This window comes from Apis cerana, linkage group LG11, assembly GCF_029169275.1.
Source record: "Apis cerana isolate GH-2021 linkage group LG11, AcerK_1.0, whole genome shotgun sequence".
NCBI lineage: Eukaryota > Metazoa > Arthropoda > Insecta > Hymenoptera > Apidae > Apis > Apis cerana.
The window spans coordinates 8,730,028-9,861,271 of record NC_083862.1 but is presented as its reverse complement, the minus strand read 5'-3'; the positions used below and the strand labels follow the sequence as shown (position 1 = coordinate 9,861,271).

The 1,131,244-nt window shown below is 32.4% G+C and overlaps 37 protein-coding genes, 11 long non-coding RNA genes and 1 other non-coding gene across 141 annotated transcripts; 23 read left to right on the top strand and 26 right to left on the bottom strand.

Moving 5' to 3' along the window:
- The first annotated feature begins 4,665 nt into the window (after window positions 1-4,665).
- LOC107993672 (uncharacterized) lies at window positions 4,666-23,526 on the top strand. 3 transcript variants are annotated; one of them, XR_009831887.1, is made up of 6 exons: window positions 4,666-5,316; window positions 5,389-5,538; window positions 14,545-14,639; window positions 14,836-16,254; window positions 16,385-16,447; window positions 16,653-23,526. It is a non-coding gene; the product is annotated as an uncharacterized LOC107993672 (long non-coding RNA). The 3 variants fall into 3 exon arrangements; XR_009831886.1 differs by having other exon boundaries at window positions 4,666-5,538; window positions 14,836-14,935; window positions 15,033-16,254; XR_009831885.1 differs by having other exon boundaries at window positions 4,666-5,538.
- A 14,204-nt stretch (window positions 23,527-37,730) lies between these two features.
- Window positions 37,731-66,589, bottom strand: LOC133666957 (uncharacterized). Of its 4 annotated transcripts, none has more exons than XR_009831878.1 (3): window positions 65,697-66,081; window positions 64,782-65,416; window positions 37,731-38,285 (listed from the first exon to the last, which is right to left on the bottom strand). It is a non-coding gene; the product is annotated as an uncharacterized LOC133666957 (long non-coding RNA). The 4 variants fall into 4 exon arrangements; XR_009831880.1 differs by having other exon boundaries at window positions 37,731-38,057; XR_009831877.1 differs by lacking the exon at window positions 37,731-38,285 and adding an exon at window positions 52,038-53,010 and having other exon boundaries at window positions 60,194-65,416; window positions 65,697-66,589.
- Window positions 65,365-66,900, top strand: LOC133666958 (uncharacterized). Its single transcript, XR_009831881.1, has 2 exons — window positions 65,365-65,502; window positions 66,622-66,900. It is a non-coding gene; the product is annotated as an uncharacterized LOC133666958 (long non-coding RNA).
- A 28,913-nt stretch (window positions 66,901-95,813) lies between these two features.
- On the top strand, window positions 95,814-95,886 carry Trnav-cac (transfer RNA valine (anticodon CAC)). The gene has a single exon. It is a non-coding gene; the product is annotated as a tRNA-Val (tRNA).
- Window positions 95,887-105,347: 9,461 nt separating this feature from the next.
- Window positions 105,348-144,423, bottom strand: LOC107997742 (uncharacterized). Of its 4 annotated transcripts, XR_009831884.1 has the most exons (7): window positions 144,133-144,423; window positions 142,811-143,074; window positions 136,342-136,842; window positions 134,246-134,322; window positions 123,811-124,049; window positions 114,447-115,325; window positions 105,348-114,310 (listed from the first exon to the last, which is right to left on the bottom strand). It is a non-coding gene; the product is annotated as an uncharacterized LOC107997742 (long non-coding RNA). The 4 variants fall into 4 exon arrangements; XR_001766076.3 differs by having other exon boundaries at window positions 105,348-115,325; window positions 144,133-144,422; XR_009831883.1 differs by lacking the exons at window positions 105,348-114,310; window positions 114,447-115,325 and adding an exon at window positions 117,055-123,629 and having other exon boundaries at window positions 144,133-144,421.
- A 3,731-nt stretch (window positions 144,424-148,154) lies between these two features.
- Window positions 148,155-155,637, bottom strand: LOC107997772 (pre-rRNA 2'-O-ribose RNA methyltransferase FTSJ3). Of its 3 annotated transcripts, none has more exons than XR_009831876.1 (7): window positions 155,441-155,637; window positions 154,814-155,277; window positions 153,792-154,731; window positions 153,246-153,689; window positions 152,782-153,166; window positions 148,643-152,660; window positions 148,155-148,395 (listed from the first exon to the last, which is right to left on the bottom strand). XR_009831876.1 is itself a non-coding variant. In XM_062081711.1 (6 exons), the coding sequence occupies exons 1-6, from the start codon at window positions 155,505-155,507 to the stop codon at window positions 152,417-152,419; spliced, it is 2,544 nt and encodes an 847-aa protein (XP_061937695.1). In that variant the 5' UTR covers window positions 155,508-155,637; the 3' UTR covers window positions 148,155-152,416. The 3 variants fall into 3 exon arrangements, 1 of the variants encoding a protein (XP_061937695.1); XR_009831875.1 differs by having other exon boundaries at window positions 148,317-148,543; XM_062081711.1 differs by having other exon boundaries at window positions 148,155-152,660.
- Window positions 155,638-155,845: 208 nt separating this feature from the next.
- Window positions 155,846-162,759, bottom strand: LOC107997746 (26S proteasome regulatory subunit 8). Of its 4 annotated transcripts, none has more exons than XM_062081713.1 (7): window positions 162,656-162,759; window positions 157,593-157,629; window positions 157,373-157,517; window positions 156,884-157,294; window positions 156,576-156,802; window positions 156,203-156,478; window positions 155,846-156,127 (listed from the first exon to the last, which is right to left on the bottom strand). In XM_062081713.1, the coding sequence occupies exons 2-7, from the start codon at window positions 157,608-157,610 to the stop codon at window positions 155,987-155,989; spliced, it is 1,218 nt and encodes a 405-aa protein (XP_061937697.1). In that variant the 5' UTR covers window positions 157,611-157,629; window positions 162,656-162,759; the 3' UTR covers window positions 155,846-155,986. The 4 variants fall into 4 exon arrangements, with proteins under 4 accessions (XP_061937697.1, XP_016912044.1, XP_016912041.1 ...); XM_017056555.3 differs by lacking the exon at window positions 162,656-162,759 and adding an exon at window positions 157,758-157,938; XM_017056552.3 differs by lacking the exon at window positions 162,656-162,759 and adding an exon at window positions 157,758-157,812 and having other exon boundaries at window positions 157,593-157,674.
- LOC107997745 (uncharacterized) lies at window positions 158,455-162,847 on the top strand. 2 transcript variants are annotated; one of them, XM_017056550.3, is made up of 6 exons: window positions 158,455-158,596; window positions 158,672-158,789; window positions 159,095-159,448; window positions 159,530-159,802; window positions 159,894-160,171; window positions 160,258-162,847. In XM_017056550.3, the coding sequence occupies exons 1-6, from the start codon at window positions 158,505-158,507 to the stop codon at window positions 161,072-161,074; spliced, it is 1,932 nt and encodes a 643-aa protein (XP_016912039.1). In that variant the 5' UTR covers window positions 158,455-158,504; the 3' UTR covers window positions 161,075-162,847. The 2 variants fall into 2 exon arrangements, with proteins under 2 accessions (XP_016912039.1, XP_061937696.1); XM_062081712.1 differs by lacking the exon at window positions 158,455-158,596 and having other exon boundaries at window positions 158,668-158,789; window positions 158,947-159,448.
- On the bottom strand, window positions 162,087-163,497 carry LOC107997747 (cilia- and flagella-associated protein 107-like). The gene is made up of 3 exons (XM_062081714.1): window positions 163,204-163,497; window positions 162,962-163,092; window positions 162,087-162,847 (listed from the first exon to the last, which is right to left on the bottom strand). The coding sequence occupies exons 1-3, from the start codon at window positions 163,495-163,497 to the stop codon at window positions 162,652-162,654; spliced, it is 621 nt and encodes a 206-aa protein (XP_061937698.1). The 3' UTR covers window positions 162,087-162,651.
- An 834-nt stretch (window positions 163,498-164,331) lies between these two features.
- LOC107997741 (kinesin heavy chain) lies at window positions 164,332-174,370 on the bottom strand. 4 transcript variants are annotated; one of them, XR_001766075.3, is made up of 15 exons: window positions 173,498-174,370; window positions 170,826-170,967; window positions 170,514-170,687; window positions 170,143-170,411; window positions 169,805-170,051; window positions 169,496-169,732; window positions 169,080-169,426; window positions 168,796-168,999; window positions 168,567-168,710; window positions 168,202-168,486; window positions 167,942-168,127; window positions 167,667-167,870; window positions 167,298-167,589; window positions 167,019-167,201; window positions 166,722-166,925 (listed from the first exon to the last, which is right to left on the bottom strand). XR_001766075.3 is itself a non-coding variant. In XM_062081710.1 (14 exons), the coding sequence occupies exons 1-14, from the start codon at window positions 173,654-173,656 to the stop codon at window positions 167,182-167,184; spliced, it is 2,910 nt and encodes a 969-aa protein (XP_061937694.1). In that variant the 5' UTR covers window positions 173,657-174,370; the 3' UTR covers window positions 164,332-167,181. The 4 variants fall into 4 exon arrangements, 3 of the variants coding, with proteins under 3 accessions (XP_061937694.1, XP_016912023.1, XP_016912022.1); XM_062081710.1 differs by having other exon boundaries at window positions 164,332-167,201; XM_017056534.3 differs by lacking the exon at window positions 167,019-167,201 and having other exon boundaries at window positions 164,332-166,925.
- Window positions 174,371-177,477: 3,107 nt separating this feature from the next.
- LOC107997759 (E3 ubiquitin-protein ligase HECW2) lies at window positions 177,478-183,375 on the bottom strand. Of its 2 annotated transcripts, none has more exons than XM_017056582.3 (9): window positions 183,201-183,375; window positions 181,405-182,697; window positions 180,781-181,071; window positions 180,348-180,546; window positions 179,740-180,275; window positions 179,299-179,636; window positions 179,028-179,228; window positions 177,980-178,939; window positions 177,478-177,840 (listed from the first exon to the last, which is right to left on the bottom strand). In XM_017056582.3, the coding sequence occupies exons 2-9, from the start codon at window positions 182,653-182,655 to the stop codon at window positions 177,729-177,731; spliced, it is 3,888 nt and encodes a 1,295-aa protein (XP_016912071.1). In that variant the 5' UTR covers window positions 182,656-182,697; window positions 183,201-183,375; the 3' UTR covers window positions 177,478-177,728. The 2 variants fall into 2 exon arrangements, with proteins under 2 accessions (XP_016912071.1, XP_028522474.1); XM_028666673.2 differs by having other exon boundaries at window positions 177,478-177,851; window positions 183,201-183,369.
- Window positions 183,376-184,176: 801 nt separating this feature from the next.
- Window positions 184,177-185,374, top strand: LOC107997702 (large ribosomal subunit protein eL32). 3 transcript variants are annotated; one of them, XM_017056469.3, is made up of 4 exons: window positions 184,177-184,322; window positions 184,519-184,631; window positions 184,758-184,910; window positions 185,174-185,374. In XM_017056469.3, the coding sequence occupies exons 2-4, from the start codon at window positions 184,539-184,541 to the stop codon at window positions 185,330-185,332; spliced, it is 405 nt and encodes a 134-aa protein (XP_016911958.1). In that variant the 5' UTR covers window positions 184,177-184,322; window positions 184,519-184,538; the 3' UTR covers window positions 185,333-185,374. The 3 variants fall into 3 exon arrangements, with proteins under 3 accessions (XP_016911958.1, XP_016911959.1, XP_061937693.1); XM_017056470.3 differs by having other exon boundaries at window positions 184,253-184,414; XM_062081709.1 differs by having other exon boundaries at window positions 184,280-184,414; window positions 184,494-184,631.
- Window positions 185,375-186,098: 724 nt separating this feature from the next.
- On the bottom strand, window positions 186,099-190,165 carry LOC107997701 (cytochrome P450 6k1). The gene is made up of 6 exons (XM_017056468.3): window positions 189,649-190,165; window positions 189,337-189,575; window positions 188,975-189,205; window positions 188,620-188,897; window positions 187,707-187,896; window positions 186,099-187,580 (listed from the first exon to the last, which is right to left on the bottom strand). Exons 1-6 carry the CDS (start codon window positions 190,059-190,061, stop codon window positions 187,423-187,425), a joined length of 1,509 nt encoding a protein of 502 aa, XP_016911957.1. The 5' UTR covers window positions 190,062-190,165; the 3' UTR covers window positions 186,099-187,422.
- Window positions 190,166-191,993: 1,828 nt separating this feature from the next.
- LOC107997771 (sodium-independent sulfate anion transporter) lies at window positions 191,994-203,913 on the bottom strand. Of its 4 annotated transcripts, none has more exons than XM_062081105.1 (11): window positions 203,173-203,913; window positions 195,803-195,963; window positions 195,120-195,373; window positions 194,711-194,912; window positions 194,413-194,633; window positions 194,172-194,343; window positions 193,793-193,960; window positions 193,530-193,691; window positions 193,264-193,404; window positions 193,024-193,169; window positions 191,994-192,795 (listed from the first exon to the last, which is right to left on the bottom strand). In XM_062081105.1, the coding sequence occupies exons 2-11, from the start codon at window positions 195,960-195,962 to the stop codon at window positions 192,439-192,441; spliced, it is 1,983 nt and encodes a 660-aa protein (XP_061937089.1). In that variant the 5' UTR covers window position 195,963; window positions 203,173-203,913; the 3' UTR covers window positions 191,994-192,438. The 4 variants fall into 4 exon arrangements, with proteins under 4 accessions (XP_061937089.1, XP_016912093.1, XP_028522473.1 ...); XM_017056604.3 differs by having other exon boundaries at window positions 195,785-195,963; window positions 203,173-203,911; XM_028666672.2 differs by lacking the exon at window positions 203,173-203,913 and adding an exon at window positions 196,821-196,837 and having other exon boundaries at window positions 195,785-195,963.
- Window positions 203,914-206,275: 2,362 nt separating this feature from the next.
- Window positions 206,276-233,741, bottom strand: LOC107997756 (axin). 10 transcript variants are annotated; one of them, XM_062081701.1, is made up of 10 exons: window positions 214,439-214,729; window positions 213,576-214,071; window positions 212,872-213,231; window positions 212,387-212,542; window positions 211,316-212,120; window positions 210,817-210,981; window positions 209,381-210,066; window positions 208,970-209,280; window positions 208,529-208,824; window positions 206,276-208,432 (listed from the first exon to the last, which is right to left on the bottom strand). In XM_062081701.1, exons 4-10 carry the CDS (start codon window positions 212,451-212,453, stop codon window positions 208,306-208,308), a joined length of 2,457 nt encoding a protein of 818 aa, XP_061937685.1. In that variant the 5' UTR covers window positions 212,454-212,542; window positions 212,872-213,231; window positions 213,576-214,071; window positions 214,439-214,729; the 3' UTR covers window positions 206,276-208,305. The 10 variants fall into 10 exon arrangements, with proteins under 10 accessions (XP_061937685.1, XP_061937687.1, XP_061937689.1 ...); XM_062081703.1 differs by having other exon boundaries at window positions 212,946-213,231; XM_062081705.1 differs by having other exon boundaries at window positions 213,792-214,071.
- LOC114577529 (uncharacterized) lies at window positions 221,928-227,242 on the top strand. Its single transcript, XR_003697687.2, has 3 exons — window positions 221,928-222,189; window positions 226,291-226,383; window positions 226,463-227,242. It is a non-coding gene; the product is annotated as an uncharacterized LOC114577529 (long non-coding RNA).
- Window positions 233,742-235,218: 1,477 nt separating the features above from the next.
- LOC107997773 (heparan sulfate glucosamine 3-O-sulfotransferase 6) lies at window positions 235,219-241,143 on the top strand. Its single transcript, XM_017056608.3, has 4 exons — window positions 235,219-235,626; window positions 236,411-237,034; window positions 237,239-237,729; window positions 237,916-241,143. Exons 2-4 carry the CDS (start codon window positions 236,538-236,540, stop codon window positions 238,038-238,040), a joined length of 1,113 nt encoding a protein of 370 aa, XP_016912097.1. The 5' UTR covers window positions 235,219-235,626; window positions 236,411-236,537; the 3' UTR covers window positions 238,041-241,143.
- On the bottom strand, window positions 239,747-283,078 carry LOC107997729 (UNC93-like protein). Its single transcript, XM_017056513.3, has 6 exons — window positions 282,389-283,078; window positions 270,771-271,501; window positions 266,348-266,567; window positions 247,665-247,827; window positions 244,468-244,735; window positions 239,747-243,094 (listed from the first exon to the last, which is right to left on the bottom strand). Exons 2-6 carry the CDS (start codon window positions 271,483-271,485, stop codon window positions 242,775-242,777), a joined length of 1,686 nt encoding a protein of 561 aa, XP_016912002.1. The 5' UTR covers window positions 271,486-271,501; window positions 282,389-283,078; the 3' UTR covers window positions 239,747-242,774.
- LOC133666956 (uncharacterized) lies at window positions 267,382-272,794 on the top strand. The gene is made up of 2 exons (XR_009831874.1): window positions 267,382-267,762; window positions 267,994-272,794. It is a non-coding gene; the product is annotated as an uncharacterized LOC133666956 (long non-coding RNA).
- A 255-nt stretch (window positions 283,079-283,333) lies between the features above and the next one.
- Window positions 283,334-294,643, top strand: LOC107997727 (gem-associated protein 5). Its single transcript, XM_017056508.3, has 16 exons — window positions 283,334-283,563; window positions 289,479-289,790; window positions 289,856-290,220; window positions 290,290-290,613; window positions 290,698-290,953; window positions 291,083-291,311; window positions 291,394-291,478; window positions 291,549-291,921; window positions 292,037-292,340; window positions 292,420-292,659; window positions 292,741-292,888; window positions 292,967-293,224; window positions 293,306-293,516; window positions 293,589-293,795; window positions 293,875-294,310; window positions 294,388-294,643. Exons 2-16 carry the CDS (start codon window positions 289,488-289,490, stop codon window positions 294,615-294,617), a joined length of 3,969 nt encoding a protein of 1,322 aa, XP_016911997.1. The 5' UTR covers window positions 283,334-283,563; window positions 289,479-289,487; the 3' UTR covers window positions 294,618-294,643.
- Window positions 284,885-288,474, bottom strand: LOC107997730 (lipase 1). Of its 2 annotated transcripts, none has more exons than XM_062081699.1 (8): window positions 288,362-288,474; window positions 287,802-287,934; window positions 286,726-286,906; window positions 286,450-286,564; window positions 285,976-286,219; window positions 285,712-285,870; window positions 285,384-285,611; window positions 284,885-285,293 (listed from the first exon to the last, which is right to left on the bottom strand). In XM_062081699.1, exons 2-8 carry the CDS (start codon window positions 287,931-287,933, stop codon window positions 285,132-285,134), a joined length of 1,221 nt encoding a protein of 406 aa, XP_061937683.1. In that variant the 5' UTR covers window position 287,934; window positions 288,362-288,474; the 3' UTR covers window positions 284,885-285,131. The 2 variants fall into 2 exon arrangements, with proteins under 2 accessions (XP_061937683.1, XP_061937682.1); XM_062081698.1 differs by lacking the exon at window positions 288,362-288,474 and adding an exon at window positions 288,071-288,334.
- A 40-nt stretch (window positions 294,644-294,683) lies between the features above and the next one.
- LOC107997732 (nucleoporin Nup37) lies at window positions 294,684-296,321 on the bottom strand. Its single transcript, XM_017056517.3, has 4 exons — window positions 296,169-296,321; window positions 295,627-295,824; window positions 295,192-295,556; window positions 294,684-295,111 (listed from the first exon to the last, which is right to left on the bottom strand). Exons 1-4 carry the CDS (start codon window positions 296,319-296,321, stop codon window positions 294,859-294,861), a joined length of 969 nt encoding a protein of 322 aa, XP_016912006.1. The 3' UTR covers window positions 294,684-294,858.
- On the top strand, window positions 296,321-303,919 carry LOC107997728 (exportin-5). 2 transcript variants are annotated; one of them, XM_062081697.1, is made up of 9 exons: window positions 296,321-296,463; window positions 297,628-298,328; window positions 298,413-298,721; window positions 298,800-300,203; window positions 300,289-300,549; window positions 300,672-300,795; window positions 300,882-301,218; window positions 301,302-301,671; window positions 301,766-303,919. In XM_062081697.1, the coding sequence occupies exons 2-9, from the start codon at window positions 297,642-297,644 to the stop codon at window positions 301,925-301,927; spliced, it is 3,654 nt and encodes a 1,217-aa protein (XP_061937681.1). In that variant the 5' UTR covers window positions 296,321-296,463; window positions 297,628-297,641; the 3' UTR covers window positions 301,928-303,919. The 2 variants fall into 2 exon arrangements, with proteins under 2 accessions (XP_061937681.1, XP_016912001.1); XM_017056512.3 differs by lacking the exon at window positions 296,321-296,463 and adding an exon at window positions 296,620-296,823.
- Window positions 302,525-311,175, bottom strand: LOC107997752 (adenylate cyclase type 9). 11 transcript variants are annotated; one of them, XM_062081693.1, is made up of 9 exons: window positions 311,065-311,175; window positions 310,461-310,543; window positions 309,653-309,952; window positions 308,109-309,562; window positions 307,778-308,032; window positions 307,219-307,670; window positions 306,981-307,136; window positions 306,670-306,866; window positions 302,525-306,601 (listed from the first exon to the last, which is right to left on the bottom strand). In XM_062081693.1, the coding sequence occupies exons 3-9, from the start codon at window positions 309,931-309,933 to the stop codon at window positions 304,921-304,923; spliced, it is 4,476 nt and encodes a 1,491-aa protein (XP_061937677.1). In that variant the 5' UTR covers window positions 309,934-309,952; window positions 310,461-310,543; window positions 311,065-311,175; the 3' UTR covers window positions 302,525-304,920. The 11 variants fall into 11 exon arrangements, with proteins under 11 accessions (XP_061937677.1, XP_061937672.1, XP_061937673.1 ...); XM_062081688.1 differs by having other exon boundaries at window positions 307,219-307,685; window positions 311,065-311,171; XM_062081689.1 differs by having other exon boundaries at window positions 307,219-307,685; window positions 310,476-310,543; window positions 311,065-311,167.
- An 849-nt stretch (window positions 311,176-312,024) lies between these two features.
- Window positions 312,025-316,648, bottom strand: LOC107997769 (cytochrome P450 4C1). Of its 2 annotated transcripts, none has more exons than XM_017056598.3 (13): window positions 316,400-316,648; window positions 315,329-315,547; window positions 315,093-315,202; window positions 314,729-314,819; window positions 314,370-314,555; window positions 314,052-314,145; window positions 313,859-313,961; window positions 313,601-313,712; window positions 313,394-313,500; window positions 313,247-313,315; window positions 312,826-312,994; window positions 312,574-312,753; window positions 312,025-312,235 (listed from the first exon to the last, which is right to left on the bottom strand). In XM_017056598.3, exons 2-13 carry the CDS (start codon window positions 315,483-315,485, stop codon window positions 312,066-312,068), a joined length of 1,548 nt encoding a protein of 515 aa, XP_016912087.1. In that variant the 5' UTR covers window positions 315,486-315,547; window positions 316,400-316,648; the 3' UTR covers window positions 312,025-312,065. The 2 variants fall into 2 exon arrangements, with proteins under 2 accessions (XP_016912087.1, XP_016912088.1); XM_017056599.3 differs by having other exon boundaries at window positions 315,329-315,417; window positions 316,400-316,557.
- Window positions 316,649-318,691: 2,043 nt separating this feature from the next.
- Window positions 318,692-328,781, top strand: LOC107997761 (ribosomal protein S6 kinase delta-1). Of its 2 annotated transcripts, none has more exons than XM_017056586.3 (7): window positions 318,692-319,248; window positions 319,430-320,554; window positions 320,632-320,765; window positions 320,861-322,004; window positions 322,083-322,178; window positions 322,269-322,355; window positions 322,958-323,060. In XM_017056586.3, exons 1-7 carry the CDS (start codon window positions 319,153-319,155, stop codon window positions 322,985-322,987), a joined length of 2,712 nt encoding a protein of 903 aa, XP_016912075.1. In that variant the 5' UTR covers window positions 318,692-319,152; the 3' UTR covers window positions 322,988-323,060. The 2 variants fall into 2 exon arrangements, with proteins under 2 accessions (XP_016912075.1, XP_061937669.1); XM_062081685.1 differs by lacking the exon at window positions 322,958-323,060 and adding an exon at window positions 328,028-328,781 and having other exon boundaries at window positions 318,693-319,248.
- LOC107997760 (structural maintenance of chromosomes protein 2) lies at window positions 322,581-327,386 on the bottom strand. Its single transcript, XM_017056585.3, has 8 exons — window positions 327,095-327,386; window positions 326,448-326,870; window positions 326,073-326,351; window positions 325,206-325,979; window positions 324,529-325,116; window positions 323,790-324,411; window positions 323,426-323,679; window positions 322,581-323,354 (listed from the first exon to the last, which is right to left on the bottom strand). Exons 1-8 carry the CDS (start codon window positions 327,260-327,262, stop codon window positions 322,929-322,931), a joined length of 3,534 nt encoding a protein of 1,177 aa, XP_016912074.1. The 5' UTR covers window positions 327,263-327,386; the 3' UTR covers window positions 322,581-322,928.
- A 780-nt stretch (window positions 328,782-329,561) lies between the features above and the next one.
- Window positions 329,562-349,720, top strand: LOC107997699 (serum response factor homolog). 2 transcript variants are annotated; one of them, XM_028666679.2, is made up of 5 exons: window positions 329,562-330,664; window positions 333,244-333,495; window positions 343,283-343,388; window positions 345,139-345,243; window positions 345,502-349,720. In XM_028666679.2, exons 1-5 carry the CDS (start codon window positions 330,188-330,190, stop codon window positions 345,708-345,710), a joined length of 1,149 nt encoding a protein of 382 aa, XP_028522480.1. In that variant the 5' UTR covers window positions 329,562-330,187; the 3' UTR covers window positions 345,711-349,720. The 2 variants fall into 2 exon arrangements, with proteins under 2 accessions (XP_028522480.1, XP_061937670.1); XM_062081686.1 differs by lacking the exon at window positions 345,139-345,243.
- A 2,033-nt stretch (window positions 349,721-351,753) lies between these two features.
- Window positions 351,754-355,204, top strand: LOC107997704 (ecdysteroid-phosphate phosphatase). Its single transcript, XM_017056472.3, has 4 exons — window positions 351,754-351,903; window positions 352,234-352,471; window positions 352,540-353,241; window positions 353,316-355,204. Exons 1-4 carry the CDS (start codon window positions 351,797-351,799, stop codon window positions 354,105-354,107), a joined length of 1,839 nt encoding a protein of 612 aa, XP_016911961.1. The 5' UTR covers window positions 351,754-351,796; the 3' UTR covers window positions 354,108-355,204.
- On the bottom strand, window positions 355,039-357,653 carry LOC107997705 (electron transfer flavoprotein subunit beta). The gene is made up of 3 exons (XM_017056473.2): window positions 356,217-357,653; window positions 355,613-356,011; window positions 355,039-355,513 (listed from the first exon to the last, which is right to left on the bottom strand). Exons 1-3 carry the CDS (start codon window positions 356,265-356,267, stop codon window positions 355,202-355,204), a joined length of 762 nt encoding a protein of 253 aa, XP_016911962.1. The 5' UTR covers window positions 356,268-357,653; the 3' UTR covers window positions 355,039-355,201.
- Window positions 357,654-357,844: 191 nt separating this feature from the next.
- On the top strand, window positions 357,845-365,564 carry LOC107997739 (putative uncharacterized protein DDB_G0277255). Of its 3 annotated transcripts, none has more exons than XM_017056532.3 (7): window positions 357,845-357,985; window positions 358,553-359,021; window positions 359,279-359,741; window positions 359,927-360,084; window positions 360,210-360,377; window positions 360,606-361,043; window positions 361,224-365,564. In XM_017056532.3, the coding sequence occupies exons 2-7, from the start codon at window positions 358,559-358,561 to the stop codon at window positions 361,340-361,342; spliced, it is 1,809 nt and encodes a 602-aa protein (XP_016912021.2). In that variant the 5' UTR covers window positions 357,845-357,985; window positions 358,553-358,558; the 3' UTR covers window positions 361,343-365,564. The 3 variants fall into 3 exon arrangements, with proteins under 3 accessions (XP_016912021.2, XP_016912019.2, XP_016912020.2); XM_017056530.3 differs by having other exon boundaries at window positions 358,528-359,021; XM_017056531.3 differs by having other exon boundaries at window positions 357,847-357,985; window positions 358,535-359,021.
- Window positions 365,565-366,040: 476 nt separating this feature from the next.
- Window positions 366,041-370,030, bottom strand: LOC107997706 (uncharacterized). Of its 3 annotated transcripts, none has more exons than XR_001766070.3 (5): window positions 369,889-370,030; window positions 369,448-369,791; window positions 368,053-368,445; window positions 367,606-367,687; window positions 366,041-367,538 (listed from the first exon to the last, which is right to left on the bottom strand). It is a non-coding gene; the product is annotated as an uncharacterized LOC107997706 (long non-coding RNA). The 3 variants fall into 3 exon arrangements; XR_009831872.1 differs by having other exon boundaries at window positions 368,196-368,445; XR_009831871.1 differs by having other exon boundaries at window positions 368,196-369,791.
- Window positions 370,031-370,161: 131 nt separating this feature from the next.
- Window positions 370,162-383,692, top strand: LOC107997707 (protein naked cuticle homolog 2-like). Its single transcript, XM_017056475.3, has 5 exons — window positions 370,162-372,712; window positions 377,901-378,106; window positions 378,454-378,861; window positions 379,373-379,674; window positions 379,868-383,692. Exons 1-5 carry the CDS (start codon window positions 372,634-372,636, stop codon window positions 380,505-380,507), a joined length of 1,635 nt encoding a protein of 544 aa, XP_016911964.1. The 5' UTR covers window positions 370,162-372,633; the 3' UTR covers window positions 380,508-383,692.
- LOC133666955 (uncharacterized) lies at window positions 376,213-380,040 on the bottom strand. The gene is made up of 3 exons (XR_009831873.1): window positions 379,854-380,040; window positions 377,774-379,787; window positions 376,213-377,371 (listed from the first exon to the last, which is right to left on the bottom strand). It is a non-coding gene; the product is annotated as an uncharacterized LOC133666955 (long non-coding RNA).
- Window positions 383,693-384,540: 848 nt separating the features above from the next.
- On the top strand, window positions 384,541-386,197 carry LOC107997708 (NKAP family protein CG6066). 2 transcript variants are annotated; one of them, XM_017056476.3, is made up of 5 exons: window positions 384,541-384,714; window positions 384,795-384,903; window positions 385,055-385,139; window positions 385,341-385,729; window positions 385,805-386,197. In XM_017056476.3, the coding sequence occupies exons 2-5, from the start codon at window positions 384,812-384,814 to the stop codon at window positions 385,986-385,988; spliced, it is 750 nt and encodes a 249-aa protein (XP_016911965.1). In that variant the 5' UTR covers window positions 384,541-384,714; window positions 384,795-384,811; the 3' UTR covers window positions 385,989-386,197. The 2 variants fall into 2 exon arrangements, with proteins under 2 accessions (XP_016911965.1, XP_028522476.1); XM_028666675.2 differs by having other exon boundaries at window positions 384,582-384,714; window positions 384,801-384,903.
- LOC107997709 (rhodanese domain-containing protein CG4456-like) lies at window positions 386,193-387,305 on the bottom strand. Of its 5 annotated transcripts, none has more exons than XM_017056479.3 (4): window positions 387,030-387,305; window positions 386,628-386,813; window positions 386,378-386,557; window positions 386,193-386,316 (listed from the first exon to the last, which is right to left on the bottom strand). In XM_017056479.3, exons 1-4 carry the CDS (start codon window positions 387,187-387,189, stop codon window positions 386,249-386,251), a joined length of 594 nt encoding a protein of 197 aa, XP_016911968.2. In that variant the 5' UTR covers window positions 387,190-387,305; the 3' UTR covers window positions 386,193-386,248. The 5 variants fall into 5 exon arrangements, with proteins under 5 accessions (XP_016911968.2, XP_061937665.1, XP_016911966.1 ...); XM_062081681.1 differs by having other exon boundaries at window positions 386,395-386,557; XM_017056477.3 differs by having other exon boundaries at window positions 386,963-387,278.
- A 549-nt stretch (window positions 387,306-387,854) lies between these two features.
- LOC107997757 (angiomotin-like protein 1) lies at window positions 387,855-397,296 on the top strand. 4 transcript variants are annotated; one of them, XM_017056580.3, is made up of 13 exons: window positions 387,855-388,021; window positions 388,854-388,968; window positions 389,140-389,321; window positions 389,605-389,867; window positions 389,996-390,191; window positions 390,338-390,627; window positions 390,709-391,109; window positions 391,187-391,332; window positions 391,424-391,758; window positions 391,831-391,965; window positions 392,051-392,241; window positions 392,322-392,476; window positions 393,503-397,296. In XM_017056580.3, exons 2-13 carry the CDS (start codon window positions 388,890-388,892, stop codon window positions 394,403-394,405), a joined length of 3,276 nt encoding a protein of 1,091 aa, XP_016912069.2. In that variant the 5' UTR covers window positions 387,855-388,021; window positions 388,854-388,889; the 3' UTR covers window positions 394,406-397,296. The 4 variants fall into 4 exon arrangements, with proteins under 4 accessions (XP_016912069.2, XP_016912070.2, XP_016912067.2 ...); XM_017056581.3 differs by having other exon boundaries at window positions 387,857-388,021; window positions 392,051-392,232; XM_017056578.3 differs by lacking the exon at window positions 387,855-388,021 and adding an exon at window positions 388,068-388,478.
- Window positions 397,284-398,900, bottom strand: LOC107997751 (uncharacterized). 3 transcript variants are annotated; one of them, XR_003697694.2, is made up of 5 exons: window positions 398,762-398,900; window positions 398,576-398,684; window positions 398,435-398,505; window positions 398,195-398,345; window positions 397,284-397,842 (listed from the first exon to the last, which is right to left on the bottom strand). It is a non-coding gene; the product is annotated as an uncharacterized LOC107997751 (long non-coding RNA). The 3 variants fall into 3 exon arrangements; XR_003697693.2 differs by having other exon boundaries at window positions 397,284-397,815; XR_001766080.3 differs by having other exon boundaries at window positions 397,284-398,345.
- A 1,453-nt stretch (window positions 398,901-400,353) lies between these two features.
- LOC107997749 (nephrin) lies at window positions 400,354-741,683 on the top strand. Of its 6 annotated transcripts, XR_009831869.1 has the most exons (19): window positions 400,354-400,494; window positions 664,492-664,635; window positions 667,689-667,862; window positions 717,775-717,963; window positions 725,428-725,607; window positions 726,236-726,526; window positions 726,748-727,047; window positions 727,494-727,630; window positions 728,048-728,201; window positions 728,606-728,908; window positions 729,258-729,533; window positions 729,847-730,137; window positions 730,207-730,385; window positions 730,633-731,053; window positions 732,370-732,528; window positions 732,950-733,077; window positions 733,775-733,961; window positions 734,119-739,332; window positions 739,401-741,683. XR_009831869.1 is itself a non-coding variant. In XM_017056557.3 (18 exons), exons 1-18 carry the CDS (start codon window positions 400,413-400,415, stop codon window positions 734,538-734,540), a joined length of 4,017 nt encoding a protein of 1,338 aa, XP_016912046.2. In that variant the 5' UTR covers window positions 400,354-400,412; the 3' UTR covers window positions 734,541-741,683. The 6 variants fall into 6 exon arrangements, 4 of the variants coding, with proteins under 4 accessions (XP_016912046.2, XP_016912048.2, XP_061937661.1 ...); XM_017056557.3 differs by having other exon boundaries at window positions 734,119-741,683; XM_017056559.3 differs by lacking the exon at window positions 732,370-732,528 and adding an exon at window positions 732,164-732,316 and having other exon boundaries at window positions 734,119-741,683.
- LOC107997750 (uncharacterized) lies at window positions 407,248-586,520 on the bottom strand. 2 transcript variants are annotated; one of them, XR_003697692.2, is made up of 4 exons: window positions 586,010-586,485; window positions 478,686-478,795; window positions 408,539-408,713; window positions 407,248-408,459 (listed from the first exon to the last, which is right to left on the bottom strand). It is a non-coding gene; the product is annotated as an uncharacterized LOC107997750 (long non-coding RNA). The 2 variants fall into 2 exon arrangements; XR_003697691.2 differs by having other exon boundaries at window positions 407,248-408,713; window positions 586,010-586,520.
- On the top strand, window positions 554,758-560,195 carry LOC133666954 (uncharacterized). Its single transcript, XR_009831870.1, has 2 exons — window positions 554,758-559,257; window positions 559,348-560,195. It is a non-coding gene; the product is annotated as an uncharacterized LOC133666954 (long non-coding RNA).
- Window positions 741,684-743,568: 1,885 nt separating the features above from the next.
- LOC107997710 (cytochrome P450 4C1-like) lies at window positions 743,569-747,295 on the bottom strand. Its single transcript, XM_062082644.1, has 12 exons — window positions 746,974-747,295; window positions 746,733-746,842; window positions 746,516-746,606; window positions 746,164-746,349; window positions 745,807-745,900; window positions 745,631-745,733; window positions 745,334-745,436; window positions 745,146-745,252; window positions 744,995-745,063; window positions 744,537-744,705; window positions 744,222-744,401; window positions 743,569-743,960 (listed from the first exon to the last, which is right to left on the bottom strand). Exons 1-12 carry the CDS (start codon window positions 747,125-747,127, stop codon window positions 743,791-743,793), a joined length of 1,536 nt encoding a protein of 511 aa, XP_061938628.1. The 5' UTR covers window positions 747,128-747,295; the 3' UTR covers window positions 743,569-743,790.
- A 1,883-nt stretch (window positions 747,296-749,178) lies between these two features.
- On the top strand, window positions 749,179-751,288 carry LOC107997703 (ADP-ribosylation factor 2). Its single transcript, XM_017056471.3, has one exon. It carries the CDS (start codon window positions 750,359-750,361, stop codon window positions 750,899-750,901), a length of 543 nt encoding a protein of 180 aa, XP_016911960.1. The 5' UTR covers window positions 749,179-750,358; the 3' UTR covers window positions 750,902-751,288.
- A 479-nt stretch (window positions 751,289-751,767) lies between these two features.
- Window positions 751,768-756,047, bottom strand: LOC107997762 (E3 ubiquitin-protein ligase ZNF598). Its single transcript, XM_017056587.3, has 3 exons — window positions 755,891-756,047; window positions 754,864-755,436; window positions 751,768-754,736 (listed from the first exon to the last, which is right to left on the bottom strand). The coding sequence occupies exons 2-3, from the start codon at window positions 755,275-755,277 to the stop codon at window positions 752,460-752,462; spliced, it is 2,691 nt and encodes an 896-aa protein (XP_016912076.1). The 5' UTR covers window positions 755,278-755,436; window positions 755,891-756,047; the 3' UTR covers window positions 751,768-752,459.
- Window positions 756,048-757,097: 1,050 nt separating this feature from the next.
- On the bottom strand, window positions 757,098-758,847 carry LOC107997700 (transcription initiation factor TFIID subunit 12). Of its 2 annotated transcripts, none has more exons than XM_062082643.1 (4): window positions 758,707-758,847; window positions 758,000-758,203; window positions 757,710-757,902; window positions 757,098-757,628 (listed from the first exon to the last, which is right to left on the bottom strand). In XM_062082643.1, the coding sequence occupies exons 2-4, from the start codon at window positions 758,171-758,173 to the stop codon at window positions 757,501-757,503; spliced, it is 495 nt and encodes a 164-aa protein (XP_061938627.1). In that variant the 5' UTR covers window positions 758,174-758,203; window positions 758,707-758,847; the 3' UTR covers window positions 757,098-757,500. The 2 variants fall into 2 exon arrangements, with proteins under 2 accessions (XP_061938627.1, XP_028522457.2); XM_028666656.2 differs by having other exon boundaries at window positions 758,346-758,804.
- A 3,826-nt stretch (window positions 758,848-762,673) lies between these two features.
- LOC107997713 (uncharacterized) lies at window positions 762,674-768,818 on the top strand. The gene is made up of 4 exons (XM_017056487.3): window positions 762,674-762,847; window positions 765,581-765,628; window positions 767,443-767,601; window positions 768,551-768,818. The coding sequence occupies exons 2-4, from the start codon at window positions 765,587-765,589 to the stop codon at window positions 768,734-768,736; spliced, it is 387 nt and encodes a 128-aa protein (XP_016911976.1). The 5' UTR covers window positions 762,674-762,847; window positions 765,581-765,586; the 3' UTR covers window positions 768,737-768,818.
- Window positions 768,819-770,198: 1,380 nt separating this feature from the next.
- Window positions 770,199-778,944, top strand: LOC107997770 (E3 ubiquitin-protein ligase SMURF1). Of its 5 annotated transcripts, none has more exons than XM_017056601.3 (13): window positions 770,199-770,390; window positions 771,337-771,375; window positions 771,448-771,556; window positions 771,631-771,764; window positions 771,909-772,173; window positions 772,247-772,713; window positions 772,801-773,050; window positions 773,123-773,283; window positions 773,733-773,923; window positions 774,003-774,400; window positions 774,479-774,939; window positions 775,000-775,190; window positions 775,265-778,944. In XM_017056601.3, the coding sequence occupies exons 1-12, from the start codon at window positions 770,336-770,338 to the stop codon at window positions 775,185-775,187; spliced, it is 2,718 nt and encodes a 905-aa protein (XP_016912090.1). In that variant the 5' UTR covers window positions 770,199-770,335; the 3' UTR covers window positions 775,188-775,190; window positions 775,265-778,944. The 5 variants fall into 5 exon arrangements, with proteins under 5 accessions (XP_016912090.1, XP_061938623.1, XP_016912089.1 ...); XM_017056600.3 differs by having other exon boundaries at window positions 770,203-770,390; window positions 773,120-773,283; XM_062082640.1 differs by lacking the exon at window positions 770,199-770,390 and adding an exon at window positions 770,397-770,710 and having other exon boundaries at window positions 773,120-773,283.
- Window positions 778,945-779,399: 455 nt separating this feature from the next.
- LOC107997774 (THO complex subunit 1) lies at window positions 779,400-782,331 on the top strand. Of its 4 annotated transcripts, none has more exons than XM_017056610.3 (9): window positions 779,416-779,577; window positions 779,670-780,362; window positions 780,442-780,689; window positions 780,837-780,863; window positions 780,935-781,234; window positions 781,310-781,459; window positions 781,538-781,685; window positions 781,781-782,014; window positions 782,091-782,331. In XM_017056610.3, the coding sequence occupies exons 1-9, from the start codon at window positions 779,542-779,544 to the stop codon at window positions 782,244-782,246; spliced, it is 1,992 nt and encodes a 663-aa protein (XP_016912099.1). In that variant the 5' UTR covers window positions 779,416-779,541; the 3' UTR covers window positions 782,247-782,331. The 4 variants fall into 4 exon arrangements, with proteins under 4 accessions (XP_016912100.1, XP_016912099.1, XP_016912098.1 ...); XM_017056609.3 differs by having other exon boundaries at window positions 781,778-782,014; XM_017056611.3 differs by lacking the exon at window positions 780,837-780,863 and having other exon boundaries at window positions 779,400-779,577; window positions 781,778-782,014.
- A 739-nt stretch (window positions 782,332-783,070) lies between these two features.
- LOC107997743 (collagen alpha-1(XVIII) chain) lies at window positions 783,071-1,108,059 on the bottom strand. 18 transcript variants are annotated; one of them, XM_017056538.3, is made up of 23 exons: window positions 1,107,110-1,108,059; window positions 1,086,379-1,086,449; window positions 1,027,188-1,027,459; window positions 1,025,820-1,026,095; window positions 842,604-842,675; window positions 812,808-812,894; window positions 804,522-804,603; window positions 804,027-804,121; window positions 801,358-801,510; window positions 800,833-801,030; window positions 791,736-791,765; window positions 790,925-791,294; window positions 790,133-790,524; window positions 788,760-788,864; window positions 787,107-787,362; window positions 786,735-786,854; window positions 786,488-786,582; window positions 786,300-786,392; window positions 785,824-785,946; window positions 785,706-785,720; window positions 785,344-785,538; window positions 785,111-785,226; window positions 783,071-784,771 (listed from the first exon to the last, which is right to left on the bottom strand). In XM_017056538.3, the coding sequence occupies exons 1-23, from the start codon at window positions 1,107,118-1,107,120 to the stop codon at window positions 784,477-784,479; spliced, it is 3,522 nt and encodes a 1,173-aa protein (XP_016912027.1). In that variant the 5' UTR covers window positions 1,107,121-1,108,059; the 3' UTR covers window positions 783,071-784,476. The 18 variants fall into 18 exon arrangements, with proteins under 18 accessions (XP_016912027.1, XP_016912031.1, XP_061938602.1 ...); XM_017056542.3 differs by having other exon boundaries at window positions 786,735-786,809; XM_062082618.1 differs by lacking the exon at window positions 785,706-785,720.
- Between the last annotated feature and the right edge of the window lie 23,185 nt (window positions 1,108,060-1,131,244).

Sequence of the window (1,131,244 nt, the reverse complement as noted above, 5' to 3'; positions counted from 1 at the left end):
ATTTTCTGATTTATAAAATTTTTTTGTAAATTAAAAAATCAAAGCTCTTTTAAAAATTTAAAACACATTTTTGAGTGTTAAATTAGGAAAAGGTTTACTAAATGCACATTTTCTTGGTTTTTTTTTTAGATTTTTAACGCTATACAATATTTCTTCTAAATATTTTAATAAGCTCAGAAACACGCGTACAACGAGAAATCTATAAAAATTTCACCCTCCGAAATATTCTGACATCGTTTTTCAAACGATCTTTATATTCGAACTACAAAATATTTAATATTTGAGAAACGTATTACCCTCTGTATAAAAGTGTATTTAATTCTTTTTTCCAAATTATTTTCAAATAGGTCAGGTGTCACTGCAGCTACGTAATATTGAATCAGAATAGCTTATAAAAGACATATCCATTTTCAAAATTCTCCTTTCATTATAAGAAGATTCAATTAGTTTCATTAAATCACTTTGACGTTAATTCAAACAGTGATTAAATCGATTGTATGTTTAATATACATCCAGTAAAAATTTTAACAGATAATACATACTTTCCAAAAATTTCTAATAAAATTCCGATGGTATATTTCCAATAATAATATCAATTAATAAAAATCTAATCTAACAAATAAATTTCAAATTCTAGCATCTTACTGCTCTCCACTTAAAAAGAAGAAAAAAAAAGAAGTATCAAATCCCTTTTCTACCGATTTTAAACAAAATTTACTTAAAATCAAAACCGCAAAATCCAATCAAAAGTACCGGAAAATAAACCGGACAGAAGGTACGTACAATATAATAAATCCCTGGTAAAAAACATTGACAGTGCCAAAGATGTTCCAACTCTTTTTTCCACTGTCATCCTCCCACGCGCACCCACGTAAAATAACTCATCCCTCTCTCTAGCCAATAAAACTACAAAGAAACGTTAAAAAATAAAAAAGGATGAAAAAACGCAGAGACAGAGGGATGAAAAACAGGTGAATCGCGAGAATTAACCGGCAATTATGCTCGTATTATATATAATTGCCTCGAATTTCAAAATTCGAAAGAAGAGCGTTCTCGCGTTCCCATTTTCTTCGTTTTAGAGAAGCAATCGAGAGCAATGGTATCAAATCCACTATGAATCCCCGTACAAGGAACGTGGCGCGTGCCACCATGTAGGCGTACGGTTGCCACGCAACCTGTCTCACCTCTCCGTGTCCTATCAGCGAACTTTCCCCCTTGTTTCCCCTCTTCCCACCTCCTACTTGACTCGTACAACCCTATCGACGTTGCATTACACGAGAGGGATGCATCCACGCGTATCTCCCCGCTCCCTGATTGCCATTGTGTGTATTTACTAGCTTGCGTCGTGGGCGGGACGAACGTCACAACTCGTTACGACAGAATTATCCTACGTACGTTCGTCTGTCCTCCTCCCTCTCGTTTGATCTTGCATCCAGTTTTTCCTTCTCCCTCTCCTTTTTTTTTTTTTAGGTGATTTTTATAGATCAATTTTATTAGAGGTTAAAGGTGGTCTTGGCTTTTTTTTCTTTATAACGCAAAGAGCGTTGATACATTTTTACTCTCTTTATTCATTTCGTCTTCATCTAACTTCTTCATTAAATTATATATATATATATAGCTTGGTAAATTTTATGCTCGATTTTTAAATACCGATCTCTGTACTCGCGTGGAAAAATTCGCACCAATGTATCCATAATCGATAATAATAACAACCATTCGAGATTGTTTAATTAGAGAACATATATACACAAGTGCACGCATATATATATAAAGGAACAAACAGCTTATCGATATTGTTCACAAAAATCGAAACGAATTTGTCTCCCAATTAGCTCGACGCATCGCAATCAACGTTCAACCGTATTTCGCCCCCTCCCCCAAGTGTAATCGCAATTGAAACCGATACGAACAAAAGCAATCCGATTCGATCGGATCACTCCCGCCCTCTCCTCCCTGGCGGATCGAGGAGAGGAGCGGCACAAAGCGGCACGCGAAGCTCGTTCATACTCGGAATTCAATTATCGGACGGGGCGATGTCGGGCATTGTCTTCTCAAAGGAGTCGTCCCGAGTCGAGGCCACCCTTGACTGCCGGCTCTTCGCTGTCCCTGGGCGAGCGCACTACATTCCCAGACTGGGATTTAGCCTCCAGGACGCCCTCATGGACGGGCGCACACCACACGTTCGTCCGGTATCCACGCAGCACCCCTCCCCCTCCATTTGAACGCCGCGGGGCGGGCAGGGGGAGGGGGGAAGCGTTAAGCGTGTTTCACACTTGGAGGAATCTCTGGACAAAGCACTTTGTCGGGCTCCCCGTCGTCGTGGCCGTGAAACCGGTCAAGTTGGAGGTTATGTATCTTTATTTTTAGAAGGTAGGAATTTTTTTTTCTTTTCCTTTTTTCTTTTTTTTTTTTTTTCTTCGGATCGTTCCTTTTGGCGTGTATTTTGGCGTGTTTGTTTTGGGACGGAGGGTGGATATTCGTGGAAAGGGTGGGGTGAGCTCGAGGGGAGATCTTGTTGCACCTGTTGAATGTTTTAGTTCGTGCTTTTATCTCATTGCTTTTTTCGTGCTTTGTTGTCGCTCAGTTTTGCAGAATTATCATTTTCGTAATATCGTTTCTTTTTTTTTTTCCTGTTTTTCGAACGAGGAGAAAGAAATAAAAGGGGAAGGGGTTATCTTGAAATTTAAAAAACAAAAATTGTTTGTTCATATTTTGTTTATTTTCTTTGACACGGTATATTTTTTTACAATCCTTTTATAATCCTTCGCAGCAAATGTACTTCAAGTAAAGCTTCGTCAAATATTCGTGTGAAAAAATATAATACGTAAAATTCTCATCGTTACGATTTCTCGAAAAAATTTATCAAACACGAATGAAGAAAAATTTCTTGGGTTGGATTAATCAAATTCGAAACCGAAAGAATTCTTCGAATTTACAATTTCGTGTAAGGGAACGAAAAGAAAAAAAAAAAGAGAGAGAAATTAAAATTCCCCCGTACTGAGAACGCAACGCGCGTGAATCAGGCTTAAATGCGGCTACGCTCGGCTAAGGAGCGCGTTCAAGGTCCGAGCGAGGTCGCAGACACATTCGAGAACGGGCAGAGCATCCCCCCTTGAGCGAGAGAAACCCTCCCCCCTTATCAATGCGCGAGACAACGAGGCGGCGGATGTGGAGCTCAATGAGACTTTGCATCGCTCGTCCGCTTGCTCTCTTTCCGCTTCGAGCGGGTTGCGTTCTCCTCCTACGGGAGGGCAGCCGTCTCGCACTTTGTCCTCTCCGTGCTTTTTTTTCCCCCTCCCTCTCTTTCCCCTTCCTCCCTAGTCGTCTCGCTATCTTCCTCCTTTCCCCTTCTCCTTTTTCTCTCTTCTCCTCGATCGTTGGATCGTGATGGAACGAAAAAGCAGAGCAGGAGATATTTGTCGACGAAGACTTTATTTAAAAAAAAAAAGAAAAAAAATCTCCTATTTTCTTTTGGGTTTTGTCCTTTCTTTCTCACTTTTTCCTTCATTCTATTTCGGGATGTTAATGCGTATCCGTGGCCATTCTTTGGAAAGTCGATCGTAAAAGAGATTAAAAGATAAGTTTAAAGTTTGTATAGTTGAAAACTTATTCGTCGAGTTGCGAGCAGAGTTCATCAAGTTGGATAAAGTTTTGTATTTCTTTGGCTTGCAGAATAGAACTTTTCAAAAATGGTTTCTAAATGCAAAAACGTCCTGTGCGTGAAGATGTAATGAATCGCCTTTTGAATCGTTAGGGGTGAAAGATTACGCGATAAAAAAGAGATTAAGAATTTCGATAGTTTATTCTCCGTGTAATTTGCTAAAGAATTAGAAACAAAATTCGGATTGATAGGCTCATTAATGGCCCGATGATTTTGTATGCAATTATGAACAGTTTCTTAAATTATTATTAACAATTTATATTTTATCATAAATATTTTTCCATTATTCGTACGGCATATAAAAATGATGTATTTAAATAAATATAAATTTAGAATTATCATAGCGGTCAAGTAATAAAGACAACATCATTAATATTAAAAACCGCATGAAAATGTCATCCATAAAATATATGACAAAATAGATTTCGTTTTTTCTTTTTTTTTTTTTTTTTTTTTTACGAGACTTCGTGAATTTATCATGTATCTTAAAAAGGATTGTATTTTTAAACTCGACATTGAAGTATCTATTTTTTTTTTTTTTAGCTACCGGGTAACAGTAAAAATCAGAGAAATCAATAAAAAATGGAGTTATCGTGTTTTTTTTTATCTTCAGATATAGACGTCTATGTCTGATAAATTGCTCGATGTTACATTCAACATAACTGAATTTTTAACGTGTTTATATATACAATTTTCGATAATATTGAGAATATAAAAAAAATTAATAGAAATAGATTTTTCTCAAATGTTTTGGTGAAGTATTGTTTGAAAATCCAATAATCCTTTTAGACGAACAGGCATCAATCGATGACAACGCGAGTTCCGTTATTAATCCTTGCTAATTTTTGGATTACCAAGAATTATTCTTGTTTTTCAATGGATTTAAAATAATAATCGTTTCACAAGGAACAATTTTTCTCTTAAACGGACTACTCCCTAATTTTGATTATTATATTTCATTGAAATATAACATTATCATTTCAATTACTTCGTTTTTTAGTTTATCAGTTGCATTAATAATAATACAAAAATATATTTCTAGGCTCTTGACAATGATTTTGAAACGAAAATAAACGAAAATAAACGATCTTAAAGTATTAAAAAAAAAAAAGAAAAAAGAAAAGAAAAAGAAGGAGAAAAGAAAAGGGCGACGAAAAAGAATTGAGAACAGACATCAAAGCAGACATTTATCGGATGCAAAAGTCGCTATCAAGGTCGAACATTTACATGTCTATACCTGAGAACACCGAATTATGTATCAGATGCAGTAGAATGTCTCAACGTTTCAATTTTTCCCTCGACATCACATAGGAAAATTAAATTTTTGAAAAATTATATTTTTTCCTTAATAAGTGGATAATTGAAAAAAAAAAAAAAGAAGAAGAAGAAGAAATTGTATCTTGCATTAATACTTCTTTTCTTCGATCTTATTTTTTAACCTAGTTTTTACATCTAGCCGAGCGTATCACATCGATAGCAGTACTTGTGCACCCATTCCAGTGTGAATTGAACAGTGTCGCTGTTACCATCGGCAAGTCGAACAATAAAGTTTAGTGCTCGGTGCGCTATTTGAACTTTACGCAAAATTACTTACGATTGTTAACAGTTGTAATTAGTGGAATTACGTGTTACATTCGTTGGAGGAAGATTTATCGGTAATACGAGCGATAATTTCGCTTAACATCCGCTGCGATGAATCGAATTAAAGTGGGATTTTCTTATCTTAGTTCATTCTAAACTTGTGTGCGCGATATTACGAGAAGGCTGATAGAAAATCGAGATTATGCGTGGCATTGATATTATTTCTGAGAGTTGTATAAATGTATAAATATACGTGTTTGTACGTATATATATAATTCATATGGTTCGTACGAGAGGTTTGTACGAAGAAGATGAAAAGTTTTATATTTTTTATCATTTTATTTTTGCGAATTTTTTAAAAAATGTTATTACATTATGTTTTAATCGAAAAGATTTATTATTGTTCGAAAAATTTTTAATTTCAAAAAGAAATTTTATTTTCCATTTCTTTATGCAAAATTGTGGAAAATTTTTACAAAAATATTATAATATTTAATATATGATATATAAAACTTTTTTCTTTGTTTTTTAAAATTTCCTTATTGATAAGAAGAATACTTATTGTTTTTCTTTCTTTTTTTATAAAGATAATAGATTTTTATAATCTTTGAGATGAAATATCACGGGATAAATTTCCACAAGAGATACCATCTAAAATTTATGAGCATAATTTATCCGAAGTTTTCATATCTTGGAACGCTTGAACGATTCTTTTTTCTCGACTGGAAACGATTTTCTTGCTTGCTGATTTAATGTGATTCGACAAACAGAATTCGGAACAATTTTATTGAAGTGTTAACATCGATTCCCCATTCTTAATATGGAATATAATATAAATTATCTATTGATTTTAAATCTATATATGATATTCTGAAAAATGATATTGTTTAATTTATTTCTTTTTTTTTTTTTACGAGTAATTTTCACGCAACTACAAATAATACAGGGAACAGAAAAAGAAAGGCGATTGCGTCTAAACTTAGAACACTGAATACGAAAAGTGGCCGTGATAAAATCTCTACAAATAACGGGGTATCGATTTAACCATGAAAAATTACATTTATTATTGAATAACAAAGAATATCTTACTTTCTTACCTTGTATAACTTGTAATATCAATCATTTTTATACGCCATTAAAGTCATTCCTCGACTCCTTCCGAATCCAAACTCTTTCGAACAGAAGGAAAAAATTACCAATCATTATCAATTATTTATTATTTTGTAATGAAGATAACGAATACATTAAACTTTGAAACCTGTCTCGAATCATTCACTTATCGAATAACTACAGCTACTGTTAATATATTCATGGAACATTCGAAGAATCTAGAGGAGGTTAAAACGAAACGGAAAGAAATATTATACGAAATCGTCTATTTTAATCTTATTTATCTTAGCGACAAATTTTTCCTCCATCAAAATTTTCACGCGCCAACCTTCTTCGTCCTCTCCGATCTTTAAAAGTCCAAACACTTTCCAAATACGTTTTTTCCAAATACGAAACATAAACCGTGGAAAAGTTAATTCCCAAAATATCTCCAAAGATAATCGACCAATCGAAACTTCCTCCCAACCGATCACCAACGTCAAACTTACTCAGAATCTCTCTCTTTCTGCCTCTCGATTCCCATACGACGACTCACTCTCCTCCCACGCACTCGAACAACTTTTCCCCAGGAACGACGTCCCCATTCGATGAGATTACCTCAAGGTTTCATCTCTTTCTCTCCCTCTCTCCCCATTTTTCTTCAACTCACGAGCCCTGCCGAGGGGTATCGTTAGGGTGATCGAAGGGTGTCGGAGAGATCGACCCTCCCCTTTATTAGCCCCTCGCCTGTTTCTTCCGGGTTAACATCCCTCCTCTCTCTCTCTCTCTATACCCACCTCGTGCTTATGGTGGCCACACGTGGCAAGGTCACGAGAGAAAGGCCAACCTTGCCCGGATCTCCTCTTCACCCTCGTCGATTTACGAGCCTACTACACGCCTACGTGGCCCAGCTACGCTGGCACGCGCCCAACCCCCGAAACGGTCGTTCACGCGTTGTTGCTCTTCTGCCTACCTTCTGCTCGTCCCTGAATAAAAGGGCGATTGAGTTGCTTATCGAGCTGGGTCACCTACTTTTTTATTTTCTAATTTCCCTTTTTTCGTTTGGCGGGGTTAATTGAGGGGTTAAAGATTTTGCGGATTGTTTATTCTTTTCTTTTTCTTTTGGAGGAGGAATTAAGTTAATTTTTAGATCGATTTTTAGATCGTATTTATAATTGATTTGATTTGAGGGGTTCGTGTTTTCGGTTAGGGAGAAGTATTACGTAGGAGTCTGTTTCGTTTGTTTTAATTATTGTTGATATATTTGGATACAATTGGGGGATTGGAAGAAGTTTTTTAAGTTGAGAAAATCGAGATACTTTATTTAGTTTTTTGTACTTTTTTTAATTTCGAACAGCTTTTCGAATTTATTCGCACATTAACGTGAATAAATAAGATCGTTGTCATGACATCTTCTTTTAGGTTTATTCGAGGTTGATAACAGCCAGGAAATTCTTCTATCCAACTCCACACAACGTTTTCCTTCCGTCCATTCCACCCTCCTTATTCGGTTTCAATAGTATCGTTCTCAGCTTCCTATATTTTTTCATCATATCCATTTCCCAGAAGGGGATGAAATCTCAAAGAAGGAGATTTCCACTCGTTCTATTTTCACTTGTTCGCGCCGTATCCATCGATACGTTAAGAAGAAATTTTTCTCTTGACGATGGCTATACTTTTATCCAATATGGCGTGCAAAATTGAGATAAAAATCCAAATTTCCGACGAAAGGGAAAATTTAATATAAGAATCAAGAAAGAAAAATAATTTTACCGAAAGGAAGGGGAAACGAAATAGAATTTAAAGTTTTCCCGATTTATAACAAATATCCAAACAGAACAGAAGACAGAAAGCAGAAGCAGTAATCGTTAATTTCCACGGAGATATCCGAACGTGAGGGTGAAATCGAATCTAGCGAAAGATGAAATATCTCGACCATTCTTTATCCCCTCACCCTCGTTTATTTCCTCCGCCAATTCGATAAGACTGTCCCACTTCCGTGTTCTATCGTCGATTAATGACACCTGCCTCCCGTCATTTTCCCGGGAAAACCACGCGAAACACTTTCTCCCCCTCATCCTTTCCCGCCCTCTCACGTAATAAATTCTGCCTGTCCGAGTCGCCGTTGACACACGATCGTTTATCATCCGCGCGGGGGAAATAAATCTCTTTTCCGGATTTCTTTCTCTCCTTATGCTCGATGCAATTGCCGAAAAATGGATCCCTCCAAGTCGATGGGATCAATGTTGCCTGGAGACAAACCTTTTCATACCTCTTGATACCTTCTGATTTCCTGGCGAATATTTTCCCTCATACGATCGAGATTCTTTGAAGGGGAGAGGTGAGATTTTGAATAATAACGAATAATTTGGTTGGAAGTTGAAAACATTCTTGAAGAAATTGGAGAACAGGTGGTTTCGCGTTGATTAAGTGCGATTTGTGAGAATCAATTATCAAGAGAATAAGAAGGAAGTTGAGGGAGGAGTTATCGAAAGGAGTTATCGAGTGATTAAAAAAGGGAAATATTATAATCGGAGATAATCGTTCGAAGAATGCAAGGAAGATTAATTATACGTGTATGTATATTATAAGGTATTCAATGTGAGAAGAATACAAGAAGCTTGCTCTCTTTGCCTCACCATAAATTTTTCCTGTTTTAATCATTGCATTTACATATTCATATATATATTTTTTTTTCTCAATGGTAAACAATGTTTTTTTTACGAGGCGGTAAAAATATTTTATGCAACATTGGCATTTATATATCCAAGGACGCTCATTTATATACGATTTCGAGACACGTGTCGTCGATAACTACGGATTATGTCAAAAGGTGATTTAAAAATCAGCGGAAATAAAATTGAAACGGAAGGAAGGGCAAAAGTAACCTTGGTTCTTCATTTTTTTTCTTTTTACTTCTTCTTCTTTTTTTTTTTTTCTTCTTTCAAATAAAACATTTATATATCGCCGTGATTACGCAAATCGATTTGGAAACTCTAACGCTCGAGCATTTCGTATTTTAACGTCGGATCGATAAAAAACGGGAACAAATAAAACAACGAGATTATTCACATGGAAAGAGAATTGCGAAAATTGCAATTTTTTTTTTTCGAGATCACGAGGGAATTTGTATCGATTGATAAATATTGGTATTGATAATGATATATTTTAACTGATGAAGATGGCAGACGTCTGTCCGTCAATAACAATCTTATTTCATCGATCGAGAAATCCTTTCTTTGCTTTATCAATTGTCGATCGCAATGTTGTACAGAAGAGAGAGAAAGAGAAGAAAAATTAAAAATGAAAGAGAAGATAATACGAGATAAAAAATAAAAATTATATAAAATAAATAAAAGACATTAAATAAAGAAAATAAAGAAATGCTATTAATAGGATCAGAGACGCTTTGTTACGTTGATCAATACATGTTCAAATAAGCTTGTACTTTTTATCAATTTAATCAATTATTCATACATTATACAACTATGAAAAAGAAGTATCATAGTATCAAATTACAATGAAAATACAGGTGGTTAAGTAGAAGCGGACCGTCTTTGGTCAGACACTATCAAACGCTATCACTACTGATTCGACAAAATGAAAAAAGTATATCATACAATGTTCAAAAATTCAAAAATTGAATTAGAAACTTTTACAATTGAATGCGATTCTACGTTCTCCTCTTAAACGTAAAAACAATGTACGAAACAAAGATTTCTTCTTCGACTCATTCGAACAGAATCAACAGAATAAACAGAAAGTTTTTCGTCGATGGCTCATCCTCGATCGTAAACGAGAGAATCGATTATGCGTTTTCGGTAATTGATTTGTTGGCATTGATTTAAAGTTATCATACAAAGGAGCTATATCGATAAGAAATATTTTTGCATCAATCGTTCATCGTCAATTTTTATTTCCCAATCAAGATTTTCGATTTTCAAATTTCAAAAGATTTATGTAACAACTCGTCTCAGAGAAGAGTTAATCGTCGCATTTTCTGTTTTAAGATTTTAAAAAACTGTCTCGCCCAAAATTTGTTTACAGCAATAAATTTATGGTTAACTAATACTATTCTATAAGCGTTCTAAAATCTTGCGATACATTTCCACTCGATGATCAGATTCGAAATTCCCGTATTCTTCTGGATGTAAAAATATAACAACGTAACCTTGACACTCGATTGAACCTGGTTCCAGAACGTCGTCTACGCAGAAGACGTGATGTCTCGACGTAATGTATTATACACCACGATTCAAAAGACGTATAATATATAAATATATAAGCGGCGATGATCGTTTAATCGAACATCGTGTCGTTCTCTTTCCCTCTCTTTTCTCCACTTTTTTTTATAGAATAGAAAACCAAGAAAAAAATGGCGAACGGGATCAAAGAAGTTAAAATTATCCTTGAATTTGAATCGACAAATTGTTACCAATATTTCAAAAATAAAAACTCCTAAATAATATTCTAACGAAACTCGATCCCATAATCCATCCAATTCCATCCTCTCCAAACCCATCCCTCTCGATCCTCACGCGCGAACCATCCATCACGCGCCCGTCCCTTATCGTCCATCCCTCGCGAGATAAGAAATTCTCTCGAAAAGGATAAATAAAAAAAGGGAAAAAAAAGAAGAGGAAGAAAAGGAATTGGAGCGCGAAGTAAACGGAGCATCGGATTACGCCGTTAAGGATGCGGGATATCGTTGATTCGATTTAATCGGGGACACGATCCCGCGATCTGCAAGGACAATAAAGGGAGGGCGCTCTAATCGTTCTCGATCCGACTGACCGATCTAGACCGAGCAGATAGAATGTTGAGGTAACGTGGAATGGAATATCGCGATCAGGGTTACGCGGGTAAAAGTGTGCCGGCCGAGTGGTTGGTGGTGTTGGGTGCGAGGGGACGAAAAGGGTGCGAAAAATCTCGGCCTTCGAGGATCGCGGGAAGAAACGATGCGGGATGGAACGGCGCGATACCCTTGCGATATTTTGCGTAAATGCTTCGTGGTGGCGGCCTCGTTAGAAATGTTAATCTGATGGAAAACGGATCACGTCATATTATCGTAAAGAAATCACTCTCTTAGAGTTAGAATTTATCAGAGTGTCTTCACTTGGAATTATTCAAACGGTGTCACAGGAGATGTTATGGGATATATTCGTGATATATGCTTCCTTTCAATGACGAGAAATGGAATAATTAATTCGAATCTTGTTGGATATTTATTTAACGAACGAACGGATATTAATAGATCGGTTCTAACGATTCGAAGAATATCTTGTGTACATGGAGGAGAAATACACCGCGATTACACGGTGTAACGTGAAACGCGGATATCCGTTACGTACGAATTGAACTGGTGGAAACGTGGCGGTCGAATATTCGTTGATTTCCAGCAAGGCGTAAAAAAAGCGACGTTTCCGCCACCTTTCGATTCGCCCTCGTTTCCCACGTGCCGGCCGTGGCAATAAAAGAGAAAAATAAGCGCCATATGCTCGCGATATCGCGGCATATACGAGGCACGTGTACAACGAAGAGGACAAATTTTCACTGCTTGTTCGTGAGATTGCTCCACGGGAAAAAGTTTCGAACAGTTTTTTCCATATCCAATGGGAACGAATTCGATTCGATTTTATCCTTGATTCCGAGTGAGGAGATTCCTCGTTCCGTGACGAATGTTTGATGAAACGTTTTCGAAAAAGAAAATTGCACGAATAATAGCAATTGGATAGATACATGGATGATTTTTAACGATACAACAAGAACGGTGTAAAATTAGATTAAAAACAAGCGAAGCGATCGAATTTAATCATGGGGATACTCTTCATTGTTGTTTCATCGTTGTTTCACCTCTTTCGAATTTTTCCACCAAGAGTAATTCGTTTTTATCCTCGCTTGATTAACTTTCAACTTTCCTGAAAGAAAGGAAGTTTAACCTGTTTGGATTCGTTCCAAACTCCATTAAAAAAAAAAAAGTTCAATCCCACTAAATCGTTGAATTTATTCCCAACTTCTCTTTCGTATTCAATTCCTTCACATTTGTGAAACTTCCTATCCTGAACTTTTTAAATTTACAAAAATCTCAACTTCCCCTTCACATTTAACCTTTCCTTTCTTCTCAATGTGTTATAAAATAAAATCTTTCATTTTTCTTCGTCACCATTCAATACAAATTGTTCCACCATTATCCATGAAAGGAATCAATCATCGAGTCTACTTTGAACATCTCTCTCTCTCTCTCTCTCTCATCTTTAACTTTTCCATTTCTTTCGCAAATCGACTTCCACTTTTCTTTATCCCTCTGGTGCAATCGTTCGATCATTATCCATTATCCAAGAAAGAAAAAAAAAAGAAAAAAAAAAAAGAATTGGAAAGCCGACGATGATCAAGGACAGAGTGGCGATAAGGCAATCGGAATTATCGCAAAACATTATCGACTCTCGTTCGATCGATTTCATGGTTGGCGCGATTTGAAACGAACACACTATCGTTCTCTGTTTCGCACACGTGCAAATCGAATTTCCATCGAACTCAACTTATACCGTTTCTAAAAAGAAAGTAATCGGTGATTCGTTAATTTCTCGTTATTACTCTATATTTATACGAAATAAAGATTTATCATTACGTGGAAGTAGACGATTAGGTTAGATTAAATATTTAAAAGTAAAGTAAAATTGTTTGATTCATCATTTTGTTTCTTTCTTTTTTTTTTTTTTTTGGATCCGTTTTAGCGATTATTCAGGGTGTTTATTTTAAAAAAATTATTAATTTTCGATATTATTGGGTAATTTAGTTAAGGTCTGTAAAAAAATCAATTTGTTGTCGCCTTCTAGTTCCTTGTATCTTCATACGTGTTGTAATACAATTTCAAATCAACTCTTATTCTTTTCAATTATTCAAAAATAATTAAGATTATTCGATCCTGATGTACAAATTGTACAAAATTATGATTTAAACCGAATCGAACCGATTCGTAATTATCTATCCAATATTAATTATCCAAAAATTTATTTAAACCTGTTTCAAGTTATCTAAAATTATTCCAAGGTTATCGAAAATATTCTAAATATTTTCGAAGATGCTCAAGGTTATCCAGAATGACCTATGCCGATCTATAATTAACCAAAGTTATCTTAAATTACATAAATTCAATTCAAACTTTATTCCAAATTATAAGCAATAATCACTCAAGATTCCCAAACTCATCACTTTTTCTCAAACTCATCCAAACTTTGTTCCAAATTACGAGCAACATTTAAAAGTTATTAAAACGTTGCAAAAAACTATTCAAACCGATCCAAACTCGTTCAAACTTATCGCAAGTTATTCAAAGCTATTCAAAATCGTATAAAGTATTGCCCAAACTCTTTTACAAACATAACGATCAAAACGTTGCATAAAAATGTTCAAACCTATTCAAACTAATTCAAACACACGTTCGAGTTATTCAAAGCTGTTCAAAGTCGTTCGAAAATGAACCGATATCTCATATTTATCACCTGAGATCATTTATAGCAAAAAAATTACTCATAATATCATCAATGTATCTTTACTCATCATTCAAGGCCCGACCATCATTTCCAATCACGCAACTGCGGAAAAATTCGCGGAAAAAAGTGCAACTCTCGGAGGTCTGTCGGGAACGTGAGGCGAAAGACGACCTCTTTTCTTACTCTCTTCTCCTCTCTCCTCTCTCCCTCTTCATATAAACACAAGAGAACTCGTGTAGCCGCACAGAGGAGCAGCCTAGACTCCATCGAACGGAAAGTGAGAGGAGAGAAAATTGCTTGACATTGCTCGCCGCTGATAATGAGTGTTTGCTCTTTGTCGGCTCAAGGCCGGCCCTCTTCTCTCCTCTTAACTCTCTTTACTTTATGAAGCAGCCAGTCAACGCGGAATCGGTCATCCTTTCAAGTAGCAATCGTATTAGCATACCTGTTACGTTCGATCGACAGTCAAAGATCATGGTTCTACGATAGATTTTTCTTTTTAAATAAAAAATGAATTATGTTGTGATAGTTTGATAACGTTCATATCGATTGAAAAATATAATTCTCACAAACACTCTTTCTCTCTGATTATTCTATAAACACTCTTTTCAATTTAAGTTTGAATATCTTGTACAAAATTTAAAAATTAATTTTTTTTTTTACAAATTTTTCTTTATGTTTCACATTAATCAGATTTTAATTCGTATTACTTATTTTCAGGTGACATTAATCTTAGCAAGTTTTAATAAGAAATAGAATCTGAATAAAAGAGAGAAAGAAACTTTCCAATATATCTACTGATACTGCTAGATGGCGTAAGTGAGTTAATGGTACTCCTTTTATTTTCTTCTCCTCTTTTCATCTGACTAAAGTGCTCATTAAAAAAACTTAACTGTACTTGGTCGAATCGAATTTTATAAAATGAAACTTTTTGCTAGAAATGATTTAGTGTATATTAAATAGATTTCATCCTTATTATTGAAAGATTGATCGATCAAGCGTTAATTTCAGAACGAAAAGGGTTGCTTAAGAGGGTGCAATCGTAGGGAAACCGAGGACAAGACAAATATTTACAAAGAGTTTCCGTTCTTTCTTTCTTCTCTTTTCAAAGGTATAAAGGATAGTTTCAAAATTATTATTATTACTTTTATTCAATTTTTTACAAACATTTCCATTATTAAATCAATTATCCAAATATTAAATTTCAGGAGCGAATTAAAAATTTAGAAAAATTATTGCTAACAAAAGGAAATCCTAAATTCGTCGTTCATCAATAATAAATAATGAAATTGAATTTTTATAGAAGAGCAGAAATTGCGAGATAAATTAGAAATATTTATTTTAGGATTAAAACAAATTTTACACAATTTAATAATATAAATATATTTAAAATCGAATCAATATTGAACTCATAGTTAAACTTTTAAACAAGAAATAAACGGATTGATGAATAATACTTGAAAATAATATGAATGATATATTTGCATTATCAACAAGCTTAATGATTCATATTGAAAGTGATCACCGATCATTCAACAATTTCAATTTATTTTATCGTGCATATATTCCCTTCATTATTCTTCTTTTGTGACAAGAAACCATTCCTTTCAACCTTCCTTATCGAGAAACTTATTTCACAAACTCTCCATTCCTCATTAAGTATTCAATTAAAAACATCTTATATCCTATCATTCCTAAATCCATTAACAATTACAATTACAGTTAATGATAATGATTCTATTTTAAACTGTTGAACTGCTTAACTTCTTACTCCTCAGAGCAAGCACAGTTTTTACATTTTTATTAGACAATTTTATTTATATTCTCAAAATTTCGTTCTCAAGAAACTTGAGAATATTTACATTGAAACCTTCCCATCAAAGTTATACAAACTTTTCAATCAAACATCCGTTTAAGGAATTTTATTAAGCGATAATTAAAAAAAAATGATTCAGAAGAATTTTCTAAGAGGAAAACAATTTCAATTCTCATTACTTACGTTATTATTCAATACGAAATTAGAAAATTAGAATTGAAGAAAGAAAACGTAATGATTAGAAGCGAAACGAAAGTTTCCAGGGGCACTCGGTTCTATTCCGTGTTTATCCTAGCGGGAAGCCAGCCACTAGCTTGGCTATCGTGTGAATCGCGATAAGGGTTATCGTCGGCCTGGCAGATCAAATATTTAGCCGCAGAGAACGCGTAGGGTGGTCTCGCGTTATTAACTGGAGGATCGGTTAGGAACGAGGCCATTCTATCGGTGGATTATCGGTCGATCGATTCTCAACGCACCTCCGTTCCTATCGTTCCTGTTTTTTCCCCCCTCACGTTTCAATTTCGTGTCAGTATGTCATCACGCGTATGCATGTGTGCAATCCTTCTTTTTTTCTCCTCGTTTCATCAATTTTCAAGGTTTCTCCCTGCACTTGTGTAAGTACGAGAACGTTATAATATTTTACGATAATTTTATATACCCGCTAAATAAAAATAAGAAATTATATTACATACCGGTATTTTATACATTTTGAAATTTCAAAAATTTATTCTTTTCTCTCTGCAGGTTTGAAATTATCACGGATTAATTTGTACCGCAAGGAATTGGACTGATTACATTTACGATGTTGTACGTAGTGAATAAATTATACTTCATAGATAATCGATTATTTTACAATAATTATTTTGACATTTATATATTGGAATTAAAATTTGTTTGTAAATACCAAACGTATTGACGCAATAGAATAATAAGAAATCGTAGGAAATGATAGAATTAATTAAAATTATCCCCAACAAGTGTAAATCAACGGCAAACATTCTCTTCCACGCAGGAGAAATGTAAAAAACGAAGGAGAATCAAAAAGTTAAAAGGAAAAGAAATGGAAAAGCAACGAAGCTTTAAGAGAACCGAGAGGAATCCGGAAAAAGGTCTCTCTGAAAAAGCTGTTATTTCCCATTCATTTTACACTCGCACGCGCGCACACGTCTCTGGTACAAGAGGAAAGCGAGAAAAAAGGGGGGAAAAGGAAAAAAAAAAAAAGAAAGAAATAAATGGAAAAGCGTGAGAGTGAAATGGGAGCGTGGCACGAAAGAAAGCGCCATTAAAGCGCGTGGAACCGGGTTAAAAAGGTCGTCGACCGCAGCGCCGCCGCGAGGAAAAGAGAGATAGAAAGGAAAATCGCTACTTTCCACAATTAACGATCTCTTCTCTCAACAGCTCCTTTTTCTCTTTAATTATGTACCTTTGTGTTGTACGCCGTTCCTTTGAAAGCTGTCGTTTTTCAATTTCAACAAGATAAGTAAATTAAAATTGATATTTTCTTATATTAGAATTAATATTAATTTTTCTTTTTTTCTTTTTTACAGGTGAAAAGGATCGTCGATGATGAAATTAATTTTATTTTCGCGTTGAACGAGGTTTTCGATTATTTGATTCTAACGAACGATTGTATAATATGGAAGTAGAGATCTTTGATAAGTATAAATATTCTTTTTATAGATTCCTTTATAGATAAAATGACCCACATCGATGATGTGAGTTAAATTATGTTTATTATTATTATGTAAAGGAAAAGACTCGTAACAAAAGTTTAAGCTTTGCTTTTGGAATGTTAATTTTATTAGGCTAACAATGCGAAAGAAATGTACTTCAATGAGAATAGTAATTTTTTGATCCTACTTGTTCGATTTAATACAAATACAGTGAAAATTCTTTATAAACCATAATTAAAAAATATGATAATACAAAATCGTATAATAAACGATTAAACGAACAGGATGAATTATACGTAAAATAACTCATTGATAACTAATTGAATCAGAAGCAGATGTACCAATCCTCGAAAGCAATTAAGATCTTTCGATAAAAATCCAGGATTTTGTCGAAACCACGTCTTTTCTCGATCAGAATGTCAACGATCGCGGTTATCGTCGAGCAACGACACGTCCACGAGAGTGAAAGCAAAAAAAAAAAAAAAAAGGAAAAAGGAAAAAAGAGTGAAAACGCTTGGCTACATTCTATTCAACGCGTGCTTTCGATCACGCGAATGGCACGTTGTCGAAAGTTTTTTGGCACGATGGTCGCAAAAGCCACGATTACGATAGCAAAAAAGAAAAAAATGAAAAAGAAAAATTCAAATACAACGCATGCAACGACAAAGTAGAAGTATAAAAAAATAAATCAAATAAAAGAAGAAGAGATAAAGCGTTTCGATCCCTTCAACGACGAGTTAAGAATTAACGAATTATTTTTCGAATGTTCCTTCAACTCGATCGATAAGCAAGATTCCATCGTACCACAAGATATGCCCTCACTTGCAATAACCAAAAAACGGTTAACGATTTCTATACATCAAACTATTACACGAAGCGAATCGCACGCACGCACACGCATACACACACGGATCGGAAGGGTCTTCCTCGATTCGAATTGGCGGGCTGCACCTTGACGGCCAAGAGTCGATTACTCACGATCCCGTTAAAACCCGTTGATATCAGCCACGGAGTGGCCCCGACTAGTCTGAATCAGCGACCCACTTACCTCGAACCACCTCTTTACGTAAGAATTTCTCACGTTTCCCGCGCGTACTCCCGTGCCGCTCGCAAGTTTCGCGTGTCATTACGGGTAAACGCCTTCTTCCTCTCGCCTTTCCGCCATCCACCTCGATCTCCACGCCCGTCCCCGCTGACCACAGACCGGTCGTCGACCTTTCGTGCTCTTCCCGTTCGTTTACCGCACCGAGGAATTCTCGTTGCTTCTCCTTCCCCTTCCCCTTTCTTTCCCCCCCTCTTTTTCCTATCTTTATCTCGCTTTTGGTACGTGTCATCGGCTCCGCCGCGGCTTTTCTCAAGATAGTTTGTGTAAAGGGTGTAATTAGCGAGGGTCGTATCATTCGGTGTTTTAGGATGTGTTTTTCTCCCCTTTCTTTTTCTCCTCCGTTTCTTATCTTTCCTTCGAAAAGTTTTGTATACTTTTAAAACAGCTTGGACGTAAATTAGAGTAATTAGAGCGAGAGTTTGGATGTTATATTCCCTTTTCCGACACTTTTCATCCTTCCTCTTCCTCGAATTTGGCAGAGATTAACAATTTCCCTCTTTCGATTCCCCATTCAATGGAATCGTTACTTAGCTGATTAATTAAACTTTTCAAAACTGATTTTCTAAATATTCAAGTTTCGAGTGACCGGAAATAAAATCGATTAACAGAAAATAACGCGACAAAAGGGGGGAAGGGAGGGAGTCCAATGTCAAAATCGGGAAAGAAGAATTAAAAATAGAATGGAATGGAATAGAGAGAATAGGAAGGGGGAGAGGGAAAGAAAGGCAAAGGGGAGTGGAACGAGGCGATCGATGGAACGAGTTCCCCGGCGGCGAGGCCGCCGCTTTCCAGACAATCGGAGTCACCTTTGCCAGGTCGTCGAACCGGAGGGATTTCCTTCGCGCCACGGTGACGAGGTGACCATACGGTATTTCCTTCTGCTCGGCCAGCAGCAGCAGCGCGGGAGTGCGGTCGTGGCCATTGTCGGGGAGAGGAGAGGGATGACGAGGAAGAAACGCGGAGAGAAAAGAGTGAACGAAGCGATAGCGGAGCGGGAGGAGGAGGGGGGAAGAGGATCGAAGCCTCGCGGTGGAGAGAGAGAGAGGAGGGCGGCGAAGGAGAGGGAGATGGAGGGAGGAGAGGGCAGGAGGAAAGAGGAAGAAGGCAGGTGGAGGAAGAGAAGAGCGTAACTGTACTCTATCTATCCCTGGGGCCTGCCAGCTCTTTTCAGGGTTCACGAACCCCGGTTGACCGGGCCGAATTCGAAGGTCGTTGCTCCAGTTTCTCCGGATACGAGCCGGGAATTCCAGAAATGACATAATTATCGAGCACAGCCGATCGTCGAGGTTGCACCAAGTGCTATTTATTCGCTGTACTCGGGAAACACTTTTAGTCGTTGGATCGATGGGATTTTATTCTCTCTTTATTTCGATTCGCTTTGGACACAGCGACGTGTCTGATAGGACGAGGAGACGGTTCGTTGAACCTTGCTTGTTTGCTTGCTTGCTTGCTCCCGAAGCTTACGGATTTTTATTCTTTTATTTCCGAGAGGAATTTCGATGGCGAGAGGAATATGAGTTTTTGAATTGGGAATTTTTTGATGGCTCGTTTTGAAGTTTTCAGATTTTTTTTTTTATTTTTCTCTTTATAATTCTGATGGTGAGATTTACCGTTGATTTTGATATTTTTGGTATCTTATAAAGTAACTTTTTTCGGAAAAAAAAGAAAAGGATAATTGAGTGGATAAAAATAGAATCGTAAGAAAGTAAAGACCCCGTTAGTAGAGAGAACTCTTGCCTTCGTTCTTGCGTGGAAAGGAATAATTTCGTGCCTGGTGGTATTCATATTCGTAACATCAATATCGCGGAATCGATACTAAATCGTTTTTTAAGTCGCATATACCGGTTTTCGCGAGAATCTGCATTGTCATAGATTCCCTTCCAAGAAGCCGACTGAACACCGACGCATTTTCTGAAAATAAACGCAATCAAACTCGTTTCTCGCTCGTTCTTATCACGCCTATATAATCAGTTGGCAATTATTGACGTTGAATAACTTTAATTCGTATTCCACACCTTACGCAACGTATATATTTCCAATATGTAAAATGTAAGAACATAAATTAAAATCTATTTAATCCTTCCATTTATCCACATCTATCCAATCCATATTTTCAAATTAATGTAACTGTGTAATCAAGCTGATGTGCACGATTAAATTTAAGAACAGGATCAAATTTTCTAAAAATTCCTTCGTTCTTTACTTTATTACAGCAATAATTTTACAGAGATAGATCTTTCGTTAGAATTGAAAGAATACTCAACGCTCGCAAGTGACACGTAAGTTTCCTGAATATAATACAAAAGAAACATATATTAATTTTTATTTGGAAAATATAAAGAATATCAATCTCTGATCGTACAATCTCGATACAGTGAACTTTAATCAAGAAAAAACATTCTAAAAAAAAAAAAAAACTCTTACAACGTTACAAACTTAACTTCATTATTGTCGAGATTACGAGGGCACAAAAAAAGAAAAAAGAAATAAAAAAATAGAAACGAAATATCGGAAGCGTTGTTGGATAATATCGGGCCACGTTATCAACGATACGCGACAATGGAGATTATGGGTTCGCGTGGGGTTCAGTGAACGGCATCTGGGTCAGATTTTATCTGGGAGTGGAACGAGATCGAGGGGGGAAGAAAAACGATACGAATTTTCGAGGCATCGTGGAAGCGCTCGTGAGCGATTACTGTTAGATCAAGGACGATGGTCGGCCATCGAGGGAGAAAAATGTGTCTTCGAGAGGGACCTCGTGCGCGCCTCGTGTCCACCTCGCTTTGTTCGCGAATCGTTCGTGACCGGCATCGTGATGGCCCGGTAATTGTCGAAAAGATCGTGCTACGCTTGGCTAATTGATATAATTGTACAATTGAATAATGATATATTTTTATCTTTCATTTTCGATTGCATTCGTGCGTTTCGTATCTACGTTGTTATTATCATAACGATGTTGGATATCATCTTAAACGATATCAATGATAATTGAATCGAGGCAGACACAATTATACAGTAAAAATAACGATAATTCGATGATTCATTTTCACACCTTCCCTCTATGAACCTATAACCATTCTTTCTTTTAATAAAACTCCATAAAAATCAACCCTTAAACGTTATCTGTACAAACTTACTCGCACCACTCTATACCCAAACTTTTCTTGCAAAAATAATAGATAATTTTCCCTTTGGGCAAAGAGTTGTATTACTTTTCACCGATTTTGCATTATGGAAAACGATAAAATCTCGTTGAAAAAAGTTTTGGTTATTGTCTTCGATCGGACAGCTGACTCGGGGTTTCTTCCATTCGGAAGGAGCGGCCAAGTGAACCGCGAAGGGTTCGAAATCACCGTCGCGCGGACGTTCACCCGGCGTTCTTGAACTTTCAGGGTCGCTTGACTCGCCTCCTCAGCGCCCTCCGCCCGATCCCATGGCCCCTCTTATCGTTTTAGCGAAACGCCCGATAGAATTACGCCCCCGGCGCACTATCTCCGCGCCGCCGCTTTAATTATCGCCGCACGGCTCGTACAATTATGTGGCCAGGCGAAGATAAAAGTCTGCTCCCTGCTCGGGCGGGGAACGTTTCAACGATCGACCGATATTGATTTTTTCAATTTTTAGGTGTTGTTGTTGCGCTTAACTACGCGAAGAGGGCAAAGTGAAGAGAGATTTATGTTTTCTTGGTTTATTAGCTCTTCGTTTGGGGGGGAGCGGAGATGTAATAAATGGGTCACGTGGTGGTTAAGATTATGGAATAGTACGAAGAAAATGGGATTCGAGTTTTTAAGAGATTAGCAAGATATTCGATTCGAGATTGTGCGAGACATTTTTAATCGGATCGATTATAAATGTTTCATCAAAAATTCACGGCCCTTCTATTCTTGCTCAACTATTTCGATAAGAAGTTAGACAGACTAGATATCTATTAATTATTCCTATCCTTGTGTCATGAAACTTTACTATTCTTAAGCTTGGTACGAAATTATAAATCATTGGATGCAATAGATTGAAAATAATTATTTTATAACTTTCAAGATATTATTTTTAATGATATTATCGTATTCTGTTCTTTCTGTTGGATCCATTTTGATTCGATTCAGTTTTTCGATAATTTAAATTTTTTAAAGAAATTTACTATGTCGCTATTCTTTGGAGTTTTTAGAATATTTTCAGTTGGAGAAAAATCGAAGAAGAAAAGAAACCTGAAGAGTGATACGTCTCACCTTCGACACTCGCATTTACCCACTCGCTCTTCATTCACGAGCATAAATAAAGGAGAGCGTTGAACCCAGCTCACAAAGTGTCAGAAAAGTGGCCAAGCCTCAGCCCATTTGCATTTCACGTTCAAATGTGTCAGAGTCCGTTGAAGAACTCGAATTCGAATAAAATCTTTTGAAGTAAAAAAAAAAAGGAAATGTAATATTACATGGATAATTGGATGGAAATAAATTATATCGATTGTCCCATTTGAAAAATTTATTTTATTATCATATTTTTCAATGTTAATTATTTCCAGATTAAGAGAATAATATTTATTAAAAATTTTCAGCAAATTAATTTCAGCCTGAGTGAAATTTTTTTAGAAAATATATACACTCCTTGTGAATTATTTGATTTATAAATTATATAATATTAATCGTCAAAAATATTTATTCGAAATTTTTCTAATCTAATCTTTGAAATGTTTAAGCCTCGATGCCTGACCGACTTCATGACCATATCAAGGACACTGTAACTTGATGTATTATGGGATGATTGTCTGAAGCGTAATTAGCACGGTTGAACATCGTTTCCTGAAGAGAGGGTCCTATATTCGTTTCATTTGGAAAGGTTACGTCGGTTAAGGATGACGTAATGATGATGAATTGGAATGATACCAGGAAGATGTGATCAAGGCAGAGAATTGGGAGCATCGAGGAAGGAAGCGAAATGTTATGGAAATATTAATGAGAATATTGAATCATTCTTCTTTTGAAGAAGATTGTTCAAAATGTATTGATTCAAATGAAGAATGGAAAATTGAAAAAAAATTATAACTTCCATGTAATTTTTATTTGTAATTCTTTTCCTGTTAAAAGTAAAATTAATTAATTTATTATACTTAATTATTGCTTATTACTTTATTATATTTTACTAATATTTTAAAAAAATTTTACTTTTAACAGGAAAAGAAATTATATAAAATTAAATAAGTGTAAGTTAGTAATAGTAATACTATGTAAATAGAATGTAAGTAGTATGTAAGTAGTAATAATAAGTAGTACTTGTATATTACAAATAAATAGTAATCATAAGTAGAAATAAGTATGTAAGTTAACTTTGTAACTTTTTAATTATTTTAATGTAAATATTTTCTTTAATAAAAATAAAAGTTATTTTCTATAATTTTTGTACTTTATTTTTCCCACCTCTTTTGATTAACTAACAAATTAAATTAAATAAAATAATAAAATACTAAACAAATAAAATATTCAACATGATCGACATTTCTTGGTACTAAAAAAGGAATGGAATGCACAGAATAATACGTCCGTTTTATTCCAATGGAATTTCGTGGAAATTGAACAATGGTGGCCAACAATGGCGATCGTTTCATCGTGGAATATTCAAGGTCAAACGGAACCCATGACCTCGAACTGGAAAAAGGTATAAAAAGGGTTAACCGAAAAAAGCGTAATTCGATAACAATTTGGTTATAATATTTAATTTTCGAGGGTCATGTGCATTCAAATTATGTTCGAGAACCGTCTGTAGAATGTAACCGACTTATCGATGCAATCGTAGCTGTTCATTAAAATCATGTAAACGAAAGTAATGATCATGAAACGATCGCGTGGATACAAGTTAATTAAAGTAAAATTTAATGATCGCATTAATGAATTTTAATGCAGGTGTGAATGATCATGGTCAAAAGAATATTCAAATTACAAATGTTCGATTTCACGTTTAATTAATATTGAATATATGCAATTCATTTGCATGATATATGCACATTGTACAATTTTACATACATGCAAATTTTCCTTAAATGCATATAAATCCACAAAGCGAAAATTACAAATATTTCACAAAACAATAAAGAGATTAAAATAATTATTCCAGAAAATTAATTTCTCAAATTGCAGGATTTATAAAACTCTTTAATATAAGTTTAATCTTTTCCAAAAATTTCGACTTTCTCTTAGGAGAATATAAACGACAAGGAGGTGGCACGTGAAAAATTTTAAAAATACGTTCCCTTACAATTTTTGCCCAAAATTTCGACTTTTCATTAGGAGAATATAAACTACAAGGAGGTGGCACGTGAAAAATTTTAAAAATACGTTCCCTTACAATTTTTGCCCAAAATTTCGACTTTTCATTAGGAGAATATAAACTACAAGGAGGTGGCACGTGAAAAATTTTAAAAATACGTTCCCTTACAATTTTTGCCCAAAATTTCGACTTTTCATTAGGAGAATATAAACTACAAGGAGGTGGCACGTGAAAAATTTTAAAAATACGTTCCCTTACAATTTTTGGCCAAAATTTCGACTTTTCATTAGGAGAATATAAACTACAAGGAGGTGGCACGTGAAAAATTTTAAAAATACGTTCCCTTACAATTTTTGCCCAAAATTTCGACTTTTCATTAGGAGAATATAAACTACAAGGAGGTGGCACGTGAAAAATTTTAAAAATACGTTCCCTTACAATTTTTGGCCAAAATTTCGACTTTTCATTAGGAGAATATAAACCAAAAGGAGGTGGCACGTGAAAAATTTTAAAAATTCGTTCCCGTACAATTTTTGCACAAAATTTCGACTTTTCATTAGGAGAATATAAACTACAAGGAGGTGGCACGTGAAAAATTTTAAAAATACGTTCCCTTACAATTTTTGCCCAAAATTTCGATTTTTCATTAGGAGAATATAAACTACAAGGAGGTGGCACGTGAAAAATTTTAAAAATACGTTCCCTTACAATTTTTGCCCAAAATTTCGACTTTTCATTAGGAGAATATAAACTACAAGGAGGTGGCACGAGAAAAATTTTAAAAATACGTTCCCTTACAATTTTTGCCCAAAATTTCGACTTTTCATTAGGAGAATATAAACTACAAGGAGGTGGCACGTGAAAAATTTTAAAAATACGTTCCCTTACAATTTTTGCCCAAAATTTCGACTTTTCATTAGGAGAATATAAACTACAAGGAGGTGGCACGTGAAAAATTTTAAAAATACGTTCCCTTACAATTTTTGGCCAAAATTTCGACTTTTTATTAGGAGAATATAAACTACAAGGAGGTGGCACGAGAAAAATTTTAAAAATACGTTCCCTTACAATTTTTGCCCAAAATTTCGACTTTTCATTAGGAGAATATAAACTACAAGGAGGTGGCACGTGAAAATTTTAAAAATACGTTCCCTTACAAATTTTGCCCAAAATTTCGACTTTTCATTAGGAGAATATAAACTACAAAGAGGTGGTACGTGAAAAATTTTAAAATATGTTCCCTTACAATTTTTGGCCAAAATTTCGACTTTTTATTAGGAGAATATAAACTACAAAGAGGTGGCACGTGAAAAATTTTAAAAATTCCTTCCCTTACAATTTTTGCCCAAAATTTCGACTTTTCATTAGGAGAATATAAACGACAAGGAGGTGGCACGTGAAAAATTTTAAAAATACGTTCCCTTACAATTTTTGCCCAAAATTTCGACTTTTCATTAGGAGAATATAAACTACAAGGAGGTGGCACGTGAAAAATTTTAAAAATACGTTCCCTTACAATTTTTGCCCAAAATTTCGACTTTTCATTAGGAGAATATAAACTACCAGGAGGTGGCACGTGAAAAATTTTAAAAATACGTTCCCTTACAATTTTGGCCAAAATTTCGACTTTTTATTAGGAGAATATAAACTACAAGGAGGTGGCACGTGAAAAATTTTAAAAATACGTTCCCTTACAATTTTTGCCCAAAATTTCGACTTTTCATTAGGAGAATATAAACTACAAGGAGGTGGCACGTGAAAAATTTTAAAAATACGTTCCCTTACAATTTTTGGCCAAAATTTCGACTTTTTATTAGGAGAATATAAACTACAAGGAGGTGGCACGTGAAAAATTTTAAAAATACGTTCCCTTACAATTTTTGCCCAAAATTTCGACTTTTCATTAGGAGAATATAAACTACAAGGAGGTGGCACGTGAAAAATTTTAAAAATACGTTCCCTTACAATTTTTGCACAAAATTTCGACTTTTTATTAGGAGAATATAAACTAGCAGGAGGTGGCACGTGAAAAATTTTAAAAATACGTTCCCTTACAATTTTTGGCCAAAATTTCGACTTTTCATTAGGAGAATATAAACTACAAAGAGGTGGCACGTCAAAAATTTTAAAATACGTTCTCTTACACTTTTTGGCCAAAATTTGGACTTTTTATTAGGAGAATATAAACTACCAGGAGGTGGCACGTGAAAAATTTTAAAAATGCGTTCCCTTACAATTTTTGCCCAAAATTTCGACTTTTCATTAGGAGAATATAAACTACAAGGAGGTGGCACGTGAAAAATTTTAAAAATACGTTCCCTTACAATTTTTGGCCAAAATTTCGACTTTTCATTAGGAGAATATAAACTACAAGGAGGTGGCACGTGAAAAATTTTAAAAATACGTTCCCTTACAATTTTTGCCCAAAATTTCGACTTTTCATTAGGAGAATATAAACTACAAGGAGGTGGCACGTGAAAAATTTTAAAAATACGTTCCCTTACAATTTTTGGCCAAATTTTCGACTTTTTATTAGGAGAATATAAACTACAAGGAGGTGGCACGTGAAAAATTTTAAAAATACGTTCCCTTACAATTTTTGCCCAAAATTTCGACTTTTCATTAGGAGAATATAAACTACAAGGAGGTGGCACGTCAAAAATTTTAAAATTCGTTCCCTTACAATTTTTGCACAAAATTTCGACTTTTCATTAGGAGAATATAAACTACAAGGAGGTGGCACGTGAAAAATTTTAAAAATACGTTCCCTTACAATTTTTGGCCAAAATTTCGACTTTTTATTAGGAGAATATAAACTACAAGGAGGTGGCACGTGAAAAATTTTAAAAATACGTTCCCTTACAATTTTTGGCCAAAATTTCGACTTTTCATTAGGAGAATATAAACTACAACGAGGTGGCACGTCAAAAATTTTTAAAATACGTTCTCTTACACTTTTTGGCCAAAATTTGGACTTTTTATTAGGAGAGTATAAACTACAAAGAGGTGGCACGTGAAAAATTTTAAAAATTCGTTCCCTTACAATTTTTGCCCAAAATTTCGACTTTTCATTAGGAGAATATAAACTACAAGGAGGTGGCACGTGAAAAATTTTAAAAATACGTTCCCTTACAAATTTTGCCCAAACTTTCGACTTTTCATTAGGAGAATATAAACTACAAGGAGGTGGCACGTCAAAAATTTTAAAAATTCGTTCCCTTACAAATTTTGCCCAAAATTTCGACTTTTCATTAGGAGAATATAAAATACAAGGAGGTGGCACGTGAAAAATTTTAAAAATACGTTCCCTTACAATTTTTGGCCAAAATTTCGACTTTTCATTAGGAGAATATAAACTACAAGGAGGTGGCACGTGAAAAATTTTAAAAATACGTTCCCTTACAATTTTTGCCCAAAATTTCGACTTTTCATTAGGAGAATATAAACTACAAGGAGGTGGCACGTGAAAAATTTTAAAAATACGTTCCCTTACAATTTTTGCCCAAAATTTCGACTTTTCATTAGGAGAATATAAACCAAAAGGAGGTGGCACGTGAAAAATTTTAAAAATACGTTCCCTTACAATTTTTGGCCAAAATTTCGACTTTTTATTAGGAGAATATAAACCAAAAGGAGGTGGCACGTGAAAAATTATAAAAATTCGTTCCTTACAATTTTTGCACAAAATTTCGATTTTTCATTAGGAGAATATAAACTACAAGGAGGTGGCACGTGAAAAATTTTAAAAATACGTTCCCTTACAATTTTTGCCCAAAATTTCGACTTTTCATTAGGAGAATATAAACCAAAAGGAGGTGGCACGTGAAAAATTTTAAAAATTCGTTCCCGTACAATTTTTAGCCAAAATTTCGACTTTTCATTAGGAGAACATAAACCAAAAGGAGGTGGCACGTGAAAAATTTTAAAATTCGTTCCCTTACAATTTTTGCACAAAATTTCGACTTTTCATTAGGAGAATATAAACTACAAGGAGGTGGCACGTGAAAAATTTTAAAAATACGTTCCCTTACAATTTTTGCCCAAAATTTCGACTTTTCATTAGGAGAATATAAACTACAAGGAGGTGGCACGTGAAAAATTTTAAAAATACGTTCCCTTACAATTTTTGCCCAAAATTTCGACTTTTCATTAGGAGAATATAAACTACAAGGAGGTGACACGACAAAAATTTTAAAAATACGTTCCCTTACAATTTTTGCCCAAAATTTCGACTTTTCATTAGGAGAATATAAACTACAAGGAGGTGGCACGTGAAAAATTTTAAAAATACGTTCCCTTACAAATTTTGCCCCAAATTTCGACTTTTCATTAGGAGAATATAAACTACAAGGAGGTGGCACGTGAAAAATTTTAAAAATACGTTCCCTTACAATTTTTGGCCAAAATTTCGACTTTTTATTAGGAGAATATAAACTACAAGGAGGTGGCACGAGAAAAATTTCAAAAAAACGTTCCCTTACAATTTTTGCCCAAAATTTCGACTTTTCATTAGGAGAATATAAACTACAAGGAGGTGGCACGTGAAAAATTTTAAAAATACGTTCTCTTACAAGTTTTGCCTAAAATTTCGACTTTTCATTAGGAGAATAGAAACTACAAAGAGGTGGTACGTGAAAAATTTTAAAATATGTTCCCTTACAATTTTTGGCCAAAATTTCGACTTTTTATTAGGAGAATATAAACTACAAAGAGGTGGCACGTGAAAAATTTTAAAATTCCTTCCCTTACAATTTTTGCCCAAAATTTCGACTTTTCATTAGGAGAATATAAACGACAAGGAGGTGGCACGTCAAAAATTTTAAAATACGTTCCCTTACAATTTTTGCCCAAAATTTCGACTTTTCATTAGGAGAATATAAACTACAAGGAGGTGGCACGTGAAAAATTTTAAAAATACGTTCCCTTACAATTTTTGCCCAAAATTTCGACTTTTCATTAGGAGAATATAAACTACAAGGAGGTGGCACGTGAAAAATTTTAAAAATACGTTCCCTTACAATTTTTGGCCAAAATTTCGACTTTTCATTAGGAGAATATAAACTACAAGGAGGTGGCACGTGAAAAATTTTAAAAATACGTTCCCTTACAATTTTTGCCCAAAATTTCGACTTTTCATTAGGAGAATATAAACTACAAGGAGGTGGCACGTGAAAAATTTTAAAAATACGTTCCCTTACAATTTTTGGCCAAATTTTCGACTTTTTATTAGGAGAATATAAACTACAAGGAGGTGGCACGTGAAAAATTTTAAAAATACGTTCCCTTACAATTTTTGCCCAAAATTTCGACTTTTCATTAGGAGAATATAAACTACAAGGAGGTGGCACGTGAAAAATTTTAAAAATACGTTCCCTTACAATTTTTGCACAAAATTTCGACTTTTTATTAGGAGAATATAAACTAGCAGGAGGTGGCACGTGAAAAATTTTAAAAATACGTTCCCTTACAATTTTTGGCCAAAATTTCGACTTTTTATTAGGAGAATATAAACTACAAAGAGGTGGCACGTCAAAAATTTTAAAAATACGTTCTCTTACACTTTTTGGCCAAAATTTGGACTTTTTATTAGGAGAATATAAACTACAAAGAGGTGGCACGTGAAAAATTTTAAAAATTCATTCCCTTACAATTTTTGCCCAAAATTTCGACTTTTCATTAGGAGAATATAAACTACAAGGAGGTGGCACGTGAAAAATTTTAAAAATACGTTCCCTTACAATTTTTGGCCAAAATTTCGACTTTTCATTAGGAGAATATAAACTACAAAGAGGTGGCACGTGAAAAATTTTAAAAATTCATTCCCTTACAATTTTTGCCCAAAATTTCGACTTTTCATTAGGAGAATATAAACTACAAGGAGGTGGCACGTGAAAAATTTTAAAAATACGTTCCCTTACAATTTTTGGCCAAAATTTCGACTTTTTATTAGGAGAATATAAACTACAAGGAGGTGGCACGTGAAAAATTTTAAAAATACGTTCCCTTACAATTTTTGGCCAAAATTTCGACTTTTATTAGGAGAATATAAACTACAAAGAGGTGGTACGTCAAAAATTTTAAAAATACGTTCTCTTACACTTTTGGCCAAAATTTGGACTTTTTATTAGGAGAATATAAACTACAAAGAGGTGGCACGTGAAAAATTTTAAAAATTCATTCCCTTACAATTTTTGCCCAAAATTTCGACTTTTCATGAGGAGAATATAAACTACAAGGAGGTGGCACGTCAAAAATTTTAAAAATACGTTCCCTTACAATTTTTGCCCAAAATTTCGACTTTTCATTAGGAGAATATAAACTACAAGGAGGTGGCACGTGAAAAATTTTAAAAATTCGTTCCCTTACAATTTTTGCCCAAAATTTCGACTTTTCATTAGGAGAATATAAAATACAAGGAGGTGGCACGTGAAAAATTTTAAAAATACGTTCCCTTACAATTTTTGGCCAAAATTTCGACTTTTTATTAGGAGAATATAAACTACAAAGAGGTGGCACGTGAAAAATTTTAAAAATTCGTTTCCTTACAATTTTTGGCCAAAATTTCGACTTTTCATTAGGAGAATATAAACCAAAAGGAGGTGGCACGTGAAAAATTTTAAAAATTCGTTCCCGTACAATTTTGCACAAAATTTCGATTTTTCATTAGGAGAATATAAAGTATCAGGAGGTGGCACGACAAAAATTTTAGAAATACGTTCCCTTACAATTTTTGCCCAAAATTTCGATTTTTCATTAGAAGAATATAAACTACAAGGAGGTGGCACGTGAAAAATTTTAAAAATTCGTTCCCGTACAATTTTTAGCCAAAATTTCGACTTTTCATTAGGAGAATATAAACTACAAGGAGGTGGCACGTGAAAAATTTTAAAAATACGTTCCCTTACAATTTTTGGCCAAAATTTCGACTTTTCATTAGGAGAATATAAACTACAAAGAGGTGGCACGTGAAAAATTTTAAAAATACGTTCTCTTACAATTTTTGCCCAAAATTTCGACTTTTGATTAGGAGAATATAAACTACAAGGAGGTGGCACGTGAAAAATTTTAAAAATACGTTCCCTTACAATTTTTGCCCAAAATTTCGACTTTTCATTAGGAGAATATAAACTACAAGGAGGTGGCACGTGAAAAATTTTAAAAATACGTTCCCTTACAATTTTTGCCCAAATTTCGACTTTTATTAGGAGAATATAAGCTACAAAGAGGTGGCACGTGAAAAATTTTAAAAATTCGTTCCCTTACAATTTTTGGCCAAAATTTCGATTTTTCATTAGGAGAATATAAACTACAAAGAGGTGGCACGTGAAAAATTTTAAAAATTCGTTCCCTTACAATTTTTGCCCAAAATTTCGACTTTTCATTAGGAGAATATAAACTACAAGGAGGTGGCACGTGAAAAATTTTAAAAATACGTTCCCTTACAATTTTTGCCCAAAATTTCGACTTTTTATTAGGAGAATATAAACTACAAAGAGGTGGCACGTCAAAAATTTTAAAAATACGTTCCCTTACAATTTTTGGCCAAAATTTCGACTTTTTATTAGGAGAATATAAACTACAAGGAGGTGGCACGTGAAAATCTTAAAAATACGTTCTCTTACAATTTTTGCCCAAAATTTCGACTTTTTATTAGGAGAATATAAACTACAAGGAGGTGGCACGTGAAAAATTTTAAAAATACGTTCCCTTACAATTTTTGGCCAAAATTTCGACTTTTCATTAGGAGAATATAAACTACAAGGAGGTGGCACGTCGAAAATTTTAAAAATACGTTCCCTTACAATTTTTGCCCAAAATTTCGACTTTTCATTAGGAGAATATAAACTACAAGGAGGTGGCACGTGAAAAATTTTAAAAATACGTTCCCTTACAATTTTTGCACAAAATTTCGACTTTTTATTAGGAGAATATAAGCTACAAAGAGGTGGCACGTGAAAAATTTTAAAAATTCGTTCCCTTACAATTTTTGGCCAAAATTTCGATTTTTCATTAGGAGAATATAAACTACAAAGAGGTGGCACGTGAAAAATTTTAAAAATTCGTTCCCTTACAATTTTTGCCCAAAATTTCGACTTTTCATTAGGAGAATATAAACTACAAGGAGGTGGCACGTGAAAAATTTTAAAAATACGTTCCCTTACAATTTTTGCCCAAAATTTCGACTTTTCATTAGGAGAATATAAACTACAAAGAGGTGGCACATGAGAAATTTCAAAAATACGTTCCCTTACAATTTTTGCCCAAAATTTCGACTTTTCATTAGGAGAATATAAACTACCAGGAGGTGGCACGTGAAAAATTTTAAAAATACGTTCCCTTACAATTTTTGCACAAAATTTCGACTTTTTATTAGGAGAATATAAACCAAAAGGAGGTGGCACGTGAAAAATTTTAAAAATTCGTTCCCGTACAATTTTTAGCCAAAATTTCTACTTTTTATTAGGAGAATATGAACCACAAGGAGGTGGCACGTGAAAAATTTTAAAATACGTTCTCTTACACTTTTTGGCCAAAATTTGGACTTTTTATTAGGAGAATATAAACTACAAGGAGGTGGCACGTGAAAAATTTTAAAAATACGTTCCCTTACAATTTTTGCCCAAAATTTCGACTTTTTATTAGGAGAATATAAACTACAAGGAGGTGGCACGTCGAAAATTTTAAAAATACGTTCCCTTACAATTTTTGCCCAAAATTTCGACTTTTCATTAGGAGAATATAAACTACAAGGAGGTGGCACGTGAAAAATTTTAAAAATACGTTCCCTTACAATTTTTGCCCCAAATTTCCGACTTTTTAACAGGAGAATATAAGCTACAAAGAGGTGGCACGTGAAAATTTTAAAAAATTCGTTCCCTTACAATTTTTGGCCAAAATTTCGATTTTTCATTAGGAGAATATAAACTACAAAGAGGTGGCACGTGAAAAATTTTAAAAATACGTTCTCTTACAATTTTTGCCCAAAATTTCGACTTTTCATTAGGAGAATATAAACTACAAGGAGGTGGCACGTGAAAAATTTTAAAAATACGTTCCCTTACAATTTTTGCCCAAAATTTCGACTTTTCATTAGGAGAATATAAACTACAAAGAGGTGGCACGTAAAAAATTTTAAAAATACGTTCCCTTACAATTTTTGGCCAAAATTTCGACTTTTTATTAGGAGAATATAAACTACAAGGAGGTGGCACGTGAAAAATTTTAAAAATACGTTCTCTTACAATTTTTGCCCAAAATTTCGACTTTTGATTAGGAGAATATAAACTAGCAGGAGGTGGCACGTCAAAAATTTTAAAAATACGTTCCCTTACAATTTTTGCACAAAATTTCGACTTTTTATTAGGAGAATATAAACTACAAGGAGGTGGCACGTGAAAAATTTTAAAAATACGTTCCCTTACAATTTTTGGCCAAAATTTCGACTTTTCATTAGGAGAATATAAACTACAAGGAGGTGGCACGTGAAAAATTTTAAAAATACGTTCCCTTACAATTTTAGCCCAAAATTTCGACTTTTCATTAGGAGAATATAAACTACAAAGAGGTGGCACGTGAAAAATTTTAAAAATACGTTCCCTTACAATTTTTGGCCAAAATTTCGACTTTTCATTAGGAGAATATAAACTACAAGGAGGTGGCACGTGAAAAATTTTAAAAATACGTTCCCTTACAATTTTTGGCCAAAATTTCGACTTTTCATTAGGAGAATATAAACTACAAGGAGGTGGCACGTGAAAAATTTTAAAAATACGTTCTCTTACAATTTTTGCACAAAATTTCGACTTTTTATTAGGAGAATATAAACTACCAGGAGGTGGTACGTGAAAAATTTTAAAAATACGTTCCCTTACAATTTTTGCCCAAAATTTCGACTTTTCATTAGGAGAATATAAACTACAAGGAGGTGGCACGTGAAAAATTTTAAAAATACGTTCCCTTACAATTTTTGCACAAAATTTCGACTTTTTATTAGGAGAATATAAGCTACAAAGAGGTGGCACGTGATAAATTTTAAAAATTCGTTCCCTTACAATTTTTGGCCAAAATTTCGATTTTTCATTAGGAGAATATAAACTACCAGGAGGTGGTACGTGAAAAATTTTAAAAATACGTTCTCTTACAAGTTTTGCCTAAAATTTCGACTTTTCATTAGGAGAATATAAACTACAAGGAGGTGGCACGTGAAAAATTTTAAAAATACGTTCCCTTACAATTTTTGCCCAAAATTTCGACTTTTTATTAGGAGAATATAAACTACAAGGAGGTGGCACGTGAAAAATTTTAAAAATTCGTTCCCGTACAATTTTTAGCCAAAATTTCTACTTTTTATTAGGAGAATATGAACCACAAGGAGGTGGCACGTGAAATTTTTCCTTATTTTGCAATGTTGAAAGGATTATACATTCTTATCTGTTACGTACTTACCTATCTCATACTTACCTTATACTTACCTTTTACAGCCTATACTTACCTATTCCTTTTATTGTGCTTTTTAATTTGTTTTTTCAACAGTTTTCTTAATTCTAATAATACTTACCTTTTTTATACTTACCTTTTAAAATGAATGCATCTATCTTTTTTATTACCCTGTTGTTTCTCGTTACTCATTATAGTTCTGCAACTAACAGAAGAGTTTAAAATATATCAAGTATCTAATTAAAAATTATCGAACTAATTATATTTATTAAATTAATTTAATATTAAGGATAGAAATTATCGCAAAATTGATGTAATTATTTGATTTCAAAATACTTCGTATTATACAGGAACGAGTTGAACAGGATAAGAGATAATCGTGGACATTAATCTTTCTCTTTTGTAGCACGATTTACGATCGACTGGGAAAATTATCGAGAGTAAGGTGGTCTAATTTACGGAATATTTTATCGTCTATCGTTTTATTAATCGTCCTCGGTTCCCGGAAACAGATCGCGGAGAGCGCTATGGAGGAAGCCTCGTAGGGTCGTTGACCGTGCTCCTTAACTGGTATATTTTCGTCACCCCGAAATGTAGCCACGATGGAGCTTTGCTTCGCTTTCGCGTTTCGAATTGCGATTCTGATCCTGGAGTCTTCATTACTGCTGCTTATGTATTGGAATCTTTGAATCGAAATTTCTACTTTTTACAATATATCGCTATCGAATGTTTCGAAGAGACAGATGCTCAGGTAACAGACGAATGAACCAAAAAGAAAAAAAAGAGAACGAAGCAAGAAGAAGCGGAGCATGAACTAGATTTATTATGATTTTTTCCTCTGCAAACATTACGAGATACGGGTTATACACGTGGGATGTGTCGACTCTGTTCGAATGAAATTCACGAAGAAAAATGAAGCTAGAGATAAAATAAAAAAACGGAAAGCGAGGAAAAAAGGGAAGAAAGAAAAAAGATAAAAGGCTGAGAAGGAGTGAAAAGACGTGAGAGAAAAAGAAAAAATGAAAGAGGGAAGCAAGGCAAAAGAAACAGGGAAAAGGATAAGAAGGAAAAAGATTTTAAAAAAAGCAAAGAAAGGAACAAATAAAAGACAGAGAAATACAGAAAGAAAAGATTCTCGTCGCGAAGCACGCATGTCCGAAGACAAAAAAAGAAAGGAGAATAAAAACGAGAGAGAAAGGGAAAAAGGCAAAAAAATTGTAGAAGAAAGAGAGGAGGGAAAGAAAAAATGAGAAAAGAGCAAGAGATATATCGAAAAAGATTCTCATTCGCGAAGCAAGAGATGTACGAAACAAAGAAAGAGGGACGAAGAAACGAGAGAGAGAGGAAGACAGAAAGAAAAGGGAAGGACGAGAAACTAAGGAAAAGAGGAAAGAAAATAAAGACGCGAGAAAGAAAAGAAAATGGAAAGAAAGAGAGAAGTCGAGTAAGAGATAGAGCGATACGGGAAGAGAGGACTCTCACCGTGGAAGCATAGTGGATGGAAGCGTAGTTTACATCGCGTTGGAGCCGTCAGGTTCAACGACCGACACGGTTTCGCTCGCGTTCGAATCCAAGCTACCAAGCGTCACGCGCCTCCTCGCGATTACGCTCGCGATACTACGCGAGAAATTCCGTGTCGTTACCGTGGTCCAATTTCCGGACGACTGGCGACCAGTGAAAAGAGACGTCTCCTTTCGGGTCACGCAGATAAATCAAATCGAAAATATAGATGGACGAAGAATATACGAAGTTCGTGTAAACAGTTTACGCGCAAGTTAAGTGTCGCGAGATAAGATAAATACCACGAATTTTTATTTTATTAGACTTCTCTCTTTCTCTCTCTCTCTCTCCTATATATTTCAATATCGCAAGAAGAAGTAAAAAAAAGGAATGGAAATGGAAATTTCAAATTAAATTAAATTAAAATGTAACACCTTAAATAAAGTGACCAATCTATGTATACCTTTCCCTTTTCTATTCGTAAATATGTATATGGAGAATGGAAAATGTTGATCACTCTTTACTTCTTTTCAAAACGAAACAAAAGTGATAAATAAGTTTTTAATTCGAGTCGAATCGAAAACGAGAAAGAAAGAGTTACACGATTTCGATTCGAATTCCAATAATCGATGCTGCTCGATTCTATTTATTAAAAAAACATTCTATTCAGAGAGACAAGAGACGTCTATTCGCACGTGGATCAGCACGAAAACTCCTCGTGGCAAAGAGTTGCTCGCTCGGAATCCGCGGACTGGCGCGGTCGTTGCACCCTGGAACGCTTCTACGCTCTTGTACACGTTGCACCACGCACTCCTCCCCTCCCTTCGTCGCGACATCGACCCTCCTCCACCCATTTTATTTATCCCTCGCGTTTTTAATCCGTCTAATTACGCCACTCCGTAAATCCTTGGGAGGAACGCGATCGAATCTTTTTTTTTTTTTTTTCGTTCAACCTCTCCCTCGCTGCTTGCAGCCACGCCCTGCTGGCAAATAATCTTTCCTTCTGTCAGTTTCGAATTCAAAACGCCTCGAATTCGAAACGATCGGAAACGTGGTAGAATGAGGAGGGAAAAAGGAATTTGGGAAATGAGGATTTAAAAAAAAAGAGAAACAATCGTTTTATTTCTTTAATCGAATTTATTCGTGTAATTAAATACATACATTATTTAATAAATACAAAAATATACATGTATATATACATATACTTCTCGATGGTCGCTCCACGTTTAAAATCTCTTCTCATTATTAATTGGCGAAAGCACCGTCCGTTCACTTTCGATCATTCGATCTTTTCCAGGCAAAATTGCTGCTTGCAAACAAAAAAAATTCCATCGATTCCCGATCCATCCGTGGAACAAGGGTCGAGAAATCCTGGCGCATGCTGCTCGCACGCCCCCTTTACGACGATCATCTCGTCGTAAAATAACGTTCGAGAGCAGCACGCCTAAAAATGTATCGAGAGCAGTATGTTAAGTACTCGTCGGCTTGGCAGTCGGGTGGGACGGAGGCGGGACAGAGACGTCCAAGGAGAGGAAATAGAGGGCCATAGAGTGCCGGTGCGCGGTGAACGAACTGGCAACTCGTTTTCGAACGGCAGACCGTATAATTGCGAGTGCTCGTCGCGGTTCAATCGACAAATGGGTCCTCCCTCTCTCTCTCTCTCTCTCTCTCTCTGTAAAAAAAGGAAAAAAGTAAGAAAAGAAAGGAAGAAGAAAAATCACGTGATATCTCCCTCGAATCGTGTCACACGTACGTACGTGCGATCGCCTATCCTAATTGAAACCACAAGTGTATCGAATGGCCGATCGCCTGAAAATCGTGTATCCTTAAGAATGCACATACACACACGCACATACATACACGCACACGTTCTACTTACCAACGATCCTACTATTCCTCTCTTAGGGTGATGATGGTCCATTTTTAGGTTAGGATGCGAGGATTCGATGGCCGGTTGTTCGAGGAATCGAAGGAGGATTTACGTAATGGACGCAAAGGACGCGCGAGAGGGAAAGTGAGATTAAGAGAATTCATTTTCAAAGGAAGAGGGATTATTAGCAGAATTGTTTATACTTAATCACGTTTTCTTTTTGAGAAATTTATTAATGAAAAAAGTAATAATGCGAAATTAAATATTTTTATAAATGTACGTATATAATGCGTATTTGCTCCATTTGATCGCGTTGTTTAAATTTCATCTTTTATCTTGCTTAAGTAAACATTTTTTAAATTTACTACGATAAGTCACTACGATAGGTCGAGCGAAGTTTGACCAATTTTTAAAATAGGATAGGATTAACGAAAGTCGAAAACTAGCAAAAGTATTTCGTGACGACGAAACAAGCGCGAATTACATCGATACGATGGATAGATAGATAGAAACATATGCGTCTTATTCGCATGAGTGCCGATTCGCGACTGACGGAATTCCCTGGTCCCCCCTCCTATGATAATTCCCTCACCCCAAACAAACAAACGTTCCTCCAACTCCTCTTCCAAAAATTCCAAAAATCCAACGACTCGAATCCTCGAAGAGATCTTCGAAAAATAATCCGAAACGATTGCTCTCTCTCCCCAAAAAAGAGATTCTTACAATTCAACGAGATCCCTCGATTTAATTCAAAAATCCCTTCGATTCGCTTCGCCCGTGCGCGAAATTCTTCGAACGAATTCCGCGAATTTTCCAAGGGGGGCCGATTGGAAGAAGGAGATTCTCTCGTGAGATGTCGTGAAAATGGATGTTCGAAATCGTAACGAGATACAAATAGAACCCCGTTCGTTCGCGATCAAGCCGGTACGGAACGAGGCGGAGAGGTGACTGCCCCCGTATTAGGTCACATTTGCGCCTGCCCGAGCCCGCTCGTGGCGGGACGACGATTATGCCGCGTTCACAGGACCGTCCAACCTTTGACCCGTGGCCAACCCGATCTGTGATCCGTGTTAACCGGCCCGCCCTCGATGATGCATCGATCGGGATACGTTGGATCGCTTTTTTTCGTGTGCGAGTTAAAAAACGTTCCGCTGTAAATATTGTAAATTTCCTTTTAATCCGAGCGCGTGGTTACGTTCCGACGGGAATCTATAAAATAAAAGAATTATTTTACATTTTATGAAATATTAAAACGATATTTATTTATATTATTTGTGTGACGTGGTCCTGGACGTGGTATTGATAAATTAAACGAAATATTAATAAAATATTTGGTGGTAATAAATTTCGAGAAAAGAATGGATTTGATGATTATATAATTAAATTGAAAAGGAAGTGTGAATACTAATTTTTGGTTACAATGTAACATATATACGTTTAATTTCCACGATTTTATTATCCACGCTTTCCAACCCCCGAGGAACACAAAATCGCGAGGGAAATCACGAGGAGCAACAACCTTACAATTACATACCTGCAATTTTGCATCGCGTTATATCCCAAAGTGACCTTTCAATCCGGAACAATTGGAGAAAAACTCGCCCGCGGAGTGGGCAATGCATCACGCCACCCGTGATGAAAGACCAAAGGTTCCATTCCCTGCGTCCAACATGTTTGCTTTCTCCTATCCGGATTTCTAATATTCCGTATATTCTTTCCCCCTTCGCGAGTTTCTGTTTAGAAAGTGGCGAAATTGAAATGCGCCAGGCGCGGGGATAAGGGAAACGTTTAATTAATTCAACGTGAAAAAAGAAAAAAAAAGGCAAGCGAGAAAGGGGCGAGGAAAGAGAGTTGAATTACTCGAGTTTGATTCGAGTTCGTGGCAACGACCTCGGCCAACTCTCGCGCTTTTTTTCTTTTTTCCTTTTTTTTTTTCCATCTCACGGCCTTCTGCTCACCGTTAATAACACGAACGTGAGAATTGCGTCACCGAGAAACTCGTGGAATTTATAATAAGGTGGAAATGATGCAGCGAAACATCGCGAAGAAGAAGTTGAAATTGAAATTCTGATATCTGATTGTTATCTTGGTATAAATAATAAATGTTGCGCGAGTTAATAAAATTACTGCGACGTATCTTTTATCTAGGTGAAACGAAGAACGAGAACGAGAATCTAACAAAATCGTACGGATGCACTAATTGATTTATTCGTGATGACTTGTTATTAAAATTTGTGATTCATAGTAAAATTCTTTTCTACCCAACATCGTGAAGAAGTTGAAATTGAAATTCTGATATCTGATTGATATCTTGGTATAAATAATAAATGTTGCGCGAGTTAGTAAAACTGACTATCTTTTATCTAGGTAAAATGGAGGACGAACCTAACCTCAAAATCGTACTCGTTTATTTATCAACGATTCGTTATTAAAATTTACAATAAAATTGAGTATTTTTCTATGCAATAATAAGTTAATTTTTAAAATGAAGGAATAAAGTCTCGTTAAAAGTATATCGTCATCCTATCATTCTCTTAGCATAATTTTAATTAAATCAAAAACCTAAATCTACTTTATTACCAAATTCATATAACACGCTACTCATTCATGCTATACAATAATCAAAAAATGTATCCAAGGATTTGATCATAAATTCGTAATCCAAAAATGATATATCGAAACTTCAATAAGTTCATAACTATAAAATTAAAAAAATCCATCCTCCACAATCCTATCCATTCATATTGACCAATAATCGATTAATCATATAAAAAAACCAACATCAAATCCAAAGACTCGATTCCACATTCTTATCAACTTTAACGAGCATGCAAGAAACCCAAATACAAAAATCGAGAGACCCTTAATTTAACCCCATCCATCCGCATTGATCGAAGAAGCAATGTCAAAAGTCGAATCGAAGGACTCGGTCGCGCCTGTCAAGTTCAACTCTCGCATTCATGGACAAGGGGGTAAAAGGAGCGCGAAACAATACGATCATCGAGCACGAGGAGGGATCCACGTACGAAGAAGAAGAAGAAGAAGAAGAAGAAGAGGCTCGGGCGCCGTGGCAACGACCTCTGCCACCCTCTCGTCGCGACGCCCGCGCCCATCGGCTGACCAAGCGAGCCGCACTTGCGCTGAATAGTGGCCAGGCCGTTGACACAGCCCGTCCTCTCTTCCCAGCTTCTACATACTACTCTCTCGGCCTGGAACTGTGATCGAGAGAGAGAGAAAGAGAGAACGAGAGAAGGAGAAAGAGAGAAGGGGAATGTTGGAGGAGGAGAAGGAGAAGGAGGAGGAGGAAGCGTGCATCTGTGAAAAAAGTTCGTTCCTCGGTTCGCCAAAGGAGACGACCGTGATTACTCAGGGGCCGGGCATCGAGGTCAATCCTTTCTTACGAAGCTTCTGGACGATACCAGGCACGTGCTCGCCGATACTCGCCTCGCGAGCGATTCGTTCGGGTCTCGTGGTCGTGAGAATTGGCAGGAGTCGAGGGTTGCTCGTTAAAAGCACAAAATTTATATCGCAATCTGTAGTGTAAATAATTGTATTGTAAATAATAATTGGAAGGGGAGGTTGTTGTTGAAGAATTTTGATAAAATTTAATCGAATTTTTACCGTTACCTCCCTGTCCCTGTTTTTTAGTTGTAAAATGTGTTAAATAGAGGCGGGATATTGGATTTAGATTGTTCGGGACTGTTTCGACCGGTCGAAGAATGCAGACAGGTCGGATTGAGTCATGGAAGGCACGACCAGTTTAAAATGTACCCTTTCAATTATCACGTTCGCCCACTATCGAAATCTTGCTCAAGAATAGCCCTCGGGCCCCTCGGTTCATGTGAACCACTTGAGCAAGTTGCACAAAGCCACATGCCACTCCCGACTCATCAAGAGTACTTGGAAACCCTATCGAAAATTTATCCTCCTCCTTTTCCAATTTTAACCATTAACTTAACTCCCTTTGACAGTTTTAAACATCTGTATCACACGATCGATAAAAATTATTCTGAAGAAATTTTATTCTTCCTTAAAACTGAAATGTACACAATCTTCCTCAAATTTTTTTAGAGATCTTTCCTTCAAAATAATATATATGTATATTTTTCAGAAATATCTTTCCTCGACAAATATCGATCCTCAACCCGTGGAAATCTTTCATTCGAAGGAAAGAAGCGTAAGATTTCCATTCCGGAAATCTGTTTCGCACTGTTGTTCACAAGAGGGGGAAGAAAGAACGAGCGGTGTCATACCGCAAACAACGGATGTGTAAAGACACCTGATACTCGTAATCACCTGTCGTCCACGTTATCGTGTCGGACGGTGTCGCAATTACCAAACTGAAGTCTCTGTAACGTCGATAGTCAGTGTCCGATTTCCTGTTATTTCCACGGCCGCCAACACTGACACTGCGTGACACCGGCCACGGATATTCGAAACGGTCGTGGGCCTCTTTGCACATGATTCCATCCGATGTTATTTAGCTTTATCGATCGGATGGATCGATCGGTGCGTGGTTGCCACGCAAAGCGATTCGCAAAGTTTTCACGATGAAGAGGAGGCGTCATTTCTCTCTCTCTCTTTCTCTTTTGCCAAAATTCTCGCGTGTGAGTTTGCGATATAATTAAATTTTTGACGAGTGAGTGGATAATTTATTACGTGGACGAACAAACTTTGAATAAATATAGATCGAAGATTGTAAATGGAGAACTTTGTAGTTTTCTAATTTTAGATATATTTATTAATGAAAAGTAAAGGTAAATAATTTTTTTTGTACTTGATGGAAAATTGAGAAAAGCTATTGCGTGAAAGTATAAATCAGTAAAGTCGTCGTTGGATAAATTATTCGAATAGCTTGATTAATTGAATAGTTAAACGAATATATGGAATTGAATAATTAATTAAATTACGATTGTTGTAACATTTTGAACTTTTTTTGATTATTGCACGATTATTATAACCAGTCTTGACGATAAATTATTATAACCAGCGATGACCATTATATGCTGTTAACAAATGAGTATTAACAATTGTGAATCACATTTAATGATCAGCTGTAACTTATTATTTATCGCTTTGGATAATGACTGTAATGCCAAGTGACTGTAAAAATGGACATAAATACTACCGATAATTACTAACTCAGTTTCAATTATACCAAACTGAATTTCGAAAATATCATTATCATATTTCCATTACCTTACTTGAACCCAAACACTGTATCTATAATTGAGTTAAATCATATTGCAAATCATATCGAAGCATTATCGAAAGCCTCGAAAACTTTATATTAATTTCACGATATCAAATATATATATTCCTTATCATTATTCCTTGCTCTAATTCTAAATCATACGCTTTCGACATTCGCGAAGAATATTTAGAATTATTTCGTAATCAGAAATATTTGAAATAATTTCTAATCTCGGTACGATGTTACTATTTCCACGTTGCCTCATTACTTTTTACTTTCAAAATCGAATTAATTAGAACGAATAATTCAACGATATGAAATTCGATAAATTAAAATTACTCCTTGGCTAAACTATTTTGGAGATATCTTAGATAATTTTTACTCGAAAATTAGGTTAAGAGGAATGAATTTTTGAAAGAATTTTTTTTCATCTCCATAGTCCATTAACCGCTCGAGCCCGAAAATAACCAGAGGCCGAGGAACTTCCCGTAATAATATCGGCCTGCGTTTAAACGAGATTTCTAATCAAATGGAAAAAAACTGTCAGACTGTGGCTCTATTTCGTAATGGGATCATGATTCAAGGTCTAGACTGCGGACCATATCGAATTTTTCTTTCTGATTCATTCAACGATTGTACATACAACTGTAATATAGATTTAGAATTATCCGAAATAAAATTCCAATTAAATTTATAGCCAGAGGATAAATGGTTTATTAATAAAATCGTTTGTGTGATACATTATAATAGTTATATTTAATTTCCAAAATTAATAATCTCACTTGTAACGGGATGTTATATTTCAACAAGTTTATCAAAATAATTCTAACAATTTCTGAGATCTGTCTGAAAATTATTTTAAAATCAATGCCCTATTGATCTTTGATTTTTCCATTAAACCATCTGTTTATCCGACTCTGTTTAAAAAGAATGATCAGCAATTTCTATTTCCCGCATCAAAGTAAAATTTAATATATAAACTTATTGATTAACATTTATCTTTTTAATTTTTCCCTCCGGAGATAAAGATAAAATTGGATTACAGAGGATCATTCGTATCAAAAAAATAATTTAAAGAATATACATATATATATATAACAAAAACGCGAGATCGTGGATTTTGAATGAAAAAAAAAAGAAAAAAGGAAACAAGAGCAAAGTAAAATAAATTCGAAGAATCTCAAAAGGAAGCCAGTTTGACTCGGTTCAAGGCCAATCCGATCATAATTTCACGTGAGAGCCATACGTGATTCGATTAATTATTTTTCAGACCCGTCTCGTTCGAACTGTATCTCTTTCCGTCTTTTCCATTATTTTTCTCTTCTTATCATTATCTCTCTCTTTCTCTCTCTTTCTCTCTATCTTTCTCTCTGTCCAGTTAATCGTCTTACGAACGAGCTCGAACGCGGAACGCGGCAAAAATAACGTAATTTATATGCCGAGCGGATAAGACCGGCTTCGCAATGTCCAGAGTGACCGAGTCGTCCATTCGAAGTTCAAGGTCGTTTGGATATCGAACTATGCAAAGGGATTTTTTTTTTCTTTTATCCAGCGATGGACGGAATATTAGAGATTATGATGCAAGATACGAAGCGCAATAAAATAGAGCTGGATTGAAGTTGGATTGAAATCGTTTTATTACGTCGAAGAATATATGTACGTACTGTCTCTCTTTATTTTCGATTTCAGAAAGAATTGTGACTCCAATAAATACAAGTTAATTATCCGATTCTTATATATCGATTTGATCGAGTCGAAAATTTATTTTATCCAATTTTGGGAGAGTAAAAAAATAAATTTTGAATGGTAAAAAAGTATTAAGGTTCAAAAATAAGAAGGTTCGAAGAAGATATCGAGGAAATAAAATATATAATTTTCTATTTAAAGAATTCAAAGCGAGATATTCAAATTCTTTGATAATTTTTTTTCTTCTCTCTTTTTTTTTTTTTTTTAAATAATTTGTACGATATTCTGTCATTTACGACGTTCGTATTTTATCATTCAACTATTTTTTTTTTTTTTTTTATAATAAATAATATTTCACATTACCAGAAAGAAACAATATCGCTGACAGTAATAAGATACAATAGTATATAATGTTCTTCCTTTCTTCTCTATCAGTCAGGGACAAACATAACGTGTCGCGAGCTGTAATTAACTTCTGATAAGGCATTACGTTGCGAAAGAATATGTGATTATCTATGCCGTTACGATCATTGATATGCGTAGTAGCGAACGTATTTTGATATCTGATGTTTTGAAAACAAAACTTGGTTCTTTCCACTGTCTCAACACTGCAATCGATCCCTCGCCTCCTTCGTTTGAAAAATTTTCTCCTACATTTCCTTCCTCATTCCCCCTGAAAATTTATCTTTCGATTCAATGAATAATAATACAAATCGATCCACACCGAAATTATTCGAATTCGTCGAGACAAGTATATTTGTTTCGACAAAGAGAGTCGAGCATCGATCCGGTGCATTTTGGCGCCAAAATTAAAAATTCTTCCCGACTCAAGAACAATCAATAAATCAATAATAAATTATTTTAATCGAAACAATTTCTCATCTTTTTCTCATCTATCTCCATTGAGAAATACCGTCGATTTGTTTAGAAACATTTTTCACGATTGAACGACAAACATAACCTCTGCACAAATCTAAAAAAAAAAAAAATATTATTAACAAAAAGAAAGATAATTCGGATTAAAACGAGGCGGTGAGAATCGCGTGTCCAGGAAATACCATTTTATTGGACCCCGCGAATAAATGTTTGGATTAGATAGGAAGTTGAAACGTAAATGTTGCCCGTTTCTTTATCCTTCAAACTCGGATAGATAACCCGCGAGCACACGCGTGTATGCGTGTTTTTACACGTTTTACACTGGACGAAATCGTGATTACGATTAATTAAGGAATAAGATTTACGTGGGAAACACTTAGCCGCTCGATCTCGCTCTCATGAATATGCAGACGACCCGAGAGGAATTAATCGCTCGAATACACACGTCTGTATATTTAAAAATGGCGACAGTACGAAAAGCGCGAAATTTTTATATCATTCAAACGTGATACCGTTACCTTGTCCCTGCTTAATCGCGCGAAACACGTGTGTTTACCGATTATTGATTTAATAATCGCGATATTATAGCAGGTATTATTTTATCGGCTATTTTTTTTGTTTTTTTTTTTTTAGAATATCGAATTTCAAAATAGATATTTTATTTTCGTTTTCACTCTGGTAATTAGTTGAATATGTTGGAAATACCAACGACGTTTTAGAATTTAGTTAGGATTAATAGTTGAACGTCAATTGAGTTAAAGAAAATAAAAAATTCAATTTAAAAATAATTAAATATTAAAATTCGTTCGAGGCGATGAATGGTAAAAATATAATGATGTTAAAATGTGTACCTTTTTTATTTTCGTTATTACCAATTTTATTTCAATTTCGCGAATAAATATTTCCTGGCACGGATCATTATTTCATCGCGCGATAAAAATTTTAACAAATTTTTCATCTACCATTGATGCTACTATTATACAGTCATTTGAAATCTTAAGTAGGAAATTTATTTCAACTGTGATGAAAGCGCGTGTAAACCAAAGTGTATAAACACAGGCCAGCATGGACTCTTTAGAGGGAGTCGTTATTAATAAACGTTATTACGCCCATGACGTAACGTGCTGGCTTCTGCAACAGGTTAGTATGGCCGAGTCCTTTACAGTTACCCGTGTGCAGTTCGTTGCATTCTAACGGAACCATCACTCTTCCGGAAACGTCGCCAAAGATCTATATCCGATCCCCTTAATCGCTGCGACCGCCGCGAAATTCGATAATAAACGTTGGATAAACGTTCGAAACTATCATATAAACAAATTCGATTCTCTTTATTTTCAATGACAAATAAAAAGTTCGAATAAAGTTGAAGATTAAAAATGGGAAACTTTTGCATATTCAAAGATTTTTACAATTGTTTTTAAAATTTATATATGAAGAATGTTCTTAAAGTCGATATATATATATATAAAAGAGAAAGAGTACGAAAATTCACTGATTCAAAGGATACGAAGATTTTGGTTTTATAAATTATTATCCTCTTACGTCGATATTGAAATCATCATATAAGCTAAACTTTTTCTCGTTACTGTACCTAAAATTCTCTAACGACCTAACAAAATAAACGATTAGAAGAAGAAATATCGGAGATGCTGATCAGACCAAGATGCAAACGTAACACGAGTGTGCTGAATCGTCGTCTTTTTTAAACAAAGTTTACGATTACCAGAGTAAAAATAGATAGCTAGTTGATAGCTGCCATCCGCCAAAGCATCCTTTTTCAATGGCGGACAGGAGAGTTGATTCTGCGAAGAAAACCGATAAAACCGGTCACCTCGTGTCAGCTCGTTATCAGCGATACCCCTCGCGTTCTAGGAAACAAAATCGCTATCACCGTCCTTGAATGACAAAATGATCGACACAACTAGCACGTGTCACATCGCAAAAGCAACAAAGAAGAAATGTTTTAAGTGTGATAAAATCTTTCTTGTCGAATATTTAGCAATAAATTGTTACGAACAAATGTTTCGTTTAATCAAACGGAGCAGAAAAGTGATTGAATTTTATTTTATATTTTGACTTTTTTCTTCTCTTTTTACACGGTTATTTGAAAGATACTTGAGTGTTAGATCGAGTTTTCGAGGAGATAAAAGTTATGATAAATTATGAATAAATTTTATTATTTTATAAGTATTCTAGAATATAATAGATTAAAATTTATCCAAACGATATATTTGACGAAGATCGTAAAAGATTATCGATTACTGTGTATCAAAAATAATTTAGAACGAGATGTATCGGTGAAAATTATCGATTATTAAACAAATATAGATTAAAAATATTAATGTAAAGTGTCATCTAACTTGCTTATTATTCGGTAATCAATTTTATTTATTCGATAGCCAAAGAAATTTTGATCGAATTGAGATAACAATTATATAATGAAACGAGAAATTGTAAAAGAAAAACGTTTGACGATCCACAGGTTGGATCTCATTTAAGATCCAAAAAAAAAAAAGAGATATCATATCTCTGTGAACAAACATTTCAGAGTAAAAAATTGCTTTAATAACTTTTATTTAAAAAAAACACTTTCAAGATCTCATCCGACGATGAGATACAAAGATTCGAATTAATTCGAAATAATTTTTACTCCATTATTACGTCTCGCAAAGCAAATATATCAAGTGCAAAAAGATATAAAAATAAAAAGAAAAAGGAAAATGGGAAGAGACAGTGCTCCAAGTGAAAAGGGAAGGAAGCGTGCAGACGGTGAACGAACCGAACGGCCGAGTGAAATAAGCGAGCGGACGGGGAAAATGGATTCTAGCGAGTGTTAAGTGGAAACGGGCGGGAATGCACAGACCGGGAAAGAGAATGCTAGTGCAAAGTGCGCATACACACGGAACAGTGGCTGCCGTGCGAACGACACCTTCGACCTCGCGATTGCTTCCTACTACAAAATCTTGGCTTCGAATCAAACGTTTCAGAAATGGAACGATAGAAAAGGAATAAATCGAACAACTTTGTGACGAGAGAAATGTTTTTCTTGCTTCAAGAAATTGTGAAATATCGATTAAAACGACCGATATTTATAAATGCTATTAAAAATATTAATTCATAACCAGCTTTTCTCTCTCTATATATAGATACAATCCTTACGTAATTAATAATTTTAGAAATAATTTAAAAATTATTAAAGCTACGAATTTTTAAATTTTATCTAAATTCGATCTCTATATATAATACAATTAAATAAAAGAAAAAAAAACCAGTCATTGCCCCGTGCGATTAAACGATCTTTAAAAATCATAGCAGTATAAAACGAAAAAGAAAATTAAAGAAAAAGCGTACGTACATTTGACGCGTAACGAGACGGACACGAGTGTAAGAGGAAACAGAGAAGCGGAAGGAGGAACGAAAGAACGATGGAAGTTCGTGTTGCGGTATTTGCGAAACGATTTAGTATTATTATTAGTCGGATCGTTGGAATCGCGCAAGGTCGCATCCTCCACTCCATCCTCTTCCTCTTCCCCCTCCCCCTTCCCCTTGTATCTATACACGACGGATCGTAAAGGCGCGGAACCGGCGCTAAAAAGCGCGACGAATCGTATATTCGCCTCCTTTCGTCGAGAGATTAGATCGATCCTCTTGATTCGCGTGATTACACGATAAGAAATAATCCATGATCGGATCATCAGAGGATCGGCCAAGGCCACCGTTCGAAATTATCGCGATAGATTACGTGGAAATGGATGATGTGGATGATGATTGTAAAGATGGTTTTCGACCGTTATTGATTCATTACAGACTTTTTGGATTTATCTATATTTTGCATCTCGAAAGCACGAGGTTATTTTTCCATGATAATTAATTTTGAGAATTTACAAAGTATGGTATGCTGATTAAGTTAAAGTTCCATGTAATTCTCATCGTTACTAATAAGATTTAAAATTCATTGTCGATAAATGACGAATTCTATTTTGTCGATTTCATAGAATTTCAAAGCTCGTTGATAAATAGAATTTGGCTTTTCTTTTTGGAATTTGAAAATTCTATTCTTCGGATAACTTCTCGAGCAAATTTCGAAGCAACGTGATGTTCGCAAACAAGAAGATACGAGAGAAACGCGTAGTCATCCGTTTAGCGTAAATAAAAATCGGCCATGGATTCGATAAAAATCGCCAGAAGCCGCACGATAACGCACGATCTTATTACGCAGCGCCAAAAGTTTGTGACTAAGGCGATAAGCTACGTAGTATTTTTAGGAAGAGACAAATAGATGGGACGATACACGCACATACGCAGATACACGCGCAAACACACTTTTGACTCACCGGTGATCAAAAAGAGAGGGCAAACGTGGCTAAACAAATGCTTTTCCGAAAGCATCGAGAGCTTGATCATCTTAAATATTCTCGAATCAAAAAATAAAATATAGATGATACACATGACAGATGATAATGAAGAAGCAAAATATTTGTTAAGTGTCGAACGAATTCATTCATGTCACAATATTTCAAAAAAAAAAAAAATATTCCAAGAAATCTACATTTTGTAAGAGCAATAGAAAAGAATTTAAAAAATTTGGCCCTGAAAAGATTAAAATTACAAGCGTTAATTATCGATCCAAGAAATTAAATTCTCCAAGACTGGGATCACGATCCAAGGTCCAAGGACGATTTCTTCGAGAACTGACGTAGGGTTCGCCTTTGGAGAGCTGGAATGGATTACGTGGAGGAGTTCCGGTGTTTTTTTCGTGGGTCAACCGAGCAGAGATCTCTCCACGGGGTCACCTCCAGGCTTGACCGATGGAACGAATGCAGAACGATGACTAATCTGGCGAATGACGATTAGTAGACGATTAAAAAGACTTCGAGGATATCCAGTCCACGGAATTCATTTGTTTTGAATTCGCCATAAATTCTTTTTCCCACTTTTTTCCACCTCGGTTTCTCTCAAAGTAAAGAAAAAAAAAAAAATAGTTGTCCCGATGATATTTACTTTTTTCTATTTTTTGCTGATTTTTTTTTTATCTTGAGTTGGCATATTTTAACAATTTTTTCTCTCTTTTTTTTTCCTTTTACTGCCATGATTATTAATTCTTTGTTTTATTCGGATAAAATAGATTCGAAACTTGTCAAGGAAACTTCCATTTTTCCCCACCAAGAAAAACTTTAATTAATTTTCCACGTCAGTTGGGTGGAATCAAGAGAGCGACGCATGCTCTAAATTCCTAAAATTTTTCACCCGTCGAATTTTCATCGCGAAGACAACGATCTTGGAATTAATATTCAACATCTTCGTCATAGCTGTGCACACGTATACAAGTTATGCAGCTTTTATGTAATTTTGCATATATATTTATGATTCTCAAGCTCGTTCGATATTTCTTCAAATATAATCGTGAATCGATAACGAAGATTCTTTCAATTGCATAATCCACGTGGCATTTTTCTTTCTTTCCTTTTTTTTTTTTTTTTCCTTCACGCGCAATATATTCCGCAAAATAAGCAGCTGGTAAACACATTGACGTCACGAAAGAGTTTCACGTTTTACGCGGCGATCGAAATCGACGTATTGTTCCGTGTCGATCTTCGTGTCGCAACTTCGTTTTTCGACGAAGGGTCGAAGTTCAAGTTTCGAAGAAGCGCCATTCTAATTCCGTGATCGAAATGGCGCAATGGCGTGCAATTCGGTGTTATTCTTTGCTTTTGAACGATTCGGCAGGCTATATTTCACGTATCGCGGTTGCCAAGAAGAACTTTGTTTAGTTTTGCAATGAAAGTAAGAGAAAATGATTCGGTATATTTAGGATTGTTTATTTGTAGAAATGCGGAGATATGTTTATTCACGCGTATACACACACGGAGAATTATTATATTTGAAGAAAGGAAATATTAGAAATTTGAAATCTTTGCAGCGCTCCTCGTAAGTAGAATGAACTCTTTCAAACTGGAAATTTGAAAGATAATGTAATTACGAATTGGATACACAGTGTGCAATCTTTTAAATAAATTTCCTCGATATTCATATTTATATTTTATACACATTACTTGTTTCTCCTTTACTTTGTAAAAATAAAACCGTACGTTCTATAATAGTTTCTTTCCTTCGGTTTTGTAAAATATTTTTCTTACGGCGAGATATACACGTTGATTAAACAATAAATAACTTTTATTCCTTTCCTTAGTTCGATAGTTTAAATTTCACTGCGCACAAAGAAATAAAGACGACTCGTTCGTGATATATTCATCGAGGCGGTACGATTTGGTCGATAGTTTGTTAAAAAAGAGAAATAACGTTAAGCATACGCAATGTTATTCGGGAAACAATCGAGCATTACCGATTCCGTTCCATCCAATTTTCATTTTTTCCTTCTTTTCTTTTCTTTTTCTTTTTTTTTTTTTCAACGATGGAAAAAACGATTGTTAAAAATATATTAAAACATTCGTGGCGTTGTTTACAAAGTGGATGAAAGAGCAACGTCAACCTCGATACGTCGATTTCGTAGAATTAGACCTTGATTCGGTAAAGCTCTCTTCTTCCTTCTCCTCTCTTCCCTCGCGCTCGAAGGAAACGAAATTCGATTAAATCCATAACGAAACACCACAGCTGGTGTGTGATTATATATAAGCGAAACCAGACGAAAACAATGCCAGCTTGGAAATTATTCACGATCCGGAATAATGTAATTCTTCTTTTTTTTCTCTCTCTCTCTTTCTTCTTCTTCTTCTTCTTCTTCTTCTTTATTTTTTGTTAGCTTTTGCGTAGCTTAAAAAAAAAAAAAAGATATCGGTATATTGCAAGTATAAATTTAAAAGGGGTCAAAAAGAACGATTTTTACTTTGAAATTATACACAAGGTGAACAATGACGTAACAATTTTAACGATATACAAATATCGCGTGTATTTTTAATGAGAAAATAATAGTCTACGAGATTAGTTTTTTATTTGAGAATGAATATGTATTCGTGTGTTTCTTTTTATTCTTTTTATTCTAAGTTATTTCTTCTTCTTCTTCTTCTTCTTCTTCTTTTTTTCTTTTGATAGTGGAGCTGTAAATAAATATCCAAGGAACAACATTTTTGAGAAATAGCTTATCGAGTTTTGCTATGTAAAAGTGAAGTAAAAAAAAAAAAAAAAAAAGATTGTATTTCGTCGCTTATTAAATTTTTTTCTTAAAAAAATTCTTTTCTTTGTAGAGGAAATTGGAATATTTGACAAGGTTCATCTGTCCGTCGTTTAACAGAATTTGTTTTTTTACTAGTCTGTTAATTTTTCTTCATAATCGAATCATAATTAGCAATCGTACGATTTGTCTTACATAATCGATTATTTATATATATATATAATTCGCGCAAAAAGTATAAAATAACTGAAAATTTAACATTTTTTTAAAATTTATTCCGAAATTTTAAAGAGAGAATCAAAGTTTGAAGTTTCGAAAATTTTCAATCATACAGAATTATTACGATAAATCAAAAAAAATTTTAACCCTTCTAATAATAGCTTCAAAAAAAAACTCTAACATCACAATTCTCTCTCTCTGCCATTTCCTTTAATCCAAACCTTCAAATTCCAAAATAATAATAATAATAATAATAATTACCTAGATACTTAAATTAAATTAAAATCCACTTCATTCGCCAAAATTCATACCGCTCCTCCTTTCTATTCTTACATTTGATCTTTTTCTCGAAATTCCAAAAAAAAAAAAGAAAAAAAGAAACTGAAACTAAAAAGTCCAAATCCATTGGAATCACGACCGCAAAGGTCACGATTTCCGATCGATGGGACGACCTTCGTTGCGCAAAAGTGGCGATTTACGGAACCGGAGGGATCGAGGAGACACGCCGCCGCGACGAAAGAAGGAAAGAAACGTGGATATTATTATTCACGAATATAAAAGGAAGGCTGACGCACGCGGTGTCGCGCTAATCGCTGGTAGCCCGACGCGACCTCGTCGTCGTCCGATAACGAGGAAAGATTATGCCCAAGGACAAGGCCGCCGCGATTGTTCGAGAGACATTGCGACGAATCCGACGAGGAAGGTAAACGCGGCAATCAGCCGCCGTTTAACCTGTTAACGTGAAATTCGATCGTTGTGACAATTTTACGTAAGAGAAAGATGATGCGAAAGAAGTAAGAGGGAAAAAAGAAAAAGAAAATGTAACGAGTTTTCGTGGATTAGTTCGGTCGTGTTTGTCGAGGAAAAAAATTTATCTCGTTTATTTTTTTGATTATTGAATATCGTTAAGAATCGTGAGATAAGTTTCGTGGTTCGATTTGATTTCGTGAAATTCGCTGTAATGATTTTATAACGTAATTGAGAGACGTCAATAGAATGAGAGAGAGAGAGAGAGAAATGTAATGAGCAAGCGTGATTTACGTATTTTTGTTGAAAAAGTTTATACGTTTATGACGATGATGTATAAATGATATTGAATATTCGATTTGTTTTTAATGAATATTTGAAAATTGTGGAAGAAATTGATAAGTTTGATCGTAATAATTTTCGTTTAATAGGGAGAAACGTAAGAGAAAGGATATTGTAATAAGCAAGTGCAATTTAGAAATCCACAATTCGATCATCTGGAGTATATAATTAAAATACAGTAAATAATTACTCCTTATAATATTATACGCAGAAACAATCTTTGAATGTAAAAAAAAAATCTCGTTTAATTTTTCATGAATTGAAATTTTTCATGAATTCGACGAATTCAATATCGTTTCAAATAAAATATTCAGATAACTTTGTGTTAATAATTTTTTTGCATATAGAAATCGATCGAAATTAACTTCGTTTTTCTTCATACGCACGCAATTTCTAATCAATGCAAGTTCCCTGAAAAAAGAAAAGGAAAAGCGTCAGCCCATTACAAAACCATTTTCGAAATTGCTTATATCTGTCAAGATTCCTTCTTCCTTTCCTGTCCAAAAATTGCAATTGGTTACAAAAGAGGGCATTCCATTTGTTTTCGAATTCTTTACATTTTGTACGGAAATACGGAAACGTAACAGACATCCGTTTCCTTCTGCTTCCACGTCCCGTTACGTCACAACACGACTTCCGCCACAGATTTGCGTCACGTTTTACAGTTCGTTCTCATGCGAACAGGTTTCTCACATCCCTTCGTGCCCCTTGAATTAATTTGAATCGATCGTTCACGTGTTCGGATTCGACTCCAATGTTTTTCGAATTTCACAATTGTGCCACGAAGATGGACAAATATACGTTTGTTGTTGAGAAAAACAAAGGAAGAGGAAGAGATGCATATATACGATTTGTATGAAATTTTAGAAGCTTGTCTTTCGAAGAAGATTATCGTATTTCAGAAATTCTAATTCAGGATAAATAGGATAATTTTTTTTTGTGAAAAATTAAATATGGTAGTACTTTAAGTGATACGATTTTCGATAAAATTCTTTTCCAAAAAGAAAAAAATCCAAGAATGTATATTTCTATCGTTGATAATTGAAAAAAATATCACTGTTTTAGATTTTAAGGAAACGCTTTGTCTAGAATAAATCTAATAACGAATATGAAAGAAATGCAGGTGGATAAAATTGGATTGTTTGTTATTAAAATTATTCGCCACTAATACGTTTATGTTAATATACACCTAACTTAGAAGTTTCCGTTTGACGTATTTTAGCTAAGCGTATCAGCAACTTAAATTTGTTATATCGGATACATGATCTTAAAAATGATTCAAAAGAAGGGAGAATTTATATCGCCGGTGACGGCAGAGCAGGCTTATTCCGTACGTGTAAGCAAATCGTCAACAGAATACGATACGTGAGAATGATTTACAACGGCAAACAAGACACATCGAGCTTTGCGAGCTTTTGAAACGTTTCCAATCCTGTATACTAGTATTTAGTTTGCATTAAAAATTACAAAATTGTTTTCTACATGGACAAAGAAGGAACTTCGCTTTTAAATGAATTCTATTTTTCTTTCTTTCTTTTCTTTTCTTTGTATAACAGTCACGAGAGAAACGTTCAATGACGCAATAAGTCGAACGTGACGTCCTTTCTGCATAGTCATTCGCTTTTTCACAATCAAAGATCGATCTGATCGTGATGTAAGGTCAAGCGGAAGTTCTTTGCCTGACACGATCGCAACGCTTCCGTTGAGTATGATCATCTACGCAAGAGATCTTAAAGATTCTCTGATCAAAGAACATTTCTTTCATTGTATACACACACACGTATATTTATATGATGAGTTCTATGATTTTAAGAAAAGCGAAGAATTAAAAGTATCGATTTTTATATTGATTCAATCGAATATAAAACGAAATGTTATGATAAAAATCTGAAGATTAAAGAGAAAAAAAGTGATACGAACGTCTTGAGGATCTCGGCACAAGGGCGAAACGAAAAGAAAGAAAAAAAAAAGATGAACCCAACACGGAAACGGGGAAAGAAAAATTTCGATGGCATTCCAATTTATTTTTCGTTTTTAAACACGAATGGAAGAGCACGTAGTGCTCCTCTGGTTTCTCTGTGGTTCGAGGAAACATGAGTCAAAAAGACGAACGTAGCGTGGCGCCTTCTCAAAGTCCATCGTTTCGGTTTTTCCTGGAACGACATTAGATCTATTTTATCAACGTTAACCTTGATGTAACAGAACCCCCTTCCACGAACGAAAAATATATCAGTTTATCGTAGAATTCGAAGGATAAGTATGCGCGACCTTGTCGTTGATTTATCGCGGCTTCGAGCCGTTATCACAAAATTCTCAATGAATTTTACAGATGACTTTAAGAGTTTCGAACGAATAATTTTTCACGAGGCGCAAGATATTTTATGTTACCATTCTTCTCACTTTTCTTGCGAATAATTTTTCGAATCGAGAATTCGTATTCGTTCTTCGCGAAGATTGTGCTAAAATATTGCTTATTCTAATTTATTTATTTCTTTTTTTTTTCTTTTTCACTCATTAGCGAGATAAATTAAGCAAAATATGTATACATTAATGAAACATGTATACGTAAAGGTGACATAATAACATAATGTATTTATAATAATGGAAAAATTTATGAGGTTATTTTTTAAAGATAAAATTCATAATAGACGTTATGTTCCATTATATTTTGTTCCCGGTATCCATGTATATATATTGTATATATTAAACAATATTTCTTGTGATTACTATATTTTTAATTAATATTCATAAAATAGATGCAAAATAACGCTTTGAACATATATATTATCACAACAACTTCTCTTGTATACGTATTATTTATCAGTAGATTGCGAATCTTTATGCAAATATTTTCCATGTGCGTTTGCATATTAAATATAAACGACATAAATGAATATGTTACATATTTTTCTTTTTCCATCAATTCCTCTCACGTGATAATTCATCGATTAGAATTAGCAATTAAATAAAAATTCTTGGAATCTTCCAAAAATCCTTTTTCGATTCCTCTGCGATATAATAACGAATACTAAACGAATTACCACAAATTCACAAGATATAAAAATCAAAAATAAATAAATAAACAAATTTACTTTCCATCATTGGAAATTCTACACTCGCTTCGATAACAAATTATTACGCAGTTCGCAACATCGATCCCATTCAACAGAGACAATTTTACTCGAATAGAGTAGAGTTACACACACACATGCGCGCATACATAAGTTCAAGAAACCTTCGCCGTTAATAAGCCGCGATAATTTCCAACACCGATACGTTTTCTCCAAACGATTCTCTATTTGACCGCGTCATTTAAACACATCGCAACTTGTATCCAGATCTCTGATAACGGCTCGTGTTATCGCGGTATAAGGAGTTCAAGTACGAGATCTGGTCGCCTCGTTCGATCATAACCTCGAACAACGCCATTCGAATGGTTACCTAGCGAGGTTGCGTTCGAAAAAAAAGAAACTCGGGCGGAAACGTAACGAAAGAGAGGAAAAGGAAAGAAAATTGGGAGGGTTAGCTGGAATTACAGATAATATAAGCTCTATCAACTGAAATGTCTCACTCTTATTTCTCGTGTAACAAGATGGTTACCAAGGTGGTTGCTCGTAAGAGAAACAATATGGCGGTAATAGGTTGTTTGGATGTAGGGCAGATTTTTAAGGTTAACTTAATCCTCTACCATTATTCGTGACGATATTAGGAATTTATCGAGAATGGAGTGTGAAATTTATAATTAGAATTTATCCAAAGATTGGTAATTATTTCTAGAAAGATTTTAAATGAGATGAAATTAATTTAAAATTAATTAAGATGAATAATATATATATTAAAAATAATAATCAAAAACGAAGAATCAAAGATCTCGATCGTTCCATCAATTCGCCAATCAAATTCACCCATCCAAAATATTATCTCCTCTCAGATATCTGCCTCCGTTTATCTGACCCATCGATACTACCTAATATCCGCAACACCGTTCCAACAGGATTCTTTGTGGCCCGTCGAGGCCACCGAGAGGCCATGGAATTTTATTTTTCGGCCGCATATTATGTCAGCATTATGTATAGACTCTTGTTCCGATGTGCTTCGATCTTTTCGGCCAGAAGTTTCGAGACGAAGGCCGGCCACGCACGAGGAACGGCCGAGCGTACTGTTCGACGTCCTTGCGACAGTTTTAGTATTTCAACTTCGGGTTCGTGAGGGAATCTCACCTCAGGAAAACGTGTAAAGGCCCGTTTATATTACGCGTTCAGACATAGAACGGTGGTAATAAAACGGTTCCGTTGGAATGGAGAACGCTAGCTGTTTATATTATTGGTTCACGTGTGGGGCACAACGTGTGATGATGTAAGATGATGTAAGAAGATGTTTAATTTTCCACCCTTTTGAAATTTATTTTGGAAGAATATTAGTTATCTGCAATTCAGCTTTCTTTTTCTTTTTCTTTCATTTTTCTTCTTTTCTAGATTCTTCTGTAGATAGATAACCGAGAAATTTTTGTCATTCGTTTCCGATATTTTTAATTTGATATCAAATATGGATGACTTTTATTGAAGTTTATATCGAAGATAATATTTTATTGATAGTGTATCAATTATATCCTATTGAAGTTTTCTTAAAAATATAAATCCTGGGCTCAGATGAGACTTAAGGTTTTCATTATTAGTTAATAATTAAACGTTTTTGTTGTTTTTTGCAATATGAGATTGTTACAACGTAATTATTTTTTAAGGCAAAATGGATAAGTACAATAGTTGCGCAAAAGTTTTCGCAACTCTTCTTTGATGAATATCTCGAGAACAAGAATTCAAGGCGCTAGTATCTTTCTAATTAGGTCAAGTGGCATTTTAGGATGTTTTGTCTATATATATATATATTATTGCTAAGTTATTTGGCGCATTGTGTAATTTCGGAGAACGAATCATTATGAGAATGAAGCTTGTTGATCGAAAAATATCAAGCAATATTGGATGGAATTGGGTTGATAAGTTTTATATTTGTCACATTCAGGAGGATGATCCTCCTGAAATTTTTTTCTGATCAACGATGAATTAACGAAAATCCATCGATAGAGTTTAATAGAATCTTTTGTTACGAAAAGGATTTAAATTAGGACATTCAATTCAAGATTCTTGTATACTTCCTTATACATCTTACTTCTAAAATCTTGTATATAACTTTCAACGTTAGGATTTTCCATGAAATTATTAAATCCTTGGAGAACAGATCTGACACTTTATATCTAACAACTGTGATACAATTGAACTGAAATAAATGATAAATGATAAAAAAGAAAAAGAATTTCATAATATATCTAAATCAATTTTTTAATAATAAATCAATTTATCGGAGAAGAGAAGAGAAGAGAAGAAAAAAAGTACGAAATATCCATAATATTCTCCCCCTTCCCCCAAAAAAAGAAAAAAACGTAAACTCAATAACGTTTAAACGAATCAAATTACATGAAACGAGTACAAGTGTCCATCGACTTGCAAACGTATGACTTACGTGTCACGCGCTCGCGTATACGAGTATCTCGTTATCTTGGCTCGTATACGCCTCGATATCGGCGTGATTCAGCGGACGACGAGTTCAAGTACGGGATCCAGAGCGTGGACAGATCTTAACCTCGAGCAACGTCACGATCGTTTTGATCGTACAGTGCCGCTTCGAGGAAACTTTATCTGTCGGCCATCCCGACCTTGAGCCTCGAGCGCCTCCACGAGCGGACGCTTCGAAAATTCCCGATTTTCGAGCCTCGGGGAAATGTATAATCGCTGCTGACGCCGCGTTTATTATTGCCGGTGATCCGCGCGTAACTCTTCCCCTCCCCCGCCATCGTCCTTTTCGCTCCATCTCTTTCAGCTTCCGCTTTCTTCGATTCCTCACCTTCTTTGATTCCTCGACAGATTAATGATATATATATATTCAAAGGCTGTTTCGTGCCGGTTTGCTTTACTTCGTTTTTTTCTTCTTCTTCCTCTTCTTCATTCTCTTCTCTGCGAATTATTTATTTCCGCGATAAATCCATGATGTTACACGATCGTGATTCATTCGTAAAGTAAGAGTTCTGAGTTGAATTTTAAGGAAATAAAATTGGCAGAAAAATTTTAAAACATCCGGATATTTTCTCTTCTTTTTTTTTTAATTGATAGAATAATAGTATGTCTATTAATTACCAATTGAAAATACCGTTTGATTTCTCAATTTTGAGAACACGGTCGCTTTTTATAGCGAGTACAGTCGAGTAGTAGCCTTCGAATAACCTCTCCCCTCTTCTCTCATATTTTATATAATTACACGAAAATATATTTCTATGTAAGACAGATTCAAAGAGATGTTGAAAAAGATAAATTATCCATCGTAAAAGTGAAGCGATTTGTAATTTTCTCCTCCTAAATAATAATAATAATAATAGTAATTGCATCGATCATCCGATCCATCCTGCGATCTTTCCTTCTTTCTTTTTTTATTTCTTAAAAGTAAGTCAAGTGTCCAATGACTTGAGGATGGCATCGCGTCGAAGGAAGATGACCTTCTTCGCGACCGAGGAATCCGTTCAGAGGCGGTCGCGGTAATCCGCGGCCAGAAAACGCGAGACCAATCGATCATTCCGAGAGGGGACAAGGGCAGACCCGTTTTATATAATCGGCGGACACGTCAGTGATCGCACGTTGAAAAGGTTAAAGCGAGCGTGGCGGAGCCTCGATCAACGATGGAAACCAGCCGTCCCGAACCGATCTCTCGCCATATTCTCCCAGACATTTACGTTTTCGTGATTTGCTTTCTTTCCTTTCTTTTCGGAATTTCTCTTCTTTTCTCTCTTCTTTTTTTAATTGGATTTTCGAGAAATTGGATCTCGCAGAGACGGGATGCAGAGTTGTTTAATTTTTGCGCTCTTTTTCTTTCTCTTTTCTTTTTTTTTTAAAGAAGGTGGATCACGAAGAATTTTATATTTTTAGATCGAGGAATTGAGAATTTGTACATACGATTTGTATACGAGAATATCATTTTTTTACGTATTTTCTATACTGTTGTGTATATTTTTAAGTATAATAAATGCATGAATGTCTGCAGTTTATCGACGAGGTAATTATTGGGATACAGAGGTTGGGAGTCCTTGGGATTATTGGAGTGTAATAACGGTAAAGGTTGGGTTTATATTTGGATTTAATAGGAATAGTTGAATTTCTGCGTTTATTCTCTGAAAATATTTAAAAACTCGATTTCTTTATTATTTACAAAATGGTGATATAACGATGAAATATTCGATAATTGTAGAAAATTGAAATTGGGATTAAAAAGATTTAGAAAATTAGAAAGTAGGGATCGAGAGAAATGGGATCGTTTGATTTCTTGTTTCGAATTTTTTTAAAAGTCTATTATTTTCGAACTAAATTTTTTTTTTCTTTTTTTTGGAAATATTCGGAGAAACGATGATGAGGAAATTATATTGGTTCGAAGAATTTGGAATCCTTGGAATTATCGGGGTGTAATAATGGTAAAGGTAAATTTATATTTGGAATCTCGATAGGAATCCTTGAATTTACGTTTCGTTTTTCTAGAATGACACACATATGAAATTAAATTTTTAGTACGATATTATTAACACGTTCCATTAAAAATTATTAACGCTAGCTATTCTAACTTATAATAGAAATACAAAGAAGATTATATATATATAAAAATAACAGAAATATACGAAGAAATATTATTTCAACCGTTAATATCCTGATAATTTACTGAATAATATTTATTTTTCTTATGTTATATGTTACTTTAGACTCATAAAGAGTTTCAATGTAACTCGTGTTATTGCTGCGTATTTAACGAGATACATTTTCTACTATTCAAATATTCAATGAATAATATTCCTTCCATGTTTTTTCAGTATAAAATTAATATCGTACGTCTTGACACCTTGTGCAACGAAGAAAGATCTTACGACTAATTAGTCAAATCAAGAGATGAAGAGAAGTATAATATCGATATGTTAATATTTGAACGTTTAAAAAAAGAACAGAATGCAACAACGATAATGATTCGAAAATCTTTTTTCTTTTTTTTTTTTTTAATATGTAATTAAACACAATTAATATAAAATATGAACAAAAACACGTTTCCTCGCACGTTTATCTAAAATTTCATCGTATCTTGTACAATTAATACAATCTTGCTCAAACAAAGCGAAACGTACGATCGAACAGCTTTTCCAAAATTCTTCAAAAATATAAAATTCAACAATACAATCAATAATAATCATCGTTGCACGATGTTACGATGTCATAAAATCCAAAAGAAAGATAATCATTATCTTTCCATGACACGCGATCTCCACGATCTCGCCAATAAATCATCGAAATTGATAAAAAGCCTCAACACGTTTTTATTTCTGGACCGCAATCTTTCCCGAAATACAACACGCTTCTTTATTTTCCTTTCTTAAATTCACGTTGTAAACGATAATACCTCAAAAAGTTCTGCCTACCAAGATCCCTATCTAGTTTCTAATTCAAAAGTTTTCAGACTACTTACAAAAATACTTCTTCTCTCCGAGGAATCGAAAAAGTAAAGAAAATTTCACGAGATATAATTATAACCTAAAAAATTTAGTCGCAAGATTTCTCAAAGGAAAAGAAAAAAAAAATTAATGTGTCTAAGCAAAAATCCACTAATGCACGAGGATATGCACGTATACAGTGATGCAATTGTCATTGTTGGTCGCTCCCCTAAGAGATTATCAGATTATCCTCTCTACGTGCATATCTGAGATGACCGTGGGGCACGCCGAAACTTGTCGATCCGTACAAATTTCAAGGCCTGCATGAGGCGTCGTACGAGAGAACACGTGCGTCGTCCCTCCAAGGTCGCGATGGTATGATCTCTCCGCTCCGTGTCCTTGAGCGGAATAGGTGCGAGAGACGAGACACTTTAACACGCGGTGATACGGTTCGTCGATACTTCGTGATTGTTGGTTGGAAAGTCGAGTTGAATTTGATTCGATAGAGGGAGTGAGATCTGCGAGGATTTGATGGTTAGATGAATGAACGACGTCGATCGAAGAATTGGAATTGAATAAATTATAGAGGAAACGAAGAATAATTGTTTGTCATCAGAGCGAAGAAAATGCAGGGAGAAGTTTCGAAAGAAATTCTGGAAAAAGTAACGAGAGATAAAGTGATTAAAGGGGAGCGTGGAAAAGACGAATTCCTACTTAAAAGGTTAGCTCTGAAGCTATTAAAGAATCGGAATGACAAGATCGAGAATGATGAAACGTTTTAAAGCGCGAAATGGAACGGGGATGGATGAGTTGGTGCTTCCTATTGTTTGGCATATAATTAAATGGTATACGTACAAGATCGTGGCACAATATGTTGCAGTGGGATAGTATCGATTACTTGGTCGCGGTTATATATTTATGGATGTTTTATTATAGCTCGGTACGTTGGAATTACGTATGGAACGTTCATATATATACACTATATACACTATTATTCTACGTTGTTGAAAATCTTGTTCCATCGGTGGTTCGCATTTATTTTTACCGCCCTTTTCTTTTCTCTCTCTTTTTTTTTTTTTTTCTACGACACCACGTGACACATATTTCGAAGCGCGACGCGATGGCCGCGCAATTCAACCGTAAGTGAAATAGGTCGATAAAGATCAGACAAGGTGAGACGATAATTCGGTAACAAAGTCGAAAGTATTTTTATTACGACCGGCCACCTTGCTCGAACTATTTCTGTGAAAATCATAGATCGTTTCGATGTATTATAACGCGTTAATAATAAAAGCAAAGTTCAAAAGTAATTGCAATTAGCTAAGAGACGAGTCTTTTCTTTTTTTTTTTTCATTCCAATTCCGTCTTCTAATAAACGCACAATATTTACGATCCGTGTAATGAAATCTCGATTCACGTTTCACTAGACGGATCAAATTACACGAGTTAATAATAATAATAATAATAACACCAGTTGAAAATGATTGGAACGAGTGATTTTTTTTAACATTCATACGTTCGCATTGTAAAATTTGATTTTAGCAGAGTCTAATTTCCCCTAGAATAAAAAGACACTAGCTCGTTATATCATCTTACCTAAATGCACGTCGCTGTATTTACAAAAAGAACGATTGGCCACGAATCGTTCAAATCCAATTTCTCGCCAAAACTGAGATTAATTTCCCCTAAAAAAAAAAAAAAAAAGAAAGAAATCACAATTATATAATCACGAAATTCCCAATTCTCGCAATGATCGGCAACATTGCTCCATCCAAATTCCGAAGAAGGGGGGGGCGCATCGCATATCTGGGACCCACCGCGACAAAACGCCACCAATTCCCCAGAATTGAGGTTAATTTCCCCCTCCCTCCCCAGAAAGGACAAGCCCGGCTCACCGCACGTATCCCAAGAGGACAGGATTTCGATTGGTTTCAGAATCGACGCACGGATGGTAGCGGGTCAGCGATGGTAAACGATGCCGATTATAGTCGCGTTGGTGGTGGTGGTGGTGGTGGCGGTGCATGACTGGTTGCCGATATGTCTGTATACGTGTCCGTCCCAGCCGCCCGTGACCACGTGGCCTTGTCCTTGTACGACGTCGACGTCGAGCGCTCCGTGCCACCGACACCCGCCGTCGGTCGCCGTGGAACCTTCCTACGACGTGCCGTGGCGGAGAGAAGAGAGATGCCCCGCTGTGCCCCCGATGAAACGCAGCTAAAGCCCGATTTACGCTACAATTGTAATTGAGGATAAAGGAGAGGCGAGGGATCGTGGTTGTTTGACACGGTTGCAGCTTCGAAAGAGAAGAAACATATACGTATGTGTATTGTTGGTGTATGTAGAAAAATGTGAAGACGCTCGCGATTGGACGAGATGCGAGACAGAGATGTCTCGCTATAATTGCTGATATCTAATTTTTTTCGAGGAAAGGAAGTTCGAAGGAGATAAAATGTACATCGAAACGGTTCTGCACATATTCAAGATGATGTATCTTATATAGTTTAGACTTACAGTGTTCTTCCTCTCGTTCGATTATTTTTTGCACTCATTTCCAACGGAGTTGGAGTCGATCTTGGAAGAATTTTTTTTTAATTCTTTTTTACGACGTCGGTGTGGACGAGCCTTCGGTCGGCGATGATCACGCGGACGACGATCCAAATAAAGAGCGCGGTGGAAACGTTTTACGCGGAAACGAAGACGCCGTTTAACGCGGAATTACGAGTTAATCCGTCTCTTGCCAACGGAGAACTGCGTCATCCGTAACTGTAAATCTTCTGCCCATCGATTCGGCACGACCTTCGAGAGGCCCGCTAATTGTTCTCGAATGAAATCGTTCTCGAGAACATTTACACGTGTATGTTGTATCAACGTTTTTATTCCATCGTTACAAACGAATCATTGTAATTATCGTAATATCGTACTATTTTTCATTTTCACATTTTTCATTCGGTTATAATTGGGACCCGTATTTTTGAATGAAAAGAAATTAAGATTATATATTTTCAATATATATCCGATCGCCTTGTTTGTATCCTTTTATTTCGTTATCAAGGAATAAAAAATTGAATATATCATCAGCACATCTCCATAAGGATTAAAATTAATCGTTTTCCATTTTGTACGTATTAATAAATTCGCTTATGTCGAAAATATTTATTACACATCGTCGGCTTTAAAGAATAATCGAGAGAAAGATTGGAAATCTTCATCGATCGTTAATATATATATATATATAAAGCCATCATTTACTTTCGTAAAATTAATTTCGCAAGATTATTCGGAAATGAATAGCAGAAGGGAACAAGAGAAGATTGCTTCTCGCGTAACGTTATGCAATTTGATTAAAGACTTCTCGAAGTCAGGGGACAGAGTAGGTTTGCTGAGAGGAGGGTCGCGAAGATGTTTAGCTGATTCGTATTTTCGTTCGCGGTTTCAGATGATCCATCGGTCTTGTGTCGAGAATGTCGAGCTTTGAGACGCTGATCGGGCAAAGTTTGAAGAGGATACGTTTCACGAGGCTACGATTTCTGAGCCGCCAACCACGTCACACGTCGTTTATATTATAATTATTCTTTATCCATATTATCAACGATAGACTTCCGTTCGAAAAAGAAAAAAAAAAGGAAAAAAACAGTTTTGTAAATTTATTATATAAATTATAAATTGTAGTTGTTTGCGTCATTGTGACGATATATTAAATTAGTTACTCTTATGATTTCTTACGCTTAATATTTCTTTCCATCTTTCCTAGAAAAAAATTCGATCGATAAATATGACATTCGTTATGTAAGTAGACTATGCACTCCCGATGTACCAAGTGTCCAAGCAGATTTATGTACGCTGGCCGCGTGGGTTACAAAATTAGAACATTTTGATTAACACGGTATATGAAAACCTTTCAATAAAAATACCTTTCGACAAAGGACAGAGATAAAATGTAGCGGGATAACTCGTTGATAATTCGTTGCCAGAAGATGATAACTTTCCCCGATCATTATTTAATTGCGAACGAATACGAGAATGAATAAAATAATTTAGCTGTTTCATCATTTGAAAAAAAAGAAAAAAAGAAAAAAATTACATTATGTGCGGTATTTAAGTATCATTTTCCATCCGGTAGAATGTGACGTAAATAACATTATCGCGTTACATAAAAGTAAGCTAAAACGAGAGTAGAATATTTTCGATTCCCTGATTCCGTTTCTTTATACAGTGAACAGGGTCACCGAAGAAGATATTACGCCACTCGAAATTTCAAGAAATCAACGCCAAATCCACGCCTGACCCATACACGACGATACGAATTAATAATTCAAACAATCGAACAACAACTCGAGTTTCGTACCAAACCAATTACATTCCCCAAATTTCATTCTAAAAAAAAGAAACAAGTGAAAAACATTTTTCACGATCACCCTACCAGGATATCACCCCTCCCATAACATTCGAGAGAAATCGATCCAACCAAAAATCGATCGCGATCAAAAATAACGCGATCCTCTTTGGCATCGAAAATCACGGCGCTGACTCACGACACTTGCACAAATCGTCGAAACATCCTCCCACCAACACCTCTCTCTCTCTCTCTCTCTAAAGAACTCAATCTCGCGAAACGAGGAATAAAAGAAGAAGAAGAAGAAGAAGAAGCAACGAGAAGATCGAGATCCACGTGATCCACGTATTTCGAGGGAAAGAGAGAGAGTACGTGTGTATAGGCACGCGATGCATCTAAACCGGGAGAACACGTGAGAACCAGTCCGGATCCAGTTCTCCCTATCGGGAGTTGCACAGTTGCATCGATCGGCAGCCAAGGCTGCGTCTCATTCGGGCAAGGCCAAGGTCGTTGGCTGGCATTGCCGGCGAGCGAAGGTGAGATCGCAATTTCCCGCACCGGGCGAGGGTTGCGCGGAAAGTGCAGCCGGGGTCATGGGCGACCCGCGGGATCGAACCATCGCCCGTTCTTGGCATTCACCGGGATCGATGCGCGGGCAGAGAGGCCGAGGGGGAGGCGAGGGAGGATACGAGGTGCGCGGTTTATCGGTGAATACGTGCCAATTCGGTTTCGTTTCAGGTGCGTTTTTTTAGCTGATGGAACGAAGCGTGTGTGTATACAGGGTGTACGAGAAGTACGAATGGAAAAGATAAAAGCGAGCCTGTATATAATTCCTGTATTTTTGGAATTTGAAGGAGTTGAAATATTATATAATATGTAATATCCCAATACAAATTTTTGCAACTTTATATTAATTGTTATTAAGGAAAGATGAGAATGAATTAAGGGTAAGTTTTAAAAAAGATTCGAATGTGAACGCGACGAGTAAAGTGGACGACGAGTAAAGTTTTTCCACTTTTTGCAAAGTGGAAAAACTAATTCTAAGCATAAGTCGATCGTTTGAGATTTTTTCCACGTTTTGTATTGTTTGAACAAGAAATGGAATTTCCTGGTATCTTGTCGCTATCTCTGTATCCAGCGATATAAATAATTTGTGTCGCGGAAAATGGCTGGCAAGAAGATGTGGAAGTAAATTCTTTTCATTCCTATTCTAGGAGGAAGCTTACGTGTTTAACGCCGACGATCCGTTGTTCCATTCTCGAAAATGGATCGTAACTTATTCTAATTCCATGAAATTATTCATCTTGTTTCTTATCGTCGCATAAACCAATTTAAACCTCAACAATTCGTACAACAACTAGTTTCTAAGAAATTAAATGGATCTTGGAACGATGAAATCATAGTTTAAAAAAAAAAACTTGGTACAACTAAACCATCAATTTCTTAGTTCAAGACAAAATATTTTTTTAAATACGAGAAAAATTAATTAAACGCAGCTGGACCAAAGCAAAAATTGAAATTAATGCAAGAGATCAGTACTCGTTTACAAGATTTTTTTATTCAATAATCTCTGTATTAAACAACAGCCAAAGAACCAAAGAAGAGACAAAAACACGAATTTTAAATAATATTCCAAAAGTTGGATCGATCATTAAAAATAACTTCGAATCGAACTTATATCTCAAAGTGTTTATTTTAAAAGCTAAAATAATAAAATTTTTCCTATATGTCGAATAGGGCCAAACGAGACTAAAGGAACGAAACCTAGGAAGGAACGTAATATCTCTATCGTTCGGATATCAGGAACAATGTTGCGGTGTTGCGCAATAATGACCATCTAGGCGATGATATAATAATATTGCAAACAATATTAGTCAATAGGACGTTTCCTGGTTAGATAATGGCGGCAAGGTTACGCGAAAAGAAGCAACTCGCGCGAAGGTGTTGTTAAAGCCGTTCGAAGTTGACTTCAATCTAATCGGCTTATAATACGAGACTGGTTGCGGTCGGTTCATCTCGCACACCTACACGTTATTTAATTGACTCGCGTATAGATGTACGTGCACGCCTCCTCCCTCGATTTTCCGTGTATATTTTTATCCGCGATATCATTTTCAATATGATAAACACCACGTAAATTGTATGGGTCGAAGCGAAAGTTGCGAAAAAAATCGCTCGTAACGCGATTAAATATGTTTGCAAACGTATCTTGTATCTTGTGTCGCGTTGTTACGTGATCTCGTGAAATTTTTTTCCATGATAAAAGCGCGATCGTAAGACCTGTATAAATATTTGTTAAAAAAAAAAAAAGAAAAATACGAACACCTAATATGCATATTACATAAAAATTCAGTTAGACAGAGAAATTGAAAAATGTTGCAATCGGGCGCAATCTTTTATCTTAATTGTTATTTTTAGTGTTATTATTAGTATCGGTGGTATTATTACATTAGTATTTTCGTCAAACGTATTTTAAAACTTACAAGAGGAAACATATCGACCGATTTTACAAATAGAAAATTATATTTAACTCCTCGTCTTATATCCTCTACGATCGTTCTATTGTCATAGGTTATGGTCGAACTGTTGCGAACAAGAAGTACGTTATATACGTTTTCCTAATTCCTATCGAGTCAACATTTCTGAATTTACTCGTTAAATCTTCCTGTTATATATCGAAAATTATTTAATCTCGATATCAATCAAAAATCACAAAATAACTACAAAATAACCTATATATTCAAATCTCTACGAACCTTCCATAACCTATATCCTCGATCAACATGGAATATTTTTCCCAAATATATAATTTTTCCAAAAGTAAATAAATAAATAAACAATTACGATTACCCGAAATCGTCCTCTTTCCACCACCACTTCACGTCCCCACGACTCTCCAAATCAATCGCGAAAACTATTTCTCCTTTGACGTTCTATAAATCCTCAACCGTGCATGCATCAACGTGTATCAATAAAAAAATCCAAGGTCTCGGCATTCCTACATCGAAACATCGATACAGCGACTTTAAATACTCTCGTGCCCGCTTAAGCGGTACATCACCTTTTAAAGGAGATGGAATCGACTCGAGAGGACCTGTGGCGAGTTTTCACTCTCCGCTGTATATCACAACATAACACTGTCTGGCACACGGTCAATAATGCACCGTGTAGGTCGGAGGAGGGAGAAGGGGCCGGCATGTAAGCAGCCGTCGCATACTGAAATATTTTAGTCTTATGTTTCGTAGTTTCTGTTGGCACTCTGGTATCAAGGACGAGCGCCTTCATTCTTGACTCGGGCCGGAAACGTGCAATCTTTCGCCGTTTCGATCATTCCAACGGTCGTAACCGTTCGAAAGAAGCGGGTTTGGGAGGAGAAGGGCGAGGAGGGGAGGGATAGAGGAATCCGTGTTAATTGTTCTCCTCTACGATTGTTGGAAGGGGTTGTTGTTGTTGTTGTTGTTGTTATCGTCGGATTGCAATTGTTAATTGGCATGTTCCGTAACGATCGATCTCATCTCGCGTTGTTGAAATGTTAACACCGCGTCGGACATCCAATCGCGTCACCAATTTATTTTACAAATCCATTAAGCGTATTTATTTTTTGTAATAAATTATATTAATAATGGAAAATATTATTTCGGGTTGTAATTTTAAATTTATTTTTGGAAATTGAGTTTCTTGCACGAATTTTTTAGAATTTGAATTCTGCAGACGAGCGAAATCATCGACAATTATTTTTTCCTTTTTTAAGTTTTGATGAAACTTTTTTTCCTCCGATGAAATCATAATATTACCTCTTATTATTCTTCCATATCGATCAAGATTTGGAACGATAATTTTATACGTAGTATAAAATCCAACAGAGGAAAATTGTTCTTTACAATTTTACAAGTTAATGTAAAAAAAAGGAAAAAAATCGAAACGGCATGAAAAGTTTATCAACTCTATAAAAATGTTTCCTGCTATTTACCTTGATCAATATCGTTATGCGTGGAGGTGCGTGCATCATTAAAAAAACGAAGTTAATTACTTCCGGCTTGAAAATCGTTCAATCACGAGTGACATTTAAGAGAACAACCTTCGAACGTGTTTTTGCATTTCAAGGCCTTGGAAGTTGGTTTCAAAAAACGAAATTTCGCGATCGAAAATATTACGAGAACCTGAACGTATCCCATTATGGATCGAAATCATTAAATTATAACTACATAAAAATTGATTGGAATGTTAAATAAAAATTAATACGATTTACAATTTTATATTACAAATATTATTTTGAATTTAATCAATAATAAAATTTTGTAACCAATCTTGCAACGACCTTACCGACAACCCACGTGAAATTAAAAATAAATGAACAAATAACGACGAATAATAAAAAATAATAAATAGAGTATATATCTATCAAAGTAAAATAACAAAAGCGAATTACTAATTTTACAACAATCTTGTGAATGATAAAAAAATAACAATAAATACATACAATAAAACAAAATATTATATCCCAAATTACCATTCAATACAAAACTTCCTCTAATTTTATAATTTTTAAACCTGCAATCTACATTTACATTACATAATATCGATCTCGATTAGAGTCGTTTCCCTGTCCTTGGAATTTCTTTCTACATGTGGATGAATCTCGCAAGAAAAGCGAATTCTTTTTCTTTTCTTTCCTTCTTTTCTCCCTCTTCTTTTTTTCAATCAACAGATGCCATCGAATGTTCGCGGTTAATTGACGTCACGTAATTCGAGCAAACTGCGATCGATGGTTTGTCGCGAGGCATAAAAACGATTTATCGATCGCTTCTCGCGTCATCGCACCACGTGTCACTGGATAATGCAATTTGCCGCAAATAGAAGCCACCGCGATAGTTCTATTATGCTGTCGTGAATCACTTTGGTACGGGTGCATTAATTCGATAGACTTTGAGAATTTCCATGGGGGATCTTGGAATTGTACCGAGGGCTCTTGGAATATTGTTGCTGGATGTCATCGAATCGTGCAGTTGTAAATATCTTTTTCTTTTTTTGGAGAGAGATTGAAAGGTGATGATAGAAGTTTAACGTTTCAGGATCATGTTAAGTAACAAATCGATCTCTTTATGTGAATATGTTAATCGCTTTTTAGGAAATTTTTACAAATTCGTCTGCTATCGAAGTAAAAGAGAAATACATTACAATTTTACGATCATCATTTTAGGATGAATCAAGAAGTGGACGAAAATTCGATTCAACGGTCGAGTCTCGATCTTTGATCTCCATTAAGATACCCGCTAAGATTAATGGTAAACGTTTTTGTCAGCAAAGAAGCCATTCAGACGATTTGTCAGCGATTCAATGATAGATTAATTTCGCGGTCGCCTATTTAGATAGAAGGTAACGCTCGTGAAGTTTGCAAGGTTTCCACTCCTTGACTCGTAACTGTTAATTCACTTCTCAAATACGAATTTATCTCTCGAACGGAGAGGAGAGGAAGCCCGTGGAACAATCTTCGGACGAATTAATCGAGTTGCATCCGAACAAACAAACGGATTCAGCTGCAAAAATAATTATCAATATAATTTCTTCTTCGAATCATCAAAAGAAAAATATCGTATTTCCAAGAAACGGGAACGAGAAACGGATTAATAAAAAATCGGAATAATTCGATTCAACCAGACTTAAAGAAATGTCAGAAGTAGTAGTTGAATCGAAATCGAATAATAATTTCTAAAGATCGAACCGTCGACGGATGACAAACGAGGATATTCGTCGAAGAAGAGCCATCATGCTCTACGTTCCATGACCGAAACTTCGTATCCTTGACACAGAAAACACGATGTGGTCTGACCCGAGCAAAGCGGTCGTTCCATTTGCGATTCAAATATCGGAGAGAGGGAGGAGGAGGAGGAGGAGGAGGACAAGAATGCCACCGCAACGAGGCGAACCGTCATCGTTGGTTCGAGGGATCACGACGAGACGTTTCCTCTTCTTCGACAATCGGCCATCCTTCGAGCCGAGTTTCGTTCTTTTCTTCGTTTGCTTCTCATTCCCCCTTCGACGTCCACTCGTCATTGACCTAATTTCCTCGTTCTGTCTCGGCTGATACGCGAGATTTTTCATCTCGTGGCAATATATATGTAATATAATTGCGCGATCGATTCTCCGTTGGAAGGACTTCCGGTTGTGCGGGAACGAAGGATTCGATCTAGTTTTCTTTTCTTTTTTTTTTTTAACGAGTAATCTTTATAATTTTTTAAGTGTCACGAACGACAACTTGGCTTTGATCGCTTTTTTAATAAATCGATAATTTCTCCTCGCTCATTCGTTATAATGAATATCTCTCTTTCCAAAGAGCAATTATGCATGTCTGACCTTACCTCACCCGTGTAAGTGGTAACGCATTAACAATAATCGATGCGTTAAACGTGTATTTCCTGTAAATTGTAAGGAATTATTGGCTGTTGTTTTAATCCTTCACGATTCGAATCATCATCGAATTAAATTAGTCTTCGAGTCGAAAAGAGGAACGATCGTATCGGTAAAGATATATTAATATTTTTGAATTATTATCTCTCCGCGTTAGCAAGAGATAAGACGATTACCGCGATCGATCGAATAATACGAATACAGTAATAACAGAATAGAAATAATTGTTTCAATGAAAATTCAGCGTATATTCCATGAATGGAAAATTTTTTGGAGAAATATAAATTCATTCCGGTTTATTTCGGAATAAATAAAATTAAATCTTCAATTAAATCTCACCTTTCCATTCCGTTCATTAACATTCTATCAAACATCGATAAAAATTAAAATACGCATTAATTCAACACCGCAAGAACCAACACAAATACACCGTTTTTTCTCTCTTTTTTCTTTCGTTAATTCTCTCAAAATTTCCACACGCCTTCCTTTCTCGTCAGAAACTTTTTTCCTCTTTTTTTTTTAAATTGCAACCTCTCTCTCTCTCTCCCCCTCTCTTTCTCCCTCTTTCGAGCCCTGAAACGGGTCGATTCCACGCGAGAAATTCCCGCGTCAACGTTCAACAACAACTTTCTCTTCTCCCCCCTTGTGCAGTCCTCGTGAACTCGAGGAGGAATGATTTAAAAGGAGGGTTCGCACAAGCGGTTGCGCAAGTGGCACGGATCGAAATGTTAATTCATCGCGTGTATATATGTGTATATATACACGATAAACCGTGATTTCTACCGTGCGTGTAACCGATAACTGTAAACACACGGTTGAATGTCGAACGAGCGAACGAGCGAGCGCGTGTACGCGGATTAACCTTGATCCTTGCCGGATTTATAAAATTGCACGCGTTCCGCGCATCGTGTAAAAAAGCGCGGAAGGTCGAAAGGAAAAGAAGAAGAAGAAGAAGGGAGAAACGAGGAAGGAAATCGTTCGTACTCTCTCGATCAATGGCTATCATCTTTTCAATAATGTAAACTCGGCTTTTTTCGCGAAACGTGATGTTAACCGAGCTTTCGAAATGAATCTTTTTTTTTCTTTCTTTTCTTTAAGAGAGACGGAGGATGATGATTTTCTTTTCTTAAAAACATGTAGATATTTTGAAAGAAGTTATTAAGGGATTTGGAGAGGATTTGATTGCAAGCGATTTGATCTGAGAGTGTAATTTAAGGCCGTGTTTCTTTTCTTTTTTTCTTCTTTTTGAATGTAAAAGAATTGTGATGGATTGTGGAAATATGTAACTCGTTTAATTTCTTTTTTTTTTTAAGAATTTCTCTTGAGAAATAACGGATGGCTAGATTTCAATCGATGCTTGCTCGGATAAATAAATTGTAAAATTTATCATTATCGTTGTCGTAGAATATGTTGTTTTCCCAGAAATTCTTTACCTTCTTTAATATAAAAATAAAAAATCGAATCGAATGCAAGTTTTCTTATGGGGGTTGAAACATCTCCAAACTTTTTATAACTTTTTCAACATTTTTTCAAGCATTTCCATCCCCCTGTGCAATGCTATGCTCACATTCGCCCTAATTAAATCCTCTTGCACGCGAAGAAAAAGTATATTCTACACATCAAACATCCTCAAAAAATAACGAAATTTTCAATGAGAATAAATAAAAGAAATAACAAGAATTGAAATTAAGAAAACTTGTGACAATTCTTGATAGAATCCAAAGATTATATATCCCTGTAAAGTGGCGAATAAATAAATGGACGTATTTTCGGTCAAGTCTACCCGCCACGGCCCAATGTTCCCAACGTGTGGTCTATTGTTAAAAACAATTATACAAATTAGCTCGAAGGAGTTGGGACGCGATCCGGGGCAAGGCTGGCTATAACGGGAATTAGGCGAATCAACGAATTACTCTTGTCAGAATGTCGTTAAATTCTCATTGTAAATTTTTGTTTAAACTTTACGAGCTTTTCGACTGGAACAACTAGTACACGTGTTAACGTGTTACGACGTACTTAATTTTATTCTCCTTTGAAGTTCACATTCTCAATTGCCCATTATATGGATGTTCAACTGTATAAACAATACGTAAATCAATTACATAATATAATATAATATTGTTATATCATGTAATAATGATAATATCGATCATCCTTGCCCCTCATCCAGATTCAAAAACTTCATTCATCTTTCTGAAAATCGTTCAACCACTTGATTCTAAACTTTGGAATAGGATTTGGAATTTTGATTTGAAAAATTTAAGAAGGAAAGATGGGGGGAGGGGTCGTTTTAAAAAGATCTTAAAGATCAAGGAGACGGAAAAAGGGAAGTTTAAAAATACACGAAGTATAAGAAAGAATTGGAAAAAAAAGGGAACCAGTTTTATCTTCTTAACTTAATAATTCAAATTACATCCGAAGCAGTAGTCAGACAAAAAGTGATGATCAAGATAGACGAGGAACGAGTGGGAACAACGATCGAGAAGAGTGAAGGGGAAAGAGACAAGACGACCCTGAGAATGATGAATTCCAGAATATTTTAAACTGCCCCCCTTCTATATTTCGCCTCGATATTCCGAAATTCGACATTTCTCGATATCGCTCGAACCACTCGATTCTATTTTTTTTTTTTTTTTTTTTTACGTTTGTGTCCTTCGAACGCAGACATCTGACCTCTCATAGTACCTTTTAAAAATTCTATCTTCGGCCACGATGGAAAAAGAAACGGTTCAAACAAAGAGGAACTCGTTAATTTCTTTCGTTGTTAATTTAATTAAGTTCTAAATTAATTTAACCTTTTTCGACGATTTCCATTGTAGTCGAGAACACCTCGAAGGGATGGAGATCAAAAAATACGGGATATCTCGTATTTTTGAGAAAAATTATTCTCCAAATTGATTGCATTTATCGAACACTATACGTGCAACTTGTATATTCGACTTGTTACAGACACTCAACCTGCAATGTAACTATTGCTTGAAATATGATTTAATATCGATAAGATTCGAATACTTGGATTACTATCCACTCGTTATTTACCAATTCAAACTTTACACACTGCAATCAGAAGTTGAACGACTTCTTACCTTTTTCTTTTTTGATAATAATAACGATATTACAATAATGTTAATATTTCCTATCTAATAAAAAGGAAAAGGAAAATTCTCAAAATCTTTCTTCCAACTATAAAATATTTCCTTCGATTTTAAAATTTATCTCTCTCTCTCTCTCTTTTCCTCTTTGGAATTTAAACGAGGCGAAAGACAATGGATAAACGTGAATCGAAGGAGAGATTAGAATCGCGCGCAAACGGTGTTAAATGATCGTCGACCTCGTTGCAGGAAACTGAACGAAGTTCTGGCGTTGGGCGCACGTTCAATCGCGTTATCTGGCCAATTAAAATCAACCCGTTTGACGTTTGTTGCCCTAATAATTCAGAGAACCGAAGGCGGATCCAAGGTCTTGCCGGCTGCTTACTCGCGAAGAACAATGCGACTCACATTGATTTCAAGCCCCCCCCAAGGTTGCCATGAGTGAATACATCGCACCTTCTGCCAGAACTTTTACGAGCCTCTGCAATGATAGAATACTGGTGGATAATCATTGAATTCTGTCCAATTCCATCCCGTTTCGAATAATTCGTATTTTTCGAAGCAGAAAGGGAACAAGCGAAACTCAATTTTTTTGCAATTAAAAAAAAAAATAGAGCACTCCGTGAGTAAGTTGAGTTGATCGTTGAATGGTAGATTCAAATTTTATTCGGCGAAGCGAGGAAAAGGAAGTGGAAAAGGAATACGTATACGTAGAATCTTTTGGAAAGAAAGTAATGTCAAAGTGTCCTAAATTGATAATCCATTTAGAAGTGAGCAAGTATCGAAGAAAGAGTAAGGAAAATAAGCATTTACAAGTTTCTTTAAGGTCACTATGTGCTCATTCCGGGAGAACAGCAGATGGAATTTGCACAAGCTTTGAACAAGTGAGCGTTTAAAAAAAAACTCCGCAATAATAAAATTATATAAAACCACTATAAGCCGTTATATTGTCGAGAAAGTAGGAAAACAAAAAGGAAAAACACAAACGTGAGTTGAAATATAAATTTACATTATCAAGCGCGATTGTTACGTTTTATGATGATCAAAAATTGTTGGAAGATGAAAAAAAGGGGGAGGAAATTTCGAGAGAAAAGGGAAAAAGCGGAAGAGGAAACGTGAAAGTGAGTTGACAAGGATGAAGCCTCGAGGCAGAAGGAACGATCGATTGGTATGAATCTCGCTTCGATCGATTCGTGTGGAATTCCTGCGGGCAAGATAGACAACTGCAAACGCTGACTCACCCGATTATCCAAGAGCAAGAGTTGAATCTCAATTAAAGAGTCTTGTCGCCGGTCAAAAGCCCGGCCACAGAGAGCTTCTTCGTTTTCTTATTGAAACGAATGATCCGTTGCCTTTTCATCGTTATTTTTAATTATTTTCGAGAAATACAGTTCGGAATCTTGAGAATCTTGATCGAGTCTTTTTATATATACATATTTTGGATAACGTGGAAACAGATATGCGGCGATAATTTTATATTTTTTAAGGATCTTTGAGAGGAGGTGACAGAAGTGATAGGAATGGCCACGTTCGGAGGACACGTGGGACACGGGTGACTCAGGGATCGTAGGATGAGTAATGTGACTCATATTCGGTCGCTGTCGCGGGTAAGAAGCAAAAATATTTTAAGATTATCGTTTGTGTTTTGTTCAGATTATACAATATAATAATATTATCATACGAATAATAAACTTTCAAATATTTATAATATACTTCCAACAACCCGCAACATCGTTAATACGGATTAAAAACGATAAGAAACGTACACGGCTAATTTTCTGATGTCATAAAATCTACTCCTCTGATATACAACAGGATTGCACGCCAATGTGTACTTCTTGATAATGAAAAAAAACGCGAAATAATAACGGCAACGTTGCACGAAATATATATTATACATTTCGTATATATAAATACTTCTAATATCGAAGATGCACGCGATACAATTAGGGCAATATTAAAAGAAAAAAAAATAATAAAAACACGTTGTATTACTTTATCCTACGAAATAGTGCGCAAGTTGCGATGAATTCCAAGAATTCTTTTCCAATCTCGATATTTCGAATTTTAATAAACTTCAAGAAAAGACAACAATAGTCTATTCCACCCAACCTCTTGCATAAGAAGGAAAACACGTATTGCTCGGAACGCGATACGACATAACTCAAATTGTCATGGCCACGCTTATGACTCACCAAAATCCAACCAAAGTCCGGAACATAAAATACAGAAAGAAACGATCGTCATCTCTTGTCCGAGAAATTGACAAACAATCATTTTCCCTCGATAAACCTCGAGAGAGAGAGAGAGAGAGATTCCTCGATTTACGCGATCCATCGATCGACGAGGCAATTAAACGACGAACGGTTCGAGATAAATTCGGATAAAGGCGGCTGAAAGGTGGGAGGAAGAGGGAGAGGGGCAGAAATAGCGAGGTTACGATCAGAGACACGTGCGCTAAACCACTATGTGTAACGAATGAACGAACGGGTTCAACGAACCGCGAATAACTTTAACACGTGGTTATATTAGGAGTTTTGTTTACAATCGATGGATGCACTTTCCAACGGGTGTGAATCAACAAAGTGATTCAGTTTCACCTCGACGACGAACGCGATGGAAACGAAATCTCGTCTTCTTTTGTCGAAGAGAGAGAAAGAGAGAGAAAGAGAGAAGAAAAAAATGGTGGCGATTTTATCCCCTTGCACGATGGATATTGTATGTATGTTAATAATAATAATAAAGCGAGTACGATGGAACGCTTTAATATAAGAAAAAGGATAAATAAGAATGGAATGGATTCGTTCATTTATAGAAAATTTAAACGTAAACAAGAAATACGCAAAAAATGCAAATTGCACGATATGCAAAAGACGATTTAAAAGCTTATCTATTAGTCTATTTAGTTAAATCTACTTATTATTTATAATTAAATTCCTAATTATTTATCTTTATCTTTATAATAATATTTATCTTTATAATTATTTCTTTTATGCTCGTAATCTGGACATCTTATATAAGTATCATATCAAGATACAAAAATGTTTCTCCCCCTCCTCCCCCTACTATCTTTAGTTACGTTGAGACATCGATTTTCATAACAGCACTATCATCATTTATAATGTATATACGCGTACGAACTTAAACTTAAACTAAAAAAAAAAAAAAAAAAAGAAAAAAACTTACTTAACAAGTTACCCAAGATTTCACGCTGTGGAAAAAAATAATAATAATAATAATATGCTAACAACAACAATAATAATAACAAAAATCAACAGCAGTTACCATTTTCCATTCCATCTTTTCGAACGTGTCATCCATTTTTCCTCCACCACATCGACGCAATCGTCGTCCTCGCAGCCGTCGTTTCACGATCCATCCGTGTTCATCGTGATCCGAAGAGACAGGTCAAGGTCCGTTCCTGATCCGTCATTGGTGTCTTGCCACCCTTCCAGATAGGTCAAGGCTCGATCCTTCGTTTTTTTTTTCCAAGAGGCACGGCATCACCTTTGCATCGTAATCGAGGAAACGTATTGTTTTGCCATCTCGCCGCCATTTTCGAATCTCGAAATCGCGTGAGCCTCGTTGGGAATAGGTACCTTAGATCCCAATAATTCTTCGAATTCTTCGTCAAGGTCTTTTTCCATCCGGGCAAAACTTAGTTGCAGGCCAATGGTATAGGGCGGCAAGGTCATCGACACAATTTCAAAAATTACGTAAAATTATCGTGGATGTGAATGTGGCCCGCTTGCTTGAGTTTACATTGGGCAATTCGGCGATGGACGATGCGAGACGGGTTTACTTTGACGATTTTGTGATAATTTTTTCGCTTGTTCGAGTCGAGGAGTCAAAATGGTATGTAGGTGATTGAAAATTTGCTTTCCAATTTAGCGGTTTAATATCGTACCATTGGATCGAATCTCTTTCAGAATATATATATCAACCTCTCCCGTTTCGAGACTTCTTCCTATTCTTCTTTCACACGTGTCGATGTCTTCAAGCGTGATTCTTCTTTTACGAATCGCTTATAATAATTTATTCAATTATTCGACCACACGAGCGTGGCTTAAACTAAACGAACTCCTTCAATAATGTCAAAGTACACGCCATTCAGTTTCCAACGAGCGAAGAATAATCGTTTAATTTAAGAGAAACAGATCTTCCTCTCACAAATTCCCTTTTAACGAGAACAAAATCTCTTCCCGAGTTATGTAAACTGGAGGGTGGCTCGAGGGGAAGCATATTCTACCAGAGAAGATCTCTATCGTGGGCGTGGTGCGTGCCGCGACACGTTACGCAATGTTCCAGCCTTCCAGATCTCCTATTCGACTTTTTATACATCCGTCACACGGTACATCGTTCGAGCGAGACGATTCAATGACACGGGTTCTGGAAGACTCGAGAGGAGGATCGTATAATTTAACAGTTTAACAGCCGGTGTACCCTTGTGAGCCAGTTATTTTTACGACTCGCGCCGCTATTCGCGTCAATTTCAACTATTAGAAGGTGGCTGCGACGAGCTTCTAAAAACTACTCCTCCAATCTTGCACGAAAAGAAAAGAAATCGACTCCAATTTTAATAATTCGCATCATTGACACAGCTGGGATTGTATATCCTCAACTTTCGATTGAACGTTTCAATTTCCAAAATCTCGTAGATCGAATGGAAATTCGGATTTTTACTATTCTTAATAAAATTCTTAATGTATTCCTCAAACTATCCTGAGACTCCTAAGAGTCTCTAACCCTTCGACGAGAAAGTTTCCTCGAGAAAGATCGTATCCTCGATCGTGTCAACGAGGTGTCGAGATTCGATTTCGACAAGATCCTCGTCCGATTCCACATGTTCCACGGGGAAGCTACTACGCTACTCTACGACGTCGTCCTATTTTTAGACGTCATTGACATTTGCGCGTAGACGACAGCTCCTCGCGAGTCGCGTGTGCACTCCACGCACTGCACGCCCACGCGTGCCCTTCAGCGGTCCTCCACCTACGAGGCCGATAACGACAAGGCGAAGAAGGTAATGGAACGCGATTTTCATTGTTCCCCTCCCTCCTCGATCGGCCAATTTTTCGCGCAGTATTTTTAGCGCGGAGGAAGAATCGAGCGAGTCCTGGAGGAGGATCGAGAACTGCAGCAAACAATAAGTGGTGTTTAAGCATTTTAATAAGTTTCCATTCGTTGTTACAGAAATTAAATGAACCCAATCAATAATGATAAACAGTAAGGAAACAGAATAACTGTGTGATTCTTTCTTAACCTGAAAAAATAAACGAATAGAAAACTGCCCAAAACTCCAAACAACCAAAGAAACCATCCATTCCTCGAACAATGGAAAATTCACTCACGATGCGCAGAAATCCTTAAAAAAGAAAAAAAGGAAAGGAAGAAAGAACAAAAGATCTCCAAGAAGAGGAGTCACCAGCAAAATCGTCATCGATGGTCGTCCGTGGATCGTTAAACGCCACCCTCTCTCCCGCTCTAGACGTCGCGCTGTAAACCCGCGAACTTGATTGTCCTGTTTGCCCGCGTAATTCCCCCGAAAGTATGCCTCTCCCTCCCCCTCTTTCTCTCTCTCGTGGGTGGTTTACGAGCAGGCCGATAGGAACAATACCAGCCGCGTCACTCGCGGCGAGAAGAAGAATAAAAAGGTCGGTCGTCGAAAAAGGGGGCGGTGAAAGTTCAGAAAATATCGAGACCAGCCTAATTTCGGCCTCCCCGCCCCCGCCTGCCACGATTCGGATCCGGTTTTATCGTCATCGGGATTTTCGGCCAACTGTAAACACAGTGGAGAGCCTCGTTGACGTCTCTGACAGCTTTATCGAACAGTTTAAGAAGGGATGAGGGGGGGAGGGAGACAATGGTCGATCTGAAAAAGCTGACTCGTATTCTTTCTCGAGTTCTACGTTTCGTTTTTTGCGAGGAATTGATGACGAGTCTTTGGGCGGGGGAGGGAAACAAAGAAAGTTGGCTACTGTTGGGGGAGATGGCGAGTCGCGTGATCTCGGGGCAGCGAGAGATTAATGATCCTTGCGTGGATTATTTGTCGATATTCGTCGATGCAATGATTATTGTTCAATTGTCGCAAAATTTGTCGGAGTTACACGTGTGATTGTTAGATTTGAAACGAAAGATCCCAGGTATTCTTATTCTCTTGGACCATGCCACCACGCAAAAACAAACAAATTTTCTTAGTTATAAGTTAGTTATATACGTCGTGCTACGGAGTTTATATTAGACGCAGACTAACATCGCGAGGTTTAATATACAATGTACGCAATTTAAGCTGGTGCTAACGTGCAATATAGCTTTCTTGGCTCGAGAAACATGGTTGCTCTTGATCCATTTATTAGTTGGCCGTGAGAGACATCTTGATCCGAGATGAATACCTCGGATATTTAGAAAATCCCCCATCTTCCCTGGTGACCTGATTTCCCTAAAAATTCCTCGCTTTTCGTAGAATTATTAATTTTATTAGCGTCAATCTCTCTAAGAAAAAAAAGAAAAATTGTGTGCAATCCTTGAAGAAATAGAAAGAACGATTCCAAGGCAATGAACGCTCGTCTCGTTGTCACAAAGATGAAGAGGGCACGAACGAGCCGATTTCTCGCTTATTCGCGCGTGAAATCCTTTACTGTCGCCGATGAAATTGAAAGGCTTGGGAGAATCAAGTGGAAGAATATCGAGCCAATGCTTAAACGCTACTATCGATCCTCCACGCAACTTTCTAATCGTGTGAAAAATTAACGACAATTACGTTGCACCGCGGAAATCACAATTTCCTCCGACCTTTGGACGCCATGGAACGTGAACGAACTTGGAAATATTATTTCCGTCGTTGCGAATCGTAAATATAATTTTTATCCTTCGTTTCAGGAATGATACGGATTATTACAGTCATAGAAACGGCTGTTCGCCGAATCGTCTCCTTTCCTTTCATCCGTCCCGATGTCGTTCGCTCTTCGTTTCAAAATTTTATTACTATTCTTGAGAAGATCTATTATAAAATTTAAAAAAGAATTCGTCAGATTCTTCCTCAAATGTATTTAAATATCAAGCTTCAATTTTGAGCTTCGACTCAAAACGTGCAATATCCCTCCGTAATTGAACAATATACTCATCCAACTGAAAAGAAGATCCAAATTCACCCTCCTTCCAAACTTTTTCCCAACAGTTCGCCAATAAAATCGCCGATAACGAGGATCAACAAGGCGAGATAAAATCCGTTTTCCTATCTTTTCCTCCTTGTACACCGGTGGAACAGGTCAGCCTTCCCTCCGAACATTCTCAGATTCGTGGTTCATCGTGGTTGAGAAACGTTGAAAGAAAGAAAGTTCGTCCCGTCGCATTGTCCTACCACCGACGTCACGTCACGTGGCGCGGTTGGGCCAGCAAGAGGCTGGCACATCGCGGAGGCGGCTTATAAGCGGCAAAAGTAATCTCTTTACTTTCACCGTGAGAGTCATCTCGTGCAGCGAGTGAGAGTGGAGCGGAGAAGAGAAAAGATCCCCGCGAGAAGATGGATAATCACACCGAAATCTCTCTGTACACTGCTGTTCATAAATATGGCGCGTAATTCGATTATATCGATAAAAGAGAATTAAACGAGAATTATATATATATATATATATATTGATTATTCGAGGAAGAATGTTCGTGTATCAAATAATTGTTTAAAGATAAGTTTTTATAAAAAATTTAAGAAATTAAGAAAATCCTTTTCCGACATTACTCGGAATTTCTCGCGCGAAATAAAATTTTCGAAATATCGCGATTTCGAGGCTTCGATACTTTTGACCGACAGTGTATCGGTTTAAGCCGGCCTCGTTCGTATATTCAAACGAGAAAAATAAGATTAGGATCGTTAAGAAATCGTGATCGATAAGAAGATGCCATGTTGGATGTATAATGGCGACTCTCGATTTTTCCTACGTTCGAAAGTTGAACCGGAGGCTGTTGCTCTATTTCGCGATACTCGGATGAAAGATTGTGAAAACGAAACGAGAAAGTTTTCGATTTCTCGTCTCTGTATAGCGCGTTACAATACATGTTTGCATCTACATCTTCGAAGAGACAGAGAGAGAGAAAGAAAGAAATAAATTCGATTTTTGAAAATAAATTTGGCCGAAGAAGCGAGGGAAAGAAGATCTTAAAAAATATTGGTTCCTAAATATTGGAATATTATAAAAGTTTAAAAAAATTCGAAATACAATTTGAAAATTTCCATTGCATTAATTCCTCGATAAATCAATCATTTCAATTAAAAATTTGTTCACCGATCAAAACTCAACCACGATTCGAATAATTAACATCATAAATCTCACCCACCCCCCTCCCCTCCGTAACTCGAAAACTCCATAAATCTTCCTCTTCCGCGCACCTTCTTCTTCCGTGCAAATATATAACATAACGTAATAACGTAAATAAAGGAAGACGTCTTGTTAACGTCGACAAAGGGAATGTTGCCGGGAAATATTGGTCGGTTCGAGGCGAAGGGTCAAGTGGTTCACCCTCATTAATTGGAGCAAGGCCCACGAAGTTAATTAAAGTCAATTTCCACGTATTCTCTCGCTTCTGTTTCTCATCTCGATACCCCTGTGAGCGGGTTTCACTTTCGACTCGATCAAAAAGTGGAAAAAAGAAAAAAAAAAAAGGGAACCGACGAAGAAGGCGTTGAAAACGGCGCGTGATAATTAATACGTGGCCTCGACACGTGTATGTCCGATTATTCGTGGCCGGCCACAATGCCAGAATAATTAGAGATGGGAACGAAACGTGTAACCATTCCATCGTCGCTCGTCCATCCTTCGTAAGAGACGATGATTGATTTGAATATTCGAAAGAATTTTTCTCGGGGGGGAGCTAAAATTGGAACAACGAAATTAGAAGAAAGGAAGAAAGAAAGAAGGGAAGAAAGATTTTTGGCAAGGGAGAGAAAAGAGAATCAAGGTTAGTAGAAGATTATAAGCGTAAGTTGTAACATTCGTTGCACGGAATTTCATTTCAAGAGGAGAAAGGGGGGAAACTTTCGATTTCGTTTCGACGATCATTTGCCATGATCGTTCGTGTTTCGTCGTTAGAAATCAAACGTTATTTTCTATTTATCTTGAAAAGTATCTCGAGCATCGATACGTAATTTATATTTTATTATTCCCCGAAATTCCTCGATTTAAGTTATTTTCTTAAAATAGTTAAAAATCGTTTCTTAATTTGTCAAAATTTCTTTCCCTGTTACGACAGTCCGTTAATCATTTGCTCGTACAGGAACGCGCTATGAATCACATCTAATCTGTTCCTCCACTTCTGTCTGCGTTCCAATGGAAAAAAAAGAGGAACGTAAAAAGCTCTTGTGATGAAATATGAAATATGAAGTCCTTGAATACTCGAGAAAAGGCCTCTCAAGCGAGGCGATAAATCGTCGTCGTTAATTTTTATCAAGGATCCAATGTTGGATTAAACGTTCGAAATAAATAATATTCTTTAATTTTATTCCCCTTCCGTAAAACATATTTGACCATCATCATCTATATAATCCCGTTGCAACAGAGGAGAGGAGGCCACTTAAATATTTAACACGATCGTTGGCATTTTACCGATTTCCTCGTGCCAACTTACTGTCCGAATAATTAGGTAAAACTTTGTGAATGTGAATGTTCGCAAGCGATGCGTGGAAAAATAGTCGGAGGAAAGTGTCAACAAAATTGTTTGAAATTTATCACGTACGAACCATTGGTGAAAATTTACGTCTCAATCGTGTAATTGAATATTTTTGAGAGAAGAAACGATACGAATTTTAAATTAGAGAAAAAATAAACGAATAAATATATTCGTTGCGCGCAATTATGCAATCGATTTTTAATCGATAAATGTAAAAACGAACGATTAAAAAATTATATTTCGTCTTGAATTGTAGGGGATAGAATATAAATGAATCGTACGAAAAAAAAATTGATTAAAAATTAGTTAGATAACGATTCTGCCCATTCACATTTTTGAAATATTATCTTATTCGAATGAGCCTTCGAACCGTTCGACGCGAAACCACGGTGACAAATGAGCGCGTGTCGCGTATTCGCAATGTTTATATATTCGATCGGTGCGCGCAGAGGTCGCACGGAAACGTACGAACGCGCCGCTACGATATTATTAAAAAATTATTACATTATTATCGATTTAATTTACAACACATATATATTTCGTTAATATAAAATTGTATATTTAAAAAAGTTCTCAAAAAAAGAGATCGTGTAAATTATTTCCACGCAATTACGATAATAAAATGTAATGATTCGTAATTTTTTTATAAATATTTACGTGTTTGTGATAAATATCGCTTTGTAACAAAACGGATTACAAAGTGATTGTTGTAAAAAAAATAAATAATATTCTAGCGCAAGATTAAAGAATAATTAAGAGAAAACTTTTCCGATACGTATTATTCCGAATAAATTTACTTATATGATTTTGCTTATTAATATTTTTACACCCGACGAAGACTTCTTAGAAAAATAAATTATCGATTTTTTTCTTGACTCGTTTTCGTGAATTTGTAAAAAAATTAATTTTCATACAAAGATACTACATATCGTAATCTACAACACCAATTACAAGACCAGTAAACCTTTTTTAAAAGAAAAAAAAAAGAAAATTTCTAAACAAACACACCTACCTACATACATACCGACCTACATCGATAAAGCTAAACTTCGAGAAGAAGTTTTAAGTTTTTCAAAAAACATCGTGCTACGTATTATACGCGCCAAAAATAACAAAACGTGTGGAAGAATGTTGAAAAATCCGGTAAACCACCCGGTAAACGAACGAACGAAATCCGATTACGTAACGAGACGAAGACGAACTCTCCGGAGTAGGATGATGGTACTAAATAAATCGGTTTATCGGGCGTCGTCCGGCAATTGGACGACCTCGAAACAGTGACAGTGGACGTACACGTACTCTGTCAGGGTTGTCAGACAATTTGAGAGACGCTGCCTCTCACGTGGTCCACGTGGTGTCGGCACACGCTTTCACAACATGGCGACGAAAGCGGTCGTTCACCCGGACGAGACTCGTTCGCAGGTTGTGTAACATGGTCGAAACAATATGTAGGTCGCGTCTAGTTTGTCCCGGTTTGTCGACGCGAGACTGATTACGTCAACGTGGTTGACGCCGGCTAATGCTCGAAAAAAAAAAAGAAAAAAGAAAAAAGAAGAATAAAAGGAAGAAAAAAAAAAGTACCGTTAACGGTACATTCGGTTGGAGGCTGTTGGTTACGCCATCGTAACCAACCCTTCGAGCCCTTTAAACTTTCACCTTTTCTCTTTTACTCGATGTTGTTACGTAATTTAAAATTTTTCGATTATTATTTATTTGTTGGCGATTTTTTTTTTCTTTTTTTTTTTAGGGGAACCCGTGGTAATCGAAACGTGAATTACTTTGAACTTTCACTTTTTTACTTATTTATTATTAATTGTTGTTGCGTATTTCTAAATTTTCGGAAATTTTTGCGCGATAATTGAAATACGCAAATTAATTTGATTAATTTTTTAAAACTCTTTCAATTTTTATTATTAGCGCATTTCGTGTGGAAATTTGGAATTTGAAATAGTTGAAGCGGAAATATATAGTTCGAGAATTGAGAGATTTATCGATTTTAAAATGGAAAATGAAAGTTTTAGATTTTTAAATACGGGATAATTTTTTTTTTTTCTAAAACTCTACGCAAATTTTCGCTTACGATTTCATTAATATTTTATGTTTATGTCGCTATCGATTTATTTTGCTTTTCGATCCATCAAAAACTACTAATTTAGTTTTCAAATTTTTACAATTTGTTATTGTAATATTATTTCTAATTAACTCTAATCGCTAATCTATTTGCATTACTTTGGATCGTCGAAGGTTTTCTTAATCTCCTTTAAAATTTTCTACATTTTTTTTCCAAAAGCATTTATCATTTTTTCCATCAACGGAAAAATATTACTTGAAAATAAATTTCTGAAAATAAATAATTATCCTCTCTCGATAATTACATTTCGCGAAACGTTACACAAATTCATAAATTCAAAAATAATACAACCAATCCAAATATTAATAAATTTAACCGTATATTAATATCATTATACAGATACACAATCTTAAAATAATTCCAAACAAATTCCAGAAATTAAGATTAAAGTTCGTTCACGTTCGAAATTAAATTGCAAGAAAGAATTAAATGTTTTGGCTAATCGAGCAAAAAGAAAGACAACAATTTTAACTATAAATAAAACAATTTCATTCAAAAGCATTAGTATAATATTAAGACACACGCGTAAATCGAGCGTATTTCTGGATATAAAAACGTGTTTCCAGGTGAGGAATGAGAGGAAAAGCACTTAATAAATTGATAATAAACGGATGACCTTGTCATGCGTAGAATTGATAAGAATTGTAACTCACGTATCACGGCCTTGCGCATATTTACGACTCGTGCAGACCTTGCCACGATTAATCGTTCGCCAATTATTTTCTCGAAATTGCCCCTCGTGATTCATTTCGAATCGATTATTATTCGCAGCGGCTTACGAATCCCTCATAACATCTGTTTTCACGATTGTTTCGATAAACATCTCGATCGATGATTATGCGAACGGAAATAATATCCGTCCTCTTCGTTTTATTAAACGAAAATTTCCAAATTTCGTTTTATAGAAAAGAAATCCTATCGCTTCTAAGGTTTAAGAAACCTTCCCTGACGAGTTATCCTTAGAGAAAATAAAGATAAACGCGGCATCCGAAAACAAAGGGGGAGGAAATTTCAGTTTTTCAGGTCGGATCGAGGAAGACGAGCGAGATGGTCGGGAGAGCTTAGGCAGTTTCGCAAGCGGCTCTCTCGGTTGTGGGGTCAAGGGGGTCATCCACGCCTCGATTACCCGAGTTGGAGGCAAACCGAGCCACGCTTGATTGCGACACCTTTCTTGCAAATGCACACGGCGGGGATGCCACTGGCGTGGAAACGTGGCTCGTGTCCCTCGTGCACTTTCTTCGATTCGATACGATACTCTTACTTTTCTCCGGTGTCGAACGAGGAAAACGATGGCGGCCGCCTCGTGGATCAACGACACCACGGCTCGATCCAGGAAGATGAGGCCGGCCATCGGTTAACTTTCTCCGCTCGAGCGAGCCTCGTAACGAGGCTCCGCTTTATTGTAACCATACTTTTGTTCGGGGTGAAATCAAACCGTTGTTTATGGCCGCCCCCCCTTCCTCCCTCTCGACAAATAATAGGCGTGATTCGTATCGAGACGTTTCCAGAGAATTTATTCACCCGTTTAACGCTCGTCGTTTTCTTCTTCTTCTTTCCTTTTTTTCACTTCACCCGTAATCGTTATATAATAATTCTTGCAGCTTCGATAAAGTCTCTCTTGTAATTTTTAATAACGATATCCTCTCAAAAATAGTATTGAAAATTCTCGAAATCGAAAATTCTGGAGGAAATTTTGTTCCAAGTTTCTTGCAATAATTAAAAGCGTCTCATAAAGGGATCCTTGGATTGGATGAATCATGTTCGGTGATGAAAAATTTCTCAAGGGAAATTCCAACGAGAGAAACTCGGGTATCTTTCCCATAGTTACGTTAAAATAATTATTCGCATTGTTTCGAACGAGATATCGAGATGTTTGAATAAAATTTAAGTCCGTGGAAGGTATTCCGATTGATTCTCGAGGGAAGAAAAATGGAAGGAGCACGGAATCGCGACAAGTTGGTGCTAATCGCGCGGAACGATAGAAATCGGTATTGAACGCGCGCGGAACGATAAGCAGCAGGCTCGATTCGACGGCGGGAAGTAAACACGTGACGAGGCTTGCAGTCGTCTCACCTTGGGCACGAATTCCGTGTGCAAATGCGATCATAAAATTCCGCGTTGAATTACACAGGTTACTGCACACATCGAACGTAACACCGTGTCACACGAGTAGCGAGGAATCGATTCGCGTGTGATATCGTTTGCGTGATTTCTTTGCCGATCGTAAAAGAACCGCACGTAGTCCGGTGACCGTTCCAATAATTTTTTCCCGCCCGTCGAATTGTTCCCCGTGCGAAAATTTTTATCGAAATTATTTCTCTCTCTCTCTTTTCTCTTAATTGAAAAAGACGGTTCAAATTGTTCGAACGGATGACATTTAACGCGACGTAATCATCGTGTTCCAATTGATTCGCATCGATTTATTTGCCAAATAGAATAATTTATTCTCCAATCCAACTGAGAGGACCGACCGAGACTTCGTATCTCGAGGTGAAAATCGTAACAATACCAACGAAAGTTTCGATGCCCGCGTTAGATCTGTCTGGAGACGAGTATACGAAACCGGCAATGCTCGAATGGAGGTTACCGAGTGAAAGACTCGGCGAAACCGAAAGTTTCCGCCGCTTCGTTCTACTTTCCATCGTGGATAATTGGGTCGTCTCTTTTATAGAACCCCCATAACGATCTCCTTCCTTTCCTTTCTGAAACGTACCAATATTGAACAAAATTTCTGCTACATCCCAGCAACATTAAAATAAGATTGCAAGCTATCTTTGAACAATTTAATTAATTTCTCGAGACGCTAAGATTTACAATTATTTCCCAACTCACGAACGATGAGCTCCTACAATCGGATCTCGAGAAAAAGAGAGAGAAAAGGAAAAGTTTGTATTCGACCGCGTCCGTTCCCCATTAGAATTTCCGCGTTTTTGTTCGAATCCCTTCTATCTTATCGTGTATCGGGAAAATAGCGTGCGCGAAATGACCAGAGCCGCGAATAATTCCACAACGTAACGCCCATTCCCGCTTTCGATCCCACGGATCGGCCCAGACACCACCAGAGTGAAAGTTTTTCCTGTTTCTTTTGAGAAACGAATTTTTAATGGAAATTCTTCCCAGTTTTCTATATATATATATATATTGCACACGACCTACGATTGCAACGGGTGGATACGTACAACGTCTGGTAACGTTTATTAATATTTAAACGCCGTTCGTTAACCGACGTTACGATGTTACTTTTTATAGTAAGAAATAAATAACGTTGAGTAACAGGAAGATTCTTTAACGACTCGTGTAAAACTTCGCGATTACTTCGAATATGAAGTTACGTTATAATATATCGTTTATTACTTCCTAGATTCGTCCTCGTTAATCATTTCCCTTTACGGTTATTGTTGGATAATTTCATGGGAGAGATTCGACGATGCGATATATATATATATATACACTTTTTGTTCTTCATTTATGTAACACCGCTTTCCAAAACGATCATTTTATTATTCTTTACGATATAATCCCTTTCTCCCAATAATCGAAGTGAATCGATGAACCTCTTTTAAACGATTCAAATGATCGTTTCACAAACGCGAGGAATTGGCACGCTCTGCGTGCCGTGACCTGTTAACCCGTGTAACGAGCCCCCCTTTAAAAACAGAGGGTTGACAATCGTTCCTTTCCCTGTCCCCGTATTCGAAGCGTGATCGAACGATGCAACGATGCAGTTGAACGGCACGTTGAAACGTGCAGCCGCGGTGCTAACGACCGGCAGATCGTTGCTCCAACCAGGAAATGAAATGAACCGTCGTGGAATTGCACGGTTTCTCGTGGTCGTGGCTGCGGAAAGTGTGTCGCCCCTTAAATGGGAAAGGCCGCAATACCGTGAAACGAATATACGCTCATTAACGTCCACGCTGGCTCGTTGAAAGATCGATTAATGGGAAGGAACCAGTAGGTATCCGGAACCTTTCAACTTTTCGCGTACACCCTCGGAGTGATTTATGAACAGGCAGGTTGATTTTCATTCGATCTTGCTTCTCTTTTCCCCCTTTGTTCTGAAGGTGAGAGAAGGTGTATTCGCTGGAATTGATGGGAAAATATAGGAAAAGAGAAAGGATTTGGAAGTTGCTCGTAGAATTTTAAGAGATATTCAATTTTAAAATTGATTATTTCGTGAGATTTGGTATTTTAAAATACTTTCTTCTTTCAAAATTAACGAATAATAACTTTAAGAAAGGGAGATATATAGTAAATAAGGAAATGTTTTTTATAAAACAATGATTTTCCAATTTTCTCAATCCTGTAAGAAAAGGGGTTTGTTCGAAAAAGATGAAAAAACAATTTTACTAAGAGAAACGATCTCTCGTCCATCGATCTCCAGTCGTGATCCTCTCTTCTAAAAAAGAAAGAAAGAAAGAAAGAGAGAAAATCGTGACAGAGAGAATTCAAACTGAGATGATGGTGAATTACGCGTTCTAAATCGCGAGAGTTGCAGCACCGGTGCACTTTCTCCGTAAGTAAAAGTAAAAGTTTCGCCAAGAGAGAGACACGGTGCACAAGCACCAGGTTTAACCGGAGGAACGAGGGGAATCGTGGCTTTCTATTATTGCAAGATCGTCAACCTCGCTCAGCTTTTTATTACGAGATCTCTCCCTGTTATGTTAAAATCGACATCTTTTTTTTTACATTTATCATTTATTACTAGATCACCAGATTTTGGGCTCATCATTTTAATTTTTATTTTCACGTTAATTGAGATATAAATTTTTCTTCTCGTTCCACGCGTCCAGATATTTGATATATTACTTTATTGAAATAACGCGTTGTATATTTTTGTTTCGTAAATATTTATGATTTGGAGATATGTATGTTTTCACGATGCTTGATAAGGTTTTTAAATTGGGTAGAAGGAATAATATTTTTTGACTCGTTGAAATTTCAAATTCACAAAAAGAAAAGGGGGGCTGTTTAATAAATAGATAGATTCGGTGAAAGCTGGAAGTCATATTGACATAATTATACACGTTTAGTTTATTTAAATGTCGAGAAAAGAGAAAATATACAAATTTAATATTTCGCATGGTTATTACTGTTGATCGACTATAAACTTTTCGAGTTTGGAATTTAAAAATTTATTGACATTTTTAATTCTCGAATTGTGTTTTCTTTTTTAAAAATAAAAGAGAGAGAGAGAGAGAAAGAGAAATAAGCTGGAAGAGGATTTCAAGAATTGTCGAAAACTTCGAGACATCACAAATCTAAAATCTCATCGAATTCAAAAGAAAAAAAAAAAAAAGTCAACCCTCGACCGATCTCTTGAAACTGAATCCGCATCATTGCTTTTCACCTATTTTCCAAATAAAATCCATCCAAATCCAAGTATCAACGATCCAATTTGCATGGAATTCCAACAAACATCATTGTCTCTAAAGTCCAAACTCAATATCTCACTCGAGGGACGAGTTAGGTTTTATTCAATCGGGGAGAAATTCCGCTCGAAAATGGCTTTCTTCTTCGTCGTGTTTCTCCTTCTTCGATCGATCGAATGGTTCAAGAACCGAGGGATAAAGGGGAAGAAGGTCGATCCATTACCATGAATCGTTTGGAAAATGCAAAATCTCCCATTCAAGGGAGAATTGGTTGGGAGGAAAGGATTCTCTGTGTAACCGCGAAAATGCGATTTTCAACGATTACACCACAGCGATTCTAAAGGACGATCGATCGATAATTCCAAAGTGGAGTTCCTGGAATGCAAGGGACAAAGGAGCGCGACTGGACTCGGTAGCGCAGGTCAGTTTTATTTCTGTATGCGTTTTCAATGAAATCGGATATCCATAAGACACGTGAAATCTTTCGGTGAATGGTGTGGAATGATTTACGAATTTAAATAATCTTTTGATGCTGAATTCTTAGATAATTAAGTGTACTATTTTTTAATAATGATAGTTTTTTTTTGCTTGTATTTTTTTAATACTGATGCAATGTAAATGTTCTACAATTTCTAATACTTCTTTTGATAACGATTTTATTTATAATGAAAAAAAGATGATTATGAAAGTAATCGAGATTTTTAAAGCCTTGTCGAAAAATCAAAATGTATCTAATTATTAACGATAATACTTATTCTTAAAATGTTCAAAAATACGTACGTTTAATTTTATTTTCTTCAATTCTTCCTAAAAAAATTACTCGTCGTTTCCAGTAAAAATGTCGAAAAATCCCATTCCAAAATATTCTAAATCTAAAATAGCTGTGAACTTGACAGAATGTTAATATGTTTTTAATGATGCTCGATCGTTCTCGTAAGTTGGCGATTAATTATCGAGTATTAAAATGAAAAATTTATCGAGGTCGTTATATTATTCGGAATAATCGAAGGACGGGCGAGGATGGACGTGTTGGAATATCGTAAAAAAAAATTCCGTTCGTTATACGGTATGCATGATAAAATAGAAATTTTTGGAGGTCAGTACGCAGAAACAATAAAAAATAAATGTTTATATACACTTTTGTCCTAGCTGACCTTGTTTACGCGTTACAGCTGATTTTGTGTTTTACCAGTTGTTCTTTCAGTCTGCCTTCGCTGAAAGTGTTACCAAAAAATTTCCGATACGCACGTGTCTCGTAAAGAAGATATATCGAAACGATAGAACATGAATTTTAAAATTATTTGCCGTTTTAAAAATGTTTAAAATTTATATATATATATATATATATATATATATATATATATACTTTAAATCAAGAATCTTGAAAAATGTATATATTATATTAATACAAATAATTGATGCTATTTTGAATTACAAAATTCTCTTCTAGTTCTTCCTTGCTTAAAATTTCAAATTAAAATATTATTTTGCAATAAAGAAATATTATTCTGTACGTTAAGCAAACAGTATTGATTTCATTTCCTATTTCCTTCCTTTTCTCTTCATTCATAATTATTCCTATCATTGAGATTAAATTTGGGGATTTTAATCGAAAGGAAAAGGATTGATATCAACGTTTCCGTAGTGTAGTGGTTATCACGTGTGCTTCACACGCACAAGGTCCCCGGTTCGATCCCGGGCGGAAACAGCAGTTTCTTTTTTTGTTTTTCCTCTTGATTAAGTGGAACTGGTAAATGATTATACACGCCCTATAAAGATAGTCAAGATTTTTTTTCAATCCAATGACATTTGCTGTCTACTCGATGAGTCGCATCGTTCAACACAGAATCACAACGACAAATCTACAAAATGTAAAAATACCGAAAGAAAATATGTAAATAAAATATATTCTTGAAAAGCTCACGAGGATGGAATAAATACACGTTTAATCTCGAATCCAAACAAACGAACAATCTTAATTAAAACGGTATTTATAAATTATCATATTATATTGAACTTTAACATTGTTAACTGTCTTCTAGAATATAAAAAAAAAAATATAATAAAAGAACAAATATAAAGTACGTACCAAAAATAAACCTATGTTTCTTAAAAACAGAAGACGATTACAACGCGAACGAAAGATACAAAACTATCTGCAATTTTTCCAAACGAAATCTTCCCAACGGTAAAATCTCGAAATAAATTAAAAGAAAGAAAGAAGAAGAAAATAAATTCGTTCATTTGAATATCAAAATGACTGTTACTTTAAACAAATTCGACTTCTCCCTCAAATCTTTTCAACAAAGCCTCGAAACCTTGCATCGGCGTCCCGAGTGGCGAGGCGATTCATCGCCGGCAACGAATCGAGGAACGAAAAAAAGAAACTCGAGGGATCGAATCCGTTGGACACCTGTTCGAAGGATTCCTGGTGCGTCCCCTGTAAACGGGGAAATTCCATTTGCAAAATTCCACGTAGGGCGGCTATGATTCCCGGCGAGGAGGACAGTTCTTTGTGCCGCGGACGGAGGATGAGCCGGGTGGTGGGTGGGGGCCGATGGAGTCGGGCTATGGCAAAACGGGCTGTCTCAAGGTCGGTCAGGCACAAGGGCAGCTTCAGTCTAGCCTGAACTCGACCGCGCCCTTCGAGGTCGTGCCATCTCGTTCCCACACGCTCTACTTTTTTTTCCCCCTCTCTTTCTTCTCTTTTAATTTCGCCTTCCTCTCCACCTTCGTTCCTGCCTTTATTAATTGCCCGTTAACCGTCGCTTTCTCGCGCATTGTACTCGCCCTCGAATCGAAATTGCATCTGATTGCACGTAATTTCTTTTGCCTTTGAACGTGATTAAAGTTTTTCACTGGAGAATAGGATAAGGGTTTGAAAAGTTGGAAAAAAGTTGTGTATTCGACGCGATGTGGAAGATGAAAGAACAATTTTCAATTATTGCTCCTCTTCGAAAGAGGTAATCTTTCGAAAAGTATTCGCGAATATTTACGAAATTTCAAATCGAATAGAAAATCTCAAAGAAATTGCTATTCGTAGGGAAACTGGAAATAGGCAATCTCGTTCCTTTAATCGACGGGAACCTTGATCCATCCGTTCGTCGTTCCCAATCGCGTGTCGGACGATTATGAAGCGATTCAAAGCTCTTGGGAGGTACATACACCCGTGGGCTTATCTGGCCCGACGGACGGCCAATTAATCGAACGACAATAGTCGCCGAGCTTCTCGCACTAATTAAGTTTAACCTCTGTGAGCGCACACGATCTTTTAGCCAAGGTCACCTCTTTCACCGGCATTAATCTTCTTTGTCTTTGTACAAGTGGAATAAAGTTGATAACTCTCGAACGAAATTATGCCGAGATTGGGCCGTGCAACTTGGAACTTTGAAAATTGGAAAAAAAGAACTATTGAACGTGAAGCAGGCGAAAGAAAGAGCAAATTTTTCTCGAATCGTTGTGATTGAAGGAAAAATTTACTTCTACAGACTGTAGAACATAATAATAAATAGGCTATGGAAGATTAAAATGTGTTGGTGAAGAGAAACAAAGTTTCGTTTTTTGAGAGTTGAAGAGGAAGTATATACGTGGAAAGCATTTTTAATTGAAAGCAACGTCGGGTTTATCGACTTTCCCGATCTCTTGACCGCGTAAATCTGGCTGGTCTGCCGACCCTTCCATGGCTACTCCATCAAGGTCACGACCTCCACTTCGCCCAGGGAGCGATGCACGCGCTATTAGGCACACGCCATGCGCGTGCATGTTGCGTACGTGCAGCCTAATCTGTGGGATGCATCGCCTCGCCAGGGCTGGCTCGTGGCAACCACGTGCCACCAACGTGATGAATCTAGGAAGAACTAGGGAGGCACGTTGTCGGGAATTTCCATCGATCGTGACCAATTTAATAACAGCGTGTCTATTATTCTAAGTGAAATCAATAATTAAAAGTAGAGTTAAATCATGATAAACGATATAATATCGTAATCCATCCAAGTTGATCGTCCAAGATGATTTTAAACTCGAAGATCACTCGATCACCTATATAAGAATTATTTTCTTTTGAGAGTTCATTTTCACAAAAAAATAATTTTCAACCATCGAGCAATACCATTCACCACTCGTTTCCATTCACGACAACCTCCAATTCGTATTAAAGAAAATTTCGAAAATCGAAACGAACCGAATCATAAGATTCCTTCGAGCCGTTCACCCATCCATTATTGTCTGTCGCGAACTTTTGCCAGCGCAAAAATTCCGCCCCTGGAGCGTCTCTCGAAGAGAGAGAAAAAGAGAGAGCTCGAAGGGTGAGGCGGCCGATTCCCGGCGAGTTTGAGGCTGGAACGGAGACGGCTGGAAAAAAAGGGCCTGGCACAGAAGTACGGCGGAGGGAGGGCGAAGGGCCAGAGGGAGGGGGACAAAGAGGCCGGGAAAGAAGGGAGTCGCGTTTCTGAACCCCGGCCACGGCACGCTCGCCGCTTGACTCGGGGTGAACGTACTACGGTAGACGCAAAAATCCCTCCAAGGTCGGTGCATCCCTATCGGTACACTGCGCGTCCGTCTGTCCGTGTTCCACGGTTGACCGTCGCTGGCCCCGCCCACTTTGCCCCCACCACCGCGCGCCAACCGACGTTTATCCCCACCACCGGGCCCAAATCACCCACGCGACCGGGTTGACTCGATTCAGGGACAGGCGAGCTGTACCTGCTCCTCCTGAGGAACGATGAGCCGAGTCGAAAAACAATTGGATCGGAAAGTGGAGAGTTGCCGGTTACTCTTTGTCGATTGTGGCCACGGTTTTCTGGGTCTCGGAGGGCACTTCCAAGATTCTATGGATTTTGGTTTCACTGATTTCTTTTTTTAAGTATTAGTGTAGTCGAATGTTGAGAACAGTTTAAGGGGGGTTTGTATCTTCTTTGCTTCCTGTAAGGAAAATAAAAGGAGTTAGTATGATTTTCTTTGAGTTCAAGTAGCAATTTTCGTAGATCTATAGGTGATCTACAGGTTGAGAATCAGTTGGTTGACCCGCAGTTTATTTTTTATTACAGGATATTATAGAAAGTAGGAGGAGAGATTTTACGATTGTCCTATATTTGAATTCGATTATTGTTATTACAGCTGTCGCGTAATAAAATTCAATTGGGTGGAGGAATTAACATGGACGAAGATGTAACATGAATCTCAGCCACCAGGAAATCCATCTATCTCTTCTTTTGCATACATTTGCATACATTTTCTTCTCCATCCTGTTAAAATTTCTCTCTCTCTCTCTCTCTCCATCTCGTCACCAACTTTTCCAAAAAAGAAAAAAGGAACGAAATAAAGAACGAGAAGGGAGAAGTGACAAAGAAACAGAAAGTATCAATCTGTTATGCATAGAAAATTACGGTGAATTTTTGTAAAGACACCGTGTATATCGACCAACCACTTAAGAACGCTACCAATATCCAGCGATACATATTTACATTCTATCTTCGTACGAGTGGTTCTTTTTTTGCGCCCGATGGTTTTTTCTTCCTTTCTCGCATCCTTTTCAAGTATCCAATCCAAATGTTCGTTGTTTAAAACGTTATTAGCATAATATCGAAATAAACGGTCGATGCATCCGAATAAAGGAGCATGCATCCCCCTCCAGATCGGGTAAAATCACCCACGCGACCCTGGTCAACGAAGGCAGGGACCGACTTCGTGCGAGTCATCTGAGCGGAAACAGGGCTAACAAATACGTATATGGGACGACGTCGAAAAAAAAGAGGGAAAAAAAAGAAAAAGAAGAGGAAAGGTTTCTCGTTTTTCGAGGTCACTCGAGATAGGCCTTCGAGTATTAGGTTTTTCACAAAAAACCTGTGCATCCTTTTTCCTTCTGTCTTAAAATATCCAATACAACGATACAAAAAATATATTCGAACGCTTTCGACGAAAATATATGAAACACGACGTTAAAAAATTATTACACGAGGAGAGAAATTTGACGTGAAAGTGAAATTTTCTTAAGAAGCGATTGAACTCGTATATATATATACATATATATACCGAAGATGCAAGGAAAGAGAAAGTTGTTATTTGAGTTACGTCACTCGTAAACCGCACAATTCGGTACGGTTATTTTTCAAACGGATCCTTTCGATTCTTCCCTTATACGTGCACATTAATCGAGTTGAGAAAATTAATTTTCGAAGAAAGAAAAAATCTCTCCCCGATTTCAATCCAAATTATTTAAAATTTCATCCCCTTTCCAACGAACCGACCAACCAAACTCCTCTCCATATTCGCTCCCCAACGATCGAACCTACGTTGCAACGGAAAGAGGGGGCCGTTCTGTCTCGGTTAGTTATTTGCCACCGACCTTTGTACCATTGCCAATTTCTCCGGCTGGTTCCTCCTCCACGGCCTTCCCTCCACGAGATGTTACAACTAAATCACGCGAGCCGCCAGCCAGGAAAGGGTGGACGACGAGGCTCGAGCGAGGCGTTCGTAAATCGTGCGCGAAGGCGTGCAAGAGGTGACACAGCGGGACACGGGATTACTTGGCAGAGAGAATTCGAGGAGGAAATTCAGAGTGGGGTGGGGAAGGAGAGGGGAACGGATGGCCGAAGAAGAAAGGGCCGCGCGCAATTTGTTTGGTGGTTTACAACAGGCTGTAAATTAAAATTAAAATTTTAATCGCCGGTAAATTAAAATTTCACGAATTTTCTTTTTCGAGGAGAGAGAAGAGAAAGGGAGGGGGAGGAGAGGAACGGGTTTATAATTCTTCGCGCGACGGTTCCAAGTTTGTATCAAGTGTAATTCGTTCTCAAGAAAACGTTCGTTGCGCTTGGATGTTGCGTAAGGGATGCGCGATTTTAAACGGATTTTAATGGATTTGGCCAGAGCTCGAAATTTTAATTATTTAGGGATAATTATTCGTGCCTGATTGCTATTATGTAAAGTATGGGTTATATATACGAGCACGTTCGGAATTATAATTTTATTAGAATTATAATTATTTGTGATAACAACTTTATTTCACGTATCGAAAAATCTTAAGATTTCTCTTGGCAAGAGCGCCAAGATAATTTCCATCGTTTTATATCTCTTAACGAATATATTCCAAAAATACTCGTTCCTTGTTTGATTAAAAATTTGACTACGTGGATCGATCATCTTTAACGTATTTTCCTTCGTTTGGATTACATCAGAATATATATAACTATAGCTTGGACAGTAATCATTCCAAATCCGATCATCTATAATTTCCTCTCTAAATTACATATCCCGCCCGACACGAGCAAATAACTGAACAGTTTCGAACGAATATATATATATATATATTCATCTCGTAATCCTCGAAAGAGAGAGAAAGAGAATTTTAATCGAGAGGGTCGAAAGGGTTAATAAGAGCTCGGTAGAATGTGCTTTTCGGTAGGTGACCGTCAATTCGAGAAGAATGCTGCGGCTGGCTAACGAGCAACGCTCTCTCAACGACGGTTATCCAACAATAAAAATAATTTGGCGATGAATGAGGGTAGAGGGACGGTGTTCAGGAGAGTGAGACACCGACGTAAGATATTTTTATTGGACGTCTGCAGTCTGGATGCACGGCAGGCCGTTCAACCCGATCCACTCATTGCTCTGCCAATCCATATGGGATCCTTGCACCAGATTCCTCCTCGGCCAATCCTCCTCCATCCTCTTTGCCACCCTCTCGCCTTCAATCTATTCGATTTCGACGAAACCATTTCGCACTCGACTCGAACGTGTATGTTTGCGCGTGTATACGTTGAAAGCAGACGGTCTTCGATTTAGAGGAATTTAGAACTTCTTTTTGTTTTCGTGCCTTCGAGAAGTAATTCTTAGCGATCCTCATTAACTTTCCACCAAATCTTCGTTTCGCGTCTATCCATCCTCGATTGTCAATTTCGAAGCACAATTTTATAAATTTGTCGGTGGAGGACTCGGTGACGTTAATTTCCCGATCTCATCGTCGAAGAACCCGCTTTCGGTTTCCGTTACGACGAAGATGGAGGCGCGCCAGCTGCCGAGTAAAGTTCCTTGCACTCTTGCCGGCTTTCAATGTCGAAAGAGGGTGGAAGAAGAGGAAGAAGAGGCGCGAGCATTGAATGGCACTTCGGTATATGGCCGCATACCAACGTTTACGGTACTCGGCCCCCTCGCTATTTCTGGAGTGTCAACATCCACAGAGAGAACTCCATCTTGGATCGCGTGTTAGAATCGTTTATAACGTCCCTAGGATCGTCGACGAGTGTTCTTTTAACCGTCTTAGTCAGTTTGATTAAACGGAGAATAAAGAAAATATCGCAAACACGGAAAACAATTCTTGTACGTTCTCTTCTAAAGTTTTCTCGTAATAATTAAAGAAGTTGGTGGATGAGAAAATAATTCGTTCAGTTTTCTTCGAGCCCCAGGATGATCTCATAGAGAGATTGCACTGGAATTATTCCAATCCGTGGAATCGTAAAATTCTTGTTTCACGATTGAAACACGCTTCTTCGAATAGCATTCGGATTGAGATTATTCTCTTACTTGTAATTATCTTAGCTTATCGTTAAGATTAATTTTATATTTTATCGATCGACTTTTTATTTCGTTAAGAGGATCGATCCTCGATCGAAAGAAAATCAGAATGGCGGTCTCTAAAAATATCAGAGGGCTCGGCGAGCACGTGTGAATCATCTCGATCGAATGCGAGCAGTTTGTTGCAAGGCCAAGGCCGCGAGAAGTTATCAATAACTAAATTAATATTCCCCTGTTCCAGAACACCTACGTGGATCGTTATAAAAAAGAGATATCCAAAAATAATCGCTCTCCTTTTTTTTCTTCGTACATCAATTTTACATATTCGTTATAAGAAATCAATTATCAACTTTTAAATTATCAACTTATTCTTGTCATGAAAACAATAAAATAATAATTGTGATCTTCTTGAGGGAGTATTAAACAAGATTGATATTTTCTTCTTCTAATAAGTGTTAAAGAAATCGTTTATTGAATTTTATTCGAACAGATTCGTTCCTTTTTTTTTTTTTCACAAATTCGTACATCGAACGTGGCCACGAAGAAATATGGTCGGAGCAAAAATGGTTCGAACTTTTTTATCCGTCCACGGGGATGTTCTATTATCCGAACAAGGCTCGTTTCGTTTCTTTATGGATGTCACGAGTTTCCTTTTTAACATCCTTGGAAAGGAGACTCTCCCCTGACCTTAAACTCAACTTAGGGGAGGTTAACCTTGGCACGTGGCGATTGCCATGCAGCACGTTGCATCCCCTTCGAAACGACTTCTGCGTCCCCGTAACGCAGTCCACGTTAAAGTGATAAATACATAGGAAAGCGTGAGTGAATCTTTAATAAAAGCATCATCATCGACGACGACGACGACGACGAAGTAAGGTCGATCGAATATTAAAGACGATCCTCCCTTCTATTCACTCGCTTCTTCTTTAAATCGAGCGAGAAATTCCTCCCATAAAGTAATATCGGCTTTAAGTAACCAACGATCGTATTAATAATCTCATTTCGATCTTTCTGATGATTCCTCCCCTTTTTCGACGGTTCGACTTCTCCAATCAAACGCTCTGAATTAATGTATATAGTCCAAATAGACGAAAAATAATATAATTTTAATTGTATTGTTGATTTGAACGAATCCTCTTCGTGATATATGCATCGTTCCTTCCACGATTCTTTGAATAATTGAACCGTTTGTAGCCATTCAAGCTCGAAGGATCCTAAATTCAGCGATGGTTATATGTGTGTTACCGGAAACGATATTCCGTGAACGTGACGTTTCCGCGTTTTATTTATAAGGATTGGTAAAACATTACCGATATTAACCTCGCGTTACGGAAATACCACTGCTATTATTAAACTGAATCTTCGAAAAAAGATTTATAATTGTAACTGGCCTTCGTTAGATCGAATGAATTAGGTTTGAAAATGAGAGGAAGATTAAACGAATTATTAGATATCGAGGGAAAATTCTGAAAAAAATTTATCCATACATTTTCAATTATATACGCCTCTAGATTAGAAAATGGTCAAAATAAAATTAGTCTTAACTTTTATTTACAATGATCTTGAAATACGAATTAACGAAGATTTCTGTTACGAATTAATGAAATATTAAGGTTTCTGAAATATTAAAACCTGTTTGCCTTTCGTTTCATTCCACCTATTTACCTGCAGCATTAACGGCGTGGACCTTCTAAATACAATCGGCTGTTTTATATTCTCGTTACTGGCGTCAACGAATCGATCGGTATTCCAGTAATAGAACGGAGAAGGTAAATCATTCTAAGAGTTACTAACTATGGAATTTTACACTTCCTCGCCCTCGAGGAAGAGAAAATAACATTATCGGGAAGATCTGTTCCGTTTAAACGTTTAATCTTAGATTTTAATAATAACAATAATAATAATAAGTTTGTACGTTTAAATACATTACCAATCTAAATCAAATTGCTGATGTCTCCTTCTTTATTAAAAATATTTAACAATCAATATATTCCATCTTTACATAAATTATCACACTCTCCAAATACAGAGTTTCATTCACTGAAATGAAAGATCTTCTTTCTCAAAACTTTCCAAATTTAAAGTTTCGTCCTGACTCACGTCCACATACGTGTTTATCGAGACTTATCAATCGGTCGTTTCGACGCCTCTGTCGCGGTTCAACCGGCGTAGGATCGATCCCGTCCCCGTTTTAACAGGACGGAGAGGAGGTAAATCACTCCGATGACCTCCGATCAATCTCCAACCCGGCTTGAAACGGCAAGCAAACGGGTGACCCTCGAGCTCGCCTCTCGCCACTCACCTCGTTCGAGGACACGGATCGATGCTCGGCCAGTGTCAATGTCAGTCGTAGGGCGAGGAGGATGCGCGACGAGGAGGTGGGGAGGTTGCAGCATTGCGTCATCCTGACGTCAGAGCAACCCCTTTCGCTTCCCCCCAGCCCCCGCACTTGTGTGTTTGCCCTTGTGCCGGGCCGGCTTACAACCCCTCTCCTTTCAACCCTCTCCTTTCCATCCCCTGCTCCGGGAGGAATAGGCCACGTTGCCCTTTTACGCCGCGCCTCGACCATCCCTCTCTCTCCCTCTCTCCCTCTCGGTTCAACCTGTTGATCGACCACCGAGAATAAACTTGAACCCTCATTATGGAAAATAACACGGCAAGGATAGTGCATCGATGAATAGTGATGGAAAAGATGGAGGGAAAAAGGAAAGGATTGTTGGGTACGTTGGTGGAAAGATAGGATTTTCTTGGGGGAATTTCGAGAGGTTTTATTTGTAACAAAGCAACGAATGAATTTCCTTTTTTCGAAGAGCGGGATGAGAAGAAAGTTTTTTAAGTTTGTTTAAATAAGAGACAATTGCCTATGTCTATTCCTTATTAAGTAATAAGATCTCAGCTTGGAATACGAAGCAAAGAGAAATGAAGAAAGGGAATTATTCGAAGGGACGAGATCGATAAACGGGGATTGTCTTGCACGGAAGCTGCGCCATTGAAAACGTTTCTAATCGTATCTATCCAAGGGAAGCTACGATCGAGCTATTCATCCAGCCAAGGTCGAAGCCAGGCTTCGAACACCGTGGAAACTCTTCCGATAATTGGCTTCGTGCATCGAATACAAAACAGAGACGCCTTTTCGGCGACGCCTTCGAGCCGACCTCGAGACGAGGGCCGAGTTCGTGGAAATTCAGCGTGAAGATCGAAAGAAAGCGGAAACGGTCGAGTAATTGGAGCTCCTCGACAATTTCCTCTCGCGATTGCCCTTACGAGCGGATTTCACTTTAAGGAGTGAATCTCCCGCAGAGGTCGAAGAGTCGAGAGGAAACACAAGTGGTGGAACTTTTGTCGGGGAGAAAGAGATGAGGTGGAGAAATGAGATAAGGGTGGTTCTACGTTATCCAGAGTATTTCTTTCAAGATATCGATTTTAATTATCGTAATTTTAACGTTCCAATTACCTCGTCAACTTTGTTCCATCTCGATATGAGGAATAACTTGGGAGGAGAGATTAAATTTGAGGTCAAAATGTCGATGCAAATGTAAATTTAATTATTCATCGAGATATTTAATATCATTATTTCCCTTCGAATTTTTATCATCCGCTTTGACAAGTTGATGGATAAATATTTGACATTTTGGAAACGTAACATTTGCAAAAGTGCAAACAAATCTCGAAAAGTTAAAATTAAAGGATAAATGTTTCGAAAATTTTTCCTCTTCAAGAATAATATAACCTACAATTGATAAACAATTGAATCCTCAACTTCAACTTTTAAACTTTTGCAATCTAAATCAAAAAAAGTGAAAATAATTCTTCAAAAATCCTTTCTTAAATCTACACACGTTTAACAACAATCTATATGAATATATATATGTATATAAAGATCAAAAATTGATTCTATTAATTAAATAAAAATAGTAATAATGAATGATAATTGAAAACAAAGGGTCAAAGGTTGAATTGACGAAGAAACAAAGAGGAAGAGAAGGGTACCTGCATGAACGTCTCGGGATCTCGAGTTACCCTCGTCTTACCCGGATGGATGCACCGCTTTCGGGTGGTCCAACTGGGAAAAACGAGCAAGAATTCGAAAAGGTGGGGAGATATAGAGTCTGGAACGAGCGGGATAATCGAACAAGCACGCGATAATCGGTGTATTCTTATTGCATAGATCCCCCGAGTCTCGAGATTAAATAATCGTATCGTTGGTTAATAACACGTTACCGGAGAAAATATTAATTATCGTCCATCAGCCATCTTTATCGAGGCATCAGGCGCCGTAATTTTGTTTCTTACTTTCTTCCATTCTTCGATACTCGAAATTAATTTCAACCGACCCCTCTGATTCTGATTTTGGACAGATGCGAGATCTCTCTTTCTTCCAGATCAATTTATTTCCATTATTATTATTATTATTTCAACAGCAAACAAGTGTGTTTGAACAAATTTGGAGAATTACTCGTAATACTACTTTTACTCCACTTCAAGAAATTTAAAAAAAAATCCAAACTAATGATAATGATGGTACAACGAGACAGAGGCGCGAGAGAGGATTATTGAAGTTCAATCTTGGTCAAATTTAAACTTTTTTAGGAAGGAAAGTTGAAAATTCATCGAGAAATCGTGCATCTCGACCCAGAATCCTGTTTTCGCAACTGTTGGAGAGTCGAAAGCGAGAGTCTCGGCCGGGTCGAACCCAACACCACCGGCCAAGGTAGTGATTGGACATCTTCGTTTTTCGGGGCACCACGAGTCGGCCATCTGCCCGACCGATCCTCCTCCTTCGAGGTCGTTGCTCGATATTTCCAAGATACCCGTGGACGAAACATTGGAGGTATTTTCGTTGCATGGTACAAGATGGACAAGAAATCTCGTGAAAATCTTTTCTTCTGAAACAACGATTCCCCTTGGATTATCTCATCGTGGAACAAATCGGATCCTTCTTGATCAAGATTAAGATTAAGGTTCGTTTGAAGAGGATTCCAATTTAATTTTCGGTACTTTAAATAATAATAAAAGCCTGCCCTTCGTACAGGACAATTATGGGATAATTGGGTTAGATTATAGAATAACTTTTGATCTTTTCCATGGCTCTCTTTTTAGACCGTTCACGGTTAACTATCTTATAATTTATCGTAATTTATGCCTCTTCCGTATAATTAAACATTTAATTGACCATTGCCCATAAATAAGTAATTTTAAAAACGTGCACTGGGCATCATTATACCCAATTGGCCGGATTAAGAGTGTTCATGCCTGTACACTCGTCAACACGAAGAAATAAAGTGACTCATAACACAGGCAGATATATGCCACGATATAATTCTTTTCATTTCCAATCTTCAAACGTCAAAATTCAATTCGATTTAATTCCATTTCTTACTTGTCCGGATGGCAAAGATGTCTATTAATATCTATTAATGTTAAAAAAAGGGAAAAGAACCTCGATGCAATAACATTCGACCAAATATAAATCCCTCCCCGAGGGGAGGGCGAAGGTTGAACGGAAGAAAATAGTGGCGTTCCACGTCGGAAACGAGTAATTGGGCCTGAGTGCAGAGGAAAGGCGACGTTTGAAACGGATGTGCGTAACGGATGACCGTTATCGAGGGGTCAGATTAATCGTTCCATTCCTTTTTTTCTTTCTTCCCTTTTTTTTAATACACAAATTATGTATTCGGTCTATCAAGGACTGGGCCCGGGTCACGTGGTAGAGCCGCGAGGAAGGTGGCCGGCCAGGTGTTTCAACAACGTCGATTTTCTGGGTCGTCACGCCAGACGGACACCCTGGATCCCGTGTGTTTGGCACATGACTGTCGGGAACACAATTTTTATGCCGCCTCCTATGTAGGTCACACGCGCCACGCGTGATGAGCCTATGTAAAGTTCGATTGATAAACCTCTCCTCGATGAAGACTATATAGAATAATTCCATGGAATCGTATTTTCCATTATCGAGTAGTGAGATCTTCGAATGTTTAAATACTTAATTAATCGATCTATAACCATTCGAAGAGACAATTGATTCCGTTTTATGTACTCGGAAGAATAGAAACATCCCTCTCTTTGAGGAATCGAAATTAATTTAACGAGGATTAATATTTAGTATTCATTTGACTCAATTTTACGCGTCCTCTGTTGTATTTATGGGGATAAAGTGGATCCTTGGAAAGGCAAGATGTGCGGTACGGAGTTTGATATCACCGTAAAAAAGCATTTCGTTGGCTGGCAGGTGTTGGCTGGAGGAGACCGCTGCTCGTCCCAACCACCTGCTCGTTTTTTATTCAATGTATTCCACACATTGTGTTCACACTGTTCGACCCTGTTCGCGGCGAAGGAGGCGGCCTGCCCTCCACGTGCCCGAAAACCGGGCACGAGCTTCTTTCACCGACTCGTCTGTCGTCTTGAAAACACGCGCAATCCTCCAGGCAAGGAGGATCGAAACGAAAATAACCTCGGACGGGCGGGGAGAAATCTGACATAATATTGATGAAATTGCGAGGTAACGATCCAATTTTTCTCCTTCGTTTAGAACATCGTTTAGAACACTCCATCTTTTCCTCGTTTCTTTTTTCGTTTCGTTTTCCTGGAAGGATAAATCGCTTAGTGAAAAAGAAAATAATCGGCCGAACTTGTTAATATCTCGAGCAATGAAATCTATCGAAAGATTCAACCTGAATGAAATCTCGCGTTTCGTTCCAAAACGCCGATTCTACTCGATCAACCATGAAATCGAATCAAACTTTGAAGGAGGTTTATTATCGAGCGATTGAGCAAGATATATGCGTATTAAAAACCGTGCAATTCGCACGTGTCCAAACAATTTCGACGAGCAAGATCTTTCTCTCTTGTTAAAGGCCAACAATTTCTCGAAGCAGGTGAAAGAAGATCCTTAATATTAATAAATCTTTACGAGCTCTCTCTCTCCAACTCGACAAAGGAAATATTCTTCGAATAAGAATCGCCTCTTTATGCTTATCGCCCATACTTTCCAGTTGGTCTATCTCCTCAGGTGGAAAGCGAGCGGGGACTCGTGAGGTGGGATGCAGGTGCGACCCCCTTTTCAAGGTCCTGATACTACGCGCTCGCAGGCTCTGCTCAACTAATATGACGAAAGGAAGAGAAATCGTCCTTCGTCGCTGGAAACGGATCGGATCTCTGGCATACCAGATGATCGTCATCCGACGACAAACAGGTGATCCCTGGCGCACGATGGAACACTGATCGGTTATCTTGCAGCTTTCCATCTTCTCGTTAACATTCCTCCGCGGGGTAATTGAAAAATAATATAGACACTTTTATATGGATTTAAGTATATTTTTAAAAATAATACAACTCCGTTTTGTTGATCTTCCTGAGTTTTCCCTAGTCTTTTGAAAAGTGGAAATAAAACGTTCAACCGATTTTCGAAAAAAGAAAGAAGCAAAGAGCGTGAAACGTAAATAAATAGAATTATTGGGAAAAGTTTGTAAGACGAAATGGATCTAAATTCTTCCTTCGTTTGGCCAAGAAGTGCAACGATTAATCGAATTATTATTCCTCAATTTCCTTTGCCAAGGATGCACTCTGTGGGGGATAAAATACCCCTCTAAAACCAATGAATTACGAAACGGCTGCCAATCCGTAATCCTTCCCCCGTTACATCCCAATAATTGAAATATCATCAGCGTGAATTATTTTCCGTTGCGTAATATCGTTACAACATATTGTAATAACTCCATATTATAACACGTCAAATTAAATAATAAAGTCTTATATAATTCCTGCCGAATAAAACGTAATGTAAACACCTCTTGTTACACTTATTACTCCTATTATGCAATAATTTAATAACGCCCTCCCCTTGCGTAATAACATAATATTACTGCATCCGAGTTCTATAAAAATTAGTAGAGATTTAACGAGAAATTTCGGGAAAGAAATTAAATAAAATTCTCATGCTGATAATTAATATCCGTGGAGAAGAAGAAAGCATGAATCGGTATACGAACCGAGTCCGTCCATCCTCGGCCCTCGAAAGAGGGGTTAAGTTAGTGTCAACAAAATCGTAATGAAAAATTTATCTTTCCACGTCGATGGCCACCCCACGCCATCTAGATTGCCTTGGCGCTAGGCCTTCCACTCCTTGTGCGCCTCCAACACTTGTAACGGCCGAAGTTCAGTCTATCGAGGACCTTGACACGATTCCAGCCGGCCGGCCGGTCAGGGCGGCTAGGTGAACCTAAAACGCGGCCAAGAATGTCGCGTAAGGCCTCCACAATTAGTTAATAATTCCCGGCCGTCCTTAATTTCGCGTCAACACGACGAGGTGGATTAATTAAACCCCGGGGTCGATCGAAACAAAAGGCGGTAACTTCTTCTGTTCCGTAACCCCGTCCCCTTTTCTCGACCAATTGCCATCCTCCGAAATCGTATGAAATATGTACTCGGCCGTCTCATTGGCCGATCTCCTTTGTTCCGATTCTCCTCTCTATGTATGTTGTCTCCATCGGGCTTGATATTCCATGTACAATGTGTTTCAAGGACATCGTTAACCCTCATCATCGATTGGATCGGGGTTTTTTTTCGTAATATTCGAATATAAGGTGAAAATAGAAAGATTGTAATATAATCCCCTTTGGTTGAAAAGTGTTCGAATAATTCTAATATCGAAAAAATGTTTCCACGAGTTTTTCGAGTTTCTGTGAATGAAATTATTGAATAGTTAAGCCGGTAGAATAAGATTAAAGATTATCCGCAAGTGATTTGTTTGGTCAAACGTGGAGCAGAGTTATTTATAAGCTTTATCCTAGAATATATTCTAACGAGCGATCTTGCTTACAATTAGATACGGCGAAGTTTGGTCGCCTTTAGCTAGTTCATATTCTCAATTGTGAGAAGTAGAAGAATCGTGTCAAGGTTCGGCCGTGCTTGTGTATTAAACCGAGCGTTTAAGTTCGCGTAGGATGCAGTCTGGTAAAGACACAGGTGTCGCACAGACGCAATTCAATGGTAAGTAAGAGGGATTAAAAAAAAATTAATTGAATCAATTTATCGAAAGTTGATGGTAGTCGATTAAATTAATTAAGAATTTAACTTCGGTGAAGTAATAATAACGAAAAGAATGTTGAAAAATTGCATGTTCCAAAAATTAAAATTCGCAAGATTAATCATCACTTAAACAACAAAATTTCATTTTTCTTATATGCTATATATTGCTATATATTGCTATATATTGCGTCTTATCACTTGGTGCTTGGATAAGATTGCTTTTTTTTTTTTTTCTGTTTTTACAACGACGTACATTGTGTGTAAATCTAATAAACTTTATTTTGCATCTGCTTCCTTATTCTGCATAATTTGAAGAGAACGATATTCCGATATTCGACTCGATGTATTCATCTCACCGGAAGTTAAATATTAACCTCGATTAACACCGATACTTGTATAACGCTTCGGTATGAATAATGTGCGGGTGACTAAGATTTCTTCTTCCTCTTTTTTTTTTTCCTTTTTTTTTTTTTAATACCAATTCCCGGGTGATTTCATCGCGACGACCTCGCAAGACCCCGAACCCATTCCCCCACGTCGCACTGTCCCGTTGTTATTCGTTCCAGTCCGACGAACGTTAATTCTCGGATCGAAATTTTTCTAATCGCCTGCAAATTGAAGTTTCGAAAGCGAAATTGAGGACCATCGAAAAGAATTTTGAACAATATCGATCCTCCGAGGTCTTTGCTATAGGATTCTTTCATTCCGTTGTGCAAACGTTATTAAACCCCGGGTCAAGAACACGAGTTATAGTAGTTTCATAATTGAAAAAACAGCAATAACGTGTTCCGAATTTCTAATTTGTCCGCTCGTGTTTGCATTGTTGCGCGCAAAAGGTACTTACCTTGTCCTTCGTTCCCAATTAAAAATTTTTAACACTCGTTTTCATTTCTTCTTTTCTTTCTTTCGACAATTTTAATGGAGAAAGTATTTTTTGCGTACACAAATGAGCATTATATTAGGAGTAATTATATTTTATACCCGTAAATTTGGAAGATAAAATATTTTGGCTCGATCGAAACAAATAAAAATCCAAACAAGTGAAGTTCCACACGCATTTACCCAACATTGTTCGCATTCTCACGCGGCATATAATAACCTCTGACATATCCAAGTCTTCGCGACACATGCTCGATAACGGAAGGTCAAATTTCAACGATCAAAGCAAATTCTAACTGTAAGAACGGCGAAAGCAAAGTCGATTTCCCATTCGATTCAAACGAATCCGTAAACATTTGTATAATAGTCACAAAAGAAAGAGAATAATCAAAGCTCTCTTCGTTCGTAAAACAAAAGTAATCCAGTAAGCCTGATCGAAGTGGGGGGATTTTAATTAATCAACACGTGGAATAAATTACGAGGAGGAATTTAATTCTTGAAACCGTTCGACGAGCGTTTTCACGGCTCGCATAATTCCAAGAATTTTTGTATTTATGTCCATTAACGTTATTTAACCAAGTTCTCGATACTCGAGTGGAGATCGTTTTGCGATTCAATGATCCGCTACCGAGAACGCGTATGCAAATCGATAGATGTGTACCAAACAAGTTTCGAAACAATTAGTTCCACGCGCGTGTTCCGGGAACGCTTCCAAGTTAATCGAATCCGTTAAATGATATCGTAATTAAGGTGAAAAATTTCGTTACAGTTTTATCATTCGCAAAACAAACCCTCTCGAGCTCGTCACTTTTTCAATCCTCTCCTTCTCTTTGTTCTTGGAAGAAAAAATACCTTGCGATCGAATCTTATGATCGAAGGAGGAGGTAAAATAAAAATTAAAATATTTTTGTCGGTGTTTGTCAACGCAAAATGTCGAGGTTCAAAAACACCGTATCCTGGTTATCCTTCCGCGAGCTACAAGGACGTATGGGGTCAGTATGCGTGGGTTGTTGCACCGGCTAGAGCCGATCGATGCAGCTTGCAGAGTGGGGTGCACAACCCGGCTAGCAACGACCTACCACATTTCCACCCCCTTGAGAACAGCAACAGGCAGCTATTTACCGTGGCTTATCTGCTCGTGTTTTTCTTCTTTTTATTTCTATTCTTTCCAAATTGAATTGCGCTTCGATTTTTTTTAAATTTATCTGAAATTGCAGGAAGAAGAAGAAGAAAGCAAAGAATTGTTGAAAATATTTTTGTTCAAGTCGAGGAGGAAAAGTGACGGGTGTAGATTTTTTTAAATTAAATTCAAATCTATGAAATTCAAAAAGAGAAGGGAAATTTAATCGATCGATCGAGTAATCCAATATGCTTCGTCGATTCTTGAAAAACTTGTCAATAAATGAAATTTCATTCGTATCTAAAAGGAGATACTATTTCAAGAAGTTTTCATTTTATCACAACAATTATCATGAAAATTAATTCTTCTAATAGAGCTTTCAATAATTTCCTAATTTCTTTTTTATTTGTTCTATTTTTCCATAATTGTCCCAATCCCTGTGGACGGTAGATATTCTATATCGTTAATTATAACGCATTATCTGATTATCTAAATTTACAATTCAAAGCACGATATCAGTTTCAAGGATACGTCTAAAGTAATTAAACCGTTGCACAAACTATCGTTGCTAATGGAATAACAGCGAATTGCATTCCTGCAAAACGAGGACAGTGTATTATATATGCCTCGCATTGTATCGGAACACGCTATTATTTATTCGTTAGAAAATTGATAATTAACGATCGGTTCTTAAATAGCCGATAGTTACAGAATGGATCTAATTTACCAACCTTCAACTTCTTTCGCACTTTCATCCTTAGCAGGAATTAATACGTCTCTGCTTTAATTTTAAATTCAATCTCCCCGCTGTATAAAATATTTTTCGCTCGTTTCCGGGAACAATCGAGGGAAATGAAACATGCTTAATTTAATCTTCAGATCGACGAGTGGCTCGATGAGCGTGTAACGAAACGAAAAAAGGGAATTTCATTATTGGTTACGGAAATGTTGAAAGGGGGATGGTCGAAGCCTTTCCCCTTTAACACGCTTTTCCTTTTAATTCCTCGTTTCTTCGCCGACAAGTGGCGTCAGTCTCGAGCGAGAAGCCACTCGACTTTTCGTTTTGCTAAATGAATCGCACTTGAAATCGCAAAGCGACTTCGCCTTCTCGACGCAACATTTCTTTCTTTTTTTCTAGATTGAAGCACGCGAGACTCGCAGTCGAGAGTTTTGCACTTTGAAATTCATCTCCACCGTCTTTGTTTCGCGACAAGGTCCGTTTTTCAATCGTTGAGTCTTTTTAATTTTTGAATATTCGAGTTCTTTTCCCATCTTCGTACTCCCCAAATTTTCCATCTTTCAATTTTCGAAGTATTTTCAAATTGTTTGCATACAAATCTTCCGATTTTCCATTACATAAAATTTGACATAAATCAATTATCGCTTAAAAGGCCATTAAGATCGTCTTGAGATTGACATCTAAAACAATCAGGGGTGGTTCCACTGACGCAAAAAGACTCTTAAAAATTTTCAAGATCGACGGATGAACGGAAATACTTCAACAGATATTCGCACGTCATTTCTTTTTGAATTACATGTTAATAGTTATTTTTAAACGGGGCTACGAAATCCTCCATTGCGATTTTGACGTGCAAAGATTGAATTAACTTCTGAAAAATAAAAATGAAAATAATTGTTATTCAAAGCTGGCAAAATACGAATCAACTCGCAAGAAACTCAACGAATGCTCGAAATTCATGGAAATAAAATAATGGCAATCATCACTGCGAGAAATTTAAAGATAACGCGAAAATCAAAAATTACGAAACAAGCTTGATAATTTGATGAATTACCAAGTATCATGAAAATAAAGATATATTTAAACAAAAAAAAGAAAAGAAAGAACTGCGCAAGGCACCGTAATTCGATTGAAAAATCACGCGAGCAAAGCAAACGGAGAAAGCGAGGAAGCCAAGGACGTCCCTTCGATTTTAAGAAGAGACTTTCCTTTTTTACAGAGAGGGGGAGGAGAAGGGGACGAGAAATTTCTAAAAATACGTCGCGATGTATCTTCATCAGCCTCGTCCCGAAACGTTGAACCACCCTCGCAATACATTATTAAACGTTCTCCCCCCTCTTTCTTATGCCACCCCGCACAAGAACGTAACGTGACAAGAAAATCAACCGTGGCGGCAATTTGCCCCGCGATAAAAATTAAACGGCTTCGAGTTAACTTCTTCTACGTGGACGGAATCATCCTCGACGATCGGAATGAATAAAAGAAACGAGGGGGAGGGAAACCGACTTCTAACGAAACTTTGCCATCGAAGGATTCGTAAGAGGACTTCGAACTTGTTTTATTTCTAATCCTGAAATTTTCTAAATCGTAAATCAATTTACGTTAACCAGTAAAAATTAAAAAAAATAAATGCCACGACAAAACTTGATGTGAAAAGAAAATAAGGAGAATCGTTAATTCACCCCAACCCCTGTCGACCCAATAAATTCGAAAGCGAAGGTTAATCAGGCTCGAGCCCGATTTAAATCCAAGGGGTTGATTTGCATGCGGAGGAATGGTCGGGGCAGGGAGAGTGGAAAGGGAGTCAAGGTCCCGAAAATTCGAGGGACCAAAGTTTTCCAAAGGGATGCGTGAGAAAGAGAGATAGAGAGGGTGGAGGGTAAACAGGAAAGGGATGAAGATGAAGAGGGAAAGGGAGGTTTGAGTGGTGGATATCATTTTGGTGGTAGGCCGACCTCCAAATTCCCCAAGAACACGCACGTGCCACTGCTTCTTCTTTCTTTCCAAGGACGAAATATTTTTCACCAGGGGGGAGAGTTTCGAGCAGATAGAAATCTAAAATCCGTTTGGGGAGGGAAGCGGGTTCATTAATCAGAGCTGGCTTTGAAAACAAACCGCTCGATCGGTCGATGGCTCCTCCACGAACAAGATTTTTTTATCATCGTCGTAAATTTTAATTCGAACGTTTAATCGTTGATTAGAGTAAATAATGCGATATTAGAGACGATTTAACGTGAGACAAAGAATATATAAATATAGAGTTTAATAATTCGTATTTTCATATCTTTTTTATTGGGATTGAAGGGATAATTTTGAAAAATCTATGCGTTTGGATTGAATAAAATTCGAAATTTAGCATTTAAATTATACTTGCTATCTGATCGGAGGGAAAAGAAAATGTGATAATCTAAATAAAGGCCAAGGGTGAACCAATTTGTCCGAGGGAGGAGCGGTTCATTCAAAATCCTTCGTCGCTGCTTTTTAATGTGATGCTACTTGGAAATCCGTTTTAATTCTGAAATTCTGTCCAAGAAGGAAGATTGTACAATTTGATGTTTTGAATTCTTTTTGAATCGAAAGAAAGAAAAACACGATAAAACTACGAGGAGAGATGTCGATTACTTTTTTTAATAATGTATAATATCTTGGACAATTATATTTATATTTCACATTGCATCTTGTGGTAGAATATAAAAAGACGTCATGAAAAATTTCCAATAATTTATCTCTGGAAAAAATATTTATCCAGATTTGAAATTTAATTTCGAAATTTGGTAAAAAATATTCTCGCTGGATAATACGATTTAAGAGCGAAAAACTTAGCCGCTCTGCTTATTTTTCCCACAGGATGACCGCTTTTTTCTCTCTCTTTTTGTTTCAAACCCCATCAAGGGGCTGGAAATTGCTTCGAGACCCACCGAGGGAATTTTTGAAGAAATTGGATAAAATCTCGCGACGTCTTTCTCGGACTTTCGTTTCCATTGCAATCCCGCTTGATCTTTACCGAGTTCCTTTATTCTCTTTACACTAAAAAGTACAATCTTTCACGCGATTCTCTTCCCTCTGTTCGTTCCTTTTCACAATTTATCAGTTTCGCGAAATATAAAGTAGTGTCATATAAAAAAATATAAACATTTTAATTATAATCCAACTCTAAAATTGCGCTCCTATAAAAAAATTAAAGAACGTGACTTATCGAGCTCTCGCCGTGTGTGGTCTTCAAACAATCGCGAATTACATCATAAAAAGAGTAAGAAAATTTTCTTACCTAAAAAAAAAACCTCGTCATAAACATATTTTATAAATTAAGCGACTGCAAAAATAATAGTGCTGTAACAGTAAATTTTAAGAGAATCAGGAATCGATGATATTTTCAATTTCTGTTTAACAAAATATTGATAAAGATTCGCAAATTTTCTCTACTTTTCCTGACGTTTCTCTCCACGTGACTCGATGAAGCTCGCCCCGTTCACGTGTGCGTATTGTTTCCAATTCGACGACAATGCGGCGATCCTCTTTTATTGATTTCCATCCCTCCTCTCCCCGCGAAACAATCGGTCCGTTTTCCACGCGAACGCGTAACGTGTTTCGTTATCACGGATGACGAATGTCCTTGCCAGAAAACATATCTCTCCTCCGCGCACAATTTTAATCCGCGAGAATTTTGATAATTGTCGCCAATATCGTGGAAAAAAAAAAAGAGAAAAAGACCATCCTCCCACACACGATCTAATTAATTTCCATTTCGTGTCGTTTGTATTTTACACGGAGCGCCAATATTTGCTTTGGGGAATCGATTCTCCAAAGGTCGAAACGAAGATAAATATTGGTATGTAAAATATTGGTAGAAAAATATAATGATCGAGACACGTTTATCGAGTCGTGAAGCGAGATACGTTCTGTCTCATTCACGGCTCCAAAGAGCGAAACGTTACGAGGGGACGCGTGAAAAGAAACGATGTTTCTTAATCGATATCACGCGTTGATCTCCTCTTTTTCCTTTCACTTTTGTTTCCACTTTACTTCTTATTCCGTTTCTATAATTTTCCACATTCGTTCAATCCATATGGGTTACGATATTCGTAGGAATATTTCACATACACAATATAGCAATACTCTTTAACATTACTGCTATAATAAAAATTCCCCGTTTAACAGATGCAAAACAAATCAAATTAAAATTCCAATTGCTTCGTGCATTCCAACGAATATATCTCGAGGCGCCTTCCACGTGTAACATTAACGTTGTGTATAAGCGTGTAGCACAAAATAGAAAAAAGTAATGATATAGATTCGCGGGTGAAGGCCAGAGGAAAACGACACGTGAATAACAATCGTGCGTTATCAGTCGCATGGCGCAAATAGTCGCGTTAGGAAACGGTGCGTCAGCACCAAGTTCAAGGCCACCCAGCCACGTGATACTGTATCTCAATGTTCGAATTGCACATCGAGTAAACTTGAAAAATTTCGCGGAAAAACAATTATTCCATACGTTTGATCGGTAATCTTAAATATGGGGAAACGATTTTTCTCTTTTTCTTTTTCTTTTTTTTTTTTACAAGTTTTTAACCTATACGGACGGGAAATAAAACAAAAACAATTTCTCGAGCTTATTTAAACGTGAAACTATAATCTTTGATGATTCGTCAGTCGTTCGGTTATGACCATATTAAAATTAACAACGATATGTTGAGTTAAAAATACGATATATCCAATGAAACGTAATTCGTTGATTGTGCGTTAACGAGACCCGTATAACATTTTCCGTTCGAAATTATTTGTTTCTTAATGTTAATTAGCGATCGAAAAATCGGTACATGTCTTGTTTTTTAACGGAGACAACTTTTCTATCCTCTCTATGTTCTCGACACTTTGTTGCTCGTTTGGTATTTTCAAAAGCGTAGATTTTCTTTTTCTTTGCAAGTTTTTTAACAACAGTAAAAACTTTTGTTCCACGTGTAGCTTACAAGATCTCTTCTAGAAATTTTTTCCTTTCCTTTTTTCAATAGAAATATGCATGGATTAATTCATTTTCAAACTTATCAATATTCGATGCATTATTTATATTTTTAATAAATATATTCATACGTTATGGATACATTGAAATTTTTAATCTATCGCAAATGGAAAAATTAAAAATTTCAAGAGAGATGAAAGACGATTGCAGAGAAAATCGAACGCAATTAAATCATGTTTTTTAACCATTTTAATTTTTCAAATATTATTATTTTTTCTGCCTCATATTTTTATTTATATATTAATTTTTAATCAATATCGAAAAAAGAAAAGGAAAAATAACCAATGAAATGAAAAATCGCAAGAATCAAAGAAATAAATATATATATATATATTGACTCATCTTATTCGATGATTAACAACATTCTTATTGTAAAAATTGTAAACGTGCCCGATTATCTACGAAAGGAAATCAAAATGAAAAACTGGCGCTTAGATGTCGCTGTTAATCTGTCAAAAATGTCAACGATAACGATAAGAAAATTGTCAACACCTTGCATTCTAATCGATCACAAAGTGATTAGGTGAAAAAATAAAAATGCAATGCGAAAGAAAATGGGAAACGATAAGATATCGATACGAAAAATACTTACGATATTTATCTTTTTAAATCCGTAAATTGCATCGTTTCATTATCAAATGGAATTACTCGATCGATAGACAAAGTTAACGAAGATCAAAAAAAAAAAAAAGGGAGAAACTTTCAAGAATATGACAATTCACCATATCTGATAAGCATCACTTTTCAAAATATTCATTTTTAACAAATACCAATTACATCACGAATAAACTATCGATTCTTACAAAATCAATCGTTTATTACCAAGCCTCCCAATCGAAATGAAATGAAATGAAAAGAAATATTTAACACTAGAACTACCAAGAACCAAAATGAAAATGCTTTTATTATCCTTTTGAAAATTTCCTTTTAAATATTTCTCTGTTTGAGAAGTAAGATGCCTTTTACAAGTACATCAAACTATTAAATATTATTTCATTTTTTTCTTTAACATAAATCGCGGTCATTTTGACCGGTAGAAATAAGTCCATCTCTGGTAGTTCCAGCGTTGAGATTGAATCGCGCGCGGAAGGATAATGGTGGCGTCCCGTGTCGTCTCCTATCGCGGCACGGATCGAAATTTTTCGAGTTCTGTTCGACAAGGCCGCGGATATTTCCCGGCCAATAGGGAACCCCGGCTTATTTCCACGCGGCTCACGACACGTATCCCCCGTGGTCACATGTTGGACGGTGCACGTGAATCTTATTGAAACATTCCGACTCGCTGCTTACGTGTACACACGTAAGATGTGTTATTCACGTAACGCGAGTACCAAAGTTCCCGGTAATCGTAAGGTCAATCGTTTCTTGTCGAGGAGGCGCGTGTGTGTGTGTGTGTGCAACTCGCGGCGAAACGAGCAACTACCTTGACAGTGAGCGAGAAAATGCATTATGCAAGATGGCGCGTAGGAAAGAAGCGTCGCTCGATTGGCCTATAATGATGTGCAATTAAAACACGTTGAGAGGTATGGTTTTGCATGACAAAAGTCGGGTCTCTCTCTGGTTCAATCGCGCCTCCATTCTCGGTGGAAATAAATAAAAATGGTATTTTAAGATGCGAGAGAGAGAGAATGAGAATGGGGGGCAGAGTAGAGGATTAAGACGATATATTGAAATAATTGAAATTTTGTTTTATTCCTTTGAAACACGAGTTTTCCGATAAAGTCTACGTGCTTTTTTGAGATAGAGATTCCAAGAGGGAAAGAATTATAATCCAGTATAAACTACGTTTTATATATATATATGTATATGTATATATCAATTAACTTGGAAGATTAAAACGTTGCAACAACCCAAGCAAAAAGTCACCGAGGAAAAAAAGGAATAACAAAATGCAATCCAACAGCAAATAATAACACGTAATAACAAATAAATAAAACACTACACGACGATGTGAAAAATAAAGAGATAATATTTTTTCATCAGGGGGGATATAGAATTGTATTTCAAGGAATTCGAAGAGATATCGTCGAAGAGATATCTGCATGGTGGCATCGACCGTGCATCGGCGATAAGAAAACGACCATTGTCCTCCTCCCCCTCATTCGTGAACTTGAATAAGTTCAATAAAGGAAACGCTTGCTTACGAAATGCGTTCGCAAATTGGGTGGCGACAAATTCTCACGGGGGTTCCCAGGATATCCTGTCATCGAGCCTGACCCCTCTTCGATTTCCAGTAGACGGGGGAAAGTAGGTCGAGGGGACATGCCATGGGCACACCCTATAGTATGAACTCGTGAATGGTGTACTGTCGCTTTTCAACGGATAAACCAGAGGAAAGTTTCAGAAAGAAACCATCCCCCTTTTTTTTTATTGACTCACGATTTTCAGATACGTAATTGGATTAGATCGTGACAGGAAAGCGAATCGTGGTTTCGAAGCAAAAACTTGGGTGTAAATGATAACAATTGCGATGTGATCGTTAATAATACAAACGATGATGGAAATCCTTGTGTGGGATTTTCTTTAAAAGTAATTTCGATTAAAAAGATCCAGCTGAAAATTATTCTCCTTCTATTCTTGTGAAAATAGAAGGAAAGAGGGAACGAAGGTTATATGATATATGATAAATCGGAACTGTTCGATTAGCCCTATCAGTGATCGTACTACATTGTGACGGATTAATTAATTGAATGAAACGATATAGAATTTAATATCCAGCATTTCTCATCGATATCTTGACGCCACTGACGTCCAAGATTCTCGGATTAAAAGGATCGAATAATTCACGCCCCCCTAGAAAATATCCATTTTCGATTAGTCAGACACTCCTACACCGTCACTCCTCCCTAACTAATTTTCTCGCAAATTAAGCAAACTCACTCAATAATCCCTTGTCCTCGCAAAAAATCAGGCTATTTTTATCCTCATTAAAACTGTTGGAAATACGTAAATAAATCTTCAATTTCATCTACGCTACAAGATCGAGTCGAAAGGAGAAAGGAATATATTTATTCCCGATAAAGTGCAACCCAACACTGATCCGGCTAATCGAATACTCGTCGAAACATTCGAATATGCAATCTCTGTCACGTGTCGGTACGAAGAATGCGAACATCTCGTTCAAAGCACGAACGCCGTACGTTTGATTGAACGAGAGAACGCACGTGTGTACGCGTAGAATGCTGAAAGAAACGCGGTCGAAGGACGTCTTTCTGTGTCTACTATTATAATCTGCGGGAGACCATCTTTCGAATAATCGTTTTTCGACCTTCGAACGCCATCTAGTTCATCTCCAAGTCGTCTTCTTTTAAAAATTCTCCTATTCCGAGTCGTTGTAACTTTTAAATCCACGCGTTAAATTTTTTCTTTTCTTTTTTTCTTTTTTTTTAGTATTATTATTATTATTTGTACGTATCCATAAACTTTTTTTTTTGTAAAATGGAAAAATATTCGCAATCTGTCTACGACTGTACGGTTCGACTCGTGCACGGAGCAAAACAATTGGAAACCTTGACAGTTTTTATATAGATAAGTATAAAAATCGTTACGACGGTTCACGACCATCAACAATGTTGACCACCTTGCAAAGCAAACGATCAAAGTCCATCCATGATTGAACTTCCTCGAGGAGGGGGAGGGGGAGCGATATCCTCCAGATAGGTGCAAAATAAAAGCTAATGGCCCGACGGGGTGACCCCCTTATCGGAATAAAGACAATAATAACACGATAATTGCGAATTGTCTCTGTTGAACGCCGGCAAGATTAATTAAACATCGCGAGGCCGAATTTCGATATTCCCAACTCGTACACGTCTCCCATGTTTGTACACCGCGAGTTTATTTCGTCCATTTCCTGCATGCAACGAAAGATAGGAGGGATCACGCGTGATTTTAACTCTGGAAATCGAAGAAATCGCTTTCTCGACCCCATCTTCCATATCAAGCGCGACTTAACCTCAAACTTCCTCCTGAAATTGACTGAATTATACTTGCGGAAAATTCTACAACGTGTCTTCTCCCTAACCTCTTCGAGACACGAAGACTCGAAGCGTCCACTCGGAATTTCCGATAAATTTCTTCGTTGTTTTCCACGAGCGAGAAAGAAGGGGCGAGAGGAGGAGGAGGAGGCCTGCCTGACCTTCCTCGCGGGGCAACGTCCTGCCGATCAGAAAGAGAAAATTAAAAAGAAGAAGAGAAAAAGGAAGAGAAAAGAAAGGCGAATACTGTTCGAACAACAAAATTCGCCGCCGCGAACGGTTATCAATTTCGCTGGACGCGCGAGATGAACAGTCAAGGACGTGGACCTCGTTTGAATATGAATTGCGCCAATTAGCCTCACCTTTATTCCCGGCGCGTCTGTTTGTCCGCTGATTGGCCAGGATTGCCGGCCACTGTACGCTTTAAGTCCCCGACGCTTCAATTCCGATCCGAGGTCAGGTCAGATCTTGAAGGGTGACCGAGATCGCTCTTCCCCGCTTGATAATTGGCAACCGCGGATAAAAGCTTGCTCGCTTCTCGCTCCTTTATCTTCCTGCCGCGATTCCTCCTCCTCCGGCTCGGACTCGGGTTTGTTGAACCCTCGACAATCAATAAAGAACGGATTCAATTGGGGCCGAAGATCTTAGGAGAGAAAAGAAATACGGATCGCCGCACGATCTCCATTCGAAATTCGTTCCAAGGAAATCGGGGAATCGAAGGAATTGGAGTGAGAATTATTATTGGCGTGTGTAATTATTAATTTCTTTCGAATTGGATTATTTTAATTATTATTATTTTTCGATAATCGGAAAATGTCTGTGGAAATCGTCTACCTCTTAGGATCGTGTCTTTCTTTCTTCCTTTCTGCTCGGAAATATCGTATTAGAAGCTAGTGGTGCTTGGCACTTGTATGACTCGATGACGTGTTATTATTGCGTGTTTTCTCAGGTTAAACCTGGTATTAGCCTGTTAAGCAATTAAGATCTAAGGAGCGAAGCAAGGCGTTAAAATTACATAAACGTTACCTTGTCCAATAACGTGATAAATAAAGTGATATGGAAGGGAAAAAAGAAGAAAAAAAAAAGGAATATCACGTAATTACGCGAGACACGATTTAATGTATTCAACAATATTCTTAATAAAATTTGTCGAAGAGAAAAATTCGCAAAATTGATCGAATTAATCAATTTCATTTCGTTTAAAAATATATCCTTGTATACGTATACTTGTCTCGATTATGAGTTACAATTTGCATAGACTCGTCAAAATATCAAGGTCTTTTCTCCGCGTGTAATTCCAGAACAAATGGATTCCACGAGTCGCAACGAGGAAAAGTATCGTATCCTTGATTCTACTCTCGAAGGAAATTGCGGTTTTTTTTTTTCTAGAAAACACGATCGCGATCGTTCCCATCGTGGACACCATTTTAACGCTCGTTGTTGAAACGTGACACAGGACATTGCGTTCACCCCTTTGCAGACCAAAGCAACTCGCTCCGGAAGTCACGTGATTATCTTCCTGTCTTTGTTTTGTCGGGCGACATCGCGGAAAACGAAAACAGCGTAGAATAAACACGTGAAAAAATTCGAAGCAATATCGGGATCCTTGACTACGATATTAATTTTATACGAGTGTGACGCTTAAAATGTCACGCGATTTTCCTCTCAATGTAATTACCCGGATCGAATCGAAGGTGAAGTTTTCGAGGCATCTTAGAAAGCTATTATAGTTTCAAGGCTTTTAAAGCTGAAGGAAAGGAAATACCGAGATTGATAACACTTGGCTCGATAACTCAAGTTCAATTTTTTAATTAACAAACAATTATTGAAACGTGTCCCGGTATTTGGAAAAGCGTTCGATTTTGATTCGAGACAATTTAATTTTCACTCGATAAATTTAAAGAGAAAAGGAAAAGAAGAAACGAAACGTTATAGAATAAATTTGATTTCTCCGCGAAGAGCGATAATTAATAAATCATTTCGATGTAATGCCACGAGCGGCCCTGATCGCTGGCCCCCAGGCATAATGGCTTTCTTTCACGTTCACGTCGACCCTGAAAGTTTGTAACGCGACACAGGACGCTGCGGTTGATAGATACCTTCCTTTTACCAGCATTTCCGTCTAGACGAGTCGTTAACACTTCCTTAAAGCCTACTGGTCTTAACATCGCAGCCGATTAATCATTATAACATCCTCGACACTCTGGCCGCGTCAGGGAGGATAAGTATATCGATTAATCCTTATTTTCGTCGAGTCGTTGCATTATTATTATTATTTTTATTTTTATTTTTCTTTATCACCACTTCGTTTCATTCTCCACGCTCACGAATCCGTTCGAGGAGGAGTACCGTGGAATATAAATAATTGGAAGAAGGACGATTTTATTTTTCCAATTTCATCTGAATGGCAAATGCCGCGCGGGAAATCCGTCGTGAGACGAACTATCGAGCAAATATTTTTCGATTATAAGATAAAAGGAGTGTGACGTGACAAAGGTCAATCTGATTGTCAACCGCTGGAGATCCGTTATAGGCAACTGCGATACAAAACATAATTCCAAGATATCGATCTCTTTTCATTCTCTAAGCTGTGTCCTTCGAGACGTATAAGATAAACATTTGCTAAAATATTTGCGATTCGTATATTCGTACGCCGGTATCAAACGTAGACGCGTCTTATCTTGGTTGTTTTTGTAAAAAAAAGAAAAAAAGAAAATCGATTTATCAAATTTCCCGTACCGTAGATTAAAATAAACTCTCGTTTATTTAATCTTCTTTAAAAATATATATACATATATTACCGTTTAAGATTAGATTATGCACGGCTATGAAACAAATTACGAAACGATTGAGATTGAAATGACAATGGATCGAGGCTGTGACAATGAAACGATGAGACGATGGAAAAGGAAGCGAAAGCAATGTGGAACGATCACGGGTAAATAATTAGCTGTCATTGAGGGAAACGGAGAGAACTCCAAGGCCGATGAAGGACACCTCTCACACAGGTGAGAGGATAGCGGTACCCGTGACACGTCACACCGACCTCCTGATTTCTCGATCGATTTTTTATTGTTCTTGTTCACGAGAAACTGCAACTAACGTCACACTTTTCCACGCCACTTTTATTCCCGATCGTGACAAAATGTTTTCTAGACAAAAGGCCTTACAGCGATAGGCCGTATGGTATTTATGATAATCATTGCGATCTTGAACGATGCATTCTATAAGTGATATTGTTGCAACGTGTTATTTTTGAACTGAGTCATGCAATTGCGTTCAATGTCGAATTTAAATTCGATATTAGAATATATAGAGAATTTTGTAATAATTTTGTTCTTCCTCTCTCAATGAAATTATCTCGATTGTGTTTAATTATTTACGTTCCGTTTAATTTTTAATCGATGATTAATTAAAACGTTAATAAACGATCCCTCTTCTATATTCTTGGAATAATCATTAACCTCGTTCGAACGATCGCATCTTGACTCATTCCATGCATTTCTCGTCGATCTATGTAATTTCTTATCGAATTAATCACGCTTCGGCTGTATTTTATCGGGCGAAGAAACGTTTTTTCCGCGAAATTCGAATCTTCCAACTCGAAACAAAATAAACTATTTCAGGGAAAACATACGCGACGTAACATCCTCCAATTTTCTTCGCTCCAATAATTAATCACTTCGGATGAAACTTGTAAGAAATAATCACTTCCTCGTTCAAACGATAATCATAATAATAATGCAACATCCATCATCCTCCCCGTTTATATCCGAATAATTAATCATTCGATGAAAATCTCGCGATGATAAATAATCATTCACCCGCCCTCGAATAAAGTCTAAATATAACCCTCTCGCTCAATTTATTTGTACAAATAACATATAATCTCGCGCTCAAATTTCCAAGCCAACGCTCTTTCGAAACGGGGAAAGGGAAATCTCTCGAGCGAAGGGAAAATTCCGAGAAATCTTCTAAAACGGGCGGGACGTTATTTGAATAGAATCCGTTCCTGTGTGATCGTCCATAAAATAAAACTGGATAATCTGGAAAGGATCGAGCAGAATCGGCCCGATCCGCAGAAGGAATGCAGAAAACGTGAACGCATCGGCTTCGAATCGGTGGAAGGTCGTTGCATAAAGGCCTGCGTTGGCTCATTCACGCGTGCAACGGTATAACGGATCCCGCGAGAATATTTATGCGATCCGACAATCGGGATCTTACGTAACCGAAAGAGCAGAGAGAGAGAGAGAGAGAGAGAGAACTGGAATAGCGGGAACTGGTCCCAGTGCGATAATTGCCGAGGCTTTAATCGGTCGACGCACGCGTCCTTCGGGCAAAACCTGGCCTCAAAGAGAAACGGATCCTCGGCCTATCGTTATATCTTTATCTTTACACACGTCGAAGGTAACGAAACTATAAAGATCGCAAGAAACGATTCAGAGATAGCATATCGCCCTCTTCGGTTATTGGATTATTAACACGATGTTAATTTCGTTTTGCTAATTGCGAGCAAATGATTTTGCATTTTTCTTTCTTTCTTTCTTTTTTTTTCCTAATCAACGTGTAATTGTACGTTGCATTAAGGTTCGTTGCAATTAAGGAATTTGGAAAGTTTTTTTTTCTTTTACTTCTTAATGGGGGCAATTTATGGGGATTCTAATTTGCAAGTGTCGTTAAGGGGCTTAGTCATTCCTCCTATTTTGAAATCTTTCTATTATTGTTGACTGGAATAATAGAATATTTTACGATCGATCGATATTATATACTTGCGGGGCCCATTGTAAATGGGGCACGTACCATGATAAATGGAAGGACGTAGTAGTAAGAAGAACCATAGAACAATAGAACAATGGAAGAGCCATAAATAGTAATAGAAGGAAATTTTACGAGAAATAATTTTATTATAAAATTCAATGCAAACTTCGTTTCTAAACGGGAACTCTAATATCGTGTAATTAAATTTAAACCTCGTGAAACATTCAATAATAATCTGAACAAATATCTAATGCGAATCATTCTCCTCCTCCCTTGCCCCGTTTAAGATAATCAAAATCTAATTTTCTCTCAATTTTTCTCCATTGATACACCTGTAAAGTACAGCAATAATACATTCCATCACCGATATTATCTCGTTATAGATCAAATTGATAGCCGAACACCTGGCGAAAGACACTTTTGCAACAAGATTATACAAATAATCCTTCGAGCTAAGATAATCTCTGAATGAATATTTATCACGAAGCAAATGAAACGAATCGAAATCGGTCTCCATGTTAAGATTCGATCGGTCACCTGTTCATCTACCTGTAACAATTCTATCGCCGAATTCATTGCGAATAAATGTCGACTCGAATATTCGCGCTCATCCATCCCCATGGAAACACGGGACAAAAGGCAAACGACTTCAAAATTGTCTCCGTTCGACCCAGTTCGACACGCTGTCAACTTTGCTAACTCGTTCATTACGTATTCGAATTGTCGTCATACATTTAATTAATAGGATTAGGATTGCTCGTACGAATTACCGATCAAAAGCTTGGAGTCATTATTGTATATGCCGTAGAATTCGATCGGTTAAGGAAAAGAAATTAGAATTAATGATAAAGGTGAATGATGGAATATTTTCTTAATCAAGAAAATATTCTCCTTTTGTCGCGTCGTTATTTTAAAACTTAAGCAGAAACTTTTTTTCTTTGAGCAAGAAAATGCGAAAATTAACGAGCCCAATCGATATAAATCAATTGGGGAAAAAAGAAATATCGAAGATCTCGAGGCTGAAATTTTTCAAGAGGTTAATCTTTCCTCGAGCCCGATGCCCGGCGAAACAACCATCATTTACTCGGTAAAACGGGGCGGGAGTAAAACCATGGAGGGACGATGACGTGTGGTCACTCGACCCTGACTTTATTTATGTTTCCCCATAGCGTTAAAGGCAGTTACACACGTGCTACGAAGGCCTCGATCGCGACTCCTTTGTCTACGCGTTTCGTTCAACGGCTCGAGCCATAGCCTTGTCGCCATTACACATCCGTATGGAATTGCTACTCCAATAATACGATCGATTCGCCAGCTTTGTTCGACTCGATTTCTCGAACGTTAGCTGGTTCTCTCTGTCAAACGATCCCTACTCTTTTTTACGATCAAAAGATCCTATACGAGGATTTCTTTTTTTTTTTTTTTTAAGATCTCTTAAGAGAAATTAGCACACGTTAATGTATGGACGAGATAATCGTTTGAGAATGGTATTATGATGAATTTTAGTTTAGTTTGAAGTTTAGGAATTAATTGTTCGGGAGAATGATATATTAATACCGTGTTCTTTCCTGTGACAATGCGAACACAATACAATGATGATAATATTATCTTTGTTATACGTTGGTAAAATGGAATGTATAACGCGATAGGAAATAGAAATAGTAAACAACAGGCGCAAGATAATAAGATCTGTTTGTAACTGTATGAAATTTGTATCCTATTCCCAGTTTAAACCCTTTCGTTGATGTACACAAAATATCAAATGGAACGTATCGGAGTTATATACGTGTTTTGTATTATTAAAATGAATGATAAATCAATAAAATTGGAAGGAAAATCGAGTCCAACTCTCTCCCATATAACTCGTAAATGATCCCTTCAAAATTCCAAATTGGAAAAAAATTTTACCACGACACGAGAAAATATGATTCTCACCAAACAAACTTTGAATTCGATTAATAATAATTGGGGATATCCCAGGTAGCTCGTGTCTGTTTGTCATTGAATTGAGGACGGCAAGCTATCGGTTGACATCCAGTCGAACGCACATGCATAATGCGTTCCATTGAACGTAATCAACTAGGAAACGCTTGGGCAAAGCCTTGGAAACCGACCTTGACTCGCCGTAGGAAAGACGGAACGCTTAATGTATGGATGATCTCACACGTGTAAGCGTGACACGAGCGTTTCCAGAAGCCCGTGTCGCTGTGGGAACCGTATGAATATGGATATATCATACACCGAACGAAAGTGCATTCGTCGTCGAAACGAGAAGGACGAGTAAATTTTAAATTATCATCGATAAATAATTTATTACATCCGTTCTCGTGGCGTCATTTCGTTAACGCAATCTGAATAATGCAAGAAAACTTGGAAAAAACAAGGTATGCAGATATATCCCACGAGTTCCTTTTATTTATTTATTTATTTACTTATTTATCGAAATTAGATAATGATATGTGTTATTGGACGCCCGTTAAAATGAGGATCGATATAACCTCTCGTTATATGGTATATCACCAAGAAAAGTTTTCTAACCTAAAAGTAGTAACGCTGTTGAAAATGAAATAGTTGCTGTTTCGCCCGTTTTAATATTTATTGCTATCCTCGTAAATCTTTTGTCCCAATCGTTTTCCTCTCTCCTCCTCGAGTTAAATTCAGAAGACACGTGTCCAGATACGAAGCGCGAATATTGAAGATACATATTTGAGGAAAAAATTATGTGTTAATTTCTTGTGGAAGTGTAAATGTAATTTCGTAAATGATACGTACGAGATGATGATAAATTTCTAATTTCAAAATTATTCGGAATTGTAATGCTCTGGTCGTTTAAAATTAGAATTTTTCGAGGATGAGGTAAATCTTCCTTATATAAAATATTCGTTTAAAATATTCATTTTTGCGGCTGCGAGCATGAGATTTGATTATATATTTGAATATCTCTTATAAATACATAAACATCCGCAATCTAAATATAACCGATGGAGGTCCAAGATGGCCACAACGTTCAATAATAGCCGTGACTCGATGTATCGGACGCGTATTGTTTAAACGAGTTCCCTAATAAACTATTTCCTCTATGACTTTCGTGCTTTCCTCTTACGATACAAGAGGCGACCTCTGTGACAATGGAATGTCTTTTATGATCACCTGACGTCACGGTGTCTTTTGCATTTGTCATCCTGCTGAAAATACCAGCTTACGACCAGCAGCTCCTTTTCCTCCCTGATGGAATTGGTATATTTTTCTCTCACTCTTTTTTTTTTTTTGCGCGCGCGCGTCTCTCCTCTGCTCGTCTCTCGAATTCGAGATAAAGATCATCGCGAAATAATAAACACGTTGTTGCAATTATGAATATAATACGCAACAAATAAATATATATCGGAAAAAAATACCATAGATATAATTCTGATGCAATAGAAACGTGTTGCAGCAGAATGGAAATGATGTAATCATAAATAACGTGGAAAAAACGCGATTAGCCTATTCTATTGATTTTCTGATTATTTCACCTATATTACACCAATATAAAGGTAATAATAATTTGTATCGTGTTTTTCTATCTTAGCCAAGAAAATCTTGGAGTAATTTGTAAACGATAATTATTTTAATTTTGTCGTGCAATTTTCTGTCGAGTCGAAATAGAATCGAGTAGAAATAGAAAAAAAAAAAAAAGAAATAAAAATAAAAACACGAATCATGGAATTTTGCAACAAATATCGAAAAAAAATATGCGCGTTTAAATACGCTAGACTTTAAAAAAAGAAAAAAAAAAACAAGAAAATTAAAACGATTTATACTATATTTACACTATGTAATCTTCAATTAGCAAATTTTTTATCGAAACAGCCTTATCTTCTAACTAATTGAGATATATTCGTTTCTACGTTTAACAAACGTTCCTTTTGATTCCACGGTTAAAAACCATCGACTGCGTCTCCTTGACCGAGACGAGAATAATATTCTCAACGTCATATTAAAAACAAGAAAACGACGCGACAAAAGCTGATTTCGAATAACGAGGACAAAGCTTTCTCTGTTCTCCATCGTTCTACTAGGAAGTCGGTGGAGAGCAAATTTATCTCTGTCGTTTCTCGAAAGTAATAATAAGTCCTCTGAGACGGTGATCACCGCGTTACACACTGCATGGACAAAAGCTTTCGTCTCACCCACGCAAAGAAGGATTTCACCGGTTTTAAAGAGATTAAGAAGGTGAAGGAAGAAAGGGGAGGAGAGGGAGAAGAAGGTGGCGATCTACACGTTCACTTTCTCGTTTGATGAAGCGAACTGTGTCGCCTGAAAACCGGGTCGTCGGAAAGATCGCAGAGAAAGTGAGAGTACACACATCGACGAACCATCCGCCGTGGTGATCGTGATGCAGCTGTTATTTAAATGATACCGCGATCTACCGCGACTCTTGACTCGGGGAGGGCCGGCCAGAGGGCAGCACCTGTTGAACGAATTTTATTAGAAATAGATCGAGCTACTATCTCGATCTCAGTATCGCCGAGAATGGAATGGAAATTCATTTTTCGAGATGTTTGCGGTGAATTAAAAATTTAAGGAACGATGCAAACGGGATAAATTAAATCCTGTTGTTAGAATAAATTTCTGAAATTCGCTCGAATTGATCGTTATTCGGAATAATTGGAATTAATTCGTTCCTATTATTACTGATTAACTAAAGAAGAATGTTATTTAATATCGCGAAACTCGTTTTAATAACAACTTTGCAATTAGGAGAATTTAAAGTTAAACTGTTTTTCTTGGAGAACAACAAATTTATGACAATATATATACTTGAATAATCGAACAGCACGTTTGAAAATAAAGTAAAAGCCGTGTATCGAGAATATTAAGAGAAATCTAAAGCCAAAAAGAGACGGAAAGGTGAATCAAATTAATTTCTCCTTATGGAAAAATTAGAGGATCTTGATACGAATCTTTATAACCGATACTATTTCACGCACAATTTTCTAAGATTAAAAATTCCTCGCTCCATTTCTTCTTCCCGCAAATCCCATAATATCATAAACAAACAGCAATTTCGAAATGTTCCGAATGAATTACGAAAGTTTTACATGCGGCTGGAGTATATGTACATATATCACTGGCGAAAGCGAGCAAGCTGGCAATCAGCAACGAATTTCAATATCATTCCATAAGCTTTCACACATACGAACAGAAAAATATATTACATATATATGTATATACGTATAAAACTTTCGATTTAACCAGTCGTGGTCCTTTCTGCAAGGAGAAAGAGACTGCTCCGTTTCTATCGCGTAACTCGTGACCTATTCACCCACTTCGAGTTTAGCTTATTCCCCATTGTTCGCGGGCAGACAATGAGCCCAAAGGAATTCTTCTTCGAAACATCTCCCTCGACGTATTACTTTCGACGGGGAGAAACAAGGTCGAGACGACCGTTTTTCCCCGGGTTACAGCCGCGTGTGCATCAAATCTCATTCCTGTACGCGAATTATGGAGGTGTAGGCGTGGGCTTACGAAGCTGTAGAAAGTGAATTGAACTTGTTCTGGCAAAGTGACAACTGTGTCTCACCCACTTTTTTACCGTGGCTCCCGTGAGTCTTGGGGATTTAAGTACGTAATTAAATTGTGAAAAGAATTAGATCTCTCGTGATTTTTTTTTTTTCTTTAATTGGAGTTTTGCCATTTTTGTATGTACGAAAGTAGGGATGAGTGAATGAAAATTTAATAAAAGGCTCGCTCGTGATTTCCTTTGAAATTTCTTTCTAATAATTATTAGAAAGATAACGATCCTTATTTAAGTTAGGTTAAGCAGATACTCATGGTATTTTTTTTTAATTCAATCCATTTGCGTTTAAGAGGGGAAAGAAATTAATAATCAAAAAATTAAATTTTAACTTTAAGTGTCTTAATTAAAATGTTGTTCTTGATGTGATGGTTTAAAAAAATAATATTTCCTTGATCATTTATGTAATTCTTTCTTACGTAATGAACAAACTTTATTTATTGGAATAACATTTTAATTAGTACAAAATTGAACTCACTTACCTGAACTCCTATTGTTTCCAACTGAAAATCATAGTGCAACTTGAGTTGTACGAACTTTTGATCCCGATGAAATTTCACTGTAACATAAAAAAAAATTGTACGAACGTTAAACATTTATACAGATCCTTGTTTAAAAATTTCGTATCATCAATTTACTTTTAAAGTAAAATTTAAAAAAAAGGAAAAACTTGATCTTAAATCTATTTGTGAGAAAATCGCAAGAAAGAGCAAAATTTTTGTAATAAATATCAATCAAAAATTGCAATTTATGTATAAGATGATATATAGATGAAGTTTGTTCGATAAATGCTAGATAGAATCACATAGGAGAAGTAACAAGTCCCTTGCTATAAATACATTTCGCGTGAGACGTAGAAGCCAGGTGACCTTTAACCTCGAAAGGCAGACGGCCTGAAAGCAGAGTTCTATAGAATCCGAGAGACAGTTCGGTGGCATATATTTCGGGGTCGTGACCCACTTAATCTAGCAAAGTGTGCTACCTGTGTCCCTATTCGATCCCTTTCGAAGGTCACAAATCATCGGAATAATATACAGAAGAGCAATTCGAACAACGTCTAAATAAAATATAAATCCAGTATTTCACGAAAATACTTAAACTTTCTAAAATAATGTTAATAATTTTAAGAAGATGAAACGAATCCTCAAAGTTTCAGTGTGCTCGGCAGAGGAAAATTTTAAATTAGAAAGATTGCAGGATTTAAGGAAAATTATAAGAAAAATTTCTAGGAATTCTCAAGAAACTTTTCATGGATGAAAGTATTATCTCTCTACATTTATAATTTATTGTGCCCCATTTAACGTAAATCAGATTGGATGAATTTCCCTCTGAGATTTGTTCAAATAGTTTCGTGGGCATAGATCCGTCGCAATCTGTGTACCACAAACCCACGTCGACCTACTCGATCGACTGACCCGATTATATTTTCTGCTATTGGAGCACACTACCAATTTGGTAAGTAAGCTATTCATCGTTTTCACTCTTTCCATTTGGAATTTGATCAAGGTACAATCGTGATTTGGTGAATAGCCGACGGTGAAGATGTAAAAGGTGAACCTACTTTGATAGATTTGGATGTTAGAAAGTTTGAGAGGAAAGAATTGTTTAAGGTTCCGCCTGGAATACAGATTTTTCTATTCTCCTTTTTCTTTTTTCAACGAAACGGATTTAACTTTATACGCAATTCACATTAACACGAATATTCAAGAAATTCTAAATCTTTAAAATTATGAGCGAATTATATTTCGTATAAAATCATCGATTATTTTATCTAGTAAAAAAGAAAAAAAATAGAAGGATATGGATAAAATAAAAAAAGACAAATAAATTGGATCATTCTCGATATTATATGTGGAATCGTATAATAATAGAAGAACGTTATTAAATACGATAATTAAGAACATCTGTCGCGATGGCGGGTCGAAATTTTACGTTGTTCACGGTTGTAAAAATGTCAGTTTCTGAGAAAGGAAGGAAGTGAGGCCGTATCGATCGACCGGTCTTTATGAACGTCTTACGAACACGGCCAAGAGACACGAGGGCGTCGTCTTCCGGTTTTGCGAGGCCATTTTCCGAGCGTGGCCCTCGCGTGCTTCCTCGTGCCTCGTGCCTTTATGCGTTTACGATTATTGACACGGTACCTAAATTGCCCGTCATAATTGTGTCTAGCTGAAAGTATATTTATCTTTATGACCGTTCCCTCGAGTTATTCATTTCTGAAATTAGATTTATGTAGTTTAAACTTGCTTAATCTTTGTGAAACTGAAGAATGAATTGTGAACTCCATATTTTACGTTTCAACAATAAATAACCAGTTTAAATGTCTATCAAAAAACTGAATCACAAGCCAAGAACTCAAACTATATGCTTCCGTGAAATTAAATAAACTTAATCACGAATAACACGGGTCGCAGGCCCCTGCCCCCCCCATCATTTCCATCTACACGTGAGAACAAAGTGAGAAAAACAAAAGGTAAAACTGCCCTTCAAAAGAATCGAATAACGACGTCGAAAGCTCGAACGAAAAACGAAGGGACAAAGGAAACTTCTTCATTCACTGCCTCTTCGTTTTCCTTACCATTTAGCGATTGCTTCAAACGTTTATATCTTCAAACATTCCAGGTATAATACAACGGGCATTCTTCACGACATTGTACACTAATCGTTCTCAATGTCATCCATCCCATCCGAGTGGAAGGGAAATTTCGATCGTCGAATATCCCATCCATCCATTGACCGACAAAAATTCACGAAGCCGTGCGAGCGAGGACGAAGGGACAACAAGGAGGATCGCCTTTGTTCGCCTTTACCGACCCAGAAACCCGATTCTTTCTTCTTTTTCCTTTTCTCTCTCTTTCTCCCTTTTCTCTCCTCTCCTCTCCGCCGATCGTGTATACATACGCGCACGAGCCAGTTTTCGCAGAGGCCTCGTTAGTGAAAGTTACCACCTCCAGTGGGGGAGAAAGTGAAAGCCATTTCCGGGATAAACGCCGACCGATGAAATTATATCAACGAGGCGGACTGATATTAATGGCCATCCGATTACACGCGATACTTGTCCATCCGTGTCTGATATTCACTAGAAACACAGATGATAAGGATATTAGAATAGTGTGTATTATCGTCTCCTTAAATGATGTTACGTAAGGTAGCGTACGACGATCAAGATTAGGGAAAATGGATTATTTTAAATAGGGAAGGAATTGTGCAAATTCTATTTTAATTGAAGAAAAATCTTTTCTACTCGTATCTATTCTTTTTTTGAATTAATAGGTTATGTCTATCTGCGAATAATTTTTACGAAACATTCTTGTATCGAGATTTCGTAGGCGATTGTACACACCATATCATAAAGAATTATTCCCAGAGGGCGGATTAATATTAATAGCTATTTGATTGCGCGAATATCAACGCTTGTCCACCTTCGTTGTCCACGTATACCACGATTAGCATTTTTCCAAACAATCTCCTTCCTTTCTTTTTTTTCAATCGAATGAAGCATGTAGATGCCCACATAAATGTTCTATTTCAAAAAAACGCACCGCGAGAAAATAAATCTTCCTGGTTGCCGATGAAGCAATTACGATAGAAAGTGTGACAATGCATGCTGCACACCGCGAGCCTGTTCAACGACTGTTGTTGCATCATTGAAACGAATTTACGTAACGGCGGGAGAAGAAAGGATTAGACGTCGAAAGGGCAGACGGATATTTCAATTATATCTTTTTATCTACGCAAAAATAAACGTTAAACGTATTTTTGAAATCGAATTCGATATATTCAATGACTCGAATTTCGATACTTCTATCATCGAGCACACTTTCGGTTCGAAATTTAGGTTAAAAGCCGAAATTTAAAATTCTCTCATAGAGATGTGAAGATACGAAGGGAAGAATTGCGATCGATTGCGAAATCGAGGGAACGAGTAAAAAAAGTGAGAAGGAAAAGGCGTTCCATTTCTTTCTTTCTTTCCCCTTTTCCGTACATATATCGCCATATTTATCGAAAAGCGAACACACGAAGAGAAGCACGGCGCGTGGTACTCGAAAAAGGGAAAGGGGACTCGGAAAGTGGAACACGGCCAATGGCCCGATGACCCCCTGACACACATTTCACGGCTCGTCTCAACGAAAGTGAAAAGGATCGACCGATTTACGATCGTCAGATTTACGGCACACATATTTGAAGAATTGTATTTCAACCAAATACGTGTCGTCTTCTTTAAACGAGGATCGTAAAAATATAGATATATATACGTATCGAAATATACGATTATTGCGCGACGAAAATTATATTCGTTCCTGATCGATATACTTACTCGATGGCGTTTACGAGCCGACTGTACAAATCGTCTCTATAAATTAGTTGTTCGCCACGCGTGTTATGTTTATATACACGTAATTCCGTGTGACACTGGGAAGTGTCTTATACGTTCGTACGTAAGTAAAAATAAATAAATACGTATAATCGATTCGCTTCGATATAATACTACCGTAAATTCTGAACGAAAGTATTTTTATATTATTTACAATGTATATTATTTTAAAAATAATTTTATTGTTGTAATTTTATTGTTGTAAAAATAAAAAAAATAAAGATGATTGTTTAGATAAATTTGACATTGTTAATGTTAACCTAAGCTAACACACCAATCTCTGATCAGATACGTACAATAAAATACTTTTCACAAGGATACAAGCGGTATTTAAATTCTGTAATATCGATCGAGAAGCGTCCCTTGAATACGAAAGAATTGTAATAATCGTAAATATATGCGTTGATGCATGTTATCGATGGAGCAAGAGATTTTCATGAGGGAAAGGATGAGAGAAAGGAAAAAATTTTGGACAAATTTTACGGAAGAAACGAACAAAACTTCTCTCTAACGGAGTAAAATTGAAATGCAAATCGTTCACAGCGTGAATCGATTCGAGATTTGGGTAAAATCTAAAACCGCAAAAGGGTCTGTGTTCCATGCGGTGAAAACTCGGTTTCGAGATGTTGCCCTTGATGCCTTATGACTTTCGTAAACATCTCTAGAAAGTGTCGCTTTCTCTAGAATAAAGATGATCCTTGACGAATCATCGGAACTACTTTGGTCGACCCTCGCCTTGACCAAGGATGTTCAAATAACAAGGCGATCGTTATAAAACTGGTTAAAGGTGAAGCGAAAAAGGAAAATCTCGTTCATCTTTAAAAGCAATCGATTTATACTTTTTTTTTTTTTTGCAAAAATAACGATTTTGATTATTTCTCCGAACAAAGACTCGAAAGTTTTCGAATATAATTTGAATACTTTTTTATTTTATCCTTCAAACGTGTAGAACGTTCGTTATTTTATCAGTTTATAATTGTTCCCTAGCATTTTTTATAACGAAACAATGAATAAATTATACAATAAATTAAACATTTTCCACGAAAAAAAGCAATGATTCGTGTTAAACGAATAAATAAAAGCTCAAGTTTGTATTTGTAATTTTTTAAAAAAATTAATCGATCATCCAGTGACTGGATCTATTTCACGTCGTATCAGCCAGTTTATCAAAAAATATTTATCATAGCGAAATCGTAAAGCGAAACCTAAAAGAACAATCTCAGTATTGATGACAGTCCTTGGTCAACAAAAGAACGGTCACGTTATTGAGCTTGGATTAGCCCTATCCCTGCTTATCGTCTCGATATCCTTGGCTCTGTTTTTAGCCTCAAATCGCGGGCATAGGTGCACTTTGGCCTCTGTTTTACACACACACACACATGCTCACATATTAAATCCGGTATATATTAACCACTTGAGTAAACGAGCACGTAACTTCGTTGTTCTAACAATAACCGCAGCGAGGCGCACACGGAAATCGAATCCGGCTTTGGTAACTGGAATGGCACACAACGCACAATTTTTCGCCCACCATCTCGATATTATTTCGAAAGATTGCGAGAACGATTGATTCCTGTTGCAAGAGAAACATGTGAAAAAACGATATTCCTATTTCCTATTTCATTTTAATTATCGAGATGTAGCGTAGTTTCGAAAAAGTCGATCGAATTAGCAAATTAGATTCACGTGACGGTTTATGAATATGTAAAGAGCGATGAATCATGTGATATTTTTAGTACGGTACAATGTCACTTGGAAAGAAAATGAAACCAATTGTTAAAACTTTTCTTAAGTTATCTTTAATCTCAAGGAAAGGTTAAACTCGCCGCTAACTAAATGTTCAATTTCAAAAGAGGAACCCAGCTCGCTTCTCAAAGCGTTTTAAAAAAAAACAAAAGATCGTCCAATCTGTAATTTTTCAATTTCTCGTCCATCGTCGCGTAACGAAAGAATATGTGGAATAAGTATAAAACGGCGAATGGTATAACAAGTGGCTAGATTTTCAGGGAACGATCAAGTTTCCTTGAAGTCACGCTTAATAATAGACATTTTCGATAGTCGTATATGCCATTGGTGTGTATACCAGCCGAATGACGACTGTTCGTTCATTCAGGAAGCCAACTATTTCCGATGCCCAAACGTGTTTCCCCGATACGACACAGATACGAAATTCTGGCTGTGGCGTGGTAACCACCGGTTATTAATACCGACTAAATAACAGGTTGACCTTCGACGGATACGTCTCGATGTATTTTAGCGCCAGGACGGGAAACGGCGCGCGTCGGGAGACACGGCGAGACGCAAACACCATGAAGAACAGGCAGGATTCACGTACCATTGAACGTGGTCCAAAAATCCTTCGTTAAACGATCGAGTAACGCGTCTGCATTCGCTTTGTCATTGTCGTCGTTGCAAAGTGACGGCAGTTAAAACCGACAATGTGACACGAGAAAGAGAGAAAGAGAGAGAGAGCATCGAACATTTTACGAGGCATTGTTGGAAAGATCGCGCCGCAAAGGCGCGTTAAGAACGTTTTAGGGCCACGATTTTTATTCACGGATCAGGTAAATTACTTTTTCTTTACGATGAGTCCGTATAAATCTTCTAATTTCGATTTCGAAACGAAATGATACCGATCGGATACATCTCGAATGATGTTCGAATGTTAAAAGAAACGTGATACGATTTCACGAGGTATCGGTATATTTTTACAACGTTTTCGAAATTTCATAACGCGCCATCGCCTTTTCGAAATGATTCAGAGCGTCTAAAGAAAGAGTCGAACGATTCTGAAAACTTTGGAATAAATTCGACGTAACAAAGAGGAGACGGTTCAAGGTTTCCCTTTGGCGTGTCTAAAGAAAAAAAAAAAAGAAAAAAAAAATGTATATTTTTGCCACGGCGTGTTTCTTTTAGAGAAGAATACAGGCAAAGAAATAATACGGAGCAACGGAGGTCGCAAATCATACCGGGTTACCCTTCGACCCCTGAAATCCATTACGAGATTTCAGGGACGAATGTTTGAGAGTGTTCAACACCATAACGGTTCAGGAGGGAGCAATAAATTACCGACAGTCAAAAGGACCCGATGTTTTCCCAATTTCAGGTGTAGTCGATTATGAGAGGAAAGTCAGGATTGTAAACGTTCCTCAAAGCTTTACAATTCTTTGAAAAATTATACCCCGTAACAATGGGCACTAACAACCGTACATTACGAATCGTCTAATCTAGCTGGTAATTTCAATTAAATCTTAATTAGCCTAACTAAACTATTATTCATTAAATTTTCATACTTTGCGCTCAAGTTGAAACGACAATTAATTACATTAAAAATACTCTAGCGATGGTCCCGTGATATTACAAATGCAAATCAAGAAATACAATTCTATTTTTATACGAGACACAGTCTCTTCTTTGTACCCTACTTCGCAGTTCGCCACTTTAGAATCATCACATGATCAACGAAGTATACCCTGAACAACTTTAAAACGATCCTAAAATCGATCGACACGTATACGCTTTGAAATTCAAAAACAAACTATGTGTTTCCCTGCCACCACGAGCCAATAAAATCGATGATATACCTTTTCTACGTTCTATCTGCTTTATTTTCTACCGTGTAGCTCTCGACGAAGGTCGAAGTCGCGTCCGCCATTCAACAACCGATCTCCTCATCCTCTTCCAGTCTTCCGGCTTCCATCTCTCTATCTCGTTCCGCGTATAACTCCCCCTCTTCCCGCGATTCGCAGTTCGTGGAGCGTGCTTGGAACAACAATCGAATGCGGAAAAATTCTTGACAAGGCCGCGGGTGTCAAGGACATCTAGCGCACACATAGCCGTCCCACCTGACTTACAACACGTTACAATGGACCACAATGCTGCAGATCGTTCTTCTTCTTTTTTTTTCCTCGGTCAAAACCAAGAGTCTCTCGTCGTTAATGAACGATTGAACGTTCTTACAATCCTCGTCTACAGTGTGTTACCGCTATTATTCCTTATCTTTCCTTTGTTACTTGACGAAGGTTGTCCATGCGCTGTTCGTAATGATCGAAAACGGAATTTCCTGCGATAATCGGAATAAAACTCGCGAAAAGAGGAGTAAACACGATATTCGATACTTATCGATGTAATGATACACCGGCTGGAAAATTACCTGATTATCCTTGATATTCTGATTTTAACACATGCTATATTATTTACGATGTCGAAATTATTCTACTTCTTAATTAACTGTATTTAACTGTAATTAAAATGATAAATAGAAATTGTTGGATTCCTTCCCGTGCTTTGTTCGAAATATAGAAATTGATTTCCAAACGAATTTAACAATGTAATAACATCTGTGATCTGGCTGTGATCATCAAAAAAAAAATATCGATTACTCAGTGTTAATTTTTTTAAAAATAAATTCGAATAAATGTAATATTTGTTCTCATTCATTGGATTTAAATTCCAAATCATAGATGGTAAGATTAAACAGTCACGTAACTATTATTTCGCTCTACAAATTGAAGATTAATTCGGTAATACCATTTAAATCGAGGATCAAGTCGAGCTGAAGAGCGAAGAAGCTAAGGTTGTACGAAATTTAGAAGCAAAGCGGAGATCGAAATAATTACTCTGAATTTCAATGATAAGCCACGAGAAACGTATACGCTGATTATTTACTTACTTGATTTTCGCGAAGCTTTTTTTTTTTTCCATTACGTGATTTTCCATCGTGAATCTTCAGTTCTGCGGTCGTGCCCTTGACGTATTTCTCGATACAGCGTATACATAAACATATATTGACGTGCACACAACTAAGCACAGGTCACGAGGACGTGACGTCTTGATGGAGCATAAATGCATGGCCGGTTATGCACGTACGTCAACAAAAGTCGCTCATAACGCGACGTAGAAGGTGCTCCAAAATCCAGCTGCCTCGATGAATCACCTACAAGCATACAATGGTTAGTCTATATCTTGGACACAAAGGTCATAAATGAATTGCTTTGGCAACTATAGAATAGTCACGGTAAGATATAAATAGACGGGATAGACGGAGGAGTTGTGTTGAAGGACGTAGGGATACAATTTTGTCATTTACGTGAATAAGTATGAATAAAAGAATGGAAAAACAGATGATATAATCATGATGTAATCTGATTTCCACGTTCAATTATTCAAATTAGAAAAAAGATATTTCTTATTAGTAAATTATAAATTATAAAACAAAATCGAAAATTTTGTAATTGATCAATATAATTCAAGTTTTTTATTAACAGCGCGAAAGATAAAGTTTTATCATAAAATTTGATCGTGCAAATTATTTCATCAGATGTTCTAAAGGAAAAATTATATTTATAAAAAACGATTATGTTAAATTCGAAAATTTAAAATTGTTATCAACACGATAACAAGTTCGCTAACAAATTCCATTTTAGAATTTATTATAACTAGAACTAATATTTATTTCATGTGTTGATCATTAAAATCATAATAATCGTGAAACAAAATTTTAAAGTCTAAAAAAAACTACTAATCGTGTTAATGACTTGTTCATTAATTCATTAATTCATTCCACGATATATAATAACAAAAACTTGCGTGTAATTCATTAAATGAAAGAACGTATCTGAGGAAACGTACACGTGCAAATGTTTCACGTGTATAGAAATACAGAGGCACAGACCAAGCCTCGGGATTTCGGGTCGATAACCGTGACGTCAGTGAATTATAAGAGAGAGGGTAAGGGAGAGGAAACGGAGCACGTTGATAGAGAGATAAGAGAGAGGAGAAAAATAGAAAAGTTGTTTATAGAAAACAAGAAAGAGAGAGGGAGGGGAGAGAGAGAGAGAGAGAGAGAAGAAGAGATAGAAGAGAGGAAAAGAAAAAAAAGACGGAACATTGTCAGTGAAAAAGGAAAAGAGAAGAAAGATCGCACTTAAAAGGAGAGAAAAAATAGAAAGAAAGAAAGAGAGAGATGAAAAGGCGGATGAAGTTCAAGGTTACCGCGCTTGAATGCACGTCCCACGCAGAAAATAGGAAAAGAGGGCGAATATATTTTCCAGCTTCGAGGTGAAACATGAAACGCTGGCCGGATGGTGGGCGAATCAAATGATTTCCGGAAAGGAAATTTGCGGACAAACTTTATGTTCTATGAGACGATTTCCTGATCAATCACTAGCTATTTTAATCGAAACCCATTTCCAAAGTCCATATTTTCCAGTCGATGAACCATATTTTGATTAAGAACAAAATGATTTGAAGTTTTTTAGCAAATCTAATTATCAAATCTACGATATAATTAAATCATGAATGAATCGATATATATATATATATATTTCGTTTATCTTATTAAGATTTATTAATGATTATTAATACATTATTATTATTAATATATCATATTATCTATTTCCTTTCGTCTCCTACGTATGGGAAACGAAAACCATATAATGAAAAATTTTGCAATTTTTATTTGTCATCCAAATGATTAGCACTAATTATTATTACGTGTGGATAATGATATAATGCATATACTTGCAATGAGACATGAGCTGCCCGGTAAAATTTTCAAAGTGATAAACAAGGATATTTTCTCGCTTTTTTCCAAGAATCGTGTATTCGATGGGCGTTTCGTAATGAGACATCCAGGTGATTACATTATTACGAGGCGATAATCCTTGTGACTAAGTACAATGATGATGCGAGTAAAATTCGTAGAGTATTGTATCTTCTTATATATAATAATGTATCAACATTGTGCAAAATTACGATTGCAAAAATCGTAATTATGAAATACACTCGCCAAGAAATCTGCAAAAAAATAAAAATTATTAATTGCAAATTTTAAATTCACGAAGAAACACAATTATAAATAATATAGGTTTTTATTTATTTAAAAATTAAATCTAATTGAAATCGACTAATGAGTTCATGTCTAATGTTTCTTATCGATCCTTTTATCAGTCATAACGACGTATCGCGTTAGATGATTTTACCAGTTAACGAAACTGAAATTGTATATATAATGCATAGGAATACGTTGTTCAAGGTAATCAGCATGAAACGGTCTCCAGCTACTACGTATTATTGTTCTTTCATAGATATGATACAATTGCATGAATTGCAATCAATAGCGGGACCATATTTAAAAGTTTCTATCTTAGAATTTAAATCGGTTAATAATTTCATTCTCATTAGTTTCATAATTACGAAACGAAGATAATTGAAATACAGAGGATAAATAGATTAAAACACTTATTCAAAAACGTTGAATTATATATGAAGGAAAAATGTTAAGGAAAAAATGAATAAATAAATCTCTAGAACAAAAAGGAAAGAATAAAAAGAGAGGACATATGAAATTTTTATATTTGAATATTTCATGGAATTGTTGTGAACGAAAAAATATTTCAGTTTACTCTACATAATTAAAAATTAATATATTAATAGCATTAATCATGGAACGATATGCAAAATCTTTTAAACATTGCGGGAAATGAAGGAAACCGCATGTCCACTTAGAAAAGTAATTCTGAGAAGAGGAATTAGGCTAGATTCTTGTCCCATTGGCCTAGCAAACTCCAACTAGATCTCGAGTTTGTTGTCTCGGCTCTCCACTGTACTCAGACCGTAATCGTATTTGGGTTAGCATGTCCGGACGTGGCCCGGACGTGGCAACCTTGAACTTGCCGCCCCGAATGGCCCAATATCAACTCCCAAACCCCTTTTCCATCGTGAGAAAAGGATGGATACCGGTAATACGTTCCAGGAAGGGAAGAAAATAATCGGAAATCTAAGGACGTAACGAAGAATTTACTACTTTTAGGCCGTGCTACACGGTTTTCCCGATCTTGCATCTTGTAACTCGTTCAAAAATTGAATTTCGAGAAAAGTTCTATATTCTAAAACGATTGAAGGAATATAGATTTAAATATTTTGTGAGCATAAATATACATGATATAATAGGAAATGATTTATGATAAAACGTTATAGTAATTGATATATATATAGAATACAATTTTCATTTTTAATTCTATGCATAAAGAAAATATTGATAGATTTTTTAATTCACTAATGAAAAATATTATAATTTAATGAAAATAAGTAAATTTGTAACAATTGTTAAATTGAAAATTGGTCACAATCTAATGAGAAAGAATAGATGTATCACCTGTTGAAATTAGATAAAAATTTATACATTTTTTTTTTTAGTATTGAAAAAGTTTATGTAGCATTCATAAAATTTTCAAGTTAATAATTCAAATTAATAATTAATAAAATTTAATTTTCACACAAAAATTTGCAACAATGTAAAATAATAAGATATAAAAATTATATAGAATGATAATATTATATTAAAATAAATACAATTTATCAGATATGATTAATAATATTAATAATCAATTAGAATGTAAAAATTTGATATAAACTAAATATTTTAATAACTAAAGTAAATAAGAATAATATAAGTAATAAGCAATTATAAGTTATTCAGTCATTTCAAATAAATATTTGCAAAATTATTTTTCGTATTCAACAATAAATTTAAAAGATTTTCATAATTTATACGCAAATTAAATATTCTATTCTAATTGATTTTTTTTTTATCTTTAAAATATAAAGTTTTTCTCTTAAATATTTCAAACTAAATTCATTTATATAAAAATAATGTTTACTAACATCTTTACTAACATTGTATGTTTTCATAGCATATTAGGTGGATCTACCTATAGAGATCAACTTTTTCTGAACCTTGAGGCGAACAAGATAGTCATGGACGACCTCGAGCAAGTGTTGGCTCCCGGCTACGTATAACGGATTGCCCGTGACCGGGGAGGACCTTGGCCATGGATATACGTCGGATGTCGTGATTCGAATTCGTCCAGCCAGAAAAAAACGATCGTGTAACGAAATTTGGAGAAGAAGAGGAATTGATAAAAATAAGAAGGAATTGATAAATTTGGAGAGGAAGAGGAATTGATAAAAATAAGGAAGAAGAGGAGGAATTGATAAATTTGATAAATACGAGTTACAATTACACTATATCGAACGAACGAATTCTTGTATTGAACTTGTACCACAACTCGAATAGTGTTTGCGCCCCATCTATTCCTCGAAGAGAGAGATTAAAGGAGAAACGTATACGTTTGTTCGCATACAGGAAAGGATCGGATATTTACGCGCGTTCATCAGAGGAATTGATAAATTTGGGGAGAAAGAGGAATTGATAAAAATAAAGAAGAGGAGGAACTGATAAATTTGGGGAGGAAGAGGAATTGATAAAAATAAGGAGAAGGAGGAATTGATAAATCGTGACGTGCGCATTTAATCCTTTCATGATTTCCTTTCGCTACAAATTAAAAAAAAAGCAAAAATCGAAAATATTTAAATTTATTCAATAAAATTATATTTAATAATAATTTAAATTAATAATTCAAATTATTGAATTTATTTTCTTTTTGCAACATATTTTAATTTAAAAAAGTAATAAAATGTAAATAAATAAAATTAAAATTTTATAATTAAAATCAGATTTTATCTCAAATAAATTTCAATGAAACTTCTATGAAAAAAAAAAATAAAAAATAATATTTCATTTCTTATGGACAAGAAATTTACACAAGTTCATTAAAGGAATATGTTGCAAAATATAAATATCCATTTAAATTTTAACAAAAAAGAGATCATAGTATCTTTAAAACTAAAACCTAATATCTTTAATTTTTACCTAGAATTAGAAGTAGATTTCTTCGCGAAAAAACTTATAAAAATTTAATACTTCGTTGTTTTATATTATAGATTAAAGAAAATCTTTCTATAGATATTTCTATTAGAAATCTTAAATAAAAATATTTAGATCTTTTCCTGATTGTTTCTTTCAATATAATATTCTTTTTTTTAATACAAAATGACATTTAGTTTTTCTTTTTCTGAAACCAAAAAAACAGTAAATCAATTATAAATAATTATTATTCAAATTAAATATATAATAGAAAAAAAATAATAAGAAATTAGAAAATACATTTGTATATATTTGTTTACATTTATATTCATTTATTTTTATGTCTTATAATTACAATTCTTTTGTATTAATCAATAATCAATAACTCAATCCTATCTATTACTTTAAATTCATGTTATAATACATACAAAAAAGTTTTAATGGGGTAGGCGTTAATAGTTCAGCTTACCCTGAAACAATCGTCGACGACCTTGCATCAGTCTCAACCGGCAACTTACGACTAGCGATGGAACCGAAATTCTCATAATCTAATATCAAATCGAAACAAATTGAATATATAATGTGTTAAAAAAATACAAACAAATGCAATACAATTCAAATTTCAAGATGGCCACTCTCAACGTTTAACGTTAATTTTCCACATATTTTTCCTATTATTACGTATTCCATTTCTTTCTGCATATTATAGTATATAGATATATCATTGTATAAAAAATGTATCACTATCTAATATGTTAATTAAAAATAATATGAAAATAAATATCCGGTACTTACTATGTTCTTTTAATAATTTCATTCATAGAAGATTTCAATATCATGTAGGATGTAAATTATTCAATGCAGATGCATGATTTTTTTAAATCGTCAAAATTTAAATTAGTAACATCCTAAAAGCATCTAATGATGTACATAGATCTTTAATAATACAGTCTAAAAATTACATTTCAGTTCGTGCCCATCGCTACTTATAACGGTTTGCCCGTGACCAGAGAAGACCTTGGCAATGACTTGCGCGACACGCTGCGACGCACGACAAGCCGGCTCATGGTGCGCATGCGTCAATTGCGCACGCATCTCGCTCGATGCATTTGGAGGTCGCATATCCCGTGCACACCGACTACAGCAACCTTGACCTTATACCTCGGCCCGCTAGCCAACGAGGTCCATCCCCTCTTGTACGGTTGAAGGTCATCAGCATAGTGGCTAGGAAACCGAGACGAAAAGAGGGAGACAAGCTGATGGTAACGGCTGCGGAGAGTAAAAGAGGACCTAGCAAAATCCAGTCGCTCAATCTCTCTCGAGGACGCGTTAACGATTCTCAATTACCGCGCGTCAGCCCTTGTCTCGTTGCATCTACCCCCACTACTTCCATAACTTGATTATCTTTTTTTATATTTCGATCTAATTTTTCGCATTTACTTATTTCACTTTGATTCATATATTCAATATTTTTATTATTAACACTATATTTTGTTTTCATTCAATATTATTTATTTCATTTTTATTTTTTAGTTTTGTGATTTAAGGTTATATTCGAAAATAACGAAAATAAAATAAAGATTACAAGAAAATTTTAATATACTTTTCAAAAAAATGAATATGTAAATGTTACGGCATATATAATGGAAAGTTTAAGATTTTTTATCCATTGGACACAATTAAATTTTAACTATTTTGTTTATATTATATACTTATATATAAATGATATAAATAATTATTCAAGATTTGATATGTATGATAAGTAACTAAAATATTCATTAGTTAATTTTGAATGTTTATTTATATTTAATTAATAAAATAATTTTTTCAAAAAAATTCTTTTTTTAATAAATTCTTTGTTTTAAAGGTTAAGATAACACATATTTTAATAATAAGATAAAAATAAAATAAAATTTTTTAAGATAACTATGATAATTTATCAATTTTAATATAAATAAAATCAGAGAAACATTTTTTTAATTTAAAATAAAAAATAGAAATTATATATCTATCTTATTTTATAAATTATTCAAGTAACAATAAATAATCAATTGAAAAGATTAAAAAGAAAAGAATAATTTAATAAATAAATTAATAATTGTGCAATTTATAAAAAAAAAATTCAATGTGCTCGTAAAGAGATTACAAAATCTTAATACTTATATCTAATGTTACACACTGTGGAAATGAAATGCTTGTCTCGCAAATGATTCTCGTACAGATTAGAGACGGTGGAAAGTCGAGGTCGCCCTTGACGTAAGCGCCAACCGCGTAAAGAACACAGATACCGATGGCCTTTCATAAAATAAAAGAGTCTAAGTCAGGAAACTTGACCGAGTAACATACATCAATTATTTATTGTTTATATTTTTGAAACAAAAAACATTATAAAACAAAATTTATAAAAAAACAAAATTATTTTATCAATATTTAAAATTGTTGAAATCATATATTGTTATTGATTATTATAACATATTAAACTTCTATATTATTAAAAAAATGTTTTAACAAGCATGTTTTTCATTTGTTATGTAGTCTATTTCTCAATTGTATTTCTGGTGCAATTTCTCATAATTTTAACTCAAGTTAAAAGCCATCAGATCAGTTCAAGGCTTCGGAATTTACCAAATTCAACCTTCATATCTCATAAATAATTTTCAAAAAACTCAATAAAAAAAATCGATAATATACATATTTAAATATATATAATTAAATTATTTTTTTATAATATAAATTAATAATTTTACTAGATTTGTACATGATATTTTACATCTTTAATAAATTAGAATAAAAATATTATTTGCATAACATTAATCAAAGCGAAATATATACATAAAAATATACTTATTTGTTATGTATAAAAATATTAAAAATATGAAAATCAGCAGCATTGGCGTCAATATATTGAAAAGATTTTGAATATCATTACAGCATCTACAAATGTTTGACGCCAAATACAAACTTGATTTGCGGCTAAATTGAAATGAGTGAATATTATCATATCTCGAGATCATCCTTTAAAATAAAATTAATAATTTTTTCTTCGGAATAACAACAAAAATAAGCAAAAATTAATAAACATAATATAACATTGTGAATTTTAAATATCTTTTTTAATGAAAATAATAAAATCATTAACTGTAGAAGAAACGTTAAAAAGCTTTTACATAAATTCAAAAAAAAATATATAATCGAAACTAATTAACTTTCAATATATTTATTTTTTTGTACCAAAGATATTGTATTTCATCGTATTACGAAATTTACATATCAGTAAACTTGGTCTTGACATCAACCATTGCAATAGATTATCTTTATATTAATTATATCATAATTGGTATTTTCTGCCAATTAAAACAAATGCTTAGATAATAAAAAATTTTTGAATAACGAGTTACAAAAAATAAAAAAAAAATAAGAACATGATAGAAAATTCGTAATTGTAAATCATATCATATAAATGTAGAAATATATTTGTAAAAATATACCAATGATGAAGCCGATGAGAACGATGATGAGATTTTTGGCAGCGAACCAAAAAAAGTTTTATCGACTACTTTCATTGCAACGACGATGTAAAACGATCTTTCTAAATGCCATCGGCCTTGTCCTTGACATCGACCACAGCGTCCCAACACTACGCAGCTATGATTGCATCAGATGTTCGATGCATGGAATACACCAGGAAGGAAGTTAGTAACAAAAAGCAAAAAAGATGAAAGGGGAGTAATATCAAGTCGATCATAGTAGGAGGTTTCATATAGTTGAACAAGTGGATATAAAATTTATTTATATCATTTATTTTTCGCATATTATATCATTTATTTTACTATATGATTTTATAAATTACGTTAAACTCATTTTAAAACAAATATTTTTATTTGTACTTTTTTACTTTTTATTATTTTAATAGATTTTTTTTATAATAATTAAAAAATTCGGATATATAAATTTATATATAAAATTTTTTGGAAGTATTTTATGAAATATAAAATATATAGTAACATAAATGTATAAAATATCTAATTATATAAATTATATAAATTGAATATTTAAAAACTCGATTATTCGAAAATTGCAATTTGTGATAAAAAATTGTAATACATTTTGATATATCAAAACTGAATAAAAATGTATAAACTTATAAAACAAATAATTATTTATTTAATATTATAAAAATATAAATAAATTTCAATATATATATTTTTTTATTCAATTTTGTATATTTTGTATCAAAATATATTTCAATTTTTGATCACGAAGTGCAATTTTCAAATAATTGAGTTTTTAAATATTCAATTTATTATTTATTTATAATAATAATAATAATAATTATGAAAGTTATATACACAATGCATATTTATGTACAAAATACAATATTAAAATTTCAAGGAAAATAATATCTATCATGTATTCAAGTAGATATTACTTAGATTTATTACTTAGTTTTCTATTTTTAATTATATATTGAATATTGAAGTTTCAGGATAAATGAAAATTACTAATATATGATCATTTTATATGAGAATAAAACAAAAGAATTAAATTAAATTAAATTATTAAATTACTTTAATTTTTTCCTTTATGATTTTTAGATTTTCCTTGAGATGGTTTACCATGATTTTTTTTTCCACGTTTTTTAGTTTTTTCTTTTGCTTTTGTTGCACGTAAATCTTTTTTCATTCTCGGATCAACTAATTTATAACGTCCTTTAACACCAGGTGGTCTTTTCGTTTTCTTTTGTGTCATATGTTTTTTCATGACTACATAAGTAACATCTTTTTTTGGTTCTTTATGAGCTTTCTTATATAAACTAGAAAAATAAAAGATAACAAATGATTAATTTCATATGCATGCATAAATATGTAATTTCATATGCATATATAAATAGATAAAAAATATATAAAAATTTTTAAATAAAAATTCATGCTTACTTTTGTATTTGTTTTGCTTTTTCTTTATTACTAATATCAGTATTATCCATTATTGATTCCACTTTTTTTTTTGCTTTTTCTAATTTACGTAACGCTCTACGCTTTTTTCTTGCCTTTGCTTCTATTACTTTTTTGATTGGTCTAATATTTAAATCTTCAACACGTTTTTTATATTCGTTAACAAGTTCATTTGGTACTGGTATTACATTTTTCATGTGTTTTTCTTCATCTTGCACAAACCAATCTGGTAATTTTTCATCATTAAATGCATATCTATTCCAAGCTGAATCTATTAAGTTCCTTCGAGTTTTTTTATTCTGGATTAACAATGACCCCAATGCTAAATCTTCTTCTGATAAATGTTTTCTTTTCTTTAATTTATTATCTATACATTACAAAAATTATATTAAATCTTTTATTTACTAAATAAATTTTATTACATAATATCCATACAATATACTCACTTGTTGTTTGAGAATTATCTTTGTTACTAATTTCATTTCTTTTAGACTTTTTCATCATTTTATTCACATCATAATCAGAATCTGAATCATCATTATTAAAATCATTATTATTTTCATCATCATCTTGTCTTTTTTCTTTTATATTTTTATAATTTTTTATTTTATTTTCTTTATCACTATCTGCAGAAATGTCTTCTCCTATAATATGACCACCTTTCTTTCTATATTCCTCAACCATTTTATCCAATTCAAAATCTTCATCTTTTTCATCTTCTAAATTTTTAAATATATCCTTTTCAAACCATAATTCTGCTTTGTGAATTCTTTTAGTTTTTTTGTCTCTATGATCTAAATCAGTTAATAAAGGATTCTCTAAATCTTCTTCAATATTATTATTTTTTTTTTTAATGTTTTTAATATTTTCATCATCAGATTCATTTAAACCTAAAATTTAATTGTATAATTGTATAAAAGTATTAATAATTTTATAAATATATAAATAAATAAAATAAAAAAAATTATACATTTAAATAATGTATAAAATACCTAAATTTGATTGATTACTATCTGAACCATTATCTGAAACATTATCTGAATCATCTGGTTCACTATCTTCTGATTTATAATATAAGCCTGAACTATCTAAATGTTCTTTATCTTTTTTATATATCATTTTTTTTGTTTTTTTTTGTTCTATATCTGAATCTACATCACTTTCTGCTAATATATTAGGATCTTGATCCATTATATTTTCTAATTGTTGATGTGTTTTAATTTCTTTCAAACTAAACATATCATCTCCTTCCAATATAGGTCCTTCATTTCCTTTATGTATCATTTTTAAATTAAGTCGTTCATTTAATTTTTGTCTCTGTTTATTGGCCTTTTTTTTCTTTCGTTTAAGATCTCTAGCTTCATTTTCTTTAAGTTCTTCAATTTGTTTTCTAATTTGTTCATCTTCTATATCTTCCAGTTCTTCTTGACTCATAGGTGCTGTTTCTATTGTTTCATCAAGCAAATTTTGTGTATTTTCATCTATTGGTTCCTTTTCTTTCAAAGATTCCTTTATTATCTTCCACCAATTAATTAAATTTCGTAAATCCTTTTTACCTAAAACTTTAATATCTTTACAACATTCCTTAATTTCCTTAGTTGTTTTTTCATGATTAGTTATTATCTCATCATCAAAAACGATTTCAGAAGTATTCTGCAATGCTTCCACAATATTTTCATGTGCTATAAAATCTTTAACAGATAATTTATGATACAAAGTATAATCATTTTCTGGATAACCTTCTACTTTATCTTTTTTTTTTGTAGGATTAAATATATTCAATTTATTTGTAGGTTCTATCTCTAATTCAGAAAAAACATATTTTGGATCTAAAAATTTAGGATCTAATTTATCTGGTGCAATATAATATTGACAAACAACAAAAATTTCAGCAGATTCTGTACGTGATGCTTGTGGTTTAGTTGCATGCACCTTAAACAAAATACTTAATAAAATACACAATCAAAATATTAATATAATAAAAATTATTTTTATAATAAAAAAAATTATATACCTTTTTAAATAATTGTTTTAATACCCAAATCAATGGATTATAATCTTTAGAACGAAAAACTTTTGTAATAAACCAACCACCAGACCGCAAAAAATACGTTGCCATTTTAAGAGCACTTAAAGTTAAAACAATTTGTTGATATGCATCATGGAGCCAATTTTTACCTACATTTGGTGCTCCATCATGTAATACAACATCAGCTTTCCAAGTTTTTAATTCACGTGCTATTGATACACGGCATTTATCCATTGTAATATCTTCTATTAAACTGATACATCCTGGAATGGGTTTTATAGGAAACAAATCTACACCTATTACTATGGAAGATACTGGCATATTTTGCCGAGCAACTTGCATCCATCCTCCAGGAGCTGCACATAAATCTATACATATTCGAGATTTTTGTAAAAATTCAAATTTCCGATTCAGTTGAATCAATTTGAAAGCAGCACGTGATCTATAACCTATAAAATATAATTTATTAAAAAAATAGTTTTACATCATATATTATCAATAATTTTGAAAATATATCATAATTTAAAATTTAATGTTAAAATATTCATTATTCAAACAAATAAGGTTATTTTTATTTTTTTTTATAAAATAATATTATTTCAGAATATTTACCCGTTTCCTTTGCTAATTGATAAAATTTATCTTTTCTTTGTTTTCCAATTTTTCCTTTTTTACCCATTTTAATTTATAAACAATTTTATTTTTATAGAAAACTTATTTCAATGGAAAATATTTCTCTACACAAATAATAGTAGTATACTATAGTAATGCTATATTATAGATAGTAGTCCGTATAGATATTTTAGATATGGAGATAACATATTTTAGAAGTGGGGATAAACAAAAATAATGGATATTTAGAAAATACATTTATTTTTAGGAAAAAATGTCAACCTATTTCCAAATGCAAAAAAAAATCTTCTATGTATAAACATATAATATTAATTAATATGATATTAATATAATATATAATTATTTAATAATTACATTTAATAAAAAAATGAACCACAAAAAGTATCAATTTTTCTATTTAATATATTTTTCTTGTAACTGTAACTTTTATTTTGTATACATTTAAATCGAAATTGTATGAAATTTACAAATGATTTTGCAAAAGATGCAAAAGAGTATAGAATGAGAACTGCAGGATGAAATCAATTACTTCCATAATTTCTTGATTGACATATTTTTTTCTGAATCTTTTTGCATGACTTTTGCTACAGCCATTTCAAAATCTTCTTGAGTAACATGTACACGACGTTCTCTAAGAGCATACATACCAGCTTCTGTACATACACCCTAAAAAGAAAAGAAATAAATAAATAATTCTGGGAATAAAAAATGTTGTATAATTTCAAACTATATATTAAACACCTTCACTTCTGCACCCGATGCACCAGGCATGAGTTCAGCAATTTTTCTTAAATTTATACCACGTGTTAAGTTCATTTTTCTCGAATGAATTTTTAAAATATCGAGTCGTGCTTCTTCGTTTGGAGGAGGAAATTCGATTTTACGATCTATACGTCCCGGTCTTAATAACGCTGGATCTAATATATCAATTCTGTTTGTAGCCATAATGACTTTTATATTTTTTGTTGCTTCAAAACCATCTAATTGATTAAGTAACTCGAGCATTGTTCGTTGAACCTATAATATAACATAAAATATAAAATAATTATAATAATATAAAATAGTAATAAACATTTATTTAAAATAAAATTTTATTCTAAAATATAAAATTTACTTCACTATCCCCTCCCGAACCAGATTCAATGCGAGAACTTCCAATTGAATCTATTTCATCCATGAATATTATAGATGGTGCATGTTCTCTTGCCATTACAAATAATTCACGAACCATTCGTGAACCTTCTCCAATAAATTTTTGAACCAATTCAGAACCCGATACACGAATAAATGTACATTCAGTATGATGAGCAACTGCTCTTGCTAATAATGTTTTACCTGTACCTGAAAATAAATGAATTTATCAATATTATTGAATTTTTTAATTAAAAAAAGAAAAAATTTGTTTATTAATTTATTTTTTACCTGGTGGTCCATATAAAAGTACACCTTTAGGTTGGGCAATTCCAAGAGCATCGAATAATTCAGGATGTTTAACAGGTAATTCAATAACTTCTTTGATTTCTTTGATTTGTTTATCTAAACCACCAACCATTTCATATGTAGAATCTGGTACTTTTTCAACCATCATAAGAGAAACAAGTGGATCAACTTTATTTGGTAAAATTTTATGCAAAGTATAACTTTCATTACGTAATGCAACTCGTGAATTTGGTGTCACATCATTAATATCAATATTTTTATCTATATCTACTACAAATTTTCCTTCAGGATGTACTTTGACTAAAACTTTTTTTTTATCCATTGGTTTAACAACTTCTCCAACATATGATCCTTGTTCTTGAAGAAGTTGCAATTCTTCACGCAACATACGTACTATAAAGAGATATTTTTATTGTAATACATCAAATAATTAACTAAAAAAAGCAAAGATATAATTATAAAATAACATACCTTTTGCATTAAGCTCATTACGTTGTGCTTGTAACCTCCTCAAATTTTGACTTTTTTCTGCTACAATTAATTGAAGTTCTTCGATTTTAGTAATGTAATATGGTTTAAAACCTTCTCCTTTCATAGTTTTTTCATCTATTTCCATCTAAAATATTAAAATAAATAAATATTACCGTTAAATAATAAATGTATATCACGTTATTTAGCTTCGAGTACTTACTTTGTTTGTGAGCGTCATTGTTGCACTCACTATTTATCTATAATTAAGTACAAATTATAATTATTTTTATACTATCATTTACCTATAAAAATAAGTGTGAAAAAAAATTTAAAACTTGACTTATATATGATGTTACTAGAAGAATTGCTTGTCATTGATACCTACTGTACTGTAATATAATCCTCGATCTCAAGTTGAGAGTCGATTACTTGCTATAAGGTTATCGACAATCAATTTTATATCGATTAATACATTTACTGTATATTGATTATAAAACATTAAATGAAAATTAATAAAATTTAATAAAATTTTTTAAATTAAATTAATAATTTATATTTATTTCTTTATTTATTAGTAAAAACTATTAAACATTTAATAAAATTTATTTATTATCGCTTGATGTAAATCATCCTTTAAGATTTATGGTTTCATAAAAGAATAATATATTATTTTTCAAATTATATTATTTTAATTACAAAATAATTAAAAATTATTGAATTTATTTTTTAGTATTTCTTAATTTATGTATTTTCTAAAAGTTATTATTGCATAATTTATATTTTTGTAAAATTGGTAAGACTGAACGATAACGGTACTTGATACACGCTTAAAAATTTATAGAATAAAATAAGGCGGCGACGCGGAAAATTATATATATTATGTTAGAATTCTTTCACCTAATTTTTAATTTTATAAAAAATTTAACACGCGCGTGAATAATGGAAAATGTTCTGTTATAATAATAACAAAATACATAATACATAAAGTATAACGTGAAAGTATTCAATACCACGCCACGTGACTGCATGATTTCTATACAGTTTAGATCATATAGGTTAAGGTGAAAACACTCTAACCGGTCGGCGGGAGATGAACTTTGCTCTTAATTTTTATATATTTTTTATGTAAAAAATGGAATTTGACTTATCGTTCAATTATATGCCAATATTTTCCATTATTTTATTACTATTTGTCACGTTCATTACAGTCTTCCAAAAACTTAAGTAAGTACATATTTTTTTTGTTTTCTCTCTGGAATATTACAATCATAATTATATCATGTTTTGTTTATATATTAGATTAAGATGGCCTGTAAAAGTGAACTGCTGGTTTTGTAACAAAAATATAAAAATCTGGCGACAACAGCTTAATTGGTGGATGTGTCCATATTGTGAACAATATAATGGTTTTTCTAAGGTAAATTAGTTTTTTCAACTAAAATTTTAAAGGATATATTATTCATAATATTATATATTTATAATATGTATTGAAGATTATATTCATGTGACACATCCAAAAATTTTAATTCAATTATTAAGATTTTATGCATAATGTATCTTGATTATTTCGCCAGGTTGAATTAATTGATTCATTAAATATTTTTAAAGTTATTGGAATATCTTGATACAGAATTGAAACAATCTATCTATGCAATATTGTTTTTAAAATTCAATATTTATTTTGGATACTGTTCCTATATTTTCTTCCATGTCAAATTTTAGAATGGTGATTACTCATATAATATACCAGAACAATATAAGAAACCTTCACATGAAATCAAAAGATATTGCACAATCAACCAAAATATGACTAATAAAAATATAACTAATGGGCTCTGCAAACAATGTAACATGAATGAAAACCTAAAAATATCAAAAATATCTGGTTATATACCTGAAAATGAAAAAAATTATGAATATGAAATTAAAAAGTTGAAAGATAATTTAGAACAACAATATCCATTATGTGCAAAATGTAAAATTACAGTAAATAATGTATTATATAAGCAAGCATTATGGCTTGCACAATATAAAATGTTATTATTTAAACAAAAACCATTCTGTATAATTGCTAATGTAAGTATTGTAATAAAAGATAAATGAAATTTTATAATATATTTTATTGATTTCTTTCAAAATATAAAATTGAATTTTCAGGACAAAAAATGCTTTGAATTTATATGCAGAATAATAGCAACAATATTAGGTTCTATGGTAGCATACAATATGGAATTCATATTTTTGCCAGTTGGAGGATTATTTTTTCAATTTTGTGCTTGCTGGATAACAAAAAAACAAAATTCTGATACATTACTTATGTTTTTATGGATTTGTATGATTACACTCTTACCTTTTAAAGATACAAAATTAATTAAAGCAGATTTGCAGAATTCATGGTTTTCTCTAGAATATATAACTCAGTATCATATGGTAAGTTAATAAATTAAAAATAAATTATATTGCATTTTATTAATATAATGTAATTTTAATATATAATGTTTTTCAATAATTTTTGTTTTAGATAATATTATTTATCTCAATTATAGGCTTTATAAATATTATACCTAAATCTCATAAAATTACATTAAATAAAAATATATCATTTAAAAAAATTGAATCTTCTACAAAAAATACAGAATTATTTGACTCATTTATAACAACTTCAAATAATAAGCACAATTTTAAAATTAAAACTATTGGTAATTTAAATGAAAATGTTGTTAATCAATCAGTAGAAAACAAGTCTCAATGTGTAGGAAATTCAATTAATTCAAAATCTATAATTTTTCAAAATTTATTGTAAGTAATTTATTAAATTATTAAATTTTTTAATTTTTCATTAATTTTTTATAAAGTACAAAAAATAATAATTATTTATATTACAGTACAAATTCGGAATTACAGTCATCACCAATGTCTGTGGTCAGTAATGATGCAATATTTAATTCTACACCTATATGTAAAAAGAATATGATAGATAATAGTTATTCATTGAATGATAGTTTGAGTACATTAAGCATATTATCATTAGATGAAAATAAACCAAAACATTCAACTAAAATACCTAAGATTTTTCAAACTAAAGTATATAGTACAAAAAGTTCTGAGCTCTTTAAGAAATCTGGTAAAAGACATATTTTATCACCACCGAAACTAAAATCAGTTACACAAACATCCTGGGTAGCCGGTGGTTATTGGCAAGAAGGTATAGATGCACCATCATTATCCAGATCATCCAGTCAAAGTTCTGGTTTTGGTTCTGTGAGTTCTAATTTTGGTCCATCTAGAGAACCATCTATACATGAATTTGACCAGTGTTCAGTTATTTCTGATACAACACAATCTTGTTATACATTACGACAAAATAACAGTCCCATGGGATCTTTTTGTCAACAAGGTCTTCAATTTCCATCAGAACCAAAAAATCAATCATTTAATAATCAAACAGTGAAATTTACATCAACTAATCTTTGTACTTCACAAATGTTATTGTCTCAAAATAACAAAAGAAATAATTCAATTTTTATGGATCAATGTTCACAAGGACAAAACATGAATATAAATGATGTTAAAAGTCCCTCTGAAATGCAAATATTTCCTAGTCATACCACTATTGTAACAAGTCCCATTTGGTTACCAATCCTTTTATGTGGTTCACTTGTATTAAATATAATAGTGTTATGTACTATTTTATTACATTGAACAGGGTATACATTTTTGCTATTCTATCTGAATTTATATTTGCCATTTATACGTATTTTAGTTTTTAATTATAAAGCAAGTTGATTACTATTTTATAAAATAATTACTTATAAAAAATAGTAATTAATAATATAAAAATTTCAACTTGTTGATAAATAGCGATACACTGCCAGTATAAAGTTTTCTATTATTATCATAAAATCTTGTTATTATCACTCGCTTCTTTATCTCATATAAATCATTGTAAATAAATATTATTTTTTTATATGCATTTTACAAAGCATCAAATTTGAACAATAATGTTAAGTTAAACGCATAATAGTGGAAAATGGGATACTGGTTCGACGGAAAAATTATCTGACGTAAACTGTGAATCTTGTGATAAAAAAAACGTTCTCCATGTGTGTTCATTAGTAAGATATATATGTAATCCAAAAAATAAGAATTAAGAAGAACTGAAATAATGTGAAATTAAATTCACTTTATAATAATGTTTAATTTTTTTTTTTAATTCTATTATTATATTTGTGAATACAAAAAAAATTGTTTTCATTACCGTGACTCATAATTAACAAACAACATTATAAATCCTATTAAAATAATTCTATTATTATTATTATTATAATACATGTTAATTTTTTATGTAAATTTTGGTACTTGCAATCTTGTACTATTATCTTGAATATGTTTTGAATGTTAATGTTTAATGTTTTGAATATGGTTTGAAAATAAAAAGATAAATTTTTTAAATGAGAATTATAATTTTTTTTAGTATATTCAGAATTTTTTAGATATTATAATTTTTAAGATATTTCTTATTTTTTTCAATTTTACTAAAATGATATATAATATATATTAAACAAAATTTTATCCAATTTATAAATATAAGTATTCTTTTAATGATAATTACATATTGAAAAGTATCTATGAAATAATATTGTAAATAAAAAACTACAGATGATAAAAGTACAAGCTAGCAATACCATTAAGTGAAATAAAATATCAATAAAAGTTTCTATGATGGTGTTATTATATTTCTTTAAAAAATCAATATTTTTATTATATAATTATTTTAAAATTAAAATAAAAATAATTTTCAAATTACATTGCTAATTACATAATTAATATCTTAATATTTATACATATGTACATTTATGAAACTATCTTTTTTTATTTTTTTTAATATAAATAAAAAATTTTACATTACAAATTTTGTATATATATAGTGGTAAAATCCAAAATATTCTTTATATTTGTAAGAATATTATTGTGTTATGATGTGATGTTAAAATAACTAAATAAAATAAATATTATATCTTTATTTAAGATATGTTTGTGTAAAAAAATTTATATAAGTTTTTTAATGAATAATATATTTTATATTATTATTTTTTTGCACTTTGCACATTTGATATTGAATTTTTAATTTTAAATGGTAATAAACAATATTCATTATCTGATTTATATTTAAAATGTCTAAGATCTGGTACATTAAAATTCACTTTTCGTCTGCGAAATCTTCAATAAAATTAAATATAAGTTAAATTATATAATAAAAATTGTAATTTAACAATAACTTACTTAGTATCCTGTTCAATATCTAATGGTTTTATTTCTCCTATCTCTTCTTTGTAAGTACTCCACCATTGACATTTGGCTATTCCTTCCTTTGAATCCCTATATATTTCTTCTTTTAATGCATCTTTTAATCCGAATTGAGTTAACGTACCAAAACTTTTCATTAAATCTTGTTCTGGAATCCATTTTCTTTGTCTTTAAATATAAAATATAAACTTCATAAATATATTATAATAAATATATATTAATAAGAATTAAAACGCTTATATAATTTATTTATAATTAATACACACATAAAATCATATATACCTTGCATTATAAGATCTAATTTTAGGTCCTTCGAGACTTTTTGGCAAAATATTATAACATAAATCATAAGTAGTTGTCATATTACTATAATATTCCTTTTCGTGATGAAAAAATTTTTCTTGGGGTAAACCCTTATGAGGAAATTGTATTCAAAGACAATATTGTAATAATTAAACATCATTTGAAAATTATTTTATATATCATTTATTTTTTATAACATACTTTAAATGGTAATTTTATACCTCTTGTATAAGTTTGTTTTCCCATTTTACAATTTGATTTATTTTCCAAGTTTCATTAATATGAGGTTTAAAATCTATTTCATATGTAGTTCTCCAATCATCAGGTTGGATTATGTAATCTGCTCTACGTTCAAACCAATCACCTACTAATGTCTTTGGTGAGTACTTGTTTTCGTCTAGTAGTGGTCCACGATCAAGTGTAATTTTTGTAGGAAATAATTTTTTTCGTACATCTGTTAATGATAATGTACCATCTAAACATTGTTGATCCACATTCCAGTTCATAACATTCATGGTATTTATCTTTGAATAATATCATAAGAAAATAAATTAAACAATAAAGTAAAAATTAAATGAATATTTATTATTGATTGAATTAAAATATAAAATATAAGTTACTAATCATATGAATTTTTTTATCAAGAAAAAAAATCGGATATTTATAATTTTGATATTAAATAAATACATATATATATATAAAATATAAATTATTTTATTATTAAATAAATGTGCTATCCGAGAATTATTACTTAAAAAATATTATTAAAAAATATTAATGCTTTTTTTATTTTTATATTTTTAATGCAATTTTCATTAATTATTAAGTAATAGTAATAAATTTCTTAAAAATACTTTTTCAAATAAGGAAGTGAATTGCGTAATAATCCAAGGTACCTTGAAGCTACAATTTCTCTAAACTCTGCATATCATTTAATTCTAGAAAAATTTTAGGAATCTCTACTTCATTTTATTTTCTGCTTATGTTTTCTGCTTTTCTCCGATGAGGTAGATTTGAATTTGATCGAGGGCTTTTGAAATATGTTATGACATATACACAAAACATGCAATGAAAAAAGAATTTATTATTTGCATTGCATTTTTATAGTAAACCTACTTCGATACTTATAGGTTTCGCTATGCACCATCGAGCATCAGTATAGATTTTTTTTTTAAAACGCCTGTAATTTTTTTATGTTGTGGAATTTAATTAAATAAACGCACGTATATAACATATAATTTTTCGAATAAAGCATAATGTAGCAAAGCACGTGATACAACTATATGAGTTTGTCGCACTTTTTCTGTACATTTTTCGGTATGTTTCTAAACCACAATGAAACGAATATCTACATCTGTCAACTTATTTATTTCCTTCACATTCGCATATTTCGTACAGTTTACAAAAGAACGGCAGCGGTTATAGATCAACCTCCTCATTAACAGTGATTTTTGTTTTTCTATGTGTATACCATTAAATATTAACTACTCTTTTTTAATTATAATTTTAAATATGTTTGATGTATTATGAAAATAATAATAACTCTGATTTTTATTTTATTTCTTTTCGTGTATATATATCGAAGATTTTTAAAAAGGACTTTTCGACAAGGATCTGATTTTCGAGGAGTTATACAATAAAATTCATCAAATTTTTCTTAAGCTTCATTGCCTGTTTATGCGCATAAATTATATAAATTATATAAAAAAATAATAATAATAAACATATATGTCAATTAGAAAAAAATGCTGATAATTTAAATTATATTATAATATATATAACAGGCTGATTTATGAATTCGATCATTTTTTTAATTATATTTTGATCGTAACAAAAATTTGTTCAATAAGTACTTTCGAATTTTTTTCTCCGTGTTGAAAAATCAATAATGCCTTTACAATAGTCTATAAAAATAAATGTTATTTAGTAAGAAAAAGTGGTCGATACTCGAAATTCACAATTAAAGAGTTCCCTAGGCTGAAATTTTATTTCATGATTCAATAGCTTAAGAAGAGAATTGAATCATGATCCAAAATTCAGCAAATACATTAATATCTTAGTTGAATAGTAGAATGAAAAATACATTATTGTATGACAATATTTCGACAATTGTTAAGGCTTTGAAACAGTAATATTAAGTGTATTTTTCAATAAATACATATATTTGTAGCCTTTTACGAGTAGGGCAACTTGCAAAGATCGTTTTAATTTGCCAAATAAATGTAATGGAATACGATTATATTTACATACATTTGACAATAATAATTGCACTCATTATGCACCACGCACTTGTCTTTGCATAATATGCAAACACAATTTCACTCTCGATATCACAAAAGTTAAAAAACGGAAGATGACAAAAAATGATTTCACATGGAAACATGATTTCTTTCGTTGTTGTCAACAACAACGAGAGACAATGATTCATAGATAAAGAAAATGTTAATTTTTTTTGTCTACACATCATAAAGAATCTGCGCGTAACAAAATTTCGACGTATCACAAACAAATATTTTGTTGCGCACAGTTTATAGAAACCTATCTTAAATTAATATTGTTTAGAATTCTCCTGCTCTGGACAATACATCAAGTACGTGTGGCTCGTACATTTTTAAGAAAATCATAAATAAAACAATTACAAAAAAGTACATAAAAAGTACACAAAAATTGAAAAGCATTAATTACTGACAAATATGGTTAAAGAATAGTTTTCTAAAAAATGCATGTGTACGTTACATTCAATGATTACACTGAAAGAAAAAAAAAAGAAAAAGAATGTGTGAGCGAATTTTCGGCGGCCTGCAACAGGTTTTAGGAACTTAAGCAGACCTGTGCAATAGCTCACAATTAGACGTACAATACATCTAGGTAACTTCCGAGCATAAGCTCAACATGAAGAAACATAAACTAATACGTTTATCTAAGACAAAAGACTTCTTTATAGACCAAATTTTATTGGTCTATAAAAATTTAAATGTAATATAAAAGCCTCTGATATAAACAAGAATAAGCAATAATAAATTAATTTAAATTAGATGAATATATAAAGATCGATGTAGTGAGAATTGTATTATAATTAATAAAATAAACATGAACAAAGATAAGGATGAAATTTTTCTGTCGAAAATGTTCATAAAGCCATTGGTTCTTGGACCATAATAATATTTAGAGTAGCCAACAAACTTAACACTTTCGTTAAGTGAGCTCTCTAGAAGGTCCGAAAAAATTTTTTGTCGCGTATATGTTAATAGCAATGGAGAGAATTCTTACAATTATAAATACTTATAAGCCACGATCATTCCTACAATTTTTTCAAAGCCGCATGTCCAATCGCATTTCATGTCAGCGATACCTACCAAATGTTAGATAGTATTGCCTCATTTGATGGGAAATATTAATGTTGATAGCAGATCAATTAAAACTATTATAGACAAATTGATTAAATTATATTAATCATTTTTAGAAATTTATTTTCTATTCCATTATAATAGAATTCATTTATCTTTTTAAAGATACAGTATACAAAATTTTATTAGAAATAAATATTAAAACATTTTTCATAAGAGGCCTTTGCATGATTATTTGATAGACATTCACTTTTATTCATCGTGCATGATATTAAGTTAAATAATTTATAAAAATTAACTATTTACAAATCGATAGGACATGCAGCACTAATTTTATAACTTAATGCACTTATTTGAATATACCTAAGCACATGCTTGTTTTGAGACAAATAAAAAGAACTGGCGGTGCTCCTTGCGGATATATTACGTCTATTACCCTTACTATATAGTTGTAACATTTATGGGTATCCACTACAAATTAGAGTCTCTGGAACTCTATTGCTTTCATTGATGAAAGCATTCTTGCATTCATTTTCTGTAAAAGTGAAGGGTTTGGCATTATGCTCACGATCACTGTACGTTGTTACTACCCATATCTGAATAAAAACATGAAAAAAATAAACAAATATGAAAACTACATCAACAAAATCATTAACTAAAAATTAATTTTTTAACAAATAAAAAATTACCCATAACCATTTATTTAAAAAAATTGAAAATTAAAATTTTCGCAAGGTTTGTTCGTCTTTTAAATATTTTTATATGAAAATATCATTTGTTAAACTAAGTAGTTTAACATTAAATATATTGAATATATTTATTCCAAACTGTATAACATTTTTATCGATTCCTTTATATAAAATCGGACAAACCTACGATTTTACAATAAAAATATAGATATTCTTAATTATATACATTGAAAAAAATTATATGCATTAAAAATAACAAATATTCAAATTGTTACTTACCACGATTTCCCGTTCTAATAGCAACATTAGTTAAATGATGTTGACCAGCTCTAATTGGTTTAGCAATTTGCGCACTCGGTCCACGACGGGCTAAATTCTTTTGTCTAACCGCTTCCTTGATTCTATCTACCTCATACTGATAACGTTTACGATCTCGCATTGCACCTTCTTTGGCATCTCGCAATGCTGTTTCTAGAGCTTTGACACGTTCCATAGTAGCTCGTAATCTTTTTTCAAGTTTAGGTAATTCACATCGAAGATCAGCATTATCTCTTACAAGTTGCTTATGAACCTATTAAATAAAAAATACATGGATATAATTCAATAAAATAAATAAATAAATATATATATATGTTTGCAATCACCTACCTTTGTAAGCTGATCTAAATTATTCTCGAGGAAGGAAATCTTTTGTTTCTGTGTTAATGATCCGCCATCATCTTCGTTATCTTCTGCAATCATAGTTTTCTTTATTCTAGTTTGAAGATCTTGAACAAATAACTTGCGAAGATTATGCAATGTTTGAAGTTCTTTGGCTACTGTTTCCTCTAGACCTTTAAGATCTTTTCGAGCCTAAAAAAAAAAAAAACATTAATAATCGTAAATTTTTTTAATTGCTTTTATATTTTGTAAAATTTACATACTTGTTCACGACGTTCATTAAGCAAAATTAATTCTTGTAATTTAACAGATTTATTTGCTTCTTCTTGTTTTAATCGTTCATAATCTGCTTGCATTTGTTGATGAGCCAATGTGAATTTTTGATTCAAATCTTTAAGTTCACTAATCAATTCTTGTTTTTCAGATAATTCATCTCGAAGTGCTGCGACCTATATAATTAATAATAATAACAATAAAAATAACATATAATAATATAATGAATAATGTATTTAACATATATTACTTGTTTCTGATGAGCATCTCGCAATTGATCCATTTGTTCTTCTAGTGCTACTCTCATCTTTGTCGCTGCTTCTTTTTCTTCTGCTTTTTCTTTATTTGTAACTGCTTGTACCTGTTCTGCAGCCTTTAACTTGGCACATTCTTCGCGTAAAGCATCAACATCTTCTTCTAAAGCACGTTTACGTGCTTCTGCTACTTTCATTGATTCCGTTAATGTTTGCATGCGAGCTTCGTGTTGAGAAATTAATAAACGACATTCAGCCAAATCTTTTTCATATTCAGCAACCTAAAATAAAATTTATGAATGAGTATCATAATTAAAAGTTAAATATAATAAATTCAAAAAGTATGAAATCGAATGCTTACTTTCTTGTTACAGTCTACTTGGAAACTTTCTAATCCTTGACATCGTTGTACTAAATTCTTCACCTCTGATTTCATTTTACTAATAAACAGTCTTGCCACAGTAAATTCTTCTTCAAGTTTACCATTACTTTCTGTAGGTGCAACCTAAAAAATATAAAATTTTTAATATTTTATTTAATATAAAAAATTAAAAAAAATTCTTTAAATGATTTAATAAATAAGATTTTACTTTTAAATTTTCATCACCACCAATTGCAACTCCAATTTCACCTAAATCTTTTAAGAAGTTTGCTAGCATTTCTGCAATACGTTTTCTTTGATGAGCCGACATATCGCGTAATTGTTGTAATTCTGAAGCCGTACTATTTAATGTCGTTTGTTTTGCTAATAATTCTTCTGTTAAAGTTTCAGTTTCTTTCTTTTTAATATCACACTATGAAAATAAATATAATTTAATATATATTTTTATATTTCATAATAAAAATAACATAAAAAAATTAAAATAAAAGATACCTCTTGGCATTTCTGATCATAATTAACTGCTAATTCTTCCAATGCTTGTAAAACTTCTTTAACTTCTTCCTTAGCTCGTTCGTGTTCTTGCTGTGTTCGATTTACTTCCTGTTGAAGTTTTTCATATTCACGTCTTGCAGTAGCAATTAATTCTGCTTGTTCATGAATTTGTTCTTTTAAGTTCTCAACATATTGCGATTGTTGATTGATTTCTTCATCTTTATCATCTAATTGTTGATAAAGTCTTTCACGTTCTTCTTCTAATTTTTGTCTTTCTTCATTAGATAAAGATCCAGCCATTAAGTTACCACCAGGAGTGGCTGGCATTGGACCATCATCCAGTTTGCCTGCAAATAATTATAATTTATAATAACATTGTAATTTTATTTTCAAAAAATAAGATAATTAGATACTACCTTCAATAGACATATTAATTGGTGTTGTAACATCTGGTCCTTCAACCAAATTAACTTGTTCTTCAGGTTTAACAGTTTCACCCTGTCGCCAACGTGATAATTCAGCTTCTAATTTTTCAACTTTTCCTTTCAATCTAGCTGCTTTTTCTTTTTCTCTTTCGTAGCGACGTTTCCATTCTTCAGCTGTCAATTCCTCATTAACACATACAACATTCTTAATAGTTTTAGCACGTTTACCTAAAGAAATAAATAATGTAATAATTGAAAAACTTCATTTATCAGAAAGAAATCAAGAAATTTTTCTATTACCAAAATCTAATGTCGATTTTGTTTCTGATTCATTGAAACTAGCTGGTGAACAACAAATAATAATTGTAGTTCTGGCATTGCCACCAAGAGATTCTTGTAAAATTCTAGTTAATTTTGAATCACGATAAGGAATGTGAGTTTTATTTCCATCAGCTAAAGCTGATATTACATTGCCAAGTGCTGATAAAGATTTATTGATATTTTTTGCTTCATCTAATACAGTTCCTTCTGCTCCAGTTTTAGAAACCTAAAATATAAAAACAAAAGTAATATATTCTTTTAATTGAAAAAATAAAGTATAGATATTATAATGAAATAGATATATTTGTATAATGAACCTTCTCTGAACCAGCCAAATCAACAAGATATAATTTTCCAGAAAGCTTCTTTTGGTTTTCTAAATTTTCCTGTTTCACATTTATTAAAAATACAGAATGAGAACGTGAACTGTGTTCGTTCATATTAGTTACTGCAATGTGCCTATTTGATTTTCCTTCTTCTATAACTTCAAATACTTCTTCAGGACTAGATACAAAGCGTTCTGTTGCACCTTTTACAAATGGAACTCGATTCTTGTCTTCATGCACACTTAAATTCACTTTGGAAACTAAAAATAAAAGAAATTAAATTAGAAACCAATTAATTTTAATTAATAAACTATGTTACATTAAATATAAAAAAAATTAAATATAGATAATAATATTCTTACCATCAAGAAGATCTCTAATTTTGTCCATATAGATTTCAAAATATGATACCTTGATGTGAAATTCCAAATTTTCTTCCATACCATAAATATGATTGAAAATATCATTAACAATTCTGGGAATAATACCTTGTTTATTTGGATCTCCAATAACACCTTCCATGGTATGTGTTTTTCCTAATTTATACATAAATATTTTATTAAAAAAAATTATAGTATTTTTTAAAAATTCATTCTACAAAATTTTATAATTAAGAACTAATTTTTAATAACTAATAAGAAATCAAGTTCTATATAATATGTATTTTAACTTACCTGAAGATGTTTGACCATATGCAAAAATAGTGCCGTTATACCCTGCCAATACATCTGTGACAATTGATCTAGCCGCTTCATTATAAACTTTGTCTTGAGTAGCATTTGGTTTAAAAACTTTGTCAAAAAGATATACTTTTCCCTAAAAAAATAATATAATATTAAGAATATATATTATCATATATTGAAAAATCTGGAAACAATCGTAAATTTCGGAAAATTTTAATTATACAATGTAAAATCATTTAAATTATACATTAATATATTATTTTACTTTATTAATTTGTATTAATGAACATATCCATTTTAACTATAGAATATAAAAATTAATATAATTAATATATAGAATATATAGAATGGAATGTTTAATAATTAAGTAAACATATTAAACATTAAACATAATAAAAAATATAATATACTAAAACATATTCCGTTATAATAGCCGCGAGCAAAATATTCTTTGTTTTCTTGATCAATGTCAGCTATGTATACATTATCTTTGATTTATATAAACATATAAATATGATCTAGCATTATAAATATTTATATCAAAGTGATTTAAATTTTTAATTAAAGTTATTTAATTTTTCAATTAAATAAGTTTTTTAAATACTTTTGAATATCTGATTGATACAAAGAAAAAAGAAGTAAAAGTATTTAAAAATTTCAAAAAAAAAATGAATTAAAATTTTGCAATTATAAATATTATATATTATAATATTAAATAATAATAATCATAATCAACAAAAATTGATAATAGATAATTTTAGATAAAATAATAGTTAAATATAATTAGTTAGATAATTAAATAATTAGTTTCTAGTTTTATAAATATTAAAAAAAAAGACATAATAAAAGAAAAAGTGTTATAACAATTGTAATTAATAAACTCATGCAATAAACTTTGGTAGCAATAATGAAAAGATTTATGAAGAAGAAAAAATTTCGAAGATATAAAAAATTTTTTATTGAAATCATAAAATAATGTCAAAAAACTTCAACAAACTGGAAACTATGAATATTGATGATTAGAAGACATTATGAATGAATGAGTCCGAGCGATAGATTTTTTTTCATTCATCGTAAGATAGATGAAAAATTAAATAACTATACTATTAGAAAAATAGAAAAATATAAATTGAAAAATTATAAAACAAATTAATTGCTGTAATTGTAATATTAAAATTAATAATAGTAATAAACATAATAGTTAAAAAATTTTATTATTTAATAAGAATCAATCATTATCAAAAAAAAAAATTTTATTACTTTTGATAAAATATTAAGTTATTTAATTACATAAAATAATGATTTATGAGAAAAGCTTTTAGAAAAGTATTTTTTAAAATATTTTATTAATTTCAATTATTGTTTATTATTACTTTCATTTTATTATTATGAAAGTTTTAAAATCTTTGAATAAGAATGATAATTTATATAGTTGATTTTAAAAAATAACAATATAATATATACAAATACAAATACTTATCAACTTTGAATGAGTAATGATTTAATTTCATTTTGATCAAATTTTATTTTTATATTATACATTTCATAATAAATTATGAATAAAATAAAATATAAAATACAACATGGAAATCATAAATAAGAAAAGACATTTCTGAATCTTTATAGAAGAATATAAGAAAAAAGGGGGACAATTGCACTCAATAAAGCTTTGTTTCAGAAACCTCTTGAAACAATAGCAATATCTTTACTAAGCACCAGATCAAAAGGCTTTTATATGAGAAAGAAATGGTACATTTATAAACATAATATTTATTTAAAAGTAATATATATATATTTCAATATATTTCAAATCATAACATACATTTAAAAATAATAGAAATAATATTAGAAATAATTTCAAATTTTAATTTAATAAACATAAATAATATAGAATTGCAATTCTGTTTAATGATTTTTTACACATTAATATATATTTTAATATGAATCATAGATAATTATAAAAATACATTTTTATTTTATATTATTAAATTTATATATTTGTATCTATTAGAAAAACTAATCTTTGAAATGATTTGATAATCTCTATATTTTATCTACCTTTTAAAATATGAATTTATTTCTCAATGCTGATGAAATCATTCATATAACATATTAAAAAACATTAAGTATACATATATTTTATGAAAAGATTTAGCAATTATAAAAAAATAAGATCGTTTATTAAATTAAAATAGTGAATATGAATTCAATTAAATATTTTGTAAAATCGAATTTACATTTATTGACAAATCTAAAGTTAAATCGTTGTTAAGATAAAAATTGATTTTTATGAGAATGAATTAAAACAATGAAATAAAACAAAAAAATCTGATAATAATTTAATATTATATATTTATTATATTTATTTCGAATTAAGATTTAATCGCTTAGATATGTCAACGTAAGAAAATCATTCAACAAAATAAGTACTGATGAAGATGAAATTAAATTTATTTTACTGAAAATAACAAAAGTGAATCATTATACAATGTTCGAAAAAATTTTGTAATACGTGTAAAATTCACTGCATGCGGTTTACAGATAAGATATTAAGCAAAGAGAAGGACCGAGAGCAGCTGTCAGCTGTGCACGATGACATCACACAAGCTGAACACGGTTAACGAACATAATAATTAAAAAAGATAATGACGTAAAATACATACCCCGATAGAGATGCAATTATCCTCACCGCCAGAGGGGAATTTTACAATAAATTTCGAACCAGCTTTTTCCTCGGAGTCGTTCAAAGGTCGAAATCTACAGACTACCTTAATACTGTCCTCCGCGGCAATCTCACGCTCCCTTGGCGTCTCCATTGCCATATTTTGGTAGCTCGGATTCGTGAGACGAGTTCCTTAGTTCTTCTAATTAGCCACACTTAAAAATGATTTCCAATCTCTCGTAGGGTGCATAGGCGATGAGATGGTCGCGTGAACCACATGAAGAAGCACTACCGTCTCTCTGTCACAAACCACAGCCCGTTTCGGAGCCAGTAAAGATGGCTGCCGTTGTTCGATGATTTTGCGGGTGGATTGATTTGCGTGTACAAAGGTGAGAATCAACGATTTTACTTATATTAGATTGAAAAAAGAACATGGACAATAAATAATACGCGACGGTCTTGTTTCCTAATACATTACTACTCTATGCTAAATCTGAAAATGATTTTTTTGAATATACTTGGTTCCCTAAAAACCAATCGATGAGAAGTCTAGACAAAGTTTAACGCAAACGCGTCGAACTAAATGTGCGCGCGCGCTGTACGACTTGCCTCTTTGCGCATATGAAGCAGCATTGTAGCGGATATCATGCGTTCTCAGGGCTGTAACCTGCGTGGGTGTTGCTTCTTATATTTTTTTAAATTATTTTTCTAAATATTTTATTAAATATTTAGAACATCAAAATTTTACTTTAATAATCATTCTTGATTTATTGATAACATTTGTAAATCATTCATATTTTGAATAGTGATTATAACATTTAGACTATTTTATGTATAATTTTTTTTTATATAATAAATTTAACAAAAGTTAATTTAAATTTATTTAAAATTTTTATTAACCAATTTTAAATCATTGAATTTAAAATTTTTAACTATTTTTAAATAATAATATTTTATTTCTCTCAAAAAGAAATAATAAGAATTATTAAATAACGTTATATATTGCCTATTTGCATATATGCAAATTATTTTTAATAAAAACACTATATTTATATAATGTTTTTGATATTGTTAAAAAATTAATTTCTAATCTTTCTATCAGATGGCTATTCGTGTTTTAGAAGGTAAATATATTTTTAATTACTATTTCATTCAATTATATATTAATAGAATATAAAATTAATAAAATTAAATTTTAATATTATAATATATAAACACAAATATTGATTTTAAATTTTATTAATTCCTTAATATTAAGATTTATATTTACATTTTGAAAAAAATTAAAATATTTTTATAATAATGACATAATATTTTTTTCAAACATCAATATTCATTAAGACATATAAAATTGTATTTATTTTATATTGTAAAATATTATGTTGTTTGATAGAAAAATATTTTTTTAATAATTGAATATATTATTTATATATATTTACATTATCATTCAATTTTATCATAACGAAAAATATAAAAAAATAATTTTAGTATTATATAAAAAAAAATTGAAAAATAAATAATTTTTGAAAATATCTAATATATTATCAATATAATTATTATAAAACTATAAATACATATTTTTTATTTAAAAAAAAAAGAAATAACTTATTATAAAATATTATTTTTGTATAAATGATATATGAAAATCAAAATAAAAAAATTAATTTATTATAAATATATGAAAAATATATTTTAAAAACTTGATTTTAATTCTTAATTGATTTTTTTTATATTACGATACTGTCTCCTTTACCCTCATTATTTTTGTTCTTATATCCTGTCATGACCTTCATAACCTGACGTTTATTGATTTAAACAGATTTTGCACTATGCGTATGCATAGACTGCAGTATCAGTCATTTGTCATATTTTTATTAAATAAATATTTATTGAGAATCTTATATTAAAATAATAAATTGTATTTTTTAAAATAAATCCAATATAATACAATATAATATCAAATTTATGATATAAATATAATTTCTATCGTATATTGCATTTCTATTGTATATTATTGTAATAATGAATACATATGCAAAATTAATAAAAACTTTATTGATCAATTTTTCTTATTAAAAATAATCCATCAATTCGATTTTATATAAAACTTTAAATATAATAGTTATTAACCATTGCATATTTTTAAATTATTTTTTAAAATATTTTTAAAAAATAAATAAAAGATACTTAAAGTTTTTTTTATTTAATGTGGTAAATAATATATGAATTTACATCTTAAAAAATAAATACATAATCTTTTTAAAATTTTTTCATAAAACTAATCATTAAGTTTGAAATCTTTCAGAACATTTTATTTTTTATAAAATTCTAATTATTATTAATTAAGAAACATAATTATTGTAATTTTTACATGAAAAAAATTTAGAAACTATGTATAAGGAAAGAATAACAATATTTAATGTAACATAACAAAAGAGGCACATTTTATTTTCTTTAACAATAAAGTAAAGAATCTCACACACTCATGGTTCATTGTAAATATTGTGTTTTCTATGATTATAATGTCCAAAACTTATACAATACATACTAAATACTATAATTTGCCATGCTATATGACTAGTTTACAGACATTATAAAGTGCAACTTATTTTCAACAATCACATATTAGTTATTTCCATTTAATAAATATTGTTTTTATTATTATTATATTAATGTTATTATTACTTATCGACTTTGTTATCATTATCATCACACAAAATCAGACAATCATTTAAATAAAATTTTTAAAATAAATAATATACAAAAATGATTTTATATTTTATATTTAATAATGTAAGTTATTTATTTTATTCATGTTTATAAATATTTAATATTTTATTTTGAATTCTACAAGTAATTTTATTAAATTGTTCTTTAATGCAATTTTGTGTCAAAAAAACTATAAATAAAGTTTTTGCAAATTACAAAAATCCATATATTTTATTTCATATATGTTCTTCTTTTTTATTTTAAGATAAGAAACGACTAAATGATTTATAGACGAAAATTTTTTATGCTAAAATCACAAAAGCGAGATTAAAGTTCAAGAGTAAATTTTAAAGCATAAGAGTATTTAAATATTCACAATTTTTTAAGTAATATAATATTATAATATTTTTGTAGCATAAGTTTCTTTAAAATTAGTTTTAAAATATTAAATAAATGAAATTAATATTTTATGTATATCAAATAAAATCCTGTAAAATGTATATATTAATATTAAATATGAAATAAGAGACTGAACAATAATTTATTATTCATGTTACTTTCATTAATTTTATATTTTTTATATATTTATATTTTTGTTACCTATTCATTAATTTCAAATAATTTTACAAATAATTAATAATTAAAATTGAAATTTTTACCTTAAGTTGAAGATAAATAATATAAAACATATTGAAAGAATGTTTATAAAAACTATATAATATCTTATAAAAAGATACAAGATTACAATTTTTAAATATATAATAAAAATTTTTTACTTTATAAACATTCTTCTTATTTCTTTACATAACATTCAAAATTAATTACGAAAATATTAAATAAATCGATATGGAATGTCCAAAAATATTGATGAAATAGCTGCATAACTTAATATTTAAAAATATAGACTAGAAATCAGTACATCTATAAATTAAAAAAACAATAGAATAGCTGCATTATACATTTTTGTAAAATGCGATATTAATTTTTCAAGTTTTATAAAAAATTCAAAAGAATATTTTTATAAAATATAAAAAAAAGAAATTATTTGTTTTTATAAAAATTACATTAAATAAATCAACTATTCTTGCATCAATTTCAAATTTAATTTTTGTTCTATATACCTACAATATGTGTGTGTGTATTCTTCCAACATTTTCTATAACCATCAATATTTGAATAAAAGTAATTGCATATATCTATATCTAAGTATTTTTTTTTTTTGTAATGTATTAAATCTATAATTTTTATATAAGAAATGTACTGCGCGAATTATTATTTAATTTTAATATAAATAGATTACAGCAACATGTATACAATATTTAAAATTTTCAAAATATGCGCAACACTGTTTCTATTAAATATATACATTTTGATACAGTTTTGATTGTAGTGATTTTAAAAATCCAATCACAAGTTTTTAAATATCAGAATAATCAATGTACCTTTAAATCCAATAACACTTCATTTATAATATGGTATTTTTCTTATATCTTATGCACTTGCTGTAATCGTAACAAATTGTTTTATTCTATTCCAAAAGTATTTGTTTCTTCTACAGCCAATAAAAGCTTTTCATATAAAATTTCAGGTGTAGGATATGGTGGAAGATCCAAACGATTGAAGCATGTGTGAGCTCTGAAAAATATCTAGTTTAAAAAATAATATTACCAAATAAACAATATTATCAATAAATTTAAAAATTATCAACATCATAGTAATTACAGTTTACTAAAATAATTTTATTAAATTATTTTCAAAATAAAAATATTTATACCTGGGTAAACTATTTGGTCTTCCCCATTTTTCAATGCAAAATTTCCGTGGTCCTGTAGATCCACGTAAAGCTGCAAATCCTTCATATGGAATGCTTGATGTACCAGTAACAAATTGTAGTAATCTTAATCGTTGTTCATTAGTAAATCGACTTATACTGCTCCAAAACCATTCTACTACTGGATGAGCATCGTGATAACCACTTCTGTATTCTGTATGTGTCCTCCAATCATTAAGGTCAATTTCTGCTGCTCCAGCTATTACTAATTCCAATTCTCGTGCATCAAAGACTGATACTAATCGTGGATCTACAACTTCGTAAAATCCACGAACTAAAGATTCCGTTTGTTCAGCAATACCACGCTCGAGTCTCCAACGTACAACTCTTTCAAGATATTCTTTCTTATTTTTCTCTGTAACAGCAATATTTCTACCTCCTGGTTTTAATTCACGTTCAGCTACTCGTCCGAGAAGTTCCTCCGTGACCGAAAAAGTTAATTCCAATGGTTCGATACTTATATCTCTTTCTTTAATCCACATTAAACTTTGATGGAATTCTTGATCTAAACTTTCTAAATCACTTAAACTTGCTGGTATTCTCAAAAGAGCTTTATAAAATGGTCTCGTAAAAAAGGCATCTAGCAAATATTGATGAACCAAAGCTAAACCTAAGACTCTGCCTGAAAATCTGAACCAATCATGATAATTATCTACAAAAGCTGACATTGGCGATACTTGTACAGTATAAGTATCATTAGCAGAATATTCGAATAATCCATAATAAGGATTAAAAAGTTCTCGCGATAAATGAAAGAAAAATTCACGGGATGGACCACCATAATCTACACCTTCTTCCTCATCAAACATAATTACTAATTTACTTTTTTGTAAATCCTTTTTTGAAGCAGCCATAATGCGAGTAAAAGCGTCTTCTAAAAAATGTTCTCTTCTAATATGCAATCTAAATAAAATATAAAAAAAATATATAATATATTTATTTAAATAAATATATTTTTATACTTTTCATAGTTTTTATTATAAATTCTCACTTTAATTTTCCTGGACCTTGCCCATATCCTTTACTTTCTAATTTCCTATAAAATGTTCTAAGTTTAGCTTCAAAATCTCTTCTGTAGGGAGCCGGAGCTCTAGCAGAAGCTCTTGTTAAGCCAGGCGAAGCATGCGGACTACCTAATGGAGATCTGCCAACGTTTCCAGGTACATATGACATAATTTCTTGTTCAAATAAGCTATAATAATAAATTCAATATTTATATCATTTCATTCTTTATTTCATTCAAAAATAAGATTATATGATACCTTAATAATAATGCTAGAGGTACATCATGTCCTAATCGTTGCAAAGCAGATGTACCTTCAATTCGTATTGTATTTACTTTTTCTCGAAGTGCAATATTTTGTCCCAATGCTGAATGTCTTTCTTTTAAAATATCCATTATATTAGGTTGACGCAAAAAAGCAACAACTTTATCATTATAAGCTACAGGTATATCTGGTATAGTTGTGATAGCTGATTGTTGAGGTCTAGGTGGTGGTACTGGTGCTTCATCTATTAATGTTCGTATATGAATTGATTCAGTAGGCAATCTTGGATCAATAAAAGATGTTGCTTTTCTAGCATGACAAATGAAAAATCTCTGAAAATATGATTATTAAAATAATATTTTACTTTCACAAAGAAAATTTCTGACGAATAAAATTTTTAATCATAATATAAATTTAATCATAATAAATATTTACTTTGCCTGTTCTATCAAGTTTTGATTCATAACCTCTTGGAAGTTCCTTAGCTGAATCAGCAAAAAAATTTATTAATGCTACCAAATCTCTGTTATGTTCATATCTTGGAAATACTGCAGTATCTCTTCTAATTTTGCTAATCATATGTTTTAAACTAGGATTACGATTATATAATTCCACTGCTTCTGCATGGCTATGTAATACTGTGAAAAAATCGGGCCTTGTTAAAAATAATACTGGAGGACTCATACTAATATCAAATGGTTCAGTTTCATTTCTTTCAATTCGTTCATTCGCCCGTTCAATATTCTCGAAATTATTTCCATTTGTATGTTGTGAACTAGATGGTTCACGATCAATATTGTCGGGTCGAGAAATGGTTCGACGAACACTTTGATAACGCCTATCTAATTGCTGTCTTCGAAGATCGCAACCAGTGTTTCGTGTTGTTAAATTAGGTCTTTGCCAAGTTGTCGTTCGATTAATATGATCTATATAGAATACTCGACCATGACTATCAATTCTTGCTTCCCATGCTGCAATAACAATGTAAAATTTATTTTCTAATTAGATTATAATGTTATAGAAAGTTATGATAGATTTCTTACATGGAGGCAAAGGTTCTTCAGATGATAATGGTACATTAGATGTTTGGCACATCGGTAAGGGACGTAATGGTTTCGGACGATGTGTAGGTGTTGGTGGACATTCTAATTGATTTGTTAAACTGGATATTGGTCTTTCTAATGGTCTAGGTGGTCTTGGTGAACTCAACAGCGCTATACTTTTTGTAACAGCTCTTCGCGACTAAAATATTAAATATTTAAATATTTAATAGTTCAATATAAATTAAAAAGAATTAATAATAATAATATATAGAATTATACAAATATAAAAAATATATAAGAGATATATAAGAGATATTTATATAAGATAATATCTATTTATATAAGACAATATCTATTTTATATATAAATTGTAAAATTATATTTATTGTAATTTATTGTAATTAATTGTAATGCATACATTTCATTAAATTACCTTTGAATTAGAAGCTTCATCAACATCTACGATTTCAAATCCAAAACAATCTTCAGGATGCAAAGGTGCAGAATATTTTTGAGGATGTCTTTTAGGTAATTCTGGTGGACCAGTTGGCAAAGCATTACTTCTATGCAAAAGTTTGTGAGTTACCCGTGGTGGTAATGGTGGAGGATTTGGATATAATGTTTCATATAAACCTTCAGGAAATGAAAAGCCTTCTGTACTTCGCCATAACTGATAATATTCCACACCTTCTTTTGTTACAATACCATTTGTATCACATGGTCTCTGAAATAAAATATATATTTCATAAACTTTAATTTTAAAACAATTTTAATTTCAATATATTTGATACTAAAATTTAATTTATAAATTTGAAGGAGTGTAATATTAATCTATTTACAATTGTGAAATGAAAATTACATATATTGTACATGTATATATAAAAGTGCAAAGGAATATAAATTTGCATATGTTAAATATTTAATCATTTGATTCAATACAAAAAAAAACATTATATAGATAAATAATATTAAACATTAAAAATAATAATAAAAAGTTAAGTTATTTATTGTGTTATGAATTCATATAATAATAAATTTTTGAATAAAATAATTGCACCTTTTTGGTCCCATTATGACCTAAGATTGCTTGCTGTGATTCTGTATCAGAATTACTTGCATCACTACTATTTGAAGAACGGGGTTCTATTTCAATGCCTTGTGCTTCCTCTAAATGATTTTTTCTAATCGATGGTTCTAATAATGCTACAGCATTTTCTTCCAGCTCAGTTTGTTGAGCACTGGCAGTTTCAGATAAATTTTCTAAAATTGGCAGTTTAAATGGTTTCTTTGCAATATCATTACAATGTACTAAGTCTGTCAAAGTGTTCTGTGATTTTGGCACACTTTTAGACATATGTGAACTACCAGCTTCACTTAATATGCTTAAATTTTCATTTGTATTTTTATTATTATTTTCTGTGAAATTTAATGATTTATGTGCATTAGCAATATCATTACTATGTGTTTCATTTATCGAAGTGCTTAGAAATTGTGATTGTTCATCAGAACTGCATGAAGCTACATCTTGTAGAGGTAAACTGCAAGCACCTTTTATATCTCTATTCTGAAATTGAGAACTAAATTGTTGTGAGACATTATCATCATTATTGTTATGTCTGTCTCCTACAGTTTGTTCATATTGCGATTCTGTACTATTAGATTGTAAATCTTTATTAAAAAATTGTTTTTTTCTAATCATGTTTTTGGAAGATAAAGGCAGTTGTTCTACAAAACTGTTTATCTTTCCAGAACTACTATCTACACTTGCCAGAAAACACTTTTTCCTTGTTAAATTTTTATGAGACAATAATATGTGTTTCTGATTTGAATTATGTATAATTTCATCATTTAATATATTTGGAGTAACAATAGCATTATCAGTTTCACATTCTGGTGGTAATACTGCTATACTAGTAGGTTTGGAAATTATATTTTCTTTATCACATGTTGATTCACAACATGCACTTGATTCTTCAAGTAAGTTCAATTCTTGAATATTATTTATTTTATTAATTACTTCTTTAGAAGATGTTTCTTGTTGCTGCAAACCATTTTCATTTGATGCACAGATTACATCTGATGACAATGAAGCATTTTCATTTTGTTCTATAAAATCATTTTTAACATTAGACATAAATATTTTTTTATTATTACTTCTTATAGTAGTAGTTTCCACATGATTTATTGTAGTTGAAGATCCTTCATTTATTGTGCCAACTGTTAATAATGTGACAGATTGTTCTTCAGATTCATTTTCTTTATTATCTTTTTCACAAGCTATATTTTTAACGTTAATCTCAGATGGCATGTTTTAAAACATAGTACCAATCAATTATATTTTTCTATATTGCTGTAAATAGGAATACATCAAAATTTCAATAGAATAAAATTATAAATAATTATATATAATAAATTGATACAACAATACAAACAATAAAAATAAAAAAAGTATGTCAAGTGAAATTAAAACTATATTTAATACAATTGCTTATGTAAAGTATATTAATTTTTTTTTCAAGAATCCATGATAATAAACAACATTAAAAAATTGTTTAAACTAATGTATATATAATAAATATTCGAATGTATATCAGTTTACGGTACAACTATCGCAAGTCATGTAATATTCTGTACTTGAAATAATGTAATATTTGGTACTTGAAGTTAATGTCATTTAAAATTATTATTATTAAATATAAAAAAAAATTACTATATTCAATTATAATAATAAACAAATAAATAATTTATGATACAATTTCAAAGGAAATAATTTATTAATATTTTAAATTTTTATATAAACTAGAAACTACAAACATCATATCATTGAGATCTTAATATATTGATACTTTTTACCTGCATATGTTACATTATTTTAAGTATTTTAAATGAAAAATCCCGATAAAGCCATTTTACGCCACATTTATCTGTTCACTTTTCTTGCTCATTACACAAATTCATTACAGAACGCGTTGCCTTACTTTGACAGAAAGATATAGCAGACTGTATCTGGTAACTTTTCGTAATGTCATATATTGGATTTTTATATATAGTAGATTGACTATTTACTTTGACATATGATTAAAAAACTATTATTTATTATTATTATTCTATTATTTATCTTTTACTTATTTTATTATTTACTAAATTAAAAATGTTTTTAATTTCTTATTTTATTTTCTAATAAATATTAATATTTAATTTTTTATTATTATGAAGAATAAATAATAAAGAATAAATAAACTTATATATATAAATTTATTTATATTATAAAATTATATATATATTTTTTTTATTTTTATAAAACAAAGTTTTGATTTTATTATGTAAGAAATACAAATTAGCATTTGAGAATAAAATTGTTTCACATAGTAATAATTAAAAACAATTTAAAAAATTTGTAATTATTTATTACATTATATTTTTAAATAATATAAATATAAAAAATAGACTAATCTTAATAAATATTATATAGTGTGTTTAATGAGATATTATTGTACATAAATAAAATTATAAAATCTAATAATGAATTTCCAATCTTCAAAATATCAAAATATTTTCTATTTAAAAATGTATTATTAAAATAATCAAACTTTTTAAATTAAAATAAAAAAAAATATGAATTCAATTTGACAAAAAATTTCTTAAAAATTAAAAATACAATTCATTTATATAAAAATAAATCAATTTAGCGTTCAATCAATATAAAAATATGCAAAAGAATATAGCAAAATCAATAATACTAATTCTGAACAATTCAATAACCAATAGCAAAAATGGCATTTATTAAATGATATGGTTTATTTTCATTTAGTAACTCGTTTTATAAAACAGATCTTAGTTTCTTCTTATATGTTACTAGATTTCCTTTGCGTCTTTATTTTTAACTATCCATAATGTTCTATCTGCGGTATTACTATATATATTATTAGTTCATGTTGAACATAACCTTTTTCATTCGGTGTGTAATAAAAGACGGTATGTGAATTATAGAAAATCCAAAAACTGAATGAAAATCATCTATGTAATATAAAACATATATGTTTTAGTTTAATATAGATAAATAAAGAGTAATTAAATATATTATATTTTTCTTTTAAAATAATTTACTATTATTGTTTTATGATTAATAAATATGTGATAATCTAGGTTATCTTTGTATTTTTAATTTCAGTCTTGTAATTTCTTATAAAAATGGCTATTCGTCCAGTATACAGGCCTACAATTGTAAAAAAAAGAACAAAAAAGTTTATTCGTCATCAGAGTGATCGTTACAGTAAATTAAAGGTATATTATATTGTTCATTATTTATTATATTATTCATTATTATTAAACTTTTAACATTTAAAAAATTTTTTAATTTCGAAGATATTAATTTGATGTACATATAAATATAATAAAATAAATTTTCAGAGAAACTGGCGTAAACCTAAAGGTATTGATAATAGAGTTCGTAGGCGTTTTAAGGGACAATATTTGATGCCCAATATTGGTTATGGAAGTAACAAAAAAACTCGTCACATGTTGCCAACTGGTTTTAGAAAAGTTTTGGTACATAATGTTAAGGTAAATAAAGTTAAATAATTTTAATAGTTAATAAAAAATTATAATATTATTCATAAATTAATATTAATAAAATTGGTAAAATATTATGCATTCTTATTTTTTAAAATAATATATTTTTATGTAATATAGATTTTTTCTTTTTTTTTCATTATTACAAAAGATATCTATTTTATTTATTTCTTTGTAAAGAATATTTTTTTTATAATAAATTAATTTATTTTTAGTAATTATAACAAATGAAATTTATTTTCTTTGATTTGCAGGAATTGGAAGTTTTAATGATGCAAAACAGAAAATTTTGTGCTGAAATTGCTCATGGTGTGAGCAGTAAAAAACGTAAATCCATTGTTGAACGTGCTCAACAACTTTCAATAAGAGTAACTAATGCCAGTGCAAGGTTACGTTCTCAAGAAAATGAATAAAAATATTCTTATTTGATTTAATAATAAAATATTTAAAACAAATATTTGTTACTTTCAAATTTTTCTTTTAATATTTATCCCTTTATAATATAGCAAAAATACGATTTTAATACAGCATTTTATAATATTTTCCAATATTGAAATCATAATCGATTTTTTCCGTACTTTAAAAATACGATTAACATTTAACTAGCGTTATTGTAAAAATAAAATGATCGCATATTGTTACCGATAGCAAAATAAATTTGTAAATAGTTTTCAATTAGTCATATTAATCATACCATTTCTTTTAAAAATACTGAAATTTATTATATATCGACAATAAAAAAATTAATTTATTTTTCAAAGATTAATTAAAAAAACTAATCAAAATTATTTTATAAGATCTTATCTAATCCATGATTATTCATAGTCATAGAATGGTTATTAAAATTACTTTATCTATAATGAATAAGAATTATATATTTCGAAAAGAAACCGTACGTAAAATTTTTTTGGAAATTCTAAGATAAAAATTTTTGACAGACCAAATTTCGATTTTGTATTAGAAAAATATAATCGAACAAGAATTGGTATGTAAAATTTTTCTAGGAACTTAGAAATTTTTATGATATTATGTTATATATATTATTTATTTACATATATATTTAATTATGAATTAATTTTTACTTATCTATTATAACTATCTTTTTTTTTAATGTTTTATATATTATTACTTATTTATCTCTTTAAAAAACAATTTTTGATCATTTAAATTAAAGATACATTTTTTGATTTTATTTAATTTTAATTATGATATTTAATACATTAACTTTTTACATATTGATTTCTTTACACTGATATTTTCTAATTACAAAACTGAATATTTTACATTTATTTTTTTAAATTTTATATATTAAGTGTTAATCCATCCAAATATTTCAGGAACTATTATATGAAATTTTTAGTATCAATATAATAATAATACAAGTAATATAGATTAACAATTTGTCTGTAAAGTAGTATAAATTAATCATTAGATTAAGAATTAGCCGTAATGTTGTGTACATGCCACTGATTAAACGAATAAATTCAAACATGTAGGAAATCTGTTGAATATAATAAATATTTTTTTATTGAAAAGAAATTATCGATTTATTTTTTTATTAAACAATGAATAAATTAATTAATTGCTACTATCCTTCTATATTTCTTTGTTATTCTTTTTTTTTCATTTTTATTCTCTCCTTTCTATTGTCAATCTATTTTCGTCAGTCTTCCATATCTTTTTCTTCCTTTATCATTCTCTTTCTCTCTTTTTTATTATCATCTGTTATTCATTTCCTTTGTCATCTTTCTTTTGCTTCCTTTATCATTTCCTTCTATTCTTCTTTGCCACTTATACTTTTATGATTTTCTTCTTTCCCTCTTCTTTATCTTCTTTTTTTTCTTTTTTCTTTTTTATCATTCCTGTATTTTATCATCTTTCCTATCCGTTCTTTATCATTGCACTCTTGTTATCTTCTTCTGAGCCTCCTTTGTCATTCTTCTCTTTTCTTTTTTATCTTCTTTCTTTTCTTTATCAATTTCTCTTTCTTTCTTTCTTGATTAATTCCTCTTTCTTTTTCTTTTATCAATTCTTTTGCGTTGCTTTGTCATTCTCTTCTGTTTATCGTTATTTTTACATACACTCTCTTTTTTTCCTTTTCTCTTCCAAATATATATTATTTATCATTTATTTGTTAGAAATATTCTATATATATCTTTTTATACCATAATTTGATATTATTTGTTTTAAATTATGAATAAATTTGATTATAATATACACAATATATAAAAAAAATATTTATAAAACATATGTATTATATATGTTGGTGTTTGATTTCAGTTTTTCTTTGATTTCAGTTCAAAGAAATGTCAATACAACATGCAGGAAATATATTTTTTTAGAACTGGATTAAATATTCTATATTTATTAAATATTGTACTATCATTGTAAAATTTTATTCATTTTTACTATAAAATGTAACAATGCAATATTTTTATTATAAAATGTAAATTAAACGTTTTATTTGTAAACAAATAATTAAAATATAAAATATAAAGATTATTTATATTTTTGTTAAATTTAAACTAAAATCGTTTACTGGTGATAAAAAAATATTACGAATATCAAGATCACCTTTGCATTTAGAATTTAATGAAATTTCATAACTTTTAATTATAGTAATCAAACCAATAATAGATTGCAATTGACCAATTCGAGCTCCTATAATAAATATTTCATTATATTAAATTCGATTAATAAATATTAGTAAATATTAGTATTATAATAAATATAATAATAATAATAAATATTAATAACATTGTAATAATTTTATAAGTATCAATTTACCAATGCAAATTCTTGGTCCTTCTCCAAATGGCATATATGTACATTGCTTGATATTTTCTTTATTTTCATCACTGAATCTATCAGGATTAAAACGGAGAGGATCTGGATGATATTTTGGATCACAATGAAGTGCAGTTAGAACTATGAAAACTGATGTTCCTTTTTCTATGACTATATCAGTTCCTGGTATCTAAGAAATATAAAATAATTGTTATTCTAAGAAAAATAATTGTTTTATTGCTATTTTAAATCAAATAATGAAAACAAAATATTAATTTTTTGTATGTTAGTCAAAAGTATTATTTGATATAAAATTTTATTAATTTTATTAATTCGATAAAAAAAAATAAAAAAAATTGCTAATTTGTTAAATGAATGTTATATAACGAATAAAAATTGCAGATATATATTTTGTAATTGCAAATTCTATATGTTAAAAGATATTCAAATAGTATGTAAATAGACTTTTAATAGCCTTTTAATAGTGAAAAAAATATTTGTTTTTTTTATGAATCTTTTATTATTCAAATTCATGCATTTATTATATTATGCAAGAAAAATAATAATTATAAAATCAAACGAATTAAAAATAAAAATAAATTTAAAGTAGAAAAAACATATGAGAAAAAAATGTATTAAAGCGATGAATTTTCATTCTGAAACGTATCTATAAATATCAAATAAAGATCAATTTATCTATTATATTTGTTTGATTATATAATGCTTCGAGTATTTATTTCGTTTTATTAAAAAAATAATATATAAAAAAAATTTTAAAAAATTACTAATGAAAGTTACAAAAATGTAAATATTTCATATAAATTTAACGAATAAATTTTTAAGAATTAATTTCTTAAAATATATATGTATAAATAGTTAATATCAATTCTTGATATTTTAATTCTTGGCTCACCTTATAATCCGCCACGGCAACTCGATCGATAATTGGAGCCGGAGGATAAAGTCGTAGAATTTCTGATACAACTTGATGAAGATATTTCATGCTTTGAACACCTTCATAAGTCATTCCATGTTCCTTTAATTTCTCATTAATTTCTTCTCGTGTTCGTCTTTGAATTTCTGGATGTTTAGCCAGTTCATAAAGCGTGAAGCATATAGTTGATACAGTTGACTCGCGTCCAGCAATAAAGAAAATTGCTGATTGACTTAACAATGCATCACCCTCAAATTCTATATATAATTATAATTTTTTAAATAAATAACATCAAATATTTGAATAATTAATATCGAATATTTATCGTACTGACTGAAATCTTTATCTTGTTTGTCATTTTTCAATTCTATTAAAGAATCAATTAAATCTTCTCGTTTATTTTTAGTTATTTCTCTGTTATCCATGGAATTCCAGAATACTTTACGAAAGAAATTTGTCGAAGTTCCTAACATTCTAGCATTCAAATATGGCGAAAGTTTTGGAAAGAAAAACGAAATAATTAATTGAATGCCACGAAAAAATGTCATTTTGAGTCCTTTTTGAGCTTTTAAGAGAACAAAGAAATATAATGAGATAAAATTATCATATATTATATTAAATTATCATATATATATATATATATATATATATATATATGAAAATAATATAATCTTTCGAACATTTTTTAACAAATACCTTCTTCATAAAATTGTAATGTTTTAGGATTAAATGAATTTACTTGAATTCCAAAAGCAACAGAAGATATGACATCAGTGGTATATTTTAGAGTAACATCTTTTATCATAATAGTTTTCGTTTTCGTACTGTTTGAAAATTCATCATCTAAATATTTATTCATCGAATTGGCAACTTCAACCATTAAATGGAATAATTTTTTCACTTTTGCACTACTGAATATCGGTGATAATTTAGTTCTATAATAATAATAAAAATATTAATTAAATCAATTTTCGATATATTTTAATAAATACTTATAAATGTAATTACCTTAAATATTTCCATTGGGGATTCTTCAATGAAAAAAGATTTGTATTTCCAATTTCATCTTGAAATGATCGAATCGTAAAACTGCGATTCGAAAAATAATTGAAATCTTTAATTAAGATTTGTTTCATTATTGCTGGATCTTTTATTAATAAGAATGGTTTGAAAAATATGTAAATTCCAAGAATGCCATCGTTTTCAGAACTTTTTTGGCATATATCACCTATTACGTAAGCAGGAGGTTTTTCTAGATCTAATATCTTTTTTATGTTACCGAATAACCAGTGACCAGGTACAGTAGGAACACCTCTTCTTTCCCAGTAAGTGCGATTGTATTTTATATATAAAATCAAGATTATCACAAAAAAGCCAATCGAAATAACGATTGGCATAAATAATGAATTTTGCATTACCATAATTTAATAAGTTATGCTTCTAATATTCTCGAAGAACTGAAGAAAAATAGAAATATCATTTACTTATATAAGTCTCATTTTAACATTCAACAGATAATAGATGTAACTGATCGATAATAGATCCGTTTCATAGCGTAGTGCATACATATACATATATATATATATTTCTCTTTGATTCTTACGTGATTTTCTATCTATTTATTATCTCTTATCTTTACTATCTCTATTTATACTTTTTATTCTAATATTATTTCGTAATAAATGTATTGGAATAATTAAAAATTATCTATTAAATCTATTATTTAACTCATTTTTTTATTTACTATTTGTTTTTCGACTTATCTTTATCGTAAAAATATTATCCTTATCTTTATGCATAATTATTGTAAATGAAAAAAAATATTTGCATAATCATTGTGAATGAAAAAAATTATTTGCATAATCATTGTGAATGAAAAATAAATAATATAATAAAAACAATATATTATATATTTCTTTTTTAAATATTTAGTTTTTTTATGATAATATAAAATAAATAATAAATTTTTATATATATTAAATAATTTCTCTTATGTATGTATTTTTCTTATTATATTATAAAATAATCAATATGCAGACATACATCACATTGCAATTACAACATTGTTATAAATTTGAAAAATAGTATAAGATTTCTTTTTAAAATAGATAAAAATATTGCAATATAAAATTATCTTGAATTTGAAAAAAAAAATAAAATTTCCTTATCAATTTAATATTATTTTTAAAGTTAGAATAAGATTGCAATTAATAATAATTAAATTTCAATAAAAAATTACAATTAAAAAATAGAACAAATATTTTTCAGATTTTTATAATTTATTTTGGAATTGATATTTATTTCAAATCGATTATAACAATATTAATTCAATATTGATTAATATATTAATTTATAAATTAATCCTAATAAACATAAAAAATAAAATATAAATTAGTGATTAAAATTAATATACTATATTTTCTACTGTAATAGACTATATTTTCATTAGATTACTATATATTTAAAATAAAATTATTAGAATTTAAAAATAATATATTTGTAATATTTATACATTTTAATTTTGAAAATGAAATAATGAAAGTTTGATATTTTATTTATGATTACAAAATTAAGATCAATATAAACAAAGAAAACAAACAATAAGACAAGGACAGAGAAGGATAAAAATATTGAAATCAGCGCCATCTTCAGAGTGCCGCAAATGAAACTCAGATAGAAAGAATAAAAAATAATAAGAGAAAGATAGAAATAGATTAAGAATTAACTTTCAATGCCATCTCTTGACTTTCAAAGAGATTTCTTTAAAAATAAGGTAAAGTAGAGTAAGAATTGAATATCAACGCCATCTCTTGAATGTTCTTGAAAAATATATTATTGAAAGATGGCGCTGATATTCAATTCTTACTCTACTTTACCTTATTTTTAAAGAAATCTCTTTGAAAGTCAAGAGATGGCATTGAAAGTTAATTCTTAATCTATTTCTATCTTTCTCTTATTATTTTTTATTCTTTCTATCTGAGTTTCATTTGCGGCACTCTGGAGATGGCGCTGATTTCAATATTTTTATTCTTCTCTATCCTTGTCTTATTCTATTTGTTCTCTTTGTTTATTGCTCCTAACACGTGGTCACAAACAAAATATAAATATATTCAAAATTATTTGACGATATGTATAATCTAATTACCGCTTTTTATTGTATGTACATATGTATGAAGTAAAAATTTGAATGTATGATAAATAACATTATTTTTCGATAATAATAAGAGAATTATCCTGTATTTTATATAATTATCCTGTGTTTTATATATATATATATATATATATATATATGTATATATATATATATGTATATATTTAGAATATAGATAAATAATCATATAAAAATACTACAATTACATCTGTTCACAATTTTTATTCAGTAACATTAATGCGTTTACATTAATACTGCACTTTTGTTGTAATAACAACAATAATAACAAATAATTAAAATATTATAATTTATTTTCAACGCATCATAAAAATGATTGATTAAAAATATATCTATATTATAATACATTTAATATAAATATTACATTAATCATATAATGCATTTTTAAATATAAAATGCAATGATACTTGATGTGTTTTTGTTGAACATGAATGATAAATTGGAAAAGTATTTGTCTTATACTTCATACTTTCGTAAAATCTATAAACAAATTAAAAAATAATAATATAATTAAGAAAACCGTTGTTTAACAACTTTGCATATAACAAAAAGGACTACCATTATATCATCAATAAAAAATAATGGTAATCCAAGTTGTATTAATTCATTTGAAATATAAATAATGTATATTATTTAATTTGCTTTATATATCCTCTTTCTTTTAGGAGATCGTCTAACGCTTCTTGAGTATAATAAACGACAAAATCAGTTGATGCAACACCTTCAAATACAGCATAAACCGAAGGTTTTAAATTATAGAAAAATAGTGGTTGACCCCTTGATGCAAAATCTTTTGTTAAAGTTTCAATTACTGTAGCTGCAGTAAAATCTGCTCCATAAATATGAGAACAATCGATTACAACTGGTGTCGCTACATTCCCTGTTCTTTGACTATATTTTGTTACTAAATTTCGCACATAATCAACAGATGGAAAAATTAAACATCGATCTGGAGTTAACATAAGATATCGAATACCATGTCGAGACTGAAACAATTGATATATTAATATTATAAATATACTAATAAATACTATATACTAATAAATAGTAATAGTAATAAATAGTAATATATACTAATAAATAATTAAAAGACTATAAATAATATAGAAATATAATTGAAACAAATATTTATATAAAATTAGTTTTTAAAATAAAAAAGTTTTTAAAATAAATATTGTATAATGTAAAATACAGAAAAAATTAAAAATACATACTATAAGTTTTTCCACAGATATTTTTGGTCTTGCAGCATGATATAAAATGAACAAAATATTTATTCCAATACCACATAAAATTCCAATTTCTAATTGTAACAATAAACATGCAATGAATGTTCCTAAACCAGGAATTAAATCTGATTCTATAAAAATATAATATTATATATATTAAAACACGTATTAATGTTTCAAAAAAATTGAAAAATATATTTTTTAAATTTTAAATTCTAAATTTACTTTTAGTTCTCCACATTGGTTTTACGACTTTTACTTCGACCATAAATATTACTGCAGCTATAATGATTGCTGCTAATGTACACCTTGGAATATAACTGAAGTATGGAGTAAGAAAGAGAAGGGCTAATATTACTAAAGTACCTAAAATAAAAATTATAATTATATCAAATTTACATAAAATATAATCGTATAAAAAATAATATATGGGTTATTAATTGAAAATTATAAAATATTTTAATTAGATAATTAATTAAAATAATTATTACCAGTATAAATGCCTCCCATTGGTGTTCTTACTCCAGAAGCATTGTTTACCGCGCTTCTACTAAGAGATCCTGTACCAGGAAACGCCTGAACAAAAGAATTACCAATATTTGATATTCCAATTGCTATTAATTCTTGTGTTGCATCAACTGATTTTCCAGTTGCTGAAATAAATATAAAAACCTTTCCTTTTTTTTCATATAACAAATAATATTAATATTTTATGAAAAACGTTTGTAATAAATAGAAAAAAATATTAGCTTACAGAATGCTTTGCAAATAGCAATATCTTCCATTAAAGAGATAAGCGGTAAAACAAGAATACCGCTACCTAAATTTGAAATCATATCGACAAATGTGACTGTTGTATTATCGTATTTGATATAACTAAATGGTGGTGGTTGTATATTTGGCATACCTTCTGGTATGTATCCTAGAAGAAGATATTAATAAATTCAATATAATTAATAATTATTAATTAATAATATTAATTAATAATATTAATTATTAATTATATTTATATTATATAATTTAATTATATTATTATATATTATATAATTATATCATACAATATATTTATATTTATATATATTAATAAAATTTAAAATTTTGAAAATGTTTATCTTAATATTTATTGTTCTTACCAACCAATTTGAAGGGTGATTTTTTTCTAAAACTATATCCCAAAAGACCAGATAATATTACTAGAAGTGCATTTCGCGAAGTACCAAATAACCATATGAATTTATTTAATATTCGATATTTTGTACTTTGTAATTCTTCATCTTTAGGACCAATTGTATACGATGCTAAAAGCTATAAAAAAAACATGTAAAACTTCTGTTAAAATTCTATTATATAGATAATAATTTTTATTGTATATACCCTGAGAAATAAAAGAAGCGCTATACAAGTTACACCAAGTGCGGCATCCCAAGCTGAAGTTTCATGTAAATGTCCAACGAGACTTTTCCACATTTCAAGAAATTGCGAACCTTTCGCAGGAATACCGAGTATATCTTTTATTTGTGATGTTATAATTATTAAAGCTACTGCTGATGTAAATCCAGAACTTACAGGTCCTGACACAAAATCGATTAAAAATCCTAAAAAATATATCATTAATAAATTATATCTAAAAATTAATTCTTTTTTGTGATCATGAAATATTATTGATATTTACCGAGACCAAATATACCCATTATAAGTTCTATTATTCCAGACAAGAAACAGAGAAGTATCGCATGTTTCAATGGTTCATCAAGGCGTGCAACTGTTTGGTACGTGAGCAGAGAGATGATGGCACTTGGTCCCATCGGTGTGTCTTTACAAGATCCGAATATAACATAAATAAAACATCCTAGAAAGCTACCATACAATCCATACTGTGAAATATAATAATAGTATAATTGTTAGAACGATTTTCATAATCATTCACTATAAAATATTACATTGTTTATAAAATATTAATTTGTTTATTAATAATCTTGTTTAATTATTCTGCATTGGTGGACAAGAAATCTCGTTAATAGATATTGTAAAATTGTTTTGAAATTGCTTCTTTATGAATCATTGTTCAATATTATACTAACTTGAGGTGGTAAACCTGCTACATTAGCGTATGCTAACGATTGTGGGATTACAGTGAGACCAACGGTGACACCAGCAACGAGATCACCGAGTGCATCATGTCCATTATATCTGGGTAGCCAATTTAAAATTGGTACTCTCTTATAAACAGTTTTCTTCGTACAGATTGATCTACAACGTCGCCTCAACTGATACATCGTGGAATTAAGAAAACTATCTTTTTGTTCCATTCCATAATCTCCAGATTCTTCCACCACTGCAAGAAAGGAAAAAGAAGAAAATAAAAATAAAATTAATAATATCTTTTGTTTATCCAAGTAAACAATCTATATTAAAACAGTTATAAGCAAATTAATCAATTATAATTATCCAAATAGAATGAAATCTTTTATTTTTTAATCAGAATTCAAGTTTCATTATTTGTGTTAGAGAAATTATTAAAACATATTATATATGTATAATGTTATACATATGTAAATACAATTAGTTATTATACATTGAATATATTATACAGAAAATTTATTCATTTTTTTATTTCTTGGTTTAGAATTTATTATCATATATTTAATTGCGGATAAAAAAGAATTAAGAATTTAAGTAATTTATGTTTATGTAATTTTATGTAAATAAACATTTGAATTAGTCATTTTAGCACTGATCTGCTTACGGATAAAATCTGAAGAACCTTGTATTTCTCGATGACTTTCATAAGAATCATGCAGAATTTGAGAACTATTCGAACGATCAATATCCAAGCTATCCCTAGATCCAGTCAAACCATGATTTATGTATACTTCATTACCATTCTTTTGATTTATATCTCCTGCACCATTCGGTTTGTTCATTCTGAAAATTCAATGTTTCGCGTAAATTTAATTACATTAAACAATTGAATAAATTTTTATAAATTAATAAAATTTTAACAATTTGAATTTTAACTTTTATATATATATGTATATAATATTATGATAATATAGATAATAAAATGAATATGGAATTTATATAAGTATATAATTTGATTATCCCATATTTAAAAACGCAAATAAGCTCTTTGAAGAGCTCGATAACAAAAAAATTAAATATTATCTTATCTATAATAAATTTTAATACTATTTGAATATTTTAATCTCTTTGATCTATTTAATATAATTTTAATAATCTTTCTTACCAGCAAATATTAAAAATAAAAAAAAAGAAAAAATAAGAATTTGAAATATAAATAAAAGCAATTATTAAATATTTTATGAGATTTAAATGAGATTTTCTAAAAAAGCTTTTATTAAATTTCATATCTCTGAAAATATTATAAATATAAAAAAATGTTTAGGATTAACTTGATATAATTTAAATTTCATTAAACACAATAATAAATTGGAATAGACGCCTATATATATATATATGTATATATTATTTAATTATCATTGGCGATATATACATACATAATTAGATCATGAAACAAATTATTAATAAATTAATAAATTCGTTAAAATTCTTGCATACGTGATTTCTTACACGATTCTCACTTGTGCTTCATGGGTTTTTATTGGACTTTATTTAGTCCAATGTATGTTATATCAAGTTATATCGATCAACATAACTTGTAAGAACGTAAACAATAAAACTGTGCAACCGTGAACATTATTAATAGCGAAACAGATTACATTCTATTACATATTGAATATGAGAATAGTAGATCAACTTACGATTTCAGATAAGTCACAATCTGACGACTTACGTCTGCAAGAATTCTTCGATGTGTTTTTTTTTAATTAGTTATATTACGAAACTCAAGTCACATGAATACGCTGCTTAGTTAACGATAAATTATGTTTGTCACATGGATTATGATTTATGATATTATGAAAGATAATTCGTTTGCTCAGGTTCTTGATTATGGAGAATATTTGGCAGATAGAAATGTTTCATTGATAATTACATAATATATTTACTTTGCCATTTAATAAATCATTAATGATAAAAATTTTATCTATTTAAATAAATAGAATTATATATAGAACTAAAAATTTAAAAAAAAATAATTAACATAGAATTTTATTTTCTTAGAAAATTCTTTGATTAAATATTTAAATGTCAAAATAAAAAAGTTATCAATAGCAAATGTATTATACCATTAATATAAAATTTAGTACAAAATATAATTTTCTAGAAATAAGAAATAAAAAAGTAATTGCAAATATTTGAACGATTATATATAACTAATTTGTTAACAAGTATATTTACAATCTATAAATACTTGTTCTATTTTTCTCCTATTAACTGATTTAAAAATGTAAATTAGAATTTCGCACGATTAATTGGCGTAAATTATAAGCAAATATTGAATATTGAATTTAAGACAATTTAAAAAATTATTTTCAATTCACAATTTTTTTTTGCAAAATATATTTAAATATTTGTTTCAATACAAGTGATAATTATATAAAAGTGAATTCAATGAATCAAAAATTTTTTAATTATTTAATTTTTTGCAGTTTTTATTTTTAGATCTGATAATTGATAAAGTATTTTTTAATTCATTGCTTTATATTTAATTGCTTTATATCAAATATATTAAATCGATATAATATATATCTCTTCAATATATCAAATATCAATGACAATTATAGAACATACTAGAAACCTTTCGTTTGCAAAACTTGTTATGCGCTTTCGTCATATCCGTTATATCTTAAAACTTCAAACAAATCAATCAATCAATTATCTCTTATTTATTCTCAAGGTTTTTTCAAATAAGAATATTTTATCCTTATTAAATTTTTATACATTATACATTATACATTATACATTACACATTATACATTATATATATATATATATAAAATATTATTATATTTATTTTTTTGTACAAAATTGAAATTAGAAATTATGTTAATCAAAATTCTTTTCCTCTAACTTAAAATAAAAATGAAAAATTACAATTGAATTAAAAAATAGTCCAAAAATATAATTGATTAGATTTAATAAATTGATAGTGTTTAATATTAAATTTATGTCAAAATTGATTTTCAATGTTTATATGTTTTATTTTTATCATTGTGAAATTTTGATTCATTTGGTATTAATTTATGGAATGACAAATAATTTAAAAGTATGTAAGTAGTTCGAGGTTCAAGATTGCTTTAACATCAAATAAATTTCTTGGCAATCACATGACGTTCAATATATTAAGATTCAGTATACATATATTATATACAGTTGATTATAAAAGTATCCAATTGTTCAAATATTTCACATTTAATTTCTTATGTTTAATTTACCATTTTCAAATAATTAAAATATCCTTTTTCAAATATCCAACACTATAGAATTAAATAATAAATAATAAATAATAAAAAATATTTTTAAAAATAAGTCATAAGATTTCTTTTTCAACAATATATAAATATATTTCATAAAATATATCAATTATCATGATATTGACTATCATACTTATATAAGATATTGCAAATACAAGAAAAATATCCAATTATATATAAATATTCAATTTTGAAATTAAATAAAAGTGAAAATATTTATTAAAATTTAAAAATTATATCGAAAAACCTATCTAGTATTCAAACTAAAGTCACATTTTTATCAATTATTCCATTTTTTTTGAGAAGAGAAAGAGAAGATATCTCGATTAGAAAAACTGAAAGTTATCAAGTTTCATATTTTAGAAAAGTCGAAGAAAATATCGAATGAATTTTGCAATCCGTAAATCCATTAATCCACCTTCGCATCTTGGAATGCCTGATTGGCTCGATATCGCGTTTTTATTCCAATCAGTTAGGTAAACACCATAGAGACGTGGTCGGGAGGGGAGTGAAACGAAAGGAAAAAAAGAAGAAAAAAAAGCATTATTACACGAGAACGCGTGTCACATGATTCGCTCATGCAACCGGTCATTCCGTGCAATCACGTGCTTCTGAATCAACTCTGTCACGCGGTTCTCCCGATCACCGGCTCCCAACGTATGTATATGGTTAGATATGTAGTTCAAACCGCGCGCTCGCAAATTAATTCATCCCAACATTGTTTTTCATGCAAATCACGAATGACCGTGCCTGCTGCCTCACCATCTCGTTTCAATCTTTGCCCACAAAATTATACGATATATGTTAATCGGCCTGTCCCAACTGGAAATTGTTACCATTGCCTTGAAAATGTAAAAAATCTGTATGCGCTCGAAGGCGGTTGTGGATAACTATGTGATACAACCTATCAAACTGGTTCCAATCTCGAGGATTCTTCTGCGCAGATGCAGATATTCTCATTGAAGGGAGTAAATAAAGAGACGCCTCCATTTTGTATACACATTTTTAGTTATATCATTATATCTTCTTAAAGAAAATATTGCCTTTCACTTGATGTAACAACCGAAAGAAATTACAAAATATTATTACGAAATTATAAATTATAAAATGATATAACTTGTATGTTTTGTAATGGATTAAAACTTGATAATAAAGTGTTTAAACAATGTAAAATGAATTTGAGGATTTTACAATTTATACTATTTTTTATAATTATAGAATTGTTTTCATATCAATATATTAAAAATTTATTTAATTAATTATTGAATTATAATAATTTATAGAATATTTATTTGCTGTTTAAAAAAATTCGTTGTAAAATAAAATTGTCTCATAAATATTGATAAAAAGAGGATGATAATGAAAAAACGAGTTAATGATAAATTTTTTTGCACTTTATAATTAGTTGGTTGTACATTGAAATATAAGTAGAAAAAACATAATAAATATGTATTCTTTCATTGAAATGAATCGAATTAATTATTTCCTTGCATAATAATATCTGAGGCATATTTTATTTTTAGAAATTAGAAGCATATTTTCAATCATAAAATCTAAATATATATATATATATATATATATATATTTAATGGAATAAAATAATGAATCAAACATAATTAGAAATAAATTATATGATTTAACAAATTATATGCTATTTATGCTCAAATGATTTCGTTATATTAATTTTTATTCACTTTTAATTATTGATTTTCTATTTGTAATAATCGATATTAAATATTATCTATTATTAATATAAAAATAGTATAAATAAAATGAGATATACAAAAAAATTTTATTTTGTTCCTAAACTTTCAAGAATATATATTGTATAATATGTAAAATTTATGATGAAATAAATTAAAAAAAAATAAAAATAAAAAAGAAATAATATATTTATTCTTAATGATTTACTTAATTAATAATGATTTACTAATTTTTTTCCATTTTTGTTTTTACAAGCAATATCATTGTATTTTTATTTATATTTTTTTATATTTATATTTACTTTATTTATTCAACTCGAGAGTGATATGTAATATAATTACTGTAAATGAAAATATAAATTTCTTTTATGTAAACCCATGATCATCATCCTATACATTGTATATATCATTATTCTCTATTTTTTTGTGTTCTTTTTCACTCAATTACGATTTAACTCAACTTAGCATATATCCATAAATCTTGTACACAGCAAATGATCTACACTATTTCAAATCTCTAAGATTTCATTATAAGTTTGTTTCAAAGTTGATTGTTTCAGATCTAGTTATAAAGTTGAACAAACTGCTCGAATTTTCTTATGTCTAAATGTTGTTAGATCTACATTAAATAGATATAATAATATTCTCATTATACTAAGATACAATAATTTTCGCATAGTGAATTTTTTCTCAGATAAGTAACAAATTATCATCAGGAGACACCATTTGCCATTGTGAAAAGAAAACCGAACGTCTTAATTGCAAACGATTCTCGTCAAGGAAAATATTGATGATTGATGCGCATACAACAATAATAATAAATGAACAACCGACGGTTTTTCTTTCTTTTGCAAATAAGCTGCAATTTCAATGTGTCGTCGTCGTTTCGTTTTTTAACTATAGAGATCCAACAACGCGTACAATAGAAGTTAATATTCCATGGCACGTGCGTCTCGACATCTTATTTAAATACTTAACTATAGCCAAATAACGAGCTCTAAATACTGCAATAAAGATAAATATTATATATATATATATAGATATGCAAAAAATTAGACAAAATGTTTGTACTTTCTATATGGAATTCTATTTTTAAACTATTTCTTAAAACAATTATCTTCAAATTATTGTAATATTTCATTAAATTTCATTTATAAATTTGATAATAATTTAAAAAAAAAATAATAATTAAAAAAAATTTTTTAAATTTACTGGTATTTAGTAATTTTATAAGAAATATGTACTGTTGTTTATTATAAACAATTATTTTTAAAATTATTTCTTATTTTAAAAAATATTTCAAGTTGAATTTACAAAAATTGTAAATTTATTTGTTTAATTATTAATTAATTAAATAATATGATATTTTATCAAAAAAAAAAAAAAATAAAGAAAAGATAAATAAAAGAAAAGTACTATATTCTAGTTATGCGATATATTAAAATTAATGGTTCAAACAATTGATTTAACATTAAATGATATTAATTGCTTTCATGTGATATTTATTATTGATATAAGCTAATAATTTAGGATTTATATAAAGAACAATAAGAGCTGCATCATGATAGCAAGACTATTATAGAGGAACGATAGATCATAAGGTTAGATAATACTCAGAATAAACTTCAATCTGTGATGCCGTTAAATTTTGAACTTGATTTGTGTACAATCTTCGATTTATGATTAAATTCATAACAAAAAACTTCAAATGTTAAAAAATTAAAAGATTTCAATATCTAAATGCATAATTTAAAGTTTTCTTTCGAAAAATAATATTAGGAAAATAATAAATTGATAATATTAGGATTGATAATATTAATAAATCAAAATTAATTTAAATATTCTAATTAATATAATTTTGTATTTAAATTTCATTTACTTGATTGTTTATAAATATATGATAAAACAAAATTTTAAAGTAATTATTTTTGATCTTTAGATTTAATAATTAAATCTTTAATTTTTTTTTTTGATTGTGGGAAAAATAAGAAATAATGTATTTTTAAATGATAATGCTTTACATATTTAACAATTTTAATTTTATAATTTTTATACAATGTGAAATAATTTATTTTATTAATTATATTTTATTTTATTAACTTATTGATAAATTTTTCATGAAACAATTTGGGCCAAATTTTTGAGCAATTCCTGATGCTTACCAGATAAACATATGTTGGTGATTTCGACATTATTTACATGCTTCGAAGAAGAACGACACAAATTAAACTTGTCGAGTATAAGAGCAAGATCTCATAAAGATAATTAATTGAATCGATCGCGATACAGTAACATTCAATATTTACCTTTTTTCATGTAATCAACATACTTCGTTGATGATTACAAAATACTAAAATTGAAGAATACTTTTTCTATCTTATCTAACTGTGCCTAATCTTTTTCGTTTACGTTTATTTTATTACTATATTTTTACTTGTATTTTGTTTAATATTAATGTATCCTTCTTTATTTTTTTAATTCATTACTATGAAAATTACATAGTTATGGAAATTATTTGTCAGCAAAAATAAAAACAATATAATTCTAACAATATAATTCATTATTAAAATTCAATATTAATTTTAATTTCAAAAAATTTTAAATTTAAATTTTCATTTCATTAATTTTCAATAAAAAAATCATCACAAGTATAAACATTAATACATAAAAAATTCAAAACATTATATTTTAGTATTATTTAATATCCAAACTGCATATAAGATAATTGAAATTCTCCGTCATCTGAACACGTGTCTACTACATAGTAATAAATATAACCAATGAGAACCGGTTTTTTTTATTCTAAGTAAATTTATGCATGTATATATCTAAAAAAGTGTCTCAAGAAGACCAAATAAATCAACACAATTTATTCACATTTTATTTAAAGAAGTAACATCATTTAAAAAAATTTATCATTACCAAATATTTTTCGATTGTGTTAAATATAAAAGCATTCATCATTTTCAATAATATTCACTAAAAAAAGAAGTAAAAAAAAAAGGAAGATTAATTGAAAAAAATCCAAAACTTACTTAAGAAGTGAATGATGAGAACGATTGCTTTGTTTGTCACTGTCTCCTCGAACTTTTGTGTTTCAAGAAATCGAAAGTGAATTTCTTGACTTCGTAACTAAAATCGATCTAGGATCGAGACTTATTTATTCTTCTTGTATTCGTAATACATCTCATTTCGCAATTAAGCGAAAACCGATAAAATATGAAAAAAAAATTGTCATGCAAACGAATAATCATACATATAAACGCGATCGTTCGTGGATCGCGCGCGTTCACTTCTAACCTCGTATTCGCGGTTTTCTTGATGAAAATCTTCCGAGTAGAATACAGATGACACTTGATAAAAAAAATCGAAGGATGGCTATTTATCGTGGATGTAATGCACGAATGGAAAAATGTGAAATAGTATCCGATTTCGAGAGGACGATAATACTGAATCCGCGGCAACACGCGACCGGCCATTTAAATGCGCTGTGCTTCTTCGACAGTTTGTGCCGTAACTTCTTCTCCCCTTCTCCTTTGGCCGTCTTTAAAGCAATAACGTCACTGGAGAACAATCCAATCGGAGACAAACATTTTAAAGTATTCAGGGTCTAATTATATCACTTTTTTTCTTGCAACAATTCGAGAAGAAAAAGAAATATCTATCGTCATCCCTTGTTTGGTATTCCTACTTATGAATCGAGATTTATCGAAGTTTCGATATTCATTATTGAAAAAATATAAGAGAACGATTCGATATGCGATTGATCGATTAATAGTAAGAAATTTTGCTTTGGAAAAAGAAAACAGAAAAACAGAAAATAAAGATACGTGAGATCAAGTTTAAATACAGAATTTTTAAATACAGAATTTAATTCATAAAAAATTTGTGAGATAAAGGATAATGTGAATAAGCTTCTAATTTTATTTGCACATAAACCTTTTTTTCTTCTTTTTATCTAAAGTACGAGAATTTTTAATCTTAAAACTTATTATCGAAACTTAATATATTTTGTTTTATCTCTCTTAAAAGAACAATAATCTCCTGCAATAAATAATTTATACTTTATTAATCTATTATTACAATCTATCATCTTTATAAATTCGATGGTAAATTGGATTGAGATCATATATGAAAAAAATAATCTTTGTGTAGAGACGATTATTTATTGTACTATTATTTATAATAGTATTATCAATTTCTAAGTTTCTCAACGAAGAACGTTGACTTTGGATACGTTTGAGCATTATCTTGAAAAAATATTTTGAAAATTCTAAATTGATAACGTATTTTATATATATATAATATATAAAATATCTTTTATTTTACGAACATGCTTAATGATGTTAAATTACATATATTTGGACATATAAAAATATATGGATAATATAGACTTTTAATTATGATTTACATCAAAAATATGCTCAGTGTTGATTCAAGGATTATACGATTTTTAATTATGTCATGTAACGCGCTTCATGGTTTTTGCCATTCCATAAATTACGATATACTTACTCATCGATAATTTCGTTTTATTTGAAATATTATGAAAATATCATGTACAATTTTCTAGAGGAAAGAGGAATAAAAAAAAATTATAAATTATAATAATTATATAAACTAAATTCTAGGATTAAATATTTATAATAAAGAAAATATCTAATTTATTAATATATCTAGTTTATTAAATAATTTATGAAATATTTTAAAAAAATAAATAATTCTAATATTTGTTAAAAATGTTTAAAATAGTTTATTCGAAATATAATATGAAAATGCGGTAAAAGTATTATGTAATAGGTATTACTTTCTTAATTATTACTTAATTATACATCATTATCATTATTTTATAATATTGATAAGTTTATCCAAAGTTAAATCTTAAAGGTTATCATAAAGGTTTGAAAAGAGTAAGATTTTATATTTTACAAATCCACAATTCTATTTACAAAATAAAAAAAATACAAATTCTAACAACTACTATAACTTAATGTATCATTATTATAAAATACATAAGAAGGATAAGAGAAAAATTAATGTTTGCAAAGATCTTAAAAAGATAAATAAAAAAAATTTGCAATAGAATGGATTTATAAATAAGTAAAATAGAAATTAAACAATTTTTTATATATTAAAAAAAAATTGTGTTCTTTACTAAAAATATTTATATATAAAAAAATTGCAAATAATAAATTTTAATTATTATATATAAAATTTTTTAAATGTGAGAATATATATAAAAAATGATAACAAAATTTAAGATAAATATTTACATAAAATAAATAGAAAATATGGAAAAAGATATATTATAATCATATAAGTATTTCCGTAGAACGCTGTTTGTATTCATAATATAATTTCCGCCAGGATACAACCTGTGTGTAATAGGTTGTAATAGTTCACGAGGAATACTAAATTCAGAAGACTGTTGCTCAATATATTACGATTTATGCGTCAGTAGTCAAAAAATAATTTCATTGAATTTAAAAATAGACATACTACAATTTAAATTTAAAACAAAAGATTTAATTCTGTTGTATCAAAAACACTTTCTATTTTTTTATGCTAAGTATTCTCAGTTAGTACTATAGCTAAATACTATTATCAAAATTAAAAAATAAATGATCCTATATTAAACAAGTGGATTTATATTAGCTTTTAACAATATATACTATCTTATCTTAAAAATAATATTTTGATACTTTTTGATTGGAATATTGAAAATTAGATGTTTTTTCTTAATAAATGCATAAAATTTTATAAATATTATAATATATTTTATAAATTTTATAGATAATAAATCTATTAAATAAAAATTTTTTTTAAATTCATTTTTCTTATTTTTTTAAAATAATAAAAAATAATATAGAGAAATAGATTAAAATATAAGTCAACAAGATCAAATATATATTGTTACAATTGATATATGTAGAGAAAAAAAAGATAATAAAGGATTAGGAATTGGTCAATTGTTACTTCTTATATTATAATTTATGGTTTTTTTTTTAATAGATACATGAAAACCCTGTTAATAACTTATTTGCTATCTTCAATTAAATTTTACAACTTCATACAAAAATCCCTGAATGATACAGATAAAGGAAATCTCTAAAATAATAGAATACAATAGATCTCATATAATCCAGTGAAAATGGCATTATTATTCTCAATACTTTTGATATACAATAATAATCATTATTAATTAATTAGGTACAGGAACACTTTATCATTCGTGGTATTAATTAAAGATAATCAATTACATACAATAAATTGTTATCAGCCATGGTGCATCGCCTCCTTCGGTATCAATTTCCAATGTAGATACTACATTTTTTTAATTTCATTCCATCAAAAGTTTAAAAATCTGTTGTTTAGGAAGCGAGCGCCTACGACTATTAAGAATCGAACCAGTATGCGAAGGCCATTCGAGAAGATTCAATCACACGTTCGATTTTTAATTTTTCTTTTCTCTTCTTTTTATGTTCTAATTGGTTTTCTAACAAAATTGTTAAAGACAGAGAAAAAGAAAAGTAAGAGTGATCGTATTATTATTGACGAAAACTCGATGTTGAAACATAAACGTTTAGAAAGTAACGATGCTGATAGTATTCTTTAGCGTTATAACGATTACTAATGATTAAGCTTGCAAAGACTACGATGAAGTTTGGAAAAAAATATATACAAAACGCTCAATGTATCAAATTTATCCTCTCGATATTAGACCCGCTGGTCTCCAATTTAATAAGTATCTCTTAACCTTTTTTTTCCTTAGGCTTACTTCGACCTTACTGCACTAAAAAGGCACAATTTTTCGCACCTGATAAAACATCGTTACGGTCTAGATACTAATTAATCTTTTTTTTTTCCACCAAAGTACTTGTTTCCCCGATGCCAAATGCATATTGCGCGTCTATTTTTCCAGTATGTGTTACGTTTATGCAGGAGCTTATTTTACAATGTCAAATGGATGATAATGGTGGTATGACAAAACATGATTCTTAAGAAGATACACTATTTTGAAGCGTTTAAAAAATAAATAAAATGTGGACATTTTTTTCACATATAATTACTAAATGAAAATTTTTATAATGTAATATAATATTATAATATAATATAATTTTTAATAATAATATAATTTTAGTTTTCCATTTAATAATTATCAATAAAAAAAATCCTATGTTTTATTGATACCTTAGACATTTCAATGTGGTGTACCTTCTTAATATTTTTTTTCGCAATATCTTCGAATGCGCGATATATTACGTATATTAAACAGAGCGTGTATTTATAATGCACGTAATATATCTTCTTAAAAACTAATTTGTAATAATGTTCTTTCCTATGTAAATCTAGGGTCTATACAGACCTTACTAAGGCGAATCTACGCGGGCCTTTGTACAGTCGTTTGGAAAACTATGGGAAGTCTTTAAAGGTAGTACATAATCCTAACGAACTAAAAAAAAGAGGAAGAATTTTAAGTTTTTTTAGACAAATATTTAATAAAATATTGATAAATAAATTTTGATAAATTAATTTTTATTATCGTGTTCAGCAATATTTTAACTTTATTATTGTTTAATATTTATTACTTAAAGTTACAAAAAATATTTTTTACTGTTTTATTTGATCTTATTAGCCTGCATTTAACACATTGATTTTCTAAGATTATTTTTCTAATTAATTTCAAATTTGAACATTATAAAAAAATAAAATTTATAAAAAATGTCTAAAATATAACGTACAATTTTTTAATATTTTAATTTATTAATTCAGTTATTATAATTTAAAATTGATTTTTTCTACTGAAAAAAGAAAATATTTTTTTTAAAAGGCCGCTATTTCTTCATTTTTCAAAATTATAAAAAAATTGTACATTATATTTTAGATATCTTCTAATAATGTCCTACTAAACATGATAATAAATAATGTTGTATTTACTATTTTGTAACTTTAAATGATAAAAACTATACAAGAATAAAAGATATTGCTTAACATGATATTAAAAGTATCAATATTTTATTAAATAATAATTTAAAGAAAAAAATTTTAAATTTATCCATTTTTCTTTTAGGTCGTCAAGAGAATGTACATCCTTAAATAAAATTAGTTGCGGCACTTGTTCGAAGATAGCACGTTCTTTTTTTCAGAATAATCCTTGTTTCAGTCTATCACTCGAGCGTCTTAACTTGCGCCATAACTTTACCCTCCCATAACGGTAGGACTTCAGAATCGTCGGTTATTTCTTCTTGAATAACCTTTGTATCCAAGTCTTCGCACTCGGTTTTAAAGAAATATCTAAAAAAAAGAAAAAAAAAGAATAGATATAATGAATATATAAATAATATTCAAAAATAAAAAATATTATACAAATAAAACTATTTATGCATTTACCGATAGCTGCCTTTTTTAGGAAGGTATTCTTTAAATTGTTTTAAAGTGATATTGTGACCAGGAATTTTAGTCCTATAAGGAAATTGTTCGTCACAGAAACTGAACACAACGGTGGTAAAATCTCCAATATCTTGCTTCGTCTTCTTTAACGTTGATTGATTAGATTGGACATAAGATTGACTTTGCGTTGTAGGCTCATACGATGATTGTTTAGAAATATTAGAATGACGCTGTTTATTCGAACGTGCTCTATCTTCTTCTATTAATCTTCTTCTTGCTTCTTCTAATTGGGTTGCCTATATAAAAAAAAAATATATAAATTTAGATTTCTGATAAATATAATTAAAATTATTGTTATATTCAATTTGATATATTATTAATATATCATATTATTATATATTATTAAGAATAAATAATATAAAATAATATAAAAATGTTTACTGTATGAGGTTGTGGTAAAGGTGGCATTCCTGGATCTGCAACAAAAGGTTGAGCAGGAACACCCCATGTTTCCCTGTTTGTCCTTTCCAAAGAGCCACTACGAGAACCATACTTCTTCCCATGACGGCTATGTTTGATATCCGCTTTTTTATCAGTTTCTTTAAGCCACGATAAAAGACGAATATCTTTGCTAATTGTCGATGGTGGTGCATCACTTACAACGCTAACACCACTATCAGTTAATTCCGTCATAGATTTCTTTGTGGCTGATCTTCTAGTCATGTCTGACCTTCGGAATCTTTGATCATGACCTATAAAAAATATAATATAATAAATGTAGAATATATATTTGATAAAAATTTAAAATTCATTAAAATGCATTATTGATTTTATATTTGTTCTAAATTATACCTTGAAGATATAAGTCTTGTTTATGGAGGGAATCGGCATAATCAGATGGCACGGATTTAGATTTAGGCAAGTGAGATCCTAATGAACTCATGGAGCCAGCTCCGACAAGATCGCTGCCTTCTTGAAAATCGTGAATATTACCGCTATCTGCTGAAAATGTAGAGAACACGTCCTTTTCTTTTCTTTGTTTATACGGTCGTGGATAATTGTGCGTAGAACGTCTTCTTTCAGGCGAATGCAGTCTTGGAGATGAAAGTCCTGGAGATCGAGAAGGCGTTAGATCCGACCAAACTCGTGATACATGTTGGTCCAAAATTGCTTGATCGTTATCTTCTTCTATCATTAACTTTTCTCGTAATGCATCAGCTAGCGCTTTGGCGCTAAGTGCTCCACTTGACATTTCCAATGATGGATCTTTATTAATCGCATCACTCTCTTGCAAATGCCTATCGAGTTTTTCCTGAGATTCTCGTTCACGTTTAACGTTCTCCAACTTCTCAATAAGCACTTGAGCAAATTCTTCCGGTTTCAGAGGATGCATTAAGTCACGCGGTACTCGCTGTGTACGAGGGATGATAGTATGATGCGCCAGCGGATCACGATTTAAACTAGCTGAATCTTTAATAGCTCTACTTTGTCTTATATATTGTTTTTTACTTCGTTGTTTACTTATTGATGCTCCATCACTGTAAATGAGAAATATTTAAGATTTTATATGTTATTAATATAATAAAATATGAACATAATTTTTCTATTTTATCCTAAAAAGCTAATTGGTTATATTTATATCAAGCAATGTTATTTTTATTAACTGCATAAAAAAATATCGAAAAACTTAGTATAAAGATATTCTTAATATTTTAATATCGCAATATTAAATTATTTTAATTTTAAATCTTTGAATAAAAATACAAATAATAGAAAACAAGCAACAAAGCAAATAATTATGTTTTTTTTATTAAACTTTTGATATTATAATATTATAAATAAATTTTAATATTATAGATACAGAAAATATATTTTTTCAGCTTTTCATAGATATAAATTTTAATAATTATGATATATATATATATATATATATAGTCACTTAAGATATGAAATAACTTAACATTTTGACTAAGTTATCTCTAAAAATTCAGTACAAAAAATTAAAATGAAAATTGTGAAATTTTATGTACTGTATCTGTAGATTTATATATATAAACTTAGATGTATGATGTAATATGAAATGTATAAAATAGTAAAAAAAGAAATGAACATAAAGGAAACATTAAATAAGACATTTATTGAAATATTTTTATTGTAAATTCTATTTAGAGAATTTATTTAAAAAGGATAAGAATTAGAATGGAAATTACTTTTAAATAGTAATAATCCTATTATAATATATATAATATACATATAAATTATTTATATATAAAATAAGAAAAACGTACACTGATGAATCGGTGAGAGACATATTGTCTGACTCAGTTCGTGCATCACTGCTTAAGCTTTGAAGTTCTGAATCCTGTCTGGATACTGGGTTATATGAGGAATATTGTGCGTGCAGTCTGGGTGCGAGCATATGATATGGACTAGTTCCATGTTGCAAGTAAATGCTATAGCGCCACGCAATATGTCAAATCAAAATAAAGAAAACAAACAAAAAATTAGAAAAAGTTTTGACGAAAAATATATTATAACAAACCTCAATACATTTAATAAAACAAAAAAATATTCATATTATATCTTGTTCTTTAATATTTAATTTCATGAATTTTGGAAATACTATGTATTTATATAAAATATTATACACTACAAAACATTGCAAAAAATCCACACAACAAGCTTAAGGGAAAAAAACAAAGTTGTTTATTTAATGCAAATCTAACTCTAAAAGCATACTAATTAATAAATATTTTAAGTAAAAGTTATATAAAAAATATATATTACCCAGCATACGCTTCTGGCTTTGGTCGAAGATCCAACGCCCTAGTTTGTTGAGTAGCCATAAGCATATCTTTGGTCAATCTCAGTTCACCTCTCAATTCCCCAGGCGTTTCACTAGCTGAATGTGAGCTATGTATGGAACTAACAAATTCACTGTCTTCGTGGACAGTGGGCAATAAACTTGGCCCACAAGAAACAGACATTTCTCGACTGGATCCCGAACTAGGACATCCACCAGAATCCGGGTTTTGGCAGGACTGAACGTATTGAAGATACATATCAGATCGAAGAAAGTTTGGATATGTAGTCTCATTAATAAGACGTTCAACTTCCAACTGTACAGCGTCAAATACTTTTTCATCCGCTCTTCCTTCTTTAACCCGACGAATAGCCTCCTTTCGAACATCTTCTGGTATAGCTAACTGTGATTTGAGAAAGAACTTTCTGTAGATAAGTTTAACCAATTGATTTATCCTTTCAGGATCATCTTGTTCCTTAAGGCCCTCACAGGCAAACCAGAAGTTAAGAGGATTGGCATGAGGTCTGCCTTCTTGATCCAGATATTTTCTGAACAATTCCAAGCCCACTGGATCCTGCAGCAAGGAATGCAGGTTCCTGGCCCACCGCAAGCAAGCAGGTGGTGAATCACTTTCCATAGTTGTCGTACTACAGCAACCTTCCGGTTCAAATCCCAAAGGTGCCGAAGCATCGCAACCTGAAGCTGTTGGTGTTGCAAGAGAAGAACGCCTAGGGGTCAGAGTTGGACTCTGTGGACGGAACCTGCTGACGTAGTTTCCTGTTTCCTCTCCTATAAAATTTTTACATTTTATGCTTATAGTATTAATAACATAAAAAATCAACAACCTATAAAATATTATATATATTTATGTCACATAATATTTTAATTTATTATAATTAATAAAATTGTAAATAATTTCATTAGATTTTGATAACTTTTATTAATTTTACTAATATAATAGTGAAATATAAATTTAATAATTTATAAATATTTTCTCAATAATGCGTATAATATACTTATATATATAGCTTAACATATATATTTATATAACTTACCAGGCACTGGTGGCCGTGGAGAGTTTTCATTGAAGCAATGTGCTTCGTTCTGTCGAGATCCACTCATCCTATCTATTATGGCCTTCACGTATTATTTTGCGCTTTATATTTAATTTAGGCCCACAATGCCTCTTAGTAGACATGGTTAATCCAAACCTAAGACAAATATAATAATTTTTCATATATATTATATATTTTATATATTTATTATATATTTTCATATATATTATACATTTCATATATATTATTATAAATTTAAATATATATATATGTATTTATTTTTAAATATTCAATGATAATAAAACTTTCAAATATATTTATATTATTATTTTTTTATAAAATAATAAAAAAGCTATTAAAAAAAGCTGTTAAAATCTAATTTATGTATAATTTTTATATAGTTTGATATAATTTAAATATCAAACTATTAAATATGGGATATATAATGATATAATATGGAAAAACATATTCTTAATTCAGAATACTCGAATACAAAAGCCCCAAGCTAGGGATGCTGGATCGATCGAGCCCTGTGGTGAGTCATGTACCAATTAAGCACCTAAGGATGGTTTTCCTATCCCGAAGAACTCTAAGGGCGGAGCCTGACAGAAAAACTGTAGGGTAGCTCCTGGCAGTCTGCGCATTGAAAGATGCTTCTCTATATATCCCTATTGGTCCGCGCAGAACATTTGTGTGGTATTGATCGACAAAAATTATAACGCAATCCATTGAACACTACAGTCAACCCCAAATCCAGCTCAGTTTCCAAAATAAAATTCACAGGAGAATAGAATTTTATTTTGACAGGATGGATAGATATTAATAGTTCCATAGAGTAGGGTATCCTATACAAAGAAAAGACTATTATATCCCTAAGGTTTAGTCTTTTGTTATGATGAGCTATAGAAATATGATTTCATAAGCCTCCTATTATAAGTACATGTATTATATTCATATTTGCATGGATAGCAAAATATAATATTATTAATTAATGATTTATGTTTAATAATAATGATTATTATCCATTTAATGTCTAATACCAAAACAGTATCATTATAAATATTAAGTACATTGAATTTATTACAAATAATTTATTTTAAAAATATTAATCTAAATTTAACTCCAGATCTAATTAATCTAAATTTGAATTATTCAAAATAAAAATAAAAATTAAATAATATTTACTTACTATATTTAAGATGAAAATTGAAATATATCATGTAAAAATATATGTAATAGATATTAGTAAATTTTTGATATATATAAAAATTCTATATATACAACTATAGAAACTTGATCTCTACCTGGATAAGAGGGAAAATATGAAATGAAAAGCTGTCATAATGAATCATCTCACTTCAGTGCACATTTACCTGTATTAAAGGATGAAAAGAAGTGTACATACCATTTTGCTGGTGCTTTTTAGGAATGACCTTGGAAACTCTATAGCTTTACAAAATCTATTATAATTTGTACAATTATATTGACCTCTAACACAAGTACCTTCTAACTTCTTTTGTTATAGAACAGAATGAACATACGATACCACTGTTGACGCGTCTCTAGGCAAACTGAGCTAAGGCTGCGTCCTGACCAGGACTGACGCTACAGTCAGGACGGGTGGAGTAGGGATACAATGTCTGATCTTGTCAGAATGAGAACCGTACAATTCTGATATTTCTATTCTAAACAAAAATATAAAAAATTCTAATCAAAAAGTCATATTAATACTAAAAATCTCTTATTTTTGAATAATTTTTAAAAGATTTATTTTAAAAGGAATATAAATTGATCAATTAATAATAATTCATTTTCATAAATTATTAAATATAGCAAAACATCAATCTGATAATTTGTATTTCTTAAAATAATATATTACATTATTAAACCATATAAAATTTTCAAAAATTTTTTCTTAAATTTCATAAATTTAAATTTTATGTGTTTAAAAATAAAAATTAAAAATAAAAATTACTAACAATAGTTAGTAATATATATAAAAATAGTAAAATATAATATACTAAACTTATTATTTTAAAGAATATCATTTACCTGACAATTTTGAATTATATAAAAATTAAATAATTCATTTTTTAAATATAAATGAATTAAAAAATTATAATGTAAAATATAGACGTTATCTTTTTTATATAATAATTATATGAAAATAATTTAATCTTAAAAAAAAATTTTTTAATTTTTCACTTATATATTTTAAAATCAAATAAATAAAATCACTATTTAAAAAATATAATAAATTAATATAACATTTCATAAAAAAGAAAAATATAGTGCTTCAACCACCTGTAAGCACAGATACTGCTTCAGTAAAAAAACCGTTATGATTTTATTTACAACTTTGTTCTTTTCATGCTAACAGATGGCACTAAATTCAGTTTATCATAATTCCTACGTTATAAATAATTATAATAATATTTTTAACAAAATTTCTTTATATATTTAATATATAATATTAAATGTTTAAATATTTATATTATACATTTTAAAAATATTATATATTTTAAAAATATAAGTTTATTTAAATAAGAAAAAAAATTAATTTTTAAAATTCTAAAATATTTTTTTTAATTTTAAAATTTTATTAATAACAAAACAATAATTATTGAACCATAATCGAAAATAAAAATTTATCAACTGATTCTTATTTTAAAATATTCTTTTTAATATTAATATTTTGAATTAATCTTTAAAAATTATCTCTTTATCTCTAATTTTTTTATAAGGATATTTATAAGAATATATATATAATTATTAATATTTATAAGTATCGACAAACCATAGATTTGTATGAAATCTAAATATTTTCAGATTGTCTTTGGAATTATTACTAATATTTAATGACGTTTATTATATATAAATATATTTTATATAATTATAAAAAATTTATAATAAAATAATTTAATAAAATATTATTAAAAAAATAAATAAATGTAAAATATTAAGAAAATCTTTGAGAACTTAATATTTTTATTAATGTTATAATTTTAAAAATATTAAATTTAAAATGAGACTTCATTGTCAATGTAACGAATACAAGATAAACTTCAAAGTATTCAATCTTTTAAAAAGAAGTACTTCTTCGTTAATCACTACGAATATTTGAAATATAAATTCAAGGATGATTCATCATTCAATGTAGATACTTCATTAAAAATCTTCAATTTAAATAATGACCAAAGTGTGAGAATAATCATTTCAACCTTATACACATTTCCCTAATATCTTCTTCATTTTCTACTTGCTTAATGATGTCCGTCGTTATAATTATTCGAAGTACAGTACTGTGAGATATAATTATATGTCGAAAGAAATGCATCGCGTGAATGAAAAATTATTAGGATTGTTGCCTATAATGTTAGAAATTTTTAAGTGCAGAAAAGGTTCACTGAATTTTAATTTTGAATAAATCACCCTTCGACTTTTCAGTACGTTTCAAATATTAAGACTATTGTTTCAATATTTGAATAAATATAAAGATTTTATCTTTTGAAATATATAAAGTATTTATTTCATTTCTCTTCTCATTTTCAAAATTATATTAATATTAATTATATATTATTTTTTAATTACATGACATAATTTTAAAATAAATAAATTATATAATAATGATAATTATAAAATACTTTTAACATTATATAATTACATAAATAAAATTGATTAAAATTTGCAATATTATTATATATGTATAATTGAATTAAATTTTTTAGGTGAAAATCATTAATTTAGAGAATATAAAAAAGCCATCTGGACACGATAGGAACAAGATTCATCTCCAAGTGACACGGTATGTGCTCTTTTCGCTTGGTCGGTAAATACTAGGATCGGTGTTACCCTGCATACCGAACGGCTTGATATCGACGAATAAAAATGCCGTGGATCTATAGAAAGGTATTCGTAGATATTGAAATTTTCTCGAGCGTACAAAAATGTATCAACCATATGGAATTTAAATCCTGTTTCCCACTCGCATTGCATTTTATTCGTCCGAAAATATTTCTCGGTTTTCTCGAGAATGTTGAAATATTAAAACTTACAATACTGTTATTTTTTGCAACGCTATTTCAATGATCTTATTCTATTTTTGTACTTTTCTTTCTGAAATATTTATTATTCTTTTATTCTGAAATATTATAATAATAAGTTATAAATATTATTATTCTAAACAAATGATTTATTTATTGTTATTGCTGTAAAGTAACATATTACTTTTAATAGAAAATATGAAATTCTATTACTAATATTATTATTATTATTATCAAATGTAAATGTAATTGCTATGTAAATTTTAATTGCAAAATAATTAATTTTATTTACAAATATTACTATTTTTATTTATACGATTTTATTTAAAAATATCAGAATATTAATTTTCTAAGCCATATCATTAAATATTTTTATTATTGATTAAAACACGCATATCGAATCCAAATACATTGTATTCCATGTTTCTTATGCAATTATTACTTTGTATATATATTTTAAATTTTCATCCAATTCTATATATCAGGTGTTCCAAATTATTTTATCTTTATTAAAATTAATTTATATTTTGTATTAAATTTTTTTTACTGCTTTATATATTAAAAAAGTATTATAAAAAAAGTAATTAAAATTCTAATTAAATAATTATATTAAATATCAATTGCAATGACGAATAGAAGGAAAGATAAAGGAAAATAATTTTCAAGAAGTTTTCTCTTGAACGTAATTAGCATTTCTCAAAGATGCTAATATTTATCTTTTACAATGAAAAAAGATTGAAGAAATGACAAGTATTTCGAAGTCACCGGTTAGATGACGAGGCGAGGGAAGGGCCCTAGCTCTCAAAGAGCGTGGTTCGCCGAGCGAGGCGTTCCGAAAACCTGTAATTACGGACCCGACGTACATCAAGCGGTGCCGCCAGCCGCCAGCCACCAGCCACCAGCCGGCGAGGTCTGTGTCTTCCGTCTCCCTTTTTGCCTTTTTCTCTCCTTCATCGCTTTCCTCGTCTTCCCTCTACCTGTACCGTCCTGTTCGTACTTCTTTCTTTCTTTCTAACCTCTTCATCCTTCTCTGGTGTACGTTTACTCGTTCGTTCTTCCGTTTTCTTTTCTCTTTTGTCTTCTCTTTCGTTCTTTCTGTCCACTTTGAGCGGCCTCCCGCTTCGACTCCGACAGCGGTCCACCTTATTTGACCCTTTCCCCCTATACGCATCCAAAGGACTCTCCGATTCCTCTTTTATTTTATCCTCTTACTTTACTTACTCTCAGTTTCTTTCTTTCCTCTCCAGCATTTCTTCTTCGTCTCTTTCTTTTTATCCGCTTCTCCTGGCCCTTTCTCTTCTTTTTCACATCTTAGATTGCTCTGTCGGCAATCGCGGCTTGCTACTTGGAATTGTCCGAAAAACAGATTACAACAGGAAGAAAGAACGAGTGGAAAGGGAGAAGAAACGATGAGCAACATTTTTCATTCTTCTTCGTTTCTTTCTTTTTGAATTTTTTTTTTTTTTGCTTTTGTTATCTTTGATTTCATTACGATATAACGTTTGTATATCGAAATTTATCGGGTTTTTTATATATCCTTTTACAGATCCTTTGAACTAACTCTTTTACAAAATTCGTACTCCGTTGATAACATTCTTAACATCGACGAAAATAGATATATATATATATATATATTTAATATTTTACTTCGATCATTTTTTATGCAAATCTGACATGTCTGTATATTTTAGAGATATATTTTTTGAAAGATATTAGCATAGTTTAATAAGATACTGACAAATTGAAATGATTTGCCGGAAACCAGAAATGTAAAGAAATCTCAGTACGGCACTGGGCAATCCGAAGCTTCTCAAACGAGAAAAGCACACACGACGCCCATTCAGCTAACCCTTTCAGGCTCTCTCTCACTCTTCCGGTACCTGTAAGTTTTCTACCAACCCACCCATCACGTCATCCTCCTCATGCGTCACCTTCTTCCTCCTTTCTTGCACCTTCAGGTCTCTAGCTGTGCTTCCACCTCCGGTAAAAATCTCTTTTACGCGCCCAACCGAGGAACTCTGTCTCAGACGATTCTATGCTTTTCTTACGACCACCATTTAAATTTCCACATGGCTTTACAGAGTATAATTCGAATTTTTTATCTTTCTCGACATTTTCGTTCGCCCTTCTTTTCGTCGACCTTCGTTTTTTCCACGCAGTAGTTACGAAACTTTCGTTAACACGACCGCGAAAAAATTTCTGATTCTTTCTCTCTTTCTCTTTCTCCTTTTTTTAAAGAAATTTTAAATTCTCGGAAAAGCTGAGTTTGAAGAAATAGAGTGGATCGAAAACATATCGGCTTTATTTTCCACAACTATGAGACTATAAATTTAAATATTATACAAATTGCACAGAATTATATTTTACTTTTCTTTTCTTTTATTAAACTATTTTTAAATAAAATCAAACACAAAAAAGAAGCAAATATATATTTAGGAATCAAATACTTATAATTAAAAATGATATATACTAGAAATCATTTTTGTTTCATTAACTTTTTTATCTCTTATTTAACAAATATAAAAATTTATTCTATAATTAATATAATAATTATTATTATATTATATATTTATTAATATAATTATTATATATTAATTATTAATATGATAATTGTAAATATTAATAAATATGAATATTTTTTTAATTATAAATTAGTAGTAAAAATCTAAGAAAAAACAAATATCTTATTATATTTATTTTTTAAAATCATTAGTAGAATTTTTGTCATAAATAACAAGTAGAATAAAATATATCGAACAGAGAATCTATTACTTTAGTCTCGTATTGATTCATAAATTTACTTTCGTAAATTAAAAGAAACCAGAAATCAATTTGGAAAATTGATATCATTACAACTAAATAAAACTTTCATTAAAAATATCAAAATATTTTGAAATCCATGCATCTATTTCGAACAAAATAAAAATCAATTATATTCAAAGAGAAAAACGATATACTTATTTGTAATTTTTGGCGGGAAATATTTTACTTTTCTAAATTTTTATTTTTTAAATAATTTTTATTTTTTAAATAATAATGAAATGATTAAATGGAAATAAAAAAAAATATTTTTATTTAAAGTGCATATATATATATATAAAAAAAAAAAAAAGAAAAAAAAATTCATTAAAAATAATATTTTTAAAGAAATTTACCTATTAATCTATTATATTTATTATTATATTATATTTTATTATATTTATGACCGACATTGATATGCAAGAATCAAACGTCAATAAGATCGGTATATTAGAGTTGCTCAATAATCAACATTCAATAAAGAAGTGAAATTTCTTTATCAACAGTATTTCAAATAAATCTTTACAATAACACGAAAAGAAACATTGATTAGTTTTTGTCTCGTTCATTTTTTAAAGCTAAAAAAAAAAACATACTATATATATTATACTATATTATACTATTTGTATAATTCAAGCTTAAATTACATAGCGTTCCAAAAGCAAATGGCAAAATATGTTATGATAACTATATACTCTTTTAGAGGTGTTAGAAATTATGTATCTAAGTATTGAGTGTCCATCATCACGATTATGGATTATCAATTAAATAATAAAAGCAATGTTATCAATGTCGAAACGGAAATGATCCCGATCAGGCCATAAACATGGCTTCTAAAGTCTTTTGAAGTACCGACAAGGATTTGTTAGTGAAAGACCGAGCGGAAACGGTCAAAGGCGTGTCACCGTTATCGCCAGATGACTTTATGTAGTGGTATTATGCCTCGCGAGCTGCGAATCTTTCAAAGAAACTTCTAAGGGACCGCTCGGCCGGCAGCTACATCGACCGTCGGTCGTCGACCGTCACGATCGCTGCGACTGTCGACCGCCGACCCTCGACCATCGACTTAGGAGAATGTTCACTGACGTGTCAAGATTCCTCGTCGCCCCGCCTTTCTCTTCTCAATTCCGATTGACCTTCATTCGTTGTTCCCTCTCCTCCCGCTCTTCACAATTAAGTATATGCTTTAGATTATTCCGACCAGACAGATTATTTCAAGATCAAAGATAAAAGAAAACATTTTCATTAGCATTAATTAAAATATTCTATTGCGAATGTCATATTTTTAATATTTAAAAAAAATATATATTTAAAATTCTATATTATTTGAAATGTAGGATGTTTTTGATTTGTATGAGAAAAATTGATGACGTTTTGTTAATAATTTTAAAATTATAGAGACAAATTTCATTTTTTTGAAATAAGAGTAGTTATGTATTAAAAAAAAAAAAGATTAATCGATTTTAATTTAATTATTTTAATTTATTTTAATTTGCTAATTTAAAAAATAAATTATTAAATTTTAAAATAAATTTAATAAAAAATATAGATTTTTTGTATAGTAATTAATTCTTTTGTTTTTATATAATATAATAATATTAAAAAAAATAAAGTTTAATGAAACGCGCATCTTTCTTAGCGCCTTTTATTGCCAACTTTACAAGATTATTCTAAAATACCTCATTTTCGTAGTGATACATTGATATATTTTCTTCATCAGATCTTCTTTATATTCACTTATTATCTTGTACATTTTATATGCTTTTGAGGCAATCACTTGTTTGTGTCATTTTTTCAAAAGTTCACATGTTACATGTAAATATTTCTTGTGCAAAATGTCCATAATTATAGGTAAACTTAATACCTTAATAAATTGTTCATGCAGAAATCATACTGAAACTTGTCACGCACAATTTCAGATTCAAAAGTTCCCTCTTTATGTAAAGTATATGTGATAGAATAACAAAGAAAAATCACAATTGTAGTTCATGTACAAAATGATTGATGTAATTGAACAGGAACTATAATTTTCAAATAATTACACTGTATATAGGAAATTTTGAGGATGTAATTATTCAGATGAAAATATTTGATTCTTTTAATCATATTTTTGATAATTCGTGTTAATGTATTTATGCACTCTTCTTGTTGTTTATTTTTGCACGTTTCATCGATTAAATAAAATAGCACATAGAAATAATTTGCCATTGTTATTTAAAACAAGAATATATTTTATCTTCATGAAAATTGTTTAAGCTCTGGTTCACAATGCAATCACCAAATCACTATTCACAAATAAGGAATTAAATTTTGATTATAACTATAGTTAGGTTAGTGAAGAATCACAAAGCTTTTGTTGGATAAAACATTCATAAGAATCAGGCTTGTGTTTCCAAAACATTTTCATCTGTACAAAACCCATAAAACGTTCCACGCATGGCTCTCGCGAAATATCGAGTTTATGTTTTGAAACAGGTTCATAAACCATGTCTGTGTTGACATCATTAAAATTACTAACTGCTTCACATTTTGTTCTATGTATACAAATCACTAAATAAATATATCATCACTTAAAGAAAATAATATAGTTTTCACAGCATAGATATTATTTTCATAAACGATAAAAATAATTCGATACAATTAAAATTATAATATTTTTTATTGTAGAATTATACACAGTGAGACAAATTCTATGAAAATTATAGGGAATTTCACTGACTGAAAAGTGTTAGCGAAACAAATATTTAAACGCAGTTAGATTATATATCGATAAAAAATGCCACTGATCAAACAAACGTATACTCTCTGATTGCCGGCTTGAAACTTTATTTTTATGAAATCTTTTCGTTTATACCGAATCAACGAAACGAGCATAAAAACAGGGGCTGAAGGAACAGTTCGGTTGAATGTGAATACGACAAAGGATGCCGAGGAAGACCTATGCCCCATACAACGTACACGGTAAGACTGAAACTACACAGTGACCGTAGAGCCAAGGGAGAGCGAGCATTATCTCTCTCCCTTGGCCTTCCTTCTCACTCTTACACCATCTTTCTTCGTCTTCTTTTCTTCTTGCTCTGCCACACCTCCCTTATGGCTACAACTGCTTCCTTCTTTCTTTCTCTTTCTCTTACAAAGTTTCCCTTCCCCGTGTTCCCCTGCCGGTTCGACCATGGTGGACGTAGGACAAAAAAGTGGTAGGGTCCAGGTATAAGGGCAAATTCTGAGTTATATATACGTACCTATCCATACTTTAAAACTTGCATGAAAATGCGAAGGTTTTCATAAATTTGAACAAGTAGTTAGCTTTAATGATGAGATCAAAGTATTTTTAAATTATTAAATTTGTATGATGAAAAAAAACGAGCGAAATAAAATTATATTTTTAAAGATTAAAGAAGTTTATATTATTATTATATAAAATATCGGTATTAATATATCAATGGTAAGATATATTAATATTTTTACTAACTGAATTATTTATATTTTTAAGGAAATATTTCTATAGAATATAAGAAATATTATACTATTGTAAATTTAAAACTAAATAAAATTATTAATTTTTAATATTATAAATATATTATTAAAATCGCTAAATAATCATTATTATAAATATCGTTTGATTAAAAAAAGTTAATATTATTATATTAAAAATACATATCAGCAATTTAAGTAACGCCACCTATCGTTATTGAGTTTTATTATCATTGGCGCCATAATATTTCTCTTTCTGTCTCTTACACATATTTACATTTTGATTACAAATATAATTAAAGATAAAAAAATAATTAATAATTAATAAAAATTAATTGCTTACATAAAAGCAATTAAATGAATAATATTAGTGAAATATATTAATAAAAATAAATGAAATATATTCGTTGTTTAAGAATTAAAAAAAGAAAGAATAAATAAAGTGGTTACTTAAATGTGTAAAGAATGGAAAAGCATAAGTAAAATCGTTTATCGTCAACTGTTGTCTAACACAGACGATCTCTTTAACTTCGTGTTCAATGAAATTCGATTGAAGTCGTTGCCAAACAACTACTTCCCTCCAGGTAAATTACAAGCCGACGCACTGATTTATCTTATCCAACTGCTTTAACCACAAATTTGTCGTGACGTTCTACGTAATTCTATCCAATATGCAATATCAACTTTTTTCCATTTTTTTTCTAATAGAATGTTTTCCAACATTCATTGTTAATAAATATTTAATTTCCTTTACTTTTATTTTTTATTTTATTTCATAATTTTAATAAAATGATAAAGTTAAAGTATTCATAATAAAAAATAAAAAAAATATATTTTATAAAATATTTTTCAAAATTTTCTTATGTTCCAAAATTCAATTTTGTATACGCACCTCTCTGATGTATTTAAGTTAGAAATAATTGTAAATTTTAGTTTGTCGTAGTTAATGGAAATAAAATTATTGAATATAATGGAAATCGACGATAACCGAAAAAAGAACGAAGAATTAGCGAAAGAAGAAGAAGAAAAAAAATAGAAACAGAAGGAAAGCGACGAGAAACGGTCTACCGAGCCGCCGAAGAGAGAAAGAAAGAGACGGATTACGAAAAGACCATTTGCGAGCAAAAGTGAGGAACTATATAGTAACGCATTGGTACTACTTGCACAAGGCAGAGCGAGCAAGATGCAGCAACGACGTGGCGGAACAAGTGAGAAAGAAGAAGAGAATGAGTGTGTAAAAGAGAGAGACAGAAAGATAGAACGAATGGCGCGCAGCAGTGGGGGAAGAAGAGGGAGAATTACGATGAGAGGGTATAAGAGAAGGAGAATCTCCGTTTGATCTTGCCGCCGCACGCGATCCCACACACATATATGCGCATGTTCTGGCCTCTCAATATGGATTCGCATGAATGCACCAACACATCGCGCCAGTTAAAATCTCTCTTCTCTCTCACCTTGCCACACAGTCCTGGGTGCTTCGATCGACAGTGCACAGCCAAGGTACTCTGTTGCTCTTGGATGTGTATAATAAACACCGTGCGAGCCAACTCAGCCGAGTCGCCTATAATTTCTCGCGGAAAATTATATGTTAATGCGCCCTTAATGGCGTCGTTCGTTAACGGGATCGTTGTACAGGCCCAAGGGATAGAACCGTGCCGAGAGCGCAATTCGATTCGCTCGAGCATGCCGCGAGCAGCGCGCGAGTCGTCATTCAACAACCTCGCGGTCATAGTTTCTTGTATTGCCTTTTCTTCTTGAATATATATATATATAAATATATATATACACATATATGTATACACTTATATAGAACATGTTGTGTACACGCTTCTTAGAAAAATCTCGGCGAATATCTTTAAAGCTGATATTATAATTTAGCGCGTGTATGCGCGCGCACCGATTCATAAATGCTCTTTATATATAGTAATCATTATTCAATGATTATATTTTTGACTTTAGATGGAAAAACAATTTTTTTCTTTATATTATAACATATTTTATATTGCCGTTGCGGCTTTTACAGATAAGCTAAACTCTTTGAACAAGAATCATCATTGCTTTAGAAATAATTTCTTTTAGCAATTTTGCTACACTTTTACATATATATTATATTTTGAATTTTAAATACTTTCTAATCGAATTAATCTTAAAAGTCAATGACGAGTTATATTACATGAAATTGTCACATAGCATATTGATTGTCAACTCCTATTTGATGAATCTTTGAAAATCATAGGAGATGTTTTGATTACTTTATATGGCGTAAATAAATTAATTTACATAATTTTTTCAAAATGCAAAAAATATATAATATATTAAACTTTACAGAATTGAATATTTTAAATTGAAAAAAAATTACAAAGAAAATATAGATGCAGCATTGATTCTTGATAGATTAAATTCCACATCTCTTATCATAAATTTAATGAATAAACTTATAGAACATAAGTTCTGATAATATATTTCAAACACAAAATACATTGCTCTATCGTTTCACGCATTATGTCCCTTTGACCATCTTCATGTGGCAGTATATATCAGTAGTTAATTATGGATGACATGGAAGCCAAAAGGTTAATCGAATTCATATACGCAAAAAATTATTTTGCATGAATCAGGAAACGATCGAAATATTCACATGATCGAAACGAACAATTATACGAAGCATCAGTACATATCGCGATAAGAGGATAAAAAGATGATAGAACAGTCTTTCTTCCCGAAGGTAGTAATACTCATGACTGTTTGATCGACCTCTTCGGACGGGGAAAAGAATTTCCCGTGGGTCCATGGTAGTGGAACAAAGTCCTCAAAGAATAAAGATCGCCCAGCTAAAAACGTGGCAAGAGAAGTGGCGCCTTTGACCCTCATTGTCTGCGCTCTTTGCCCGTCGCATGCACGGCCTAAAGGACTCTGTTTATCTTTTTCGCTTTCTTCTCTTCCCCTTCGTCTCATTCGCGACAATACATACATACTCTCTTCCCCTCTTCGCGCCCTCAGTAAGCCCCTATATGCGTAACTACACACCATGGAACCCTGTCTCTTTTCGAACGGTTTTTCCTATCAATCTTATACATGTAGTTCAATTTTCTCAAATCGATATTGGATGATTAAATCTTTTGAACACATCAAAAGGAAACTGTATTACGAATATCAAATGTTTATCTTTGATAGTATAATAAAATTATAAATATCAGATATAGAAATATAAAGAAATACTATTAAATTTAACTAATTTTTAATTTTATTCTGAAGAAATTAAATTCAATCAATTGTAATATACGAGGTTTATTCTATTTGTAATATTTATTTTTTAAAAATAAAATAGTAATGTAATTTAAATTTTATATTTCATATTTAAATTTTACTATATTTCTATAATTCAATTATTGATCAATCGTAAACTAACAATAGAGCCACTTGAAACTTTTAAATTTAAAAACATTCGCAAATAGTCACGAACAACCGTATAATAAGAAACCAAGTTTGAAAACTCGGCTTCCATGAAAGAAACGCCCTAATTATATCTCGTGGAAAAATAGGTACCGAGCAATTACGTGTTTTCATTGTTTCTTTTTTTTTTTTCAGGCCCAGTCTGCTCGTTAGTCGATACTCGTGGTTACCGATAGACTAACGAAACCTCGAATAACTGAATCAGACGATTCGCTTCTTATATAAAAGGTTTGTCTCATTCACCGGCTTATATCTCGCGTCGTCGTTACATGATATACAATTGCATGTAGATATATTCTTGTTTTAGTGTACTTGAGTCGTGATAGCACCGTATGCGACCGATGTATCACTGATGATACACTGAAAACCAGGTATAGTACTCACTTGGTCGCACGAGAAAGAGGATTGACACACAAATTGAAATAAACGAACTGACGACACCGAGAAACTGAATGATAAAATGGTGATGGGTGAAAGAATGAGAACACAAGAACGAGAGAGAGTGTGGAAGGGGGCACAAACAGTGAGAACAGTGCTACAGACAATAGAGACAATTATTGCACACAGACGGAGGAGATGATGGATCAAACGCGGTACCATTTCGGCGCCCCTTTATCTTCTTTCACTTATCTTTTCTTCTCTTCTCTTTTTTTTATCATCCCTCTACCACTGTCTACCTATAACCACCTCTAGTGAGCACTTTCCTCTCCCTTCCCCCTCTTATCGTAACACGTTTCGTGTTTATTTCGCCTTTTAACCTGTTTAACTTTGATACAGGCACACGAAATGCGATTCAACATTGCGCATTCAATCGTTCGTTTTACTATTAACGTACGCAAAATAAGATAATTTTATGTTACGAACCTTTCATTTAATGAAATGACGCAGATGTCTATAAGATACTTATAGAAATGTTTTAATAAAATGTATAAAGTAAACAGCGAATGTTAAACTCATCGTATATCTTTCAAAGTGATTCGAAGTGTAAATGTTGATAATGTAAATCTCTGTTCTCTGCTTTGTAAAATTAAACAAGAATAAATTTTCTTTTAAAAAATAAAAAAAGATCGAAATCCAAATATCCAAATATTTGTACAATTTTTTTCAATCTTTAATAGCAAATTTTCCAAATCATTTAGAAATACTCCACAGAGACTACAAAATTATCACATCACGAAAAAATTTGCAAAAGAATAAAATTACTTCACAAACAAATTACTTCAACACGAATTCTCTTGCCCAATTACACAGCTATACACCCTATGTATAAAGGCAATATCATGAAATGGGATTACACGCACGAATGGTGCCTCGAGATCAAGCAGGAGACACTTCTCCAAGGATTACGATTCGCAAGATTGAAAGAGTTATTTCAGGTCATAGGGTTAAGTGAACTACCCTGTATAAAAGGGAGCAACGCATGAGCCCACCCTCTGTTGTCGTGGCGCGTACACACAGTTATGGGAATCCCCTAGCGTGAACCGAAGATCGGAAGAGTGGGCGGTACCCGGTTCGTGATCGTGCCGTTTGATACCACGTGCTCAGTGTGGTTAAAGCACAAGGGAACTTTACGTCCTCTCATTTTGATATCAAAGAGTTTCTTCCCCATTCCGAGGATCTTTAAATCGATGTGCTTTGACTTTACGAAGCTTTTGCCGGTAACATCCTCCTCGTCGCCCTGACTCCTTCATCTTCCTGTTATTCTTAACTCTTATTTTTGTATACTACTTTCCTTTGCGTGCGCTGAAAGTGACTGGTAAAAGCTTTCACTTTATTGCCGATAATTGCAGAAGAGGAAGAGGTCGTTGTTCAAAGAAGCTTGTTAGATGCAATAAACGAAAGGTCAGGAAGACACGATCCCTTTTTTCTTTCTTTTTTATTTTCGTAGCCCACCCGATATTGGTTGTAGCGCACGATTATTAACATTTATACTCCTTTTCGATTCAATGAAATATTGTAATCGTATTAATAACGCCGGTACGATTGTTCTTCATGTTCCAGCCAATACCTTCGTGATACGAAAGTGAATCGCGTTATTAATATATCTGTACCTATCTGTATATAAAATGAGTCATGAATATGATAGAAGAGTTATAAAAATTTTTAACCCACTTTTTATCATAAATTCTACTTAGAAATTTAAGTATGCATTTAATAAAATAACGGGCATTATAAAACTCATACGAGGATTTTTTTTAATAAACTTCTTTAATGCTAGATTGCTGCTCTGGTAAATCTGTGAAAATTACATATTAGACTAGTTTTAGTGTTAAAAAATAATATTTTGTTTATTCTTATATTAATTTTGATTGTAACTCAATAAAGCAATTATGCGTTATCGATTTCTTAAAGAATAGAATTGAATAAAAGTTTTAATCGAGTTCCTTAAAATAGATTAACCTCTTGCCTTATAATATCGAGTCACACTCATGGGGCGAACTATTCTATACAATGAAAGCAAATTGTATTTATAACATAATTGGTTTGTGAACCTTGACTTTTAATTTTTAAATTTCAAATCTAGGCCTAATATGTGTTATAAATATTCATTATGATATTTCAGATTTATGATATTTTGAATAAAGATTCTAAATAATCGAAATAAATATTCTGTAAATATTCTAATATCTCTAGATTTAAATATAAAATATTAAATATAAATTAAAACATATTTTAGTAATTTATATTTAATATGGTTAATATAGTTTATATAGTTTTATATTAAAATGAAGAACAATTAATGTTCATTTAAAATAAGATAGATAGAAGAATTTGACGTAATTATCATATAATTATTTTCAAAATAATAACGAAACATTTTATTACTAAATATAAAGAAAGGATTGTAGTACAAATATAGCATAACGACTATATACCTGATATGATTATAAACGCCTCCAAAGGTGTTGAAACCATTAGAATTTAAAGATTCATATGTATCATAAATTACAAGTAGTTGGATGCAATTCTCTATTCTAATAGAAAAATACCGTTGGAAATAAAATAATACGAAGTAACAATGAAATGTTGTTTTCGTAATACTGATATACAGAGTGAATGCAAAATTTCAAGTAGTTTATAACATAAAAATTAACTAAATGCTCATTTAAATTACATTTTTTCAATTCTTGTTATTTCGAAAACATAAATGAAAGCGAGAAAATAACTGGTATATACAACAATTCTATTCATGAAAATTGAAAGAATAAATTGCTTAATGTCTAAGTCTGACAATCTTTCAAAAAATCAAAGTTAAATGTAATTCGTCTATTCAAAGTAAAATGTTGTTTTTATATATACTATACCCATTTTACTAAACACAAAATTGCTAAAAAAAAAAAAAATTAACTAAATCTAGAAACGTTAAGAAATCAACTAAAATAAAAGTGTTTTCATTATTTTTAAATGAAAATGAAAATAAAGAATGGTTTTGTTGTTACAAAATAAAAAACTAAATCATTTTTCTTTAATGAAATCAAAATTATTGATATAAATGTAGTTTCTTTTGATAAAAAATTTTTTGAAACTTTATTCTTCGATTATTATCACTTTGGTACATATAAGCAAAAAACGATAAATTAAAAAAGAAGAGTTACTAAATCTATTATCACATCAAACAACAAATGATAAAGGAAAAAACCTAGCACCGTTAAAAAATCAAATATTAAATCAAAGCATTCCATTTAATTTCCACGAGATTAATGAAAAACGTAGAACAAACGTCCCAAACGACAATTCCATTTTTGAATGGCAAAAGAGTAAATTACCAGGTGCCTACCGTCTCTCCAACGGAGCTTCAAAAATATCCGAGAATCGTAGAAGCAAACCGTGGTTCCCTTGCGAGTAACAATGGGAACACAGGAGAACGGCCGAGTGAAAGAGGCCGAGGGAAAGATGACAATATTAAGAAAGCTTACAGAAACGTTCGCCGTAAAGGTTTATTGGCGTGAAGGAGTTGTGGAGCGTGTCTACATCAAAGGCGACCGCTTCTGAACTCTCTATTCCCTTTCTACTTGAACCCTCGCCGACATCTCGTCACCACCTCCACTTCTATCAACTACCACTGGCGTCCATTCGCTCTGCCAAGGTTGTGCACGCAACCAGACACTCACCCCCGAATGTGTACCCTAGGCACATTCACCACGTGCGAGTTCCTGCACCGTTGGTTATTAACATCCATTACCATCTCAAACGGGACGCATTGCGACGCACGATCGAATCTCCACATCGATTAGGAATCGGTTAACTGAACGTAAGAAATGAATATATTATTTTTCCATTTCCTCGTCCAACGTTTGATCGTTCGAATTCCTTTATGTACATTCATCTACGCGTGTTCTTAATCTTTGAAAAGTTTAAAAGATGTTTTGAAACGATTGGTGGATATGAAAATAAATGATAAAAACGAAAGATTAAAGGATAGTTATGATGAAACGTTAGAAGATTAACCCTTGACCGATTCACCTTTAGTTACAAGGTACATCAATAAAAAATTTAACTATATAGTAATATAATAAGATACTGCGTGTATTCTTCACTTGTTTTTTTTCTAGATAGCTATTTTTCTATGCAGGAGATAAAATTTCATAATAATTTTCTAAAATGAAGAAGATTATCCGATAGCATATTTAAATTTGTTTGAAATGGTTGTTTATAAAATTTATAAAATTATAGTATTCAAGCATCTAAATTCTATTCATGGAATATTTACTTTTTTAAAATTTTTTATAATTTCAATGGAATTCTGTATTATTAAAAAAATTAAATTTATGTTTGAATTTATGAATTTATCAATTGTTATTAGAAAACTCAATCTAATTGAAGATTACCAAGACACTTAGCATGATATGATACTTGAGAGTGAAATTATCATAATATTTATAATCTTTAAGATATTCTAGAATTCTATAATAGCAGTTAAGGGTTAATCATTTTCATGGAATATGAAGAAAATAAGGATTTATGGAAAAACCGAATTTATTTTCTAATATTCTATCTTGGAAATTGACAATTTTGAGATTTGAATATTATTTCTACTATCAAATGTATCTTGTTGAGATTCATAAACGTATCTCACGATTGGAGCAATTGAGGTATTATCGGATAACGTTACACGTTACAATATGTTATAATTGAATTATTAGTATTTGGTTGTCAAGTCTAGCATGTAATTACCTGTAATTCATGCAATCTGTTAGTCTTTAATTATCAGTGTTACCTATCTAATTAATCAAAAGTCATCTTTTACGCTCAAATATTACTTAATTATAAAAAAAATTAAACTGAATTTTATGAGAAATAAGAGATTTTAATCTTCATTGTATTTTCATATAACAAATAGACTTGATTAAGATAATTACTTTCAATTAAAAAATATACAACAATTAAATGCACAAGTAATATGATGGAAAACATTTTTGTTTAACAGAACTATATGTTCTTATTCGAGTACGATATCGGTACGATGCATTAATTTAATGAGCTAAATCACGTATCATGATTTACCTTTACTAACATTCCATGAACATCAGCCGATGAAATTTCCCACCGTTTCAATCATTCAACAGTGATTCTCGACTGTTATACTATAAATAAAACCTTCATCTCATAATATATGTTATGATTCGTTTAATTGATCTTAAAATTTTTCATAATAAAAGCTAAATTATCTTAGAATCAATTGCAACCAATAATCTAAAAGGGAGAGAAAAAAAATTAAATTTGACCTTATTGTCAATACCCCCTCCTCCCACCTAATCAGATCAAGCATCTTTCCAAACAATTTCTCAATGGGATTGTAACTGAACCAGGAAGTAAGTAGTGTCTTAATTATTCACTGCATTTATTGTGAACTGTCGTCAATTACGGAAAGAAGCCCAGAATAATGGACGAGGAGCTCGCGGAAGAGAGGATAGTAGGGAAGAGTGAGGGTGAGGGAAAGAAGAAGGACTCACGTCGACTACGATTCTATCGGTTTTTACTGAATTATTTATAAAATCACTGATTGATATTCACGATTATCAGAAGAGGAGCGCGCTCGCACAACGTAAGCATATGTATTGTTTTGATAAAGAGAGCAGAGGAAGAAGTATGAGGAGAGAGCGCGTGTAGCGAAATCGTGTATATTGCGAGAGAATCCGCGGAGATGAGAGGACTCGCGCGCGGTGAGGTTTCAGGATGAAAAAGGAGCAAAGAAAAGAGGAAAAGAGAAAAAGGAAGAGAGAAAGAGAGACAGAGAGAGAACGAAACGGACGTGGAACCGGAACGATCGCGGAGGCTCGAGGGAAAAAAGGTAGGGCACGAAGCGAGGAACGAAACTGCGACTGGCAGAAAAGCTGGTGGAACGACTCGAGAAGAAAACGCACGGTTGCGTTCGGTGGTAGGTACGTCAAGAAAGAGAGCTCGATTCGTGAATACACGCGCCCCGAGACGCGCAAAGCTCTCGTGGCTAGAGTGTAAGCAGAGTGAAAGAGAGCGGGAAAGAGAGGGAACAGGAGAGAGATGGATAGAGAAAGAGGGAGGGAGATAGTCGATTCCCGTGAAAGAAAAAGGTGTAGGAGGGAAAAAGAGATGGAACAGGGGGCACAGAGATGAGGACGAGAAGAAGAGGTAAACGAAAGGAACAAAATGGAAAAAAATAAAAATCCAAGCAGAAAAGGGAGAAAGTGATCGGAGCGAATAAAACAGGATCCGGGGACGTAAACATTGCGGTGTATTTTGGAGCGGGTGATGCTCCGTGTTACGCACGAGGAAATCGTTTGTGTTATTTTTTCGGTTTTCTTTTTTTTTTCATGAGATTCTGCCTGTCGACGACAGTTAAACATCGCGAGTTTTAATCTTCTAGTATACAAAACACGACTGAATTGATACGCGCGATCCTGCGACAGGAAGAGACGATAGATAGAGAAAAAGAATGGTACAGGCGAAAGAGAAGTTAGCGGTAGATGAAAAAGAAAAGAAGCAGGAAAGAAGGCAAAGGAATAGAGAGAGAGAGAATGAAAGGCTGGAAAAAGAAGAGGAGAGAAAGCGAGCGAACCAGTGAGCGAGCGAGTGTGCAAACAAGAAAGACAAAGATAGGGAGAGGGATTTTAAGAAAGGAATCGGTGCTCTCGAAAAAGAAAAGACGGTAGTGGACTTACTCGGTATATCCGACGGTGCTTGTATTTGCTAATGCCGTGATGACGATGCGTCTCTTCGGCGAGACCGATGTTCCATGCTCGAAAATGTCAACTATTGACGAAAAAATGGTACGGACTGAAACGCAGACACATCGTAGCTCTCTTTCTCGTCCTTACTTTCTCGCTCTTTCTTAGCGACGACGATGATTCGGCGTGAACTCTCGACACTTCGACACGACGCACACACGCACCACACTCACGACGAAATATACACACTGCGTCGATCCACCGTAATAATAAAAGCGACTTGACACGCAGAAGGCATGCAAAGTGTTTCCCGCTCGCATCGAATAAACAGAGATCACGGTGAATTCACGGGAAATCAGACACTATACAGCTAGGCATTTCGCGGCTCGTCTCTCAGGCACATCTTGGTCGCCATCGAGATCTAACACGAGTGCGCGGGACGCGCACTCTCGCGGTCCCTGCCTAAAGTTGCCCCTTCAAAGACCGGCCAATCAACGGGCCGCATGGCCTATGCCCTTGCCGCGAGCAGTCCTGTATCTAGTTGACGCGCCGTCATTCATTCAACTCTTAGAATTTTGTTTTTATGAAACTTTGGAAAAATAGACAATTCTTTTTTGTTTTTATATTAAGATAAGTAATATTTTTATCGTGAATATATTTTAGTGTTTAAAAATATTGATCATCAATTTGTTTTAATGTTTTATGGCATTACTAATTAATGTTCTACCAAGAAACACATACACAGATGCGTACTTGCATATACTCAATGTATCATCGACAGTCGCGTATCTAATTAATTTATTGCCTTGCTCCAAAAATTTGTGAAAATATATGAAATAGATTTTTTTTTCAGAAAATTATAACTCTAAATAAATCTTTCAATAATTTTTATGTATATTATTTTATATATATTGTAAAATTTATTATTATATATTTATACATTCTTAAAATTATTTATTTATAATTTAATATATTAATGTTATTTCAAAAATATTTTTTTATTATAAAAATTGTATTCAATTAATAATTAATTTTATTATAAAAATTGTATTCAATTAATAATTATAAATAATTTTTTTATGATCATTTAAAGATTTTATATGATCATAACTGATATTATTACCTAATTATATAAATAATAAATTAGGTAATAATAAATTAAGTAAAAAATATATATTTAACTAAATTATATATTAATTTATAAGTGTATTATACTATTTTGTATTATATGAATTTATTTTTTTAAATAAAATTTTAAATATAAAAATTCAAAAATAAATTTTTTAATACCAATATTAGATATTACATAGAAGCATTTACTTAATGATACTGCAAATATAATACAAATGATTATTTAACACAAATACTGAATATTTCATTTTTGTTTATATATAAAATTTGATTTTTTTTTTTATATTTTTATTAATATATTCGACAATTAAAATTATAAATTTATAGAAATATTTATATTTATAAATATTTATATATAAAATATATTAAATGTATTAAATATAAAATTTCATTAAATTTCAGTAATAAATATTGCTAATTAATATTTATATTATAAGATTAATACTAAATTTTCATTATTATGTAATAATATTTCATTTCTATTTTTTTAATTTCTAATATATTTTCACTATTTTATTTTATTTTATATTTGATTTTAATCTTGATTTATATCTTAACACACAATATTCAAATTTTTTCCTAATTTCCTTCTTTTAAAATGATGTTTTTTTCTATACGATATATCATGAATTGTTTATGAAAGTTATTAATCTGTCACTTAATCTTATATTGATAAAATTATATATTTCGATTTTTAAGCTTGATTCGGTTATTCGATATCATAAGATCTATATTGCTTTCCAGCTAGTTTTCAAGCTGTTCCACATTAAGAAATGTGGCGCCAGTATCGCATATTTCAGTATACTCGAACACAACAATGTGGACGAGCAGCATGAAGAGAAAAAGTTTCTAGCGCGCAATGCAATCAACAAACGCTGTATCACACTCGAATCTAAATAAAACACGAAAAATTCAACAAGAATGAAGTTTAATTTAACTTTTTATTATCTAATTCGGTAGCTATGAAATCTCATCGATACGTCTTGTGTTGTACTATCTTTTCTCCCTTCTACTCGTTCCGTGTTATCGATTGTTACGAATGCGCCGACTGATAATGCGTTAAATGTGCACTTCCTTTAATCTAAAATCATATATCCTTACATCTATTTCCTAGAAAGAAGCGAATATCACGATCAATCAGCATTATGTATAGTCTGCAAAATTAATGGACAGTCGGACATTTTACAACATGAAGGTGAGATATTGTATTAAATATGTAAACATTTTCTACTAATTTATATTGAATATACATTTTGTTTCGTTAATATAATAGGATATATTGTTTTGCATGCATTTTATAAAATATATTTATGAGAATAAAAAAATTTATTAAAAATCTATTAAATTTAGTAAAAAATTAGACGTAATTTATTATCACAATATCTATATAATTACGATACTTACTATTATTTGAATATGAATGTGAATTACAATGAAATATTTTTATAATATATTTTATTGTAAAATAATTTATAAGTTTTTTTAAAAAGCTTTTATTTTTTTTTATTTTTTAAATCAAAAACGATATATTTGAATACTTATAATTGTGAAGTATTATTTGCAAAATTAAATATTATTTTATATATTTTTTTTTACATATATTTTTTATTAATTTTCATAGTACAAGTAAATATATAGTATATATATTCATATATTTATCCTTCTTTAACAAAATATTCCAAATATAATGGACAACTATTCTGTATGTATGCAATTTACCGCCTAATAAGATGCAACCAGTTCATCAAGCATGATCAAATGGATAATCAAACATGTTATTTTGCAGTATTAATGTTGCAGTATATTCGATTTTTAAATATTTAAATTTTTATATTATAATTTTTATATTATAATATCTTATAATATCTTTTTTAATACTTTATATAAATTTTTATTATAATAATACAAAATAATAATTATAATTATGTATTAAAAAATCAATATACATCTGACAAATTTTATAGTAAAATTTTTTATAGATTTGATAGATGCAAAAATATGTATTCTAACATATGGAAATTTCTATCATGGAAATAGAAGACTGAAAGTTTGATGATATAATGGAATCCAGGATGCCAGTAAAATACGACGATTCTTAAGTTCAGGATGGAAATTAGAAAAGGGCCTTGGTCGAAAAAAATCCTGGTTCCAGCCTGTTTTTTGGTAATTCTCATCTGGATTTTTCTAATCGACAATTCATTACTGCTTGCCGGTTTGTCTGGCAAAGTAGCATTACAAAAACCCAGAAATTTCGTTTCTTTCGCTCGCGATCCGAATTTGGACCGTTTAACAATCAAGGAATCCTCTCTGATAAATGATGTCGAATCGAAACACTCAAAACTATCGAAACTTCATCTGGTGTCGCTTTGGGCAGGCAACAACACTGTTAAAGGAAACACAGGATTCATGCGAAAATATCAGATTTTGAAACAGCAAGGTTTAATGCCAAGTAAACAATTACCAACTGCTTTGATAATCGGTGTTAAAAAAGGCGGGACAAGAGCGTTGTTAGAATTTTTAAGATTGCATCCTGCTATTCGTGCTGCTGGATCTGAAGTACATTTTTTTGATCATCATTATATCAAAGGATTTCATTGGTATAGGTAATTTTTTTTATCATACATCTTTATGCTCTCAATTTTATGGATTGATTTCATTTTATTAGCAATAAATTTCATTAATATTTGAATTAATAATTTAATTAATTCAATACACTGAACCAATTATTTTATCTTTATTATTTTGCTAGAATTAAAAATTACAAATAATATAATTAAACAAAAAAATTATCTTTTGGTATATTATAGACATAGGATGCCTCCAACTTTAGCCACTCAAATCACAATGGAGAAAACCCCATCGTACTTTGTAACAAGTGAAGTACCGAGGAGAGTACAACGCATGAATTCAGGGATGAAATTGATTCTTGTGGTAAGGGATCCAGTTACTCGAGCGATATCCGATTATACTCAAGTGAAGAGCAAACGTGCTAATATGCCGAGATTCGAGGATTTAGCGTTTTTGAATGGATCGAAGATCGTGGACACATCATGGGTACCATTGAAAATCGGAGTATACGCACGACATTTGGAGAGATGGCTTCAATATTTTCCATTATCACAATTTCTTTTTGTATCCGGAGAAAGATTAATCATGGATCCTGTCGCCGAGATTACGAGGGTTCAGGATTTTTTAGGCCTAAAAAGAGTTATTTGTGAGAAACATTTTTATTTCAATGCCACAAAAGGATTCCCTTGTCTGCTCAAATCTGAGGAACGTCCTACACCCCATTGCCTTGGTAAGTCAACTAAAAATTGTAACAATATGAAAAATAAATATATATACAATATATAAATAAATGTACTATATTTCATTACATTTTATTTATTTATTTATTTATTTTTTGATCAATGCTAAATCATAAAAAAATAAAAATTTTTAAGAATTTATAGCTTTATGTAATAATTTATATATTATTTTTAAGGTAAAAACAAAGGTCGTAGTCATCCTTATATAGATCCTGTAGCTATACAACGATTGAGAGATTTTTATCGTCCATTCAATCAACGTTTCTACCAATTAACCGGAATGGATTTCGGCTGGTTGTGAGAATAAATGCGATAAGCGAATACATATCGAAGCTAGTCAAGTAAAAAAACATAGTCAATTTTTACTGAGATACGACACGCGCGCATGTGGTGTGCACCATTAGTTTGCACTAAGGTAATAAAATTAGACAGTAAAGAACGAGATATACTCTTCTCTCGATTAATTTTCATCCGTTTTTACTCTGACTCAGAATATTTTTTTATATAAGTATGTAAATGTGAAATGAAAAAAAAAAAAAAAATACGCATCATTTCAATATGTTGACAATACACAGAAGAGAATATTCCTGTTCTTGTTCGTGATATTAACTTTTAGACACGCATATTAGATTTATAGTTGCCGCAAAATGTTATCAATTACATATATAATTTTTCGCATACTACATAAACATATATACTCTACTATATTTTATACACAATATTACAAGAAAAGATATATTCGAATTTTTAACGATAAATAATCATACAAATTGTTTTTTATTTAATAGAGAATTTTTTATAGATATTTATTGTAGTTAGGTTGTTAATTCTATCTTCCAATGAAACTTTGAAAAATAGAAAATATTATTATTGAAATAGTATGAGTATTTTTATTGTTATTAGTTGTTTAGAATTAAGAATTGTTTACTATATATATTTTGTTGAATTTTTTATTTTTAACATTAATATTATGTGATATAAATTAAAAAATATATATGTATATATTTAGTTTTAATATCAAGCAAATAAAAATGAGTATTTTTTTAATAATTTATTTAAATTACATCAAAACGTTTTGAAATGATAAAAAAAATTATCATATTATAGAGGTCCTCATAGTTCAGAAACAAACTGAGTACAATTTAAAGTAATAAAAAGTGATGTCTCGCATTTAATAGTTTTAACAAACATATTTCGGTTAAAAAAGTATACTATAGAAATACATTAATAATAACGTCAATTAGACATTTATAATAGAAAAGGTTATTGAAAAAATTTGTATAACCATATCAAAATAAATAATTAATTTCGATACGTGCAAGTAGATAAAAACTTGCACAAATTGCAATAAAAATAATGTACTTATATTTTGCAAACGTGCACGCACACATACACATATAGATACATATAGTATATTGCAAAGCAGAAGTTTTTACAAATTGAATTAAAAAAATTAATTGTATTTTAATTAAATAGTAGATAAAAAAAAAATAGATATAAATTATCAAAGTTTGTTCCAAATAAATATACTTTTAGAAATTGTCTTCTATTAGGATGTTTTAAGAATGTTTATGAATTATCATTGCATTAATTATAAAAAGAATTTTACTATAAATTTATATTATATTATTAAATAAAAATTTTAACTTGCAGCTCAGAATAAATAATTTGTAACAAATTTATTGTTAAGTAGTTTATTGTTAAGTAATTCTATATTTAGTTTACTTGCTCAAGTGGCCTAATTAATCTAAACTTAAGGAATAAAGCTGTAAATAAACAATGATTTATCAAATAAACAATACTGTGTAACATGTATACTTACTTACATCAAATATTTTTTCCTCCAAACTTCAAATCATCCAGGAAGACATTATTTCTAAAACTCTTTTTATAAATAAGAGTTTCATTATTTATAATGTAATGGATTCGTTTATAATTCGTCTGATTTCTTGTATAACATCACAGGAAAAGATATTGTAGGTAACTAAATGACAACAAATATAAAAGTCTGTTACAAACTTTGTAATGAAATATTGCTTTCGATTTATCGAAAGAGGAAAACAACACGATGCACGTGAAAGTTTTCTTTATACAATTGTATAGAGTATTGTCTTAATACTTTCCGCAAAAGATTCATCCTCCTTTTGTACAAAGAGAAATATGTATGTTTCTGATCCGTTTCTTTATAATCTATTATATTATTAAAGAAAAAGAAAAGAGAAAGTTAACAATATATAAATTTCAGCCATTCGATGAAAGATAGATGATTCGTGAAGCTTTCTTTGAGCGACGCTCATCTTTTTTCTTTCGTTAATAAGAATGCTAATTAAAGTCATTAATTTCTTTGGAAATTATACATTTTTAAACCATCGGAATGGCTTTGCGTATATATATATATATATATATATATATATATATATATATATATATATATATAAAGATATAAGTACGACATACGTTTTATTGATACTCTAATCTTATGTTAAAGATTCTTGAGCAATCTTATCGATTGATGGACGGAATAAGTACTACATACTGTCGAGAGGGACGATATTACAATAGGTCAGTATGTTCATCATACGTGATCATCGAACGATCATTAATAATTACCGCATAATAATACAATTGAATTCGGGCAACAAAATACTGATTCAATATTATATATTTATGATAGAATCTCTTTTTTTTTTCCTTTTAGAATTATTTTATATGAATAAAACAACATTATTTTTTTCCCCTTCATACTTATAACCGATTATGAATTTTCGCGAAAAGATAAACATATATATATATGTGTATAATAACCATTTTGCTTTCAGTTCTTTTTTTTTTTTTTTTGATCTAAAAAAAAAAAAAGAAAAAAAAAAGAAAGAAAGAAAGAAAAGAAACAAGGGATCTATCTATGAAAAATAAATTTTGTGGAATACTTAACGTTAAATTATCGACTACAATGATCCTTAAATCTATAAACTAATACGTCATTAATATTTCGTTATTGTTTCTAACGTATGTAATTAAGATCATGCTTAATTATGATTTCGTTCCTACGTTTCTTAATGATGATTTCGATCATACTGATAATTGGGAGCATTTCGTGATGCAACATGAGGAACGCATCGGACAATTTAACGATCTACGTTCTTTCTCGTGGATGGTACTCTCTGGCGATGGTAAAAACATGAAATGTTTCTTTTGAGACTATTTCTTCGTGAGCTAGTTTTTTCTTCGACATTTTGTTTCATCGATCGAATGCAGATGCACAATCCCGGCCTATTTTCCACGACAAACCTAGCCTGATTTAATCGAATCAAAAGAAAAGATTGCATTGTTTCGAATTTCTTTTCTTCGTTATTAAATTTTTCATAAAAAAAAAAAAAAAAAAAAAGAAAAAAGAAAAAAGAAAATCTGACAGGCTCGATCCAAGTGGCTTTTTTGATCCAAGTGCATCTGTAATCATAACACAAAAAAAGAAAACAATGAAGACACGAAATCGGCCCGTTTTTATAGTTTTAAAAATCATGGCTTCGCTCAGCCAAAAAACAACGCATTCAAATGGAATATCCATTTCACCGCATAATACAATTGCTATCCATAATATATATACAAGATAAGCGGATTCACGATCGAATCGTTCGTTATGGGAACGCATCCGATTTTTTATCACAAAACTGGGACACAATTCCGATAAAACTTAATGGCAAGTTGCTACGAAGCGCTTCCACATAGTAGCAATGGGTAGATCTAACATCTTATAGATATATATAATAATACAGGATTGTTTCAAATTCGTTTAACGAATTATTAACCTTTTTTTTTACGTGTTCATCTATTATTATAATATGTAACGTTTATTAAACATAGATTGTTATTTTTCTTAATCATTTTCCCTTTTGTACTATTTGAAAAAGATCAAACTTATCTAATAATCTATTATCAAATATTTGAAGCCGTTCTCAATGATCATTTTACATCAATATCTATTATTTTCATATTTCTCTTTTTTTTTTTTTTTTTCTTTTTAATCAATAAACTTACACTTAAGTGAAGATCAAAGATATAAACGCTAGATATAAAACGCATAAAAACGATTATGGCATCGGAACGCGCTTCTAGCACCGTGAAGGCAAGCAATTCGTTTTATTGTTGACAATGGAATCGTCGTATAGAATCTCTACAAAATGATACATATTGTAATAACAACACATCCACGAAGTAATACACATTTCGCGCATTTCCTTATCCCTCATCAATTTTGTATGAGTCGATTTCTTGCTTTTTTATTCTTTCACACTTTTTCGGTTTCCAAAACCGGTGGAACCGAAGGAACGTGTTTCTTCGTACAATTGGTCCGCGAGCTTTGTCGCGTTACATGTGTTTGTCTTTTTCGTTTTTCGATGCAAGAAAAAAGAAAAAACACGGGGGGGAGGGGGGGAATAAGCCCAACGATAACGTGACGATAATGAACGAGGCGTGTTTAACATGAAATTTATAGAGTTATAGAATTAATAATAATAATAATAATAAAAAAAAAACAATCTACTAGAAGGAGAGGAAAGAAAATTCGAAAAAGAATATTAAAAAGCGCTCTAATAAGAGCATCTTAGGCATCTTATCATATCCTGCGATACTTTTTTTTTTTTTCCTTTTTTTTACCCACGATTCATCTTAAGACGAATGTACAACAATTTAATCACGTGTATCAGCAATACGAATAATAAAGACAATAATTCGATTCACGGCCCTACTCGTATCACCGATCTTATCTTAATTTCTGTTCTACATTCTTCGAAAGAGAAATATTTATCCTTACGCTTCCTATAAACGGGTAACAATCATGGTATACTTCTCCATGACGGGTTTCTGATCACTCGTTCAGAGATGATCGAGGATCGATGATGTATCCCTGCGTCTACGTATATATTTGCCCCCTGGTGTAATCATGTTCGTTACTATAGGAAAAAAGCAATAAGGAAGAATAAAAGAGAAGAGTCGATCAAGTCACTGATGAGATTCCTCGTCGGTGCATGATGTCGTTTCAGAGATGAGTTATAATGATATCGTCGTCGATATCGTCCTTTTCATCGTCGGTCTCCTCCACTTGATTCGCCTCCGCTTGAGCAGCCTTTGGATCATCCGCGATGGCCTTCAGCCTTTTCTGCTTACGCCTGTGCAACAGCTCGACTACAATGTATCCGCAGGTTCCGACGAGTAACACTGTTAGCATCACGTACAGCTTCATACGGGCGCATAGATGGGTGCTGTACGCGTATGCTATCACAAAACCGGCACTCTCCCACAGTCTGTAATTTGAGAATGCTGCTTCTTTGTTACGCCTGAACAGGGTGCCATACAGACCTGGAAAAGAAAGAAGATATTTCATTTTGAATATGTTTCATACCAAGTGTCGATTTATTTCGTAAAATATATTCTATTATGCACAGAGCGGGTATAAGTTGAAAGAAAATTGACATTTTATAAATGGGAATAAGGTACGACGATTGATTAGGAATGGAACGAACGATTGGCTGGGCTATTGTTTCACGAATGAAACGTGATTCGCAGAACGATACGTGTGCGTATGTAGATGAATGTCATATGAACATGTCTAGGATGCATCGTGATCGCGTGTCGAAGAGAATTGGTAACAAAACGACGAAAATGGCACCATAAGGTTTGATATTAACTTTGATGAAACGATAAATACATGAATTATATATTTGGTTATATAGTTAGAGTATTTATAAGAATAAGACAACATCAAATCTTCCGAAAGAACAAAGAAATCTGTAAACAGCTGATGATATCATTACAGGATAAGGATGTATCGGATAGAAGCGATGAATCAGGAAAATTTCGTTGTTGCGTGGAATTCAATTGAGCGAGACGAATGATACATAACAGTTGTTGAATATAAATTTGAATAGCTGATATCTATTAATTTATTGCATTTGAACTGAATACGTAGAAATGAGTAAGAATTAAGATTCATTGGATATTAATTTTTTCCTCTATTGCTTGAACAATTCCAAGTCTTTTTTGTCAAAAATCTTTTATCTCCTCAGATAATCATAATCTAATTTGTTTCCATTATCTGATTGATAAAAAGAGATTTTTTCCTATTAAAGAATAGATTCGTTGTGATCACATTCGATTGAAAATAGGAAAATCTAGTAAATATCGATAAAGTCTGTATCACAAGTTACATATAACGTCTGAATGCCGTAATGCAATAATCGAATAATTCTTTCTTTTTTTTTTTCGAAACAAGGCTAAATATCTCTTCGAAAAATTTTTTCAAACAATTTTATTTCTACAATTCTGTGTAATCGCTATGTAATCACACTTAATCATATCGATTGAAAATATTTTTAGATATATTTTTACAACTTATGTACAAGATAAATAACATAAAAAAAAAATATCCTCTTTAATAATTCTTTACAAATTCATGTCAAGGTATCTTTTATCTAAGACATAAAGTTACACTACACGTGATATTTTACACTAATTACAAGTACATATAGTTGCACTATTATTCCGATTAGAAATAAATAACCGTAATTTTTGTCGATACGAAGAACCAATGTTATTTCAAAGATATCAAGAATCTGATAAAAGGTATTAAAATAAATTTTAACTTGAAATTATTTCTAAAATTAAAAACTCTAAATAGAATGAAAATTTATATTCACATTAAAATATATAATATACTAATTCGCAATACGTACCGTTCACCTGCGTTTGCCATACAGCATCACCGACACCCCAAAGTCCAGAAACAGAGTAAAAAACATAAGGATTATCGGGGTTCGGTTTCCAGTGGAGTAGCACGACGATAAGACTAACATGGACGATGGCGCCCAGCACCATAAGTGGCTGCCTGCCGACGAATTTCATTAAAGATCCAAAGACCAAGGAGCAAATAGCGTTCACAACTCCAAAGCAGATCATTACGTAGCCAACTCGATGCACGCCCAACGCGCAGGAAATATAAGCCTGAAAAAGGAAAGTGTCACGATTATAAAATGTCGCAACAATTTGCGAGGACGAGAATAAATGTTCGTTTATGGAACATCTATCGTGAATGGAAATTCTCTACAACAAATTTTCAATACATATTCCGACAATAAATCTCGTAAATTAATGTAATAGATAAATATTTTTCGTCCCTTTTAAAATTGGAAGGAAAATTCATACGACGCGATAGAGCGAGGACGCGTTCTACGCGCTTTCATTTAGCCACATCGTGCTGATAGCTGCACAGGCCAGGCCGTCGATGCACCCGTAGAGAGAGAGAGAGAGAGAAAAAAAGAAGAAATACTGGTTCACGAGATTCCCGGTATGGAAGTGGTATCGGGGAATTGCCGCAAGAATAAAATTCTGGGCTATTTATAACACGTCGAACCAGCTGATCCAATGAAAGGTAGCGCGCGTCCCATCAGGTATCCTGATATTTTCCAGTAGCGTTTTATTCGCCGAATCACTTTATTCCTTGCCCAATTTGCCCGCATATTTCATCACCGAACTGGTTTCGGACAAGTTTGCCTTCTCCAAACTGTATCATCTATATTTTTTTTCTTCTCCTTCTTCTTCTTCCTCTTCATTCCCTCCTCTTTGCGTGCGCGCAAAGATATAACAACGATCAAAGAAGGGGGCAGCAAGAGGGGGCCGTCAGTTGGTCATCTTCGATGGGGTGTAATTTGATTGAAAAATTATGGGCAAAGAGATATTCGCGGTTTCGAGAAGTTTTATTATTGTGTGTAATTATTATAGCTGATGGTATTATTATTAGGTATGGTTAGTCTATCGATTTTTTCGGATTTATGGATGATTAACCGTATTTTACATATGGTATTGTGCGTAGCCCATACTTTGGACTGATTTTTTTTGGTTCAATTTCGTTTCTTTACCGAAAAATTACGGATTCGCTTTTTATACCGTTTCTATTTTAATTCATAATTCATATTATTTCGTAAAATTGAAATGTGTTGTTAATCGATCAACGTCGATACACCTCACGTATCTTTTTAAACAGTAGCGTTCCCCGATCGGTAGAGCGTAATCGTATATATTATACAACTTATAATTTGAAGTCATTCAGCGCTTTAAAGCCAAAGGATGCGTGCTTCAGCCGATATTTCAGCATATCTGTGATCAGTAGTATGTATTTCCGGAGAACAATTGCTCGACCTCGTATGGCCGTTACGCATCATGAACCTGCCGTTCTGTATCCGGTTTGTATCCGGGTGATCCTAGCCAAGTTTTTGTTGTTGAATCTGATGAGAATAATCATTAATGGTTTTAGCGTCTATTTTTGTTGACTGCGTCTTTTTCTCTTTTTTTTTTTGTTCCAATGTACCGCGGGAATTTTCATGATTAAACACGACACGATTTAATTCATCGATTTAATGAGGAAAATTATATAATTGTAAATATAATAATCAATAAATGTTTTTTGTGAAAGAATAGATATATTTTTATTACGAGGGAGAGGAGATTTGAGATAGTGCAAAAATTATATTGCGTAAAATATTGTATCATAGAATCTAGAGAAATTTTATGAATGTTCATATTATTATAGATTAGATTACTGTTATTCTTGAATCGTTTGTTTTTCTTTTAAACGTAATTTTGTTGTCCTTTATTAAAAAGTGTTCAATAATCCAATAATCTAATAATGTACTTTCAATAATTATTCCAAGTGTCTATTGGATAACAAAGTAAAGATTCAGCAAGTAAATTTGAACTTTTTCAAAATTTTTTTAAAACATTGAAAAAATTAGAAAATAGATCAGAGTTGTTAGTGAGAAAAAAAATAATAGGATCATTAGCCATGCCATGAACTTATTTTTGATGTGTTGGCTAATCTAAAAAGATCGAATCTGTGTTGTAACTATTCTGAAACAAGCAACGCGAGAATTCTTGGATAATCGATGGATAATATTGCATCGCCATTATTGTAACCAATATTATTATACTTTTAAATCGTCGATCATGAGACCGTCGTCGTCCATTCTTAGCCTGTTCCTTCGAAGAGATTCATCCTCGAATGCATAATCGGCTATTCGTAATCGATGGCCTTATCGAAATGAAGTTTCCACTGACAACAGGCTCGTTCATTTTCTACCGAGCGTGGGCGAGTTGTTGCTCGATTGTTCTGCCTCGTGACTCGTAAATAATTGCCTCCAGTTGTTTAAGAAAAGAAATCGGCAAACAATATATCGTCCAACTCTTGGAAACTTGATTAATGAATTTCTGATTAAAAAATAGTTTACTTTTTGGGTTATTAACCCCTTTATTATTAAACTCTCTTGCTAATCCTCTGTAATCCTGTGTAATTTGAAAATAATAATATATTCGTATAATATATTCGTGTCTTCTTAAATCTTATTTTAATTCTTATCCATTGTTAATAAAAGCATTATTGCATTGATGGTAAGATAAAAGAATCTTAAAGAATTATCCTTTTGGGATAGATTATACAGAAATCTATTCTATTGCGGTTAATTCTTATATAGGCCTTTACGTTTCCGACATTATTCAATTTCTAATTTCAGTGATTATGGTAATAAAATTATAAACTTGAAACTTAATTCGATGGCAAATATGAGGATGATCGAATAACGATGATACGAATGGATTTGAGAATCTTTTGAATGAAAAGTTTCTAATTTCATAATAATTCTAAGTACAAGTGCACTTTAAGTACTTATTTACGTACTTACTGCTTGTTACTTGGACCTGAATTATTCATGCAAAGATTAATCGATGCATGTACATTAATTGTTATTCAATTTTCAGTATCAACGTGAGGATTGATCGAAGAAGAAAAAAAAATGAAATTCTCTAAATATACTATTCGATTTTTATATATACGCGATAAATTAGCATTTCATAGGATTTCTCAAGCCCCTTAATTACTCACTTGTGTAAAGTCTGCTCCGATGAACGCTTGCTCCATACCGATCCATATTGTGATCGGTATTAGGAGTTGCTGATAGGGTTTCTTCAGTTGATAAGCAGTTGCAGAAAGCAATTGTATACCACTGAGCTCTTGACTGTCGACTTTTCGTTGCTTTTCACCGTACCTGAAAAAAAAGGAAAAGAGAAAATTAGAATAAAATTTATCAAAATCGAAAAACTTATTCCATATCATTATATTTCTACTTTCTAAATATAATTTAGTTCTAAATTTAATTTACTTTCTATTAAATTAGAATATCATTTTTCTTTATAATCGTTTGCCAATTTGATTCAATTAATCAAGATTTTTCTCGTCGAGAAGGATTATTAAATAACATTATGCTGATAAAAATGGAATATATTTTAAATATTTGTTCGTGTATATCGCTTTAATTTCGATCTATTTAATAATTATTTATAACAGAAAATAAACAGCGGAACGAAAAAAAAGGTGTATACAAAGTTGATGTGCGAATTATTTCGTGGAAAACGATCGGTTGTAAATTGTGTAGTTTTATCATAATTGTAGCCTTAAATGCTGGAGATAATTACTGAAATGTTTCTGCAATATCACGTCACGAATCTGTACCGTAACGTCGTTTCGTAGTTTAATTTTTGAGCGGTTTTAATCCAGGAAATTGATGCAGCTAAATGGTATCTCTAAATTATATTTAAGCTAGCCGACTATTATATGGCAAACATGCCACTTGTCTAGTCACTTCATCTTCGCCATCCCGTGGCGCCTTTGATTATTTATTTCATATCTTGCATCAAATATAATTAAATAAAAATTGGGTAAAATTATAAAAATAATTGCAGAGTGTTTTTTTCATATTTTTCACTACGATCGTTTACTATCACTGTATTAAATATCAAACGAGTATAATCCATCGATATTTTAATATCGATATTTGATCCTGATATATTTCATCGATATTGATCGTAAATCATAATCGATACGTACAGATTTTTGAACCCAAGATCATCTAAACGAAGGAGTCAGATTATAATTTTATAGAATATTGTTATTGTGGTATTAAAAAAAAAATTATGGCGGTCGTAACTTTTCTTCTTTTTAAATATACCTCGAACAATGGGATACAATCATTATCGTCATATCAAGTGTATCGAATAAAACTTTCGACAAATTTATCGTTGCAAATAGATTTAACACTTAGTTCGATATATTTATTTTACAATATACACCCAAGATACGCCTTTCTTATGTTAAATAAGTAATCTCGAAAGCATGTGACAGTAAAACCTGTGACACGAGAGCCTTGATACTTCAGCGCAGCGGTTCAAAATATGTCTATTGCGAAATGTTGACGGGAATCAGTGAGGTAGAACGATCATAGATTGATTAACAACTAGTTGGAAAGATAGATAAGATGCAAAAAGAATTCATCGAAGATAAAGGCATTTCCTGTTTTGAAACTGTATTTTAAATTATAAGATTTTTGTATTTCTTTTTGTACAAATAATACGTGTATTTTTTTTTTTTTTTTAGGATTTGCAACAAATTTATAAATATGCGAACGAAGACTGGTCTTATTCCCGATGAAATTGGCTCGAATTTCTATATTTCAAAGTTGCAAAAATAATAGAAATAGAGAAAGAGTTTATTTCTTAATAATTTATTTCTAATCGTTGGATATTCCGATCGTTTAGTCTCATCCCGAACAAAAGCTTCAATCTTCTTGGCAATAAACTAAACTAGCATTTAATGAGTAATAAACTTAACGTTCATAGTACATGAAATCTTTAAAACGCACATTTGTCTTTCAAAAGCGAACCGGTTGACAGAAGAGTAATTTTACGAGTGGTACAAAATAAGATTCACGTTTCTAATATTATTTAAGAGTCGCCACATTTAAACCAGACATGGAACATCTGTATGTATACTATGAGAATATCATAACACGTGAGATAAATATAAGTAAAATTTTTAGATAAGAATTATATCATAAATTCGAAAGAAACTCGAGAAAAAAAAAACGATATAAATATATTTTAATATTATAAAAAAAGTAGATTCTTTTTTTTTTTTTCCCCATAATTTAACTTCATCTACAATTTCTTTTTTCTTTTCCTCGAATCGAAGATTTTCTCTTATCATCCCCTTTCAATTCCACAAATATTATAAGATGCAAATTTTTATAATTAAAACGCGATGCTCGGTCGACGCCGTTTATTTCCAAATAGTAAACCACGAAATAATTATTTCTCCTTCAAAAATTCCTCGGATGTATTTTATCCTACACCGTCGTGTAAAGCGTATAATATATCCGCACACCTGTAAAATGGTACTTCGTTTCGCGATGAAGGCTGGTTGCGTTATATCCAGGCGAAAAACCGGTTCAAGTTTTTTTTCTTTTTTTCTTTTTTCACAAATTTTTTTTTCACGGAGAAGAAAATTTCGAATCCAAGCTCGAGAAACCCGAACGGATACCTGCAATATAATACATACATACCGATGGTGGGTGGATGGGGAGGAGGAGGGGGTGGATTTTTGCCGGATACGATCCACGGTTAACGAAGGTCGGATGATTTCGAGAGAGGGATCGCGGAAGTCCCCATAACGAGCATGTCCGACCAAGAAGAAGGCGAACACTCGTAAAAGAGCCGTTCACCAGAATCCGGTAAATTATCCTTCCGCTAAATTTAGCCACGGAGCAGTTGAATACGATCTACCTCGAGGGATTCTGCACTCGAGGGAACGAGCACCTCTCTCTCTTTCGGGGAGAATGAACGAACGGAAGAGAGGAGGTTTTTAGTTTCTTTTGCCTCCAGGCCACGTTGGACAATTCGCAAAGTGAGTAAATTTTAAATTTTCGCGCTTCTTCTAATCACCATCCGAGATTGAAAACACGTGACCAAGGAGACGATCTTCTTTTGAAAGGGGAGGGATGGATTGTTGTAATTCTTTTTGTTGCCATTTAAATGTTTTGACGGTGGCGTCAATCTTTTCAAGATTGAAGAAATATTCCAAGATAAGAAAATTAAAATACGAAATTATCATAATTTTATTTTGATTGGAAATTAAATTTTAAATTTTAAAAGTGAATCTTTCTCTCTCTCTCTTTTTTTTTTTTAAGAGGAAAGAGACGTTTTAAAAGCACTTTTAAACAGGCTGCATGATTATTATTATTATTATTATTATTATTATTGTAATTTCTTTTGTCATTTACTTCTGGAAATTTATAACGTATATTTGAATACGTTTTTGATTACTTCTCCCTAAGATTTGATCATCCGGTAGGCCTCGATCTATCTTGTTTGCCGATCTCTTCATCAACTCGGTTAATCGAAATCCCACTGTTTTATAACTCGTGTTATTATTGTGATCGAATTGGTAAAAGAAAGAAAGAAAGAAAAAAAAAATTACATGCCATATTCTTGACGTCAGAGTGTATACAATACACCAAAAGAAATTCAAGAGTTGTTTGAACTTCTGATCGTGAAAAAATGTTTTTAAGCATTTGCACATTTAATTAGTGTCATTATGAAATATCTTATCTGAATAAATTCCGAAGGAAAACCGAACGTTGCTAAAAATGAGTCATCGAATATCATTATTATTAATATTATACTACTAATAGAAAATGTAGAAAAAAATGTAATAATTGTTTTTAATTGTCATTACAGATTTGAATTCCAATTTGAATGGAAACAAGTTGGAATCATCGAATTGTGAATTTCGAAAAGTGGAAAAGTTCGATTTAATAAAGGAATAACGGCAAAGAATCTCTCTAAATAATAGAATTGATGAATAAACATTGTAGATAAAGTTTTGAAATTACATTGAAAGAACGAAAATCCTGAGCGAACGATATTTTACAGATAAACTCGTGGTTTTCTGAACTCGTGAACGGGAGTAAATTAATTACACACGATATATAGATGTCTGTATGAGTAATCGAAAATTCGTTTGCTCGAGGGATTTACGTAAACCCAGTTACGCGAAAATTATTCTGTTATTATTTCTTTCCTCGAATAATTTTTCATTTAGAAACAAGTCTATTTATTCAAACTTATTGCCGCTAAAATATGTATCGTTTTATTATAGGACGATTGTGTTACAATGTTTATCTTAATTTAGTCGCTTCAACTTATTTAAAAAAAACACGAACAACAATTTGTGCATAATTGCACGACACGAAGGTGTCGTTGTCCTCAACATCGATGCACTATTCGATTGTTTTCGCTTTATATGCGAATTCATTAAAAAATGTTAGATTGAAAAAATCAACGGAAACATTAATACAATTTAAGTGGATTTTTCAAAGAAAAATTAAAAAAAGTTCAACAAATCATTGAAATCGCTGACATCGCGTTGAAATTTTTGTAGAGATTTTCGTATCTCTAAAAGGAGGAATTTTAATATATTCAAATTATTCACAAATTCTTATTCTTATCTTTCAAATAATCTAATCTTCTTTTCTTTCATTTGTACATTAGTATATAGTATAATATTCAAACAAGTAAATACAATTTTCCATAAAATTAATTTCAAGTAAAATTTGAAATTTACGAAATTTATGATGAAAGCGAAATTCTTCTTAACTTTGTTTAAATTTCCAGAAAAGCGGAAAGTTACTGCAGAGTTTTCAATTCTTCTTCAGGCAGACTTAGTTTTTTTTTTCTTTTTTTTTTTTTGCATTGTTCACTTCCGCATAATTGCTGTATACAGATGCAGCAATTTAGTAGGAAAACTTAAACTGACTACAAAAAATATTTCCATTGTATTCGTTACATCATTTGCTATCTAAAATAATTAAATCCAAGAATATCGTACACCGAGTTTTTATCTTGTACGAAAATTTGAAATACTTTTTGAACTTTGTGGAGAATTGTGGAACACGACGAAAAAAAAAAAAAAAAGAATTTTTCGATAACAGAGATAAACGTTGTCTTGCCAATCGGACAGAAAAGTGTGAGCGATTGTAAAAGTTTGATATAATAAAAATTAAAATATTAACATCAAATCAAATCGTGAAATCGCGTTTATGCATAAACCTCAGAACGAGAATTGAACAAGAGTTCTATTTTTATTACAAACACTCAATTGATATCAAACCGTATCTAACCGTACTTTATTTCACAAACCCATGCGCTACAGCAACAATCAACAGATACACCACAAAGTAATCTTAGAGCACGGTTATTGACAAAAGATTACCGAACGTCAAATATTATTCGATCCGGACCGTGATCGTGCCACGGTACAAATGTCAATGTACTTACGCGGCAAGCAATGCACGTGAACATTCTAACTAGAATGTGTCAGCTTGTAAACATTAAACAAGTCATCAGCTAATCCAAATACATAATTCAAGAATGCCTGACTCATAGTCCGGTACTGGTTGCACTTGCGGCACCCAACCACTATACCTACAAACGAGTATATAATATATATCTGTATACCACGTATTGTACGAACGAATGGAAAAAAAGGAGGAGGAGGAGGAGGAGGAGGAGAGAAAAGGAGGAAAGAAAAAAAAAATAAAAAAGGAACAAATCTCTGACTGGGATCGTAAATATGTCGGTGGCTGGAATAAACTATTAGCCGCGGACCGTTAATCGATCGTAAATGTATGCATGGCGAACGGGAGGAAAACATTGCTCGCGCGAAACCGTTCGCGACGATAAAATAAGTAATAAGTAATACTTACCTAGTATAGAAGCACTTTAGAGATTCTGACGAGGACGCAAGGTCGATCGGGTTTCCGGCTACCTTGCGAAGTGCATCGGGTTATTATGGATTTAATATCGATTCGATACACGTTTGAATTTTATGGAACGTCACGTGCAACAGGCATGAATCATGTTCTCAGGGAAAACCGAATCTTTATTGCACCGATGCAGAGGAGATACGTTTTCATTCGATGGGAAATAAACAAACGGATTGGAACAAAGATTTTTTTTTCTTTTTCCTTCTTTGGAAAATTTATCAGAGGCGTGCGAATTATGCTTGGTTAATTAATTTTTAGATCGATAGAGATCGAAGGACGCCGTCGACGAAGCATTTTTTAAACATTGATTAAAAAAGGGGGGATAAATTTAAAATTTATTATATAACAAATGTGATAATTGTTTCTTGAAAATGATCTCACGGTTCTTTTTTTGAATATTTTTTTTTTTTTTCAGAATCCGAGAAAAGAAAAATTATTATTATTATTATTATTTTTTATTTTGTTTCGCGTGAGAATCGAAATGTAAAATTATTAAGTTATTAACGGAAAAGGTAGGTATTTTTATTTATCTATTTTCCGTCGCTATGATTTATATCGTTGTTTCACAATGCTCCATTGAATTAATGAAAGAGGCGATATCATAATTACACATTGGAAGCGTGCATAAAATGCGGCACAAATATTACCTGATGTATTCATCAGGATAGTTTAATAGCAAGTATTTCATTGTTCGAAACGGTTTAATGATACAGAAAGAGTGAAATTAGAGAAATGCATAGGGGAACGAGCTAAGAATAGGTGGTAACGAAATCGATGGTGTATGGCAATAACGATTTTTAAGACGCGTATTTGAACCAGTACGACAATTAAAATTTTATTAAGAGACGATAATGGACATTAACTGAAGCAAATTTTTAATTTCATGGATGAATTAAAGAAAATAAAAATCGTGATTGACTTAAAGGATGATTGAAATAATTATTATATATAAGCATACAATTAATAATTATCATTAATCAATCTTCGATAATGAATTAATGAAGCGATTGAATCGCAACTCCTTAATTTTTAATTTCCAATTTGCATTGAACATTATCCGATACCGTTTAAAAGATGTTGTGATATACGGGGATAAATTTCTTTTAAAAATTTTTCTTTTTCTCCTTTTTAATTGCAACAAGCTGTGAAAAACAACAAGCATGGGATCCAGTTATAAAAAGATGTTCGAAAAATCTTCAAGAATGTATTCGAGTAAGAGAATTTATCACTCTCTCGAGCAATTTCTCTCGACATTTCCTTCATATTTTTTCCTCGAACAAAGACAATTAACACCTAATGTTTCAACATTATTTCCAATTTTTTTCTCTTTTTTTCAATCAATTTGTATCATTCAATTTTCTTTTTTTAATATTCCGATTACGAAAAGGAATATCAAACATGTTTCTTGACATCACTTTTTTTTTATTTGCATTCCATAATTTTTTTAAAATTTAAAGATGTAAAAATGACAAGGGAAAGTATTTACTATTCTGATATATTTTTTTTTATAGAAAAAGAATCGAACCAAGTGCATACTTTTATTTTATTTGCATTTGTAATTAACTCCTATTAATTGTAGATTTTATTAAAAAAAAAGAAGAAGAATTGTATCGTAAAAAAGAAAAAACATTCGTATCATTTTGTATCATCATAAGAAGACGGAAAACGAAACTTTCTATCTATAAATTTCGAAAGTTCAAAGAAAAAAAAAAAAAAAAGATTTTATAATTTTCTTTTCTACGTCCTGATTTTCCTTTATTAAATATGTATCATCAAAATGCGTGTCGTCACGATTTTGTAAGAATCTACATGCGGGCAACAAATGCATTATTAATCCTTGAATTCATTTGAAGAGAAGGGAAATTTCATTATGGATTATCCTCGTTATTCTTCTCTTTTTGAAAAAAATAAACTTGATAATTAACTTAACAACTGATCTAACAAAAATCTAAACGTTAAATTCTAGATGTCAATATGTACGTTTGAATTTTTTCTTTGGATGAAAAATAAAAAATAAAAAAAATTTAAATTTAACAAATAAAGTGAATTAATTATTTTTCAGACTATTATAACTATATATAATTCAAAAATTACAAAATCTTTCACATTCTTGCAAAAGAGAAACACAGAAAAAGAAAAAGAAAAAGAAACACACACACACACATCCCACAAGCCACAATGTTGTAGCAGATAGTTTTATTTTAAAACTACACAACCGCAATTAAACTCAAACAGGGAAAAAAAGAACATTGTAGCTTAGTTTATCGTATCTATATTGCACAAGAGAATTGAAGAGGATAAGAAAATAAATATATAACCGAACGAGTAATCGAAGGCGAACACGTTAAAATATTCTCATCTTTTACTTTACTTTCGCGAAAGATCGTTTAAACGTGTATAAATATGAGGATTGGCTGGTTTGACGCATTTCAAAATAAAAAGAAGAGAAAATCCAGCGTCATTAAGCGCCATTACAACGTCATTCGTAGTACCAGCGGTCGTAACAATGCGGCAAGGTCAGCAAGAATCGCTTTAATCTCGCGAAGAAAGAATAAGGAGGCGATTAACAATATGTAAACGGGCCTGGAATGAATCTGATACGCTTAGATCTCGAGACGAGAGAGCTCTCTCTCTCTCTCTTTCTCTCTCGATATCCACCATGGATACGCAGTTTCCCACTTGGCGATTCTCGGCAACGTGGAATGGCTTCTGAACCGTTATGACACACTATGGTTACCTGTTCGAACCTCGTCGCGCCGATTTGGAATGGAAACGAGAACCGAACGATAAGTCGAGAAACCAAAGCATACGATACGACGCCTTCGAGCCGATCTAGCTACACGAGTATATTTTCCTGTTATGTAATAAAATCGGTCATTCTCGCGGCGTACAGGTATCGATGACCATCGATATTCCTGAAATCGATAGCAGCATATTAGAACGAACGTCACGAACGAAACGAATTTCACGGGGAATAACAATTTAATTTGTCAATCGTAATTTTTCGCACATCGAAAGATACAGAAGATTGCTTGCTTGTTTCTTCCTTTGATGTAATCTCTTTCGAGAAGTTTCGTTAATATCCAGTTTTAAATCTGTATAAGGAAACATTTGAGTTTGAACGTTGAAGTATAATCCATTACGATTTGCTTCTTTGCAATAAGATTGAATAGATGAAATAATTCATCCGGCTTCAAAGCTTCGTTTAAACTTCGTTTTTATGTCTCCTGGTCATTTATCTTCGAATTTGTGAAATTCATTTCGTGCGCAACAACGTAATAGAATGAATGATTTGTACAATGATTCTGCAATTGACTCCTATCGTTTATTATCTAAATGGCATAGCGATTCTTATTGCAATCGTGACACTAGAATGCATGCACGCGTAAAGGAAAAATTGTGCGTTTTATTTTTATGAAAAGTTTTGATTGATTACGATGTAAATGTCACACGGAATGTTCTAATCCATAATGTAATCATAACATGGATGAAAAGAGAATAAATTTGTGCGAAGAAAGTAATTAATTTTGAATTGGATTATCGTATAAATTATCGATGGAAATTTGTCCCGATTGCATCTGATTGTATCGTTGATCGATGGAAATGAAAACTAGTCCCTGCACTTTGTTGAGCTGCACAGTGGAAAATTATAAGTTTTATATACGTGCTTTAATTGTTATGACTTTATGTCTCTCAAATGAACCGATATCACATAAATGGCTCGTGAGAGTACGTGCTGATTCGGTTTTCAGATATACGCGATGAACGTGTTAATTACGTGTTTTTGAGACGTTCATTATATGTAAAATGGAGGATATAATAAAAAGTTGCATCATTAAATATTAAGAATAAAAAGTGATATAAAAAGCTTGAAAAATGAAGGATGAAAAAAAGTATTGTTATTATTAGGATTAAAGGATATTATATAAAAGGATAAATGAATTAAAGTCATTAAGATCATTAGACATTGTTATAAGAATAAAAATGGCCGTCATTAAAAATCATGTTTTTAAAAATAAAAATTGGAACGAAGAAAATAAAGAAGGTGTATATTTTTTTTTTCTTTAAATAATTTTTCTTCTCTAATCTAAGCTAAACTAGGACTCGTAATTACATTGATAATAAATGTCCATACGTGAGTCGAGTAAAGATGTTCATTGTGCGATCGCCATAACGACATAATTAGCGAAAAGAAAAAAAAAAAATCTTGGTAAACATTTTCGCGCATTATATTGTCAATGGAAAAATGCCAGTTGAAAGATATACAGTTATTTCTCGCTAATTGCGAGGCCGATCGCTCGGAATCGTTTACCTCGACTTGAAATTACGAAGGATTGTGCGTGTGTGTGTGTGTGTGTGTGTGTGTGGTGATCGATTGCAAATTAATCGTTCCAAGAATTCCAATAGAATCGTGGAATCATTGGAACAAGTAATATGTTTCGAGCGAGGCACGTGGAATACGAATTGAACGTAAATATTGTGCAGGTGAATCGGCCGAGGATGAATTGGATGTTCATCGAAGTGCGGAATATCGGAAATCGAAAGTACGTCGAGTCTTTCTGACGCACGAGACGCACGCCTTTCTCTTGACGAGCATGTCTCGAGGAGAGACAAAGGAGTTACAAGTATCCACTACGTTGAAAAACATGTTACACGAACACGTCTTGCTCATCAACTCATCAAATCTTTAGTTTATTAATGTAGATTTCTTTTTCCTTTTTTCCCCCCCTTTTCCTTTTCTTCCTTTTTTCTTTTTTTTTTTTTTATAACAAGATCTTTCAAGAAAATGCAATATAATACAATTCCTTGAAATATAATTTTTTGAGATAAGTTTGTAATTGCAACATGATATTTGTAACTGCTTGAAACAGATAAGATATTTAAAATAAATAATATGTAAGAATTAAATGCAAAAATTTAAAAACAAGTTTTCTATATATCTATTATTAGTAATAATTTGAATGAACAATTTACGACGTAATATTGTAACGTGTAAAAATATTTCCGTGCTTTTAACTCGTATATCTGGCCAGAAATTGTATGTATTTTAATTAAACGTTTTCAAATTTTAAGAAAATTTCTATACTATTCTTAAAATTTGTTCTTAAAAACATCCTATCAAATATTTCGACGAACGTTTGGTTTCCAATATTTGGTTTAGAAATATTCATGATGATAAATAGGAAGAAATAATGCATATTGGACGCGAATATTACGATAGAGGAAAAAGATAATTTTTCTAACCATTTCGATATTATGCTTCATGATCGTAAATCCGACTATAATCATCAACACGAGGCTCGTGTATCTGGATGATCCTATGAATGAAGCACGGATAATACGGTGTATAACAGACCATCTTTTTTACGTAATTTATAAAGACTCATAAAATTTGCATTTTAATGATCCTTTTTATTCGTATTTCTAAGTGAAATAGAATCATAAATACCTGTGCCATTGAAGCATTGAAAACATAATTCGTACAATCATTTTCAAATTCATATCACTTTATCCTTTTCTAATTGTTAAATAATTATCGTGCATTTGAATTTCTAGAATTTCTAAATTATTTCCTATTGCATCATCTTACATTTAAACTACTTTTAAACACCTTTTGCACGCTTAATAGTACTCGTAACGCTATTACATGGGAGTGAATGGTACTTGCACAATGTTATTCGTTGGTAAAAATTTTCATTCATATCGATCAATTATGTAAGAAACTATTTTGAAATTTCCCAATAGGGTGTATAGGTTGCTATATATTTGATCGTTGTAATAAAAATACTATTATCTAAATTATACTTAACACTTACGGTATAAGTACTTTCTATCTTTTCTAATCCATTTAAGATTGATAATCAGGCATGTTACGTAATTTTTATCTAAAACATCAGGTATATGTGTATTATAATATGAAAATAAAATATTATCAGATAAAACTTACAACTTTATATTATCAATTAATATCGTAAAAGTGTTTATCGATGATCCAAATTATCTAAAATTTCCATTTCTCATCTTTCAAATCTTTCCATTTCTCGACATATTTCTCAATATAAACGAGTAAGAAAAAATTAAACGATAATAGAATCCTCGCCTCAAATAGGTTAACGAGTCTTCCTTTTCTTTTTTTTCGCTAACTAAAATTGTGAGAAACAAACGAGCTAATTTATTTTTTTCGTTGACAAGATATCGAATTCATACAGATTTTTCCAGCCGGTTTATATTCATGGATATAAAGGTGTCGTCACCGTTTATCATGGGAAGCTATCTCTCGATCTAACGAGTCGGAAGGTCACACGCATTAATTATCAATGAAAATATAGCTTAGACTCGATGCATATGCAAATGTATATATACTACGTGTATATGAGTTGAAAAATGGTACGGATGCCAATAGAAAATGTTACAATAGAAAATCACCATTCTCCGAGCCATTAATATTTTTAGTGACGGTATATCATTGAAAAACCAACGTCCGGATAAGAGAACAGACGTCCTTGGTATACGCTACTATGTACTGTTAAGAAAAGGCACAAATAATGTTGCTCTCCGCCAGACAGCGCGTGATTGAAATGCAAATGACGACATCAGATCGGGAGAAAAAATTCTGTAGACTTTAAATGAGATAGAGAGAGAGAGAGAGAGAGATGGTCAGTGAAGTCAGAAGTTCACCAAACTTGAAACGACAAATCTCCAACAAGCCGGCTCACTTATACGACTCGATCACTTGCCGGAAGCCATCCGGTTGCTGGGTCGAGTGGATGGCGCTACGATGTACGTAAGAAATCCCATAAATAACGGTATTTATATTTTGGCCACATGGATAATCGTGTGCTATACACGGATATTTGAATTCTAATAAAATTTCTCTTATTTATGGAGGATTATTCTAGTGGTATAAGTCGAAGATTTCAATTGCTTTCTTTTCACAATGGAAATTTTAATATGGCATTTCTCTTAAATTTATAGAGAATGAAAGATTCTAGAAATTTCGATTGCTTTTTTCTTTGATTTTTATGTTGATTTTATGCCACAGTATAACCAAATAAGTATTTAACGTGATTGAATTACGAAAATTATAATATATATTTAAAATTACTATTTAAAAATTTTATCTTAATCTTATTTGTATTGATATTAATAAATATTTATTATATATATTTTAAATTCTAAAAGAATCGTAATTTAGTTGCATAATGAATTGAAATTAATTTTAAATTCATTTTCTGAGATACGTTTTTTCATAACTGCGAAAAATAATTTACATAATTTTATTATATAAATAACAACGCCGTGTCATTCATGTATTCGCCATATGAGAATATATAGATAATATTGTTATATTTAATACTTTCTAAAAATAATTATCGTATCGTTTCTATGTTATTCATTCTTTCGTGCAAAAATGTATGACGAAAACAATTGAGATTCATGAATATTCCATATTTATTGTTGTTTCAACATTGTCAATGTTAGCTTTGAATTAAAAAATGCTTATTAACAAATTATAACGTGCGCATAAATAAATTTCAATGCGTGTTCCAGAAATTGAAGAAATTATTACTATTCCGATCGAACGTGATTCTATCGAAAAATAAAAATTTCACCCAATCTATTTCAAGTGAAATTTTTTTATGTAATCAAAAAAACCATAAACTTTTTTTTTCCCTTTCTACTCGTTTTGGTGAAACACACCGTTTTTTTTCTTCGAGAAGGTACTAATAAGGTATGACAACCGAATAAATAAATATACGAGTGTGTCAAGGAACGTTGTTGTATAATTACGAGTAGAAATCGTCGCGAAATTTCTGCTATCATGCTAATTCTCGAACGTGTGTGTGTATATATATATATATAATTTCTCGATATTTCCGACAAATTTTCGAAGGAGAAATATCAGATCTATTAAACTCGCTCGAACTTTATTTTAACATTAAATTTTCCAAAAATTCATACTTACGTAATATTAAATTTCCAATTCAAGAAAATTTAATATAATTCGAAATATACACAAATCCATTCATGTCATATTACATAATAGACCAAATGTTTATAAAATTATTTTTACTCTTTTTCGATTTTGTAATCGGGCTCTTTATTTTCTCTCTCTTTTTTCCTTAAATAATACAACTTGGCTCTTTTCAAATCGTAAAGCTTCTCGAATTCAATAGCGTACCAGGCAGCATGCATACCCTCGGCGTACACCCGAGATTTCAATGCTGGCAACAGCTAGAAATTTATCGAGTTTTAATAAGTATAAATTGCGGCGGGTGATTGTGTAACCGCCGTGCTTCGATGCATCCCGCGTCGGATGTACGCTATTTTGTAATCATGAGCAGAGCAATGTTTATAGCGATTCTGAATGGGTGAAGGGGAGGGGGATCTTGCGCGGATCTCGCGCGATACACGCTTATTAAGGTGCACGTTTCGTAATACTCGTGGAAAAAAACATCACTGTCTTTTTTCTCGCTCTTTTTTTTCTCTTCCGTTATGTGGGCGAGTTTTCATGAACCGCTGCCGGAAGCTTCTGGAAACTCGCTTCCTCCACGAGGCTCGTAGTAATACATCCGCGGCCATTGATAAATCCGTGCGTGATGGAAGAGGAAGGAAAAAAAAAAATCGATTCGCCAAAAGGAGAATTATTATTATTATTAATATGGGGGAAATAATTGTTGAATTTATTCGACAGAGAAGGAAATAAGTTTCCTAAGATCGAGTCGATTGGAAAATAATTATAGAAAACAAAACTAGAAGAAGAGTTTCATAAAATAAGTTAAAAAATTCTTTCGAATTGATTCAGAGAGATAAATTTTATAAAGAAGAAAATAATTTTTGATGGAGAAAAATTATTCTAATAGAAATTATTCCAAGAAAAGAACAATCTTTAATCGAGTTTGATTGATTGAGAAGATTTTTTTCTATAAAAAGAACCTTTTTTTTTAATCGGAAAAGAAAAAAACATCTTATACCATTCGAATGAACGAAAAAAAGAAAAAAAAATGTGAAAAGAAATAAAAAGTCGTGGAATTTTATGGAAATTCGAAAAACAATTTTTTATACATGTAAATTATATTTAAGTTTAAGCGTAAAAAAGAAGAAGGGAAAAAAATGAGAAAGAGAGAGAGAGAGAAAAAAAGTAAGTAAATTTTTTTAATAAAACAAAATCACGACAGTTAACGAAGAGGCGTGTATCTCGAAGCGATGTGGCATTTTTTTCGTTGACACCTGCCCATCCAAAGGATATGTATAATTTATTTCCCCTTAGGCAAGCTTCCAGGGGAGTACCCGGATCGCATCATCGTGCTTCCATCATCCAATCGATCGAAACACGAAGCGATCCTTCCTCCCCTATTTTAATCTTCCCTCCATCCCCTCTTCTCTCATTCCTCTTTTGTTCTCCGTGTCTCTCCCGTTCTTAACCAACTTTGGATCCACGCGAATTGATTTCTTCGAAACATGAATATCCCCGACTTTCGATCTTCTTATTGTTAGATTATATCGTTGTTATATATCGTTATGGAAGAACGATTCTACGTTTAATCAGATGGTGACGGTGGACTTTTCTTTTTCTCGCTCGACTGTAATTTTTTTCTTGGCCTTTTTTCCTTTATTATTATTGTTTTTTTTTATTATTATTATTTTTTTTCTTTTTTCCATTCAGGCGAATCCACGCAAGTGAAACGGTTTTGACATTGATTTCTAGCGTGACAACTTCATTAACCTACATCCTGGTTAGAAACCAATTCGTGACGTTTCGTTTTCTCAGCGACTTTCATGACAATGGCTCCTGCGAAACATTTAATCGCTCGCGATTTTCTTGCGGCTGTTTAAAATTTCACTCGTAAAAGATTTTGAAATAAATACACCTGTATAATTAGATAATTTATTTCTCCTCAATGGACGAAAATTTAAACCTGACTTTACCTATGCTTTATCTATTTAAATTATTTTCCATAATATGTGCAAATTTAGATAAAGCAAATTTCATAACGACTTAAAGGTTTATCGCTACTATTGTGTGTCAAGAATGACATTTCATAAACATCGTTAAACGAAATTATCATTACACGTAATATCGATATCTGATACAAATTTCAAAACCGATCGAAATTTCCACGAAATTTTTAATAAACGTTAAGAAAAACTTCAAATAGGCGAAGAAATAAGACGAAATAGTTATATAGAGATCCTAACTGACTACTAATATCGATCGTAAAAATTAGCAAAAAGCCTCTTCCTTTTTTTTCCTACTCAATATGGAATTTAGAATCGTGGCGCGTTTGTCATGTTTGAATTATCAGGAAAGAAAATGAAACTAATAAAGTATAAAAACGTGATATAATGATTTATGGTGGTCATTAAAAAGGGCCGAGAAACTCTTATCCATCCAAATAAAATAATAAGTTGAACGAACGAAATGAAACGCTTGATTTTATTCAAGGCTGAACATAAATTAACGATAATTCAATATCATTATTGATCAATGCATTATTGACATTACATGGAAAAATTTTTGTTTTGAGAAAAGAAATAAATTATTATCGATAGACTTATCCAGAGAACATACATTAAAAAAAAAAAAAAGGAAAAAAACAATCGTAAAACAAAATTATTCATAGTTATTGAGCATTGTACTTATTGACACACACTTGAATACTGATTCAAAGCGTACACAAGCAAATATTAAACGTTAATTGAAGAAAAATAAATCTCATCTTGTGTCCATAATACGATGCTCAACTCTAGATACGACGTTGTCCTCGAGGAACTAAACTGGATCAATATCTGTTTTAATATTGATAAATTCATAGTTGTTAACAATTCTATCCACGTCATTCATCGTGCACGCTCCTACTTTATCGTGCCTAAATCTTATTTATTTTTTTCATCATTATGCTTATCCGAAAGGCAAGCCAACCATTGTGCCAATGACTCATCGAGAGTGACAATTTTTTTGTTAAATAACAGGGGTTCAATAACATTTGTTCTTTCGTAGATTACACAGAGGATTGTCTATTTTTTTTACATGAATGAGTTTTTTGAATTAGAGCCATTTAAAACTGACGTACTAAATGGGATAAACAGATGAGAATAATAGAAATTAGCCGAGGCATAATGAAATTAAGATTTTTTTCGCGTTGAAGTACGAGTTATATTGCCATTTCTCGCTCGTTGTCGTCTTAAAATCAGCTAATTTAATAAACAAAGATGTCAAAAATCTTATCTCATATATATATATATATATATATATATATATGAACTTATGAACGTGACACGCGAGCATACCGTACAGAGTGTTCAGTTTTGGAAATGTAAACCGTTGTTAAATTCCAACAAATCATGATTCGAATAACACGAGCAGCGTGTGTGCAAGTGCTAATTGAATTTATCGTATTATCTTAATTTTGAGATAAAAACGAAATACGCGATTTCTCAACTTTACAGTTTTATTAACACGTGTTTATCTTCTCGAAGAATTGCAAATGTTAATGAAAACAGCTTTCTTTTTTTTTCTTTCGCATTCGAATTATCGAAAAATTCAAGAATGCACGGAAATTTCAAGGAAAATTGAAGAAAGGAAAATTGCGAAATCGGAAGATTCCGATTACAACGTTGGCGAGTTGAAAAAAAAAAAAATGAAATGAAATGATGGGTTCCCAATAGCGGAAACAGAAAAATACAGAGTCTCGCTAGTTAATTTCGGTAATGATCCATCTCGAAAACGATAGAGACGATATTTGCTTAATTTTAAGCGACGTCCAAGGTGTGCTAGCCTCTTCCAGAAGCTTCGAGTGTTTTCTCGGTAATAACAAGCGGAAGGTTGTTACATGATAAACACGATTTCATGGGACTTCTTCAACTACCAAATATTGACATTAAAACGAAAACGATTCCTGGCTAATTCTCTCGAATACGATTGTACTCGAGCTTGCGCTCGCCATTCAAGAGCGCATCGTGGATACGCGACTTAATGAAATCCTTCGGCTTAGGATATCTTATCATAAGTCGTGGAGAAACGTGTAATTTGTTTCGCGTCCTACATGCGCTTCTTATATATGCGTCGTTGTTCGAAGACGACACGTATAAATTACTAATAAATTTCTAAACTCCTTGAATGAACAATCATTCCTTAATGAACAATTATAAATAGAAAATAATCGTTTCTAATCAACCGGTGTATAAAATCGCTTGATTAATTCGCGCAACGAAATCCATTAATTTATAACAATGTTATAAAGGATGAATAATAAACTCGTAATAATAGAATATATTACAGGATAATGTTGGAAAATAATTTTTCCCTTTCGAAGAAATTACACGATAAATCGTTATTCATTCAAGCATGGGAATACGAAACGTGAACGTATCAAACTCCGACGACGATCGCAAAGCCGCACAATTATCAATCAATAATTAATTAACGGATAATTTCTCAAAACGAAATTTCCACTTCGTGATCCTCGATTCGATGATCCGATAAATCGTTAACCGTAGCAGTTCCAATAAAAGGAAACGGTGTGCGTGCCGCTTAATGAACGGCTACCCATTGCACTTGAGTCATCCAACATTTGAATTATCAACGATAAATAACGCGAATAGCGTAATTTCAACGCTATCATCATCAACCTCGAGGACGATTTCTTATTCTCTCGGTGGCGCGAATCTGCCTGGTTTATTATCATTATCATTATTATTTTTCCTCCTTTTTTCGCGGGATACAATGTTCGGGAATAATGCAATAAATACGGTTATTACGAGCGCCAGCCGGGCATTTGTAACCGGTATTAATGACCGGTCGAACCAGAGGCGAGAAATTAAAGGTCGACACGGAGAGTGGAAAGCTGCGTGGCGCCTTTTCGACCAATCGCGCGCGTTGTACAAATGTACAAATGTTGGCACTTACCTCGAGAGCGGATCGACGAACAGGGCGACGATGATGACGGCGACGATTACACAAGACAGATAGATCGCAGATATTTCATAGATCTCCGATTCCGGAGGACGTTCCAAGGTCTCGTGGCCACCGTTCCCAAGGACGCAGAAATTTGCGCCGCAGTGCTTGATCTTGTTCGAATTGGTCGTGCTGTTCTCGCTGCCACTGCCGAACTCTCCCCCGCTGAGCACTTTGAAAAAAAAAAATTGGCGTCATCCGAAGAATTCGCAAGATTATTTCCTATCTCGTGTTTTTTTTTTTTTCCATTTATGCGATCATTTTCCTCCTTTTGTCTTACTTTCAAAAATTCGTATTTTTATAATAATTTTGTCGTTACGATAACCTAATGGATATACAAGTAATTAATGAAGCGAATATAGGATATTTTTATTACTACACCTCGATCTTATAACTGTGACACTTATTAATGATACCGCATTTACGAAACGAGGTATCGAAAATCGAATTCTATTCTACGTACATTTTTTTCTTAAACCGCGTTACATAAAATTCATGTTAAAGGTATGCGAGACCCTAAACAAAATGCAATCTTATCGCACCGCAAGCATAAATCTCTCAAGGATTTTTATCAAGATTTTTCCTTAACTTTGCAGGCGATCGAGCCTGCAATATGTACGCAACAGTTTATGCATCCGATTACGATCTATCGGCCATCCGTGTCATTAATATTCACCATTTAAAGGCATTTAAAAAAAATTTCGCAAGACGCGACACACATGACGTGATAAAACCGAAAAGGTTGAAGATAGGAGAAAATGTTCCTTTCGTTCCTCTCCCCCCCCCCCAAAAAAAAACCGATTCATCGATCGATAATAAATCGTGAGAAATTTCACCATATTCGTTGAAAAAGAAAAAAATATTCATCGTTTTCTCTTGTATCGCGAACGATCTCGTTCGTCAAACGTATAAATATCGTGCTAAGCGGTGATTATATCGCACCAAAGCGAAACATATCCACGTATTCTGGAATTTACATTGGCCAATCCGCGTACGCGGTCATCGGACGGCGAACGACAGGAACTTTCACCAGAGCGTCGTTGATAATATCGTAGTATGTTTACAATGTCTCCCACCATCGTTTCCGATTGTCCGCAAGTCCTACTTATCGACTTGTAATATATTCGACTTGTTACGTGTGTGCAGAACCCGTGTATGTTAGGCTGGAACGCGATTTTCCTGCTCGAAGAAGTTCAGTTTTATGTGCGCAAAGCAATTCAACTGTTCCAGTAATTTCCTCGGTTAAACAACGGGAAATCGGAAATATTCGCGCTCGTGTTCGTAAAGTTGAATATGAATATTGAACGAAGTTTGAAAATCATTTTTAAATCAATGTTGAATTCGAACGAAGTGCGAAAAAGAAAAAGGTAAGCGATGATGAAATACGAACGACAATACGAATATATAATTCATAACCGATGCTTTCGATGAAATAAATAAAAATGTCATTTATTTATTTGCAACAATAACACGATTGATTGAACAATGGTTGGAAAATATATATTAAAGATATTTGTTTTCTTTTTTTTAATATTCTACATGGAGAAGCTTATTAAAGAAATATTGAATGATTAAAACGTTAGAATTAATTTTTTCAGGAATTCAAGAAATGTAAAAATATATATACATATATATTTTTATCAAAGGTATACCGTTAATAGACGAGGAGCAAAATGGAAATAATAGTTCCGATCAAACGTAAATCGCGAAAACATAAATTAAACGTAATCAAGGAACATATGCTTAGGAAAAATTATATATTCGCAACGATGACTCATTATATCTTTGTATAGTTATACATTGTTCCATGAATATATTTATCGCATTTTCATAATCGTGCGCTTAAAATACAGTCTTTATATCAATCACTTATACTATGTTACAAACCATTGTACAAGTCTATTAAAAAGAAAAAAAAAATCAGCAAGAATTTCCTCTGTTCTAAACGCGAACAATTTCCAGTTCCAACAGTACAAATTCTTCATACAGATATCGGAAGAAACTCAATAGAAACAGGTTTCAGCAAGTCGCGCTTATAGTTCGTTCGAAATCAATTGACTACACAAGGCCGTCAACATGCAACCCCCTCTCCATTCCTTTCGCCTACTATAGAACTTTATCTATCTGGATTCTTCTTTATTTTATACTTTTTGCGATAAAAAACTATCCATAGAAAATATAATATATGCTTAACTATCAAAACGAATGGATATAATATTCGTATCACACTTTTTCCATCCTTTATTTCTTCCTTTAAATTATACTTTCGTATATGAAGATTATAATAATTATTTTCTTATTTTGTACAAATATTAGCATAATTATGAATACGTATGATCGCAAAGAACACGATGATGGCCACTATACATCATAATCAACTACAATTTGGCACGATCAATTTATCAAAATTGATGGACATAACCTTAAAAGATCAATTCAACTTCCATAACCTATAAGCACGAAGAAAGAAAGGAGAGAGAGAGAGAGAGAGAAAAGGAAGAAAAGGAGAAAACTAAACGGTTGTTGTCTGTTTACCTGGAACTTATCTCTCGTTGAAGACCTGGACCACGTCGCGCGCGCAGAACCAAGCGGAATAATAAACGGAAGTGCCATTGCCCGCCGAAGGGAGGAAGCGCCGATCGAACGGTTCGAATCATAGAAAACGGTTAAATCCCGCGCTACCGCTGTCCAGTTATCGGGGAATGTGTACGAGGTGGTACGGAAACCGACTATCACAGGTTTATACCGGATAAATCTCGTTTCTTCCCGCGTGCAAAGCGTTTTCCATCACTGTCCCTCGAGCATGCCTGTCTTTCTCGACGAGTCTCTCGCCGGCGTTGTCAGTCAGGCCAGCTCGAAACCCGAGTGTGTCCATGGAGAACGTTAGTGGCAAGAGTTGTCGTGTTGTCGACCTCGTAGGCCGACCGACCGACCGGCCAGCCAATTCGTCAGGGAAAGGAGCGAATATTTGGCCCGGCGCGAGTCTCGCCACGCGTGTATTATCACTGTTATACATATACTACTATGCGCGTAATCGCTACGTGTCGTTTCTACGAGTGTTGTTTCGCGCCTCGAAGATGAGCCCACCACGCGTGGATCGATACACGATTCTCGATAGGTGATAGATCTTGGTGGGGCAGATGGAGTGGTGGGAGAACTTGATCACCAAATTTATGAAGGATCGTATGATATTGACACCGATTCCAACGATTCGACCTTCGAAAGATTCTCTAAGAATCGTTCGAAACGTTCTTGGCGACCCGAGATCCTCGGGAAAGATGGGCTTCGGCATTTGCATTTTAAATGCTTCTTAGAAAGGGACTTTTGGGCACGTGTTCAGGAGGATTAATTTATGACGCGGATCGGTAGATATAGAACGGAGGAATAGGTGAATTGAAGATTTCTTTTTTTTTTTTTTTTTTCTTTATGGGATGGGACTTTTGGTCGCATTTTTTGCCTCGAGGGAACTTCAGGCGGATAATGTTCGTGAATATGAGGCACTGTTTAACCTAACGGTACGGTTAATTAGAGCCAATTTGTAGTATTGGTGGATAGGTATTTACTGTGTGGAATGTTTTCTGGATTTTCTTACGTTATTTTTTTGTCCTGTCACTTTGATAATAAACGTATATATTTAAGTAATTTCACTATCGTTTAATGAGTGGTAATTTTTTTTAAAATACCTGTCGATTATAGATATTATTTTTATTTTTAGAATTTTGTAGAATTTATGAGCTTTATTTTACGCCACAAATTATATTATTATTATTATCGCATACGTAAATCGATAAGTAAAATAAATAAAGTAAAAATTTCATAATAATTGTAACTAATTTAGCTACGATAATAAAGTCATTACTGATATTTCTTGAATTCATAGCTGACCGAGATACGAGTTAAATTTTATCGAAAAATTGCTACTTCGTATATGATTGATCGTAATAAATATATAAATGAATATTTAATTCATATAACTCGCTCTTTGATAAGTTTCGTTCATTGACTGCAACTACATGATGCAGCATATCAATTTCATTCATATCATTCTTTTTTTACTGGCACAAAACGTCAAGAACAATGGATTTTATTACATTGATCTTATATTAAAAGTTCATTCAATCACCAAGTGTCTCACCTTTGAAATTTTTACACTCGTATTTCTGCATAAACTTAACCAAAGTTAATTAAAAAAAAAAAAAAAAAAATACGTCTTTCCACGGAAATTTAACCCAAGTTAAATAAGAAAATTTTTGTCTGTATACACATACTTCCGCGCAAGTTTAAACACATGAAAAAATAAAAGAATCTAAAAATAAAATCGTTGGATTTAACTTAAGAAGGAAGGAAAAAAGATAAACGAGACTTTGAGACTTACCCAGCGAAGAAATGAGATTCCCCCAGAGTTCAGCGGTCTGCCAGGCAAGGAAGAAGAACCCGAAGAACCTGACCACGATGGCGTCTACCGGCTGATCGGTGAGTTTCGCGTACACACCGCCAACCTGTGTGAGATAGGTGGCCTGAGCTGCCCACATAGGCGCGGCACCCAAGCCAAGGAGCACGCCAGCCGGTACCAGGGTGTAAAATTTCGGATAGAACTGGGACCCGATGTACGGTGCGTAACACAGCATCGAAATACACAATGTCCATTTAACCGTGAGCCTTTTGATAACGAAGGTGGGAACGAAGATGCATGATAGCACCAATGCAGCGTAAATCGCTGAAAGGGACACGGTGCCTAAACCGTCACTGGCGTTAATCGACGACTGGAGATTAGCCGTCCCTTGAAACGCGGTGAACTGCACCATAAACGCCACGGATACGGTGCTAATGTTCTTCAAGATACGCCATTTCTCGCCGCGGGAGAGTTTGAACTTTCTTGATTGCGTGTCGTCGTCCGTCGACGATAATTGCGGCGGTTTCTGCGGCTCAGGAGGTATACCGTCGGTACCGTCGTCCTTGTAACCCTCGTTCCTGTAACCGACACCACTTACGGTCACCGTGTACACGGTCTCATCGCCACCGCCGCCTCCACCGTCTCCGCCACCACCGCCACCGACACTTCTGGTACCGTCGTGTTGTGAGGCTACCATTCTACGTGTTTGCTACCTGTAACATTGTTAATCAAACCAATTAATATATCGTATATATATCATCAATCTTATTTGCAGATTTTTTAATAATCATAAAAGGCAGTGTATTATAAAATTTTAAATATGTAACTATAGCGTGAGAGCGTCTCGATAACAAACTGCCCTTGCTTGCCCGAAAAAAATTCCTCTCCCTTTTGCACGCAACGAATAATCTGATAATCTCTCGAGAATTAAGATCCCACGATTTATCAAGGAAGATATTCCAACCGTGAGGTTCTATAGTTAAAAACCTGGCCTCAGCCAAGGAAGACGAGATATTTTCGTTTCGAGGTGCAGAAAGAACGCCTCGTATATTATAGGCTGATAGTTATGGACGGTGGCGCGCGCGTGCAACAGCGCGTATTTTCTGTAAAAGCGATTTATAACGGATCGTTCATTGGTATGAAGAGGCGTGCGAAGACCTCGTCACGAATCATGCAGTTTAAAGGGAATGGTTTTCTTTTTTTTGTTCCTTTCTTTCTTTTTGCTTTTTATTCCTCTCTTTCTTTCTTTTTTTTTCTTTTTTTCATTTGGAAAGGCCTTATTGAAGCGTTCGCGAATCACGTTCCAGTTGCGCTTGTAAATTCGTTTGTCGTCGATGTAATCGATGGGAATGCGTGACCGGCCGCACAATGCCGTGACACGTGTCGTACGGCGTGCATCGCAATTAAGCGGCGCTCGCAATACCTTCACCTCGTTCGCTAACTCTTTCTGCGCGCTCTGACCCCCTCCCCTCCCGAATCTTGATTTCATTGGCAGCGTTTCTCAAAGTATGCGCGAGTACTTGACTTTCTTCCGCCCCCTCCCAAACACATTTGTTTACGCCAAAGAGAATATTGTATCGAAAGCTGCAGAAATTAAAGGATAATTTTTGCTCGTATGGAGAGACTTGCTTGATCGAATTCGATTCGTTCAATTTGATCGAAACTTTTTCAAAGATTGTTGGATTTCACCATAGCTTGTTCACTACGTGAAATATATAATGATGAATAGAAATTCGATTGATAGTGTTTAAATTGTACTTCTCAAAACGTTGACTTGTATCACTATCCTTTTTACAAGGGAGTACGTTTGATTAAAATTTAAAAAATCGTTTTGTTAGAATTCATTATTCTATTTATATTAAGAACAGATATTATTTAATATTTCTTGAAAATTATTCGTTGTTAAATTTCATTGTAATCATTAAGCATGATTATGTGTTAAATAAGAATCACAATGACATCAATGTAACTCTTTAAATTAAAATTAAATATTTTTTGAGATTTTATTATTTATATTATTTTAAGATCTGAAGATCTTATACTTTCCTTGTCATTATCCATATAAAATATTCCATGACCGAACGAACGACTATTTTAAATTATGAGATGGAATTCTGATGACTTTCTGAGCACGATAATCGTTAAGCATATGAATACACGCTTTAAAGAATCTCCACGATGAATTTAAATTAGGAAAAGAGTGGAATCGCGTTATATGTAACAATCAAAATTGAGAGTGAGATTAATTAAAAAAATAAATAAATTGATAAAACATTAATTAAAATGATAATAAATAATAAAATAATAAAATATGAATGCAATAAAAATAATTTTCAGTGAAAGAATATTTTTTTACATAAAAATTTTACATTTTTTTTTCTGAAAATACTATAGTATCATATATATTTATATGTAATTATTTTAAATCTTTATTCAATAGATCCAATTTATTCAACAATCGCAGAAACAATATACATAATAATTTGCATACGATCAAATTATCTTAAAACGATCAAATGTGTGATAATTATGCGAGAGAAGATCACAGAAGAAGAATAAGTAAACCTTGATTTTATTATGGTCGTTAATCAAGATCGAAGCAGTTCGCGGAAGGCTAACATGCGCACGAATATACAACGAAAAACCTGTCAAGTTTAAAATAAAAACCTTTCCCGCCATTTCGAAAGGTCGCGTTTCCTCGTACTAACGGGTAAAACATGGATAAAACGCGAGGTTCACGTTCCTTTCCATGCAGGGCGTTCTTTTCTTTTTCTTTTCTTTTTTTTTTCTTTCTTCTAGCGAAAGACAAAGCTGCGGAAAAGCAAGACGAAAAGACATAACTAATCTTTCTGTTGCATAACAAGAATACCGCCGTACCAAGCAAGCAAGCGATACGAGAATTCTTCGTTTCGTCCTTCGAGAAAACATGTTCCGAAGAGAAAACATGTGAGAATTGTTTTCCGTTGAAACGCGTGGCTTTCGTACAATAGATACAATGAAAAATCTGACATTTTTTGGAACAAGTGCCGAAGATATTTTTCGAAAAAAATTTTTTTTTCTAAAATATATTGTATAAAATTTTATAATGTTTCAAATTCTTTGAAATTTTAATCCAAAATATTCCACTGGGATATGAAATTAAAATTGTAATTAATTGAGAATAATAAAAATAATTGAAAATACAATTTTGATAAATTATTCCTGATAATATTCCTGATAAACTATAAAATATATAAAAAATTCTTATTGTACAATGTAATTATTAAATTGTAAAAGCGATAATTAAATTGTAAATTCAAATTATTAAAAAATTTAAAAAGATTTATCGATTTTCATTAGAATATTATCAGATGATTTGGATTTTCAACAATTAGAATCGTATTAGATTTTGATTAAACGTTAACAACTTTTATTTTTGTTAACAAAACGCAAAAAATGCCAGTAAAAACAAACGTGAAATATCGAAACGAAAATTCTATAGTTCTTTTCAAACGTAGTGGCGCGCCGCCATATTTACACCAAGGAATATGGTTATACGCATCGAAAAATCAGTCTATCTTCGGTATGCGTAATTAAGTATCGTCGTACGTGTGGTAAATATGCGTAACTGAATTCTCACTTTTATATCGATAGCACAGAAACACGGTTTGCATGACCCTGACTTACTTGAACACGATTCGGCCACCAAAGTGTAGTACCACGAGAACAGAATACCCACCCTAACCAGTTCCCAACGACCTTCAACTCTGCTTTAACCGCGGATCTTGTTGTACCATTTCTCCTCTTCTCTTGCAAACAAATGGACGCTGTACATCGAGAGAACGAATCTATCGATGCTTCCAGTCATCCATTCACTATCCGACCGTTATGAATTTCATAACATGTTAATATCGAACATGTGTTTCGATATTTTTTATCCCATACTTCGTCAATAGCGCAAAAAAAAACAAGATTATACATATATATATATATATATTATACTATAGTATAATAGTATGTTCGTAATATATGTATATAGCAAAAACGAATATGTAAAAGAATACTTATATCACTGGATTTTTAAAACTTTTTTCATTTTCAATCGTCGATTATAGAAAAGAGAGAAGGGAAGCAAATATGGAGGAAATATTTGACGACGGTTTCTATATATGAAACATGTAATTAATTGGCACTCTTTTCAACGAATCCGGCTCGTTAAAAAAACAGAAGTTGTCCACGGTGTTAATCGTCAGCTTGTATATCGGGTTTTAATACCTCGACAGGCAAGCTTCTCTTTTTATTCTTGGAAGGTGTATAAAAATTGCATTTAAAAGCATTCTCAGAAGCTATGGTAAAAGAAGCCAATTTCCGTATCTTGATTTTTTATCATTGACCGGCTAGGAAACCAGCTTATGCTAATGACATCCATAAAACGATCTTCTGCAAGCTTCGATTGCATTACGCATGTATACGACGTAACAAACTATTATCAACTTTTAGCATATAAACATAGTTTAGAAGGTGGAAAGGGGTGCGCGTGCCTTGCCTTGAAATTAATTGGAGTGCAAACGACGAGGTCAAGGTTCGATAAATGGCTTTGGACGCTATTCAAAATTTCCCGCCTTTTCTCCGCTTACCATGACACTTGCTTTTTATTCTTTCCTTATTCTTCTTGAATTTTTCTTTCTTTTTCTCTTCGATAAAAATCAAACATCTTACTGATCTTACATCATTTTAGATGATGTCAGACGCGTTAAAATATGAACTCTTTAATGCAAACATCTTGATCGATCGTGATGTCGATATTTTTATCATTTTTATTAGAATCATTGAGAAAAATTGCATAAACTTTATATGATAATTATCTTATTTCCAATAAAACATTTTGGAATAATATATCTTTTTTATATATTAGATTCATAAAAATTATATCAATATAATTAAGAAATCATTGATATATAATAACTAAAATACAATAAAAAAAATATATGAAATTAAAATTTTTCATTTATATCAAATATTAGAAAAATTTCACTATAAATAAAAAATATTTTAATTGCAAGGCTTTTAACCATTTGAATAATTTTCGATATTTTAAACATTATTTCGATATCTATATCGAAATAGTACAACCTAGTTTCTTTTTTCGATAATTTTCAATATTTTAAGAACTATTTTTTTTATTATGTAATTTTCGATATTATATAATATTATACATATATATTATATAATACGATATTATATAATATTATATACAATATTATGTAATGTTTAACCTAGTTTTTTGATAATGTATAACCTAGTTTTTTATTGAGATCTTATCAATAAAATTATCGATCTATAATGTTTAAAATCTATATTTAAATATACTCTAAATACGCTGTAATAGATAATGGAAATATGTAAATAAATATACAAAATTATATTTTTACCTTAGAGTTAAATTAATTTGTCCAAATGCAGTCGTATATCTTTTCATTAAGATTGTGAAAACAAACAATTTGTAACCTTTTGAAATTTATTTTCGCAATAAGTTTCAATATTTATTTCAGTTAATTAAAAAAAATAGGAAAATGATAAAGTGAGTAGATAAAAAGTCGTAATAATAACATGATTAATGCAAAAGAAATGCTGAAAGAAAATGCAAAATATTAAATTCGTAAGAAAATATAAGAAAGTATAACAATAGAAGAAAAATATTATATACTAGAAAACTTGTTGGTTGCATCTATCGAAGACGTATAGTTATCCTGATACTTGGTACTTTAAATCACCTTGTCCCAAGTTTGCAAGGCTATAACAATTTTTCTCGTAATTTTTTTTTTTCAATTCTCATAGAAAAAAAACAAAAAATATGACACTCGAGTTCTTCAACGAGAAGTTCACCTTGATTCTTAAACATGGTAAATTTTTCTGTTTATCTCTTTTTTGTAACTTTCTTCGCACTCTTTTTTTTAATAATGAAAATATACAAATCACGAATAAATTATTGATGCAATTTAAAATTATCCAATATAAATTTAATAATTATCAATCAATGAATCCTTACTATTCGTTTATTGTACGTTTAATATATAGTATCTCATATACAAATCATATTAACATTATTTCCATAGGAAATAATTTTCTTCTCCGAAGAAATACTGTTTTTGAAAATCCTCGCTTTTGTTTTTCAACGGTACGTGATCACCCGTATGCGCCATTGTAAATACGGATAAAGCTGACCCAAATGATGCAAGAATCCTCGTCTCTGCATTGTTATTGTTGCGTTTAAACAATGTAATATTCACGTTCGAAACCTTTCCTAGGATAAGAATGCACTAATGGCCGACGATAAAGTTAGCGTACAGGTAATCGTGAAAAGTTAGTGGAAAAAACGCATATTGTATTATCTCGTTTAGCTGTTGTAAAACTGGAAATATCAGAAATGTTGAATTACATGTATAAATCGTCATGTATTAGATTAGCAAGAAATAGATTATTGAAAATAACAATAAACTGTTAATTATTTTCAATTGATTCGTAGTTTTTTTATTATTTAATAAATTTTTAAATAAGGCTAATATTATAATATCAAGAAATCTTAATTAATATGTGTAATTTTTCATTTCAATTTTATACTGAAGTTTTTGTTGAAATAGAATATGTTTGATCATTGGAATAAGATGGAAACATGAAAATTCGAAGTCTGTAGCAAAATTAATGTTATATTATTATATTTTAAAATCATCCTTTATTTCTAATCGTGAAAATATTGAAATTCTTTAGAATTAAATTTCATAATCATACAATTACATGACGTTACATGATTTAAGAAAATTCAATTTTTTATTTAAATGATGGCTAATTTTCGGCTAAATATATATTCAAATTTATATCTATTTACCAAATATTTGTTTTTCTAAGCGATACCGAAATAATTTCAATTATTAATTCAAAACGTACATCATCATAATTATTCGTAAATGAATTCTCGAATCGCTCGACATATTAAAAAATTTAAAAAATCTAACCCTCCTATAATAAAAAATACGATTTATCTGAATGGCATTCCACGTGTATTGCATTCCTGAAACCATATGCAACTTCGTTTCGCATTGAATGCCTTTATTGAAATAATTGTATGTATATTTATACTTTCAATATGATAAAGAACGAAAGATTCATATACATATAAATCAAACCGAAAAAAAAATTTGTTTATAATTTGAATAATGGATTAGTATAATTTCAAATTATTATAAAAACTCAAACAATTTCTTATATTTCTCATATTTGATTAGAATATCTACAATATTCACATAATCAATAGCAGTTGCGAAAGATTCATACAAGTTATCGTACTTTCGAATCAAGAAATTTGCGACAAAAGTCGCGACATGAGAAACAGGTTCGTCAAGTTCCAGTAAATTCAAGAATCTTCAAGTAACAAATTTATGTACGATGTTTTCGAGAAGATAATTTCGATAAATTAAAAATTAAATTATCTATTCGATAATAATTCACAATCGATACGATAAAATAAAATACACTAATTGTTAACTTAAAAATATATCATTACTGTTTGCCAAATTAAAATATATACATTTTATCTATTTCAAGTTGAGCAAAAAATATTATTATTAATCGAAAAAAGAATAACTTTCATAATTAATTAAATTCTCTTATCTGCAGTGTTCGTAATGAAATTGAACATATTTTGAATATTATCATATACTTTAGTGCAATTAAAAACTCATAGCGAATCATAGCGAAAAAACGATGCTAGTCGTCATGTTTTCGACTTAGGAATCTGTCACTCGCAGCATTCACGGCACACCTTACGAGACACCCTGTACGTATATACGACGGATTAGAAAGTCCTCGTAGAACTATCGACTCGTAAATGCTTCAATCGTTTCACAACAAAATACTCCAAGGCGTAAGCATCTACTATGCAGTCTTCATACTACATACGAGAATTCAAAACTAGTTACGATCTCGTAATGTAACAATGATTATTTTTCAGTGGAAATTAGAGTTGCTGAAATTTCGATAAAAATGCAGTATATACTAAGTATATACTATTAATGTTTACATATAAAAATATTCTGAAAAGTTCAAGAAAAGTTTTCACTAATATCCTTATTGATCTTCATCCTTCTTATCCATCCTAGATCATTAAAAAATAATTACTTTTTAAAATTATTCTTTTTCTCAAGTATTCCTTAATGATATATATAATTAATAATATAATTCTTTAATTAATACACTTTTAAAGAGTGTAATCTAATTTGGATTATAAATGATCATAAGATCATAAGATTAATTAATTTTAATTAGCTAAAAATTTGTTCAACTTAGACTAAAATTAAATTCTTTTATTTTTGCCATTAGTAAAAACATACAAATGTTTCTCAAAATTAATATTGATTTTTATTCAAATAGAAAAATTAAATCTATATATTATTTTCATAATATAATTTTTTAATTCTAGTCATCAATGTAATACATTTAAGCTTAACTTCTTAAGAATTAAAAAATTAAGATCAATTTTGGTAACAAAAGTTAAAGAATTAAAAAAAATTAAGATCAACTTTGGTTGACAACTTTGGACGAACTTTCAGTAAATTTTGATCAAGTTGAATATATAAAAAGTGATTTTTGCGTGGCTCGTAAATCCATTTAAACAAGTCACAATGCGTTTTACTTTTACTGATCGTATGCTTATTTTGTAACTACTTTTACAAAGGTTTTTGCTCGAACAATGAGACACGAGGTTAAGATATTGACGTAAATACTGATTAACCAAAGTTGGTCAGACTTTATACGGACATAGGAAGTAAAAGAAGGCAATGCATCGATTAAAAAAAAGATTCAATGATATGAGGAAATGCATTTAATGTTTTTTATAATTAGGCATATTCATTTCAAATTAGAAATTTGGATAAAACACTAAAACATGTTTATTAAATGTCATCAAAAATGACAATATAAAATAATATAATAACAAAAGATATAAATATAAAATAAATATAAGATAATATAAATAATCTAAATCAAATATATATAATATAATTCATATTTATAATTTATCTTTTATTTCTGTAAATTATATGTTTATGAATGTGCTAATATAATAATTAAAAATTCAAAATTAAATTCAAATTACAATCAATAAAAACGACGAATCATAAACTATAATTAAACAGAAGTAAAAACATAATATCGATCAGTTATCATTAAATTGAATAGTATTTAAATTATACCTTTTTATTGTTTATTCCTTGTATTCTTTTCGTCTTAACTTAATCAATTAAAGACAAAGACAAAATATCAGCTGACTTTCGATTCGTTGGAATTTCGATGTTCTGAATAAAATCATAATTTCAAAGATAATTCAACGCAGCTGTACCTAACAGAAACATAACTCGTAACACTGTTCATTTGCATTCTTTTGTTCTGTGTCACTGTTCGAAACAATTAGACATTATATTAGGAATTATAGCAGGTAAATGTTTTTTTTCTCGATATAATGATTTGTCATAGCTCATTTAGTTCAATATTACATATATAAAGAATAAAATTACGATAATTCCATAAATTAGAGCAATAATTTCATAAAGATGTTGCATAGAATATACTTATTTGTATTTCTATACCATTTGAAAAATTTTTAAAAATATTCGTGTAAAAACTTATATAGTATATTTTCTTATTTTTTATAATTTATATAATCATGAGATTCTTTCTACAAAATAAACATAACATCTAGATGAAATTACGTTTCAAAGATATGATATGTAACAAAATTATCACAAATTGTTTTTTAATATATATATATATATATATGAAATCATATAAAATATCAGTATTGATCATATTTTATAACAATTTATATCTTTTATACATTTTTTTTAGTTAGTTTTCAATTTTTTAATTAACTTTCAACAAATAACAAATAAATTAAAAATTTATTTACTATATTTATATACTATATTTAGATTCATATAGATATTATGTTTTATTTTGATTTTTTTATAGTATATATTTGATGTAAATTCATTTTATTTATTATTATAAATCATTGTTATTTGCCATTTAATCCTTTTTTTATAATATTTATTTTTTCTTTCATAAATTAACTTATATTTATGTTATTTGTTATATCATATTATGTTATATTAAATATATATATATATATGTATATACTTTAAAAAATAAAATAATTTTTTTTTGTATTATATATAATTTAACTAATAGATATTTTATTTGCGATATATAATATATTTTTTTATGATTTTTGTTTATAATAAGATTCATATAGATTCAGAATCTTACGTTAATCTCACTTTTATTTATCTTCATTAATAAAAATTTTATCATTGCTGAAATTTTTTGCTTACTTATCATCTTTAAATTTAGTATCTATAACATAATATCTATATTATATTATATTTTCTATCTTATGCTCTATGTATAACATAAAATTATACTGATTTAAATTTGTAAAAAAATTTTTTATTTACCTTCATTATTTTGTATAGAAGAAATATTTAAAGTTTAATCATTTTCATTAATTTCATTTCTATTTCTTAGATTTTTCTTATTTCCATTTATTTTTAATTTGTTGCATGAATGTTTAGCTTAAATAAATCGTAAAAAAATAAGTCAATAAATTAATTTAAAAAGCATAAATATCCGAATTTTGTCACTTCTGTATGATTTATTTCACAATTGTTATCAAACTTTACTATTATTATATCACAACTAATGACAAATTCATAATAAAAATCTTCTAAATCATTTACAATATCATCTAACCTAATTTGTGCATATACGATCTGGACCAAGATGTCGCTATTATAGTTCCAAACATCATCGAAAACATGGTATAAAATACAATTTCAAATTCATTTTACTGTTTTTTACATGTTTGATTGTTTATCTCCATACTGTTATTTTCCGAATATTCACATGGTTTGACATGATGTTTAAATCATTATCAAATCACAATAAAATAATTAATTGTAAAGTTTAAATGAAAACTCCATGTTTCTTTAGCAGGATGTTTATTCGTTTTGAATTACTATTCGTTTGACTTCGATGATCCAATATAATAAAGATCGAATAATTTTAATTATATAAGTTATAACAGATAAATATAGATCGCGGATCTACTGAATTACAAGAAGTCAATCTTATATACACATCAACATGATCGACCGGGACTTTTAAATTCACTTTTACGAGCGTGTCACGCAGCGTATAAGTATATACCGGTGACAATTTCACGTTACACTTTCTGCCTTTGGCAGACCACTATTTTCGTTCGTATCCGATTTCTCGCATCAGCTTTTTCCACAGTTGCATTGGTGTCGCGCGCGAACTCAAGCAGAATACCGATATCCGATAACTTAAAATAAATGAGGTCGCCAGTGATAAATATTAAATAACTGTACATGTGCATGGTTTAAGCGCGTATACTTCCTTGTGATACGTTTCCTAACTAACCAAGAAATGGACAACGAGAAAATGATTGATTCAATTACTTGAGAAAAAATCAATTGGTTTAATAGTAATTTTTCGAAATCTATCAAAAATCAATAAAGAAAATGCATGAAAGAAAAATGTTTGCTTACGTGTTAAAGATGCTCGATTATTCGTTCGTTCAAACGATGAGATTTTCTTCCTTTCTTCTCCTCGAGTTTCTTCCGATTTCTTCGCCGCTCCAGCGCTCTGCCTTCTTTTCTCGTTTTTCTAATTGACTGCACGCAATCAAATATAACCGTGGAAAAGTAAATAAAAAAAAATAACAATTCTAGTAAAAGCGAATTATTGACAACCACGGAACAAAAACACTCTTCTCCTTTTGTGTTTCCTTCCGTAAAATGTTCGTATCAAATTTGTCTTTTTTATTTTTTCTTCAAAATTGAGTTCCACCGCACGAGGATCACACGAGTCCGTGAAAAACGAACATGCAAAGAATAAAATGGATTCAGAGACAAGAATACAGCGAGCAACGGCGAAACAAGCAAATTTCGTAAACGTGGAAAAAACTTAAATAAAACTCGAAAAGTAGCTACATCCGAACAGTTCGAGGGTTCGGAGACAACTGAGCCTACCGACGGACTTTGGAATCGGTGAGCGGTGTGTCGGTTCGCCGGACTCGCGAAGACTTCTCGAGTTCGAGACTCTGAGAGTCGTGCTCGTTGTTTTCTTTTATCTTTCTCTTTTTTTCTATTTCTGTCTTTCTCTCTTTCTGGATACACGATAAACTAAGTGCACGCGGTACACGCGCGTTCTACCTTCGCGACGAGCTCGCTTCTGTTCCTCCTGTTTCTCCTTCTGCTCTTTTTGTTCCATCGGACCATGGCTTTTCTGTATTACCAGCCGCGCCTCGCCGTGCGCGGAGCCACTACAAAACGCAAGCGCACAACTAACCATGCACGCACGTGCGTGTCTCGCGACTATGCTCGTGTGCAACCTGATCGTAATGGTACGATGAAAATCATTTTGTTTGCTTGCTGTCTGCTGTTTTCGCTTGTTTGTCTGGAACAAATTCAATATTGATTCTTTTTTCTTAATATTTTTTTGTTTTCCTTTTTCTTTTTCTTTTTCTGATAAATTATAAGATTCTTGTGAATTCAAAAGAAGTTGACAAGTGCAAGAAGTGTATAAGAATTATATTGAAATATATATGAAGTTTTATATATAGCTTATAAATATGGTTTTAAATGATGATATGATAATTCGAAATCTGACTCAATAAATGATCGAATTATATTAAGTTTCATTTACTGGAATTAAATAATATGTAAGTACATGTAAACAATTAATAAAAATAATCGAAACATAACCGATACTTGCATATGCTGAACATAATTTGTGTAAACTGTATAATATTTATAATTAATTAATTCTTTGTAAAATTTTTAGAAAATTTTATTTTATTATTTTCTATTATTTTTAATAATTATAATAAAATTTTATTGCGTAAAATTAATTAATGATATCTACTCAATGATATTTACTTAATTAAGGTAAATATGTAGATAATTAAGATAAATAGTGAAATTTACTGTTTATAGAATTCTGAATCATCGATCGATAATAAATAGTATCGCGTATTATAATAAACTTAGTAAATATATTCAAATGCATTAATAATAATAGACAATAGTTACAACAAATACATATTAAATATAATTCTTTTATCATTGTTGAATTAGTACGTGATCAATATATAGTAAGAATATCAGTTTTTTTAGATCTTAAGTGATTATAAGAAGTTTTCAATTGTTTCCAATTCCAACGAATCATTTGAAAAATTTTATGATTTTTAATTTAGAAAATCCTATTATATGGGATAACTTTTTTAAGAAATGATTTTGTATTTTTTTCCGAAAAATTTTTTTCATTTTGCAATTATCTTCATCATTTATTTCTCAAAAGATTTGAAAAATCGATTACAAATGATGATAAATATTTTTTTTTTCTAAGTTATCCAAGTATATATAATAAAACTTGAAGATCGTACGTAAGGTCACATCCTTGATATATCCCTGAGGGATTCTCGGATACTAGTGATTTTCCATTACACAATCAATAAGACAATTTTATCGACATTGATTTTTAGAATGATTCGTCTATAAAGACTCTAGAAATACCTTAAAAATGATTATATTTTTGTGAATCTTTCTATTTTATTACATTAAAAAACGAATGATATTCATTGATTCAAATAATAATGAAATATATATCAAAAAATCAATTAGAATAAAAAAAACGATGTTGTAAAATTTGAATTATTATTCGATACATCAGTGTAATATTTTCTTGTGTGGAATAGAAATTTGTCTGAAATTTTCACCAAGTAGGCCATGGCTTTGTGGCCCGATCCGTAGATTATGACATCAATACATTTTACGTAATCCGGTGGACAGCAAATACCTAAGTTAGGTTAATATTCAAGATGCACCATCGAATCGATTGGCTGACCAGATTATTTACCAAATTATTTATATGTTCCAGATATTGGGATAAATAGATCAAAAGATTTTCTAGATTTTCTATTGTTTAGATAACAATGTATGTTCTGAAAGCTTTTGAAACATAATTATAGTCATCCAACTTTCTTGTGTTTTATTATTTAGAAAAATTTATTTAGCGATGATTTAAATACATGCCGATATAATTATAATATAGTTTAAATGCAGTTATATTTTTGTTAAATTTAAATTATTTTACATTTATAACAAAAAATCTAAATTGAAATACCTATTTTTTTTATAATTATAATTTTTAATTTATGTCATGGTTGTATACTTTATATAAGCTTTTCTAAATATATAATAATAGTAAATATTATTTAAATCTATCATATTATTTATAGTATAAGGGTTCTTTCAACATCTTAAGCACTTTTTTATAAACTAGTTTAGGAGCGTCTATAGCCCATAGAAAATCTATATGATTGAATTTCGCATATGGCACTTTATAGATAATTGGTTTCTTTGGTAATTCATTGGTTAACTTTATAACATCCTAAACAAAAAATAAAATACAATATAAAGAATAATTAAACTATATAAATAATATCTATATTCATTAAAAAATTTCGAAATATATAAATACCTGAGGACTAGACAACCAATCATTATTACCGTAAAACAATACGATTGGTATTGTTATCTTTGATAAATTATATCTAGGTGGTTCAGGACTATTATAAATTAATAAATTTTTTTCTATACCGTAGTTATATTGTTGAAAATTTCCAGATTTTATTTCTTGAACAAAATGAACCATAGTCTTAGAAGATGTGCCAGCTGGTTGATAATTTAAAATTTTAGGTAGCAGTGTCTTTATATAAATATTAAAAACAATATATTGTATAAATACAATAATTTGCATAAATATATTAAAATCTAATACAGATTTTTATATAAATTATTGTACTCACATAATTAAATTGATTTTCGTCAAATCCAACAAGAATAAACAGTATATTACTACATATTTTTTCCTCTTGAAAATTCATATCACACAAGTATTTTGCTAAAAATCTTGTAATAAAACTATTTGGTAAAAATGCTCCATCTCCAAATAGATATAATATTCTCTGGAAATTAATATGAAAATATTTCATTATTTTCAATGATAAATATAAAAATTTAAATATTGAATCAAGAAAATCATTGTAATCGCATATTAATTATTTTTTTACCTTAAAATCAGATGCAAATGGAGTTAAATATCGTAAAGGAGTTCGTATATGTTTCAAAAAAGCTACTGGAGCAAGGCTATACATTGATTGTATTAATTTTGTTATTTGCGGTCGTTCACTGGCCATTACATAGAAACATGTCGTACCCATTGAAAATCCAATGTACGCTCTTAAAGAATTTTCTTTCAATTTTACAATGTAAGTGATCATCGCCGGTAGATCATAAATACCTGATTCATGCCAACTAAATATATTATTACAAAAGTAATATTAAAAATTTTAAAATAGTCATTTAATTATTATATACTCAATAATTATTTAATTATTTTATATAAAATATGATTTTTACATAAAAATAAAACTATTATTCTACATATATTTCTAAAAATTTTTCTAAAATATATTTTTAATTATTTACAATGTATGGTTATTTTACATTTTCAATTATCATTAATTTTTATTATTTATAAGTACCTGAAATCCCAAAACGTTAAATTTTTTGGCGATAAAGAAATATGCGCTTTTGAATAAGTATTGCCACGAAAATTTCCAAGCCATACATCGTAACCATTATCAGCTAATGAATAAGCTATAATCGTAAATAAAAATTAAAATGTAAAATAATAATTGATTAAAATTTATAAGTAAAAAACACAAAAAAATTTAATTTTTGTGTTTTTTGAATTAATTTTTAATTTAAATTTAATTTTAGAATAGATATTGTTTTATTAAATAATATATATATTATACCAAGAGAATTTTGTTTGCCAAGTACAATCCAATCCATAGAGCAACCTAATACACCGTGTTGTAAAAAAATTGTAGGAGATCCAGATTTTCCTACAATTCGATGCATTGTTAAAATATAACCATCTTCTGTTAAAACTACATGTGCTTCAGCTGGATAACCTTCTTTTCTTATTATTTGCAACTACAATAAAAAAATTAAATCATTAACAATTAATGTTATTTATTAAAAAAAGAAAAATTCAGAAAAACAAAATATTATGATATAATATAATTTTATGTATTAATAATAAAGATAAATAATTTTATTATTAATGAAACTACTTTAGAAGATTTTTACTATATAGATAATTTGAATTTTATTGATATTATAATTTTATAATAGATATATAAATTATTATAACAGATTTACAATAAATTTATTAATAATAAAATTGAAATTGAATAATAACAAAAATTACAAATATTAATTTATATTAATTTTATAAAAAAATTGAAAATTATATTTTTTTTAATTGATAATATTTTTGTAATTGTTAAATAATATTTTTGTATATTAGAATTGTACATATTACATATTATATTGTAAAATTTTGTTAAGATTATATCCAATTTTTCCATACATTAAAAATATTAATGTGATAAATATATTTCAAATATTCAATTAACACGAATAAACACGTAAATTCACATAGTAATTTGAAAACATAACATGTTTTGCAATTTACAAATATTAAAGAAATTAAAATATATAACAGAACAGAAATTATTACATGTAAATCACTTTGCAGACAACTAATTTCCAATGATAATAATTAAAAAAAAATTAGTTATCTTACGTTTTCCGATAAATATTTTATTTTTTTTTAAAATATTCTATTCTGTTGGATATTATTTTCATACATAAAAATGAATTAAAAAATAATTATAATAAAAATTAAAAAATAATTAAAATAAATATTGCTTATAATCATTATATGCATATTAAATGATAGAAAAACTTTGTATTTTATTTTTCAATCTGATTTTATATTATATTTGATTTCTTACAATAAAAATAAAAATATAATTTTACTTACAATGTCGAGGTTTTCATTCGAATCTTCATTTTCACTTTTTTTATAATGATTGAATAATTTAAAGTTAAAGCTGAATGAAATCACAGAATGAAAAATAAATAGCGATAAAAATATCACAATTTGTCTCTTCATTCTAAAAAATTAAACAAACAACAAAATATTAAAATGCAAAAAAAAGTTTTATACAATACTTTATTAGAAAAATTTAATAGTAAAAATATATTGATATTTATTTAAATTCTTAAGTATATTCTTAAGTATAATAATACATTCCCGTTTCCTGAATGTTTCCTGTTCAACTTTTGTCACTACGAATAAGTTTTGAACATTGTACATTAGTCATAGTTAAAACTGTGTAAAGATCTCACATTCCATTTCAATATTAAAAATTCAATATTAAAAAATGTTTACATTTAATTACAATTTTATTCTTTATAACTTGAATATTTTAATGTATAAATTTAATATTTTTATATTTATTATAAAATTTGAAAATTTAAATGAAATATAGATCATATTATAAATATATATTTTATCTTATAGAAGGAAGGAAAAATTACGATTATTAAAATTGTCATAATATACACATGCGACACAACACACATTTACACTATCTTTATTCACTATTCTTAATTTTTACATATTTCTATCACTTAAAATTTTTCAATTATATAATTTTTAACAATACATAAATTTTAGAAAAGTTATATATTTAAACATAGTTTTTAATGTGAAGGAAAGCAAAAATCAAATCATTATATTATTTTACACTATTCTATTTTCGAGCGAAGTTTAAAAATACAATTCTCTTATTTTAATGATAGATGTATATAAAATATAAAATACCAGGTATTATACTATTATTTTTATTACTTATGATTAACAAATTATGAAAACATTTATTTTATGTAAATAAATATATGCATTTTAGATATATATCATAATTATTTTCGTATTTAAGGTTATATTTTTGTAATATCAATAATGGTTATCTAAACGTCTTTTACTTCTTTATAAATCGATATATTAATATTAATGTAACAAGAACAAAACAAATAATAATGATAATAAAATATAATAAAATCGAATTAAATATTTCAATGTACACATTATCTGTTAATAACCTAAAAATAAATATATTGTAGAATTATATTTTATATATATATATATATATATATACACATATATATATATATATATATATATATACACATACGCATACACACACACGCATTTATCTATTTTCATCGATATAAGACATTCATTATTATTGAAGTAATTTTTTTAACAGATTTTGTAAACATCATTTGATATCTTAATAAATTAAATATTCTTTTTTAAAAAACTATATAAAAACAAATGTTTAATAAAAAAATATGTAAAAAAATAGGTATGCAATTGAAAATATAAATGAATACTTATATATAAGTGTAATTGAATATTTGTAACATATATATTTCACGTTTTGTTAATGACGATAAATTATTTTATCATAAATTTTTTTTAACTCTTTTTATAAATATCTTAATAAACAAGAACTATTGTTTACTAATTGTACTATTAAGAGTGTATTTTACGTTTGAATCAATATTAAATAAAAACCGGATAACCTTAATAGACTATAAATATGTGTCATTCCTTAATATATCATTTTAGAATATCTCTCATCTATTTCAGCATATAATAATGAATGAAACAATATTACCACCTTCGCCAAACTGGTATTTGAGTAATATTTTTACTTGTTCTTTCAATGGCACTGTAGCATGGGGTGCTAGAAATATGATTGTTATTGCTAAAATTAGTGAAAATAATAAAACATTACAATATTCTATTATTAAGAATGCTCATAAATCTAAAGTGACATGTCTTGCATTTACTCCTCATTTTGAAGAAGTAAATGCTAATTTAGTAGCTTCTACTGGAGATGATAATGTAATTAAAATATGGAATTTAGAAACATTATCTGTAGCTTATCTTTTAGACACTGTAAGTTTATATTAATATATAAATTGATAGTGATATTATATTTAAAATTTTTTTTTTAATTTTAGGATAAACAAAGTATACCAGTAGGTGTAGATTGGTCTTATAAAAATCCTTATATTATATATGCAGCAACTTCTGATGGTCATGTATTATCATGGAATGCTTATTTTGATATTGTTTCTTCAATTTCATTAGGAAAAATGATATGTACTTGTATTTCTTCTTGTCCTCATGATCCACATCTTGTAGCTATAGGCTCAAAATGTGGCTTAGTTTATATCTTTAATTTTCAAGGTAAAGGAAAAATAGATTATAAGCTTAGAGGACATGACACTGAAATAGTTAGTTTATCATGGTGTCCCATAGAGAGTAATATTTTAAGTGGAAATCCAAATAAAGATTTATTATTAGCTTCAGGAGGAAAAGATAGGTAATTTAAAGAATTTTATTTGCAAAATATTTGCAATCACAATTTTAATATATAAACTTTAAATTACAGATCAATTTTCATTTGGAAAGCTGGTGGAGATGGCCGTTATGAAACAACAATTTCATTACCTACAGGTCCTCTTGATTCTCATCAGCATAGAACCAAATTAAATGCTTCTATAGGTAATTGGGTTGTAGTTCGTTGGATAGAACCTAAGTTATTACTTACAAGTTCATTATGGGGCGAATTAATTTCTTGGGATTTATCAACAATGATAAGAGGCAAACCTAATGTGAAAGTAATACATGCATATCATGTTAGGGGCTTATTTTGTATTGCACATATACCAAATATCCAAAACAATTCAATAGAAAATTGGAGAGTAAAACAGAGGTTTTTATTAACAAATTTATGATAATATATTATAATAATTATTATGAAATAACCATAAGATTAAATATTCTCAACAAATTACAGACATACAATTTGGACTTTAGCACAAGATCGAAGAATTATTTGTTGTGGAATAAAAGATAATAATGTTGAAGTAGATTATGATATTTTTACACAATCTGGATATGTTTATTGTATTGCTGCTTGTCCATTAGATACTTCACATGTTGCATTTGGAGTTGGAGATGCAATGTTACGATTATGGAATTTATCAGAAGCACATAATACTTCCTTTAATATAACTTTTTTATGGCAAAAAATTAAAGGAAAAATTCGCGCAGTAAGATCTATATTATATTTTGAATAAGTTATATTAGAAATAAGATATTTCTAAATAATATTTCTTTAAAAAATTATAAATTGATTGTTTAATAATTATTATATTATACATATTAATTACATTATATAGATATCATGGCATCCTGAAAAAGAAAATTTATTAGCATATGCAACTGAAGAAGGTCGAGTTGGTGTATTTAATATAAATAATAATAAATTACCTACATTGTACAGACAATACCATAGAAATACTATATATACTCTTAGTTGGGGGCCAAATCCAGAAAACAAACAATATGTTTTATATTCTTGTGGAGAAGGAGAACTTGTATATTATGATCCAGAAAAACCAAATCAAGGTAATATTTTATATTTACAAATTAATAAATGATTAATATTATTATATCATAGTGAATATAAAATTATAATTTGTTTAATCAGAACCTAAATCTGTATTGAAAAAAGAGTGTACAGAATTCTCTTGGAAGCCAGATTTTTCTTGTTTAGCAGTTGGATTTGAAAATGGGTATGTTTTTATATATAAAATATAAATAATATATGATATATGAAATTCATAAAAATTTTTGTATTTTCAGAACAATTTCATTTTTTAATAAAGAATTTGAAACATGTGGATGTGCTAAATTTGCTTCAAAAATGGTACATTGTTTAGTTTGGCATCCTGAGAGCACAGCAACAGATTCAACATTTTCTCCATTAAAAAATTATTTGGCTGTTGCTTTTGAATCATGTACTATACTTATTTTTGATTTATCTAATTTTATAGATCATTTTACAAAATTGAAAAATTCTACTAATAATGATAATTTAAAAGAAAAATGCGATATTTACAAAGTGAATGAAATTGTAGCTACTTTAAATGGACATAGTAAAAATGTTGTTTGCTTAGCATGGAGTCCATACATAAGTGGACATTTAATATCTGGTAGTTATGATGGAATTGCACAGGTATAAGTTTCTAAATTTTATTTAAATAAAAAGAAAAATAAAATAACAATATAAATATCTATGAATATCATGAAAATAAGTATTTATATTATATATGTATCACTGTTTTTTTTAGGTATGGAATATTGAAACACAAGAATTAATAGCTACTTATATGGAACATTGTGGTCCTGTATTGTGTTGTATGTGGAGTCCATTAGATCCTGATTTTATTATAACTGGTTCTGCAGATTTCACAGTACGGATATGGAAAGTTGCTTATAATTTACCACAAAAAAAATTATCTAAAAAAATATTAAGTAAAACTAAAGAAAAAGAAAATAAAACAAATAAAAATATTTCTATTGAAAATAATTTATTAGAAGTAACTAAGGCTACATCAGAATGTTCTATTTCAGATGTTTCCCAAACTGTTCAAAGTATAAAAATAATATTAATAAAAATAATAAAAATTATGTTATTATAGTACAAATAATGAATAATTATCAATAATTTCAGAGTCAGAAATAAAAATGAAAACAGAGACAAAAAATAAAAAATTTGAACGATCATATTTTTCAAAATGCACTAATACAACAAATGAAAAGACATTTTTACTTAACTCTCTTTTAAATATTGTAAAAAAAATAAAGAATGATAATTTGGATATTGAAGAAATTCAAAAAGATACTTCATATAATATGATACCAGTATTATTTTCTACACAAACAAATTTTATGACACACATAAATAATGAAAGTAAGTTATCCATTATTAAAATAAAAAAAATGTTATTATAACTGTCTACTTATATTTATTTTATTTTCAATCATTATTTAGGATTTATTCATATTGAAAAAAATAAACATAATTTAGTCACAGAAATGGATGTATGGTGTAATAATCTTAAACAAAATTTAGATGAAGCTGCTAAAGAAAAACGTCTTAATGATTTTCTTGTTTCACTTTCAGCTAGTTTATCTATGAAGTATGTAATTTTATCTATTCATTTTATAAAATTTCATTTTAGAATTATCAAAAAGTAACTAATAATAATATATTACAGAACATGGAAAGATATGTGTGAATTGTATGCATATCAATTAATAAGTGAAGGCAATCCTTGTAAAGCAGTATCTTATTTACTTTGTATACATAAAACTTATAAAGCCATAGAAGTGTTTCAAGATGCAAATTTATATAAAGAAGCATATATTCTTGCAAGATGTAAACTTGAATATGATGATCCAGTACTAACAGAAATTTTAAAAAATTGGGCAAAATATAGTGTACATACAGGAAATTTTGAACAAGCAGCATATATGTAAGTTATAAGTTATAAGATAATCATATAATGAATAAATAAATATTAATAAAAATAAAAATATTATAATTTTTTTTTCAGTTATGCTAAATTAGGAGAATTTTCTGATATAATAAAATATCTTGGACGCCGTAAAGATGCAAGTACTTTAATAACAGCAGCTGAAATTGCTCTTTTATGCAATGATGATGCCTTAAGTAAATCTTTAATTGATCAAGCAATAATTGCAACTTTTACAAATTCAGAATATGATTTAACACGAAATATAATAGCAAAGTTTCCATATCTCAAGGTACAATTATAATATATGTATTTTATATTTTTATTATTTTTTTAAAAAGTAAATAAAAATATTTACTTTTAGTACCAAGAAATACATTTGTTAATTTTGGAAGAACTTGACAAAATAATTAAAAAAAATGTAAGTTTTAACATGATTCAAACATGGATAGATGGAAAATCAGATTATGGTTTATTGCAAGCTTTAAAAATAGTTTGTGGAGATTGTAATTCTTATTATACTGATTTATTTAAAAATAGTTTTTGTACTACTTTAGATAATGAAAGAATGGTAAGATTGATTTAAATTTTAATTAATTTTTTAAAAACACTGAAAATTAATCATTATATTTCATAATTTGCAATTTTAGTTATGGTTAGTAGTTGCTCATAATATTGCATTAGCAATAGCCTCGGTTGAAAAAGAACAAAAATTGAAACATATTGTTACTACATTACATACCATTACTCAATTTGAAATATTACATAGAAAAAATTTTGAAAATCAACATAATTTACTAATTGAAATTATAATAAAATTAGATATTAAAGGATTAATGGATAAAACAAGTATTTATACAAAAACTGATTATTCTGTATCAATAAGTTTACGAGCTTATTTATGTTATGCCCTTTTAAATTGGTTTACATGCAATATAGACAAAGAATCTATTAGTAATAATATAAAATTCTATATCAATTTAATTGAAAATTTATTAGAGGATGCAATAAACAAACAAGCAGTAAAACATTGGTCAGTAACAAATGAAATTAATAAATTGGAAACTCAAATAGTTTCTGTAAAATGTAAGTTATAAAAATATTATTTATATTTTATATAATAATAAAAAAAATAGAAAAAATAAATATTTAACTTTTTTTAGGTAAAACGCAAGAAGAAAATAAAATTGATCAAGATATAGAATCTCTCATGATTGAATTAAATGAATTAAAAATACAAAAAAAACAAATACTCAATGACTTGGTTCATGTTCCAAATCCTGTTATGGTATATAGCATAGCAAATAACTTATGCAGCAAGTTGCTGGATGAAGATATCAAAAATAAATTTTCGGAAAATATCTCTAAAATGTGGTTAAATGCTATTACGTAAATAAATAAATAATGTATTTTTTTTTACATTGTCTTTTGCTAAATTAATGATAATTAAGAATTTTAATTTATATGATAAATATATTTTTATTATTTGACTAAATTCCAATTTTTTTTATACTAAGTAAGTAGTAATTACTATTTTTACATTAAATAACTAAATAAAGTAAATACAATATTTATGAAAATTAATTATAATTACAATTATACAAATCATCTTTTTTTTATTTATTTTTTTTTATTTAATTTGATATTATTTTCCAAAAATGAATTTCTCTATCACTTGTTGCACAAACATATGGTAATTTATAATGACAAGTTATTCCACCTATTAATTTAACTTGACCACAAATTATTTCTTGTTCAGTTCTTATATTTGTAACTTTCAATAAATTATCTGGTCTACCTATACTTGCTACAAAATTTTCATAAGCAGGGAAAAATTTTACTATTAAACCTCCTTCAATGTGAAGTGGTTTTGATTCCAATGGTGGACTGAAAAAAAAAATATTATTAAATATATAATTATTTGTTAACAAATTAGTTAAGTTTAAGCAAATTTTTTATTCTATTACCTAGGTTTGGATATATCCCATAAAATTAGTTTTCCAGCTGCTATGGCTGCAACTTTTAATGGATTGGATCCCCAGTCAATAGACATTAAAGGAACTATATCTGTATCCAAAGACATAATTGCTTGTTGACTTCGTACATCATACATGTGAATCAATCCATTTTTTTCACCAACAAGAAGTTTGCCAGATTTTTCAAAATGAAAATGTACACTCATTCCAGGAGATGTTAAGTAAAATGTAGATATACATTTTTCATTTTCTTTTACTGCCCAAAGTTTACATGTGTGATCATCAGATACAGAAGCCAATATTTCACCTTCAGTTTCATAACAAATTGAATTTATGTAATCCTTGTGTCCTTCCATCTTATTTAAAAAAAAAATATAAATATATTTTTTTATAAAAAATAAAAAATTCCATCTTTTTAATCTTTACCTCATAAACAGTATTATCATTCATATCACTATTATATAATCTTATTTTGAAATCTGCTCCAGCAACACAAAATATTAAAACTCTTGGTACAACACTCAAAGAGGTTTCTGGACTCCAAGCAATAGCATGTGGTCTAGTATCATGACGAAATGTTCTAATAGGTTTATAAGCAATATCTTCTACTGCTTCATCTTCATCCTTAAATAATAAAATAATAATAATTATTTATTCAAAAATAAATTTTTTTCTAATTTTTTACATAAGTATATTATATTATTAATTAATATTTATGAAAAATTAAAACATTTATAAAAAATCATATTTTTTTGAAGATTATAAATTAAAAATTATAAATTATATTATTCAATTTTCTCTCTTTCATATAAACTTTCAAATATATTAAATATATTTTCAAATATATTTATAAATTATATTTTTTAAATTCTTATTATAAAAAATAATATAAAACAACAATTATTAAATATATTATATGAGAAGTTTGTAATTTTAAAATTCAATATTCATATGTTATGAAATTTTACCTGGAATTTAATAGTACCGATAACAATTTCTTCAGCTAAAGCAATACAAATTAAATGTTGAGACCATTCATAAGGAGACAATTCAACACAATATATTTGTTTAGAAAAATGCAATTGAAATGTAGGTGGTGTAGTTAAAGCTTCGTCCATCATGTATTTGTATTATCGCTTTTAATATGTGGGGTGAACTCGTGTTACGATCAACAAAAGATCACCGGCATAACCTTTAAAATTTTCTACATTATATTATTTAGCAAATTATACTAATAATAATTTCTGCAGATATATATGATAGGTAAATGTTATAAATTTCTTACTTCATTTATTAACTTTTTCTAACGTAATTATAATAAATATTATTTTCTAATTGTAATTATAATTCATATAAACATAAAAAACTTGCACGCGTTGTAAAGTCAGGTTAGGTTAAATTTAAACGGTCTAGATGGCAGTACGTATTTTGCGTATGCTATATGTAATCGTTCAACGTGCCGCATATCCCTCAGAAGCGAACTTCTTTGACTAAATATAAGATCGCCGCCGCGAGTTTTTGATTCCATAAGTGATCATCAGATATGAATTGACAAACCATAGTGATAAAATTCTTTTTAAACGTGTATCTTCGATCCGTCTCGATCTACGATCGCGTTACGAGGTAAGTGCCTTCTGTCAAGGCATGCTTACCAGGGCATGTTACGCATACTTTACAAGCTGCTTCACCTCATGTTTTTCTTGTATTGCAATTACGCGATTTTATATTATCTAATTTCTTTTCAAATATTTAAGAATCTTTGAAAATTTTTATAATATGTACAGAGTTTCGATATCTTTATGAATTATATTTAATTTTGTTTGCTATGTTTGTGAATTTTGAATTTTGAAAGAGTGTCATTTTATGAAATTTAAATATTTTTTTATAATTTTATTTTTTCAAAATTTTAATTAATTTTAATTTGGAAAAAATTTATGTATAATTTATAAATATTAAACATTTGCTGAAATTGAATTTGATATATATATCGTATTTATAAAAGGGCTTTAAATAATGAAAAAAATGTTAATAATTTTTATTATTTGAGGTAGAAATAGATAGATCAGTACGTATATTTCAGAATTAACAATTTTTTAATAAATTTGTATTAATTGTAATAAATTTATAACTATCATTATAATCATATATATATATGTAAATTAATTATAAAAATTATAAGAAATATAAATTAGATATTTAAAGAATTCTTATAAAATCATTTTTTATATATTTATATAATAATTATAAATTATAAATTATATTTTATTTTATGTAAAAAATAAAATATGTAAGAAATAATATAAAGAGATATAAATATAGAGATAAAAATATAATATAAGAGATAAAAATAATACATTGATAAATAATATTGTTTTTTTTTATTTATCACATTTACTAATTATAACTAATTATTATTTTCAATTACAGTATAGTAGATAGGAATGGAGTTTGGAGTGGGCAATGTTGCCCAAATATCAGCAGAACTTGCTCAAGTAGTAGAGGTGATGATGTCACCAAATGTTCCACAAGAGCAACGTTTAGAAGTATATAATGCTTGTGAACGTTTCAAGGAATCATCTCCTTTGTGTGCACAATGTGGATTATACTTAGCACAAAAAGCTCCAAACAGAAGTTCAGTAGTTCGACACTTTGGATTACAACTTATGGAACATTGTATCAAATATAGATGGACACAAATATCTCAATCAGAAAAAATATTCATAAAGGAAAGTGCAATGAAATTGCTTCAAGAAGGCACAGAACCATTATTACAAGAAGAAGCTCATATTAAAGATGCACTTTCTCGTGTTGTAGTAGAAATGATAAAGAGGGAATGGCCACAACAATGGCCTACATTGCTTGCTGAACTTAGTCAAACCTGTACAAGAGGTGAAAGTCAAACTGAGTTGGTTCTTTTAGTATTTCTAAGACTTGTAGAAGATGTTGCACTTCTGCAAACATTAGAATCTAATCAAAGAAGAAAGGATATATACCAAGCACTTAATACAAATATGGCTGAAATTTTTAGTTTTTTTTTAAGATTAATGGAACAACATTTTTCAGAATTTCAAAAGAAAAATAGTTTAGGTTGTACTTCCGAAGCTGCAGCACATAGCAAAGTTGTACAAGTAAATATATTATAGAATTATTTATATTTTGATAATTATTTTCTGTAATTATATTTTTAAAATTAAATCATTTTTTTATGATAGGTAGTATTATGCACATTAACTGGGTTTGTAGAGTGGATTTCAATTAATCATGTTATGGCAGAAGATGGTAGATTATTACAAATATTATGTCTTTTATTGGGGGATCCAATATTTCAATGCTCAGCAGCTGAATGTTTATTACAAATAGTAAATCGTAAAGGAAAAGCTGAAGACAGGAAACAATTAATGATTTTATTTTCTGAAGATGCTTTGAGATATATTTATACAGCAGCAACTGCAGCATCACCTGTTACTGGAACAAATGAATTTCATGAAAATCATTATTTGTTTTTAAAAAAATTAACACAGGTAAATTTTAATTTATCATAAAATATACATAATATTAATTACTTATAATAATATAATAAATAATAATTTTTAATTAAGGTGTTAACTGGAATGGCAACTCAATTATGTACACTTTGGGGTAAAGATGACAGTTCGAATATTCGGCCAGCACATTTCAATATATTTCTAGATACTGTATTGACATTTACCATGTATTCAAGTTTAACATTAACACATATGGCAAATGCAATTTGGGTAATGCTATTTAAGCATGAACAAATAAAACAGGATCCATTGTTATTAACTTACATACCAAAATATGTAGAAAGTACGGCACCAAAGTTAATAAAAATAGCATATCCACAAGGTAGACAAGCTAATGGAATGAGCGCATATTGTCTTGCGGATTATGATTCAGTAGAAGAATTCAATGTTTTTCTTCATCGATTTCGAACTGATCTGTTGGAAGGATTTCGTCAAGCAACAATGGTAGCGCCTTTAGTAACATTTACTTATGTGCAACAATGGTTAACAGCTAAGATTACGAAAGGAATGGCGGATCTTCGATATCAAAGTGATCAAAATGATCTACAATATCTTGAATGGGAAGCACTTGCACAAGCTTTAGATTCTGTCGTATCAAGAATTCTTTTAATTAACGAACGACCAAGCGTACAAACTGGTCTTCAATTATTAGAATTGTGCCTTGGTTATTCTCCTCAAGATCCTTGGTTATTATCTGCACTACTTTCTTGTATCAGTGCTCTTTTTGTATTCTTATCTATGTCAACTGGTTCAATGGCTATGCCAGGAGTAGCTATCCTACCTAGAGTTTTGGAAAAAATCTTTGCTGCTCTCGTATTTGAAGCACCTGGTGAAACAAAGGGTACTCGATCTAAAGCAGCAAAGAATGTAAGGCGGCATGCTGCTAGTCTCATGGTTAAAATTAGTCTGAAATATCCATTATTACTGCTTCCAGTTTTCGAGCAAATACATACAATGGTTCGAGGTTTAGCAAGAGAACCTAGTCCTTTATCTAAGATGGAAACTACTTTATTATATGAAGCATTATTGTTGATATCGAATCATTTCTGTGATTATGAGAGACAAACTAGATTCGTTGCTGAAATAATTGGTGATGCATCAGCAAAATTCATTGCTCTTGGATCTGAATCATTTAAAGGACCACTCGAATTTATGAGATTTATAGGATTAGATCGACCACCAGTTGAAAATATTACCGAAGATCCAGCAGGTCAAAATCGAAGTGACTTAATGATTTGTATTTGTACGATATTGTGTGTTGTAAAGCGGTGCTCTATTCCCGATGATCCAGATCGTGCTGCAAGAGGCAGTTTTGTAGCTGCACTTAGCGAAAGTGGAAATCCAGTATATAGAAATCCTGCTACACCACATGTAATTCCTATATTGCCCACACTTTTTGCTTTACTTAGAACAATGAATGCTTTATTCACATCTGCTGCTTTAGCAGCTTTATCAGAGGTAATACAAATATTAATAATCTGCTTTTTCTTTTTTTTTAATGATTAATTATATAGAGGAATATATTAACATTTTTTTTTATTAGGGATATAAAAATGCTCATGAATTATTAGAAGCAGAAAAAGCAAATCTATTGGGTTTAAATACAACAAATGATAATGAACGCACTTCTGAACCTGATCAGTCTTCAGTTACAGCTTTAGTCCGAATGCAATCATTTCTTAATACTATAAATGATTTATGCTATCATATGTTAGGTAGTGGATGTCACATGATTGGAAGAGATTTTTACCAGTTACCTGGTTTAGCACCAGCACTTATCAATTCAGTTTTTTCTAATATGGAGGTAATTTTTAAAAATTTTTTTTCTCTTAAGTAGCAATAGCAACATAATAAACTTTCCTATATTTGAATATATATAATAACTTTCCTATATTTGATAATGTGTTTTTTTATCTTTTTGTTTAGATGATTCCAGATTATAGATTACGACCAATTATACGCGTATTCATGAAACCATTTATATATTCTTGTCCACCTGCATTTTATGAAAGTGTTCTTGTACCCGTTTTGGCTCATGTTTCTACACATAGTAAGATATTTTTTTTATTATTTTATATTATTATTATATTTCCTTTTTATTTATATTTATTATATTTTTATCATATTTTTTAATAGTGTGCCAAAGATTGAGTGCAAAATGGCAATACATTGCACATCTCTACGAATCTGGTGGTTTAGATGAAGAAAATACTGATACTCAAGAAGTTATTGCTGATATGTTAAATCGAAATCTGACAAGAGACTTTGTAGATGTATTGAAAGTAGCTCTCGTTGGTGGTGCTGCTAGTGATGCAACGCCTCCTGATACTATGGAACAAGATAGTAGTGGTATGGCCATAGATTTTCCTTCATCACGTGGAAATAGTATAGTTGCTGAAGTTGTTAGTGAGTTGGGAGCTGTAGTTCTTCGTCATCCGTCTACGTGCCATAGTGTTGTTTTATGTGTTTTAGGGTAATTCAAATATAATTATTTAATATTATAATATAGTTTTATTTGATATTCATTCTGCAACAGTATTAATCTTTTATTTCTAGAGCTTTAGCTTGGAACGACTCAAATGCCAGTTTAAAAGCTACAATGTTAACTGGACCAGTTGTACGAGCATTAGCAGCTGATGGCAGTTTAACACCTGATATGGCTGCTCATATTATGGTAGCAATTCTTCAAGGTTTGCAACTTCATGGACAACATGATGCTAATCAAGGTTCTCTTATAACTTTGGGTGCACAAGTTTATGAATGTCTACGACCTAAATTTCCTAATATTATTGAAGTAATGCAGCAAATTCCGGGCGTTAATCTTACGGATTTGCAACGTTTCGATGAAAAAATGGCTGTAGTTAGTACTAAAGGAAATAAAGTTGAAAAAGGAAAAAAAGATCTTTTTAAAAAAATTACAAATCAGGTAAAATTTAAATAGATAAAATAGAAAGAATATATTAAAGAATATGAAGATAAAAAAATATTATTTACGATTATATTATGTATTACTATTACAGCTTATTGGTCGAAGTGTCGGTCAATTATTTCGTAAAGAAGTCAAAATAGACAATTTACCACGAATAGAAGTTTTTGGAAAGCAACAAGCGGTACGCGTGGATGAAATATCCGAGAACTCAACTGATAGCGGATTTGCAGCTTTATTTGCAGGACCCACGTAGCAGAAACTCCATTTACATGACCACTCTGCGTGCATATGGTCTGAATTAATAAATTGTAATAAATCATCGTGAAAACATTTTCCTACAACAAATTGAACTATATATATAATGGGATCCTGCAATTGAAATAAGAAGATTTCATAGAGTAAGCTCGTATTAAATATAATGTTTCATCTTTAAATTATTCATAAGATTGAACGCATATATATACACAGTTTGGTAATACAATTTACACTTAATTACTTTATTTATATATCAAACAATGAATAAAGTTAAAAGAAAATACGCTTACACACGCGTTCAAAATCGATTATGAATAGTTTATAAGACAAAAAAAATTTAATATCTAGTTTTATTTGGGAAAATCTCTTATTTTTAATTCAGGACTTCAATATGCAAAAAAGTTAGTATTTCTTAAATATTCAGGGTGTGTAGTAATGCATGCGTGCGTATGTGTATGTATGTATGTATGTATTGTATGCGTGATACGTATTCATACGTATATGTAACATAAAATATTTGCCGTTAAAGAAGAGCATGCAGTACATATGAGACAAATATGAAGCAAATCTAAGTAGATTATTGAATAATTGTATATTAAGTCTTATGCATTTATTACTATTTCTTTGGATTTACATAAAATCTTTTGTAACAATGTAAAACAATGATTTTCAACGCGATGTGTAATACAGTTTTTGTAAACAATATTTCGCTAATGTATAATATAAAGATTGTTGATTTATATAAAACAATTTTACGATTTGGTACAAATATTTGTATTCGAATTGATTATAATTGTTTTTAATCAAGAGAAAAATGTGTCCATTTCTCAGCACTTTTTAAAAAATATTTAAAAAATATTGTTTCATATTGTATGTTTCATACGAATTTAGTTGTAAAAATTTTATTTGGGCATTTTGAAAACATATAAAATAAGCTTTTTTAAAATATTTAATATTAAATATGTTTGGGTCATATTATTCCCATTAAATGCAATTTTTGTTTATCATTTAAAATTTACAAAAATTTAAATTAAATAGCATTTTAGATACTTATATGTAAATCAAACGTAATATTTCTATGTTTTGTTGTTACTTCTTTTTAATTATTTTATTTTATTATTGTGAATAATGTAGCACATTGTAACTATCATATAAAAATGAATTAGTACTTTACACAATTGCCATTATATATCAAATAGTGACAATACTTTACATGAAATTGTAGATATTAATAATCATTTAATACATGACAATCATCATGGATTTAAAAATAATATAATATAGCACAGAATTTGTATGTAGTATTACATGATAAAAACTGTGCTATTTAAAAGATTTATTACACTAGGTATAGAAAAAATTTAAATAATACCAGTGTCTTTTATTAATTGTATTTAAATGATAATTCAAATACTAAAATTTAATATTAAATTATATCATGTTATATATACAATCAATTTGCCTATCATATTAACATCACATGTGTTCTAAAATAAAATTCATAAATAACTATATTTTGCAACAAAATACTATCGAGATTACCATAATAAAGTACAAGTTTTTAATAAACTTCAAATTTTATTACTAGTTAAACTAGTTACGCGTTAAAGTTTAACAATTTTTATTTAAAATACGCGACAATATGCACATTAAGATAATATTGAAATTAAAATACTTTTCCTATCAATACTCTTTTTATTTGCTTATATTTGTAACTATTTCCAAAAAGATTTCAAAATCTATTGATATATTTCAACATAAGTACGAATAAGACAATGTCAAAGTTCAAAACATATTTTGTATGTATATATGTATGCGTTTATAAAAATGAATATTAAATGATTTTCATGTATTGAACTTCTAAAAATTGTCTAAAGTACAATTGCAGTAAAATGCCAAAAAATATTTCATTATTTTTATATCATCTTATGTAGCTTTTTATCGATATTTTAAAAAAATGAAAATAAAACAGAATATTAGATTAAAAAAATAACGGAATGCTAATTTATAAACTACGATTTTATTATTAATAAAATTGATAATCCATGCAATAAATTCTAAAACAATGTTAAAATATGATATATCAATAAATTTATTTCTTTTGTATCTAACAAGTTTTGCATGGAATTATTGAGTACTAAATTTTCGAGAATTTTAGTAACCTTAAAACAGAATTCTTACATGTATTATGCGAAAAATTAATGAAAAACAATATTGAATAATTATTTTTAATTAGAATAAATATAGAAACTTCACCATAATTTTTCGACCAAAGTCTTAAAAAAAGTTTTGAAATTTGAAGCATTTTATTATAATATTATTTACTATTTCACAAATAATTTGATATTTTCATGTTTAAATTGTAATATAAATAAATCTGATTAATTAATGATATGAAATAAGCCATATAATCTCATATGAATCGATAGAATTAATAAAACATTAGAAAGCTTTTTATATTTTGAAATAATAGTTTTCTAATATATAAGTCGCATATTTTATACTAGGAACTGTTGACGACGACCAAACTCGGTCATTTTATATGTTTATCCGCTCATTCGCATCGTTCATACGTTCGTTCATTCAGCACACAAACAATGAAGATGCGTATTATATTTGTCTCGATAGATTTTTCGCAAGAATTATTAAGAAAAAATTTGATTTCTTCAAATTGATTTGATTTTGTACTTTTTATAACGATAGATTTTGATAGGTCTCACACACATCTGATGTTCTTAAATTACGTAAAAAAATACAGTTAATTGTTTTGTTAAGAATAAATATCTTTAATGAGCGAGCAATTAAAGAATTAAGGTACGTTTTTATCGTATATAACGTTGGTGACACATTATATCATAAATTTGTAATTCTTAACGAGATCGCTAGAAATCTGATCCCAAAAAGATCATATGCCTGATATAAGTGTAACGTGCAAACGATTAATTTTAATTTTATAAAGAATCAACATCACTATTAGAGACCTGAAAATGTTTAAGTGTTCGTTGTTATATCAATATCGTCTTTTTTTCCTATTAATAAAAATACATCCATATTATCTTTTCCCTTAACATAAACTTGACCACGTGGTTCGAATTCGTATCGTTCTGAAAGAACATCTAAAACGTTCTTGGCCACTTGTATTCTTCCAGCGACTCCAGTCGAATCCATTCTAGATGCTATATTTACAGCATCACCCCAGATATCATAATATAGCTTCGTTGCCCCGATTACACCAGCAGTTACGTCGCCATAATTAAAGCCAATTCTCAAAATTAATTTAAAACCTAATAAATCTCGATTGAAATCATTTATTACTTTATGCAATGTCATAGCAAAATCTATTAATTGAAACAGATGCTTATATTCATGTTCATTTTGTTGTCTAACTTGTGGATTTAAACCACTTGCTGCCATGAATGTGCTACCAATAGTTTTTATCTTTTCTACATTTGAAAATTCCGGTTTTTCTAATAATTCGTCAAAATCACCAATGAGTTCATTAAGCACACGCAAATATTCTTTGCCACCCAAATAAGACTCATCATAAAGTTCGTTAAAGTTTACTATGCTTGCAAAAATGATTCCCACAGCTTTATGATTTTGTGAATATTTAGCAGTGGTTTTTAATTGATCAGCAACATATTTTGGTATAATGTTATGTAAAAGCCAATCAGCTTGATTTTTCATAGATTGTACACGACTTTTATCTCGAGCAGCTACTGCATTTCCGTGAAAGCTTAATCGATAACTAATTTCAAATTCACGATTTAAAAACCAAACTAACAGAAGTAAAAGTATCATATCTAAAAAAATCTCGGAATTGTATAATCTTTCGTGATATCTAATTTCTGTCTCTTGTTGACTTATAAGAGCAATTTTCGTTGTAGAATTTAATAAGAAATCAGGAATATTATTGAATATTTTCTTTATAATGCTTTCATTAGATTGATTCCTGATCAAATCAATAATATTTTTATCTATTGGGAATTGTGAATAATTTAATGTCTTATTAATAAATAGATTACCGATATTTTCTTGATTATATGACAAATGATTCATTATAAAATAAAGAAATAATACACCCATAAATGTTACTAAAAAATTCTTCATCCAACAATTAAGTTGTGTAAAATTACAAAAATGGACTAAACTAATAAAAATCAAATAACCATAATAGTATTCAAAATTATTCAAATTATGAAAATTACTACACGTATAATTAAGAAAAATAGACGTAATCGGTAAGCCAACTAAAATTGCACCGCAAATATGCCAAGGATACCATTGTGAAAAAAATTTAAATATTTGTTGTATTAATGTTGAATGAATCATATTTGGATATAAGAGTTGACGAACACAAAGTAACACTGCTATAATTTGAATGGTAGTAGCACATACAAAAAAGATCATATAATATAAGGTTGGATCGCAAAGTAAAAAGAGTGAAATTGTGACGGCAGTGTAAATCAATGCCGATATTAGAATATCAAAATATGTATTAAATCTCGAGGTAGCCAGAGTAGGTGGATTTCCACTGATACATTCATTAACCTTGTGAGCATTTTCTCTGTATTCTTTTTCCATTTCTTTATTTTTGAAAAAGAGAGTTAAACTCGAAAGTGGCGGTTTCACGAAGTATGATCGTTGAGAACTTACATTATCTTGAACGCACCTTCGTGAAAAATAAAATTATACGAACTATTTTATATTTTTTAAAATATATAAATTAAAGTTATTTACCTAATTAATTGTAGATCAGATTGTTTTCTTAATTTATGAAAACATGCACCAAAAGTATCTGTAACTGCTGGAGGAAATGGATATGGTACCGAAGACGATGGCTCATGAGCAGAATTTAATGTCGAACTAGAAGTATAATATCCACTTACTCTATGTGCCAATAAATCTCCTTGAGCCATGCCGTTCATTAGAAATAACTAAAATATGAAAATTAACTGCAGGAAAAAGGGAACATGTTGACTGCTGTGAGAAGTATAGTATTAAAAAATACTTTTATATAATTTCTATTATTATTTATAATAGAAGTATACCTGTTGCTGTATACTACTACGTCTGCTATTACTTCTAATTCCCGAATCTTTCCTACTGCACATAGAAGAGGCACGACTAAGTGACTCTTGACCAGATAATAAAGGACTAGAAGGTACAGGATTTGGATCCATTTCAATCTCACTTTGAGATGTATTCTGCAAAAAAAATACAACTTATATATGAATGAGATAATGCAATTGAAAATTAAAATAAAACTTTTATCGATGCGATTTTGACCTGCCTAAATCCATTACGATCTTCATATGATTGAGATTCAGTTTTTGATTGTTCGGCAATAATTGCTTTGGCTTCTTCCATTTCTAGAGGTGTCATTTCTTCAGTAGTTCGTTGTCGTTGTAAATATTTCCATGGTTTGTTTCGTATCTTTTTCTTTCCATAACTGGCAACAGATATCGGACTTTTATTTGCATTTTCTTTTTCATCTGTGATATCAGTATCTCCGTTTTCGGAATCTAGAATACTTGGCAAAGAGTTTGCTTTCATTCTATAATTACTTGTATTAGTAACCATATGGAGGTAATGATATTTCAATTTAGATTGACTATTACAAGAGGCCACGCGGTGACGCGATTGCATCAAAGGCGATATACTTGTCGGAGATGTTATATTCATTATAAATTGATTAGTAAAATCTGATTTTCGACCTTTAATAAAATAAGTTTTAATACCTGTAATATAAAATACTTTTCTTTTAATTATAATTATAAAATTAATGAAATACAAATTACATATATGTTAATTACAATTATTAATATTATAATAATAATGTTAATACCATTTATTAAATCTCCTTCTTCTGTAAGATATCGATCATTGAGAAAATTCAGAGTCTTTTCACTTAGATGAACTCTTCCTGGTTTTCCTGTGCTTTCTAGTTTATTTGCTAAAGTTACATCATTAGACCAAACGTCGAATTTAAATCTTTTAGTACCTACAATTCCACATAATACAGTTCCAGTATGTACTCCAACTCTCATATTAACACCTTCTCTTCTTTCAATATCAAATTGTTTTATAGCTTCTATCATAGCTATCAAAGTATATTATAAATTATTTTTTTATGTAAATATTTCACTCCTATAATTTAATGAAAAAAAAAAATATACCTAATCCCATTTCAATACAACACTTTGCATGATCAGATCTTGGTTCTGGACATCCACTTACACAATAATAACAATCTCCTAATGTAGAAATTTTTTCACATCCATGATGTTCACATAAATCATCAAATCTTTCAAAAAGATCATTTAAAATGCCTACTAATTCTTCTGCAGTCTTATTTGAACTCATTCGTGTAAATCCAACAATATCAGCAAATAAGATACTAACATTTTCCATTGAATGCATATTAAATGGTCGAAACAATGAGCGAATATCTGTATTATTGGACGGTATCGAACCTTTTTTTAAAGAATCCTCTCGTTCTCTTTCGCATTCTCTTTCTTCCATTAACCAATCTGCGACTTTAGGCGGCATTACTGAATGAATCATTTTCTCTTTAAGTTGTTTTTCCATTTCAAGTTGACGCCGAACTAATAACGATTGTCCGACTTTCATAAATGTACCACGCATTCTTACAAAAGTCATTATTAAAATATGTATACCTATCAGATGAATGCAGATCTGCATTAAGATTCTTATTCCAAGACTCGTAGAAAAATAATCATCCGAAAATGATTGATTAGATATGTTGCTACTTAAGAAATAGTTTGACATGTCATCATTTTTATGAGTTAATATATTTTCTTTAAATATTGAAGTTATATTGTTTATACCTTTGGAGATTAAATTATTAGATGAAGCATTCATAGTGGAGTTAATAGTAGTTGACATCATAGTAGAATTTAAATTTTTAAAAACATTTGTATCATTCAAAACGCCAGATATCTTTTCAATTATATTTTCTTGATTTGATTTCATTCCAAAAGCAGATAACATTTTCGGATCTTGTGAATATGATATTATTTTTACATTTGCAGTTGTAGATTCGTTGTTATCGTGCATCACATTAGAAAATTGACTGTTAGTAAAATTTTTCAAAGAAGAGTACATAGCTGCTGATATTCTATTATAATTTATTGTGGCATTACTTTCTTTTGAAGTATTTAGTAAAAAATTTTCACTAAAAAATTTTTCTCTTGCATTTTTTGTACCATATAAATAAGCAGTCAAAAATTCAAAAAGAAAAGAATAAACCATTGATATTCCCACACAAGCATATAGTGGCATTGGTAAGACAGTATATATCAATAACAAAATCTCAGAACATAGTGCAAAATGTCCGACTAGAGTTAAGCCATCTATATAAGGTGGTACTAATGTAAGAAAAAGTAAAGATAAAATGCAAAGTATAGATGCAACTCCTAATGAAATTGGTAACACATAACTTTTATAATAATCTGTATATGTTAGATACAAAACTGCTGTTACCATTATTCCAACAATAATAAAAACTGTTACTATGGCTGGCCATGTTGTAGTATTGTATTCTGTTCCAATTATAACAAAATATACCAACCATGATAAAGAAACCAGTAAGATATATTTTAGAGCATATCTGAAATATATTTACTATTAAAATTAACATGATATTTACCATCAAAATTAATAAACAGATATAACAATATTATATTATTATTATTTATACCGGAATCTTAATCTAATTTGTGGAAAGGCACTTCTTTTAAATTGTTCTTCTAATATTTCTGAATCAAATCTGGGATTCCACCAAGATCTTGGTGCTGCACGTTCAAATGGTACTGGAAGGCTAATTCCACAACATCCAAGTCCTTGTCCACTATGTGCCAAGTATGTTTGTATATATGGAGCTAAAGATATATGAATTTCATCTGCAGTATCTTCACTATCATTCTTAGCTCTTGTAAAACTAACAGAAGAGCTTCGTTTTCGATTTAAAGGAGAAGTCATATTTGAAATTCAAATTGCACTAAAATCATTATATATAATGTAAATTTATAGTAAACTTATATTTAATAATATAAATTAAATTATAATAATTTATAACTTACATTAAATTATAAATATAATTTATAGATTAAATGTAAAAAATAATTTATTATAATATAAAAAAAATATAATTATTTAACAAATATATTATATAATTCAATTAATATCACAAAAAATATTATAAAATATCATTCAAATACAAAATTTATTAATATATTATATTACTTTTTACATTTTATTAAAAAATAATGATTTCAAATAATAATAAAAATTTCGAATTTATATTTTTTCTATAATTATTTTACAATACAAATAAAATTATAAAAAATAAATTTCATAAAAAAAACTTATTTAATTATCGAAAAAGTGGTTATAGAATATTTATTTCAAATGACAGCATGGTTTTTAACTTTATCAGTATAATATAATATTATAATAAAAATAAAATATACGTTTAAAAATGATACTTTTATGATTAAAAAACTTACAACTATTCAATTCACCTTGGTTACTGGCGAAATCGCCACAAAACTAAGAAAATCATCCTCCCCGCTGACATCGGAGGTTCTTCCTGAAATCAACTCTCTTTAAAAAATGCCATTTTAATTTTCGTTCTATTAGTATGATATTCTCAGCATTAGTGAGAAAATTTAATGTTATATATTTCACTCTAATTAATTAAATTTTGTGCAATTAACTTAATATTATATAATGTTAAAAATTATTGTTTAAACGTTTCAAATTTTCTTTTCCGCAATGCATCATAGCCATCTTGAATCTATCGATGACAGCGCCCGCGATTAAAAAGCATATGCGTTAAAAATTTAATGTTTGTCAGATAATAAGTTGAATTGAGTGTTAAAGAAGATGTTAGTTATGAGAAAATATTTAATGTAAAATTCAAGACATTGTAGTGTAAAACAATAAAATAGAAAAAAAAAGAAGATATTTTTCTTATATTATAATAGAAAATACAAATATAATTTTTAATTAGTAAATAATTCATCTTATATGAAAGATATTTTTTGATTGTTTTCAGAAGATGATATATAAATATTTATAATAGAATTTTAAAAAATAAAATCTTTTTACTTTCTTGATTTTATCAACTTTAATGGTTTTAATATATTTCTTAAATAATAAAAAATATTTAGATTTTTCACGATCAGTAAGTTAGAAAAGAACTATATTATAGACTAGATATGAATTCTACATCTATAATTAATGAGGTATAAAGTTTCAAAAGATAATATGATAATTTTATATCATTTGTTTAGTATTAAATAAGATATAACAAGGTAACAAGATATAATAAGGTATAAACAAGGAGAACAAATAAAAGGAAAAAGACAAAAGTAGAGTAAAGAATTGGAAATCAGCGCCATCTCTAGAATATCAAAAAAATCTTATCAAGGGTAGGATAAAATAGAATAAAAATTAAGAATTAATACCATCTGAATAGTAAAAACATTTTTCTAAAAACACTCAATAATAATATTCAATTATTATTCTCTTTTATTTTGTTTCGAAAAAAGTATTTAATTTACTCAAAAAATAGCACTGATAGTCTTATTACTGATGGACTTATCTTATTTATTCTTTTTCTATTATTCATTATTCTTTTTCTTTATATATGTATTGTATTTCATTATTTAATTCTTTAATTTGAAAAAATATAATCTTATTTTTAAAAATATAATCTATAATATATTAGTTTTTATTAAAGAACTAATTTATATTAATATTAATACATTACAATCGAGGATAGTAGAGATTAAAAATAAATTATCGAATAAATCGAATAAAATAAAAAATAAATTATAAATAATACGCATAATAATATTTTTCATTATTAAATTTTTAAAAATAATAATAATTAGAATAGTTGTAAAATAAAATTTATTTCTAATATTCTGTTAAAAAAGCAATTTTCTAATATATATTATATAATTGTAATATAAAAAAATATAGAAAATAACATGGAATCATCATTTTAATTATCTATTTTAATTATTATTGTTGTAATTTATCTTTAATAAGACAGAACAAAAATGTATTAAATTATATTTATTTTTTGCTAATTAAGTATATGATTAACATATGTTTTTAACAGGAATGAATTTCATTCGAACTGGATTTTCTAATCGTAATACAATGCCCGAAACAAAAGTTACATCCTTAAGATAATCGATAGGTTCGAAATAGTAATTGTATAAAAGAAGACCTAGATATGTTTTTAATTCGAGCATGGCAAATCGTTGTCCTGCAAAATAAAAATATTATATATATTATTAAATTTAAAAAATAAAATATTTTATTTTATGAAAATTATATATATATATTCACTAAAAAGTTACATATAATTTAGAAATTATAAAAATTCATTTTCAACTAATAATATTCACTAATTCAGTATTTTTTTTCTTTCAAAAAAATATTAAAATTAAATAAAAATAAATTACAATTTTAACATACTCATTTTTTTACTTATCAATAAAAAATTTATTTTCTTAAATTTAACAAATTTTTCTCATATCCTTATATACATATATATATAACGATATTGTTTTATAAATATTTATTTGAATATGAAATTCTTACCAATGCAATTTCGTGGTCCAGCACTAAAAGGTATATAAGCATATGGATGTCGTTTTTTAGAATTTTCAGGCAAAAATCTGTCTGGATCAAACTTATTTGGATTCGGCCAAAACTTTGGATCTCTATGAGTATCAAATATGTTCACGTTAATTACAGTATTCGCAGGTATTTCATAATTACCTAAAAATAATATATTTTTTATAAGAAAAGAAAAAATTAAGCATAATTATTTTATATAATTTTTGTATTCACTTAATTTTACACTCGTTTCCACTCTACGCGAAATTCGTGGTACGCTTGGATAAAGACGAAGAGATTCTTTGATACATTTTTCGAGATATGGAAGATTTTGAAGAACAGATATATTTAATTTTCCTCCATTTTCTTCTATTGCGGCTTTTATTTCAGCCCTTGCTCGATCCTTTAATAAACAATTATAAATAATATAATAAATAATCATATGTATATAAATCTTTTCGTTTAAATAAAATTGATTGAGAATCAATCACAGAGAATCATAGAATTCAATTTATTAAATTCTTTTGTAATAAAGGTGAATAAAAAAATATATATATAAGAGTTTAGTATTCTTTTCATAATAAAATTAAAATTAGATTTATAATAAATAATTAGTAAATAATATAAAATAATAAATAAATAGTAAATAAATTACCTGAATCTCTTTATGTTCAGCTAAAAGCATTATAGAAAAGCAAAAAGATATAGCTGTAGTATCATGTCCCTATTTAATATAAATTTCTATTTTATTATCATTAGAAAAATTGTTTACATTCTTATAATATAAAAATATTATACATACTCTAAACATAAATGTATCAACTTCTTCTCTAATTCCTTCATCATCTATTTTATTATTTCGATGGGCTTTTATTAATAAATCAAGCATAGCGAGTCTTTTTCTACGAACTATAATAAATAGAAAAAAATGAATAGAAACATTTTATCGTATGCTAATCAAAAAATATATCATATATATATATATACATATAATATATCATATATTTACTTTTGGAGTCATTATTATCATTATTATTATCATTTTCATTTATATTCTCATGAAAATCATTTAAATATTGACCATTCGTTTGATCATGATATTCTTTTCGTTCTTGAATTATCTATAAACATAATATTAAAATATTATTATATAAAAAATATAATATTAAAATTGTAAAAAATAACAAATAAAAAAAATTTTTTATTATAAATAATATGATTAAATTATAGTGCAAAATCATATTCATAATAAAAATTGCATTTTTACCTTTCGTGTAAAATTATGCAATATTTTAAGTAATCTAGATTGTTGCCATCCTTGAGAAGAAAGATTGAAGAAGAAATCATAATAAAACCAAGGTTTTATCATTCTAAAATGATCATATAAATATTTAAATATAACCAATTAAAATTTAATATGATATAATAATTAGAGATAATATAATATAAAAATTATTTACCTATTGATAAAAATATAACCCATATCATATACAGCTTTACGATATTCACATTGATACTTTTCTTTATTTTTTAATGACGTTCCCATTGCAGTTTCTAAAAATAATTAAGTAATTTTTAAAAATCTAGTTAATCCAATTTTTTTTAATTAATTAAAATATATATCTATTATAATAATAAATGTTTTATTATTAAAACAAATACGAAAAATGATATTTTCTAATTTTAATATTTTCTAAAAGAAATTTATTTTAAATTAAATTTTCATTCAACAAAATCTTTCAATATTATAATTATCCACATAATGTTTCATAATTTACCACATATCACATTCAATGTGTGTTCACTAGTGAGTTGCAATAAATTTTCCACGAAAATTCCTTCTTCACTCTCCAATGTTTTAATTAAGCGTTCAGCATCCTCTATAAAAATGTCAACAAACTGTCGAAGCACATTAAAATGAAAAGCAGATGTCAATATCTTTCTGCGAACGTGCCACTTATGACCTGTAAGAAATCAATAGAGTATATTTACTTATTTACTTTTCTCCGTTTGCTATTTATAATGTAGCAAAAAAATTATTAAAATCTCAAATAAATTGAACAGAAATCAAAAATATTTTATAAATTCAATAAATAAAAGAAGAAAAAAATATAATAAATAAAAGAACAAATAATACCTGAACTAGTAAGAAGTCCAGTGTTGAACCAAGGCTCTAAGTATTTATAGCCAAAACCTTTTTTAGTAAATTTAATATTTCCAAGAATTGTCTAGATGATGAAAAGAAAATAATGATTCTTTATTCTCTCACCTACGTAAGTTGACATTTTACGCAAAAAATTCAACAATATATAATTTTTTCTTATATCATTATGTATCTTATATCTATTAATATTCTTATAATTTTAATTTGGAATTAATTATAATTATAAAAGAATGTGGATTTTTTATTTATATTAATTAAAATTATATTAATTAAATTATATATTTTTTAAAATATTATATTTCAAGAATTGTCTATATCCAATTTTTTTTCTAATTACCTCAATATCATCCGGATGAAAAATATGAACATATGCTTCCGAGAAAGTCCACATTCTATAAATTGGATAATATTGTTTGCTTAATTGTGTCAAAAATTTCCAAAGTTCACCTACAATAAGTATAAAGTAAATGAATATTAATAATATTCTATATTTATAAGTGAAATTCAATGAAATCATTAAAATTAAAATTAAAATAAAATCACTTTAAAGAAAAATAAGATTTTTCTTCTTACTTGGAGAAATATTATGAAAAGCAGGAATATTTCCAAGAATTGGTAATGGCTCAGGTCCTGGTATCAAATTAATCATTTTTCCAAATTTTCTATGATGTAATAGAAAATAATGTAGAATGACCAAGAGAAATATAAAGAACAATATTGCAGAAATCATTTTCTTAAAATTTCAACATTCAATGATATTCCAATTTTTTTTTTACGCTTCTCTTCTTAAATCTGTTAATAGTATATAGATACATATAAAATGCAATTATTTTAATGATATTTATTATTCTTTAATAATATATTTCAAACTTCATTAACGAATTTCATTCATTCATAAATTGCACTGCATATACTTTTCATTAATGTTTTCTTAAAAAATTTATCATAGTTATTTACTTTATATAAAAAAAAATTCGTTTTCTCGTTATAATTCAAAACATATATAAGTGTAAGTATATAAGTGTATAAATTTAATTAAATTATCAGAAAATATTATACTAATTTATATAAAATATAAAATATTATATCAATTTTTTTTATTTTATATATATTAGATAAAGACACATTTTTATTTAAATTTAAAGATATATTTTTAGAAAATATATAATTTGATATATAATATATAAAATATATAAAATTTGAATAAAACAACATTAATCAGAAAATATATCAAATTGTATATTTCAAATTATATTTATTATTAAAATATTCTCTCTAAATATCTCTTATTTAAGTGTCTTTATTAAAAAAATAAAAACATAAAAATATATTATTAAAAACATAAAAATATAATCAATTGTTAAATTATTAAATATTAGCATTAAATACAATTAAATTATAACAAAAATAAAAAATTTAATAATATGCGCTTTGCTGAATTTATCAATATATCTATAACGTGAATTGTATGAAATAAAAAAAATATGATTACGTATATTCTATAAATTTTTGTATACAAATTTTGCACAAATATTCTATTTATCAAATTAAATTATTTGTTTCTATTATTTTTTTTTATAAAATTTTTTACATAAAATATACAAAATAATTTACATAATCAATATAATATATTCAATTACTTACCTTTTTTCTTTCAATATAATAATAATTTTGGATTTAAAATTGAAGTTTTAAGGAAAGGGTCAGACTAAAGGAATTGCTTGTCACTTACTGCAAAGCAAATCAATCTTAAATGAAAATGAGAAGAGGGTATGCAATCATTCCCACCACATCAAATTTATCCAAGATATGTTATTGTTGGATTTCTCGTATGGCATTGATTTTTAACCAATGTAAATTTGGCTTACGATATTGGAAAGCAAACTTGATAATAGAATGCAAATGAATGCAAGTTTGGATTACGATTATGAATTACAATAAAAAATGCATAAAAAACAGAATATCAATAAAAGGAAAGAATATCAAAAAAATATGATAAATTAATCATAAATTCATTTTAATGAAATCATTATATTGTATGATTAATTCTTTAATTTTACAATGAAAAAACTATCTATTTTTTATTTTTTTATATCCATTTATTTATATTTTATACATTATAAGTAAACCTTTATAAGAAATAAAAAAGTCAAGAGATTTTTTTTCTGTCAAAATATAATTAATTTTAATTATATGATATTGATTCTTTTTAAATATTTTAAATATTGAATCAAATTATGTCAAATCAATTTTTTATTTTTTTTTAACTTTTTATTGAATATTTATATATTTTTTATCAATATTTTATCAATATTATTGTGAATCATTAATATAAAATATAAAATAATTATAATTGTGGAAACTTAATAAAAACTTTTCTCAACTTTTCTCAACTTTTCTCAATTTATACCAATAAATATTATTGAAAATGGAATATATTTAAATGATTTTAAAAAAAAATAATGTTTCTTTATTTGCGTTCTAAATATTTAAAGATGAAATTTATTATTTATATTTATTTAAATTTCTAATATTGACATTTTAAACATAGTATAAATAAAAATATAATGTCGCATCATCATTTTCGCATCTTATCATATTTTTTATTTATTTCATTTTCTTTTAACATATAAACATAAACATTATTTACATATATTATATAATGATTATATAATAATATTATATTATATATGTTTCGATAATTTAATCAAAATACATATATATATATATAATAATAATAATGAAAAAAAATATGTATTTTGATTAAATTATCGAAACTTATATATATATATATTTTATTATTATCAATTATTCTCTCTTATATAATAATATACGTACAATTTAATTATTAATTTTTTTTTAATTATTATTATGCTATTTCTCAAAATTTATATTGAAAAATATCTCTACAAATATGAAAGTTTTAAATCAGTTAAAAAATGAATTCTTGTTCTAATATTATGTTGTAAATTATAATGATTACAGAAATCTATCTTTTTCTATTTGATAATTGATGTAACATCCATTTTTTATTCGTGTTATTCTGATTTTTCTGCAAATGTTTCAAATTATAATGTATAATGGATAAATATAAATTTTATTTATCTATTAATCTTAAAAGTAATCATAATATATAATTATATATATATATATATATATATTAAATAAATTATTGTATATATTTCAAATTTAAACAAATAATCTCATCATTATTTATAAAATTATTATATTTGTTTAAATTTGAAATAGTACTTTATACGCACTTAATATATTTGTTTTATTTCTTTAATTTTTTTATTAATTTTTAATTATAAATATATAGTTTTAATAGTTTCCAATCGAACATTACAATTTTATTCTAAGCTAAATCGGTAATGAAGAACGATACAAAAATGGTAAAAGAATTTTGTCAGTTTTGTGATGAAATCTATTTTATGCCGTATCGATAACAATGAAAATGATATTAAAGTGGTAATATATTTTCTCAAGATGTAGAACAATTAATATTATTAATAAATGATTAATAAATTTTTCTATCTTGGATTAATCGATTGGATTATCTAATATTTATTAGATTTATCAATTTATTTTATATTTCAAATTAAATAATTAAATAAAAAATATATATAATATAATATATATTGTTTCATAAAATATTATGACAATAAATTTTAATATCTATTTAATATCTAATAATATAATATTAATATTATAGAAATATTTTTTATTAGGATTATGATTTAGCTCAACATGAAGATTGTTCAAATATAAATGAATTTAATAATTTAAAAATTTAATAATAGCAAAAACTAAAACTAAAAGTTAATATTGAAAAAATATTTTTTAAAAAGCATCAATTAGTATATACTTTGTTCTCTTTTATTTGTTAATTCCTATTTCATGTTTTTTTAATTTTAAATTCATGACATGATATCGCACGCGCAGTTCCACTTAAGTGGTGAAACGATAGAGTTCTAAGAAGTTAATTTTTCTTGATTTCTATTACTTGCCCAGTTGAAATACATAAATAGTGAAATAAAATAATATTATAATAAAATAATAATAGGATCTTTGTTTAATTATTTATGAAAATTGTTAAAATCGGTTATAAAAAAAACTTAGTATATTCATCATGATATGAAATATATAAAAAATACATAAATTTCATAAAAAATTTGTAAAACCATTTGCATTACAAATAATTATCTGTAGCAATTATACTATTATATGAATAGATAAATGGATATTAATAATATTAATTGAAAATTAATAAAACACGATATATATGCCACGTAAACGAAAAAAAAAATTAAAGACATGAAAAAATCATGATAGAAATACGCGACCTACGATAAAGTAATCAATTTATTGAATTTCTATATTTAAGTATATAAACAATGGCACCCACCAGAGACAAATGTGTGAGACGTTTTATTATTCCAGAAACGACACGACATAAAAAAGGATTTACTATTTACAAAGTCACATCTGTGGTATGCAGTACAAATATAATATATAAAATAAAATAAAATAGTTAATAATCAATTTTTCTGTGGATTTAAAATTTATAATAATTTCAAATTAATCTTTATGATATTCACTTTAACAATTTGATTTGTATTATATGAAAATAATATTTTAGATATTAAGTTATAAATATATGTACTTTTTTAGGTATTTTTAAAAAGTTCTCATGAAGAAATTTCTAAAGTGTCTGTATGGAAACGTTATAATGATTTCAAAAAACTTCATTTAGAATTAAATGTACTATATTCACAATCTCGAATTAAAGAAAGTTTCCCATCATTTCCAAAACCAAAATTTTTTGGTAGATTTGAAGCCGATGTTATTGAAGAAAGAAGAGAATGTGCATTAAAATTTTTAGAATTTATAGGAAGACATTCATATTTATATTCTAGTGATATTTTCATAAAATTTTTTGAAACTAGTCATGTTGATTATTATTTAAATGATTATTCTCAGTCTATTAGTTCTGATACATCAACAGAAGATCTTCATTCTTATGTAAATTCTCTATCTAATAATGATGTTCCTCAAAATATTTCCCAAATCAAAAATATTCAAACATCATTTACAAATTCATCTAAAAATGAAGTAAATCAATTTCAAGGAGCATCTGATTCTAAAGAACAAATTTTACCACAAAATAATTTAAGATACAAAACTGAAAATGAAAAGATATCCATGACAAAAAGTATACATAATAAATTATTAATGGAAAACAATGATTCAAGTAAAATTGTTTCTAAATTAGAGAATACCCAATTAATTTCTAACAAAAATAATAATTGTTATAAGAATTATTGTATTAAAAAGGAGAATGATTCTTTAATTTTAGCATCAAATATTAAAACAAATAATGATACCACTGTTGAAGATATAAATTCTTCAATAAATATTCATGATGGTTCTGATTTACCACAATCATTAACAGATTCGCCACAATATATTCTAATTGCAGCTGCACATATGAGTGCAGCTATTAAACATGAAGATCTTACTGAATATGAAGAAGCATTTACTCAATATAAAATGGGAATCTCTAGTCTTCGATCTGGAGTTGAATCTGATTCAAATAAAATAAGAGCAGAAATAATTAAAGAAAAAATATCAAAATATTTAGTACGTGCTGAAAAACTTTATAATAGATATTTAAATTGCAATATCTCAGTGTTGAATAAACCTATAGCAGAACTTCAATATTATAAAGTATTAAAAATTATAGAATCAGTAATGCTTGTAAGAGATATTCGTCAGAACTGCCTCAATATTGTAAAAGTATAAATAATTTGAATATTTTATAATTTAAAGCAAAAATATGAAATACAAAAATTTAAAAATTCTCTTAATTTTAGGCTATAGAAAAATTATCTTCAAACAAAGAAAGTATAAGTAATTATATATTACGCGGTGAAATACCATACATGGTCCGTTTACATGCATGTATTGAAACAGATACGCGCATATTTCTAATTTTACAACATTTAGGGTAAGTATAAAAATAATATTACTATTATTTTTATTATTTAATCATAAAATCTATTTTATAATCGATAAAATCTAATTATTTGAATTATATTATAGCCGTGGAAAATTGTGGGATTTTATAACATCACATTATAATTCTGTCAATAATAAAAATTGTGACAAAATAATTACAGAAAAAGACATTAAAAAAGTAAGTGATGATAGTAATGTCAGATTACATAAAAGTGATATAGATGAAATTGAAGATGAAATTGAAAATTTAAATCTTAGTACAAATACTAAAGTACAAATGGAGATATATCCGATAATGGTAGAAAAAAATTATGAAAAATATACTAATGTATCTACTACACAATTATTAGAAAAGGCACAAATACTATTACAGTCAGTTAATGCAACTTTAAAAGAAAGTAATTCTGTTGCTAATCGATTATGTGAATCTGATCGCTTAATAAATCATCAAGATAATACTTCGTTATTAAATTTTAAAAATATATGTCAACCAAAACATTATGATGAAATGTCAATAAATGTTAATGATATATTATTAGAAAATGACGATACAAATAAAACTATTACAAACGAAAAAATACCTGAGAAGAATGTGATAACATCTAATTATTTATCACAAAATAATATTACAAATATAAAAAGTCAATATAGCAGCACTAATTCATCATTAAATAATAGTTATAAAAATCTTAATTTCGAAAAAAAAGAATCCATAAATTCTTCGATAGATAATTTAAAAACAAATACATATTTTGCATTAGAAAATAGATATGATGATACTTCACGAAAATATGAATTAAATAAATTAATAGATATTCGTAATCAAATGGAAATAAATAATTATTGCATATCAAATAATCAACAATTAAAATATAATACAATTTTAATGGTATCAACAAAAAACAACAATATGGATATTGAACAAGAATATTGGACAATACCAGAAAATGTAATTCGTCTTTGGACTGCTGAAATACTTTTAGCTCTCGAAGCTTTACACCAACAAGATGTTATTGTTTTTGATTTAAAACCTGATAATGTATTACTTGATGATAACGGGCACGTGCAATTAACATATATTGTACCTCGCCACGATATAGATTTATTAAAATATAAATATCCATATTCATCTCCTGAATTATGCACATTTTCAGCTATGATTCGTCTTACTCCAGCTACAGATATTTGGAGTTTCGGCGTTATATTATACGAATTAATAGTAGGCAATGTATGCATAAATAAAAATAAAATTGTTTTAAAAATATAATATAAAATAGATACTATACTAAGTTATTTTATCTTGCAGAAATTTGAAGCAAAGCATCCAGGTTCGTTTCAATCGCATTCCATAATTAACATTCCTACCAAACTTTCTGAAAATGCAAAATCTTTGCTTCTTAATGTAAGTTTTTATACTGTTCTAAATCTTCGTATCTAAATAATTTCCTCTTATTTAAAATATAGAATTTTTGTAAAATTTATAAATTTACAGATATTAAAATATGAACCAAATGAAAGGATGACAATACCCGAAATAAAACAACATCCATTCTTTAAAGATATTAATTGGTCAAATTTGGTAACTACATTCTAAAATTATAAGAACTTTGTTCTTATTAAATTTTTAAAAAAATATATCATTGATATCAAAAAAATTCTGAACAAAAATGGATTCCTAAAACAAAAAATTTCTTTTTATGTAGGAAATATTGTTCTTTTTGAACAATATTTTGTAAAACGTTATAAATCTAAAATTATTGTAAATAATAAATACTTAAATATTAATAAATAAACAAAATATGTTATATTGTATAATGTATTTTATAAATATTTTATGATAATATATATAATATATAGATATAATTATTCATAAAAATATTAAATTATATATCTCTATACTTTTTTTACATAGGAATTCAATGTTTGGAATTTTTTTAATCATGAAAACATTTCATATACATATTTAATATATATATTTAAAATATAATTTATAAAAAATATTCTAATCTATTGTACAGGAGTATTATTTAAAAAATATTTATCAAATATAAAATCATCTATTATAGATAAAAATATCTTAATTTATTTATATACATAATAGATTGAGTATGAGATTGAGATTGTAATATGTAGATTGAAAGATATGATACACTTACTTACTTCTTATTTTTTCACTTCTAGATACTGTTGACATTCCATCAACAAATCTAGTTGTAAATACTACATTAGCATTGTTGAACATTCCATCCTTTAATGATACAACAATAAATTGTGAATGTTTAAAGTGTTTTTTTAACATTATACCAATATTCTCAGTATGAGAGAGATCTAATGCAGCATCAACTTCATCCAAAATATAAAGTGGAGCAGGTTTAAATAAAAGCATAGCCAAGATTAAAGACAAAGCAACTAAAGATCTTTGTCCGCCTGATAATTCTCCTAATGATTCTTTCCAAATACCAGAAAATGCAATTTTTATTTCTAATCCTTCTGTAACTGTTTGATTTTCACAAGGTTGTAATTTTGCATCAGCTCCTGGTAATAAACTACTAAAAATTGATCCAAAATCCTTATTTACCTAAAAATTAATATTAAATTAATGTTAATTTAATTTAAACTCAATTTAATTTAAATATTAAATAGTAATACTTGTTCCCAAGCTTTCAATAATGTTTCTCTCTTTTTTTCATCTAAATGCTTAATTGTCTCTAATATTTTTGTTTTATCATTTTCAACTATTTTTTTTTTCTTCATCATTTCATTAAATTGTTCTTCTTCTTTATCAAGAAGACTAATAGCACGTGTATTAATAGTCCGACTGAGTTTTTCACGCATCGATTGTAATTGTTGTACTTTTTGTTCCATTTCTTTAGGTTTATTAACATTAAAATCGTAAATACCACCTAATAAAATATATTTTACAAAATAAGTTTATATAAATTATAATAATAAATTTAAATATACATAAAATAAATTTAATGTATAATTTAAACTTATAAAAAACAAATGTTACCTGTTTTTCCAAAATAAATTTTATCCTGTTCAATCCATTCATATTTCTGAGTAAGTTCAGAAACATTTTCTTTACAATTTTTAACAATATTCTTAATTGAATTAATTTCATGATTTAATTTTTTAATATCCAATTCTGTTTCTTTATTTTGCTTTATAATATCTTCTTTTCGTGTCATAAGCTTTTGCAAATAAGCATTTTGTTTATTAATATTATCTTTTTGTATTTTTATAGCAGATTGTATACATTTTACATTAACTTTTACTTCATTTAGTTCTTGTTCTAATACACTTGCTTTTTCTTGTAATATATTTAACTTTTCTTTAGATGTTATTAACTGTTCTTTTCCAACTTCAATACTTTTTTGTAATTCTTTTATTTCCAGCTCAAGCATATCTGCTTCTTGTTCCCGTTTTTGCCATTCTTTACGACTGTTTTCAGCTTTTGTTTTTAATTTTTCTAATTCAGATTTAGCATTTTTCAATTGTTTTTCACGAATATTGGTAACATCTTTCAATTGATGTTCTAATTCTTGAGCATGTATAGTACTTTCTTTTTCATTTTTTTCTACCACTATTATTGTTTCTAAAAGTTGTTCAATACTTTTTTCTAATGAATCTATCTGTAAAAAAATTTATATTATACATTTATATTATTTTATATATATTATTATATTAATTATTCTATTAATTTTTCTAAGTTGATTTCAAATCATATTTATTATTTATTATTTATATACCTCCTCTTTTATTTTATAATATTCTGTTTGTTCTAATTTTTGTTTTACCATACTAATTTCATAATTTCGTAAATCAAATGTTTGTTTTAATGAAGTATATTTTTCAGCAATATTGTTTACATTCATTAATGTTGTCTCAATATTTTGAAGAGTCTCTTGTTTGGTATTTAATTTATTTTGTATATCTTTTAATTCATCTAATTTTAAAAGAACTGATCCAGTTTTTAATGGTGCACCACCAGATAAAATACCAGCAGGATCAACAACATCTCCTTCTAAAGTGACACATTTTTTCATTATATTATCATGAAATGCTATTTTCTTAGCAATTTCAATATCTTTACAAATAAAGATTTGTCCAAAAATCCATGTCATAGCAGATCTAGTTTCTTCTGGAAAATCTATGAGAGACAAAGCTGGTCGAACATTTTCTATACCACCTATTTTTTGTGCCAAATGAATTAATTGATTATCCATAGATCTGCCTCCTACTTTATTTAAAGGAATAATAGTTACACGTTTTTGTAATTGACCATGTTGAAGTATTTTTTTACTAGTCATTTCTGTATCTACTACTATATTATATAACTGAAAGTTTAAAGATTGAATGTTAAATTTGAAATATATAGATTGACAATGTTATTTAAAAAATAAATGTCATAAAAAAATCAAAATACCTTTCCTCCTGCAGCAATATCCAATGCATATGCTGCATTTTTATCTTTAACCGTGATTAATTTACATACAACTCCTTTTACCGAATTATGATTAAAATTAGAATCAGGCTTTTGATATTCAAATCTAATTTGAGGATATTTTGATTCAAAATGATCTATTTCTTCTTCTAATGTTAATATTTCATTTCTTAATTTACATCTTTGTTCTTTAAGTTCTTCCACATATCCATCTTTGTAATTTAATTTTTTCAATTCATTTTCTAAATTTTTTACTTCTTTTTCTTTATTTTCAAGATCTTTAGTATATTTTTTGTATTCATCTCCAGTGTTTTTTAATTCTATTTTTTTTCTCTTCAGTTGCTCTCTATTATGATTTAATGTCATTTCACATTGTTTACGTTGCGTTTGTGCTTCTGATAAACTCTGTTTAGTATTTATTAATTGCTGTTCCAATGTTGCATTTTCACCATCTTGACTTTCTAATAAGCCAGAACTAATTTTTTGATATTTTTCTTGTGCAAATAATACTGCTTTACAATCCTGTTCATCTGTCTCTTTTAACATTTTAAAAAGATCTTCAACTTTAGCATATTCTTTTTGTTTTGCTACAAAAATATTTTCATCATCAGTTATATTAATTTTTAATTGTTCTATTGTTTTTTTAGCAGCTTTAATATTTTCTTCATTGCTATTAAATTCAGCTGTTAATTTACATTGTTTTTTTTCTGCTTCTTTTAATTCATTGTCCAAAGTTTCTAATTGAGCTCCTGTTTCCTATATCATACAAAAAAAAGAAATATTTTAATTATATTAATAAAATATATTAATAAATATAAAAATATTTTTTCATATAATTAAAATACATACTACATCTTTTTTTTTAGTTATTTCATCATATTCTTCTTCTATATTTTTAAGCTCCTCTTCACCATCATTAATGCTTTTTGTTTTTTCTTCTATTTTATTTCTAACAATTTGAGCATTTTCTTCTGCATTCTGACTTTCATTTAAAGCTGTGACATATCTCCATGCTAGACAAATTCTTTTACAATGTTCTAATTCTCTTTCTATACGTTGAAATTCAACATATTGTATTTTTTCTTCTTTAAGTTTTGATAATCTTGGACCAATTTCATTTTTCAAAATCTGAAATTTATTTAATTTTAATTAAATTGTATAATAATAATAATGTTAAATATGTTGTAATAATAAATTAAAAAAAATGTAAAAATTAAATCATACATCATTTATTTCCTTTAATTTACTATCTTTTTTTTCTATAGTTTTTAAAGCAGCTTCTTTTTTACTTTCATACATTCGAGTACCTGCAGCTTCTTCTATCATTGATAAAATTTCTATAGGTTTCATATTTAAAACTTTTGTAATTCTTCCTTGCATGATCAAAAAATGTGGATTATTTACATTTAATTGAACAGAACAAAACATATCTTGGACCCGTTTATTTTGTACATTAGATCCATTGATCAGATATTTATTTTTACCACCAATCACAACTTGTCTTGTAACTATTATCTCTTCATGATGTTCATATCCCATAGGAGATGAATCTCTATCTCTATTATCAAATGTTATAGTAACACTTGCTTTTTTTATACCTGCTTGACCAGATTTATAAACTAAGTCTTGTAATGATGTTGCACGTACCTAAAAGAAAATATTTTTTTATTCTTAAATTATTTTTGTTATTCTGTTTTGATACAAATTTTATATTTAATGCTTAAGTAATATTAATAAGTATATTTGTCATATATTTTCATATAACTCATTTCATTCTATCAATGAAAATATAATTGTTTTAAAAAATAAAAATATTGGGATTTTTGCAATTGTAATATAATGTTAAAAATATATAAAAAATAATGTATTACCTGTCCAAGATTCGATATACCTAAAACAAAGCATATTGCATCAAGAATGTTTGATTTCCCACTACCATTAAATCCTGTGATTGCGTTAAATTCTTTATTGAAATCATTTATTTCGATTCTTTTTCCATATGATTTAAATCCTTCTAATACCATAGATTTTATATACATTATGAAATTAAGTAAATAGAATTGAAAATATTACTTTAATTACACTTAAATTGATAAACAAAACTGCAAATTCAAATCGTGAAGAATAACCGGTATGTTTATATATTTTATTTGGGCAGATATACAATGAAAATAATAATGATTTTATCTTTTTTTATATAAGTTCCAAAATTCATTAAAAAAATTTTATAAATCTTTTATATAATATTAAATTATTAATATTATTGTTTTTAATATTTTAAAATAATGTGTATAATAAAAATGAATGTGTATAATAAAAATATAAAATTGAAATATTACTAAAGAATTTCTAGTAAAATATGTTTTTGCGATCTAGTGATATTTTAGGATTTCTTTTCTAACATCTTATGTTATATATTAAACTAGTGTCTCAATTTATTTACGTTTCGGTTTCAAAATATTTTAAAATAAAGTTAAAAATAAAGTTATTTATTTTTTAAAACGCAATAATATAAAAGGTAAAAATTATACAAAAAAAATTATTTTTTTTAATATCAATGTAAAATATTTCGAAACTTCATTGAAATTAAATATAAAGCAAATATTTATATTGTATTAGATATAAGGTTATAACATAAATATAAATTTAATAAATCATAAAAATTATATTATAAAATATAATTATATTATAAAATATATTATGAAATAAAATAATTTATTTAGCCACTTAGTAATTGACTAATAATTTTTAATAAGTTACTATCATATATAATATATATTTTTTTTAAATTATTATGTTATTAGGATCATTATGAATATTCCTCCGATTCAACAACCAGGAGCAATTGGTGTAGGACAAATGACACAGTCTGTAAATGCTCAACTTCCTCAAAATCCACAACAAACGCAACAGACACAGGTTCAACAACAACAGCAACAACAACAGCAACAACAAACTCAAGAAAAACTTGATAATATTTCTAAAGTTAAATCGTTAATTGTATCATTAAGAGATTCATTGGCCATAGCTCTTAAAACTGCAGCACATACATTACATCAAAATAGTTTAGTAGATGTTGGATCTTTGAAAGGTGGTATTGATCAACCAGATCATAGATTCAATAAAAATATAGAAGAGTTTTATTCTATTTGTGATCAAATAGAATTACATTTAAAAACTTCTATAGAATGTACATCTCAAAATTCTAGTTCTCTAAGATATCTTCCAGTACCTGTCATGCCACAACGTACTGATACTGTTGGTACTCAAGAAGCTTTAACATACCCTCAATTTTTAATGACTGTAAGAGCTCAGGTTGCATATGCTCGTGAAGTTCATGATACTTTAGTTTCTGCTGCACAATCAATAGCATCAGGTGAATAAATTTCATTTTAACAAGAAACTTATGAAAAGAATTGTGACAAAATATATAATAATATTTAGTTATTAATTTATATATTATATTTTTAATTTTTATATACTTTATTTTGTACATAATGTAATAATATATTAAAATATTATGGTACTTTAATAAAAATCTAATATTTTTATCTTGTATATGTGATTTTTATATATTTTATTTCAAAATAATGTATATAATTATAAAAAATTTCTTATACATTAAAAATTAAAATATGTATATGAATTTAAGAAAATTATATTATTTTGAATATTGATTTTTATATTTATGATTCTATATTAATAATAACGTTATAAATAAAATATTAATGATTTATAATAAAAAAATATAATTATATATATATATATATATTATTCTTTTATGGATCAGATGTTTTAAAAAGAATGCAACAAATTAGTAATATGAATTATTAATTTTTATAATAGATGTAGATGTTTACAATTATAAATGATCTTTATGTAAAATAAAAAAAAATATATATATATAATTAAATTTGAATGCTTTGTTCTCATAGTAGTATTCAATTTTATAATAATTTTAAAATTAATTAAAATTTTCAATAAATATATAATTTTGAATACAAATATTAAAACATAATTTATACATTTATAATTTATATAATAATTTTAACTAGACTTAATTTATTAAAATTATTATAATCTAAATTATAAGTAATATTACAATAGTAATTATAATATTTAAATAATACTTCAATATAAGATATAGTTAAACATTTTGTCTTACAAAAAGGATTTCATTGTTGTTAACTCTTGATTATATCATAAAGAAAAAATAAAAAATCGATCTATGTAAACAAATGTTGATGAAAGTACAAAAATTTCAAAATACTTTATAAGAAATAGCGAATCAAGATACAGAATTGCTTATCAGCCGTATGTTCAGTAAGCATATAGAAATAGGAAGGACATACCGGTAAAAGAAAGGTGGGGGAGGGGAGAGGCGTGCAGGAAACGCTACTGTCAGTTGGATTGGTGTTTTGTCCCGGCGCGCCGAGTGATCATTTGAAAAGGAAGGACCACCTCTGTTCACCATATTTGGCAAACTTTCCCTAATATGGTAACGTCTACTTCTAAATATGGCAGCCGGGGACGCCCTCTCGTTGATTCTTGTACTACTCCGCGCAATCTTTTTGCCATAAAATTTGGAATATTCAAGTCACGCAAAAGATATTTATCGGTGAATCCAAAATCCCCAGGATAATTTTTATTTTTCTACGAAGAAATTTTTAAAGATCTTCTTCCAAGAAACTCTATTTCGATTGAGTGGACTACTTTTTTACCGCGTACGTGGAAGTTGGTGGGGGTAACAGCTGCGCAGAAACATACGGAGGCACCGTGTTAGCACGTAGGTCAAGTTACGATACTCTGCGCGCATTCAGTTCGCGGGGAGCGCTCGTGCAGTGCGCGTTGTTGTCCCGTGTTCCTCTAGATGGTTGATCACGTGGGAAACATTGCGCCGAGTTTTCGCGATTCCGTGGCGGAGAAGGGCCGAGGGAAAGGGAATAAATGTGTGCGAGTCCGTAATGGACAACCCTAGCGGCGGAAGAGATAGTCGGTACGCAAGTCTTGGATACAGCATGGGGATGATAGGCAGCGACGCTGGCTCGGAAATGTACGGCCGACCGTCCACCTCCCAACTTACAACTTCTCAAATAAGCCGCGGTGGCGCCACCATGATGGCCGCGGCAGCCGCTGCAGGCGCACCGAACGCCGGCGTGGGATCTGTACAAAGGGGTATCAAGAGGACCACTTCGGACGTTTGTTACGATGACAGCAATGCACGGCAAGCTCTTTCGCAACAACAAGGCATGTCAATGTCTACTGATTGTGTTCCTGATAATCTTGAGGAATCATTTACAAGTTTGGGTCAACCGAAAAAGTCACCTCCCTCAAATGGTAAAAAGACCAAAGGACGGGTCAAAATTAAAATGGAGTACATCGATAATAAACTACGAAGGTACACTACCTTCTCCAAGAGGAAAACTGGAATTATGAAGAAGGTTCGTATTCGGCTAACTTGTCAGCTTATTTTTTGTTAATATAAACACAGTGTATTGGATTCGTCGATAATCAATCAATTAAATTATCATTGAAATCAATTATCTCTAGTGTGATTATTAAATGTTGTATAGCCAATGTGATGTTTCAAGTGTATTCATATGAGATAAAGAAATACATAGAACAAGCTGCAAATGAAAAGTTAGCTTTCACATGTGACACATAAGAACAAAGAGAAACGTGTACTATCGATGTATGGTTGCGTGGATTGCGCAAATCAAACATATGCCGATGACTTTTGCGAGCGCGCGATTTATGAGTGACAATTGTGCTTTCGCTATCGTGCATTTGTATATCAATAATGTATTTGTGTATTTTGGATTAAAATACACTGAACGAAACAATCGCACGCTGGTTATATCTTTGATATTACAAAAATGAATTCGTGAGAAATTTTAATAATCATTATATGATTCCTTTTACGAATCAACTGTAATTAATTTTATATTAGTTATATTTATATAGTTATCATTTGATATTGTACGATATTATATTTAAAAGTTGTAATTACATGATAAAATTTTATGTTCGTTAGAAAATTATATAATTTTTCGTTCCTCTTTTGTATTAAAATTTCGTTTTCGAATCAATTTTATGAGTAATTATAATGAATTATTTATAATAGATTAACATTGTATTTTATATTTCAGTGAATGTTCTGAATGTTCTTTCATTATAAAACATCTTAATATTTATGTTCATATAAGTTTTAATTTTATTTTCATTATTAATGATTAGAATTTTTTCATTTTCGTTCATATTAACAAAAATATTGCCCAAGTATAAAATAATGTTTTTTATTTAAAAAGAAAAAAGAAAAAAAGAGTAATTTAATAAATATAATATCAAAAATAAGTTGAAATTTTTTTTTTCGTGATAGATTTTTTAATTTTAACGTCAATTTAATTACATTACATTTGTTTGTTTGATCAAAATGCCGGTGTTTCTAAATCCGTAGAAGAACCTAAGGCAAATTGTGCATCTTTCATACGAATATAGAAAACCAAAGATAGATTGTTCCCCTTTTCTAAAGACGGGACTCTATAATTAGCTATGTTTTGACACGAAACTGACATAACTGTTTTATAACTTCATGAGAGAAATTAAAATTTAAACGAAATTCAAAATAAACAATGGTATTATGTAACCAACAGTATAAATTTAAACGTTAAAATTTAAATTTATAAGTATTAAAAGTATTAAAAGAATTACATACTGCCAACAAAATTTTGATTTTTTTACTTTCAAAGGTGTAAAAATATATAATTTTGAGATAAAGAAGTAAAAATCTTCTTCAATTTTAAAAGTATTTATATAGCAAGCTCTTTCTTCATCTGTATAATATGTGTATATCTATAATAACATCTCATAAAGATAATAATTAAATTTTTTATAATTATTGATCGATTTTTTTATACTCAACAATCAATAATTAAAGATACATAATAATCGGAAAATGAATTGTATATAAATTTAATAATACAAATTTGCTTTTTAAATTGTAACTAGGATTTAGATATGATAAAAACTATATTGAAAATGAAAATAAAATATAATTCTAATTTCATTTTTTTTTTACTTATGATATTTATAGATAGAATAAATTTAAAAGATACGATTTTAATTACAAATTACAAAAAATGATTAGAAGATTATTCAGAATTTGCAAGTTATAAATACTATTTATTTTTATTTTACATAATATTTTGCAGAATACTTTCTTCAACTGTAAATAGCTGGCAATATTCTAATCTAAGTTAAATACAACGATTTCATAACTTTTCACTATGTTTATTCATCTTCGTACCGTAGTACTGTTCTCCCTCGAGCAGTAAGTTTCTTGTTAGCAAATTGAATTTTTACAATTTAGATTCAATTTAAATATATAGGTATATCGTCATGAGAATTTCAGTTTTTACTATTAAAAAAAAAAAAAAAAAAAAGAAATTCGATAAACCTTAACAATTATATTATTATGAAATATCTCTAAACATAAAGAATCACATCATATGTATTCAGATTTTTCATCGTATGTTCTTGTTTTCATTAATAATATAAAAATCATGGTATTAATGATTGCACAAACGATTATAATTTACATAAGTGCATTTTATATCAGTATATAATAAGTATTCTAGTGATATACATCGATTATTCAAATTCATACATTCAATGAAAAAGTAATAATATTTTTCATAAAAAGAATTGAATTTAATAAATGAATATAAACTGGCTTTCTACTTCGAATAGATGTCTTGACAATTAATCACAATATACTTATCTGTTCAAAACAATCTGTTCACGACTCGATATTTAAAGATTTTAAATGTTTAAAAATCTTTGGTGAATTAAAATTATGCACGATTTTTAAAATCGCTTTCAATCGAGTTAAATAAGCGAGATCAAAAAGCGTAAGAGAAAATGAGAATAAAGGGGGGAAAAAAGCTGAAATAAAATATCGTTGATACGATTGGAGAAAAATCCCGAGACATCCCTAATTAATCGTTATCTTTGATTGCAGGCGTACGAGCTGTCGACACTGACAGGTACACAAGTGATGCTCCTCGTGGCAAGCGAGACCGGTCATGTGTATACATTCGCGACACGAAAACTGCAGCCGATGATAACGAGCGAAGCCGGGAAAGCGTTGATCCAGACTTGCCTGAACAGCCCGGACCCGCCCGCCTCCGGTTCCTCCGGTGACCAGAGGATGTCCGCGACCGGGTTTGAGGAGACAGAATTGACCTACAACATAGCCGACGACGAGCAGAAAGTAAGGCAACTGGTGTATGGCTCGCCGCACGGTGGCTCGCTGCACGGCGGATACCCTGGTGGCGGGCCGACCGGAGGTCCTCCTGGCCATCCGCCACCCCCGCCGCCGCCACCGCCGCCGGGTTCGCAGCACGCGCCACCCTCGCACGCGCAGCACGCGCACCTGATTGCGCATGCACACGCGGGCTCGCCGAGCTCGCACCTGGTACCCTGTTCCAGTCCTGGGCCCATGTTAGCCGGTGGCCCCTATCAACAATCCTGTCCCTCGCCTCTGCCACCCCATCACGCCGCCTACCATCCTCACATGTCGCACTCGCATCCTCAACGGTAGTACTGTCCCCCTTGAACCTGCGCTCGCTCGTCCTTCGACCGTGCTCGCGTATCCGACTCATCCGTTGCATGCGTCGACACCAATCGTATATTCTTCCGATCGTTTTCACGATCGATCACTCTCGAGGAATATTGGAATATCGGAGAAGAAGATAAAGTAAGAGAAACGGCAGAGGAAAGCGTCGGAACGCGATGTTCGTGGATATAGGTGGTGAGGAGTCGAGAGGAGATGCTCGATAAGAGTCGGTGCCCGCGGAAAGCTGGAGAACTATCGCCGCCTGCCTCGTGACGGCGACGTAACTGCAATTATCCGCGTATCCTTATCGGGACCCTCGTTCACTGTCGACGATTGGCTCCGACGACTACGAACGTACTCCTCACGGCCGATACGCGGGCGACTCTTCGAAATAGGTAGATTTTGGATAAGGATACTTGTTGTGTACATTGAACGTGTTTTAAATATATACACGTTGAAGATTACTTTTATTCTTTCCCGTGATCAGACGGATCTTATGGTTTCGTAGGATAGAGTTTCACGCAGGGCTCCATAGGGGAACTTGATTGTTCTAGCAAGATTTCATTAGCAAGAAGCAGAAACCGTGGTGGAAAGAGTACAACAGCTATGGAGTACGGCTTTTCTTTCCACCATTTTCGTTTCAACTTCGTATGAATGAGTGCTAGGTTTCCGAAGCTTCTCTTCTGTTTCCTGGTTATTTTTCACACCGTCGAAGGGCTCCTCGAACAGACGCCTTGGCGTCGGTGCAATTCCGTCCATGGCGCGAATGCCGCCGCGTTCAGTTAGTTGTGTGGGAACGTGTTAAATTCTTTTTTTCTTTTTTTTCTCTTCTTCTTTGGTGGTGATCATTCCCAAGGCAAGTTTCCAAGAATTAGGCGCATTATCATTGCGAAGGATTTACGATAGTTTGATGCCTCGTTATCGGGAACGTGTCGTATGGTCGGCGTAAAAAAAATCGTGTGTCGCGTGCAAGCTGAATAACGAATCAGTGCGGCGGAGGAAGTTCCGGACGACATCCGACTTTCTTTTCCGGACGATGAATATCGAAATTCTCGATGAGGCGCGCATCACATCCGGTGTCAATGAAAGTACGGTTATATTTTCTTTTTGTACGTGCGTACGTAGGGAGGATAGTAGAATCTCGTACGAACCGCGCACGATACTCGCTACAATCCTAGGGCTCAACGTGCTGGACATTTCTTTTAATGCTTAATATGATTATAAATTAAAGATGGGAAACAAACCGTTCGATTATTACGCATCATTGAAAAATTTCATTTTTACACGATATAGTATATTTAATTTAATACCGATTGAAATTGTCAATTATTTTCTAACCGAGAAAATTGTTGTAAAATTTAACATATTTATATCGTATGGTCGTTTCATAAATCTTTTCTTCGTTCAAATAAATTATCGCGTCATTCTAATGGAATCGTCGATTTTCAACATACAAACTTGATACGTCGCTTATTATAAAGCCATTTGCATAATTTCCTGCCGTATCTGAATTAATTTATCGATATCGTTCTCGTCGACAAATCAACTTCACGGATACGTCGATACGTCGAAGGCTTATGAAACGACCGTGTGGAGAATGCTAACAGCGAGAAAATAGCTCGCATAATTGCGTGCCAGGTGCACTAAAAAGATTTAACCAAATCAGTCGACGAGGTAAAATCGAGGCTACTTATGGTAAACGTGCGCGCGCGTAAGCACACTCGGAGATCCTAGTACAGTTGTTAACGACAATCAGAACGATGTTTTGCCACGGCTGGCTCGTTGGGAAGAGTTTCAAGCAATTAACTCTTCTTTCGACTTGGTATCGCGAGTAGAAGGTTTCTACGGACACCTGTCATCCTCAGGATAGGGTCGAGCAGTACTTAACATAGCAGGTTTTTGGTACTTAATATGCTAAGAACGATTATTTCAATTATTATTTTCGTTATTCCACGATATTAATAAATGTGTTATGGATAGGCTCAGGGAGCGGTTTTTATTATTTTTTTTTTTTTTTTCTTAACGATAGAAAAATTCGACGGCAATGTAATCTTGGGAATTGATCGTGATCAAGCGACGCTCGTGGTTAGCCGAGGCGTGTGATGATGTTTTCAATGAAAACCGATTGGAGCGCAAGAAAACGTACGGTGCTCCGTTTCCAACGTATAAATCTAGTCCAGTCGACGCGTACTATAAATGTATACGAGATTTACGTCCACAATGTTCTATCATGGTGAACATTGACGAGAAGATGATCGATGGATATATATATTTTTTTTTCTCTCTCTCTCTTTTAACCGTTCGATCGTCAAAATGATCGAACATCCTAGCTTTTGATAATTGAAGGAACAATTAAAATTTATAATATTATATATTGTTTAAGAATTTAGTTTGTAATTAATAACGGATTAAGATATGTATAGCACGAATTTTGTTTTTCGTCATTTTTTAAAATTACCAGTGGAACTTCATTTATCTAAATATTATTTATTAGAAAGAAATTTTAATCAATTATCAGATTGATTGAATTTAATGGGAACTTTTATTATCTCTCGAACGAGAAATAATTTTTATCGTACTGAACTCCAGTTGTACGAATTATTTGTTCCTCGATGGATTCAGATAAATAATGTAGATGCTTTTAACGAAATTAATTTATTTTCCGTATTATTATCATTTTAATTACATAATCATCTATAAATTATATTAAAAGTTGATAGTTTCAATGTTGATAATTGCAAACTTTATATATATAAAAAAAAAAAAACTTGGAAAAGATGTTTTAAATACTATCCTATTTCTTATTTTATTTTATTGCTCGTGATATGAAAACGAGGATAATTAAAAAAAAATATATTAGGAAATTCAAAAAACTAGAAGAATTTAATGGCTAGATCTATACGTTAATCGAAGTCCAAAGACTTTTCTACGGTACGTACTCGTTCAAGTCGTACATCTTCGCGAAACGAACGAAACTCACAAGAAGACACGTATCTACAGGAATTTTTCGTTTATCGAAGAACGAGAAAAAGAGAGGCAGATTTTTTAATCGTGCATTTAGGATAATAACTAATGTGATGAATTACTCGAGGAGCCGTGTATTTTATATACATATATGTATATTCTGTCTTCGTATCTTTCCCGTTTTTTTCTTTACTTAAATCGTATTTATAATTAGTTTATTACGATGATATCTCTCTTAATTTATTTAAAGATCTGTAAATACGTTGTAAGTTCGATCTATCGTCGCCGAGCCAACAAGATTCAAATGGAACTGTGGCAAACCGTGTTCGAAAAATCAAAAAAAAAAAAATAAATAAATAAATAAATTTCGATCTTTCGTATTTACGAGTTATCTTCAAAATAATTAAAGAATAATTCCAGAAAATCAAAAATCGAAACGTATCACGAGCTATTTTATATTCGATACGAAAAGATTCGGATAAGCAGCAATTCTTGTCAGTTTCCCAGAAAAAAAGAAATCTAATCTTCGTTTAATGATACGATTTTTCTCTGATCTGCAATTACTACTATATCTAATAAAATCACGAAGTTGCGTAGATCTCACGATTGAAACCGAAGGGTGGCGTTTTCTTTACGAGCCCTCGAACCTTCCCCCCCACCCTCTCATCAATTTTCACAAAAAAACGATCATTCGAGAAAGCGATCCAATTAAACGTTTCACCTGGTTTCCTTCAGTTCCAAATCGCTCGTGTATACTTCTTTACATGTAATGTAACAAAACCTAACGTACCTAGTTCGTGGGATTGGCGAGGCCGGAATCAAGGAAATATCAAATTCGTCCGTGCGCATACACGCATTCCCTTTTTTCTTTTCTTCCCATCAATCAGATCCTTATCGAGGAGAGGCATCAATTTTTTTAAAATACTCATGTCGTTCAGGTCGAGGCGTTCCGCCTTTTCCTGGTGAACGAAAAAGAAAACAAATAAAAAAGAGAAAAAAAATAGAAAGGCCAACGAAGAAACGCGAGAAATCGTAGTACGTGGGTGCGAGTCCGAGCCAGTAGACCCGGCGGTGCACGCTTGGCATTATTGCGCATTGAATATACATATATATATATATATATATGTATATACATCGTATATATACATGCATATATATATATATATATATGTATATACATACTGTTGTGTGCATCGTACATTGTTCCGTAATGTGTTTGTACTGAAAGTGGCATGTGTAGTATTTGTTTGTTTGTTTGTTTTTTTTTTTCCTCTCTTTCGTAGATTAAGTAGCTAGTATTTAAAATACCTTTTTAATTTAAATTCCCAGGCGAATCCCACCTGCCCTCCCCCGTCTCCTTTCTCGTTTCTTCATCAAGTAGAGAGAAAACCTCGATTCTCGTCCATTTTCACACATTATGCATGCTTACGTGTGTATGTGTTGTGTGTTGTTTTCTCTTCTTTTTTTTCTGTTTTTTTTTTTTTTGGTATCGCTTGAAATATTTGAAGAAAAGAAAAGAGAAGTTATACATATAAATATATATTTATATATATAAATTTATATATATATAAGTATATATGTATATATAAAGAATAGATAGAAAAATAAATGGAAATGTTACGTGGATGAAAGATATAAAAACGAGATGAAATATACGAAAAATCACGCGAGAGTATTAATTAAGGGAGATTGAAGGGGGGAGGGGAAAGGAAAAAATTGATATGAAAAATATCCGATGGAAAGAAAAAAAAAAAAAAAAAGAAAAAGAATGTAATTTTATCCGTGGTCTCTCTCGTCGACGCACAAAGTACAAATAATATATAATATAATTAATTTTACGATTATGATATTATCCTGAATTACACACGGTAATCACGAATGTACGGGCTGGCGTGCCTTTTAGTTTTATGTATCACATATGTGTAAATAGTATACTGTAAAATACTGTGATAATATTTATATTACACGTACGTATTATATTGTTTCGATTAATGATAATTACGGTCCCAAGATGACAAAATGTTTCGTCGAACGATACAGTTAGCCGATGTACACGCATACACACGAATAACATACGAACGCCAACAATAATTGGGCACGGGGGGTGCCAGTTGTTCGCGAAAGACAGGTAGGTATAATAATAAAAAAAAGAAAAAAGAAAAAAAAAAAAGAAAACCACCTGTTTTTTGGCAGAAATATCAGATTTTTTTTCTCTTCGATTGATCAAATTCGTACCTTTTATATATTATATCCAATAATAGTATATATCACTATGTTGATAACGACGATGATGAAGAAATGTAATAAAATGAAAAAGAAAGGAATTTGTGCGATTGGGTAATAGTTTCGCATGAAACGCTAAACTAGTTGCGTTGAGATGATTAGAAAGAAACTGGCCTCCATCGAGGAAGGTATTAAAACAGTACGATCGAAGAACTTTTAACTCGGCCTCTCTTGCGGTTGATGATATTGTTATCGAATAGAGGAGAAAAATTTTAAAAATTCGTTTCTTCCTGCTAATTATGATATGTTGAATTTTGTTGTTGACATTATATTGGTGACATGATTTCTTACTTTTCGTCTGTGCGTGAGCGTACCTCTCGCGATTAGTATAAAATTAGCTAGATTTAACTGAATTGTTGTCTAATGTGGTTGAAAAAAAATTCTTCATTGTTTTGTAAATAATAACGTGGAAACGGCGATAGTATTGTTCGAAAATAGATAAAGAACTGTTACTTTTTAATTAAGATGATTTTTTTTCTCTCTCTAAAGAAATTAACGTGAATTACCATTACTGTAATTGATGAAAATGTTCACAAAACTTGGTGCAATGGTTGTTCGTTAATGCGATAGATAATTAAAAAAAAAACAAAAAGAATTATGTTAAGGATTAAAAAAAACCACGAGCTGCGTTCGATTATACGAGATTAAATAATAATTCCATTAACGCTGCGATCACTATTGTAAAAAAAAAAAAAAAATATTCCGATCTGCTTGAAAATAAGACTCCGATCAACAACATTCCATTTTGCCATTCATCCTTTCAGCATAAACTTACAAGGTAGGTTTGCATCTCGATATTCGCGGAATTCACTCACAAATTTAAAAGATTCTTTTTTTTCAAAAGCAACACCTCTTGAACTTTTCTATGCATCGTTTTAATTCTTTCAGACATAAATCAATCAAACGCGATTCTTATTCCGTGAAATTCAACTCCCTTGCAAAATGCAATTTCATCTTTGATTGACACGAATCTTCATTTCTTGTTCGAATGTTTACATACGAATAAAATTAAAATAAACATCCTTGAAACCGTATAGAATAAATCTGAAAGAGTTAAAAAAAAAAAACTACATTTCTCCAAGCTTAAAAGTACAAAGGTGAATAAAAAAAAAAATAATAAAGTAACAAATAAAAAGAAATCACAAGAAGAAATCACCCTAACTTAAGATAAGACACTATCCCCAAGATGATACACCACCCCATTGGTATACGAAAAAGGAGCCGCGACAAAGTTTCAAATCCGCCATTAATAAAAAATAAGGAAAAGAAAAGCGATTGAAATCTCCCTTCACGGTGGTATCATCGTACGTTTTGCGGCGGGGGTTCGTAGGCCACGATTTACGATCTAACGACTTAACGATTATGATGCATTTCGCTGAGAGGGCACCCTGGTGGAATCGCGGCCACTCGGAGGAAAACGGCGAAGAACAACGGTGACTGGGTGGCTGGCAGGGCGAAAGAGAGAAGGGCGGTAAACAGGTGGGGAGGAAATCGTAGGGAAGGGAAGAGAGAAAGAAGGCGGGGGAAGAGAGAGAGAGAGAGAAAGAGGGAGAAAAAGAAAGAGAAAGAGAGAAAGAGAGAAGGTATGGAAGGTGGAAGCAGAATACCATATACGGTCACCTTTGTCAAAGGCTGGTTGTCGCCATATACAGGCAATGTTCGCGATGGCAGATACTTATATAGAGTCCAACTTAAGAATCAGGAATGCCGGTTTTTGTCGCGCCTTCTATACACACCCGTGGTAATGGGGGGTACAAATACGACTCGGAAGTGATCGCCGACAGAACGGCTCGCTGCACGCGGACAAGGGGTCGCGAGACCAGCCCTCTCCTCCGTATGCTTTCGGAAATCCTTCGTGGAAACCAGCGTGGTGGCCGGCCTTCGGATTCGAGAGCTTGCGAGTTGATCAAAGATATGTAATGTAATGCCACCACACGAAGCTGAGCAAATAATTTCCGTGTTACCATGGGTGAAAGGTATAGTTTATCGAAGCGATCTTTCGAAGTTCTAGTTTCGACTTTTGCGTGGGTGTATATATATATTAGTTTTGGAGTTAATTAAAAGTTAATAACGCGCGTTGGCGTGATACGGTTCAAGTATTCGATCCGATGATTGGATTTAGGCTAATTTTGGAACTTGATCAAATCTAAAATTGTAAAGAGATTTTTTTCCAGAATATTTTTCACAATTTATTGAAACATCGTCGTATGTTTTGGAATCGCATTTCGTTAATTGCAAGTGGCGAAGGATATACCTTTCAGCACACGGATATATAATTGAAGTCTTTGGTGAATGACTGGTTCGAAAGTAGAGCAGTCTAATTAATTGACTTGGTTTCAACTATTTTTGGAATGTTGAACCCTTACAGTGCGCCGGAGATCCCTTTCCTTGCTCTTTATTCTTCCGAGGCTAAAGGACGTTTCATTTTTTCGATCGCACGTTTCTCGGAAACCTCTATTTCTTTCGTGTTCGGTTTTCTTTTATAAAACATCGGACGTGATCGAATTCCTCGATCAGTTACCGATTCGAAAGCGAAGTAATTTAATTGACAATCTCCAACTATTTTTGGAATTTTATGTATCTTTGAATTTAAACATCGCTATTATCCGATCGTTCAAATTGTTTGATACGCTCAAACAGAGAATGCGACGATTATATAAATACATAAATACATATACTTTTTTTACAAAAGAAATATCATATACCATGTAAGTTCACGATTACCTCCTCATCACCATTGACTCGCGATTAGCCAAAAAGAAATTCATCCGATCGACGAGTAAGTTCTGCGACGAAACCACCGATAAAAACTTCGATTCCTCTCATTATAATAGAACTCCGTTCGTCCGACTCTATCAGGAGTCGATCCACTTGTTCCGACGCGCGATCCATCAAAATCAATCAAAACGCAATCAGAACGGTTAAACAAAAACAAACGAATTCGTATTGCGAAACAAGTTTCCTCCGTACGAATGGCTGGCCAAATCTATCGTTTTCCCACCGTGCTCGAAAGACGAGCACTTCCTAATTCTGTGGCGCAACAAACGGCTTCTTACGTACGCTCGATTTGCTTTCTCTCGACCGGCGGTCGACACGTGTATACGACGCGCGTGTATATCCTGGCCAACGATTCGCTGATGCATGCACGTATATAAAACACGCCTAAGTTCGGTCCCCCGGCACAGGCGGGGTATGGAAGGACGCGGAAAAAAAGCTTATAGCCGGTGGTGGCGGTAGGCCAGGGGAGAGAAAGTCACCCGGGGAAACCGTAGTCCTGCGTAAATTTGTGAGAATCTGCCGTTGGAAGCGCGGTACGAGTTCAGACCGCGCGGATGGCCATATAAGGCGCGCGAACAAGCTCGCGCATCTCTCCCTGCTAGGTAGGTAGGTAGGTAAGTTGGTTCGTTGGTTGTTGTTTCGCTGCTTAGGCCGGTTGGTAGGCTACCGTTGATTGATTGGTTAGTTGCACGTTTGATTGGCTCGCCGATATTATTACCGAGGCGTTATCCTACGATTTACAGGCTACGAATCGGTAACCGGCGATGCTCAATACCATCTTCTCAGGCTTGTTTTCTGCTTGTCGCCGCGTCGCTCGTTAGGCATCGGGAATTGCATTCGGAATTGCGCCCGGAATTTACGATACGATCGTACGTTATTCCGATACGACACACTGTACGTATCGTTTTCGTTACGATACGTTGTAAAATTTTGTTTGATGAGTTGGGATTTGTTACAAACGAGAGATAAGGAGGAGGATGAGGAGGTTTCGATCATTTCTTTTCTTTTTCTTTTTTTTTTTTTTGACGTCGATTAATGTAGATCGAAAGAGTTTGTAAGAGGCTTGTAACGATGATTCATAAATTTCAGTAGCAGGGCGACACGTTTTCCTGAGAAATTTAATGTATGCGAACAAAATTAAAATATGATTCATACAGGCTTCCATCATTTTTTTTTTTTTCTTTTCGATTGAAGTAAAGTTACCACGTAGAGATTGCGTCCGGTGGGTAATTGGCGGATGATTCGAAACTTGGATCTTATTCGCTAGTTTCTGATATTATTGTAGACGTTACTATAAATAGACAAATACAATTAACAATTATTTTATATTACGCGTAAACAGAAGAAGTAGAAAATAATTTTCTCTTCGATCGAGCGGATACACTTTTCATATCGAAATTTCGTTTCACTGTTCCAGGAAGACGGCACTTCACCTAGGTCGGACGTGTGCGCGAATGAAAGCGACGGGGACACCAGTGATGGCGATTCTCCCGTGTCGAAGGATCTCTCGAAAAATCACTCGGGTAAGTTTATATTCCCATACCAAGAAAAAGAAAAGAATTCTCCTCATACCCGTCAAACTCTCCTCGTCAAATAGATTTTCAGAAGGAGGTTAAAGACAGTTTGCACGAAACACGATACTACTACCATGATAAATCGTGGTTAAAATAAAAAGAACGATCGAGTATCCTTAAAATCGCGCTTCCAATTAATACTCGCCGATGATTCCCAATGCCGTCACGGTTTCCTCCCTTTCAAAACTGGTCGTGCTAGGACAATTTCACCTGTCCGTCCGCGACGATCCTCGTCCCGTATCCGATCGCTATGCGAAAGACAATCGTACAGCTGCGCATACGTGGCCGAGTAATTAACGAATTTCCCCGTGGGCGTAGCAAAGGAGTCGCGATCGTACGGACTAAGTAGCAACCGGTAAAAGCCGTGGCGTGGAAAATCGTTAGAGAGACCGTAGAGGCAGTTTCGAGGCAGAGGTAAACGCGCAATCCAATCAGTCAGGTAGGTCGGCATAACAGAGAAGGGGATATATATATATATATATATATACATACATATATAGATAGAGAAAGAGAGCGAGTAGGAGAAGTAGCGTGTGTATGGGCGGAGGAGAGGAGAGAACGGTCGAAGAGAACGAGAGAATGGTATCAGAGAGGTAAAACGTGTGGTATATATGATGCGCGTACGAGCGCGTGCGAGCGAGCGAGAGCGCGGGGGAGGAGGGAGGGGGGATGAGGGAAGGGAAAGAGAGGGAGAAGATAAAGGAAAGAGGACACTTAAAATGCGAAAAGTGTGCGAGCGATGACGAGGTTATCCGTGTAGGGGAGTACATAAGGAGTTGTACGGGCCGCGATGACCAAACTAAGACAACGACGCGCTGCCTAACTGGGAAGTAAGATCCGGTCGAAAGCCGCGCTTCGATGCAGGTGTACACATAAATATCGATGCTAATATATGGAGTGGATGCCATCCGACTTACCGATCGCCAGCATGACGTATGTTTTTTTTTTTTTCCTTCTTTTTCTTTTCGCCTTCCCATTGTTCCCCGCTGCATTCCCCCCCGCCCGGAATTTTGATAACCCGCCGCCACGCGTTGATATCTCCGCCTCGCCGACCGATCTTTTACCCCCTCGATGATCGAGTTTCGATCGATTCCTCTTGAGAGTTCTTTGTCTTTTTTTTTTCTTTTTTGCTTCTCCTCTGTTGGCAGCTTCGAAAGAAATTTTTCTTCCACTGGCCGATCTCTTTTTGCTTCTCCCTTTCGACAGAAGAATCGTTTGGTTAATTGGGGAGGAAAAGAATTTTAAGGGATTCGTAAAAGATACTTACCTTCGGGTTTGGAAAAGTTTTCTCTATTATTTCTATCTTCGTTTTATATTGAATGTTGGCTTATTCCGTCTTTCGTGTCGTGTCGATCGCGTAAATGTATATTTTTAGCGATGGTTTCCACCTACGGATCGATTTAAGTAGTGAAAGAAACCCAAAAAGCAGACGGCCATGTCCGATGAATCCGACGCACCATCTAACTTCAATTTCCTTTTATTTTAAAGGAAATGTATATACATATATATATATATATATATATATATATATATATACATATATATATATATATATATATGGATATACAGTCTCAATATTAATGACATGATTCTTTTCGTAACCATTTGAACGTTTCAATAGTACAAATATAAAAATCATGCATAACAAATCTAGAAAAAATCGATAATCCAAGGAAAACAATCTGATGATTCTGTGTAGGTATAATGTACCAGATGCCACAGACAGTGATTTACTCGCCAAGTCCAGGGGTTCTACTCGGTATCGGTCAAAATGGCCAGCCAGTGCAAATATCTCAAGAAGGAGGTGAGAAACCATGATCATCCCTTGGAATCGCACTCTCTTTCTCTCTCTCTCTTTCTCCCAAAAAAAAATAACAATAATAATAATAAAACACACATCTCCAAGCCATCCTTACGATAGCCGAACGAAAACGAAATCCAGGTGGAAAAAAGCGACAAAACCGATCCCGTTCTCGAGGGTGGTTGCGCTCTAGACGAGACGTTCCCCGAAAAGACCTGTCCTCTTTTCCTGTTTCCGAGGTTTTCTGGCATTGTTTCACAGGCACGGTAGCCCCGGTTAACACGACGCAGAGTAATCAACAGCCGTTCATCACGATACCGTTGAACGTCGCGATGAGCGCCGCCGGATTGTCGCTTCCGGTCACTTCCAGGATGAATCTATCGCCGTCGCCTCGATCGCCGACGACCACGGCAACGGCAACGTCGTCCAACTGCGAGCTGCCATCGGATCTGAGCAAAGATCGTGAGTGATATATCGTGGATCGAGCCTCGATTAAGAAAAACCCTCCTCGATACCTGTCGCTCGCCGACGCAACTAAAAGATTTGACCCGACGAGATTGGACGGGCCATCTTTTTTCCAATCCATCGTTTCGCTTCAACCGAACGAGGACGTGTATTGTGTGACGAGAGAACTCGAAAATCTTGAATCCTCGTACTGTCGAGAGTACGTGCACGTTTCGGTTCTCGATCCGGATCGATCGATCCGACGATCGAGGCCGCGGTCAGAGATGCGTTCGTGTTCACGCAAGGAGATCGCACGATGCTCGACGAATGTTCGACCTGCATGTGATTGGTATACGGTGGTTGGCATATCTTGCAATTGTGGCTGCCAAATTCGATGCTCAACAAAGGATGGCAAAGGATGGCCATCGAACTTTTCATACGAACGTTGTTGCGTTTGAATTAAAAACTTGAAGCGAGGGTTTATATACGATATTTGATATTGCTTAGAATTTCTTTCTGGGTGTGAACCGTGTCCAACGGGAATTTTATTAACACTGTAGCTTATTTCTTCGTGGATCATTGCGTGTCATTTGACCCCCTCGAGGAAATTATTTATAATGTTGGCGAAAAATTTCTATTGGACGCGATTGTTATGCATTCTGTGGATATAATTACACGAGTTAATGTTCTTTTTTTTTTTTTTTTTTTAGTAAGATAATAAATAATTTAATCTTTGATCAGAGGCATGAATTAATTTGTTGTTATTTTAAAGAAAATAAAAATTTTATTTACGGTAACATCGTGATAATATCGTGGTATTGTTCAACTTTGTGTGTGAAAATGCAAATATTTAAATTTAAAAAATAGAAATCTAAAAGCGTTGATTTATATTAAATATTGATAAATATTGATAAAACGTTAATTAAAGAAGTTTCGCTATCAGTTTAGAAATTTATTGATACAAAATAAATCTTAAAATTGCCTTTTCTATAATACTTTTTGTATTTTCAGTAAAAAAAAGACTCTTGTATAAAATTATATACAAAAACTAAAACTTTTATATCATTTATCTTCTTTACATGCACACAACATTCATCGTAACGTTCATTGTTTCAACGCTTTTGCGATCATGGTTTGAAATGAACATTTTCTGCGATATTACCGATATTTTTATTGCTAATATTTGTTTATTATCGTACGATTTTGTTAAAAAATCTCGAATTTTATCGACATCCTCTTTTGCACTCGCGATAACCGACGGCAATGCGTTTCGACGCGAAGAAGCTCGCCGCCATCATCTCGAGATCTTTGATGATGTTAAAAGGTATTATAACGAAAATTAAAAATCTTATCAATCTTGATTTTCTTCTAGAGAAATAGAAGAATATAATATTCTCTATAATATTTACATGAATATTATCTGTAGATAATCGTATCTAATAAGATGATAGAATTATGATCGTATTCGTGATTATAATCATAAAATATATCACGATATAATCATAAAATTGGTAATTTTTATTACGAGCTTCTTAATTTTTAAAAATTATCAATTGTATATCGGAAAATCATATAAAAATACTGTTATTAAAATATAAAATCGAGTGCAAAGGTGGAAATTTTGTGGGTTTTTTCCTACGTACGATTTTATACCTATGATGTAAATTAATTCGAGATAGGTTGTGGTATGAAATAATAATCAATGCGAATTGGTATATATATTTTTCATTAATGCTGGGCTTCGTTTGGCCGGCATTTAATCGATACTGGTGCAATACTAGTCGAACGTTCTGTCCGATAATTGTTCCACGAAATAATGTTTGTACTTTCCTCGTAGAATTCACCCTTTTTCGAGATATTCAATGTTTCGTTAATTGTTATATAAGAAGGTTCGTCAAAGGGATCGATATTTTTTCAACGTTAAAAACGTACACATAAAATGTAGAGTCGTTTAGAGATTGGCGAATGTATTTGAACGCACAATTGTTAAATTGAACGATAGTAATATGAAAATGAATTAAAGCAACGATGAAAGATCGAAAAATTTTTGCGGTGATATATTTTATATACGCGCGTCAACGATCCGAATTTTATATTCTTCGAAATGTATTGAATAATTCGATACATGATATCGTTTTGAATTCCAGTTTCTATCAGAGACAAAATCTCACCATCACAAGCAAAAAAACAACTTTGAATAAAAGAGACAATTGACATTAAGAAATTCTTTTCGATAACATAATAAATATTGATTACGAAAAAAAATATTTTCTATTTTTAAAAAAAAAAAGAATTGAAAAAATGACTTGAAAATGACTTATATATAAAAATAAGCATATCGTTACTTTATTCAGAAACTGGAATTCTAAAACTTGTAGAATGATATATAATGATGGATCGTTATGAAACGGTTATGGAATTGTTCGATGTGGTACCATTCGATTGCGACAATTTGTTCATCCTAATGTTTATCCTAAAAAACGAAAGTTCAAATTGTTCGATAATTGTTTTTAAAATATGAAAGAATAGAAAAAGGTAAGGTATCGAAGATCGATGATTCGTGGGACGACGATGACTTCTCAATCGTACAGGGTGCTTTTAAAATATAATCTATAAGCTGGCGTTATCGTTTTTTTGGACTCTATAGGGGAGAGAAACTATTAGATATATTTTTTAACACGGAAGTGCGATTAACTAATTGGTTTATTCCGATTGCACGTTAAATTTGACCGAAAACGTTTTATTTATTAGCTTTTATTTGAGTAATAAGAAATAATAATTTGTATTCGTGGTGATACTGCAAATTACATTGAAATTTCTTGAATTCTTTGTAAATTAGTTATACATACAATGACATAGACATGGTAATAATAATAGGTATACACACATATTTCGAAATCGATATAATCGGATAATTAACCAAATTGTTCAATTGGTCAGTGATAATGTTGGCAATCGTAATTGTTTGTTTATACGATTATGATGATTAATAATTAACCGTAAAATAGTAATAAGCACGCATTATTGTCAGCCAAGTTGATTTAACAGTATTTTTAATCACAATCTCTATTTTACACGATATGGAAATAAATTATCAGCTTGTGATAGATAAATCGGGAAGAATTTGTATTTTTTTACAATATACCTACGAATACGATTTTTTAGTGCGGACAGTACTATCGTGAGAAACGTGAGAAACATCATCAACATTGCCATAGGAATTTTTTTCTTCTCTTTTATTAAACAATATGTATGCAATAGTTTGTATATTTCTTTTCAAAGATTTATTTTTATGTGTTGATAAATTTTACTTATATTTTTTTTTTTTTTGGATAAAAATAAAATAAAATAAAGTACCTGTTTCTTGAAGAATATTTGAAAAAAGAAAAAATAATTCATATGAAAACAAATTAAACAAAATGCACTTTTTTAAAATATATCGAGTTTCTTACGTACACTATTTGATAGTGCCTTCCTGTATAATTCAAGAATGTAGAAAAAATTCAAGGAACCTTAGTATTAGACTTATAAATACTATCTACTCGTCAAAATGAATTTTTCGAAGTTAATATATTTACGAATTTCTTTAATTTTTTTTTATTAGCGCTGGTTCCTATAGTGCTAGTCAAAAAATTGTACCTAGTCAGTGAAATATGCAATGAAACAAGCATTTAATTTCTATATCGTAACATTGCTCAAAACATTAGTAAATTGAAATTTGAAATAAACATTAAAATTAAATAATAAAATAATGCAAATTTAAAGAATTTAAAAGTTTAGGAATTTTATTAAAAATAATTTTATATCATAAATAAAATATTTTTATATTTTTTAATTGTTTGAATTTACTTTAAAAATTGTTTTGAGCAATGAACATATTGTATGGACTATTGTATGTAAGAAACTTACATACAACATGGACGATAGTACGATCCGAGGAATGATGTGAAAAATTCTTATGTCAAAATCCATACATATTTTATTCAAAAACAAATATTTATATCATGCATTTAAAATAAATTTTTTGGAAATATTATATATTTTATCTTGTATTTTTCTAAATTTTTTAACATTGACCTAGTCAAACAAATTGTATAACAAATAGTCAAACATTTCTTTTCTTATAGATCATTAAAATAATTTTAAAAGTAGTGTAAGTTTCATTTCGTTTTATTTTATACCTTTCTTGATCAAAAAATTTATATATTTGTTATATATTATAAATTTATTAATAAAAAAATATAAAATTTTCTGATCATTTAAAAAAAGTTTGATTTTATTATAAATAAATATCATGTCAAATTTATTAGTTAGTATTTATTATATATATATTAACAAAATAATAGATGTAGTTTAATCGATGAAAGATTGATTTTGTCATTTTGTGACAATCAAGCAAACATTCTTTTTCATCTTTGTTCATATTTTTTTTTATATTTAAAAATGATTCATATATCATTTCAAAATGGAAATGATAGAAATTACAACCTTCATGCTTCCACGTGCAATAATTGCATCAATAACTTTCATAAACAATTTTCTTCTATAATAAGAAATATTTATGCTAAAATATCGAAAATTAAAGAGATTCTTTGAAGACATAAATATATAATATAAAAGATATATATTGATTTATTTAATTGCGAATGATATTGAATTTAACATTAAGAAAATTGAAATAAAGAAGAAAGAAAAAGTAAGACTAAATAAAAATCAACAAACAATAAATTTTGCATTCATGTGCAAACAATAGCACAAATTTGTACTTTTTATCTCACCATATAATATTATATATTTTAAGATAACTATAATTCATAATTATTTCTTAAAATTGAAGTAATTTTATAAGTATGATATTATTTTATCAAGTATGAAAATAATATTTATTAAAATATAATGAATTAAATTGTTAAAACAAAAAAAATAAAATAATAATGAAATAAAATAATCTGCATGTTATGATTCAAATATGTATACATAATTATAGTGAAACTTTATCGAAATGCCAAAGAAAATAAACTAATATATGAAAAAAAGAATATGAGAAATGTGTTTTAAAAATTATCTGATTCGCTTTCTAAATTTCGTTTTTCTATATTATCTATGTTTAACGAATATTTTTCACATTGTTTAATGTTTATAATTTCTTTATATTCAATGAAATTATATGACATTATAAGAATTGTTGGATATTATTGGAAATTTCAAATAAAAATCGAAATATTTTCAAATAACATTGAAATAAATTTTAATATCTTTTTTAATTATTTTTCTATTATAATATTGTACAAAATAAAAAGAATGTTTATAATAAATGAATATATATAAACATATTATTGTTTTTCTACTAACTTTATATAATGTATCAATTATATGATATTGTTTAAAATTATTACAAGGTATGTGTTGCATATAAAGAAATAAAAGATATAATTATTCAAATTATAATTCTTGTATATATAATAAATTTTATATATTAATTATATAAATAAAAAATTTTTATTCTTTATTTTTTTTTGTTTTTATTTTTTTTTTTAAATTAATTATTTCTTAAATAATTGATACAAATTTATTAAGTACAGTTACTTAATTTTATCATAAAATGATTATTTATCTATTACTAATATTAATCAAAATATAAATTGATATAAAAAATAAAATATAAAAAAATTATAATATTATTTTTTTCAATTATTAATTATTAATTCAAAATATAAGTTCAAATTTATCATATTATTCAATATGTCTTATTATGTAGCATAGCTATAATTGGAACATATTAAGATAAGTATATTTTTTGTCAATAAAAAATGCAATTTATCTGTATTTACCTTATAAGCAAATTTTTTCAAAAAATCTTCAAGGATGTTGATTTAATAATAAATTTTTTTTTGCAACTTTATCAAATAAAACTTTGAAAGATTTTAGGACATTCTTAAATAATGTTTGAAATATAAAAATTATATAAGTTATATAAGTATTATTCATAATAGTTAAAAATTTAAAAATTTGTATCTGAAAATCAAATCGATATTTCAATTCGATATAAAAATATATAAAGCATTTTTTTTAATAATGTTGGTAGCAAGTAAGTAAGATGTAATGTACCGTCATGGCGACGTTACCGCCACGGAAAAATCCAACTCCAACGAAAATTTTAAAACAACATTTAACACCATTACAAACACTCTTACAATTGGGTTTTCCAAAACATCGAGCGTAAGTATTATGCAACAATTATAAAAGATTGTCAATATCTTTTTATTATTATATAAACAATTATAAACGATTATGATGCATTCAGTGTAAACAAACAGCTGTCAAATATTAAGTATCACTATTGTTTTCTTTCTATATTTGTTCTACTGTGATTGTTTATATTTATTATTGTAATTTATATATTATATATTTTTTTACCATTATTTTTTTAATAAATAAAAAAAATATAATTTTATAAAAATCTTCTATAATTATTATACAAGATATAATTAGAAATATTTTACTGATTATATAAATCATAACAATTCAAATAGATATTGTATTTTATAGAGAGAAAGCATTAGCTGCTACAGGACATCGAGGTGTTCAACTTGCATCTGATTGGCTAGTAGCTCATGTTAGAGATCCAACTTTGGATACTTATACTCATAGACAATATATTTTATATGCTTGTCCTACGGGTGAATTAGCTGAACAGCTAATGAGATTTTGGTCTGAAAGTAAAGAACTTATAAGAAATGGAGCTCATAATTACATGCCACATATTACACTTGTGTCATTTTTTAGAGTATGAAAGTAAATTAATAATATGATGTAAATAAAAATCACAAAATAATAAAAATATATTATTTATAGGCACCAGATGAATCTACTGAAGAGTTGGTAAATATTCTTGAAAATGTAATTAATCAAAATGAGTTATCAGATAATATTGAATTAGAAACATATATTTCTCCTAATTTTATGGGTTTATTTGTTAAAAAAGCAAATGTAGAATGGCTGAAAAATGTTGCTATTCATTATGTAAACAAACTTTCAAGTTTGGGGATTTCTGCAGAACCTCAAGTAAAATCTTTACATTTGACATTAGCTTATCAGTTCCCTAGCAATTTATATCAACAATTGCGTTTAATGGTAGAAAAATTAATACTTACTTGTCCAACTAATTGGGAACTAAGATTATATTCTAGAGATCCTAGATTACAAAATATACATGTACATAAAGTAACACATGCTCATATGCCTAGAGAACATGATGAATTAGAATTAAGAGTAGGAGATTACATTTACATTCCAGAAGGGGCATGTAGTGCATCTACAGATGGTTGGGTCGAAGGTATCTCTTGGTTAACTGGTATTTCAGGCCATTTACCTTTAAATCATACAAAACGTACAGCTGAATCAGATTCATGGACTTTACACACTACTATACAAATTACTGACAATAAAAGTGAAATTTTAGAAAAAGAAGAAATACCTCTAACTCGTAAGCTACCAGAATTATTATCAAGTGATTCTGTAGACAGTCCTGATGGAGTAGCAACAACTAATGAACCAGTAAATTATATTAATTATTTATTATTTATTCATATATAAAAATTCCAATTTTAATCTTTTATCTACATATGTAGATAGAGGCTTCTGAAGCACCTCCAAGTTTCTCAAGACAAATTTTTATATGCCGCCATGGAGAAAGAGTAGATTTTACATTTGGAGCATGGATTCGTTACTGTTTTGAACCAAATGGATCTTATGTTCGTAGAGATTTAAATATGCCAAAAGAAATACCATCAAGAAATATACAGGATTTTCGAAATGATAGCCCTTTGACAACTGTAGGTGAAATGCAAGCAAGTTTAGTAGGAGAAGCTATGAAATCATCTAGTATTAAAATTGATGTGGTTTTCACATCTCCATCATTAAGATGTATACAAACATTGGCTCATATCTTAAAAGGATTAGACTTGAATATTCCAATGAAAATAGAACCAGGTCTTATAGAATGGTTAGCATGGTATCCAAATGGTGTTCCAGTTTGGATGACATCTGAAGAATTAACAAAAGCAGGTTTTAACATAGATAAAAGTTATGATCCAATTATTAAAGCAAAAGAACTTCCATTAAAGGAAAATGCAGCTCAGTATTATGAACGAAGTTATGAATTAATCAAACGAATTATTGAAAATACAGTAGGAAATATTTTAATAGTAGCTCATGCTGCTTCTTTGGCAGCTTGTACTAGGCAATTAACAGGTGGAAGAGTTCCACCAGCTTCTGAAGTTACAAGATTAGCACAGAGAGTACCATATTTAGCATGTCTAACAGCACGTGAAGAATTGGATGGTTGGCAACTTCATCCACCTCCATTTCCACCTATAACCCATACCAGTAATACTAGATTTGATTGGAAAGTATTATTATAAAAAATAATTAATATTTTAAAGTTTTTTTCTCTTTTTATCCTTTATTATACAAAAGCTGCTTAAACATAAAAGACTGTAAAGATACAATGAATTTTTTTGTAACATTTAATTTATACAAAGTAGATTAAAAAGAGAGAAAACGTATTAAAAAATTATATATTCTGGGTTGGGTTATTTATAATATAATAAAATATGCCAGTTAACTATTCAATAATTACAAAAATTAATACTTATAGGGCAATAAATACGGGTATTGACATTTAATTCTACCTTCTTTATAAAGAATTTAGAATATGTGTCTCAAAAAAAAAATTTGAATTGATATTTTAAAAAAAGATATATATATTCTTTTATAGATTTCGTATTGAATGTTTAGGAAGTTTTTAGTAATATGACATATAGTATTTATAACATTTGATAGAAAAATATTAATAATACATTCAAAGTCTTAGAGAATATATTTAAAAAATCATGACATTAAGAAATTTGATATATTATAATTTTTTTTATCTTTAATTTTTTATCTTAATTAAAAATTTTAAAAATTATTAATCTATTATTTATTCAAGTTTTTAAATTTATTTTGCATATATTATGTATACATTATGTATACATAAATAATGAAAAAATATGAAATCAAATCTGTTTTTTATAAAATATATGAATGCACATATAATTTAGATTTAAAATATATTATTTTTATGTTTAATAATTTAGTTACAAAAAATCTATTTAAGTGAAAAAATTACGAAAATCAGTAAATAACAAAATTTTTTCATACATTGTATAAACCTATGAAATAATAGTTGGCATGAATAATGTGTGGAGATATAGAAGTACAAAATCAATGTAGGAAAATGTTATTTACCAAAGAAATATATAAAATGTTATTTCATTACAAATATCAGTTATGTCATGAAAGAATCTACTATTTTATTTACTATAGAAAAAAATTTATTAAAGTATAATATATAGTATACCTCATAATGTTTAAAAAATTTTTTTATATAAAACAAAATTTAGTAAAAAATATAAATGTAAAATATTATAAAATATTTATAATATAACAAACTTTTCTATAACAGTATTAATAATTATACATGTCCACTTTCCTTTAGTTTTGCAATTAATGTATCAACATCTGGTACAATAGTTCCAGCTTGTCTAACTGGTGGTTCTTCAACTGATAAAATTTCAATTCTTGCTGTAGTATCTACACCAAGATCTTTTGCTGTTACTTTTTTAATTGGTTTTTTCTTAGCTTTCATAATATTTGGCAATGTAGCATATCGTGGTTCATTAAGTCGTAAATCAGCACTTAAAACTGTTGGCATTTTTATTTTAACAATCTCTAAACCTCCATCAACTTCACGTGTAACAGTTAAGTCATCATTATTTTTTTCAATCTATCACAAAAAAATATAGAATATATATTGTAATAAATAGTTTTTAATATTACTTAAAATATATTTTTAAATAATAAATTATTTGATATTGTAACTTACTTTACTACAAAATGTTCCAGTTGGCCAATCTAAAATACCTCCAATCATTTGTGCAGTTTGATTACTATCATCATCTATAGCTTGTTTTCCAACAATGATTAAATCTGCTTTCTCTTCTTGAGCTAATTTGGCCAAAAGTTTAGAAACATGAATAGGTTGTAAAGTTTCATATTCAGATCCGGATATTTCTACATGAATTCCTTTATCAGCACCCATTGCAAGGGCAGTTCTTATCACATCTTGACATTGTGGAGGTCCACATGAAACTGCAATTATTTCTTGTACTAATTTCTTTTCTTTCATTCGTATAGCTTCTTCAATTGCAATTTCATCAAAAGGATTCATTGCATGTTTTACTCCATCTGTTATAACACCTGTTTTATCTGATTTAACACGAATCTAAAATATAAAGTAAAGTAAAAGTATAATATTACAAAATGTAAATGAAAAACATTATTTCACTTTAGAATATATTTATTTTTTATCATGATAATTAATATATTATATAATAATTAGATTTTTGTTTTAAATTATTATGATTAAAATTATATTTTTTAATATATATTATTATTAAATTTTATATTATATTTATATTATTAATTACCTTAACTGCATAATCGATAACTCTTTTTACACCTACAAGTGCTCGTGCCATTATTAATTAACAAACAGATCGATAAATTATACGAAACAAAAGTGTATAATTATCTTTTCATAATATCTGTTGAAATATTTACAGAACTGTACAATCTTTTTTATATATAGTCGAACTACTATTTGATTGGTCTGTTTGATATTTTGATTATTTAGTAAATCTAAATAGTCTAAAGTCCATTTATACTTTGATATGTGTTAATTTTATGGACACATTTTCATGCACTTCGCTGATTTTATGGACATATTTTCATACAGTTCATGTTGATATATATAACTAAATATCATAGTTGTTTCAAACAAAACTCTAATCACAGTAAAATAATTCTAAAATTATTTAAAAGATAAAAGAATAAAAATAATTTATTAAATCGTAATGATGTAAAACTTGTAATAAATATTTTTTACTTTTATGATATAATTTCTTTCGTTCCATATTTATCATAATTTATTTATAAAATAAATAAAACAATAAAATTTATAATTATATTTTCATATTAGTAAAGACATATTTTTATTTTAATTGGATTTACAAATAATTATAACAATATTTTTCATGTTATTCTTTTATTTTAGTATATTATAAATTAAGGCCATTTTCAATCTTGCGACATGAAATTGAAACACATATAATATGTAAAGAATAAAGAAATGAATCATATATTTTTATAGAAATTATTGTTATTTGAATTTTAATTACTTGTTTGTTGAAAAAAAATATAAATAGAAATTATTATATATTTTTTACAATCTTATCAATTTAAATTTAATTTTGAAATGATAATTCTAATATTAATTATTCTAAAAATTATATTGTAATATTATTTATTTAAAAAAAATTAAAATATATTTTTCAAAATATTTCAAATTATTATACGAATGAAATATTAATTACATATTAATTGTTATATATATTTATTTATTATTACAATTCTCTACAAAAATATAATTTAAGACATTAATTAAGAAATAATTAAGAAAACGCCTAATATATTTCAGTTTCTTTAGAATAATATGTAAATTATATAGAATAAAGAAATTATTGTTAAAAAATTTGAATATTCATATATGATTTAATACATTAAAAAGCTATAAAATAAATTTTAAATTATGAATTGTTTTTAATTTAAATATAATTATTATTATTATTTATGATAAATCAAAAAAAAAAAATAAATTTTCATAATTTTTTACTTTTACAAAATATAAAATTAATATTATTAAATACACTATTTTTATAATCGAAAAAATTTTTATTAAAAACATATTTCAAAAAATGAATCTTTTTAAATATATAAAAATATTTATATATAATTAATATTCTAATAAAATTAGAATAAAAGAGATTTTAAACAATCATTTTGGAACCAATCAGAATGAATATGAAATCAAGTTTGCGCCACACATGGCGTCCAAGAACCGACGCCATCTAACGTCTGGCATTCCTGTTTTTTTCGTGCGGGTAAAATCACGGCTTTCTATAGCGCGTAAGTCTTTATCGTTTTGTTTTGTAGAATTCGGTAAGTTAAGTAGATATCTTTGATAAATCTACTATGCTATGCGTATACCGAATGAAATGTTAGCTGAGAAAAAGCATTCACGCGGCAAAGAAAGTGTGTGGGAAAATGAGTTAACCGTGTGTTAACGCGCAGTGGTCAACTATCCGTGCAAGTTTAGCAAAGGAATATATATCCATATTCAAGACGTAATAACGTCAAGGTAATTATATGTTAATCCTTATAATTGGAAATATTATGTTATTTATCTAAATATTTGTAAAATTTAATTCTAACGAAAATTTCCTTCGTGTTTATGTTTACTCCTCTAATTACCCCCTCCCTCTTTAGCCACCTTCTATTCCTCAATTCCTGCTGAGATTCTCCCTCGTTTTCTTTATATTTTATATATATTTTCTTTACAATATTTTCTTTTTATAATTTTGTTTTTTATATTGTCATATAGATTTGCTTAATTTTATCTATCTATTATTGCATTGCTTTCAATAACCAAACTATGAAAAGGAAAGCATTGTTTGTATTATTAAAATATGAGCATTATTTTAAGTTATTTTAAATTATGCTTGATATTCTTTAATATTTTGATGAATAATATTAGCATATTATCAAAAAGAACATTATAAAGCAATAGTTTTTCAAAAGTTACTTGCATTTATATGTTTATTTATATCTTAATATATTTATATTTTAAATATATATTTATATATAGTCGATTTTATTAAATTGATATTGATTTTTTATAAGTATTTAGAAAAATATATTTAATCAGTGAAAAATGAGTGCGTCGGCCTTAAAATCAACAATACCTGGAGTAGGTACTTCCCCATCTTCTACAAGTCATTCTATTCTTCCAATGAATACAATGGCACAAAAAGTTGTATCAGGATCAGAGCCAGCATCTATGAAGCCTTTACCAGGAACTGGATTAAGCTATGTTACATTACAACCACCTAATCATCCATCAAGCCAACCTTTAAGCTTAGTGCAAGATCATAGACCTTCTGTATATCAAACACCACCTTATGTAAGCAGTAATTCTGAAAAGGAAGACTTGGATAAATTAATCCCTAATGGAGTAGAGATTATAAAAACTGAAACAGAACAAAATATATCTGTTTCCGTAAAGCAAAATGAATCTAACAGAAATAATAATTTAAGTCCAGATAATCCTACACAGGATTCACAAAGAGAGGTTCAAACAGATCAAGAGATGACATCTATTAATTTAGATTTTCCTGGTTAGTAATAAAATTTTATTAATTAAATTTATTAATTTAACTAATTTCATATCAAATATTTGATTAAATGCATATTTCATATAATTCATATTTTATTACTTTACAAATATTTTTATATATATCAATAAATATAATAATTCAAATTATTTATTTATTTATATTTAAGACATGTTGAATTCATTAATATTATACTGCATGTAAATACAAAACATAAAATATATTTATATAGCTATATGGATGTATAAATGTTACTTTAGCATTATGTCCACAATTACAAAACAAAGTTGAAGAAAAAAAGACTCCTGTAAATAATGGTTCAAAAGAATCTGATGGAATTCCAATTAATACAACTTCACAAACAAAATTATCGTCACATAAATCAGAAGATGGGTCAGTAAAATCTGATAGTCAGAAGTCAAAAACAATAACTCAAAACACAAAACTTATAGCAGATAGTTCTGCATTATCACAAACAAGTAATCCACCAAAAATTGAAACAAAAGTCACTGGTTCACCAAAAGCAAATAAGAGAAAATCTAGAGAATTGAAAGATTTAAAAGGAATATCAGCAACATCAGATGGAGCAAGCAAACCAAAAAGGAATCGAATTCAAACACAGCCTTATCAGAGTCCATTACCAGAAATTGCATTGCTTGTGAAAAATTTAAATAAACCACCACCATCAAAAGCTTCTGATGATAAACTTATAGTATTCTATAAGTAAGTATGATTTACATATTTTAAACATGCATAATATGATATAATGATGAATAATAATAAAAAGTTTGAATTCTTTGTTAAATTTTCATTTATGAATATAATATTTTACATTGACTTTTATTATAAATATAAAAAAATTAGTAATCCTATCATATACATTAACTTTTATTGATATTCATTATTAGAAACGAATTTTTGGCTGTGAGAAATGCAGAAGGAAGTTTCTATGTATGTCAAGCAATGCAAAATATATATAAATCTAGCAGGAAAATTCGTATACGTTGGCTTTCTCAAGATAAAAACAATGGAGAAATATATTCACCAGATTTTTATGATTACATAGGTAATCTCATGTAAATTGTAATTATAAATATAATTAATGAATTTTTAGTGCACTTGATTTATATGATATAATATATTATTATTTTAAATAATGTAAATCTATTATTTTCTTTTTTAAAATTTCAGATTTTGATTGTATATTGACAAATTTAAATTTAAACAAAATTGATAAAAATAAATTTCAATTAACAAAAATAGAATTATTACGTACAGAAAACATTTTAAAAAGAGCAATTGATGTTGAAGCTGGTGTGTCTGAAAAACCTCGAGTAACAGAAGAACATCCGGATGGACGTTAGTATTTTTATATGCTATTTATTATCATGTCCTATAAATCGGATTTTTATTTTAATTTTTTAGTATAATTCAATAATGTTTAATTTATTACATTATCTTTTATATCAAATTTAGTTAAGTTATTAATATGAAAGATATACTTTAATATTACTTGTTTATTATTTATATTATTAAAATTTTATAAAAATATTTTATGAAATTGAAATTTTAATATCTTATCCACAGTTGACCTTTCACTTTATAAAGATGAATCACAATTAAAAAGAAGAAAAAGTCACAATTTACATAAACAAAAACAAAGTTTACGTAAAAAAGCAAAACGAACTGAAAGCTTTTCTGAAGATGACGCTCCTGAAGATGAATCGGGAAAAAAATCACCTAAATCGAATCGTTCTAAAAAACGAACAGTTAATAAAGCTTTAGCAATTGCAAAGTCTGTTGCAAAAGGATCTAGTAGAGCAGAAAGAGCATTAAATAGAAATACGAAATCTGGAAGCGAAATTACTGCTACTAATAGTACTACAACTACTACAGTTACCACATCTACCACATCAATAGATGTAACTAAAAATAATACTGATATTAAAAGAAGTGAAAATAAAAAGAGCACAAAGCAACAGAATAATAATAATACAAGTGGAGTATCAAGGACAAAACTACGTGGTAAGAAATTTTTCTTAGTATGATTTTAACATATTAATTCATTAAGAAAGATATTGCTCTTTAATCATTTTAAAAATTATTTAAATTATAATTTGCATCATTAAAATATTCATCTTTTTTTTAATTTTATAATTTATAGTAATATAATTTTTTTTAAAAATGTTATAATCTAATTTTTAGCGTCGGCACAAAATACACAAAGTAATAAAACAGCAGGTCGTCCAAAGCGTATGGCTGCAGCTACAGGTATTGTATCGACCGAAGAAACAATTCGAAAAAAGCCACGTGGGCGAGCATAAGATTAACGTAATTTACCTGTATTTCCTGTATTACATCTAGAACAGAATCTGTATCGTAGGCAATATGTACATGTAGTACACTCTTTAAAAATTGCGATCGATTTATAATGTAATATATATGATCTCAAGATTTATATCTTATCAGATGCTGCATTATATTATAGTCCAACAATGTGGGATCAACAATTTATATAACGATGCGGCAAATCGCATTTAATGAAAAAAAGACTCAAAGATTTATAAGAGTGATATTGTGATATCATATAAAATTTGTACATATCGTCTACGTTTCAGATTCTTACAGGAGAAGAAAGTCACGGAATGTGTATGGGAAATGGTACCTTGGTTGAATAATAACTATCTACAGGGTGTCACATGCTAATGCACTCTTGCAATAGTCTATTTTTGATGTTGTGAGTGAACTGTACGTGATTCAGTTGAGTTTAATGTACACTTTTCATTGGATATGATAGCTATGTACAAATATATATATATATTTGGGGCTTATAATATACTCTATAAAAAGATAAAAACACAAAATAAAATAGAGTACCAGAGAATGAAAACAATCCGTGAGTTATCGATCTCCAAGTTATGGATCGGTAGGTTTAGAAGTACAATACCTGTACATTACGCTGAATCTTTGCTGTTTAAAAAATAGCATATGAAATGGTCCAGCGCCTTTATTAAAGACAGGCAGAGAAAAAAAGTGCCCTCAACTGTAAATCCTTGTCCTGTTGTTGAATCTATGGATTTATTAAAAAAAAGAACTTTATGGCTGGAGATGTAATGTTTTAACTATAGTTTATTTTTGAATCATTTATGTCAGTGAATTGCTAATATAATTCATTGTTATAAAAAATAAAAATGATCATATTAATTATGGTGGTATCAAACTATAATTTAGCCACTTAAACATATTATATTCCTTTCTTAAGAAAAAAACAAACAAAATAGCACTTATTTACTCTGATAAGTCTGGATTAAAATGTATAAACTTGCTTTATCTATGTATTATTTTATTTTTTCAAAGATTATGGACAAAGTGTATATTTACTGAGAGATAGATGATTATGATTTACACTTCACCAAATCTAAATTCGTATATTTTAATGTAGTTTATAGTTTATATTTTGTGTCGAAATGTATTGGGAATACAAGTTTCGTGTCAATATTGAGAAAAGGGATTTATGTGAGATTCAATTTATTACAATGTATAATGAACAAAGGTATCGAGACATGTATTTGTTTTATGAATTACGATAATGTAATGATAATACATACCTTATATAATTATTTATCGTGAAGAAAAAAGTCTTTGGTTTTTGGAAAAACAAAAGGCGAATTATATCGATTAAAATTGTATACTTTTTTGTCATTGAAAATTCAGTTGCCAAAGTTGCATTTACTTATTTAATGCATTGGCCATTGAGCATTGCACAAATTTAAATGAGAAAGTTATTTCACTTAAATAATTTTATCTATGTATGTACATATGAAGATTAGGTAATCAAAATTGTGAAAATATGCAAAACTATATGAGCGTTTGGAATTTTGAAGGCTAATGTATCTTATTCATTTAATAATGTATTCCAATTTATTGAGTTGCAATACAAATAATTGTACAACTTTTTACTTCTTATTTTAGAAATCATAGAATACATGTACGATGTACATATATTTCATAAGCTTAACAACGTTAAAGATAACTTAAGAATGCCGTTTAAATGATTAGGCATATCGACTTCTATTGAAAATAGAATATAATTATTATAATAAATGAATAAGGTGAATTTAATTCTTAAGATGGGAGATGAATAAGATACCAATCCTATCATTGGTCCATTGCATATTGTATTTAAAATATACACACACATAATGTATAAATTTAAAATATACACAAACGTAATGTATAAATTTAGTAAAGAAAAAAATTCTAATGAAGACCGAGAAATTTGCTTATCTTGTTATTCGATTTTGCTTTCAAAGCAATGTCACTCTTCTTGGAATTAGTTGTATAATATCGAAGTAATTCAAAGGACGGTGCAAATAATTACAATTAAATATCATTATTAACATCAATGAAAAACAATGTAATATATAATAAATTTTCAAGACAAGCTGCACTTATTATTTCAAGAAGCGAAATCGATTACAACATGACGTATAAATACAGCTCTCGATATTTTCGTGAGCTATTTGCAAATTTAAAACAAAAGTATAGTATGAAGGAAACTGAATCGAAAAGCAATGATACATTTGCGTGCGGGCTGATATTTGTTGAGGATACTTAAAAAATATGTATTAAACTTGAAAAATCGAAGTTTAAACATAGATATTAGATAATTGACCACTAAAAAATCATCTTTCACTTTATATACGATAAAGTATAGATTTGCCTGTATTAATTTGTTATATATGAAAAATGTTTATTCAAATAAGTCCCAAATTTTGTCATTATTATATAAAAAATTTAATTTTCTTCCTTGCAATTCTAAAGTAAAACTAGAAATCGTTGTTCGAAATTTAAGAGCTAAAGATACGTTTGCTACATAAAAGTATATGTAAAATTTAAAGTACAAATAGTTTGTCATGAAAGTATCAGATCTTTAGCTAAAAATTTGGTAAACACCGGTTTAAAGTATTACGTTAAATAAGATCTTAACTACCTCGTGATACGATTTATTTCTGCAATAATGTAAAAATTGTATCTCTAATTTCGGATAAATAATTTAGAGGGACCTCATTTTATTTGCATTATAAATTATTTTCATATTTTATGCAAATATATAAAACACTTGACGTTATCATCTAAAATATCCTTCTAACATACTACTTAAAGATAATACACAAAGATAATAAATATGAAAGCAAAGTTTAAAAAATTTCATTAGGCATTTTTTTTTAAACAAACTATTTTGAAATTTTTAATATGAATTTTTAATAATTATAATAAATATTATGTAATCTTAAATAAGAAGGATGTTTTTATTCAATGATATCAAGTGTACATTTTATATAATCAAAAGAAATAATTCTCAGTTTATCAATTATTTTCAATTTTTGAATAATAATCCTCTGACAAAATCTGTCCTAAAACATTGAATATGAAATCTATTATTGGCTCTCACTTGACTTCTAAGCACTGCTTCAATGAATTTACAGCATATGTCCCTAATTAATCTGAATGTCACGATTGCATTCTAATTATGTAATAAATACATAAACTATATTACGCGTATCGCATTTAAATAGATATTTAAATGATTAAGTAAAGCGATCGTGTGCGATTATTTCTAAGTATATGATTCTTATAAGAATGGATATTTATATATCAAAAAAGTACAGCCCACATGCGAAAATATCGGGCTATACTCGAAATGCGTTGCCAGAAGCTGCCTTTTTGCTTCGAGGTCGCATAATTTAATATCTATTAGGAAACATTCGTAAATAGTAAATTGACATTTAATATTTCGTGTAAATTTATTTTATATTTGTTATTTGAAAAGTGAATTTTTATTATGCAAATTATGATAAATTTATTATTATACAAAGTATGATAAAAACAGTTTTTTATTAGTTTAAAGTATTAATTTTTACAAAGATTAATTTTATATAAATTTATGTTATGTATATATGTATTTTCTATTTCAAATTTTTACCTATTTTTATAATTTAATTTTTTTTTTTAATACCGACAATGAACGGTCATTTTAACAGAAGATTAAGTAAATTAAAAAATCAAATTTGATTTATATTTTTTCTTAATTAATGACATAATTTGTATAAGATACGATATGGCCTACTCAGTACCTAAAACACAAAAAATTATTTGACCAGGAGCAAAATGATAGAAAATAAAAATTATATGTATCAACAACGCGTTTCAAGAATATGGCTCGATTCTTTTGAGATTCATTTTTCTAAAAGTTATTCTATACAATTTATAATTATTTATTCTATACAATTTGCGATTATACTTAAAAACCATTTGCAAAAAGTTTCTGATATCTAATTGTATGACTAATTATAAAACGTAATGAGGAACCCTCTACTTGTCATACCGTTTCCTTTTGTGTAAGTTCCATAATTTTATCAAATTAATTAAATGACAAGTTGATGATGGTTGGTGCAATCTATATGTCTCCTGTGATTTAAGTTCACGAAGAATTTGAGAAACTAGCGTTTTACAAATAATAAAAAGATATTGTAAGTTTGGTGATCAGAGTCAGTTTTTATTCGCGCTAAACCTGTATAATTTTCAGGACTTGAAATTTGCTTAAGTGCAATCAAAGTGTGTGCAACGAGTGCACTCAAACTCAAAAGGAGGCTAAAAACATATGGAATATGCGGTTTTTTAATCAATATTAGGAGAAAAACACGGAGCTTTGTATGTAAAACATTTTCACGAATAAAATTTCTGTAAATTACGATCGATCTATGATCTGCTCGAACAACCACCACAGAAAATTAATTAAGATTGTTATTAGATTTTATTAAAATATTCTATAACAAATTCTAAATAATAAATTTAAAATTTTATAATATTTAAAAAATATTTAAAAAAATTTATAATATATTTGAATATTTCAAGTTATATAATTCAAAAAATATTACAATATTAAAGTATTATTAAGACAAAATATACTTTAAATCAAGTAAAAAAGAAAGTATAATTGCATAAAAAAATAATGTTAATGATATTCTAATAGACATTTAATCATCATAACGTTTTAACATTTATCATTCTTTGATGACTGTTATCGCATATAGGTCATAAACATGAAATATTACAAATAGCAGTTTCGTGACCCATCAAATGGATGCATCCATATTTCCGTGAATCATGGCCACCTCGCATCGTTGTTTCTCTAATACTCTAAATTGAAAGCTCTCTAACGCGTCTCTTATAACACGACTAAAGAGAAGTCATGATGTTCTTCAAAATCATATATAAGCTTTGTTGTATCGAAGATAGACGGTTCATTCAGAAACCTATTAAAAAAGATCCGACGCGATACGGAAGGAACAGAGATTTCGCGGATATCCACATGTTCGAAGATATCGGGAATAAAGAGCCAAGAGCGGAACGAATCGCTTTAGTTGTAATGCGGATCACGGAGCATTATTTATTAATAGCAAAGCTGGTGTAGCCGGCGCAAGGGAGTGGCAGTGCCATGCTAAAGCAAGCGCGACAGCACCAGATCGTGGAACGGATCTTCGGATCTTTTCTCCCTTCCTCTTTTCCTTCCAATCTCCTTCTCCATTTTTCTAGCTCTTTCTGTTTCTCCAACGAATCATCTCTGTTTCCTATCCCTTTCTTTCTCTTTCATTTGTGTTTACACTTTCTCGTTCCCTATCTTTTCCCTTTACTCGTCCCTTGGTCCCTCTTTTTCCATTCGTTTCTCCGTCTGATCGAAGAGCTCTCTTTCTCTCAGTCTCTCCATGTGTTCTTCGGCCTCTCTATGTTTTTCTCCCTTCTCCCATCGCGCCGCAGCGTACCATTCGTCCGGCGTTGCTCAAGCTTTCTCTTTCCGCTTCTCTTCCTTCTTGCTCTGTATTATGCTACCTTACCGGTTGGCTCACTTTATCCGTTATCTCTCTCGCATGCTTTGCCTGGTGAGCATTGTCGCGCTCCTACTCGCGAGACAGCACGCCGTTGTAGGAGAGTGGATGAACGCTTTGTCGGCGCCCGCGGCTGAGATCAAAGGCGCCGACCGCTTCCTCCTTCCCCCCACCCCCGCTCCGGCTCGACTGGCCCGTAATCCAACCGAGGCTCTCTCTTTCCTCTCTCTCTCCCCCTCACGTCGCCGCCACCGCCGCTACCCAACCCCTCTATCCCACGACCCTCCCCTTCCGACGAATCCATCCAGCAAAGGTACCCATAAACGCTCAGTCCCGGGCTGTTCTGGCCTGATGAGAGAAAAATCTCTGACGGGTAGCAACCACACACGTTCAGTCCGGGTTTGTCGGTCGCTGATTACACACCCACGGAAAAATAGAACGGGAAACCAGCGATAACGATAATTCCGCTTGAATGAACCCTTTGCTAAGCTAGACACGCGCATAGGGAACGCGTTGGCGCATCTTATGTAGGGATGGGCTAATTTTTATGAAAGAGTATGAGATTCTTTGAATATGCCTTGTTCGTAAATCTTAGAAGATGTCTGGATCGGGTACGTTAAATTAATATGACCTAAAATGAGATAAAGTTAAAATAAAATAATATACGAATATTAGATAGCAATCAAAGAAATTCTTACCTTAATGTTTATGTTTAAATATAATATAAATTTTTAATTTATACATAATATGTGTAAACATAATAATTAATTTATTGTTAATCTGAAATCAATGTTGAATTGATAATATATATTAATAATTGATAATAAATAATAATTAATAAATAAATAATTTTTCTGTATCTTTCTAAAAAGTTTTATTGCTTTTATTTTAAAGTTTAAATTTGCAATACTATTACTTATTTAAAAAATTAAAAATTAATCATCTTTAACCCATACTAGATATCCAATTTCCAACGTATAAATAATTATTTTTATAATTAGATTAATTAATATATGAATATTTATTCCCAATTACATTAAATTGTAATTAATAGAAAATTAATAAAATCAGTTAATGATTTATTAATCATTTAATTGAATTTATTTATTATTCAACAAATAAATTCCATATCTAACATTCCATACCTAAACTTTTAAGAATCAGCTTTTAAAAATTCTAACTTTTAGATTTTCTTTAAATTAGACATCTGTCAGATGCGAGGAACGTATAGCGAAACCGATGTCAGTTGTCTGTTTCTCGGCACCGGCGTTGCTGTTCGCTTGCTTACCGCCGTGGCTGCTGCTGTTACTTCTGATGCTTGCGGCAAAATTGTATTATAGCCTTTCCTGTCGTATTCTGTCGTACGACGTCCTCCTTTGCCGACCTCCGTATACCTTCCACGATACCTTGTGATAAATACTCGCGCCGCTCTTTTTACACGTTACTGCCTAATTAGCGTAATTATAAGATCCGGTCGTGGACCTTTTTTCCTCTCTTATTTCTTCCTTTCTCCTCTTCATCCTCTCCTTCCTGTTTTCCTTTGGATGGTCCATTTGAAAAAAGAAGAAAAGAATTGAACATTTCCGAAACACATTCCGAGAATTTTAAAGTTTAAATTTCGTAGATTTATTTTACAGAATGTGTTGTTTTTAATAATTTATAGAAGAATAATATTTTAGTTTTGTTTTTGTAATTTAAAGTTTTTATAATTGATTATATATTACAATTTTAAGTAATATGAAACTTCAATTTTGTATTTAAACAAATTAATTTGACTAAAAACATGCCAATAATAGTAATTTAATATATAATTTAATATGATTATAAGAATTAATAATGAAACAAATAATTTCTTTTAAATCTCAATGTTTAATTATTGCGTCGCGTAACAGAAAAATTCCCGTGCATATTTCAGTGTCGTCTAACATTTTAATTCACGCCCACTTCCCCTTACACGTAGAGTGTTAACTGATGCAATGATAATGACTTTCCCGTAATGCATTTTATGATATTTTTGTAACGTCAAAAAACTCAAATTAACAATCGAATGTCACTTTAGAATAATTAGAAAAAATAGGAATCGATATCAATAAAGAATATATATATTTTTATTGTCAATTACTGCATTGATAAAAATAGTAAATACTGTGAGAAACATCGCAATCATTAAAAGACAGATTGTTATCTTTGACATTTGAGAGACAAAGTACAGCTTGAGTTGAACTTTTTGATAACAAAAATTAAGATAAAATGATTTACTTAGTAGCAAAGAAAAACTAAGATGAATAGTATACATATTTACATTGTTCGTTTTAGGTTAATTTAAATAAAATTTCACTTAAAATAATCAAAAAATTATCTAAAAATATTAAAAATAAAGCGTTTGTACAAATTTTAAAGAGATAAAATTTAATAACCTAAATATATATAATAAATAAATAAATATCTAGTATAGTATTCAAAGTTTCTTAGAAATGATTTCTTTATTATATATTTCGTATTCTATGAGAATATATATATTTGAAATATATTCTACTTACTTCTCTTCAATTTATATTATTCTTTTATTATTAAAAAAACTTCTAAAGTACTATACATAGCAGAGTTTACGTTCTTAGATCGAATAGCAGATCGATGACCGTATCGAAGAATGCATGACGCTTCCTATTCACCACCGCGAGAGGGCAATTTTCTTTAATAGTGCAACAGCCTTTTACCGGCGTGCCATATACACGCTATTCGCACGTAACATTACATAATAACGCAAACGAAACGGACGCCAGGCCGGACAACGCTTTCGAATGGGCGATACCATGCAAAAGCCGGCGTGTCGCATTCGCAAAGAGCAATCGTACCTCTCTCCAGACGACAGGAAGACAGTTCACTGAAAACAGTTTATTATTAATAGATATGCTTTAGTTTCCTGAGCGAGTTGTCGGCTTTATTTCGAGGTTAGTCTGTACTGAATTTTTGAACCGTACGTTTTATTCTCCTTGCTGCGTGGCCCTTCCTCCCTCCCTGTACCCCTCTCTGTAGCCCCAGCCCAACCATTCCTTCCTCAGCCCCTGCTGAGCGGTTGTCGTTTTCCTTTTGCCTCCTCCCCTCTACTCTTCTCTTAAAAACGAGACTCGCCACCGACTTTCCGACAAAGGAATAAAGAAAAGAAACAACTAGCCACGCTACGCGGTTGAGGATGGCACGGCAAACCGTAGCACAGCGCAGCACAGCACGGCATAGCGTGGCATGGTGGGTAGAGACTTTCCGTACAGGGAGAGCAAGGGGTACTTGCCATGCCAATGGCGCGGATACTTAGGGAACATGTTTTAATTTTCTTGTATCATTGCAACTTCTAATTGTTTATAATTATTGTATTGTATATTTTGATTTTTTTATTGTTTATATATCATTATTTTGATTAATATAGCATGAAAATTCATTAATGATATAAAATAAATGATAAAATTTTTTATGTTTCATATTATTCAATTTATTGATTTATTTTAATTTTGATAAAAATTTAAATTATTGCGTATATTGAGTACTGATTTTTCAAATTAGTGATTTGTTAAGAATAAGAATATTATTTAATATATAAAATAATAGTCTGGAAGTAAAATTCCTTGAACAAGAAACGAGTTTTTGTATATATATGACAAAGTGCTTTTCGGTAAAGTTCATTCATCAGATTGTCAAAGGTGACGCCTATGTTTCTTCTGAAACACCGCTAGGAGATAATAGCGTGCGGGTACAGTCTCCAAAAAGAGTATTTCTCATTTATCTCACTACACTATTATATTTATGTACTTTAACCTTGAATAATTGAAAAACAAATAATAAAATATTTAGTAAATATGGCATTTATTTCAGTTTTTTGAAATTACGTTGAACGCTATAAACGATATCAAATGTTTTTCTATGCATTAAATAAATAGTTGAAACTTATGAAAAATAACATAAAATTGTTCAAATTCATTTATTCAATATTTAATGTTTAATCATGATTTATTTTTCAATGAATAAATACTAGATTAAATATTTTTATTAGATTACTAATGAAAACGACGTCAAATTTAAGATATCTCTTGATAAATATTTCACAAAGGAGCGTCGAAATATTAAGAATAATTATCATTATCTTTGGTGGACGGAAGATTAAAGCGCGAACCAAATAAAAAACAAAGACGACCCTAAACCATTATTCATTGGCTGAAGTTTGCCACGACGGAAGGTACAGTAGTCGGTCGTGCGTCATTCCGACGAATTACGAGATTCCAGCGATGCTGTGACGGTTTGATGTAGATGATTTGGAATGATTAAACGTCTGATCCTTTTAAATAGAACACTATTTTTCCAAAGTTTTCAAAAGTGACTTTTTTTGAATCCGGATAATGTTCGCACACAATTGACGAAACAAAAATCTGAAAAAATTTGTTTGTGGGCGCAATAATCGAAATCCTCAGGAGGCTCCGGTTTCCCTTTTTACATGCCGTTCGACGTCGCGGCGTCGACATTTAGTGTCGTCGTAGACCACGTTGAACCATCATCGGCTTCCTTCAAAACCCCACCAGTCGTGTAAAGCTATCCTTCTTCACCGCTCTCATAGACCTTCGCTGGATAAAAAAGAAAGAGAGAAAAGTAAGAGAAAAGGAAAATATACTCGTAGTTAGTATGATAAAATGAGTACGAAGATAAAAGAATGAAGGGAGCAAAAGAGAAGGTGATAGATAAGGAAGATATAGAAAATATAGAAAATAGGATAGGAAATGTAGAAAAGGAAGAAATAGAGAGAAAGAGAGAGATAGAATCATGGAATAAAGAAAGAAAGAAAGAAAGATGGTCACTATAGTTAGAAGAGGAAGAAAGTGAAAAGGAGATGGATTTCAAGGAAGAACAGAGAGAAACCGATGAAAAAGTGGCAATGGGAAGAAGGTATAAGAGAGATAGATAGAAAGAGCGTGAATCGGAGGTTTCGAGCCGCGCCTCCTACCTTCAGGGCCCATGTATCCACGGCTCGGCACTGTTGACGACGCAGCGCCCTATGGAGGGGGAAAGGGAATTACGGGGAACGTGGTTTAGGCACGAACGATCGTCCGTAGTCGTAGTCAGGCCACGAGTCGAGCGATGTCGTGTGACCGACCTCTCTTGTTGCGACCGTGTTTCTTTCTCTTTCGACGCTTTTACCTGGATTAAATTCTGACTGTTATTCGTTTCGTAGTCGTACGATTGTGTATGCAATTAAATTAAGTGACAAAAAAAACAATATGCAAGCACAAATGATTTCATTTTTGCATCAAAAGTATGATAAACAAAACATAGAAAAACAAGAGATTGGGCGCTGACTGGATCATTCTCAGTTTTAAACATAACACAACCCTCAAAAACACGTGTTCTTAATTGTGCGTGTCGTACACATCGATTGTCGTGTCGTTAGCAGATGTCGGATAAGACACTATCAGGAGAATATGAATTTCGCGGAAGTGTGTTTGTTTTTCGGTTTCTAATAGTGTACGGAAAATTAAGCATAAGAAGAGAACGACGTATGATTGTCAGGTGAAAATATCGTGCTTATATCATTGAATACGACTCATATTCTTAGTGTGACATACGGTTACTGTTGGGACGCGAAGAAACAGGAAGAATTTAATACTTGACGAGTTTGGAAACAAAAATAAAAACAAAGTGGCGAAACAAGAAGCCTGGAAGGAAAGTGTGCGCAGCGTTTGTGGATGCATGAGGGTCTCATGGCTACCGGATTCGTAAAGTGGTGGCGGGCAAGGTTCCTCGCTGGTTATAGACCCTTTTCTGGTAAGTTCCTATATTGTCTCTTTCTTTTATTTTTTTTCTATTTATTTTATTTATCTATCTTTATTCACCCGGTTTTTCTTCTCTTATTTTTATCATGTTCACGCACGAGATATCGATGTTCGTTAAAATCGCGATGCATAGATAGATCAAGATATACCATATAGGGATTTGTCCGGTCGATCCGGTTATAGGCATGATATTTTGCCCGACTTGCAAGGCGCGCGATATGTGTTTCTCGATGATGCTACTGCAGTATGACAGAAGTGGATCCCACGTGGTGTTACGTCATACTTGCATTTTTCTTACCTTTGATCTATAATTATATTCTGCTGAAAATTTTTTTGTTATTTAATTTTCGTTTTCTCTTTTCTATTTCTTAAATAATATAGAATAAATAGAAAAATAGAAGTGAAATTTAAATGTATATTTAATAATTTTTAATATTTTTTTTGCAATAAAGTAACATATTTTTATTTATTTTTGTATAAATGATCAATATCATTTCGAATAAATTTATCATTGGAGATATTTTATTCTGATTATATAATATTCGTGCGATTGCATATTTACTTTGAAAAAAAATGTTATCATTTGAAAATACAGGTAGTCGTTCATAAAGTATCATAAATTAAAAATAAATTGAAAAATTTTATAGTTTTTATCGTTTATTAATTAGAAAAATATAAACATAATTGGATAATATAATTTATTATAGATTAATATTAATTTATTTCTCACATTTTGATTTTCATAAGTGTTTTATATGAAGATAAATATTTGAGTAGTTTATACTGAGGACGGCACTAGCAAATTACTACTTTATCATTACATGGTAACATTTTTCAATAAATTAAAAAAATTTGATATATAAATAAGTGATAAATAATAATATAGCTATTTTATAAATAAATAGCAAAATATATAATAAATGAAAACAACATTTATTATTTATTATTTTTATATAAATTATTCATCAATTAATATTTTTTTTTTTAGAAATATTTTAAAGATAATGATTAAGAATTTAAAAAAAATTTGATAATTTTTTAATATTTTCAATGAAAATATTTTAATTGTGTAAATAAAATTTAATATATTTACTAAATAAAATATTTCTAATTAATCATGTTTCACAATTTGAAAAATTTTAATTAATCAATCGAAATTGTATATAAATTTTAAAAATGTATCCTTTAAAATTAAAGATTTTTCTAATTTATAAAATATTGTAAATATTGTAATATATTCAACAAATAAAATAAAAAATTGATAAAAATTTCATATTAAAATTATATCAAAGCAATGATAAATATTTCAACATTCTATTAAACAAAAATTATCCTTGATATTTTATTGTAATCAAGAAAAATTTTGTCCCATTCCAACAATGTTTAAACTCACTCGTATATATTTCATAAATTCATTTACTTTATTTGTTTATTAAAAAATATGCAAAAAGTTTGAAAAAAGAAAAGGAATAAAAAGTAAAAAAGAGAAAGAACGCAGCACTTTTATACATCGTTAGCAATAAGAAACTGGTTGAAAATCATTCAACAATTTTCAGGGCTCTTCTATCGGAGCAGCGGATTCCGCTTTTGAAGCTCGTCCGATCTCAAGTTCTCTTACGGCACTCCTCTTTATGGCTGTTTTCTCGTGCGTCGTAGGGCAAAATTTTCATACGAGTTGAGAGGGACTGTAGGGGGAGGGAAAGCTGTTGCGTCGGCAAATGATAAAAGTTACGAGCCGAGCAAACAGAAAGGGGTGATTTACAAAGAAGAAAGCAGAAGCCGTTTGTGTCCCGCTCCCCCGTTGCTTTTCATTCAAGAGGGCGCAAAAGCGGTACTGTACACACGGCATAAACACACGCGTGTGCTCGCGGACACACGTATACTATTTATGTATACTATTTGTACGTAGAGAAGGGTCGCGCGTCAAGGGTGGAGTTTAATTATCGAGACCTTGCGAGTTCGTTACATGCATTAGTCTGGTGGTTAGATAAAAAGTGTCCGTGGCTATTCTCTATTTCTTTAGTGTAATAGCAAAGATTCTCTTTATTCTCTCTTTTTAGCCCTCTTCCTACCGTCACTCACAATCTTTGTTTCTCTTTATTCTTCCGTCATTCTTTCCTTTTCTTTCTACCGCGCTCTTATGTCTTTTTCCTTCTCTCTCACTCTCTTCTGTTTGACTCTTTTTTTCTTCCCCAGTGCGTTCAGTGTCTTGGGTCTTTAACGCTCGCCCCACGAAAGAGTTACGGGCGTAATTACCACACGGCAGGTATCATTATACACGTATATGCGTCCGTTTCTTTATGCAGATACGATTATCCAGCTTTTTCTTCTGTTTTTTTTTTCTAATTTTTTTTCTTTTTTTCTTTTTAATATTTGATCTCTGTTTCATGTTTGATCTTTTTTTTATTATTATTTTTTTTTATTTTTCTTCTCTTTTCTGCGCGCGTGTACAAGCGTTTTCTTGTCTTGTACTCCCCTTTTCATCTCTTTTCCCCTCGTTGTTCTTGAGTAATTGAAATTAGCGGCCGGCTTCGTTTATTACGCGTTTCGTATCGCTAATTATCGTTGCTCTGCGGCTTCTTTGATGCCGATGTTTTTAAGTATATATTTTACTGGAATCACGCTGCACCGGCTTAATGATGTATCGCGTGAATTAAGATAAAAGCGGAGTCTTCTCGAGACCGAAGACACGGCCGACGATCGTAGAAGGGAAACGTGTAACCGGTGGCTAAAGCACTCGAAACATTCCCCGACTACTCGGAACTCGAATCGGCGCGGAAACTCGTTTTATCGAACCCCGATTATTGAACATTCCCGTAATATTTTAGTCGATTGCTCGGCTAACTTGAAACAAAATCCGATTCGATCGCGTAGTTTAAATAATTCTAACGTTTAGATATATTATATGTAATTTTTGCATTTTAATTGGAACTGGTTTTATGAAAATATTTTTCTGACTTATTTTATCGAATCGAAGATATTAAACATAGAATTTGAGATAATTATGAATTAAACAATGATAAAATATTATGTTAATGTTGATGCATTTTAATTGAAATATATTTCATTGAAATATTTTTTTTTATGATCATCTCGAAAATCGAATTTAGAGGATTAAAGATATAAATATATATCCTTATATAAATATTATTTATTTATTTATTTACTATTATTATTATTTGCGTTTTTGTATTATAATAATATTTTCACAAAAATATTGAAAAATTTAGATATGGAATTTTGAAATATTCAAATAATCGAAACGATGAATGTAAAATTATGAATTTTTTTTTTTCAATATTTATTTTTCTATCTCTCGATATATTTGTTCCTAAATTCCTAGATACAGGAAAGCCTTCAACAGTTGACTCTATGTGTGTGGCAAGGTCCATTAGATAAAATCTTTACTTAAAATTCTCCTTTTCTTTCTTCTTGTGGGTGGCAAAGTGATTGTCTCGAATTTATTGTTCACTCTCTGTTTCTTATATTGATTTTATCATTAAAATTTCATCATAAAACATTTAACAATCAAATAATCATTTAATAATCAAATTATGTTCTATACATTTTCATTAAATATCTGAACGTATTTCGTATTTATCACACGAAAAAACATATTCAATGATAATATTCTTTTACTTAAACATATAATACACATATCAATCTTACATATCAATCATATAAAAAAATAAAATTTTTCCTAACCATTTTCTATCGTCGCCAAAAACATTTATTTTGCATATTTAAAAAAAAAAAATATTGCTCTATGTTGTGGCGTGTCGTGCTCTATAGATGTTCATTTATGCACGGCAGTTGCGTAAAGGTATCTTTTCAACGTTTCATTTCGTAGAATGCTTTTACACAGGCGTCTAGGTAACGGTAAACGGCGGCGTAATGCAGACACATTAAAGATACATTACACTTCCTTCGGCGAGTGTGCAAAACGTTTCTGAAATAAACGCTGGAAATGGATGTGTGCCCGTCCCTTTCGGTGGAACTTTCGTTAATTTGCTCGCTTGCTCGCCCGGTTGCTGCACCGCGCAAATAATTTTCGGCCGAGCAATAGAGCGAATGCATTAAAGATAATTGCGCTTTTATGCACGGAATCCGGTCGCTTTGTAATTATGAAACAGCAAACTCTTTGATCTGTAATTTACGCGTTTAAACATGCTTGCATCCATCAATTTCTAGACACGCTTCCGTCGATTTACATTTTTCCCTGTTTTTTACTCGAGATTAAAATCTTTTCAGCGATCTTTTCAGTCGTTTTTCCTCCTCTAACTTTTTGCTTCTTCTTTAGATCGCGAGCCGAGCACGAAAAGAACAATCTCACTGTTTTTCTTTTTTTTTTAAATTAGTAAACGGGAAAACGTGATCGTAGGATCGTTTTCGTGATATCTGTTGTATTTATTTCTGGTGATTCAAAGTTATACATCCCCTTCAAAATAGTCCGAAAATACTTCCTACACTCCGTAACTTTAAGTACCGAGTGGCACTCAGAAACTGACTATAAATATAGGCTTTACCCATGGAGGATGTTACTTTGATACCTTTGAGATTCTGACTTTTGTTTACGAGCGATGCCGTCGCTCGACCGTAGATAACAGTTTCATTTCCTTTGATGAGAACTTCATGCACGTGGAACAAGACTCTATAACCAGAAATATAACGAGTAATTGTAAAATAGATGGTGTTATTTCCTTACTTATTTATTCATTTCTATACAATCCTGATTTTTTTTTTATTTCTACGCCTTTTCAGCCTTTTCTATGTATTTTCAGCAATAAATAATAAAATTTAGGATACAATAGAAAGTAGAAAATATGATATAAATTCATTAATTTTTTACTAAATGGATCTAATCGAATTTATTTAATGGGTCACTAACTACAATTTTATGTCACTAGATAAAATTGTATTCTACATATTAGATCTCTAGCTTAATTCTTAAAATTACGGTAAAATAAAAAATATATCAAAACAGTATTTAATTAAAATATTTCATGCTAGCCTTTAAAGATTAATTTTATAGATATTCGTATAATTTACTTACACAATTTATGTATTTTACTTGGAGAATTTTTGATTGTACTATAATTTACTTTAGAATAGTGGAAACGTAATTTGAGTTAAATTGTAAATGAAACTCTTCGTTCATTGTTGCTCAACAATGATTACAGTGGTTGGTAATACCGAAGGCAGTGACTCGGAAGAACTTCTTGGCGGTGTTTCCGCGCCTCGTAGTGGTTCACCACCGGAATCCCAGCCAATTTTGTTAGAAACAGAAGCACCGCAGGTCGCGGTTGACGCTTCTACTAGTCCTACGCCGGCCACCGGAAATGACGAGCAGCCAAGCGCTAGTACAACGAAGCAACTCAGTTTCGAGGTATTATTAACTCCCTTGCTTGTTAAAACAGGAACAGAACAAAGTGAAACGAGCAAATTCTATGTTTTTTTTTTTATTATTCTCCCATCTGTTTTTAAAGGGAATTTCCTTAAATCGAACAATGCATAGATGTTGGATGAACTTGGCATACATATAAACGTTCTACCGTATCATCTTTTAATTTATTTCTACCTAAAATGTAATAAAAAATTATTCAAATTAATAAATTTAACAAATTTCTAAACGGTAAACTATATATTCTCCGACTATATAATATTGATTTCAATCGTTATCTTGCTCCCTATCCAACTTGATAGATCGTAATATAATATTTGGTGCCATTGCAGGAATTCGAATGCGACGTTTCGGTAGCGGAGGGCGACCGAAGACGGCAAGAATTCTCGTTCACCCTGTACGACTTCGACGGCCACGGGAAGATAACAAAAGACGACATAGCCGGCCTGGTTACTACCATTTACGATACCCTGGGCGCTTCTATTCAGGTACCTCCGTGCGGCAGTAAGACGATTAAGGTGAAATTGACTGTGTCGCCGGATCAGAGAGGCAGTCAGACGCGATCGAGCGGCGGCGGCTGTTTGAACGCGTCCTCAAAGCCGGCTGCTACGAGCTTTTCCGGAAATTCGTCCTGCTGCCATTTGAAGCACACGTCCTGCAACAATGCCGGGACCCATACCGGCGCACACGGTTTACGTAGAGTTCCTAGAAGGAGAAGGATGCCACGACACCGTTGCCAGGTAAGATTGATGCCCTTACGAGGTGAGGATTCGAGGCTTGGATTTTTATGGAGCCGTGTCTCCTCTTTCGTAACCGACAACAATTCTAGAAGCTAGAGGCGGATTTATCATTTCTGCCTTTCGAGATTTATCGCATGCGGGAGAGAGGGCTTATTTTTTTTATTCGTTTTTTTTTTCTTTTTTTTATATACTACTTTTTTTCTTTCTTTCTTTCTTTTTTTTTTTTCTCCCTTGTTGATGTTGAACAGATGTAGAAGGGATTCTTGTGGATCGACTTTTTGTTGCTATTATGATGTTTTCGAATTCTGACAATTGAATAAAACATTTGTAATTGCTCTTTTCATGAAATATACATTTATTTGTAAATTTAAAATGTTTTATGTGACAAAATACGTGATAAGAAATAATTGAAGTGACGAAAGAATTTTTTATATACTGAAAATAAAATTAATAATAAATTATATTATATATTTGGTAAATGAGAATATGTTTTTTCCATGCATTATTTTAGACTGAACAGAAAGAAGTGGATACTCACAGTGAGGATGACGGTGAAAATGCGCGAACGAATCGAATAAAACAGGAGGAATTACGCAGAAGGGTGGGGCCCGTGCCTCATTTACCATCACCCTATTCCAATAGCTCCGAGGGTGATATTAGCGATGACAGCGATGTCTCCCCCGCAGTTTCCCCCTTGACGCCTCTCCTCACGACTAATCAGCGAAAACGCAGTGGTGCCCTACAAAGGCAACAGCTCTTAGAAATTATTCAAGCGAATATGGAAAAGAATAATCTCAGTTTTCATACGTCAAGGTACGCCCTTCGTGATCAACCGCATGTAAAATATCGTGATATATTTTTTTTGAAGGAAAAGGATGTTGGCATAATCTTGAATATCTTGAATATTTGTTTAATTGCGTTTAATACTACAAATAATAAAAAAATATTAAAAATTTATTGATAAAAAAGAAAAATGATGATAAAAGAATTACCAAATGTTTGCCAGGAAACGACATCAGAACGAGCAACTGCGCATTCCATCTCAAGTCCCACATGTCGAGTCTTCGCCTCACTACAATCAAGACTGTCGTTCACCGACGGAATCTCGGCCTACGGCGACTGCCTACCATAAACCTACTCGGGAAAAGCCTCAGGGTTTCACATCGTTCTCCAAGGTACCTGCAAAGCATAGGGGGAATTTGAGAAAGACGCGGGCGCAGTACGGTCTTCAGAGGAATAACGCTACTGTGCAACCGCCGCGTGCGTATGTTCAACCTCAAGTTTTATCAAGAACAGTGATCAATCCAAACGTGTACACAGATCAACAAACTACTAATACGAATCGCAATGGGAGCAATCTGATATCGAACAATCAACATCCCATCAATCAGACCACGACCAACAATCATAATATTCAACGTAACGAGACACAATTTAGCCAAACGCAACAATGTGGTAAATCGAGCAAGAAGCATCATTTGAAACACGCAACCAGGGAACAAGATCAAGCCCGAGCCACGATTCAAGTCGTTCGTTGGCTGGAACGGGAATTCTCGCAAAATGCTGCAGCGAGCTCCGGCAGGAAGCATGTTCATGAGCATATTCATCATCATTATCATCATTATCACACGGAGGCGCTTGTTTGATTCGTTCCTCGTTCGAGGAACTTTTGCGCAAATATAGTAAATTGTTTCGGTAATTGTGTTGATCCTCGAGTGATAGGATGGAGACTGAGTGATCTATGTTCCTCCTTCAAAGATTTTTGTCTGATTGCTAGCTGCCAGAAATCTGTTAATGATCTTATATAAGTTTCTATTGGAAATTTGAAACTGTTTTCTTCTCATATTATAGGTTTTATGTTAATAATTATAAAGTAAATGAGAATTATATATTCTACACTTTGGATGAGGATCGACTTTTGATCTAATCCTATAACTTGAGGATTAGAAAATTAATTCTGAACGTCAAGATACCAATTTTATTAATTTATTTTTACTTCTGTAGCGGTTTGTACATTTTTATTTGTTCAAATGTACTGAGTTCCTGCAGTAAATTTTAATTCCGGGATATTAAGATATTATATATGCAAATAATGAGGATCACTGCCACATTTTATTTTTTTAATAATCGAGATATTATCCAATTCGAATATAGTTGATCTATGACAAACCAAAGCGAGTTTTTAAAAATGTTTATTTAAATAGCTTTGGATCGTCAGTGATATCGACTAAACAGTATATCGAGAAGTTTTATTCTTGAAACGTATACTAATCCTGTTTATACTTTAACTATTTATCATACATAAGACAATCTTTTCTCGTTTTTCTTTTGAAATTTTAGGAAAGACGATAACAGATATATATTTTTTTTTCAATTTATAATAATTACGAACTTACGGGGAAGTTTTACAATGATACCAATGATCTATTACTGTACCGAAGTATTTACTATGAAGGCTATTCTGAAATTTTTACATATTCGTTCTTGACATTTATACACGATATTGATTCATTTTTGTATATAATCGTTTGTAAAATAATGACATTTGACGATTTATAATATAATTTTTTACAGAAGTTTGTATACAATTTTTTTAAATTGATTTGTATTAGAAGAAAAATTGTTTTAATTTTTCTTCGATTTAGAATCACGTACAAAGATGTACAAAATCTCCCATTTTAATTTATGTAATTTTTATATCTTTTAGTACAAAGTGTAAAGATTTATTCTACACAGAAATTTTATTTTAATTTGATAAAGATATAAATTGTTTTTTTGTTTCTTACGATAATAATGATTTTAATTCAATTCATTTGATCTATTTATTATAAATAATAATCATTTTAAAGAAGAAACAGTATTAATGCGTAATACACAATAATGTTGTTTATGGAGCCAAATTAAAATTGTTAAAAATTACAGATTCTGTGTGCAAACTAGAAAATCACAGGAACTAGAAATATTTTAATAATCATGGCATTTTCAATAGATGCGAGAATAACTCTTAAGAATCGGTATGTATTCATATTATATCATAGAGACAAAGTGTTTCTTTAACTTGAGTTTTATCATTGAGCTCAAAGTATAAGCAAATAGTCAAGGAATAGTGTCCGTTGATTTTATCTTGAATTCTAAATGATTTTTAAAATAATTTTTCTTTGGATACTTTTCCTTGAAATAATCTATAATTCGAAATGTATTTATTTAACTGAATTATAAAATAAGCAAAATGTAGATAAATATTTAATCAAAGTATCGAGAGTATTGACTGATTGCGAAATTTTTGATATATATAATATTGATATATAACAAAGATAATAATTTTAGATAATAAAAGATAATAAAAGAATGTATCAAATTTGTACTAAAATTTTATATTATAATAAATATAATATAATATTATATAAAATATTATAATATAAAATTTTAATATAAAATAATTTAATTCATAATTTTCATAGATAATAATTTCTAAAAAATATGTTTGTGGAATAAAATAAAGTAAATCTTGTTAATTTAAAAATATATAGAATAGAAAATAAATTTTTAAAACCTATTAATATTTTTGCAATCAATCAATATCTTTCTTGATATTCAACGTTGTAATTTTTAAAAAAACTATACTTTTTAAAGTTGGTTTCATAAAAATTACAGCACAAATTGATGGTGCTTCTGTATTCCAACGAATACAATAATATGCTCCGTAATAGCGTTGATCATTATTGCGTTGTATCTATATAATATTTCTCGACAATACAAAAAAATATTAGAATAATGTAATTATTATAAGAAAATATTGTAAAATTTGTGTCCTCAATTTTTATTTCAATTTTGCAACTTTCAAACAATGAATTAGTAGCAAAATATGTAATTTCAGAAAATTATTGTTCATTTATTATACTCTTTTTGCTAATTTTAATAATATAAAGAAATGATAATTTTATTTAAAAATTTTGAAACAAATTTTAATTTTTTTTTATATAATTATAATTGCATAAAATATAAATTTTAATTTAGAACTCATTTTTATTGAAAAAGAAATAATTTTATATACATATATTATGTATAATATATTTTTTTTAAGATTTAATAATCGTTATTAAAAATATAATTAGAACATATAATAATTATAATCAATACAAGAAATATGATCCAAACTTATGACAATGATAAAAATCTTATAATGTCAAGATTTAATTGAGAAACTGTTATGTATACGTATCTTTTGAAACTTAACGCTGAACAAGTTTTTATAAAAAAAAAAAAAAAAAAAAAGTGAAAAGAATGGACTTGTTAAGAGTGCCTTGTCATATCTGTTACTAATATGCAAGTATTAATTATTATCAAATTAAATATCGAATGTTTAGTTTACGTAAAATATTTCCTTAAATGAATCTATTTATTATTAACATACTTACAATAATTTTCATTTAGTGATATATCATTAAATTTTATATTATTTGGAAACGCATGATGCTTAAGATCTAAATAAATGAAATTATTACGGATATTTTTCTATCTAAGTAAAGAAAAGAAAAGAGGATTATAATTATAATATTTATTAATTATAATAGATATTACTAACAATATGATTAAAAATGACAACAATTGCTACTTTGTATATTTATAAATCTTGGATAGTAATACTGTCCATTGACATGTAATTTTATATCAATCTTTGTAATCATTGTAGATATTTTATGTAATGTATTTTTATTAATATTTATTAAAAACACATTTTGATATTAAATTATCGGAATTCATCATGGAATTCTTCTAAAAGTGTTTCATAAAACAAGTCAATAAAATCTAAATATTATTTTCACTTCTATATGCGTTTTTCTCTTTTTTACCTTATTTTTTGATTACTTTATAAATATAATATCGTAAATATCATTTATTTTTGTATACATGCTGAGTTTTAACATTTATCAATACATCTCTATTTCATCGAAATAATATTTATTTTAATAAATCACAATAAAATGTTTGATAATAATAATAATTGTTCCAATTATAATGATTAATATTAAAATTAAATTTTAATAATAAATTTTTTAATTCAATTTCAAAATTATAAAATGAAACAAATATACATATATTCTGATATAGTATATCTTCGAGGCATATATATAAAATACTGCATTTTAAACATAATTATATTTACATATGCATTATGAAATAGATAATTGCAATAGTGATATTACTTATAATTTTTCAATTATAAAAAATTGTTTTTAATAAATGAAAATTAAAAATAAATTTTTATTTATATTGTAATATTAATATTGTAATTAGAGATTAATTATTTATATAAGATATTTTAAAAAAATATTTTTTTCAGAATCAGAATCAGAAAAAAATATCTATATTTTTTATATTTAAGATCAAATACATTATTAGTTTTTAAAAAAAAATAATAAAAGCATGAATATTCAATGAGTATTTCATATTTTATTTGTAATTACGCGGCAAAAGCAAACGTAGACAAAAAAATAAATAAGAAAAGGATAGAGATAGATTAAAAATTATGGAATCAGCGCCATCTCAAGAGTGCCGCAAATGAAACTAAAATAGATAAAAAAAGGCATAAGAATTAACCGTCAACTCCATCTCTTGAGTATTTTTAGAAAAATTGTTTTTATTACTCAAAAGATAATGCTGATTTTAAATTTTATTCTATTTTATCTTGTTTTTGAAGAGATGTCTATGATATTCTGAAGATGGCATTGGTTTCAATATTTTTATTATCTTTTTCCTTTATTTATATTTGGTCTATAAAATTTATATATAACTGCGTAAATTATTGGTGAATAATTTCACCAATTAACAAATGTCGATATTGCTTAACCTGTAAGTATAAGCAGATATATATCTGTAATTAAAACCAGAGGGCAATATTGTAGTTCTTCTAAATTCTGTTTTGTCACAAGTTATAGTATAAACGAGTATGACAATGGATGCACGTAGAAGAGATAGAGAGCAAATTGGATTATGTGGTGTTGACAGAATTTGGGGAAAATCGCCAACACGAATCGAAGAGTAAGAAGTTATAACATAATAATTTTATATTATTATTATTCAAATTATTTTATCGATAAGATTGATAATTTTAAATAATTTATTTTTTATAATGATATTTCATCAATTAAAAATTATGACATATATAATAAATATTGTATAATTAAAACAGTTCTGATGAAGATGAAGAAATTAATCGATATAAAGACAATATTATGCCAAGAATTAGAAAAAGAAAACAAGAAATGAAGAAGAAGGTATGAAAATATAATTTGATATTTTTATTTCTTTAATAATTAACTTTTTTTATAATACTTTCAATATTTCTTCATATAAATTTTTATATGAAATTTATTTTATTTATAATATTATAATGTTATATTATAATGTTCTCTTATAATAATTATTATTTTTAATATATATTATTTTATAATTTTTTTATTATTTCATTGTTCTAGAAAAGTAAAAAATTAAAAAAAGAAAAAAAAGCTAAGAAGGAAAAAAAGAAAAAATATAAAAAGAAAAAGAAAAAATCAGATAGTAGTTCTGATAGTGAATTGGAGGAATTGGAATGGGTAGAAAAAAATGGAATTAATGATAAAGCAAAGATTAAGAAAGGATCAAGTTCAGATGAAAGTGGTGATGAAGGCATAGTAGGTCCAGTTCAGAAACCACACGTGACATTATCTGCTAAAGATTTTGGCAAAGCTCTTCTGCCTGGTGAAGGTGCTGCTATGGCTGCATATGTTGCAGAAGGAAAACGTATACCTAGAAGAGGTGAAATTGGTTTAACTTCTGAAGAGATTGCTGCATATGAAGCTGTTGGTTATGTTATGAGTGGTAGCAGGTAAATCATTTTATTAAATATTCTTAATTAAATTTCATTAGAATATAATGATATTAATATTAATATTTATTTTAGACATCGACGAATGGAAGCTGTTCGTATCCGAAAAGAAAACCAGATTTATTCTGCTGATGAGAAACGAGCATTAGCTATGTTTAGTAAAGAAGAACGACAAAAAAGAGAAAATCTTATTTTGGGACAATTTAGAGAGATGGTTAATCAAAAATTGGCACAAGAACAAAAAAAGAAAATAACATGATTGTTTTATATAAAAATAATATTTTTGACAATGTATATAAAATTCTTGAATGTATTATAAAATATTATTTATATGTATATATATATATATATATACATATATACATTAAAATATATTATCTACTTACTATTAGTTAATTATGTATTATATGATATATTAATTGCTATGATTAATTGCTATGAAAAATAAATTAAAAAATTTTCATTTTATGATTAATATTAAATTATTATTAAGCATTTTAATACACAAAATATTATTTTTTAACATTTGCTTTTATTTTTTACTTCTTCTTTCCCAATCCCGCCATCCTCCAGTATAATTATAGGTACTATAATAAATAAATATGATTAATTATGTAGTAAATCTATAAAACATTATAAACTATATACTTTTTAAATTATTATACTTTTTATATCCAAGTTTTTGCATTTGTTTCTGAATTATACCACTTCTTCTTCCAGCTCTACAGCAAAATATGATTTTTGTATTTTTGGAAGGTTTCTCTTTGTTAAACTTATTTTTAAAATCTTTATTCGAAAAGTTTATCAATGTATTTTCAACATCAGACACTATAATAATAAAATTTATTATAATGGCTATCTAATATTTTTAAAAATAATTATTTCTGTTAAAACATACTTGGTATATTAATACTTCCAGGTATTTTTCCAGTTTCACCAATTTCTTCTTTTTCTCTAACATCAATAATTAAAATATCACGGTCTTTTTGAGCTCTTAAAATATCACTATAACCAACATCATATGATTCTTCAGACATGATTTTATTGTTAAGAAGTGAAGTTGAAAAATGTGAGATACTTTGAACTAAAAAATAATACATTTGATTTTATATTTTTGACTATAAATAAAATTTTATTACATTTACATGATATGAAACATCTTTATGATTTGTTTATTAATAATAATAATAATATTAATTTAAAATATATAATGAAAATTAGAATAAAAATGACCTTTCATATTTTTTATAAATTGTTAAATAAATGACTTCGCAAATACTTCTTTTTTTTTGTAAATTACCGTAAGGAAATATCCTATATGAAGAGATTTTTAACAATTTATTATAAATATTTTTTTCTGATTTAACAAACATATTATGAAATAACAATTTAAAAAATATAGGTTTATGACACTGACGTAATTTATTAAAATTCATAATTATTAATCTATTCACAATCATGTAACATGAATTCTATATAAATTATTTTATAACATAATATAAATATAAACAGATAGATGCATATATAAATACATATATATATTGTATACGTTTATATATATATATATATATATAAACTGAGTTCTGATAAAAATTATGTTTATATTATAATATTATTTATATTGAAAATTATTTTTAATGGTTTTAATATAATTATATTTGTTTATATTAATAATTGTATTAATAAAATGCAAATATAAATAATATTATTTAATATTATTCAATACTTAATTTTGATTATTATCCTATACCAATGAATGCGACTTAAATATTTATATTATATAATATAACAATGAAAATTTTCTTGTTTTATTTAATTATATATATTAAAATGTATTTTTATATGACAATGTTATTTAAAATGTTATATAAAAATTTATTGTAAATATTTATGTATATTATAGTTTGCGTACATTGATAGAACAATGAACTTGACATAAATATTTTATTTAAGAATAAAGAATGAAAACACATTGATCAATATATAAGAAAGAAAGGAATTGTTACATTTATTATAAATATAAATATAAAAAAAAATATACAATAATACAAAAAAAATATATAAGGATGACATTCTCCATACATTGCTTTTTAGTGATTCATCTATAGATGAAGAAAAAAATTGGAAAAGTTTAGAAGAGTCAGGAAGAGCGTATCCCGCTTTCGTATACGTCGCACCCTGATGAGGAATGCAGGAACTAACAATTTTTATTTCTCGTGCGTGGAGTTGTAAAGTGTACTAATTTATTGAAATAATTACGACACTCATCCCGTTTTTGCACTTTCGCATAATGTGAGTAATCGGACATTAAATTGATAGGACCATCTGCTTACATTTCGATAACATATAAAAAATTTTTGTTGGCTTTAGTTCGATATTGTATTTTTTGTTTATTTATACAGCCCTTTAAGTTTAAAAATTTGTAAAAATATAAAAAATCGCGTGCAAAAATAGCGTTTTTGATTTTGCAACATGGAATATATTGATGAGTTAAATTCGTAAGACTTCGAATACTTTCTCATTACAATGTTACGCATCAACGAAAAATTCAATATCTCCGGATTATCAACATTCCAGAGTGTTGACACCTCTGTCAGAGTGCTCTGCTTTACCATTACTATAACATCACCATCTCTTTCTTCAATATTGACTTCTTATAATTCTCTCTCAGTTTCTTGTTTTCGAATGCCGCGTAGTGTCAAATACAAGAATGCATGAATAGGTTTACGTTCTCATTAGTTTTTAACATGTAAGGATAGAAAAGTGATTAATCCATAAGATTAATAATTTGTATCTTTTTCGTTTACGTTTTCGAATTTTGAGTCAAAGTACTTTTAAGTATTTATTTAAATGTATTGTATAAAAAATTCTTGTATAAAAATAAAAATTTGTGTTTTATAAGAACTTATATCGATAGATCTATTTTTATTAATTTTTCTAATGTGTAGTTATACAAATGTGCATAAAGCTTATTAAAGTATAATAAATCAATTTTTGTAAAATTATTTTTTTCTAGAATATAGTAATGATAATATAATACAAAATAATAAAAGTTATATATATAATAAATGATTTTATATATTTCATGAACAATTGTGAAAAAAATAATTTTTTATATTTACAGATAAAATATAACAGGTGTAAATGAAACAATAGAAAAATGAGTTCTTTGCAACAAGGTAGCAGATTTTTACCTTTTTCAAATAATAATATACAAAGGAAGCAACTATCAATGCAAGGTATTAGAAAAATTTGAAATTTGTTTTTAGAACATTGCTTTTGAAAATTTATTAATATTTCTAAGATAATGAAATAATAAATATAAAATTTAATATGAAATCTCAATTTACATATAAATTGATGAAATTATAATTTTTTTAAATATATTATATTTTATATTCATTTATTAGGTGGTCTTCCACAAAGTTTAAGTGGTAGTGAAACTGATGTTTCAACTTCAAATGAGAATCTAACCAATGAAGATCGCTATGTTATAAGACATACAGCTCGCCAAGAACCTCAAGGTCAAGAAAATCAGCAGCAAAGTCCATCCAGATCTTCCAGTCATAAAGAAAATATACCAAATATACAAGTATGTATAATTATATTTATTTTAACTATTTATTAATTGTATATTTTTAATAATTTTGTTGATAGTAATTTAATATTAATCATATATACATATTTTTTTGTATTTTTTTTCTTTTTATTAATCTCTTTTGTGCATTATATATTTTTATTCCCTTTTATTATTTTTGAGATAAATGTAGACATTCTTTAATGCCCAGATATTTACCTATATTATTCTTACGTATCTTAAATTGCTACCTGTATTATTAAGTTATATAAGTATAAATTACTTTATTGCAATCTAGGGTAACCTGCTCAACAGAAATAGTTTAAAGGACAGTTTGAATGGTTCAAACAGAAACAGTTTAAAAGAGAATTTAAATGGTTCTAATCGAAATAGTCTTAAAGACAGCATTAATGGTTCTAATAGAAATAGTTTGAAAGATAATTTAAGTAATCGTACCAGTGTAGGTTCAAATAGAAGTAGCTTAGATGTGTCTACAAGCTCCTACAATACACTTATAATACACAATGCTAATGATGATAATTCATGGGTACCATCTGGAAGGTAATATATTTAAATATATATTTATTAAAAAATATATATTTTTAAGAAAAAATTATAGGACGATTAGAATTATATTTATATTTATAATTTTATACAGATGTTTTATAAATATTGATATTTAATTTTAGGCTATCAAGTGTAGTGAGAGAACATGGAGATATGGGTTATTTATATTGTGATGCTGGTGGAAAAGGACATTCAAATAGCCCTACTATGCAATCTTTATCAAATTTAACTCATGAAGATCATATTTATGAGCAATCTAATAATGGAGGATGTCAAGAAATAACAGATATACCAGATGATTATCTCAGTCAATCGCAGGTGATTATCATAATTTATATTTTAATAATAATATATAACAAATGAATATTCCATTTATAAGAAAATTATTTTATTATAACTTAAATTTGATTAAATATAATTAATTATTTATTATTTTATTATTTTATTTTAATCAAACCAAGCAGGTATTAAAACACCTTGCAAAAGAAGTTAAAGTACCATCTTATAGTAAGTTAACAAATAATGGAGGAAATATTGATATGAGAATGAGAGATGGTGATAGAGGGAAACAAAATGATAGTGAGTCAGAAGATAGACCACCACCTTCATATATGTCTGTTTTATTACCTTTAAAAAATAAATCTCGACTTCTTGGACCAATGGAAAAATTGACATTATCAAGATCACAACCTGACTTGTCTAGAATTGGCAAACCAGATATTGATAATTATAATTTGCGGGCGACTTCACCACGGTAATTTAATTAAATTGATTATTGAAATTAATTAATTTTTGATGAATCACAAGTAATATTTTATATTTAATATTTTTATAGACCTCAAACAAAAGGAAGGGAAGAGACAGAATCTGCAACAGGTGAAATTTGGCCACCATCAGAAATGATACAAATTGTAATCCAAGAAAATAGTGCCTTAAAATTAGAATTAGAACGGTGTTATAACAAAGTTGCTAAATCTCAAAAGTTGGAACAAGAAATTGCAAAGGTGCATAGGGCTCACGAAGAATTGGCTGCGTCAAGTGAACGAAGAGAGAAACTGGAACGAGCTGCTAGATTGAGGTTACAAAATGATTGTAGACGATTAACCGAATTAAATCGCGCGTTACGAGATCAAATAGATTTATTATCAGCACGTACCGATAGTCCTCCGATCGTGGAATCTATGAGAAAAGAATTAACGCAACGAGAATTATTAATTGGCCAATTGATTACACAAAGTAAATATATTTTAAATATATTTTACTATTTATCATCATTCAGTTCATCGATTTAATCATATTTATTTTTATATTAGATAAAGAACTAGCTGCGGCGAAAGAAAGACAGGAAATCGAATTAGCAGCACAAAGAGCAACGTTACAGGAACAACGTACACATATAGATATTCTAGACACTGCTCTTACTAATGCACAAGGCAATGTGGTGCGTCTTGAAGAAGAGGTAATTTTTTTTTTATTTATTTTTCAATAAATTGATTCATATTTCATGTTTTATATTTACAAGTTTTTTTTTATATTTATTTTTTTTACAGTGTCGAAAGAAACAAGTATATGTAGAAAGGGTAGGTCAACTTCAACGAGCTTTGTCTTCTCTTCAAGCATCGAGCGATAGAAGAGAAGAAACAGAAAGACAGTTGAGAGGTCAATTAGAACGAGAATTAAGAGAAGGCGGAGGTGGCGGTGGCGGTGGTGCTAATGGTAATGAACAATCTTCTAATGGAGAAACAATCGCAGAGTTAAAACGACGTATACGCGAAAGAGATGAAAAAATTATGTCACTGGAAGGTGACGTTGCAAAATGGGAACAACGTTACCTCGAAGAAAGTGCTTTAAGACAAGCAGCAATTGATGCAGCTAGTTTACCAAAGTAAGTTAATAATCGCTTAATAATATTTTTATTCATATTCATATTAATAATTTATTTTTTTTGAATAATTAGGGATGCAAAGATAGCTGCATTAGAAAAAACGAGTCAAGATGCAGAGAAATTAATTGCAGAAGCACGATCCGAAAAAATGAGACACATGGATGAAGTTCATGCTGCACAAAAAAAATTGGCTGATCTTGAATCTAGGTAATATTCACATGGTTTATTTTTTTTATAATTATAATGTAGTTTTTTATGTTCTGTTTCTAATGTTCTATTTTTTGTTTTATAGAATGAAAGATTTAGAATCAAAATTAGCTGAAAGGGATGCAATGATTAGAGTTCTTCAAAAACATACATATGATAAGGATAGTAGTAGCAGTAGTGGTGTTGGTAGTTATCCTGCTGCACATTCGTCTCATTCAAGTACATCAGCGGATCACCACACTGCATTGACAAGTACACCAGAACTTGGTAAAAAATGTATTTTCATGAAAAAATGATACAAATATTTTAAGATTATTAATTAAATTTTTTTAAATATTAACTTTTATATTCAACAGTAAGCAGTGTATTAGGCGGTGGTAGTGGTTATGGAAGTACTGGTTCGTATGGTGTTACAGACAGTTACAAATATAGGAAACAGGGCAGCTTTGAACAAACAAATAAAAGTCTTGATGATCAATTAAAAGAACTAGACTCCCAGCTACTTAGTAAGGTATGCAACATCCCAGTAAACGTATAATAAACATAGAAATAATTTCGCGACCATAAAATTAATCTTTTACAAAAATATTTATGTAAAAAATCAGTTAAAAGTAGAATTTTATCTATTAATCATATCAAAATTATTTTATGAAATTTTATTTTTATTTTTTTCTATGTATTTCTTGCGTTCATAATATTTTGATTTTGTGATGTTAAATTCTTTAGCTTTATAGCTACAGAAGATTATCAAAATATTACAGTTTGTACACAGGTACTTTAAAGTCCTATTTAGATAATCGTGTGAACAAGAATAGTTGATGTGTTGTTTTATATTGAAAATATAATTCATCTATTTTCTACAAAAAAAACGAATAATATTTTTGATTATTAGTAATTGAATATATGAAAGAAACAATATATCAACTATTTTTATCTTGTGTTTGTTGTTATTCGCATAATCATGTGTGTCTTATTAATCCATTTTTTTAAATTTAAAATTTTTTAAATTTAAAAAAATTTTTTTTCTTTATTAGTAAAATTTGTACAGAGTAAGCTTTTTATTTAAAACAAATCTTCAAAAGAATAATATTTCATTAAAATTTTACGACTATAACATTACAAATATTTTTATTGTTAATAATTTAAAGGAAAAACATAATTATCATTTTTTAAAAAGCAAACTCTGAATAAATTATTAAAAAAATATATTAATAGATAATATGTAAAGAATGCATCGAATTCTCGTTTTTAATCATAAAATTCAGTAAACTGTACTTTTCACTAATACAAATCTTTGTGTGCCATTGATTTTTTGTATTACAATTAACTATATATTAATCGTGTTCAAAGTTTTTCGATTAGATAGTGGAAAAGAGAAAGATAATTCCTACCTATTCCTATTTAATTCAAACTAACCCGAATCAATTCCTATCCCATGTGATCCGTGAGTGTGCATGCGCTGTTGTGGCGAGCACTAACCCTTATTCCAGGTCCCGGGCCTCCTTTCCAACGCGGCTATGCTTTTCTCTTGTTTCAGCGGGCACTTTGCTGTTTTCCAGGATTCTCTAATCCAGGCACTGCGTCGCGAAAAGGAAAAATACCCAAGCCATTATTGGCGGGTGTAGATAGCACAGGTACCTCGAGCACCGCCTCGAGCAAGAGTCGCCTATTAGACGACTCCGGTGGTGAGGTCTCGCCGGGTATCATGGAATTTGCGAGTGCAGCCTCGAGGCTGAAAGGCACTGTATCGAGATTATCAGACGGTAAGCCTGAAGACATGATGCTACTGGAGAAGCAGGGCAGAAGTTCGCAGAGGCAGAGAATGCAAGAGGGCGAGCCACGTCGCGCGGGCAGTCTTCCTCCCAGCTCGTTACCTCGACCACCGAAGAACATGAAGTCAACGGGCTCACGTTATTGCAGACTTAGCGACACGGAGACTCGTAAAAAATCGGATCCAGGCCCGGCTCTGGACACATCAGCGAGTATGAAGGTACGCGACACGAATAACTGCACCATCGAGTATGGAAGATTCGACACTAAGGCTCAGCGTCGAAAGAAATCGTCCGGTACGGAACCATTGGTCGTAAATAACTCGTTGAAAAAGCCATCCTCCACGACTAGCCACGAGTACGAGCGTCTTCAAGGCGAAAATATTCGCAAGAAACAGCCTGCCAATTCGGAAACGAAGCACAGGGAAACGCAGAGCCGTTCACTGATACCGCCACCGTCTCGTCGTATCGGGGAGTACGGTCGTCTCAGTGATGGCACATTGAGAAAGCAGGCTGGTTCACGTGGACAAAGCACCGGGAGCACGGTGAGCAGCAAGAGTGGAGGACGCGATTCTGGAGGCACGGCTAGCAGCGAGGCATCCACATCATCGTTGCCACCTTTCAAGGCGAGATCCATACCTCGCCCGAACAATTACCGTATTCAGTTTTAATTTATAACGTTTTGGAATCGAATTAGTCTTTCCCATCTAAAGAGACTCCTTCGAAGACATTAAAGATGCTTCTCTCCAAGGAGGGTATAACTTGAGGAACTTGAAGGATATCATTTTCCATACTTTATCTTCCAGTTATGAGAATTTTTTTTTTTACCAAATATTGGTATACATGTTTATTTTATTGTCTTAAATTTTCTATTATGTTTTTGACGAACGATGGAAAATTTTTTTCTAGTGGATATTTAAGAAGCACAACAGGATCGAATTTGTTGAATGATCGAATGGAAACGAGCGATAAACGACGAATAGAAAATGGGAGGCAGATGAGTGATTGAGAAGGGGAAGCAAAAATCAAAAGCGTGATCGATTTCGAGAGCGTCTCTGCTTCGCTCTTCAGCAGTTCGGGTCCTGTCTAGAGTCCTAATGTACGTATGTGCGCGAGCGATACGTTTATACAGCCATAATATTAAACGATCCGTTAGTTCCCTTCTATTTACCATTAATAACGGAGAAGCCGATCGCCATGACGTAGCGAGAAACAACGATATATCGTTGCGTAGCGATAGTGCATGACCTAGTCATTACCAAAGTAAACTTCTGTAATGAAAATGGAATTGATTTCCTCTCGTTTCGTACGCATTTACATCTAGAAACATTGCGGCCTTTATCAAAACATATATACGTATAATATGCGAAAAAGAAGTGCCTTGTTAAAGACTGCGTGAAAAAAAGAGATGAACAATCGGTACAATTAGGAATAAGAATACTTATATCCGGGAATTTTCAGAATTCCGAAAAAAAGAAACACTTGTATTTTGGATAAAATTGATCGCATGGCCTTCGAACGGACATGCTATATTTCGTACGTGTATTTTATCTTTCCGCAAGAAAGTACCGCATTTCTACACATGTTTTATGAAAATATTTTTCCTCCTGTTGGTTTTATGTATCTTTAAGATTGTTTCCTGTTGGAAACGCTATAAAGATACCGAGGTATCCGATCGGTTTTGCTTTTCGATAGAAAAGTGAAACTATGGTAAGGCGAATCACGAAAGTTCGATTGCTCCGATACAAAGCGAAAGATTCGATTATAGTATATATATACATATATATAAATACATATGTATATATATATATATTTTGTAGAATCATATTTTTATGTGTACATGTCTCAATTCAATTTTTTTGAATATTAATTCACGTCGAAAGAAATATATACAAATCGTAATTACGATGATTCGATTAATTTAAAGTGATATAACGACAGTGAATCGTAATATTTAAAAATAATATATTTCGCGATATAATAGTTTTTCGAGCGTTTCTATTTCTCGGAAATATCGTTCAATCGGTCGAAAGATATCGTACAATTTTTCCCCTTGTCCCTCCAAGTTTTTTAATACACTTCGATGCAATAAACGAAATTATCGTGATTTCGATAACAGTTTTTAGGGAGAATGTTTCTACGTCGTATTTCTTGTTTTCAGGATGCTTTTCGAATGATCAAGTTTATATCTTTTACGCGTATCATTGATGTTACTTGTCGTTAAATGATATATCAATCGGATTATATTTTAAATTTATGGTATTATGAATTGATCGATGAAAAATCAGAATGAAGATATTGCCAAGTTCAAGTACATCGTACTTTTTATGCTTTTATTTTTCGTATATTAATTGTAAAGAAAATATTATAGAAAAAAAATTACGAAAGTCACAGAAGCAATTTTCGTGATTAGTATAGGTACCTATAAGACTGAAAAAAAATGAATATCGACGAAACAAATTTTCTTCTTTGCGATTTGCTACCATGCGTTTTTTCTCCCCTTTTTCAATTTATTCTTTTTTTTCTCCTCTTCGCGCGTATATGTACACATTTCCATCTACATGTATTCGTATACAAGTGGAGTTGGTAAATGTACATAAATTCGTGTACATTAAAACGTGTATTGTTCATGATACAAGTTCCTCGAAGACTACAGGGACATTCGTGGTAAATATAGCGGAAATTTCATTAACATTTTCTCTTTTTCTCTCTCTCTCTTTCTCTTCTCTCCTCTCTTTGTAATATTTTCGTCGAATGTTACGTGGCTTGTTGAAAGAGAAAAAGAAGCAGAAAGAATGGAAAAAAAAAAAAGAAATAGAGGGAAACAAAATCTCTTTCCTTTTGACGTGTATATGTATTAAAGTCATTGTTTCCGCAGGGACGTCGGAAATTTTAGAATGAATTGTTTATTTTTGTCTTAAGCGAAACAAAGAGAGAAAAATATAAAAGAAACGAAAAAATGCGTAGAATGCCAAAGCAAATTATAGGATGCCGCACACTACGATTTATAATGACAAATATGTTTTAATATAATTTTAGCGTATTTATTTGTTTTCGTTTTTGTGTTAATTATCTATTTTACGTATAGGGTGAATTTTCTATCAATTTTTTATTCCTTTCGCGGACGTTTAAGAAAGGAATATTTTCAATAGCTTCCGTTTAAAACACGCAGTCTTACACGATGGTAAGAAAATTTAGAACTGAGCGACGACTGATAAAAGACTCACCCTTTATACGTTGGGTGTTCATTAAGATATGGTATGTTTAGAAAATGAGAGATCTCTGGTCTACTTTGCAAGTTTGTAATGAGAAATACTATATTGATTCAATAGTTTTCGAGTTTAAGAATTGAACGGATTTCAAAAAGTGACCTGTTACTTCCGGTGGCCTTTAAAAGTAATATAAGTATGTAATGTATTTAAAAAGAAAAAAAAACAAAGTTTTTTTATAAATTCAAAATTTTTTTCGCTATGAAGATGTTAAATTTGTATCGAAACGGAAGTTAAACGCATAGGACATTTTTTGTAGCAATTTGAAATAAAAATTTACTTATGACAAACAATCTTTTTATTTCACATTATTATTCGTACACCCTTTTATTCGTGTGTACGAATCTAATGTATTCTTAGAATTTTTATATTTTAAAAATTTTTATTCTGTTTTATTTGTGAACAAATTTTAAATCCCAATTCAAAAAATTAACATTTCTTTTTTTCATTTTCATTTGAAGAAAATTATTTTTTTGTGTAAGAAATCTTATTTTTTGAATACTTCAGAACTTATAAAACTTTTGTATGTTTAAATCTAATATATAATTTATATTTCGTATTATTCTATTATTCTTTTCTCTAATAATAACGATATATCAATCGCAGGAGATAATTATCATATGAATTTTGCATTGATTGAAGTTATGATGCATAATTGTGTTATAAAATATAGAGAATATTTGCAAATGAAAATTTGTTCTTTTATATACGAAAATTCAAAAATCTGTGTTCAAATATGTCAAATTTCTATTTCTTGAGAAAATGAATAATTTCGATTATTGAAGATTTCTCATAGGTAACTTTTTATTAATCTAGATAAAAAAATTCTTCTATGAAATCTGTAAATAAAGATAATATATAAAATACTTTATTTTATTGCCAATTTTCATCGATTTATTTATTTGGACTAATATGATATAATATAGAACTGTTGATATTTGAAACTTATCTTTTTCTTAAAATAAATTATTGCATCATGTTTATGAATTTCATTTCGTAGTTTTTTATAAATAAAAAAGATAATTCAAAAAATTCTTCATATTTTTAAATAAAAGTTAATATGAATTTACTTGAAAATTTATTTGATGATATTTAATTTATAACTATAATTTGGAATTTGAAATGTAAATTGGCAATAAAATGTATCAAAAGATAAAGCGTTGAATGTTTTTGGAATCATAAATTACGTACGAAATTACAATAGCATTGTAATATTACTATAATCTCAAGCAACATCTTGTTATTTCTTTCATTTCTGGAAACAATGCACTTCACATTCGTATTATTATTACCATATATCAAGAGACTTGAAAACTTTTGTTTCCTCTTTTATAAATAGTTACTAAAAACGAATGATATGTTGTTAGTAAAAAAGATAAATTTTTATAAAAACAATTTTAATTTTTCTTATTTAAATATTTATTTTCTCACCTTCCTCGCTTAAATTATTAATTAAAAAACGAATAATAATATTATTATACATTGAATCACGAATAATTTTTCTGAAATAGTTTTAAATATAAAAGTATATTTATCATATTCTATCATATATATATATATATATATGCATACCAGATATTAAATTATTAAGGTTTTATATTATATATTAGGTTATGATTTTATATTAGACGACTCAAGTACACAAACCAGATATATTTAGTACTCTATCAAATTTTTATACCTGAAATATATGAAAAATTTAAGAAATAATAATTTTGTTTGAAATAAATATGAATAAAAATTTTATCATTAAAATACTTTATAAATGGTAACAATTTTTCAGTTATTTTCGTGTGAATTACTTAGATACATTGTGTGCATATGTTTCAGTTAAAAAGCAATGCTTCTCAACGTATGCACGGATAATTCGAAAAGATTGCAGCAGCGAGACGAATTCAAGATCTAAAAAATCAGTTCACTCTATGCCCGTAGGATCCATGGTATCTTGAAGACGTTTTCCGTCGATTTTCCGCATCTGCGTTGTTCTCATCCTCATCGTGTCAAGTGCTTTGCGTGCGCACTGTACTCATAGGCCGTAGGGGTTGGGAGGTGCAGTGGATGCTGGTCGCTCGTACGCTCGTGCCTAGTCGGTTCCGTTCGGCAATCTCCGTGGATCTCTGCGGGGGCAGAGGCCTCCTTCCCTTTCGAGCAATTCTACAGTGTTCACACTCCCGCGTAGGTGTGCGGTGGTACATGCGAGTTTTATTTCTTCGTCGCGTGATTCAGTGATGAGTACGTGTTCGTATCAGTCTCTTTCAGATTACAAGTGATCCGCGAATTACTACGCGATATTTTGACGAATATTGAGTGACACACGTGAAAAACGGAGCAGCGAAATAATGTTGGAAAATTGACAGTGAATACGAGACTGAAGAAAAAATCGTGAGTGTGCATGGAAACCGGCAAAAATAAAAGGATGATTACTATCATCGATGTTCGTGTTCAGAAACGAAGACCGAGAAATAAAATTGATTTCCGTGTGGATATTCAATGAAACGTTTAGTTTCGGAGCTGTCGACATTGAACGAATTCAAATACAGTGATTCCGCGTCCTTTGACAATTCACCTGTTACGAGCGAACTCGCGGTGTAGTGTTAAACTACTTTTCGATTGATCGATTTCTCGAACGTGTCGATCGTGAATTCGTGCTATTTGTATAACATCTGACGAATATGACGAATATGATAACATCTTGATATTGTATGTATCGAAGGAAAAAAATGGATTAAAAAAGCAATATTTTTAAAATTTTGAACCGGTAAATCGATACGTATAATCGATGGTTGCTACGGAAACATTGTCTCTTGACACATGATACAATTCGATCTTTTCGAGAAATTGTTCTCGATTTGATTTTTACTTTCGATTATTTGTCAGCCAATCAGATGCGTTTTACAATTGTATCGAACTTTTAGTCGCGGGATTGATACTCGAACGTAGTGACGCATTAAAAATTTCGTTCGTTCGTTCGTTTCGAATTTAATTCGGAAAAGTGAAAATTTTTCGTGAAAAGTGTTACATAGAAAAGATCAACGATTGAATGTAAGTGAAATATTCGCAGATAACGATTCCTCGTAACAAAATACGTTTTATATTCGCGATATTACGTCGTTTAGTGGTAAACAGCTGCTCAAGTGAAATCTCTGTGAAACATTTCAAAAAATTATGTGCCCAATGGAAGTAAGTACTTCGTAAATATAACGAGGAATCGAGCATACGATAGATTTCCATTTTCTAGTGTCGATTTTACGACAAATGACGATAAATTGTGAGCGTGAACTGTGAAGTGACTTATTTTGAGAACGAAAAAGTACGTTCGGTCGGGTGTGCGAGTGACCCTTCTGTGTTTACATACGTTTTGTCGTGTTCGGTGTGTTTATCTATGTTCCTGTAACGGATCCATTTTATCATGGAGGAGTACGGAATGAAATTGTTATCGATGAAGCTGATCCTAATTTTCTTCTTCTTTTCTACTCCAGTCATCGTAAAAGGTAAGAGTCTAATTTTATCGATAATTTCGAATGAATCTATATTCTGATATATGTCATCAATATAGAGTGAAATTCGAAGATAGAATTTTAGAAAAAATTAAAGAGTTGCAGTAATATTTCAAATTAAAAATTACGATATACTAATTATCTTATCTAAATAAAATTAGCATTTTTTCTTACTTAGACAAATTAGAAATAGACAATATTAGAAATATCGAGAATTTTATAGATGTTAAATTGTAATATTTTTTAATTTCGTGATCGTTAGTGACCTCTATGGCATTGTTAACAAATCTACTTTATGCTCATTTGCCCCGAAGCAAGTTTCAATAAATTTAACAATCTTACGCATTATTTCGAGATAATTTATCGTAAAAATACATTATCCAAACTTGTCTAAACATTATTTTCCAAGAATATAAATGAGGCAAAATAAGAAACAAGTAGAGTTTTGTAGAGTCGATGGAAAGTACTTTGTAACATGTGACGGAGGTAAAATATACATCGCGATAAAAAATATATATTGCGCAATAATATTGAATAACATAATAACTGTACGCATTTGTACAAAACATGAGTCTGTATTTCTTTATTGATTTTTTTATAACTTTTTCTGATTCACAAATTATTATTAAATACACGAAATTATATAGAAAGATCAAAATAAAAATCAGCTTTACGAAATATTACAGAGACGATAGCGGGAAATATGAATTTATCAAAAAATAGATCGTCATGATTCTCAAACAAAGTTATCTTTTCGAGTAATTATTTCGTTGAGAACATTTCGAGGAGCAATTAGAAATTGTATCGATTTATAAGTGTGCATAGACCAGGTACGAGACTTAAGCGATTGAAGTTGAAACGCGATAAAGAAAATACAGGGCGGAAATTGGATTTGGCAAAATTGCGCCAAAAGGCAGCCATCCAATCATTCAGCTGACCAATCACTCGATAAATGGAACCGCGACCCCGTGTCCTCGAATGTAGAGCGAATTTTTTTTTTTTGTTTTTTGCCTTTTCTCTCTTAGATTCTTGTCAATGTTCTCGTTTTCATCGTTGTTTCCATACTTTATAGCTGCAAATAATTGCAATAAATCTGTATTTTTTTATCGCATCCCCCTTTGAGATTTAATCATGTATATGGATGGTGATTTGTTTGGTGATATCTTTAGGTAGTAGATAGGATACTAAAATATATCTGAAATATATATTAATTTAGAAAGTATGCTGTTACATACCGGTGAATATATTCTTCCTCTATCTATATGATGATTATCGTATCTCTGTAATTAATATTATATATCAAAGACAAGATTTTAAATTTTTCATTCCAATCTTAGAAAGTGTTCAACGTTTTTTCGTTAAATTATCGAGGCAAAGTCAGTAGAATTTTTCATTCTCAGATTTCTATTCCAATTTCAGAAAATGTCTTTACCATTATTCATTGGACGTAGAACTAAATTTAGATTCTTCGATTGATCCTGGTGTCGTGTACACTTCGCTATTGCTTACAACGGATGAATTCGAGCAGAGGATAAGGTAGATTTAGTAACTCGAAAGCTGATTTATGATCTTATCTAGGGAAATTTATTAGCGTTTCGGACGTGACGTATATTCTACACTTGTGTCACTCGTGATTTGGAATAAAATCGGTTTTCAAAAAAGTCCATAAAACACCTTTTCGCCCTTTCAATATTTCAAACTTGAAATAGAACTATTTCCACGTAATTCTGGAGCCGCGTGATAGCGGTTAATTAACCGGAAGACGCGTCGTGCGTTTAATCAGGGTATCGATTTGCTAAATGATCACCGTGAATCCGCATTAAACCGTTCAGTTTGTCATTCGATGCTTTTCCTAAATGACGTTAAACATTGGAAAACGGTTTTCGATTGGCCGATAAGTTTTCTCAGGTTAATAACATTTTACGTAATAACATTTTAAACGTAAAATGTATGCCCGATTTTAAACTTTATATTTTATTTTATAAGATAAATAAAAATATAAAGCAATGAGTAGAATCTAAAATACGAAGCGAAGGATTAGATAAGTGATTTTTATTCACAAATTTTTATTTCGGTAATCAAATTTTTCGGAATAATTATTCTTCAGACTCCTTTTTTCGCTAATTAACTTTCGAGAGTTTTATTCTCAAATACATTCCCAAAAAATAGGCCAAGTACGATTAAAAAACAATTAAAAAAGTCTTTGATCCAAAATCGCGTTAATAAATAATAAGAACAGTTATTAACCGAATTGATACATTTTTATTAAAAAGAGAAAAAGGAACAGGAAAAACTAACATCCTACCAACTCGAGACTGGAAAAAAACAAACGAGGCGTCTGTAAAAAGTTGCAAATTCGTATCACGAATTTCCCCACCCCCATCGAGTTTTTTAACCGAGTTCCACGCTCGTAATGTGTTTAACGAAATTTCGCGATTTTTCCCCCCTGTTCATCCTGTTCATCCCTCCCCGGAGACGGGATGAACTCGGCGCATCTTCGGCCGGAACGAATTACAATTCCAGCGCGAAGTTTCCTGACCGATGAGGAACGTGCCAACCGGAGACGATGTAATTCAGAGATGAGATTTTCGAGCCGGTTCGCCTTCCATCTCCTCTCCATTTTCTCACCCCTTCTCTCTCTCTCCCTTTTTTAAATCCGGACGATTTTCATATTTCCCTCGATTTCTCTGGAGATCCAAATTACCGTATTCCGATCTGAATTTCGTTACCATATGATTTTTACCGACACCATTTGTAATTACCTAATTTCGCGTACGGTCACGGCGAGGGTTGAAATTAGGAAGGGGTCGAGGAAAAAAAGAAAGGAAGGAAGAGAGGGGAAAAACACCCCGCGGATTTTTCCCTCCATATGGGTGGGAATTTTGAAAGGACGCAGAAGGGGCTCGAGAATATCCGGAAATATTAAAACTCGCGGAGCAAAACGTTCCGCGGGAAGGGGAGAGAGAGAGAGATTTAAAATTGAAATAGGTTTGCTTGATGTATATTAAATCGTTTCAAATACGTATCACTGCATCGATTTTAAATATAACGCGATACGAAAGTGGATAAATTTTGCTGGCTATATATCCCTCGAATGTGATACTTAATCCGTGGTTAATCCAATGGAAGATACAAGGATCGTTTCGAGCTTAGGATATGGTTAATTAAAAAAACAGAGAGGAAATGTTGCTTCTCTTTTCAATTTTCTCGTTTCGTTAAAGAACTCGTCCAATAAATTTGCCTAACGCGATCTACTACGGTTTCGTAACAGGAAGTAGTGGATGCTTCGATGTTCGAGGAATAATTCTGAAGCGATGGATCGCGCATAGACGAAAAAAATTTCGTTTGAGTTGAGTTGGAAAAGTCGATGGCAATATCGTATATTGTGGAAATGGTATCGTGGAAATTCTTTTTCTTTCTATCCCATGATAATAGCGTATAATGTGATAATAAAAAATTATATAGTAATGTAAAATAATATGATAATGTATCATAATAATAATGATGGAAAACAATGTATAATTACGTTATATAAATTGCAGTAATATTAATTATGATATATTATAATATAACAATAATTATGATGAATCATAAGGCTTAATTAGTCAATTAATAATAATTTAAGGGGTTAAACGGTTTCGTACGTTGTATAACGTTGTATCCATGCATTTTATCTTTTATAGATTATAACGAACATCATTTTTTAATTACGAATCCTTTTTTCCATCAAGCAGACAATTTGAAACTTTTGAATCATCTTTTTTCTTTCTCTGATCATCGCGTGCCCTATAAAACGGATTGGAAACTTTAATTTTAATCAAATTTTCGTCTATCTTCCACGCGTTTAAGATCACAGTTTAACCCAGTTTCACTTCGGAACACTTTGTGAAAATCGGCCGATATTAATTCGAACAAGTCTCGTTTAATAATTTCTCCGACGACACAAAACAACCAAACCGACACGAGATAACGAGGGTCTAAAGATCGTACATTTCTTGTCCTCGATTATCCACCAGACGAGATATTCCACCAAAATCAAAAAGAAACCGGCCACTCCTTTCACCACGCTCGAAAAAACGAGTAATATCAGTCTTCACCCGGTCTGGCGGAGAAAAATATTAAAAAGCTCGCGTTCTACATGTTTGTCTCGCGTGTTACGCGTAACGCAAACCCTTCTTGGTTATCTAGTTGGCGAAAGAATATTAATTACGAAGCGGTTCTCATTTATATATCGTTGCGACCACGAAAGAGTTATTATTTTGTTATTGTTATTTCATGACTCTTTATGGAGAGAAGAACGTACTTACTTACTTACTTACTTACTTACTTGACTCCACGAGTGGAAGGAGGTCGATTTTCTCCATCGAATGTTTGCGAAAAGGGGAAGGAAAAAGAATAGAAGGAGAATAAATGAAATATCGTGATTTTCTTGCTATTCGATGCTTTTAGTTTCGTTCATATATATGTACTCTCCTTTGTCGATCGTTCCTTCCATCCAGCACATGGTTTGTTGCTCTTCCTCTTTCGCGGTTTCGTTGCCAACCCTCGATTCTCTTCTCTTAAAATATGGCGCCGCCATCGAGTTTCGATTTCGTTGTAAATCGTATCCACCCTCTTATCTTTTGTCGATTTAGCCGATGTTTCTGTCGGTGAAAAATAATATCGGGACGAGTGGAGAAAGAATGGCGGGGATGTTTCGCTTGTTTATTCCAAGTTCGTCTCGCCACGGGATGAAAGTTTTATTTGCCGGGGAGGCAAAGAATTTAAATTAATTTCTCACCTCGATCGTTCGAAGGAAGCGTAATTGTCGGATGATCGCGACGATTCTTCCTTCCGAGCGAAAGCTTTTTAAAATTCCCGATTATTCAAAACGAACGTGCAGAGGGTGGTTAAATCACTCGGCGAATATTCACTTTTCATTCGATCAAGTGGATATTCTAAAAGATCCTTACATCGGTTGGCTTTGCAATTATTCAAAAATTAGTAAATTACACGTTTATTGTTTATATTAAAATATCACTTAATATTCTTTCAATGCAAAAATTGTACAATTTTTTTTTTGCTACTACTTGAAATTGAATAGGTGGAACAAGATTTACCGTTAAATAATTCTTAAAATGACGATTTCATTTTATTTTTTTCCTTTCGATCGCCTTGATTATTTTCGTCTATTATTCCGTCGAATACGAACGCAACAATCTAAAATTCGTGGATCCGGTGTTGCGACGGTTTATCCCGGTGATTTATCGATGGCAGCGAGCTCTGTGAAAAATTTGTTGCTCGAGCCGCGTCGAATTTCGCGCCATGTGTCCTTGTTTCCGGCGCAAACCCGGTCCAAACTTCGAGCCATCGTTCGCCTCTTTGGCGAATTGAAATTTCGACGGGTCAGATAGAATCTTGCTGATAAATTGAAAAATTGAGAACAAGGTCGTTTCGTCCCTTTTTCCTCCTCCCCCACTTTTTTATTGTCGTTTCTTGCGTGAAACCAATTTCGTCTCTTTTTTGGCGACGAAGCTGGAGAAATTGGCTCGCTTTGAAACTTGTTCGGTTTCGTTGGAAACGAAATTGAAAATTGGAAACTTGAATAGTAAGATTATTATTAAAAATTGAAATCAATATTATGCGAAATTAATCTCTTATTAATCGGATGTGCGTGAGATTTAGATTGTTCCAACTTTTCGAATGGAAGAAGAGATTGTAAATTTAAAAATGAAGATTGTTAAGAATATAATTTATCTATCGGATCGTGAACACGATAATCGCGGGAAAAAACGCGTTAAAAAGATTAATAACGATTAAAAAAGGGAAAGAGCGACAGAAAATTGCTGAAACCAGAGGTAAAATCTTTATGGACATAGGGATATATATATATATATTCGATTTGATGATCGTATTCATGAAGATAAATTACGATCGAGCTACGATCGGGAAATGCTCGATCGTGAAAAATTTAGGATATCCAACTCAATTGTCCGTAAAATTTTTGAGTCGCGAGAGGAATCTTCGAATGTCGAAATTCTATTCCTGATTTATATCGTTATAAGTTCTTCAATCCGCTCGAGATCCCTTTCGAATCTCCTCACCTCTCGTTACAATTTTCATTCGTTCATACGAATTTTCCAAAGAATTCGCTGACGATTCATCAATATCGATATTTTTTTTTAAAAATAGAAAACACAACATTGAGATATTTGTTGTGAAAATATTATGTTTTGAAGGAGGCAATTACGGTGGATGTTATTAAAAGATCGATAACGTTTTCGTGGAAACGAGAATTTACATGGAATTGTTTGAAATCGTGTAGGATTCTGTTTGCGGATAATTCGAGCACGGTAAAACTGAAGACGTGTACTCATCGCTCGAACGAGTTACTACAGTTGTTCCGGTTTAACCGGCTTGCTGCTACATATGGATACAGGTATAGTTGTGATAACCTCATCCAATAGTTATGGAAATTCGTATTAATTCCGCGGTGATGGGAACACGCCAGCCAAAACCTTGTTTCATCGGTCTGCGAGAACGAACGTTGATCCACGAGCCAGGATATCGCAATTTTTTTATTCACGGTTTCACATCCGGTTGATATCCGTCTAGTTTCGTAATTATCGAATATTTTTCAATTTCACCTCTCCAAATAAGTTTTTAGTCTCATTCTCTCTCTCTTTTTTTTGTTATGAAGTGCGAATTTCACGTTGCAATTATTCTAAATCGTTTTTAGTTTTTGTTTAAAAAAAAATAACAGCGATAAATTTTTAAAATATTTTTTCTGATGAAAAATTAACAATCGATAACGTTTCCAAGAGATATGTTTCTCCAAAAATTATTAAATTCTCGTTTTGATCCGCAAGTGTGTAACAATTAATGTTATCATTTGATATTAAAAATATATCGTTGAAAAAGATAGAAGGGAAAAAGGTTCGAAATGCTCGAACATTCGCATTCGGATTTTTATAGGTAAGATTCGAAAGGAGAGGTAATTTTGTTAGCGAAATATTCACCATTGGAATCAGGGGACTTGACTGTCTAGTTAAATAAAAACGGGCTAGTATGCGAATTTAATATCGTTGCTTGGCGGGTGGATATTTATTTCGAAAAATGCAAGGAGGAGGATACTCTATAAAATATTAGAGGGAATCTGAAAGGAAATAAAAGTGCGACGAGACTGGAGGCGCAAACTTCAACGAAGGATACAATGAAATTTTAATATTTCTCTCAAATTTTCGTCGGTATCAATTTATGAGGCGCGTCCTGATTTCAAACGAAACATTCCCCTCCCCCCTCGACATCGTTCCTTTTTATCTTTTCCCGATGAATTATTTTCATCGCGACTGGCAGTTGATAATAACTTTTTTTTACTTCTTTCCCCTTTTGACTACAAGATTCTGATTTTTGAATCATTATTAAAAGAAATGAATGTTTCACATCCTATCATAATTTATAAGAAGTTTTTATAAAAGGAGAATCGAAAATTTATTAGCAGAAATTTTCTGCTAATAAACGTAGAATTGAAAATAACAGTTTAATATAAGAATTTTTGGTAATCGTTGGAACTGTATGAGCGGAAAGTAAACCGATCATCGGGAAGAGGCCGATCAATTTTCTCGACGAGATGAATATTAAACAATCGTGGGTCTCTTGTTACACATCATCAATTTTCATGGTGAAACGATACGCGGTGCAAACATTGTATTTATTTGACAAATTGTGCCACGTTTTCTGATCGGTCAATCATCGGTACATTAGTCCCTCCAAAACTAACATCCCTTTATTGTCCACCAACCTTTCAATTTTTTTTCCTTTTACACACACAATCTTCGTGCCGAGCCCAACTTTATAATACCATCAACGTCGCAAATATCGAATAATTAACGAGAAGTTTAACACAATCTAACGTTGCTTGTACGACATATTTCGCTGATCGATCGATTTTTTCTTCCATCCCTCGTCGTTCATAATCCACTATCGAGAAAAATCGAGAAATATGAATATGTTATTTCTCCAAGATTAATCCAACGCGTGAAGCGTTATGCATTATTACCGTCCGGACAGTGAACATCTCTATTCCCCCTTTGATATTCCGTATTCCGTGAAACGTGAAGCGAGCACGGTTCTCGCGAAATCGGATACACATGGCCTCACACGGTTGCCATAATATATACAGGGTGTTATTAATACATTCATAACGTATCTTTCCAGGGTCGAAGCTCTGGAAGCTGAAAAAAAAAAGAAAATATCAGTCGAGTTTATCAAATTATAACAATCATATAACAACGCGTCTTTCTCATTATCTATAAATTATCCTTATGAAAATCAAATCGAAATTTTTTAAATCGAATTCTTCGTATTTCTCCCTTTCTGAATATCGATCGATATCCAAACACGTTCCACGAGTATATCAATGTACGGCAGATCGGATACAGGGAATCTCGAGCGAGCGGCCGGCAAACGCGCGAGAAGTTTCGCCGCGAAAGAACATAAACCACGGTCGCGTGACAGAGGGTGGAAAGGGACACACGGAGTCGCGAGATAATGCAACTGGCTCGGATTACATAGACGTTTCAACGTACGTGGAATCGTCCTCCTTCTCACCTCACCACGCGAGCGAGTCTCCTCCTCTCTTTCTCCTCTGCAACGGCAGCCTGTGTGCGTGTGTATAAAGCTGGAATCGTTGGCGCGACGCTTTGGCTTCGCGTCTTCCCTCCCCTCCCCCTTTTCGTCTCTCCTTTCCTTTCGCCACAGGAGAATTCCTCTGTCGCGTGTGCCCCCTCTCTCTCTCTTCGCAACACATCTGGATATTTTACCCTTGTCGTGAGCCTCGCTTTTCAGATTACGCGGAACGCCGGCTAAATGGAATGGCAGAGAAGTATACGCGCGCCAAATGTCTCTGTCTAGGGGGAGGGTTGAAAAGGGGGGCGTTGTTGCACGTAGCGACGGCGAGTGGACAGATTGCAGGCGGACGCCTGCAGGAAACCGGATGGATAGTGTTTTAAATTATGACCGAACTTTTCGAAAATAAACGAATTTTTATTACTGGATGGTGATTAATTGCGAAACTGTAATCTCCAATTCATCGTCTCACGTTTGAAACGAAAGAAAATTGAAGTGAAATTTCTGCCGCAAATCAAAGAGCAAGCACGATACGATAAAAAATAAAAATTCGAGTTTTTTGAAGAGAAAATTACGGTTGTTAAATGATCGAAAAATACGCAGGAAACAATCGCAGTTTTTTTTTCCCATTTGTACATGCAGAGAGAAAGTTCTATGAATTTTTCACAGTGGTGCATCTAACGCACGTGTCGAGCGCGATGGCCTGACCTTTGTGGGAAATTTCTACTTTAGAAACCTCTCGTTGCAATTCTATTTCCTCGCTTTGGAAACGTATATATTGATTGACCAATGCATTTCGGTGTTTGTTGCCTCTAGTGCGAAAATTGCGGGGATCCAGGTTCGTTCGGAGTCGGTGAATTTTCGCCTTTTTCCAGTCAAATTTTTGGATCCTTGAACCAAACAGTTGTTGTTGCGTGTTATCGATGGCACGAGAGCTTGCCTCGATAGGGCGGCTTTTAACGAAGAAATATGCGCTTACCGAGAGAGATGAAAATTTGGATAGGTTCTGCTCCAAAGCTTTTTTCGTTTCGATCATTCGGTATTGGAAATATTCGGGCATTTCGTCAATGACGATTTTGGGAAATTTTTCTGGAATCTCCACTTCTTGATCTCCGTATTTCGATTATAATAAATTAAAAATAGGAAGAAAGGTCTGAACGAAGAGTCATCGATCGTCGCGTGGGGAAAAAATTTAATGAAAATTAATAAACGATGCACGAATAATTAGTGATACATATATACGTGATAATATGGTAATCAATTTTTTGTAATTTTTTTTCCCTTTGAAAAAGAAACATTGCATACTTTTCTTCAATTGAATTTATGAGATACAATACAAGACGGAGAAATTAATCTGATCGAAAATTTTCCGCATATTTTTCTTCCCTCCGTTGCAAGTTTTTATGTTAAAAACTGGGGAATGTCCACCATTCGAATTTTATCCCAGCTGCGAGCACGAGTTGTAAAACAATGGGCTGATTTCGCGGTTTATTTTACGGTCAAATCACGTACCGTCCCATTGTAATAAAAATAACGCGACTCGAAATTGTTCAATTTTACGTTTCATCCTGCAACAAACTTTCGTTCGTTCGTTAACATGCAACGTAGGACATTTAATGAATGAATACCCATAATTGCGTTTAATCCTGGGAAATTATCGTAAATCTCACACGCGTGATTCGCATTTTAAAGGGGAGGTGACGCGAGTTTGAAAATTTCTTTGGAGAAGAGGGGGATGATACGAAATGGAGAGATTAGGGGCGAGAATCGAGGGGAAGGAAAATAATTTGATCGAATATCACATTACATGCGTTTCACGATATTCAATTTCTACTATTTGGAAATATCCAAATTACCGTCCGATGATCAGTTTATCGATTAACATAGAAAATATATATTTGCGTTTCTGAGTTGCAACGGAAACGAGCGATACGAATCTCTGTATTCTCGTTAACCAACGATTAACGATATCATCGTTACGATTCCTGATATCTTGTTTATAACGCATTAATTATGCTTTCAGTCGTTTATCGCGACGATTAATTTTGTCGTCGATTAACTTAAAATGGCACGCACGCAATGATATAATGTTATCCCGAATGAAAAACGTGAACGAATTTAACTCTCCCTAAGTTTTCCACCAATTTTAGATTGTATTTAATAAACGAGATATTATTGGGACGGTTTTTTTTTAGATATCTATTCTTTTTGCGTTTGAGGCAAGGTAAACGAGAAAAAAAAGAAGATGAAAGAAAGTTACGGGTGTTTTTCTCTTTCGAACTTGACGTAACTTTCAAGTTCTGTAACAATACTTGAAAGAGACTACTTTTGTTTCTGTGTCTAAAAAAGAAAAAAGGGATTTTCACACTGATAATTATACCAAAAAGCGTATCATGTTAACGCATTTCCTAATACATAATTTTCCTATTTCCCCTAAAACCGACGCAGCCTAAAATCGTACGTCGACAAAACGTACCAAATCCACCCTCATAAGCCCTCTTCATCCGCATTAATTTTACCTGTATTCCACTCACGAGAGAATCCTTTCAATTAAACGAATCGACGAGCATAGCTCAAACCAATCCACCGCGAGATTCGATCGATCTTTCTTCCCCACATTTTTCCTCCCCTCCTCCATCGATCCAATCCGGTAGCCCGCGGATTCGATCGGCGAATCACCGGCAGTTGTGTTTTCAATTAATGAAAAGAGACGAGGATCGTAGCCATTCGGTTGTAATTCGATGCTCTTACGATGCTCCACCGGCAATTACCGTGTGCGCGGCTGAAAAACCGCAATCCACCGTCACGGGGATAAGTGAGGCTGCGGCCAGGTCCTCTCGTTTACCTCGTTTCATTTTTATCCCGTTGACACGCGATCCAACTCTCTCTCTCTCCTTCTCTTCTATCATCCTGATTCGAGTGTTTCCACTGTAATCCTGTGTTCGCCCTCCTCCAAGAGTTGATAACACGTATTACGCCGTTTAACGGTTTTTCAGGCTTTATAATTTATATTTTTTTTCCTGCCCTTGGATGGTTTACATTTTCTCGGATCGAAGAGAGTTCGTTTAGAGCAATACGTTTGTTTGTTACATTCTTTTAGTTGGAATAGCCGTAATTGAACGTTTCGATTAATAATCAAAGGTTACTTTCCTTTGTTGAAGTGGAAGTTGATGTATATAAACTCTCGTTCGTAGATATGACAGGAGATTTATTAGTGTCTTTCTTAAGAAATAATCGCATCTGTTATATTGGAACGTTCGAGAGAATCGGAGCGATTTTGATTAATAATCTCGATTCCTGAAATAAATATGCTTCCATTTTTTGATCGAAAAGAAATCGAAATTCTCGTTCCATAGAATAGAAAAAGATATATCGAAAGAACTTTTGATATCCTCCTCAAGTAATAATCGCTCTCACCGTTTGATCGAGTTCAACTTTTTTGAGTTTCGTCGTGTAGAATAATCGTCGTAGCATCGTTGCTCGACTCGTTATCCCGGAACGAGAAATGGAAGGGGCATGGTTGCGCAACATGGGTTACGTTTTTCGCGGGAATTGCGAAATATGTATTTCCGCGGAGGTTGACGAGGTGGTCGTGAGCGAGGTATGCGCTCCAGAGATCGAGTATCTCTTCATGATGATGACTATCGTTTATGGTCAATAGCGGCTCTTCTGCTTTTGAATATTCCCTGGACGAGGGGTGGGCGTTTTGCGCGCGTGTACGTACATCGATCCGCTTCTGTTTGGCGGAGGGTGGCGATATCGGTAATTACGTTCTTTTTTTTTGTAATCCCCTCTTTTTTCTCGCGGATATAGGGTGTCGAATGGTTGTTGCTCGAATGACAGATCGGTCGGATTTCGGATAAAATTGTTCCATTTCCAAGTTTTTGTCGACATTTGTCGAAAGAGCGGTGTTTATTAACGAGGACCGCGTTCACTTTATGGATTGTGGAAGATAGTGGTTTCTTCCTTTTTAAATAGAAAAACTTTTGTAATCTTTGCACAGGTTATCTCTTATCAAAAATCTTCAGCTTTTTCTTCGAGATAAATTAAATACAAGACGTTTCCTTGGAAGAAAAGTCGATTTCTCATTCGTGAAATTACTCCACAGAAAATATTTTCTTATCGTATATCATCGGATACATTGGTTAATTTTATCGCAAGATTTTTCTCCATCGTGTTATTTCGTTTCATTATCACGGAATAACGGAAGTAAGTAATGCGAGAGCACCAGCGACTAACACTATTTCAATTTCCCTATAAAATTAAATATCATATTCCAGTATTCGAACGTTATCTCCTCGGTTAATTTCCAAGAACGGAGCGACCGCTTTCTTAATCGAATTCTCACCCCTTTAAGTAAACGATTTTCTCTTCAACCCCTATCCCCACCCGATCTCTACCCCTCCCCGAGATATATACACACCTCGAGATCTCTCGAAACGATCGATCGACCGGTTAAATCGCGCGTAATTTCAAATTCGATCACCGTATACGTCGAATGAATTCTTTATGCGGAAGGGACGCGATTGCTTTGAGATGAGAGACGGAAGAAAGAAAGAGAGAGAGAGAGGTTAATAAAGAATCTCGACGAAAGGTCGATCTATGGAAATAAGCCAAGGGGGAGGGGATGAGATGGTGGGAATAACAAGGCTGTGGAAGGAATGTACGGTCAAGATCTACGAGGAATCTTGGAGGGACTGCGAAATGATGATGAAACGAGGTTTTTAAGGGTAATTGAAACGCTTGACGGAGAAAATTATTACGGAGGATATTATTCACCTATAAACCTAACTTAAATTGCTAATTATATCATTGTAAATCAAATATACGCGGTGTTAATAGGATATTTTTGCTACTCTTTCCGGACGCTAAAATACGAATAAATAAAATATTGACTGGATTGGATGATTTAAACGAGACGAGGTGGAACTGAAAGAATTATTTTGAAATAATGAATTTGTGAATAAAAGAAGAACGTGGTAAGAATCGTGATGGAACATCCACGAGGATTCCATTGGAAAAATGGGGATAGGAGGATATATCGTGAATTTCACGTTTATTGTCCACACAGGTGGCGCAATTTTCTATTCGTAATTGTAAACCAACAATTTCAGCGACGATTATTAGTAGATAATGAATCGCCCGGAAATGTTCCTATGTATGGATGCGAATAATGCATACGTCTCGTTGAATGGAGGGTTAAAGCGGAAAAAGAACGAGTACGTAATGAGTATGTATAGCTTATCACGAGCAATAATTAATCGTCATGCTTTAAAAATTGCGATCTGCGAATATTTCCACGGATGGAGATTTTGTCGGTATGGTGATTTAAATAATGAATTTAAGAAATCTTGTTTTTTTTGAAAAATAAAATTTTTTTAAAATCGTATTTCATCAGATAGATTTCTTTTTTAGAGGATAAATTTAATATTGATTGATCGATCCACGTATATATATTTTTTTCTTTTCCCTCCTTCTCTATCTATACAAGGATCCAAATAGAGTTGATGAAATCGATAATGTCGTCAGCTCGGTATCCGAATTGATCATTAGCTGGCACGAAAATGGGCTTATGAGAACATCTCCTCTCTAATTAGTAGTCACACAGGTGGAATATAGCAGCCGATGAAGTCGGTTGTCGTAAACAGCCGTTTCATTCCGGTCGATGAACCGGTTGCTTGTCCCACGTTCCTTTTCCTTCCGTCGTTTCGTTATTTCGTAACGTGGCCTAATTTGGTCCTGTTTCAAGGATTGTTCATCAAGGCAGTGTAGGAGTCTGTCATTGTTCGATCGTCACCTTTTGTTCCTAAGATCGAGTTAGTAGAAAAAGAGGGAGACTCATTAGGAAAGTATTCGATTATCCCTTCATTCATATCCCTTTTCCAGCTCTGATTAAATCAGGAAAATACGCGGAAGGGGTTATAATATTTATGCCTCGGATCTTACGTTTTCTTACGTTTCGTTCTGTAACAGAAATCATTCTTTAATGAAATTCGTGGTAAATTTTTTTCGATTCGAGGAAGATGGAATTTTCTTTTTTTTTTTTTATCCTGTTTTGTAAGATTGCCGAGATATTTTGCAAATCTTTCAACAGCCATACATTTTTCCCTCGTTATTTAACAGAGAAAACAAATTTCCTAGGATGAAGAGTCGCTCGATTGGATTCTTGGACAAATTGAATTCGAAACTTGTGCACCGATTGCTTTTTCGATACTTGCTTCGAACAACTGGGTTAACGTATCGATAGATTCCTTCTTTCTCGAGTTTGACGCTTTAACGCGTTACAGCTTTGCCCCGATGCGAATCGTTTTCGAAAATTAATCGATAGTTTGTCGTCTTTTTCTTAATAATCCTCAAAAACGATGAATTAATTGGTATTCAATTGTCAGAATCTCAGAAACAACGAATCGAACAAATCTCGACAATTTTATTCATTCCTTTCAGTCACTTCACTTCAAAAGAAAAAAGAAGAGAATGAACAAAACTGGATGTTTCTCCATTTAAGTCTGTCACTTAAAGAGATGTCATAGAACAATGAAAAATAAGAAGAAAAAGAAAAAGGGATACATGAAGGAGCAAAGAAGAGACTAACAAAAGGAAGAAAAAGGAAATCTCTAATTGTCCAAACTTTTTCGTAATAGTCCAGACAACGTTATCCTGAAACTTGGATTCTTCAGTGACGAGGGCAGAGAAATTCCGTTGCTCGCTTGCGTGGAACGAAAAGTTCTCCCTTTTAGCCCAAGGGGAGGGCCTCCCTCAAAAGAAGAATGAAATGGAGAAAGCGGAGGCATCTTCCGCGACACTCGGATCATGCATACTTTCCAAGAATGCCCATTCGTTCCTGGTGATGCTTCTTGTTCGACTCCCACTTCCTTTTCCTCGTTTCATCCGTTGCTCTTTTCTTCAGGCGCTCTCTCGTTTCTCTTCTCCGTTCGAAGGATCGATCTTGCTATGTTCTGACGAATTAGGAATCAGAAGCTGTAAAATTTTTCTTCTCGTTCAAAAGATGAATGAACAAAAATCAACTTTCGCGTCGTCACTTTCACGCTGTTTCGCATGGAAAGATTCTCTCCACCATTACCATCACTATAATTCTACGATGTTGACAACTGTCGTTCTCGGCTCACCGTTCCCGATTTAATATTCCATCCTCGAAACGCGCGAAACTGTTTCCTGCCTCTCTATCGAATTTACGTAATTTTACTTCAGCTGACGAAGAATACGGACTCTGCACCCTTATCCAAGAGTAATTGGAAAATGTCTTGAGTAACGATGGAGGATAGAAAGGGTTAAAGGCGGAAGAAGGGGACGGAGGAGCAGTTGAGATAACTTTGATAGTACGTGTGGTATTGTCAAGGCAGGAAGAGAGGAGGGGGAAGGGGGCCGAAAGTGTCTCTTTGGTAAGAAGTTTTGGCCGAGGTGGTGTGAGATCATTCGAAAACCGTGGGGGGAGATACGAAGCTTGATCTAGCGTGAAGTTTAATCTGCTAGAACTTGCCAGATTCGAATATAACTAAAAGCAATGCACTTATCGATTCGTATAATCTTAGAAATTTACTTTTTACTTTCTCCTCGATCAAACTCCACGCGAATTTTATTCCCATCGAAATTAGCCAAGCTGCGAAAGGGCACTCGATTGTCATCTTGGGGAACGGCAGACTGCATATACGGACGCTCGATACGTTCCTTGGCGGTGGACAACAGAGAGGAGAGTGGAAATGGAGAGCAAACAGGTTTTTGACGATGGTTCTCCCGGAGACAGAGTTGGTTCGTTACGGAGTCCGGTAAACAGGGGGCGGGAAAAAAGCGTTTCGAAGAGGAGAATTGGAATTGGAATGTCTGTTTGCACGAATGTCGGCCGATTCTATTTCTCTCTCTCTCTCTTTACATGGATCGTGGGAGTGTGTGGGAGGCCGTTATACACCATTGTGTATTTCGGATGGATCGGGGTTGAAGCTGATGCAACGAGTTCGGGTTTTAAAGAATCACTTTGTTCCGTGGCTGGATGCTCGAGGTGGAGGCAAGCTTTGACCTATTGGCGTGGCTAGAATTTCACGCCAATTCCTCTCCCAGTGCTTCGCACTTTGCTTCAGCTTTAGGAAATTAATCGGAACCTCCCCCACTGGAATATTAATATTACGGATGCGAAGGTTTGAGTTTTAAAATATTCTACAAAATATAATCTTACTTAAAAATCTTACTGTTTTTATTCTCGACAAACGCAGCTTCTAAAAAGGAAGAAGAAAAAAGAAATTTGCCTAAATTAACACAACTTTCAACAAAATCTCTCTCTCTCTCTCACGGATCCCAAACAATCGGGTTCAGGGGCAAAAAGCGGCTAGCACACGTTCATCCACCGCGCATTATTCATAAATTCACCGGTCGGTTTTTGCCTACCCTCGTTGGCGTCCCGTTGTCTCTTCCATCCCTTTCACACGCATCCTTTCCACGCCAATCGATGGACTCGTTTTCTTCCCCGAATAATTTCACGTCGTCGTCGAAAACACCGTGTGCCTTCTTGCGACGGATCCATCAATTCGCTCAACGTATATTAAACGTCGTGAGTTGCAGTTCGACTCGGTGCACGTAGCCGATACGGTGCGATTATCGCTGGACGCGGAATGGACACGTGTACTCATCATTATCATTTTGCAGCGGCGTGTAATTCGCCTGGGCGAGCACAAGCGAATTAGACAGTTGGGGGAAACGAGGCTGGAAAATCGTTAACGTCATTTTCCACCGTGCGAAAGGAGAGGTGGTCGTTAAGCGGAATTTTAAGCGGCGGGTATATTCGAAATTTAATATTTCAGGAGGTGGTTCGAGATGGATATCAAGGGTTTATTTACTCGAAATTTGAAACGTTGGAAACTTGTTGTATCTTCAGCCGGAATTTTGTTCGCCCAGTTTTTGTTCGATTAATTCTCGCGTATACAGGGTCTGAAAAAAATTATTATGGTGTTAATTATGTTATAATTATGGTGTTTAATCTTGGGAAATTATCGCGGAAGAAAGTTGAACGAATTGGGAGAATAATGAGAAATGTTCGAGTATTTCGGGATATTAATTATTGTCATTTCTGTAATTGTGAAAAAGTGATTCGTTTCTAATAATCCTTCCAGAATTATTATCCACGGTATATCTACGATATATTAAATTTATCAAGTTGCAATCTTCAATGAATAATGGTTTTCGATTTTGAAAATGTATCACAGTATACTTAACTTCGAGTATTGTTGGATCAAAAATAACGCGATAGCTATATTAAATATTAAATATTAAAACGATAACTCGATCCATAACTCGATGAGAAAACAAGATTATTACTGGCCATGTTTAGACGAATTGTTGTGGGATATGTATCGTTACCTGGAATAAATATAAACGGTCTGGAGAGCAGATCGAAGATCGCTTAAATGCTACGTATAAGACACGTCGATGAACAAGATGATAGGTAGTAAAGTTCAATGTTAACCGTGTTATAAACGTATAAGCACGAACGATGAAGAAAGACGTTGTTACAACCAAGTTTCGAAATTGATTTTCTGAAAAATATAGTCTTGATCATTCCTTTATCAAACGATCATCCGTTCTGTATACAAAATTCGAAGACATAGAGGAAATTTTAAATAAGTATCTTTATAATTTGAAGAAGAATAATATGAAATATATCGAAGTTAATATGAGGAGATTTTTGGATATCCATCTTTATAAAAATGAACTTCGTGATATTAGTACATTTAACGGAACATTTGACCTGTGCAAAATGTTAACCTACAATTGGTTAATGGAAAATTGGATGCGAAAACACAGCATTTCGAATAATAGAATTTTCGAAAGATCGGAACAACATAGCGAAAGAAATTGACATTTAAATTGATAAAACATCCAAACTCCCATCGTTTTTCAAATTTGAATAATAAAACATCCGAATGCTAGACGTTCGAATAACGCATCCTCCTCACTAAATTATCCGGGACACCCAATATTTCAGAATATTCGCAATAGAGTTTCGCACCGTTCAGAGGTGACAGCGCCCCCTCCCCCTGCTCCGCTTGTTCTCGGTTAAAATTCTACGTAATTCTACGCAAAATTCTGCATCCCCTCCTCGACAGAGGATCAAAGAATCGGCCGGAAAACCGCTTTTAAACCCCGCGAATTTGTCTCAATATTCTCACCCGTCGACGATACCACTTTTTTGTCGAAGGGGGGAGAGAAACGGTTCGATTTCGGACGGAAAGAGGATTTCAACGCCGCGACAACCTCCTTCCCCATGATTCTAGTAGCTTGCCTCGACATAAAGATATATATATAGATGTGTGTGTGTGTGCTTGGTAAGCGAATTTTATTCGAATACGTCAGTGGAACGAGACGAAGGCTGATTTCGTTTCTGTCAACGTCAGGGAGGCGATATGCGCCGCTATTACTTGTGTATCAGGGTTTTGCGAAGCGCGTTCGTTCCAAGCCCACCTCTGCCGCGCTTCATAAATTTCGGATCGACTTCGATGCGCGTTTCCGTTTTGTTTTATCATCGTGTTGTAAATCATTTGTCGTAATTGAGGGAGAATCGGTGGAAGTGTCTTGTTTTTTTCCCTCTCCCCTTTCCTTTTTTCTTTTCTTTTCTTTTCTTCTTTTTTTTTCGAGAGAACGAAAAAACAGGGGAACGATTTTTATTCGGGGAATAAAATTTCATTTATCGCGAAAAATGGAAGATTAAAATTGTAAAATGCGCCAGTTTGATCAGTTTCATTAAATGCACGTATCCAAAGTATTTTTTTTCTTTAAATTTTGAGACAAATATTCGTCGAGAATAGGAGAATGAAAGTAATAAGGAAGATTCGAAGGATTTGATTACGGAGAGGCGCAAAAAGTCGTCGATTAATCCCCCCCTCGCGTAGCCATTTTTCGATTTCGCATCGCGGTATCCAATTTCTGCCTCGACAAGGAAAGGAGGGAAAGAATTTGGAACGCATTTTAATTAACATAGAGGAAAAGGCAGGCAAAGGTAGATTTGCACACACAGGGGTGGAAATTAAAACGCGCACGCGTGTTGCATCCCCCACGGAGTAGGGGAGGACTTGCAAGTTTCGAAACGTAAACAGGCCACGATCGAAATAGTTATGTAAATTGCATTTAAATCACCGTTCAACCAGGCTATTACCTTTTCTGACAGTTGTTAATAAATATTGACACAATTTGCGAATAGGTAATGGACAGATCGTTATCGTCCCAAGCGTATTAAACCGTTTAATGCATCGCCGATTGAATCGGAATTAAATCGAGTCAACTCGACGTGGTTTGCATCGATTCTTCTTCGATTCGCGACGCGGAAGAGATATGACGAGATGATCCGATACAGAAAATGGTTTCGAAAGATAAAAAATTAATTTTAAATATGAGATGTTTTGCGCAAGATGACAAATTCTTAAGGATCCATGAATTACTTACATTTCTAATGTCGATGAATATTGGTAATTTGATAAATTTGATCGAGCAAGTTAGATTTTTAATCTGCGACAATATTTAATATTACTCCATCTTGCTCTCTCTTTCTTGTAATAGACTTTTACGTAAACCACGCAATCTTCTTTCACTCCACTACTTTTGTCCTCCTCTGTTTCTCTCGTATTCTGGATACCCGTCGATTCGAACATTTCTTCTTTTTGCAAAAATTCACGTACGCATGCGTAGGGGGAGGGGAAAAAAAATCGAAATATTCGATGGAAACAAAAGCTCGCGGAAGCGGAGGGTGAAAATGGTCGGGTAAAAGCGAACCACGTTTTTCCGGATTATATCGTTATTCGTTTTTAAACCGCGATCCTTCGATTCTTTTCCCGCCATTGCGCCAGCCAAATTGCTCCAATGTCGTATAATAGCCGTAAAAAAATATGTTTATGCATTATACGCCGAGCCTCGTTCGACCGCCACATCCTTTCAAAAGGATTCGTTTGATTTTTTCTTTCTTTCTTTCTTTTTTTTCTTTCAAATAAAAATTATCAAGTTTAGCGAAATATCGCGTTTAAAAAAAAAACGTGATTATCGATAAATTTTGCATCGTTCGGAAAAGCACGAAGGGAGGGATATTAATTGAAATAAAATCGATTTATTGGGTGTAATCGATGATACAATGAAGTTACGCGATATTTCTGACTCGTCATTCCAAATGGAATTAATTCCATATCCGATTTTTCGAGTTTTATGCGAAAGAAAATTGAAATGAATTTGCGGCCAATGATACACCATGTTTGGATGTATTCGCGCTGGAAAATGAAGAGTGAGAGAGAAAGTGGAGAATGATTCCCTTTTCTTTTCGTTATGCAGAGAATTTTATTTTTCTTATAGGATCTTAGAATTTTTGAATCACAAAGTAGTAGATGATATAATAAAGATACTTTGTGAGAGAAAAAAAGAAAATGTTCAACTTCACTCTAATTCTTAGTTATTATTCGTTTTATCATTTCTTTCGAAAATGTGGAATGGTATCGAGAAACTTTCATTTTTCGATTCAAAAAATTAAATATTGAATACGTTTGAATACGGAATTTTTCCCCGTACAAAAAATATTTTTTTTACTCGAAAAAGATGGGAAGAAATTCGGCCAATGTTGCCAGGGAAAACAAAATTTTTATTGCATGTATATGCTCACTTTTATTATATTATATGTATAATAAAAAATTCCATGGAAGGAAATGTAGAATATGGCAAAATAAAATATAACGTGTTAAAAATTGAAAAATATCTTTTCATATTTTTGTATCATCACGTGTCCAGCTTTTATTTCGATTTAATTTCCAGATAGGAAATTGTAACAGTGAAATTTAACAGTAAGTTAGATAATAATCCTCGGGAATAATGATCCTATCATATATATTTTTTTTTTTTTATCATTTTTATAACCATTTTATTTAAATGGAACAACGGATTAATTAATTAATGTTTATAGAGTATTCAGAGAGATTAACGTTCAGCTATTTCAGATAATGAGAATTTTTATAATGCTCAACAATTTTTCTCATTTCTATTCTACGAATTTCCGTAATAATTTAATAACAGAAATTCTGCATAATTAACTAATTTGACTAATTTAGGTCGTACATTTATTTAATTTAATATTTTTCGTACGCATTATTATTTGTACGCGTAAGGAAAGAAAATGACACGAAAATGAAAATTCCCTACGAATCACGTAATGTAACGTTAAAAATTATCCAAAATTATTCTTCCGGAAAATTCTGGCAATTTTTTTAATGTAGATTCATACGATTTTAATAAAGATATTTCTTTTTCCTAAAAAAAGAAAAAAAAAAAAGAAAAAAGAAAAAAAAATTATTTTTCTCATGCAAACGTATCGTGAAATCGTATTTGCATTTTAATCACAAAGCTTTAGTAGCCAATACCAAATACGTAAACCGAATTTCTCTCGGGGAAAATGTTTTCGACAAATATGTATTTTAAAAGCGGCAAAAAGATTCGAACATTTTTTTTTTTTTTTTTTTTATATATACAAAAAGAAATTAATTTCCTGATGTTCCCAAATATTTGAATAAAAACAAATATTCGATTAATATCATAAACGCGTAAATAAAACTGGGCCGATGATCCGTTAAAGCAGTTATCTAACCGTAAAACGAATCGCAAAAAGAAAATAAAGAAAAGGAAAAGAACGGGAGCAAATTAATCCTCTTTCATCGAAACGTTCGATTTCGCGCTAGATTTGAGAGAAATATTTTAAATGTGCATTTTAATAATAAAATTTCTTCTTTCAAACGTGTCGTTTAACGAGAAACCAATTTAACGGTAGATGTGTATGTACGTGCCAACGAAAGCAAATAGTGGTTTAGAATTTGATAAAGGAAAAAGAGAGAGAGAGAGAGAGAAAGAGAGAAAGAGCCCGCATCATGATTGACCAAATCAAAATAGAGGATTTAATTTGAGATTGGTTAAATACTACAATAGATGAAATGAAATTTTGTAGAAGCAATTAATCAGAATTGACAATATTTCCAGTTAAATTATCGAACTTGGGCTGCACGTGTAAATTCCATTTCCACCTGATTGTTTTAAGAAAAATTTTTTAAATAAATTTGTTACTTTATTTATATATTACTTCAAAATTGCTTCAAATAATTAGACCAGTCTTTCCTATTTACAAATTTCTAATCTCTTCAGAAAGACGAGTTTATTGGATCCAATATATTTATATTTGAAATATATTTTGTTCGATCGATCCTTTGAATTTTCCAAATGAATCAACATCTTCTTGTTAAAAAAAAGAAACTCTATAATACTGAAATACTTCTTTTACATCGATAAAATAATCAGACAAGAAAATCGAAAATTCGGCTCGTAACGACACGATTTCGCTTGTGGCGAAGAGAAGCTGAAGGCGTTTTAAAAATTTACCTCCTGCGATGTGGAACACAACATGTTTCGAAATCATTCGAAACGGGAGGGACGTATGCAAGTATAATCTCGTTCTTCGATAAAAAGTTAACGAACGAAAGGATGAGGATATTAGCCGATATTTTTGCCGGCTGACATCGGCCAACGTCTTCGTCTTCCTCTGAATAATTTACGTAAAAGTTCAGAATAATCCCGAGACCGAGGTGATACTCTCTCCACACTCCCGTACAATTCGGCAGATGGATTTTCTTTCGGTTCCTTCCTTAGAATGGAATCCCTCGAGTTTTTCTTCCTGTTATTGCGAAAACTTTGCTAGATAGTTTGGCTAATTTTAGAGATCGTCGGACGTAATTTCTCTCGACTGCTTCCTTGATTTTAAGACACTCTGCGTGCATTCAACGTTGTATCCTTCTTCGAATCACTGATCAACTCGAGTCACTGTCATTCCGCTGTGACGTTTCCGATGTTTCCAAGAGTGCAGTTAACCGAGTGCAGTTTATTACATTTTCCACGGGTGTTTTCATCGTTTCAATTTTTTTCAATGCGCGGTATTAAAAAGGAGAGAGAAGGGGAGGGAAAGAGAAAAAGAAAAACGACACACTCTGTAACGACAAAGCCGCGACTCTGCGCGACTATTTAAGGGATGAACAAGTAACTGAAACGTATACCCGTGGAACGAGGGTGCTTTGTTAGGCTAGATAACTTGCGTCGTTTTCGCGTGTGTACGTTCATCTCGTTGAGAAAAAAAAAAGAGAAAGCGATGACACGTTTTTCGCTATCCTCCATTCTCGAAAGAAAGGAGAGGAGAGGAGAGGAAAGCAAAGAGGGAAAAAAGTCCATCTACTTTGTACAACGGAACAACAACCCGCGAAAGTTGAAGAAGTTGAAGCATATTTCCTCCTCTCGAATCGGTGTTATCCTGCGAAGGGTTAAAATGCGTCTCGTGTAGCAGGTTGGTGAAATATTCCGTTAAAACTTGAGATGGATCCATAAATCATCCTCTTTCAACGTGATATCTGATCGATCCTCTCTTGCGCATTCGATGGATAATAACGATCGGGTAAAAGGCGGATCTTCGGTTGTCAATGAGAAAGTAATAAAAACGAATTCCCTCGAACGTGAAGACTGGACGAGCTACAACTCTTTATTTGTTTAACGTGTATTATTGAATCTTCTTTTATGATAAAACATCCTCCTATACGTTAATTAACCACATTCGTATCGAAACTTTTATACGAAAATTACGATCGCGCTTTGCGAAAGAGTTTCAAGCGTAATGCGATTACTCGAAGCGAGAAAATTAATATATATATAATGTAACGAGTTTAAAAAGAGTATTTCGGAAATCGATTCAAATATGATAACGCGTGTTCTTTAAAATTTCCAAAATCCAAATTACAATACAATATTAAACCCCCCCTTTCACGTTCCTCATTATCGCCCGCAACTCGGCGAAAAGTTGCCCCATATCTAATTTCCCCTCTCCTCGAGCCACAAAGACCCCTACGATCCGACACGAGGTGTCGTCCGTTTCAGCTTCGCTGTGGAACCGAGGCCGATTCCCCGGGAAAAAAGGCGTTTAGGATAAAATCCGAGCGGCGTTTCCCGGCGGAGATGAGGGACGCTGGTGCAGACGATATTGGCGTGCACGTCAGTAGCTCCAGGGTCGGCCGTCCAGCAGCCCGGTGGAGCGACAGAGACGCGCATAAAGCGGAGAGAGGGGGAGGAAGAGGGACAGAGACGCGTATAAAGCGGAGAGAGGGCCGGAAGCGGAGAAGGGAAAGGTTGGATGGCTAGGTCGCTGGAGTTGCGGTGCTGCGGAACTGCGGGATTGCGGGGGTGGGTGGTTTGAGCGCGGGTGAATGAGGGTGGCGTCGCGAGAGTGGGTCGGGCGTGACGTCATAGCTATGGGGGAGATCGATCCGGGATTCGCGGTCTGCCCGAGGGCGCAGCAGCACCTACATCCCCGCGACCACCCCTCGCCCACAACGCTCTTCCACGTCGCTCTCCAACCCGACTCCACCCTACGCGCTCTCTCTCCCTTGCTCCCTCCCTCTCCCTCCCTCTATCGCTCCCTCTCTCTTCTTCTCGTAGGCAGCAGAGGCGTGCGTGCCTCGAGGACCTTTCCCGCTGACTTTTCCCGCGGCGAAAGCGCTTCAGACGCGCGGATCGTGTCCTGGGGATGCATGGGGAAGGGCAGAACGGTTGGCCCTCCTCGTGGAGGAGATGTTTTCGTTTGGGTCGAATGTACGTGGGGGTCGGGTTTGGCTTTCTTTTTTTTTCTTGAGGGCTTCTTCTTTTTGAGAATTTATTTATTACATTGCACAATTGGTGATTTTTAAATTTCCAAGTCAATTTTTCCAAGTTCTGTGATAGTTTTATTATTATACGATATATATATGTGGTTGTTTAATATATCGAAAACGTGATACGAGAAATTTCGTGATCACAGGGGCGGTTTAAATCTTGATTGAAAAATTATTTACACTTTCGTTCGAGGGGAGTTGGAGGAGGATTTCGAAACCCTTTCTCTCTCGAGGGGTTGAAATCCACGACGGAGGATTTGCACGTCCGAAGGTCAACATCGATGTATCGCGTGCACGTCCACTCGATCGTATTTCTTTTTTTCTTCTTTTTTTTTCCCCCCTTCTATTGAATACGAGGATATTATCGACACGGTCGTTTCGCTCCGGGTTTCGAGTGTTTCGATTGTCGGGCGTGACGAGCTCGAGTAGGGGCAGTTTGATAAAGTCACGGTGAAAATTCTGGGTGTCAGGACACCCGTTGACCCAATTTCGAGGTTTGCCGCGTTGGGAAATTATCGGGGGATCGAATTGACCCCGAAATAACAAGCTATCCATCGGCGAAATTTCGAAAACGGATACTTTTTCTACGATCGATTCGATTTATTTTATTTACTTCCAATTCAAAGGAGAAATTCAAGGGTGGACGAAACGATCTGTCGTACAGGCGTTGTCATCGAGATATTTTTCCAAAGCAATATTTGTTCGAAATTATCCGAAGTGAATTTTGCAAGTTGTATTAAAACAATCTACTTTTCTTTGTTTCTGTCTAAATTTTTCGACGCGATTTTCCACGAAATTTCTCCCCTCCGTCTCATCACGCTTTTATTTCGCTGCTCTTGTAAAATCACACTTAATCGCATTTCGATAAATATTCCAATCGCACGCGGGCGAACGCGTTCCGCATCTATACGGAGTATAGACAGTTGTGCAAGGGATTAGGATAAATGTATAGCCCGACGCCAATCGTACAAACCCTCATTAGAATGAACATTCACGTTGGTTGTGGGAAATATAGGGATCGGGTGTCCAAGTATATCTGTTTCCCCGTGAATTTAAATCGACGCTTGTCCTCAATTATTATTACATATGTCTCTTTAAAAATGAACGAACGAAATATTTGTTACATTATCCACAAATGCTACTTTTCTTAAAAGTTGATTTATATCCGGATTTATTTCCAAGAATTAAAACTATCTCAACAGGGTGTATTTGTCCTATAATAAAGCCAGTCTGGTAAATAATCCTTCCCTCTCTTTGAAAGCAATATTACACCGATCACTCGTAAACCGATCCAAACAAGAAGGACTGAAAAATATAATCCGAGCGGCATACACGTTTAACCAGATGAAAAGTTCAATCCTCTTCCAGCTTTTTCCCCTCGGTAATATATTTACGACTCTACCGTTGCTACCATACCTTGACCATCCGCAAATATTGATCTTGGAAAATGCTCGCGTGTTCAAGCGACTCGAAAATATAACGCGTAAGCCCCTCTCCTCTCTCTTAAGAATGCAAACTTCCCCTCCAAAGAACAGAGTCACGCGTCTCTATCTCCGGAAACAATTCGTTTTCGATTCTAATATCGTTGGAATCGGTCTGGAGATTATCGAAGATTTAAAAGTTTCCATCCACGGATTAAACTTGTTTCACCTCGTTCCCCCGGATCGAAGAAATTCAATTAGCAGGGAGGGGAGTTACAAGTTTTCGTTGTAAGAAAAAAAGAAAAGAAAAAACACAGTTCGCTCCATTTTAAACCGTATTGACGCTCAATTTTTCTCCTCCTCCTTCTTCTCCTTCTCTCTCTCTCTCTCTCCATTCTTTTTTCACACAACGCTCTCGCGCGGATTATCTCGCGCGGGGCGGACGGTATGAGCAAACTTACCCCCGATCCCAAGGGTAAAATCAATGTTGTTTCTAGTGATTTGTGAAACGTTTGCTACTAGTTTCAAATAATCGAGGGGAAATTGTACGAGGTTGAACGCACGAAAAGCTTGTCAGATTATTTTCAGTATTTCGTCGTGAAAATTTTTTGATTTTTTTTCCCAAAGATCTTGAATCTTGGATTGCTTCTTTGATTATTCCGGGGATAAGGGAATCTTTAAAGAGATTGAACGACAATTTAGCATCGGTCTCTCGTAATTTTTCAACGATTTCCCTATGAAAAGAATTCATTCCACGAGTTTCACAATGGAAACAACGATATAAACAAACGGTGTTTCAACAGGTTTTCAAAGCAAGTATAAATTAATTAACGTACAATATATATATATATATATAGATTTTTCGCAATAAGATAACAAAAAGGCATCAATTAGTCGACAATGGTACATAAGCAGGCAACCGCTCTCTCTCTATCAACGAGGAAAATAAAAGGGACATGAAAAGAAAAAAAAAAAAAAAAAGAAAAAGAGAAGAATCGACGCTTTAATTACTCGAGAGCCCGCAAAACACGCGTTAAACTTTTTACTCAAACAAATCCTCTGGCGATTGTTTAAAATCCCCGCAAAGTAGTCGTCTCTGTCGAGGAAACGTCGCGCGCAGACCAGAGTTAAAAACGTTCTCGCACGCAATCCTCTCTCTAATTACTTAAACCAACAAGATTTCCCCGCGAAATCGATGTTTCCGCGGAAAATACGAGCTTGGAGGGAAAGTGCGGAGCAGAGGGGTGGCGCCCTTGCTGGAATTTTGAACAGTTCGCGGCAAAGGCTCGAAAAGCTCAGTTTAAGTCCATCCAAGTGTGGACGGGATCACATTATCATTTGTTGTTTGAGAGTAATTCTTTTTATATGCTCCCCTTTTTTGTAAACAGAAAATTCGTTCATTTACAATCTTTCGTTTCGACATAATTTTCCTCCTCTGGATTAATCGACGATACGTTAAACACATATCGTGCAACACAGTCGTACGGTTGCGGAAGTCGGTTGTGAACTTGCTATTTCCTCCAAACGAAATCCCTCCCTGCCTCCCCGGATTATAAGTGAACCGCCCTTCCGCGGAGAAACACAATACTTGTGGAAATGGGAGGTTAATAGCGGCTTATTACCGGGGCTGATGGGGTTACGCCGGGTTCTTCGTTAATTATTGGTTGATTAATCTGCTCGTGTGTTTTGAACCCGTGCTTTGGGGAGGATTAATCGGCTCGTGGCTCCTTGGAGAAGATGGTCTTCGGCTTATAGGATGTTGTAAGGTAATTTACTTGAAATGTACATGGCCTGGCGCATCCACAGCGGAACTTGATACTGTTATTTGCGGTCATAGGAAGGGTTTTAACCCTCTTAGGGTTGAAATGTATCGAAAGTTGTTTTATCATTAGAACTGGATTAAATGAAATTAAAAAGAGATTATGGAGCAATGGTTTTTGGAACTTTTAGCTTGTAAATACAAACTTTCTCCCTTTTTAAAAATCAAAAATAACTAGAATACAATTTCCTCCCCAAGATTATTTTACCCGACGATTCACCGTCACAAAATCAATCCATTGTCCAATCCTCCGACATTTTTAACGCAAAGAGAAATTAATTAAATAATTTGACGAGTATGTACGATTAATCGAACAATTCGTTTCGTTCGAAACGAACAAGTGAGAGGAGCGATCGAAATTATACCAGGTTATTTCAATATGCCAATTTTTACGTCAGATTCATTCGAACAACAACAATTCGCATAATCGAGGAAATCTCAGGAGGAGATGTTCGCGCCAACGAGTTTGGCGAAAGGAATTGTTATTAAACGATAACTCGGCCACGGATGAAAGCGGATCGAATAAGAGGGAGGAGTTATCGATGGAAGCAAAGGGGTCTCGCCGCAGACATATCCCTTAATAGCATCACGAGCCATGGCCGGCAAACTTCGAGCTTTCGGTTTGTTTACCGATGAGAACGACCGTGTTCCTGTCTCTGAGATCAGAAGACGTGTCTTGCTTTCGCGACAGATACTGTTACAGGGGACCCAGAGGCTGTACAAGTATCTCCCCTTTGCTCGCAAACCTCGAAGTCGCTTTTTCACAAAGCCTGTCACTTGTGAACGGGTCGATCAGGAAGATATCTTTGATTTTTCATAGGTTCGCTTGCTGCTTTGCATACTTTGATATTTTTTTGCCTTGTATAATTTCACTTCGTCCCATTTTGCGAGGAAATTGTTTGACAAATATGATTACGATTTAATCATCGTCACTTGAACATGTTTAAGTCATCGGGATACTCACAATCATTGTTTTTCCTCGTTGTTCGAGAAAAAAGCGCGTAATTTAAAATATTTCGTTCTGGAAAAGTAAAAGCAACCGCGAATTCGAGCATTAGCGAGCAGAAATGGTTTGCGGGAAAAGCGGAAACTCGAAATTTAGCACCTGCTCTCACCTAGGCTATTAGCATGCTAATGAGCGGTCTGTTGGTTCTCTTTCCCGGATCTAACATATCCTAAGACAACGTATCGACGTGCACACGTGTACAGGCCTTGTATGTTCGTGGGATACTTTTGAAAGATGGAGCTTATTTAATCTTCAAAAATAATATTAAATTCGACGATTTCCCACGCATCATTCCGTCACCTGCCTCCGTGTTTTCATTTTATTTCGATTCGAAATGGTAATCCAGAAATGTGAAAGGGGAAAGAGATGGAAGATGGTAAGGTCTGATGCGAGTTCATTATATAATATGGCGCGTTAATAGCGTAAGAGCGTCTGTTGAACCCGGTGCACCGGGCCGAATTTCCGAGCTTCGCTTTCAGGCGAAGTGGAGGGGCTCGAATGTCACGCGGGTTACCTCCTCTGTCCTCGCAATTCAGCCCCAACCTCATCTGCGTCTCCCGTTTCATAAGAGGCACGAACGACTTCTCTGTTACCAGTGCTCTATGAGGCGGTAATATTCTAGGAACCGGCGCTCAGTAGACGCCCGATGGCACCAATTTGCATAAAATAAACCGTTCGTTATTTGCCACGCTGTGTTTTCGCCTCCTTCCTCCATCGACTCGAGGATCTTCTTTCCTTTTTTTTTTTCGAACGTAGAAAATTTTGTTTCGAGAAACGTGAAGTTATAAAACAATTTCGAAACTTATTTATATTTTATAGACATGTAGGCAAAGTTGGAAGAAGAAAGTTGGGCCGGTTATCTTCCTGATAATCTCTTTTGCATTCTTATATACGCGTCGCATTTAACTGTCGTAATTCGCCGAGGATTGTAAAGTATCACAGAGGAATAATAAACGATATTTACGAGGACGCTTGTCCCCCGTTTAAGCTTAAGTTTAGAAGGCTTTTGTCTTAAAATTGCGAGTTCTTCTCATTGAATATTCCTCTTCGTACAAGTATGTTCCCTCCTAAAGCTAAGGGCACTTTCTATATCGCGCGGCGCATTGAAGCCTCACCGAGTACCTCAATGAAGACATTTCATCGGGTAATCCAATATTTTGAGCTGTAATATCAGATGAGGGCATCTGTCGCGATTCAGACGCGTTACACACGAATCTTTTTATCCCTTGGCAGGAAATTCTTTCCAATTACTTTCTGTGAATGCGACTAACGATCATTTTTTAATCTTCCCCGTGTTTTTTTAACTCTCGTTACTTTCACGTCATACGTCTCTGAATATCATCTGAAATACGAAACTGATTGCATTTTATAATAAATTTATTTCTCGCGTGTGTGTGTATATATATATTTACTCCTTCCGTGAATTATGAATCTCGATTACAGTGATTTTTCAACGCTATTGCAAAGTTAAAAAAAATTAACACATTTTCAAATATTAAACTTCCTCTTATAATGGCACAAACTTCTTCAAACTATCTTTTTCCCCAGCGAGCAAATAGCTGTTCGCATTTCCTGTTTCCACGTTATCGTCTCCAATTATGATATAATTTCTAATTCTATACATCGCCGGTATCATTACAAACACCATAATAATTACGATCTCATCTCCAAAGGAATCCGCAAGATTAAGTAGTTTACCTCGGAAAGATCCGTTTAATTCTCTTCCCTCTCCCTTCTTAACCCGATTACGCTCGAGCTGGCAATTATTTACACTCGAAACACCAACTCGATCCCCAAAATAGGGTATTCAATTTAAAAAAAAAAAAAAGAAGAAAAGACAAGGAATATTCCCCTCGATTATCCCAACCTGTATCGACCTTTAACTTTTTTTCCTCTTCTCCTTCGAATCATGCCGTGCGTCCCTCGGGTAACGGTGAGGGTTGAAACGTAATGGACGAAATAACGATGGGAATGAAAGGGAAAAACTGAAATGGCGGCCATGAAGTGGGGTAGTGGAAAGGACTCGTTCGTTGATTCGGCTCGGTTTACAAAATGAAGAGGGACAAGGTATGTATATATATATATATATATACGGAGGAGAAGGGAAAAAGTTGAGGGGTAGAAGCAAATGATATAAATTACAGCCAATCCCCAGGATTAAAGTATCCAAAGAACAGTCGCATTTGTTCATGGACCGAAGCAGCGCTCGTTGGACCGGATACCAAGTGCCTCTGTTTAAACAAGGGATTCTACCCATCTCTTCCTCTCCGCCTCTGACAGATCCGCCTCCGAGTTCGAGATCCTTCCACTCTTCTCCTCTTCCTTTTTTCCCTCTCTCTCTCCCCCTTCGCCCTTATCGCGCTATTTGAAATTTTTACCCCGCTTATTTGCGTGCACGATGGAAACAGGGGGAGGGAAGGGGGGCGAGCCAATCCTCGCGATTATTTTTCGTTCGTTATCGAGAACAAGTTGAGATTCTTAATGAGCGTGCCAGATGGATGCTTTTATTATATTTCTATCGTTATTTTTATCGTTGGGTGGATTGATCGTCCCTTGGACACGATTCGAAAGAAACGATCGATGGGACAAGAGGTGTACATTGTCCAAGTTAAATTACCCGGTGTATTAATTCTGTGGGATGTTCGAGGGAGCGTGACGAATTATAAGGATATAATATCTTACGTGGTGAGTTGAATCACACGATTGTTTCGCCTTATTCTTCGAATCTTTGTTTGAAGATTTATTACTTTTCGAGAGGTCAGTCATATCTGCTCGAGCAAGTATTCGATTTAAATTTTAAAAGGATTTCGTATTCGAGGAGAATACAAAAAGTCAGAAATTTCTTCGAAACGTTCGATTCTGTGCTATATATATATATATAGTTCTCAGATGAGCCGATGTTACGAAAACACTCGCAGTTCATTCCGCCTGCACGACCGTTTGATTATTGTTTCGACTGGCGGATGCGGATCGAGAGAGAGAGAGATAGACAGAGAGAGACAAAGACGGTGCCGCTAACTCGTTTCCAACTGTCTATCGAGATAACTTTTTCGGCAACTTTTTCGAAATACACATCGGCCACTCGTTTGGAAAAAAGGATCGCGCACCGAACTTTCGAATGGAAGCCCGGTACGATTGCAAAAATTCGATACCTCCCCATGGCAACCGGTGATCCAATCCTTTTTTCCACGCCACTCGGATATTTAATAAATATCTCCATTTTAATATTTGCCCCCTGACGAAGATAACATCGAATCGAGAGCAAATTTAATACAAGGAGAAATTTTAGGGAAAAAGCAATCGATGATTGCGTCAACGAGAAAAAATTGGGGTTAGGGAGGGTTTTTCGAATTTTTAAAAAAAATTTTAAACTTATTATCCCGCTCCAACTGCTGCGTTAATAGCAGCCGTTTCTTTGCAAAGTTCATCCACGTCCCACGCGGGGGAGTAAAAAAAATAGTTTTCCGTGAAAAACCTTGTCCCCTCCGTGGCACGGGAGGGTTGAACGCACTCGAAGGAAGTCGCTTCTATTACCGGAATTAATTTAATTAACGCGTCGCGAAGCTGTCGTGTTCTCGCGGGCGAAATTGGCCGGGCGCAATTATCGCGTTTTCTTCCGTGGTAAAGTTCCGCCTCACCTCGCTTCGTGGGATAAGCTGGAGGAATTCCTCCCTCCTCTCGCCACAAGTAAGATTTCCAATCCGTGAGCGAAATGGTTTTTTGAAAGGGAGCCGTCACATATGGATATTTTTTGAGAGCAAGTATCGAAATCGTAGAGAGTAGGATTGTTTGTTGGGGAGTTTGAGAAAATTTCCGGTTTTTTAGAAAAGGAGAAAGTCATTGAACAGTTATGCACGAGGAAAAAAATTCTATCTTTCTCGACAACAAGGAATTGGAGGGAATTCGAACAAACATTTTATACTTGAATACAGGGGAATTGTGAAAATAAAAATTAATTAAAAATTCCTTTTAATAACCGGGAGCCCCTATCCCTTATAATATTTAAAAATCCGTCTTTTCAGGTGCATAATCGTGAGAAAAGGAGTTGTTATTCGGCCGCCCTTCACCATTAAAAATTTATTCTCATTAGCCAATATGAAAAATTCATTTTCGCTTAATTACCGAGCGAGTGGCGATTGTTATTCGGTTATGCTGTCGTAAAAAAAGGGAGGTCGTCCCGCAGAAAAGAAAAGAAAAAAAAGAAGAAGAAGAAGAAGAAGATGAGGTCGATCCTCCTCCTCCCGAGGTATCCTCGCGAGGACGATCCTAGATTAAAGGCTAAAAATTCTTCCTCGTGAGAAAGAATTATTCTCGCGTGTTTATTATCGTCCCGCGCATAAATAAATACCGGAAACGCATTACGAAAGAAGCGTAGGCGTCATTAAATCGTTAGATCGCGGGGATTCACTCGACGAATCGCGTTACCCTTCCGCGGCCATTTCCCACCCTCCCTTTTACAGCTCTAATGTTTACCTAGGCTGGTAGCCATACGTTCCTTTTTCTCCTTTTTCTCGACCGAGAAGAATGGATGGTTCGCACGATCGAAGCTCGCCTCTGTCGCGGCGTAGAATTAAATGCGAGCCGGGAAAACGTTGTAATTAATCCCCCTCCCCCTCTCTTCCTCCCCCTCTAAGGATTGCGTAATTGCACGCGTCCCTTGGAGAGGGGGTGATAGTGGAAACGATCCGTATAATTTAATTGTCGTGGTTTTTGGAAAAAGATGAGATAATTTGGAAAGGATTTGATAAAAATCTTCTTCCAGAAACTTGTTCATCGAGGATTATTTTATTATTGGAAGAAAAAAAGAATTTCGATATTTATTTCCCCTCTAAAAGAGAAATTTTTCCACGTTTCCACGGATAATTACACGGATATTTCATTTTTGGTTAACCGTAGGTTATCCGCCATTCAATCACGCTTGTTAAATTTTCACGGTACATTTCGCACTTGCTCGCAATAGTCTACTCCAATATTCTAAAAGGCCAAAGTATCGATTATCCAGTATCGAGACGGATCATTGGATGATCCACCAATTGCAAAGAGAAGCGTTAATTAGCGACATATCAATTTTAATTCGCATTTGTTTGGCTAGTAATTAAGGAGGAGTAGAGTGTAAAAGCGATGGTTCGGATTAAATTTCCGTTATTAATTAATATTAATTACAATCCCCGTGGGCCAACGTTGGCCGGCGTGAACCGGCCGAAAAGCTTTTTGTTCGACCGAATCTTTTGTTCCGCCGCGGTGAAATTTCAACCGCGGCGTTTCAACTCCCCCAATTAAAATTCTCGATTTTCGTCAAGGATCATTTTCGTCATTACCGTTAACAAGGCGAGAGCGCGCGTGGGCGGCCGCTCGAAGGACGGGCCGAAAGTTTGGCTTAATCGGAAAAGGAAGCCGGCGTCGCGTTATACCGGCGAAGGTCAAAGGTGGCTCGACGAAGATGGCCGCAGCGAGTTTGCTCGTTTGCAAGTGGGAAAAAAGTGGGCTGCTGCGGAGGAGCTCGTTAATTTATGTGAGAAACTTTGGACTGTATAGCTCGACTTTATATGCATGTAAGGGGTGTGTAATAAGTTTTCGGGCAAAGTTTATCAACGTCGAGCTTTTAGCAAGAAAAATCAACGAAAAGTTGTGTACCGGGTTTTGGATAGAGGAGAGGAAACGTTTTTCTTCGCATCGACGATTGCGAAATATTAATTCTACACTTTTCTATTCCCCCCAAGTTATCTTGTAAACACGTGGCGAGCTCGTAAAATTTCAGAAATGCTTGGAAATGTTGATTTCTATCCCTTGTTTTGTTCTTTTTAATTATAATTAAATTTTTTAGAAGGCCGTGACAAAGGCCGTGCCCCGCTTATTAAAATCTTGAAAACTTTCCCCTTTATATAGTACATATTTGAGATAATTTAAGAAGAATGCAAGGAAGAGGAAAATATGTATTTTTACGGGTGGAATTTCGAACGTGGAATCTTGAAATGAAAAATATTCACACGGGCATAAATCTCGTTGCTTCTTTTACGCAATGATAAGAACCGTTTTAGATTTTTACGGTAGTCACGATAGTTTCGTTAATAACTTGCCTCGAACATAAGAAATGCATTAAATCGTAAGAAGATTATGCTAATGAAGTTTCAAACTGCTGGTAAATTATCGAGAATGCAGCCCATTATATTCATTCCGCAATATTGCGCGCTCGTTTCAATCCGGGAAGAAATTTATTCTATCGTTCTGATAAATTAACCCTTGTTTAAACAATTCACTATTCCATGTACTATGCAGAGAAATAACGATAAAATAAATTCTTCCTATCTCTACCCCCCTCCATTTCAAAATACCACGAAAATTATATACTGTTTTTTTAAAAAATTAATAACAAAATAAGATACGCAGCAAAAACAATTTACTCCTTCCGTTTTCGAATATCAAAGAGAGGGAAAGAGAAACGCCAAACAAAACTATTTCCAACGCGAAACTATTTACGTCACAGCAGAGAAATTAACGACAAAATAAATACGCGTATTTCTCCCCTCGCCGCGAGAAAGGAGAGAAACGTCCAACAAGAGAGAGACTCGGTTTGAAAACGATAAGAAACGACTTTCCTTCCGGCGTGGAGAAATTCGGTGGATGCTCCAAGTCGCGCGTGAAAGTCGGTAGCCGGTAATCTCGGAATGAATATTAATAACGGGCGCAATTACATTCGCGTCCCGGACAAGAGGGGAGGGGAAAATAGTTGGCGCCTCCCCTTTTCGTAAACGCTCCTCCATTAATATTAATATATTGTTAAAAGTGGCACGCTCCCCTAATGCGTCAACCATTTACATAGAAGCGGGGGTCGCGTTTTACCGGTGTGTAAATAAATTTGCACATTTCGTCGATGCGAAACTTCACGGATTCACGGAGTTCGAGAACGAGACGAGGATCGCGCCAACTACAAATGCCCTAACTTAGAAACGAGCTTATGGCTTCGTGTCAACGTTCCTCCTTCTCCGAATATATCTCCCAGTATATTTTAAACGAGCAAAAATTGAGGGAAAATTTAATTTTGATGAAAAACAGGGGATTGGAAAGAATTCTTTCGAAGACTTTTTTTCTTTTTACTGGATGATTCGAGAAATAGAAATTCATAGAAGACGAGAACGGAGTACACGTGAAGTAAGTAAACGGGTTTACGGTATGGTTTAGATCTAGGCTTTGCTAGACACATATGGCGCGTCTATAATCCACATCAACGACATTCACGGGATGCATGTACGCGTCTTAAAGGTTTAGTATCTACTTAATGGGTTAAATTAATTCTGGAGAAGTGAACTCTACGAGGCTCAAAATTGATAAACACGAGAGGGGATACACGTATCGTGTACAAAGCGTGGAAAATGAGATGAAGGGATATATACCGATGAAAATTTAATAAAGTTAGTCATGATTGATCTACTAGATGAGGATGGCTTTGTAAGAAGATCTTCATACATCATCCACGATAATAATTGTGAGCTTCGATGATATTTTCTATCGCTCAAATACGCGGCTCTCGATCGACAAATATCACCGAAAGTAGTAATCTTTATTACTACCTCTTTTCGCCTACTGTGATTTCTGATAATATTTTCTTAACCGCTTCTAACTTGGACAGTGTTCTCGATCGATCGAAATGGAATAATAATTTTTATTACAGAAGAACTAATCCTGCTCCTATTATATCGATCGAGAAAAAGGAAAAGAGAAAAGAAAAAAAATTTAATTTCGAAAAAATACATCGATTTTTAAATCGAGAGAATTCCTCGAAATTCCCCTCCCCCCTTTATTTCGTGCCCAAATCATCGCAATTCGCGCGGCAAGTCTTTTTACGTTTCTCCGAGGCGAATAAGCGGGGGAGGGACAGGGGAAGGAGGGGAGGGGATTCCTGGCGAATATTAAGCGCGCATTAAGTTTACCTAAAATTCAGCTGAATATTAAACGCGTATTACGGTTGTTCAGTACGAGGTCGCGCACTTGTGTCGCGTTCAAGGGTCGAATTTCACGGTATTTAAGATAGAAGAACGTTTTTGCATTTGTAATTCGCGTTAGAGTAGTTTTCGTGTTTAATTGACGACCGGTGCACGCGGCGCACCCGACGATAGGGAACGTTTCCGCTTCTTTTGTGGGATGTGAAGGGGCCCCGCCACTCGGTTATAAAATGCTAATTAGGACGGTATAATATTTCCAACGGTTTAGGATTTTTTTCTAATTCAGATACGTCCCATTTCGATATTTCCACCGATGTTGTCGATTTCTTCATTAAAAAGGATCCATTGACTTTTTTAACGTCGTTGATCAATCGTGGTTTACGTTACGACGAAAATGTTTTTTGATTTTCCGTGAAATTTTCCATAAAAATTTCCAAAATCGTATCGACGCGCGTTTTTTAGTCGCGTTAAATTGTTTTATTTACACGGTATCGATTAATTTTAACATAAAACGAAATAAAATATTCTATTCGAGGAGCGAAGAGCGACACGTCCGCTTCGTTCCGTAATCGAAACAAGACTAAATCGAATTAAACGAATATGTTTCGTATCAATGACAAACGGTGTTATTATTTCCCGTGCCGCGACTTACGTTCGCAATAACGTTTCGCATAGTGATTGTAAAATCTCTCGACAATGCGAAAAGGACAATTTTTTTAAAATTCACTTTTTTAATATAATTTTTATTACTCTCGAATTAATTCTTTTTTTTTTATTTCCGCGTACAATTAATTTTTATCGTTTTTTGTATAATTATCTAACGATTCTTTACCACCGTCTTCCTTTGAAACCAATAAACAATACGAAACAAAAAATAAACAAAAAATAATTTTTTAAAATTCACTTTTTTAATATAATTCTTATTACTTTCGAATTAATTTCTTTCCATATAATTAATTCCTATCGTTCTTTGTAATATAATTTAATGATTTTTACCACCGTCTTCCTTTGAAATTAATAAACAACAAAAATAATTTTTTAAAATTCACTTTTTTAATATAATTCTTATTACTTTCGAATTAATTTCTTCCCATACAATTAATTCCTATCGTTCTTTGTAATATAATTTAATGATTTTTTACCATCGTCTTCCTTTGAAATTAATAAACAACAAAAATAATTTTTTAAAATTCACTTTTTTAATATAATTCTTATTACTTTCGAATTAATTTCTTCCCATACAATTAATTCCTATCGTTCTTTGTAATATAATTTAATGATTTTTTACCACCGTCTTCCTTTGAAATTAATAAACAACAAAAATAATTTTTTAAAATTCACTTTTTTAATATAATTCTTATTACTTTCGAATTAATTTCTTCCCATACAATTAATTCCTATCGTTTTTTGTAATACAATTTAATGATTTTTTACCACCGTCTTCCTTTGAAATTAATAAACAACAAAAATAATTTTTTAAAATTCACTTTTTTAATATAATTCTTATTACTTTCGAATTAATTTCTTCCCATACAATTAATTCCTATCGTTCTTTGTAATATAATTTAATGATTTTTTACCATCGTCTTCCTTTGAAATTAATAAACAACAAAAATAATTTTTTAAAATTCACTTTTTTAATATAATTCTTATTACTTTCGAATTAATTTCTTCCCATACAATTAATTCCTATCGTTTTTTGTATAATTATCTAACGATTCTTTACCAGCTTTGAAACCAATAAACAAAAATAATTTTTTAAAATTCACTTTTTTAATATAATTCTTGTTACTTTATTATTAATTTCTTCTTTATTCCCGTACAATTAATTCCTATCGTTTTTTGTATAATTATCTAACGATTCTTTACCACCGTCTTCCTTTGAAACCAATAAACAAAAATAATTTTTTAAAATTCACTTTTTTAATATAATTCTTATTACTTTATTATTAATTTCTTCTTTATTTCCGTACAATTAATTCCTATCGTTCTTTGTATAATTATTTAACGATTCTTTATCATCGTCTCGTATATTAAAAAATAAACACCGCTTCTTTTTTTCTTTAAAACCAATAAACAACAAACAAAAATATTTAATTACTTCCGTATTATTTGACGTATCGTTGTACTTTAAAAACTTCATTTCTTCGTCAAAATTTTACAAAACCATGTTACGAAAAAAGAGAGAAAAAAATATCCAATTTCTCTCGATTAATCGTTTCAAAGATAAGGAACGTAATTCGATTCTTCCACGCGTTTTCTTAAAATAATACGGTAACGAAAGACAGATCCCTCTGAATTGTCTGAAATTACTCGGACATTTTAGATGCCCCAAGTTTCCAAGGGTGTACACGGTTGAAAAGTAGTTCCTCCACGGGAAGACTTGTTGTAATTAAAGCGATAACTTTATCGAGCAATTGTGGATGGAATTGGTAGGGAGATACCGGGAATAAAACTTCCCTCGTCAAACCAGGCGGAGGGGATGATTTCTTTCTTAGAACTCGAGGTAATTAAAGTTGAAACTCCTTGCGCGGCTTCCAACCGCAAGATATATTACACACACAATTATTCTGTTTTTGTTCACTCGAAAATATCTGAAAATAATATTCTCTTCGATTCCTTCAACGCGCTCATCCTCCTCCCTCCCCCTTCCATTATGAAATCGTCTGAATTAACAATACCGTCGAGCAATTAAGAATTCATCCCCCTTGTGCCTCGCGATACGTGCATCAATATTTATTCCGGCTTGTTTCTCGCAATTAGCATTCAACGTTCGTGAAAATGTAAATTTTGTTTAATAATATTCGTTGTCTCGCACGGTTTTAAAACAGGCTATTATAAATTTTTCCAACCAGCTTAAGTGAATAATATTCGCTTTAAAAAAACGGAGGAAACATTGGACTTTAACCGAGAGAGAAAAATGGTAATTTATCGAAAGGAAAAGAAGATATTTATTCCGTCCAAATGGAATAATTTTTTCACCTTCTTCCAGTTCTCCTTTCTCTCATCTTGAGCCTGTACGGGTATATCGGTTGAAAAAAAAAAAATGGAGGAATGGCTTTCGATATTTTCGTTCAAGGGAATGAAGGAACGTTCGTACCATACCAGATCGTTCCATCTCGTTGCGCACAGTAGGAAAAAGAGGAAGGGAGAGAGAGAGAGAGAGAGAAAAATAAAAAAAAAACAGGTGAAATCCCACGTGAGGAGCCGGTAACAATCTTGATAGCCTCGATGGAGGGGTGAGGTTCCCACGTCCCTGCAAAAGTTTAAGACTTCCGGCAGGAGGTTAAAACTAGGCCGAAAAGTTACGACGCCGGTGTTCAATTATAGAAAATTAGGAATCACACCGGCTTCAACTACGCTTATCACTTCCTGCCCCAGTTTTCCCGCCATATTGGAATCGGGGGAATATATTTCCGCTCCTCCTTAATTAACCATTCTCCCCCATTTCTTCTTCGAGATAACGGGCTTATCATCAAATTATAATATCATTTGGCTATTTTCGATATTCCTTGTATTTTATTTGATTCTATCGCGATTCGATGAAATAGTTCAATGAATAGAAACGATATATCTTCTTCTCTTGATCTCGAGTAAAAATGCACGAATTTAGCTTATTTGAATATATTTAATCATGCGTATCTGTTTAAAAAATTACATTTGTACAAATAGCGATGGCAACATTAAAAAATTTTACTAAACTTTACCACAAATATTCTCCAATCGCAATATTAATTCAATCAGTCAAATTTCCAATCGCAATCAATCACGATAAATTTCTTCTCACGACCTTACGCAGAATTAAATCAAAAGAAAATCTCGCAAATTCACGACGTTTAATTGCATCCCTCCCTGTTATCATTCCCAACGATCCAACCCGGTATATCTGGACGACGTTCGTTTCCGAAATTAGATACATCGAGACGTTCCTCCTCCTTTGTTCCCAGGCGTTATCTGCACACAATGAGGGGAAATAAGCGGAGTAACGAGGAGAATGCCCGGGCAAAACCCTCCCCCCTTAAAGAGTGATCGTGGTACGAAGAGGGCGTTCCCCCTCTCCGCAATTACACGTAATACGCGCGTGTTGCGAGAACGTGCGGCGAAATTAATTGAACAACGGCCAGGTGCGTCGAAAATCGGGTAAGGAGACACCGGAGGTGTTCCTTTTACAAAAGGAAAACTGTTGCCGCGGAGAGAAGACGGGAGTTGCGTTTCCGTGCGAACGATTGGCCTCTTCTATTTCACTACGAGTTTTTCCAGTTCTCTTTTCCCTCGTTACGGGAGAAGATTCGCGTTGGTTAATTGAAGGAAGGGATGGAGGATACGAAGGATCGATCACCAATGTTTAATTTTTGTATCGAGTATCGTTCGATACGAATAATGTTAATAACGAAATTGGTATTTATTTCCTCGTAATATATTTATAAAGTTTTGGAGAACGGATTAATTTTTTTAATTTGGAGGACAAATTTTTGGCTTGGAATTTCTCCTAGAATCGTAGGAACGTAGAGAGGGATTTAATTTTTTTTTTTTTGAAGAGACAGAATTTCCTGCTCGAATTTCTCTTAATCCTTTCTCCGGTAAGTAACATAATCTCTTCTCTCGATCGGTATTGGGCATTCTCTTGCAGAGAGAAAGATCGTTTCTATCGGAGCTCGATATAAACTTCTTCCAACTCGAAAAAGTATCCTTCACGTTCCAATTAATCTCTGCGAGATGTCTTATCACGGGCACGATTCACTTGTCGCGTCGCATGATCGCTCGATCCCGTTCCCGTGAAATTTAACCAAGATAAAGTTCCGCGGTGGATAAAATTCCGTCTTATCCTTTCACAAAAGGAGGCGATCCCTTTCGAACCGAATCGACAAAATAAAAGGAGACTACTTCTTCTACTTCTTTTCGAACCCCGAGTTATCGACGAATAGAAAGTATTAAATAATTTCCTTTCGAACGAACTTTTGATATTCGGATTGTACATCCCCCTTTGAAATTTTCAGATACTCTCTTCGATCAATTTCGAATGGAAATGGAAATCTCGAGAAATTCCTCCCCCCCCTCGACAAATATATATTTCCACAGCGGCGAGAATTGGCGACATTTCTCTTTAAAACCGGCCGTAAAAGAATCGGTAAACAACCATTTCGAAGCGAAATTGGTCTCTCGTAAATGGAGAGACTCAATTTGCACGAGTTAAATCCCATTTAAGAAACTCAATTAATCCGGAATGGACAGACGCGGCTTCGATCACAATCCTGTCGCGATATCATTAAAAGAAAAAAGAAAAAAAAAAAAAAGGAATTGAGGGAGGGTGGAAAAATGGATCGGTTGTTCGACTCGCTTCGAATCTGTACTCGTTCAGGGAGGGAGAGCGGTGTAATTAGCGGCGTTGATCGATCACGCGGAGGCCAATAAAACACAATAACCGTGCCGCGCCATTAATTATACGCAACCACCCCCTTTACACGCCCCGAATCGGGAGATCCACGCAGAAAACCAATTCCAATTGTTTGCGCCACTCTTTAATCACGGCATCCTTTACAACCGAATAAACTGGACCTGGTTTCATGGACCTTGTCGAAGGGGGGGTGAACATCCCCTCTCGCGGGTGGACGAGAGAGAGATGGCCAACGACGGATCACCACCGACCACCGACAATTTGTAGGACGAAGGGGAAAAAAAAAAAGAGTCCGCAACGGTAGAATTTTTACCGACTCGGGATTGAAACTCGGGATTCTTTTAATTGGGTGGACCTCCGGCCTCCAGCTATCCGAGCATTTTTCCAACCCCTGGCGTAATCAAAGAGGGACCGCCACTTTTCGTAAATTTGACGAGTATGCGAGGAATTTCGTTTGAAACGGCAGAGAGAATCAATTACCCTCCCCCTCTTTTTCTATCCTAATTACATCGAAGATTTTCTTCCTTTAATTTAAAAAAAACTCAAGGATTATTAATCGTTCGAAAAGAGATCGAACAACTTCCTCCCTCTTTCCGAGAATCGATCCAGCCTTTCTCACGAGACGACGTGTGACAAAAGTAACGAACACGAGTCAGGGGCGCGTGAAATGCACTTGCGCCTCCTCCTCCCCTTTCTTCCCACCCCTTCTATATCCATGTCACGAGGACCCTCCTCCTCGTTCCAGAGTCGGTGCACGGGTTTGGAAACAAAACGCGATACACGGAATACTCTTCCGTCGGTGTGTAAACAGTCTCGAAGACTGCGGCGTCCGCATTGTACACCGTTCGAGCGGAACGATACCGTGCAGAACGAGGCGGAACAGGGAGCTCGCGTCTGTCTCACGGAAGCGTGGAGAGAGAATGGAATATAGAAGCAGAAGAGGAGGGAGAGAGAGGAGGCAGGTGCAGAGGAGTGGTGCAGGTGCGACGCGGCTCGAACCCTCGACCCTTTCAGACTTGGAATTACCGAAAGTAAACTTTCCACGTTTAATGCGGTTAAGCCATAATCGGATCTTCCCGATACGGAGCGTTGGCTGCGCCGTCGAGCTCTTTAAGGGTCTCGTGGCGTGCGACAGGTAACGACAGCCTATCCCTATGATCACGCACAATGGTGGATTTAATCGGAGGGCGCGAACCGATTCGACCCAGTTGTATTCCGTGGACCGAATTCGTGCGTTTCATTCAAAAAATGGAAAGTCTTCGCTCGAAGACCGACCATGGAAGGTTGTTCGATTGTTGATGGGTTCGTTGTCGCAATATTGCGAAGGGGGATGTTATTCTCGAGGAGGAAATGATGATAGGAGGCTTGTTAGCGTCTTCTTTCTTTCTTATTTATCTTTGTACCTCGAATCGTATTATAATGGAAAATAGAAGATGCGGTTCGATCCTTTCCTGTGAGATCAAATACGAGATTAGCACTTTTCCTAATGGGAAAAATTTTCTTCCCAATGATGGAAGCCACGCGTAGACACGTGCATATGGCAAATGGTCCTCTAGAAAATCGGTAGGGATGAACGAGAGCGGCAGTTTGCGGGCCAGGTGAATCTTTCACCTGCCACGCAGCTGGCGCCCACTTTTTAGTACCTGTTGAGGAGCCCTGGCTCGTGCCATGGTTTTTTTCAAACGAGGCTTCGATGCTGTAATCTTCGTAAAAAGGCGCCTGTTCTTTCGATGCGATTAATTTCACCTTCAGGTCATGTATGAACGAATTAAGGGGAGAAGAAAAAGAAGGGGGATTATCACTTTGTAAAAATATTCCTTTTTTTCCTTTCCCCTTCCTTAAACCGAGAGAAGAATTCTTATTTACGACGTTAAAAGTAAATGGTGTTTAAAAAGTGTTTTTTTTTCTCCTCGTTATATATTATGGTTGAATATTTATATTTCGTTCGAAATATATTGTAAAGTTAAGCATCTCTTTATTATCAATTATACTGTTTTTTTACAGGTTTAGATAAATTTTCAATAGAAAAAAATTCCATTCTTTTAGAGAAATTTAATTTAATTTAATCGACAAAGTGAAGGGGGAGATTCGAACAATTTATATTTTTGCGACGAGGAGATCCGGGAAATTCCATTTGCAAAGCGATGATTCTTTTTATTCTCTAAAAAAAAAAAAAGAGTAAAACAAAGTAAATAAATTGATATAAAATAGAGTTCCAACGATTTATCAAATTTTTCTCATTTCCCTTTGAAATAGGAAGCAGGAGTGAAAATTACGATCCTTAACTTTTAAAATTCGTTTCAAAATTGTCCCTAAATGCTTTTCAATTTTTCTTCTCCTCTCCCCTCTCTCTATATCTTATTATCGCATGGTGAAACGTTCCATACGGTTTAAAAACGATGATTTATCCCAACGGTATCCGCGTTACAAAACCCGTGTGCACGGGGAGACCCAGTTTCTGCTTCGTAACTGACATTATCCGAGCCGTTAAGCGTAAAAGGACATAATCCATTTCCGGCGTACGTGAATAGCTTAAGCGACATTATGCGCCTAATGACGTTAAAAGTTGCGCTTAATTGGTAGATGAATAGATAAAGAAAATTATAACGCGGCTCGGCGTGTGTAATCTTCTTTCACCTCTTTCAGCTTTCATCCCCCCCGGTTAAATGTTTACCGAACAAGAGTTCAACGTCGTCCAGTATACACAGTTTGTTTCAACCAACGTTGCGTTGATAAAATTTAAGCCTCCCTCTTTTTCTCTTCTTGGTATGAAGATAAATTTTTCTCTCTCGTTTTCTCGACGAAAATCGAAAGTCCGAGAATTGGCAAATGGAATTTTCTTTCTTCAAATTTCGAAGGTAAAAATGATTTTTATTTGTCGATATAAATATTCGCCATTGAGAAGAGAGATATTCAACCACGTACGTAGACTTTTTTTCTTTCTTTCAAGTTTCGACGCTTTTTTACCATCGTCATAACACGGCCGCGTCTTTATCTCCCGCTCCAATAAATCAGCTTTAGAATCGAGCTACGTTCCGCGCAAGCTGCTCGCAGTTTTCCAAACTTGCCATATTTCACGAGAATTCCGCGTAATCTGCCTTCTGCGAAATTTGCATCCGCGCAATAACACGAATGCTAATCAGGATCCTTCCTTCTGTTTCAGGTAAGCGATAAATTCATTCCGACTATCGAGCGCCTCCAGAGATGTACACGTCCCTCCTTTCATCCATGCAACAAATAAGCAATGGAATTTAAATTGTATTCGACATCGGTGAGTCGAGTCACTTGTTTTAAAATTCAATCGTTGCTCCTCGATGACGATAACTCATTTTACAATATTTTAATCTGGAATTGTTTGTACAGTGTTTGTTTATATATTTGTTTATACAGTATTATGTACGAGTTGGAGAGAGTTAGACAGCCTGGTTAGATCCATGTTTAAGTTCGACGAGTTGAACCGAGGTAAACCGTCACTGATCTAACGGGCGACCAGGCGGTGACATCCAGTGAGCGATAGCGGATCGTGTAATACTTCATCACCGCGAGCCTTCGATAATCGATGTTTCACCTCGAACAAATGTGTCGCGCGTCAAGTCTTCTCGGTGACACGAGAAGACTTGGACCGCAAGATTTTTAGCCCCCGATATTCCAAATACATTTACCTTTACCTTTGCTAAAATTTTCAAAACTTCTTTCCAACACGTTCTTCTGTTCGCTCGAAACGTCGCTTCTAATCGTCTCAACATTCTCTCCTATAAATTCCACGTAACTGGAAATCACTGTTGGGCCAAGAATAGGCAAGAATCGAAAACTGGAAATTTTCCACTCGGCCAAAATCGGCCTCGCTTCCCTCTAATCCCAGCGTGACGCTTAATGAAAGAGCCTCCCCTCCTTCCACCACCGTTAAACGATTGACATCGATCGAGGGGGAGGTTTTCGAATTAATCGCCTCTAATTAGGACGGCAAGTCGTATTAGCAATTAGTCGAAATTAATTAACGAGTGGCCGCCGAGGGAGGTCTTCTTCGCGCGCGGCTCAACTCGCCTCGATTCTTGCCTGCCCTTTAATCCTGTAAAACCAGGCTGGATAGACGTTGCGCGGCCGCGACGCGACACATGCCATGTTCCTCGAAATCTGGCCGATCGTCATGGTTATCCGCCAAGTGGACGGTACACGGCTGCGTGCACGATCATGGCCGCCGCGAACGATGGGGGCGATTTCCACCCTCGTGTCCATCGGGAGGCAGGGTTTAAGGGGTTAATTTTCATTTATAATCATTGTATATTCGCCATATTTAGCTTGATATGCGGTCGACGAAGTGTCCGATCGTGTAAACTAGTAAAGATTTCGACGTGGGAGCTATTTCTTCTTTCTCTCTTTTTATTATATCTCACGTTATTACGCGAGGGGAAGCAGTAACTCTTCCCCGATATCGTTCGACACTCGGACGGTTTTCTATTCCATCCAGGAGAAAATGCTCGTTACGTTTCAATCTCGCCCACTCGGCAATCTTCCTCTTCCATCCTTGGATCGGGTCGATTTTCTTCTTCTTTCTTTCTTACGCTTCCTCCACTTCGTCTTTCTTCGTACGTCGAATTTTAATCCATTCCTCACCGCGCTTTTTTGTTTGAGAAAAAAATCACGGTGAAATTAGAAGCAATAGATATTTGCAGTTTCTGTCGTCGGGGGAGACTTCTTTGAGCAAGTGTTTCGACACACCTGTTGACAGCTAATAATTTCGTGGAGATTGTGTCGAGAGAAAGGGCGCGAATCGTATGGACGGAGGTATATAGCGGTGGCGCCATTTCAGGAAAAACGGGAAATCGAGGGAGGTTAATGTCGATTTTCATCAGCGCAGGCCGGTGAACAAGGCATTCGTACGCAAATTTTATCGGACCGGGCTAAAATCCCCTTCTCCCCCCGGTTTTTGTCAGCCGGCCGACCGAATTTATTTGCCGGACAACTCCATTTTCCCGGCCGTCGAATCGAACGACGGCCACCGTTGCGTCGATCGACGTCGGAAATCGGCACCCGCCATCGTCATCGTCCGCCATGCGACCGGATTCGATATCGAAATTCACGCGAGATTGAAAGGGAATAAAAATGACCTAAAAATAAATGAAAAAAAAAATAAAAAATTAGCAAGACGATGAACGAATTCGAGGCTCCAATTTAAAACATCGTGGAGAAAAATAACGAGAGAAGTTTATTTCTTCCATAATCTGAATAATCGATTAATGTCATTCGAAAGTGTAGTTGGGATATTTTGTAGCTCGAATATTTCTCTCATATTCTGACGAAACGGGATAAACGGATTATTCTTCAAGATTAATTTGTATAACGAAAACGATCTTTGAAGAGGAAAGAGAATTAAAAATCGAATCGAAAGTTTCTTCCGAAGTGACCCGATTTCTCCCTCCTCTCTTTTCTCACCTCGGCTGAGAATCAATGTGTGAACGCTGAAAATGTAAACCCCTGCCTCGTATTTCCCTAACAAATTATTCCGTGTAGCAACTTTCTTCTGTTTTTTTGTTTCTTTTTCACCGGCCATGGAATTAACGAGAATTTAATATCCGTTACGTTTTATCTCCGATCATTATTTCCGTGCTGCATTAGCATTATACATTGTACACGCGTTACGTAACCCCGGGCGTTTCGAGATTTTTACCCTGCGCCCGGCATTTAATCGATAAATGCCCACAACGAAGATCAGAAATCTCCTGTGTCCACGATAGCAACCATGAGTTTTCGGCTAAAAATTCGGCTACAAATGTTTCGCTATAAATGCTTTAAATTCTTCTTGCGATTTCTCTTTAATTTTTCTTGCGCGTTTCGGCAACGTTTTTAATCAAAATACGTTCGTCACGACGTTACGAGAATTATTATATTGATATTGTTGAGGAATGGAAAAAGAACAGATGGGTTTGTTAGTTTAATATCGTCTAATAATTTTAGTACAAATACATTTTTTTTTTTTGCATTTTTCTTGCTATCGAGCAACTGCAATTTATTTGAATATTACGAGAAAAGGGGGACGATAATTCGGAAAAGGTTGGAAAACACCAGGTCAAAGGATGCATTGTTAATTAAAACGAGCAGAATTCCCTGTGAGTGTGTGTTTTCGGTGTGAATTTCGGTTCATTTGATAATAGAATAATCGTCGTGATAGAATTAATTTCGACTCGACAATAAAATTAACAAGGAATCCATCGATACAACCGAGAAGATATTAATAAATTCTGATGATAATATAATATCTATCGAAGAAAAAGAAAAACGCGTTTTATTTACACAATTTTTCGCAATGCAATTCATAAAAGAATATTACAGTTGCAACGATAAATTTTAGAAAATTATATCTCGTACAGAAGTACGAGTTAAACAAATATTCCCTCGAACATGAAATACCAATTCTTGACAAAATTTAAGAAAAAAAAAATATCCACGTCCAGTTTATTTATAGCCGTCAAAATAAACGATATTTTAGAAAACTGCTCCTCCTCCAAGTAATTGACTTTCGATCCCAGTTCTTCGTACACCATTTATCACGACAAATAACGATGAAATTAGAACGCGGCGGTCAGAAACTGTCGGCAGCCATTAACTTAGTTCCCCTTGAAACGTTAAATCGGGCGGAAATTACCAAGTTTGTACAAAAGAAATCGAGTTCTATCCCCGTGCCAGCACGCGAATTCGGTTCACGCATGGACGCTGATTTTCCAGAAGCGTGGGAGGATCCAGAAACGAAGTTTTTCCTTTTTTAAACATCTCTTCCCTCCCCCACCCTGCGCTAACTTTCCGCTTACGCCCGCTTCGGCCATGTTGCGGAGATGGCGGCAAAATTGAATTCTATTCTGTTCGTAACTCGACTATCCTCGACGTGAGACTGGCCACAGCCACGAATCGAAAGTTTACTCTTCTCTATGGGGATGCCGCGGTATTACGTTAAATTGTAAAAGCTTGTGGCTGGCTACGTCCATTGGGCCAGACACTGCACTGCGGTATCGTTCGAGAAGAATTCGAGGACGATGACGACGAGATAATCTTTCTTTTCGTCGCTTGAAAATTTAATTTCGCATTTCGAAGATCGCATATGACCGATAAAATGATTAAAAGGGATATTTCATTTGTCCCCGAGCAAAGATAATTTACGCTCAATCCGAAATCCCTGGAAATAAGAAAATTCTCGCATATCTTTTATTTTTATTTCGATCCGTGCATAATGGATCGCCGGTTGTGTTAATTAAGGGAAAGGGAGCTCGATAAACTAATTTTTAATCAATATCCAACGTCGTGAATTCTTCTGGGTGTATTCTGGGGGAGGGGGAAGGGTTTTGTTTCAGAAAACAAGGCCGGATTAAGGGTTTGACTGCTGTTATTCGTTCCCTTGAATCGGCCAACTCGAGCGTTCCCTTTGTTATCGTTCCTTCCTTTTTTTTTTCAACCGCTTCTCTAATTTAAGGAAATTTTCACTTTGACGGGAACCGATACCCTCTCGAGACAATGCTGGCGATTTTATTTCTTTTTATTTCCTTCCCCTCCTCTCCCCTTGGTCCAATTTCGTCGCTCACCCTCTCTTTCTTGCTTCGTTACTTTTTGTTAAAAAATTCTGCTTCTTCAAATTATTATATTCTCCAAATTTTGATCACGATGAAATAGATTAACTTTTTATCGAAAAGTTTTTCTTGGCTTCGTTTATTTATCAAAGGAAACAAATGGATCCATAATTTCTCTTAATGATTATTAGAAAAAAATAGCTTTTTACTATTTCTTTCGAAGTGACGCGGAGTAAAAACAATTATTTGGATAGGAATAAATGGTAATTTTTAACCTTTTTCCTGCAATGTCTCGAGAACATGCAATCGAGAATTACTCAAGTTAATTTGCTTATTACGAACGATTAAAAATTGTTCTCCGTGACGAAACGCGACAAATTCTTAAACTTGTGCCATGTTCTCCACCAAACATGAGATGAAGCAGAGAGTTATTAATTTCTCTTTGGAAAAATGAAGAAACGAAGCGAGCCAGAACAAAACGGCACAGTAGATTTACCTGGGAAAGGTCTAATTTTCATCGAGAAATATTGGTCGCCAAGATCAATATTTCTCCTCGCTTAATTTCCAAGGTCTGTCGAGTAGCGATGGGATCAAGTCCATATTCATTCTTCGAAAGTATATATTTGATTGTTCCTCTTAGATTAACTTATCGAAATGAATCTGCTTGTAGGAATTCTTATAAAAAATGTAACACAGTTACGTTACGTATACATATATATATAATGTTTCCTTAAAAATACTATCTTACATCAAGTAATCATTCATTAACTGTACGCTTGCAAAACGAGAAGAATCGATTTAAGTAAACGGAGTTTATTCAATCTTCAATTCTATCCGAAACTATTTTCCTTTTTTTCGAAATTCTTGTTCGAACAGAGATACGTTTTATCCCATCGCTACTTTCTAATGAGAGAGAGAGAGATAGAGAGACAAGCGAAGACGAAAGCGAGCGAGTTGGCGGCAAATTGCGCTTAAACGACGATCCGCGATTACACGATGCGCGATGAATAACGAATCGACGCGTGACCAACCAGTGCTGGTCTTGCCCTCTCCTCGTTTTCCCCCTTCCTTCCTTTCTTTTTTTCTCTCGCCTATCGCGAAATAAAATCGCGGGATCTCTTTTGCGAAATATTCGCGTTCAGAAGATGGCGCGGGAAAAAGTGGAAAAAGTTGGCGAGGAGCTTAAATTAAAGCCAGCCGCGACAGGAGCGTGGCTATTTAGAGACGTTGAGAATCGAGTGGTAGGTAATGTAAACAGATGGAACGGTGGTGGTTTAATTAAGTTTGTAACAGTTTTTTTTTTAAATGCATAATTTTTACCTCGTGTCGCCGATGTTGTAATTAGAATTTTCTCCCTTTGTTGGCGAGTGCCGTTTCAGATCTCTCTTAAGACTTGAGAGATCTGCTTACTCTCTTACTTCTGAAGGTTCAAAGATCTTTCTTTATTCCTGATGATCGTCGATGAATCGTATCGTTAAAAGAAAAGGAATGCGCGATTCTCAAGCAAATTTGTCATACTCGTATGGCGCAGCTCATCGCAAGAACTGGAGATCAAGTTTGTATCTCTCTTTTTCTAAGCGAGATTATTTCTCGCTATCAAACTTCACGAAAATCTAATTAAAACCGTGACAAACAAAAAGCCATCTCGCCTCGAACGAAGTTTATTTCGTTTCCTCCCTCCTTTTCTCACCCCTTCATTCTCGCCATCCCGCAAGCTTACTTGTATATATTTTTAATTCCATCCCTCTCTTACTCTCAGTTATCCAGCTCAAAATTAATTGCCCTCCTCCGATTTACTTTCCCCTTATTCCTAATTTTTACTTTTTATCCCAGTTATTTTTTAACAAACCAAGTTACACTCTACTTTCCCCTAATCCCGCAAACCTATTTCCTTTCGACCTTTCATTCTCCACCGACTCCATAGACCATTGCTCGACATCAAGCAACCGCTCTATCGATAAGTTCCCCTGGCAACGAACGTTCCACTAATAATTCTTGTCCCGAGCACGAAGGAGAAACACGAAAGAGGAAGATCTGTTTCTCGTTAGATCCACCCACCCACTCTTTCCTATCAGCCGACCTTCTGTCCGGAAAGCATCGATAATGCGTAAGCAGCGTGTAATTTGCTCGCTCACGGCGGAGCTGTTATTTAAGAGAGCATTCCGTTTCCGATGATGGTAATGGAAATCGATCGTTGACGCGTGCTTTCCCGAGCAATTTTTAAAGATGGAGAGAGAGAGAGAGAGAACTGGTGGGCCGATAAAGCGCTTGCAAAATGATTTTTCGTCACAAAATAATTGTTACAATTATACCTTCTCTTTCTCAACGAAGATTTTGTAGATTTGCGGGCGATCAAAATGGCGTCTCGATCAATCAAGCCCCGTCTCTTTTATCTAAAATCCCCCGAAAACGATGTCCCTCGAATTAGCATCCCCGGTTTTTCCCGCTATTTCTTCCCAACGACAACCGATTAATCAAACACGATACGTCGACACGCTATAAATCAGCTCACGCGGTATAAATCAGTTTTTTCTTTTTTTCTTTCACCAACCATCTCGTCCAAGATCTTTCCTTTCTTCCTCGAAGAAGGAAATCGATCGGGCTGCGAAAACTTGCAAGTAAGAAGCGCATCCCAAGGAAACGGATCATCTGTCGTTTAACGAGCTCTAACTAACCGCACTATTAAGCATTTTGCGGTCGAGGATCGCATAATATTCCCGACTTTTCGTTCTTTCTTTAAAACGAAACTAACTAACTGGCTGCCAGGAGAAATTTTAACCGCAGTCGTCGAAGAAATTTTCCTTCCTCTATTTCAATTCCGTCTTCTTCTTCTTCTTCTTCTCGAAATCAATATTCGCCACGAAGCTGAACTAAATTTTCATAAAGAATTCATCTCGAAATCTAATTAAAAAAACTAGATATTCGTTCACTCTCGCGCAGATAATTATAAACACACATACACACACAATAAAAGGAGCAAGCACCGCTCGATGTGCGGTTCATCGCGAGATTAGCGTGATTTCATCTCGGATAATACGGATCCATCTGGCTATCAGAGAAACGCCCTTTTCACGCCCCCTTCTGGTTCCAGAGCAATCGTTTACACGCCGTTATTCACCGGGAATATTATCCGATTCGCCCGTTTTCCAGTCTTTCAAAATTCTCAATCGCTTTCCACCGATTGATTCGACCTCGAAGAAGGGTGCTCGCCAATTAGTGGGTGCCGTTCTCGCGTCTGTCAAGTCGAGAGATTTATCCTTCCCTATGTACGTATAATTTCGCAACGTGTGAACGAATCGGGGCAAGGAAATGTTTGCAGTTCGTCGCGATTATTGTTTGCTTTGATAATTGTAATTCGACCCTCCTTCGTCCATTCGTTGAAGCAATTTAAATACTGTTTAACGCTAGATTTATGGACTATACACCTTCCTCTTTTCTTTGTAAATTATTTATTTGAATTATCTAGATAGACTTGTTAGATAATAAAAATAAAAAACAATGAATATATTATTGATGGTTTATAAGAACAGAAAGGAAGATGATAAAATAATTTATTATTATTTATATATATATAGAGAGAGAGAGAGACAGTGGTGCATTCTCTTTTATCTTCAAAAGAGATCTCTTTCAGGGAAGACTGGATCGTTTTGTCGATTCTCAATTAGAAATTTTCCCAGAAAATCTCTCGCTTCGACACCGCGCCAATTTGTCGGGGTGTCGATGGGCTGACGGCAAAAGTATCGTTCACCGAAACAATACCGATCGTTTCGGTGAAAGCCAACGAGCCAACGATGCCTGAAAATCTACTTGACGCGATTAATTCGACCACTTATCGGGAAAGAGAATCGGGGAGAGAGGAAGAGAGAGAGAGAGAGAGAGAAAGAGAGGGGGAAAATTGCAGCACCTCTTGTATGCGGGCGAGAAAATTTAAGGGATGATCTTGGAAATTGAAAGGAGCACGAAAATTGTGCGCGAAAATTGAAGTTTATTTTTTAAATTAAAGCAAATCCTTGTTATTAATTTGATAAGACGAATTTTAATTAAATACAGTTACAAAATTTTTACGGTGGTTTATAAATATTTCGTACGAAGGATAAAAATTGAAGATTTTAAAAGATCATCATCTTAAAACATTGCCTAAGATAAGAATTCCTGTAAAATTGAATTATTCTCTGAAATTTTTGATACTTCGTCCAAAGTAAAACTCGAAATCATCTACTACAAGAAGGAAAAAAAAAAAAGAAAGAAATCTCGACGAAAATTTCTCGTATTTCGTAATCTCGAGAGAGAGAATCATCCCTTAAATTCTCCTCTCCTCTTCAAACACCCTGTATACGTTCGCCGTACGTTGAACCGAGCAGCGAGGTTGAATAAAAAAAAAAAAGAAAAAGCCTCGATTCACCGGCTGCGCCTTGCCCCCCTCCTCTCCTCTCTCCGTTCATTCCTCGCTATAATCTTTCCTCCCGTTTCCCTTCCATCTTCTTCCCCTTTATTCTTCTCCCGCCCTTTCTCTCTCTCCACCGGAACAACCTGTTTCACAGCCCTCGGACGGAAAAATCGTCCCAATGCAGGGTGTGCCGCCGTGCAAGCGACGCCGTGGTACCGTATTGCTTCTCCCTCCCTCCCTTTCCTCCCCCTTGGACTTGGGGGGACTTGACTTGGTGTCGTCGATGTAATAATCACAAGATTTGCAATTCCCCCGCGTACGCCGCGACGAAACGGATTTTTACGACGGTGAAAAGCGATGGAAGCGGAATGGAGGACTCGTGAATGAAGAACCAGCTGTCGATCCGGTTTCTATGATTTCTCTCTCTCTCTCTCTCACTTTATAATGCGCGAATTGGAGTGGAATTATGGCTTCCTTTGCTTTTTGTTTGTTCAAGTCAATTTTCTTTCTTCCTTTTTTTTCTTCTCCATCGTTGGTACGTTTCTTTTTTTGGGGGGGATCGTATCTCGAGCTCGTTTTTCCGAGCCGTGTAATTTGTTTCGATGTTAGGGGAGGGGAGGTATGGTCGCCGTCGTCACTTCCGTTCAGAGATTGATTAGGCGCAAGAAGAAGGAGAGATCGATTAGGTGGATTAATGGACGGGTTTTCTCCACGTCTCGAGTTAATCGATTAAATTTGCGAATTGAATATTTCGACACCTTCCTTCGTTTCTCCTTTTGTGATTAAGAAAATAAAAAGAAATTTTTGTAAAACTGGGTTGATAAGTTAAAAGGATCGACCGGAAAAGAATAACCGAGCACCTCCAATCTGTCTCAACTTTCCCTGGCCGGAAAATTAGCGTCATTTCGTCGCGGACGAAGGAAGCGGCGCAGCCAACAATTTATGCTAGCTTTGCTCGTGATTTCCCCAGGAAATCCTTCGATCTAGGATAATGCAATGGCGAGAAATTCTCGCCTGCAATTCCCATCCGTTATCTATCATCCACCTCGAAGACGAAAACCCTCTAATTTGGCACCCTTCCTCGCTTTCGTTTCATCATACACGTTAACACTTTACTCTCGTTTCGCGTTCCAACGAGCGGTTTTTTCTTTTTTTAGTTTCTCATAAAAACGTGTATCAGATGGCGAATGAATCGCAGGAAACGTTAAAGGAGATCGGCTCTTCTTTTCTTTCTTTTTTTTCTTTTTTGTCACGCGAGCGAATCAAGAGTAATGTTAAACGGAATATTTTGTTTCGGAGAGATCGTATCCGTTTCGAGAAGTTTCCATTGTTTCGTCGCAATTACTAAATAAAACATTTTTTATTGCTAAAATCATATTTAAAACAGATCCAATTTATACTCTTTCCTATAAAATACATTTACCATAATTCCTAAACTTATCCCGCCACGTTTGATTCGAGACCCGAGTTTCGATGGAAGATAAAAAGAAAAAAATAAATCGAGATCGACGTTTATCCTCAACCCGCGATAATTCAACTGGAGCCAGGGAACGGATTCCGCGTTTTCGTTCACCAGAGTGTACAGAGGATGGTGGAGAAGCTCCTAACGCAACGTTGCTCGCGAAACTTGTTTCGCGCATGCATGGTCGAATCGGTTTCTAGTACACGTATATACTATATATGTATACATATATATATATATATATAGAGAGAGAGATTGTCTGGTCCGTCGATCCACTTCGCTTCGAATGGCGTTAAGTACGGGGGATTTCGATTTCCGTGTGCGGCGTGTTAGAAACGTTGAATCGAATTGACTTCTACTCTACGATACGCTCCTCGTTGTTTTTGGACGACGTTGTGCAGTAATGGTTCCACTGGAAGGAATTAGGGCGTTTGGATTGTGTTAGTTATATGGACGATTTGAGTTGACCATGGATTTTATCTTATCTTATCTTGCGAATTTTCTCCAGGGTCGTATAAAAATTGGTGCTTTTTATTGCTTTTTATTCGAAGGTATATACGATGGAACGAATTGTCCTTTCTCCATCTTTCCAATTTAAATTCTCTTCTTAAGAACATGAGCTTGTCATTCGCTCAATCTCGAATCAACTCGAGTTCGTTTACTATATGTACAAGTGTAAGTTCATCTGAATTAAGTCGTTAAGTCGTTCAATGGGTATACAGTGGGAATGAAAAGTGTAGGATATTTTAGAAAAGTTTATTTGATGTATGCATTTCTTTTTTGTTTTTAAAACGGTATTTGCTTTCGACTCACGCCTGGCCCGGTTAATTCATCGACACACGCGTTAAATTTATTTTCCCAGGCATTATCATTCGAACGTGAAACATATATTAACCGTGACTGTACAGTTGTATACTGCAATAGCTCTTCGCTCGATGTAGCCATGGCGAAAGGGCTATTATGTGATTCTAATAGGTAGCTTGTGGCAATACTAAGCTCCTCAAAGCGTAAAATTAACCAACTATAGACGAGCCTATCTAATAGCGTGCCCCAACGTGAAATGAATCGCTACGCCTTGCAGGAGCCAAATCGATTTCAATTTTTCATTCCTTCGTCTCGATCATCATTTTAATCCCTCTTAATCCCTTTCTCGTCTTCAGACATTTCACAACAACCCTTCAAAATAATTATTCGATACTCAAATTACACTATCCACGCGCGGCGTCATCGAATCAGCAACCGAACAATGAAGGAAGAGGAGGAAAGAAAGAAGACCAAAGAAGGGGAGAAAAATTGTGTATTTCGAATAGGCGACGCAACAAAGGGAATTGTCCCGCGGTTGTGTGTCAGAGGATTTCGGGGGATGTGAAATTAGTCGCGAGCAATTAACGTCCGCTCGCAGCGGACGGATATAAATCCGTCTCCGCGACTCTCTCTCTCCAGACGCACCGATTCGCAACGCTCCTCTGCAACACGCTCTGCCACCTTCCACCAGGTGGAGCATCAAAGCGAAGTAATGCAGTTGCCAGTCGAATGCACGCACAATCCCGGCTAATGAGTCATCTCTTGATGAACCTGGCGAGGATGGCGCGAGTGGGTTGGTCGGTGATCGTTTTCCAGATTCCATCCCCCCCTCTCTCCTTCGTGGACGCGCTGTTTAATTCACTCCTCCTCCTTTATTTCGCTAATATTATTGCGTTTTTACGAAATCGAGGTGTATGCATTGGAGGGAAGACGATATTGGATCATTGAGATCCGATTACAGTGAAAGTATTATTGTAAGCGAGGGTTGAATCGAGTAAAAATTTGTTCGAAAATAGTTTGTATGTTATAATAATTTGATCTTTGATTTTGATCTTGAAATAAAATTTATTGCGTGTCGTGTTCAACGGATCGTGTGTATTAATGGATTAAAAAAAAGGAGAGAGAGAGAAAGAGAGAGAAATATTGAATTTTTCCATAAAATTTCATTTCCCTTTAGAATTTTTATCGTCTCTACGTTACACGATTACACAACTGACGATTTATTCGGTATTCAAATCCCTCTATTTTTTCGCATCATTTATTGTATATTAAAAGGTTTTCACCCGTAGGCAAATAGAAAAATAAATAAATGAATAAATAAAGGGGAATGGAACGAGAAGAGGGAAATTCGGATTTAACGATGATAGTTCGGCCATATTTGGGCCATCCGGTTGGAAACGACGGTTCCAAGCTTTTGCAAATCGAACGGCCTTTGTGCACACGAGCGCCCGAATACTTTGTCGAATGCGTGTCGATACTCCGGTCATCGTGCAAATGATCCTTAATTGATCCTTGTCGAAAAATTATAACAACCGATATTTAGTTTTTTTTCGAAAAATCGATTGAAAAATTGGAGAATTTTTCTTTTTCTTTTTTGATAAATTTAATAACATCGAAGCACGTGTAATACAATTTAAATATAATTCCCAAAAATGCAAACGACGACGAGAAAATGTCCAAGCGTCTTTACACAAGATTGATAAGAAACGGAAAACGCAAATTTTCATCGATTAATTTTCTCATATTTCTCTTGCTTCCTGGAAAGATTCGCCACCTAATTCAAATCCAACTTGCAAAAATATCCACACGCGTGAAACGTGTATTTGAGAGGAGAGCGCAAGAATAAGACGGGGTTGAGGAACAGGAGGAGGAGCGTAATTAAGTATTGATCAGGGGAGGTGGCAATCTCGCCTCCACCTGTTGCCAATTTCTGCTCACCTTGAACCGGCATGATTCGATAAAATAACCGTTAATCCTGTTCGATATAATCGAAAGGATGTGCTTCGAGTTTCTGCTCGGAAAATCCATTTCCAACTTCCATCGGATCGAAATTTTGAGAATTTCATTGGATGGAATTCAAATCGAACGAAACGATCCCTTCGCTCACTTCGCTTCTGAAACGTTAATTTCAATTTTAAGGTATCACAAGCCGCGATAAATGATAATTTCATTCAGTTAGGGATTACTTTGCGCGATGTTCGATTCTCCTCGTTGTTCGAATTCTCTCTCTCTCTCTCTCTCCCCCTCTCTCTTTTTTTTTATCGAGGGAGATTGAAATCAGAGAGATGAGATATTTTTAGAAATTTAATATCTCGTGAAAAGCTCTTGAATATTAAAACTAGAACGTTATAACACGCGTGGAATTTTATACAGTTGGAGATTATCAACGAAATTGAAATAGAACAATTTCCATTTCGATTGGGATCGTTGAATCCTGATGAAGAGGGGAGGGGGAGGGGAGAGGGATTATTAAACTGAGAAATTAAGGAAATATCGAGCGGGAAATTGAAGGTAAATTAATTCGTATGGGAATTTTTAAACAAACTTTGGAAATGGTTGTTCCTTTAACGAGATACGAAATTTCTTTCCTTTCCCTCGTACATTATTATTATTATTAAACAATTCCCCGTGGAATTTTGCATTAACGAAGTTTCGTTACTCCGCTAATAAAGGATCGAGTTCGCTTCGACAATTTATTGCCAATTTATCCAACGATATTACGACGTCCCACGTTTTTAAGAACCGAGCAAATTTCCGGTCCTCCTTGAAAAAGTTGATTCAGAGGGCCGCAGTGGTCATCTAACGAACACAATTCCGAATGGAACAACAATGAAATCATCCGTGATTACCTCTCAAGTGTTCGCTCATAAGTAATTGCCGTTCAAACTAAACAGCTTCGATCGATATCGAGTACTTCGATTCTGTATTTCAACTTATATATATATATACATGTAGTACCGTTGTATTGATCTCTTTGCTCGAAATATCCCGATATACCTTTACTTTTCAAAATTGGAAGAAAGGAAAAAGATGGGGAAGAAAATTTAGAAAAATTTTCAAAATTGGACAGAAGTAAAAAAAAAGAAAATATGGGACGATTAAAAGTATTGAAAAGTTAAACGAATTAATTGGGAGGAATAATCGATGTTATAATATTTGAAACCTTTTGAATAAAACGTACAAATTAAATACGCGAATTAAATCGTTTAAAAGAACAAAACGTGTAATTTCGGTAATTCGAAATTTTTCCATCAATCGCGAATTTAATTCTCGTGAAATAAATCTCGCTTGATAGGAAACACGACGAAGAAGATCGTGTCGATATCGGTCCTCGTGCAACCTTTGAAGAAGACGGGACGTCCCCATTATTGATCCAATATCGACTGCGTCGGTGGCGGAATAATATTTACGGCCAATAATGAGTCAATATCGTAAAACAATATATTATAACACGGGGCGTAAACCGTTGTTTCGTCCTGGTCTACCACCAGGGAGACCAAGGAAGATGATAAATGGAAAACGACGACGTGAAATTGATAAAATCGAGACTCTCTCGTTACTTAACGATGTTGCGCCGTTTAGCAAATTTCTCCTAGGAATAATTAACTTTTATCCAATTTTAAAACGTAATCGATGAATATCAAGAAAAAATTTATTTTACTCGAATTTCTTTTAGAAATCTCATTACGCTTCGTTAAATAATTAACTTCTCTCCACGAACGAACTTTCCTCTCAGATCGATTCATCGATCCTATAAATGTACACATATACAGCCGATTCGAAACTTATGAACGAGAATTCGAGGATTCCTTCGCGGGGAAACAAGCAAGATCCAATTGTCTCGTTTCCCAATTTGTCAAGTCAACTAGAGCCAGAAGGGTGTAACAAGCGAAAACAAGGGAGGCCGAAGTTCTAAGAGGATGAAGCGGTACGAATTTACCTCGCCGACTCCCTCCTAATTTCATTTGTGCCCGATTAATTCCACGATCGGTTGCCAGGGGGGGGAGGAATCGAAGAAGCGAAAGAGAGGGGTCCGTCCTCGAGTGAAATATTAGAGAGAGAGAGCCCGTATCGAGAGGCGTTAATGAAATTATCTCTGGATTAGTCGATCGGATAAAGCCAAGTGTGCCAATTGAATATCGATGGCGGAAGGCGACGTTGCAATTTGCAATGAGAGGAAGCGAGCGTGTATAATATGCATGTTGGGAAGATTGGAGAATATTTACCTGTACACGCAAGGGAGGATATTATTTTTACCTTCCGCGAAACTTGGATTATTAACGAACGCAGCCTGTGGCGTTCTGAATTGGAAAATTGTTGCTAAGCTAAGGATAAGGAATTAACAGAAAGTTAACTGTAGGCAAATGATAAGATGAACGACTGAAATTTCTCCCCCCAAATAATGTATCTCTTGTCTATGTCGAATTTAACTTCGTGTTAAAATTAATTAATAATATTGTGTGGAAGTAATATTCTTTGATAATTTTGTTTGAAAGATAATATCACTGGATCAGAAGTGATTTAGAGAAATATAGAAAAAAAGATATCTGAGAAATATTTTAACCTTAAATTTATACCTTCGTTGGTTTGGAAACGATATAATGGAACACAGTACTACTGGCTATCTATTTCCCTATGTATATTTACAACACGATCGATCCTTCCACGAACCTGCTCCACGATAGTCTTCAGTAAACAATTCAGAATAATAATTTCTCGCTCTCGAGTGAGACGAGATGAATGGGAAGGAGGATGGAGAACGCTTCTCGAATTACACGTACTTTTTCGTACAAATCCTCACCTGGTCAAATCAATAGATGCGTTCCTTCTATCTTATCCATTATCTTTTCAAAGAGGGCATTAATAAAGATCCGCCATCTACTGGAACGAAAGTACCAAAAAATGGTACCCAGGATGGACTGCTCCCTTTCCTCGAATTTTATTAAAAGGAGTCATCGTTGGCGATAAAATTCTTCTTGTACAACTTGTAGTTTCAGTTTCTACTCTTCTTCTTCTTCGAATTTTAAGAGTTATTCCCAATGGCAATGGGGAGGGAAGAAGGGAAAGGAAGTTTAAAAATTCTCTCCAACGATTGGATTATCGAGATTCCGGCGTATGGATCGAAAGTGGTTCGGCCCCGTATACGGAGAACATTTGAGGAGCATTGGTGTCCGTGAAAGAAGTTAGTTGGATAGTTAATACCCATTAGAGCGGCCACTCGCTGTCAGTCGCTGATCAATCAGGCTCGTAAGCGGTAATTACGTTCAACTTAATCGTGATTGGAATCTGATTCTGGCCGTCCACGATCCTCTGCGGAATTAACCGCCTCTAATTACTCAAAACTCGCCAGTTCCAGGAGACGTTGGAAAGATCGATCGGCTCCTTTCCAAAAGTCTAAAGCTTCCGTCCACTCGGAACCGAGCTTAAAATCGTGACGCGTCTATGATTCATGAATATTACGATACAATAAATTTCCAATGTATCAATTGAGAAAAATCGAAATCCACTTGAGGATGGTCCCTCGAACTTCGAACCTGCTCGATTCACCTCCGCCGCAACGCGTCGTTACAATTACCCGTCGTGGAGAGGAGAGATTCTCGTTGCGCGCTTCTCTGCAGGTAGCACCTAAGGGAACCGGTCGAACCGGTTGATCTCGATGTTCTTAGCCGAGTCGAGGGGAATAAAAAGGAGCGGTCTGACCGGTGATGATGCCCGGCCAGGAGCGGGGCGAGGGGGAGGCTGGGGCCGGGTGGAGCGGGTCAGATGAGGGGGAGAGGGAGGTGGAAGAGGGTGCACGCGAACGGTGGAGCACCGCTGCTGGGTTTCCGGTGAATGGCGAGCGCCGGCCACGAGCCAACGTCCAATCAGGGCAGGAAACGACGTCGAGGCCACGCGCACACGTTCCTCCCCTCCTCTCCTCTGCTCCCCCTTCGAGCGGACCTTCCTTCCTCGCCAACCCTTCCTCTTCTCCTTCTCCTTCTTCTCCTTCTTCTTTTTCTTCTTCCCGCCGTGTGGCCAAAGGTGAAACTGCTGCTGCTGCTGCTGCTACTCGTTCCCGCTACCGCGCCTTTGTCCGTGGAAAGGACCCAACGAAATAACATTTCCCCGCACTATGTCGAGAAGTAACGGATCCATCGGCTGGAATTGGGAGTGAAATTCTCGAAGCTGAGGTAATCCTTCTTTCCCGGAATCTGATCGATCGAGAAATCTTCCATTCCAATTTCGGTTCCCAAATCGAAACTAGAATTGGAGAGATAATTTTAATTAGAGAGCGAATTCATCGGGTACAATCGTATCCTCCCGGCATTTTTATCATATGATCATTCTCTCTTCATCTCAGTTCTTTATTAAACGATGTATCCGGGATTTTTACGCGTAATCGTTGGATCGTTACATTGTCTTATTATCCCATACGAATATCGTTTGTTCTCGGAAGAAATCTAACAATCCCGTTCGTCCGTTCCCCGCAAAAAAAGTCGTCCCCCTTGTCAACATCGACGCGAGGGGACAGAGCCATTTTCTCGCCATTTACGGCGACACCCTCGTTATCTCGCCCAACACTGAAATTTATCGTCGGATAAGGCGATGCCAGCGATCCAAGATCCGAAGAGGCTCTCCTTCCCGAATGTGTCCAGGTGGGGAGGATGCTGCGGGCGCAAAAATAGAAAGTGGAGGAACGAAGTAGCAGGAGAAGGCGGCTCGCGGCCTTGAACACGGGCAGCCTTCGAGGCGGAGACGATTCTCATGCTCGGATCCTGCCTGTTCGGTACACGCAACGGAAATTGTTATCGAGGGGCTCGGTTCAAAGGAGGGAGAGAGAGTTAAATAGTCGTTTTGTCGATAATGGGGTTATTTCGTGACGTGGCCAGGTGGAAAGAGAGGTTTGGGACGAGGGTCAGCAGCCGATTTTCTTTTTTATAAATCACAGGTGATCGAGGCGTTTTTCGAAGACAAAAGTCGAACGATCGTGGAGAGATTTTTTTTTTTTAAGCTCGTCGAGGCGAATCGTTTCTTTTGCAACTCTTACACGAGATATTCGTCAATTTAATTGCGATTTAAATTGATCGTATTATCGTTTAACAGAAATTAAATTCGATCTTGGTTAATACGAGTTAAATTAACACGGTTGTTTTAACTTTTATTACTCGTTATTGAACGGAGTCAAACTGTAATGAAGAACACAAATTGACTAAGAATACGCGCGAAATATCTCTGATACCGATAAGTGATTAAAACGCTTTATAACGAATGGGTTTAAATTGCACGCGATAAAACATTAATTTGCATCCACCACACTTTTGACGCCCGTCTTCGAAAGAACATGCTAATTACCAAATTAATGAAATTCTTCCGCAGTGTTGGAAGCGCGAAACGCATTTCGCTGGAAAAGTGTTTATACCGAATATAATTCGAAAATTATTATACCGGTTATCTGGGAAACAATTTAACAGCCGAGAGGTTGATATTCGATTTACTTAAATAATTTACCCGCGTTTCGACTGGCGTTCACGCTTTGTAATCAAACCGTGGTTACGTAAAGAGAAGAGTTGTAATGAAAATTCCCCTTTCTCTCTTTTTGGTAATTGCTTTTATGGTTTCGCGTTTCCTGCAAATCGAGGAGTCCAACTTCAATTAAGTAGAAAAAAAAAGAAGAAGGAGGAAAGGGAAAAGGAGAAGAATGGAGAAGAGAGAATAGTGTTATTCGATATGGACAGATTTTTTTTTATCTTGCAGGATAGGAATAATTAAAGACGAGGATGAATCAATGTATTATATATACAAAATAAGGACTGTGCGTGAAAACAATAATAAAATTTTTCCTAAGAGATAGCAATATTTCATTATCAAAGCGTTGTTTGTATTTTCATTTTAATTTCTTAATGGATTCTATTCTAAAAAAATTTATTCCGAAAATTATTGGACACAATTATACAAACACGATGGACGATGAAATATTCCGTTCTCAAAATATTTTTCCCTCGAGATTGCTATCAAGACACAAAGATTCTTCCAAGATTGCAGGTCTAATATTGACTTAACGTTCCAAAAAAAAAGAAAATGTAACAAATGTCTCGTCACGTGTTAAAAAACCCGTATTTGAACGAGACGAGATAAAGAGAGAGAGAGAGAAAGAGAGAAAGAAGTTCCAGTTATTCAGAGGATAGAAGCCGCTCCTCTCGCATGACATGTCAAGCGAGTAACACGTTAGACAAGGTGCATTTAAGATACTACTTACACACTCAACAGCTTTCAAAAGCGGGACAATGCGGCACTTGCTTTATAAAGTACTTGGAGAAGGTGCATTAATTGTTCGTACCCTGTCAAAGGTAGTTTGCTGAACGTTGGTGGCCGGTCTAAAATCGATAAAGACATCTCGCGAATAACATTCAACAGAGCACTTCGCTCTAATTTCGATGTGTACGACGAAAACCGTCGAGGAAATTTTATTATGCAATGGTACAATGATCGAATAATATTTGGGACCGATTTTTCTCCTTCTAATTTTCTTATCAATTCGAAATTAGCATAATTGGATAGCACTTTATGCAATGATTTCGAACTTTTGATCGGTAGCTTCTTTTTTTTCGTGACATATGCCAGAAATTCTATTTCTATTTTTATATCAGCTTCGAATTCTCTTTCAACTTTACTTCGAAATCTTCTATTAAAAAATTGAATCGAAGCGCGAAAGTTTCATTCAAATTTCCAACGATCACATCCAATTGTTATCTCAACAACTTGGCTATAAATTATTGAGACGCTGAGGAAGGAAAAGGAAAAAGTGGATCGCGGAAAGACGAGACACATGCTATCCTCTCTCAACCACCATTCGAGAGAACCTTTTTCGATATTTTTTTTTCTTTACACTTCTTCATTCCTTTCTTTCCATTGGACAAAAAAGCTCGTTGCACCAGGTCGCTCGAGGGCGAAGGCAATTGCATCGTTCATTGCCTATCCGAACAGACCATCATCCGTCTCCGGTTGTCCGCGAGCAGCTTGCGTTTTTCCTCGAGAAGAACACGTCAGTTCGGTTGCCGTAAGAAGATGAATGCCGTCATTTTCTGCCACCGTGTCTTCCTTCCTTCCTTCCTTCCTTTTTTCCATATTCTTTCGTTCGTTCGAAGCGTAGCCCAAATAGGACCGGTCACTCTCGACTATGGATCCATCCTTCTGGTTCTTTGCTAGCGTCACAGGTTTCTTTCTTTTTTTATAGAGTTGTACGGAGGATGATTTTTCATTCTCGCAGAAATATTCGAGTCGAGAAGAAGGGATTAATATTCTTGGACGACGAAAATTCATCAAATTTTCAAAAAAAAAATAAAGGAATATCGTCGTCCCCCTTCTTTCGATTTATCTCAACACGTACGCTTGTATTTTATGCCGTGGATCTACACGCGCGTACTACACGGAGCCGCCAGCCAATAAACCGACAGCGAGACAAATAAGGGTCTCGTATCCTTGGAGGCCGAGTCGGAGAGGCCTGGTAGTAAAAGATTTTTATTGAATATTGATTCATAAACTGGCGCTCCCCGAGCCTGCGTTTATGAAGACATTAATATTCGCTCGAGTTTGTTGACATCCTGCTTATTATTTCTTTCCATGTTCACTCGAAAGATACTTTCGATGATTCGATGAGTTATGGGGGTTTTTTTGAATCGAATTTAGATATCGAAAGAAATCTTTGTTACGTCTCAGCTCGAAAATTTCTTTGCAAATTGAAACAAATGAAATCGACGACGGTATGATGTTACATTATTATTATTTCTTTTTAATTAATCCGGTTAGAAATAGATCCGTCTTGGATAAAATTGCTTCGCTCAATAATTCACGATCTTATCTCCTCGGGAAGAAATGATTGGACTCGAGATTCGGGAAAGAAATTTAATAAAACGGGGCAGGAGATGGAGGAGAGGGAGCGGGGAATTTGGCGCAGCCGAATTTAGACGGGATCTCTTGCATTATTTCGAATATACAGTTTCATTTGGAGAAAAAGCCAGACAAGTCTCCTGAGAGAGAGAGTAAAATTTCTCGCTCGTCGCGACGCTTGTTTCGTTGTTGGACCCCTCGTCATCTTCTTTTCAGATATTTTTCTTACCAAGTAGACAAAGGATTCCGGTGTTTGACTCCGTCGTTGGCGCACCTGTTTTCGGGATGCGAACTGTCTTTCATTTTGGATCTCCCCTTTCTTTTTTAACGACCATCTCTCTTTCTCTCTCCCTCCTCCAGTAGTCTGCTGGTAGTTTCCTTAGTCGACGAACTTTTCTCCTTGGTGATACGCGGACAAGAAGAATTTCTCGAGAAAATTCTCCCAATTCGCGTGGACGAGGATTGGACAAGGTTGAAAGTTTGCAAGTTTCGTTTTATCACTCGTACGTTCAATCTGGTTAATTTTATTAATAGTAATAATTGAGCACTCTTATTTTTTATCCTTAAGAGGTTGGTTTTTAGATTCTTTTTATCGATTTTTCGAACTTTGTCAAAAGTAATCAGTATAATTTTTATTATCATTCTTCTCGTCTTGATGATATTTGACTGAAATCAAGAAATTGAAGAACATTGAACGAAGGAAAAGTCAGTTTAAAGTAATCGAATTCTAAATATTATTCCTTTTTTCCCGAGAATCGTTTTCATCCCTCGATCGAAGAGCTATCTTTCTGGAAATTTTATAATTATCTAGCTCTCAATTTTTGATTATAATATAGAAGACTTGAAAAATCATCCTTTCCTTTTCGTAATATAAATTGCAGGAACAATGATCCGTTTAATGAAAAATCGGAATGGCGAGGGAATCTCGGTTATTCGCCGCTCGACAAATTCGTTCGCAGATGTTGCAACATTCCAGCTTTAATGGCGCGTACTTTGAGGATCGTTCACGCCGTTAATGCGTCCTGGCTGATATGTAAACCGCGGTGTTAGTCACCGCGACATTCCTGATTCCAATCTTCCGCCGTGATAATAGGATATCTCCGGGATTCTTTTAATCTTAATCTAAAAGTTGATCAAATTTCTCCATATTTGACATACCTTGCAATTAAACGTTTTAGAATTATAGGTAGAGACGATGCTTTAATTTCTGTTTTTTCTTTAATTAAGTAATTTTAAAAACGTCGCACACTTATCTACATAAATGTCTGCAAACTTTACACGATCGTGCAATTCGAAAAAGAGACTTAACAACCCGTAAATACAGCATCCGAAACGCGATCCTCACCTCCCTTAATCCATTTTACCTCCATCCATTTTAAAATATAAACTGCATCCCAACCAAACAACTGGAGGATGGTTTAAACGAGCGAGACAACCCTCCATTATTCCTCCCTTATTCCACCCCTTATACCTTATAAAAGATTAAACATGGTCCTCAAGAACGGTTAATCCACCGCAGCCATTCTCGTCAAGTGCCGTCTGTCTTTGGGAATTGTATCGTCCGCCTCGATTTTCGATTCACTCCTCGTTCCTCCACCAGGACCTGTTCCTCCCTCCTTCGCCTCGAATAGGAGTGAAGGGGATGTGTTGTGGAAGGACGTGGGTAACAGCGGGAGTCGAGGCAGCTGTAGAACGGCTATACCAGGAGGAGAAGGAGGCCAGACGAGGAGAGGAGGGAGAAAGAGAATCTGGATTGCGAGAGGAGCGTCTTGGAGCGCTCCAGCAATCCGATCTACAGTTCCAGCGATCACGCACTCGCTCCGTCTTCGACGTAGAACCAGAGTGCTATACGGGAATAATTTGCGCCCTCTTAGACGGAGGCAGCCATTTTCCATGATGGACACGTAAATTTCTCCTCCTCCCCGTTTCTATTTTTCTCATCGATCCTGCACATTATCTTGTACAAAGTACTTTGAAAACCTTTTCCAACTTGATCTTTATTTTTCGTGTTGTAGAGATTTTGGATAAATAATAATACAAGCTTCTAAGAAGAATCCCAATGTCCTCGTATCATCGAGGGAAATGAGAAATTTTCACGATTCGAGTCGAATTACTTAGCTCCAGGGCGCAAAACATCAGGAGGGGGAAAAAGTGTACGATTACTATAATCTCATTGAAAACTCGAAGGAATATAATGGAGCGTGCAAGAAAGTGGGCGATGTGTATCGACAGTGGGCATATCGAGGCGGTGGCTTTTAAAGGGAAACCAGTTTGCCGTGGGACCTTGCCCGCTTTTTCCCCCCTCCTTTGCGACTCCACGCTTGGCTACAGAGGCTGGTTCCAGTTTTCGATTACTTTTCTCGCAACCGTCCTCCCATTGCCGGATGCAAATCGTTCCTTCGACGATAATTTCCTCCCCTCTCCCACCGGTGTCAAATTGTAGACTCGCAGCATCTCGAGTATCGCAACTCGACTCGACGACGTGCTAGTAATTCATGCGTTTGTTGTACGTCGGTCGAGGATTTATTAGAAAATGTTCTCCATCTTGTTCTTCCGCGTATTGGAAACGAGCACGATTCTTTTTCGATTGTTGAACAGCGAAATCGAGTTTATTTATTATTTATTTAGCCGCGTTTGCTTATAAGGAAAAAGAGAGATGCTTGAAATGCTGGAAGTATATAGTTTCGAGCAGTGTTTACGAACAATTGTATCGACAAAGCGATCCATTGATTCAAATATTGGCCAAATATCGTGCTGATGTGTCATCTGTCTTATCAATCGCGTGTATAATTCTCTTCAAGTCCATCCTTTTCTAAATCTACTGGCAACAATTCAACGATTGTGAAAAAAAAGGAATACAAAATTATTCCTCGAAGCGCGTCATCCAAGGGAATAATAGATCCACTTGTTATTCTGCGAATGTACAAGAATCCAATATAAACGATTGAACGACGATAGATAGAGGACAAGTGTGGAGAGGCTCACCGTTGGATTTTCCACTCTGTCGTCTTTGCGTGCACGCACGTATCGTTAACCACTACTAAGGTTCGATTCAAGTTCTCTCGAGCGTGATTCAAGATGTAATCGACTTGCTCGTTCCTCGAATAGAGATCGTGAAAAGAAAAAGAGAAGGAGGAGGAAGGGGAGAGGATGGTTAATGGGAAGTTTCAATATTGAATCTGGTGAAAACGCGTTAACGCCGAGGTTAAACATCGGGGATGAGCATCGTGGCCACGATCCTCTTGCCAGGACCAAGAGAGAGAGAAAGAAGAAACGGCGAAAAGGCGCAAGATTCGAAGGAGTGATTAACGTGTTCCATCGAGTCACGTCTCTGGAGAGGAACGATGATTTTTCTCTCGAAATTCCTCGCGTTTATTTCCGTTTATTTCGCTCGCTTGTTTGCTCGACTTCTGCACAAGGGCAAGCCTAGAAAACTCACTGAGATTAGGTTTTCTTATATAGCCAATAAGAGTTAAGACTCGTTGAGAATAAAATTCTAATCGCGTTTTTCTATTCAATGTATATCTAATAAAATTTGTGATTTCGTGACTGAAGATGATTCCTCTCCAATAATATCTTAATCCCAGCAATTCCGAGAGCAATAACGAAACGCGTGACTAATTTCGAAAAAAGGAAACCAACCGAGCAAAGAAAAGTAAATTTAGCAAAAAGATTAAATCGAAATAACGCGCGTTAAATAACGATTAGTCGTTTCGAGAGTTAGCATTTAATCTCCGTATTTCGTATCGAAGGGATATACAAAGAAGAAAGAACGCGGAGGAATTCCCGATAAAACGATTTCCATTTCCCGGTTGGATCAGCATCCGTTTCGTTTTACCCGCCGTTTAAATATTATTCCTAGCGTGGTACACCGTCTTTCCAGAGGTCGCTTCTCTCGTAGTAGTCCCCCTCCCCACCTTTTCCAAAGGTGTTCCATCTATATTTATTCTGCCGTTCTTTAACCTTACCTTTTTCGACCGATCGTTAGCCAACCAACGACCGACGTTTCACCGCTCGAAAGTTTATTGTTTACACTTGCCGGAAACGACGATTATAGCGGTCGTGAACGCGACCGTCTCTCCTCGTAACCGGCGGCGTTCTGCGCCGAAACGAGGACGGCGCGATGTATTTATACGAGCGTGCGTGGAGGGGGAAGAAGCGTTACACCGTCGCGATTCTAACCTCGAAAACCGTTCGAGGGCCTGCTCGAAATCATCCACGTCCCGTCTTTTGTTCCGTGAAATCGATTTGCCGTGTAATTACTATCCGGTGTTGGAGGTTGTGAAGCTTTTCTTTCCTGACTTTCGACGAAATCGTAGAATTTTTTTCGCGAATTGGTGTCGAACAGTTAATATGTCGAATGTGATAAATGTATATCGTTCTCGAGGAAAGACAGAATATAGAATTTCAGTCGAGGTAACCAATAATGCGTACTGCAATATTTTTTTCAAATTGCGAAAAATTAATACAAGACACGGATCTAGACGTCATCTCGCCATAGTGACAGGAATTTATCTCTTCGAAATTTCTTAATCGAATATAAAAAGAAATTTTATTTCGCATTGCAAGAAAGACCGTTTCCAGATTTTTCCCTCGATTTCGAATCACCACCAGGAAAGGTCGTGTATACCATTCATATATTCGTATACGACTATTTCCAGAGGAAATACGTCCCCCCTCCCTCGAATTTTTCCCCCCGACATTCGAACACGACACACCCTTCTGCTCGTTGAATCGGTGAAAAGGTATAATTTTTCAAAGGGGGCGAGTTTCAAAGTTGAGAAAAGAAACTTACTTACTTACTTACTTATCGAGGAGGTAGCCGAGTGGGCTGACAATAAAAACTGCCGGCGGATCGATCGGGGAACGGGGGGTCGCGTCGAGGATGGTATATAGATGGCCATTTTGCGCGGTGCATCGTAAAGAGGATTCTCGATGCACAAATTGCACAATTCAATCAGAAAGACGGTTAGGACGATCGATACTCGATGTCTGAGGGAGGACCTCGTCAAAGTAACGACAGATTATTGCCTTCGAACTTCGTTCCGATTCTGAGTGTTGTGTATATACGTGTATAATCGACTTGTTGGTTTTGTTTCGAAATTCCATCGGCGGTAAAAGTTTACTTTTGATAATTTTAAGTGGATTATTTCTTCCATAAGTTCCTCCTCTTTATTTATATCGTTCAGATATTGGTGTTAAAATATATTCGAAGATGGAATTGCGAATTGTAAGGAGAATATGGAATTTCATTTAAATCATTCTTACTTAGAATACCATCGAGCGGAAGATTTTCGGTAAAAATCGAGCGGATGAAACGAGAGTTCATTAGAGCTCAATGAAATTCGATGACCAAGAGAAATTATTCGAGCGATCGATCGGTGAATATTAATATATCGATTCAAATGTCAATCAACCCGATCTTATATTAAATTCGAGTATCATTCATCGTCAATCATCCCCTCGTATAATATTTTACCCGATTTGAAAATTTTAATCGAAAATACAACTCGACGATTCTCATTTTAATACGAAAATCTCTTCGAAATTTCTTCGTCTTCATCAACGGGACAGTAGAAAATGAATGTAACATCTAAGGAAAAAAAAAGTAAACGGAAATTCTCGTAAAAGCGCAGAGACAATATAACCGAAGAAAGACACAATCACGTACACAGAGATAATTTCTTTTGGACAAGCGAATATTACGTTACCCTATCTCTGTACGAGAATCAGGGCCTTTCCCAGGATGCATCTCGTGGAGAAGCCCCGAGGAGAAATCTTTATCCCGACACCTGATCGCCGAGGAAGTTCGCTACCAACATATGAACCATCATCCATTCGTAAATTATGCCTCCAAGTTTCGGTCGGTTACTTCTTAAAGGAAACCATCGTGGTTTATTTTTTAATTTTTCTTTAAGCTCTTCTCGATCTTCTTTTTGTTTAATTAAGTTTAAAGAGAGAGAGAGAAAGATATTATTTTTTGAGTTAATAATTGGTCAGGTGAATTACTGAATTACACAATAATCGAATATAGAGAAATTCACTTCCGCGTTGGTGCACTTTGCGGAATATTCTTGAGAGCTCGCTTTGAGAATTTTCCAGTTGTTGCTCGAATAAATATCGGGACGATTATTCGATAAAAGAGTTTCCTAATCAGTTTCTTCTTTAACTTAATACGACAACACGCTCCTCTCTAGCAACGATTAAATAATTATCCAAAAGGGATTATTTATTAAATTCGAAGAAACGAAATCTTTTACATTTCTTTGATACAATTCTGCGCGTAAAATAAAATAGAGAAAAGGTCTAAATAATTCGAGAAATCGATACCGAAATTCTCCCAAATTAGAGAAGATTCGTGTTTACGTTGAATTTTCGAATAAAACTCTCGCGTTATTTCTGCTCATATCGGCGCACCATATTCCGCTCGTGCGCTTTTATTAAGATCCATCCCCTCCCTCCCCCTCTTTCTCTCCGTGTCCTCGTGGATAACGAAGTTTACATAACCCAGAATCCGAATACGGGAATGGATTAAGACATTAAGATTCTGTTTGAAGCGGATCATAGGGAATGTTATACGGCGCGCCATTCGGGATTACCATTTAGCTTCCATCTGGCTGCTGAAGGAAATGTCACAATGGGCGATAATCGAAGAACAAAGGAGGGGGAGCGATATTAGTCGTAATCTCGCCTCCGCTGGATTCGCGATACCTGAGATGTTTATTGCGATGCTGGATCGATTCGATTAAACGAGAAGATTTATATTCTAGACCTTGAATTTTCTTCCCAAAGTTTTATTATTATTATTATTATTTTTGCTTCAAAGAAGATTCTCGAATTTTACATTCGATGTTCCTAATTATTTGATCGAATTATTCGATTAATGTACGTCGATTACGATATATACACGAGTTATTAATTTGTTTGCATGTTTAATCATCAACTATTTATTGTATCAACGTATCCAAGTTGATTATTTAATTGAATTTAATTACTCGAGTAAATTTACCCCCAATACCAATATTAAAATAATCGAAACACAAGAAATATTATTCTTCTAACGTAACACGTGCAGGGAAATTGCATCTCAGATCCACTCTTCCCCTTTTCTTTAATTCCATGGACGAGAGAAATCTTGGTCAACAATTGTTGTTACCTTACTTATCCCCTTACTTATTAAATTAAACGGGAGTCAGAAGTGTCGAAACTCGGCGGATCATCGCACGAGCGTAGCCTGGGTCGCGTTAACGAAGAACAGCTCGACTGGCTCGATTCCGGTTAATTAGTATCGGATAAACAGGGGGTGTTTATAGTAATTAGCGATCGAAGGAGAACGCGCACGTGTCCTGCGTGCGATCGAGGAGGAGGGCGTGTTTTTTTCATCCCCTTCCCTCGACATGACACGAACAACAAGGTCTGGCGGAAAAAAGCGCGTGGAAAAGTAAGTGAGCGGACGTGGAAGAGCAGAGTTCAGTGAACTTCGTTTTCTTTGATCGTTGTCGCGCGAGGGGAGGGGGGAGAGGGTTGGTCGTGCGGAAATTATGGTGGATGTCGGGCGCAAGATTTATGGAAGAATAATAACGCGCAAATATTAAGCTGTTGAACATAATTTTAATTCACATTCGTTTAGATATCGAAAAGATCGAAGCAATTGAAATCTTTTTCATCGATGGAACAATTAAGATTGCGTTTAATATGGCTAGAGAGGTGATGATTTCTTTTTTTTGTATAACAGAAATTGATCGCGAGGGAATTTTGCCCCAATTACAAGTTATGATTGAAATCAGTTTGATGTTTCTGAGGGAAGATCCCGAAACTTTGTAATACGGAATTGTTACAAGTTACACCTGTATTCGCCGTTAATCTTGGAAATTGAAGTCGACTGTTCGATGTTGTCGTTGAACTTCGTACTTGTAATTCAATTAGCGTCAGGCGTATAATTAGTCTCCTTACGGTGATTATAGGTGGATTAAGGGATGTTACTCGAGCAGGTACTTGATTGAAAACTCTAATCGTCGCTACATTTGTTCTTAATAATAACGATCGAATCAATCCTTAATTCGATCGATTATTTTATCATTAATTCGAGTGGAGGAGGGCTATTGTTACTTTTAATGAAAAATACGAAAGTAATGCAAAAAAATAAATAAATAAAATAAGAATATATGTTTTGGCCAAAAATTTAAAAGCATCTCTGATGAAAATATCGCACGCGTCCACTTTCCCTCGGGATAATTCGATCCTCGAAATAATTATTCCTGGAAAACTCGATAAAAATAGTAATAATGTTATTGAATATTTCGTGAAAATATATTATACATATATTGAATAATAACGATCCTTGGTAAACCGTATCAGAAGAAGCTTATAACAGAAAGGGTTTCGTAACGGGAATGGGCTTTGCGAGGAGGAGAAATTTAAAGGGAAGCCGGTTTCTAAAAGGATCATCTTAAGGGTTCAGGATCCGTTAAATTATACATGAAGTGCAAAAAACTGAGCACAATTTGATTAGAAATTATACGTCGTTTCAGCAAACCCTGAACCGAAATAATTTACATCACTTCAATCTATTTAAATATTTCATTTGTCTCTTCGAATTCTTCAACGTTTTATGAAATTTCCACCTAATCATTCGCTAAAAAAATCCATATCCAATGAGAGTAATTATAGCATTATTCGAATTAAACGTATACATCAGGAAAGGTTTTTAAAATACCACCACTTAACTCTACTCAACCAGATACAAGATTACTCAACTCAGGTTCGAAATCATGTGCCCTCCACGCACCTGTACGCCTCGGATCGCGCGTTAAAGATATGCAAATCACGACGACAGTCATCCGGCCCAATATTTTATCGCGAGCCCGTACACGACGAATTAAATCGATCTTCGAGATCCTTTCGAGACTTGGAGCAGTCGAGATACGCCGCCCACTTGACCCGTCCATTCCATTTTTTTATGTCGCCTACTTTACCCCCCTTCTTCTTGCACTGACCGTAATATCTCTTGCTCTTGCAGGAGGAATTGAACGGGCAGACTTATTAAGCCAACCATGAGTCATCATTTCCCAGTCACCTTTCAGCCAGAGAACGCCAATTAAATTCTTAATTTCTATCCTTATTTATTTTTCGCGCCTTCTTTATTTTCCATCGATTCTCCAAAATCGTCGTCTATACTTTAGCCAACAGGTCGATATCGATATTAAAAACGTTCCATTGCCTGATTGATCCCAAGGTAGCCGATCTCGTTTCGATTCTGTTTCAACTTTGCCATCGATCTCTCTTCCAGTCGAACTCTCTTTGACCCGGATAAAACTTGGTACTGAAAATTTCACATGTCCATAACGTGAGGGATACGGATACGGATGGCGGACGCCATTCCTTCCAAGTCGCGTGTCATTAAGCAGGATAAATAGCGCGCAATCGGGGGTGGAAACGTGGCTGTACAATTGAATTGCATTTACAGGGCAGATATACGCGTGTCCGCGTCATTGGTTTCGGACGGCCATCGATTTTTCGCGAGATTGCGTTCCAACCGGTGGGAAAAAAGAGGAAGAGGGGGAAAAGAAGGAGGAAAACTCGCCAATTTTTGCTTTTCCTCCACCTTTTCGCTTCTCGTTTCATCTCTTCGCTTCTCCATTTTGTACCCACTTATCCAATTCGTTTTTCCATTCTCCAACGTCGCCAAGATTCTACTCTTCTTCGTTAAGTATCGCATGTTGTTTCGATGAAACAACTTTCCTTTATTCCTTTATTCCTTTCTTCTACTCGTAAAGCGAGTTAACTGATCCTTGACCACATTCGTTCGAATTCTCAAAAAAAAAAGAAAAGGAGACAAGCTCCTTCCAATTTCCCTCGCTGTGAAACCCGTTCCTCCTCGTCCAACGGCGTTCACGATGCGTTCAGTCGGCGAATCACACGGTGGCCGTGTGATTTTCGAAAACGCCGAGCGCACACGGTTCGACCTCTCCGCGACATGTGGTCGCAGCGTGTGTCCGCCGCCGCCGCCGCCGCCGCTGGAGGCGACGCGGCCCCCTCCCGCAAAGCTGCAACATCTGCGCCACGTACTTTTATCTCCACGTTTCTCTCCCAAGGAGACGACGAACGCGCAGAAAAGGGAAAAATCGACCGAGGATGGATCGTTCGATTATTATAATCATCGGGTTTCGTTCGAATTCGTAGATAATTTTCAGAATTATACATCGAAAAAATAATAATGAACGCTTGATGCTGTATATAATTTATTTCGCGAAGTAAAATATCTTTGAATTGGATTTTTTTCTCTAAACTTTGACGGATTATCGTTAAATGTATAAATTTTTTATTTCAAAGGCAATATTTTAAAATTGGATCTGTTAATTCGTAAGATCGTTCGAAAATTGCGTTGACGAGACTCGAGACTTCCGAGAATCAAGCGTATCTCAAGTGTATCTCATTTTAGATTCAAGGATCCTTGACTAAACAAACAGTCTTAAACATTTTTTCTTCTTCTTCTTCCGTGAAATTATGTGGTGGAAATTATTTATATATCCGAAAAACTGTTTCAACATGGATCGAGTAGTTAAGTTTGGAATGTGTGTTTCAATGCAGGGGATGAAACGTTTTATTCTTTTTTTTTTTTGTTTCAGGTGAGTGAAAAACATGCGTATCCATGTACTTAACTTTCACGTGAGTATTGAAACGTTTTTCTGTACTAAAATAAATATATATGGATGCGAAATATCGGGTAAAAAATGCACGATAACAATTAATTTCGTGGAAAAATAAATAACACGAGTAAGTTGTAATTGATTCGAGTTGATACAACATCCCTTTCCGAGTAAATATATTCAAATTTTATACGATTGAGAAAAAGGAGGGTATTTTACGTACACGCTCGATGTCTATTTTTAAATGAAACTATCGAAAATAAAAACATAATAAAATAGAATCGATCGTAACTGGGATAAAATATCATCGGTGGGTTATAAAATTCCAACTCGTAAAAACGATATTTGATATGTTTGGAAATCGATCGATGTATTGCCGATAAAAAATTTTTATCGGAATTAAATTCGAATATTTCCATCCGGGTTAAATAATGAGATCATTTTTCTTTTCTTGCTTTTCTATTTTCCCCACTTCATCACTTTATTTTTCACTCGGAAAAATAGTAAACTATTCGTTAAACCACTCGTCTGAAATGAATGGTATATGAAATTTTTAAAATACTTACTTAGAACACGTGTGTAAAACTTGTTACCGAGTTGTGGCGGACTCGATTCCAGTCCTCGAATTCACCGAACCCCCTCGTGACACGATCTCTCGTCCGATCCACACTCTGCTCTGAAAAATCAAAAATATCATACGCTATAATAAAATATTCGTTCCTCTTTCGTTCCACAAAAATTCTCCATTCACGAACAAGCGTCTTCGGTCTTGATCGAGGTGGCTTTCGTTCCCCCTTCTGCTCGACGATTATGATCCCAAAATCCTCGAACTCTAGAGCCTCTGTGACGCGATTTCGATGAAGCGTCCTTCGATCATCGAGGAGATTGAAAAGGAGGAGGATGGATCGCGCGTGGGCTGGCTCCCCGGGGGATGGGGAGCGATTGGAGCCGTGCCGCGACCTGTCAATCAACTCTCAAAGAGACATCAGTCAACGCGTACACGGACAAAGATTCGTGATCGGGGTCAATTGCGGAGGACGAGGTTTCAACGAGGTGGAATCGAATCGGCCACGGATCCAACGCGTTCTTCCCCTACTCTTGTTTTAATCCCTCTCGTTCTCGCGGAAAGATGCTAATTTTCTTCGAGGCGAGAGGATCCTCGTTCTCGTTCGAGATACTTGGCATTGGGTGGAAGAGAAAATTAGTGGATCTCTCGAGTTCGTGGAATTGGCGGTACGATCGAGCCGATCCCGGTATCGCTGCTCCAATTTTAGCTCCTTACCACATTTGCATACGGGTTCGACGTGGGAGGCTCTCGATAAACTCGCGGTGGGGCTTCTTCTGAGTGCCAGAAAGATTCGAATTTTTTCCTTTTTTGTTTTGTTTATTCTCTCTTTTCTTCTCTTTGTTGGGGCAAGAGTCGAGGTGGTGGCGTCGAAGGCTATGGTCGATGGTGGTTATGAGTTTGGGTATTAATTTTCCATGGATCGATGATTAATTCTTTCGAGGATTTTTTTTTTTTTAATGGACAGAAATAATTTAATACGGAATAGGGGATAATTCGAAGGTGTATTTAATATTTTCTTGTGGATCTCTCGAGATATTTCTGTCTTATTTTACGTACGACACGTTTCGTTATTCATAAAGGATAGAAGAATGATACAAATTTGTATTTATTCGTTTATTCGTTTTAACGAATTTTAAACTGTGCTCAAGGTATTACAAATGCAAGCCGATTTTAATTCTAACGAATCGAGTAAACGTATATATATCTCGTTATTATCGTAGGTATAAAAAAAAAGAGAAAAAAAGAAAATCAAACAAGTGATACGAATGTTTAATGAGAATTAATTTAACGACAAGAATTTCTTTTTTTCCTTTCGAGACACGTATTTAAACGGATAATGATTTCTCCTTCTTGTAAATCCTGTTCTACAAATCAACGTGCAAATATAGTTGTTTGTAAAAGATAAAGAGTAGCAAAAAAAGATGGAAAAAATTTGTTACAATTGCTTATTTGAAATAATAATATTTCACAGACAATATACGAAATGAGAATTATCCTCCACATATGATTCAAAAGACAAAAGAGATGCCAAGTCTCTTTCTCTGATCTGTTCTTTGATAAAAATCGAACGAATCGTCGATTTATCTGAAAGAAAAAAAAAAATTATCCATGGCTCAGATGGGATAAACGTATAAGCGACAGAAATTCGTGCGAAAGGTCATAATCCCGCCAACGAAATGTTCTATCGGTGTGTTCTACCGATGACTCATCAAACTCCTCGAACTTCTCTTCAGGGTTCGGTCCACCAGAGTTAAACGGCGAATGACACGGGCCAACAGGACAATCGGGGTTAACTTCTCGTGTCAATTGCCACTCGGATTTGCCCCTCTCCCCCTCCTCCAAGAATCTCGCCTCCAAAGTTGAACGATCTGGACGCAATTCGGCTTCTTGACCGTCGAATAATTCATTCATCCGATTCTGTATCATCGCCGCGTGAACGATTCTGATCGATACGATGCGATGGGTCGAGACGAGCGTTTCACGAGCGATTCGAATTCAAGGTTCAAGGCTCCTTTTCAGAATTTTTCTTTCGACGGTCATCGATAAATTCAACGAATTAGTTTAAAAAATAGTTTAATGGATTCATGGATAAATTACTTTGGAAGGTTCTAATCGTAAGTTTCGAAAGGATTGATGAAATGTGAAAGATTTTTGAGGTGATTTGTACGCGGAGAAAATTATAAGTTTTTTTTTTATTATGTTTTTATAATATTGGAATAAGAAATTGAATTATAAGAATTAATTACGTAATAATATAACGATCATTAATATCAAAAATAAAAGAGGTTTATCTATTTTATGGAAATTTTATTTTTTGGACATCCTCAATATCCCGATTATTCTTAGAAATTACGTTCAAACAATCGTGAATTTTTCGACAATTTCCATTCCTCGTTCCAATTTCGGAAAAACATAATATATAATGGATATTCTCCCGTTATTTTCATGTAAATTCCATGATTAGGTTTGTCCTTTTACCAAGAAGCGGAATTTGTCGAAAATAACCGAATTTGTTACACTTGTTTATCCGATCTGTGTTCCATGATTGTTCGATAAGTTGATCGCGTAAAAATTACGGTTTCTCGATGACGAATGGCGTGAAAAAATAAAACGATACGTCATAAATGATAAAATCAATAAAAATATAATCCTTCAATGCTTCTTCTTCGATGTAATTGAAAGCATGGATCTGAATCAAGAATCGAGAAAGATTATTGACATTTTGTTACGAAATTGTGAAAAAGAATTTTAACCGATTGATTAATCCAGATTGATTTCAATATTAATCCTCAAAGGTTCAAATATAATATTATTATTGAAAAGATATATTAATATAATTTTGAAAAAATTGGGGATTAAGGGTTAAAATAATTTTTAGATAAAAACTTTTCAACTTTTTTTTTTCCTTATCCGATGATGGAATCAATCGCGTTTTGATTTTGACACAAAAAAGAAGATTTTAAAAGTAATGAATTTTTATTTAATTCTTCACACAATTACGAATATTTTCGATCGAAGAGGATTAAATCCTAAAAGGATTTTTTTGTATTTACCGATTTCGAGGGGAGAGTGGCGGCTATGTTTATAGGGTGGAATGAAAAATGCACGTTTTATAATAGTCGGAGGGATGCGAAGGCGTTCCTAAATGGACGAAATAAAATTTTCCCGCGAGAAAGCAATTTTTACCGAGGCGTTAATGGATTCGGTGTTTGCTTAATAATTATCATTCTATTGATAGAAAAATCCGAAATCTGATTCAGCGATGCTTGTTTATTCGGCGATTTAAATTGTTTCTCCCTGCGACGAATTTTTAAATCTTTTCCAAATATCCCTTCTCTCTCTCGTTCAATCAACCCCCTCGTTTTTAATATCCCTTTCGATACATTCGATATCCATCGAATAAATTCATTTTCAATCATATGGAAAAATTATACTTTCTGGCAATTGTGCTCCATAATAAAATAATGCGAGATTTTTATTTAAATTTCAATTTTGTTCCGACTCAACTCTCTCGTTACTCCTGTTTAATTTTTACGTTAATTCTCCGGTCAAAAATTTAGAACTCGTTCGAAAATTTCACTTGACTTATAATATACCATATCGAAAAAACGAAAAAATTAACGAAATGTACATGTACATGTCAAAAACGTGCTTAAAGTAAATTTTACCCTCCAAAAAACCACTTCATCGTTCCACATCTAGGAACGAATAACAGAAAACAATTAAACCTTAGATCAAAAAAAAAAAAGAAAGAAAATTAGACCAAATCAATTAACAATTCCATTCATTACCAACAACAATCCTCATTGATTTACCATATCGATCAGTGACGGAAACCGCGTCAAATGTCGTCTCACATTGTAACGAGTAGAGTAATGGCCAGTTGGACGAGGAGGCGCGGATTTAATGGAGAAGGACGACGATGATGATCTCGTTCATCCCGGCATTACGTGCATATATATCGAGATATCGCGTATAACCGCGCGGTTGTGTAATTAGACGGTCCCTCGATTTATCAACGAAGGGGGTTAAACCACGAAACTAGGTGAAAACTCGAGATACCGCGTATCTCTGGACAATTATAATCGGTTGGGTCCAAACTCGAGCGATTCTCAGCAGCGTTCGGCCGGCTTCTGCCGTTTCAACAGGAGGCGGGGTATAGCGAAATTTCGAGCTCAGGCTGTGAGAAAGGCAAACTGGTATCCAATGAGAAATTGCAAAATAAATTTCGACGTGGAATTTTGGAACGTATTGCAACGGGCGAGGATGTGCAAGTGCGTTTTTATCGGAATTAAGAGCGTTTAAGGGATAATTTGCATTCGTAAAATTATTTTACGCGGTTTGAATTTTATTACATTGTTTATTCCTTTTCCTCTCGACGAAACTCTTCGAATTTTCATCAATTCGCGTGGAAAGTAAATGGAATTGAATAAGTATAATTTCATGCGATATTATCGGGTATAACGATCTGTTTTTATTATTTACACCTGGGAAGATTCCTCGTACTCCATTTCAATTTTTCAAGTTTCTACACCACGAACCTTATCCTTTTTTTTTTAAGGAGAAATCAACAGTCGTATGAAAATATTAAAAATTCGCAGAGGGACCGAACCAGAGATTAATTTCCTTTCATATTTTATTCCGGCTTACGAAAATTGTACTCATTCGTGGTTGAAAGAAGGCGTTTACATTGCAACGAGATATCATAGTAAATTAATTATGACGAGCGTAAGAAAAAGGAAGAAAAGGAATGAGAAATATTTTGAGCCAAGTAAGAATAATTTCGTTATCGAAGTCAAACAGTTTTCGTAAATTGGTCGACGTTTTCGAGCCGACAAAACGGCGTTGTAAAATATCGATACGAAGAAAAAAAAAGAAAGAAAGAAAGAAAGAAAGAAAAGAGTATCGGAATTCGTTAAAACAATTACGACGCGGATGGAATGCTCGCCAGGATGAATCGAAGGTGGAGGAATCGTTTTCAATCAACTACGTTTTCAGAGGTTCCTCGACCTGGTGGCTGCCTTCGGAGTTTGTTTCCACTCCAATTTTCCTCTTTTAAAATCCGACCTCGTTCGATCGTGAAAGTTTTTAATTATTTAATCTCCTAAACTAGATTCTAGATTTTTAGAAAGCTCGGTCGAAAATATACGAATTCGGAATTCGGCACCCATCGCCCTTTTTTCCAGCGGTTTAAAATGTGCCGATCGTGCGAAAATTTTAACGATAGGAAATTCAATATCCTTTGAATTTAATAAGTCGAGTTAAATTTCATCGCGATGCGTAAATACTTTAGTAATTGGTTTATATTTTAAATTTCTTCTCGATATATTCAATTGAACTCGATATCAATAATTATTTCACTAGCTATTTATGTAAATATAATATATAATAATCCAACAATCTTACTAATTTATTTAATTTTTTATTCAATTTACATTTCAGTAATTCAGTAATTTTTATCTAATTCATTAAATTCATTATTAATTATAATAATATTAATTGTATTTTTAAGTGGAATATTAATTATATTTTCTTATTTTATTTCATTAATAAATGAACCATTAAAATTAAAAGCTAAATTAGTATATAGAATTTTTACTATTTTTATCTTATCAATAAAATTACCAGATTACATAACAAAAAATAATAAAGTTTCCGAAACAACAATTAAAAACATAGACATTGCAAATTTATATGATGAAATAAATTGTATATTACTCCTAATAATAATTTTTATATTAATTCTGACATTATTTTTAATAATAAAAATCACTTATATTAAGAAAAAAACTTTAAAAAAATATAATTCATAAATAATAATATAATAATGAAAAAATATCAAAATTTTTTTAATTCAAACGAATTCTTAAAAATAATTATATCAACAATTTATTTACCAACACCCATGAATATCAATTATATATGAAATTTTAGATCAATCTCTTCTTTTCGAAAAGGGAGATTTCAAATTAAACGGAGACTCAACCCACTATGAATATTCATCCACTTCAAAATCGATATAATTTATCCGATTCCTTCCCTCGATATCAACGAGGATATAATAAAATATATTTCCGCCTTTCGCTGGCGTGGAGGAAAAAACAAAGGGAGGGAGGGGAGGGAGGCTATATGGGTGGCGCGAAAAAAAGGAGGGTCTGGCCCAGGTAGAGAGATAAATTTCGACTCGTAAATTTGCCGGCGACAGAGGTGTGTTGGCGAAAGAGCGCCGAAATTCGCGCCCCGCAAAAACACGCTCTTTTGTCCGAGCAAAATGCGAAAGGGAACGCGCCCCTGCTTTCTCTATTCAATAGGCGAGAAAAGAAGACATTTCTAACGGGCATTTGTCCACGGGGTTGAAATTAATTAAAAAATGTGATTTAAATTTCGCCGAGTGATACGCTCTCCCCCGTGTCAGGATTTTTGGATTCGCGATGGATAAATGATGTGAAGGGAAGGGAGAGGGGGGGAATATCCCCCCGTTGTGCTGTCGAGAAAGCATTAAATTATTATCTTTCTTATTTCATCGCACGTGAAGTGTAAAGAGAACCAATTATTTAAATAATCTATGCACACTTATTGAATCCTGAAATTTTTTTTTTTTAATATGAAACATAAAACACGCGATGATTAAATAACGGATGATAAAGCAACATTGATTTCAGGTTATATGATATTCAGTGCGGAGAAATATGCAAAGATCAGTGCAAATATTCGTCAAATGAAACGCAATTAAATATTCAGTTTTACTGAGGGGAAAATAACATTTCTCACGTATGACAAAGTAGTTGAAGCGGTTAAACAAATATTTTAAGATAAATCATATCGAATTACGAACCTGTTTTGTATCATTTTCGCGCATTGATATATCAAAAAACTCTCTCTCTCTCTTTCTCTCATCCCATCTTTTTCGAAAGATATATTTCCTGGGGTTTAAAGTTGTGACAGGATGGATGCTCGCATCCGTGGAGATAATGTGGAGATAAACGATCAGTATGAACGTCAAGTGGCCCGATTATTTCGCTTTTGAGCTTCCACCGGGTTCAGATCTCGACGATCTTTTGACTAATCTTCCTCCCCTCGCTTAAACTCGCGTCTTTCGATCGGCCACGTAAATTTTTCCCCTTTTGTCACTTTTAATTTGTTCGTCCTGAAACCCGCCTCTACGTTATATAAACATTGCATTAAAAAAAAAGAAATTATAGGAAAAAATTTATTATTCGGTATCACGGTCCCTGTAAAATTCATCGTGGAAAATTCTAACCCATTATCGAGCATGCGAGCGTTATCAATTATCGATATAACGTGAAATTTTCAACCTCGGGAAGGGAAAGGTGTACAAAGGATGGGCGAAATTATGTTGTTTTATCGGGGATACGTTCATTCAATTATTAACCTTAAAACATCTCGCCGAGAGCGAGGTGAACGATAATGGGTGGTAACGAGGGTCTGAACATGGAAGTAAGGAGGAGTGGATGGAAAATCGGAGACGAGACGAACGAGAGGGAGGGGGGGATAATCGAAGGGAAAAGGGAAAACAAAGGATCGAGAGAGATAAATAAAAAAACAATGAAGAAAAGAGTCGGGAAGACTCTCGAGAAGTATATATATATACGCGCCCGACCTTTTTAAAAAGAATAGACCTTTAAGCGACTTTATAAAAATCCGATAATAACGTTCTTCCTTCTGGTCAAACTGGATTTACTTTGTCTCCAGTCTTTCCCTTCCAATTCTAGGTCCCCGATTGTTCCACCGGATGGAGAAGTTTCGCCGATAGTTTCTCCACGTTGGTGCCCGACACTGGTCGAAAAATTATACCATAATTTATTTCATAGGTGTAAATAAGAAAGAAATGTTACATTATCTTCTTTGAATTTGGCGCCGAAACAGGATTCCTCTGATAGTTCACATTGATATCCATATCAATTTTTCATTTAATTATTTATTAAAAATTAGCGTTTGAAATTTACACAAGTATTATAAGTAAAAGGATCCTTTGATCAACCCCAAAGTTCATAATCTCGATTGACTGTAAATCGACGGACAAAGCGCGCTCTTTAGTCACGCCTTTCGATTCCTAGACCACGGAAGACATTCGGTTCTCTGGCCGGCTTACAAGCTCGATGCGAGCTTAATCCGGTTCCAAGTTCCAAAAACAGAGCACACGGGCCATGCCTAGTTCCCCCTATGCCTTCCACCAGGAATCTAACAGCATCCACGAGGGGATTTTCCACCCTCTCATTGTCGATTCCGAACGGTTCTCGTATACGTGGCGGAAGATTCCTCGGGTAATTTTGTATGTGACGTTCAAACGTGACGGAAGTATCATCGTGGCGCCACTTTCGAATTCTAACCAACGTATCGAACATTTTCTTTTCTTTAATGCTTGCTCGATGATGGTAAATTTTATATAATTGAATATTAATTCACTGCGAGTAATATGATTAAACGTAATGGATTAAATAATTTATTCTTGATTTGATAAATGCATAGGTTGATTCGATAATTCAATGATAAGATACTCGTTCAATGATCAATTAAGTTGACGAATAAAGGGGCTAGTTCGTTTCGGTCAATGGAATGGATTGTAATTAATCTTGATTGTACAGTCAGACTAAAACAATCGCGAATGATTGTAATTAATTATTCACATTTCACATAGCGTACACGTCTCTTGAATGTTAACCATTATTATTGAACGATGTACATTTTGAGAAGATATACGTATGGAGAAGAGGGAAATTCGAAAAGAAAAATTAAACGCGATAATCTCGAATGCCAAACTGTTTAATTAATTCAAACGAAAACTCGAGAAACACGAGAATTAGCCATTAGTGATCATCTTCCATAAACGACCCAACATCAACTCGAACGAGATTATTCCCAAGTCGTAGTACGATCAGCGCTTACTACCTCGATAGTCGTTCGAATCAGATTAATCGAATTTTCCGCCATTTCATTACGCGAAGCGAAATATCGTGGCCCGTTTAATCGATACTCTTCTTCGAATCGAAAGAGAGCGACAGGGGGGATCGAGTAATACAATGAAACGACAAATCGAATTAAATCCAGCGTTAAAAGATTCATTTTACGGAATATATCACCAATATTTTCTTCCATTCTAAAGAGTTTTTCTTTCGAACGAGGATATTCAAGAAAAATTCAAGAATTTGTTTGAATCCCTATCGCGCTCGATCCCATCGCTACCCCCGTCGCTTGCCAGTCGAGACGAGCTGGATGGAAATCGATGCTCGCCGATAGACTGCTCGGTGTTGCCTCGTTTTTTCGCCCGAATTCGGCCGGTCGAGGGATAAAAGGAGAGGCAGGGGTGGGGGAGAGATCGATGGGCTGATAAATAAAATGGAGCAAAGGCTCTTTTTCCGACGCTCTGGTCCAGCGATTCACGACCTCGCGACGAACTTTGATTTAACGTTAACCAAACCGTCCTGGCTCTTCCTGGCGTTCGCAACACCGATTTTTATCGGCTGAAAGTTGGCGACGATGATTAAAGAAAGGTGAGGAGGGAAGGAGGAGACATCAGACCCTGAATGCTTGTTTTAAACATTTCTGTCTTAATTAAGGAATGGATGGGGGGAGGGAGGAAAGAAAAAGAAAATTTCCCTTACTTTTTCTCGGATTAGAGTTACGGATCGCGTTAGTGAGAAAGAGTGGAGGTGGAGCGTTTGAATTTCAAAGTTGGCGAGGGAGAGGACACGTTCTTCCCGTTTATTTTTTTCTTAAATTTTTAAACAACTTTATATTACAGCTCGAACAAGCAAGTTTGTCAATGAATAATAATTTCATTCCGTTTGTACGAAAGAAATATTTACATCAAGGATTCAAAGTTATTCGATTATCACGATATAAGATTAAGTTATTCGTTCAATTACTCTTGTATCGTTATCAATTTTTCACGAATAATTTCCGCGAATCGAATCGAACGAACAGCTTTTCAACGCTATTATTCAACTGGCCGAAATAGAAATGGGCGGGCAATCAGGCGTAGCGAATATTCCAATGTCGAATTAAAAGTTTGCTACCCCGAGCGGGGGGAGGCGATAGAAATAAAATTCTCTCGATGTCGTCCACGAAAATTCCCGTGGACGAACGAGGCAAGAATTCGTTTCGCAGTTAGTCCGTTTAAGCGTAATTCATTCCCGCGTGTAACGCGAAGTTTCGAGGGGGAGGCAAGTTGAATTTTGCGCGGAGAATCGTGTCCCCCTTTGGGCTTGATCGCCACCAGAGTTCTCCCAACTTTTGTCAAACGAGCACAGTTTGTGAGCGCGCCACCCAAACCAGTTAAATCGAGCTGCTGTTGATTGAACCGTTCCTTCGATTGTCCTTGAAACAGATCGATCTGCCATCGTAATTGCGACGCATGGCGAATACGTAGCTTTCTAATCTCAGGTTTGAAGCATTTTGTATTCATATCCCGCGAGACTCGTCATGATGGATAGATAAGATTTAGAGAAAATTATCTTCAATCGAGGTTAAGAATCGCCCTTAACTACGAGCAATGATTCATAAAGTAGTACAAAATAGTTGAAGAGTGTGGAACAATTTCACGAATTAAATTAAATAAGTAGTTCAGGGAAAATTTATATTTCGAGTATGATTTCTAGGGTTCCCTAGAATCACTCTAGAGAATCGAATTCTCAGTTTCTAAATTCGTTTCGCGGGAATTCTCAATTCGATCGCTCGAGGTCAAAATCGATCGGAAGACTCGTAAGATCCACGACACCACGCCCTCGACACGCACGCATACGCGCAAAGCCAGCAACAGCATTTACCAAGAAACCAAGATTAACGCGATTCCCAGTAACCCGTTGCGAACAGGAATTATTCATTAAGCGGCTCGCGCTTTAACACGCTGTCACCGTAACGCCAGCGTGAAATCCAGCTCAGAAGCGAACATTAGACAGAAATCCGTGGACGGGAAATCCCACCAATCGTTTCCACGATCGCTTCGAAAACCGAAACCACCAACTCCCTTCACGCAACCGGCCGACGACATTCATCCTCCATAGCGAATCGCGTCACGGTGGATGGTTGAACAGAGAGAATTCGATTGATTTCAAACGGCCGTGTCCACGCGGATCTCGCGGTCAAGGATCGAATTACGCGTGAGAAAGGAAACCTCGGGTGAAAACACGATCCCAAACCCGTCGATCGTTACGAGAATCGGACTCGGTCGGTTACATAATCCTTTCATATATATTTCTTTGCTCGTACACACCGATAAATAGAGCGCGCAGAGATCCTCCTCCAGTGGTGGCCGACATCGTCCGGTTCCAGATGTCTCGGATTCCTGAGAAACTCCAATCGACACCTTCCATTTACCCAAAGATATTCAATTATATTACGCTGGTATCAATAAATATCCCACGTTATCCCACGAATTCGCATTGTTTACACGGAGAGAAATATATGTATATGTATATTCCCACTCGAAACGAATAGCGGGATTGTTGTGTCGTCCATTCACTCGCGCTTAGCCGCGAGATGGTCGATTCCGGTTGCGGAATGATATCGGTTTTCCTCGCTTCCTTTCTCTTCTTTTGCCGGATTACTTTCTACGGGTTACGGGTCCCTGGCCTTGAGTCACCGCACGGTGGATCTCCTCGAGTATGTGAAAGTTGGAGGGATTCGGCGGATTCTGTAACGTTGAATGGGCGGGTAGTAGGTATTCTTGGGCCGCGGTTTTGTTGAGCGAGCAACATGTGGCTTGTACCAACACTTTTCGCGCCCCCTTGCTTCCTTTTGTAGGTGGTCCTTTCTAAAGAATATCTTTGGGTTAATGTCTTCCACCGTTGGAATTGCGGTTTCGGTTACTGCATCGAGCGTGTCCCGCCGTTTTATTTTAGACAATAAAAAATTGGAGAGCTTGGAACTTCGAAGGATATACGATGGTTGGTTCGAAAATTAAAATTTTATTTTATTTTATGCCGATCAGAGAGATAATTATAATTAATTGGCCAATAATATGCGAGATGAAACGTATGATTCATGTGCCAATTCATCATATTTTGTATTGATTAAAGTTTTAGATCGGGAATAGGTATTAAAAAAAATAAATTTTCCGCTCATTTTTAGAAAAATTAATTTGTTTAACAGATTATAAGATGATGTGCGCTATGAATCCAAAGTTTCGAGTCCTTTTTCGTGGTTTACATATTGATCTTTTGGTAATTTTTCCAATAGTGTAATTTGTACAGATTTTTATACTCGGCAAATTTAATATCGCTCCCGAGGAATTTTGTATCAGATTTAAACGATGACGTGGTTGAAAAAAAAAAAAATAGGAAAAGTGTTCGAAGAGTTTCTTCAAGCTGACTGAAAGACTCCCTCCGGGATCGAAGATAGAAAAGAAAGAGCGTGAAAATCCTAGGATTAGTTTCATAACTGTAATTTGAAGTCAAGCGTATTCCTCCCGCCTCTGTCTGATCTTTAATAATTTTTTATCGGCCGACTACGTTTTCCTTAAGATTAAATACCGCTCCAGGAAAATTGATTTAATCGACGATTTAGAGAATTTAATTAAGGATCTTTCCAATCTTTTCATCCGCAAGATATATAACGCGGCTCCCTGAATCACTTTGAATTTTTTCCCCCGAAAAAAGGAAGCGTGACGATGATGCGACAAAACCGATTTCGACAAGAAGAAGAAGGATTCTGCGAAACTTAAAAAATCCCTCAAAGTTAAAAATTTCGTCGGGTAATTCGTCTCATTAATTTTTACGAATGGCCGAGGACGCTTCCCTCTCCAAATTAATACTTTATCAGGCTGTTTGGCAACGTTTCAAAACCCCGAAAGCCAAAGCCTCGCCCGATTCAAATCTCTGGGCTTCGATCGGCACTCGCTGTAACTTTTCCCTGATGTAAATATAAATTCGCGCGATCGTTGGAACCATCGTTGCGTTGTTACGAAATCAAAACGAAATTCCATCGCTCGAATTTATTATCCGCGCACTGTGGTGGATTCGGTTTCTCCGAGTTTCGATCGATCGACACGTGATATGCACAGGTATGCGAAAGTAAGAGCTACGTTCGATTTACAAAAGGAGCAGTAAACTAAGGATCGGTTTCATTACACCGCGCTATTTTATTAATATATATTGTCGTTGAATTTATAGGAAAAGATGCTAGGAAGGATAGTTTAGAGGAATTTTAAAGCACGGTGAATCGTCGAATTCGTTAATTTGAGAAGCACAAATCTCGTTAGGATAGAGAAAGATTTTTTAAACTTAAGATAAATAATTAATACGTAACTCAAAGATTTAAACTCATTCCTGTGGTGTATTCAAAATTAGCTCCAATTTTCTCAATAACATACGACTGCAATAACAATTCTTTCTGATAAACTTTATGCAAATTTATCGGAATGACATCTCCACGTAAATTTTTCACAGTTTTCTACGTACGTCTCGAAAAAAGTAAGCCAGGCGCGAATTCATATTTCTCCCTGTTGGCAATAATCCCTTCTCCTCCTCCTTTTTCTCTCCTTCCCTTTCTCCAACACGGCAAAAATCGCGTGCGGCGGTTCGCTGCGTTTCTATTCGCGGCCCATTTGTACGTCGATATCGATCGTAAAAGGAAACAACACGCGAGGTATCGACGTACCTTGCTTTTCTTTTCTTTTCCTTCCTTTTTTCTCCGTTCCCTCTTTCCTCCTCTTCCTCCTCCTTTTTTTTTTCAAATGGACGCAATTCGATAGCGGATCGAATCGATTGTCGAGGCGTAACACGCCATTGTCACGTGTGTCCACGATAAGAACCGCGAAACTTGGCAAAGGGGCGAGTTGGAATCCGGTCGGACAGCATTCTTTGTTTCTTGCCACTCGTGCATTTGCAATCATTGTCTCGATTGGCATCCCGCGAAAATATTAGCGTAGTTATCGATACCGTCGTACGAGGAAGATGGAGATTATTTTTGTCGAATGGAAAGAAGTTCGTGCGATCGGCCGAGCGATCTTCTTAATTGTTTCGAGATTGTTTTCGATCACTGTCTCTATTTGGATTATTTTTTAGAAAGAAGAAGAAATTATTTATCGTTACCATTCTTTCTAAAATGTTTGTTAAAAGTAATTGCTCGGGTCAAATATTTTTATCTAGTAAAAATTGTTTAATAAGAAGAAATTTAGATTAGTTGATGTGTTGTTTCTTTTTTTTCTGATTAAACTTTGTCAACAAACGATTCGAGTTCTTCCTCTAATATATCGTTCTTAACGCGAACCAACGTTGAATTATAGGACGGGTGAGAAAGTGACGGCTCTTTCGTTCGAAAAAAGTTAGAGTGGCTCTGGTTTCTGTAAAAAAGTGGCCAAGTTGTAAAAAAGTTTGGACACCGGTAAACTGCGAGAGACGAAGAACAATCAAACTTCTGTTTGAAACAGTTTCACGGATGCAAAGGAAAGCTTTGAAATTTTCTGACAACGCTCCCCCTCCACCGGATGATCGTTCCACATTTTCCGTTTATAATTCATCAGTTTCGATAGATACGATAATTATTTTGACGACATTTTGTTCTAGATTCATATCTTTTCCAAAGATTCGTATCTTTTACTATCGAGAAATTAATCGAATCGTTTAGAAGAGGAATAATCGCAATGACTCGTCAAATCAACGATCGTTCATCTTTCTTTCCAAGGAAAGAAAAATTCCACTTCCCCCAAACTTATTAAATAATCATCCCTTTACGACAGGAATTCGAGACGGTTCCAAAGGTCACGCCTCAAGGCCACTGTCTAAGCTCCTCCAATCCCAAAGGGGCTAAACTCCCCTAATCCCAATTTAGATTGCCAGAATACCCACTGCCCTGCACTAATAACGCAACAACCCCCGATCCTTCCTACCTCCTCCACAGATCGAATTCGCAAGTTGGTTCGCCAACAACTCGTAGACGCACACACACACGACGTGGAGGGCGGCTACACTCGCCCTTGGAGAAGGTTTCGCCCGTTTACCGCCCTTGGGAATAATTCGACTCGTTACGGTATGCGGTACGCGGCGCTTGTTCCAGGCCTCCGCTTCGTTCGGATAAGAAAAGCCACGTTTCTCTTCACCAGCATCTGCTCCTCCAAGATAAGTCCACGCATCTCGACGACGTGACCAGATTACCGAGATTTCCACCCCGATCTCACCCTTTCCCCTCCATCGTTCGATCTTCCTTCCCATCTTCCGTAAAACCGGCTAATAATTCTGACACCGTGCCATTAGATCGTGTAATTCCTCGTCTCTGCTGCTCATGATGATGATGATGATAGCCTCTTTAAGAATTTTCGAGGGTATTTTAAGTAATGGTGATTTCCAGTTGTTGTATAATAATTTAATATTTCTTGTATTTTAACAAAAGTATTCCTCCTTGATGATAATCTCTTAGATTTAAGAATTTTCTATGGGCGAAAGGGGCAACGATTCTTGGTCGTCGTTGTATAATAATTTAATACTTTGTCAAGTACTTTTAATTAGTAAATGCGAAAGGTAATGCAGAATTTCGATACTTACGAGGATACGTTAATATAAATAATGATTTTCTCTCTTAAGTCGAATGGCTCGCAATTCGTATAATCATCATAAGTGTAATGCGAGTAGGCGTTGATCAATCAGGCATTGTTCCGTTCGAGAACAAGTTTAATAAATTCTCTCTTTCCGCGAATCTGAAAAAAAGGAGAAAAAGGGGGAAAAGTAGGGCACCGCTCTGGATACCGTGCTCTGGGAATTCGTCACGTGGCCTGAAAAATCTTCCTTTGGCCACGATTAAACGAATGATATCGAAGCGAGCAGCGTGATAGAGTATAGAGAAAGTGTCAGGTCGGAATGAAAACCGTGGAAAATGGTTTAGGGACGAGTGTGAAATTCCTTTGAAAGAGATTGATTCGAGGGAGAATGCTTAGTTTAAAGGAATGCCACTAGCTTGGTGATATTTCTTATTCTGACAGGTTTGGTTTTATAAACTTGTATCACCGAAAGGATCAATTTTTCACGAAGGAAAATATTATTCGCATTCGTATATCTTTCGCCTGGAAAAAATCCTTTCTCCTTTTTTAATTCTCTTATATATATATATATTGATCTTTCCTTGTTCCTTGATGTTCCACATAAAAAAAATTGTCGAATAAAATTAAATAGGATGAAAATGTTCAACGAAACTAGATATAGATGAATGCACAAAAATTATTTGTACATTATTTTAATCGTTACTGTTTGCAGTTCGCCAGAAAACTGACCTTTGTTAAACTTTCCATTCCATTGAATTGTGACAAAGGAACGGTCGCAGAAACAAAAAGAGTTGCGTTACGTACACTTTTCCACCAGGTGAAAGAAATTGGAAACAATCGTTATAAGAGGATTAATTCGTTCGTTGTTGGATCGTTGTACTGGATGGAATTTCATAATACCTCAACGAATGGATATTTGTTCAACACTCGACGATCGATCCATATCTTTTTCCTTTCTCCTTATTTTCTGTCTTTCGTCACCTCTGCCTCGCCTCGATTTCGTGAAAAAACACGAATGGGAAATAACATATGCGTAGCTGTTATACTTGTGATAAAATTTATCAGAATTTGCACAAGTAGAGAATCAAAATAATAAGATTATTTTCATTTTATTCATTAAAATTCTAATCTAACTGAAACATTATTATTACATTAAAATATAACGTTTAGATATATTTTACAGTTTTCCTTTCGTCGCAAATATTAGATACAATTTACAAAGAGTGAAAAAAATCTTTTTCTTATTTCGATTTATTCGCAATGAAGTATATTTTATACACAATTTCTCCGCGCACAAATCCTTCATCTTCTCTAACATCTGTAAAATAGAGGAGGAATAAATTTACAAAAAACATTTTTCGCGATAATTTCTTCTCCTCTTCCCGTTCCTTTAAACTCGCACACAAACTTTCTTCTCCGCCCATCACACGACAGTTATTCAAGATTCACGATCCATTCCCTCCAACGTTGAGAAAGAATAACGAAAACAATCTACTCGAAATCATAGTTTCTCAAAGTTGCTCGATCATGTCTCAACTCTCCAAACGTTCCTTGCCACGTTAATGGATGTTTCCACGTAAGTGTGGCAGCTCCTTTGCTATTCGCTTGATTGGAAAAACGCATTAGGATTTGATTGCGAAACTCCATTACGATTTTTCCTCTTCCTCCTTCTCCTCTTTTTTCTTTTACGAAAATACGACAAAACGTATGGATTTTTCACGGATTATTGCGGATCGTGTGTGTCGATATATTTATCGTTCGAGAAAGAGATGAGAGTTTCGATTCGATAGAAGATTGCTCGTTTGATTCGTTGCATCGATGTAATGAAGGGAGCGAAAGAAAAAAAAAAAAATGTCAGGGTTTCCAATTTTGACATGGATATAAATCGGGTTATCAATCTTTTTTCACGCGTATTCACGTGTACGTTTGTTTTTTTATCTTTTCTATACTTTTGTTTATTTTTTGTATGTTTTCCTTTTTTTTTGTACACATCACACGCGTGTCAAAAGAGATACATATTGTTTAATTAATATTAGTACCTAGTATGACCCGTTGGAGATTTTAAAATTTTAATACGTTTTTTTTATTCATATATATTTATATATATTCATATTATTCCAGAAAAGTAATATTTTAAAAATACATTCGATGCATATTTTTTTTTTTTTACAAGCGGATGAAAAAACACAGAAAAGTATTAAATAAATAAATAAATAAACATCGAATATTCGAAAGTATTTAATTCGTTGGATAAAAAGATACGCGCGTTAAAAATTTTCCCCACTCCGATCGACGAAACAAGTTTCTTATCGTGGCCAATATCGCAGACACGGTATAAACGTAACAAGGCAGCAGAATTTCTGAAGTTGGAGACGTCGTTGACAAGTGGATGGAAAGGGAGGAAAGTCGCGAGCATATACCAGCGGGTATCATAGCCAGTTTCAAGGTACACGAGCGTCTCTCACGACGATTGCTCGCCAACTTGGAAACTCGAGATCCAGGCCACCCGTTCAATTGTTTACAAGAGGACCCGAATTTAGGATTTCGGTGTGCACTGGGTCCTGCTATTGTACAGATTCTCCCCGAATCGTCTTCAAACTGCATAACACAAGTTAAAAGGCAAAAGTTGGGATTATTATTTCACGTGAAATGCCATCGGCTCTTGTCCTCGGAGGAGGGACAATAAAACGTAGAGATAAGATAAATAAATTTATGGAAAAATTATAAATGTCAATTTTCAGTTAACTCTCGAGCGATGAAAATGAAAATTGCCGAGTTATTGAAATAATTTGCGTTAATTATTGTGAGAGGTCGAGAGGACAATCGTGAAATTCTTGGACGACGATTATCTCGTTTATTTTGGGCAAAGTATTATTTAATTGAATTCTTAGAAACATTGGACGAACTCTAAACGAGAGAATTGAAGCACTTGCTTGAAATACGAATACACGCGGCGCGGCTGTGTGAGTATTGCGCTCGTTGCGTTCGAGAGTACAGTCACCTTCGCTCTCTTACCAATAAAAAGAAACGAACGTTGGCATTATGAGCGCGTAAGCAGTTATCTCTACGTGCCGTGGATGGAATATATTGTTTCTTCAACCTTTTTTCAGCGGAATATAACGTGGAATAAGAACAATCGTGGAAAACAAAAAAATTTGGCATTCGAAAGAAATCCCCCGACAGACTAAATATTAATATTCGTTGTTTGCAATAATTAAATACAGAGAAGAAACTATTAAAAATGTATCACAACGTGGAAAAATAAATCGAACGAATAAATACTACGAAATTTTCGAGACCAACGATTAATTCGATTCAGAATTTCGAACGAGTCGTCGATAATTCATCGAAGGATGTCTCTCAAGATCGGCCAAGTTATCCCCCTCTGTCTTGAAAATCTGTTCTTGGAAAGAGAGACACTCGATCCCGAACTCTCCACCTGTTTTCTCTACAAGCTCGCGGAAAGTGAACGGAACGAAGGTTGGAAAACGTTGGAAGTGGAAAGTGGATTCGTGGAACTTAAAACGTTATAAAACACCTCGACGATACAAAGTTTCCCACGTAAAACGTGTCTCTTAACCTCCGATTATCCTATCCGCTTTTTCACTTATTCAACGTTTCTCGAATTCGTTGCAACCATGAATCGATACGACGAGCGTTCACTTTCACCCAAGTTACATTTTTAAACGACCCCTTCTTCTTAATCGAACGTTTATTCCGCTCGGATAAAATTCGAAACGAGATGCTCGATCGTCGATATTGGCGAACGAAAGGTTTAGAATTTTTTCGTTACGTCGGGTATCTCTTTTCGATAGAATGTTTCGACATTGGAATTTTATTAGCAGAGAGTGATATCGATATCAGAAGTTGAATGAAATTTGGAAATTTTTTCTTTTTCTTTGGTATCGGCGATGCATCATTTTCATCGGCGGTATTAAATTTTTCTGAAAAGTCGTACAAAAGTTATTTAATTACGCGTTACACGTTAATTTGATACGTTTCGATCGGATTAATTATTATGTAAATATGATTGAAAGCCTTATGTATATTTAATGTTTTAGCTTTGAACGTTATATCAATTTGTGTTTAGTAAAGCTTGAATACCGTATTGAAATACCTAGTCTGTACAGTTTCTAAATATAATTATGTTATATAATACCTGTCGATTTTGATAATCAATGATTATAACATGTGAAAAGAAATTAGACATTATATTATACGATAAATAAAAGGATGGAATTATACGAGTAAAATACCAGATTGAAAAAAATAGTTTAAAGATGATTAATAATAATTACTTCAATTCGTTGCCGATAGATGTCTAATTCTTCGTCGATTCTCACAAGTTATTTCAGTTTCCTTAAATATATATACTATATCTACATCTACTAGAACCCAAAGAACTGTAGAATTTATTTAATGATAGCTTTATCGACAACTTCTCTTAATCATCGGATCACTCGTATATAAACAAAAGTATTATTATATATATATATATATCTCGGTATTGAAACGGAGTTTTAGAGTCCATTTGCAAGAGGATCCACTCCTCTATATTTCAGCATCCCACGACTTTCCAAACACTTTATTCACCGTAGTACAACCCATAAACAATACGCTCGACCATTCCACGCGAATCCTCTTCGAAATCCATTCCAATCTCGTGCGCAACCATCAAGATTCATCCGTCCTAACTCGACGAGACGCGTCTATGGAACTCGTTTCCTCTGAAAAACGCGCGTCCGTGAAAACTACCACGATCGTTGAAACGCTGCTTTGAAAGGGATCTCGCGGGTTGACCACGCGTCCCTCTCTCTCCCTCCCTCTCCTTCTTCACGTCTGGCAACGCGAGGTACAAAAGAGAGAGGGGCCCAACGATCAAGATACACACGGAGGCCAGACATAAAGGACGACAGCGCGGCTCACGGGCGAAAAGGAGCTCAGAGCCGGCGGGAAAAGCGTGGAATCGGAGAGAGGGAGGGAGGGAAGGGGGGGATAGAAAGAGGCTGTCGCGGTTTTCGAGCGAAAGAAACGGACACGGATAAGTGGAGGAGAGAAGGAGAGGAGGGATGTTGGCGGCGGACAAAACCGGTCTCTCTCCCCCCCTTCTTCTCCCAGACTTGGCATCCTCGTTCAACTGTGAGAATAAAGATCCAGGCTGTCCCTTTTGCTCGCCACGCGAACGTCGAGCGACCGGCTCGATGCACCTGCACCCGTGTGCTGCACCGTTGCGCTCCTCACCCCCTCCCTCTCCCCTCCCTTCTCCTTTCCCAGCGGCTGCCTTGTGCGTGCCTTCCCCACGATCTTTCCTTGCTTGTCATCTCTGTAGCGATGGGTTTGTGTACTTCAGTCCACCCTTTTCGACTAATTTAAATTTCCAATTTAAATTTCTTTTGGAGGAAGAGGTTTTACGTGATAAATATTATCATTATCGATCGGTGTTAATCTTTGTCCGAGAACTCGATATTTATCAGAAATTTAGATGGAGAAAGAGAAGGCAAAAAATTTAGATGGAAAAGGAAAGATTAGTATTATTTCGTAAGATTTTACTCGAAAATTGCATTTCTTTCTTCGTTTCCAGACGTAATTTTCAATACTTATTAAAGATCCGTTCAAATCTACTCGCGACACACTTCGTCCCATCGCTATTCTATGATCTTCTCGATCAGATCGTTCATGCGTAGCGATGAAAGTAAGCCTGACTTAAATTTCACCTTGTTTGAAGGATTCTGATGGTATTAACGGGTTTGATTAAGAGTTCGATGGTTTTAGAAGGGATTTAGAGGGATGGATCCGGGATGAGGAGTGATCGGGGATCGTGATTTGCGATGGATTTTTCGCGGAAGTGACACAGAAAGAGAGAGAGAGAGTGGAAGAGATGATTAAGAGTAGATGATGGGTGGTGATGGATTCTTCTGGAGGATGCTCTCGGTGCTCGAGTGTATACCGGGTTCGAGTAGTTTGTTCTGTTGAGGGGATTCGATTGAGAGGAAGACGAGGTGGAGGTGGCTTAGTGTTTAACGAAGAAATTATACGTTGTTTTTAATTGGCCGAGGATCGTGCTATTCGATCATGCGTGAATTTTACTGAGAAACGTTAAGAGAGTAATTGATTACGAAACTATCCTATATTTTTGAACATCTTTTTTTATATATCATTCACAATTCTTCGACAATTCGTCATTATAAAATACATTAATAACAAATTTAACTCATCACCGAATTATTGAAAATTAAAACTCAATCTTCTACCCGAAACGACTAACTCTTTACAAAAAAAAAAAAAATTATTCAATCCTACCACAACAACAATCCCTCCAAAAATTTAACGATCCTCAACGCGAATCAATTTATAATCCCCTAATAACCTTCAACCCAATCCACTCGAAACACCCTTCGAACAAAACACCCTCGAAATTCTCCCGGAATCCTGACCAATTCGCCCAATTCGAGGACACAAAAACTCTCTCTCTCCCCGTTCATCGATCCAACTGCCCCCGTTCGAGCACCTATTCCCATTCTTCTGACCGTCATAATTAATCCATCGAGTCGAATCCTCGCTGCGTTAACGCGCGCATTTGCCAGTGTCCACGCAAATTGTACACGCGCCGTCGATCGAAGCTCGGATCGATTCCCATCGCTATCTCTGGAACGCTCGGCTCGAAACGAGCGAGGCGTACGTACACGGCGCGAAGAAGGATGGAAACGTGGATGGCCTCGAGGCTATCAACCCAATCTCGCGCTCCAACGAAACGGCCAACTTAACCCATTCGCATATTCCGAGCAACGGAAACGCTCTCTCGTCCCCTTTGTCCCCGCTTGAAAACCGTTCCTCTTCTTTTTTTCACGCGGTTTCCTTCTTCTCCGTGTCGCGCAAATTGCCCGAGTTTCTTCTCCTCCCGCGAGAAATTTCCGCGGAGGGGAAGGATATAAAGGGGAAGGTTTTCGTGTGCGTGCGAGGTTTCGGCCCTCGAAGCGTAGGATGCAACGCGTAATGATGATAATAGCCATGTTGCGTGGACGAGGACGACGATGATGACAGGCGTGTTTAAGCGTATTTTCTGCCTTTGTCGAATGTGTCCTTGCGCGTGTTCGATCAAGCCTTCTTTTCTTTCTCGCTCGAGATCTTTTTTTTCGTTAAGTCGGTTCGTGTTGCAAACAGAAAGCAAGCAGAAAGACGAAATATAAACGATATATATACGTTAGATATGACAGAAAGTTTGGAAAAATATTTTTCCAAAATAGAAGATTCGTACGTATTAATTATCGAAAGAGAACACATTCGTGTTCGTTCTCCGATACAAAACAATGGGGGAAAAACGAACAAAACGAGTATCACGAGAGGATTAAAGGAGTATTAACTTAATCTCTTCCTAAAAAAAAAAAATCCATCCTGCGCTGCGTTTCTCTCCAATTTTTCTCCCCTCCCCATTCGATGACCCAGCGTACATATTCATTCGTAACGCAATTTCATTTTGATCGTGTCCACGTTTACTCGAAATTAAAATTGTACGCCTAAAAAACAAAAACGAAAAAAAAATAGGGGGAAAAAAGCAACAATGCAACGAGGAATAGAAAAAAAGGGGGAGAGGAGAAGGGAGAGCGCACGAATCATGGATCGACATGCGTAGGTAGAAAAAAAAACGCTTGGAAAAATTAAAATCGTTTTGGCCTACCCAATAGAAACGAGCTCGACAAAAGATTTTATTTATCGAAACAAGGGAATTTCCAACCTGGCCAGCCACCTGCGTCGACGGTGTCGTTAAAATTTCGCGGCTTTATCTTTCTCCTCGGCCTTTTACCCCCCTCCCTTCTCTTTTTTTCCACCCCTTCTCCGTCTCGATTGAATTCCCGTTTCATCCCCTCGACCGCGGTGTATGTTGCCATTTAGAAATGGGGGAAAAAAAAAACGAAGGGGATGGAATAAACGAGAGCAATTCGAGAACAATTTGTAGAGTATATCTTTTATATTTCTATTTTCGCGTGTGTTTAAAATAGAGAAAAATATAAAAAGAAACATTTTTAATAGTTTGATTCGATGGTGGTTTATATGCAGCATTTTCTTTTTTTTGATTCGTTAATCCATAGATCGTTGCAATTATCGATTATCGAAATTTTGTTCCGTGAAAATATAGTCGATAGACAGATAAAATGAAATGATATCGATGGCGGAGAATATGATAAATGGAAAATTAAATTAAAATAAAATCGGGGTACTTGGTATTTATGAAATTTTGAAACGATGAAATAATTTTAAAATCAGAAAATATATAATTTAATTTTAATTCGTGAAATTATAAATTATAACGAATAAAAATATATATAATAATATCGATAATAATATAAATACGATATAAATTAAAATAATGATACAGCAGTACAGGAGTTATTTGTGAAATGATGAAGTTTTAAAAATATCAAAAAAAATATATATATATAAATATATATATATTCAATTTTTAGTTTATTAAATTATAAATAACGAATACAAGTATTTAATAATCGTATCTCTTTTTAAATTAATATCATTACGAAATAAAATTCGTGGAAAAAAGTCGTAGAAAATTTTATACTGTTTATGTACTGTTTAATGCGATTAATTAAACTTTTTGCCGAAATTCAAAAATGTACGAATAAATTAATGTATGCCAATTTGAACGGTATAAAAAAATATTTTTCCGTTACGAAAATATAAGATAAATATATATACAGTTAGCAAAATAAATTAAAAAATATTGATTCTGTAGATGAAAATAAAAACGCAGCAACGTTTTAAATTAATTATTCGAAACATGGATTGGTGGAAAAAGTAATTTTTCTCCGCCATTTTTTTTATATAATCGAATTATAATAATTACCATAACGTCGATTTAACATTTCGATCATGTTCGATTAACGGGTAAGCGAATCATAAATTTCAATTTCTCTTCCCTGATTTTAAATAACAATTCAGGTGCAATTGTTATTATTACGACGAATAAATGAAATTATAATGAGGAGGAGCCGATGATTTCGTTCCTGACTGTAATCACAACGTTCCATCTCTCTCTTTCTCTTCTTCGTCCCTGAATCGACTTGGTACTTATTACTGAAACAGATGGAACGGATAAAAAAGAAAAAAAAGTACATCTAAAACGTATAATTTAAAACGAAACACGAAAGATTCCAAATAGACAGGATCTACGGAATAGCGTAATATTTTTTGCCAATTTTTTTCTCAAAGGAGTCATCGACCGATGTTATCAAAACTACAGAATTCAAAGCAAAGTCATCCACGATGAAATGGATCGATATGCAAACCCATTTAACACAGGGAACCACGCAACGCAGCCGATTCCATTTCATCATTTCCTTTTCTTTCTCAAAGAACACGTCCACGTTCGAATCGAGCAATAACAATTGGATTTGCATAAGCGATTGTTAACCAATCGACTTAATACGTGAAAGAAATACGAATGGCTGTTACGATACACTCTTCCTCTCGATTTTTACAACCTTCGATCCGTGATCACGTCCTTCCGACTGCTAAATCCGACAAGTATGGCGATGCGTGGCCTCGCCCCATGCCAACCCGAGGGAATAATCGTCGACAGGTTGCGGGTAGCAATTTGAAAATTCCCGTTTCCGCCGTAAGTAGCCCCTCAATTTGCCACGGATTCGTGGAATCACGCGTATCGTAGAAGGAGCAGGGGGGACACCTTTCGCCACGAGTGTATCATTCGTGCTACGGGATCGAATGGGATTGTAGGTAACGTGGACCTTTTTGGAAATCGATGGAAGAAAGGAAAGGATCACGTTTCTTTTTTCTTTTTATATTTTTTTGAGAAAGCTTCCTGAAGGCGAGGTATTTACTTGGCGATGTTTCTTATTTTTGCGATTGTTGCTCGAAAAAGAAGAGAGAGAGAGGAAGATGGAGCTCTTAGGAGTTTGTAAAGAATTATTGTAAATTGGAAAACATCTTTCTTTATCACCGAATTCTGATTCTGAAATGATGACAATTAAAAATCACACAGATTCAAGATCTGGAACGCTATTATATCGAAGAAAGTCCGAAAAGTCGCGGAAAAGTCACGTCCCCTCGCAAAATCCATCCGCAAACTCCGGAATCAAAATCTTCTCCACCTCTCTTTCCAGATTTTTCCACAATCCAGATAACTCGTTGTAAACACGAGATACGTGACGCGACACCGACCCACCGAGATCAGCCTCCTCCTCCTCTTTTCTTTTTTTTTTTTTCATTATCGCGAAGGAGGAGGTTGTAGAAAGATAGAACACGCGACGACAAATCCTCCCCTCGATTATTCCAGGATTCACGATTTCGTTATATTCGGGCATATAAGGATAAATTTATACGCGTACGTGCCGTTCGACGCAGATGATATTTTTCATCGAGCACTTTCGTTTCGAAGGAGAGAAGATTCCGAAGAAAGGAAGCCTTCTTCTTCTTCTCTCTGTCTCTCTATTCTTTAATCGATGTCCGCTCGAAAGGAAAACCGATTCGAGAGGCGTCGTCTCCCATCCCCTGATCAGCAAATCCCTGGGAAACAATTACGTTTCTTTCTCAACCGATTCGATTCGAGGCAGGAAGAAAGAAGGGAGAGAAGGATCGATTAGAAATCATTTTAATTAGTCGAATGAATCCGCAAAAGGGGAATTTTAAATATATCCACGATGAGTATTATCGTGCATACGCTCCTCTCCTACTTTTCTGTCGCGACAGAACCCTTGGAAGGGGGATCGTCCGATGAAATTTTTATCGATGACGCCGGGCGAAGGGAGAAAGAGAGGATTGCACGCGGGGCAAGAGAAGAAAGAGGAAGAAAGAAACTGCTAAGAGAGGCTCGCGTCGAAGAAGGCTTCGATTGGCCCTCTCCTGTTCCCTCCACGAAGCAGGATAGAAGGTTCCCGTTCGTTAACTGCCGGCAGAATCCACTCGACTTAATCGATCCTTTCTGTCGCGGATGTACCATCTCTCTCTCTCTATCCTTTTGTTCTGAAAATGGTAGCCGGCTTCCACTGCAACTCTCCTCGAAAATACGTTTCCTCGTCGTAGGTTCGCCTGATTGATATTCCAGCGAACGGAATTATTATTGCTCTTGATCGAGGCCTCTGCACGTTCGAGATTTTTATCCCCGGGAATAGTTTAGTGATGAAATGTCAAGCGAAATATATCATTTATAAGCATTATTAATCTTGGATTGGTCCGCATTTGGAGCTCTCTCGATCGATGCATCGAGTGAAAGAATCGTTTGTTAGTCCGAAGTGTTCAAGTCGCCGGCTCTTTCTGATCGAGGGGACAGAGATCGACGATGGTTCTATCGTTTCTGGGAGGAGGAAAGATCAGTTCGAGGTGGTTAACGAGCGTCGATAAATCTACTTTCGTGACTTATGCTCTTTTTTTCTTTTTTTTCTCCTTTTTTATTTGCTACTTCAGGTGAAAAAGCGACGTAGGGAAGCGAAGGGTGAAAGAGGGGATTTTAGATGGGGGTTGGAAATAGTTGAGGAAACGGGAGTAGATTGGAATTTCTTCCTTTCCCATTTTCCGCGAATCGATTCGAAAGAAATTCGCGAGATAAAAATTTGTAACGAAACTATCGAGTTGTTTCTCCCTTTCTCTTTTCGTTGTAACCGTTTCTGGAGAAACAAAAAAATTACATAATTCAAGCGAAAAACTGTATCGAGGCAACGGTAATTAGTAAGAAATGGAGTCATTTCTTCGAGGAAATTATCTTGAAGTGAAATTCCAGAGAATTTCGATACGTCAATTCTTTCTTTCTTAACTTTCTCGTGTACCTTTTTCGACGCCGATTCGATTAATCCAATGCGATAAAAGTATATCATGAAGCGAATGATTGACAAATACATCAGAAGGTGGGCAGGGGAGGGGATCTTTCGTATCCCGTAATAATCCGTCAAGGAGAATCCTTTTTGCCCGAGCGAGCACTTAGACAGGCTCCTCGCCCCCGCGAGGAAACTTCGCAAAGCGTATTAAATGCGCTTAAGAACTGCAAATTACATCGGACGGGAGGGGAGGGGGATTCGACTTACGGCCTCAAAGCACCTCGACTTGTCCAAAGAAGAAAGCGATAATTTTCCACCACAGTTATCGTTTCCCCGTGACGATCGTCAAGAATTCACCACTTTGGGGATGAAAAGAAGAGAAAATTAAACACCCTTCGAGACTACATTATATTTTTTTAACGACCCTTCGAGATTAAACATCCGAATATCAAGGAGTAAAGAAGATGTACAAAACAAAAATCATCAGCGTAGTTAAATATCGATTCAAGTATTTCAATATAAAAATTGGGAGAGAATAAATAAATCAGAGAAATATGTAACATATATAAAGAGAATCGTTTCGATTAATTTTCCTTCGAATTTCCCTCAACGTTTACCTCGATTAACAATTAAATAACTCGGAACAAGCGAAATTACGGCCTCGTAATTTCTGCCCAATTAAAAAATCCGCGTTTAATCCCCCATGGAAACTCGAAACTGTTCCTGTGGCGCGAACTCGAGACTCGAGATTCGTTGGATACGTTCCTCTTGGGTACGTTTATATGTCGAATGGCCACACGAGTTAAGGAGGGGGTCACATTTATGATCCTCTCCCTTCTTGATTAATTTTGATCACGACGATACATAGTAGGCCTCCAACTTCTTGCTCTGAGTTGCGTGACGCACGTACGTGGTTTAGGGGGATCACGTGACTGATCTAGGGAATGAAGTCGTCGAATGGAGAACGAAGGGGGAGATTGGAGCGTGGAAATATTTCTTCCTCTTTTTTCTTCTTTCTTCTTCTTCCTTGGAGATTGAGTTTCGAAAGCGTGTAATATTGCTGCTGGAGTTGTGTTTTTGGAATGATGATTAAATCATTTTAATTAATTATCATCTCAGTAGAAGGTATGGATGATATGGAGAATGTAAGAAGTTCCCGGATGTCGAACGATCAGAAAATTAATTAGAGAAATTGGAGAATGATATTTCGAGCGGACAATTTCCTTTTTAATTATAAACTGCCACGCCAGATGTGTGTCATTGCGATTTAATTCGCGATGCACGCAATTTCGAAGTTTTATCGTTCGTACAGCACGATGCTCGACGGAAAAGGAACGCCCACGCGTCGCTCGTTTCATAACGAAACTCGTTTAAACTAATAATAATGCCCGCTATATTTCGTTAACGAGTTATTAATAAACGCGTTTTATTCGTTGCAAGTTTTGATGCCGGGCTACCCTCGAAATTGTCATTCTTTTCTTCTTTTTTTCAAAACTATTTTATTAAAACTTTACACCGATTCGAAAATGCGAACCGAGCTTTAATTAATTTGAATCAAGGGAAGTTTCTTTTCCTTGATTTTTCGTACGATGGTTACATCCGTCGCGAGTGTAACAAAGGATGTTCGCTTTACGTATTAACTTGTTAACAATTAATTCTCGGCCCGCGCCTTTTGCATTATACTTTTTTCCCGAGAACAAAAATTAATTTTCGCGAAAATTAAAAAGCTTTGCGAAAAGCGCGGACGTAGAAACGAAGGTGGAGCAAGTTTTAAACCGTGGAAAGTTATTGAATCACTCCGCGTCTTCTAAACATTAATTGGTTAAAAGCTCGGAACGAAAAGCTTGCACGAGTTAAACGATTTCTATTTTAATAAATCAAAAAGAAAAAAGAATTCTTCCCCCCCAAAGGATCATCGTTTGAATCATCTAATCCCTCCACTCCCCTCTGCGGCCCCTCAAAAAATACCTTCACCCATTCACAACTGAAACTCGCTGTTCGCTAAAAAGTCTGTTGGCCGAGTGCCCGCATCGTAACCCGAGGCAGAAGGAGGAGGCGTCTCGAGAGGAAGAAGCAGAAAGAGAGAAGGAAAGAGAGAGAGAGAGGGAAGCCAGGTAGAGAGAGGCCATCACCGTTTTCCAATTAGACCGGACTCGATCGATTATTATGCCAGCCGGAGGTAGACTTGTGCCCCATCCTCGAGGAGAGAGCGGCAGCGAAGAGGGAGAGCGATCCAGATTCATACAGACGCTTTCCCACAGTGTCCGGTTGGCGAAAACAAGGTTGAGCATCCTCGCAAGGCCTTGTGTGCATCCAAGCCCCTTCCTTCTTCTCTCTTCCCTCCCCTCCACAGTTTTATTTATCGCTTTTTACCTCCGGTTAGCGGCTCCATCTTGCCCCTTTTTTGTTCCTGGTCCACGCTTATGCCCTCCCCACCAACATGCCAACACGCTTTTTGCTCGTTCCAGGCTGCTGGAGGATGTAAGCGTGGCTGGCTCCGCTCCTCCACGTGGCCACGTGGAACTGGAATCCCTCGGGCCGAGCCACGACCCGACGACTGACGGCTCCATTCAGAGGATTCGAGATCTTCTCGAGAATCGAGATTTCGTTTGGGACGAGACGTGTTGCGAGCTGTTTCGCGTTTGATTAAAAATTCTTTCGCCGATGACTCCACCCGTTCAGAGATTTTTGGGATTTTCTTGAATCGAGATGGAGGAGGAGTGGGATTTTTCCTTGGATTTCCAGAGAAATATCGATAATATTTTATCGATAATAATTGGTCAAATGATTATATTTGGTAGCGACGATTCAAAGAGGTTTGCGGTTCTCCTGAATCCGAGCCAAGAATCGAGATCTTGCTGGAATTTTCTGGCGGTAGAAACAGTTTGGGATAATCGTTGATAGAGAAACTCGAGTCGAGATAAGAGTTAACCAAGATATTTTCGAGGAGATATATTTCAATGTTTGTTTCGAATAATTAAACGATTTAGTTGCTTCGTGTCAGATAGTTTGTGCTGGAAGAAATGCTGGGTGGCGTGCTAAGTTGTCGAGAGGGTGCAGAATTTATGTCGCATCACAGAGCGTGCCACCACCGATCCATCTGAGGGCCAGATGCTTGCCTGGATCGAATGTCGCCAACATCTTGACGCCCTTTACGAATGCACTTGACAAGTGTTTTATCTTTTACGCTTTTAGCACATGCTGCTTCGTTTTAGAAACTAAGGAGCAGTGCTCGATTAATTTAGAAACACGGATATGGGAATTATCGACTCTTCTTTTATTATAAATTTAACCAAACGCATATTATCAAATGATACGATTGTTAAACGATTATTTAATTTGAAAATTGTCTGTCTATAATTTACGTTTCGTCAGGAAACATTGCCATTCTTCATTCTTCTTCCCCCATTCCAATAGTTCCTCTCTCTCTCTCTCTCTCCTCTTCCCTTCTAATTTCATTCTTGTTTCAAATTTTCATCGGTCCAATCCCAAGGTTTGTACACGAAAAGTATGCACACCAAATATATAACATTCTTCGACAACGAAGGTTTTCCAAACTCCCCGAACCCGGTCAACTTTCTCGCCATTGTTCGTTGCACAATTCAATCTCTCGTAAAATTGGCAGCCCCCAACTTCGAAAACTAGGTTATCATCGTTTCGATCCGATACCGGCTCGCGAATAACTTTTCACGTGCTCCACCATCGATTCTAATCAATTTTTCGCACGCGTCTCCCGCGTATATTATGCGTAATCATCTGTATGCATGCTATTATCGCTAGAAAAAAGATGGACAGAAACAGAGAATGGAAAAAGCTCGATTCGATTCGTTGATTATAAATGGTATTTGTATTAACGCCCATGTTCAATCGACAGATTCTTTTGGCAATCGATTAAGATTAGCACAACGCACAAGTAAACAAATATCACTAATTTTTCTCAAAATTCGAACGCCAGATCACCGTAAACCAATCCGATCGAATCTGGCCCCGATATTTACGCCAGCGCGAGGCTGAAAGTCGCGTGAAGGGGCAAGATTGCATCGATCCGTTTCCCCCCTCGCCTTCTTTCGCCCGATCACCGGTTTTAATGCATCGTAACTCGCGTATACGCGACGCTCGATCGGTTCGCAAAATATACATCTGCACGTGGAACAACTTCTGAATTACAGCGTATCCCTTTCTCTCTGCCCCTTCTTTTTTCTTTTCCTTTTCCTTCTCGTTCGACGGGGCGATCTACTTTATGTAAATTTTCATAAATATTTCCTGCACAATGCCCCGTATCCGTGAAACGATCTCGGCAGAAGGGCCAACAGGAGAATGCAACGAGAGACAATCTCTGCGACTAAATTACACCCTCCTCGCCCCCTCTTTATCTCCCGGTTCCTGCGTTTCCTTAATCTCTTGCCCCCGTAATCGATGCTTCCAATCCTCTTTTTCTTTCCCCCGCTCATCCAAGCTCGAACTCTCTTGTAATTTCGCGACTTCCGTGAAGATCGATCGATATCGATGAGTATTAATGTATGCAGAAATGCGTGTGTTTATCCGAGATACATTTTGATATTCGTATCCAATCTTCGTGTATTAAATCTATTCTCTCTGAAAATTTGATAGGAGAATGTGAGAGAATATTGCGAACAATGGGTATACGATTAAAATTCATAATTTTGAAGACAATCCAAAGGTTTCGAGAGCGATGGAATCTTTTTTTTTTTTTCTATTGGATGAAATCAAACGAGACTTATAAACTAGGCCATCGGAGATTCTATATCTGACCGAAATTTCATTCTGATCGAATTTCTTTCTTTCCTTTTTTTTTTGACTTTTCCACTCGAGCATCGAGAAAAGTTTCGAAATAATTTCGATCGAGAGAAATTTCCTCGCGAAGAATATTTTCAACAATAAAGAAATTATACGTTTCCATTCTTTCTTATTTCATATTTACCGCCGCCGGTACGTTTTCAAGCTGGAAAAGTTCCACAGGAGAAATTTAAACAGGAACTTTGAGTGATCATTTAGGGAGACGAGGTCCGCGCCTCGTGGATGGAAAGCCGCCATTTACGGGTTGAACTTTCATATCCAAGATGATGAAAATCTCATAAGCAACGGCCAAGTTAAGTGCAACAGTTGAAACGAACTTTCTTCTTTTACCACCACCCCTCCACGAAACTTTTCAACCCCCGTGCTCCACTTCGCGATCTTGCGATGTTTCAACTTCTTGCAACCGTGGAATCGGTCGAAATACGAAAAAGGAAAATGGTTTCTTCCTCCTCCTCCTTCTTTAAACGTACCGCTATATATATATATATATATATATTCTTTTAACTTCTCCATGTTATCCCTGTTGGAAAGCTTCAAGATTAAACGTGAAACTTGCGTGAACAATGAAACATTCTAACGTTCCCTTTTGATTCGTTTCGTATTTCGTTATTTGCTCGCGGGTATAAATCATATTCCCGGGAAAAATGGTATCGTTTCTCAAAATTGGCAAAAGTTAAGTTGAATTTGTCGCTGACGAATTTTTTTTGGAAGGAACGATCTTTGCGAAGAAAGAAAAAAATGAGAGAGAAATGTATAATATCTCGTGCGAAAAAAAGACGAGTTAAATTTTTATAGAGTTCGGTATTTTTTAAGTGGTTTTCTAGAGAGAGAGGATTTCCAGCAAACGTGTAGTAACATGCCAATTTTTTTTTTTCTTTGTTGCAGGTAAGAAACTTACCGGAGCCTCGCAATTCTTGTTGGAGAACGTCCAACATCCGAAGTTGCAGAGTCACGAGATTCGTTCTGTGACTGACTAAATCCGATAAAACTTACCACATATCTCGCGAAAAGGTCAGAAGCAGACATTTCCCTTATTGTGCTGTGCCGTAATACCATCGTATAAAACGTAATGGCCTCCCCCAAGAAACTAATCTCGCTTCCTTTATATCTGCTTAAACAGATCTTAACAATATGCAAATTTTTCGTATAAGCGGTTAATTCACCACGACTGGGCCGGTACCAATTGATCTTATCCAATTCTATTTTCCATTTAATTTACTCTCCGTTTGTACGCTTCCCCTTCACCCCATTTTCTTGCGTATATTTCGTTAAGTATCTCTCTATTTATTACGTATCGATACTTGCAGAGTATCGAAGAAGCTCGATATTTTCTCGCGTGGTAATTAAGCAAGCGAAAAACGACAAAGGAGGAGGATTGGGATTCGCTTGGAAGAAAAAAAGGAACGTAATTTATATTTAAGAAGAAAAGAGAAGGAAAATTAATAACACGTATCCAGTGTTCATCGAACGAGCCTTCTCGCCGGATTTTTCGACGACGCTTCATTTGCAACCTCGGATTCCAACTCGCTCGATTGTGACACACGCTGCTAGTGGCGCGGCCGGGGAGGGTTTCTGAAAGAATTGCTTTTTGGCTGCGGGTGGATCGCGTAAACCCGGCTTGGTATGCGCGCAGTCAGCATTATAGTATACTGCATATTAAAAGCAATCTCGTTAAACGAGACATAGAGGAGTCTGAGACCCGTGCAACTTATCCCCGTATACGCCTCTTCCACTTTTCCACTACGCGTGTACACAGGGTGGGCAAAATTATTCGATCGCCCGGAATTATTTCCCTTTTTCTTTTTAATCGAGAAATATCTCGTGGATAAAAGTCGAGGGGTTGTTCCGATGTTGTTTAATTAGGATTTCGTTACTTCCTGTAACAAATAATAATATCACACGTCGAGATCAACGATACAATCGATGAACTCAGAATCTCAGGGAAAATTGGAAAATGTTAATTTAGAATGGTTATTATAAACGATTGTCGTAAAATATTTTTTTTCGGTATTATTAACAAGATCAATTTCAGTCAAATCGTTTATTTCGCCCACACTGTATATTGTTGTCCATATGACAGCGAAAATGTAAAGGAGCGCAGATAGAGAAAGAGAGAGGAGGAGGAGAGAAAAAAGGAAGATGAAAAAGAGAAACTGGAGGGATGAGACGAAGAGGGAGGATGACAAGGGAAGTGGAAAGGAGACAGAGAAAGTTGTGTACTCTGGGACTCGTTTAGTTTAATTTGACGCATGCAAAGCCCTCCTTTCTCTCTCTCTCTCTCTGCTTTTTGTCCATTTGAATATCTTTCTCTCCCTCCCTCTCTCTCTCTCTCCCTCTTTCTCGTAGTCGGCGCAGTCCACGCGAGTTTTATAAAGACTTTACGCTTTCATCGACTTCCACCGCGGGTTCCTGTTTATTTCGTTTAATTCTGATCCCGGGAATTAAAGGTGCTCGAGCGTTGCCGCGGCATAACGCGGTGCCAAGGGACTGTAACGGACGTGGAAAATGGAAATCGTCGCGGTTTCCATGGTGGGATTTTCGTTGGATAACCAAGCCTGGTTTTTCTGAATATTTTAAAGAAATGACTGGAACTGTATTATTTTATTCTTATTTTAATTCTTCCCCCTCTTTTTCCCCCTTTCTTCGGCTGGTTTTCGCACAATTTTGATACAGTCTGATACAGCGTGTTATTTTCACGTTTTGAAGAGAATATTTGTCTCTCTGCAATAACAATACCCTGATTCGATGATATACGGATGATTTTGATTCTATTTCGACAAGTAATTAAAAAGTTGAAAATTTCTCTCAAACGTACCTGCGTTATATTTTATAATTCCAAATTAAATTCTCCTCCCCCAAACCAAAACCTTTTTTACACCGATCTTTCAAAATATATAATCTTTCACACACCAAGGGAATTCATTCCTCCATCGGAAATACAATCGAATACAACGAACATCCTCTCTCTTCTTCGATATAGCTTGTGATACAGGCGAGAAGGAGAGAGTAGATAAATGCCAACACGTGGTATACACGTTTGTTTCACTCTGTCTGCAAATACGAGTGACAATGGAGGAGGCGATAAAAATTCATACGTGGCACGCCCGCCCTTTCCGTCCTCGTTATTATTTCGTGTCATTTAACAGAAACATTGCCGCGAACGGTGCGAATGTCCCATACGGCGAAATTGTGTTTCCATCCTGGCCTCCATAAATTTCGCCACGCGTTTTTATCCTTCCCCCGTGGAAACGTATCGGTATTAACAACGACACCCCCGCCTTTTAATAAGTGTCGTAGAGGAAGGCTGGGTCTGATGAACGATCATTATGAGTTTTGGATCACGAGTTGATCGACGATTAGAAGAGGAGAATTGTTATTTTTCTTAGAGATATTTCTATGTGGATTTATATTGGGATACTTTTTCATCATTCTCGATTTTTATAGATACAGTATCCGTGATGATGATTAGTCGAACCGGTAATTAAGTTGATGGTCGATCGTGGAAGATCGATATTCCGGAAGACTGTCTTCTTGATTCTCTTGTGACGCGAGTAGGCTTTGAAACGCGAATACAGGATGTTTGCAATTGGAGATGAAAGAATTAATCACGAATACTAACCCGGCATTTTCGTATATCAGTTTACAAAAGTTTATTCTTTCTTCGCAAAAATGGGCTTATCGTCGATTTCAATAATTCAATTTTTGAAATCAGAGATATCATATTATTTACGCAAACGTTTCTAGACGATATTTCTAAAAAATTTCATTACAACCGCCAAATATATCAGATGGAAACGGGGTGAATGATCGAGAAAGGTGCAGAAAAATCCTGGAGCCGCATCATCTTCGAAACTTGTCTCTAACAACCTGCTCAACCATCGATATCTCAACCGGAATCCAAGTTGATTTCGTTGAAAACGACTTCGCGAACTGTCCGGTTCCCAACGATTTCGAGGGGATTCCGTGGTGGCATCGATTCTCGATAAACTGTCGGACATAAAATTAATTCCAATGACATTCGTCGTGGACCTCTGACTCGTGGATTGGCAGTCAGGCTTTGCAAGCGTATTAAGCCGGTCGTTAGAGCCGAGTAAAGCCTTTTTCGGGGATGGACGAGTTCGATGGAACGATCCAACTTGTGCCTCTACGTACGCGATAACATCGTTCGTTCTTGTAGGAAGGGCCAACACTTTATCTTGCAGAATCTTGGAAATCCTTCGGTACTTTAGATCCTTGAACGTGCGCGTCTTCCCCTGGATAAGTCGAACGGTTATCTTTTTGAAAAAGATATCTCGAATTTTATTTTCTGAAAGATTTTCCTCCTAGGAATTATGTTTAAAAAAGCGAAGTTGGGTCTCCTTTAGAGATTTTATTTGGAGAGAATTCGCACGAAATTGCCAGCAAGTTCGCGGAATCAGCTTCAACTCGCACGTGCCGCTGACTTGCACATTCTTCCGCGCACATCCATATCCTCTCACGTCCCCATTTGCCGACAAGGTGTTTCAGGATATCACTGAATAGGTCTTATCTTTCCAATAATGTATCCCTGTTCGCATCACGTTAAACTTTGCAATAGTAATATATTCTATATATTCGAAATTGAGTATCGCGCAAATATTCTTTAAAATATCCATCGGAATGGATACTTTAAATATATCGAGATCAAATCGATTTATTTTAAACCAACGATAACCAACCTTTCAACGCGAATATCTTCACCAGAAAGAGTATCGTTTCGCATATAATTTATAATGCTGAAAAATCCAAGTTGAAAATTTACTGGAGCGAAGGTATATGCGAATATATTGTTCGTCAAGTAAGTGGACGTTCTCGTTCCCGATTTAAACCTGAGGAATCTGCAACTTGTGCACGTAGAGAGGGAAGCGTGTCGTCGGCAGTCTCGAAGAATCAGGGTATTATCTCTCTATCGCGGCCTCCTCCCTGCTTCCACCCTAAAGAAACAATTTGAATGGTCGAAGCCACTCCTAGGGAAAAGTTAAGCCGGGAGACACACCGGATAAGGTCTTGAGGGTCGTTGGTAAGCCACGGCAGGCTTCTCTTACCCCGTGCTGACGTCGTGAGTGTCTTCTATTAGTTGGCGAGTCCGTGGGAGAAGGGTGGAAGGAGGGCACGATAAATGGCCTGGTTGACAAGAGAGGATAGGGGAAGAGAGTTGGTGGAAAAGGAGGTTGCATACTAGTCTGAATATTAAATAACCGGACCGTGTTTCGATAGAATCGCTGAATTCTGCGTGGCAACTGTCTCGTATAAGCGTCCAACAAACACATTTATCGAACGATTTTTCTTAAAACTCGATCGGGCTCTATTAAAATTAAGAAAATTTTGAATTCTTGTAACTATGAGCATGATCATTTTAAATCAATGGATGAAGAATTATTGGAAGCTCGGATCTTTGCCCTTTAAAACGCATTTTTATTCGTTTCGATACGACTTCCGGTTGCCGAGATATCGTCGCGCAAAGAGAAGGCTAATTTTTAATCATTAATCCGTGTAAATTCTATTGAAATTAGAAAAAATTTGAATCGCTATAACTCCGAAGATAATAACTTCCGGTCAATGGATGAAAGCTCGTTAGAAGCGCGGAACTTTCCCCTTTAAAACGCTTTTTTATTCGTCCCGATACGACTTCCGGTTGCCGAGATATCGTCGCGCAAAGAGAAGGCTAATTTTTAATCATTTATCTTTAATCCGATTAAATCGTATTGAAATTAGAAAAAATTTGAACCGCTATAACTCCGAAGATAATAACTTCCGGTCAATGGATGAAAGCTCGTTAGAAGCGCGGGACCTTCCCCTTTAAAACGCTTTTTCATTCGTCCCGATACGACTTCCGGTTGCCGAGATATCGTCGTGTAAAGAGAAAGGTAATTTTTGGTCATTTACTATCTTTATCCTTGTCGTTTATTCGGATCTCTCGCTCGCACCTCGTCTCGCTGACCTATCCCAATTCGAGATAAGCGACAGACGCGATTCCTGGAAAAACGTAGTACGCATTTCCAGGAAAAAAATGTAGGTCAGTTACTCGCGAGCCCATTCATAAATCCGCCACTCTCTTAAGCGCTATTGACACTTTGAACGCTTATATCTCGGCAACCGATTGAGATATCGGGATAATTCAAAAAGTGGCTTTCATGGTACAGTTTCCCCTATATTCTGAGAGGATTTCGACGACGAAATTTTCAATCTCCTCTCACGATTTGCATTCGGGAAGTGCAAGTTTCGTTTCCAACACGAAGATGTAATTTAAGTACGATATATTTCCGTGCAGCATTGCATAAATAAACTCGTATAAATAAACTTGAGAGTAAGTTGAAGATGAGAATAATTGGATTATGATTTCACTCCAACAAAGTATTTATCTTGCATCAATCTAGCTATTTAATATTCGGAATAGTGCATTTAGTCGTCGGTTCTTGTATCGCCTAAAGGATCATGTTCGTGGTCTGGTACTTTAGCTGTGTACAATCGCGTAAGCAAGAGAAGATTCCTATTCGCTGCTTTTGGAGAAGGAATTCGCGTAACAAGTGAGACCACAAGCTTGGGAGTAGTTGCTAGGGATGATTTAGACGCACGTTTCTCGGATTATGGCGATCCAATGGATGAATTAAGCTTGTTTTGCGCGTGACGAGGATGATACTACTGGAAGATCGAGTTCTTTTTTTTTTTGATGTACACTTGGGATAAAGATGCCGTCCTTGTTACTTTTTAAATTTTTATAAGATTATAAAATTACAATCAGAGAGTTCAGAAGTGTAAATATTTAACTTAACAGAATTATCTAGATTTTGACGTTGCGGTGTTTTCGAAACACAAGTGCGATAGTTTATGCCTTACGTTTTCTTATGCTAAAATTTCCATTCGCTCGTGTCTGGAATCCATTCAAATGCGCATCTCACTCGACGCCTAATCTCATATTCCAGTCAGCTGTCTGATCTCTTCCGTATTATCCTAAGCTTGTCATTCGCGCCTAACCCAACAAGAAAATTTCATTCGCTTCTAATATATCGTTAATACTTTTTTCATTACATTTTCAATTAATTCAAATTATCGCATAAACCAGTAGTTACAACGCGTATAAAATCCTCGATAAAACTTAATCATTCATAAGAGAAACGAATAAAATATACATTTACCTATTAACATTATTACTCCAATATTATTATTCCAATATACAAACTTCATCGAACTGGATTAACTCGCGTCACTGTCGAAACGGCTTGTTTCGTATTTCTTCGATTCGAGAGCTCGCTTTTATCCTCCAACAGACCGTGAAAATGTATCAGCACATAATATCAGTTTTCAAATCAGCGAGCATAATCGAATATACATCTATATACTGACTAAACGTTTCGAATCTTAGCTGACTTTGTGCCGCCTAGGGATTTTCGTGTGGTGAAATTTGTGCTGGCTCCTCGGCAAACCCGGCCATCGACGCGTTTAAGTAGATCAGCTGTTCCAATATCATATGTTGCTGCGTCTCAAATGCGGATCTGCTTATCGAAGTCATCAGCAAGGTTAACTAATCCTGGAGATATGTCGGCTGTTATTGGATTTTGGTCGGGGATTAAAGGTGTTTACGGATGTCGGTTAACGACTTTGGACGCGATTCCACCCGATTTTATCCCCCGATTTAATCAAATATAACTTTAATGATTTCCAGAAATGTGATTTTTAGATAGGCCGGATTTCAAGCGATTTTTTTTTAGACGCGAATTTAAATTTCTCTTCTAATGATTTCTACGAGTATCTTTGGGAAGAGGTATTCGGAAGATTTCGAACGTGACACGATTTTCGGAGTATAATTATTATAAATATTCTTCTTCGATGAAATTGATATGATTTTAGATATTAAAAAAAAAAAAAAAAAAATTAAGTATCACTGGAAACTGATTTCATATTCTCATCGATATCATTCTGAAGGGGGGAGAAAAAAAACGATATCAACTGTTTGTGACAAAAGGGACGATATTGAAGTTCTCTATGGTGACAATTTGTTTCGTATCGACACTTTTCGAAAGTTTATTTAAAATTGTTTTATTGACGAACTATCAGGGACACGTAAAAAAAAATTCACACGTCTCTATCTCCATATATATATATATATATATTTGTATGACAAATGGTCGTGAATTTAAAACGCCGTTATCCCGCATAGAAAAGCATTTTGCTCGTAGATTTGAATTGTAGATAAATAATTCATGGTCCGAGGTAGAACAGGATTATCCATGCATTTCGAATACAAGTAGATTAAACTTTAAAAAATTTCGAAAAGACGATTTTTCTTTTTCAACCGTCTATTCACTTTCTCAATAATAATAAATTCGATATTATCACTTTTCGTCAGATTTATTCAGCTCGAAACCTTTGACCGATTTTGAGATAACTTCTTTCCACGATGCAAATCGTCCAAGATATCCTCCAAATCGAATAATTGCACCCTTGGAACATTCTCTCCCGATGGAGATACTTTTTCGATCGATCGGCTCGATTAAAAGAAAGGGATACTCGATCGATCGAAGAGATATATTCGATCTAACGTAATATTCTATTCTCGGGCTGATCGAAAAGCTGCGTTTCCTCGATCGATAAGAATATTTTCTTCGGGCTAGAGAAGGATATTTCTATGATTGGGTTAAGCGTGATGTCTCCTCGATCAATCGAGGAGAATATTTTCACGATTGAATTAAACGTTGAACGTGGACGTTACGATCGATCGGAGGGAGGAGGATGTTTCTTCAATCTAAATGGGATATTTTTTTATCGACTATCGGTCGAGGACGATATTTTTATGGGCCCATTCTTTCTTCAACTGCATAAAAAATATTTCTTCTATCGATTGGGGAAGATGAGAAGGGTTAGGAAAGGAAACCCGATGAAAGGTCGCGGTTTTTGATTAATGAAATTCATCGGGATTTGTATTTTAGATTTCATTGATTTCTCGTCTTTATTATTATCTTATATCTCAATGATATAATACTTGAGGAGAGAAAGAATATCTTGAACAGGATGCAGAGTATTAAATATAGATTCAAGAATATTGCTTTAATGATGAATAATGAGTCGGTTGAGATCAGAAAATATTGTTTTGCGGCTGGTCGAACCTCTCCTTTTTTTTTTTTTTTTTTTTTAATATAACATTTTTACGATCACAGATTATGGAAGTCGTTTCCGATTACTGGCCTCCTCTTTGGCATCGCGTTTTTCGCTCGGCTCGTTTCAAACAACGGGCCAGAATTTAATTTCACATCCACATCCCGTTGAACGATCATTTCCATGCTCTCTCTCTCTCGCAATGACTTTTCCACGAGGCGTGAAATTTTCATCAATTTATATCGCTTCATGGTTACGTTTTTCAAGGTGGAAAAACGTCGAAGGGATCGGCAATGATTGAAAATTATAGTTTTTTGACTGTAGTCGCAAAATATACGGAAATTTTCTCGATGAATTATTACCCAAGTATCAAATTTCGATTATTTTAATTGTCTCCATTCAAAAAATATCTTGCGAAATTGACTACGAGAGGAGAGGCCATAGTTCCAAATTAGGTTTTGTACCTCGAATAATACCAATTGGAAAATGCCCATTGGAGAGAATACACGTATAAACGAATGCTCTAACACAGTAGGCACAACAGACGGTCAATCCTTCAAAGATTCGTATCTGTGAGGTGGTCACCTGGCCAGAGCAGATGTTGGCAAGGTTCGCCAACTTTCTCGAAGAGTGTCCTCTTTGTTCTTAGCCTCAATTCCTCGCCAACAAAGGAAACAATTTTTGATTTTTCTGATCGAAAAGTAGTACTACTTTTCATTCATCGCCAACAATTAAATCAATAAAACGAAGTATCGTTATTAACTATTTCGATCATGGTAAATTCACCGACGGAAATCTTGACCGTGACAAATCTTGGCCCCTCCGCAGAAAAAGCCACTCTTCTCCCCCATAAAAGCTCTTATACCCGCCACTTCGGTTATTAACATACGAGGGACCTCGTGTGCCAACTCCAACCCATCCCTCGATTCTAAGCTTCCAAAATCTATGCGACCATTACCCTCCGTCTCCTCCTTCCCGCTCATTTCGTTCCTTCGGCCACCAACTATGCCGATTTATAATACCATAATATGCGTTTCCACCAGATTTTCTGCCCCCACGACTCCTCCACCGATTCTGGCGAGCGCAATCTTTCGATCCAACCCACCCGCTCGAACAATCCAGTGATAATACGTTTATTTATATGTATATTTGTACAAATAGATTTTGGAGAGGATGGCAATTAGTTTTTTAAACGAGAAACGAAAGAAGGCTAGCTTTGGAGTTTTATAAAATGAAATCTATACAGAAGAATAAAGTTAAAGATTAATCTCCCTTTCATATTCCCATTCTTCGCTCTCCTATTCAATTTTCTTTGAATTTTCGGGAACAAACACCCGAAAACAGGTAAAAGCAGCTCGCTGAAAGTTCAAGCACAATCACCCTCCTCCCCCAAAACCTCGACAGCAAGCATTCGATATAAAATTCACTTATCTAAATTCCTCCCCATACGAGGCTCCCCTTTTAAACAAGCTCGCGAACAAACGCGACACTTTTCGACACTTTTCACCATTCGCCCGAGGTAAGGTTCACTTTTCCAACCCTCGTATCGAGTCTGCCGATAACCAGAATTTTCCACCTCTCTCCACGCCGGCTTATTGCGAGTAAAAAAGCGTAATACCACCCCATTTTCTCTGGACAGGTGCCTCTCTTCCTCTCCCTCTCTCTCTCTCTCCCCGTTGAGAAGGAAAAAGAGAGAAGCAGGGAGGCATCTCTCGCTTTGTTTGGCCGCGTTTATAAGCACGATCCATTCCCATGGTCGAGACGGGGAGCCACTGTCGGACATGGAAGATCAAACGGCGGGATTCTCCCCGGAGGTATGCTTTGGCAGGCGGGGGTTGCTCGAAACGAGGTATAAACACGGAGGGAGCGGCCGTCCTTTCACCACTTTGTCCACCACCTGCGATGTATAAAAAAAAAGAGAAGAGAAGCACGTTTCTTTTCTCCAGGTCGATGCGTAGCCCCCCATTTTTCCTCGAATTCGAACGATGCTTCCATCTTCCCTCTGAAGATCCATGGAAAAGAATCCTTTCCTGTCCTCGAAAAGGAAATTTTTAACTCGAGGAGCGTTGAATTATCGTATTAAAAAGAGGGATTGGGATATTTAGGGGATGGGATAAAGATTGGAGTGAGTTAATTGGGGAAATAATCGATGGAAAAGTTTCAGTGGAAGTGGAAGATCGCCGCGGGGAACATTTGTCACGCGCAACTGCCTTTATTAACCGCAGAAACATTCCACCAAGTTTCCGCGTTGTAACAACCCCGTTGTTACGAAGTTACGGGGAATTTTTTCGGGGAATTCAGGTCACGGGACGGGGAAGCTGGGAACAGAGATCAGGTCTCGAAGACGAAAGCCACTCCCCAGACAAGCTTCTGTCTCACGTGAAATCGATTCGAGTTGCAAAATTCGCAAAAGATCGTAGAAACTGTAATGTGTGTTTCATTTGCTTGTTATCACTGTTGATTAAATTTTACACGGGGGTTGAGAAGTTTGGAAAGAGTTGGTAGTTTTCTGAAAATTCCTGATAAGTTATTAGTCCGTTGGATTAATGACGTGTTAAATTTTAAGATGGCCACTTTATCTGGTTGTCAGTGCACGGTCTCCCTCGTCGTCCACGGGAACACCGTAATTAATAATTAAAATTATCATTTTACCTGGCTGCTGCACCACTCCAGTTATCAGTAGCGAATTAATCGCGCCAGTTTGTCAAGATAATTTCTATTCGCGGAGACGTAATTTATTAATGGGGGAAATTGTTGCTACTGGATGTGGATCTCGTCCTCGGGAGTATCATTGCTCATCGTCCCTCTGTTAAATTATATCCCTTCCCAACCATATATATATATATTTTGGCCGCGTGTAGATTTGTTTTTTCACAATTATCACGAAAGTATTTTAATATTTACTTAAAAATAAACGAGATCTGCAGGAATTAATTATTTATGGAAATGAATATGCGTCGTTACTTTAGAACAAAGATTTGGATAATAATCGGCCAAAATATCGTTATTCTCGAAATGTTTGCAGCAACATTTGATGTTCAGATTAGTGCACCAGTCGAAAATAAATTTATGGTATCCTCGATTTCATTCCACGTTCCGGTTCGAAATGTACTTGTATATATATATATATATATATACTTCGTGCAGGGCAAGAAATGATTTGTTGCTCCAAAGTAACGTAACCGAGCTTCGCCACGAGAAACGTGTTATAAACTTCTTGTTTACAAAAGATCGATTACGTAAATGATCGTAGAGCTAATATACCGCGCTTCGCCAAGATAAATTTACGATTTATAGTTATAGGAAAAGTGTGCTCACTTTTATGCAGATATATCGAGTTTCCTTGCTTTGACGTTATTTAAGAATCGAATATCGGTTCTTCTCTTTTAGATTAAAAAAGTTGGAGCAAAAATACAAGATACGTATCTTTCACGTAATTCAAAATTTCTCCTGTGTTATCGTGATTTAATTCGATCGCTCGTTGTTTACCGGATATTTTCAATTTGTTTAATTAAATATTGGCGAACGATTTAAAACATCATTGTGACATTTCGTCGTAAACATCATCAATGATGCCCCAAGTTGAAGTTTCGAGGCGTAAAACTTTATCTTCCTAAGAAAAAACTACGCAATTAAAATTCTACAAACTAAAATTTTATCAAAACTCGATCATCTTTTCCAACGGAAGTATAATAAATATCTACGAACCTCTCCCCATAAATTAAACCAAAAACGATTAATTAATCACGAGAACGAAACACGCGCACAAAAATTTCTATTAACCGACGCAAAAGTCATTCTCCCCAATTTACCCTCGACCCAGTGTCCCAAAAGCGAGAAAGGGGGCGAACAGGGTCAACAGAGAGAAAGAGAGAGAGAGGAAGAGAGAATGGCGGCCAACTTTATAGAGCAACGACTGTTTTGTCTCGATGATTTGCAGCATCTGCACGGAGCATCTCGAGCAACCACCGCCCAACCCAGAGCCATATCCATTCCCTGGGTGTGCGGCGAAGTAAGAGCATTTAGAGGGTCGGTTTTCGGTGGAGGGGGTCGAGGTGCCCTCGTCGAGGTGGGCGCGAGAATTATTTGGAATTAGACGACGACGACGACGACGCGATTTACGCGCTGCTGCAACCCCCTCCCCCCTCGCTTTTGGCCTCTCTAGGTGGCAACTAGGCGTGGCCGTCGCTGCTACCACCGTTTCGGTTCCTTTTCACCCCTCCCCCTTCTTCTCGCGAGGCGGTTGTAAAACGGGGGAGAGGGGAGGAGGGAAAGGCCGGTGGGGGCCCTCCTTTTCACGGTATCGGGGGGCAAACGGCCTTTAATAATTCTTCGCCTCCCCGCTCTATTTCCGTCCCGCTCTTTGTTCGCCCCGTAATTCGCTGAATTAGAGGGTGCCGCGTGCCATGTCCCATGAACCAACATCCACCGATCCTCCGATTATATTGTGTTTTACGCAGACAGCGGGGTCGATGGACGCGGGGTCAACAACGAGGGTGTGCGTTTTCAAGCGAAGTGGTTTCTTTTTATTTCATTTTTCTCCTCGTTTCTTCTTCTTGGGGGAAAGGAACGGGCAGCTTTCTACTCTCGTGTAAATGTGCTTGTACTTTATTCATAATCGTATATTTTATGTATTTTTTTGGAATCGTCTTATTTGTCGGACGACAGGGTTTCTGGAAAACGAATTCGAAGGTTTTACAATTTCTTTGGGGGCGTGTAAGAGTGTTAGGAGATTGGTGGAAGGAGAAACAAATGAAAAGGAGAAATATTCGATGGGTATCGATCGAGCGTTTAAAGAATCATGGAAAATTACGATAGATCGATAGTTTGGTAGGCGGAAGAGGAGGTCGAAGGGATGGCGTACGTTCCCGGCACAAGTTTGATGCGGGTCTAATGCAATCGTTAAATAATTATGTCGAAACGCAATTACAGTCTCCTGTGAATTGGGGATGAAACTATTCTCATTGTGCATTTAATTATAGCGCGCCATAGTAATTTCCGCCACGGATAATCTTTCGAGTGGATAAGTTTTAAAAGGTGAAAAAAAAAAAAATTATTCTTAAAGGTAATAGTTGGAGTATACATTTTGAAAATTATTTACAGAGAAAAGTCAGAGAATTAGAAAATTCACATTCAAACTCGAATTCATAGAATTCACGTTGAAAGTGAATCTTTCAAGATTTGGAATTATATAAAATTCAAATTTGCAAGATGGCTTACGTACTTTTCTTTTCACAAGAGAAAATATTCCAAACAATTTTCTTTGATTTACTTTCCCTTCGATTAATCGTATTATTTCCTCCTAAATCTTTCTGCCAGAATATTGTACATATCTTTTGATAAATTTTACGTGTCAAAAAAGAAAAAAAAAAAAAAGAAATGGCAAACATATATTTTCAAAGAGTATTTAATAAAATAATATCTCTATTTAGACTTTTACCCCAACGATCACTAGCAACGAACGGGCCAGAAAAATTATTCCCCTGGGAATTGGATGATATTACACTGAAAATTTAATCCCGAAAATTCACCCTTTATCGAATGATGACATTAACATCCTATTATATCGCATCGATTATCAAGAAAAGGTCAATTGCAATGTTACCACGCGCGTGTACATACACCTGTAAAATAGATAATTCATCGATCCTCCGCCAAACTGCGTTACACAATCGAGAAGCACAATCGAAACGCGGTTACTATAGTCGCGTTAAATTAATGCCAGATTACTGGGACGAAACTACTCTGTCACGGAATCAATTCGCGGTATAACAAAATGTAATTCAACGCTCGACACATAACCCGACACCTTTCCCATAGTAACATCCCATCCATAATCGCTTTAACCCCCCCTTCGTTTATTCACCCTTTCTAAAAAACGTCCACCAAACTTCTTTCAAGATAAAAAGAAAATAGCTCTTCAAACGGCATATAGACTTGTTTTTTGAATTCGAGGAGAAGTGACGAATGTATTATCAGGGATGATTGATTAAAGAAGCTTTGTTCTTCCGTTTGAGCACAAAACTTTAAGCCTGTATTAGGATGAAGCTTTGGGAACAGCGAAGCCTCGATTTTTGCACATTTTACGGATGAATCGATCGTTTCGAGAATACACTGCGACGTGCAAAATTTAATCATATAAGGATAAAGGATATGCAAATAGAAAGGCATCCCGAGCATCCATCAAACATCCCAACTTTGATCAAAGTACATCCTTCAATAAGTATCACCTACAAGAATCTACTTTATGATCCCTCTCCGCTTACGTAGAATCCTCGACCCTTGCACGATCCTTTCACGGCACGACGCCTTTCAGCTCCAAGGGTTGGCAGGAAAGTTTTGGTAAATTAATTATCGACGCAGAGGATGTATATATGGGGAAGAAGAGGGAGTTTTTTGCCGCCGAGAGAGTCGAGACACCCAAGAAAGAGCCTGTTTGTTGTCCGAGGATTGTTGTACGCCCGAAAGATTATAATACGATCCACGCTGATAAACGCACGTTCGGACGTTTGTCGAGAGATGGTGGTTGAATGGCGCTCCTGGCCTGCCATTGTTCGTCCAGAGATGGTCGTTCAGATGAGAATGGCCCTCCGAATTGTTGGTCCGCGCCGTTTAAACGATCCTCCTCTGCCCCGCGTTTTTGGCCAGATCTTGGTTAAGATCGCGAAAGGATTGCTCGAAATTTATTTATACGACTCTTAATCGAGCCTTTCGAAAACGAATTTCTTCTTTCTTTAATTCATAATTCGAACAGGAATCGAGCAGATATTTTCTGTATCTGTGAAACTGCCCTGCTCGAGCTGTATATATTTATACATCCATCGATGTTCTTCCTTGCGAGAGCGGTTTCCGTTAGCCAGAATCCGCTAGCCAAGTACCCGATTGTTTCAACAACATCCCAAATCTTTCATTACAGATCTAAGACAGATCGAATAACGCACGCTCGACCGGATACAGGAACTTTAGACGTTCGAAATAACAGGCAACGGGATACCGAGGTGAAACCGATACAGCTTCTACTGCTACCACTACTTTGAAGTTAATTCTCAAACAAATCGTCTCGACGAATCGCCGAGTTTTTCACTTTCCACGATTCATACGTGGATTCGAAAGTTGCATTTCAAGTTTCAAGTTTTCATTATTTCGATTATCTTCTTTCGTGACGCAATTTCAAGTTTTCGACAAGATTCTTTTGCAACGATGACGATGACGATGATAACACGTCAAAGTTGAAAGTACGCCAGAGTTTTATCGCGCGAGAGTGGGCAATGCAACATCGAGAGGGGCGTAAATAATATGTTTTTTAACGATAAAATTTGTTGCATTCGAGAGGATTTATTATATTTACGCGGCGCTGAAAATCCAGATTTTTCCCTTTTAATTGCACAATTATTCGGGCGAACGGATGTCAGAATGGCCGGCACGCGATTATTAAAGGTAATCGATTCTCACCCGTTCGCCCGGCTTTCACTTTTTCCCACACCGCGCTCGAAACAACGTGCGCCGGTTGATAACCCTCCCCCTCTCCCTGTTAATAACGTTTTAAAATTGGTTTTTCCTTGTGTACTTAAAATAGGATGGGATGTTTATTTTTATGGGCGTCGACCGCTCGATACGAAAACAACGACTGCTATAATTCTTTATAAATAGGGGAAACGTTGCGTGAAGATACTTTTCCACGGTAAACTGGATGATAGATAACGTAAACTGTGTGAAAGAGAAAAAAGAAAGAAGAAAAATCCAATAACTTGTTCTCAGCTTAACTAACCTGCTTTGCATTAATACACCTATCTTCGATATCTTATAAAAAAATAGCTCTTGTATTGATTATAATCGCATATAATTAATCAGGATATTGCAAGTTGAAGCAGAAGTATATTTTTTAACTTAAAAATTCTATGTCTTTCGGACTTTGTCCAATTTTTGTTTATTTTTTCGAGAAACGATCCCGATCGTTGTTTCCCAATATTTTTATTCGCGAGAGAAAAGCTTGTGCATCGTGATTTCTTTTTTCAGTCTAACAAGACGATACTCGAATATTTTCTCAAAAATTTTACGTCGTTGAAAGAGGAAATCGATTGGGTAGAATATTTTGTGTTTGCGTTTGTCTCCTTTTTTTTTTTTTTTATAAATAATAAATTATTTTCTACTATCGAATCCCTTTATTGTTTATTGCGCTACGTACGAAAATGTATCTCTCTGTCTGAAAAGGAGATCTCTGACGCGTTCTATTTATCATTTCACAACGAGCACAACGAAACGAAATTCTTTTTTTCTTTTTTTAACGCTCGTTCTTCCTTTTGGATCCTTTTTGTTTTTCATTTCTAGTTTTCGGCTTTAATGGGCCATTCAAACGAACGATTGAAAATTGCTCGCTTCGACGTGTTTCCGCTCGCATTATTTCTCTTTCCGGCCGAGCCAGGAGGAATCCAATTGCGGATTAATCTACTATTTCTTTTTTTTTCGGAAATCTCGTCGATCTCCTTGTTTTTTGACCGCTCGTTTTTTCGATTTACTCGTTTGCTTCCCGTGTAAAGGGAACACGTAAAAATCCATCTACGTTTAAAAATCGAATTACTTAATTAAAAAAAAAAACAAATCAAATAATTCTACAAGAATTAAGATTTTTATCCTTGATACACAAATTTAAATGTACGTCTTTCCGTTCCAGCGATCTCAGTGTCGCTTTTTCCTGCAATTATTGAAAATTAAAAAGTAAAAGAAAAATCCTTCTCCATAAAACACACGATCGACGTACGCAAAAATCCTCTCGACGCTCTCGAAAATCACCTTTTCAAAACTGTGCAAGTCGATCGAGGCAGGTATGAAACGTCGAACAGAAGTTGAGTCAAACTCTAACTCGGTCCCAGCTTTATACACGTTTGTTGAAAATGAAGTTGCACAGATAACAGAGAGGGAATAATTTCTCTATTTCGTTAACCGATCTCTGCCCGCTTATGCGGCGACAGAGATGTCGAGCAAGGAGCGTGCAATTTAATTAGCATCCCCCCGAATCGTTATCGGGTCCTGTTTCAGAAGGGTGTTTTTTTTCGTAGCCCCAGGGAGACAAACGAGCGTTTCCACGTGGCCGGATGTCTCTGATTAATTGACATTATGTTTATCGAGCCACGGATTCGAATGGCTCCGCTCGGCTGTGCTCGATCGATACATCGAATGAAAAGAGGGGGTGGCGGTGGTGGCGGTGGTGGTGGTGGTGGCAGCTGATAGGCATTAATGACGTTGACGCCGACGTTAAAATTCGATCCATCGCGTGGAAGCCTTGTCGAAAGTAAAAATTCGCGGTTGACTGCTTTGTGAAAGGGATTGTTTTTCTTTTTTTTTTTTTTTTTTTCCAATTTTTCGGGGGACGTTACACCCATCCGACATTTTGAAATGTAAATTTTTCAATGTTTTTTTTCCTGTTTTCGAAGTGGTTCAGATATGGCTGGAAATTTTCTTTTTTTTTTTAAAATATTATATATGCGTTTGGTCTCGGCGCAATATTTTCATTCCAAGTGGAAAGATTTTTTTATTGGTTTATTTTGTAAATTTAATTTTTGGAAATATCGTATTTTTTCTCTCTCTTCTTTTTTTTTATTATTTCGCCATCGTTCCGTTCATATTGAATTTTGAATTTTGGAACCGAGAAGATTCTTTTTTGTTTTTTTATATTATCATGCATGTTTTTTCATCCTTAACGAAGTTTTACGCGATTTTTAATTAATTAATTTAAAGCAACGTTTTTATTTTAATATTGATACTCCAATTAAATTAAATTAAAAATTGTTAGAGTTAAATGCGAAATTTTTTTTTTTTATATCTAATATGTACGAAGCAACAATATCAATATTTGCTTCCATGAAAAGTATTAATTTTTCGTACGTAAAAGCGATGATGAAATTTAAATATTTTCGAGTTGAGAAACGTCAAATGGTGGCAACGTCGAAGAGTATCGAGACACTGTAATCTCGGTTATTATAGCTAAGATTTTAGATAAAGGTACAAGTCGTATCCATTTAGAACCGTATGATGGGGTAGTCGTACCGATACCGTATCAGTGTTGAACCATTCTATACATCCAACTACTTGTCCCTCGCCTTTACTTTCCTATCGAGACGTATTTGAAATGAAAAGAAAAAAACTGGATTTGAAAAAAATTGAAATTATTCCTCATCTAATAAAAAAACTTTCCAACGAGTTTCGTTATTTTTCTTAATCCTTTGTTACGTTTAGCCACTGCTAATTAATTTCCAATAGGTATTTCAAACCGATCCATCTCGTTCCTCGTCATTAAACCCGTGTGTGTCTCATTGTATATCAAGCTAAAAAGAAAAAGAAAAAGAAAAACAAAAAGCAAAAAAGAGGCGAATAAAAAAATTGCAAAAACATGTAGCGACGTTAATTCAAGCCGCTCGTTTCAACGTGTAGCGAACACCGAGGCAAGCGTTAATTTGATAAAAATATCAGCGAAAGGCTAACCCAATTTTCTCGCTTCTGAGCCAGCTTCTGAATTAACGGGCTAACGTCTACTTTGTCCTGCATTATTACATTAACCTGATTGCGCCGACAAATTAATTTCGTTGTCCATTATATTGTTGCTTAAAGTTGTGTGTACACCTTTGTCCTCGCGTGCATACGTATAATGCGATTCTGTATCGCCTATCACTTCCTTTCTTCCTTTCTTCTTTTAATCTATTTTTCAATCAATAGATCCACCTCGATCGAATTGTTTCACCTGTTGTCCTTCTCGAACAGACATTTGTTTAATTGATATCTATTTATTTCGAAATTAAAACGCGTTCTTACTCGATATTTTCAAAATTATTATATCGAGCCACGCGCGAACAAAGTATTCGTAAGAGATTCGATAATTCTGTTGCGAGTTAAGAAAAAGGTACGTGAAAGAAACGATAGAAAATTTGACAGAGCGAGGCTCGTTTCGTGCGGTTAATTAATTGGCAGATATTGTTCGGTGGAAATTGTGCAATCGACGAACGTAACGAAGCTACGATTATTTTCACGGTCAACAACTTTATTTAATTTAATTGACAGACATTGTTCTTTTCAGAGTTTTACGAGGAAGAGAGCTAAGATCGTTTCCATCGTTCTCGAACAGGAGTTGGATTAATTAATCGAGCTCAATTGTTTAATAAACGTTGCACAAATTATCGGGATTATGAATCTCGTGTCTGGATTTGGCATCGTTTAAATTATTGCACGCAATATAAATATAATGATTCACCATTCTCGTAAACAGTACATAATTACATATATATATATATCACGATAAGTAAATATAAATATAAATAAAATCATTTGCATTCATTGTCAGTAAAGTAAATTTACAACAGTTCCGTTTCACCGATGATATTTTCTTAAAATTCTCTCGTTAAATAACTTTGCTTTTTTCCCCCCCTCCCCCTTTTATTTATTTCATTCCCTTACGTTTGAAATGTTTATACAAATATATTTATCATTACGTTACTGTTATTACAAACTTGCAGTCACGTCTCTCTTCCGTCCAATCATATATAAACATAAAAATACGTCGGGTAGCATCGGTGACTGTCACAGCGGATTTGCCTAAAATATATTTATTCGACGTTGAAATAAACGAAAATATTTTTGAAATTAAAGAAAAAGGGGAAAAAAGCAAGTTGGAATAAATTCGACCAAAACCACATTAGAGAAAAATACGCGTACAAAAAGTGTGATATGCGCGTACCAGATACGAAAATCTAAAAAGAAATTCCAAAATTTAAAAAATTTAAATACTCGTTTCATCATTTGTCGATTATAATCCATTTTCCCCAATGTTGAAATACATCGAAAATATCGAAAAATTTCGTCGTTTGATTACTCGAACGAATAGTTAACATTCTGTATAAAGTTTTATCCCAAAAATTTCTCCACCAACGATATTCGCTCACCCTCTCTCAAATTCATAACCATCTTGTAAATAAATCTCCACGTATCTTCCTTAACGAGAATCTGCGTTCCTTGCCGATTAAGATCGATATGTCGCCGGTTTGTTCGTTAATTCCAGCAAGCACGCGGATTAAAGTGTTACCCGAGTGTGTAACAGGTGAATTTACATTGAGATGCCGACTTTTATCGCACGTATCTCTCGGTGGCCGCACAATTTCCACCTGATAATTTCCACGTCACTCGCACAAACTCGCCACTGCTTCTCAGATTCTGGAAGTGGAATTCTTAGAATACGAATGTCCTTTCATTACGACTTGAGGATACAACATATTTCGGGGGGAAATAAAGAGAAACTTTCGTTTGAAATGATTCGGAATATCCGTTATACGCTTTAAGGGAAAAATAATACCGATTCGAGAAGAATCGAGCTCGAGATTACCAAGTTAACCAATTGCAGCCACCGGATGCGCTGCGTCATCGGGTAGGAGAGTTGAAAAATCCCCTTTGAGAAGGAAAGAAGGAGGGCAGGGCCAATCCATTTCACAGCTCGTCTGCCAAACGCCTCTTCCGTATCTACGCGTCCCGTACGTATCGTGCGAACCGTTCTCGTCGAAAAAGAGTGGCAAAAATTCGAGAGGGATATCAGCTCCCGCCACGTCGTTGCCGAGGAAAACCTCATCCTGAACCCTTTCGAGGGGTGCGATTGTCCTGGTCCAGGCTGTTTGCTTTCGGCGGAAATACGGATTTAAAATCGATCGTGATCATTCGTCCAATGTGTTTCTTCTGTGTTAGGTTTATCCACAATTTTTCGTGGAAAATACAATGCGTCTGATCGAAAATCATACTTTTTCAATTGTCACGCTTTTAAAATTGTAAAGAAAAGAAAATCCTCGAGTGGTTCGACTATTTCCAAAGCTAAGACGGGAATCTGATCGGTGGCAGGTTAATTTCAACGCGGCTACGCTTTCTTGAGGGCGAAAACACCGGAAACCTGTATCCAGCCACCGATGGTGCACCGGGGTAGAGACGTATTGATCGGTGGAGAGCTGCTAGAGCGGCACGCTGCTCCTTCTCCCACCCAACGCCACATTCCACCCCCTCGTGCAATCCTTCTTTCCCCTTTGTCTCAGTTTCCCGCCAAAGCGTCATCTCGATGATGGCTCGATCACGGTGTCGAGCCGAATTAATTCCGCGCCAGCCAGTATCCTCGAAAATCCGCGTTACTTTATATCGAATATCGTCATTTTATCGAGATTTTCGAACGAGCGTGCGAGAAATTTCGAAAGAAATAATTTGACTTCTGCATTCCGGAAAGATGTACAAGGTTCGTAGGTTTTTGAAGAGTGTGAAACGAAATTTTTACACGTGTTATGTTTAATACCGGATTTCTGGTATGTGCATCATTGGGAAAACAGTCCAATTCTCGTCAACGCCATCATGCTTCATCCTGGAAACGTTGCGCGTAATAAAACGCTCTCGATTTTTGCAAAATTCCGTCCTCTCCATCCACCCCTTCCAGAAAAACTTTGCTCCAATATATCTTTCTCGGGGGAGGGGGAGGGTGAATAGCAAAAAAGTATCGCGAACTCGCCAGCACTCAGCGTTTCTCCCTTTTCCAGAGGAGAGATTAAAAAAAAAAAAAAAGAAGAAGAAGAAAGAAAGAGAGAGGAGGAAGGAAGGGAAAAAATTCGCTTTAAATAAGCAAAAACCCAGTTTTACCCCAGCGGAACCTTTTCCTTACCTACCGTGCGGCAACTTAATGATTAAAATGACTGTTTGAGTGGTGGAAGGAAGATGGAGAGAAATTCGTTGAATATAAAATGTATCATCAACGTGATTAATGTCGTCGCGGTTTCAATCCCGTGCGATTACTCTTGGATCGTTAACCGGTCTTAAAAATTGCCCGAGAAAATCTCGCTTTATTATCCCGCTTCTCAACTGTGCGTGGATTTAATCCACCTCTCGCTTCCAACCTTGTCTACTTCCCGTTGCTAAATCTTGTCAAACATTCGTGAGAAAGGAGGGGAAAAGTTTCCTTCCTTTCCTTTTACTTATTAATTTCTCTTGTTGTCAATATATTTTTACTTGCGCTTGTCTCCTCCGTTTAATAGATTCTTTTTTTTGATTTGTTCAATCTTTTGAATTCGTTCAAATGTCATTCGTGGAATTAAATTGAAAATTTATTGGACAATGATGTTGATAATGGGAATTCTACGTGCTCCACATGTATCGTTCTCTAAATAACGCGTACGAGAAGCATTTCCACGCAATTTTCCTAGTGTTTAATGCAATTTCGTCCAAGATAAGCTTTAGAGATTAAACAGTCAGAGCTTTCACCGCGTCTTCTATGGGATTCTAACTCTGACTGACAATCGCCAGACCGGCGCCACGTTTACATGAGAAACGCGTTTTGGTAAACACAATTACTTTTCATGGGAATAAGTCATCAGTTTTCCACCTAAGCGTTTCATTCGAAGAAAGATGTCTTCTTGCCAAACAGAGTGCGTCGTAAATAATAATTTAAAAAGATGCGAGGAATCAATTTCACTTTTTAAAAAAATTCCTCACTTTAACCTTAAAATAAAAATATTCGATAGAAATAAATAAATAAAACGCGCAATAGGAAGAAATTTTGAAAAATTCACATTTCCTAAAGTTCCTTCCAATTTCCACTAGAGATTTTCAAATCGAATCGTCGGCGACGTTCCTTAATTTATATCGTTCCTTCCGTCCATTTCTTTTTGCCCATCCACGAAGCGCCACGGCCGGACCACGATCGTTGAAAGGGAGTCGACGCGCGTAAGAAGGTTTCGCGACTGTTTTCAATTCGAAAACGCGGACGCTGCGGATCCCCGGGACGCAAGAAAATTGCACGAATTCCGTTTTCCGCGGAGGAAAAAAAGGAGAGAGAAAAAAAGGCCAGCAGAGCCACGCTGTCGTCCCTTTCAACCCCTGCCGCGATACGTAGAAGTTGGCTGTCGCGTTACGTTTATATCAGATCCCCCTTCATCTCTGCGTCGTCGTACTTCCGCTTCTGAAAAATCGCGCTGAATACGGCCGAGTTTTTAGCTTCTGCCGTTTTAACGTGAATCGTTCGTGCAGCCCGTTATACAAGCAGTGGCGATTTTCCAAAAGGGTGCTGCTACGTCACAGACGCGCAGGGAAGGTTTTCAGAGAGGAAGAACCGCGTTACGGAAAAATTGAATTGAATGAAAAATTAGAGAGAATTCGTTTTCATTTATAATGATAATGTCGTTTTAAAAAAATTGGAATGTTAATTAGAAAAACGTGTATGCACAATTTTGCCAATCAATACGACGAAATAGAAATTCTTCTCAGAATCGGTATTTTATTTTCCCCCGTGATAGTGACAGTTATGCAATGCAACGATTCCTCGAAAGCAGAAACGTCGAGTATCATAAATAAAACGGAAACAAAGGAGACAGGGAAAACACGGAGAGAGGAAAAAAGAAAGAGCAGGTAGGAAGAAGACGTAAAGCTATACGGATGAGAAAGATTGACAGAGTAATTATAGAGAAACGTAGCTTCGAGGCTGGCAGACTGGATGTTACGAGTGCAATGGAAAAGAGAGGAAGAGAGGGAGAAATGGAAAAAGATAAAAAAAAAGAAGAAAAAAAAACATACAAGAAAAGATATAAGAACGAGGAGAAGATAAAAGAAAATATCAATTTTCATTTTCTCTAGCGCGTTTCTTTTAAAAGCGAAGGAGCGAAGGAGAGACGGTGTATTCGAATGGTGTGTGTAAGCCTAAGAAATTGCTATAGAAAAAAAAAAAGAAAAAGAAGGAAAGAAAAAAAAAAGGAGAACAGCTTGGCCGTTGCGAGGACGAAAAGTTCTAATTTATTCGACACGTAGCAGAGGCTTTCCCGCAGGACGCGTTATAAGCGGCCCGGAAGAAATTCAAAGACAGAGAACCCGTCTACTTTATTCTCGCCTCGTCGAGCATCAAGAATTTTCCGCGGGCCACGGGGCTAACACGTGTGACACATGCCACGCCATTCTGAATTTCAACCCTCCGACCGCCTGAATTCAGATGCGCCCCGGGAAAAAGCAACCGTCTTATTTTCGAGATCCCACCTCGCTTTGTTCACCACCGATTCAAACGCCACTTTTATTCCCGTGAATTTTGCCGCATTCGTAAATCCTCGCAGCTGCGACGTTGAATTTCTGATTATAGAGGGAAGAGGGAAAGGGGGCAGAGATAGGCGTCTAATTTCCACAGATTTAAATCAGATAGGTTTAAATCATTGTGTACTTTAAATTACGTAAAGTTACGAAAGAAAATTCGACATTTGGATGTGAAATACACGAGGAGAAATTAAAAATCTTGTCGTTAAAACCCACTCAGAATATAGAGGAAACTGTACCAGTGAAGCCGCTTTTTGAATTATCCCGATATCTCAATCGGTTGCCGAGATATACGCGTTCAAAGTATCAATAGCGCTTAAGACAGTGGCGGATTTATGAATGGGCTCGCGAGGAACTGACCTATATTTCTTTCCTGGAAATGCGTACTACGTTTTTCCAGGAATCGCGTCTGTCGCTTATCTCGAATTGGGATAGGTCAGCGAGATGAGGTGCGAGCGAGAGATCCGAATAAACGACAAGGATAAAGATAGTAAATGACCAAAAATTACCTTTTTCTTTACACGACGATATCTCGGCAACCGGAAGTCGTATCGGGACGAATGAAAAAGCGTTTTAAAGGGGAAGGTCCCGCGCTTCTAACGAGCTTTCATCCACTGACCGGAAATTATTATCTTCGGAGTTATAGCGGTTCAAATTTTTTCTAATTTCAATACGATTTAATCGGATTAAAGAGAAATGATTAAAAATTAGCCTTCTCTTTGCACGACGATATCTCGGCAACCGGAAGTCGTATCGAGATGAATGAAAAAGCGTTTTAAAGGGCAAGCTTCCGCGCTTTTAATTATCGTTTATTCATTAAGCGGAAGTAACCAATCTTTGGAGTTAAAGCGGTTCAAATTTTTTGTAATTTTAATAAGATCTTATCGAGTTTTAAGGTGAATTATACGATAGATAAATTTATTTTTAGAAAAATATTGCTTGCTAATTGATCTCATTAATAGTATACCAAAGATTTTAAATCGATTTTATTGTTCTTTTAAATCTTTTGCTCGAGACAAGTCGAATATTTAACCAATATAATTCAAGTTTAATTATTTTGACGAATTATTCTCGACGGATCGATTCTTGAATTTGAAAAGTTTTTCGATAAAAAGACGAGTTTTAAATTTTCTCTCAAGGGGGAAAGGGCACTCGGTATTGACATAAGAGTTAAATATTTAATTTACTTAATTAATCGTCTCTCCGAGTCTTTAAACTCGTCAAAAACTGTGCAAGATAAATGAAACCATGAAACGAACCTACTATACCCTACCTCTTCTTCCTCCTCTTTAAATCTCTCATTTTATCTCTCAACTGTGTGTATCATCGAATTAAAAAAGACGAATGTTAATTAAGTAGCATTATGTCAACGAGCTTCAACCTGATAAAAACGCTGGTTCTTTAAAAAAAAAAAAGGAAAAATCGTGTTGTCACCGCACGTGACCACGTACTTCATTCAATGAGCATGGTCCACTGACCTCCTTACAGCATCATTAAAAGCCGGCTACAAGTATACCCTGGCTAAGTGCTTCAAGTGGAGACGCCGTCTTAGAACGTTCTCTGAAGCGTCCAGGATACTATTATTTTCGAGTATCATAAGGGAGAGAAGAAATGGTGCAATTGTTTCACCTGTCACCGCGAAACTTCCGCCTCTCGCGAAATTCTGCTCGCGTTAACAATTATCATGTGGATGGACAGGGGATAATTATATAATCGATACTTTAATTACACGCACGATATATTACATTCATAATGATCACACGATAATCGTGTATTAATTATTATGCATCGGTTCCATGTTCGATAAATTTTATCGATTCGAGAAATCTGTCAATTTTTGTTGCGTCTGGTATTCTCTTTCTTTTGGCGATAATATCATCGTTGGATTACTTTACAAATTAAATTATCGTGAAACTAATTTTCTACTTCTTTTATCAAAGGCAATATACATTCGTATTGTTAAACCACGAGAAAAATAATTTAGATTTAATTAATACGAGAAATAATAGAACGAATAAAAATCGTTCGTTCGAACAAATCGGAAAAGCGAAACGATAAATTTTGTTCCACATTTGCAAAACTATCCACGCACAAAGCAACGATACATCTCGAAACTTGTTTCACTTTGACATAGTTGCAATTCGATAGCAAGAAGCGCCACAGTCAATCGATTTCCCCAAAATTATCCCCCTTTCCCTTTTCTCTTTCATCTTTCAATGCGAAGTCGACGCGTCCCCTTCTTTCACCGTTCACAAATTAATTTCTGAAGTGATTTCCCTCGCGAGCCGGATATGCATGGTTTTATAAAAATTACAACTTTTCAAAGGCGCGGCTATTTTTTTCGAAATTCGGCACCGCGCGACTCGAGTCTCCCTTTGAAAATGGAAACGGAGCGGAAAAATTCGCGCGATCGGTGCTCGATTTTCGTTTTCCAACAAACGCAAAGGGACGTCTCCGATTTGGAAACGTTTCGTCGCCAAAAATTTTCAACGACGAATATTTTCGCCGATAAAACTCCGCTTATCCTGTTATTATTTTTCTTCCCCCCTACTTTTTCCAAACGCTCTCCTTTTCAGCAACAAAAATTGGAATTTCTTTTTGAAATTCAGGATAAAACATAAAACGATTTCTTTTATCAAACCTGTTTCCTCTTGTAAAAGAAAAAACAATAAATAGTATATCTTCTGAGGATTGGAAAATTCGTGAAATGACAAATTTTGGCTGTCGTAATTTCTTCGTTCTTCGATATTTTTTCAATACTTTTTTTTGTCACCATCTTCGTATCTTCTCTTCGCCCCCCCGTGTGAATAATTTATTCTCGAAGATCGGAAAATTCATGGGAAAATCCAGAATTTCAAGTGAAAGAGAAGATTGCGCGGTGTAATAACTCGGGATTGCGGAAAGAAGCGAAGATTAGCGTATTAACGAGGAAAAATAGAGGGCATTGTTCGCGGGATTCTCCATGAGAGTATCGTACGGGAAATTATTCACGGTTTCGAGAGTGATGACGTGGACGCATCTTTTCAACGGGGGGAATATTAATAGCGTTGCAGGTCGTGGAAAGGACAAGGGTTAATCGTGGTTCAATGTACACAATGTAATATTTACCTAAATATGTCGTGGACATATAGCTTGATCATGATCAAAATAGCGTTATAATTAAAAAAATCTGATGATCGAGTTATTATCGATAAATATTCGCTTCACTTTGATTTTAAAATTAACCGCATCTTCTTCCTTCCTTTCTTTTATAGAATTTCCACTCATTTTTAAAATATTTATTCGTACATACTTTTTCATTCTCGAAACAACTATTTTACTCGTGAAGCGAACAAAAGAAAAGATTTCATCAGTTCAGCTTTCAATTCCAGCATTAGTTTCTTTTCATCTGGGACGACAAACAAACACTCGCTTTTTTTTTTTTTAATTCAACATGCCGTCATAATAGAACGTCGGATTAAAGATTATACCACGTACACAATCCCTTATCTCCTCCCCTCCTCCAGTAATATATTAATGCTTCAAATAGGGGAAAAAAAAAAATATTCCACTCGCCAATTTGTATAATATTTCTAACGAAGTGCGGATTTTCAACGATTGTGTTTTATCAAATCGAGCGCCATTATTATTCGTTGGCTAGTTTCGTTGGCCGGATGACAAAAATTCGTGGGATTCGTCGATCGCTGCTTTTTAATGTCGATCTTGTCAACCGATTCGTTCGATAAACATGTTCCACTGGATTTGGCGAAACGACACGAATAACGATACTTCGTTTTTGCGAGAATTCTAGCATCCCATTGGGAAGCCTGCGTATATATTCTCCTTTTTTCTTTCTCTCTTTCTTTCAGGGAACGTTCGATCAGGTGGAAAATGATCCGATCGTTATACCTAATTTTTCTGTTAATTGAGATATCGTGTAAGAGTTCTCTTATTTCTTTTCGATTCGAATCTGAATACAATCAATCTTAATTTACAATATATATAATCGATGCTTAATTATTCCTACTTGCTCAAATTTGCTTATTCAAATTCGAAGCAATTCGATTTTTCCCTTTAACCTCGCGCAAAATCCTTCGTTCGTTCCTTTTATCCGGATTTCTCCCCTGTCGAACAAAATTAATCCGTATCCGTAATTAGAAAACTTTCCATCAACCGGTTCACCCCACACTTATAATTCTCCTTACAGTTACGGAACATTCTACTAACCGAAACCTTGCAACTTCCAAAACGCGACAAACAGAGCGCCTTATACACCATCGGCATCATCGGACCGCATCCAACCTAAACAAACTCGAACCCCCGAGGTGAAATATCACCAAGGGAGAAACTACCCTTAAACCCCCATTCAGAGGTTTAATCTCGAACGAGAACCGCATCTTCCTACATCCGTATCCCTTCAACAACCCCCTTCTCGTGGCAACTTACGTTAATAATTATTCACGTAACAACGGAGTTTAGTTAGGAAAAGGGGAGGAAAAAAGGAAGAAGAAGTGGAGAAGTCATATCAGCATAGGTCGATAGGACTCGAGTGGAGCAAGAAGAAGTTTTCAATAGGGTCGTTCATTATCAGCTTGTACGTGGTATCGATGAGGAGAAAAGAGAGGAGATGGAGGAAAATAAATAAATAAAATAAAGGAGATTCCTCCCCTTCGATCCATTCTTCGTCGAATTTATTCTTCTAGCTTCTGCGCCGTAATGACCGTCCTCCTCTCGTACACCATCGATCCGCGGTTTCTCTTGCGATTCACGATCGGCAGGGTTGCGTAATCGACTCGTGAGAAACGCCATTCTCTCGAGATGGGAAGGACGGCAGTGTCTCGGTCATGGCAAGTCTCTCGAAACTGTTCTAATTCTGATTGATCAAGAATAGATTTTTCGATCGTGGAATATAATAACTTGTGGCATTATTGGCTAATTTTATCAAATTTTATCCCTCTTACGGATAAAAATTAACCGCAGCAGTGTATTCGAAAATACGAAACATGTCCTCTCGTGAGCAACAAAATCCAAATTCAACATTTTCGACATGTGAATCTAAGAACGCTCAGAAAAAAGAGGGGAGAAAGGAGGGGGGGAAGGAAAAGCAGCCGACTCACGCGAGAAAAATCTAACAAACGTTTTCGACCGACGGACCGATGGATTTTCGTGCGAATTTTCATGGTCCACGATAAAAGGCCGATTCCTCCGCGCGTCTCGCTCCGCTTCTCCCAGATGGTCGGCTGTTTTTACGGTCTGCTTTGAAAGGAAATATAACGAATTCAGCGGCGTTGCGCCCCCGGCGAACGAGCGGGGCTATTCATCCGTATCGCGTTACCGATTTTCCCGAGGAATTACTCGGTATACCGGATTGTTCCTCGTATCCACGAGTCGCAATCGTTTCGATTTTCCATCCAACCTCCCCCTCCCCCTTCCCCCTTTGCGCCTTTGTCTCCTCGAAATGTTTTTTAATATTTCTGGCGCGCGGATTCTGTGTGTGTATCGTGGGATTGGTTAGCGAGAAATTTCCTCGAATCGAATCTGTTTTTCTTTTTCATTTCATTTTCCTTCTCCCTTTTTCTTTTTCTCGACGATGTTTGTAATCACGATTTCACATTTCACGGAACGAAGAAGAAGAGAAGAAAGATCGTTGTCGACTTATTCGCGACGCTTTCTTCTTCTTTTTTTTTTTTTTGCATCGTTTCGAAAAATTTTTCACGTAAGATTCGAATCCTTTTTGCCTCGAAAGGATAGAAGATGAAAAAGGATAATAATAAGTTTGGGCGCAACTACGTGTACAATGCAAATGTTATTCTGGGAGGGGAAACGTTTGAACGGAGATAACTGTTTGCATATAAACGTAAAACGTTTGTTATTCGAGGCGGTTTAATGCAACGTTGCGGTATTATTGTGTACGCTATTTATCGATATGTACAAAGTAATAAATAGCTATACTATAATTAATTGTGTACAACTGTGTCTTATACGGGATTATCGTTGTTATTGTTATTATTATAAATTTCGTTATTATAGCGGCGTATATTTATTACAAATTAATGCGAAGATCTTCTTCATTGATCGCAAATGTAACGTTGTTTGCGAAAAGGGAAGCTTAGGGTTATTAGGGAAGTTACGTTTAATTTATATCCAATAACTTTTTATCCATGATATATATCCTCGTGAATTGATTTTTATTCGAATAGCGCTTTAATGAAAAGAACACGGGAGATATCTCGTCTAATGGAACGTGAACTACAAGGAAAGATATCTCGTCTTTAGATGCGAAAGTGTTCAAATGGCACGTAGCGACGATAAAGCAAACAGATACAGTGGAATTTTGCAATTAAATTCAAAAAGAGACTCGAATCTCATTACACGTATATATGTACATATCAATTTAATTTATATATTAATTTAATTATCGATACATGCTGTAAATTTATATAGCATCCAGATATATTCCCTCTATAAATTTTATTTCGAAAATTTCACGTAATATAATTCCTAGAAAAACTTCCTAGAAAACAACAATAATTTCTTATATTTTGACATTCTAGATAGAGAAAGATTGCACAAATTCTCGTATTTTCAAAATTATCAAAAACAATTAAAAGCATTATTGTAGAAATATAGAAAAAAAAAGATAATAACTGGAAGACAATTTATCCGTGTAATTTATCCGAGAGTTTAAACTCGAACCACCGCCAGAGAAAACACGAGTCTATTCTCCTCGACTGACCGCGTCTGACCAGGCGCGGTTCTGTTCTACTTGCACAACCATTTAAACAAGCACGCGGATCTATTCTACTTCCCCGTTGATTTATTCGTGTAAATACATTTCACCGTGTTTGCGCAAAGGTGGTAAGACCTTCAAATAATCTTTAGCAATTAACAGTCACGATGTATTTTGCAACACGTTATGCATACGAATCCCTTAATTACATTGCATCATTAAAAATAGAGATAATATTTGCATCTTCGTTCAAACAGGAAAAGACTTTCACAAAAAAAAAAATCTATAAAATAATAAAGATGTTTCTTGTTTTCGCCAATATTCAATTGTTCGTTCAATTAGGTTCTTAAATAGGTTTATTGGTAATTTAATAAACCGAGGTAGCTTGTTGATTATTTATTACGGTCCATGCGATAAAAATAGAAGAACATTTAAAAATAATCCTTTCTCCTATTAAATCGATATATAATTACGAATATTTTTAAATACTTCCCGCCTCTTCTTTCGCAACGATAAATAATAATAATAATAAAAAAATAGTATTTCCACCTTTTACTTTCCAATCGCGTATTAATCATAACTAACCGCGCGATAACTCGACGATAAAAGTAAATTAACAAGAAAGTAACAAAAAGAAGAAGCAAAGGAGCGATTAATTTACAATACATTTACCTCCTCGCGGAGGTGAAGAAAGTGAAAGCAAAGGGAGGAAAATAAGAAGAAGATTCGAGGAAAGGAAAGAATGGTGTCCCGGGCGCGTGAAATAACAAACGAAATAGAAACTCGAGGATGCGGGAACGGATAAAGATAAAGCGTGGTTGTGTACAATCCCTCTTGGGACTGAGGAACGGAAAACCTGGACTCGATTTAAGTACAGCGCGCCATATTTCCTCCAATCCTAAGATCAGGAAGGAACAACAACAACAACCGCCTGTCCTCAGTTTTCTCGCGGTTTCCCACCCTCTCTCAGAGACTTGGCTCACTTTCGTTATCTTCCCTCTCCTCTTTATCCCATTCATGTACATATTTCTCTAATAAATTTGTTCGAACATCCCGGGCAGAGTGTGTTATTCAAATGGGAGGGAGGGGGAAAGGAGGACCGCCGCCTTGTACGGCGGCGACTGTATAAATTCACGGAGGAAGAGGAACTGCGATTACGTGCTAGGGTTGCTCAAGGAGTGAAGTTTTTTCTTTTTCAAGAAGTGAACGTAGAGTGTTGGAATATCTCTATTTTTGTATTTCATTTTTTTTTTCAATCGTTTGTATATTAATCGCGTTACTCGCCACCTGTAATTATGCTTTTAACCGATTATTTGATTACTTTTACTCGAAACGATTCGAAAATATTCCTCCATCACGCGAATCGGTTTACATTCATTTTTCACAATTATCCATGATAACGCGTGGCTCATCCAGCGGCAGAAAATGGCACTTCGTTTGATATTCCCTTTCGACGTATTCTGTCGGCGTAGGCCGATAATTAATTTTTTCCCCGCGTCAATTAGCCAATGGTTTGGATTAATGATGAATCGATGACGAATGGTAAAGGCAACACGCGAGCATAAAATGGTTTATTAACGAGAATGAAACGCCTATTGCATCGAGCTCGAGTTAAAAGACTGTAATAATTAACAAATGGTTACTGTACGATTATTTTAGACAAGTATATTCATTTCGACGCAACAATCGGTATCGATATAACGTAACCCAGTTGGATGAAATTATTCTCTCTATGATTAATAATACATTCATGAATGTGTGGGATTCGCTATACGCGCGAGATAATAAATTTGTCGAAATATTTAACAGGATTTTAATAAAACAGATTTGTCACGATACAATAAACCCATTACTAAATTGTTTTCCTTTTTTTTTCTTTCATTTATTTTATTTATTTTTTATTTTATTTTATTTTATTTTATTTTTTTTTTTTCATTTAATTCCACTCTCTACACTGTAATCATTGTTAATACGTATCCTTCACGGTTCAATGTTTTTTACGATTCAGTTTTAATATTTCGCGACACTGACACGTAGAAAAATATAAAAGCCAACGTGCAAACATGTTTTTCAAATTGAGCAAAAATGAAGCTTTTGGAACGTTAAATTCACAACGTATTTATCGCATCCCCTTATAATAAATATATTTTTGTTACGATAAATAGTGTTTCACGGTTATGATGCAGCGAATATGGTGCTCGAATAATATTTTTTACAATGCGGAAAATGCGCTCTCTCGCCGAGAGATTTGAATCATTTTCATTTTGAATGCATAGGGGGTTAAAAGTTTAAAATTTTCTGACGCGAGAGGATGCAAAAATTGAAAAAAAGGGAGGGGGGAGGGAGGAAACAAAATTTCTGTGAATATTCCATGTCGTAAAAAAATCTTCTTAAGAGTAAAGTTCAATTTTATTTATATTTCGAACATTCGTATTGTTACTTCTTTCAAAAATTGAAAGAAAAACATTCGTTGAATATTCAACGAAATTGAAATAAAAATTTCTCTCGCGCAAGACGTTAAAAAATTATATTTGCATTATTTTTTCCACGAATCGAAAATATCGAGTCGTAAAAAAAAAAAAAAAAAAAAAAAATATCTCGCAAGAATTCATTCAATCTAATTGGAAATCGATATTTCAAGAGTGAAAAAAAATTCTCTCTTTCATCCTAATGTCCCGAATACACGATAAATTTATAACACATGAGCGAAGATAAACCGTGTCACGTTAACGACATTGTCAAGACTAGGGTTGGAGGTGGATTCGGGGTGGTGAGTGATAAGGGAAGAACATTAGTCTTTTCATTCTGATGGATGTATTTATATTTTCCAATTTCTGTTTGTTTCCCCTTCTTCCTTCCTCCTCTCTCTCTCTCTCTCTCTTTCTCTTTTTTTTTTCATTTAAAATCAGCAAGATAAAAGTAAATATATGCACTTTTATATCCGAAGCCTCGTCTAAATCCACGTTAAAATGGAAATGAAATTCCAAGGAGTTTTATTATGTTAGACTAAAAGCTCAGCTTGGAAAAGTCGTTTAACGTTGAAACCAGGTTTTCGACGCACTTTTCTTTTCCATGAATTTTTATACCGGCGAATACTGTCTTCTGAATTTATTTTAGGAAAATTGTTTTCAAAACAGTTTGCAGATATCATACCGGTAATAAGATCTTCTCGAATTTTACATTACTTGTCAATAAAAAAAAAAATATATTATTCGAGTCTCTATTAAATGTTATTTCATGATTATTACAAATTATTCGTAATCATTTATTCTCATAATTCTCAATTCCTTAGAAAATACATCTAATAATAATTTACACGTTTATCAATTTTTAAAATTAAAATTTCTATCTTTAAAATCACAAGAACGATTATTAGAATTATTAGAATTTATACTTATTACTATTTTATTTTATATATTTTGAAATAAATTCACGATTATTTTTAATTTATTTAATATTTTCTGTCTAGTATCAAGATATTTATCGTTATTAATAATAAATAAATTACGAATAAATGAACACTAAAATTTAAATATAACAAATTTAATTTCCTAACGATAATTACAACAATTTCGTATAAGAGTAATACCCCTCCCTCCAAACAAATTACACACCGTCCCCAACCCGCCCAAACAACTTACATACTTTCCCAACTGCCGCAACTACCCATCACCGCCACTTTACACCCTCTCCCTTCCTTTCACACTCCATATCTCCGTGTACCACCCCAAAAGTTCACCCCGATATTATTCAACCTTCCAAAGAAAATCGATCGCACGACCTCGCGAAGAAAAAACGAAAGAAAGAAAAAAAAAACAAACCAAGCTTTATCTTCATCGAACGGACGCGTAACAAGCCGAGCTGTCGAGTCGATCGCCGAGAAAGAAGGCCGAATGTTGGGAAAACCGCGTACTGGGAAGATCGTGGGTTAATCTGACTGGGAGACGAAGAACGAAGGAGGAGGAGGAGGACGATCTGCTTCCTTTTGAAGTAGCGAATTGAAAAAAGTAGTAGACCAGCATCACCACCTCTGTTCTTACTCCAACTTTTTTTCGCCCGCTTATCTTCGACGCGACGTTGATTGGACGTTGACAAACGATCCCGATGGCCGCCGCCCGATAGATATAAAACAGTCGTTATCGATCTACGGGAAACAGGAGGTGGCAAAAAGGACCCGCTTGTTTCAACCGAATCCTTCGATAGAAAAATCCAAGGTCCAATCGATGCCGATATCGGTTTCGATAACCTCGTTCCTGACCTCCCCTCCTCCTTTGAGCCTTTCACGTAAAGGGAGGGAGGGTTATTAAAAAATTGGCCTTTGCGGATATCGAGAGTATTACGGTTTTTCGAGCTCACGCTTTTCTTGTTGCAATTAACTTCGAGAGATTTTTTAGAGACAAGTTTTTTCGAGGAAACTTTGCAAAGAATATGCGGGATTAGGGAATTTATCGTTGTTTTTGTAAATTTGATATTGATATTTTGGTTGATTATATTGGGATTTCTTAAAGTACTTTAATATTATGAGATACTGGTCGGAAATTATTGTGGTGTGAGCTTACTCGTTGCTCGTATGATAAAAAGTTGTAAAAAATAATAACATCGGAAGAATAATTTTATTTTGAATTAACAAATTTTAAAAGAATCACGTTTTAGTCAAGTGGCTACGTATCGATCTATGAAATTTTAATTTTCATTGGGAGAGTATTGCAAATTGACTTGCAATTAATAATAAAAATAAGTTATTCGTGAAAAAGCTCGACGAAATATCCTCTTGACACGTAAATTTCGGAAAATAAAATTTCAACTTACAAACAGAGACAAGTTTATTTAGGTCTCTGTATCTAATTCAATCGAACACCTTTACCTCCACTTGTTTGTTCAATTCCGCAACAGTGTGCACGGTCGATCAATTCCGGATACAAGTACACATTGTACCCGTGACGTTAATTGATAATCGATAGCCCGGTGTTCATAATGAATTGTTTAATTCAGATACTCCATCTTTCTACAATCGGTTCTGCAGCATTAATCGTGGAATTGTATCGACGCTTCGAAAGAAATATAAATTTAATTACACGGAATGTCACTTTACATCGGAATTAATGATTTCTACAAAACTGTCGGCCGGACAAGAATTACTCGTCGCTTGCTCCGACGAGGAAAATAGAATTCTGATAATAAACAGTAATCGACGATATCGATATTTCTGTGACGCTTATTGCGATCGAAAGAAGAGAGAAGGAAAAAATGTGTAAATAAATTCTTCTATTATTTTTTTTTATCTTAACATTTACAAAGATTAACGAAAAATTGTTTATATTATACGAAGATATTAATATTAGAAAATTGTGAGACATGTTTTCATAAATATACTCACGGTGTAAAATAAAAAGGAATAGTTACAACAAGGAATAGCTTTTTTCGTACAAGCTACGATCAATCTTTACCTCTCCGTTCCATTTTTCGCGTTTTATTCCTTGGCATTCATCGCTTCGACATTCAATTCATACCTTCCTCCGTACGTTCCCTCCTTTTCTCCTCTTTACAAATAAACATTTCCGTGCACCCTTACGAGATACATCGGGAAAATGAAAAATAAAGCAACAGGAGAAACCGAACGGGGCAACAATGAACACCATACCATCCATCCCGGCGAAATCTTTAATCTCCATCCAAGCAAACTCGATACGAAACGCTCCGCTATAATCCCTCCTCCATGGCCTCGTGTTTCATCCGACGTTGGGAAATTCATAGATCCCGGGGAAACATCTGTGAAGCGTCGTTTTCGAGCTTGTGTCTCTACTCGACGAGATCACAGGGTCGTTTGAACATTCTCTCGGCTCTATTATGCTGCACAACGCTATATACTTGTCCGTTGTCTCGTGGAAAACGATTGTCTCTATTAGGATTACCGTCGCAGGGATCCCGAGAAGCGGCGAGCAATGATCACGAATCCTGATTTTCAAAGGCGCATTTTGGATAATAAATTTATTAGCGAGGATTATTAGCCGAACAATCTTCAATTCGCCAATTTTACTTATTTTTAATCTTGATTTGTATTAATATATTTTTTGTATCCTCAATTCTGTGATATTTTGCGTATTTGTTTATCGTTCGTATTATATATATATATATTAAATTATGAAATTGAATAAATTTAAATTTGTAATACTTCATATTACGACAATAGATCATTACGATACTCGAAATCACAAATAAAACTTGAATTCTTCGCGTGAAAATTATTAAAAATTTCGTCATCTAAATCCACTCAGAATGTAGAGGAAACTGTACCAGTGAAGCCACTTTTTGAATTATTCCGATATCTCAATCGGTTGCCGAGATATACGCGTTCAAAGTATCAATAGCGCTTAAGACAGTGGCGGATTTATGAATGGGCTCGCGAGTAACTGACCTACATTTCTTTCCTGGAAATGCGTACTACGTTTTTCCAGGAATCGCGTCTGTCGCTTATCTCGAATTGGGATAGGTCAGCGAGACGAGGTGCGAGCGAGAGATCCGAATAAACGACAAGGATAAAGATAGTAAATGACCAAAAATTACCTTTTTCTTTACACGACGATATCTCGGCAACCGGAAGTCGTATCGGGACGAATGAAAAAGCGTTTTAAAGGGGAAGGTCCCGCGCTTCTAACGAGCTTTCATCCACTGACCGGAAGTTATTATCTTCGGAGTTATAGCGGTCCAAATTTTTTCTAATTTCAATACGATTTAATCGGATTAAAGACAAATGATTAAAAATTAGCCTTCTCTTTGCACGACGATATCTCGGCAACCGGAAGTCGTATCGGGACGAATGAAAAAGCGTTTTAAAGGGGAAGGTCCCGCGCTTCTAACGAGCTTTCATCCACTGACCGGAAGTTATTATCTTCGGAGTTATAGCGGAGTTATATTTCAAATTTTTCCTATTTTTGATAGGATTATTTAATCGTGGTTTAAGATAAAATGTGTATCAGAAATTTAAGTATTCCAAATCTTATTCAAGACTTTTTACTTCCATACATCTTATACCAAAATTCCTTAGATTGTTTCGAGGTTTTTTTATCAAGGTATCAATAAATGCCAACGCCTGATGGTTCATTTGCGAGTTCACTAATTTTTTCTCCATATAACGAGGTGTGATCGACAGAAATGTTCGAACGAGCCGAGTCATCAAATGGCACCACGTTTCGATCGTGACGTAACCGTTATTAAAACGTGAAAATCAAATGTTGTCCTGTTTCGAAGCGGGTCGAGATTGACGTTACAATCGATCGTTGGAAATCGAACGACTTCTAAACGTTAGAAAGTTTCGTTTCCACGTTATTTCCGTGTGCTTTTCGATTACGTTTCCTTTTCTCTCTCTCTGCTTTTTCCCTTCTTTTTCTTTTTTTTTTTGGTTTGTATTCGATCGTTGGCTGACATGAAATTTGCTAGAGGTGACAGACGGGCGTTTATTGGCTCACAAGCTGTGGATTTTCCTATTCCGGAAATTCGATGCTTTTATATTTAAATCGGCGATAATTCACCGGAAAGAATTTCCACGATGGATTCAGTTTGATAAAATAATTTATGAGAAGAGAAAGTTGTTAAAAATTATAAAATTTTAGAATAAACGTTTGTGATATCTTAACAACTGATAACACATTGCAATTGATTAAATGATTAAAAATGGAATTTTAATTTTATCTAATACGTCTATTTTATTTAGGGAAAAACTTTTCCCTTTAGAAAGTTACAGAATGTTCGTACTACTGTAAAATTCCAACTTCTATATCCCATGTAAAATGGAGACTGCCTAAAAAAAAAAAAAAAAAAATATTCGTTATTCGCGAATGCAACAAAAGTTTTTCAATGCCCGGAGAAAGTAAGGTCGAGCTCTTTTTTCCCAGGTTTGCTCGATGCACGGATGGTCAACACTCGACGGTTGTAAATTATAAAAGCATTTACTCCCGAATGAGTCGGTTCTCATAGTCTACATCTTGATATATTATTCATATCCACTTTTGTACAGGAATTGCACACGCTTCATCCTCCAGAGAGGATCAAAATACAGTATTACACTCTAAATATCTCAACCTGTTCCTTGCAATTTTTAAAATTTTAAATACTCCCAGATAACTCGATACGACCCCGTTCACTTCAAACAATTATTCATTCGAATTTCCGAACGAATCAGTATTCAAAATTCTCCGGAATTTTAAAATTTAGGAAACAACAATTTTACGTACTCGATCTATCACGACGAATGAAATATTCACGCACGATATAAAGTAGAAAAATTAAAAAAGAATTCATAAAATTCGTTTGACGAATTCTCTAAAGCGTATTCGGTGTTTTGACAGCGAGCTGAAAGCAACGATCACGATTAAGATGGCGGCGCAAAGGAGGTTTATCTCGATGGGATACGCAGGAACGCGTGTCTTTTTGAATTAACAAGGCGAACACAGGATCAAACGTTTCGTTGACTGCACGAGGCAATTGCGCGAGCAACTGCTTAAACATCAAACGGCGCTGCACGCGTCCGATGGCATTTCCCTTCGTAAACGTTTGCGTCTCCGCTGGAATTGCGAGTTATTCGACGTGGATTGTTTTCCACGTTCACAGAAGGAACACTCTAATAAGGGAAATGGATTTCTGGATTGCGTTTTCCGATTTTTCAAGTTTCTCACGACGCGTGCATTTGAAAATTACCGTGGAGAATATAATGGAGAACTTTTATGATACGAAACGTTCGTTTAAGAAAGTATCGGGTTTTTCTTTATCACGATCGAGTCGAATCAAGGAGAATGGTCCAACGATAAATTAAAAGGAATGGTGATTTGTAATTTTTCTCGGAGGAAAAATAATAATGAGGAGATAAATTTATATGTATATGTTCATAAGTGAAGTTAAATTGATCAACGTGGCTGGTCAAATATGAGCGGTATCAAACTGTTCAAAATATATCGGGATAATAAAGCAACTATATACAGCCTCGACAATTCAAATTGTGTATAACATTAATCGTGTTGTTATTACCGATACTAGAAATTGAAATTGAAATGATGTTTGACAAAGGCTCGATTCGCTTTCAATTTTGCGACGTATACGTTTGATTCTAATAAATGCTACATCATACAATTAGATCTGTTTAAAATTTAACGAATTATATTACATTATCGTAGCATTATCATCTATCATTATTTTGATGTACAAGAAATTGATATTCAAATTCGCTTGACAGTTTGATAAAACGCTTCCCAATCCTGTAATCCTGTTGTAACGTAATTGATAATTAGTAATCATAATAATTATTTGCATTTATACGGGATCAGAATGATATCTCTACACTAGATGCAATTTAAGTTTAAAATCAAACATTGATTCCTTCAATCCTTCGCGAGAAATAAAATAAATCGAAATTATGATTTCGAACTAATAACTTAGACTTAATTACAACGTGGAGTAAAGTCAACACGTTGCTGACATGTACTGTTTACATGACATATACGTGTATTTAGGCAAACTAAACTCGCACATTCGCAGGCCAACATGTCTTACATCGCCTAAATAAGCTAATTACACGTATTACACGTCAGCTCGTTCTCCTCGATCTATCATAAAGAAACAATATATATATATATCTCGAATTGTATTTGCAATTAATTTAACGTCAGAATTTACGTTGGAATCTGTTGTTTAAACAAATTTTAAATAATGTTTTTTATACAGAAGTTTCGATGGAGGAGATATCGGGAATATTTTTCAAAATATCTTTGAAAAATCGTAGAATCTGTCTATTACGAGAAGATTGTAAGAAAAAACAAATTAGGGGACAGTCACAAGTTTTTCAATTTATTTTATTTATACAAACTTGTCAAGAGCTTCATCATTTCTGTTTCCTATTAAAAGAAATATCGATCGATCTTCTCCTTGATTTATAAAAATTTACACGATGAGCATTGTTTTGAAGAAACATTGACGATTCTTCGAGACGTGTTATCAATAGTGAAAAATCATATAATTAAAGAAAGAAAATTATTTTCACTCGTCATATCCAAAGTATTTGTCCACAAGTAAAGTTCAGTATAACGAAAAAGCGAAAGAGCGGTTTAAAAAAGAATTTATAGAGTTTTGATAGGACCCCTTGAATGAGATGTCATCTGGACGAGTAACAGAATCACAGTATTGCGGTTAAAAATATCCAAACGATACGTTTATTTTCACGAGATGGAAAAATTATTAGAAATATAATTGGATTTTTAAATGAATTTTAATATTTTTGTGATATAAAAAAAAATGGAGATATCGATACGGAATATTAATAAAAATTTTGTTATAATTAATTAATATTAGTCAATCGATAATATCAATTAAATTTAATAACACCTGATATCGACAGATTAATTATAAAATGCACGTGTTGTATTGTAATATCATATATTTTAATAAGTTAAATTTAAATTAAGGAACTGTTGACCTATAAAGACCAATGTATCTGGGCCAATGAATTTATAACGATTAATAAAATACACGTACACGCTATTCCATTAAAAGAAAAAAAGAAAAAGAGTAGATCATACTCTCAAAAACACTCTTCACCTCCAAAGATTTAAATTTCTTTAAATCCTAATAATCGACACTCTACACCCCTCATTTAATCCCTCGAATAATCAACTCTCCACACTTGAAAAAAAAAAAAATCCATTTCGATCACTGTTTTTATCCAAAGCTTAGAGCACAACTATCAAACAAGGTGGATACGATATAAATAAAATCGAGATACAATCAACGAACAAAATAATAAGCAAATAAAACTCGCGAGTGTGTATGTGATTTGAAGCAAGTCACGTTGCCTGAATGAGCGCAAAATCGAGGGATTTTTGTTTGGAAGTTAAACGGAAAAGAGGCGGACGACGCACGGAGGAAATATCGCGATGGCAAAACGCGATGGGCGCGGCTTGCGAACAGATATTTTCCTTCGCGTATCGATCTGTAAGCGGAGCGTGCAGTCAAAAACGAAACGCAGAAAGGAGTGGGGAAAGCGTGGCCCGTTAGTTAAACCGCGATAAACTGCGGCTGGAATTTTTGAGAAGAGTGGAGTGGAGCTCCCTTTTCGGGCGAGAAAGGGTTGACGTCGAGGGCTGGAAATTAGCAGTCGAGGATATTTGGGGTGCGAGGAGTCGTGCAGATAAATGGAGGTTGTCGCTTTGTGTTTGGGGATATAAATAAACGAGTGGCCGATTAAGAAAATTCCATTTAACTTTCTAAATGTATGATAAAAAGAATTTTTGTATTATTAGAAAAAAGGTGTAGAGATGTTTTAAATTTTGTATAGTTTAATTTTCCGAATGTAAATCTTTGCATTCTTTTCTTTTCAAGTATACAATTTTCTCCCTAATAGAAAAAGAGATAAATAAATTTGGAGTTTTCAAGGGACGTGCTATTTTTTGGATTAGCTGGGTCAATATGTAATTCGTAATTAAAAATTTAACGCGTTCATTGGGATTTCACGCGAATTCGGATTGACACGTACTTATTTTCAACATGCAGCTATATGCGCGATATCGAATGCGAGGAACAAATTAAATATTAAACGTAACAGCCTGTATAATAATTCACGCCAACGAATACAATTTTGCATTATTATATCGCGTCAAATTTTATTAAACTTATTATATCGTAATATACTTATTCAAATTAAAAAAAAAAAAAGGAATATAAAGAATTAATATTTCCAATCTTTTCCCTTCGTTTTTTCATTCTCACTTTTTCTCAGAAAATCTCAATGGATTAGAGAGCTGATTCAGAAAACTCCATCTACTCTAAAATATATATTATTATAGAAAAGATTCTTCGAAAATTTGTGGAATAATTAATAAAGATCGCACGATTAATTTTAAACACTGAGAACAATCGTCGATAGTCAGCTTTGAAAAGTTTGCAGGCGTGACAAGAGGAGAGAGTGGCTTCGAGTCGTTAGCGTGCATCCAACTTTGATGGTCGATGTAAAAGAGCTCTGGCAGTCGATAGACATGCAAAATACGAAGGAGAGGGAGAAAAAGAGAGAGAAAGAGATCGACTTTATTTTTTACCTGGCATACTCGAGAAAAGTTCGAGAGAAAGAGGCGGAGGCCGTTCGCTGGTTGCTTTGAAAAACGTTGCTGCCTGGTTGAGATTTCTAAAATCGTCGTTTCCGTCCAATTTACCCTTTTTAATTTACCCCTGAAAATAGCGTTCTTTGCTTATTTTGCATCACTTTGAAGTTTCGAATTATCACGTGAAATTTGCGCGCAAAGAAGGGAAAGTACAGTTCATTTGGAAATCATTTCAGTCCCTCGATGCTCTTCTCTGCTTTCCCTTCAAATATAATTTTCACTTTTCGTTTTCAGATCAGAAATTAGAATTTTCTAATTATAAGTCATATCACCGATAATTTCCACCAATTCGTGTATTATTTTTAACGAAAGAAATGTAAACTCTTCTCATTTTCATCCATTTTCAAAAGATATAATAACGATTCAAAAAGGAATAACATCCCAATCTTTAAAATTCTATATTTAATGCTCATACGTGAAAACGTATACGTTTAAATTTCTCTGCCAAATTTTTCTAACCATTCTTCTTTTTCACTTCTGTTCCAGGTAAGTGGACCGAAGGGGATAAAGCGAAAGGTCGTTTTATCGACTTGTTTCACTTGGAACGGTGACAAAATTTGCATTTCGGCCGAGATAGCCGCGATTAATTGGGTTAATAAGGAAACCGGCCAAAAGCTGATCGATATTCACTTTGAACGGGGCGCATTATCGGGCCCGATCTATCAATATTTCATTTTTGCCGGGGTGAATTTCGAACTTGTGTCGACGCAGGGAGGAAGAGGGTTGATTCCACCGAATAATTGAACAGGGTAAACCGGAGTCAAATTTAACGCTTCCGTCCTGCTCGTGAGCCATGGTTGACGAGTGGATTACGTACGCCGAGGAAATTGCTTGTCAATATTCCACGGAACGCGTGAAGGGCTCGTGAGAAATGGTACTTTTCCAATATGGTGTATTGCGGTAAGGCTGGAAATTCGTGTATATATATATAAAATATTTAATACGATGTCGGATGTATCATCTTATTTTCTTTTGGCTTCTTTTATGGATATTGTAATTTTCTGAAAAATTAAATTTTTAATTTTTTCATCGAGGATATACGATTCTTGGATGCTTAAACAGCTTGGATCTTTTTAAATATTTTGCTGTCGTTGTTCTCCTTTTTAATTAACAATCTCGTTTCATATTTGGAGCTCATTTTATTTTTTATTGATTGAATTGAAATACATATTAGGTTAGAAAGAAAACAATAATAATTGAATAATATGGAGAAAAAAAGGATTTCTCATCAGCATAATCGCGAATGGAAAAATGGGAGAAGAGGTAAGCAGTTGTTCGAAGTGATAACATGGAGCTTCGAGTGCGAAGATATTGTTCCTGGACCGTATATTTGAGAGAAAAGTGGTGGAAAATCCAAATGGTGATAGAAAACAGATCGCAAGAAACCGCGAATAGCTTTCTAAGAAGAACGAAAAGAATGGGACGAAAAAAAAGAGAGGGAGAAAGAAAGAAATGAAAAAAGTGGAGAGAGAGAGAGAGAGAGAGAGAGAAAAAAGAAAGGAATGAGACGGAGTGAACAGAACTCTTAAAAATCTCAGTCGCTTGAAAAACAGTCTTGGAAGTTGGTACAAGTGATCTTTTACCGCGGATGTACAACTGAAGTAACTTTTAAAAAAGTTATCGAAGCTTTAAGTACAATCGAGTGCGTGAAATATAGGCAGTGGAAGAGGTTGCTGAAAGTTGCGATAGAATGCAGGGGAAAAAAATAAATAAATAAATAAATTCCATCTTTCAGTCACATTCAGATTTATTACTTAGAAACACGAGATGAAATTGTATTTTCTTATTAGAAATTAAATTTTATTTATCTATTTATTTTCAATCAATACTTAACGAATATTCCTATTCAATAAATATATAATCCAAGGGTAATTCTACAAATTGAATATTATATTATATAATTCTTCGTAAAAAGAGGAAGGAAAAGAATTCCAAGAATTAATTTCCATCTAAATTAAATTTTTCTCTAAATAAAAAAAAAAAAGAAAGAAAAAATGTATCTTCTCGAGATCTCGAAACAGTTTTTTCCCCTCCCAAATTGAATTACACCTTGATCACGCGTTTAATCGCGTCAAAATTTCATTAAAAGGTGTGTCCAGCGTTCTGAAACGTTATTAAAGCTCAAACTTGTGAATCTATTAACCGGCTCGATATATACACACGTCTGTACGTATACACAGATTCCCGAGGGATAGGTTCGACGGCTCGCTATTTGACGATCAGCAGCACGGTGTTATTAAAGGAGAAATGAAAGCGTGGCTTGCCCCAAGGCAATGGAAAGATTAATCTTTTTAACAGATGCGTTGGACACGTGAACCGCACGCCGAATCGTGGTTTATCGATAATGTACCGAACGTTTTTCCTTTGGCCAATGATGCGTTTATAAATTTTCTTTTCCTTTTTCCTCTTCTTAATGTGGAAAAAAATGTTTCTTCTTAGTTCCTCTCTAGGTGATTTAGTGTTTTACCAGATTGAAAAAGATGATCGAAGTTTAAACATTGTCGAGAATTAGAAAAGGATTAAAAAAGAAATTTATAATTGAAATGATAGATGCAAGATGTTCACCCAACAAGAGAATGTATAATAATTTCATTCAACTACTTTCGAATTTTATTATTATACAATCTGCCCTATCTCGAATTTCACGATTCCATTAAAAGGGCAACTTCATCGTACGATATTTCTTTTTATATCTTTTTATCGTGAATAATTTTACAAACCTCTTTGTTCCGCCGCTACACGGCGCAAACACTAAATTATCGAAAACGTTAATTATCATAATTGCAAAATTATTCGAGGCTCTGCCTTTTGAAGAGAGGAGGTGGCATTTCGCCAACGTTGCAGCTAGTGGCCTAGGTTTAGGCTGACATTAGCGCGTAGCGCTAACCGCAGAACGTTTGACGAAGACACAGGAAACATTACGAGTCAAAATCGAGTTCTGGCAGAGAACGTTTGACAAAGGTGAACGGAGATCCGTTTCCAGGTCGGAATCGAGTTATCGGAGGCGTTCAGCCCAGTTTGCGTCGAAATCGGGTTGCCAAAGCTACAATTCCTTTCATGCGCCATTTTTTAACCACGCGATACTTTCGTTCCATCGTTCGTTGACCCCTTTGAGACCTCGCTCGTCCGTTCATTTTATGGAAAATTATTTCCCTCCTGTTTTTATTTTCGAACAGTAATTCGTATTCTTCTTTTTTTTTTCATCGAAATGTTTTTAATCTCTTATTTTATTTTTTTTTTATCAAAAAGATATCCGAAAAATGGAAAATCAAATAGAGAAATGTAGTTTTATATATATATAAAAGATAATTCGCGGGCGGCCAGAAATTTAATACGAATGTCCGAAACAATCGCGAAACAAAATATCCTTTCAACTTTTAATTTTCTGTCTAATAGACAAAATTTTTTAAATCTTAATCGAGGAAATTATTAAAAGAAAGAAAGAAATAAATATTGTAGTACTCCATCTGAATAATAATGAAAACTTAATAACTCGAAGAGTATCAAATTAGTTACAATAATGGATATAAGAAAAATTGGAATTCTTTTATTTTTAAAAGTAGATTGATCATCTGACTCGATATTTCTCATTGATCAAAACATCTTGAAGAAATATAAATGTCAGGTGATCGATAAAAAGTAATTAAAAATTAAAAACAAATCTAATATTACATCGACGAGGGTGAAAAAAATATTTCAATTCGAAGGATTCAAGATCAGTGCAAACGCGAGCCGGGTTATAATCACCAGTGATGGTTATGGTGGTACATGAAAAGGGTGGAAATAAAGTTAGAGAACAGACATTTAAATTTCGCAGCTCAACTTTCATTTACGCGTGAAACTACCCTCCGATTCGCTTTATCTTTTTTTTTTTTTATTTCTTTGTTGAAGGATTCGCATTCCTCTTTCACTGTATTTTTTTTTACTTCTCGCGAAATTCTTGATCTTTCTCTTTCTCGCCAATCTTGATTAATTTTTCTTCAAAAATCTTTAAACGATTCCTACAATTTAAATATTTTATGCGAAATATTTCCAAATTGATAAATATGTTTCGCACAAGCGTGTCAGATCTTATGACTGGAACTAAATCGGAATCTTTTCTTTGTTATGATATATATTTTTATATATTTTTGTGCGAATTACGTATTGAGAGAAATTTGTTTTTAAAACTGATTTTATATTTTCACATGGCGCATTTTATCTCAGGGGAAAAGTTGACAAGTCTTCACTGCTCGAAAAATGAAGTTGAAGAAATATTTGTGTCTCAAGTGGACATCAAAAAATTGTTTTCTTCCATTGTCCCTCTTTGATCATTTATTTTCTTTCTTCGAGAAAATATTTTCTTATTTGGAAAAAAAATTTGTATATTTCTTAAAATTTCTTATATTTCTATATTCTTTACTAAATAAAAAATGATACAAGGAATTGGATAAATCCTATGGGTAAATATATATATGTTGACTTGAAACGTACACTTTCGAAAGAAGTTTACACATCAAGAAATTGAAACAAACTATTTTGTCTTGTTTAAGGAGCAATCTCTACTCTGCCTCGCAGTTTGCCGCCATTTTGATACGAAGAAACACTCGTAACGTGAAAAGAGACAAAACTGAGATCGTGTATACGTGTGTACGTGTTTTCTCTTCCATTTTCCAGCAGACCATAATCCAATAAGAATAATAATCTTGATTATTGAACTTTTATGTTACCATATTGAAATTTTGAATTTTTCAATTTTCGAGCTAACCAAATTCTAGAATATTTAAATCGTCAATTTTTAAAATACTCAAATAACAATCCATCCAAATTCCAAATCACTGACCCATCTACTAATTCTTCAACCAACAACAGACTTCCAAACTTCCCAAACTTGAAACCATCCAATCCCTCTCCAATCTCTTCAAACTCCACAGTAACAAAATCCCATTTAACCACTCAAACTGTCATCCAACGAACGAACTGTTGGAGGAAATCCATTCATTTTCTATCCATCCCTCTATCTCCCGGAACATCCGCTCTTCGAACCATTCGAGTATATATATATATATATATACGTATCATCCGGTGTTTCTTTTCAATCTCTCAATTCTTTTACTTTCCAAGCAACAAGAATATTTCTCTTTCGTTTAATTCGAACGTTTCACAAGCACAATACCAGCGATCAAGTTTCATTTCCCATCGCGCGGAAAACTCTTCGTCCAACCCTCCACCGATCGACTTCCTCCTCCACTTCCTTCCCTTCATTTTCCTTCCATCATCTTCCTTTTTCCTTTTCTCCCCTTCCCATTCTCTTCTTCCTTCCATTATACAACTTATTTCTTACTTAACGAAGCCGAGTCGATTTTTTTCTTCTTTTTCTTTTTTCTTTTTTTTTTTTTTTTCACGAGCGAACCGACCTTAATACAAATTTTATTACGAGAAAAGTTCGTTCGACACGCGCAACTTCGAATAATCGTATCGTAAATAAACTTATTTGCAGGCGGATTCCTTTATTCCCGGCTTTATTTTATTTTATTTTATTTTATTTATTCTTCTTTTTTATCTCGTCGTGCATGCATCTTCCTGTGTTGTTCACCCAGACTCTGGTAAATAACTACATTTATCGCCAGTAAAAAACAGATATTATCCTGTCCATGGATTTTACTAGCGAGAAGTTAAGGCATCCTTGGTTAAATCTCTTATATTTCCAAATTCATTCTTATGAGATTTTATGGAATGGCAGGTATGGAGAATTTATTGTATACGTGTTTGAAAGAAATTGGATACGCGGATATTGATGATATTATTCGTATAAATTTAATTCTATAAACAAAGTAATGGCTTTTGAAAATTGTTTCGAAGTAGAAGTAAAATTTCGATTCGATCTGAAACGAGTTGGCGTAATTCTAATCGTTGGAAAATTTATACTTATCATTCGTCTCTCTTCTATCATGAGTTGAGGGTTTAAGTAATGTTTATTCTTATTTTCTTTCTTTAAATAATTTCTCTGTTCAAACGAATTGATTTATTCTTTAAACGAATTAGATGAAATTAAATTATTATTTTGTTCGATCGATATCATTGAAAATTAATATCGATTGAAGAGATCAAAATCTACGATAATTTCCTTAATTCATTGGTCGCGATCTCTCGGGTAATGCTTGGAAAATAATGTAAGTCGAGAGTTGTGTATATGTAACTTGGCAAGTTAGATCCGGATTAAGCAAGTGGAATCATGTTTTAATTAGACAAAGTAATGTTTTGCGAGTTTGGGTAGATTTTTTAAGAGTCTGATTTTAATTAAAACAAAAGTGCGTACGTACATACCGTGACTCGTTGGATTGCGCCAGATGTTTACTGTAAACAATTTGAATCATAATGAGTGGAATTTTCTAGCATCGTAAATATTAATACTTTGCATTACATTAATATTAAAATTTTTCACCAAAATTACATATCCATCTTTAATATCTCGACAATAAAACAATATAATATAAATAATTGAACAACTGAACAACGAATAATTGCCGCAAATGCATATTGTTTTTTTTTTTCTTCAAAAAATAAATATATAAATACGATGCATAATACGAGATTCGTATTTATTTAAAGGATATTATAAATTTTATAATATTATAAATACATTATTTAGAAAATACACAATTTTTCCCTTAAAATTACATCCAATTCATTAAAAAAAAAAAGAAAAACAAAAATGCTCATCGGATATTTCCACTCCAAATCCATCGTTCATTTCAGCAAAAAATCAAAACATCCCTTTCTAAAACAAATTCCAAACGAAATTCACCCTCCAATCTCACCACTCCATAACTATACTATATAAATCGAAAATCAATTTTCGCGAAACATCTCGCGAGAATAATAGCTTGTCATGTAGCCCTGCTCTCGTCTCGAACGAGAGAGGGAAAGAGAGGGGAGAGAGAAAGTGGTTTTCTCTCGCGATACGATTATCGCCGTGGATCGCGAGGGGTTGGTTGCTCGAGGATTCCACGGGATCATGGCCGCTTTTGAGAAAAGTAGAGTCGCGGAATAACAAAGGAATCTCTCTCTCTCGAAAAATAGGAAGGAAAGAAGTGGAACAGAGGGTGAAAATGAGAAAGGGAAAGGTTCGAATCCAATATCGGGGTTGGTTCGAATTTGCCCCTCTTGCTTCTCTTTTTTCGCGCTCTGCTTGATCCACTTTAGAGGATTCTTCGCTTCTTATTTATTTACGAGGAATCGCGGGAAATCGTCGGATCGATCCGCCAATCTGTCGCCCAGGAATTATTTGCCCTCTTTGTCTCCATCTTTCTTTATTCCATCGAATCGATCCCCTTACAGCGAAATTTAATACTTGGATAAGGAGAGGAGTGTGTGTGTGTGTGTGTGTGTGCGTTTCGTCTCTCTCTCTCTCTTTCTCTCTGTGAACGTTTCACCGGGAAAAACGAGCGGAATTTCGTTTAAGAAATAAAGGAAATACCGAAGATAGAAAGGCAAATACCGGTAGGGGGTATTATGCGCCACGATATTTTCTCTCGTTCTTTTGGCTCCCCGTTTTGCCAAAGAACGAGCCATTTGTCGTCGATATTAAAGGGAAGATATCTGTTTGCGAATCGTTGGCTAACGTTTATTAGCGGTATTATGCCTTGAAGGGGGATGGGGGAGGGAGGGAGAAGGGCCAGATGGTATTCGTTTCAGTTTTCCTGCCCCGGGTAATAAGCTGGGCCCTGGAACGTTTTCTATATCAAGATCGTAATACGTGTTGCATCATGATTTTAATCGTGAAAATTTGTTGAGAAAGTTAGTTTTTTTATTTATCGAAATTATCGAAGATCCACGAAAATAACGAGATTGAACAAGAGATATACATTTATCATTCTCGATCAATATTAATTAATTGGTATTATTTTTACAAGTTGTTATTACACTTTCGAGACAGCAAATTCAACGAGGCTTATTTTTAGCCCCCTCTTTGGCTCCTTTCTGACGATTTATAGCAACTCGAAGGCGAGAAATCGATTTGTAACGCCGATTAAACACGCGGAGCTTAATGATCCAAAATGCTAATGATTGCCGGTTCCGCGCGTAAGATCGATATTGCAAGGTGCTCCCTTCTCCCCAGAAATGACGACCAACTTTCGCCTGGTAAACTACGTTATGACCGCGTAATCTGTGACCGAGTCGAGGAAATAAGTTTGTTTTGACGAGCGTCCGCCTTAACTTTCCTCCTCAAAGAAAGATGTTACGGCTTTCGGAGCCGTATCATGATTTCGAGCGATTTTCTTTTGGAAATAAAAAAGAAGAGAGAAAAAAAGAAGTGAATTGCTTGACGTTGTACGCGAATGTAAAATTGGATTTGAAGTTTTCGACATCGAGAAGGATCACAAATTTTATTATTTAGAGAATGGAATTCGGTATTTTTGTCAGTTTTTATTAAACGCATTAGATTACAATGAGTGTCTAATTTTATTTCCTGATTTTCGGCAAGAGTTTGATGGAAAGCAGTGAATTTAATATTTCGATCATCTTAAGAAAACTAGAGGAAAGATCTTCCTTCTAAATTTATCATAATAAGAAACGGAATCGGGTAATTTAACGCCCTGCAAAAACGCGTGCAAACGCGAGCAGACACGGTCCAAAGTGGCACGCTGATTCAAGGTTAATTTGCACGACGTGTTCCATCGACCTGTCCTATTTGACATAGGGATTAAGCTCTAATTAATATAGGAGGGAGCGTGGCGTGACGCGTTCATCAGGATCAGTGAAACAGCAACGAAATAATTTTCGTCGCGAAACGAGCGAGAAGTTTCGCGGTTCATTTCGCCGCAAAGAAACGGATCTCTCACTTTCTCCCTTTGGATCCGTTTTATTTTTCCTTTTCCCCTTCCCTCCTTTCCCTCTCTTTCCTTATCTCGAAGTCTGCTTGCACAAAGGAGGCGTTTAATTTTTTCTAACAGGGAGAAACGTTTAGACGTTTTAGACGAGAAGGTTAATTAGAGGAATAATTATTAAAACGTTTTGTGCGTGAAATGCTTTCTAGAAAAAAAAAAGAAAAGAAAAGAAAATAAATGGAAGAAGGAGAAGAAGAAAAAGATGTGGTGAGAAGCAAATATTGATACAAGTTGAAAAGTTCGTTAATTAATTCTTAATTTCGTTTAATATGCGAGACTGGTACGATTTATTTGATAATATTCGGTGTACAAAGATTATACCTCTCTTCTTCTCGCGTTAGTATAGTTGGTGGATATGCTAATTTAATTTTCGTACGAGCTTGGCTGAATGGTTTCGGTGTCCGATGTTGATAATAAATTGGATAGCGAGAGAAAATTAAGTTAAAAATAGTTTAATAACAATAATTATTGGGATATTTATACAGAAATACGAATAATTTTAACAATCTTAATAATTTTTACCAAACAAAAAAGCGAACAATTTCTTCCATCGATCTTCCAAAATTCAAATACCCCAAATTCCAATTTTCAAAAACTTACAAGCTGGCAGCAACTTTACCGAGAGAACCTCGACCAGAAATTCGATTTCATCCAATTCAAAAACCACCAATCTACATTTCGACAAAGCCAAGCCGCAAACACTCCAAAACCGATCCACGCCAAGAGCCACCAAGTCGAATTTCGCTCGAGGAACAAGACTAACTCTCCCTCTAAAAGCTCGAGCTCACCCCGTTATCACGAGCAGAAAGTCCACTCGTTAAAAAAAAAAACAAAGAAAGAAAGGGTAACGCAAAACTGGATAGCACCGTCTAAATACCTTCTCTTCCTCATCCCCTTTCGCTGTCATTTTCCACATTTTGCATAGACATCAGCGAAAAATCTGCATCTCCCCAGTTACAACTTCCACCCTGCATGACATCGCATGTTCCCACCCCAACCCTCCATTTTTTCCGTCCGTTTTAATCCTCCCCCTTTTCGCACAAGGATTCCATCCACCTTCCACTCTCTATACACGTATTTGTGTTTTCTACGTTCGTTCGTTTATATTTAGTTTCGTAATGTTATTAGCCAAAGCGAGTCCGTCTTTCGTCCATTCTTCGTCGAGTAATTCGTATTTATACGAACTCAGCTCGATTAAAGGATCGACTCAAATATGTAAAAAATGGGGTAAGAAATAGAATTAGCGGCTCGAATGTTATGTTCTAAATATTTTCGAGTAATATTTCTCTAGCGTGATGTAATGTGATTCTTATTACGATGTATGACGTATTTGTATTCGTTAAATGATCTGCGCCTTTGATTATGCACATATCCAAGCGTCTCTTTAAAGTTATCACAGCGTGATTAATGCGTAGACGGTGTTGCGAAATTTCACTTTGGGCGAATCTTGTTTATCGCGATTTTTCGACCATTTCTCTCTCCTTCTCGAGGAGAGTTTCGGCTAGTAACGAACTTTGAGTGGCTCGAGTGCTTTCGGCTACAAGTTGTTTGATTCCTGTTGCTGTTGTTGCCCAACCGGAAGAATCGTTTCCGGCTCGAGATGCGTTCGACTACGATGGTCTTCTCTTCCATGTTTCCATGTTTCGGTCCTTAATGGGATACAAAGGATATCGAGTTGTGATCAAACATAATGCAACAATAAAAACAATTACGATGATAATTGTTGAAAAATTGATGGAATTTCCGCGTGTAAAATTCTGTACTCGAAACTTCTTCCTCTATGACAAAGTTGGTGTACAAATATACCGCAAAATATAGAAGAGATTATCAATGATCGTCGAGAATTTTTCAATCGGCAAATGTTTCACACGTTCGAGAGAAAAGCGGGCCGAAAAAAAAATTCTTTCTGTCAAAAGCACGCAGCAGATTTAAAAAAAAATTCAATACCGAATCCACGAATCCACCCGTGCAATCGACCCATTGCAAAGAGGCCAACGAGAGCAATGAAAATAAAAAAAGAAGAAAAAAGAAAAATTCAGTCGAAAACCGTATATACCGTGGCGTTAACCAAATCGAGGTGTAATATTTCTCGAGGGTTGTTACGATGAAAGGAAGTACGATGTAACTTTTTCCTGTGGTGAATCGATGAAAGTGTTTAAACGGGATTTCCAACAGGGGGAACCTTCTCCTTCCTCGATCCAGTCCAGAAATTATCGTGAAAATTACGTGTCCTTAGCCTTGAATTCTAAAGAGAATTTCTCTTCGTCTATTCTCCCTCTCCTTTCTCGCGGATAAAAAAATTAATCGTTCCCTCTTTCCCTTCAAAAGGTTGGTACGTATTCGAAAGGATTAAGTGGGTCGAGGAGCTGGTTTTTCTCTCTCTCTCTCTCGATCGAGTTTAATGGCTGATAATGGGATGAGGGCTTAGCCTCTCAAGGTCCAAGTTTAATCAAGGTTCCCTCGTTTTTAACGGTCCTTTGGCTCCGCTCGTTGTTTAAACGGGTATAAATTAAGGGAAATTGTACATATCGAAATAGAAAAAAATTAATTATTCAACTTGTCCATCTTCTTTCACTGATCTCTCACGTACGACGGGAGAAGAAGTATATACTTTCATCGATGCTGGAGAAACGGAGGTTTATAAATTGTTTCTTCTCATTCTATTTTATAAATTATATAAATTATATCCACGAAATAATTTCGTTATTAAATACTTGCACACGTATCGATAACGATTTCGACAGATCCATCAAGTACGCTTTCAACCTTCTTCTCATTTATTCGTAGCTGGAAAAAGCATGGAATATCCTTGCTTCGACTCGATCGAGGCAAGAAGCGAGGTAAATTTTCGATAAATTTTAAACAAAGCTCTTAGCCAGATAATTTGTTCTACAAATTAGCGAAAGCATCGTGTTCCCAGGATTAATGAATATTTCCTCTGGCGGAAAGTTAACGACCTTCGATTAACCCTTTTATCCATCAACAACATCCTCTTCAGCTCGTTACACGCCCAGAAAAATTTCACCCCCTTTTCGCCTTTCGTGGTTGTTGCCTCGACCCTGTACACGCTCTTTGAAGGTCAGTTGAATGAAAAAAAAAAGAAAAAAAGAAAAAGGGATAGGAGAGAAAGAATATCTAGATGGATAGGAGAAAGGTTATCACGCGTAATGATACGTCCAGACGTGGTCCATCGATTTTTTCTCCCCCTCATCGGTGTTTGACCCGCGGACTCCCATCTCTTTAACGAACTGCTCCTGAATTATTAGTATCGTTCGTTGCACGAGGCGGTTTTTAAAAAAGTTTTATCAACGAATGGAGGCCAGGGTTTCAAGGTTTTTGTATAATTTACGGGTTGTTGTTTTCGAACCTTTGTTTCGCCCGTGCTTTCAACGTCGGCCACCATCACCACCACTTACCGGATTACAAGATTAATTAAGTACCTCTTCCCTCTTTAACTCTCGTTTGTTCAATTTTACTTGTCCATTTTACATCCCTTTTCCTTCTTTCTCTTTTGCCGGTCGATTTGGGTAATTACGGATGTTTAAAATCGTAAAAATTGTAAATAATAATATGTTCGAAGGATAATTCCATTCTTCCTCTGTTCTTCTCTGTTCTTTTCTTTCTTCAAGTTTAAGCGAGCTTGCTCGAATAGGATAAAATATTTATTCATAAATCGAGTAGAAAATTCTGTAAACTGGCGTAACAATTCCCCATCATCCAACTAGCGCAACAACCCACTAAAAAGGGAGGCGTGAACGGGGAGAGGAATTGGACGCGTTAAATCGTTAATTCGTAAAAAGCAGTTCGCCACCCGTACGATGATATTATCACCGCGGTGAAATTTATCAGTCTTTAATTATCTGGCCGAATCGTGCCGGTGTGCACAAGCGTTTCTCCGGGTCAAATCGCGTTCAATTACAATAAATACGCGTTAGCGGGCCGGCTACAATCGACACCCAATCGATTCCTGGCCCTTAAACGCGGGGAGGATTAGAGGATCGGGCCAAGTGAACTTGTACCGTTTCAGATTAATAGTTATATACGCGGGTGGATTAATAGTTGTTGGAAATTGCTTAATAAATGAGCGGCGAAATGAAATTTTTTTAATCGAATCGAGATTTCTTCCTCGAGATGTAACGGGTAAGTTTGGCGGTAAATTTAAATCTTCTGAAATCCTTCTCAACATTCGAGTTATTTAAAAGTTGGGATTGAATGTTAAAAAATTTTATTCAAGAAGAAAAAAGAAGCCCCAATTTCTAACACGTATCAATAATGAACGACAACAGCATGGAAATATCATTCCAAATGAACGACGTTTTTCCCATTATTCCTCAGGTGTATATTGGAAATTGGAAAGGAGTAAGAGAGAGAGAGAGAATATATCGGGAAAGGGAGAGAAGGAAAAAAACAGGGAGTATTAATTAATTTTCATTCTCGTGTCGCGGATAATACGAACGAAGCATCGAACGAGAAATGCAAGTAGCTCGAGGCTCGACGATCGCTAGAAATTCGCCAGTGGAATAATTTTAATGAATCTTCCGGTGCCTTATTGCTTCGAGCATTTCGTTCCTTCTCTTTCTCTCCCCACGTCTCCTTTTATCGTCGTTGTTATTCTATCAATAATCAACGCCGCGTAATTAACTTAATAGCGTGTTTTAATTCGAATCGCAGATGTGGATATTGCTTTCGAATCCTCCTCAACTTCCGCTTTTCAATGGAAAGCTTTCCGCGATGCAGACGTTGATTCAGACGTTTTTGCGTTACAGACAGGTTGCATTGTTCTATTGTATTTATATCATCAAGTCGTTTCATCTCTTTCGATTCCTTTTTTTGAAACTGAAAATTTTTTTTATATCCCTCTTGTCTTGCTGTTTTCTTTTCTCTTTTTTTAGGGTGGAATGTGAGTAAGGTAATCACGAGGTATTTTTATTTAATTAAGGTAATTTAATAACCACGATCCGCAATTATAACGCAATTATTAATCATTATCAAGGAATGTCAATCCTTGTCGAAAGTAATTAATAAAGTTATATTCCAGATGATTTTATATTTCTTGCTCCAACTTCTTAAATAAATACGAAATATAGAGAAATTAAAAAGAAAAGAAAAGGAAGTTGAAAAAAAATCCCCCGATTTCAATATAATTCAATACTCCTTCCTTTCTTCGCCACTTTGCAAATTATTTCAACGTTTTCATCCAAGGAACTCGAGTGAAATTAACACAACCACTTCTAGCTTCTATTTCCCATTCGTGAACCAGAATCACGGTCAAACAAAGTGGTTGATGATCAATATAGCTCGACGCGACCGCGGATGACTTAAATAGACGACAATATTTGTGTTGGTTGGCGCAGTTGGATCCCTAATGAAGCTTAGTCTCGATGAAAAGCGAGTCGAAATACCCTCTCTCTCTCTCTCTGCTCGAGAGGAAGGGAGAGGCGAAATAAGGAAGGGGTTGAGTCGCATCCGGAAGACCGGTAAGAAACGAAGGCGTGAAAGCCTCGAAAATCTTGGAGCTCCCTTCGTTACGCTCGCTGAATCCATCTCGAGGAGATAAATGAAAAAGAAGGCGCGAAAAAGAAGAGGAAAAGAAGAAGGGTGACCGAACGAGAGAACCTCTACAAACGTTGGTAATCACTCGTTTCGAATTATTTGGAAATTACGCGATCAATCGTTCGACTCGTGTGTTGTCCCCGCTTAATTAACTCGATAGTCAACACTGACGAACGAACCGATTTCACTTTGGAAATATTTTCAACCCTTCACTCGCGAAAATTTTGTCTTGGATTCGAGCGCATTTTGTGCACGAGAGGATAATTGACGAGCAACGTATTTGAATGGTTGCTCGAATTTATTTCATTAATTGTATCGAATTTTGAAATTAATTTTAAACGGATATTTGTAATTTTATTTTATAATTTTATAATTTTAACAATTGCACTTGTGTCTAATTTAACGAATCGATTCAATGCATTTACACATATTTTTATCGTCGAGTGCTATTGGAATTATATATATTAGATTTAAGACGGTGGATCATGATTTTTCTAAATACAAATTTTCATACTGCGAGACATTCGAGCATTCCCCTTCGATTTTTACATATTCATTGGGCTTTAATATCGAAGATAAAAGAAGAATAAACGAGTGGAACGTTAAAATCTTTGCATCTTTATTTTACGGATTATGAATTTTCCCGATATATTTTATACCTTATACGTTCATACCTTTGATACTTTTAATCCCGTGACGCACGATTAAATTAAAAGAGATTTCCGATGCAAATACGTACTATTTAATGTCTATATACACGGCGTTCGAAAAAGAATCGATTCACAATTAAAATATATAGTGTATATAGACCTTTGGCACGTATTAAGTAATAAAAATTGGTATAAGAGATACCGTTGTTTAACCCGAATTAAATTAAAAAATACAGTAGTTTTATTCGTTACGTTTCTTTGTATTTCATAAAATTCAGAATAAAAAATTCCACGTGGAGAAAAAAAATATAAAATATAAAATTTCTTTGTTTAAAACTTTTAGAAGAGAGATAACAAAATCCTCGAAATAAAGGAATGTTTAAAATAATTCATGTACAGATTATTTTTCTTCCCATCTCGATTTTATCTTTTGATATTCACCTATGGAATCGTTCGTTCCCGATTAACAAGCGCCACCGGAATAATTTCAATAATTCCAAACACGCTATGAAAGTTACCAATTTCCATTTTCGTTTCTTATGAATTATAATCATTGTCCCCGATCGAGTGGAATTGTTTCGCTTTTAATCTCTGTAATATCGCGTTCATCGATCGATGGAAGAGCTTATAGAGCGAAAAGTGAATAAAAATAGAAATACAAACTTGGGGGAGCTCTCCTAAGTTTATTCTAGAAACAGTACGATTTCATCGTTTATTGTCCTTTTCAATATCGCGATGTAATTTGGCTGGAAATGTTTTCTCGCGACATTATTGGATCGATATCGTGTTATTCTTTTACATTCTTTAATATTATTATTGTTACACTTCTAATAACGAGCAGTAACAGTGTTCGACACGTAGGATAATTTATCAAGACGTTATACGCAATAGCAGAAGTTTATTATTAAAAGATCGTTACGTGCGTTAATACTTTTTCAACACTGGAGAGTATTAATATAAATAATCGATAAATCTTTATTAAAAAAAGAATCTCATCACAGCTGACGAAATTCCTCCAAGCACGATCCTTCAAAAAATATCCATCACAAAAATAAATGCTCTAATCTCACCAACATCCTCCTTCTTCCAAACCCTTCTCCAACGAAAAATCAAGAATCGGGAGACATTTTAGACAGGGTTGATTCGGCGGGCGAATAAAACAGTCATAAATCGTGCTCGAGATCTTTGTCGAAAACTTGGAAAGGCCAACGATCGTATCCCTCCCTTAATTTATTCCACGGTAGTCGAACAAAAGGGGCGAGGGCGAGGCGTAGAAGGGTGAAGAAAACAACCGTGCCCCTCCGCCCTCTTACGATCGCCACGTTTCTACGATTCCTCCAGCGGACGAACACCCGATTCCACGTGAATTCCGTGTTTCTTCCATCGGTTTACGACTGGCTCTCGAGTTGCGCCCGCGATTTACGACCCCTCCACTCACTTGTCACTACGATCACCTACCCTCCCGGATCGTATTAACTTTTTAGCGGTTTCTTCCTCCTCTCTCTCTCTACCTCTATCCCTTGATTTATCATTCTTTTTTATCGTTCGTGTTAAGATTGTCCTTCCTTCCTTCCTTCGAGAATGTGTTTATTTAGGAGAGAGGGGTAAAAAGAGTGCGATTGATAGTCTAGTTTTGGAAAATTGTGGATATCAAATAGGTCTGTTTTCGTCATTTAATTTCAATTGGGTATTGAATGATAGTTTCAATCGTGTCCTTTAATTTACCGTCTTTAATTTAATTGATCTCGTTATGACGAAATCACTCGATTAGAGCGAAGGGAATTTTGAGGAGGAGGATCGAAATTCCTACAAATTCTTAATTATTTCCTCTTTTAATCGCATCCCTCTCGCGATGCTACCTTAGGTCACAATTTAAAGAAGTTTAAATTAACACTAAGCAGGTGCAACGTTCCCAAGCTCTCAATCCTTCTTAATTTCAAATTATCCTTCCTCTTTTGCATTTTCGAGGATGGATTCCTCGAGACGAGGAACGTTGGGGAAATTGTTAAAGGTTTGTGGCGTTGGAGGAATTTGATTTCCGGAACGGGGGAGGCTCCCACTCGTTCCTCGATCCCATTTCGACGGTGGCAGTGTCAGAGAGGGGTGGCGTTGCATTCTATTTCACTGAAATTAGAGAAGAGGTGGAGGGCGAACGATGATGTCGAACGTTTCGTTGAACGATCGAACGGTCGAAAATGAAACCATGACGGCAAGGTCTACGATTCGCCTTTCTTCGAGGGCCACTTTTTATTCGCAAGTAATCGAATTAAGCGGCTTCACGAGTGACTCAAGTGGTACTTTGTCGGTTAATCTTGTTCTGTTTGCTCTTTTTTTTAAGACAATGAATAACGTAACGCGATAGAAATTTAATGAAAAAAAATAAAATAATAATAATAATATATCTTTTTGGTCAAATAACTTATTCCATTGAATTATAAAATTTCCTTATAATAAATGTAATAAATAAATAAATTATGAGCAGAAATAAATAATTCAACGAATTATAAAGAGGAAAACAAATAATTCTATCACGTAAAATTCACAGGAATCTTTTCCACCGATGACGAAGAGTGAACGAAAATATCGCAATTTCATTTCTGTTAAGAGGTGCAAGGTAACTTTAAATTCAGTTTAAGAAGAAAAGAAGAAGAAGAAGAAGAAAAGAAATTCCAAAATCCCTTACAGATAAATAGCAGAATAATCCAATTTTTCAAAATTTCCAGCCAGAAGATGGAACATCTCGAAAATTGAAATTCCACGTAAATTTCGAACGTTCGAAAAATATTGTAAAAACCGTTGAAAAAGCAACGAGAGAGAGGGAGAGCAAGACAAAAGGAAGAATACAAAATCGTGGAAGGGTGATGGCGAAAGAGTGGGTGGTCTTTGTTTATTCGCGCGGTTTGCAGGATGTGTTTGTTTGTTAATCTTGTTCCTATACGTCGCTGTACGTTTCAAATTTCGCATTCCAGCCGAGACTGGAATCTATTTCGGGCAATCAACCTACATTTATCGACGTTTCCAGATTTGGACGACGTTCTTTGCGCGACGTTACTCGTTGTTGCGTGATTTTGACAAGAAAGTCGATTCGATAAATTGCCCTCATACGCGTGTATTTGGACGAAAATCAAATTGTTGAACCGATAAAAAGAAAAAAAAGGGAAGTTTAATAACACAAATAATAAAAATGTATCGCGAAGTACGATAATTCTTAATTTTGAATTAAAAACTTGAAATTGCATTGCAACTTTTTGATTGAAGTTAACATCGTAATTTTCTAATTTCAAAATATGCGCGAGAAGAAATATGAAACTGCGTTCGTCAATAATCTTTAATTAAAAAAAATTAAATTTTCAGAATCGTAACTTGAAATCAAATAAAAATTTCTCTCCAATTTTTTCATAAGAGAGAAACAATAAAGTGAAAATCGGTAAATGAAATTTATCTCGATGAAGCTAACGAAGACGGATACGGAAATGGCGATTCGTTTGTCGAAAATTTATTCGCAAATGAAATATCGCCGAGTGGAGGATCTTGTGAAACAAGCAGCGAGCAAATCGTTTTGCATAAACGTGCAGAACGAGCTGCACACGACAATTCAAACCTTTCGTATGCGTACTACATCAACCCTGAATGTTTGCTATTAATTTCATACATTTTTATGAGAGATCCTTCATTTTCCATTAATTAAATTTCATCGATATTATTTTGACGAGCTCATATATAAGGATACACGTGCTAATTTCGCGTATACATATAAGTTACAGCATATCTCGTTCATTAATTCTAACGTTAAAAATGTAAATCGACCGGCAAGAATTATATTCCTACGCAGCTAGCTACGAAAATTATTCGCGTATATCCTTTATTTATTTCATTATCGTATCAGATATCGTTAATCGTAATAAAATATCTATGAATACAGAAACTCATTTCAGTTTTTTCAATGAAAAGTCGCAGTGTTCTTGAAAAAATTCAATCTTGCTCGTTTCGAAACAAACGTATCAGGTGTAATTTTAATATCAAAATTCATTGATATGTAAATAATATTACATATTAATATACGAATAATTTTTGTACAATTCTTGTATATAAATTCTTTCAACATAATATTTCAATATTTTAAAATGTAGTCTCTTCTCGCTCGTTTAATCAATCGTTATGCCGTTTCCTATTCACGCGAAATTAGAGAAGATAGTAATTTCTGCGAGCTTATAACCACGCGAGTATTTCGAATAATACATTTTATAATCGATCCCCGAATTTCATCTGATCGTAAAATTACTCAAGTACGAAAAACTAATCGATTGGCAAATTATTCGACGATAAAGATATAAATAAATTCTTGCAATTCGCGTTAAATCCGTGGAACTGAGATCCTTTATCAAGCTTTAGCAACTTCGCGGTTGAATTGCGGCGAATTATGCGCGAACGAGCCTATCGTCACAGGTGGTGACCAAGGGAGGGCACGTATACGGGGATGAAACGCGCACACACCTGTGCCGCGATGACGAGCCGATTCAATGGACTCGTATCCGCGCAACACACCTGAGAACGCTCGAGAGGAGCAGACGAGGAGTTTCCATTTGACAGAGCAAACGCGTGACAAAAGGCCAATGGAAGAAGTTAAACGAGGCTTGCTTTTGCCTTGTTAATCAATCTTCACGCGATCGTCTCGTCCCATTTACCCCGCTCCTCTCTTCTGGAAAATGACACCCCCGCTCCACTTTGATTCTCGACGTTTTTTTTCCCCCTTTTCTTTTCTTTTTTTTCCTTCCTTTTCACGGGCAAGTCGAACTTTTACGCCCTTTTATCGATCGAACGATTTATCCACTTGAAAATATGATTGGTAAAATAATTTAGATCTACAACGAATTGAATTTGCGAATTAAAACAACCAACGTGTATTTGTCTCGTCAATATCGTCGATCAAATGCTATCGATCCAACAACATTTTTTAACATCGTCACCGAGGCGAACAATAACGTATACACGACGTATGGTCTATCCATCTGGTAGCCAAGGTAAATTCCAACAAAAATATCGTAGGGAGGAAACAAGCGAGTACGATCAAATATTCTTTTGTCAGCTTTTGTCCCAGACAGGTCTTTGACGAGCCATCCACCATGATATTTTTACCTTATCTGTTCGCACGCGCAAGAGGACGCGTTTTGCATAGAAAAGAGAGAGAGAGAGAGAAAGAGGGGGGGAGAGAAAGAGAGGAAAAAGAGAAAGAATTTCCCCTTCCATAAACCGTTGTTTCTCGATACGCAATTAAACCGAGCGTGAGTACATTGTTCGTTTTAAACGTCGAAATTTACATGGCAAGTTAAATTCGAATGGAGAAGGAAGAAACAGAGTTGGAGATAATAACGAGATTTCCACGACAGAGTGTAACATCGTTTGAAATTTCCATGAAATGCGAGAAATATTGTTATTGAAAAGTATCAGGGAATTATTGTGTCGGTCGAAGGGATATTTCAATGATAATATTTTAATTGTCAGCGTTTCGTAGCAATTTCGTCCGATATTTTTCCCTACTTAAATGCGTTAATTTTGATGTTTTTCAGAAGAAATTTCAACATACCCGACATTTTAATTTCAAATTCTTCGAATTCTTTCGAAATTTTCACTTATTAATAATTCATCTCTGTTTATCATTTCGAATAATTGTATTTTTCCACTACTCCGATTATTTACTGCCGATAAATCTCTTTTATTGGGTTCACGAATACCACAAATGACATCGAAATGTTACGAGGGAAGAAAATTTATAGCGAGCAGTTTCTCTATAAAATTCTTTCGAAAATTTTATTTTTCATATATATATATATATTTATCATCGATCAATTGTCGAAAGAAAGGGATTTTAATTCAATTCACGCGTTTCTACGAATCCTGAAATCGAAACGCGTGAGATTAAAAATTTAATTTCTAAACCAATTTCCCAGAATTCTCTTTTTCGTTGATATATCTTCTCTTTCGCTAATTAATAATTTAAAAGCACCCGGAAAGAGGGCTTTGCACCTGTTCCAAGTACGTGTATCCGTTTAAATCGCTATTTTTTCCCCTCCTAGATTACTCGTACGGACGAGAAGGTATTTTCGCTATTCTTAATCCCTTGTTCTAAACCCTTAAGTCTTATCCCCGTGTTGTAGTCACGTAGTCACCTTGACGAAACAAGGTCGGGATCTTGGTAAAATAAAATCGTCTTTTCTTCGTGTTTAACTTCGCACTAACATTCCTCCTCCTTCGAACAAGAAATATTTGTTTTATTATCCACGGTAATTAAATTGGATTTAAATAAACAGACATCTTTCAGTCTTAAGCTGAAAATTCTTTGGAATTCTTTCTTCCTTTTTACTATTATTATCTAATTTATTCGATTTTTTTTTTAAATCTCTCAAGTTGACTTCCTTCTTGCGGAATAATAATCTAAAAAACCATAATAAAAGTAGTGCAACAATAAAAATCAAACTGTCGAACAATTATCCTCAAAGCTGTTGAAGATTTATAAAAGAGGAAACGACGAAAAGAGATTAAAAAAAAAAAAAGAATACAAGAAAAGTTTCCCCGAAACGAAAAGAGAAAAAATCCTTCGATTTAAATCTCTTCGGTTTAAATCGGTTTTCATAACTCGCCGGAAAATAACCACTTGTTAGGGGTGCAATAAGTTGTAATAAATGTTAAATAAGAAACCGTAAAAACTTCCGTGAATGCGGCTCGCGGAGAAAGTAACGACGAGAAAGGATTTCGACGTGTTTCCACGGCAATTTAAAGCATTTTCAAACTTTATTCTATTTCCCTCGTATCCTTCAGTTTAAAGCCGTTCGCCATAAACTCTTGCGCGGGATCCCGGGGAAATAGGAAATATTAAATAAAAGCCAATAAAAGCTACGTCGTCCGAAAAAAAAAAAAAAGAAAACGTAACGAAATAGGAAGTTCGAATAGTTGGAAGGCTAAAGGACGAGCTTCCCCCTCCCCTGTTTAAAATCTCCATCTCAAATCCTTTTGAGCAGCTTAGGGAAATAGCGCGAATATTTTACCGAGGATGTAACGGACATTGGGAACGTCGTGGTGATAAGATGATGAAAATTAATGAAAAAAAAAAAAAAAAAGAATACAAATAAACTGCAAGAAAAGAACGATAAAAATGATTCTCGATGATTTACGAAAATTCGTAAAATGAAGCAAATTTAAAAAAGTAGTAAATACGAATATAAACTCCAAGAAACCCCAATTTATTATCCTCTATCTTTATAATAAAATCTTTATAATAAATTCCTAATATAAATTCAAAAAACAATCTTAAAATTGAGTAAAAGTATAATTTAATACAACTTTATTCTTGTTTCTATCTCTAGACAAATCTAACAATTTCTTTTCTCTCCAAAAATGATAAAATCGACAATTCTCTCTAAAAAAAATCAGTTATAAAATTCACGAGAATCGTTAAATTCAACTTCCTTTCATAAAAATCCACAGAATCCATAATATCCCTACATCCTTCATAATAAACAATAGAAGAAACCAATTACAAAATTCCGAAAATTCATTTCATTCTTCGTGATTTCAAATAAAATCAATATTAGATTATATTGCAACCCTCTTTCATAAAGGAAATCGGCAACGAGTCTCTCGTTTACCCCTATCCAACACGAGGCAACTAACCGTGTCGATTCCAGCTGGAATAAAGGTCAAATTGAAAAAGATTCTCCTCCCCTTTGCCTCCTCGTAACGCAATCAGCCAAAGGTGCAAACAGCCCAAACTCGCGGCGCATCCCCTTTCACGAGGGTGGAAAAGGGTGGTCGAGTTTCTTGGACGAAATACAAGGTGGGGTGGCAATACTGGTGCATCGAGGTGGCAAAGGAGAGAATGTCGCGTTTGTAATTCCACGATAACTTCACGATGAGACAATCTCGCGGTTAATTAATTCCGAATAGTATTCGAACGAGGTTGATTTCGATGATCGATGAACTGTTTTTTCTGAGTGTTATTTAAGAATTATTGGAAAGTTGCGTGTTTTAGAAATTTTTTTGAAATAAATATTAGATTTGTTGGGATGATATGCAAATTCGAACGCCGATGGAAACCTTGTGTGGAATGTTGTGAAGTTGGAAATAGTTGACGTGCATTGTTTCATTTTTGGAATTTTTTTGAAATAGATTTGAAATTTTAAGTTGCAGAAGTTGTGAGATGAGATTTGATTATAAAATAACATGGAATAAAAAATGATTAATCGATCGAATAAATTATCCTCAAAAAGAAGTTAGAATAAAATATTTTTAATAATTTAGGCGATCGATTTTGCAATTGAAATTCGTCAAGAATAATTGAAAGCTAATTAATTTAAAATTAATTTGAAAATATAATTTGATTATAAACGTATAACTTATTAAGGATCATTAAACGAGTACACCATACATTTTATAATAAATGTAATTTATCATTATAATATATCATATTAAATAACTTTACAATGATTAATTTAAAATCAATTTTGAAAATCATTTTATTAAGAGCCCCTAATTAATTAAAAAACTCATTTTGGATCTTCATGATATTAAATTAAAAGATGCTACTTCTTTTTATTATACGTTACATTATATTTTAACGTTCGCTATAAAATATCAGTCGTATCAATGTGATTTTAATCTTATTTGGAAATGGGTCACATTTTCGAGGTCGTATTAGTTGATTGGTAGTTAATTACCTGCGCCACGATATGGAGGAGACGTTAATGTGCCAGCGCCAAACCGTGAGATTCTATCGACGTGTTTTTGGAAAATTGAACGGCTCCTGATTACGTGTCGTTCGCATTAAACGACCATTAAACAGCTCATTTTTGTTGTGGTTATGATTAAAATGCGCTGCAATTTTCTTCAACATGAATGGCGAGGCGGTAAAGGGTAATAGGCGTCATAATTTTAGTATATTAAAGCGTGCAGAGATCAAATTTCAAATGTTTTTTAGAAAACATAGTTTTTTTATTCCACTCTTGTAATTTAAAAATTAATAATATGCTTATGATCGATGAATTTCTGTTTCTTATTTGTTGCCAATGATTCGAAGCAAAATAGTTTTTAAAATATTTCTCCGAAAATGAATTATTTTTCGAAACAAAATCAAAAATTGTTTTGAAAAACGAAGAAATTTTCAAATGTGAAAATATATTTTTTTGAAATAATTTTTTTCCCTTCTTGGAGGAAAATTCTATTTTTACAATATTCTTTTTACCTCTGAAAATAAATTTTCCGTTTTTGAACAATGAAATTATTTCGACAAAATGGAGGGATATGAAAATATTCTTAAAATAATTTTTCCAAAAATAAAAATATTTCAAAAACTACGTTTTGCTACGAATAAAAATATTTTGCGACAACGCATATTTGAACAATATGAAAGTCATGAAAATTGTGCAAAACAATTTGTATAAAAAAATAGATATAGAAGCTGGGTCAACGAGTGCTTCAGGGTTTCTGCAGGTTAACCTTCTAGTTGCTCCAGGCAAATAAACTTGGCCGCAGTTTGACTGCTCTAGCCAAATGAATTCACATAGTCCGACTAATTCAACTACTTCATGCCAGTACACAAATCAGCCCAAATAAGTTCCTCTGACTCGTACGATCCACGTTAAACCGGTATTAAATGCAAAACATTACTTGAAATATATGTATATTAAGATGATAATTAGTACGCTAGCATATGCATAAAATGTAATAGAAAAAATTATTTTATTCCGAATACACGAAGCATTAAAAAAATAAAAATAAAAATATTTCCCGTTTTATTAAAAGGAATAATACGATAAAAAAGTTTTCTGAAATTTTCGTAATCTTTGCCAATTTTTTTAAATCGAATAATCGAACGTTAGAAATTAATTAATTATATAAGAAAATTGAGTTAGTAATTAACTTATTTTTATATTTTCATTTAGAAAGAATTTCAATTCGCGAATACGTTATAAATTATATCACTGTCTCATAAGTTTAACTTGATTAATTAACAACAGAGAGGAAACTCTCTCTATAAGCTGTACCAACCCCTTCATTATGAATTTAATTTATTACTAAAATTTTCACGAAACTTGTGCACCCTATCCAAATTCTTGCATACTTCTTGCATTCATTGGAATTCTTCAAATCCAGTACTAATCTTGACTGATCAAGACTCCTCAAGTTTAATTTACCAAATTCCACGAGACAAGAATTAATTACCATCGTACCTTTTCTCGGTAAATCACAAATCCTCTTCATCAACCACTTTAAAAACCAAACTTCATCTTCACCATCTTCGATTAACTTAACTTATAAATTTTGACTTCTCTCCGTACTCGTCCAATGAAATGGCACATTTCTTTTCTTTTTCCAAATTATTAAAATAAGGTTTCCAGGCAAAATGAAACGTGCTTCTTAAAGAAACAATTCCATATTAAAAAAATTACTCCATACTCGATCTATCATTGCTCGACATCAAATTTTCCAGAAACAATTGAGAATCTCTTCAACGTGCAAGAGAACATTGCACGATTACAAAGAGACGTGAGTGTATATATAAATTCCCTCGATCACGGTTAGTAAAGATAAAAAAAAGAAAAAAAAAGGAATAATATTCGAAGGGGAGGAGATAAATTATTAATAAAGAAGGGCGATAAATCGTCGGCGGAAGAAGGTAAGAAGAAGTGGAGCATGGCGGTTTTCCGGTCTCGAGCTCGTTCGTGCCAAGCCGGTCTTCGTCGTATTTCCGGGCAATAGTTAACCAGCCGGAAGGAGGGCGTTGCGGGGAACGCGGAAGATGCCTTAGCAAGCCCGAAGTCGTCCGGAACCCTTGAATCCTTGCTCGAGGGGGCTTCTACGGGGCGCCAGATGCAACCTGCGCCCATATATGTAGCCCGAGGACACGGGAATCTCCATCCGCTGAATTTCCTCGCCTTCCTTCCTCTCTCACTGGTTTCTGTCGGCACGCGGTACATGATTTTCCATTCAGACAGGGGTCAAATCGTGTTGGATCGAGGCTAGATCCAAGAGAACTTCTTCTTCTTCTTCCTTTCTTAGATTGTTTATCGAACGGTGAATACGCCTCGGTTCGATATTCAGATAAATTTTCCAGGTAATCGATGTAGATTTTATATTTATTGTTGTTCTTGATAATTGATACGTTTGGCGGAGAGGTGAATATTCAAATATTCGATGAATTGATGTATTATTGTGTTTGGATTTAAATATTATTAATACATTTCGTTTTAAACGAATAATTTTAATTTTTGCGGAAATTGATCGTTAACGCGTGAAATTGACTTGCGGAATTTCGAAATATTGATAAATAAATAAACGTGAAAATATCAGAAGTTTTAGACAGCGTGTAATAAAATTAGGAAAAATAAAAATATCTGAAAAATCACTTTGACAAAAATTTTACACGATACCATCGATTTTTCTACATTACTTTCCATTACGATAGATTAACATAGAAATATATCTAACAAAAAACGAAATATCGTGTACCAATTTTTTCCACTTAAAAAAATATTTTTCCACGATAAAAAAAAAATTCTCCGCGCTACTCTTCATCACGACCAAACGTACCAAACTAATTTATCATCAAATACACGAATCCTTCTACCGTCAACTCATTCTGCGAGAAACATCCCAGTTAACGACCAGTTAATTACGCGTCCTCAACCCTTTTCGAGAATTTTGAATCTACCCTCTCTCTCTCTCTCTCTCTCTTCTTTTCGACAATGAAGGTGGAGAGTTACAAGATCGTTCGGCCGCCATCTGTCGTCACTGTAAACGACATCGTGCTAATCTAGAGGGGCGCGAAATAAAAGTTTAAGCTCGAGGGGCTTCTTCGTCGGCGCGAGGTGTATTAACACGAGTAGAGGGAGAGGAGTGTGCATGCTTTCACGCATATATATATATATATATATATATATATATGTATTAATACGTGTGTATTTATATTGACGCATTGTTCGAGAAAAATCTTACACGATTCTACAGGGTGTCCCAAAAAGTTGGGGGTTCGAAACGAGTAGACTATTTTAGATTGTTAGAAGAAGTTTTTGAAGAGAAATTGTTTCAAAGATTAAATGTAAAAGGATTGTGATATACTGATCCTATCTTTTTTTTTCCAAATTACGACGAAACACGTAATTTGATTAATCTTATCGATAAAGAGTTTATAATTTAAAGGATGAATCAATGAAAATTTATTAGCTATGAATATTTCAAGAATATTTCCATCGAGGGAAGAAATTAAGAAAGTTGGAGTTATTCTTCGAATTATTCTTATTCTTTAATCAGATGATTTTATTCGGAGAAAAAGATATGCATATGCAATAAGGAGAACGATGAAAGCGAGGAGTTGGAAAGTGGAGTGGAAACCGGCAATTCGGAAATTTCGTTGATATACATTAATACAAGGCAGGCTAGATTTTGGCTCATTTGAATCGATCCAAGTTCATTCGAATTTCCTTCTTTAATGGGACGAATGGAATACGAAGATGTAGCATAATCCGCAAGCGAAATTTGCAACGAAAGTTCTCAGTTAAATTTGAGACACGATTTCACCGAACGATTAATAAATTTGACCAAGCATCTTTCTAATAATCGACGAAATCTTCTACCAAGATCTTCAAATTCCGACAGAATTTCGATCTCAAAATATTCTTCTGTCCAATCTCGTTCAAAAACTTCGTATAATATTAATTTACTTCCATCGGACTTTTACGTTACGTCAAATATCCAACACAGGATAATTCGAGTCTACACTTCCAAATAATTCCAAATATATACATCGATGCCCTATAACTCGTACGAAATGTATATGCACGAAACAAATGCTCCATTTTCCACGAATCCCGCGTATCCCGCGTGACAAATCAAACAACCCCCCGTCAAATCCCGATACGCAATTCGCAGAACACCCTATGCCAACAGCCACTCGAAATCGGCGATCCCATTTGGGCAGGGGTGGAGGGGAGTTGCACAGTATTTACGGCATTGTTCCAAGGTATTATAACAAGCGCCTTTGGTGTTTATCGTCGGCTATGGACCGTGGCCCCCATCGAAGGTGTTGACCGGCGTCGTCGGTGCGCTTTGCATTGTTTCCCCAGATCCCTGGCCCGAGTGTCGTTCGCAAACTTCGATCGTTTGCGGCGCCGTTTCGATGTTAATTCCGCGTAAGGTGTATCGACATCGACGCATTATTTGTTGAAGGGAATATGGGAGAACTTTCACGCACACGGGAGAGTTAAAGGAGGTTTCCCGTTGAAATGTAAATGTCCGGTTAATGTTTGCTGTCAGCCACGGTTTCTCCCGTTCCATTAGTCTTTCGGTGGCTCGCATTAAAATACGTGTTCGATCGCGCGGGATATTTAATTAAAGGGCGATTAAAAATGTTTCCACGCGAGATGATTCCTTGCGCGATGAATACGAGAAGGAGGGGGATTGGGTTTTCACGTTTTTCCCTCCGCTTTCGAGTTTTCCCCCTGTTTTTCCTTTCTTTCTTTTTTCTGCGTTTCCGCGGATTAATTCATCATGGGAGATTAAAAGCATGATTCTATGGGTATTTATAACGTATTCTATGGGGGAAGTTGGAAATGGGATAGGATTCGTGATGGACGATGATCAAAGAGTTTATGATGCATTATATTTTTGTTGATTTTTTTTTTTTTTTTTACGCTGTTTGGAATTATGATGGCTCGAAAGCTTTTATGGTTATTTAGTTTCGTGAGTTATGGAGGGATGACTTTAATTATTTTTTTTTTTTTGTTCATTTAATATTGGTTGCTGGTGCAACTATCGCAAGAATAATGGATTATTATTTGTGTTTTTAGGAAGAAATATTCGATTCATTCTGACAGACGTAATGACATAACTATAGTCGTTATTATTTTTATCGGTTCGTTAGTTATGATCATTAGTGTTCTTTTCCTCTAACGACTGCATGTCAAGTCGAACAACCATGGAAACTTGTTCATCAGGAATGTAACAGAAACGGAAAGGTATCGACGTTTAGAGATTCTAATGAGGAACATTCAGGATAAACGAGATAAAGCATGGCATCGATGCGCTCTTATTATAAGATCGTGTTTTTAAATCAAGTCAAACATTCCTTACTTGTTAGTCTTTAATATATGTTCTCATTATTATTTCCTGTTTCTTTCTTAAATCCTGTATAAATTAGAAGAAAAAAATTCTTTACATACTTGTTACATTGTTTCAAAATATTGGGATATTTAATTATAATTTTTATTTTATAAGAATGAAATCTCTATTTAAGATTTTTTTAATGAATCAAAATTAATTAACCTGATTCAAAACTAAATCGAGAGTTGTAAATTTCTTTCATCTCTCTTTCGATTCTCGACGACGACACGAACATACGAATTCGAGCATTGGATATCATATTTTTATTATTTACACATCTCGATCAATATCGAATATCTTGGAAAAATGACTTTATTTCGTCTTATTAACATCCGATCTATTATAAAATCGAGCGAATCATTTGGTTCGAGAAACTTCGCTTCGCCTTTCTCCCACTCTTCCATTCCCAATAAACGATTCCACGCCTTTGTTCTTCGAAATGGTTCCCAATTCAAAGGGCAAATGGTGATTGGAACGATGACACATGGTGGCATGGGTGCAGTTTTCGCGGCGGTACGAATGTTCGAGGCGAGAATCGATTTCTTCGATGCAAAAACAATCGTCGCCACCGGTGTTTGGCTTCGTGCCAGTAGAGGTACTTTAGCATAAGCACACCATAGACTCTTCCAATTTTTGTCGCCGACGGTTCTGAAACGATGGGCTTTTTCCGTCGCGTTTCGCGCTGGTGGAAGTTTAGGACACTTTAAAAGTCGAAGAAAATGTGGCATTGTTGCCCTCTGAATTATCGATAATGGTTATTTGTACGTGGGATTTATGCTTTACTTTTACTACGTTCTTTTACAAGAAGCTTCGATAAATAACTTTTTCGATGAATGTTTCAACGACTTTGTTAACACACTATCGCTGGATTGAGAATTTTAAAATGAAATTTTTATAAACACGAATGAAGCTTAAATAGAGATTTGCTTTATTCCATAAATATCATAGTGCGTAGTGGATATTTATATTTTTTTGTATATATATAAATGCAATATGTAGATTTTTATATATTTAAATTTTGCATAAATAACTTGAAGAATAATTTTAATCCTTACCCAAACATGTCAATAGAAATCTAACAATTAATATAAATATCCTTTTAAATTTTAAGCAAAAATTGAAATTAAAATTAAAATTCTCCCATATGTCTCTGTATGCTAATGTATGCTAATATTTTATATTTCATTCTGTCATATAAATTTAAAAATACTCAAGATCCCACTTTATCACAGTTTTAAGTTAAAAAAATTTTTCCTCGTCGCGAATAAACAAAACAACTTGAACGACGAACGTGTTTAGGACGCGGACTCGTGAAAGTCGTTACACATTTCATATCGTTCACGAGTCTAAAATGACGTGGCTTGCCAGCCATTTTTTCCTCGTTCTCGCGCCTCATATTCGAGGAATGTATGCACGAAAAATTTCGCTCGAACGAGGCCGAAATGCATTCTGTGAAAATTGGCCGACCGCGAGCTACTAAGAACGCTACGAAAGCTACGAAAAGTATGAAAAATCCGTTTATTATACCTCGAAAGGGTCATATTCGGATCGAGTAATAATGTAGCAGTGAAGGAGAGGATAAATAATAAGAAACGAGATTAAAAATAAAGTCTTAAAAAGTACTAAGAAGAAACATCGCAACGTTTGAGAATATTTCTTTTCCTTTATATTTTGCTTATAATTCAATAAAAAACTTGAAAGAACTTAAAAAAGAATGAAAATTTAACGATATAGAATTTACCATTCGTTATTTTTTAATCTCAAAGGTTCCTTATTTTGTTAGAGAAAAACCAATTTTTAATCTAACCTAACTATCTAACTAACTTATCTTCTTTATAGTTCACCGTTAAATCGATGAAAAACGAGTTCCTTTTAGGAAAGGATAATAATATTTAAGTAGAAATCTTATTATCTAAAACTTTATAACCTCAAGATTCCTTATTTTCTAAGAGAGAAATCAATTTTCATACCTGATATCCATTTTCCACATGGCTGGTGTTTCAACAGATAAATGAAAATCATTTTTAGAAATACATACACTTCACCACAAATAAAAGTAAACTAAAACTACACGATCGAAAGAAGGCACTGTTCTCGTTTAAAACCAAACTATTCTTTTTTCTTTTTCTCTTCTCTACCACGAACGTGCACAGACTTCGAACACCTTGTCCCCGGCGAGGCATTGTAAAATATTACACAGGGGCAGGAAGGGACGTCAGGAGTGTAACCGTTTCCAATTTCTCATCTCTCTTTTTACCGGTTACATCGCGTGGTATATCGCGGTCGTATCAGAAATGCAAATTGCGGGATGCTCGCCGATGGCGTGTTTTCGATATTCACCATTCCGAGCTGTTATTCTTATTGGCGAATTACTTTCGAACAGTTTGCCATGATTTATATAGCGGTATAGACACGAGAGAAAAATTATTCGCCATATTGCGTTTTCACGTTTCCGCACATACGCAATTAATTTCGAATCTTAACGAGCATGCGCAGCTTTTCCGAACAATCACGAACATCGCCGATGTTTCCCGAAAGTCATGTGATCATAGGACGTTTCCCGCGCATTTTTCCTTGAAACCAATATGGCGTCGTGAGGATATTTGAAATTAATACGCATATTGTTAATTTGAAGTGATTATAGTGAAAAAAATAGATTAAACCGTGAATATTAATTGAACATTGTGGTAGAAGTGAAATTGAGATTGAATAGCGTGCATTTAATCGAAATTTCTTCATGGACATAATAAAACGCGATGTACAAGATTGGTGCAAGTACCGGTTAATTTCAAGTCATTAAGATTATGAATAATGTGTTTTAAATTGAAGAATTACGATGAAAACGAACATATTTGTGAACAAAATCGACGTTGGCTTGAAATTAGATGCAATAATCCAGGACGGCGTCACATTTGAACAATGCAGATATAAGGTAAGTGTTACATAATCTGGGATGCTTTGAGCATTAAATTTAAAGATATTTATTTCCATAAAGCTTATTTTTATGTTTCATACATTTTTGTTAACTTAAAATTAAATAATTTTTCTAAATTGATGAATGTACATTGATGAATACATATATTTTTCTAAATTGATGAATGTACATAATGTACTCATCATGTATTCATCAATTTAGAAAAATAAACTAAATAACTGAAATTCTAAACATGAAATAAAATTATCATTAAATTATTAAAGTTTTTTATTATATAGTACTTTTATTATATAATAAAAATATAAAAAGCATAAGACAATAAACTAATAACGATTTGATGTAATTATAATTATGCGTTTAAAATATAAAATTTTTAATAAAGAAACTTCTTTATTTTTAAAAGAATTCTTTATATAGAAATTCTAAAGATAGAATATGAAATATAGGAATATGAAATAGGTAAAATAGACATAAAATTTTAATTATTTAATTTACCTAAATCAGCTTAAGTTATATTAATAATTCTTTATATTCTAAAGATAGAAATTCTAAAGATAGAAATACAGGAATATGAAATAGATAAAGTAGACATAAAATTTTAATTATTTACCTAAATCAGCTTAAGTTATATTAATTTATAAGACAGAACAGAAATTCTAATTCTAATTCTCATTCTGCTTATATAATTTTTTTGATAATTCTTCTTTCGTAATTCTTTTATTTATTGCTTTTAATTTCTTTTGTTCATTTGGATTTTGAAATTTTAAATGAAATTTAGCTAAAACTAAAATATTAGTTTGATTTTATTGCATCTTTAAATCTTTAAATTTCTTTTATACACATGTATCATATATTTACATTACATCATATATTTTATATATTTCTTATTTGCATATATTTCTAGCATCTATTATCCCAAAGTATATTTAGTCATATATTTTCAGATTCTAATTTTAAAACAGTCTAATAATTTTTATTTTTATTTTAATTTATCTTATTATTTGTATTCATGGAACATTATGACTACATAAAACTGATACTAACTATTTTGTAATAAAATCTTTAAAATTAACTACACTGCGACATATAGTTATCTGATTTTATTCAATGCAAATCATTTAATACTAATATTTGAAAACTAGGTTATGTGTATAAAATAAATTTAGATTTTACATTAAGGTTAGGTTTAATATTAAAATTTCTTCAAATTTTTTCAAATCATTGCATCATTTTTTCACATATCTTTTATTATTATTATTATTATTATTATTAGCAAATAAATTTGAAATGAAAACAAGAATATTAAAATTCTGTAGTTAAAAAGATATTCACAAAATATAAAAATTAATATATATAAATATAAACTTTCATTATAAGATTCATTATAAATTCAATTTTAAGTAGAATTATAATCATTAAACAGACACATACACTGCATTAAAATTAAAGATAGATAGATGTACCAACATATTTTTTTTTTAAAGTAGTGAAATTTAAATTTCTTAATAAAAAAAATATTGAAGATTTATTAAAGTTGTAGAATTATTGATCAGGCTAGATACATCAAAATCCAACCTATCACGGATATTTCTTTCAAAGAGGAAAAAATTCGCGGAAACGCTAGTCCATTTATCGGGACCGTAAAAATCACACGAGAGGCTACAGATAAAAATCGGGAAACTCAACAAAATTTCGTTCTCTCGAACGCGAAAGAAAGAAACCGAACGATAACATCGATTCGTCACGAATCCATAGTTCATCGCGATAGGGAAAAATCTGTCCAAGGGGTAGAGACTCGCTCGGATCGGCGTATATCCGCTTAAAACGACCGTATATCTCGAATGTTGATTTTTTACCGCGAAAAAAAGCGCGTAACCGTGTACGACCTGCATACACGGGGACATGAGGTTCACCCGCTAATATTTATAAATGCCTGTTCGTAATTGCCGTAGCACCGAAATTGCGAGGATAAATCGTAAAATGTGGCATGGCCATTCTCCTCTTCCTCTTTTTTTTTTTTTTTTTTTTCCTCCCTCTATTTTCACCCGTACATGGATGAAAAAACGAGGATGAGCAATCTGCACGATGTATTCCAACGGAATGTGATTAATAGCTAATTTTATTTTATTCCATTCGCCTTATCAGGCGTATTCGCGCGTGCACGCGAAAGGAACGTGTGAAAAATCCGATTATCTTGGCCGGGATGCGCGAACCCGGAATTTTTATATCGGGATCGCGGATTCCTCTCCAAGTTCCTGTGCACGAAATGCGAATCGGCGGAGCGTTGCGAAGGAAAATGATAAAATAACCGGCCACGGCATGCTTCTGCTTTGATTCCATTTCTTGAAAATGGTGGAATTCTGATTCTTTGAAATGTTGCCAGTTTTCCATGCGTTGCAAATTTGATTCGAATGATAGATAGATCGTTCAAACGGATTATATTAGATTTTTTTCTAAAAAATTCCTATTATTCGAGGAGGGGGAAGGGGGAGGGGGGTGAAAGCTTTAAGCTTCGTTATATTGTGATCGTGAATTTTACTCCATAAACGCTTTTATGGTGATCTAAAGTCGTAAATGGAGATCGTTTCGCTCGTGCCAATGTTTCCCGATAGGTAAAAATATTTGAAAAAAATATCCGATAAAATTTATATAGCATCCTCAAGAATTTTAAATTAAGATCGCTATTAGGATAAGAAATTTAAACAATAATTTGAATACGTTATTATTATAAATGTGTATATAAAGTAAGAAATATAGATAGGAGACGAATGAGTTCCGTTTATGGAGTCAGGGTTAATTTTCTATCCGTGGTTAATGATCTCTGTGATCTCATCGTTATATCTGATAATTAACACGCGTGATGATGAAACTGGTTGAAAATCGACAGCAAAGAGGACGAAATATTCATGAATGTAGAAATATTTCATTTCTCCGTTCAACCATTCTGTAACGAAATAGATAAATCTTGAAATCTGTAATTATAAACTCGTTTCACGCGAAATGACATACAAGAGATCTATCTCCGGGCCTAGATATAAATTCGTGAAATCTCAAGCAAATAAAGCTGCGAGTAAAGAATAAAATAGAAGGAAAACTGATAAGTTATCGTCGTTTCTATCTTGCATTCGAAACATATTTGTTATCCTCGTAAAAACTCTCTCACGAAACGTTGATTTGCATTCTGATATTCGACGTACATGGCAACGATTGTAAGACAAGTTACGTGTAATTTCTAGTTTTTTTGCTCGAAAAATAAATAAGCTTAATATCATTAAGTGAAGAATTTGTTTATTAATATATAGTTGTTAATTTCTATTCCAAAATAAAAAAGAGACAAAAAAAAAAGACAGGCCACTCTACTTAAATTTTAAATAATTTTGTTTTTTAAATACCCAAAAACTATCGATTTGAGAGTTTTTCCATTACAAATAAAATCCGTGTCCCTCGCAATCTCGCGATCTTTTGTCTCTACATCCGAGGATCATTGAGCATGATTGTTTAGCATCGAAAAAAGACGGAAAAAATGATTATCCACTTTCACGGAAAAGTACACCTCGAACCAAAATATGAAAAGAGAAATCCAAACATTCAAAGAATATTCCATTTCGTGGATCGAACACGCTCGAGGAAGCGCGAAAGGGAACAAAAATTCGAAACGAGAGAGAGAGAGAGAGAAGAGAATCGAGTCCACTCCCTCCTCTACGAAATTCGGATTTCATTCTGACGGTGAATCTCCGATAGAGGATCTGACGGGGCGGATGTCTCGTTTCGCCTTTCCAAAAGCTTTCAATTCCTCGAAAGCCGGGCATTCCGGCCAGATTGAATAATCTCAGCCAACGCCGCGTGAAAACGCGATTCAAAGCGATCGCGGCAATATGATAAACGACAGCCGCCCCCTCGGGTCCATTCTTGAACCACCCCCTTCGAGCGTTCGCCAATTCCTTCTCGCGACGGAGGAGGACGGAGGGGGAGAGGAAGGGGGTGGTATTCTCGCTCGACGGATCGAAGCCGGGCGAGAGGGTTGTAGGGACAGCTGTATGAACAGGGATTTGAGATAAGAACAACGGGAACCTGTTTCCTTTTTCCTCTGGAAACGAGAACGTTTCCTTTCTCTAGCGAGAGATCTTTTCTTCTCCTCGAGTTATTGGAGGTTTACTCGTTTCGACGAGGTGAAAGCCAGGAATTCCGGGGGACGAGAACGATTGAAGATTTTTCTGATTGCGCGCGAACAAGATGAACGGTTCGGGGCAAGATGGGCGGCCAGAGTTTTGCGTTTTCGAAACGATTTTGGTTGGTATCGATTTTTATTTCACTGTGTCAGGACATTTGCTGGTTATCGCTCGGAAAATGGAGGTATTTGGAGAGAATTGCTCGGTTTATCGGCATGTTGTTGGGAAAGATGGGAGAGGGAATCGCGTGTAAAATTGAATACTCGTTTCTAGAAATCTCGTTTAATTAACTCGTGGCTCGATGGTGTCAAGTCCCAACAATCTTTTCCACTTCTCTCGTTCGATAGATTTACTCTAATAAATCTATTCGATGAAATCTATTAATTTCTACTAAAAAAAAAAAAATAAATAAATAAATAAATAAACCGCCACAACTTTCCAGAATTTCACTTGTAAACGCATTCGTGTGTTACACCATTTACTACTCCATCGATTTTCCACCGTCGATATTTAACACACATCGTCAACGACTTCCGCACAATTAAAATTCCTACGATCCCCTACGATTTATTCCCTTCGAGGGCAACGCAATACCGATCGCCCACCGCATCGTGGAATCGAATAATCGCCACGGAAGGGTTGGAGGGGTCGATCGCGCGGATGGAAAACGGCGATGATCATCATGATCGGAAAACGATAAATTCGAATGGGGAAAAATACTCTCTCTCGCTGTTTCGTGGGAGGAGAAGGAGGAGGGGGGGAGTGTTCCTCAAATCGGGAAGGGCGATCGAGCGCTCCTTAAGGGGGGTTGATTCGCGCTTGTTCCTCGAACTGCGAATGACACGTAATAAGGGGGAGGGGGGAGCATACACGTTTAGTTGCAGCCGGCGAATGCGTGAAATCGGATTTCTAGATACTGGACGTATCAAATTGGATTTTTAGACAGAAGGAAATACGAGACAAGTCGGAGAAAAATTGGGAATACCTGAGATAGATGGGAACGGAAATTGCGACGAAACACGTGACGTGCGCGGAAACGGGGGCGGGAATCGGAGAGGAAGTTACACTTATCGGAAATAGCGGAGTGCGCCGCTTCGACGTGAGAGAGAATAGAGTTAATGAACGGGTTTAATGATTTTATGGGAATCGATGTATCGACGATTAGATAGATCGTTTTTTTTTTTTTTTTTAAGGAAAATTTGGAACTTTGGAAAGCGTTTATGATTTTTCCGGTAAAAAGAATATAAATTTGAAAGAAAATATTTTATTTTTATCTTATATGGATTGGGAAACTTCTCGATTTTTCAGGATTTGAAATTGTTAGGTTATGTTTGTTGGGTGTCGTTGCTTCCATTGAATTTATTTTTTATTTTATACGATGCTACGAGTGAATATTAATAATTTCGTTTTGAATATTTTTAAAACGCTTTTCGACTCGAGAAAATCTGGAATTCAAAGAATTACAATTTTGACGTAATTTATAGTATTGAAAAAAATATAATTTTTGTCCGGATTTTTCGATAAATATATTTTAGGATTTTGTATTTTTTCCTTTTTTCGTGGTTTTTCTCTGATTTTTTTTTTCTCCGATCCGTGGATATTTTAACGATATAAGTGCAATAACGTTTTTACCATCGTTTAAATCTTTCCAGAAATTAAAATCCAAATTATCAAATTTTTACAGAGGTTCAGGCAGACGGTGAAAAATCGTGACATTTTTTTGTCACAAATTTTTTTCTAGTTAAAATACGTTCCACCAAAGGTAATCTCCCTGACAAGTGCAACTCGTCGTTATACGTATAATGCAAAAAACTAAAAATAAGCTACAGTCGTTGCTTTCGCACAGCGCGTTATTAACTTTGATATTTCCTACGTTTTCGTTTATTTCATACACGTTTTCTTGTTTCACTTAGTTTATTTTAAATTCTCTATCGCTAATTTTTAATGCGTATGCCTTTTATTTTTCAAAATATCAATAACAAAGTAACACTTCATTTTTCTTTTCATTCAATTCATCCATCATTCGAAAAAAACCCATCATTCGATCCATCAACTCTCCAAACTACGCGTTACACGTTCAACATCCAGATCCAGATAATTAAACCACAACCGCAACAACAATTAAATCCACGTGTCACAACTTTTGCAAATTTTCCTAAATTCCTCCCCTGTTGATCCATCAAAATATTTTTTAGTATTTCAATCTACTCTCCCCTCTCTCCCTTACCCAGCTCCAAATAATTAACCCAAAGATCCAGCCTCCCCCTCCTCCCGCGAGGCTTTAACACCGTTGATCAGGAAACGAGGAGATGGTAGGGATAAAAAAGGGGGAGGGAAGGAAATGAAGGCAGGATTGAATCGCAGGATGTGAACGGGCGAGGCCACGTACGGGCGAATCGCCGCGCAAGGAGCGTGAGAGCTGCGATTGTTCGGAAATGACGGGGCTCTAATAACTCGCAACGCTATTTACACCGAGCCTCCATGCGCTGAATTGCTTTCTCGAGACGCGGCTCCCGTAATTGCTCGCGGCCAAACCCTTTGAAAACTCTTCCCTCTTACTTTCCTCCCCCCTCTATTTCCTTCCTCGCTTGATCCTCGAGGGGGAGGAAGGAGGAGGCAGAGATTCGGCGCGACGATCAAACCGCTTGCGGACGGCTCGATACATCGTCGCGGAAATTGCCCGGCCGAGGTGAAACGCGGCGCGGTTTGGAAAATGTGTTGCATCGCGGAGATGGGAATTCCTGCGGTTTATTTCCCCGAGATGTTTGTCGCGATCGAACGAAGAGGCGGAGGAAAGGAAGGAACGAACGATGGATCGAAATATTGAATTTCTATTAATCCCTTCGCTGTTGCTCGAACGATTCAGAGATGGAGAATTAACGATCGAGGAGTATATCGTTGAGCGATTTTATTCACGAATTATTTAAACTTGCATGAATGTGTCAATTAATACGTGATTTATATCGAGATTGTTCAACGATCGAAATCTTTCTCGATCGAATTCGTTCTACGGTGGATATATTATATTCTCATATTCACAGTTGTATTGTGTGAGATGGGTATCATAATATTGTACAGGGAGAAATATCCGCTATCTGTTATTTATAAAATATATCCTACTTGATCGTGCCAATTGGGGGAACCGTGAGATGTTAATTAGACACGTAATATCGGGTTGAATGTAGTCCAATGAGATTTACAATCTCGTGGTATTCCTTCGGATTGCAGGCTAGAACAGGAAGCAGTAATAGCGTCAAGCATATGACGATCGATGCAAATTTCCGTCCCTTGATACTATCGTGATTGTTTTACTATCTTTCTTGCTTATTTTCAAAAGAATTCCTCCCGTTATTCAAGGATAATTTAGAACTATTTATTCATTATAGTATTATTAATACTATAGAAATGTGATTTTAAATCTATCAATATAATTAATAAGTTTCTTCTCTTTTTGTTTCAGGTATGTATGGCTCGCCAATCGGTATTCAAATTAAAAATTACGATAAGATGAACGAACAGGTATGACACCCAATCTTCAAAATCTTTAAAACCAAAATTGAATCGTGCCATGATAAATTGCAACTTTGTTTCTTTCTTACAAATATATAATTTTGAGGGGAAACAAATCTAAAAACGGAATGAGAACACCCTTCCTTCTTCTATTTTTTACAACCGCCGAAACTTCCGCCAGGCGTCCTCTCGAAAACCGTTCTTCCTCCGCGATTGAAAAAATGATCAATCGCGCGGAATGCCCTTTGCGCTCTTCAATTTCGCCGATATTAATTGCCGGCGCACGCTCGCGGCAAATCCACGCGTATTTCCGTGCCGGATGCGAACAATGGCGGCCGGTTGGATCGTTCGGATTGTCCGGGAAACGGAAACCGGTCTGATTCATCGTTCGGAAAGCGTTGCGCGCGTTCTTAGGCTCCGTCCTTTAAAACGCTCTCTCTCTCTGCTACGCGTTGCACGGTGGAAAGCCAGATAGATCGGCACGTAGAATCGGGTCGTGTGCCGGATACTGGCGCTACGTGGTCGATCAAAACAATGCGATCGCCGCTCCCCCATTCGTCCAGCCAGGTGGACAAGTCGCGGTGATCGTTTGACGTCAGTCGTTCTGGAATTGGACACGGTATGATTAATCGAGAAAACCGTGGCGTGGTCGTGGATCCGGCTCGCTCTCGAACGTGTTCCCAAGGATTTTATCTCGTTTCTCGTGAATTATTTTTGAACGCGGCGAACACTGTTCAATAGATTTTTATACTGGACGTTGTCCAGTGGATTATTTAAACGCTGAATTTTCAAGAATAATTGGTTAATAGGATATCGCGCAAGTATATTTATCTGGCGTAGACTGGATTCAGCGAAGTTTGCAGCTCGTTCCCCTGACAAAATTTCCACATCGTCGAAACGCGCAAAGACATTTGTTCCCCTTTAAGCGATGCTCTGCCTCGTGTAATGTATATTAATAATTATGCAGTAAATTCTGGTTAATTGCGCAGTAAATCCTGACCTAGACTTAATCCGCAACCATTAACGAAGAGATCAAATTTTAGACGACTATATCATGACAAAGATAGGATACACGAAGCTTCTAAATTATAATCAACGTTCCATGTTGCAATTTCGGGCAATAAAAGTGCACGCCGCGTTGAATACGAAGTACAGCCAAATTTCGTAGTTTATCTAATCTCTCAAAATGTTATAAAATCTTCAGATTTTGTGGTTTTCAATTTTAAAACTAACTTTAAAAACTGTTATTCTTAGGTGATAATTTATTTTCGATTTTTTCTTTTCAGAATTTCGTATCTATATATTTGATATTAAAATTAAATTGTATTTCGTGTATTATATAATTTTGATTCTAATTTTTATATCATGCAAATTTCTCATTAAAATTATACGCGAAACGAATTATCCTGCGTAAGATAATATAATTTTGAAAATTACTGTGTGTAGCAATTTACGAAATTCCAAAATTGATATTACACATTCGCCAAGTGAATCCCCGTTGTTACTCTTTAATTTTTAATCACATCAATTGAATTATTTTTCACTAACCTAATACGTTATAAATTCGTCCCATGGAATTCCACTTTTCCTTCGATTCGATTCTCCTCTGCCATTTTCAGCACGCTAGATTATCAAACTTAAATCACTCGAGACAATATCTGTAACTCGCCATTTCTAAATAATAAATCAACGATAATAAACACGATAAATCGAAATGGCAATCTTCAAATCTTCCTCAAACTTAACCAGAATTACGAATTACGATTTTTAATTCCATTTCTTTCCCCCAATGTCCCCCCCAAACACCAAATTACCCTCCATACCGACCATATAAATTGGGATCACCGGCGCTAGCCCATTCCGCGGTGGCTTTAAATTCCCTTATTTCGTTCCCACTTGCACAACCCGGTCCGCCGTAATTTCCATTAACGTCGTTCATTCGATTATTTACACCCCCGAAACTCGGTGCCAAACTTGCACACCTTCGAAACGAAAATAAGAAGGAGAGAGAAAGAGGAAAAATCTGGCCCCCGGTGTCGCGGCTGCAACTTTATTTCTACCGATTTAACCGAGTGCAGTGGAGGGAGGGGTGGCGTGGAGGGTGATCGATCGGTGTAATTGCGCGATTTCTCGCCCCCTCTGATACGTTTTCTCTTTTCTCCTTTTTTACCTCCATCCCCCTCCGCGCTGGGAATTTAGTTATCGCCACGATAAAATCCACCCTCCTCCGGGTCACGGATCCTCATGACGTCAAGATTTAAGCTTGCTTTTCGTAATATAATCCTCCCTCACCCCTCCTCTGTGTTCCAACTTCGCAGGTGGAAGCTCGAATTTTCGAGCAGCTAATCGAGGACCCAGTTTCGCTTCGGTTTCTATTTGTTCCGGTTGGATCGATTGTTTCTTTTTCATGGGAGATAGTCGGGGTTGAGGAGGAGGGGTCGATGATTCTTGGAACGATCGGAGAATTGGATTAAAAACGGTGGGATATTTTTTGACAAGGCTTTCGAAAAAAGGGGAGGAGAATCAGGTTAATTTTGCGAAATGATAAATCTCGGGGAGGGGGTGGAATTTTTAATAATGTATGTAATGTAATTTGTAATAATGATAAATCTTTGGTTGTAACGGGGGATAGGAGAGGATTTATTTTATTACGGGATTCGAGAAATGATTTTTAATGCAAATTAAGAACGGATTTTTATAAATTTTGGTTGAATCGTGGAAAAACGAGATAGGAGGGAGGTAATTTTTAACGTGATTTTTGCGTATAAATAATACCTATGTAAGTGAAATTTTTAATGTTTGAAGATAGAAGAGATATAAATTACGACGTAACGTTAATCTGTATTTCGTGAATTTTGATACCTTCTCAACCTCTCTCTCTCTCTCTCTCTCTTTCCATCAACATTCATCTCGTTCGTTTTAATTCATAATTTACTTAGCTCGAAATAGCGAGTTCAGAATACACGTTTAAAAAAAAATTCTTCTATCAATCTCCCCCTCGCGTAATTAACTTCAGGAAAGGTTCCCGAATCGAAGGAAGAAGGGGGATAAAAAAAAATAACGACTCAGAGCCGTCGTGGAATAAAGAATAATAAACCCGCGGCGAGAAAAGGGTGGCGAATCGTCCTTCTTATCGGAAGGTGCTCATTTCGAAACGACAACGTCCTCATTGTAGCCGCGCCGCTCTTTGACCAAGCTTTGTGAAGCTTTGCGAGGGTGGGGGCGCGGACACCCTCGATTAAATTAAATTCCTCCAACTTGTAATTGCTTTCGCGATCGTGTTTTTCTTCGCCACGATGCCGGATCCAAGGAGTTCTCCGTTCCCGTGTCAAGAGATGAAAGAGACCGTGATTTTTCCCCAACCCTCCCTCCCTCCCTTTATTTTTGTGTCCAAACGAATTAGACTATTCGTGTAAAACAATTGGGTTGCCTTCGTTGTTAGCGCGAATTCTATAAATCTCGTTTCTTCTTTTTCTTTCTTTTTCTTTTCGACAATTTTTTGACTGAGCATTGAAAATCATTATTTTCTTCTCGATGAGATCGAAGGAGAATGATAATGAACGTGCTCTACCATTGATAGATTTTCTTGCATGCGAATGCACTTTCTTTCGATCGATATTTGTCCAAGAAAGAGAAAGAAATCTCTCTTAAAATAGAGTAACATCTAAAATATTTCTTCCAACAACTCGTCGATCAACTGTTTACAGTCGTGTTATTAATAAACGAGCCTCGTCACTCTCACGTTCCTCGCGTTATAAATATTTACATATTTCCCCGAAATTTCGTCAAGCGAATATTTAAAAATATTTGTTCGACCTGAACACGAAACTCGAGGGAACAATGTATCAACAATATTATACCGTCGACATTAGTCGCGTTACAAGTTTCGAAGTGGATACACGTGCGACGAAAACGTGGTAACAATTGCGCGAGATACGAAAGGTATCGATCAGATAATATCGCGAATTTATATACCTGTCACTGTGAACAAGAAGAGTTCATCGATGAGCGAGAAACGAAAAGGGGCGAGGAAGGAGGAGGAGGATCTCGACGATGACATGTCGTAAGCTGAGCATGAAATCATTTATCTCGGGGATAAGCGGCGAGGAACGACCTCTCTCTCTTTCTCTCTCTTTAAACGTTTCCCCTTCCTCTAACCTCTTCACCCTCCTCTGTCTTTCCTTTCCTCGTCGTCCAAGCATCCGCGTAACTTATTGCAGATGTGTCGTCGAGGTTTTGCTACGTTTTGTGGCAATCGCGCGACAAAGAGGACATCCGGATGGGGTGGTGGAATGTCGGGGTGGCGGTGGGAGAAATGGTGCGTGGCCCTCGGCCTTAAGCGGAACCTGTCGGCACGGAAAAATTGGATCCGGATTTCCGGCTGATAAGCGGAGTTCGAGGGGATGCCTCGACCCCTTCTTTTTTCCTTGAAAAAAACTGCTCCTCTTCTCCTTCGTTCGGGGCGTGAAAGAGAGACGTGTGGGGAGGAAGGGTTGGTTTTCGGGGGGATTGTAATCGTTGAATGGGAGAGGTGATTTGAAAATCATGGAAAAGAGAGTACTCGAGAGTTTTTCCATTCGATTCTTCGACTAAATTTAAAATATCCCAGGGATTAATTATATTTGGATCGCGGAGACGTCGGGATATTCGCGAGTGTAATATTCAGATATATCGGCGAAAATTTACATACTTTTATCGTGAATGTAAGACCGGTATAAACTATCAATCATTCCTTAAGCCTTAATCGATAATACAAGGCGAGCTAATTCTATTTTTAGCACTTGAAATATAAACTTCATGTAAATAAGCTCGATAGGAATGTAAATTAGATCCGAGGTATCGACAAACCGGATGACAACTCGTATTTTCCAGGTTATCAGATAAAATATCATTTTTAACCGTCATTTTTCTCCTCTCCGTGATATTTTCCCTAGCAACTTGTAATAACCGAACTCATTTAGATCGAGCGCAATCTTGAAACGAAACAAAAAGAAAAAAGACAACAAGGAAAAAAGAAACAAGTTCTCCTTATAATACCGTGCAAATTATTTACGTACAACCAAATCCCTTCACTTTTGCCAACTTTTTCCCATAATTTGTCTCGCAACACGCGGAAATCATAGACGCGGGGAACATCGAGGAAAAATAATGATGCAGTTCTCGAATGATCGAGTCGAGTTCACGCCATATGGAGCAGCACTTTGAAAGCGAGCTCGCGTATAACGCGTATAAATCGTGCATATAAATTGGACGATCGATAAAAGCATCGAGGTCGTATATACGAAACATATTTGTTCCTTCTCCCCTATTGTTTTCCTCCACGGTGTTTGATTTATTTTGTTTGATTTATCCCCTTGATAACGCGTAGAAAACTGAATCTCCCTCTCTCCGAGCTTCATCGACCGAGCTTCATCATTGAAATAATTGTCCGCCAATTGTCGAACGTATCGCAGGATTATAAGCAGTTATATCTGGATGACCGGGCGCGTGAATTTACAAAGGAAGGATAATTAGACGAGTGGCGTAACGTTTCGTGCGCGTGTGTTTTCTAAAAAAAAAAAAAAAAAATACAACATAATTCCCGGCCACGAGGGATATTTCCCCGTGGAATATTTTGTGGAACATTAACGAAGTAAATTTTTTGCGAGTAATTTCGCGCGAAATCTGTGCTTTTCGCCACCACCATGTATATAATATTTACAACGGTGTATTATATGTAATTTTTTTTTTTTTTTTTTAATTTCGAAGAGGAGATGTGTGGTTTTCTTTTGGAAAGGAAGAGAGGGATTTAAGAGGTAAAAGAGATATTTTAAATCGTTCCATCTTGCTCTCTAAAGGAAGTAGATATTTATTTTGATTTTGGATTTTATTTTTATCAAAAATGCGTCGAAATTTGTTTTTAAAATGGCGTGCTTTTCGTTGAGATCTATTAAAATAAAAATAAAAATAAATTTCACGTGTTCTTTGCTAATATTCGCTCACTCGTTAATTATTTACACGATCAAAAAAGGAGAAATCCCTCTTCCCTGATCCATCCAAAATTTTCCCCGAAGAAAATTTCACACACTGACACTTTCGACACCTTTCAGCAATTTTCACAGCCACCGCCGTATCGGTCGCTCGTTAATTACGCGACCATCGAGGAAAATAAAATAAAATTCTTTGTGCCTCGGTATTTTCGAACGATCGAAACCAGGAAGAGGAAACGCGTGGTGGTTTTGCGGTCGCGTTTTCAAAATTCGAACAGAAGGGGCCCGGATTCACCGTCTTTCAACCGCGTGTTATTAAACGGAGGGAAGGCGGCGAAACACCAAACTTCTCCCCTCAAATTTCCACGGAAGGAAGCGTGGTCTCTCTCTCTCTCGTCTTGGCCTCGCGTGACGATGGTAAAAATCCATCCATCGTCTATTTTAATATTTGAAATATCATTCCTCTTATATATCCAGTCCACGGGATATTCGCTTGGCGGAAAATGAAACTGTGAAGAGGCGAGACAACGTGTCCCCTTCTTTTTCCTTCTTCCCGTTGGATTTCGCGCGAAATTTCAACGGTTTCCGTGTTTTAATATTTTTTTTTTTTTTTGGTTTTTCTTTTTTTTCGGTAGCGATGAGTATCGGTACAAAGAAAAATAAAGGGATTCCGTGCTGACGGGGATGCTTTTCGTTTGATCCTTTTTTTTCGTTTTCACCGTTTTTCTTTAGAATTTTCTCTTTTCGAAATTATGCATGGAATAGAAGTCTAAGATCGAGTACACTGTTTTAAAATTATAATTTCGCTGACACGTTGATTAATGACGATAGTAATTAAGTTTTATGATGAATCTGTCTAAGACGTATTTAATAGCGGAATTATCTGTTTTTTTCTTTCTTGTATGTTCAAGTAAGAAAATGTAGTAGCAATGTATTGGGTTGGGCATACTTTCCTGCAATCACGCTTTTTTATTTCTATGAAAGATATGGATGAATGCGATGAAGATCATTTAATCTTGTACTGAGAGGAAAGGGGGAAATTTATTTCTTTGATGCTTCAACATTACTTTTTTCCAATTGCTAAAAAATAAAAATATTTATTTAAATTTTATCATCATCAAAGCTACGTAAGAGGTTTTCATCCGCAGATCGTTAATGATCGATACGTAAACGATTATAATAATAATAATAATTACTCGGATTTATTATATTTTCTTTTTTCTTTTTTCTTTTACATCACATGAAAGTGGATAACGTTTTTTTTTTTTTTTAACTTTGAAGTAGAAATGTAGGAAAGAAAAAGTACACGATATACGTATAAAAAGTGGATTACATTTCTTATTATTACCACTGTTCAATTTCTTTATTCACTGTTTAATCTGTATCCTCTCTGTCTGGCGCGATTGTACACAAAGGAAAGAGTAATCAAGAACTGGTTGATGAATCAGAAACACAGGTGGCAAGATTGCAGCGTGCTCCATTCACGAAATTCACACGGGAAATATACGTTTCTTTGTTCGCTATTTAAATCCGTTTCTTTGTTCGCCATTTAAATTCGTTTCTTTATTCTGGTGTAATAGTGATTGCGTAAAAAAAAAAGGAGAGAGAGAGAGATAATTATTGAGAACGGGTCAGAAATGAGTCAGAATCCTGGATTTAATGTATCGAGGTTTGCATAAATGCCGATAATTTTTTCTCATGCGTGCATTATTATTATTTTTTTTTTATATCTTTGATGATTATCGCGGAAAATAATACAACAATGATACTTTTACAATGAATTATTGTACAGTCGTTTTAACGCAACAACATCAGGGATAAACGCTTCGAGGCGTGAATTTTGTATTAATTTAAAATATTTCTTCAGTCTTGTGACTTAGTTCTTAGAGAAACTATTTCAACTCCGTTTTACTTATAACAGTGATCAAAGGTGAAAATGAATGGTTTCGTGACTTAAATCATTTCGTGTCTTAACACAGGAAATTTGTAACGAGTTGAAATCGTAATTTTTAGATACGTGAATATCGTAATTATCTTCCGTGCTACCTCAGAAATATTATCTTATTGCTCTTATTTTGAATAAAGTTTCTCTCTCGTTCTCTAAAATTATTCTCGATTGAAGAATCATCAAAATCCAAATATTTTTATATAATTTATATATTTCCCCTAATTTCTATACCGAAACGATAATTTTTCGTTAGAAATAAGATTACCTCTCATTCATCAATTTTAAAACGAGTTATTTCGCATTCCCAAGCACAATCATTTTCAAATCAACTTGGAATAAGGAAAAAGCTTTTAAAACGATCTTACGGATTTACACTTTCTTATCTCGAAAGAGAGGAAAGAGAAAAGAAGGAAAGGGGAGAAGAACGTTATACTCGAAACACGTATCGAAGAAAATATTATTCCATTAATTTCGTCTTTAACAAGTGGAGTGGCGCGTCGCAAAAAATGAACAGATTTCGAATAGATCGAAGCTGAATCGGAAATTCAGACGGAGGGGGAGGGAGGGGCGTATTGAAAATTTTTCCACGAGATCCATTCCACGTCCTTGCCACGTCTCATACACAGAATTGATCGCCCGTTTTAATATCCCTACCGTGGAATGGTATCTTCTCGCCGTAGGAAATGTAGCAGCCAGCCGAGAACAGGATGCCTGGAAATAAATGATTCCATAATTCTCGTTTCGCGTCGCTCTTGAACGGCATTTTTTTTTTTTTTTGCAAAAGACTGGACAAAACCCCTTGCGCGTGGGATCGATCGATCGAGAAATTTTCCTGTTCCAGAAATTGGAAAAATTTAACAAAATTTCGCGGTTACTTGTTGGAGCAATTTTATTTGCAGCATCTTCCGTTATTAATTTTGTGATAGGCCGCGTGTTAATATGAATTTTTATCCAAGCTTTTCTGGACTTTTCATACTTTTTTTGGGGAGAGAATTAATTGATTTTTATATTTAACGAAGATACACGGGAATTATGAATTTTTCGATGGATTAATTATTTTATTTGTATCGGGGGAGGGGACGATGATGATTTAATTGTTGCACGCACTTATTTATTTATTTATTTGCCTTTTAATGCGCGCCCCTTCAATTATGATTATAAATATAAAATACACGCGTATAAATATCGGAAGATGTCGAAAGATAATTTAACGATATGAATAATAAAGCGGAGGGAAATTCATTTCGAAATAAAATCAGATTTCCAAGTTTTCGGATCAAAATTCTAACAGGGTGCACCCTCATGCAACGTCATATCGTTTAATTCGTAACAATCAAACCCGCGAAACGGGTTCCAACGTTCATCCATTAAAATCCAACCCACCTCTGAACCAGATATCCCGCGCTTTTCAGTTAACCTGTAAACAAATTTCACGCGTCATTACCATCGTGTACCGGCAGACATTCCGACAAAACGTAGTAGCAACACCTGTTCCTCTCTATGAGGCAGAGTCGAGTTTTTTTTTTTTTTTTTGCTTTTCTTTTTTTATTTATTTACGAGCGAACGTAGAATAAAAGGAAACAAGAGGTAAAAAAAAGGTTATTTTTCAACCGATATTACACGCAGTGGCGCATCAACCCGGTTAGAATCATCGTTTTTCTGCACGCAGAGACTGATCGGCGTAATGGACGGAAACCTAAATTGTTTGCAATTTCATATCTCGAAACGGAGGTACGTCCATTAACGTTCTATTCGTTTCTATTTTTTCTCCCTCTCTTTCTTCCTCTCTCTTTCCTCTTTAATCCTCTCAAAATATTCGTTTTTCCACCGCTTCGATTAACCGGTGTTCGGCGGTGTCGGTTAGCGCGAGAACATATCTTTCTTCCTTTTTTCTTTCCTTTTTTTTTTTTTTTACCAACGTTTTATTATCAACGTGATTCGCGGCAAGGTACGCTTTTTCTCTGAGGAGAGACAAAGAAGGAGGGAATCGTGATGGAAGAGAATGGGCAGAGAGAGTGATACTAAATCAATGGGTGGGTGTTGTCGTGGACTTTTTAACGACTTGAAATTCTTGTATAAATTGGATCGACTGGATTTCGAGTTCCAAGAAAAAATACGATACACGTCTTAATTCAATACAGAGTGCGATCTTCACGGATGAGAACGCCGTTGCAACGTTATCTGTCCCATAATACTCGTGTAACGATGATCAGCCGTTAATTAGCGTGTTTTAACTCATCCCCCACTGCAATTCCACCCCGTCGCACGAGGAATTTCGGGTTGTGAGAAAACAGAGGGAGGCCACCTTGATTAAATGGAAGGCATAGACGCATACACGAATGAAACGATCCTTGCTCGCTCCCCTATTCATCAACGATGCGTTGTTCATTATCATCGAAACGTTTTTGTATGTCTGTGTTTCTTTAGAGACGATCGAGCTTTAAGGAAAATTCGATATTTATATTTGTTATATCACATGCTTTCTACATTTTCTAAAATTTATAAATGAATATTTTAATCCGAATTTGTACGTGCAATCCGCACACCTGTGCTCCATAGCGATTTAATAGCTCGAAATAGATACGATCGATGTTGAGAAAAGTAAAAAGGGGTAAATGGGGGATGGAACAGGTGGACGAGTCGAGGATTGGTGGTAAAGGGTGGTAGTTGGGTCGAGGTGTGTTTCGAGCGGAATATCAGTTGGGGGTCGGTCGAGGCGGGGTAATGAGCGGATAGGGGAGAAATGAGAGGGTTAATAAGGGTTGTGTTCTGTGGGACCGGGGTCAGAGGGGCGAGGATTTGCTTTGGCCTCGTTTAGATCAGTCAAATTATTCGTGTTCCAGTCAGTTGAATTCAAATGGTCTGTTGATCTCGAGTTTCTCTTCATTCGAATTTATGCCCATGCAAATTATCGCGCTTCGTTTCAACTTTGTCTTCTGTAGTGTAATTAAAGTTAAAAGAGTGTGCACGTAAATTCCAGTAATCCCTTGTGCATCTACTCCGTAAGAGAAAAATTTAGAAATTATCCGAGAATATTCGTGGGAAAGAAACAATTATTGTTCTTAACGGCTTAATCGATTCACGAGACACGCTTCATATTTCGCGTATCATATTGATTAATAATAACTAATATCCTCGTGTCGCCACGATTCGCGCTTCTTTGTATTACACGCGGCAGCGAGTTAATTAATTTTTGATTAACAGAATGAAATTAAAGCTACTTACAGTTTTACACTCGACAGTGATAAAGCTTCCTCCCTGGAAAACGGTTAACGAACCGTGGCTGGCTGAAACACGGAACAGAAATTATAATCAAACAACCGAATGACCGGCATCATCGGATGATGCGAGAATATTTAATGGAGATATTAAATGGGCCGATGTCAATTTTTAAACACCTCTCCCGCGTGATTAAATCAATCGTTATTTTATCAATGAACCTCTTATTCCCTCTTTTTCCTTCTTATTTCGATAATCCGAAGCAGAGTCGAAGAGAGAATCGATTAACGGGAGGAATATACGCAAAGGTTAGAATTTATTTTCACGGAATAATTTTCAATTACCTTGTTTATTTTAACCGTGAGACCGAACACTGGCAGTCGATTTTACAAATTCCGCGCAACGAGACACTCCAGATTGGTGTTTAGGAAGAAGCAGAATTACAGGAGTTTAGCCTAGTTAGGGGATTAGGTTGTTTCTTGAGTAGACGGAATAGGAGAAGGAAATGGGAGATTAAGGTCGCTGTGGAAAGCTGTGCAAAATACACTGTTCAAATTAGGTGATCACTGTCTGTAGTTAACCAACTTATCAAGGATGAGATGTAACACGTTATATTATTAAGATAGGACCAAGAGGTGGTATCCTGATGTACAATTGCGAGAATATTAAGTAGAGTAGGAAACCCTCGAATGTTTATTTCAGAATCGAAAAGAAAATCATCGTGATTAGCTTTAAGATTAGGGATGATTGTCCCTTTTTGAACAAAAATATTCGTTCGAGAAGAGAATCTCTTTACCTGGAATTTTCATCCCAAGATAATCGGAGTGATAGAAGCAAAATAAGCCTGGATATTTAAGGAAATATTAAGAGATTTTAAGGTTTCCTTAGAAACGTGTTACAAAACGGAATGTTGGTTGGGGAGGGGAAGCACTAGGACTCGTGTATGAGGGATACTTCAGACGTCGGCTTAGGAAGCGTGAAACGAAATGAAGCGTAATAGAGAGAAGGAAGGAAGTGGGTTGGTAACAAATTGAGAATGGCAGTTGAGAGGAAACGTCGAATGTAGTGCAAAGAGCGATATAGTGTTCAGAGCCGAAACAAAAGGTGGAAATAAAATATTCGAAGGGATGGGGGCTGCTTGTACTACGTTGTTTTCGAGTTCTCGAGCAAATATCAAGAACCGTATTTTTACGTTATTGTATGGAATTTAGAAAAAAAAAAAATTATGGAATCAGAATCAGTTTCTCTTTGGAGAAGAAATCCTGAATTTACTTTATTATTTTAAGCAGGTAGTTAAAATTCTTTTTCTCTTCTCTCGACAACCTTACACGTGAATTATCACAAATAATTGTTACAAATAAGAAAAACGTTGTAAACAATTTTTTTTCGATCCAGAATTATGAGAATATTTTGGGGGAGAGAGAGGGGGGTTGGTAAACGTTCTAACGTCCCGCTAATGAAAGATTAACTGTTACAATCGATGAACGATATACTCGACGAACAACAAGCGGTGTTTCACGCCAAATACATTCCCCTCCCCTCCCCCTGTGTTTCAAACCCTCGAAAGGGATCGACTATTCAAACAGTCTGTTTCCAATTAACTCAATTAATCAACACCCTTCACAAAAACCACTCAAACCACTGGTCTGCTTATCCTTTCAGAATCGTTTGGCCGAAGCGAGTCGAGCTTCAAAGAGACTCGTGTATTCATCCGTGAATAGGCTCCTTTCAAATTTTGCACACCGGTGAACAGAGTTTGCGGCGGACATTGATTCCTGGTCTCATTTTTGTTTAGAAAATATTCTACATCGAGAATCACCGAACGGCATTCGTTCTACTTCCCTCCTTTTTTCTCTTTACTTTTTTTTTTTTTTTTTTTGTCAAGCAAAAATCCCTCCATCGGAATTGCAACACAAATACTGCCGAATACCGTGTCCTTTTTTGGGTTTAGAAAATAAAGGTTTATTCGGCCAAAGCATGCGAAAGCCCCTCCCTCCAAAAATTTCGGTCCCTCGAAAATATTCCACGTATCCATTTCCCTGTAAAATTTCCAATTTAAACCGAAATATCGCGGCATTTCTTCTTTCTTCCGAGTTACGAAATCAAATGATCATCGAATGACAAATGTACTCGCTACAAGTAAGTCATATTTTCAAAGATTTCGAACGCTTGTTCAAAGATTCTGTCTGAAAAGAAATAGAAGACGATTTTGATCGAATCCCCAAAAAAATCGTGTAGGCACGAATGCCGAATTTTTTATTTTCAAACTGGCGCTTTTTTACTCTGCTGCAAACAAACGCACACATACGCAGAGGAATGGACGAGCAAATATGCAATATAAATTTCGCCTCGGTCGATGGACGGATGGAAGGAACGTGCGAATAATTCATCCGTCTCTGTTCTCTGCCATTCCTCTCCTTCCCCCCCATTATTTATTCGAAAATTCGAATGGAAACCCACGGAATGTGGGCAGAGATAGACGAAGGGGGAGAGGGGACAGGCGATGACGTTGAACCAGAACGCTTAGGTGACTCACGGTAAAGGAACAGGATGAAAAACGTCTGGCCTCGGGGTTTCGGAGGAAGTGACGTGGCTTCTCCTCGCTTCTGTCGTCTAAAACCGTTTCTCCTGTTGTCCCTTCGTCCGGCTTCGTCCGTGCTCATTGTCCCTCCGCACTATTCAATCCTTCTTCCTTCCCTCCGCGAAGACAATGAGGAACCGTGACCTCTGATCCCTCGTGTTGTCCACTCCTCCACGGGGTCACGTGGATTCACAACGTATCGTGTCTATGTTTAATTTTCAGCGAATCGTTTATCTTCTTTTCCATCGCGTGATCCTGCGTCTGCGACTTTTTTCTCTCTCCCCCCATTTCGACCCCCCGGTAATAAGGGGGGAAAACGCGCTCCTTTATCATTCTGCCTCTGGTGGAGGCCGAGGGAAAATTCTTTGGCATCGAGAATCGATGAAATAAAGAGGTTAGGGTGTATATTCTTCTTTTTTCTTTTCTTTTTTTAAGGATGTGTGTATTCAGGTGGACGATGATGTTTGGATTTGGTCGAGTTTGGTTGAGCGAATTGCTTTTGCTGTTCGCTTTGTAAAATGAAATTATGTTTGATATATCGTTTCAATATGATATCTTGAATTATCATAAATTATTCTCTTTTTAATTGTTTCATTATATCGAAGGTACAAAAGATCGATGTTTAAAATTTCATCACCGTAAACATCGGTTATTTTTGCCAAAATAAATTTATGGAATTTAAATTTAACTTGTGCGCGTATCTAGCGATATATGGGAGAAATTTCAGTTGGGAAAAATTAATAATCGGGGGCGAACGAAAGAAAGTTAATAATCTGGATTCTAAAGTAAATTTTTCATTTCCTTTTTTTCTTTTAACACGCAAAGTTTTATTTTTCCATTTCTTTTCTCTTCTCTTTTGATCTTCACATGCGGATAATTGCCACCTTTATAAATTAATTACTTCCTGGCCATCATTTCTCGTCTATCTCAAAGTATAATCATTCTCGCCATCCATTAATTTAAAATAAAAATATCAATCAAAGAAATGGGAACGTAAGCTTAATATATCTTTGTATAAATTCGTTACATTTCGTAAACAAAATACAAAATAAATATTGAAAAAGAAAAGACTTTAGCAAAAATCGCTTTTACCTTCGATTTGAAAATAAATCGAGATAAGATTTAGTGAAAATTTGTAGAAAAGAACGATTATAAATAACCGATATACTTATTATCCAACCATACATTTTTTACTCGATTATCGAAACATGGACGAGAGAATCGTGTAAATGTTTGATTCGACGAAATTATTAACGTAGATTTGTAGATATAAGAACCGCGTTTCACCTCAATCAATACGATTATAAACTTGGATTATTATGTTTCGGATTTACACGGTGTACCCTTGTTGCGTGAATCAACGTGCGTGAATCTATTGTTGCAAATTAATACGATCTATTTAAATAACTATAATCTCCATCACGCATCGCATGCTGATATTAAACGCTGTAGAACAGATCGGTGCATCGGTTATAAGGGAAACGCTTGTTAAGGGATAACGCGCGTTGTAATTTTATTCATCGATCTTCCTCCACCCAAGATTACGAGTGGATGTTGATCATAACATCGGGATGGGAATTCTTGTGATTATCTTTCCCGTAAAACGATTCGAATGGTGAAATATTTTTAAAAACCTTTCTGATTATATCCTATAATGGCTGATACAAGCAGGATATAATAGAATTTTTTAAACCATTTTATACCATCACAGAAAATTTTCTCCGCGTCAAATAAATAACTGTGTAAACCAAGTTTATAAGTTCAGATGACCAGTTTCGATCGAAACTGTTAGAATTGGAATGGTAGTATCGTTTAAAAGGAAACGTGATCCGAGAGACACTTTATCGGGGCGAAACAAAGGAATGGTTAAACATAGTGTCGATAGAATCGAAGGTATATATACATATACATATATATAGAGAGAGAGAGGTATGTGTGTCGAAGGGTCACGTGTTTCGTGAGCGACATCCCCTTGCCATGTGTCGTTTAAGTGTAACGAGTGTTTGTATTGTAAGGGGTTAGGCAAACATAGTTAGGTAACGTTGAATGGAACTTGAAGCACTTACGATAGGGGGTATGGTGCACACCATGAATCATAAATGTCCGTGTCCCTTCGAGTCACGTCCCTCTGTTGTGTAGATTCTGCGGGAGAGAGGAGGGAGGGAGGGAGAGAGAGAGACAACTCTGTGTGTATCGCAAATAGGAGAAGCACGGCGTGCGAACCTCATCGACGATATTTTTATTTATTCGTCAATGCGGATAATTTTCATGTGGGAAAAAAAATAATAAACAAATAGAACGATCAAACAAATCCTCCCTTTAAACTTTCTTTATGATATTTCGCCGATGGGTTTTTGAAATATGGATATATATATGATGGAGTTTTTTGACAAAAAAATGGAACTGTGAAATCTGAAATCGTGAAATTCTGTTTGATAAATAATTAATTCGTTTTCCTCTTGGAATTATTTTCTTTCGACGGTATTGGGACAGAGTAGTTTTTGGTGTTGGCGTCGGCATACTAGGGGAGGGGGGATCCGCGATAAGAGTATCTCGAAATTTTTCTCCTATCCTCGTACGCCCAATTTATGATGGATTACACGATTTCAATTTTGACGCAGTATCACGCCATCCATAATGCATATATTACGATGCGAATCGATTCGATGCACTGTAACTACGTCCCTCGTTCATCAAATGATCGTATTAAACGTTTCGCAACACCTCGCGAGATAGCCGGATCCTCTGAATATGCGGCCAGTAATTTCAATTTGAATCTTGGAACTTACTCGGGGGGAAAAATTTGTAATATTTCTAATATTTGCTAGGGGTGAGTACAAAATGATACAACACCTATGTAAATAATCTATAATCATTTTCGTACGAAAACTCGTGGCCAACTCGTTTCCTACTAATTTTACACCACTCGACACGCTTGGTGACGTATCAAGAGAGGAGGAAGCGGTTTTCTCTCGTTTAAGAAGGGGTGGCCGAAATTTCATTCCCTCGATCGGCTGTCCCTCCTCGTCACTTCCGGCCACGAGTCTGTCTTGAGGATAGAAAATGGCGGGCACCGAAAGAAGATGGTTCCGGTGCGGTGCCCCGTGTGGGACTCTCCCACGCCGCGGATCCTCACCTTTCTTTCCCTCGAACGCGGGGCCCCCCCTCTCCTCCCTCCCCCTTTATCTCGCCGCGAGAATCTAACCGTGCTATCGACGCCACGGCGATAATTAGAAACCGGCCCAGACGTTGTTGTCTCGCAGGAAACGATATACGGGTCTTTCACCTTCTCCTCTCGTCTTTCCCGCAATTCTTTTTGTTTTTCGTTTCTTTTGCGTACGCGAGGAGAATGGAAAAGAACAGTCGATTCTGGGCGTCGATTCATGTCTGTTGATTCCAAGGAACTTGATATTGAATCGGAAATATGGCATATTTTGGATGGAAAAATATCGCTCGAACTCCGATATCTAACAATTAACCACTCACTAAACTTTCTGCGGCTCGAGAAAAATTGGAAAAGCCGCGTCCTGATCGGTGGTGTGCAGACTTATCGTGAAACTGCTCCGATCGTTTGGTCCGATGTCGCGATTCGCAGGGAACAATGGCGCACGCACCGCACACGTTGCGCCGTATTCACACGAACGCTTCACTCCCTTGGATCCTCTCTTTCTCTCTCGCCAAATGCACGAATACCAAGCAAGACTGCTGACAGGAGGAAAGAATAGACGGTCCTCTAAACAATCGGTCGCACAGAGAGAGAGGAGTCGTCGTCCATCGGCTCCTCACAAAACCCCCCGCGAGAATACGTCGAGGACGACGCCATTTGCGGAAGATTAAAGCCGGGAGAGAAGACGGACGCATTAATCTGGTGGAACGATTCTTTTTAAATTTAACCATCCGCGGACGGATTTTATTAAAATTCGAGTTCTAAAGAATAAAATTGTGAATTTAAATATATCATATACGGGTGATTGAATCGTTGTATCGTACAACAATTCCGTTCGAGGGAAACAAATATCTGATATTTACTGCTGCAAACATTTATTTTATTGGATTGTTCGGAAAGTAATTTTGTTTCCTTTCGTGACAACGGAACATCAAGTCGTTTCACGGGATCACGAACAATCGAATTCGACGAATTCAATCTCGTAACGATTTCTCGAGTTGTTATTCGTCCATTTCGATCACTATTTTGTCTTCATCAGCTTCGAAATCGTCGGCACGAACGATTTCTTACCTTTCAATGATAAAATAAAATGCTCCTCACGCAGTGAAAATTTTTCCTACGAATAAAACAATGAAACAATATAACGCAGCAACACAATTTCGAACGAATAATTGGCCGGATAAAAACGGCAAAACGTGAAACGAAAGTTTTCGGATCTCGAAGAAAATCGTTAAAGCAAACATCGCAACTCCAAAATAATCAATTACAACTTTTCATTGGCGAGCAACATGCTCGTATCCCATGGATTCGGGTACGAAGCAAGTAGGAAAAGTAGGAGGGAGGAATTAATGAATTCCGTTCGCACGCGATAAACCATTGGAACAGGTTGGATGAATTTCATTCATGGGAGGCCTGCGGGGAGGTCCGGCGTTAAGGGGTTTCGTTCCACTCGGCTGGCTGGCTGGCAGAGAGGTTGCAAACTTTTCATGGACGTGATATATCTTTATCCTCCTGCCACGTAGACGCTTCTTTCTTCTTTATTTTCTTTTCTCTCCCCTCCCCTTTTTTCTTCTCCTCCTCAACCTTTCCTACACCCGTTGCATACGTACGTTGGCCAGGGACGTGTTGTACGGGGTTGCTAGTAGAGTAGGGGTATCTTTGGCGGCGCGCGAGCACTTCAGACTTTTCTCACGCTCCCTAGGTATAAATATTTACAGGCTCGAGCTTCGAGCCCTGTTTCCGGGCTCGAACCCACCTGCGAAACTTACACTCGTGTCTTTCTTCCTTTCTTTCGGCCCCTTTCTTCTTTTTTTAAGCCGTGATACTATCCTTCGGATCGCGAGCAGTCGAAACTTATAATTTAATAAATAAATAAAGTGTTTGACTTTTCAATAGTGCACCGATATTTAGATATTTAAAGTAATTTTGGATCGTTTGGAGTTTAAGAAACGAGTAAAGTTTTTCAAACATTTTTTTAAATTGTATTTGTAATTATAATTAAAAAGAGAATAATATTCCACTCTACGTAGTTTCGATATACTCATTCCGTGTTTCGAAGCGTGTATATCGGCCACGAAAAAGTTGAGAAAGTATCCCCTCAAGTATCCCTCGTTCCACGTCACGGACCAACAACAAACCCCTCTCTTCATATTTATCGTTTCGTCGTCGTTTGGACGAGGCTCGGTGGCCAGCTTACACGCTCGGTTTCGAGTGGTCATCCGCGCTCTGTGTAACGTATGATCCTCTCGGGAAGCAGCCCTAAGGGCTGTCTTACCACCGACGCTCCTCCCCTAAGCTAACCCCTGGGGCCCTTGGTCGAGACTCCTGACCTTTACCCTTCCCACCCTCTCGGGTCATCGGCGTGGCGCATCGAGTGGCTCGTTTTTTACGTCTGAGCCGAGCAACCACCTGCGAGTAGATCGTCCTTGAGCTTGCGCCGCCCGAGTTTTTGTGCGCATTTCGCTGATACAAGGGTTGCTCGAAATTGAAACTGAGAAATTGAGAAGGAGAGAATTGGAATTTTTATTTCGATTCGTGTTTCGATAAGATATTCGGGATACGAATTGAACGATTGAAAATTTTTGGGAAATTGAAGATTTTGTTGTAGCGTGGCAGTTCAAGGGAGGGATTAAATAAGGGTGGAATTGGTATTATCGATACTTGTGTCAAATGGAGATGAAAATTGAAAGGGGTGGAATTCGAGATGAAAGTGAGAATTAAATATTCTTAGAAATCTCTTTACGAGTTTTAGAAATTATTGAACGAGTGATGACGATGGAAGAGATTGCTTTTTAAATTTCGTTGAAAATGAGAGATTGAAAGGCTGGAGGATTTTATTTTGTATTAACGATAGATTAACGAGCTTCTTTCTCAATCGAAAGAGTAGCTTTCTAAATGCTTTCGACGTTGAAAATAAAAAAGAGATCTTGCAAAGAAGAAAATTTATTCAATAATTAATAATAATAATCGAAAAAACCTGAAATATATTTGAACTTTACAAAATTGAATTATTTACATAATTATCAAGAGTCAATTTTTTCTTTCTATAACTTCGTTGCCCATCGCCAAAGAATCGTTTCTTTTAATTATCCATTTCATTTGAACGTAATTAACGATATTATCATCATATCGCGATTGTAATGAGATTTTTTTTTTTTTTATTTTTCTTATATCTTTCTCTTGATTAACATTGAATGGGCTCAGACGTGGGCTCAACGGTATATTCAATAATATTCGCATTGACTGTTTCATTTAAACAGTGTAAAAGATTATTCCGTTACAGGCAAAAATTAGTTACCGTCGATTAATTAACCGATAATAATAATGCAGCCGCGTAACGTATACGTAATATAATTACGTTAGATTAATTACCGTTGTATAACAACATCACTGGGTTATTATCAGTTATACCATTATCGATATTATTATTTCTCCATCAACTGAAAAGATACGAAAGATACGAAAATTTCGATCGAAATTTTTACTTTCGTCGTTTGAAAAAAGGGGGGGAGAAAGAGATAGAAGATGATTAATTCAAAAATATCCTGCTGTATTATAAAAAATGCATTGCACACGAAGGAATAAAATATTTTTGTTTCGAATTTTTTGTTCCTATCTCTATTTTTTTTCGTTTTTTTATTTATTTTTTTTTTTTTTTGAGAAATGAATGTCGCAGCTGATATCAGGGGAGGTTTAATATTTGAAAAATACGATTCGTGAAATCGCGGCTTGATTTACATCCAAGAAATGTATCGCGCCTGAACATCCCATTTATACGAAATGACGTTTATCGTTTTTGTTTTTAAAATTTCAAATTTGTCCCATTCGTTCGAACATAGTACGCACAAAGTTGGAGTACTTTTCACGATAAGTTGATACGATCGGTTAATGCGAGCCGTTTAACGACATTCGATCACGGTTCATGAGCTCGTTAATTTATAATAACAGATCGGTAATTGAACGAGAGTACTTGGCACGAAATATTGGATTATACGGAAAATTTCCATTCATTTTCAACGGGTTTGAAATTCACCAATTTCACTCGATACAAGCGTTATTACGCGTAAGGATCCTTTTATTTATTCGTATATTATTCAAAGTATTGTTTAACGAGGCCGTTCAACGATCATTTTCAACACCATTCCATGTTATTTAATTATTCCAGTTACGTTCAAGATACGTATTTTTCGTTCGAAACTTATATCGTTCCATCCCGAGAATATTAAAGAATTATGAATAGCTAATATAGACTTAATAATCAAAAAGATTAATATTAGAAATATTTCGACATTATTGGATAAACGTGTATATTCAAACTTCTATTCAATTCGAAACATTCGTCCAAAAAGAAAGACGATCATTTGAAGATCAATTTCATTCAAAATTTCAAAAAATAAATTCAGAGACGGAATATAAGATAATCCAACGAGTTCTAACGAAAAAAAAATAGAAATTTCCGTCACGATTCGATCGATTCACGCGTGATCTCCCCATTTTCGTCACGATCGAGATTAGTTTTTCATTCGACGGTGAATGGCCACGATGTCGCGCCGGGCGTGGAAACTGCGATTATCCGGAAGGACAAAAAAAAAAAAAGTCGCGATGAAATGTGCGTTATTTACGTCTGGGATCGGAATATGTCCGGGTTCGTTGCGGCGATCTCGAGCCGCGAAATTGACAGGAGTGAAAAAAAAAAAAAGGATTAGTGGCGGTGTGCCCGTCGGTTGCCAGTCACTTGACGAGCAAATAATTCTGCCGTCAAATTTTCACCGTGATTCCTTCGACCACCGTATCCTGTCGTCGATTCCTCCCCCTTATTTTTATTTATCCATTTATTTTTTCGATATATTGTGATCGTACGAATCTTAATATCTCTTCAAAACTTTCTTCCTATTAATCGAATAAATATTCGTTCGACAAGCATGAAACTTTCGATATTTATGACAATTTTATTTCGTTAACACCCTTAACGAGCTTAAAACCTCGCAAACTCGATGAAAGACGATCGCGAATGAATAAATCATCCTCTTATACGAAATTGCATTCGAACTTCCCGCCACTTTGAACCCTTTAATATATATCTCTCTCTCTAATTCTTCACAGAAAAAAGAAAACCTCCCTTTCCACGTCTCGATACTCCTCCCCTCCAAAACAAAACTACATAATTCCAAAGTACCACGATTCTGAAGCACGAACTTTAACCGTAAATCTTCCACCAATATCACCATCCTTTTATCTCCTCTAAATATATATATATATATACACACATATATTCCATCTCGTGGGTTACGCGAATAAATATCGTGAAATCTGCAAAGTAAAATTGGAAAGAAAAATATATATATATATATTTCTTGTTTTTTCTCTCCGAAAACATTTTTTCGAACGCTTGGGGCGGAATTATAGGGGTGGATCGTCATCCCGTGCGAAGGGATACGATCCATAGGGATGGAAGAAGGTCGAATGAGAAAAGCTGAGAAAAGTTTTCTGGCGGAGGAAAACTCGTTCGATTCGTTGTTTCATCCGTGGACCATCCTCCTCCTCCTCCTCCTCCTCTTCGTTCCTTTCTTCCTCGCGTCGAGGAGGCACGTCCCGCGCTCGATATTCGAATCACGCCTTGGGACTGGAATAACACTTTCCGCAAATAATAGCCCATCTGCCGTGCCCCGGCAAAACTGCTTGCCCGTCAAGAAAAGGGATATTTTACGAGCGGCGAGGCCTCGTCAGGACGCGACGTCGTGAACGTCAGTTTCGTTCGCCGCATTTCAATAAGATCGTTCCCCCCCCTGATGTATGGGGGAGTGACCCAGATTCGCCACGTTGGAGACGTGTTCGACACGGTTCGTGGACGGGTGAATTTTATTGGGTAAAAATTCTTTTCTTTTTCTTCTTTTTCAAGTAATTAATTCGACCGTGAAGATCGACGAAGATACGTAATATATTCTTTATCCAAGTTGGTTCATTCGGTGATAAAGCTTGGTGCTGTGATCGTGGAGATATTATTTTCTGGTAGAACTTTCGTCGAAATTTTTATTCTTCCCTGAGACTAAAATAATTCTTGAATGGAATCTTTCTTTTATATATGAATGAAACGAATTGTATAGGGAGGGGGAAAAATAGGTCGAAAATACTTTTTACTCCGTGTTCGATAATTCCTTAGGAATAATTCATTCATTGTCTTTTCGACCACTCCACTTCCCGTCAGGATAGTTCCGCTCGACGCTTTCAGAAGATCGAACGTTTCTCTACAGAATTGATAGGATTCGAGCTTTCAGAGGTCCGTGAAATGCAAATGAAATTGAAGAAGAGAAATAGGAGGAGTGGGGGAAAAAAGAAGGGGGAAGAAAAAGGTGCAACGGCTTATAATAATAAACTACGAGTGCCTCGATACGAAAGCGGCGAAATGCTCCGATTGAAAAAAAAAAAGAGAGAGAGAAGTGTTGGGTTCCATTAAGGAGGCTCGTTTCGTTTGAAAGGAAACAGATATTTCGTGTATTAAGTGATCGAACCTCTCGAGATGGATTCAATCCCGGGGATCGTTCGAGGGAAGTTGGAGAAAAACCTTGAAAAACTTGTCTCGATACTCCCCTCCTCCTCCTCTCTTTCCCTTCCGTTGTGTAGAAGACTTCTGATGTCAATTTTTAGCTCGAAGGATCGGAAGAAAATTGCCAGTGGGTAAATATTCATCGTTGATGCACAAAGTCTGGCTCTCTGGATATCGAGATTGAACTGTTCCTTTGTGTTCTTTGATCCGATTCTGGAAATGGAAAAACCGCTCAACGGTTTTTCTCGTGAAATTGTCCTGACAGCGTGGAAATTATGCCAAGAGAATCGTTCGAAGCGAGAAAGATTCGAATGTTCGTTTCAGTATCACAGGTATGACATCTAGGAAACAACGACACGTTAAATGGAATCTTCCTTTTAAATTTAAGAGGAGGAGAATTTGTTATATATATATATATTATATTTGTATGAAATTTGAACGTAACGAATTAATGGAATTTTTAATGCTCGTTTCGTTCCCGAGCTGATTCATATTGGAATTGAACTGGAGGTTTCGTTTCTTCTCTCAAGAAAAGAAGATTTATTTATTAACTCGAACAATCCAAGAAACTAAATTTTTTACTCAGATCAAGCATAATCAACAGATATCCATCTTTTCATTTTATGAAAATCACCCATTTACCTTACTTTACTTTTCTTTTTTTTAAAAATTAGGAGGAGGGGGGAAAGTAGAGATAATCTCTCAGCATCAAAGAGCACACCCCCTTCCCCTAATCCTTTACCGTTGGTAAAACATTCAACCTCTTGATTACAAAAATCACCAAGCTTCCGACGACTTCCCTCGAAGAAACCATTTATCATCGTCTTAAACGAACTTTCACCCCCAGGCCGCAAACGCCTGCAACCTCATTTGCGCCTCTCTCGGCCACCCTCCTCCTTCACTTGTTCCTTCCTTCCTTCCTTCCTTCCTTCCTTCCTTCCGCACGGTATTTCAACGCCAGCATCGTAACGAAGCATCATCGCGTAAACAAACGCCACCCCCTTTTTTTTTCTTTTTTATTTTTCCCTTGCTCGAAGGAGATTCAAGCTGGGATCAAAAATCGGCCGAGAGAGGGCGAATAAACATCGCGTCGAGGGGCGTCGAGGAGCCTCGACGAGCGGAAAAATGGAGGGAGAAAGGGGCCGGAAGCCGCGGAGAAAACGGGTTCCGGAAACGGGTGAACTTTTAATCCCGCGCGTTATCGCTCTCCCCCTGCAGGATGTAGAGTATTTGTACCGGTTACCGTGCCCCTTAATACCTCGGAGTTTGTTAAAATTCTCGTCTATTTTTCTATCTCGAATTTTCACGTTTTTTTTTATATTTGAAGAAATTTTTTTTTTAAGAAACGATGGGAATAAGAGAGAAGTTTAGAAGATTGACGAAAGACGAGGAACAAGCTTTTGTATTATAGCATTGATTCTTTTTGAAGAGAAAGAGCTTAAATATTTAATCATATTTTTCATTTAAACTGTGACGATTTCATTTTTCATAGAATTATGAATTTTTCCTAGCTATTTTAACAAAGAAATGGAACTTTCGTAAATAATTATTTTCATAAATTAGAAAGGGATCCTAATAATGAGATGAATAAACCAAAGTTATTTTAAAAATTGATTATTTCTTATTCCTCTCTCTTCTTCGTTTCTCTTTTTGCGAACCGCGGCAGAAGTTTCCCGGAATGAACGAGTCGCTGAAAGTCCGAGGTCGAACGCCCCTTCTCCAACCCCGCGAGAAGGGGTTGAAAACGCGGCCGGGGTTAATCACGAGTTCGCAGGGATGCGTTTCACCCTCTCAATCAGACCGTCAGCACGCCCTTTTTGCATTTCGATCCTCACCCTATTTGTCTCTTAGCTCGTTCTCCCTTTTGATCCTTCGTTTCTTCCCTTTCTTCGCCTTTCCCTTTTTTCTTCCCTTTCACTTTCGCCTCTATTTACTTTATACTCGTTTTCTTCGTAGCATTTCATTCAAAGAGGCTTGGATAATTGTCTCGTATTTTCTTTCTTACCCATTGCCTCCGTTATTTTCCACGAAATATTTCAAATGTATCGTTATCTTCCACTTCTTCTATCGTCCCCACGAGATATTGTCGTACTTTGGGAATAGGTTAAATAGGCGTGATGGAAATATTGACAGTGAACTCTCGTTTCTTGACGTATGTGAAAGATGGAAGAAGGTTCGTCTTGAGATCGTAGATCATTTCTACGATAAAATTAAGTCATGGATGACTCGAGAGTGATTTCCTGATCGTTGAAAATTAAATCGTATCCACTGATATTACATCGCTTCCTCTTTCCCTTTTCTTCTTCTTCTTCTTCTTCTTCTTCGGTAATTTCTCTTTTCCTTTTCTCTCTTTTTCTTTTCTTTTTTTATCTTATTACGCACATACCGTTCGAATGAAATTCTAGTTCGTCGAAGACCTCCAACCATCCTCCGTTATTACAACATAGTTGAAAAATGCTTCGCGTTTTATAAAAGTAAAAAGTTTAAAGGAATGCTTCTCGCTTCTAACTGCACGAAACATTCGCTCTTAATTATTTCCAGCTACCGTCTGATATTAACTTTACGTGTATTAACCTTTGTAGGTTGCTCAAGGAATAAAATTCCAACTTTTGGATTAATAGACAGATATCGTTTCCTCGTTTTGTGTGGTTATGGGCGATGACGTTTGGAAATTTTGCAAATTTTGTGAATGTAAAATTTGTTATCGATAGAATAGAAATATCTAATTTGTTCCATACAATTGAATAATATTATAATACTTTTTTTTGTTATTTTTTATTTTTAGAAACTTAATAATATTTTTTATTATTATTGTAATATTGTAACAACAATTTATAATTATATACGTGGAATTAAAAATAATTAAAATGCGAGAAATTATAATATTTCGTTCTCTCGTCATTTTCTACGATATAATAAATATTATGAAATTTTAAATGCTACATAAAAATTTAAATTGTACGAGCTCCGCGTTCATTTAAATTTTGCTATATTTGCAAAACGGTAAACGCAATTATGTAAAAACATTCACATTACAAATATTTGCTTTTAACATATTATCAGAGTATCCACTTTTATCACTGTAATGTAAAGGTTTTTGCGGATTGGAATTAAATTAAAATGGAATATAAAATAACGTAGCAATCCTTCTGTAAAAATAGGCATATTTTTCGGCTAATAAAATACGGTGCTTTAAATTTTTTTTTAGATTAAATTACATATTCTATATATTTAAAAAATATACTTTCTCTTGTATATTTTGCAATAGAAAATTTATGTCACGCTGCTCCATATTATCCCACCAATACCGTACAAAATTTATACGTAAATAACTAAATCATGGTTAAACATAAATTTTTAAAGTAGGAAATAATAAATTTCACAATTTGACGTGCGGATTCTGACATTTATGTTACATAGTTTATATCTCTTTATCAGCATCCATTCCTATTTCTTTGTATATTCATCATTCTCTCAGATTTATACGGGCAATAATAATTACGGTTGTCGAATAAAATTAGAAATTATACACTCTACTACAAGATTCTGCTATTTATATATTTTTCTTATTGCTGATCCATCTCCAACTATAATTTACAGATTTGCGTCTAAATTTCTTACGCACGCTTTAATCTTCAAAATTATCGGATCACGTGCAATTTTATTTTGAATGCAATCTTATAAGTCTCGAATTTCAATAATCTTATATCTCTCGCAAGAATTATCTTGTTATTTATTTAAAAAAATAAATAAAACTTCAACCAACTCGGTTCAAAAAATCGTAAAAATCATTTATGATCTTCATCGAATCGCCATCGGAATTCTCCTACGTATTTCAATTTCATGAAAAAAGAAAAAGAGAAAGGAAAAAGGGGGGGGAAAAATTCTTCGAAAGAATATTTCTAACTTTAACCAATTTCCAATTCCTCGAACGGCTCAACTGAATCATTCATTCACAACTATTCAGAAACTTTCCAAATCGTCTCCGAATCAATATCAAGACACGTGTGTGGTGTCTCATTCCCGAATCGAAGCAAGCTCACGTTCCAATTTTCTCGAAACGAAAATTTACAACTTTCCACACACACACACACACATACGCACACAGCCACGAAAGAGTGCACACGCCACCAAAAAGTTGCCCAGTTGTCGAGGTCAGTTGTTGCACCCTTCGTCCTTTCCACTCCCCTCCCTCGTTTTATTTCGCCCCGTGATTGCGATTTACGCCCTCGAACGCCCCTTCCTTTTTGTTTCTCATTGCCTCTCAATCCCGAACCAACGATTTTTATCGCGTTTCATCGATCGTTTGTCTCGATACTGGATCGTTCGATCGATTCTTACGACATTTGTCTACCTGTACGGATGTTACGCAGAATATTTACGAGACGTGAACCAAATTCCTTTTGTGGAATTATCTTGTTTCGTTTTCTTTCGTTCGACGAGATTGTTGCTACTTTTTTCCATCGGATGGAAAATGGTCGATCGCTTGGAAAGTTGTTGGAAATATTTCGAGAGGAGATAAATTGAAAAATTGTTTCGGGTTCGAGTTCTTTCGTCAAGAATCTTCAACAGATTTCCTTAAGTTCGGTTTCCACCCAAACGAAAACTCTCGAGAAGAGAATAATCTTTTCCGTCGAATATCGTTTTAACGAATGAAAACATCACGAAAAATCTCATTCGAAATAGAAATGGTATTTAATAATTCAAAGTCATTACACAGGATGTAATAATAACGTTTGATAATAAAAATATTCGTTAAGAAATTGATTGAATTTTCTATCCATTTCTTTCGAAATGGGGTAAATTTTTGAAGAAAAAAACAGAGAGTATAATTATAATTAGGTAAAAAAAATCAGAAAGCTTACGATGGAATGTAATGTAATTGGACAGAAAGATAGCAAGGCCTGTGACGGCCACGGTCGAATAACCGTGATACAAGCATCGAGGAAAGATTGGTTTTCCCATTGAACAACGAGTGACCGGATCAAAAATTTGGTTTTTCCACAGACCCATTTTTCCACCATTTTTCGTTCGATAAAATCCGCTTTTACGTCAATTTCAGTGGATGCACTTCACAAGTTATACCCTTCTCTCTCTTTCTCTGATTCATCGATGCTTCTTTCTATTTATTTTTTTTTCTTTATGTATTTATACGTGTACGTACGTGTGGCGCGTGCAATGCACAACGAAAAATCACGCATATGGAGAATTATAAATTCATTTCATGCGTAATTCCTGTAATTCCCCCTGAAATCAATCTTTTTCAACGCGTCGAAGACTACAAATTTTAATTAACAAATGCTCCTTAATGGAAATTCCATATCGAGTTTATTAAAGGATTTCGATTATCAATAAAACCGCGTTGAAGTTTATTCCCAGGTGATTAAACAAAACGTATCTTTAAATCTTCAAATTAAAAAAAAAAAAAAAAAGGAAAGGACGAATTGGACGTTAAAATTTAAAAACATCCCCAAACGTGAAATAAAATCTACAAAATCCAAACGGAGTTCCACGTGAACTAATCCGACCCCCGGAATTATGGAAATTTTTCCGGGAAAATAAACAAATTCAGAAGATTTTAAATCACTCAGAAAAAAAAAAGTATTCAAAATCAACTCTCTTTACGAACAATTAAACGAAACGAACCTCCGAATTGAAAAAAAGAAAAAAAGGAGAGAAACAATTTGAATCTTAAAATTCAGAAAAACAGGAAATAAAATTAACAAAAATCCTCCCTCGAGTAACAATTAATTTCGACGAATCCAAGCGAGCCAATTCAACCCCCTGCCACGAACGAACCCCTGTGCAACTTTCATCCCCGTTCCATCGATCCGAAAAACGCGTGATCGAAGGAAGGTATTTCTCACGAGTTGTGTCCTCCCATCACTCGGAACCTCGAGTAAAAATTAAAATCCAATTTTCGAATTCGAGACTGCGAAAATGGATTTCGATGGAGAACCGCCGTTCATCAGATGCAACTTTTTAGGAATTTTTTCGCAATTTTTTTCCTCGACTCGAGTCCAAGCTCGAACAGAGAGAAATAAAGAGAGAGAAATATATATATAGCAGTAGAGAGTAGTTATAAGGTGGTAAAGGAGAAAAAAGGGGAGGGGTTGGTCGTTTTCCTCGAAAGTTTCTGAGTACACGGTGAAACTAATTTACTCTTGGACAGGAGGGAGAGAGAGGGAGAGAATTTCGCGTGCTCGTGAGAGTTCTGGATTTCATCGTGCCTCGTAAATCGACCAGGAACCGCTCCTCGTTCGAGCGCACCCGGCTTCGAGGACCGGCGACGTGTAAATTAGATGTGGGATATTATTTTTTTTTTTTATTTCTCTCTCCTCGTTTCTTTATTTATTTCGAGGTGAAAAATCATGGTACTTGATGATGATTATGGTTAAAATTCCCGTTTGAGGATTTGTCATATATATTGCGTAATTGTTAAGATACCGTGGAAATTCAAATTTTTTAAAATGAATAAATAGAAGTGGAAGAGAGAATTTTCGTGGCGAGTAAATTTTTGATGTTGTGTTGTGACAGATCTTGTTGGAATAATTGTTTAAATTTTTCATTCAGAACGGGATAAAGTATGAAAAATTTATGTTTATGCTTTAAATGGAAAGTTTATCAATTTTTATACGATACCTGTTACAGATAAATTGAAAAACAATGTTAAAATTTAATCGATCGTTACGAATAATTCTTTCGTTTATCTCTTACACGATTAAATTTTTCTAAATAATTTTTTATCGGTTGACAAGGGGTGAAAAAAATTTCTTTTAAAAAATTCCAATGATATTCAAAAAATTTCGCCTTTAATATTAATTTGCCGCAACATTTGTGTTATAATAATATTCGGACGAGAATACATTGTCGAGGACAAGCGGTCCGTTCAAGGGTCGATAATGAGATTTTATTTGATCGTTATTCGGCTTGATAACATAAAATAATCTGCTTTAAAACAATTTGGTTTTCAGCCAATAACGCTGTTAACCCTGCAAATATCTGCAATTATGCAGAAGGAAATTACAACCGCGGAATGAAAAATTGCGGCACGTTTAAAACTCGGCTCGGATCGAGGATGGCGCGATTCGGTGCGCGTATATTGTTGATTGAAAATTGGAACAATAAATTTCATTATCCGCCACAGTTGTTTTTTCACCCGTTTGGACTGGAACGTTTCTCAATTAGAAACACCGCCTAAATAAAATCGGGGAAAAAACGTATATCGAATACAAATTAATATTCAAGGGAATAAGTAAACGACATGCGCGGATTTTCAGATTATTTTCAATATATTTTGTACAAAATTCGTTTGCGCATTCGTTGTTTTTTCTTCTCGATTGGTTAAAATGAAAATTTTATAGAAACAAATATATCTGTCATAATTATGAATTTATACGAAGAAGATTTTTTTTTTCAAATGAAAATAGGATAATTTATATTATTTATATTATTTGAATTCTTTATATATATAAATATATATATATATATGTGTGAAATTTCATTTCAAATATTTTTTTCAAATATAATAATATTTCATTTCTTTATCAAAATTGTTACATGATGTCAATATTAATATTTATACATTAAAAGGCAGTGATCCGTAAATGGAAATTCCAACAAACATTTTAAAAAGTGTCGATCAAATCTCGCGTAGAAAATATAGAAAATATCGAAAATATAATACAACATGGAATGATTAAATCATCGATTAAACAAAGATTCAAGGAATGGTACTTTTTTTTTCTTTTTTAATAAAACCCTAGCTCTCGGCAATTGAGACGAATCGTCGACAATGATCGATACTCCGGGCGAAAAATTAAAAAGCGTGATGGAGGATTCTTGTATCGTGAAACGGACAGGTACAAATGCGACAGCGCGCGAATTTATTCTCGACGAAATCCGCGATTTACAATGCGCGACCTCGTCTTCCGAACTGTTTGTCATCGCGACTCGCTTTCCGAACCGTTTGGAAAATTGGTTTGGTCCACAATACGTGGATCCGTTATTAGCCTGACATTTTTGTCGCTTCCTTGATTTCACGAATAATTACAACGATCGTTGGAAAAGGAAAAGAGCATGGGATGGCCGTTGAAGGGATGAGAAAATATTCGAAATTTCGATTCAGTTTGAATTCTCGATGTTTGGTGTCGGGTTTGGTATCGATGGGTATTGATTGGACATTTGCTCTTTGTGGAATAATGGAATTTTAAATGCGTATTATCGTGGAATTTTATTTTGGGGTGGAAAAAGATTTAATTTTTTTACGTTTGATTTTTGTATCGATGGAATTAGATTAATGTATTCCTTTTTATTTTTATTTTTTTCCATTAAAGGGAAATTTAAAAAAAAAATTTATTCCAACGAAATGTTATTGCGGGATTTTATTGGAGGAAAATCGGAAAATTTCACTGGAATTAATTTTCGATATTCTGGTTACAACGTTAGGAATGGAATCAAATTGATACCTTTTCTTTCCATTTCTTTATTTCTTTATTTTTTCAAGGCAAAATATAAATAGATTCTATCGACGGTCAATTCCACCCTCTTCGAATTTTCATCCCAACGATGATCTCTCTAATTACTTAAAGATCCTAGCGAAACAACTTTCCAAAGAATTGTAGAGAAAAAGAGAAAAATTACTCGAATTACGGACACGTAACGATGTATACTTTGTTTCCGATCTGTTTCCACCACCCATCTGTTATCACGATACGATAAGAAATATGGTTATCTCCTACTAGGGATCGGAGGAACCGGTGGCCAGGAATTCGAGGCACGTCGAAGGAAATCAGAATCAAAATTACGGTGAACTCGCGTCGACAGGGTTGCAATTTCGTGCTAATACGACGGTAATACGGATACATCGGGGAAATTCTGAAGGAATATCGCCGATAACTAGCCGGAAATGGGAGCATCCCTCCCCTGGCTCGTACTAATGACGATGGAAAGGCGACCATTCTGGGAATTATTATCGATAATCGTGAAAATACGAGAATGCTCCACTCGTTTCTTCCCTCTCTCGCTCTACCCCTATCCCTTATTGTCAGTCGAGCAACCTCGCGAGAAACGGACCGACACAGGAGAAGAGGGATGCTAAATGAGGGATAATTACCTGTGCCGATGATATATATATATATATATATAAGAATTTTAATTTCGATTTCGATTCTTCTTTATAATACTTTCTTATTATATCTCATTTTTCTTTGTTTCTTCTTCTTCTTCTTCAAATTCGCGTTCTCTCGCGTTTAATAAAATTTTCCACGGATTCGAAAGTTTGGCGAGGGGGGGAAGGGTTATCGATTCGATCTCGTCTCTCGGAGGGATACGCCGTAATTAAAAATCTTAACTCGCTCGTTAAGGAGGGTCGAAGTTTCTGGGCGAAAGTTGCGAGGACGAAAAAATAGATTAAATGGAATGGAGAGCCTCTCCCCCTCCGTTTGTTGGAATTGCTGTAGAAATTTTTTAATCGTTTTGACGCGGAGGCTCGACTTTCCAGTTTTTCGTGGAAAGTTTCCAAGGCTGTTCACGTTGGTTGGAGTTTGTTTGATCTCGGGGAAGAATATATTTGAGTTTATTTTTAATTAATTGTCTTTCTGTTGACTTCGAACGATTAAACGAAGTTTATATCGGTCGTGATAAGAGAAATACACGAAATTTATTCAACTGATCTAAATATTTAACGACTATTACGAACGGATGCAAATTATATGATTAAATGCAATTATTTTTGTTTCAGGTAAGACTGAAAAATCCAGGTTTCGTCCATAAACAATTGGTTGGAGTTTATACGTAAGTCCTTAATTTCAATTGATCAACAACGAAATCAATTTTATCCTTATTCTTCGTCCCCAAGTTCGAGGAACGTGGATTTATAAATGGAAATCCGTCACTGACATTGGATGGGATAAATAATGGGAATATATATTCTTGTAGTACATGTTAGTAAAAATGGCGCGAAATAAAAGGAACGACCGTTAATAAATTAAGGGCGGCCACCCCCTTTCCCCCGAATTAAATACGACACTCGCGGAAATAGAATTATATTTCAATTTATATCCTGGGATTTCGTCATTCCCAGTTGCGAAATTTCCACTCGAAGATTTGCATTTCATATTTATCATCGAATTTAAATTCCTCTTCCATCCGGATAATTTTCTCTCGTCGAGTGTTCGATGGGGGAGGAAGGGGGAAAAAAAAAGAAAGAAAGAAAGAAAGGAACGACAGTAAAGGGGGGTAAAATTAATCGTTCCATTCATTCTTCGGGGTAACGGGGCATCCTCGTCGAGAGTTTTTCGAGAGTTTTTCTTTTTTTTATTTGTTCATTTCTCGTGGATGCTCGATTGGTCGCGTGGAATAACTTGCGCCACGGTTTTTTGCGCGATGAATATTATTTCGCTTGTTTATTATTATTGGATTTATTAATTATTAAAATTTGAAACGGAGATAAAAATTGAAAGGGTGATATTATAACGATTCTTCTTAAACAATTTCTTATTCTTGATAAATCAAGATCAAAATATACCTTTATATTTTGATATTATCTTGGTAAAAGGCATTTTTTTTTCAATGTCTGTATTCAGTCTTTCATCGTTGACAGTCACGTTTGATCGAATTATCCGAAAGGAGAATCTTTTGGTGGATTCTTTTCTTTTAAAAAAGAAATCAATCTTTCGGTCTCCTTCGGTTTCATTCGATTTTACCCTCTTCAACTGCCCAATTTTCTTTCGGAACCGACAGGCTTTCGAATTTCACTAGCTCGGTTTTCAAATCATCTAACTGGTGCCTTTCAGTGAAATGCTCTTTTCATCGGGTGGAACAATCGTCGATTCCTTCGAGAGAAAAGATATGTGTCATGGATAATTAGCATAGTAGATGATAGTAGGATAGTTATATCTGGAATTATTATATTTCACTTTGACAACTCGTGAGATGAAATTAAATGTATTTTTCTTTTTTTTGAAAAGAATATTAATCACGTATCCGGATAATAAAATTTAAAAAATGGTGAAAAATACAATCGATCAGTTTGACATTTTTGAAAAATTCATTTTGCGTACAACAATTTTTGTTTCTCGTCGTCAATATTACGAAAAATCACAGCGGAGAAAAATAATTATTCAATGAAGAGTCGAATCGAAAAATTTCGTTTATGAATATACAATTAATAACTCTGATATTTATAATTCGAGTTCTCTTAAATTTCATTGGCCCTTCAAACTTCATAATTCTTGCCTGATCTCTCGAAAGTAGAAAATCTGAAGCCTTTACAAGTTACCCAACAAATCGAAGAGTTCGATTATATTAGCATTTACGATCGAACGTAACTCTATATGTATATATATATACATGCAAAGAGTATTTCCAATAGTTCTCGAATTAATGCATGTAAATCCAAAGGCAAAGCGCATAAATACATTAAAAGAGCTCGCGACTCTGTCACATTTACAATATTCATCCCATCGAGATATTCTCCTCGGCGAAAAAGCGACACGTAATTTTATAGTTTCCAAGTTTACTTAATTACCATTAAATAGCAATTCTCGTTTCATAGCTCCTTTCGAGACAGCTCGTAAATTTTTAAACGATCCTTCTTACACGGCTGGAAAGTAGCACCAATTATTTTAACATCGTATCACTCAACTTCGAACGATCTTAAGCACAATAACTCCTTGCTTAGATAACCCTACTGCTCCTCCACTTTTGTCTCCCAATTCTGATTACAAACCAATCATCGAAACGTACTACTTCGTCCCTTGTGTCGAACACGAAACAACCCTCCCTTCCCTCTAAAAAAAAAGAATCGTACCAAGTCGAATCCACCTGTCGAACTCGTCGATCACGAACCTTCTCCCCCGGTATAAAATTATCAAACTCGAAAAGAATCCCCTCCCAAGCGAAACGTCACTTCCAGCAACCCTACCATAGCCCACCGCTATCAAACTTCCACCACAATTTCCTCCTCGTTTCACCTTCACCTTCTCCCTCCCCCCTCGCTTTTCTTCCGTGGGACAATCGAATGCCTTACCCCTCCTCTTGCTCCTCGTTCTCGAGCGAAAGAAGAAGAGCGAGTGGATGGAAGGCAGGGAGAAGGGTGGGGGTGCTGGAGCGTTTTCATAGTTGGCCCGAATCGCTGCGGGCGTCCCTCGCCTCTAGACGGCTCTCTCGTTATCCAGAGAGCAAAGCTTCCACCACGAGGAGAGATAAGGGGGAGTGAGAGAAAGGAGGGGTGGAATGGCACTGAGATAAGACGCGGGTTTTCTTGAGGGTGCCACGGGGTAAGGGTAATAATGCATCGGATCCTGGTGTGTTTCGTTAATAGCAATTCGAATTCGTCTGATCTGGGGTGGGATAAGATAGGATCTGTTTGGAACTGACGCTTTGTTAATTTGAATAACGCGAAATTGCGTCAGATTATTTTCAGATCTCCGCGATGTTATTATATAACAAGTGTTGGGTTCTTTTTTTTTATTCTCATGATAAATTTTTCATAAATTGAAGATTTGTGAGAGGGATAATTTGATTGAACAGGGACCGCTCTCAGATATTGATTATTTACAGGTAGAATGGGTCGAATCCTTTGAAGCGTCACTTTTAAAAATAAGTTTCTTTGCCACCAATAATACGGTTGAAAAGTGTATGTAATTTGCACGGCAAGCAAATTCTCGTAACTGGAAACGTAATCGCTCGTGGCATTGATTTATAGCAACGTGGCCGGTAGGAATATTAAATTATTATTATTAAATTATTATTATGAAATTCGCGCACGGTCGTATCCAGCCGTCGAATAGGAACCACATTTCCGATCGGCCACGTATTATACGTGTAATATAGAGCGAAAGTTTCCAAGTCGGTTGCCTATTTGTCCCGATATCGAATCTTCCGGCCTATAATTTCCCTATCGGGGCTTTCAGTCAAAATATTTTAATCGTTTAATCGTTCCAGCTTTTGATCACGCCAAGAGTAAGAACGTAGAGATCGAAGGCGATAAATCAGTGTGTGTGTATTAAATTGTCTTGGAAGGTTTAGAGGGTTAATTTCTTTATCTTTGTACGATAAATCGTTTTATTCAAATGGAAGGAAAAATTATTTTTAAGATCTTTCGAAAGGAGTCACGCAATTTAAATAATAATGTTCGTGATTCGACGAAGATTGGGATTGTTGTAAGTTAGGAAATTTAATGTCGTATAAGATAAGCTGTTCAAAATTTCTCCTCTTTGTTTTTGAGAATAGATCAGGTATCGCGATAATTCTTTTCGGTATGATAAAACTTTCAAGATTAGAAGAATAACGTAGTTTTAAACGGGGACGATATATCTTCGTTATTACGAAATTGTAGCGGATAAATTCATCCCTGTAGAGCACGTTAACTCTTGGATAATCTTCTGAAAAGTTGTTTTTATATAATACGATATAAAGTCGTGATATCACTTACTTGTCAACAAATTTGAACGAATTTTTATCCTTTAATCGGGTAAATCATCGTAAACAACGATGATATATTCTCATTGTATAACAAATAAAAAATATTCGTAAAATACGAATAATAACTTCTTCAATTTCGCAATTGAATAATACACGTATCAAAAAGTAAAGAGAATCGTTTTTATAATCTCGAGATTCTCAAATCTATAAATTTAAAAAGAAAATGAAAAAATAAATATCCTTTTCAACTCATTCTTCAATCGCATTTATAAAACAACAGCAATACCAAAAAATTTCCCCGGACGAATTTGAAATTTGAAACTTTCGCTTCAAGAATTTCCAACGAGCTTCTTACACGCGAACAACCAAACTTTCGACCGAAAGCGTGACTCTCCAACACCACAGCAAGTTAGACGTTAACCAGGTAGTTCGATATTTCATCGGTTCGTAAGTGGCATGATAAGTGTAACGTAATATGCATAACGCAACGATAAGGAAAAAAGGTTGGGCCAGTCTCGAAGAGTCGCGTTCATTTCACGTTTCTTTCTTAATCGTCGTTTTTCACCCGGCCAGATAACGCACACGATGCAAGGAAAGAAGAGAAAGAGGTATGGAGATATAAATGATAAAAAGAAAATTTTTTAATTGCCACCTCGATAATAGCCTTATCCAGCGAGGGTTAAGATAATTTTTAAATCGTACTGTAATCATACGTTTTAAACGCAAACTATGTTTCAACGATTACGCAATTTATACAGTTAGATAAGCACAGTTGGATTAGGGTAGTTTTACGAGCAAGATTTACGAGTTAAAATCGTGCAACACCGTGAAGAAAAATACACTGTTCTCGTTAATAAACGAGAGGAATTTCGCGATTGCGGAATCTTTTCTAGGTTAGGTTCGAGTGTTTTATAGAATCTAACTTTGTTCATCAAAGAGAATTTGCATCTTGATTGATCATCGATAGATATATCATTATTTCCTTGAATTTTTTTCCCCTCCTATATCTTTTTTACTTATGAAAAAGTATTTAATAAATATCGATTATATAATAAATACTCGTACGATCACGATATTGAACGGGTAAATATTTACTTATTGCGTTGAAAATAATTCGCGTAATTGGGAATACAAATGTTGATACGATCTTCTGCAATTTTCACCTCGTATATTTTCTCGAAAAATTTTTATTTCTCTATTATTTATTTACTCCTCCTTCCTTTTTTTTTTTATTTTTCTATTTTTTATTATGCCTTCTCAACGCATTTCGAGATGAAATTGTATCGAAAAATAAATTTTCGATATTTAATCTTTCGGTTACGCTATTTTTTCCTTTTTAAAACGAAAAAAAAAAAAGAGAAAAGTTGTTTTTACTCCGCTTAATTTTACGCGCACGCGCGATTCTCGATATTCTCCCGCGAAATAGGAATTCCTGCTTGTTGTAATCGAACATTATTTACTTCGTTACCGTTTCCGCTAAATTATTATCGGCATTTACAACGCAAATAATCCACGCTTGTTATTGTGCATTTCTCTCTTTCTCTCTCTCTTTTTCCCCCTTCCCTTCCCTCCCGCATAACAAAACCAATTTGAAGATTTCAGGTCTCATCGGTTTAATTATTTTCTCACGTGTTCGTGGTATTATTCGTGGTAAATTAAAGGAGCACAATAAGTGAGAGAGCACGCCACGGAATCTCGATTATCGGAACACCTATTATTTTGCGCTTTCAACGCGCTCGTTACGTGCTGCCCGGTTTTATTGCGTTCGCGTAAATCTGACGTTGGAAAAAAAAAAAAAAAGAAGCGGAGAAATTGCGAGAAATATCGCGAGACAAATATCCCCTGTGAATTTGTTAATATATCGTATGACTTTTCTTTTTAATCCGTACTTTATGTTCATCGTGTAAGAACGAATAAAAAAGGAAGAAAGTTCAAGTAATATAATTTTTCAAATGATTTCTTCATTTATTTTCTTTTTTTTCAGCGTGGTGAATCAGAAATCTAAAATGAAATCTAAATTTCGTGATTTTCTGCTATTAGATAAAATTATCATATATTTTTTCCTTGTCAATTAATTATCGGCTTATACCCGATTCAATTTTTCAAAGACTCTAATTAATTACTCTGTAGAATTTAATTACGGTTACATATGGATGATTTCAATCCATATCTGACAAGTTAACAATTATTCCCTTCGCGAATTTCTTAAACCAACACTGACAATTCCCCATTTTCTTAACGATCTTGTTGCACGAGGAATGAAAACGTAAACGAGTAAACATGAAAGGGAAATGAAAATAAAAGATAAGGATTAAAATGGACCAAATCGAGGGGGAGAAAAAAGTATTACTCGCATTAACAAAATCGAACGAAATTACGTGCCGTTTAAAAGCATAAGCGGGCAAATTCGAGCAACGCAAAACATTCGAAACAAGCCAACAATCACGGTCGGTTAAATAAATCGTGGGACAAAGTGTCTAATGAAGAATCAACCCGATAAATCCGCAGGGAAAACATCGAGTGAACCGCCGCTCGCGCTTAATCTATTACGGGGGAGGAGGAGGAGGAGGGGGAGGAGGGGGTGGGGTAGCAAAAAGCTGCGTGAAATCGTGCAGAAAGGCAACAAAATATATATATATATATATATCGCGTATCGATATAAATTCGCGGATATGCGCGTTGCATTATGCGCAATTTTTGCATTTTTGCCGGGTATAAAATTTAACAAAGCTTTTATCGCGAGGGTGGAAGAAGGAAGGAGAGGGAAGGCGACGATGGATAAAGTGTACGAGGCGTGTATAACATCGAAATCAATAACGCCTTCGAGCTTGTTACATTATTATTGATAGTTCACGTCTGGCCTTCTTCGTTCCAAGAATCCAATCGACGTTCTTCCCCCTCCCTCTCTCTTCTATTTTTCCCATTTTTCTCTTTCTATCCTCCTCTCTCTCTCTGCCTTCTTTTCTTCCCCAGCAGGAAAGATGATTTCCAGCTTACCTCCCTTTCTACCCTTCCCTCCTTTCCTCGCTCTTTACCGCCCTTCGGATCCTTGTAATTCGCCGTGAGAGGATCCAACGCGCCTTCAGGATGTTGATATCGCGTCCTCGCGAGAGATAGTCTCTTCCTTGCTTCCTCTTTTCACTTGCTCCCTGTCGGAGGATCATTTCGAAGGGGAATTGATCCGAGTATCTTTTTAATCGATTAACTTTCGGTTGCGTTCACGATAATTTGTCGTCCTCCGTGATGGATACCTCTATACATTGTTGTTTAGTAGTTAGTTTATTGATTATTATAACATCTCCCTCGATACGATTAATTAATTTCGCTCCAATAAAAACGAAAATTCGTTTCACGCGCCTTACGACTCGATCAAATTATTCGAGCAGAGAGAATCCGACGACCTTTCGAACTTTGCCGGGGTAAAGTCTTTGACGGATCGACTTTTCGCGGCAGTGGCTCGTTACTACTGACCAATTGGCCCTGTTAACCTTGTACTACTCGCCCAATCGATCTTGAATTTCGCGAATTCGAATCCATTCTTCCGAATACAATCACGTATTTCTTTTTTCTTCGATAAAATTAACTAATGCTAGATAATAATTTAATTTCGCCTTAATTTCGATGAGAGTTAGAATGGCGGAGACGATTCTTGGAAATGTCAAATAATCGAAAAATCAAGATTTCGGAGGGAAAGTTTCCTTTCAGTTATGCTCTTCTCCCCCGTAAACCACCGTGAACGCGTGTCGAAGTTATAACAGTAAACAGTAAGAGTTCGGTTCGATGCTCGCTTTCCAAGTTTAAACCTCAAAGCTTGAGAAGATACTGGTAGAACGGTCGGGGGTTTAAGACGGGGTAGGCTCTGATGCGTGTGTCGGTGAATACGATAGTTGGTGGATTGATTTAGCACTGTTTCCGCTCTTCGACTCCTCGTTTGTTTGTTCTGTCGTTCGTGCATGGTAAAATTCAACCGTTGAAAGCGTTGCTGTCTCCAAAATTGCGTGTCTAAAATTGCGTGTAAAAATATAAATAGGAGAAAGGGGGGGCTGAGAAGAAAGGAGGACTCGTTCTCCTCCAAAAAGAAACGATGTGATCTCGAGATTAAAATATCCATCGAGCTCGAGAGGAAAAAATATTATTTCGTAATGAATTGTAATTGAATTTCGAATACCCCACACTTGTGGAAAATTAATCCAAAAATTGGGAGGAGGAGGAAGACAAGGGGAATTGGAACGTGGAAAAAGTAAACACGACGCGAGGTATCTCTTGATAATAATTAATATCTATCCGAAAACGTGTTATCTCCCCTAAAAACGTTGCTATCCCGGCTGTTACATCTAATTAATTAAAACTATATCGTTGTTTGCAATAACCGCGTTTGGATCCAAAGTTTGGCACCGGGATCGAGCATCCTGTAAATTAAATCCTTGCGTTTGTTGTTAGTCCCCCTTGTTGGCACAGGGGAAGGATGGGGGGAGCGAAATTTCCAACTTTTCCAACCAGGCTCCCGCTTTAATTAAGAATTCCCCGTGTTACTATTAAATCAACAATAATTTTGCCGAATCGTCGACGCGCAGCGAGTGTCGAAATAAATAAATCGTCGACTCCTTCGATATAAAAGCTAATTGAATTTAATCGATGGAATACCGCGTTGCAGCGTAGGGTTTTATGATCGGCAACACGATGAAAGGAAAAATTGAAAATTCCATCCGAGGGAAAAGTGATTAATTGCTCTCGTATGCTTTGCTTTTCGCTTTTCCCCTCCTTTTTTTTTTTTTTTTCGTTCCACCTCTCCAAGTTAAATGAACCGACGATCGAACTTCACTTTCCACAGGACTCGATCGAATTTCCCCCCCCCTCCAAACGATATTACAATTTTTTTATATCGAAACAACGGATTGTAAAATCATACGTACGGGCAGTTCGTTTTGAAAGGATCGTACCTTTATCTATCCTCTGAATAATTGTTCAAGAAATGCACAAGTATTTAATAAAATGGAATTTTAAGTGCGCATCGATCAAACACGTTTTTCTCTTGATCGAAAAGACTTGTGGAACGTTTTTGAGAAGAGAAACGGTATGCGCGGTGCCACGCCAAGATCGTGCGCGATCTCGACCTGGTCACCGTGCGATTAAGTGCCATGAAACATGGCTTGTCGTCTAGTATGCGACTCTTGCGTGCCGGTTGCATTGCTGGCGATGCGCGAGAACGGTGACTCGAACGAGGCGTGTTTCTGCCTCGCGATAATTTCGAGATGTTATCCGATTGTTCTCAGGCTGGACAGCTCGATCTGTCAAACATTGATCCTGGATAGGATCGAGAATTGGTGAAAATTGGTTCAGAGACTTTTAAAGATTTTTTTCGATCAGAGTTTTATTTATGTATAATAGTGTGATTCTCCGTCGAGGAAATTTTACATTAGAATCACAGTGGATATATATATATATATGGGAAAATTAAATTGTAATTGAGTAAACTGTGGTTAATTACGGTTCGCTGTGTAATTGGAATTTTTATAATCTTCTCGTAGGAGATTGGTGAACTTTTTTAATTACAATCTTCTTTAATTAGGATCTTTACGGAGATGAGTGAATTTTTCGGAAGAATACGTACAACGTTTGTTAATTCGAATATCTATTTCGTATTCGCGAGCAATAATAATAAAAAGCGTGTAAAATTTATTTCTAAAGGGGTGGAAGTTTATCAATAAGGATCCTCCATCTCAGGAATCTGATATTCCTCCAAGCCTTTCGAGTTCTTGAAACCATCCCCATTCCAATCGCAAAACATTTACCATCTTAAGAAAATACATCCGTTCCTGGATGTTCTAGTCGCTCTTTAAACACTTTTCCCTCGATTTTAAAATGATTGCAAGCAAAGAAAAGTTTAAAAATTTATCAAGTTTACGTATCCCGAAAAAAGACTCCATTCAAAATTGGAAGCTTTCCTCCATTTACTTTCGCAACTCTGAAAAAGAAACTTTCACAAAGAGAATCCATCTTACCTAATTACTAATCCCTCCGTCCATCGAGCGAAAAAACCCACTGACCCAGTGAACCACATCTCATAGCAACCTCACAGCAGAGAGGAAAAAAGCCCTCGTTCCTATCGAATCTATCCCATCGATCCTAATTTCTTTCGCGGGAAATCGACCAACGAGTTGACGAAACGAAACCAGAGGGAGGGAAGAGGGAATGGGCTCTCAGGAGGAGGGTAAATTCGCTCGATTATGCCTCGAAACACGGAGGTAGCTCGCGTCCAGAAACGATAAGACGAAAATAATCCGCACTTTGGGCGAAATCCGAGGAGGGAAAGGGGATGGTATCTCGAGTCGGCAGCTAGTTCTCGTCCAGTTCTTTGGCTTAAAACTCTGCTCTGGTTAAATACACAACCACGCGGGATGGTTTTGAACGTCGTTATTTTCCAGCTTTCGGAGGAAATCACTTTGGCCGAGCGAATCCCTTCCCTCGCGCCTTTTCCTGTTCTGCAATTTTCCGTTAATTCGGTGTGGTCGACAGGAAAAATGTTGATCTCGGATGGAAAGTAGAAAGAGCGATGGAGATTTGGAATGTTAAATTTAGATTTGGATTAGAAATTCTAATGGTTTTCAGATTCGTAGTTTTATTCGGTTGGAATTTTTACAGAGGGTGGATTTCAGAGAATCGATGTGACAAATGATTCGTCGCTTCCATATTTCATTACATCATTTCGAATCTATCAGGTCGTAGCAAACGAAGCGGGCAACGTATCTGAGAAAATCTTTTCTAACTTCCCTTCGGTTAAATTGTTCAACCTCTCTCCGATCAATCTCCCTTCTAAAAACATCCCTGACTGCGATCAACCCCGCTGTAATCAAAGCAACGATATTTCACCCAGATTATCATAAATTTAATATTAAGAAGAATTAACTATTCCTGCAATTTTAATACAAAATCGAGAGCCGAATTCGTTCGAGGGAAAATTATTTGCCCCTCGCCCTCCGTCTTCGAATAGTCGAACGTTTGTCACAAAGCGAATTGTTGGAAACCGCCCTGAACCGTTGGACAAACTTGGAATACCGGGGGGAGGAAAGTCGCGACTCGTCGCGGGTATAGTTTCGGCTTAATCGTCTTTGACCTCGCCGTTGTTTCAACGGTAAATCAAAGCCGGTTGCGGAATTCGAAATTCCGCGTTATTGGTCACTATCCCTCCCCTCGTGCACGATCAATTAGCAGCCGCCGTGTGTTATTGTTACCGAGAAACCGCGCCGCTACTTAACGCTATTAAGCGTCAAAGTTATCAACAGGCCCTATGGAAAATTAACCTTAATTTCGATATTAGACTCCACGTTCAACCTCAAATCCAATTTTATATATATATATATATATATATAGAAAATTTCCAAGGATTCGTTCGTTCCATCCGTCTTCGTCGACTTCGAAACGCGGTATTAAAGGTATCGATGACGTTCATCGAGCGAAATTGCCGGCAAATTAACAAACAACAAAGGAGGGAAGGAATCGCGCGAACACGAGGCGTCGGGCGAGGCGAGGCGAGACGAGGAGCGGGAGGGTATAGTCGTGGAGGTATGCGCGCGGCAGGGAGGCAAGATAGTGCTTTTGACACAGCACCTAATGACTCAGGCCACTCAGAGAATACACTAATTACCATGAAAGCGTCCCGTACACGCTTCCGGAAGACAGGCATTTTGCTCGCCTTCTCTCTCTCTCGCTGTTCCCATACTTAAGGTAAAGATATTAGCGGCGTGGAACACGACTCGTGTCCCTTCTCGAGCGTGCATTTTAGACCCAAGTTTCCTGTTCCGTGTTCAACCAAGCCGGTCCTTTAACCGGCGGCAGACGGCCGCGCCCTTGACCCTTCCTTCCTTCCTCCGCTTCGGGGGATTCGAATCGTTGAACGTCGCCACGCGGAAATATCCTTTTCGGAGGCGGGCTGAACAGAGGCGGAAAAGGATTTTCCTAGGGTAGACAAGTGAATTTCGAGGGAATTGAGTTTGCTAGGTGGGAGGAGGATTGGGTGAATTTTGCTTGGCAAAGTTAGGGAAGGATGTGTAAGGGTAAGTTTGGGAAACTTGAACTTGACGTTTTATATATATATATATATAGGATATTGAATTTATTCGAGGCAGAGGAGTTTTTTATTGAAAATTTATCCACTTTTATTTTCGAATTGCGTCGTTTCAGTTGCACAATCCTAAAAAAAAGAACCAACAATCCCAAACATCGTGGAACCATTCTTGGAGCGATCAAAGGCAATCTATACCGATCCCTCGAAATATTTTCTAATCACGTTAACAATAGCGGTGGTGCACACAGCCCCGCGGAGCATTCACCGACAACAGCCCCCCTCAGCGATGCGTCGTTATCTCCCATTGCCGTTATCGTTTCCACGGATGACAGAGGAATTTGGAAGCGGGGATCGCTGGCAACCCGCCGCCGCAAATTCCGCTCGTTGTTTGCGCGCGTTTCGCAGAAGAACGGCGACGAATCCGCGCCGGCCGATTGATTCGACCGCCGACAAAAATATTGGGGCGGCGTTTCACGCGCAATCGGCCCCCCGATTCCTACCCTCCACGGCTCAGTGGCGAAAGAACGGCCCGTTTTGTCTCGCTTTTTTCCTCTCTCTCCTCCCTTCCGCCCCTCCTATTTCTCTTCTTCGTTCGTTGGCAGCTAGCTTCTCGCCGATTAAATTTGATCTTGAATCGTTCGGCCGCGTTCACGAGATATCGCGACGTTACGAGGGAGAGAGGAAGAGAGAAGAGTGGGACAAAGGAATGGAAATTTTGACGTTGGCTCGATTGCCACGTGGATTAATTGTTTCCTGGCCACTGGTCGGGTTGATCGGTCGATGAAATTGATCGAGCGGATCTCCTCCGCTGCCAATTTTTTTCTGCAGCTGCCGAGAGTCGCGGTGACGAAACGGGTCAATTTGTTGTTTATGCTTGTAAAATTATTGGCTCGAAGATTAAGGAAAATTGATATGTATTTTGATTTATTTATTTATTATTTATTATTTATATAATCAGTTTTATTCGTACGTTTCTTTCTTTTTTAGTTTAACTGTGCGATCGTGAGAAGATGGTTGAGAAGGCTTGGTTGTTTAAGTGGCAGATTAGGTTGTTTGTTTTCTAAAGTTGTTTATCGTGGAAGGGATAAATATACGCAGGGGTTATAGAGGGTTGAGCACTCGTCAGCTACTGAATCTGGTATCACCAAGTGTTATCCGTTCCTTGAAGAGAGATTTCTCCTGCGTGATTATTTAGAAGTGGGATTTCGAGATGCGGGAACGATGCTTTCTTTCAATCGTCATCTCTGAAATTCACTTGTTGCAACAAGCATTAGTTAATCGAAGTTAAATCTTCGTTCATCTTTAAACAAAAATTTTGAATATTCGCTTAACGTTCGCATTGCAATTTATATATATGTATGAAATTGTATACAAAACCAAAAAGAAAGAGAGAGAAAGAGAGAAGATATCTAGCTCTCTGGCAATTTTCCACAAGTAGCCATGTTTCAAAGTCGAAGAAACCTCGTTAGTGAACATCTCGTTAAATGGAAGGGAAGGTGGATTGTAATTACTGAATCAAGTTGCTCGAGTGACAAAGCTTGGCGATTCTTCCCTCTTGTTAAAAACCAGACGAGTTTCTCTCGCGCGCTATTTTCGAGCCAACTTCCATTTAAAACGCGCATGAACATCGATGGATATCGAGAAAACGAATGGGCGAGAACCCTCCTCCTCCCCCAACTTCGATTCGAAAGTTAACAAGACGCCGTATTACCATTCGATTCGAGAAAAAGGTTCGAACGATTAATGCAAATCACGTTCAACCCACGGGTTTCCACGTCAACCGCTGACAGCAATTAGTCCCTTTGCCAAAGAGGATCCTCCCCGGTGTTTAATGTCTGCCCGATTAGCAACGAAATTGTTGGAGCGTGAACGACTTTGGCGTAGCGCGCGGATTAAGGCTGAGATCTTGATGAGAGGGTAATGTAATTTCTCTTTTTCTTTTCTTTTTTTCTTTTCGAATTTTTAAATCCTTCGGTCTAAAGAGTTTCTAGATGCTCGAATTAAAATATCTTTTTTTTTTTTGATGAAGCAAAGTTGAACGAATGAAACAATTGTTGTTTGTTAATCGAACATTATTATAGTTAAAGAAAAAGGGAAAAGTAGAAATTTTTATAAAAAATATAAGGAAGTCTTGTGAAACTGGTAATTGGTTGGAATTTGTAAGTGGGAAAGTTTCATCTGTTCGATTAGTATAAGGAGCTGGTTCGATTCCCATAATCGAAATTTCCCAAACTTTTAAACGACCTTGCAATTTTCTTTGAAACTCAATCTTTAATTTTGCCGGGGATCAGTTACGTGATTCTGATAACGAGCTTTCGATCGCCTCGATCGTTCTAACCTATCATTTTCTTCCACTTTTCTCCTTTATAGGAAAAAAAAAAAAAAATGCAAAAACCTGTACACCTTCGATTCAAGAGAGAACATCAAGATAGAACGATCCCAATACCGTGAAATTAATAAACGAGATAAAATAAACACGCGTGGACAAAAAATAAGAACAATAATGGTATCGTTTATACGACAAAACCACTTTCATGATCAAAATTTACAACGAACATTCAGAATCCTAAACGTGCAACGACAATAGCGAGGAAATTTCTGCGACGATAAACTGTGGCATGAGCATGGCTCAGCCCATTCATGCTAATAGTTGAAACCAGGTCGAGATGTTTCGTATATAGGGAGAATAATAATTCGTATTAATAACAATAATAATAATAATAATAATAATAGAGTGGAAATAAATCGACTTTGGAGCACCGTTGGTGGCCCTCGTCGAAGAAGAAAGGAGGACGAGATCTTTCCTTCAATATCACTTTCTCGTTTATTCTCGAGTGCGTTCCAACTATCTCTCTCCCCCTGTTCCTTTTTTTTAAACAAAAAAGTTTCATCCCCTCCCATTTTTTTTTTCTCCTCCCTTTTTTCGATAAAAGATATTCCACCGGCAATTGGAACAAATAAATCGTCGATGAATGCTTTTTTCCACGTGTTTTCGAGGCACGGCCATAATAAAACGGCCCGTTCAACCTCTCCCCGCTCGGAGGGAGGGGAGAGAAATTTTTTAATTGCATCGATATTCGAATACGACCCAATTAAAATGCTTTTTAAAGCCTCCGGAACTTTCACCACCGATTTTATTGACCGTCATCTCGGTCTTTCGCTCTTTCTCCCGATGAATTAATATCTCTTCCTATTTCGAACACACACACACACACACGCGCGTGTACACGCTTTTAGTAGAGTCGTAGCGTTGCGTGTTTCGTCGCTTGGTTCAATCGATTTTAAACGGCCTCCATTATTCCGGATTTTTAATCCACGCAAAGTGGAAACGCGCGTAATCGAGGGAGACCTAGATTTCTGTGGAAAATCACGAACGAGGGTAAAACTGTCCAATGATCTTTCCCCAATGTCCATTTTTTTTCCACGGTTTGTCTCGAGAGTTCTTTTCTATCGTTCCTCTTCTCCGCTCCGGTTATTCGGAAAATTTATACTGCGTGCAGTTGCGTTGATGGCGAGCAGATCTATCTCTTCTTCTTCTTTTTCTTTTTTTTTTTTTTCGAGATTAATCTTTCCTCAAGTTTGATAAGTTTTCAAGTTTTCTTTTTATCCATCAGTTTTTGTATTGGAGCAAGAGAGGAAGAAAGTAGAGGAAAGTAGAGTAAAAGGAGGGGGGGGTGAAGAGAAGTTATTCTGGTTCGTTTCACGTTTCAAGGTTCTCTTGCTTCCTCTTGTTGATCGAGAGTCTAGTCACTTCGGTGTGAAATTTTGCTCGAGTTTCCACCAGGATTTTTCTATTTGTGGTTATCCTCGTTGAGTATATTTTTCACGGTTTATTTGTAGATTGAAGAAATTCGTAGAACCGTTTTGGAATAGAACAGAAATTGAGAATAATATAATATTCTGTAAAGTGATCCATCTAAATTTAACTATAATTATAGAATTGTCAACGGATAAGAATATTATAATAAGGATTAGTGAAGAAGAAGTAAATAACGTTTATTTTCTTCTAAGATGGACTATATATCATAAAATACAAAAATGATATAAATGAAGGAAAAAAGAAAGCGAGGCACGCTTTGTTCTGCTACTCGGTGGCAGTTACGGTTGTTTTTATGTATTTCTTTACCTTCTTTTCTTCTATTCTTCATCTACATTTCTCATAGTTTCGCAAGAGTTTTTGCTCGAATTTTTTCGCTGATACATTTGGCGACTTTTCGCTACTTTCTCCATATTTTTTCCATTTTGTTCCTCCCAATCTCCTCCCGACTTCCCTTAACTTTCTCCGTATTTTCCTCTTTACTAATGTCCGAGGATTTCGTTTGAACTTGGCTGTCCTTCGCTTACACGAATCAGATCCCCACGAATCTCTGCCCTTTCACCTTTTATTGTTCTCTACCACTTCCTCCAACTTTTCCCGCATAGTTGTTCTTTCTTGTTGTTTCACCCTCCCCAACAATATCCTTTCTTTCTCACTTTTTCTTTCTTGTTTGTAATGTACTTTTGTCTTGAGAGTTGGTTTCTTCTTATTGTTATTGTTATTGATAAGTTTGTTGCCTCGATTGTTTTCAATTTCGAGTGAAATAACAAAGTTCAAAAAATCCAAGATTCGCTTTATAGAATTATTCAAATTAAAATTAATCAAATTGTAGGATATATATATATATATAAATAAATGGAGTCAGAATTCAAAGTTAGAAGGAGCTTCTCACGTTACTTCGTGATTGCTTTTGATAAATGTGATATTGTCTATAATGCAATTGTTAATAAGATATCCAAGGTGTGCGTTGCATCGGTCAGACGTTATGGAAGAATATATTGGAATATTTTTGGGAATCGAGTATCGCGAGCTATTAAAAAATTGAGCACGATAAAATCGATTCGAATCCTGGAAAAGCCTTCTGGCCGAACTCTTTATTTACCTCGGTGGATCGTTGGCTGGAAGAGGGTCCATAGGAATTAAAGGAGAAAAAGATATATTGACCGAGCCGCTTTGAAAGGAAGACCTCCCTCTTTGTGTTGTTTTGATCGACGATAGAGTGTCGTCTTTGTTGTCATCGATAAAATGAACTTTCGGAATGCTCGAAGAAACTTTTTCTCTCTCATTGGTCATTCGATATTCCTTATCGATAGATTTTCTTGATCGATCCAATGAAGTTTCTAATCTCTCTAGAACTTTCCATCCAATCTTGAAATTGTATTCTATCCCTACATCGATTTTTATATTTCCATTATACTCGCGTGCTCCATAAATTCTTAACATTTTCTAAAACGAAGGCACGGCGTTCCTAAATTTATCCTTTCGCCGAAATTGCTCAACCAAAACACCACGAAAACGCCTCTTTCCAACGATAGATCTCCAATACCAAAAAAAACCCGTGTGATCCATCGGAAGCGAGCTCAGCGTTCGTGCGACAACGAGAAGGAAAAGAAGAGAAATCCGGAAAAATCTCCTCCTCCTCGAGGCCTGCAATGAAAGGCGGCCTCCACCGACCCTCTTCGATATAAAGGGCAGCTCCCCCAGCTCCAAGGGCCCGGGCAAAGAATCCTCCTCGCTCGTTGCCGCGTTTAATTTAAATAATAAACGTCGCGTCTGCATCGAACCACCCTCTCCTCCCTTCTCGAGGGTGGACGAGAGGTTCGGTGCCAAAAGCTGCCCGAGGAGGACAGATCGTTAACCAAGCGGTAAACTTGTCGTGCCCGGCCAGACGAACGTAACGACGAACCCTTGCACCCCCTCCACCCTCCAGCGCCCCCGGCCGAACTTGGCCGGCCAACAAGATACGCCCCTCCCCTCCCAGACGATCGCGAAAGTTTTCCCATTTTCGGGTGAATCGATGCACATAATTCGACGCATACGCTCGTCCGTCCCGGTTTCACCCTTCAACCCTTCGCCACAACCAACCCCCTGGTCCTTTGTCATCGTGGGGAGGGGGGTTTAACCGCGTATTTAAGCGACGAGCAAAGTTTTTTCGGTATGATAACGGTAACCGGTTAGGTTAGGGGATGGGGTGGTTTTTATGGGGAGTCTATTCTGGGGAGAAGTTATTTTGGGGATATGCGAGGGTGGAAAATGTCGTAGATTGGACGTTAGAAGGAGGTTGAGGGAGAAAATTAGGAGGGTGAGAATTAATTTAAGTTCTCTTTTTGGAGTAACGAATGGGTGTTTGTGACAAACGTTTTTTGAACGGGCTTGCGCAAAGAGTCGAAAGAAGAGATATATATTGGTAATCGACTTGTCTTCGAATTTTTATATCTAGCGTAATGGTACAGTTTGAAAAAGAAATACACGCATAAACGTGCATTGTGTATTATAAAAATACAATTGGTGTTGAAGCGACAAACATCATTTTCTATCTTGATTATACCTATATGAGTCCGTATGTTGATGAAGCGCTACACTGACCCGAATAAACAAATGGAATACAATACAATAATAAACTCAATTCCATTGCACCTTCTTTAAATAAGCCAGAATAAGAAGAATCATCAATTTTCCAATTATTCTCAATGAAGCTCGAAACAAGCAATAATAACGCTCTCCTCAACGGGCACACCGAGCGGAACGACACCAACCGAGGAGAACGCGTTTATGGGGGAAAATTTACGGGACGAATTTTCTCTCGTGGCCAATATTTCAAGCGTCGAACCGTCCCACCGCACAATTGTGCACAAACGTACAAACACGCAGGCGTGCGGGCCATGTCCCTTGTTTTAAATCTGAGCCGAGGAATTGGATAAATGATGGAACCGGCGGTCATTTGGATATCACGCTCGGCAGAGAAGAAATCCGTCGGCGAACTGGATAATTCGATTGGCTAGTCGTCTGAAAAACGAACGATCGAGAATTTCGATCCGGTCGACCGTACAGTTTCTATTTTTCCTTTTTTTTTTTTCATCCTTTCCTGCCTGCTGTCGGATTAGATATTATTTCGATTCGTTTATTTGGTTAGTTTTTTCTCTTCTTCGAAGAAACTTTGGCTCTTTCCGATCCATCCACAGTGGGTTCTATTGATTATTTGTTTGAGAGGGAAAGGCAGGGTGAATATGGACGTTGATAAAAATTTTTTGGGAAGTAAAAATTGGCAATTTCAGGTTTGTCGGCGTGTCTATTTCGCGGAAGGTGTGTATAGGGTATTATTGGCACTTTGGTAATTGATCGATGTCTTTATTTTGTTTGTCTCGCGATGGTGCGATGATTGATTCTCTTCGATCGACTCGTTTGGTCATTTCGAGGAATATTAATATTGATTTTATTAATGAATTAAACGGGGGAACGTTTATCGAGTACAGAGGGAGGGTAAATTTATTTATGCGATAAATCAGGACTTAACGAGAATCGTTTTGTTTTAAAACGATTGAAACTGATCGAATTTTAAGAGATGAAGTAATGTAAGATTCGACAATATCTTTAACAAATTTCACGAGAGAATAAATTAGCCCTTAATATTAATTTAGAATAGCCTGAATTTATTTTCATTATTCAATTAAATAATATTTTTCTAATTCAAATAGACATTAATTCAAACCTAACTTACATAATTTTCCAATTTCATTCTTATCAAGAATATCACCTTTACACCTTGAAATCTTGGAGACAAGATCAAAAATCTACTCTTCGTATCCCACTTTCTTTTCTTTCAAAAAATTTTTCTCAAATAAACAATTTTCCCAAATTCCGAATATTTTTTCCCTCATTCTCAGAGATATTTCATTCCTTTCACTTTAGAATTAGTTCGTTTCCTTTTCCGAATCTTTACCAAGAGTTGCGAGAACGCGCCATTGAAACGTTTTGAAAGCTGGAGCCCGCTTTTCTTTTTTTAAAGCGTCCCGCTTATATTTCGAATCCACCATCCGCCTTTTCACCCCGCCCCCTCCATCGAGACGTCGAGAATTTAGATTTCGTCGCGATTAAAGGGGGCGAAACTTTCGCCCCGTGGCCATTCTTCGGGCACACTTATTTGTGTTTCAATTAGAGAGGGGCGATCTAAGAGTTGGCGGTTCTTAAGAATCTTCCTTAAGAAGAGAATCTTAACGAAACTTCGATTCGAACTTCGACCAAAGGTGAGGGGGAGGATTTAATTGTAAAAATTAAAAGAAGCGATAAATCAGACGTGGAATTGGAATTGGAGAATTAGTTGAATTTTTGTGTAAATTGGAGATGTAAGTACGTAGAATTTCCAAGAGATTACATCGAATGAAATTATATAATTAATATAAATTCGGATCAATATTTGCGATGAAATAAGTCGAAACAGAAGTCGAAATCGAATAAAAGGATAAAGTGCAAGTTTTTTGTATACATATTTAAATAAATTATGAAAATATTTTAATTCGTCGCATCTTTATTGGTTGACGATGAAACGAAATATTCTAAACGAAATAAAACCCAAAATAGTAAGAGTGAACTTGCGGTCAGGCCGAAGAATACGTTACATTTTCTCAGATGTCCCAAATGCCGCATTTTGGCGCGGCATCTCCCTTAATGCAACGTTTTCTACGATGCATTCGAGATTTTTCGACACGCGTCGTTTCAGTACTTCGCCGCAGTGCTCCGGAATAAATGTGTGGATCGTGTCGTTTTTTCGTTGCGCCGTAAACTTGAAAACCGCGACAGGAAAAATTCGGTCGTGATTTACGAGAGCTGAAGAGAGAAAGAGAGGAACTTAACTCGAAATACGTGCTCCAATCTTGATGACAGACTTTGTCTTGCTTTTTCCCCCTGATAAATGTATTTCTTTGAAGAGATCCTCAAATTTAAAAAGTCAATATACGATTCGACAATTCCTTTCGTCGATGAATTTGAAGAAGTTTGCAAAAATTGGTTGCTATGTGAAATCTTTTACTTATTAAATGGAGGAACATAAAAGAAGGAAGGATAAATTTGTGGTGAATTTATCAACATACGCACGATTCATCTTCTTAACAAGCAACGATCACCAAACTCTATCTAATTTTGCGAATTAGTTCTTTTCACACGGTGAATGGGGCGTAGCGGGATTTAATTATAGCAAAATTTATGCCTATTCCGCGCCTCCACTGACAGGTGCATTGATAATGGTTAAAGGGCGCGATTGATTTCCCCGATTTTCACGCGGTGGGCTCATTCGATTTCATTGAATATCGAGCCATAGACATTGGAGAATTCATCGTTGATCTCGCGCGTGGAATATTTGAAACATTTGACGCGCTAGATAGTCAATCGCGCGAGATTAATGGAATCGATATTTTTTTTTTCATTGTTTTAAATGAAAAGACCCGAATCCACGTTTACGATTCGATGCGCCATTTGGATTTCGTTAAATGTTTAAATAATTCCTTTATTTCGTCGCCTTTGTTTTACTCCTCCTCGAAATCGAGATTATTTGCAATATCGTTAACATAGACATAACAAGAAGAAAAAAGAAGGTACTTCTCGAGAAGTAAATGCACGATTGATAATATTTCATCGAATATCATTTTGCGAAAATAATTTTTCCGTCCTTTCATTTCGATCCTTGCCTAAATCCTCCTCCCTCCATCCCGAATACGAAACGAAATCACCGGCAAAGCGTAATCAAATTCACGCGATAACGCGTTTAATTCATCCGACGAATATAACACGAATACCCAGGCCGACTTTCTAGAGCGATTTAGACCGTGTCGCGATCACGTTTCGACCATCCCTTCTCTCCTTACCGACCGAGTCGCAAGAAGATCCAACAGTTAACGATAACGAGTCCCTGCGGTGATCATTCTGCCCGTGTTAATTACACCCAGCTATGCAAACAAATTGGCGCACGATCGTGGTTACTGTACGCCACGTCGAGTCACGCACCACATTCTCGTCCATCGGTGACCAACCGGATGCGTGGCATTTCAACGTTTCCTTTCACCCGTTTCCTTTCTGGCCGAAGAAGTCGAAGAAACGTTTAACCGTGTTTTCAGCGCCTTTAATTACGATTCTTCTCACAACTCGGTCGCGCCATCTCGTGTGAACCACGTTCAAGAAACCACGTGTGTTTCCGTCTTTTTTTTTCTTTTTCTTTTCTTTTTCTTTTTTTTTAAGGTTGTAGGTTCATCTTCGTTCGTTCGTTTACACGGTGAATTACGGCTGGAATACATTACTTGGTAAGAAATTTGTGCAGTACGTAGATTCACACTGGGAGCATTTTTTTTTTTATTCTTTTTATTTTCATGGATCTGGTTGGTTATCTTGCCTGTTGATGATATCCGTGTACGTGGTTTTAATGGACGTTATTTCTTGGCTCGTTTATTCTGCTTGTGGTTGGTCGTTTTGTCGAGATGTTTATATGATTTTCTCTCTCTCTCTCTCTTTTTTTTAAATTCTTTTATTTTATTATTACATAAATATAAAAATAATCAAACTTATTTTAATTCTACGTAGTTTCAATTATTTGATTATTTATCTTAGATTTCGATTTCCATCTTTTTATATTTTTAATCTGAATTCTTCTTTTTTCGTATAATAGAATGATTGTTCTTAAAAAAAGAAGAAATTAGAATTAATTAAATTCTTCTTCCTCTAAATTTAAATCGATTATACAATGGAAATGTAATATATATTATAATATAATATAAATATATAAGAAATGTTATTAATAAATTTTTTGTTTATTTATAAATACATAAATTTTTATAAATTAATCATAACGAATAATACTATTTATTATAAATAAATATATATATATATATATAATGCACGATTCTTTTCGAAAAGATACTAAAAAAATATAAAAAAATTTTTTTTATTGAAAAAAATCCAACTTTCACGCGTGAAATATTACATATAAAAGTTTAGTTTTCAAAATTTCAATCGAATTCCGGCGCGTATTATGTTTATATACAATGTCGACACGACGACTTTCTCCCGATGTATTATTTGCTTCGAGCCGTCAGTGTGCCTCGAACAATCACAACGAGCGGATCGAATACCTCGATATGATTCCGGCTAATTTATCTGCCGTTGCTCTCCCTATTACGAAGACCACTGTTCTAACTGGCGTGTTCCTGATCGGAGAACAATACAATCACACTCTGTACAAACAGGTAGGGTTCAATTGTACCTCAATAAATACACCACCGACGTTTATGCAAATTAACGGGTACCCGCGTAATTAGATAAATAGAGTGGAAAGAAAATTTCGTTTCTCCCGATATATAATATAACGATAAATACCGAAGATAGATTTAAATATTTATTTAACGTTGGAATTACAGAGTCGACTATATAACGCGTATTTTAAATCAATCAAAGGGATAATCAAGACGACAGAATCGCGTTTGAAATAATGAAATCGACGTTCAATTTTTGTCAAAATTTATACATTTTTACTAATTCGTTAAGAAAACGTTGCATACATTTTATCTATATATACGTATCACAAGTTTTCAACGTGCAAATCAATAACCAATTACACGGCATGCTGATACACCATTAGCGGCTCCCTATTATTAGCCTCGCGCACGAGCGACGTATACCAAGCATTATTAGCATTCTATTTATATACATCGCACCCCAAACATCCCATAATTATTTATCGCACTTTCCTCCCTCGGAATATAACCGAACGGTTCCGATCCCGTCTCGTTATTATAATCATTGCTTACGAAACGTGGGAAGGAAGGATTAAATTCTTCGCCACGCTTTCCTTCGAATGGGTTTTTATTTTTTTTTTTTTTTTTTATTTCGAACACACGGTGTTGGTTGCCCGCTTCCAATGATAATTCCGCGAAGGTAACCGGCCGTGTTACGTATGCAAATGAACACACGCTCGAATGTAACACGTAAAAACGCGTCTCCTCTTGTGAGACACTCTCGACGATTTAAAACACGATCGTCCGTTTCGAACCAATATATCATGGATGCGGTTATTTTAATCGATTAGGCGAATCGGTTTCTATCATCGATTCGAGATCGTTGAAACGATTTCGCGATATTCTCAGATCGTGCGAATATTCGAGAGATATCTTTGTACAACGATTATTAAATTGATTGTTATTGAATTAAGGGAAAAAATGGGGATGAATTTATAGTTGTTAATGTGGTGTCGATTAATTTTTAATAATCGAAATGTTGTGTCGAGAACGTAGCGAAGTCTGTATCGATTTAGATAGAACGTTCAATTTTTCGCGCGTAATAAATTTATCAAATTTTTTCGAAAAATCCCGCCAATCGATCCTCCTGTTTCTCGATCATTTTACGTATATCGATATTCCCTCCTCGATATAAATGTAGGGAAGGAACATCCGTGAACGTGGAGCGTTATGATTTCTCCCTTGTTATTCGCGAACAGGACGATGAATAATCGGGTGCATTGTTGAGCAAAAATGGAAAAATAAATACACGCCCGGAAAATGCAAATGCTCGTCGGACATGAGAAAAATTGGCATGGTTGCACGTGTGCACGATGCAACATCTGGTTATTATTCATTCGGATAGATCATAGCAAATTCGTTAGCGTTAGCTCGTCATTTATCTCCAGAATTCTACGTTTTACTCGTTTTTTTTAATTTTGCAATTTTTTTTTTTTTTTTAATTAAAATTGATTTCGAAAGTTTTATCTCGATGAACGAATATTCGCATTCGATACTAATTACGATTGTAAAAATTATTTCGAAGTTATTAATCAATTTTCACGTTTTTTTTCCTTCATCGTCCTGATTTGATTGAATATTGATATTTATGATAACATCGTTAATGATTAATTCCTTTCAATCGCTGTCAAAGTATTCTTCGATGTAAATAAAGCTAGGCTCGAAATTATTTAAATTCTAAAGGGATTCTCGTTTTCACATTATTATTGATAGTTTGGTGAATAATTGATTGGATTGAGCGCAGAGAATGATTGTTATAATCATTTCAAAATCGTTCGACGAATTAAAATTTAAATTAATTATTTTATCGTCTGAATAATTGATTCCCATTGAGATTAAAAAGATGCGAAAACGATAATTTTTAAAGTTGTACAAATTATTTTAGGGAAAAATTTCCAAAATTTCTCTCTTTTCCTCTCATTTCACGGAAAATCAGGGGGGAGGGGAAATATTTGAAAGAAATCGATCAAAAATATACAACAATCTTTATACGAAACTACTTTCGTATTCTATACCATTCGTCTTCGAAGAACACATATACACACACACGAAACTTTATCTTCGTACGTTCCATCATCCATAACTTCTCAACTATCCAAAAGATTCCAAGAATCTCTGTCAAATAGTATCTTACCAAAGACATCTCTCAACCTAGATCCTTTCCTAGAATCTTGCTATTCCAACTGCCAACCATCGAATTCACGAGTCAAAGGGGAACGAAGGGGCTGGGAAAAAAAGGAAATTCCAAGAAGGAAAGATAACAACACGTAGCTGAATCAATGAAAGAATCGTACAAAAATGCATTTCAATACAAAATAAACTGCATAACGAATCTTCGGTATTTCCTCTAATACATTCGAAACGAGTAGCAAGGATAATAATAACTCCTTCCTTGTACCCTTTCAACCCTCTCTGGTGGGAGAGAAATTGGAAATCCATGGATGTTGACGGACGATCGATCGCGTCGGTTGATAGAAAAAAGAAAGAGGAAAAAAGAAAAAAGAAGAAAATGGAAGAACAAGCGCGAGAAGAGGAACAGATTGATGGAAGGGGTGAATATGGAGGGCGCAAATAAGCGGGGCGCGCATGCTAATGGGGGAGGGAGGAGGGGTGCGCGCGTTTGACCCTTTGTACCTCGAATAAACGAGCGTTCTCACTCGATATGCTATCTACGGGGGTTGTTGAATGGGCGATCCGCGGCGAGAGGGTGGCGGGATATTGACGCGCGAGGAAACGAGAGACCGTCTTTCTTTCTCCTCCTCCTCCTCCTCGCCTCTGTCTCTAATGTACGATCGAAAGGGAGGGAGGCGTCGTCTTTCCCCGGATGCGACAAAAGGAGCAATATAAATTCGGGCACAAAAGCGGGCGGGCGCGGATTGTATTGGATTGCCGTCGTAATGCCCGAAATTGCACGCTCTCCGTGGCCAGAAAGGGTTGTCCCTGGGGAGGAGAGGGGCGTGATGTGTTTATCATGCGCCAGAATTTACTGTTCTTGTTGTTTTTAGTCTGGGGCCGGTGTGGTGTCTGGGGTACTGCAATCTCCACCAGAGGGGATTGGAGACAAGAGGATTAGAGATAGGGGGTGGTGGAGGTATGTTTTGGCGGAGGGGTTGGGAAGAGCGTTGATACCCTTGTGTTGGGTGGGTAAATTTTATTTGGGACGGGTTGGTGATGAGCGGTTGGGCTTGATAAATTGGTTTTTGTTCGAAGGAAGAATTTTTTTTTTTTAATTTTTCTCTCTCCTTCTTGAATAATTTAGAGGTTTGATTGGATATTGGATACACCGGGCGAGTGAGTGGTAACGAATTTTGAATGGTGGATAAATGTGTAAATGTTGGAAGGGAAAGACAGAAAGTCGATAGAATTGGAAATTATTTGACAAATTATTGGGAGGAATATTTACAGATGAAAATAAATATTTTATTGATTATCCGATTAATATGGAATAATTCTGAAGAAGAAATTTATTTATTCTTCTTGTCCAAATAGAGTAACGGTATGAATATTGTATAAAGTCAAATAGAATATTATATTTATCCAAATTATATAAAATATTTTAAAAATAAATGAAATTATTTTTTGAATTACGAAAATATTGTACAACAATTTTTAAATGATTATTGACAGGTGTTTTGTTTTTTTAAATTTCTCTTTTTTTTAATTTCAATTTCGAGCATAGTAAAAGCGAGAAGTAATTGCTCGAATGATGGAAATGTTATCGAACTCGTTTAACAGGATTATAATTTGTTGATCATCACGTTGATCGTTGCTAAATTTCCATGGCTTAATTATCGTTCAGATTCATGCAACTTCAAAATTATTCGAACGGAATGTAAAGACATTCAACGAAAGATTATGCAATTGCAGTGAATTTTCATGTTAGATTTTTATTATCACTCAATTTTTTTCTTTTTTAATTATCTAAATATGAATTGATTGATTAGTTGATTAGTATAATCCATTATTTATAATTGATCCTGTTGATTATTTTTTTTTTTTTTTTTTACTCAAAAATATTCACTTTTCGTTTTAATTAATAGTTTATTCGATTAAAATTTGATGACTAGGTTTTAATAAATTTAAAAACTTTTTCCCTCCATATTTTTTTCGACAATCATTTCGGACAAAAATTCTAATTGATCGATTGATTATACCTATTATTTTTCACTCGTCAATTTTTCGCATTGTTTTTTCGATATTTCTTATTGTTATATAATTTTATTTTATTTTCGTTAAAGAAAATAAATCGTTGTACGTTTGATCAAAATCTAGATTCTGTTCCACGTGCGTTAAACGGATTTTCTAATTTATAGATGACAAAAAGAAAAGATAGTTTGTTATCGGAATCGTGGTTGAACTTTAATGATCGAACCATCAACGTATAACTTAGTCTCCAGAGTCGTTGTTCGACTGTAATTGTCCGATCAAACATCGATGGGAGAGTTGTCATTGAGTTTTAATGGCGCAATTATTATTTCTGTCGTAATACGGATAGAACTTTGACGATAAAGTTATCATTAGGTATCGTATGACTTTCCGCTTCGTTTCGGTAGAGAAGTAGCTGTTAAATTTTTAATTTCAACGCGAAATCCAATTCAATTCAAAAACAATGGTCAACAATCAATTTAACATTATTATCATTTTATGCAAAATTACTCTAAATAATTGTTATTACAAACGAATAATCGAATATTCAATTTATCGATCGTTTCTTTCAATCGATTCGATTCGATTTCCTTACTCAATATCTTAAAATACAGTGGAAATTAATTTTGCAAGATTATAATTTCTCTCGAATTTTCCTCAACATGTTCGTAGAATATTCGATATCTGATTACATTTTAAACTCATAATGCTCATTCAACTCGCTCACTGTAGAGAGAGAGTAAGAGAATAATACGAAATACGATAAGCTGAACCGGAACATAAAAGTTATGCAAAGATGCATGGAAGTGTTGCATGAAAAATGCAACGAGTTATACGCATCGAGAAAACGAAATACACGTGGCGAAAGAGGAAACAATCTGTATTTCGAGAGATTGTATAAATATATTTCACGCATTTCTTTTTTTTTTTTTCCCCTCCCTTCTTTTCTTTTTTATTTCTTTGCCCGAGATCACAGCATCTCGACTTTCTCGAGTTCATGCATTTTTTATGAGCGTGAAATAATCATCGATAAAAACGAAAGGACCCGAGGCTAAGTTTCACAAACGATATTACGAAGTTTACGTAACCCGATTGGAAGAGGCGTTTCCTGTCGTTTCGAGCGAATAAAAGTGATAGAAACATATATACGGCTCGACTTGCAATTTTTCCGCCTTCGTGTTATGTTTGAATTAAAAATCTTCTCGAAAAGCCATCCCCTGGAGGATGGATATTATTGGAATTTAGATTATGGATATACGTGGGTCGTGGAAATATTGGAAGATTAGAAAAAACGATATTGGAAAAAGAAAAAAAATTTGATTATTCATGGAAATGAAGTCAAAAATTGTAATTAATCGCGTGGTGAGGAATATTCCTGTTTCGAAATTTCACTCTTATCGAAATTGAGAAATAACACTTTTGAAATTTTATTTCTTATTTAAAATTTGTAACTTGATAGCCTGATAAAAATATTTCGCTTCTACAACAACTCTCGAGAATAATTTTTGCTGAATCGTACGAAAGTATTTTTCGTACTAGTAGTTTATATTACTGTTCAATTAGAAATAAGAAAAGAAGGGGAACTTTTTGAGAAAAAGTGTAGAAAGTTGTTTCATGTATTTCAAGGTAGATAGGTTCGATACGTGACAAACAAATTTTTCATAACGAAATAACCATCCCTTTACGATCGTCGTATGTTTCGTCTACACGAAGTTGGTGGTAACATACTATATAAAGTTTTCCATCGATCGAGAATTTATGAAATTCCTATCTAGGAACAGGCCCCCGAATATTTCCTGTGGTAACGTTGGAAAAACAAAATAAATTTTCGTTCTCGCAAATAAAATTCACTTCTCGATACGAAAAATTTCGATTGAAAGAAATAATCATACATGTTGTAATTTTGAAATTCTTTTACAAAGTCCTTAATCGCGAAATTGATAATAAATTTCACGTAAAAATTAAAGGCACGAGATGAATCTCATCACCCAAATATGATCCCCAACCTCCATCGTTTATCGAAGGAATTTTAAACGTGCGCTAAATTATTTATTTACATCGTTTATCTCACAACGTTTCTTCGATTACAATCGAGAAAAGTGTCGGACGATTATTGTTATATTTACAAAACGGAGGCAGTTTATCTATTTAGAAAATCTCGAGAATTTTACTTTACCCGGATAAAACTGGTGGGGACGTTGAAATATCGATAATGGTAATCTTGCTCGTCGGTTGACTTTTGGTTTATGAGTCGCGTTAGCCGAGTGTCGTTTCGTATCAAGCGTGTTCTAACGAAGATTGATGGGAAAAGAAATTTTTGCCCCTTTGGAAAAATGAATGAAATTTTGTTGGGAGAATATAAATACGTAAAGGTATAATAAAAGTGGATAAGTAAGTAAGATAAATAAGTGAGTAAATAAGGAGGAAAAGCGGAGGGAAAAGAGGAAGAAAAAAAAAAAGGGAAAGTTTGATGAAAAATGTTCGAAGAAATTTCATTTCAACTTGGGACAACTTGGAGGAATGATAAATTCTAATTTCAGACAAAATGTGAAATATCATAATTTAGATATTGTGATAAATTTTCAGCGAGATACGATGAATAAAATAAAGATGTAAATGAAAGGGTTAACAGAAAAATGATGAAAAGCGAAGAAATTTATTATTTATAGAATTTAATTAACGGGAATTTTTATTCGTAAAAAAGTAATGGAAATATATTTTTTGAGGGGAGGAGAGGGGGGGAATTGTATTTACCACTACTTATCACTCTCTCATTGAAATATCTCTCGATGTATAAATATAATTGTATCGATACTGTATGTTTTTATTAGTATTATTCATTTTATTTCGATATTATTCATTCTCAGCTTGTCCCCAATTAGTGTGCACTGGTTATAGATGGATTCAGGTGCATGGTCTCATCGATTATGTAGATTTTCATTGATTTCCTCATATTGATTTAAATTCAAACAGGATGTTGACGAAGCCATCTTGTTTCCAGATTAATTAAGCATTCATTCTTACGGTTTCGTTAATCTTGTTTCCAACGTGTACGGTTTGGCTAATATCAATATTGTGAAATTTTACAAATCACGAGTTATAGATAATTAATAATATTCCTTCGCTTCGATAACAATCTGATTATTATTATTATTTTTTTTTTCCTTTTTCTACAAAATTTTCTAAAACTATATAAAAGGAAATATCTTCCACGATTATTTGCGATTCATTATGGATTTTATATCGAATATTAGATTATTATAAACCGTTTAAATAATAAATTGTTCTCGTAAAATAATTAATTAACCCGATTTTAACTATGATATTATATTATAACAACGTCAGTTAAAATTAACGATCGCATCCCTCGCGCGGTTTCCTTCCTGTGCCGATGAAATTGTTCAATAATTTAAATTTATCGAGAAAGGTAGAAGAATGGCATTTTAGCCTGGTAAGAAGAGTAATTAACACGATTTTCATTTCAATTGTAATTACTGGTACTGGTTGGTAGAACTGCTTCAATTTAACGAAATCCCACGAATGTTGGAAACGTTTGAATAAAACTTATTACCGAAACCTTATTCGTTTCTATGTATTTGAAATAATACAGTCGAAGATTCTTATTCGGAAAAATCTATGAAAATATCTTTCTTCCCGAACGAAAAAAGAAAAATTTGACAAGTGATATTTTCTGATTCTTTTGTTCGAAATCTCTTCCGACCTTTCCATTGAAAATTTTTTAGATCCAATTGCATCGTTATCTGGGATATCTATTATTGATTTGGACTCTAACGTTACAATTTTATTACCGGAGAATTGAAATAAAAAAATGAGCCAAAATTCAAATAATCCTTGTATCCCTCCTCTGATCTTCAAACATCTTCCAATCGACAATTTTTCCAGCTTCTTCTTAAAAAAATCAGACAAATTTTTCCCTACGTACAACAAACTCTGCTGGAAGATGGAAAAGAAAAAAAAGTAGAAATTTCTCCACGAAGGTCCCCGCGGAATGCGAATAGTCGACTGGTTTTCCATATTCTCGAAAGGCACGAATGCATAAGAGGCTGAAAGAAGCTGAAGTGCCCTCGAAAATTCATTCGTGTACCGCTCCAAGGATACACGATGCTCAAGATCGATCTCGAAAATACTCGAACGATATTTTTAACCAAGAAAAAAAAAAAATATGAACGGTTCGTCTTCTTCGCATCTGCTGCATATATCTTACATTCATTACATTTTCATCTTTATCATTAAGCCCCTCTGTGCACGAATTCATCTTTGAAAACTCATCCCATTCTCTGCTTGCATTTTATCCCTTTCGTTTTACATTTATCTCCTTTAATTAAACTCCGAAGAATACTCCAGCTGAGAGAGGATGAAAACGAGAGAATGGAAGAGAGGGGGAAATTAAATGACGCGGATTGAACGATGATTTCGCAACGATAAGTCGGGGAGAAGTGGTGGTCGTTGAAGTTGAAGTCGTTTAACGCAGTTTAACGCAGAAATTATGCATGCTCTGTGTGCTTAATTTGTGACTCTTTCAATGGAATCAATCGCGAATCATCGATGAGATTTCAATGGGCCGTTTTCGATCCGTGTATTCGGATAATCGTGGAATAATACGGCGATCGCGTGATCGTCCGTGAATTACGGACGCATGCTAATTGGTGGAATTATGAGAATTGTTAAAACCTGTTCGTTGCCCATTCGTTTCCATCCTTTCGTCCGTTGTCGATCGATCCGCGTAACTCGTAATCCGTGACGGGAACATCGCGTTGAAAATTAAATCTTGCTGAAATTTCCCCCATTATAATATTCTCTCTTATTTCTAAAATGCGAAACGAGCCCTGCGAAGTCGCCTCAGTGTCGATCTCGACGATTAATTCGAAACTGGACGTAATGAATATAACTTCAAAAAAATATTTCGAAACCACTGATGCTCGATTTCCATCTTCCGGGGAAGAAAAACAGCGAGAAAAAAGAGCAAAGAGCAAACTGGAAAAATGTAAACCAAGAAGATGATAATAATAACAACAATAATAACAATAATAATAAAATCACGGAGGAGAGTTTCTCGCAAGATAATTCTGCAAATTCTGTTTCCCCGTGTACGAACCTCGTTCCTTGGAAAACTTGGACTCGTACACCGAATACGGAATCAATGGAATTCAAGGAACATCCCGGATACTCGACCCAGCACAAACGAGCGAACGCAAATTTCGCCCCCGATTCCTCGTCTCTCTCTCTCTCTCGTCCCGGGGCGGAAAAGGACAATCGAGGGTGCTCGGTTAACGGGAGAAAGGCCGACAAACAGCGGCATAAAGTGGCGGTTCACCTACGGTATCGAAGCATGGGGGTGAAAAATGAGACGGGGGCGGACGTTGAACCGTCACGATTTTTCCTCGCGAGTATCGAACTCGAATCGAGAAAGGGGCTTTGTTCCATTCGAGCCGATTTTCACAGCTACGGGAAGAGTTTGCGCGTCGAATTTTCGTGGAACTGCGTGCGATTGTTTTTTCTTTCTTTCTTTCTTTTTCCTTCGTTGGACTTTTATACGGATGGAGAATCGAATCCATGAGGCGAATCCAATTCGAGGATTTAATCTTGGTTGGATGATGGAAGCAGAGCAAAAGTGAAAGTTTTTTTTAAGAGAGGAGCGGTTGGAAAGGAAAATTCTCAAGTTGAGAGATAAACCTCAAGTTGCTCTATATTTGGACGACGAGTGGGTTATTTTAACGATCCAATTTTTCTCACAAACGTGAAGCCTGAATTCTTACACAATTGCACAACTTTCGCGGTGAAACGAATGGTGAATCCCTTTCCCCGCAGAGGATCGATTAGCTCGCTTTATTTTTAAATTGATCCCATTCTCGAACGAAGGGAAACGAGAAAGAAGGGAAGAAAAGAGCGAAGAAGGGCAAACAGTGGAGGGAAAAAGAGCCCAATTCCTCTCACGTAACCGTTCACCGGTGGAACGAAAACAAGTGGAAACGGAGAGGAAGGTGAAAATTCGCACGTTTCGTTTCATTGTTAGGGCGAGGAGAGAGGTTAACGATTCGTAGGGAAATTTCGTGATACGCGATAAGCCTGTCAGAGAGTTTGATCTGTGGCGAGAAAAATAAATATCTGAATTATCGTAGTCTATATTTATATGTATATATAAATTTTATTATTCGTCTCTTCTTTTTTTATCACGTACACGTGATCTGTGATGCCATTTTGACGAGTTGAATTAACGAGGGTCCATTATTCTTGAAAGTTTTGGATGGAAGCGCGTGTAATACATATTAGGGAAATTTTATTTGATATTAGAAATTAGGATCAATGGGGAGGTGAATTATTTTGGATCATTTTGGAAAGAATCTTATTTCCCAAGTTCATACGTTTCCAAATTCAAATATTTTTGTAAGTTTTAATATGTTGAATAATAAATTGTTTTTTTTTTTATGTATCTATATGATTAATTTTATAAGAGTATAATATAGTATAACTCTTCCACGATATTTTTAACTAAATTTCGTATAATTTTTTTCAATTTTACACAGAAATATTGCACCTAATCAAATCATAAAGTTTTGATGAACCGTATACTTCAATTTTCTCCCGTACATCCATTCAAACACAGATGATGCATTAATATAATTCTCTCTCTCTCTCTCCCTCGTAATTTATATTCAACTACAAGACACGCGCTCTAACGAAAGTTAATCGAAACACATTTGTCGTTTGATAAAAAAAAATAATAATAATAATAGTCCAGGACGCGATATTCACGGATTTTTGACAGACAGAATAACGATGAAATCTGAATCGAATTTGCCAGTAGCTAGTGGGAAATAGTCAGCTCTATTTTAGTCGAGTCGTTAAATCAAACCTTAACGCTTCTGGCCCCCGGGCAATTTCGATCGTTGCCACGAGTTTTTTTTCCCATTTATAGGAGATTTTTCAACTTTTCTCGCAAAAAGCACTTCAATGTACCGCCACGGCACAGAAATGACGACACACCGCCTGCGTGCATTCGTCATTTTTCAGGGCAAATGAAAATTTTGTTTCGCCTAACTATCTGGTGTCCAATACAATGAAGTTATCTCGAACGAGATTGGGAGGAGGACTGGTGTAATATATATAACATATTAGCCAGTTTTGAATAAACAGGGAACGATTATTATTCATTCTTTGACACAGTTTCTGGGCGAAATATGCTTGCTTCATTATCGAATTTCTATACATATTCTCTCGTGTCCTGCATAATTCGATTTGAAAAATATTTTGGGTAAATATTTAAATATTTGTTGGGGGAGGGGGAAATTTTCATCGATGTATCCGATGGAATTCGAAAAAATTCTATCTTCGAACATTTTTTTTTTTTTTTTTTACAAATGGTGGAGTCATTGCAGCATTTCAAATCCCTTTGTTTTACTTTTTTTTATTCCTTTTATTTCTTTCTTTGAACTTTTTTATTTATTTTTTTTGTTTTTATTTCACGCGTAAAGTATGATCTCTATAAATTGGAATGTAGAAAAAATTCCTGTGTTGAAAGTTATTCCGCCATAGCTTTTTTTCGAGACGTCGTTTCACGGTTAGCCCTTTTAAAAAACCGATTTCCATTGCAGTGGGATATTTCTGGGGGAGGAAAAAGAGAATTATAATGGAACAGATGAAAATTTCATCATATTGTAAAGGCGCAAGATCCGAAATTTCCACCCCTTTGACTTTATTTCATTTTATTACGTATTCCTGAAGCTCCTATGAAAACGATTTATTATACTTTTCCATTACTTATGAATTTTAATCGATACAAATTTTGCACCGAATCTCACTGGCGAAACCTGATGAATTAATCGATATTTCCTATTAAAAAAAAGAAAACAGCTTTAATCCCTCGATATTCTTTCCTCGTATATCCTTATTCGTCGCAATCTTTCTCGACGAGAAAACAAAAAATAAGCAGAGAAGAAGATAAAGTGATTCCACGCATACCACGTTCCACCCAACGTGCAATCAATGAAACGAAGAATCGAAGAGACTAGATCGGGTACAGCAGCGGAATTCTTCTTTGCCCCTGTCCATTTGCGTGCAGGGATGCGTGAAATTTATCCTGTTATCGGAGGGGGAGGGCTGAAGAGAGACGCCACGCGTTTAGAGGGGCGCTGTATATTTCATCGGCGCCGTTGCACGCAAATTCGAGCAGCAAGTGACCATCGCGTACAAAGGCAAACGTGTAACCAGGCCGCAGGTACACAGGCCATCGGCGGCCCACCCCTGTCGAGGAAAACCGACCAAGCATCGATCCTGGCCGCGGCCGACAACCAGATTACGTCGATCTTCCATCCAGATATATATATATATACACACACGTATATATTCCTGTCTTTTCTCTTCATCCAGATCGCTCCATATTATTCTGTTATCGATAACCCGTGGCACGGTTCACGGTGGATTATTGTTGGTCGGTCTGCGAAAAATGGGGTGTTTCTAAGGGAGTGTTTGAACGAGGGATGTGAAAGAGATAGGTTAGCTTTTTTGTGTTTGGTTTTACGAAAATTTAGTGGATATAGGATTTAGCGTGTGAAAATAATCGAAAGTTAAGTTTTCAATTCTTTACGATTAATAAGTCTCTCGAGTGGAGAGTTCTACGAAAAGTTTTTAAAATTTTTATCGTAAATTAAAATTCGAACGAGTGATTTCGATAATTAAGGGAGATTCAAAGGATCAATCGCGAGGATATTCTCTTCTTTTTTTCTCATTCTCTCTCTTTCTCTTTTTTTAAAGAAATTTCATCTTTGTTCGAGTCAAAAGAGAAACATTTCTCGACGATTCAACGACGCGATGTTTGCCGAAGCTTTTCTGGTTTCCATTCTTTTCACGGAAGTGGTAGCGCTACGTTCGCGAATAATTTCCGCCATAGAATAGGAGAATATTCTTTTCCCTTCCGACTTTGTTTCAAATCTCCCGTGAACAGGCACTTTTACGAGTGTTGTGTAATCTTATAAATTAACCAAACTTGCAGTTTCCAACTCGGCCACAGATTCCATGTTTAAAACACTTTGTTAGAATATGTAACACACATGCGTGGATCGTTTTAGAACAATTCGTTGTGGAAAATTTATCGATGTAATCTCTGTGTATATTCTTACTCTTTTTTTTTTTTTTTTTTTTTTGATTGAACATTCAGCAAATGTTGCGAGTTAATTTTTATTTTATCAATTTCAAAACAAAACGATGAAATAATAAAATTGAAAAAAATGTTGCGTTTTACATGGTAGAAAGAGATAAAAGTAAATGTACAATGAGATTACATTTTCTTTTTTAATTGGCCGGTGTTATTTTCCAAATTTTGTTGAAATTTTATTTCGTTTTGAATAAAATCGGGGGAGGGGGGATAATAAACGTGAGATACGAAATGAAATTAAAAAAAATTATTTAATACGATGAAATGAAATAAAAGCAATGAGATTATATTTGCTTTTTAATTGTTTCGTATTATTTTCGAAACGGAGAATTTATCTTGGAAATACATCGTGTTAATTAATTCCCGCAAAAATTACCAAATGTAAATAAAATATTCGATAAATATTTCGAATTAATTCTCGTAAAAAATAGATAATTCTACTTTTCGATCTCACTTTGTACAAAATTGTGAGAATTGCATTAACGTTTATATTATCTATTTTCCAGGCGAGGGAGGGCAATATTTTCGCGTGAGGCCGAGAAACAGCTCTGTCCAGGAAGGCCGTGACGTAACAATATCTTGCGAAGTTGGAAACAGAGTTGGGATCGTGCAGTGGGTGAAAGATGGCTTCGCCTATGTCATACAATCGAGTAAGTAAATCGATCCTTTGTTCTATCTCCTCTCTCTAAACCGTGAGTCTTTCAAAATTAAATATATTCATCCATAAAAATCAAAAACTCCCCAAATCAGAATCTCTTTCTCTCTCTTATCTATATATTTTACACAAATAAAAAATTAACCGACGAGTCACTTGATAAGGATACATATAATAATCCCAGAAAGACGAAACTTCTTTCGAATAACAAACGAGCCATCCCCTGAAATCAGATGACCGTTTTTAATTACCACGTCAATCTACACGAATCTAACAATCTTCTCTATTAACGTTCGTCTCGATTTCGCGCAATTATCAACTTTCTCTTACTCAGTTACGGAAGATAAAGTAAAAGTGGAGATTGGACGCCGAGGGGGTAAGAAAACCCACCCACCTTCCGCGTCTACGTCGTAGTAGAATCTTTTGAAACTTCGTTTCGAGGTAACTTCATCCCGCTCGTTCATTAAAACAGGCCATTAGTAACCACGACGTAAATGGAGCAGAACTATCTTAATGTCTCTTGCACGTTCTGTCATTTTTCCTCCCTCCTTCTCTCTCTTTCTCTCTCTCTCTCTGGGGACGACTTAATACTCTAAACGTGTACCGATGCCTTCTTTCTTTTCTCTCTCGAAAAATGTCGTCGACAAAAGCCTTCATCCTCCGCGTCACTGTCACACCGGGTATTATTTGATTCTCTCGGCGTGATCCCCTCGCACACGTGGAAAAAAGTGTAATTAGAGGTTTCGACTATCGAAACCCTTTATTAGCCACCCTTTTCTTCACGCTCGTCAACGTGTGCCCTAAATTTTCGAAACTGTGCGACTGCACGTGTGCATGCGGATCAGGGGGAGAGGGATGAACAAAGCTAGAAACAGTCATTAGGAGAATTGCTTGGCGGTGAAAATGATGGCGGTTGAGTCGAGACGGAGTTAAAAGTGGGGTAATGATATTTTGGAAAATGTTGTGATATAAGTTTTGCGATTTTTTAGGAATGTTATATATGATATTTTGAAAGGTATATTTAGGGATCTAAAGTAGTCGAAGCACGATAATAAAAATTGTAAAATATTGTAATGTATAGATTTGTAAATATGTTATTTGAAATAATGCGGAGATTCTGCTTGGAGATTTATTGAGCAAGATAAATCGTAAGGGGAAGATACATCGCACTAACGATATTGAAACAAAAATAGAGGGAAATTGCAGGAAAAAACATAGGAAACGAATGTTGCGCCAACTTTGCTTCGATTAAATTTGTTAGAAGTATATATTAACGTATTTGCTTCGACATATTCTTTCTTTTTCTTTTTTTTTTTTTTTTTGTTTTACTATTTTTATTAAATTTCTAAAATACGAAAGAAATTTTATTGTAAATTGGACGAGAAAGAGAAACATTAATATCGAGTAAAAACGTGACTTAACCGTTTTGGAAAAAGAAAAAGTCAGTATCGCTCCAAGCAATTTTTGCTCGAAACAATTTTTAAAACATCGAACGCGCGAAAAATTACAGTAAGATACAGCTTCTGTCGCGTTGGTTATAAAATGTGTCTGATAGTAAATCGTCCATTTTTCACGCGCTGTTTTTCTTCTTCTTTTTCTTCCTTTCTTTCTCTTTCTCTCTTCAGGGGAGTATAAGTCGTGGCTCGATGCATCTTGCTTTTGCTGCGTTTTTAATGACACGTCCATTATTTTGCTTTTGTACATAAAATTCTGCGTTGTTTCACGAATGATATTTCACGAATGATGCGCAAAATCATTAACGATCTTGTTTACAATTTTCGAATCAAGATATTTTATTTTCGTGAAATTTATTGTATAATATCATTTAACTTAACATTTTTGAATCTTTTCTCGGTTAAAGAAAAAAGGATCGATCAGAGAATTTTCTCTTTCACGATGATTCGTTAGAAATCAAAGGGAGGAACTCGCGGAACAGGGATTGTCAAACATCTTGCCCGTGGCAAGGTAAATTTTTGACGAGAAAGGTTGACAGAAGGTAATGGTCGCCATGAACCCGTGGCGTTCTATCGATTTTGCATATATCATCGCTTTTATCAAAACCCAAGTACGTAGTGCGTTCCAGTAGTTTCCACTGGCATCGTGTGTCTTCAAACCTTTATATAGAAATGACATCCTCGTTTAGTTTACGATGTACCCTTTTTTTTTTTTTTTTTTTTTTTTTTTGAGTTACGACACGGTCTCTCTGGTTGGCATTTTTCTTTCTTTTTTTTTTTTTTGGCTTCGCTCTTATAAACGTTTGTACAATAACCATTGTTATGCTTCGAGGATATATCGGATACAGTCGAGAAATTTGAAAGAAGAGATTATTGGAAAATTAAATTTTTATGAAGGATATTATTTTAGATTAATTATAAAAAGAAGAGAGAAATATTTATCAATATGATTAAAATATAAGAATAGAAAAATTATTAGTAATGTATAATATTTAATGCTTATTATTTTTTTTTTAATGCAGAATAAAATTGGTTAAAAAATTTTTAAATAAAGGAAATTTTGCGCGGAAAGAAGAAAAGAGTCTGAAAGCATTTTAATAATCTTTTTTTTTTTTTTCATAATTGCCTTTATACATGAATCGGGGCGAGATCAAGGATTTAAAAATAATTAGTTTTAAAGTTATAATAATAATAATAATGAAAAATCTTTATGAAAAATGTTTAAGCTACGGTAATATTGTTCTTCAGTTACGTATACTTAAAACTGTATATAACAACATTTTACTATAAAAGAAGAGAAAGCTCCTGATTATTTTTCTTCCTTTCTTCCTTTCGATTTAGACCTTTGAAACATTTTTCTTTAAACGAAATGAACATGCGTTTTGATTAAAATAAACTCGCGACATGCTTTTATTATAGAAAATATTTCAAGAATTATGTAAAATTTGAAGTATAATTATTTTAACATTAACTTCATCATTTGAAAATCAAAGCCAAAGAGGCTTATATATTCGTTATAACTCTCGTCGAATTTTAAAACCATTATTCTTAAATACAGAGATTCGCGAATAATTTAATACGTTTAATTTTACAGATGGAGAAATCGTGGGGCATCCGCGATTGAGATTAATAGGCGATCAGAGCACAGGAGTTTACAATCTTCAGATCACGCAGGCTTCTTTGACCGACGATGGGGAATATCAGTGCCAAGTTGGACCATATTTGCGCATCAAATCGATCCGTGCCAACGCTCATCTCACCGTCATCTGTGAGTACCAATTCGCCATTTTTCTTTTCGTTCATACCTATGTTATTTTCACGCTTCAACTCCCGAAACTTTAAACTTCGTATATACTTTTTTTAAAAATCAACGGAGCAGATCTCGATCCTTTTTTTTCAATTATGATCAATTTCTTGATTTATATATGTATATAAAGAATTGAATTTCGCGAGAAAGAAACGAAATGAACGGAAGAACAGAGGGATTGGAAAATTTGATTTGAAAAGTTGGTCAGAGTTGGAGATTTATGCTGTAATGTAATTTTCGTGATTCCGGGAAAAAAGTTTGGATCTTGGGGAGAGAGAGGGGGGGGGGGGAAGTGTTAAATTAAAGAGCATTCTAAAGTGATTAAAAGTTTCCTTGGCTTTCTCGAAAGCTCGCTCTTTTTTACACGAACGATCATTTTCCTGGAAAGATCCCTTCTTTAAATAATATTTTCTTTAAAAGAAGTTTTTTCTTCCGTTGCTTGTTTCTTGGAAAACGATTCGATAACGTTAATCTCATTCGCACTTTTTATTGATATAAATTTTTCCCCGGAAAGTTAACAATGGAAAATTCTTAATATTCCAATATAAATCTATAATATAATCTACAATAAGTGTAAGTCTTATAAAATTATGACAAAAATTTAGATACTTAAGGGCATCATAAATCTTCCAGGATCTCAAGCTAAAGATCCATAAAGTTTCAAACGAGATTATTAAAGTTCCTCTAAAGGATTCTCCTAAAATTTACTGTTCCTTGTGTATCCAGAAGTAATCTCAGAAACGCATTGATACTCGACAATTACTTTTCAACGTTGAACGCAATATCCAAAATGATAAAAAAAAAATCTCAAAAAATTTCACAACAAAGATTCGTAAAGAATCTTTTCTCTTCAAAACAATTAAACAATTCCACATCAAAAAAATTCTCATAATAGACAAACTTTCAAAAGTATATCCTCATCCACCTTTCTTTCTCCTTCCTTTCTCTTCTTCGCGAGAGAAAAGCAAAAGAATCAATAGAAGACAAGAGAGAACAAATTCGAAGAAAAACTTTCTCGAAAAGAGGTTTCTCGATCTCTCTGCTCGAGACATCGTTTTCCAAAACTCGAGCCAACTCCTGGCCATGTGTGCGTGTGTGTGTGTGTGTGCTCGCATCTCGAAGGTTCACGCTAATCACGGTTTACCACTCTCGTTCCAAGACTTCTCGAAGTTAAGTTTCGGCCGGGAAATGTCTTTGTTCAAAGCGGCAAGTTGACCGCATCACCGAGCAACGGTGATTGTATCGAACTTTCCGCCTAGTTCACGCCGACTATTCGAACCTCCGGATTCATCGAGGCGTTCTTAATAACGCGAGATAGGCGGCTATTGTTCCAAGAACCGCCCTGTTTTGTACGATTCGTGCCGGTGTCATGAAATTCGTGAATAGCAGGATCGAAACAAGCTAAATGTAAATGAGTTTTCTGTGTATTTCGTATTTTGATCCGTGTTTAATTTAGGATAGGTTGGGTAATTTTGAGTTAAGCTGCTTTTTTCTCTCTCTCTCCCTCTCTCGATTCGCGATCTTGAGATTTGTGTTTTCTTTACGAGGCTGATTTTGTTTTATGAAAAAGGCGAAGGGAAGTAGGAAAGTTTTGGGTTTTATAGTTTCTTTCGAAAAGATTTTGGATGATGAGACGAGAAGGTGAAGATTTGAGTGAGTTAAATTTTAAGTTTGAGTTTGACTCGTAAGGAATTTTATTTTTTTATTTTAATTCATTGCTTCTTACTTAAACCCTTTCATTAAAATTGGTGTGTAACGCATATCAGATACACACGGTTTAATCTGTCATCTGCATCCTATCTGATATTATCTCTTATTTTCGTTTTTATAATAATTTTAATCACTACACACTTAAGTTATAGGTTAAATATATTTTATCTTGGATACTTTTAAATTTGTTCAATCTCATCAGTAGTTCAATCTTTTAAATGAAATGAAAAAAAAAAAAAAAAGAAAAACATATACACACAAATAAAAATTTCATCGATAATATTTCACTTACAAACTGAACATTCGTTTACATCCGACATACCGTTTAAAATTTCCGCCTCGAAAGAAGCGAGAAGAGGAAGAGGAAGATGTAAGAAATGTCCCAAGGCGACAAGGAAGCATCTTCCTAGATCGTACCCATCCCCGTGGTCGCTCTTTCAAGGCGTCTCTAGTTCCATTTTTTTCCTCCTCTTCTTTTTTCTTTTTTTTTTTTTTTCCGTCTACTTCAACGCCTACGGCCACGTGCACTAAATGCAAGCAACGACGACACCCCGTGGTCAACTCGTTTCTATGCTTTGCGGAAACCACGGAATAGTTCACCGGAAGACAAGCTGCAATGGTTCCTTTGAAATATTAAAGGCTCGTCCTTAAATGGACGTCGTCGAAACGACAGATATAACAATAATCGTGCCTGTTGTGATCGTCGAAAAATGCATTTTGACTTTCGTAATTTTAAATTTATTCCATCTCGCGTATTGGTCAATGAAAATTGGGAAAGAAGATTGAATATCTGTTGCTGATGATATATTCTGAAGTTTTAGAAATTTCCTTTTTAAAATCTTCCTTTTTAACGAAAGTTTCTTGCTTGATAGAAGATATAGTAGTTTTTATTTAATTCGATTCGTATTTGTTATTTTTCTTTTACACTCGTTTTATTTCTCTTACTTCTTTATAGAATTAAAAATTTGTAATTACAGCTTATTAAGTCGAATAAATGTACAACAGCAGAACGTTCCTCTTCGTTTTAATTAATCCCATTAAATTAAAAAAAAAGTGCGTTAGACAAATTCAGAGAGTGTTGACGAAGAGTCGAAGAGTTTTTCTTCTGGCATCTCGTAGAGTTAATGAACATTTCGCTCTCTCTCTCTCTCTCTCTCTCGAAACTTACCCTTTAATAAATGCAAACCTAAATTCTTAAAGAAAGAATCGCGGTGGATGCGGATAATGATATTGTTTCGTCATTGTTAAGAAACTAAACGGAAGTTTAATGCAGGGGCGTTAACAGTAAAAACTTTTACAAAGAGATTCAAAATTTCTTTTTATCACTTCCCTCTGTTGCATTAAACAACTTTTACAAAGCTGGTGTAACCCGTGCTCCCGTGGTTTTTAACTTCTTCTTGTATCGTCTGACACTTTTGGAAAGAATTTAACAAAAAGAAAAAGAAAAGAAAAAACGGAACACCGAACTCGGTTAAATTAAGGTTAAGTTATTCTATTAAAAATAAGAGCAATACGTCATCTCTCTCGTACGTCGTGCCACGAAACGTGAAAATATACGTAGAAAAAACAAAAGTTGGGAAAATCAACAAGCTTACCTTCATTTATTAGCATCGTGAATAAGTAAAATAAACTTGAAGTGAAAAAAAAAACATCTTGACGAAAAACAACGATTTGATATAAAATTAACTAACTTACTTCCATTTATTATAGATCAAAAAGCTTAAAATGACTGGCATAAAACTTCGAAGAAAGTTAATCATTTTCGAGAAAAAAAACAACACCACTTCGTCCAACTATCTTTTCTCGTGTACCATATACAACGTGAAAGCATCCGACGAAAAATTAAAATTGCAAAACGAAACTTGCCTCCGCTTGCTATTACCGCCAATAAATATTCTCTGCTATAAAAACTTTAAAGAAAATAAATCCTTCTCCCCGAAAAACAACGTTCTCTTTCCGAAGCTTCCCCTTTATAACGATCTTAACAATCTTAAAATTAAATATTCAACGTAAAATGAAGCGTCCAAAGTGAACGAACTCATCATCCGAATCCAGTATTCGAAGGTATTCCAAGATTTATCAACTCATTTCGAATACAACAATCTAACATAGAAATTCCCTTCGCTCTCCATAAACCATCCATAAACACACTCTCCTCGACAAACTCCCCAAAGCCTGGAATAAAATAAATCATCGTCCGAAAGTGTACGAAAAGTTGCAGGCGAACACTTCCCGTGAGAACTATCGCGTGAGCTATATCCCTGAAAAACCGATACATCGTTACGCCCTCCTGTGTCATAAACTGTGATACGAATCCGTCTCGCATGGCATCGACGTTTCGATATGCGGCGCTTCTGTCGTACGTGAACAGTTGAGAAATCATGGAACACACGTAGACCCCGTAGCGTCTAGCTCCCCTTTATACAAACACGGGGTTCACGTAGCCGACTCCACGGATCCGTACGTGTCCGGAAAAAAGGAGCGGCGAGCCGAACAAAAGGAGATAAGGACACGACAGAGGGGGGGATTCGATCGACGGAAAGTCGGGCAGGAAACTATATCACCTTTCTCCGCGGATAAATATTTTATGAGATTCAATCCGGCATCCGTTTCCTCTAGCCACCGTTCCTCTTTGTTTTCCTTTATCAAACCCTCCTCCCAAAGAGCGTCTCTTACGGTTGCGCATACGTGACTGTAAAACGATGGCCCCTCGAGAGTGTCGGATTAAGTCCGGGAATCGAAGTTGAGGGAGGGATATCGGAAACGTTTTTTGAGAGATGCCGGAGAATGAAAGCGGATTCGCCGTCTCGAATGGGAAATTTATAAGAATTTAGAGAAGATGGGTAATGGGTGGCTGTTTAGCTTTCATCGAATTCCTCTCGAATCGGCCACCTCATTTCGATCAATCATTCCCCAACCGTTTTTCTTTCTTTCCCGAAATTTTCCACCCCCTCGAGTTTTTCGACCTATGAATAATTCATACCAGCTTTTGCAGTCAGATGTTTACGACTAATTTGCATGAATTTCAAGCAATTAATTAAGGAAGTTGGGAAGAAGTTTTTTTTAAAGGTAGCGAGGTAATTTACATTGAAGTTTACGTTACAAATTGATACTCTTCCCGAGCTGTGTAACTCTTATGTAAGCAAAATCTGGAATCATCATTAACGAAATCTCTTTTATACTTTATTACGCGATATTAAATTAAGAAACTGATATCTGGTTTGATTTGCAATAATTGGAAATATAGCATATTAAATTTCTCCAAAATTGTTTAAAAAAATAATCGAGGTGAACGAAGAGTTTTCCCATGGAGGATCAAATGATCCGTAAGTTATTAAACTGGCGTAATTGAGGTTGAAAGGCGGACCGTCTTCGATCCTTTTTCCCCCCCTCTTGTCCATTATTGTCCCCGTGGGGATACAAAAGAAATGAGAAAGTGCGAGAGACGTGCAACAGTGAATCTTTTTCAGGGGCCGAGAAAGTATCCCGAAAAGAGTAATAAATGCCCTGCTTGCAACCGTTCGCTGTTCCTTTACTGCTAGAAAATCAGACTTGAAAGAACATTGGCCCCGTAATTACGCGTTTCTGAAAAGGAAGAGCTTTGAAAAAAAAAAAAGCAACGACTCGGTCCAGTAACGTTGGATTTCTCTCGTTTATTCTTAACAAATCGGGCACACTTTTATTCACATTTATCGAGAGAAAATCGATTGTACGTGGAAATTTCTGAAAAGATGGAACGAGAGTTACACGATGTTGATATCTTCCTGAGAGAAAGGAACGTTACTTGATTTTAAAAAGATCGGATTTTATTAAATTATATATCGTTTCGGAAATCTTAATTCCAATTTTAGGTCTAATAAATGAAAAGGAAAGGGTACAATAATATATAAAATATCTTACATATAATGATTAACGTTTCAATGCAGAGCCAAAAAATGAAAGGATATTTGATTTTTAATAAAAATGTTGTTTACAATGCGTATAATACGAAAGGATCCTCTTTTTCATCATTCGCATCTCTTAAAAAAAATTCGTACGTCCTTTTTATCAAAAATTCCTATTAATCCCTCTTTCAAGAAGTTCCTCCTCTCAGCACAAACGTTTCGCAAAGGTAAAACGATTAGTAGAGGAGGAATGATAAAGAAATTACGATGGAACAATGCTGTTAATGTTTGGAGAAAAAAGATGGAAAGAAAGTTTCGTCACGCAAAGTTGAGGGTAACTCTTGGGAAAGGGGGGTTGGAGTTTCTCCTCGAAGAACGCCATTTATTTCAATCGCCCCCTCGAATTCGATTGTTTCAGTTTCGCGTTATTTCCACGGGTGCAAGGGTGACCGAACTGTGAACGTTGCCAAAGGCGACAAAACTAACTTATTTCCGCCCTCTACTCTCGTATTCCCGTGAATGAAAAGCGCAAGAACTATGGTTAGCGAGAATTACGAAAGGAGAAAAAATATGGAATCGGCCGACTAAGCGTGTCTGAGCGTCACATCCCCTTTATTTCACGACACCTCGCGTATTTGAATTTGAAGAAAGAAAAAAAGTAATGGAGGATAAGGAGGGGGAGAGAGAGAAAACTACGTGTGAAGAGAAAATTACGTGTTGGGATTAGGTAAGCTTCGTTCAGATCTTCAAGTCTTTCTCCGTTTTTGTCGATTTTGTGGAATTTCAGCGGGAACGAGGACTTTTTAACAGGTTTCTAATTTTTGAAGCTGTGAATTTAATTCGTAAATAATATGTAACTATTGATAAGAAGGGAAAGAGAGGGAGAGACAAAGGAGAAGAAGGAAAAATTACAAAGAGACAATTAGACACTAAAATTAATTATTTTAATCAGAGAGAAATAGAAACAGGTTCAAGGTCCATTTTAAACTTTATCAACTTTGACAGAATAATTGTGTCTTAATTGTAGTAATTAATTGTCAAGGATCAAAAATAATATACAAATTTATGTACAATTTCAAGGATTATAAATTGAATTTTAAAATTTGTTTCAACGAAAGTGAAATTCTCAAATTCTCTAACCCATATACCAACAATTCTTTCAAATATTTTTTCCTATCCCTAAAAATTTGTCTAAAAAAAACATGGCTACGTGCTAATGTTAAATTAAAGCACTTTCCCCCAAAAGAAAGAAAAAGAACTTATAAATTACGGGGATATTACGTGTTTCGAAAGCAAATCGAGGCCGAAAATATAAATAAACAAATAACGTCTGATCGTTATTTCTTTTTTTTTCCTTGGAAATCCGTCGAAGCGAAAAAATCCTCGGGATAACGTCTATGCGGTAGAAACGAACCGATTCCGCCAATACAACCCCTCCTCCATCTCCCCCTGTGTCCCGAAAATTGGATCAATTTCAATATTTCGAAACACGTAGCGACCGAATCCAGTCAGAAACGTTGCAACTTTTCGCGGAAACGCTACCTCTCTGTTTCTCTTTAATTCGCCAACTTTTCGGTTCTCGTTTCGAATTTTTCAGCCGGAATACTCGAAACAACCCCCATGGAAAAACGTGACTCGACACGGTTGCGCGATTTTTTCCTTCCTTCCTTTCTTTCTTTTTTCAAAAGTAATCGAGCAGAGTTCTGGACGGTATTAAGAATTAAGTTTCAATTTTCCGGCATGGACGATTTTTCGCCACCAGGAACGACTTCCACGTCCACGTTTCCCCTATCATAAAATTCGATATCCTCGAGTTTTAACAAAGTGTCAGGGAAGTTTGATCCGCTCCGGTTGAATGAATTTTTTATAATCCATAGTGATCGTGATACTTTTACCGGTTGGATGCTTCTCGATGAAGGATTTATCAGAAACTTTGCAAGTTGTCGAATTTTTTTCTTCTCTAAATTTGTATTATGAGTCACTTTTTAGTAAGAGATTTATCTTGTGATAAAACATTCGTTACTTTCAATTTCAACAAATACTTCCAGTGAAAGTAATCCAAGACAAAATCACATAATATGGATAATAATGATCTAGTTTTATTATTACTATTGTTACAGTTTTCTAACCATTTCATAATTACAGCGAAAAAATGCTCGATTTGAATTTGAAACGGTTTTAAATCAATCAGAGCAATCAGCGTGCACTGTTTTAGCTCGAAAGGAAAATTAATAATAAATCAAACCCTTTAATTGTTTTCGGTTGAACCGAACGAGGATTAGCGATCGATCAGTCGGCCCTTTAATTGTTTGAATACCGACAATGAGTAGAGTAAGGTGGTTTCGCACAATTCTCGCGGGAATGGGATTCAATATCCATTGTGGTTTCTATGAATCTTGTTGTAGAAGATATACGGTTTAATTTTAGTGGCAATTGCTAGAATATATATATATATATATATATATATATGTATATCGATTCGACCTATTTAGTATATTTTATATTTTTCCTATATATTTCCATTTTTGTTTTCAATCGTGCAATACGTTATCAACATTCGTGTGGAAATTTATAGGATATCGCGTCGTATTTATTATAAAGGATATTGTATATTATTCGGAGAAGGATTAATGTGACTGCGTTCAAATAATATTTTTATTTTACCTTTATCGATAAAACGCGTTAATTAAGTTCGTTTCGATATCCTGTATTTAATACGATTTATAATTCGTTTTTTTTTTTTTAACGTCGTACGTTTAAATTGATATTTCCATTTTATTTCGTCCCGTATAACATATTAATAAAGTTGATACATAAATCCACGCGAATTCCGCGAAAGCGTTTATAAAAAACTAACTTTGTCCTTTTCCAAAGATCGAAATTTATTATCCGAATGTTAACGTCTCGCAATAATTCAAAAGAAGCGAATTTTTATAATTCTCGTTACAAATTTATTTACGTTGAATACAATTTTCGCGATAATTTTTCCCCCATCGCGGACGCATTGTTAATATTTTATACCGAGAAAATATAAACCACAGATCCGCGTTTTAAACAACACGTTTTTTACAACGGATTAACAACAAAAATGTTAACCAAACGAATCCACAACCCCGTGGATTCATTATTGGTCGTTTTAATTTTACCGGATTACTCGAAACCGAAATTTATAACCGTGCGAAAACGGGAATTTTCCTTATTTTTCCCAGGGCGCAACAACGACAACAAACCTGGTTCCCGCAAATCCGCGTTTCGGATAAAATTTTTCGCCCTAATTTCGCCCACGTGGAACGAAGTTAACAAAGTTTATCGTGCAAACGGATGGCCAAATGAAATCAACGTACTCGGTTGCCTCGTCAATCGAATAAATTCGCTCGAATTGGGAAGATGATGGGGAGGAAGATCGATATCTCGTTAACGGATCATATCACCATTGTCGATCGAGGGGAGGGGTTGTAAAGAAAAAGAGAGAGAGAGAAAAGGGGAAGAAACGAGTCTCTTGGCACGAAGATTAAGCTTAATACCGTTGAAAATGTTGGTAATCGGAAAAACAATGGAAATTGTTGGAAGCTGGGGGATGGTAACAATTCTCGAAACCGCTAAGAGTACAGGGTTTCATCTGGGAGCGTCGTTAAGTTGGACAGATCGTTGGAAATTTCTTTGAGGGTATTTAACTTGCTTGGGAATTCTCGTTCTCCGGGCTTCGTTCTCAACGAGGCGGGACTCATTACCTTGGAATTTTCCGCGATAGAATTTGATATAATCCCGAGTTTGCACGTTGGCGCGATGCTGGAACATTTTATTTTGTTTGCGAATTGAGAACGTTTGTTGGATATATCCCCGACTCGCGTTGTTTCGCTTTTAAAAATTATTAGTTTGAATTGGGAAGATGGCGTATAGCTTGTGGAATAATCGTTGGAATAATTGTTGGAAAGAAAGGAATTAATTAGAAGAAATTGAATGGATTTTGAGTTGCATGTTCGCAGGTTATCATTTTGAATTGGAAAGATACGCGTGTGGATAATTAATAATTTGAGTGATTCAGAAACGAAGGATTTAATAGAGATGTTTGGCTTTTTAAATTGGTAAAATGATGTAACGATGTTTGAATAATTTTTGGATCGAGTAATATGAAAAAAGAGATGAAGGTTTTTTAAATAATTATAAAATTTGCCAGAAAAGAAAATATCATTTATTGATCTCTAACATGAAAAATCGTAATCGTTGGATTGAAAAATTTTGCAATAAAAAAAATCGTATATTTTTTCAGATCTCTAACACGAAAATCCGTGACCAAACTCTGAATCCATTATCACTATTACAAAATTTATCGTATATTTTTCGGATGAATCTCTGTAATCCAATAATAAAAAAAAAGATATATATTTTGAAAAATATAAATTATACACAATTATTCCATATTAATTCGACGTGTCGATGTTTTCATTTTCAAAGAATAAAAAGAAACGTTCATCGTATTAATAATCCCGAAAATAATACAATCACATCGACTACTTCGAGGGAAAAGAAAGGATAGAAAAAATGGAAGATTTTTTAAAACGGAAACAGAACACATGGATCGAGAATGTGACAAAAAATTCGCACAACAACTTGTGACAACGTAACAGTCACTTCGCGTTTTTAAGAGAAGCAGAGTGGTTTTGACAAGTTTGCGCAAAAATCGCGTGACACGGTGAAGAAATTTCTCAATATGGCTTCGTCTCGATCCACGACATCTTGATCGTTTTATCGCCGAGTTACACGGCTTGGTGCGCCAATATCGAGTGTCAGGTTAATTTAAATCTTGAATCCGCAAATATTGACGGATCCAGGCGATTAATTTTTATCTCCCGTTAATTTGTTATCGTATCGAAACATTTTTTTTAATGGAACGCAAATATTTCTTCCTTGCAATGAAATATATAACAAGATTTTGATGATGCGATCGAAAATCAAGTACAATTTCTTTTTATACTTTTTCGCGTATATCGATAAGAAAAAATCAATTTGAAAATTTCGCCAAAAATTGATAAAAGTTTAATGAAGATATAGGAAAAACGGTGGTATAGATCAATGCTTTGCCCGGCGAGCGTTTTATTCCAATTTGTCAATATTGTAATAATCGTATTGTTTGGTTATTTGCTCGATCGATCTAATATTTGACATAGCACGCGGAAAATTCGCCTCTGCGATACCCTCGTTCTTATTAATCGTCGACATTAATTAACAACGGTATAATTATACATTTATCGCCCTGTCCTGTAACACGTCGAACGAACAATTCGAAACGCGAATATTAACCACGATTATTCGAATTAAATATAATAAACAAAATGACATCGTACCATTTTCTACAAGAATAATGGAACATTTAATAATGGGGTATAACATGCAACAAATAAATCGCAGAAACGCTATATATATATATATATATTTCTATATTTTAATCTGGCAAAAATTTTCATTCGAGAAAAAAATATTTAAAATTGAAAGCAGAAGGAAAGTCGAGCAAAAACGAAGCGGTATGAAAATGGAGGAGACGGAGCAAAGCGAGGTAGAAAGAAGAAAAGAAAAAGAGAAGCGTGGAAAAGCAGGAAATTTCGGGGAGGGGAGAGGGAGAGAGAGAGAGCAAAGCGGATAGAGGCGGAGCCGAGCCGAGCGGTGCAGAGAGAGGAGAGAAGCGGGACAAAGCGGAATTAAAAACAAAGGAAAGTAAAACGAAACAAAGTGAATCAGGGTAGAACATTGTGAAGCAAAGCGGAGCCAGAACAGACCAGATCGGGGCTGGGGGTTAATCCGAAACTAAACCGAGATGTGCCTAGCCGAGGCGGGCCGAGACGGATGGTGCAAAGCAAAGAAAAGCGGACCGAGTTAAAATAAGGGAAATCATTTTAATTTCGAGTTAAAACGTCTCGTTCGAAGCGAGAAATATTTTATAAATTCTAAAAAAAGGAGAAACAAGTTTCAAAATTTAATTCCAATTCTGTTATTGGGAAGTAAAATTTTGGACGTTTTATTTTTTAAATATCACGAGCTTGATATTAAGGTGATCTTTAACTTTGTTTCTGTGCGAGGAGAGAGATTTTAAACTCTTTGGAACTTTGAAAATTGTGCCAAGGAAAAAGCTTCGTCGGAAAACCTGTATTATTCCTTGAATTGGAGAATCGTTTGGAGAATCTTCAAAAGAAAAGGCATCGAACGATCTCAAAAACAGAACTGTAGTAAAATTAAATTGATTCACGAATTCGAAAGATGGTAATAAACGTCCAATTCAAAGATATATCCTAGAGACTTTCTGGAAATTCAAGTTAAAAATTGAAATCTCTCTTCTAATCGATATTACCAGATCATCATCGTCGTCGTTCAAGAAATCGACTCGCTCTATCCCGAAAAAGAATCTTGAAAATTGGACGAAAAATCAGACATTTTTCAGTAGTCCTCAGTACAAAAAATCCATCTGACATGCAATTAAACCAGTGGCACGAAAATTCGAGGATCCGAAATTTTGGGAGCAGGTTGGCATCGCGCATTCATGGCATTGGAACGGCGCGAGATGGGCGGGGAGAAGGGGGGAATATTACTGGGGGAGCTATGTCTGTCCAGCGCTGCGTGTTTTATCGCCGAAGCGGAACAACGCGATCCCGAAACGGTTTCGGTGCCGCTTTCACGCGTCGTTGATTCGACTCGATTGGTTTACAGGGATGTACGGCGACGAAGTTGTCGGTTCTCGTCGATGACGTGTGACACGGGACGAGCGCAACGTGCCTCGTATTTCATAAACGAAATTTCCCGCGTCCAAGTGGCGTTAACTGAAAAGTGACTGATGATCGTTGGAAGAACGCTCTTTTCTTGGGGTTGGAGAGGAACGGGTTGGGTGAAATGAGGATAAAATTGAAACGTGACGCGGTGAAACGTTGTTGCAATTTCTGATCCAACGATGTATGTATATATAGAAATACGAGCAGAGATGTAACGGATGGGGAGACGATAAAAAAACTAGAAATAAAATGTCTCGCGCAAAGAAATCATCCTCGTCGTAAAATTTTAATGTGAAATTCGATCGAACAAGTTTATCGATAATACAGAAGCAACGATAAGGAAAAATAATTTTTAGAAAAATCTTGCGGAATCGTGCATCAAATATCTAATTCGCGCAAACAAAGATCGATCGAGTCGAAAGATGAGTGTCACGAATGGAAGTGAGGAAGTTAATCCTTTTAAGAGGAAGGAACGAAAGCTGCGTTATTAAGCATCTTCCATGGTGTATCCGCCGTATTTCCGCCTCTTGCACACCGAAACGTCCCCTTGTTGCGACGGCGATAATGAAATGGAGGCAGCCGAAAGATCGTATTCGTAATATCTTGAGGACGCGGTTCCACGATTCTGAGCACCGCCATTCTCTATTCTCCTGTTACCGGCTGGATTAAATTGGTCTGGGAATCGTGATCTCGGTGTAAATGTTTGTAACCGGTTAGTTACACCCCTCTCTATCCAATATCTCGAGGGATATATATTCGTGGAAAAATGTTGGACGAAATGTTTTTTCGTTATTAAATGTTAATTCGTTATTTTGTTTTGTACTCGATCGGTTCGGGCGAAAATTGCACGATTCTTGGAAATTAAATCTTGGAACATTTATGTACCCTTGGTATATGGAAATTTACACCGTTAGAATGGAGAATTTCCGGGCTTTAATTAACCCTTAACCCTTCGAGCCCCTATTGTTCTTTCTGGTGTACAAACGCGAAAAATTCCATTGTTCCGTCGTGGATACGAACAACGTTTTTGCGAGACGAGTTTTTTAATCGTTTTTCTCGTTCAACCGAATCCGTGAAATTGATACATCGATTGATCGTCTCTTACAATTTTACAGAAAATATAAAATTTCAATTTTAATTCACATCTGGCGAAAAATCGCGAGGAAGTGATTAGCAAATTGTACAAATTCTATCGCTTCTGCGCCAAATATCTCGAAAATATTCAAATTGAGCACGGGAGCACGAAATTCTCTTCCACAAATCTAACTCGACACGAGTCGCGAACTTCTAAATACGTCTCCATTAACAATCCCTTCAATACACGAATACACGAGTCTCGATTTCGAAACTTCAACTTCGAGCCAACCCAACCTCTCCCTTTTCATCCGGATCCATCCTTCGCGCGTACTTGGATAACAATAACGTCGCCACGAGGATGAAAATTTCCCGTGGATCCCGCGAGGCGACGCGTCGAAGAAAATGCAACGAATTAATTCGCATGATGCGGCCACGAATACCGCCGACACTAATGATACCCCGATACGTATCGTGTCTGGCATAACTCCTTCGTGTAGGTGCATTCTGTTCCACATATTTCGCGGAAGGGATGAAATACTCGACCGTGCCTCTCGTCGTTAACCCTGCGGAATATTGAGTATAACTAGGGGGGCGGTGGTGGGGAATTTGCGCCTCTCGTGAAATCTTCTGCGGGGGGGAGAGACGCGTTGACCGTTTTATCGAGGGGAAATCTCGTGCTTTTCGATTTGATGACGATATCATCTGTTGAATTCGATGGATATTACATGTTAATCGTGCGTGTTAAATTTAAATTCGGGGATGATGAAGAGATATCGAGTGGAAGTTCGAAATTTGAAATTTGATCGAAGGTTTATCGAATTATCGAACGAGAGAGGATTTTTAATTGTCGGGGTCTAAATTGTACAAGTTGCTCTTTCTGTTTGCACAGTTTAAAACGATCCTTGGTTGGGATAAACTTTGAAGAAGGTCTGAAGCAAAGAAAGAGACAATTAGATTGATATTAAAGAAAAATTAAAAGGACAAAGTTTTTCTTTGGTTGTTAATTTTATTAATAATGGATTTATTCTCCGAAATAATTTCTCAAATTATTCCAATTCTAATGGACTGAAAATAAATAATGTAACGTTTGTAATAATAATGATATCATTGATGGAATTTACAAAGCGAATTTCGTCTTGAAATTCCTAAGATTAAATTTACAAGATGAAATTTCAAAACTGTGGGTGAAATTTCTGGAAGTAGATATATGTATATATATATATACACTGGATATAGCGAAGGCAAATATCATTTTACGATCGTCGTGAAGTTTAATGTATTTAGCATATCTATGATGAATCTTTATTTAGATATAAAGATCATTTATGCGCCACGGTTTAAAGATATCGAAAGAAGAGAGATTTGTTCAATATGGTAAATGAAATTCGTCGTCAACGTTTAAAGTGTTGTTAATGCTTAAAGAGGTTTAGTTACTAAGAACGTTTCCTCTTTCAAGCGAAATTTCGAAGCTTCGAGCTTTTGTATCGAGAACAAAAGGTTGTTTGATAAAGTTTGTGGAATTTGAGAAATTAAATTTGTGAACGGAGAAATTCAGTGAAACTTCTTTATATGTTTCATCTGTTGAAGTGTACTTAACAATAAAGAAAACGATCAATATTTTGAGAAGAGGGGATAAAACGTTCAATGAAAGTACAAAGGAAACGAGTAATAATATTTAAATCGTGAATATTATACGAACAACGAAATCAGTGTATCCTCGTCGAAATTAATCACACGTTCATCAAATTAAGGCTTAAATTAAAAAAAAAATTCAACAAATTTAATAAGAAATTGAAATAATTAAGCAAGTAGTGTAACCCTATAAATGAAGAGACCAATCCTTAATTTACAATTATACGTTTAATTATTGGCATAAAGATGGAACAAAATTTTAATTAAAATAAATTAAAATCATACGCCCTTCTTCGCATTTATTGTAAAATTATTTATTTACAAATGAATCGCAATGATTTCTCTTTTTTTCCTTTTTCTTTTTCTTTCTTTTTTTTTTTTTTTTTTTCTACACCAAAGTTCTTTCTCTTTTTCTTTTTCCAATCAAACTAGAATCCAATCAAACGCTTTGACACACACGTTACACCGAATGGAAACGGCAAAGTCCTTTGTTTCATCGTTCAAATCATTTCTAAATTTGGCCAACATGTCTAAGTAATCCCCTGGAACGAAACGCTATCGGCGTCGATCACGTTTCAACCGGCAGACAACGCGTAATGGTAACAACAATAACAACAATCACGTAGCAGGTTGAAAATTAATTACGCGAAATAGCATGGGTGTTGAGCCAGCCCGGCCTTTGAGCCAGCCTCCGGTAAAGCGTGAACGGCAAACGGTGTCAAACTTGCTGAAAATTAATTCGAACTATCAGCCGAAGTTTCGCTGCCGGCCTCGTTCCACGTACCTTGTTATTATTATTTATCAACGTGAAACCTGTTCTCGAGGCTCGTTGAAAACGCATCTCCCGCGCAAATCTGCTGCTCGATCAAATCCACGCGCGGAAATTTTTAATTGACGATAACGAGACGAATGGAATAAAATTAGAAATTTTCGATCGATCTTGGAAATATCCGATTATTCCAATATGGTAATTAACTCTTTTGAAAAATTAATTATAGAGAGAGTTTCTTTCTTCGTGGATATTTATTGTATTTATTATATACAAATCGATGGTATTTTTTAAAGGTTGAACAATCGAGAGATGTATATTAAGAATAATAAAAGTTTATGTGGTAACTTTCTTATATCGAGAGAGAAAGGTGGAAATAAGAGCAAGATAGTTGCTGGGATATTTAGTCACTTCAGCACGTGCTGACCCGAATTCTCGATCAATTAACCCCGAATATTTTATCAACGATTCACAAACACGGTCCCGAAACTACGGTTGGCATTTTCACAGGGATTTTAAAGATTCCTGATCGTGAAATGGCCACTGCCCTCGATCGATCTTTTGGTTAATGAGATATTGAACCAGTTAAAAAATTGTTGTTCTTTTTGTGGGGGAGGGTTCTTACTTTATTTCTTAAAGTATTGGCGTAAAGTGGTTCTTGTACGAGCAATATTTCGAGAAACTGAAGTAAAGAGGGTTGTGAAACTGAGATTATTAAAAAAAGTGGAAAGGAAATTGAATATAAAAAGTGCAAATTTTCGTCCATCGCCGTTAAAATAATGGAAAAAAGTGTGGTGAAATTGAATTAATGGGAATTGAATAAGGAATAAAAATAATAACGAAAGTATAATAAGATTTTAGATCATAATTACTAAATGTTGTAGATTGGAAAATGAAAATAAAATAAAATAATGTTATATAATTCCATTTTAAATTAATTAATTATGATACAAGTAAGGAATATCGATAAATATAATTACAAAGTGAAATATATACCTCAAGCGTAATGTAAAAACAAGGAATCAACCGCATAATGAGAGAACTGCCGTTTAATCCACTTAATAATTCTCATGAACGAAAAGTCAGTGGTGTTCCCGTATAATACAAAACAGTATTCCGGTGGTAACTGCTGGTTCAGAATATTGGTCTCCCGTTAATAATGCAAATTCCCTGGTTGAAACTCACGACTGAATGCGCTTAATTATAACGCATGTGCAATTCAGTGGCGAGGTTCGACAAACAAGGAGCATCATACCTAATTATGGTTTGCTTGTTTAAATTAATGTCTTAAGATAACGCTGTTTGTCTTTTTTTCCTTTTTTTTTTTTTTTTTATGATCATCGAACAACATCTCACTGCTCTTATCTTATTTTATACGAGAAAATTTTATAATACCGAAATTCTTGTCGTTATAAAAATTGTTTTAATCATAAAGGATAAACAATTTATTTAACGTATCATTCGTTGTCATATCATCTTTAATAATCTACTTACTTCTTACGTTTAAGAAAACATTTCTCTCGACGATTCTCTACAATCAATAAAAAAAGATAAAGTCTTTTTCTTCATACTTCGCATCTCTTATCAAACCTCCGCATACACTTCCACTCCATCTCAAACAGATCCTCGCTGCATCAAACCCATAACCACGACAACTAACCAATCCTATCGTCATCCGACCACGATTCACAACCCACAAGCCAAACCAATAAACAATAAACATCGTACAGAACGAAACGAGGTATTCGTCGAAACGATAAACATGAAGTTAAACCAAGTAGAACCGTAGCCATGGAAATATCAACGAAAAAAAAAAAAAACTCGATGAATTTAATGAAGGTGCACTCGCCGTATTGACCCGAAGCCTCGATTTTTCGACGTTTCTTTCTTTCTTTCTTCCTTTTTTATTTATCTTTTTTTCTTTCTCTCTCTTTTTCCAAGAGAAACGGTTTGTCAAACCGTTGTATGTACAGAGATGACTGGTACATCGGATGACAAACCGACACAGGAGGTATCCGGCCCTTGGCAAGCGTTTATTTATGATCCGACATCACCACTGCGGACAGACGAGCCTGTGAATCGGATTTACCGTTGGAAATGGCGTTCGATCGCCGCGTCGTGCCTCGAATCGACAATCAGGGCCTGAGAGATTATTGCTCCCATTTCCCATTGGATCTTTTTTCTCTTTTTCGCGTGCCCCTTAACCCTTTCCCTCTTTTTCTTTGCTTCCCTCTTATTCCGTGGGATCGATCGATGCGTCACGCATTATGCGTTCGTTTGTTATGCAGTGTTTGAGGAAGTGTATGATGATGAGCAGAGAAGAAGAATAGGATTTTCATCGTGATACAAATTTGTTGAGCGAGATTTTCTTTTTCTTAATTTCTGAACTTCTTCTAAATAATTTAGAAATAGTTTTTAAGTAATTTAGAAATTTTTTTTTCAATTATCGAAAGTTATTTTGTTTTATTTGAAGGAGTAATTTTCATTTCGAATTATATATATTGTAATGGATAGATCGAAGAAATCGACGTACTTTTTTCTTCATTGTTGCATAACGAAATATCGAATAGGAATACGGGAAAATTCAAATCAACGCCCCAAAACTATTCCCTGATTGCAATATAAATCAAAATTAGCGACCTAAAATTGCCCATAGTCCAATAATCACCTCAATGTAATTCAACCCTTGAATAAACGACCGAAATCACAAATCTCCAAACAAATCAACCTAACCCCACCAATGGACGACCTAAATAACATCCCCTGCGTCACGATCTCGCTTCTACCGACCGGAAGTTCCGTAACCCTTAACCAACCAAATCTGGCCATTAGCCGGAGCAACAGCGTCGACTGTGCGTCATCTATCAGCACGGTAAACAGGCCGATCGTTAAATATTCATCAGCCGGCCATCGAATGCGCATCGGTCAAAAGACATGGGTGATAAAGCAACGTCTGATCGCCACTTCATAAATAAACCTAGAATATTCGTCACTTCGATCATTGAACGAACTCGAACGATATAAATACGATATAATAAATCGTAAATATGTAAGATAAAAGACATTGGGGAAGGAAATGGAGGAAGAAGAAGCGAAAGAGAGTCGAAAATGCGCGGGATCAGGGACTCTGGACAGATCGGAAAAGTTCGGGCAAGATCGTGACACGCTCGGATTCCCTCGGAGCACGAATTCGGGTCGATTCGGCAATGATCGGGTTTACGGATCGAGCCGATCTTTTAAAGGAGTATTTCGTGTTCTTCCACTGTTGATTGAATTCGCGAGGAAGATGTATTTATATTTAAAGTATCTCGAATTTGTACAGAAAGATTTGTACCCGCTATTCGAAAAGAAGAACGCTTTCTCGACTGTTTAAATCCGAGGAACAATGTTTCATCGAACACAAATCCCTCGTACAAATCTCCGCATCGATATTCAGCTTTATTATCATCTCCCTCTCTTGTGAAAACGTTTCCCGCATATTTCAAATTCCTATTTCTTGCAAATCCCTTGCCCAAACGGCAATTTTTAGGCCGGACAATTTCGAATAGGTCCGCCTCGACTCAAAAAAATCGAAACTTTTCGTTCTCTCTTTTCCCCCTCCCATAGCTCGAGAGAATTAAATTCAAGAATCTATGGACGCGCGCGCGGCCGAATTTACCTGGAAACAATTAAATTTGTTCCGGGATAACGGGTTTATCAAATCAGGGAAGTGTTTATCTTTTATAGAAGCTCCGCGTAAAGCAATATATAACCTGGTATAACAATCGATATATACCATCATCTATGCGCATATGCGTGCACGTATAGGTACGTAACGTAACGCACACCTGATACCAATAATACCCTTACAGTCGTAAATAACTTAATCACGGGCGTACCTTTCGAACGGTTTCGGTATAGGTAGGACAAATATTTGCGATTTATATTCAACGATTTGTTATAGACACCGTGACAGCCTCGTTTTGAAACAGTGCCCCCCCGATATTTCATCGTATTAAGACACGCGTGATCCGCCAGCTCCCCGGCTATGCGTTCACGTTTTCCGTCTGATATGATGACGTTAGAAGAGAGAGAGAGAAATTATATGGAGGGAAATTGTGAAAATTCTGATGTTGCGAGCAAACATCGGAATTCGTGTAATCGTTGCATGGATGTATGTATGTATATATATATATTTTAACGATTGACGTCATCACGAATGTAGCAATGTGTCTAATGCCGCATACCTGCCTGGAAGTATTAATTTCTTTCTGGACTCTTTTTGATGGAGGGGGGTAGATATATCCAGATGACCTGGATCAAACAAGCTCGAGTGCAGGATTTCCGTGCTGGAATTTAGATTTTGCAATTTGTATTATATGCTCGAACAATATAAGCTTCTATATTTAAACAGGGAATGGATTCTTACGAGATTTTAAATTTGAAAAAAAAAAAAAAGACTTCGTATTTCCATGAAATGGAATTATCAAATTTATTTTTAGAAAAAGGACGTTTTCAGAAATCTTTTGATTTTATATTTAGAATGAAGGAAATAAGAATTTTTAAAAGTGTCGAGGGAAAGCAAATAGAAGAGCGGATAGATTAAATTTTGATATAAGGTCAGGATAACTTTATTGATCGTACGTGAAAGCGATGGGGGAATTTTCAAAGGAATACAATTTCGAAGGTAATTTCACTGTTGATGATGAATCTTTGCTAGTATTATTTGGCTTTTCAGTTTAATATAAAACCATCTCCCATAGCGGAAAATTAAAACATATTATCCTGCAAATTTCTGCATTTTAATTAACGAATAATAATCAATAACTTCGATTTTAAAATGAGTGATTTGAGGAGTAGTGCCATTTATGAATACGTATCCATAATTAAAGAGTTAATAAATTTATAACCAGATGTAGAAGAGCGATTTCGCAACAAAAATGGTAAGAAAATAATTTATCGCGTTATTAAAATTTCAATACATCCCATGAGCCATATACGACACGAATACTTATTTACTAGCCGCAAACAAGAATTCTTCGAACCGTGAATTAAAGTTAATCGAAATAATATACCATATACCTTTACAACTTTAATTACCACAATCTGACCGAAAAATCTTGGTCGCCCCCGAACCTACAATGTCAGCTTTCCTCCCGGTTCGGTATTTCCGCTCGAGCAAATCCTAAGGTATAAAAGCAACGTTCGTTCCGTCGGTCTGGCAGATTTAATTGAAAGTGCCGTGGACGTATCGCGGATGGGTAAATCGTTCTCACGTGCTGCGAATAAAACGGGGGAGAATCGTTTGAAAAATAAATTTTGAATTAATCGTTCCTCGCGGATTAATGAGGAATCGATTCTTCTGGATAGGGGCGAATTAATAATTAATAATAAATCTTTGGCGATATTTCAAGATCTCCTCTCGATGATGAAGTTCGGAGATCTTGAAAAGATTGTTGGACAACGAGAGTTTCTTAGGTTGGTTTAATTTTTGAATTGAAAGATGATTGATCTTACGATAATTTCCTAATGATTTTCCAAGATCGTTTCAAATATCAATTTGGAATTTTTCTCGGATGTTCGCGATAAATTGAAGATAGAAAATTTCCACGCTATTTTTTAATATCTCGTTATACTTTATTCTACGTAATTAAAAGAATATATTCATCCAAATTACTTCGTACTCAAGAACGCGATATAATAAATATATGCCGTTACGTTTCGTAACCAATTTTTCTATAAATTACGCGTGTAATCATTTCTACGCTCCTCGCGCGTAATAAAAAATTCCTCTCTTATTTTTTCCTCCAAAAAATAAATTCCTCTCTTGGAGAAATGCAAAAACATTTCCAAATGCAAATAAAAAGAATCGGCTATGATTTAAAAGCCCCGATTACATCGAAACAAACGACTTCAAAAGAATTTTCAACAGCACAAATAGCAAATTTTTTTCTCGGATAAAATCGTGGACATACCTAGATATAATATACATATATTTGATCATGGACGATATATTAATTCAGAGCCGATTGTGTGCGTACACAACGATCACCGTGATTTCCGTCGTTTGCGTGTAATCGGTTCGTCGATCATTATCGCGTTTCAAACGTTTATTCCGTGTCGATGTCACGTTGCTCTTGTTTATCGTTCGTAAAGATAGATGAAACATAAATATTCAACGGCATCGTGCAATTAGCGAGCGGAATCGGACGCGATCGGAAAACTCGACTTGCTGATCCGTTTATAAATCGTACGATCTGTGCAAATCGTATATCGATAAGGATCATTTTTTGATGAAATTGCTAATGGAAGGTTTCTTTCCTTTACTTTTTTTTTTAAATATATAAATCGTATCGCAGAACAGATACTCGTCAACAAAATTGTAGAATAATTGGATAGTAATAAATGGATTTTTATTTAGGAATATCTTTTCGTTCGAGAAATCGAAAATGAAGAATTTATTAAAAATTTCTTCGGAATTTTTAGCTCAATATTCGTTTCAATATTTTGTAGGACGTAATTTATATTTGTAAATAATATTTTTGATGAAATTTTTATTGATAGATAATTCTGATTGATATTTGAAGATTTATTATGTTAATATGTTTTTATTCATATTAAGCTTTAGAAGGAAGCTATATGATTTATAAGTATTAATTTCCAATTCACGATTTAAAATAATCTCGGATGTTACCTCGAAATTTTCTTTTAATATATCTTATTAATAGTTTCACGAAAAATAAAACGAAGCCAAGAAAGAAAATATTTCCTATTTCTTTTTTGTCTCTTTTCTTTTTTCTTTTGCCAGAGCCTGCAATACAAATTTTTTTTCTCCACAATTTTTTCCGAAAACAGCTATTTCCAATTTTCATATCTCGACACAAATCTATCTACTCAAACATTCGTATAATTCTCGTATTTCGTCAAGTGAAACAAAATAATTTTTTTTGTCAAAAGATTTCTAAAATTTTCAGATTTTTCACGAAGGAAAAAATATTGTTCGTGAGAATTAATCACTCGTAAAAAAAAAAAAAAACGAAAAGAAATATTCTATTCAACGTATAGATATAGATGAGTGAGTTGTATTGTCACGATCTTGCGACACGTTCGCAGAAAATATTTGGGAAAATGGTTTTTCGAACTTGCGATGCCTCGACACAGAGCACGAGTTGATCTTAAATCTTCCAGAGTAAGAATTCCGTCTTGATATCCTGTCTATTTTCGGCAGCTGTATTCCACTTTCATCCCCTATCGATTACTCTGGAAACGCGTTGCGCGTAATGGTGGAACTTTCGTTGGTGATATTTCGCGAAAATATTTTTTCTTTCCTAATCCTGCTTATTTTCTGTATCGTTCTGTTTCGATGAAACGACTATTATGGAATTTCTAATTTGAGAAATATAAAATAGAAGAGAATGTACTAGATATAAAATGTGGAATATAAGAGTGGAGAATGGAGAATATAGAGAGTAAAGAATAAATGCTGGGGATTAAATAATGAATAATTCGATAATTTATAAAAATTTATACTTTGAAATACGATTAATAAGTACCCGGATGTTTATGTATTTATGGAAAATAACGTACAACATCTACAAAATATCCAAAATGTTATTATATTTAAAAGATAAAATAGATCTCTGATAAAATTTATTTGTGGTTATATAAAAATTTCGATTTGCAATCAATATCCTAATAATAAAATTAACAATATTTTTGAGATGTCGCTGTTAATCAGATTTGTGAGAAGGATTTAATTAATTAGAGAGAATAAATTCGTTTGTAAGTTTATTTATCAATTTTACGAATTGAAGGAACGTCTCTAACAAAGTTGATGGAGTGCAAGAGGGTGGCGATGATGAATACGAAATAGTAATCATGATGATGCTCGTTTATCACCCTCCATTCTAATTTGACCGTCTGATAACTGATCGCTTTACTTAGCGAAAGATTCATAAATATCATTCTATCGAATTTGTGACACGGAAAATTTATCGATATATTACAAATCGTTTTAATAAAAGTATCGTATAATTAATCGGTGTAATAAATTTTCCACTCCTTTATTCACAATTCAATTATTTATTCATTCGGATAAATATTTCATACGAATAGTAAAATATCCTTCAAAGGATGCAAAGAATCGTATAAACTAGCTTTTCGTCGAAACCACAATTATTCGTTTCTCTTTCGCCTTGCCAAACTATTCACTTCAGACAATTGAAACTAGAATTCAGTGATGAGAGTGCATCTTGCTAACAAGGTATTGTACAAATTACGTTTCAGCTGTCGTTCGACTTGTACGAAAAAAAAGCGGCGAAACTGTGGTAACTGCAACACGAACCAATAAAATACAACACGTTATATCGATCACTCTTGAAAACTTTCTACATATTCAAAGAAAAATTCTAATTATATAATAAGGAATAATTTCACGTCTTAGAGATCTTTCAATCCCCAAAATGATAACGTTCATGTTTCTTTTATAAAAAAGAAAAAAAGAGAGAAATAATTACAGATGAATCCTACCACGTAAAACCCAAAATTACCTTGATTTTTACATCTCTCTCTCGATATTCATACACCTCCCCACAATTACCATCGAAAAATGAGAAGCTTCCTCCTTATCCATCTTTAAGCATCGCTATATTTTCTCCTCTCTCATTTTAACTCCCCTCCATCCACCCTCTCCACGTTAAAATCTCGCCGCGCACCACCATTACAATTACCAATTCCACGCAGCGAGATGAAGCCATCCCCGGAGCTCGATATTTTCCCTTCAGCCCCGGCTAATACGCCTCTTTCGGCGAAACACGGTGATGCGCCGGTGGCAGTCTTCCGGTGTCCTCCCTTCCTTTAATAATTCACAATTCGCCAAGGACACAGCGGAGAGTAGCCCGTGTCTGATGCGACGCATCATTTTCTCGATGCCACGGGGTTTATTAAGCGCATTAACACCGCGCACCTTTCCTCGTATAATATATGGAGGTTGTTGGGTCGCAAAGTGATTGGAAAAAGAATCTTTTTCTTTCGCATAGTCTCGAGTTTGCAAATCTACATAAATAATTGAACTCGACTCTCGTTCATTAAATTTAAATTTTCGTCGATTTGTTCGAAAATTAAGCTTAAATACACGAGGCAATCGTTAATTAAGTTAACTCTGATCCATGAATTATGGAACGCGTAATATAATCAAGATGTTCCTGATCGAATTTAGTTAGATATACATATACGTGTGATGATATAAATTTAAAAAGAAAAATTATCAAATTATCGAAGTTAAAAATGGAATTCTGTCTCAGGATCGTTGTACGTCAAAGACACCCTGTGTATCGCCAACGTTTCTCCATCTCGCTCTACGTGACCCGGATAGAAGGCAGAATAGGGTGTCTTATGTTTACTGGCGGTATAATAAAACGGCCGAGCTTTCTGTTTCGCAGTCACTGCGACGTCACGTCCTCGATATTTGTTTCCCTCTAATAAAGCCGTCAGGGGAGAATCGCGCAACAGGGATCAGCGGGGGGGGAGGGAGAAAGTTTTCCAGGATCGGTGAAAAGTTTCTTGAGAAGGGATGTCCGTGAGAGGAATCCGCGAGCTCGTGTTGGACGCGAGGCGACTTCCGATCCAACGATCAATTTCAATCATAATCGTTCTAACTTCCTCTTTATCCTTTTGTTTGCCGTTGGTTTCAGGCTTAAGGATCTCGAATAAGGAAGGGATAGAAGGTAGAATTCGATCTCGAGTGGAAGATTATTGGCTTTGCCGGGTGTTGTTTGACGAAGGGAAGTCGATTTGTACTTGTCGACGAAGGGGATGAAGGTCTTGTGATCGGGTCTGTTGCGGATAGTTTGCCAGAGCTTGTTCCAGGATTTTAAGTCATAGGGTTTTTTGGAATTTAGATTCAAGGGTGGATCGAATGAAAAAGGTATAATAAATGGATAGAAAGTATGCGAAGGATAGGAGTTCGGTTGCTCGATCCAAGATTTTAATTATTCGTATTTCGTATGAATAATAATTATTTTAGAAATGAAGGATTAATAACGGAGGGGAATTGTATCGTATAAGAAATAAATTACGAATAAGTAGTATTACTTATGCAAATTAGCGGTGACGTAAACATATCTTGTGGCAATAATGCACCATATGGCACGAACTGTAGCGTATTACATAGAGATAATGGGATACGTATGTAAATTCCAGTAATACCTATATACGCGACACTAAAGTTCTCAAAGATAGGTCAGAACAATCGTCCGATATTATGGAGATGGTAATTCGTGGGTTGAATAGTAAATGCGCGAACAATATTGCTAACTTATGTATATAGGAACGAAGGAAGAATCACAAATTGCTTTGCTTAATAATTTTACGCTCACGTTGCAATGATAAAAAAGAAATAAACGTCATTTATACGAATATCTTTATCTCACAATGACATAAAAAAAAAAAAGAATTCAGAAACTTCAACGGATACCAAACTCCGCAACATTTTATATTCCACTTTAATCAAATTAATCCTTCAATCGAACTGGCTCAAAAGAGCCCATCCAAAGTATAACGAGATAAAAATCTATTCCGTGAACAAGCAGAAGACGAGGATCGATTCAAAGATCGTAACGCTCGATCACGTGACATTATCATTGACATCATAAAAGATTAATCCCTTCCAACGCACCTGGTTGCTCGAGGCGGCCTCTCATCCCCCTCCAATTATGCCACCGGTGTAATTGCAAGCGAAACGAGCCTCCATAATTCCAGGTCCAATCATTGGCACCGGGCCCATTGTGCCGGTTGTCTCAAGGATGCGGATCCTTGGGTTTGCGTTTCACGTGCAATACGCGTTCCACGGATGATAGAAGGTGCACACACGCGATAAAGAAGGGTGCCGTTGATACCGACTCGATCAAAGCGCTTGTTACGCTTTACGCACGTGTTTGCCAAATCGATCTCGTCGATCTCTCTTGTCCATTGGCACGGCCATTTGTTCGATACGTAAGGGAGGAAACTGCGTGTCTGGTTAACAGTGCACCTCTGAAGGGTGGGCCGGTTTCGCCCTGCGATTCCACCCGTTCCGTTTCCAGATTATTCCCCCACCCCACGCCGGATCTATACGTTATTAATGGGACGCGAGTGGAGATAGAGTTGGAAATATCTAATTATGCTCTGTTACGCAATTTCCTGGAAAATGGGCATTGTTCAGATTTTCAGGGATTTTACAAGGGTTTGATAGGGAAATTGGATCGGTTTTTGACGATTTGCCACTTTTGCAAGGGTGGATGATAGGCTTGAAGGGTAGATAGATAAAGGGAGATTAGGAAGAGGGTGTTGTTTATGGTGGGATGAATTTCGATAGAAAAGGTGCTCGATTTAAAACTCGTTAGATGATGCAGCCTTCTTTTTTGTGGAATATTTTATACGTAACAGTGGTTCGTGTCTTTTAAATATTTTTAAGTGAGTGAGTCTTAAGTGAATTTTGTTTATTTTGATGTAATTAGGTTGTTAAATTTAAATTTAAAAAGGATGATACATGATATATTTTTATTTTGAATTATAAGTAATTTAAACAATGAATAATTGAAAGGTTTAATTTATGCAATAGTATTTAACTCGATCAAATATTTAAAGAGATCCATTACCTTTTCCTCTTCCTTTTCATTTTTTTTTTTTTTTACAGATTAACCATCCTGTTTAACTTGCACCCTTTGATAAACCTGATTCCATGTTATAATAGAAAAAGCTTCAACTATCAAACCGATCTTTGTATGCGTATGTATATACAAGCGTGTGCAGAAACATTTACCATGGCGTACAACTAATTAATTTTAGATTACATTGGGTTGTTTAGCTGTACGGTGAAACGCATTTACGCTTTTGTGAAACGAGCAAATACACGCATTCGACAAACTTAGTCGAAAGTCGACAAATAAATGTGTGTAAATACAAACAACTGATCTGAAACAACCACGATTCTAAGATCCAGAATTTACTCTCAGAATTTATCTGTTTATTTCCAATAGTAAAAGAATTTATTCGAATTCCTTCGAGAAAGAGTATCCATAGCTTTCGATGATTGAATGAAAATGTTATTTTTTGAGAAAATTTTCATCGATCCACGCGTAATTTTCAAGATAGATCGTGAACAACTGTTTCGTACGAATAACGAATAATAAAATTTGGTAAAAATATTTGATTTCTTCGCACATTTTCGCTCGCTTTTGTTTCCTCCGCCATTTCCTCGCGCCCATGCTCCTCCATTTTGTCGTTCTCGTGCACTGCTGCGCCTTTTGTCATACGCGCTAACAAAATATAGCGACGACACCGGTGAGCTTGAGTTATTGGTGTCGAACATGTTCAGACTACTTTATCTTGCAGTAAACGATACCAGAATGCACGTGAGAAATCGATAGCTCGTCGACTGGCTGGCCTGCCAGAGAGTATTTTATAAGCTTCGCGTCAGTCTGGCATTGAGTGATTTCTTTGTTGGAAATTGAAAAGATCCTCCATATTTTCGTGTAATTTTATCCCACCTTTCTATTTCTAGATAATAAAATTTCTTTCGAATTGGGACAAGATAAAAACTAATTTGTTCCTCTTAAGAATACACAAAATATTTCCATTCATATAAATTAAATTTTTTAATACTTCGGTCATTCGATTTTTAAAATTGTCTTTATTTTACGCTCAATCTTTCTCATCTCTTAGAATGAATCGAGAAGTAATACAATTAACATGGAGATATTAATATATCACATACTATTCGCTATTTCTTTCGAAATTACTTTTACTCGTAATTGGCGATTAAACTACCCGACTTAAAAAAATTTCTCCGAGGCATCGATCGATTCTTGGAACATGTACGAGGATCTCAAAGAAACACTCAACTCCTTTATTTTCAATGATAACTCTGCTCGAGCAGAGACATTATTTCACTTAATTGCCTACCTCGGCGGCTGTTCGAACTAACAACTACCCTTCCTCGATAAGTTCATGCCTTGTGGAGCAATCGTAAGACGTATCGAAGGGGGTTGAAAAAATTAAGAGAGCGAGAGGGAGAGGGGGGAGCAGATCAGAGGCAGGAAAAAGAAACATCCCGGAAGGAATAGCCGTTGTAAATTAACAAACGAACAAGAAGAAGAGAGACTTGGAGGGTGAAAGCACCCCACTTAGATCGTAATGACTGTAGCTTGCGATCTTTTACGTTCTCGTTACGTCTTGATTAGGTTCATTAAGACGATATAATTGGTCCATGAGATCGAGCTTCCTTTCTCAGATCGTTTGTTATTGTGTTTGTTGTTAACGATTTCGATTGTGAAGTTCGATTCGTGGATATTCGAGGATCGAGTACAATTATTGGTTCGTTGAAAAGGGTAAAGTATAATTTTAATGTAATAGACGATATTATAATTATAATTTCCTAAGATTCTTTCTTTATTCGTTTATCAAATTGTTGCAAAAATAATGTTGCAAAATCCATTCTTAAAAAAAACTGAGAATCACAAAATTTATGTTTACAGATAATTTATTTACATATTTTAAAAATATATTAACAAGTGAATAAATATAACTGGAAAAATTTACTGGACCCTATCAATATTAAATACCTCGACGTAACTTGTTCTTAGACTTGGAAAACCTTATATTTTCATAAACCATTCCACAAATATTCAGAGGAGATAAAATCCGGTCAAGGATCGGATGACAGGCTCATAAAATCCGCCATTTCGCGCGATCGACGGGAGAGAAAATGTCGGCATCTGCCAATCAAGTGGCGCCAGGTGCAACGAACCGGCAATTGATGCGCGTTGATGAGACAGGATTCGATCTGTTCCCCGGGTCTAAAGAGCTGGTGTTAACGAACGTTAACGCTAACCAACCGAACTGTTTCAGGACCGTTTCCCTTTGGATCCCTCTATTCCTCGAGTTTTGACGGGAGCATTGACTTTGCCTTTCAACCCCGAGTGATTGAATGGACGGTACAGTTGCGCGGATAAAACGAGAAGCAAGAAGATGACGGGGAAAATTAATTTTCCCTCAACTGGATAGTAGTGAAATTGAAAGGATTGCGAGGAGTGGGGACGAGATGAGGCAATTTAGGAATTGAGATAAATAAATGAATGAATCGTAACCAACGATGGATATTTGGTGATTAAGCACGGATATTACAAAGAGAAATTACTATACCTTTTTGGACTCGTTGTAATAGGAATTTGAAAGAGTTAGGAGTATGGAGTGTGGAGAAAGGGAAAGTTGGAAGAAGGTAATAGATAAATTAATATTGTAATATGGTAATCGTGGTAGTCGATTATGTATATGGATATTGCAAGGGGAGAATTTTGTTGTTTAATACTTTTCTAGTGAAATATCGTAATAGGAATTTGAAAGAGTTTATGGAAGTTATCCGAGGAAAGGGGATCATGGAAGTCGAGTTAAAGAAGTGATAAATGAATAAATTAATATTATGGTAATTATAATGGATATTAGATGGATATTGTGTTATTTAATACTTTTCTGAAATGTTGTGAATAGGGATGAAGTTAAGGATGAGTCAACTTTTTAACTTGTACTCGAATGGATATTTATTTTTCTACAATAGAATTTCTGATCTTCTGTTTATCGATTTATTTTCTATCCTATACTTCTCTCTTTTTATTTTTATAAAACAAGTCTTCTTCTTTTCACCTTCCATCAGTAGCTTCTTATTCCTCCATCGATTCTAGATCCATCCTATAACCAATAGAAAATCCGAACATCCTAGCAATTTTCAATATCCACATCCACCATCCCTCTTTGCTGAACTTCATTCCCTCCACGAACGAAAGGTCTTATCCCAAACGAAATAGTCTTATTCCGTGTGTGAAGAGAAACAATCTATCGATCTAATTGTCGTCAATTTGTTAACAAGTCAAATATCGAACAAGCATTTGTTCGATTTAAAAAAATAAAATTAGTTTTCAAAATTAATAGTTAGATAGATAATGAAATTTCTTCCAAAAAATTTGAATTCAATTGTTACTAATATTTAACAAAAATTTACGCAGGAAACAATAATTTGATATTTATTTATATCTCGATAATTTTTGCAAAATTCCTTTCAACTTTATATTCTTTACTGCGGTTGAAACTGCGATTTTCAGGTCGTGAAATCTGGAGTTTGAAATCCAGTTACGGTACATTAAGCTTTTAGATTTACATTGGTAGTTTCATTAGCTTCCACTCGATTAAATTTACGTTTTTAGCAGATAGTTCTCTTGTTAAAGTGAGCGGTGGATTTCAGCCTCGTTGTATTTTATACAAGATTAATATTTGAATTTTGAATCCCACTCCCCATCTACTTATTTATTAAACTTGAGGATTTTACGTTCTTACTAGCCTCTCTTTCTCTCTCTCTCTCTCTCTTCCCCTATGATATTAAATATAGGTTTCGTGCTTTTGGTTGCACGAAACTTACATATTTGTCTGTGCAAGTCCTTGTCGGACTTTAGATAGGCTTCTACTACGTTAAACCTCTATCTTCGTTTCATTTAAATTTGTGTATAGGATATGTCCTCATCCTGTACCTCATTAAACTTTCAATTTCCACGTATTTATCCTAGACAGACGATTTCATTCTTAATCCCCTCCCGAATATTCATGCTCATTGTTGTTGTACCAATTCATAAAATCGTAGATTTCTCAGATTTTCTGATTTTATCAATCAGAAAATTTATGAGATTTTCACGTTTTCGAAATTTTTTTTCTTTCGAGCTTCTAATTTTTCACTTTCTAAATTCTCGAATCTTTGCATAATTTTCATAAACTCTCCTCTTCGTGAATTTTTAAATTCAATTTACAAATACTCACAAATTTTTCAACTTCAAATTTCCAAATGCAAACAACAGTATAACAACACATCACAAAGAAGGCACATCTGAACAAATTTCTATGAGCCGCTTTAATAGAATATCTTCGATGCTGTTTATATTATTCAAATTCGTGTGTTTCTTTGCGTTCCAGCGTTGATACGCGTCTCAAAAAAGCGTGCATTATCTTAAAAGACCGGCACGCGTGGAGACGTCGGGTCCGGTTTGTTGTTTGGTCGACGAAAAAAAGAATTTTTTTTCATGAATTCCGTGACTGTCTTATTAAAATTTAGCTAGATAAAAGGAGAAACGCGTATGAGGATGGAACAAGTTACCCGGTGTTGTTCTTATCGAGCTTTATAAAAATTCATGATTCTCGAGTGGATAGACACGAAACATCTCTCCAACGTACACACGTTCGTTGTGTACGAAATAAACAGAAAAGAAAAAAGGGGGAAAAAAAACATACACACACACACACGTGAAAAGAAAAGAACAATTTGCTGCAAAAGACTTTCGTGGAAATATTTTCCCTCCGCGTGTTCTCATTTGCCGAAAGCAAAAATTTGATATTTCCTCGTATTTCCTCTTCATTCGTTTAAAATTCAATTCTTTCGTTTAATTATTTTGCGAACGAACGTTTCACCCCCGTTAGATAGATTCCTCCTCAGGAATAATAATCGTCGGAATGATAAATTTTATTATATATAGAATTAGAATTAAAAAATTAATCGGATGTTTTACCCACGATCCAATAGCAACTTCTTCCTCTCAAAACTTTCTACAATTTTTTTCTACAATAATATTTGGATCCCAATGTAACGCTAAATCTGATACTCAAAAGCGTGTAAAAAAGATAAAATGAGAATGACGATCCTTTCCCTTTCCCTTTGCTCGAAAAAAAGATAACAACAAAAATTCGAAAGGTATCTCGATCAAATTGAAAATATCAAAGATGCATGGAAGAGAACAAAGGGATCCGTGATACGGAGCAAAATTCGAACGGGGGACCTCATTAAGAGTCATACACCGTTTCGAATACGTTAAGAGCAAACATACTCTTGCATGCAGTGTCAACGTTCGAAAGTCGAGGGCGCACAATCGAAATCTGGGTCGTGCCAATTAATATTATAATTCCTCGTGGCCGCGAATCTAACTGGGGGAAACCATAAATCGAGGATCCTGGGAGGGGAGGGATCGCTCCAAGGCTCTCTCCATTATTGTCGTATACGACGACATTAACATAACATTGGAAATACGAATATATATAGCCAGTGATGAATTTCCTTTGTCTTCGCTTTTCATCCTTCTTCAACTCCTTTCGTTCTTATTACTCTGTGGCGCTCGCGTGCACCACCGGAAAAATAACGTCGTTTTCGAGCGAGTTGACGTTTCGTATTATTTACTAACCCCTCCCCATCCCTCATCTTCTTTTCTTTCTTTCCTTTCTTTACCCTTCCTCGTTCTTGTCGCGGCACAAAACGAAATTTTGTTCCTTTTCGAGGTGGCTGTAAAAGGCACGAGAAGGAAGTTACATCTTTAATCCTCTGTCGAGGAGCGAGGGAACAATGGTTAACGGGGAGTCGTGGGAACCATACTTTCTTTCGTTGAATTTTATCCTCGATTTTTGGCGGTGATAAAAAAATAAAATAAACTTGGTGAAAGATAAAAAAGAGATAATTTTGATGTTGTAAGTAATAATTGATGATAATTACGTTCGTAATTCGAATGCTGTGAAATTTCTTGTGAAATTTTAATTTTTGTGATTTGTTTGTGTGAAAAATTTTTAATTAAAACGCGTGTCGTGTTTGTGCATGTATATAAAGAATGTAAAGAATGTTGATCATGTGAAAAAAAGGATAACATGTTGTTTAACTCGATGTATAGAGAACGGATTGAAAAATCGATTGCAGAACGCCACTTCCTGAACCGTCGTCCGCCGGAAGTACGTCCTCTGTTGTCACTGACGAAGACGAATCGTATGTGAAACTCGATACACTATTATTGCAACTTTTCGACGGGTTGATTTAACAGAATTCCTTACCATTCTGGATTAATTGTTTCTCTTAATAAATGAATTTCAAATGGATTCATTTGGGATTATTAAAAAAATTTCCAAATTTTTTAATATTTAATTCGCGTTATGCAAAATAATAATATTGCAAAATTTAATTACCACCAATTTCCTCTAAATTTCAGCCTGAAAAAGATCCAATAATTAATAATAATTGTTCCATTAACATGTACATCGAATTCATAAATGCTGTTCAGATTTTGATATTCTATTAACATAATAATTAATCTGCAACAATGAATTTTCTATATTAGTCGTAATAATTGCGATCATTTCATATTCCAATTCAAAAAACATCGACTGATTGCAACCAGAAGAGACCCGCACATCGTAATTTAATTACCAATCTGGAAGGATCTGGAATCAATTTATACATTGTTATACAAACTGGAATACGATTTTATATTGATCAATTTTGTAAAAACTATCGACGAATTTCTAAAGACGCGCCACTTGGTATCAAACGAAAATTGACAAACGAAATAAGTATCGTCAAAGAAGGAGGGAAAATTTACTTGTTGCTCATCAACGAGGAAGAATCAACACCCTCGACATAAATTACTCCCATCTTTCGTAGCCTCGTTTCCATGCTAATTAATTCTGCGAAAACTCGATCGCGTTTGCACGATTACGATTACGACGTTTGCTGCGGCTTGTTCTTCGCCGACGCGTTTTATTATTACTCGATTTGCATATATCCTCCCGCCGTCGCACGGCAAGTTATGCATAATTATCCTCAATTATTATAACCTGCGAGCCTTGGACGGGCGGTTTAACAACCTTTCCATCCGTAGCCGGCCTCTGTAATTCTCAAAGGGAGGAGCCCCGTTTTGAAATTCTATGGAAAATGAAATGAGAAACGTTTCCGCGGGGATTTCGTAACCGATTAGAAATGTAAAGTTTTCGCGTTGCATAAAGAAAATTGCAAAGGGTGCAACGAATTTTCCATCCCCTCTTCGTGTTAACGTTCGAGGATGAACTATTTACGGGAAGAGAAGGGTAGTAGTAGTTTCTGAAAGGGTAGTTATTCAGGGATTAATTGACGAGAAATGTCGGTGTAAAGATATTTGTAAGATATGTGTGTGTGTGCGTTTAAATTTAAGGAAATTTACAGAGGAGTTTGTGGACGTATGCTTGTAACATTAAAGGGGATATCGCATTTACTTTGAAAAATTTTCCGACTTGTTTCAATTTGTAATTCGACGAATAATAATAATTTATCTTTGGAAATAATAGAATTCTCTTTTACGTCGAATAAATACGATTAAATGATTTTAAATTTTTTCGAATTTACTTTTAAATTCACATTTACGTTTCCTGTTATAAAATATTGGTTCAATTTTGCAAAAAGTTCTTGATTATTCAAATTTTGAATATTCAATGCGGAAGAGAACAGAGGAATTTAAATTGAAATATATCACAAAGGGATCTCTTTCATGAAATATGATAATTAATATAGTCTAAACTAAAATAACTAAAAGTCTGTATTATTGAATTTTAATTTTATTATTAAAATTATTAAACGGAAGAAAATTAATATTCGTGAAAATTTAAGATTGGACTTGTCGCGTGATATTTCGATTGGCATTTTCCAAAAAGGATAAGTCCTCTTTCAGACCTCCAATTTCTGCATTAAATCGAAATTAATATTTACGAAAGCAAAATATGCAATTGAACTGCACAATTATAATATTTCATCGGCAGAAATATCGTACGGATTGTCAACATCAAGTTGAATTTGACGTACGAATAATAACAATTATTATTATTATTATTCGCGATAATAATTTTGATTTTTTAATTATACGTGAAATAATTAATAAATCAATTTTTGTTTCTTGAAAAGAAAAATATTTAAAAAAATCTTATGCTTGGTGTTTACAAAATGACGAGTCTTTTTGTATATGTGTATATGTTTTTACGTAATATAATTCTGATATATTAGATCGTTTCGTGAAATGAATTCATTTTATTTCACGAACGTATTAAATCTGTCAGAATTTGAAAACGAAATGCGCAGCCAAATAACATATGTACAATAATATTGTACGTCAATTTAAAGTTTGAAGCAAATACAATACGATCGGTATTTTGTCAATTGTTTTGTTATGAAATGACAGATTATCAAAGCCAATCATGAATCAAAACGAAATTCGAGTGTCTTTTTTTCACACGAGTAATCTGAAGTTGGATATAATGCAATGGAAATTGCTCGTAGCATATTTTATCGATTGAATATGATGGATGATAGATCGTGTATCGAAGTGAATGATAATATTATTTTAAATATTGATAAATTATTTATTGAAGAGACACGAAAGAGAAATTGGTAAGATCATCCAAAGACTTTAAACAAATTTTGTGTAGATTAAAGCACATCAAACATTGTCAAAGCCAAAAAAAAAATCGTCTAATTATTGAAAAATAATGTCTTTTCTTCTTCCACGATATCAAAAAATTTGTTTTTTTTTCTTTTTGCGTGATAAAAATCATCATCCCGATTTTTGAAAGAAACAGGCTGTCGTGTTTTCGAGTGTTTTCAACTTGCTTTTTAAATCGGGGAAAAAGTTGAGTAACTGTCACGAAAGTTAGATTCAAGGAGATATCCCTGTTTAAAATTACTGAACATTTTTCCACTTTATCTTTCTAATCAAACATTCATCGTGTTCTTCATTTTTTAACAATAATAAAAATAATAAAAAAAGTTTTTTTGAAAACTTTACCATATCTTTCAATTTTTGTTAAAGTTTTTTGCGAACGTGAAATATCCTCTGTATTTATAAGATTTTTATTAAACTCTCGATCATAAATTTCGACTGAAAAAGATTTATTAAAAATTCAATCCACATTCTCGTCCAGGGACGATGAAATATCTTCTTCGAGCAATGCCAACAAACAAATTCGTTATAATTTCGCTTACACCTAAGACTGAAAGTACCAATACACGTGACTGGGCTAGCAAAATAGGGACCATCTTTCAAAGATGTGGTTTTTTCCAATATGCTGCGTCGTATCGTTTCCGAAAGCGTTTTCCGACGCACTTTCAATTAATCATCCCTTTAATTGCGAGGATCGAACTTTCGCCTTTCGTTTACGCCTTGTGGCCGCGTGGAAAACAAAACGCGGGCGGAATTTTAATTGGGAAAGGAGGAGATCTTGTTTAAACGAAAACGAGCTGAACGAGAGCCTTCCTTGTTGTTTTTCCGCGCGATCCACCTCAATTTTTCCCTTCAATTTCCCTTCTAACGAGGTGGATGGTTAAGAAACTTCTGTAAATTCTTTTTCGCAAGATGTCCATTCTCACGAATATTCGCTCGTGTTTTTTTTAGAAATTTTATGGAGCTGGACTGGTCTGTTTACCCCTTGATGTTTCTGGGATAAACGGCCGATCGGAAACTTGCATCCTCATCTTCTAAATTCCAGCGGATTTTTTTTAGGAATAATATCCTTATTCTTTAACCTTTCTTCCTTTTTCTAGAATGCGTCAAATTGACACGATTGATGAGAGTTGAAGAAGCTACTTGAAGATTTACACTTTCTACGTTAAAATTTTCAAATACAATCAACTTAAAATGTCATAGAATATCATATTGTAAGAGGATTGGTTGATAATATATCGCACACGATGCTCATATTCGCTTCATGAAGTCGAGCCATTAAAAAACATGTTACGTTAAAAGTTCTATTCAACCTCTGTCGTAAATTAAAGTGCATCTGATTTCGATTTCTCTTAAAAATACATTGTTAACATATTTTCGTACGTTTCCTTTGATCCATCGTAATACTCGGGACCTGAACAGTGACAAACGATAGAAAACACGCGGTTATCGAGCGATGAATTTGTGTACACGAGTTTGCGGGAGAAAAATGTTTCATTTGTCAAAGCGACGTTCCCGCTTTGAGCATCGTGGAAGTTAATCCTTTGACGATTAAGTGCCCTTCGTAGTTCGCAAACTACAGGATTTTAATTACTTTATCTCGACCCTTGATGTGTGCAGTGATGTTTTTCAACGTTAAATAATCTCATGTTAAACGATCGTTTATCTATTTATTTATTTATTTATTTTTTTAAGGGATTATCGAGCGTGATAAATGGATGAGATGGTAATGGATGAGAAAGAGAGATGGTATTCATTTTGTAATAAAATATTATAGCATTTATTTTAGAATTATTTAAAAAATTAGTGCGTTTTCTTTGGTAAATAGTAATTGAAGAGTAAAAATAAAAATAAATATATAGAAACAATTATTTTTTTATTTATCGATAAAATAAATGAAAACTCGTTTTATCTCGTTTTGGAATGTGAAATTGTATTAATTAATAAAAGGAAAGAGATATATAAAAGATTTTAAAAAAGGTATCAAATCTGTTCATATTAAATTTTCCTAATATTATATTACGTATATTCTTAGATATAATTTAAATTATTATATAAATATCTATTTAAATTTCGCGTAAAAAAATAATATCAAAGAGATTAAATTAAAAAGCCAATGAAACAAGAAGTTTCTTTTGAAAACAACGTACCACAATAAATAACAATTAAATCTGAAAACATCGCGTATAATAATTTAATGAAAAAATAAAAAGAAAAACAAACCGAATCAAAGAAACAAATTCGAAGGAAACGAGAAAATAAAATTCACGAAAAACATATAAATATATATATATATATTTCCAACCTTTCTTTTTACATAATAATCACCAATTAAGATATTCCATCGCGATCACGATAATCCGTTTTTAAGCCTCGTTTAAATTTTCCGCGCAACCCCTCCGCCATGTTTAATAATCTTTTTATCAATGCAGATTCCCCGCGATACGATCTCTCCTTCTCCCAATTACGATCTTCCATTTCGCCTACAAGCTTGGTGACCAGTTAATTCCCTTTCGACGTGGAAACGTCGAAAGTCAAACGTGACAGAGAGGGTGAAGAAGGGATGAAGAGGAGAAGAAGATCGAAGGGGGATGGCGGAGCAAGTTGAAAAGTTGAACGAAGAGGGGGGGGGCTGCAGTTTAATCGAGAAAGGGATTTCGTTTGGCAGTGTTTTCGAAACTTTCGAAACCGTTCCCGGCAGAACTCTCTTGGTTATTATTATGTCAACTAATTACTCTCGTCAAGGAATAATGGCGTCCAGAGTTCACTAAAAAGATAGATAGGCGTGGTCTGATACGAAGAGATTAATTCGAGGAAGAGAATATACATATATATATACATTCTTTTTCGTAATTATTAGTATTTATAATTTTGCGATAATTAGGAAATTTTTCTTTTTTTTTTTTGCTGTGCAATTGTTATGGAAAGATAATTTTTATTCAATTCATTAATCGCAAAAATACGTAGTATAAAAGGCGTGCATTAATTGCAAGATATTTATAGAAGTAAGAGAAATTTTACGCTATCATTTTGAAAGTAATTTTTTTTTAATTGACATAGATGGATATTAATTGCAAGATGTTTATAAAAGCGTAAGGAATTTTACGTGGTAATTTTGAAAGAAATTGTTAATAAGAAGAACAAATTAGCCCGTTGCGACGAGGTCTTTAACTAAAGGTCTTTAATCGCGTCTACGCAAATAATCATGAAAAATTCGCATGAAAATTACAGGAGTCGTATATCATCCGTAAAGAATAATTATTTTTCGTTATGAAGCCAGAATTATATCCTGATAATTTAGAATGGTTTCTTAATCGCCAGGGAGGGAACGTGCATAATTTTGGGAAGGTGGTTAGTTGAGATGCTCAGAAACGATATTTTAACATAATCACGTCTATGAAAATTCCTCAAACAGGGTTTACTTTATGATTAAAGAGTCAAGCAACGTGTTTTTCGTTAATGAAAAAATTTTTTCTTTTTCTTTTTCTTTTTCTTTTTTTTTTTTACCGGCAGCTTTTTCACGTACGTTCCTGAAAGAATTTCAAGGATGAAGAAGCGAATATATAATCTTACGAAAGTTATTAGGATGCTGGCTTCATTACACTCATAGAGTATATTCTAAAACATTTCTCGTTGGGAGAAGGAAGAGAGAGCGGAAAGAAAGAAAAAAAAATGAGAAATAAAAAAAGGAAAAAGCAGTTATTTCCTTACATCTCGATATTACGAAATATTCCACCGCAGAAAATTTCACGTTTCTTGCAATCTTACGTATATAAGAAGTATTCACAGAAGTATTCAATTCATTAACTTGATTACGAGATATAATTGTATTGCGTTTTGTTCGATGAAACGTTTCCATAATAAATAGATCTAAAAAAAAATCGCGGCTTAATCTTGCGTCAAAGCAGTCTTCTGCAATTTTCTTCTCATCGTGAAAAAATGAAAGATCGTGTTACACCGCTTCAGAATAAAGAGAGGAAACAACTTAATTGCATTAATATTAGCAACTCATTTCGTTTTAAAAAGAAAATATATTACAAATGGTGTATAAAGTATAAATGGTTCGAATCGATCCAATCATTCATTCGATTATTTCGATTCTATTTTTTCCCCCCTGATATTTTATCGTGAAATAGAATCACGGATTCTGAATTTGATTTTTTTAAACATGAGATATTTTATTTAATGGTGATTGCAAGGGGTTGATTTGTTTCATTGCATTTCGATATGGATATTGGTAAAAGTATTCTATCTTTGAAATATATTTTAATAAAATGAAATAAATAAATAAAGTGAAAATAATATTTCACGATATATTTACGATTGAAATTATTGTTATTGGTAAATATTATAAAAAATATTTCAAAAATAATAAACGATAAGAGTATTTCTGTTTTAAAATAAAAATTATATATAACTTTAATAAATATAAGGATACTGTTAACATTTCACGAAATTACCTTGTTAAAATATAATATTTTCCAAAAATGTGAGAAAAGAAAAGAGAGTAATAATTGGAAATAATTATAATTCACAAAACTTATTCTGCAATCTCCTTGAGAAATTCATATACGTTACAACATAGACGTAATCACACTCATATATATCACACATACGTTTTACGTTATTCAACCGCAAACTATTCCACATCCAAAGAAACTCGAGCTTGTTTCTTCCCAGAATTCCAACCCGTTTCTTCCTCGAGAAACTAACGCCAACAGCTTCTTTATTTCAGAAATTTTTATTACTCCACTCTCCCTTCTCCGCCACCACTGTTCTTTCTTTCACCGAAGGAGGGAAACTGCTCTCTGCCACGTGCAAACTTGTTTTCCTTTTTTTTCCTTTCCCCTTCTCTCTTTTTTTCGATGGTGCAGCGTGTTAATGAGGCCGAAAGTCCGACATTGAATGGTTGAATGTTAGCGCGATGCAAGACCCTCGCGTTTTCATCCCCCTTTTGCTCGCTATTCAGTCTTTGCCTCTATCACTCTATACAACCGTTCGCTACACTCTTTCCTTCACTGTTTGATCACTGTACCCTTTTGATGTTGTTCCAGACATGTCTGTGTGTTTCCAACTGGCCCCTGAAAACCATCGATGGAATATCGATTTTCCCAACCTTTATTTTTAGCAACCATGAAAGTTTTGTTGCGAAAATTGCTCTGCCATTGGACCACTTTTTCTTCCCTTTTCTTTTTATCTTACATTGCACTCGTTAAAATTAATTCCAGTGCTAATTTAATACGACAACTGTTGGTCAGAGTAGTGATACTCTAATCTAATTATTTTACACACGAATCAACATTCCGCGGATCAATCTTTCAAAATCGCCATTTCCTATCCGTGAATTCTCGATTAAACTCGGGTTTTGAATATTCGACCCAATAGATCCCTCGTCCGATCGTTGGCGGCCACTCAAAACGGAAACACTCGATTAAAACAAGAGGAGGGAGGGAAAAACTGGAAATCAGAATTTCGTTTCGGCCACGAGCGTTCAAGAATCTCTTGCCTCGGAAATAGTGGCTCTCCCTTATAACGATATTTATTAACCGACGCATAGCAATTGACGTTAAACGGCGACAATGCCGGAGACAATGGGTTGAACGTTGAACGAGCTCCGGGACGGATCCTTTTTCCTCCCTACAATGGAGATAATACCGTGAATTTCTAGAGCAAATCTTCCGACCGTGCGCCTCTTTCCTTCCTTTCTTTCGATATTTTTCACCCAGTCGCACAAATTTCTTGTTTAAAAAGGCCTGGTGGGGGACGATTATTCTTTATTAAATGTGTATATACAAGAACCTTTAACGGACAATGGACAATGGACGAAGTCGCGTTGTTTCCAGCGTCGTTTCGAATTTAAAAGGGGGACGCTGCTGTTTGGTGGAAAACAGCGGTTGAAAGGGAAGTGGATTTTTTTCTTTCTAATTACGAATCTTGAAGTCGTAACCAGCGCAAGGAAATCGCAGAGGATCGAACGTGTATATAATTTCGTTTGTCCCTTTGACGAGGATTGGTTTTCGTTGGCGATCGTTTCGATTCGATTGTGTCCTTTTTTATGGCGAAATGGTATCTTACGATGCAAAATTCTTTTCTCAAGTCAAGAATCTACTTCTCGTATCCGAGACAAAAAGAATCAAAGTTAAATCAAGAAAATTGTATAATTCCCCTAAACAGAGACTTCACTTGGACCACCTATCTCAACCTATCTCAAACTTGGAAAACCTCGTCTGGAAAGCAGCGAAAAGCACGAGGGAAAACTCGTTCAAAAGTAACAAACGTTCGTTCAACAAACTCTTCATCCTTGGAATCAATGAACACCGTCCAACTTTCCCTCGGAAAAATCCCCTCGAACATGGCCAATTGGCAATCAATCCTTGCCAAACAAGCCCCTGAACCAGCATCAAGCGACAACAACAGCGCCATCCTCCCATTCGTAGTAGGGAGCCGTAGCACGATCCACATGGTAATCGACGCGAGTGGATGTCCCCGCTAAGTAATGCAAAGTGTCCGTGAATAATGCATATGGCGGTTGCTCGTATTCAGGGACACAGGTGTAAGTAACGCATTAACAACCGGCGTTAGAGGCGCGGTGCACGCGGTCAGACATTAAAACAGCGTCTAATACACGCTCCCGCGCGGGAATTAAGCCGCGAAAACTTTTCTCTCCGCATCCCTGCTCTCCGCGCCCCCCTCCTCCATCGTGAAGAGGGAACCGTTGTTTCTTTCATCCAGCTCGCGTGCATCGCGCCCAGGTATCTGGTAAATACCGTATTCTAGTTGGTATGTCAGTGAAAATAAGACGATTGTGCCTGGAAACGAGTTGTTTCCGAGGCAATTCTTCCATTCTTGGCCGACGAAAGTCGAGAGCTGATCTCCTTTTCATTCTTTTCTTATTCTCGTGCTCATTCGAGAATTTTGTATGCAAGCCCGTGATAATGGCTGAGAAATCGATTTGGAAGACGTTGCGAGATTTAATTTGCTCGCTTGCTTCGCATCCCATTTTCCTTTCTTGGCCCGATTTTTTTAACTTTTTAATTTTTGTCGAATAATTGAATTCATTTCGATTCTGTTTTGAATTTTTTTTTTCTATGAAATGATTCGAGAACCGCAGAGCAGAATTGGAATTCCGATACTAGGGGATTTTAATACGTGACTTAAATTGATATTATTTCTTTTCTTGGATAAATAAAAAATAATAGTTTAATATAAGAAAAGAGATTTTATGTTATTGAAATATTTGAACACCGTATTGGATTCCGGAACATTATTGTTTTTATTCAATACCATGACTTCAGATACTTACTATAAAAACATACAATTATTTTCACAAGCGTAATAAGTTATTATATCAAGTTAAATAAAAAAAATTTATTTTACCCAAAAGAGGTACGATGAGAAAGAAAATTGAACAAAAATTTTTATTTACTCGTGTAAATTTGCAAAGATTTAGAAAGATCTATAAGGAAAAAGAACATATAAAAATTATCTAAATTATTCACATTCCATTAATCATTTCGACAACTCATCTCATTATCTTTTCAATACAACCATTCGACCAATCAACTCTCTCTGTCTCTCTCTTTTTCTCAAAAAGAAAATCAACAACTCGATCGACTGCCACCCAATCAAATCAATCTCGCCCGTCAAACACCCACACCCTCACCCTTATCCAAAGAAAACATCCCCCCAACCCTCCATCGAAAGCGCAAAAAGCCATCGTGACTCCTGGCAGACGGAAAATAATTAGTTTCCTCCCACCACCCCGGCAGGAAGTTCACCTCGACGGCCTTTTCTTCCCTCCCCCCCCTTTTCTCGAACGATTCGCGTGCGTAACCCTTCCTTCCCTCCCCCGGCTGCAACTTTTCAGACGCAGTCTCGCTTTGTACGTTCAATGCAGCTTCGAAATCCCATGGCGATACAGCGCGCTCGCCTCATTCAATTATCACTAAACCCTGAAAACGGCTTCACATTACCATCCCCAAACCCCTTCTGGCTGTTGCTATTCTTCCAGCTGCGAAACGCAACGCGTGAATCCACCCCTGCCCTCCCGCGTTTCATCTGTGTCATCCGCGACCCGACAATATTACTAGACTTCCGGCTCTAGTGTTCTAGAAAATGTAAAAACAGCCGTGGCTGGCTTCTCGCTGGTGTGACGGAATCACGTTCAATTTTGTTGCTCGCTCGATAGAGAAGAAGAAAAACTGAAGGTAGAACTGAAGGTAGAAGAGAAGGGGAAGTGGAGGGTGGTTTCAGGGGGAAAAAGAATGCGAATTGCTTCATCCGCGTTGCATCTGACGGGGGCCAATCCGTGATGCATCGGGGTTTTTTTTTTATCTCATCGGATCAGTTTGTATTTTCTTCTTGGATTTCTGTTTTTATTAGACGATGGATTATTTTTATTCCTTCCTTCTTTTTCTTTCTCCTTTTTTTTTTTTTATGTTTTTGTTTCGTTTCGTTTTGGAGAAGTGGAAGAGGATTGGATCGAGGATTAGGTAATCGATGAGCAGATTGTTTCGTTGTTGCTGAAATATCGATTTGAGAAAGAAGATTTGTAAAATTGTTTGAAAAAATTTCATTGATAAAAGTTGTCTAGAATGAGTGTTCAAATATTTATTTCCATTGCACACTTAGAGGCAGGAGAAAACGAGGTGGGAAAACGAGGTACCCCTTTTTTTTTTTTTTATAAACAGTTTGATAGGATAATAAATTTCGAGTAAAATGGTTTAAGTGATTAAATTTCAGGGAACCGAGGGAAACAGTTGCTATTCGAATATTCGATTACGGAAAAATAGTGGCCGGAGCTGCAATTTCCGACGTTTCAATCTACTTCTACATTTACGTTATTTGATCGGTGTATCGATGGTACTCTTTCTCGTTTGAAATACACGTTTTCTGTCAGTGCGCGGTGAACAATCCCGTGGATTTCGCTAATTTTTCGTATCTCTACGATTTCACTTGTAATTTTGAGCAAATTTTTTTGAATCGTTTAAATTTCACGAAAAATTTATTCAAATTATGATTTAATACTACGTTGAACGAGTTTAATTCGCGCATACATTACACGTATTATTTTAAAAATCGAGTTTTTATTCGTCTCAATATAAATTAAACGATTGAACGTTTATTAAACATATATTTTTCATTAAAACAAGATAAGTATTTATTTCGTAATAATATGTAATATTAATAAAGGTAAGATTTAATGAAATAATAATACAAAATAATTCTATAAATTACAATTTCTTCCAAAATTTATATTCAACGTAAAATTGATCCAACTGATCTGTTAACAGGGAAGTAGAATCTTAATAAGATAAGAAATAATAACGTAAAATATTATTCCATAATTCTTGATTATATAAATTACAGTTTTGTCAAAAATAGAGACAAAATTTATTACTCGATCTAATAATAATATTCTTCACGAATAACTGTATACTTATATCCGTTATAAGAGTTGAGGAAAAAGTTCGCTCTCTACGAAGCAAGAAATAACGGGATACAGACGGAAGAAGCTAACAATGATATAATACCGTTACGAAGGAAGGGGTACAGGGGTGAGATTAGCGAGGAGGTTGAGAAAAGAAGCGGCCGTTTAAGTGGCGACAACGGATACGGAGAATGGAAAACACGGTCTCCGTTTAATGCTGTTATCATGGTGGACAACGAAAGGAAATATGGCGGCTATTATTCGCTGAATACTTTTACCTTGCCGCGTATTTCTCCGTTCCTTCTCTTCAGGATGCATCACCACTTGGCATAGGGAGGGAACGTCCTTCCATCACTGCTTTTTACTCGTAGCAATTGTCGAGCATTTTAAGAGCGTAAATTATAGAAATCGAAGAATCTTTGTTTTTCCTCGTACTAGATGCACGTTCACACATCACTTAGATGCTTATAATTACGTGTAACACAATAAGAATATAAATATACATATAAGTTGTATCTCAATAAAAATCACATGATAATAATAACATGATAATAATATTATTAATAATATATATTAAATTTGAAATATATGTTAAAATATATACATATACACAAATTATAATATGGATTTAAACGTAATAAGCTTAAAGTTACCAAGTAACTTATGGAGTGTATATCGTCGGGCCTGACTGTTATCGATGGCCAGGGTTTGGGCTTCCTCCGTCCAGAAATTAGGACTGTAATACGATAAATTTTCACGAGCGAGCGAAGCGACGGTTGAAAAAGCGTAACCTCGTTTGTCCACCGGAAGTTTCGCCGGACGAGAGGAACCAGTGATAAATTCGGTAATTGAAGAAGGTTACTTACCCCGCCACTCGTTCACCCCCTGTTTCACGTGGGTGAGAGAAGATAGAACGAAGAAAGAAGATGGAAATGCAGGATGATTTGTCACGTTGATGAAAATATTCGGGGATTGACGTGTATTGACGTGCATCGAATTCGTGAGGAATGAATGAATTATCTGGAATTTTAATTGAAAACGTAGCCATTGTGAATTTTTTTTCTTTTTTTGCTTATTAATTTAATTTATGGTTTATTTGCGAAAAATTTTCAGAATAATTTTTATATATTTTTTTTTTATTAGTAAATCATGATTTGTTTAATTTTTTTTTAAATTTTACGTCTCGAGTTTGATAAATGTAAATTGTAATTTATTTGACTTTCAAAAAAATTTTGATGTCCTTTGTTTAACAGATATAATTTATGATATAATTTATTTAATTTTCGAGAAAATATTTCTTCATATATTTTATATATTTTTTAACAGATAAATTTATTTTTTACAATTTGGATTTTTACAAATTTTTTTAAGTAAAATATCGTTCTTCTCTACAAATGTTCAAAAAATATTGTAATATGTATATAAAATCAAGTGTAGAGAAGAGGCAGGAAATTATGAAATTTAATAATGCAATCCAATTACCATCTCTGTAATAATAATTCTGATTTATAAGAACTAACCTCCATATTAGAGAAATTTTACATATATTTAGAAATTTATATCGCAAATTTATATCCCAATTTAATCTCGTTTATAATATAAAAATGACTTCAAGTAATTAACAGTTATCTTTATAATTATATGAACGTAGTTATATCAATCAGCCATAATTATTTATCACCAATCTAAAAACTTCCTCGTTATAATTAGATTTTGCGTTTTTCCTAATTAAAAAAAAAATATGAGGAACAAATAAATAATATAAAATGTCTTTTATCGATTTCTGTATCTAAATTACAGGATGCAGAATTTTATATAAAACTTTTGAACCTGAATTTCGTTTTTCTTTTATGTTAATCTACGTGCATCACCTTGTTACCCCTCGTTTTATTTTTTCATTCAACTAATTTGTTATTTTGACAGCTAAAAATTAAAACTTTTTTCCAATTTTTCAACATCATTAGTGTTTCCATTTCAATTTTTTGCAAAAAAACTCTCCACCTCAGGATTTTTGTCTTCATATATATATCACACGAAACAACTGCAAGATCCTCGATTCTGTAGAGTTCGAACGCTATAGATATGGAAAAATTCCAGCCAAGGGGAATAAATTTCAAACTCTCTTAACGAACTTTCGTGCAAAAATGGATGATAATTCTCCCCTTCTTGTGTGAAAATTCAAAAGTTATATCGGAGAGGTTAATTTCCTGGCTGGCTAACGCGATACGTGCCAGAGAGGCGAAGGTACGTGCATGAAGAATTCCGCGAAGAGTAACCGTCGAATCAAGAGCTACTTCCAGCTCGTCAGTGCGTATTAGAGGTTGTGGTTGGTCGGAAACGCATTTTCCAATGTGAAAACACCACTATTCTAGATGGAAACTCTTCCTCGAAGCCGGTGAACCGATCGAAAGCACGTTGCATCGGACCAAATGAAGTGGCAAATAACCGTTATGTCGAAGTTTCCTGGTCAATGCGTTTGTATTTCCTTTTCCTCTTTCCTATTTTACCCACTTCTACCGTCTCTCTCTCTCTTTTTCTGCTCTTCTCGTTTTGACCTTTCGGACCATTTCTAAAGCGAAACGTTCAGGGAACATTTCCTTATTTTTTATGAACGATCCTCTTCCACTCCATACCGTTCATCGATCTTTCATCCCTAACCGAGGTTTATGAGAAGAAAAATCGAAGTTCTGAAAAAGGGAATGACAAATAAAAGAAGAGGCATTGAATGTTTAATATTGTGGAAATATGAATTCCCGTAAAATTTTTTATTTTCTCGCAAAATATTTATATAAGCAAAATTAATATCTTTATCAAATCACACTTTTCGATATATTAAATTTACGAAGAAAGAAAAAATTATAACGAAATATTATTATTCGTTTTCAGGGAACTTTAATAATAAAAGTTTCGTTTCGCTCGAAATACGACCGTGGATTTCTCGAAAGAAGTTGGGATTATAATTTTTCTTCGTTTCCATCCGGTGTTAAGAAAAACGAAATGGAGTGAAACTAATTTTCGTTCGGTCGAAGGAAACTGGCCGTTTATATTTAGTTAAACGCTATCCGCGAGCGTATCTGGAACAAGGTATTAATAATGCAAAACGAGGAAAAAGACGTCGTACGTTTACTGCCACGATTCTATCGATTACCGGATGAATCGATAGAAGGAAAATTGTGTTTACCCCGCGCGTAATGCGAGAACGTTTTGTTCTTTTCTACTTACACATACGATTATTGGTTATTGTATTGAGAAAAGCTTCACGTATTCTATTATCTAGGAGATCTGGAAGTGTTCTATTTTGAACTCGTCATTTAAATTTACAGAGAAATGTCTTCTTTGCTGTTTAATTATTCGTAACAGGGAATTGATCGTTACATCCTTTACTTATTCGTGACAGTTTAGATTAAATTTTGAAACGGTTGCTCCATTCTAAATTTGTCACCGTGAGATGGAATGTCATTTGTCGAAATGTTTAACTTATTAATTATATGCGGATTAAATTAATTCTTGAGATATCTATTCCGAGTTCACCATTCGAATAAATTCTTCTTGAAAAACGCTGGATTTTTATTTGGAACGAAATTGTTTTTCTCGAGACTAAAATGGAAGAATTAATTATTCCTAATTTTTGCAGTGATATTATTCGTAAGTCTAATTAAATTTCGTTTATTTCAGTAGACGAATATTTTAAGATTAAATGATGAATATGTTATCGTGATATTGTGTAAATAACCGTGTCACATATTTTCGTTATGATAGCAACTTCCAAAGACCACATTGACGTTAGTTAACTGAGCGCTTCGAGCATGTGAAAAGTGGTTTTCTAGGTACGCGTCTGGCTTGTACTTTCCCCGTATGTTTGTTCCAGCATAGAATCCTTCGTAAAAAAAAAAAAAAGGCGAGCTTAAGCGTGGAGAAGTTACTTTTTAGCTGAAACTTTTGAAGAACAGTTTTTTGTGAAGTTTTTATATAACCGTTTCTTTACAACAAAAATATCTTCTGTGAAAGTAGAATAGTTGTTTTTATTCAACTTGACAAGAGCAATATTTCTCAATTTCGCTTAGCTGAATCCATTTATAAAATAAAAAAAAAAATGGAACGGTATCTCAATTCTTATGTTCAAGAATCATAATAAATATAATATCATTGTTTAAAAATTACGATCTGCTAATTTCTTCTGTCATTCATCCTTCTTCAAATTTTATTTTTCAATTTCACGTGTGGGAATTTAAAAAAGGGGAAATCAATATCGTTGTTCTAAAAATCATGCGCATATATGTGACGCATCTTGTAATATTAAATATAATCGTTACTGACAATATCTTTTATCCTTTCTGTTACAGCGCCGCCGCAGAAAGTGGAGATCAGCAATCATCCGAACAAGAAGAAAATCGAGGTGAAGGTCGGGGAATCCCGTCGTTTGGAATGTGTGGTGCGATCTGCGAAACCTGCGGCCACGATTACGTGGTATCGTGGAAACATTCAGATCAAAGGGGGCGAAACGTCGATTACACCGATTTCCATCGAGGGTGGTGAGTGAATTCATGATGGTTTATTCCATCTTTCAATTTTGTCCCTTGAAATTATTTTGGAATAATAATTTTTAAGGAATATTTCGCTAAAGGATTCGATGAAAAATATATACGTGTTAATCAACAGATTTCGACAACACGAAAGAAGTAGATTGTGTCTCGAAATTCGACAAAATAGATCGGGCGGAAATAATTGACAGAATCTTGACAATCGGGACAGTGAACGAGACGAATGAGTTTTCTTGCTGAAATTAAGTTCAACACTTGTACAATCTTCTCGAGCTATGATTAATCTTTGTTTATTTGGATCTGGAATTATCACTTAAATTCCATTTTCACTTCCTCTCATTAGTCAAATTTAGGAACTGAAGATTTCTCGTTTCGCCATCGTTTGAATTGAATATTTATTATCAGATATTTCTCTACGGATAAAATTAAAACAGTAATCGTTAATTAATTAACATAAATGAACTTCAATATTTGATCGTATATTAAAATTCATGAATAAAATTTTAAATATTATCACAAGTAATCAAGATATCGTAAACAGTTTCTTCCATAACAAAATTGTTACAGAAACATTCGTAATAAAATTCTAAAAATATCTTCAGAATTTAATATTACGAATGAAAATAACATTATCGTTTAAAAGGGATTTCCAATTTCGGATTTGTTTCTAAGGAATTTTTTTAAATGAACGCAATCGTACTTTTAATCTTCCAAAAAAACGCGCAAATGAATTTGACGTATCTCCTTTTCCTCAGAGGCAACATCAATTCTCATTAACTCGGATCAATTCCTCCCACCTAATACACACATTCCAAGACCTATCCCAAACCCTTCATCCCTTTCACGCAACCGAGGTACAAATTCCTCCGGTATTAATCCCCCACCGAGTCAATCGATCATTGCACAAAAGCGCCCCTTAAAGTGGATTCCCCTGTGTCGATTTGCCCGGTTCCATCCCCCTTAATCCATTTTTACCGACAATTAAGGCCGTAGACGTTGCGTCTAGCTTCGACAAGAACCTACCAACTCCGGAGAATTCCTACTCGACTCGGTGGGTAGAAAAAGAAAAACAAAAGGGGGAAGGGAACAAAAGGTATCGAAGGATTCTCCTCGATAGGAGAAGGCAGGAAGGAGCGATTCTCAAACGGCGAAATCGCCTTCTGCCGGGCGTTATATCGATCCTCTCCCCGAACAAGGGAGGCGTATAGACCCCCGAATAAAAAGGAGAAACAACGTCGAACAGACGTCGAAGGGGAGGGAAAAGGTTACAAAAGATGAGTGGCGCGGGAGAGTGGAGAAACGATAGGCGTGACACGAGGGAAAGGAGGCCATAATGGTTCGACGAGCAAAGATCTTCTCTGCCTGTTATCCCCCTCCACTATTTTACGTAATAATTAAATGAATATGAAACAGAGGGACTTGGTGTATAACGTCGGGCTCGTTATCTTTATTTAAATTTCGCGAACCGTGCCTTTCTCCGTGATTTAATCAATCCCCTAAAGTTGTCCTGTTTATAAATCGGCCGGGTAAATACGAGAGATGTCGGGGGAACGAGAATGAGTATCGGTATTGGGAGAAGTAGTTTGGGTTGAAGTTCGATTATTATTGATCGGGAACAGGGAGTTGATAAGGGATCGACCAACCGTTTGATGAATCCTCCTGTTGTGTTCTACGTGGATTTATGAATTAGAAATGTGCGCGTTGAATTGGGTTGTTTTAAGTGAAGAATAAGATTATCGAGTCTTTTTTAAATTGAAGGAGGAAATCTTATCTGTTTATTTCGCAATATTATCGCACAAATTTTCGTTCGCTATTTTATCACCCAAAAAAAGAAATGAAAAGAGAAGAAAAAGAATAACCAAAAAACGTAAACGTATACGTGAGAGAGGTAAAGAATATTTACGTCACAGAATCCATGTAAAAATGTAATACGGCGAGTCTGGATAAAAAGGATGGAAAAAAATAGGAATTTTACGAAATTTTCATCGCAAGCAATCTCACGGCTAAGAGGAAGTGACCGTATTTCGCGTATTTTTACGTTTGCAACAAATACCAGGTGGAACGAGGATCCGGAACAAAAGGTTGTACGAAATTCAGGTCGCGAACCGGCTTTGAAAAGCGGCGCTTAAAACTTCCCTTCGACTTTTCTCGGACATTTTTTGTCAAAGTGGCCACTCGCTTTGCCGGATTCGTCAAAGAACATGTCCTGAAGACCGTGTCATCGTTCTGTGCCATCCTCTACTTGTTACGTCTTTTCTTTAAGGAATCAAAACCGTTTTTGAACGAACAACGTTGTAGATCTCCCCTTCCTCGAAACTTTCAAATTGCACGTGTAAAAATTTTCCCACTTCCCACACCATCTCTCCCCTCTCCTCCCAAAATCGAGAGACTCTGCGACATATTTCGCGGCTGATTTTTTTATGAATTTGAAGGAAATTCGTGCTTCCATCAAGGGAAAATTGATATCCTCTTGTTCGGATTAGTCAAGTTCTTGAGTTTAAGTTTGCGTTTCGTACGAGTCTAATTACTTGTCTTGTAGTCTGTTTGAGTTCGGATGACCTGACTTTGAGTGATTAATGGAAAATGGATAATGTATGTAAGGAGGAGCCGGTTGCTAAAGTGTATGCAATAACGAGAGTAACAAAATTGTTCCAAGTTTTAAAAAAATATTGATTGGATAGAGGAGCGGAATTGTTGTTAAGTAGAATTAAGTAGAATCTATCTTTAATCGTGTAACTAATAATACAACAAATAATGAATTATATTTTTTTAGGAAATTACTTTTCTTTCTTCTCTGTTTGATGAATACTTAAAGATATACAAGTCGAAATGCTAAACCCCGAGGAAAATTTAAATGTTCACAATTTGTGCCAATTGATTGAATCGTCAGCATAAAAGATCGATGATAAGAATCAAGTAGCCGATTCTTCGCTTAACATAAACCCGATCTCTCACGAGGGCGCGCGACAAGCTAAGAAAGATCCACAGCCATAATCGTGTCCCCAAAGCCCCAAAGACAAATTCCGACGTGTAATCGTTCAAATTACGACATTGTTCCACAGGCCACATTTATCCGGTGGATCGTCTGGAACATTGGCGTAAAAACTACCTGAACTTCCTCTCTTCGCCTCCTCCTTGGCGCAGTTCAAATCATTTTTCCGGGGAGGGTTGTTTTAATATTTAAACGAGGCCACGCTATATTCTTCTACCTAGTGTTTTTTGAAAGCACACCAGAGGATAACTTAATAGAGTGTCTTAGTTGCTCCATTATATCCTTTCCAACAATGCACTTCCATTCATCTCTCTCTCTCTCTCTCCCTCTCTTTCTCTCTTCCTCTCTCTCTCTCTCTCCCTTTCAGATCGATCTCCCTTGTACACTCCCCCTTCCCTACCCCCCCCACGATCCCATATTCCCGTTCTTTTCGTGCTGCTCCAACATAGTTAACGTTTCATGATCCCCAGGGTCGTAACTATGGTTTGCAGTACTTGTTCCACCAGCTTGAAAGTTTTATCTACAGCCGTACAGGCTGCGTGAAGATTTTTCGTTCGTAATTCGCCTGGCTGGAACGATAAAGGCCACTCCACTGGTCCATGACGACGATATTAATTGCAATTGCTTCTCTCTCGTCGTTTAATCCTCCTCTCCCCCCTCCTCTCCTTCCCTCTTTCGCCTCGTTTAACGTCGTTTCTCGACGACGAATCAATCGTTCGAAAAATAAAAAAAAAAGAAAAGGAAGAAAAGAAGTGCGTTTCCCCTTTGATCAGTTTTAATCAGTGACAAGATTAGTGATAATAAGAGGAGAAAGGAGGAGAAGGGATGAGAGGGGAAAGAGAGGGAAGTTGAATGTAGGAGAAGGAAATGCACGTTCTTATTTATTAACGATGAAACTACTTTGATTCTAGGAAACGTAATTCGAGCGCGATCTTGAAAAGATTTATTAATATTAATTCGAGTCCTTTTTTTATTCTTTTCCCTTTTTCGTTTATTTTTTTCTTTTTAAATTTACGATAAACTTAATGTTTCGTCTCTGACATTCCATTAGATTTCTTTTCGTTCTTTCACTGTTTTTTTTTTTTTGGTCTTTGACGATAGAAAAATTGCGTGAAAAAATTATGACAATATGTACGTGTATGTTTTGGAAAAATTAATTAATTGTAAATTTTTGTATCCAGAGAATCAAAATTAATAATTCTTAAGAATCTTAAGAAATTTAATAATTTATATTTCTTTAATCAAATTCCAAATATTTAATATCTTTTATTCTTAAAAAAAAATCATATTTTCTCTACAAATCTAAACAGTCACGTAGCTGTAAAACTAATCAAAAACAATCAACTATCGTTCATCTCATAGACACATTTCAATATATTAAGTGCTATAATTCCAAATATTATTCGACTATTCTTGAAAATCATTCGAACTTATTTAATTTATCAAAATGCGACACGTTCTGATTTCCTTTATCGCGTTATATATAATAAATAGACACCAGAAAATGATATTTCACGGTATAACGCGTAAAAAAAGAATAGAATGCGGGAGAAAAATGGAAATGAAAAGAACATCGAGTTCCGACAAATATTCGTTCGTAAAATAATCGCGAGATAACAAGATTTTTGTACTTGGAGTGTATTACGCTCGAGAGACTAATCCCGCTAATTTATTTACAAGAGGGATCATTTGTTACACTTCTTAACCCGAGGAGAAATTATTTCCTCCCCCCAGTTAGAATACGGATGAAAAGAATTTTCATTTAGAACAAAAGGAAATTGGCCGTTGACTGTGAAAATACTGTCGCGACTGGGAAATTGGAGTTCCTTGAAAAAATTAAAAATCAACACGATAGAATAGAAAATGGAAAATCCTCTCGTTTCGTGTACCTTCGGTTGATCGAACGAAATTTTCTGTCCACGGCCAGATTTCTTCTTAAAATCCTGAAAATAATTCCCGCACGTGTCTCGTTTCGAATTTCTCTCTGTATGATCGCTCAACGTATGAAAGATAAAGATGAATTTATTAAGGAAAAATTTTACATTCTTATATAAACAAATATATATAAACGAAAATTAATGAAATACCGGTTTACCAAATTGATCAAAACTTGTCGATTTTAATTTCACCGGGAAATTCGAATGCCTTTCTCGCCCGAGAAACTCGAGAAACATTCTCGTTGCCTCTGTTCAGTCAGTCGGATTTCATACTTTGAGACAAAATTTCGGTGGTTTACGACTAAGTCTCCGAGTCTAGTCTACTTCTAATTGCACCCATGCAAGTTCTTCCTGTCGTTTGCACATGTTCCACCACCGCCGTGAGTTACGTATTGGTTTCTAAATCGATACGCGCTTTTCGTTGATCGCATTCCTATTATCTCCTTTCACTAAATCAGTGATAGCTTCAGCTGTCTAACTTTATTAACAATTATAACTAATGATACTGGTGGAATTAAAATTGCGATTGTCGCTGAGAAATGGTTTAATTAAAATTATATTTTATGACAATTCTGTATTTTAAATGCAATTTTTTTCTTTATACAAATGTTTCATAACGAACGGTCAGATAATTTGTAAAAGTATCTCGAAGAGAAAGGAAATCTTCGTTTATTTATTAATAATAGCGATAAAATTTTAAGTGTACTTTCGACTTCGTGAGTTAAAATCGTCACAATGAGTATCATGTGATATACATAAGAAATAAATAATTTATGCTGAGAATTTCGTTATCCATTAACTAACGAAACAGTCGTATAATTAACATCAAAGACAGATTGCAAGACAATCGTTTAATTAATATTGAAAATAATCGACGACAATTTTCATATCTCTGTACGTCGTCGAGGACAGATATCAATTAATCAAACACCGATATCATTAAATTTAATTAATATCAGACAGTCGACTTGGAAAGTGAAAATAGTAATTAATAATTTAGTAAAATTATTAATTAATACTCCGAAACGAGCATTCAAAATTTTTATACATATCGTAAAATTCAGAATTTTCAATTTTCCATGTATAATTTTTCTATTTAAATCCTAATATTCGAGTAAACTCGAGTAAATAAGAATTGATTATATTTGCCATAAATAAATTTCACGATAAATTAACAAATAAATTCCAAACAAAGATCATTTCGAAGTACCGGGCAAATTTGCATAAAGCCACGTTGAGCATGTTATAATCGAAATTCTCACTGTTTCGATTAAATCTTAAATTATATGCGCCGTTTTAACAATTCGAGTTGACTCGAATTTTTAACAAGTATCGATTAAAAATGAAAATAAAATAAAATAAAAATAGAAATTTAAATAAATAAGATAAAAATTGACGATGAATAATTTATATAGAATAACTTGTCCCAGGTGAAATTAAAGGTGAAATATCAAGAACAAAATCGTATTTCATAGTGGCGCTGTCGCGAGTTACACTTAATAGCATCGAAAATGGTGTCGTTGTGGAAGGATTCTGAAAACTAATAGGTATCGTTGTTTCGGGTAAAAGCCTGTCCGATCTTATTTCATTATTTTTATATATAATTATTTAACAATATTTCGAAAACAATCGAAAATAATCAATAATATGAATAAATATCATCTTGAAACATGGTGTAAAAAGTTTGAAAAATTTTAGAGAGAAAAGTTAATTTTGTATTGTTAAAAAAATCATTGGAAATTTGTAATTTTTTAAAGCTAAACTGGCAAAAAAATTGCAGAATTCAGTACAGAATATTATAAAAATTTATTTATAAAAATATTTTATACAAGATTTTATTTACAATTAATAAATATCTTCATTATGAATAAATTATTCTTCTTTTTCTGCGTGTTTCATTTAAGTAACATTATCAAAAAATTTTTTATCATGAGGATAATTTATATTGATTCTTAAGGGAAAGATCGTATAGGGAAGAAAACTTCAAAGTGCATGATCCTATAGAAATAAATTTAATTTAAAGTTTTTTTAATCCATGGACTATCTTTGGAGTAAGCTTTAAGAGGATCTACTTAGTTTTATGAGAACATGTGTATGTACATTTTTATGAAAGATGGATGAGAGTTCGCATTCGGACAAGATAAAAAGGGAACATGAGAAAATCGACCGAGGAGACGTTAAATTACACAAGTCACGAAAAAGACGGTCCTTTTATTTGATAACCTTTTTCTTTTTTTATCGAATGTAACGTGCACACATACATTGGTTAGCTTAAAAAATATTTCATCATAAATTTATTTTCGTAAAATGACGAATAAATTTAAAAAGATACGATGTAATTTAATAATTCAGGATGAAAGTTGTTTAAAATATTTATTCATATAAATTCATATTCTAAGTTTAAATTTTTCTTAAATTTGAATGATATCAAGAATTTTTATTACTAATTTTAAGAAAAAAAACATATTTCTAGCACTTTTACATCTTAGAATATTATATAAAATTATGGTTTACCACTTGTTTTAGACAAAGAAGTACAAAAGCCAGGTGAGAACAAGAAGGAATTGCTCAAGTACGACACCCATGGTTCCATCGTCATTGTTCCTACTGCTGATGACAACGACATGGATTATACTTGCGAAGCTAATCACCCTGCATTACCCTACAGTATGCCTTTAAGAGCAACCATCAAACTTTCTGTTTTCTGTGAGTACAATTTTCGAAAGTCATATATTAACATTAATAAGAAGAAATATATATCTATATAAAAAAAAATAGAGAAATAAAGAATATTAAAGTGACTCTAAAGATTATAGATCACTTAAAAAAAAATTACAAATCTCACTCAAATATTGCGAGAACTCCAATTATAATTCCTCCAATTATAATTTCTAAGCGTTAAAATAATCACGTATCAAAATTAAACCAACGCCAATTAATAATACTGAACGAGAGACTTCAGGAAACGTTACGTCAAATTAGTTAATTACCAATCGTCTAAATTATATCGATCATTACATCACCAGTTCGGTTTATTGAGCATTCGTCTGTCTCATTAATTACTGAAATTATCCCCGTGATAATTACAATTATTTCCATCTACGCGTGATATCGAATCAGCGTTATAAGAAACAGAGGAAAAATCCATCGAACGAATGCGATACGACCTGACATGTTAATTTTACACGTCGCTATCCCTTCTTCGCCTCTTCCGGTTTGAAACTTTTATTGAGAAACTTTTTCCATTACTAAAACAACGAGAACAGATCCCCATTCTTTGCCCGACGTATGCCTTTTTTGCCTCGAAACTTGCATGATCGAATCATTTTTCCAGATCCACCCACCATGCCGTATATCGAAGGTTACACCGAGGGTGAGACGGTGAAACGTGGACAACAATTGGATCTGACCTGTCGATCTCGCGGAGGGAACCCACCTCCCCAAATATTCTGGTACAAGAACAACGAAAGGATCTCGTCACCCTACAGAAACGAGGGCCACTTCTCTGAGAACGTGTTGTCCATTACTGCAAAAGCGCAGGACAATAACGCGAGATACAGATGCGAGGTATTCAATATCATGAGCGTGGAACCTTTAAAAGTGCACGTGGATCTGACTGTACTTTGTAAGTATATTTTCCCTTGGAATGTTTTTTTAACTCGTGATACAAAAATTACACGTTTTTTTCTTTAACTTAAACATTTAATTAAAATATAAATTACTTCGTTATTAATTTTTTCAACTATTCGTAATCATTCTCCGTCTTTACGTCATTTCCACACGCTTCTTCACAGGAAGAGAAGTTCAATTCAATCAATCAAACGAACCACAATTATTTTTCCCCAGTCGCGCCATCCGGAGTGACGATCACCGGGCCAACAGAAGCGAAGGCCGACGAACAAGTGGTGATCACCTGCACCACGGAGAACTCGAATCCTCCCGCGGATATCAAGTGGACAGTGGACGGTCACAATTTCGAGAGCAACGCCTCTAGAACCGAGCCAGCTCCCGAAGGGGGTTGGATCACCACGTCCAACGTGACGTTCAACATAAATCGCACCAGTCGCAGTATAGTCGTGATATGCGACGCGTCTAATGTGAAACTGACCGAGAACGTCGTCAGAACCCACACCATAACCGTGATTTGTGAGTAACGCGCAATTCTGATGGGATTGACAATTGAACGAACGAACGAAATGTAAACATAATCTGGAAGAGCGACGTGGATTTTGACGATGAGATTAATATATACGAAATTAATCCTAAGACTTCGCCTGTCTCGTCAGTTTATCCGAGATCTACGAGTCTGTATCGAGCATGAAATATTCCAACACGAATCTCGAATATATCTATAAATGTATATACGAACTTATTGGACAGAATTAATTTCATCGGTTCGCGGAATCTATAGTTTCGTGTACAAAGTTCCTCTGTTCAACTCGAACCGCGCAGAATATTATCTTGATACGTCTTCCGCGATGCGTTTTGTCGGATAATTTGAGTGTCTTGTAACGTCTTGTAAGATACTATGATATCGTGTCTTGTCCAGTAGATTGTATCTATTATACGAGTTTATATTTGTTTTGCGATAGATCCACCGTCGAAACTTAGTATCACCGGTTACGAGGAAGGAACGACGATTGACGCAGGAACGGTGCTGAGATTGTTGTGCACCGCAACTTCCGGAAATCCACTCGCCACGTTGAGTTGGTACAAGAACGACAGAAAGGTGAATATGATCCTTGATCATTATTTGTGTATAATGGTGTTTGTAAAGAATGATTAAATGTGAATCATCGTTTTATGTTTTTGCTCTTGTGGTATAATTATATTTTTTTATTGATTATTTATTAACAGGTTGTATATAACAGAAATAATGCTTAATTGAAATTATCAAAATTGTTTGTGAAATTTCTGTATCATAAAATTAAAAAAATTGAAAAGAATGAATTTCAATTATAATCATTATTATAAATATTTAACATTAAGATATAAAATGTTTTTTTTTTAATAAGGAATAAGGATTAATATTGATATTTTTCTTTATTTTATTAATTTAATAATTTTAATCCTCTTCTTTTTAAATCTTTAGTAATTAATTATTTTTTTTTTATATAATTATTTATCCGTGTATCTTTTGTTTTAGGTACCGGGAACCACGAGAACGCGAGACCATGCGGTTTCAAGCGAGTTAACGATACTCATAAATGCATCTGACAATAACGCGCGCATACGATGCGAGGCAGCGAATTCCGCAACACAAATTCCCCTGCTCAAAGTGCTCGTCCTGAAAGTTAACTGTAAGATCTACAGTAAAATATATAATATCTTATATTTTACGTAGAATGTTTAAAAAAAAAATGCAAAGATATATTTTCATCTATCATCTCTATTTTCTTTAATTCGTCTTTTCAAACTCCTCGAATTTTTTATTTTCTCCGGTATATTTCAACTTCCAAAATGAACTTCGAAAGATCATTTTACCCTCTGTATTCTACCCTCTAAAATTCTCTAAATTCTACCTCGAAATCTTCCAGGCAATCGCATTTATTCTCAACAATTTGTATCCCTATCTTTTAATACCACATAAATGAAGTCCCTCCTTTTGCTCCCCAATCTTTGAATAAATTTATCTCGTCTCGAAAAGCTTGGTGGCAATTATTTCCGAACAATTAACCCAAAATTGCCATTGTTTTTGCCGTAGTTCCGCCTGATAAAGTCAAGATCACCCGTGAGCCACAGAATCTGCACGCAGGCCAAGAGGGTCATATCATTTGCGAATCGAGCAGCAGTAATCCGGCGGCGGAGATGTCGTGGTGGAAGGGCGGGATCCCGGTTCAAGGTACCAAAAATGGCACTAAGCCCGGCTTACATGGGGGATTTCTATCGTTCGTCGAGCTCTCGTTGGACGTAACGGAAGAAATGAATGGAGAAGTGTATACGTGTCAAGCGAGAAACAATCAAATGGACAGGTCCATTCACGACGCTACTACGCTCGACGTATTGTGTAAGTACCATAAAAATGTCTCAAAATTGAATGGATGAATTGATTGAATTTAAATGAAAATTATATTAACAGATTCTTATTTTCAATCAAGTGTATAATTTAATAAAAGATTTAATTCTTTTAAATATCTGTATATAATCTACATATATAATAATGAATTTCATTATGTTGAAGCATCTTCGTTGAGTATATCATAATAATCAAATCTTATAAAATGAAATCTTTGTAATTGATTTAGATTTATAAATATATATCAAAATAGATCTCATCTTTATTATTAATGCATATATATATTCTATAATTAGAGGAGAAAGCATGGTTCAAAAGAAAAATGAATTTTTTGTTACAGATAAACCGATATTCTCCTCAATCGAGCCTTACGAGTTAATTGGAATGGAAAGCGAACCTTTCGTGATTTCCGTTTCAGCTATGGGAAATCCTAACGAGATAAGTTACACGTGGACTAGAGATGGTTTACCTCTGGTCAGTAATAACAGAAGAATATCTGTTCGTGCTTCCACGTTAAATATCACTAAACTGGATCGTCACGATGCCGGAACTTATATCTGTGAGGCCACCAACGAAGAAGGCACGACATTTTATCAATTGAACTTAACTGTTCAATGTAAGTGAAATTTTTCATATTTCAATAGTTTTAGAATTTTAAATTGTTAAATTTCCATATCACTCTACTTTTATATTTTTGAATTTTAATTCTACATTTCCATATTTCAAAATTTTTAAATATCACTCTCATTTCACTCTACCATATCTGTATTTTAAATCACCAAAGTTTCATTTTATTTCATTTTTAGATTACTAATTTCATATCCTCAATTTTTAAAATTATATAAAAAAGAAAATTTAAGTATTCGATCAATTGAATTTCAACGGTGTGGAAATTCTTAATTTTCTCACGTGCATCGCATATTTTTCAGATTCAGCGAAGATTAAACGCACCTCAACTTCGGGGATAGTATATTCTCCTGGAATCGAAGCGAAATTGTTCTGCGAAGTGGACGGTAGTCCCATAGGAGACGAATACGTCACGTGGCAGAAAGTTGGCTCAAACTCGGAACTCTCCGGCCGATATTCCACCTCTTTCATCAACAAAACTTCTTATCTGCACATCGAGAACCCTGATCAAGAAGATGTTGGAGAATATCAATGCAAAGTTAACAATGGAATCGGCAACGTCACCTCTGAACCTATTCTTTTCATCACAAACTGTACGTGCTTCTTTACATAAATATGTTTTAAATATGTATCTTTTTTTTTAAAATAATATTTTCATACAGTCAAACCACAAATGATGAATACACCATTGACGAGAAGAGCAGCAGCAAACAAAGGAGCAAACGTTCAATTGTTATGCAAAGCAAGAGGCTCGCCTTTACCTCGATTCTCTTGGACATTTAATGGAAAAACATTGCTTCCTAATGTCACAGAACATAAATACGGAATTACGCACACTGATGTAAGCTTTCAATATATTCTTCAATTATTCTTTACAAGATTTATATTCGTTTTCAATTAATTTCTTAAACAAACCTTTAAGAAAAATTACTTTATATCGTGCAAATATTTTAAATGGAAAAAATCTTAAAATTGAAAGATTTTTATATAAACAAAATTATGAGGAAATTCTGAAACTTATTTATTTATATAATCCCGAAAATTCATCTGTTTAATCTCAACAAACTTTTTTGCAACTCTTATTGCAGTTAAGCGAATTAATTTCCAATTCGACGTTGACCATTTTCCGTGTGGCATCGCACGATTACGGGAAATACGAGTGTCGTGCAACGAACAAAATGGGTCAGTCGACGGATATGATACATCTAGATGTGACGTCGCCGCCGGACAAACCTAGCGATCTTGAGGTGTTCAACGTCACCCACGATTCTGTCACACTAGTGTGGAAAAGAGGATTCGATGGTGGTTTGCCAACCTCGTATCAGATACGTTGGAGGCAGGCTCTCGATTACGAGCATCGATACCACTATCTGGATGTATCGGCAGGAGAATATAAAACCACGATAACAGGATTGTCCCTTGGGACGTACTATGTGTTCAGCGTGAAAGCTATCAATGAGAAAGGGGACAGTGGCTTTCTACCTGACTTGGTTAAAGTTCAAACGCTCCGTAAGTCTTTTTTTTTTTTTTACCTTTTAAACTATTTCAATGCTATTTGCCATAGTAGTTGCTTTGTTAGGTAAAAATCAATTTTAAATTTTGGACTAACCAGACTAAATTGTGAAACCGTTTGCTAGGATATTAAAAACGGTTTTTGTTGACTAACAATTAGATTAATATTTTATATTTATTATTTTTTATTTTTTTTATTTAGAAATAAGTTCTATCATTGGATACGTATGTATTTAGTTTTGTTAGTAGAGTAATAATGGTAAAGTTCAATGAGAAGATGTAGCTTGGTTCGAGGGAAATAGTAAGAATAGGGCGCAGCTATGTAATTTCATATTTAATATGTGTAGTCAGCTTTGAGTAATGAAATATTATCATTTAATTTAAATGTATATTTGCAATTGTTCTCTAGGAAAATAGAGAATAAATTTAATTGGTGAAGGAAATATAATGTTGTACTTTGCTTGCTTTATTAATCATCTTTCCAGGAAACCCACATTCAAAATATATATCCACGTTTAAATCTCATTATACTAATTATATTTCCTCTTCCAAATCAAATTTTCCATTAAAAACAATTGCTTATATGCCTTTAAATTATTATTCCCATAAAATAAACAAAAAACATAGCTTATATAACAAAAAATATCCACATTTTTGCATTAAATCAACATCATGTCTCGTTTGTCTGCTTCATCATCGCATTTGATCTTTTTTTTTTTTTTTTTGCTGAAACAAAGAAGAAAAAAAAGAATCGATACGCGAAATACCTAAAGCTTAATCGCATCGAATATACAATGCAACGAGTAAAGTAGCATTTATTCACATCGCATCTAATGAGAAATATCGATCATCATAATTACCAGTATTTAACCGATTGACATTCCGTGACGTAAATTGATTAATAGTCGTTATGCCTGTAACGATGAAGTCTCGAACGAAGAATTACCATTGCTGATGGACTTAGGCGTGCTAATTAAACACCGCGAACACGGCGGCAATAGTTTAATAATAGATCGATCCGAATCGCTAAAATTGTAACTAACCATTGTGGACTGTTATCGTTGCATGAATAACAATTCGGTGATGGGGCGTTGGCTTGGCTTACAGGGGAGGCACCACCTACCGACGTGACATCCAGCGAGATTAATTCTTCCTACATCATCGTCATTATCATCACTGTTTCCGCCTCTGTTTGCCTACTCATTGCTGCGCCCATAGTCTTTGCTACATTAAAATCGAAAAAGAAGGCCCAACGTTCCGGTAAATATAATCAATCAGCCCTATATCGTCTTTTTTCTGCTTTTATCCTGCAGGGCCGAATAACGCTGAGAACCTGCCGGACGTTCTCTTGGAAAAGGGGGATTTTACAATGAATTATATCTATACGTTTGCAGCAACCTCCCTCATCTTTTTTATCATTAATATCTTCATCATCGTGTTGTGGTACATTATGAGAAAGCGAAATAAATCTCGTAAGTTAATTTACGTACAATGAATTTTGATCCGGTTTGACGTCTGAAAAAAAAAATATAATATATAACATTATAATTTTATGTATGTGTATATATATTTTAATTTTAATCTGGTGATTGTGTCACAAGATATGATACATCAAATTTTACTTTTAAAAGTATTATGTTAATTTCAACATGCACACTATTATTAATTTTCACAAACTTTCTATCATGTTTTATTTCAACAAATATATAATATTGTTTGCAAAGTATTTTAAATGAAATTTGATACAAAAGTAAAAAATTTAAGTTTAAAAAAAAAATTAGTGACAGTCACCGGATTAATTAACATTTTAATTTTATTTTTAAAATGTTAATACAACAAACAAGAAACGTGAAATTTTTGAACATTTCATAATATGTGTTTTTATTTGCGCAGGAATAAACAAATCGCAAACAGCGGATATGTATGCGCCATCAACCGTGAATGGAGACACCATGACCGGCGAATTAAGTTCGGTATCGGATGAGAAGAGCGACGTTAACTTCGACACTAATGATTACGTGGTCAGTGCGATCAGTCAGTATGTTCTTAGTAACAAGTAATGCCGGAGGGTAGGTTTGAGTTCTATTAACACATTTCTGTTCCATTTTGCTTCCGTTTTGGGCCCCTTTCGCTTATGTTTTCGGTTCTTCTTAGATAGAAATAGTTTTTCAAATTTTTAAATCTTCTCCCTTCTTCGGCATTTTATTAAATTAGAATTCTTTTCTTTACTGTTTCTTTTTTTTTCTTTTTTTTCAGTTTTGATTACTATATTGTAATTTTTTCTTCGTTTCATAACGAAAAAACCCTTATTTAGAAGCTTTACTAAGTAGTATATTCTTCTTACTGCGAATTCTATCAATAATATTTCGATTTTTAAGCAAATTTTAACTTCGTTTCTTGCAGTACTCTTAAATATAGACAAGTTACGGGGTGGATGTTTAGAGGTAGTTTCCATGCACGTAAAACACACCAAGAATCTCTCGTAATGTATCAGAATGATGAAGTTAATGTCGACGCGAAATATATCGCTTTAATGCATGCAAAACTGGTAACGTACTTGCGTACAATTCATACTGATACGCTACGAAATTATAGAATTATTCGATTAATGATTCATTTTATTGCGTTTAGTCAATAATAAATTCATAGACAAATTCCAGGTTTTCCCCCATCCTACGTTAATTTAACATTATATTTTCTCTTTATGTAACATAATAGGACGAGGGACGAAAGACCGCAGCTAGCACGTATTTGATAGATCAAACAATGCAAGATTTTGGAAAAGGCAATATGGAAATGCAGGTACATCATCAAGGAACACTTGGTCGCCGTGGCAACCACATTCAACCACCAATAAGCATGGATTCACCGCCACAACGAACGACAGCCAGTGGAACACTTTCTGGTATATTACTCAAATTTCAGAAGATATTATATTTTAATATATAATAGTAATGACTTTCAAATTTATACATTTAAAGAGTTCTTTTAGGATCATGCAAAATGTTAATTCTTCGATTATATAAATATCTATAATTTAACATAACTTCCATTTATTCCAGTTTCGAAGTCGAGTTACATCGGAAACCCTAGTCCGGCACCGCCAAACGACGTAAACTTCTACAGTGTCGAGATCGACAATGGCCGTTACATGGGATATGAAACGAATCACAGTCCAGTGGTGGGTGATCCAGGTTCAGGTAGTTATTATCCATCCATGAGTCCCACTGGACATATGCTTTCGAGTCATGTGAGCAGCGGGACAGGCACGTTGACACGCAGCAGAACCTTACCACGTCCAGTCCCACCACCAGATGTGACTGTGATGACTGCTGGATCGAAATCACCGATACCACCGTCGGTACCTCCACCACCTACTACGTTTGCTCGGTCGGTATCCAGCAACGCGCACACTCACGGTCATCCATTGTCGACTTTCACTCCCACGCCAGCCTATTCCGATATTGATGGTCATCTTGTCTGAGGATCGCCAATATTCGGCCCTAGTTCGGTGCGTGGAAAATATCGTGCCGTACCGAGGGACGAGACTATCATCGTGACAGAAAGAACCACCCGGCTCTAATATACATCTTGATCTGTGGCTGTCGAATCATGGAATTTTTTTACGAATCTTCGGCCTTCGTTCGTCGTTTTCGACATCTCACTGAGCTATATGTCAGTTTGATATCGTTCGAGAACGTGAAACAGAATTTTTTTGATGAAATTGTGCGATCATAAAGAGTTTTGTGTGGGTGCTTCGATGACTTTCTCATACACATTATCCTCCTTGAACATAAAAGAAAGTAACGGAAGTATGTAAATAGAAACAAAGGAAAAGAGGAACCGATGTTGCGGTTTCTATACGTAATTTTTAAGTAGCATGCGGTAACACCGTTTGCGATATGCAATATGCATTCCTTATATGCTGATTTTATTGGTTTTTCCGCGGACATAATTATCAAATACGTACCTCGACTTGGATCTTATGATAGATCATATAATTACGTTTTTCGCATATCACATTTTAAGAAAAACGATTGATACTTGTGAACAACCCATTGGAATCAACTCTGAAGATATTTTCGTGATATCACAGTTAGCATGCTATCAGTGATTTATTCAATTTGTTTTTACTATTTCTTTCTGTGGTTTTTGATTGCGCTTATTTACGCACTTTTACTTAATTGTGACGACTTCATAGTGATGTAAAGACTTACATGATCCATCGTGTGAATTAAATGGAAATCGACGAATTTGTGGATGGAAGAAACTCATCTGAGAATGTTCATTCTAGTGAGCACAAAGATATGATCAGGTTAAGTTGCATTTTGCTGAGTTAATATCATTAAATGATAAACTCATGCGATCCAACTGATAAATTAGATTGTAAATTAGAAAAAAAGATATAATAATGAAACGAAATATCAGGGAAATTCGCGAGCCGTAACAATATATAACAATTTAAAAATTTTTTTTAGAAATATGTTATACTTATAATATATTCGATCGATGGCGCTTTTGAAAGTCGAATTTTAAATCTCGATTTTAAATCGATAATATTATCGAAATTCTATCGATGCTACTACTCTCGATATCATTATGTAATAATGCCAAATGATTTTTTCACTTTTTTTTTTCTTTCCTCTTTTTTTATGAATGACCGTCCGTTTTGAAGTTAGTTAATAAAATATTAATAAAATATTGGCGAACATATTCATGTTTGAAATTTTAAAGAGGAAACGAGACAATCGTTTTACATAGGGAAAGAATTGACAACTGATTTGTAATCAGTATATATTACTGATTTTTTTCTTTTCTTTCCCTTTTGCTCATTACAAAACGCGTTCTCTGTGTTAGATTGAACAATTTTTTCAAGCAAAAAAGTGATATGTGAGATAAACAGAAGCTATTTGTGAAAAATGATCTATCGGTGACAGTCAATGTGATCAAAACGTTTATGAAAAATGTTTGATAGGTATTAAAATAGTAGAAGATATTTAGATAAGAAAATTCTAAAACAATGGACGCGATATAAAAGTGATTTTACTTTCTTACTTTGATAGATCAATATTTTGTTCCATATATTAGAGACATGATTCCCGCGCTTTTTGAGGTTAAGAGGGTAATCAAGCAAATTTTCTATAAAATTCAATTTTACAAAAGCAGATTCGATTCAAAATTTATAAAAAACATGTTTTCTTCGTACACTATTAAAAAATTATATGTATATAGATATGAACATGTTTGCATATCATAATTTTTTTAATTGTTTATTTTTTATTTGTTTTGTGACTCGTAATTTCGTAATTTTCTATGAATATTATTAAATGATCGTTTTATTTTTTAAAACGTTGAATTTTAATATATACGTATAAAATATTACGTATAAAATTTACGGAATTTCCACTGCCGAATCCTAAAGTCAATACTAATACGAATAGTTTAATTAATTAATTGTCGTGAAACGCATTTGTATGAACGCTTTGTTCATGTCATTATTGTTACGGGAATTGGCGCGAAATAAAATAGCAAATATAAAGCGTTAATTCTATTTTATGCGTTCGATAAAAAAATGTTTTTGCTATTAAAATGATTGATATTTCGTTAAATAAGATTTAGTTATCAAACTCAATATATTACAATTATGCACGATAAATATGAACGAATAATAAGAATATTTATAAAGTAAACAGTTTTCACGTGATATCCAATGAGTGCTGATTTTGTTTTCTATCTTTTATGTATAGTTTTATTACTTCGATTAACAAAATCGGCACAATCAGGGAATAGAAAATAAATGATTATTAACAATTTATTATTACGCGGTACGATACATACGACGTTTATAATTAAATTACAAGAAATATGCCAAATATTTACAAATATTGTTAATTGTCGTTTAAGAATGATATTTTGTAAAAATAGCTAGTAAGTAATTTTTTTGTTTTAACTATGATATTACAATATAACTTCACTGCCTAATTTTTATTTTTGTACCGCGAATACGAATTTTTTTATACTAATTGATATAAGACTTAGCATCACGTGAAAACAGTTAACTTATTAACAAAAAAAAAAGACAGTCGCTTAATATTATTTTTTCAAAATGGCAATAGCTTCAAGCCACCTATATATATATATTCAAGTAAAAAGTATAATATCGCAACGAAATGATACGATATTTATTAAAAAGAATCACAACAATATAAAAAAAAAATGTAATCAACATAATCAGTGAAATCTATTATATATGCAACAGAAATTAAAAAAAAAAAAAGAAGTAGGAAAGACAAAAACAAAAAGAAAAGAAATAAAAGTGAGTGTCTTGGAGTAGTGATATCTTCAAAAAAGACAATAGTACATAAGTTTAATTATACGAATATGAGTTTAGTTAAGAGTAAACTATTTCCCTGGCACAGCCAAGTTAGAAGTTGCATTTTTGCATAAAAGGACTTTATGCAAAACGATAAGACAGAAAACGTAGTTCGACTAAATGTTTATACATATATATTTTTGCATTTATTTCCATTAAAAATTGATTATCCTTGTAAATAGTGCGATATGTCTCAGCGTTTCACACACTCCAGAAAAAAACAAGTAATTAAAGAAAATGGATCATATGAGGGTCTCACTTTACCTAAGCTATAATGAAATATTGTATAGGATTATTACGCGCTAGGCCACATATTATATCTGGAAGAAAACAAAAAAAGAATTATTCCAGTTATCGGACGAGACAGCGTCTTTCCGTTTATCGAAAGCCTAAGTAGTCCACATATATTTTTGAAAAGAAAGAAAAAAAAAGAAATACAAAAAGACACCGTATATGTTTGGCCTATTGTAAGAAAGAGTCTCGCGAACACACGATGACGCGTGAAGCGCCACGAGCGACGAAAGCTCGTATTAAAAATTGGTCGACGAGGTGTGAGTTTCGTTCAACTTCCATGAAAGAAAAATCATGATCGATACGCGCCCATTTCTTTCAACAAATTTGTATATCGAAATAACGAGAACAGAAAAGGAATAAATTAAAAAGAACGAATCTATGTTTGCAATGTTCAATATAATCAACAAAAGATGACGTTGAGAAATCTACGCACGACCCTGGTAACTATCATGCTTCTAATTTGGCTCGCGTATCGTACGAATGTAAGTTAAGGAATACGTAATAAGTAAGATTGCTCCAAAAATACACAGAAATGCAGCATCATTCGCATATCCACATTCAACACATACACTTCACATCTATGCGAGAAATCACTTTGGATTAAATCCACGTAAATGTAATACGAGAATCACTGCGTAGATATGTATATTCTGAGCAATCATACTTATCGATAGAGTCTCGAAAGGATCGAGCGTGAACGATAGTATCGATAATCGATTGCATCCTACACTATTTTCATTCTATTGCAATCATTGATCGAGCTATCGGTTCGTGCGAGAATCGATCGGGTCTGCTATGTTTGTAAAGTATTCTTGAATAAACACGTAACATAAAAAGAAACGAAAGAATGAACTTGCACGCGCGGTAAAAGGAAAGACAAGGAAATCTTAAGAATGTCGTTCACATTGTATACTTTTTCGCGCCGTTGTCATGTGTGTTTTATGCTTGAGAACTGTTTGAAAGTTTTACGAATATAACGTTTTCGTAGCATGCGCTATTGTTATTTCATTAATCAAGAAGGACACTGATTTGTTACGGTAGATTCTATAAAGCTTAAAAAAAAAAAAGAAACGTGTATTGTTAACCGCTGCTGTTGTGTATGGAGCCGCATCGTTCGGCTTAGACTGATGATAAAATTCACGTATGCTCAATTAGAGATCATGTTTGCGCATAATTAAGAATTCTATTTACATATACATGTTTTATATTTGTAATTAATGAAAATCATCTATACTTAATATTACCTGATATTATTAGATTATGTAATCTCCAAAGTATTTGCTCATCAAAGTGCTAGGCAAGTTAGACGGACCGATATTCGTCCAAAATGGTACCTTGGAGATGGACATACCATCTAACAGTACGATATTTGATATTTTACACAATAATTAATAATTTCGTTGATTATTCTAAGACATAGTCAATCCTAATTATACAATCATTAAGATACGAGAATATATATATATATATATATAAATTAACCGTTTTACATGTATATAATGTACATATACAAAACTTAGATAGACAAGAACAAAAAAGGAAAAAGAAATGAAATGCATAACGAATTAATATCAAATTTAAAGAAACGATCGAGAGCTTTCGTAACTAGGTAAATATTCATATTAACTTTTGATGGTTTTTCTTGGTATTCGTTTTTTCTATTTTTTCCTCTTTTAGAAAACAACAGAGAAAAAAACGAATATAAAAGAAAGAAGAATAATTCTCTCGCCGACGATACTATTATGATTGTACGTGTCGTTCTATGTTTTGTATCTGAAGGCGCTGCACAAAGAACGACATAAAGTTGCGACAAAACTATGAATATACAATAAATCGCCGAAAGTGACGTGACGAATTTTACCGTGACGAACTTATCCGTTCCAAATTACCATTTCCGTACAAGAGGCGAAGACTGGTTATAAATACATGAGCCGTTGTTTGTCATTTTTTGATGCTTCGAACGACTCGATTTTGTATTCGATTTCGATTATTCGTTAGAACAAAATACATTTTCAATTAAGATACTCTTCGATCTCTTCGATAATCGATTGTTGCGTTTCATTACAAATCGACAGGCAAAAAATCTCGCGCTCAAAATAAAAAATGAGCGATCGCTTTGGGAAATATATTATTTTGCATTATAATTATTCGATAGCTTTTTAAACTAAACGAAATTAGCATATTTATTAAATATTCTATAGAAATTATTTTGAATTTTGCGCTTTTACAAATAAAATAATAATGCAAAAACATAAAATTGGAAAAAACATAATTGGGCATTCACATAAGAAAAATAAATAAATTTATTGTCTCAAAGCAGATTTCTTGCGCGTCAAATGAAGAAAAAGACAAATTTATCGCGATATATCGAGCGATACTGATAAACGATAAATCGTTAAGCGTATCATCAGATATATATTGCTTCCGTTTGTGTGCCAATAAAGAAAAATCGACATTCTTGATGTATAAATATATGAAACTTAAATGAGAACGATATTATTGTTACGCGGGCCGCTGTTACGGCTAATTTTTTCTGATCAGAATTTACGATGCAATGTAATTCTTTGGAGCAATCATCGCTGTTTATAAGTACAACCGATAAAAATTACTGAAGAGGGAAAAAAGAAGCTCTCCGATAAAAGAAAAAAATAAAAAAAAAAAAAAAAGAAAAAGAAAAAAAGAAAAAAATGAATAAGAGAGACAGACGGGAAGAAAAAAAATCGTGTAATATAAACTAAGCTACCGAGCAATTGGTATGCATTAATTACTTGTATATATACATAGTATTTTTACATTCTAATTCTAAATTACATTTCCAATTCTAAATGGTAATAACATTACTCTGTGAGCTTCGCTTGTCATTTGTGTAAATCGTCGATGATATTTCTTTTATATTTGTTCGATTTAAAAAATAGAAAAGCTAACGCGAATGTTATGAACGTTACGCGGCAAACGTTATACCTTTTCTTGTGCTTATTTTATTGCACCCTCTTGCACAAGATTCAATACACGCCTCGTGCCTTCATCGCACTTAAATTAATTGATTAGAATGTATAAGGTTATGGTCGTACGTGTAATGTTCCTAGTCGTGATTATTCGTGGGAAAAATTATTTGCTATTTTATGGCAGATATTTGTATTTTTATCATAATTGCATTAACTTGTACAGGCCACATCCATATCTATAATTGATCAAGATATAAAGTGACATTTCGTTTGATACGAAACATAAAAAATTAATATTCCGCGAATATTTTCGTAAATGTGACATCCCACGTGGCCATAAACCAATTAGGATGACAAGAAGAATATTTCATTGGGCACGTCGTGTTACGATGTATTCGATGTTTGTACGTGTAATTTGACTTCTATTTCACTTATGCTCATAGCGGATGTGATCGTATCTTCTCGAATACACTGTTATACGACGTGCAAAAGCGAAGAATAACATTCACTGAGATGTACTCGTGCACATCTTTAGCCATTAACAAGTTAAAACATCGCCCCATATGGCTTAAATGTTAGGTTTTTTCTACAAGAAATCTTCGCCAAAATTCGTCGTATCGAAATTCATGTTTTCTATTTTGTTTTTTACACATAGAGACAGAGCGAAGCTCAACATACTAGTCCTTACTTTAAAACCAAAGTAAAGAGAAAACAACATTGTGTAGCTTTTAAGAATCTCCATTACGTATTCACACCTGTGTGTCTATACAAAAGGCATAATTATAATTAAATAATTCAATCATCGTAATTAGGTAAATGACTAACCGATAAGCGAATAGATAAAGAAGAGAATACAATGGATAAGCCACTCGTTAAATGTATCGTTTTATTTTAATTCATTTTTTTACTACACAATTAACATTTTATCTAGCAACTTTCGTCGGCTAGGAATGTAAATTCTGTATCTGTATATTGTTTTCCTATTTCAACTATTAAAAGTGATCGTCAACTTAAACATTGTGTCGTTTTTTTTTTTTTTATTTTATTATAAAATATGTTCAGTTTATTATGTGTTATAATATAATTTTATATTCAATAAGAAAGTATATCTCTCTTTTTCTTTATGAATTTGTTTATGTAAATATTAAAAATAGCAATTGATACCAATTAATATAATCACTATTGTTAATCATTATCGTACCTAACAATATATAGGATAATATTAGCATTATATTAGGATAATACTAGGATTTTGATTTTATATTTCATATTCTTAAATATTGATCGCGCATAAAAGTATTTCGTATACTTTTTACGATTTAGAGCATTGCAGAAATTATAATATCAATGATAAAAATGGATAAAATCAGCATTTAAAAAATAATTTCTCTGATACATCTTTTTATAAATATTCTTCTGCTATGAATAATAGACTTATGTACGAGTGGAATTATATTTCTTATTATTAAAATTAAAATTAAAATTTGCGATTATTACAATATAATGAAAATAATATCAATTTGCGAGATCTTTTATAGAAATAGATTTAAATATTCTAAATAAAATCTGTTAAATAATTTTTAAAATAATGATGTTAATTGAATATCGGAACCTAGAACCCATAAAATATATAGCAAGTAGACAAAGAGAGTAAATAGTGGAAGAAGGATAGAGATAGTGTAAAAATTAGGAAATCAGCGCCATCTCTAGAGTGCCGCAAATGAAACATGTAAATAAAGAGAACAAATAAATAAAAGAAAGATAGAGATAGAATAAACAAATGATCATCAGCACCATCTCTTGAGTATTAAAGAAATTTCTCTAAGAGCAAAATAAAGTAGCACAAGAATTGAATAATAGCGTCATCTCTTGAGTGCTTTTAGAAATATATTAAAAATATATTTATTTTTCCTTTTTTAAAAACTCAAAAGATGGCGTTGGTAATTAATTCTTATCCTCTTCTTTTACCATTTGTTTTTTGGAGCAATTTAAAACCATTTTTTAAAAAACTCCAGAGATGACGCTGGCAGTTAATTTCTATTGTCTTTCTATTCTTCTTTTATTATTTACTTTCCTTTTCTATAAATGTTTCATTTGCGACACTCTAGAGATGGCGCTGATTTCCTAATTTTTATATTATCTCTATCCTTTTTTCATTATTTACTTGCCTTATTTATATTTGCTATGCAATTTACACATTTTAAATTCCTATTTGCTTCTTTTATCTATAGTTATTTTTAGCGCGTGATTACAAGATTGAATAACTAATAAAACTTTCATTATTTATGGATAAGATGATGATCTTATAATATATAATATACAAAGCGAAATAATACAATATGGTGACACTGATAAGATTAAAACAGATGAAAGATAAATTTATCAACAAAAAAAGCAGAAAGAAATTTTCTATTTCGAAGATTTTAGTTTATCAAAGAATAATACTATCGAAAATCGTTTGTTAAAATTTTTTGCTATTTATTATATGTTACAAAAATTTCTAAAAGATATAATTAACTATCCAAATATTAGCTGTCGAATATGAAAGACTATGTAATTTTAGTGAAAAATTATAAACAAATATATATTAATACAAAAATTATTTTTGGTTCAGGATTTACAATATATCTACAAAACATTTAGTTCTTGATGCTACATGCATTTCATTGCATTTTATTATTTAATTCTTAAATTTGTAATTTCATAAATGATTTTTAAATATTGAGAAATTATACTTAAAATATATATACATACATACATATATATATATATATATATATATATATATAAATTTTAGGAAATGTTAAATTCAAAAATTTGAAAAATTAATTTTATTTTTGTTTTTATAATATAGTTTGTAACATGTTACAAAAAATAATTAGTAATTAAAAAAATATAATGTGGAATTATTATAGCTATCCATTTTATAATATATAATTTAAACATAATTATGTATGTATAATAGAGTACTTCATGTATAAGATATTCTGCAACAGAATATATGTTCTGTTCTTATTTATAATTTTATATTGAAATTTAATTATAACTATTAATAATCATTATATATATAGTAACTATTATAATCTTATTTTCTAAGAAGAATTCTTATTTATATTTGATGATCAATATGTTTTTTTAACAGGAATAAATTTCATTCGAATTGGATTTTCTAATCGTAATAAGATACCCAAAGAAATAGTTATATCCTTAAGATAGTCAATAGGTTCAAAATAGTAATTATACAAGAGAAGAGCTAGATATGTTTTTAATTCAAGTATAGCAAATCGTTGTCCTATAAAATAAAAATATTATATATATATATATATATAATTTAAAATTAAAATTAGTAAATTAGAATTTAGGAATTATTATTTATATTTAGGAATTTAATTTTCAATATTTTAATTTTCTTTCAATAAAATTGAAAATAAATTCAATTTTATATATATTCTTTAATTTATTAACTTGTTAAAAGATTTATATTTTTAAACTCAAAAAATTTCTTTCATTATAGAATATAATATCTCTGCAAATATTTATTTGAAATTCTTACCAATGCAATTTCTTGGTCCAGCACTAAAAGGTATATAAGCAAAAGGATGTCGTCCTTTGGAATTCTCAGGCAAAAATCTATCCGGATCAAATTTATCCGGATTCGGCCAAAACTTTGGATCTCTATGAGTGTTAAATATCTGTATATTAATTATATTATTCGCAGGAATTTCATAATTACCTAAAAATATGATGTATTTATTTATTATTTAGCAATTACTAACAATAATTAAGCAAATAATATTAAAAATAAAAAAATTAAATATATGTAATTATTTTACAATATATATATATATATATATATTTTTGTATTTACTTAATTTTACATCCCCTTCCAGTTTACGTGATATTAGAGGCACGCTTGGATAAAGACGAAGAGTTTCTTTAATACATCTCTCAAGATATGGAAGATTTTGAAGAGTAGACATATTTAATTTTCCTCCATTTTCGTCTATTACAGCTTTTACTTCAGTCCTAATTCGATTCTGTAATAAATAATTGTAAATCATGAAACTTAAATTGCTATTAAGTTTTTTTATAAAAAATTATGGATAACATGTTCATTGAAATCTTTTCTGCTTAATTTAACAAATATTTTTTTTTTAAATAAAAAATTTAATAAAATAACAAACAAATATAGAATGTTGTTAATTTTTATTTACATATTCATCAATTTAATAATAAAAAATGAAAAAGTAATGAAAAATACATTATTTATTTAATCTAGTATTTTTTTCATAAAAGTTAAATTTATAATAAAAAATTAAAAATCACCTGAATATCTTTATGTTCAGCAAGAAGCATTACAGAAAAGCAAAAAGCTATAGCTGTAGTATCATGTCCCTGTTTAAAATAAAATATTTCTGTTATCATTCAAAAAATTATTTGTGTTCTTATATAGAAAATAAAAATATATTATACATACTCTAAACATAAATGTATCGACTTCTTCTCTAATTCCTTCATCATCTATTTTATCATTTCGATGGGCTTCTATTAATAGATCAAGCATAGCGAGTCTTTTTCTACGAACTGCAAATAAATAAAAATGCTAATATATGTTAAATAAATATATCGAATATTTATTTATTATTTTTATTTTATATTATTTACTTCCTAAGTCATTTTCATTGTCATTTTCATTTGTATTCTCGTTAAAATCAGTTAAATATCGACCGTTCGTCTGATCGTGATATTTTTTTCGTTCTTGGATTATCTGTAAATATATTATTAAAATTGTTAATTAATTAAAATTCAAAGACATATTTAATATAAAGATATATAATATAAAGATAAAATTTAATTGTTTTATATTTCAACAAAATATAAATTCTTTATTATAAAAAGTAACAATATAATGATTAAATAAGTATGATTAGATAATATTCATAATAAAAATTACATATTTACTTTTCGTGTGAAATTATGTAATATTTTAAGTAATTTAGATTGTTTCCATCCTTGAGGAGAAAGATTAAAAAAGAAATCATAATAAAACCATGGTCTTGTTATTCTATAAAAATCATAATAAAGATTTAAATAATATATATTGTATATAAAATAATATAATATGAAAAATTGTTCACCTATATACGAAAATACATCCCATATCGTATACAGCTTTATGATATTTATACTGAAATGTTCCTTTATCCTTTAATGAAGTTCCCATTGCAGTTTCTAAAGAAATGAAAAATTATAAGTAAAAGCTAATTTTTTTTATTTATTTTTTTTATTTCTTCGATATTTTTTTTATTTATTTTTTTATTTCTTCGATAGATTTTTATCGTCAGGATAAATGTATTATATATAATAATTATATTAATTTAATTTTCTGTAATTTTTTAAATGCATTAGAAAAAAAAATTTTAATTTCAATTACATTCAACGAAATCTTTCAATATTATCTAATCATTTAAATAAGACATAATTTTGTAATTTACCACATAAAACATTCAATGTATGTTCGCTAATGAACTGTAATAAATTTGGTATGATAATTCCATTTTTACTCCTCAATACTTTAATCAAGCGTTCACCATCCTCTATAAATATATCAACAAATTGTCGAAGTATATTGAAGTGAAAAGCAGGCGTCAATATCTTTCTGCGAACGTGCCATTTATGACCTCAAATCAATTAAATAATAAAAAAATCAATAAATTACTATTTACTTATTTTTCTCTTTGAAATGCAATAAATAAATTATCAAAGCTTGAAGTAAATTTAACAAAAATAACATTCTATTATAAAATAAAATATAATAAATAAAAAAATAAAAATTAAATATAATACCTGAACTGGTAAGAAGTCCAGTATTGAACCAAGATTCTAGGTATTTATATGCAAAACCTTTTTTAATAAATTTAGTATTTCCAAGAATTGTCTACATGACAAGAAAAAAATAATAATTCTTTATTCTTAAAATGTAATTTTCGCAAAAAATTAAACAGTTCAATTTTTTTTAAATTATCAATATTCATATAATTTCGATTTGAAATTAATTATATACCTCAATATCATCTGGATGACAAATATGAATGTGTGTTTCAAAGAAAGTCCAAATTCTAAAAATTGGATAATAATCATTGCCCATTTTTATTAGAGACGTCCAAATCTCACCTATAAAATGAACATTACAATAATTAATAATGTTGATTCGATTTATCATTTATCAAATAAAAAATCAAGTAGAATTATTAAAATTAAAATTAAATAAAATTTAAAAAAAGATAAAGTATTTTTTTTCTTACTTGGAGAACTTAGAATTTGAGGAATGTTTCCAATAATCGGAAATGATCGAGGTCCTGGTATCAACTTTATCATTCCAGATTTTCCATAATACGATAAAAAATAATATAAAATTAATGTCAAGACAAATATAAAGAACAGTATAATGGTAATCATTTTCGTAAAATGTCAGTTAGATGATGTCGTGACAATTTCTATTTTTTATACACTTCATAAATCTTAATAATATATGCACTTCTTTAAACGATTCACTTATGTATTTTAAATTATCATTATTTGTAAATTAGATATTTCATAGATAATATTTCGTCTTAGATAAATTAGATATTTTTCACTGATATTTATTTAAGATATATGATTATTCTCAATTTAGATTTAAATATGTATAAAATATTTTTTACGTGAAAGAATAAAAATAAAATTGCACATAAATTTTTGACAAATTCATTTACTTTATACGAAAAGATTCTCTCGTTCATTATTTATATTTCAAAATGTATTATCAATGCATTTAATTGTACTATCAAAAACATTATATATATATATATATATATATATATATATATATATATAGTTTTTTCTTATAAAACAAAAAAATGTATTTTTATCTAAATTTTATTTAATGATGTATTTTTCGAATACTTTATCTTTATAAAAAATAATATGGAGGATTTATCTCTTTTAATGGTTTAAAAGTCACTGTTTTTAATGAATATTGATAAATAATAAACCAATAAAATATTTTTTTATTTTTAAAAATAATCAATTATGATTTCTAAGAAAAATTACGTAAAATTTTAATAATTTTAAATATTATTAAATACAATAGAATTTTTATACAATAGAATAATAGAATTAATAAAATTTTTAAATAAATTTTTTTAAACATAAAAATATAAAAATTTGTTTTATTTTTTATATATTTTTTAAACATCATATTGGTTTTTGAATATTTAAATATGTGTGTGTTTTAAATATTGTTTTTTTGTATATCATGTGCATTCTATAGATTTTTGCGTATTCACATTTTATATAAATATCCGCAATCTAGTTATCAAATTAAATTATTTAATCACGTTTATTATTTTTATCTCTTCAAATTTCTTCTTTATAAAATATGCAAAATAATTTACAAATATTTTTAAAAATTTTAATTTTTTAAATAAAACTTAAAAAGAATATTTAATTAATAATTTTCAAAATTCATAATTATATTAATAAAAATAATATATATATTATATTGTATGTATATATATGTATATATATATATATACATATATATATACAAATTCGTATTAAAATCATTTTTTCTCAATGAATCAAGATGATATTGATCAATCATTTATTTTTTCTTTTTAATGCATTCATCGTGGATTGATATAGCATTGAATATTTCAAAGAAACAAAATGCAATTATTCTCATTATATTGAATCCACTTATGAAAATCTCTTATATTACATTTTTAATTATGTAATTATGTAAATATTTACATTTGATATAATTGATAAATTTTAATAAATACAATACAAATGGATGCAATTTAAAATACGATATTATAAATTATGATAAAAAATTCACAAAAATTATGAGAAAAAGAATATAGATAAACAAAAAAATATATTACATAAATAAAATTAATAATTAATAAATCATAAAAATTTATTTTTTAACGAAATTACTACTATGTAATTTATTTTTCAATTTTATAATAAAAGAGATTATTTATTTTTTATCTTTTATGTTTTTTTATATTTTATAAAGAAAATGAACGAATGAAAAGTAATAAAAGATTGATAATAATTATCAAATGTTTTCAAATATTAACAGAAAAAAATTAATAAATTAATCTTTATTTTTTTTAATTTTTTATTAATAATGTTTTTCTAAAACTTTTCATCAATAACTTTTTATTTTTATTATGACATAGATTATTATATGACTTATGAAATATTTATGAAAATTTAAATTTAAAAACTTTTTTCGTTAATGAACATTATTGAAATTGAAAAAAACAATATATATTTTAAATAACTATTAAATAAAATAAGATTCTTTTTGCAATATTTAGCATCTAAAATTTCAGATATTTACATTTCGAAAAAATTAATAACTATTTAAATATCATATAAAAATATAATATCATATTGTTTATATTTATTTTGTTTTATCTTTGCACATAAATCTTAACACATCACTTAATCTTAACAATCGTTATTATAATTTTAATCAAATTACATATTATTTTTCATTATTTTGTTATTATATAAGAATATACATGTAGCGTTTTCTACTATTTACGAAAAATCTTGAAAACTATTCTTGTGGATATAGAAATCTTAAACTAAAGGAATATCTATATACATTTTTATTCTTCGTTTCTTCTGACAAACATTTTGCTTTAAGTTGGCAATGAATAATGTTTCCTAAATTTCGTAAGCTTAAAGTCTAAATGAATGAAAGAAGAGTATAAGGTACTGTAATAATATAGAATACAAAAAAAATTAATTTAAACTTGAAGATAAAATATTTACTATTTATATTTCGAATTTATATGAAAGTTATATATGAAGCAGATAATTGATATATAATTTATTCATTTTTAAAAAATTCATTTTTTAAATTATTATTCAATACTATTTTATACAATTCAATACATTCTATACAAATTCAATACTATTCTATACAAATATTTAAAATAATATATTAATATTATTATCAATACAATATTAAATTTCATAATGAAAGCGAAGAAATTACTTATTAAAATATTTGATTTTTTGATAAATTTAATTTTTTTGTAAAATTGTCAAAATAATATTATTTATAAATTATCATGAAAAATCCTTTGTAATAATAATTTTACAATCAAAATATTTTTAAAAATTCTTTAAATATAAATTATAAGAAAATTGTCTTTGAATTGCGCGCTTGGTTATATAGTTAAGGGTTATGGCAGAATTCATTGACTTGTTTTCTATTCAGTATATTGTGACTTATGAATTTTAATAATGAAATAATTATCTCAATTTATTTCTTGATTATATCTATAAATTTTAGGATGCTGTAAAAAGAAATGATTGTTTTAAAATCTGCAGTAATATTAGTAGCATTTACAATTAGTACTTTAAGCTAGGAGTTGGCGTGCGTGGCCAATTTTGCCAACTATTTCCGGAATAATAAGTTTCCTTGAGGTGACGTTTGCTATTATTGTCTGTAAGGTGTGTTAACATCATTATAAACGTCGTCATATTTCTAAAATTTTAAATACTATTTTTTTCATGCGAAATATCATATTATCGAAATAAATAAAACAATACATAGCATCAATTTTACCAAGTAAAAAAGTATTAGTTTAAGTATTTTGAATTAGAGCTTTTTTAAACAAAATGGGCCTAACAATTAGTAGCCTACTTACTCGGCTTTTTGGTAAAAAGCAAATGAGAATATTAATGGTGGGTCTGGATGCTGCTGGAAAAACTACTATATTATATAAACTAAAACTTGGTGAAATTGTCACAACAATACCTACTATTGGTTTCAATGTTGAAACTGTTGAATACAGGAATATATGTTTTACGGTATGGGATGTTGGTGGTCAAGATAAAATCAGACCACTTTGGAGACACTATTTCCAAAATACACAAGGTCTCATCTATGTTGTTGATAGTAATGATCGGGAACGTATTGGAGAAGCAGAACGTGAATTAGCAAACATGTTAAAAGAAGATGAACTAAGGGATGCAGTTCTTTTAGTTTTTGCTAATAAACAAGACTTACCAAATGCTATGTCTGCAGCAGAACTTACAGATAAATTAGGATTGAATTCTTTACGTGGACGTCATTGGTATATTCAAAGTACTTGTGCTACTCAAGGACATGGACTCTATGAAGGACTTGATTGGTTGAGTAATGAATTAGCTAAAAAGTGATAAAATACTATATCCATAATCTTCATGAACAATTTATTCATTGAGCATGGACGTAGAAGACATGTTGCAATTTCCATTTTGTCAGATTACGCACTATGTGTACGATTTAATACCACTGTGATTGTAATTTTTAAGAGGAAAACTACTTGAAATAATAGAATATAACTTGACTGTCTCAGAGATTAAAAATTGACTGAGTCAGTATTGAATGCTAAAGCAAGTTTTATTTTCAAAATGAAATTTTATTTTAAAAGAAAAGCTGTAAAATAGATGAGTGCATAAATTTATCAGTTATATATTATTTGTTTGCTAATCAATAGAATATTGTGAGTTTATTTAAAAAGTGTATCCTGAATTTATAATAAATATAAAATATTTCTACATTAATTTTAATATACATATTTTATTTTGAAAAGAATATATATCATTTGTTTAATAAATTATCATTCTTCACTATAAAAAAAAAAAAAAAAACTTTTTATACTTTGCTATGCACTTTGCTCTGCGTCTATGTAGCAAATTAAAAATGAAATATTATATATACATGTATATATATAATATTTTATGTATATATAGTTTCTACTATTTTGTTTTTTGAATAAATAATAGTATAGAATGAATAATATTAATAAGAGTAAAGTATAAGAATAAACAATTAAAATATATACCTTTCTTCCTTATTAATAATTTTTTCTTATAAAGATATATAATTTTTATTGTAAAATATCATTATAAATTAAAAAATTATTAGAAATAAAAATATAAATTATAACTTTACAATTGTATTTTATCATTATCATTTTCTTTTATAACATAAAAATAAAAATTTATTTTTACAATATAGGGAAATATAATAGTCAAGTATATTTTGCAGTCTTCTTATTTAACTCAATGTAGTAACTTTATTACAGTACAAAACAGTACATTATCATACATGCACTGTATAATGTATAACGTATCAAATAATTTGTTAATATGCAATATTATTTTTATGCATCATAAAATTTTATTCCATTTCTACTCATAAAAGATAATGAATAAATTACAGAATATATTTCCTACTTATGATATAATATATACAAAGTAGTTTTAACATACGACAGAATAAAGGGCATCAATTAAAAGATTTTAATATATGAATATCTTATTTAGATATTTTTGTGTCACAAATGTTAAATTGTTTAAATTCATTTACATAAAATTTGTTATTATACACAGAATTATTGACTTTATTTGCTATATGCATTTTCATAAAATTATTAGCGCATACAACCATTTGATAATAAATTTTCTTTAGTTTAGGCAGCAATCACACAGGTCATTGAACAAATACCAAGTACATCATGGTCATTAATTTGTTCAAATTAATTTTTTAATACTAAAAGCTGACAATTAGAATATTTATATTTTACCAATAACTTCAAATTGATTATAACTATTTTACATTGATGCCATTCATAAAAATAATTTGTTTAGCAGTTCCTTTATTTATAGCTTACAGAACCTTGGCAAAATTTTTAAGATAATTAAAGGAACATAACTATATGCTTTTATAAACCTAAGAATATTTTTGAGACAGAGCATTATTTTTGCCCAATGCAGGAAAATGACTTTCTAATGTATGACTAGTCATATGTGTTCGAAAATCACCAGTCTTTAAAACTTGACCACAAGTTGCACAAATTTCTAAACCTTTAATTTTATTACCACTTTCTTTTTTGTGAACTTTAAATAGTTCTTGTTGCTTTTCAATATCTGGCAAGAGAGCTAAAAGCTCTGGAAATACATTTTCAAAACCATTGAAACCCATAACTTCGCGACAATGTGTATAGTAATCTTGAGCATTGTATGTTCCTTGTCGAAATAATCCACTTATATATCGAAATTCTTCAATTTGATCATCATGTTGCATTAGGATTTCATTAACTTTGGCTACAAGACATTTATTCCGTTTTTGAAATTCTGGAGGAAGTATATAATTATATGCACTATTGTGCTTACTATTATTTGGCAAAATAGAATAACTTTCTCCAGAACTATTTGTAAAAGTCAATCCATTACTATTATGTAATTTATCCATGCTGTTATACTTTATACAAAAACCAGGAGGTGGAGGAGTTGTTGTTCCAAATCCTGGTGGTGGATTTGTGAAACCTGGTGGTTTAGAACTGCTGCTACTTAAAGCTGGAAATTCTTCTAAATGACGAAAATTTCTATTGCTAGAATTTAAGCTATCTATTTTTAATTCAGTGCGTTTTCTCTGTACTCCGTTTGAAGTATTATTATCAATATTTGTATTTACAACCGTTTCATTATCTATATTTTTATGCTTTTTCTTTTCTTTCTTATTAATTTGTTCCATTTCTTTTGAAGATTGAACATTTATATTTTTTGATATATTTTCACTGTTACTAATATTATTTATATTTCGTGTAGACTGTGAACTTGACTGTACAGTATCCGTTCTATTCATACTAGATAAATTTCTAGGTGTTTCACATTCTTTTTTTACTACAACAGAACTTATATTTGTTTTTGAACTATTATCATTTCCATTAGCAGTATTGTTATTATAATTTTGTTTAACTTTTTTCTTTCTCGTTTTTCCTTTTATTAAATCAGTAGTTGTTTTTATATTATTACCGTTATTAAAATTCTGCGATTGACCCCAAGAAGGAATTACTGTAATTGTCGATTGTTGTTTCTTTGATTTAGATGACTTTGATAATGTAGGAAAATCTTCTCCAGATTGAATAGGTGGTGGAGAAGGATTTAATGGTAGTGAAACTACTTTTTTAGGTACCGATGTAGATTTAGAACAAGTCCATTGTAATACCTCTTTCCAATGAGTTGAATTTGTATTGCTACTAGTTGATGGCTCTGAAGAACCTAATGCAGGAAATGATTCCATTGATAACTGAGCTGGACGAATTCTTATATTAGGACCTGAAACTTTTGTAGTAACTGTTCCATTTGGTTCATGATTAACTTGAATAGATACATTAGAAGTTGTACTCTTTTGAGGTTGTATATTTGATCCTGTTGCATTACTGCTGGATACACTAAAATTAACAGTTTTAGAAATACTTGTACTTCCTGCTTCTGGTCCTAATGCGGGGAAATTTTCGTCTGTAACAGCAAGAGGCTGGGGTCTTATAGTACTACGGATTGTTACATTACCTCTACCTTTACTTTGATTTAATGTAGGTACAATAGGTGCAGTGTTACCCAATGTTGGAAATTCTTCTGTACTTTGCACATCCACAGATCGACGTTTTATAAAAGTAAGTTCGTTGTTTGGTATAAATACATTTGAAGTATTTGGTGAAATTGGTTGATATTCCCTGAGACTATAATCTCTTGAATTCCTAGAAGTCGATGGACCTAACATTCCTCTTCTGTTCATTCGGTTTTCACCACGTGGAGCTAGTGTAAATTCTAATTCTAGTGTTCTTGCTTGCTTTGCAGCAGCTTTGCTCATTTGTTTACTATGAACACTTGCCTTATGTGCTTTAAGATCTATATCAGTTCTAAAAACACTTGTAAATTTTTCCTCAACACACGTTCCTTCTTCACACAAGAAATGTTCTTGTCTGAAATGATCTCTCAAATAATCATAAGAGCTATAATATTGATGTAAACCATCTGCATCACAAAAATGACAATATAAATGATCTCTTCTTAAATGACGAAATAATTCATCATTATCCATATAGCGTTGATCACAAAATTCACATAATGGATGTCCTTTATGACTTTTGTCATCAATATCTCCTTTTCTTCGGTGTTGTGCAAGATCAGATCTTGTGTAGGAACGTCTTTCATGAGAAAATATCTATTATAAAAAATTAAACAAGTTAGATTTATTAATTTTTCGTTATAAATTATTGAAAATTAAGAATAAGTTAATCTTAATATATTTTAAAATAAATTTAAAATTAAATGATATTAATATTTATTACCTTTAAATTTTCCACACAAAGATCACAATAATGTAATTCATGTTGATGTCTCATATGATCTTTTAAACTATTAAAATTACTGAATACAAGTTTCTCTTTGCAAATATAGCAAACATTAGCCAATAAATCATAAAATTTATTTTGAATATCTGATGTATCGAAATAGATATTATATCGTGTATCTATTAAACTACCTTTATGTAATTGGCAAAAAGGTTTTATTTCCTTTGTAAATACAACCTTTGGCAAATCTTGGCGACAAATAGGACATTCATTTTGACAACAAAGTACCCTCATTCGAGTACTACATTCATAACATACAGGGTGTTCACACATTCCAATGCTATAAATGTCAACATTTTTGTAACATACAACACAGGTGTTATTATTCATATTTTCATTACTACCAGACATTTTTTTAATGAAATATCCTTCAGAAATATCTATTATATCTACTGTTTATTATAGAATATAATAAATTCTTATTTTGTTATTTTTATATAATTTTTACTGAATTTTTTTTTTTCAATAAAATAAATTATATTATCTTCACTATTGTCTTGCACACAATATCTGCAATGTAATTGATATTTTAATTTCGATATATTTATTTTCTATAAATAAAAGCCTAACCCTTAAAATCAAAACATTATTAATTTGAAAACTTTCATTAATTATTAAAAGAATACCATACTTAAATTGATAAATACGAATACCATACTTAAATTGATAAATAAGAATATATTAAAATCTAATTTATATATTTTTTATATTTAACAACTAATAGAATAAGGAGATATATATGTTCAGATGCTATAATCACTAGCTTCACTTAGAGTAAATATTTATATAAATATTTATAATAAATATTGAAAAAGTAATTGTTTATTTTTTGGACTAACAATATGAAATTATTTTAACAAATTAATTTTAACAAATTATTAAATATTTTATATGTATATATATATATACATATATATATATATATATATACGTATAAAGATTAAGTAAAAGAAAGTGTACATACCGTCTGAAATCCCAATAAGCAAATGGTAAAATCTTACAATGTCCCTGGAAGAAAAGGTTATCACGATTTATACTAGACTATGGTATGTATGTTGTTGGTTGGTTTGATGAATTCAATTTGATGAGAAAGCAGGTTTCCGGTTTCTTCTGTTTCAGTAATTACTATAAATCAAAAAGTAACTAAATAAATTAGTGACTTAAATCTAGTGATATTTAAAATTAAATGCAATTTAATAATTTAATAGAATAAATTTCTTTAATTTGTACTTTTTTTATATAAATTTTTTTGCGTTTATTAATTTGATGAACAAACAGGTTTCCGGTTTCTTCTGTTTCAGTAATTATTATAAATCAAAAAGTAACTAAATAAATTAGTGACTTAAATCTACTAATATTTAAAATTAAATGCAATTTAATAATTTAATAGAATAAATTTCTTTAATTTTAACTTTGTTTAACTTTTTTTTATATAAATTTTTTTATGTTTATCAATTTGATGAACAAACAGGTTTCCGGTTTCTTCTGTTTCAGTAATTATTATAAATCAAAAAATAACTAAATAAATTAGTGACTTAAATCTACTAATATTTAAAATTAAATACAATTTAATAATTTAATAGAATAAATTTCTTTAATTTGTACTTTTTTTATATAAATCTTTTTATATTTATCAATTTGATGAGCAAACAGGTTTCCGGTTTTTCTGTTTCAGTAATTACTATAAATCAAAAAATAACTAAATAAATTAGTGACTTAAATCTACTGATATTTAAAATTAAATGCAATTTAATAATTTAATAGAATAAATTTCTTTAATTTGTATCTTTTTTATATAAATTTTTTTACATTTATAAATTTGAAGAGCAAGCAGGTTTCCGGTTTGTTTCAGTTATAAAAAAAAGTAACTAAATAAATTAGTGACTTAAATCTAGTGATATTTAAAATTAAATGCAATTTAATAATTTAATAAAAAATTTATTTAATTTGTATTTTTTCTATATATAAATTTTTTTACATTTATATTTTTATATTATATAAATAAAAAATCAAGAATACAATTTCTTGAAATATATATTTTTAAAAAAATTTTGTAAAATTAAAAATTACCATCTTGTATCATTTTTATATAATTTTATATATGAATGAATAACATTTTTTAAGATTTAAATCTTAATTAAATTGCTTATTCTTATATTTTAATATAATAATTTTATTATATAAATAAAATAGTAAATTTTTATTTTTTGAATAAAATTTTTTTTTTTACAAATATAAATTTTCACAAAAAAATTTACAAAACAATAAATTATTTTATATAATGTTTAATCAAAATTATAATATTTATTTCTTTAATTTTTCTGTTTTTAAATCATATTATATAAAGTAATTATAAACTTGTTAAAAAAAAATTTAGTTATTGTTTAATATTAAACATTTTAGACTTAAAATTATGTACATTGCAAAAAGTATGTATAATCATAATTATGTATATATATAATTATAATTTCTTTTACAAATATTAATTATATATGTTATCATAAATTATACTACATGTAAAAGAATTGTTAGTTATAGATAAAATAATAACGCAGGATGAAATGTACAGAAAGACTAATATTTTTTAATTGATTTTCGTATAAGTGCCAATCTTTGTTTATGTGCTTCAGTAACTGTTGCACGTTTATATGGACGTACTTCATCTGTACCAAAACCAGGAATCCACATATTCCAATTTCTTTCTAAAAATTGGATAATAAATTATATATATTTAATTATGTTGTATTGATTAGTTATTTATCTCATTATTTTTCATAACTTACCTAAATGTAATTGTACATCTTTTACTTCTACAGTATTTGCATGACGATGTTTAGCTAACAAACATGCTGCATTGACAGTTGTTTCTACAAAATCATCTGCCAACTGTAATAACATTTCTTCTACTTCTTCATCTAATTGTTCAGTAGGATCTACTTCTTTCACAAGATCTTGTAATCTTGTTTTAGTTAGAAACTAGAATTTATATAATATAAAAAAATATAAAAAATATATATATATAACATATGGAGACATATTCAATAAAATTTATTTTTTTTTACAATAGACATACTTGTGGGAAATCATTGAAGGAACTTTGTTGTTGTTGTGGTTGTTGTTGATTAGATGGTTGCTGTACTACTTGCTGCTTTGGAGGTTGTGATACAAATTGTGTCTGTTGAGATTGTGTTTGAGACTGTTGTGATGTCATTGCAACATCTTGACTTAAGACATTTATTGTAGTCATGATTTAAGACATTTATTGTGATTTAAAAATCTGAATTAAATAAAAATAGTATAAAAAAATAATACAAAAAATACAAAATCTATATATATACATATATATAAGTTACATATAAAATATATTTTATTTCAATTATAATAAATAGTGTTAAACAAAAACTATTTAAATTAAATACCTAGAATTACTTGATATTTGGCGATAAGTGTCACAATACTGTGAGCAAAAGAGAAATTATACCGTGGCCCAATTTTTCTCTTAAGACAAGTTTGCGAATATAAAAGAACAAACAAATCGTTTCATAGAATCTTTTTGCACGATTCGTCTTGTAAAATCTCTTTTTATTTCCAAGCTTTTACACGTTAATCACATAGTCATAACTTTAGGTTCATTAAGAATATTTGAGTTACTTAGAATTTAATTTTTTATATTTTGTTTTATAGATATATTTCCCATTATTATAATGCTATTTTATTTGTATTTTTATTATTTTTTATATACATATATATAAATTCAGTTATTTTAGATTAATTACTTACTTCTTATTAACATCATTGACAAAATAAATTTTAGGAATCTTGTCCATAGACAAGATACAGAATAGATTTACCATCTTATAATAGTATTTTATATCCATAGACTAAATATAAAAGAGATATTAGCCAATGCATTTTTATATCACATAATCTAGATATATGAAGTCATCATTCTAGAGATGCATTAAAAAGCCGAAAATAATATTTACATTTTTTTATTTTAAGGCAAGCTATGATGAAAATGTTTAATTGATACTTTAATTATACTTTAATTATAGTAGTTATGCATCAAAAGCTGCAAAATATAGATAAAAAAAATGAAAAGTAGAGTAAAAAAAGATAAGAACAAAAGTAGAAGTAAAAATTAAGAAATTAGTACCATCTATAGAATATAACACAATAAATGAAAAAAATAAACAAAAAAATATAATGTAGATAAAAAATATTAAAAAAATAAGATGGAATAGGAATTGATGGTTAGTGCTATTTTTTAAGTGAGACTTCTCATTAAGAATTGATTATTAGTGTTATCTATACATAATATAATATAATATAATATATATATCTATATAAAAAGCTTTCGAGATGGAGCTACAAGTTAAAGTCTATTAATAAATTTATTTTACTATTGGTAAAAACGTACGACAAGTTTGACTATTTTCCAAAGAGATGGCGTTACATACTAAAAAAAAAATTACGTCATAAAATTTGAAAGAATTGCGGGAAAAAATGCAAAAATATTTAAAATATATATATATATATATATAGTTATAAAAATTTTTATATCATTTCTATCATTTTTTTAATTAATAAATAAAATTAATTTTTTTTTAATTATTAAAAACAATACTTTTAATATTTATTTTTAATATTGTGTGATATAAACATTAATCTTTATTTAATCTTTATCATATATTATTTAAAAAAAATATTCATAAATCATTGTAAATATTATAAACGTTATAAATGTTTATGTAACATACATAATAAAATAAAAATTTTTACATTGTATAAATACAAATTTTGTTTTAAAATTTTTCATTTCATTATGAAAGAAAAAAAATATATCATTTATAAAAAAAAAATTATATATCTTATATTAAAAATCTATATCAAATTATATTAATAATTTTTTTCACTTGTTTTTTCAAAAAAATTTAAATATAATTTGATTTAGAAATATAAATGTAAAAAGAAAACCGAAAGAATGAAATGAAGATAATAAAAAAATAAATAAGAAAAAATAGAAAAATATCAATAATAGAAAAAAAAAGAAACGAAAACAAGAAATGTTCGATAGTTCCTCATAAGTTTTGAATTTTCGTATGAATTACAATTTTTCTTATTCTTAGATAATATTTATTAAAAAATGTGACATAATGTTCTCAGACTTCACCATTATAAATTAAGCCTATTGCGAATTTCATGATGCTTTGTATCTGAATAATATGATATGACGTTATCATATAATTGATAATATAATGTCACTCAAAAAAAAACATTAAAAGAGAATCGACGTAAGAATTAATGAAAGGTATATAATAAAAGGTATATAATTGTGTATAATAATATAATAGATCATTTTTTTTGAAGATCCAAGAAAAAAAAAATTATAAAATTATAAAATTCTAGAAATATTTGATATTTTTGTGAAAATTATTATTATAAAAAATTTATTATAAAGAAAAATAAATATAAATAAAAAAATTTTCTAGAATAATTTTTATGTATTTTATTGTACTTCAAAAATGCATGTAATTTAAATTTACTCATAAATTCTAAATTGAGTTTCGAAAATACTCTATATTTAATTAATATTTGATATCTTATATTTTATGTAATTTTTAATGTAATAATCAAATATATATAAGTTTTAACAAGTTTTAAGCAGAATATATATAAAAATATTATATAAAAAATTATATATTAATAATATAATATAAAAATTTTAATCATTCATAAAATGAAATCCCAAAAATAATTTAAAATAATCGATTTTATTTCGATTGTTTTTGAAAAACTTAAAACTTGAAAAATAAAGTAAATATGTTAATTCTGAATTTTTTCAGAATTTTTTAAATCTTAGAACATCGAAAAAATATAAAACAAATAAAAATATAAAAAAACAAATATAAAAACAGATAAAAAAAATATAAAACAAAGTTATATTAATTAGTGGTTTTAAATATTATAAAGAATTAATATTTAATTTCGAATATAATTTAAATAAAATTTAATAATTCGAATTAAATTTAAATAAAATTTAAAAAATTTTCGATAAAAATTTAGTTATTTATAACATCAAGTTTATCTTTGAATGACAATTTTCTACAACGATACTAAATCACATTTAAAATGAGTAATATATAATATGAATCATTTCATATGAATACTAAATAATTATAATAATGTTTGATTATTAATAAATTAATATATACACATGTAAATAGGCAAAATATGAATCAAAAAATTTATTATATTTAATTAATCTATCTATTTCATTTAGAAAAATATGTGATGTATGTATTTAAATATATTTAAATATATATTTATAATATATAAATAAATATATGTAATAAAATTAATTTAATAACAATATAATACATATAATATTATAATCATGAAAAAATTCAGAATTATTAAAAACTATCTAACAAATTTAATTGAAGTCGATATTCTCTTTCATGAAAACCAACCATTAACTAGAATGAACTTGATCGTGTTACCAGTGCTTCTCAATCTTTCATAAATATGAACCTAATTCAATATTATATTAAAAATACAAAAAAAAGTAAAAATATAAAAAAAGAATAAAGAATAATTTTCTAATCAAATAATTAAATTTTGAGAGTTTATAATTTTGAAAAAATTTAATAAATTTGTATAATTTGTATAATGATAAAAAGAAAAGAAGATTATTTTATTGTAAATATTTTATTTTTTTTAACAATTTTAAAGATAATTTAAAAAAAGAAATAATACATTTTTATATTTAATTATGAAATAGTATTTTAATTTTTCAATAAAATTTAAAAAATAAAAAATTTCATATTTTTTTATTCGAACTAATTATTACATATATTCGATAAAAATTTTCAAATAATTTTATTTATATTAAAAAAAAATTGTTTATTTTAAAATATTTTATAATTATTTATATGAAAATATTAGATCTTTTTAACAATATAATAACTTTTAAATACGAAATTAAAATTGAAATTATAATATCATTAAATTCATTTTTTGATATTAGTAATAAATATGACTTTCTATAATTAATAAAAATATAAAATGAGTCAATTACATAAGAGATATATATATATATATATAGATTTATCAATAAGAAATGTGTGATATTATATTACAAAAACACGTCATTAAATAAAGTAATGTAATTTACTCAAAATAACTATTTCTTTTATTTTCTATCTGATTTTATATGACCTTGAACACTATTAATTACACATGAATTTATTATAATATATGTTTTTATATGAAATAACAAAATACTTAAGTATTGCATTTAAAAAGTTAAAAAATTTGAAAAATATTATAAATATAAAAAATTAATATATATTTTATTATAAAATTTATTTTACTATAAAAATTTTTTTCTCTTTCTTATATATTTATCATTCACAAGGAAAATATTGATTTATAATAATATCAACATCTTACAACAATTAAAAATATGAATAAATCTATTATTATTATTAATTTTTATAATGTTTTTTTAAAAACACTTATACTATACTTTTATAACAAATGCATATTTTAAATATTTTAAAAAAAGATTTCTTATAAGTTTCATAATAAATAAAATATTTTTAATAAAAATTTTCTATAAAAGATTTTTATTATATTTATTTTTGAAATAATGAATTTGTAAAAAGATTTGTAAAAAGATCATACAATTGAGAGACACTAACAGAGACGTCATAACATTACTAAAGGCGAGACTACTCACAATATGCGTATGTAAAAGATTGTGTAAATGTAGCCGTGCTTCAGTCTATGGTAAAAATCGGAATTGAACGCTTCTTCGTAATCGGTCTTGACGTCTAGTCTAATCCTTGACGAACTATTGTTTTGTGAAAATCTACTTCCGATTAAACTGAATTTAATTAATTTAAATTGAATAAAAGTAAGTTTATTTTCAACGTAAAAATAAAATAAGCTAACTTCAATTTCACAAAGTATTTTAACTATTAAATATATATTAAAATTAAATTCTCAAGAAAAATAGCATCTAATTTTATATATTAAATAAAAAAATTGCGTTTAAAAATTGTGATAATATATGTTGGATATTAAAATATGCGAGATTAAAATGCATAGCTTTATTTTTTTTAAATTTATTATAGAAAATTGAATGAGAACTTATGAAATTAATGGAAATTGTTATGAAACAAATTGTTAAGATATAAGTATATGTGTGATAAATGTTGGAAATAAAACATCATTAATAATTTTTTGCAATTATTATACTGATCAAAGTGAATTAATTAATTTTTGTTAGTATTGACAAATAAAATTTTTTTTCGTTGAATAATGTATAATTAGCTCATTTAGATCATGATTTTTTTATAAGTTTTTTTGCCTTAGCATATAAAAGTTTCTATTACGATTTTGTATGGATTCATAGTACAATTTTGTGTTTTATAAGTTATGATTAATATAGATGAAGTATAATTTTTTACAATTTATATGCATTTATGATTCTATTTTAATCAACTGAAAAAAAAGTGTATAACATTTTAATAAACTTTGTAATTTAAATTTTAGATAAATAAATATTTAGTTTAAATTTTACAATTCAAAATTAATATTCAAGTTAAAAAAGTTTAAAATTTACTATAAATATTTATCTAATAAATATAATAAAATAATTATATTTTATATTCACACAATTAATCGTTTTGTTTTAAATAAAACAATCAAATATTTACTTAATTTAAAATATACATTTAAAATATTTTATATTATATTAAAAATTTAAATACGAAATGGAAAACATTTCCAATTTGTAAGATTAATTTTTATTTATTATCAAAGTGATTACAATTTATTTTAATAATTATATTTTAAACATCGGGTTATTTAGAGTAACGTGTAAATTTTAAGAGAAAAAAATAAATAAAAAAATAAATGAAAAAAAAATCACATGAAAAGAAATATGTTAAAAATTTGAGTCAAGGTTTTTAGACTAATGTAATGATCATACGAGTGAAAGTACAACTTTCCTTTTAGTAATGAATTTTGTACACATTAGTGATTTTCTGTTTTATTTATTTATTTTAATTTTTGCAAATTTTTGTTTTATAAATTAATTTCTAGTTTTTTCTATTTTGATAAATAAATTTATATAAGTTTTAATACTTGTATTATTAAGATTTATTTAATTTTTTTTCTTCTTTTTAATCACTAGTTAAAACATTAATTTTTCAGTCATACGATTCTTCACTTAATGATAGTATAAACTTATGAATAGAGTGTTAATATTTTTGCTAGATTTCTTTTTATCCATCTTTGGAATTATATGGATAGACTGGTTACCATAAAAGACTATTCATTCGACTAACTTAGCTACGTGCAAATGTGCCAAATAAATTATTTTGAAATATATTTTAGTAAAAGTTTATTGTTGAAAAATTTAAGATATATTTTTGTGATATTTTAAAGCTTTAATTTATTAAATTATATTATTAAATAATGTATTAAATAAATTAAAATTAATATTAGTAAATATTAAAAGTAATAAAAATTGAAACAATAAATTATAAAACAATTTAATGATTAATTTTTAAAATGGAGACTAGAAAAAATATAATATAAAAAAAGTTAAATTTTTAAAATAATAATCTTACTAAAATCATCAAAAAGTTATTTATTAACAAAATATATTCAAATTAAAATTGTGTATCAAAACACTGTTTTTATAAGTAAACAATTCACACGTTAATAATATACAATTCACACGTTAATAATAGTATAAAATCTAGTAAACGCATATATGTAATTTGTGCCAATTTTTTACGTTTAATATAGAATTTGAATGAATAAGATGAGTCAAAATAAAAATATAAACAATTGTCTATGCGATCTATATATGTTCTAAAGATTTATCAAATGAAATGGTATTATGTATTATATATTTTTTTTTATCTAAATTATGAGAATAAAAATTATTTTATAATTATGAAACGAATAAACCATTATTAATTTATTAAATTAATAAATAAAAAAAATAATTAATAAAAAAATAATATTAAATGCATAATTAACAATATGAAATAATTACTGTTATAGATAATTAATATATAATTAAAAAGAATAAATAAACGTACTGATTAGAAGTTTGTTTTATTAAAAAAAATAATATAACTTCAATTTAGAATTCATTTGTTTGTTTCGTTTGCTTTGAAATTGATTTACAATTAATTTGAATAATTATTATTATGAATAATTTAAAATTATATTATTAAAAATAATAAAATTCATATTTCAATAAGATTAAAAATATAAGAAACTTATTAATTTTAAAATATATCAATCATTAAGAATATAAAGAATTTCTATAATTTGTTAATATTATATTAGTAGTAAGTATACAAGAAATTAATTTTAATAATTATTATTAATTTCAATTTCTTAAATTTATTACATATAGAAGTATAATAAATAAAATAAAATTTTATATTACATTTTCTAAAGAAAAGGAATTAGTTATATCTGAGAATTAATTTAGAAGTTATTAATTTAGAAAAAATTAATATAAAAATTAAATTAATATCATAAATTGATATATATCACTATATGAATTTCTTTTAAAGCTTTTAAAATAATAAATTTTTAAATAATTTTTTTTTACAAATAGATTAAGATGGGAATGAACAAGGCTACTATCTTCAAAGTGGTGGAATTGGTAAGTAGAGAAATAATTTTAAATTAAACAAAAATTTTATTCTTTAAATATCAAAATTAAAATAGTAAATCTACTAATATTCTATCTAATATTCTATCTAATATCTTATTTAATATTCAAATCATAAATCAATGGTAGATTCTGAAATTTTAGAGAATTTTCTCTATCAGAAAATGATATAATAATGATTATTGAGCATCTCTTCTTGTTATAATCACACTTCGCAAATCACATTCTGGAAATAAATTATTATTCAAATTTTTATTACGATTTTTTAGCTATGATACATCGTACAAACTTTTACGATTTTGAATAAACTTTTTTATTTATTCTTTAATTCAAAATTTTAATTACTTTATTTTCTTTTTCTTATATAATATATTATATTTTTGATTATTTTAAATTGGATTTTAATTGGTAAATTTACTAAGATTAATTTTATTATTAATATTATTTATTGTTTGAAAATTTTCAATTTAGTTATATATTATGAGTTAGAAATTATAAATAATTTATTAAGAAATTAATGTGTTACAAAAATTAATTTATTACATTATTAAAATAAAAAATTATGATAATGAATCCTTATTCTTGTATACTTTTACTTGTACATAAAAAGAAACGTTAGAACACTTTATCATTATAAACGTCGCTATAGAATTTCAATAGTAAATGTTTTATCTTTTTTCATGAACAATACATTCATTCGTCTTTATTGATCCAGTAAAACAATTCAAATAGCGAAAACAATTAAAAGTATTAAAAATTACTAAATATTTTCCAATGACTTTATTCTATCGATCACACAAGATAATCGAAAGATATCCATAAATAATAAAAAATTAAAAATTCTTATTAAAACATTGAATCATTGTTATTAAAAAGAAAAAGAAATAAAATATTTCAAGAATTTTTTTCGAATCAGGTTTGAACAAATTGAATATATGACGTAATGTTACTATGCAATATAAATAATGATGAACAGAGCTCAGAACATGTTATGAATATAACATTAAGAATGGCGAGAGAATACTTTCTATGAAGAAATATTTATCATCAATAATTGGATCTCTGTTCAAAATTTATACTCTTGCAATAGAATTGATTTTTTATTCAAAGCACGATAGTTGAATTTTAATAGATTATTTATGATGGTATTGATAAAATCGATATATATATACTTATATATACATTATATATATATTATTTGCTTCGTCATGATACAAAATCATGATAAATTTCTGCTTAAAATTTATATTCTTGAAATAAAATCTTCTTAGAGTACAATTATTGAATTCTAATTATGATATTAATCGAATCTATGCATTTATTTATTAATCTAATCACTTTAATTATATAATAAATCATCTATATATAATATATAACTTATAACTTTTTATAATTTAGTTTTGTTTTATATTATTGATTATATTAGATTATATAACATTGTATATAAAAAATTCAAAATTTTTGCGTAATAGTATTATTGCATTAGAAATTATTACATTAGATATATACTACCGAATAATCGAATTTTTACAATTAATTCAAATTCAAAAAATGAATAAACAACAATTTTTCATAACAATGCGATTTTAAAACTATATGTAAACTATACTAAACTATACTGAAAATTTAATGTAGTCTGTTAAATGATAATATAGCATTACTAATATTTGAATTAATATATTTATATGGATTTATAGAATAATTTAAAGATATTGAAAAAATTATTGCAACTAATATATACTTTTAAATAAATTTTATATTTATTATTTATTCATTTATATTTTCTCTTTTTTTATTATTTTCAGATAATAGTATGCGTTCTTATAGGATTACATTATCATTCCTTCAGTGATAGTAGTTTAACCAGTGCCTTTGTTACAATGGGTACCTTTGGTGGGTATTTAATTATCCTTGTGGGAATATGTCTTGGAATTATCCTAGGAGCTACTATTGATCATCGCTTGGTAAATCAAAATTATATTTAAATAATTTCATATGAATTTTTTTATAAAAAATATTATTTATATACATTTTTCTATTTTTTTATGATTTTTTTTTAAATTATATTTTTAAAACTATTTTTTAAACCATTAGAATCATAGTAAAAATATATTTTTACATCTAAATATTTTATAATACTTTCATATTAATTAATATTGTAATAATAATATTACAATGAATAAGCGAAATGATAATAAGTTATTTGTAATAATTTATAAATTATTTTCTATAGTTGTAATTATATTACTATATAAATTTTGATATAATAATATAGAAATAAAATATAAAATAACTTAATAAATATTTTTCTTGATACCATTTTTTTTCTTGATATAAATTAAATAAATTAAATTCATTATCAAATATTCAGAATTAGTATCAATATTAAGATTATTTATCTACCAAGTTATTTTATCTATATCTTTTATAATAGTTTTCGACGAAATATTTATATTTAAGTTAATAGTTATAATTTTTTTTACGTGAAAGCAATTATCGAAACGAGCTTAACAATTTATAATGACCATTCATTATTATTGAGATATAAAAAATAAAGGAATTTTCTGAAATTCTTTTTTGATAATATATTATATTTATAATATTACAATTTTGTTTCTAATAAATGGTATTATAAAATTTCAAAAATATTTTTCTTTTTAAAAATAATTTTTGTATTTTAATGAATTTATTGTTTCATAACGTAGATTTTTCATTTTATATAATATGAAATAACTTATCATTATCAATTTAGAAATATTAATAATTTTTTCATTGCGAAAATCATAAATTAAAAAAATCTATTTAAATTATTATGTTCTTCTTTTTTTATAAATTTTTATTTACAAGAAAAAATTAAAAAGTTTTATATATTTAAATGATATATTAGAATGATAATTTACGAAATTTTTGCAGGATTTGTTTTTCTCCATAGTCGGTTGTATTTTGTTCATCATTGCTGGTGCTCTTATCCTTGATCACTTCATAAACGCAGTTTATCGAGGGAATTTTCGTAATACTGGTATCGCTAAAGGATGCATCAGTATAATTCAAGGAGTTTTGTTTTTGATAGATGCAGTGTTCGCATTCCGAGGAAATTAAAATACAAAATATTTTAAATAATATTAGACACTATATAATTATAGATTCATTTTTAAAGATGATAATAAAAAATTAATAATAATTTCGTTTTAATAAATTATTGCTAAAGATCGAAAGAATTAAAATTTATTTTTAATAAAATCTAGAAAATTTCGAGAAAAAATAAGACGAATGTTATAAGCATTATTATTAGCAAAATGGATATAACATAGAAGAAAAGAATATATAATATAGAAGAAAAGATTTGTATAGCTTTTTGTGTTTATTAATTAAAACAAAAATTTGTCTTTAGAAAGATTCTTTTCACATTATGATAATTAAGTAATTTTTTATATTAAAATCGTATCGGATAAGAAACAGTAAATTATGCAATGTATTTGAAAGCTTAAAACCAAAAATTTTAAATTTATACTTATATTATTTATACTATTATTAAATATACTATAAATATGTCATTATGGAGTTTAAAGAAATGATTTAATTTTTTAATGTATCATTAATTATATTATTTTAATATATTATTTTCACTTTATTTAAGTTTATTAATGTTTAATATTAATTAATGCTTATCTTTAATTTTCAATTGTAATTGTAATTGTTTCATGTTTAATTAAATTTTTTAAATTCAAGTTCAAAATATTAAAAATTTAATTTTAAAATTTAAAACTTTAACTCAGAAAATTAGAAAAATTTAGAAAAATTTTTAATATTCTTTTAGAACAAGCAATTCCTTTCTAATATAATATAAGGCCAGTGAAATCATTGTAATCGTGATTATTGCATATAAATTAAGGTATGACCACGAGCTATGTAAATTATATTTTCTTTTTTTTATAATTTTATATTAATAATCAATTTTTTGTAAACATTATAATATTCTTACTGATATTCGACTTAATCATTAATTTCTAAAAATATCAAAAATATAAATTTTAATATAATATAAATAAATAAATATAATGTATAGTGTAAAATTAAAATATATAATTCGATAAAATAAATTATTTATTTCTTTTTTAAATATGTTTTACATTAAATGAGATTTTGTTAAGAAAAATATATTTTTTTTATTCAATATTAGATATATTATTATATATTAAATATTATCATTATATAAATATTTTTTAATATTAAACGAATTTTAGAAAAAATTAAAATTTTAAAAGTTTATAACGTAATAAATGAAAATTAATTTATTGCATTATGAAAATTTATTTTAAATGAAAAATGAAAATTTATTTTTTGAGAAATAATTTATGGAAAATAATCTTATTATAGAAGATATTTATTATATTGCGTTAATAATTTTTAATATAAAAAAATATATTTATGAATTAATTCTATATAAATATTATTATATAATAAATTTGCGATTTTATTTTAATCATAATAGTCTAATAGATCGCAATTTGCTTTCGATATATTTCGAGACGCTTGAATCGATAAAAGTTTGAGTCGATATTGTTGGTAAGATCGAACAACTGCAAATCGATTGTGCATAGTTGCGTGTGTGCAGATTGCACCGCCGCTTCGAGCAGCAGTTTTATTTACTAATTAGAGTGCCGATGTTCGGTAGAAAGTGTTAAATGTGCGTGGAAAATGTCGAATCCGGGCGGTAGCAAGAGGAACGGGGCCATGAAGATTCGTTTGACGAGTGAGTTTATTAAGAAAAGATGATGAATCTAACGAGAGAGGAGCGTGAAAGTCGGCCGATAGCCAACACGCGTTGTGATCTTTCTCATCTTGATTTGTTATGTGTCCCTTATGTAGTCCTATTATAATCCTTACAGGGGGCTGTTTTTGAATAACGTCAAAATTGTTATGAATATCATATATTATTCAATTAGTATGAGAAGAAAAATACGCAAAAAGATTTGACTAGGGTTTTCGTCCTTTGGTTATGGCAACTCCCTATCAGAGGTCAAGACCCCACCGTGAGCACTCCGGGAGATCATAGACAAGATGTTAATTTTGGTGAACTTGTCATACCCGCATTAATTCTCCCTCAATAATTAACAACAATCAGAAAATATAATATATTATGAACATTTTTTATTTAAAAAATGTTTTTTATTAATTGATTCAATGGAGTATATTACCGAGCTCATAATCGAATGTGAATAGGTCTAATTAACAAATGTCAGATATGTAGTAAAGCTAATAAAAAGCTTTAATATTTTTTAAACAAATATATGATTAATATTTTTTATTTCAAAATTGATTTTAAATATGTTAATTTATGACTAGTATCACTGTATCATTTATAATAAAAAATTTTTATTATTTTTATAATAAATTATTTTTCTTGTATAAATCTTTATTAATTTAATTAAATTATATATTATTATCTAATATTCATCAAAAAATATCAAATAATAAAATTAATAGATACCAAGAAGATATTAAAATTAATATGTACATATATTATGAATTTATTTTCTATAAAATTATTATTCTATAAATTATTATTATGTTATTTTTCTCTTATTATGGATGTGTGTGGACTTGATTATTATTTATATCATATATTTATAAAAATATATATTTATAAGAATATATTAGTCAAAATAAACTTAAATATTGATAATGTATATTTACAGTTTTATGTGCCCGTAATCTTGCCAGAAAAGATCTATTTCGTGAGTATTTTTTATATTGAAAAGAATATATGTTGTAAAAAATATGTTGTTAAAGTAAAAATTTTATTTCAGGCCTACCGGATCCTTTTGCTAAAATAACTGTTGATGGTTCAGGTCAGTGTCATAGTACACATACATGCAAGGCAACTCTAGATCCCATGTGGAATCAACATTATGATCTGTAATTACTTTTTAATTATAATATAAATATAATTTTCTATGTATAAAATTACATGAATTCTTAATATTCTACAGATACATTGGAAAAGATGATGGTATTACTATATCAGTTTGGAATCATAAAAAAATCCATAAAAAAAAAGGTGGAGGATTTTTAGGATGTGTACGAATATTATCCAATACAATTCAAAGACTCAAGGATACAGGATGTAATTATTATTTTATTTATTTATTTGAATGCTATGCTATTATTATATTTAATTTATTAGTATATTATAATTAGTATATTATATTATAGTATATTATATATTAGTATATAATATATTTAATTTTTAAATTTAATTATTTTATAGATCAACGATTAGATCTTTGCAAAGCACATTCAGATGACACAGATGTAGTTAAAGGAGAAGTTGTAGTATCTCTTTTATCACGAGACGGTCATAATGGTGCTGTGAGTAATACAGTGGGTCATAATGCAGTTGTTGATGTTCTTGGAGATCTGAGTTGTCCAACTGATTTACCAGATGGATGGGAAGAAAGAAGAACTCGAAGTGGTCGACTTTATTATGTTAACCATTATACTAGAACTACACAATGGATTCGTCCAAATGCACGGTAAGTTTTGTTTTTTCAAAATTATTCTTTTTATATGACTAAATTTATTTATAATGTACATTATAATTAATAGACCTACCAATGGTATAATACCAACTACACCTGAACCACCACCATTACCTTCTTCTGAACCTACTTCTCCCAGTGGCAGTGGAAGTCCTCCTAATTTAAGAACTGAAAGTCCTACCAGGTGCGCACCTGAATGGAGTGGAGATGGAACACCTAGTAGAACACCTAGCAGAGATAGTTCTACTCCAAACACTCCAAGAAATACGCCTACTCAACAGCAAAATAGAAATACACAACAAAATCAACATAATACAAGAAATGTAACACCTGCTTCATCAAGAGAACGGCGACCAATTAGAGCAAGTGATGAACAAAATGGTAATCAAAATGGAAATGTTAGATCAGATCGTAGTATTAACAATGCTCAACCACGAAGGCCTAATCGAAGTAATAGAAATAGAAATAGTGTAATGATTAATAATGAAAGGAGATATGATCCTCCGCAACCACCAGATTTACCAAGAGGTTATGGTGAGTATTAAAATTAAAAAATTTTGATATATAAATGTATAAATATATAAATTGAATAAAAGATTATCAAATAAATGGATATTGTAGAAATGAGAAAAACGCAACAAGGTCAAGTGTACTTTTATCATGTACCAACGGGATCGTCTACGTGGCACGATCCTAGAATACCTCGTGATTTACCAGCAAATGAATTAGCAAATGAACTTGGACCATTACCGAGCGGATGGGAAATGCGACAGACCCAAAGTGGTCGTGTTTATTTTGTAGATCATAATAATAGAACTACACAATTTACTGATCCAAGATTATCCAGTCAAATTATAAGCAATTTATTAAAGTAAGTTAAAAAAATGAAAACATTTTAATTCACAATTATTTAATTTATAAAATTATGTTTTTATCATAGTAGACGACAAAATAGTACTAATCAAACCACGAGTAATTCAAATAATTCGGCAACTATAAATGAATCTACAGAAATAGAGACACCTGCATCTCCAAGTATTCAATGCAATATTGTGCAGCAAAGATCGAGAACAGAGAATGGAAGTAATAATAACTCCCCAACATGTAAGAATTTTTATTTTAATATTATACTTATAAAGTTAAATTTGTAATATGAATATAGAGTATATTATAAGATTGAATATATTTTATGTTATTAATATTTTATGTTATTAGATTGAATATAATTATGTTATTAATATTTTTTAAATCATAGATAGTTATCTATATAATCTATTTAATGCAATATAGACAATAATGTAATAGACAATAGAAATAAAATAAAACAAAACATAAAACATAAAATAAAACAAAAACATAGTTCTATTCAAATGTTCTTTCACTTTTGAAAATCTTATTTGTTAAAGTATACTATTATATATATTATATATTATAAGTATATATCATTATAATCATTTTTATGTATATTATATTTTTATAATATATTTTCTTAATATTAATTTCTTGGTTTTATAAATCTAACATATTTAAGTTATTTAATATATTTATTTTAGTGGAAAATACGTCAGCTCAAAATGCTCAAACTGTATCAGAATTACCAAAGGAACTAATGGATAATGAACTTTTGCCGAAATATAAACGAGATTTAGTGGCAAAATTAAAATGTTTGAGAGCAGAATTAAATGCTCTTCAACCTCAAAGTGGACATTGTAGACTTGAGGTATCAAGAAATGAAATATTTGAAGTAAGTGTTTAATTATATTTGATATTTGCAAAATTTATAATAATAATTTATAATATGTACATATTTTTTTTTTATATAGGAGTCATATAGATTAATAATGAAAATGCGACCAAAAGACATGCGAAAAAGACTTATGGTAAAATTCCGAGGTGAAGAAGGTCTCGATTATGGTGGAGTAGCTAGAGAATGGCTATATTTATTATCACACGAAATGTTAAATCCACAATATGGACTTTTCCAATATTCGAGAGATGATAATTATACACTTCAAATTAATCCAGATTCGGGAATAAATCCAGAACATTTATCGTACTTCCATTTTGCTGGCAGAATTATAGGAATTGCTGTTTTTCATGGTCATCATATAGATGGGGGTTTTACAACTCCATTTTATAAAATGTTGCTTAATAAAGCAATTACTCTTACTGATATAGAAGGAGTTGATCCAGAATTACATAGAAGTCTTACATGGATGTTGTAAGTAAAAAAAAAAAAAAAACAATAATTGTATATAATTTTTATTAAAAATTGTTAAAATGTTATTTTATTAATTAGAGAAAATAGTATAGATGGAGTATTAGATGCTACGTTTTCGGTAGAACATAGTAGTTTTGGAGTGTTAAAAAATCATGAACTTAAGCCAGGTGGTAAAGACATTCCTGTAACTGAGGAAAATAAAAAAGAATATGTTCGTTTATACGTAAACTATCGTTTTATGCGAGGAATTGAACAACAATTTCTGGCATTACAAAAAGGATTCCATGAATTAATTCCACCTCAGCTATTAAGACCTTTTGATGAAAGAGAATTAGAATTGGTTATTGGTGGTTTAGGAACTATCGATATTAATGATTGGAAGATGCATACACGATTGAAACATTGTACACCTGATACACCAGTAGTAAAATGGTTTTGGCAAATAGTAGAATCTTATGGAGAAGAAATGCGAGCTCGATTACTCCAATTTGTTACTGGAAGTTCTCGAGTTCCTTTGCAAGGTTTCAAAGCTTTACAAGGTAAATAATCGAATTAATGAATTATTTGATTTTTTTTTATAATGATACATATTTTTATAGGATCTACAGGAGCCGCTGGTCCACGATTATTTACAATTCATGCTGTCGATGCGCCAAGTGAAAATTTACCAAAAGCGCATACCTGTTTCAATAGAATAGATATTCCAGAAAGTTATCCAAGTTATCAAAAAATGCTTGATAAACTTACACAAGCAGTTGAAGAAACTTGTGGTTTCGCTGTTGAATAATAGGTAAAAACGATATTAATTCATTGATATAATGTATTTGCTTTTATAATTACTAAAATTATATATTTTTATAATAGGAAATATTTGTCGACAAATTTTACTGTCGTTAAATTAAAAATAAACTTTTGAAGTACCAAGAGATGTTATGTATGAGAATATGCAAAGAGTTAGTATTATAGAATGAAAATGTTAATACGTAAAAAGTCAGAAATAATCTGACAATGTTTTGTACAAATGATAAAATGGCCTTGATGGTTATAATGACTTCTAAGTGATTGTCGATTGGTACATTATGTGAACATTCTTGTGATTTACACACTTCGTCCATGAAGATTTTAATGAATGGTTCCTCAGAAGTTTTGATTATATTGGTCTTTAACTATTTATTATTCAATGACTGATAGAGATGTGCAAAAATTATAATTTCATTGAGGTAAATATTGATTGGCCTAAACTTTTATTTTATTTATATTAATCGCGTTTTCCATCTTAACTTTAGAATCAATAATTTACTTATTATTTAAGATTATCATCAAAGAATTAACTTTATTATTTTCGATAAAAAAATATAAAAATCATGCATGCACAAATATGTATGGAAAATGAATTCTTTCATATAATGAAAAACATTGTTCAATCAAAATACATTCATGTTAATATTTTATATTAAATAAAAATATTAAAAAAAAAGAAAGCATAAAGAAAGCAAAAAATAAAACAATTATTTAAAAATCTCAAAACAAAAATCTACAATATTATCTGCAATGAATTTTAAATCAATGAAACAATGTATTTCATTTTCGAAAGCTTTCAATTTCTGTTTAATCAAATGTAATTACAATATGCACAGTCAATTAATTCTATATTAACAATTTTTAAAATAATAGAATTTAGTAATGAATTAAAAGTATATACTCAAATTCATGTTATTATAGTCAAATATTGATTAAAAGAGTAGTGTGTGCTGGGAATTTAGTATTTTATAATATATTATTTCAAATTAATATCATTGCAACTAAGAAAAAAATATAAATTTCGTATATATCATAAATATGCAAGTGTTTAAGATTCTAAGAATAAATTTGATAAATATTTTTAATATTTAAGTTCATGCTGATTTTTACATAATTAATTTTGATTAAATCGATCATATTGATTCAAGATTATTAAACAAAATATTAAATTAATTTAATTGAAATTAACAAAAAAAATATTTTTATCGGTTGTGAAGAAGAATGATATGAATAGTCTCAGTATTAAAAATTATTATCATTGATATATGAACACTTGCTTCGAGGAACTTTGTAATGTAATCAGCAAATTTTATTGTTGCAGCACAATTTAAATTGTGCGAAAATTATTGTTGCTTGTTTAGAAATTAATAGTACCGAATGCGTTAACAATATGTAAATAGTATAATGTTTAATATAAAATTAACTCGAGCGTAAAATGTGTGAACCATATAATTGGTTTTTGCACAATAAAAACGCATCGGTTCTAACGTAGACTAAATCGTGAATTGTGTACATTAGCTTTAATTTAAAAAAATTGAACACATATTTAAGGAAAGAGTTTATTCGATTAGTTTATGTAAAGTTAAAAGTTTTATTCGAATTGACTCTTTTTGTTATAGAAGACCATAAAATAATATCTATACTTTACTAGCTTTCAGTAAAGCATAGAGAAAGACATTTATTTATCACAACAACCTATTCATTTAGTCTCTAGCATTTACTTTTATTGTAAAAAATATCTAACTGCTAATAGCACCAATCATTATTTTGTATTATTATTGCATTATTGTATTTTATTCTGCACGTAACTGTGATCAAACATATCGAGAAAGAGAAGTAGTGGGAGACACTTATGTAGAATTTATTTTAAATATATTTGTCTACTTGTGCTTTTTTAAACATTTATATCAAAATGTGTTTTAATAATTTTATTTAAAAAAAATCGTTGTATTTTATATTTAAATGTGCAAAAGTATCACCCGTTTTCGGTTTTGAAATACGGTCTGATTACTTTGCTCTCGCTTGTTTTGAAAATTTTACTATTAATTTCATTAATTATCAATAAAATTGGTAATGAAACAATGATATAATATATTATTCTTTGCATATTGAATGATATATAATAATAAACGAAGCAATTATTTTATTTAAATGATAAAAATACAACAATGATAGCTATCATTTAAATAATAATTAAATATAAGACAGTATTAAAATCCATGAATAATATTGTTGATTTGAAAATATTGAATCATGCAATATTATTCATATTTTTTTCATTTTATGATACTAATATTATAAGACTTAATTCAAATTTTTAAAAAGACTTAAATTTATCTTTATCTTAGATTTAAATTTATGTACAATATTTTTTAAATTGAATCATTGATAAGCACAATAAGAGTCTCCCACAGTTCTATTTTAAACTTTTTTTAATTTTTATTATATCTGATGGGAATAAAGGCCTTAATAGTGCCTTGGAGTTGATATCAATGAAAAAAAAATAACACAAATTTTATGCCCATCATATTTTGAAATAAAAAATAATATTGCATGCAATTTTAACAAAAACAATTATTAATTTTGGAAATGGTTTAAAAATGGTCATATGTAAATTTTATGAATATATGCATAGATTATTATAGAACAAATGACTTTTATAATTAAAGAAAAATAGAAAGGTCACCATTTAGAATAAAAAAGGCAAATATTGCCAAAGAAGTTTTAAATTATTCATATCTTTAAATATTTATCACATCTTAGAAACATTTTTTAATTCATTATCTTTTGCTATTAATAACAAGAAAGCATATATATATGTATATGTATATTGAAAATAATACGTATAAATATTTTATAAATAAATGATCTATAAATCGATAATGCAATAAATAGTATCTTAAAAAATTTTCATTTATAAACATATTTTACACATGTATAATCCAAAAGAATCTACATTTAATGTGAATCAGAAGAATTATTCACACTTTTAACTACATATCGCGATGTGCAATTAAATTTTGATTATTTTTTATGTAATTCATTAATAAAAAATGCTTTTAAAGCCTTTCAACAGTCTAATTATACGAAATTTAGCAGAAGACAATATTAATATGTAAGATACAAAATTTTAAAATAATTTAATACATATCATATAAACTAATTGTCACTGCGACATAAGATTTCAAATATGAACGTAATTTTAATTAAATTCAATAATCATTAATAATATCATGCATTACGGGTATAAATGCTCTCTTGAATTGTATAAATGTTAAATTCATAATAAAAATATATGGTGACCCGATTTCAAATTCCAAGTTAAAGTACATTGTATACTGTGCTCGGCAATAATAGAATTTTATTCTATCAAATAGCAGGATATTTTGCTAATATTTATCGATATTCATAAAAGAATAAATTTCCAAAGATTGAAGATAGAAATTTTGCTTTCTTCAAAAAATAAAAAAGGAAAATCTTGATAATAAGGAATCCTTTATTTATAAATGTGTACACGGATCTAAAAAAATTCTGTACTAACAAGTTATGCGCGAAATTTAAAAAAAAAATACGAATATGTTACACTGCAATTATTGTATTATTATTATTGCTATTATAATCATTGTTATTATCATTATTGCGCAAAATCTTCGAAACACAATTATTGTATATATATCTTTTCCTTTTGTATTTTGGATGAAATGTATATTTTAATAAAATATCCAAAGTATGAATTTTTTTAATTTCGTCTTTATATTATATATAACTAAAAACATATGTTTCTTTTTTTTTTCTTAATATATATTGTATGTTTTCTTTTATTAAAAATTTAGAAAATTACTTTCAATTATGAAAAGATTATTTAAAAATTTGGGATATTTAATTAAATAATATTTATAAGATAAACAAAATATAGAAAATTTATTTCCTAAATAATAATTTCAATTAGATATGTAAAATATTGAATAAAAATTTAACATAATTTATTAGTATTTAAAAAAATTGATATTATATTATAAATAAAAATGATAAAAATATAAATATATGAAATAATACATTATAAATATTATTTATTAAGTTATTTAAATTAATTTATATTTTTCTTTTTTAATATCTATTTAATATTGAAAATTATTAAATGATCTAGTAACTTTATCTAGTGACATAATTTATTAAACCATTGGTAGCATATAATATTATAATATAGAGCGTACTTCAATTTATTTGAAATCGTAGTAAATCTTGTGATGATTTATGTAATTATTTATGTGATGTTTGATATGTAGTACAAGAAAATTATTTTATATTTAAAATAAGTTTCTGAAAATTTGTTTTATACAATGGCTATGTTCGAAGTATTGAGAAAAGAATATAGTGTAAGAATTATAATATATATATATATAATTAATAATAATTTGGAGGTTATATGATATATGTATTTAAGTGATATTTTTATTTGCCTTTTTAGGATTATTTACAACAATGTTTTAAAGTATCAGATATACAGACATTTCAAAAGAAATGTACAGAACGATGTACAAATGATAGTGATAGAAAAGCTGCAATTGATCAAGCATTAAGGGACACACTTCTTGTAATATTATCTGAAAATGCATTGAGCAATGTGCAATTACTTGAAACTTATATTACATTTTGTATTGAATTATGTAGAAAAGATTTAGCAACTGCAAGTATGCCAGTGATGCTACTTGGAGATATATTTGATTCAATGACACTTGATAGATGTGAACAACTTTTTACTTTTGTTGAAAACAATGTAGTTGTGTGGAAAGAAGATTTGTTCTTTAGTGCTTGTAAAAATAATTTATTAAGAATGTGCAATGATTTACTTAGAAGATTATCTAGATCACAACAAACTGTATTTTGTGGAAGAATTCTTTTATTTTTAGCTAAGTTTTTTCCTTTTTCTGAAAGATCTGGTCTTAATATTGTTAGTGAATTTAACTTAGAAAATCACACAGAATTTGGTTCTGAAAAATCAGAAGGAGATGATTTAGAACAAATAACTAAAGATGATGATAAATCAGAAACTAAAGTGCCAATTGATTATAATTTATATAGAAAGTTTTGGGCACTTCAAGATTTTTTTAGAAATCCTAATCAATGTTATCAGAAAATGCATTGGAAAGTATTTTCAGCAGTAAGTTTAAATTTTTATATTAGTATAATTATATTTTTTGTCATATATTTTTTATTATCTTTTATGTATAATTTTTCAGCATGCTTCAAGTGTGTTATCTGCATTTTCATCTTTTAAATTAGAAGAACAACGTAATTATCCTTCAACATGTATTAAAATTGATTCTTCTATAGAAGGATCCCATAAAGAAACTCCTTATTTTGCAAAATATTTAACAAATCAGAAATTATTGGAGCTACAATTATCTGATTCAAATTTCAGGCGATATGTATTATTGCAATTTCTCATTCTTTTCCAATATCTTAATAGCACTGTTAAATTTAAAGCGTAAGTATCTATAATTTATATATATTTTTATATACTATATTTTATTACAATTGAATTCACAATTCCTTTTGATAGAATTGCACATTTTTAAATAAATCATTAGTAAAATGACTTTGAAAGCTATAAAACGATGTTTGTTTTCCAAAGCTTCCTTGCCAGTGGCTATGAGACAAGGTCTGCTTTCCTTAAATAGTGTTTCAAGTTATCAATATCTCAGAGTCTCAATAACTTTTGTATTTTTTAAGTGAAACACACGAACTGAAACCTGACCAAGTAGACTGGGTAAAAGCAACCACAGAGCAAGTGTATGCCTTATTGACAGAAACACCTCCTGATGGTCCTACATTTGCAGAAACTGTTAAAAATATATTAAAACGCGAAGAGCATTGGAATGCTTGGAAAAATGAAGGATGTCCAGCATTCAAAAAGCCAGCTCCAGATTCTAGCACTGATATAGAAGATTTAAGGAAACCAAAGAGACCAAAACGCAGAATTGGAGATGTTATTAGAGATGCTCAAACAGTTGGAAAATATCATATGGGAAAGTAAGCAATCATTTAAACAAATTTATGATATTTTATTTTCATATTAAATATGCAATTTAATTTTATTATTTGTAGCCCAGAACTTACAAAATTGTGGAATCTGTGTCCCAATAATCTTGAAGCATGTAAATCCAAAGAAAGAGATTTTCTTCCATCTTTAGAAACATATTTTGAAGAAGCTATTATGCAATTAGATCCCAATGCAATGGTAGAAGATGAATACAAGTAAATATTTTTATTACATGTGTATTTTATATTAAATTTAAAAATTTTATGTCGATTTATTTTTGTTATTTACTACAGGAAAGTAAATGATGGAAATTTCGGTTGGAGAGCATTAAGATTATTGGCTAGGCGTAGTCCCCATTTTTTTGTTCATGGGAATTATCCTATTAATAAACTTCCTGAATATTTAGAAACAATGATCAAAAAAATTGCTAAAGATCGTCCAGTAAGTATAATACTATTATTTTATTATTTCTATATTATTATGCTTATATATTAATATCTAAATTTAAAAATGAATTATTTTAACTTTGAAAGCAGACACAATCAGATATAAAATTAGAAACGGAAGAGACTCCACCACCAGAAGCAAATGATCAGGAATTTAATGAAGATGTTCTTAAACAAGATAGTGAACAAGTTGAAACCGAAAATACCGATACAAAAGGACGAAAACTAACTAAAGTGACACCTGAAATGGTAGCGAGATTGTCAGAGATTTTGAAAAATGATTGGAAAAAATTAGCAACCAAATTTGGTTATACAAGTGAAGAAGTAAATAAATATCTAAACGTCTAATATATATAAAAGAAAAGTTATAAGCTATAATTATATATTTTTTTTTTTTTAGATTTCATTTTTTCAAGGTAAACCAACGCCATATGAGCAATGTAAAAATATGCTGGAAATTTGGGCGGAAGAAGACGTTGACGCGTCGATGGAAAATTTAGCATATATCTTAGAAGGTTTAAAATTTACAGAAGCATTAGCTATTTTAAAATCTTAATTATCTTTTAAAAATATAATATTTTTAAAAAAAACAAAAATGTACAGTATGAATGTATGAATGAAACTTTTACAATTTTTTCTAATATTTTTTTATAAATCCTAATATTAATCCTTAATATCTCGAAATTAATACGTTCAGTTATATGTGGGAAATGACAACGGAGATGAATTCTATATTAAAAAAAAAAAATTTATATAAAATAATAAAATGTATATTTAATATGAATTTATTTTCAAATTATTGCTTGTGTAATTAATAATTTATGCATCTTCAAAGAAATTATTTGAGATGACATATGATTTCTAGTTTCAATATAAATATATGTCAAAAACAATATTATATTACGCACATATATAAATTTTTTTTTTTATTTTAGTATATGGAATCCATATCTGCTGTATTTTCCATATACAAATGAATATTCTATATACTTTAATTTTCAATAAGTATTAAATAAAAATTATTAATAAAAAATGCATAAAAATTATACTTACTTTTATATCATTGTGTTGTAATCATTTTAGCAATTATGAATAATTTCTTAGGATTTGAACAGTATATATTTAGTTGTTTGACAGAATAATAAAATTGTAAAAATTAAGATTTACATAATGTTTATATTTAATATAATAAAAAAATTAAATATTCCATATATATCTGTTCTTCCTTTGAAATAATTCGTATATATTTTAATAAGAAATAATTTTACTGATCTGAACGTAGCACAATTAGATCAATCCATTTTCAAATTCATTAGAGTATCGAAAATCGAATGTAATATCGAAGTCGCATTGATAAATCGAATTCGATTCAAGACTCCATTAAATGTACTTTCCGTTTTTTATTTAGAAAGACAATAATAAAGTGTACAAATAATACAAAATTTCGAACTAAAACGGTCGTCGGTGCAAACTATATCGAAATATAATTGGTTTTATATCGGTACGTCAAGATCTACATTACGGCATCGAGGAAATTTTCTTTCTTTATTTTCCAATATGAAATTCATTCGCCAACAAGCATGCTGACAACCTAAAGGTATAGACCGACGTTTTCTCTATCTAATCGTAATAAATTAGTTTAATATTAGTAATATATCGTATCTTCGAATTATAGACACTGACTTAGACTCGATTTATGCTCGATGTAAAAGCAGAGGCCAACGACGATTAAGACAGCGATAGCTTATGAGTGGTAACGTGTTTCTTTTTGAACAAGAACTATACGTAAGTTATAAAATATTGCTACATATATGCCGAATAATTTTCGAAGCATAATTCATAATTATTCACAATTCAATTTCTAAATAATTCTTTTGCTGCATATACATATATTACGTCTATGGATTTGCAGCTTTATACATTCATGCAATTATGTATATAATACTATCGCATCAAACGTGTCCGCCACAAATTATACACAGAGCATAAATCCGGATTCCAAATGCAAAAAACTCAATAATCTTTTACGGAATCCTTTTTTTCTTTTATCAACTTGTTTCTTACATCTAACATACACACTCATATGTATTGGCTAAAGTGTAAATGCAATTCGATTGCGGGTATGAACTCCGACATTTTTATTAGGTCGTAAGATAATCATTAGTTTATCTTCTTTCTTTTTGCTTCGTTTTTTTCTTTTAATACCTTAACTGTAAATTGTGACTCGGGTGAACATCTTGATCACGCTTCGAAGAATCTCCTCTCTGTAGCAATGATATAAGTACTGGACGTTTATTGTGATGTAGAGAACTCCTAATAGCGTCGAGTTTTTATTTGACACTTGATAATGATGACGGATTAAGAGTATAGGCGAAGTAATTAATATGAAACACTGATTAACGATGCCTAAACGATCAGTCTTATTTCTTAAAGAGAGAACGGAAATTCGTTTAAAGCGTTGGTTAATGACTCGTTAAAGATATAATCTTGTGAATTACAAGTAAATTTTATGATTAGAAATGAGATGGTATGTTACATTGCATTTAGTTGATAAACTATGTTTGAATGCTTGTTTTATGTTTCTTTCTTTTTTTTTCCATTGTTTTTCGCTAGTAGTTAATCAAACAGGAACAATATATGATTTACTCATCTCAATTTCTATTTATACAATGATGCTGTTATCAAATAGTTTATGTTAAAAGATAGAGAAAGAAGAAAGAAGAAAAAGAAGAAGAAGAAGAGAGAAAGAAAGGAATAAAAAGATTAGGAAGGAAATGATATAAAGGTTAGTCTTCCATCAGAGAATCCAAGTATTCCTTGTAATCGTTTTCCGACATCTCATCCTCGTCCTCCGCAATTTCGACGTTTCTCCTCCTCCTTGTGGTCTCGCTGGTTACTTCTATACAGAGTAGTGCGAACTTGTTGTCGCAAGAATAACGAACTTGTTCCAAGAGGCGTCCTCCTGTTAACGGTGATCCTAATCCGTAACGATCTGAACTACTTGAATGCCAAGCATCACAATACGTGTCCATTGCTCGGTCTCCTAATTTATGTGATCCATGCCATGCCACTTTTTCTGGCCTGAAATGTCAGAAAATGATAATTATAATAAATTTGATAGAGTTATAATGTTACAATATAATTTTAATCGAATCGTTTAGATAAAAATATTTGTTTTAACAATATAATATCAATATAACAATATAAATCTTTCTTTTTTGAAGTGATTTTCTATTAATCTTTATTTGTATCCTTATTGTTTAATTTCTTCTTGGAAAGATTATAATTGTTATAAATTATTAACATTTTTCAATTGAAAAATATAAAATTGTTTTATTCAAAAAAATTCATGTTAGATATAGATCTTCTAAAAAAATTTAAAATTTTTTCTTCTATCGATGTTATTCCTATCTTATTTACCATGCAAAATCAGTGAGGATATTTTTCCCATTGAAACTGTAGATTCTTGGGTTTTGTGAGAAATAGGCCCCGTTTCCGTTGAACATTTCCTTCCACGAGTTGAAGAGAACGTCCCCCTGACGAATCAAGAAGTATTTTGTAATATATATGATACGTTCATAGAAAATTACTTGAAAAAATTTTTCACAAATAGATTTTATATCAGAATTGATGTATTTTAGACAGTAAATTACTTTTATGTTAACGATAGGCAAATCTCGATCTCCGAGCCTCACGATGCTGTCAACATTTTGAACTCTAGAGCTGAGGAATGCGCGGAATGTACCCCTCAAACCAGCTCGCTTCGCTTGTCGATAACAAGCGTAGTCAGCTCCTCGTACACCGTGCATGTCCCCGGTAAAGGGTTCGTTCAAAGCAGCCATTCGTAACTGAAAATTGTAATATAAATATAATATTCTTGTATTTATTGTTAGTATATTAGGAAACGAAAAGAATATAAAAATTTTCTACTTCGAAAACGAAATGAAACGAAGCATTTTTAACAACAAAAATTAAAAGGAAAAATACGAGAAAATTAATCGTGTTAATGTCTTACCATTCGTGGATACCACTTCGTAGTAGGAAAATTATTCAATCAAAATTAAATAGTATATTAGTTTAATTTTTATCGATAAAATTTTATGCTCAACAGGATTAAGATACAGAATACTCACTCCTGTTCCATCTGCTTTTACGGGTATTTGATTGATCAGATTAGAAGCCTCAAAAGGTGGATTCACTGGGGGTGGTGATGTAGTTGGTGGTGCTGGTGTAGTTATTGGTAAAAGTGAGCCCAACTATGCAACATAGTATAAATATTTTGAATTGGAAGGATACTACTAAATAACTGAACACTAGATTAAGGATAAGATTAAGGAATTTAGATTATCAGAATAATTTCAATGATGATAGAAGGAAATTTTATTTAACAAGATATATTTTAAATTAATAATCGAATATTTTAATTTATAATCTATTTAAATTAGAAATATCAAACATAGATATATATTAATTCAATGATATGATTTAAATTTGAAAATTTGAATTTAAGGATACATTCTTTTGTATCTTTTGTTTAGAATTTACATAAATTTTTCGGATAGTGTATAAAAATTTTATGATACAATATATAGAAAAATTTTGTACTAACTGCAATGTATTGCCAGCCATTGTTCACTCTAACGAGTAATGCTTGTTCGTCTATAATGTAAGCTAATGTTCCAACTGGACTCACGGCAGACATCTAGAAATATAACAAGATTAAACTATTTATATAAACTATTTATATATTATTCGAAATTATGCAAAATGAATTTTTAAGCGGTAGAATTGATTTACTTTCGTCATAGCTTCGGTATTTTGAAAAGTTACTGCTCCTGGTACAATCTTCGTTGTGCTTTCGAGAGGACCTCTGGTTGCGGTTGTTCCAGCACCTTATAAAAATTTTATAGATTATAGAATTAGAAGGCAGTTTTAGAGGTGCATTAAACTTTATTATATAATTTTTCGAATTCAGAATACATGAAGAAAAATAATGTGTCTTTTAGAATTTTTTTTATGATATTTAAAATCTAGCATGTATTACCTAAATGTTCTTTTAGTTCCTTCAACTGTTTTAATTCCCGCAGTGCTTTCAGTTCATCTAGACTAGTTCTTGGTCCTTGCAGCGTAGGATATGGAATGTGTTTTTTTTTAACACTTTGAACTAACAAGATATTGTATTTTTAAAATTTATATTAAACTTTGAAGTTATAAATTTATATTTTTTTATATATTTTTAATTAAATGTCTTTGATTAAATCATAAGCATCGAATCATTAATACAATAGATATTCAAAAAATATTTTAAACGAACAATATTGTAGATAAATTTTTGCTTTGTATTCGTATAACGATGATTAAAATATTTCTATTAGACTCTGATATTATTTTATCACGCCTAATAATATTTTCTTACCTTGTCTAACTCCATAATAATCTCTTTCACCAAAGATATGACTTCTGCCGATTCCTGGCTCTCCTTTCTGTCCAATTAAAGATAATCCGGGCGGACCTGGTGGCCCAGGAGGTCCTGGAGGTCCCGGGACTGGAATATAGTTTCCTTGAGATGGTGGTCCAGGTGGTCCTGGAGGTCCTGGCGGCCCTCTTTGACCTTCCCTTCCTGGTTGTCCTGGAATTCCAGGGAAACCATCGTCTCCTTTATCACCCTTTACCTGGAAATTATTTAAAATTTGAGAAATTTAAAATATCGCTGTTGGACTAGTATCGAGGGGAAAAGAAAATAATGTAAAAAAAATATTTCCAATAAATTTAAACGAAGAAATAACATTGAATTTAATTTTTCGATACGTTTGAAATGTAAATTAATTTCAGCGAAGAAACATCATGAACATATCGCACTCTTAAAAAAAAAAGAAAAAAGAAAAAAAAGGCACTTGAACTAGTTTCACCAAATGCAAATCGGTATAAATCTCGGTACGTGTTTTCGTCGATGCGAAGCCATTCGAGAGCGCAATAAAAGCGTCGAGTTTGCCTTACGTTGGCTCAGCTTTTAAACCAAAGTGTTGTGAATTAAGCCCTGCCACGAGCATTCGGTCGTGCTCGTCGGTTGTCACTTGTCGGCGACGAAATTTCGACGAATTTCTGTTTGGGACGCCGAATAAATCGAGTTCGCGGCTTCGCTAGCCGACAAAGATGAAAAAGAGTAGTAGACTGAGGAGGAAGAAGAAAGAAGAAGAAGAAAAAAGAAATGGATAAAAATAGAAGGAACGAGCGTCAAGCGCACACTTGCATTAATTTGCGTCACTCCGCGCTTTCTATGGTTTGTTCAATGAGACTTGCGGGTGTACACAGTGATCTACGAGCATTGTTACAAGTTTCGTGAGTTTCACAAAGTGGTCGTTCCGACTAAAAAATGTTCGAGTTCGCTCGTTTGTAGCTATAACTCGTACGAGCGTTTCGCGTTGTAACGGTGATTAAACAAGCTTGGCAAAGATCAAGTCGAATCGGGTTAAAAAAAGAGGGGGGAAAACATTTTTAAATTCATAAACTATTAGATGCATAGAAGAAAAGAATGACTTGCAAATTTCGAAAAATTTTGTAATAGGAATCGATCCTGTAGATTTTAATTTACTACGCTACGAGATAGGATAAAAGATGCATCCATTATTTTTATTCGTTTCGCGTTGGAAATTCTCGAACAATTCTCCTTTCTCTTCCGCTAATCTTCTTTCTATTATTTTCCTATTAATTTTCATAGAATATTTTTTACTTTTATCGCACTGTTGAATCGAATTATTCTTTCCAATTTCTTTTCTATCCACCAGGTGTTGATTAAACGTAAACCAAGAACTCGAGCTGGATGAATAGATATTTAAAAGTGGAAAAAATTAATTTTCAATGTAAACATTAAAAAATATTCAATATTACGACAAAGTTTCGTTACGTTTTTTAATCGAAACGCTATTAAACTTTCAGCAGTTTAAAGTTGTTTTCCGCATATGTTTTTCGTGGTATTTGCAAAATTTCTCTCGATCGACAACACGAAAATTGCTTACGGGTATTCGATTATACAATTTCGAAATGCAATCTGTGAATGAATAATACTTACGCCGACAGAGACTCCATAAGGGCTCGGTGTGCCCGGTTCTCCTTTTTCTCCCTTGGGCCCCGCTGGTCCAACAGGTCCAGGAAGTCCGGGAGTTCCAGGACGACCCTGTTAGAAGTAGTTACCGATATATAGAGCTTATACCCTGCCTTCCTTCACTCATGAATATTCTACATTCATTAAACCTTTAATTAATCTCGCATGCAGTTCAATCTAGCATACACTTGGCTCGATTGTTGTGATTTCTTGTTTTATGACCTGATTATCGTTACATTGTTAATCGAGATAAATAACTGTACAACAATCGATTAATCGATCAAGTTTCATTGATAGACGTTTCGAATCAATGCGACGAGTGTATTATCTTTCTATCGAAGAATGTTATGTGATACTCACTTTCATGGTGTTCTGTGGATGGCATTGAAAAAAGCATATTGTAATTTTAGATTTTTATTATTTTATACATTAATGATTAATTAATAATTGTTTCCAGTAACAGGGAGTATATGATAATTATTACACAATTCTTTCTTTTCGTGAGAATTGGGGAAAAAATTTCCACAGAAAGCGTGCATAACAATTTTTTTCTTTCTAAAATATAGAAATGAAGAAATAGTTGCAGATAATTAGAATATATATATTAGAATAATTTCTTTTTCGATATAACTATTGTTCATCAACTATCTTTACGAATAATTAACATCTTGAGATTATATCTGATAAAGTTTATGGATTGATACTTGTCTATTACAAGATTAAAGCAGGTAGGTGGTCAGCAATTGGTCCAACGCTTTGAAACTTAGAACCGTATAGCCTCAAAGTTATAGAATCTGTCAAAAGCCATCGGTAGAACTTTATCTTAGCTTGTTGGCTCTACTCTTAATATTTGAGTTATCGATTATTGTTCCTCGTACGATACATCAAATTAGCTAGAATAGTTAATTGGAGAATTCTCACGACAAAATATTGTAATTATTTATATATAGATTTTAGACTTGCTCTTCTTTTTTTCAACGAAATATATGGACGACATGTACAATATATCTCAGCACCATTAGATACACGATCTCTGTAAAATTGCATTTCATCTTGTTCATACATCATCTCTTGTCATTTTAAATGTAATTCAAGAAAAATTATTTCTCCCATATACTGTCAACAATAAAGAAAAAGGGGGAAAAAATACACATTTTTATAACACTGCATACAAGATTAAATAACACGCAATCATTCGTGCAAAGAAGCGATAATAAAATAATTTTACCGAAACTCCATTCTATTGACGGATAGGAAATCAAACGGAAATAGAGGGATTGATCGATAAAAAAAGAGAGACAGAGAAGCGGAGGAAGTAATAAAAAGAAGTTTTCTCGTACCACCCATCCAGGCAACCCAATTTCTCCCATCGCTCCCGGCTTTCCAGGTGGGCCGACGGGTCCCGGTGGTCCAGGACGTCCTCTCCTCCCCCTCTTCCCCTCCGCGCCCTTTTCACCCTTGATCGTGATGTAGTCTCCGGAACTCGCTATAGCGGTGGCTCCTGGCGGACCTCTCTCACCTTTTTCACCTTTTGCACCCGCGATTCCCTGAACACCGGCAACTCCATCCTTGCCTGGCTCGCCTTTGTTCCCTTGCGGTCCTTGAATACCATTTACACCGGGAATTCCGGCTGGTCCAGAATCACCTTTATCTCCCTTCTCGCCTTTGGTGCCCTTGTCTCCTTTGTAACCACGCGCACCACCCTCTCCTTTGTCGCCTTTTTCCCTTAACACTAATTAATTCGTATGTAATTAATTCAGGAACGTAATTGTTCGCGTTAACATGGCTAAGATAAAAGGCAGAATTGTAATTTCGTGCGGCGATACAACGATATTTGGAGGATGATATAAGGATGTTTATATTTTTTTTTTAGTAGTGATAGATGATGGTCGATCATTTTGAATTTTTCTATCGGTATAAGAGAGTGGAATTTACTTTTTTTAAATTTATATTTATATTTTATTTCGATTTGATGAACCTCCAAATGTCGCGATAGATCAATATATAATTCAACAAAAGGATCATTAATACTATATATATTTCAAAATTATCATATTTAAAAATATGTTGGCTCAATTGTTTCCTGGTGTAATGAAACAATTGTAAATGAATTATGAGACAATAATTCTTACTCGATTCTCCAACGTTTACTCCTCCAGGACCGCTTAATCCAGGCAATCCTGGCGGTCCAGGCGCTCCCGGGGGGCCTGGCTTCCCTTCTGGTCCTGTGTCTCCTTTATCACCCTTTTCGGCTGGCCTTCCATTCTCACCTGGCGCACCAGGGAGACCCGGCGCTCCCGGTGCACCAGGTTCACCCTTCGATCCTTGAATTCCTCGAGCACCCTCGTTCCCGTGATCCCCTTTCGCGCCTTTGTGGCCTGGCTCGCCTTTGTTACCTTTGGCACCAGCGATTCCTGTCTCTCCTTTTGGTCCTGGACTTCCCGGAAGGCCTGCCTCGCCTTTCTGTCCTGGCAGTCCTGGCCTCATCGTGATGCCTTCCGTCTAAAGATAATCATCTTTGCTCGAGTTTTATTATTATTATTTGATATTAGGAGAAGATTTGTAATTTTTGTATACATTTGGATCTTTTCATGTGTTATATTCCTTTATCAATTTAGACATTAGGAAATAAGTTTTCAAAGATATTCCTTTCAATATCAATACGCAATTTCCAAAATTTTAGAATTTCTTTCTCTTCAAATTTTACATTATAATTTTTCGGTGAAATAGCGACGTTATCGCGTTAAAATATTCTCGAAATATACGATGTGTTTTAAAATACAAAGGGAGAAAGCTCTAGTAACGGAATTGTCGTACGAAATTCATCATAAAGTTACGCGATAAATTTCAGCCCGCCGCAGAGCGCAAGACGAGGAATGGCTAGCACAATCTCGAAAGAAGCTTTCGTACCAAAGTTGCTCTAAATATGGAACTATTACTCACCCTATAAATGCCCCGGGGTTTCCAACTGGGCTGCATGCGCATAATAGCCGAAATTTCTCTGTTTAATCATTGATATAAGATCGTAAACCTAAAAGCAGTCGAACCTCCTCCTCGTTTGTATCGTACAATGTTGATGGACAATCGTCTCCAATGTTCAATCGAACTATTATCCTGTTCCCGATGCCTGTTTGCTTCGCAAACATCTGACCGATATCCTTTTATCGATAACTTATGTCACGCGCGAATTATTCGATGAGGGAAGGAATTGTGCTCAAAGCACTTTGTGGTTTCGGGAAAGCAAACTCGCTTCTTGAATATATATATTTCTTGAAAATTTTGTGATATTTCTGATGTCGAAAATTGAAAGAAATTACAAATATGCATTTAAAATTTTGTATTAAATATTACAATTTTTGTAAGAGTAGAGAACCATAAAGAAATAAGTGTCTTTTGAACAATAATGTATATGATTGTGTGTGAAGTGTTTGATTTTAGATTGCTTGTCGTTATGAAAATGGTCGTTTGTCAAAGAAGAAATAACACTCTACAAATATAATATAATTTACTATAAGAATTTTTTATTTCTGACATAAAATAAAATATTTTGTTGCGTATAAACAAATATTTTTCCTTATGCAATAAAAATATAACATCATATAAATAATATTAAATTACCGTAATAACTGCTCCAAATGTATTTTTTTTTATTACAACAATTTTACTTTTCTGCGAAACACAAAAAATCTTTATTCCACATAAGCAAATATATTCCAATTCAATATTCCAACTCGATATTCTTCCACCACGCAATCGCAAATAGAACGGTCCAACTATTCCCAACGAATTCTTAATTCGTCTATCGATAAAAAAATATTTCACTACGCAAGCATTACGCGAGCCAATATTTATATATTCGTGATTGTAACAATTGCATCCAGTCGAATATTTATCAAGCGATGAAGTCGTACGTTTTTCAAATGGCGTATCGGTGGGAATTAGCCAATGCGGATGGTCAAACGAAATTTTCGATCGTGCCAAAAAAAAAACGAGGAAAAAAAAACAATCGAGAAACGAAAAAAAGAAAAAAAGAGAGAACAGACATATCTATTCAGATTCCGTTTTTCGAGAGTGAAAAACTTTGATCGATATCATGTTTAATTTTGTCGATGAACGTTCCAACCGATGGACACACGTTTATTCGATCGTTTACAACTCTCAGTTTTTCGTAACCGCAAACGAATCGAACGTTTCTTTTTATTTTTTTTTCTCCTCCTCCTTTTCTCTCTCTCTCTTCCATCTATCTTTGCACGAAACGCCTCTGAACGCCTATTTATCAACGCCACCGATCGCTTGCTTATACGTCACGCCAAGTTTCTTAAAGCTTTTCTACCGACTGGTTTCGAACTTCCAGACTTTCTTTGCCTATTGAGAGGCACGTATTCAACTCGAGGTATCTTTCATTCCTACTCTTTTATCCGGTTGGGATGTATATACGTGGATGGAGTATATTCTAAGTAGATATGAAGCGATCAGAGGAGTCGGGAGAGATAATTCGATGGAATAAAATTGATTGATTTTCGAATCGAGAATGGCGTTTCGAAGAATGGTTTGGAAGAAGTACGAAATTTCATCAGAAAAATCATCAGAAGTCGTGTAATAAATTTATTCGATTATAACCAAACGAAAACAAAGATAATCAGAAAAGACAAACATCTCTTCGTCCAAAGTAATTGTCAATCGATTTGATAAATCAATGATAATAAATTAATTTTTCCAAGATGAAGCGGATACCGAATAAATTTTCGTTAAGGATATAAGAATATCTTCGGCAAATAACGATTCGATCTAATAAAACTGATAGATCTCTTCGAGACGTTCGTGCGATACAATTATTCAAATTGGGAATGATGTAACACCTTCCAACCCATGAAAATGAGTATCTGAAATATTCCTCTGGTCGCAATGTTAGGTTAGCACACTCAATTAACCTACGTGCAACACGGAACACGTCGGTGGAACGACGGCGTTTAGTATGGATGACGTTAAATTGCATCATTCTCATGATGACCTTACTGCGAACGATCAACCATTACGGACTGTTATGGACGATTATAATAAAATTATAATCAATCTCTTATGGTTACAACAATGTAATTAATCGTTATCTTTTTTTTAAATTATGCAATACGAAAATAATTGATTGTGAAAGATTATCTGATAATATTCTCGTTACGCGATCCTTCAATTTTTTCCCCCTTAAAAATTCTTCCCCGTATCACGTTCCATTAATTTTTACTGCTTTTCTAAAGCGTATTTAATATTCCGATGTTGGATTTAAAGTGGAAGTTCATAAAAACACGTTATATACATTTTCGACGTTTAATTAATAGGCGAATATATTTTTATATATCCATACGATGTATAAAATCGTATATAGAATAATTAATAAAAATAACATTTCTTTCATTCAGAAGACCCGTTTGAAAATTAATGAAAATTTTAAATGTATAACAAATATAGTAATATATTCTTGCCGAAATTATTCTACGAATAATCAGGTCATATACGTATAAATAAATCGTTTCTCATCAATAATATTCAACAATTCGACGACGAGAATACACAGCAAGAATAGATTTCCACTCATCGCATTAATCGAAGTTCTACCATACAGAAAATACATGTTCTCTTCGTATATACGTATCTGTTCTCATTCCTTTTTCTCGACGTACGTGCGCGAAATACATTTCCAACGATCTGAGGAACCAAAACTATGGAACAAGCATAATCCCTCCTCCCTTTACATCATTCAGATCTCTCATCTTTGGATCTGGAATCGAACAATGTATCCACGCGACAATTGGCCACATTTTCGTGTAACCGACGAAATGTGTGCAGTGTTCGACGACGAACATCTTGCTAAGCAACACCCAACACCCACCAGTCACTCACCTGCCGTACCTGGCCGCCACCAGCCTAGAAATTGCTTTCTGTATTCTCAAGGGAAATCGTTGGAGCACGAACCGGCACCAGTTCACGTAAGATAACACTTCGGGGTCAAAGTAAGATACTTGGTTTGTCGGAGATTCCTATCCAAGGTTGCAAAATTCTCCATGGGGAGCGAAAAGTCGAGTTTTCATCCAGTTCGATTTGTTCTACACTTCAAGCGATTTTTAATTAATTCGAAATGTTGGATTTGATGAATTTTTCGAATGACAGTTTTTAAAATTAACGCGTCGATGTTAGTTTCTGTAGATGATCTTTGATATCGAGGGAGGATGGATTTTTTTTTTAGATAGAATGAGGAGATTTCACGAGTGACTATTTTTGAAAAAGTTTTTTTTTATCGAAAGAATAATAAGGAAAAGATTTCTTATCGAAATATTGGATCATATTGTAATTTAAATTCATAAAAGTAAATGCGAATTATATCTATTACCTTCGATAATTCTGTAATAATAATTTTATTGAAATATAAAAAATTTCTTCTTCTGACATATAATCGAAGAGCCTCGTTTTAAAAAATATCAATCAATCCATCAAATTGAAATTCATTAAAAAAAAAAACGGTTCATCTACCATCTCTTATAAATTTTCCACTCTTAACTTCGTTCAATTCGACATCTAATTCCAAAACTTAACTCGAAAGTTCCAATTCAACTTCCAATAATATTTGTATTCCATTATAAAAAGAAAAGTCATTAACTGTGCCATATTATTGCAAGAACTTTAATATTCTAACGGGAACTAATTTCGTATCCCCGAACCCTTAAAATTTACTCCGCGTTAATATCAAGAGATAGAATAGACATCTCTGGTTTACGATCTTGCAACATGTGTTCCCGGGGAAAATACGTGACATCTTTTTGAAAAATCTCACGCAGAATACCGCGCACGGAAAGTATTATTCACACAGAGCTTTCTTGCGTCGGGGGGAATCTTTTACCATCGCGCGACGCTGTAAGAATACCATGGATACAAGTAGAGGGTGCAATAGGGGTTGCACGATCTCAATATCTCTTTCTCGAAACTTTTCTCGCGACTAGAATATTCTTCTGGCCACGTTGTTTTCACGTTCGCTTGTGTTAGTGTTGCGTGTTTTATAGAGCTTAAAATATTATGAATATTTTATTCCCCTCCATGGCGTGCTTCAAGACCGATCAAATTTTAATCTCGTTACTTCGGATGTTTTCATAAGTGAAAATTGCTTGTTTCCTTTATTTTTATCGTTTCTTTGATTGGAGAAATTTAATTTTCTAATAGGATTGGAATTAAATGGAATGGAATTTATATAATTTTGAAAGATTATTCGATGTAATAAAGAGTTTCTCATTTAATTGAAACGATAAGTTACTTATAGATTTCCAGGATTTCATGTTTCCAAGAATAGAACTTACGGTAGGAATATAGAATCAGTTTTATTATATATAATTTTCTTTGTATAATTTATGTTTCAAGAGAATTTCTTATAAATTTCATAATTAATTGGAGAGATTAAGAAAAATTGATTGTAGATAAAGATAAATTAAAGATAAATTTTTTAGGGAAAACATTCTTTGATTATTAAAATATTATTTATTGAGAAAATATACGTATTAACTATATATTTGAATCCAATTTAATAACATAAAAAAAACAAGATATTTTAGAAAAGAGGAAATTCATTCTCAAAAGCATTTAAAAACAATTGTAATTTTTAATTATTTTTTTCAAATAAACAAAAAATCTCGATTTGTATTTATACGAGGAAACATTTTTAGTTTCAAGAGTATCCTGTCTAATGTAAATTTTAGATATTTTTATTTTTTATTCATAAATATACACTGAAACAAGATGAATTTGTACGCGAAGAGAATTATATAGGACGAAGTTTGTAGAATTCTATTAAAATTCACGTAATTAAATGCAGTAAATTTAAGAATTATCTACCGTATATGACGCAGCCGAAATTATGCACAGTTCAACTTTCGTAAGCATAATTCATCGTGGACGACCATGATAAATTCTCCTCCACAGTTCTTATTTTTATCATGCTGCTATTAACCGAAACGTGCAATAGTTATATTATTACTGCAATAAATCTACACATCGTATACACTTGAAATTATTCGAATTTATGAAAAAAAAAAAAAAAAAACAAAATCGATAACATTTCTTGTTATGACAGATGTATTATAATTCAATCCTATACTTCATATATTCATCGAAAACGTTATCAAGTAATATTTAACGCTTCCTTGTATACATATACATAGATTGATTTTAAATTTATATCAATGTGATCGTTTATTTTAATCTTGAGCTTATTTCTTTCGATATTTTAAAAATTGTATACACTTGAAGATTAAACGAGGTAGAATTTTTAATAAAATTTCAGAAGATTTTGAAAGATTTATACTCGTAATTCAACTAAACGAAAAGTAATTTTCAATTTAATGAAATAAATACAATTTTAGGAAAAATTTCTAATAACTTCCAAAGGAATATCGAATTAAAAATATTTAATAAATTTTAAAACTCTATACAAATAAAATAATTCATTTCGTCTCATCAATAAAAAAAAAAAGAGGAAATTATCACTTAATATTAAACTGATGAACTCTATTATTTCTCAAGATTTATTTTTACCACGTATCCAAACGGTTGATTCGCGAAAAAATCATACATTTCATTCAGTTTGTTTCTTTCTCGTTCCACTCTTGTCGATGGCACACTTCCAAATGTTACGCCGCGAAACGAGCGGCCTGATCTCGGCTGCTAATTGTTGAAACGTTGGAAAGAGCTTTGTTCGTTTCCAAGTACGTTAAAAGCGGAAAAGTACGGAAAATCGTGCCACTTCTGCCGCCGACTATGATTGCAGGTATCGTGATAATAATTTCATTGGATCGTTATCGTTCTAGAGAATCCCATCCCTTTGAATTGCTAGACGTATATATGTTTGTTTGTATAAGAAAATAATATTATTTTTCTTGATTCGTGTTTCGTTTTCTTTTTTTTTTTTTTACATTTTGTACGTGATATTAATCGTTTGGTATGTTCATAAAAAAAATATGAAATCGCAGAAGAATCCATCCAGTTGTACTGATCAAAAATTCAATTCATATTCAACTTATAAAAATTGTTATTTCCAAAAATATTGTAAAGAATTTGAACATATGTTCGAATTATACACATGTCTCTTTATCACATATTCAAAGCATACCTTTATTCGAAAATCCTCTCGTAGTATTCCATCGCAATCCCCGTTTCGCTATTATTCAAATCTCATCTCTATTCCGCCCTTCCATTCCCATGAAAATTGTCGCGATTAGTTAACAGATTAAAATCTGTTTATCACGAAGGGAACTTTCCATCCTCTCGATCACAGTCGGAATAAATAATCCAGCCTTTTCCGCGAGGCAACAATGCGAAGCAAACAAAGCTGAGTAATAAAGGAAGTTTGTAGAAATTTTATAGGGGATGTGTAACAAAGCAACGTTTTCAGAGATACGTTTTTCAAATGCACACGTCATATTACGCTCGTGGAATACGGACACTTTACGGACTATTCATTTTTCAAAAGGAAGCATCAACTTCCTATGTTTCTTCACTTATATAATTTCTTTCTACGCTTCGAAATACAGTGGTTGCAGAAAGGATATTTGCATATATCCGTTGGAAAATTCAATTTATAAAAAAAAAAATAATAATAATAAATAACGATAATCAAAAAAACTAATACAAATTTGCAATATATTTTATGATACAATTTTCGATATACTTGCAAGATCCATTGCAATCGACACATTTACAATATAATACCGTATCATCTATTTTCTGAATTATTACATCACTGCACATTTCTCTTGAACGAATCATATTATTTCTACGTTGAATCGTATATTAAATTTAGAAGCATTCTTTTATTATTGAAATTTCGCACACCGTATTTATGTAAAACGTGCAAAACGTATAACAATAATAAAAACTTATGCACTTTCACGAAAATTAATATTTAAACAAGTTATAAGAAATACAATTGCATGCAAATACTTTCTGCAGCCACCGCAGGTCATCCGACGTCGCACGTTGCATTGTGGTGCATGAGAAACGTTAGTTCGTGGATATACGAGTAGCGGTTTCTCCTTGGGATTTTTTTTTTTGCTCGACCGTGGAACAGAGGGAAGGGTACGAGGAGAGAAAAGGATGTGGGCGAGACGGTGGTTAGTTGCCTGAGAGGAAAGGAGGAGGGGCGGGCAAGAAGGGGTGGCGAAAGAATGGAACCGAAGGAAGGAAAGAAGGTGGACACTGGGGGTTCCGCCTTTATTACGTGCACGGTTACTTATTCCCTGTGGGCTGATATCGCGTTCTACGTATTTCCATTCAACGAATTTCTTGCCCCTTCTTGCTTGGAACAACTGGGAACAGTTGCGACCGAGTGTCGTCGTAAAAACGTGCAACTTCTCCCAAGTAATGTGCACACGGGACGACTTGTCTCGTTGCACGTAGAGAAACATTAGTTTCTCGTACAACTTCTGCATCGTTGTATGCAAAAATGGGATTTTTCAAACGTCAAACTCGTTCGAAAGGTTTGAGTTGTGTTTCTAGTGAATTGGACAATTGGTATATATTTTGGAATAGAAATAAATAGATATTCTGGTACTTTAGCGTGCTAATTTTTATCATATAATATTTTGAATATATTATTATAAATATTTTAATTATGGGATTGTATATGTACTATTGTACTATTCATAGATTGTTTAAAAGTTGGAAAAAATTATATAAATTATATACATTGATTTAATAATATTTTATGTGATAAATAAAATATAAGATCTTGATATGTTAATAATTTTACCAACAAATGCAATTTAGCAGATAATAATGGTTTCATTGGAATCCGATATTATTAAGTATGCAAGTAGTACGTACATATGATATGTCAGCCATACGTTTAAATATTATTTTAAGTTCATTGGTACATGATATCGCACTCTATTTGTCACATATATGTTCCTTTGAATAACGAATAATTTGAATAAATCTGGTAAGAATAACGTTTAATGGAGTTCCTCGTAGAAATTTGTAGAGAAAAATTATGCATTTTGAAGGAATTTCATCGTGGTTCAATCTATTTAAAGATATTCAAGAAAAGTTATATTAATTGTTAATTAGAGTAAGAGAATTTTCGAATAGAATATTATTTAAATATAGGTTAAAAATGAATTTGATTTGTTTCGATCGATAGATGCAAATGTTGGAAATCAACTCGAAAAGCATCGCATAAAAGTTTTCTATATTTTTAAAATTATTACTAATAATTCTAAAACTTCGCTAATGTATATATTAGTAAAGTATTATCATGTGCACGTAGTTTAAAAACGAGTATTAAAGGCCAAGCACTCAGGGATTTTATCAATTTCATAGACTAATAGAGTATTCATGAACGAAACACGAGTTCTGTATCGTACATACGTGGGATAAGTCGTGAGATGAATAAAGAGAGACACGGTTCACGGTTGGAAATTTTCCTAGCATCTTGCGAGAACAACGGAGAAATTAATGGCACAAAGCTGTGTATTGTTTATTTCGTTTGCTTAATATTCCCGTTTGCTTGGGAATGGCTCTCAGTCCATGATATACGGGGAATCGGACTAGTTTATATTGGACTCGAACGCGCACGCGTTTATGGCTGGAATAGATTCAACTTAGGGATGTAAATTCAGTTATCGTGAGGGAACGCGTTGGAACGATAATTGAAAGGGTTTATGATGGACAGGATGAACCTCTGATTGAGTTCTTCGAGCGTAATGAGTTAAATGTATTTGGCATCGGGAATTTCTATATAGTTCAATTGAATTTTCGATAATTTTTCGAAATTGTATTGACGAAAAGAATACGAAGCTAGTAAACATCACTCTCTTTAATAATAATTGGGTAAAAATCTAACGTTCCTTTCTTTTTTTTATTTTTCAACATATATTAAATATTTTAAATATTACGCACTTTTTACTGTTTAATAAGTTTTTCACAAATTAAAAAATAATTCTGTTCGTAAATTCGTCTTGATATTAAATTATTCATTCCAAGATTGGGAAAGAGATATCCTACTTACATCGTATCCGGAGAATTCTCCCTTTCCTGGGGGGCCTGGAGGTCCTTGAGCGCCCTTTTCTCCTGGTATTCCATCGCGGCCAGGCTCTCCTTTTTGCCCTTGAGGACCTTCCGGTCCCGGTATCCCCACGTCACCTTTATCTCCCTTGGATCCCTGTGGCCCTTCTAGCCCTCTCTCTCCTGGCGGCCCAGCAACACCCTGCACAATTATTCGTTTGCACGAATTATTATTTTATCAGAATCACTCCTTTATTATTAATAAATTCTAAGAAAAACGACATCTTCGCTCGAGGATTTATATGCCGCTTATGTAAAATCGATATTTACATAAAATTAAAACACACGTTTGCATTGACATGATTTAAAGGGTATTGGAGGGATTATTTGGTCTTGCAGTTTGGTCTATAGAGAAATATTCTTTATTTGACATAATGTTATTCGTTGACATTATTGAATTATCATTATGTTATTATTATTATTATTTTTTTTTATTACGAAGAGTCTGGTTTTTACAAAGCGTCAATACCGTCAGCCCCATTTGGCCTTGTTTTCCTTCTTGCCCCGGCACCCCTTGTTCTCCTTTCGGTCCCTGGATCATCTTTGGCATCGTAAAGGATGCCATCAGGGCTGTTGCATTGCAGGTGCACGTGCCGGGTTCTCCTTTCTTCCCTGGCGGACCCTGCAGCATTTTGATCAGTCTGTCATTGCAAATATATACACTCTCTACGAAGGGTAAACTTTGTTACGTGCGGTGGTGGGTTACTAACGGGTAATCGAATTACTGGAGGATAACAAAACTTCCATCCTGGCATTTTGTAATTGTTCATTTACATTGTATGCATGATTTCGTGGATAATCTCAGCGATAAGCGACTTAACGTTGCGATTGCTAATGCATGTATTATAAACTAAACGTTGCCAGGGAAATTATTAAATTACGAAATTATAAATTAATAAAATTAATAATGATACAAGGTGCGTGGAAACAGCGTTTGTTCGTTGATTTAATCGCAGTGTTAAATTTTTGGTATTTATTAAAAGGAATAAATGTGGGAAATTATTTCGTAATTACTTGATTTTGTTTGATCAATGATATTGACTTATTCAAACGTTACGCGAGCACCAAAAATTGATCACTGTATCGAGTCAGGGGATGAATGCATCAGGCGTTAAACAAATGTAATTCTATACGTATCTGTATATTGATAATTTCGAAAGATAGTGAATATTATGAAAGGGGTTCCTCTGTAATCAATGTTACATGCAGTGGTTACTAGTACTTCAACATGCTGGCTAAATTGGCTTGCTCGAGTAGCAAGATAAATGAGTGATTCCAGATTGGAATGTATTCAGCTCGCTTCATATGCACGCTACTGAATTATTATTGCCGAAATACGTAGTTCTCGAATAATGAGAGATTTCTAGCCCAAGTTCTTCATTGCTATTAAGTGCAGATTCCTGTATATCCAATTTTATAAAAAGACTAATTTTATAATTTATTGTTTAGACAAAAAGAGTTAAAATTTATAAAAGAAGAAAGGAATTTTTTCATTAGTCATTTCATAAATCTCTTATGTTTTATAATGAGAAATGAAAAATGAAACAAATTTTAATCAGAAAAATATCAATTGAATGATATCCTAATAATTTGAAATTTATTCATTATTCATATGGAAGAAAATTTATTTCTTTTATCTTATTGTATAAATTTCACATTTTAAATGAAAGATAATTCGAAAAGGAAAATAGTAATAATAAAATCGATTGCAAAAATCATATGCGATTTGAAATCTATGTGAAAAATAATTCAGCTATTTTTTTTTACATATTTTATATTTCGAAAAAGATAACGAAAAATTGAAAACAGATAAAATTCTCAAATAATTTTTCTCCCACAATAAGAATCGATCACGAATTTATAAAAACCCTTTACACAACGTTTCAGCAACGAATAAAGCAAGATTATCACGCGTAACTAATTCCCGATGAAAAAAAGTGTCTTAAATTATGAAAATATATTCCCTCGTTACGTCCGACGAATTGCGGCATTCATAATCCACGGTAAACTGCCGTCATTACTCCATTATAAAAGATGAATACCATTTCAACAAGCCTACGGAATAACGTTAAATCGATACATACGCCGCCGTCTCCCTTAATACGTGTGCTTACTACTGAATTATTATTCATTTATTATAATGAAACTCCAACGAACACACGTGCCTTATAATATTTCACAGACGAAGCCAAACGAGCAAAATCTCGCGCAACCAACAATAATTCCTTTTTTTTTTTTTTTTCTTTTCTTCTTCTTCTTCTATTCTAATTTCTACCCACTTTCCTCGAACGAATATCGTTTCAACTATATAAGTCCATTTAATTCTTTTTTTTCGACATTTGACTTGAAAAGTTTCAACTTGTCCGATATTTAGGCCACACGGTATTCATTCTTTCGTATGAAAACAATACGGTCGTAAGCGAAATGCAAACGCGCGATCCTGTAATATGCGCAACGCATTCAGGCCTGCCTTTATACGTGTATAGACTACTGAGCTATTACAGCTGGAAGTCCAGCGGTTTGTGTGTAAGGATTGCTAATGGAACATCTTTGGTACTGTACGATACGTACATAACCGGTATAACACATGCGATATACTAGGTGGTATATAATATAGTTCGGTGTATAATTTGCATAAATTATACGGGGACATTTATGCATTCTACGTGCTACAGTCGTACCTACGTTTCTGGATACGAGTCGACTTTAAATCCTACCTTAAATTTAATTCCACGATTTTAGAACGGATGGAAATTAATGAATTAGTGTGCACAGGGTGACATAGGCGAGTTTAAAACCGCTTCGAATGTCGATGTTAATTATTTTTTGAATTATCGAAATGTTTCAAGCCGATGTGGCTAAAATGTAACAATATGTGTGTATATGTGTAAGTTCGTTTAGAATCTTTATTCATGATCCTGTATTTAACAAGAGAATCAATGTATGAACTTATATATATATATATATAATTATGCGTATAATATTAATTTTAAGATCGATCAATTTCGTGACTGGTTCATTTTACTGGAAGAATGTTATTGAAAATTTATCGAAAATGTTTTCGTCTTTTCCAATTGTATATTCGAATTCAGAGTTTGATAGTTTTAAGATCGCACATCTCGTTATTTTGTTATTTACCTCATCTTGACCAGGTGGACCAGGAGGACCTGGAGGTCCTCTAACGCTCTCACCCTTGTCGCCTTTATCACCTTTCTCACCTTTCGGTCCCTTGTCTAAGAAATTTAAAAAAAGAACATGGTTACAAATCGTTATCATATATCGTTCCGTATAATCTATAATATAACCATAAGTATTCTTTGTCGATCGATATACTATCGAAACCAATGGATTTTCCTTCAATAAGAAGCTAAGAAGAAAATTGATCAAAGATAATCATCGTTTAATACGAAATTCAAAGGGGTATAATATTTCTGGAATTTCGATTCATCTCATCGTGGATTCTCTCGAGGATCCTTTTTGAATATTATATCGACAAAGGATGCCTGTAACGAAGCCTCGGTGATTAAAGAAACGCCATTTAATGGAATTTCGACGTCGCCGCCAGCAGTCAGGATATTTCTTATCTGTGATCTTATGATTAAATAAACTCGCAAATTCCTCGCGATTACTCACAGTCCGGGTTGGGAGGAGGGGGTGTGATGAATGGCGGTGGATTGCTTTCCTCGCTTCTGTCTTCGTCATCCTCTTCTCCGATCTGAAAACGGATGGTAAGAAGAAACGGTGAATAAGAACGCTAACCGTGATTTATATGTCGTTATATGGTAAAAAGGAACGAGAAAAAAATAAAAAGAAAAATAAAAAATAAAAAAAAAAATAAAAAGGAACGAGGAGGAGGAGACCGCTGAAAAGAAAAACGAACAGCGCAAAAGTTTCATCGCTTATGGATGGACGTGATTGATTGCATGTTGCGCTGGGTCGATTTATTTTCGATGGAAAAGCAGAGAAATCGCTCCATTTTCACCAATTTGTTATCAAGCTCGTGGTTAATATAACGCTGCATCAAGGAAATACTTAATTAATGTATTATAGTGATATATAACAATGCAAAGAAATTTTTTTAAAAATATTCTTAAGTATTAATTAATAGAAGAAATTTATTATTAAATTTTTTCTTAATAAATTAATAAATAATCAGGTCTTTTTTTTATCGTTATCGTTATAATATTGTGTAATTTTAAATTTCTGATAATAAATATCGCGCTATTTTTTTATATAGGTATTTTATCGATAAATATTTTTCAGGCTTTAAATAGTTTGCATAATTACGGGAAAACGATTTCTAAAATAATAATACACGACCGAATAATAATATCTATTACATTCTTGTAGAGTAGATATAGATGTGTCCGATCATAGAGAGGCTCTTCTACTTACAGTTTATCCTTACATATGCATGTAACTTATTGTATACTGCGATAAAAGTATATAAAAATATTTTTAACAATATTTTTATCATATTGTATTTTCATTTTCTTTGAGAAGAAAGGGACTTTTCTTACGTAACAAATTTTTAAAAGAAAAGTTGTACCATACTTTACATTATATTGTATAATAAAAGACTTTTAAAAGGTTTTATATCAAGTAGAGAAAGAGAAGCTTTCAATGCTTCTTTTTTTTCTTTGCTCTTTTTAAGAATCACTCTCCACCGTGGAACAAAAAACCGGGTATTTTTCATTCAGGATGATTGACTATTGGCATCAAACAGTTTTAGTTTCTATCGAGTATGTCCTTTCGAGATTAATTAAAGTATTTAAAATTGAAGGATCAATTTTTCGAGTCGGAACTTTTTTCCTCTCGAAAAATGAATGATATCGCACAGGTAGACGGTGATTAATGAACTTTCGGTTAAATCAAGCGGAACGGTTAGCACATATTTGCCCTAAGTACTTTCCAATAATTATTAGCAACGATGCAGATTTATCGAGCCAAACCGCACTTTGACAGTTATTTATCGTTGATTTTGTGGCTCACATATTCTTTTTATCTCGATCTTGATTTAGTTATGTATATAATGATCCTGATAAGATATAAATATCTTTATTTAAATAATAATATAAATATATTTATATAAATTCAAATTGTTCTAATTACGAAGTCATCAATTATCTAAATTTATTTTATACCGTGCGTTGACTTTAAAAAAACTATCACTGATTATAAAAATAATTTAATCGTAAATCAAATATCTGAGAAAATTAAATTTATCGCTTGTAATTAATTAATAATATCTCATTATAATATGAAAATATATTTGTATAAATTGAATTATTTAAAAATTTAAAATAAGTCATTTAACATTAATAAAAAATCTCAAGATTAAAAATAATAGACAACGATTGAATTCAATTTTTCTTCTTCTAACGCCCTTCTAATTCCTTTATTTCTCACAGATGTCGCCACACGTACAGTTCATGAATTGTTAGGATAATTTTTTTATATATTTCTATTTTTTTGAATTGCTCGTTCAAATGGTAATGTAAATTGAAGAATATCAGCTTTCACATATAAAGTATCGCGGATTTTGAATCCCCAAGGGAAATATAATGCAACAACATCGTCGCGTTTACGATCCCTAGCTTCCTTTAAGCGATGCTTTTGGACGACATGAAACTGATTCCACGATTTTCTATAAAAATCTTTATTTGCCGCGAAAATTGCCTTTCGTCCCGTGTAAACGGACAGTGATTTCGAATCGAATATCGTTTCCTCACGAAAATTGCTAGTTATTTCGTTATTTTCGATTCGGCTTGAACAGAGATGCGCGCGATATGTTTGGCAGTATTGTGTTGTATTGTAGATGTTGTACGTTTTCTGTGAAAACGTTGTTACAGGAAGACAATGCTTCATTGTTTCGTTTAGATTAGATTTTCGTTTCGTTCTATCTACGATTAATTAAATGGTTCGACAATTTCTCTTAATCTCGATCGAGGGTTTTAATTATAAGAAGACGAAGACGAAGACGAATTTAGTTTAAATGCAATTTCCTTTTTATTGAATTTAATTAAATAGTCAGTTTTTACTAGAAGATAAAAAGAATCTTTTTTATTTTTTCGAAAAAATTTGCGATGGAAATTTTAAAAAAATATTATTCGCGGAATTAATTGTTTTATTTTTGAAAAAGTTAAATCAATTATATTGAAATTAATTTTTAAAAAAATATAGAATTGATTGAACAATTGTCATTGCATATTTTCCTTTTCAAAACTCTCTATCGAAATTTACTGAATTCACTATTTTTATAATATCTTGAATCTATTTATATTTTAATTCATTTTTTTTATATAAAATTTTCTCTTTTATCTTTTTTCTTTATTTTCAAAAATTTCGATCATTATTTTTAACGATTCATTTTCTCGATCAATCACGAATGGAATTATTTAATAATTAATATTTTAATCGGATCGATGGTACATATGGCAAGTAAGTCACGTTCGAGACAATTTGTAATTCATGTCTTTCTATATACAGAAAGGATAAATTTACATTTCGTGTTAGTAGTACGCACAAGTAAAAGCATGCATGGAAATATTCATTTAGAGAGAATGTATTTTGTTTAGACTTTGTTTACGGATTAAATATTTTTATAGTCCAACTACATTTCGTATAAATACGTTATGTAACAGTAATATGAAACGATTAATTGTTTGATGACAAAAGAGAATCATTAATAAATCTTAATAAAAGTATATATTGAAGTTATATTATATTTAATTTGTTAAGTTTTTTGGAAAAATTTTTTTTAGAATTTTGAATTCTTTTTTGATAATCTTTTTTTTCTTCTTATCAACATATATACTAACCAAATGTAATGTTGATGTATTCCATCTGAGAAAAAATTAAAAAAAAATGAATTGCTAATTAATCTACAGAATTAATTAATATGGAAGATTCGATATAGAAATAAAAAAAAAATTCCAAATTTTAAATCCAATTATTGATATTGAATTTATTGTAATATAATTCTGGACATGTTGCATGTTAATTTTACTTTAAAAAATAGTAACATAGGAGGATAGAAAGTTAAATCTACTTTGATTTCTATCCAGTTACATTTGAAATTCACTTTCGACGCGAAAGTTATAATGAATTTTGATTAATGTGAGGTTAAAACACTGCAGCGGCAAAGAAAATACTCATTTCAATGTTAGTATTATCGAATATTTATGAGTTGAATTAGAATATCAAGGATAAGAGTGAATTAATCATTCTTTCATTTATAAGAAAAATTGAATTTGAATGAAATACTTCTTTATTGTGCTATTTGCGTATTATAGAAGTCTTTTCTGATTTGTCTACGTATCAGAAACTATCTGAAATTATTTCATTATTTTTTCCTTTACTTTTAAATAAATTGAATCATAGGTAACTGTAACAATTTTCTTCGTTTCAATTTATATCTTTTGAAACTCAAATTTAATGGCTTTTTATTAACGGTTCTTATCGTTTACAGCTTATAAAACGGAATTAAACACTCTAAAATTAAGCTAGTTTAAGCTAACTGTTGTGGTTTTAATTCAAATGTATCAATTGATTTTTATCAAACTCTTTATAAAGCAATTAACTTTTGTTAAAGCAATTTTTAGGCATCTTAAAAAAGAAAATTCTAAAAAAATTCTCGTCTCTTCTTCCCAAACAAGTTCTCTAAATAAATCTGTAAATCTATAAAAAAAAATGAATTAATTTAACACTAAATGGAATTCCCTTGAGAAAATAATCTCTGAAATATTCTTTTCTATCCTCATTATTCGTTTCGTTTCAAGCAAAAATAATTAAGAGATTCTTCTGGATTTCGCCAATTTATCGATTCCAAATGGAATTCTCTGGTCGCGGAATCGAAGAACAGAAACAACTTGAAACTAGATCAAATCGATAACCATTCTTAACGCAACAAGAACAATGGAACAAGTTGAATATAGAGGATACCGTTTCATCAGCGCACAAAAGGCATCGACACACAAGTGCACACAGATGAAACTTATGGCCGATCGCAATAATACGTGGCGCGTTATGACGGGAACGACCGCAGGCTGTTCCAGTGAATTCGTTCACCCGGTATATCCTGATCAGCTCCAGCATGCACGGCTGCGTCTTTGCATCTCCGTTCCGGGAGCTTTTCTTCTGAAGTAGGATTTCACGGGTGAAATAAATTCCTCCGGCTTCCTTTTTCTCCCTCCTTTCTTCTCTTTCTTTTCTTTTTCTTCTTCTTCTTCTTTTTTCTTCCTTCGACGGATCGACGAAGATAGGAAATACGAATGAATTTTACGGACAGATCGGTTGACGCGAACGTTCTGGAGAAATTCGTGTCAAAAAGTTGAATGAACGATAATTCTTATTCTTCGTCTTCGTCTAATCTCGAATATTAATTTTCTCTTGGGATAGGATTGTGATAAATGTTATATCGAAGGAAGGAAGTCTTGAATTGATAGATTAGTAGAAATTATAATTTTTATTAACGTTTAATATTTCTTTAGATATCGTAATCTTGCTGTTTTTTTTTTCATTTTTTAAAAAAGTGGATATTATATCACACGAAGTACGTTTAAAATTTTTATAAAAATTATAAATACGAACACTTTAATGATATAGATGAGATTATTGCAAAATATATTCCGTATACGAGGGAAAAGAGAGACAATAACAATGTGCCAAAAAAGTTTTTTTGTCGAAATTACAAAACATTTTAGTGGTGCACCACTTCGTTAAAATTTGGGTAAAGTATGTTGTCCTTTCAACCTTAATTTAAACGAGGCAGGCGGAAAGTAGTCCACCAAAGCCAAATCTAGCGAGGAATTGTGTACAACGGCTCCCCCTTTGCGGAAGAATTGTTTGTCAGTGGTTCCATTGTGGGATAGCATATTGCTGGTTAGGAAGATAAGGGTGAAAGCGTGTTTATATTTGCTGACCGGTGTGTATAATAAAGATGATCGTACATTGTTGGAATTTTATTACGATACAAGTGCTTGAAACACGATGAATTTGTCACGTGAATTAAACTTTAATGAGATATGCCTTTGAACGAAATTAAACGGATATAACTGAACGTAAACACTTTCAACATCTATACGTATAACGTGAATACTTTATGCGTAATTTTATTTTTATATATCAAAAAAATTGAAACGTGAAAATATAAAATAGGATAAATATACATTGTTTTTAATGGAGAAAAAAAAATAGAAACGATTAATTGATTCTAAGATTAATTATTCGTTAAAATAATTTTGACTTATATATATTTTTTTCGCTAAATAATCATAAAATCGGTCAACGAATATAATTATTTTAATTCATTCTTGCTTAAAAAATATTATTCGTATTCTAAAAAGGATAACGATAGAGGAATATATCGTTTTACGCCCATGTCCGAGTTATGATCGACTTTTCTACTGAAAGTTTATCTTTTCATTTCCAAATTCAAATATAATTCATTCAGATATAATTCATACTTTCTCTGCAAGTCACTACGACCTTCTAACAACATTCTAAATTCTATTTCAATTATTTCAATTATCCTGTTTCAATTATTCAACTTCGAAGTCGATTCGAGTTTATTCGACCGTAAACGAGAAGAATCTTCTCGATAAACGTTCCTCTTCCATTGCCACTATTCGAAGGTCGAATCGAATACACTGAGGCCAAAAGGACAAATCAATTCTAGTTGGCAAATTAACTTGGGCAAAGCTAGATTGTCTCGTCTAATTGCTAAAGTGAATGGTTAGATGACGAGAATCAAAGTTCATCGATCGTTTCTACTTTCTTGTATATGGACACTTTCTTTTATTTTACAAAAAAATAATTTTGTCACTCGAAATTCTTTATTGATCTATCTCTTTCAATAATTTCAATTTTTATATTATTTTTCTTTCTAAAATAATAATTTACAATTATAAAAAGATTCTCACCACTAAAATGTTCTATTTTATTAATAAGAATAATTTTTTGAACTAGTTCATTAATTATTCCTTTTCTATCAATCTCAAATTATCGTTAATCTCAATCTTTTCTTTAAAATAAAGTAGTATTACAAAAACTTTAAGTGATGCTCAATCGATTCAAAAATCCAAATCTCATATTCCATCTTGAGTATAACTTGTACTTATAAGACGACGATTCTTTCAGCTTAGTTATAATTACTTTAATCGTCAAAAGATTTAATACAGATTGGTTAAGTTTGAGGAGTGGATGTCACGTCGTGGAACTTCGTTTGGATTAAGAGGAATTCTGGAAACGATGAAGGTGAAAGCTTTGGAAATCTTTCTAAGAGAGAATCGTTTTCGGCACGATCATTGGATGCTAGATCAGAATTTTCAAGATTATACTCTCAGTGTTCCCGAAGATTATCCCCATAAAACGAACATGCTCTTCTTTTAACGTTGGAGAGTTCTCCAGGCAATTCTTTCCAACTTATCGAAGCGTATGTATAAACAGTTTCAATTAAAACGTTTCGAAATAAAAGTTTCCTTTATCCTCGATCATTTTCACTTTGTATCTCATTTCGAACAAATTAATCATAGAGTCATAGAGTTATTTTTAAACAATGAAAGTAGTAATTTTCAATTGATCGATATTTTGGGAAAAGAGACTTTATAATTATTTCAGAATCGTATATGATGTTTAAAATTTGAAAGGAATTGAGAAAAATTGTATAGAACGTTATAGTTGATTATAAATATACAAAGATTGGGGGAAAAAATGGGAGGAAAAAACGAAATTATAAATTATTTGCTTATTACAAAAAGAGGATGATAATTTGAAAAAATTTATGAAGCAGTATTTTAACAGATTTTGTTGATACATTGAAAAAGATAATGTTGAAAATAAATTTAAGATTTTAAGAATTATATTATTACACTCACTTTTTATATGATAATATATGTAAATAGGTTATTTTCGATGAATATTTATTTCTTGTTTAATTAATCATCGCAAATGCACGTCAACATAATTTTTAAATTTTTCTTTCACATCGGTGTCATACGCGACCATAAATTTATAAGTTAAATTTATAAGTTGGTTTACTTTCAGTCACCTGCTGGTTTATATTTGAAATAAATTTAAAATATTTACAGATTTGTTTACTTTCATTTTTCATATTCATCAGGAGAAAAATGTATATATTTTAGTTGTTTTATATCGAATTATATTAATACAAAGATTTACTTTATATTAGAATATGTAAATATATTATTCTTTTATTTTTATTATGTTCATTCCCATATACACATCGTATAAATAAATAAAAATTCCCGAGGTAAAAATATACAGATGAACAAAATAACTTGATATGGAATACCTCGCTTTAATCTTTAATTTTTAACAGAATTAAAAAGCGTTTCAAATAAAACTTTGATAGTGTAATTAATAATGCATTAAATTTTTATTTGAAACATTTTTTCATATTATCAATAACATATTCATTAATTAAATTATTCTGTTCTTGTATATCCGCTTAAATAATTAAAGAAGCAAAGTTAGTCTCATAATATAAAGCATTAAATAGTTAAATCCAATTATCACGATTAAGCGTGAATTGCTATCGAAATTGGTTATTTCTAGAAGAAAAAATTCAGTAATTGTTATCAGTTATATTCAGTTACTGTTAGTTAATTGTAAAGTTAGTGACAATTACGAGTTAACAAGCGTGAAAGATTTTTTTTTCCCCTTTTCTTTCAGCTGATTGGATTTTTCAAACCCTCATAGATCTTTCGATCTATCGAAAGATCGTTGTTTGAAATTTGCCAGGTCGTGCGTTCGAAATTTGTATTTCCTTAACTTACAAAGTTGTCGAGACACGAAGTTCTCGTGTTAATGGAATTAATTATGGTTATGCTGCTTGCGAAACAAATAATTAGCGAGTGCGACAAGTTTTCAGCTGATTCAACTCATCATTTAACTCACGTCTGTCAAATTAATATCAAATCCTGAACCATTATCGATCACCTCGTTATCGATTTCACCTGAGCCGAGATCCACATCTTGGTCGAACTATAAAAAAAATTTGTAATTAGAATAAAAAGTGATTGGAGAGGAGAATTAGAATTCTTTTTTTTCTCTTCATGAAAATTTATTGTAACAAGGTATGTTGTGTGATTGAAAATAACAGACTTTACTGATTTTATATTTTGAATTCGTATTAAATAACACGAGGAAAAATCTTAGACCGATATTTTAAATTAATTGGCATTCATGATCTGTAAACTGATCATTTATCAGAAAAATAATACCAAATATAGAACTTACTTAAGCACTCGTTAAACATCTAATTTTACAACTTTAAATTGAATGTTAAATTATTCGAAAAGATGAAAGGAAAATTTGAAAATAATTAATGTGCTTTTTAATTTTGTTAAAAAATCTTCACCATAAAATTTCTATCCATTATTTCCCGTATAATATTCTATTTCACAATGTGGAATATTATACTCGTGAAATAGGATTAAAAGATAGATACATTTCATTTGCAGTATAAATATCATTAACGATATCGTATCGTATACCGATAATGGTTAAGTGGTACGTGCATCATCGATATCGGTATCGTAATGAGCTATATGTTATACGAATATTACAAACAGGATAATTAATTGTCTTTAATATTATGTAATATGCAACGATCCTTATTCTCAATTTTACATTAAACATAAATATATAAATTTACATAGCGTAAAATAAACATATATAATTGCGAAGTCAAATACAGAGTTAAACAAACCGGGTTAATTTCTCTATTCCGTCAATTTCTACAACTGGAAATTAGTCTTGCTATAATATTATTGTTTCGCATATAATTTTCCACTGGAATGTTCTCCAGAACAATTTCTAATTAACAGTTTTCTTCGAGCAATATCTAGTTATTGTCGAAGTAATTTTATGAAAGCTCAAGTTCAAAAAATCAAGATTGTAAGAAGTTTTTCTTACGCATAAAATAATTCAAAGTGTAATTTTTTTTTGATATTTTGAATAATATATAGGAACTGATTATTAATTTTAATTCGTCTTTAATTTATATTATTTATATATTTTTAAAGTATTCACAGTTTAATGAAATGCTATTCTTTGACAAATATTAATCATAATTGATATTTTTATATTTAAATTATATTTTTAGAATAATTTATAGCAGATGTATAAAATTATCATCTTAATTTATAAGCAGATCGAATCAAAAATTCAAATCCGACCATTGTTGCATTAATTATACCGTTGAATTAACGAAGCATAATTGAAACGTTCGATTGAATCCCATCTTTAATTGTTTGAATATTAAATAACTCATTATTTAAATTTCTATTTTACATGGTATTCCAACTCGAAAATTGATTGTCTTTCGTTAAAAATATTTTTATCCTCGGATCTTCGAGAATGTCTAAAAAAACTTCACAATCGTACACCCTATAATAAATATAGTAGAAATAAAAAATGTGAAATCTCTTAAATAAAACAAATTTTATTAACTCCAAATTAATACTATATTATTTATTCCTACAAATTTTTACTTAAACAATTTTGCAAGTTAAAAAAACAATTCTAATCTGATCTTTTTCAAATTTTTCAAATTCCATGGAAAGCAAAATAATTTTAAATTTTCGATCAGGAATTCATTTAAATGATCGTTCGAACGGATCATTGGCAACTGGAAAGTCAAACTTCCGATCGAAATTAGAAACTAATCCACTTAAACACACCCCGTGTAATGCGCTTTACACGTTGTTAACACAGCCGTTGTCATTCCGTATACACGGGCGGACAGGGCTTAATTAATCTCATTTCGACGATTTCTGATCGAACACGTCCCTGTCCCACCCTTTTCAATTATTCGAGGAGCCAAGATACCAAGCTTGCCAGTTTCGCTCAGATGATTAATTTGATCAATCCCACAGTGGAAAATTCATTTAATAACACAGCAGTTAAAAATTAAACGAACTTGAGGGCATATTTATATTTATTGAAACGAATATTTCATTTGAATTTTGATCGACTTTTTCATCCTTCGCTTTCTCCATTGTCGATCACTCTTCGAATGTAATTATAATTTTTTACAATTAAATGGTTGAAGTAATTAAAATATTAGGAGAATAAATGTATTGAGTGAAGAATATCTTGTGAATAATTATAACGTATTTATAAAATTTATTAGAGAAGAGAGAGGTACGTTTTTATATTGTTTTTTTCAGAATTTCAAATATATAATAATAATAAATAAGATATTTTTAATAATCATGCCATAAGCATAATTATAAAATATATATGAATTGAAATTGAATCTCATAAAAGAAAAATTAATTCTTATACGAAATTTATTTATGGATGATCGATTATCATTGGGAAAAGAAATCAGAATTATTTTCTGGTTTTAATAAATATTTCAACGGATTAATTGCTCCTACTTCAAAAATTAAAAATTTTATTGAAATATTCGCATTAAGAATGTCTAATCAATCGTGACAAGAATATGACAAAATATGTTCAGAAATATATTCTTAAATAAAATTAATAATTTTGAGTATGATCAATATTTGAACACATTGAACACATTAAAACAAAAAGAACATTTAAATAAAATTTTTGAGAATATATTTATACCAAAGAAAAAGTTGTAATTATGGGAGCGATTGTTTGTTCAAACTGAACAAAGGAATATTTATAGTGAAGTGTTTGCGTGATACCGAGTATAGTTTGCATATAAATTGCGTTCGATTCTTGTTTACTTGTTTCCTTGACAAAGGTTGCTTAATCCTTTTGAAACTAAAAAGAAGAAAAAAAAAAGTTATTGTAGCGAAACAGAAGTAATGTTATATATTCCACCGTATTGTACTTTCCATTGTACTTTTTACTAATGTTTTTCGAAATCTTGTAAACCTTCCGTAATGGAACACGGAGTTAGATTTCAAAAATGTGAGAATGAAAGAAATGAAACTTTGTCTCGCGATCTAATAGAGTAGATCATATTTGATTTCATGATTTAACGATGAAGATTATTGTTCTACAAGTTGATTCAGCGTTAATGAAAACATTTTCCTTTCTTATTCAACATAATTAATTAACAAACCATGATAATAAATAAATCAATTAATTTTAAAACAGATCTTTTTGTAATTATTTCTATTCTTTATGTTATATTTTCAATTAATACTAATCAATGTATTTGCTGTGTATGAAATTTTTCATGTGCAATAATAGGCAATAGTGTTTCTATTATATTTTATTATTTAATACCTATAAGATACTAGTATCTCAATTTGGTCCTCTTCGTTTTTGAAAATCTCAAAACTTTCATTTGGATTTCCAATCCGTTTTTATATTGCGAGTTTTAATATATTTTAATATATTTTATTCGTGGTTTTTTAGATCATAACCAATAGAGAAATGTTTATAGAATGTTTATCGAGATATTTAAAGTTTGCAGAAAATTAAAATATTAGATCAGAAGAGAATGTTGGAAGCATATTATTATTGATTTCGTTTTACAGTGGAATCGATACTCAAGTTTCTTTTCTCTTTTTATTTTCTTGCGCCCAGATTCATTATTCGTCATTCGCAATTAAAATCGGTGGCGATAAATTCATGAATTTCATTATGCAAATAATATCGTGATAATTTGTTTCGAGTGATAAAATACTCGTGTCGCGGTCTCTGGGGGATTTTAACTGGCTGTGAACAAGACAATGAGCAATATTCTAATATTAAAAAGAACAATGGACGATAATACTTCTTATTCAATATAACAAACGAGGAATGAAAATTCGTAATAAAAGCAAAATATACGTATAATTTTATAATCGATCTTACTTTTAAAAATGATCTGATAAACTGGAAGAAGGGGAAAAAGTTAAATAATGAATATCATAATATTTCTTTATAAATAAACGTTCTTATCTAAATATGTCAATAAATTTAATTAATTTTGTTACATTTAATCAGCTTATAATTGATTTTACTATAAAAGGATAAAAATACAATAATAAAATAAAATAGCGTTAATTAACTTTATTAAATTTTATATTTATAAATATACCAAGAGAATGTATAAATATTACCAATAATGTCATCGATAAAATTGAAACTAATCAAGTTTCAAGGATCGATAAAAATTATAAGCTGGTTTCCAGCCAGCTTAAATTTACCATTATGTCATTTAACAACAAGATAGCACGATATACGAGGATATTCCTATATTATTTCACAATAATTAATACAGTGCGCTCGCAGTATCCGGGTGTATTTCAATTTTGATCGAAACAGATTTATCTAGTTTCGCAATACGCGAGCCCAAGATTCGATATCTTGTATCAATTTGTGTTTCAATATCCTGGTTGATCCTAAAATTTAAAGTGCCGTTAAAATCGACGATGTACAGTGTCGATCAATTTCGAGAATCTTTTTTCTTTTTTTAAAATCTAATTAAAGTATTATTATCTTAAAAAAAATATGTATTTCGAAATGAAGAAGACTAACGTTGATTTCTATGACGATGATTATTTTAAAGTGAAGGTGAAAATAGTCGGGAAATTTTATATAAATAAAATCTGAGTTGTGGAAAGAGGTGAAATCAAATTTTTGACCGGTAATGTACGCTTAAATTGATACACGTCTATATATACGCACGTAAGTCTCACATTTCACATTTAATTATTTTTTAGAAATTGAAGCCGAGAACGAGCTTCGTGCAAACAGGAAATATGGAAACAGGAATATAATTCGAGATACTTCATCCACTAATTTACCAGTAACTTAGTCCAATTATGAATTTTATAATTTATTTTCGAATTCATAATATTTCGAATTTTCTATTTTAATCTTGTTTATTTATTATAAAAAATTATGAATACCAGATTCTTTATATTTGCTATAAATATCAATTTGCAACGCACACGTATTTTTATCAAAAATCAAAAGTTACGAGTATTGATTTATTCTGAAAATAAAAATAAGTTTAACGAGAGAATATAAGACTTTTACTTGTAGATCACAATCATTACACTTTACTAGTCGTGGCGTGTTTGATCATTTTGATTTATGGACGGTGATCCGAGGTCGGCTCGGATTAACCGTGTACAACCCTCTTACCTTTCACTGTGAACCAACGTGTCAGCCAATTAAGCATGAGCAGAAAAGTCCACAAGCTTCTCTCGGTATAGGATAAAATAAATTTCTTCTACGATAAATTAAATTAATTTGCGTGTTAAATTTTTTTCGGAAGTAGTTCATTAAGCAAACAAGTTTTCTCGTACGATACTAATTGTTAAATTTAAATTTCGAGTTTATCATCGGAAGATTTGATTTGGTTTTTTATTTTTTTAATTAAAACTTTTTTCTCTCTCTCTTTTTTTAGAGTTGAAAAATTAAATCCATTTAAAATTCGAACATCCACTGTCTTAATCTATGTTTTAGAGTTCGAAATTATTTCTCTTACTTAAAATTTCACGAATAACTAAATAGACGAATGCAGATGTGTTGCCCTCTCTTATTTAATTAATATATTTCCAATTTAAAAATTTCTTTCTTCGGTTATTTTTAAAAAATAATAACATTCACAATAACACGAATTAAAAAGAGATTTAAAAATCTCTATTTTTAATAACAATCAATTCGACTTGACACGTTTCTCTTTTCTAAAGTATTCAAATCCTCTTCTCGTCCAAATGTCATCGATATCTCTTTACCATGTATTTCACATGCACAAAATTTCTTCATAAATCTTCTTCATAAATCTTCGACACGATTCCTTTTTCTCTCTCTCTCTTCCCCTCAAAATCGCGCTCAAATTTATCTCGATTATTTAGCAAAAGTTAAATCTCCAAGTTCTCCTTTATATTTAAAAGGGTAACGTTCTTGCCGTGAAACGCGCCGTGGTATCGAGATATCGAAGGCCCAGCCAGTTACTCACCGGTCGAATATTTGTAGCCTCTCGTTCTGTAGTCAAGTTGTTTTAAATGTTTCCCAGTTTCTCGTGCGGCGATATCTTATCGATTACGACCGACACGACCCGCTTTTTTCCCACCTTTGGATATCGAGAAACCGTACGTTCGAGAGGAGCGTACATCAGGAGCACTCTCGACCCCGATCTATCCGAGCAGAAATCCAAAATATTCGTCGATGCAAAACACCGATTCGGTTGACAATATGACGATCACGAAGACATTTATCTCGTCAGAATTTTCCAATTCTGTTTCTCCAAATCTTCCTTCCACTTTTTCTCCCTCTCAGTATTGCCGAAATGCTGAAAGGAGAGCTTGGAGAGATGTTTTGCGTTTAAGATGTACTTACAGAATATTTTTGGACGATTTTAGAAAATTATCATCTTACTTCCTTTAACTAGAATTGCTCACAACTTGCAGTAAATAAGCTCCTATATATATATATATATATGTATCTTTTTTTTTGAACTCTTCTTGGGACAAAGGTGTCCCATGAATATATTAACATTCCGTGTATATATATATATATACTTGTCGCCACTTTAATTCGCAACATCGCATACACCTCCACATAAGAATTTCTCCCAAACACGTTACCGCCGAAGCAATTTAAAGAATTTTCTTTTGTCTGACCCCGTCCTGGCACGTTAAATATTTTCATTCTATTTTCATTCCTCCCCCGTTGTAAAATTCAGAACGCGAATTCATTTCAGGTCATGGAAAAAGGATGGGGAGACTGGGAAGAAAGAGAGGGGAAAAAAAGAAAGGAAAAAAGAGAAAAAAAAAATGGATGCAAGTGCCGGGATGAAAAAAGAAAAGGAAAGAAAATGTCGCTTTATTTCGTTCGCAACGATTTGAAAAGGAGGCGCGCGAAAGCGTGAAATCGCGTGAAAAAAAGGATTTTAAAAGTTTAACAAACGAATCACACGTCGTATCTCTTTTAATTGGTGGAACAGCTCGCGTGAAAAAATTGCTCGATTCGAGGATGAACGGGGGGATGAAGGATCACTTCGTGTCACTGTCTACGACCTTATCGTGTTCCGGAAAGGGGGAGGATTTCCTGAATGAGCCGGGATTATGCTCTCGTTTTAATGGTTCTAGCCTGGCTGGGTTTGCTTTCGATGAATTTCACCTTCTCTTTTTCTTTCGATTGTTGGAATTAGTTTGACGTGGGTGAGGGATCGATGAGTTAAGTGGGATAAAAATAAGATCCTTAAATTTGTAAAAAAAAAAAATGCAACAATGATTGTTTTAATAAAATTAGATACACGACTGGAAGCGACAATAAAAGATTGATTATATTAATTAACGATTCTTTCATTTCACTTAAACTTGAGACAGAAAGAAATTTAATCCTTGGATGGATTAAAATATATCTAAATTTTTAAGTATTTTACATATTATTTTATATATGTACATAATATAAATATTTTCCTCTAGATTAGACTAACTTTTTAACTTGATGTTTAATGTTAATTACATAAGAGATATCAGGCATTTAATTTGTCCCATTAAGGGCAAAGAAATGCACAGTACGGGAACGAGATTATGAACACGTTTATCCGTAATTTATCATACTACCAATTGTCACAGAAATTCGCTCTATTAAGGCAAGATCTCCTTGGCTTCTCATTAAGATCCCGGAAATTCCATTTACTTCCCTTGCATCTAAATTTCCATGAAAATGCGTTCGTCCCGGGAAAATTCCGGTTATAAAACAGAATTAATTTAACTGCGGATTTCACGCAAAATGATTTAACAACGATTGCAGTAGATGAACGAAGAATTAAGTAATAATATTAGAACCAAGAAACGAATAGACGCAGAATGGTAAGTTACAAAGTTTCTGACGCGATATACTGAAATAATAGCACAGTATTAATTCACAAGAAAATTATATATATATATATTTATCTAAATTATATATTTTTCTTACGTAAGAATGTTTTCATTTCTTCGATCAAAGTCACAAAGCACATTTAAAACCCTTAAAAAAGGGCAACACGAGGTATTACCCTTGAAATGAATATTCAGCGCACGTGTTCGTCGAATACTTCGCGTACTATATCACACGTGTGTGAAAACACGTTTAAAATATTATTATAACATTCACGACAGGGAATCTACGATCCCATTTGCAATACAATCCCACGTGCGCTATTTTATATGACTCATAATGACTTTTGAACGAATGAAAAAAAAAAAAAAAAAGAAAAAAAGAACAAAAAAACTAATCAAACTTTTTTTCATAGGAAAAAATTTTCATGAAAATCGTAACTTAAGATTAAACATTAACCAGGAAACTGTTTTTTAATTTTAGCCAGAATCGCTTCGATGAATATACAAAAAGATTTCGGTGAGTGCTTCAGAATAATAAAATCATTTCGAATAGAGTATTAAGAGGATAGAAATGAAAAAGACAATGATCGTGCATATACAGATATATATAGCCTCGATAACGATATCGTTTTTATTAATAAAATTTATTAATGATACTTGACGTGCGATATTATATAGAATTTAAACGCGCAATTATTTTGAAATGCGTAATATAGATTTTGCAAAAATCATTTTTTACAATCACTAGAATAAAAAAATAATATATCTGGAAAAATTAAAATTTTATAAAATAATTTTATAAAAAAGATTGAATATTTTAGAATTTATATATGAATTGTAATACGTTAAATTATAGTACGTTAATTAATTTTTTAAATTATATAGTGTGTAATAATAATAATAATAATTTTTAAATTAGCAATGATACAGAATCTAATAAAATTTTGTTTTATATCTTCTAACTTGTATTAATTTTAATAATAATCAACGTTGGATAAGAAAAAATTAAGTATGCACATAAGATAAAATGAATAAAATTAAAGAATTTTACTTTTATTACGATTTTTTTAAAAACATATGTATAATGATCATCATAGATATGGCGCTTAATACAATTTCTGGATGTGCTCGTTTACTGAATACGCTAAAAAAGAGAGTTAATGAAAAATCGATTCTCTCATCTCATCCAATTCCAACTTGGATATTAAAAGAAATAAAAAAAATTAGTACCACTAATAAATTTAATTCCCCGTCTATATGATAAAGAACTTTGATAATAAGTATCTATCATCATATTGAATTTTTATATCAACATCAGAAGAGTTGAAAAACATTTGAAATAGTTTAACAAAACAATGTGTGATATTAAGAAAGTTTTCCAACATAGATTAAAAAGACTAATAAATTAATGAACTTCCTTCGTAATTAGCATTAAAAGCAATCCCTCGAGAAATATTTTCAACGTTAATCGTTAAAAATGTAGAAGATGATACATTTTTAGAACTAATATTACAGATATCAGATATAACGATCGCGTTTACAACTACTTTTAAACATAAATTTGTAAAATGATATTTTTCTAATAATTGAGAAGACATTATTTAAACATCGTCGAGGTAATTTTATTTTTATAAAAAAATAAATATAATTTATATGAAAATATTATATCAAGATTGTAATGTAATATATCCGTAGAATTTAAATATCTAAATATTTATACGAGTTATATAATCTTTCGTTCATTTTAAAAATATTATTTATCTGTCTGAACATTTTCACAGAATAAAAATCTCTGTGTTTTTTGCATGCTAAATAAAATAACGAACGAAAAAAACATCTTATGTTGAAACACCATAACTTTCGTGATACGTAGCCATCACAGGCTATTCTTGATGGTGTATTTTAAATTATTATCGTTTCTCAGCAATTTTAGAAACGCATGCGACTATGAATTTACGATCACGGGTATGCAATAACATCAAATTTTCATAATTGTATCGCTGGCAAGAATGCTTATGCGGAATCATTACCTTATATTACGTTATTGAATCGTTTTTGATATCGTGCGATTAATTTTCGTTTCCTCGTCATCAAACTACGGATTTTTATACAAATATCCTTAATATTATATATCTTTTCTATATTCTATATAAATTTACCATGAAATTTACCTCAAAACTCGATTAAATCCTATTTAAAATTAGGAAAACTTTAAACCGCTATAATTCCGAAGATAATGACTTCCGGTCAACGAATGAACGATCATTAGAAGCGCAGATTCTTCCTTTCTAAAACGCTTTTTGATTTTTCTCCATACGACTTCCGGTTTTCGAGATATCATCGTGTAAAGAAAAGGTTAATTTTTCATCATTTATTATCCCCGTCTTTGTTGTTTACTCGGATCTTTCGCTCGCACCTCGTCTCACTGACCTACCCCAAACTCCAGACGAGTGACAGACGCGATTCCTGGAATTAGTACGCACTTCCAGATAAAAATATGGGTCACTGGGTCGCGAGTTCATTCATAATCTCTGCGCTGTCTTAAATACTTTGAATCTCTCTATCTCGAAAACCGATTGAGATATCGATATGGAACAAAAACGGAATTAAATGGCATAGTTTTCTTTATTTCTTCTATGTCTTTTGATAACAAAATTTTTAATTTTTCTTTTTTACTGAAAAATTTCATTTATGAGTTTATATCAATGATTTATTGATAAAATGTATTTAGAGATATAATTCATCATATTTTTATATAATTTTCCATTGATTGAATATTTAAACACTTTTTGGATAGATAAAAGCTTCGCAGTCTATTTCTCACAAATTTTTTGCATATTCATATTTCGTATTCTTGATAATTTAAGGCAGGTCATATCGATTATGTGTATGTATATTATATCGAGCTAATAATATTGTAACTGAATTATAAATGTTCGCTAAAATTGCGTAGTTTCAACGTTATTCGCTCTTCATGGCACATATTAGTTCGCATAAATCCCTGCCCTCGGAGCGAAACGTAAGTTTTATATTTCTAAAGCGATGAGAAAGATAGCTGGGCCAATAGAAACATAAAATTCTTCCCTATCGTAAAGTTCTTAAAAAATGGGACCTTATTCTGTACAAAAAATTGGCAATCTATCTATCTGTCTCCTACGTTTAAATAAAAATACTTTCTGAATCAAATTACTTCCTACTTCTTTGCGCTTCACGTACATTTTCAAATAACTGTTCAACCAACTTTTCGAGAAATTATCTACACGACATTCATAAAAATCTAAAAGAAACTTACCATATAGATATTCGAATAGTGCGCCTAGTCTGAGAATAGGACTTCTCGGAATCATCCAACTTCCGATATCCGGTTTATCCGATCTCGAGTCGCGTTAAACGAAATTCCGCCATTTTTCCGTTCAACAGTGCTTGAATCGTCGGGATAATTTCTGGATTAAACGACGGAATTGCTTTAAGAGGATAGAGGCGGGCTGAGCCAGCCGAGCATTATACATTGTTACATCATAGTCGCTCCTCTTCGAGATAGGATCCTTTGCGAGAGTCAGCCATTGTTGTAACGAATGGTCGAGAAAGGAGTTAAGTTCGAATTAAGAGGGCGACATTAGTAACTTCTATATTATTACTATTTCGGAGAAGGAAACGCGACTCTTACGATGAATAATTTATAAGGCCGTTATTATACCGTGGCCGACATTGTAACAGATGTTCAGCGAACGTATTGAAAACGTGAAGCCATTTACATGAGATCTTCCTGTCGAGTCAAATACGATCTCTGACTATTGAATTAGAACTGTACATATTCAGAGTTTGTGCGATATTCCTTGTTTTATTTCAATATTCTGTAATTATAAAATTAATCTTTTGTTTTTTTTTTTAAATTAACACAAAATGAAAACGAACGAAGATATTGAAAATTACAGTTGGAATTGAAACGAGTATTATATTCTTTTTCTTAATTTTGTAATTATTTCATTCAGTTGCAAAAGTTTATTGTGATATCGTGATTTTAAGAATCAGGAAGAATTTCGAACAAGAAGATTTTAATTGATTCGCTATAAATCTGGAATAATTTCCTGATATACGCTTTCAGAATTTATCTATAAGCTATAATTTACTCAAACGCCATAACGATCAGAATTCATTAATATCCGATGATCACGTAATAAATTGGCGAATTGGTGATAAATTATGCATCAATAATAAACGAAATATATGAGATATATTGATGTCCCAAGTGATGAACCGTTGCGTGTCGGAAATTTATAGTTTATTCGTAAGTTTATAAATAAAATTTAATACATTGACGAATTGCATTGAAGCTATAAGCTACATTAATTAATTATCAGCTAAAATTCTCTCATGATCAGAATCCATTAAATAATTACGATGTAACGTATTGAAGAGTTGATTATGATCATATATTTTCATAAATTTTTTTTATTTCATTGTTTGACTTTGCCAAAATTATTGCAAATTATTGAGAAATCTTACAGAAATTTATTATCGATCTTTGTTAGAAACAATTGTTAAAAGAGTTTTATTAATTAATCGATAATTTACAAATTGTATTATACTGTTAACGAGTTTGTTTGAAAGTAAAATATCACGGATAATTATTTTGAAATTAGAAATTTTTCCATTCGTCATTAAAATAATGGCAAGTCTTTTATATAAGATAAAAGACAGTGAAGATGTCATCTTTGTCCTTTTTTTTTTTTAGAAGAGCTGATATAACCGTGTTATTCTTCTCTGTCGGTTAAAATTCTATGAAACTTTATCGTGGAAAATATACCGCTTCCAGTGGTGACTGTATAATTAAAAGTAGACCATCGACAATCGAATATGGAACACGTAGAAATTCGAGTTGGGAACAATGCATTTATCGCGCGTTTGAGAAGCAGAGAGCCGACTTATTCGATTAAAAATCTTTTTAACGTTTCAACGAATCGATATATATCTCCATATATAGAAATAAATATATCTGCTCTATCGTAAATTTCCCATATAATTGGAAAATTTTTTCGGGAATTTCGTTGTATCCCGGAATGAAATATTCGTGATCATCCCCCTCCTTCGCATATTCCCGGCACGGATGTTTTTAAATAAAATTAATAGGGAGTGCAATGAATATTCGATGTTTTTTACATTTATAATATCTTGGCGCGGTATTCTCATTAAAAGATTTTATCATGCGTTCAAAATTGAAATTATAGCGATTTTTAAGTAATTAATACATTACCGCGCTTTGATGAGGGAACCGCGAGACATTTTATGAATTTTACGACTTTGAAATTACGATTTTTAATTTAACACCGAGGAAAATGAAAAAAAATTAAGCTTAATATTAAAAGTAAGAAGTAAAAAATTATAATACAAACATATAACGTGAAAAAGAAATTTTAAATTAAAACAGTAATGTTTGTACAGTGAATTATTTCGTACACATGAAGATAAATTGTTCTATTTTTAATATCAAAAACTTAAAAAATATTTTAATACTTTACAAGCCTCGAGTTATCTTGTAAATCTTGATGACTTTCTTAAAAGTCATCTGATTAATAATTTTATGTCATATTTTTACCATTCAATTCAATTTTAAATTTAACAGATTGAAAGAAAATGATCGATTATCCAATTTCCACGTTATGTTTAAATTATAAATTTTCTTCCACGAAAAATTCGCGATTTCTCGGATCCTTCAACTTAGAGAAAACACATCTCTCTGGATAAAATAAAGGAATTCCTGGAAGATGGTTGGACGTGGAATAGATTAAGATATTTGTTCAAGAAAACAAAAGGACCCATCGGAATAATACAGCATCGGGGGGTCGTAAAAGATCCAAGAAGTTTGCGTAATGATCGTCGTTATTCTCCGAAAGGGTTCGCAAAATGCTTGTTCCCTCTTATTTTTTCCCTTCGTACCCTACCCACTGCGCTCTACAATCTTCTCCGTCCCCTTTTCTCTTTCATCTTCGAGAACGTATTTAACGTCCCATGAAATTAAAACCCTCGACACCTTCAAGGGAACAAGAAGCGTGAACTCTCACTTCTCTTCACGACTATGACTTTCAACGAACCCTTTTGTTCCCCTCGTGTTTTATTTCTCCAACGATCTACTAGCTGGATGTTGTAATCGATATTGGAATCGAGCGTAAATAGCGGCAATAATTGAGATTTAAATAGAGTAAATTGCAACGCATGATTAGTTCACTGTTCTTTTATTTTTATTTATTTATCTCCTTTTAATCGATTCAATTCGGTTGGATTAATATTTGGGTAGGTTATAAATTTGAATTTTGTCACGTGTATATATACATATATTCGTCGCACTGTTATGAAAAAAAAAAACGTTCAAGAATTTTTAATACCAGTTTGAATAATATAAGATAGAAGGAAATAAAAAAAAAAAGGATAGATCATCGATTCGTTCGGTTTTATGAAATCAATTTTGCGAAATCGATCAATTTTATATGAAATCAGTTGTCACGGACAAACGAAGCGGTCAAATGAAATTTTAGTATGTTATTTATCAATTTTTTATTTCAAAATTATCTTTTACTCTTTTCTCAAAAAAATTACCTTTTTAAAACGATCCTAATGATATTTTACATACATACATAGATTTCCTCTGTATGAAATAATATCCTTAAATTCATTTATTATTCACTGCTATCGCCTTTGCCATCTATTTGCATTCCGAATTTTGAACGATATCGAAAATTAATCAATTCTTAATATCCAATACAAACTTAGCAAACGAGGTTTAAAATGTTCTTAACTACTATAAAAATGCACGACAGATAAGCACGATTTATTCAGCCAGAAAAAAGTTATCGTTATCGCGCTTTGCAACAAAAGAGAAACGATCTTCAGCGAGTTATTGCATAAGCACCGTAAAATTGTGAACAAAAAAAAAAAACAGAATCTACTCTGAAAACCAACCGAGAGCGTCTCGTTAATCGAGCACAAGGGTCGAGAAGAAAAACGACGATTCGAGTCGCGATGTAACATTAATTCGATTAATTGCAAAGGTATCGATAAGGGATGGAAGCGAGAGAAAGCGACGCGATGAGAACTCGTCTTATTTATCGATAGACCAATTCTATATATATATATACGTGAAAGAAATATGACGAAGAAAAAAGAAGATAAATCGAGAGAGACGTGTCGGAAAAATACGTATGAATTTTGTGCACTGTTATCTGGTAACATACGAGTCGAATATAGTCAATATCCCTGCACTCCGTGACCAATTTAAATTTTTCCTATCATAATACAATTTTGCGCTTTTCTCTTTTACTCTGCTTCTTCTTTGTTTCCTTTCCTACTATTCTCTTTGTGGCTTATGTTACGGTTCAATTTATGGACTTTTAGAACAGTCGGATGTCTTATTCTGTAGACATATGCGCTATAGATTGTGCAGAGAATGTGTGAATATTTTATATTAAAAGAGAATTTGATTTTTATTTAATACGTTATGTAAAAGTTTGTGAAAAATCATAATGTTCTTAAAGAGAATATTCAATATTTCTTGCTTGCTTCTTAGTTGAAAAAATGATGAAAGTAGATGATATGGATAATAACTATGTCATTCTAAATGTTAAATTTATTTTTGCTGCACACTGTAATAAATATTTTTATATGATATTCCGTATATTTAATGAAAAATAACAAAAATTGCACGATCGTTAAATCATATTTCAGAAAATTCTTCCTTTCTACTCCAAGAACTTATACTTATAAATTTCGATACATAAAAATTAAGCATTCCAGTTTTATATAAATTCATACACGAAGAGAGAGAAAAAAAAATAAAACAAATCTTGAAATTAAGACAAATGAATCGCTATTAAAACGTAGTTGCCTTCTCCATCCTCGATTCCTGGATTCATATAAATCCTTTTTCCACCACCTTAAAAATGAAAATTATGTTCCCCTATACGGGAGTGTCGCATAAATCACGAGAGATTAATTCATTTCAAGTGAAATTATTTTAATAGCAACCGCAATTTCTCGCGGAATACGTCTTCGCGAACTGTGCGTTCAAATGTCAAGCCTTAAACGCATTACTACTCTTCACAGCAAGCGAAATAAGTACAATTACGAGTTGGAATAAAGTAATATACATTGATAAATATCACGATACTTTAAAAAAGAGAAAAAGAATAATTTCCGTGGAATAAGAATTGCGATATTGCGCGATAAATATCACGATACTTGTCTTAGGGAGCGTTTGAATTATTTTTAACATTTTAAGAAAAGATATATTGGATGATATTTTCAATGGAAAATATGAATTATATATAGATACTCGTACACGTCGCTCTGTTATTTTTCTGTACTTTAACGTTTTTGTTTGGAATGTTCGAAAGTTTTTTAATCGACAGAAATGTTATTTAATAATATATCGAATGATACATTTGATACTGATATTGAAGAAAATATCATTTAAATTTTAAATAAATTCTGCGATTACAAATCTTCTTAAGTTCTACATTTGATTCGTAAAAAAGTTACTTGATAGCTTATTAATTTTCATTAGCCCAAAAGCGATTAATTTGGATGTTAAAAGTCTTTATTACAGTTATAATTCATACTTAAGGGGAAGAAACTTCAAGTAGGTTATATTTTCACAGAACTTTTTAGTAGAACTTTTGAATATTCGTAATATTTGTAATCTAATTTATTTATTCATTTTTTATCATTCTTTAAAATTTTCTTTCCACCTCAATCTCGATATAAGATAAAGATAAACTATTTATCGATGAATTCGATCTTCGCTAGCCATCGTTTAGTATTCATCGATTCGTGTAATAGATATCAACATTGATATATCGCTTTACAACGTTCCATGAATCGACGAGCTTGCACTTTCGGTGAAACCTAAAGACAGATTTAAATGCATCAAGAACTAATGGAGGAGAAGATGTTCTAAGACTAATTACGTAAGAGGTTAAAGGGAAGAAGCTGGAACAAAAGCGATACAAGTTAATGCATCGAATATTTATAGAATGAGAAAATTTCATTTCTCATCTACGAGAATATATTATTATCGATACGATGATATATATATATATATACATATAAGATAATTCGAAGAGAGAACTCGACCAAGTTATTAATTAATTCAATTATTGAAATTTAAAACTACGACTAGCAATTTTCCCCTTTCAAAGAACCATCTTCCACCATGAAATGTATAAAATTCTCGAAAGTGAGACAAGTCGCATTATTCCCTCGAAGCAAACCGATACACAAAGTTTCCAGTTTTCAATTTCGCATTCGCGGATCGACTTCTCCGAGCCGTGATCCCCTAGCAATTTCCTAGCAACAAGGCGAATCAAACTTCTCGACAAGCCATTATATTCGATAAAACAACATACATAATTCCCATCATAAAATCCAGCCCCCTCCCCTCCAATATTCCCCTTCAGATCTGTTCGTCCTGTTCACCCTATACGCTTTCCAATTAAGGTGCATCTCGCCTAGTTAACTTCCATCACCTAGATCCTTGGTAACGAGGAGGAACGGAATAAAGGTTGGCCAGAACTCGAGCATATCTCGAGCGTACAATACCGCAATCTCGGTCTTGGTCTGCTCTTGTTTCCCTAGTCGTTGGCCACTCGCCGAACCGCTCAATTTTCACGCCTTCTCCCCGAGATATCGATCGATCCCGTCCCAACGATCTCCTAAGGTCCTCCATTTTTTCCCCCTTCCTCCTCTTCCTCCTCTTTCGGCCACGAATTACCGGGTTTAACGCTCAAATTTGAGTTATCGTTATTAGTATGAATTTTCATGAATATCTACCCACGCGGCGACTCGGCTCCGGCGGTTCCCCTCATTTTTATCATGGATCCTGTAATAGCATCGCGGTGAAATAAAATTTCCTAGATCCCCGGCCGGCGTTATTCATATTCGCGGCGCAGATAGGGTGAGAATGGGGTAGGATACTCGTCTGCGATTTTATTCGTGTCCCGTTTCTGCGTGGGGATGGGTAACGAGTGGATGCGTTTGGATGTTTTGAAGGAGATTTGATTAAAAGAAAAAATTAAAAAATTAATTTCGTTCGAAATTAGAATAAATTAGAATTGCACGATGTCTCAAATGATAATTGGTTAAATTAATTAATCATGTTTAAAAGTTCACTTTACATCTCTTATAATATCGCGAGGAATTTAAGATTCTTCCGTCTTGGAAAACAGATTGAGCCGGGAGAATCGATTTTCTAAAGATGGTTCAGGTATTTAATAACATTCTGCAGATGCTAGGTTTTTTTCCGTCTGATTGAATTTCTTATATCATGGGATTTTAGATTTCTAGGAAAAGGGAAGATCGCATCTATTTGTGCTACCTATAAAAATAACAGCAAATAGAGCGAAGTGGAATTCTGTTTCTTCTCTTACATCTTTATTATTCTCTTTCCTTTCTTTTTCGAAAGATTTCGAAATTTGCATGCATATTTACAGAAATCGGGATAAAAGTAAAGATGTTTATCCTACAATTTTTAGATTCTTATTTTTTCGCAACAAATTATCGACCGGTGAATTTTATCACAATTCCATTTGTATACATCGTGTCTAACATTGCGTAACATGCATGACAGACAAAAAAACATTGACATAAAATAAAAGCATTTGTCGTTTTCGAACGGAACGAGTAAAATATTTTTCCACGGGATATTCGATACCGAACGCGACATCTCTTGATGGACATTTTATTTCGTAAAACCAATGTCCACGGAAAATTTCAATAACAACCTTTCTTTCCTTTTGCGACGTGGTATCAAATTGATTCGACCGAGGATCATCATAGTTTAATCGATTTACGAACGAAACTAATCAAAATCTAGAAGAAAGGAGAAAAAAAATTATTCGAAAAACTATTGCTCTCTCTCTCTCTCTCTCTGTTCGTGTTTACAGTTTTTTATTTTAATTATTCTTCGCCATCTTTTTTTTTTACCGATTCGAGTCTTTTTTCAATGTGCTCGCGATACGTTTGACAATTTGAAATAAAAAAAAAAAAAAAAGAGAAGTAATTGATTTATCTTCCCAGTCGAGTAGGATGTACTACCTTTTGTTGGAAAAAGTTATGCCGGGAGCAAGAGGAAGTCGGAGAATATTTTATTCGATATTTCACCTATGCGATTGCGGATTTTTATTTATTTATCTTTTATTTAAATTATATAGCCGCGGTATAGTAGAGAAATAGAGATATTTTTGTTGCTCGTTTAGCCGCGTGAATTTTATAAATCAATATTCATTGCTGTCGGATGTATTATTTTCGTCATAGAGGAATATACATACCAAATGAGAGCTTATCTCTGATCGAGTCATAAGATAAAAGATTTTTTATAGAAATAAATGAAAATATAAAGTATGATAAGTTGGAAATATTTATTCGTTTTTTTTACTTTCATCTTCGACGTTTTAAAAATTTTACTGCGTGGTTTAAAAGAATCTTGAATCCTTCATTTTTACCAATCTCGTAACTTCTTACTATTTTTACGCCCGACAAATTTTTATTACCTTTCTACATTCTTAATCCTCGACTTTCCAAATTTTCAAAATTTCCTCATCTTTCCACGCTACTGTCACATATGGCCACACCTCTACATAAATAACAATCAAAATTATAACATATACCACTAAATCAACGCGTCAGAATTTCTAATTCTTGGCGAGGAACGGCAGGAGAGTTTGGTACGTATGATCCGCGTTGCATTTAAATCGAGAGAACTTTCAACGCGAATTAAGCGCGACACTCTGTGGCGCAGCAACATCGGCCACTGTTCGGGCGACAGAAGTTCCGGCAAAAAAGAATTTGATTTATGCCATGCTCGTCCGCCTCACCCGGTGCACAGTTCACGAACTGGCGAGTGCATTTATACTCTCGTGTCTCCCCTCGTCAAAAGTCTTCACGAGCGTGAGAACTCGGCCACAATCATAACTCTTCTCTCCCTTACGTTTCATCCTTTCTAAACACTTCTTTTCTTTTTCTTTCTTTCTCTCTCTTCTCTTACGTCCGCCCCTAGTTAGGAGTCCTCCACTCGTCTCAACTTACTCGATCTCTTCTCCTTTATCCATCTCCTTCGCTGTTTTTCCTCGGTTCTTTCTTTTTCTTTTTCTTTTTTTTTTTTTAATCGAGAATAGAAATGTGGACTCGTTTCGTTGGACGAAAAATTCAAAATTCTTGACTTCGTCTGATGAATCATCATGCGAGTTGCTGCGATTCGGCCGGGGTAAGATTATTTTTCTTCCACGTTTCATATTGAAACGATCGGCGAAAGGAAAATGTTGTTCTTGGGTGAAAAACGAACGAATTTTTTTTATTTGAGGATTTTTATAAATATTTCTTCACGATTGGAGTTCCCGTATTCCATGTATTATTAGATTCTTCTCATTTTGACACGTAAAAACAATTCTCTTGCGTTTTATGATTTAATACGTGTTTAATTTAATACAGTTAATGCAAGCAAAAGATAGAGTATAATACGAAATTTACATAATGACCGCAATCCTTTTAATCTAATTACAAACGATTACTCTACTTAACTTACTCCACATTCGAATGCGGCTCTAAATAAATAAAGAAAAAAGAAGAAGAAGAAAAAGTAAAAAAAAATTATTTCACAACTGATCTATTTTCACAACAAGGATAAATTCAATCGATTCCTCTTCTCGAAGGAAATCACAAAAATTTCCATCACGTATAAATCCCATTACACGTACAATGTATAAAGGGGAGGGAAATTTGTCGAGGAATCGTTTATACGAAAATTCGCCGACGAACGAAAAAAAGGAGAAACCCGCAAGATTTAACGAGAACGGAACGTTGAATGCGAATGTTGAAGAAACTCGAATATCGATCAACGTAGGAAAGTGCATATGAAATCGCGCGACACCTCCCCCCGGATATATTTTATTGGAAAATACCTTACCGCCATTCTCTTCCGCGCCGTTTTTATCCGTTCCACGAATTCGCTTAGGCGTGTGGCAATTTTTGTACTTGTCACGTTATACACGTTCTACATACCGTCTGAAATAGCGAGTCGTTCGATCCGACGGATGTATTACTTTCGATGGTGTGGAATCGGTGTGGATCAAGTTATCAGGATTTGCGTCTCCCCGCTATGAGGGGAGTCTAGCGCGAAAAACGCGACGTTAACGCGGACTGGATAAAGCGTGTTATCTTTCTCTCAATGGGATTCGAATGAATACGAATGGATCGATCCGGAAACGTCGATATTCCACGTTTGGGGGAATAATGGTGGAACGGTGGATTCAAGTATTTGAGAATTGAAAAAAAAAAAAAGGAAGAGGGAGGGATTAATTATATTATATTTTTCCTCCGCGGTTGTTAATTTATTTATAGAATCGATATCTGCGCGCGAAAATATGGAGAACGTTTTTCTAGGAATTTTATTTTAGATTCAAGCGGGGTGTCCTGATAGATTTTATGATTAAAAATAAGACGAAAATTAAGAAAATTGTTTCAGAGAGGAAAATAAATTTGGAATATTTCAATTGAGGCCAAAAATATTTTTTATCCAATGATTAATTATTATTTCAGTGGTGAAATATATGGTTATAAATCGTAAGAAAACTTTATGATTTTTGATATACAATAGGGTACGAGTAAAAGAAGACCACACTTTTTTTCTTTAAAAAAAAAAAAAGACGCCTTCTTTATTTTCTGAGCGCGAATTTAACGAGCGACCCACGGTTTTTTCAAATATTTTTCATCGCTCGAACGTGACGTGTACACAGTGGGCTCGCATACGAAATGGCCCGTTAAACAGCGAAGTTCCACGTGATTGGGCATAGCGATCTCCCTTAAAAAAGGGTTGATGGACCATCGAGAACGATTGTGTATCATTCCAATTTTCATCGTATACGCATTCGCCCGCGGGCTTGATTATTCGTGGCCCCGATTATCGAGATTTTCGAACGCGCTCTGGATGCACCATTCGGTGGGAAAAAAGTAGTTTAAGTGGCAATATACGACTACCATTTTGCCGCTATCGATCGCGCACTCGTTTCAAATTAAATCACAGTTTCGCTACCCTTTTTCACCACCACCGTTGTATTTCGAAAATTTTTATTTAATTATTCGAGCCGGGGGAGGGGGGATGAAAATTAATAGGGCGTCGTGTAAAAATCGTAGGACGTGGATTGCACCAATTAGCTTGAAAATGGGAATGTATTATTATTATTATTATTATTATTATTATGGGTGTTAGTGTTACGTGAATTTCTATGATTCGCTTTTCATTTTAAATTTGAATTCTTTTACATTATTTGTATATTAATCATCAATTTTCAAGAAATATTAGTTTGAATAATAAGATGTATGTATTTGAATATTCTTATATTTTTGAGAAATATCATCTGCGTTATTTTGTATAATTGAATATACGTATTGTTGCATGAAGACTCAAAAATTTTGTATTTTATAAATTCTAATTTATGAAATCTTAATTCCATTATTTTCTTCTCTCACTTGGAATAATTTTCATACAATTTATAATTACATATCAAACAAGCAACTTTAAATTTAAATTCACTCAAATAATTCAAGATAGTTATATGTCAATTCGAACAAATATAATTCACCCTTTCCCTTAATTTATACTCCATTATATACGAAGTGTTAACTAAAACTCAAAGTGTTCACCTTTTACGAGAAAGCAATCATTAAATTGGTTCGCCCAATTTTAAACGATGCTTCTGCACGGTTGGTCATTGAAGTATCTACGTCGGAATCTCGAGAATTCGAATTTCTGCTTTAATCCGTCGGAGAACCCACTCGAATCGTGTTTTCCCTTAATTCGAATCCGTTCACGAGGATCCTTCGTTGTCACACCAATATTCCCCAGGTATTTCGCTTAATAGAAGAACCCCCTAAGCACGACTCGTGCAAATAACCGCCCTAAAAACTCCTGCGCTCAACTTGCAATTCATCGTTTCGGACTAAAAATAACTACAAATTCGGGACTTGGAATCCCGACAAATTTTTATTTCGTCAAAACGTTCCTTCGAAATTTTTATATACGATAAATCTCTCGTCATTTTATCGATCGAAGAAAGATTCGAAATTTTATAAAATTCACAGAAATATGCACGATGTGTGTATCCTCTTTTCTCCCTCTCCCCTTGTGTGTTCATTATTCCATTACATCACAATAAAGAGCCAGATTATCGCGTTATTTTAATTTTAAACGCGGTAATTTATATTCAACGGCCAGTGTTAATTTTCAATTTTATCACGATTTACAAAGCGATTACGCTAGAATATATACCAGGTTATATTTTAATCTATCCGTCGTATACGTTAAAATTAAGGATCCCTCCTCTTTTCCATTATCATATTTACGACATCGATGCGCCTCCCCGCGTCTAACATAAAAAAGGGCTACGTTAGACACGGGATATAACGTCTTCCAAGTTCGATGGTGTTCCTTAATGATCACGTGTCACGATGCTGTTATATATTCAGCCGGGCTCTTTACGTAATCGAGAGGCAAGCTGTGTAAACTTTAAGGCGGATCGCATGATTAACGGGCCGTTTCAAAGGCCACAAGATGGATATACGCGGAGCTTAGACGTTGAATCATAAGTCACAATTTGAGCCACATCAGGACCCGTAATTAGCGAAGAGTTCGTTTAACAGATTAGTATCGAAATAATACCGTCTTGGAACTTCGAACACCGCATATTAATTCTATCGGTGTGATACAAAAGTTGAAAGAAACTAAGTTACTTTTAATATATTATTAATAAAAAGGATGTACGTAAGAAGGTGTGCAATTAAGATTGATTTACGTCGAATAATGACTTGTGATTTTTTGAACGAAAATGTACAAGAAAATTTGCGATATAATTTATATAAAGAGAAGTCAAATCGATCTTACTTTCGCTTATTGGAAAATTTTAAATTTTAGAAAAATATATGATTAGCATTTGACTCGAACTTTTTAAAAAAATTCCGAAATTTTAAAGTTTGATTTGTCGAGGTGAAATTATACCTTGGAATTTGCCTAAATTTTCGTCTTTTGTCACGTTACTAAATAATTAAAAAAAGATTGTCTATCTGAAATACAAAATTTCCGTTTAAAACAATCCTTGCTTCATCTGATAAAATTTCGAGATACCAAAAATGGAAGGATGAGATCGAAAACTATATCCAACAATGAATCTAATGATGGATGTATATAATAAAAGAGAATTCGATATTTTTTTAATTCCACGAATTCATCAGCAAACATCAACGAGAAATCTCTCTCTCTCTCTCTCTTTTTTTTTGTAATTTCGTGTTTCCCTTTCCCGTCACGTTTTTCAAACTTTCGTATCCAACTTTTTTCCCTTCTTCTCGCGCACCCCCTCAATCTCTTCCGTTTACTGTTCGACTCCCCTGAGTACACACCGCGGTCGGAAACCGTTTAATGGAAATCGAATTACTGGAATTAAACTAGAAACAACTCTTTGCACTCCCTTTAGGAGCATTTCGGAGAAGAATAATGTATATTTTCCCGATTTCTCGATGGAAAAACGTCGATCGACGATGAAATCTTCCTTTTTCCTCTTCCCTCTTTTGTTATTCTTCTCCCTCTCCTCTCTCGCTTTGGTAGAATCGGGGAAGGAAACTTTTTAGTCCCGTCTAGTTCGAAGCGTTTCCTCTTCGTTCGGCAAGGTGGACCCTCTGATCCTCTTCAATGGCTTCTCTTTTCACGGGGCTCGTTTCTTTCATTCTATGCCATAGACATTAATGAAGCGATCTCGATTTTGGTAGCAATTAGCGTTTAATTAAATACGATTCCCCGCTCGATTCTTGGGTGATTTTTCTTCATTCACACTTTGCCCTTTTGATTGTTTGTTAAGTTTCCTTTGTTTTGGATCTTTTCAGAGAAATAATTTTTGTAGTAGAATTTTTTGTTTTTACTGTAACAGTGAATATTCAATAGTGTGAATAATTCCAAGTCTTAAATTAAACGTTTTCTTATTATTTTAAGATAGTTGTACTGTTAAATGTATGATTAATTTCCTCTTTTCTTTTTTTTCTCATCCTCTATTCTATATTTTCGTTAACTATAATTCAAATTCGTCGTTAACGTGAAATGTTTATTCCTAAAAAATATAAATTTCATCGTAAAAATGTTACGAATAAAAAATTACAATATTAGATCGATATTTATCCGTTCAAGTTTTCCTTTGAATCAATAGCAGATTGAATTAAAAAATCGAGATGACATTTTAAATTCCATTGAATATATATATTAATTCCTTTATCAAAGAACATCCTTAATTTATGTGTCGTATTTCACATTCAATCTCGTTGCATTAGGTGTAATATTCATATTTTATGTAAATAATGGATAGATAACGCATTCAAAAGAAGGAATGGATAACTTTCAAATGAAATTTATCATATATACGATTTTTGATGCTTTGTAAAAATGGCAATTAACAATCAAGTGACGTTGAAAATAAAAATCTTTTAAATTTCTATCTATTTTACTAATTAACATTTTACTAATAAATAAAATTTTATCTACTATCATAATATTACTTCTTGTCCTGAAAACGAAATTAAATATTTAGATATTTTTATTTACAGAAGAAGAAAATAAATAAATTAAAAAAAATTTTTAAATTTCAATTACATTCAGGTATTTCGAATATTATCATTTAAATTAAAGTGGTACTAAAGTATCTTTCTTTATCAGGAATATATTATAACTGTTCAACATTTTTTATTTGTTAGTAAAAAAAAAAAAACTAATTCATCTCATGTAATTTAAACTATTTCAATTTAACAATTGTTCACAAAACGATGATTAAAATTTTTCGATGTACGTTTCAACGTGAAAACTGAGAACCATTTCTACATGCATTTGCACAGATATTTGTAGCTCCGAAATGAAATTGCATCAAAAGCCATCAGAATTTCTGTGGCTCGAGTTGGCCTTCTTCAGAGGAAATGGTTATAATTTAACTTTTCTAAAAATGGCGTGGAAGTACGAGCTTATCAGAGATTTTTCCCCAAATTACATTAGAAATATCTTAATATCTTAATTGAATGAAATTTATATTATATTACACTCTCGTTCATACTTTTTTAAGTTATTCCCCTTTGATGATAAAATAGATGAAAAATAGAACGAAAAATAAAGTTTTCCTTATTTTTCCTTTCTATATTTGCAAAATTTTTCAACACGTTTCAGAGATTCTATGCTAAATTTATTCTAAACCGTTTTATATTGTTGAATCCTAAACCACTCAGTCCATTTCGTTTTTCGTCAAACAAGACTCTCAAACAAAATACGAATTCCACCAATGGAAAAGCAATACAATATTATTAAAAAAAAAAAAAAAAAAAAAAAACGAATTTGAAATAAAATTTCGCAAAATATTTCACAAAAGCCCTCCAAACGATTTCCTCGTTTCAACAGCAACATTTTTAAGAGTTTCTCTGAAACGTCCAATGAGGGTGAACAAAAATAAAAAAGGTGTATCCACCTTTTAAAATGTTCGAATTGACAAACGAGAAACGAGATTGTGCCCATCCTTTGGTAAATTCGATAAACAAGTGACAACAGGCTATTTCATTTTATCGGCAATTTCCTGTTGCATTCGATTCCAACAACCCTGTTCGCAAATCACGGTGTCGCGTTCGAGCTGTCGTTATTACTTCTTATCAAGCGGATGTGTTAATGTAAACGTGGCCAACCGTGAAAACTGATGGTCGGTGAACGCTCTGGACCAAGCATAAATTCGAAATGACGTTAATTTTACCGTCTGATGCCGGGTCGCGATTATTTCATGACGTAATAATACGCTGTAACCGTTCTTCCTGAATCAATTTAACCGTGTGAAAGAACGCCCCTTTCTATTCTCGTTCACGAATTTATTAAACAGACTTGAGATTTGAATAATTTGGGAATCGTTGATCCGATTATTAGTCGATAACGAAAGGGAGAATCGTTTGTTAATCGTACAATGATCTCAATTTCTGCAATCTTTAAATATATTAATTAAATATGTTTTATTATTCTTCTTTTTTTGATATTAGTTTCAATTTTTATGTTAAAGACAGACTCGTTCTTTTACTAAATTAACTAACTAAACGTTTACACATCTTTACAAATTCTTTCCTTTTCGAGGAAAATCTTGAAAACTTAATGGAAACTTTAATCTTAATTCTTAGAAACTATAATTAAGCACAGCGTAAATAAAACATGAAGATAATTACATCTTAAGATATACAAAAATATTTTTATGCAAATCATATTCGTGCCATATTTCTCCCTCTTCTTTATTTATTTCTTTTTTCAATTCACCGAATCATCGTTTAATCAAATCATTGATTACTTAATTATTCGTAATTTTAAAATAATAAAATAACTCGCGTAGAAACAAACGGATCCTCGAACAAATCGCGCAATCATCGATCCACCCTTCAAACTTTTCAACACGCGATCCTATATCTCCGCTCACCACGATTATTTACTCGTTAATTAAGTAATTCACGTCAACGTTATTCCCCCGAAAAACGTTCATACACGGCCACGTCACACGACGAGTCATGACGGACATTATCGCTATATTCTCGTAAATACGAAACCAGTTTTCCAGCTGGGCTGTCCAATAATTATTTCGCCGTACGCGAATCCCCTACGAAATCGGTTATAATCGGTCGATAGGCGTGATACGAATCCACCCCCTCCCTCGAATTAATTACGACTGAAACGGGGTCGCGCTCGTCCCGCTTTTCGTCATATTTTGATTGAAGATTTCACGATCGCGCGCCATCGCCTCTTCTCGGCTTGACTGACGTTGACAAATTAAATAAATCGGCGATCGTATTGAAGCGTCACTCGCACGCGTCTTTGTTTCATCGGATTCCTTCTTTTTTTTTTTTTTTTGCCCTCCCTCCCTTCTCGGTTAATTAGAGCAAGTGACGGGTGCGTTCGTTTTATTAAATCACTTTTATCGAGGAGGGAAAGGTTTCTTCTTTTATTTCACGGCGCGGTTTTGGATCTGGCGTTACGATCCGGGATTTCGTTTTTTTCCCTTCTTTCTTTTGCTCGTTTTTCTCGATCGAGATTGGAGGAGAGTTGTCGGAGAGATTTGATGAACGAGAGTGGAATGATCGAGAGTAGATAATATGATTTTGGAAAATTGGAGAAAGATCGAGTCGATTATTTATTATTCGTGAAAGATAATTTGGACATATTTTTATATTTAATGATTAATTGAGAGAGGAATTATTTAAAGAAGAAAAGTATTTAAACCGAGAGGTCAATCGGTTTTAATAATTCGTCAAATGTATCCGGTTAATTATTGCTGCATACTTGAACGATGTTTCATTTTTAACGATCTGTGCAAATCATTGATACCCATAAAATGCGTCAAGCCAATAATTTGCGCTTTGCATAAAATAATGCGTGTATTTGGATAAATCACAACATAATGGAAATTTAGTGTAGCTGCACGTAATGTAATAATCACGTATCGATAAATTCTTATTAAAAAATATGTGCAAAACTTTTTAAAAAAAGTCTTTCAATCGATGAAATTAACGAAATTCTTTAAAAATATTTATTATATATATTGAAAATATATAAATAAAAAAAGATAATTTCCAAACAAGCATCGATTGATTTTTCGAATTATGATTCAATCAAGATTGAACATCATAGAAAATCGAAATTTGGAGATGATTCTACTTTGTTCCCTCATCCCACCTGTGCATATACGCACATCGATAGCGGCATTATTCCTGGAGAATGGTCGTGCTTGTGCCGCTTCATAAATCGCTCGATTTATCGTGCTGACTCACCGGGATCCATCGATGCATCGCTGCCCCTTGGGGCTAGGCCCTATAGGGAAGCTTGGACAATTTTCTTGAACCTTTGATGAGTTTTTTTTCCTTTCTTTATAATTATTTCACTGTTATAGTTATTTTAGAGGGGATAATTTTTTTCACAATGATTTTAACTTTATTTTTGATTAATTTTGTACTGTCGATTAAAATAAATTTTTTTATTTTGTTGTTCTTTTAATTATCGATTCATCATTCGTTAATTTTAATTTAGATAACGTTTCGCGATATGAAAGAAATCATGGATTTTTATTATTCTTTTCTATTTCATATTTGAAAACTATTTTGCGTCTATTTTCAATTTAAGAAACATTTCATATTGTGAATAAATCATAAAGAATAATTTATTATTTTTTTTTGTTTTTCGAACATTTGTTTTTCCATTTTATATTAAATATTTGTCTGTCGTTGTATTTTGTCTGATGAATTTCAAATTAAACGAAATTTTGTATGATATATAATTTTATGTCATAATATACAATAAAAGAATAGGATTGTTAAAACGAATGAAATATTATTTGAAAATATAGAGATAGATTAATTTAAATAGAAGCACAACTAAATATTTTCTTTATTCGTTTCAAATTATAGATTATTTATTAAATAAAATATGTCATATAAAAGGTTCTGTAATTAATAATTATATTCTGCAAGAAATATGAATATAAAGTTGTTAAAATGAATATATTTACGACATTTAAAGCAGGACGAATCCAGTTGCAACGACAGAAAATTACAAAAATTTTCCATCTAATGAAACTTGATTAACACGAAGTCGACAAAATAGGAGATATGAAAGAGTAACTATTAATTTGCCTTTGTAATTCTTCCTGCAAGTATTAACTATAAAAAAAAAAAATTAACACATTTAAGATTTTGTAATTTTTAAAATACAAAAGTGCAAAAATTTAATTTAATTTGATTAAGTTTCTCTGCCAGATCTCCAATGCTTACACCGAATAAATAAATTCAATCGATGTTACTATCTCTACGATATATGCACTTAATCGTGATGAATTTAAAATTATAAGTATGTACTCACGTTAAAGTCGGCCGTGCATTTTACCAAATCCGCTGGATGTCCGGGATAGAGCTTCAAGGATTGCAGTAGACCCTTTAAATAAACAATCAGGAAATAGTAGACGATTGCACGGTACACATGATTCGTCATTTTTCTTCTCGAGTCTCGTTTTACTCCACGTTCTCTCCACTGTTCACGACGAAATGCGATGGTCACAGTACTCGAAAACTTCACTTTGCAATTTAAAATACCGTACTTTCGAAACAAATGCGAAAATTCGAACAGGCTTTGAATTTTTCGACAAACATTATTTCAATCTATAAAAAGATTTTTCATTGTTTATTCTTTATTCACTATAATCATAAAAAAAATATTCGCGAATAAAAATTCGTGTATTCAGTTTTAGATATATACACATATTCATTAAAAAATCTTAGAATTACTCAAAGGTCGTAATAGATTTTTTATGAAAGTATTTTATTAAAAATTAAAAATTTTCTAAGATTTTTAACCCCAAATTTTTAATCACAATCTAACATGTAAAAATATTTGTACTAAAATACAATCAAATATCGAAAAGTCCCACAATTAGAATGAAAAAACACTACATTTTATCATTTTCCTCTCTTATTAAATAAAAAACTAACTTAAATTAACATCGTACAACATTCAACAATAATCTCCTTTTAAAAAGTACCGTTGAAAGCATTGAACAAAATTTCTTAAATTACACACAAAAGCGAATAAGAAAATCACTCTTCCACAAAACCTTCCGTCACACGTCAAAAACGTGAAAAAGACAAACAATTCATCCGCATCATCTCCAACAATCCAGCGCTACTACACATCCATCCAATACACCTTCGAGATGTCAACTTATCTCCACCTAAGAAACTATCTACTCTTCCTTGCCCCATTTTAATGCAAATCGATCTCCAGCCATGCGTCAACAGAAACACGGTGGAATCCTGAGCGACAACGGAATCCACTTCCTCCTTCCGCGGATAATACGCTTATCAATCGCGCGAATTCAATTCGAGGAGGCTATTTATCAACGCGGCGGGACGGGTAATCGCGAGAAAATACACAATATTTTTACCATAACGAATTCGGTCGGTTGATATGGATCTAACCGTACGAATAAATTCCCGCGTGTTCATCGATTTATTTCGCGACAAATCTGGATTATGCATCGCGTGCGAAAGAGAGAGAAAGAGAGAAAGAGTTAGAGGAGCGTGTTAACGTTTGTATCAGGATGTAAGCTGTTCGACACGGATCTGCAAATATTTTTCCACCGATAAACTCTGCGTGCCTTTCTCGCGTCGAGTATAAATTTTCGTGGCGTGAAACGAGCAAATTAACGTCGATTTTGCACGATGGTTCGATGAATTTCAAAGGAATGATGGCCCGCGAACTCGCGTCATGAAAGATAACACTTTTTCGAAACGAATGATTTTATTAAAAGGAAAAATATTTATGCTGTTCTTCTTTAAAAAAAAAATCTTGCGCGATAGGTGTTTAATTAATCTTTTGTCCTGCTTGGTTAAAAGTTTGTATTCCCTATCTTTGTTTTTTTTCCTTTTTCGAGATTTTAAGTTTTACGCAAAGTTACAAAGAGTCGTTTGCACGGATCTGGAATCAAGTTTAATTTGTTTCTCTTAACAAGGATGTTTGAAAAAAAAAAAAAGTGATGAAAGTTGCAGCTTTTATGTATTTCGAAACTCTAGATGAAACATTTTAACCAAGAAAGATAGAATTTCTGTGTGAACAAATTATTTCTGGAAACAAGGTGAAAGGAGGAATTTAATCATGTTAATATTGAACGATATATGATATAATAAATGGTAATTAGGTAATTTTAAAAGTCGATAAATTGTAAATATTGATTGCAATAATTCTCATAAATATGATGTTTGATGATCTATTAGAAATCTTGATATATTATTATTATTATTATTATTTGGAAAACTTTGCTTCTAACTCATGTTTCAATTTATAAATTAATTCAAAATATCATTATTGATTATATTTCAAATAAATTTCCTATCGCTATTAATATTCTATATCACAACTAAATTTATTACTTTTAACTAATGTTAATTTATCAATTACGATAACATAAATTTTCCATCAAATTTGCTAATACATTTTATAATTGTTATAACGCTATGCTAATTTTCTATTTCATTATTGTATTAATTTGAGGCACATTTTCTATATTTAATAAAATAATATTTTCATAATGCTATGCAATAACTTTGCTCGTAACAAGATATTAATATATTCACAATCACTAGTTGATGTTAAATGATAGAAAAATATCATTTGAAACTTATTTATTATATGCCATAAAATAAGTTTTGTTAAACGAAGCAAGGCCGAGATAGAATGAAATAAAGTTTTATCTTCGTCGTACCATCAGTTCACTCTATCTGCAAACTTCAATTAGTCATAAATAAGTTTCAACTAATATTTTATGTATTTTTATATATTTTGTTCAGTTTGAATGTTTGAGAGAGTTTTCAAAGGTGTCTTATGAATATAAAAAAAATATATATATAAAGAAAAATAAAATGGCATAAAGAAAAGAATAAAACCTGTTAATAATTTGTTAAGAATAATTAGGAATAATTAATGTAAGAGGGCAGCACGATTCACCATTTCCACTACGATCTTTTTCGGATTGTAATTAATCGTCAACCCGGTGGTTTGACTAATAATTTGTCTGGAAAAAATTTCACGACTAACTTTTATGAGTTCTGAACGATTCGTTCTGTCTTTTCTTTCTTTCTGGTCTGGTTTGAAACTTTCCCATTTGATTGAAAGTTTTCTCCATCTACGAGGACAGTTTTTCTTTCACGATGTGAAAACGATCGAATAAATTCAAAAGTGAGTTATCCTATCACGTTTTCCTTTGTGTTCTCAGCTTTACTCAGATTTTTTGTTAATTCTTTTTTCTTCAAGAATAATCAATTTGATATTCATTAAAAATTATTTTAATAGATATCGATTCCAAATATTGTACAAAGATGAGAAGTTAAATAATTCTAATTTTTTTATGCGAAAAGATAAATTAGCAACAAATTCATGTGATATTTCATAAAAAAATTATATTTAAGCTTTTTGCTATATTTTTAAACCATTATTACACCTATTATTATTATTATTATTATTTCGGAAAAACATTGATTCAATTTTTCCAAAAATCAATAAAAAACAAAAGATCCTTCAAAACGTGTCATTTAAATAAAACACGAACAAAAAAGTGGAAAAACCAGAAAGTTATAACACTTATACAAATAACACCTATCACTGTTTCCAAATCGATCACGAGCCACCTCAAACTACCACCAATCCCTCCTCCCCATCTCATCCGTCCGAATAAAACCCGAACAAACAAACAAACAAACCAACCAAGTCTCCTCCAGCAAAAATTCAAGCACCAATCAAAATTTCCATCCTCGGGTTCCCCTCCCCTTCCTCCCCTATAATCACCATCGCGCGTAACAAATCTTCACGAGTCGCGGAATTATCGCGGATGGAACGTCGAGGAGGGGATGCAAAAAACAGGAGCCGCGATTTATCCACGGTTGACAAACGAACACGGGACGGTTCGTTTGTCGACGCGAAAAAAAGGAAGCAGACATCGATCATTGGGCAAGTGTTCGGCGAGGGAGAGATCGATCGATCTTCCTAAATGGGGCACGCATCCCCCGTTTTTACGCCCTTCGCTCGTGGGTGCAAAGGGGTTTTTTTTCAGGTTGCCGCAGATTTTTCCAACCCCTCCCTCTCCAATTCCCCTTCTGCGGATTTGCAACCCGATGGAAAAAGTCGTTCTCGCGCCGATTAAACCGAGACAAGGAGGGGTTAATCGTGGATTAAGACACGATCGAAGGGTTTTTCTTTTTTTTTTTTTTCTTCTTCTTTTTAGGAAATTTAACGCGGAACAGAGGAGAGACTTGGTAATTTTTAAAGTACCGAAATCCCTTTGGGGGCTGTTAAACCCGTTTGAATGGGAATTAATTCCCCTCGAGATGAATTTTTATTGAGATTCCACAGGGTTGGAAGGTTTGGGCGTTGGCGAAGACGAGGAATTTTTCTTTTTTTTCTTTTTGTTTCTTCCAATTTTGTATTGCTTCTTCTTCTTTCGTGTTTTCTTTTTGTGGGAGAGATTATGAGATGGGTTCGTGACAGTCGTGAAACGTTAGATGATGGGTATTGGGAAGGAAATTAATTCTTCTTGGTGGTTTCTTTCGTTTCTGATTTCTTTTTTCTGATAATGACGAAATGAAGGTGTTGAGAAAAGAAATTTGAGTTTAAGAAGAGGGTATAGAGAAGGGATGATTATAGTATTTGGAACGGTGTGGTCGGTTTAAATGCAGATAAATTACGATGAAGGGAGATATTTGTGGAAATATCTGCGAATTTTAGAATTCATACGTGAAGAGTGGACTAATAATATTAATCCTCTTGAGTATCTCTATTATTTTTGAACCTACGAAAAAATTTAATTTATAATTGTTATATTCGAAGAATAGAAGTCTGAAATAATAATTAACAATTTTCGTTAAATTCTCTTTTAAATGAATAAAAAATATTTTACAAGTATAGATTTTTGCCAATCAAAATTTCTTCTTCAGAATATTTCTAAAAATAATGAAGATGAAAATCCATCTTATAAATGATAGCATTAAACCTGTACAATTAATAATTATTATTCGATAATCATGTTTATATTTATTTATAACAAACATTATCATTGAACGTACGAGAGATCAATTGACGAAATTGTTATGCTGCAACCATTTGATTTCGATTACAGCATTGATCGTGCATAGGATAGCCACAATTCAGCCAGCTCCTTGTTCTCGTATTGACTAATCGATACAACTATGTTGGAGTTGATTGTCGATCAAGATATGTTATTATGCCCAGCCTGCAACCGCAACTAAACGATCCTCGCATAATTTTATCGAATGACCTATAAGTACACTTCCGTTATTGAGAATTTTTGTGTTCCATTATGCAAGATTAACCCATTACCTTCTTTTTTCCATTCTTTTTCCACCCATTAAACTTACTTATCACCTTCTTTAAATGGATTTATCTTTTCAATAATTTAATTCTAACTTATTTATCATCGATTAACGCGAAAAAGAAAATCAACGTTAAGATATTTTTAATCGTTCATTTTATATTCAGAAATTCATCTTTGTGATTTTAATGAAACAATGCTCAAATTTGTTTCAATATTAATGCCTTTTGTTTTAACGTATAAAATATATATCATTAGAGTTGATAAAATTTCAAAAGCAATTAATCGTAATAGAACACACTCGAAATTCCATCGAGGATATATTAAACGTGAGTATAGAAGAATTATCATATTCCTATTATATTATAATCCGTTAAAAACGAATGCTTGAAACCATCTACTTTAGAAAACCGTTCACAAAATCGTATTAAATTCGACAAACGACAATTAAAACAAATATTAATTCCAATAAACACGGAAAATTAAAAATACGCACGATACCACAAGGAACTCGAAAACCATAGAATTAAATCCCTCCCCAAAAGATTCAAATCAAGATATCTATCTCTTCAAAGAAAGAAACGTAACGAAATTTCATCGGGGAAAAATCAGAAGTCTCGATTTCTCTCTGGCAAAACTCACAAATAAACGAAATTTCATTCCAACTACAAACACTCCTCGAGCCACGAGGACGCGAGATATTTCATCGAAAATCGACGGAGGAAATGGAGGGAGGAAGATTGGTAGCAGTAGATTTTCCCGTGGAGGAGGGGAAATGTGTTCTTGCGGAAAATCGCGGGCGAGAAGTTCGGTACGAGCGATGGAACGGTCAAGTTAACGGTCTAATCGGACGGAAAACGAGCACTTCCGGCCGCGTAGCGACCGATGGTTCCGTTCGAGGTGAACGCGGATGACTGTCCCGCCGCGGTAGACGCCACGAGACCCACCGGCGAAGAATAAAAGAGAGGGGAGAAGTGGTTCTGGTCCCGAAGCTTGTTTTACGGCCGGCGATTCCTGTAGAGGAAGCATCAACAAATAACACGTGCCGAGATGGTTCGCGAATAGGAACACCTATCGCAGTGTCTCCCAATCTTTTTTCTTCTTTTTTTAAGATGACCACTATTTTAAAATCTCTTTGGATTGGCACAATTGCTCGATGTCGCGAGGAACATTGCAAAGGATTATTAAAAATTGGTTATTATCAGTAATGTTAAAAAAGTGTTTGTGTTATGGCGAGATGAATTGATTGATATCGTAAATTATTAATCTTTTTTCTTGTTTCATCGAACTTGTGACTTGTCATCCTCTTGTATTTGAATTATAAATTGTTATACACGATGGAAGAATATTGGAAAGTAATTACGTTGAAACGAATTAACGTTCTTCTTCTTTTGATAAAAATAATCGTGAAGAATATAAATAACGAAATGCGATAATGTTGCAATCGTTTCAATAGAATTTATCGCAAAGATGGTTTCTACTAAAATTAATCGTAACGATTTCATTGGGGGAGGAGTTGCGAGATACAGGTTGGGAATCCTGGACCTATTAGAAGGACCGGTTCGCGTGAAAACAAGGCGCCTAAGGCGACGAAGTTTGTTTAAAGCCTATAATTAACCCTATGAGAACTTCATAAATTTTAAGAAAATTTCTCGAGACACGATGATGATTTGTTTCTTATTACTTTTCGCTCCAATTTATTTATTAAATTTTAATACGTAAAAAAAAAAAAAAATTATTACATCGTTCGATTAAAATGTTTCGAAAATTTAGCGGAAAAAAGTCGAATTTTTCTCCATTGAAAAAGAATCAAATATCGGTTCAAAAATCCTCGAAAATCGAAATCGTATTACTCACTCGCAAAAAAACAAAAAAAAATATATGTATACTTTAATCGATTCACTAATAAAAATAATCTAACCGATCGTGTTACGTGATCCACTTTGCAGTTGCATCCCAAAACTGTCACTGCTCGAACAAACGTCAATTCTATTTATTCCCCGGGTGTTAAATATTTCTAGAGTAGGGAATACATGGGCGAATAAATAAACAAGAAATAAAAAGGAAAAAAGAAAAAAAAAATTGTCTCTCCGTCCATGTTATATAAATTTTTCACGGGATAAAAAGTTCTTTCGATCGAAAGTGGATAGCGACCGGCCATTTTCCTGCGGCCATATATTTAATAGAGTTAAATCACGCGTGGATCGTGTATCAATTAAAGATTAATGACGCGCTTAATCGTCATTTCTATCGTTTTTACTTCAACAATAGACGAAATAAATAGATAATTTTTTCAATTTTATCTCATTCCGTCCCACTGAAAGACTTCTCGTAATAATAATTTAAATCTCAACTCCTTCCCTCCCCCAACACCGAGGCATCTGTTGTTCTTTTTTTTTTTTTTTTGACTCGATACGAGGAAGTTTGACGGGATGTTTATTCTTAACCAGACATTCGAGAAAGAATATGCAAACTTATTATTGATTCTGAATTTAATTTTACTTGTTTCACTCGGCCTGCGCCGAGGATTTCATTTGCATTTAAATGGGGAATACCGGCACACGTTTACGCGGAAAAACTTCTTTTTCCCCTTTTCCTCGAATAAACCTCTGTTGCTTATATGAACGAGGGACAATAACGAGCATTGATATGTTACTCGAGATGCAATTTGTCTTTTCCAGGAACCTCTTAAGAGAGTTAGTTATATTTAAAGTATCCCACTTAGAAATATCCGGGCACGTGGCTACTTTTTTTTCCAGCGATTTCTTCTTTATGATTATTACATCAATACGCGATACGATGGAACGTGTAACGCGATAAAATCGATTTTTAATTCCTCAAAGGTTAAAAGGAGATCGAGCATCTCTGAAAAAAAGTTATCTCTACGGATTTTCCTAAAATTTAATACCTCGGATGTAGCTGTTTAAAATACTTGAGATTACGCTTTAACGTCATACATTAAACATTTTTATTGAATATTATCCATTGTTAAAGCAAGCAAATATTTAAGAATTCACGAAGGGGAATTATCAAAATATTCAATTACGATGAATTTAAGTTTCTCCCCTTCTTTAACTTATAACGAGAAATTACCCATGAATTTATTAAAATAATACGAAGTTTTATATATAACAGAACGAGTTGCATACATCAGGGTATAATGATCAATTATTAAACGTTACATTTTATTGTGAACAGTTTCAATAGCGTATACGCATTTTACTAATTTGGATAATTGTGTTTGACTTATTGATTTATCGAAAATGAAACGTTATATTTAACGGGGATAATTGATCGAGTAACATTATCTCAAACAGAATTTACGGGATAACGTGAAATATATCGTCCTTATCTTACTCGTATTACTCGGAAACATACATAGGAAAATTTTGACAACGATTTAAAGTTTATACAACGTATAATATACAATGTATAATAATGTTTCTGAAATATCGTTTCTTGTTCTAAAATCGACCATTATAGATATTTTCGCATGAAATAGCCGCGTGCACATAAATGCGTCATTATGCTTGCTTATCACTATTTTCAACGAAAATATACATTCTGAAACGCGATTCACAGTAATATTATTTGATATTGTTCAAAGAACAAGTTATAAAAAGAAATTTTTCCTGAAAATTTTTTCAAGAAAATATTTCGAGGAAAATTGAAGAAAAATTCGAAATCGTAATTAAAAGTATCGAGATATTTGCCTCAAATTTATGTTCCCCCTACGACACAATACGATATTAGAAATAAAAATACATAAATACTTATCCATTTCTCGTTTTAACTTTCACAATTAAGTATTTAAAATTATTCTTTAAACATTTCTATCTCTCACCAATTACTTACTTTGATCATAATCGTAACGAATAATCAAGAAAAAGTGACCCGGTTACTTTTTAACTAACCGCTTAACCTAAACGCCATTATATCGTGGATCAAAAGTGACTCAGTTTGATCGAGCTCTAGAAATCAAATCAGATTTTACTAGTCACTTAGCCAACAAATTATACGAGAAAAAAATCTCTATAAACAAATTCGCCTAAACAATTCATATTTTCACACGTGATCCTCATTTTCCAACCCTTTTCTTTCACGCTAATTGTTCTTCTTTCGTTGCGCGTGTATTGGCCCGTCTCTCGAAAGCCAAGTCGCGATTATTCCATTTTGAACAAAAGAGGAATAACGAGAATACCGAGACGTCCGGCAAATTTTAATCCTCCCTTGGGTGGAGGAGATGGAACGAGGATCCACGGGAATACGCTTAATTTTCCGGATTTATTAGAGCGCGATAAGAAATCGAATTAATGCCTCTCTAAGCGGATAGCGGGTTTTCGAGGAGATTAAATATTTGGTAGAATTTTCGGCGTCCGCCTTCTGCGTCCTGTTCATCGGCTGTTTTATATATAGAAAACGGGCGCAGACGCCCACTTCAAAGATGAACAGACGCGGACGTGGATCCGATTGAAGTGTCTGGCCGATTTTTAAAAGTGTAAAATTTATCGACTGCGTTTAGAAAAAATTTATCCCGAGTTTAAACTGTGTTTTTAAACTTTTTAATCCTCTAGACGTTGTTGCGAGGAGATTTAAATTTTGTTTGAAAAGGGAGAATATTATTTGGGAAATTGTTTAAACGCGTGTTTAAGTTATTAATTTTTTTTCCATAATCTTCTGTTAATTGCGCGATGATAAAGGATATGTTATATAAATTTTCTAACAAATTTAATTTAATTTAATTCAGTATATGTTTATATTTATATTAATTTGTAAAATAAAAATTGCAAGTACGGAGTGGAAAATTGAAATATTACATAGATTAAATGGTTATATGACAATCATATTCATATTTCAGAATTTCCTTTATAAAACATTTATTACATCTGCTGTAAAGTTATGACCTTTATTTAACTCGTTCAATATTCTCCTAGAAGGGAAATATTAAAATTGTAAAAATTAAAATTTTTCATCATGAAGTTCAAGTTGAAAAATATTTAAAATATTTAAAATTTTATTCATTTAGAAAATTGTTTCTTCGAATAGAACACAAGAATTTCAACATAATCTGAAAATTATGAAAACTATTGGAACAATTTTAATATTTACATCGTTTAATTATTTTTTATTTAAAAAAGGAGAAAAAGCTTTTGCAAATTGTTCCTCTGCTTCGAGATTGAAATATCAAAATTCATTTGTTCCTGTTATTTGCAGTCTTACAAATATTAGAAATCTATTTTCTATATCAAATCACTCGAATTATCAATATCACAATACAATACCAATTACCAATATTCAAAGTCTTCATTTTCTCAAAAAAACTTCACATAAACAAATTCTCAGTCAAACTCCAACAATTAACACCGCGTTATTGAACACTAGATAATCGAATTGAAAAAAGAAAAAAAAAAAAGTAAAATTCTCGAGAAGATACAAATTCACAATGACGAATCTTTCGAGAATTAAACTGCGAAAAAGAGCATCCTGTAACGAATTCGTTCGGCTCACAAATCGCGGCCATTTGTCCGCCGTACACGTAAATGTATAATTCGCGAGTAAACGAAACCGCGGCTTTTAATGGATCCCCATTGTTCAAGCGCAAACAATGCTCGCCCATTTCCCGATTCTGGCCTTGCCCACTTCTCTATCACGATCGAAACTCGAGCCGTCCCCGTACTCGATATTCGCCACTTTTCCATCTCTACAGTTTGCCGAAATGATGTTCGCACGAATCTGGCACGGTTCGTGCACGCAACGCGCGATCATCGCGATTCAATTTCTCGAATTTTGTATCGTGCTAATTTCCGTGAAACGCATTGTTAACGGGGAGGCTCAAAGGGATTTGGCTAGATGCGCATAAGTATTTGCATATACGTGTATTCAGGCGTGTATTTTTGATGATGGACAAGTGATATATGCATGCGTTTCTATGGTGGATATCTCGAGAGTAATGGAGGAATGTAAGAATTTCGTAGGCGATTAATCGACGTTAAGTGTTCGTGGTTACATATATAATTGTACGAAGGGAATAATTAATTGTAAATGAATTGTCACATTAATTGTGGTATGTACGTGAGATTGAAATATACAATAGAAAATCGATATCTAACGATTAACAAGAATATATAATTGTTTTAAATTATCGAATTACAGGTGATTTCAAAAAGCAACTGGATTATTCAAATTCGAATGAATTTTTATTAAAATTCCATATTTTTATTTTGCTTCGCGTTTCCTATTACAAGTTGCTCATTTCTAGAGTTCCCTCTCGCATAGACTCTAACGAGTTAAGTTTGAACTTTGGATTTCAAGTTTTCGAGTTTACTCGAAAACTTAACGCGGTCCGTTTTAGATTTAAGTTTAACATTGAACTTTAAACTTTACACAGAGTTTTAATTGATGCGAGAATAATTTGTCGACAGTGATGGATACCAGAGTGTTTAAAACTAGTGTCTTAAAACTAGTTTCGTAATAAATGAATATTTCAAACACTTTCGTTGTTGATCTTGGATTGATCTCGCAATTTCTGAAAAATTTATCATACAGAGAACAATATTTTCTTACTTTTCATCGGTTTAATCAATAGCTTTATCATCAAAAAAAAAAAAAAAGGGATTGGATCGATAAAATATTTTAAAATATTTTTAAAAACTATTCGACAGATCATAATCCTAGAATTCGTATTTATAGAATTAGGGACACAGATGGCGTAATAGACATTTGGAGTGACAGGTATTTAATCATCGACGATCGACAAGAGACACACGAATACTCAATATCCTATTATATAGATTTGTATAAACGATGAGTGAATTCAGATAACCTCTGAAGATTCATAAATTTTGATCGCAGGATCGAAGTCCTCTTTCGTAAAATATCATTAAAATAGTTTAAAGTGATTTTCATTTTTAATATTTCTTCTATTACTTTGTAATAAATCGATACTGGTATTCTCTACACGAAACAAAATTCTTTATCGAATTCAAGTCAACACTTCCATGAGTGGCTGATGTGTTTCCAGATTTTTACTTCATCAATAGCAATTATTTTTATGTTTGCTCTTCACACAATTCTTTTCATTTTAATATTTCTCGCTCTAGAATTTTAAAAACAATTTTAAGTCTCTTGAATCTTATTAATATATAAACTTCGCGATGATTGAATGATTATCGAGTCGAAATTTAATAAAACACACATGTATATTTTTGATCGTTTTATTTGTCAAATAATCAGCTCTTCAAATTTTCCTGGATGCCAATATTCGTGTCACGCGTTTATTTCGATTTTTATAATTGGATTTTTTATTTTTGTCTTTTTCCATTTCGAATTCTCTTTTCTCTTGTTTGCATAAATATGTATTTTAATCACGTATTGCGGACATGTTTGGTTTACTTAATAAGCGAAATTCTGTGGAAAGACACGTAGGGTATTACGTTTAATAAGGTGGTAATGGAAAGATACGTTTTGAGACGACTAAAATATAAAGTATATTTTGTTTCTGAAAGTACAAATAATTGTTTCGATTCTGTTTGATAATATTATTATGATATTTATGACTCTGTGAAATTATCTGCCGAATTATGTAGATCTGAAACGTTTGATAAGATAACGAGCAAAGTGGGTTGAAGTATAATTTAGTTACAATACAAACAGTTTGATACAAAACAGCATTGAAATCTATTTGCTTGCAATTGGATTAATTAAAATTTCTGCTACTTTCAATTCGAGATATAACAGTTTTATTGTACATAAACTTAAGTATATAATTGAATTCAACTATATTGTATAAATTGGAATTGTATGGTATAAAAATGGAAAATTTTTATGCAATATTGTTTCAATTATCTAGATCTTTCTGTGCACATTAATTTATACTGTATGATATTGTAACTTGTAAAATTTACGACATTAAATTTGCCCATACTATTATCAAACCAGATAACCTTAATTTAATTAAATTCAATAAAAAAAAAGTATAATAATTTGTAAAAAAAAAAAAAAAAAGAAAAGAATTCACTTTCACATATTTTTTACTCTTGAAAAAAGTACAATTCACGTTGAAAAATTATATCTCCTACCAAATACAGCAAACATAATTTTCGTAAACATATTATTACGCGCAGTAATTTCTTTTCAAATATAAATTTCCAAGTAACAAATAATCATACATCTAAAATAATCCGTAATAACTCGATTCTCAAGAGGATTAAACATATAAAAAAAATCTAGCCCAGAAATTTCGATATTTCCGAAACATCAAAGGAAATTCGTTTCAATCGTATATTTCCACGTAATTTAAGTATTATCGAGAGAGCGCGTGCATTTAGAGATTGATCGATTTTAAAACATTAACCTGATTTATTTCGAGGACAACGCGGGGCAAGTCGTTCGTGAAATTTAACGAATCTCGCCCTCCTCGTGTTATAACGTTTCAACATAGACAGGATAAAATTGTCGTTTAAATTCTGTGTCATCGATTAATTCGTTTATAAATCGATACGACGAAACGGCGGGAAATAAACGAGATTTAATTGCCGGCCGGAGTCGAGTAAATTTTCACGATTAAAAGTGTTGCGGCGCAACCACCCCTCCCTCGTATAATCGTGACACGTATCCACCAATTTGTTTTTCACGTGTCCGATTTCGTGTCGATCATCCGGCTCTAACCAGCCGATTATAAGCCCGGCCGTGAAACGGGCTAATTAATCGTACACACAATTTGTTAAACGTGTTTTCGCCATATTACAATTAGCTTTGTATCCAGAGTTGCTCGTTGTCGGGTAACGAGTGTTGCATGAAATGTAAGTGATTTGGGTTTAAATTCGATCAGATCTCGATGATTGGTAATCAGTCGTTTTGATAAATCTTTTTTAATTTTAATTAATTTGTTTTTTTTGGACGATCAAAATATCAAATGTGTTAAATTTTTTTCTTACGATAGTGTATAGATAAGTTTATTAATGAAATATAAAAGAAAGTTAAGATTTGGATCGTAGAAAGATATTTTAATTTTTGGATAATATCAGATATTTTTCTATCGAATCGGGGGAAAAAAAAGAAGAACAGATTATTTATAGTTATGTAATATCATCGTGTTACGTGTTCGAAGAATAAAGATATCTCTGGTCCAAGTATTTGCATCCATCATTTTTAAATAAACATCATATCGAAAGTTTTTCTTGCTAACTTCGCTGCTTTTCGTTCTATGAGCCATCTGCTTTCTGTTCTGACATTTCGAGCAAGTTCTTTCAAACTGCACAGTATCTGCTGTACTAATTGTTCGAAACTCGTGTAACTGAAAGCAATGTAAACTTTTTTATAATCGAAACTTTTTTAATTAAATTACTTTTCTAATTAGTTTTATATTAAATTTCTTTGATTGAATATATTTCTCTGGTAATATTAATTTATGCCAAATATCAGAGCAGCAAAATTTGAATGATTTTACACAGATGTCATTCAGAATTTTGCATGTAAATAGTTTTATAATTAAATAGTTTTATAATAATTCGAGGGATTCGAACGGTGACATGTATATTTCGGATGAATTTTAAAATATATTTCATATTTAAATATCTCTCTTACTTTATCTAAAAAACAGATGAAATTAAATTTAAGCGCGGTCGTTTTCTCAGCTTTATTCTATGGTTTCGAATAAAATATAACGATCATGCGTAGAGAGAGGAGATATGTATCTATATTTCACGAATATTCTGAAAAAAAAAAAGAAAAAAAGGAAAAAAAAAAGAAAGATATGCTTTTATCCAGAGCTCAGTTGTACGCTTCATTATCATGATATATTCTCATATTCTCATATTCAGATGTTCTATCTTTCAACGTGAGATTTTTAGAATATGACATTAATTTGATCATCACAAAGAATTCTGCGATTGGTATAATTTGAAATATTATATATTTATTCAAATATTTTCATCATGAACAATTTAATTAATCTCCAAAGCTTCGTTATAATTCTGTTTACAGAAATATAAAATTACGAATGTATTATAATTAATGTAATATACTTTTATTCCGTTCTAGAACAAATATATTAAACAATTTTAAAATAAGAAATTATAAAAATCAAAAATAAAATTTCACATCAATACGCCAATTTCTAATTTCATCTCTGTAAAATAATTTTCACGAATCTAATACGAAAATAATTCTTTTTTCTTTTAAAATTACGGAAATACGCAAATATGTTTCAAAATAAAGTTTTATTTTTCTTATTTTATTCGAACGATCGAATCGAATAGAAACAAGATATTTCTCTAACTAGGTTTAAAAATTTCACTATATGAAATTAAACGATGCTTCATGTATTGCTTTAGAAACATAGAAAGCATTTGGAAGATTTCATCAACGTTCCCAAATATAATTTCACGCTTATCGATATTAATTTAAATTCGATAACTCAATAATTACATCTTCGACGACGAATAACATTTTATACCACCGTTCGCTAATCTTCTCCAAATTCAACGGGCTAAAACATTCCTTCCTTCGACCTCCAAAATTTTTAATAAAGAAATTGGAACGATTGAAACAATTTCAAACAATTTCCAATTCAATAATTCAATAATTATACCTTCAACGAAAATTCAACCGCGAGATCCATCTTATTCCTCTCAAATTTCTCTCCCCACAAACCCCTTTATGCACCAGAGTAACGAAATTCAATCGAACACCTCGAGTCCAAACGGTCTAGAAGAACAATTAAAACCGAGTCGAGCGAACAATCTCCCTCCCGAGATAGTCCCCGTTCGTTCGATTCGATCTAAATGGAATCAAGAGAAGGGTTGCTCCACCGATTCGCAAGACTAATCACTCGTGAGAAAGAGAGGGTTGAGAAGTCGAACGACGAGGCTCTCGTCTCCGCCACTTTTCACTCGCTCAATCCTCCTTTCTCCTTCTCCAATCCCTTTTCTCTCTCGACGTATGCGTGTTCCAAAAGAAAAAAAAGAAAAGAGAAAAAAGAAAAAAGTAAAGGAAAAGGGAAGAAGAATTGTCGTTCCACTTCTGAAACAAAGCAACAGGCTCGGTTTGTCTTAAACTTAGTATCAGGGTCGAAACTTTCACGGTTGGCCGGTATCGATTTACACGCGGATGATACAGACACGATCGGGATCTTATTGTCCGGAACCGTGAACAGTAATATGCAGGGAGGAAGGCTGCGCTTGACAAGGGGCGGATTATTATTGACCACGGGCGCATAATAAGCTTCTGCCGGTGCTTATTTCGTAAGGCAACGCACAACCGGGGATAACTATCTCGATATATCGGATCGATATATATATATATATGGGGAGTGAGAGGGATTGGCTTCGATTGTGCGTGCGAGAATTTGCGGCCGTTCGAAGATAATGCAGGAGAAGTGGTGAACGATGGCAAGAAATGGAGAATAATGGTGCATGGTTTGGAGACCTCGAATAGGTGGTCGTTAATGGCTGGTTAGTGGGGTGAGAAGTTTTCGATTTTTTTTCTTTTTTTGGAACACAGAAGTCTGAATTTGAAAATTTCTATTCACATATTCGCAATAACTACCTCGATCAACTTTCAAATTAAAATCGATATACATTTTAAATCAGCCACGTTCGATTCCACGTTATTGCCAAGATCATAGCAGCAACGTTTATAGCCGTTCCACAAATGAAACCCTCGTTCGATCTTGCACTTTTCCCTCCGATAATTAAACGACGTTTAAAATCGGCGACGAGGCAATCGTCGTCAACCGTGTTACCGTTGTAATTGGGGGCAAGGGTAATCATAACGTAATTGCGACCATCGCTTGTTTGCCCTCCCCCATCCGATTTCGCATCCCCTCTCTTCTTAAGAAACTTAGAAATCCACGGCGAGGGGAGAGTTAAATGGACGGTAAAAGGTTAATGGCCCGTAACGTTTACCAGGTGTTTCGTTGCTTCCGCAATATCATCCGTTTTTCCTCTATACAGGCAAGCGCAGGCCGGCCACGAAAATTCTTCGCCAAAAATAAAACCTCCGCCCAAACCTCTGGTTGTGGTAGCCGTGCACCTAAGTAAAGGGTCACTTCACAAGGTTCGAGAATCGTTGCAAGCCTCGTTTCGTTCAACTGTTTTATTTTGCTGCTTCTGCACTTTGTTCCACGACAAGAGAATTATCGTTCCCCTCCCTTCCACCCCCCACGTCTTGTTTGGCCTGTACTTGCCCGAATAGTGGATAGTCTCTCTCTTTCACATACATATATTTATGTAACGTCTCTATCTTTATTTTGTATCTCTTTCTATCATTATATCTATCCCTCTAAAGCTGAAAGGAGAGGATGGAACAGGAGAGGAATTGCTGCGGGAGGAAGCATTGTTGTCGATTGATAATTAGCAGGGAGTTCGTCTTTGGGGAAATTTACAATTAAAGTCTTCACAATGAATGAACAGATGGGGGAGGAGGGACAGGGATAGAATAGCGAACAAAGTCTCTGATTGAGAGCAATTCTTTTTTTTGCGTACGTTTTCTCCTACGTACGAGTATGCTTATTCTGTTCAACTTTGGAATAGTAGCACGATCGACAGCGTTCGAGGATGCTAAGTCTCGAGTATTTGATTTTTAAATGAGATGGTTTAAGATATAATATCTCTTGGGGACTTGGATTTTTTGTGTTGAATTAATCGTGGTGGGTTTTATTCTTTTTCTTTCTTTTTTTTGATGATCGAAATATAAAAATAGGCGTTTTCTTTTGTAAATTAATTTTTAGATAATTAAAATATTAATAATTGTTCATTTAACGAAATTTCTTTCGTATGTAATGCAAGAATTTTATTTACGTTATCATGTCTCTAGATGACTTTTTCTTCTTCTGCACTTTTCCAGTTGGCTAATGAGGTATCAGCATTTCTCTTCTTTCAACAGTTGCAAATAAAGAAAGTCCAATTATGGAATACAAAAGACTACTCATTTAATGAATGAATTATCGTTTAATTGTTCCATCAAATGGAAATTCAATCTTATTTTTATGAATATTTATTTTCTTTTATTTTTCACATGGCACATTTTATTATTAGTAAGTAAAATATTATTTTATTCACTACGTAGAAATTATTAATATATCAATATCAATATCTGTATTTTATTAAACTATTGACTAATTGTCATTTTTGTCAAAATTTTTCATATAAATGATCAGAGAAAAGTATTTTTTTTATTCAAAATCTAAACGAATTAATTTTCATTTTCGTATTTTTGTCGGATAATTTTATGAAACAAGCATATCTTGTTGAATACAAATTACTAAAAATTGTAAAATAAAGTTACAATCCTTCTAAAGAGTGTAAGAATAAATAATTTTATTTTGTAACTTTTTCAATTCCGTTTACACTACCCAATTTGGCGATTGTTGTATGTTCCAAAAGTTTATTTTTTTCAATCTCCACCAATCAATAGTATCTTTCTGGTACTAATTTTAACATTCCTTCAGGGAATGTTAAACGTTATTTGTTTGAAGTCTAGTTCGAAAACACGATAATATAAAATTTAATCAATACAATTTGATTTTAAATAATAAAAAATCCTTAGATCAAATCCTGTAAGATCAATTTTCCAATTTCTTCTTCAAAAATCAAAATCCAAGGATTAAAATATATACTCACCTAACAAAAACTTAAATTAATCGTTTCTTTATATTTTTTATCTTTACTTTGCAACATATTAAACAAAAAATTTATTCCTCGTCGATGCATGAACTCTTATCTTTTTACAATATTTTTACTTTCAATCTACTCGTCTCAAAGAAATATATAAATAATTAATTTACATCTTAACTTTTATCCTGTATAAATTTCGTTATCAGATAACACAATATACGTATAATGTCTCATGATCTTGATTTTCTCAACATTATTACGCGTCAAAGAACATTATTTATGAATCACTTGCCAAAATGAAAGACACGAAAAGGTTTACCACGAACGGAAAAATCCTTGTATAATTGCACGCAGAGACACGCGGGGGATAAAAATTAGTCTCGATCGCGATTATACGGGAAAGGGACGCGTACAAATTACTATAATCCCAGCCTCTCCGCTCAAATTCGATCTAAAACCGCCCCCTCCATTTTCATTCTTATCGTTATTTACGCTCGAATTTCACGCGCGGGGTGAAATTACAATTTCGTTATTCCACGGCTCGCAATTTCACCCCGAGAAAAGATATTAATTTGCCGAGCGATTGCACACACTTCCTCCACTTCCTCTCCACGCGCATTTTCCACCGCATTTTCCATCCTCTGCGCGACTTCCGCGGGATCGAGCCGAATCCCCGCAAAATGCGAGCCTTCCATTTTGAGAGGGTGCAATCGAAGAATACCGGATGTCGCGACAGGCCGAACAAATGTCGGCTGTCACTCACAATAGGGGAGGGGAGGTAGACCACAAACGTCGATATTTCACCGGTCTTTACGATAAATTCGAATTAAATTGCCCGGAACTGTTGTTTTCTTGTTTCCTCGTTATATACGCGATCCCGTTAATTAAACCGTTTTCTTACTTTTTTCCTTTTATTTTCTTTTTTCGCTCGTTGCAGTTTTAACTTGGTTTAATGTCGTGAATACACAATAGTTCTCTCTCTCTCTTTTTTTTAGGCCACCTGGTTTTCGAACAAATGTGATAAATATTATTTTTTTAACGAGTGAGTGTTTCAATAGAAATTCAATGCAAGAGAGGAGGGGAAAGTATGGCGAAGGTATATTTTTCAAGTTTTATAATATAGGACAGATAGAAATGTATAGTCTATTTAATACTGTGACAAAAGTATTTCTTTCTTTGTATCTCCTTATTTCGGATTATAATTATAAAAAAATGTACGTGTATTTTTTTACTTAGATGCATCAAGATGAATTTATGGGAAGAATTTATGGAAAGGATTCGTGTTCTACACAAATATCGATTATCTATTTTTTTTTCTTTCTTTATTTTTATAAAATTTCTAATTCAATACTGTTGATTTCTTAAGAAGAACGCAATACACCACACGTTTGCAACATCGTCTCTTGCTCTTATGTAATTTTCAATAAATATCCTATCCACAAAGTAAAACTCGTAAAAAAACTGCAGAACAATCCTTTTATCTGAAATTCCGCAAAACCACCGTTTCAACTATCCTCGAAATGGATCGATATCATTAAAAATTTTACGGCCAATTTAATTCGAGCTCTCCATTCTCTTACACGAAAGTTGCCTTTGCCAAGCCTGGATCTATCGGATTTCCAGCATCGGGACTTCCAATTCGAAGGATGCGGTCGAGGAACAGGATGTGTCGAGCCATCGGTCGCGAAAATATCGTCCATACAGAGATAAAGAGGTGAATTCAAGCTTTTAACCATTCCGTTTTTTACTTTAATTCGACTCCAATCAATTCGATTACGGCCCATTATTTCGATATAATTCAGGGAATCTCGAACTGGCAACTGGATAATTTGTGCGATTTATCGAATACAATTTTTCCATTTATCCTCAATTTTGAATAATCAGAGGATAATTTATTTTCTTTTCAAAATTTCATTTCACACATCGTTTCGATATTAAAAATCATCGAATGGTATTGGTGTATTTTAAATATTATATGTAATGGAATATTAAATTTTAAAAAATCCACGAATAATATTCTCGCTTCGATTTTTGTTCAAATTTTCTACCCTTCTTATGCAAACATTTCTTTAATCGCCATATATATATATATATTCTTGAAAACTTAGTCATAACGAGTTTTCTTTCCTCATCCCTTCTCTTTTGCTTTAATTTTATTTGAAGAGATTACTTCGAATAAATAGTTCTGAATTATGAACACTAATTATTGTACTAGAATTTTTTTTACCTCGACGATAAATATTTGCGAAGAGAGATTGAGAACCCCTGCAGCAATCGATGATGCTCTTTCTCTTCTGGTTTTTCAACCGAAACGAACGGTTCGCGATAACTAGTCAACGACACGATCGCTTATTGTTCGACTGCGCGTTTCGTTCGATCATCGTTCGATAAGTTATCCCGTTAAACGATACGGAAAATTGGATTAAATACCGAAATGCATTACTATAATTAATTTGATAATGAATACATTTATAATTAATCGGCGTATTAAAAGGAAGGTAATGACTATTATTGTTGATAACGGATCGTAATTGGCGACGTGATTATTTGTCTTAATTATTTCAAAATCCAATCGAATTGGATTATTATCGCTTACGTATTGCGTTTTACTGCCGACTGTTTGCGATTAATGCGCTTTCCCAATGTTTTTTGACGATATTAATATACAGATTATTGTTAAACAACCGTGTTTAAACGGGGATTTTAACGTAACGAGAATTTATTTTATTGGATTATATAAAATTAATACGTAATACTTATTTCGTTTCAACGAGATTTTTGATTATAAATCTAGTTGAACATCAGTTATTCATTTAATTATAATCATATTGTAAAGAAACGTTAACATTTCAAGCATCGAAGGTTTAATAATCTTCTTTTACCATCCTCTCGCTTCATTCAATGATATTCAAAGATAAAAATATTCTAAAAGACACGGCCCATTCACGAATTCTCAATCGATTCTCACAGTCGCACAACATCTTGTCCACACTCAATTTAAAGCCCTCCATTATATCTCTCCTCCCATAGAAAATTTAAATTTTCCAAAGGAAACCTTCTTATCTCTTGAAAATAATGTAATTCACCTTTCAATTTCACTCGAAAGAAAGCCTCCCTCTTTCAACGGTGCCCTAATTTTTCATCCCTCTCCAACAGATTAATCCACCAAAACACCCACACCTCCGCTGCAAACTATCGTCGATCCAAGTCTTCTTCCTCTCGACGATCAGTTATCGATTTCATTGCACACAATCCGTACGTGCCACTTTAACAGATCGCGACAGCCCTCGACGGGAGCCCTGATCCAACCAACAACACCTGAAATCCGCCCGGAAACAATGCTCTCTCTCTATCCTCGCATCCGTGTGCAACCATTGTCCTCGAACGATGGAAAAGGAAGAAGGAGTCGGAAGATATGGCGGGGAGGTAGAGAAAAGAGGATATCGAGAGGGATGGTCGAGCGGTATCGCGCGTGGAAACGGGTCTAATTAAAGGGAGGAACCGACACAAAAGCCGAAACGGAGAGGAAACGAAGAATCGTTCGAAACTCGATTCGGTTCGAAAAGGGTTGAGATAAAGACGAGGCTCTCGTTCGCCTTTTCCTCTTGTTGGAACTCGACTCGCGACGCTTTTCAAAAGGGTCAGCTTTTTTTCTCTCTCTCTCCTCCAACTTTCATTGGGGTCAGTACTGCGCTTTTATTTTCTAACGTTTCTTCAATCTCTTTTTACACGTTCTTGGTTAGACGTATGCGCGTGTGTGGATATGTGTGTCAGGGTAAAGGTGATTCCTTTCTTTTATCTTAACAATATATAATGAAAGATTTCGTTCTTCCATTTCGAGATGTAATTTGCACAGTTCTTCGTAAATTTCAAAGGAACAAATATATAAATTGATCTGAAAGAAAAATATTAATTAGAAATTATTATATTCGAAACTTATTCATTCTTGAAAATTTGAAACTTCTTCACAATTAGTACAATTCTGTGTACTAATCCTTACAAGTACCTTGCTCGACGAATACACGAAACGTGAATCAGAGCAAGAGTAATATCCGACAATTGGGTTCAAGGTGTATTTAAACAGGATTCGATTAGTTTATTAGAAGTGGAACGGAACGTGTGAGAGAAACGAGTAATTAATTGGTTCGTTTGTGAATTCTTGATGAATTCACTATCGATGCTTCGAGTTTTTTTGAAGCACGTTGGATTCGATCGATCGAAAAGTTCCGAAAGTTCGAGTGTTTTAACGCTTGGAAAATCGGATAATTCGGGGTTATGGAATTCGCATATGTTGTTCGAGTTTGAGATAATACTTGTAATATAATATTCTTGCACGAAATGTATACTAATGTCTAAGAAAAATTGTGAATGGATGAGAAAAATACAAATTCGAATGAAGTTTATTCTGTTAAAAACTTTAACTATTCTCCTGTTGTTTCGTTTATAACTTGTATATTCGTAAATGTTGAATTGTTTTGAAAATTTAGTGTTAAATTCTGTGATACATTTGTCGAAAAACGGATCATAAAGTTGGACTAAATAATGGATTATTTAATTTGATTAAACGTTTTTCAGACAAGACAGACAAGACAGAATATATTTTGATGAAACAATTTTAACGATCCACAAACTCAAAAGAAAAAATTTGATCCATCATCATTTGTATCATACTTCATCGTTCAACGGTTAAAGAATTGAAAATTGGATGCAAGAAAAAACTTAAAATTTTTAAGAGAACAATTTCTTTTTATTTGTGTCCAAAGAATTTTTACTTCCACTCTTCCAAGTATCTTTTAAGATATTTATCTTGTACATTCTCTTTTTCCCTCACTTCCTTATCTTTTTCAACCAATCCAAGAGAACTTTGAAAATGTACTTAGAAGATATTCAGTCACGTTCGCTCGAAACTTTGAGTGGCCACGCAGTTCGTTAATTTCTCCCAACGTTCTGAATTACACAACTCTTTTCACGATAAATAATCGCTGCAAGAACTCTCGCAATTAAACGCCCAATCTTCCATTCCATTCGACTTTTAAAATTCTCAACATTCTTCTTCTCTCGCCACCGCTTAATAATGATCTTAAAAAAAAAAAATTAAAGTTAAAATAACACACACACAACACACCCCCAATAATAATTTCGCAAAAATCGTTCCTCCATCTCCCTCTTCCTCCGCAATAGCGGCGGTCAACGATGAAAGTTATTTTTGTTGCTTTTTTTTTATCCCACCATGCAATGCGTGCGTATCTCGACGGGGGGAGAAACCGGGTTAGGGGGGATTTTCAATTGTCATTCATGCTCTACGCGTTTTTACGCGGCACGCTTTCAAGCTTGATATCCCGGAAACTAATTGACGGGCCAGCTTGAAACGAAACGCATTGTTCACAGCGTTGCGTTCTCCTTTTGTCGTGCATGGGGATAACGTGTTTTGTAAATTCCGAGATTTTGTTTGGTCGCGTCCCACGTTCAACACGTTTGTTGCGTACGACCTCTCTCGGATCTGTGTCAGTACGTACCTTTTTCTTCTTTTTCTTTTTTTCTTTTTTTCTTTCGTGATGCATATGACAGTGATTGTGATCCAGATGTGGAATTAAAAATTGGGACGGTATTTTTCCCCCCTCTTCTTTTAATTATTTATTTTTGGATCGAAATATTCCTTCTTTTTTGAGTATCATTTTGCGGGAAAATTCATTTGATTCGAAAATTTTCTGGCATCCGTGGAGGTTCGTGGAGATTCGTAGAAGTAGAGATAATAAATTGAAAATATGGAGTCATACTTTTTGTATTAAATATCTTTGAGAGGATAAAATCAAAGATGCGGTATTTTTTTCAATTTTTCAATGGAATTTTATCCATGAGTTTTTTTTTATAATAATACTATGTATATACTATGCAAATATTCATTAAAATTCGAATATCTTTATTTATTTATTTGTTTTCTTATTATTTCATTTGATAAATTAATCTAGATTTCTTTTGTTCAAAATTTCCTTTCCTTTCTCCTCTCCTCTTTAATATTTTTCTTTCAACGATCAAAATCGTTGATATCCTTTTTTTTTTTTACATTTTTACGACAAAGTTTTTTTCCATTTGGACGACACATATATTTTTGAATAAATCATGCAACGTTGGCCGATTTGATCTCTGATAATTATATTACCGAGGAAACCTCGGCATCTCTCACATACTCGTAAACATTCACAGTGTCCTGCCAACAATCATGCAACTCGAAGAATATTTATTACAGATGCATAAAATCGTGATACGTTCTAGTCAACTGATCACCACTTTCCAATAAATAAAAAAAAAAAAAAAATCGAACCACGTTACGTTTAAATGAAAATACACATAAATATTATTTCGATACTTTTGTCCAAAGATAAATCGAATTACGATCTCGTATATTGTATTTTGCAAGTTAAGAGCGTTGCAAAATATTACAAATTACGCGGGGATTAAATATTATTGAAATTTATATTTCTCGTTTCTGCGTGACAATCACGACATTTCGATTAAAAATTCAAGCCTGTACACTTTAATTTCACCAATCGAGAATCCTTCCCTATTCGGATAAATATTGCCATATTTAATCATATTACCATTGTAATGAATTCTTCGCGCCAACAGATTCCATTCCCATTACAATTAATCCTCTGAAAAGCGGGCAACATTTTACAAACCTGTCCTCATCAATTCTCGACTATCTATTCTCGAGCTAAATATTAATTAAACTCGTAACTATAATCGAAAGGAAAGTTATATAAAAATTATGTTGAAAATAAAATTTCTTGGCTCGAGATCTCGACGAATCGTGATATCAAGATGTTTGCGATTATCCATTAGAGATCTCAATGTAGATTATTCAACAAAAAGATTGATATAAATTTTGAAGAATCTTAAGTATAGATTTTATTATAATTCGTTTTATTGAAACACGAATAATCTATAAATAATTCCAGGCTGAAAATATTTTTTATATTCACCGTAGAAAGATCTAATGACAAAGCAAACTGCATAAACAGCACGACATCGATACGAATAAAAAAGATTTTGAAGAGATTAAGAAAAAAACAACACGTGTAATTTCCCTCTTAAAAAAAGAAACTTTTCATCTTCGATCCTCTATTTTTTAACACAAGCAATAAATATTGTACGTATCGTACTACAGATTAAAATCAGTTGCATTGCTTCGACCATGCACCCTTCATCCCTCGTTTACATATTTCCAAAAAACATAGAACGTAAAAAGAGAAGGCAAATAGTTATGGAGGTGCACGGCATATGGCCACGGATTCGCAAAACGTCACAAAACCGGGACACGACAAAATTATCGTTGATTCGAAGCTCACGCCTTTTTCGTTTCAATACGGATGGCCGCAATTCTCCGCACTCCAGATGTTCTGCCGATAACCGGCTGATTTATCCATTTCCTCTCGGCCTTTTGCTTCCTTTTTAAACCGCAATTCGACGAAGATGCCACCGTTCCATCCGCGTGAAAAACCGTCGCGCTCCACCCAGGGATAAACGTTGTTCCCTTCCTATCTCGGGATTACATGCCCGTGCTTTTTATTTTTTGCACGCGAATCACCGTTCAAACGGAAATTCTCTGGCGCACAACTGGCTTTTCCGTGTCTTTCTTTGCCTCTCCACTTTTTTTTTTTTTCGTTGTTGTTCTTTCCTTTTGGTTTATCGACATGTTACTTCGCCATTTTTTTTATCTCTGTATGTCGCGATATTGTTGCGTTTTGGAATAGGAATAGGAATTCTAGGTATCCCTAAAATATCGAAATCAAGTAAGTAAATATATGCATAAATAAAAATTGATAAATAAATTGGATTAAATTTGGATTGAAAACGAATTTAAATGAAATACTTAGTGACTTAATGATTCATAAATATATACTCGTATGACTTTCACGTCGGATGATGATTTAATAAATTAAAAAATTTAAGGATTAGAAGAAGTTGTGTAATCGAAAAATAAAAAAGTAAATGTTTCATAGTTACACGACAATTGCATTGATTCAATATATTGAATAATTCCAATCTTCTGCGTGTCTTGAAAGAGCTTATATAAGCACCAAGTTACTACCACTAAACATTATATTGTTAGGTTTATACCTTCTTTTAAGGTAGATAGGGTTTTATAACTCGATTTTATTCCTTTTTTTTCATACTCGAATAAAGCCAATTTACTTTGTTTATAAGACATTGCATGCTATTCCATTTTCTTTTTCTAATTTAATTTATACGTGTGCATTATATTATTATACATTTCGATTCTTCCTTCTTTCCTTTGAATATCCTTCTCTATGTTCGGCAGAATAATATTAAAAAAGACACTTATCCAACTCTTTTTATTTTAACCTTCTTTTTCTTCCATCATTAATTATTCTTCTCCATGCTCAACAAAGTACAAAAGAAAAAACTTCTAATCAAGCCACAGAATCTTCAATATCGTCAATTCCATTCAACTTTAACCTAAAATTTTGCACAATGCATATAACTTCACACTTCGAAGAAGATTAATCACGACGTAAAAATCACTTGGAAAAAATTAAATGGCGCGGACGAAAAACTATCAGTAGATCCAAGAATTTCTCGACAGATTTCCAGTTGAACCTCGCCAGGAATTATTTTTATCCGGCCCCTCTTATCTCCGTCCCCCTCCTCTCAACAGAAATAAGCAGGGTTCTTACGATTTCAGAAATCGGCGAGAATCCGTCCCGAGTACGTCCGAGAAAGTGGAGTGGAATAAGAAAGTGACGGAATAAGTCTCTTCCGGCAATAATGGGTTTAAAGCCCTTAAGATCATTCGTCCTCGTTAATTAACAGCTAAATCCCGTGCAGTGTAATCTCCTCGAGAAGTCTCGAATCGTGGGAAAGTGAGACGACGAAACGATAAAATGTTTATTGAAACGAGAGGAAAGAAAAGGGGACTAGAAGTTTTGTGATAATTCTTATTTCTAATCCGGTCTTAGATTCAGGAAGAAAGTAAACGAGAAAGAAAGGAGATCTCGTATCTATTATTATACAAGGAATCGTAGATACACGTTGCTTGTAAATTTTATTAATTTGCAAATAAATAGTTGCACGATCTAAAGATATCATAAAGAGGATTTTTTTAAATTTTAAAAGTATCTAGTAATACTTAAAATTTAAATAATTTAAATAATTTAATGAAGGAAAAAAGTGAAAGATCCAAGAAGTGGAAGTTTCATCTTTCTAAGGAATTAGAAAGCAACATTTTGATCATAAAATTGGAGGATCGTAATTACGAGGATCAATATTCTGGAGTTATTTGTTAAGATTGGACGTATCATATGGAAATTGAAATATCTACAATAAGTAAGGATATTTAACATCTTGATATGAAACGTCTTTGACACGTTTGCACACTTTGATAGGTATTGGAAACGCTTGGCGTGTCACAGACCCTATTTGACGTCAAGGGGTTAACACGTTCGCTGCACATGTTTGGGATCCCAGTCGACACGTAGCTTTATGATATGAATGTAATATCGATTCATATATATATGAAACGCAAATAAAAATCAGAAAATTTTAAAAAATAACCTATATGATAGATTTATTATTTTATTACAAACTTTCTTATTAAACACACAATTACAAAAATCATCCTTACTAATTAATTCCGAAAATCTCCAACTTGATCATCCTCCCCATCTCGAAAGAGAAATGAGAAAGAAAGAGCGAACAAATTATTAAGCGAATTAATCGTTCATCGTTAATCGATTTTCTCCAAACCTGACCAAAGTGCTCGCATAATACATCCCGGATATCGGTCTCCATACGCTTCCGGATTCGGGAAGGAACAATCAGTATCGAGCAAGTGAACGAAAAAAAAAAAAAAGAAAAAACAATCCCTCCCCGTTTTCCAATTCCGTTTTATACCGGAGCTCCGTGAGATCGATTACTATTTTTCAGTCGGGGAGCCGAAATTTTCATTCGTTCCAACGCAGAGCCACCGCAGGAAGCAAATCCATTTTACGAAACATCGCAACACCCGAGGGAACAAAGGGAGGAGACAGAGAGGGAAAGGTATGCAGGGGGTCGAGAGGGTGAATGGAGAGAGAGAGAGAATGAAAGGAGGGGGAGAGGATGAAGTTGGAAGTTTGGAAGAGAGGGGAGTACGGAAAGAAAGAAATTCTGAAGATCGCGACACTAAAAAGAGCTTGTACTCCCCAAGGAATATACGTGATCTCCAGCGAGGGCTTACCGAGGATACTCGAGCGTAGCCCGGGTTACGCCGGCGGGTATTTAACTTTATGCATTCGAGCTCTCTTCCCAGCCGTTACGGGGTATACGGGGTGTCCTCGAGCGAAAGAAATGTCGTTGGCCTGCGATCACGCGAGATTTCTCGTGATTTCTGGCGTGCGACCGATGTGCAAGGCGTGGGTCGAATTACTTTGTTTGGTTATTCGATTATGCGATGCACAAACGAGAAGTCGTCGAGTCTGAAATTTTTCGAGTTGAAGTAACGATGCAGATGATACATGGATGAAATTAATTTGAAGACTTGAAATTGTAAAATTTATTCGGCTGTTTGTGGAACAGCAATTAATTCTTCATTTCGTTGTATTGATATGACGAATATGTGGAATTTGTTTTTTGTATCTATCTTTGGAAAAGTTATTGACACGGGAGCATTATCTCTGCGATTAGGCCACGGATTAATCGGCAGTCACGGATTATTATACATTCGCAAACACGTGTGTTTCTAACATGCTGCCTCTCTTAGCTATTGGCGTATCATAAATTTAAGATCGTATCAGTGCAATTAACGGGCCTGTTAGTCGCTTAGGCACCTGGGGCCTCTTTGACTCCTTGTTATCGCTCTTGTCACAGATGCTACTCTTACGTGCAACCCCTTTGATCTGGGTTAATAGTTAAAAATCAAAGTCGAAAATCGAGTAGTTAGATAAGGATAAGGATAAATAACGAAAGGTTTCGTTCGATAAATACTACGAAATTAACGAATTTTTCCCCGCATTACGTGCACACATTTATAAAAGTTTGATAATTATTTATATAAAACGCAAACGTAAAATTTTATGAAAATATAGATTTGCGGAAATTATTAATTAGCGTGAAGCACATGTAATGGAAATTCAATATTAATATAACAAATTTAATATCAGAGTTACTCATATTACTTTGATGATTATTAATATGATAATTTTGAGTATATATACATGCATTACAAGTACAAATATGATTGAAAAATTGTTAAATTAAATCTATCAATTTAAATTAACAACAATCATTTATTATAACTCCTTTACACTATATCTAATCATTTGAGAAATTTAAATTTCATAAAAAAAAAATATACTTCAATTTTATCATCCATTCCTTTATATGTACATGTTCAATCGTAAAATATAAAACTCAGCATGCTTGGATAAATGAAAAATTCTCGCTGGATATTGAAATATTATAAATATAACGAATCGAAGAGAATTGTTTAATCGAATTAATTTAACAAGAATCAGATAAGAAATATTGAACGCATCTTCCCTACCAACTCTCTCCAATCTTTTCTTTCAAGGACACCCATCGTAGTTCCGGTTATACAGTTTCATCCTCGTATTTTCCTCCCTGTCGAACTTTCCACCAAGCTTCCTTCTCGAAGAAGGATGCAATCAACCGAATGCCCAACGTTATAAGCTTCTACCGTGCTCCTCCAAGCTTTAAATTAAACTCCGATTTTACGCGAGCGTAATCGTAAAGATAAAAGCGCGTAAACCAGCGTATAAAGCGGATACACGCTTTTGCCATGCTTCCTTTTGCCCGCCAAATGCTTAAACCGAATCCCCATGACGCTTTTCCTGTGCCTAATTCAAACGAAACTATCCGAGGTATGTTGCCGCTTTGATACGAATCTCTACTGTCGGCTGAGATAACATTGACTCGTTCCATCTCGTCGTGATCGACACGATAGTTATTATAGACAACAGAAACGTTTACATTATTGTATTTTATAATATATATCTGTTCGTCACTACATTTCCACGTAGAAATATTTTTTTGATTATTTTTCAAAAAATCCCTGTAATATGAAAAATATTACTGCTGGTAAATACTTCTTGTAGATATTTTATTTTTCTTTTTTTCCAGATATTTTATAGATTTATGGATTTTATATATAAATATACGTATGTGTATATAGGGAGATACGTTATTTATGATAGTTTTATCTAGGAAAATTTTTTATTTTCTTTAAAAACTATTCTTCGATACAAATTTTTTTTTAAAAGACTAAGAAATAACAATAAAATAATTTATAAATTTAGAAAAAATTATAAGCATTTCAGAAAATTTTTATATTTAATATTATTAAAAATTCAAGTTACTTTTCTTCCTTTATAAGTATATAAGTAAGGTAAAAATTCGATTAGAATTATTATAGAGAAATTCTAATAATAACGAATTCAATTCGTTATAACACGAATTAATTTTCATTGATTATTTACTGAACTATGGTGAGCAACTATTTATCAACGCTGTGAAGTGGCTCAGTAATAAATAATAACATTCCTGAAAAGAGAAGTCAAATATTTACCACCGAATTTAACCGATGACGATCATACGAAAGGATGTAAATATTTGCCATCAAGTTGGTATAATATTTCTTGAATGTATCTAAAACGGTTCAACGTTTAGACAGGAATGAACTTTGGTCTTCGAATGTTTGAAGTTTGACTGCTCGATTGCGGTCGAACGTAGTTCACCACGTAGTTCTGAGTAGTTCTAAGCTCGAAACAACACCGAGATCGAATCTGGTATTAAACGCGGAAACACTATTAATCCTGTATTGATGTCGGTTTACGATCCTAATTAACCTTTCGTCGTATTGACACGATTCAATTTTTTATCTTTTCTTTACTCGATAATAAGAGTACAATATAATTTCTATCGTATTTTTGTAATTTCCTGTTGTATTATTTCGACGGTTGAATAAAAAATTATTAAATGAGAAATGTACATATTTGGAAAATTAAACGTATTGTTTTTAAGCGTTTTATTAGCGGGGGAGTTAAAAAGATAACAAAATTCGATGGAGAATATTTTTATTAAATGTGAAATTATGTGAAAGAGGCAAAGAAATTAAATAGGTTGGTAAGAAATATTTTTAAAAAGAATATGAAATTAATATTTATGCGATCGAACGAAACAAGGCAAGAGAAATTATTTCTATTGTGATTGGTTTTTTAATTAGAATTCGAGACGCGTTACGGATATCTCCATATTTTATTGCATATTGGGAAATATGATGAATTATTCGTAATAATAAATTGAAATAATTTCACGAAAAAGAATATATTTTAAATATACATGTGAGTCACGTACATTAACAGGGAAAAAGAAAATGATTAATTCCTTTCTTTGACCGAATTTTAATCGGTTACTTTATAAATGAATGTATAAATTAACAATATGCGTGTACGTGCTGTACAAAATGTATAAAGTATCCAAAGTAAAATTAAAATATTCGTCGACAATATGAATTTTTATTTATTCATAAAAATTATATACGCATAAATGATATTTCGATATCGTATTTATTCTGAGTAATCACACGATAGTTTAAATAAAATCTAAAAATTACTTTCTTAGAAATTTTTAGAATGAAAATATCGAATTTATCTTTTTAAATTTATACAGGGGATTATTTCAATCGATATCTTCGTGATATCATAATATTTTAAATTTTAATTCTAGTACCATTATTCTTAAATTTCGTCAATATCAAAGGCAAAGAAAAAAATGTTTAATATCTTCTAATTGATATTTCAAATGCGGTTCATTCTTCAAACAAATTCACATTTTCGATTTCTCGATAAATGAAGGAATATATCTGATCTCATGGCCAATTGTCAGCTACTCTGGTTAATTTGGTAATGACGTTTGAATATCGATTCGAGTTGAACGGCTTTCATTTCCCGACGAGAATTAGGATACTCAGTGGTTTTAGGGGAGATTTAATTGCCCGTAGCTTCCCCTCGTTTTGTTCTATCTCTCCTTTGCCGTGGGAATCCGTGCCACGTTGAAATTTGAAATTGCAAAAAATTTCATCCATGACATCACTTTTAACGTCAGCTTATTGTACGAAATTCAAAGTTTAAACCCTGTTCCAATGAAAAATGGCAATCGATGGAATGTCGAAAAAATAAGAATTATATTTGTATCGTTGGAATCTAGGAATCAAGTAAGAAGATTAGTTTCATTTCTCAATTAATCTCTTAAATATCTCGTTTATAATATATTTCCCTGTATAAATTAAACTTTTCTAATATTTTTAACATTTATATATTGGAAAATATCCAAAATTTTTTATTGTACTTGTTGTAATTAATTCCTAAACACATAACATTCTCATAAAATCCATTGCTCCAAATAAACCCAATAAATCCAAGTTATTCTTGGTTTCAACAGATCTAACAAACATTTATATCATTAATAATAATAATTAATTCACAAATCCTCAAATCTTCTACGATTCAATCTTCGTATACCAGGACATATATAATGGATATATAATGGAGAATCATTGCTTCCTTTGAAAACAATCTTATTTCACATCAGCTAGAATACTACTGTTACCATGGGAGTCGAACCTAACCTCAATCTCGATCGAACGGTCTAATCTCGATCCGAGGCAAGACGTATCAATAATACGAATTAATTATGAGGCTTTTGGACGAAACGTGGCGGAAGATTCAATTAGAATGGAAGTCAGGCGTGATGCGTTTCCACGTTGCACATGGATAATGCATTCGGATACGTTGCAATGTTTCGAGGTGGGGCACGTGCCTTTCCAGCGAATGCTCTGCATCGCCGCTGTCACCGAAAGGACAATTACAACTTGGAAAAGACAGTTGCAGGCGGTGCTTAATACGGATATTCATGCGTCGCGTTTAGTAATCAGAAATTGTCGTGAAGTTTTGCAGACGGCGGTGGAGCACGGATGAAGTGTGCCCATTTCGAGTTAATTGTTCCAATATATGTCTCCTCGGGTAAACGATGTTCTCTCACCGTGATCGTGAGCATCGTAGAATTTTAAATTTGCGCGTCGAGCTGATTTTACGGTATATTTTCATAATCGAACGTATTGGGATTGATGGAAAAGATCTATAAAAAAAAAAAAATAGATTAATTTTTGGCACAGTTATATTTTGTTGAAAAAAATTTTTATAATAACTATGCATCGCCAAATACATCTATATTTAAACAAGCAACCATTCATAAGAGTTTATTTCATTCAATCTCGTTCGAAGATGAATAATGATGATCGAAAGTGTTGAAAATTCGAAAGTCGGTCGACATATATCAAGGATCGTGTATTTACGATCCCGCAAAAGTCTTGGATCCTTTTTCAGTTGACATATATATCGGTCAGGTTGACATTCGAGTCTCGAGTGAAAGAAACATGCCGTGAGAATTGACCGTGCAAATAGCGGTTGAGTTTACCGAACCTGGTGGAAAACCGCGCGAAAGACACACGCAAAACTTATGCACATAACGTGGAGAGAAAAAAAAAAAAAGAAAAAGAAAAAGAAAGAACAAACGTTTGAACAAGCATCGCGAATGAAATCTAGAATGTGATATCGCGAGTCTCGAATAAAATCCTCATCGATTTCGATGATATTTGATAGAATGATATATTACTATCTGTAATTGTAAGAACACAGATGAACAAATTTTGAAAGAATTGTGTATAAAGTCTGCCTATGATCGATGAATTAACTAGATAAAAAATTATTCTCTTGACAACTACTTATAATATTTTACTGTAGTATTAAAAAGGAAGAAAAAAAAATTCCTAAAAATCAAGATGAAACGTTCCATTGTTTTATAATATTAAAAAACTTTGAAACGTTAACAAATTATTAATAAATATTGTAAGCAATTCATAGTTTGTCATCGATAAATATTAAAAAGTTTTATAAAAAATAAAATTGGAATTCTAAATGGATTTTATTTAAAAACTTGGCCATCTGCTATTATAATTTTGGTTACGTTTACCCTCTCAATTTTGATTGAAATCGAAGAAGGCAAAGTGCGAGGCTATCCTCGAATTCCACACACGTGGAATTCGTGATCTTCTTGTTTCGTGAAATTTTTCCAACCTTTCAAAAAGGATGTATGGCGTACACGCTCTGCACTTTGCTTTTCACCAGTTGCAATTTTAATTACTTTCGCCCGGTTCACAGGAAAATATGAAATTGGACAGGCAGTACGATGCAAAGAGAGAATTGGTACGGGAATTTTTTAGAATCGAGCTAAAGGTACGCGGCGATGACTTTTGTTTGCCGTTTGTCATTTTGCGATTTGTTTGTGCGGTTTTGCGTTTCCGTTGGCTGATCGGTTGGGTAAATGTAGAGATACGGTGTAAGTGGTGGGTGAAAGGGATGACTGGCATTTCCGCCTCACCAGATAGATCTAAAATCGATATGGAAGTGATCGACGTGAAACTTTTGCCAAATCTTTGAAATCTTTCTGAGAACTAAAGCTAAATTCTGTTAGATGATACGAGTTTATTCGATAGTAAAGTTAAAGAGAATCTTTTTGAAATTGGAGGAGATTGTTCTCTGCATTGAATCTTCAGTATTTATACGACAAATACAATTTCGTTTATTATTTTTCGTACAATTAAATCGTATCCATAACTGCTTTAAGCTAATAATTGATATAAGTTTGATAAATTTTCTAGAATGATTTTGCCAAAAATAGTTGATTAATTATTTAAGAAAAGAAAAATTAGAAGCAAAAAAAAGTATTTAAAGTAAATAGAAGTTTGTTAAGAGAATGGATCAAGATTTGTCTCTTCTAGATATATATCCTCAAAGTTCACGTGAATTGACTAAAGAAGATAGAAAGATAGAAGGAAAAGAGAATGTACGAGTGCAAGATAAATATCTTAGAAGATGTATGCAGCAGTTATTTTCTTATTTGCACTTGAATGAGTAATCTGAAAGGGACGAGTCTTTCGTTGCTTAGATTTCAAAAGAATTAAATTAATTTTACATACACGAACTTATTATTATTCATTAAAATTCATATTTTTTTTTAAAAATGTATATTTTAAAAATATTATTTTATATAAAACAGAGATTGTAAAAGAAAAACTTATATAATCTCTTTCAATTCATTTTATTGATCGCTCTATATATCAATGTCGTACTTTAAGCTTTTAAAATTATAACAAAAAAATAATTGTACTAAAAGTTCAATTATTTAAAACTTGATGAGAAACCGTTGCTAGGTAAAATTTAACTCTTTGCCGTATAAACTTCCCACAACTTTGCGCGCCTTAACAGAAGAATACAATTACAAGAGTCACGCTTTCATGGCTCTTTTTTTAATCATTATTTATGAATATAAAAAGGTTCTTATAGCGAGATCTCCCTATTCGGAATATATATTCCAAAGAATTAAAGGAAAATTTAATTAATTTTTTTTCAAAATTTAGAAAATCATCAGCGACATAAAGTTATTATTATTATTATTTTAAAAGACACGATTAATAATTAAATCATTCGTTTCCTTAACTTTCTCTCTTCCCCTAAAAATTCGATAAAAGTTTCAATTTGTTCCTATATATGTACGCCAAGATAATGAAATAACTATGGATCAAATTCTGAGGAAAATTAGGACAAAGATAGAGAACGTTTAACAGGGAGTTAATTACGTGAGCAAATGGTTCATCGAGCGAATCAGTTGCTTAACAGAAAATTCGAGTTTGAACAACCAGTTATCAGGTTAATGCAATTTTGATGTTTCAGCGGAGCTGTGTAGGTGTAGCTACATTGTGGCCAAATACAATATTGTTTTGACGGAACAGACACGTTCCGTTCGAGTTACAAATATGAATTGAATGTTTCGGCAAAAAGACATACACACGTCGAATAGATAAAATAATACGAAATTTATAATAACAATATTATTATTACATCGAAAATAATTTCCCCCAACTTAATTGAAACTAAAGATTCAATAAATATGCTCTCCACAACGAAAAGCGATCGAAATATCAATCTTTTCAGATCTGAGAATACTTATTTCGTTAAATTTACATTTTTCGAATTTTCTTCCGCGGAAAGGAACTTCTCTAAAACAGCATCTAGCCAATCCTTCTAAAAACCTCTTTTCAATCGCTTTATCGATGCTCCCTTCCCTCCCTTTCTCTTTCACTCCTTTAATCAATGCAACTTCGCACATCGCAGCCGTGCCCGCGTTTGAAGATGCGTTTCCAACTCGCAACAACTTCAACGAGACACGTTCCAGTTTACATTTCAGCATACTTTGAAAGTAGCGCCATTACCGTTTCCCATCATGCCCCGGCTCGGAGGGAGGGTCGAAAGGAATAGTAAATGGAGATCCATCCCTATTTTCCCTCCCCTCGGTTTTTACTCTGTTTCGACCCGAGTACGATGCAATTTTTTTGTCAATGGAGGAACATTATTCCCCGCCACGGAAACCGTTACCTTCTTCAACGTCTTCAACGACAAGTTTCTCTTTTTACGAAGTATCGTTCGGGCATAGTTGTCCCGTGAGTGTAGCCAAACCTCTTTAGAACCTCTTCCTTTGCACGTAGCGTCCAGCAATTTGAAAGTTTTCGAAAAGAAAGGAAGTGACTCGTTTCTTTTACCTTTTATCTTTCCAACCAATTAAAATTGATGCAACTTAACAAACAGATAATCGGATCAATAATCGAGTAGAATTTACTTGTTCCTCGTCAGAACTGCCAACTTAAAACATAACTTAAAACATAATTTGTTCATTATCAGTACATATTATAAGCCTAACACGCAATAATTAAAATACTGAATATTTAAATTACCTTCGAATCGAACTATCTCCTTCACAAACTCAATCTTATTCCCAACATTTATCGAGTTTATCGAGTTTACTCCGTTTACAACACCGTTCAAACCAAAACCAAAACTCATGGAAGAAAGTTTCACCCTATTCCGGATCGTTATCGTTGTTAGAAGAACACATCGTCAGATAGGACACGAATGGAACATCGGATCCGTCTATCATTCTTGGACCACGCAACAGGGAAGCCCAGGTCCCTTTCGTGGCTCGTCCATCGTAGAATTTCGCGGCTGCTTTGTGTCACGAGAGGTTTCGCGAAAGTTCGAAACGCTCGTTAAAGTCCTGGCAAGGGCCCTCCGTTCTCCCTTTGCCAGCTTATAAACTTGGCAAACCATAATCGGCTGTCACTATCTCGTCAGCCGGTTTGACGAGCCACTGATTCGTAAGTCAAACCGTTATCGTCACGCGAGGATCATGTCAGACTCTTGTCCGTTATTCTCAGACGTAACAGAGTCGAGGATCGATTCGAGTCGATCTTTTATATTTCACTTACGAGCTTGAATAAATATCCCGATCGTGTTCGTCGAGACACGAGTTTCTTCGCCGATTCTTTATTATTACAGATTCTTGAACAATCCGGATTATATTTATATCGAGGTCTCGATTTATGGTTCGTTTATTAAGATACAGGAAGCCTGAAATATATAAAAAGTTAGAAATACAGTTTAAAATACAAAAAAGTTTAGAAATACAGTGTGTAATATAGTTTAATGTAAGAATATTAAATGTAAGAATTTTTTAAAGTATTGGAAAATATTTTATATATACTTGATGAATAAGATAAACAAAGAATAAGATAAAATTATTATTACAGATTCTTGAAGAAACTCCGGATTATATTTATATCGAGATCTCGATTTCATTTATTAGGTTCGTTTATTAAAATATAGGAAGCCTGAAATATATAAAAAGTTTAGAAATACAGTGTGTAATATAGTTTAATGTAAGAATATTAAATGTAAGAATTTTTTAAAGTATTGGAAAATATTTTATATATACTTGATGAATAAGATAAACAAAGAATAAGATAAAATTCGATTTTCATCGAATTCACTTTTGATCTTACGAAATGAAATAGAAATTTTATATTAATAAACGAAACGTAAACAATCGGAAAAATTTTAGCAAAGAAGAGAAATTCGAATCAAGTTCCAATAATAAATTTATCCAGCAAAGGGAAACCCCGACAACTGTTTTCCGCCGCGAATCAATTTTCACAAAACTATCTATCAATTCTATCTACTGATCCGAAAGAACCATCGAAAAAGAAGATATTGTTTTTTCAAAGCTTTCTGTATTTCCTTTTTAAAATGTTTAAATTGCGTGGATTTTGATAGTATTCGGAAATGTCGAATAATTTTCAATAATTGCATGTATATTGTACTTTTAAAATTTAAAATAGGATTTAGAACGAAAAAATGTTTGACATTTTTTCCCCATCCTCGATGAAAAATCATTGAAAATGAAGAGTGCTATTTTTCAATACGAAATTATTGAAAAATCGATCCGAATAATTTTTCAATGATTGGAAACTCGACCTGAATAATTTTTCGACTGAAAAAAAATCATTTTTCAATGACTCCCAAACGCTCAAAAAAAACAAAACTTGCTGTAAAACAATATTCCCCTTATTTTCAATTCATTCACAATCCAATTCGAATAACTCCTCCATCGAAACTCATTTTTCTACTCGAGAAAAAGCTGTATTTCTAAAAAAAAAAATTGCAATTTAAAACAATTTTTAAATTGAACCTCAAAAAATTTGCCAATCAAATTTTATACCACAAAATACAACTTCAATCCACTTCTTAACGACGCGAATTTCGTTCCACTCTGCTGCACCAAATATATATATATATATAAATTCAGATAGAAACGAAATAGAACAGTTCAAATAGAAGGCACTTCGGTGATATTCCCTACACGTGGTTGCTTGTTCCCTCTTTTTTTCCTCCCTCTCTCTCTCCTTTTTTTATCGTTCCAGCTCGAATCTTGCCAACGATCGTTTCGCAAACTGCGAACAGACGCCTCGGGCCGAGCACTCTCGTGAACTTGGCTGGCCGCGGGGGAATCGGGTCGGGTCGTCGCTCGTGATACTTGGATAGATGTCGGCCGACGTGTGTCGTGCGCGTAAATGGAGATAGTACAACGGATCGTACGCGGGAAACCTCGAAACTTGGACGAGATAATGTTATCGCGCGCCATCGATCGTTTCCGTTTCTGACCATCGATCGTGAATCGCGCGAGATTATTGGGCGAATGAAATGCTCGGAACTGAATGAAATGGCACGAAGTTGCCGTGTAAAAGAAATCTGGAAGAAAATTGAAATTTTATTTCAATGAAATAAAATATGAAAGTAATTAATAATATACAAAATGATAAAAGGAAAATGGAATATTTAATTGGGAAATTAAATTAAAGAATAATGTAATTATAATATTGTGCGTAATGGAGAGAATGAAAGAATTTCAACATTCGTGAAATCGATCATACGATGCGATATAAATTAACACGTAAATTCATATATCTCATACGCAAGAATCTAATGTAATTCAAACTTGTCCAACTGTGTTTTCGATCGAGTAACGTGCGATGTTGAGATATATCGAGAATGTTGTTTCAGAGTAGATAAATAATTCATTTTAGTCTAGGCAGTCTGCGTTTCTCACAATCGCGTTAGAAGGTAATTCGAGGTTAATGAATTAGAAGAGAAGATCGATTAGTGACAGTGATAATCGTTTGTCTAAGAGATAATTTGAGAATAATGAATTAATAAGATCGATCGATGATAAGGGAAATATTTTGTTGAATTTCTTTTGTTTTATTCGGATAATTATAGTCCAACCTGTCCAATTGTTTTTAATAGGATGTTGAAACCTAGCTAATATATTTCTGTACTTTATGGAGGATAAATAATTCATTTTTGCTGGCTACTATCACGACCTTCGTTTAGAAGATAGGATGATAAATTGGTTGGCGATATTTTTATTTATTATTTTTCTCTCCTTTCAAATTTGGGTGAGATAGGAGGATGGAGGATAGAAATAAATATCAAATACAAATTATTATATAAATTAAAATATTGAAATAAAAATATCGAATAAACTTATAAGAAGTTTATCATTGTAATGATAAAATTACTAATTTGTTTTAGAAATTATACCGATACAAAAAATATATAATTTAAATCTGAAGACACAAATAATAAAAAATCAAAGAGCTTTGATTTTCGACATTTATTGTTATTGCCGGCAACAAAATGTTTTAAGAGTGATTAAGAAGTTGAATTAACTACTTGGCTAACACTTCTCCTAATTGAAACTGGAAAAGAACTTAATCGATTCGCGCCAAATGGCGGTGATTTCGAAAGTACGGTAAAAAGTAATTGCCAAGTATAATCTTAGGAATTGCTGTAATTTTAATTACAGAACACGCACATCTATTAATAAATAAAACTGTTCAATTATATAATTTGAACATTTTTATTTCAATCAAAGAATTAATTGTAAAAGTATTTACATAAATGTCTTTAACTCATTATCAAGAAGAATTGAAAGTATAATTAAATATAATTAAGATATATCAATCTATTTTAAACATAGAAACAAATGAATAATTGCCTTGATATATTTGAAATAAATTAAATCATGATTAATTCATATTAATTATATTAAATTCAAAATCTATTCCATCTTTGAAATTAAATACTCTAATATATTATCACAAATTTCTCTAAAACAAAAATCTAGAAATAATAATAAAATTATTATATCGAAAGAAGTCATTACCCTATAACCAATTTTTTTATTTAAATTTGCTCTACCAAATACCCATTAATAATTTCTCTAATTTTTCTATTCAACCTTCTTCGCTTCGTCTTAACGATCTATTATCATAAGAAAAGGTCAAGAGGAGTGGTCGAACACCTAAAAAAAAAAAAGAGCACACTTTTCCTCCACTTCATATTCATTTCGTCGAACCTCACTCTCGACAATTGCCACCACCTTCCATCGTCATTCTCATCTCCTTGTCCCCGAAGACGTTTCTAAAATGCTCTCAATCGCTGCTCTTACATTCCTCCCTTAAAAAGAAGGAATCCGGATAGAGAGAGAGAGAGAGAGAGAGAGAAAAAATCGTTTGCCCCCTCGTAACTTGACTTGCACGTTTTAGCTTCAACAACGACATTCGAGCATCAAGAGTTGATGTTGGTTCCATTACCAACCACTCGGCTCTTGCCCTCGTGAAACTTGTTTCTTTGATACGAGCTACGTGCGTGGATATATAAGGGTCTACTCTGAGAGACTTTGTGGATTCATTTTGCACAAAACTAGAAAGAAATATTTAGGATTACTTACAACACGTATCATTGAAATTAATTGCTATCTTATTTGCTTTTAATTAGTCATTCCTCCGTGAATTTTGATACTATACGTGTAGCAATATCTTTAAATATATTATTTGTGTATTAATTATCTCGGAATTTTTAATATTTCTCCTTTATATTTATATCCCTTAATATTTTTCGCCTTTAAAAAATATATAACTTTATAATTATGCGAGATAGAGCAAAAATTTGGATAAACGAAATGTTCAGAATTCAATCACATACCATATCATAAAATAAAATTGACGAAATTCTGCAATTTAGAAAAAATATTGAATTCGTTGCATTCATTCCGAAATCAAGAATTAGATAAATTTCTATATAAATAGACCGTATGCACTTTTGTAACGCACACTGTATCCATCATGCGCGATCATACACCAATTGATTTTCAATTCCTTCCCTGCATTCTCTCATCCTGGCCACTTTTCCACCCTTTGTCCCGAAATTCGTCCGCATTCCGGAAGCAAGAACGCTACTCGTTGCGACTGGAAAAAAATCGCATTAGCTCGACCTTTGAAATATTGATGACACGTAGCCCTTTGTGCAATTACCGCGCGGCGAATAGCCAAGCGAAAAAAATTACGCGAAAATTCCCACGATATTAACATTCTCTCTCTCCGTTTACACGTTCAACGATAACGGGGGATTTGTGGTTTGTCTTCCTGTTTGTTCGTTTCTCTTTCTCTCTTTTTTTTCGTTTCCCTTCCTATTTCTTTCTTTCGTCCACCGGTGTGTGTAAACGTTGAATTTTACACCAAGGATTGGACAAGAAGGATCGTTGCGAGCAATAATCCAATGGTGCAATTCGACGTCCAAAGTGGTTGAAATCCTGCGAACGAATCTCTCTTTTCTCCCTTTTCTGACAAACGAGACATGGGGGAGGGGGAGGTCCTTTAACATCAGGGCGTATCAAAACAAATTTGCGAGGGGAGGAGGGAGGAGAGGGAGAGAGGAGGTTTCGCACTTGTGTAAATTGTGATTTATGTTGTTTGTTTAATCCCGAGTCACTGTTTGCTCATAAACGTTGCGTGTTTTGTCACGCAGATGGAATGGGATTAACTAATTCCCCGGGCGTGTGCCGGCGGTTGGCAAATGTTTGTGGCAAGCTTGAATTTCTAAAAGCTGGTTCGATGATGTGGAGGGATGGGGGAGATGGACGTGAATTAGCATCTTGAGATTAAGAATTAATTTGTGCGCTATTCGGATTTTGAAACTGTGGATATCTGTGCGAAGAATGAAAGTGAGTAATGTTTTTTTTTAATGAAAAATGATTCGATGAATCGTGGATCAAGTTTCAAATTTATTGGATATTTTGAACCGATTGAGATTTATGATGAGATCTAAACAATTTAGTTTAATAATTGACAATATGTTATTTAAAACTTCATTTATAAATATATATTTGAAAAGAGAGAAGGTGATATAAAAGAGAACTTTTCTTTCTGGGAAATTCACATAAGAAGGATAAGAAGTTCGTATCACGAGAGTGAATATCAACCTGGAATACTTATATAATACTACTGTTTCCATACATAAACTAGAATCCAATATTCTCAAGTTCTACAGTACAGGTCCGCCTCCAATATTAATATCAATAAAATTCTCAAGAACAATAGTTCAAGGCGACAGCGGCGTTAATACAAGTCCACTTCGCAAAGTATAGCCATAAAAAATGTCTACGAGATGTAGTATCATTCAAAGAAATTAGTCTAGTGCACGAGGATATATTTTTACGTCGCTGTACCAGCAGGAATATATTATATACCTGTTTTCTTACAAAGTCTTCCTTCATCGCTTTTCTCATCGACTAATGTCATCTCGTTATGCAACAACTTCGAATATTGTCGAATATAGCAACTTTCATGAAAATAATCTTCTCTTGATTTGAAAATTTCACTGTTAAATGAATTATTCTCAAATTATTTTTTTTCTTTAGGATTAATAGATCAATAGATTCAGCGATAGAAAATGATAATTAGATCATTCTAAACTTAAAGATACGAGTGTTTTTTCGACTCAGAGAAACGAACAATTTTACCATTAAAATTCACTGAAAAGACAGAGAAAAGTATGCCATTGAAATCACTTTTTGAATTATCCCGATATCTCAATTCGTTGTCGAGATATCAAGATTCAAAGTGTCAAGACGGTGCAGAGATAATGAATGGGCGCCTGACCTACATTTTTTCCTGGAAATGCGTACTACGTCCTTCCACGAACCGCTTATCTACGTTTTTCTAGGAATCGCGTCTGTCACTCGTCTGGAACTTGAGATAGGTCAGTGAGACTGGATGCGAGCGAGAGATCCGAGTAAGCGACAAGAACGGAGATAGTAAACGATCAAAAATTAACCTTTCCTTTACACGACGATATCTCGGGAACCGGAAGTCGTATCGAAAAAAATCAAAAAGCGTTTTAAAGAGGAAGGATCCTCGCTTCCAACGATCGTTTATTCGTTGACCGGAAGTTATTATCTTCGGAGTTATAACGATTTAAATTTTTTCTAATTTTAATAGAGTTTAATCGGGTTCAAAATAAGCGATTAAAAACTGATTTTCCTTTACGCGATGATATCTCGGGAACCGGAAGTCGTATCGAGAAAAATCAAAAAGCGTTTCAAAATGGAAGGATTTCCGTTTCTAATGATAGTTAATTTGTTTATCGAAAGTCACTATTTTCGGAGTTATAACGATTCAAAGTTTTCCTAATTTTAATAGAGTTTAACCGATAGATACGTTTATTTCTAGAAAAATAACAACTTAACGATGACATGTCGAAGATTTTGAATCGATTTAAAAGTTAAATTTTTTGTTTGCAAATCGTCTCTAAGTTTTAACAAGTTATATATGATATGCGTACAAAAAAAAATAATAAAAATCCATTTGTATCGACGATAAAACTTCGATGTTTCGTCACAGCTTTAAACATAGTACACCGATCAAAATGCAAAGTAAACCTCAAACAGGCCGGAACGGCCGATCGATTTGTCTCGCAAACGTTATCAGACCGTTTCATTAGAGGCTAATATACAGTGCATTCGTCAAGTGAAAATATAACGCGAAAGGTGAATGTCGAACATTAATTCAGAGAAAAGCGATTTTCTTTTTCTCCTTTTCCCTCTCTTTTTGAGGAAAGCTACGCTTTATCGATGGTTGGATTTATTAATGGTGAAAAAGCTTTTTCTCGCAAAACAGTCTCGATAAATGGGACGATAGACGGAAAAAAAAGTAGATTCATTCTTTGAGAAGTGGAAGTCTGGGAAATCGAAGAAAGTGTTACCAGAAAATTTTCAATAATTCTAAAATAGATGTACTGTAACGGAGAAACAAACATTTTGCAAAATTTTTAACAAGACGTTACATTAAGAAAAGAAAAAAAAAATCAATTACCGAATTTCGCGTAAATTTTATTAAATTATCCCACGATTGACGCATACATCACGTATGACATATTATACCCCTCTACGGTATCAAATTCGAAGGGAATCAGGATGGATCGTGTGCAACGTGCAATCCATTTTTTTTTTCTTTTTTACACCGATCCATCTAGCTTGAACCACGACCTGATTTTTCTATCTACGTACGGAAAGGAATAAAACATTCAACTATGATTTTCAATGAATAGAATACAATGAAGATCAAAGAAGAGAGAAACACAAAAAACTTGTATTCGATTCAATTTTATTAAAAATAATTTGCATATTTTTTGCGTATATTTTCCTTTGAATAATTAAATTCTTTTATATTAATTTTACATTATATATTATTAAAATCGAAGATATTTTCAATATAATTTTCAAGCAATTTTCTTTTTCAAGGATAAATAATATAAGTACTTTTATATTACACGATATCTAAAAGTTCTTTGCATGTAACACATTTTAGCATAGCAATTATTTGACGATCTGGTGGTAATATTTCATCCCAAGGTAAAAAAAACTAGGATACAAAACATCCCTCGTCTTTTTTCTTCAAAATCTTCCCACAAATCCATCAATTTCCCTTCCAATCATTTCATCATGAAATACAAAATTTACAACAAAAATTCATACCATTGAAGATTATCGAAAAAAATTAATTGAACGTAATCGCAAAGACAACGAACTCTTCCTCTATCTTCCTATACAAACAAGAAATCAACTCAGCCAGATGACACCTCATTACGCCTACATTTCTATTTCTCAATTGTAAAGAATAGCGTACGTTATCTGTATAATCGTATCTCGTCACACGATCATTTCCATTCCATCGATTTTCCCATCTAAGAAAATTCATCCGACTCATGGTCGATTAATTTCATCGTTCGAGGGTGCAAGATACACAAACACACGGAGGGGGGGGATCCTGGCACGAGACGTTAATTGCAGCCTCGGCTGTTAATGTACGCCGCTGGCCTACAGTGTTTGTAATTGCGCGTGTAAATATGAATTATTAATTCCGGGGAGCAAATAAGGCCAGTCCGTGCTCACTTCGAAACTGTTTCTCGATTAATTAGATGTTCCTTCTGGTATCCAAGGAGGATAATTAATGTGAATTCATGTCGTTTATTCTGTTTACGAGTTTATTCAGGGATGGTGTTCGAAACGATGGCTAATTTTCAAGGAGTTTGTATATTTGTATTTATGTTTATTCGAAATCGATACTTTAAAGTCGATTAATCGAGGACAAGCTGAATATCTTGGACTAGAAACGTACAAATGATAAATGATAAATCGATTATCGACGTTTGATTACGTTTATTTATTAATTAACCTATTTTTTGAATCCCCGTTGAAATAATTAATTGAAGTCTGTTATGAAAGAAATTGGAAATTATGTAAGAGTAATATAAATCGAAAATAATTAATTTCAAAAAATGGTAAAAATAGTATGAAATAAGATGTTGGTAAATCGATAAGAAAGAAGTAATTTCGTGTTTTCGCGTATCTTCGTCCTCTCGAGTAAAGTGGATTAAGTGAAGTAAGTGGATTAATTCGTAGAAATCTTTTACTTACATCCTAAAATATACTATACCTTCCTCGTAAAATATATATATATATATATTATTTTTTTTTTTTTTGCTTTTACTGTGATCACATTACGTTTCAAGATTAAATTATTTTTAATTTTCAAAGATATTCTATATCTTTTATATAAGGATCATCCGATTAAAATTTCGAAATTTAATAGTCGATCAAATGTGTCTAGAATCTCAATCTTAAAAATTCATGTTGTTATAATAATTATTTAATTAAGTTCCAATTTATTCGTCTCACAACGAATATTTTAAATTGTTTAAAATGATATCAAAATCTGAAGCTATTAAATTAATGTACATGATTTATCAGACCTTAACAAGATTCTTGAACCGTACTGATATCGAGTATAGAGAAATTTGTGCATATATATGTGTGTATATATATATATATTGTTCAGTTGAATTATGTAAAATTATGTAAACTATGCTGAGAGCGACTCCAGGACTGCGAGGTATTCGTAATGCAGTGATATTAGATTCAAAGGCGGCTCTGATCTCGAAGCACCTGTAATTAATAAAGTACCCTATCACGTGGAATAGAATTGTTCCAAAATTAACCGAGTTTGTGACTTTGATTCACGCAAAGTTATTATCATGAGATAACTATATTCTTTCAATTTAACACTTTGTTGTATCATCGTTAATTTCGCTCTTATAATATACATTATACGAAACAAAAATACTTATTTTATAAAGAGAAGAAAGCTCGCTATTAATTTTTTATTTTAACCTGAAAATATTTCTATTTAACAATCCATTAAATTTTTCTTCCTAAAATATGATTTATAACACGACTTAAAAATAAAATTATATTTGTTATTATCATTAATACACTTTAAATGAAATAAAGAATGGCAGTTTTTGTTAAGAGGTTTCTTCGTTTTCGAGAAAATCGATTATAAAGTTTTGTGCGCATGCACTTGGGAGATACAGTCGATTTCTACTTTTATAAAGTAACCCAAAAGACGTAATAAGAACGGCGAAAAACAAACCACGTATATCGCAACAAATCGTGATACTTTTTATAAACACGAACAAAGTAGCTAACTGCAAAGAAATACATTCGATGAACTTTATCTCCCAGATGCACGCGCACAAACATGATCGATCTTCTCGAAAAACGAAGCCTCCTCTATAAAAATTCCACATTTTCGATTCATATTTTCGAAACGAATCGATACGTACCAAGATTTTCACTATAACTTTACCCAAATCAAAACTTCTCGAATTCGTTCAATTTCTAATTCCCAGAAGTAACGACGATCCTAAAAGAAAATCGGTTGAAAAAATTCGTTCAAGCAAGAAGAAATAACAAGTTTTTTCACGCGAATACTCCGTAAATACTCCGCAATATTATCAACACACGCGGTTCAATTGTTCAATTAACCGCGCACAATTTGTTAACAACAAAAGCACGGAGAATAAAGGCACGAGGGAAGAGAAGTTCGGTTGCTTGGAAGTCCAATCCATTCGGCCGCGGCGATAATTGCGCCAATTTGTCCGCGGTAAACAGAACCCGTTAATTCCAGTCGCGGCATAACGCGTGGCCATACGTCACCAGAATAAATTATGCAAACGCATCGACGAGATGGGGGTGGCCCAATGAAGGCCTCTCCGGTTTCAAGAGCCTGCGGACGATTCTGTCCCCTTTTCGAGAACGATCGCAGATACGCGAAGATTGTTCCCCGGTGATCGATTTATGCGACGTTCGTGCCTCGATTTTAACGTGTTCTACGATCGCAGAAATTGTAATGCTGAATCGTAATGCGGTTCTGGAGATACGGAATGGGGGATACAGGCAATTGTGGCACCGAATTGAACTTTTATTTTATTTTATTTCACGCTGCACGAAATTTTTATTTACCCCTCTCTTCCTTCCCCTTCTTTTATTTTGGCGTCGAGGTTTTCCTGAAACTCGAAAAACTTTATGAAAATGTTAATGTGTGTATTTGTACATTTGAAAAATGTAAATTGTTTGATCATGGAAGTATTATTAATATAGTTTAATAAAGACAGAATTATTTTAATTTATAGAAATTTGTTTTTCATTCACCTTTGTGATATTCATACGGAAATATCATTCGGATATTTTTATTATTCATACAGTCAAATATAAAGGTTTTGAATTTCTATTAGATTCTAATATTATTCTTATATTTCTCTATTTTTAGAAACAAATCGGATTGTATGAATTTTTTTTAGAAATGTATATATATATATCTGAAAAATATTTTTGTTTTTCATAAATTAAACGTATCCGAAATGGATACTGAAATATAATATAAATGTAATCATGAGCGATATCATAATTTATACATCAAGTATATACGCTGTTCTTTCATAAATAATTACAAATGGACACTCAGCGAAATTACAAAGGTAGCTACAGATTTCAATATTTGTGGATGCATGTATGTACATGATGAAACATAGTTTTTGAATTTGTAATATGAATGACAACTTAAAATATCAATTTAATCTTAAATACCTCTCGTTGTTCGAGATTTGCTAAAATCCCAATTTTATACACGATGAAATCGGATTTTAAATAAATTACATGAAAATTGCATTTATCGAAACATGCCATTTTTCAACATTCCCAACTCGTACCAAAACGATTTTATGCTATTTGTATTTCCAGTATTTCCAGCGAGAGCTAAAAATTTAACTTACCAACACTTTCTTCTTTTTCATTTATGATCAAAATTTCTAATCACGAGCAATTATGAAAAAAGAAAAGCTATAAGAATCGTATAAAATTATTGTGAATATCTAAATATTCAACGTTAGAAAAAAATTTAAAGTAAATGAAAAAATTAAATACACGAGATTAGGAATGAAAGAACAATGAATAATTAGCGAAAATTTTGGATAATTGTATACCGAAATATCTGTGCATCATATTATATCATCATTAAAACAAATACATAATTGTTAAATGATAATAACTTTTGAATTTAATCTTCGAATCAATTTTTATATCTAATTCTATTTTGTACATTATTCTCTATCACAATTTATAGACAATTCAAAATTTAGATTCAAAATACATTACACCTCCTCCCCCCCAAAAAAACAATTACTTACAATATTACAATTTTAAATAATTTATCGCAAAAATAATTCCTCTCCATTTCTGAATAATGAAAATCCATTTCTTATATTCCAAAGCAATAAAAATCTCGTCAACGGTTGAATAAAATCAACAAACGTTTATCCCGAATGTGATTAAGCTATGACAAACTCGTTTCCAGTGAAATGCAAAAGCTTTTCGCCACGTTCAGACTGAAGATAATAATAATACCGCTTAAAAATGGCGAAAAAAAGAAAATTGGCCACGTCAAAATACATCCACCGTTTTTGTCCATCGTCAATCCCAGGAAAAGAATATTTAACAAACTGCAGTTCATAACTGGAGCCACCTGTACTTGGCGTGGCGTGTGCTGGCGTAATTAATCACAGTCCAATAATAAATGTCGGACGGATGACGGGTTTTGGAAGGGAAAAAAATCTCGCCCGAATTAGCCGGATATGTGCAACACCACCATTCGATAATTGATGAAAGAAAGAAAGGAAAAATATCAAAGAAAAGGATTATTTACTTTACATTTGGTAACTGCTTGTTTGAAAAAATTTGTATCAACGAAGATAAGGAAATGAAGAATAATAGGATAATTAGGTCATTTTGATGGATTCTGAGATATTTTTAATCGAGGGTATTAGGTTATGATTGAAATTTCAGCTTCATTTCAGGTAATTAAAGTTTTTTTGGATGATGAGGTTTAAATGAATGACAATTGCTATTTTTGAATTTTTGAATTTTGCAATCTGTAATTTTAAGCTGTGTATTTGAGTTGTATTGAGACTAAGTTTTGGATTACTATTTTTGAAGATTTTCAATCCTCACAAAATATGGCTAGAAAAACTTTTAAATCTTTACTAAATTTAAAATCTTTTAAAAGATTTCAAATAATGTAAAGACATGTAAAAGAAAATTAACCTTTCCCACCAAATCCTTTTTATCTTCCATTCGATCTTCCACAATTAACACATAAAAATTTATCTAGCATACTCTTTGATAAATTGTCATCATTCTCTCTTTCTCTTTATACAATTTTTCCAACCTTAAAAAAAAAATCACTGTCCAACATGTTGAATTCCCTTAAACTTTCTGAACGCAAAATAAAATCTCTTTCCATTTTGTAGTTTTGTAGAGTACCTCAAACGGATATCCGGAGTCGAAAGGTTCTGGAAAAAAATAAATTCGCGGCCGAGTTTATCCATGTAGGTCGACGAAGTTATTCTACCATTTGGTGAGATAGAAACGACTACAAAGGATGAAGTTTTGTTCTGAAAATCCATGGCTGGTCGAAAGTTAAGAATCGATGTTCGTACTTAAATTATTCTTTTTGAGCTACGTAATAAATGATACAATTTTATATTTAACGCTTCTTTATTTGCGGAGATGCAATATCGCATTCTTTTGTATGACGATGTGGATACCATACTCTTTTTTACAAAAGTTTTATACCTCGAAGGATCAGTGCTTTAAAGACATTAATTGAAAATGAGAGATGATTTCTGATTCCATTTTATGATCACTATTCTTTTTACCGATAAATATATCTTGTATTTTCCTGAAGTTTTCTGTGAACAAATGTAATAAAAGAAATTTTAGTAATAAATCAAATTCAAAATAAAAATCTGTGTTATGGATCAATACTCCAATATCCGCAACTATTTCATTGTTGTTTATGTTATCCAATATTGCAACAATCAACTACAATAGTAGCATTTAATCCAGATTGAATTCTTACTTAGATAGATTGATTTTTACAAATTCAGAACGTTTTTCTTGAACAAAAGAGATGAAACGAGTGTCAAATTTCAATGATTTATCTAATTCGAAATTCATTTCCAAAGTTTCATTTCCAGAATTGACTGGATACTAGCTATATAATAACAAAATAATAAAAAATAGTTAAAAAGATATCATGGCTAAAGGCGTAAAGATCCAGATTATTATCCATAAGATCTCAGGTTCAAATCTCAAAATTTCTCCTCACATTTTTTCTCGTTTTAATTCAATTCAACTCAAAGAATACTTTCATCAGTTCGACAAATATTCGATAAAAGAACACTTTACCCACAACAACAATTCTTCTCAATCGATTTTTAGAAGTTCAATAAACACACTTCTTAATAATTGCTCAAAGCGCTTATTATTGAATAGCGCAGTAGTTGCACCTCGCAGTAGTACATGTGTCACGTCAATAAACGTCTGTGGTGTCAGTTGAAAGTTTTGCGATTGTTTCGTTAACAAACTCGTCAAAATGCCACTGACTTCCGATCCGGATGGTTGTTGGCTTGACGGCCGATTTACTCGGCCGAGGGAAATGCTGACAGGCTGTGTCGTAGCCAGTTACGGGGGGAAGGGTACCGCTTGTTGCTCTAACTTACCGGCCAAGTTCTGCACACGTCAGTGCAACGAAGATATGACCCAGATAATTGGCAAAACGCGATTCCTATACCCATTTGTTATGTAATTTAATACGGTATAATCGTTCGAAGCCTTGTTGTGTGTAACTTAGTTTGCTTCTTATCATTTGCAAGAAGATTAGCAGAGATAGTTTGTGCGGAGGCATATTAAAAAAAAGAGAAGGATGGATGTCTCCAGATTTTTCAATAAGATAGTTGCTTTCGTCAGTTATTGTTCCTTTGTTCATTTTCTTGTTATTATATCTGCCTTTCTTTGTGCGGGGAGGAGAGAGAGAGAGAGAGAGAGAGAGAGAGAGAGAGAGAGAGAGAGAGAGAGAGAGAGAGAGAGAGAGAGAGAGAGAGAGAGAGAGAGAGAGAGAGAGAGAGAGAGAGAGAGAGAGAGAGAGAGAGAGAGAGAGAGAGAGATGAATTTAAATCTTGAAAATTAGTTTTCTATATACTGGTTTTATTTCCTGAATGTTTTTCTTGGGAAGAATTATATTATCTTGTATTCTTCTTTCTTCACTTAAATTAATTCCTTTTTAATTGAAATATTTTAAAACGTATACATATAGCTTTTCTGATAAATTACTTTGATCATTATTGTAAATTTTCACGAAACGATATTGAAAAAAATACGAAAAAGTTTATTTTAACTTAAGAAAAATATATATATATATATCTCCACACCGATCAAATTCAATGAAAACTTGCGACAAAGCAAATTAAGAATATTAAAACAAAGATCGAAAATAATTCTCAACCAAACCTCAAAGCATCCTGACCAAAAAAAAAAAAAAAAACTCGATGCACAGAACCACCAACCCAACTCAATTTATATACAATCGAAAACCGTTTATATATCTCGCAATCCTCGTACACATCCCCCCCCCCTCTCTCTCTCTCTCTCTCTCGCTCATCCTCTCCCATCAATAGGGGTTTGAAATTTCATTATTCCGCTAAGAGGCCGCCGGCGATATTTCCTGCGCAACCCTTGCCCGATAAACAGAGGGAAAACGGATCACCTACGATAGGTCCTCGGCAGGAAACCGCAGGAATCAGGAACCACGAACCAAACCAAACTGAACGCTCAAGAACACGTCCACGAAACACGGATTCGAACCACCATAATGCAATCCGATAAAGACGTCATCGGTGGTTCACGGCGAGGTCGATCGATCGAATTTTATTAAAACGCGATCGTTGGCCGACTCGCCTTTGAAAAACGCGGCCTGGAACCGCGTTAAGCATCCTCTTTCACAAAGGAAACGTGAAGCGAAAAGCTCGGCGATTGTGGATCGTTGCGGATCCGACTGACTGGCTCGAATTTCCTGCCGCACACGTTGCACACCGCACGTAATTGGGGCGGCGCATCCCGTGTATGCAGTTATCATAATGGCCAGAGGGGATGGAAGCACAATTGAATACTACTTGGCTCACGCGCAGGGGCCAACTTCTTTGAGCAACCGGACTCGGCTTTTAATTAAATTCGGGACACGATTGGTTCGCGGTCGCCTCCGCTCGTAACACGCTTAATTATGCTTCCCTTTGCCACCCCCTAGATTTCGCGACAAACGTCGCCTCCCCAATTTGCTCGTGGAACGGATATATATCGAATGGGGGGAGAGAACACTTGGATGATCGGATTTGTTGGATGTGTTGGAGGTTGAAAGTTGAAATGGAAGGATATATTATAGGAGGGAAAGTATGAATTGTCGAGAGGATTTTGAGGAATATTTATTATGGGAAGATTTAGGTTTGATTATAAAATGTTGTTGTATCATTGAGTGAAATTTTATCTTGAGAGGATCTTTGAAAATCGAAGCGTTTCGTTGTATTAAGATTAATTCTTTGAATTGATCAATATAATGTCTATGTATAGATAATTACCTGCCCTAAAGATGTATAATCTATGTAGAATCTTTAATATTCTAAATAAGATGTAATAAAATCACGGAATCCATTAGAAAGTAATATTGTGTTCATTCATATTATTATATTTTATTATATATAATATTGATCAATTTGATATATGAACATAGGCAGTTAATATTTTAATTGAAAATCAAATAACTTAAAATCTATAAAACATTAAATGAATCCTTTCAAACGAAAGGAACAACCGCGTTATAAAACACCAGCACTCGTAGTTAACTCGTTTTCGCACTCAAAACCTCGTTGATTTTATGAATATTTAACTTGAACGTGTTAGCTTTAGAAAAATTTCGAAATCGATGAAAAAGAGCACGGGAGAATTGAACAATCCTTGAGGAAATCCTGTTTTCTTTGAAATGGATCGAGAACTTGAAATATCGAGGAATCTTGAAATTGAAATTAACAAAGAGGATTCTCTTTTTTAATAAAAAAAAATCTAGAAAATATATAAAATCGTATAAAATTTTGTTTAAAAAAGATTGACAAATATTGGATCGGCCTTAATTCTTTCGTATATCGTAAGAATTAGAGATGAGCAGCTAAGTGTGAATCCTTTTGACGAACGTCTTTCTTTTGTACGAGAAATCGTAAAATTCGCGCACGTAGTCGATAATAATGAGGACACGTTCCTAGCAGACAGTTATTATAATAAAGCGAGCAGGAAGATTGTACAACTCGATTCTTATGTCCGTTAGAATTTCTGCTGCAGTCTATCCTTTGAACAAGCATCTGCATTAACTTGTGGATAAATTTAATTAAATTCAAGGATCGATTTTCCCTTGGTGGTCTGAAGAAATAAAGATACTACAGCTTTCCTGGAAATTAAAATATCTTTTCGGTTATTTCCAACATACGAATTTGCAAAAAATATCTAAATATAAATACATAAAAATGCAATATAGTTTAAGTTTAGTAATATAATTTAATATTCGAATTTTCACGAAATTGAAATTAAATCCTTTTTAAAGTTTTTAAAATCAAAAACGTATTGCTATATAATTATATCTTGTCTTTTTTAAATATTTTGAAATTTTCTTACACATACGCGTATAAATTTTTGACCCCAAAGGCTTTCAAATTTCTACCCGTTCTTCATATTTGTTTCGCTAAAAATTGCTCGCAAGAAAAAACTACATTCCTCGGAACAATCATAAAAATTTCCAAACTACTCAATAATCATCTCCATCTTCGTATCAACATTTCAAATTCCATAATAATAACTTTTCTACTTTCACGAATCCATCCACAGATTCAAAACAACCCTTCCTTTTCCTCCGGGAGGATGAATTTTTCTGGAAACTTTCCTAAGTGACGAAAGCTAATTTATCACGCGGAAAGAATAGAAAGTCGGCGCGCTTCTGCTTATATTAAATCGTTGCCTCGGAGGTGGCATAAAAATTCTTGAATTTTAAGCAGTCACGTTCCACCCTTCAATTCACCGCCACACACAATCCCTCGCATACGTATGTCGTCGCTGGAAATAATAATGTACCACCACAGATCCTCCACCACGTCTCTCAGCTTATCTCTCCGTCGAAAGATATTAACTTTCGTCCAGGAAATGGAAACTGCTCGTTTCGGTTTGATCCTTGGAGAACAATATACGACGTGTAATTGGACTATTCGACGATTTTCTTCGAGGACACGCTCGATTCTCTTTTACTACGACTTCCTCTGGGGAGAGGAAGTGCGTAGAATAGCATTTATGTTGAATGGTTGGATAACAAACCTTGATTACTTTGAGACATTGTTTTATATATGGATGTAGCTATTGTATATACGCGTAAAATGTAATTAATTCTTTTTCTTTTTCGACGGAATTTGACGGAGTAATCTTGAATGGAATGGCACTCTGAGTTGAGTAGTGATTGGACTTTTTTTTCTTAAAAATTGTAAAATTTAATTTAGCAAGATTTGTAATAGAAATATTAGAATCTTGTTGTTTTAATTTCCTATTTCGAAATCGTTTTTTAGAATTTCCAGTAAGTTTAAAATAATTATAAATCATTTCATATAACAATTTATCCAACAAGATAAACCATGAACACGAGCAAAAAATTTAAATATGTCAAATTCGCGGTAACATGCAAACGAAATATGATTTTATTCGAAAAATATATTTCTGTAATCTTGAATTTTCGATATTATTCTACGAAAATTCGCAAGACTTTAAATTTTTGCTTTGCATTGAACGGAATATATCAATTAACATTGCTCCTCGATCCTAATGTATCCTAAATACATCTGGAAACTAATTTTATCTATTACTTCAACGATTTATTACACATTACCGATAGAGTGTATTGTATTTATTGTATCGTGAAATTATTCTACGCAATATCTTGCTTGAATCAACTTCGACTCCCTGTGCGCGCGATGTGGGTTTACGTTAAAATTTCCATTGAAACCGAGTTACTTTTATGCGAACTACAAGTTACTTTCGACTTATAGAGCTCTTTTACAAGGAATTTCACTTAGGTGAATTACATTTCCCTCAACCGGTATTCAAAAGCAGCTTTACCCAGGGGCGACTTTAAACATTCTGAATCCAAATTCTTTTCATAAAATTCCCCTCTTCTGTGACAGTATCGAGGATAAGAAATTACACACGCGATGTGACGTGTTTACGAGCAATTAAAATAGAAACAGAGAGGAAAGTGTGAATTGCTCACCCCTGCTGGACATATTTTACAATGTGGGTTGCCCGCGAAACTTTTATATTTTTATTCAAATAATTATCCGTGTAACACAACAACGATGTATTTAAAAAATATATAGAATCGTTTATGAAAAATCTGAATATACAGATTCAAACTGACCAATTTTCATTAATCCATATTTAATTTGAATTGCTTGAAGAAATATCCTCCTTAAAAATAAACGCCTCAATAAATCGATTTACCCAATCACCATATACAAAATTTTACCAATTAATAATTTATATCAGTTGTGTTCCTTATTCAAAGTCGCAGCACACCTTCGATACCTTCCACTGTCTAAAGAAATTTTCTACAAAATAACGTCATTAATTCTAAAAATTGACAATTCAATCAAATATATCTAAAAGAAAATTTTTCTCAAAAATCATTGAAAACAAATACACTCCTTCCCTTTCAAAAAAAAAAAAAAGAAAACGAAGCATCCCTCTCAAAACACCCTACCCGACGAATCGATCACAGGTACAATTCCCTAATCAAACAGCATCGCGTTGAACAACCATTCGATTAAAACTTCCGTCAACACGCTCCCTGAAAGAGATCGAGGGCAGACTTCGTTTAAATGAGAACGGATAGAGGGTTGGATAGATAACCGAGAAGCGTAACCAACGGGGTTATAATGGATCGTTGTGATGCCGGTTTTGTCGTGGCAGCGACAACAATTCTCGTTCGTTTTCACTCGGCTCGGATCCTTGGAGAACAGTATCGCCTAATGTTCCGCCCATAGCTGGCCGTTGATCGCGTCTGCGTTCAAGTGACCGCCCTATTTAAACCGCCTCGCCCACGATTCGTATCGCGCGCTATCGTTCGAATCGTCGTGTCGACGGAACGGACACGGCCCGTGTGTATGCACGGACAACGTGTGTACAGAGGGGGTGAAGCCAGATGATTAATCGGGACGACCGAGCGCATTGAAACGATCCTGTCATGGACTATCGGCTGTGGATCGTTATGAATTCACGAGACGAGTCGGTTTTTCTTTACTTTTTTTCTGTTCTTTTTTGTTTTTCATTTTTTTATTAATTTTTCATCGTTGATGGCTCGTTGAAATTATCCAAATTTGTTTCTAGATTCGTAGATGGATGTTCGATCTTCTTATATCTTTTTTTAATAAATTTGTATTCTTGATTTATGATCTTTTTCCTTAAAAAGAATAAATATACCTTTTTATATTTTATCTCAAAGATAAAGTCATCTTTTGAAGTATATCTCTTGAAGTGACGGATAAAAAGATTTCGATATCTATCAGTTATCTAATTATTCTTTCCTGCATACATTTCTTCAAATTAATTGCAATGTAATTTCTCCAAAAATCCCTCAAACACTTTTGCAATAATAAAATCCATAAAAATTGTGCTCGTTCGTTAGAAGAAAAATTTTTAATACCACATCGGATGCATGACGCTCAGTTTTCAATGGGACACAGCTTACTTGATTTCTGCCTTAAAGAAAAGGAAAAAAAATCGAGCCAGAGGAAACAGGAAACGAGCATAGGATCAAAACGAGAGGAAGGGAAGGTGCATAGCGAGAAAGGGCGAATTAATTGCACCCGCAAGGCATCAGTGAACACGACCGGATAAAAGCTCCTATTAAAAAATTCGTTTTGACATTCCACGCTGGAAATTCGAGCCAACGATTCGTTATCTTACCCGTTGACGCGTGAATCAGGTATGGTTGAAGTTACGTGGCAGAAATTCGTAACGAGAACAGAGACAGAGGAGAAAGAGAGAGAGAGAGAGAAAGAGAAATAAAAAGAAAAACCTCGATACATCGTGAAGCGCACGTTATCGTCACGATGGCGCGGCAAAATATCAATTTTCGAGTATTAATCCTGAAGTGATTATCTTTTTTCGATCTTGATTTATGAATATCGAGAACATCAGGATTAATGATGATTTTATCAAGTGAATTTTTCTCTTGAGACTTTTAACGAATTTTATGTATCTGTATTTCTGCGAAATTTGTGTTGTCGTAATTGTGGGAGGGAGATAGTTGATATTGATATTCGTACGAGATTATTTTTGAGTTAATTTGAAGTGCAGCGATATTTTATTATTTCTTTTTTATTCGTACTTTAAGAGATTTTTTGAAAGAATCTTTGGTATCAAAAACATTTTTTATTTTTTTTAGAATAATTTCCTTGGATTTATTCTTTTTCACACGCGAGAATATGTCCGTATAAAAATAATGCTCGGATCGTTAACCATATATCTTCATTTTGTTTTCAGATTTATGGTAATGGCATAATGCGTATATATATAGGGCGCATAAAAAGGAGAAGTTTTTAATTATAAATTATTGAATCGCAAATTTTGAAAATGTACGTTTTATAACAAATTTGTATTGTATTTTTCCAAAAGGTTCGACATTTATATCTAAATTGAAAAATTTTTCATGACAATGACCAAATATTTCCTTTATTCTAAAATAACTTGATAACTTTATAAATGTTAAAAACATCAACGATCTAAATGGAAAGGTTTTCTTTAAAATACGTAAAAATTTTAATTGTTCGAAGAAGAACAATACGCTGTAAAGTGCAGCAATTTAAAGAAGTTGAAACGAAAGTTGATGTTCTTCGGAAATTATAAAAGTTTCTACTTTACAAGAGAAAAATTGTTAAACACATTAGAAATATCACGAGGAAAAATTTCTAAAAATAAGCAATTCGTAAAGCGAACCAAGTTATTGTCATACATTTTCAAGAATAATTTTAACGAAGAATTATCAACAAACAGCTACTAGACTTGAGAAATCTATCTTCCATCGAAACAATAAATAATTTCATTTTGTTTCATCGAGAATTCTATACTGAACGTAAAATCCTAAATTTAAAACCGAATCAATGATACTTTATCGATAATTTTCCTCTATATTAAAACAACCCGCTGAATTTATATTTAAAGTCGATCAATCAACATTAAAAAGAGAAATTTTACAAGATAAATTTTATTACCAATCTGTTACGACTTCTTAATACACGAGCAGACCAATTTGACAAGCATACCTCGAGGCAATCGATTAAACAAATTTCCAATGTCGCTACCGTGCTAGTTTGCATTTCTAATTGTAGTTTCTACGGTTGTACAAATGGGTACAGAGACATTGTGTCTAACCAGGATCGAATCTTGTTCGTCCTTGCGAATTTGTAGGTGGACACAGGTTCTCCTTGTACCGAGAATGGAGAATGGCTGGTTTACGAACACATCGAATCGACTAATGTTAACACGTCGTATCTTGTACATCCCTTTAATATTTGAATAATCAACACCTGACGTCACGGCCAGTTCCGGTTAACTACGCAAGACTTTCTGCCGCATGTAATTTGTTGAAAGAAGAATGTACGACAACTTTATTTTCGATTAATGAATCGAAAGAAAATATCGCTCTTTAATTGTTTTTTAATTGGTGTTTGTGACGATCTGTTTTCTTGAGACAGAAAAAATTTTGAGAAATGATCGAATGAAATTGTAACACATTCTATTTATTATTATTGCGATATTATTTTGGAAAATGGAAATAGAAAATAATTTTGATTGTATAAATTTGAGGCATTTTTTGAAAAAAAAATTTCGAAAATTAAAAACTGTGATACAAAATTCAAAAGAAAAGTTACGAATATCGAATATGAATGTTATTCTAGAAAATTTATAATATTATTTTATGATAATGTGTTAAATAATTAAAATAATTAATTAATTTATAATTATTTGCACAAAACTGTAATTAATTTATTAAACTTTCTTGCGAGGAGCGGAGAATAACACGTCTGTTCCGCTCCGTGTCCGCGAAACGACTACGTTAAATCGATATTTCGTATCAATAACAAACGATGTTATTGTTTCGCGTGTCGCGACATTCCACGCTCTTAACGCTCGTAATTATATAAATTGATATAAAATTCTTTAATTTGAAACTTCTTATAGAAGATAATAATTGAATAAAAAATTATTTACGCGTTTAAAAATTGAAACAAACAATTCTTTTTTTTTTACATTAATAAGCAACATCCAAATAATTTTTTTCTGCGTACCAAATTACAAATTTAGAATTACTATGCTGTTTGAATATTAATATAAAGAACGTAAATAACACGTGATACACCCACATTAATTTACGCCGTTATTATATCTGAAATTATTATATAAATTTCTTTATACGACACGAATTCATAAATCTTTATATTTAATAATAATAAATATCCGTACAGCAACAATAAAGAAATAATTGATTATTTTTATTTTTTTACTTATTTTTAAATTTTTTCTTTTTTTTTTATTAATTATACCGAAATAAAAATATGCACCAAAAGTGTATGGACGAAACCAAACGAACGTAATTTTCATCGAAAGCCTCTTTGAAAGGGACTTATCCTAATCTGTGCAATCTTTACGAGTATTGTTCTCCAACGAAGGAAGCGCTCGAATTGTTCCAAGTTGTTTGAACTTCCGAATTTATAATCCAAAGTATTTCAGCGATGCAATCACAGTAATTGATCGTTCTTTCGAGTTCCAACGGAATACAGATCTGTAAATGCAATTAACATGTACCATGTCCTTCCTCATTATCTAATTCCATTATCTTTTCCAATTGGCAAAAAAATATAAAGCGATGAATTCTAACTTAAAATAATCCATCAAATTAGAATTTACGTGTGTAAATTCAACATTATTCATCGAGGAATAATATTAGATCAACAAAAATGAATGCGAGCCTGAAATTGGAGGATAAAACGAATTTGTTTTAAAATAATGACTAATTACTTGTTCCATAAATTAATTCGATTTATTTGGAAAATATTTGCCGAATCGTTGATATAAATTTAACGGTTAGTTTTTTATCAGGTAAAAATTTATTCGACTAAAAGTCACGATTTAATGTTTTTCCATTGGGGAATTTGCTGAGAAAGAAATGTCGAAAGCATTAATTCTTCCAGCTAAATGGGTTTAATGTCGCGGATTCGTTCGATCAAGCTTCGTCCGAACATTTCACTAAAGACATTGAAAACATTTTACAACAATGATTGCAACGGACAATAAATTGTAACGTAGAGTAAATACAATGTAATTTAAATACTCTATTTCAAATTTCAGCATGGATTATCGATTTGATACAAATTTCAAATCGCAAAAATGTTTCATTGTTCATATTTTATTTTATTATTTTATGAGATTGTCCTATTGAATTTGGAATTATATTAAAAAATATTTCCCCAAAAATTATATCAACTTTGTATCTCAAGTAAAATCATTTAAAGGAAGACAGTGAAGAATTTTTTGCATTTTCTATAAAAATTTATTCATACACGAAGAAAAATTATTAGCTTAATAATAATTAAATATCTATATCAGAACTAACAATTTATTCTCATAAATAATTCAATACTTTTTTCTTTTATAGAAAATAACGTACTGCATATATTTAATCCCACTATATTAAATCTATCTTAAAATAATCTTTCTTTCGACATAAAATGCTCAAAAATATTACAATGATAAAAATTTTAACGAAAGCCAAAAATTCCTAATATGACTTATCGATCCAAAAGAAAAAAAAAAAAATAGCACGATTGTTTTCGTCACAATTTCAACCAATCCGCTTTTCATTTAACGTTCGAAAGTGGCTGCCGACACGTTTCGTCGAGCCAGTCAGCCAACCCGAAATAATAATTTATTAGGAAAGTTCCTCCTCGTTGTCTGCCATCCAGAACTCGGCTAACTTTTCTTAATGCACCGGCTGCTTAGCGACAACTTGGCAGCTGGTCGGCCAAATTAACACTAATAACGTCCCAGGCTCGTTTTCTAATTAAGTATGTTAATTCGCGCGCGGCCGCCTTACTTTTTCTTTCGAATGTTCTACCACTCTTTCCTCCCTTATTTATCCCGTTCTCGCGACAAAAATTAAGGCAAGATTAACGCGAGGGAGAGGAATATGTGGTGTTTAGAACGAAAAAAGAATGGAATTAACGTCCACGCGAATAGGGGATGAATTATTAAATACGAGCTTTGGGTTCGTTGGATAAAGATGAATGAGTTATATAGGTTTTTTTTAAAATTTCTTAGAAATAAAAATGGTGTTAGAAGAAATAATGTTTGCTTTAAGAGGATGAAATGTGAGTTTCGGGCGAATTTTCGTTCCTTTTAAGAGATTTTTATATTTGTATATCGATAAATATATTAATAGAATAAAAAACTTTTGCAAACTTTGTAAATTTTTATTATTTCCATAAAATGAGTTTCTGTTTTTTTTTGCTATGCTTAATGCTCGTGCATAATTTATTTTATATAAAAAGAAAAAAAGCTAGAGAGCTTTGTAAATATATAATGCGTGTTTTACATTATATCCTTTAATTGATTTTATAATTTTTAAAAAATTTATTTCAGCTAAGTTTTGTATTATTACGTAAAAAAGTTGAAGAGTTTACATATCAAATGTCCATCGATAAAATTCGAAACGATAGTTTTTTGAAAAAAAAAAGATAGGGAAAAAGTTGTTTGTTTTATCAACTTTTATTTATTAAAATTTTTGCACTCGCGCAAAATCTGATTTCCTGTCTCCGTGGAAAAAAGCACGAATCAAATCCAAGAATGCAGGAAACGGATCAGGCAAGAAGATGTTATCCGTACTTAAAAGCGAAATACAAAGAATCTTCAGAGAGACGTTGGCTGCTGAGCTTTTGAAGAAAACGTATACTCCGGAACTTTTGCCCGGAGTCAAGTAGTCGTATAACCTTTTAGGAACGATCTTAGGAAGGAATAAAGGAAGTCCTTAAAAAACTCGTTCAATCGTTTTCAATGACAGGAGTTTCGTTTCAAAAAGAAGAAGAAAAAGAAGAACAAAAAAAAAAGTACAAGTGATTAAATTCTTAAAGAACTTAACTCGATACCTTAGTTACAAGACTACGATTACAGGAAGATATATATATTTGCCAATATAAAAACACTTAGAATTAAGATATTAAAAGATTTGTTGAAACGTCTTCAAATGACAAGAATATAATTTCAAAGAAAGAAAAAATGGTAAAATTCTTAAAAAATATAATAATAGAATGAATTCGATATTAATCCTAGGACACCTGGCCTAAAAATATAATATAACTTTCCATTATAAATAGCTATATCAATTGTACGTATCAATTTATCGTACATTTTCATTTTCTAATCTCCTATACCTTTCCAATTCTTCCCTTTCTCCATAAATTCCATAAATTTCTGAATTAATAAAAACGTTCGTTCTCACAGCACGCACAAGAAAAAAACAAAAATCCAATGACGATTTATCGTCAAAAAGTTCGTGTCCCTTCCTCGGTCAACGGCAATCCACTTTTCCCCGAACTAGTGCTACTTTGCCGACTAACTCGGTAGTCAGCTTAACGCGAAAGTTAGCGCGACCGATGTCAACGGCATACGAAATGCCGGCCGAGAATCGCGGTATCTCGTTTCCGGTCCGCAATATGCGCGGCGTTGCGCGCCCTATGCGGGTCAACCTTGTTCCGGCTCCGCTTCAATTCCGTATTAGAGCGTTCTCGTGGCCGCGCAATATGCCCTGGGATCTTCGTGGGAAAAATTTTCACCCTGTGTCTGTCTACGGGGGTGGGTGGTTCCGTTGGAGAACTTGACGGAGGAAATTGAAACCCTCATATCGGGATATTTTCCGTATCCGTTTTTTTCTCGTACGTTCAAGTATCCTCTGCCTTTTGGTCTTGGCAACATTCTGGGATCGAATGTTTATTTCTTTCTTGAAGGGTCTTTGGAAGGATCGAAGAATAATTGATAGTGATAATAGATTTATGGAAGTTTTTATATTTTGTTCTTTTTTGTGGTAGAATCGTGAGGAATTTTTGTTCGTTTTGTGTTTCGGAATTAATTTCCTTAATTTTTGAAAAATAGAGAATTGAAGTAAATTTTTAAATATATTAGACGATAAATCTTTTTATTTCTGAACTATTTTCGTTTCTTTGTTTATTCTGCTCTTGATCTTGGATATTGAGAAAGAGGATTGTTTTCTTCAATGTTTAAACAATTGAGGCTGAAATATATGAGTTATATGAATAGATTCCAAATTGAAATAAACAGAATTATGAAAATAGAATTGGAATCAAAGTCTGTTTTATACTTATACTTTGCATTGGATTATTTTATTATTTGCGTAAACTTCTATGTTCTATATATTAATCGATGACGAATATTTGGGAATATTTATTTTTTATTCTCGTGTTTCTTCCTTACTTACTTCTTCCGCTCTTAGTCTTGGCTTGTATTATCAAGAGAGCGAGTAGTTTATTCCTTCTTTAATTTTTAAGAAGTCCAGATATATTCTGTGTAACAAACTTGACTCCTAATAATAAATTTTGAATGTTTTTATCTCCCATTTTTATCTTTTTCTCTTTTTGCAGTTCTTCTCGATCTCGTTACGAGAAAGGATCTTTTTTTATTTTTGAAAAATTAAAGAGATATTTTGAAAAAAATATAAATTCGAACGACATATATTTTTAAATTATTATAATATTTCCTATTTAAGTTAATAAACAAAAGTTCATTCATTTATTTATTCAATTATGAATACATTCTCTTTGTATTTTGTGATAAAAACTAGCTTAATATCCATGTTTCAAATTTTCATCCGATGAGAATTAAAACATATTATATAATATTTTATCCACGTGTAATAGCATCTACTTGGTTTTCATTTGTAATGAAAACCAACAATTCATCCTTGTACGTATGTATATTTTTTTTACATTTTTGTAATACAGATTGAAATTTGATTAAAAAACTAAAAAAAAAAAAAATTCATAGAATTCATAGAAAAATATTTTTCACTTATATAAATGTATATATATATATATATCCATTTATATAAATAATTTTCTCGAATAATTATTTATATACACTCATCAAAACAGAATATAATTTGATTTTTCAATTATTATCTGTAACTTACAAGATATTATGATAAAAAATAATGGAGAGAAATTCTTCTCTTTTTAAAACACTATAAAAATACCATTATGAAACATCATCGTGAATGATTTTGAAATATTATTATAAATACGCAAAAATAGAAAATTTTTATATTATCATTTTAATACGAAGCTCTGAAAAATGAAGAGACATAATCACAAGAGTCGTACACATCCCAGATTAAATATTAAATTTTCATATTGCTGTTTATTAAAGCGTTTAAAAACTCATATTCAAAATCTAATATTTACAGAAGATCGTACACGTATATATCATAAGATTAAAATATAATTATAATGAATATTACATGTAAAATATTGTGCTTTACGTTGAAATACGTATATTACAACTACTTTTTTAACATACGAGAGAAAAAAAAAGAAAATGGTAATTAGAATTACCTCTATTTTTGTCCATGGTACGAAATTTGTTAACCAGAAAGTGTAACTACAACAACAAAAATTTGTAAAAATCTGAGGAAACATAATTACTCTAATGAGAGAATTTATGTTTCGAATTTTTTCCCCTTATTCCCGTGGTGCATAATGAAGAAGGAAAAAATAATTGATGTCTGTAACTTCGTGCAAGAGAGCCATAAATATTAATATTAAGGTTTCTTTGACATCAGAAAAATTGTTTAAGAAAAAAATATTTGTAATTCTTTGACTGCACTTCCTGTGCTGCAACTGAATATTTTATGTTCTTGAATGCTTCTACTTGATTTGTAGAAGGTAAAAAAAGATTAACAAATAATAGGAAAGAAGAAATATTATTGTTAAAAATTTATTAAAAATTCATGAAATTATAACTTTCTTAAAGATAATTTTCTTTCGAATGATCATTCCTTGAACAGTATCTCGATCGACAAGAAAATTCTCTTTTAATACAAAAAGGACCTGCTCAACGTTTCTCTCTCATTAGAAAACGATATCATCCTGACATGGATCATCATTATTCCCAAAATTTTAGGAAGAACCCGCGTCAGTGTTATTCACGTTAAGCTCTGAAGCTTACCAAGCTTTCCCTTCTAGTTGACATGACATACAAATACTGACTGAGAAATCTGTGTTAGAGAGAACAAGATTGCTTTTCGTACAAATTTGCTAATTTTGCTTATATGCACTGTCAGCAAACAAAGAAGAACGGAATTATTATTCCTTCTTTTTTTTTTAACAAATGTTAGAACGGCATGTACATCCTACAAATACATTTAATATTTCTAATCTTTCATAGCTTCTTCAAATCGAAACAAAAAATTATTCATAAAACAATCGATATTTCTTCTTAAAACTAATTTTTCTCGTATTATACGCTTTCACAGCACTCAATCCTATTTCTAAGAACGCACAGAATATCTCGAGATCGAGGATTAAATGATTTTTATTCACCTTAATATTTCGCAAGGAAAGAGCAACTGGTTTCCCAACTAAGAGTCTTAATTAGGGTGTATCGGGTCATTCTCATTGGGCGACGACGAGAAAGAGATACGTGGCTGCAAATTGCTTCTTGCAATTTTCTGACTCGAGGCCAATCTTCGTGAAACTAAACTGCACCACTGCAGTTGCGCCAGCTGGTTCCAGAAATTCCCCTTGTTATCGGGAATCTTCTTTTGGATTCCCTTGGTTGACGATTTTATTGTTTACGGTTTACGATTCAATGTGACTGAAGAAAACTGATCTTTGAAGGCTCAGAAAAGTTTTTTCACAGTTCTCCTGTCTGCTCTTTATTTTTTCCCGAATAATCAAATTTTTAGTTGGATTAAATCAATTTGATTGAAGTTTAATCGGTAATTTTTTTTTTGTTTATTAAATATAAATTTAGAGGACATATTTCTGATGGATCAATTTGTAAAAATAGGGCCATCTGTTGAATAAGAAATTGAATGAGAAATCGGGCAAAAGTTAGAAATCGATTACGAAAAAGAAACTCTTAAATATCATTCTTCTTCAATGTTTAACGAAAACCTTAATTAAACTAAATTTATTCCTTTTCTTAAAATTTATTCTTCCACTAATCACTCATTCTTTTTACTAATCTTCTAGCAGATGACAAACTTTGATCATCAATATCAAGACACTTTTGATGAATGATTTTACGCAAAAAAAAAAAAAAACTATTATCTAACTTCAACTGAATAAAGAATAAAACAACGAGATTACACAAGCAGGTTAAGAAGCACATTTTTCGCCACCGGTTATTCCAATGCACTCAAAGGGTTAATTAATCCTTACACCGATACAGCTACATATACACACCCCTTTCGCTTCCTTGAAATTTTGATCAAACAAACCGTAATCCTTGGCAAGGATCACGAGGGCTAATAACCGTCGGAGGCACTCGTCTGAATCGTTCGTTAGCTATTTGCAAATAAATAATGTTACTTCTGCCACGCCGCTTTGCCGGAGGGGGGGAGGAGACCCTTCTCTTTAACACAGTTTGTTAAAGCCGGTTGGGCGGGGCGTAAATGTTGCAGCAAAGCGTTTTCACTGGCTCAAAGCGGGAAAAACGCTTTTGCCCCGCGATCACGAATTCGGAATCCGGAAGTGACGCTGTTGGCACCGGCGGAAAGGATTATTCTCTGGCGGCCGAGTTTGCGTCACGCGTGTAATTTTCAGCCCTCGAGTTGGGCGTTACAACGCGTTAGACGAAAGAATTGTGGTGATGACATTTTGATGAAAGATGGAAAGAAATACAAATACGTTTTGAAAATTTTCTAGATCATTTTGTCGAGCATTCCAGAGATTAGGCGGAATATGTTAATTGTTTGAGAACAAGTTGAAGCAAATAATTGCAACCAATATACATATATTTTATCGATATTTCGTAATTATAATCCTAACGAAATTTTTTAATCGTTTTAATAATATCATATTGTGCGAGCTATTTATTTATGTACGAAAATATATTACTTTACATATAAAACGCGGTCTTCTTACGTGCTTATCTTCTCCAAAAGTTTATTCCATTCGAGAAATTCGAATAGTTTCAAAGGAAACCGAAATGAGCGCTACAGGAGTATTTAAATAAAACAGAAGTAACAAGAGAGTGGAGATACGGCACAAAAGATCTCGCGGAAACAAATTATCTCCGCTCTCGTCTGAAAAACATAAAGCTCGTTAAATTCGCGAGCAAACAAGAAGGGAAATTATCCTTTCCACGATTCAAAAAACGATTTTTCCATTCCGTTCCCGGGTAAACCTCGAAACTGTGCAGTTGATGAAAATCGCACGTTTCGATTACCCTAGGGAATAAATTTAAAAATCGTCGATAGCGTTATTATGCGAACACGATAATCTCCTTTTCTTTTTTCCGAACTTTTAATCCATCAGGATCGATATCGGATGCTTGTCGTTTCGATCTCTTCGTTTTTTTTTTCTTTTTATCACTCCTCAACTCCTCAAACTGAACCGATTCGATCGAGTTCCGTGCAATTAGGTTCGCCACTCGATACCCGTCATCATCGTCACCGTTTCTTACTTTCGATTGAACGATCGTTTCGAAATTGATAAATGCCATTGTCAGAATTCGTTTTCCCTTTCGAGTTGATTTTTAGAGAATTTCCCGAATGTTATAAATTAAAGACGAGAACGAAGAATCTTATTGATTAAATAATATCTATATGAAATTAATTCTTTGAATTGTCATTATAAATAATTAGATGTATCGAAATTTTCTGATTTATAAAAATTGATATAAATATACGTACATAATCGACGAGAGATTATTTCTATCTAAGGAGACAGATAAAAATTACAAGAATAAAATTTGAATCGATAAAATGTATAAAAGCAACGAAACAATTTTCACTGTATCGTGAAAATTGTTACGAATTGTTAGGAAAAAAAACTTGTACTAAAAAATTAGTATTTAAAACTACATCGATGAATTTCCTGGAAACATTTTACACGAAATAAACGTGTACAAAATACACGCTTCAAACCAGAAAAACTCGAGTGTGTCATTCGCACGGTATTAAAACGGTTGCATTTTAACTTAAAAAAAAGAAAACACTCTTTTCGAGAAAAACTTTTCGAAAACCCACTCGATTCGGTGAAAAAGAAGAAGAAAAAAAGCGAGGAGATGTATTAAATTAGCCCTAGCCCTCGACATCCGCAACCTCTACGATTCAAAAGCCACCAAGCTTCGTACCTTTCCGTGCGAAATTCTCACAAAAGCGGAAAAATTGGAGATCGGTCAGCTGCTCGGTCGCAGCCGAGACTGATGCAGGGAGGCATCTCCCTGAAAAGAGACGAGGACCGCTTGAAATTCAATAGCCGTCCGTGGGCCGCATAACCATTCGTTCCTGTCGAAATACCCTTCAGAAACGACACGTCATTCCGCCGAGAGTCGCCCGTGAAATCCAACGACTTGCAACGCCGCGTTTCACAGCTCGAGCTAAGATCCTCTCTCTCCCTCTCTCTGGAGTGCGATGCGCGTGGATCTCCCCCGGGATACAGCCTCGATTTTATCATTGGACCAACCGCCACCGCATCGAAAATTAGACTGCGAATAGTTGCGATAAATGGAACGGCTATTGTACCCGTAGAACACCTGCTTTCGTACGTGTTCCCATGAAACTTGGAATTTTATTTTATTTTATTTATTTATTTATTATTTTTTTTTTTTGAGAAATTGAATCGATGAAATTTGATGAAAATTGATTTGCCGATAAAACGAAATTTATTGTATTTAGATTATAAATAAAATTTTGAAATCATTTATTCTGGATTCTAATGTCGTGTTTTTATAATGTTTATAATATAATATGTTTCAAATATAAATTGTCCATTTTTATGAGAATTATTTCATCGAAAGAGAACGAGATTTGTGAAATTCAAGGTACAATATATTGTTTGTAATGTTCATTGTTCGTAAAAGTTGTTTTTCTTTTCAGGCGTTTAATGAATTTATTACGTACATTATTCAGTATATTGTTTTTCGTTTTTGTAAGCAATAAAAAGTTTCATTGCTTTTTTTCATACGCGCATTTCCAGGCTTTTTTATGAATTACAAGATTTTCCGATTCAAAATTATTTTGATACGCTAGGAAGAATTTAAAAATGAATATATCTCAAATAAATATTATTAAGAATTATATATATCGTTAATTACAAGAAAAAGAAACAAATATCCAAACAAATAAATCGAAACCGAAATTCTATAAATTCTACGAAATTTATTCTTAACTTCTCTCTCTCCTTCTGAAACGAAACATCTTGCTTCTCGCTTCCTGAAACATGCGTTATCGGGTATTGCATATTAGATTTGCGAAACGATTCGAGCTAACTCATTCCCAATACGCCTCTAAAAGACGTTCTTTTGAACCTCCATTGTACCTGGGGCAATATCTCGTATCGAAACTAGATGGAAAACGTACGAGAGGAATTTTGTACGCGTTGAATGGTGAAATAAGAAATGGCGGGATATCGCGTTAAACCGCGCGATCCTGGAGAGAAAGTGCAAATTATTGGCAAAACGCTAAAATTGACTTTGTCTACGTTGAAAAACGTCACGTTTAAGCGGGATATTCCACGCGTTTCCGGATCATTTTCCGGGAAGTTATTTCTCGAGATCTCGCACGAGTTATCGCAATGCATCGTCTTATGCGCGGGTTGCATTGAAACCCGTGTTACGGAGGTGTAGAAGGTGAAGAAGTTTATTTTCGACGATTTTTGTATTCTTGTTTTTTTCACGGCTTTTATGAGAGAACATAATAGTTTCGGGAAATTTATAGAAATTATATAGGATGACTCGTAATTCGTGGTGCAAATGAGGTCGAACGAAAAATGGGGAAGGCTAAAATAAGAGGAAAATTAAGAATGGCGTTAAATGGAAAAGTGCAAAGTCATGTGCGCTAATTGGATACCAGTAGTCAAGAGGTTGTTCCGCGAAAATAAGTAAAAAGGTATGAAATAAAATTTTTTATTTATGAGAAAATTGAAATTAAAAATCGGACAGACGCGTGTCCGATTAATTGTTGAAACAAAATTGATTGTTCGTTTATTTTCTTCCTTGGGTGCAATATTATATGTAGAGAAAGCGTGAATTCTTTAGAATTTGAAATAAAAGTTCTTTTAAATATTCTCGTGACGAGAATATTTTTAAATGTATTTTCTCATTTTCGAAATGAAATATGGCATATTTCAAGAAAAAAATATAACTAATCGAATCTTAAATGAATTTTAAATGAAATTCATTCTGAATTATTACTTCTTTTTTAAAAAACTTTTATATATTTTATAATTTACAAATTTTACATTTGTGAAGATTAAATCTATAGTTAAAAGTTACTCAATTAAAAATCATTATACCAATTATTTAAAATTCTATTTTTTCCTCTTTATTTAACTTTTTATTTCTAGCTTTCAATCCTTTTCCAAATGGAAATATAAAATTTTGCAAAAGTTCCCGGATTCATGAGCGAACAAATCCGGAAATGGATTTCCCGACTATGTCAGATCTCGAATGCAGTCACCACGCTGTAAATCGTAATTCAACCTGATCCGATGTTGCTCATTTAAATTTTCTTAATTCAACTAACTTTCGTTTCCAAGTAAAATGATTCTCTGAACTTATGCTATCTCGACGTTGGATAATATAAATATAAATACAAAAAATTAGTTACAAAATATATCATTTTTCACAGTCATTGCGTTCGATTATCGATACATCCGATGATTAACTGCCATTTAAAATTGATCAAGAGATGCAATATTTATTTTAATGCGCTTTAACGTCGGGACGGCGAGAAAATTCTTTCAGTACGTTTTAAAGTATGTTAAAAGTTGAACGTGTAAACGACGGAATAAAAAAGTGCAAAAGAGACATTAAAAGGCAGCGAGGATCCAACAAGGGAAAGTATTGCGATGCAGAAAGTAGCGCTCCAACACGGTGCATTCAATACGTTATATTAAAGTGTACTAAACTCTTCCAGCCATCGTTAATGCGATCCTATTTGCATAAAGTTTGTACAAAAAAAAAAATCCTTGCTATGGTAATTTTAATAATAACCGTTACCGATAATGCAATCTTTTGGAAAATAAAAAGATTGGGTGAAATGATATGAGAATCAAAAGGAGCTTAAGTAACAATAATAATAATAATAATAATAACAACAATAATAATAATAATAATACAATCACTATAGCATTATCTTTACAAATTTAATGCTTACATTATAATAACGGTGTATTCTGTAATATAACAATATGTAGATTCATGAAACATAAGCGGATTTAGGTACGTGAATTATGCAAGTTGAATGACTGGAATAAGGTAAATCCTAGCAATTAAGGTTGTTGAACAACTCTAATGACTTTAAATTAACAATACAACGATTCTCAATAACGTATTCACGATTCTTTCATAGAAATTCTGCCAAAAATTCTGGCTGAAAATTGAACTCAAACACATTTAACTTTTTACTTTCGTTTTACATATTTCCTGCTATATTTTAGTAATAGATATCCGCAATGGATAATATCACGTTGGAAATCAGACTTTTCAATAATCGAACAACGTTGAAATTAATTGCATTCTCATAAGGGTATATAATCCCGTAGAAAACTATCAATTATAACATCGTTACACAAACGAGAATAATTTATAAAAGAAAAGAACATAAAGCACAATGAAAATTTTCACTTTCGACAAACTAATATTTTCTTAAGCTCAATTTCACGTCGAAAAAAAAACACAAACACATTATTCACCACGAATATAAAATTTCCATCATTAAAGAACCAACGATTACACGCATTCCACTCCAAAAAAAAAAAAAAAATTAATTAAATCCCTCGTCCAAATTTTCACGCAGAAACATTATTAACAACCACCATTATTACGATAATTATGTACACGAAACAGGAATACTTTTCGTGTATCGAAACTCACCCACCCCAGATTTCGACACACACATAAAATCACCAACAATCACCATCTTCTTCTTCCATTGCACTCCGGATCTCGCAATTTCTTCGAAATGCGGGGGGAGAGGTTAACGTGAAGGGGCTGAATCGAGGGGGGGAGGGATATTTTATCGGGCTGTCCGTCGCATTCCCCCTAAAGCGATTTAGATTACCTATTCCGGATTTCTGGCGGAGCCAGCATTACCGGAAGCTTTCTTGGTTCTACTTGCACGCCCGACCGAAAGCAGATTACCGCTGAAAATGCTTTTTCGTCCCGGCCGCGTCAACGGCGGCCAATAAAACTTGCAACCACCGGCAAGCATCGGCAACAGAACGAGCGACGACTAGAGAGAAAGGAATGGGGGAAGGGAGGGGGGTGGAGCTAAAACGACATGGATGAAGGGTGCAAGAACGCCGACCTCGATGGTGAAACGACCTGTGAAATATTGCAACTTCGAAAGTTGCTCAAGGGATCCACGTTTACGCGTGTTTTCACAATTTTCGAAATTTTTTACGGGGGGAGGAGGAGGATTTTTCGAGAAACGTATCGTTAAAGTTCTGTACACACGCAAACAGAGAATTGGAAAATTTGAGATTGCAGGGCGAGCGATTGAAGTAATAGTACAATAAGGTATTTTATAAATCAAATTTTTGGAATTGGAAATTCGTACGAGAGCTAGGAATAATGTAGGTAATCGATTGTAAGTAAAGAAGGTGGTATTGAATAGATGTTGTATTAATGGAATTTTTTTTCTCTCTTAATTCGATATTTTGTTAAAATAATTTATTTTCTTATTTTACATCCTGTATGTATGAACAAAATAGAAATTTCTAGGCAAGTTTGCGGCGAATATCGAAATTGTAAAATGGGAACGCCAGTTTTGTCGCACGCAGGAGAATATATGTATAAATAAATATCAAAAAGCATAACAGGATTAAAACGTAAAAATAAAAGAAAAAAAATAAAATAATAAAAAAATATGAAATTGAATTGAATAATAAAATCGAATTATGGTATGAAACTAGATATTTATATTTCCATTCGGTATCCGTTCGTTTTCATTTTTTTTTATTTATTTATTTCTAGAAAAAACTTATTTTTATAGAACCAATATTTGAATAAAATCATCGAGATTTATAGTGAATAATAGGAGATTAAATTTTGAACAATTTACTTCGCGTTTGTGTATGGGAAATGCCTATGAATAATGTATTTTACGTTTGTTTCTGTAATTTGAGCCTCAACGAAGTTAAACGAATAACAATTTGTCATAACAACGATATAAATTAATTATCTCTTTGAAGAGTTTGTGATAAATAAATAGAATTATTTCTTCGAAATGATTCATATGAAAATTTGTTATAACAATCACTGTCGATAATTAATCACGATCATAAATAACGCAAGAAAATTTCGTAATATAACAAACCAACCAAAATTCTCGATGTAAATTTTATATTTTCATCGATATAATGACGAATGGAATATTGCAGTAATAAGTTTTTTTTTCTCTTGCATCTTTTCAAATTAAAAAATAAATTACTTTAACGAATAATACAGTTCTTTGTATGTAAGAAACACAAACTTCATTTGGGATCAAGAAATGCGTAAAAAAAGGACATACCTACTTAGACAAGAAGAAAGAAGAAAAGCAGCTTTAAAGAATGGAAATTCTACAGAGAAAGATCATTTCATTATAGAATAACATTTTTTTGCAGTGAAATCAAATTATAAACATCTACGTATCAAATAAAAGTAACGAACGTTAAAAATATCTTCGAATACGTCATTATTCAAATAACATTACTCAAGTTAGAATAAAAAATGATAAAGGATAAAATAAAAATTTCACTCGAATAATTCATTTGAAAGAGAATTTAGCGCCTCATCATTTTACCAAGAAACGTCTTCAGCCAGTTCGAACCGCCACGATTCGAACGAAACTAAACTATCGGTGCTCGATAATCGAAAGTCCATTTTCAATTACTGCTCGCGCGAGAATTCTCCGATTGTTATCGATGGAACCGAAATTCTTTGCACATTGGCGTGGGAACCGTAGGATTCCGGAAGATCGAGAGGGCCAGCGTAACAAACATTTATCTGGGTCAGCTGAAACTAGTAGCAACTCGAACAAGGAAAGCCGCAGGGTTGCATCGAACGAAATTCCGACAAGATGAGAAAATCGTTCGTGGTGCACGCTCGTTAAATACGAGGACACATCTTGCCATCCGTACGCTTGCCAAAGCGATTTCGATTATCCCGTTTCAAGAAGACAATTTTGCCCCTCGATTCCTTACCGATCGGTGCTCGATATTTGTACCGATGGAGCATCGTTGCAACGTTTTAATTAATATTGTTCTCCGGTTGAGACCAATTTAAGTTCGAATATTGCTCGTATTATTACATCGTATGATAATATTATATATCGTATTTTATTCGATCGTATTATTGTACGATAATATCTATGATCTCTCCTCGTTCCCTAGAGATCGATGATTATCCGAAATTGTATAAACATCCGTCGGGATAATTTTGTTCATCGATTATATATCGTTCTATAAATGTGTCTATATTCGCGGAGAATTACGTTCACGTCTTCATTAACATTGTCGTCTGGTTTTAATTGGTTGTACGATAATATGGCAGCGTCTATATATGACTTTCTTCCGGTCCAAGGACCAATGAGTTCGTAAAATCATATATCGTCATCGGAATAATTTTATCCTTCGACTCATCACGTTTTATATTTACCACGCATTAGGTCACATTTTCATTGATTTTATAAGATAATAATGTCTGTGACGGAATTTTTTTTTTTTTCAATATCTTTACATTCTTTGAAATGAAAATTTCCGTTTCAAAATAGAATATTTTTAAAAATTTGATGTGTTCTGAATCTTTCTTTCTTTCTTTTTTTTACATTTTTATATAAAAAAAGTATCCATAGTGAGATGGATTAGGACAAGACATTAAAGATAAAAGGACAAAAGTAAAGAAGATTTATTATCGAATGCTTTTATTGAGTAATAATAAAAGTCTGTCGAGATTATGACTTATGGAATTTTTTTTGTCATGTATTCAGAATATTTATGAATTATATAAATATTTGTTCTTCTCTTCTTTTTTATTAAACAGTATTTTCTGTTAAGATAAAAAAAATAGAATAATTCCTGGTAAAAGAAAATGTTTAGACAAAATTTTATAAATATTATTCGTTTGTTTTATAGAAAAATTTTCATTTTTTTTATTTTATTTCCCATTCTGTAAATTTAAATTAAAAGCAGTAATATGACACTTTAAAAATAATATGGAAGAAGAGAATAAAGTTTGAATTAACTCGATAAATACCGCTTCCTTTACCTTTCTATCTATATTCATAACTTTTGAAAATAAAGATTTCAAATTTAATCCGTTCGTAGAATAATATTGCATTACCATTCTTTCACCATGTTTTTTCCTATAAATTATTTAATATGATATGAAAGAATGTTCGATAAATCGTATGAAATATTTCATTTTCACATCCTCAATTCAAAATATAAGTTATACAAATATAAATTAAATTTTTACATTCAAAATAACAATATTGACAGAATATCTCAAACTCAGAGTAAAAAATGAGATCATCTACTGCATAAATACGCAGTAATCAAAATAGAAAAATGACGATAATATAATACCTCATATTAATCAGTGATGTTAACCAGAAACTGTTTCATAGATGTATAACGACTAAAATTAGAAACACACTCTCTACGTATCTATCGTTTAAGGATGCAATGGATTTTCTCTAATATGATCACTGTAATAACAAAATATTTAATATATTCGATATAAATTTTGCAATTTCTTATCCACGCAAATAAGAATTCCAGGCCAGACACCTCGAAGAGCGAGTTCACCCCTTAAAACCACGAGAATTTCAGGTCCAGAAAATATTTCTGAAGCGTGCACGGGTATTTATCGCGACAGCAAACCTTGGAGACGATTGTGCCGCATTCTTCGGAGGAAATTTGATGGGAAGATACCATAGGAAGAGATGTACAAAAGAACGAGACACACTTTCGAGGAAACATGGCGTGTTCGTGATTGAGTGTACATTTTATTTACCGCGTTCGATCGTTTCTATATCTCTTTTCAATTTTCTACTCGCCTCTTTCGACGAAAAGTTGATATTACGCTTGGCAAGAAATTCAAATGTTGGAAATTAAATTTGCTCGATGAACTTTGCGGCGGAATTAAAGACAAACCTCGTTCAATTTCCATGATATAATTACAGTAACATTACAGTATTTGTGAATGTCAATAAGAAATATGTTTTCAAAAGAAAAATTTAAAATTCTTTAATATTTTTCTACTCTTGTGAAATTTGATTATAGATGTTTTTAATTATTAAAGCTAGTTTTGCTATTACTATAAGCACTTAAATAAATGAAAAATATTTTCTTTTTTCAAAAAATGTCTCTACAATTTAATTCTTCCTTTCTTTAATTTTAACAACATAAAGTTCATAAAACATTAAATGATTCATGGATAATAATACGAAGAAAGAAATTTTGGATGTTTAAATTAAATTAATTCCTTTTGGGAAAATAGAGTCAGATTTATAGATTTCATGGTATTATATTATCTAAGTAGATTATACGTCTATTCTAATTAATTCACAGTTATTCTACATCTTATTCATTGTTCCCAGACACATCTACATCCTCATTCAATGTAGAATTTTAATCTGCTAATGGTTAACACGATTTTCTATTGTCACTTACATAACAACAGTGATTGCTTTCTGTAAATGTGATTTACGAAAATTTCTTAATATATCTTTGTTTAGAAAGTTATTTATTTATATAGCAAAATTACAAAATATTTTTTCTATTTATAGTTTATGAAAGTCTGATGTTTAAGAAGCATAAATTATAAATGTATTTATTTATTAAAAGTAACAGTTTTCTCTGGTTCATTTTATTCATAAAAATGCATTAATTAATCTTATATCCAATATATACATTTAAAGACCAGAGAAGAAAATCTTGACAAGTCCATTTTCGTTAATTTTCTTTTTAATAATTGTGAACATCAGAATTAAAAAAATAAAAACTTTACAGATTTTAATACGCGAATTTAATTAATTAGTATGTGACATAAAATATTTTTCACACTAATTCGACTACAGTATAAAACATTTTTTATATCTCTTAAAAATTTTAAAACGTTTCTTGAATTTTTTACAAGCATTATTCTTTTTATACTTACGACAGATTCTCACTTGGAATGAAACGAAAACTTTTAAAACTGACGAATTAATTTTTCTTTCTTTTCAAAGAAATATCTAATATAAAAGATTTTCAATTGTATTTCAATTATTTAAAATTAATTTTCTCTTTGTCAAACTATATTTATTCTTTTTCTTCCTCCGTAGAGAAATTTTTTCTTTTCACAGGAATATATAACAAACGAGAAGAAAGAAGAAGGAATAAAGAAAGGAATAAAATTATTCATTCACGAGATGCGAATTTAAATAATCTTCGAATCTTTTTTGATATCTCGTAACAAATCAAATATATTAAAAACAAATAATTTATTCGATAAATTGAAAATGAAAGCGTCTCTTTCCATAAAAGATAAATACGACTGTTAAATTATTTATCTCTTAACAAAATTGACATGCGAAAGGGAGAAAAGTATCGTCGAACGAAAAAAAAACTCCGTTTTATCTCTCGATCATCGATTGTAGTTGTCTTACTTACACTCGAAAATATATCATTATTGTTATATATCGAATGCAAATACAATATCGGGTTATAAACGGGCATTATAACCGAATTGCATCGAAAAATAAAATCTATGATGCTTACGTTGAATGAGATAATTGAAATCGCCGAGGGAGGAAGATTTAAATCTCTCGTTTAATTGAACTCATTCTGATCGTGGGACGATTTTGAGCACCCATTTATTTTCCAAGTCGTGCCAAAACATTGCGGTCGTATTTTCGATGCAATGAAATTGGAGGAACTTATTCATATTATTTTTTCAGAATATTTTAGAATATTTTATAAATCTGAGATTCTTAGAAGAGACCAACAGAAAATAATTTTATTCCGCGAGAATGATACGTATATATATATATATATTTTTAGGATTAAAAATTAGAATAATAAATGGAATAAAAAATATAGAATAATATAAATAAAGCAACAACGCAAATAGAATTTAAAAATAAATTTGCAATGTTAAATGAAATGTTAAGGAGTTAATAGTAAAATAAATTCTGTGGATAAACAAAAATAAAAGTATATTCTAATATATCTCATAATTTTGATGAAATTTTTGAAAAGATCAACAGCGAAATTTTTTCCACCAAAAATATATTAATTCGCGAGAATAAACGTTGCAAAAATAAATAATATGGAGTGTTAATCAATAGTAGAGCAAATATTTTCAAATAAAATTGAAAAATAACGAGGAGGGGCAATAACAGGATAAATTCTCAATAAGCTTTACTTAAGCTTGTTTGACGGGGAAATAAATATCGAGAGGTTAATAACGCAATGAATGTGCTCGATCATTTCAAAGAAAAATATCGAGAGCCTAATAACTCGCCGAAAGTGATTTCGGTTGAAAATAGTAATATAATCCAAGTGTTTCGTCGGTGAATCTCGTCTTACAAGAAATGGCGTCTGCGATTCATTAACTTGTTACAAAGCAGCAACGACCGTGGTAACGAAGTTTAGTTCATTTAATTTCCCTTCCATAATTGCTTCTGCAGACATCGGTTCTCTTACTTTCAGATGTCGGGGCTTACTTTCAAATTAATCTGTTATTTGTGCGCCCCCGTAGACTTATTCTGCAACTTCTTGGAACGAATTAATTTAAACGGCAATGATGGTTCTTTAATTGCTAACTATAATTATATGATGATTTCGTTTCAAGTTAATAAGTTTAAATGTGTATTTTATAATTTACGGACATAAGACTGAATAATACTTGGTATTCTTAATAAATATAGGTTAATATGTATAAATATAAGGAAAGATTTTGTTTATATGTTAAATTCTTTTTATTTTGCTTTGAATATTAATTTAAGATTGTCTTTGTTTCAGAAATAAAAGATTTTGAATATATTATAATTTTTGATCCGTTTCCTGTTCACTCAAATCTTTTATTAGAAATATTAAATAGCCTAAGATTTCTGAACAAGAATGTACATTCATCGTACTATTATTATAGTTTCTCAATTTCTTTTACCTTCGATTCATTCGTGTGATCAATCAAGAAACTCATTCGTATCTCTGTCTTATTTAAATGTTGCAAGGACAAACAAACAAGTTGTTTGATAAACTATTGTTCTATTTCTCGTTGGTTGTAAAAATTGAGAAATATCGGTTGAATGACATTAATCGAGATAATTGTAATAGGTGCAGCTGGAAAGAAAGCACGAAATGCGACACAGGTTAAACGTAATTTCGCTGAAAATTAAGAGAAATAAATCATGGAGAATATATTTGGGCGATAGGAGGGTGTAGAATTGTTCGTTGCACCGTCTTTTCAGCCGAGCATCGCGATTAATATCATCTGGTATTAATATGCACACGTGAATCCAGGTAAATGGTTAGAATGAATCTGATTTCTGGCAATGTGATTTCAGATTGCGGCGTCCAACTATATTTAATTGTATACGATATCGTTTTGAATTACGTTGGTAATTATATATCGTTGAAATTCGAATATCGAAGATTTGTAACAATGTTTCTTATTTTTTAATTACTTTAATTACAGTTAATCAACTTTAAACAAATTTTTTATCTATCGTTATTATACAAATTGTTTTATAAATTTTTATAAACTTTAGAATAATTCGACAGGAAAAATTTGAAAAACATTTAGAGATTGATTGTAATATTAATAAAAAAAAAATATGGAATGTTATATTTAAATTCTGTAATATTTTATATAATAACATGATTTGTTATATTTGTATTATTCGCATGTCAATTTTGTTTTTAGATATTATTATTATTACATCAAACCATCGGATTGTAAAGGTTAATTAATAACGAATATACGTACGAATAATAATAATAAGTATAAATAAAATTTGAGAACCATATTTTATAGTATCATTTTGTTCGTGATATCAAAAATATTTATATTTCAAATTACAAATTAAAAAAATGGTTGTATATTATCAAACATACATTTAATTTTATGAAACATAACGAATGAAAAATAAAGAATTATTAAAATCGGCCAACAGTTTTAAACGAAATAATCATATGTATCATTCAGCATATCTTCAATTCTCTATGCAATAAAAAAAAAAAAAAAAAATACAAAAGTGTAAAAGATGCAAAAATATGGAAAATTTGTAAATATACATATCGCGATAATAAACAGGAAAAAATAAAGAATATTTATATATATTTATAGATAAAACATGTGTTCAAAATATATAAATATATTGCTTTTGGCTTATCAGCTTACGCATTTGTGATTTAATCGATGTTTTCAACCAGGAATTATTTTTAAACATTGAAATTGTTTGTGTAAAAAATAATTACGTACCTTGAATTGCAAATTTATTTATTTATATATTTTTTTACCAAAAAACAAATCGTGTAAACATCGAGGAAATTTTATATTTTCTATTTAACATATTCAAAATGGATATAGTATTTAATTACCCTGTAGTTGTTTGTAACTTATCAATTTTCTAACGACGACCTCAACTTCATTTTGCAAACTTATATGTAACTTTTCGAATATCTATAGTAAAGCTTCTTCCTGTTTGCAGATCACCTCTATATAAAGGTTGAAACTAGAAAGCTTTTGATCTATTACACTTCCTAATTTAAATTCAAGTTATATTGCCTGTGTGTTTGTATGCATTGCAAGCACAGATATAAGATCCTGTATATAATATATTAACGAAATCGATAAATATATAATTCAATAATTTAATAATCATACAATTCAAGCTTCAATCACAGAAATTTAAACCAATATTAATATACTTATAATATTTATTTTAAAAATATAGTAAATATTTTTTCCAATGAAAGTCATAATTATATCTGCACCCTTCACAAATCAATATAACTATTTTTCTAACTTATATTTGTTTTAAATAATATAAAACTTTAATATCAGTATCGAAACTCACCGTGAAAACACAGAGAATCAAAACGTATCTTGAATAAAACACCAAGCAGCATTCCATCCACTAAAACTAATTTCCAATATTTCTTCCTCACGAGTCAACACGCCATTGATCTACCTCAGAGTTTCTCAAAAAAAATTATGTGAAATTCTTTCCTTCTATAAATTCTAACACGAAGAAAAAAACGAATTGCGAAATTGATTTACAAATAAATACAAAATAAATCCTCATTATTCGAACATTCATTATCTCGACAGAATATTATTACGATACAATGCAAGAACACGGAGAAAGTTTTCCACCCCATGAAATCAACACTTGATTGAAACACTTCTCAAGACATAAAAGAAAAAAAAATCTATTGCAAATCTATTCATGCATTCACCTATAAAATTTCTAATTTTAATATAAAAGCCCTTAGCCTACCTTAGTTACATCCCAATTTCGCTACAAATGAATCATACATTAATTTCCTCTCTTAAATATACATCCTTTTACTTACTTCGACAATAACAGCTTCTGTTGCATCCATCTTTAATAATAAATTCAAACCTTTTCAAACAAGAAAAAAAACCAAGAAAGAGCACGCACGAGTAATCCATCGTTCAGAAGAGAGCAAAAAAATATTGAGAAACCCTGCTCCACCCGGAAACTCGGCCCGTTCCGGGGATCAGGACACCGATTTCCTGATCGAAAAATAATGCTGTTTCGCGACAACGGTATTACCTTGCCGCGGTCGTCGTCGTGACGCGATTACAAAGTTGCCGCCAGTTCACATCGAATATTATTAATATGCATGAGCGGATCTTATGAAGCTTGCGCACATCTCGAACCCTCGTGCATGAAATATATATATTTATATGTAAAAAAATAAGGACGAACAAAATTTTCCCGCGCTTTCGCGATTTCTCCTTCGTTTCCAAGCAACGTTCTGGAATTCCCTGGACGGAGTCCGTGGCAGGAATTCGAACGCGGGTCGAGTGATAAATAATACTGTTGGGAGCCCCGTCGTGTTTTATGCATTCGAATCGCGAATGGTCGGCGGCCATTTGTACGCGCCATCCCTCCTCGCGGGGGAGGCGAGAGGGGAGAGGTTTCGAGTTTGCTCGATCGATCAGCTCTCGATTAATTGAAGAGTAAGGACGTGGAAAAGATTGTGAGCGAGCGAGAGAAGGAAGGCTCTGAAGGAAACTGTCTTTCGGCTATTGAAGAAATATAGGATTTTTATTATGGAAACGAGGTTTTTATGTTATACAAAACGGATAGACTTTTTATTTTCGTTTGAATTATCGATTATTCAGAGGGATAAGAGAAATTATGAGAGAATTTTTGTTTTAAGTATGAAATTTTAGAATTTTGTTTTATATTATGGGATATTATAAGAGAGAAATTCGGGAATAGTTGTGCTAACACACGATCTTGGGTCTTGTTTTCACGTTCCATTTTACTGGGTCGATTGATGAACGATTTTCATGGTTCGGTATTTAATCCCTGGAAGCGTCTCGCGATGTTTGGAAAAGATGTGTGAAATATCGCGTCGAATGGATTTCTTGCGATACACTGTTTGCTCGTATCGAAGCTTAACCTTATAGCCTCAGATATGCAGGGTGTTGGGAAAATTCACCTTTAGGTGAATCTATTCTAAACCAACCAAAAAATAAACGCAAAAATATTCTCTTCGATATATACGTACAATATATGTATCTCCTATTATACAGTCTCCTTTGAAAAGAAATCCATTTTGCACATTCTTGTAAAAAGGAAGAGAAGTAATATTCCAACACTTTTTATTTTAAAATATTAGCCACATTCTTATCTCTTGCGCGCATTTGCACCTGGATATCCCATATTTTCATAAATCTAATTACAGGGAGCTCGACAAAAGGTATCGAGATCTAGAAAGAGTTAAAAATTCAAAAAATTCGAAAAGAAACGATTTTTTTCGATAACCCTTGTAAATGTAACTCGGCAGACCATCAACTCCGTTTCGCGAACTCGAACAAGATTCGATGTTTCGAGGAATGCGTTAACTTTGCGCGGATGATGCAAATAATTAATTAGATCGTACGGTCGAATTGCACGATGCGTTGGCCGCACCGGGATCGAAATGGCGAGGAATCGAGCAGAGTTGGGGCCCGCCACGATTCCATTAAGACACGAACTTGCGGAATTTTCGACCGAGAACGATTCGCACAACGATTCGCGGATAGCTCGAGTATGACGAGAATTCGAGCTCGTAAAACGCGTGGATATTAATGGTTACAGGGTGGATTCAGAAATTTCTGAATTGCGCGGAAACTTCCTCGAACGGAGAATTAATTTAGTGGAAAAATTATTTCGAAGTAGAAACGTCATAGAAGTTAATGATGAAAAACAAGTTGTTGGGTGCGATTTAATTATCGTAGAAAGTTTTTGCTTGATTAAATTTTGTTGACAGCTTATTCTTTTAGAGGGAAGAATAATTAAATGTGTTAATGAGATGTTGTAATATATCTCCAGTATATTTCGTTTTACGCTAGGTTTTAAAAGTAGTCCTCTTTCGGAATGATCTTTTGCTCTCTGCGAAAAAAGAAATAGAATTGGAATGTAAATAAGTAATTTGCTCGAATGGAAAAGTATGAAATATTTTTAAGTTATATTATTAAGTATATTATCCATATTAAAATTCATGTTCAAATTAAAACATTCAAATCCAACTATCTTCTCAATACTTTAACATTCTCTTATCTCTCAATTACAAAACCAATATATACAAGTTCCAAAAACTCGAGGAAAATTGCCATAGGAGAATTACCCTTTAAAACTTCAACTTCATAAGAATACTCGTAAAAATTTAATCGATCGAAGATTCCCCCAAGAGGAAAGTATTGCCTCTTGAAACTTGATATTCGGAAAAAAAGATTCTTGAAAACCTCCTACCTGCATCGCACAAACGTAAAAACCGTCATCCGTACTTTACTCTTTTTTCTTTTTTTTTTTTTTACACAGAAACACGGTGAGACTTAATTCGAGATCACCTCGACAACAACAAAACAACATACCGTGCGTACATACCGATATCTACAAGCATTTCTGAAGGCAACCCAATCGTGAAAAAAATATTTTCCCAGTGGAATTGCGCAGGGCGGTTATTATTCGCCGTTCCATCCGGTATGAAAGGAATTTTCTACTCACGTGTTTGGTGGCAGTGTATCCGGTGATCTGTTGAAGCTTGCTGCTGACCACCTTCGTCCCAGTCTTGCCAGGTTTCTCGCTCTTGTGCCATATCCCGATCACAGTCACTATGAACGCCACCACCGTGATAATACCGATCAACAACGACAATGTCACGATCTTGCTACGGGGCGATATTACCATCGCCATTTTTCCCCTCGTGTTTCCTCGCCAATTTTCCGTGTCACCCCCACCCCACCCCTAGGAATCGTCGCCAAATCGGTTTTATCTTTCAACAGAACAGGAGTGAAAAGAAAAACGATCGATCAATAAACTTCGATTAACATCAATATATCATTTATGTATACATATATATCTAGGTATATGAATATATATATATATATATCTCTCTCTTTTTTATTTCTCTTTCTTTTTTAAGGGAAATAGGAGCGGGTACTAACTAGATATATTTCTCTCTCACAACGATTTTTCAAACTTAAGGCTCCCTCCTGTTATTATAACTTTATCACGTCCTCGTACTCGAATATCGACGACGTGTCAGCCGAGTCCTCGTGGACCCTCCTTAAAGTCATCTGGCAGAGTTGTCCGGATCGATTTCCCAACGAGATCGATCCTTCGATCCACCACACCACACCCACTTTCGTCGAGCAGCCGTTTCGAATTTCTTTCTCTCCCTTCCTCTCCCTTCTCCCGATCCGATCCCGTCTCCACCTTCGACTCGATGCTCGATTCGACGCTCCCTCGGCTCAGCTTCCGCTCCAACAATTCACCAAGCTTTCCAGTTTCCCTCCAAGGGAGAACCTCCTCGAGGAGACTTGTTTGCTCGTGTTTGGCCGAGACTCGTCATCCACTCCCTGCAATTACACAACTTTCCGCGAAACGATCCTTCTTGATCGCTGCCTCGATCTCGATTTCGAAAATCTCGCGGCACTTTTCGAAATTTCTCCGGGAGATTCTGTCGCGGACCAAGAGCGATTCCTTGGGGACAAGTTCCAAAGGGGAACTTTGGGGAATTTCTTAATCTTCTTCGTAATTTCCAAGCACATTCGGTGTTAAAAGCGGGGTGTTAACGATCCTTACAATTTTTAATCAAGTTAAATCGCTCGTGTCTCCATTTGTATATCTCATCCTCCTTCCTTCTTTCTTTCTTTCTCTCCTTCCTTCTTCTTATCGCACGGGGAAGATTCTTAATACTGATCCGATCGCAAAAACTCCGTTTCATTTACTATATATTTCTCTTTACCCACTTTGAATTTTTATTTAAGAAAAGAACATTATCGAAGAAACTTTGCAACTGGTTTTCATACACGATGATACGATCACGTCAGACTCACTTCTTTTCAATTCCATACAAATTCTTTCCCCTCCCGAAGAGAAACGAAGAAACAACCCCTCCCCTCCGCCCCTTTTACAACCGAACGAGCAAACAAAACCCTATTCTTCCTCTTCTTCGATCACGTTCGTCCGTATCCGTTTTCATAACACAGCAAGCGACTCGTTCAACGTACAGTGTTTTCAGTTTCCACGGCGAATTCCACGAGGAGACGCGTTCGATGGCGGCGCACACTCGCGAGGATCAACAAGTTTAACAGGCGCGGGGGATCAACAACAACGAGTCGCGATAAATTCGTCTGAATAATCAACAATAAAGTTCCACGGGGGATTGTTTCAGCAACGAGAGGTACATCCTTTCCAACTATTTCCAACTCGGTCGTTCGGGGATAGGCTTAACGAGGGTCTCGAAAGACCCGCGGTCTCGCTCCCCCTGGTCTCTTCGAGGGATGGTATCAATCGCCGTGGAAAGTCACTTTCCTAGATGTTACGAAAAACAACAACACGTCACGAATTTTCCAACCAACTTACAGGCTTGACGGGGATTCGAGAGATTCTCGGTGGATTGTTGCGAGAGAGTATGAGAATCGAAGGGAGGGAGAGAAGTTTTGGTGGTTAGGATGGTGAAACGCGAATTGAAGTTGAAATATAAATTTTTACTCCTTCTCTCTATCTCTCTACCTCTCTCCTCGTTTGAGAAAAGAGAGGATTATGGATTTATCACGTGGAATTTTATGAGAATTTTTATGTCTCCTTTCTTTTAAAAATATTAGGTATAAGAGTATTTGAAAATTGATTAACTGTTAATTAAATTTAGTATCCATTTCCTTATTGAAAATTTGATAATCTGTATCGAAAGTACAGGGTGCAAGGATGATATAAATTGATAAATTACTTTTATAGAAACTTGAGAAACGATGTAAAAGATCTTCTTGAAATGAGAATTTAATCGCTTTAAGAATGGCCTAATTCGCTTTCGGTAATCAATCAACATTTTACAGTGAATAGATAAAATTGATAATTTGATATTCGTTAATAAGGTTGTACATTGAGACGTTAACGAAGATAAACCGTTTTTGGATAAAGCTCTGTATAACAATACCTTAGAATTAATGGAAAATTACTAATATCCCTTTAAACTTTTCACTTTCCACTCCATTTTATTCTGAATTACAAAGAAAACTTCATCGTTTTTTCAAAACGACACCATAAAATAATTCCAACGATTTCGTACTTTCAAAGTGAGACCTTACTCTTGTCTCATTAAATAATCGATCTCATTTAACGAATTTAATTTAGATTTGCTTTAATCTGGATTGAAACTTAACCAAAATTAAACATAATCCTACGTTGATTTAATCCACTTCTTGAGCGCTTTGGGACCACGTCCCCGAAGAACATTTCCCAAACTCATTCATCCCACCTTTTCGATATTCAAAATATTCAAAATCGTGACAATAGTTACAATCCAACAAAACTCGAATCTCTCTCTCTCTCTTTTTTTTATTTCGACCAACACGCTTCGACACTCGAGAACAAAGCGAGATTCGTGTCTTGGTGAAATTTGGCCGCGGACAAAACGCGAATCAGAGGCGTGGAGAATCACGGTGGGGGCGTGGCGGATCTTAAACACAGGGATCAATTTCCCTCGACCGTGTTATCGTGGCCGCAGCACGGTAACGGCATTTTCATTCGACGAACATCGCCCGTTATACCGGGGAACGCTATTTTCATTTTGCAAGGTAAAACGCGGATGCTGCGGCCGCGCATGCTAATGGTATCGAAGGACCGTAATGAAAATGAGGGACGCATTAAGCTGTGTTCCAACCACCGTGAATTTCGACTGTGACGACTCGTTTCTCTGCGCCGTGGACGCGCATTAGTTAGTCGAAAGAAAATCGCGTTATATAAAATTAACGTTAAAATTAAGCATTACTTCGTATTCCTCGATCGAGAATATCGTGCGATCTCGCTCTACAGAATCTTATATCTTTTGGGGAAAGTTTACGAGCATGTAGAAGCATAATGGGTGGATATCTCGAGGATCTAAGAGATTAAACAAATGTAGAGTATCTATTTTTGTACGGCTAAGAACATGTGTCGTTAGAATCCATTCGAGAGATAGAGGGAATTATGCTTATTGAAGTTTTTGATTCATCCCGATATTTCAATTGATTGGTGAAATATAAAAGTTGGAAGTATAATTTGGAGCTTAAGAATAGAATCGTTGATTTATATTTCTTCTTGGAAATGAGCACCATTCCCAGGAATTGCATCTGTCACTCGTCTGTAGTTTGGGATAGACAAACTTCGAATAAGAGACAAGAACGAAGATAGTAAATGATCAAAAATTACCTTTTCGTTTATATAAGAATATCTAAGGAAGTCGAGAAGAATCAAAAAGCATTTTAAGAAATAAGAATCCTCGCTTCTAGTGATCGTTCATTCGTTGATTATCTTCAAAGTTATAAATATATCTTCAAAATTTAAAGTTTTCCTAATTTTTAATAGAATTTAATCGAGTTTTAAGGTAAATTACGTGATAGATTCGTTTGTTTATGGAAAAATATATATATATATATACTGTGATTTATATTTATATTATTTATGTTTTATACAATTAACAGACAAATATAATAAAACCATAAAATATAATGATATTTATCTTGGAAATATTAGAATTTAATATGTGGATTTTTAAAAAATAAGTTAATTCTATTATGAATATAAATTTAATAAATCTTTATTGAAATGATATTTATATTAATTAATAAATATGAATATTATATTGAAAAATTTGTTCCTTTCATTATTCTGGAACGTCCATATTCACAATGGGAACATTTAATTAATGGAATAATAATAAAAACAATATTTATAAATTTTATAAATTTCAGAAAATATATACATATTATCTCATTGATAAGTATTGATTAATAAGACTATTGTCATTTTTCAATGAATTCAGTGTTTTAAAAAATGCTTTCAATATTCATTACCACTCTCCATATTTGTTGGAAGGAAAAAATATATCGAAAACTTCGTGTCGAAATAAAACACGTTTGGTATTCAGTTTTAACATACATCATAAAATTATTTAGCTTTTAACGTTTTCGATAAAATTTTCAATTTGAACGAAGTTAATTTACATATAGAAAAAAAAATATTCCGTGTGTTATCTTCGATTGACAGACGATTCATAATAAACGGATATCTTTTCAGATTGTGAAACAATAATTCAAAAACCAAATTAAAATTTTTTCGTACTTATCGAATTTTTAGAATAGAATATTCGTAATACATAGATCACCAAAAAAGAATTTTCCTTTCATTGTTTTATTTCATTTAAAATATCCTTCCTATAATAACGTTTACCAAGCATCCACGAACGATTGCACAAACTTAAACAAAATTATATCACAGGTATCTAATATCCTTCTTTAAACTGGCCTTCCATTTTATTTTTCCAATAATTCTCGATCCACACAAATCCATTCGTGAATTTGTATCAAGTTTTACAAATCGCGACCTCGAAATCTGAAAAGGGAGTATCGTGAAAGAAGAAGTTGAATCAAAGTGGAGCACAAAGGTGATTCGTTTACCATGGCCATATCGGTCCGCCGTCATTCAACATTGAAAACCTGCCGGAAGGCTGACCGGATGAAGCGTGACGCTTCTTCTTCCAGCTTCAGAATATCGTTCAACGAAGCAAAAACACGAAGGGTTTTCGTTGTCACGTTTATAACGCGGCTTCGAAGGCAAGAAGCTATTTCAGACAAAATTAACGTACTGCAAACGATCCTATTTATCGTTTACGTTTCATAGTTGTAATTTTATTGAACAGCGATCGAAATAGGTCATCGAGTTATTTTTTCTCTTTCTCAATCAATTTATTTAATTGCACTATGTGATTTTGTAAGGAAAGAATGAAGAGATTAGAAGAATGTATATTTATGAAATAGAGACGTATCTTTTAAAAAAAATTTTTTCATTTTTCCATTCTTATATACCTTGGTAAAATAAATATTATTCTGTTACAAATCATAAATTTATACATAAATATTTCATCGTTCTATATTTTCATCGGATAAATAATTCCATTCTATATTAATATTTTTATATTTATTTCCAATCTTAACTTTACCATTTCACGTCTTATAAAACTTTGACATTTCAGTTTTAAAGTATTGGATTCGATTAAAATTTTACATTAAAGACTAAAAATACCTCGTTTCGTTCTTTGCGAGAGAAATTTTAAAACTTTTCGAAAACTACTACCCTTTTAACTCTCCTCAAAAGACAATTCATTTAGAGACAATCATTTAATCACTTTAATCGATTAATTTGGATCGATTAATGATCAGAAAATAATCGAAAAAATATAAACAGACGTAAACATAGATGAATAGAAAAGAAGAAATATGATGAACCCGCGTTATTATATGTTCTCATTCGCATTTTAATCGGTAATTCTCACAGCTATCGTTTCAACGCTCGAATATATACATAATTTCGCATTTGTTCGAAAAGGTGGGTTTGGAAGGAGGATAATCGACGAGGGTAATTAAAACGAGCGTTTAATGCATTGGATTACTGAATTTCGTGTCCTCGCGTGCATATTTTCCAAAGTTTTTGCGGCACGGAATTCGAACAGATTTCGCTTCGAATATCAATGGAAAAATTCCGTGGAAATTTCGTGCTATCGGGAGTAATTCACTTTTGGATCGTTGCGGAAAATAATGAAGAGCGCTGGCTTGGTTACATTGGCGCATTCTTTTTGGCCAATTTTCGTCACGGCAATCGAGTTTTCGTTAATCCATTAAATTGAAAAATGAATTCGAATCCGCGTATCATGAAGATTTTGGTATGTAAGTTATGTTGCTTTCCATTTTTGTATTTTTACATTTCTTTTTTTTTTTTTTTTTCGTATCAATTTATCAAAAATACAAAATAATTTTAGATCAAATTTTAAATTTGAAATGGAAATAAAAGAGGAAGAGAGTTCTGTATTAAATTGATTAAAATTCGATGTTAATTCTCCGTTTCAAAATTATTTTTTAATTTTTCTTTTTTAGGAACGAGATAGAAAAATTAACTGTTCCCTATTTTAAAGTCAAATTATTAATTAATGTTTTCATTCAAATGTATTAGGGAATATTTGTACTCAATATTTAACTTGGAAATCTTATGGGAGAAGAATATTTCTTATTAAGAAATTTTATATATTCTTTAAATATCATTAGAATATTTGAATGGACTCTCTACTCTTGTTTCTATTATGATGTATTTAATTATAAATCTCTCGTTTGCATTGTTTGCTTGTTCACATTTATCAATGTTCATTTCTAGTTTTTTATTCTGCGATAAAAGAGAAATCTCGTTTCATGAAACTCAAATTGAAAGTTAAGAGGTACACAATGATCGTTGAAATCGTATTAAAAGTTCACACAACGCGTCACTTAAAATGATCGATATAGTTTTCAATATTACTCTAAATGGTAGAACAGAAAAAAGGATATTTATTGATCGAGTATAATGTTTCTATTGTAATACTATCTAAGTTTTTAAAGGATAAATTTTATGTTTGGATATTAAATATTCCATGCAATTCTGTATTAATTATACAGTTTTATTATTTTAATTTAAAACACTTCAACTATTTGTTGAAAATAATCTTTATTATATTTAAAATAACACAAACTAAATATGGAAAAATTTTTAGACTGATCCAATAAACTATCGATTCCTTTATTTTTCTGAAGATATTTAAATTTAATTTTATAAAGATTTTATATGCTCTTTAATTTTTAAATAAAATTAAAAAAATGTATGTATGCTCTTAGGAATCTAAAATTAGTTTCAATCATTTCCCCTAACAAAGAAAAATTTTTCAAAGAAAACGATAAAAATTCCACCTACTTAAAAATATTATTCTCACCTATTCTATAAATTAAAATTCTAAATGGAAAATTTCAAGAAAAGAACAAAGATATATGTTAACTAAATTCTATAATTTTTGTAACCTCAACTCTCATTTATATTTCAAAATTCCAGGTACAAGATTCGAACCAAAGGAGAGCAGAATTATGCGAAAAATAAACTAGTCCAACATATCAATAATATCAATAACTAAACCTTTATAATCTTTTCTTCCATCTTAATTCACAAACCAATTCAATTCCTCACTTATAAATATTTAAGAAAATATATATCAACAAAATCCATCGCTGCTTCCAAGAGAGAGCAAATTCTCCTTCTAAATGTAACCTCATTACCTACTCACGTAGTCCAGAGAACTCGAGATCAAGAAAGGAACATTCTTACGTGCTCGTACTCTCAAAGGCTCGAAGAAACTGGAGGGGGCCAACCCCTTATCATTATATTTCTATTGAAGTTGAAAGAGCACGGTTTCGCGTTCCGCGTAGATTCAGCAGTAAGAGTTGAAAAATTCAAAGCGCAAGTCGGTCGAAGAGGTATGCAAATGAGCACCCGGGGCACGAGCGGGACCACGAGCGTGGCTACGACTATTTCCACTGTTTTTCTATCCCTTCTGGTAAACACCGAGTTCGAAGCGGATGCTTTCGTTCCTCCTCCGCCAATTTGTTCCCGCGTCTTCTCCTCTCTTCCTTTCCCCCTAACAATGTCTCCTTGCTTCCCTTCAATTTTCCCCCTCCCCTTTCATTTCCAACCATATCCGTGTATACACCTCTTCCATCCCTCCCTCCACTTCATTTTATTTCATTTTAACAACGATAAAATTGCGGGACAAAGACAGAGGAGAGGAGAGGAGTGTGGAGATAAACGAGTTTCGACCAGTTTCCACGAGCTTTTTGCGCTTCGACTGCTTTTAATTCACAAAAGTAAACAGTGAAAAGAGTTCATACGATTTCGCTCGTTAATTCCTGCTCCCTCTCCCCCTCTTTCTGCTCTTTCTCCTCTTCACGCTCGCCAACTTTCCACTTTCTTCTATTCCTCTCTCTCCTCGAATCGCCCAGACCTTTTTCTCGTAGAATATCCTCAGGTAGCTCGTTTCCAGCCGTAAATGGCCAACGAGGGAGAAAGGGAGAGAGAGAACAAATCAGAGGCGAAACAAAACTCAGGGTGAAACCGTTCCCTTCATTATATCGACCTCTCTCTCTCTCTCTCTCTCCTCTCTCTCTCTCTCTCATTCCCTTCCTTTTCGCTCTTTAAGTTTATCTTTGGTTCCATCTTCTGTTCTCGTCATTCAAACACCGAGCATGAATCTGCTTCTTCTCTCTTTTCTCGTTGAAGAAGCATCGAGTCCTCGTTTCTTTTCTGCTCCACTTCTGCGTCTCTCTTTCTCTCTTTCTCGTTCGAGGAGACCGTTCTTCCTTCCTTACCTTTAACCGTTTTCCACCGCGTACGTGACCCACATACATTACCCCGGTTACGTTTCGAACACGTCGATATCCTCTTGTTTCGGCCACCGATAATTTCCCTCCCTTCTTCCCCGAGGGGAAAAATGCACTCGGCTAATCCGACGATCCTCCAATGTTACGTATTGTACGTGCCATCCGGTTTCCAGTTTTTGAGAATCTTTATCTGGCCACGGGGTTGAAAATTATACGTCGATCTGCGTCGATTTCGGATATTGGAATCTTGTTTTCGACATAGTTACGGAGGGATGATGTTCCAAGATTTTAATATTACTTTTAGAATCTAGATATCTCTTTCTGACATCGTGATAAGTTTAAAAATAAGTTTGGAAATTGCGCTACGATGTTGTATATTTATTTCGTTCTCGTGTAAGACGATAAGTAGATGATTTTAGTTAAAAGTTTTGGCGAAAAGAGGCAATTTTTAAAATACCTGTTATTGCTATTTGTTGTGTGCTAGAAACTGTTTTCACGAAATCATTGCATATCGATTGTAAATAGAATTTGTTGTACGTTCTGTATACAGGTATTAAAGTAAATTGTATAATAAAAAAAGTTTATATGTATATTGTATACAGTCTCTCTAAAAATCAATTCTAACTATACAAATGCAAAAGTCCTTTATTTCTAAAACTATTTCTCAATTAGAAAATCGTGTATCATACTTTACAACAATTATTAAAAAATAACGAAGAAAATTTTATTGGAGAAAAAAAATATTAGAATTTCTTTCATTCTCCAATCTATCGAATTTGGGCAAAATTAGAAATATAATAAGTTCATTCAGCAAATCGATAAAATCTCGATTTCCATCCCAAAATTCTGCTCGCCATTTTAATCTATTTTTCTGCGACCGATGCGTTTGAAATTCGTTTGGAATCGCGTTTTAATCCCCCGCATTGTGCCAGAGAAATTTGCGCGCATATTGTCCGGTTTGTTCGTTGACACGATTGAAAAAAATAATAAGTTCATGCATGCGAGGACCATTGTCTTTAAAAACACTTCATTCGGAAAAATTAAATTTTCGTAAAATGGATTAAACACTAGCGAGGCATAAATAAACGAATAGATGAAAATACGCGGCCTTTATTACGTGTTTTCGTGTAATTCTCCTTTTACAATTGGAAATTTTGACGCGCGGATCGTAGCTGAAAATTGGCATTATTAAATCTGTCCTTCCGCCTCGCGTATCGTTTATTTCTCCTTTCTTTTATTACCGGTTCACACATATATTTCCTTAAAAATATCGATCCCGATTTTAATATTAATAATAATAATGTAACGTCGTTGCACCGATTAAATCGCTTTTACATTTTGAGATCGTTTTATGATCGCTGGAAATAATATTCAATAATTTCAATAGGTAATTACCAGGATGAATCTGCAAAATTACCGAAATTACTTGCCGAAAACGTGACAAGTTATATTGTGTATTTTGTGTATTAATATTATTTTCGGTTGTTTCGTAATGTTTTCATTCGTTGTTAAAACGAAATATTAAGCGAAATTAAACGACAAGTTTTAGAATTATTGATGTGATTAATATATTACTAATGATTATAGGTTCTTTTTTATTTTGAGTCTCAATGTGTTAACGCATTAATGCAAAAGGAAAAAATAATTCGAATTGAATTCCAGACTACAATTGCAATACAAAACATATTCCCATGCAAAATTATTTTCCTATTCGAGTATAATATAAAAATCACCGATAAAAAATAACAGAATTATTTCGAATATAATCCTTGGCCAAATAAAATTGATATTGATATTCAAATTATAGCATTTATATTAAATGAAATAAAATTAATTTGATAGCGTTGAAATAATAAAACAATCCAAAAAAAAGATCCATCTTTTTTATCATTAAAAATTAAATTGAATCAAATTAAATCGCAATTATAAAATAACCACGAATCATTAACGTTTGAGAAATAACCAATATTCGAATATTTTATTTGAACAAGTGGATCGTCCAAAGATAAATCAAAAATCCATCGTGTATCAATTTAATTCCCGTGAATTCTTCGAACGCCAACGTTTCCCTCTTCTTAAAAACACAAGGGTGACCGCCTTTAAAAGAATCGCAAAAATTTCCTGGAGGCGAAAACACAATCAGCTACAAACGACGGCTGTTATGAAACAAAGATAACCCAGGGAAAAGGAAATTAAATTCTGTATCTACCGTCAAGCGCGAGCCAGTGCTCGCTAACACAATATTCGTTCTTGATTCTTTCCTTGTCATGCCAAGGGGGAGAAGGGATATTGCGCCTTTAAAGATTCATATTACTTCACGAAAAAAGAAAAAGGGAAAAAAAGAAGAGGATAACGGATGATGCCTTTGATCCGTGTCCGGTGAAACGCGAATTATTTGAAAAATTCGCGTGCCTTTCGAAGAGGCAGGAGGAAACGTTCGTTGTGTCAATAATTTAATTATTTAACATGGCGAAGTTGGAGAAGAGATTAAGAAGGTTGGCTTGTTGAATCGATGAAAAGAAGAGAAAAAGAGGGGGAAAAGGGGCTTGTTTAATTCATAAACTTTGCCAACTCTGTAATCTCGGATCTTTTTTTCTCTCCTCGTAATCTTTTCCTCGAGGTTGAAGTTTCTGATAAGTGTGACTTTATCGGTGTTTGGATTTAAAAGATCGATAGAAACTGTTCCTGTGGATTTGGAATTTCACGGAATTGCGTGGCTGCGAAATTCCTTCAATTTCATAGATTCGAAAAGATTAATTGATATTAAATTAAATTTAGGAAACTAGAAATTTTAAACGATTCTAATTCTTTTTCTTATTTTTTATCCTGCCATCTACTTTCATCAGAGAAGTTTCATTTTATCAAAATTTCTCTACTTCTCGACGAATGTTAAACATTCCAATACTTATCGTATGATAAATATGAGAGAAATTTATACAAAGTTCTGAAACAAACGAAATAACAGGATAACGGGTGAACGGTTCACGCGAAAATTCTCTTATACGATCACATCATCTCCCAACTACGAACAAGAAAAGTTCTATTGTGCTATTTATCTATCGCGCAACCGTTTCAAATATTCTCAATAAGATCGATAGAAGTTGAAAAAGCAAATTTATCCTCCAATAATCTCGTGACCGATGAGTTGAGAAAGCTAATAATTTATCCCGCGATATTCTCGAGATCGATAAGTTCTCGAGAAATCGATTTATCTCGCATCGTGGAACCGTTCCTGCGATTGACGCGAGGAATAAACACATTTGGCCGGCTTGAATAAATCTTCCCGGAGGAGAATGAAAATATAGGGAGTAATTTTCACGCGTCCCGCTCATTGTAAATTTATTTTCCGTCAAGATGGGGATTGACTAGCGCCGAAAAACCGGAAGGAATATAAAGATGACGTTCGTCGTTTCCAGAACTCACGCAAATCATGGCGATTTCCATCCGGTGTTTCGGTGTTCTCTGAAAAACAAGAGTTCGTTCCCTTTGGTGTACTAAGGAGAATTAACTTCCCTGGGAATTACGTCCACTTTTCCACGGTTAATCGTAACAGTTCTGTTTCGAAAATGTTATACCATTGTTCAGAAGTTGTATGCATACGTAAGTGACTGATTTCATAAATGTGCAAATTTGTTTAGAATACGGTTCATTTAAAATTGGAAATTAGTTGAATTCAACTTGAATATTACTTTATTATTTTATTGTACTACAACGAATTACGTTAGGGGGATAGAATTCGAGTTATATTAGAAGGAATAAACGAGCATTAATAAAAATTTAACATTTAAAGTAAATGTTATTGAAATTAATTAGTACTTTAATTATAAATTTTATAACTTTAACTTTTTTTAAATAATTTGATCAATATTATTTTTAAGCTTCAATAAAATAGTATTAAGAATTACAATACAATCTATCTTAAATTTTTATAAGAAATTTATAATAAAATAATGACATACAATGAGGTATTCGTAATTTCATTTTAATTTTACTTAGGTTAAAATTTATTAAAACTTTTCCTAGTGAGCGTGAAATAGAGAATAATTATGCAGAAGGAAAGATGAAAAGTTTGAATAGACTGCAAAAAGGAATAGGACACAAAAAAATAAATTTCAACGAAACGTATGTTGTATGCAACTAATTAAGCTTTCTTCTTATATACAGTTTCTCACAATTTCATCTGATCTTATTATAAAAACTTTAACCTTTTATCAATTTCAATTAAACTTATTGTTATTAGAAGAATTATATTTCTTATTGTTTGATATTTCAAAGATAAATTTGTAATTTTATTCAATTAAATTATCTGTACAAATTTTATATAATCAATATCTTGTGATTCATTGAACCACAAATATTTTTTCCCATTCTTTTTTAAACAATTATAGGTTTTTTATAATCTATTATTAATTTAAAATTTTTTCTAACAAATTATATTTAAGACAATATTATTAATTTTATAAATTTTTTTCAAGGAGAATGTTGAGAATGAATTAAAATGTTGAATTAAAATTAAATAAAATTAAAGCAATGCATCCCAATGTGTCCTCTTTTCTAAACCCGCATACCTTTTTTTATAATAGTTAAATAACAGTGACCTCTTTTCTTTCTAACAATTCTCCAAAAAAGTATTTTTAATAAGACAAAGTAAATAAATTTTATTCGTAAAAATTTAATTTTTTCTAAATATCTTCGTAAATAACAGCAACTATTTCAAATTATAACTCGAAATCATTAAAATTATGTTCAAATTTCATAAATAATTTTATTTCATTCTCCAAATATTCAAATATCAAATCTACATTAATCTATTAAGGGGAAAAAATGGAACGATTCTTTGTTAAATAAAAATTATCCTTCTACCTTTGCCATTAAGAAAATTTCTTTTATTCTTATATCTTCGAATTTTAAAAGATCACAAAATAAATAACACTTCTGCGTTTAATAAAAACTCCTTCGTTCTTCATCGTACGTTCGCCGTATCATTAAAATTATCTCGATATGACAGTTTTAATCATTGCAAATTAAAAGAGTAGAGTGCAACAGCCACGTTTTCAGTGGAACAGCTAAATAATTATCTCCATCTCGACTAATGTCCGCTTTAATTAAGGCAGCCGAAAAGACAGTTGCGGTGAAGACGAGGAGGAAAATTTGTGACCAGGACATCGAATACACTCTCGAGAAAAACGCTTCCAACATTTTCACCGTTGACCGACATATCCACCTATTCTCACCTCCGCCCGGAAATTGGTGAAAAATTTACCCGCGACTAACGTAATTATCTCCGAGTAGCTGACGTATAAATATCTTTTTCGCGTTTGAACAAAAAGCTTGATGAAAATTAGCATGTTAATATTAGCAAACAAATTAATATTTTATCGTGTTGATTGAGAAATTTTACAACGATTACATCGAATGAAAAGTTTAATACGACTTGATATGACAATTATGTTTAGTTTTTTTTAGTTAAATCATTAATAATATTAAATTCGCACAAATCAATTAAATCGTATATCGAGGATTTAAATTTAGAGTTTAAATTCAAAGCAGTTAATTAATTTTTCTATAACAGGCAGCTTATGAGAGAATTTTAAATATTAAACAGAAAGGGGAAAAAAAAGAAAAGACAAATTGACGTTCAGAATTATCTGTCAAGAAATTCATAAAATATTTAATCACCTTAATATATATATAATTGTTTTAGTTAATAACAGACTTTATATTGTACTTATACTATAAGCCACACATTCTTTTGTTCTTTTCTCACAATTGGTCTTTTAATTGTTGTATACATATTATACATTGAATATGTTGTAAACGCTTGTTTGCTAATATTTTTTGTAACTACAAGTACATAAATACCTTCAGTCAAATACACGCATGATGCACTTCATTGACTTTCAGTTATTCTTTTTACTTTTTTCTCGTTTCGTAAAATGAATTATACAACTTATTATTTCATGCTCGGGAATCCTTTGAAAGTCATTTCTATATTTTTATCACAGTACGTAAAATATTTTTTTAAATTTTCTACACCAGACATTTATAATCTGAATAAATTTTTTTTAAATTCGTTATAGCTTTATTACGTAAATGCTGAAAATGTTACGACTAATTTTTGTATATTATTGCACAAAAAGATTATTTTAAAAATTTCTATATTCGTTAATGCGTATCATTTATTAAAAATCATGTAATACTATTCGATATAACTGATTATAAAAATATTGTATCTAATAAATTTCAATACTTCGTAATAAAACTTCGTAAACTCTTCAAAATATTACTTTAATTTTTATATTTGAATACCAACGAAACCTATCGTATTTCAGAGTTATTGAATTCTAAATAAAATAAAATAATTATCATATAACATAAAAAACATTATTTTAAAAATATTTGAAGCTTCATCGTTACAAAGAACAAAATAAATTTAAAAAATCAGATCATGATATATAAAACAAAATTGAAATTTAATCTTTTTTTATTTGTGAAACTAAATGTATCATTTATTGACATATGTGAAAATATCTGATTCTATACTTTGCAATAATAACAATAATCTATGCAAGAAACATTTTAGCATGTTTCCATAAAATCTGAAAATGAATACACTACGTTCCTAATAAATATTTATACATAATAATAATTTACTTACTTTAAATCTAGTAATTAGTTATATATGCAATTACCAGATTATTATATCATTTACGCTTGATGCTTTGATAGCGCCTTAAATGTTATTTCCATTAAAACCGCAGTTAAATCATTAGGTTCGTTATCAGATATTAATATGGATGGTGAAATTTAGTAATTTACCATAAACGTTGAGCGTTTAATAATAAAGGAATACGTATGACTCGGCGCTTTCGAACGTGGCGCTTTTAATAATGCGGCAACCCTCGATTAAAAATTAAATTGAAAGGGCCTATTAGATCACTATCTGATTTAACTACATGTTGTTTATTACTAATTACCGTTTCGAAAGTATAAAGGAGAACGAGCAACGGCACTCATGAATGCGTAAACGAGTTAAGTTACAGCTTTAATTAATTCGTGTGCGGGCTCTAGCAAAATAATACAACGTCAGAGAAGAACGTTGCGTAACAACGATAAACGAAAAGTAAGTTTTTAACGATAACAACGAGAGAATTCTTGAAAAATATGGGATTAGGATAATTTTTAAACATAGATTTGCAAGAAATTAAATTTTAATCGTTAATGTCATTTGTAAAATTAACATTATTGAAAAAATATAACGATTAAACATAAAATTTTATATCCTCGATGGCTTCTGGTTTTATGTTATATATAATATTTTATTTTCCTTCAGAGATCGAAATCGTTTCTATTGATTACAGTAACTTCTTAAACGCTTCAATTTTCTTCGTTTGAAGAAGTTCACAAATCGTTTATGATACGTAAAATACTTCCTTCAATATAAAATCGAAGATCCTCATTCCTATGAAACATGTACCCTGATCGTTACCAAAAGACTCGAAATTTTACCCCATTTTTCCTTTTTTATTCTTTCTCCCGTCTTTTCACCCTTTCAGGGAGAAGTCAATGCCGGAATGTAACGCCGCGGAAATTGAAAAGTTCGAACGAGTTCGATCTAGTCATGTCATCGAAAAACCATCGAGATCGGGAAAAGCTTTTTCCATCGTTATCTTTCGTGTCTATGACCGTCACTACATTTCAAGCCTCGCGAAAGGAATCAAAATTTCCAAAGACGAATGCAAATAGCTTGAAATTTTATTTTATTTTAAACTTTTACGTAAAATTCTTATTAATGGAAAAGAGATTTTAAAGAGTTTTATATCAATTCTTGCAAATATCAATGTTCCAGATTATTATTCGCGATGTAATAAGTAAATTAAGTTTAATTAAATTGTCCAATAATTGAAACAAATTTTGAATCGTGCCACTTTTCGAAATAATTAAAATCGCAGATAAGTAGCACATCATTATGTGCAATTGCTATATCACGAAATAAAAATTCAAAATGCAGGTAAAACAATTAATACAGTTCGATTGTGATTTTAATTATCTTTCGTACGTAAATAATTATACACAATTAATTAACAATCAAAATTACGAATATTAAATGTGAATATCCTACGTAGATATAAAATCGCGAAATTGAATAAATTTAAGTCTCTGTATGCCGAAAAGAAGTTATTGAAATCACAAAGAATGACAGATAAAACTCCTACGTTTTATGGAGAAACAATTTAAAGAACACGAAACATTTTGATTCGTCGAAACTCATTCGGAAGATAGAGAAAAATCGTGGCATTGAAATTGCTTTTCGATCCCTCCCGATATTTCAATCCGTTGTGAAGATATAAAGACTCGAAGTGTCCATAGTGATTCTTAAGCAATGCAGGGTTTATGAATGGATTCGTGACCTACATTTTTACCTGAAGCGCGTACAACTTCCAGGAATCGCGTCTGTCACTCGTCTGGAGTTTGGGGTAGGCTAGTGAGAGAGAGAGAGAGATCCGAACGAGAGATCCGAGTAAACGACAAGGAGGGAGATAGTAAACGACTGAAAATTACCCTTTCCTTTAAACGACGATATCTCGGCAACCGGAAGTGGTATGGAGAAAAATCGAAGAGCGTTTCAAAGAGGAAGAATCCTCGTTTCCAGCTATTGTTCATTCGTTGACCGAAAGTCATTATCTTCGGAGTTATAACGATTTAAGTTTTTTCTAATCGTAATAGAATTTAAAACACGACTAAAAATTATCTTTTCTTTAAACGATGATATCTCGACGACTGGAAATCGTATTGGGTTAAACAAAAAAGCATTTTGAAGAGTTCCAAACTTTTAATGATCTTTCGTTCGTCGACCGGAAGTTGTTCTTTTCGGAATTACAGCGGTTCAAAGTTTCCCTAATTTTTTAATACCCTACACGACAAATGCGTTTATTTGAGCATAAAATTTCTTCCCTATTATTATCGCAAAAGTTAAACAATTTTTCTTGTTTGGAAACTTATCGACTTATCAAAAAACATCGAAAGCCAACCATTTTCAAAGAAGAAACCTAAAATGTGTAAATCGTTTTTTCTCGTGGGCAACGCGTGACACGTGTTCCACGTACTACGAACGATTTAATAGGAGACGCAATTGCCGTCACGCTTACTTCTTATCGAGTTCGTTTAATCGAAGGTTGACCCGTTTTTCAATCCCAGCTCGGCCACACACCGCTACTTTTTCATCAAATATAAATTCCACTCGAGATTTCATTTCGACCGTGGCTGCTTTTCTCTAACCCCCGCGAAACGGTAATTTCTTTCGCGATGCCCCTGAGACTTTCGTTCGCAGGGATGTAGGTTGAAACCGTATACGCGTTGAAACGTGCCGCGGTTCTGTAAATTGCGAAATTTTTCGTTTCAGTTCACTATAATGTGTAATAATTAACGAGGGAGTGAAACTTGTTCCCGTGGAATAACACGTGGTATAATTGAATCGTTTTCAGAAGGAGAAGTAAACAGAAGAATCTCTCCGTTTTTTAAAAAAATTACAAAAAATTAGACTTGGTCCAGTTTCGTGTAACGTGTAATAAAATTGAGATAAAATTGTTATTATGTAACTTTGAATATTTATGATGTTCGTGGGTATTTTGTAGAATATAAAGTAATTTTATTTAGATTAGACAATTGGAAAATCGAATGTTAAATTATTGAATTATGTTACACGCTTGTTCCCTGCATTCTGAATCATTTAATTCGATTTTTCATAAGTGCAGTTACAGTGATTCGAACTTCGAATAAAACGCCATATTTGTAGAACCATAGTATGTTATTTGTGGCAAAATTATCGGAAAATCGTGGATGAATTTTCTTCCAAAATAATATTATTATCGATTGACATTTTTAATTGAATCTTCAAACTCGATAAGTCCGTTTAATAAGCCACAATATGCTTGTCCGAAATCGTGCTGTCGATTCGAAGCCGATCATGGAAATCGGACGTTATCCAAGCGTGAAAATAAAATCGAATGAAACGAGGGACGTAAGCCTGATTGTCCTTGGAAAAACATCGAATTGGCGCTCGTCCTAATTGATAACTCCCAAACGAACCGTTATATCTTGAAAGTTAAACGAGGTTACGCTCCAGTTACAACTTCTCCGAGCTAACGGATGCGAGAGAGCCGGTATTCTCGCTATAATGCACTTTTCGACGTGAATGCATACTGGGAACTACGAGCCGGCACGACAACACGCGGTTCTAAGCGCTTCGACATCGTGATGCTATACATAACGCATGATTTCATTCAGAATTTCATCCTCACATCCCTCGGATCGAATTATTCTCCCATTGTCTTGGCGCGGTAATGTTGCACGACAGGAGATTAGGTTTCAATGATTCGTTTCTCTTCCTTTGTTGCGTCGATCCCCCCTCTTCGAGAACATTCCGCTTTTATAGGTTATTATACAGGCTGTTATAACGAAGTTTCGAGCAGGAAAATGAAAGTTTCTTTTGTTATTGCGTTTATAAAATTTTTGTACTTTTTATATATTCTTTTTTCTTTTCGAATAATCAAACAGAAGAGATGGAACAAATGTTGTGCGTTCTAGTAGGTAGAAAGTTATCCGAAGTAACGTCCAATTATATTTCGAATAATTTCAAATATGTTGAGATTTATACACGCATAAATTTAACAAACGACACCTCAATTTTCGTTTTATCAATCTATCCTCGATCCAGCCATTTCCACGAGAACGAGGCCACAAAACGCGTGAAATTCTCAAGAATTACGAGAGCTCCGTGTCCATGCACGCGAAACAGCCGAATGAAAAGCGGGAATCCGACTACACAAGCGAATAAATTCCGTCTCGTCGGACGAGGGGACAATAAACAAGGATCGAACAAGCTCTCTGTTTCCACAGTGGCGAACAAAATCACGGGATTATGATTTTCAATTTTTTTCTTGAACGATCAAATAATTTTATCTCTAAACGATTAATCAAATAATAATCGAGTTTGAAGATACGTATACAAGATACGAATGACATACGCAAGTATGCGAAACAATGTACCGCTTTACCGTAGGGCTCTATCATTCTAGCGCAAAAGAAAACAAAAGAAGAGAAAGAAGAGAGAAGTAAGCTAAACAATGAACGCCTGAGGGCGGCACATGACAAAGTGACTAGTTCAAATTAGGGAAAAACAAATTCCAAATATAGAGTACAACTCGTTCCTCTATCCCCAGTTAAACTATGCTCTCACATTTTTTGGAGAAACATATCTTTGTATATGCTCTATTGTAAAGTTCTATTAGTACAAAAGAAAACAAAAGAAACAGAAAAAAGAACAATAATGAAGCCGCCTGAGGGCAGCACCAACTGATAAGATGCTTAAACTTATCCAAATGTAGAATGCAAATCTATGTTGCTTCAAATTGAATTATATTCTCACATTTTTAAGACACATTTCTATTTTAGTTGTAAAAGAAAACAAAAAAAAAAAAAGAGAAAGAGGAAAGAGAGTAACTTAACACCCCCAGAACACCAAATAAGATTAGTTACTTCAAATTAGAAAAGAACAATTAGCATAGTAGAACCCCTTTTCACAGACATTTCGTAAGATACCGCACGAAACCTTAGAAAAGCCCGCTTTTCACTGACTTCTGCACACGTCGAACACCCCGTAATATTCAATTACAATCGATGATTTCCCATTCAGGGCCATCTCGCGCCCCATCGAGAGTAAACGAGCCGACATTCACACCGCACGATAACTCGATTTCCGCGACGCGGCAGCGAGTAATTGGAAATCCATTCTCAAATGTGGCTCAACTCGGAGGTCATCGTCACCGACGGCGCGTCGAAAAATTTATCATTTTCGAGGGGACACGAAGGGAGAAGCGAGGGTGGCTTGGTTGGTTGGTGAAAAAAACGAACCACTCTCGGCGAGAGTGAAGTGGCTCGCGCGTGGATGTTTGTACACGGATGCAAGAGTTTCCATGATTCTCGACTGGTGCCGCGACTTCTGGATCGACAGCTGTCAATTGGGGGAAGCGGTCGCTCGTTGCGTGAAACACACGTGGTTGATTTTGAAAGAGGGAAAATGTGGGGAGTGATTTGCGAGAAAGTTAGTGACGTTGATGAGTAGTTTTTTTTTTTTGAACGATGAAGTGAGAATGATAATTTTGAAATAATGATGATCATCGTTGAGGAATGTGGTAATGGATATTGTTTTCGGATGAGAGATTGAGAATTTTGGTTAATTTTTTCATGTTTGATTTGAAAAGTAATATTAGTTTCGAATTGATGTTTATAAAACTCTTTCTCTAATGATATTTAAACTGATCTTTAAAATAATTAAGTTTAAAATATTGCTGTATTTAATTAATATACGTAATTCATTTGTATTTATTCCGCACAATAGGAATAATCGATAAAGTTCAAATACATAGTTAAAGTTTCGACAAGTTCAAAATTTATATTCATGCTATATTTTTTTTCATTGCACATCGAATGAAAGGAAATAATTTACAAAATATGTGAACGAAATTGAACGTTTCACGAATGCAAAATACCATTCCATCGCTGAATTTTCATCATGACGATATAAAAAAAATATTAAAGCTATTATATGAAATGAGAGCATGATCTCTTCGCGTTGTATCCCAGAAATTCATGTTTAATATAGTGTAGTAGATAGTGTTTATAAATAAGATCATATAGAATTGGTTTCATAATAGACGAGATTGGAAATGCATTCAGGAAACATTCGATATCAATATCGTATTCACAGTGATAAAATTCGTCAATTGATAAAAAGACTATTGCACCTTTGATAAAAACTCCAACGGAGTAAATTGTTTCTCGTTTTTTCCATGAAGTCATAGAGGACGATGTTGACCAATAGTAATTCTGATCATCAACAAATTTTTATATGTATTTTTGTGTGTCTTAAAAAAAAAAAACTTTTCGAAAAAAATCAGGAAATAGAAATTACAAAAAAATATGTGTAAACTTGGTAATATTGCCATTTGGAAAATTCAAAATCGAATATAGGGAAATTTTAGTATACGCGTGACACCATTTTTGGCCAATAAAAAAAAGATTTGTACGTGTACTACATACAATATATTGTAACTTCGTGTTATTCCATGTTAAAATTTTTACAATATTTTATTTTTTAAAGATAGACACACAAAATATATTTGATCTTTATCAACAAAATAATAAAAGAATTAAATAATTGTAATAACACAATAATTATTCGATGGATATATTCATCATATCTTTAAAAATTATGAAACAACAATAATAACGGATACAATAATCATTTTACCGATATATTCAACAATATTTTATGTTTCATTATTCTCATTACCACAAATGCAAATTATTTCTTTAATCACTTCTCTAATAATAAATAATTGTATTCTTTTAGAATCTGTAACAACATATCTATTTTTTTATTATTATTCAAAATAACAATCTTTTTTTTTAAAAAACAAAGAATAATAATTAATTTATTATTCCCTGTATCTCCAAAATGTACCATTTATCCCCGATAGACGTGTATTTACATCGTGGCTGGAGAACCGTTTGATTCGTCTGATGGAATTGAACGTTGAATAATGCAAACTGGATGTTTCGACCCTTTCCAATCGACAGCTGACACATCGAATAATAAATAGAGGATCACATCATTTCACGTGCATACGTATACCCCCCCTATGTTGCTTCAAACTTCACCGTTCACTATGTTCAAGTTATTTTATGATAATTTCGTTTATTTACGTATAACGGAGCGTAAAATCCTTTAATCTTATACGATGATAAGTAAACAATAATACGGAAGTAGCGTTTCGTTAATTACACGCATATCGATCGAATTAAAACTGTGCTAATTAATGCACAACTACTAATTAGACACGATGCAATGGATCTGGCTCATTAAATGATATGTGTCATTAAGTTGCACGTACATTAATATTCGGTCGTTATAGTGTCTTTGAATTTTATACTATTACGAAATAATTATTTAAATATTTGTGATGAAGTGTGAATTATTTATTCGAAGTTCGCAATGATAAAATATTTTATTTATATTTGAATCTTCTAATTAAGAATACTAATATGCCATAATTTGATTTAAATTTCTCGTTAATTCTAAGATAATTTTTTCTTTTTTTAATGTTCATACTTCCTTTCTTTTATTTTATCAGAGAGTATAGAAATATGTTTTATTGATTCAAAATTTTTGATGCATCCGTGAAATAAACGACAAATGGTTCATGTATTAATATCGCGAGGAACAAAATATTTGAATTATAATACATTTCATACGAAAAATGACAGATGAACGCGTGTAATTATATTTTATACAACAAATCGAATTTTTCCTTCACTGATTATTTCCTATATATAATTGATCCTATATGTTCGATTAATTTCAACGCATTTTCTTTTTTAAGAAAATAAAATAATATTCTTATATTATAAAAAAAGAGAATATCTCTTTTTGGATGGACAGATGTCGATGTAGGAAGTACACAGTTGTTAATTTAAAATTTCATTGCACAACAAGCGAACAGAAATTCTGAATTCCCATCATTTTTGTCTTCCGTGTTTTCCTCGTTGTTACACGAACAGTTGCCTTGAAATTATTCCACATTTTTCCATATATACATGCATGCATACACGCGTGGCCATGTAACCTTCCATTTTTTTTCAATTTTGCTTTCCAACTTTCGACGTACTCGGGGATCGAATGAAATTCGATACATGACGGTTCAATGGTTTCAAGCGTATGTTTTATATGTATATTAAAAAAAAAAAAAAAAAAAAATGGAAGTAAAAGGGAATTAAATTTTGACGAGTGAAAATCGAATTCGATCGACTTGACTATTACGTTGAATTTTCATTAGTTTAATCCTCAAATTTGGTCTCACTATTTTATGAACGAAACTAGTAATTAAATTTTCATGAAAATTCTCAGCCGTATTTAATAATAAGTATTTTTTTGTGCGCGTGAAAAACTTTTTTAAATACTTTTAATCGAATTGATCTCTTTTTCTATTGACTTTATGATTATTAATTTTTAAAATTTATTATCCAGTTTAAGAATTAATTTCTTCCAACTTTTTCTTGTTAAATAAAATTGAAAGTGATTAAGGAACGTTAAATTTGACTGAGAATCGAAATCTAAAAGCGATTATAAATATTTCGTGATAAAACAAAGACAAGTATTTGAAAAATTTGCTTCTGCTCTGCAATGTCAATCTGTTTAAACGTTAATTGCTTATTAATTGATCGATTTACATATTAATGTCGAAGACATTGAAAAAGAAACATATTTCAAATAAAGTATTTGAATTAACATATTGGCAATACAATCTCGTTTTTTTTTCAAACAGGTTGTGTACAAATAACACACGATAGTCGACTGATCGACAAAACACTCGTGTCGCTATTGAAACGTTATAAAAGAATGTCGATATTGTGCTGTTACCGTTAAGTGGAAATATTTTTGTTAAAATATACAAAAGTAATGTAAATATACCGATGCTAGTCATTTCATGCGTGACGTTTTTAAATAACCTTTAATATGTTAAATGAAACAATCTATTCAACGAGGAGTAAAAAAAAAAAAAAAAAAAAATTGTAAAAATTGAATGAGTGTATCGAAACAATTGATTTTAATATAGCATTGTTTTGATGGTTGTGTGTAATGGGAATAAATTGATTTTTCATATTCGAATTTTTAAATTTTTATTCGAATTAATTAATTATTAGGTAAAAAGATTTTAAAAAATTTTAAATAATTCCAATCTTTTCATTATACTTATTTTCTTGTTAAGCGTTTCCACACTTTCTGCTCGATTATTTCACGTTTAACACAACCATTAATTTTTCTCCACGATTTCGTTTCGTATACGATGCATACGATGATTAATGAAAAGATAAAAAAAGAAGAAAAATTGACATTCCTACGTATCTATTTCTTCTTTCATTTTATTATATCTCGAGAAAAAAAGAAAAAGATGAAACACAAAAATACAATTATAACTATTTTTATTCTCCATTTCTCTCTTTCAAGAAAAATTAACATTTAAGTATTTTTTTTCCTTCGAATTATATCAAATTCTTTCGGTTAATATATCTTACAAAATAATCCTTCTTTTATTTATATAAGAGGATCTTCGATTCCTCTTACGATTAAGTATCCTAATATTTTATTTCTCTCTCTCTCTCACTCTCTCTCCAGAGGAATCAAAGGATGAGCTAAACGAGCAACGTTCCATCGGGCTAATCGACTCAGGATAACGATGTTTCGTTCACGTTGAAAATTAATGACTTTATCTCTCTATCTCTCTGTTGTTACATCATCGTATCGTTTTGACAGACCGACAACCTTTGTGCGTGTCAGCGCTCTCGCAAATCGATAGTTCAGAGGGATAAATAGATGAAAGGGAAAAATAGGCGGAGAAAGTGAAGAATCCTAAGAGTGAAAATAGAGTAAAATTGATGAGAATTGCCGTATTTTTTTGCAAATGTTATATCAAGTACAAAAAATAATTCTTGAGAGAAATTCTTGATAATTCTCATATGTATCTTAAGGAAGAACGAGTTATAATATTATGTCATTTAAAAAATGATTCAAATCGTAACGTATGATTTTTGAATATCTAATTCCAAGAATAGATCGATCTCATTAATGATATAATCGTTTTTATTCATTAAACTTCGTTGATTTCACGTGATTGTTTAGATAGGAAAATTGCATCGATCAGCGAAATCATTCTTCGTCGAATTTCGCGTAATTTCATAGAAAATGATTAAAATATCATTTTTGTATAAGATTAATTAAGTGAGATGATCACTTTAAGCAAAAATAATAATATTAAAAAATAATTGGATTATAATTTATATCTTCAGCTTGACATTTATTGTCAATATTCATAATTTATTCAATTAAATAAATTACTTTTCGAAGATTTATATTTTATACATTGAAAATACATTAATATTGAAACAATTAGACCGTTTAATTAATCTAACATAATCTCATTTTTAATAAATAATCTCTAACAAATAATCTATTATCTATAAATTACTCAAAGAATTAAATTATTCAAAGAATTTCTTGATATCCCGTGTCTTGAACAAATTCTTTCCTCACTGACACCTACACCCGGCCCCATATATTATTATATCTGAGCTAATAAAAAAATTTTTCTAATTTCTTCCCAACCAGAAGATTTATGACTTTCGATAACGCGGCGTCTCAACGTCGCTTTCACTTTTCGCGACCATTAAAAACGAATCTCATGACCATTTTTTCCCCGACACAAAGTAAAAAAAGAACCTAATAAAAAAAAGAAGGCAAAAAGAAAAGAGGGAAAGAGAAGAAGAAGAAGAAGAAGAAAGGGCAAACGACAAACAAGGGTGGGATGGAGAGGAAAAGAAAAGGGAAGTTTGGACGATGAGGGTGACTCACAAAGAGTCTTCTCCGCCTTTTTCTTGATACGTACCGTGAAATATTAACGTCTCTATTACAAGGAACCAGAGAAAAAGATGAACCGGAGTTGAGAAATTCAATGATCCCTAAAATCCACTAAAATGGATATTTCTTTGAAAAGAAACCAGTAGCTGATCGACATGAAATTTAGACTGGCCAAAGGAGAAAGATATGAACGAGAAGTACAAAGACTTAGCTTTGGAAATTCAAAAGTCTTTGAAAAGGAATGCTTGTATGATATGGTCGGATTAAACGAAACTTACGACGAGAAACAATAGCGATTTCGAAAGCTAATTTAATTTAACTTATTACTATCGATTGAAATTGAAGCTAATCCGATCTTTATGATACTTGGATCGAGATGAAATTTTAAGATGTTATGAGAACAGAATATGCACACAATTATCATAAGCTACAAAACATTCTAATCTAACCTGATCAATTGCTAACTGAAATTAAACCTAAGTTAATCCAATCCATTTATCGACATTCGATCGGGATGAAACTTTACGGAGATAGAATATGTACTTAATTATCATAAACTACTATCATAAACTATCACGACTGAATCTAACTCATTAAACTTAATCTAATTCAACCGTGACATTCGATCGAGATGAAACTTTATTGATGTTATAGAAGGGGAAGTTCATATCTACCTTGTAATCTTCTACTAACTGAAACCAAACCTAACCTCAATTCAAACAACTCGAACAAGATAAAATTTCGTAAGTATTCGTACAGATATAAAACGTGGATTCGATTAACATAATCTAATTACGCTACTAATTAAAACTACTAATTCTATCTATCGTTCAATCCATCTCACAACCCATCTCGATCGAGATGGAAGTTTATCGATGTTATGGACAGAAGAAAAACTTGATACCTATCTTGTAACGAAACCGAAACCAAACCTAACCTCAATTCAAGCGAGATGGAACTTCATAAATGGTATAAATACGTAAAATGCGGACTACTATAATAAAAGCTGAAACTCACTGGTAACTAGAATTAATCCAGCCACCATCTCAATCGAAATGAAACTTTATAAATATCGTGGACATAGAGATATAAACTCCTTCGAAATATAATCTGACCTCGCCTAACTTATCTTACTCGTCTAACTTATCTTGTTTTAAACTTTATGGGGACCGATCACCGGCGCCATTCGAAACTGCACCCGCCAAAACTAATGCTAAGAACGTTTCATTCAGCTTAAAGAGGAATCGTTCTTGTAAGCAAAATTCTCGAACACGACAGCTGTCGTTGCAGGCTGACGGCGTCTTCCGGTCCTAAATTCGGGCGAGCTGGAGGACGCGTTTCGAAAACGCCACTGTTAAGCGACAGACGACATTGTCGCGTGACGTCAGATAAAATGTATTTAATCGGTCGAGGATTACGTGATTCTCTCGCGGATCGACGGATCGATCGTCGATGATTCGCGAGGATGACACGCGGATTTTCAAAGCGATCTCTGTATGTTTTGTCGAAAGAGGATCGAGCAATTCTTTTTTTTTTTTTTTCGTTTCGTTTATAGAGAATTGTACTTTTCAATTCTATCTAAATTAAATGGTTTATTTAAACTTTTGCTTCTGATTTTGGTGAATGATTTTGAAAAAGGAAAGATATCATTGAGCAACGAATTAAAGTAAAATTAAAAATTCTAGTTATAAAATTATTAGTATATCGTGAATATTTAAGCAAATATCTATTTCAGTTTCACTTTTTCCAATTATAAAAATTTAATTTTGCATAAAAATCTGTAGTTTATTTATTATGAGATATTTTAAAGAAAGAAAGATCTCTAATTATGTAATGTAGTCTGATTTGTTTTTTTTTCTTTTAATATTTTATAGAATTAAACGTGGACGAAAATATATCTCATTTTTTTATTCTAATTTGTACGTTAGAATAACAATGCTACATGAACTCTATCTCTATAATTTTTTATATGAAATACAACAGGAAGATTTATTCCACGCAAAAAAAAAAAAAAAAAATAATAATAAGAAAAAAATATACATTTCCATTTTCCAAAAACTGGAATAACTGTAAAATACATGAATATATCGTCGCACAGAAAAATATATAGTCGTCTAAAATTTTTACAATTAAAAAATATATAACAATTCTCAATTATCACAAACAATTCTATAAAAAATAGCAAATGAATAAGTATTAAAGATATAACAATTATTTTAAACAAATCAAAAAAAAAGAAAAAGAAAAAAGAAATCAATCAATAAAAATTATAATCAAAATAAAACGGACAATTTTTGAATTAAAATTCGGTCAGAGCACAATCTTCATTTATCTGCCACACTTTTACAGACACACCCAACTGAAAGTTTCCCGGAAGAAAATTAACCGAATTGTTAGCATTCCCGCTAAAACGCGGGAACACAGACAGTAACATTACAGAACGACTTGGAAAATTTATTCTGCTTGCAATAAATGTAGCTCGTTTTAAATTCACCTCTTAAGCTGAATCCTGATTAATTTGTTGATCAACGTTTCCATTAAACGATACTGGAAGAACAATTAATCATTTTTTAACGGTTAGAAAAAGAAAGGAAGAAAGAAAATGTTTAAAAAAATATCGAAAAATAAAATTTTATCGAGCGTAACAAGAGTGAAAATTCACCTTATCTTTCTCGTCTGCGATTTTCGTGGAAATAAAACGATGATTCTTACACGCTACTCGTTTCCGCGCGATATTCGACGCGCACGTAGAGGGTGGAAAATTACGAAATGCAACGAAATTATCGGGTAGAAGAAGTGAAAATAGAAGAAGGAGAACATAGTTGGCCTTTTTCGACAAATTGCACGTACCAAGAGCTACTTGCATTTCCGTTTTTTTATCAGAATTTTTGTTGCTGTTTAAAACTGTACGCAGAGTTCGAATGTAAATGATTTTGGTTCTTTTAGAAATTTTTTTCTTTCTTTCCTTTTGCGAAATGATAATAAATCTAGTAGATAGGGTGGAAAGAAGTTGTAGTACGGTGAAAAATTGTGTGAGAGAGAGAGAGAGAGAGATGTAGAGGTTGAAGAAGAATAAGATGACGAACGAAGTGAGATGGTGGATCATAATTTCTGAAGTCGATGTTATATGGGGTCGCGTATATTCGATCGTTGACAAGTTAAGGGATATATTCATCAAGGGTGACTTTGTGAAAAAGGATAGATATAAGTACATAATCATTCTTCTAAAAGTATTGTTTATATAATATATTTATGCATGATATAATTTGCATTTATATGACGTTGTATAGATTATACAAATATATGTGATAATAATTTATCGTTACAAACGTTATTTATGAAATTTAATGTTTAAAATATTATGTAATTCTTTTTTTCGTCTGTGAAATTTAATTCATATTCTAAATTTTTATCCTGAGATGGGAATTTTTCGTTCGCTAAATTTTATTCAAAACGTTGTGACATAAATGCAAATAGCCTGATTTACCATGCAAAACTAATTTTTAAAAATTATAATACTTTGATGAACAAATATGAAAGAAAGAAGAAAATGGTAATTGATAAAAGACACCGATAAGATCGAAATTCTTTGTTACTATCTCGCGATATTAATTGGTATGGATCTAAGCGTGCGAAATTTTATGAAATTCTTTTACTCAAAATTGCTTCTGTATGCCATTCATGGGTGAACACGGTGAATAAAACGGAGATCTATAAAATTAAGCCATATTTAAATACAGGAACGAAACACATAGGAGGAAAAAAATTTTTTCCTTTCCCAGAGAATATTCCAGAGAAAAAGGGTGTTCTATTATATTATGAACTCGTGTTTGTACTAGAAATCACTTCGTTGCTATTTGCATTAATACCTCGCCCGCTTTGTGATTTTTAAAAATGCGACGAACGTGCCATAAGTATAGTGCTGCAACTATTTAACGTGTAAATTTGATGAAAATCTCTCAAAGAATATTAAAAAATTCATACGTAAGCGATTAAATGGATTCACGAAATTTTCAAAGAGTTAAGCCTCCTAAAAGAATAATTATACAGTAACAATTCTCTCGTTCCAGCTGAATTTGTTAAAATTGATCGATCATCGATGAAATAATGATACAGGACAATACAATTTCTATCTCTAAAATTTAAAAGAGGGAGGGAAAACACGATAGACATCCGATTGACGGGGAAATAAATCAGCCGAGCGAAGGAAAAAATTTCATTGAAAGAAATACCATCGGTTCACCATCGGTTACAGAGAAACGAAGAAGAGAGACGTTGGTTCGTCTGCGGAATATGGAGCACCCTAAACGAGGCTGTTCGATACGCGGAACACGCAAAGTCCTCTGTCTCTCTTTCTCCCTCGGCCAGAGAGTAAAGAGAAAATGCGTCGATGCAATTCACGAAGTAAGAAGCAACACGGGACGACGGTGAAGGATGCGGAATAACGAAATAAAAGATTTGGCGGATACGTGAGCGCTGGGATCGGAATATGCCACGTTTGGATGGGAACTTGTACGTACAGTTTTCCAGATATTCTTTCATTCTCGTGACGTGTTTGGCATCTGTTCGCTGTTAGTTTTCAGTAGGTCTCCTTTTTTTTCGCGGGATTATCTTCCATGGTGGAAACTTAGCCCGAGGACACGCTCCCCATATTTTTCACGGCCGATTTCATAAATATTTCATGGACGATTATGAATATCGCTTTGTGCCTCGATTCTTTCGTTTTCGGCCTCTATGCTCGCAAGAAAAGGTGTTTTATTGCTTCGTGATGTAGGATTGGGATAAAAGTTTAAACGAATAAAAATAGGCGATGTGATTAAGATGATTAGGGTTAAAGTAATATCGCGAGAACAATGTCAATTTCGTTTTGGAAGAATTTTTTGTGGGAAGAAAAGAAGCGAGGTTTTGATTTAATGATTTTAATATTAATTAATGTTATCTTGTGTTTTGCTTGGAATCTGAGGATTGAAATTTTTAATGAATAAAAGTGGATGTGATATTAGAATTTCTCCGGATTATGTTTTTGTAACAACGACACAGAATAAGGATTCTTTTATGTGCGAACGCGAGGATTCATTGCACGGAAAATACGTGTTCGAGTTCGTTTAATGTGAAAATATTGATACATGTAGATTGGTATCTCATTGAATGGATCAATGGAAACAATGGACCAAATAAATGGCAATCCAAAGTGATTGTCGAGAATACACGAATAATTTAATTTATTTTTAATGGAAAGAGATATAAAATGAGGATATTAATTTGAATAAATCGAGCAGTAGAATGAAAATATATTCTTTTAATAGAAGCAAGAGATTTCTCTTTATCTTGCGAAACTTTAACAAGTATTTTATCCGACTTTGTGTTTGAGCGGCTTAAAACACTTTAACTTAAAACTATCTTAAGAACATACGTAAGTGTGTTCTACTGTATCGAAACGTATTAAATAATCATAAAATGAATCGAGTAGAACATTGTGTAAAATAATTTCTGGAAAATATCATTTTAATAAAATTCAAATCAATTAACGATATTAATATATTTTTCTTGAAAATATAAAAAATAAAGAATAATAGAAAAATTGTTTCAAATATTATTTGTGCTATTATGTATTCTTAATAACTTAACTTCAATAATTGATAATTCTTATTAAATTTGATGTAATGAGTTAAATTTTAACAATTCTGATTACTTCGATTAAATATAATATTTTTAAGGAATTAATATAATGTTTATTAAAGAGCTCGTTTACTTTTGCTATCGGATTTTCTGTAACAGATTTATAATAAAAATATCAATCTACGGAATTCTTTAGCTCACAACAACAACAAAGATTCTTTAAAAAATCGCTGTGCAAACTGAGCTGAGATTTATGTCTCCGTATTAAATCAATATTTTTTATATTTCGGATTGCTCATTTTTTGATTTATTATTTTTCAATACGTACATAAAAGTATGATTTGTATCACTTTCTGTCATCGTCATTTCTTTGTCCCATTTCTGTAAAGCAAACAACGATAAAAAAAATAAAATAAAATAAAATAAAAAAGAAGAAAAAACAAAATCTTCCATCAAGTATCACGAGAAATTCGATCTTTCAAAGAATTAAAATTCCCTGCTTACAACTATTCCACTCGAAATTTTTAGCTCGCTTTTAAACACTTTAATACTGCCCCATATTGGTCTGTGATGTATCAACGACAGAGCAGAAACGTTCGTTTGGTCCATATCTGATCGAGAGGAATAAAAAGAGGATCGGGTTTATATTGGTTGTATCATATTTCTGCCATCTTGATTGAAATTTTAAACAGATTTCCAGCTTAACAATTAACATTATCGTTTAACAATAACTGGGAAACGATGTTATATTCTTTACTCGTCATAGCGTTTAAAAATATCGAATTTTACACATTTCGTTTTAAAGAATAATTTAATACTATGGTTAAAGGCTAAAAATAATTCGATGGGCAGAGTTACGTTTATGAAAATAAATGTGAATGCACATGAAAGAGAGAACGAAACGATCATTTGTAAATTTTATTCCGAAAAATATATATTCAAACGTCGATAAATTTATCTCGTTAATAAAAGATTCGTATAAAGAAATGTCTAAGAGAAATATAAATTATAGAATATTTTTTCATCGTGATAATTATATTTAAAATACGTTCAAAACGAATGTGAAGCACACGTTTCTGCTTTCAATCATATTTCTACATTCATTTTATTAAATCTACACCGGTACGATAAAGGAACGTTATCGCGCATCCAATGAAAAATAATTCAATTAATTCACATCACTGTAACGATTATTCCCCGATAAAACGGAAGCAAAGGAGAAAAGTCTCGTAACACGAATGTTAATTCAACATTCATATCTTTCCCTATCCTTAATATCACGATACCATCACGAGGATCATATTACACGATTTTTCGAGCTCGTTCGAAAAAAGAATTTGAAACACGTAACATATCCGTGACATATCCGAGTTTCAACGATTCGAATCGCGAATACAAGAAATACAGAAATAAATCAAGAAGCTTGCAATTTTATCGTTTTCTTTCAAGAAATGGAATATGATAATATATATAAAGGATACAATTTTTCGTATACAAGCATCGAATAGAGTTTCATCGAGAATTCAAACATACATCTGGTTTCAATGATATTTTCTCGATTTTTCTCGTAAGATAAACGAAACGACTTGATCGATGCTTGAATACAAGGAAGCGGCAACAACATTCCATCCACTCTAAATATCTTCTTACACATCCTATCGTAGAGCATAGCTTTTATGGAAGCAATTAAAATTCCTGCCAGATTCCCTCCTCTCTCTCTCTCTCTCTCTTACACAGTCTCTTTGCTTCCTCCTTTTATTCTATGGAATATTTTATTTATCCGATACATTATAAGACAACGATTCCTATGGCGAATAATAATTAATATTTAGTATTACTTCCTTCTGCATATAATTAATGAAATTTCTAAGTGAACTTTTATTCACGAAAATGAGGATTTTGTTAAAAATTGTCTTTTTTTGTTTAAAACTTTTTTGATAAAATTACAGGGAATCTACAGGTTTGAAAGGAAACTCGATTTTCCTTAGGAAATTTTATGAGCAGAATTATCGATCGAAAAATTTCAAACAATAAAATTATCAAAGAAGAAGTAAATGCACAGATTGAGAAGAGCATTCATTTAAAACGAATATATTTAAAAAGACAAGTGATAATTTTGAAAATTTACTTATAAAATATTCAAATTAATAATAATTTTCAATTTCATTATCATTTGTTCTCCTTTCATCATTAAATATTTAAAATAATCTAAATTATTTTTCGATTCTCGATAATATTTTCAATTTATCTTCATACTTTATTCATTTCCTACCTCCACGACATATATTCATAAAATATTTTCCAATAATTAAAACAAACATTCCTCCCAACAAAAAAACAATATAATCCAACAAAATTCTTTTTCTAAACTGTTTGAATTCAACAATCTTTTTTGTTCTCAATAAATCGCTCTAGTTTGAAAATTTCAATCAATTCTATAAATAGTATTCCATATTCTCCGTATGTAGAACGGTGCATAATGAAGCTTGTAAGCTTATCAGGAGAATACACCGAGTTACCAATAAATAGTGAACATATTCTATTAATCGAACAATGAAAAACATTGTAAAATTATCCGAAATCGAAACATACTGAACGCGCAATATAAATAGCGAATAATAAAATTATTTGAATAATAAAATGAAAAATAATCGAAGGAAAGAGTATACAATGAATTACGACTTATTGAAACGAATCATATTTATATTATATTCACTGAATATACGTAAAGTTAAAGAAAAATTCAACAATGTGTAAACAAATTTCATCAATGTTATTATTGTATCAATAATGCAACGTGTTTTTTAAATATCTTTTTAATTATATAATTTTATAATATAACAATAACAATAATATTTACAATTTTACGAATTAAAAAAGCAGCTTTATTCAATACTTCAAAAAAAAATGGATTCGATCAATCGATCGATTTTTTTGTACAACAAACATTAGTAAATGACAGGCGAGTTCGACACGTAATCAATTTTTCGACTCACTGTACGTATTTTTCGATTTACGCGTATTTTTTTTTTTTTTTTTTAACTTTATACTACGCCGAGAATTTTCACCATGCACAGCTCGAAATAAAGCTATTCAGAGCAAAGTGTGTCGTGGAGGACCGCAAAAGGTTAACCTTAAAGTAGTCACCTAACGTCGCACTGGTATCGTTATTTTCACATGTACCATATATATATATATATATGTATAGAAGCTGTGTGCGCGAGGGTGTGTGCACACGTTCTTCTTCAAAGAACTACGTAACGAGCACGGAGTACGTCACTTTCATTCTCGATTCCTGTGAAAACGCAGTCCACGAAATGGGGAATACAGAGAGAGAGAGAGAGAGCGAAAGAGAGAGAGAGAGAGAGAGAGCGAAAGAGAGGAAGGAAGAGGGGGAGAGAGAGAGAGAAAGGAAAAGGGAGAGAAGACGTTTCGAAACCACGGTGTATAAACGGTTCCCTCGTGCTATGTGATCTGTTATTAACTTGAGGACGAGGGTTTATCAGTGAACATTGCATTTCCTTTGGAAATTTTAATTAGAGAATCATTTTGAAATTTAAATTAGTTGAATTTTAGTGGTAGATGTGCATTCTTGCCTGCAAATATGTAACCCAGTGATTCTAATCGAGTAATATAAGTTAATATTGTAAAATGATTTTACTTTTATCATTAAATTAATATTGTGAATATATATTTCATCATATATTTAATAAAATTCGATAAATTCGATACGATATTTAAAATAAATTTCTGAAAGATAAAAAGTTAATATGAAATATAAATTTAAGATTTAGGATTATTATATATTTTAAAACGTAGATAAATAATATGATATGTTACCAATCATTTCAAATACGAGCAATTTGTAATTTATAATTAAAAATTAAAATTGAATATTTCGTATAAGAGATATTAATATGAATCTTCGAATCGATTCTAGAGGCCAAAAGAAACATAAAAATTGGCATACACGTCTGTTGAAGCCTTATTCATTAACTTATAAGTAGTTTAACTTCGTCTTAAATCCAACAGTCGAAGTAGAATAAGACAGTTCTATTTTACTTAATCCAATACGAATTTAATCTCCTCATAACTTAATAAATAAGCTTCAACATTTTTGTACACCAACTTCCACGTTCATCTATTCCAATCTCTCAAATCAACCCCCTTCAAACAAGGATATGAACGTATCACCTTACACTATTACTTACAAATCTCTTTAACAAAATATCTATCCACGACAAAAAAAACAATTCCATTCCAAACAACGCAAAAAAAAAAGAAAAAGAAAACAATTCAATCCCCTCAAGAAAACTACCCTACTAATTTGAAAAGGCTCATTCTCTCTCTCATAGGATCAAGGCGTCATCGCGTTAATTATTCCCTCGAAGGGATATTTTCAACGAGCGAGGCCACTTCGACGAGCCAATTACGAATTAGCTCGTTAACCCGATTCCAAGGAGCCTTAATGCCACCGGATTATTAGCATTGAACCAACCCGTGCAATCGATGATCCCTGGCGACGTATCGAAAGCATCGCTACTTACGCGATGCCAGCCCTCCCCTTCACGCTTCCGGTTCGTTCATTAACGTGAGTAGAGAGAATCGCAATGCTCGGTGCATAATTAGTCATTGAGGACAGATCGGCGAAAACCTTGACGATCAGGAGCTACTTGGGCCATCGTTCACTTAGGACGCCTCGTTTTCGTAATTAGTCACGCGTCCTCTAATCACTGTAGAATTTGTTATACGGACTGTTCTCTGAATGATCATCGACATTTTCTGCGTTCCTGTTTTTGTTTAGTTTCGTTTTGTCAAATGGAATGCGACGATAGATCTTTTTTTTTTTTTTTTGGTGATTATTGCGGTTCAGAGTCGCTGATGATGGTCTTTGTGGATTCTTGTAAATGATTGTTTCGTGTGATTTCGTAAAGTGATTCGTTAAAAGTATATTATTATAAGTTATAATAATCTGTATATCGATAATGAATAAAATGGAAAATAAGATAAGTTGGGATTCGTAATTTCATTTGTGATAAAATCCTGTATTTTTCCGTTTCATAAGAATTACGTAACAGCATAGAAATTGCTTTTAAAACAATAATAGATGCAATCTCGCGTATTTGTCGCGTAAACTATCGATTTTGAGAAATTTTAATTTAAAAATAACATAGAAATTTGAATTTTTGTATCGTAAAAATAATTCTATTACAAGAAACGTAGTGCAACAATAATATAGATATTATTACTTTCTGTTATGTCATTTTTTAACATAATTGATATTACGAGAGAATTAAAAAAAAAAAATCAAAATTTTATTTTGATGAATACCACGAGAGCTTTGTAATATTTTTAAATATCAATGATAATAGAAAAATTATCAGAATCTTTTGAATCTCGTTTGAAATCACTATCAATCATATTCTAAGATCCTTAAAGTAAATCATTTATTACATAAATTTATAATTTTGAATAAATTTAAACCAAAGATAATTTCACGTGTTAAAAATATTTTTAATCAAATATTTGAAAGATTTTCAACTTTACATCATTACTTGACAATCCATGAATGATACGTTTATAAATTTTAAAAGAAACACAAATTTATTCACGCATAAATGTCGATCACCTCCTAAATTATCATAATCACCACACATAAATAAACTTTTACAAAATAATTGAACAAATTTCAAAACGAGAAAACGAAAATACCGAATAAAAAAATCTCCTCTGTATCCCCTTAAACGAGCAGAGAAATCAACGCCACTTAAAAGTTCGAGGTAGTTTAAAACTTCTCACAAATCCGGACGATATAACTTTGTATTTCCCGAAATTCGTCACTCAGAAGAGAAAGAGAGACTTTCAACACTCGTAACTCCAGTTCTTTATCACTTTTCGATACTTTCCAAGTTCCGATACACCTGCCACGTGCCTCGATTCCCTTTGTGACTCTAAGCCTCCTCCGATATTTTCATCAACGACCTCACTCTATATACTTCTCCGTTCGCACAGCACTAAGCTCCTAATTGAAATTCACGTTCCACACAGGCTAAACTCGCGAGTTCGATCGTTTCGTTCGCAGAAGGTCTGTAAACATGTCGTTGGGGGCAAGGTTAAACCTGTGTTGGCAAGGCTCGCGCGGTAAACCATGGAAAATTATATCCTGTCAGGGCTAATCTCGCCTAAAACTCGACAACATTCGAATCGATGTGAAACTGCGATAACGCGCGCAATAACACAGTTCCACGAATTTCCACAAGTCCCGTCCCGCGCTCTATTTACCTCCATCTGTGTTTTCGCGTAGTTTAATAATGAAACTCGTTTAGCCTGTAACTCGATCTCAAATAATAATACTTTAATACGATAAAAGGGGGGGAAAGGAGACGCGATAAAGAAGAATCCATCTTCGTGCATTGAAGCAGCGCCCAAAAAAAAAGAAAAGAGGAGGAGGGAAAACGAGGATCAAAGGCACGCGAAAAGTGGCGGAGAGAAGGAGGAGTTTTAATCAGCTGCTTCAATTTCCAATGCTAACCACCCTCTTAACTTCATCACCACGTCGTCCAAAGAGCAGGAACCGCTGCTCCCAATCCACCGAGTTCATCATCTCGAATCCCCATCCAAGCTTTCTTAACCGGCGTCACGTATCTTGCGTTTGCTACTTACACCCACTGGCCAAATCGTCCTCTTCACCTAGATCCCCTTGACAATTCTCGCATCCAAAGATCCATCGTCTCGAAAAATCACCTCCTCTCCCTTCCCTTCAGATTCACACCAAAGACTCCACCACTATCGGGATCCCCCTCGAAGGATCTAGGATCACATACTCCCAACGACGCGACGAGCTTGTCAAACGGGCTTCGAAGCGAAACGAAGCGGAACAATAGCAGAATTCCCCGAGAACGAACGACTCGCGCGAGTAACGAGTTGTATATTTTATCCGCGCGCGGCAAATCGTAATCGAGTGGAACACAGACGGTCGTGGCCCGTCGCCCCCGTCGTCGTGATTTTTTCCTCCGCCTCCTGCGGGCGCAGCAGCGCTTCCGCGCGCGTACCAAGCCGATCCGCGGTCGAAATTGCCGCCGGCCGACGTCAGCCGGTCGCGTCGGGACGCCTCTCATAAACAGAGAGGGCCTGCATTCGAGCGCGCCCGATCACCACGGATCGCTGCTCGATCGTCGTGTGCCACCACCACCACCACCACGGCTCGAGGCGTCGCGGCGCCGCGCGCGCTCCAGGTGGCGCGAGACGCCGAGGAATCGGGGGGCCGGCGGCGCGATACCCGAAGCCGCTCGAACGAACGGACGCGCACTGGCGATTCGACGGGTCCGTGGGACGAGAGGAACGATGCTGCCGCCTCGTGGCGCGCCTCCGAACGAAACTGAGCGCGCCTCCGACCAACCGCCACCCCCGCAGTCGCGTCCGCGACGCCGAGCCTCGAGTGGGGCGGCTGCGTCGCGACCCCCTCCGCCTCTACAACTTCACGCCCCCGCCTCTTGCGCGAGAGCAAGGATGAGGAATCTTTGCTCTCCGCTTGCTTTCCTGCCTCTCCACGCGAGAATGTTTTTAATGTTCGAGGATAAAGCTGGTTTTCGAGGGATGGATATACGTGTATCAGGATGGAAGGGTGATTTTTTGGAGAGGGAGAGGGGTTGTGAAGATTCTTGGAGAGTGATGGATGAGAGGGGTGGAATGTGTTTAGTGGCGATCGTGGTGCAAGTGGTTCGATGTAGATCGTGGTTGAAGGGTGGTGGTGGTGTGTTCGAGAGGAGAATTGATGAGGGGTTAATTGGTTTGTGTTTGTGGGTTTGTTAAGGATTTAGATTCTTTCACTATTCTACTGATTAATATTGATTTATTTCATTACGAAAAATAAATGTTTCTCTAGATTTAATAATATTTTATTATTTTATATCTTCGAATTTGTATATGTGGATGTATTCTAATGTTACATCGATGGATTCGTAAGTTCATTGTTTCATTAAGCATTTTATTCTTCCACTTCGGATGACAAAATGTTTCAGTTCGTTTCACGACTCGGTGTCTAAGTGTCTCATTTGATAAACTTTAAACAACTGTAGCTTAGCTTTTTATATCTCAAGAGCATCAAAATGTTTCACGTGATGTATCACATTAGTTGTGGCAGTGACGTTGACACCAAGGTTAAATTGCGAGCACTCTTAACCGACTCTCATATATATATATATATATATTTAACTCTCCTTATCTACCTTTTCCTTTCTTTGCCACTCGTTTCTTTTCTCATTCACCCTTCAAACCATTCCCTGGATACATACAGACGTGAAACAAAGATTCATTAAAACCTCTTCCTATTCTGCTACTTTTTTTCTTCTTCTTTGAAACGTAAGAATAGCGGACGTTTTATATTTCCATTCGTACTTTCATTATTTCTTTCTATCGATAACAGTGATGGAATTAATTTTAGAAATGATATGCGAAGCGAATTTTATTTGAAAATTATGATTAAAAATGTTGTAATTGTCTGTCGGAAAATAAAAGTTACAATATTAAATAAAAATTAGAATAAAATAAAAAGTAAAGATTATTGAATATAAATATATGAAAAATTTAACGATAAATCGTTATATTTATATCAATAAGAAAGTCATATTCTTTCTATGCATGAGATTAAAAATTGAGACAAAGAAATTTATTAAGTAACTACAATTGAAACAGATCAATCATATGGTTATACTCCTTAAACGCTTGGTCATTCTACTGTACGTACTACTGTACTTGATCGTACCATGATAAATTCCACACGTAACTTTTTATTATAGAGATTAAATGTCTTTAAATAACAACGATTCATAAAAAATTCTATTTTCTTTCACGAAACTGTGAAACCTAAATTACAATGATTAATTGTCTAATCTATAAATCAAATTTCCATCTTCTTCGAAATGTCACCGAATTAATACATTCGTTTAATATTCATTAAGATACGAGAAAAGGAAAAAATCAATCTTCGAAATCTAGTCACGATGACAGAAAACGGAACGGCTCTCTCGTTATTATTGAAATAAATAAATAAATAGATAAAAATAAGTGAAGTAAATGAAACTTCACCTGTTTAATTGATTGTATCGATCAAACGAAACAAATGTCGCCTAGAAAGATTTAATTACATTCGTATCGGTTTCTTCTTCATTTTCTTTCTCGATTCGTCTGAACGATTTCGACGGAGCCAGATTCTCGTGGAGAGATCTAGATAGGAAATATTATGTTTTAAATATTATATATTCGTCCTCAGGAATTACGCGTGACGTTGTCTCGGTGACTTTTTTCCACCGCGTCGAAAAAAATATGCGTCGAGGTTTGCTAAACAACCTGGCACGAGCTCGCGAATAACTGGTTAATTTCCTAAAACAGTCGTCCCTCTCTCACTCTCGTAGATTACAAGTTGTTTAGAAAGTTTAAAATTCTGCTGGATTTTTCATTTCACATTTGGAAATATGAAAATAACTTTTTTTCCCTTCCACGAATTTTTTAATTAAAAAAAATTTTGGAGATTAAAAACTTGTCGTTTGCAAAATTACTCGAAACAGCGCGTTGTATTTAAAAATATAATACGGTTTATCGATAATGTATTTATTCAATTTTGATCCGCAATACCGAATGCGCGCATTGTTACGTGAATTTGAGATTGAATTTCATTAAAGTATAATTTGAAATGTGTACAGGTATTTAGAAGTTAATTATAAATATGGAAAATAAGATAAATAAAACGATGAAAAAAAGTGTAAATTGTATGATATAATGAGATAATATAGGAACGTTATTTATACAATAAACGAGCTTTTGTAATAAAGTTAGCTTCATTGCTGTAATATTAATCACGACCTGATAAAACTGGAGGATGATTCAAAACAACGAAGAAACTTTTCATTAAATAATTAAAGAGTTATAACTGAATAATTATATAACTAATAACAAAAGTAAATTTTTAATTATTTTCAACCACATAGTTTTCTATGTTTCTTCCAATATAATTATCGATCATTGTTGAATAATATTCTCTCAAAATCTCTCGAAATATCAAAATGACATAATTGCATTCCCTAAGAAAAATATTTATCAATATATTTTATAAATATATTCATTTCAAATTTTGCATTATTTCACTCTTCGACGAATCCCAATATATTTCGTATTATTATTATTGTATCATTTCACGAATTCGCATCATTTTAAATCGAATAAAATCTCATCCGTCCGGAAAATAACGAAAAATCATTGGATCGAAATCGGTTGGATCGAATCAACGACCGGAAACGAGAGATCAAGTCGATCACGGTAAACACTATCCGTCATTCCATCGTGCGCTAATGAAATTACCATTGCTGTCATTCCACAAGAGGAGGGTTTAACGCCAGAATTAATTGTTAATCGTGGCCGTTAATTCCCAAGTTTCACGGGACTATTGATTCTCCCTTGGATCGGACAACGAGGCGTAATAGTTGGCCGGTATGCCCGACAGAAACGACGAATAATCTATCGTGGCTACGAAACCAGAAAATTGAACCGATTGAAATCTATTCCACCGTCTTATCGAGGACCACGATTGAATTAACCAGCCAATTATCGAGCCCGACCTCTCGAGCTAACAATACTTATCCCGCGACCTTCCATCAAGCGTTACGAATGTGCAAAATACTCGTACACCTCGATATTTCTTTGAATAATGAATCGATTTCAAGGGGAGTTTCGAATGTCTTTTGGGAGGGGGGGATAAATGGCATTTATCGACATTGAACACGGTTCTGCTTTTAGATGTTTGATATATTAGAAAAGTTTTTTTTTTTTTTTGCATGGGGATGTAAAATCGCGTGGCGATCAATTTGACGATAAATTTTTGAGAAATGGACTGTGGCGGTGAAATTGGGCTATTCGGAAGTCAAATTGATCGAGGCTACTTCTTTTATAAAGAAAAATTTTAAGCTAAAATTTAGGATCGTTAAATTTAATTTATTTAGAAGTTGATCGGTTTGGCTTCTATGTGGTTAAATATCTTCTAGATAGAACATTTAGAACGTTTACAGTAATACCAAAGTATATCTTTTAAAATAATTTCGATAAAGTGATTGATATGGAAGAAAAAAGAAGTTCAGTAACTTTTTCTTATTCAAAGATAAAGAAAATATCGAAAGGAATGATAATTAAAGGTAAATAATTTCTAAAATTCTGAATTCTAAAATAATATAACGTAATAAAATAAATTCCACGATATAACTTTCGATATATTTGACTAACAATTTATAATATATCCACGTAAATTGATACATTATATTTAGTGATCACGTAAATTTACTGTAATGCAAATTCGAAACGGAGAAAAGTAAAAGAGGAGGAAATAGTATAGCTGGAAATGTTAATGAAAGAAAAAAGTGAAAAAAGAAAATAATTTAATCACAGAAGTCTCGCTACATTTGACTAAAATTCTACCACGCTTTCATCTACTAAAAGTCCCTTTCAATTATTTACTCTCTGCTTTAAATTTAACTGTACGGACACTGCATCACTCCATTTAGTCTTACACGTGTACATTCACCTCTTTCTTTTTTTTTTTCTTTGAATTTTTAAATCTTTAAATTTTTTTCTTTGAATACAATATTAATAAAATGTATGTAATTAATGTACATATATATTTAAAAACCTTGAATGGGCATGCACCCTTCGCTCGCGTCAAACACTCAGTTCTCAAACACTCTTCCTTCACAGTCTAGACTTTAGCAGTCTAGACTAAACACTCTTCTTTCGCACCTTTACCACTCTGGAGACTCAGCACACCTCATTTCCATGTCCATGACCCAAATTATTATTAATATAAAATCTCGATTCATTCTTGTTATATTTAAAATTAAAAATAAAAAAATAAAAAATGGAACAGATAAAAAGTTATTTAATAAAAAATCCAAACATAATTCCACGAAAATATATTACCAATAATCTGTCAATACATATTATACATCTTTTAAATCGATTTAAGGGGATAGAATGGACAAATTCATGGTGGTGCATCGCGGATAAATGCCTCCAGGTGAATTTTTAATGGCACGAACAATCGACGAGAAGAGTATGATCGCGTGACGGACTATAATCCACGAATGCTCGATATAAACGATTTGTTTCTACCCCTCTCCACCGCATGTTCGCGAATTTTGTCACTCGGTCCAACGATTCGAAACACCATAAATCCAGCCTGACCGTAAAATTCGTATTGTCGTGCGTATTCGTTTTAAACCGATATTTCTCCGAGAATAAATAAACCACACGATCTCTGACTCTCTCTTCGTTCGTCTCGAATGATACACGTTATCTTCCCTTGAATTATTCTTTTTCCCCATAAATTCGTAATCAGACTTGGACAAATTAAAATAATAAATATTAGGAATAATTTATTTATAGTTGAACTTGTATTTGAGTAATTTTGAAATATTATTTGGAAATAGATAGAAGTAATATTAATTTATTTGAAACAGTGAAAAAAAAAATTGTAAAATCAAACCTGTGATTACTTGTGAAGTAAGTAACACATCGTTAGAAATGATATTTCAAAAGACAGACATAACATCTCGCCATTTCGAATCTCTATCCCTCAAATATTTTTCCACCGTGTAATCCAAGTAAGATTTCCAAGCAACCGGATAACTATCCCTTAATTGCTCTGTCAATTATTCTCTCACTACTGTTTCTTTGAGTTACTACCAACCAAGGGAACGTCTTCCTGGTTGAAGAAATTTCTTTTCTTCGAATTTTCGAAGTTAACCGAACTTCTCGAAAGTTGGTTGGGCCGAGCTGAGGGCGGTTAAAACGAAATACGAATCCCGAACTATTCTGTTGTGAAAAGTGAAGAGACCCGTTCGATGATAAAGAGAGACAAGAAAAGATGAAATATTTGGATTTTTCTATCCGTTCATCGAGAGTGTGCGAGTCTATTGGAAATTGTATAAAAAGAAACGAAATTGAACGAAATGTCATATCTCTGGAATTGGAAAATGTTATTAATTTTTAGATGAAGTTGAATAAGATGAAGGTACAATAATTTCAACGTATAATTATTCTAGAGACAGGATTTCTAAAAGGAAAAATTGATTAAGATTACGTTGAAAGTTTTAATTTTATTCTCTTCAATATTAAATATTATATATTTAAATATAATGAAAAAGTATACAATATATTATACATGGAGAGAAATTAACATAAATTATAATTTTTTTAAAAATGATTTAAATATACAAAAATATCTTTAAATTTTTACTCAAATCAATTAAATCATTGAAATTATTTAATTTATCAATTAAAAGTTTAAATAACAGAGAAATTCTTGATTAAATGTAAATGATTTTCAGAAAATTTGACTTAAATTTGTGAACTCTGCATATACAATCTAGTACATATATAAATAATAAAAAAACAAAAAATTAAAATATCAAAAAGTTTCATTAAAAATGATCGATTCTCCGAAAATTAATATCAAAAGCAAGGCACAGAGACATTTATTCCACCCATTATTAATCAGTCACAAGTTGGCCAAACGCGAAGACTCAAATATTACGAAATTATCCCCTCAAAAAACCATACTCCGCCATCGTTTAAACGAAAGCGTGCGAGCTTAATTCCCTGTTCTCTGCACCGCAATTTCATTGTTCCCCCGGTGAATGCCGAATCGAGCAACAGTTTGACAAGGACAGCTTCGATCGGTGTGAAATGCACTTCTGCCCAACCCGGAAGCCTTATCGTCCTCGTTACACGGCTGTTCATGTGCGACAAACGGTTTCGTTATGGTCCACTGCATTCGAACTTGCACATTGCCCCCGCTTTCGCAACATTTTGTCCGATCGGTGTGCGTCTCGCTCTCGTTCTCTTTCTTTTTCCTTTTCTCTCTTTCGCTATCCGAGAGATCCACTCGTTTCGACCTCGCTATCACGAAGTTATTATTTTAACCGCTTTTGTTGCGATTCGCGAATTTGAAAATTATATTTTCTTTCGTTTCTCGGTCGTTTTGAGATTTGCTATTTTTGGATTGTTTGGAAATGAAAGTACTTGAATGGTAATTGGGAAATGGAGATTGGACAGAATTTGTAATTTGTAATTTTATAATTACCTGTTTTGATTTCAAAAGATCACGTAAAGGAATAATATTAGTTTTTTAATCGAAAGAAATGAATTTTGATAAATTTTGTAATGTAGTAGTTAATAATGATATTCGAATTTCGTGTAATTAAAAAGAACGAAAGAAACTAAAAATATATTCAAGATAAATATGAATTTAAGAATATCAATTTTTAAGAAAATAATTCTAAGTGATCTAAAATAATAAAATGAGATTTTTCTGAATCCTTGATGAAATAATGAATCTAAGTTTGGAAAAATATTTCCATTTCTACACTAAATTTAATTTGACATTAATTCAATTTGACACATAAATCTATAAAAAAATTCAGTATTCGATTCGAAATATTCATTCCAAAATAGGAAATAAATCAAAGTTTCTGTAACCTAATTATTATATGTATAAATTGTACATATGAATATATCATTATTATTAAAAATTAATTTTATCTACAAAGCATATTTCATTTCGCGATATACATACATCCATTACTATTGATTTCAATCAATTTGGAACACAATATCAATATATGTTATGTTATTCGAAGAGCAATAATGATCGTTTTTCTTCGCCACTAAATTGGTATCACTTATCCCACATCCAATCAATTAACTGTTCCATTATGATAAATTTAATTCCTCTTCTTGATGTTATTATTGCATTCGTATATCATAGTCGGAGCTTATGATGTTGGCGAGGCAAATTTATCCAGCTCTGATCGATTATTCATACAATTTAGTTACAACTTGTAAAGAATATTATAAATATCACTCGTGGTATTATAATTTTTATGACTCGAGAAATTGCATTTTACGATTTCGCATATTCGCAGTGACAGATTTAATTTTGTTTATAAAATATTATAGTTTGATAGAATCACTGATTTCAGAAACGGAAATAGAAATTTCAAACGTAACTCGTTCGAAGTTAATTTATTATTTTATTAGTCTATATGTAATTATATTAATATAATTAAATACACATGTATACTTTTAAATTTTGTCCTAATTTTCAATCTCTGATATATAGTAATATTTGAAAGAATAAATATAAATTTGGTTTAATAAAAAGAAGTAGTATTCTTGTTATAATATTAATTAATTATAAACAAGAAAATCAATTGAAAATAATGCATAATTTGAATAATAATAAATAAAAAACTATTATATATATATTCTTGTTAGTTTATTTGAATAATTTAATTTTTCTTCAAATTACGTCGTTAATTAAAATAATTTTTTATTCTATTCCATATTTTGCATCGAATAAATAAATATTCCTGCAATAATATATTTTATATATTAAATAATAATTCATCATTCTAATATCCGAGTTTAATATCCAAAATTATTTAAATCTCACGATTAAAAAAATCTTCAAGATAAAGAATGATCCCACTTTTGATTCCCCATCGGTGTCCATTAACAGATTAAAGATCGGCACTCGGAACTACTTAATTCTCACGATTAAATCTCTTCAAGATCAAGAATGATTCCATCTTCGAATTCTCATCTATATCCATTAACAGATTAAAAATCACCGTTCCAAAAGAAGAAGGAACGCAACTCGTCGAAGCAATTTCTCGTTACAGCTCAAGTGTCATCCACCCACGCTCCAACGATCATCATCACGATTCGTTTTTTTACCCCGTATCGGTGCAAACCATCGATCTATTGCCAAACGTGGAATAACGTGGAATAAGGCAACCTCGAAGAAACGTTTGTCTCTTTCCACGACTCTTATTCGTGTGAAATGGCTCGAAAACAAGAGATTCAACAGCGGGCAAATCGATGCTCCTCTTGGGAATGGAAATGCAAAAGAACAGTCGACCCATTTTTTTTTTCCTCTCCTATTTCCCCCAACGCACTTTCTCTCTCTTTCTCTGTCTTATGTATATTCGGACGAAGCAAGAAAAAAAATGTAGAATTCGAAAAAGTAAAAGTTGATACTTGTTGGAGCTTATTCTTCTCAATCAATAAGAAATTTAATTTCGCAATAGACGAAGCCGAGACAATAGATGAGCGGAAAATTGCTCGTAACTTGAAAAAAAAGAAAAAAGTTTGATCGAACATTGTCGCGTATCAACTTTTGTATGCATTTCAATCTCTAGGATCTCTAGCCTTTAAATTTTTTACTCACTTCGTTCGCACACTCCGTATATTCCCGTCCCTCTTTCTCTCGTAATTCTGTTCATTCCTTCCGGGCTTGAATTCTCACTATCGGGCCAACAGATCTCTGGTAAACTAATTTCGTTTCGGAAAAGCATTGGTTAACACGATCCCTACCCTTCCTTTACATCCTTATCCACGAGTTACGATATTCGACTCTTTTTTTTTGTATTTCTCCCCTGTATTTCTCTGCGCCTTTTCCTTCTATTTCTCTCACATTTTATTGACCATAGATGCTAGACCCTCTGTCCATCAATGTTTCGTTTGAAAAAGAAGAAAAAAGGAAAAAAGGTGGAAACTCTTTCTACGATATTCGTTAGAAAGCTTCATATTTCGGGTCCGATATCGGTGTCACGTGTTCAATTTTTGGGGTGGACACAGGTGACGTTAGTTCTGAGGGCTACTCTATCTCCGCGTAATTGTCTTTGAAAAGTACAGTTTCCCGTGGCGGAAAAGTCTTTTGAAAAAAATGTTGCCTGAAATGTAGGACATTCCTGTTTGTTTGATTGTGTTTCGAGATATTGATGGGAACGAAAGAAAAAGAAAATTGTTTTTCTGGAATGGATCAATGGAAAAAGTAAATAAATTATTCTATTGCAAATTACAATTATTATTTTCATCTATATACGTACGAATTTTTATCTTGTAAATTTACTTATTACGTTTATAAGGATAAGATATTTATAGTATCATTATCATTAATCAATTATTATCATTAATAATTATTTTAAATTATTATTCTATATCTCGTGTTTCTTTTTTTTATTTTATATCGAATTAGAAGATGAGCAAAAGAATATCTAAAAAAAAAAAGTGAATTCGATATTAATATCTTTTTAATACTTCCACTTGTAAAAAAGAATCATTGAGATTATATATTTGAAACGAGGCAAAATGTTTAATGTATTTTCATTTTATATGAAATATTTAACGTATGATATTATAGGTTACGATTAAATGTTTGTAATTTTATTGTAAAATTGTTCAACTATACGGAATTAATAGTGATTTATCGTAAGCTTCACAGAGGAAATTTTCACAGAATGTCATTTAACATTGATGGAAGCTTTATATTTGCTATTTATTTATGCAAGAAGGGAAATAAATTTTTAAAGCGTTCGATCGTTCGCCATTTTTATACTTTTTTTTTTTTTTAATCCATTGCTATTTCCACAATTTTGTATAAAAATTCGACAATCAATTCTGTGGTTCGACGTTAATCTAGCTTTCAAAAAATTAAAGTATATCCGGTTTCCAGAGATTTATTCCAGTGATATCGATACCAACGATATTTTTGAACAAAGGAATTACTCTTGTGTATCATTTGCGAATTAGAACGAAGAGAATACGACATATCGGTTTAAATTTTCACTAGAATTACAGAGTTTAAATATTAATTGTTGATGTTATAATACAAATTATTAATAATATATTGCATTATAATTACACGATATCATACAAACGAATTAATATTAATAAGTAATTTTATTTATTTTCTTTGACCTCCATTCATTATTATACAATAAAATCGTCTTTGTTCAATCCTTAATTAAAATTGATTTTAAAATATTCAATTTTATAGATATATGACATGCAAAATCTGAAAGAGCTCAATGTGCCATTACAAGGTTATAATATTAATAACGAAATGCATGAAATATAATAAGAAAAATTTATAAATTTCAATTAATTAAAATTATAAAAGAATAAAAATTATAATACTAACCATCAGATAATTGATAAATTATATTATTTTGAAAGAATAATATTTTCAAATATTTTATTTCTAATATATACTATGACACAATACAGGTGTAAAATTAAATTAATGAAATTATATCCAGAAAAAAGATACTTTAACAAATGCGAACAAATCAATTTCATTTAAAATTCGCATTAACCAGACCACCTTTGTCTCGAGAAGTGGAATAATCCGAATCTCTCAAGCAACAACAAGAAGAACATTGCATTACCTCTTTGCATCTTAACGTGGTTGCAAGAACCACAGCCACGATTTAGCAGCCACTCTGACTTATCCTAAAGGAAAACATATTATCCGACATTTCTGTGGGCTGACGTGGCAGACGAGTAAGAACACAGGTGGATACGTTTGCAGAAGGCTTTTTCCGTGTCACTAATCACCTAGTTTCACGATGAAAAAAATCGACAACCCGTCTCGTTCGAACGACCTCTCAATCAGGTCTCTTTCTTTCGTCGATCGTTTCACATTAAATTGGACGTGTCAGATTTTTGAGAAAAATCGTGAAATCTGATTGTCGATTTACAAGGAAACGTTTTGAATGGTGTAACCGAGAAATAAATTGATTCTCTAAGGAGTTTATGAAAATTTCAGTTCTTGTTTATTTTGGTTAAAAGTATGTTGCAAGAGAAAATATTTCTGGAAAATAAATAGTGAAAATTCCTTTTTTAAACATTTTTCCCTCTCTCTTTCTTCTTTTAATAAAAATTTGAAGTTATTTTAATTAATAACTGTTTTTAGATTTTTAATTTTATTGTGATTAAATTTAATTTTATAATTATCTTAATAAAAAGCTGTTCTTTTCGATTACGTAATGCTATTAATAGATATTTATTATAAATAAAATACTGTTAAGAATTAGTTTTTCAATATTGATAAATTTTAATATCGACGAAAATATGACGATATCTCGAAACTTATAATCAATCAAACGTATTGGAGTTGAATATTTTTGAACTCAATTCTCTCAAAAATAAAGTTTCATAATGAAAAATATTATTTTTTATTTTCTATTGATATTTGGTACATGATTCCATATTCTCATTTGTATCATTCATTTATATCAAAATACAGGATTACTTTTCATGTTCTTTTCAGTCTTTGTTTTCGATATTCAAAATTTTACGATATTCGAAAATATTTAATTTAACTTTCAGCACAATAAAATGAATTTTATTAATTTCTTGCTTATCAATTTGTTGTTGCGATAAATTTGTAAATGAACATTTCGCTACAGAAATTTTCAATGTTGCATGGAACTTGACACAGTGAACTAGGCGTCTGGTTTGTTGAACAATACTGATTAGTTAAAAGATGCTCCCAATTTAACAAACTTAGCGCTGGCAATTTGTGTCTTGCGCTCCTATGTATCTTGTTTCACTATTTGCGTGATTATTGCCGCTGTAAATTGGAAGCAACTTTGTTGAACTCGGAAGCTTACAAAATTTAATCCGAACAGTTATAAAGTTTCAAGTTACTAAATGTTTAATAGCTTCTTGAATAATTTCAAATTCACAAAAATTAAGAATTACGACACGAAAGTATATCAAGATATTTCTTCTTATTTATTAACTAGTACAATCATTAACTAGTTCAATCAAAAATATTAATAATAAAAATATTAATCTATAGAATATCTTTGGAGGATCGATTCTAGAAGCTGAAAATAATAAAAATTTGTATACAATACCTTTTATTCAGATTTATTTATTAACTTGTATTAAGAAATAGACATATCAGTTCAAACAAAGCAGAAGATGAAAATGGAGCGACACAGTTGTGACGAAGATAGCTTTCTCCTTGTGTAAAGAGAATTATTCATAATTCAACTAAGCCTCAATCGATATTTTTGTATACCGACTTTTGTATTTATTTTTAGAATCAACCTTCCCATCATATTAAATATATTAACATTATTTTAAGTAGCAAATAGCATATGTTATCATTTATACATATGAACATTACGCGATATTAAATCTCAAAAAAATAAAAAAATATAAATATACAACGGGTACGAGTTTGATCAAATTCTTCATTGGAATTATTTTTCAAAAGATGAGGATGGAAGAAGATAAAAATGTTAATAAAAAATTTTTGGGTCAACATCTTTTTTAATTTTTCATATGCATCGAGCGAACCAGATATATGGATTATGCAAGCATGCGATAGAGGAACGTTGGTCACGTCCTTGACTTGGGAAATCGGGTCGTAATCCCCATAGGATATCCGATATTCTCATCAGTTTACAATGCATGAATCGTTGTCAAGAACTAACTTTCAAATCTTCTCAGATTCTTAATTAAAGCTTGAAGATTTTCGTAATTGCGAATCGAAAAAATATTCAAAAAGAATAAACGACAAATCCCAATTTTTCTTATTTGAAAATATTTATATTATTGAAAATATCAACGTTGATATTTAGAATTTTCTTAGTTGTTATAATTAAAAAAATAAGTTTTTTCAATTTTTTAAAATGAACAGATGAAGCATAATGAAGAATAATCATGTTGTTGATCATGTTTTTGTACTAAATCGTTAATTTTTATTTTTCAAATTTTGTATCTAAATTTTAATTAATATTCTCATATTTAGATAATTATTTTAAAGATATATATTTTGCATCAAAAAATTTACGTAAATGTTATCATGATATTGTAAATTAATTCAATTCTTTCATTTATATTGGAAGAACGATTTACCTTTTCTCTTTCAACGTTAATTTCTTATCACCATCGTTTTCCAATACACCTAAATAAACTTTCGAATCTACAATTCTTGCCCGCATGATTTTACATCATCAGCCAGCAACCAATATTTAATTTTGTACCATCTAGTCGTTCCTTTTGCTAATTTTGAATATCTCCACAACCCTCATGCTCTGACAATTGAAAGTGTCGATCCAAAGTTTGCTCTTGTGGAGAAAATGCAAACATATTTTTCCACTTGATGTTTAACGTTGGAAACACGATTCAACGAAGCAGATATATTTCTGCTAGAATTACAGGATACAAAGAAAAATTATATCATTAAATGAATTGGAAATTGATATCAAAATTATCCCATTTATTCTTTTCATTATTAATGGGTCTAAAATTTCTTTTATCTTTTTGTCACGGCATATTAAAATCGAATCTTGATATACAAAGAGAACGAACCGTTTTCAAAATTCAATGCAAAATTTAATTATTGAAATCATTCTCACTTTTAATTTCTCTAATTCGTTGATTCGTTCTAATTCATTTCATCACTGTGCCTTCAATTTTGATTTTCTTTCTTTTCCATTATTCAAAAGTAGAAATTGCCCTATTTTTCTCTTTTCGGTTCTTTCATTATTTATCGATGTTTGTTTTTCTATTTTTTTCTTTTTCTTTTTTTAATACCATCATCTCGTTTTTTGTTATCTTCGAAATCAGAGCACCGGGGATAATAATATCGGAATTTTATTGTTTCTCTGTTCGAGAGGAACTTTTCTTTTCCACGAGCACCATGATACATACGAGATGGATTAATCACCATTCGCTAAACGAACGATTTCTTCGTTCGTTAGGAGAAAATTGATGAAAGAAGATTCCAAAGATTGACGCTTATATTTAGAAGAATAAAACGAGAAACCAATATGAAAACAATCTAGCAGTATATGTATATTGATTTTAGGTTTAACGTCGAATCGAATATTTTATTTTATTCACTCTTAATGGATATAATATGATATACGTAACATATTTGTTCGTGTTACATTTTAATTGGATGGAAATATAGAGGAAGTATAGAAATGTATTCGTGCAACGATGAATTAAAATAAAAAGATATAATTAAATATTTTTAAAAAAAGGAAACAAAAATGAATAATTAACCTGTGCCAAGTAATCATAATTTGAGAACATACTTAAATATATATTTAATTATTATTTAAAAATATAATCTGTAGTTTTATTAACGAAAAACTATAATTTTAAAAAAATTTATAAATAAACCGATGCGAGATCATTTTGTTTCATAACAAGATATATTTGATTAAAATCTCAAAATCATAATCATATCTAATAAATACTTACTTGCAACTTACTTATTTCTCATTTCCTCCAACGCATTCCATTATTTCAATGGGCGATTTCACAGTCAATCGACGAATCGTGTTCATTTAATAATACGAAAAAAGTACAGAAGAAATGTCTTTTTTGCAGATCGAAGAATTTATCGAATATTTCGTTCACATTCGATGGATTTAATGCGTTCGTTAGATACAGTCATGAAACGTTCTTGGCGACACACGAAATGTGATTTAGTATTAACGCGACCCTTTGCTCGAGACGTGCTCGAGTTTCGAAATCTGCTCGCGTACAACCCCAGTTGCTCGCGAGAAGGTTAGTTCTTAAATTTCATGGGCATTTTACCTCTTTACCTCGTTCAACACGCGGAACCAGTGTTCTTTGACAAATTTAATTTTACATCCCGTATGTTTGTCAAAGGGATTCACCTGTCTTCTAACGTATTTCTCACGTTGGATAAATATTATTTAACGAGCGCATAAATTTATTACACTTTGAGGGGATTAGGATTACCGTTAAACGTTTCTAACAGAAAATAGAACCACTGAAACAAATATATTATAATAATCTATTCATGAAATTTTAATCTACGAATATTAAAGAACTTATTGTTACACTCAATAATAATACGAAATATCGATACCAAAAATAATAAAAAGAAAATATAAATTATTCTCTTATATATATAAACATATAAACTTACTTTCAGAGATCTGTTCTAACACTCTTTCGTTTGCCTGACCAAAATCGGATTACTCTACTCAGAAAACAAACTACGAGTTCTAACAATTATTTAAGTAGTATAACGAGCGTTAAAACGAGTAATACAAATGAAAAATAATAATTTACAAGTTATATCGATATTTTTAATGCTACTAATACAAGTATAAACAATCTATAATATGTTATCATTGTATAATCGAGAATCAAACCGGATGTGTTAATTATACAAATTATTACAGCTATCCGGTCGATTATCCGGTTACAAGATTAAAGAAAGACAGTTCTCTCGGTTTCTCACGTTTGCGACATCTTAACGCCGAATCATCTCGTTGAATCTTATCCATTACGGAATTAAATCTCCTCAATGAGAATATCCGTTTACTATCGATTGAACTGCAACTGTCTGATCAGATACAACTGTTCCACTTGAAACGTCGGCTATTCCAAGATAGTTTACCAGTGGTTATTGACTTGACAAAGTTATCGGGTATCACCGTTTAAACCGTACGCTCGATACGGCTTAACGCGTCCCTATTATTTCGATAATAATCTTTGCAATCGGCCTCGGAGCCATTAAACGCCGTGACTTCTCTTCTTGAAAGATATTGAGAATGCTTTCGAACGAATTCGAAATTGAAGAATCGAGAACACATATAAAGTGGAATTGAATGGAATATACCTTCTGATTCTAATAAGATGTAGTAGCTTGATATTTATGTATATTTGCTTTCAAAATAAAAATTATTCATGTGGTGATTAAAAGTAATTGATATTTGATGTATGAAGAAAGATGTTAATATATTATTGAGTTGACAATTTAGTAATAAAATAAAAAATTTTAAACAGGAATTATTTGCATAATTACGTATAGAAAAATTTGAAAAATAACTATCATTGATTTCTTATCTGAATTATTGTCATTCCTTCAAAGAATTTATTTCACGAATGCTCAAGTTTTTCGTTATACGTAAGAATTGAAATTGTAAATTTTTTTTATAAGAAGATAACTCAAAACATGTACTATAAATCTATCATTCGACGATTGCTGTCATTACAATTTTACATAGTAAAGTTTTAACATTAATTAAATAATTCGCGCGAGATAATCCGAATATATACTCGTAATGGTATACTCTAGAATATTAAAAATATATTTTCATCCATATATCATGGTAAATGCTTTTCGGCGCTAAATAGTATTAATAATTTTTGAAATACGATTCCGTGACCTAAAACATTTCGCACTTCAAATTCAATGGTATACATAATATTCGCACGAGAATATTCGAATCATGCATTCATAATTAAAATGGAGCCAAAGTGTGCAGTATATTAAACCTTTCGAAAATGTCACGATTATTTTATATAGAACGCAGGTAACAATACTCGTAAATTTCACTCAAATCGAATAATATATTAACATTATAAATTTAATAATTATTATAATTGTATATTAAAAGCAATACGACGATATTCAATCGATAACGATAATTTTCTACCAATTTCAATCTCCTCTCCTTAAACTATCCCCCTCTATTTTTCACCTTTCCCATTTTTTCTTATTTCGATTCGACTAGATTACGACTATTCCCAACCAGGGAACGGATCGTGATTGTTTAAATCGTCCCTCGAATTAACTCTGCGGCCAGATGCAAAGTTGCAGTCACGAAAAGAGACAAACGATCCTGGTTGCTGTGAGGATCCCCAAAGAAGCGTGTTTCATCACCGCTTTGCCGTTTCTGGATAAATACCGCCGAGATATCTCGAGCAATTTGCGATTTAATTTGAAATTCAAGCTCGTTCGAACGAGAACAATCATAGTTTTTCCAATGAATTACTTGATGAGTCTGATCGATTCGATATCACCTTTCTAAGAAACCTACTAATAGAGATACAAACTTTTTTTTAAATTAACCAATAATTAATCAGAAATATAGTTTTAATAATAAACTGTTGAAACGTTTCGGAACCTGAATGAACACGTTCACCTTTTTAAATTTCGATTTTCGCGAGTAATATAAGAAAAGAGTTTACAATAAGAAAAACTATTCCGTACGAGATACGATTGATTTATTTTTGTTACCCGTGACATGCACGATCGAGAAGAATTTTTCTCCCAAAGATCTTGAATCGAACCCTTCGACCCAGATTTTTCCTTCGCAGCTCCTTGCTAAGCTAATAATAAAAATGGGAATGAAAGAGGAACGGAATTGCCAACGAATTTTAAACGATATGTTAATGATATGCTAATATCTTCCCCTCGATCGAAAACTTTCTGATCGGAAATTTATTTCACCTATTTACCATCTATCATAAAACTTATGCATCCCCCTCCTTTCTTCCTACATATCCTGGACAATATCAGAATCGTCGAGAGATTGTAAATTAAATCACGAATGTGACGAGAATGTAAATTCTGTTACAATTTACACGAGCTAACTGTTTCAGTTTTTTGGAAAGTGTTTACACGCGCCGATTAATCGTCGCGTATCGGTCCCAAAAGTGACGTTTATCTTTTACATAGCAAAATGATCAAAACTTTCCAGCCCCCGTTATCGACTATGCGAACTCGCTTCTAGGACTATAGCACTCGTGGGAAAATTATGAATCCGCGTTGATAAATAGGAAGGTAACGCTGTACGGGCCGTTTAAACAGCATTGTTTTCTAGCGTTTTGACCGAGGGTTCGAGGGACAGGTACAATTAACGGTGGACAACTGCTAGGCCAATTGACGTCCCGTGTTTGCTGTTAAACATTCTGAATTAAAAGTTTAATGATATACAACCTGGCCCGTAAATGTTTGAACACTTTGGCGAATTTATGGTAACAGGGCATAAATTAGTAAACATCGCATTATTCAAATATATGTAAATTATATGATAAATTAATAATTGGAAGTGATGCATCCCACTTTTTGTATCCCGAATTAAACGTGATTGCAACTATTATGTAAGTTCCCCTATGACAGATTAATAATTGAAAGCAGCTATTTGCTGTTCTGCTGTTCTATTTTATTCTTCTCTTTATCAAATATTAAATATTATTTGGTAATGCGATTACTTGCTTCAAGTTATATTCGGTCCCTTTGACATAATCTTGCCACTCCTTCCATCTTCGATCCTTTTAATTATTAGAGAAAATTTCAATCGCACGAACGGAGAAATAAGCTGGAGAATAGATTCTTTTGTGAGTCGAGGAAATAAAGATGTGTAACCTCGATCAAGAAAGGAAGGGAAGAATCGATGGCAGAACTGTAAACAGACGTTGATAAGAAGAATAATGATTGGATGATCGTAAATTGGTGAAATTAAATGGAAAGGCGAAGGAAGGAAGGAAGAAAGGAAGGAAGGAAGGAAGGAAGGAAGGCGGCGTTGCAGAGATCAAATTACGATAGAAGAGAAACTGTGGAGAAGAAAACGGCGTGCTATGTACGATGTCGTTTATAGAAGATCAAAATGGGACACGATGGCGCGCGATGAGATCGTGTCGAGACGGGGCACTGAAATGGAATTGCGGTGGATGAGAAGGTACGAGGAGTGATAAGGACGAGGGAACGCGTAACTCCTGGTTGAGATAGGGGCAACGATAATCTGTGCTCCCAGTGTCATTTTTGACAATGTTACTACGGTATATAAATTGAAATCCGGATCTTGATTGTCTTCGAGAGACGTTCTCGTAAGGATTGTAGTTTCTCGAGTCTAATTGGACGATTAAGTTTACGCGGAATTAACTGCAGTTGGGAAGACGTAAAGAAATGGAATATATCTATGTATGGAATTTTATAGATGAATATAAGTAATTGAATAAATATAGTTTGTAATAATGGATTCGAGGGATAATTAACTTGAATTAGTAATCGTTTCTAACGATAATAAATTTATAGAGATAAAGAAAAATAAGTAAATTTATGTAGAATTATGTAAAAATTTGAAAAATATAAAAAAGAAGAGTATCGTGTGTTTGAATAGGATGTTTTATATGCGAAAATAAAATTAATAAATTATAAAATATAATTTAGAATAAATGAAATTATTCGAGATATCGAAATTGTTTAAATTAAATTTATTATTTTTGTTTATTTAAACGCGTAATCTGGAATAAAATGTTGAACGGGGTGATTAACTTTCTTAACCATTGAGTTTTCTTTCGCAATATTTCTGTAGCGCAAATTTAAGATTCATTTATGCCTAAACTTTTGATTACTTGCGTGCAATTTAACATTGATTCGAAGGAGATAATAATTTGAACTTCTAGAGTTGTTTTCGAGAAAATTAAATTATCCAGGCTGAAAAGAGAGTGGATAGGCTAATCTCGTTTGAAAAAACATATAGTACAAACAAGATATAACTGATTTTAACTAAAAGCTAAAGAAAACTTTGTCACCTTATTAAATAAAATTAATTTTACTATGTTGCATATTTTTATTTTATTCCTACTTTCGCACAATCCATTTACTCATTTACTCCGCTTAATAATTTCACTTCGAGCTACATTATCCGCAAAAATTAAATAAACTTGCTGCAGCATTAATCAATAATTTAAATAAAAATACTGAAATGTGATTTTACGATGAACATAATCTAATCCAAAAATGTAATCTTTCATTCCTTTTAATCCTTTCCATCGTGTCATTAATTCTATACGATTCTAAATTGACCAATCATTTTTTTCCCCCTTAGAATATAGAATATCTAAAACAAAGACTTACGAATTTTTATTTGTTAACCTCCTCCCCCTTACTTGAAAAACAAAATTCTCCACACAAGATTACGATTCACAACTCGTCAAGAAGATAATGGCCGACACATCTTCATCCTAAAAATTCTCCTATAAATTTCAACTATCCCAGCAACGTCACTTTTTATCATTTCAAAAACTTTCGCCACCTCCGCAAGAACCACGATACATTGCTGTCCCCTCCTCCCCTCTCCGCCCTGTCGTCTCAAGGTCAAGATAATCTTTTCGAAGGTCACGACTCAGAGATAAGCCTGACCCAAGTTCAGAAGTTTAACTGCCCGTGACGTTGATACGCACGTGTTTCTGCGTCTTTGGGAAAGTTCAGAAATACCGCAGGGCATCCCTGTCAACCACATCCACCGATGAAATTCTTTTCTCCCGAGGCGGTGGAACTTCCGCCGGAGGAAACCGCAAAAAGAAGCTCCGCTAAGCTTTCGACATTTTTCTTTCGCCCCGGGCTCTCGTGATCAGTCCTGCTTTTTCCCCCCATTTCACACTGTATCGCGCGAGACACGCGAGGGAGGTTGTTCGTTTCGAAATTGCAAAAAATAAATTGATTAAGAGGAATGGTTAATCAAACGGTTTTTTTCTTCTTCTAAATAATGAGTGTAAGGAAAAGGAGAGAAGAATAACTTGAAATTTGTTTAAACGTATAAGTTGAGATAATTGAGTCGGAGAATTTATTTAATTATTATTATTTTTGTGTTGAATTCAGTTTGAAGATTTGGTTGGTTTATGTATTTTTGATTAAGAAATTTTTGATGGAAGATTTAATTATTGTTCCATTGGCAGAGAAAATAGATTTTTTAAAATTTATAAATTTGGGCAAATATTATTATTAATAATTAATTGTAATAGGATTAAATAAAATAAAATATCGATAAAACAAATGAAAATAAAACAAACGTAAATAAATTTCGGAAGAAAAGAATAAAAATATTTTAAACCAAGTATAAATTAACTTATAGAATTTTCATAATATAAAAGTTCCTTTTATAGAAATTATTGATAAATAATATTTAAATCGTATTAAATTATAAATGAAAAATATTTGAATGCTATTGAAAAAAGGATCAAAGTCCTGTTAAAGATTCTAACCAGCAATTTTCTGACAGCTATCTACAAATCGAATATACAAAAAAAAAAAAAACGAACAATTGCCTCGATTGGCAAGTTATTTTTATTGATCAAAATTTAAAAATCTGTAACAACGAGATTGGAAATCTTTTGATCTCATCTTCTTTTTTCATTTAAACGATAGAATATAAAATATATATATATTTTACAACAGATTTTACGAATTCCTATCGATTTTGACTTTATAGGTGCTGAACGTTATTCTATGAAATATGATATCGATGAAGAAACATAAGCTGCTGAATACCTGATCGATGAAAACTATTTTTGCCAAGTGAAATCGAAGATTTTAAGCGAGTTTTTTTTTTTTTTATACAATACCGAAGAAATATGATATTTTGAAGAATTTTAAGTGTTTTTATTTTATTTAAAATATTGAAACATCAAATAATACGATAAAATTTCGAACGTGGTATCGAAATTTATTAATTAGAAATTCATTAATTGAATTTATCTATTGCCTCTTTATCTGATTATATTCAAATTTTTATCGATAAATGATTTTACGATATTTTAACATAATATACAAATTATACATAAATTATGAAACATCTCTAGTAGCTTTTAATTCTATTTACTTAACGTTTGAAATTAAATAATGAAATTTATTTATAAAAAAATTCTGCAGAAATAAAATCGCTCAAATAATTTTTTGAATAAGATTAATTTTTTATAAGAGATTTATTTTTTTATTTGTTTCGTTTCTTCAGAAATCGTAATATAAAAAAAAATAATAATTTTACATCGTATATGTCCTATCATTCAATAGATAATTCAAGAATTCAGTATTTGCAATAATTTGGGATTTGATGAATTTTATAATAGCTATTTAAATACCAAGAATTCCAGACCAAAATGTATGCTTACACAACAAAATTAATATCGCATAGTATGAGTTTAATTACATGTTATTAATTCATACTTCACGAAATGTGAAGGTTTCAGGTTTTAAACGATTTTATTAGACTCATTTATAATTTGATTATATAATTATGCAGTGTATGATATATTGATACGTATCATATGTATTAAACACTTAATAAAATCTATTTTATGACAAATATATTAAAAAAAATTAACTAATCAAAAAATTTTTAATTATTGGAATTTTACATTATAAATTATTTGAATACATCAGCTTTTTATTTATTAAAATTTCGAAAAAAAATTCTAATTTTGAATCTATATTATCTCGAAATGTCATTAAGAAATTGATTTAAGATAGAAAACTATTATTGAATGAAAAAAAAGATGCTATCCTAACAAATTTAATAATTTCCAAATAACTGATTATTTCTAAATCATTTCAAATAATACATTAAATTATAAAAAAAAAATGAAGAAATGTTTCAAACAAAATATTCCTTTCTTCTAAAAGAAAAATATCAACCAATAAAAGAAAAGTATCAATCTATCTTGCAATACTGTTTCGTATTCATAATATTGATAAAGGAATTTTTCTCTGCAACTTTGGAATTGGATAATAAACTTGATTTCACGCGGAATACAAAATACAAAGCGCGACTGTTGTATTTCCTCGTGGAATGGAACTGGATCGAAATGGATCCAGTTGTTTCTTTTAATTATCCTTATTCGCGGTCGAGACTGGGGATAAACTTTGATCGCATTAAACGATCTCTCAGAGTTTAAAAGAAAGAATGGATCGGCGTAAGGAATTGGGTTAAGAAGCTGGTTTATTCCGCTTTGAAGGTATTCTCGATACGTCGTCGATTCATCAAGTACAGATTTAAACTTGTCGAAGGGAGTTTCCTCGAACAGTTCCGCCAATGCCCATTCCACGGATACTGGCTTCGAATTATCCTCGAGTTACGACTGTCGTGCTTATTATCGATCGCATTCCTCTTTCCTGGAAGAGATGCTGATAACATTGCTCCTTAAAGGGAAGAGAATCTTACAATTCTTTTTCGTTTTAATGGCAAAATTTTGCAACAAAGATTCGAGAAATCAAAGAATAAACGGTGAAAGTGTTGATAATTGTGATTAATTGCATTTCTTGATGAAATGAATTTGAATTTTTTAATGAAATTTTCATGCGATGTATCGATTATTTTTCAGAAATTATGAATGTAAAATAAATCTTTAATTTTGTTTCGTTTAAATAATATTATTTCAATATTATTTTCAACATAGCTTTTATTCAAAAAAAAATATCCATGAATATTGTTAAGCTGAAATGAAATAATTTTTTATTCCACAATTTTTATTTATCGATTCCACAATGTGAATTATTTGAAAAATTTTTTTATCTAAAAAAGATTTCATTCTTTTTATTCTGTCGTGAAATGCCTCGAGGAACGGAAGACACGGCTTCTTTTTTTTCACAAAGAAGAGCTTCTTATCCTCAAAACATCCGCATCAAGAGATATTCAATGCTTTCGTCCCTTTGTCGTAATCTTTTCGACTTTTCGCAATTTTTCTCTTTTTCTTTTCAACGATCGAAAACATGTGCATTATTGTCATTTTTCGATAAAATAAATTAAAAACCAAAATGAAAAAAAAACTTTTAAACGTATATCTAAAAAATAAAAAAATAATTGATAAAATAGCATTTGAAAAATTGAATTCAATTAAAGAAAAAACTTTTGACTCTTCATGTTCGATACAATGTTATACTTTGAAACTTTTAGAACAAATTTTTCAAGCATTCCATAAAAAAAGTCGAAGAATCGAGAATTCCCTTGTTTATCGAGATATTTTATTTCCAACAAAGCGTTAACGAAATGAAATATAAAGAAAATTTACACATCTCGATCACGCGTTCAATCACAATCGATCGCACGATAATTTAATCCAAACAAATTCGACGAGATACTTCGTCTTTAGTCCAATTTCTTTCGCCACGTGGCTTCAAGGTAGCCAAGGAGATCACCAAATAAACCTGAAAGGATAATACCTTTTCCTTCTGATATTGAGAGTAACCTTCCGAGAGGTTTTCTCCACGAGGAATTCTTTATCTTTATTGTTTCTCTTTTTTTTATTCTGCTCCACTATCTGTTTATATATATATATAGGGTGTTCTGTTATTCGTGATACAAACGATTGATACTTCAGAAAGAATAAAGTTTTTTTATTTGAGATTCCATTCGAGTTCAATTATATTTTTGGGAAAATCACAGTCAAGAAATAATATAATGATGTATAAATATCATATCATATAAATTTTTTTCTTCTTATTTTTGCACGTACAATTACTGTCAATTGATAGATCAATTAATCCAATTAAAAAATTCCTATCCAATTAAAAAATTAACAAATTTTCATTTATGCTTGATAAATTTTCAAATTTAATTTACTTGAAAAGTCTCGGATGGAAAAATTTTCTTCTTTCTTTTTTTTGTTTTCTCATAAAAGAAATCACACTCTGTAGGATTGCGTACAAATAAATACTCTATATATATATGTATGTATTTTTTTCCGTAAAGAAACTATCGACCAAAGTTTGATTTTCCATTATGATAAGCCTCGATAACGATGAACATAGAAAAAAAGATCAGCAGTATGATAAACGATAAGATAACCACGGGAATTTTTTTGAGAACACGGGAATATTAAATTTTCATAATGAGAGATGTTAACACGATCTCGATGTGTTTTCATCCCATAATCCATGGCAATGCCAGAGGGGATATTAATTTTATTTTTATTGCGGTTTCCTTCGCGTTGAAACGGATGTTTTATTTATCGGTTAAGGTTCCTTAGCACCGTCTTTTCTTTTTCTTTTTTGCAAAAATCCGTTGTTACTAGCTTTGAAAAGATAAAGATATAAAAAGGATCAAAGTAATGGAATTAGAGTGGGGAACATGTGGACAAAGTGAAGGATTTCCGTAAAGTAAGTGGCCGTTTTATGAGATTATTTTTGTTTACGGTACAAAGAAATCTCCTTCCACGCGGTTATCAGAAATTATTAACTTTATGTGAAAATAATTCCTATTTTATCATGTTGCCCACAATGTTTTGCGGTGTTATAAATTCTTTGTGCCGGGATTTTGGATTTGGATTTACGCGCAAAAAAAATGTTTCCGATTTAAATCATGGAAAAGTAAACTAATTTTAATTCCATATTGTTATTTTATTTCTCGTTAATTATTAAAATTAGAAAAATAATTTATGCAATATGCAAAAATATCTTAAATAAATTACTCACGACGATACATAAAAACAAATCTCCATTTAATTTTCTCTGTATCTAAACTCTGCTTTTTTTATTTCGATCTAATTAAATTATCATATTCCTCAATTATAACACTCGCGAATTCGTTAAAAGTAGAAAACAAAAAACCAAAATAAAAGAAACGAGTCACTCTATAAAAACGATCATTATTCTGTTCAACAATAATTCAAATTCACTTCGAAATCGATTAATCGCATTGGAATGGTATGCATTCTGTCCGATATCACGACGAAGATGGAAAATCACGGAAGCAGCCAAGGTATGTCGTATCCGGTGATAAAACCGTTCCGGTGCAGAGCTGAGAAACGAGACTCCTGTTGCTTTTGGCGACCACCTTTTCATATTTCATTCGTTTCCAAATGCAAAATTCACTTTATTCTTCATTCTCGCGAAATTTCATTGTCGAAAAAAGAATATTTTTGCTGATCCTTGCGAGCACGTGATGTTATTGAATATAATATCTTGCAATAAAGATGACCAAGTGTACACGATAACGCGAATATTGAAAATTTAATTTCGATGCGAGTATTTCTATACACTTTTCGAATTGTCGAGATTAATGATTACTCGTTAATTTGAATATTAAACGAAAAATTGATTTTTGTAATTATCATTACAATTTATTCAACATCATGATTCCTTTTTTTTATTCTCCGTAAACATAATTGAAATTTATCTTTGCTATTTGTAAAGGAAATCATGGATATTTATTGATTATATATCTACTTTTAGTAAAAGATTACTGATGCTGTCTGACAAGCAGCAGAAAGATCATTTCCTTCAAAAAAATATTAATTTATCTAAACTCAATTTTCTGAACTATCATTAGAATAACATAATTTATTATTGAAGACAATAATTTTCGTAATCTCAAGTTCAAACTTAAACACGTGATATTTCACTTAACTTCTTTATCGATAAAAGATACGAGTTATAATATTATTATTTATGGTGGACGAATGATCAGGAATAATCAGAGAACGGCAATGATTTACACGACTTGTATTACACGATCTTGCGTCTAGTTTAAGATAAAAGATGATTTGAGATGGCAAGGCCACGAAGCGCGAAAGACTTCAAATTGTGTCGCTTTGCCGGATAAAGTACGATAAAGCCACCCCTGCGAAGCTTTGGCGCACAAAGCTCCCTCTGTTCCCGTCTCGTGTAATACACTCGAACAGAAGGGGGTGGAACAGAGAGAGATGGAAAGCTTTTTCGAGGTATTGGCAATGTTCGTGTATGCATTGGGGAAGACCTTGGCGAAGAGCGACCGCATCTTTACTCGTCCAATTAGCGACTCCATTAAGTGATTATTTGGACCGATACTGGGACGTTTCTGCCTATTATTCGGGAAAGAGGTCTGAAAGGAAACTGATTATCCGTTTCTAATGAAGTTGGGAAATAAAGGTCTACACAATGGGAATTGAACAATGAAAAGGTTACTAGAGATTATGGGATAATATGTTTTGTATTGAATAAATATAATTTTTAGTTTGAATGGGGTTAATTTTGATTTATTTGTGAATTCTTTTCTTTTGTTTCAAAGGATAAAATGTTTGAAGAGCGAAGTTTAATACACTCTATATTCTTTGATTAAATTTTTATATATTTTTTTTATAGATTGTTTGAAAAAATATCTCCTTTTCAAGTTTCTCATTGCAGTCGATAATATAAATGACTATTTCATATAAAATAAATGTTATATATTTAAAAATTGAAAGGAAACAATTTGTGAAGCAGCTTTTAAATTTTTCAAACACTCGTTTTAATGTCATGATACGGTGAAAAAAGTTTCAAAGGAGGAACAATTTTTATAGAAAACTGGAAAATTCGTTTCACGCCAGATGTAATACAATGGGATTTGTCTTTTCCCATTCTTTTTTGAAAACTGACGTTGCTTAATTACAAAAATTATTCATCTCAGTGTAACCGAAATTTCATCACATCCATATTCGCGAGATAATAAATAAAATAAATGTACAAATGAATCATATTTCAATCAATTGATTGGATGGTTGAAAGGGAAAATTAGAATTTTTTTTTATTTGGAAATTTCAATTTTGAAAGTAAAAGGAGAAACTTGCCAATTTCATTTCTTTATTATTTTCACTCAAAATTGAACTGTCGATATTGATTGAAACAGAAAGAAAAATTGCCACTTGTTACCACCGTTACCTAGCTGTCTATGAACACAAATTACTTGTTGCATAAGTCATATGTTTGTTAACAATTTTTTGATGCAGCTTCTATAAAGTTATAAGCTTCGGAACAAAATAAACGAATACTGAAAAACAAAAAATAAATATTCGTTATTGCTTTTGATATTGGATATAATTCGCGTATAATAAAATCATATAGAGAAAAAAGGAAAATGATAATAAATAATGAATATTTAATGAAAGTTTAATGAAAGTTTATCTTTAATATATCTATGTATTAAGAAAATATCAAAATTGCAAAAATATATCTTTTACACGTCACAGAGACTGAACCATCTAAACCAAAAATCCAAAAAAGAAAAAAACAACAAAAATTGAATAAACCTTATTTTTCAATCAATTGACTTGTGTATATCGTCACATGTACAATTAATCAAACCAGATTAATAATCCATAATCTCGAATAATCTAAGAATCCCCAATAATTTTAACCCTCCCTCTTCTCTCCAAAAAAAGAAAAAAAAAAAAACCTCAACCTTTCGGTGTGCACAAAGTATCGAGCGAGTATCATCGAAATAGCAAACGACCGTGCCCGTTGGCTTTATGACTTTACACCGGCGTCGCAACGCCCTGCAAAGGTCCGATAAAACAGGCTGGAGTTCAACCCCCGATGTCACCCACTTCAAACCGGATTTTCCCTCTGAATTTCAACTGGGAGCCAACGAATGAACGATGACAGTCCGCAAACCGTGGTGTCACGCGTGCGTCGTGATACGCGTTATTTTCTTTTTTCCCCTCCCGCGATTACGTTCCTTCAATTCGCGTTTCAACGAATTTGTTGAGCCAGTCAAGTGGCCGACGAAAACAGCCCGCATTATATCACGCGATGATAACGAATGTACGGATATAAGTCAGCGACCGCTTTGCGGTCTCGTCTAATTAGCTCGTAGCCGCTAATGAATGTTCGATGCACAAATATCGAGAATCCTGCGCATGGAGGAAAATAATTTGCAGCCGGTTAATTAGCATTCACGATTGTTCTCCGACCGGGGTCGTACAATAAGATACGCAGCATCGTCGATACGATGATAATTATTTCGTGCATTCGTTACACGGGTTAATTAATAGAAACGGGGATATAAGTCGGGGAAAATCGTCGATTATTTTTAATATGTTCGATTTTTTTATTTCGCGCACAATTGAGATCGATGAAACGATTTGTGGATAATTCAAATTAAACGAAAGTATTAATTATATTAGCAGGAAGAGTGAATTTATTAGTCGATTTATTCGACACTTCGATCTCGATATCGTTTGTTATACTCAATTTATATAATCTAGAAAATTTCATTCTCTAATACTAATTTAATTACAAATAAGAATATAAAATTTTAATTAAATTTGAACGGATTAACTTAAATTCTTAAAGTACGTACAGACTACTTTTTATGTCTGATATTAAGAATATTGTCTTTGAGAACATATCTCACGATTTAAATCTATAAGATGGACCATTCTCTATATAATTACCAATATTTTTTCACTTCTTATATCTTTTTCTACATACATTTGCCATATGTAAAATAATTAACAATCATGCAATAATTTCATTTCTTGCTTTTAATAGCTTAATCATAAAGTATCGAAACAACGTTTAACTCGAGCTATTCGCGAACAGATAATATTTCTTTCCTTCGTTCAATAAAATGTTCCAGATTAATTCGTAGAATCGTATCGGTAGGTAAAAAGGGATCAGCCAATAATTCTTGTGCCATTCGAAATGCCTTCTCGCAAGATCCAGACTGTTTAGATGGTCATCTTTTGATTGCGTGGATTTATACAAGTGTCCAAATCAGATAACGATGACTCCAATTCGCCTTGGAACCGTCCTCCTACCCTCCACTGTCTTACCCCTCTTTGTCCCTCCCTTTGGAAAAACCCCGTCCAATTTTCCAGATATTCTCTCCCTCCGCTTTATCCCTCTATCTCTGCTCTGCGTTCATCTCTTCCCATGGAAGAGACCTTATCTCGATTTTCTTGCTCTTCTTCTCACGCGCCCTAAGTACAACGCACCCCTTCAACCCTTGGATAGAAGAGTAGAAAAATTCTAGTTGTTAGAGTGGTAATTATGATTGGAGTTAATTCTTGATTTGATGTTAAATTGGACTTTAGACTTTAGAAGTAGAGGGAGTTACTTTAATTTAAGAAGAGAGAAATTTACAGAGTAATTGCGAACAAAGTTTTGTGGAGATAATAAGTGAAATAAGAAAGATCTAGAGTAAATTGTTGTTGAATAGTTTTGAACGAGGAGTTAATTATTTGTGATTTGTTTTGATATTAAGCTTGATTGGAATAGAGTTTTCAATTACTAATTTGGTAATTGTGATTGAATAAATTGAATTGTAATTAAGTTAAAGACAATTTTTGAAAAAAATATCTAAAAATAAAGAATCTTTAATTTCTAGATTTTAAATATATAATAATTAATTTTACAATTTTAATGTTGCTATGCGAGACAATTCGTTTGAATTTTTAATCCCAAGTGAATGTTATTAATCGAATTCTTAACACGTTAATTCATAAAGTTGCACAACTAAAAGTTGCAGAGAGATGTACTAAAGAGGTGATATTTTTCATGCGCATGCAAATAAACGGACCGACGAAAAACAAGATTTTCTATAGAAAATTGCCCCTGAAAGAAGTGGAACATTTTTTGATAAAACAAAGAAGACGTTTTAGAAGACTTTTTTTCTTCAATTTAAACAAAAAGAACAAAAAAATATTTTCCTACGAAATTTCCATAAGGAGAAGAAATATTTCTTTGAACAAAGAAAAACACAATGATACTTCCTAACATAACATTAAAAAATATAAATAATTTCTTACACATAGAGTAAAAAAAGAGAAAATTATTACAAGAAATTATTTATAGCTTCCTAATTTGATAATTAAAAATTTTAATAACTTAAATATTACTCTATTGTTCCATTTTTCTTAATAATATTGCATTTACATACAACTTTTAAACGTTATTTTATTTTTTATAATTTTTAATGCGTTAACACACGAAGAAAATTAAAGGGATGAATTAGTTATATGGAAGAAGGGTCATTTATCCTACCTCCAGCATTATCTGCGTCGAGATTCGGGGAACGAAACTTGGAATAAGGGTATCGACGGGGCGGAAGAGCCGGTTTCGAGCGGAATTAACCGGTAAGATAAACTTCCGGCCCGTAAATTTCCGTGGCGATGTTGCCGATCGAATTAGAAAACCGTCTTGGGCGTTTCTACAGCCAAGCTTTTGCCCTTTCGAAATGGTGAACAAACGCCTATTAAATTTCACTCTTGTCGTCGAGTATAAATTCAAGAATAGTCGTTTACTAGTTGGTCCCATCTCTCTTGGAAAAAAAGAAGAAATAAAGGAAAAATAGAAGGGATTACGGATTGCATAATGTATGGCTGACCCTTTTTCCGTTTGTGGAGTCTGAGGGCACGATTTTGTCACGATCGATTCCGATCTTGGACGATATTTAGATGCATGTAGATAGATGCGCCGAATAATTTATATTTTTTATTTTTATTTCGTGATAAAATTTAGAAATATTACTTTTAATATCGTGTTAATGATTTATTGTATTACACGTAGGATGGATTTCGTATCGATTTTTTGATTTGACAATTTCATTATCGTTTCATTGCCTTTTCTATCTTTATATAGTATTCGTATATTACTTACAATTTTGTAACGTATAATAGAGATATTAAATAATTTCTAGTAGCTTTTGTTATTCATGGACCAACTAGAGGAAATGTGGATATCTTGTTGCTAATGCATAGTGTATCAAAATAATACGGTTACGTAAATATTAATGCTTATAAATTAGGTAAGCGACAGATACCTAGATAATAATTATTTTATATTAGATAATGTGATATAATACTTGATATTATTACCATGATATTAATGCAATAATAAATAGCCGGAATATTAAGTACAAATGATATAAAACGATAAAGAAAATAAAATGAATATAAGTTATCATAACACGAATATTTAAAATATTGAACTGGTAATAATAATATCTAAAATAAAACTATTTAAATTTCACGAATTAAATTTCAACTGTTTATATATATGTATATAAAGATCCACGACTTTTAACAATTGTAACAACTTTAACGATCCATCCAGTTTTAAATTTTAATTAAAAATGGATAATGAAGAACTCACGCTTTCTACCACTTAATTCTTAATACAATTAATAAATTTGATAGGAAATATTCGATACACTTTATCCCTTTATCCCTTTCCCTTTCTCACTCATAAATTCGCAACAAAAATAAAACCTCATAAAACTTTCGCTGAGAATCAGGCATCGAGAAGAAGTAGCCTTGAAATTTAACCTAACTCCAATTCAATCCTACTTTTATTTATTTATTTATTTTTCTCCCGATCAAGAGCGCGGGAAATGGGAAGAAAATGGGCGGGTACGGGTGAAAGAAGAGGAAGAAAAAGGAAGGAGACGACACGGTTTATCGGTTCCTCGGAATTTTTCCACGACTGCGTCCCTCCCTGCACGATAAATCGACGACACGGTCGTCGCTTTGGCCGCAAATCCAGCTTTTTGGAAAATTAAACCTCTCTAAATCTCGTCGACCCCGGTGTGCTCGCGCTCTCCCTCGATGAAAGGACGCCGTAATGTTCCATCCTCCCTCCACCTTACCCCTATCCTACGGTATATCGGCTATTTATTTGCCACTGGCAGCCACGGCATTGCCACGGGCTCTGTATACGTGGCCCGGCTACGTATATGCATGTATATTTATTGGAATTGAGTGGAGAATCCGCTAAGAACGGGATATATATTGCCGGCGAAGAAACGTTTGGATAAGGGTGGAAGAGGTGTTAAGAGATAAGAATTACCGCGGTTGCTTCCGGTATTCCCAAGAATTATGGTGCAACAGCGAAATACACGGGGCTTAATTAAGAAATTGTTTGGATACATCTGTTTGGACGATATGGAAATGCAATTGTATCTTTTTTTTTTTTTTGAGGTGATAATTGGAGAATACTTAATTTTAATAATCATTGGTAAATATTGGAAATAAATTAAGGAATTACACAAAAAGAATATATTATTGGAAATATTTTTTTGGGATATTTATACGTGTATTTTTTCCATTAGAAATTATCGTAAATATTGCGATTATTCCATTTTATTTCAGAGATACGGGATAATAATAAGAAATTTAATTAAAAATTTTATATTACGTCACGAATACTCACGAATATTATTTCGAGAATGCATGATGGCGATAAAATATCGTGTAAAGAATTATAAATGATATCCAGAGTAATAGCGAGTGGTACCTCTGGGAGGTGCGAGTAATAACCGACTCGCATAACTTTAATACAGAAATGTACTTTTACATCTTGAGAGATGAAAATTTAAACGGTTAAAATAATTCCATCCCTCCCTTTTCCCAAGAGACACGAACTTCGTTATTCGTGAAGTTTTGTCGATTATCCTCAGATACCAGTCGAAAAAAGCTCTTTATTGTAATAATTTCAATGATATAATATTCATAAAAAATAATCGTCATATTCGTCACAAAATTATTATTATCGTTATTACATTGCTCTCAAATTTCATGCATGAAGATTCATCATGGAAGAATATAATAAGAAAATTTTCAATTTTATGAAATAAAAGTAAATGTATTTCATATTTTCGTATATTTTCTATATCGTGTTTATATATCGTTAATTTTATTATCTTTCTCATCTATTTTTTAATTGAATAAAAATTCTTTCATTCTTTTATTTCTATATATTTGAAAAGATTATAAATTCACGATACAGATATTAACTGACAACTTATTGCAGGAATATTTGTTTCTTTGACTTTGGTATTCGCAATTATCTATCTTCGACATACTCGAAATTTCAACTCGATTGCATGCAACTACACGCACAGCCAATTGCGCAATTTCATTCGACATTTTTCTACAATCAAAAACTACGTTTCCGAAAATTGAACCATAAAAATTTAATTTCTTCCATTGTTCGGTAAAATATCGATCCAAACTTTCCAAAGTTCGAATGTTAGACCAAACCAAATCTCAATTTGTTACCCAATGGCGGAGTTGCGGAGTTAACTTCGATGATCTAGATTAACTTGATCAACTTGAGAAAATGGAAACGAAAAGTAGAAGAGGGAAATTATTAAAATCTTTTTTATTTTGTAACTTAAGTTACTTAATTGAAAGAGATCTTTCTTAAATAATTCCTATTGTTAATGATCTCAAATCTGCCATATTGTAAAATTAGTAATAAGCTTTCGCTTGCAGCATTGAAAGTTTTATGCATTGTTAGACACATTGTTTCCCTTAGCTGAACTCGTCGAAGTTCACTTCGATGTGAGATATCAAAACGTTTTAAGACGTGTTATGGTATTTCAATGTATTAATATTGGATCAAAATTGAAATTCTGAAAATAAAAATTATTCTATAATTCATTTATAGATACGTATGTTATTATAATTATGATTTAGGAAAAGTTATATTGTATTGATCGAATTTTACAATAAAACATATGGTCACGCACACTTTTTACCTATGATATAACGTTAATCGAATAATTTTCAAACATACATATAATCATCGTGTTCCGGTAATAATAAATATTTCTACAAGTACAATATTCTGCACGTTTAATTAAATGTAATCAATTGAATATTGCAATAAAAGCTATTATTGCGTTATAGTAATATTTACGCTTGTATTTGCATAACAAGTTATTCGTATATATTATTAATATCTTTGACGATCCCCCACGCCGCAATTGCACCATCAATCCTCAAGTTTAGCTTTTGATATTAATGGATTCAAACTAAACATTTTGACGCATATCACGATCCATTTCTTGATTCGGTTAATTTTTAAATTTTCTCAAAAGCAAAAAACATACTTCACTTTTATAGTTTTACATAACTTAATTGCTAATCTAATGATTTCAAACTCGAGGAGAATATTTTTTTCAATAATGCAATCTTTCGTTTTAATAATATTTGCGTAGCAATTTTTCCAGACTGATATCGAATTGGCAAACAAGTTCGACAAAATGCTTGTGCCTCGTTCCAAATGTCAAAACAACAATCAATTCGAGCCGCGGTTTTTTATTTACGAACATCACTGCTCTTGTATGAAAGTCGACAACAATGTCAACGTGTTTACAACGATCTCTGTTCTCTCCACATTTTCTCTCTTCCATTTTCCACTTTTACTCATTTCTATCTTTTTTTATTTGGAGGGGGAGAGCAGTGTCGTTTCAAAATAACTTGTTCCATCATTTAACGATGAAATCGAAAATCGGTTATCGATCTCTTATAATGACGATTATTCTCATTGTAATATTTTCAAAGAAAGAATTATTAATTAAACGAAAGAAAAAAAAAAGGTAAAAGTAATTTTGAAAATTTTGATTATTGGAAAATTGAGATTATTAGAAATTATAATAACTGATGGAAAAATTTATTTATTTATTTATTATAAATAGTTTTCAACGATTTAGATTTTTATTATATTTTGAAATATTAGGAAAAATGCTTTTAATTTTGATTTCATTAACTCTTGAAAGCTATCATAAACAGATTTCCAGTCTATCGGAATTTAGTTTCTTTGACACGCGATAGCTTTTAAAGATTAAAAATTAATATTTTTACCGGGTGATGTTTTCATTAAGATCATCTCATATGTAGAATTTCATACGTTTATTAATATTCATAAATTAATAAATTAAAATCCAGAATATCATATTACAAATAATAAAATTTTATGTGTCTTTCACATCTTTGTCTTTTTCTCATCCTTTCCTAAAATTTAATATTTTCTAAATTAAAGAAATAATTCTATAAAAAAAGCATAATATGAAATGCAATCATATTAAAAATATCGTGCAACTAAAATTCGTAATTTATCAAATATTCAATTTTTTTTATCAGAAATATATTTTAAGATTTTTGAATATTTGAAGCAAAATATATTACATTTTATATATTTTCCCTCTCAAACATTTTGTCTCCGTGGTCCACTTGAAATATGAAAAATCCGTTCCACCGATCCGTAGTCGCAAACTTCACGAGTTTAACCCCGAACAGACAAATGGAATCGTTACTTCTTGGAAATTTTATACTGCAGCGCGCATATACGGTGTATGAAAAGTGACCAGTTATTTTTCCGCGTTATTTTACTCCCTAGATTGCTAGTTATAAAAAGCGTGTGTACCTATACGATTACGCTAGCAGGAGTGTACAAATTTTCTTGTTTAACCTACAACTTAAAACTTTTGACCACAATATGCCAGCTAATTCGTTTTAGATAAAAATTTTTATGTAAGGAGAAATTGTTACATTAATAATGTATTTTCTATCAATATGCATATTTTATAAAATTACGATAGATTATAAAATCACGAATAAATTCTTTTATATTTGATAAGAAAAGAGAACAACATTAACGATAATTAACGATAGTTAAATTCGACGATTTCTTCCTGTACGACAGAAAAAATTTTAATTCTCAAAAAGTGATGAATAATTGAACACGAAAATCTAATTGGATTATTTAAGAATCTTTTAACTAGACAAGAAATTTTATTCCTCAAAAAAATCATAAGTAATAAATCCATAAAGGGTTAAATAAGATTGAAGAAAAAGAAACTTGGAGAAAACGCGAAATCAGGATACTCTCGAGGGAATGAAATAAGATAGAAATTTTAAAAAATGAAACCATTACTTCCTAATGACATTTTGGGCGATATTTGCTGTAGATACGATCCTGAATTGCAGGAAGTCGCCATGAAAGACGGCGGAAAGCCGTCTTTGCGCGCACGTTCCTTTAATAACTTGCCGCGTCGCAGAATCGCATTTCGTTTATGTGTTCGAACATTTATTGCCCAATAAACCACGGACCGGATATCGCGGGGCTTGGTGGTCCTTTCACGAAATGGAAAATCGAGTTACAAAGGGATGGGGAAGGAAAAGTTGAAGGAAATCGTTGGTAAATAAGAAACGAAAGACGGTCAATGAAATAATAATCCACAGATGCTGGACCGTGTATGATCTTACGCTTGTCTGGTAACGTTAATGAAATTGTTCTTTCTTGCACGAATACTGCACGAGATATTCTCTATTTCGCGTTTCAAATTTTTAATTATGAATGTACTTTTCCAATCATCTTTCGATATCCTCTCCATCACGATTAAATGTTATTTCATTGTTTCGAACTGACGTGCTATATTTCTTTTACGATATCAGCAAAGTAATAAAATGAATTCTAAAAAACTATCCAGAAAGTTAAATTGTTTAAAAGAATGACAGAAGAAACATTGCTGTTTCGATGTTTTCTCTAAAAACTGATCGTAAACTCAAACGATGATCTCGATGATCAATAAATAAAGAAATATAATGAATCGAGAAGGCCATAATAACGAAAATACGAAGCGAGACACGACGAAACGAGCTTTCAGCCGCTTTAATAAATTAATTTCAACGACCTGCTATAATTGTCGCCGGTTGTTTTTCCCCGGTAAACACGTGACCGTCGATTACACTCCCCCGTCGAGTCGCGCGGGGGGGAGGACGTGCAAACAGCGTCGCGACGAAAACAAGGGCGAAGCAAAAACGAGGAAATCGAAAAAGGAAGAGTGGAGAGGTGGAAGGGAGAGATGGAATTTGTTTATGCTAATCGAAGACCACGGCGATCGCATTTTAATCAGTCGTCGATTGCGGACACGAGCAATTCGGGGGTGGCACGGATTTTCCACGACCTCGGTGTGGCTTTGCATTTTCGACCGAGCCAGCTTGATTGCTCGCGGATACACGACGAGGAATCGATGCCCTCCGACTACTACAAATAAAGGTAAATATAAATATCTAGTGTGCATACCAACTATCCTGGAAAAGGGTGGGACGATTGTCTTACAACGTTCGAGTTTCGAATGCTGGTCGTGTGCTCAATTTTGTGACTGGAAGGGGAGGGAGAGAGGAGATAATATTGATCGATTTAATTTTTTCCTCGATCGGTCGATTAATTAAGAATTCACTTGTAATATGTATAGTAAAAATTAAGCTATTGTTATTATTAAAATATACAAGTAGGATTAATGATTGATCTCTAGAATATCATGGAAGGATTGATGTTTCAAAACGAGCACGAAACTTTATTCGTTTCTTCGCAAAAATTACCTTATTTATTAAGTTACATATGAAATGGGCTATTTTTATTTTTGAATTTCATTTCATCAAGAATCATGGATAAAATTTTTGAAAAATCATATCAGGGAATTGCGAAATAAAAGAAATTGAAATTTTGATGTAACTAACTTGAAATTGAGTGCAATAGAGTGGTGTTTCAAATAATGAAATTTCCTCGTTTTAATGTACAGGTAATTGGCGATGGAACGCTATTTCGATAATGTACGCTAATATCATTTGAACGCGAAAAATGAAATTAGAATAAATGACACTGGTTTGATCAAATATCGGTGCGTAAATTACATCTCGCGATCAAACATCAATTATAGGATAATCACGCTGATTACAGCGAAATAGTAACGGTACATCAAAATGTCAAGAAATTACCTATCTACCAATTAATAACCAAGTGAAATTCGTATACTTAATTATCATAGTTAATAAAGTACCTTCTTCTATTATATATTTTGCTTTCTTATCTTATACAATCTTTTTACAAAACATTTAATTTTCATATTCTATATCCAAAATTCTTAATCGTTTGATTTCAGAATAATAATTATTTAATAATAAAATTTGAAATTTTTTTAATCAATATTGTCATTTTTGCGTTCATTTTTTTAAATCTTGTAAAAAAAAACCAAAAATTATGGAATTAAAATGTATCCATTTCGATTCACAGCATTGTAAAAAATTACTCCATTGAATAATCTAAATTAACAATATTGATACAAAACCGAAATATAAAAGTTATGGAAATATATAGTTTATAAATTTTTACGACAAAACAATACATTGAAAGCTAATAAATTTTTATTTCCAATTCAATAAAATCTCGATATTGTAATTTATAAATAAAATTCTATTATTAAATATTTTATCCGAATTAAAATTCTGACAAATGCTGTTTTATTTTCCTTTTCTCTTTAATCTTCGATTAAAAATCCAGACATCCTAATCCAAATTTATATAAATTATTAAAATTATTAAAAAATTAATAAAATATCAAATTCAATTTTGAAATAGAGTTGCTTTAAAATATTTAAGACTTTAAAACTCGATCGAAACTCGTAAAAAGTTTTGAAAAAACATTCTCCCAATAATTTAATCGAAATATAACCTTTTCGTTCTTTTTTTTCTTTTCTTTAATTAATTGTTCGAATCGTGGCTCGATAACAGACTCAAAAAAATGAACGACTTCTTTCCTCTTCCGGTTTCCTTCATCTTCCAACGATCGAGAATATGTGTTAAATTCGTAAGTACTCGACTAATTACTTTCGCATCGTTTCCGGTTTACCGCTAAGATTTCTCGGTAAACTTACCGGAACCGGAAGAGGGAAAGTTTTCTGTTTACAGTGTTCGAAACTCAAATGTCAGCGTGGCCGATGAAATTTATCTTCAAATGCTCTCTGCATTCATTGGTCGGATCACTACTTTCAACCGGTTACTAACCTTTTTTCCTATTTCTTCCTATGAGAAACTTCAATTGTTTTACAACCATTCGTATCCTGGATTTAGCTTACTTTAATTAAAATCTTCGAACAGAGAGATTTTATCGGATGCGTTTAATGTTTTTAGCTTTTTTTTTTTTTTAATTCTTACGAGAATAATGATTTTGAAACGAAAGAAGGCGGAAAGAGATTGAAACATGTGATTAATTATCGATTCGTAAATTTAATGTAGTTCGCATGGATATGGTCGTGTTATAAAATTTCCCAATAAACGTGAAAGACGAAATAATTAAATAAATTTAATATAAGTACTGTCAATATACATATTTTGAATTTGTATTTTTCGCAGTTTTATGTTTATTTCATAAATTTATCGAAAATGAATATATTCGTGTTTTTGGGTATTTTTGAATGTGCCACATTGAATGAGCGAAACATGTGAATTTTTTATTTTATTGTAATTGTTTAGTGTGGTTAAAAAATAGTTTATTACGTTAGTGCTCAATTAAAGAAATACTTAATATGAGAAACACGAAATGAATATAACGTGAATTAATTGAAGATAAGATCGATTCATTTTTGCTTTCTAGGCTTATTTCGATATATTTTAACATAATGAATATATTTCCATCAATCATAAAAACAATTTTCAAACTTCAACTTCTTCCCTTAATCAAGAATATCTCGTTTAAACCGCTCAAAAACCACCTGCAATCCATCTTCGTGAAGCGTAAAAATAAAAAAGTATACCGCAGTAATAATCAGTGATTAATTAAGACCAATGGAAAAAGTAAAAAAAAAAAAACTTCCGCCACAATATTATCAATTATATAAAATTCTTCCAATATATTCAATGCTTTCATACAATAATAATTATTGTAATATTTATGGACAAAATTTTATCAAAAAAAAAAATTCCATACTTCAAAATATATAATTAAAAATACTTGTTACGTACATACAGATCTGATTAATTACTCGTTACACGATTTGTTTAATTGGTTTACACCATACAGATTCAATACCCGCTAAATATCGAATCCAAAATACGAAAAACAAAATTCAATGTATGGTATACATATTTGTAAAACAATTATTGTTGATCTCGACCAATCGTGATTTCGACTATCGCCTTTTCGAATGTGCACACGTTGCTTCAATGTTACAAACGAGTTTATGCTTTTAGTCCTTTCATCGTGTTTCATCGTGTTCACGAGTTTGCAAATGTATCCAGAGCAAATAGAAAAAAAAAAAGAAAAAGGAGCAGAGAGATGCACGAGACAGAAAGGAAAGATTCATTTTATCCTACTTTAATTCATATAATACGAAAACACGTGTAAAAATATTATTCTGGTTTTATAAATGTTTAAAAAAACTTGTGTAAATTGAAGCGGTTTCCGATATTGTGTTTCAAAAAAAGTTTCAATGTTTATGTATTTTTTATTTTTTGTATTTATATACATAGAAATGGATTAATTATTAAATATATTTTAAGAATAAAAAAACTATTGAGAATAAATTATTCAACTACTTTACTCAAAACTATACATTTTTTCGGTCGAAAAATGATTAAAAATATCGTTTTTAATCAATTTTAACCTTATTTGATCGGTATTTCGGTCAGATATAATTCCAATAATTTTAACATCAAACTCAAATATGATAACCTACATATTATTCATAATATAATTCATAATTTCAATATTAAAATCATTTAATATTACAAGATTAAAAATTAAACAATTCTATTTCTCGATTCTACGACGAAAAATTAATTCGAAAATACATTTTTAAATTTATATTCCCCAAAAAATTCTATATATCCCATATTTTAAAACATCTAAACAACTTTCTGTTTCCAAATATCACAATAAAAAATTAAATCAAAATTAAGGAAGGAGATGAATCTTATATCATGAACTTAAACATTCTCAAACTTATACTATACTATTCACCATACCTCTCACAAATGATCCCAAATTTATATTTACTACAATTTTCAATTTATTATTCAATGCTAAAAATTACTCGGAATTAATATCCATGAACAATTATATTTTTCAATTCCAAGATAACAAATTAGTTCAAAACCATGAAAAGGGTTCGACACTATGATCAACCCACGCAAGCATCGCGATTGAATTGAATAATTGCTTGGCCGACGCGTTCTAATCGAAACTCGTCCCATCTTTAAATAAAGATGAGAGGAAGAGAGCGGTGTTTCCGGCGGAAGTGCTCGAGACTCGCGACCATTCGCCTAAGAGGGCGCCGCGATCGAGGTCCCCGAGGCTGATGGAATTTATTCGGAATCGATAATCAATTTACCGTTCTGAACGCGAGATCCACGCTTTTGCTCGAAGAACGAGACACAAGTGGAGGGGGGAAGAAGGGTGAAGGTCGAGATGGAATACACGTGAATTTATTTTATCCCGCTCTTAAACACTCTGAGGGAGTTAATTAAGTGGTACTGCAAGTATTGATTGCGGTAAAAATGAAGCGGAGATGCAATGCGTCGGTTACGTAACGGGGAGAGGTGTGAAATTTTCACGAGATCGAAATCTTGAAGATATGATGGATGATGGAATTGGGATGGTAATTAAGTTGAAGCTATTCCTCTGTGACGATAATATGGCTCGTAAGTGAAATTTAATTGCACGTTTACGGTTATCGAAGTTTGGATGAGCACTTTGAAGATTTTAGATTGAGATATAGATCGGTATTAAACGGTTGGTTACGAGACGATTAATCGATGATAATTGATGATTATTTAAACTTTGTGTGATTATTGATATTAATACGTTCATTAAAACATTAATTATATGTATTAAATTCGATATTATTCGATTTTATTTTTTAAATAAATGAAACGAATTGAATTATTAAACGAGTGAAATTATTAAGATCTGCTTGTTTAATTTTCTGATTTTATTTATAGGTATTGCATTATTGTAAAGGAGTAATAAATTATTTAATGATACGTTTAATTTTTAAATAAAGAATTTTTAAGTGAATGCTCGTAAATCATAATATATAAATTAAACTGTCGAGATAAATAAATATTCTTTTTATAGAAATAAATACAGATAATCAAAGATAAGAGCAAAGAAAAAAAATATTAGAAATAAAAAAAAAGCAAAAAGAAATAGTAATATCACAGTTATGATGTATAGCACGTTGGAAAGAAATATGGTGGAATAGTATCGACAACGATATATTACAACAAAAATACATAAACGCAGTAAGAACGGAGAGAAATAAAGAAAACTGTAAAAATGGAAGAAAATAAAGAACACTGGAAACAAATGATTATATAAAAAAAAAAGAAGAAACAACAAAAATTAAGATGATGGAACAAATTGAAAACTAGAAAAAGACGAAACCAGAAAATTCACGTGATAACGAAGATAGATGATAAGACAAGACGATGATAGAGTTACAAAAAATACAGGACACTTTGGAATTAAGATGAAATTGGAACTAAGAAAATACTAGATGACGTGAAGGAAAAAAGAAAATGTACGATGAAATAATTAAACTACTGAAAGAAATATAGAAGAGAATAAGCACAAAGATAGCAAGTTATGGTAAGAAAATAATCCGTCTGAATTAGTATTTAAATTAATCTATCGAAGAATAAGATATAATTCCTTTCTTTTTTACAACTATCATTTTCTTCTCTTATTATTTTAATTAAGAACTAGAGAAATATTAGAGAAATATAGACAGATAGCTCTAGAATTGTTCTTTGAAATTGATAGATAATAATTAATGAAATTGTATTAAATTTTTAATATGTTTCTAATTTTTCAGTTGCAATATTTTTTTAATATTATTTATAATTCTTTCGAAAATATTTTAAATAAAAATTTAAATGTATATAACATTTAACATATTTGTACTTATAATTTTTGAAACATGAATATTTTATTATTATACTATTTTACTATTACACTATATTGTATGCATTTATTTATAGAATAATATGAAGATTTCTGTATATTAATAATAAAATAAAAATTTTTTCTGGCTTTATTTACACGGCTATCAAAATTTTTCGTAAAAAAAAAAGAAAAATTCTAACAATTTTTGACGCATTGAAACAAAATATTAATAAAATTGCAACTTCACTCTCTGACTATTTATTAGGATAACGTTGGATGTTAAATGATTTCATAGTTTTCGTTGAGCGGTTTCATATGGTGTGACACGTTTCAAGCAATATTAAATTTTCTACGTTTAGTATACGGATAATTTGCATTGCAGTATCTAAATTTGAATTAATTTTGCTCGACGATCTAGAAAGCTAGGTCGTTTGTTCAAAATCGGCTTACTGAATTGGGAATTATATAAAATATCTATTTCTAATGCGTTCCATGCGTAATATGAATCACGTCCATTTGATATGACAGTCATTACTATCACGTTTCTATTAATATTAATTAACGTATCTATGTTCAAAAAATATAGAAAAATTAATATGAATTTATCCAATTTATCAATTAATAAACGTCAAATTTATTTTGTTAAATATTCTAAATAATATAAACTAATTATTTTTCTTCTTCTTTTTTTATCAAACAAATGTATAAATTTCATATTAAACAATTAAATTTCCAAAATCTTCTTGCTATTCGATTTTTGTTTCTTTCGATAAAACTATTTCACAATTCTGTACTTTTAATTTCACATCATTTGAAAAAAGAAAAAGAATGTTCTGATTTCTCAGCAAGAGTTTATGCAAGAGATAACAAACCGAAAAACAAAAACGATAGTAAAATCAAGTTAAATCGAACGATACGATAGTCGAACATAAAACGAGGGACATGATCGCCATGCTTTCATTGCAAATCGGGTCTCGAGACAATCAAGATCAAGGTGGAATGCTCCATGAAATTCGAGGAATCTAAAAGAAGGAGAAAGAGAATCTAGTGATTTCCAAGAATTACACTTCGGTTCAAAAGTCTTGAAGATCTATCAGTTTATAATATTTCATGAAAATTAAAAAAAGTAAATAACTATAATAAATAATTAATCATAGTATATTAATTATACACTGTAGTATTTAAAAATGGCCAAAATTATGATATATCATTATGAAAACTATTGATACACGATTAGAAATTAATAAATAGATTTATATGATTTCGAAATTACATCTAATGTAATTTGGTTACTAATGCAAATTAATTTTTATTTATTTTTATTTGTTTAATTATTTCTCTACTGCTTATGCATTGTAACAAATTTAAAGAATTAGACAGAATCTAATTTAAAGTCACTAATTCTCACTTTCTAAATTTGTGTCAATTATCCTTGTTGAATTTTTTTACTCTTAAAAGGTATATCATATCTTTCAGTCACCTTTAGTTTAAATACTATATTATCATAATTTTAATACTTTATAATAAAAAGATATAAGAAAAGTATAAAGCATTGACGTAAAATATTTATTGACGTGCAATTAAAATTGAAAATCAACAATTTATACCGAAATACTGAAATTTTATTAGAAATTCTTATTCCAAGATTTTTGAACAAGAGTGTACGTCATATCGGCATATCCCGATACGGCTCTGGCACATTGATGTCGAGGCGTGCAGATTACTGTGCTGCATGAAATTAACCGTTGAAGAGCAACTACCTCATAGAAACTTTTCTACAAATAGAAATACCTGCGTTGCACGATGCTTCCTGGAAATGATCATTGTAATTTTCCATTCCCTTCGATCCTTCGTTTTCTCTCATTGTCGAATTCCTGTTTATCCGTTCTTTTTTTTTACAATTCGTGCTAAACTACTTTTCTTGTTTGCTCATGTTGAACAATTTGCATATATTTTATACGGATACATGGATTCGTGTGAATTTAATTTTTAAGGTTTTTTTTTTTTTTTTAAAGAACGTATTAAATTGATAGAAGAAAGAGATTGAGCACGTTCTTTGCTAACCAAATTTTAATTTTCTATATTATATTATATCATGAAATAATTTTCATTTAAAACCTGTATCTACATTATATAATATATGCATTTTATATTTATAAATTATTATGAAACTTTAATTTCTATTCTACATGTGAACCAATATCACGTGTATATAGTTGATATCTAATTAGGTCAAATCACAGTATTAAATGTATCAAGATAAAATATATTATATTAAATAAATATATTATATTATTTTGATGATTCTCACTTTTCCTATATTATTATTTACAGAACTTCGCAAGTGATAAAATAAATATACCTGATTACACACAATATTCTTAATTAAAAATCTATAAATATTTCACCATATTTTGCATCTTTAATTTTTATAAAAAGATAAATAGAATCAAATGGAGCAATCATAATTTTAAATATTGGATAAAATATATTTATATTTTTATATCTAAATAATCAAGAGCTTTCCATTTTAAAGAAATATTTCAATTAAGATTCGAAGAGAGAGATATCAAATACAAAGTTAATTGAAACCAAAATCAATACTGTAATATATTTTGATATTGGAGTGGAATAAAAAACAACTTGAAATCTAGTGATTTTTGACACATGAAAAATATTACAATGAAAAAACTTTTTACCATTTATTTCGATCTTCTATAACACCATGTGACACTCTATTTTATTGTATCATTCAATTGTCACCAAATGAATTTCACGTCAACTATTAATTCCAATTTTTTTTTTTCTATAAAAGCAAAAAACTGTGCTCAGTGGAATTTGTTCCCCATTGTTCAAAGATAAAATCCAGTTATACAAATCTAATTGCTTTCTCACATTTCGTTTTTTATTCAATTTCCATCGCAATTGGTAGAAACTTTCGTTATGTAGGATGTTTTAAAAATATATACTATCTCTATAACAAAAATAGTAAAAACGGATTTCAATTTTGCAATATTTTCTATAAATAACATAAAACTCTAATAAGTTAATAATAATACAAAAATAGTTTTTTGAATATTAATATTCGTACGTAATTTAAATAAATGAAAAAAAAATAATTATAAAAATTGAAGCCATTAGAGTTTAATTCATTGTCGATTTTATTTAACGAGAATTATTAATAAACGCTGTTTCAACCGAAATCGCGAAATATTTTCGTGGCGATACAACAGAAACGAATTAAAACGTTGCTTGGAGCATTTTCAAACTGCGCGCGTCAAGTGCGAAACAATTACAATCCGGTTAATTTTATTTCCTAAAATTTCAGCAACAACTGAAAAATATCCTGCAACGATATTGAAAAGCTGTGTTAAAAAATTTCATATTAAACTGCCATTTTACTTCTACTCGAGTACATCGTATCCTAAGGACATTTTCTATAATTGCTCTTCCATAGATGTTCTTATTTAATGATAAGTGGCATTTCTTCTCTAAGGTTGTCAAAATTAAGAAGAACAGTTGTGTGGATAATGATGTTGTATAAAAGTCACGTTGAAGCTTCGAGATTGAATCTTCAAACATTGTATAAAGTTTAAATCTTAAACGAATAATTTAATCTCAAAAAGTGAACTATAAGTCTCAAGTTTTCATAAACTTAAGCTTTATACGTTAAGGTTGAGCTTTTAAGATTGAATCTTGAAACTTCGAAGATTCGAGTTTTATATAACATTGATAGAGAATATATATATATATATAACTTAAAATAGATTTGTTGAAAGTGATATTAGAAAAATGAAAAATACCATATAACCATCTTTGTTGCCAAGTTGGTGGCGCATTCTACAAACAAATTTAATTACTAACGTATTTTATAAAACTTTATAGTTATTTGTTGTCGTGAAATATGAAATTTGATTTTTCTATTTTATTGTTTCCACTTCGCAGAACTAGGTATTGTTTTTAGATCCATCAGAAAATAAAATAGAAAGAAAAATATGATGAAATAAGAAAAAAAAGAAAAAGAAAGGAAATTTTTAAATTCATAATCTTTGTTGTATGAAATGAACAGTAGCTATTGTAATGTATCTAATTTTTATTACAAAAATGTACAATTTACTCTATTAATTCACACAAAGAACGTGAATTCTGTTTCGTTAAAAGGAATTTGTTCTGCCGGATATAAAAGTATGAAGGAAGCGAATACCGTTTTAAAAGAATGCCTTTAAATGGCTAATTTTATATAACGAAGCAATCTCTGTATCTCAATGTCTGTTCCATGGCCATAACAACGTTCATTAAAGACAGAATTAACAGATATGAAGAACAATCGGGAAAAAGAACATACCGGAATGTTCGTAAGTCAAAAATTTAAAATGATAATATCTAGAATTAATCAAATGTCTATTTTAATATTCATATTAAAATCTGTAAAACTATATACATGATTTATATTTTATATGCCATCTGAATACTCTAATAAACAAAAATACATATATATATATACATTATATTTAATATAAATTTTTAAATACTTCATCTTCTCTTCTAGAATTAAAGAATTGTTTCACCTTTGAATTCATACAAAATTACTTGACTTACAACACAACTTCTATATAAAAACATCACAACATATATTCGAATTAAACTCAAATAAATCAAAAATCTATAAATCATTCATCCAATCCTCGAATTGTAAATACAAATACAAAGAACCTCTGACTCACTATCAAAATTAAACTATTCATATATCCTTCTCTCCTGGAATCATCTTTCCACCATTCAATGCCTTTATAAGAATAAATCGTAATTTCTATAAACAAATATAAAAAATCCGGTCCAGTAAACAATGCAGAAAGAAATATAAAATATATATCACGAAATACAAAGATACTATCTTTCGAAATTCTAACTAACACGAGCGCAAAGAAACAGAATCATGTATAAACAAAAGGTGGAACTAAGGGCTCCTCTGACCCCGTTAATTTCGTGTGGAAGAAGCTCGTTTTCGATTTTCCTAAAGAAGAACACCGATACTGTGTGCCTCTCTCGAGGAAAAAGGAAGAAAGACGAGAAAATAATGTTTGGTCTGCTTTTATCCCACCGTACGTCCTCCTTGATGCTGATGGCGCATTTCGCATTCTGGCTTATGCCTCGCTACACCATGCACATCCACTTCATTCTCGTTATACCGATACATCCTGTTGTTCGTTCCACCTTCCCGGTTGTATATCCTTACGATATTAAAGAATAATACGAATGGTACACATCGGCCACGAATTAAATCTCATCGACTATCCTCGGGATTCTTGGAAAATATAGAATTTCTCTTTTCGAGATCACTTGACATTGGATTTCCGACATTAAGCTAGCATTAGAGAAATGAGAAACCTCTGAACGAAAATAGAATTTTTTCTTTTCTTTCTGAATGTGAATTTTGGAAAGACAGTGTCATCAATTTAATTTTAATTGAAATTTGATTTATAATGAAATGTGTTTTCTTGTGTTACAACTAAAGGTTTTATAAGAAGGAATAATATTGCACGTTTAATTGAGAGAATCATTGGAATGAAAATGAAATGAACTTCTTTTTTTTTTTTGATTTCAAGTCTAGAATATAACTTCTGTATCGTACTCTTAGAAAATTAACTTCGTTTTTTTAATAACTATGTATTTCGCGGAACAATGTTACCGGTTTCATTGATGCAGAACTGCAAATTACGCGGTACACATTTTCTTGCAATTAGCAGTTTCTGAATAATTCAGGCTGACACATTTACTAACGGCAAATGACATTTTAATACAATGCAATTAATTTCTTACAAACTTTTTCCATTACCATATTCGTTAGTTTTTGTCAACTTTTGCAAACAAAAATCTATAATTTTCCTGAAATTAATTAATGCAAATATCGATGAAAGTTGTTTCGCAAAATCGGTGGAAATTAAAGAATAAAAAGAAATAAACTTTTATATTTTAATTAAACATGATAATCAAATGGATTCAATAGATTCCAATAATTTATATTAATGTCTTAATGCTATATTTTATCGTTAAATTAAAATTAAATAAAAATAAAAATAACGCAACATAATAAAGTTTTAAATTATTTCGTTTAAATTACAACAAATCTGTTATTAAGAATCCTACTATCCAAATTTTCTGTGATTTCATTATCTAAACATTTTATCAAAATACCATGTTTCCTTTATTACTTTAATGTGAGGTTAGTATTGTATACTCTAGCACTTTATGGATAATAACATTCAAGAGAAAATATACGTATAAATATTCTAAATATTGTAATACAAAACGAGCGAAAATTACTTTATTATTATTATTATTCGCGAAGATATTTATATTTAACATAATAAAAATATTAATATATTTTAGCAATAAAAACTAAATTAGACATATATTCTAAATTACATTACAAACCTTTGCTATTTTGTTCATTTCTTTTAATATAGAATAATCTATTAATCAGAAAATTCTTTCAATTAAACATGCCCATTTAATTTGAAAATCCACTACAGTAAACGAAAAAAAAAATTTGTTAATAATTTACACATTTCAATAAACCTAGATTACTTATGAGCAGCATTGTACGAATGATCTTTTAAATATATAGCAATGCAATATGCAGTTTGCCTCGTTTCTATTTACGCGCACAGCAACCCTTGCGAAGTATCGGGCTATGAGTTATTTTACGTTTACCGTATAAAAGAGTCCCCATTAATACGTAATGCAAAATACGGATTAGATCCGGGAAGACTGAATACTGCATTATCCTCGAAACACGATGAACGTATTATAATATCGCTGTAAACGTAACCGCAACCGGTGTAAAATGCAAGCAGATGCGGGTGTACTCGCCACATTCTTACCTAACTTACGGCCCTTTTATGTAGATTCGATCGTAAATTAAAGACTGTTCCACCTTTCGCCGTTCAAGTAATTATATACGATATGTCTACGGTCCCTCTTCTATACGTTCGCCAATTTTTCAAGGAGCCTGCCTCTTCTTTGCACCCTCTGAACGATCGTTCGAAGAAATTCGACAATCTGTTTTTTACGTCTTATCATAGACGTACGTGTGAGATCAGTGGTTCTCAATCATTAGAAAATTACAACTATCTTTTAAAAAATCGCAAAATGTTTCTTTCAAATCGTCTCGAAAATATTCATTATAACTTCAAAGTTGGAAATTAACCCGAAATTTCTTTTTTTCAATTATTCCAGATTTTTCATGCTAGATCAATCCATGCTAATGATCATAATAAATAAACTACACATGTTTTTTTTTTATTTTAAAAAATAAAATTCTATCAAATTTCATCCTCGTAAACGTGCTTGTAAATTCTTCAGAAATTGTACTTGTTAAAAATTTAAATATATTGAACATTTTATAAACATCATTGTAAAATTAGATGTAAGAAAAACTAAGAAACGTTTTAAAAATAGAATTGCAAATTGCGTATATTCTCGACTTCAAAAATAAAACAAGAGAAAAAATTCAAATTGAAACAAGAAATCGATCGAATGTTTGGAAAAAGAAGTAAATATAATATATTTATTAGTTGAAGATATATGAACTACCAACAAACTTCTGTTGTTTCTTATATTTTTAGGTCAATAAATATAAATACGATATTGGAAAGATAGAAGAAAATTAAATTTTCTGGAAAAAACCGATCAAACGTTATGTTAATTGGTAATTCGTTAAAGAGCTACGTGTGACTCGAAATTAGGCCACAATATATAAATAAAAATATTATTTAAAGCAAGAGATTTCCTTGAAATGAAAGTAATCGAATAATTATGTGGATAATTTAATATTAAAACTCTCTGTGGAAAATTGTATTTTAAAATTATGAGGTCAGTTTTTCTCGAATGAGATTGAAAAAAATAAATTGTCCTTCTTCGAACGGCTTTTGGTAATCACGAACATGTAGAATTAACTTCATACATAAATAATCAGCAGAACAAGTAAAATAAGTCTTCGTTGTTTCGATAAAGTTTCACGTCATACGAGAATTTAATAATAATAATTATTATTATTATGTATCATTAATATTTCATGATCGATATTAACGATTTTCAATAAGTTTAAAATTATTATTTAAAATTTGTTAAAATTATATTAATCAAAGATTTATTTTATGAATTTTTTTAGAAAATAAAAAATACATATCGTTCTTAGATTTTCTAACATTTCAGATTGTGATAACATTTATAATTCTTTACCCGTAATTATTGCAAAATTTTCATTCCATTCTATAAAATCTTATAAATTCTTTAAACTATATAAATCCTATAAATTCATTATATATTTACCACTATAATATTTTATATTTCAAATTCAATAATTCTCGCTATATCCAGTTATTTTTAAATTATAATTAATTAAGGAATTGTTAGAATATTTCATTTTTAATATTCTAAAAAAATAATACATTCCAATCCTATTAAAATTTAATTAAATAAATCCACTTAAACATAAAAAGATATCTCAAAAAATTTCATTGTAATTATTCCAATATTTCAAACTTAACATTTAATTCAAATCATCATTTATTTTCACTTATCTCTTTATCATCTTCCAAAATTAGATGATCGAAAAACTTGAGAGCCCCTCGAATCGCTTCATCGATCGATCGAATCGAATCAACTTCATCGAATTGCGCAACTCGATCATTTTGACGAATTCGAGTCGAGTAAAACTAATATCGATTGAAACAACGGTGGAAGAAAATAAAGAAGGATTCGTACTGCATTCCATGTAAGAAAAATAATCGTTCGGAAAGAAAAGGTGAAAGAGATCGAGAAGAAAGAGAAGGACACTTGGATAAACGATGAATTGTTCAAATCTTTCAACTCGTCTTCGCCTTCTTTCGTGGCGTTCAACTTTTCTCGTTCGATTCTTAAATCGTCTTTGTGCCCCGACTCTGTGCGTTACTAGATAATGTATATCATACGTCTAAAGGAAGAATTATATTCCTAAAATCGAGAAGAAATCCGACGAATCTCTGACAGGCGTTCTTTTTGCAAAGTTGAAAGATTTAACTTTATCGAGATGGGTTTCAACGATTGTTCTTTGTTAAATTTTTGTAATATTCATGATATTTTGATAAATTTTTATTATATATCTGATTTAATATAAAAAAATGTTTATAATCTTCTTTTATCTCTATACCTAATCATCTATCCTATCTTAATATTTTTATATCTAATGAATTTAATTTAAAATGAATATAAAATACATTTATTACTTTTGCCATAAATAAAATTAATCTACCTAATCCAAGGATATCTCGTAACATTTATAACTCGCTGAAATTCGTTTATATTAATTTTGAAACGGCCAGAACTGAAACCAGATTATATTTAGAAGCCTGGATTAATCCCTACCATATTTATTTTTTCAAAAATTTCATAAAATCAAATCCTTGATAAAACTGACTTAAGTTCACCGTATACCGTCATCGTTCGTCATTCCATCAAATAAATCAGGAAATTTTAATTTGAAACTGATAGCAATAAATTCTGCGAATCGAATAATTTCTGGTGGATTCATGATCGAGCTACAATTAATGAAATTCTAATAACGAAAGCAAAAATTTCAAGTGTTTGTTGTTTGAGACAAACTCGGTAATTTGAGGACACTTTCCGATATATTAAATTTGTCTCGATAAATCCGATCCTTGTACAAACATTTTATCAATTTATGACCGTGTACCTCGTGAATTCATCTCATCGATAATAAATATCTTATAAAAATGCTAAATAAGTATGTCGCGAAGAATGCAATTTGCAGGAATTAGTGCTTCGAAAGAACGAAAGGGGGAAACATAGGTAAAGAAGAGATCGAAGAGAGAAAGAAGGAAAGTTTGTTATGAAGGAGCGGAGGAGATATTCGCTTCCTCAAAATTATTTTTCCATGTTTTGTGGCAGATAATTGATAATTTCAGTTATACACCACTAATATAAGTTCTATTATCGTATTAGGAAATTACTTTTGTTCTTTTTTTTTTTTTAACACGTTTAAAATGATTCCAATCAGCGAATGAAAATGCGAATGTAAAAATTTAATCGGCTGCAACGAAGATTATCAAATGCTCTCGGATTCCAATTTCCACCGATCGAGTGATATAATTCCATTAATAAAAGATATTCGGAATGTTATTCGGCTTTCCACCGGATGGAATCCTATTTTTCTGTTTTCACCCTTTGAAACAACGCGGAAAATCACCGAATCGGAAAATAAATTGTCAATCAAATTGTGCGCGTCAGATGAGACGAAATTCTGCTTAAATCGCCATTGTCGAATTAATTAGCCGATTAATCGTTCCAAATTATCACCCTTGCTTCGAGATGAAGATTAAACACACGAAAAATAAGTCTTTTGCAAAGTGGACATTGCTTTCGTCGGTTCAACGAGTCGGAATTAATTTGATTTCGATTGTATCTCGATATTTGAAATCTTTTTTTTTTCTTCTTTTTTTTACGTTGAACGACATGAAATGAACAACTTTTTTTTCAATATTTTAATATACAAAATATAATTAAATGATAATAAAAGATAAGATAATGATAATAAGATGATATGATACATCTATAATTTCCTTGAATTTCATAAATGATGATAAATTTTTCTACACATATAAAGGTAGAAAACATTCATCTATTGTATTATAATAATTCTAATTATTTCCTATTTTGACTAATTGGATATTAATTATTAAATTAAAATTATTTCGCAAATCGTAATTTTTATAATGAAATTATGAAATATTTTTTAATGTTAAAATTTTAAAAACTTGCGTGTGTACAGTAAAAATTCTCAAACTGAAAACAGGTCAAATATTTAACCGAAATACAATTAAAATATCAAATAAAATATCAGAGATACGAACATAAAATACTGGATATTAAAAAAAAATTAATTAATATATAAATAAAAATTATTAAATATATTAATTATTTAAATGAATATTTATCAATCTAAATAATTAATAAAAACAAATATCAAACTATTATGAAAAAACCAATACAAAATTTTAAAAATAATTTGCTTATTTCTAAAGCTTCAAAAATAAATCGATACATTTTCTTAATAATATCAATTATAAAAAAAATATTCGAGAAAGACACGAATGTAAAAAAAAACACACAAGAGATGCAGATCGGAATTAATATTCATTTGATAGCAATTACTATTCTTCCAGTTTAGTCATCACGTTGACCCGATTTTGAGACAATTTTACTTATCATCATACGATCAATCTCGTCACTCCAAATCGAGTTTGAACCGAGATTCCTCAAAACGATTTTTGTCAGCTAAAAATTGCTGCTACTATCTTATTTAAATTTTACTGAGAATTAGAAATATTCTACTTTCAATTATTTTTATATTGAACTATGATTATGATTGATTTGATTTTCTTTCATCTTTATGTTTTTTTACAAATTGCTATAATAAACATAATATTTAATCAAATAAAATAATACTTATATAATACAAAAATATAAATAATTTAAATAATCATTGTCACACATTATTGTTTAACCTGATATTATTGTTAAACCTGATTCTTTCACTGAATTTTAATATTTCATGATGACTTCTATTTATATTAAATTTTATTCGTCCAAAGTTAGAAACTATAACTGTTGTGCATTAAAATAATATTAACAACAATGTTTCACAAAAGTCGATAATATCTCTTCGGTCATTTTACACAGATTAAAACAGAAATATCGTTGATAACAGAAAGCATAACGATAATCGCGAGCAAATAACGAGAAATTATTCGATGCGAATATTAACAATATTTTGTAATATTGATTGATAACTTCGTCCTCGTTTCACATTATTCTTCCCTGTATCATTATCTCTATATATATAATTTTTCATTCTCATCGACCGTAATAATCTTTATAGCGAAGTAATAGTATTTTTCGTCATTTCGACTCCATGGAATGGAAAAGCTATATTTTTATTCTTACAAAATGAATAAAAATATTTAATTTATAAGTAGGTTAATCGCTTTGGGATAAAATTCGAATGTTCTACATACGATTCTACATATAAAGTGATTTATAATTGACGAAACTTGCATCAAAGCTGAATTCAATAACGAAAGACAATGGGAAAAAATTCGTATAAATATAAAATCGATACGATACCAATATGACGTTTTAATCGCTTTTCGGTTCGTTTTAATCTTTTTGCAAATCGAAGCTAATGAATTTCGATTCCTAGTTTGTATAAATTTCTTTTTATATTTGTATAGCTATTTTGATTTATGCTCAATATAAAAATTTAGAATATGTTGATGCTCTTTTTCATAATATGATCTTAAATACTTTTTTTCTTAAATATCAAAAAATTTTACTTTATCTTATAATTTTAATCTTAAATTAACAACTCTGCGTTTCAAGAGAAGAATACGTAATTGCATTAGATTTGCATTATACACCTAAAACTCAAAACTTACTGTCCATGAATGAAATATATTTCCACAATCCTCATTTTCCTCAATTTCAAAATTGAATATTAAACATATGGCTTATAATATGTAATACCAACTAACAAATTATTATAAAACTAAATAAAAAACTTAATAAAATTAATACTTCAAAATATATATACAAAAGAATAAATTAAAAAATTCATCGAAAATACCAAACTATCAAAACTGTTACCAAGTTTTCAATAAAAATTACTCAAGACGAAGATGAACTTTGAAAAAACATATGTTAATTAAAGCAATTAAAAACTAAAATGTAAAAGGAAAATAATAAAAAATGAAATCATAAAAAATAGAAAAACATAAATAGTAATTTTGCGGATTAATCGCGATAGCATAATTATCCACTAGCAAATAGTACGTTACTATATAATTATAACGAAATATTCCAACGCCCCACATTGCAATAATTATCATCAGTGGCTAATTAACAAAGAGCCGAAATAAATCATTGTCTCTACGTGTGCATATGGAAAATCCGAATGCATCGATATGAAAGCTAATTATTGTTAAACGACGACTTGAAACAGCAACCAGAAAGTCGATGTACTAGAAGGGATACGGTCTTAAAATTACAAATAATTATATCCGATTACTACGCGAAATTGTGATAAATGTTCTTAAGTTATTGCGATAATCGCTTAATACTTAACGCACATTGTGTGAAATTTCATAATTATGATTATTCGACTTGAAATTTAATTCAATGCTTTATTATGTGATTCTCTGTAACAATGTTTCTCAATCAAATTTCATGACATATAAATAAATATCAAGAATTTTATTGGTGTTTTACAACACGTGAAAATATTTAATATTTATTAATAATCATAAATAATCATTCGATGAACAAGAATCGATTTTACTTACTAAAGCTTGTTTCTATTAACTAAATCGAAATACTGATCTTTTGTTAACATTATAAATATTTTTATTTTTTCTAAATATTTCTTTTTTTTTGTCTTAAAAATTAAAATTCAACGTTAGCAAAAAGGATTGAGAAATATTGCTGCATAATGCAATTTTGTGAATTTTAAAAAGCTTAAATTATTTTGTATTTTTTGAAAAAGAAAAAATTAAACTTTAATAAAATACTACTTACCTTTTTCTACAATTATTCTTCTATTAAGGTATATATAAATATTACCTTTATTCAATGAAATCACATTTTTTATCTCATCTAACTTGTTTTTATAAACTAATGTAATATTAAATTTTTATTAACTCATACACATACATATATAGAGAAATATCTTACTTACACTTCTGTGACCATTGCATTTCGAGGTTAATCTGTAATCGTTGGCAAGTTGGACTCGACGAGACTGGAGAAACAAGTTTTAGTACTTTAGAACGGAACGGCTCTGAACGTTTCATCCGATCATCTTCGTCTTTTCACCAACTAAAAGTGGATGCAAGACGCTTCTCGAACTCGTTTGCTTCTAATGAAGTTGCTATTTTCACAGAATGTTTCTCGAACGAACTATTTTGTTCGAAGATGATAGCAATAGTTCGGAAAACAAAGTTGAATCTGTTTTCTTGTTTGTTAATTATAAACATCAATAATTAAATCGATAACAACTAATATAATCAATTGATCAAAATTTCCAAAATTTTAATCTATTAAAAAGAAAAATTAAAGCTGAAATTACTACACTTTTCTAAACTAATTTTTATTTGATCGATTAATTAAATATTTCCAATACTTAATTCATACAAAATTTTCTACCTATATTAAAATTGTAATTTTTAATAAAATACACGTTTTAAACTGCGTAATATATAGTACATAAAATTAGTAATTAGAAATTTGAAAATAATTATATAGAAAAATATATTAATTCAATAAAATTACCGTCTCAATTGTCGTTTTATACACTCGTTATCGTTAAACTCGAAACAGATTCAATTCGGTTCAGTGCCGTTCAAAAATTAATTTCAATAATAATTGACAATGTACTTACGTCGTACTTTTCTTGGATATGAGGTCCAGCTTGAGCGATGTACAACGTGCTGGCCGTGTCGAACACCAGTTCCAGAGGAATTCTTGTCACTCGTTGCCTGGCCATCTCGTGACAATTCAGGTACAAAGTGACATCCGTCGTTGATACTCTAATAACGATTTTAGACCATTTTCTCGACAACTTTGGCACCGTGAATTTCGCCACCTCTTCTGAATGCGAATGCAGATCGGAGTTGGTGTACACCAATGAGACATTTTGATTGGTGCCTGGTCCGTCCTATCGTGGAATGAAAATTACAAAAATTCGTACAATAAATAATAATAGATAAAATATTTAGATACTTATTACAAACTGATAATTCAAAAAATTTTGAAATAAATCTCGTGTTCTCCCAGATATCGAATTGATATTTAAAAAAATAAAAGAGACAAACATGTCCCACGAACGTGATACCAAAGATCCGGAAATTTTCCAATTTCGAATCAACAAACCAGAACTGGATTCGTCATAAAAAATTATCTCGAACTCGTTCTCGACTTCGAACAGGAAATACCAAGGGATTCGAAAGTCGAGCTGTTTTCCCGCGGTCTCTATCGATCCTCGCGGGGATCGTACACACTTCTCGAGACCGAAGGTGGCTGCTTTCGCTGCGAAACACGTATTCCTCGGTATTATCCGTGGAAAACGGTGCCGTGAGAGAACGTGAAAGATCTCAAAGAAATTTGAAGACCCGTAATGTAACAACGGCCTCGAAGGTATTAGGAAACATGAGGAAATTCCCTCCATCCGCCAATAGGAAAGCGTCGACTTAAAAGTCTCTATCGCGCCACTGCACTCGTTTCCTTGTAAATCGATCGATTTTAGTTGGAAATTTTTGCCGATTTTCCAATTACTTTTGTATTCAGTTTTATACCGTTCGCTTTTTTTTACTTTTTCCCTTTATTTTATTTCATAGTTTTATCGAGACGCGTTGGATAAAGGCGAATTTTTGAAAACGTTGAATGGATTTTTCAGTGTCGTTTATCAGGCGTATATTTTTGGATTTTTTACTGATTCCATTGTTTGAAACTTTTTATTACTGACGTGACGAAAACACGAATTCTTAATTTTAAACTATTTTAATGAAATTGAATTCTGAAGCAAACACTGACATTTTCAAACATCTTAATAATTATCTTATCATACTCTATATTTAGAAATTTCTATACTCCAAATTATCAAATCGTAATTGTATATTTTTACATATTTGTACAATTGAAATAAACTTCGTTATATTTTATCCATTCAGTCAAATATAACACACTGAAATATCGAAGCACAAAAATGATTATTTTTGAAAAAATTAATGACACGTGGAGTTACACTTACCGATATACGAATTCCTAATTGCACCACTGTCTCGAAGGGGTTCAAAACCGCGAAGAGATAACTGGTCCTGAAGGACATCGGTTTGAAAGTTGCCACAAGGGTGAACTCTGCTGGCAATTTTTCCGGCAGGTATAATCGATAGGGTTGTTTAACTTCGGATCCGGGTCGGAAACCAAAACTTGGAAATCCATCGAGACCATCGTCGATGTACAAATTATTGTCGTCCGTATCGACAGACGCCACGGCAGCCTCGAGTAAATCATAATTTATTTCTGAAACAAAAAGATTCGAGAAGAAGTGGTTAGAAGAATTTCTTCATTCGTTTCAGAAATATTAGCCGCCATTTTTGAAAATTGCAGTTAATATTTCAATGCCTAACGCTCTATTTTGCAAACATATTTTGGAACGTAAAAATATATTTGCAAACATTTATAATATTCGGGATAATTTAAATTTATACTATCGCATAAATGTTGAAAGTTGAATGTTGAATTATTAGAATGTAAAATGTAGAATTTTGTAGAAATGTAGAATGAGTTATTTTCGGAATAAAATTTTGTAGAAAACCAATAATCTCATTTTGTGAAAATGAAATTTGCATTGCAATAATTGCCTTCAACGATTGTAATGAAATAAATTAGATTTTGGATTGATTTTTTTTTGAAGTGATTTGTAATTTTTTATAAATATTCATAAATTATTTTACTGGTGGATATATATTGAAAGAAGATTGAAACATGATTAACGCAATTTATATCCATCAAGAATTTCACTTGTCTGTCTGTTTCAATTCAAATGAAAATTCAATGAGATAACTAAAATACAAGTATGTGTTTGCATCTCGTTTTCGTTTATTTCTATTTACCAACCTGTTCCACAAAATTGCAAACTTCCTTAAGTAAAAGAGGGTAAAAGATTCAGGGATTCGAGTTTCTGAAAGTATATAAAACTCTTTTCGTTAAGACGATTCAAGATCAACATCGCGAAAATGGACAAGTATTTGTGAAGAAAAAAAAAAAAATAAAATAAAACAAAAAATAACTATAAAAATCTCAAACATAATTAGAATTCTTTGAAAATTCTTTAAAAATAATTTACCATTCAATATTATTGTAGTTATCTTCTTAATTTTTTCGAACGTTAATAATTAACTAATACATCATCAATTTGTATCAAAAATTTTTTTTAAAAATAAAAAATAATAAGAATTTTATAAAATACTTTATTGGTGTATTCCAAATTGAAGTTAAAAAGATTAAAAAAAAAAAGTATAATTCACGAAAATTGAAATTCTTACGATGATCTTTTAAGCGATCAAAATTTTCCTTGAAAATTTCCTCCCAATCCATCAAAAATTTCAATAAAGCGTCAAGATTCTCATAGAATTCAGAAACTTTATTTTCTTAAAAAATAATATAAAAATATGTTCAAATATAATTAAATATTTCTTTATTGATCGTACAATTTTAATGATTTTGGTGCCTCTTAAACTTTTCTCAAAAATGTCCCGTCAATACAAAAATATAAAGAAAAATATGAATAATAGAATCTCGATTTTCTGGCCGAAAGATCACGAGTTCGATTTTCTTTCCCTGTTCTTGCTTAACTTAAAACGAGTTCCCCCTCTCTTCCGGAAACTTCAATTAATCCGAAGTAAGAAACGAGAAAACACTCGGTTACCCTTACATCGCCTCCCAGTTCCCAAATAGCAAGCCTCTAATTTGCATCCCCTGTTTCATGCAAATTGTTTAAACACAGTTCGAGCAACGCTTCGAATATCGCGGTGAACCGCGAATATTATTTAAACTCGATCGTTCCGCGAGCTTTGCTCAACCCTGGGGAGAGACTATAGTTAATTAAGAGCACACGGTTGAAAATGGACCGAGGAGAGAGGAGAGAAGGGGAGGGGGGATGAAAAATGCGAGGCGGCGAAAAGTGGTTGAAACTCGAGAAGAAGAACTTTAATTAATTCGTTGCGTGGAGACTTGGGGAGACTGCTTCTCGGGATTACCGGACGAAATCTTGATAAGGCAGGCCCTGTCCGATACGATTCGAGGCACGAGGAATTCTGAGTGGCTAACGCCCTTGAAACATCTTGTTTGGTCGGACTGATTCGAATTATTAAGCAGCTTAAATTACCTCGAGGTAAAGTTTAAAGTTCGGGTAACCGAGATCCTTTTTCGAAATTAGAATTGGTTTTGAAGTTATTCGAGGAGTGGAGGAACGAAGAAAGTGGAGATGAAGTGGAGGAACTCTACGATTTAGATAAAGTATTTTCGTTTTTAGGTAGATTTCGGTTTTATGAAGAAACAAGTGAACGTTTTTATTAAAAATATTTTACGTACGTTTGATTTTTAATAGATTTTCGTGTAAGACTGAAACTTGTTCAAAATTTTGATCAACAAATCATTGAATGTTTCTAATCTTAAAGAAAAGATTCGTACTTGACGATTATGTGCTTTTTAAAAAAAATCGGTTAAATGCAAATTATGTGAGTTTTATATGCTCTTTAAACTATTATAGCATAGTTTCGAGAAGTGATTATGACCATGCTTCTTTAATATATTGTATTACGACCTCATTTTAGCGCCATACGTCATACAGATTCGCGAAGCTCAATATACTGTGGTTCACCGCAGCTGAAAGCTCGCTTCGATAATCGATATTTATTGCCGAAATATGAGTCTATAAATCGCATTAAAAATCGTATGCTTAGCATTGTACTAGCTATAAAATTAGCGCAACTTTTCTTCTCTCGCGCGAATATTTTATATTATTTATGTTTCCCAAATAAATATCTTAAAAATAAATTATCACCATTAAACAAACCATACTATATTGACAACAGACAGATAAAATTGCAGTTTTTCTCGCAAAAATTATTATCTATCGTTATTTAAATACGTAATAGAATATTGAAAAACAATTGTCAAGAAGAATCTTAAATAAATCCTTTACTGCTTTAAATCTATTTCCAAGTTGATATGTTCTCCTGATACGTACAGAACGATTTTCAGGTTGCTTTTTTAGTCTTTCTCTTTATATTCCTTTAACTCGAGGTCTACGAACTTCGATGAGAGAGAATTTCGAATTCTAAACACGATTCTATTTCCTTGAAATTTCCTTCATCGATGAAGGCGCATCGAAGAATTTTAGAAAGCTCGACAGCGAGGATTTCAACGCCTGACAAATCTGATTCGGCGAATATATACGGAGACTTCAACGTCCGCATAAGAAATGGATGGATGGAAAGCTTCCTAGCGTGTATATTCTCCTAATATGCAACCACGTTTTACGCAGAAATTACAACAAAATGAGAGTCGCCAAAAGAGCTAATGATCAATCATGAGATAAAATGTTTCGCGCAATTTTGAATTAATGGAACAAACTGTATTATTAGTTGCAAACGATCGTTTTGTAAGATTCTTATAAGACGAGAAGTTTCTCGGTTATTCTTTTATTAAAGAGTTTCTCTGTGAATAATTATTTTTATCCAGGTGAAAAAGACATACGTATACTAAATAAATATTAGAATTTATATATATACATATATTAATAGTTAGTGAAATAATTTTATTTTATTAATTTATGTTATACAATTTTTTTATTTACATAATTTCTGTTTAATTAAATAAGAAATTAAGAGGAACGATAGATCTGTTGTCAAAGTATTGAAAAAAGTTTAAAGAAAGAAGTTATGAAGTATTATTTTATTTAAAGAAATTTTGATGCAAAAACGGATTATTATAAAGATAAAAATGAAAATTGTAAAAATAATTATTATTTACTTATAATTTGTTTATTTGACAGTCTTTCATCTTATAAATATTTCGTTAATTTTGATAATATATTGAAAAAAATTAAATAATCTTTGTAATATATAGAGATGTTAATCGAACTATCTTCGAAACAAGACTAAGAAAAAAATTATAAAATAAATATTTCAACCATAAAAAATAATAAATATATATTATAAGATTTCAACTATAAATTATATATAAATAATTCGATTGATCTGGTTTCATTCACCTACCAAAAAGCACTTCGAAAATATGTTTTTAAAAGAATTGTAAGTTTGTAACATGAACGTATGAAAAACATTATTGTTCCTATCCTAAAAAAAGAAAAAGTATATTTTGCTCAACCAAACCAATTTTTCGTTTAAAGATCCCTCTCATGAGACGATATAGCCGATCGAAAACCTTTCCTCTTTATTATGAAGATGTTACAATGAAATTCATTCTTTACGATCGAGAAATTGTTTTTCAATTTTCATAATGCCATAAATACGAAAGTAAATGATAGTGAACAATGAAATCTCCTAGATAGAATCGACAATGTATTGATTCTTGAAGAAAAGTAATAAATATAATGAATTTTGAATAATAAACTGTGCATTCTGAAAATTATTCTTGTAACAATTATAATTTTAATGTATTTAAAAAAAATGAAGTTGCAAATAGTGGATGAACAATTTATATTAATTCATAAAGTATATCTATATTTTAAAATTACTTTATTTGAAATTTTAATAATAATTTTAATAATTAATAAAACTATCATCGAAATATAAAATAAACAATAAAGAAATACTAAACTCTATCAATAGAAGTTTCCAATACATGATAAAAAAAAAACAGAGGAAAAAAAAAACAAGACTATATAATATAATAACGATATAGTTAGAATAAAAATCTCTATCTCGATATGGAACTAACTAATAATAAATCAAATATAATAATTAATAACTTTCTACATCAAATTTCTAACAATTCATTAATATTTTCTTACAACGATTATCTATTTACATCTTCAAATTAATCAAAACACCTTAAAAAAAATGAAATATAAAAATATCAAAAAAAAAGTATTAATACAACTTCACACAAAAGTTTCCAACTAATAAAAAAAAAAAAAGAAAAAAAAAGGAAGATTATGTAAAATAATAATGTAATATCAGATAAAACAATCTTACACAAAATTAATCAAATATTGACTTCTTTTGTTTCCTTAATCTACCAAAATGATTACAATATTCCTTTCAAATCAAATCTTTTACAACATCAATTAACATTTCTCTCCTCTGATAATCTACACTATCAAAATTAATCAAACAACTTTCAAAAAAAAGAAATACAGAACAAGTTAACTTAACAAAAATTTCCAACTAATAAAGAAAGAAAAAATAAAAGGGTAAAAGACAAGATCATGTAATACAATAACGATCAATGTCAGATAAGACGATCTTGACAAAAAGTTGAGAGCTTCAATTCCCTCTCGTGGATCAAACTCTTCTTCGAAAGCTTTCGCAATTTTCATAAGAAGGAAGAATTCTTTTAACCCGTGACAAGAATCGATTTCACGTATCCGTTTCACGGCTATTTTAATTCGTTCCAAATCCAGCACAGAAACGATACCGATCACTTGGTTCTAACAGAAGGCAAACGTTTACCTTCATTTTCACGGCTACTGATCCACGGTTCCGCTTCCGTTCGATTAAAAAACTCGTGCTGCAATTCTCCATGGAGATGATCGGCCAATTCGGCGCGTTCACGCGCGCGATGGATTGACACGGGATCGGCATCGAAACGATCGATTTCTGCAAACCGGGAATGCGAATCACTAGAAGAGGAACAATGCATTCGAAATCAACGATTGATCCTAAACCGTGGTGTAACCGGCTAATGAAGATAAATGGTGCATCCGGTTTTAACGCGATCTCACTGCTACGCTTTTGTAAATTTACGTTTGGCCTGTTGGTAAATCGCCCCGGGACTGGATTGTTTTTAGAGAGTGATTGTTTGTAGACTTATTACCCAATTAATATGTTGGCAATTTTTTAAATCAATGTATATAATTATATTATATATATAATTTTTATTAGAATAAAAAAATCCAAAGCAACTATAAATCTAAAGAGAAATATCACAATAAAGATATTGATTTGATAAATATATTGATCAATCGAAATTATAAATATAAATAAATAAATTTGAACCAAAAATAATATGCAGAATCAAACTTCAACAATTTAAAATGAATAATTCATTGAAAATGAATTAAATTAGATAACTTATTATTATTCAAATTTAAATTAAATAAAATTTAACAATAAAAATGAAATCCAGTCTCAAAATTAAATGAAATTTTTCTCTTTCCTATATGTATCTATTGATTAATTTTTGTATCTAATTCATCTTCTTGAAAAATTAAATTTATAGATTTACTTTCAGTATTTTTCTACTAAATTCCTAATTCTAAATTTCAAAATCATCAAATTTTTCTATTATTTTTCCATATATCTATCTTTTTATTTTCCTATTTAATTGAATTAATAATTAATAATTAATTAAATTAACTTCCTTGCAAGAATTAAATTTGTTTGTGAAGAATTAAACGTTTACTTATATCACTTTTCTATTAAACTTCTTACACATTCCCACGCTCTATGGCAAACTTTATATTCTATTAACTCCTCACAGAAGCGTTAATTATTTTCACCGATAAAAACCGTCATTAACATATGCGACTCTGTCCATCTTTTTAGTTTTGCGCTCATTTCCAATGGACGTGGTAACACGTGCACCGTCACGTTTTTACTAAGACCATGGGACGACGTGTATTCCGGTATGTTCCTCGTATTCGATAATTGTAAGGCAAACTTCTTGTTTCTCGTTTAATCGCGGCTTTCCTCGCTTTCCTTTCATCGTATAAACGCGACGACTATCAAGAGAAGAAATAAATTCCCTCCTTAGAAATTATTTACCAAATAATGATCATGCATGAAAATTTTAACGTTTTATTTTTTCATGAGAAATTGCACGACAATTTTATCTAAATTCTATATATATAAGCAATAGAACTTATAAATTTCATTGCTTAAATATTTCAAATTATATATATATATATATATACATATGTATATATATCTGTTTCTTTAAATAATTAAATAATTGAATATATTTTTTGTATAATTAGCTTAATATATGACAAATAAAATTATATATTCGATTATTTTATATATAGAGTTGTCACATTAAAATTGACTAAAATTTGAAATATTAAATATAGATTAAAATCAAATTTCAGAACATTTAAAATATCCCTTATTTTAAAATTATGAAAAAAATCAATATAAATCAAATTTCATCAAGTTAATCCATAAAAACTAAAAATTAAAAAATCATTTCTTATAAAAAAAACTACATAAGAAATTGTAATGATAATTTGTCTTAAACTTAAATTGGATTCATATAACCAGTATATATTATAATCATTTATAATATATACAAAATAAAATAACAAGAAATATTATGGAAAATTTAATAATAAGAAATACCAAAATTGTTTAAACAATTGAAATCTGTGGAAAACGTTAATTTTATTATACATAATTGATGAGATTTTTAATATAATATAAATATATGAATTGAGCACATGCAAATAGCAAAATTGATTAAATCAGTAATTGAGAAATATGGCAAATATTAATAAGAGAAATATATAATTTTATTGTATATATAATTAATCAAATTTTTGCTATTAAATATATATACACTAAGAAATTTTTTACAAAATCATGCTTGAATAATTTCCAAATAATTTTTTTGAATCCAGCTTATTTATTTCTTTAATATCCTAATATTTATAAGTATATGTATAATATTTATGATATTTTCATATATATTTTTATATATTTTAAACAAAAATATTTATTATCTGTTTTTGTGATTTTAAAACTTTATAATAACATGATATACAAAAAATATTTATATAATATTGAAATGTTTATCATAAATCATACCAATAAATATATATTTAAATATATTTGGAAACTGACATTCATTTATTTATGAAAATATTTATATCCAAAATTTATTGTGAATTTTTATTTTTAAATCTTGACGATGAATGTTCTTACAGATAAATTTATGCAGCTATGTCAATCAACTTATATTTTATCATTACTTTTATAGTTCTTTGATATCTACTTTAATCTTTTATTAGAAATTATTTTCAAATAATTTATACCAAAGAATTAAAAAAAAAAGATTTAAAAAATATGTTATTATGTAGAAGCAAAAAATCTTAAAAAAATAATAATACTGATAATTAAAAATGATTTCAATTATTAGAGACAATTTATACTGTGTATAATTCATTAATTTTCTAACCTCTTTATATATTTCTTTATAGATTTCTTTTCTATATCTTCTATTTTACGTTTCTTTTATTTTTATTTATTAAAGAAAAAAATTCTAAATTATTCGCAAAATTCAAAACAGTTTAAATAAATGAAATTTATAAATAATATATCACATATAAATATACATTATATATATATATGTATATACATCATATAATATATACATATATATATATACATGTATATAACACATACATGTATATAACACATACATGTATTAGAAAGAGATATAAATTGGAGACAAATACTAATCTATCAAGATAATAATCGAATTATCATTTAGAACGATTTTCCTCTCGTGCAATTAAAACAAAAAACAATAATTTCACGCAATTATACAGATGCTACAATTAGAAGTTTGAACATAGTGCGACGCAATAATGGAAGACGGTAAAGAATCATCTATGAAATTAAATTATAAATTTAAAGCGATGAATTCGCTAAAAAATGACTTACGATTATTTGATGTAGAGTTCCAATGGATTGAGAACGTAGACCACTTCAATTTGAGGAAATTGGGTTGAAAATTCCGTGGTTTTTTCTTAAATTTCACTTGAGAAAATCACCCGCGCTTTTATTCGACGACATTTTTACAAACTGCTAGTTGTTCGAACTTTTCCCGTCAGATGGCGCCAGCCTGGTCAACGACCAGTTCTGATTCGTTATAGTCACTACCTACTTTACTACCCAAGTAATTTCACATTTAAATTCTTGACATTTATTATATTCTTCCTTTTTAATTTTAATACTTTTAGAACAAATTTTTTTACATAAAATAAAATTATTTTAATATATAATTTATCATCGATAATAGCGTCATTATTTCGTAACATATGAAATTAAAGATTATTTTATAATGAAGTGAATTGTGTTCAGCAGTTGGTATGCAATTAATTTGAATTTGCCATATATTGCATACTAAAAAATTCATTATCTTAAAAACAACTGAAATTATACAATAATAATGAGAATGCGTTTTGTTTAAAAATATAGAAAAACAATAAAGTAATTAATCATGAATTATTTAAAAAAAAATTCAATTAATACCAACAACCAATTTATTTCACTTACCATTCAAATACAAAATTATTATATAAATTTAATAAAATAAAACTTTCTATATATAATTTCCTTCTTTTAACTTCATTCAACTAACTTTTATATCTACAATTTTCTATCACATTTAAATTACAATAAACACAATTAAAATTCCCGAATATTCATGGAACAACGATTCTTCGCAAAGAATATAATTTCTCTAAGTATCGAATTCAACGAAATTAAACTTAAAATGGAATAAAAAGACGCTCGTCCGCAATTTAATGAACTTTTGTCGCAATTTGGCACACGACTGGCGGTAAGACAAATCGAAGAAAAACAACTGACTCTTCTCTGATCCGTTTACGCGAATCAGCTCATCCTAACGTGGAACAAGTTTTATTTGTCGAGCAAGTTAGGCTAATTGTTCGCCAAGGCTGCGAAACGATGAGGCCGCGTTAATTGGCGAGTCAGCGGCGATTTAACGCGCCCTGAAATCAAAGCTCATGCGGGCTTACAGAGGACTCTACAAAGCTCTTTGTTTCCCTTACGAGGAATACTGGCGACGAGCGACCAAGTTAATGGTTCAAGTAAATTGGAAACCGAGATTCTATTCCGCGATTTGGCCCATTCTTACTAATCTTGATTAAAGACCAAGGACATTTGTTTTGATGTTTGTTAATCATCAGTGATTAATGTTTTTGTGTAAATAAATACATACCTTTTTCTAATTTTTTATCTAATTCGTTCTATCCTTGTGCATGCTGTTTTTAGACTTAGAAGATTTTTCATGAGTGCTTTAAATAACTCCTTTTCTTTTATTTATTTTTTTCATTTTATTTATTCATTCCATTGAATAAGTTAATAACTATTAATATCATATATTTATTTTATATTTATTTCTGTCTTTTCTTTTTCTTTTTTTTAATTGGATTTTTCTAAAAAATGAAAGATTTGCATTTGAAGATTTGGAAATATTTTATATAAATTCAAGTTTGAAAAATAAAGAAAAAAATGATAATACGAAAGAATAAATAGATATAATTTTGAGAATACTGAAAAGTATTTGATAGTAAATAAATAATGGATATCATATATAATTAATAAAGTATATCTTCATTAATTACAAATTAATAAATAAATTATCATTATAATAACTCGATCCACATTGAACATTGAAAACATCATTTATGAACTAAAAACTCAATAATTTGCAAAGTAATTTGCGAAGAAATTACTCCACTAAAAGTGGAAACCTCTTTAAACTAATAATTATCTCAGAGAGAATCTCCTTTCATACCTCCCTTACAATCTAATTATTCCCTTACAATTTAACATTTCTTTTCTCCTCAAATTATGAAATTAAAAAATATTCCTTAATCAATAAAACATATGTGATAACAATATTAAAAAATATGAAACAATATGAAAAAATAAAATCATCAAAAACTGGCTCGATTGCAAAAGGAAAGAAAGACACGATAATATCATTATTGCATAATCAATTCCTAAATTAAAAAGAAAAAAATTAAATAAACTAAAAAATTTAGTAAAATAAGTAAAAAAAAATCGGTTTAAATTGTTCCATAATTATAAATCTACAATAAAATAAATTGCTCTTTCACGAAAGTTGAATCGCAATGCGGCAGATAATATTTTTAGAAAAAGTATTATCCTGTATGAACTCATATAAAATAGAGCAACGTATGAAACATAAAGAAAAAAAGATAGAACTTGTTCGAAGGTTTTGTTCGACCAATTTTTACGACACGAAAACGAGTCTTGCCTAGACATTAGAGATACCCCCTTGAAAATATATTGCGGAAATAAAAACAATAGATCGGTAATCGCTTTGGGATACTAAAAACGCAATCAAAGCACCAGCAAAATCGGCTTCCCACAGGAATTTATTGCGGTCTTTAAATCGCTTTACCGGTAAATATATTTTTCAATATTCTTTTCATTTAATGCGCCAAATATACATGTATTTTAAAATTATCTTTGAAACGTGACCGAATTGTTAATACGTTGTCTACGATATTTATAATAAAAACTAATATATTTACATTTTTTTTTTTTTTTAGAAGCTTCATCATTGACTATTCTGCATTATTTCTTTCATTAAGTTTTCATCTTAGAAGAATTTAAGAAAAAAATTAAATTTTTCCTTTACAACAAATTAAAAATATTTATTTTTCTAAATTAAAGATTCGTATCTTTTTGACTCTGTTTCACAGTTGCAATACAATATAAACCACGTTCTACATTTCTATAATATTGGTATTAATACTTTCTATAATTTATGTGAAAAAATTTCACATTTTATACAAATTATACTGTTTCTCTCTGAAACTTCATCTCTGACACTATCCTTCCATTGCTTTTTTTACTTAGTTATCATGAAATATGTCGGTTATTCTACGTCAATATTTGTCATCAATATTTATCTTTTGATGTGTGTGCATTGTAACGATATATTGAGTCCATTTACAGAATGTATGAATCACTTCTCATGCATCACATTCAAAAATATAAAAAAAACTAAATATGCTATCTTTTATAGCACTTCGATTACTTTAAATCACATCTATACTTAAAAAACATAATAATTCAATATTTTAATATAATATGTAATAATTCGCAGAGAAAAATATTGCTGTAGAAATAATTATTCAAATATATATATAATGTATTCGAATTCCTATAAAATTATACAAATTTCTTTGGAAAAAACGAATTCACTGTTAAATCCATAAATTTATAGAATGTAAAATAAATTTATAATATCTATAATACCTATAATACCTATAATAATTAAAATATTTTAAAATAATTATAAATTCTTATAACCATCTTATCATTTCAATTCACAATATTTAAAGTATCAACAATAATTCCCTCTTATTTTACGATTATTTATCATATGTAAAATAAACATCGTTTATACTGATATTTCATCTTTATCACAAATCAAATTCATTTCCCAATAAAAAAAGATTTTCTAATATCAGGTCATACCAAGATGAAAGAAAGCTGATTAAATAGAACATGGTAAAGTGGTATACGAAAGAGATCAATAAATTTTCGCAATTATTTTCCGCGTGATGTTTTGCTATTGCTCGAACACTTGTTCGATGAATATACGATATAAAGCTGGTTCACGATCATATAGAAAAAAGAATAACTCTTCGAGGCAAAATGTGATCTCGAAGCCATGATGGATAGAAAAAAGAAATATTAGAATGTTGATGATCAATCATCATGATTAATTAATTTTCAATTATGGAAAAAATAAAGTTCCTTCTGAAAATAAGAAAAATTCTTCGATAAAAAACTGAACAATGAATTTTGATTGAGCTTTGATTAAGTAACGATATGATTAATAATTTTAAGTAAAAATGAAAATTTAAGTAAAATTCTGTAATATTGTAACTAATATTTATTTAATTCTGATTAATACATATAATTTTTTAATAAATTAAGTAAGAATTCGCTATCCTGTTTAAGTATGAGATATCGTAAGGTAAGACTACTGCAGAGGATTTATCAAGATAATTGTTTAAATAAAATTCATATGGCTTATTTTTTTTACAAATATAATAAATGTTTTTAATTGTAAATTTTGCAATATATCATTCATCGAATAATATGATTAATTTGTACAAATATTACACTTTTAAAAAGACATTTAACCTGTACAAATTTATTCAACGGATATTTTGTATCCACCCCATCTTGAATAACCAATTCGATACGTTTATTTTCCAACCGAGTTCCAAATCAAACTATCCACAAAAATTGAAGAACTTTGGCGAACGTTAAGTGGAATTTCTCCTTGATCATCGAAGTAAGGACAGTTAGCGAGCGTAAAAGAGTCACAGTTTCCTCTTTTCCGGGCTTCTCGTCCCACCTGGTGCTCCTGATGGCCCGATTCCGCAGCTAAACGAGAAGAAAACGTACTTGGTCTCCCTTTCTCCCTTCTTTCCTTTCCTCTCCTCTCGTTCACCTCCGAACTTTGAAGCCAAAGAACAGATTTAATCAGAAAACTTGAAACGAGAGGATGTCTCCCTCTTTGTCCCGCTCTCGCGCCTCTTTGTCCTTCACCCCTTTTACGTTCCCAACTTTCCATTGTTTAACTTCCGTCAAAATACCTCGTCACGTTTTTCGTTCGGTGAAATTGGTCGGAGGGTAAAAGGAAATCCGTGGCGAGATTTGATCATCGCGTTTTAGAACTAGATTTTTTTCGATCTGTGTTCGTTCTCCATGTTGTTCCAAGAGAATACAATCGAAAAACTGTCGTGAACACGAAGCGAATCATTTATTGGTTTACCGATATTTGTCCGTTCATTCGATAACTTGTTCTTTTCACTCATTTTTATGCTTGTTTTGATATGAAAAAATATTTGAAAACGTTTCTATCCTTATTGCTAACTGTGTCTATACATGGATAAAATACTTATGATAATATGAATTATTATAATTATAAATATTTAAATAATAAATCAATATAAATTTATAAAATAAAATAATTAATTTTAATGTAATGTTTCACATTCCACTTCTAACAATTTCCAAAAAGAAAAAAGAATATTACAAAATTTTAACGAAGAATTTATTAATTCTTATAAACAATTATCTAAAATTTTACCATTATCAGAAAATTACTCCATATATTTACAATAAAACAACATGAATTACACAAAAGTCAATCAAAAAAATAAATATTTTATCTTTCTTAAAAAGATTTTATAAACTCGATCATTTTCTGATTTATCGAAAATATCTTTTATAAACAATTCACAGCAATTACCACGAAAAAAAACTCGCATCTATCATCAATCTACAGCAATCGTATATACTTGAAACATGAAACAAAGCGCAGAAACATGAAAGATACAAGAAGATAGACAGACTTTCATCGGTCCATAAAATCCGCCGTTCTCGCGATTCGAATGAATATATCGTCGTATCGTTTGGAAATTTGTTACACCCCCGAGAAATGTTACCACGGTTATGCTGGCCCCCCATCCCTCGTGTTGCAATACGTTCCAGAAGCAAACCAAATATGACAGTCTGGCTCATCTCCAAGCACCCTCGTAAATCAACCGATCTCAAAGGGGCGAGAGAGCGTGCGAGTTCTTTCAGGCGGAGGAAAGAACAGAAGGAAAGAAAAAAGAGACCCTCACGAATCAAAGGTAAGATATCCCTTCGTATTTTTCGTTTCGGTACACGCCCTTTGTATTTACTTCGAACGAATATGAATGTATCGCGTCGCACGCCACCGTATGGTCGAAGTGCTTTCTTCTGGGATCATTTTACATAGACGGAATGGAGATGTTAATATTTGGAAAATGCAAATTCATATAAATTTTCATATTAGAATTTGTGGATTTTCAAAGATTCTTTTGATATTTATATAGAAATAATTTCTTTACGTGCTGCGTGTAATTAAAATATTTTTGCAAAAGTAACTTTATAAACGAAACAGGAATTCAAGATAAAAATTATTTGAAAAATGGAAATTTGAATTTATATAATAAATGATGTTATAATTTTATAATTTTGAGTATTTTATGGAGTATTTTAGTTAACAAATATTTTTAAAAAAATTACAAATGCAAATGGACGTTATGAATTATATATTTTCGAAATTCAAACTTCCAAATATATTTTTAAAAACAAAAAAAAAATGAAAAATAATTTTAAAATTTATATATCACTAAAACAACTATAATGCATTATTACGCGATAAATTAAAAATTTTTTAAAATATAACTGAATCGTGCATAAACATGTGACGAAAATTAATAAGATGGAAATAGAACAAGTATAAGAATAAAATAATCAATATACACGGAATAGAAATTGTTCGGTCCTTTACGCTGTTGATGGCAATGATTCGTCATCGTTACAGGAAATGAAGTGCTTAAGAGACACGTAAGAAGGCAAGAGTGCAAGTGCTTGAAGGGCGTTAATTGGATTCAACTCTGCTCTCCTAATTTACCCTCAGCCGCGGGCGAATATTTTGAAACAAGAAGCAAACACTTGGAAACCGCGTAGCGCTCGGACAATTTCGACGGGATTGTTGAAAATTATAAGGAGTCTTCACTTCGCCCCCGTTGAAACTGTAAAAGCGGAAAATTCCTTCCCAGTCTTTTTCCATCCCCGACAACCTTGATTTAAAGAAAGAACGCGGATCTGGAGAACTGCAAACTTTTTGCGAGAAAACGAATTCGATAATTCCGTGTTGCACCTCAATTACGCGCTTTTAATTCTCATGTTTCATTAATTTTAAGTTTTTCATGTGGGTAGGAAAAATTTGGTAAATCGATAAATACAAATTATTAAGAATTATTATAATTTGTATAAAAATCTAGATTGAAATAAATTCTCGATCATTTTAATGTCTCGAATAAATTTTAATATCAATTATATTTTAATAAGAAATTATATTTCGTTCAATATTTCGATCACTATTTATTTCAATGTATCTTCCTTTTTAATTGATATCTATCAAATTTTAATATGATAAAAATTCTTGTTTTAGTAAAACAATTTGAAATATAAAACCTAAGAAAATGGATATAAAATGATTAATAATTCTCTGCAAAATATTAATTTTATAATAAGAATTTAAAATTAAAAGACAAAACAAAAATGGATACTTAATAAAATGACAACTTTAAATTTTTATAAATAAAGTAAAATAAAGTTCATAAAACAAATTTTGTATTATTTTAAAAAAACACCATAGAAGAATCAAACGTAGAGGAACCAAAGAAATATTGTAAAATATATTATTGTGTACTTTTGATTTTCTTATGAAAGCTTTTGTACACTTTCACGAAGCATTATAGACAAACAAGCTTCAAGAAAGGCAATTAATTAACAGCAACTCTGTTTTCTCTTTTCATCTCTTACGAAGTGAGATGAAAGCGTTAATAGGCTTGTAGCTAATTTTCCTACTGTTTTCACACGGTAAAGGAACGCATTTATTCGTGAACACTAATGAAGCAATTGTTAATTATGAAATTAATTATGAATGAAAATAATTTCAAAAATTTCTCTTAACTAGATTTTTCTCTATATTAAAATAATGATCTTTAAAAATTTTATTCAATATTATTGTATATATATATATTTTACATACATATATTCCGTTCACAGAAAATATATAAATATATATAAATTCGCACGTTTTTCACTTATTTTTTTTTTAGCAATTTTTCAAAAATCTAAAACATAAATTTTTTAATTACTCGTTGCTCTGAATTTTTTTCACATTCTGAGTTGATATAAAATTACGAACTTGCTTGTGTTATTTAATTTTCCTAAGTGGATGTTAACTTGAAAATTCATCATTGCCTTTACCGAATTAACGCATCCTTCCGCTACAGGAATCTGCGTACACGAAGTCACCACATAATTACGTTAAACTTCAGACAGCCCTTGGTGCACTCAAGTCGATTAGCCTCGTAAACAAAGAAAAGAAAAACCGACTACTCCTTGTCACTTGCTATTTTAGAAAAGTATGGAATAAAAAGGAAAAGACGAAAGATTAAAGAAACTTAAAAATTTATAATCTTCTACAAGTGTCCCATACCTTGCAACGTAATTATTCCACAGCTATCTATTCTATAGTAATCTGTTGCTCATTAAATTAACAATTAGGTAATTGTTAGTGATTTTCAAAATCATAAATGTATTAAATATAATAAAATTTGCTCAAGCAGTTGCAGTATAAAAATGCATAATAATTTTTTAAAAATTTATTATATACATTTTTATTAACATCCTAACATCGAAATATATATATAAAAACTTCACAATGTACCATTCATGATTTCTAATTAAAATTCTGTAAATTAAAATCTCGAATTTAATTCAAGAATTGTATCATTTCAATTTAACACCAAATAATATTCCACTATAATTAATTTGTTCATAACAATTTTTTCTCCATAACCAGAAACAGTCTCAAAGATGTTACTCCTTGAAATCTTCCAACAAAGACTGTGACTTTCTAGAAAGACACGACTATTTAAGTGTTAACCTGAATTAAACAATGTCCCACTCGTTTTTCGAGAGAAAGGAAAACTCTTTCGAATCGGTGTCTCGGAAAGAAAAACTCTGATCAAACAGAAACGATTCTTGATTCCACGCAGAGGGGGAAGGGGGTGGCCGTTGTGCAGAATTTAATTCCTGCCCGACTGTGTTTGCAGTGTGCGTGGCAGGGCCGTAGGGCACCCTGGATGCACCCTCGACCCTTCCGGGACAGGAAGTACCGGGTGGCATACAAAAGGTGCAGGTAAGAGTCATATTGTTTATTACAGGCAGCCTGCAGGCAAGTCTGAGTGGTAGTCTCGACGTGTACTCCTCGTATTGTCTTGCAGGGTAGCCTCGAGACATCCGGGGTGCCCTCTTCTTTCAGAGTCGTCGTTCTCGAGCATCTCTCCTGAGAAAACGTACGCTTCCGTGACCATTTCTTTTCTTATTTCTAATTCTTCTTCCCCTCTCCTCCTTTTTTCCTTTCCCGTTTTGTTTTGTTTTGAAAGATAAATAAAAATATAAACGTGATGGTATAAATAAATTTTTCATCTGGCAATGAATACAATATTTATAATAAAAGAAATCTTTAAAAATTATTCACGATTGCATTGAAATTGTATATTAAAATGTGCATCGTCATTCAAAAATTTTAGCAATTTTTTTTAATGTTTAAATGCTATTTGAAATCGTAGCGATAAATTGTATATGTCTTGAAAATATAAAATGATTATAAAATAAAAATTGAATATAATGAGAATATTATATTCTTCTTTTTTTTGTAAGATTGAATTTTCATTTATTAAAATTATTTTAAAATCGTTATATTTATTGTATTTTTAGTATCAAATTTCTTATTAAATAAATTAAATGGGGCTTTTAATGGATCGTAGATTCCATAATAACTTTAATTAAGGGTTTACAGCAGTATATTAAATATTGAAGCAATAGCGATATTTTTTTATTATGCTGTATCTTTAAAACGAAAATAGAACGTGAAAACGGCGATCACAAATTTTTGAATAAACAATATCTTATTTATACAGCATTTTAAAAAAATTGCAAAAGATAAAAATTTTTCCTGCATTAAATTCATATAAAATTAATAAATAATAATTTCAAATTATATTTCGTAAATTAAATGAAATGCATACTTGTTTAGACTATGAAAAAAGCGATTAAATATATAATTTTTAATTACACGTAATTGCACTCATTGTTCAAGTTAATTACATGATACGAAACTCCTCTGAATATTCACAAAAAAAAAGTGGATACATCATTAAAATTTTTCTTTAAACGAGATCGTATCGTTCTTCGATCAATTATAACAATTATAAAAAAATTCCTCAAATTTACAAAAGAAATCTATTGATATTTATCGTATAATTTATCACTTATCGATAACATAATTCAAAAGTATGAAAATTAAAATGATTTGAAACGAAATTTACAGATAATCCAAGCAAACGATTAAAGATTAATCGCGAATTCCAATATGGATCCAATTAAAGTTAATTAAGCTTGAAAGTTTTCTTAGATTCCGTGTTGGAAAATAATTCGTCGTTACAGGAGAATGCGCTTGTTATCGAATAAGTAAATCCATCGGAATAGACACTTAAACTCCTGTCACAGGACAGGATAATTACTTACTCTGGGTAAACTGCGACGAACAAGTCAGGTCAGTGCGAGGTGATACGAAGTAATTTGTGAAACTTTAGTCGAGTTTAGTAAGAGGTGAGGAAATAGGAAGGTAATAGAGAACATGGTAGCAGCTCTCGCTACCAACTTCCTCGTGTAATTTCAAAGGCTTAACACCGATGTCGTCGACTTCTATCCCTCCCTTTCGCTTTTTATTCTCCCTTCTACATTGCTCATTATGCTTTCTATTCCAGTTCTCATGATTGCAACAAGCCAAATGACACTGTGACACAAGTTTGGAATTTTTTCAAAAATATCGTGAAAATACAAAGTCCTTGCTACATTTGTTGAGTTTGTATCATGGTTTTTTTAATATCATTAATTATTATTGCTGATTGAAATTTTTTGATTTAAATAATTCTATTAAGTGAGATAAACCGAGTTCAATCAAATCACGAGATATGAATATTATTTTTATTCTTTATTGGTGTAATCACAAAGATAATTAATGATTCAAACGAAACGACAGATCCTATGCTATGAAAAAACTCATTCTCTATTCTATTTCATTCGATATTAATTTATAAAATAATTCTAGAAAACCAAATCTAAAAACTTTTATGTTTTGAGATAAGTTTTTATTATTAAAGAGCAAAAGTAATTAAAAAATATGAAAAACTAATACAATCGATATTGTATGATAGAAAAATTTAAAAGTTGGAAATAAATTTGGTTTGATAAAATAAACAGAAATAAGTTATATTCTGCAAAATAAATAACGATAAAAAATAATTGAATTCGAGAATTTGAAATTTTTACATTTAAAATTAATAATTATTAGATTTGAAATTAATTTAATTAGTTTTTAACATAATAATCTCAATAACAATAATAATGAAATGAATTTAATTATCAATAAAATATGTAATTAATGGAATAATAATATAGTACCATAATTAATATGCTACCATTATTATAATATCAATCTAACACATATTATTAAAATTTCTATTTTCTTAAAAAATTACCCTCATTAAATTGATAAAAATTTCAATTAATAATATTTTTATTTTATGTACTTTCAATATCCAAACAAAAATTATTAAAATTTCATTTACAAGATCTCAATATTCTGATATAGAAAACTTACATGATAAACTTGTTCACTACTCTTATCCCAATAGGCACATTATTAATAGAAAATGCATCACACTTCTCTTATCCAAGTTTCTAAAACTTTTCCCATAAATATTAATTAGCACAATGTTTCTCTATTTACAATACCATTATTCCCAGCAAATTACAAATTTATTATTAACAAATAGCAATTATCAATTATATACCGTGAAAATTTAATCGAATTACTTCTAGGGAATTACATTTGCAATTATATTTGTTTTCATTATAATACAAAAAATTCTCATTAATATGAAATGAACTTATAGCAATTCAATAGTTAAAAATCCCTCGATTTAAGAAAAAAATTGATGTATTATAATCTAAGCCTTTTTACTCTAGATCAATTCACATTAAAAAATAAATTATCCCCTTTAAAATACTTTTTGTTTCGTATCGATACGATTTTTCATTATCGAGATATCCTCGTTCAAAGAGAAATATAATTTTTAACATTTCCCTGTTCCATCTCGCTTTGGTGAATGGATCTCTCTTCCACCGTCACACTGACCTACCCCACGCCACGCGTGTAGTGGTCAGTGACGAGCGTTGAGTCACTACTTTTTTCTCTACTATTACTATTACTCGCGACGTGCGTATTTTCGCGGGAAAAATGTAGGTCACGGTGTTTCCTGGAAATCCATCCGCCATTCACTATTCGCCGTTGTGCCATCCGCAAAACTTTTTGATGCTGTGGCTCGAGAACGAGTAGTCGTATCGATGTGAAAGAAAGTGCATTTTAAAGAGCACGTTCCATCCATTGCCTCGAGTAAAATTTCATCTGAAATTTTGCAATATATTTTTTCTGATTTTTGCTTTTAAAATTAAGATTGTTATTTTTTGAAAGGATTTGTTTTCTTCTTTATCGAATTTTTGATTATATTGAAAGAAAAATTTTCTAAGATCATGGATGTTGTTACGAATTAGATATAAATTGATTTATAATTTGAGATATTACAAATATTTGAATTGAACTATATAACTAATTTGGATAATTGGCACAATAAAGTGCTATAACTTGTTAAAGAAATTATAAATATTATGTAATTAATAATAAAAATCGATCTGACTTGGCATTACTCATATTCTATTAATTCCTTATAATTGGGATATAATTAGAATCATTTATTTACAACAAAATATATTTTTCAAAAATCGAGAAATTATTTCAATTACATAATATTTCCATAATATTTACAACAAAGTATTCCACTTAAAAAATCAATCAGAAATTAATTAAAAAGAATTTACACAATCATTATTATCATTTATCGAACATAACTACAAATTATTTGAAAAGAGATTCATTTTTTTCAAAAATGAACAATGTCTTTACAATTAGAGAACCACTTCAAGAAACGAGACGTCACTTCATCGCCGACTATTTAATTTCGCATCGCGAACAAAGATGATTCACAACGAAATAGACATGAAAACTCGGCGACCAGCCAGGAATGGAAAACGATGAGAATTTTATTCGACGATACACAGACAAGATAGGGTTCGAAGCACTACCGTATTTCTCGAGGGGTTGCAACAATACAGACTCCTCGATGCCAAATATTAACCGAAAACGGAGGGAGCGGTTTAAAGGAGTCATGGATCCGTAAAAATGATCCTTCTCTCTTGCGCGTTGGACGAATTTTAATTTCGAGACGTGTCGAAAAGTGTCGAATAAATAAACAACGAAGTGACGAAAAATTAAATCATTAATTTTTCCTCGAGTTATTTTATTATTATTATATATAATTATTTTATATTGAATTATTAACTTTAAACTTTAAATTGATATATACTAAATATCCATTAATAAACAAAGTAATCGCTAAATTTTAAATAATGTTACATATTTGTAAAATCGGTCATTTCGTATATAACATTCTAATAAATACATCAACGTGATTCAAATTATTATTGATTTAATCTAGATAATTCTAATAGATCGATATTAATTAATCCGTTAGATAATGCAAAATTAATTTGATAGATGATTTGATAGATCTGCACTATTTATTAAAACAGACCATACATTTTAATAATATTTTACGTTTATTCGACATCAATCAAAATTTTATTATAATTATAATGATACGTAATTTAAATAAAATCGTAACGATAAAATTTATTCATATAAAACAATTTCAATTAAAAAAATCATCTTCTCGTATTTACATTTTGGCCCCAATATCCGCAAGAAAAGATAAGAAAATGAACATTGAAAACAAGAAGACATAAATTTCCTTTCTTATAACTAACGAATTAAGTTCGAATCGTCCCAATAGTTCCAATGGACGGAAGATCAAGCCATTGGTCCGTGAGAAAGTTGGCCGAGATTAAAATAGTTTTACTCTCATTCACCGAGATCGAAACCGTCATATGGTCCGGCAAATCGTATTTCCTGTGCGAGCTTCGCATAATTTACAAACCACCGATCGTCGGACGCCATCCGATATCGGAATTGGATTTAACTGCTTCTGAGTTTCACCCAGCCGCTGAATCGAAGAATATTATGCATCAACGATGGCCTTTCGATATCGACACGTTACACGATTTTCTAACAAACGATCTTGGAAATCGATGAATTATCTGTATAAAAAAAAAAAAAAAAATGAAGAAATACTGATCGATGACAATTTTTTAAAAGTAGTTCATTCAAATGAATATTTATATAATATTTAAATAGAATTTCCGATTTTTCATTGAAAATAATATCTATATTATTTTCAACAGTGAAATGGCATAATTGCGTTAAATTTAAAAATATTTATTTATAATTCATAATTATTTAAATTAAAAACGAAAACAATTTCTTTTGACTATCTTAAGTGTTATTTCGATTATTATCCGTGAAACCCTTTAACAGTATTTACATTTACTGATTCTATTAAGTATCCTATTAGTTTCTTCTATAATTATAAAAATATGTTCACACATTATTGTATTTCCTCTCATTATATTGCCTCTCAGAATGACATCTTTCTAATACAAGTGAAATCGTAAGATGATTCGAGTCACTTTCACTTTCACTTGGGCAAATTCAACGGCATAATCATGATGCAATTTCGAGTATTACATATACGATACAAGAGAAACATAATAATACAATTAGTCAATAATCGATCGTAGGGTTTCCAACTACTATTTGGTAATACTGAAATTCAGTTAACAGGTGTTCATACGACATGGTATTCGAATAATTGGATTTCTATTACGTGGTGTGCAATGCAATAGAAACGGCGCAAAGTCCTTTACACCGTTATAAGGTAATAACGCCGATAAATTTTCAGCAACATGGTAATTCTGACTTTAATCAAACTGTACTTTACTCAGTAATCCTGATTAAACTCAATATTGCCGATATCCACCGTTACAGAAACAATAAATTGACGTATAACACGGGAACCGTCGAATTTGTGTTTACTGCGATTCGCAACCACGATTTTCAATAGTGATTTAGATTGGAATTAGCGGTGTTCGAGGCGATGTTATATTCGATAAATCTTCACAATACAGGAATTAACCTTCGCCGAATTATAAAGTCGATGGGATAATAATATAGGATTTGTAGGATATGTAGATATTTTAAAAAATAAATTTGAAGAGAGATTTTCGAAAATAGTGTAGAAATAACACCAATTTGTAAATTATTAGTAATCATTAATCCTTTCGTGAACATCTTTGTTAATTATTTTTAGTTATCATGGAATCCATTTATTTCACATCATTCTGTTACTTGCTATAAATACTATTTTCCACAATTTAGAATCACTTGAAAGTGACAATTCAGATAAGAAAATATCGAAAGAGAATTAAACATCAAAGAATTAACATATCAAAATATTTTATATTCTGATTTAATATCATAATTATAACGTTCACATATTTCTTTCAACGTCTTTAATATTAATATACCTTCAATCGATTGGCCTTTTTTTCTTTTTTAAATTCCATCCTTTTAACATTCCTGCGTTTCATTTATTTCCTGAACACTTTTCCCCAACGATTCCTAACTCTTTATTATTTCTTCCTCTTCTTCTCCTATTGTTTCAGACAACCGGTGTCCTCCTTCCGCCACCCTTTCATCTCTCCATCCGTGTCACGGCCTTCTCTGAGCAAGCCGCGTCACTTCAATCCCCTCGTTTCGTGCTCGAATGAAATATTTAATAAACTCGTTACGCGAGTACCGTGGCTCACAGCCACGGCAACATAATAAATCGTCGACGAATGTTCCCAGTGGCTGGCTCCTGGCTTTTTAACGCTGTCCAGATTTAGCTACTTTACGCCGTCCAATTCTCTCGGTACAAAATTTTCACACATGGCGCGACCACTTTTTCTATCGCCCCGCTCGTGTCCCAATTCGCAAATTCCTCGAGTTAATTTCAGAGAAATGTTCATTTTTTTTTTCCTCTTCCTTTATTATTTTTTTTTTTTTTTTAGAATTACGTAAAACCAAGAGAATAGATTGTAATTTATTATTTATGCGAAACCAAGATATAATTTAGAGACCGTAATTTATTAATCCTATTAGTTAGTACAGATTTTATCCACTTTATCAATTTTTGTTACAATTACATAACAAAGAGTAAGAAAATATTAAGACAAATGAAAAATTAATAGCAAATAATATCAAATAATAGAAATAAAACGCGATGAGATTGATCTGTTTAATTAATCGACAATTAAATAACGAATTTAAAAATAAATTGTGAAGCTAATTGTGAAAATAAAACGAAAACAAATTAATAAATACAACTAAAAGGTATTAAAACAAAGAATGGAAAGAATCGTGAAAGGAAACATGATGAATAAAGTTAACTGGCATATAATTAATATAATTAACCAATTAAACAATATTAAATAATTGGCATAACAATGACTATGCTTACACGAAAAATAAATTGTGTGCTTTTTGTATGCACAACAAAAAATATCGAGAAATTACCAATAATCGAAAACAAATTAAAAATGAATTATAAAGTTAATTATAAAAGTGAATTAAAGATAAATACCAAGTTTCAGAAAGCGTTAAGACAAATGAAAAACGAAGAGGCGATGAAATGAAACGTGATGGGGGGAGGGAATTGGCTCGAAAAAGTTCAAAACAGCGAGAAATAGAAAAAGGGTGCGGAAAGAAGCAATCCTTTTATAATTTGATTCTCTATACCGACCCTTGTTTTCTGTCTGCGTTTCATCGTTGCTCTCTCGTCGTTTCCCAGCCACCACAACACGATGTACGACACACGTGCGACGCGTCAACCCTGTGATTGCGATTTCGTGCTCTTCCACGAGTTTATTAAATGGCTCGTTCGCTCGTGAATAATTCTGTGTAAAAGGAAAGCCAAGGGGATGTAATTCTGAGGGTCGAAATGATCGATATCTCGATGGATACCGATACAAATCATTTTCTATTTACTTTCCTTTTAAATTCCTCTTCGTTTCTTGTTTCCCAATATTCGAGTGCAGTTTAAGAAGAATTTAATAAGACTTTAATACGGTATTTTTCTTTATTTTCATCTTACATAATATGAAGTAGTTTTACACATTTTTTTTTTTTTTATTTTATTTCTTTATTCATTCTGTAGTGGATGTTTCTTAGTCTTCTGATGATGTCCTTTACTTCTTTTTTAAATTGAAAATTCGTTAATAAGGTCGTTCGTTAATAAAATGATATAATAAGTCAAGATGTATTGATCTAATATCATATGACGATTTGAGATTCTCGAGTATTAATCTTGGATAAATAACGAGATGTCGTTGAAATGGAACCATGTTAAGTGGCTTCTTTATTTGATTAAATCAAGACAGTATCATTATTCACTTGTAAATATTTTTCGCTACAGTGAGGAAATACATATAAAATTATACATATTTCAATTTTAATACTCAAAACTTAAAATTACTCTTATTATCGTTCTTATTAACGTTTAAATGTCTTCAGAAAATCAATTGATAGAACAATAATCAAACAATTTTTACATAAATTTGAGTAAATAAATTAAAAATGATAAATTAAAAATTAAACCGAACCTACTTCTTCTCTAATTTTTCATAATCAATAATATTATATTATTTTTATTAATTTTTAAAAGAAATATTTCGAAAAAGTTAATTATATTGTCCATCTTTTTACTACTTTTAAAGAACGAAAAATGAAATAAAACAAAATTAATATAATTCAAGATAATAAACTTATCGAAACGAATGATTAACGATGTGGACAAAAAAAATCGAGCATCACGCTTTAATAATTCTGTACATTTAAAGCGGAGGCGTAATTCAAAATCCGCTCTCGTTCTCCAACACCCCACGGTGGTGCATCTACCAATTAAATTCGAAGCAGCGGTGTGGTAAACGAGTGGAAAAGGAGACAACACCATGTGCAGTTTATACGTTGTGTCGTTGTAACGTGAAAAGGAATGAAAAATCGTCCAAAATCTTAAAAAAAAAATTATTTCGATGATGCAACAATATTACTATCTTTCATTTCAAAAAAATAAATTTGTTTGTAATATATATATAACATAATTTTGAAAAATAAAAAGAAAGATTGTTTCCTTGAGATATGAAATTTTAATTATTTTGGTGAGAATTGGTCGAGAAGCAAATAATGTAGAAAATAAGTTTAATGGAAAGTTGGCAAACGAATTTCTATTTATTAATTTAAATAGATGGTATGTAATAAATTAATAAAATTACTTAATCAATCGCTTTCGCATTTCCAATATCGTCGATGTGGAAGTTCCTCGATTATCTTGCAGTTTATGAAGGATGCATTGTGCTTGACAGTGTGATAGATTGATGCGTGTATCCGTTAAGTGTAGTTAACAAAGGAGAGTAATTATTAATGTATAACAAGAGCCATCACTGTATTGAGGATCAGCCGTTAATTATCGCTCGAGTTAATGATAATCGTCAATGTGATTTGCTAATTCCACTATTATTAGAATATAAATTTGAGAAATTTCAATTAATACAGGAATTTTATTGATTCGATACAATCGTTTATTTCGTTATTATTAATCACAGAACTTTTTCATTTTTAGCAAAAACAGAAACTCGATTCATTTTTTTAAAATATTAGTCTCTTTTTCCTTCTGAAGTCTTTTCTTTCGTATCTAAATCTCCTAATTGAAATGATCGATCGAATATACTTATGAAAAATGCATGTTGTAGAATTTCATAAATGTATATTTTTCTTAGCTTTGATAAGAACATAACTGAAACGTAACATACGAGTCATAAATATAAAATAAAAAGTAAAAGAAAATTAAAGCACAAAAATCTAAAAAATTAAAACACAATTATTAAAATAAAATTATCCATATAATAATAGCATATAATGATCTTTATCAAACCAAAGAAAATAAAAAGTACAATCGAAAAATAACACGATAAATCAAGTTATCACAACGTACGTACGTTTCATCATATCTTACATCAATTATACACGTTCATCAATCATATACACGAAAACACTTAATAATTTCTAATAATAAAACCCATCATTTTCACACTTTACCCGCCTCAGGAAACTATATCACCCCTATTCCAAACATCATCTCGCACGACCGACAGAACCCTCAAATAAAACAATTACGTATCCCTGCCTAAACTACCCTGAAAACTCAGAACAAACAACAATATACGAGGAATACTAGCCTCACGAAAATTTCTAATTATTGAATGAGTTTCAATATGTTTATATATCTATTCAATATATATTTCCAATCCAACTAAACTACAAAAATATAATTACAAAAGTAATATTATCTTAATTTTTATTAATATTTTGAATTAAATTCAAAATAGTGGTGAATAATATTGGCAACATTTGTATTAAATATATGCGCAAAAGGGAAGCTCGATATATGGAAAACATTTCTTTCTCGAAAAAAATTGAAAAAAATGTAAAATCCACGTTAAATCCACGTTATAAATCCAACCCTTAACGAGAAATTGCTTCTTCAAAAAGCTTTATCGATACTTGGTAACTATTTCCCCAGTCGCGAATAGTAATATAATTTTCACAAGTGTTTATCGATACTCCCCTAGTAAAGATCCGAGCCTCGTTGAGTGCGTGCGTAATTTCATGGATCGTGTTTTTCTTACGATCCGCGCTAGCTGTCGGGAGATAACGTTTGTGTAAATATGAACGCAGCCGCTCAGACGAAGGAAGGGAGTTTCGCGGAAAGAGAGGGATAGGAACGAGCGTGGCAAAACGAAATCGAGCTGAGAAAACGAGCGGGGAAGCCCTCTCTCTCTCTCAGAATAATACCGCTCAGTTTTCTGAGTGCACACGATTCCATTATACCCATCCGCCTGTGGCTCTCTGGAACGCGCCATTAAATAGCTACAGCTGCGTATCCTCGATAAACGGTACGTTTTCCCTTGCCAATGTTCCTCCTGGCCCGATCGAGTTTCGCGGAATAGAGGCTGCCTCGAACGTTTTCCTCGCTACGCGCCGAATTTTGAGCCGAAACGGCGGAATATATGTAAATGTAACTGGTTCGGGAGGGTATGATGATAAGGAGTACTTTCATGGTGAGAAGAAACGAAAAGAGATTTATTTTATTCGTTGTGTTTAATTCGTTGTGTTACGAGGAAATTTCTTTTTCCTCGCTAAATTCTGGTTTTAATTAATATTCGTATATAGAGTTTTTTGGGAGAAGGAAATCTGTTTAAAGAGAAGAGAAATGAAAATGAAATTAGGGGAAAGAATAATGTATTTTTAAGGTTCAATTTTAATGATATTCCTGAGAAATTTATAGAAATTTAATCGAGCTAAAAAGCAATAATATAAGTAGTGATATTTAAAAATGATTTCTACAAAATTTCTACAATTAAAAAATTATTGATGATATATCATTTTCGTAGTACGTCACATTTGTAAAACCATGAACTATGTAAAAGTATGTATATATTTCACATTAAAAAAATATAAAAAAAAAATCTATTATTTGGTATATCTCACCAAAATTCTTATATAGTAAGAATGTTACAGTTTTTCCCTATTCTTAACAGGACGAGTCCTGTGGCTTCGTCATCTTGACGTTCGGGAGGGGTTCCCCAAGGATGGTTGGGCCGTGGAAAAATAAAGGGATGACGAATGGGAGAGCGATAACAAGGATCGTGGGATCTCATTTCGTCGCCTGGCGCACACGACGAATGGGGAAAAAATTTTTCGATGTCGCGGAAGCATAAATTCACCGAGACGAACGCATTTCTTCTGCTTGCCCTAGGTTACGTAGCAATTTTTCATCCGAACGCGAAATATTTTCGACGTCAAAGTGATACCAAGGAAGGGAGCCCTTGGTTAAGCGGAGATCCCGTAATTCTGCTGATTAATAGATTTGCAGAATTTAATCGTTTGGATCTGATGGATATTTTCGAGGAAAATGTATAGCAGATATTATTACATCAATTCTAATATCGTATAATTAATCTTTAAATGGATTAACAGCGAATGAATATAAAAATCTCTATCTTTTTTAAAAATAATTTACCTTTTTAAAACATATTTCTGATTCGATACTTAATTAATAATTCTATTGATTATTATAAAAATAAAAAAATAAAATTCATTTCCATATCTCTTTGTGTAATATATAATTGAAATATAAACAACGTTTAACTTGATACAAGTTAAACGTTTTTTCTTTCCTTCATTAATTACATCTAATTTATTAAATATATTATCAAAGATAATTGAATATATTCTCTCTCTATAAAAAGAAAAACCGACTTACAAACTCTCAAATTACAAACAAATATCGAATCGTCGTTCCACGTTACATTTTCTATCCGGAAATACGGTATGCAGCATATGATCCTGCACCCACGTACACCCAAGATTACAGGATCTTCGATGAAATTCGAAATAAATAGAGGAAACGAATTGATTCGCCGCGGAGAGAGTATCGTGTACAATTGAATATTCTCTATCGAAGGTCCCCGAAATTTGTACCGTGGCGGAGGCGCACGTGTCTCCGGAATACCAAACCGCCCCTATTTCTCAATTCCTTTGTGAAAATCGGAAAACACGCCGATTCCGCAAAGAAAATCGTGCAACGAGCCACGTCGCCACCGGGTCATCGGTGCTTCTATACTAGACGTGACTCTCAAGGACGCTTGCCATCGCGCCGTTTGAAAGAGGAAGCCGCTCGGCCCCGAGGGATATTTGCGTATCGACGGAAGAAAATTAAACCGAAAGCCTCGTGGAGACAAGGCAGACGCCGAATTCCACACGTCCGCTTCTACGGCGGAAAAATAATACCTTATGTTATTTCAATTTGGAAGCGGCGTTCAACCAGTAAATGGTACGGAGTCGTTTCGAAAAATCTGAGACGCGGAGATCGATATCTTTCTGTTGATGCAAGGATTCGAATGTATGTGAGTTTTGTCGTAGTTAAAATATCTTGTTTATATTAATAAATATAATTTGATTGCTTCAATGAAAAAGGTATAGAATATCAAATATGAAAATTTCAAATTTCGCACTCGAATTTAAAAATTGAAAATATCCATCCGCACAAACACGGTAAAAAAATTCCATTAACTATCTTTTCCAACGTGCACAAAACTCAATATTACGAGAGAGGAGAGTCTCCAGTTATTCCACTCTGCACTCTTATCGTGATTCTCGATCAACTCGCAAGGATCGTCGTCGAGAAGTTCGAAAATGAATTGAATGCTCGGTGGATCGTGGATCGTGTACACAAAGCTGAGATGGAAAACGGTTGGGAGAGCCGGTCGCTATGAAAAGCGGTTCGAAATTAACGGGATTCTACTTATCCAGGGAAGCAATAATGCCCGAATCCTCGCCAGTCGATGATAATCGCGCGAACGCGACGATCGAGAGAAGTTCTTAATAAACGGGAGGAGACAGGAAGGAATAATCGAGCGAAGCATCTCTCCTCTCGTCGAGATCGCAGATATCGCGACCGGTCGTGCTTTTGAATAATTTCCATCTCGCCGGATATACACGAGGGAATCTCGAAACGTTTGACGACAGAAACGAACGATTTCAAGGCTCGTCGGGTTTAAATATCGCTCGTTGACTTCTATTACGACGCGTTTGTTCTTTCATATTGACTTTACACGCCATTACTATTACTTTTTTTCAATGAAATTGAAGATTCGATATATGAAACATTTGCATATGACAGAAATTAAAATTTTTAATTCTTTTTAGTTTGAATAGTGTATCGATAATTTATAACAATTAATCAAAGTAAAATTAATAACTAGTAAAATAATTTCAATGTATTTGAGAATTTAACATTTTTAGTTTAAAATATTAATCTTTATTCGATAGTAAAATTAATTAAAATGTTAAAATTCAATAAAATTTCTCCCAAATCTATAAAACTTATTTCAGGAACAAGAATTACGCATTCTATATATTCTTTTTAAAGTAAATATTAAATTCCCGACAGATTAAATTCATTTCATAAACAAGTAGAACAATAAACGTGTCGAAAAAATGATGGAAAACGAGCAAAGACAGATGTTATTTGACGTGTAAAGCGGCCACGTTAATTGAGAACAAAATAATGAATATGTTCTTTCAACTCTGAAAGTCTAGTGAAACACAGTAGAAAAGGTGTGAATAATCAGACGAAGCAAAAATAATGGGCGGACAGTGGAAAGAGAGCAGTATAGGTCAGCCATGTTAAAAAAGAAAGATCGGCAAGTTAGTGAAGAAGCACAACGTAAAATACAATGCTTTCCACAATGGATCACGGATAATATAATCGCTTTGTTCCCTCATTTTTGTCCCTCTGTGACATCATTAAATGAATCTGATACGTTATCTTTTACCTTGCATCTTCTTTAAAATTATAAGAAAAAATATTTTTATTAAAAAGAAATTCTCAATATTATTATTATTAAATATTTTTCTTAAGGATAAAATAAATTAAATTTTTAAATTTATTTTAAAAATTCATTTCTACTTGAAGATATATTCTCTCATCCGCACTTAACATTTTATTATTTATAATTTATCTACAATTTAATGAAATATTTCAATATTTCAGTTCAATATTCATATTTTCATCTTACGTTCCTTTATTCATAAAATCATGATTACACTTTCTTCCCATTTTTGATTAAATATGATAAAGTTAATATAAATTCAACGTAGTAAACAAGAATAATCGACAAAATAGATTAGAAAAATTATTGTAATTCATTACTCAAACGATAACGAAGTTGGAAGGTTAATATTCCTATTAAGGATCCGGTCTCCATCATAATTTCAAGAAGTTCGATAACTTTCTCTTATCACGATCCCTGGCTAGGATGGTTCTTGTTAGACTGTCCTTTGGCTTCTCGACATGATTTCGCTCGCAAAATCAGTTTTATCTGCGAGAGAATAATTTACCTACGGAAAGTTACCGCCACTGCCCTAATAAAAATTTTCTCGCCGAGGAGGAAAACTTCCTCGTTTATTTTGGTAATACATCAAAATTCTTCGTATCAAAAGAGATTCGGATAAGTGTCGCAAAAGTTCTCTTTCATTTCTTTTCTCTTACGAGAGTTTTATTAATGAGTGCTGCAGATAATAATAAAGAAATATCTCAATTGAATTTATAAAATTATTAATCGAAATACAATTTAATGTATACATTCTAAATTAATTAATTAATGATTTTAATGATATCTATAGCACGTTCTATCGATATAAATTGATTCTCTCGAATATCTTTAAAATTATTAACAATAATTAAAAATATAAGTCTACAATATATTGTAATTTCTGCTCAAATAGGTTGATAAATTATTTAAAAATTAAATAAAAAATTCCTCTCTAACATATTTCAATCCTTCCTTCCTCACATCCATGTCTAAGAAATTTTCCTCCATTTAAGGTAGAAGGTGAATGATAAACGAACCCGTTAAAAGTTGTAGGAAAACTACAGCCGGAAGCCACGAAGAAAGAGCATGTAACAGGACTAGATGGATACGGAAGCAAAAGATGAACGTAGAAAGGGTCAACTGGTATATTTACGTAGCTATATACCTAGAGGTTTTCACGTAACCCTGGATACTCTGGCAAGTTCTATGATTAAATATTACCAAGGATACTCTTTCGTCTCTGGCGAAGACCTCTTTATCCGGTAAAGAGGTTCGAAATTCCCTTAGCCTTTTCTCAATCCGCCATTTCTAATCTCTATTCTACCTTTTTATTCACCTTACTTGTTTTTATACTCTTCTATGTTACAGGATTTCTTTGATTTCGTTTCTTTCTATTGATATTGCTATTAAATTGATATTGATATCGATGTTGCTTCGCCATAATATTATTTTTGTTGCAAGATTTTAGACATGAATTGATTTGATCTTGAAAGCAGAAGTAAAATAAAATAAAGAAATAATTTTATTTCTATCTTTTGTAATTCTTCAATATTTTCCAGTTTAAAAAATAAACTAAAAAAAAAAATTCATAAATAAATTTTCTTACGAACCCTTTCTTTTTATCACTTTATAAATCACTTTCAAATATATGTTTTACATATATAAAATAAAAATTTCAATCCTTGATGTCAAAAATCTCAACGAAAAGTAGAGGAAAAAAAGGAATAAGAAAGGACGAGCCCGTAATATCTTGAAAATATTGTCAAACGGGCTGTAGCCAAGAGTAAAATTCGAACTTCGCGACTATTTTTCCCAGAAAACACAAAGTATTACGACTATCCTCTTACCTATTCTATTTTTTCTTCTTTGACATATAAAAAAAATTGAAGAAGTTGCAAAGAATGATTGTTATAAATTTTTATATAATAATTGATTGTTTTTCATTGTTATTTATGAAATGATGGATAATTGGGATGGTTTGAATCGAAAACATCAATTATTTATCTTCAAGATATAATTCAAATTAGGGATTTTATTCTAGAAAAAAAAAAAGAATTTTTGATATTCATTATTAATAAAAAAATAATAAATTATTCCAATATTATTCACTTATCATTGAAAGAAAACTAAAACTCACGTTTCAACCTTCTGTTACAAAATTAATTCACAACAACATCTAAACCAATCACACAAATTCCATTCAATCCGCAACAAAAAGGGAAAAAACAGTCAAGAGGACTTGGTATTTATTCACCGATCCCCAAGAAATCGGTGGTCCTGTCATTCATCCCAAAATCAGGCCATCTAGAAGACCATAATTTTAACGAACGATACCCATCATCATTTATTCCACCCCCTCAGAGATTCACTTCATTATCTCCTATCTCGTCTCGTATTCGAATTCTGAGGTACAAAAAATAAAATGGAAAAAAAAAAAGAAAGTAAAAAATTCGTAGGAATCTTCAATTTTAATTTTACAAGTTCGAACTCGTATTTTGCATTACGATTCCTTCGTTTCCGGGGCAAAACTTCGGAATTCGATTTCACACCCCTTTAGACATCTGGAGAACGGAATGGCGCAAATTATACATTACTTCTGTACTTACAGGCGGGAAAGAAGTATCAGAAGGGGAATTCGTGTAACGTCCGCGAGAAAAATCCTGTCGCGGAGTGAAAAGGATTCGAATGGAAACACGTAGACGAGAAACGAAACGTATTTCGACAAGAAAGGAGGAAAATGCACGAGAAGAGAACTATCGTTTCGAGATCTACGCGACGAGATTATTCCTTATCGTGAATAGTCGAGATAGTTTTACGCGATACTTTCACAGTGACAAGGTTTTTTCCTTATAATGGTAAATCGGAGAGAAAATTTTTAAGAAGGATGAAATTTTTTGTAAGAATTTAAGAGATCCTGTGTATTTTAGGGAATAATATGTTTGAAAATATTCAAATATATGTTATTTTATAATGTATTATGTGCAAAAAAATTTAAAAATTAAAAATTAACTATAATTACTAGTTACTATTATTATGAATATTATTATTCCAAATCTGATATATAGCTAGAAAAAGTATTTGCACATTATTATACTCTTTATTCTAACTCTTAAATTACTTATGCACTAATATATTGATATGACTATTAAAATATAAAATATGACAACAAAATTTATCATTAGAAAATAAAGGTATGTACAAATATCTTTTGATTAAATTAAAAATTTGCATATTCTACGTTAAAATTATTTTATTAATTTTGTATTATTATTATCATCAATATATTGTTATTACCAATTATCAATTAAAATTATTCAAAACCATTCTCGTTTAAACACAAAATTCCCTCTCAAAATTAAAAAGAAACCAAAGAAATGGCTTAACGCACGGATATGCGTTCTATCCGAAAGAAAAAAAAAACAATCTTTATTTTTCGCAAACCACTTTATATCCCTCAAAGCTGGTAAATCAGATTACCTTTCGCCTCCACCGGTGAAAATTCAATTATTTCCACCGCGCTTCCTCGAAAAAAGAAAAAAGAGAGAGAGAGAGGGAGAAAAGAAAAAAAAGAGGATGAAATATTTTCACACGTTACACAACCGTGTCGAACCGTTGAATCAAAGGTGTCACGCGCAACACGTTTTCCCTATCGCGACACGGGCATGAAGCACAGCCTTTGTCCGGCCACGTAATTTTTCGGTTTCATTTGGCCTGCCTCCAAACGGGTGCATATTGTGTCAGCTGAATTCTCTTCTCAGACACGCGGGAAATTGCTTGGCCGGAAATGGCCGCAGGGTAACAACCATTGTCCTGCGGCACGGCCACCCGGAAAATCGTTTTAATTGGTTCCGCGGAACGGCAGGAAATTAGCTCGGCACGATACTCTTCTTCACGGTTAATCCGTGCCACGATAACGATCATCGAATTTCGCGTATGTGTCTCGTTCGAAAATATCACGGGACTGTGTATCCAATACGGGATACAGAATTTTTGCGATCAATTTATTTATATCGATTCGAAATCGTTTCGAAACTTATTTTCCTTCGCAAAAAAACTTATGTATAGAAAAATTATATATCGTATTGCTTTAAATATATTTGAAATTGAAATTGTAATATGCAAATTCAATGTGGACACAGAGTGTGTGTGGACAGAGTGATTTTTTTTTATAAAAAAGTATATCTTATTAATTTTAATAATCTTGGTATATAGGGTTTTTAACGACCATAATTAGAGATTTTTAAGAAGATTTAAAAAAAGATTAAATAAAACGAATATTAACAATTAAATTATGTTGTTAATTAGGAATTATACCTTTGACATTGTTTTTTTAATTTTCAATCACTAAAAAACAATCGCAATCTTGACTTTCAACCTCATTTCGATTTAAAGAAATCAAACATCTTCTATATCACCAAAAAGAAACTCGATTTTATTTAATTAAAAACTATAATAAAAACAAATATTATTAATTCTTACTTAAAGTATGATTAAATTAAATCAAACAGTAAACCAAAATTTTCAATCAAATAATCAAATATCGAATAATGAATTAAAATATTTCCAATTTTGCAATTGTACACGAAAATACGTTGGATGAAAAATATTTTTGATACAAATAGTTTCATACAAAACATTCCTAAGAATGTTACTCGGTTCGTTGACGCAGCACATGTCGAGGCCATTCAAATGGTCGAGGTGTGCCCCACCGTTCCTATGATATTATAATCACCGGAAATTTGGACGGGTGACCGGAACATGGAAGCGAGAAATGATCCTCGATTTCCAGGACGCGGCGGTGATTTCGTTTCGGGACGATGCCACGGTGCAATTACTTAATTAGTTCTCGGGAAGCGATATTTAGGGAGCGCACTAATTCGCAAACCGGCGGCGGTGCGGAGAATTTGTAGAGTTTCATCGCGCAACCGTAAATCCCTAGTGTCGTACAGATTCTAGAAATGCACGAGTTAATTTCGGCCGCTGTCGTTGCCCGCTTTGAACACGGAACGCGATAAAGGTAATATTATTTTACTAGGAATATTAGAGTGCCGTGAAGGTGTTGTATTAACTTCAATAGTGTCTCGAATAATTGCATCTCACATTGATAACTTATTATCTTTTAATTAAATTTAACGTTGAATTTAAAAACGAATCAATTTTACTCTATTTCAATTTTAGCCGAAGCATTGGCACTCAAGGATAGAGAATCTATTATGCATTTATATCACTATGTGAAAATATATTTGATATATTTTGAAAGAATGTATATTTATTAGCTGTTATCCATATTACAGATAATTTTAGAGAAGATAATTCTTATTAAGAATGGAGATTGCCAACAATTGCATTCACAAATATTCACAAATATTCCATGATATTATCATTTCATAAACTCGTTCGATCGTTATAACACTTTTTATTTCTCCAATCGTCGCCTCACACCTCGTCGCATTGAATTATATTTTATTTCTATTCCATCATTGAACCAGGTGTGCATTATACTCCACTTCACTCGGCTGAACACATAGAATTTCTATCAAACGATTATCCTTTCCGCCATCGAACGAGCGGAATATCATTTCTCATTCTTTCTCGCATTTATCCTCCGATACACGAAAAAGTACCAATGTCGACTGAAAACTAATCTATCTTTCGTATAATTCCGAAATAAGAGAACCGTATTTCGTATGACGAAATATAATTTCATTCTTTCTTCTATAAAATCGTTTTCTTTCAATCGTTTATAGTATATTTTACAATGAAGATTAATACGCATGTAATTGACTATATATACACAATAATAATACTCTAAAGAAATAAACATTTTAATTAAGTAATCAGTAATCCATATAATTTCCAATTTTATCATTTGGAAAAAGATCTTAATAAAAAAATGAATAATAAATTCCGAAATTAATGAATTCGTATTTTTATCCCAATTTTAATTTTATTAAATAATTTCTTTATGCTCTCGGGAATTAATTTATTTTTTTAATCGTTTCTATCTTTCGTTAAAACGTGTAACGTATGATGTGTAGTGCATACATTTATTTATAAAAATATATATATATATATGTAGAGGGAACAATATTACATCGTGCAGGTGTGACTGTGACGTAAAGTCCCAGAGGATAAGTAGTTGCCGGAAGCGGAAGGAAGCTTTTGCAGCGAAAGCAAAAAGAAACGGCGATGGAATATATTTGCAAAAAGAGAACAGCGTGAAAGAACGTAATTCGTAAGGGAGAAGGGAAACACCTTGAGTAGTAATACCGACAAGAGGTATTTCCAGAGGAAAAGTTGGCTTCAACGTGGCGGAATTCTTTTCTAACATTTTTACGAGGAGTGTGTTATAATGTTGCCGCATACGATGGAAATAAAAAGGTGATATTAGCCGTGTGAATATTTAATTGTAGAGGATATTTCTCGTGAAATTTTTTTCTTTATCCGAGTAACGAGATTTGAATGAAAGTAAGTGAAAAAGTGTATGGTTAATTTACGAAATAAAAACGAAATTAAAAGTTGGAGATTTTTTTTTTCAAATTTCTTGAAATTTTATATAAAATTTTACGTTTAAATTTCTAAAATTTGTTATGCACGAATGAAAAAGTGTTTGTAAACTTTTTTATGATAACATATTTGAAAAAAAAATTATTGCTAAACGAGTATCGTTACACAAAATAAAAATATCAGAATTCGATGTTATTTTTATTATTAAAGATTATTCCTTATTGCCGAGTGTTATAATCTATTAAAACCAATAAAACGAACAATCATCCGAACGCGTTACACAACGTGGAAGCGAGAAACGTTTCGAGTGTCACGTTATCCCTTTAAAACCAACGGTATCAAAGCTCGGACAAAGATCCCCTTAACACCTAAAACTCTATCGTCAAAGCAGCGAATAACATCTGTGCGCGCAAGTATCCTACTGTCTGTGCTACGATCTGCATACAACGAACCATTATTACACGGTTCAGGATAGGAAGTGCGCTGTTAAATCTCAAAGGGCAGATGGTTCCTGGAAACCGGAAGCTAAAAGGAAGATGACACTGCGAGTAGGACGTGAGGAGCGGAGCAGAAATTGGAAAGATGATGGCAAAAAGCGAGAAGGGAGACGAAGCGGAGATGGAAGAAGATGCAAAGATCGGACGATCAAGCGAAGTGACTAGAAAGAAATGGATGACGCGTGGATAAGCGAAATGGGGTGTTGAAAAATTATCTAGAATAATTTTTTTGTGTGTACATACCAAGTGTGAAGTAGTGTTGCTATAAAAAAATGAATCTACACTTATTATTTTACGTGTCATCATATCTTTGTTTAATGTGGAAAACAATGATGATGAACCGTGGAATATTAAAATATGATAAAATACGTGGAATATTTATAAAATATGTTTTCCAAACTAACTAACTAAAAATTCTCATAAATCCTTATTATCTTTTCAATTAATTAAACAACAAATGATTATTCTTTAAAATAAACAGGAAAAGAGATTAATCCTACTATCGAGAAACATCTGAGTAAGATCAAAACCGAAAATCTTTGTACGAGACGAGAAATCAGAGAAAAACTGTATGAATCCTCGAAGAAAGGGTTGCAAAAGGGAAAGGTGCACAAGCATTACGGTGTGATATACCCTGTGCAAACAAGCCCGAGGAAGGGAGATACTACATCTACAGTGATCTTCGTTTTCGATGGATAGAAGAGAGTAAGATATTTGCCCGGCTGGCAGCACGAAAAGTGGATTTCCCGGCGCTTCCTTGCCGGAAAAACGGTTTCACCGCTTCGACTTGTCCCCGATTCCGCCTCCACAGACGAACGAATATGTTCTATAAATGTATCGGGACGTTTGTTTGTTTTTAGGAAGGGAGGGATTTCATTCGCTTCAAGAACACCCTCGAACCACCTTACAGCTTGCTATTTCGAAAACGTTTTCTCTTGGCGAATCGATGAAGGGGGAGGGGGGAGAGAAAGAGAGAGAGTCTTAAGAATAGATGCGGATGAATATTTCGAAATGAGGAGATTTCTCGGAGAATGATGGAGCTCGTATGCTCGAGAGTGCTTAGTTTTGAATAAATGATTTACAGGAGGATATCTGGTTGTTGGGAAATATGATGTGGCAATACGATGTAAAATATTTTTTATAGCTTCGTGATTTTTGAAAGGTTTTAATTTTTTTGGCAAATTGAAAAGAGAATATTTGTTACAGAGAAAGAGAGAGAGAGAAAGAGAAAAAGAAGAGTATAATATTTATTAATTTATTAATAAAAAACTTAAATTAATTTAAATCACATATTTGAAAATTTAAAATATTAAGAATAAAATCTAAAATGAACAAGGATCGCAATTTCAATATGAATAATTCAAAATAATATTTTCTTTTTCTATCAAATATATCAAATATGTTTTATAATTGAATCATTTAATCAAGTATAAGACATCTGCAAAGAAATTTAGTTTAATATAGAATTAGATTATATTTGAAACATTCTTATAGGAAATGATCTAGAGAAAATACGAAACATAGATAGAAAAATAAGAATATAGAAAAAAAAAAAGAAAGATGAAAAGAAGCGAAAACTTAAATAAAACATTGACTGCTTCCTTAAAGGAATGCGACTAATGGAATAAACGGAATACTAGAAAAAAATCATCAAAAATATTTGCAACGTGAATAAAAATTGGATAACTGCTTATTTTTCTTTCCAAGAACACATGGTAACGTGCAGTTCACATTTATAACAGAAAGAGCATGAAATATTATTCTCAATCTTACAACAATGACTTGACAACTGCATATATGTAAGAATTTTTATATTTCTCTAAGTTTTACATAAAGTTTTTCTAATTTTATTTTCTTTGAGTTTAATATTTTTATAAATATTTTATAAAAATATCTATTTAATACCTATATTATTTTATTTTATTATTTAATGATTACTTTCATAAATTATCTAATACATATGTATTGTTATCCAATATTATTTAATATTATTTACTTATATATTTTTATTAAAAAAAATATTATGATTTATAATAACAATATATTTCATACAAAATATTAGATACTCCAAACATATTACTAAAAAAATTCTGAATTCGTTTCGATAAAACTAAAAATCAATTATAAATAAAAATTATTATTTTTCCCTAATTTTTTTTCTTTAAACAACATATATTTTTTATTTTCCGAAAAAATTCAAGATATCTTAAAAATTTAGATTCTTAATAAAAATTTATTAGAATGGAGCGTAAAATGACGTTCAAATATATAAATATATTTTCATTGAAGGGAAAATGTAAAATCTCCAAACTTTATCCGAAAATATATGTGACATGGAATGAAAATAGCTGTATAAAGTCCCTCATAATGAAGACAACTCTTTACGACGACGGTCCACAAATAAAAGATAATCAGAACAGATGATGTCGCGTTTCCACGTTTATCTCTATATTCCCGTCATTAGGAGATAAGTGAAAAACCACTTAAATTTCTAGCAAATTTTAAGAATATTACCATCTCTTTTCTCCCTAATAAATTTTGATTATCTATGAATAAAATATTAATTACTCGATTACTGTTCGAGCGAGAGATGATTGTTATCTTATTATTTCTCAGATTTTCTTTATTTTAATAATTTAATATAGAATATTGATAAATTATATTTTTTCAATTTTTTTATATAACAAAGTATAAAACAAAACGATAAAAATGAAGATGAATTATATTGAAAAAAATATTTTTAATTCTATTTTAAACGAAAAAATACTTAGGAATGCATCAATTACTGTATCAGAAATAAGTAAAATAAAATTAAGGCATCATCAAATCTCAACTTTCATAACAATTTTGTTTTCACATTAGAATAAACAATTTCTAAAAAATAAATAACAACGAAATCCCTACAAACGAATCTGTACTATGAATTAAAACTGTTCGAATTCAAAAAGTAATAACGTTTGCAGAACATTTATTCAATATGTAATCTCATTTGACTATTTGATCGAAACATTTTTCTCTTTCATCGTCCCCCTTTTCACGCTCTTTGCCTTTATTCCATGATTCGCGTTCGAGAAACCTGTTTCCGTGGCAGCCAACAAGAAAGAAAAGATGGAAGAAACGTTCATCGAGCGAAGAAAGACGTTTAAATATTTCTGAGATAGGAACGACAAGCGTGCAATATGCAAGAAGAAGAATGGAGGCAAAAAGAGGGAAAGCTGTCTTCGATGCAGCGTTGAAAAATATTAAATAATCATTCCACGTAATGTATTATTAAATAAAATGCCGAGTAATACGGATGATAAATTACGATACATAATTTCACGACGATTTAATTAATGGAAACGAAATTAATCGTTGCAATTCATTTTGATATATCGATCCTATTATGTCGTTGCATCTCAATATATCTTTTAAAAGTAAAGTAGAATAAATTATTTCTTAAATTTTTAAGTTAAATTCACATTAGAAAACTAAAGTTTTTCCTAATGTAAAATTTATAAATAAATGACAAGTTTTCTTCTCTTCTTTAATTCAGAAATTAATTATTAATATATATATAATGGCAAATTTATATTAATGGCATAATTTAATCTAAATTATCTAAATAATCTAAAAGAATCTAAATAAATCATTTACTTTAATTAAAAAATAACAAATTGAAAAATTTTTGAATATTGTAGAATACATTCTATTGATAAAAGATGAACAGTTATAATTTATAATAATACGTTCGAAGAAATTCTTAAAATCACATCTCTCATTGCAAAATATCTTTTTTCCTGGATTATTTCGATAATCAAATAAAGAGGGAACAATTTTTTAAGAAACTCTTAAACGAAGAAATAAATACTATATCTTTCTACATAAAATCGATTCTTTCAAGATCTTTTTAAAAAATTTCTTAAGAAAAAGAATTTCTTCTAAATCCTCAATTAAAAAATAAATAAATAAATAAATAGCAAATCTTTTACCATATTATTTTATCATATTATTCTACTCCAATTTCTTCCAGGATCATTGTCGATCACTGTTGGGCCCCGATCAAAATGTGGAGACATTCCGAAGAAGTGTCCACCTCGACATCTGGTGGTCCGACCAACGGGACGAACATCGAATAAAAGCGGACAGGTGGCCACCCTAGGGGCTCGAGATAAGCTTCGGATCAGGTTTATGGTGCTGACCGAACGGATACATTTCGAGCAAAATGAACTTCTCGAAACTCGTCTCTTTCTGGGCTGTCTGCCCCGCGAGAGGACCACACGTGTTCGGTTTCGGACCCCATAGAGTAGCGCGTGCCCTCCAATAATCGTATAACATGCATCGAGCTTGTTAAAGACCGATATAGAGAGTGGACGATAGACGTTTCTCGCATTCACGTCATCGCATTCAGAAGGTGTTATCGATAGTGTGATATTTTAAGGTCCGGCGCACATTGGAACGACCATCGGACCATTTTTGCAACAGTTTCGAGCAGAGTGGCATATTTTATGTGGAAGTGTAAACGAAATTCAATTTTTTTAATAGTAATTGTAAGATTATAATAAAAGGAATCTTATTTTATTTGAATTATAACGATATGAAAATATTTTTAAAAAAAGTTGAGGCTTTCTTATATCTTCAAAATAATGATTCATAAGACCTACATGATTTTTTTATAGGGTTTTTATAAAAAAAGACCTACATTTTATATGATATACGTTCTGATATGTACATTTTAAATATTGATTTTATACTGTTTATATTTTATTTGCAATTTTAGCTATATTACACAATGTGTGATTGAACAATGAAGAATATAGTATAAAATAATAAAATAATTTAATATTTATATTCATATTTAAAATTAATGTTTTAATTCATGTATGTCTATTGTTATTATATGAAAATATCTTTGAAACTCCACGTCCATTAGAAATAATTTCTATCACACGACAATAATTAAAAATAATTCTTTACAAAATTATTTACAAATATCGAAATGAAAAGATAAAATAAAAATATCCGGGCAGAAAATAAACTGGAAATTCGAATTAAAAATAATCACTTCATAGCAATCCCCGTAAAAATAATCGAATTACTCGGATCATGGAAGGTTTTATAACCTCAGACTTAAATTGATATTATTTTCAACTCGCTGAATCTGAAAGAACAATCGTGTATTAATTAATATTCGAAAAAAAGGATATAAATTTAAAAAATTATATTTACTTTATAAAATTCGTTACGTAATAAACAAATATTACTTGTTAAATATGAAAATGAAAATGAAAATGAATTAAGAAAATAAGTTAAAAAACAATCGATTTAAACGTAACGAGAAATATCTGAAAGAATTCTATAGAAATAGAGGAGATTGCGTAAATATCTACGTGAATAAATAACATCGTCCAGTATTTCTTTGCAAACAGTAAATCCAGGAAGAAATTGTAGACGAGATTCGAGACATTCCCTCTGTTGGCTGACAACAATTTGCATCGATAATATTGGTGGACTAGGAACGAGGGATCAAAGTTTGTCCCGTGGGAGGTGTGGAAAGCTTAAATGGTATTCCACCGTGAATATAAGCAATTACGAAAACGTAGACAGGGATAAAAATGCATTTACCGATGATGGAAAAATATGTTTCGTGAAATAATGTTATAGAAAGTTTTATGAAACGAATAATTGTACAAATTTTGTTATTTATAAGATTTAAAATAATTAATATAAATTAAAAAATAAATACAAATTTCTATAATTTTAAATACAGATTATTTTTCGTTGTTATTCAAAATTTTTTTAATTTTTTTATATAATCAAAAACTCGAAAACAAAAATAATCTATCGATCATTTAAAATTATTTCAAAATTTATTTACACGCCAAATTTTAATACGCATTATTAACATGTTTATTTAATATAATAATATAGATACAAGTTGAAAGTTAAAAAGTAAAATTAAATATGAAACGAAATCAAATTGGATTTTTATTGAGGAAATGTGTCTGGTAAATTCGTCTTCCTTTCCTCGGGCGAACGCTGCGAAAATAAAATAAACGAACCAGCAGGTCGGCATGTTTCGTTTGATTCTGGGAAGAAATCGAGTAAAAGAAAGAAAGGGGAGAAGATAAAAGAGGAGGAACGAGAACGTATCAAAGGCAGAGGCTTAACTTTCATTCGAACGAAAATTAATAGGGGACAACGGTATCAGTTTAATTTTTTTCGAACGGGAGAACAGGAAATGCAAGTGGACTATAAAGATACGAATTTATGATCTTCCTTCTGCTCTGCGTTCTAAATTTGTAGTTGCACATAACTTGCAACATGTGTAACACTTGATATAATCTAAATACATCGAATTTTTATAGAGAAACATTAGTGAATAATTTTATATTTTTTTAATCTATTGGAATCGTGTGTGGAACAATTTTTTATCTATTAAATCAACAATTTTCAATCGCGATTTTCAATTTCTTTAAAAAAAATTAATTACTTATATTAAAATTTTATGATATAGCAAAATATATGTAGTATATTATATATTTAAATACAAGTTAATATCATTAATTTAAATATAAGTATGCAATTTTTATTAATTTATGAAAAAAATAGTATTTTCTCTTTTTTCATTTATATTCTAAAATGACAATAAAATTAATATTTTTCTTTCAGTTAAAAATCGATAGATTAGTGTTAAATATGATTTTAAACTAAAAATTAAATATAAGTTTTTTGTAAATTTCATATAAAAGATAATAGTACGTAAAAGTAAGGATCCCTAAAGCCATCCTGGAAAGTAGACATCCCACTAAATTCACGTTTGTCACGGTGAAAAATAAATTATTCATTCTGCTAAAGCATCCTGTATCTCCGATTCTTTTGCTTTTAGCAATTTTATTATTCGTTCGTCTACATTTCTCAATTTTATTTTATTAGAACATTAAAATTTTTCTTCAAAAAATTTAGATACTTTTTAAAAAAAATCTAAAAAATTTAAAAGACTTTAATATAAAAAATTAAAAATTAAAAATTAGAATAATTAATAAACTTGATTGATAAATATTAACTGAATTAATCTGTGTAATTTTATTAAAAATTAATAAAAATTATTTTGTCCCCTTTATAGTTAAGTTGACATTTATATATTCTAATTTATTAAGATAAAAGCTTTTAAATTTCCCGCCTATTCTATTCAATCGACCCGGGAATTTCAAATTCAGAAATATAATCTATCTTAATTTTACCTGATCAATTAATTATAATTATCTACAGTAAATGAAACTGCATAAAAATGAGAAGATAAAACACGAGAGAAGAAACAAATAGATGAAGCGTGAAAAGAAAAGAACAGGGCAAAAACATGAACGAGGTGAAAAGAAGGTCAGGCATGAAAATGCCGTGTTTTCCGAGACACCTGATGCAAAGTACGTGTACTCTCACGTAAAAACATCGACAATGCATCCTCAATTCCTCGACAAATCTCGTGAGAAATGTGCGTACAGCCTCTGCAAGAATCATCCTAATAGTTTCCACGACACTCTAATTCCTTGACTAAAGATTAGCAAGCATGTACTACCGCCTACTGCGAAGTTATAATGCTTATATTATAGTGCTATTTATTTAAGTATATTCTCCAACAACCAGTTGAAGTGTTTCGTGAAATTCTTCGTACAAAATTGAAAATATAGTAGCTTTATCCTGACGAATAATACATTTTTGTAAATATATTGATATTGTTGTAAAAGATAATAAATTGATAGATTAGATTAAAATGGTAATATGAAAATAAAAAATATAATTTAACATTTTTGTAATTGAAGTTGAAAGAGTTCATATGATGTTCGTCATCGCTAACTGCAAAATTAATAGTATAATAATCTTCACATCTTCATAAATTACGTACTCATCTATCTTCATCAAACTCGTATTTCCAAAACGATTTAACCACGTACAAATTAAATTATCTCTTGCTTTCTCGAAATAGCTAAAAGAATTATAAAAAAAAGACGTAAAAAGGAAATCATATTCTTTTCATAAAGTACATAAAAGATAAAATTAGAAGAAAATTAAAAAATAAAAAAATCATTACTTTTCCAGAAGTGGAACAAATAAAAGAAACTTAAGAAAGAAAATTAGCTTTCTTTATATAATAGTCAGAAAAGTAAATGAAAAGAAGAAACATCTAGCTTTTCTTTAATAAATAAAAGAACGAATATAAAAGTTACTTAAAAAAACTTCTAAATATATAAATAACTAAACAAATCAAGAAAAATAAAGAAAAAAAATTAATAAATAAATAAAATAAATAGAAGAAGTCTACAACAATCGTCATTAATCAATAAGATTATCGACGAATTGATCGATAATTATCAATAATTATCTTTGTTTTACGTTAAACTGTAATTACAACATGTTACAATCGAATGGCTACATCACAGTTAAGGTCAATGATATGAGAGCATGACAGAGTTCATGAAACCCAGTGCAGACAACGTGTGTTACGAAAGTGGAGCAGAAGGAGGGTGAGTGAAGGGCGCGAGCGTGGAGAAGACGCGTGAAACAAGTGGAAGTTGAGCCACGAGGCACTGTACACCGGCGGTGCTACTGTTTTGTTTACGAGGTTTTTGCTCCGTGCACGAGAGTAACGACCATTCGTTACCAAGCCCCACTCGTCAGTTTCAACCCGCGAGGTGAGAAAGTGCCTCTCCTCTCGTTCCCTTCCACGAATTTCCGCCTCTTTTCCTCCCTATTCTCTCCCTTGCTTCCGTTACTTCCGGGTGAGCCGACATATTTTAATAAAGTCGACTTATTTCCACGGATGCGCCTTTTTCGCTCGTTTCGCGCGCTCCACGGCTCAAAGAGATTTTCACAGTCACCGCGATGCATACTCGAACTCGTGATATTATGCGTTTAGAGAGATTTACGTCGAGGGGATGGTATGTATCATGGGCGATTTGTGACGGTTGCCGAGCATGATATTGAGGGGGAAGGGATTCTGAGAGATTAAGTGCTTCTTTGTCGACTCGGTATTGAACTATCGATGGGGAAGTTTGAAGAATCGGGAACTCGTGGAAATATTTGCTTTTGGGTCGGATAAAGTTTTCGAATTTTACCGTCGATGGATTTTCTGCAAGTTTGAACATCGTAGAATTTATATAGGGAACTATTGACTAATGTATATTTTGTAGCTTATTTCTCAAGCTGTTTTGTGCGAGTTCTGTCAAAGTCTAAACGCCTTTGAAATTGTCTGTATTATGCGTTTAAGTGGTTCTTTGTGGACTTTGTAGCGAACTAATGGCTAGGGGAATTTGAAGAATCGGGAACTCGAGAAAATATTTGCTTTTGGGTCGGATAAACTTTTGGAATTTTCTTGTAACGTGGATGGATCTTGTGAAAGTTGTGCAAAAGTTGCACAATTTGTATAGAATACTAACGTATATTGATTTATCGAGTTATTTAAATTATAATAAATATTTATTTATATGTATAAATGCTTTTTTCTTCGTTTACTTCAGACTTCATTAAAAAGTATCTCTGATGTTCAATTAAAATAACGAAAAGAATATTAATCTTTTGATTAATAGAAAGGAGTTTCGTCAAATAAATTCTTCATTTAAATCGATATGATATATCTATAGATGAATGTAGTCTATTATTATATATATATATTAATGCATCAAATAAATTTTTGATTTGACAAATTATAGAATTCTATTTTCTTTTTACATATAGCAAAAGCAAATTTGTACGAAACACATTACGCAAACTTGAATTGAGGCTTATATCAGAACTAAATAAGTACGCAGAAACTTGGTATGTTATGAGCGTATACAACAAGTATATATGTTATGCTTTCAGGCTCCATGTTCACTTCTAGTTGCAACATATACACAAATTACAGATTTCGAAACATTAGTTCACTTAGTTTCGAGTATCGAAGTAAAGAGAACTTGTGTCACAATGTTATAACTTATATATTTATCTCCCATGTCCCTCTTACAAAAATTTATTTTTTAATATAGAAATCATCTAAAAATAAAGAATACCTTCGGTATATTTTATTCGAAAGAACAAAAGAATTCTTCAAGCAAAAAAGCAGCACCATTATTTTATTATTATGATCAATATATTTAGATTTATCATGTCTCCTAATTCAAATTAAATTCCAAACATAAAAGACGAATTAAACTCGAAACAAAATTCGAATCATTTCAAAGAAAGTGATTAATCACAACACGTCCATTCATTACGAACCACACAGAATTAAACAAAGAATTTTTTCCTTGGGCAATACCATGGAAAACGAAATCCTTCAGCTTCTCGACCACCCTTTCCCTCACCAAGAATAACGGTGGCCGAACGACATCCACCCGAATCTACGATCTTCCGATTTCCTCCCTCCGTTTCCGGTTTCCACAGAACCACCTTTTTTCCCCGCAAGAAACTTCCATAAAGTTAACTCAGGCGGCAGCTTTCCAACGCGGTACGCTTTTAAATGCCGAAGCTCAAGCGTAAAGTTGCCTTTCCCTGTTTAGCCCCTCCATTTTCTCACCCCCTTCTCACCCACCCTTGAATGTTCGCTCTCTCAAGCTTTAATCCGATTTCGCCCGGTTGAAATTCCGCTATTTATTAATTTTCCATCGCGAAAAGCCAAGGCTGGCTCGATCCGCCTGCTTGTATCCGGGCAGCGTGGTTTGCGTGATATCTACCACCGAAATGCGAATAATAACGAATTATTAGGCTTAATATTAGAATTATTATTATAATTAGGCTTATTATTAGAATTAAAATTAAGGCGCGGTTCATACATGCTTATACCGTTATTTTCACGGATAATTCTCTTGAGAATTTTTTTTTTTCGAAAATTTTATATACTGATACCACTTGGAGTTTTATTTTTTTTTTTCGAAATGAATAAATTAATGACGAACTGTTTGAATGAAAACAATGATATCGTAATGTATAAATTAAATTAAGATTCATTAAACGTATGACACTGTTTAAATATAAACAATGTTTGTAAAGATAATATCATTATTTCCAGAAGTAAATCAATTATTTTAACTATTACGATTGTTAGTTGTTATATTATAATGTAATAATAATTTAATCAATAAGGAATAAAATATATTGAAAATGATCTTGATTCTTTAATGTACTGAACTAAAATTGGAAAGAAAAAATCATTCCTATCTAAATTGACGATTTTAATATTTAAATTTATAGTTATATTATAAAAATAAATAGAATAAAAAAAACTGTACAAAATTATTACAAAATTATGAAAATATTTAATAGCTAGAGATTTCATACAATAAAAAACTGTTCTCTTAAAAATTCCAATTTTAAATTTTTCTTTTTCTAAATTTCCTAAAAGATCAACAAACATTCTAATATTTATAAAAGATGCAACATAACAATAAACATTTTTCTCTTCATCATCAGCAGAACCATGGAATCGAGTTAATAAATTCTTCGACCAACTTGGCAAAATAACTCGATGCAAGACAAAAGATAAACCGGAAACTCAATCGTCTTCGATAAATCGATAGTCCATCGCATAGCTCTATCGAGCTTTTATCATCAGCTTTAAACTTTCGAACGCCAAATAAAGAGAGAATCGACAACTAGAGCTGTGAAAATTCTTGAAAAGAAGGAGATCCGAGCTCTATTGACGCGCATTGGTTGTTGGAAAAACAACAAAACGAATCGAGAAATGCGATAGAGGAAAATGATGAGAAAGATAGGAATCGTGCAATGTGTTTTATTTCACGCGAGATATATCGCGAGTATCCAGGTTGTTTTACGAGCTCGATTAAAAACGATATCGACAACCAACCCCTTTCACGCCTTCTCTTTTTTTTTGTTCAAAGCGAAGGAAATCTTTGAACGATTAAAAACGTAATCGCGCGGAATTTAATTATACATGATCTTTGAAAAATCTAATTTAATCAATCGGTTAGAAAACTGAATATTAATCATTAAGTTACATTCAAATCGTAATATTTTGAAACTATACAATTTTACATACGATTAACTTATCAAACGTCAACATTATTCTTATCAACAGACGAAATTCACTCGAGCGCATCTATTGCGTAGATTGCAATAATCTACATGTCACACGACAGATTAATCTTGTGTGACTAGTGTAGAAGATATGCAATTGGACAGGATTAACTACATTAAGGTGTTATACAGTGTAATTACTATCCGCCCAACTTGTTACAATGGTTACTGTACGCTAATTGATTGACATTTTCGAACCGACTCTGATGAGATTGATGTATATACCTTCAAAGAGGAGAATGGCAAAGGAATAATTCCATCACGAATTATCGTTAGCTATGATTAATAATTTTGGCTGATTATTGTATGTACGAAAATATAAATAATAATTCATTGATATTATTTATATTTAAATATCTAATATTTTTTTCTCAAATATTTGAAATATATGAATATAAGAAACTGAACACAGGAATACAAGAAAAAAAAAATTAATATTAATTCAGGATAACTATTATATTTAGATGTATTTAAACACGAAAAAAAATATTATATAAAATTTAAGGAATATACATATTTTTAACAATTAACAAAATTTTCTTCTTTCTATTCTACAAAACGAGCAAATAAAATTTATATATAACAATGTTATTTTGCATTGCACTATAATCAGCGACCAAATTATAATCAAATTTGTTGTTGTGTAACAAATCGTAATCACTGAGAACTCGACAGTGTGAAATACAAAAGGGAAAATTAAAAACGAGAAGAGAATTATATAGAGAGAAATCATAGAAAATGATTGTGGAAACGTGTTACACACAGGCTTCTGACCCGGACAGATATATTGGGCACGAAACGTGCCGAGAGTGTAAAATATCTGAAGGCTCGTTCTCACCCCCTTTTCTTTTTCCCGACAATCTCCGGCAACTTTCACTATGTATGGTTAACCCAGCTTGTAATATATCGCCTACTTGTTCCAGCATCAACCTCCCCTTGTCTCTAACATGTGTATAATCCTGCGGTTTATCAGTCGGCTGCTCCCCGATTCATATCCCTGAGGCTATCTTGTGAACAAACTACGATATTTCACGTAGCTTCTATCATTTGCTGACTCGTGATAGATTAACCATTGTCTCTTCCTGACGTACTCTCCCTTGAATTTCGAATATCGAATTTTTGTTTTTCGAATCGATAAGCAATAAGCATTTATATGTAATCTATTTATATGTAGATAGAACAGATAATATTTATATAAATTACATATGTGAGACAACGTTTGAAATGACGTTCCAGAGGAACACAAAAGTGCTTATAAGATAATAGATTATAGCTAATAAAATATGTCTTCGAATATTAATTAATATCTAAAAAAATGTTGTCCTACATGTTAAACTATATCCATTATATTCACGAAAATTCACAAATGAAATTTCGAATTTTAGTGTAAAATATATTTTGTCATCAAAATGCATTCAGAAAACTGTACTATTGAAATCGCCTTTTGAATTATCCCGATATTTCAATCGGTTATCGGGATATAAGAATTCAAAGTGTCAATAGCGCTTCTAACAGTGCGGAGTTTATGAATGGGCTCGCGATCCAATGACCTACATTTTTTCTTGGAATCGCGTACTACGTTTTTCCGGGAATCGCGTCTGCCATTTGTCTGAAGTTTGGAATAGATCAGTAAGCAAAGCGCGAGCGAGTAAATAACAAGAAATAATAAACAATTAAAAATTCTTTTTCTTTACACGATGATATCTCGAGAACCGGAAGTCGTATCGAAAAAAATCAAAAAGCATTTTAAAGAGCAAACATACGCGTTTCTAATAATCGTTAATTCGTTGACCGGAAATCATTATATTCAGAATTATAGAGATTTAAAATTTTCATAATTTTAATAGAAATTTATTTTAATCAGTTAAGAATTTAAGACAAATGATTAAAAATTATTCTTTTCTTTACACGGCGATATCTCGGAAACTGGAAATCGTATAGGGATAAAGAAAAAAGTGTTTTAAAGAGGAAGGTTCCGCGCTTTTAATGGTCTTTCATCCATTGACCGCGAATTATTATCTTCAGAGTTATAACCGTTTAAATTCTTCCTAACTTAAATAGGGTTTTAAGATAATCGAGTTTTAAGGTAAATTGCGGGATAAATATATTTATTTCTGGAAAAATATTGCTTACTACAATCTTACTAATGTATATTATAGACTCTATTGATTTAAAAAATCCTTTGATGGATATAAATTGGATCTTTACTTGATTTATTACGTATATTCTTCTATGTAACATCATATATGTTTCTATTCCTATTTGCAATAATGAAATCATGTAATAATGTCATTATTTTATACTGAAAGTAAGAATACATTTTTATATCTACGCGATTCGTCATTTTAATGCTTGCTTTAATTTAAATTTATCCATTTATCATAATTCATAGAAAACTCGTAACTCTATCTTATTTTTCTCAGTGACTATCATATGTATATCATGTATAGCACGCCTATGTATAAATGATGATATATACTCGCTTCGTCATCATGATTCGAAATGGAAAAAATATTACTATCAAAAGATGACAAAGTTGTTCAAGTTGTAAAATCACGCCCAAGTGAAATCACAATCACGATCACTCATATTTGATGTGTCATAAAATGTCGTAATATTTAAAAATTGTAATATTTAAATCTAAAATTTAATATCACAAGATAAAAATTTAATTAGATATATATAAATTATGATACAAATAACAAATAAATTCAAACAAACAATAAAACCAACTTTCAATAATCCAATTTATTAAAAACATATCGCGAATCGAATCACTGATTCAATAGTATGAAATAATCGTTTTTCCAATTTTCAATCTCGTGAAAACCGATTATCAATCTTGAAAAAAAATAAGAACAATTCGAACGTCGCGAAATTCTTAACTTGTCACCACTCTCACGGCCATTTAAAATGCAACACGAATTCACGAGTGGAATCGATTAGCCGACACACGACGCATGTAAATCCAGCTTAAACCGTGACTGATCGATGAGTCATGCCGAATTATTGGATCCCAACCCGATTACAAAGTATGCAAAGTTCGATCGACGCCCACATCCGCCGTGTACATCAAAGAAAAAAAAAAGAAAAAAAATTCGAGACACACATCGTAAACATTTCGTTCTTTGCGCAACATTTTTCTTTCAACACTAATTGATATTTTTATTTCGAGTGAAAAGAATTCGTCGAAGATGTAAATTAATTAATCATCCAGATATGTGAACAGATACGAAAATATATACAAAATATTTTTATTTGAAGTGTTTGTCGTTTGTCATCAATCCGGAAATAACGTGTCGTAGGATTAAGTATACGGTGAAGAATGGTTGACCTGAAAAAGTCACGTCGAATAAACTTCGGTAGGCTGTGGAACAGGTTTTAAAAAGATGCTTCAGCGGCGGGTCAAAGTAGCGACGGGAAATGGATATTTATAGTGATGCAATTTTATGAAAGAATTTAGTTTGGAAAAAATTTTCGTACATTAATACGTGAGGCCTTGGTGAATTTATTTTATATAGTAATACCAACATTCATTTTTTATTCAAATTTTAATAATAAATTATAATTGTAATGATATAATAAAAAAACGAATAGATTATAAGAGAGAATTTAAATATTTACGAAAAAATATATATATCTATCTACTTAATTTAAAATTAATTTTCCACAAGATATATTATATTTATATATTTTACTGTATAAAATATTTTGACACTATAATTTTAATACTATAATTTTTTAATCCATGGAAATTAATGGAAAAAATAAAGAATGGTAATAGTATTTACTGTGCCCATATATATAACGAATGTGCATTGCATACTTTAATTCATAGAATAAGAATAGAATATATATGAGATCATGTAGATTTAATCTTTTATTTGGTTTATTAGCTCAAAGAAAGATTAAAAATTCTTTCACGATATAATAAATAAAAATCTAAAATATTCTAACTATCAAAAGTATTATATTCTTTTCTCATCGTTTAAAAAACAAACTGTCCCTGATAGCTCGTTTCAGATTTTTTAATGGTACCTACCTCAGCTCATAAATTTTAATCGAGACGATGTCTCATTTGTTTTTAAAGAATTACACTATCAATCGTAACTACTGAAGTATTTGCCATATATTTTTATTTTTTTCTCTATAACGTTGAATTCCTTATTTTTTTCTTCATTCCTTTTCGTATTTAAATAATTTTTGTTTTCTTACGATATCAAGTCAAAAAATATATATACATTTTTTTCATAAATATTTAAATTTTCTTTCATATTCTATTCGTTTCTTATAATATTTTCTTAAAGAATAAGTTATTAATTTTTAAAGAATATTAATTATAAGAAAATTTTAATTTTTATCATGAATCCTCATTTTTTACACAATAGTAATTAAAAAAGACAAGGACTAAAAAGTATGTATTACTATATAAAAGAAATTTTAATATTTATCTTACATAATGAAAATTGAAAACAGAATTCAAGACAAAAGGATTCTGATAACATAACTACGATAAATAAATGAATTTTTAAGTACGTCATTATTTTCATATGATTTCTATAAAGCCCTAATAAGTATATCTCGAGGATATGTCCTCTTGAAAACGTAAGTAATACGAATGAAACATCATTTCTCAAGAGGATCGTAAACGTTTCATGTCATGAAACTGAATATACGTACATAAATTTTATACTTTTGAAAAATGATAATGAGAAGATCTTCACGTTATAACAATGCAAATAAAATTCATGTTAATCACGTTCTATATTGTCCTCAATATCCTATTTTATTCCATTCCCTTCAATTTTTAAAATAGAAACATATTCTTTTGCATGAAAACTTCAATAAAAATAACGAATCATAATTTCATTTAAAACTCAATTTCTCACCAGAATTGACCATTTTCATAGCATCATTTTACTAAATTAGATTACAGACTATAAAACGTGGCTATGCACGCCAGTCAATCAAACACTAACAGCGATAAATCAACTTGGACGATACTCCTCCAGTAATTTATCTATTTCGCGTCCATATTCAACTATTTCGCTGAAATGTTCGCTGGAAAGATAATTAAACCAATGCCGATAAATTCCTATTTGCACAGTTCCTGAATTGCATCGAGGTATATTCATTATCTTGTTACAAGAACAATTTCATGGTAAGATGAATTGAACCATGATGAATCCTCGTTAATTTTTTATACGCAATTAATGAAATTAATTTTCAGCTTATCAGATGACAGTAACGAAAACAAGAAATAATCTTGATTCTTTCAATATAATATAGATATATATTTATGTTATGAAATTTAAAAATTATTGTCGACATTATTGATAACAGCTAAAAATTAAAAAATGTTTGTATGTTATATTGCAAAATATCTATATCGAATCTTTTTTCATTAGGATTTAAATTTTAATAAATAAAATAAAATAAAATAAAACATGTAACTCCTAAAAATAATTAAAAATTAATTTAATTTAATGTAGTTTTAGCTAATTTGTGGATTTATAATCAAATATACATGAAAATATTTATTTTCATATGTTATAAAAATATTATTATTTATTTTTCAAAAATTATTCTATCAAAGATTGAATATCTTTTTATAATTTTATATTATTAAGAAGAAATTTTTACTACGAGGAAAATCGATATTCAAATTAAATTAAATTAAAAATATTGAAGTACCGTAAAAAACCAACATTCCATTCGAAATAGTTTTATATTTTCAACATTCGATTTTATCGAATCCCTAAAAAAAACTATTAAAAAACCCCGTCACGATTAAAGACACTCTCAATTATCGATTCAAAAGATCAAGATCGGAATAACAATTGTTATTGACCAACGACGCGTGGTTAAATATTGACGAGGGAGAGCAGAGCAAAAAGTAACTCGTTCGCCATAGAAAGCGGAAGTAGGGAGGCGGATACAAATGAGGCTACGGGGATGAGAGTTATCTCGCATCCTGCGGGAGCTATTCGTCCCTTTCCACCCTATTCTCCCTACGCCGTAACCCACAGCCGATCTGCCCTCTTTGCATCCGCCCCTGATAAGGGAACCGGAAACTCACCGAGGCGGCTGAGTCTTTCGGGCTTCCGGATAACGCGATGCTTCTTACACCCGTGGATTATCGACTTCGGATTGTCTTCGAGACAATTTCTCAGAACCGCGTCCCCCGCATCGCGGCAAAATCGCTTGGGAAATGAAGTATAAATGTGGATCCCTTCGCGATCCTGAGATACGTAAGTACAACTTTGAATCGAAAGAAATAAATTTATGCTCGTTTCTCTGGTACAATTTATCATGCGTCGAAATTTTTTACCATCGAATTTAACCATATTTGAGAATTTGCAATCGTTTATTGGAAAATTTAAGAAGTTTTAGTGATGATTAAAAAAAGAAATTTATTCTGGAAAAATCAAATGTTCGATCGAGAATATTTATTAATTAAATTGTTGCAATTTGATGATAAAATTTATGAGAATATAGTTTCCTACTTTCATTTTCGTCATGATCTTTTTACAATGGCATGCGATGATATTTGTTTCAATTTTAATATATTTCTCGGAACGAAGATAGCACACGAAGAAAGAATCGACAAATTATTTCTTAGGAATTCAACTTCAGTCGCCATTCCTCGACTTTATAACGGCTGATCAGAATAATATGGAACGCCGGAAACGGGATGAGAGTCTGTATAAAAACGATTTGCCGGAATGAAATATCTGCTGAATCTGAGGAGCGACTCTTCGGGTTATGAAATTCTTAAAGGAGGAAATAAAGATATGCTGATGATCATAAAACCATTTCAAGATATTAGGGCTTTGTAATCACGTTTCAAGCAAGATTTTTATTAAATCCTTCCTCACCGATTTCCATTCTTATTCGAAACGTGCCTCGCATTTCTTATACAATTAATATCATCATTATTAATGTTAAAAAATGAAAATATAATTGAAGAAATTCGTAATTACTTAAAATTTGTGTACACTCATCTCGTTGTTATTAATACCAAAAACTTGTGATATGTTACTATGTGAAAAACTTCAGCTTTAATTTTATTATCTCACAAACAAATTAAAAAAAATTAATCTAACAAATCTAGGATTCTCTCCCCTTCTTAATAAATCGAAAAGCAACTAAAGAAAAATTACTAATGATTTATTAAAATTATATGATCTAAATAAAAAATAACACAGTGATAAATCGGAAATAAAGATTCTAACTTGTTACATCAACTTTAATGGGTTATCGAGGATAGTCGATTTATTTTTACGAGCGAACTCGTTTATATAAAAATAAGAAAGAAGTCCACACGTTCGAAAAGAATCACTGCACTTTTCACATGGGACGGAGAAAGATTCGAGCTATAACTGAATTCAAAGAAACTATCAATACTAGTAAAATGTTCATAGTTTATATCCAATTCAACAAAGAATATTAGAAACTTTTCTTTATCAAAATAAAATTACATTACATAATTACCTGAAAAATATTTATAATTTAATTTTAATATATGATAAATAAAAATATAGAATACAGTAAATATTTCACACTCACCAATGAAAAATAATAAAAAATGAGAAAAAAATTAAATTACTTCAATATCTAAAATATTAAAATTTTAGTAAATAAATGATGTGTGAATTATTCTCTAACTTAAAAAGAAATATCTTTAAATCGATTGAAAATAATCCCCTTTAATTCCCTTTTATCAATTTATCTTATCAAAAAGATGTATAACAACGAATAATATTAATTTTTGTATAAGTTCTCTAATTAATAATGATGAAACCGCTATAACAAGTAATACTAATATTAAACGAGAGAAAAATGAAAATTATTAAATTTAAAAAAAGAAAGAAGAAAAGGAAAAATAATTGGAATGATAGAAAGCAACGAAATTCCGCATAACTCGTTACGAGCGAATCGTTGCTCACGTAAAATGAATAACGTTAGAAGTTGGCGGGAAAGATTGGTAAAAAACCCGCTGAATATTCTCGAGAAGTTCTTGACGAGTGGAGAGCTCTCCTGAGAATTTTGTACCGCGGATCGTCATAGTAGACGACGTCTGGAAGGGCAGAGAGGGACAAATGGTCCTCGAATCTCTGAATCACCAACCCCTCCGAGTCGGCCCATTATCGTTGAATGAACTGACACTTACCTTTCTTCTCGGCGAAAAAGTCCGCGTTGACGCGCGTCACACAGAACAAGGCGAATATCAGCGACTGCAATCTGAAATTAAACGTTTCCTAAAGTTAGTCCCTCGCTCTGTTCCATTAAATATCTAATGAATACTTGTTAGAATTGTAGAATTCGTCTTCCTTTTTTCTTCTTTTCTACTTCTCTCTTTTTTTTTATATATAATTATTCAAATTTAATATTATGTTCTATTATATGGGTAAGATTAGTAAAATATTTAGAATAATTTGGAATTTTTTAAAAATATTAATATTTCGTTCATAATATTAGTCATTGTTCCAATATATTATTCTTGGTAATATTTTATTCGAAAATTATTAATTGTTTAGTTATAAATTAAATAATATTTCGATCCTTTCCTATTTCTATCCATAGATGCGAACCATATTTAAAAAAATCAATTTATAAATAATAATTAATTAATTTCAAGCATATCTCAGGATTAAAAATGGAAGTCTAAATAAAATATTAACAAAGACATCTTAAATAAAGCTATACGAATATTACAGAAATTCATCAAAGATCGAACGAAATGTTAAAGATGATAGAAATAAATTTGAAAAATGCTATTTTCCAAAAGAGTCATCAAAAAATGAAACAGAGCTAAAATCCAGAATAATTTTCCAGATGTACAAAGACCCGTTTAAACGTTTCCTGCAATATTCTTCATATCATTCCAACATCCCAAGAATCATCTATTATTCGGTACACTCTATTTAGATGCAACAATGGGCCGAGCATCGAGTTAAGTGGCCTGGTAAAAACAGATCGTGGGATAAAAAACCGGAATGATAGCGATTAAAATGAAGCTAAATAGGGGTTGTAACGTTTTCACGGGGAAGAGATACGGGATCTCGTGGAAGAAGGACGCGTGATTAGCGCAAAAACGATTCGAAACATTATCGTTGTACAGAGAAAAACAATAAGGTCCATCTCTTGAGACTTTAAGGGCGGGGCATGGATGGTAAGGTCGGCGGAAAATTGGGTTCCTGAAACGTGTTTCGTTAATGCGATCTCTTGGAGAAAAAGCAAGCCTTCAAAAGGTGTTGAAAATTTGCCCCAGGAAAATTGCTACTGTATACAACGAACTTATTTAGCGTAAGTAGCCTCGATGAAAAGGAAATCTAACTTTATGACTTGATAATTTTTTTTGAGAAAAAAGAAAAGAAAAAAAAGAAAAAATTATGATGTGCATGTCTATTATTATTATTATTATTAGTATTAGTATTATTTGTTACGTATGCTACCCGAGATGTTAAAGATGAGCTTGAAACTTTGGTGTTACATGAAAGAGTAGAGAATATAATTTGAAACAGGTTAAAAGATTATAATAAGTTCCATGCATACGGAATGGCTTATTAAATACATAATAAAAATTCAGAAAATATAGTTTGAAAGTATATCTTGTATATCAAAAAGGGATGAAAAATTGAATAAGGAAGTTGGAAGGAAATAAGGAAAGTTTCAAAAGTTTTTGATCCAAGAATTAGCATCATCTCAGATAAAAAATATAAAGAATATTATCTCCTACTTAAAAAAAATTTTTTAAATAACTAAAAAAGAATAATAATCTAAATAAAGTAACTTAATTAGTATATTGTGAAAATATTACAAATCTTATTTCTTAAAATTTGAAATAAATGTAATAAGATATTCCATTCCTACATACTGATATTTAAAATTTCGAAAATCATATCATAATCGAAACATGTAATGTTCCCCAATAAAATTTAATTACACTCTAAATTGAAAATAACATAATATTATAAAGCTAGACTCTTTATAAATACATCGCGTAACTTTTCCTCAAGAAAAATTTTCCAGCAACGACCAATCTCAAACAAAATCGAAATTTGAATAAATTACGAGCTCGTTCATGCACACCCCGAGAGAAATATATTTCTCCACGTCGAAAAACGACGTGTATCGATACGAATGTATAAAAATAATGGGAAAAACGATTTTACCGTCAAATGACACGCCGTCTATACATTAGTAGATGTACAAGCGTCAAACAACGGACAATTTCTCACGTGTCGGGGTTAGTGGAACACGAGGAATTCATTGCAAAAGTGTGACACGCATTTGCATCTGTCGGCGAAAGGCAATTGTTGATCGTCGATCGTGAATCACGATCGAGAACTATGCCTTTGCGTAATACCTCGACTGATTGCCCCACGTGTACGGCCGTGCCCGTAGATTTCGATTTCCGTTTGCCAAGGTCGTTGCACCCTGATGTTATACTCCCTGACAGAATTCGATCGAGATATGTGAATGAAGAAATTCTAACGGATACTCTCGCTTTCTTGGGATTGTTGTTTTATAATTATATTTGAAAAATTGTTTTTCGCAGAGAAAATTATTGTATTTCGTATCATAGTGTTTCAGAAATATTACGAATACGTATATTATATTATATAAGATACGATTGCTATACAAAATATTATTTAAATAGATTAAGTGATGAAATGATTGAAAATATAATTTTTGAATTTAAAAAAAAAGTGATGATAAAAAATGATAATTAACTTTAAGAGACAATTTGTTTGTTTTATATATCATTATACATTATGTATAATGCTAATTAAATCTTATATCTTTTGTTTTTAATTTTATTTTATTAAATTAATTTCAAATCCAACAATGAAATTAGAATTAATGAATATATAAAAATTATGAACATTTGAAGCTCTATTATATTCAAAAAATTATATTTTAATACACGTAATATCGTTATATATACAAAAGATATTGTTATTCCAGATATTTTTATTTCTTTTGTTTCTAAGCAATGTAATGTCTAGAAACATTTACTGAAATGCACATGCAAACGCTTTAATGAGATAATAGAATGGCTCTTTTAAATTCATGCAATAGCTATTCACAATGGAAGAAATGAAAATAAAAAAAAAATATTGTTAACATCGAGTAAAATAACGAAAAATAATCATTTTAAAAAAAGAAAAGTACTTTATCGTAATTTAATACTCAATATTCTTTTCTCAAAGCTTACATAATATAATTTCAAAATCTTAATTTATATCCCGATAAAGATAATGAGATTATTAATATTTTAGAATTAGAAATTATAAATAAATTATATGCAGCGAACGATATTATTATAATCAATATTGATTCAAAATTTTATCGCAATAGGAAATAAAACACATGTCATTTATCGAATGATAAAAGAAAATTAGAATAATTTCGTCGCTAATGGCTTGATAATGGTTAGATAAAATGCTTAATTAAAAAAAGTAAAACAAGAAAGAAGAAGAGATAGTGAAGTGATGAAACCAATTAGAAACAAAGAAATTTTATTTTTAAAAGCTCATAAATTATTCCAATTAAAACGTGTCGCTCTTTAATGATTAAATGCTCCATTTTTATTTTTATTTTTATTACATCAGACCGGTCTCTTTGAAAGGTCTCTTTAAATGCATGATATCATTGGATAAGAAATTTCTTGGAGGAAAAAAACAAATAAATCTCAATCCAAAGGAAGCGTGTCATTAAAAGAGAAAGAAGAACTATAAAAAAAGATTTGTAATAATGAAACTATAAAGCTTAAATATAACGTACAATCTACGAGAAAAAAAATGTTTCTATACTTTATTCTATCCTTATTTGCAATTCTTATATTTCTTTGAATCTGTTAAGAACATTTAATTTGTGCAATAATTATACCGATTCGACTTGCAAATTATTCTAGTCTGCATGATGAAATCGATAAAACATTGAGTAATTGATGCAATTAAAACATAAAACATTGACACCAATAATTAAAAAAAAATAAATAAAAAGAAGAACACGATAATAAAGATTAATAACAAATTATTTTTATGAAATATCATTTACTATTTATGTGAAACCAATAGCAATTGATCATAAATATTCTATATCTATCTAGTATAAAAATAATAAGTAAAATCTAAAAAACAAAGATACCTAAAAATCTAACATCAAATTACTTTGAATTGTTCTGGAATTTTTAAAAAAGTAAAATTTTACTTAAAATATAATTTAAAAAAATAAAAATTTAATCAAATTAAAGATTATTAAAATTTATGTTTTGATTTTCTATTTTGATTTCTATTTTATATAAAAAATTAATGACAAAAATTGTATTATATATTTAGTACATCTTTATAAAAGATATAATTTAGATTCTAATGTAATTGAAAGTAAACACACTTTAAAATGATATATAACATAATAAAGATAAAATCAAAATTTCCTAATATAAAAACTCTAAAAAAAATATTAGAGCTAAAAAAATTTACATACTACATAATCAACATTAGATAAAAAAAATTAAAAATTGCACAAAATAATTTTAATTTCTAGGCGACTTAATACCAATTTTTTAAACAATCCTAATAAAATTTACAAGATATAATAATAATTTAAAAAAAAAAAAAGAAAAGATATCCCTAATTTAAATTTCTATTTTAATTCAAACAGAGGCGTTAAAGCTATCTCTCCCCGTGGCGAAGTTAACATCGAGAAATGAAAATAGGATCCACTATCGACCGCTATAATGACGACGAATGACGACACTCTATTAACCCAGTGGCCCAAGAAACGATATAAAGCGGAATTAAAAGAACAGGGAAAGCCCCGATCCAGAGACACGTGTACCGGGTGGCGGTGGAATAATTAAGCGTGGAACTCGAGTGGCGACGTCGTCCTCGGCAACAACGGGGCTCAAGTGGTGCTCGTTAATGAAGCGATGCACCAGAGACCGTTGAAGAGCCGGCAAAATTCTGGGGAGAGTTCGACAAACAAAGTGGATCGTTCCGTCCGTTCTTTGACCGGAAGTAGAGACAATAACCAATTTCGTAATTGTAACTTGATAGGAAACTACTATTATTATTATTAGCTTTCTTGAAAATTTTATTTTATTTATTGTAAGTAAGTTTTGTTCTTTCATAGATCGTGGATTAATCGTTATACGATTTTAATTTTTTAACAAATATTTTTCTCTTACAAATATAAAAGACAATTCTCCATTGAAAATTGAACAATCAACAAGATTACTTCCTACATAATCTGTACATATGTAAAACAAGAAACTAAGTACGATTCGAAATTCATTTTCCTCTTCCTTCTGTGATCATTATAAGTGATCCCACAATCGCATAAATTTATTCGAATCGAAAGGCAACAGAGATACCATGATAATATCGTTCCATTAGTTGCCGTAATTTTTTTTTTTCAACGTCCCTCCCATTAACTTTGCCTTGTACTCTGTCGAATTTCCCCCGCCGCTTTAATTAACAGCGCCGTATATCATCGCTTGCACGCGGAAGGGAACAGACGTTGGTTTGTATTTCATCGAGTTTTTGCGATCGATCACACGTACACACGTGGCCCGCGGAATCTCGAGAAGCCGTGATTAGGTGACGAACAGCGGAAAATAAAGAAGCAGAGATTTATTTTAGTCCCTAAACCCGAAAGGAAGAGTCTCGGACCACCCGTGAATATTATTCCAACGAAGAAATCGAAGAAGCGACTTGTATGCTTAATTAAAACATCGTTATTTTTGGCTACCAACATGGCCGACGAATTCGCTTCCAATACAGGCTTAACGATCCTTCTTGGAATCTTTAACTGGAATGTATGAAATATTAGAGTGTTAAAAGTGGAAGAACGTTCTCTTGGATGTGGATTATAAAAATCGTGGAATTTTTTTGAAATTTTCAGCGATATTTCAGGCGTGTGTGTTCTTACGATAAAATTTATTATCTTTGCCATCGAAAATGATTTGACAATTGTTATTTCCTTCCAAATATTTTTGTCCCCAATTCTGCGCAATTGTGTTCTCACGATTATATCGGATAGTCATCTTGTAGAATTCATCATGAATATTATCTAATATTGGAAGTATTAATAGAGTAGAACGTAAAATAACCAAATGCTTTTAAAAAACTCAAATTAATAGTGAATAAGTTGAAATTTTAATTTATAGAAATTTAAATTACTTTAATTTTAAAAAAAAGAAAAGAATAAATTATTCTAGTCAGATGAAATCCTTATATTTTCTATTATATTCCTATTTATATTCTATATATATCTCAAAATTCATCTATCTAAAAATATTTCGTCACAAAATAGATTTTTAAATTAAAACCTAAACTACCAAATAGGTTTAAAAATTAAAGATCAAAAATTGAAATTGCTTTAATTAAAACAGAAAAGAATAAATATTTAATTTTATTCGATCCAATAAAATGCCTCTATTTTTATTCTATCTATTCTATCTATTCCATTATATTATATTTTTACATCTTACAATTACCTAAAATATCAATTAACCCCTTCATCAAAAAAAAATTGTACACATTCACCATCTATTACCAATATAATAACCAATTCTTATCGAAAAAATTATCACGACAAAAGTACGTCCCATCCCATCGATTCACCCAGCCTCCCATTCGATGACCCAAATCTAAAAATTCTCTTTCACCGTGAAACGAACCGTATTCGAGACGTATCGTGGCCGAGGAAGATCGCAATTTCGTTGGATTCAGCGTTAGGAAACGGAACTTTAATCTCGGTCTCGCAAGAGACGATAATTCAACTATGGCCGCGGCTCAACGATGTCCACCGGTCCCTTAAGCCACGTCGCTATCTATAAACCGACGTTTAGAGCCACGTGCCTCCGGCGATACGCGGCCGAGGCGAGACGATCACTGACGTTCGCATTGGCTCGTAAAGATCCATGGCAAAAACGATCCGTATTGACGGACGAAAGGGTCAAAGAGAGCGTGTGGGGCAAAGCATGGGTCGTAAAGAATGTTGGACTCTGTCGGTTAATGCGATATAAATCACGAAATCGCGTTCGCGTAAAAATACGTAGCGATGATGCCTCGAAAGGAACGTGTTTTGCGTCACCTTATGGTCGTTAAATAAAAGGAAAATTTATTTGCGACGTTTGCGAAATAGTTATGGCCATCTGGTGGCGAGGCTATTGTGTCTGGGATGGGAATGGACAATAAGAAGGACGTGAGAATTTTTGGATAACGATGTTGGAATTTTGAAAAACTACTCAATACCGAATATTCCGTCATCAGTATAATATCAAACGAATGATTGATTAAAAATCTCGCATGCAACGATATATTTGGATATTTTATCGTATCACGAGATATTAAGTAATCAAAAAAGTTGTAAAGCTGCAAACTATTATCGAGACTTAATCAACATTTTTTTAAAACCATGTTAAATATTACTACGAAATTAAACTACAAAATAACTTAATTTTCCATAATTGATAGAAAATATAAATATCTGATGAAATTTGAATTGGCAATGTTAAATTGTTCGGTTCAAACAGAGCAACTATTATCTATTTAACTTGTTAAAGTAACTTTCCCAGACTAGTTTTCAACAATAACCATTTACACAATGTTCTACGAAAACTTGTTATGCTTCTATTAGCAAAGGAACAAGATAGATAGATAGATATGTAGAACGTAAAAATTCTTTTACGACGTTGTATCAATTTGTCGAAGGAAGTAATCATAGAGAGAATTAATACAAGATAAATTAAAAGTGCCATAAGAGATTGTAATAGTAGATTTTACATATTTTTTTATAATGTCTTATTAACTTATAATAAAATTTAAACCTAAGTTTTAACAATTTTATTATACGATTAATATAAAACTTCGACGAAAATAATAGAAGCTTAAAATTCCATTAAAATCTAAAATCTATTCAAAATTTCTCGTTACTCCATCATCGTTCCATTCGTGGAAAACTAAAATTTAGCATCCCCAAAATTCAAATGCGCACTGAATCTCTCAACGCAGATCATCATACACCCAGACAATTTTAATTGCCACTGCTTTCCTCGCGCGTGTCCTTTCATGCACCTCCATTCATTAACACTGTCCACGTACGATGTAATCCACAGATAAGAAGGTAAGAGAGAGGGACATCGACGAGGCTCATCGATTGAAGCTTGTTGCTTCGACTTGGCCCGACACGTTCCCCAACCGAACGAGGGAAAACTGCCAACTATTTCGGCCAGAGAATGCTACCTTTTCTCTTTCTTTGCACCGGCCCATGTCTGACAACCTTCCTGCTTGCTACATTATTACACCCTAAGATTAGCCTTGGCTCGTGCTCGAGGAAATTCTGTTCAGGATGTGTGAGAAATTACGCGGTCGTAATATCTCTCTTTGTCTCGATGGAACGTTGAAAAATGTGAGCCAAGATTATTTCCGTGAATAGATGGGTATTTCTTTTCTCTATTTTTTAATTCGGACGGATTTCAGAAATTTTTGTGACTTTTAAAAGGATGAAAAGGGGATTTACGAGTTTTAAAGTTTTTCTTTTTTTTTTTTTTTTTATGTGAAAAGGAGGTCTCGAGTTTTTGTAAATTAAAATAGTTCTCGTTTAATTAGTGATCCAGTATTTAATGTAAAATTATTGAAAAGTTCTTCCGATGAAAATTACATGGTTTTGTGGAATTTGAAAAGTAAAAAAAGTAAATACGTGATAATTTACTGAAAGAGAGATTCAACGATTTTTTTTAAAAATTCTTTAATTTTCTTCTTGAAGGATAAAAATTGTTATAATGCGAAGTGAACTTTTATTTAAAATTTGAATCAAATATATTTTCATGTGTGAAAGAAATTTTGTTTTACAATTATATTATTAATTAATAAATTAAGATTTTATAATATATCAAATAGTATTATTTTAAAAATTTTCAAGATAGAGTATGTAAATATTAATTTCAAGAAAGAATCAAAGAACAAAGAATTTTGTCCATAATGGTGATTTTTAATAAGAATCTCATGAAGCTATATTTTTCTATTAGAAATGTATGCATTTTTATTATCATTGTGTAGAAGAAAATTAATCTAAACGGCTTATTTATTTACTCAATAAATAAGAAAAAAAAATTATAATATAGTAATCTAATATTTTGTTTCTTTGATATATTAAAATATATCAAAAAATATTCTCGCATACTGTTATTTCAATATAGAATAAAACTAATTAATTCTTATACGATTATATTTTTACTTCATATTTTTATACTTTCCTTTTAATCATACATCAATTTAAATCAATAATTTAAGATTTTTCTCGCGATATATCAATTTAAAAAAAAAAGAAAAATTTCAAAAATCATCTTCCTCTCTCCATCCTCTCACATTGTATTGAACGATACACCTATCCCTTGTCAAAGTCATTTCCATTTTAACGAAGTTTTAATCAAATTCCATATTGATTAGACCGTTACATTATTGTTTTACAGGCCAAAAAATGTCATACGCGAATAAAAATAGAATTTTCGAAAATATTCGTTCGCTTAATATAAAAGCATTACGGATCCAAAATTCTACTAGCCTTTCGCTGCCTGATAAATTAACACTTTTCGATTCGAAAATATCGGTCACAATCGATGAATAAAACGTTCTACCCCGCGAAATGAAAAAAGATAAACTCGACGTTAATGGGCCATCGCCTCACACGGATTTCGAAATAAATGCCATGTTAGCAGTTTCATTTGTGGGTATACCAACACGATTGTGCGTTATTTCGCCACGAACTATCATCGTTTTCCACGATTACACGCTTTGAACTTAATTTATCACGGCACGCGAACTGGTTTCGCAAAACCTGGTTACTATGAGTTACTTTTATCTCACTTTGTATCATCGACAATTTATAACAGGTTGCGAGGGATGGAAAATGGATTGATAAGATCGAGTTCAAAGAAAGACGGATTATTCGAGAGGATGAGGAAATATTTCGTTATTTTGAAATTATAAATCGAAAAATACTTGATTTTTTGATTAAATAAATTATTACTATTAAATGTCATTCGGAAGATGCACCGGAAACTGACTAATAGAAACTAGGTCAAAACTTTCATGTCCAAGGTTTGTAGACATTGAGAAGAATTTTCTTTTTATACAGTGATAAAAGTTTTACACGTGAAATCTTAATAATCTTTTACCTATATTGGACTTCTAATAAAATTGAAACTATAATATTATATTGTATATGATATCACAATACGACATATTTCACAATAAAAAAATACTATCGAAAAAAGAATAAATAAATAATTAATTATATTTTTATATGAAATAAAAATTAAATAAATAATTAATTTAATTTTATGAATAATTATTATTAAACATCGTTAATAATAATATAGAAATTATTCAGTTTAATCTAGAGCAAGAAATGATTCTAAGATTCTAATCGAAAGTGAAATCGTAAATTGAACTCTAAAACAATTTCTACCATCCGAAATCCTATGGATTAGGAGTTTCATCAGTACTTCAATATAAACTTTCCTTTAAAACTGATCGTTAACATAAGCTTCTGCTCGACTCAATTAAGCAATTACAGCTTGAACGAGATTTGATTTAAAACACTGGATAAATAAAGTTAAATATTGTTTTATAATTATCTTTTTACTATCTACAATAAACTTATGATATATCTGGATCTAATATCGATTTGAATCAAGACAAATATAAAAATTGGAATAAAATTTTTAATTTCGATAGGATACTAAAAGTTGAATTTAACATGAAAACTACAGAGAATTTACAGAGAGTAGAATAATTGGAAATTCGGATAGGCAAATGCATCCTTTCGATGAATATTGGAAAGATATCCATCTTTATTAATTGATGGCGTAGATATACCAAGTTTTATGAAAAAATGTACCTATTTGTTACTCCTACGAATATATATATATACAAAAATCGAACAAACCTTTCAAGTGTTATTTATGTTCCTATCAGATATTGCTTCCTCTAGAAGAATGCTCAATTCAAAAAGCTCAAAAGACTATTTTCCGAAAGAATAAATTTTCCAACAAATCATTGATCTATTTCTAGTTTCACTTAATTAACCATTATTATATTTTTATTAATTTTTTTTCTTTGTTGATTAATAAAAATTACAAATAGATAAAAAAATAAATTTTAATATATTTCGTCAACAACTAAATAAAATAATAAAATTTCGATGATAAAAAAGTTATTCCCTCGAAAATTGTATTATTTTATATCTTTTATATTTAAAAAAATTAATAAAATCGAACAATCAACTATCATTTAAAAATATTATGCTATATTTAACTAAAATTATTCATAAATTTAAATCTAATATCATAAAAGATAATCTAAATGGACGAAAAATTACTTCGTATCGCTATCTCATTACGAATAATTTTACAAAGGAATTCTAAATTATTATTCCACATCGAAAGCCGTTTAGACAAAGCGCAATCAGCCTTTGAAGCGATAATAAATCTTCGCGAATTCGTCGAAAATGCAATTCATATCGCAACAGAGTCGAGTGTTATAACACCGAGTGTGAAGTGCCACGATTCAAATCTGCACTATTTTGAGGCGTGCGTCTGAAAAGCCATAAATTGGAGAGTTAACTTTCGTAAACCTTCGAAATAATATATTCACGGGAAAAAATATAGTTAAAATGAAATGAAAACGATTGGACGTATGGAAAATGGCAATTCAACGCGAATATGGATATAGTTGGCCATTTTCCACAATTTACGATATCGATACTATGTGTACGTATATTTCCTATGAGATTCAAGCATCGAAATTGCTTAATATAATACACCCATGCGTGAACATCCATTTGCGGACTCTGCTTTTTCGACAATCAATAAGTTGTTGCAAGATTCTTTTATATTAAATCAAACACATGAAAGAAAAGGCTAATTGAGTAATTTTTATAATCTATTCATTGTTTATATTTAATCCGTATATGAGTGATTTTTATTGGATTTATAAAGGAAAATATTTTTTCGAAGAACAGCACGATAGTATAAATTTGCTTGATTGCTAGTTACTCGGACATGAATGGAAATTCTTCTCGAAAAAAGTCAATGAATATTTTTCGCGGCCTGATTGCAACTGTTATAGATTTGTTATCGTCCAATTTTCGATACGCTACAATTTTACGATAAACTTTATAGAGATAAACAGAGATGTGAAATTTTCAAAGATTTATTTTTTATCTTGTTATTATATACGAAATTACAATATTCTCTAATGAATTATGAATTAAAATAATAATATATACGTATAAAATCCTTTTTTATTTAATATATATATTATAAATAGCAAGATCAGCATTCAATCGCTAAACTAATTAATCAACAATTTTTAAACATCTCATTTTCATTATGCCTTGCAGAATTCCTAAATCTCTTCCATTGTGCATTCTTTAATTCCTCGATTAATTTTATTCCACACCACAGCCACGCCTCTCAAATTCATTATTCATGCAATTGTACCGAATCGTAAAATTCTACCAAAGATAAAATTTCGTTTGTCAAATCGAAGAAGACGTTTCTTATTCAACGTCTAACCGATCCCTCACATCCCTCCACGTCACATTTATTCGCCATTTTTGAACGACATTTATTCGCCGCTTTCTCGTTTCTGATTCCGTCTTGGAAAACGTATTATGTCTAACAATAATTCTCGTTGGTCTTAGCCGCGAATCAAATCGAGTAAAGGCGAGGAAAGGCACTTTAAGAGGCGTGATCTTCGAGAAGAGGAATGAACGGTTGAAATATGCGTGAATAGGTAAAGAACGAATAGTTAGTGATGGATATAATATCAGTATTTTTCAAACAATTTCCTCAATTAATTCTTTGAAGATTTATGATGCATCAAAAGATCAATAATTTGAAATCGACATACGCTAGCAATTTAATTATTCAAACTTATTAACCAATAAATATATTAGAATCTTTTTATTCGTATACGAATAAGTTAAAATTTAATCTCCAAAGAAAAAAAATGATCAGTTCCATTTAATTCAATAAAATCCCTTCTTAATAAATTTCTTAATAAATGGTATGGCTTGCGATGTGTTTCTTTGCTATCAAGAATCGATACTTGAAAAGTATCACAGACCCATTACTACGAACAGTAAGTTTGAATAAGTATAAAATCGAATGTACATTTCTACAGAGGCGAGGTTCGATGATATTTCTGCATTTCGCAATTTTCATTGCGTCACAGTGCGTTTAATTGTACGCTCCGTGGAATAGTTAAGTGTATCTAGGGAATGATTTTCATGGTAATGAGATATTGTGGAAATGTAAGGTAAAAGGTAATGAATGGAAGATTGTAATAAAGTGTGGTTAATATAGAATAATAATGTAGAATTCCATGACGATTCATTTATCGATGTTAATTGGTTTAGATATCAATAAATACGATTTACGTTTTTTTAATGTGTATTCTCTTTTTCTTATCTAATATAATTTTTGCAATTATATAATTAACAGCAAAATATACTACAATTCGCAACTAAATGATTCTATTAGAGGAAATTGAAATACCATTTAAGATACATTCTTCAATTTATCGTTGATAAATACTTGTTCGAAAAAATTGTCTGGAATTCTATAGCGTGTAAAATATTTATTGAGTCGCTTAAGAAACAATGCTACCAATCTTCAGTTAAAATTCCTATTAAAAACCTACGCCAATACACTTTTTTAACGGAAAGAAGGACTACAAAATTATTCGATTTATTTTTTAAACCTGCTACAATTTCAAAAATATGAACATAATTTTTACAAAATTGGCATTTAAAAATTCATGATATCAATCTAGACATCCGCTTAGTTTTTCGAAGAAAAATAGTTTAAAAATTCAAAAACATACGATAAACAAAAATACGATTAAAACAAATTTAAATTAAACACGTAAAAATTTAAATTTTCCAAAAAATAGACGTACGTACGTAAAATTCGCGCAATTAGCCACTCAAATATACAAATCTAATTAACCACAATAATATTTCCACTCAGAAAATAAGTACGAATTATAAACTTCTGTCAACATGTCGCGAAATATTTATCCCGTTCCATCCGTCCGATCACAAGATTTCGACTATCCCGAGGAATCAAAACATTGAACAGAATGGCGGACAGGTATAAAAAATCCCGTAAAAACGAGGGGTGTAATGGGGAAACATTGTTCCAGAGGACGAGGAGAAACGCATTGCTGTTTGGAATAACGTTGTTAACCGGCAAACAAAGCCGTTATCGCATTCACCCGTTAGATCTAATTTTCGCCCGGCGCATCGGCGAAACTCGATGAAAATTGTCTGTTTTCATTTTCGAATTTAATCTCGCGTAGAAACAACGCGACTGGATGTGTATAGCGTATCGACAACGTTCATCGAACCGATTCAACCTCTCCCCGCCACCCTCTGCCCCGTTGACTTGCGTATAAAATAGATAGGCATGAATAATTCGGTGTTTTCAATTTTCCGGAAATCTTACATTACAAGAGGGATGGACGATAGAACGGCGAAGCTTCGAGCGGGTTGGAGGAAAGGGCTACAAAAGTTGCTCGCGCGTCGACTCGTCGTATGGAAATAAATTATTCTTTCCCTTTCAGAAACCTTTACCAGCAGCAGCGTCGTTCTCTCTATCAATTTTACAGTGAATTGCACCGAGAGAACCGTTCTTTTCGAACTGTAATTGCTCGCGCGGATACAGGGGGAAAACGAACGCTTTTTTTCGAGTTCGTGGAACGAAATTACTGACTTAACAAGTACGAGCGAGTTTTTTTCGAGATTTCATTGAATTTTCAGAGTGGGGGATTGTAATCTCGTCGATTTATTCTTTGGTAATTGGATTTGAATAGTCATTTTCTTTTTTAAATAAAACGTAAGACGATATCTTGTTTTCGGGGAGAGAAATGAGGAATTTAATTAGAACGATACGAAATATTGTATTTATTTAAATAAATTGCCAAAACTTCTTCTTTCCTATAATAATTTCCTAATAATTTCTTTTAATTTCCTTTATGGCGACAAAATCTACATAATTTGAAAAAAAAAAAAAAAACAAAGAAAAAGAAATATTACAGAATTCTTCGTTTTAGTATAATCTATTATATAGTTTTATAATATTTCTAATATTTCCCTTTCGATACTTTCAAACATTTAATTTTCACCTGCTCATTTATATTACAAATTAACAAAATTATTAATGAGCGTCGCATAACGTCATTTAACATGCTACATACCTACACCTTCATTTCAAGAAACGTTTTATAACTTTCCACGTCAGACACGTTTCAAACAATAAACCACATTTCTGGCTACATTCCTCGACAAGGATAAAATTTCTCCAAAACAACGTCATAAATCAAGAAAATTTTACATCCAACAAACACCCTCCTTTCAACATAACGCGCTATTATCAAATCCCAAAATATTTTACCCCGTATAATAACCTGTATAATCTACGCATTACTTGCGACTCAAACCCTTCCAATCTTCTCCCCTCCTCCCTCAAAAAATCAACAAAATTAATACGTATAAAAAAAAAAACATCCAACCATTTCTATAGCAATCAACAAACCTTTCGATCCTCCCCATCCAGAGAATCGTAACGATCAAGCTAATCCTTTATCGTTGGGACACAAATTGGCGGTAATCTACACCGGAGGGGGAAAAAACGGTCGTTTTCCATCGAAGCGGTTAAGCTCGGGCGGGACAAACGAGGCGGATTCGCGGGGGCGGGAAGAATCCTCCGCGGGGGCTGAAAATGGATCAGCCAGCCGTTTGCAAGGAGGAGGCAGAGCGACATCGTTCGTAGATTTTATCTATGACTCCATGTAGAACAACGCGCAACACGGTATTCGCGCTTACGAGCTACCCGTTAAAGCTGCCGCGTGCACACGTGCGCCGAATGCGAGCGTGCTCGTAAATACACTCCGCGCGGATTAACACGCGGCCGTCACGTGCCACGTGTGTTACTACACCCTCATCCCTCTCGTCCAAACCTCGCTTTCCCACTTGCATCTTTAACTCTCCTTTTCCGTTTTCCTCCTCGTCTCGATTACGTTGGCATTCCCCCTCCTCAGCGTCTCCTTCCTCTTCGCCTCTTTTCGACTTCTTCGGTTCCTTTTTATACTTTTTTTTCTTATATTTCTCTTGGTTCGTTCCTCGGTTATTCAACACTCGATCTTATTCGCACTGCTATTTATAATTTATAATATGGAATATGATTTACACTTTTAACAGGTGCACGTATATCTATCTTCTTTCCTCGATTCGTATTCCTGCCTTCGTTCCTTTATGTCGCTTTTAGAGATAGATTTACATTCCTGTGTCCATCTTTTTTTCGTTTTTCCACTTTATCCGTTTCCCGGTTACATTTGATCTTATTCCTGTCTCGATCCCTTTGCTACTTGTTATTTATGATGTGGAATGCGATGTATATAAGAATTGTGCAATTTTGTTATAAAAAAGTATATTAATCTAATAAATCCCATGTTTAATTATCATTTCTATTTAAATCCATTTAAACTGATAATAATTACGATATACTATTTCTAAAAATTATCCGAATGTCATTTTTCATTTCTATTCATTCATTCGATCTTATATTCCCTTTTTATTTTTATCTCTATTTTTCTATTTTTCAACCTCACCTATTTTTATCTTATATTCACTTCTACTCTACTGTCTTCGTTTCTTCTCATTTTTCCTCTTCCTTTCTTTCTCACCTACATTCAACCCCATTTTTATCTCTCATTTTCCTCGTCTCTTTCTCGGTTACATTCGCTCTACCAGTAGTGTGGCCAACCGGGGAATTCCAAAAAGAGCAAGGATGGTGAGTTATGTCGGTGAACCGAAAAACATGGCAAGTGCGAACGCCTCTGGACCTCTTGTACAGACAGGATTAATACGGCATCGCGTAATGCACCACCAAGCCTTAATGCGTTACTTTATTTATTTATTTATTTTTTTCTTCTTATTTTTCGGTACTTTTTATTGGCGAGGTATACGCGATACGCCTCGTGACATCGTGTAATGTAAATCTGGCTGCTTAGCTTGTACGATGGTTTATGTATGATAGTGTTCTTTGTGGTTTCTGGGTAGAGGTTTCGAGTAGAGGTTCGATACGTTGCATTGCTTCTTACAGCTTCTTTTTGGGGAGTTTTTAATGAGAAAGTTGGCGAGAAGAGGTTTTCAGAGGAAGAAGTTTGAAGGATGAAGGTGAGTGAGTACTTTGAAGGGAGGTTGTGGTGAGTTGGCGTGAGGTTTCTTCTTTTTTTGATTAATGATTAATTTTTTTAAATTAGATTATTGACGACAGTTTATAATGCAGTACTTCTGCTATATCGTTCTTACGTGTGACTAGAAAGTGAATATTATAATTATTTTTGATTCCTTCGGATTAAATGATTCATCGTGATTGAATCGATACAATATATTTTTAACGAAAATTTTATTCTTTCGTGCTCAAATATTTAAAATTTTCCTCATATTTATTCGATTATTTTTATATAAATATAAATTTGTTCCAAACATTCGAATTATTTCGAATTATATTCGTTCAATTCAATTTATTAATATATACCCCGATATCTCTTTCTTAAAGTTAAACAGTTTTAAACACGAACTCATTATAATATCATATATATTTTAGTCTATAGTTAAATATACAGTTATTCGGAATGTGACTGATTTAATTCAAAAAATCCATCATATATTTCTGAGCTACTTGGAGTATAATGTAACATTTCGGTGAACTTTTTAACGTGATCTTTATCTTTCCACGAGATGTATTTTGCAACGAGGTCAACCGAAAATAAAAGTAGATGAAATAAAATCAAATAATACTATTAATAACTATTCTTTCATAGAGTTATTAGTAAAAAGGTTTCTCGTGAGATCAAAGAATACTAAATAAATGTCACGAGTGATGTTCACAAATATCGTGATCTCGCTTGTTAAAAATATACCTTCGATTCATTCTTATTTCTAAAATAGAATCAACTTCAATGGAATTTTATAAAATCGAAGACCATTTTAATTTTTATGCGTGAATTGAGATTATTGTAAATTATTCCTTATTAAATTAATTTATCTTTTATCTTTATCAATAAACTTTTTCGAAAATACAATAAGTCGAAATAAATTCGGCAATCTATGACGTTCTAATAATTTTTCTTTCATTTCTTAATAAAAATAAAATCTAATTTATTTTTATTATTTATTGAAACAGAAATAAATCAACTCACAAATCTTGTTAAAAAAAAAGTATAAAAATTCTCTCAATTTTGAATATTTTTTAAAAATTTTTATTATACTATTTTATCAAAATTAATTAAAACAAAATATCGAACACTCCTGGACCATTAATATTACTTTTTTTATAAATAAAAATATTTTTCGTTTAATCGTCCATATTCTCTGTATTAAGTTATTAAATGAATATAAAGGATTAAAGAATTGATAAAAGATAGAAGGAAATTGATCATGGAAATATTATTATATAGATGATTGAATTTTCATTAGAACGAACATAGAGATTTTAAATTGAGAATGAGTGTTCCAAAAACAGATTTAGTTATCCAGAAATGCGACTGAATATTTAATACCTTGGACAATCGATAAGAGAAAAAGAGAAGATTATTTCTTCGTTTCAATATTTATGATTCATTCAAAAATTACAATAAAGGAATATAGGTATAAAAAAGATACGAGTAAATCTAAAGATTTTTTCCACAGTCATTATTATTGAATCTCTGAAAAGTGGCTTGATATAAAATTCAATTATCCATATCTTGTAAATCCAATTATATCAGAAATATAGATGTATTTTCAACAATCGATTAAAATTATCATTATTAGATTTGAAATCTTACTATTTAAAAATTTAATCATCTATATTTTTTGCAATAAATCCGATTTCTATTTATATAAAAATATCGAATATGTAACATTTATTTTCGTATTAATCAAATCATCTTTAATAAAAACACCTACCTAAATTTGTTTATTTATAGTACAATGAATATTTGTTATTCTTTTTACGAGTAACATTTAATCAAAATATGCGATTATAAATATTATATATTCATAAAACTCTATCTATTTTAATTTTTTACTAATTTTTACTAATTTTAACTTTTAATATATGACATATCTCAATTTCTTAATCGAGCATGCAACGATTAATTTATCTTCGCAAAGCGTAATCGAAAAAAAAAAGAAAAGCTCCAACCATTCCAAACACGAATTTACATATTCATGCCCGTACGAATTATAAATTGCACACAAACAACACGGATCGTATATAGGTAAATTAAATCGCATAAACATCGATCAAAATGCGATGGGTAATGGTAATGGTCGATCAAAGAAAGAGAGAAATGAGAGAATAAAAAATTTCACCGGTGCAACTCGTTCCATCCGCAAGACCGAGAATTACGAAGCGACAAAGCAATCAATGACACGCGACAGCAAGAGCAAACGCAACCGGTAGGATGGAAAACGATTTCGAGGTCAATGACCGGACCGAAGAAAGCCTTTCCTTTGCTTCCATTCATGCATGTATAAATAAGAAATCGAGTTACACCTGTGAAACCCGATTTTCCAGAGAAACGAACGAGTCACGATTTCTCAAGACCCCGTTTGCTATTTTACGACTCACGGTTCTTCCGGTTGTAACGACCGCGAGAAACTACCCTTACGTCGCAGTTCTTTCGATTCCAACGACCATCACGTTGCGAGGAACCACGTAAGGTGGTTACTTTGGTTGTAACGAGTGTACGACGAGAAACCGTGAAAACCACTCACGACGCGTTCTTACGTTTACCCTCGACGAAGGTTGAAAACTCGAGGTGGTGAGAAACCGCAAAATCAGCCAAGTGGCGTTCCAATCCCTTCAAAACCTACCTGTGGCTCGTACGATCCATAATCCGTCCCTTCGATTCGTTGTTTAATTGTGAGTTAGGAAGATACAAAGGAAAACACTTGGAAATTGTAAATACGATCTTTTTTATGGTGTATATTCGAAGATATTCAATTAAATTATTAAACTAAACTATTAGAAATTGTAAGTGTGATTTATATTTGTGGATTAGGTTTGGTATATTTTATTTCGTTTTGATCTTAAAGCCTTTTATGAACGATAAGAATGAAAACTTTGATATGAAACAAGATGAGAAAAGATTATGATAAAAATTATAGAAAAGAGAATCAACAATTGTCTCGAATGTTAATGCAATTTTATGCAAGTAATGCATAGAAATAAATTAAATTAGATCTTGTTTTAACAAAGATCTTGTTTATAAAATCTTGTCAGCGAAACGAATAGTTTATCACTTGCGAAAGATACATTTGACGTTTTATTAAACAGTACTATCTTTTATTAAATTTTTTTAAATCAAATTAAATCTACTTTACTATCTATTTTTATTTATATTTAGTAGAAAATAGAAAGCACGTGTCAAGAAAATTATTCTGAATTCTTTTGTGAAAGAATGAAAAGAATGAAAATTTAATTTAAAAATTAATTTAAATTCACTATAATACATAGATATAATAAAAATATATCTATGTATTATAAAATAGCCACAAATATGATTAATGATCTATAAAAAAAAATTAATTTCATACTGTAAAAATATTCACCTACACTTTATGTATTATGATTATATATATAATCTCGAAATTTTTATCAATGATTAAGAAAACCTTCTATTAAAAAAATATTAATCATTATTCGCAAAATATCATCAAATCCAGCAAAACGGTTCAAAACAAACTGAAATAATAAATGATAATCCCAAATTGAACTACATAATAAATCCATTTCGAGAATAATTCACGATTATTCTATTTACCTAGACCGCATATTGAGTCATTCCATCCGACTTGATGGTTTAATCTCGTCCGCGTATATCTCTCCCTGGAAAATCTTCCTTACTCGTCTCTACCTTCAATACGAAAATCTCCAAACACGAAAGGGTTTGAAACACTCGCGAAAAAAAAAATCACTTCACGACTACCGAACCGCGCTCGAATCGACCGATCGAAAGCTCAAGTTGAAGTTCAATGCAACGAGGTCGTGTTACACACTCGATTTCAGCTCGATAACCGCAAACTGTAAGTGGCCGACGGTGGCGCCAATTTCCAAGGTCGCACCGGGAGGCAAGGTCAACGCACTTCCGCCTCAAAGATCTTCTTCTTTCGATCGATTCCTTATTTCGGACACGCTTCCGTATCGAATCGTTTTTTTCCACGTTTTACCACGAGATCGAATCAGGGACCAATCGCGTTCGAAAACTCGACCACGTCTCAACCGCTGACAAGCCCAATCGACTCCACGGTCCACCACTCACTGACAACAGTCCCTTCGTGACACTTGCCGCTTCCTTCTCGATTTTTCTCCCTCCTAACCTCCTCCTACTCCACGGCTGCCGGCACAATGTCGTACTAGACTTCGTCACGCTGATCTAGTCTTTTTCTCTCTCTTCCACCACTATACACGTAAGCCCGTCTCTTTCTTTCTCCAGATGTTTTCCTCTCCCGCTTCGGTAACAGTACGAATAACAAGTGGTAAACCGTTCTCACCGCGGCTTTACATTCTGCCGGTTCACTCGGTGGAGTCAGAATGTTTGACAACAGTGAAATATCAGAATGAAATGGTCGGATGAAGCGGGACGAAAGTGATGATTGTTACGTGGTGGTGAACGAGCGAGGTCTGTGTGACTTGGAGCCTACGACGAAGCTAGCAGCCGGTGGCGGCCGATTCAAATTCGCTCCCCACGTGGCGGCGACGGCGTCGTCCTTGCGACTGCCACCGGCACGACGCCCGGCGCCGGGCAATGCGTCGCCATCTTGCGGCCGCCGGCTAAATCCGTTTTAGTGAAACCGCCACCGCGACGAAATTGCACGTTTTCGTACTTTCTCTCTTCTCTTTTCCTTTTTTTTTTCTTTTGTTTTTATCGTTTTTCTACTAGTTTTTCCGGATTGCTTTGGGAGTTGGAAGGAATTAAGCGAGGCATCCTGGATCGATAGGAAATCGATGGTATCGGTTATGGTGCGTAACTATTATATGTTTGGTGTGAACTTGTATTCGTCGATATTTGTGTATACGTTAATTATAAGGAGGAATGGGATGATAATTTTTATTGCACTGGTTTTGGATTAACTCGTTAAGAGAGATATTGTGGTAATAATATATTTTATTTTTAAGATTATTATAGTCTGGAATTTTTATGAGCCAATCGGGTACATAAAAAATTCTTAATATTCTACAATTTCGGTCTTGTTGTTAATCTGATATTTATTAAAGTGATTTATTAATATTGCTCTTTTATTATTTATCAACAATGATTCTTAAATATATTTCCATAAACCTAAGAAATCTTTTTAATGAAAGAAAAATACGATTGAATCGGAAAAAGGCGATGGTATTTAATGGATTTAATTAAAATTTTAGTTACAAAAGAGAATTTCAAGAATTTTCTAATCTTCCAATATTGTACTATCTAGACAAAAAAAAGGAACAAAAGTTATTTCATGAACAATATTTAAAAAAAAAAACAAACAAAATATATCATAACATAAATTGATTGAAAAAAAAATTACTAATCATCGCTTCGTGTTAATACATAGTTGACCCCTAACAGATTAAAATAAATGCAATTCAAAGAATTAGTGATGATAACTGTGATTAGCTAACAGTGCATTATTGTGAACTGCTTACTTCCAACAGCAAAAATAAATCAATCATTGATAAAGGCAAAAGTGAGATACGAGTAAAAAGTTAATGAGAATTTTATAATCATTAATATTTATTGTTATTATAATTTAGTTAATTTTAATTATCATAAAGATATTTCTAATTATAATAATGTTATTAGATATTTATTATACTATCATTATAACGATATACTTAACGATTCGTGACACATAAAAGCATCTATAAGTAGATGACAACCATAATGCTTATTTATATTAATTAATAAGAATGAATTATTTTATTCGTAATGGAATATTAACAAGATGATATTACCTCTTAAAAGTTTGAGATCACTTCTAATATTCACGAATTATGAAACAAAATGAAATAAGAGAACAATATAGTTCACTAGTTGTTCGTAGACTTTTTATGGCATTAACATAATAAATATTTTTCCTTTTGCAAATAATAATAAAAGGAGTTAATAAGAGGATTTGAGAGTATTGTATTAAAACTTAAATAAAAGTTATCGTCTCTGATTTTTTCATTATAAAATTCAAGTTCCCTTCTCATTAAGTAAGTAAGTAGCTTCAAACTTTTGATTAGTAATGTATGCATGAAAACCTTAGATGGCACGAAATATGAAGAAACGTCACTAAAATTATTATAAAAATTATTATAATAGGTTATATTATATACAAAATTTAAAATCAAAATTAAATATTCGCACAATTATTTCTATGAATGATAACAATTTTATTTCAAATAATACGAAAAATGTTCGCTTAACGGAACTATATCATTCTCTTTACAATTTACCATTTTAAAATTTAAAATTAAAATGTTTGAATGAATTCCAAAATTGAAATATTCTAAAAATAATCGTTTGAATCAAATTTTTACAATATTAAATTAAAATTAATAATTGGATTTGCATCGTTATAAAATGCACTTTGAAGTCAATATGTATTGACAGAACAATCAAAGGAAAACATGTGATGAAATAATTATTGCGCTGTTCCAATGTGAGAGCAGTAATCAAATAATAACAATAAAACCATAGGCGCCATATAATAACATTTGGTCTGTTCTTTACGCTACTTCGCAACCACTTTGCATGTGTGAATCAAAACTGTCTGTCAAACGTTAAAATAGAGAATGCTGATAATTCAAAGAACTGACATCAAAGAAACATTGTTCGATAATTCTGCGTATATGCAAATCGACAACACATACGATTACCATCAATTTTAATTTACTGAAGCTTGTTTCTTTGAAATTTTTATCCATTTTCTATTTGGAATTTTCAATCTATTCTAATTTAATAACGAATTACCAAAATTCAACAAAAATTATATATTATCGTAACATAAAATTCTCTTCCTTATTAATTACTAAAACGTTACTAAAACAAAAATATCAAAATTATTTATGTAAAAAATAAATTTTGATATATTTTATCCCCAAATAATAATTTAAAAATAATTTAACATTAAAGAACTATTTTTAAAAAAAATTTAATTTTTAAAAGCTTATATACAAAACTTAATTTTCATACTAAAATATCGTTTGAACAGATCATTTACTATGCCGATCATTTATCATTCATTAATGAATGAAAACACATCGTTTCCGATTCGACATTAGATTAATAAAAACGCGATAAAAATTATCGTTCTATTGAAAAATTAATTCGTTAAATAATCTGAAATGAAGGAACAGATATTCAAAAGCGGATGTGACGTGTATACTCGAACCGATAGGGAAACAAGCCTCCTCTTTTCCGCCAGTCTCGTTGCTGTAATCAGAATTCTATAACGGGAGTTCATCATTCGTGCTCTCAATCTTGTGTTTTCACCATTCATTCTTACAGCTGAAAGATTAAACTCTTGTGATAGAATTGTTATACAACGGAATCGTCACCATAACTCGTTCTTGTTAATTCAAAAGCTGTCGATATATGATATGTCCATAATTATTTCGTGGTAATTATTTTTAATCTAATTTTTAAATGTAATATTATAAATTTTAGTGGAGATTATGAAAGAATTTAAATGCGATTTTTCGAAAGAATTGTAACAATGCGTTATATCTTAAAATACTTTTATTTAAACATAGGATATAAATTATGGAAATAATATTAAAAAACTTTTGAAGCTATTTAAATTTGTTATTCTTCTTGGAAATTTATTTGTCAAACCTAATATTGAATGAAAAAATGAAAAATATAATATTTCATAAATTTAAAATTTCTTTCCTTCTTTTTTCAATTATTAGTTTACTAATCCTATGAAAAGAAGGCTTATTTATTATAATTAATGTGAATGAAAAAATTAGTAAAAATATATTTTTAATCGAAAAATATTTTATAAAATTTAGTTATAAAAAAAATTTCTTTTTGTTTTAAAAGGGATTTTTTGAATGACCGTATAGTTAAATTGAAAAAAACACGAAAACAAGATTTAGGATAAGGATTTCTTATTTTAAAAATTAGGAAATGAAAGATGAAACGATCACAGAAAAGTATAAAACCATAAGAGGATTAAATGGAATAACAGAATATAAGTAAGAAAACTTGGTAGATAATATCAAAAATTTTTAAAAATTATTAGTTACAATTTTTTCTCCTTATTTTTTTGCCAAAGAATAAAATAAATTTAAAAGAAACACTTGAATAATTCTTTTGATACACGTGAATTTGACATTTTCAAATCTGGTAAAGAACCAGAACTGCATACGAAGAATGCAATTCAAACTTTTTGTCGTGTTATTTATTACACGCTACTGTCGAGATTTCGAGAAACGCATGTAGGTCATAAAGAATTGTGAAGTTATGACTTTCAATATTTGACAGTGATGCAGAATCGGTGTGGAGACTTTTTTAATTTATTACACTGGAAAGATGGAATTAACGTACCATAAGGATGATCGATTTTCTAAGTAAGTAACAATTTATCGTCTCAAAGACTCCTTCGTTTAACACAATGAATGTGAAATGATAAAATAAAATAAAATTAATTCCATTTATAAATTCATTATTTCGTTTAATTGAGAAATACTTTTTCAGAATGCCCTACTTCAAAAATATTATAAATATTTCGATAAGTTTACATTTAGGATTATACATCATCTATATTATATAAATTCATAAAATAGAATTAAATAATTTTTTTAATCAAATATAAAATACGAAATATTTGAATGTAAATTTGATTAATATTAAGATTAACATTAACTTTTATTCTGAACAGAATAACACAGAAAATTAATGAAATGAACTTAAAAAAAATTCTATTTTATAAATTTATGAATATTATCTTATATTGAATAATTTAAATAGATTGAAAAAGATTTCAATCTTTTAAAAAAAAATATCATTTAAATCAAACGCACGAGCAATAATAACAATACGAAATGTCATTGGAAAGAAACATTTTACGATTGATTCGACACCAGCTAAATCAGTCGTGATTAAAATCTTTTATCGCTGAACAATTGTATCAATGGGACAATCAGACTTGATGAAAAACTTTTGTTTTCTTTATTTAGACGAACGACAGTGTCAATCCAGTTCCGTAAAATTTCGTAAAAACTTCGGTAGACGATGTCCATTCGAAAACAATAAGTCTTTATTGCAATTCAGTGTTCTCGTCTAAAGAAATCCGCGTGAAAAACAAACGAAGATTTATCTCGTGTAACGATCATTTTCTCATCAATTTTGACGAGTAAATTCATCTTTCAGAATTTATTTCTAGCTTCCTTTTTACTACACTATATAAATATGATGATTTGTAATCTTTTCTGTTTTATTACACGTCCAAAAATTGTATTGTTAAAATGCTATTTCTATCTATTATTTTTATTTTTCCTGTTGGATAACAAAAATAATTTTAGAATGGCGTAATTTTAAAATGTCAATATTTATCGTGGATTATTTCCAACATTATTTATTTACTAAAATATTATTTTTTTTATTTTAAATATTATGAAAAAATTCTAACTCTAATTTATTCAATCAAATATCAAATTTACATTTTTAAACGTTTCTGCGAAATTTTTCCGAATTTAAATTCATGATTATTCATGATGACTGATAACCAAGTTCTAATATTTCTATCGCAAATTATATTAGCATTCCGTACACGTACTTCAAGATTGAATTTATCAAAATAAATTTTTATTCCATCTATTTATTTTTAATTTAATATTCTATAATATGTATTATATGAATTTTTAAGATCAATTTTCCGAGGCCAAAGGAAAAATTATTCCCCTTTTCAATGATATCATCCTATAATTACCTTCAAAACTAACCCAACTTTCTCTCCAATATTATTAACAATTATCATTAATAATTTCCATCTCAAATAACAAACGTCTCGTGACATTTCTATTACGACAAATTTCTTCCTCCCCTCCGCGATTCGATCAACGACGGAACAAAATTGAATGGGACGCCATTGGCCCGTCAAATTCAAACTGTCGGAGGAATGACAATTTCACATTATATCGATCCGCTACAAACAAATCTCTGGCCAAAAAAAAAAAGAATCCCTCCTCTCCCTGATTAATCAATTCACCATCAAACCGTGTACGGGCTAATAAACAATATCACCGGTCGCGATTCGCTTTCGCATCGTCGCTGACTGGAATTCTTTATCGGGGGACAAACGATGTCTGCCTACCAACAATCGATCGCGCGCAACACCGTGCCCCGAGGTTTATTAATAACATTGCTCCACAGTTGGCACGACTGAATAATCGAGCATTATAAAAGCGGCGATGCAGTTATGATCGTGGACGGACGGGTTTATATATTGTTTTCTCGTATTGCGATCGAAGGTCGTAATGAACGTATCCGGGGGTGTTGGACATCGAACGTGGCGACGTCTAATTACGCGTCGATTGCTGTATCTGAACTCGTTTAAAATCTTCGACATGTCGCTTTACCAACGATTTAGATTTATCGATCAACCGTTTCGATGAAATAATTGAAGATCTTGATGTAAAAATAATTTTGGGCAAATTTACTTTTTTGTGAATTATAAATTGTATCTGTTCAAGTTTTATATATTTTTATAGATTGTCGATTGATTAGGTAAGAATTAGAGGAACGATTCGATACGCTTATAACAACTACGACTTTTGGATTTATTCAATATGATTTTTGAAAACAAGAATTCTATTATAACTTAATTTATATCAATTTCATTCATTTTTCTATTACTATTACTACTCTATTTGAAAGTCTGGACTTACATTAGACTGTTAATATTGGCGTATCTTATTTGTTCCGATTCTAATTGGAATATTGGAATTGGAATTTGTATGAAAATTGAAATTTTTAAAATAAAATCATTTCCATTTCTTATCGTATCGAACGTTTCTGGACCATGTACCATGTTTAAATTATACAATAAAATGGAATGAAACAAGGGGAATGAAACAACAACGTAAAAAAAATTCAGACTAGATTTGAGATAGAATAAAGAAAATTATACAAAATAGTTAAAAATTAATTTTATAAAAACTAAAAATAATTTACACTAATTTTTCTTCCTTTTTTCTATTTTAATTCCATTCCATCCTATTTTTTTAATTCATGTTTAATAAATATCGCAAAATCGAATTTTTCGAATTACACGAATCTTTCTCCATATAATTTTACCTTCAAATCGATATCATTTACGCACAAAACATCCTATATATATAAATTCCATTAAAACAAACTAAATGTTTTATTCAAACACCGTCTACAAATTCTCTAGCAGAGTTCCAATAAAACTTTTACCAACAGTAATATTACGAAATAAGGAGAAGTGGAAACCGCGAATTAATATTCCACGAGGCGCGAATAGCCGTCTTTTCAACCGAAAACGAATCTGAATTCAACATTCGCTACCGCCAAAAATTTACGCCGCGTTAAGCTCGGATCGAGCGTCAAGGAAGTTAAACGAGTTGAATAAACGGACTATTATAGAAACGAATCTCAATTGCCGCCTCTCTTTCATCCCTCTCCTTTCACGACTCTCAATGATGTATTTAACAGATTATTTGTAAATGAAGAAAAACGAGGAAACGAGGGGTAGAAAGCACCGCGTTGTTGTCCATCCTTAAATTTGACACATTCGTTAATTAACAATTCTCTGTGAAACGCGTGATTCACTCGTTGCTCTAACAGCCTCCGTACAACGAGTTATCCAGTAACATATGTGTACTAGATTTGATATAGTGCTCGGCGAGATCGACTGGAGCGTGGATCTGAATTTTTTACGATACGATTAAAGGAATCGAGTGGCGAAGTTGATTTCATCCTCTCTCGGGGAAGATAGTGTTTGAAATGATGAATGAAGATATTTTCAAAAGATACTTTTTTACATTGTGTATATTTTTGAAATTAAATTTAGAATTATTCGACAAATGTTGGTATATTCTTTCTTTTTTTATAAAAAAAAAAAGTTTATATTATTAAATACTGACCAGTTAACGAGTTAAGTTAATGAGGCATATCAAATTCACGTGGAATTCGATCACAGATAAAATTCTATATTTCTAGCTCATTCCACGTATCTCACGACTGCGATTTATTGCTCTAAGTAAGTTAATCGCTATGTTGGTCATGGTACTTTAAAAGTAGTAGTACAGTCAACCCTCTAATGCAAATATTTCTTGTAAGATGATTTCGAATATTGAGAACATATTGAAAACAGTTCGAGGATTATTAATAATTATTGTAATAAATATATAAACATAGCAAAAATTTAATCATCTTTTATATTCTATAGAGTTAAAAAAAAAAATAAAATTAAAATTTTCTTAATTTTGTATACTATATACAATCTATAAAAATTCATGAAATTTATAGAATCAAATAAAATTAACTTCGTATTAACATCAATAAAATTGAGAAGAAATTCTCAACTTTATGAAATTCCAAACTTTTGATGAATGTAAAAGTGTATAGGTAATCATTCGAAAAGATATTTTACATAAATCTCGAAAAATACTGAAAATCGTAAATATTATCATTTTGTCACGAAGTGTAATACAGGGTTGACTGTACCTACAAACATGCCACGATTACAGCACTGGCCGATGCATTTCCATATCCGACGGGTGTTCAAGGTTGACTTTTGAATCGCCGTTCGGTATCTGGCGAGTCCAGTTAGAAAATATGTATCGTGCATCGTCCTCCTCTTTTCACTTGTCTTTCATCCCGGCTAACTAGATAACCAAATGAACCGATGTAAATCACCGTGCGGCTAGTTAATTGAGCTCGTTCGAAAACCAGTTTTACGATCGAGTGTACGCATATACACACATATATACGCGTATGTATACTTCCGTTGTTAAACGTTTCGTGCACGATCGGAATTCATTCTATCGGATCGAATCATGATTTTCCACTCCATTCTTTTGTCCGCGATTTTTCTCGCATTGATGCCCGGCTTTTTAAATGGGATTTAATGAGATATGAAAGTTCTATCGCGAATGTTGCTACGTCGCGTTATTATCAGGAACGGTTGCAGCAATGGAAATAAAAAGCATAATGCGCGTTTGATACAGGATGTATCAAATTTTATGTAATATTTAAAACAATCATTTTATTTCTTTTTGTCATTAATTTTAATTAATTTTAAATTAATTTATGCGTCTTAATCAATTCAATTTTACAGAGAATGTTTTAATAATAATTGAACATTACATTATCGTGTAATGTTTTTATAATTTTACTGCTTATTTCGATCCTTTCTTAATTTCTTAATTAATACGTTCGAAATATTTATCGAAATCTATTGCAATATTTTTGTCTCTCATATTAAAATTTTCTCGGTTAAACAGTTTTAATTACGTATTATAATTACGTATTTCATAAAACGAAGAATTTAATACTGAAACGATTATTAAGACATTACTTTGCCGAGCAAATAGATAGTAATTATTGTAAGTAGCTGTGGTTAAACCGTAATTGCAGCTGTTCAGTTATTGCGCTCTACAGTATACTATGCGTTAGATAGTTTTAAATTAACGGTTAACAGTATTCGTACAAGTTTCTTACGAGTCAATTAAATTTTAGTTTTTTAAAGAATACATATAAGTATTATAATTCTATTACTCTATGTTATTCTAAAAAAAATGAACTATTCTATTTATTTTTAATGTATATAATTATACTTGAAAATGAATAAATCTGTTCGATCAACACGAAAATTAATCTATTAATCAAGTAACCTTTGAATTGTTATTTATGCAAATCTAATAATTATCGTAAAAATTAATAAATATTTGAAGTATGATAGCATCACAATTAATACACAAATTGATCAAAAATTTGGAACATCTCTGTTAATTGTACCTATATCGAATTTTTTTCTATTTACATTATTGTTGTATATTATGATCGTACAAAATTATGTTAATCGAATATCATCAGTTGTCAATAAACGATCTTCCAATCCTCCTAAACATAAAAATTCTCCTATTCCTATTTTTCAAAACTATCATTCAAAAATCACAATTTATGAATACTTATGATCCACCGACTTCGATTCCACGTTACATAATTTGAGGCGAAAACCCGCGTGTAACACGAGACGCGTGCGTTTGACAATGTTTCGCGCCACGAATATAATCCAGGTGCGCTGAAGGCCGCAAACAAGGGGAGGGCCGTCGGACAAGAAGCACGCTGTTGCCACGAGGGGAGGCTCGATGTTAATTGAAATCATTGAAATCGTGAAACGAGCGGCAGAAAGGGTAATGCATTCGCTCTTTCGCCCCATAGTAATTCCACGCGGCGTCAACCGTACCGGGAAAACATTTGTCGCTTCGCGCCACGACCGACCGCTCTAATAAAGGCGAAACGTCGTGTGCAGACGCGGGAATTTCCGGTTGCAGGCGAGGAGAAACGCGAGTCTTCAGGGTGCGAGAATTGACTTTTCGAAACGCCGTTTTTCAAAGAATCGAAAGGAAAAATTTTGTTTCGTTCAAACTGAAGTACGGAATGAAGCATGAAATTGATATTCTTATATATCTCTTACATAGGAAATGATATCGACATTTACTAAATATTATTATTTTTATAAGGGAAAAAATTAGGACGTACGATAGAATAAAAAAAAATGAAAAAAAATCTTTCAATGTATAATAATAAAAAAAAAATTGAAGATAAATACATTACTTATTATACAATTATTAATAAATTATTTATTATACAATTAATATGAATCTATGTAATTAATATTGATAGAATGTGTGAAAATTTATTGTGAAGATTTATAATCAACAAAATAGATAAAGAAGACGTTTAAATTTCGAAACTCTCAAATATATGAATTTACCAAGCGTAAATAAGACTAAATATCAAAAGATACGGATGGAATAAAAATATTCAAATCAGCGCCATCTCCAGTACCGTGAAACAAAAGAAACAAAAGAAACAAAGACAGGAAATAGAAAGAAAAGGATAAAGATAATAATAGAATTTAACTATAGTGCCATCTTCCAAGTAACGGAGGAATCTTGCAAAAATGATCTTTCTAAAAGTATTTACGAGATGGCATTAATATTTAATTCCTATTGTTTATAGAAATACATATCTCCATTGTATCTATTTTGTAGTTATAATAATTTTCTTTATTATCAACCACTTATGCTTTATATAAAATATCGATCTCGAAAAAAAAACATATTTGCCAATTATAAAAATTATATTCATCTTATCCTTGTAAAATATATCATTATATATATAATGATGAATAAAATGCAAACTAGAGGAAGAAGATTATATAAGTTACATAGAAATTATATAAAAGTTACATAAAAGTTACATAAAAAATACATAGAAATAAACAAAATTATTTGGAAAAACATTAACAATTACACATTTTTATTTTAAAATAAACTAATAGAAAATCTTAATTACTTAAAAATCAAAATAATATATAAATAATAATTAAATAATAACCAAATAATAATTCAATAAAACCTGAACAAAGCAAAACCTATATAAATAAATGCAACCAACTAGTTATATTTCCTATAAATTTGTAATTACAATTATACAATAAATAATAATGATACACCAGATCTCGCCGCTTGAAATTAATGCTTCCAGAAATGGAGATCTCCAAGAATAGCATATATAGAAAAATATATTTAAAATCAATGATAAATTTTCTTTATGATGTAGATTTGCAAAAATTTAATCTTTGATCGTTATGCAGAAAAAAAATGAAAAGGAATTTTAGATCAATGCAACGAGTTAAAGCTAAAATTAAAATTAAATTATATTTTAATACTGTATAACGTAACTTGAAATATTACTTTGTATATATATCAACTTATATCATACTTATATCATATTTAACTTAAAGACATAAATAACAATAAAAGTGAAAAAAAATTGATAATTACAAAATTAAATAAAAAAAAATTGAAATATATTTCATAAAAAACTATTTACTTTACAGTCTACAATCATTTTTAACTTTCAAAGATAAAACGAAAACGAGAAAAAAGGATCACATATCTATTCCAAATCACGTTGATTTTTATAATATATATGAAAGATTCGAATAATTAAATTATATTTAAAACATTGAGTATGAAAAAAAAAAAAACTTTCGTTATATAATAAAACGCGATACATAAACGAATTTAATTTAAAATAATTAACGAAATAAAAAAAAAATATTACTTTATAATAGTATAACAAATATCTGTGATGACAGTGCTCATAAAAGAATTTGTAACGTATCAATTATTTATGTCGATTCATATTTCACCTTACAAACTATGATATTATTAGATGTGGAAGAATTTTCTGATAGTTATTGACAAGGCTGACATCAAACGAAACGTGATTTGTAATATTTTATGAAGATCTCACGACGACTTCTTATAGCAAATATATATGTATATACCTGAACTTCATAGATATATATAAAATATATGTATCAAATTCAATCTATATGTAAAAAGTACTTGAAGAGAATTTTTTCAAAGTCTAGACTGGATTAAGTATGCGTAGTTCTCGGCTTGCCATCGTTTTCCAAATACTGTTATTGATAAAATATATAAATGGTATTTTTAAATTTCCAAAATTTTTTAATGAAATATTTCTAATATATTTTTTTAAATTCTTTTAAAATATTTTGAAAAAAGAATTCAAGAAAACGATGCCAATTACCAGGTCTCACCGACGAGGAGGTGACTACATTGAGACCCATATAATTATAAACTATAATGATATAAATTAAAAATTAAAGGAAATTAAAAATTGAAAATTAAATCAAATTATATAAATTAAAAATTTAAATTAAAAGTAAAGTTAAATACTAAAAATTGAAAGTTAAAACAAATTAAACTAAAAAGTAAATCAAATTAAACGAAATTAAAAATTAAAAATTAAAAATAAAATTTAAGACAAATAAAAAATTAAAAAGTAAATCAAATTAATTAAATCAGATTAAAAATTTGAAGTAAACTAAGAATTAAAAATTAAAAATTAAATAAAACGAAAAGTAAAAGTAAAGTGAGAATAAAATATATATAAGAATAAATGATAAAAAATTAATCTCTACATTGTAAAAATTCAGTTAAAGTGTATTAATATTAATGTTATCGTCAGGAGAGTCGATTAAGAAATACTCGTCCTCTCGTGACTTGCCTCGTATTTATAGACGAGCGCGAACCGAAGTCTACCGAAAATATACGATTATTATCGATTTCATTAAAATCGATTTTTCTAATGTATTTGTCAACAATTTATCGATTTTTACATTTTTTATTGTTAATTCATTGACTTAATAATTTTTTACGATATTACATGTAATAATTAAAATATATTTTTACGAAATAAAATAAAATTTATTATTTTATGGTATTAATTTTCGATTTACAACTATGTTAAAAAATTCTAACTATTATTTTACGCAAAAAATAGTTATAAAAATAGTCACAAGTATTTCTAATGCTTAATAATTTAATAATTTAATAATTTTTAAATTTTTATTCCAATTTTTACGAATTTATTACGATAATAAATATTTTCATAAACTTTTAATAAGATCTTCTAAAATTAAATTTGCTTTTTGTTATATTATTATTATTATTTTTCGAATCTTTTGCCAATATAATACAATATTCTAATTGTCATATTCGCAAGTATATTTATAATGGTCAACAATTCAACAATTTTTATATCTTTATTGCTAATTTATGTATCGAACAATTTATTAGAATAAATATAATTATTATTATTAACGTATATTTTTACAAAATAAAACTAAATTTGTTTTTTAATATTAATTTTAATATATTAATTTTTAATGTAACTTTTTTAAAATATTTCACGCTAAAAATAATTGTAAAATATTATTTTAAAATAATAAATTTATAAATAAATTTGTAATTATTAATAATTTAATAATTTTTAGATTTTTATTGTTGATTTATAAGTTCAATAATATTTATATATTTCTGTATATTTCTGTATATTACATTTACATTCTTACAATATACTAGTTTTTCTTCTTTTATATATTTTTTAATTTATTTCTTAGAATTTATTTCTTTATTCGTTCATTTATTCATTTATACACATTATTATTTATTTGTAGACAAACTTATTTATTTATTGATTTAATTAGGTAATTATTTTATTATATATTCATTTAATTATCTTTTTAGTTATCCATTTTAGTTATTTATTTATTTATATAGTTTTTATTTTTGATATATTTATTATTTCTCTTTTATCTATTCACTTATTTTTTAATTTGTATAATTTACTTTGTATCCATTTCTATAATTTCTTTATTTATTTAATGATTTATATATTCGTTTATTTACTATTTTATTATTATTATATTAATTATTATGAATTTTAAAAATTTATGAGTAATGTAGTATAAATCTGTAGTATAAATCTGTAGTATAAATAGATTTTAAAATCTCACACTCGATAATCAATATATCGGGGTATGTGTATAGACTAAAGAATAAGAGCAAATAATAGGATAGTAGTGCCATCTCTAGAGTACCGTAGATAATACAAAAGAAAGAATAAACAAAAAAGGATAGAGAACAATTTAGACTGCAATGCCATCTTGCGAGCATAAAAGAAATCTCTTTTAATATTTCTTTCTCTCTGTGGTTATAACAATTTTCTCTATTATCGACAATTATCGACTGCGTCTATTACTACTATGTAATATTCGAACGACAAATATAATATCTCCGAGATTACGCATCTTACAATCTGAAATACCGACTTCGAAAAAACAAAACGTCTTTTATATCCTACTTAGAGAACAATTTAGATTTAGACTGCAATGCCATCTTGCGAGCATAAAAGAAATCTTTTTTAATATTTCCTATTCTATGGTTATAACAATTTTCTTTATTATCGACCATTATCGACTGCGTCTATTACTACTATGTAATTATGTACATTAACTATGTATATTCGAACGACAAGCATAATATCTGCGGAATTACGCATCTTACTGTCTGAAATACGTAAAATACGTGAAATAAATTGACGTAGAAACTATAATTATCTCATAAAAGATATTAATATATGCTGGCAAAAAAGCTGTCAATTAAAAGAGGAAATAACAGAAAGATCAACCAAAACTATATCGATAAAATATACATGCATACAAAATAAATTTTTAAAAATTAAAATAAAAGTGCTATCTATATAACTTAATAAATCATAATATCTACGTAAAAACAGTAATAGTTGCAATCGCGTGCGCAGCCAATTAGCTCATATTATTTGCTATAAAATTTATAATCGTATCATGGACACGATTATGAATTATATAGTAAATAATGATGATTTCCCAGGTCTCACCACGGGGAGGTTGCTGCGAATTGGAGACCCACCCTATCCACGATCCCATCCACCCACCTTTACGTAAAAATTTATTTAAAAATCAATGATAAACTTTCCTTTTGATGTAGCTTTGCAAAACGTTCAATCTTTGATCGTTGTGCAAAACAAAAAGCAAAAGGAATTCTAAAGAAAACCGACGCGACAAGCTAAACCTGAAAATAAAAATTAAGTTAATTGTATACTCTCAACTCTACTTGAAATACAAACACATTATACTTCTAAGATATATCAATATTTTATATTTTCATTTTCATAAATGACAATAAAATATATAAAATATTGATAATTATGAGATTTAAAATAAAATAAATAAATAAATAAAAATAAAAATAAAATGTATTTCACACAGAGTTATATTTATTGACCATTACCATTTTTAACAATACTATTCCCACTATTACTACCATGCATGCAATACATTATTCTACTTCAAGCATTTTTATAACAGCAATTTTACGAGTCATCTACTTATATTCTAAAAATGCTTAGATTTTCATTTAAAAAAAATTTCATGAACTTAATTAAATTTAACATAATTAATAATATTCTAATTGATCTTAATATGATCCTCAAGAAACATCTTTAATTTAAAAGTTTTATCTAAATTCACAATTTTTTTTAGTTTCTATATATACAGTTAAATATTTATTTTAATTCCTGTTAACCATACATATTTAAAAGTAATACCTTCCTATCTATAATAACTCAAAAAAATTTTTTTAACCTACCTAAAAATCGAAAAAAAAAATCTCAATAGAATTAAGGGGATTGTACAAAATACGATAAATAAAAGAGTATCCTCATTAATTTCACATTCATCTCTGAAACAAAAAAGAATACAAAAGATAAAAACCTTCATAAAATATAATTACTTCCTAATTAGTATAATTATATAATTCCTATATACAGAAAAACTTCAATTTCTTTCTATTCCTAAAGGAAGATACTATCTATCTATATAAAAATCTAAGATTTGTTTAGGGGCCCCTCCTATAAAAAAATACTAACAAAAATATTAACTAATAATTTAAGATAATAAAGGAAAATAAAAGAGATATCGTATAACGATGACAATGTAAACGATAAATGATAATTGATAATTCTTAATGGTATTTGAAACAAATCAAAACATAAATAATTAATAAAATTATACAATGGATATAATTAATTACTGATATAATAATTTACTGATTAATGATAGATTCAAATATAACATTTTCTTGAAATATATAAGTGATGGTATCCAAAAGATAATACATCTGAAACAAAGTATAAACTAAGTATTTAAAAGATTACCATAGTAAGAAAAAAATATACAATATAATAAGAAGAAAAAAAACAATCGAAACATTATCATCTAAAAAATATAACAATATAAAAAAAAATAACTTTTATAATGAACACTCACCATTATTGATCTCAAAAATTTAATAAAAGAAATTTAAATTAGATATTTTTATAAAAGATTAAATTTTCACCATGAAAAATGAAATGAAAAATATAAATACCATACCAATATTTTTTGCAATAAATGCAGAAGATGACAAGGAATGCTGAAAACAATAGTATTACAATATAATATAACAATTAGTAGTCAGAAGGACTACTAAAAATATTTTCCACTCGATATAAATATATAAACGCGAACAAGAAAACCGCAAGTGGAATATTCATTTTGCATTTCGCAACACTAATAAACTAATATATTTGTATAAAATAAAAACTTTTTAAATCAATCGCGATGAGTGCTTTATTATATTTGCAATATTAACTAATTTACAATGACAAAAAAAATCATAAAAAAAGATCAATTATTTATGCAATAGATAATAGAATTCTAGGCACTCAAATTTAAATAACGCAACATTATTGTCGAAAAATCAAGTGCAGTCTTTCTTGACTACTATCGTGCAGCCACCTTTGACTGCTATCGTGCAGCCTACTTGACTACTATCGTGCAGCCACCTTTGACTGCTATCGTGCAGCCTACTTGACTGCTCTATCGTATAATCATCCTAGTAGCTTTTTTAGCCACTCAAGATGATTCAGGAACAAACAGGAACATGAGTACTTCCACAATTTCAATGGAAGAAATTTGGGCATTCAATATTCGCAACACTACTTGAATAAACGCGATTATTCATCAACGCAACACTACTTTTAAAAATGAATTCAATCAAAATTATTATTTCTGACTAAAAAAAGTATATTTAAATAATAGTTAATAGGTAAAAAAATAGTTTAAAATAATGAATTTTAATTACAAAAGATAATATAAATTTTATCATTAGATAGTTTATAAAAAAGCTATAATATAAAAAATTTATAAAAACATAAATAATTCAAAACAAAAAAACCGTGAAATTTATAATTCGCAATACTAATGCAAACGCGATTATTATTTTAACGCAACGCTAATGCAAACGCGATTCTCATTTTAACGCAATTCTAATTCAATCCGTAATTAATCATTCGCAACACTAATAAAAAAATCGCGATGCCCATGATGACTGGATTTGGATGATGGGCCGGCATGCAAATCGGCCAGACAACACAACAATTACTACATATTACTAAACGAGCACAATGACAAAATAGTAACAATGACTTCCCATTCTTTGCACCTAAAAAGATTCAAAAAATGGGGAGCCATTCGTTGCAGCCCTCTTCGTGACAGTTTGTCGGGCCTCTTCGGTCTTCCTCCTTCGGGCGCAATGCCCGCTGAAACTTAAATCTAGGCTCGAGATTCACTAATCGTAAACCAAAGAAAAAAAGAAAAAAAAAAAGGACTAAATCGCGGAAGCTAAGTGCATGGACGACCAACGATCGCAATGATCATTCTCCGTACATGCACAGAATCTCGGGCGCAACGTTCGTTTCGAAAGCAAATCGCGATCGCGACCACGAAACTCGAAAAATCGACAAGCAAAGCCAGAGACGAATAGCATTGTCATCCATTCGACTCAGCTTTACCCTCGTTTTCTCAAATTTTATTCCCTGAAACAGATTGTCACGCGAAAACGCGCCTACCCGACCAGAGACTGTGACAACCTGCCCGGCCCTACCTACTTAAAATTAACATTCGTACCAGAAGTATACTACCTATCCTACCTAGCTCTATATTTAAAAAATGGCAAAGCAGGCACACCAACACACTCATTCCACGATTCTCACACATAATACTCGGGCGCAAAAGCCTAAACTAGGAAACGTCCCGGGACGCCTCCGACACCCGAGCTTGGCACACTACTCGCATACTCTAACTTTACGTACCATTTTCCTGAAATCGACTGACGATAGCTAGTGACCATTGCGTGAAAATGCGATAAAAACGCATATATTTCTTAAATTTAATACATATATTTCTCATATAAATTTAAATTTATTAATTTGATTTAATAATAATTTAATAATAATATTATTGAAATTAAATTTCAATATTTATTAATGAAAAGTATAATAAAACTATTTATATTTTAATTTTAATTTTTAATAATATTATAATTTAATAATATTTCAATTTTAAATATACAATCAATATTTATTAATAAAAGATACACCTTTTTTAAGGCAATTAAATTTGATATAATTGCAATTTAATATAATAATAAAAATTATAATATCCCGTATAAATTATTATTGAAAATTGAAAATTGTAAATAAGAATAGAATCAGTCATGAATATCTTAAATGTTTCAAATTACATTGCATGAAATGATATACGAAACGACGCAATTCCACAGCCTAACGACACACACAATGTGGAAAATACGTCGTGCACGATACACTACGCATCGTCAGTCGCTGAAAAATTATTATTATGAACTTATGAACTATGATCATCACGCCCATCGCCTTTCTTTCACCCAAGTAGCACCTGGGCACGTGAGTGAGATCCTGGCAATGGACATGGAAAGGATTAAACCTGAAAATCCTGAGCTAAAAAAAATATTAATTTAATTATTTTCTAACGGACTAACGTTCTTTAATTCAATATTTGCTTACATTATTTCAAACTATATATATATATTTATTTTGAAGACTTAATTGAAATTATTTCATTTTCATTTATACCAATATTAATTTTTCTTTCAGAATACATTTATACATTTATATGTATATGGTTCTTTATTATTAATTTTAAGAAGAAAATATATTTAAAAAATAAGAAATTTATTTATATCAATTCATGATAAATTTATGTATGGAAATCAATAATAAAAAATTGGCTTTAAATGGAATATTAAATAAAAATAACCTCAGGGGATCTCTTCATCAAAGCATGTTTTTAAAAATATAAAACAAACGTTCAAAATTTTTTGCTCTGATTTAGAAATCTGCCTGTCGCGAAGTATCTTCTTGCACATAATATTTCATACATTTTTTTACGAAGAAAGAAAATAAAATATCTATTTATTATTTTCATATTTCAAATCATTCTTAAGTTTATAATAACAAATCAAATATTAAAATTTAAAATATTACAAAAAAACATAAGATAAAATTAACAATTGTTTATACCAACATAATGCATAACCAATATTATTGTATAGTAATTCATACTTTCATACTTGTAACGAAGTCGGAGGATATCCGACTTCTATACTACAAGAGATTTAATTCATGTCATTTCATCATTATTTCATTTTCATTTATTAATTTATTAATTTTTCACATTAATTTTTTCAGAAATATATAATAATTTATATCGTTCTTTGTATGTCTTAATTAATTATATCATTCATAATAATTAGATGTATTATATGTTATATTAATATGTTATTTCATATGAAATTAATATCAATTAATGTCAATATCATGTTAAAAACGCGACGTGCAAGAAGATCTATCCTGATCTAATAAATAAAATACAAGAAAAAGAAATGTTACTACTCACGGGTATAATTAATACCCGCGGTCATTGTGCTCGTGCAAAAATCTACGTATACAACCAATCACTCGTGTCGATTCGGATCTTTCATCCTACGACATGATTGAATGATCGGAGGGACATAAATGCATGCGACTCACCAAAGATGCGAAGATATAGATGCGAAGTGCCATGAACCATAGGAGGACCCAGTATCATCGCCAAATAGGAGGAAATGAAATCTATATCAATCAAAACATGGAATATCATAATTTAAATAGAATACTCATTTACTTAAGAATGATAAAATAAATGGAATATATATTAAAGTAATTACCTCTTCGCGTGATGGATGACCGCCTTATTCTCTTGAGAAGCACTGACTCTACCATATACCGAATATGAAATATATAAATACATTTAAGAAAAATAAAAAAAAAATTATAAATAAAAAACTATTAACATATTTATTTAATTTATGATAGGCGAGCAAGCACTGACTCTAATTTTGCGATTATAATGAATAAATTTAATTAGAGCTATTATGCTCTAAAATACCAAAAAACTATTACGAGACAAACACTGAATCTACCGACCGCATTGCGCGCGGTCACAAAATCATCTGAAATGAAACTATATTATAACAAAATAAAAGAGACATAAAAACGACAATAATATATAAGATAAATGATAATTGACAATTCTCAATGGTACCTGAAACAAAACAAAACAAATAATTAATAAAATTATACTCGTTGTACAATTATTTATTGAACGATGATAGATTCAATTATAACATTTTCTTGAAATATATAAGTGTTGTCCGAGAGATAATATATCTGAAACAAACTTATAACTTATATAAAATTATTTAAAAGATTATTATACTAAGAAAAAAAAAACAATCGAAACATTATCATCTAAAACAATATAAAAAAAAAATAACTTTTATAATGAACATTTACCATTATTGATCTCAAAAAATTTAGTAAAAAAAATTTTAATTCGATATTTCAAAAAAGATTAAGTTCTTACCAATGAGAAATATAAATATAAATACCATAGCGATATTTTGTGAAATAAATGCAACGATAATGAATGCTGAAAAGAGAAAACAATAGTACTACAATTAGTAGTCAGAAGGACTACTAAAATAAAAATATTTTCCACTCGATATAAACCCGAGCAACAAAACCGCGAGTGGAATATTCACTTTGCTTCGCAACACTAATTATATTAATATTCATTTATAAAATAAAAAATTTTTTAAATCAACCGCGATGAGTGCTTCATTATATTTGGAATGTTACTAATTTACAGAAAAATGAAAGAAAAAGAAAAAGAAAGAAACATTGAAAAAAAAAATGATCAATTATTTACGCAACAGTAATCTAGGCACTCAAATTTAAATAACGCAACACTATTGTCGAAAAATCAAGTGCAGTCTCCTTGACTGCTATATTGCAGCCTTCCTTGACTGCTATCGTGCAGCCTACTTGACTGCTCTATCGTATAATCATCCTAGTAGCTTTTTTAGCCACTCAAGATGATTCAGGAACAAACAGGAACATGAGTACTTCCACAATTTCAATGGAGGAAATTTGGGCATTCAATATTCGCAACACTACTTGAATAAACGCGATTATTCATCAACGCAACACTACTTTTAAAAATGAATTCAATCAAAATTATTATTTCTGACTAAAAAAAGTATATTTAAAGAATAGTTAATAGGTAAAAATATAGTTTAAAATAATAAATTTTAATTACAAAAGATAATATAAATTTTATCTTATTAGATAGTTTATAAAAAAGCTATAATATAAAAACTAATACTATAAAAAAATTTATAAAAACATAAATAATTTAAAACAAAAAAACCGTGAAATTTATAATTCGCAATACTAATGCAAACGCGATTATTATTTTAACGCAACGCTAATGCAAACGCGATTCTCATTTTAACGCAATTCTAATTCAATCCGTAATTAATCATTCGCAACACTAATAAAAAAATCGCGATGCCCATGATGACTGGATTTGGATGATGGGCCGGCATGCAAATCGGCCAGACAACACAACAATTACTACATATTACTAAACGAGCACAATGACAAAATAGTAACAATGACTTCCCATTCTTTGCACCTAAAAAGATTCAAAAAATGGGGAGCCATTCGTTGCAGCCCTCTTCGTGACAGTTTGTCGGGCCTCTTCGGTCTTCCTCCTTCGGGCGCAATGCCCGCTGAAACTTAAATCTAGGCTCGAGATTCACTAATCGTAAACCAAAGAAAAAAAGAAAAAAAAAAAGGACTAAATCGCGGAAGCTAAGTGCATGGACGACCAACGATCGCAATGATCATTCTCCGTACATGCACAGAATCTCGGCGCAACGTTCGTTTCGAAAGCAAATCGCGATCGCGACCACGAAACTCGAAAAATCGACAAGCAAAGCCAGAGACGAATAGCATTGTCATCCATTCGACTCAGCTTTACCCTCGTTTTCTCAAATTTTATTCCCTGAAACAGATTGTCACGCGAAAACGCGCCTACCCGACCAGAGACTGTGACAACCTGCCCGGCCCTACCTACTTAAAATTAACATTCGTACCAGAAGTATACTACCTATCCTACCTAGCTCTATATTTAAAAATGGCAAAGCAGGCACACCAACACACTCATTCCACGATTCTCACACATAATACTCGGGCGCAAAAGCCTAAACTAGGGAAACGTCCCGGGACGCCTCCGACACCCGAGCTTGGCACACTACTCGCATACTCTAACTTTACGTACCATTTTCCTGAAATCGACTGACGATAGCTAGTGACCATTGCGTGAAAATGCGATAAAAACGCATATATTTCTTAAATTTAATACATATATTTCTCATATAAATTTAAATTTATTAATTTGATTTAATAATAATTTAATGATAATATTATTGAAATTAAATTTCAATATTTATTAATCAAAATTATTTAATTTTAATTTTAATTAAGTATACAATCAATACTTATTAAGAAAAAGATACAAATTTGATATAAATGCTATTTAAAAATAAAAATTATAATATTCCGTATATATTATTATTGGAAATTGTAAATAAGAATAGAATCAGTCATGAATATCTTAAATGTTTCAAATTACATTGCATGAAATGATATACGAAACGACGCAATTCCACAGCCTAACGACACACACAATGTGGAAAATACGTCGTGCACGATACACTATGCATCGTCAGTCGCTGAAAAATTATTATTATGAACTTATGAACTATGATCATCACGCCCATCGCCTTTCTTTCACCCAAGTAGCACCTGGGCACGTGAGTGAGATCCTGGCAATGGACATGGAAAGGGTTAAACCTGAAAATCCTGAGCTAAAAAAAATATTAATTTAATTATTTTCTAACGGACTAACGTTCTTTAATTCAATATTTGCTTACATTATTTCAAACTATATATATATATATATTTATTTTAAAGATTTAATTGAAATTATTTCATTTTCAT

Excerpts from the sequence above, each read along its gene's own strand:
- LOC107997770 (XM_017056600.3), top strand. The coding sequence starts at position 770,336 with ATGTCGAATCCGGGCGGTAGCAAGAGGAACGGGGCCATGAAGATTCGT. Across the intron at positions 771,765-771,908 it reads AAGACTCAAGGATACAGGAT|ATCAACGATTAGATCTTTGC; the intron begins GTAATTATTATT and ends ATTATTTTATAG. Across the intron at positions 773,284-773,732 it reads TAATAATAACTCCCCAACAT|TGGAAAATACGTCAGCTCAA; the intron begins GTAAGAATTTTT and ends TATTTATTTTAG.
- LOC107997700 (XM_062082643.1), bottom strand. The coding sequence starts at position 758,173 with ATGACTACAATAAATGTCTTAAGTCAAGATGTTGCAATGACATCACAA. Across the intron at positions 757,903-757,999 it reads CCTTCAATGATTTCCCACAA|TTTCTAACTAAAACAAGATT; the intron begins GTATGTCTATTG and ends TATAAATTCTAG. Across the intron at positions 757,629-757,709 it reads AGATGTACAATTACATTTAG|AAAGAAATTGGAATATGTGG; the intron begins GTAAGTTATGAA and ends TCCAATTTTTAG.
- LOC107997713 (XM_017056487.3), top strand. The coding sequence starts at position 765,587 with ATGGGAATGAACAAGGCTACTATCTTCAAAGTGGTGGAATTG. Across the intron at positions 765,629-767,442 it reads TCTTCAAAGTGGTGGAATTG|ATAATAGTATGCGTTCTTAT; the intron begins GTAAGTAGAGAA and ends TATTATTTTCAG. Across the intron at positions 767,602-768,550 it reads CTACTATTGATCATCGCTTG|GATTTGTTTTTCTCCATAGT; the intron begins GTAAATCAAAAT and ends AAATTTTTGCAG.
- LOC107997703 (XM_017056471.3), top strand. The coding sequence starts at position 750,359 with ATGGGCCTAACAATTAGTAGCCTACTTACTCGGCTTTTTGGTAAAAAG.
- LOC107997709 (XM_017056479.3), bottom strand. The coding sequence starts at position 387,189 with ATGATTGTGAATAGATTAATAATTATGAATTTTAATAAATTACGTCAG. Across the intron at positions 386,558-386,627 it reads TGGAAGTATTAATATACCAA|TGTCTGATGTTGAAAATACA; the intron begins GTATGTTTTAAC and ends TTATTATTATAG. Across the intron at positions 386,317-386,377 it reads AAAGTATAATAATTTAAAAA|TACCTATAATTATACTGGAG; the intron begins GTATATAGTTTA and ends TATTTATTATAG.
- LOC107997729 (XM_017056513.3), bottom strand. The coding sequence starts at position 271,485 with ATGGTAGCCTCACAACACGACGGTACCAGAAGTGTCGGTGGCGGTGGT. Across the intron at positions 266,568-270,770 it reads GAATCTCATTTCTTCGCTGG|TGCTCAGCGGGGGAGAGTTC; the intron begins GTAAGTCTCAAA and ends TTTTTTTCAAAG. Across the intron at positions 244,736-247,664 it reads TCGGAGCAGACTTTACACAA|GCTTATATTTCCTGCGCGTT; the intron begins GTGAGTAATTAA and ends TTCCTTTTTCAG.
- LOC107997704 (XM_017056472.3), top strand. The coding sequence starts at position 351,797 with ATGGCGACGTTACCGCCACGGAAAAATCCAACTCCAACGAAAATTTTA. Across the intron at positions 351,904-352,233 it reads GGTTTTCCAAAACATCGAGC|AGAGAAAGCATTAGCTGCTA; the intron begins GTAAGTATTATG and ends TGTATTTTATAG. Across the intron at positions 353,242-353,315 it reads TAGCAACAACTAATGAACCA|ATAGAGGCTTCTGAAGCACC; the intron begins GTAAATTATATT and ends CTACATATGTAG.
- LOC107997771 (XM_017056604.3), bottom strand. The coding sequence starts at position 195,962 with ATGAACAAACCGAATGGTGCAGGAGATATAAATCAAAAGAATGGTAAT. Across the intron at positions 194,344-194,412 it reads CGCTTCTTTTATTTCTCAGG|CTTTTAGCATCGTATACAAT; the intron begins GTATATACAATA and ends TTTTTTTTATAG. Across the intron at positions 193,405-193,529 it reads AATGGGAGGCATTTATACTG|GTACTTTAGTAATATTAGCC; the intron begins GTAATAATTATT and ends TTTTTATTTTAG.
- LOC107997747 (XM_062081714.1), bottom strand. The coding sequence starts at position 163,497 with ATGAATGTTATGAACTGGAATGTGGATCAACAATGTTTAGATGGTACA. Across the intron at positions 163,093-163,203 it reads AAAACAAACTTATACAAGAG|GGTTTACCCCAAGAAAAATT; the intron begins GTATAAAATTAC and ends TTTCCTCATAAG. Across the intron at positions 162,848-162,961 it reads ATTAGATCTTATAATGCAAG|ACAAAGAAAATGGATTCCAG; the intron begins GTATATATGATT and ends TTATATTTAAAG.
- LOC107997759 (XM_017056582.3), bottom strand. The coding sequence starts at position 182,655 with ATGCCATCTGAGATTAACGTTAAAAATATAGCTTGTGAAAAAGATAAT. Across the intron at positions 178,940-179,027 it reads CAAGGTCCAGGAAAATTAAA|ATTGCATATTAGAAGAGAAC; the intron begins GTGAGAATTTAT and ends TATTTTATTTAG. Across the intron at positions 177,841-177,979 it reads AGACCAAATAGTTTACCCAG|AGCTCACACATGCTTCAATC; the intron begins GTATAAATATTT and ends GATATTTTTCAG.
- LOC107997707 (XM_017056475.3), top strand. The coding sequence starts at position 372,634 with ATGCATGAGGGTCTCATGGCTACCGGATTCGTAAAGTGGTGGCGGGCA. Across the intron at positions 378,107-378,453 it reads CGAAGCAACTCAGTTTCGAG|GAATTCGAATGCGACGTTTC; the intron begins GTATTATTAACT and ends GTGCCATTGCAG. Across the intron at positions 378,862-379,372 it reads TGCCACGACACCGTTGCCAG|ACTGAACAGAAAGAAGTGGA; the intron begins GTAAGATTGATG and ends GCATTATTTTAG.
- LOC107997756 (XM_017056572.3), bottom strand. The coding sequence starts at position 212,453 with ATGAGTGGATCTCGACAGAACGAAGCACATTGCTTCAATGAAAACTCT. Across the intron at positions 210,982-211,315 it reads AAGCCAGAAGCGTATGCTGG|CATTTACTTGCAACATGGAA; the intron begins GTAATATATATT and ends GTGGCGCTATAG. Across the intron at positions 210,067-210,816 it reads TCTCTCACCGATTCATCAGT|TGATGGAGCATCAATAAGTA; the intron begins GTACGTTTTTCT and ends TCTCATTTACAG.
- LOC107997701 (XM_017056468.3), bottom strand. The coding sequence starts at position 190,061 with ATGGTAATGCAAAATTCATTATTTATGCCAATCGTTATTTCGATTGGC. Across the intron at positions 189,206-189,336 it reads ATTACAATTTTATGAAGAAG|CTCAAAAAGGACTCAAAATG; the intron begins GTATTTGTTAAA and ends TTCTCTTAAAAG. Across the intron at positions 187,897-188,619 it reads TTGCCGTGGCGGATTATAAG|ATACCAGGAACTGATATAGT; the intron begins GTGAGCCAAGAA and ends TATATTTCTTAG.
- LOC107997732 (XM_017056517.3), bottom strand. The coding sequence starts at position 296,321 with ATGATGGACGAAGCTTTAACTACACCACCTACATTTCAATTGCATTTT. Across the intron at positions 295,825-296,168 it reads TCGGTACTATTAAATTCCAG|GATGAAGATGAAGCAGTAGA; the intron begins GTAAAATTTCAT and ends TTATTATTTAAG. Across the intron at positions 295,557-295,626 it reads ATGATAATACTGTTTATGAG|ATGGAAGGACACAAGGATTA; the intron begins GTAAAGATTAAA and ends TTTTTAAATAAG.
- LOC107997739 (XM_017056532.3), top strand. The coding sequence starts at position 358,559 with ATGAGTGCGTCGGCCTTAAAATCAACAATACCTGGAGTAGGTACTTCC. Across the intron at positions 359,022-359,278 it reads TATTAATTTAGATTTTCCTG|CATTATGTCCACAATTACAA; the intron begins GTTAGTAATAAA and ends ATGTTACTTTAG. Across the intron at positions 360,085-360,209 it reads AGATTTTTATGATTACATAG|ATTTTGATTGTATATTGACA; the intron begins GTAATCTCATGT and ends TTAAAATTTCAG.
- LOC107997769 (XM_017056598.3), bottom strand. The coding sequence starts at position 315,485 with ATGATTTCTGCAATATTGTTCTTTATATTTCTCTTGGTCATTCTACAT. Across the intron at positions 314,820-315,092 it reads TTCATCCGGATGATATTGAG|ACAATTCTTGGAAATATTAA; the intron begins GTAATTAGAAAA and ends TTCATCATCTAG. Across the intron at positions 312,236-312,573 it reads TGGACCACGAAATTGCATTG|GACAACGATTTGCCATGCTC; the intron begins GTAAGAATTTCA and ends TTTATTTTGCAG.
- LOC107997702 (XM_017056469.3), top strand. The coding sequence starts at position 184,539 with ATGGCTATTCGTCCAGTATACAGGCCTACAATTGTAAAAAAAAGAACA. Across the intron at positions 184,632-184,757 it reads ATCGTTACAGTAAATTAAAG|AGAAACTGGCGTAAACCTAA; the intron begins GTATATTATATT and ends ATAAATTTTCAG. Across the intron at positions 184,911-185,173 it reads TTTTGGTACATAATGTTAAG|GAATTGGAAGTTTTAATGAT; the intron begins GTAAATAAAGTT and ends TTTGATTTGCAG.
- LOC107997757 (XM_017056580.3), top strand. The coding sequence starts at position 388,890 with ATGAGTTCTTTGCAACAAGGTAGCAGATTTTTACCTTTTTCAAATAAT. Across the intron at positions 389,322-389,604 it reads AAAATATACCAAATATACAA|GGTAACCTGCTCAACAGAAA; the intron begins GTATGTATAATT and ends ATTGCAATCTAG. Across the intron at positions 391,110-391,186 it reads TGGCCAATTGATTACACAAA|ATAAAGAACTAGCTGCGGCG; the intron begins GTAAATATATTT and ends TTTTTATATTAG.
- LOC107997730 (XM_062081699.1), bottom strand. The coding sequence starts at position 287,933 with ATGAAGAGACAAATTGTGATATTTTTATCGCTATTTATTTTTCATTCT. Across the intron at positions 285,612-285,711 it reads ACGAAAATCAATTTAATTAT|ACACTGCTACCTAAAATTTT; the intron begins GTGAGTACAATA and ends ATTTATATAAAG. Across the intron at positions 285,294-285,383 it reads ATTGGTTGTCTAGTCCTCAG|GATGTTATAAAGTTAACCAA; the intron begins GTATTTATATAT and ends TTTTTTGTTTAG.
- LOC107997699 (XM_028666679.2), top strand. The coding sequence starts at position 330,188 with ATGGACAACCCTAGCGGCGGAAGAGATAGTCGGTACGCAAGTCTTGGA. Across the intron at positions 330,665-333,243 it reads AAACTGGAATTATGAAGAAG|GCGTACGAGCTGTCGACACT; the intron begins GTTCGTATTCGG and ends CTTTGATTGCAG. Across the intron at positions 345,244-345,501 it reads GCAAATATCTCAAGAAGGAG|GCACGGTAGCCCCGGTTAAC; the intron begins GTGAGAAACCAT and ends ATTGTTTCACAG.
- LOC107997760 (XM_017056585.3), bottom strand. The coding sequence starts at position 327,262 with ATGTATATAAAATCTATGGTATTAGAAGGATTTAAATCATATGGAAAA. Across the intron at positions 326,871-327,094 it reads GTATATCGAATCTTGGACAG|GTACGTGCAACATCATTACA; the intron begins GTAATACATTAT and ends ATTTTCTTTTAG. Across the intron at positions 326,352-326,447 it reads AATTAAAGGAAATAAATGAT|ATTTTGAAAAATGAAATTGG; the intron begins GTATGATTTAAT and ends AATAAATTTCAG.
- LOC107997741 (XM_017056533.3), bottom strand. The coding sequence starts at position 173,656 with ATGGCAATGGAGACGCCAAGGGAGCGTGAGATTGCCGCGGAGGACAGT. Across the intron at positions 170,412-170,513 it reads AATTAGAGATCTTCTTGATG|TTTCCAAAGTGAATTTAAGT; the intron begins GTAAGAATATTA and ends TTTTATTTTTAG. Across the intron at positions 167,871-167,941 it reads TTAATGAACGTCGTGAACAA|GCTCGAAAAGATCTTAAAGG; the intron begins GTATGTAAATTT and ends TTTTTTTTTTAG.
- LOC107997705 (XM_017056473.2), bottom strand. The coding sequence starts at position 356,267 with ATGGCACGAGCACTTGTAGGTGTAAAAAGAGTTATCGATTATGCAGTT. Across the intron at positions 356,012-356,216 it reads TTATCGATTATGCAGTTAAG|ATTCGTGTTAAATCAGATAA; the intron begins GTAATTAATAAT and ends TTTATATTTTAG. Across the intron at positions 355,514-355,612 it reads CTGGAACATTTTGTAGTAAA|ATTGAAAAAAATAATGATGA; the intron begins GTAAGTTACAAT and ends TTTTTGTGATAG.
- LOC107997762 (XM_017056587.3), bottom strand. The coding sequence starts at position 755,277 with ATGTCTGGTAGTAATGAAAATATGAATAATAACACCTGTGTTGTATGT. Across the intron at positions 754,737-754,863 it reads TTTGTGTGGAAAATTTAAAG|ATATTTTCTCATGAAAGACG; the intron begins GTAATAAATATT and ends TTTTTATAATAG.
- LOC107997773 (XM_017056608.3), top strand. The coding sequence starts at position 236,538 with ATGGAAATTAGAAAAGGGCCTTGGTCGAAAAAAATCCTGGTTCCAGCC. Across the intron at positions 237,035-237,238 it reads AAAGGATTTCATTGGTATAG|ACATAGGATGCCTCCAACTT; the intron begins GTAATTTTTTTT and ends GGTATATTATAG. Across the intron at positions 237,730-237,915 it reads TCCTACACCCCATTGCCTTG|GTAAAAACAAAGGTCGTAGT; the intron begins GTAAGTCAACTA and ends ATTATTTTTAAG.
- LOC107997746 (XM_062081713.1), bottom strand. Across the intron at positions 157,295-157,372 it reads TAATGAGCTTAATGCAAAAG|TACGTATGTTGCGTGAAGAA; the intron begins GTATGTTATTTT and ends ATCTCTTTATAG. Across the intron at positions 156,479-156,575 it reads GTTCGGGAGGGGATAGTGAA|GTTCAACGAACAATGCTCGA; the intron begins GTAAATTTTATA and ends GTTATATTATAG.
- LOC107997752 (XM_062081688.1), bottom strand. The coding sequence starts at position 309,933 with ATGACTTCTCCTTTAAATCGAAAACGAAGCTCTTCTGTTAGTTTTACA. Across the intron at positions 309,563-309,652 it reads CAAATTAGATTAAGATTCCG|ATATGCTCTAAAATATATCT; the intron begins GTATAAATAATA and ends AATATATTTCAG. Across the intron at positions 308,033-308,108 it reads TTGTATTGAAATGGGATTAG|CTATGATAGAAGCTATAAAA; the intron begins GTATATTTTTTT and ends ATACTTTGATAG.
- LOC107997774 (XM_017056609.3), top strand. The coding sequence starts at position 779,542 with ATGGCTATGTTCGAAGTATTGAGAAAAGAATATAGT. Across the intron at positions 779,578-779,669 it reads TATTGAGAAAAGAATATAGT|GATTATTTACAACAATGTTT; the intron begins GTAAGAATTATA and ends TTGCCTTTTTAG. Across the intron at positions 782,015-782,090 it reads TTGGTTATACAAGTGAAGAA|ATTTCATTTTTTCAAGGTAA; the intron begins GTAAATAAATAT and ends TTTTTTTTTTAG.
- LOC107997761 (XM_062081685.1), top strand. The coding sequence starts at position 319,153 with ATGGCACCCACCAGAGACAAATGTGTGAGACGTTTTATTATTCCAGAA. Across the intron at positions 320,555-320,631 it reads ACTGCCTCAATATTGTAAAA|GCTATAGAAAAATTATCTTC; the intron begins GTATAAATAATT and ends TCTTAATTTTAG. Across the intron at positions 322,005-322,082 it reads ACGAATTAATAGTAGGCAAT|AAATTTGAAGCAAAGCATCC; the intron begins GTATGCATAAAT and ends TTTATCTTGCAG.
- LOC107997708 (XM_017056476.3), top strand. The coding sequence starts at position 384,812 with ATGACAATGGATGCACGTAGAAGAGATAGAGAGCAAATTGGATTATGT. Across the intron at positions 384,904-385,054 it reads TCGCCAACACGAATCGAAGA|TTCTGATGAAGATGAAGAAA; the intron begins GTAAGAAGTTAT and ends TAATTAAAACAG. Across the intron at positions 385,140-385,340 it reads AACAAGAAATGAAGAAGAAG|AAAAGTAAAAAATTAAAAAA; the intron begins GTATGAAAATAT and ends TCATTGTTCTAG.
- LOC107997727 (XM_017056508.3), top strand. The coding sequence starts at position 289,488 with ATGAATGAAACAATATTACCACCTTCGCCAAACTGGTATTTGAGTAAT. Across the intron at positions 291,922-292,036 it reads GTTATGATGGAATTGCACAG|GTATGGAATATTGAAACACA; the intron begins GTATAAGTTTCT and ends TGTTTTTTTTAG. Across the intron at positions 292,341-292,419 it reads TGTTTCCCAAACTGTTCAAA|AGTCAGAAATAAAAATGAAA; the intron begins GTATAAAAATAA and ends CAATAATTTCAG.
- LOC107997772 (XM_062081711.1), bottom strand. The coding sequence starts at position 155,507 with ATGGGTAAAAAAGGAAAAATTGGAAAACAAAGAAAAGATAAATTTTAT. Across the intron at positions 154,732-154,813 it reads TAAAACAATTATTTAAAAAG|GTGCATGCAACTAAACCACA; the intron begins GTATATAATTTT and ends ATTTTGTTTAAG. Across the intron at positions 152,661-152,781 it reads AAAGCAAAACAAATACAAAA|TTTATATAAGAAAGCTCATA; the intron begins GTAAGCATGAAT and ends TTATTTTTCTAG.
- LOC107997743 (XM_017056538.3), bottom strand. Across the intron at positions 791,766-800,832 it reads GAGAATTCTCCGGATACGAT|CCCAGTTGGAAACCCCGGGG; the intron begins GTAAGTAGGATA and ends ATGCGCATGCAG. Across the intron at positions 788,865-790,132 it reads TTGGGTTGCCTGGATGGGTG|GGTCGTCCTGGAACTCCCGG; the intron begins GTACGAGAAAAC and ends TACTTCTAACAG.
- LOC107997745 (XM_017056550.3), top strand. The coding sequence starts at position 158,505 with ATGGAATTTGACTTATCGTTCAATTATATGCCAATATTTTCCATTATT. Across the intron at positions 158,597-158,671 it reads ACAGTCTTCCAAAAACTTAA|ATTAAGATGGCCTGTAAAAG; the intron begins GTAAGTACATAT and ends TTTATATATTAG. Across the intron at positions 159,449-159,529 it reads CATTCTGTATAATTGCTAAT|GACAAAAAATGCTTTGAATT; the intron begins GTAAGTATTGTA and ends TTGAATTTTCAG.
- LOC107997728 (XM_062081697.1), top strand. The coding sequence starts at position 297,642 with ATGGAGTTTGGAGTGGGCAATGTTGCCCAAATATCAGCAGAACTTGCT. Across the intron at positions 300,204-300,288 it reads CTTTAGCAGCTTTATCAGAG|GGATATAAAAATGCTCATGA; the intron begins GTAATACAAATA and ends TTTTTTTATTAG. Across the intron at positions 300,550-300,671 it reads CAGTTTTTTCTAATATGGAG|ATGATTCCAGATTATAGATT; the intron begins GTAATTTTTAAA and ends CTTTTTGTTTAG.
- LOC107997710 (XM_062082644.1), bottom strand. The coding sequence starts at position 747,127 with ATGATTACCATTATACTGTTCTTTATATTTGTCTTGACATTAATTTTA. Across the intron at positions 745,734-745,806 it reads GGATGTATTTTCGTATATAG|AATAACAAGACCATGGTTTT; the intron begins GTGAACAATTTT and ends TGATTTTTATAG. Across the intron at positions 743,961-744,221 it reads TGGACCAAGAAATTGCATTG|GACAACGATTTGCTATACTT; the intron begins GTAAGAATTTCA and ends TTTATTTTATAG.
- LOC107997749 (XM_017056557.3), top strand. The coding sequence starts at position 400,413 with ATGGAGGAGTACGGAATGAAATTGTTATCGATGAAGCTGATCCTAATT. Across the intron at positions 400,495-664,491 it reads TACTCCAGTCATCGTAAAAG|GCGAGGGAGGGCAATATTTT; the intron begins GTAAGAGTCTAA and ends TCTATTTTCCAG. Across the intron at positions 732,529-732,949 it reads GAGAAAGCGAAATAAATCTC|GAATAAACAAATCGCAAACA; the intron begins GTAAGTTAATTT and ends TTATTTGCGCAG.